We start from the raw sequence: 1,073,886 nt of genomic DNA, 5'->3' as shown, positions 1-1,073,886 counted from the left end.
TTGTAACCCTCATTGCAATCATGTTGTGTCACTCCGTGGCACAGATTGACAAAGATGTGGCCTTGCCATCTTTCTCCCAATGGATAACCATTTCCTGTCTTTAAAATATAGTGCATGGGACATCATCTCTTTGTCATAATAAGTTTGGAGAGATTTTCCCAAGTGGATGTTGAAAGTTCCTGGCTCTGCAAATGCAGGTTTGCTGAGAATCAGCACTGCAGGAAAGACAGCTTGGCAGGCTGGGAATGGCTGTGGTGTCATCACAGGAGATGACTCCCTACAGGCTCCTGGGAGAGGGGTGGTGTATGAGGAGAAAGGCAAGCAGCACAAAGGCAATTGGAAGTCTAAATGCAAACTGCTTTCAATGTTGTCTTGCATCCAGAAAAAAATTACACAGACACATACATGACTCCAGGGTAAACTTCAGTGTCTCTTGTCTCTTTGTGGGCAAGGAATCTCCTTGAGGACTCAGCATGCTCAGCACCACCAATTAGATTTATGAGCAGAAGACATGTCCTTGTTCTGTTCATGAGAGGACTACTGAAATGGATAGGACACGTGTGACATGCCCAAGATCACCCAGGACACATGTCTCAAGCAAGGGGCTAACCATCTTGCTGTTCGTGCTGGCTCAGGGAAGTGGAGGTCTGGAAACAACCTTTATCCAACCATTTCTGTGTCACCACATGGCAGGTTGGGATGTGCACATTGCACCTGCTCATGTGCTATGCTCTGAGCACGCTGAGGGGAGGCTGCATGGTTCACCTGCTGCCAGAGGACAGTGCACAGAAATGTTGAGCAGCTTGGCTCTGGAGCACTGCACAGCACCATCTGCCAGTGCTCTAGCTCCAGTACCCAGGATGACTCTGCCTTTGTTTGCGCAGCAGGTAGACCACTATTTTCTGAACTATGCATGGAATCTGACACAAATATGGAATGTTGGGCAAATATGGAATGTTGATTGCATATTGTTCAATCTGCCCATGGCAAAGGCAAACAGGCCATTCCTGGCTCTACAGTGATCTTCTCCTACTACATGCTGTCGCTATTTTCTGATTAGGAATGGCTTGTTGGGGTGCATGTCTGCTCTTTCAGGAGTTCAAATAGCTCTAATGGACCAGGTCTTATGTAGTCTCTCCTGTGAGAGAGACTACACTGGGATACTTGATCTATCCCAGTGAGAATGCCACTCTTGGTCTTGATGGAGGAGTGTGGCTTATGTGGCATGGGAACCTAAGCCGTGTGGGAAAGACCCCATCAGGAGCTCCTGAGGATGCAGACAGTAACTTTAGGACCTTTTTCTTTTCACCCATACCTGAAAGGTTATATGTTCTACCTCTTGCCTCAAATTGCTGACTAGAGGTGATGATTTTGGCCTCTGAACATCAGCTGTGCAGCAAGAGCAAGGCATGCAGAATACATTTCCGTATCAGATGACCATTATTAAGTACCCTATCAAATATTCCTTTGTTCCAGAATGAAGATTCCTGAGTGACGAATATAATTAGCATCATGTGATGTTCATTGTGAATTAAAAAGATTTTTGAATCCATTGTATATAATTTCTAGGGAGCCTACTTACATTACATTTTCGTGATTATTTTTAAATTGTGGCAAAGCACTGGAGTCTATTCTTCTCAGAAAGTGATGTATGACAAGCTGTGGGATGTTCTCCTGAGTGGATTCAGACTGTCTTCTTACATAGTCACTTTACCATTTTTGGTTGCAGACTCTCAAAGAAAATTTGAGGGTGATTCAGATTCCTAAACACATGTACCCAGCAACATTTTAGATGTTCCTAGGGTGTCCAAACTCTCCTCTCAAAATAGGTAGATCTGGTGGGCCCACAGTATTCACAGACTATTGACTGCAGGGTACAGCTTTGGTAGCTAGACATTTGATATATATTATTTTCTTTTCTTGCATATTGCCCTCTGACATTGGAGGACTTATGAGGAAAATAGCCCCCATGGCTCATCATTTCCATATTCTATGTCATGCCCATTTTTTTTGTCAGCAGTTAGGGAACCCAGCTCCTCCATCTGTGGCCATAATGGTCTAGGCTGCAAATCTCACTGGTCAGTCTGCTATGGACAGGCCTATTCCTTTGATTAAGAGAGTCCTTCTGAGGCAGCAGCAGCAGTAGCACAAAACATATGATATCTCCTCCTCAGACTTGGCCAGAAGCCTGTTCTGCTGCTTGCCTTAAGGATACACAGCTCCTTAGCACCTCTCTTGAGTCCTGAAAGGTAAAAAAAACCCACCCAGCAGCAGAAAAGGATATAAAATGACAAATTGTTCTAACATTGTGTGTGTCCCTGAAAGAATGTGTGACTATTGCATTTGCAGCCAATGGGGATTTCTTCATTAGAAGAAAGAAGACACTGGTCAGGATATACCACAGGGAAGGGCCTTGGGGTTTTTTTGTACCTCTAGTCAATGAATTCCAGAAATCTTTTCTTCCTTTTATAGCCTGTTACCACGCACTGGCACTGACCTGAGTTGTGCCAGATGCTGCTGGTTGTGCCATGCTGAAACTTGGAGGTGCTATCTGAGACCAGGGTCCTCTTTCTACTATTTTCACATGCTAGACACATAGTGAAAGAGCTTTTCAATGTCCATGAGGTCTAGTTTTCTTGAGCACAAAACCAGGGACCCAACCTCTTATCAAATCATGACATGAGCAATGGAGTTTCTTTGAACTGGTTTTCAAGGGTTTTCTCCTCCAGTTCAGGAGTAAGTCCTTCTACGGCCATGTTAGCTATTGGTAAGGGGTTGCCATGGCTGTGTTTGGCAAGGAACTGTGTGTTTTCAGAGCAGTGCAACAATGCACATTGAATATGCCTGTGATTACTCTTCTCCTAGAAATACCAATTGGCCAAGAACCTCGGCTGTGTAGTGCTGTGGATCTCAATGTGACTCCCACAGAGTTTGGCAGATGAAAGACCCAAGGGAGGAAACTGAGGCATAGCGAAGTGTTTCACCTCTTTTGATATTGTTTGTGGCCCCAGAGTAGGAGAAAGTGGTACAAGATCTTTTGTCCATAAGGAACATTATGTCTCAGCATGTGTGTTGTGTCAGTGGTTTTAGCGAGGTCTTTCAGATTAAGTTTGAAATTAAGATTTGCCCTATGCTATCCTGTCTCCTTCCAGGGTCATGTCATATAGTCTTTCAGCACCTCTTTAGGACTGTACAAATGTATTTCGGTTCCTGAGGGCCACAAATTCCTCAACAGCTCACCACAAAAATAACACCCAGTATTCACTGAAAAGCCACATCTGTTCTTCCTGCAGGCCTGAAATGCCCATAACCAAGGCCTACAGGGGATGCCTCTGAGAAAAGATATGAGACAGAGTTACTCCAGAGAATTTTATAATCTCAATATTGAACGTGATACCTGAACTGAAGGTAGGATTTGGGATTGCTTGCTTTAGGATAGGGATTGCTTTCTTCAAGTAGCTTTAAAATTTAAACTTTTTTCTATCCACAGTATAGTAAGTTGTCTAGGCTCAATTTGGTTATAGTGAGAGCCTGATGGCTGAAAGAGAACTACAGGATGTAAAATGGTAAATTGTTCTAATACTGTGTGTGTTAGGTACTGATCAACCCCATTGGAATACATTCTCCTGCAGCAAATGACCTTCCTGAGGGAAAAACATATTAAGAAATATTTCTGAACTTCTTAGCTTGCATTTAATTTAAGTAATAATGAAGAAAATTTAAAATAGATCAGGACTAGCAATATGTTTCGTAATTTTTGTAATAATGGCTTTGTCCTAACTGTACACTAGGGATGAATGGTGGGAGTTTATGTCCTATTGCAAAATTAACCAATTCATGCTGTTCTTTCCTGAATTTTCACAACAGTCTGGATACTTCTGTAGCACAATGATGATCTTCTGTCTGAAGATCTTTGTTTCTTCTTTCACATTTCACATTTCACTGCTTATGATACAGACTTATGGGAATGCCTGCACCCCTTTGCCTTTAACTTGCTGTCTTGTCAGTAGCTGCCAAGAAGGTTCCTCCTTTATCTTTTGTAGCTAATGATGTATGTATTGGGGCTGCAAACTATTTTTTAATTTCTCTGTATTACCACTGCTCTCACCTGGTATAACAGAAATGCTCTTGAGCTCCTTGTCGAGGGTATGGAAAATCAGTAACAGATTTTCCAGAGATGTATTTACTTTTAACACTCATGTTGGAACACCCAGACTGGAATATACAGGAGCTTCCATGCTTTTCCTGCAGACAGTTCCTTCCTTAATGGCCTGTTTGCTTTTGATACTGTCTAGTGATGCAGAGTTCATCCATAATAGTTGATGGATTTAGGTGCTCAGCTTAGAAATAAATGTGTCAAGGGTTCCCCTAAGAAACTGTGAAACCTCTCATCTCTCAGTATGAGATCTGTGTCTTGACACCCAATTTCACATAGAAGTGGCAGAACTCTCTGATTTGGATGAGGCCCTAAAATTGCTTTGTTTTCCAGTTCATCAGATCCTGTGTGTAATCTAAGAAAAACAACTGGAACTTTCTTCTCACTGAATTAGAGCTTGTGTTTGACTTTCCGGGGGTTGAGTTATATTCCTGAGGGACAAGAAGCAAGGGAAAAATTTAGAAGGCAACTGCCAAAAGTTGGTGGTAGGGGCTTGGTAGGTGGAGGGATAGCAGCAGAGTCATGTTTCTCCCAGAGCGTTGTTCCAGTTGACTCTCTCGGGGTTTGCAGGGCTGACCATGTGAATGGGAAGGGCTGCAGTGCTGGCTGCTTGCCATGGCATTTTGGGGCTTGGAGGGGCTTAAAGTGGTGAGTACTGGCCCTCTGTGGGGGAAGAGGGACAAAAACATGCAAGACATGATACTCAGACAGGTTTTCTGCTTAAGTCTCAGCAGACTTTACTGGGTGGTCTTTAGTCAACCAAAGTCTTACAAGGTTGATGTGTTTCCAGTCAGGATACACAGAAATGCTTTGCTGTAGTAAGTCTGCACTGGATCAGGACATTCTGCGTAAGGGCATGAAGCACTGTGAAAACACATGAAACACATGATGAGGTTTCTTTCACAGGGAAGGTATCTGATAACCAAGTGAGTTGTGCCCATAAGCCTATGTGGAAACAGATACAAACACTGGAGACAATCAAAATGCCCTGACCCAAGAAATTAATGAGAAGTCTCAGAAGGTGGTGAGGACATGCTGCAGGAACTACATTCAAGGAGTAGTTTTACAATGGAGTGTTTTCAGTCTGTGTGTCTTCATCAGCCTTGCCTCAAATACTTTTCTCCAAAGCCGCACCAGTTCGCAGGTTCACCACGGAGAGATGGTGTTTGCAGGATGTAGATAATCATCTGCGGTGGATGTTGAGTTACATTTAGCAATCACTTGGCAAGGCTGGCTACAGTGCAAGCACAGTTCATGCAATTCCAACTCTGTACTCTCTCCAGGGTATTGTGTCATGCAGGAAAGGCCTCTAACTTTTAAAAAGCTCATGACTGGACTCCCAAGGGACTAAGATAGCCCTTCTCTATCCTTGGGGAAGAGGTTGATTTTCCAGTGAATGTGGGTGTAGATAGAGAAAGGATGGTGTAAGGTCTTGGAACAAAACATCAGGCTGGAGTTTAAGCAAGTTCGAGGCTAGAGGGGAAAAGGCCTGATTCTCCTCTTGGGTTATTATGCAGTTATGTACTGAGATGGTTTACCCAAGTGCAAAGACCCTTAAGCACAAGTTTGGCTTTACTGTGTTGAAAGAGAAGGATGTTCTTAAGTGAGAGTGAGGCAGGAAAAAAGTGATCAGCACAAGAAAAGATTAAAAAGGGGTGTATTTCTGCCATACAGACCTCTATGAGAAAAGATTAAAAAAGGCTGTCACGTGAGGAAGAATTCAAAAACTGAATTTACAATGTATATATTTTTATTCTCAGCAGGATTTTTAAATTTAGCAAGAAACAAATCTTTTTTCATGTCCCCTGGTTTGACCACATATCTGGAGTGTTTTAAAAAATGAGACATCTTTCCAGCTTGTGCAGCCATTACATACAAAGATAGTGAATTGCTTTTGTGGTTGGTACACAGATGTTGTAAGGATTATTTGCCATAGAAAGTGGCAACCATCTCATGAATCTTTTGAGGGGTTAGAGTTACTGGAACTTCAGAATCTCTTTTTCATGGCACATTTCACAAGGGTTGGCGTATGCACCTCGGGACTTTGAATTTTGGATTGGATGTTACAGGAGTGCTGTAAACACCAGGGGCTGATGGATGGACCAGGCTATACCAGCCTCTGTACAGTCCAAAATTTTGACTCCAGAATAGGTGCTATGGGGAAGTCTGGCAGATACATCCCTCTACTTGACTAACACTAGTTAGCTGGCTGACACAAGGGAATATATGCCTCTAGACACGCTGGATTCATCAGCTTTTTACACACTTCATGTGATCCTGGAGGCCGTAATCTCTGAGGGAATTGTACTTATAAACTTCACTTGCAGTTCCAGGATGCAAGAGTCTCTTCCTCCAGACTGTTTCCTTTTTCCTGTTCCTGGGGCAACCTAGCCTGCAGAGGTTTTGGAAAATTAGCTTCCACAATGCATACTGTGGATGCATTGTGGATGCAGGTAGTGAGGAAATATATCATTGCTGTAAGTCTTGTTCTCTTGGCCTGCATCCAGCCATGATAAAAAAAAAACTGGGGAAGGGCATTTCTCACTGAGCATCAGCAAGAGCAGCAGAAAGAGTCACCAGGCACAGATACACACACTGACATATTTCAGCAGGCCCCCAGTAGGAAACTAATACCGTTCCCTGTTTGAGTCCATCCATGCTCCCAGCCCTGTGCTTCAACAGTACCAAAACTACCCACAGGCTGGGCTGGGAGGAGTGAGCCTGCTCCCTTGCAAACTCTATTGGGATAATCAGTAATTCCTCTTCAAGGAGATACCAGACTTTGTAAAGACACACATGTAAAGCTGTCATTGTAGAAGGAGGGCAATCTGGCCAGGAAAAAAGCCATATAGCAAAAGGTCTTGTTTCACTGTAAGGAAACCTTCTTTGCCACATATTGCAAAGTTACTAGTAGCTAATTAGAGCTGGCTTAAATGGTATTTAGTGTGTTATTCCAGAAGAAAATACTTTTTCACAGAGAGTAAATTCAACAATTACACAGATGCCAAATTATAAGTTATCATTTATATTTTTCATGTATCGGCATTTTCAGATTTGGTTTCCAGAATTTTGAAATTTATGCTGATATTATAAAATTGTGGAAATTACTTTTTGGGGATATATGTTTCAATTTTGATTAAAAAAATATTTAAAAGTGCTACCATTTCTTTTCCTTCAGAAAAATGACAATTGGAAAGGAAAAAAAAATTGACATTCCTGCCTAATACCAAACACAAATACTTCTTAAAACCACCAGTGATAAATAAAATGACAAAATAAAATAAAATAAAATAAAATCCAATTAAGTAAAAAAATTTCTCTATTCAAATTTCATTTCAAGGGTTGGGTGATCATTTCCATTTTTACTCTTTAAAAGCAATTTTAAAGGAAGATTATAAACCAGAAAATTTTTAAAAGGTCTGTTTTGTTTTAAAAGTGTCAAAACAAAAAGGTTGGATGGAATTACTTTTTAATCTTGAGCAATTTAGTTAATTCAACCCAAAAGTGCAAAATACTGTGATTGAGTCATAGCCAAACTTTTCAAAGCCAAGAACTATTTAGGCTGAAAATACTTTGCTGAGCTCTACTCCTGCCTCAAAAGAGAAGCCTGCAGCTGTTTCATTGGGAATTATCCATGGAGCACTGAGTCCTTCCTTTACCATGCCTAATCAGCCCCAAATTTGCCTTAATCCATTAGCTTTGTTTGCTCTGTTGTCTGTCTCTTCTTTATCTTGGGAAGGAATAAAGGTGACAGCCCAGAACCAAACAGTGGAGGACTGTCCTCTTCAATTGCTTACAAAGCAACTCACAGGGTAGTTTTTCTGTCTAATCAAAGTCCTGTAATGCCCCTAAAACACAAGGAAAGAATTTTTTAAGATCTCGCTTGTGAAAGGAAAACTTTATACAGGAACTGGTTTTACCATGTTCACTAATGGAAGGTCCTTTCAGGCTTTTTTTTTTCCTTTTTTTTTCCTTTTTTCTTTTTTTTTCTTTTCTCTCAAGACGGTTAAGGAAAAGAAATACAGGCATAAATACAACAATTTTAAAAAATCCAACCCTACTTGACTGAGATGACAAACCACAATACTCAGATATGAACTACTGAAGGAGTCAAAGAGTGGCTTTCCACTAATTTGTTCATCAACATAAATAAATGATAAAAGAGGGACATTAGCAAACAGGAGAAAATCAGTGGCAGCTTATGAATTGTTCACTAGTCCTAAAAGGGTTTGAATCTTTCAGGAATGAAGGCACATTTTATAGAAGCAGGTAGTTTATGTAAGACTCTCCTTCCAGTCCCGCAGTTGCTTATGACTCAGAGCTTGCATTACAGATGAGTAAATATTTAGCCTTCATGGCCACAAAGGAGGGTTTGATGCTGAGAATGTTAAACCTTAAAGACCGGAAGGCAAATAAAAAATACCCTAGCATTTGTCCTTTTGAAACAAAACAAAGAAAGCCTAGCAGTTTTCAAGCTAGATTCAGTAGTATTCATTCTTTCTGATATTTGTAGTTTCTGCAGCTTCTCCTCAGGCCTGTCAGTTCAACCCCGTACTTCAACCATAGGACTTCTAGAAAACCACAGGATATGCCTACAGTTGCATGTGCCTCTGCTTCTCCTCGGGGGGGATCACCACAAGGCGTGCATGGGCTGGGTCCATGCACAGCCAGCCTCTCCAGTGGGAAGGGGCAGTGTCATCCCATTCCCAGCCTCTCATCACGTTTTCTGCAGCAGCACTTAGTGTACATTTAGTGACATTTCCAAGAGCTGAACTCAGGATCATATCTAGGTCAAGACTGCTACGGAAGAGAGTCCTCATTTTGGCCTTCAAGCATCAAGCGGCCAAGCATCTCCAGACTGACTGGTAAATGCACATTTCCTTGGGAAAAGCCACCTCTGTTAGGAGCAGTGTGAGCATGTGGAAGAGATAAAAAGTGCCTTTTGCATAAAAATCTGTGTTACAGCTCCTGGATAGGAAAGTGCTTGTTTGGTCCTGGACTGGAGGCAAGTTAAGGCATCCAACAGGAGCTGAGCAGTAAGACTGAGCACCAAGAAGGCTGAGGCTGTTTGGCAGTATATGGGAAATTTTGTTCAAAAGAAAATTTTGTCAGGTTTGCATCAAAGTGGCCTCAGGAAAGCCTCAGGAAAGTGCTTGGAGGAATATATAAATCAGCAGTGGAGAGTGAATAATTTCTTTTCACTGGAGAGGAAAAGCCTAGCTCCTGCACACAGGCCTTGGTGCACCGTGGCTGTGTTGGCTGAGGCAGCACCCAGCCTCTGTTGGGTGTGCCCTGCCAAAGCTCAGCTTTGGTCTGGGATGACTGGTGAGTGGTTCCTGAGAGGGTCCACTTCCAACAGCAAAGCAGACACATTCCTGGGACCTTCCTACTGAGCCAAAGTGAGTTTTCACTGCTTTGTTGTGAAAACCCACCTCATTTGTCTGAGTCCCCTCACTGTATTCACTGGGCACTTCATGTGATTTTATTTACCCATGAGTTTTAGGTAAAAAAAATTCTTTTTGTTTGCCTTAGGTTGAAAAATGTATTTCGTGCTCCTGCATGCAATGGACTGGAAGCCTCAGTTCTTACACCAATATAAAATAATACCTAAGGATGCGAACAACTTTAAATCCTAAAACTGTAAAATCAGAGGAAGAAATAATAACAATAACGAAGGAACCAATAAATTAAAAGAGCTGCATTGCCAGAGTTCTCATGGAATCAGACAGATCGAAAATCAAGTTCACATGTCCCTTATTATTTAACAGGAATTCTTAAAATTCCCTCAGGATAAGTAATTTGAAACAACCCACAGAGCTATTTTGCTTGTTTCCTGGGGCAAATTTATGTCACAGTTTGGTAGTTACAATGTTATCAGCTGCCTTGGAAAAACAGCTCTGCTAATGTGACCATTACCTAATTCATGCCTGGAGTCTGATCCTTGGAGATTTCTAGGCCTTTTAGTGATCCCTTGAATGGCCTCTTTATAACTTTAAACACAGGGACATTTTGTCAGGTGGCTGCCATAGTAGGAAAACAGGAAGGTGTATAAGAATAACCATTTTTGTTTGATGTCCCACCATCTGCACAACTGCAGACTTGTGTATAAACACACATGACTACTTTTTCACCACTATACGTGAAAACAAAAATTACCCAAGACTCTCTGGGAGATGGGAGTGTGGAGGAGATTAAGGTAGTGGTGGAGTCTGATATCTGTGACTTCCAGAGGAGATGGAGGCAGAAAATACTTTTCCTTCTTATCCATTGTTTTTTTTTTCCTGGTTTTACATCCCTTAAGAAGGACATAAGTGGAGAGCCTGCCCTGCTGATGTCAGCCTGTGCTTTGGGTTTCTTTACGCATCTCATTTGTACACAGCCTTGGCGCAAGCCTTTTCAATCTTTGGTGCCTCAGCTTCTCACTCTCCTGTAAAATGCTTACACATGGCCTTATGGGCTGCAGAGGGTGGCTTACTCTCACCCAGATCCCCTCTGCTGCCTGCTAGGATCCCACGGGAGTGCTGAGGCACAGCTGCAGTGAGTCAGGAGGAAGGTGGTGTCAGAGACCATCAAATCAGCCAAGTTTCCATCTGCTCTGTGTCTGCTCTGGCTGGTGGAGAGGACCCTGAAGCGGACTGACTGTACTTCCTGCTTCCAAGGCTGCCCTTGGTATGCAGAGCTGGTGCCCCTGGACTCCAGCAGGAGCTGGAAACATGCCTTTTCTGTGGTATGTTATGTGGCAATATCTTCAATGACAGGCACGTGACTTACGCAGTAAATGTGACAAACTGAGCGCTTTGCAACTTTAAAAACTGAAAAAAGCTTTGCCAGGTTTGTGGCTGTAGATGACAATCATGGCATCATTTGGTGCCCTGAAGGCCAAGTTGATGTACTTCCCACTTCCCTCACGAACTGTCTCTAAAAAAAAGGTCCCTAGGAAAAATGTGGTTTTCCAGTCTGGAGAATCCTGTCTGTGGGATCTGAAGACTTCCATGACCAGGGACTCAGGTTTGCCATTTTGCAAGTTTCTCCCATAGTTTGCATTGTGTTTGGAGTTGATGGATGAATAGTGAGATCTTATTGCTGTGGCCCTTGTCCTTCCTCTCCCCTTCTCCTCTTCTTCATGTCTCCTTTTTGTTGCCATGTCTTAGTTTTGGCAGGAGGATCTCTGGGGCAGTGACCACAGCTACATGTGTTCCTGAAAATGTTAGCCTACTTGTCAAGATAGTGAAGTAATGCAATGAAAGAAGTAGGGGGAAATAAATACTATTTCTCGTTTGCTTACTTATGGCAAATAGAATAGATCAGACAGGGAAATTTTACTGTGTGTATGTAAACTCAGCCTGTTTTCTGGTCATAGTTTGAAGGCAAATTGCTAACTGAGCTCAGGCTTTGCTTGAAATCTTTTAAATCTCCATGAGAAGCAAAATTGATACTTATAAAGGCAAAGACACAAAATCACTGCAGGATTTCTCTGTAGCTCCTGGAGGCACTGCACGAGTGTGCTTTGACTGCAGGCAGGCTGAACTGTCCTTTGGGGAGCACCCCTCACTCCATGAGCACTGGGCTTGGATGTCCACAAGCAGGAGTGTTGGGCCAAGGGGGCGTTTTTACTTACCACTTGCAAAATTCCAGAGAAGCAATGCTAAGTCAGCTGAAACTTTAAATGAAAATTAAAACAAATCCCCTTTGGGATGAGATGGAAATGTCAGCCCAAGGATGAATCTGTTCTCAGTAAGTTGCAAGCTACTAAAGGAGATACAAGTTGGAATCCAGCCTTGGCTGCACCACACACCATCTGTCACCCTTGTAGAGTGAAATAAAGGAAGAGCAGAGAGCCTGCAATTATTCTCTCCCTCCTTAGATAGCCCAGAGGCCAGAGAAGTGGATTCTCTTCCCTGATACATTCCTTGCGACGGAAATGACAGATTCATTTTCCCACGGTGGTGTTGCTGTGCATTGCTCTCTAATCCTACTCACTGTCCCCTTGGCAAGCAGGAGCACAGACTGCCAGGCTGGGACCTGAGTGAGAAGGCTCTCTTCCCAGGGTTAGAGATATAGACGCAGCAAATTGCAGGAGAAGAACATGAGAGAAGAGGGGATGCTGAAGTCTCTCCACTAGGCACATTGCTGGCAAAATGCAGGAACTTGCCCTTACAGACGCCTGAGCACTGCTAGTACTGAGCACTTTTAGCCAGGCAAAATCTCTTCTCTCTCTCCTTCTCTCCCATGCCCTTGCACATTTTCGTAACCTCACAAAAGTTTCAGACCACGTCATCTTTAACCTACTGCAGGCGGGACTTGGGAGCCACGTGAGGAACAGTGAGGAGAGACCACAGCTGGTCAGAACACCAGCCCCATGGCCAATGAATGGGGTACTTAGACTACACTCCCCTACACACCACCCCAAACAGGGTGCTGGAATGTCTCTCCCTTGGCATTGCATTTTGAAAGATGTGTCTGGCAAGACAGCTAGCTGACTTTGGCAGGCACTGCAATTAGTATGATAATTAATTAAAGAGCAGTTGAGAAAATCACAGCACAAGGTTGCTCCACAACCAGATCCACAACTCACTACCAGAGCAAGGCATGCTTCCATATCTCTATTTTTTTTGTTAAGGAATTAGTAGCTTTCATAGTGCACTGGAGTGGGATGAAGAGGAATGAATCCTTGTGCTAATCAGTAAGAGGACCTTGTCTGTAAGATAAGACAACCTGGGAACAGAATAGCAAGTGATATCACAGCAATAGAATGGACAAATATGGCAAGACATAACAGCTAAAGACTGTTTTATACAAGCCTCCTCTTGTTTCCTATGACACCAAAGACTGGAAGAACCTCTCTGCAGAACAGAAAAGTTATCAGGAGGAACAGGTGTCCTGTCTACTCAGTCAGAGCTGCAGCTGCTGCATAGCTCCCTGTATTTCCATGCCCTCAGCTGGGCTCTTCCATGTACTGACAGGTGCTAGTGAAGGCACACATATTATGTTCCTAAGCAGACACCCAGGTTGTTCCTGCTGCCACCTTTCCCATCTGCCCATTTACGGAGATTCAGGATAACCACCACACATAGGCTTTGGTGCAGCTGTAGCTCTCACCTGCCTGCACTCCTGCCTGTCACTGGGCTGTCCCTCCCCTTCTGAAAGGTACCAGTGGTCCTCGCTCACTGCCAGTGTGGAAAAGCGGGCCAATACTGAGCCACAAAAAGGGCCTGCTGATGAGTGCAGGTGGGACAGGCTCAATAGTCACCCTCAGGCACCTGGGTGTCTCGATGTGTTGCTCCTTACTTGAAGCAAAGAGGCTCAGGATAAGAGGACTTGCTGCATGTAAAGTAACTGTAGCCCAGTTAGTGGCTATTGAAACAAGAAGGGAAGAGGAATTTTTTTATTCTCAAACTGGAGTTTCGTTGAAAATGGCTGATTTTCAGAAAAAATACATTTGAAAAAACACATTTCACTAATATCTTTGAACAAAATAGAAAGAGGAGAAAAGGATCATTTTTTGTTTGTTTCTTTGAACTTATTAGTACAGAAATAATCTGAAAGTTTATGCTGAGGTTTTGGCTTTATTTTCACTATTTTTCTTCTGGGTGGGGAAAGAAAAAATTCAAATATTTACTGAAAGAAAAAAAAAGAAAAGTCTTCTTACTTGTATTTCTTAGTCAGAAGGAGATCAGAAGGTTTTCTGCTTGTTTCTAAGCAGATACTTTTGTTGGAAGACTTCTCACCCTCAGTTATAAAATCTTTTATGTTAAAGCGGTACAAAAACATTCAAAGTGTCACATTGTGTCAGCCCCCTTCCCTTCTCCTTGTGCTTCAAGCTGTCTTTGGAGCATTGTTGTGGAAATGAAATTTTCTGGTTGTTCTCTCCTTGTTTGTTGCTGTGTGAGGCCAAGTGAGTTTGCTGGGGGTTTAGCACAGCTGCATTGCAATGCTGCCCACATTGTGTTGGAGACACTTCTGGGCTTGTTTCTGCTTTAACCTTCTACATGGTCTGTGGGTGCAAGTACCAATCTAATTATGCAACTTCTCTCTTCACTGTCCAGGCTTTCCCCAATCCTTATTAGAAGCAATGTATTTCAGCTCTCACTATCGTACCTTCTACCCACTTTGGAGTCCATGAACACTATAAATCAGGCTCTGTGTTACAGACAGAGCCTTGCTTTCCCATCTGGGATTATGTATTTCACAGAGGAAGAGGAACTCAAGTCCAGTTAATTGCACTGAAGCACCTTGAGTTGATGCCATGAAGCTTCTTTTCCATCTAATCACGATTATCTGCAAGGGAAAAAAGGTTATTAAATATTGGAAAATGTACTGTGTCCCATCTATTTCAGATTATTTTGCATCTGTGTTTACAACAGACATAGGCAATTTGTTCAAGATCCAAGAAACTAGAATTATCCTCTTCCCCATCTTTCATCTCTTGAAAAGGCTTTTCTACTTTTCTAGCATTTTAATTTTTTTTTTTTGTAATTTGTTGGACACTTTGCATAACCCTTTCTTAAATATGTAACTATGTCTTAAAGTGAGGCATGGCCATGAAGAAAAAATTATGCAAACAGGCCTTTTCAGTATAACAAATTAGATTTCATTCTGTGTAAATCTGTTGCCTGCCCTTGCTATTGATGGGTTTCACAAACTATATGGGGAGTTAACTGTAAGTTTGATTACAGTCCGTGGATTTACAGACAGAGCCAGCAATCTCAGCAATCTATCCAGGGCTGGTGTGTCAAGCATTGCCACTGCTCCTTTCTACCTGATCCTATAAGCAGTTAAAATGACACTACTTATTTTCCCAGAAAATTAATGTAGTATGTAATATTGTAAGCTTTTTTTTTCCTTTTCTTTTTTTTTTTTTTTTCCCTGCAGTAGACTTCATACACTGTTTTGCTCTGATGGGTAGGTAGCATCACCTGTGATTAGGATGACCTGACAGTCTCCCTAACATCAGCCTGCCTCAAAGTGTTTGTTCTTTTAGTTTGCCTTATGCTGCCATCAGGGAATGAAATTTTTAGGAAGGATGTCTGACCCAAGATAGAGTCAGGCTAATTTCTACAGAGGAAATTGTGCTATAGAGTTTCAACCAAATTAGATCAAGAGAAATGCATTGTTTAATCCACACTTGGGGAAAAGAAAGACATGAAAAAGTTCTTGCTATTGTTTCGACAAGAGGGTCTCAAACATTGTCAGAGGATATGCTCAGTACATAGCAAGCTGCAGCACAAACCACATTAGTCATATTTTTCCCTGCTCACATCACCACCATCCTCTGGGGAGGAAGGCTGGTGTCTCCTGCCTCTTCATCTCCAATCCGCTGTTTGGACTCCCAGCCTCTCTCCCTGCCTCACCACTGTGTTAGCCCCCTCCTCTTCCTGCCACTCAGTTGTCTCAAAAAGTCTCAGCATGAACAGTTTGTACCCTCGCTAAATTCTTCTGATGCCTTCTGGCTATAAATAGGGATTGCTGATGGAGGAAACTCTAGTGTCTTGGGGGAAAATGTACTCTCACTCATAGATCTTACTGGTCTTTTAGTGGAACCTAAAGTTGGAAAGGTGACCCAGTACTACTTCTACACTTCAGCAATCTCTTATTGAACAATCTCACTAATATAACCCAGATATGTTTTAGTCTCCTAAAGCGTCTGGTATGAGAAAGATCTGTTACCCTTAAAGTGAATCCCATTTGCTTCACATTGCAAAACCCAGGGAGTCCTCATTCCCGGTGTAATAAGCCTCTTTATGAAGCTGTGCCTTTGGCAACAAACTGCACAATGAAATGAAACCAGTATTGTTATTAAATTAATGTCCTTACATAACTGATCTTTCACCCAGTGGCTGCCAACACAGATCTCAGTGCAAACCACATTTCTGAGAGGAGCGCAGAGAGAGGTGAAGAGCTCAAGGAATCAATTTTTTATTTCTCAGGAGCACAGATGCAATCTCCAGTGAATTAATTTTTTTCTCCAAACTTGTATCCCCTCGAGTGCTGGCAAAACAAGGTCTTGACAAAGATTTTTCAAGGCAACAGCAGAAGGCCCCTTGCAAGCACTCTACAGAAAATGGAGTTAGCTCCCGGTTACTGGTGCAAAAGCAGGAATGGGAAGGAAGACCCCTCCAAAGGCATAGCAGAGCTAGGTCGCCACAGGCAGGAAGGGCCTCGGGGGTGAAATGGGGGCCGCATCCTGGCTGCGGGGACAGGGCTGGCCAGAGGGCTCTGGGAAGGCTGTGGGAGCCAGGCCCGAGGAGGGCTCGGAGCCAAGGTAGCACACCGTGCCGAGCCCGGGCCGTGCCGTTCCATCCCGCCTCCCATTCCGCCCTGCTCCATCCCGCGCCCTGTGGGGCCGGGGCCCGGGCCCGAGCCCAAGCCCGAACCCGCCCCGCCCCGCCCCGCGCCCCGCCCGGCCCGGCCCGGGCAGCGCCGGCCCGGCCCCGCCCCGTCCCTCGGCGCTCGCCCAATAGGCGCGCAGGGTCGTTTGCATGTTTGCATATTTATTTACATATTTGCATATTGCTCAGGACATAAGGGCGGGTGGGAGCGGCGTCGGTGGTGCTGGGCGCTCTCCGGGCTGCCCTGTCCTTCGCTGCGCTTCGGCGCCGTACTTCTGTTTTAGTTATCGTAAGTTTTCAGAGAAAAAACCCCTTACTTTTAAATTTTTAATTTTTTTTTTTTTTTTCTTTTCGCGCCGAAACTTTCGTGCCCGCGGCAGGAGGCGAGATGTGGAGGAAGGCGTTCCTGGCCGCCGTGTGCCTCTGCCTGCGCTGGGGGGCTGCTCTCGGCGGTGAGTCCGGGACACGGGGGCACCGAGCTGCCGGGCCTGCCTGTTGCTCCTGGGAAACGGGGCTTGGGGGAAGCGTGGCGGGAAAGGGGAATTTGCAATCAATCCTTCCTTTGTGAAGCTATCCCGGGGAGCTTGGGATGCTGCGGGACCCGGGTGTCGCGGAGTGGGCTTGGAAGGCGCTGGAGAGCGACACTGGGGAGGAACCTCCATCCTGTTAGGAGAAACCTGGAGCCTGTTCCCCAGCCGAAACTCAGGCACAACCTGCCGGGCTGGTGGCGCGACCTGTTGAGGTTTGGGATGTGTTTTTTTCCCAGAGACAAGGTGGCTTCCGAGAGTTCCTTGCCCCAGCAAGGGATTTGCACAGCAGTAGCACCACGGTAAGGTCCCTCGGCTTCCTCTTCTGTGGGACTCAACTATCCCAGCATCCCAGCTTCGTACAGGTCTTGATCCCAGGCAAGGCAAGGCTGAGTTTCATCGCTATTGTGGTAATGTGTTCGAGATGTAGTTAAGCCTGTAATGAGCAGGATCCACTAGGGGAAAAGTGAACAGAGTGATTTACTCCCGTTCACTTATGGCTGTGTTTGTACTCTGCTTGTTGTACCTGCACTTGTGCATAGACATCCTGTCCAAGCTATGGGAAGTGGAAGATGTGCAAATGTTGCTAGATTTTTACTAATGCTCTCTCAATTAATCACAATGTAACTGAAGCTGTTATGAACAAATTGACTAGCTTTAGGAGACCACTACTACTCAAACTTCAAAAAGCTTTAAAATATTGTTAGCAGTGCCCTGTCACAGGCTTACTTTCTTACACTGATCTCCCACACATAGTATCTGTCTTTAAAAGTTTCTGGCCTTAGAAGAAAGGGTGGCTGTAGCTCCTAGAGCTGCTTTGTGATCCTAAACTGGAATATATAAACTTCTGTTTTTTCTGCTGTGCGTCCCTTTGTTACTTCTTTGTGTACAGGGAAGCTGAAGGGAACTATTCAAGAGTAAGAGGATGGGGTGCTAGGGTACAGTGAAAGGAATGTATTCTAGCTTTGAATCCAATCTTGTGCCATCAGAGACAATCAAAACCAATTTTCGTCACAGTATCCAAGTTCTATACAGTAAAATAACTGTCTTCTCAGAGAAAGCTTTCATCCCTGCAGGAACTGATTTGACACAGACTTACCAATAATTTCATTATTTCTTCTTAGGAATAGGTTGTATGAAAGCAGGTTATGTGCTCATCCTAAAGCAATTCAAGCCTTTAGGTCCACACTTTTCCATGCACAACACAGTAAAAAGTTTTTTGAAATCACAGCAAACATGTGATCCAGCCCTCCAAGAATCCAGAGTATTTAAAAAACAACATAGAAAAAGACTTTCTAGGTGAAAAAAAATGCTGGTCCTGGAAAAGATAAAAGCATTGCTAGAAATACATTCAGATCCTTATTTTACCAATGTAAATCCAGAGTCAGCATATTTACCCTGTTGTGTGATGTGAGCTACTGGCTTTTTCTATGGTTTGTGTTTGGGATAGACATACCAGGGCAGCTGTGGCATGGCCTTTTGAGAAACAATGCATTTCTGAGAAGGCACAGAGGTGAGGCTCTCAGGCCTCACGTTGTGCTGGAGATTAGCATGATCACTAGCACTCCTAAAAGTTTGCTGAAATCTCCTCTGTGCAGAAGTACTTGCACGATTGGAGTTTCTCATGCATCCTTACCTCTGTATTACTGCAAAGTCTGACAGTGGTTGCATTTTTTCTTCAGCTAATTGCTATTCCAGAGGGACTGATGGGTGGCTAGATATCTGCTGGATTGAATTGCAAGTGTCCCAGCTGCAGCTGAGTAGATTTGTGAGGGAGTACCAGGCAGAGGGGTGGGCATCCCTGTGTACAGTGAGAGAACAGCAGTTTGCCAGCTGCAAAACTTGAGCTGGGAGATTCTTACTTAGCTTCTGAACTTGTGCTCAGTAGCTTTCCAAAGGTATTGCTCTTTCCATTGGCCCCACCTGCAAAGTGAAGCAGAACGTACTCTCAGGGCTCTGCCATTGAGGAATACATAAATAAACATGAAGTTGTAATATTTTTGCAGCAAGGTTAAACAATAACCTGACTCGTGAGGTAGGTTTCCTGGGATTGCAACACACAGTAGTATGCTTTCAGTTTATAGTGTAGATCAAATTAAACGATAACCATTTCTGTGATATAGGCCCTTTGCTAGAGCTGGCTGTGAGTTTGCTTCAGAACTCTTAGGAATTCAGTATGACTGATTGATGGGTATTCCTAATGATGATTGTTGGCTGAGGGAAGATTTAGCCCAGTTAACTACAGCTGGTGAATATTTGATATGTGCAGATATTTGCTGTTGTGCATGTGTGTGCATGCATGTCTCTGTGGGCTATAGGAGACACAGCCTAGCAGTATACTTTCTGAGGATCTTTGCACCTAGTTAATACTATTTCCATTTCTGAGTGCATAATGCTAGGAAATTGTTGTTTATCAAAGATTCCATTTTTAAAACCACAGCTTAGGTGCACTCATTCTGGCAAATGCATTGTTATCATATTTTGGCAACCTGCGTGATGTGGGCAGTTTTACTTTTGATTAATATTCCAGATGTTGTTACTTCCTCAAGACTCACATTCTCCACCCAGCTGACCAGTGGTAAACAGTTTCACAGTCAAGGCAAGTTGTCCTGGGCTTCCAGTGAAAGAAACTTGAGACTGAATTCTCTTGGTTGGTCTGTCAGGATGCCTAAAGTCAGTGGGATGCTTTCAAAATTGATAATTGATAGGAGTCCCTAACTGAAAGGAATTTCACAAGTTGCAAGTCCAAAGTGTCACAAACTTTGGACAGGAAAAACAAAACTACTGACTTCCAGTTTGTAAGCTTCCCTCCCCCCCCCCCCCCCCCCCCCACTTTCTTTGAGTTCTGTGAGGTTTTATACCCTGCTGCACAGGACAGCTTTTTATTTTTTTAAAAAAATGGAAATTCATATTGTGCAAGTAGAGGTCATATTGTGCAAGTAGAGGTAAGAAAAGCATCAGAAAACTTTGTATAGCATGACAAAATGGTGAAGTTTTGGCGATGCAGCCTGAAAAGCCAGCTTCCATTGGAATTGGTAATTTAATTCTGCTTCAGTTCCCTAAATAATCCCTTTGTAGGTCATGCTAAGTGTGAGCACATAGCATAGACAGAAAACTTTATTTTGCAACAGGTGCTTGTATTTTTAACTATGTGCCTGGAAGCTTTGGCAATACACAACACATGCATTTGTACCTTGCTGAACTATGTCTGGGAAAGTGTAGTTTTCAGTAAAAGTATGGATTTCTTTTTTGTCTGCATGTATTTACTTCCAGTCTGTTTTATTCAAAGGCCTTGTTTAGAAATGGGACTTGCATTCTTGTCATAAAAACCTACTTCAGTATCTCAATATCTGTATGTATATTTATTGATATCTAATTTCTGTATCTACATTATGAAAAATGCAATCTTAATTCAGATAAATTTCAGAAATGTGCTGAAAACTACCTATTTTGGGGTTTTCCATGGTTTAATTAACTTGAGTTAAAACATCTTATTAACTAAACTATGGTGAGTGTTTACATTGGCTGTCTTAGCACTTCTTTGTGTAAGACTGTAGGAATGAGGCCCAATGGTTCACTGCCTCAGGACATGATTCAAGGAGACTTCTCCCTTTAAATCTCTGAGGAAAAGGTCTGTGGCAAAAGTCTATGAATGACAAAGTTTGGTTCTGAATAATTTGTTTAATAGACCAAGAAATACAATGAGGTATGAAAGCAGAAGTGGGAAATGCTTGTTTTCTGAAGTGATCTGCTGAACTTCTCCGCTTCAGGTTTAAAGCGTGGTACATGTAGATGTTGATCTGTATGGTGAGTGTGTACAGACTGTGTGTTCCTGTATTCTGCAGGGGCTGGGATGTGAGGTGGTACTGCAGCATGTGTGCAGCACAACATTAGGTGTAGACAAGATATCTTCTGCTCAGAGCTGGGGTTTTCCATGGTTTAATTAACGTGAGTTAAAACATCTTATTAACTAAACTATGGTGAGTGTGTGCTCAGAGCTGTATAGAATTTGCAAAGCCAAACTCAGGCAAATTCTGAGGAAAGCTTCTTGATGAGCACACCATGAAGAAGTCTGTAATAAACTCCACTACACACACACTACCCTCATACAAAGGGTATCTTGCCTGCTGGGAACTGACCATATGTGGACATAAGATAACATGACACTTTTTGTGGGTATAAGATGATAACAGTAATTTCTTCTGACTTTCTAATCCTCATACAACATAGTTAAATGAGAAAAGTGGCTGCCTGCCATTTCACTAACTCATGGGCTGTTGCTTTGCAGCTGCTTCTTTCTTGGTGGTGACTATATCTCAGTGATTTTCTGTTCTCAAATCCCCATCAAAGATTGTTAGATTGAAACACGCAAATATGTGTGAAGCACTTAACACATCTTCAGTAGCAGGTGCCACTGTACTGCAATCTTTCTAAGCTTTGTGCACTTTTCCAAGTGTACCCTTAAGTATAGTACACTTTGAATTGTAAATTTCCTATTAGCTTGTTTTCAAAAGAGCTGTGGTCTGAACTTACATGCAAATTCTAGCATGTGCTTGTAATTGAAAACACACTACAAGACAGGATATCAATGTAATTTAGATTTTGGATGATTATCAGATAAGTTTAATCCAGAAGGGAAATGATATCTAGGTATGAAAGGAAGCACTATTAACTAGTGAGCAGGTGGACTATTCTTTTTCGCCTTCCTGTACTAGGAGGGAATATACATAATTGAAAGTCCTGGCATTGTATGCCTTACAATTGAAAGCTGTTCTTGTTCCTTTCAAGGTTTTAGTGATTCACAGCTGAGTGAAAAGTCATAGCTGATATTTAACCAACCAGCCTTTGGGACTTTTCTTTCTCTGGCTAAAAAGTAAACAATGCAGGTCTAAAGATTTTTTCCAAAAAAGTGTTTTATACTGTCAGTTCATGACAAAGTTTTGAATATGCAGAAATAGAGAAAAAGTGCAAACATTTAGTTAGTTTGGTAAATTTAGTTTTCATTTGTGGGTAAAATGTTATATTTAATGTTATTTATTCACAAGCATTATATGTGAATGCTTGTACTGGTAGAAGGACGGGTAAGGTCTATGAAAAACACCTTTCTTTAGGAGGAAGGAGGCAGGAAGGGGGCCCTCAGTGTAATTATCCTGGATTAGCTAGCCAGCGTAGCACCGTCAAGGTTGAAACCTAAAGCTGAGTACTGCCTCTGTTCAGTGAATGGTTCTTGCTTTCCTGCATGTGCTTTGACAGGTGAGAAATCCTGCTGAACTTGGGCAATTTTAAGCCATTGATTATGGCTGACAGGTTTCTCTGAGACTGCTACGTAAGCATTTGTCGCAAGGCTCTGTGCTGGTTTTAGACGTGATGAGGGAGGTTAGACCCTGATTTCTTGTGATCCTCCAAGCACAGCAAGAACTTCCCAGGCTTTTTAGAGCTCCTTGAGGTGAGTAAGTCAGTGCTCTGTTGTGTATGGTAGCTTGAGTGAGAAGATGAGAAAAACTGTTCTGGAAAAAAATGAATTGTTAGTTATTTATCACCTGAGCAATGCAGCACGACTTTAGGGAGGAAATGCAAATCTACCAATTATCATAGAAAACCTCTTCTGCAGTGGAAAAAGGGAGTGGAAATCTGTTTTGCATGCCTATCTTGTCCATTTGTGTTCTCTATGGTGGCATGATGCCATTCATTAATGTGTGTTTAGGAGTTTGTGGAAAGTTGGTGCTCTTGATGCCAGGAAAGACAATGCTGAGCAGGACAGAGCTGGCCGAAGTTCAGCTGCACTTGAAGAACAGGCAATCAATATTTGCCTTACTCAAGTTGCCAGACTGGGGCCTGGGTTTTGAAAAGTTAATTACAGGGTGTGCTGTACATAGAGGCATTTAGGAGTTGAATCAGACATAAAAAGAGTTGACATTTAAGTTTCTTCCCAAAGGAAATGGGAAGTCTAAAGTCACTTCTCTGTCTTGGCAGGAAAAGGAGTACATAAATTTTGAAGCTGGAAGTTGGTGGGAGTGGTCTTTGCAGACCACGACATACTTTGTTACCTCCAGTACAAGATCGGCGCCTCCTTCCCCACCCTCCTTCCCTCTGCTTCAGGCAGAGGAAGATATTTTTCGGCAGCTTATTTTTCTGTAGGTTATCAGATGACCTGAAAATGTACTCCAAAATAGACTGCTGGTTTGCTAGTTCAGTTTCTCTGATGGGTGTCTGATCTCCTCACCTGCTGCTTGTTGGTCAAAACTTAAACTAGTATTTTATAAAACAGTGGTGACTTGACAGCTTTTAATGCACTGCAACTACAGAGAGTTATAAAAGGCCTTGTTAGGCAGTGATTATTGGTGAGGTGATGTGGAAGATACACCACCAAAATATGTAATAGTGTGGTAGTAACTCTCTGCTCTCCTGGATGACTGTCTGTGACTGTTGTGTGCACTTTTCTGTACTCGTGTGATACTTAAGAGATTTCCCGCTTAATGTAATGGGCAAAATACTGGCTCTCAAGATGTATTCATACCTCTCTGACAGCTCAGCAGATTCTTACTGTTTTATCAGGACCTTGGAAGGGGAGCAATTTTCACCCTTTGATTTCCTCTTTACATGGCTGTTGTGTGTCCACTGAGCGCTGTAGGAAATGAAAAACACCCATCCCAGATATCTCTTGACTGTTCCACATATCTCTCCAACCTGTCCCTTCTGACTTTGTCCTAGTACTCCTAAAACACTGCTATGTTTTTTGTGCTCTTATAGAAGAAGGCAAAAACAATTTTGCGGGAATCGAGAGCAAGTTTTCCTTACGGACGCCTGCAGAGCCCGATGAGGATGTCTGCTACCTGGTTCCTGGGCAGGTGAACAGCCTGGCACAGTGCAACTTCAATCATACCAGTAAAACCTTTGTGGTGATCCATGGGTGGACGGTAAGGCAAAGTGGGAGGAATCTCCCTTTTATCCACACTTCTGATAAACTGAGCAGAAGAGTCTCACAGATATATTAATATATCTCTCTTATTTTAATTAAAATCACCAAAACCAAACAGGTGACAGGGATGTATGAAAGTTGGGTCCCAAAGCTGGTGGATGCTCTGTACAAGAGGGAGCCTGACTCAAACGTCATTGTGGTGGACTGGCTAGATCGAGCTCAGCAGCACTACCCGGTGTCGGCTGCATACACCAGGCTGGTGGGAAAGGATGTTGCTATGTTTATTGACTGGATGGAGGTAAGACATGGAGGCATGACTCATATTCTACGTAGTATCATAGGAGACAAAACAGCAATGATGCAGCTATGTTAATCATCTCGTGTTGGGTAGATGGGGTTAAACTCTTGCAGAGAGTAGTTTTGCTGGACTGGTAAAATTCCAGCTTTGGTCTACTGGCTGTCTCCTGCTCAGAGGCCTTTTGTACTGCATTCCTGAGACTTTAAGTTTTGGTCTGTGGGGTCCTGTGCGCCCAGAGTATTTCTGAGGACTCTGTGAGAGGTAGCTATGAAAGACAGGTTCCTATATATATTATACAGATGCCAGTCCTTGGGAATTGCAAATGTGCCCTGCCTTAGGAGATCCAGGAACTGGTGGGGAGAGGGTGGCTGAAAACCTTTATGAAATAAACAGCCCTGTGTTCTGTCCTTTATTTTGCATTCCTCTCAGTTTTGATTTTGGCCATAAATTAGTTAGATCAAGAAATTTACAATGGCACAAAATTATGATAACTGTTTAGTGTTTCTTCTGTTATTCATGGCTCAAACAAAAATTCCAGTGTTAACAAAACATTTTATTTTGTGTCTTCTTATGTTTTTTGTGTTTGGTTTTGAACTTTAAACAAATTGTTCTCTTCTGCAGGAGCAATTTAATTATCCTCTCAACAATCTCCACTTGCTGGGGTACAGTCTAGGTGCCCATGCTGCTGGGATTGCTGGGAATCTGACCAAAAAGAAGGTGAACAGAATTACTGGTAAGAAAACCTGTGACTGTAGAGTGGAGAGTTGCATTTCTTCCATACTGAAATATTATTTTTCAGTTCTACTGAAAAATCACCAGAATAATTGTTGCTTGCTGGCAGTACTTTCATGATGTATTCATTATTTAATGAAACAGCAGGGCCAATATTTCTGGGGTAGAATTGGAAAAATATTCAGAAAATAACAACAAGGGTGGTGAGTGAAAAACCTTTATTTGCTTTTTTACAAGAAATGAGTGAGTAGGCCCTGATAAAGAAGTAGTCTGGGGGGTTGTGGTGGGGACTGACCAAACCATGGCTTGGCAAAGGTCACAGTATCTCTTTCAGCATAAGAAATTCAGTGGATTGCCTTTATCCAGGCAGTCATTCCTTGCAGCTGGAAGCCCTTGAGACAGAACAGGAAGTAAATTCTGCTGCAGCAAGTTTAGTACCTGCAGAACTCTTTGCCATGGGGTGATGTAGATGAAAGAAGTTTATATGGGCTCAAAGGAAGACTGGACAGATAACCAGAAGAGATCCTGTGTGGATTATTACAAAGTTTATCATATCAGTCTCAAGAAATATTCTGGGCTGGAAATAATACTGTGAGAATTTGGGGAAGACATATATCTTCCCTGTTGCTATGTCTGCTTAAGGTGAATTTGGAGCCTGAGCAATCTGCTAGATAAGGCAGAGTGCATGGCCACTCTGGGGCTGGTTTACAACCCAGCACCTGAGAGCTGAGCCACTAGCACTGATCTCATTGACAAAGGAATTGCCTTCATCAGCAAATGAAGCTAAGAAAATTGCTCCTCTGTGGTGTCTTTGTTGCTGAGAGAGCTTGGGAGCACCATTCAGAAGGGAGCCTAGCTCCTGGCACTTTCACCTGAGCCCGGCTGTGATCCCAGATCCACAGACATGCTGGGAGGTGGGCTAGGCAGCAGTCACATCTGGAAAGGTCAAGTCCTGAAAGGTGGCAGATTAAAGTCAGGAGGCCAAAGTGCTAGTCCCTCTGCCCTTCCTTTCTCTAAGTTGCAGCTTTGCTGCTTTCACTGAGTCTGCCAAATCACTGACATGTCAGTAGACCTCTGTTATTCCTCCATGGTTGCTCTCGATGCTGAGGATGAACTGTTCCCGGGGAAAAGGACAGGGAACAATGTAATGTGGCCCCTGAAGCCCTCACAGCTGAGGGGAAGGCAGCTCAGACCAAGTGGAGCTAACAGTGGGTGAGCAGCACGAGTGCCTGTGCCCAGCTGAGGGCTGCAGAAAAGATGTGTCCCCTCAGCCAGCTCTCGGGGGGTTGTCTGAACAGGAGATAGTACTTGTTCACTGGCAGAATAGCTCTGGGTTTTTTTGATGTTAGTGTTGCTGCAGCTTGACAGTTTACCCTAGTAATCCCCTTCCCCTTAGGTATGTAGACAGTGAAGCCCTCATTTATGTTTCCCACTTGTTCCTCTGGCATGGAGTTGTCAGCAAGACTTTTCCATACTTCAGACACTTCAGATACAACTTCTACAGTTCTTGACAAGAATGAAAGACATTGAGAAAATACTTAAGAGCTTGTTTCTCCCATCCACTGGAAATGCTAAAGCTCTGAGAAAGTTAGCTGGGCTTCCTTCCATGTGTTTGCATACTTTTATTTTTTTAAACAGTGACAATTTTCAAGGTAGTGCATTTGATTCTCCTGTATACATTCATGATATTTAAGTGGTGATCCATCTGTAATGTCTGCAGGAAAACTCAGTATTCTAGACCAATGTGGCAGCTGAGTTTGGCATTTGTTATCAATGTCAGTATCTTTGGCAGATAATATCAGTTTTTCCTTGTGGTTTGCCCCATAAAGGGCTGGATCCTGCTGGTCCTACCTTTGAGTATGCTGATGAACTCACTCGCCTCTCCCCGGATGATGCTGAGTTTGTGGATGTCCTACACACCTACACCCGAGGCTCTCCAGACCGCAGCATTGGGATCCAGAAGCCTGTTGGACACATTGATATTTATCCCAATGGTGGAGGTTTCCAGCCAGGTTGCAATTTGGGAGAAGCACTGCGTCTGATTGCTGAGAAAGGGCTTGGAGGTGAGGTTGCTCTGAAACAAAGAGTATAACATCTGAGGGAGACCTGAATAGCCCTGCAAGGTGTCTTGCAAGGAAAGAGCTCTGAGAGGCACAGGAATATGTTCTTTCAAATGCTTTTAAAAGTCATCCTGTGAAGCTCAGTTCTGCCATAGTGGATCATGCCTGTTGACAGCATTGCTTAGGGATTAATATCATTATATGCACACGTATGTATACATATTACACATTTTCATTCTTTCAAGATGTGGATCAGCTGGTGAAATGCTCCCATGAACGATCCATCCACCTCTTCATCGACTCTCTCCTCAATGAAGAAAAGCCAAGCATGGCCTACCGCTGCAACACAAAGGAGGCCTTTGAGAAGGGCCTCTGCCTGAGCTGCCGCAAGAACCGCTGCAACAACTTGGGTTACAAGGTCAACAGAGTGAGAACCAAGAGAAACACTAAAATGTATCTGAAAACCCGTGCTCAGATGCCCTACAAAGGTAGGTACTCCTTGCTTACTGGTGAGCAAGACTGGTACTTGTGCTCAGCTGTGTGTCACGATGGGCATGTGCTGCCGATGAGAATATTGCTGCTTTGGTGCCTGTGATGAGCAGGGGTGAAGCTGGCCTGTCGTTTGCCATTGAATCTGAGTCTCAGAGAAGTGTTGTCCTACTCAAGGTGTATGGTAGAGTGAAAAAATAAAGGTATTTTGTAACAAGTTTCTAAGTAGCAAAAGTTAGACAACTCCTGCTGCCCAATCATTTGGAACTTTTTCAGTGTTTTTCATCTGAATGATTACTTCTTTCTGCTGGGGAAATAATCAGCAGAATTCAGTCTGCTGAGCATCTTAATTAAAGATATGCAAGCATTAGATTTATGCCTTTGGTAGTGCACTTGCTAGAGGAGCACCAGCCCTCATTAAAATATCACAGCACTTCTTGAATCTAATTGCTGCTGTGGGAGGTCCAAGAATGACAAAGCCAGAGAAAACTGGGAGGATAATACTTTCCTCACAGCTAGGAAAATAATGTTGGATTTTACTATTTTATTTTCCTTCTTAGCTTTGCTGTACCCCATGGTATTCTTATAGTGTGCATTTTGTGATGGACCAGCAATTGAAAGGCACATTCCTGCACTGTTAGAGCAACTGCAAGGCTGGTGTTCTGTTGGCATTTGGTGCTTAACCTGCAGTGTCAGTGGATTGTTTTATTTTTTTTTTGGTTTTTTTTTCTTTTTTTTTTTTTAGTTTGTTTTTTTTTTTTTCCTTTTACCAAGCCTCCTGTAAGAGAAGGGCACAGCTTACTTGTTTCAAGTCAAGTATAGCAAGTCTTAAATGTTCAACAGCAGGTTTGAAGGTGATACTGCATACTCTGGGAGTATTATAGTGGCAGCTTTGCTGCAAAGTTTAGCTGCAAGAGCTGCAAAGGTGTTCTTTAATGGTGATTGCCTTGCTTGCTAATATTTACATTCTTGCAAAAAAATAGTACCCTGGACACCTGCATGGAAATAAACTAATTTTAGTGAAGTTGGCAAATTCCAGCCTAGAATTTTCAGAGGTGAGGCAGGGTGGTTTTATCGCCAGCTGTCTCTTTGGAGATTGAGCTTTCCTAATGGCATTTTCTTTTGTATCCTTTCAGTCTTTCATTATCAGGTCAAGATTCATTTCTTTGCAAAGACTAACATGACGAAGACAAACCAGCCATTCCTGATCTCTCTCTATGGCACTCTAGACAAGAGTGAGAACATTGCTTTCACACTGTGAGTAGCTACAAAAACAACTGCAAAGTACTGTTGAGTTTGCCTAAATTTGTTAAAGTCTCAACTGAAAAACTTGTTCTGGCTTCAGCTGCACTAATCTTACAGGGTCCCAGAATCTGCTCTTGTCCTTGTTGAGTTGCATTTGCTTTGGAAATTAATGAACCATATCCTACAGGAGCTCTTCTTGATAAGACATCTGAAATATGGAAACATGAAGTCTGACCTGGGACACAGCTTAATAAGAGTGTTTCCAGTGCTTTCTTATTTTCTTCTCAGTGTCTTTATACCATATTAAATCTTCTTAAAAGTGGACTTATGTATCTGAAGGTCTCAGTGCAGAAGCTGAGGGAGACTTGGGATTTGCTTTCACAGCTCTACAAATAAGCAGAAATTTGTGTGTACGTCCCTAGACACAGGCTGTCAGGGAATGGAGCTGTTTTCTGCTCTGGGTTATGGGTGGTGGTGTCTGGGTTTTCTGAGAGCACAGGTGAGGACAACCCTTTCCTGGCAGACTGTTTCTGGATTTTACCAGCCTTGCTACAGAAGGATGTTTCCTTTTGCCTCTACAAAAGGTAGAGGTGTTTTTGCTTCCTTCTCTGGAGCACAAAAATTCCAGGTTCTATTGCTCTTTAATTTTCTTTGTCTGTCCAAGAATTTCAGGTGGTTTTTTTGTTTGTTTTTTTCTTATTCTTCTCCCCACAGGCCTGAAATCTCCACAAACAAGACCTTCTCCTTCCTGATTTACACAGAAGTGGATATTGGAGACCTGTTTATGGTGAAGCTGCAGTGGGAAAAAGACACCTTCTTCAGCTGGTCAGATTGGTGGACTCCCTTTACATTTGACATCCAGAGAATCAGAGTGAAGTCAGGGGAAACTCAGAAAAAGTAACTTGTTTTGATTTTTTATAAGCTATATTAATTCTAATTGACAGCGCTCCCTGATTTTTGGTATCTCACAGACTTGGACAAACATGTTAGGCAGTTGCAAATGGGTGCAGTATTAATGCTAATCAGGGCTCCAGTGGTATCAAACCACCATTTCTATCAGCCAGGTTCAGCCATTTACTTCCACTGGGATCTGCAGTTTGTAGTCTTCCTCCTATGTAATTAATTTGTATCCCACTATTGTATCTACTTAAGGTTAGTTATAATATGCAGGAGAGTATCTCCATGAACCACCATCAGTGATTGTGTTTGCAATTTCTGTCCTCCTTTTTCATGCTGGATTCTTGCATAGCTTTTGTCACAAAGAGCATGCTTAGATGGAGATTTTTAGAGATCCTTCCAAAAGTGTGTTTGCACAAGAATTTATTGCTTAGTTAAGTTGGATTTCCTTAGGGGTTGAATACCTGAATGGTGGTTGAAAACTGAAACATGTAACTGTTGCAGGACATTGCTAATGTGTGAATGTTGAAACGTCAAAGCCTGAACAGAAGTGCTTTGACATTATTCTTTTGAAATACTCATATTCACTAAACATGAGATCTGTTTGCAGAACATGGGCCCAGAACAGAGTATGTGTGTCCTATGTATAGTATAGTAAATAATAATAAGTTCCTCCTTTGAATAAGCAGGTCAGTCACTTGATCAAAGAACAGTTATCAGAGCTGAACAAATATAGGGGTGGGGAAAGTACTGATAAATAGAAAAGTGAGTGCTCATGTTTTCTGGAAATTGCAACCTACTTTGTTTGCACATGTGAGGGAGTATGGCTTTCTTCCAAGTTCATTCACCTGACAAAATCTCACGTCAAGACTGGTGTAAATAAAGATCCAAGAGACTTTGGGATAGAACTTCTGCTATCTTAGCCACAAGAAGATTTTTTTTTGCAAAGGATCAGTGAAAGTTATGGCTATGCTTTGATGCCCATGTATAATTCATTTACCAGTTCTTGCACAGCGTTTCTTTTGTTACAGAATTCTCTTTTAAAAATAACTTTCTCATGGGCCTGCAAAGTAGCAGTGCCCCACGTGACAAAGTATGAAGACTGTTTCCAAGCACCAGTCTTCTTTCTAAGATTAAAAAGGGATGTTTGGCTCAGTCTTGTGATTTTTCCAATATTTATTCCACAGAGTGGTGTTCTGTTCTCGAGATGGCACCTCACATCTCAGTAAGGGAGAAGAGGCAGCAATATTTGTGAAATGCTCGGAGCAGCCCGTCAACAGGAAGAGAGGAGGGTATGAGTAATCACTATTGGTTTTAGACTGCTTTATTACCCCTTGAGTGGTAATTAAACTTTTTCTTTAATTGACTTTTGCACTAGTCTTCTCAGGGCTTCAAAAGCATCACAGCTCGGACTAACCAGAGGTATGGCCACTTTGGCAGCTTAAAAGCTCTTGGCTTGCTCCTCTGGTAGCCATCCTTGTGTGGCTGTTGGCATGTCTGAGAAGCAAGCTCTAGTCACTGCCTCTCACAGTCCCTCGGCCAAGTTTGAGGGGCTGTTATGGAGGGTTACAGACAAGGCCCTAGCACACAGAGGAAAGCGTGTCTCTGTCTCAGCACTTGCCCTTAGCTGCAGAACATTCAAACTTCCATACTGGGTCAGCTCAGAGCCCTCCCTCCATACTGGCCAGCAGCAGATTTGGGGGCTGGTTCAGGAATGGAGCAGGCATATGATGGTGCTCTTCTTAGCACACTGCTTTCTGATGGCAGCCATCAGGTGGGTGAATTCCTGAGAGTTTCATCACTATGGATCAGAGATTCTGCCTTTGTTTAATAGCCCTTTGGTGTGCTTTAATATTTTTATCAATAATTTTCCTGACCCAGATTAGATGTGGAGACAGTCTTTGGACTTTACCCACTAAAGTTTGAGATAGAGAAGTGGTTATATTTATTTTAGTTCAATTACTGTGTGTGAATGGTCTCATGGGGACGCTTCTGGACTGAGATCTAGCTCTGCATAAAAATGCACATGTGCTGGTGTTAGGCTGGGGCAATGACCTGGACAGGCCTTGAGAGCTCTGTGTGTGTATCTGACATAAAATCAAGCAGAAGCCAGGAAAAGCCTAAGCACATTATTTATCTTTCTGTTAAGTAGGGAGTTTAAAACCTTAATTCTCAAAAATAAGACAAGAGGGAACAAGTATCTTCCTCATCACCTTTATATTTTATTTTTTTCTCCACAGTACCAAGAGAGCCTCGAAAGAAAATTCTGCTCATGAATCTGCTTAAGTGACAAGAACAAGGATTTTTCACACTGGGGAGGAGAAGAGTCTGTTCATCCCTGTGGACTGGATGTTCAGAACCAAATATATAGAAATATTTATCTGCTGCTGGATTTTTGCCTGCTATTCCTAGCTATTTTAGAGACTTCTTGTAAAAAAAGTCTCAGCATATGAAGTTACTAACCATAAAGATACATTATCCAAATAGTTAAAAACAAAAGAAACCTGCAAAACTACTTGCCAAAGTTTGAAGTGCTGAAAAGATATAGGTAATTTTGCTTAATCATGGTGCCTTGTGACAAGGTTTCTTGACATCAGATCCTATATAGCAATTTTTTTATATGAAAAGAAACAAAGCCCTGTACTTGGTTTTATTTTATCTTGCTGTTTTTATTTTGTTTGGTTTTGGTTTTTTATTTTTTTTTGAGTAGTGGGATTTTTTTTTGTTCTTTTCATGAGTCATCTAAATCTGGTTTTTTGTATCTTGGCAAATTGAATTTTCAGGCAGTTCAGTGGAGAGAGTTCATTGTTTTTCAAGTGTGTGTTTAGCAAATAAGTAGGTTTCCCATGTGAAAAAAATCACCTTTGCTGTGTGTAATACTAGAAGATGTCAGGGACTGACTTAATATGGGGATGAATTTTTTAGTTTGTGGTTATGAATGTATTTAATTGGGGGTAGATGCCAGTGCTGCTTAGCAATAGGTATGATCTGTTAAGCTGTATACTTCTATGCCACTTACCCTGGAATAAATAACAGCTCTAGAAGAAGGCAGCAATGCCAGTGTCTTATCCAGACATTTGATATTTTATCTATGCTTTCAGTTATTGCAAATGAAACTGTCCAGCCTTCAACACTGTGAAAATGGAACAGCAGAGGAATTGAGCTACCATAAAATGCAGGAAACAGATATTTCCCCCCACCCTCCACCCTCTCCCTGCTTGCTTGCGTCACGTATGCTGAAACTGTCACAGTTTCTCTGCTCTTTGGCACCAAGTGTCAGTCGTGCAGCTGTGTGGCTGCTGTATGCAGTTTTCAGTGCAAGTGAATCCCCTTGACAGCTGACAAGGATGCTCATACTTCCCTGTACTGGAATTGTGACTGCCAGTGATCCACCTCAGTTTGTTTCTTGGCTATGGTACAGTGCTAGGAGCTGCACAGTTTTTTGCCGTGAGATGGAATTCAGCAGGAAGCAGGAGCTGAGCCAATTAAAAGCAGCCTGGTTGTGTGCTCCACAAGAAGGAGCGCTCTGAAAAACTCTCAAATTAGCCGTGCTGCAAGTTTAAAAAAATAGGTATATTGGAAGCAGTCTGCTTCCCCATTTTTTAGTAATATGTAGTTTTTCTAGTGTGCTGAAAGGTGCAGTAGCCCTCTTTTAACTTTCTAAAGAGTAAACAGAATGCTGGGGAGGCACAAGGGCTTGAAGGTAGACATTTGGAGAAGTGTAATGTTAGCTGTTGATGCTGGGTGTTGTAGTCTTTTCCTGCATGTGCAAGACAGCATGGAGATGGTGATTTCTCCAATGTCATCCCATCTTAAAAGCAAAGAAAAATATGCATGTGTTTATGTGCACAATTTGTTTCTCATTTCCAACTGTAGCTGCTAGCATATTTGGGGATAAAAGTCTTAAACAGTGCAATATGTTGGAATATTAATAGCTCTGAATTTGCTCACATTTGATTTCACATTTGATTAAACTACAGCAGAGATGTGATGAGTCACTGAGGGTGGGGTTGAGTATTGAGCCACTGCATTTGAGACCTCTAAAAATAAATACAGTGATTTATTCCCTATAGATTCCACATTTTGTTGCAATTTTCTCTTAAAAGTCAAATTCTTCGGAAGCAAAGTATCTGGACAGCTCTTAATACAGGATCAAATACAAACACATTAAAAATTTGGATACAAACTAGTGAAGGTTCTTTTCATAAGGAAACATGATTTAGCTTTGAATGTTATTTATTAGCTGTAAATATGATATTTATGAGTGTAAAGGTAGTTTGTATATATTGCTAAAGTTGCTGACAGTCTCTACATTAATACAGTTGTGTAGTATTAATCCTGTATATAGCTTTCAGAGATTTTTATCAACAAGCCACTTACATTGCACTGTTTCCAATGTCGTTAATACATTTTTTTTTTTGAAATCTCCTCAGTTTTGTATAGAACACAAACCTATGGTTTTAATAAAATTCTCAAACTGAATCTGAAGTCACTACTTTCCTTTTGATGAAACCATCTGCTGTATACCTTTTATGTGAAGGCCAGAGCCTATCCTTGAATTCTGGGCTGAAAAAATGGAATGAGACACTAGAAAAAAAAGGAATGTGTGATTTCTGCACTGCTCTCCCCCACATAATTTTGGGAAATGCAAAAGTCATGTATTAAGACCCCAAGGAATCACTGTGTGGAATCATAAAAGAAGTAGCTTTTCACCTGCAGTTTGTGGTTTCGAATTTCAGGCCCTTTTAAGAACAGTTCAAGAACTGTCCTTACTTTCAAGGGCTTGTTTCCTTTTCTTTTTTTTTTTTTTTTTTTTTTCTTTTTTTTTTTCTTTTTTTTTTTCTGGTAGGTGTCAGAACTATGCTTCTGCTTCACATTTTACCAAAATGGAGATGTTCTGACCCTGTGGGTGCAGGAGGAAAGCACCAGACTTTTGCCACCACTATTGCTTAAGGAAGTAACTGAAAAATCACTTTCAACCATCTGTTATGAGTGCAGCTGAGCTCAAGAGTGGTTGTCACCAGAACAGTTTGCTCTGTCATATACAGCAAGGCTCCACCCAGGCAATGGAGAGGGATTGCTGGAATTAAGGAGAATTGTAGTGACATGCACCTGGGGGATCATATTAGGGGTAATTAGAGCAGTTCCCCGTTGACCTGGGGAACTCTGCTTCCAACAGTCTTCCTTGGTGAAAATGACTGCTCTTTGGCAAGAGCAGAGCTTCATTCCTTGAGAAAGCAGAGGGGAAGCTATGCTGTGGAAAATGGATGGTTGGAGAGCCTGAATGGAGGGAGGGATGAAAGAAGAATGGGAGAGGGAGGGGAGGGAGGGGAAGGGAATCCTTCCAGTGGAAGAAGGAAGAACTGGATCTGCAGACTGGAATGCTTTGAAACTGGGTGTTCTAGGGACACTGCTCATCCCCTTGTCAGTGTCTGGGTTAGGGAACTAGAAGGATTCCTACAGTTGCACAAGACAGGGCTTGGGGTCATGGTGTAAGTATTCTTTTAACATCACAGCAGCCTCAATACGCTAATTGTGTTCCTAGGTAAAGCAGAGAAATAGTTTGGGGTGGAGGGACAAGAATCCAGGTGTCTTCTGTGAGTATTTAGAGCCATCCCTGGGCCGCTTTACTCTTGCATGTTGCTCTGCAATGCCTAGCCACATCAGAAAAGGTGATGATCCCCGCTCACCCTGCCAACAGTCTCTGGAATGGGCTGCAGGGATAGCCTGGCCAGCAGTCAACCAGACAGAAAGAGACATTCTTGGCTGGAAGGAAAGAGTGAAGAAAAAGGATTTTAGCCAGTGTATCTGCAAGATGAGGAAATCATGACTCAGGTTTCTAATGCCTAGATTTTCATTTTCATATTTAACTCTGAGAAATTTTTGGAACCAGCAGTGACTTTGCTCTCCATAGGTGTCTCCATGCTTTCTCCATGTGTGCCTGCTTTTTTGTGTGTTAAGAACAAAATGTCAAAGCTTGCTGCTTGGGATGAGCAAGACATTGTGTATGCGTTGTTTCTAAAGGTCAAAAACAGATACTGAAAAAAAAGTTTATGTAAGAGGGAAGAATGGAACCAGCTGTAGTATTTTCCTTTTTATTTACAGCTGTCAGTGCAAACATAGCTGTATTAAAATCCTCAGGAAAGAGATTTCCATCTCCTCCTGCTGCATCTTTCCAGAGAAGTCATCTAGTCAAATGTCTTTTGTGGCAGGTCTGGAAAGTCACCAGTTTACACATAAGGGAATAAAAGGATTACCATTCTGCAGTGGCTAAAGGAGAACAAGGAAATGAGAAGAGGAAGGGAAGGGAACCATTTGGCAGAACATCCCATATAAAGCTTGTCTTAACAATGCTTTTATATCCGTGTGTGGTGCTATCTCTGCTCAGCAACACTCAGAATGCTTTCCTAAAACAGCTCAAGTTAACTCAGATAGAACAATGCATCCACATCAGAAATGCAGATGCTAAATGGGGACCACCTTGGATATAGCAGGTGTTAGTGTGGTGCAGTGCATTTTCAATGACATCATCTCCCAGCCATTCATGTCAGATAAACACCATGTTCTTAATTGTAGGCCCTTCCCGTGGGAAGTGACCCAATATCATCAGTCCCACTTTTTGCCAATGACACTGGAGAGGATTTGCTGCTGTGCATCACCCCACCATGTAGAACCATTCAGTGAGAAGTAAGAGGCCATGGGTCACTGTCCTCAAAAGAGCCAGAAGTGAGAGCATATCTCATACTGTTCCATCCTACCAAAGGATTTTTTTACCCCCAATTAGCTGTAAACCTGGAATGTTCTAAATAGTGAAGGAAGAACACTCAAAATATGGAAACTGGGAGCAGTAGGAACAGATTCCTATGCCAGAACAGGTTGAAAAGATGCTATGAATATTCACACTTTTTCAAAAGAAACTTTGAAAAAAAACAGACTTCTGAAGTTTTGCTTGCTAGGTCCTCAGGCTTTGGTCAGCCCTTGCTTTTTTCCTCTGACAGGCTTAATTCAGGAGCTTTTGAGGCTTGCTCCCTGGCCTGAGAAATTGCTGCTGTGCAAAACTATCTTTGGAGTCACTGCTAATCTTTCTGGATTAGAAACGTCTCCATGCATAACTGTGTATGTAAGGAGAGGATACGAGTCCTGTGCTTCTGGTGAAAGGGCCAACCCTGCCCTCAGTGAGAGACACAATCAAAACTCCACTGAGGCTGGGAAGAATCTTTTTGTTGACATTTTGGAAAATTTTGAATGTTTTCCTAACACCTAGCACAAGATCCTAGATTTAAAATGAAGGCACAGCTACAACTTTGGTTTTTTTTGATACTGTTACACAGTGTTTTCAGACTGAGTGCATATAAATGTCAGGTCATGATCCACTTAGGTACTAGGTTAAATATTGGCTCTGGATGTCTTCTCACAAATATTGCCAGCATCTCTTGGCAGTATTTGTATTTATGGGACACCAGAACAAACCACATGAGTGCAGAGATGTAATTAGCACCCCATAAAAATTAAAACAAATCAACTAACAGAAAAAACAACTTGAGAGAAAGACATGCACAACACACAGTACCTCGTTTATCACCTAGGAAGGTATGAGACCAACACAATCCTGAGCAAACTCCAGTGTTTCCCTTGCAGGCAAGCCTGGGCAGTGGGAACATCTCTGGAATGCTCTCACACAGCTCCAGCTCACTGCTCTGTGTGGTGCAGTAACCACATGGCTCAGGTGGTTTGGTCCTTCCAGATCCTTGCTGAGCCTTGCTCTGAAGCCAGGCATGGCTACACTGATTCTTAGATTCCTCACTGCTGCCAAGCTGCACAAAAAGAAACAGCGTAGCTGGAGTGGTTTGTTCCTGGATCTGAATCAATAGGCTGATCAGCTTGACAGCCTTGATCAGCCAGGAGGCTTGACAAAAATCTAAATGTTGGAGAATTTTATTACGTGTCAGCATCAGTTTCGAGTGAAATCAGACCAAAATCAAAACAAGCAGTGAAAAGCAAGAGCAGGAATGTCTAAGAAAAAGCAAGAAGGAAGGAGGGGTCTTTGATGTTGCAGCAGGTTGTACAGTGCTGCACTGTAATATGGTGAAAGCAGCCATACCCAGACTTGTACAGCAGAACTGTTAAGCATTCCTTTGATTTTAAATACACATTTTCTCGACATCAGGAAAATAGAAGTGTGTACCAGAGACTAGGCATACATTTAAGCGCTTTACACAGTGTTGGTATCCATTGAAAATACCAATCCTAAAGAAAAATGTGTATAGACCCATTATAGAAAGATCACCAAGATTAAAGAACAAAAAGCAAGATATAAATAAAGGTTAAAAAGAAGAAGCACATATTCAGAAAGAGGAATAAATTAGGAGGAAGAGGAAAAGCAAGGAAGAAGAACTCTGCTTTAGCAAATTATTCCACCCAGGACACCCACCCACATATTCTTCAATGTAATTGAGCTATTATTTATATGCTCATATGACTAATTTTCCCCTTTCTAATGTATTTATAACCCAGACACAAAATTAAGCCAAGTTTTTTGTTTATCTTGGAAAAAATTTTGCCCTTTGCTAGTGAAGTTTTCCAGTACAAGGGTAAAAAGTAGATCTTTATCTCTCTGATTTTATTTCCCAGGCCTTAGAAAGGAAATTCAGGTCAGACTCAATGCAGTAGAAAGACTCCTTCTAGTATCAGTCTTCTCTTAATGTCCTGAGCATAGAGCAGTGATGGAGTAAGCAAATGCCTACACAACGGCTGGTTCAAAATACAAAAAATGCTTTCATTCTTCCCCCCTTTTTTTATTTATAGAGCTAGGTTCATGTGCCTTTTTGGAGTTCTTTGTTTTTCTTTTAACATCAGCGAATTTAAGGACCCTGGGGAGAAATCAGGGAAATGCTGGGGAACATTCTTTTGACGGTAATTTTACTTGCATACTTTGTGTAAAACTAAAAAAAGTTGCATTTTCGTGGCCGGATATTTTTTCATGAAAGGCCAAAGCACTCAGTCATGTTCAAAATTGGGTATCATGTCCCTCTTTCACCCCCGAATTTGAAAGCAAAATTTTGAATTTGCATGGGAGGCATCAGGGGAGGGAAATAGGGCAGAACTTCTATATTAGGTTTATTTGGGGCTTCTTGTCAGTGTTATAGCAACCCTCTGTGAGACATTTTAGTTATTCAGGGGTGCCTCTTCTGACTGACTAGTCCCTGACCATCATTCTGTTTTTAGTAATTTTCTGACAGGATCCCTATGAAGGCACCCCTTTTGCTGTCAAGGTAATACTCCTATTGCCTTCAAGGATTCCTTGGGCATCTTAGGGGTAGGGATAAGTGCAGTTACATGGGAGCATTTTCTTCCAGGCAAAGTGTAACTAAGTTGGCAAAGAGCTCTGACAAGTATCTTTTACATAACCAGAGAGGAAAACTTGTATTTTCTTACCAAGCTTAGACCAGATGCTCGGACATCTTTGTGTAGGTATGACTAAGTCTCTATGACCTTCTCTGCAAACTTATCCTAGCTTGCCGCTGAATCCTGTTTTCCATTTCTCCTTTCATTTCTCTTTTGGCAAAGTTTGCAGAATTCAGCATCCTTCCTCCTCCCAACACCCCTGTACTCCCTGTCCCATGACTGCATAGTACTTGGGTAAATTTGTGCAACTGTGCAAGATTACCCTGCCTCCACCCAGATAGGAGACCAGCCTGCATCAGCTACTTCTCTAAGGATCCTACAACATTTTTTTTGCCTATTCTATTGGGTTTCATTTAACCCCACCATGTGGTCTAATAGCCCCCACAGATGGGGAGAAAAAGGTACTGTATCAAGATAACAAAACTCCTCCATAAGTTGATCAGCATAAATGGATCTAGCTGTGCAACTGTCTTCTCAGCTGCAGTGTGTGTCCATTTAAAGAAACAGTAGAAATCTCCTGTTTGGACTTTCCTCTGTGCCACGATAACATCTTGAGGATCTGGATCTGTATCCTGTAAAAATAATCATCTTTATTCCACATCCTGTTTTCTATAGTATTCATTGCTGATGTACACACAGTGCTGTTAAACACTAACACAATTCTCTCTACAAAGTTTTGCTGGGAGAATTCCATTTTCCGTGCTTGGCTGTGTTGCTGGGGGTATTCAATTTTACATGCTTGCCTACTGCTAGTCAGAAAAAATCCCAAAATATATATTTTACATAGATGTATTTGAATTCTGTACTTTATTTTTCTAGACATGGGACAAAGAACATTAAATTCTTGAAGAGAAACACTTTTCTCATTCAATTAAGTAGCATGCTCTATATTGGATGGCAGGAAGGACAGTCCACAGAATAAACATTGTACTGAACTTAAGTTTCCTACCTTTTCACCAGCCTAGACTTTCTTACATTACATAAATTAATGGTGAGTGGAAATAAACTTAACTGTTTGTTGAAGAAATGCTTGAAGATATGGAACGGGAATTTGATTAATAAATCCACAGAACTATATTAAAACCTGTTTAGCTGCAGGAGAAGAGGATTAACTGTGAGCTCCCTACAGGTGAAGCTCGGAGAGTGATGCATTTGAGCTGAGTACAACTCCAACAATACTTTTCCTGAACACTTTTTTTTATATGATGCAAGTCCTTTTGAGACTTTCTATGCATTTTAACTTTGAAAGAATCAATAAAAGCAGTGAGGGGCCATCACATGAAAGCAGAGAGAGTTGAGATCCCTTACTCCAATCTCTTGGTTAATATATGTCACCAAATCAAGGAATAGTTAGGGTTGGAAAGGACCTCTGGAGATTATTGAGTCCAAGCCCCCTGCCAAGGCACCACAGAAAGAAATCTAGCCCCATCCTCTGGGCACCCACCTTGAAGATATTTACATGTACTGCTGAGATCCCCTCTCTCTCTTCTCTAGACTTAACAGGCCCAGCTCTTCCAGTCTCTCCTCATAAGAGAGATGCTCCAGGCCCCAAATCATCTTGGCAGCTCTCCACAGGACCCTCTCCAGCAGCTCCTTGTCTTTCTTGCACTGAGGAGCCCAGAACTGGTCACAGCACTCCAGATGTGCCTCACTAGAGTGGAGAAGAGGGGCACAATCACCTCCCTTGACCTGCTGGCCACACTTTTCCTGATGTCCCCCAGGATCCCACTGGCCCTCCTGGCTGCAAGGGCACTGCTGGCCCATGGACAGCTTCTTGTCCACCAGGACCCCCAGCTCCTTCTGCACAGAGCTGCTCTCCAGCAGGTCACCCCCAGCCTGGGCTGGTGCCTGGGGCTGTTCCTCCCCAGCTGCAGGACTCTAAACCTGCCCCTGTTGAGCCCCATTAGGTTTCCCTCTGCCCAACTCTCCAGCTCCTGAAGGTCCCTCTGAGTGGCAGCAAAGCCTTCAGGTGTGCCAGCCACTCCCCCAGTTCTGTATCATCTGCAAACTGGCTTAGGGTTCATTCTATCCCTTCATTCCAGGTGTTGATAAACAAGCTGAGTAAGGATGAACTTAATTTCTTTTACATGCTTGGTGATGACCTCCAGAATGATCTGTTCCATCACCTTTCCAGGGAGAGAGGTGAGGCTGACTGACTGGTAGTTTCCCAGGTCCTTCTTCTTGCCCTTTTGAAGATGGGAGTAACATTGGCTTTCCTCCAGTTATTAGGCATCTTTCCCAGTCCATGATTATTCAAAGATAATGGAGACTGGCTTAGCAACATCTGCTAGTTCCCACAGCACACATGGATGCATCCCATCAGGTCTGTAGATTTATGGGTGTTTAATCTGCCTAGCTGATCTCTAACCCAACCCTCTACAAACAAGTCTTCCATTCTCCAACCTTTTACCTCTGAGGTCTGGGATTCCTGAGGGTTGTTCTCAGCAGTAAAGACTGAAACAAAAAAGGCATTCAATAATTTGGCCTTCTCTGTGTCTTCCAACACCTGGACACCATATGATCCAGCAGCAGCCACACATTTTCTCTATCCTTCCTTTTGCAGTTGATATACTTAAGAAACCCTTCCTGTTGTCCTTGATATCCCTTGCCTGACTCAATTCCAAGCAGGCCTTGGCCTTCCTTGTCACATCCCTGTGTACTCTAAAGATGTACCTACAGTCCTTCCACATGGCCTGTCCCTTTCTCCACATCCTATAAATTTCTTTCTTCCGTTTGAAATTTTCTGGGAGCTCCCTGCTGATCCATGCAGGTCTCCTGCCTCCTTTGCTTGATTTCTTGCTCATGGGGATTCATCATGAGCTTGGAGGAAGTGATGCTTGAACATTGCCCAGTTCTCTTGGCCCCATTCTCTTCTAGATCTGTAGCTGATGTGATCCCTCCAAATAGGTTCTTGAAGAGGCCAAAGTTAAGCTCTCCAGAAATTTAGTCCTGAGTGCTGCTTTGCTTCTTCCGTGCAGGATCCTGAATTCCACCATGTCACTGAAGCCAAGGCTGTACCCAACCTTCACATCTTCAGCCAGTCAAAAGCAAGTGATCTTGACATGTGGGAACACCTAAATCATGGATATAGCACTCAACACAGGGATTTCAGGTGCTGCTTTGGGGAAAACATTGTACAGCTCTCTGCTGCAAGGAAAGGTGACTGCAAACTGACAGTAGCTATCTCAGAAAACATTTAGTGGATGCAAAACGTACAAGGGAATATCTTGGATCCAGGACCAAGTGTAACCACATATTTCTGTTAAGGATTGACACAGTAAAATACATCACAAGGAAACTCCTGTGAACAATATTTCTGTTGTCTTTACCTAAGCATTTTCATTGATTTTGTAACTTCAATTCCATGCCATCTCGTCCTGTAGAAGAAAACGTGTCAATACTACTGTCACCAGGTAGAGAGGTGTGAAGTGTAGTAAAGCAGAGTAGCCAGGCATACAGCTCTTTAGTATATGGAGGCTGACTAAAGACATGGCTGTGTTCCTGCTACCTCTGCTGAATTAACCACAGAGTACAAATCTCAGAATAAATCTTCCATAAATAAATGAAAGTCCAGTGTAAAACTCTGAGCAGCTGAAGCAACAAGAGTTGACGGAGAGGATAAGATAACCCTGATGAATATTTGGGCTTCAGGCATGGTTGTGTGAAAAAGAATGATCCTTGCTCTTTAACAATGCTGAGAGAAATTCACAAATGAAGGGGAGCGTAAACAAGTGAATACTGTATCATTCACTTGCAGTATTTATCAGTACCTTTCACATTTGCTGAAAAACAGTGAGGGAAAGAGAGAGGAAGAGGGGCGGGGGGTGGTTAAGAAAGCTTTCCTAGTAAGTCACTACCCTGCAGACTGAATGCTGAAGATAAGCTAGTCACTGCTGTGCAGTACAGGGATAGCATGCATACTCACCCTCCCAACCTTGTGAAGCAGAGGCAGTGTCCTTCTTACTCAGTCACAGCACAGCTACATCAAAGTTCCTCAACTTCTTACCAAATCCCTTACCAGACATATTGTATTGGACTGCTACTAACCCCAGATCTTCCTCTTCCCCCCTCAGGAAGCATGAGGAAAACCCCATTTTCTTTAAAAGCATGAACAACATAACAGTAAACTCAGGAATCTGATCCTTTTCTCGTTTTCATTTTTCACGAATTTCAATTGACAGGCAGTGTTTCTAGGATCAGAGGGCTTTTATCTTTGACTGAAAAATGCCTCAGAATAAAACTGGGGGTGAAAATATCCTTTTACAGCATTACCAAGAATGCTCCCAGGGATATGCATGGACAGCCTTGGAGGTGGGCCAGTAGCCTGGCATTGTAACATCCCTATGGATGTGTAAGGTCCTGCTGACATGAGAAGAATGGCTTGCCAGTCTTTGCTGGACTTCTCATCACATCTCTGCTCAATTACTATACAGCGCATGCATGGTAATGTACACACGCATGTACATCCATTTCCTTCAAGCTGTACAGAGCTGCTAGTGGGTTGCTTCAGATATTTTGAGTAATTTCTGCTCTCTTGGTAAATGGCAGAATCAGGTGGACAGGTTTAGAAGTCTTTACTTCTCCTGGAGAGATCAATCCTTGATTACAGCTCCCTAGAAGACCTCCTTTGTACATTTCCCACAGGAAGAAAAGAGGCTCTGAGCCTGGGGTATTTCTACAGAGCTGTGGATAGGCTTCATGTCTCCCTCTGACCATATGTTGAAAATAGCCCTTACACATTATCAGCTCCTGGGAGACTTGTTTGTCTCTTTCAGAGGCCCCACGGCGAGAAGATAAGCTGGTGAGAGCTGGAAGGAGGGGAAATTCTCAAAGAACAGATCTAGAGCTGTCTGAGAGGTGTAAAAGTAGCTAAAGTGCCAGTTGCTCTTTTTAACAGTGGCAGTGGTACCTGCCAACCCTGGGGAAACCACAGCCTCTGCAGATATTCCCTTCCCCTTCTGGTGTGGATAGGCATGGAGCAGCAAGCATCAGCAGGCAGACTGGGCAACCTATGGCTTTGGAAGAGACAGCAACTTGAAAGCAATATAGGCTAGGCAAAAATGGTATGCAAATGGAATGTGTGGGTGGAGAGGAGTTACTCACTGTATCCCTGTCATGTTACCCACCTTCCCAAATATATCTTGTCCCCTGTGCCTAGCATACAAATAAATGCTTAGCTCTTTCCAGTGCCTTCCTGACGTCTCTCTCCTTTGTGATCTCAATCCAACCCACTTTCATCTTCAGGCTAGCTGTTTCTTTTCTGCAGAAGCTTTCCTAGGATGAGGCACATGGGGAAAAACAGAGAGGAGTAAAGAGTAAGATGTACAAATACCTGTCAAAGCACCTATGACAATCTCTTCCCACATGGAAATGAAACCTTTCTTTGCTTCCAGGGGAAAACAAGGCTTCAAGTCTCTGAGATCAGCAGCCTACAGTACTACCCCATCTAAAACCTCAACATATACATGTAATCCATAAGAATATACATATACATCTTTATGTATATTTGCATAATGACTTGTCTAAACTCCTTTTCCTGCTTAGTTTTTCCCTTGTTACAGCTGCTGCCTGACAGCCACTGTAAAGCAGCCCACCATGAGACTAACATGAGAAGGGAATTAAACAATGGAGAAAGGTTACTTTTGGACAAATTCCTGCTGCAGGGCCAGGATGGCTATTTGCATGTGACAGCTCCTTGTGCAGGAGGGAACACAAGGTTTGTTGATGAAGGAAGATGCTAGGCTGTTTTGAGCACTTCACTTCAGAAGTAACATATCTGAAAGGATTTTCTTGGCCATGGACACAGGCAGGCTGAGAGAAAAACTTTTGACAGACCTTAAAAACTACCTTTTTTTCTAAGATATCCCCAGTTAAGATGGGTTTGGACTGGTATATTATTTCCATTTTTTCCCCTCCACTTTGTTATCTAGCTTCTTGTGGGCTCATGCCCTCCTGAATCTTGCATGTCCAACAATCAATAATGAGTTTTATTCTCAATAGAGTACATTTAAGAAATGCAGAACAGAGATAGTGGGGTAGATTAAATAACTCACCTACACAGACCATGGATAATTCAGAAATTGTAAGCAGGTTTCTCAGTGCTCATAAACATTATTCATTAGCCTCTTTCTTGTCTGACTTAAAATGTAATTAAGAGGAGAAAAGAATTTTGCAGTCACCTCAGATCCAAGTGTGTCAAAACCAGGCATCACTGTATGAAGTTACAATGGTAAAAAACAGCTTATTTTTAAGAGCAAGTCCTAGGAAAGAGAAGAGAAGGGGACAGAGCAGGGAATACCCTTGTTTGACAGACCTGTCTTTCCCATTTTTCTCACTCTGGGTGACTCCATCATTTCCTAGGGTCATCAACCAGGGTCTGAAAGTCTGAACCCTGCAGTGTTGAGAAGAGCAGAATAGCACATCTACAGTGCCTGAGGTAATTTCTGAATGAAATTTAGGCTTAACACTTGAGCAGGTGCTTTGGTTATCTCACTGTTAGACAGTGGGTCTTCCTATTTCTTCCTGGTCCTTGCTCCACTGTTTCAGGTCAACAGCTCTGCAGTGAGACCTTGGATCTCAAGACTGTCACAGGACTGAAGTCCTAGGGGATAAAGAAAAGGTTCTCCAAGTTCCTTATGTGTGCCTTTTCACAATGTCATTCCCAGCCATGCTGCTGCTGTGTGAGGAGCTCCTGCCTGGAAAACGCTTCAGCACACTCTCAGGAAAAATGGACATATTTTTCTGATCCTACTCTCTACAATACACAATATCCATGCCATCTGGCCAACAAACGTAGCAAGTTCACCAAGGAGCAGTCTGGAATGTAGCCTGGTGTGCTGAGGATAGTTGTGGAACCTTTCCCTCCTCACAGCTACAGTCCAGATGGTGACAGCAATGTATCTGTGATATAACCAAAATCTGAAGACAAAATAAGGGATGTATTTCACAAAAAATATAGTTTAAAGGTGGAAAACCTTGACACAAGATTATGTGGCTCAGAAATGATCAGATACCACTTCTGAAGAAAAGTCTGTCTAGGCCTGTCATGCACAGCAGCACTGCCTGTAGTACTGGAAATAACTGAGCATCATATGACGGGAGGCTGGGAAATCATCTTCTAGAATCCTTGCTATATTTGCTTTCTTCTGCAGGTGCTTAATCTAATTACTGTCAGAGAAGGATTACCAGCTGGTAAAATTCTAGCCTGCTCTAGACATTTTCACATATTCTAGCCAATAGTCCTATTTACATATTATTCACCTTTCAAATTAGAGCAATTCTAGTACACATCAACAAGGTTTATTTAATGTCTTGGTCCTTAGGTTTACCCTAAGGAGTTGGTTAAAATCAATTGTAAGTGTGTAAATTTTCTCTGCTTATTGGGCTTAGAAGAGGGCAGTAGGTGAGCCCTTTGATACTTTTTTCTTTTCTTTGTTGAAAACCTGGGATTTGCAGGAGGGTAGATACACAACAACTTTGATTTTTCTGTTTTAACAAGTTAAATACTTTTTGCTCAAATAGAAATTAAAAATTTTCAATAGTGACAGTGAAGATTTCAGTTTAAAAAATTGAAGAGTTCTGGATAAACTGTGAAGTAAATTTTTTGTATCTAAGGGTATACATCAACTGTATGCAGGTACAAAGTATGTTAAATGATACCATCTATTGCTAAACTGTTTATACTAAAGGCCAAGGTACACAGTCCTTGAATGTTCATTTGTTAGCATGTTGAGCGAGTTAGATTTTAAGCTAAGGCTTTTTAATGAATCTTCACTGGTTTTCTCTCTCTACAGTCCTACAGTGCAATTAAGTGTACCAAGATTTCCTGTGAGAGCCACTCTGTCTTACAGTGTAGAACAGCCCAGGTATATTTCTGGGAAAACAAGGATTTCAAGGATCTCAGATTTCAAGACAGTGATGAGACTGACAGAGGCTAATTGGCAGTTTAGCCTTCACACTTAGTGGGTTTTGTCTTAATGGTTTCTCAGCTCATGAAAAATTTTCTCATTTGTTCCATGCTGAAGGAATATTGCTCCTGAGGTAATGGCACTGTATTTCTGGAAGACCAGTCATTACGTCCCAAAGGCTGTACACTTAGACTTCTCCTTAGTGCCAAGTAACAGATGCTATCATGGGAGAGATGCCCTCTTCCCCTCTAATTCCAGCAGGCAGAGCTGCTGGGCCCCGCAAAGGTGTAGGGATAATGTCCTGTACAGCAGCCTAGAAGCAGGCGGCGTGATAACCTGGGATTCGTAATCCAGCATCTTTCTATTTCCTTAGGTTTTGCAGATTATTCTGTTTTTCTGGTTTATTTTTCCCCTGTGCTAGAGAAGGAAGGTGCTCTGATGATGGATATGATGTTGTGTCAGAAGAACAAAAGTCCTGAGAACATGAATTTCTTCCAGTCTGCAATTGCATTCTGGGGTGGCCCAAACAGAAGAATGACAGGACTTTCCCCCCTCTGTTTCTCTCCTGACTAGGCAAGGACAACAGCCAGCCATGTTTACCATTAGAAGTCCTCATGAAAGGACCATGACTAGAGGTAGGCTGTAAACTTCAAGAAAGCACATCCATGCAAGCACAGGCAGGACTGGTTAATTGCACCAAACCAGAAGTGCCATGTATGACTGCTGTGTATGCTGCTGCAAAACATGTACTTCACTGTGTCACCTGCTTATGCAGGGCTTTCCAGAGAAATTGCAATTGCAAAAAGACAAGCCAGCTGCCCTCTGACATAGAAAAGCAAATGTATGCTAGTGCCGGTTTAGCAGCTTGTATAGACTCGACTGCTCTGCTCTCTCCCATTTCACTTCTGCGCTCAAGCCCTCACTGAACATGTCATACATTTGATGGAGCTTCTGGATTTCTCTCTCAAAATAAGCTGTTGAGAGCACAGTTTGTTCTAAATTGTGTATACTGCACTGCACTGTACTGCACATACCTGAGAGTCCTTCAGCTTTGTCTCAGCAGACTTGCATGCTCAAACGTCTCTTGCTCCCCCACAAGTGTACTTATCTGACAGTATGGCATTGTCATGATGATCTGCAAAAAGGGCCTTCTTGGCACAGACAAGGAATGGCTGTCCCAGAACAAATACAGTAGAAATAATGAAACAATTGCTTGAGAAGCCCTGAGGCTAAGGGCTCAATATATGTTGTGAATGAAACTATTCCACGCAGAAAGTACTGAATCTACACCAGCTAGGGACTAGTTTGGGGTTCATGTCTTATCCTTGTTTGTAAAGGCAGTATGAACAGAACCAGTTTAAAGCAGAAGAAAGGAAGTAGACAAAGCAACTTTTCCCCTGGACTGTCAATTTTCTGGTACACCTTTGTTCTGTTAATCCATTTTTGCTCCCTGAGAAGAGCATACTCCTCTGGCATCTATTTATCTGTCATGAATAATCTCAGAGCAATGAAGCAGAGTAGAAGAATGCTGGTTTCAGCACTAAAAGAGAACTGAGCACCCTCTGGTACATGCACAAGACCTTCAGGGGACCTATATAGAAGAGACAAATGAGACAGAAATTGGGAATCAGAAGGTAGAAAATTTGAGATGTTAGGCATGGTTTATATGCCACTTAGAATAACCCTTACTCTACCCACTCCTTGATCATTCACTTTTTTCAGCTGAAGGGTTCATGGAATCAGATTAGTTCCTGTTCCAGATTACTTTTGTTGTTACAATTGAATTTATAACATATCTAGACCCCTTGGCAGCATCGGCATGAATCACAGTCCTCACAGCTGCCTAACAACAGGGAACATGGGCAATTTTTCTCTGAGCTGTCATATTTTTCTTGCCTGGCTAACTTGTTTTGATGCCATTCCCTAATGAACCAATGCTGGTAAATTAGAAATTCCTACCTATAGCAAAACTTTTCTTACCTAAATATTTGAAAAGAACAAAATGCTGTGGTTTTATTGTTATTCTCCTTTCTGGGTCCAGCACAACTATCTATCTGGGGGGGGGCTGCTGCAAACTGCTCATAACTGAAGTTATGACCAGGCTTGTGCTTTATTTCTTAGAGAATTTTGGAAGCAGTTCACACCAGAGGGCTAAGTTAGTGGACTGGAGAATTCTGCAAAATGCAGACAATGTATGAAGTGCCAACAGACTTAGCTATTCACTTTTCTCTGTCTTGTTTCTTATAATATCCAGCTGTCGAGGATGCTGAGATGCTGAGTCAGAATGTAGTTCTCCTATATCCATGGCTGTCCCTTTTCCTAGAAGTAAGCTAGTCCATGTTGCACTGATGGGTTTGCATCTGCACTCTGTCATGACTTATTCCCTATAAAGACATCTGGGGAGTGTAGGAAGGCTGGCACTGCACCAAGGCAATGTGAACAGAAGTGGTGATTTATTACTTTTCCATATATGGGTAATCAGAGAAGCTGGCAGATTGACACTGGTCTTTGGGGAAGGCGCAGAATTGGAGCAGGTAGTGGGAGGAAGCCTGCCCTATTATCCAGTCACTCTTCTGAGATCCTGTGACAGGACTGCACTCATCCACTGTGAGCAGCTCAGCCCAAAACAGAGACCTCATGATATCCACAAGACTACTCTCCACACTCCTCTGAATGCAGAAGTCATTCCTCCCACAGAGAAATCCTCTTCTTTTTATTTGCCAGCCATGGATCTTGAAACCTACTCAGGTCAGAAAATGGGCCTCAGCCTTTGCAGCTAACAGGGCAGCTTCACAAATGGATGGTGTGGGTTAGAAGTGTTTGCAGAAGAGTTGCTGTACTCTGCACTTCCCTCCAGTCCTCTCCCCTCTCCCCCAGGCAATCTCTTACATTAAACCCTCAGGACAAAGTTTTCTGTTGTCTGAAGCCAGAATTCAAGTTTCTCCTATCAGCCTGAAGAGCTGATGTAGCATATGCAGTGTCAGGACTGGCAAAGATCCAAATCCAGCTCTCTGGGCCATCCTTAAGACTGTGTCCTGCATGTTTCTTGGAGATGGAAGTGCCAGGCCATGCTAAGAAAGGAGCTCTGGCAAAACTGAATATCATTGTACCTGAAGACAACCACTGCTGGTTTCTGCCAAGTTTCATTCTGGCAAAAGAGGTTGTGGTCTTCCCTCATCTTGGTCAGCCCACTGCATTTACAGAGAAATGCATGAAGAGATTTAAAGTAAGAGTTCCCTCTAGAGGAGTGAAGCAATAATGTACACATGTATGTTCTGCTAGAGTCCAGGCTCCATTTTCTTTACAGATACAGGCTGACAGTGGGATAAATCCAGTCATGAATTTCACATGCAATAAAAATGAAACAGTGTCAGCTACACAGAAAAAAGCCAGCAGGTCCTTCTGAGGATTATCAATGGCAACAGGCAACAAAACCCTAAAGCTTCAAGTTTAAAAAAGCCACAGTTTATGCAATTCTGCCACTAGAAAAGCAGAAAACACGATTATTGCAAAAACTGAGAATCTCAGAGAGTGATCCTGACCCCATTGTGCTTAGATACTGTGCATCCCTCCACTGCAGGGCTCAGCAGCTAAACATGAGAGAGAAAAGGAAATTAAGACAGAGAAAAGCCATTAAGCTGTGGTCAATGTCAAACAGAAGAGCAGTCACCTGAACAGAATTTATTTATATGAAGTAATTTTGTCCCCAGGTCTCGTTACTCACTATTTTTTCATTAATATTGATTTTGAGGAACTTAGTTTTGGGAAATATTTTGTTTCATATTCTCTGAATATTGCAGGATGCTTTCTTTCTTAAGAAGTATTCAGCATCATGGAAAGGCTGTACAATTTATATATGAGATGTAACTTCATTTGCTACTTTTTATCTGGGACTCTGATCACAGCAGGAGCACTGTGAGGACCAGCTGTGAAGAATTAAGGTTTCTTGTCTCAGCAATATCTGTCCAGTAATCTCAATGGGAAAAACCATGGAATTAAGTTGTCTGATTTCCAAATCAAACACATGTGAAAGGAGAAGTGATCAGTAAACTTGCACAGGGAAAGAAGACAACAAATGCCTAGCTGGGAAAAGAAGAAATATTCTTGGAAGGGTTTTGCATTACAGCAGACTGGTTTAGATAGAACCTTTTAGGCTGCGCTCTTCAAAAGAGATCAGAGGAGATAGGCATGCAGCTTCCACTTGGAGTTGTCTGAAACTTCCTGCTGCAATTAAAGCATGTTGTGCTTTAGCCTTCTCCATAGATGGGTTTAACCATAATGCCACTTCGTATTTGCCTGTATTTTTCATTCCAAGGGAATGGGATTCCTTCAAAAATGTACGTGAAGATTGTTGATGTCATTTTACACATGAGGATGGAGAGACAATACTAGATTTTGGGATATCTGTCAGACATGCATATACAAATACCTAGAGATATATTTAAATTACCTTCCCATATTATTAAATATGCAATTGTTTGTAGAGAAAAGTGGTCTGAGGAAGTTAAAGAGAGCTTATGAACAGAAGATGCAGGTCTGAACAGGTCTGCATCTTCTGTTCATAAATGACCTTTCCAAATATTTGTGAAAGAACATGCACATATCTTTTCAAGGCAACAGAAACAATAATACATACGAGAGCCACAACAGTCTATCTGCATGCTAGTTGCCTTGTTAAACACCAAGGTCCTAAAGGTCAGTGTAGGTTTAATGTCTGTCATTTGATTTGACTTTGAAAGTTGAGTTGAGATGAATAATCTGCAAGTTAAGATGTTAGAGCAGTGACAGATCCTGCCCCAACTAGACTGTTTTGTTTATGTGACAGCTTCATTAAACATTTCTTTGCAAGAAGGTGGAATATGAAGCAAATGAAAAAAAGAAGATTCAGAGGCAACCTAGGAATCAGCCCAATGTTTCAGGAGATTTAGCATCAGTTTCATAGACTGTCTCTGTGACCCTGGATAAATCACTTGAATAACCTTTGCCTTCAAAACTAGAGCCAAAAGATAAGGTTTTAAATATTCACCTTACTTGACTGTTCTGCGTGCCTCTCAGATTCAAAGTTGAGGCCATGTAAATCCAAAATGTAAAAAACCCAAAAAACCAAAAAAAAAACCAACAAAAAAAACCAACCAACCAAACAACCTGAAAAAACCACCCAAGAAAAAAAGTCCAGAAATTATAAATTTTATGGGAAGTGCATTGTAAATGATAACATTGAGCAGTGTCCTACACTTGGTGTAGTTCTATGCAGTAGCACAGTTTTATTTGTGGTGAGGTGCTGCTCCTGCATAAGATGTTTCAAATGTAGTGTCATGGATAGAATGGATAAAGTGCACAATGACATTACTACTCCATTACTGGAAAAACAGATTGTGTGTTTACTGCCTGTGTGAAACAGTAGCTAATGCTGCAAAGAACCCTTCAAATCAGGTAAAAGCAGTTACCTGTACCTCACCTTTCCCGTGGACAGGAAGGAGCGGAGCTTTCAGCAGGCAAGAGGAGCTGAGTGTGGTGGCTCTGGCTATGAGAGCTTGGTCCCAGCTGTCCCTGCAGGTCCTCCGTAGCCAGACGCCCCCCACAGCAGTCACCTTCCTCCCTCTTGGGTGGAGGTGGAACAGGAGGACATCTTCCAGGCTGTTGGCATTTTCTTGACCCATGGACCTCTCCTACATAGTGTTCAATGATGAATGTAGTGAGTCATGGAGTAAATATTCTGATAATGGTCTAACCACTCCAGCAGTGTCAGCTCTACAGGCTAGCTCCAAAACCTCAATTGTCTAATGATACACTTTGGGAAGTTACTTCCATCACAAACAACATTCTCTGCAACAACATGCAGATCTTTGCATGCTGGACTACAGCAATAAAGTGCTCCTATTTCTCTCCTTTTAAACTCACAAGTTTTTCAACTTTTTACTGCTTATGTCAAGTAGCAATTTACACGTTTTCCCTTTGTTTTAAACTTTTAAGTTGGAACTGCTTGATTATGTTATGTTTTTCTTTATGAACAGGGTTTTTATTACATCCTAGAAAATTCTAATTCAATATAAAATTGTTGGTGTTTAAAGATGTTGCTTTAGTGTCTTTAAGACTTGGAAATAAGGGACAATTTGTTACACCAGCTAAAGTTCAGGTTTTTGTTATCCATAGCTTCACTGTTTTGTTTCTTAAATGAGAGCTACCATTCAACTAAATGATTTCATGTGTCCTAAGTCTGTAAGCTTTTTTTGTTAGCTTTGCCGTTTTGCTTCTAGTAGTGGCATAGGCTACTGGCTAAGTTTCCAGCTAGCCTGTAGTCATTCTTAATATGTTTAGGGCATAGTGATATACCCTAATATTACCACACAGAAATCCAATGCGTTCTGCTTGCTTTGCATCTCCAAATTTTGAGTTCACATACCATCTTTCTGTCCTTCAGATTTTTCATTGCTTAACTTCCTCTTTCATGAATGCACAGATTCCACTTAAAATGGCATTTGCACTGTATCTAGGCAGTGTTACATCCCTAACAACTACCTAGCAACAAGCAGAAGGTCAAACCACAGGCCTCGGGTATTGGTCTAACCACTACACCAGCTCTGTTGCTCTGTAAGCCAAGATACTAGGCAAACGTAATGTAGAATCATAACCAGCTTTGTGAAGGATGGTAAAAGCCCCAAAATATTTTTCTTACAAATTTTTCTAATGCTGAATTCATCATATGCTGCTGTACACCCGAAGGAATTTACTCTGGTAATGAAAACATACTCTGTATTTACAACATCAATATATTACTAATAAACTTTCTATTACTGCAGCACTGTCTTGACAGTGTTAAGAAACATCTGTTTAACTATGCATTATTAAATAAGCAATATCTATGAGTCCAGAAAATAACTGTTGCTTGTTTAGTAAGGCAAAAATGCAGACTGTTTATAATTTATCTCTAATTCAAGGAATAGTTTAGTTTCGCTCATGCAACTGCTTAGTTGCATGAAAATAAATCCCCAAAGTTATTAATAAATTTGTATCTTTGATCTTTTAAATGCAGACTTTGCAAAGTCATCAATATTTTCTATAACAGAATCTCTCTTGTTTTTGTTCTGCATTTGTACCATAGCTAATGAAAACCCAAGTGTTCTCTAACTACAGCAGGAACTCTGATTGCACTTGTAGAACTCTACTTTATTAATTACACCCTCAGGTATAACCTTCTCTATGAAAATTAACAAAGACAAAGCAGGAAGTCTGCTCTTCACTGCAGATTGGCTTATATGTTAAAAACACCAGTTTGACTTTCTGTGCTAATTCAAGCACTTCCCTTCATTACTGGCAATTATTAGAGTTTTTATATATTTTTTTTAATATCAGAGCATGCCTTTGAGAGGAATTCAGAGGTCTTAAAAATCAAAACTCAATCATGCTTCTGGAGAAAAGGCAGAAATTGGAAAATAGTCACAATAATTTGAAGTAGCTTTTCAGAACACAATGGAGCCTACAGAGTTTAGCCTCATACCATGAGAAAGGTTAACTAGAACATTTTCTAGTGAAAAGATCTTTGCCACGATGTAAGACTATGTCTGACTCAGCAGAGTAGGCTGAGCACACCATACACATAGAAAACCAGAAACAGAAAAAAGGCAAATAACTGCAAGTCAACCCACAAACCAAAACAATTCTGAGCCCATATTAAGTGGCTCCAACTTTTACAAGAACTGTGAAGATCCTAATTTCTTTCCACAGACTGCCAAGAGACAATGTTAGATTGCTGAATGTTTTGTCCAAATTAGAAAAATATAATTTTTGTTCTTCAATTCTTCTCAAGGGTCTGTAAATCATCCAAGTGTGTCATATACATCTGATTCTTCCTTGCCCTCTTGTCTCCAGAGTAGAAAGGACAGTTAAAACAACACTAAAAAATCCAGTGTGGCTGGGGCTGAAAGCCTGGGTCAAGCCTGCCTTGCCTGACTTCCAACAGCGGGGAGGCTTGGCCACCATCGGGGTCTTCTTTCCATAGACACACCTGTCGCAGACATCTTTTACTGAAAAATCTTTTCTTGGGATTTTTCTCCCTTCTGAGAAGCTGGGGCCTCAGAAACAATATGTAACCAATGGTTATCTGCTGCTGTGGAATGCAATGGGTGGATTTTTGATTGGGCCATCTTGGATGTTTATAATTAACGGCCAATCAAGACAGAGCTATCTTGAACAGAGTCCGAGAGAGCTGCCTTTTGTTTTCATTCTTCTTATTCTATTCTTAGCTTAGTTAGCTTCTGAGGAAACCTGTCCTTCTATTTCTTTTTAGTATAGTTATAATGTAATATACATATATATCATAAAATAATAAATCAAGCCTTCTGAACATGGAGTCAACATTCTCGTCTCTTCCCTCATCCAAGAACCCCTGTGACCACTGTCACACACACCCTCATTCACAAAACACTTGCAACTCATAGATTTGGCCTTCTTTTTCCTGGTCATATGAACTTTCCAGAGATTTGTAACACTTTCCTACAGCCCTCTCTGACTTGCTGGCCATGCTCCAGCTACTTTACAAGTTGCAGCCTGACTTAAGGGATGGTGTCTCCCTTTGTGGCTATTACTTTGGTTCTCAGAGCTAGTGCACCCAGAGCAAAATGGTCCTTTTGCCTCACCATCTATCCCTGCCTGTGGCTGTCTCCACACTGATCACAAACAGAACTTCAAAACCAATGGAAGCCCATGGCCTGCAGAATATCCTCCCTACCCTGTTTGTGAGGCACAGGAATGGACAATTCCCTACCTGCTGCCATGTCTCTCCTTGCAAACAGCAGGATGCATCTCTGCTGTTGGGCAAGGGAGGAGAAAGCAGGGTGTGCTGCCCCTAGCCAGCTGTGCCTGCTCACCCCTCTCCAGCTGCAGGCAGACTTGTGCTCTGGCAGCACCTGGGCATAGTGGTTCAGAGCACTAGCCAAGCTCAGAGGAAAGGGTAAGGGAAGGGTGTCGCAGACATCTTTTAATGAAAAATCCTTTCCTTAGGATTTTTCCTCCTGAGAAGCTGAGAGGCCTCAGGAACAAAATGTAAACAATGATTATCTGCTGCTGTGGAATGTAACAGGTGGATCTGTGATTGGTCTCATGTGGTTGTTTGTAATTAATGGCCAGTCACAGCCCAGCTGGCTTGGACACAGAACCCAAGCCACAAACCTTTGTTATCATTCCTTTCTATTCTTAGCTAGCCTTCTGATGAAACCTTTTCTTCTATTCTTTTAGTATAGTTTTAATGTAATATATATCATAAAGTAATAAATCAAGCCTTCTGAAACATGGAGTCAGATCTTAGTCTCTTCCCTCTTCCCATTCATCATCCCTGTGAACACTGTCACAGAAGGGGAGAGTTGGATTAGAAATATTTACCCAGAGTCTCAGAGGGGTATATGTGCTGGCTTATGGAAAAGTGAGACAGGAAACATCCACTGCATATTTAGGGTTATTAGCTATCTGCCTTTAGCATGTCATCAATATATAGATATATTTGTTTGTGTGTGTGTGTGTGTGTGTGTGTGCTTTTTCAAGACCCCTTTCACACATTTTCACATCCCATTTGATCTCAAGACTGAAGAGAATCAGATCAACTACCAACCACATCTGAAATTCAGACCTGCTATTATGAAGTTGCTGGTTGTTATGGTTAAGAACCTTGCCTATGTTGTTGCTGTGTAGCTGTCTATGGGCAGACCAAAATAAAGCATCATGCTCTAGAAGATATTCAGTTTGAGTGTTAAGCACAAGGGATAGACAGACAAGCCAGAAGATGACACAAAAGAAGGGGACAACTTCATTAGTGTGGCAAGTATTGCTGTGTTATCCCTGCAGCTCGACTTGGGAAGAACTGCACCAAAAGGGAGATCTGAGCCGGTGTGGTAGTTATGTAGATGTTAATAATTGCAGATGGGATAAATGTCCTCATCTGACTAGTCTCAGTCTTAACAATCCTTAGAAATCCTCCTACAATGAAATTTTGAAGGGTACTGAGAAGCTGCCACAATTCCCAAGGTACTTCATGAGGTAAATAGTAGGGCATGAGCAGGCTTTGAGAGGTGTGCAAGAGCAAAGCTAGGCAGCTTATATTTAGCTTTACAAAGAGATGGGAGCCCACAGAGGAAGATGAAAAGAAGGGTAAACTATTTTCAGTGACAGTAATGTGCACGTTCTTTCAAGAATGCTAGCAAAGAGCTCTTTTTTCCACAAACCCCTGTTCTGTCCATGACTGGATTTCCCATAGCTTTTCTGACAAGGGCATTATAGCAGAATATCCTCAGCCTTTTACAAAATCACCAGAAAAGCAGCATAATGTGAAGGCAGCCATTATAAAAGGCATCTCTTTTACTTATGTTACCTGTCGCCCTAGTTGGAACATTTTCAGGTGAGAAAAACAGGCAAAAGCTTATAGAAGGAAAATTCTCTGATGTTGAACTGGCACTATGCCTCTGTCCATGGCTACATTTAAGTCATGCTGTGAGTCTGTATTTCAGCTTCCTCACCTCTCACCCTAGATCCTGAAGAGTAATTTTTTTCCAGGTAGATTGTTTCCTTAAGATGCTGAAGTGGACTAGATTTTGGCATTTCCTTGGTTCCTTACACTATAGACTGTACTTTCAGGGACCAAACCTTCCAACTTTGTCTCCTCTATTTGAAATGATGTTTATACTTCAGCTCTAAAATACACTTTTATTGCTGGAAATGCATTCAGTAAGGAATTTGGGGAATGCATTTTCATCTGGGAAATAGATTTATTTTTCCAGTTTGCGGCTATGCAATCTCAAATGGCAAGACTTGCAGAAATGTGACAAATTACTCTTCTTTTAACTATATAGATAGTAATGCTATCTCAGTTACCTACGGTAACTGGGTGCTCCAATTCTAACCTTCTTATCATACCACAAATTCTCCCAAAGTGAAAGAAATATTATATGTTTGCAGGCCAAATTTAGATAGTGTCTGACCCACTGTAGACACTGTTCAGATAAAAGGAAACACAATAAAAAAATGACTTCATTTATACCTTTTTGTCTCTTTTCTGGAGTACACACCAATCATCGCTACAGGAAGATGTGCTGTGCATTTAAGTCGCTGTTTTGTAAGTGCTTAAGAGAAGTCACACAGTGGAGCAGACTGAAAGCACCACAGTGCTGCCTGTCCTGCCACTGTTTCCTCTTACATTGCTTTAACAAGCCTGCCTGGCCAGTGCCATTTTCTCTTTATTCCAGCAAAAACCTCTTAACTGTATTTGTTGTTGGCTTGGCCAGAGCCTGCCTTGGAGATGAGGTCTCTAGCACAGTGCAGTGAAGCTCTATCTTGCTTTGATTTTAATGAAATTCATTATAATGCTAGCCAGAAGTCTTTTTCATTTTCTCTTAAGTGGCAACAACTCTCTGGAATTTGAAAAAAACCATATTTTCCTTGTGGTTAATTACATTTCATCAGACGGGGAGTCCTTTTATTTCAGCGAGGAAAACCATTAAAGTACAAAAGCAAGGAAGTTACACAAACCCATTTTTGATTCCCTATTATTTATGGAACACAATTAGATTTTAAAGGAACTCATTATTTGGTAACTGTGATGCTGTTATTAAATCCTCTCATCCACTTTTATGTTATATTCTCAGTTCTTTATGTACAGACTTGCTTGGATTTCAGCTACTTCACTGCTGAAAGAAGATCACTTAGTTTGAAAATAGGTGCTGTTTGGCCTTGTTAGGACATAGGAAAACTTCATCTGAACTAAATGAGCATTGATTGTCAGGTAATAGTCCATTGGTAATAAATAGGCATTATTTCCTGTCAGAAAAAAAATGATGCTATCAGAAGATAGTAGTGGAAGATAGTTTTCTATATTATCTAATTTATTATGGCTAGTCTGACGAGACTAGAGAGTAGTAATACGTTTCTCATCATCTTTGAAAATTCACACAGCAAATTTCCTGCTGGTAGTTCAAGGAATTATCTATATCCTCTGTACCTGGCAATTCCAGGAAAACCATGATGATTCAGTTCATTGGCTTTAGATTCTAAGGAAGATAGCAGACATAGTCCTCTTACTAAGAGATGACATCTATTTCCAAAGTACGTGAAAACTAACAGGGCAGGAAATAGTTAAAGAAAAAAAACACCAGCAACCCAGAACTGAAGTGCTTTGGGCCAGGCCAAACAAAAGATGGTAAGGAGAATAGAGATAAAAAAGTTTGCACCCACTGGACAAATAAGATTTATCCAAGCATCACAGCAAACATTTTTTTTTCTCTTTTTAGAGATAAAAAAGTTTGCATCCACTGGACAAATAAGATTTATCCAAGCATCACAGGAAACATTTTTTAATCTTTTTTTAGAGATAAAAAAGTTTGCATCCACTGGACAAATAAGATTTATCCAAGCATCACAGGAAACATTTGGTAAGTGCTACCCTAGTCTTGACCACCTAAATTTATTCTAAAATAAATTTCCACTATTCTGGTCTAATTATATTGTTAATTCTAATTAATTTTTTTTTCAGGCAAATTTAAATGCATCCTGCCTGTATCTGTGTGGATCTGGACTCTTTTCAGGATGAACAGTTGTATTTGGATAGTTTGTCCAGACCCAGTTTAATGAGGGGCATCAGAGAAAAAAAAGAAAAAATACACTAATTTGAGACACATGCCCAGAGAGTTTAGAAGTTAGCTTTAAAGTGAGGATGATATCAGCTGGATATCCAGTATTGTACAAGAGGCCAACATTAGATTGATTTCTGTAGCTAAATTCTTAGTTAATATCAGGAGTTTAAGCCACTTTCTGCAGAAGTGAGTTATGTTTACTCTAGAGGTCCTGCCATTTGCTGTGTACATCTGCCTAAAGTAGACATTTTCTGGTGTTTTGTATCAATGCAGAAGTCTTTGCTGCACCAAATCAGAGAGTATATTCCTGTGCAAGAAGAAATGTATGCTCATTTAATATGAATGCTGCTGTAAACAGGCCTTGTGAGTTCACTTAACAGTTCCTGTATCACTAGTGTATGTTCTAATGAAATAAAAAAATATAACATAAGCTTTTTCAGTTTACAGAGTTTGGAGCAGCTCAGGTGCCACAGATGTAGAAGGCTTCACACAGTAGAAATACTGGAGATGCTAACAAAGTTTAATTTAAGCACTTCTTCACTTTTCCTTCTGTCAGGTTAAGAATTTGAATTATTTGAAGTGTTGGTCTTGTACAAAGAAAATTTTGTTTGATTGGATAGATTTTCTGTTCTTCCAGGTAATAGGGCCTATTCTCAGTGTGTAAAAATCTAACTGGAAAATTAAGGTTATCATCCTTTAAAAGATCAAAAACTCATAGTGCACAGGGTTTCATGTTGACTTCATAGTATGCTTAGCCATGGTTAGAGCATGCCAGTTTCTCACAGTGAAATTGCACTCCAGATAGAGATCCTATATAGAGGTGGCTGTTTGCAGTTTCTTCTTCAAACAGACAGGGGATAACTTCTTCACATGGACTGAAGCCAGAAATTTTTAGCTGTGAACATCTTAGAGCCATCATCTAATACCATGATTTAAAGTGACAAGTACTAAGAATAATGATGACATTATTCTCTGCTTGTAAGGCCAATTACTGCCTCTAATTCATGATGTTCTAGTTACAGATGAGGCAGATTTTCCATTACAAGCTTCTTCTCTGTGTCTGTGTCGCGTGAAGCTGACATTTCTCACAGTAGCTGTCAGTCCAGTCATAAGAGGATTTTATGATTAATGAGATTCACTTTTTTCTGTTTCCAAGGTGCTTCAAATCCCACATAGTGCACTATATGAGAAAAGTGGGACACTTAAGGCTGATGCATTCAGCCTAGAACAGTGTCAGCTTTTCTATTGAAGCTTAGCTGTACCTAGGTGATTTTTTGTCACAATGACCGGACAGTTTGGTAAAGTAGAAAAACATCAATGTCTTCTCTGATCTGCAGCCATCCTCACACATTTTTTTCTAAAATAGGTCCTTGAAATGCAAATGGAAATGAGTGATCTTTGCCTTGCATTGAAGGGAAGGTTGTAGAAAAGCATGCTCTCCATATTTTTTGCTTCCTTCAGTTATTTGTAATATTATTTTTGAACAATGTTCGATTTTATTTAGTCAGATTTCCTTTTGATTTTTGTCAGTTTTTCCATCTGTAGTATTTGTCCTATTGTAGCTTTTAGAATCTCCAACTGGTATTAGGGCCCTGTGGTTATTTGTATGTGCATAACGCTGGGATTTTGATGCTGTGGAACAAAGCAGGATTGTTTAAGCAGAGAGATTACTGACAGGAATACAACTGAGGTCTATCCTGAGAGGAACAGAGAAAGTAAAAAAGGAAATTAATGTTTCTCACACTACAAGGATTAAGGAAACCCAAATTAGACCAAGGGGTAACACGCTCATAGCAAAGGAAAGGACATGGCTCTTCACATAATATGTAGGGGTGAGCTGTGGGCCTCCTTCCTCCAAAAACTTTGCAAGCTTAATTTTACCCAGATTCAGAAGGAAACAGGACAAATTCATGGAAAACAATTCATCCTGTTCCACCTGGAGGGTGGTTAATTCACAGAGAAATGCTTGTGGCTTATGATGTTTCCAGAGCAACAAAACTTAACAACTGTGATAATATTCTGGAGCAGTATAATTGCAGGTCTGTTCTGACCTTGCACAGATCCTGAAGTATGTGGCTTTGTACATGGGTGGGAATCAGGACAGGACATGGGTCTTTGGTATGATCCAGTTTGACTCTTCTTATGTGCTTTACATTCCAATCTTAGAATTGTTTTGTTCAAGAAAAAGAAATGAGCACTGGGGAAGAAATCCATATACAAGTGGTTGTTGATCTCAGCATAAGTCTGGTGGCATTGAAACAAAGTCAGCTTCTCATAGCAGAATTAAAGAAAACCTAAACAAATTTTGACAACTGAAGGTGCTGAAAATGTAATTATTTTCCCACATGTGTACAGAAGGACAGAAGGGCGGCTCAGGATAACACAATTGAACGGATCCAAAAATACTGGAAATGGGAAGGGCATCTTTGGACATGTCTGTTTCATCATGGGGGAAAACAATCTCTTGAAAATAACAGGAAGCTTCCCCTGAGTTGAGCCAGTTTTCAGACTGGTTCAAAAAGCCCTCTGGACTTAGTAAAGAAAAAGAAAAAGAGAGAAAGAAAATATATGTAATGATGTCTAAGGCTGTCACTGATTTGCAGATTTCTGTCATCAGCAGTTGGGATGGTCAAGCCTTCATACGAGGATGTTACTATCTGATGATCTCAAGCTCTCTTGTCTCAGGGTTTGGAAATATTTTAAGGTGGATGGAAACCTGGTATTTTCCACTTGCTATGAAGAATCCAGAGGCTGTGCATTAAACACCATAGTCACACTATGCAGTCCAAAAAACAACCCCCACAAAACCTGAAAAACCCATTGTGCTTGTATCCATGTGACAAAGCATAGACCTGTAAATTTTATACAAAATGTGTGCTAGCAATGAAAAGGGAAGAATGGTTCACAGATGCATTTACAGATAAACTCTATTTTCTCTATATTCCAGAAGATAGAGCTTTTTGCCACTTTTTAGTATTTTCTGACTGTATCAAACACTTCTTCTATCAAGAAGAAACAAAGGTAACAATATATTGGTAAGTAGGTTGGGAGCTGTTTGATTCTGATGGGTCAGGAACTGCAGAGGTCTGCTCTGAGATTCCTTGGCAGATAAAGCTTTCTGGAAAGGCTGAACTAGATGGGTACTTCAGCGAAGAGCAAAGCTGAGGTTTGGGGGGACTCGAAGAATGAGAATCTCAACAAGTACATGTGATCACTTTCTCCTGCACCTAAAAGATGGATGGGGCCCAAAGGGAAAAGTGTGAGAATTTATTTAAAAGACTTGCTAAATGTAGGAACTGTTTTATCTGTACTCACCTTTGGAGTCTCAGTCCATTAATCCATCTCTATCCAAAAAGCACTTAATGAACTTTTCACTGAAAGCCCACACAGGCCTCATTGCCAGCAACAACTGCTCACATGCACTGTTGAGTAAGGAAACTTGGAATCATAAACTCAAATTTTTGCTTAAGGATTTGGAGGAATGAGCTTGCAAAGTCATGTTAGCATCTTACAGGAAAAAACAGACTCTGCAATCACCCAAAGAAGAAAGGAAGATTTACAGTAAAATTTCTTTCCCTTAGGAAGCCACATCCCAGCTCCCTTTTTTGAGAGGTATTTCTGTCATTTTTTGACATTCAATCCTGACATTTTTTGACAGGCAGCAGCAGAGAATAATTGTATACCTCTATAAATGTATTTTCAGGAGGGGTAGAGATAAATTTTCTTAGTTATGCTAATTCATCGGGTAAGGTTTCACCCATAACAGCTTTTCTTTATTGCATGTTTACTTCCTTGCTGCGCTTCATTGTTTATCTTTAAAACCCTCAGAAATCTGGCATCCAGATTCTTAAGCCACAAACAAGGATCACAGTCACAGAGGCAACAAGGCTGGAACCTGTATTACTTAGTTTTGTGTTCTGTTGTAATATTGCCCAACTGCCAAGGACTCAGCTTTGATCTTGCTTTGTTTTGTTGTTATGCTTACTAAAGGGAAGAGAATGGAAAAGAAACGGGAAGTGGTTTTCTGAAGAACTTAGTTTTCATTTAGGAACCTCAGGGACATGGTCTGATTTTCAAGGTTATATATAGTAAGAGGATGTTTTCTTTTCTATGTGTTGCTTTCCCTAAAAAAAACCCAACAAAACCACAGTGGTTTTCTGTCACTTTAAAATTGTGTATGCCCACATTGGTGCTCAAAGGGAAACTCCCACCCTAGTATTCCAGTTCCCACTCTTTTGCTCACATAAACATTTATGCAATGAAATAGTCAGCCAGGCCTAAGAACATATCAGCTGAAATGCATCCTTAAAAAACATACTTAAAAACTGTCAGGCTTGAGCTATTGTAAACATGCGTGTGTCCTTCACCTAGCACAAGGAAAATCTGCTGAATTGCAGTGGGCTGCAGCAAGAGATGTGGCTGAGGATTTTCATGGTGATAAGAATTTTCATGGAACTGAGCTCATACACTCATACACTGCAGCAGCAGAGAGCACCAATGTCTTCATCCTGCATTTGCAGGGTGAGTCTTCTATCTGTGACAGTAGCGTGTCCCAGTGTTTCCAAGGGAGTAGTTGACCTGGCTAATGAGGTGCTGCCTCTCTTTACCTTGCCTCAGAGAGATGTGTGGTTGTCAAGACAGCCTGTTTCTTAACAGGGGGTGGGTCTAGCAGTTTGCTGTTGGGTTCTTATGTTGTAACCACAGCATTCAGATCTTCAGATTATTGCAGGAAATTGATGTAACTGCTTGAAAGATTTGCTGTCTTGCTCTTGTTATTCTTGGAGCAAACATTCATGCACAGATTGACATAAATTAGGCCAGACTCTGTTCTTGTTCATAGTTATTCCCATGGGACTTGACTGTTTCCTTGGCAATACACATGCTACACAGTTTAAGACACTTGTATCAGGGTCTTCTTTTGTATTTTCAGAGCCTTGCTGGCACCAAAGGACCAAGTTTCATTCTTGAGCCCTGTTTTCTGGCTCCTGTCAACCCTTGGCACACAGGGAGACAAGGAAGAGGGGAATAACAGGGAGATACTGCTGTCCATGTTAATGCATGCAGACTCAAAGAGCAGAAAAGACATGACTGACAATTCCAGTGAACTTAGAATTTGAAATGCTTTCTGTTCACTGGAAAATGAAATGGAGCTATTTTGTGTTCCCTGTAAAGTTTAAAACCTCTTTTCGTAACCACCAGGAAAATGTTTCCTTTAGCACTATTAATAGAGTGATGGATTTAAAAAAATGAACAGATGGGATTCTTTTTGGGTTTGTTATTCACCAAAAGGCACATTTCTGCCCTGCAAAAATAATAGGTGCAGTGTCCATCACTGTCCACAGGGAGGGGAACAAATCCTAGATCCTAGCAGGAACTGGGATTTTTGCAGAGAGAATGCAGATTATCCACGCTTAAACAGAGTGATAAGAATCTGTATTTTACTAAACAGACCAAATCTCCTGGCCAAGACTGAAGGGTACATTTACATTTTGTTTAGAGGCAATTTTAACCGTCTGAACCTGAAGGGAAAGAATGATGTTTCTTAAATATTTCTGCAATGGCAATACTATTTTACTGAGTCAGAGGTATACCTAACTGATAGTAGGATCATGAGCAGGAAATCATGAGAAAATAAGATTAAATTGAACTTTTAAAGTTATTAAGCAAACAAATTATTATGTCTGCTGTCCTGGTCCTGATGAATCTAGGTCCAAGCTGTTTCCTTCATTTGTAGAGCTCTTGAGGGCAAAAGTGTTCTCCTTCATTATGCCAATGAGCATTTCTTTCTTGCATCTCCTCTTACATTCAAGAGCTGTGTTGTTTAATCATTTCCTCTTACACTCTCCAAAAAAAGTACTCCTTTCCACCTGTTTCCACATAGACCTGATGCTAGCAATCTGCTCTTCATGACAGGTCAGTCTGTGCTTTGGTCAAACCATTTTAACACTGGATGGAAGCTGGCCCTGGCCCTGGCAGGGGCATGGAACTATATGATCTTTAAGGTCCCTTCCAATCCATATAATTTTGTGATTCTATGATCCCAGCTTCTACAAAGAGTATTTGAGGATGAAAATGTGGTCACTTAACCTGTTCCATACTTCTTGACATGAGGAGTGGTCCCTTGGCAGAGACATACCTCCAGAGTGCACGAGGGCTGTGCTCTTCCATCATGTCGGTTCCTCAAGGTGGATAAACAGTGCAGATGCACTAATTCACAGCCCTATAGCTCTCCAAACAGCAGGGCCATGTGAGCATGGGACCATGATGAAACTGGCATGGCTAGATATCTGCCCAGGGTGCTTTTGTACTGTATTCCATTCATGGGGCTTCAAGGGATTTGAGAAAAACCACAAAAGAAAGGTGGCCCTCTAATCATGTCACTTTGGAAGTAGCTACAGAGCCTTCACTCTTAATTTAATGTTAACGCCTTTCTTTAAGATGTTTGAATGCAGCCACAGTGCTCAGGATGCTGGTCAGCCTGAATTGAGTCTAGTTCAAAGTATCTTCTCCCATGAATGTTACAGGACCAACAATGGCAATGGGGAAATCCAATTTAAGCTGATCCACATAAACTAATTATACTGACCTGTCAAGCTCTTATGTCATTCTCAATATAGTACTGCAAAATTCCATGAGAAGGTCTATTTAGAGAATGATAAATACCAGCATATAGTTTTAAAAGGGCCTGTACTTTATCTAGTTAAAAACAGTCAAAATTTCAGGAGAATTCAAAGCAAAAATGAGAAAATGTTCTGATGTTGACAGCTACTGTAGCAAAATAATGTAGCTTTTTTTACATCTTGAGTGGGAAAAATGTCAGATGAAAACATTACCTGCAAAATCAGCCTGTTTTGTTGAGATGAAAAGGATTCCTAACATATGCTGTAGCTCCATGCTGGAGGTTTTGCTAGAAGATGTTTTGCTCAGCTTTCACATGGAAGTGTGACATACCTTTACTTAATGGATTTCCCTAATACATGCAGAGAGATACTTGTTCAGATTTGTTTGGATCGTGTTTGTTTTCCTGGGTTCCTTCTAAAGGAGTTTTGGTTCTGAGTGGGAGACACTTTTGAGTCATAATGACGTGGGTGTGACTGATAATGCAACTGATTAAACATTGAAGAGTGGGCAAAACCTAAATAATTTCTGGCTGGTCTGTAATGCAGAACTCAAATTTGACATGGTGCTCATGACACTGCAAACATCTGGAGGTAAGTAAACGTGTGATTCAGACAAAACCTGAGACTGGAATAGAGAAGTTACTTGCTGCAGAGATGAATAGTGCTGAAAGTAGTTAGAGGCAACAGTCTTTGAAAGCCCAGATGACAGGAAGAATAATATTGGGTTTTTTCCATGCAGATATCAACGCAGAGATTGAAGATGGCTTGTAGGAAGACATACTTAGCTGCAGGTAAGTAGAGTTCAATCAAACCATATTCTGTTACACAAAGATTTGTTTCTATCCATGGGTAAGGCACACTGGGGTGGTCCTTCCTATGTGCAGTAGCAAAACTGCAGGTAGGTGATATAAAAAAAATCTTCTTCTCAGAAAAAAGACTATAATTAAATTTGTCAGGCAAAGTTTTCTGTCATATTTTTTTAGTAAATTGTTACAGTGAAGTAAAATTGATCAGTTTCCAGGATAAAAATATTCCATGAGCTATCTGTTCTCTTAAGAATATTTGGAAATTAACTTGTTAAGATCCCCATTCAGCTACTTGCCCAGATTAAATAATAATAATAATAATAATAATAATAATAATAATAATAATAATAATAATAATAATAATAAGTGGAAGAAGTGGAATTCAGAAAGCAGCTAAGCTGTCCAGTAGATTTTCCTGGCCTAGATTTCCAAATAGTCCGGTGTTGCTATACCTTCTTTGTTTGGTAACTTAAGAAAGAGGAGTAAAAAGGAAAAATAAAGTGTCTTTTATTTTCCTTTGAAGGAAAAATACATTCAAAGAATTGCTTCTTCATGATGCTCAAGAGCTCACCTAAAATATATGCACTTCTAAAGTTAAATCACCAAATTTCAGTCCTGAAATGCTTATGCACAACTTAGGTTTACATCTGTGGTTTGTTCTATGGGCTCCAATGTTAGAGAGATGTAGGTGCTTGTATGATGTTTAACAGGACTGCAAGGAGACAGAGCTGTTTACAGTTTGGCTACTGCGCTTCTGTCTCTGGCAGGACTGTGAAATATTACAGCAGTCTGAATTTAAATACTTTGATTCATTGCTCTACTGTGTAGAGAAAATGTCTGTAACTCAGAAACTGAAATTATTCTTGGATAGGAGCTGTCTTTGGATTTTAACAGAAGTGTCAGAAAAAAGCTGCTATAATGTATAGGAGTAGAATTCCAAGTGAACCTTGAAAGAACAACTTGATTGTCTAAAAATATTAAGCTGTTTGAAATGATCATGTATTTTTTCTTTTCCTCTTATGAGGAATAGAAAAACCAGTGGGTTTTGCAAATGCCTGCTTTCACATTTCAGATTGTGTGAGTGCTGCAGACATATAGCACTCTGCCTAACACTGCCCCCCAGACATAGGTACCATGTGCAGGTTTTTTTACTCTGGGATGCAATTTGAGATTGTGGAAACCCTAGGTCAGCTGTAGTCTGGGGGCAGAAATCAACAACTCTTCATGCACTAATTCATTTTGAGCTCATGAGGTTTTGGTTGCTTTCATGTGAGCAGCCTGTGTATTCCTCTCAAAAGTGTACACATCCTTCTAGCGCAGTTTCTTACTTGCTAGCCAAGAAATTTCCACCTTCCAAATGGTGGCTTATCATGCTACAGACTGGAGTGCGAATTTGTAATCGGGGACAAGGCGTGGGTTAAGATCTCCCTTCCATGCAAATCCAAAGTGAAGCAACTTGGTAAACAATCGTTAGTAGCAATTAGTTATTGTTTTTAATTATAATTGTAAGAATTATAAATCATTAGTCATAACAATAACAACAACAACATGTTGATACATTAATTCCACTAAGATAGGTACTGTGGCACCATCTGAATATAATTTTCTCCAGGAAAGAGAAGTATTTCACAACAGTGAATGGCAGAAGGAGGACATAGCTTGTGACCTGAATATCTGTACAGATCAAGGCATGAGAAATTCTTTGGAGCAGAACAGAGCTGGACAGGAATAGAAATGTGCAATACAAAACCAGCTATCAAACAATTCCATATCCTTCTCCCGAGTTTTTTCTAATTTGGTTTCAACTCAGGAAAAAAGTCTCTGAATGAAAGCTTTGTCAAAACTACATTTGGTTTGCATGGACGGGGAGAAGTGAATTGTGGGGACATCTTGTCTTCAGCAAGGCTTTTGACACTGTTTCCCCAGCATGCTGATGGTAGCTCAGGAAGTGTGGGCTAGCTGAGAGGACAGCAGGGTGAATTGGGAACTGGCTGAATGACTGAGCTCAGAGAGCTGTGACCAGTGGCACAGGGAGTAGCTGGAGGCCTGTAGCTGGTGGGGCTCCTCAGGGGTCAGTTCTGGGTTCAGTCTTGTTCAACTTATTCATCAGTGACCTGGAGGCAGGGACAGAGTGTACCCTCAGCGAGTTCCCTGGCAGCACAGAGCCAGGAGGAGTGACCAATACCCCAGAGGGCTGGGCTGCCATTCAGTGAGACCTGGAGATGCTAGAGAGCTGGGCAGAGAAGAAACATCTGAAATTCAACAGAGGCAAGTGCAGGGTCCTGCACCAGGGGAGGAACAACCAGCACAGGCTGGGGGTGAGGTGACCTGCTGGGAAGCAGCTCTGCAGAGAAGCACCTGGGAGTCCTGGTGGACAACAAGCTGTCCATGAGCCAGCAGTGTGTCCTGGGGGCCAAGAAGCCAATGGGATCCTGGGATGTGTTAGGAAGAGCATTGCAGGTTGAGGGAGATGATACTGATCCTCTACTCAGCCCTAGTGAAGCACATCTGGAATGCTGTAAGGAAAACTGGTAAAATATAATGTAATCTCTAGACTATAAAGATTTGCAGTGCAATCAAAAATCACACATGAAATCTACATAAGATACAAGAAAAATTAGATAAATTAGACATGTTCATGGGTATGACTAGCATGAAGGGAATTAAGACTCTGTTGTGATAGGTATCTTGTTATCTTTTAAGCAGTGGACCTCTGGAGTCTGGACTGGGAAGAAGAGCTGGCTTTGCTTTTTCATCCTCAGCAGTGACCCAGTGATAGTACAAACCTGTTGGTTTTCCCTTATAGAAGTTTACTGCCACATGGAAGGTGGCCCAAATGTAGTATGCAGTCATTTATGCTCATTGAAATTTGTTTCTAAATGTTAGATATTATTTTGTTTCCCTTTCCACAGCTCAGGGATACTGCAGGAAAAGGGACAGGGATAGCAGTCCTGCCAACAGCAGGGAGTGAGTTGAATATACAACTGCTGATGCATCTTCAGGTGTGCAGAAGAAGAACAAGGAAGGGGAAATATTTCAGACCTTTATAAAGGGTACCAGAAAATCTCAGGGCAGCTTTTGAGATGCTTACAGTTGGACTGGGTCAACAGCTCCACCTCACCTAGTTGTGTTCAAAATATCCCAAGAAAAACAAGTCAGGAAAAACAAAAACTCTGCCTCAATCTATTTGTCTAGTCTTCCTTTCTGAATAGAAACAGGACACAATTCCTCTGACCAATTTAGCTGTTCTGCAACATGACATTCCAGGCTAGCAGGAGACTGTATTTCCTCTGGTGCTTTCACATCTTGTGGTAGTTCTCTTGGAATTGGGCTGAAATGAAATACATCCTCCCACATATCCACTCTGCTTTCCAGAATAAGAAGGAAATCTCTACAATTTGTCCAAGGATAAGAACTTGCATAGCAGATGTCTAAACTGTCATTGGTCTGTCCAAACTCCGTGTTGTAGAATTACTGACTGAATTTGCCAGCTATTTCAGTGTATCACCTTTTCATTTTTCCTACTGTCCTCAATTTCTCTTTTTTTTAGTGACACAGATGATTGCCATTTTAGTTGCCTGAATGGAACTATGGGTAAGAATGTTTAGCACTAACAGTTTAGAATAATACACTCATGCTTACCAAGCAGACTTAGCACAAGCAGGGTGCAGGTGAACAGTGAGCTGGACATGAGCCTCCTGTGTGCCCTTGCAACAAGGAGAACTAAGTGTGCTGAGGCTGCCCTTGAAAGAGAATAGCTAGCAGATTAAGGCATGCAACTTTTCCACAATCTTCTCATTCTAAGGAAGAAAACATTCATCTCCATCTTATGCTTGAGGTGTTTATCAATGTATCACAGGAAAATGTTATTCCCCTGTTAGACAGAGCTAATTGAAAAATTAGCATTTAATTGAAAGAATTAGCAGTTTCTTTCAATTAGAAAGAAACCTGCAGCCCTGAAATTGTATTTTGGCTGAGCCATGTGCTTCTCACTTTATGATTGAAATAAACATTCAGTCATAAACTGACATGCTACTTCAAAGTTCAAAAGGTGAAGAACATATATAAGTTGGCTGACCCAGTTCAACAGCATCTCAGCTGAGAAGATACGACTCTGCAGTTGTTAATGTCAATAGGTAACCAAAAGTGATTTAGTGTTAGGTTTGTAATCATATTCATTTTTCTTGTTTATTTAGACAGTTCAGCTGATTGAAGGCCTCTGCAAGCACAATAAGAACTGGTACAGATATAGCAAGCTCAAACTTACTGAGTTAAATGACTTCAACTTTTCATATGGACGCTGAGCCTAAGATCTTTATTTTTGGACTACATATGTCTTTTAAGGAAACATTAAGGTACCATTCTCTTCCTTTCTTCTAGAAAATTTAAGGTGACAATAAATTAAAAAAGCACCTACTGTCCTAATGCTGACTTGAGCTGACTATGCTTGTTTGTTCTCTTAGGAAGAAATGTTTCACCCTGAGGAAATTGTGAGTAGTATTTTTACTTTTTTAGAATTTTTATGTTAGAGGATAAACTCAGTGAAACAGATGAAGATCAGATGGAATTGCTGGTATTAATATTATTTTTAGCCCAAAATTTAATGTCTGACTGTGACTAGAGATGTTGGTTCAGCTAAAGGTGCGGGAAAACTCAAAGTTTCTCAATGACCAAATATAAAAAGAAATTTTTGTATCCTACTTAGAATGTCAGTTTATATGCCAAGGCAGAAGTGCTTTTATTATTTTCATAAATAGTTTTTGTCATCTCTCATTATTTATATGTGGGTTTTTTCTTATTTTTTTAATTTAGATGTAGAAATATTTCAGATTTTTAATGATATTTAATCTGTCTTTCTGGTCAGCCTGAGGAAGATGTTTCAGCAGCTAATTCCACAGGTTAATGAAGTGCAGTATGGGGAGACAGCTCTTTCCCATCACTTTTAGACCAGTTGCCTTTTATCTTCAAAACATTCCAGTTCCTTTCTGTTGAAAGAGGGTGAAGGAGAGGATATCATAACTTGTCTTCTTGCAGCCTGAAATCTACTGCTTACTGCTACCCTGTCCCTTCTCTTGTCACGTTTTGCTTGCAATTAGCCCTTTGACTCAGAGTACTTCTTTCTGTACTGACAGCATATGATACAGTGCATGAGAGGTTGGTTCACTGCTAAAATACGACTGCATTTCATGGCAGGTTTTCACTGTTGTATTATATTAAGGAACTAAAACCACTGAAATCTGTAATATTCATTTTGGTGTTCAATCCAGTGGTTTTCATCCCTTTCATTCTGTGCAAGAGCTTTCCCTTGTGTGGTTTGCTGGCTTGTTTTCGTCTTTCTGGTTGCTTCTAAGCCCAGATGCTCTCTTACACATATATTTCAAACTGACAGTGGCACAGATTCCAGAAGCATCCCTGCTTCTACCAAGTTTTCCGCTGCTATCCTGTACCTGGGAAAGTATTGTGCACCCAGAAGAAGAGTCAGGAGCGCTTCCCAAAATTTCACAGACAAATCCTTCTGAAGACAGCTGTGTTCCTAAGTGCTAAAGTCTACAGTGATGCAACTGTAGATGGCAATGGTGCAAGAAGCACTAGGACATGCTTAGTGAAGGGGTAAGCATGCCCTCTGCACACTTGATATCATTTAGCTTATTTTAACCCCCTTTTGTGCCACCAGAAGAGCACACAGTTCCTCTTCAACAGTTCAGGTAACATATAATTTGTTGAACTGCAACAGTACAGCTTTGTCCAAATTCCAGGCCCTCTACTTATCAACTATGTCTCTGTTTCCATTAACAAGCTTCAGAGATCCTTGCTGGACTTGTTATACCTGGATTTAAGGCATGTCATTCCTGCACAGCCAGGTGGGACCTCTCCTGGATCCTGAGGAAGGCATCCTACCAGCAGGCCAGCTACCAAACCCTGATGGCACTGCTGGGGAACGTGGTCCAGTCCTTCCTGCCAGCCTCCAGAAAAGTTGGCAGAACAAGAACAGAGTCACTGAAGCTGCCAGAGGAGCAGTCCTGGCTGTTCACTGTGTTTTTGCTTAACCTCCCCTTTTCAGGCATCTGTGTTCAAATGGTAATCATGCACCATCAGCTTCTTTTCCAGATGGGAAGCAATGGTGAATTTGGGTCCCCACAGAATGGAGCTCAAACAGACACTGTGCTCCTTCTGAGAGAGGTCAGTACTTTCTCATTTTAAGAAATGGTTGTCCAGTCTCCTGGAGAGAATAAGGAAAGTCCCTGTATTACCATATTTGCCTCATCCAAAGGCCTGATGGTAATGTATGTCCTATGGTTTGGTGAGATGCTTAGGAGGTGGGCTGATGGTGCTAAGCTCCTGCCAGAAAATTGCTGTAGTTAGATCTTTCTCCTATATAGTTCTTGAAGGTGGCAGTTTGTTTTCCCTATAGTGTAAAAATGATGTCTGACCAGTCCCATGCTTCACATAGCTTTTGTTTGCTTTAGAGGTATTGAATGGAACCCGAAGTTTGTCAGAGGAACTGTAATTGATTTAACATGCCCTGGAGAACATGATTTACCAAAATGCAGCCATCTCGCTGTGACTCAACACTTATACCAACATATTATGATCGAGGCTGGTGTTCTAGATTCAGAGGTTCACAGATATTTAAATACATAGCTCTCAATCAGATTAATGAGATCCTGTGTAAAACAGTGTAATCTTTATGTGTTTTATTATCAAATATTGACAGATCTTTATGGCAAAACCATATGGTGTGGTTATTTGATTTAGATCCAATTCCACTAAGGTACCTTGCCTGAAAAAGCAAGTGATTTCAAGAGAACTGGGAATTCATCTTGTTGCTGAGCTCCTGCCAGCTGCTGAGTTACTTAAGAATAAACTGTGCCACAAACCCTTTTATTCTAAACATAAATATCCTTAGGCCCTGTTGTTTATATTTTTGAATTCTTTCTTTTGGAAAGACAAATGCTCACATACACATACCGAGCCCCAAGGAGACAAACATAAGAACAGCACAGAGAAAAATAGTACCAATATCCAGTTAAGCATCTTTAAATGGCAGCTATCACATTTGCAAGTCACTTTTTAATGATACTGGACTAAAAGTTTGGGCACACCTTTTATATTAATTACAGAAATGCTGCTTGGATAAAAGCCTCTCTTACTGTCAGTAAATAGACCAGTTTCCTTAGATGTGTTAAAGTCAGTATCAAAAACTGTAAACAGAATTAGGTGCTGCCTTGAATGGAAAGAAATAATTTTCTTTTGGTCTTCATTGCATAATGAGGAAGTTTGTGTAAAACACCAGCAGGAGAAGCTGAGGTTCCTGAGACTAAGAATCAGAACTGTAAATTACTTTCTTCATAATGAAAAGTGATCTGCTGTCTTGGATAAGGCAAAAAGGAAGGTACATGCCCAGTGGAAGCAAGGTCAGGTGACATGGGAAGAATACAGAGATGCTGCTCATCATTGTAGAGCGAAAATTTGTGTGGCCAAAACTCATCTGGTGTTGAAGGTAGCCAGAACTGTGGAGGGACAATAAAAAGAGTTTTTTCAAATATATTAATAGCAAAAGGCAGTGTGAAAATAACATTGTCCCCTTGCAGAACGAGGGTGGTCATCTCACAAACAGGGACATGAACAAAGCAGAGATGTTTAATGTGGTTTTTGTGTCTGTCTTCAATATTCAGGAGGGTCTCAGCTGGGAGACCATTACTGTGAGAATGATCAACTCAGCTGACCCTGACATTGTGCAGGATCTGCTGCTTCAGGTGGATCCCTACCAATCTACAGGGCCTGAGGGGATCCATCCCAAAATCCTCAAAGATCTGGTTGATGTCACCACAAAACCTCTCCCGTTGATTTTTGAAAGATCTTGGCAGTCTGTGGAAAATCTTAGCTGACTGTAAGCTGATGAATGTTGTCACAATTTTCAAGAAGGGCAGGAAAGAGGACCCCAGAAAATACAGGCCTGCCAGTAGTTCAGTACCATCACTTCAGGGCCTGGTAAAATTACGGAGATTATTCTCGTAGATATTGAAGAACACCTGAAAGACAACACAGTCATTGGTCACAACCAGCACGGCTTCATGAGTGGAAAGTCCTTCTTATCAAACTTGATTTCCCTCTAGGAAGGGTGATCCACTCAGCTGATCAAGGGAAACCAGGAATTTGATGTGATCTTTTTGAATTTTAGTGGAGCTTTTGGTATTCTCTGGCACAGGACCCTTCTGAGAAAATGTCCAGCCCACAGCTGGATAAACACCTCATGTGGTGGGTGAGCAGCTGGCTCATGGGTCAGGCACAAAGGGCTGCAGTGAATGGGGTGACATCAGACTGGTGTCATCTGTCACTAGTGGGGTTCCACAGGGCTTCATCCTTAGCCCTGTGCTCTTCAACATCTTCATAAATGACCTGGACACAGGACTGGAGGGGATACTAAGCAAGTTTGCAGATGATACAGAACTGGGAGAAGCTGCTGACTCCCTTGAAGGCAAGGAGGCCCTGCAGAGAGACCTTGACAAATTATAGGGCTGGGCAATTGTCCTGGTTCAGAGCAAATTTGGGAGACAATCCCCAAAGGGGTTCCTGTAGGAAAAGAGATTCTGTCAGCCCCTCCCTGCAACTGGTCTGGGAGAAACTACCTCCTTGGAGAAAAGTGGAAAATAACTGTTTATTAAACAATAAAACCTAAACAATATTAAAGAATAAAACCCCTTGCTGCTCCAAAAGAGATGACAAACTGAGAAAACCTCCCTCCCCGGGTTGCAGCTGCACTCACTCAGTCTCTGATCAGTCCCTCAGGCGCTGGAAATGTTGCAGGCCAGGCCCAGCCCAGTGGGCCACAGGTGCAGCTGCCAGTGCTCCCCTGGGTGTTCAGTCCAGAGCAGGTTTCAAGAGGTCCAAAGAAAAGGGAAAAAACTACAGTCCAGGGAACTTCTCTGCCTCAGCTAGCTAAACTAACTAAAAGCAAAAGAGAGCTCTGTCCCACTGTCTGTTCAAACAGTCAGGAGCGGGAATGTGGAAGAGTGAGTGCAGTCTGAAAACAAACTGCTGCTTCTTTTGTCCCCCCCTTCACTCTCTGGAACACGTCTTAAAGGTGCAAAACTTATTATTCAGCATTAACAGAATGAGACGACTGGGGATAAAAGCATCATATAGTCAACCCAGGACAGCAATCACCACCTGTATGAAGTTCAACAAGGGAAAGTGCTGGATTCTGCATCTCAGATGGGACAACCCTGGGTGTATGGACTGCCTGCAAATGAGAAAATGGAGAGCAGTGCCATGGAAAGGGACCTGGGGTCCTGGTCAAGGGCAAGTTTGAACATGAGTGGGCAGTGCCCTGGCAGCCAGGAGGGCCAGCTGTGTCCTGGGGTGCATCAGGCACAGCATCAGCAGCCAAGCAAGGGAGGGAATTGTTCCACTCTGATCTGCACTGGGGCAGCCTCACCTCGAGTGCTGGGGGCAGTTTTATGACAAAGACATTAAGCTATTAGAGAGCATCCAAAGGAGGGCAACCAAGATGGAGTAGGGACTTAAGGAAAAGCAGTATGAGGAGTGGTTGAGGTCACTTGGCTATTCAGGCTGGAGAAGAGGAGACTGAGAGGAGATCTCATTGCAGTTACAACTTCCTCGTGAAGGGAAGAGGAGGAGCAGGCACTGATTTCTTCTCTGTGGTGACCAGTGACAGGACCTGAGGCAACGGCTTGAAGTTGTGTCAGGGCAAGTGTAGGCTGGATATTAGAACAAGGTTTAAAGGTTTTTCTCCCAGGGAGAGGTTGGGCACTGTAACAGGGTCCCCAGGGAAGTTGGTCTGGGGGATACCTGACAGACTTGAAGTTCTGTTCGTCTGACAGAGTTCAAGAAGCATTTGAACAATACTCCTGGGCACACAATGTGATTCTTGGGGATGGTGCTTTGCAGGGCAGGATTTGATGATCCTTGATGGCCCCTTCCAAGTCAACATATTCTATGATTCTGTGATTTAATTGCTGAACAGTTGCAATATTTTAAAAGAGGAGAATCCTTTACAAAAATAATTTTGTGTTTGTTTAGACTCATTCTATTTCCATCCTCCTGTTGTCTCCTCTCTCCTTACCACTGGAAATTGTAGCTCCAGCATGGAAACCTCAACAGATGGCAGAACTTCCCTTCTGAACTATGACATCTTCAACAAGGATTCACACACTTATCACTTGCTTCTCCTCCCATTTCCTGCTCCAGCAGAATGGAGATGAGAATTGGAAGTAAAAAGGTGAAGATCACAGGTTGAGTAACAGCAATTTACTGAAAACAGCAATGAGATAAGAAAGCAAAAAGTAACAGAAATAAAATAAATAAAAAGGTTCTTTTAAAATAAATTTTAAACGTATACAAAAGAGAGAGTGATTCACAGGCAAAAATGCTCACTGGGCATCCCAAGACAATGAAACTGTGGCAGATGTCTTCCCTCAACCTGACAAGTTTGTTTGACCAAAACCCACAGAGAAGTCCAAAAAGTCCCTTCCCTCTGCCACTGCAATGACCTGAGGTGGTATAGAGTAACCTCTGTCTCCTGGCCAAAAGCAGGACAATGGGGCAACAGGCTTTACCTACCGCTGGAAAGCATGGCTTTGTACTTCAGCCGAGCTCACCTAACAACGTGCTCCTGCTGGAAGAGGTGCTAATAATCAAGCTGCACCTCAGCTCCTTTATCTGTCAAACCAAGTGATCATCTGCCAGCTGAGCTAGGGAATGAAGCAAAAATATTAATTTCTTTTAAATCACAGACTTGATTTCCCACACATTGGCTAATGGAAGTGACTCCTATATCACACTGAGGTACAGACCTAACTGTGGTGTCCATTCAAAGCTGATGACATCAAGAGAGATTGACCAGCTGTAACAATCTGTACACCAGGAATAATCTGTACCATAAAAGCAGCAGGACTCCTTTCACTACCTGTCTTGTCAGGGAAATGTAAAGCACAGAAGTAAAATCACTGTTCTTAATGTTATATTGAAGTATTGCTGAAGATAATATCTTCCCTGCTGTGATTTGTCACCTCTTGCCTATCATGATGTATGATGTAGTCCTTAAAATGCAGAGCAAAGCCTCAGAAACAGGGGTGGTCAGAATCTTGATGACTCAGTTCAAACATTTCTCAACTTCTTTGACTGTTAGGAAAATGAGCAGAGTACAGCAGGACAACACTTTCCTCTCAACAAACTGTGTAATAATTTGAAATGTGACTCATTTGGAAGAAAGAATTTATGCATTAAAGTGTTATTTGAAATTTTATGGTTAAACTTGCATTTCCCTCGGAAGTTTTATTTCTGTCTTTTGATATTTTTTCATTGCGTCCATCCCCTAGTAGTCCCTCATGTTAGAACACCTCACTTGCTTCTGGCTGATTACTTGATGATCTTTTAAGAAATGCCTGTAAGTCAAGAAAATAGAATTATTCCTTGCCTGCCAAGCCTTTCTGTGGTCTGTGTATTTCAACAAGGTGATATTAACAACATATCATAGTGACATAAACCTTCATCCAATTCATTAAACCAACTTATGACATATAAGGGGATAAGAAGGAAAAAATGTCACCAGGATCAAACTTGATATTTAAACTTTTTAATAAGGCAAACCAGAATGACATTCTTAAGGCAGTTCCGTGTTGCCATCTTAACATCCACACCAGATCAATTAAATTGCAAGTTGCTATTGATAGCCATGGTATGTTCAGAGAGGTTGACAGTAATGCTGTTTTGAAGATGTCCCAGTCTTAGCAGATGGTATTTGTGTAAAGTGGGGCACTGGATTTACTTTTAATTTCCTTGCAGCATTTCCTATGGTGTGCTGGTTTTAACAACTAGCAGTGAAGTAAATTTCAAACAAGCCCCAGCCTTTTGCCCCACCCATTCTAATAATGGAGGAACAATAAGGAGAAAATATAAATTGGAATAACAATTTACTAAATTTGTGATAGCTGGTGCAGTATTAATGGCAAAGAGTATATAAATGAGAGAGGCACCCACAAAAAGTTATTCACCACTGGGAACAGAAAAAGAGGCTTCCCAAAAGCAGCGCTGCTCACGTGGTTCAGACAAAGGCAATACATTGAAAGAGCTCTCATGGCTTAAAATCCTTCCTGGACACCAAGTATGAAAAAACTCCTAAACAAACTACAATGAACTGGGACAAAACAATCCCCTTGGTAGCTAGATCACCCGTGTTGGGCTGCCTGCTGTTTCTCTGGACCAGTGTGCTTGGCTGTGCTCAGCAGTGCTCACCCAGCTTGACTCAGTGCTGGGGGCACACACTCTGCTGGGCTTGAAGGGGTGGAGGGAGGGCTGGGGGCAGAGAGGAGGCTGGGGCCACCAGCTGATCCCAACACTTTCTCTCTGGAGAGAGCCAGGTAAGAAGGTGAATTTCTGGCACTTGGTTCTTTCTGATGAAATTTTGTCCCCACCAATGATTAAGGTGGTATGAAATTAAAGAGCCTCTAAAGCCCCAACCCCTTTTCTCTGTAACTGGGACATACGGTTGCAGTTTTTGTATCAATATCAGCTCCAGCTTCCATTACTGGCAGCCTCTGTACTGTAGAGATACCATGGTATATTCTTCAAGGAATGCAAGGTTCTTGTACTATTCCCACTTGCTTCAAAGGCAGCTCAGCAGAGCCTGCCAGACCTCTTAAAATAGCCAACATGCAAGAATGGAACTCCTGATTACCAGTAAAAGCAAAATAAACAAAAGGATGCACTCTGGCTGACTCTAATGTCACATTTTTAAGAAAACATATCATGCTGTTGAAAAAGTCCCAGGATATTTTAAACTGGTTTTATTCAGAAGGAAAACATGACGAATAACATGCAAGGATATTCATGTAGACCATGATTCATGAATTGCCCAAATGAAAGCTGTGATAATATTCATCAAGGATGGTGAAAAGATAAGGGTATCTTTTTTACTTTATTATTATTTTATTTTTATTCCAAACTGTTTTACTTTACTTTTATTCCGGCTTCATTTGTACAAAACTAGCTTCATTAAGAAACCTTTCTGACAAAGCTTTTCTTAAACAAACCGTTCTTTTGTCAACTTCTATCAAGATAAATATTTTCTCCTTGTTCTTAAGGTAAACTTTCCTTTCCCAAACTTTCCCGAGACTCTTGCAATGTGACAAGCCTGCATAATCCACTATTATGAGAAGATCTCCAATATAATTTGCATGATGTTGAGCAGCATAAAATGACATTCCAGGCAGAAGTATTTGAAACATTCTGAAAAGTAGATTTTGTTTTTCAGCCAGAGGAGGCTTGCAATGAGCCAAAACCAGAAGAGAGCATTAACATTTAGGTGAATAGTGACAGTGATGGTAATGGAAAAGGGTAAGGTATGAAAGGAATGAACAATTATGATAATTTTGTTTGTTTCTCAAAAGATGAGATATTGTGGATGACAGAATACAAACATGCTTCTGCAAGTAGTTATTCCTCTATTTTCAAGTAACCTATTACTTGTCATGCATGCATGTTTATAAAAAAAAGTCTGAGTCTATTTTCTTATGTGTTTGCAATAGCACATGAATTAAAATAACACACAGATTAGAAAAATAAAACTTTCCTCTGCAGATGTAATAGGTAATGATACTCACTTGCTGCTGTAGCTGACAGTAGACATCACTGAAAACAGACCATAATGTAAAACAACATCTCTTGACAGACTTGTGTACATAATGTCTTTAGGTATTCAGAAAAAAAACCAAAAAAAAACCAAACAGTTCACTCTTCTACATCACAGACCTTAAGAAGGCAAACACTTTGATAGAAATCTATCCATGTTTTAAGGACTTAAGGACTATTATTTAGATGGTTGGAGCTCCTACTTGACCTCAAGCTTTCTCTGACAACTTGACCAGGACACTTACTGTCACATCAGTTTCCTTTGTAAAAGGAGATAATCCCTGTTTCACAATTTTATATTGCAGGCTTAGGGATGAGCAGATGGAGAGCAGCCCTGTGAGAAGGACTTGGGGGTGCTGGTGGCTGAGAGGCTGGACATGACCCAGCCATGGGCACTCCCAGCCCAGAGAGCCAAACGTGTCCTGGGCTGCATCCAAAGCAGCGTGGGCAGCAGGGGAGGGAGGGGATTCTGCCCCTCTGCTCTGCTCTGGTGGGAGCCCACCTGGAACCCTGCATCCAGCTCTGGGGTCCCAGCACAGGGAGGACATGGAACTGCTGGAAAGAGCCCAGAGGAGGCCATGAAGACAGCCAGAAGGCTGGAACATATTCTCTCCTACAAAGACAGGCTGAGAGGGTTGGGGTTGTTCAGCCTGTGAACAGAAGGGTCCAGGGACACTTTAAAGCAGCCTTCCAGTATGTGAAGTGGGCCAACAGGAAAATAGGAGAAGGACTTTTTACAAGGATGAGTGGCTTTAAACAGAAAGAGTGTAGGTTAAGACTAGATATTAGGACAAAAATCCTTTACTGTGGGGGAGGTGAGGTACTGTAACAGATTGCTTCAGGAATCTGTGGATGCCCCATCTCTGGCAGTGTTCAAGGCTAGGAATATTGAGAAACCTGGTGTAGTAGAAGATGCTCCTGCTTGTGACAGTGGAGTTGAAACTAGGTGATCTTTAAGATCTCTTCCAACTCAAATAATTTTATGGTTCTATGATTCTATGATATTTGGTTGGCAGATATTTGGTTGCTTCTTGCTGACACAAGAAGCAAACTCCATGTTGTCATATGAAGAGTCCCATATGAATGTAACTTCTAGGGAGGTTCACCATGTCATAGAACACCTTATCCTAGGATACAGCTGAATAATTTAACTTTTCAATGAAAGTCAAGCAGAGACTGTTGTCAAAATGAACAGTGGCAGTAATCTTTGTCAAGCATTGTTAAAAACCAACATTGGGTAGCTAGCACTCTGCTCTGCCACAGAGATTGAGCATTGCCTTTGCCAATCATTTAGCCATCCCAAAATGAACTGACACCACTAGTAGGTAAGCATCTAGATATGAAGCCCAGGCTTCATATCTAAACTTGTCTTTCAAACCTAAGCTCCAAATCTAAGCTTGACTCTTGCCCATCATCATGCTGGAGGGATTCACATGCTGGAGGGATTCACATGCTGTCTTTCACACAGACAGTACTGAGGCAGTGACCACTCTACATTGGTCATTTGAAAAGTGGCAGCAAGTTTCAAGGTATTTTGAAGAGTGTGTTGCAGGACTGGATTTGATTGTGAAAGTTACGAATGGAACAGACAAACCCTTGGTGCTGTGAGAGCACTGTGAAAATAGTATTAGCATCACCTCAGGCAGTGCAGGGCAGATTACTTTCCTTATCCATCATTTTTCATTCTGGGACAAAGTTGGCATCAAGACAGCAGCAGAAAGATAATATTTTTTACACAGTTCAATCACCATTGTGTCTTCTTCTTACAGTACGAATACACAATGCTGATCTATCCTACACCATTGCCATCCCAGCAGAAACCTCTTTGACCCTATCAGCCTAGGCTGCAAGATCAAAACCTACTGCTGCTGCCCGAGAAAATCCCAGCCCCAGTGCATTGAAGAACAGTTACTAGACCTACAGGGGTGGCAGCTGTCTCACCAAGAACTTTCACAAGTCTGGCAACAGCAGCAGCCAGCTGCCAGAAGTAAACAGCAGGCATTTTTCATTCATGCAGACCCATTGAAATGGGCCTTTTCTTTTTGCTTGTAGAAGTCTCCGGACATGTTATTTGCTACAGATATTTTGCCAGATCTATTCCTGCAATTTGGCTCACTGAAAAAGAACAGTGTTTATTTCTATTAGGAATGGTAGTGGCCAAATTCTTACCACAGCTGGATATGGTAGGGTGGTCTTGTTTGTTTCTGCTTCTCTACCCTTTATGGTTCCAATTCAGTCTGGAGAAAGTGTAAGGAATATTGGGAAGTAATGGAATACTTTTTCAGAGGTGATCATCACGCAAGCCAGGACAAAATATATCCTCTGAGATCTTCAACTGGTGTAGCTTGTGCTCATTTGACTTATAAATTTGGCTCTGCAAGAGAAAACTGGATAGATTTCAGGCTGTCTTATTTAATAGAAGCCCACTGACAACTTTGAGGGCTGTGCTGGTTTTGTTCTTTTCCAGTGTAAGGCCAGACCTATATTCTACAGATAAAGGTTGACCTGCAAAACTCCTTTCCCTGTGAAGTCTGAGATTTTTGTCTACAGAGGGTGATACTTCAGACAAAATGTCATAGCATAATTTTATCTATCTTTGTGGTATCAGTCTTGAAATAAACTCTGTTACCATATAGGTTTATTTCAGGAAATAAAATAATGCAAATGTTAAAAAAGACCTAGTGTGCTTGAAAGCTTATGTATTTTTCCAACTTTATCAGTTGCTCTAGTAACAGACATTATCATTCTTTTTACCCACAAACCATGCCTTGTTTTTTTCCTTACTTTCTTTGCTGTTGAAAATGTACAAAGAGCAGGAGATGGTTTATCTCCTGGGAGATTAAGTAGCTAAAGTACTTCCTTCATATAGATATATTTTTTTAGCTGGGCCAAATGCATTCCACTGATGAAGTATGCCATTTAACATTTCTTTCTTCTGCTGTCTCTTAGTTGATTCTATTTCTGCTCAGCACATCTTAGTCTTGTTCAGATATGTGCACTGACTGCTTTTATACTAATGTAGCTATTATTGCCACAATATTCAGGGCATTTGAGTTCCAAGGAGAGTACAGATTTATTGTATAGCTTTGATAGGTACTGTAATACAGTTATGTTTGTTCCAAATTTTTGGCTAGTCTTGACTGGGTTAAATTATCATATTCTCTGTCAGAACCAAGAGTCACCTAAAGAGACTTAATTTGTGGCAGAAACAGACAGAAAAAGTAAAAAAAATCCATCTGTATAAAAAATCTATTCGTAAAACCAAGCCATAAATTCTCTTCAAGGGCCTCAATGCTCTTTTCAGCTGCACCTACACAAATGGTGTAGGCAAGTACATCTTTGCTATGTGTGCCCTTGCTGATGGCAAGACACAAACCAGCTCTCTTCCAGGAACTGAATAGTCTCATTCAGCATATGTACAGCTCTGAGCTAATGCATTTAAATGGTTCTGGCCTGCAGCCAGCAGTAGGCACACAAGTGAAGCAGACATGACCGTCTGTACCTGTCTGTGCCTCCAAAAGTAGAGTCCTTATCATTGTTTCCAGCATTCATGGTATTGAACACTTGCTAAAACCATCAAAATATTCTCTTTGCTCTTGATGTACCCAGCTGCATGTCAATTAATCCAACAAAGGAAAGCAGAACAACGCCTGCAGCAAGCAGTTATTTATTTCCCATGTCTTACTCTCCATTTTTTTCCACCTATACTCAGCTGCATCAGCTTAATTCACTGATTATTATTTTTTGTTTTATCTAGATTTACCCTCAGCTGTTTCCTCTATCATATGCAGGATGCTAAAGGCTACATTTATTTCAATTTTGCTCACACTCAGACAACTATCCTTTCAGTGGACATTGCTGCAGGTAAAATTGAGCTTGAATTGTAATTGTATACAATACCATGGCTCAGACATTTATGTTACCTTCTTGTTCAGTAATGTCCACTGGGCTTCTCTGCCTAGCAAATTTGTTTTAAAATTTACTTCAAATTTCTGCCAGAATGCATTTTTCATTTAGTTTTTCTCCCAAATAATTTTTTTGTTCAGTGGTGTGACACTTGCCTTACATGGCACATGTCCTATTTTGTGTGTGAGGAAGTCCCTGCAAAACTTGGCATAGGGAGCTCTGAAGAAATGCAGTGAGTCATATTAGAAAGAACATCTGGTTCTAGGAGATCATAAGACAAGGCAGGCTTGACTTTTTGAGTCAGTGATCCTGTTATGGGTATGCACAGTCTTCTTTGATTCACAAGCAAGAGCTTCAAGACCTTTGCAATGCACCCTTTGTGTAGAGGTTGCTGTAAGCCTAACATATGTTATTTTAGGTCACAAACCTTCTCACTGTAAGACTTCTCTACCCTACATAAGCAGGATGCAGGGGACAAATGCAAATAAGAATTGAAGTCTTGTGGTCTGGTCATGGAAGAAGCAAGTGTGACAACTGAAAAATTTCTTATCTTTCTAAGTGGATACTTCAGTCTTGGAAACTGATCAGAAAGGATTCATAATCATTAACTTTAAAAACCATACTCAGATGGTAATTTTTTCCTTCAAGCCTAATATCCCTAGTTGAGGACCATTTCAAGAACCAAGTGTTCACTGACCACAGGAGATGTCAGACACTGATGGTGTATCTGATATGGCCACAGGATAAAAACTGACTGGTCTGTTCCAAGCAATGCTATGCATCCAGCAGGATGAAGCAGAGAGATTCTTGAGGAAGCTTGCACCACTTCCAGAGCAGAAGTAATTCAATTTCTGCCTAACAGCCTTGTACCTTTCATTTTTATAGCCCAATTCCTCTGAATCTCCAAAAAAAAGTGACTGTGTGTCCCAGCTTGTACTCTGATGTGATGGAGGTTTAAGAGTTATTTAGGTAGGATGTAAAGGTCTTCTAAGAACCACAAAGTGCCCTGCTTCTGTACCATACATGTATTTTCTCTGAATGATACATTGGCTAAGGAGACCTAGACCAAGACCAGGAACTTGGTATTATGTAAAGCAGAGGGGGATAAAGAGAGCAGGGATGGGGAGGGGACACCAAGAAATAACACAGGCCCCCAATTTGCCACCCCAGTCAAACATTTCTTGCCTGCAAGCAAGGTTAGAGAAGTACTCAGCCTGTCTGAAAGTGGCAGAACAAGGCTTTCCTGCATCTGTCCCTGTATAGTGTGGAAAAAGGTAGTGATAGATCTATGAATGCAACCCGTACTGGCAACTCTGTTCTTGGGAGCTCCTGGTTCTTTCATATGTCCAAAGCTGTTCCATAGGTCTAGCAAGCAGTGGTCATAGTAGGCTTCCTGATTACTCAAAAAGTTTGCACTTCTGCACCTTTTCATGAATGCCATTTGAATGCCATTCAAGCATTTCTAAACCAAGTGCATGGGATCAATTAAAAAATACGTAACAATTGTGTAGTATGAACTTCTCTCCTAAGTATTTCTCATCTGACACTTTTCAGAGCATTTGGTCAGTCTTACAGCAGTCTGTCAGGTTATCATACCTGCTCATCATAGGGGAGTTCTTTCATACTCAGTTTGACCTGATTTTGATGTACAAATCAAAACTCAAAGAGACTGGCTCAAGTGCTTGCAAGTAAGTGATAACAAGCAAGAAAGATTAAAAAAAAAAAAAAAGATAAAACAAGCAAGATAAAAAAAACCCTCCAGGTTTTAGGCTACAGCTGATCTCTTAATTACCTTTGGTCATATTCTGGAAAGGAGGAATATACTTCCAATTTATAATTGTCTTTCTCCACCCACTTCCAGAGACAGAAAAAGCCACGTTGGGATATTGCAGAGGGATTATGGAAGGTTTATCATGCTACCATTTTTCAGGAGCTCAGTCCTGTAATGTCATCAACATACACTGCTTTTGCAATTTCAGATTTATTAAAAGCACTTGCCTGGTTGGAGCTCTTCCATGATCAGGAATGTCCAACAAATTTGAGGAAAGAAATGAAGAGTCTGGGGTGTCCTTTGGATCTTTTATTGCACTGAAGTCTTCTCTCAGAGAGGAGCAAAATAGTAGCAAGGTTCAGTAAAGCAATTCCTTATAAAGAGAGCAGAAAGGATCAAATTTGACAGGAGAACAGCAAACAATAAAGGTTTTCAGAAGGAATATTGTGGCAGTCAAGGTACGCAGAGCTTAAAAAGTATTAAAGAAGAGTTGTAAAAATGAATGAATTATGCAGTTAGTGCTCCTTCAAGTGTGGTATGAAACCGACAGCCTATTACAGCAGCTCTAAAGACACAGACAGTACCACTTTGTACAAGTCAATGCACTAATTTGCTGCTTACTGTCTTCTACCAGATACTCTGTGTTCCACTTCAGCAATGCTCCTTGACTGTATTAATCATATCCATACTCTCCCTCTTGCCTTTTAGGCTCTGTGTCCTTGTCTGATGAAGATCCACACTGCCCCCCTCAAAGACTCATTGCCCAAGGAAACATGCAGTACCCGAGAGAAGGCAGTGACTCATCTAATCCCTGCTGGTGCTGGCCTGCTTTGGAAAAGCATTGTGTCCGTGTGGCATAACAGAGAGGAGATGCTACTGCAGAAATGCCCCAGACAGGCCAGCACTCCTGGTCCAGGTCACAGCCTAGGGTTTCAGCAGTCATCTCATTCTCCCCATTGTGCAAGACCAGCTCTGCGCATCACTTAGTTCACTGCCCCTGGGATCACACTATAATTTTGACTTATTAATTAGAACTATAGCCCCTTTTCAAACTTTACTGCATGTGGCACCTTGGAGGGTACTGAGGGTCTTAAACCCAGAAACAATATTATTTCTTTTATAAAACCAACAAAAAAATCCCCAAAAATATCAGAGCTGGCATCATGAAGATTCATTCCTGTGAGTCCACAGGAATGAATCATCCTGCTGTGTTCCTTGCCTAAATATGTAAGGTCAATCCAGCTGCTACCAGTGGGGCAGGAAGGAGATTTCTTCTAGAACAAAATGCTAGGGACTTCTATATTTTTTTTTTAGTGCCTTCCAGCACAGATCATCTGCTAGGACCATCTGGATGTCATGAGTTCAATGAATTTCCTCTGTTAAAGGTAAACTTGGCTGTTGTAGAGTGGCAGATGCTTTTTCTATTTGTGGCTGATATTGCTTGCATTTTTCTATTGACAATAATCTGTGATAAAAATTTTGTTTGGCTTCACCTCACCTTCTCCATTCTACCCTTTTCCAGAAAGATTTAAAAAAGAATAATTTGAAGAGCCTTTACTCTCCACCACTCCTTTGTATTATAAAGCACACTCAGCCCCAACGACAGAATAAAGAAATTATAATGGAGATTTTCCATTATTGGTGCCCTTCTTTCAGTGAGACTTCCTGTTTGTGGTACTCTATTGATTAACTTTCATGGCACCTGAACAGCTAACAACTCTGATTGCCCTACAGTATTCCCAAGGAATAGGGGAGGGCATGGCCAAGTGTCTGGAGGCTGTTTTTAATAAAAAGTTTGAATGCATCCTCTGGTATCTATGTTGCAGAGGATCCACAGAGATTTAGTGATGCTTGAAGAAGTCATTGGAGAAAAACTTGGGCCATATTTGAAACACCCACAACCAATGTCTCATTTACATACCACATTTACTTTTCTCCTGTGAGGAAGCTGGGATTTGACAGCCATCAAGAGCACAAGGGCTGGGCCATTCTGTGTTTGTTGGAGTTTAAGCAGTATGGATGGCACAGGCAACTGTTCTGAGCTCAGTTTTCTATGTGGTGTAGTGGGGCCCTGCAGACGGCTGCTCTGTCGGGGATGGGCATGGACTGAAAGAGCTGTGCTAGCAGGAACATAGCTGGGGCTGTTTGACAATGTTGGCTTTAGTGTAAGTATCTATAAGAAGCCAGTGCAGTTGGCTTTATACTGATGAAATAAACAAGTGTTCATGCACTAGTTTGCGCTTTTAGAAGCACTACAGCCTAAATGATCTTACTTAAGATTTTCCACACAGAAGTCTATGACAGGCCAAGCAGTTAAAGAGGGCCAATACCCTCACTGATGATGTTCAAAGATGTAACAAGTCTCTGCTGCAAGAAGTGAATGCAGATGGGAGAGTCCTTGGCACATCCTGTGCAAGTCTGAGACACAGTCTACTAATGCTTGAAGTTACTTCATGGGAACTATGATCTCAACCATGCACACTTAGTACTTTGACTGTAGGAGCAGGGATCACATTATTTACTTCATCATAAAGGCATTTGTAAATTATAAGTGCACAGGTTTTAATACAGACCACAAAACTGGTGCAAGGTGGTCTGTTAGATATTTTTGAACTTGTAGAACTTTGTCTCCTTTGACCACGTGTGATTCTTGTGCTTTGAGCAAAGGGGTTTGCAGATCCATGCGAGCAAATTGCCCTGAGCCCCCACCTCAAGCAATTAAGCAGGAAGGGAGACAAAGGAGGAGAGCAGGCCCTACATTTCCGTGCCTGTGAACAAAGACTGTGGAAGCAGGGGAAAAAATAAAAAAAGGACAAGAAAAGCCAAAGTGAGATTTAGAACACTTGAAACAAAACCTCACCATTGAAAAGGAAGAGTGGTGACAAAACATGATGGTTTTATTGCAGTCTGCTGACCTCTCCACATACACCCTTTCATCTTCCACTAGGCTTCAGGAGCATTCTGACCTAAGTTATATTAGGCATTTAGCTTCCAGCTTAGAAACATGATGGAAGAAGCATACCACAGGAAAGTAGTTTTGCTTCTGTGCTTTTTTTCATGCTTACTTCCAAGCACAGGTTTTAGTGTTCTGTAATAATGTGTTGTCATGAAAACAGCAGTCTGCCTTAGTCCCTCTGGTATGCTGCTGGTTGCTCTTTTAGCTGTGTAACAGCGTGTTTCATCTTAGGTTGCTTTGAAAGACTAAGGAGGTAAGCTGTTCCAGGATGCTGTATATTTAAATAGTAGGCTATTGCATACAATGCAGAAAGGTCATCTAAAATGATAGCATTTCTACTATGTGCGCAATATAGATACTGGTTTATCATTGGAAAAGTTGCAGAAGGACTCTCCTCTCCCTACAGCATCTGTGTTCTCACCTTCTATGCTGGGAGCAGAAATGCTGAGGAAATGACTCTTGGCCTAGCACAGTCCTATGCCAGGTTTTGGGGCTGTCACACACCCCCTCCATGTGAGTGTGGGGTACATGTAGGGTCTATTATGTACAATGCATGAGGAAGCCATGCAGCTGCCCTGCTATGACATTCATGGCAGGGCTTTGTCTGTGCCCAGGTGTCTGGTATACTGCAAAGGAAGTGTGTGTTTTTGAGTGCCTTAGGTGAAGGAAACTCCCCTTCTTCTTGCATTCCAGGCAGGCAGGCTGGGGTATTAATCTCTGGCAAGACAGGCAGCTGTGGATATGTGTGTAGAAGTAGCATGGTTAATTTGGGAGTTCAGAAATAAAATAATTCAGCAGCTGTTAGAGAATAAACTTTTTATGAAGGTTACTGGCTTATGAGCTGGAAAACCTCCAGTGCTCCTCCCCATGTAGTTGTAAGCCTGAGTATGTCTCCTCCATTCCAGAATGCAGCTGAATGGGCTAAAATTTGATCAGGAGCACATAATGAGCTTTTAAGGAGGAGTCTCTGGACATGTCTGTTGGATATCTTTGGCAATGCTAACGTGCCAGCATCTCTACTTAGCTTGCTCATGTCTTTCTGAAACATGGATACCACTGGAAAGTTTTGCTATCTACTATTTACTATTTGCTTGCTGTTTTTTATTGTCTCACCAATAATAAAACAAAGTTAAACATTTCCCAAATCTATTCTACAATCTAAATCTCATAACTGATTATACAGTGGTTGTCCCCCATAGTTCTATTTCCAAAAGCATTTTGCTTTTCTAACAAAACTTTCATCCCAGAGAGTTCATGATGAAAACTAAATGATGGACTTTTTTCATCTTGTTATGTTTAGTTTCCATCTTCCTTGGGTTTTCCTTAATTCAGAAAAGCTGACAAGAAAGATGGTGGATGTGATTTCTGTTCCAGGGAAGTAAAAGAAGAAGGACTTTTTGTTCTGACAGGAAAGGTATCACAAAAACTGTGTTCCATGGCACACCTGAAGGGCAGGGTGACAGCCATCCATTGAGAGCTGGTTTAGATTAGAGATTAGGAAGAAATTCTTTACTCTGAGGGTGGTGAGGCAGAGAAGCTGTGTTCAAGGCCAGGCTGAATGGAGCTCTGGACAACTTGGTCTAGTGGGAGGTGTCCCTGCCCATACCAGGGAGGTTGGAACCAGATGGTTCCTTCCAACCCATACCAAACCATTCTATGATTCCGTGATTTTATGATGATATGGCAGTTGCAATTATTACTTTATCAAATGTGAGTTGCTCTTTTTATTATATTTGTTTGTTTGTTTTTTTTTAATTAGCTGTGCCAGCTCCAAGAATCTGGCTTTGTAAGAAAAAGGGATGAGATAAAGGGATGTTCTTCTCTATTTGTTTGATAATATTAAGTCAGTTTTTAGGCGGTATTTTTGACACTCTTTCCACAGATGGGCTTTGAATCAGATGCACAGAGGTAAAAATGTTGTGCATATTGTCATATCTTTCGATATAACTGCTGGTTTAGTGTGATATAGGGGACAATAACCATTGCCAAGGGTTATTTTATGTTTTGTACATCAAATAAGAAAGCAAAGTGAAATAAGGAAAATACTTTTCCAAATTTTTCGCAACTTTCTGAGTTTTTATTGGATTTTTCATGGTCAAATAGGATCATATTTAATTCCCTCAGCATAGCTTCATTTACTTGGGTTGATAGGCAGTCATAAAAATGGACATAGGAATTAAGATACCTCTAAGAGGAACAGAGTAGTTCTCAGTGAAATCAGCTATGCTTTCAGGCTGCCTGCAGACAGAGTAATTCTTGACACTACTACCAGTGTCATACATACGCATATGTCAGAGCAAGAAATTGCATTTATATCATGAAGTTTAAACATGTCATAAACCAGAGGGCCTCTATGGGGTATTTGTCCTTAGCATGAGAAGAAACTGCTCTCATGTAGGCTGCCTTCGGGTCTAGAGACACTTCTTGCTTGATCTAAGGTTACCAGCTTGGAGTAATCAACAGACTTGCTGAAAAACAAAGCCAGAGACAAATACCAGAAAAAGGCTATCACAGTTTGCAAATTTTTTTCTGACCTGCAGTACAAATCCCAAAATAGGTTACTTTTAATAAATTCTCTGTGATGTGCAATTTGAGGGATATAATCCAGGTCTTTAGTGGCAAAAAGAAGTGCCTCTTTTTACCTGACCTACTAGATTTGAGGCAGTAAATGCATAAGCAGGTCTTGTCTAGGATGTCAGATTTCAAAACTAGCATATTTTTACCAATACTTCTTCCTGACAAATTTCCTGTTGTTCACCAAAAACTTCTATTGGAAATATGTCTTAGTCCTGAGGTGGAATTCCTGGCTCAGTGGCAAAGCAAGTGTCTGAGGTGTTCAACACTTAGTTTGGGAGGGTGGATTTCAGATCTCTGCTTATCCTAATGCAATCCAAGGATACAAACCACTGCATGACACCATACAAGACCAGGGCACTGGCCTTCTGTAGGGAAAGGACTCTGCTCTTTCCTTTTCCCCTAAAAAACTGTAAACATCATGATGTCATCCCAATGTAGACATGCACAAAATTGCATCTTTTGAAATTTAGAAGCAATTAGGTTGAAAAGCCCCCTATATTATGCTCTGGTTTTATCACTAGATGTGGACAAAGCCATATCCATGAAGCTTGGATGATGTCATTTACCAAAATATTTGAACTTAAAAAGGCAGATTTCCCAAACCTCTTTGGGACTGTGCTGCTCCCACTGCTGTGAATATTTGCGGGGCAGATTTCCCTTGTACTGAACAGGTCTGCTGTGTGGAAATGACTTTATTGTTCCCAGCCTGGGTGGAGTGAGTTTCTATTGTTCTCAAGTGTGAGGCAAGAAACTTCAGCTGCAGCCTGGCTGAAACAGGTCTGGTTCCATCCAGTGTGCTCTCAGCAAGCCAGTGTGTCTCTGGGCACTGCCTGGTAGCCTACCAAGATTTCTTCTGGGGCCTCAGAAGCGGCACCCCTAGAGGTTCTGGCTTTACAGGCTGTGGCTTTGACGTGTTTTTTCTTAGGAGCTGACTTATTTAGCACACATCTCTCTGTAGATGTGCAACCTGACGTTTTGCTCCTCAGCACCAGGCTTCCTGGCCCCAGCATTCCTGCACTTCCCCAAAGCCCTTGCCCACCTCAGTGAGCTCATAGCAGCCTGTGTGCTGTGTGGGGAATGCCTGATTCAAACTCTTCACGTGGGAACAAAAGCATCCTGAGAGAAGTCACTCCTCTTGTGTCAAATATGTTGCCTACCTAATTAATCTTCAGTCTAGCTGGTGCTAAAACAAAACTCCAGGCCAGGAAAAGGCTTCGGTATCTTTAATGAAGAAACAACTAGTCATTATAGGAGTACACCATGCTCTGAAAAGAGATCTGATGAGCAGAAGAGGCCTGAAGTATGGCCAGATCCAACTGCAATGCCTGTTGTGGGAACAATACAAAAGGTCACAGCCATGCACCAGCTGTTTTGGACAAATGCTATGCGCTAACAAACTCAATGAGAAAACTGCTACTGAGAAGCATGTGGAGAACTCAGTCACCCTTGCTGTCTTGAAAGGCCCAAGACAGAGGCAATCAAAACTGTAAACCAGAATCATGAAATTGATCTTGCAGAAGAGCAGGCAGCCCAAAGATTCAGGAGAACCTGGTGCTTCAGCAAGTGAGCAAGGCAGCGGTAGCCCAGTGCTGGAGCACCATCTGGTGATGAAAAACCAGAAAAGTTTTCTGCAGATCCCATATTGTCTGCTAAGAAAATACATTGCCTCTGTGACCAAGATGCTGCTCAGTGTCTGAACTGACCTCTCTAACGCAGAACATCCATGCTTCTCTGGCTGTCTATCAGGAAATGTGACAAAAAATCACAGAGGAAAGCAGCCCAGACTGTATTTGCTGCAAAACTAATACACGTTTTTAAATAGCAGTTGAAGAAAAAATAGCCAAAAGAGGTAAATTAACAGACATGTAAGTTATTCTGCCATTCTACATATCATTAGTACTGGCCAAGGAAGAAGAATGTGCACAAGAAAGTGAATCTGCCCAAATGGCATGTAGGTCCCATGACACCTACTGTTTTGGTAGGTTTTGACATGAATAATTTCCCTGTTGTGTAACATTTCCTTACACTTCTAACTGCATTGGCATTGCTAGGCTTGTAAAACACTGATAAGAGCTTTCTTTAAGGGAAAAACTTACCTGAAATCATAGGGTATGGAGCACTGCTCCAAGCCGGTCTTTTTTTTCCCACTACCCACTAGCCTTTGTTTTTCCACTATCATCAAAAGAAAAAAAAAAAAAAATCTCAAAAGGGAAGAGTATCATTCATGTGGATGGTAAACATATTCATTAATGCCTCTGTTCAAGAGGCTTCTGTTTGTTCTTTTACCTTCTATTTAGCTTGTGAATGTCACTTCCCAGAAGAGGCCTTTTGAACACAGCATTTCTGAATGCATGAGCTGGTCAGACAAAACTCCATGGAAGGTCAGTATCTGCCTGACTGCACATGGTTTGCACCAGTCACAGTCAGAGAAGGTGGTTAGAAGGAAGCTGGTAGCTAGAAATTATCTCTCTTCCCTTGACTAAGATCTAGGCCATGTGTCCCAGCTGCCACAGTGAGGCACAACTCACCTTTGCCCACAGCTGTCCCACTGTCCCAGCTTTCTCACTGAGAAAATTCCCCAGTGATCACCTCTCCCTTCTGTGTCTAACATCTCTTTAAGATAGGATATTATGTGGCTGCTGTCAGGAGCTAAATTTTTGAAGGCACAACTCCTTGACTCCTTTCTCCCAGACAAAAAAGCTATCCCGGCAAAGAAAGTACATGTAAGAGCTACTGGTCTGTGTCTGTGCCTAAATCTCCAAGCTCTATACATCCACAGCTGGGAAGCTGGCTGTGAATGGTCTGCTGGGGTGAAAAAGTAGCTGCTTAGAGAGCAGAACACATACAGCAACCCATAGCTCTCAATACATAGCCACATAATGGCATGCAGCATTGGAGAAAAGCAGCTGTGTGCTCTTTAGAGAGACTTTTGGTCCAGTGTCTAGTTGACTCTGTTGCATTGCAGAGCAGTTCTTACCTAATTCTTGATTCCAGTTTAGATTTCTCGGGCGAAAGAGCAAAACTGCACTCAGCCTAGTGGCAACCAAGGCTGTTCATCATGTGTGGATGTACTAGTGATCTGGCTGGCTTGTACCATAACTACCAACATGCACAATCCAAAACACTGGCAGCTTAAGTTTCTTTAACGTTTCTCCCTGCTGCCAATTCTGTTAATATTTCTTTAGTGCAAAACCTCTTTGTTTGGGTGAGTTTCTTATATCAGGGGTTGCAGTCAGAAAGGATTTCAGCAAAGCACTGATATCTCTTTCATTAACTAGTGTATATATTTGCTTTTTTTAAGTGATGCAGTGGTTCAGTTTCTTCTCCTTGACAGGAGGGTCAGAGCCACATTAGGTAGTCCCACTGAGGGGCAGGCAAACAGAGGCTGATGGGTCCAATCCTATATTTGAGGGATTTTTCTCATTACAAAGGTGTCATTTCTTGCCACAATTTCCTCTGGATTTGGCAGTAGAAGGTGGCAGAATGCAGGAAGGAGAGTACACCCCACACAGACAACCGGTGACATATAGGTCAGCAGGTGCTTGATTTCTAATTTTCTGTATCACGTTGCATGAACATAAGCTTCAGTGTAAGTGCAGCAGGAGGAACATGCTCCAAGTCTGCAAGAGCTGATAAGCAGAGCTGTCAGCACTGAAAGTACACCCCCACATGTCACATGCAACACAACACCACACTGGAGGCTTTAGGACTTTGATCAGCAGTTTGTTCCAGACATGGACATCCAAACTGCCTTGCCTTGGAAGTCCCACAGGAAGCTTTTCACATTTGTGTCCCGTTTGGACCCTGTTTAGTCCTTCTGCTGAAGGTGAAGGACTTGGTGACCTCCAGAGCCCAAGTGAAGAGATGAGAAGAGAAGCATTGACTGGTTAATTGCATAGAAAGGAGGAAGAGCCTTAAAATTAAGCATATTCTATATCAGTAGGAGGATACAGTGCTTTATACTGTGATGAGCCAGAGCTCTGTAAGCTGTTTCTCTGCAGAAAGGAACAGATTGGACCATGAGTCACTCTGAAAGTAGCATGATCCTTTTTTAACTCAGAGCAACAGGTTTTCCACACATGAGTTATGACATTACTGAAGGTATATGATACAGAAAATGCTTAATTTCCCTTCTGCTGTTCACCCATTTCCCTGAGAGCCAGGTAGCACAATAAAATAATACCTCAGATAAACACCACTTGGTTTCTGCTTAGGGACTAAATGATGCTTGTATTCCAAAGTACAGGAAAGGAAACAAACCCAAACTCCTTTCTTACATCAGCATTGATGATTGCCTGCTGTTATGGCTCCCTGTCCCCCAGTCATGCAATTTTGTGAGCTGGAAAAAAAGGGTTGAATATGCAGAAGAGAGATTCCAACAAATTCTTTGCTGGACACTGTAACTGTGCTGATAAATATCACACCAGATTGTTTTACATCAAAAAGCATTAATGCTGGGGAGGTTTTCATCATGCACCAGACAAAACTGAAGTTCTCATGCCCAGTCCTTTACTCGCAGATTTGACATGTAATTTTTTGATGCTATGAGGTAACTGATCGAATTAGTGCCAGCAGCTGCAAAGTAACTTATCTTACAGAAAGCCAAATCAGAAGCCTGAGCTGGATTCAAAGGCCATTTACCAAATGTATTTGGAAGTGCATGAAACACAGAACTCTAACCTGAGAAATCTATAAGATGCAGAGATTTGCCAGAATCCATAGGAAAGCAAGAATTAGGAATAACCACCTGGTAGTTTTAAGACCTGTTTCCCTCTGAATTGTTTTTTGTTCTGGTTCAAATGACAGTTAGATCTGAGGGGACTGGCTGCTAAGAGAAGGAGAAGTACTGACACTGCCAGTCCTCTGAAAGTGCTCTAGCCCTGGTCTGGGCTGGTGATCAGTTGGTGCACTGTATGGCTTCATTGCCAGAGAGATAAGAACCTTGGGCTGGAACAGAGCAAGAAGATAATTTAGCCAGTTGGGAAACCAGACACACCTTTTACTTTGCCCTCTTTTAGTTTCCCAGCTCTTCCCAGTCCTTTGACCCAGAATCAGCTAGGGATGCCACACAGAAAGATCCAAAATGCTTATCTGTTGTGAGAGAAGTACTGACTGTCTTTACAGTTCTGGTAGTGCTCATGTTTAAGAGCACAGCAGGGAAAGCTATTCATGCACTTTGAAAGTAAAATCTTTTGAGAGGAGCTGGAGAACCTAAATATATCCAATGTAAAAAAAAAAAAAAAAAAAAGGTATTCTGCTTCTGCTTTTATATCCACTATTTCTGGCCTCAGGGCTACAAAGAAGCTGGTCACTTCTCCTCTCCCTCTCTCAAAATCAAAAGAAATGGACATTGCAGTGGGCAGGGTTTGGAAATCTGGATCTCCTTTACCTTGCAGTGGAGGTAATTCCCATTAAAAGAAGCTCACACATATCCTAAAGAATGCATGCACTGTTTTCTAAATTGCCTTGTCCTGAAAATGCAATTCAATTATATATGGGTCAAATGGACACTTAAAATGTATCTGAAGTTTTGAAAGCCACAGTCAAATCCCCCCATGCCCGCAAGCCAAACATATATTTTATGCAATTTTTTGTCATTTTTGCCTTTCCAAAGACCAAGAAGAAGCAAGACGAGCTTTATGATAAGATGTCTGGATCTTAGAAATTCAGAATTAACACTTTGTTGTAAATATCTGTTTATCAAAAGAGGAAGGAATGATTCCTAACATTGTTCCAAATGTGTGGCATGATCATAATGTGTATGAAGAGGTGAATGAAAGACATCTTCTTGCAGACAGGGGACAGCAGCCTTGCTAATCACATCCCAGTCATCTCCCACATGATTTTGATGAACTACTGAGAACACATGAAATATTCTTTTCTGACAAATGCAGATCCAAAGCACAACTTACTGTAAGGCGCATGGCAGAGGCCACAGTATTTGTAGCAGCATGGTTCAGTACAATATGTGTCCTAGTGACAGAAGAACAATTTTCCTTCAGTCTCCCATCTTGGCCCATCTGTTCTTTGAAGGTTAAGATAGATCTTTGTGATCAACCAATCTGCCTTCCCAGGAAGGCAGGCTATATGTATTCCCCATTCTTCTTCCTTTCTTCCTGCGTTTCAGCCTGCCTGAATGGCAGTGGTGAAGATTTGTCATAAAGTTTAGTTGAACATGCCTATGATTAATTACTGTTTTGGATGAACATGCAAAATTTAATGTTTGATTTTCCTCAGCTTCACTTTCAATTATGGGACCTCCTCGTACCTCTGTCTACTAGATGCAAAAGCCATGTCCTGTTTGATTTCTTTCTACTGGTAGTTTTGTTCTTTCAAGTCTTTTGGAACATAACTAAAAGTACTGGGAATTGTCCTTTTCCCAGTGGAAGCTGATTTCCTCCTTACACTTACAGTTTTAGAGGTGTCAACTAGGTCTTTATCAATTTAGCAGCTAACATGACAGGGTAAATCTAGCTTTGATGGAGAACACCATCCACCACCATGTCAAGAAACACACCAGACATCTACAGTATGGATGCCTGCTAACTTCCATCTCCCAGGCTCCCTCCAATTTTTTAATGTGCTAAACCCACATTAATCCCAACTAAATTAAAATAAACCTCTTGAGGATCTAGCAAGATTACATTGTTTTAAGACTTATTTCTTCAGGTGGTAATTTTCTGGTGGAGGGAGTGGAAAGGAGAATGATGCAGAGCATACTCTCCCACAAAATGTGATAGGAAAGGGCTTGGCAAGGGGAAAGGGGTTATATTTAGAGCAATACTGAAGAATATTGGCAGCAGAATCCTTTTCTAGGATATGTTCATTCTCATAGTGAGCATATCAAAGGCATTGAGAAAATGAGCTGCCAGAACACAACCAGAAAAAGGTGGTAGCAAAGGAATCTAAAATCATCCTTGCTTTTACCTGGTTCTTCCAGTTTCTTTTCTTTGCTGTCAGCTCTGCTGCCTGGGAGAAAGCTGTTCAGCATTCTTCCTTAAGCTGTCCCTAAACTCAAAAACTCTCTATGAAAACAGAGTACAAAAGAGAGAACAACTGCTCATTGAACTGTGGTGGTTTGTCATAAGCATAGCAAACATACTGCACCCCTTGCATGACTTCATGGGGAAAACCAATGCCCAAAGGCATGAAGAATTTGGAGCAGTCACCTAACAAATATTCCAGGATTTGGTCTTTTGAGACTGGACTGAGGTAGGAATACTTGCTTTAAAAAAAAGCCATCTGAGACATAAGCCTGAGATACAGGCCAAGTAAGGCTTGAACACAAGGGCTTCAAGAGGCCACAGAAATGTAGGCAGATAAAATAAGTCAGCAGAGTGCAGAGTAACCTGGTCTTAGGACTGCCTGGCAGAGCAACATGAAGACTTGAGTAACTGAAATACTGAAGTACTGGAGGGAAGGAGGGAATCTGCAAGGATTTCCATGTCCCAGCCTAAAACTCATTTAACTTTACCTCCACAGGTTTGGGGCAACTTCTGAGCATTAGTGTTTATCTCACCAAAGATAAAGCAGGAACATGAGGGAAGTGTGCAACAGTCTTTATCCTGGAAGGAGAATGCCTCAGAGAAACGTCTGCATTTTGTATGTCGACTGCTATTTGGATCATCTTGGGGGATTACAGAAAATGGGGCTTTTGAATTATTTTATTACCAGAGAAGGATGGGTAAGGAGTGTCTTGGGAATAGAGTCATTAGGCAACAAATGAGGGGGGAAAGCCTGTTGGTTTTCATTAGCAATGTGAACAGCAGCATGCATTTCTTCCTTGTTGGAGATGCCTTTGATGTATACACAATTATTATCAAGTGACCAATAACTGACGGGAGTGTAATAGTTTATTTTGTTTGCCACATGTGCAGGGAGGAATTCCTGCTGTCTGAAATTCCATCTTCACAGTGCAATATTATCACACTTTATCTGTTTCTGTGTCTTTGAAGCTAAAAAGCAAACCTGATGTTGATGTTGATGTTGATAATAATAATAATAATAATTATCCTTTTTGCCTCCTTCTTGGCTATTACGGTGTATTTTTAGTTCTGTAAGACTTTTCAAATCTATTCATATCCAGAAAAAATATTTTTTGCTCTTCATTAAGTCTGATGTCAAGTGGTGTTACTGGGAGAAGTCATCAGCTGGGGTTGTAGAATTACTAAAACTAAACAACAAAATGCTTTTCCTCAGTAGTTGGACACCAGTGAAATTCAAACCAGTCTGCAGATAAACAGGGCTGTTTGATCAGCTCATTTGACTATCTATAGGGGCTGTTTGATATATTATTTGACTATATATAACTAACTAGTTATAGGATTACTGAGGTAGGAAGTTTGTTACCTAGTCAGCATTGCCTCATTTACTCATTTGGTTAAGCAAGTACTGTGGCAGGAAGATGGAGGCAAAGATTTTGTCTATCATCTTTGATTGTTGCCTAATTATTAACATAACGTGTTGGGACGAATTAGAAAGAGCTGCGGCCAGAATTATATTTAATCTTGCTTTGCTATTGTTTCTTTAGCAAGTAGTGTCAAATTTTTGCATTTCCTAAGATCATGAGATGGTGGGTTTGCAACCAGAAGAGCTACTATATATGTACATATAACTTGAAATGCCACAACTTCAAGTCCAACTAAAGCATAGTCTTTAAAAAAATAAGCATTATTAATGCAGTTTTCTAGATCACTAGAGTCAATAAGGTCAATAAGTCAATAAAGTCAATAAGTCATATATAGGTATGTAATATCCAAATATGTTATAATGTAGTGTACCTGCAGCTTTAATACAGTTTTTTCAGAAATGCATGATGCAAGAGATTATCATCTCTCTTCTGTTTCTGTCATAGCTGCTTGAAGTGCTGAGATGGACATCCCAGTGTGGAATGATGGATGAAACCTGCTGTTGAGATCTTGTCACAATATGCGAATATTTGGGTAAGACTGGCCAGAAATCAGAATCCTACTTGTTTATCTAGATTCAAGCAAATTGCTCATGTTTGAGAAGCCTCTTCTGTAGCCCTGAGAAGCCACAGTTGACAATTTATTCTCACCTGCTAAATCAGGCCCCAAACACTATTAGCACGTCCTAATAACTGCTGTGAAAATTATAAATACGCTGGCATTAGGAACTGGCAGCTCTGTTTAGCTCTGTCACAGGCAGATTGCATTTCCAATGCATCATTAGGAAGATAGGAAATTGGAGCTAATGGATCGACTTTCTGCAGTTTTCCTCTTCTCTGACATCCAGTGACCACTGGATGGCACTGAGGTTACTGTCCCGCTCACAACACATTCTAGGTGTCACACTTTGATTTTGGGCGTTTCAAAAAATTGTCTGGGGCACTGAATTTGGGTTATTTGTTTGCACATGCATGAGGCTGGTTGCCTCATCTCCTGTAGAGTCTTTACTGCCCCAGCTTTGGGACTGCTTTCAGCTAACAGTAAATGCTCACTGTAAATCTCCCCACAGGTGTGCATAGAGCCTCAAACTTGTTGTGAGTACATGCTGTCCTGACACACTGGTGGGTGAAGAAGATAAGGAGCCTTGATTGTAGTATTAATCCCTAAGCTAAGTCACTGGTACTGGCTACAGAGTAACATCAAATCTGCCAAAGTGTACAATTGTCTTCAGGTACTGGCAGCATCAGAAAAAGTTCATCCTGCTTATCTAGCCATCGTAATGCCCATGGCTTCTGAGGATTTCCGATGCTGAAAGCACACAAACTATAGCACAATGTTTTCACAAACCAAAACACCCAACATCTTAAGATGTTGGCTTATTTGTAGATATCTGACCTCAAACCTTCTTATCTGTCTCTGAAGGTGTTCTCTGGTGAGACATTCAAATTTCTTTCTAGTGGAAATGCAACTAATCACTTTTTATTATGCTGTCAGAAGGCATGAACCACAAGTACAAAATTAGCAGGTTTTATGTTTTATGTGTGCTCCATTCAGTGCAGTCACTGTGGTGGTACACCTGGAGCTGGGCATGGATGTGAATCCATCCATCCAACTGCAACAGAAAAAAATTGTTACTGGTTCCATCTCAAACAATGTAGTACTGACCCAGCAGGATTTTGGGTGCATTTGTCCTCCTGGCCCCTCTTTAGCTGCTATCTGTTGATGCCTTGAACAAGTTAATCCCCCTTCTCTTAAGCTCTAGGTTGTGTTTGATTTTATAATCTAAGCAGCTTTTCAGGGAGATGCAAATGCCTGTTTGATTTGCTTTTGCAGGGCGAGCCAGAGCTGGCCAGTAGCCCAAGTCCTTGCGGTGCACAGACACAAGCAAGGAGTGGGCTGGAGTGAAGCATAAGGGAGAATGGTGAGCGAAACCCCTCTTTCATACTTGTCATACTGGCAGGGTAGTGGTCTGGGTGCAACTGCATGGCACCGTGATACCAGGGTGCCTCTGACAGCAGCCAGCCAATGGAGCGGTCTGCAGGTGATGGCGCATTGTTTCTTCAGCTCTGCAGCTCTGATGAGGGAAAGATGAAGTTAGGGTATTCAGAGACTGAAAGGGCCAGGAGCTGGGAAACCACTGTGATTAAGGTAACTTGATGCCAAGGGCTTCATCCTTTTAAACTATTTTTCAGAATTCTGGATTATAAGGATTGTTTTTGCCTGCCTTGTTCCCTCAGACATTCAGCAGATTAAAGGCAAGTCATAATCACTTTGTGGAAGCCCAGTTTGCAATACACTGGCTTTCAGAAAGGAATTTCAGACTATATATACACAACTATTATTAGAAAAAATCTGAACACATAGGGCACCATTTTCGAGTGTCTGTTTAGATGTGTGTTTGTACATAGCAGATACAAATCTAGGCATGAAACTACATGAAAATTCTCAATGTCTCTTTCACTGCCAGTTAGTTGCATCCAAAACTAGACATTAAGGAATTAAAGAGATCCTAATCTGTACACTCTTAGTTCATGACTTCAGAGATGCTACATGCTTCTTATTAAAACTGGACATTGCTTTAATACAGACAGGAAATTTGAGAGAGGAAGCAGTTTTGGTTTTTTTTTTTTGAAAGATACTTGGTACTTGTGTGTGAAAACAAAATACTGAGACATTTAATAGGCACATGTGGCCATCATCAAACACTGATTTGGTTTAGAGAAATTGATGGCAGTGGAATATTGAATTTTGTAAAGTGTTTGTTCTTCTGAGAATACCATAACTTAATTTTAAATAGATATAAACTCTGCTAGTTGTTTTTGATTTTGCAAGGACCGTAGCATTCTGCAATCAGTCTGAATTCAAGCCTGCTGGGTATCCAACGCCTTTGAGAGCACTGTGTTCTGTGTGACATTCAAAGTACCTGAACAAAGTCAGTCCCAGTAGCTACTGAAGCTGTGTTTGATGTGATATAGCTGTGCAGCACACATCCACGGGGATGTGGATGCCCAGAGCAATCTTATCATTCTTATTCAATCTAGTATGTCTTTCAACTTGATTTCCTCTTCGTTTTTTGACTGCGTCCTTTCAGTGGACACTAACAAGCTAAACAGTTATATTTTGTCCAAAGGGCTTATATTTACATACTTTTGATTCCTGAGAAAATGTGGTGGCTCTTTGACAAAGGAAAGGAAAAATAAAGGAAAAGAGTAAAGGAGTAAAGGAAAAGAGTAAAGGAGTAAAGGAAAATAAAGATTGTATACTTAAGGATTTTTGGGCAGGAGGCGGAACAGTTCAGTTTTACTGAGCTGTTGATTCACATGGGTGTCTCTCTCTTTTTACAAAGTCAACTACATACAAAAAGTAAGACTTCTTATGAATGTTCCTTAGCTATGTTGTGGTCCTCTTCAATTCTTGATTTGAAAAATGTGTTCCACTGTCAGAAATCTGCTGTCTCTGTGGAAAAGAATCCTTCCAGTTTCTATCCCCCCAAATCTGAAGAACATTAAATTGACAATTTCTGGGGTATGCAAATGTATTTTAAGTTCTTTTATCTGTAGAAGTGAACTAAGCATGGTCTAAATTTCTGTAATAAACATGCCACTTCTAATCAACATGAGTGCAGGTGTGTGCATGTGTGGGTGCTGGTACATTAGCTGTTGTGACTTGCAGTAGATGCTGGTGAAGTTCTGTCTGTACAGCATCATGCAAACTGAAGCAACTGATGTCTGCATGGGAAAAGTCAGTGCTATCTTCTTAGCAGCTGAGCTGACATGCTCTCACATCTCCTGGGCTCTTCGTTGCATCCATATCTATTGTTGTTGCATGTGCGCTGAGACATATCATGCTCTGACCTTGCAAACTGGTATTTTTAAAAACAAACTTCTGAGGTGTAGATGGGAAAATGCTTAAAGCACTCATAAGCAAAATCCAGGATGGAGCTGAACTTTCCCAAATATTTCTGTACTGTGGCAGAAACTGCACCAAAAAGCCAATTCATCCAAATAAACTGAACTGGGAACGGGCAGACAAGCCTCCCTGATGCTGCCTAAGCAGCAGCCCTCTACACACAGCACCTGGAATACCAGAAAAGAAAGCTGCACTGCAGAGCTGCAATATAAGGGGCAGGAGTGTATGTGGGCAGTGCCATACTGCTCTGTTTAGGTGAGGTGTGTGATGTGGTCTCTGTGCACTGCCACACAGGCACGGAAGGTGTGGTACAGCAAAGAGAGCCCAAGCTCCTGAGGCATGTGCAAAAATGTTGCAGAACTTAAGTACCATGAATGGTAACCAAATTTAATCCCCATCCTGAAGAGAAAAGGTGATGAACAGAAGAGGAACTGAATGCATGTTAGCAACTAATACAAAGATGTCAAGGATATCCTCATAGGAGCAAGCAGGAATCACCATCACTAACATTACCCCCTTCAGTATGGTAAAAGAATTGTGACAGGTCAAGGCAGGTGATTCTTGCCCTCTACTCCACTCTTCTGACACTTCACCTGGGGTACTATGGGCTGCTCTGTGGGCCCCAGCACAAAAAGGATGCGGACTTTTTAGAGTAAATCCATAGTGGGCCACAAGGATGATCAGATGGATGGAGCACCATCCATTGGAAGGGCTTGGGATGATGTTGTAGCAGCCTTCCAGTACCAAAAGGGAGCCTACCAAGAAAGATGAAGAGAGAAGTTCTACAGGAGCATGAAGTGATAGGAAAGGGGGAATGCGTTGAAACAGAAAGAGAGTAGGTTTATATTGAAATTAGGAGAAATGCTTTACTGTCAGAGTGGTGAGGCACCAGAACAGAGAAGTTGTGGATGCCCCATCCCTGGCAGTGTTCCAGGCCAGGCTGGATGTGGCTTTGAGCAACCTGGTGTAGTGGAAGGTGTCCCCTGACCACAGCAGGGGAGTTTAGGATCCATCTTTCCTTTACACCTGTGGCTGCTGTGCTAAGCTGTGCCCATGTGATTCCCCAGGGAGTCTTGGGGCTTGCACAAGCTCCACTGCAGCTGCTGCCATGTGTCATGGCTCCTAGAACTGTTAGTGACACAGGCATTTTGTATCTCTTGAGTCCCTTCTGGGCACACCTGCCCAGGATGTAGCATTGTGTGTCCTGTATGGGTTTATTGTTTATTGTTTATTTTTTATAAGTTAAGAATTTGGTTTGACTCTCAGTTCCCCCCATGTTCTCCCTCATAATGCTTCATTCCTTCCACCAGTTACCTGTCCATCATTGTAACCAATCCCCTTTCATTTCTAGAAATTTCTATGTCAATCTTCCCTTACCTAACATATGATTTGTCCCCTGAGCCTTTTCCCTCCCCTGGGCCATTCCTATTGGTTCAGTTGTGTCCCTCGCTCCTCCCCTGGGCTTTGTTCATTGGTCCCTTATGTCTCCTCCCGTTACACCCTGCCCCTTTATCAGTGCCTCCCTAAGGGTTTTTCTTTGACACCGTTACTGGCCCCGCCTGGGTCAATAAAGCGCCTTGGCATCCACACGCATGTCCACTCCTTCCTTTGCCTCAGTGCTTCGCAGTCCTGCTCTGGCCTGCGTCACCATGCCGCAAATGGAGCCACTACCCAGGGGTCTCGTAGAGGACCTGGGAGCGGCGGGATTCATAGTCTCCACTGGTCACTCTGGGAGCGGCTAGCCAGCACCCGTCAGCTCCAGTGGCCGTGGGACAAGACTGCAGTTGGTGAGCCACCATGAGGCGGCTTCGCCCGAACCCGTCAACTTCGGCGCCGAACATGACGTGGCTTTGAAGACATTGCCGGCGCGACGTGGCTTTGAAGGCGTCGCGGCTCGGAAGGAGCCACCTGACAGTGCTGGACCTGTCCTGTGGGCATTGCCCTTTTGGAATTATCGGTTCCTGGCACCACCCACACCTCCGTGTAAGCAGGCCAATTTTTGTCCGGCAGTGCTCCTGGGGGAGCGAGGGCGCACTCCCATCTTGCAGTGTGCAGATAAAGGAACGCCTTCCTGGACTGGGGACTGCTCCTGCTGGTTTTTTTTCTTGAAGTCAGCGGTCTGGTGAGTTTTCCCCTGGTGGTGTTGGAATGGACCCGGCCAGGGGGGGCTCCCTTTAGGAAGTTGTTAATCCCAGGGGAGGGGACACACTGTGCACAGCGTGAGCAGTTGCCGCTGCGGCTTTTGGGACCTTTTTCAAAGTTTTAAGTTTTCTGTTTCCAGCAGCAAGTGGTGAAAGTGTTCTGAGTTGGCAGGATGGGTAATAGGCTGTCTTCTCAGCAGAAGGAGGTATATTTCCAAGTTGTGGGATTCCTGTGGGAGGGGGGTGAATGATTTTCTAAGGGTTTAGTCAAAAGCTTTGTCCAATGGATGTTTTCTAAGTTCCCGCAGTTGACCCCTAAAGAGGTCAAAGAACAGAGTTTCTGGAACTGTGGGTTGCGAATTGACTGAAAGTACCAAAAAAAGCGGGAAAAGCGATCCTACTGTCAGGGAAGGCTATATGCTGCTGTTTCTTTTAATTATCGAAGTTGTAAAAAATAATGCTGTGATTTGTGAACCGGAAAGTGGAAAATGTCCTGCAGCAAGCTTCCCAGTTCTCCCTCAACCCCCATCCCTGCCTTCTTTCCCTACTCCCACTTCCCCTTCACTGGGTGGAGGGGGGGAAGCAACCCGTCCAGAGCAGACACATGGCTGCTACTCTCTCCCTGGCTTCCCCCAGTCCCCTCGGTACCCTTGCCCTGACAGTGCTATCGACGAACTGTCCACACTGTCGAGGAACCTGCTCCTAACCCTCCTTCCAATCCCCTTTTCCCAGTTTCTGAGCCCGAAAAGGTCCAAGGTCGCTTTAGTGCCCAAAACACCTTCCTTGCGCGATCCCAAGACATGCCACGAGATGGTCGCCACCTCGTGGCAGCTGCTCCCATGCTACAAAATGGCTGCCAGCGCGTGGCTGGGTGTTCTTCTCCCTCTTTGTCATCACAAAATGGCCACTGCCACATGGCGACCATGCCTGCGCCACAAAATGGCTGCCATCTCGTGGTAGAAGCGTCTCCTTCCAACAAGCCCTTCCGTCCCACCCTGCCTCCTAACCCCAACTCTTTCCCTCCTCTTCCTCTGCGGCATTTGCATTGTCTCCTCCCACGTATGATTACATAACGCCTCCTCCATGTCACCTGACCCCTCCCCTTTTCCCACGACATTACCATCTGCTCTGCCCATGCTCCACACAGCCTCTGCCCAGAGTTCCACCCCTCACCCTCAGGGTGCCGCCCCCTCGGTTCCTGTTTCCCACGCCCTGCCTCCCAGTCCCCATGGTGATGCAGCAGCCTCGGGGGGGGCCCCTGAGTGCAGGGGGAGATAGAAGGGGAGGACAAGGGGACAAACATTCTAGTCACCACGGTCAAAAAAACTGAATGCGCAGCGCGCAGCCCTGCGCAATTATATAAATAGGGTAGTCTGCAGGGGTCAACTAATCATAATAATGTTTGCCAATTAACTACATCAGATTGTCGTGAACCTTACAGACTCAGACTAACTCACTCTATCATTTATTCCAATCAGGACTGGCTCGAGATTGGCGCGGAACCTGGACTTGTCCCACATATTCAACAGGCGGAGACCAACTGGCGCATTCCACCCGTCGACTGCAAGTATCTCATTGTCAGGGACACTAAGTACACCCCCTTGGGAGTTGAAGTCGTTCCAGCAGTCCTCACACTCAAGCCAGGGCACTTCACCCTCATGATGTGCTGTGTCCACCCCCCTCTCTCCCTGCTGGAAGACCAGATCATCGCAGAAGCTATCCCTATACCATGTTTTATGTGCGATGACCTGGACCTTTCTGTCTTTTACACTGAGGTGCTAGGAGAGGAAAAGCCCCTTGTGTGGTGTGGCCTTAAGAGCGGTGGCCAATCTATTCAACTTCAGGGGATGATGGACACGGGAGCAAATTCCTCCACACAAATGGCCATCACAATGGGAGCTGCAAAACATGAGTAGCTCAGTACTGGGAGTTGGGGGTTTCCAATCGGCACGCAGATCAAAGAGCATAGTGCAAATTACAGGGCCAAATGGGCAATTGGCATCTGTATGCCTATTCATTCTGAATTCCTAGTTTACCCTGTGGGGGAGAGATGCCATGTCACAATGGGGGGAGAAATTGGACTTGCCCGCTCCTCAGCATTTTTAGGTGCAGCCACTGGGGAGTGCCCTACCCTTAAACTGAATTGGCTTACAGATAAATCAGTCTGGGTAGAGCAGTAGTGGGTGAACAAACAAAAATTAAAGGCGCTCACTTAGATTGTGGAAGAGGAACTGGCCAAAGGCCACATAGTGGAAACCAACAGCCCCTGGAACTCTCCTGTTTTTCTTATCAGGAAGCGTGGAGGTGACAGGTGGCGCCTTCTCCACGATCTGAGAAGAATCAATAATGTCATTGAAGACATAGGTTCCCTCCAACCAGGGATGCCTTCCCCATCTGTGCTCCCACAAAATTGGAAATTGGCAGTTATTGACATCAAAGACTGTTTCTTTCATATTCCCTTTCACCCAGATGATGCACCACGGTCTGCTTTCTCTGTGCCCTCCATTAACAGAGGAGCTCCCATGAAGCGCTACCACTGCTGCGTTCTTCCTCAGGGAATGAAAAACAGCCCTACTATCTGCCAGTGGTATGTTGCTAGGGTTCTGTCCCCTGTGCGCGCAAGGGATAAAAAATGCATAATATATCATTACATGGATGATATCCTCATTTGCGCCCCTGATGACAACATGCTTGCATGCGCCTTAGAGGACACTATTACAGCCTTGTCGGTGGCGGGATTTGAGTTGCAAACAGAGAAAGTCCAATGCCTGCTGCCTTGGAAGTATCTGGGTTTTGAGATCACCCACTGTAGCATTACACCTCAAAAAATCCTAATTTACACTAACCCAAAAACCCTAAGAGACCTGCACCAGCTCTGTGGATCCCTAAACTGGATCAGGCCCTGGCTGGGGCTCACCACAAGAGATTTATCCCCTCTCTTCAACTTGTTAAAAGTGGGGGGGAGACCCTGGATTCCCCGAGGTCCCTTACTCTGGAGGCCAGGACAGCACTCGATAAGGTCCAATCCATCATTGCAAGTCGACACGCCCACCGGTGTTGTGAGGACCTGTCCTTCAGCTTCATAATTCTGGGTAGGCTACCGCATCTTTACAGGTTGATTTTCAATGGGATACGGACCAAAAGGACCCCCTCTTAATTAAAGAGTGGGTGTTCCTTGGTGACCAGCTGTCCAAGAGCATCACCAAGCCACAAGAGCTGATGGCTCAGATGATCATGAGGGCTAGAGCTCACCTGCGTGTGTTGGCGGGGTGCGATTTTGCATGCATTCACCTCCCTATCCAAACATCCATGAGGAGGATATCTTTGGACACTGTGGAAAATTTATACTGGTCAAATGAGAATTTGCAGTTTGCCCTAGACAGCTACACTGGCCAAATTTCAATTGACCATGCAGGCCACAAATTGTTTAATGTTGAATTTAATTCAATTCCAAAAGAGGTTCAAAGTCGCCGTCCACTCAAAGCCCTGACAGTTTTTACAGACGCATCTGGAGGATCCCACAAGTCAGTCATTACTTGGAAGGATCCTCAGACTCAGCAGTGGGAAGCTGATGTTCAGATTGTGGAGGGTTCTCCACAAGTTGCTGAGTTAGATGCAGTCGTCAGGGCCTATGAGAAGTTTCCACAGCCTTTTAATCTAATAACCAATTCGGCCTATGTAGCAGGCGGAGTGTCCCAAGCAGAACATGCAGCACTCAAAGAAGTTTCCAATCCTGCCATCTATCACTTGCTCTCGCATTTAATACCCCTGGTTTCCCACCTTCTTTGTAATGCATGTAAGATCACACAGCGACCTCCCTGGGTTTATTACTGAGGGAAACCGCAGGGCAGACACCCTAGCCACACCACTGCAGCTGGCTGGCCTACCTAGCATCTACCAGCAGGCCAAGCTAAGCCATCAGCAATTTCCTCAGAATGCCCCAGGCCTGGTCCGCCAATTTCACCTGCGGCAAGACCAAGCCAAGGCAATTGTGGCCACCTGCCCAAATTGCCAGAAGACGGCTCTACCATCACTGGGTTCCAGGGTGAACCCTAGAGGACTCCGCAGCTGCGAAGTCTGGCAAACTGATGTCACCCAGGTGTCCAAATTTGGGCGGTTCAAATATGTCCATGTATCTGTGGACACCTTCTCAGGGGCAGTCTTTTCCTCAGCCCACACTGGGGAAAAAAGCGGCAGATGCACAAAAACATCTGATTCATACCTTTGCAGTTTTGGGGATCCCATCTACCATCAAAACAGATAATGGCCCAGCTTATACCTCCAAGGCGTTTGGTGAGTTTTTGCAGGAATGGGGGGTAAAACATCGGATGGGAATACCACACTCCCCCACTGGCCAGGCTGTAATAAAACGCATGCACCAGACTTTAAAGCAAGTCCTTGCCCGCCAACAGGGAGATGTCCAAGCTCTGTCCCCATATCTCAGACTTTGTAAAGCACTCTTTACTATCAATTTTTTGAACTGTTCTTTTGACAGACCGGAGCCACCTGTCCTGAGACATTTCCATCAGCAACAACACTATGGGTTAAAAGAAAAGCCACCTGTCCTTATTAGGGACCCAGACTCTGGAGAAATCCAGGGTCCATTCCAGCTTATCACTTGGGGTCACAGATACACCTGCATGTCCATGCCCTCAGGTGTCAGATGGGTCCCTAAGAAACTAATCAAACCCTATACACCAACAGAGTCTGTTAGCGCACCTCAAGCAGTAACCCCCCACGGCCAGGAACACCCCAATGACCACACGTTTGCACAGAATAGAAAACGTCGCAGGAGGGGAAGAAACTCGTGATATTATCTCTTTTATTCGCTTGCCTCCCCCTCAAAGAAATTCCACTGTTACGTTTGTCTTAGTATTCATTATGTGTTCTGTTCTCATTTCATTTCAGGCACCCACAATGCTCCTTGCAATTGTGGAAGCTGTCCTGCATGAAGAGCATAATTTATTTTGCTGTCATTCGTTTCCTGCCATCCATGTGCTTCAGTGTCTTGTAGCAAGTCATCACTGCCTCCACCACAAAGCCTTCCTCAGCATGCAAGATCGCCTTTGCTGCCGGTATTGCAAAGAACAATAGATGGTAGGAGAGCCAAAAGGCAGAGAGCACCGGAGTATAAAGGACTGGACTTTACACCTTTTACAGCACCCTCTCTATGAACTGAATAGAACTGAATAGAACTGAACTCTGTCCCTTTTTACAGTGTCCCCCTCTCCTTTTTAAAACAAAATAGGGGGAGATGTAACATTGTGTGTCCTGTATGGGTTTATTGTAAAGTTGGTTATTTTTTATAAGTTAAGAATTTGGTTTGACCCTCAGTTCCCCCCCATGTTCTCCCTCATAATGCTTCGTTCCTTCCACCAGTTACCTGTCCATCATTGTAACCAACCCCCTTTCATTTCTAGAAATTTCTATGTCAATCTTCCCTTACCTAACATATGATTTGTCCCCTGAGCCTTTTCCCTCCCCTGGGCCATTCCTATTGGTTCAGTTGTGTCCCTCGCTCCTCCCCTGGGCTTCGTTCATTGGTCCCTCGTGTCTCCTTCCGTTACACCCTGCCCCTTTATCAGTGCCTCCCTAAGGGTTTTTCTTTGACACCGTTACTGGTCCCGCCTGGGTCGATAAAGTGTCTTGGCATCCACACATGTGTCCACTCCTTCCTTCCTTTGCCTCAGTGCTTTGCAGTCCTGCTCTGGCCTGCGTCACCATGCTGCAGACAGAGCCACTACCCAGGAGTTCTTGCAGAGGACCTGGGAGTGGCGGGATTTGTAGTCTCCACTGGTCACTCTGGGAGCGGCTAGCCAGCCCCGTCAGCTCCAGTGGCCACGGGACAAGACTGCACAGGACACAGTCAGGGGAGCCCCTTGAGAGGCACTTGCTTGTCCCCCCATGTCCGCTCTCCTGTGACAAGTGTTGCAATAAGAGCATAGAAATTTGGCAGAGGATAAACTCTGGCATTCCAGCTGGTCCTGGGAGACCAGAGGGGCTGGGTGCATCTGGGCTTCATTTCTCATTGTAAACAACCAGGCACTGTAAGTCTGGTCATGTTCCGTGGGATCCCAGGTGCAGAGATAGCAAGGGTTACACCAGAAACCCGGCCACATTAGCGGTGCCAGATTCACGAATAGCCTGGTTCATGAATTCAATGCTGGAAGTTTGGTCGAGCTCAAAAAGAACTTTCACAAACACAGATGTGTTCCTACTCTGGTCACTGATAGAGGCCTTTTCCTGGGAAAGTGAGGGAAAGCAAGCAGCCAGCCACACATGGCCTGGATTTGTCACCTCTGTGCTGTTTACAAGAACAGCCTATTAACTATTTTTGGCTTGTGAAGAGCAGATCCTGCATAGGGAAAATGGTAGCAGATTCTTTGGGGAAATTGTTAAGCTAATGGCTTTTGAGACTAAGTTCATGTTTAGAAAACACCATCAGTATCTCTTACTGACTAGTTACTATAGATGGATTGGGAGAATACTAAATATGCTTCTGTTAAGTCTCCCCTGATTCAACTATATAGTGTTTTGACAGGACTTCTGTTTCTAGATATCTCTGCAATAGAAAGAAATCAATAGTAGGTCATTTTTGGTTATTCTTCCCTCAGATAATGCTTTTCTTTTGCACTTTTGCTCATTTGATCAGGTCCAGAGATAATCACTGTCACACTTCCTCTTATCATTGACATTACTGTCAAGAGCTGGACTGAGTTCACATAACCATTTCTATAAACCATGATTTTCAAAGGAGGTGCTATATGGAGTACATCCAAGAGCCAACACTTATTCTTAAAACAAAAGGTATTTTTAAAGCCAAAACTGGCCTTGAAAGGCAGCCTAACCATTCACAGGACCAAGTTCAACTTCCTTCACCAAAAGATTTCTGTTTCTTCTTCTTTGTTAAGACAGCCTCAAGTAAAATTCTAAATTGCCTCTAAAACTGTTATTTGGCTGCATGTAGCTCTACAACCACAAGAGGGGGTACTTGAATAAAATTTTGATCAGTTTGGCAAATACCTCTCACCTGATACCTCCTTTTGTGCATGGTGGTTCTGTGTGTTGGAGAAGGGGAAGAACTAAAAGATTATGAAGGTGCATGGAAACTAAACAGCCCATCAAGTCCTGGAGTATATTGCTGAGTTCTTCTAATAGGTGGATCTTGCACTGTTTCAGTTGTGCTTTGCTTTAAATCGACTAATACAATACACACACAAAAAATTATCCATCAAAATAAAGAAAACACTGAGTTATATTTTTCCATGGTCTGGAATTTTTTTTTTTCTGCTTCAGTAGGCAATATGGCATTTTACAAGGAAGACTTTGTTCCATGCTTAACATCCATGTACAGGCATCTAAAGGATTTAACTAGACTAAAGTGCAAATATGGTGCAGAGAAACTGCACTACAGTTTGTTTTAAAAGAGATTTGTTTTCTATTGAATATTAATCCCAATATTTCCGGATGGGACGTGCCTGGGCTCGTCTGACTCTTGCTGCTGGACCAAAGGCAGCAGCTGTGGTGTTTCACCTCAGGGATACCTTTGGTTGGCTGGGTGCTGCAGCCGGGCACTCGGAACAAATCCAGGCATAGCAGGAACTCAGTTTACCTCTGGTGGAAAAGGTTCAGGCGATGGTGAAGAGAAAGGAGAGGATTCTATCATAGAGTTTTAATCCAGAGTTTTATTTCAGGATGGTAGACCTCTGAAACAGCTCCCAATAGAACCCCGGGCCACACGGTCTCGTCTCCTTTTAAGCCCCGGGGGGACAGGAGGAGGGGAAGGGACAGGTGAGGCACCAACCAGGTGTGAGGAGGGAAAGGCTCAAGGGATACAGACGCTTGGACAGGTCAGTGAGCCCGGACCTGAGGGGCATCTTTTGAACTTCTGCCAACCACACAACGCCTTGCTGGAATGTTAAGATTGATGGACAGCTCTTAGCAGGAGGGCAAAAGGGGAAAGGAAAGGTTGGCGCATCTGAGGGGTTGGGATAGGTGAAATAGGAAATGGCATCACACTGCAACAGTTTTCCATATCTGCCTGGAGTACAGAGAGTATCTACCTAAGAGGAGCAATAAGTGGAGGTAAGTATATTTTCATATGCATTATCAGTACTCTGCACTTCAGCTATGCTGATGTGTCCAAACTTTCTGAGTGACTAGGGCTTAGCTAAGCATTAGAAAAATAGATGTGTAGCTCTGCTAGACCATGTTTTGTGTTCTTTGCCCCTCTCTAAAGCCTCTCTGGTCTTTCATGATTGACAAAGTGCAGCACTTGGGAAGAACTGATTTTTAGCTCCGGGAACTTAGAGATTTTCAAGACTGAAACTATGAAAGAAGCAGGCACAAGTTTAAATGCAGGACTGAGACTTACTTTTACCAGTAGAGTCAATAGCAGATTTTTATGTGTATTTCCCCTCCTCCTTCCACTCTTGCTTTTGTTCAGTTTAAATCTAAACTCTGGATGTGGACACTGTGATGCTCAGGACTGGAAACAGGGCTGTGTTCACTGGAGCATCAGGCTCATACATGGAATTGCAGTAAAGATGTCTCAGCAGAGATCCACTACTGCCATGGCATGGTTCCTGCTCATAGATCCAAACCTTATCCAGATCTAGAGCAGATTCCTTTTGTCTGGGTGGGGACGATGAAGAGATGAATGCTGATTTCAGGACTCAGATTGTAACACTGAGGAGAGGAAAATATAATAGAAGAGATCTGATGCAACTAGCAAAACATCTTGCTTTTCCTTTTCCTATTGCCCAGAGAGTCACAGGTGTGACTCTCACTGTCTTTCAGGGGCCATAAAACAGTGAGGAACCGTAGTTTGAAAATAACTCTTGTAACAAGAGTTTTTAGGTATGGCAGGGTTCTAGAACAGAAAAGAAAAGAGAGGAAGTAGTGACAATCCACTATTAAATGTATCACATTACCCTATTCTTGCTAGTGACATATCCACAATAAATTGATTCTTTTGCTGCTGCCCATGATATGAACTCCATGTAGGAGAACAGACATATGGCTGGATTGTAACTTGTGTGTTACTTCCCTCCTCCCCTCTTGCTTTTATCTTCTCTTATGATACCATGGGTTTCATTTTAAAGCCTCACAGCACTGGCCTAACTGCACTCTATGACAGCTGCAATCAAATCTGGTTTGCCTGACTGCTTTCAGTTCTACCAATGAAATTCTGGCTGACTGCAGTAAGAACAGAATTGGAGCAGTTCAGGCTCCTCTAAAAATACCACTTCAAGAGATTGCTGTAGAAGAACACCATGATTCTCCATGTGAAAGAGTGAACATTTATTAAGGCCAACATCAATGAAATTGGAACCTGAGACAGGGAAGGAGATGCCTTTTTTTTGCTTATGTGGGTTATGGGGGAGAAAGCAGAACCTAATTTTCCTGTTCCCAGGCAGATTGGTTGAACCTAAGCCTTATTGTCTAAAGTTATGCCAAAAGCCATTCTGTTGATGTCTTTGATTTCTCATAAGACATTTCATCCTGCTTCAAAGCCCTTGACTATTTGAGAACTATTCAAGGTCAGCTTACTGCCCCACTTCATATTGCTGCTTTTCAGAGAAGGCATCCACAGAACTGTGGCTACTTAGTGTATCTGTGACAAAGCTAGGACAATTTTCTTTGATTCTCTTTCTTCCTTGAGAAAGAAAGGCTGCTTGGCTCCACTGACAGCAGTGAAATTTTAAATTCCTGAGACTCCAATTAAGAACTAGATCTGTTTCCAAAACACCAGGGGATAAAGGATTTGAATTTATTGTCATGAATATAAAGCTGATCTCCTTAATTGTGGCTACAGACAAGCCTTTCTGTCTTGCAGGGTAAGAGAGTACTCATCCTGTACTCCAACAAAATGGAGACTGCAACTAGTGCTTTTTCCCTTTGTGAGAAGTCTAGATTTCAGGAACTGGCAGTGGTGAGATAAACATACTATTAGGAGTGGTGAGCTAATAAAACAGTTGGCAAACTTCCTGTGTCAAATCTTCCTTGTGTCCAGCTCTCTGAGACATTTAGGACTTGATGTTCCCAAGTGTGTGCCATGTCTCTCTATATCAGACAGCCAAATATGCAAAATTGCTACTTGGTATTTTGATTGAATATTACTTGAGAAGTAGGCTTGGTAGTACTTTTTGTCAAAAAATATGTATTCACTACTGGGATCTGCCAAAAAAAGGAGATGATGCTGTGAGCTGTAGCAATTCAGAAATAGGCTCTGCCTCAGTTCTGCCTAAGTTTGCTCTGCCAAAGCCTTCAATGTCAGTTTGGCTCCTTGTCTGTTGATGGTGATTACAGTGGACTTCTGGTGAGCTCAGAATAATTAAGGTAAATTTTCAGTTGTTTGAGATCAACCATCCTATATTTCTCCTTCTTCTGAGCTGTGTGTGGGTAAAGACCTGGATCCAGTGTTCACCAAGAGACTGGAAAACAGCAATCTCTAAGGGTACCAGCAAAATGTCACTCTGTACTTGCAGCTGATGCACCACTAATTCCCAAAAGCAGATGCATAGCAATTGGGGGTGTCAAAGCCACTGAGATGCTTGCAGCTCTCAGCATAGAGTTGGGCTCAAAGAGGGCAGAACATGATTTTAACATTGGATTCCAAGGAAGGCTCTTATGTAAACCGAGTAATAGACCTCTGCAACTGCTCAGCATTGTGCATGGTGTCCAAGCCAATCAGGACCAGGTTCTGGCCATATGGAAATGTATTTTGATTGAGTTATAATCACTGACACAGGACTCTTTGAACCTGTTTAAAACCTAATCTTTAAAACCAGCTAGACATATTCAGGGATGAAAAGCTCATGGACTGTAAGGAAACAAGACACTTTCTGTGTTTGAGGAGGTCTGAAGCCATGAAACCAGAAGCTGAGATACAGTGGGAGAAAAGCTGTTGCCTACTCAATGTGACATTGGTCTTTCCCTTCATGCTGTTATCAAAAGTACCCCCTCTTATGCAGACCTTTCCTCTTGGTACTATAGCTGCCAGTTTTCACTGCTCTCGGTGCAGGTGCTTCTGAACAAGGGAACTAAAGTGCCAGGGTTTCATACACACTTGCCTTAGTTCATAAATGTTTGTACCAAAAGAGAGGACAATTTATTAGGTTTTCATCTTCGACTTGGGGGCAAACACTATATTATACAGGGAAGCTTAGTCTGAAATACATTTTTCTTCTGAGGAAATTGCAGCATCTCTGCAGTTCTGAGATTGTCACATTCCCAAATGCAAAGAACAGAGAGATTTCAAACCCAGAAACAAAACACTTCAGCAGTTTTCTCTATTTCGCACCCTCACCTCCCACCGTTTTATTGAATTCCTTCTTAAGCCAGAAGTGATGGCACTAAAGACAACAAGGAAGATCTTTGAGAGAAATGGAATGCATTATAGTGGATGGAGGAAAGCAGAATCCAGCATTTCTGTAAAGAAAATTGAGCAGACTAATTTTGCTCCTTACCACAGATTGTGTGTTGTTTCCTCGGAAGAAAATAGAAATGAATACTTAATGAAATACCCTCTCCTGCCATTTGGCTCCTCAAGGGGTGTCAGACTCAGATGTCTCATTATCTTTTTTCTTGAAGGCAGTCTACAACACAAAGGTTAAAAAAAAGTTGTTTTTTTCCCCCATTGCAGATATTTGAGCTGTTTGGAAAAACAAAACGAAACAAAAACAAAACAAAACAAACCCCCAAAAAAAGAAAATTTAGAAGGAAATGTAATAGTGTCAGTGCTCTGATGACTTGGTTCTACTGTCAAGGACAGAATAAAACAGTAACTGGCTGCAATAGATAAATGATTTGTTCAGACAAATGTCCTTCTGTAAACTGGCAGATGATTCCAAGTTGGGTGGCAATGCTGATCTGCTGGAGGACAGGAAGGCTCTGCAGAGGAATCTGGACTGATGGGCCAAGACCAACAGCAAGAGGTTCATCATGACTCAATGTCAGATCCTACACTCTGGTCACAACGACCCCATACAGTGCTACAGGCTGGGGAAAGAGTGGCTGAAAGCTGCCTGGGGAAAAAGGATCTGGGGGTGGCTGTTCAGATGGCAGTGGCTGAACATGAGCCAGCAGTGAGCCCAGGTGGTTAAGGCCAGTCGCATCCTGGCTTGTATCAGCAATAGAAAATAGAAAAAAAATCTTTTTGATAGAGAAGATTAGAAAAAAGAAAAAATAGAAAAAAAAAGATCTTTTTGAAATTCTCATCAGGAAGACTTGCTGCAACTGCCAGCCCTTACATTAAAAAGAAAACAAAAGCAACCCAAAAAACCAAACCAGAGCAAACCAACCAACAAAACAAGAAAACTCCAAAAGAATTATTTTTTGGGGGGAAAGGAAGGTAGGGAGAAGAGAGCAAAGAGATTGTGGACAGCTGCTATAACTATTTTCATGTGCAAGAGACTGGAAGGAATTGAAAGATAAGATGGTTTTATTCCAAAGTGCCTGTACAAAAATAAAATGTTAATTCCTTCATTACTAAAAATATTACCACCAGTAGACAGGGCTGAAACTGTCTATTTCCATGGAGACCACTGCAGTATTTTAGAGCTCTGGTTTTGTGGGCAGAGGAATATGCTGTTAAATTAACTAATACTTGAGAAGATAGATGTAAAATTCTCACTACATATTTTGGGAACTCACATTACCTTAAGGCAATGCAACAACAACAACATTATTATAACAACGAGCTACAACAGCATTATAATAACTTCCTCTGTCCTTCACTAAGTAGTTCTTTCTGGTGATGCCAGTGACACAAATATGCAGAAACAGTGTGAGTGTTCTGATGGTCTTTACCAGGGCCCTCCCCATTCTGCAATAAGGAGTCATCCCTCTGACACTGCTGTGAAAGGGAACAACCTGATGCTGTCAAACATGCGCAGCATGTTTGTTCTACTTCCCATGACAATAAGAGCAGAGAGCAGACTGTGTTAACCTCATACAGACAATAGTCAAAATAAAGCAGAAAGAAGGAAGAGGCAAGCCATTTTTCTGGTTTCTTTGTTCATTTCTAAGATATGAAATCACTATGGTGAGCAAGTGGTGCGTGTAATGCCACTGCCTGGTGGTTCTTACTGATTCATCTGCTTACAAATATATAATGCATCTAGCTCTTACAAATCCTTCCTTCCTTCCTTCCTTCCTTCCTTCCTTCCTTCCTTCCTTCCTTCCTTCCTTCCTTCCTTCCTTCCTTCCTTCCTTCCTTCCTTCCTTCCTTCCTTCCTTCCTTCCTTCCTTCCTTCCTTCCTTCCTTCCTTCCTTCCTTCCTTCCTTCCTTCCTTCCTTCCTTCCTTCCTTCCTTCCTTCCTTCCTTCCTTCCTTCCTTCCTTCCTTCCTTCCTTCCTTCCTTCCTTCCTTCCTTCCTTCCTTCCTTCCTTCCTTCCTTCCTTCCTTCCTCCCTCCCTCCCTCCCTCCCTCCCTCCCTCCCTCCCTCCCTCCCTCCCTCCCTCCCTCCCTCCCTCCCTTCTCCCACTTCCTTCCGCCACTTCCTTCTGCCACTTCCTCCCTTCTTTTCTGTCAGCTAACTTCCATGTGGAGCTCTTTCCTTAGGGTAGTGACTACAGAGATGGATATGATCTTGTGTAGAGCATAAAGATCCTGAAGGACTGAGAACAACTTTAAGCCCTGAGGACAACTTTAAGCCCACAGATCTACCTTTCTTACCAAGAGGGTGAAAAGCTTTGCCTAAGAACCAAGGTTAATAGAGTTCAGGAAGATGAGCCCTCCTTGAAGGAATTCAGTATCTTGCGTGACTGAACTCTATAAAGTTCATTACTCTTGCAAGCCTCAGGATGAGCTGTGATCCAGTTTGCTTAGCAAGGATGAGTTTAGTCTGTCAGTATCTGCCCTTCATTCCTATGTAAAAACTTGCACAAAAAACATTGGCCCAAATTTGCAACCTGAAAGAACTTGTGGGAAGGAGGCTTCTACTCCGCTGTGGCATCTGATATGAAGTTAGCTTTCAAATACCAAAAATAGTGTACTGAAGCACAGTGATGGAGTTTCTCACAGATGGATGGTGTAACTTTGATATGAGTGCACCAAGGACATACAGTCTGCTTGCATTTTCCTGTGCAACTTCATCTTGTGTTACTTTTTCCAGAATCTAAAAGCCTGACTGCTATTAACTCAGTTCCTTCACTGCTGAATATCTGGTAGATCTCCAGTGCAGCATTAATACTTTGTACCTATTTTCTTGCACTAATACCATGCTTAATCAAAATATTGGCAAGTTTTGTTCTTATCACAGTAGAACTGTGTAACTCCTGAGCCCAAGCCTGAGAACATTTTAGAAGGTATATCAAAAAGGCCATGTCTTTTCTTGTAGACTCTAGCTTTCTCGTCATCTCTACTCACACATTCTGTTGATATAATTAGGAAATTTACAATGTCTTGAGTAAAATCAATGCTAAAAAAGGGAACTACTGTAATTGTCATATTCTATCCTTTGTAATTCTATCATGCAGGCTTAGAGCTACCTACTTTTTCGGCTCCCTGAGCAGAAACTCACCAACTCTTGATCAGGAATAGCATAAAAATGTCAGTCCATTCCCCAAAACAACTTCTAAAAGCCAGGAAGCCAGTAACTGAGATGTGTTTTTCAGAAACCAGTAGATATCTTGGCTTGGAAAGGTAATTAAAGCAGCAATATTTTCAGTGAAGTTAGTAGAGTTCCCTGCATCTAACTACCAAATCCTTGTTCACTGGACCAGCTGAACCATAAAGTCACTTAGCTGTATCAGAGCAAAACCCTTGTGTACGTGGACTCTCTAAACCATTTTCTTACCAAATTAGGATAACTCAAAAAGTTGTTCAGAGTGATTGTTTTCACTTTCCGGAAAGTGCCTGTTTTAGTAATTTGGAAATAGATTTAAGAAGTAGTGCTGTTTCTGCACAGAACCCCACCACTCCACTCTGCCAGGTCTTGTGTCACACTTAAGCTGGCAATGTGTATTGTTTTGATAGACAGATGAAGGGAAGGTATCTTTTTCCTTACCGTCAGCTTTCCCTATGTCTCTGTCTGTTTACCATGCAGGTGTAGACAAGACGCTTCTCTGGAACTCCATTGCTCCTCCATTACTATTCATAGTCTCTTCTCCTTTCCCAGCCTACCTGCACCATGGAAATGTTCTTGAGACCTCTCAGAGCTGCCTCCTTCCTCCTGCAAGATCAGTGCAGCTGATTGTCTTGTTTCAAGAATAAAGTGAACTGTATGACACAAGGCAAGATTTCTTCATTCCCAAAGCCTTTACACTTATGACCAAAAGATATGACTGCCACTTACACAGTGCTTGTGGTGAAGCAGGCTTCAGGGCTGGGTCATTATCCATTTAATAGTAGAATGGTTTCCTGTGATCCTCATCACATCATCGGTGCAGATGGGTTGGCAAGAGGTAAGATGTCATGAGGGAGTTACCTAATGCTTTTTACAGACTTTTTATGTGCTTTTGTGTCTAAGGCACCAGAAATATTACTGCTATTAATGATGAATGAAGCAGACAAATTCTATCACTAATTTGTATATGGAAGTACTGAGCCACGTGTCCTATGATTGCCACCTACCTGTTTTGCAGTAATCACAGCAGTACTTGAACAGTGTTACAAGCAGAGGTGTCAGTGCCTTTGAGCATTCATTTCCTGCTGGCATGCAGAGGTCTATATAACAAGCATTTAAGTAAACCAGTGACATTAACTAGTGCAAAACAGCAGGTTTGAGCTGTATGCAATTTATAGTCCTGACCAGATCCTGTCTACAATCTGTGCTCTGCCCAAAGGTTTGTAGGAAGGCACCATTATAGGCACCTAATGCTAAGAAATCCTGTGGGCGTGTGGTGTGGGTGTGTGTGGGTGTGTGTGTATGAATTCATACAGCTTCTGGGTGAAGGTAGTTTACATCAGTAGAGTTTGAACTTGGTTTCCAGTGAAACTTGGCTGGCTATACCTCACTGGTTTACAGTATACTATTGACCCTGTTCCTCTGAGATGGCTACTTAATTCAGATCTCACTGAATAACCCCTCAAACAGCTTCTCAGTTCTGTGCTGTAAAGAAAAAAGCAGCAATCTTCTTGGCTGCTCTGTCTCAGGAGCTAATGAGACAGAGCAGGGATAAATTGCTCAGCGAAAAGTTAATAAGAAACACACACACACAAAAAAGAATATCTTCTACAGGCACTTATAGAAATTTAGGCTCTTCCATGTGAGGGAACTAGAGAAAACAGCCACTTTCCACAGTGTGTTTCTACAAAATCCAGTGATGAAATGAGCCTGATCCTGGCATAGCATCTCTATTTGAGAAGCCTTAAATCCTAGATGAAGAATGCTGAAATTTCTTTATATGCACCAGCCTTTGCTTTTGGTGTAACACAAGACGATGTCAGAGACTGCACTTTTAGGGTGATGGCCTGATTGCCACTACTTTTATATTCACAGCTCACCAGGAAACCACTGCATTGGTGCCTGAAGCACATACCTGGGCATGAGTGCCATATATGGAGGAGAACTCTTGATTCCTTTTGCAAGCTATTGCTAATTTCAAAACACCACTGTAACAATAGACGTAGTTCAATTTACTCAGTCAATACCTTAAAAAATATTGGCATTGGCTGGAGTTGTGTTCCTAGATATCTTCACTGAAGTAGAACTGCTTGGCTTCTTGGCTGGTACCCATGTGGATATGTCAGAGTATGATAGGTCCCCACACGAACATTGACAGTGTAGTCAGAGGAAAAGGACAACTTGCACAGCCCAGTTTTTCTAATTACAGCAGTGATTTAATTCTTGAGGATACCTGCAGATGGTAGAAAGGCACCTACAAAAGTCCTGCAATTGTGGGAAAAAATCAGACCTTAATGATGAAGAGTTTTGGAGGTCCTACAAATTAGAACTCACCAAGCAGGGCAACTGGGAGATGGCACATGCTGGAAAAACAAGTACAAAGTTGCAAGGAATAGTGTGAAAATCCCGGGAAAGAACTTTTGTGGGAAAACCCCGTGTATCAGTCAAGTAATTTTATCTTTGTTTAGGGTATGTTTGAGCAATTAAAAAGACTAAACCAAAATTGGCACAGCTAACCGATATTAAGAAAGAAAAAAAGCTGTATGAACTTATTAGTATGCTAAAAGGTGCATCCCCATGCTAATCAGGTACCAAGCTAGATTTCAAACTTGAATAACCGTATTTTTCTGCAGTCCAGGGAACTGATAAGAAATAAGAGCATAAGAAATAGGGTGGTGGTCTTTACTGGAATGACTGGAAAACTGAGACATTCCTTGTCTGGGATATTTCACTTGAAAACATACATGGACGTACAAAGAAATAGGCTCAGTCTCGTCTGAATACCAGGGCTGAGAATTGACTCAGCATCATCTATTGACTCTGTAAATTCCTGTTTCTCTGTCAGTTCTACTCATATGCATTTATGACCAGTTTTCTCTGCTCTGTATCAAGTATAGTCACTATGTATAGAGCTGGTCTCTACTAGTCCATGCACTCACAAGGCAACCTGAAGAGCTGCAAGGCAGACCACAAACAACTAGTTCAAGACAAGATGTGAAGAAAAGAACTCAAATAAAAGGATTTTTATTCTTTTATGAAAGACCTGCACAACCATACACTTTCCTTTTCTTGAGGAAAGAAAAGGGGAGGATTACAAAAGTTGCTATTTTCTATGCCTGCATTAACATTACTTGCCAGAAACAGCAAAGCCTTCCTGTACCTCAAGCTCAGTTTGGTACATGTGCACAGTTGGGCTTCCATTACACCTATGCATGGGAAGGCTGTAGTTTTCTCATGCCTGACTAAGGGCAAAGGCATAAGTGCTGTGCTATCTGTGTTGCGAAGGTGAGTTAAATTTCTGAAAAGGGTATGGAGGACAAGCTTGCTTACACATTGGTTTGAGGCAATTACAGGCCCTGAGCCTCACATCTCCTCTTTAAAAACTTTGGAATGTTAACATTTCTGCTACAAACTCAGGAGCAAGGAATACACTCAAAGGAATGCGAAACCTTATTGAGGCAGAATTGTGCAGTACTAGCCCACTAATGGGGACAGTATTTCATGCTGCAGTGGAAAAAGGACTTTCTAGCTTGCAAATGCAAACTAACAGCTCTACCAGGAGGAGAGGAGAAAAGAAAAAGGATCACAGACCCACAGACTCACAAAATCACAGAATAAGCTGACTTAGAAGGCCTCCTCAAGAATCGAGTCCAAGTCCTGCCTCTGCACAGGATCATCCCCAAGAGTCCCACCATATGCCTGAGAATATTGCTCAAATGCTGCTTGAACTCTGTCAGACTGGTGCTGTGAGCATTTCCCTGTGGAACCTGTTCCAGTAGCTAAGTGTCACCATTGAGTCAGGAACGGGAGTGAAGGCGAGACATAACTCTAACTCTCTTCAGCAGGCTGATTCAAGTTTATTAGAAACCCATTCTTTTTGTACATCATTCTGATACAGGTGGACCTGATTGGTCACTTAATTAACACCCCTTCACACAATTGGCCAGTTAAGAAGACACCCTTTGGTAAACATCTTACGAGAAAACAACTCTTCAGAACATCAGCTGCAAGATTGTTTTAATTCTTTCTCTCAGCCTTCTCAAAACTCCCCAGAACATTCCTGGGAAAGTTTATCTGGCTTTCTCTCTGACCAGACAGTTGCATCCACACCCAACCACCCTCTGGGGGTGATGCCTAGAGAGGCTACCTGGAGCAGAGGCTAGACAGTGTTAAAGGAATAAAGTAGGTATTTATTAAAAGGCGTTTAAATTATATACCTTGGGCAGTAGCGCAACCATGGCTGCATCCAAGATGGACCCAAGATGGAGCAAAGATGGATGACCGGTCCGGAGTTTTGACACTTTTATAAGTTTTGCTCCATTTGCATATTGGGGTTAATTGTCCTGTAACAGTTTCAGGTTATGAAGTCCCATTGTCCCAGGTTGCTCTCCTCAATTTGCTGTTGTTTATACTTTTTGGGCCTGAAGCTGCAAGTGTCCTTGGTTCTCAGGCTGGAAAAGGATTGTTTTGTCTAACTAAACTGTGAAGAGAACTTGCTAACACCTTATATGAACTTCAGAGTCACACACTAAGGCAGTACAGAATCTGAAAAATATGAAAGCTAAAACTATAAGCATAAGGGGAAGAACTTTTTTATAATGTCCAACCAAAACCTTCCTGGACACAACTTCCCATGGGTTCTGTCATAGAGAAGAAATCAGTGTCTGTCCCTCCTCTTCCCCTCAAAAGGAAGTTGTAGTCTGAAATGGGGTCTCCCCTCATTCACTCCAGGCTGAACAGAACAAGTGACCTCAGCTCTCTTCGTACAGCTTCCCCTTTGGGCCCTTCACCACCTTTGTTGCCCTCGTTTGGATACTCTCTAAAAGCTTAATGCCCTTTTTATATGGTATAACCCAAAACTGCCCCTAGGACTCAAGGTGAGGCCACCCCAGTGCAGAGCAGAGTGGGACAATTCCCTCCCTGTACCAGCTGGTGATGCTTTGTTTAATGCCAACAGCTTGGGGAATTCACAAGTCTGTCAGGGCTGGGGGAAAACCAGTCTTGTTCAGTTTTCTGAGTTAGTGTCCTCTACTTCACACACTTTATTTGCATTGCCACATTCTTGTTTGTAAGCTGTACTTGGTTCAGGTTTAAGTGTCTCAGTAACTGCTTTGTTGTCTTGGTTATGCACCTGTGAGGACCAGTCTGCCTGCCAGAGCTACTTACAGACACCTTTACTCCTGCTTTTCCTCAAAAATTGGTTGCTGTGTGAGCTGAAGGCCAAAGCCTGCCACTACACAGGTAACCACTTGGCATAATAGTGGTAGTCCAAACCTCACTTTTCTTGTTGGAGGGTCCAAAGCTGCTCACCCATGAAACACATCCATCTCTGCATGTTTTTCTGGCTTGGTCACTCAGGTCATGATGGCACTTGAGCATAATCCAGCTTGGTGGAGCTGGAGCATAATCCTGCTGTCTTCTGGGGCTGCATGTCCACAGATTTGCTGTGTGCCAGGTTAACCCATTGTCACTGGGTTATGTCTTGGATGCAGTGAGCAAAGCTGGGTCCCTGTCTGGTTAGCAGCTAATGAATGCTCTGTATCCTCCCTTTTCCTGATGGGTACCGATTCTTCAGAGCTGTTCCTTTTCTGCCAAGCCTGGATTGGCTGATTGGCTATATGGAGCAAAGGAAAACAAGCTGTCAGTCATGTTTTTCTTCACTACCCTGTTTCCTTCAGTGCCAGAGAGGAGATAAATTGACCCTCAATCCCCTAAGGCTGGTCTACAATACTTTACACTGTCTAATGGATTTTAACACCTCCAGGAATGCAGTCTTTAAACCAAATGTCTATACAACAACTAACTCAATTTTTCATTTAGTAGTGGGGATAGTGAAAAATGTCTGAACTGGAAAGGAAGGAAATGACCTCTGAGCAGAGTAGTTTGCATTTCTTCTTGCCCGGAGCATTACAAATGACACATCCCATGGATTTATTTGCCATGTTCCTGAGCAAAGTGTTAAAAGGTCAGAATTGCAAGCTACATGGAAAATGCACTAGCAACTCTTCACTCTGTTTTTCCTGAGAGTTATTCTGGCTCGCTGGGAGTAGTCCTTCTCTTATGAACACAAACTGGCTTGTAGGGTCTGGGCAAAATGAAGTATTCTAGTTTTGGGTAAGAACTTTTTAAGAATCACTGTGAAAGGAGCACTGAAAGATCACCAACAGGGAATCCTTGCTGCATGGACAGGGTCTCAGTCCTCTGTTCTAACTCTTGAGTTCATAAAATTTCACTGGTAATTTTTCTCTCTGAACTGTCCTTGAGCATTCACAGTTTCTCAGGAACTGGCTACCGCAGTAGTAGGATACAGTAGAAGAGATATTTTTTTTAAATTTTGGACACCCTAAGTAACGCAACTAGGGGAGTTGAAAGGAGAGCGTGGGGAAATGGAGAAGTTCCTGGATTAGACTGATCAATCTAATCTAAACAATCTAAGAGCTTTTTTAAAGGTTATTGTAGGAAGGAATGCTTATAAGTCATCAGATTCTCGGTTGAAAATACTTTCTAAAGACACATCAAAACTAACTGTGCTGCTACTGACAGTGCATGCACACTGTGTTTCCTTGTTTGTTAACTTCAAAAATCTGATGCCAGGGTATTTTGCCTACCGTATTTAAAAGCTGAATCCATACCTTTGATCTTTGTGTGAAAAAGAGGTTTCTGATCAAGCTCAGTCTTGTTGAAACAAGTTTCCCACTGCTTGATTTGGAGTGGACTCTGTTCCTTCCTATTGACAAGAAAAACCCAATATGTCCTGCTAACAGCAGGAAAACCTTGGTATTAACCATATAATGTTGGTCAGGTCTTTGCCTCCTGTTTAGATGAGCAATTCCCTAACCTTAATTACAAAATGAGAGACTGAAGACTTATTTGCTATGCTGGGGTTTGAACATCTAACTATGATTCAAAAATTAGAAAAATCTTACTCAAATGCCCTGGCCTTGGAAGAAACATTTCTCTCCTTGAGAGTCATTTAAGTGAACATAGTGATTAAAGGAAAATAGACATGGAGGGAAAGGTGTAACTTGTCCAAACCATCATAGCAAACTAATTGCAGATTTAGGAGCAAAACTTTGCTCTTGACTTGCAGCCCATGCATTATCTGTTGCAGTCTGCGCTTTCCTGAAAACCTGCTTGAGTAGAAAATACACTTTTTGTGACTGGAGGGAACCTTATGATTTTTTAAAGTAGGAAATAAGTGACTTGATGTTATTAATGAGAAAGATAATAAAGTCAATAGCTAATAACAGGAAAACCAGTCAAGGAAATAATAATAAAGGAAAACAGTCAAGTACTGGGTAAACATGAAGTTACTTGTATTGAGTTGGTATTTTTTTCCCAAATTGTCCTCTAAATGCTGCCTGGAGGCTGCTTTAAGGGGCAGAATGGAAGAATTAAGGATAAGTTACCTTTTAATTTTTTTCTCAATAGGTTTTCTTTGCATGTCAATTTTATGAAATGCAAGGTTTCCTGCTTTCCTTGAAACAGACTAGATATACTGATATTCTGTTACAGACTTTCAAGTAGCAATGATTTAAGAAATAAATAGTGGAAACCACAACTGCTCTGGGCATTTGTTTTTTAATTTAATGCTATCACTGTATTTTAAATGCTTAACTTCAGTTTCCTGAAACTCAATTTGACAATGCAAAGCCTGAATACCGAAGTATCCAGTATTACTGTATACTTAACCCCATAGCTGATAGTGAGTGTACTAGCAGAACTTCATTTCCTCCGTATGGAGCTACAAAACTGCTGTCATTATTAGCAGAAATGATTCCTTCAGCGTGTCATCCAGCTTGGGAATAGAAGATATTTTCAATGCTTTTTTTCTTTGAACTTTTGAAATTGTTCAGACTTCCAGATTACCAGTCTACTCACAGCTCTTCATACCCACATGTCCCAGTTTTGCTAGGAAGCTTTGAATTATTTACACAATAGGATTGTGTGCTCTGGGAGTAAAAAATTAGAAGCAGGCAAATCTGAAATCTAAATGAAAAGGCATCTGGTTGGATGGCATGGGGACTTACTCTTGTGATCCAGAGGCTAAGGGTAAACAAGAAAAAGAACAAGTGTTTAAGAGATGGTTAAGTTAAACTCCTCCTAGACACCCAGGCTGCAGTGTAACAGCAGTGAACACACGGTCCCCACGTGTGTGACCATGGGTATGCATGGGTGCATTTGAGTGTGTGTGCACATTCATTGAGAAGGGAAGGATCTTTCCCAGGTGGGGCTGCATGCTTGCCTTCACATGAGGAAGCTGCCCCTCACAAAGCACTGGCCAGAAGGAGCCTCTGACTGTGCCATTATCACAGGATCTGAACCAGAAATTCTCCTGAACCTCCATGTCATTCAGCCCTGTGGCACAGCACAGTCTTCAGGGAGTTGTCAGGGAGTGCTGCAGTTTAAAAGGAGGGAGGATGTCTGTCTCTTCTTCATCCAATATCATCCTTTCCATCCAAAGGGAAAGTAGCTTCTGGTTCTAATCCCACCAAAACTTAAGCAAGGACTTACAGGGCTTAGCTACAAGCAGCATTTCATTTACTGTCGACTGGAACTGAATAACACCCCCCCTGGCTGGTCAAAGAGTTTTGTGCTACTGGACAATGCTTCAGTCCTGTAAGTTTGAATAAGTCACTTGGAAAACATAATTTCAAGTATGCAGTGCCATCTTCAATGACTACAACAGGAGAGTATTCAGTGAATATCAGCTTGAACATTTGTTGCAGCTCATACAGTAATAGCTGTATAATTATTGTTATAGTAAAAACTATTTTGACATTCCATTGAAAAATATGGGAATATGTCAGCACTATAGCCACCTGTAAACTGGTCAAATAAAAACATTTATACTTCTATTTAAAACCATGTCTCCATAAGTTTATGTGATAGCTTTGGAATACTTGATGCAGACACATGTTGTGATAAAACTTTGATATATAGAATAACCTTGATTAAATAAAGTAGATACCAAGTAATTTATTGAAAGATGACTTTTCATGATTCTACAGCTTCTGCTACCAGAGGCACTTGCTGGAGTCTTGTTGGCAATACAGGGCTGTTTTGTGTCATACTTGAGCTCTGTTCGCTTCTTACAATTAAAGGCCTGTACAAAAGGCCTGTTGTTCATGCCAGAGTAGTATCCCAATGCTTACATTTTATATGGAAAACAGTTGTTATTAATTTCTCAAATTCAGTCAACCAAAACTATTCAAGGATTTTTCTGTCTAAAAGCTGACTCCTGAATGGATTAGTTGCACTTGAGTACTTAGAGATTCCCATGGGTGCAGGAGAGGCAAGGGTGAAAGTATAAAGATGGTGAAATATACTGGAAAACATACCGAAGAAAAGTTGTGTGCCCATATGAGCAGAATCCCCAGACTTTTGTGGAGAACCACAGTACTGGCAGACCAATAATTATTATTCTTTTTGGAGCTGTTTTCCGTTCTGTGAGGCTTCAATGTTAGACTTACAGCAGCAGTAATGTGGTACAATGCAGTCACAATGCAGAAAATAATACACCTGAATGAAATGCAGAAATATTCCTTCCTACATAATGAGGACCCTTGTTGGGGCACATTTAGCTTGTTCAATGAAAAGCAAGGGATTTTTCTTCTGAAAAGTGAGACATGCCAAACTTAACAGCAGAAGTTCATACATAAAACAGAAAAGCAGCTTACTTCTGAAAGTAGTTAGTAAGAGTTGTGCATTACACTGATCTAGCTGTAGGTTTCTGGAAGAGTTGCACGGAGTGAGAACTTCTCTTTTCCAGGAACTGCTTCCTTGCTGGTCCCTCTTGATATATGGTCTCCTTGAGCCAGGTCTTACAAGCTCTTGGAGATTTATATCACACCCAAGATAGCTCAGCTCCCTTAGAAGGTGTAAAATCATCAGGATGGCTTCTGTGGTAGTGTTGGAAACAGAAAAGTTTTCATAAAAGGCAAAATTACAAAACTCCTTACAGAGAAACCCAAGCCAGGTGCAAGAGGTTCTTGCTCCTGGTAGAACACCCCACAAAAGTGATTAGTTTCTTTGTTCTCTTCTTTTTCTAGTGAATTGCTCAGGTGGGACTTTTTGGCTCCTCTCCAATTAGCTATCCTTAAGTTTGAGGTGAAGTCGCCAAGGTCCTATGAGGTGTCTTTTTACCTAATTGTGGAGAGAAACTTCCAGGCTTTTTTCCTTTTTAAGGAGACAAAGGATAGTTTTGTCACTCTGTCAACAGGGGGCACATTCCTACATCAACTTACCAAGGATTTTAGAAAAGATAATGTGATAGTAGTCCTTATAAACAAGCAGAGCTGAGGCTCTCCTTTGTTCTATGGCACCAAGGGGGTAACATTTGTTAGGGGTCTGGCAGTGTGAGAAGACGGTAAATAGTTAGGGGGACTAATGCTGGAAATAGAGTTGACTGCAGGGATATGGCCTGTACAGGGAAATAGAGAACATCTCCTGCAAGTCTCTTAGCATAACACATAAAGCTGCCTAAACTGGCTGGTTGTGCAATTGCTAAAGAATTGACCCTATACAGTGAGAACTTTTAAAAAACCCACAATTTTAGCAATGTGTTGCACTAAATTTTAGGAGGCACCCCTTTTGCATTAGGAAAACTAATTGCTCTGACCAGAGGATTTCTTTGGTGTCATTTTTGGAATGTTTAAATTCAGCCCCTTCTGTGATGTGCTGACAAAGGAGGACTCCTGCCTCAGAAATCATTGGCAAAACAGCAGTGAGCCATTTATCATACTGCATAGCTAACATTAAACAAACCCACTTGTCTAAATTAATGAGGGCTGTTGTCTGTAAAAGCTTCAAAGCTGAGCAAGAGATGTCCTGCAAAGCTATAACACTGGTTTCCCCAAGGAGAGACAATGTTTTTATGTCAATGAAAATATTTTATGAGCCCTGTATTTAATTCACTAGTTTCTATTTCATCCAACAAACAGAATGACGCACTAAAAGATGAATAAGTAAAATCATCATGTTGGCTGCTTACACTCTGCCTTCTGACAGTTCCTAGTTAGATAATCCTTTAATTATTTGTGAAGAAAGGCCTCTCTTGAGTTCTCCATTGGACTGAAAAAAATTGCTTCATCTCATCATCCATGAGCAATCTGGCTAGGACTCCTGGCACACAGAAAGGTTTCTGCATTACTTTGGTTTATGCACATTTATCAATGAGCTAGCCAAGTTTCATCTGGTTTCATATAGTCAAAGATCAAGGACAAGATCTGAGGGCAGCAGAGGTGTGCTCCCCTGAACTCCTGGAAATGCTGCTTCCTTCAATTTTTCACACCTACTTAAGGTTCAGTAATCTGTATTGCATGTTGTTACACAAGTGCTGTAGTGTTTTTTACCAAGCTGATTCTTAGAGCATAGATGAAGAATCCATTCTGAAGAAAAACCTCTTTGGTTTTGGTCAAATTGTTCCAGTATTCCCCAAAATCAGCAGTGACATCTGAGTCCAGCTTTCAGATACATGAGGGCTGCTCAGCCCTCCTTAAATCAGTTCAGTGGGGGTGTTTAGGGTTTCTTTTTGTGAGCTAGCGCTGACATCATAATTTTTATATTCATTTCTCTCCAAATAGTTTGAAGGGGAGAAACCAAAGGAAGGTAAAATTATGGGATTAACTAATGTTTCTTATACTCCTCACTCAGTGTATGCTATTTAGGTGACTCTAAGCATAGTTGCTCTTTAACTCAAGTAGGCTTATTCTTCCAAGTTTGACTGAGAATGTAAATGTCTTCCCAGAACAGCTACATGCAGTGCAGTGACACTTTAATTACAAATTTCCCTGAAACCTTCTTGACTAAAGGGCAGAATTTGCAGTAAATTATGCACTGGGCAAGTAATTGGCTGGCTACTTTCTGCTTAGGTCTTAAATCATGACAGTTACATTCAGCCATGGAAAGGGAAAATATTAAGGCTATACCTAGCTTACGCCACTCAGAGCCTAGAGCTTGGCAGAGAAAAGTGTCATTCTGTTGCATTCCTTTCAGCAGAGTAGTTGTGTAGTGCAGGGTTTGGATTCCTTTCCATCAACACATCAGGAGGGCTGTTCATGGTATCTGGAAAACTCTTTTCTAAACAGAAGTGATACCTTAATGTATTAGCTATGTTTCAACAGACAAAACAGAAGGTGATATCAGTGGATCAGGAATAACTCTTCAAAATGCCTTTATGAGGGTGGCAAGCTACTGATGCACTATTAACAAAGAAACTTTCTTGCCAAGAACACGTAGGAGAGTGAATGCTGCCAGTTCTGCATTTCATTACTGCAAAGCTAAGGTTTAGCTCCACCAGGGCTTCCTGCAGCCTGTCAAGCTGTGCCTGTTGCCACCACTGGCCTTTGTCTGAAATCTGTATAGTCTGCACCTGCCTGACATATATTAAGTGTGTTTTCTGCTACCTAAGGGGAGGTGGAGGGTCAGGCTGATGCTATCAGAACATGAGCTATGTAAACAAAGAAAAGAAAGTGAACAAACCAAAGAGTATGAGCCAAAAAAGAATGCAGTAGCTCACCTGAAGCTTGTCTTGGCCTAGTAGTTTTTCTGAGCAGGAATGTACAGAACCATCAGGAAAGAAAGACCATGGGCCTAGTTTTGTATTCATTTCACCCATGTTAACACTGAAAATGGCTAACATGGAATTACTGAAAATTGTACTCAGTGTATGGCAAATATTCACAGGACCATCAGAGGACATCAGAGTGACCAGCATGGCTTACTGTATGCATGTATGCACTGAAAAATGCAAAGGAAATGTTGCTTAGGATGGGTCTCATATTTGACTTCAAGTATCACCTAATATAAGAAAGATAGCTATTCAGTTTCAGTCTGAGCCTGGATGGAGAGCTCCTCACCTTTTGAGTGCTCACCCCTTGGAGAGGTTTCCTTTACTAGCCAGCCCTCAGCTTACAGAAACCTTGTCTGTGTCATCTCTGTCATTATTTCTGTGCACCTTACAGTTGTGAATACCTTTCAAACTAGATTTAAACTTCTCATGATGAGGATCTGGATCTTGCATCCTTCACTGTTACAACACACTGAGCTGCATCCCCAAAGACTGCCTTGGGTCTGTTCCCTTTGTTACATGGGCAGGGTATGCTTTGCAAAATCTTAGGCACTGGAAAGTGACATTTTAGCTCACTGGTGCTAAGAAAGAACTTAATCTATGAGGTAGCCTTTACTCAACACATCCAGAGACAGATGCAGCTAGTCTGTTCTCTAGTGATTTTTCTAGAAAGGCTGAGGCACTTTTAAGCTCAAAAGTGAAATTTTGCCTAAGTGACAAGAAACCTAAACTAAAAGATAAGAAGCTTAAAGCTATTGTGAGAGAGAAAACTGACAGACTGGGTACAATTGTCCCTTCCTTAGGGCTGTCCAGGCAAACCTTTTCTTCCATTCATCTGTGCATAGCAGAGGTATGTTGGTCACTAAAAACTATTTGCCAATTCTGAATCTTCATGGTTGATTCCCACAATTGCACAGTTCAAGTGAAGGCTCAGATTTTGTGGTGCTAAAATCACACCTACATACGCTCCTGGATGTCCAATTCTCAAATGCAATGGAGAAAAGGATTTCAGACAAAAGCATATCACAAAGGAGAAGAATCCTATAGCCTTAAGCTTGATCACCATATCTGACACATTCCCAGTGCATCTAAGCCCATCAGATATGTGAAAATGAAGTGATTTAGAGCTATAAATCCAATGCAGTTTACCCAGATCACTGCCAGAGCTTGCTTATCTGTCCTAGTCTGAATTGCAACCTCCATCTGTTTTTCAGGGTCTATTGCTTTCTGGTTTTCTTCCTCCACATAACTGTGGCACATTCCAGATCAAAGGCAAACAAAAACTTGGATAAGCACTGGGTGCTCTAGGTCTGAGTCTAAAACACAGTGGTGAAAAAATGACCTGTTAAATCCATTTCTCAAAAGCTCTGAGAAGGAGGTGTTAAGCAGTTCCAAATCTGGTGTTTCAGGCTATTTCTGGTGATGAGGCAATGCCAGCTGGTGTACAGGCTAGGTCAGTTCTCCCAGAGATGAGGAAAAGTTTAAAAAATGATGACTGTGTGGGAGGTTGTAAAGAAACAAAAAGGCATCAAAATTGCTCTAGTAGAATAGAGACTTGCTCGTTTTGTTTTCAAGTAGCCCCTGCAAAGTGACTACTGCATCCAGAAATTAATCACCGAAAATTCTTGAGGACAGGAGTGTGAAAGGCTGCAATGGGAAAAATGCACTCAGGCGGAAAAGGGACAAAATTTCAGATGGGCTTAGGGACAAATTACCAGTACTCCACAACAAAACTCACCTGCCCTCACACTCTTAAAGGAAGACTGTGTTTTAAGAATTGGATTATGTCCAATGTTGTGTGGGTCTAAAATACCTACTTGATGTGATAAGCTTGGTGAGTTGCATGAGAAGAAATAAGCTGTTAACAGGTTTCAATTTATCCTTCCATGGAAATATTTGAATTCAGTGGAATAGCTCACTTGCTGCCATTCTGAAGTTGTCCAAGCTTCTGCTTGGAGTGCCAACTGTTCATTGCCTGGGGAAAAGGCCAAAGCCCATGGTTTGGGGTTCTGCACAGCCCCTACTTTCTGGGGCAGAATTGAGCTGGCAGAAGAACAAAGCCTGTTTGTAATCAGAAAGACTGTAGTGACCTTCAGACTGACTTGGGGCCATTCTTTCCATGGATTGAATTTCAGAGAGAAAATAGTTCTTTGAAAGCTGGAAATGTTGGATGACTTCAAGAATTCAGTAAGGCTAGACTGGAAACAACCTCTGATTTACCAAACATTGAATTTCAATTCTTTGCATTGCATACCCTGTTGGAAATTGATGAGCTACCACTTACATCAGGTACATGCTTGCTTAATCACTGAAAGTCTGAACTAAACATGCTTACAAATCAAATTAGCCTGTCTTAGCTTCTTGACTATAAGCAGGGAAGTTCAACACTTTTGGGCACTGCTTTGCAAGCAGTTTTAGCAGTGACATTGGGATTAAACCTGCTGCATTCATTAATAATGTTTGAGAGCCACATGCATTTGACATAAGTAGAATTTTAAATTCCAAGTCATCCAGAGCAATGTATCCTGTCCTCAAAGCACAGACTGGCACCATGGTGACTCTGAGTTGTCTCTAATTCCTGATAGTTCTTGGTCCTGTGGTGAAGAGACAATCTAATTACTTGTGGCAGGTATGTAGCCTCATCCAAATATGGTTAACTGATTTCCTAAGGCATCTGCTAGAGAGCCAATTTAAACAAGTAGTAATTAATAACACTATTTCAGTGTGACAATATTAGTGATAATTCTTAGGTTCAAAGAAGGAAAAGTAGTTTGCAATGTCTAAAGGGTCTACACAACATCTCTTGAAGTGGTAACAAGCAGCTAGGAAGAATATTGGAAGGTGTTTTATCAATTTGTCAGTCGGTGTGAGGCCTTTGACACATCAGAGAGCTCTGGTATGACAGCAGAGATCGTTCTGCTGCTGCTCTATCAGACAAGGCATCACAAACAGAAGCTTGTAAGAACTTTATACAGGTGAAAGTACACTATCATAGAAGAGCACAACTGTTCTGTGGGTGACATAAGATAAAGATACACGAGGCAAATGAATTTTCCAACATGTCCCATATGTAGAAACATGGAAGTTATGTGGTCAAAACTGTCTGCTCTCTTGCAGAAAGCCCAACCTACATGCATGAAGGGACCTCTCTATCATAAAATGAGCTCATCTGCAAGGAAAAATTTTGTTCCCAGCTCTGGCAATTCACTTAGTAGGCATGGGGCATAGGGGAATATGGTATCAGACTCAAAGCTGTGCATAAGAAAATGGTACATTTGGAAGGGAGCAGCATGGTGGCCATGTTCTCACTGAAAATTCCCCACACCAGAGACAGGAAATGTCTCAAGCCACTTTTTCATATGAACAGCAACCTCTAACCTTCCTTTCATCTTTCAGTTTGTACCAAGAGGTATGAAAACCATAGTTCATTCAGATCTACTGTGAACAGTATTTGTTTTAGTTCTTTTTTGCTGATTTTGTACTTCATGAAGAGCTAGGATAAAGAATTAGGAAGCATCTCCTACATGGTCTGTTAGCCTTTTGGGGCAGAGACCCTGTACACACCTGCATTAATCCTATGACCTGCTTTCTCTCCTGCAGACATCATACTTTCTCCTTGAAATGGTCACTTCACAATTACACTGGTGTAACACTTGATTTTCCTAGAACAAAGACACTGGAAGTAAGATAGTTGGAAAGAGCCCCATACGTCTTTCCTGCAGGACCATCAAGTGTGGGAACACCTTCTGGTTTTGATGGCCCTCATCTGTTGCTTTTTGAAGCAAACGTGTGAACATCGGTGATATACTGTGAGGTAGGTGGAGGCATTGATTAGTCCTTTGAAACACATAATTTCAGGGCCAGAGGTTCTGGGTTCATTCCCATGTGCATGTGGTACTTGGCTCACATTCCTTCAACAAACAAAAAATGTATTATCTCCAAACGCTGTTTAAAATTACATTAAGGTGCTGGTAGGACATGTTTTTTCCCTGTTTTACCTTACTCCAGAGAATTATTCTTCCCAGTTTCTCTCAACATGGCCTCCTCCACATCGAGGGTACATCTGCCACTGGTTCTTGTCATGGTGAAAGGGGTGCAGAGACCATTGGGCAGGTTGTCCAGCAAGCCAAACTCTATTCCCAGCTCAGGACATATAATACTATTGAGGGATGTTCATTCAATTGTGCCATTCAGTGTGGGGCAGAGTCAACAGATGCCAAGCTTGGGCCAGAGCTGGAGAGCAGGCATTAAGACCTGGCTTCCTGGTAGAAATCTTTCCCATGAAAGGTTACTACAAAGAGGTCCATTGTATAGCAGGTTCAGATGATTAAAACTCATGGCTATGCAGAGTCTCACAAGGACAGCTTTACGTTTCTGAGAATTGCAAGAGCCATCAAACAAGGGGTAGTGGTTTAAGAGTGGGAAAATATGCCTGGATCCTGTAAATCTACAAATGTGGGCTTTACTCGGGTTAAATATTTGGGATGATAAACCAGTGCTGACTATATATGTAGCACCACTTTCTTCCAAAGCTCTTGTGCCAACACAGCTCAGTAGCTGGTCTGGTCACACAGCTGTCAGAGGAGCTCCTGGTTTGAGTGAAGCCTATCTTCAATCATGTGGCTTGCAGTTACAATAATCTATTGTACTGGAGCAGAAATAAATTTAATGAAGTGGAACAGCAACCAGCTGAGCATAAGCCTCCCAGTAGAACTGAATATCATGCCTGAGTCTTAATATCATGACCTTTATAATAAGGCAAGGTGCATTAAATTAGCCTGGTGTCTCAGAATTATCTACCAGAGCCTGGTCATAATGTCCTGACCTCACCTTATTCTGCTCTGAAAATATAGTATCAAGCTGCAAGGTTTAACAGTGTGGTAGCTTCACATACCACCAGGACCTACTCAGGCAGGACTCTTGCCCTCTCTTGAGGTCCAAAATGTATACTCTATTCCTCTCATTTTTTAACTTCACACAGCTGAGGTCTCTCGGGCTGGGGCTTTTTTTCAGAATCCAGATGCATGTATTGGAAGGGATCTGAGTGAACCCTGGCAGGTAATGCTGAGCTTTAAGCTCTCTTTTCAGCCCAGGAAGAAAGCAGTTTTCAGGAACTATCCCCCCTTTTCAGATAATAATGTTTGGCTGTCTGCAGTGCTATATGAGTGCTTTGAGTTTATGTTGTTGTTGAGATCTTAAGATGTATCCATGCTTGCATTAATGATTATGAGTGAGCAGGAAGATAAGTGGAAAGGACTGACTGTGACATCCGGGGACAGTTTGCTAGTCTAAGCCAGAATGCAAATCAGAAACAAATAATTGCTGCAGTTGAAAGGGGACGTTTTGGGCATTGTTACAGTATCCTTGGACCTTTTCTCACTCTGTCTAACACAGAGCAAAGTCCTAGTGAACACTCTTACTGCGCGTTTCTTTTGTAGGAGTTTTTTCTAGAAGTGTGAGACTATGACCTTGTCTATTATCATTCAGAAAAGTATTGAGAACAATATGCCTGCTACTCTTGCACCTCATCTCCGTGCAGTAATAGGGTGTTTAGTTTTATAGTTCTGTGATTACTTCTATCAGACAAGGTGACTCTGGAATCTCCAGAAAAATAGTGTGTAGAAATTTATAATGGTGCATGGAGTTCCCTTCAGAGCTACAGCCTCACTGTGCTAAGCCATTCTGGTGCCAAGAAGCCTAGACACAGTAAAGCTGTAGACTCAAGGGGAAACTTCTAATGGTGGCTGAGATAGAAACAAAATTTTGGGTCTTCAGCATGCTGGCTTGCATCCAGTTTCACTCAATTTTACAACTTCACGGAGAAAAGTGCTGAATCTTTACTGCTTAAAAAGACCACACTGGCTTAAGGTTGTGCATGAGTTTAATATAGGCCTCATATGGGTGCCCAAAGGAAGGAAAAAACCCCACAAAAATAGCATTTTGTACTGTGTTAATAAAAGCAAAGCAAAAATGCTCAAGCTCTTCTTTTTAGTAGTATAGATGTGTATGAATTCTTTCAAGCAAAATAGTTGGAATTTTTCTTAGCAGCAGTTGAGGCATAGGCAAGGAGCTTCATGCTTGTACACTGAACTTTTTTTAGGTAACATGTCAGTTTGGGAGAAAAGAGGAAGACATTAGTACATAGCTTAAAAATTCAGCTAAAAGGTCACAGAGGATTGCTCTGTGCCCAAGATAGCTTAAAATCCATGTTTGTTCTTGGCAGCAAAACACCTTCCACACACAGAGGCAAAGAGCTGGAGTTTTGCTGCTCATTTTCCAGATTTCTTTGAAATAAACATGAGAAACATGACTGAAAAATCTCAAACTCTAATAAAAGTTCAGCATGAGCATATGAAAAGTCCTGCCAGATCAAAAGGGTCTTTAAACACTTGAAAGTGCAGAAGTCCCAGTTCACATGTGATGGTAAATGCTATATCTTATTGGATAAGAGGAAATGGACAGTGCTAGTGACATCTCATACCTTGATTTGAGCCCTTCCTAGGTCAGGTTTCTGTTGTAATATCAAAAGGTTTTAGCAATTGCAACTGAGTACAAAATTTGCAACAGGAAAATACAAAGCATAGTTGTTTTACTTCATCCTCATTGCAGTACTACTAACAAACCGAAAAGAGAGTTTTAATAATATTCTAGAGGCCAAATTACTAGTTTGAATATAAAGAGGGTTGTGAGTGGTCAGCATGGATTCACCAAGTCATCTTTACTGACCTGATAGCTTTCCACAACGAGTTGACTGTCTTGGTAGACAAGCAGCTGTTGTTTTCTACCTTGACTTCAGTAATGTTTTCATCACTGTCTCCCATAAGATCTTCACAGAGAAGCTCATAAATTATGATCTGGATGAGCCAACCTAATCTGAAAACTGACTGAATAGGGAGGGGCAGAGGTTAGTGATCAGTCACACAGGGTCTAGGTGGAGGCCAATAACCAATGCTTCGTCCCAGAAATCAAGTCTGGGACTGATCCTGTCCATTTTCATACAGTCTGCATGCTGGGGCAGAGTGTGCCATCAGCAAGTTTGTTGACAGTACGAAACTGGGAGGACAGCTGATACACCAGAGGGTTGTTTGGCCTTCTAGAGGGGCCCTGATAAGCTGAAGAAACAGGCTTCATGAGAAACCACATGAAGTTCAAAGCAGGGAGGGAAAAAGTTCTGCAACCTGGGAAGGAAGAACCCCAGGAACCAGCAGAAGCTGAGGTCCACCCAGACAGAATAAACCCTAGTGTAACAGGATTTGGAGGTTGTCACTGAAAACCAGAAAATAAACTCCCACAAATTTGTTAGGTTAGAAAGCCAACTACTTTATTAGCACTGCTGGATGCAAGATTCACTGCTGGAATCTTCCTCAAAGTATGCATGCTAAGGAAGCTATCAGACCAGGTTACATTCCTAAAACCAATACATATTCATCACATTTTTGAACACATGCATATATGCTAATTATTTCCACAGACTTAATTGAATATGGTTCCAGATCTTCTGATAAATCTTTTCTCCTTGTGACCATCTCAAATATGTCATCAAGTCATAATGTACTTCTCTGACCATTCTTTGCTCTGATATACAATCCTTGTTCTCAAAATTAAGATATCAGCTAGTAAATATTAATTGTAAGATATCAGCTAGTAAATATTAATCACTAATACAAGTAAATAAGGAAACATTAGCTGGAAAATTACTTACTAGTCACAGGAGTAGGGGACAAAACTAAGCATTAACCACAAATCTAGGCATCATACACTACAGTGCTAAAGTTAAAAGAATCTTCCAACATCTTCCCCACTGCTGTATGGACTTCTTCTTTCAGAAATATAACTCTTTTGGAAATGGTTCTGGTGTATTCCAAGTTGATGATGACCTAGCTGTGTTCCCTTGCAGCAAAGGAGGTAAATGAGATGGTTGTGAACTTTCCTTGCTTGGAGAAATATTGAAAAGACATCTGGACACAATCTTGGTTCTGGACACTTATTTAAGGCCTCAGAAGGGAGGTTGGACCAGGTAACCTCCAGAGATCTCCTTCAACCTCAACCATTCTATAATTCTTTATATACAGCTATGTTTTTTCTTATCATGTTAAGAAGTTTCTGGTAGCAGCTTATTGATGCTCTGATAACCTTTGGAGTAATGTGTCTTGCTTGCATTTTACTGACAGCGCATAATCCTCCAAATTAACTTATCCTGTAAAGGATATATACATATATTTTTGTTTTACAGCATAATCTTCAGACAAAATGTAAAACTGGGACATATTTCCCATCAGTTTTTGATTAGCAAAAGTACAGCTGATAAAATACTTCCTAATATCAACTACAGACATCTAAAAATAATTCCCTTTTTGCCTTGTTGAAATGCAATATGTTGCTTTATTCTTGTTAATCTTCAATTTCAGACAATTTAAGGGATGGTGACTCAAGCAACTTGTCCTCTTTGCTATTTTAAATCTAAGAATAGGTGTATTCATGCAACAATGAAACAATGACTCATGTCTGAAGCAAGGCATTTAGGGTGTAATTCTTAAATCCTCCTTTACCACTCAAGGAGAGGGTAGTGTGAAGGGACAGAATCACAATGCAAAGGAAAATTGGATCTTTATCAGTCAAAGCTGGAGGAGTAAAATGAAGTAATTTGGTTTTAGCAGTTCATGTGGTATGTGAATAAAGAGGCAATTTGCAAAGTCTAAATACAGTTCAAGGGAACTGAACACATTCTTCCACCACGTAAGTCAAAGCCGTGTTTTTGAAGGCCTGTTTGCAAAACGAGCCTCTGTGCATAAGGTGGAAGGTGCCTGTGTTTCTCACTCAGACTCAAGGCAGTCATTAGCATGAAGCAACTTCAGAAAATACCCCAAGCAGGCATCCTCCGTATTATGCAAACATAATGCACCTAGTGAGGGCTTGGCTCCAATGAAATTCATTCAGAGCAGAGAAGCTTGGAGGACAAGCACGCAGATCTGTAACAAGAGCAAAACATTTGCCTTATGTCTGTATTCAGCAAACAGCTGCAGATTCCCTGTGGCACATTAAAAAATGCTCTATTTATACATGCCAACAATACTAGCAAATTCCGGAGCTTGCTGGAGCATTCTTGCTATATGAAAACAAACTTGTTTTTTCAGCGACAGAAGGAAGATGTGAAAATGGGGGCTTTCATCATAATCATGGGGGTTATTGCAAAACTAAACTGTTCTTCTAAACGACTATTTCCACACAAACAACTCATTTGCAATTGTGAAGGCAAACGTCTTAGCGGAAATAGACCCCTCTGTTACTAAAAAAACTGCCTTCTTCCTTTACTGTAGATTTTTTTTTAAGAGAAGAGATATGGATAAATTCTTATATCTCTTCATGTCATTTTAAAAGAATTACCATTATATTAGCTTTTCCTCATATGTGCTTTTCAATTATAGCTTGTATTTTGTAGTAGCACCAAAGCTGGAATCAAGGGCCTGTTCTGCCGCCTTCATATCTTTTTTTTTTTAATACATTTAAAGTTTTCTGTTTGGAATGGATAACATTTTTGATCTCACATTCTCAGATATATTATACCAAATTTCCATACTCTTAACACTTCCAATGAATGGAAATTTTCTTCTTTACAGGGGCACCAAGAACAGATGCTGCATGTACATCAGGCCAACAGTCAGGGTCTGGAGATGCTCTGTGATCCCAGTGACACCTTTTCCTTGTTCTTTACTCTTCAATTGTCTAGTCCTCCTTTGTGAACAAATGCAATCCCTTATGTTTGTCATGAAATGTTTGGAAGGAATGACTACTTTGGCAACAATACCTCATTGCAAGCAGGGATATCCCTAATTTTTTTCTACTTAGGAAAGTGCTTAAAGAACTTGATACTTCCAGTGGCGGCTTTCTGACCTTGTGGGTACAGCCTGGGGCTGTGCTGCAGAGCTCAGAGCTCCTCTCTGTGAGCTGATATGGATTTCTTTTTTCCTAGAGGAAAACTCAGTTGTGCCTGGGAAAGACTAGAGCCCCTACTGCAGACAGGCAGAGGCACACAGCAGAAAGACAAGCATTTTGAGAGCACAGTTAATGATGAAATTACCAGGACATTTTGCATCTGTTTCTGCAGTGAAGAAGCCTTTCAGTCACGAACATAGAGGAATGACGGGAGTTCTTCAATAGTAGCCTGTGAACCTGGACAGTAGCCTTGAGTGAATTTGAGTATATGGGAGGAGCCTGGATTATTCCACTAGTTGAGCTAAGTGGTGGTAAAAACTGGGCACAAGGTGAAAAGACATTTGTAAGATTAGGCTTCATAAATCAAATTCTGTGTTTATTTGAAAGTTGTCTTGAAGCTCATTTTTTTAGCTAAAGCATTAGCAAAATACTATAGGGGAGAATATTATCTCTTCCACCTTCTAATAGTTCATTTGCACTTCAAAGCAATGATTCAGACTTAATTCAGCTTTAACTATCATGACCTAACTAACTTCTTTATGTTGCAGACCAGGTCTGAATATATGACATACTTTGCCATGTTGAGGGCTGGCTGTTCAGTCTCACAGCTTTTCCTAACTAGTTTTATCTGTCACAGCACTTCCCTTTTCCTTTCTATGCCTATACATCTTCCTGAAGGATTTTCCATGGAAGGGTCTCACAAGCACTTTAAAATTCAAATAGATTATATCTATCCAGTCCACTTAACATGTTTGTAATATGTGGCACAGTTTTCCTACATGGAAATGGCTAGCTTTTGTTTCAGACTATTTCATATCAATTATTATTATTTAATCCTGAGGGGTTTTGTAACACATTAGGCTTCAACGACCTGAAAACAGATAGCTTACCCTTTTTTTTTCTTGGAAAGGGAAAAAAATGACAGTTTTCTGAGAGCATGGAAACATTCCAGCAATGTTGTTTGGTAACTGATACATTTAATCAATTTCATGCCCCCTGAAAATTTACAGGAGCAGTAAAAACTAAAAGATCTTTAGAAATAGTTTTGTCTGAGATGGTCTCACAAAACTAGAATGTTTAAAAAATTAATATTAATTTACAATTAATTTTGAGTTTTGTTCCTGGCAATTGCTGTGTTGAGACCTACAGAAATGGGTGGATCATCAACATTGAAAGAAAAATATGATTTCTGATTAACTCATTAGCAAAATTAAAATACTTAATGCCTTTTTTTGCAAATAACATTACCTAGAAACACTTAATTAACCCTAGTTGTTGGAGATGATGGTTCTATGGCTCTGAAAACATAAAGCATATCCCTCAAATCTCTCTTATTTTTATGGAAGATAAATATGTACAGACAAACTATGGAACTCCTTGTCATTGGTCATCAGGTTGAACAAATATGTAAAAAAATTAGAAATGAATAGGCTGAAATAGTGGAGCTGCTAGAGCTACTAAGCAAAGAGAAATAGGTTTTAGTTTTAAGGTTAGTCTTAGCTTCTAAACCATTGATAGCTGGCACATGAGAGTGGATACTGATGGGAATATTCATCTATAGCAGTTTTTTATTTTATCCAAAGCATCTGCTACTGGACACTGGTAAGAAGACAGTAGATGGATCACTGTTTGTCCCATAAATAATGAATTATGTTACTCGGTATAACTGATAATTAATTATTTGCAAGAGACAACCTGCAAAAGGGAAAAATCTCCTTAACTGTTTTTAAACGTTTGAAGAATAGGCCCAAGCCCACAAAAATTCTTTAATGAACAATTCTTGATATGTGCTACTGTGCAGTTTCCTACGCTAACTCCTTGCAGAACTGAAAAGATTATTCTTTTTAACATTTTCTTTACAGGACACTGCATTACAAGCAAAGGTTTGCTAAGCATAAACAAATCTGGGACAAATCTTTTAATACTGCCAAGAGCAGATTTCTCAGTAAAAAAGACAAATTTTAAGAAAAAACTTTAAGGTCAGTTGAAAGAAATCTTGGAATTCAAATCCACAGAAGATTCTGTACTCAAATTTAGACTCCTTTTAAAGTAAACCTGAAAGCTAAAGTACACCAGATTTTGAAAAAAAATTATCAATGTTTCATTTTTATCAATTCTATCAAGAAGTATATTGCAAGTCAGAAAATCTATTCCAATCAAGGTGACCATTGATTAAAAACTCAACTCTATGCTCCATGAGGGATTCAAATCTTGACAAAAATGTGATGTTCCCACTAATTAATATGTGGTTTTCAGTTTCCACTTAATTTTTAATTTCAAATATTCCTAAAGAGGCTTTGTCTGAGAACTGAGACGCTCTATACATTTGAATATGCCAAGCAGGCTGTGTGGAAGACTGCTGTTTTGGGAGACAGGCTGAAAAATTGCAACTCCTGTCCCATAAGATAGTGTTTCAAAGTGGAGAACCTTACTGCACTGAAAAACTCATTTTCTGTTCAGCACCAGATGTCAGCAGAGCTTTAGGTAGCTGGCTCACAGTCTAGCTTTTTAGCATGTATGTGAAACGTCACATACTGTACCAGACCTACACTTACATGACAACCTCTTGGCGAATTACTAATGGGTGAGGAACTGCTGCTGTCTGTCCTTACCCAGATGTCTTCTTGTGTCCCCGGTGTGAGCAGCTCAATTCTTTGTGCTGCACACTTCCATCCTCCTGCTTTGTTTCCACAGTGATGGCTCGGGCACAGCTGTTAATTGCTCCCTCTGCAAGAGGCACTCTGCTGCTGGCAAACTCACCCAACAACTAATACTGCCTGCTTTTTTGGTTTGATGAGTTGATCCTGAGCAGCAGCTAAACTCCCTTCCAGTCACTTCTCACTCCAACCTCCCAGTGGGATGGGAGGAAAAAAGTGGAAACCAAATCAAACTAAAAAAGTAGTTATGGGTCAAAGTGAAGACAGGTTAGTAAGTAAAGAAAATTGTGGAAAAAAGCAAGTGATGTAAAAGCAATTCCACACCTGCCCAACAGCAGAGTGGTGTCCAGCCTACCTCCAAGAGAGATTACTTACAACAAAAATTACCTCCCCTGGTTTTCTTGCAGAGCATAATGCTATGTATTATGAAGTACCTCTCCAGTCAGTTCAGGTCAGTTGTCCCCATCCTAGACTATGCCCTGGGAGAAAACAGAGTGAGAAAGAGCTGATCAGCAAGTGCTATCCAGCAATAGCTAAAACATTGTGGAATTTGTTTTTAACTATTTTCAACACAAATGTGAAACAAAGAACCATTTGGACTGCTATGAAGAAAAGTAACTCCACCCCAGTACACAGAGGAGGTGAACTACCCCTTGCTGCTAGTTCAGAGCATGCAGCATGGGTAGTCTTAAATTGGCGAAGATCACTGCTTAGTGCAGCATAGCAGGTAGATCTGCAGTGAGGCAGAGCTCTAAGTCCAGTGTGGTGGACCTCTCAGTCTAGCAGGTGGAACAAATTGACCTGTGTTCACACAAAAACACAGCTTTTCAAGATTGCTGCCAAGGAAGTTTTACAGCCCTGCACAACTTTTCTTCCACTACGTACTATGAAAGAACAGTTCTTTAAGAGCATGGAGATAACATATTTCCCTATCCATTCATCTCACCTTTCCCTTGAAGTTGCCATTTTTAAATTGACCTTCCTCATTTAAAAAACAAACAAACAAACTAACTAACTAACTAAAAAAAGCATTATTCACCTGCTCATCCCAGGTCCTGTCCTTGGCTCTTTTCTCACTTCTTAGTAGCACGAGCTATCTTGTTGCAGGAGTATATGCAGTTCAGTGCAGGAGTATACGTGGTTCACTGTGGTTCAGTGCTGTTCCCCACTGTCCTCCACTGAAATCCCTAGAACAACCACAGGAAGACAGTGCTTCACCTCAGTTCCAGGATGAGGTGGGTTAGCCTGCCCAGGATGTCTCAAAGACCAAGAGAGAGTTCTACATACCAGGAAGTTCTCTGTGGCAGCTGCCCACTTTGTCCCTTCCAGGCTCAGTAAAGCAGTTAATGCATTTAACTCTGTACCTTTTTTACCTCAGTAGGACTGCATTTGGCCTTAAAGTACCATCAGATACCATGCTAGACTGGGATCTGCTAGAGAAGCACAACACTCCGACTTATTTCCTGTTCATGGGGACTATTGTCAAGTAGACACCAGTTTTGCTAGCACCTGGCCCTTTAGGTAGTTAGCCTACTAAAACAAAAGAAAGGATATATAAATTGATGTATAATTTCATGATATAGTACAAATGCTGTTAAGTTTTGATCAAATGCCACTTTTGTACTGGTAGGCTGATCACCCCACTTTACTGTTTTTTATCCTTAAACATGGATTCTTCTGTTTGAGAGGCACATTTTGTCTTCTGAATTGTAAAATAATAAGAATATGTAAAAATATGAAGTCTTTGCACTTTTTTATTATTGAAAGTGAAAAAAGTATTGTGCTGTTTCCCTTACAATTCTTTTTGTATAGGTCAAGCAATAGAGTTAGCTGAGACTAATTTTTCAGTTGAGCCTCTAAGGAGGCAGAAAGACAGAATGACAGACATGTGCTCTCTGAACTTAGGCAAATGATATCAAAATAGAACCTAACAGGCATGAACATTTCATACAACACAGATCTTTGACTAGAGTACAATATTTTTTTCAAGAATATAATGCAGTTTTCTCAAGCATTGTATGAGATTAAAGGCTCTGCATAGAATCACGTGAGCATTCAAACTCAGTTCCATTGAAGTCCTTAGGAGCCTGGTGCAAGTCTTTGCTGATGCATGCAAGAACCTTGCCCAGCTGTGAATTTGACTCCTGTTGTATAAAGCACTCTCAGTCCCATTATAAACCAATGTTGTTTTAGTTTCAAAGAATGTGACAGATTCACACTTACAAAAGAATGCTTCTGCATTTTCCCTTTATCAAGGGATTTCAGTGTAACTGAAAATAATTTCTTTTTTTGTTTTCCAGATATTTGCACTCTTATTTATATTTAGATGCTTTCTTCAGTGGAAAAAGAGTGATATTACAACATAAAGGCTGGCAGCATGGGTGCATTTCTCTGCTTCAAAGCAGTCAGAGGGAAAACACTTTATAGTTAAAACTGCATATTGGAAGGCAGTGAATCCAAATCTTGATGTATGGGAAACCACACAGATTTTCCTTGAACAAGAAAGCTTTAGGGGAAAAAAAAAACATACCACAGACAAACATTGAAGAATTAACTTGTACAAACTCATGTAAACACAAATCAATAGGACAGATTTTCTTCAAATGTAAACACTTAAGTATCATATTAAAGCAAAAAGATAGTGGGTTTGGTTCCTCTAAATGTGTTTATAGCCATCAAAAGGAACAAACATGACAGGTTGCCCTTTTCCAGCTGCTCCCAAATGCACGTAGCAGGTCAACTTTGCTTATTTTCTCCTCTTACTGTTGCCTAGTCATTAGAAATTTGCCTTTGATGAAACTAGTAGAAATTGCCTCTTTTTTTTTTTCTTGGAAGTTTCTTTTTTCTGCTTCTCCTCTTGCTGAAGAATCTCAATGAGAGGTACTTTTTGGTTGTTTTTTTTGTTTGTTTGTTTGGTGGATGTCTGGGAGTCTTTTGGGGTTTCTTTCAAGGAGATACCCATCTTTTCTAAGTTGAATTCAGTGCTAACAATATATAATATATGAGCAAATCCTGTGAATGTGTTAAAGGTGTGAAACTGCCTCTTTTCCTTCCTTTTTAGGAAAATAAACAAGGGGATAATCTGTTGCTGAACTGAGTTGCATGGGGAGTAGAGAACATTTAGTGTTGTCACAATTTGAGAACACTCTTGTGTTTATCGTTTGGTTTATGGATTTATTACTGAGGTTTCTGGATTTCTACCTCCAGCAAAATTAACAAGAAGATAATTTTTTTTTCTGTCATTGTAATATATGCCTCATCCTGAAGGACACTTTTGGAAGACTGTGGTCTACCATGGTATCATATTCACACTCAGACTTGAGCAGGAGTTTCCATTTTTGACTGTTCTACATCAGTCCCTTTGAAAAATGATAGGCAGGTCCAAAGTCCTGCAAAACTTCAAAATCAGAACAGATACTCTGGAAACTGCATTTCTACAATACAGTATTCTTACAGTGATATCAGGGTACAGGAAAGGGGGGGATAAGTTTAGATCCTCAAAAATGAGCCTTTGTTTCACGGCAGCTATCAAAACAGAATGTGTGTCTGTTGCAAAAGAATAAAATATTAGCATGTTGTCTCTTTCAGTAATGTAAAATATTACATCTGAAAAGGAATTTTTATTTAATTTTGCTATGGGAAAGGAAAACAGAACATACTAAGGAGAAATGGCTCTCAATGTTGCATTTTCTTCTGTAATCTGTTAGAGTAACCGCCTGTGCATCATGGACCAAGCAGATAAGGTATCTTTGTCAAGGCAAGCAAAAATCCTTGGATTGAAGCTCCAAAAATGGATAATTTTTGACCTGACACTTCTAGGATTTGTGTCCAGTGGATGATTTTTAGAGGGGATATGGAAACACAGATGGGTGAGACTGCCTGAATGCTCTGCAAGGGACCTCACTCGAGACACAGAGCTCCAGGCAGTCAAAACTCTCAAGTTTCAACACCTTACAAGGCATCCGGCATTAAGATGCTACCAGAGTGAAACCCGCAGTGAACCCTTAGTGAAACTATGCAATGGTCTTGGCTGAGCAGAGTGGCTTTCTCTACCAGATTAGGGACCACCTAAGGGTTTGAGATCGAGCCACCAGAGGGAGACAGAAGGCTGCACATATTTGAGCTGTGCCATCTGCTGTCTACTGATAATGCGTTCATAACCATCTGTGCTGCCATGTCAAAGCTCAGGCTAAGTCAAACTAATTGTTGTGACAAACAACAGTGCCATTAGGCCACCAGCACTTGCCAAAGATGAGTATTACCAGTTTAACCTTGCCTCTGGCAAAGCCAGTGCGTGTAATCCCAATGCATGTAATGCCTGGGACAAAAAACAACAAAAACCCCAAAACCAGCCCAACCCAAACCAAACAAATAAACTGAACCACCACCCAACAAAACAGCCTCAAAAAAAATCCTTGTTGTTGTTTTTGCAGATCTGTGCCTGTTGGAGAAGTTTACAAATGTGGCTCTGTGCTGTGCACTCTTAATTTGTTTTATACCTGTTACTGCTCTACTTATTTCAAACTGAGATCCAAGAAACAATTAAGTTTCTGCAAATACTTTGGCATGGGCCTTTGGAATAACTCTAATGAAGCTCAGCCTGCTGCGTATTTTTCTTAGAGCGTGTTGCAGGGAATTCATGTTTTGAAAAAATTCCATGGAACATTTCAAAGTCAATTCTACATTCAAAATAATCATTCAAAAGCAAGAATACAGATTATAACAAAAACACTTAGTGAACTGCTCATAAGAAGCTGATTCAGACAAACTCTTGGTTAGATTTTTTTTCTCTAGGGATGTTCTTTTTCATGTTATTCTTTGTATTTGTCTTTTCCTTTTAAATGTCCTTCCTAGACCATTCCTAGTCATAGTGTAAAATAAGAAGGCTAAATACAGTAATAAAGTAATAAATAATAAAGTAAAATAGGTTACAGGAATAGAGTAATAAATAAGTAATAAATATAGTAACAATAAAGTTATAAGCAATACAGTAAAGTAAATTCATCTGCTTAAAAAACTCAAGCTACAGTTGTCAGTAAAAGCTTTTAGATTTCTGCTCTGGACCAGAATGACAAAAAACCCCAAAACTATGACAAAGTTTATGTGAAAAAATGTTTCACTATTTTGACAGTTTTCATTTCAGCAATTCCAAATGTAAGTCTTTTCAGGCTGCATCAGCAACAAATTGTACTCCTGATGCTTTTTCCATTGTTGCTTCCCTTCTAATCCTGCTGTCTGACTATGGGAACTCCTTCCATAATACCTCAAATTGTGCCTGATTTTGAATTATCCTGTCTGTGTTAGAGACTAAGAAAGAAGAAGACACAAAATCTTGGAAGGGTAAGAAGTCTGGAGTTAGAACCTGTGATTGGCTGGTCAATCACCCTGTCATATGGGATACTAAGGGGAAAAGGAAACCTTTGAACAAGATAGGCAGAAACACAAAAATGACAGAGAAATGTAACTGTGACAAAGATGAGAAACAAACCTGGCAAATCTCAGTGATTGATGGGATAGCAATAAATTCAGAGGCACAGTGGGGCAACTGGTAAGGATGCAGACTCAGAGGATGCAAGATGCTGGAGAGGCTGGTGAGACTTGGCAGTTGCTGAAGATTCGTGGAAAGGAGAGGGTCAGACAGAAAGGGGTGTAGGAGGAACTAGGTGCCTGTAAGATGAGACTGGTCACCACGTTGGTGACTGGTCATGTTGACTGTTCTGGCACCTAATTACTACAATCTGTTCTATCTTCTTTTTACATTCTTATCTAACTGCATAGTCACGGTCTAGCTCATGTGCATGACTGCTGCAAGGACTAAGAGCCAGCTATTGGGTGAACTGATGTGATGAATTTGGTGCCAGCAACTGGATTTGGACCAAGGGTTTTGGTGCCCCAGACCTGTAGTGACAAGTACCAAAGTGAGTGAGGTGTCAGTGCCAGTCATTAGGGCAGAAAGGGGTCTTGGCCACCAGTCACTGGGGTTGAAACAGTACACATCCAAAAAGCCATCGGACCAATAATGGATCAATGTGAGGAAAGCTGGTAGAGCAGTTGTTAGAAAGGAGGAATGTTTCCTGATAGAAGAGAAGGTCTAAATATCTTGTGGGTTTTTTTGCCCCCTAAGGATGAACTTAGAGACAACACTGAATTGCTCATAAGCACTGTGGAGCAGGAAGAGAGGAGAACAGTGCTATTTCAAATGCAGAATGGTATGAGCCAGATTTTATTAGTGGTTTTTGTGCCAAGTATGTATTTAGGCTGGAAGTTAGAAGAATCCCTTACTGGTAGAGGAATAAGATTGTGGGATACCTTTTCAAAGGAAACATTTTGGCCCCAGTGCTTCAGTTAAAATAGATCTCAGAATGATTATTTTAAAATCATTATCTTATTATTTAAAAACCTTATCTTGACATGGCTACCCAAGTTCACAAGTTACTTGCTTTTATCAGTTCTGTGTTTCTGCAGAACAGTTGGCTGAGAATCTCCTATTAGCAAATATGCTGAAAAAGATAAAAGCAATTCTAAGACCCTCTGTGCAAGGCTGGTCTTCAGCCTTCCCCCAGACATTCTTTCTGGAGTATGGCCATCTTGGCTACTGTCATTCCATTGCAGGAGAAGAGTTCAAAAAGCAGAATTCATGTGTTTCTTGATTCATCACTGTAGCAGTAGGTCTTGGAGGGCTTGATATTGTGTGAATACTCAGATTTCTCTAGGGAAAACTGGATGCTTCTCCTGTTTTCTCTTGGCTATTATGCACACTTGGGTGCACACATACATGGGCTCACACACACACACATACACACAAAAATATGCTTTTACATAATACATACATAATACATTTTGTGTTCCCACCTAAAATAGTGAAAGCATGGCACATGTTTGCTGCACAGGGACACTGGACACTGTCTCCTATAGCCTCAGGAAGCCTCTATTTTTGTGCTGCTTTGAAGTTTTGCTGTAATTGATACCTGATGTGGCTGCTTCACTGTCATAAAAGCACCTGAAAAAAAACCCTGTAGTTTTGTGCCTCAGATATTTTGCATCCCAACACTGCCTGATGTTAACTACATATAGTTGAAATTAAATTTTTTTTTTTTTTGGTAGGTGTGAAGATGGTCTGATTGTCCTACGTTTTGTAAGTGTGATGAAGGTAGTGATGAGTACACAGTGGTTAATGAAAGAGACAAATAATTGAGATCTTAGGAACTTAAGTGCTCTCTAGGGCTGCTGATGGGAGAATGGAAAAATTTCAGCCTGAAGGATGATGAATAGGGTGATAGTTCAGTTCTTCCAAATATTGAACATCTCTAAGAATCAGCATATTTTCCTCTTTCACTGAAAGCAGCTGTCCATAAGGACTAGGCAGTTTTTTCTGAGTCAGGATACAGCATGGTGAGAATTCCCACTACTGCTGCTGCAGCATCCTAAGCTACTGTCACCAAGTGCAGGCTTACAGAGAGACACAAGACAGCACCTGCTCAACTTCTGCTCTTTCTGTTTTTCCCCTACATGAGTTGTCTATAGATCCTACTAAAGGGCAGAAGGAATGGAAGTCCTGCAATCTACCAGTGCTGACACAGCTTGTTCTGAGGGTGACTGGACAATCTTTGGTGATGGCTGGCATGCATTAAAAAGAGCTGCCAGTAAAATACAGATATTCCTCTGTGTAGCAGGCCTGATACTTAGAAATTGAAGTAAAATAGTAGCTTGATGGATGTTGTTGTCTGGAGTTTGTCTGATCTATGCTCTCAGCACACACTTACATGAGTTACACAGCATTTTGAAGTTTCAAAGTTGTTCTAAGCATAAATCTGTTTAATGATGCAGAAGCCTTGTCAGCTCTTCATAAAAGCCTTAAGATGCAAGAAGCTTTGTCAGGATCTGCCTCTTGTTATCTGCTCACCATTGCTGATCAAGCAAATAGCTTGCTGAATTGTACCACTAGAGCTGGCAGAAAAGCTGTGGCTTCCTTCTCAACAAGCAGTGCCACAGAAAGGGACATGGGGGATCCTGGTTGATGGCAAATCAGACATGAGTCAGCAGTGCCCTGGCAGTCAGGAGGGCCAGCTCTGTCCTGGGGTGCATCAGGCACAGCATCACAGCTGGGCAAGGGAGGGGATCGTCCTGTTCTGTTCTGTGCTGGGGAGGCCTCACCTCAAGTGCTGGGGACAGTTTTGGGTGCCACAATATAAGGAAGATATTCAACTCTTAGAGATCATCCAAAGGAGAGCAAAAAAGATGGTGAAGCACCTTGTGGTGAAGCTGTATGAGGAGCAGCTGAAGTCACTTGGTCTGTGAGGCCTTGAGGAGACTGAAGGGAGACCCCATTGCAGTTACAATTTCCTTTTGAGGGGAAGAAGAGGGGCAGGCACTGATCTCTTCTCTCCTGCACCCAGTGACAGGACCTGAGGGAATGGTCTAAAGTTGTGTCAGGGGAGGTTTATGTTGGATATTAGAAAAAGGTTCTATTCAAACAGGCTCCCCAGGTTGGTGGTCACAGCACCAAGCCTGACAGAGTTCAAGAAGCATTTAGACAATTCTCTCAGGCACATGGTGTAACTCTTGGGGATGATTCTGTGCATAGCCAGGAGTTGGACTTGATGATCCTCATGTGTCCCTTCCAACTCAAGCTTATTCTGTGATTTTATGAACCAGAGATGAAATATACATGTACATGAAGTACAGTACATATACATGTACTGAAGCCTTGGAAGTTGTACTGAGTATTTGCTTCAATTTTGCTGTCTGCATGATATTTTATGAAATCCCCACATCCCTATGTGGGGATTTCAAAAAGCCACAGGACGATCCACGTACATGATCCATGCTTCTTGCTACACAGATGTGATGGGGGGCATTGAATTCACTGCAAGTATCTTTGTAATCATGCTACAAATGTGAATTTTTTTCCCAGTCTTTCTGGTTGCTCTTGTTAACTATGCCTGCAAAATCAGATGTAGCTTTGGTTTTTGTTTTTGTTTTTGTTTTTGTTTTTTTTCCCTCCATAATAAAACCCTAAGTGAGGAAGATGCTTAGCACATGCTTAAGCACAGACTTCAGTGCTTTGTTGAAAATTTGTAGGTATAAGAACATGTTTAACTATAAATGCATACCAAAGAGCTTTCCTAAATGGAGACTTTTCCCCAGAATAGTAATTACTTAGATAGCAACTGTTAACACAAGCTTAGTGATGAATTGAATTGAATTAGTTAACCCACACTGGAATTAAGGAGAGAAATTATTTTTCATTTTATGTTTAAAATGCAGATATTTGTGAAAAGAAAGAAAACCAGCATTTTCTTATACAAAGGGGTCACTTCCTGCTGTTGTTAAATATTTTGAAGTGTAAACATTAGTTCTGTTATTAAAATGACAGGGTGAGACATAGGAATTCCCAGAAAAGTGGATATTAAATCAAGGAGTCTGATCACATAATAAAGGTGAATTTAGGTCATTGGCCAATGGTCAGTTAGGATAGCCTGCTTGCTAGGGAGAGATTAAATGATACAAAGGGAAGTTTTCAATGCATCTCTTTTCAGAAAGCCAAAAATTATCAGCAAGCTGTACTGTCTAGAAATATCTGAGTTCCAATCACAGATTTCAGTGCAAATCAGACCTCTTTGTTAGGCACTGCTCAAATTAGGGATGCATTGAAGTAATCAGTATTCTCTTCAAAAAATTTTTTTTAAATTGTTCTTTGTTTTTTCTCTTCATTTTCATTGCTAAGGACTTATTCAGGAGCCTGATACTGAAGTGCATGTACTGGGGAAGAGGCAGGAGATTTCTTCTTGCACTGTGAATTCAGATACCCATATACCTGATTGCAATGTGCCACTGGTCAAAGCTGTCCACCCACACTGTGGATTTTAGATTAGACTTCATATAGAGTAAAAACTGGCAAGTGAGCATGGGAAAGATATGCACTGTGTAATTGGCCTAAAACATGCTTGGAAAATTGGCAAGAGCTTGGGGTCCAAGTATTTTGAAAAGCAATACAAAGTTGCTGGTTCTTTGACTAGTACTCCATGGTACTGGTTACTAGTCACGTCCCTCTGAAATACTGACACTGTGGCCAAAAGTGTGCAATGCCTTTACTAATGACCTGTGTGATGGACAGAGTATGTTCTCAGCAAGTTTGCAGATGCTCCCAGACTGAGGGAAATGTCAGATGCACTGGAGAAGAGGGATGGTCTTTAGAGGGACCTTGACAAGACAGAGAAATAGGCTGATGAGAACCTCTTGGAGGTGAGGATCAGCAAATGTCAGGTTTAGTTTGAGTTCCCCAGTGCATCTCAAGATGGACACTGAACCTATGCAGCAAGTTTGGTGGAGGCCAGAGATGTAGAGGAGGCTGGAGGATGGCGCAGGGCAGGAGGGGCAGCAAGAAGTGGGTTTTTTTCAGCTTGGTAGTGAAAGGGAGTTTATCTGGCTGTCATCAGGTCCTTTGTGGTAGAGCACTGAAATAATAGACTCCTCTCAGGGATGTACCAAAGGCAAAAGACAGTCATTGCAATATAGAGCTCTCACAGAAGATTAAAAGATACCCATCTTTCCTGGGAGGGTTTTCAGTGCATAGGCAGGGACACCCTGTGAGGCTGAAGGTTCTCCACTTTTGGGCATCTTCCGGACTTCATAGCCCAAAGAAAACAGATGAAGTGTCAGGTTGGCTCAGCTGTGAAGAAGGAAGGAATCTATGAGCCGGTAGATTGGGGTTTAATTTAAAAGTGAGAAATTTGGATTCTTGGGTGAGCTCTTCCAAGATAGAATCTTGCTGCTTATGTTTTTACTGTTACTTGCCTTCTGTTACTTGCCCCCTTACCCTAGAAGCTCTGCAGAGACAGGAGCTCTTGCCCTGTGTGCGTGCTTTATGGTGAAGTAATTGGAAGTGTGAGACCCTTGCTCAAATCTGGGCCCCGATCAGGCACAACTCTGGCGTTTTGCTCCGTGAGGAACTTGCTGGGAAACGCACGATCTACCCCGGGTTATCGCAACACCAGGCACTTCGCTTTACGAAAGTACCATGCGACGTGCATGGCAGACAACAGACGCGACAGAAACCGGGGGTGTGGGGGAAAGGCGCAGAATGGCTAACGCAGGGACGAGCCCCCCGTTTCTGGGGGCCATGCCGGCGGCCCCGGACGGCGCGCCGAGCCCCGGCCGCGGGGGGCGGGCAGTGCGCAGGGGGCGGGCGGCGGGCGGGGCGGCGGGCAGCACCATGTGGCCGCGGCTCCCCGCCCTCCCGCTCTGGAGCTGCGCGGCGGCGGCGGCTTCCGCGGGGCGGCCGGGCCAGGCGAGCCGCCGCCGCTGCCCTCCGCATGGAGCCGCGGCCGCCCGGCGCCACCGCCGCCGCGCTGACAGGGGCGTCCGCGGCGCCGGGGGCGGCGGGCGGCGGCGGCGGCGGCGTCGGGGCGCCCTGCGGAGGATGTGGTGAGTGACGGAGGCGCCGCGGTGCGTATGAGTGTGAGGCAGAGCGTGTGTGTGTGTGTGTGTGTGTGTGTGTGTGTGTGTGTGTGTGTGTGTGTGTGTGTGTGTGTGTGTGTGTGTGTGTGTGAGGTGTGCGCGCTCCCGGCGGGCCCGGCCGCTCCCCGGCCCCGGGGCAGCGTGTCCCGGCAGCGGCACCGGTCCCCGCGGGGCGCTGTCCGCGGTGCTGAGCGCGGCCGGGCGGGCGCGGCCCCTCGCCGCCGCCGCCAGGCGCGGGGAGAGAGAGAGAGAGGCGAGGAGGGATTCCTGCCCTGGCTGCCTGCCTTGCGGGGTGCTGCCCATGCTGTCTCGGCGGACAGGCATGGTCGCTGCGCTGGGTATGGAAATACCTGCCCGGACCTTGCGTGGTGCTCCCGCAGGGTTTGTGATCCCGTCATGGCAGAAAGCAGCCGGCAGATGAGACCGATCGTCAGTAATCGGCAAGACCACAGGGTGACACAAACACAGCGCGGGATAGCAGTCCAGAGCTGCTGGTGGTGTTTTCAGTTCGCAGATCTGGACACTGTCTGCTCAACATCTGTTTGCAGCAGACAAGATAAAGTAGCTCCTTGGCACCCTCCAGTTTTGCAAATGGAAACATACACTCAGTTTTTGCTATGCATTAGCTTAAATTAATTTGAGGTCAGCCAAAACTTGGATGCATTGTTCTTATATTTTCTTAGTCTTGAGTCACATCATGACTGGCACTGATTGTTGGGGAGCAATATGTCCTTACTGCTAAGAGGAAATACATTTCTAAGAGTGCAAACTTCTCTCAATGTAAAAGAAGTAGTTACGATACACTTCTTTTCAAGCCTTTCCTTCTTGTAGTCAATATTCAGCCTCTCTTTCCTGCAGCAGCTAAAAATTCTTCTCCTTTGTTACCCTGCAGGATTTCTTGCAACAAATATTCTTCATTTGCATAAATAATAAATGTACTGTTGCATTTTTGGTATTGTGTTCATCTTTGATTCTTTAAAAACATAATTTCTCAGAGCTATTATAAGTGTGTGTGTAGGTGTGAGGAAGCCATGCTTTGTTATCCACAGATCTTAGCTCCTAGATATTCCTCGGGCTTAGTGGGAACCGAACTTTTCAAGCACTTTCCTGTAAATGTATAGCACTTGGAAGATTGTTGGTTTTTTTTTCTGAAGCTGAAAGGAGTTTGCCTATTTAAAAGGTAATCAGTACTGTTTACTACAGGTGTTACCAGCCAAAGGCTTGAGAGGAGTTAAATTGTGTGGTCATGAGGCTGTTGTATAATCAGGCAGGTTAGCCATTGGCAAGGACCATTCTTCAGCTGCACAGAAGATAGCCACGTGTATTTCTAAAGGTGAGGTCTGTCCACAGACTGAAAGCTGCCACAGGCATTCAGGCCTGTGTAAATGGGAGTCTGTGAAAATCTTGAGTCTGGGAGAGTCACGACCTGTAAAATCTGGACTGCCTTCAGCACCTACCCTTTGTCATTCAGTGGAATCTGTATTTCACTTGCTGATGTGTTCCAGCTTGTAAGTCCTATCTCACACTTGCTGACTTTGGCCTCTGCTTTTCTGATCTATGATACTAGATGAATTTCTATATTTGTTACTGAGATGAGAATAGTAATTTTGTTTGAATTTTCTTTGAAGAAAATGTTACTCTTCTTCCCACTGAGATGGTGATTGCTTGTCTTTAGACTGTGGGAAAGAAAAAAGGGAAATGTAAGAAAGTCATGATCTGCCTCACATTCATAACTTTTCCTTCCATTCTGCCTTGTATAAGCACTTCTGCTGGCTTTAAGAAGAATTCACCATGGGCATAAATTTTCTCCAGTGTTTTGAAGGCAGAGGCATAATTCCTGAAGGCTTAGGTTTGTAGGTGTTTTGCTGACATGATTAATCATGCAAATAATTCTAGGGGCTTCCATGCTGGACTGCTTGTCTGACTAGTGACAAGAAATATATGATATCTAAGTAGAAACCCATAGAAGCAGATTAACTGGGGCACAAAACCTCAGCAGAGGGATTCAGCTGGCTTTCCTCGTCTCCATGCAGAGGACAGAGTGAGGCACTCAGCCTAACACTACTTGTTGCTTATGTTGTACCCATGTGTCCTCCCATAAATTCTGCAAGGCTGTCAAATGCTTCCCATGCCACAGCTGCAGCAGGGGCAGGAGAGCACTGGCCCACAGCTGGCAGAAGTGGGCTGTGATGTAAAGGAATAGTGTATATTGTATATAGTGTATATACATGAGCTGTATACTTGTTCAGGTACACAAGTATACAGCTCATGCTTGCTGTGCAGCCCGGATGCTCACATTAAAAATACCCTGCCACCTCTTGCCATGAGTATCACTGTCTTCAAGTGCAGATATAATGGGCAAAAGTTAAGTATCCCATGAATTTGAAGCCAGCTTTCCAGTCATGGCAGAAAGAGACGGCTCTTTCCTTACACAATTGAAGATGTGACTGATTGGCAAGCCAGGGTCGGGGGTGTGTGTGTGTGTGTTGAAGTGTGTTGACCACAGGCAGGCACTTCAACTCTTTTGTCATTTCTAGAGACTGTCACAAAGCAATATAACAAGATTAGTAATATGTTATTTGTATTTATGCAGGCACAAATTTGTTCTGAAAAAATATATTTCTACCAGAAAATTTGTTTAAATGCACTGAGCAGGGTGTCTAAAATCCATTTGATCTAATGAGCAAATGAATTTTATAAGTATGTGAAATGCAGAAGATTTGAAAGTATTTTTCATACATATTCATCAAGTCAAACTGCTTAAGGTTTGCTTTTAAATGTAAGCAACTTAAAAATGCATTTGAAGACCTGAGTTAAAAATAGCTGACTTGCTGTTTGCCTGCACCAAAGAGCCTATTTTTGTCTTTATTCAGTAGATTGCACACAGGCATTTCTGGGGGATATTTCAGGCCTCCTTTGTAGCAATCCAGCCCCTGGGTTTGTGTGTTAAATCATTTTGTTTTGGTTAGCAGTCACATTTCTTCCTGGCATACAGATGTTTCTAATCATATAGATAGGGAAGGAATACAAACGTTTATTCTAACCTCTAAATATGTTTTCAGCTCACTCTTTTGAATAGTGTCTTGATTTCACTGTCATTTTCAAAACTGCACTGAAATTCAGGGGAATATCCATACTTGAAATATCCTTTTAATACTTGACTCTCCTTTGTACTTATGGTTGATAGATTTTACCAGCACTACTGAAAATAAACCCCATCTATAGTTCATTTTTAATGTTTTTATCTATAAACATCAGTTTGAGGGTATATGTATCTCTTAATAATAATGTATCTCTTAAAAATAAAAGATGTGACACTATCTGGAAATACTGTTTTTAGAATTCATGTGCATGTTTTGTTGAATTAATTCTCATATATATAGATATTTAAAACTGTATAAGTTCTGTGTTTAGGACATGATATAAGCAGAAATAGATTCTATGTATTTGTATGTATTCAGTATAAATATTTATATGAAAACCATCCATGTAAAACAGGTATATGGAGTATGGAGAGAGGACTGATATCTCCTCAAATTAGTATGTTATTTTGTAGTTAGCAAGAGAGTTCTGTTTTTGTAATCTGGAAACAATCAGCCTCAGTTCAGAATCTCTGAAATGATTTCTTTGTGTTTCTTGGAGAGTACTTCTTTTTGGGATAAGTACACTGCTGTAGGTCTGGACAATTGATCCTAATGAAGCAGCCCAGCTGAATGAACCTTTTGGGATTTCATCTGTATTGCTACTGTGACAGCTGCTTGAATTGTGGGGGTTTTCTCCTTTTTTCCCCTCTTGCTTGCAGGGATTTTAGCTGCCTTGCCACTAGCTCTGCCAAGTTAGAGGGTGGTGTTTCTACCTGGCTTCCGCAGGCTGAAATTGGCTGCCTTTCCAGTCTGCCTGTCAATCATCCTAACAGCCAAATTCTTGAGATGCTAGAGGGCTTCTTTAATGTGAGCACTTACCTTTCCTGCTTGTCTGGGCCCCAATCCTGCACCCTTGAAGCAGGATTTTCGATACTGCCTCTGGTACTTGTAAAGTCTCTGTTGTGACAGGGACCTTGCATTGCCAGGAGGGTGCAGCTTTCTCCCACATCCCACACACACTAATGTTTCTATTTGTGTGCTAAAAATAACAAGGCTGCAAGACCTTCCCTTCTTGGTGCACACACACACTTCTGAGGTCAGTGTTTGGGCCAGAATGACTTGTGTGAAGAAGGTGAGCAGAACTTGCCTCTGTTTCTCCTTTGTGCCAGTCAGGCTGCACGGGTGCTTCCATGAGCATTGCCAGCAGCAGCAGCAGCAATTGCAAGTATGGATAGTTTTTGTCCAAAATATTGGATGAAATATATCAGAATATCTCCTTTGCAAGATGCAATTCAAAATACATCTAAATATGAAATGGGATGATTTAAATCTTTGCAGGGAAATGAAAATCAAGAACCGTGGAATAAGTAATTATTTTCAGGCAACCTGATAACCATTTTCCTTTCTTATAATTTGCTAAGGATTTCACTTTTGTGGTTATTAGTAATGTGTTTTGATTGCATTCTTGTAGGAGGGAGGATTATTAATTTGATTGTGAACATTTCTTCTGTCCACAAATAGGACAAAAGATTGTGTAATGCTCTGGAATATCATAGGTTTATTGCTGGTCTCATGCCAAGATCATTTTCAGCAACGAGATACATATCTAAATAGAATGCATTATGGTCATTACCTTAATAAAATGTGAGTCATGCACACCAGCACTTTCATTCCTAAAATACTTCATTAAACTGGTATATCCGTTTGCCAATGGATAGAGCATGCTGTGGAAGACAAATCTGTTGCTGTGTGGACAAATAGTCTCCAGCATTTTCCCTGAAGCTCTGTGCTTAATTTAGCAATTTATGCATGAGCTCACTAATGAACATTTAAAGTGTGCTTGCATGATGTACATTATCATCAAGTTTTAACTAAAACTACAAATGTAAAGCTATTGTAAAGTCTATTCTGACTTAACAAAGTCCTAGATTTTAAATGAGACTGTTGGCTAAGTACATCAGTATGAAAGACAGAAAAACAGACTGCTTTATAGCTAACTCTGTATGTGAAGGTCCTGTAGCTATTGAGAAAAGGTAGCAGCTGAAAGCACAAATTGCTCCAAAACCAGCATTCAAGTTAAGGTTTCTGAGTAGCAATTTATGACTCAGAAAAACTTTCACGTTCTATCTTGAAAAATATATGCATGCTCTGGGAAAATAAAAGGGAAAGTTGAAACTATACAAGCTGTCAGACCATGTCATGTGTGCCCATGCAGGAGATCAGCAGGTGAGTCAGAAAGAATTTGGGAAGTATTGCATTTGGGGGATGCTGTGGTACTTCTGTATTTCAAATGGATTTTCTCACTTGCAGGGAAGAAGCAGTCACTTTGGGGACATGTAAGGAACATTCAAAAATGTCAACTTCTGACAATGACATAAATTCATGATGAAATAAATACCTGTAACATTCAGTGCAATTAGTGCATATATTTTTATAGATTTTGAAAATAGTTTTCCAATACTGATTTTTAAAAACATTTCAAAAAAGAAAAAGAACATTTAAAAAGCCCTGATCTCTTCACAGTACTGCATCTTCTCTTCATCCTGATACCAAGTCTATTACAGTAACAGTCAAACTTAATTTATATTCCACCTGCTTTCTGACAAGAACAGTTGTCAGTTTTTTAGCTGATATCTCTATGTACTTGTTTGTACTGTCTTTGTTTGAAAGAACATTTGGGAGCTGAGCAGAGGAAGGGAATCTGATTCATAACAGGTGAATAGGAACTCAATTAGGTTTTGGTACAGCTGTCCAAAACATTCAGTCTTTCTTGTGAGGGCAGTGTATATACATGGTGACTGCATTCTTCTTTCTTCTCAGCTTTCATGTTTGCTAGTTCACTGTGCATGCAAGGCTAGCAGAGAATGGTTGATTCTGCTGTACTTCTTCTATACTGAAATTTGTATAACCATGGAAAATATGTCAACCCAAGACAGGAAATATATTTTGATTTCTTCCATCAATGAACATCATCTACCATCAAGTACATTTTCACAGAATGAGCTGGCCACTAAAATTCTTTTTAAAATGCTTTTTAAAAATAGCATTTGTGTTTATAGTGATCTTTTAAAAAAATATTTTGAAGTACAGAGTTTTATGACCACCTGCTCTCAAGTATTCATGCTTAAGAATCCAGTACTGCATATTCTGTGAACAAACAACTGGTACAAAATAAAGCTTGTTGTTCCTGCAGAGTATCTTACTGGCATATGTTGCTTCCTTTGTCCTAGAGGTGGGTGGCTTCTTCCATTTTGTGTGTGATAGTGAAGCATCTGCAGATCCTGCTTGCTTTTTTGAGCCTCTTTCTGCATTACTATCAGCTTTTGACTGTTTTTGAGACTGGGGAGAGCAAGCTGAGTAGAGGAGGGTTGTGCTGTTACAGGCATTGTTTCACAATGTGCTGAAGAGTTTTATTTCTGCTGCTGGTGGCACAATAATAGTGGTGTCATATTATAGCTAGTTTTCAACACATGGTTTCCTACAGATGGTGGAGATTAACAGTGCAGTGCCTGTTGTTTGAGCTGCAGTGCTGAAAACAAAAGGTTTGCCACAGCTGCTTCAGCCGCAGTGAGGCAAGGGCCCCCGGGGACCTTTGGCAGGATGTGGTCTCTGTGCATCACTGGCCAAGAACAGAAGTTTATGAACACTGTTCATTTGTTTATTTATGACAGCTGGTTGTCAGTGGTCCCTTGCAGATCACACATGTTTAAACTTAATAAGAGAGATCTCCTGCCCTTTGCTTTGTTTTTTAACTAAATGTTTTGCTGAATCCTACACGCAGTAGGGAAGGTTTTAACTAATGTTTTCTATTAGATGCATTGATTGTGTGGTCAGAAACCTCAAGCACTACATGCAAGTGGATCCTAAACATTTTGGGTTAAATTGGTTCTCTGATACATTTTTGAAAGTATCCAAAAGTTCAATTTACATGAGTGTGTTTCTGTACTGAACTAGGCAGCAAAACTTGCGTTCACTGACTTTCACTGACACAAGAACTTTCACTGACACAGAACAGCCCCTGAAGCTATTGTTTTAGTTCAGCCTAAATTGCAGTGGAAAGTGGTTTGGGATATTTCAGTGAATATTCTGAAATAATATTTCTCCCTTGACATCTGGTAAATTGAATAGCTGGAAGTTTCAGTATGTATGTGTACTCACCTTTAGATCAGATGTTTTGGTCCACTTCATGCACATTTCAAAATGCATCCTTATAAAGTGTAGTAATGCTTCAAGAGTAATCTAGATAAGATGGAATATTAACAAAATTTTTACTAGAGATAAGAAACTTTTCCATTAACAGTTAACTGATGATTACAGTGGAAATGTCTGTAGTAGATATTCCAGCCTTTTTGGGATTAATTTTCTTATTTAGTTTGAATTAAAAACAAAATAAAACACAGTGGCGTTTACTTAGGGAGTGTTTTCTAGATTTTTCATAAGGTTGAAGTTGTAAACTCTTAGATGATTAATATTTTTTTCAAAACCACAGTTAGATAAGAAAAGTAATACAAGAAGTGATTGGATCTTTTGCTGAAGAACAGGAATCAAGCTGGGAAATAGGTATTTCAAAAGATCCTGGGAGTGAATATAAGTAGGTATAAATCTGAGCAAAAATATCAGCATTTGAGAACAAAGATACATCCTTAACACACAACATAGAGGAAAATAGTAGCTTTTCCAATTATCTTTTCCAAACATTTTTGCTGGAAGCTTCAAGACTGCTTAATGGGTATGGACATCTGGGCATTTGAGCCTTTTGTTAAGAAGTTGTAGGAGGAAGAGGGTGAGTGATTCATAGATGTCTTTGAAAATCTTTTTTTGCTAAAAGAATGAAAATCAGTAGTGGTCTTCAGGTCCACTGGATGGGCACCATAAAATTATTATGAATATCTTGACTTTCAGGTAATTTATTGCTACAACACATATGATTCACTTAGATTTCTGGCATGTAGCTGGTACTGGACCTGCGACATTCTGTCTTCTTCAGCAAGACCTGCTGTGTCAAGAGAAACTCGTAGGAGACACAAATTTCTCCCTACCCTTCAGTGACTGTATACCTTCAATAATACCAGAAACCACTTAAAGCTAAAAAGAGTATCCAAACACTTCTTTCTTCCCAATGCATAGAAACAGCATGCAGTGGTTTGATAGGTGCTGTGCTTGAGTATCTCTGTTCAGCTGGAGTGAGTTTTTTGTCCAATTGTGGTAAATAAGGGTTTTGTCTCTGGCTTGGAGCCACATTTTCAATCCTTTAATTTACTTGGGATTTTCTTTTGGCAGGACGGGATGTTCTTCTCTGTCTGTGAAAATGTCTTACTTTATTGACAAGGTATGAAGGTCAGGAGAAACACTTGGGTTTGTATTCAGAGACATCATCAGAAGATGAAGAGGAAGGGACCCAAGGAAATAGAAGTAGTCCATTTACAAATGCTAATCAAATTTAAACCTTCTTCAAGTTTTTAACTGTAACTGATTGTGCTTTTAATTTTCAATTCCCATCTCTTTTCATATATAATTTCTGTTCTAGGAGGCTAATTTTCTACTTGCTTCTGAAAATGTTATCCAGATATGGAACAATGTATAATCTCTTTACAGAAAGAATTTCAGTCAGAATTGATACTTTTGTCCTGACAGTGATTTCCTGTAGTGATTTTGATCATTAATGCTTCTGATTATGTCTACTGACTTTGAGATTTAAATTCTAATGCAAAGTTATATTTGTGGTCTAATGCTATCTTAACTGCACATTCTTTTCTAACTCTGGTTCTCAGGAGGCCTCTCAGGTGTTGTCATCTTTTACTTCCACTGGCAGAAGAAGTTTATTCTGTACCTCAGAGTTGCCAGTGTTTCCTAAATTGACATTATAAGATAGTTACTTGTAGCAGACATAAAAGAAAAAAGATAGTGGTAAAAACCCTGTATTTTTCTTTAAAACGTCCTCTGTTTGGAGATATTTGCTATTTCTGCATCTCTCAAGAAATTCAATATTTGCTTTAATAATACAGAATAAATATTGACTGCTGCATTGTGGTATTGATTTAATAAATCTCTTTGATATTAACATATCTAACTTTTAAGCATTACTTTATACATTAAGAAGGCTCTCCTGACCATGGTCCAGTTGTAACCACCTTTTTTCACTCTTATTTAAAGTTTACTCTCTTTACAGTTTCTCTCAACAAATTAATCTGCTGTGATGGCTTAAGTAGCAGCCATGGCTTTAACATGATGGTGCATCTCCACTACCTTACAGTTTATTTTTTTTCATGGCTTTAACTGAAAAGATCATGTTTCCATGTTTACAGGCATATTTCATTTTTTTCATGTTTTCTTTTTTTTTTTTTTCACTAGCAAAATGTTGAAGCTTAAACCAACTTTTTATATTTAATAGATATTGCAAAATGGCAATTTATTATACAGAATACTACAAAATGTTTAGTAAGCTGGCTAGCAGATAATGTTAACAATTTATGTAACCATGGAGAGAACTATGCAGATGATGGCATGGAAAATGCTTTAGCTTCCATGTAATATTTAGCACAGGCAAAACAAAGGCAAATTATAAAAAAAAATATTAAATACAATGAATTTACTGAAACACTGACATACAGGTGTAGAAGAAGGAGAAATAGATGTAAAGCTTTTATTTATGCAGAAGAAAAATAGGTATTGATGACTAGAATCTCTACTATGCAGGAGATATTTGATAACCTTATTTCTCCTTGCATATAGCAGAGGTTAGAGGTTATCTGTAACTCAAGACCAGTATTGCAAATTTTGTGTTAGCTTCTTTTTTTTAAGGTTGCAGTTTCAAGGTGATTTTAAATCTATTTTCCTGGCATATATTCTAGTTTCCTTTCATATATTTTGTGACAGTCTGTTGTTCTCTTACAAATCTGGTATTTTTCTCAAGGAGAGTAAAATAGCCTTGTTCTTTTTGCATTGAGAATAGTGTCTGCCTTAGTGTAATATATTGCATTTCTTTCCTCAAGCATAGGTCAGCTAGGCCTTTTGTTTTAGTAAGCTGAAGTCTTCATTTTCCCAGAAAGTCAACAGTCTGTCTTCATCCACCCAAGCAAAGACTTTTTCTGAAGTTTCTTTGGTGATAAACATGTGTTTGTGTGTTTATTTGTCATTGGAATTTCATTCACCATTACCTGTAAGAACATGTTGGTGGGTGAATTTGGGGTGGGGGAGCATTTACACAATACTGTCAGTCATTGTTATAATGAAATTTGAATCATGGGCCTTTGCATTGTCAGTGTCATCTTAAGCCACATTTGCACACAGGGCTACATTACTCTGAGAACTTCTAAAAGTCTCTTGCAGTTCATTTCAAATTCAAAGAAAAATGACCAAAGTGTATCCAGGCAATTTGCACAGAGAGATCACACTAGAAATTATGAGAGTCTGGCTTGGTTTAAAGGTGAACTGTATGAGTTTTAGTTTTGTACCCATGGAATCTTTATTCTCTACATGCTGTAATCAGAATCAAATATTTTAGAAATAATAATGAAATAGGGTTCTGGGCTTTGTAGGTTCAGACAGTAGCTGTTTATTGGTTTGATATTCTGAAATAGACATCTGGAAGAAACCATAAAAGTGTTGGAGACTGTTAAGGACTAGAAGAAATTATTAGTACAGCATGGCCTTGAAATACTTTTAAGGTGGATGATACTAAACAATGCACATTTTATATAGTCAGATTCAAATCACAGCTTTTCAAACAAGGAGTATACCTTATGACAGAAGACCAGGATTTGGAGTAATGTGAAAACAGCATTTGTGGAAAGAAGTCCCAGTTTATGAATACCTGCAAAGACTAGAGTCTTCTTAGGTGCAGGAACTAAAAGGACAGTCTTTTGAAAATCTTTTGGTTTTGGGGCTTCTTATCCATAAATATCAGAGTTTCATCTTGCACATGTCTATTTGTGTGTGTGAATTAGAGAGAATCAGACAATAGGAGAGATTTCAGAGAAGAGGTACAATGGAGCAACTGGAAACAAGAGTTGTGAGAGGTTCAGACTGCTGTTTCGACAATGGGCTAAAGATGATATAATAACTTTCTATTAGAAGAAGATATCAGTTGAAGTTTTAAAATTGGACTTTTTCACACTCTCAGGTTTTCCCACAAGAATTTTGCATGCAATCTGAGATCTCTAGGACACAGCCTAGGGGCTATGTGATCTGTTCAGATCTTCACCATTATCGGGAGAAAATTCATAGGGACAAAACTGTATTAGACTTCAATCTGGACAGCACTGTAAATGACAAACAAAAGGGCTTTTTTAAACATTTTAACAACAAAAGAAAGATCAGAGATAACACTGATCTGTTGCTTGATGATGCCAGTCTCCTCACAAATAGGGATATACAAACAGCAGAGATTTTTAATACCTTCTTTGCCTCTGTCTTCAATACTGATTATAGGCTCTGGGGTTCCCAGAGCCCTGTGCTGGAAGACTTTGACTGGGAGAATGACAGTCTTCCAACTGACCCTGAGTTTGTTCAAGACATGCTACTCCAGCTGGCTGTGAATAAATCTATGGGACCTGATGGGATTCATCCCAGGGTGCCAAAAGAGCTGACCAATGTGATTGTAGGACCTCTCTCCATTATTTTTCAAGTGACTTGGGAGTCTGGAGAGGTCCCAGTTGACTGGAAGCTGGCAAACCTCCCAGTTTCAAGAAGGGAAAGAAGGAAGACCCTTGTAATTACCAGCCTGTCAGTCTCAATTCATTCCCTGGTAAAATTATGGAGAAGGTTATTCTGGGATTAGTTGGAAAACCCTTAAGAAACAACACAATCATACGTCATAGCCAGCAGGAGTTTACACCAGGGAAGCAACTGGTTGACCTCAGAAAGCCAGTAGATCTGGGGCTTGTGGATTTTAGCAAAGCTTTTGATGCTAACTCCCACAATATCCTTCTGGACATAATGATTAATACACAGCTAGACAAGTCCATAATATGTTGAGTGAGCAATTTACTGATCGGACTGGCTCAGAGTTGCATGAAGTTAAATCAGGCTTGTGATCAGTCACCAGTGCTATTCCCCAGGAGTCAATTTTAGGAGCAGTGCTCTTTAATGTTTTTATATCAGAACAGAGAAATCAAATGTACATTTATTTGTTGATGATACTAAACTAAGAGCAGCTGTGTTGTCCATTGGGGGTAGAGAGGCTGTACACAGAGCTCTGGATAGACTAGAGGGCTGGGCAGTCACCAACCATATGAAATTTAATAAGAGCAAGTGTTGTATTCTCTACCTGGTATTAAGTAATCTTGGTTGTATGTACAGAATGGAGGATAAGAGGTTGCAAAGCAGCTCTGCAGAATGATCTCTGTGAGTCAGAAGTGCCCTGGCAGCCAGGAGGACCAGCCATGTCCAGAGGTACATCAGGCACAGCATCAAAGCAAGGGAGGGGATTGCCCGGCTCTGCTCTGCACTGGAGCAGCCTAACCTCGAGTACTGGGGGCAGTTCTGGGTGCCACAATATAAGAAGGGCACCAAACTACTGGAATGTGTCCAGAGGAGAGCGACTAAGATGGTGAAAGGTTTCAAGGGCAAAATATATGAGGAAAAGTTGAAATCATTTGCTTTCCTCAGCTTGAAGAAGAGAAGGCTGAGGAGTAACCCCATCGCAGCTACTTCATGGGGAGCAATGGAAGGCAATATTTCTGTTCTCTTCTTTCTGGTGACCAGTAGTAGGAAACAAGGAATGAAGCTGTGTCAGGCAGGTTCAGATTGAACATTTGGAAAAGTTTTTTCATTGGAAGGGTGATTGATTGATGGAATAGGCTCCCAAGGTAAAAGTGGTTGCAACACCAAGCCTGGCAGAATTCAAGGAGTGTCTGAATGATGATTTTAATAATATATTTTAGCTTTAGGTAGTCCTGCAAGAAGCAGGACTTTGATTTTGAAGATTCTTATGGACCCCTCTAAGCTTGAGATGTTCTGCAATTCATCCAGCTATGATCTCAAGTAAAAAGAGTGACATTATGAAATGCTCAAAGCATATGTTTCTTGAGAACACTTGATTTTGTTTCAGCATTTTGAATTTTTCAGGGTTTTTACTTTTTGTTCAGATGTCTTGCCATGACACTTGAGGTACATAAAGGATCTCTGTAGACCCTTCATGAATGTCTCTATAAAGACAGATTGTCCACTTCTGCCTTCTGTACAGCTGTAAAGATTATTGATATTTGTCTCCTGCCATTGGTCTGTTATTGCTGTCGTATTTTTTTGCCATTATTTCTGAAACCCAATGAATTATGGAGGACTTGGGGGGATGATATTGGTGAGGGTACCAGAGTAAAATTAAGAAAAGAGGAGTTGTTACTATGCTTTGAAGCTACAGCTTTTGCAAGAAAATTTCACCAGGTGCAAGCTGCCCCTTGAAGTTCCTTTGGTCTTTTCTCTTGAACTTTCAAGGTCTTTGGTGGTTTATGGACCTCTTGAAGTTATACATAGTCAAGGAGAGCGGTACTTTGGCTTAAGCCATAAGGAAAAACTAAAGAGAGACTTCTTTTTTTCTATCTGCATATCAGGAAGCTCAGCTAAACAATCTGGAGAACTTGAGCAAATAAGTTATGACAAAAACTGCCCGTCAAATACTTGAAATAGAATGTTAGTGTCTAGGAAAAGACCCACTGAGCAGCAGCATGGCCCAGCTCAGAGAGCCAGCTAACCTGGGGACTCGACATGTGCCATTGCATTTCTCTGCACTACAGGTTCCCCTGGTTCTCCAGGACAGGTCAGTTACTTAGAAGAGGAAAACAAAGAGTATTGCTTTCATTTTTATTTCTGAAATGCTTGGCTATAATGACAAGGAACATAAATAGTAACATAAATCTTCTTGTTAGGAAAAAATGTCTGAACTAGCCTCTGGCTGCACTACTTGTGAACTTGCTCTCAGCTTCAAGGGTGACTTCCAACTACATGCTGAAGAACGTATCATGATGCTGCCAGGATAGCCAGAATTGCAAGAAGAAATATCCATGTGTAATTGTGAGAATCGGGGAGCCTAGGAGTTAATGTGTTGTTGTGGTACTGAAATGGCGTCTCAATTTATAGGGTTGTTGGCTAGTTCTTCTCAGAAGAACTCTCTTCTCTCCCCTTCCCAGAGCAGCTCTCTTGGTTTGATACACCTCAGCCAGTTCCTCTTCACCTGTTGTGCTGGGGAGCACCTGGGGAATTGTGTGGCTTGTATTTGAGAATAAACTGAACTGCTAATACTGACAGTTCCTTTTGCTGAGTGACTTTTTTTTTTAGTGAAACTTGCTGTGGTATCCAAAGATGAGCACCTTTGGCAGTCTCAAATGGGTGATAGTTCCATATAACTTAGTGTAGAGAAAAGAGTCTTATTACTTTTGACAGAGGCTTTTAAATCAAAATGGCAGGTGAAAATACAGATGTAACGATCTGGCATGAAGAAAAAAACTAGGAACACTCCTGATACTTAGATGAGAAAACCTGGCCTATAGGAATCCCACATTTAAAAGAACAAAAAGGCCTGTATATATTTTTGGGAAGAAGTCTCATGCTTTAATTGTTTTGATGATTAGTTTTACTCAAGGGAATGAGTCAAAAGCATCCTACTGAATGAAAGAATAATGAAGGAAACAGAGATACAAAAAAGAAACTTCCTGCAAATTCCATCCCTTTGCTTTGGTTTAATAGTCAACACCATTGCTACAGTCTTTAGAATCAATAATAAATATAGAGAAGTCTTTTGAGGTTTTATTCTCCTGAAAATGTTGCTTTTTCTCTGATATTGTTTCAGCTCTCTAAATCTGAATTCTTTAATCTTGGCAGTCCAAGAAACATGTTGCACCTTATAGGCCTTAATAGCATTTAGTAACAGAAGTATGATTTTTAAATAACAGAGCTACTAGGTCAGGCCTGCCTCAACCATGCCATGCATGTCCTTTGACCTCCAATAACTCTAACAGAGATACACCCACACTGTCAGACTCTCACTTCCCTTGTTTTTGAATATCATCAGCATCTTCTGTAGCACTTTTTCCACTGCAAATGCCTATGGATGACTAACACATTGCTAGTTTATGTAATTTCCAGGCTGTAACTGTCTTAATATTGTCTATTAATATGACCTAATATTCCATCTTGTTTAATTCCTTGCATTTCCTCTAATTTGAAATTGGGTTACAATGCAGCAGAATACCATGAACAGCAATAACTAAATCTTAAAGCATTTGCTATATCCCTGCAGGCATTTTTGTTAATATTTTTTGTTTGGTTTGGAGCCACTTATGTTCAGGTTATAAGTCATAGCTTGGTGTTGAAGGTACTGCTCAGAGACACATCAGTTAACGAAAGACATCCTTTGGCAAGCAAATCTCTCTGTGTTTTCCACAAAAGCCTTTGGAGGATACAACCCATCACATGTTTTAAGACTGTCCTAAAAATGAGAAATGTCTTCATAGAGAAGACAAGTGATTACAGTTTTAGTCAAAAGTGCTTCTGATAGCGTGATACTGGTGATTGTTATAGGACCAAAGAAGATTTATTGTGAACTTGGGAGTAATAAACTGCTCTTTCAACATTGCAAACAGCAAGCTGTGAATAACACAAATCTGCAGAGTATGGAGTAATTTTCTATTGCATCAGAGTTTTAGTACTGTAAAATACTTGACAAAACTTGGGACAACTGTGTTGTATAGCTAAGATGTAGTACAGGGGAGGCATTTCACACGAACCTAAACAAACAGCTCAGCTTCACTAGTCTTAAACAGTAAGATTCTGGAACAAATAAATTTTTACTAATCCTTGCAGAAAAGAAGAGGAATGCATAGTGATGGCAAAACTTTAAATCACTACATCCACATCTGAGCATCTGCCCAAGCCCTGAGCACACATGAGAAGCAGGAAGATATCAGGAGGGCCCAGTTTAGCTCTCTTTTCAGGATTACCTACATGAACAGGTCAGGGCTTTTGCCACCGTGCTTGCTGACATGTTTCATGTTGTCCCTGACACAGGAATAATGGTCAGTAAGCCTACCATATTGACAGACCTCGTGCTGCATTTCATATTATAGACACTATTAATAAACTTCCTTGGGCAAATGCCATTTTTCTATTTCAGATGTTCAAAGATTTTGAGCTAGTTCTCAGGGAAAAAAAAACCAACAGTTTTCTGACTCAATATAAAAATATTTAATTTTTATTACTCTTCTACTTTTGACCTCTTATAGACTGTTCTAAAGACATTTTCATTACAAGAAAAGCTGGGCTTCCATAAACATAAGACCTGATTTATTAAAGCAGACTAAACTTTGTGGCACTTACAGTAAGACAGGGAGATGTCCAATCTGATTCCTTGTTTAAGAGACAACAAAAAGAGAATCAGAAGGGAAAGGTGAGGTTCCTGCTAAGTCTAGGGCATTATTTCTTCTGGAAAAGGCTGTAGGCGGTTAACAGCTGAAAGAAATAAACACTTGCAGAACGCAATCCTATTTTCACTCTAGATATTTGTTGTGGTTTGACACTGGCCAAATGCCAGGCGCCCACGAAAGCCACTGGCTCACCCTCCCCTGCCACGGCTGGGCAGAGGAGAGTAAAAACTTTAACCTCTTAGTTGAGGTAAGAACTGAGAAAAAGTACTCCAGTGGCAAAACAGGCTCAGCTTAGAGGTACAAAGTGAATTTATTATTAGCAAAATCAGAGGAAGATAATGAGAAGTAAAATAAGCTATTAAAAACACCTTTTCTTCCCCCAACCCCTCCCTCCTCTCCACTGACAGCAGGGAGAGAGGGCATGGGGGCTGCTCCTCCTGCAAGAGGAATCCTTCCCCTGTGAGACCATGGGGTCCCTTCCCACGGGAGACAGTTCTCCGTGAACTTCTCCAGCATGGCTCCAAATCTCTGAGCAGCAGTCCTCCCAAAACTGCTGCAACCTGAGTCCCTCCCACAGGCATGCAGTCCTCCCAGAACTGCTGTGGCGTGGGTCACTCTTCCACAGGGTGCAGTTCTCCAGGACAGGCTGCTCCAGCCGGGGTTCAGGGCCCCATCTCTCCACAGGGTCACAGCCTCCTCCAGGCACCCACCCCCTCTAGCCCTGGCCCCTCCCGCACTGGCTGTGGGTGGATCTGTGCATCCCCCCTGGATCCTCATGGGCTGCAGGGGCACAGCTGCTTCACCATGGGCTCCCCACGGCCTGCAGGGGAATCTCGGCTCCAGCGCCTGGAGCAGCTCCTGCCCCTCCTTCTCCACTGACCTTGGTGCCTCACATGTTGTCACCTCATCCTCTTTTCTGGTGAGGGAAAAACTCTGTGTGTCCCTTTGTTTTGATTTTTTTCCTCTTAAATATGTTATCAGAGAGGCATTACCAACATCTATGATTGGCCCAGTTCTGGCCGGCAGCATGTCCATCTTCAGGGCCATCAGCCATTGGTCCTGCTGGACATGGTGGAAGCTTCCAGCAGCTGCTCACAGAAACCACCTCTGTGGGTCCCCCACTACCAAAAACCAGGACGTGCCAAACCAAGGCAATATTCTAGTCAATCACTGTAGGCCTAAAGGATTTAAAGAAAATATTAAGCATGATGATTTAAGATAGTTTGGTAAGTTGGCTGAAGCTTTCCTTACGTAAACAATGCAATTGAAACAGGGCCCAGGGTGGAGTCTATCTATCCCTTTGTTGCTAAGCAGTGAACTTTCATGTGTTAATTGTCAAGAAGCTGGTTTAGCTTTTTGGTATTTTGTATTCAAAGTAAGCAGTTAAACTGGGGTTCTTATTAAACTGATTCAGCAGCGCCATTCTTCATCCCTCAGTGATCTGTAGTTATAAGAAACACTTTATTGTTTAGAATCATAATGACAATATTTATAGCAACAACATCTACCTTAATTCTTTTGATACTAACTGGATTATATCAACTATAATCTGTAAGACTAGGATGTGAGATTAATTTTTGGAAAGAGAAGGCTGAATAGCATGCTTAAATTTAATTTTATTTTTCAGCCTTACCATATATATTATCAATACTTTGTGTTTCTGGCTCATCCTCTAAAGTGTCTGTTGGAATGATTCCTGGTTTCTGCTTAATAAAAGCCAAGCTAAACTCCATTATGTTTGCTTGTCCTAAGGCACTTCAAAGTTTTGCTCCAGTTGTTTCAAAGTTGTCACAAATATGTTGCTCTGCCAGGTAAAATATATGGCCTATCAGAGCTCATTTTACAGGGCAGTGGTCTCTTCATCGTGGTTCAATTAAACACCTAAATACCTGCTCCGTGTTGGCAACTTGGATGCACAAATGTAGCACACATTTAAATGCTCTGTTGAATCAGACCACAGTGCTCTGCAGGATCAGGCTCTAATACACAAGTACGTTTTGCAGATCACATTAGTATCACACAGAGGGTACATATGCACAGGCAGCTGTGTGAAGATATCAGCCTTGGCTTTGGAAAGACATGAATAAAAATTGACAAGTTTGCCTACAATACCTGAACACCAGTTGTTTATTAGACAGCTGTGATCACTGCTGAACTGGAAGGGAAACAATGTCTCTGAAGCTGATGGCAAAATTTGCTTAACTCAGCATTTCACCTGAAGTGTCTTAAGCAGTCTATAATGGCTCTGCTTTTTACCCTCTCACTGCAAGCTCCATCTTCATCAAGGAATTAGTAAGCAGCTTTTGTGGAATGCCTTTGAAATTTCTCCTTGTGCAGCAAAAACTGTGGCTTTTTTTTTGAGCCAAATAAATAATTCACAGGGAGTAAGTCATTAAGTGAGTTCATCCTCTTATTTTTTGTTTATATTCCTTACACTTGCAGAAATGACTCTAGCTGCTAATTGAATGAAAGTGAGCCCATCTGAGTTTCAAGTATTGCAAGGTAACACTTTGACACTAAAGCTGACAATGTCTTGTGCAAGACAAACACAAAACACTTAGGCTGCTTTGCCTTCACCTAGTTTCTACTATTGCCCATAGCTGACAATTTTTTTTCATTAGCCTGGTTCACAAGCATAGCTTCTGTCCCAACAATGGCAATATATGTTAGCATTTCCAGTGTGAAAATTTGGGTCAGATGTGTCACATTTACACTGTAGTGAAGGCCTTACCTTCAAGCCCCTGAAAATCACTTTTAATTAATTTGCAATTAAACTCAAATATATCTATGCAAATTTATTTGTATTCTTTTTCCAGGAAATATTTACAAGACTTTGAAATTCACTGTCTGTAAGTATTAGCACAGGAAACCAATCATTCCAGTATTCAGGGAAAGCCACTCCAAAAAAAGGGAAGCAAGAAGTTTTAGAAGTAATTCCAGTTCATTTGGGTGAAAGACTCAAGACAAAAATGGACCTGTTTTATCTGCACCTTCTCAGTCTGTCAGTCTAGCTGGATGTTTCCTACACAGAGTTTGAGAGTTTGTGACCAAACTAGGAAACACACCAGAAAAATTCACAGGTTCCTCACCTGCTAGGGCTGTTTTTTCTGCACCTCCTGTAGTCTCAGCATTTGTCTGCCACAGAAGTCTTCAGTAGACAAGAGAAATTAAACTGACAGTAAACAAAGAGTAATTGCTGCCTGCTGCTTCTAAAGTGCAAAGTGGAAAAGGAGTTATCATACAAGCAGCCATGTGATAGCAAAGACTTGTTTCCCATGTTTAGTAGGACCCGAAGGGGAAAGGAGCCTTGCTTTACTCCAAATAATCACATAAGAGGTAGGTGACTCTGATTTGAAATATATTTTCCCTCCAAGACCTCTTTAGATAGTAACATAAGTGCTAGACACCTACCCACTGTTCCTGCCATAAGGTCAAATTTGGATTAATTAGCTTTTCTTCAGTTGATGAAGTGTCACTATCCAGATGTTTTCCTGGAAGCTACAAAGCTCAGTCCTGACTGATTGCTACTCTAACCTGTTTCCCATCTTTAAACATAGCCTGCTGCTTTCTCAAAGCTCTAGATAACTGAGTGGAGACGACACTGATGGAGTGGTCTTTGTGCTGAGCAGGAAGGCTGTCTTAGTGAAGTCTCAAGTAAAGGAAACAAAAGCCTTTGTTGCTATTTGGCAGTTTCTGCTAGAAAGAGCAGTGGAATTGAGTGATACATCAAAGGGTATTTAAAATAAGTGCACAGCTTGCCTCTGCACCTTCAGCTAAGGAAAGAGGTGACTGAATGAAGAGCTCAGTGGGGATGCCTAGGAAGAGTTTGGCTTTCCCCATTGCACCCTCATAGAGAACCAAGAAATGCCTCTAGTTGTTACCAGGGACACAAGTCGTACATACACCTAGATGGTGAGTCACAGGTAACTGGACTTTGGGACACAAGGAATTGGGATTGGTACTGGAGAGAGTTCTTCATGATAGCTCCAACCACTGTCTCCAAAGGTGGACTCCAAAGTGGAGAACCACTCTTCCCCAAAGAACAATTAGTCTCTCCTGCCCTTGGTTATGCACAAGGAAGTTTCTCCAAGGAGAGTGGGTCTCACCACTTTCAATTTTTATTTAGTCTTTGTGTCCACCACGGCCAAGTTCTTTAGAAAGGGGAAATAAGCAAAGTATCTTGTCTTCCAATAAGATGAGTGGTACAAAACTACCACATGTATAGGAAGCTCCTGCTGTTGCACAGCCTAGCATTGCAGCTTTAGCATTCACTGGCAAGAACACTTATTCCCTGCAGTCATCCCTCACTTGTTCTTTTCTTGACAGCAGATGGGAAGCAGGATAAGAAGACACCCTGAAAAAGAGTAATTACATCCTTATCTTTGCTTAATCTTGATTTTCCTGCACCTTCTTTCATAAGAGTTGATTAGTTGTGCTGTGTCAAGCAGATGCTTTAAAGAAATCTATTTATGAGGACATTCTGTTTGCAGCTGGAAGTGTTTTACAATGGCAAAAAAAAGGACTTTCTCCACTGAGATGTGCAGACAGACACAAGGTCACGTTAGTCAAACAGAAGACATTCTGTTAGTGAACAAGATCAATGTGCTAGCACAGCCAGGCCGTCAGAATCACAGCATGGCTGAGGTTGGAAGGGACATCTGAAGGTCATAGGATCCAATCCCCTGTTTCAAGCAAGACCACCTAGAGCTGATTGCCCAGGAACATGTCCAGACAGCTTTTTTGCACCTTAAAGGATTGAGACTCTACAACCTCGCTGGGCAACCTGTGCCAGTGCTCAGTCTCCCTCACAGTAAAATGTGTTTCATGAAGGTCAGGAGGAATCTCCTGTGCACCAGTTTGTATTTGAATGTCCAGATTAAGGTTGTTCCTTGGATTAATCCTGCTGGCCACAGCTAACCTGGAGCTAAGTGTGAGCACAAGTATTTTGATTTACCAGCATGAGCAAAATAATTTGATCTCTTCATTTTGGTGAAATAAAAGCTGAAAGAACTATCTGCCATGATAGGAGGAGGGAATGCCAGATAGGTTTGGCTGAGAAGCAGTGTCTTCTCCGTATGGTTCAGTCTAAAACATCTGCAGGCTGACCAAGATTGCTTTGATTTCTATAAACTACAGACTAGTGAGTGCTTCTGTTGGCAGAGAACTTGCATCTTAATGTGTATTTTCTTTGTCATCTCCCAGAGATGCATATTTAGTTTGCATGTAATTTTGGTGTGGTGATCTCAGAGTAATATGAAGAATATGTGTCATACTTTAGAAGGTAAGGGCTCTCAGGCTTTATGATTACAGTATGCAAACCTCCCTTCCAAATTAGGCAAAATCTAGGGAAATTATAGAAATGCATGAGAGAAATGCATCCAGTTTATTTGCAGAAATACCAGCAAATCTCCTTCCTAGCAGAACTGATACTGCCTGGTGCAAGACAATAGCAAAAAGAAGTCCTGCACAAGGCAAATTTGCAAAACCGTAAAGTACAGCATCAGCTTTGAACAGAATCCTGTGGCATGCTGCACTGCTTTTCAATATTCAGGGTTATGGTGTCAGGGGTGGCATACAACAGACAAGGCATACGTATGCATCCTGTACAGACTGGCACAGACCTGCTCTTTGTAGAGGTCACCAAAAGCAATTTCCTCATGACTTCTAATTTAAAGATACGGTCCCTGTGTTAGTGAATAATGAGAATGAAATTACCTGTCACTAGCTGAAACATTAGTGTGTCCATTCTGTCTCTGCTTCCCACCTGGCCACATTTTAACACAAAAAATGGTGAAATTTCTCATGCATACAATGGCCAGATGTGCTTGACCTGTGAGGGTATTTGAAACTGAACTGATTTTTATGATAGTGTGGAAATTAATATAAGGTTTACATGAGGACTCAAAACACCACTGAATTGGAACATTTTTATGACATACAGGCTGACTTTAATTTTTGTCAAATACTGATAGCAGAAGCACCAGATAATTTTTTTTTTTCAAATTGTGAGCCCAGGTCCATAATTCACATCTAGATTTTACACAATTTACAAACTGAAGAGGCTCAGATCTATATTTTGATTGAATGCTACCTCTAACTGTGGTAGTTCCCTTCAGAAGGCACCAGAAAAAAAATTAATAGTGATAAACAGGTCTCCTAGTGAATAGCAGCAAGAGGATGCCACTTTTTTTCAGATCTGTTTGGAAAAATAGCATACAGTCTAACACCATAAGTAAATAGCCTAAATTCTTCAATTTTAATCACCCAGAGACTTATTGTTTCATGGAAAAAAAAACCCCAAAACCCAACCTTGCTTTGCTAAGGAATGTCCTTTATACCACAACATATTAGAATAAGTTCAAAGTGCAGTGGGGGCAGCTGCTTGTTAGGAAATGAACTGCAAGCTGAGACATTTTTTACTCTATCCTGGGAATGCAAAGATGCCTGCGAGAGCATCTTTTAATATTCCTGCAAACACAACAATCTCTTCTCTATCTGTGAAGCACAATTCTGGAAAGGGATGACTTCCATGTGTCAGTAAAGACATCTATTTTCCCCTGTTATTCTGCTGTTGAAGAACATAGGGGAAATCAAGAAGGGTGCATGCTATAATGTCACAGTTGCCATGCAGGCTTCTCTTTTCATTACTGGTAGCAGCAGCTGTACTAGCAGTTATTACCTTTTCTGAAAGACAAGATTTGTTATAGCAGCAGCCTATTACACCAGAAAACCTGTCGTCCTAAATTGGTTTGCTTAGCTAGACAAAAGCAGAAATTGGTTAAAAGAAAAGGGAGTGAGAGAGATACGGCTTCTCATTTTTTGGTGCCACACGTTTTGTATAAAGAAACAGATAATGAGGCTGGCTGACATTTATGCCACTGGCAGCAAGTGCTTGGATGAGTGGGGCAGTTAGCACCCTGCAAGGACAAGCCCTGCTCTTATACATCATACCTGGGCACCGACCAAATCCATCTGAGTGCACACTGCTCCCTCACAAACACTGTATTATTTCCCAGTCATACCATTTGGCAGCTTTGCTGGGGTGTCTTCTGTGTGCACTGAGGCTAAAATGGGAGGAAGCAGCTCTCAGGGATTAGTAGGACTCAAGCTTGTGTAGCCTCAGAACTGTCCTCCCCATCACCTCCAGGGAGACAGTGATGCCCCTGACACCCTCATGCAGCTGTGTCTGACACACTGGCAAATCCTTGCAGAAATGTAAAGAAGGTGTTGTGCTGCTGTGGAGAAGGCTGACATTGAAGTGATAACTGATGTTTCATGCTCAGAGGCTGTTTCCTGTGTGAGGGGACTTGAACGCACATTGAGGAAAAGGAAAGACTTCAGAAGACTGTGGCAATGCAATGTCCTTTCTTGTGAGCTGTGCAGAATACTAGAATTTTTTCATTTCCACAGTCTCCATAGCTCCCAATCATAACTCTCTGATGTTACCACAAAGTAAGAAAAAGAAAGGATAGGTATAATTTCTTTTTCTCGTTCACTTCCTCTTTTCACTTCTAAAATTGAGCTGTTTTCTATAATCTCTTTCTTAGTGTGATGGCCTTTTGAAACACAAATAAAAAACAATGCAGGCTTTTTGTGTGTTTGCTTGCTCCAAATAATGCAAGTTCATACTGGGACTGCTGCTGTTTCACATCTTTGTCAACAACATGGACAGTGGGATCAAGGGCACCCTTAGCAAGTTTTCCTCCCACACCAAGCTGTGTGGTCTAGCCAGCAAATGTGCACTTGCAGTCTGCAAGGCCAGTTGTATCCTGGGCTGCATCCAGAGCAGCGTAGGCAGCAGGCCCAGGGAGGGGATTCTGCCCTTCTGCTCTGCTCTGGTGAGAGCCCACCTGGAACCCTGCATCCAACATGTGGATGCAGTCAACATAAGAAAGATGTGGACCTGTTGGAGTCAGTCCAGAAGCCACAAAGCAGATCAGGAGGATGGAGGACATCTCCAATGAGAGAAGACTGACAGAGTTGCAGCTGGTCTGGTGTAGCAATGGGGAACAAAGACACATGGACCTCCTTGGTGTCCTGAAGGAGACAATAATCTGAAGGAGATTATTGTCATGAGCTGAGCCTTTTTATACTCGAAACTTCACCAAAACTTAACCAAACAAGCACTCATTGGCTGCCTGCCTCTGAGGTGTCACTGTTCACATGTCCCTTTACCCAGTCAGCTCTCTGATCATGAGGCGTCCATGCATCTCCCCAGCCAAGCACTGCCTCATGCAGGAGGCGACTATCAGCCTGCTCTCCGGCCATCCAACCTGCAGCTGAACCCTTCCCAGAGTCCTTTTTTGTTAACAAAAGTGAACACAAGTGAACAGGATTTAACAGGATTTAAAGGTGAAAAAGGTCCTTGTTGTGTAAGGCTTTTCTTATTTCCCACAGTCTGCCTAGAGAAGGTCAAGGGAGACTTCATAGAAGCCTTTCAGTACGCAAAGAGGGCAACATGAGAGCTAGAGAGCAACTCTTTACAAGGTCATGTCCCGATAGATCAAGGGAGAACAGCCTTAGGCTGAGGGAAGGTAGATTTAAATTAGCTCTTAGGAGGAAATTCTTTACTATGAGGGTGATGATGCACTGGCACAGGTTGCCCAAAGAAGCTGTATATGCCCCATCCCTGGAAATGTTTACAGCCAGTTCAAAGGCCTTTGTGCCACCCGCTCTAGTGCAAAGTTTGCCAGCCCGTGGTAGAACAATTGGAACCAGATGACCTTCAGGGTCCCTTACAACTCAAACCATTCTATGAATCTATTATTTGGATGCCTCAGTTATGTATGTTTTCTGCGATGAAATGGTTCCTAAGCAGAATCTAGAAGTTCAAGTGTAGGTGACATAGAACATCCCACTGATGGCACTATTTTTATTCACAGTTTTCATCCATGTTCACCATACTGCCTCTGCATCTCCCAAACAAGATTTCTTTCTCATTGGGTTAGGTCTTTTAAGATACACAGTATCTGCTAGTACAGAATTTGTGGTCTAAGTAGTGAGGAAAAGTTGTTGGAAATGAGGGAAAACTCATTTAACTATCCATAAAGAGAATTAGGAGCACAAGATTCTATCTTGTCTTCTGAATTTTATGCAAGGTCCTTAATTTCTCTGTATACATTCAAAGAGTTACATATTAATTATCATATCCTCCCATGTTTTGAAGCTCAGAATGTCACTTACATAAATTCTGCCTGGGAGGTACATATTGCTTAATAGCTGAATTAATTTTTACTCTCCCTTTGAAGAATATTAATGCTTTATTTTCTCTACTTCTCAAAAGCAGCATTCCAACAAAATGTCTCAAAGAAGAAAGCAATGGGAGTACTTACCTTTGAAAACAACATCTTATCATCATTTATTGGAGCTGTCAAACTTTTCCACAAGGCTCATACTTCTTTCCATGACTGCTTTATTGATGCTGGTGTCACTCAGCATTTATAGGAAGACTAATTTCTCAGCATTCAGTAGCTGCCTGAAACTTTTCAACCTGATGTTACACCATTATATTCTTTGCATTGCTCAATATGAATCACAGCCTTTCCAGAACCTGTGAAAATATTTGAGTATCTATTTAAGGATTAAGGGAAAATAGTTCTATCAAAAGTAGAAAATGAAGAATGAAATCTGCTTTTCCCATAATGTTATAGAGACTGAAAAGTCTTCTGGTTTCCTTTTGAAATTGTCTAAAGTTTTTGCTATCTGTCTTGAAAGTATAGCCACTTCACTAGGATTAAGAGTACTTCACACATGTGAGTGGGCTGAATTAAAGCTAACAGGCATATTTTATTCTTTTGTTACTTTGTCTCTAAGTGCTTTACTTTGCAGGCTTAATGTTCTTTAAATGTAGGAGGATGATGGGTGAAGCTTAGTGGCATACTTGCATACATATGCAAAAAGAGCAATCTATGATCCTTAAATTAGGGTCCTGTTCCCTTGATCCAAAAGTGTTGTATATAATTCAGTTGATGTTTTTTCTTCAGTATTTATAAAAAAAGTAGTATTCAATTTCCAGCACTTCTGTATTTGCCTTGGTGAGACAGCAAAAGGAGGATGCTTTGACCCAAACCAGGCATGTTTAAAAAGAAAAATTAGTTGATGCTATGCTTTAGTGTGAAATAGTCACAAATCAAATCAAGCCTGGAGAAGTAATTTATACTTCAGGTAGAAAGTGCTGACCTGAATCCTGCAGCTGGCACGAATGTCCACAAAAGTGTAGCTGTTATGAGACCAAAATGAGAATAATTCTAGCACATTGTTGAAAGACCTCGTGTGTGTGCCTCAGACATGCTGGCAGTTGTGCACTTTGAGAAGAATGGGAAGAAACAGTGCTCCTTATGAGTTTTAATTGGGTAACCTCACACATGGCAGGAATGGCTTTGTGTTTTTATAAACTTATAACTTTGTGTTCCTTATAACTGACCTGCATGCTGCTAAGGTCATGGCTTCCAGAGTTACACAGCTGCTGGTTAGACAGCTGGAAAAAGAGCCTCATGAAATCAATATTAGGAGTAGTCTTCTTACAAATTAGAACCTAGTTAATGTTTCAGCTAGTGAAAAGAGGCCAGTTGCCTTGCATTCTGGAAATCAGCAGATTCTGGAAATCATGTTGTTTGTCACATTTAATGAGTTAGTGAAGGAAAGGGATAGCCTCTGTGCAAACTCAGCTGAGGACTTTCACCTCAGTGATTTGTGATCATTAATAATTCAAAGGGATCTGAGGAAATCTGGGTTGCCATAAAGACATGGCTGGCCTTAGAATGTATAATACATGTTGTGAGTTGCCTCATTCCCTAAATATATGGATGTGGCTGGCCTTGAACAGCCTTCTGGAGACAGTGGCATGGGCATCTGGTTAAAGATACTTTCTCATCATGCTGTTGAAACTTGAATGCAAACTTAAATGCCTCACAGTTTCAAGATGGACATGAGAGAAAATGTTACCTAATCATATACAGGATATAGGTCCACCCCTTTCTGAAGTGCCCTGACATTTACATCATGACACAAAAAATGAAGGTGATACATAGAGTTATTTATCCTCAAAGTAAGAGCAAAGATAATGAACCACAGAGCACCTAAAAGAGAAGGTACTTAAAGGTGTGATTATTTAATTCTGATCATGAAGCAGTACCTGACTTCAGTCACATATTGGCTGCAAGGTGACAACTAGTGTAATGGAAATGTAGATTTCTAAACTCCCTTATATAGCATCCTTGCTGCAGGCATCCTTTTATACTACTCAGTTAATATGACCCTTGTTCCTTCATCTGTAAACAGCACCAACAACATAGCTGTTTTAGCAAGGAGTTTAGTATTTTCATTTTGCAAAGTTATTATTATTTATGATCATGGAATCATAGAATGATTTGAGTTGAAAGGTCATTTCAAATGACCAAAGTCTAAAGGTCATTTAGTCCAAGCCCCCTACATTGATCAGGAACATCTTTAACTAGATCAGGATTCTCAGAGCCCAGACCAGCCTGACCTTCAACATTATAATGGAGCATCTATGACCTCTCTGGGTAACCACCTTGTCAACTAGAACAGAGCACTAAGTGCTACATCCAGTTGTTTCTTGAACACCTCCAGGGATGCTAACTTCACCACCTTCCTGGGAAGTCCATTCCAATGCTTGCCACGCCTTTCCATAAAGAAATTCTTCCTGATGTCCAGCCTGAACCTCCCCTGGTGCAGTTTGAGGCTGTGTCCTCTCATTCTGTCACAATTGTCTGTCAGAAGAGGTTGAACCCCACCTTGCTGCTAAACATTTCTCCAGCCTTGTTGCCCATCTCTGGACATGCTCCAGCCCCTCAATGTCCATCTTGTAGGGAGAGGGAACTCACTTGCAGAACTAGACACAGAACTTGAGGAATGGCCTTAACAATGCCAAGCACAGAGAGATGATCACTGCCTTTGTCCTGCTGGCCACACTGTTGCTGATAGAGGCTAGGATGCCATTGGCCTTCTTGGCCACCTAGGCACAGCCGGCTCACATTCAGCCACTGCTGATCACCACCCCCAGGTCCTTTTCTCCTGGGTAGCTTTCCAGTCACTCTTACTGTAAGAATTCCATCCTTATATTTAGTTGGAATCTATCTGCTCTTTGGATTAAAACAATTACCTCTTTTTCCTACCTCTGCAGGCCTTACAAAAACATCTGCTCCATCTTACCCACCTTGGGTACCACAAGACTACAATAATGTCTCCCTGTACCCTTCCCTTCTCCAATCTGAAAAACTCCAACTCTCTCAGTCTTTCTTTGTATGAGAGGTGCTTCTCCTTGCTGATCATTTGTGTGGCCCTCTTCTGGACCTGCTCCAGCAGCTCCATGACTTTCTAGTACTGAGGACCTGGCAGCTGGATACTGTACTCCTGCTGGTGTCTCACTAGAGCAGAGCAGCAGAAGCTACCCACGCTGCTTTGGATGCAGCCCAGGACACGTTTGGCTCTCTGGGCTGGGAGTGCCCATGGCTGGGTCATGTCCAGCCTCTCACCCCCCAGCACCCCCAAGTCCTTCTCCCCAGGGATGCTCTCCCTCTGTTCATCCCCAGCCTGTGCTGATACCAGGGGTTGGCATAGGCTAGGTGCAGCACCGTGCACCTGGCCTTGTTGAACATTATGAGGTTCTCATTGGCCCACCTCTGGAACGGTCCAGGTCCTCCCTCTGTTTACCATACATTCCCTCAGGCATGTCAAATGCAACACTCGGCTTTGGTGTTAGCAAATTTGCTGAAGCTGCAGTAGATAATGTCTATTTCTATAGTGACTGGCTAAGAAACATTAATTTTTATGTCAGCAGTTGTGGAACAGGATTCTTTCACTTCCTGTTCTTTGCCCAGCTCTTTTTGCTATATAGAGTGAGGGTGCCCTCTACTGAACCCTATCCATGGGATGATAGAAATTTAGAGAATGGGTCTGAATAACAGAGTGAGACTGCATGCTGGAACTGCTGTTGCATTCTGATTGTATACTGATCTCATCCCATAGCAGAGGTATGCCTTGCAGGTGGAAAAATAGTTTTCAGTCTGGCCAACAGAACCCAAACAGTCCTCTCTGAGCTATGTGTTAGAGCACACATTAGATGCATGACAGTTTCCTGCAGCCTCGCTGCAATAGCTTTGCAGCAGAGCAATATTTTTCCTGCCTACAAGCAGAATCTGGGTGATGATAAGGCCAAGCATATTATTCTTCATACCATCATTTATTCAGAAAAGGCTACACTGGTTCCAGCTGAAGGTCTGTTAAGAACAACAGAGATATGTTCAGGCTGCCCCGATCTATGCATGCTGTTATCAGCAGACAAAAGCATACAAAGGAATGCTCTGGCCTGCATATCCTAAATTTTATCTGGACTGCCTGGCCTGAGCAGTGGGATATCCATTTGAAGAACATTGATTTGGAACATATTGCAGAATGTCTCTTTTCTTTTGCATATCTTCCTAAGCATGTGTGGACTTGAAATTGGGTCAGGCAGTGTTACACAGATCATCCAGAGTGGAACATAACATCTACTTCTATTGAGGATGTACTATATCTGATATGCTTCATAGCTAGATCGTTTGTTCTGTTGTATAGTGGAGGGCTGAATCTTGCTAGCATTTATTGGGGGAGAGCACTGAAGGGCTACTGCTGAGCCACTACTGGGCTCTTCTGCCTGTCAGGAGAGTTTTGTTGTAATATACTATTTGACATTTGCAACTCACCTATCTCATTGCAAACTTACCTGAAAATAAGAAAAACTGCCAGACTTTTCTGGCTGGTGTTGTGCAAATGTTAGTGACTGGAGGTTCTCTTTGAGTATTTGCTCTCTTTAAAAAGCAAATTTAAAGACACATTTCCTTTCTCCATCTCTCAGCTGATTGGGTGATCTTCTCTTCAACTTTTACTTGTAACAGTTCCAAGATGCATCTTTCTCTTTTCATAAGATCTCATTCTCAAATAATTGTACATTGGTTTCCTTAGGACTTCAACAGACCTACTTGCCTATTGAAATTATTACTTTTACTGACTTTTAGGGTATGTCTACAATTTTAACCTAGTAGATAATAAACTAATAGAATTTTAAAATTACTTGGGATGAAATGGACCTTAAAGATCATCTAGTTCCAATGCACCTGCCATGGTAGGGACACCTTCCACTAGATCAGGCTGTTCAGAGCTTTGTCTAACAATTCCAGGGATGGAGCATCCACAACTTCTCCAGGAAACCTGTGCTTGTGTGTCACCACCATCACAGTAAAGACTTTCTTCCTCGTACCTAATCGAAATCTACCCTTCTTCAGCTTAAGGTCATTTTTCCTTGTCCTATCTCTGTTTGCCCTTTTGAAAAGTCCCTCTCCATCTCTCATGTAGCCCCCTTTGGTACTGAAAAGCTTTTGCAAGAAGCTCCCCAGAGCCTTGTCTTCTCCAGGCTAAACAGCTCCAACTCTCTTAGCCTGTCTTCATAGCAGAGGTGCTACAGCCATCAGCTTCATGTCTCTCTGAACTCATTCCAGCAGGTCAACATCTTTTCTGTGTTGATGACCCTAGAGCTGGAAGCAGCACTCCAGATGGGGTCTCACAAGAGCTGAGAAGATGGCAAGGATCACCTCCCTCAACTCCTGGTAATGCTCCCTTTGATGAAGCCTGGTACATGATTGTACCTCCAGCCTCCAGCCTCTCACCACAAGCACCCCTAAGTCCTTTTCTTCATGATCCATTCTCCACCCAGTTTGTACTGGGAGTTTGTACAAAATCCAATCCAGGTGTTGGTTTTATATTTGGCCTTATTGAACTTCAGGAGATTTACACAGGCCCACCTCTCCAGCCTGTCCAGCTGCCTCTGAATGGTAACCTTTCCCTCCAGTGTGTTGACAGCAGCACACAGCTTGGTGTCAATGGCAAACTTGCTGAGGGTGCCCTTGATCCCACTCTCTGTGGCACTGACAGAGATTTTAAACAGTGATGGTCCCAATACTGGGCCCTGAGGAACAGTTGCCAGTGGTCTCCACTTGAGCTGTTGACTGCATCTTTTGGCGTGAGACCATCTAGCCAATTTCTTATCCAACAACTTGGATAAGAAATTATCCAACAACTTATCCAGCAACTGTTCCATCTGAAAATCCATGTGTCTTCAGTTTAGAGACAAGGATGTTATGCAGGATATTGTGAAATCCTTTGCTTACGTTCAGGTAGATGGCATCTGTTGCTCTTCCCTCATCCACCACTGCAGTAATCTCACTTTGAAGGCTATAGCCATGATATTTTCTGAAAAATCCTTCCCTTAGGATTTTTCCTCCTGAGAAGCTGAGAGGCCTCAAGAACAAAATGTAAACAATGATTATTTGCTGCTGTGGAATGCAACAGGTGGATCTGTGATTGGTCTCATGCGGTTGTTTCTAATTAATGGCCAATCACAGTCAGCTGGCTGAGACTCTGTCTGAGCCACAAGCCCCTTTGTTATTCATTCTTTCTTTTGCTATTCTTAGCTAGCCTTCTGATGAAATCCTTTCTTCTATTCTTTTAGTATAGTTTTAATATAATATATATCATAAAATAATAAATCAAGGCTTCTGACACACAGAGTCAGATCCTCGTCTCTTCCCTCATCCTCAGACCCCTGTGAACACTGTCACAGAAGGCTATCAAATTTGTTAGACACAATTTGCCTTCAGTGAAGCCATGTTGGCTGTCACCAATCACCCCATTATTTAGATGATTTGCTGCTAAAAGGAGTAAAATGTTGAAATGTAGTACCTAAACTAAAAAGCAAAGAGCACAACCAGCCTTGTGGATGGATAACTTTTAAAAATGGAAATTAGAGCATTTATGGAATTATTATCTATGCTCTTGGTCACTGGTCCTTTTCTGACCATCACTTCACACTGACTATATCCATCACACTGATTTCTGCTTAATGCATTTACATATTTGCATGCATTAAGTAGCCATAAGTAAGCAGGAACTTTGACAAACTGTGCAGTCTGACCTCTTATTGCTGAATACTGGCTTATGGAGAAACCTGAAAAGAAATGTAAAATGAAGACAATGCCTCTGCCCTTCTTGTCTCTTGTAATCTTAAGCAGTAATCTTAAGCAAACTTGATACTTTGAGACCTTTCTTGAATCTGAGCATTTAAGTACCCTTGGATTTTATCCTCCTTTCACCTTTTAAAAAAGCTTTATACTCGTTGTTAGAAAAACTTCAAAAAGCCAGCTTAAATATATTCAAAACCAATTTGAGCCACTTCTTGTGCCAACAATCTGTTTTTTCCTAAATAATTTTATTCTTCCCCTGATGTTTAGCTCCTGTCAATTTAGATAGTGAACATACCCTCTCCAGTCTTTGCTTTGCCAAGCTAAACAACTCCAATCCTTCAGTCCTTTCAGCTCAGGCAGTCCTCACTCTGTTCTGTCACCGTATTTGTTTCCAATATAATTTCAGTCTACTTCAAGATTGTTGCCCAGAACCAAACACAAGAGTTCATCAGCATCCTTGTGCAGTGCTATTTTCTTGCTGTTACTCATAGACTTTCAATCTCAGTTGATTTACATAGAGGACAGCTAAGATATTTTTGTGTCTGGAGAATCATACAAAATTTAGCCCTGACAATACCAGCCTTCTGTGTTAACAAAGAGAATAGCAATAACTCCTCCAAATCATCTTATTATGCTATGGGACATTTCTGCAGATGAACAAGCACAGCAAGTGTTGGGATCAGTAACATGTTCTTACATTCATGCTGCACTGTGCTGCTCATATATGAATTTTATTGGCCCTCTCCTGTTTTGGGAGTCCAGACATAGCCAATGTCTCAAGTTATAGCTGTTGCGTGTAGTCTTTTGATCTGGAAATGGTCTAGAGTTGTGCTGCCTCTATGGCAGTTTGTGTCTTGCACATGACCTGTGGCTCAGGATCCTCCTGATAGCAGCACTGCAGCCTGCTGCCAAGCCATCTGGTTCAGTCTTCCTGGACCATCTCTCAATGGGACCCTTCTGGTGAGCTATACTACAGAAGGAACTCGGGATAAGGACAGTGCCTTGCACAGTAACTGTGCTTCCCCTTCCTGGCCTCAACTGCTGCTTCCATGAATGTGCGTGCCTTCCTGCTCTTCCTTGCTTTGCCCTCCTCCATGTCCCCACTGCAGGTGCATGGCAACACACTCACAGTGCTCCTTGAAAATGACTTATTAGGTGGCATAAAAGACATCTTAAAGGTCCCAAGATGTTTGTAAGCAACATCGACCACTCAATCAGAGTATGTGTCAGACATTTGCATTCTGACAACTGGATATCTCTCTCTGAGCATCAGTAGCAGGAATAGAAAGATGATAACAAAAGAAGTCTCCAGGGAGACCTTGTGTCAGTCTTCAAGTATGTAAAGGGGGTTTAGAAGAAAGATGGGGTCAGACTTGTTAGTAGGGACTGTAGCAATAGTGAAAAGGTTCATGGTTTTAAACTAAAAGACTGTAGATTCAGACTAGATAAAGGATGATATTTTTTATATTGAGGATAGTGAAACACCTGAACAGATTTCCCAGAGAGGTGATGCCCCATTACTGGAAACATTCAAGGTCAGATTAGAAAGCACTCTGGGAAACCTGATCTAGTATAAGATGTCCCTGCTTATTGCAGGGAAGGTTGAACTAGATGAACTTTAAAGGTCCTTTCCAAAACAGACTAATCTATGATGCTACAATTTTATGATTTTATGATCACAGAATAGAAAGTGCATTTCCTTCAAGTGAGTGTTGATAGGCCTCTACATTGTTCTGGTGGATTACTAAGTAGACTCTTTTTGGAAAGGGGGAAATGCTGTGTTACAGATAATTCAGTATCTAGTTCTAAAGCTAAAACCTGTATTTATTACCTTCAATTTCATGTATAGCCATCTGTCACCAATTTTTTAAAACTTGTTTTTCCACAATGAGACATTCCCACCCTGCAAATCTTTCTGCTATTTTGTTACACTGAATTGGAACAAGTGATAGGTTGGCTGTTTCTGTGTAATTTGGCCCGTGGGTGTTCAGTGTACATATATACAAGAGCAATTCAGTTAATGACTCATGCTTACTGCCCTTGTCTTTGAATATGTTGTTGCCTCAAGCAGATGGAGATCATCATGAATACTGTTTTGGAAAAAGATCCACCACCAGACCTGCAGTAGTGGGAAAGGTTTATTCAAGTACTGATGCCCCAAATCCCAGAGTTCTATTTGCCATGTCTTATTGGCACATAAGCTACTGCTATTGTTAAGCTTCTCTCAAGACAGATGGAGAGAAAACTACTCCAAAATATTTTCTCTAAAATACTGATTATCATACTACTTACCCTCTCCTATTTTTTGAAGGAAACAACATGCAGTTCCTAAGTTTCATGTGACAAATAAAATGCAAGCATGTTTTGAAAAGAGAAATGTTGTCCCAACTTAACTTTCCATTCTCTTACACCGTTTTGAGAATGAAGTAACATGCTGCAGACCATGGGAACAAATAAAAATCATGGTAGCTGGAGTACCAGCAGTATTTGAAGTAAAGATGTTTAGCACTTCTTCTCAAGGTACAATGCCCTTATCTCACAAACTAAAGCTACAGAGGGAATAGCTGCACAGAAGGAAAATAAAATATACCCATGGAAAATTGAAATATGCAATGTAACTTGGCAGGGCTTATTTGTTTTTCTTTTATTGGTGGGTAATCTCTCAATTACTAGAACATACTTTCTATCTCCAGCTGTGCCTAACCTTGTTTTGGCATGACCATAATTAACATTGTTAATTACACAGTTCTGAGTTGAAGTTAAGTACTTAGGTCACGTTCAGCCAGTGTCTTCACTTTCACCTCATAAACATTTTATTAGGGGAATGAAATTTCATTCACTATAAATACAACTTTTATCTCCATGCTTTCTCTTAATAAAATTAATTTGGTATTTGTATAATTTTCTCATTTGAAGCTGTATTTATAGTAAATTGGTCTTTCATGTCAGTTTCTGATTATTCTCTTGTTATCAGGTACTGCTGTTTTGTTGGCATGTGAATTAAAAGTCACAATCTTCAGTTTCTTCACTAGGGACATTGTTTAGCAGGAAAGATGTGGAGGAACAGAGTGGAGGAAAAGAGGATGTTTTGGTATGCATGCTGAAATCAGTTAAGTGTGAAGAATGGACTACTGCCTTAGTCCACTCATGAAAGGTGCAGGCAAGAATTAGCTTCTGAGGTAAGTTCCTGTAAAGCTGACATCTTGGTATCTAACACTCATTCAAGGCCAGATAGACTGACCTGATGATGAAATTAGGTCAACTGGTTTAATTTGTAATGCATCAGGGGTGGTCTGGGTGTTGTCCCATGCTCCAAGGGTGGTTTGTCACCTGGTTTCAAAGCGATTTCAAGCCCTGCTTTGGGCTGATGGAGAAGTGTGTCTTCCTGACGTCCTGACAACCCTTTGCAGGTTGTCACTTTTCCCATACCCTGTTTTCTCTGAGTCCTGGTCCACAGGCACCACGTCTTGGCAACATTTTTAACATTTATTACCAAGATGTTGCCTCAAAGCTCGTCACAATCTGGTGCAATTAAAGGGTTGGATCCTCCTGTCATTCAGCTCTGTGGGAAGTGTGATATTTCCCCATTTCGCACTAAGCTTAGTCACTCCTCAGACAGACAGGGAAAAGGGACATATGTTCAGCTCTGTGTACCTGAGATAGCAGCCAGGGCTCCTCAGAGTCAGAGGAACAGATGGGCTCAGCCTCTGATGCTCTGTTCTGTCCTCTGAGTGAGCTGAGTGTCTGCAGTATATGCTTTGGGATGGAGACCAGGACATGAGTTAGCCCTGAGTCCAGCCTACTGTGGCCATTATTGTGTTCTTGCTTGTGCATGGAGACAAAGAGCCTAAGCTCTTGAGACTTACAACATTAGATTAGTTCCTCCAAATCCAACCATTAATTTTTTATTTATTTCTCTGTCTCCGCTCAGAAGCCTGGCCAAAAATAAGGGTGCCAGTGTACTGCATTTTCTCTCTGTACTAATGTATCTGTGATATAAAGGAAAAGCAGTTTGTGGTGAATTGTTTCCAGGTTAGGTCTTCCAGCATTTTCCTTTGTATTTGCTAAGGGCTGCTGTAGTGGGTCTTCCTTGGAAATACTCCCGAGGTGTGGAATGTCTCCACTGGGTTCTGTGCACACAAGGCAGAGTTCTTGCTGCCTGAACTACCACATCCTTAGATTCTCTCTGTTGGCAGCATTGGTCCCTGTTGTTGGGACCAGGCTCCACATGAGTGCAGATCTTTAAACCTACCTCTTTCTTAATGTCTTGTCAAAACAGCTATAGTGAAATGTAGCTTTAATAAGTGATGTGGCAACCGTTGGGTTTTTAAGCCAGCTTTTAGCAGAGATTTGTGTCAGTTTCAAAGGGTGGGTACAGATACCATGCTTAATGACTGTGGTGTACAAATGGTAATATAAAGCTGTGGCTGAATGCAGAGAGCTCTCCCTAGAGAAATGAACCAAAAACTCTTGAAGCTGCCTGAGAATCCCAACATTTAGTGTAGCTGACACGCAGCTGCCTCTCAGGAGACAGAACTCAAAGCCTTGTTCAGAAACATTGACCAAGTGATTAGAGAACATATCTTTGGATGTGACTACCCTATGTACATGCAAAACATTTATGACTGCTGCTATACGTGTAAAGGTTGAAACGCATTTGTCGATGGTGCTGTAAGACTTTTAAGCTATAGGTAGTACTTCCATTCAGGATGGAGGGATTTTTGTGAAATTCTCACACCTGTCTTAGAGATTTGATTATAAGTGCCATGTCACAACTCACAAAATTACTCTGCTCTAAATCTCATCAGAGATTTGTAAAAGATGACTTCTAAAACAGTTGCTGTTATGTTGTTGTAACTCATTAGCCTGAGAAGTGCAGAGCATATGACCCTGCCAGGTTTGTCATGGACTTCAGGTATTAATGAGGGTCAGACTTCCAATATCTGCATTTATATTTTTTAACTTACTCTTTTTTCTTCTTTCCTCAAACTTTTGAAGTCAATGGGACTCTAGTTTTGAGTTTTTGAAATACCTAATAGAGGTATACACTACAAAAAATATTAAGCTGTGATTCAATGCTGTGGGCAGATATTATAACTTATCCAAAAATAAAAAAGTGAAAAAATTATGGGAATGCCCATTATTTTAGGATGGCCAGTGAGCATATTAGGAAGCAGTTCCTCAAGAGAGGAAAGGTGGAGGAGATTGACTCAGTTTAGTTCTAACAGAGTCTTCCTTATCCAAGATAGAAATGATTGATAGCAACAATTCCATCTTGTTCTCATGATCACACAGCCAGAAAGAAACGTTCCGGCTCTGTTGTTTCCATTGCACTGTGTGGACTCTTGGGGCTTTTCAGAAGTTGCCTGCAGAGGCAGACCTTGGGAAGTGTGGCAGAATTCGCTCAGAAAATGATGACTGCAGAAAGAACAAGCACATCTCCTTCATCTTGGGCCTGGTCCTCACAACTCATGATCTATTTGATGCATGGTTCTTGCCGTGGAGGAGTGGCTGGAGTTCTCCCAAGTACATTTCTGAGCTTAGGGAGAGGATGACTTAAAGTCAGAATATCTAAATCAGTGCTGGGTATTCATTGCTATATGATGTGGTTTATACCAGTGGGACTTCACATGCAAAAGCAGTTTGATGTGTCATTAGATGTTTCTGCTGCAAAAAATATTTGCAACTAAGGGACCAGATTTTCAAGTTCTTTTCCCCAGCAACTCTGCAAGGTCTTAGTTCAGAATAATTTTGGATCTTCAAACTTTCCCTTACAGATACCCATTATGTTTGGTTGCTTAAGGAGTAAAGGAGGATTTAATCAGAAATTTTTCCCTTTTTATGTTATCAAAAGTACCTCTATAAAAATGTGTGCTAACATATTCTGGTTTGTTAGCACACATCTTTTATAGAGGTACTTTTGAGAGGTTTGTTTTTGAAAATGTTTATGTTGTTGTGTGTGATACTAAGAAAGTCAACCTTTATCTTGTTTAATTATGAAAAACCCTGCTAGGATGCAAATATGCAGACTATGTGTATCTTGTTACCACATATGGTGGCCTATACCTGGGATTCCCAGTCATGGAAAACCAGTTATCTCAAAGCTGGCAGCTAAGTAGGCAGCTGGTCTTCAGAAAACACAGAGCTGGTGCAGCTCATGTGGTAATGGCCTCCAAACTCAAACAGAAGGGACCACTCCTGTGCACTGCTTGCAGACTGGAATGATCTAATATTCACAGTCTGTAAGCATCAGCTGAAAAATCTAGCTAGTGGATAAGCCCTCTGCAAGTTATAATCACTTGTCTGCCTCAAATTCAGTGGGAAAGAAAAAAAGAAAAAGACAGCAAATGTACCCACACCTTCTAAGGGAGTAGAGGTGTCTGAAAATTTGACTGAATCACTAGCATGGTAGGACCAGCCAACAGAGCTACCAAGAAAGTGAGTTGGCTCATGTGTTCATTTGGAGACTTTGCAGCCTGGGAGGGAGGCTTTGGTGCTGCCCTGGCCTGCGCAGCTGGGTGGCTTCAAAAAGCAATCAGGGACTGAGAGCAGCCCTCTGGGAACAGGGCTGTCCCTGGCACTGCCAAACCCAGTCTTTTTGCAAACTGGACTCTGGGTAAGGGTGCTTACCAAGGGAAGCCTTGTGCCACTGCCTCCTCTTGAAACTGCTCTTTTCCCACAGGGATGTAACTTGATTCTATTGCTATGTCTCAGCCACATTGGCTGAGTGTTTCCCTGCAGTAGTTGTCTGAGGTGAAGTGAATGTAATTCAGTGATTACTGCAGCTATTTAGGACACTTTCGAGAGTAGAGAAGGAAAGTTAAGAGGTAAAAATACTTCTTTTCAGGAGATTTATAATTGTGGGGGTTTTTTTCCTCTATTTTTCTACTGTATGAAGAAATGAAGAAGCAGAAGAGAGTCTAGCTCAGCCTGTGATAAAGAGGTATTTGTTTCCTCACCCAGCAATGTTGATTAAGCTGGAGACAGGGAAGTGTGTTTATTTCCACACTGCTGTTCCATATCAGTGCCACCTGCCAGAGGAATGGACTCTCATAGATTCCTGTTACACCATAAGACACAAATGTTATATTAGTACTGCACCCTTTTCTGTTGAAAAATCATCCCCACAGTGAATGTTTTTCATTGGCAGAGGAAATAGGCTGATACTCTCCCGTGTTGTGAGGCCAGGTAGGCTGAAGTAGAAATTGCCAGACTTAGTGTAAAGAGGATGCAGTTACTTGGACCAAAAGCTATGGAGCTGTAGCTATGTAGTGCAGGCTGTTGGGTGCTACTTGCTGGACAGTGATGTGTGGCCCTTGACTGGGCACTGTGAGCACCTTCTAAACTTCAAACTGTGTGTGGAATTGCTGCCATCCAAAGTCTTTTCTGATCTCTATTAGATTTGGAGTTTAATTTACTGCAGTTAAGGGATAGTAGGATTAGATCTTTCAAAACCCATTATACTTAAATCCTGAACATTGTTACCAAATTTTTTTCTCTTGTTCTCCCATCCACAAACAGTTGAGTTCGATGCTTTTTTCCTTCATTGCTTCACTCTTGAGCTGGTAAAGTCAAATTGCTATTTAGCCTATGTCTTTCCCCAGAGATAGATGTTTTTGAGGACCTGTCTTTTGAAAGCACTGACCTGACATAACTCTGTAGCTGTGTTGACAATTCTCAGTAAAAATCATACTAATCATGGAACTAGGTGATTTTTTTTCTTTATGAATGCATTTATTTGAAAGTGATTTTCACGTGGGACTGGAAAAATAAAATTTTATGAGCCAAACATTTTTTTAGAAGGAGCAAATCTTTTCAAAAAGGTTTTGCAAGTGACCTGTACTAAACCAAAAAGATTTAATTAGGGTTAACTATTCAGACAATAAACAATTTTCAGCAAAATTACATTTCTCTTGCATTGTCTTTAACTATTGCATTTCCTTTACCTTTCTCCACTACCTAGAAAGCTGAACAGAAACTAAAGGCCCTGTAGAAAAATACAAAGCATGGTAGAGAATAATCTCAAAACTGTCTCCACTGTAATGTTTAAACAGCAAAGGAAATATTGCTGCAAGCTACAGAACAAATACAGAATTTATGGAGAGGTTTTAAAAAGCAGGAAGCTGCTGGAGATTAAGTTTCTCTGTAACCAAGTTCCCGGTAAGACCCATTAAGAAACTTATTGAGAGAGCTGAATGTGGCTGGGAAATGACTGCTTTTTGTCTCCCTGGGTTGCCTCCAGGTCAGAGCACATTTCCTGAACTTGCAAGGTCTGTGCCCTGTATCCTGACCCACAGGACTGCCCAGTCTCCATTTCCTGTTCTGTTGTCTGACCAGATTCAAAAGGACCCATGAAGGAAACATAGCAGCACATGGGACTCCAGGGCATCCAGTTGCTATGGTCTGGTTTCTCTCTTTTGCTGTCATCCTAGAAAATGTTCAGACTGAAATGATAGCTCTTAAGCTCTTGGGGCTCTTTGGAAATACATGTGCTGGTTTTCTTGTTGCATTTTTTACTCTAACACCTTCAGATCACACAGAATTTCCAAGAGTTTACTTTTGTTCAAGCCAAAAGTAGAATTTGAGCTTCAAATTTCCTCCAAGCCAGAGATACCTGATTGCAGACAAATCTGCTTAACATCTTGTACATTGGAATGGAAAGTGAGACTATTTTCCTTGAAAACAGCTTTGCATATTATTCTGTGCTCCAAAGCTATTTTAGCCAGTGGAAAATGGTCAAACAAACATAGTAGCATTTCCTCTCCTTCACAGAATGGAATTAGCATGAAAAGTTAAGAGCACGGAAGAGTCTCTAAATTGAGCCCCATTTTGCTTCCTTTGTTCTACCTCTCTTTAGGTTGGAATTGTTCCAATATCTTGTGTCTTTAGTCTATCTTGTTTTGGTTTTTTTTAACCAAGAATATGATTGTATTTATCCTTAAGTGTACTTTCATGCAGTTGAATGCTCTGATTTTTCAGTCCATGCTACAAAGCTGTTGCAAGGAGCCAAGTTTCCATTCCATGGTGAAATAGTCTCCTGCAGCTTTTGCTAAACATTGCTCATATCCTGAACACATTTATTCCACCACATACTATTCTTAGTATCATTGTTCTGTGATAGCATCCCCTTACTTTAAGCCATTTTTCTCACTGGGGAAAACAGACCAGAGTGATCTGAATGCCTGTGATGGGTTTCCTCATAGATATAGATGTCCCCAGGTGCATCCTTTCTGCACAGGAAAATGTTGCAGGGAGCATACTGCTCCAGTCAATTCTGCAGCCACAAAGTGTGGGTGGATATAGCTGGTGACAGTAGGCAGGTCTTCTCTTCCTTGAGATGAAGGAATAGGTGCTTTTCCCAGGACTCAGTTCCTCTATCTGATAGCTGGCATTATGGGAAGGGATAACCACCATGCTGAGAGGTGAAATAGGGACGACTTTTTGTGTTTGCGTTGGCGCACTTCAACCAGATTGATAAATAGCCATCACACAGCACACCTGTATAAGACATGCTTGTATGTTTTATCTAATGCATTTTTTATCTTATTTTCACTCCTACACAGAAACTAGTATCCTCAGAGTCTTTGTGTATGTAGCATGACCTGGGAGAGGAAGGATGGAATGCATGGAAGGTGGTTGTCTCAGAGCAGTGGGTTATACATAAAGAAAATACCAGAACACAATTGCCCACCAGCTGGAAAGCAGTAGGTTAGCTGCTGAGAGAGGGCTGCAGACAGAAGTTCAGAGAGAGAATGTGGATGGAATCGCACTTGTCATCTCTAAAGACACTGCAGCCCTGTTAGCAAAAGCTGTAAGGAGGCCGACAATAGAAAAATGAATGAAGATTATGCTGCTGATGAAAAGCTAATGGACACAACTGTGCATCAGAGAATATGGATAATAAAAGAAACTGTTTTCTGTGTAATGTGGTAGAGAACTGATGGGACTCCAGCCCTACTACTTTTTCCGAACTTTGTCACATTTCAAAGCTTCAGACATGGTTCAAATTGCCAGAATGATGTGAAGTAGGTTTTAAGCCAGTGAGAGATCAAGGAAGGGGAAAAAGTTTAGAAATGTCAAGATTTTAATAGTATTTTAATGTCTGTAGGGTGTAGTATAGTTTCCTTTTCCAACTACTTCATGATAACCATAAGGACTAGAATTGTTTTATTTCCTAATGGAAGCATGGAATGTGTCAGGTTGGAAGGAAGTACAGTGGGTAATCTGGTCTAACCTCCCTGCTCAAGCCAGGTCATACTAGAGCACATGGCACAGGATTGTGTCTGGTTGTTTCTTAAATATGTCCAGTGAGGGAGACTCCACATCTCTGATCAACCTGTTCCAGTGCTCAGCCGCACAGAAAAGTTTTTCCTCAAATTCAAGTGAAGCTTACTGTGCATCAGTTTCTGCCTGCAATCCCTTGTCCTGTTGCTGGGCACCATTGAGAAGAGCCTGGCTCCATACTCTGACACCTTTCCTTTAGATACTGACAGACATTTCTGAGGTCCCCTCTTGGTTTTCTCTTCTTGAAGATGAACAGGCCCAGCTCCCTCAATGTTTCTTAATAGAAGAGATGCTTCAGTCCCCTCATCATCTTTGTTGCCCTCCACTGGACCTGCTGCAGGACTCCATGTCTCTCTTGTCCTGGGGAGCCCAGAACTGGACACAGCACTCCAGTGCCTCTGGAGGCTGAGCAGAGGGACAGGATTACCTCCCTTGACCTCCTGGCAATGCTCTCCTTAATGCACCCCAGGGTCCCATTGGCCTTCTTGGCCCCCAGGACACACTGCTGGCTCATGGACAGCTTGTTGCCCACCAGGACCCCCAGGTCCTTCTCCACAGAGCTGCTTCCCAGCAGGTCACCCCCAGCCTGTGCTGGTGCCTGGGGTTGTTCCTCCCCAGGTGCAGGACCCTGAACTTGCCTCTGTTGAATTTCAGATGTTTCTTCTCTTCCCATCCCTCCAGCTTGTCAAGGTCCTTCTGAAGGGCTGCACATCCCTCTGGGGTATTGACCTCTCTGAACTTTGTTTCATCAGTGAACTTGCTGAGGAGGCATCTACCCATTCATCCAAGTTATTGGTGAATAAGTTAAACAACACTGGGCCCAGTATGGGACCTGCTATTCATCAAGGTATCCACTCCTCTCACTTTCCACTTGTCCGATCCAAATGTCCTGAGTTTCCCTACAAGGATGTTGGGTGAGACAATGTCTAATGCCTTGCTTAAGTCAAGATGCATCCTTCTTCAGTGTGGAGAAAATAACCCTTGAATGTCAGCCATCTCTCTTGGACCTCTCTTCCTTGTATGGCCTCTTCCTGTGGAATACTTCCAAGAAGATCCCTAGAGAGGCTAACATTAGCTCTCCTGAAGTCCGTGATTGCTTGTCCTGCTTCCTCTTTGCCCAACACTGAACTATGCAGTCTCATTGTCACTACAGCTAAGGCCACCCCCAACCTTCACACTTCCAACAAAGCCTCCCCTGATTGTTGTTATGAAGTTGAGCAGCAAATCATTCCCTGAGGAGTACACCATTCCTTGTGGGATCCTCTGCTGCCTGTGTCAGAACATTGTCATCAATGCTTTTCAGGAACCTCCTGGACTGTTTGTGCTTTGTTGTGTTGCTGCTCCAGCAGATGTCAGGGGAGTTAAAGTCCCCCACAAGAACCTGTGACCTAGAGGATGCTTCAAGCTGCCTGTAGAAGTTCTCATCCACTTTTTCCTGATCAGGTGGCCTGTAGCAAACACCTACAGCAATGTCACTCTAGTCTGCCCTTTTATCCTGACCCTTAACCTCTTGATTCTCTCATCATCCACCCCAGATAGAGCTCAAAACATTCCAAGTGTTTCCTCACATAGAGGGAAGCTCCACCAATGCATCTTCTTGGTCTGTCTTTCCTAAGCAATGTGTGGCCCTTCATTACAGCATTGCAGTCATGTGAGGTATCCCACCATGTCTCCATAACTGCAGTAACATCAAAGCACACAGATATCAACTTCCTCCTGTTTTTTCCCCACACTGCATTCACTGGTGTGCAGGCACTTTATAGAAGTATTTGACTGTGTCAATGTCCCAGTGAGAGTACAAAGGGACCACCCATAGTCCTGTCCAGCAGTTACTATTTGGCTGCTTGTGCTTGCTTGAGATATTCCCTCTTAAGCCTCCTTTTGCTACTTGACTGGTTACTGTAGTTCTCACCTTCTGACACCTTATCCCTGTCAAGCCTGGCTATGTCCACATCCACCTTCAAATCTAGTTTAAAGCTCTCTCAGTGAGCCCTGGTAAATCCTGAACTCAGATTTCTCCTTTGAAAGAGGTGGACCCCATTTATTGTCAGCAGACTTGGTGTCACGTAAACTGACCTGTGATAAAATCCTCAGAATTCTGCTGGTAACACCAGCTTCAAAGTCAAGTGTTCATCTGTCTGTTTTCCTGTTTCTTGCCCCATCAAGTCCTGAAACTGGCCGGGTAGAAGAGAATACAGTTTCAGACCCATTGACCAGCTGTCCCCAAGGCCCTGAGGTCCCTTTTGATCATCTGCACCCTTATTGTTGGGACTTGGTCATTTGCCCACCAGTGGGCTGCACAAGGCTGGGAAATTTCTTGGTGATGTCCCTTATCCAGGTGCCAGAGAGGCAACACACCTTCCTATTGGATTGGATCCAGTTGGTATATCAGGCCCTCCATTCCTCTAAAGAGGGAGTCCCCAATGACTACCACCCTTCTTTTTCTTAACTGAGGAGGTTGTGATGTGGCAGATAAACCGCTCTGCCATAGGCAACCTCATCAACCTGGATGGACCTTCACCCACATTCTCATTTCTCTGGTCCTCATTTTCCTACTTCTCAGATTCCAGGGCCTCGTATCTATTGCATACGGGCACTTGAGGAGGTAAGGGAGGTCAGAAGGGGTTTCACCTGCCACTCCAAGCAGAAACCCATTTTCACTCCCCTCCACCCTGAAGGTCCCTTCCTTCTGGCTGGTGGTGAGCAGGTAGGGGGTCCATGGCTTCTTATGGAGTAGATATCAGGTCTGTTTGTCTGAGGCATGGCAGAGTGCAGCTCCACCAGTCAGTCTCTTCCTCAGAGTCCCTATCACTTCATGTGCCATCTCCACCACTAGGCTGAGCAGACCTTTGCACCTCACAGAGCTGCTCTCCCTGCTGCCCTCCGACAGCAGCACCAAGTTCTGGCACTCCCTGCAGCCTGAGATCTGGAACATGGCAAGCTTTTGTGGGTGCTCCACCTGGATCACCATATCCTTTGTGGTGCACACAGAGGAAGTAGCTATTTTCCAAGTGGACACCATACCTGAGCTCTCTGGGTGAGCATGATTACCACCAGCTGAGTTAAGTGCTTGAGCTGGCAATGCCATGGTGCCTGTCCTGCTCACACTGCCTGCACAAAGTGCCACACCATGTCCCAGCTGAATGCACCATGCCCTGTTTGTCCACTTCATTCATTTGGTGTAATCACAATGTGTGGTAGGACTGATGAATGATTACTGAATTTGAACAAAGTGGCACGCTGATTTAGGTCAATGGTCAAAGAGTTCTGACAATTTATTTCTTTCATAACCATTCTGAGCAAAGACATGAGCAAAAACTCTTTTGCACAACTTTCTAAAGGGTTTAGAAGAGATGAAAAAAGTTTTTTGCAATTTCTTCAATAAATTGCTCACATCCTTCCCACAAAATATGTCCTTGCAGTTGCATTCTTTGAAGAAGCATTACCTTAGCCTTTAAAGCTTTTGAGCCAATATCAGTAGGTCCTTACAAGTCAGGCTCCTTTTCATTTCCTATCTTGTGGACACACTCTTGGTCACACATGAAAACCTGTGGGCTCCTGTGGCTGCCCTGCCTGTCCAAACACAAATGTGTGTTACTTTTCTCATGACAACTAAGTAATTAGAATGTATTTTCATTTTACATATGGGTAGCATTTTAGGAGCTCCATGTGGATGTGAAAGCCCAAGTTACAGACTCAAAAACAGAGGTGGAAAATTCTGAGTCATGTTCTTTGTTAAAAGTATTTTGCATTCTTACATTTGAATTAAGATTCTTTTAAAATTCAGAAGGAATTTTTACCTGCTTGTCAATTTATTGGAGCCCTAATTTTTGTGTTACTAGAAAGCAAAAGCTTTGAACTTCCTTCAGTACAAAGAAAAAAACACTGTTAAAGCCTCAGTGGGGGAAAAAAAGTGAAAAAGACTACCTCATCACCACAGTATTTCTATAAATTTTGAATATTTCATGCACAGAAGTGAAAGTCACTTGATATCATGCTTTTGAAAAGAAAATTGCTCTGGAATATTTTCCAACCATCAACACTGACAACAGCATCTTCTCAGAGAATGGGCTTTTATCAGCTGTGAGGTGGTAAGAGAGCACAGCTGGCTTAAAATAAAGAAGACATAGTGTGAGCCCTTATGGCACTTCTACTGATGTAGCAATCATTTTTTAAAGTCCATTCCTTCTGTTTGCATCACAGAATCACAGAATCATAGAATCACAGAATCAAAGAATCAAAGCACTGTATTCCTTTACCTTTAAAGTAATAAATAAGCTTTGCATTTCTGCTGGCTAATTCTTATTCAGTGGTCAGTCATGCTTCCTTCCAGAAATTCTACAGAAATAGAAATTTCTGTAGAATTAGGATCTGGTTCTTACTGCTAGTCATGTAAGATTTTATGTAGGCCCAGTTACCTATTTGTGATGTAAGTATAAGTAAGAAAACACCTAAGAATGTGACATTAAGTGCAAGACACTGGCGCTCCCAGATAAATGCAAAGTACCAGTCTGAATATTTTTGCCCTGTCGCAATCAGAACTTGAGGGTTTGCTGCTTTTGGGAGAGGATTTATTCCAAGAAGGAAGTCTTAGTATGGCCTGTCAGCAGTACATTAAGATCACAGAATTAAGCAAGTTGAAAAAGACCTTTGAGACCATCCCGTCCATACTATGACCTAGCACCACTGTGTCAACCAGATCATGGCACTGAGTGCTGCATCCAGTCTTTTCTTAAACACCTCCAGGGACAGTGATTCCACCACCTCCCTGAGCAGCCCATTCCAATCTCCAGTCACTCTTCCTGTGAAGAAATTCTTAAAGTCCAGCCTAAACTTCTCCTGGCGCAGAAGTGGGAAGTGGGAAGGCTGTGGCCGCTTGTCCTGTCACTGATTATCTGGAAGAAGAGATTGACCTCACCCAGCTACGCCCTCTTCTCAGGCAGTTGAGGAGAGTGATAAAGGTCACCCCTGAGCCTCCTCTTCTCCAGGTTAAATACCCCCAGCTCCCTCAGACACTCCTCATAGGACTTGTGTTCTAAGCCCTTCACCAGCCTTGTCCTTCTCTGGACGTGCTCCAGCATCTCAACATCATTCCTGAATTGGGGGGCCCAGAACTGGACACAGAACTCTAGGTGTGTTCTCACCAGTGCCAAGTACATGGGGCTTGTCCAGCTTCCTCTGCAGAGGCCTCCTACCCTCCAGCAGATAATACACTCAACTTGGTGTCATCTGCAAATTTGCTAACGGTAGATTCATCCCTGGGGAGCTCCACTGGTGACTGCCCACCAACTGGATGTGACACAATTCACCTCCACTCTCTGGGCCCGGCCATCCAGCCAGTTCTGAACCCAGCAAAGAGTGCTCCTGTCCAAGCCATGGGCTGCCAGCTTTTTCCAGGAGCGGAGGTCCTGTGGAGAGATGGTGTCAAAGGCATTGCTGAAGGTCAGGTAGAGAACATCCACAGCCTTCCCCTCATCCACCAGGTGGGTCACCTGGTTATAAAAGGAGATCAGGTTGGTCAGGCAGGACCTGCCCCTCCTATTCCATGCTGGCTGATCCCCGGGCATCCTGTAGGTGCTGTGTGATGGCACTCAAGATGATCTGTGCCATAACTTTGCTGGGCACCAAGGTCAGGCTGACAGGTCTGTAGTTTCCTGGACCTTCCTGCCCTTCTTGTGGATGGGTGTCACATTGGCCAGCTTCCAGTCATCTGGGACCTCCCCAGTGAGCCAGGACTAATGGTAAATGATGGAGAGAGGCTTGGTGAGACCCTCTGTCAGTTCCCTCATCACCCTGGGATGGCCCATCTGGTCTCACAGGCTTGTGAGCATCTAAGTGGCTCAGCAGGTCACTAACTGCTTTCTCTTGGGTTACAGCGGGGGCTAGTCTTCTCCCTGTCCCCATCTACCAGCTCAGGAGTCTAGTTGTTCTGATTTCCTCTAGTATTTTCACTGTTCTGTGTCTGTCAGGCTTGGTAAAATTTGATGTGGAGTCCAGTACTCTAGGCTTGTTCCTGAAACCTGGTGACCACTTCAGCCCTGCCTCTTTTCCTAGTACTGGGAGCTTGGGCACTGTGCTGTGCATCCTTCCCATCCCCTACCCTCCTGCAGATGGGGAAGCAAAAATGCTTTCTCACTGCTACTTGCTGTAGAAGGAAGGCTGGTGGGAAAGGTCTGTTCTTCAGTTCAAATTGAGGAACAGCTGGTGCTCATGGTGACAGCCAGCTGCTGTGTAGAAAGGAATATATGAGCAAACTTTTATCCATGTGAAATCCTAGCAGAAATCACTCTAAATGTCCAGATTATCTTTTTTGATTGTGTTAATTTTCTGTTTTGTAAACAGCCACAGGGCATGTCACGGTTTTCTTACCCTATGCTGTGTGCAAGACAAAAGTAGGAAAAAGGAGGTTGACACAGGTAAGAAAGACACTGATTCAATACCACTAAGAGGTAGGAAATAATGGTATAAGTCCTGGAGTGAGCTGTTAGTCAGAGCTGAATTAGCACACAGAGGGCAAATGGGTTATTACTTCATAAATATTTCAAAGTGCTTGATAAAATACTTTTTTATTTAGCTCTACACTCATATGTAGTTTTGGAGAGAGGCTCTCCTTAAAACAATAGTGGTCAATAACAAACATCCTGAGTTTACTGATGCATTTTGTTGAGGAGGTTAAAAGGCTGGTATCTCTGAGCAAGATTGCTGTGACCCCAAACTACAGAAATGCTGAACTGAATGTGCGTAAATGATTATGTACAAGAAACTATCTTCATATCTCACTTTTTTATTCACTTTACACTCAGTAGCTAGCTCCATTTCAAGTGTGTTGTCTTTTGTTACATTTGTCTGGTTAAGTTTAGCTATAAAGTAAGTATTTCTTCTTTAAGATTCTTGAAAATCAAGTGAAAGTTCTCCTTTCTTTCATCTAATATTAAAAGTAACAGGGAAAATAAAGAAAAGTAGGAAAATAGGTAGCTTATTCGGGACATGAGTGTGTCACAGCATGCATTAGTCCAAAGTAACTAACTGATATTTTGGAACTATTTTCATAATTTTTCATGAAAAAAAAACTCTTCAGAAAAGCTGTTGCCTCCTCCCTTTACACTCTTTCTTTGTAGCAAATTTGAGTATGAACTTGATTGCAGATTGTGTAACAAATAAGATTGTGATGTATTCATGGTGTTGTCAAATCCCCAGAATTTTCCTGAAGTAGACAACGCAGAGATTCATGTCTGTTTTCCTTGCTTATTAAATGATAGAAGAAGAGCAGTTGTCTTATACTAGATTTTCTGATTTGCTGTGAATTACTAGGAAACTTGCCAGAGTTTACAGTTCAAGACACACATAAGAAAAATTTTCTTTAGAGAAGTCATCGTATCACTAGATGTGTATAATAAAACCATCCCTGATTAGGTGAGATTTTCTGGATAATTGTGTGCAAGAGGCTTGCCTAAATCATAGAAAAATTAAATTGTTTATATTGGAAAAGACCTTTTAAGATCACTGAATCCAACTGTAGGTCTGGTGCTGCCAAGTCCATTGCTAAGCCATGTCCCCAAGTGCCACATCCACACTTCTGAATACCTGCATGCCTGCTGACTTGGCCACTTCCCTGGGCAGTTTGTTCCAGCTTTACAGCCCTTTCTATGAGTCTGACTTGGCTTTAAAACCCACATATTTAATGTGTATAAATTGACCATCTAAAACCCCCCATATTTAATCTGTTGGTGATGATGCATTGTAAAGAAGGATTTTAAATGATCAGTTTTAGGAAAGACAAGGGAGTCATATCCAGGACTTTTTTTACCATTTGCATCTACTTTTCATTTCCATTTGTTTGTGGAATCTGTTGCTGAAAGATTTCATATCACTAGTGATAGCTGTTACAGTGAAAACAAAGTATTGGATGGTAGTTCTTGGATGAACCCACCCAGAGACAGAGAGAAGTGCTTCTTGACTGGTCAGTGTAGGACCAGCAACCTCCAAAAGGAGATGGCATTTAATACCAATTATGTGACTAGATAAATGGTTGTGATTTACCTCAAGAGTTGTCAGCTCATCCAAGCTGTGGATTTTGTTGATGAGAATATTTATCTTAATTTTCCTATACTAACTTTCCCCTTCATTGGGACCTCTAAATACAACCTAGATAGAGCAAAATGCCTAAGGGATGGTTTATTCAGTCGTTCAGACTCCTATTGCTAGTTCTCCTTGTATATGGAAAGTCCTCAGTTGTCCTTGAAACCTCAGCTGGCCTTTAGGCATCTCCTTCAGCAAAATCATGATGGATTTTAAGGTTATCCTTGGAGTTAAGGGGTGTGTTACTTGGGTAGATAAGAACAAGCCTTAGAAATGGTGCTGCCTGAGTCCTGGATGCTCAGTGCAAATTATTTTCCTGAATAATTAGTGAACACTTGGCCTGAATCCCCTTTGTGTGCTCCATAACACAACTCTCCTCAGCTGCTGGTACTCTGAAAATAAAGGTCACATTAGAAAGACTGTGGCACATATGTATAAACAAACAGAATAATTGTAAATTTGAAGCTTTTAGTTTTATTTAAGTGTTCTCCAGAAGCCCCATCCTAACCATGTTCTGTTCAGTGATTATACTTATCTACAGCACAACCTTTTGTTGACAGTTTTATTGCCTAAAATATCAAAAGAGAAATACAAAATTTCTTGGCAATGAGCAATTTAAAAATTCAAAAGATGTCTGATGTGGTGATGTGGTTTAGTGGCTTCGAGGCTACAGTGGTAGTGCTGGGTTGACAGTTGGACTGGATGATCCTGAAGGTCTCTTCCAATCTTACTGATTCTATGATTTTATTTATATATAGAATATCTTCTTTCCTTTGGTAAAGAACAAGATAAACTAACATCCTACTGTGTTAAATTTCTCACAGCCTTAAAACACTGTTCCTTGATCAAATTTATTTCTATTTCAATGAAGTAAGCAATAAAAAAGTTGTTTGTTTTTTTTTTTTTTTTCTGTCGATGATGTTTTAACACTGGGTCCAGTAATGAAAGAATTGGTTGGAATAAGAAATGTTGATATTACCAGCTAATTAGAATGTCAAGATTCTGGTGTGAGTTGGAATTTTTTTTGTTAGTCCAAATAAAGCTAAATACCATACAGTATTTAAGGAGACCATAATAGATGACATTTTTCATTCAGTCCTATTTACAAAATAAATAACATTTAAGTAAGGAAGGATGACAAATTGGTGTTTAAAAAGGGAATTTTAAACAAAATAATTCTTTAAGAGTTTTACTGATTCATGTTGCCTTCTGAGAATTGTTTTATAGATTTTTCCTACTGAAAAAGTATATAGTAGCTCTTACTGTGAATGCAGAATAAAGACTGTGGGCACAATAAAGAAAGAATGGGTTTGGTCATCACTGGGACAAAAGAATCCCAAGTCTGACCTGCAAAGGTGCTAAATGCTTCTTGTATTGCTTTGAGCAAAGCACTCAAGATCATATTTGTCAAGAACTTAAGCATATAAAAGAATTTTATTTGTTAACACTTGAGTTATTCCATTAAATGTAATTTCTCTTTCTAGAAAATATGTTTAGGGAAGACTAGTACAAATTTTGGCCAAAATATTTTTCATAGTTTAGGGGACAATTTCTCAAACAACAAAAAAAAAGAGATTGTGAAAGCTATGTTTCCAGTTGCTGCTAATGAAAAAATTTTCACTTTTTTCCCCTCTTGGTAGTTCCAGTCACAAGCTGCCGTCCATTGTTTTGTTTTCACTGTGGCAGCTGTCACTACTGACATGAAATCTTTCAGCAAAAAATTTCACAAGCAAATGGAAATGAAAATCAGAAGTAAGTGGTATAAAATCCAGGATTTCCATTGTCAAAATCGGCCAATATTTTTTATATTATTTGCTAAACTAAAGTATATATTTTTTTCTTCTTCCAACATAGATCTCTTATTTCTTTACATAAACTGTTTTTTAAATGAAATTATCACTAGGTCAAAAAAGGAGGATTCAACCAAAATGCTTTCACTAAAAAGCTTAGATGAAGACATAATTTTAAAGAATGAAAAATATAGGAAAAATTTCCCCTGAAATGTCTGAGTTTCAAAGAACTATTTAGATAAGAAGCTGACAACAAGCTCTGCTGCAATCTGTGCACAGAAGCTGCAGCTGCAGGAGAACCTGCTGGCAGTTTCTCAGTTCTCTGTGGGAAGTTCTCTGTGACATGATTTGGGCAGGGGAGTAATGTTAGCTCTAAATTTATCTCTGCATTTGATTAGGTTTAATTCCTGTTGTGGGAAAAGAACAAACTAAACATCTTCATAAAAAGCAAAATAGTGAAAAATGTTGTTTGCTTTTTTTTTATTTTCCACCTCACCTGTAAAATCTGCAAATTTATGGTTAATTTAATTTTACTTTACTTCTTTTTCTTCACATAGATATTGCACCTCTTTGCAAACCATCTTCCACTGAATGTCATGTTCTGTTTATATATTTGAGTCAACTCAGTTTGTGGTTCTAAAACCTCTTGATCATCTGTAACATTTACTGAAAGTGTACCATCTGCAGAAGATAAGTTTATTTAACTCCCAGGTTGGATGACAAATTGAAAATATTTTCAGAACTAGGTGGCATGGCTTATTAATTTGAAAGGAGCTTTTTTTTTTTTTGATGTTATTTCAGTTTCATTGTGATAGACTCAAATAAATCAGAATGGGTTAGACTATCTTGTGGTTTTGTAAATTTTATTATGGATTTATAGACAGCACTGCTTTTTAGTGGGAACAGCACTGTTTCTCAAAGTTATAATGATTCCTTTCCATGGCAGGAGGTTTGGAAACAAAAATGACTTTAAGGCTCCCTTCCAGTCCAAAGCATTACGTTATTCTGTGACTTTGCATCATGAGAAACAGCAAGGGAAAAATGTAAACAGTGTTGTTCTGAAGTTTGCTCAAACAAACTGTGCAGAAATAAACAGTTTTGATCTCCATGTAACTCAGGAAAGTATTTATTTCAAAGTTGGTGCCTCTTGTGTAGAATTGCATTTGGGTTTTCTGTCTCATGAAATTCAGGTGATATTCACACCACTGAAAAGTTGTAAGATTTAAGCAACAAATAGATGTAGTGGGGACCCTTCTTAGTCTTTTCCCTCTAGGAATTTGCTTTTCTTCCCCCACTTTGGAGACATGTGGACATTTATCCTAATGTTTCCATCCCAATGCTGGAGTCTTTTTCCATGACTCAAACAGAGGAAATTGTGCTAGGCGCTGTATGTCTCAGTTCTCCTCTTTGTCTAGATGTTTCTGAAGTTTTCTGTCTAAACCATCTTGTGCCAGTAACAGGGAGGATTGTGCCAGTTATCAATACAGAAAAGAGACTCCCTGTTCCAGTAAGACATTGTTTAAGATTTAAGAAACAAACAAGAGAAGGAAGAAAAAGAGTCTTAAAATCTGAAAAGTTACCTAAGCAAAACAGTTCCCCAAAATAGTAATTGAAACAAATGGAGACTTCACTCATAGAAGGTAGAAATAAAAATACACTTTGATCTGTCCTGAAATGTATCTTTCCCTTTGACATTGTCATCTGGGCAAAGATAAGGTTCAGGCATTTTGAAAGAGCCACCTGTATTTCCTATGTAAACAGATACTGTCCCATGCTTTAATAGTCCTTGATAACTTTCCTCTCTAGGGCTCCTGCCTTGTACTATCAATCTGTGCTTTGCTGTCTGTCACAAAAATATTTCACAGTCTTGGTCTGTTTTTCCCTAGATTATCCTAATGATAGCACCTCAAGTATTAACAGCTATAAAGTCAGGCTTCATATACACTGACTGTCTGTAAGGCATTGGGGAAAAAAACCTGTGAAATTGTAAATCTGAATAAAAGATATGGCAAAGAGGGATATATCTTTCTGTGTGTGCATGTGAGTGAACAAAGGCTTAAGGTGGGTGAAATCAAGAAGTCTTGATATAGGTTATAATCTGCTTTCTAGTGAGTTGTAGATTAAATTTGTTATAGCAATACAATATAATTTATTCCCTCTGTCTCTAACCCCAGGCAAAAGGAAAGGTATTTGTTTTCAGTAATAAAAAGCTGAAAAACTATTAAATATTCAATGGAGAAATGTTGATGTTTCCTGTTTGTGATCCTGGAACACAAACTTGCAACCTTCACATGCACAAGTAGTGTATGTTGATGCATCTCTAGTCAGCTAGTAATTGGTGGTTTGTAGACATAATCTCATCACAATAATTGTGGATGTTTGGACTGTAAATACACACCACCAGAAAAAGACACTAGAAAGCAATCAGAAAGGCTGTGGTAGTAAATGAACATCTGCTGTACTGCTAGACTGTAAAGCTCTTGAAAACACTGAGAACTGAGAATAGTAGGAAAGATAGGCTTGCATTCAGCCTCAGTCATCTGTTTGAAATCAGCTAAGAGGAGCTGACTAACCTCGAGGTAATAGCATTTATTACCAATGGACAAGCTGAAAGTGCATCTGAGAATCCATGAGATTAGTAATGATTCTTTGCAGTTAGTTTATTAATTTTTGCCTGTGTAGAGTTAGTTTGGAGACAGAGAGCTAATAAGAAGAGACTGAATACTTATAGTGTTGCATTCCATAGTCACCTTGCAAGGGAATTGGCTCAGAGTGTTATTGGACCTCCTAAAATTTCATATCTTCTGCAACTACATAAAATATGAAAAATATTAAGGGAATTCAAAGCAGCCATTCAGACTTTTAATTAATTGGTTGTGTTTGGTAACATAGTCTCTTTTCCATTGTTCCACCTTCAGTAGTGAAAGAGCAAGGCACGGAATAAAAAAAGTTAGGCAGAAAGATCTGTTCTTCCATATCTGAGGTAAGGGTTTGTGTAGACAGTGTAATGTCTTCTCCTCCTGAAGGCTAGGTGATATCTAAGGGCATCAGTAGGATAGGTGAGGAGAGCTGCAAGCACCTGAGACTCATTCCAGAAAATGCTGATAAATTCCATGAGCAAGATTTTCCAGCATGTCACAGAATGAGGCACTCTTTCAGAGGGCAGGGGAACATGGGCAATCTTGTGCCCAGTGAACAACTATCTCCTTGGCTTGAGTTCCTTCTTGTCCTGTTCTTTGAGGGACTAGCCGGGCATTCTCTTTTCCATGCTGTAGAAACAGCAGACAAAAGTTTATTTGAGCATCTCATAATTTAGAAGCCTGCAGTAGCTTTGTGCTCCCACTAACACGGGTCTGGTTTCTCTTGGTAGAGCTCAGATTGCTGCAATAAAGTGGGTTGTAGGATCCAGAGCTGATGGTTACTGGTGCTGACTCTGGAGTTATTTATGGAGAACTGTTGCTGGAACCTTTCAGTAACCTGCTGAAGTGGTCAGGAGTGGAACAAACTGCCAGCTGCAATGGTAAATAGGAGGATGTTGCTCATTTCTATGAAGGTGCTTTTCTTTAATTCAGTGGAGTGGAGAAAGAGAGTGGTCTTTGGTAATTTGATTCAGTGTAACTGTGTACACTAATAGTGTACCCTATTACCCTTTAGTGGGTGATGGGGGAGTGCTTTCACTGTAGATACAGAAAGTGAGTTAGGGTTTTGGGTGGTCGAGCCTTAGGGGAGCCCTTATTGCAGTCTACAGTTTCCTCTAGAGGAGAACAGGAGGGGCAGGCACTGGTTTCTTTTTTGTGGTGACCAGTGATAGGACCTGATGGAATGGCATGAAGTTGTGTCAGGGGAGATTTAGGTTAGATATCAGGAAAAGGTTCCTCACCTAAGGGATATTTGGGCAGGGAAACAGGCTCCCCAGAGAAGTGGTCATAGCATCAAGCCTGACAGAGTTCAAAGAGTTGGAACAACAGGCTCATGGTGTGATTCTTGGGGTGGTCCTGTACAGGGCCAGGAGTTGAACTCAATATTTATGGGTCCTTCCAACTCAGCATATTCTAGGATTCTGTGATTCATTTTTCTGAAACTATGGCATAACTATCACAAGGCTTTTGTATTCTTGCATGCTGGAGTGCTAAGCAAACAATAAGCCCCTGTGACAAATGACTCTTTGCTGTCAGGTGAGGACTAAAGAGTGAATCTTAAGTTTTCCTTAGTGAGTGATTCTTGTTTAGTCTCTTTGGAAGTTAGAATATCCCAGGTTTGCAAAGAAAAATATCTGAATTCAGGTTTACTGAAACCATTGATAATTGTGCGCTCATGGGGCAGAAAGAGAACAAGTAAGGTCTATAAAACAATCTTTTATTTTTTTAATGTGGTGGGTTGCACACTGTCAGCCCTGAGTGATGCTGATATACTAGTTTGAAAGCAAACTAGTGAGAGATTAAATCTGCAATTTAATTAGAAAACTAAAATAAAGACAATGATAGAGAAACACTGGTTTAACCTGGCAGAGTCAGAATACAACCTGACACCCCGTGGCTCAGGGTATTGGTAGCAGTCTGATTGAATGGTGGCTGCAGTCCTCCTGCAGTGACAGGTGTGATTCTGTTGGAGCAGGGATCCTGTAGAAGGGCATGATCTTCCTCTGAAGGTCCAGTGGATGGTGATGTAGCTCTTGTCCTGTGGGAATCCAGTAGGTAGGGTAGTTCTGGTATTCCGACCTCAGATTATATCCAGGTAGGAATGTTTGGTTCCCCTCCCTGGGTGGAGCATCTTGGAATGGGGTGATATGATTTTATTAGTCATGCAGTTACCTGATGGCCCATTAGCAGAAGATAGCCCTGGGAGGGAGTTATCAGAGATGAGTCATGGAGGAGATAAGGAACACTGCCCCACCTGTTTTGACAGCTTAGGAAGATGGTAATAGAATACATACTTTGGTTACTTCTTACATTGTAACCTAAGACAGCTGAATGAAGCAATGCTCAGAAGTTTGAGAAAGCCAGTAAATGTTCTCTTTTTTGCAAACTGTTGTTCTTCTGCAATTTGTTGCAGGCTGCTTTCAGTGAGGCTTAAGAAAAGGTGCCCAAAGCAGTAATCTCAGATAAAAACAGAAAAAAAAATTTAAAAAAAATAGGAAAAGTTTATTTAGAGGATGATTGCTGAATATAATTGACACTGAGTCAAAAAGGAAACCTCATTTAAAAACGTGACTCTACTGAAGGAAAATGCTAGAAGATAAATCTTCTCTTTTGGAGCCCTTGCTACCATGAGTGTGAGAAAAAGCTAGAACAGAAGCCTGGTCATGGAGAACCATTGTCGTATATACCCAGACATATCTAGGAGTAAAATGCAAGTAGTTTTGGTCCTTCCTGAGCAGGCTTATGATCCAACAGTTGGCCAACACAGATTCATTTTCTACTGATCAGATACAGCAATTTCACAACTGAGCTGAACAGCAACAAACTGTGTGTGTATGTGTGTGATAATGTATTTTGTGACTCTATTTACATTCCTAGTGTTACTACAATGACAGGACTGACAATTCAGTGCTGCCACTAGCATCAGAATGATTATGACAGAATTTCTGAGCCATTTTACATAGCAGGGAAGAAAAATGGTGGTGTAAAGATTCAATTTCCCACTGCCTGAATGACCCATCAGGCTGCAACCCATCTGCTTTCCTGAACTGCATGTGTTCCCAGAGGCTGCCAAGTACTGGAATGAGAAAAAGGTGATCCTCAGGGGAGAGAAGAGAGTTTCAGCAGGGCCTAGAGGAATGCTCCTGTTGTATAGGAGAAACAAAAAAATTCCAAAACAAAACAAAACACAAAAACCCCCTAACCAAATAAAAAAAAAACCCTCCCTAAAAACCTCCAAAAAACCAAACCAAACAAACAATCAAAAAAACCACCACCATCACCACCACCACCACCAACAAAAAAACCCCAAAACCAAAACAAAAAAAACCCCCAAAACCAAAGAAAAAAAAACCAAAACAAACAAAAAAAAAACCAACCAAAAAAAAAAAAAAAAAAGAAAAGAAGAAGGAAATATATATTTATGTAGAACTGCCATTGCTGGTTTCTGTAGAAAGATCTCTGAGAGTGCCAGATCCTAGCACTGAACAGCCAGAGGACTCTGCAGCAGAAGACACTGTGTTGGATAAATGTAACATTTAGGAACAGAATAGAAGTAGCTTCTGATCCTCCTCGGCCATATTTTTACCAATTCTGTGCAACTGAGCAACTTGAGAGCAAAAATAGTGAAGCAAATGGGAGCAGGATACCTGGGTAATAGTGTGGTGATTGTGAGATGGGTAGTCCAGGGCTGCCCATATCTGCAATGACCCATAAATTATATAAGTCTGTGTAACACAGACATAAAGGTCTGGATGGTGAGCAGTGTTCCACTATGGGAGCCTTAGTTTTCTGAGGGGTCTTTGCCTGCAGAGTTTGAAATAACTGCTGAACAGCAGCAAAACCTGTTTTAATTCATCTGGCACAAGCAGGCACTAGATGTGGTCACATTGCTCTTTAAGAATGAAGGGCAAAATGATGAAAATTTAGTTGACCTCCTGAATACCACAGCCTGGGTCATGTCACTGAGATTGCTGCAGTTTCCTATAAAGGCTCCCAAACTGCAGCAGTTCTTTTTCAGAGACATCTGTTCCTCCTCTACTTAATTGATTGCCATAGAATAAAATAGAGAAAATAGAGAATAGTCTGCTTCTCCTGTTGTACTTTTCCAGCAGTTAATTATTTTCCACATTTTTCTGTCTTCTGTGAGTCCTGGTTTGAACACCAGTTTGTGCAACTGTTCAAGTTCATGGCCTTTGGACCTCATTAGGTCCTTCACCTGACGAAAAGATAAATCCTTTGTTGTAGCACAGGGCTTCTTCTTCACACAAGTTGGCACTTACTTCTCAGCTTTGTGTTCAGAAATCATAAGTGATGATAAAAAAGGAAAGGATGATAAATCATCCTTCTTTCCTCTCTCTAAAAAGTGTGCTCTCTGTCTGATGAAACCTTTATGTGGCCCTTTGCAGCTTTGGGATCCTTTTTCAGGTTGCACAGCAGATCAAGGTTCTGTTGGTATTTCCCTGACCTGGTACTTGTAGAGGCTCTTGCTCTTTCCCTTTCAGGCCCAGCTCAGTACCCAGGCCTGTCAGATGTGAGCAGTGCTGCCCTGCACAACTTCACCCCATGGATAGAGTAGCCATGGACAGACACAGACTACCAAGGGCTGCTTCCACAGAGCCTGGGCCTCCTCCAGCACAGCTAACAACAGCCTCTCAGCTCTGCTTTGCCATGGATCTTCACAGCAAGCAGGCAATCTTGCAATCTTTGCACTCAGACCAGCATCTCCTTCCCCTTGACCTCCCAGGAATGTGAAATTCCTGGTCCTGCAACTCTTTAGAGCTGTCGGTAGGAGGGAAGAGGCCCCAAGAGCTGGGTGATGTACCTACAAAAAGAGCTCTGGCATTTCCTTTGCATTGACAGCTGGTGGATATTTGCTTGATGTGACTGAATCATCATGTACAGCACCAGTCTACAGACACAAAGGAATTTCTAAGCCAGACCATTCAGCAGCAGCATGTGGCTGTGCCATGAGACAGAGGGGAACCTCTCAACTTCAATACCTCTGAGGCTGGTTTGCAAAGCAGTGAACACACTGCCAGCAGTCATCAGGTGAAAACCACTCAAGCCACCTCAAACACTTGGCTAAACAAACCCACTGGAAGTTTAAAAGCTTTAGCAAGCTGTCTGAAGTGCTTGTCAGGTTTTAGAGCTCAGATGCCATAGGATTGCTGAGTACAGCCCTGAAAGATAAAGGTTCTCAGTTGTTCAGTTCACTGTCTCATGGGAAACAGTGAAGGTAAACTCCCAGGAGGTACCCAAGTCATGCTGCAGTGGCCTGGACCAAGCAACAAAAACTTAATGCAGCAACAATTAATAAACTATGATAAATACATTTGTAGTTTAATAGGAAAATAAAACAGAAGGGAGAAATATTCTCTGACAAGTGCTAAATAGCTTGCTGTCTTGAGTCACTGGGTTTTTATTATCACAAAAATTCTTGCATCATAATTGCAATACCTGGAATCAATAATATGAAATTGGGTTATAAAGAAACATTGCTGTGATGTTAAATACATTATTGGCATACTGAAATAATTTACAATCCAATAATCATACCTCTAACACTGGTTATTGCAAACTGTAATTTGAGAAAGTTAAATTGTGAATTGTAATTCAATATGGTGCTTGACAATTATTCTATTACGCATAAAGATAATAGGCATCACAATTGGCTTGTTTACCTGTGGCAGAAAGCTTTTTAATTTTGGATACTCATTTTAATTTTGGATATTCCAATTGGCTGTCTTTTATAAAACAGTTAGAAGATAACTCTGCTCTTGCTTACCCTTGAAAAGATAAGGGTGATTCCACCAAAGACATGGGCTCCTTTGTATTTTTGTGCCATAGATCACAATATTGTCTCTTGAATTTACCTCTTCATATTGTCTCTTGAACTTACCTCTCCTTCTATATGTTAAGAAGAATCTTTCATCTTAATGATAGATTATTTTGGCTGTATGGTGTGGAGCACTTGTGTAAAAAAATAGAAGTTTGTTCAGCTCCTGGGATGACCTCATCCCTTTAAAACTAAAGTAGAGTTATCAAAATGACTCAATTTTAATCAATTACATTTCTGCAGATTGCCTGATATTATAAGCTGGCAGAGATCTAGAAATTCAAAAATCAAAAGCAATACTTTTTAATGCCTCAGATGTTGAAATAAGCTAGTGATTGGTGTGTGAATTCCAGAATAACATATATCAGGTGTAGGATTATTGTGCTCTTTTTTCTATCTAATTTATCTTTTTGCTTTGTTTTGGAAGACGAGGAAATATGAGACTTGCCATTGCTAGAATTTTAGCTACCTTTATCTGATTAAATGGGTTTTTTTGTCATTTTTCGTGTATCCCAGCATATCTCTGACATAAGATTCTTAGGAAAGTGAAAGAAGGCAGAAGAAAAATTAGGATATATTATTTTTCTCTTGATAAATAAACCTCACACAAAAGAACCCCGCAAGAAAACTGTGATTCTATTCTTTTTAATTTGTTCTCTAAAGCATTGTGTAATCCAATTGTTTTCCACAGCAATCATCAGAAGTTCATTCTGTAACAATAAAGAGGGAACATTTTTTGTTTTGTATTCAAAACAACCTTCTGCTTAGAGCTTCTAAAATGAAGTTAATACTGCACATGTACAGTGTTCTTATTTTGATGATTCTTCAGATAAGGTGAATAAAAAATATAAGTTTTGTTTAATAAATATATTTTTTGTTACTACTATATAAAACCAGTCTCAGAATAGGGGGTCGGCTTTTACCTCTATTAAAGAATTTATGATTTTTTTTTCTCTTATTAAACAGGAAATTTCAGAAAAAATATTTTGAGTTTTTTTGCCAAAGGACAAAAAAAAATTGTATTGCCTTTACTGATTAAAGTGATTGAAGCTTAAATATAATTTCTGCAGATAAACGTGATGACCTTGAGAAGTGATGTGCTTCAATTTTTGAAATAGGTTGTTTAAGCCAGCCTAATGGCATAGAAGTTTTCTAACCATCTCAAAAAAATCCCAAAACCTAAAAAAAACACCACAATTTTTTTTCGTGCTGTCTGGAGGTGCTTTCCATGAGCATGGCATCCAGGCTTGGGGGACCAGGGAACAATGCAAGTCTGGTTAGGTATGCAACTGTTAATGTGCCCTTGCAACAGAGGGTGATATTCTGGCAGTGTGCTAGTCTCTTCTTTTAGGAATGCTTATTTATATTTACAAAAATTTTACAAAAGGTTAAAAGAAATGTTGGTGGGATGTTAGATCACTGAATCCATTTACAAGAAAGGGAATCTGGGTTGTCTCTGGTTGTCAAACTCCAGCTGACTGAAAGGTAATGAATGACCTTTTAAGCCAGCAATGGCAATTGCCTTAGAGACTGCCTAGTGAAACAGCAGAATGTTTTTACATGTGAGCTGGCCTTGCAGTCCCCCTGCCACTTTATCAGGAGATAGGCCTGATTTGCTTTTCTAACACCTGAGTGACTTACCTGGAGCCTATAACCTAGAAGATTCTCAAATTCTTTTGGTTATAGGAGCAGTCCATTGTCTATTAAGTCCTTATCCTTGATGCATTTAGGGGTAGGCCAGGGCTGTCCGCTCCTCCATGTGCACAGAGAAGACTTGGAATTATTATCCAAAACCATACAGAACCTTATAAGTAAACTAGGTTTTGTCTCTGGCACCAGAGACAACTGACACTCCTTTTCGAGTGTGTTTTCTCACCACCTCAACCTGTGTCCACTGAATATCCTCAGGGCTTTGTTAGATTGTAGCTTCCACTAGCTGTGGTTGTTCCTTCTTCCCTCCACAAATAGCAGCATTTTGAAATGATTTAGTTTTGGTACTTCAATAGGAAGAGTAATATAGTGAATAATGCACTAACCATTGAGGACATCTCTTAATTTGACAAATTAATGTGATACTTTTCTATTAAAATAATTGCATCCAAGAAATTTTCTTCTAAGAAGGCAAGTAATGTGCAAAGCATAAAGGCAGTGTAAAGAAATGGCAGCTATTTTATCTCTCTGCAATGATTTTGGGAGAGATTGCAACTTGATGCAAAGCAAAATGGCTCAGCCCAGTTTTACTATGAGTGAATACTGCACAACTCGTGTATAACAGCTCTCCTATATAAAATTTGCAAAACAAAAGCAACTTCTGGAATTGTGATATGGGAAGGACTAGGAATTTCAGAGCAGAACCTGACATTGTGTCCAAGACCAGAGGAAGTGAATATATTTTTTCATTTACGCTTGGATATGTTTAATTTAACTTCACAGCTAATTTACAGAACCAACAATAAAAAGACCTGATAGAAAATCCTATGGCACCTGTTAAACAAGGAAAAATGTGAACATGACTGGAGGGAGTAATAATCTACTGAGGGAATGTAGACCTCTGTGGAACACAAGGTTTTAATGAAACCACAGGCTATAACAAAATCCATTCAGTCCAGGTATTGCCACAAGAAAGCAATTTTTTTTTGTCACAGGCTTGTGACACCTGGCATTATGTAAAGAGTTTTGATAAAAGGGATTATGTTCAAACACAAAAGCTTATCCTTCAATAAACTGTGGCTGAATATCTGATGTTGTTGTCAAGACTGACCTCAAAAGGCCTTGTCTATCTCCTGAGTTGCCAGCTAATATTGCTTAAATTAGTGTCCTGGTTCAGGGCAAATTCAGGAGAAAACCCCCAGAGAGGCTCGTCTAGAAAAGCAGATTCAATCGGCCCCTCCCCCAAGCAGTCTGGGAGGAAATACCTCCTTGGAGAAAAGTGGAAAAAAACTGTTTATTAAACAATAAAACCTAAACAATATTAAGCAATAAAACCCCTTGCTGCTCCAAAAGAGATGACAAACTGAGAAAGTCTCTTCCCCGGGTTGCAGTTCAGCTCACTCAGTCTCTGATCAGTCCCTCAGGCGCTGGAAATGCTGCGGCCCAGGCCCGGCCCGGTGGGCCACAGGAGCAGCTGCCAGTGCTCCTCTGGGTGTTCAGTCCAGAGCAGGTTTGAACAGCTCCAAGAGGGAAAAAACCCCACAGTCCAGGGAACTTCTCTGCCTCAGCTAGCTAAACTAACTAAAACAAAGGAGAGCTCTGTCCCACTGTCTGTCCCTCTGCAGACAACAGTCAGGAGTAGGAATGTGGAGGAGTGAGTGCAGTGTCTGAAAACAAAAACTGCTGCTTCTTCTCTCCCCCCTGATCACTCACTGGAACATGTCTTAAAGGTGCAAAACTTATTGTTCAGCATAAACAGAACAAGACAATTGGGGATAAAAGCATCATATAGTCAACCCAGGAAAATTAGCGAGTGTACTTTTTATTGCTATGGTACAGGTGAGGAAGGACAGACAAAGAGGTTGAAGTTCAAGGAATCACAGACAAACTTTTAACATTGACTCAAAAAAATCCAACTGAGGTACTAGCTAGCTGGCCAGGAAAGGGAAAAGTTCCCAAAATGCACCTCAGCTTCTAGAAAAATGTCTGATAGCTCATAAAAGTTCTTCATCCTTCAGAAGGCTTGAAACATAAAGGGGCACCATTCTCAGGGGCACAGTCCCTGAGAAATAATAAATAGGAGGGGGGAAATCAAGCAGGCCTGTAAGAACAGAGATAGTGTGGGGTCATATCACAGAGTCATAGAACCATAGAATGTTGGGGTTGGAAGCGACCTTAAATGTGACCTAGTTCCAGCTCCCCTGCCACGGTCCAGGACACCTTCCTCTAGAGCAGGTTGCTCAGAGCCCCAGAAGACCTGGCCTTGAAAAGATGCAGGGATAGTCATCAACAACTTCATGGGGCAACCCATGCCACTGCCTTGCCACCCTCACAGTAAAGAATTTCTTCCTAATATCTAGTGTAAATCTGTCCTATGTCAGTTTTAAGCCACTATCTTGCCCTTATGAAAAGTCCTTCTCCAGCTCTCTTGTAGCCCCTGTAAGTACTAGCAGGCTTCTAGTACTAGCAGACCTACTAGCAGGAAGACTACTTAGGTCTTCCCTAAGCCTTCTTTTTAATAACTTCATTCTGTCTTCATAGGACAGGAGCTGGAGCCCTCCTATCACCTTTGTGACATTGTTCTCGACTCCCTCCAACAGGTCCATGTCACTCTTACGCTGGGTGCTCATCTTCAGGGCAGGACAGTGCCTGCATGCATGTTTATCTCACACTGACTTTGCACCTCAGACATTGCTGAGAATGGCAGAGCCCAGGCATGGGAATGGTCTTGCAGGGTAGTATTGTTACCAGACATAAAAGGCTTCCTGTAAAATAATAGACAGTTTTTACAGTTTGTTTGGTGCAGGAGCAGGCAATTCTTAAATGCTGAAAGAAATGTAGGCAAGGGAGAAGGCCAGCTTGTTTGAACTGAGATCTTCTCTTGGAAGTAAGGTGAACAAGATGCCCAGTGTAAGCAAGGTCAGGTGCCGTGGGAAGATGACGGTGATGCTACTCACCACTCTAGGGAGAAAATGTGCAGCCAAAGCTCAGCTGGAATTAAAGCTGGCCAGAATTGTGGGAGACAATAAGAAGAGGTTTCTCAAATATATTAATGGCAAAAGGCAGTGTAGAAATAACATCAGCCTCTTACAGGATGAGGATAGTCACGTCACAAACAGGGACATGGACAAGGCAGAGGTGTTTAATGCATTCATTGCTTCTGTCTTCAACATGGATCAGTGCCCTGACTGGAGGACCAAGGCTCTGAGAATGATCAGCTCCCAATTAACATTGAGGTTGTGCAGGATCTGATGCGTCAGCTGAATCCCTACAAATCTATAGGGCTTGACAAGATTCATGCAAGAATCCTCAAAGAGCTGGCTGATACTATTGCAAAGCCTCTCTTGATGATATTTGACTGGTCTTGGGAATCTGGAGAGGTCCCAGCTGACTAAAAGCTGTCTAATGTTTTCCCAACTTTCAAGAAGGACAAGAAGGATGACACCAAAAGCCACATGCCTATCAGTCTCACTTCAGTGCCTGATAAAGTTATGGGTAAGATTATCCTGGGAAGTATTGAAAATTACCTGGACAACACCATAGCCATTGTCACAGCTAGTTCATCCTCGTGACAGGAAAGTCCAGCTTTCCAACCTGATTTCCTGTTATGACTAGGTAACCCATTTAGTTGATCAAGGGAAGCCAGTTGATGTGATCTTTATTTATTTTATAAAGCTTTCGATATTGAGTCTCTCAGGACCCTTCTGCAGAAAATATCCAGCCCACAGCTGGATAAACACATCATGTGGTGGGTGAGCAGCTGGCTCACAGGTCAGGCACAAAGGACTGCAGTGAATGGGGTGACCTCAGACTGGTGTGACCTGTCACTAGTGGGGTTCCACAGGGCTCCATCCTTGGCCCACTTCTCTTGAACATCTTCATAAATGACCTGGATGCAGGACTGGAAGGAATAGTAAGCCAGTTTGCTGATGACACTAAACTGAGAGGAGCTGTTGACTCCCTTGAGGTCAGGGAGGCCCTTCAAGAGAGACCTTGATAAATTACAGGAAATCACCAACCATACAGGAAATCACCAAACCATACAGGAAATCACCAAACCTGAAGTTTAACAAGAATTCTGCACCTGGGATGGGGCAACCCTGGATGTGTGTATGGACTGAGGCAGGAGGCAGGAGAGGCGGGAGAGCAGCACTATGGAAGCAGACGTTGGGGTCCCAGTTGATGATAAGTTGAATGTGAGTCAGCGGTGCCCTGGCAGCCAGGAGGGCCAACTGTGTCCATGGAGCATCAGGCACAGCATTAGCAGCCAGGCAAGGGAGGGCATTGTGCTGCTTTGCTCTGCACTGGGATGGCCTCAGCTTAAGTGCTGGGGGCAGTTTTCGGTGCCACAATATTAAAAAAACATGAAGCTGTTAGAGGCTGTCAAAAGCAGGGCCACAAAGATGGTGAAGGGTCTGGAGGGGAAGCAGTATGAGGAGTGGCTGGGGTCATTTGGTCTGTTCAGACTTGAGGAGACTCAGGGGAGACCTCACTGAGGTCTTCAACATCCAACAGGGCGAAACAGAGGATTAGGTACCAATCCCTTCACTCTTGTGACTAGTGACAGGCCTCAAGGAAATGGCATGATGCTGAATCAGGGAGATTTGGGTTGGATATTAGGAAAAGGTTTTTCACCCAGGGGGTGTTTGGGCACTAGAACATATTTCCTGGGAAAGTGGTCACAGCAGCAAGCCTGCCAGGCATTTGGAAAACACTTTCAGGTGCATTGTGTGATTCTTGGGATGTCATGTTCAGCGCCAGGAGCTGGATGTGATGATCTTGATCAGTTCCTTCTAACTCAGGATATTCTATGATTTTATACCTTGGAGGTCTGAGTTCAGAAATACAGGTAAAGGTACTAAGTTGGAAAGGATTTTTCTGCTGTTGAGGGTGAAGGAAAACCTCACTGTACTTGCCAAAACAGAATATACTCCATCCTGCAAATGGCTGAGAAAGTGAACTGACCTATCTTTACCCAGATTATCAATTTCTTCCAGCTATGTAGGCTCCAGAATGGATGGATGGATGGATCTCTCAGCAGAACAAAAGTGAGTGTACATTTATTCACTTCCAACATAGATCACTCCTCCTGAGACAGCATTTGTGGAGATCTGTTCCAGAAAATGTCACTGATTAAAAGGGCTACAAAGGGCTATAACTAACTATTAACTATTAAAAGGGCTATAATTAACGGCTTATGAAAGCAAGTGAAATGGCATATAAGAAGAAATCAGTAAAAATAAGTAAATATTTTTCATCAACGTGCCATTCTTAGTATGGAATCTCTGTGCTGTGGAAGTCTATCAAATATAGTGTATTCCTCTTCCATTTCTTCTTGTGTAGTTTGGCTTCAATCTGATAATTCTTAATGCATATTTAAGAATGTTCTGCTGGGAAAATTTGCAAATCTGAAAGGACAATTACAGGCTTGGCTTTTATTTCTTGGGGGGTAATTTGTTATAGGTCTTATAAATTTCAGCTTGGCATGTGAGAATTTTTCACCAGTGGATAAAATGATAAGGGGAACTCAGAAAATATTCCTCCTCATTGAGCACATTGCAGTGATTTAATGGGATTAACTCATGTAGTACAAATAGCCCAACCGTGTCCAAATGCAAACACTTCTTCCTCTTCCTTGTTTCCTAGCAATGATGCAAACACTTCTTCCTCTTCCTTGTTTCTTAGCAATGATTGCTTTAATTATGACTCTTCATGATTCCTACTGTTTGACAATGGAGTTCTTTCCTTTGTTGATCCCTACTCAGATGTGTTTAAATTGCCAGAAGTTTTGAAGTTTATCCCAAAAGCAGCTATAACCCATTGTGAAGTCTGCTTTACTCCAGTCTGCTTGCAAAGATTTTTGCAATACTTAACTCTGGAATCTTTGCAGAACAAGATGCTTGCCTTTTTAAAAAAACCTGTAACATATAGCGCACCTGCCTTTTTTTCCTGTTTGTCTCTTTTGCCTTTTTAAAAAAAAAATAATTGGAAACTTCATAGGTTCAGAACTGTGAAGGATAGGGTATCCCCAGAACTATTAGCCCAATCTAATCAATTTGTTTATTAATTATACTTATATATCTTATGAGAATTATGATCTCCCCAGGGCTAAAGCATCTGCTTTATATACAGTATTGGCTTCTGGACCTCAGTGAAGTGCAGTAAGTGCCTAGTCTTCTTGTCTGTTTTAAAAAAAGAACATAACTGCTGTTTTCAGAGGAAGACTAGCTTTCAGCATAGACCTGGGGCTACCAGTATAAGAGGTTTTTTGCCTTTTTACTCTCATAGCCCAGCCAAAGCTGAATCAGTCTGTTCAATATTTAATAATTCAGGTAAAAAGCGTTTTGGGATTTATTTGTGAAGAATGTTAAATGGAGTATTTTCAGAATTGTCCCAAAGAGTAATCAAGGCCTTATACTGCCTCAATGCCTGCTTCTGTTCAAGGCCTGTTCTTTGATAACAGCAGGCTGGTCTAGCACCTGAGAAAGTAAATGTGCTTTATTTAGTTACGCTAGAGGATCAAAATTGCTGCACACAGCTTAGGTCATGGCAGAATGAAGTACTTGAGGGCACAAATCTTCCTTTCATGCTCTGCCAGGTTCAGTAATCCTTGGATTATTCATTTTTCCTTTTCATGGAATAACTCTGAAGATAACTAAATTTCAAGAAGTATTACTTAATGCTTTGGACTCTAGAGCGACCAACCACACCACCACACCCACTGCCCCTACTCTCCCCCACCCCCAATGGAAAAAACAGGAGAAAAAGCGAAAGAAAAGCAAGCAAACAAGCAAATAAAAATATTTCCAAAAGATTCAGAAGCTTAATGCCTTGAATTTTAGAGCAAAAAATAAAAAACAAACACTCCTACCCTCTGGAAGAAAAAAAAAGAAAGAATATAAAGGTACTCAAGTGTCTTTAAGAAAAAGGTACTTAAAACCCCAGTGTCAAATATCAGTGTGAAATAGATTTTTATAAATTTTTGTGGGAAAAGCCACCGACAAAACCAAAACCAAAACCAAAACCAAAACCAAAAACCTTCTATAAACAGTTCTCATGCAAGAGACACTATTTTTCCATCTGCAGCAGGGCATCATCACTTTGTTCCACTATGGATTCAAGGAAAAGTATCCCTTCTATTAACCATCACAAAGTAGTGATAGTTGGAGTTGAACACTTCAGCTGGAGCTGGAGTATTATGGCTTTCAGCAGCACCCTGTACTGTTTTTTGTCATAAAAATGAATAAAATCAGGAGAAACACACATTTCAGAGCAAGCCTAGAATTCTTCTGAGGACAGCCTGCTTCAAAGTCTTTTCCCTCTCCTATGTACTCTCTTCAGAGTCCATTTTAGAGCTGTTGTCAAGGGGAATTTAAGGGATGTGGCCATGCTTCCCTCAGAATCATGAATAAGTTGGGGGACCATGAATAAGTTGGTTATCAGTTTACTTATACATTCCTGTCTTCTTACCCCTCCATTTCAGACACATGCTTTGTGCTGCATCACATCTTTTTTAATACTTCACTAAAGGCAGCTACTTTAAATGATTTATTACAGCACAAGTACTTAAGCAAAAGATTAAACTTTTAATCTTCAGCATTTGGTTGAGAGTAGTTTGGCTGAAATGTCAACAAATTGCTTGAGTGTGTTTCCCAAGCTTTAGTTCTCCAGAAAATGGAGTCATAAAGCACTCTGAAGGCCAGAGATGGCCCACAAGGAGAGGTTGATATAATGGCGAAAAAAATCACATTTAAGCTTTTCTAATGTAAAATCTTTACACAGGTTAGTAATTGGCTATTTTTCTGTTGAACTAGTCCTAGCAGATCTTTGCATAACATTAGATTAACATGTTCTGTTTTTACAGTAGTTTATTTACCACTGCATCTCGAAGCTTTTTGCAAATGAGTCAGTTATGTGGTGCCAAGTGAACATCAGATGAGCTCAGAGCAAGAACATCATGTAAAACAGCCAGTTTTATTTCTTTTTTATAGTTGTCACTTATCTTACAGGAAAACCTTAAAGTTCTCTTTAAACAGAAGAAACAGATGTGGAGGTTTTCAGTTTCATATTCCATTTATTAAGATATCATATCTCTTATCTCTTTCCTTTCTCATCCAGCAACACAATTTAGGGTCACGTGCTGTGTAACTGACTAGATTTTTTTTCCTAAGTCAAAATGACAACAGGAAAACAGGCACTTAATAGTTCAGTATGTCTTTAATACATGACAAAGTCAGACTTCTGGTTTTGGTACATGCATAAGTGAAAAAGGAAAGTGTAATTGAATGAATCTTTAGTGTCAAGTGGTACACTTCAAATTGAGTCAGTGAAAAGACATGGAAATCTTTCTTCTAGTATCTCTGAATTCAATTCAAAGTACTGAGATTTTCAGAAGCATGGCACTGGCATTTTTCTTGGCACTTTCCCCTTTCCTGCATCATCCTTTACAGTGTTTTTTTCCCCTACTTCCTACCATGGAGTAACAATGGTGAGCTGCATGTTTGCATGCTGGGAGGACTGTCTGGGTTGGAGCAGTCACTTCCTCTTACTCACTGTTATCCCATACATTCCTCTAGCTTCTTCTTCCCTTTCCCTTCATGTTGAAAGCAATACCATTTCCCTCTCATGAGAGTGCCTGACAGTAATATTACTAACTGACTCTCTTTGGGGGTATAGGAATATGTAACCTATGAACTAGCCTAATGGACAGCAAAAAATAATTTGAAAGGAGCTTCTTTGTAGGACTTCTTGACAAACCTGGTGAAAGTTTGAGTTAAAAAACCACAAAAACCCAAAACCAAAACCTCTCCCCTCAGAAGACAGAAAAGAACAACGACAACAACAACAAAAGCACCAATACCAACCAACCAACCAAAATGCTCCCACTCACAAAAAGAAAACATTACTCTAAATCTTCTTATGAGAGGTCATGGGAAAAAGTACATCCAAGTTTAAAACTTAAATTTCTCTAGTACCATTAAACATTTCAGTCATAATTTTCCTAAAATGCCAAAGAATTTTGTTTTCTGCATGTGTAACAACAACAACAATAACAACAGTAATAATAATAATAATAATAATAATAATAATAATAATAATAATAATAATAATAATAATAATAATAATAATAATAGAAGGGCTTGCATATGAAAAGATATATCATCACTTAATAAAATGGCCCAATATTTTAAAAAGTAAAATAAAATAAAACATAAATTAAGTTGGAGCATCTCTTCTATGAGGAAAGGCTGAGGGAGCTGAGCTTTGTCAGAGAAGAGATGACTGAGAAGGGACCTCACCAGTGTCTAGGGAGAGTGTCAAGAGGATGGATCCAGGCTCTTCTTCGTGGTGCCAAGCAACAGGACAAGAGACAATGGGCAGAAACTTATGTACAGGAAACTCCACCTGAGCATGAGGAAGAACTTTACTGTATGGGTTAGCAAGCACTGGAACAGATTGTCCAGAGAGGTTGGGGAGTCTCCCTTACAGGAGGTATTCAAGAATCTTCTAGACATAATCCTGTGCCATGGGCTCTAAGACAACCTGACCCATTCTGTGAGTCAGTGATTCTGTGAAATACAGCATTCTTAGAGAGAGTGAACTGGTTGTTCTGAGAACTGCAGGGATTTACAGAGGTTACAAGTCTTTGGAAAACTAGTGGATATTTTAGGTGCCTAGCACTATGTTTGTAGCATGAAACATTTGGGTCCTCAATGTTATGTCCTCTTTCAACTTACTGGTTTATTTATAAAATAAACATAATGGATTAAAATAATAGGTAGAAAGAAACATGCAGTAAATAAATTGTTGATTTTGAAGAGATGTTTGAGCATCATTTTTAATGAAAGCATATTTTAATGATCAGTCTTTATTGCAAACAGCTGCATAGTATTTTAATTGACTCCTTGGGTATGATTTTCAGGAGGACCTGTCTGTGCTTTAGTTTTTTCACTTCAAAAATAGAGGCGTTATTAGAAGATCTTCTCAAACAGCCTTTTTTCTGTTGTTATGCTGTTAGGTTATCCAGAAATCAGCTAAATTTCTTGCCTCATACATCTGTGTTCAAAGCAGCTCTGGTGCCATACCAGAGCATCCTACTTCTGTTTCACTTACTTAAGTGGAGTTTGAAAGCTGAGACTGTCAAAGTTGGTTGGTGTACAGCTGTGATTTTGACACCAAACTACCCTGTGGTTCAGATATGATGGTAGGCTTTGGAGATGATTCCTGCCTTAACAGAACCATCCCGAGACACTAGCATCCATCCCATTTTTCAAAACTTTCAAAAATTAAGGTGATAAATATATCAGAACTGAATGCTGAAGTTTTGCAAGCTATTTTCTATGAGTCTCCCAAATATTTCTACTTTGGCAAACAAAACCTTTAGAATCTGATTCTTAGAAACCACCACTATTCCTTCAGAGACTTTGATGTCTTTCAATAGACTTCTCTTCATCAAGAGTTAGAATCATCTGAATTACTTTGCAAGTCCTAGGAGGGTAACTAGAAAGTAAATCTATGCTGTCTACTCAAGTGTATAATAATTAACTTTTTCTAAAGGAAATTTCTATAGTGATAGAATAGGGAAGTCATAGGACTGGGAGGGGAAAGAATAAGAAATCAATTCAGAATCAATTCTGTGTTTCGACCTCTCTGAAGGATTAATTTAGCCCTAAGATACACTCTGTTTCCTGCCTGTTTTCTGGTTCTTATGTAACTCTGTTCTTTTCCTCAGGAATTAATTTTCTTAATTTGAGGAACACTGAGTTAGTGCTTTGCTTTCCACAACAAGTTCAAGTTTATAATGCTAGCTTTTTTTTCTCCATTAATAGGACTCTAAAAGATACATTTTTATTGCTGTTGTTGTTATTAATTGCAAGAAGATCTTTACAAATACAGTCTTGAATTAGGGTAATAATTAAGAAGAAATGTATTTGTCATTTTGACAATACATGAAAGCTGAAGTACATACTCATCCGCATGACTGACTTGACTCATCAAAATCAAAACACACCCTTTCTGTATGGCTATCTTTAGCTCTCAACATGTGTTACTATAGAAATGGTATCCACACTCATCTGTTCTCCTTCAGCAATTTTAAATCCCTTTAATTCATGGATTATCATAAGCTTCCAAGGAAGGCTAACCTCCTTTATCTCTAAAGATTTGAAAATCCCATGGCAGCTAGACTGCCTTTTACTTACTGCTACAGTAACTGACACTGACTTTTGTAATCATCTCAAAATTTTTTGGATCAAACATAACAATAGATATAATTTATGAACATTATTAGCTCTTTCTTGAATGTTCAGCAGTGAGCTTCTTTTCTTTCTTGGAAAGATAGTGATAAACTATCTGGACACCTGCAGAATTTCATACCTATTTTCCCAAAAAGAATCAGCTTATACAGTCCCCTTAGGAACTGCAGATCAGCTTTCCCTGTGTAGCTTCTAAAGAGTAAGGCTGTAGCTTACGTCCCAGTTCTTCCAACTGTATTAAGCTAAAAAATAAATCTTTCCAGTATACATTTCTCATTGATAGTTATTTTAGGTTATCATAAGAGCCAGTTTAAAAAGTGGAGATGGGAGTAATATTAAACCAAGTGGAACTATTTTTCATTTGAGAAAAGATAAATGAAAAAAAATTTTGAATTTTTAGGCTGCTGATTGCCTAGCATCTTCAAATGAAATAGCACTGTAGTATTTGTTGAGTCTAAAGAAAATGGAATTTAATTTTCAGGCATTAAAATCTCATTAAGCTCAATTTATCATTGCTAGTATAGCTCCCTCATTTAAAGGTGGAAGAGACTATTATGGGAAGATTGCAACTCCTTGGAAAAAAAATCCTAAATCTGTGTGCTAATAAGTTAGACTGATAAAAAGGCCAAAAAGAATACAGCATCTCAGAGAAGAGAACAATACGCCCTCTGATTAGACTTGGATTTACAGCTACCCTGTGGAGTTTCCAATCAGAACACATTCAGGTTGTCCTTTATTTGTAGTGTCATGGTTTGGAGCCCAGACCTAATTATTTTATTTTCTCCTTCTGTTACTTCATCATTTATTTTCTCCCCAGGATGATATGCCTAATATTCTTAATAAATTTAGCAGAAGATGCGAGGGCAGATCTTTAGATGCTGTGGATTTATTACCACCATGTTCTTATTCCTCATCAAGGAGCAGGCTTACTCCTATCTGACCTTACACTTTTTGCATCCAAAGACTACTTGATGTGACCTGACTTAGCTTAATTGTGGTTGATGTGTTTTTCAAGATAGGCAGTTACTGTAACTTAACAGTGTAGTTTCTAGGAAATAGTATCTCTGGTGGAGACCATGCTTTGCCCAGAAGGGCATTTGGACTGAAGCAAATAAATGTTTTATGCTATTAGTTGCTTAGGAAGCTTGGTTCTTTGAGTTTCTGAAGAAAAAATAATTGCTCTATCTAATTTCCTACCAAAATGGAAATCCATTTCCATGTATTTTTGAGCTGAAAATAAGCATTTGGACATCATTATTAACATAATCAACCAAATTTTATCACCTTCTAAAATCAGGTTCTTCCAAAGCATACCACTTGCCCAGGGCAGGTCACTGCAGTGTTCAAGTTAGTGAACCTTTTCTATCCCAAGGCAGAATAGGTGAAATTAAAGGGCCTGACTAATTAATGCAGCAACTTTTACATAGGGCAATATGTGCTTTGACTCTCTGCTTTCTAGTTGTTTTTTTTTTTTTTTTTATGTTGGTCACTTTTATCCTTTCAAGCCCACTAGCACTGCATATTTGAGGATCAGGAGTATTTCAGAGTAAAGAGGACATCTCATAATATATGTTTGTCTGGTTCTTTTAGTTTTTTGTAATGTCATTTGAGGATGGTTTGAGTGTATTATCTGCCCGCTCTGAAGTTCACTCCATATCCGTTTTTGGAGGTCTCAGGCTCATGCCAAGTGGTGTAATCTAAGCTGTAGGGTAGGGAAAGAGCTGAAGTGTTTTCTGCACCCTACCTTCAGACTTGACTTTTCTATCTCTTGCGGACTGGATCTGGAAAAAAACTCAACTGCTGCAAATTAGATCATCATCACTTCTCTTGATGTGGTGTTTTTCTGAATCACAGATGCTTTTGAGAAAGAACTACTCAGACTTACTTTGCCTTAAATCTTGAAAGGTGATTTTATTCCTCCTTTTTTAATTTTCTTTTTAACCCAATTATAACAGAGAGAAAAAAGAAATACATTTAGGAAATTAAAAAAGAAAGACTTAGAGAATAGAAAGGACATTGAAATAGCAGAAAATGGTAAATATAATTATTTGCCATTGGTGGGAGCATCAACTGATCAAACGGTATATGAATGTGCAGTGTTGTCAGATGTAGTCCAGCAGTCCAATGTATTTTTTCCTCAGGTGCACTATTTATAAAAAGAGGGAGAGGGACGAACCTAAATTTGGCAGATGCTGCAAAGAAGTGAGAAGGTACAAAGAAAGAGAGATTCAGCATCAGGAGCCGCAGTTTTATCAGCTGATACAAGCTCCCCAATTAATTTGTCTGTGACCAAGACTTATATCTCAGCTGTAAATCACATTACAGCAGGAGCTACCATACCTCAGGGTTATGGTTGGTTTATTCCCTCAAAATCACACATTTTTTTGGGACACCAAATTAAAGAGTTATCATGGCTTTGAAAAAAAGGATTCATTAAAATTCACATACTACATTTGCATGCAAACGTAGCATTTTATTTTGAAAACCAGTTGCCAGTTGGCTGTGGGGTGTGTGAGCGTCACCTGGGTTTGAGCTGTGAGGAATAGCAAGATGTGGCACAGGACTGGCCTAAACTGTGGAGGCAGCAAGGTGGGAAGTGGTCATCTTTAATTTAGGTACAAGGCATTATATATTCAAAGGCATCCTGCAACACAAGTACTAGAGCTTCTGGCAAACCTTTGGAACTGGGGAAATAGACGAGAAATAAAAAACAAAGCAAGTTTAAGTAAATATTAATACTACTCACACTCCTTTGGAATCAATGGGTCAGCCACCATTTGAATAATGAGCATTACTTTTGTAGATGTTTTTAGAGATAAAAAAGTGGAACAGGAAATTGCATTCTCAGATGATGACTGAAACACCACAAGGGAGAGAGAGTACTCAGGATTTGACAGGAGTTATGAAACAGAATCAGTAATTTACCCTTAAAGAGGAGTCAAGATGTGTACTGATGTCCAGTTCTCCAGTATGGGATGTTCATGTTACAAGCCTATCACCAGGTACATTTCATCACTTTCTCTCTCCCACCTCATCTACTGCACAGGTAAATCTCTGAGCTGCTGTGCCCCAGGTTGAAATTCCCATGAGTCAAGCTGGTAAAGAGAGAAGGTTTTTTTCCAGAAAGTTTCTTCATCACAGTAAGATTCTAGAAGTCCTGAGGTCCCCTTTTTACTGAAGGGGTTTGAAGTAGTAATTACACTTTAATCATATGTGAAGTTAACGCAGGTCAAGGACAAGTCTCAGTGCTGTATTTTGATACACTAGCGATATTAAAACCTGGGCCTCTTCTTATTGAGCCATCCAAATGAACGTTAACAAAGTCAACAGTATACATTTGTACACAGTCATCCAAAATTTGAAGATTAAAATTTTATCTGATACGATTTTTGTTTAAACGAGAAAGAAAACTTGAAACTGCATTTGCCCATAGTTTGACTTTAATCTTTTATGGGCAGAAATGAAACTGAGGGTGTTGTAGGTGCTTTACTGTTGAGAAATTGTTTTCCTAATGTTTGCTATCTGTGAAGCTAGGTGCTAAGCCTGTTTGAAGCATTACTGAAGAAAATTATATTGAAATAACCTTATTTAAAAATTTTATCAAGATCATGATAGATGAAATTGATTTCCTCTCTGAATCAAGGAACAAGAATGACTGCTTCTTTCCCTTTTTATCTTTAAAAAGTCCAGCTCCTAGAGTCCATTACTACAATTCTCTGCTTTTATTTCCTTCTTTTTTTCAAAAATGAGCTGTCCATATGCTTTGAGAGAAAAGCTTGACAATACACATCTTAAGCTCAGCAATATGTATCTCTCTGTGCTTAGGAAAACAAAACAAACACAGCACACGCCAGTGACTTCAGACACTCTGATTACTGTTCACGTCAGACTGCCTCAACAACCCTGAGCCAAAGAAGCTGAAACTGTCCTGTACACAGACAAGAAGAGGGAAGTCTGACTGCAATACGCAACACTTGTGCACAGCAACTTCTCAGAGCTTGAACAGGGCTGAAAGGCACAGAAAGAACTTTAGTCATTTGTCATAGCTAAACAAGTATGCCTGAGTTATATTCTAACTTAGTGGGCTCATGGGGTCTCTTTTAAGCAAACCCCATGACTTGACACAAAACAGAATACCCCCATGCTCTACTTCCCTGTGGATTTAAAAGGATCTTGTTGCTATTTTTCACCTTTGTTTTCCACCTCTTTGTGCTGTTTCTGGCATTTTTTCACTGTTCATCTCTTTTTCATGCTTTTCTCTGCTTTTTCAAATCCTCTCAGTAAGATTCTTGCTTTCAGTTTTGTCTTCCCTTGCAGATCCTGCTATGTAGATGTCTTCTTCTCTAGCTCTCTTGTTTATACATCAGTTCTAAGGGCTTTAAAACAGGCTAAGGGGAGAAGCAAAGTTTACCTGTTGGCAGCAAGAAATGTCTTTACTAATGCACAGCATTTGGACAGCATATCTGGATTTTTCCTTTATCATTGGCAAAACAATTTAAAACAAATATATATGATACGCTTTTATATCTGAAGATTATTTCACTCAGTTGCTAAGGGCAGCAGGCAGGGATCTGCCCTCAGATATATTCTGACTGGTGATTGTTGGGGAGGATGAGGAATGTACAGCAGCAAGTGTATGCTGATGAGGTAGCCTTTTACATTTGCTACCAGTGGACACAAAATACAGGACTACACAGTTGCTGTGATTCAGAATGCATTTTCCATATTACATATTTACTTTGTTAATATGGTAAGGACTAAATTTTCACTCTGAGATTCTCAGATGAAATGATTGTTAGTCTCAGTGCAACTGTCACCACCAGATGGTAGCGTTAAAGACTTATTTGGTATGTAAATATTTCAGTCTTTCCAAGGTTTGGGGTTTTTTTTGGGAGGGTTTTTTTTTGTGTGTGTGTACATTTTTTGCAGAATGCTTTTGCTTTGTTTAGGTGTAAATCACAGAAGGAACCTAAGGAATTTTAAAAATTTAGGCTTTTGGGTTAAGAAACATTGGTAATTGGTATTGTAGAGGTACTCAACTGTATGAATTCTAATCCACAGCTGGGATGTACACCAGAGATAAATAAACCTTTTCATGAAACATCCATTCTCCATGTTTCATACTTGGTCTCCTGTGCAGTGGGCAGAACTATGAGACCTGCTAGTAGGGCAGCAATAGGAAGCTGGAGGGCTTTCCCTGTATGCTTTTTCTTTGTGTTGTTTTTACCTCATCTGCGCTCCTTGCAGAACACCTGGTGCAGTTGTGCTTCCTCCTCTGCAGTGTTAATGTGTCTTTACATCAGTTTCAACATCAGTTTCATCTTGTATTCCTGAAGTTAAAATCTTTGTTCCCGCATAGAGAAGGGGCCACCCTCTGCTAACAACGACTCCTCAGTTAAATGCTGATACATACTGTTGCTCTCCCACAACCTGAATTCCAGTTACATCTGTATACTGTCTTTAGATACTTTAGGCATAATTAGTCATACATTTGCAACCCAGGGATTTCTTTAATTCGCATAGTTTAGACTATAGGTCCTGAATCATAACAGTGTTATTTGGTATCCATTCCTCTAAAAGGGACAGAGAATTCTGGAGAAGTGAAGGAATTGTGGAAACCTGTTTTGAAATGCTCTAATCAATGCAATTATTTTTTTTCAAGTTAATTTTTTGTTCTGTTTTTTGTTCTGTACCTATTTTGACCTATTTCATTGGCTGTAACTGGCTTTGAGGAAAGCCATCACCAATAAATTAACGGCATTATTGATTTTAGCCATGTAAATGGACAACATACATCAAGGCATTTCAGCTTGCAGTCACTTTTATCCTCATGATATGGCAATACTAGCTGTGAAGGAAAAGCATGGAGGTGCTTTGATCCAGGGAGGAGAACATCATGAAGCCCTGTTGACTTGAAGGAGTTGCTATGGTAGTGCTGCAGTCCCAGCTGTCTGACTAGATGTCTAAAGGCTGTTTCTCAGTCCTGCACGCTCTCAAGTTTCAGAAGGACACATTCTAGCTCTGCTTTAAATAGGAAGGCTGTAAAGGGAAGGTGTCTTTCCTGTGGTAGCTGAGTTGTCACAAAGATACATGTTCCCTTTTAAGTCCTTAAGTCATTTATTTTCACATCAAAATCTCAACAAACCTTTTTATACCCAGACTGAAAAGACACTCTGGGTAGGCTGCTGGGTTGTAAGGGTACTGAACTATTAATAAAACAGATTGAGACAGAGACAATCCAGGTATTTCATGACTTTACATTTCAGAATTTCATGCAGGAGTAGTGCTCACAGGAAAACTAACAAGCCTCTTTCTTCCACTAAATACTTAGTTACTTTAAAGCTGGATTTTATTTCATACACATCCTGGATCTCTAACAGAGCTATAAAATAATGTCTAAGCTGAAACACAAAATAGAGGGAAGAAGACAGGGAGGAGATGATCATATGAGCCAGATTAAAGATCTCTGCTTTTTATATCTTGAAAAAGATCATTGGTGTTTTATACAGTGCATGGGGAGATACATTTTTCCCAGGTTTATATGTGTACTCTTACTGGAAGCACTTGTGAAGTAAGCTGGGTGAGTCTGATCTTGCAAAGTTATTTTTGCCAGGAAGCACAATATACTTAGGATACCCCCCATCTTTTTCACAATTCTGATAGTGCTTAGGATTTCTAAGAAAAGTTTAATTTAGGAAAAATTCCAATTTTTTTCTTTTCAGTAAGAATTAAATTCTGTAGACAACTATCAAAATCTCTTTTATGTTCCTCTTAGAAGGAGACCAAAAGAACAACAGAAAGTATACCCTACTGCAGTTGAGTCAGGTTATGCTTTTCTGCCTTGGGATAGATATTTACATTGATTTTGGGGTGAAAAATTTTCCATGATATTTTTAGAGTCATCCCACAGCAGTTTTGAACTCTGTGCATGACTAGATTCTTGATTTGCTGCAAGGGTTTGCAAATAGGAGTGGAATAAGACAAGGTGACCTACCCACTCCTGCATTTTGTGAGCTGACTATTGCTGCCTCAGCACCAGGACCATTTTTTCACTGGAATTGTGAATGGCTAGTCCTTAAATGAATGGATCAATAATTATCCCTTAAAATAAAAAAAAAAAAAAAGCACTTGATCTTCTGTCTCTTCCCTCTCTCAGATCTGGCCCTGGTATGCATTTCACACTCAGCCTGCCTGATGTCATCAACCACAGCTTCCATATCCTTCTGTTATGATGATGTTCATTCAGATGTGTTCCAATTAGTCATAGCAGGAATCATATGTTCTTGTTCATGTCCCTGGTGAGCTGTACACACACATAAGGAAATTTTCTGCCACTTGAAACTTGCTGACTTATAGCCAGCTGGCTTATTGCTGTAAAGTGTCCTTTCAGATTGCTCAAAATTAAGGTAAAATTATAGGACTTCACCTAAGATTTTTCCCACCCCTTGTATTTTGAGAAAGGCTTTTTTTTTTTTTTAACCCCCACATTTACATTCACAATTCAAGTTTAGTGATGTGTTCCTTATTGCCTTCAAGAGCAAGTGTTGTTTTGGATTTTAGTTTCTGACTCTAACATGAAAGATTTAGGCATTACCGATAAAAGGCAAGCTTTTAATTTTTACAATAGTTTCAATGAAAGCCACTGACTGCATAGGAGATCATGAAGATTTCCAAAAAAATATAGAAAGGAATACTAAGAAACCTGTTACACTTCTCTCTCTTTATCAAGGGTGAACGAAATCCACATTAGAGATAATAATAAAAAAATGCATTTCGTGCCTCTACCAAATGATATGTGCACATCAACACTGAAAGGTGTGACTCCAACTAGGTTATTTGCTGATAGTCTGGGGGAAAATGAGGATGCAATTTGGATGTGGTTTCCCAGGTCCTGAACAGGTTTTATAGGAGCTATAAAATTTTCTGATCTGGATCTAAATCATATCTTGCCCAGGATTTGTGATAGTATCTTGGTCTAGTTTTATATATTCTTACCCAGCCTGGAAAAAAAATTAATGAGAACAAATAGCTGGACAATGCAAAAGAGCTGGTGCAAACATTGTCCACAATTTCCTAGAAAGGAGGACAGGTCCTGAACAAGCTGCATTTGTCAAAAAAGCATTTACAGGTTCTACAGGAAATCCATTGCATTTCAACTATTAATGTGAATGTGATGCCCTGTGCTTGCATAACAGGGTGGTATAAAATTCTGACACGTGGTAAAATCTGCCTTCTGTCTTTATATGACATAAGACAGAGAGAGGAGGGATGAGATCCCCATCTCATGGGGGATGACATACGTTTCTATGACAATTTACACCAGCTAAAAATAAAGTCATGACTGCTTAAAAGTCAGGGTAGTAAAAGCAATATTCCCATTCCAAGATAAAAATAAGCAGTTTTTTTGAAGTTCAGAAATAGGTAAATCTGAGGAAGGTATTTTGACCTTGAGTTATGTATCTACATTCAAACCATTTAGTCTCTGCAGCAAACAGTAAACAATTAAAAGTTGAAGTTGTATAGAAAATATATAGAGGGTTAATGGGTTTCTATGGTGAATTGCCTGTTTCTGCATTTGCAAGTTTTTTGACCATGCAAAGAGTACATGCTATTTGGTCCTAGAAAGCAGCAATAAAATGATGCTGGTCACAAAAGTTAATCTTTGTGGCTATTGGAAGATGTGATATGACTTTCTCAAGCAGACAAAGATTTGTCAGTACAAATCATTATGTCATGTCCAAACAAGAAGTGTACAGGAATAGTTTTCCAAATCCAAATAGTTCTCCAAATGTCTCTGTCAGTATTTTTACAGTACCATCGTCTGCAGAGTGGGCTGGAGTTCTGGTTCCTAAATAATTATTCAGTTGAAAACACAAGTGAGGATGTGGTAGGTCACACATACACCTCCTCCTTGTCACAGTGTTTCTTGTGCATGGTTACCATATACTGCTGGAGAAGACAGAGTTGTTACTTTGCCTCTCTGATGTAGGTAAAACCAGCGGTATTTACATGGCCCACATTCTAGCTCAGACCCTGTGCCTAATTTACTGGTGGGTGGGCATAGGTTTTCAGTCCTTAGATGAATCACCATTTGAAAGAATCTGCCTGTCTCTGCTGAATTTCAGGAGAAAGTGCTGTACTGTGCCAAGCAGTGCTCCTCTAAACTGGGAACCCTAGCAGTGTTACTATTTATCACGAGACTCTGCAATTTACCACAGGCTTCAGCTTTCCAAAGATTTATTAAGGGCACATGGCACTTCATTTACAATACAAAGTTTACATCCCTAAGGCTGCTTCATTGACATTCAGTCCCTTTTTACCTGCATCATCTAGTTATATCAACAAAACCATGGCCATTTTGAACAGGCAGTCATTCCAGTGTGAAGGGTCACAGAAGGAAGGCCTCAAATACATGCAAATCCCAGACAATGATGTGTAGCCTGATGCAGGTGCTACTTTTACACCCTTCTGAATCAGATAACCAAAACAGATAAATCCTGTAAGTATGCCCAGGATGCTTTAGTGACAGTTTTTACCATTTTTGCATGTTAAGATTCGATATTAGGAAAAAATTCTTCATTGAAAGTGTGGTCAAGCATTGGAATAGGCTGCCCAGAGAAGTCATGGAATCACTGTTCCTGCATTAATAATTGTGTAAATGTGGTGCCTAACAGCATTGTTGAGTGGTAAACCTGTCAGTATTGGGTTAACAGTTGTATTCAATGTATTCAATGATCTAAATTATTCTGTGATTTTCAGACACTCGTGTAACAGTAACTGGAAGAAAGTAAACTTTTTACTTTTCTGTTGTTTGTAAGTAAGGTTATGCTAAATTTAACAGAGAAATACAGGTAAGAATTGAAAAGAAGATAACTTAAAAGGCCAACTCTTCTACTCATTGTCTGAACTGTGAGGCAAAATCTCTAGGAGAACAGATTATAAATAAAGTTAAAAATATATACTGTAACCAGAATAGTTCTTTTATTTTTATCCAGGTCAACAGTGAGATGTTTGATGTTAACTTCCTTTTCTTCTGTGTCTTTTAGATCAGGGTGCACAAAGCTCAGCTTGTGGTAACCTGCTGTACTAGTGCATCCATTCCTTCAAATTATTGTATAGGTGTAAAATTTGACAAGAAGGTGTAAAATTTGAGAGGAAGAAAAATTCTTCTTCTCAAAATACTGGGTATTTATCAGCAAACAATTTGAAAATAACTTCACACTACTTGCACCTCTGTTTAATTTACTTCATCCGGTGAATGAAATCTGGTTTTGTTCAATTTTGTATTTTATCTAAACATAAACAAACCACTCAGGAGAATGAAAGCCTCAGTAAGGTCCACAGGCACTTGCCATGGCTGACTGTCTTCCTGAGGCAGAGCTCTGGTTACACATATGGGTAAGCTTGCTCCAGAGGTCATGTGTAGTTTTGCAGAGACAGCACTGCAGATAGCTGCTGTCTAGTTAGATAAGTAACCAGATAACTCCAGTCAGCCTGAACTTTTCACACACCTTACTGCATGCAGCAAAGTCCATGATGTGTTTTTATGCAGTTCACAATCTTGTCTATAGGTTCCTCCTGTATACTCACTCCCCTGGCAGGTTTTATCATACCCCGAGGATGAAATGCAAAAGGCTGCTTAATGTTGTCAGTATGTGGATCATCTGGCTGCCAACCTGCAGGATGGATGTTCTAGCACAGTTTGGTACCTAATTCTTACACAGGAGTTTCAGTGAAGTAGCATCAAAGAAATATATTGCTATAGGTCTCAAAAAATCCAAAGGAGATTGGAGGAGAGGAAAATAAGAGAAATTAAATCATGAGTCTAGACATCTTTATTACAAATACACAACAAAACAGTGGATAGAAGCCTGTCACTATGATAAAATCAAATATGTTTACCATATGTTGGGCTGCTGGATGAGGACATACCAGCTCAGGCACAATACAACCTTCTGTCATTGCAATACATGTGATTTCCAACTCTGATGAATACCCTCTTATGTCCACTGCCACATCAAGAGAGTAGTGATATACTGTCACTATAAATATCTATATATACGTCTTTGTCAGCATGATGAAAAAAATTTAAATTAATCCAACTGGATCTGTTTTTTTTTTTCCCAACACAGAAGAGAGTGTCACTCACTTTTACAATGGCAATCAAATCCCCATTTCAAGGAATACTTGAAATTTTCATGTACATAGATAAGACATTTCATGGAAAAACCAAAATGTCAAGGAATTGAAATGTGTGGTTGTTTTCTTTGAGTGTTGTTTGTGGGTACAGCAGAGTTTGTAAAGAAATAAGGACAAATCTTGGCTTTATAAAAGAGAGAAGGAATCACTGAGTTAATTACAGCATTCTGAGGCTGTCACATGCTGATGCTTCATAGTTCTGTACTGGGGAGTTTGGTCACAAATGTCCTTGAATTCCTGAATTACAAAGATTTTCTCTTATATTGATATTCCTGATAGTGGGAGCTACATGTCAGCCTGAAAAACAGGCTAAGTATGAGCATACCTTTTGAAAGTCTGAATTCTCAGAAAGCCAACAACTGGGTGTTTGGTTATGTCTCAAAGAGGCATAAGGAGGTGTAACTCTTCTTCTCCTCTCTTCGTGATAAAAGGAAATCACATCCCCGGGCTAACATGCTGTGCTGCTACAGAGACACTGGTAGCATTAGAAATTGTCAAAAATGGAAAACCTTGAAACTCTGAGCCTCTGAACTGCATGCATGTCTTCATGGAAAGTATTTTCTTCTATTTCATACTAACTTTTAAAATAGAAGAAAGGAATAATTGTAAATTATTTCAAAGACAATTCTTAGAGTCTTCTAATTTCTTTGGGTTTTTTTTTTCCCCTTTACTTTATTGTGTTGTTTTGGTATAAGTAGCTGGTACCAGCTTAACAGGAACACATGTAATCCCACAAGATGGGGACTGGTGTTTAAGAAAATGTGCTCAGCATATGTAAAAATAAATGCAGTGTAGTCCCATTAAGACTAGAGCCTGTCAGCCTCAGTCTGAAACAAAACCTTGTGTATTATATCCTCAAAATTTAGGCACAGCATCAATTGTATGGGAATGTATGGGAGAGAACTGAGTCCCAAAGTCCTCACAGTCTAGATTTCTTTTTCACTTCAAACTTTTTAAACTTACCTTTAATTCTAGGCTGACTAAGATGTCCAAGCTCAGATAGGCTCTTTCTAGAGGGCCTACCATCTGTCTTGGTGTGTTTTTGTGCATTTTGAATGCTTTGCAATGATTGTGCTGTTGTGTTTGATGGTGGAGGCCATGCCTGGAGCTGCTGGTGCAAATGCAGAGTTCAAGAAACACCTTCACTACACAGAATGCAGCACTATATTTGCAAATCCAGCCTGTCTGGATGCCTGGAATAAACCTGCAGGCAGGGGCAACAACACAGTAACATTGAGAAAGTTGAGGTGAGTTTTGTTATATTTGCTGTTCAGGGCAAGCACAGAAGTGCAGTTTTCTATACTAGGGAAAGATAACAAAGCAAAGAGCAAAATGAGAAACTTTGCAATAGTGGGAGAAGAGTGACAGCGGTTGTTAAGAAGGGGATGAGTGGGGAGATGCAATAACCCTTTTGACTTAGGCACACAAGAGATTAGCAGCCTGGGAACACCAACTGTTGCCATCCCTGGAAAGTAAAAGGATGTATATTTTTGCATTGCCTTGCAGTATGCCAGGCACAGCACCAAGGTTAGTGATGACTAAATAAATGACTGGGTCTGTGGACAGGAAGGGAACTCACAGCTTCATTCCCACCATGCCTGCAGACTTTGTAGCCAGGCAGTTCCTCTGCTTCAGATCCTCTGGGACAAGCTCAAGAGCCCTGTCCTAAAAGGATGTTGTAAAGACAGAGTGTTGCAATGAAAGGATTCAGGTCAGTTATCTGATGAATGAATAGCCCCTAGATCCCACTGCTGTGCTTATGGGTTTATATCTGATAGTGACAGTACAGATGGATGTAATCCCCTCTGCTCAGTTCCCTGTACAGGGCTGGGAGCAGATGGTGAGGTTTCATGAGTTTTACCTCTGGTTCTGAACACCATTCTTAGAATTGATCTTGCCTTGCTAATTATTGTTCAAAAGGCAGACAGCACCCTGTCTGCATGGATCCAAAAAATGTCCAGTGCTGAGGAATACACTCTTTCCTAGGGGAAATCAATCCAATGGCCAATAGTTCTCATTGTGAAAAATTTTGCTCTGTGTCAAATAGGAATGTCCTCAGAAGTAAATTGCATCCATTACCTCTCACCTTTTCTGTGTGAATCTCGGCAAAAAAGGAGTCTCAATCTTTTTTGTAGCCACACTTTGGGCACTCAAACATAGTGATAAGGTCTGGCCTAAGCTTTCTTTTCCCCAGGCTGAACAAATCCAGATCTCAGCCTTTCCTCACATGGCAGTCTTCCCAGTTCTTTGCTCATCTTTTTGGTCCTTCTCTGAACTCTGTCCAGCCTGTCTGAATCTTTTTTTCGTGTCCAGCAGGGACCAACATGGAACACAATACCCCAGAGGTGGCATGACAAACACTGAGTAGAGGGGGATAGAGTGACTTCTTTAATCTCTGCAGGGGATGCCTTTTTGGTGGAACCCAAAATCCTCTGGTCTTTGAACAGCAAAGTGAACAGCAGTATATTGTTCACTCCTGTTGAGCTTGTTCTGCATCAAAACCCCAGGTCCCTTTTCTACAGAGCTGCTCCCCAGGTGGGTAAATCTCAGTTTGTGCTGCACTCCTGGATTATATTTTCCCCAGGGCAATGCCTTACATTTATCTCTGCTGAAAGTAAACCACAAGCTGTTTTCTACTTCTTCACATAGAGTTCTAAATGGACTTATCTCCATATCATTTGTTCAGTTTCTAGAACTGTGGTAATCTGCCTCCTGGTGTAGATCATAAAAAATCAACTTCTAAGCATGTCCTGTTCAGTAAGTGGTGTTAATTCATAAAGTCAGAAAGTAAATTCTGTAAATCAAGATCCATTTTCTTGATTTGCTTCTGACATGAACTGAGGATTGCTGCAGCTTCTTATTTTAATTGCAGCTTCTTATTTTAATTAACATACATTGGTTGTTGTCAGTTAATTATTTTCTTTTATAGTCAAATAGATTTAATAATGCATCTGACTAAAACAGGCAGCTTTTAACATAGGTTAGTCAGTACATCTGAAATAAGTATTTTAAACTGGGGGGGGAAAAAAGCCCAAAGGATTTGAAGATTATCTTCAGCTTTTTGGTGGGATCCTGCAGCAGTTCTCACATCTCTCATTTGACACGTAGTAACAACGATGAATCTCTTAATTTTAGAGTTGACAACAAAGGTCTCCATTTTCTTAGTTAGTTTTTTCATTTTTCTTCATTCACATCAAGAATAGCAGGAGAGTCTCTGATCTGGTCTGGACACTCTTCCTGACATTCTTTCAGATAGGCTGACAGTCTTGTTGTGACCAGGGCTGTGGACACAGCTGTTTGGGAAGGACAGCTTATGCAGACACTAGTCTGCTTTAGTCCCCTGCTCTTGGATAGGTTGCACAGGTGTAGATTGTCAGTATTAGCTGAGCGTCTATCTTTGATGGAAATAAACAGTTAACTCCAATGATAGTCACATACTGAACACCTTTTGGATGACCTAATTCCTGTACATATGACTCTTAGGTGGGTGAACTCTTCTGCCTTATCTCCCTGCACTGATGTGCACTAGATATGTACAAGACTTTTGTGAGGAGACCTTTTACAAAAAAGTAGGATCAGAGGTCTAATAGACAGCCCTTTCAACACACTGTTACTGTTTTTACTGTATCTGAAGATGAATAATGACATAATTAAGTATTTTAGCACTGAAAGACTGGACTGCAGTCATCGAAAACGTTTATGCTCTTATTACCATTTTTCTTAGATAATTCCACAATGGTTCTCTGTAATATTCTCTAGAGCTTCAGCTTGATCATATTTATGTTTTTGCATGTTTTTTTTTTAATTTCTAAGAAGGCTGCAGATTAACAAATCTGGTCTTACTCATCATTTCCAAATATATTTTCTGTCTTCTGCAAACCCTGTGATGACCTCCACAGTAATGCAAATACCTCCACCACAGTTACTTAAATCCTATTACCCCTATGGTGAAGTAAATATTTTCTCTGTTTAGTTGTCAGTTTTAAAATTGTTACAGGTCTCCCACTCTACTTCTGAAGACAGGACAAGTGTCTAACAGTAGAAACAAAGCAGTGTTAATTTATCATTAAGTACAACTTAGTGTACGTAAGTACTAGTAATGTACATAAGTATGTTACTAGTACTGTCCTTGATATTTATTAGTACTTGCCTTGAGTTGGAGATAGATTTGTGGGTGAAGATCTGCCCTTAAGCTGACATGGCTTATTGGTTAATACTGCAGGACCCCATGTGGGATATCTCCACTGTAGTCTCTGTTGTGTGCTCAGCATCTCTACTTATTCACCAGATCAGTGTAATCTAGCAGGCTCATTACCTTGTCATGACAGGGAAAATATTCAGAGCATTCACTTCTTTTTACCCTACCTTTGTTCCATGAAAGTGGGAAGTGGGAAATGTGTCAAGAAAAGAACAAGTTGACACCAAGTTTTTAAAATAAAACGAAGTAATAGAATTTTCTTGAGATTTTGACAAATCTGCCAGCCCTGCATAAAACTGTCAGTTTCTTACAGAGTCTTTGTCAGAAATGATAAAAGATGAATAAAATGAGAATAAATCGCAGAGCCCTAGCAGTCCAACCAGAGCTTATTCAGTAAGAAATTTAGATTTTTGCTTAAGCAATCAAGGTTTGGCTGTAAAAAGACCCTTCTCTCTTTTGTTAAAACTTGTGAATATTTAGTAATTGACTGAAGATAACTGAAACGAGTTATCTTCATTGACCATTGTCCCTGAAAAGCCGTGCTCTAACACCTTGACATACTGAATGCTGAGTACCACCGATATCTGTGAGAATAAAATACGTGGAAAACTCATCTTTAAAAATTGATCAATTCTTTTACCTTTACTGTTAAAAAGATTGGCATGATCTAAGGCATTTGACTTGAGATATATTCCTTATCATCAGCAACCTATTTGCGCCCACTTTAGAATAGTTGCGGAGAAATAGGTCTCCTTGTTATAGATAAGGTTAGACAGACTGATGGTCAGCAGTCCAAGTACAGGTCAGAGCAGTCTACTGATACTGTTTACAAAAGGAAACACTTGTCTTAATGTTGGCAGAAACTTGTGGCTTTGCAAAGATCCATTATTAGAAATAGCTTTGATTGCTCTTCTTGATACTTAGCAACATGAAAGCGACAGATAACTAGCAGTTGCAGCCACTGGATAGGTTTCTGACAAAGTGCTTTGTGATAAAAAGCAACAAGAATTTCCAACAGCTCAGACAGCATCAATTCAATGTTTGTCAATAGCCTCCTGCAGAGTAGAAACTAAGGTGAACCCAGGAGAAATTAAAGACCTTGACAGGTGATGTAGGTGCCACAGCAATTTCACTGGCAGCAAACCTCTTAATCCTCACCTGAATTTGGGAAGGGATTTCCTAAAGGCTCTGCCCTCCATATCTGCTCCAGCGCAAAGCAGCAAAGCAGCACTGCCTGACTTCTGTCCAACGGCACTGCTGATCAAACCAACAGACAGAATGGAAAATCCGCCCTGGTCAGTGGCCCCGAGCATTCATCACCAGAGACTCCAAAGGAGGACTTAGGCCTTTAAACTCTGAAGAGAAGCACCCACTGACTGCTGAGGCACAGCAGGCAGCACGATGGGTGCGTGAGGGGCCTGACTTCACCTCAGAGAAGGTGAGTTAAAAACACCTAGGGGTAGCAACCTAGCTCTTCTCATGGAAAGGCAAGCTGCCGAAACAACCAGCTGGAGAGCACAGCATGCCCAGCCAGCATCCCATGGGATGTAGTGTCTGGTTCCTCTTCAGGGACAGGGTTTGCTTCCTCTGGGGCAGTTCATTGCTTTCAACAACTTTCAACCAAGTGGCACCCCCAAACCTGAAGTAACCCTTACACATGGTAGCATTGCCCAAATCCAGGAAAAAATCCAGATGCATCTGACACGTGGAAGCACCCCCAAACCTGGCATCATGCACCTGATGCCCACAGCAACACCTCAAAACCCTAAAGTTCACCCAAAGTAACGGCAACTACCACACCCTGGCACACTCCCAAAACATGTTAGCAATATCCAAACCCACAAGTACACCCAAACCCGGGGACACATCTTAAATCTGCCAACAGCCCCCAGGTTCACAGAGCCACCCAGATCCACCCCAGAGCAGGGCACCGTTCCTCAAGCAGGCAGCACCCCCAACACCTGGCAGCACTGCATGGCCCAAGCAGGGCACAGCAATCCGAGCCCAGTGGGCTGTTGCCATGCCAAGGCGTCTGGGACAGCCACTCGGCCAGGCCCCCAGCTTGGCCAGGACAGGGAATGAAGGCCGAGCAGGAAGCCTGGGATGGCCCAGGTCTGGTGGCAGCCTCACCATTGGGCTGGCTGTGCTCTTGTCACTCCTGGGGACATGCCAGGGCACTGGGGCCCAGCCAGGCATCTGGACAAGGCGCAGACCACAGGTGCTGATGGAATTCAGGCATGTGAATATGCCCTGGGAGCAAAGGTCTGCTCCAGAGGGATGCGGACCAGCTATTCAGGGTAAGCAAGGCTTGAAACATGTGGCCATGGCTCTGGGCAGCCAGGCAAGGCCAGTCTGTAGGGAGGAAGGTCTGGGGAAGATGCTACCAACCCTGGCAAAGAAGGTGAGACCCCAGTCCATCCCCTAACTCTGATCCCATGAAAGGCAGAAGATAATGGTTGGCAAATAAGTATGGGATCTCCCAGCACAGATGAACAGATCACTTTTTTGTAACAGGTGAAGAGGGCCAGCCAGTCTTGGGACTGTCATACCGCTAGTCCTGCAGTGGCTTTCAGGCCAACTTTAGAGATTTTTTCCTCCACCATGGCTGCCAAAAGGTGTGAAATGTCCTGACTGGCCCAGTCTGGGAGTTGCTGTTACTCTTGGCTGCCACAGTGGTATGGGGAAGCCCTCTGACTTACTGGCAGTGCTGAAGCTGCAGGTTTCAGCACTCTATGCTGGTACAGTTGAGCAGTGATGTTTCTCAGGCTGGTAGTGTGAGTTTTGTGCCCACTGTCATTTCCTTGAGCACTTTTAGATCCAGTCTGCCCTGGGTGGCTAGAGAGACCATTGCTACCCTGATGCCACCTGGCTGGCAGTGCTGAGGCTCACTACATCCAGATTGTCACTGGGGTCCCTCACCCCAGCACAAGACACCCAGGTGCTCTGCCCCTTTCCAGTGTCCAAGGGTACAGCTGTCACACTTCCAGGGTTTTTCGCTGTTCCTCTAGGAGAAGTAGATTTGCTTTGGGCCAAGAGGACCAGAACAGAGACTGTCCCCTGCACTGGGAATTGGTGGGGCTGTGCCTTGAGCCCTGTGTCCAGTTCTGGGCCCTCAGGACAAGAAAGACATTGAGGTGCTGGAACATGTCCAGAGAAGGGCAACATAGCTGGGAAAAGGTCTGGAGCACAAGTCTGATGAAGATTGAGGGGTTAAAGTGGGTTAACACTTGGACTCAGGATCTTCAGGGTCTTTTCCAACCTCTCTGATCCTGTGATATCTGTAAGTTTTATCACAATTATTATGAATAGCAGCATTACTAGTTCTTGGTCATGTTTCTCTCACAAGAAGTCTTCCCTTCTTGCTTTTGGTAGGTGTATTTTGCTTGTTACCCATTTCTCCCCTGCTTTTAGTCCATCATCTAATAGTTTACTGTTGCAAATATTTTTTTAATGTTAGTATTTTATCAAAAAGTTGGAAGAAAGGATATATTTGAGATACTAAACCCTCTGTAATAGAGACAATTGAAAGATAGATCGGTTTATAAGCTGAAAAAAAAGGATAGCAGTGCCTTTTGGGGCATTTTAAGAAAGGCAACTGAATTCCTTTGGGTGTTATTGCAACTAAGTGCCTCACTGCACTAGAAGAGGACATGCATATGCAAATCTTGCTGAGGACTTTGAAGAGTGATCATGCCTTTTGGGTATGGTGGAAGTGTGTTGAACAGGGTGCCTAAACGAAGGTATCCAGTGTCTGGTGACTCCTCAGCTTTTCTCCGCAGTTTGTAGCACTCAGCAGACTTCCCTGAACACATGAATGGTTGCAGGGCAAGACTGATTCAATAGTCTATTTCAGGACCAGTTTTGAGCTTAACTGGGCAAGCTGGTCTTACACCCGAAGTCATACAAGCCTCTTCAAGGGTATTTCCTTAGATACATGTATCCTCTTCTCAGTGAGGGATTTTGTCTTCAATTTGATTTTCTGCTATTATGTCTTCTATGATTTGGGTCCTATTAATATTAATTCATATTAATATTTAAAGATTCCTGAAGATATTTCCTCTTATGTTCTAACCTGGGAAAAATTTGTACAACATAGACTGCATTTAGGATTCAGGATGAGAGGTAGAGTCATTGAACAAGGTCTTACTGAAGAATACAACACTGTGGGCAGTCTTCTGTCTATGGAATATCTGCTTGAATTGTATTTGCTTACCTCAAAGCAGTCTCCACCTTGCCTTGTACACTTACTAGAAGCCATAAGGCCTCTCACTAACTCCCTTAACTAGTTAGTACAAATTAGTTTTTTTCTATATTGTTTAAAAACTGTAAAATTCCTGACTAGTGTCGCCAGTGCCTTACGTGGAAAAACAGCCTGAGCGAACCCAGTAATTCAGAAAACTGAATCAGAGCTTGGTCCTATATCTCATGTGGCTTGAATAAATACATCCTAATACATCCAGTTAGTATCCAGGACTTATTCACAATTTTTACTGAATTGTGTGTACAGTTCCAGAAGTCAAGGGGAAGGAAAGGTGTGTCAGGAACCTTACAACTTCTAGTCAGAAAAGAAACTAATTTTTTAAGGATTCAAGCAGCCATTACAGTAACTTGAATTTAAGTTTTCCCACTTTTTGTGCAGAAAATTAGGAGGAATATAGGAAGATCTGTGAGGTTTTTTACTAAGATGTGTTTCAGTTTCTGGCTAGTATGTAGAATTTTAGCTCAAATATAGTTTCAAATGTGCGTGACCTACTAAAATACTAGACTTCTCCTCCATATGCTATCTTCTCTCTGTATTAGATATTCCTTTATAGGATCACTGTCTTATTTCAGGGAAAAGCAGGACTTCCTATACTCTGTGCCAGTGACACCCATCCCAGGAGCATGCAAGCTGCACTTTTGTTTTATTAATTAACACAATATTAGTAAAATACTCTGAAGATGGCAAACATCCTCACTGTGCTAATGCAATTACTGCTTTTTACACAAACTATGTTCCTAAAAAAAGTTATTTGGATATGAATGGTCAAAGAAGATAAGAGGCCAGGGTCACAACATATTCATGGCTTGGAAATCTCAAGTTACAAAGTTCATGGCTTGGAAATCTCAAGTTACAAAAGCATAATTGGTTTGCAGTTTAAAACAGGCCCAAGTGCACTATAAAAGCACGAGGACGTTCTGATGAAGTTAAGGAAATTGTGTGTATGCATATGCGTGAATAATGGCATACTGCACAATAATGCAAAGATAATTAAATGCTTTTGGGGAGATTGGGTTGCATTTTCATATTTTTGCAATGATTAATTTTTTATGGGCTCTCTCCATCAAGAGCATCTGTCCCACCTCTCTCTCTTGCCTTCTGTCACTTCCTTCCTATGCTTTTTTGTCTGTGCATTGCTCCATGACAAAATGCTGCTGGTCAAATACTGCAAAGTTATATCCTTACAACTTTACAGGCATCCCTGACAGGGCCTGCAATAAGGTGAGAATTCCTTGAATTTGAGTGATGACAGATTTTACAGACCAACTTAAAGAGTCTAGTCACATCCAGGAAGGTACTGCACAGTTAATATTTCAAATAGGTGACTGGTGTCTTTGAATCTAAGTTTAGAACAGTTATGAATGTGCAAATATATCTATGTTTCTTTGAGAAAGCAATAAATAGAATTGTACTTTACCATGAGTTTGCTGGCTGTAAGCCAAACCAAGGAAGTAGAGACAGGCAGTGAGGCATGTATATTCATAGCATCCTGCACTGACCTCAGCATTTACCCCAGCTTCGCATAATTTCTTCTTGATACAGCAAACTATTTTTTACATTGTTACAGTATATCACCCCTGAAGCTCAATCCTAAATCCAAATAGTTAATTATATGAAAAGGCCTATTAACTTGAGTAAGAGGACTACTCATGCACAGAAATCTGTGCAGTATTGGACCAGGTGCTAAAAAAGGAAAGCTGATCCTGTTGTTTTGAGAGGCCAAGACTATAAAAAGTCCCCATATAATTTTAAATTAATTCTCTCAGGGAAGCAAACTAGGAGTTTGAAATTCTATGTTAGTGATAAGTCTCTCACCTTTATAGTCCATCATTTATATTCATTGGCTGCAACAGACTGGAAGCTATCCAGAGAGTAGAACTCTGTTTTTTCATTGTGAAAAGATTACTGGTTTCAGTGAAATCCTCCATTGTTTCCCTTTTTCACCAGTATGATATTGCTTATTTACAAAGGTTGTAAGTTCTAATGAATATTATCTTTTGTTCTGTCTCAGCCTGTCAGCAAAGTTTACTAAACTTTGTGCCTTGTGACAAATCCATTTACCAGCTGGATGCAGCATATTTGCAGTGTGCTCTCTATGGAGATGCTGTCTCTGTGAATTACTGTGGTGCAGACCAAAAACATCTGGCATTCCCTTAGGAGGAAAGGTAAGCATAGATCCATTATTTCTGGCCAGTCCTAACAGGGCTCAGCATTTGGCTTCACCAGAAAAAGGAGTTAGGGAAGAACATGTCTTCACCACGTGTGAAGAGATACATGAACCTCAGGGCAAGGAGGCAACTGTCCCTTCACTCCTCTTCCACACTTCCCTTGCGTGAATACTACTGACTTCCTTGTGGCATGGCACCATTCCAAGGAATGAGGAAAAAAAAAAGCTGTGGAGGAAAAAGAAGTGGTGCACTCACCAGGACCTTCTTTGCATCTAGAAATTGCAAGGTGGCAATGCAAAGAGTAGACTCTTTTGAACATGTGCTATTGACCAGACACAGCACAGCCATAAGCTCATGCTCAAAATGTAATATAGGACTTGAACTGCTCCCCTTTGGCAGTCATATGGAATCACCATGGCAACCGCTCTACTGGGAACAGCATGGGTACATTGGAAAATACTGAAATATTGAAAATAATTTTGGGATGGAAATCTGATTTGGAAACCAGCTCTTGTATGAGATAATTGACTCTCTCTGATAAAATGCTAGAGAATGCTCACAGTCCAAAGAGGGGCAGTTCTTGAGACCAACAAGTTTGTGAAAATGCTGAGAGCTACATGAAGAATTTTAAAAAAACCTCTGGAGTATCAAAAAGACCCCAGTTGTCTGAAGCTGGTCAGTTGAACAGAATAATACTTTTGTCTCTACTCAGTGTGCACACACAAGGGCCCTCAAATTGAATATAAGGTCATAGGAAGAATAAACACATTTTCTTCTTGGGAGAAGATGAAGGAGGTCCCATTGCATGGTTATGCACTATTTGATGACCCTCACAATACTGCCACAGCAGCTGCCCAGTACAGAAAGTCACTATAAACACGAAAAGAAGTTCTCATAGTAAGAAATTGTAGGTCATGTAAAGTACATTTAAAAAAAAAGTACAACATTCATTTTGTTGAGATTTCCTTTGTAGTTAAAAAGTTTCCAAGTTTTTTTAACACTCCTGGGTTTCCATAATGGTTTACACATGTAACAGACCCAAAGAATTCAACCCAATATGTTTATTTCTAAGAAGCTATTACATTTTTAAGTGAATAACCTTGTTCAACCATTGCCTTTCTTCCTTATGATATTGTCTGATGGATGCTGGAAGCAGAGTAATTACAGTTCTTCCAGATTACTGTTCTATTTTAAAGAGAGTGGTTTGGTCCAGTGGGCTGGAACACAAGAGATGGATTCTCTACCAGGTAACCTTGGGTGGCTGGTTTCACACCTGTGCACACCAGCTCACTTTGTAGCTGAAAAAGCAGAAGGGGAATGTGGAGTGGATGGCACCACTACTTGACTAGTGTTCGAGTCACAAGCAAAAAACTGTGACACGAGGAAAAAGCTCTATGTAAGAAGCAAGACTGACCTACAGCTACTTCTGAAGCAGGCTTATTTTGGGACATTATTCAATTCTGCTATCTCTCTGTCATTTCATAGCTAAAAACATGTGTATTCCATCTGAACACACTCTGTTCTGTCTGTTCAAGCTGTTTTTCAAGGTTAATGGTTAAATGGCTAAAAATATAAATGAGGACATTCGCAGGGGTTGCTGGAACCACCATGCAAAATTTTACTTCCTTTGTAATGCTACCTGTTCTTCTCCGTCATCATAATCTTAAAGCACAACAGGTACATTCTCCTATGAATTACAGTTATTGGAGAAGAAAAGCATTTTACTGAACACTGACATTCTAACCTTTTGCAACAGCTCTTTGAAGACAGAAGCAGATAATCTGTATTGTATTGCAGTTGCAGATACAAAAGACATGAAGAAATAGTCAGTGAATCTGTATTAGTAGTGAATGTCTATTTCAGTTTAAATGTAAAATGTTAAAAGAATCTGTTCTTCAATATCTTTGTGAGGCTGAAATTGATGGAATCTATTTAATACTTGTAAATGAAGTAGAAATATTTGGATGCAAGTGTAAGGCTATTTTAGAGTTTTCAGAGGCAATCAGACTAGGAGAGTGCTGTGTTGTCTAAAGGAAGAACATTTAATTGCTCCCAGAGCTGATGTGAGTCATTGTTCTCTGTTAGAGCAACACCTCAGTCCTCAGCAGGGACTCTGAAAAGAGTTAGTTCCATAGTATTTTTGTCGAGTTGTCTGCCTGCTGTCCAGATTTCTACGAGGCATTATCTATCTCAAAGGACTTGAAGTCTTACTAGGCAAGACAGCAAAGTTCAGAAGTATACACAAGGAGGAATGAAATGAGTGGCCAATCCCACTTAACAGCTGGGACCAGTATTTTGTATCCTAGAGGTATGTCCTATCTGTCAAAACACTTCCCAGTCTGCTATACAAAATAATAATTCCAAGGAATCAGAAGAGGAATAAAATGTTGTGCTTTAGGATAAATATGGTGGTGTTAATGATACTTTAATGGCTTACTTGTGTTTTGGATTTTTTTTTTTCTCGAAATTGTTAAATTTTATATTCAAGCCTGGAGGTATAATGAGATTCTTTCAGATACTTATAAAAATGATTTTTTTTCTCTGCCAAGTGGTTTTCCACATGATACAACATGGAATTTCTATTAATAATCATAATAAACAATCAACAGTGTCAAATGCAGTTCTCCACATTTAGGGTGTTGTAGTCCATGTGTGTGTATTTCTCTCCTAAATGATGGCACAATGTAGAAGAATAAGGCAGTGTCCATTCAAAGACTGTTCATATTTTCTGATGCCTCAGTTTTCAAAAGTCACCAGAAAACAGTTAGAGCAACTGGATTCCTCTATGTCAAATGGCTTGAAATAGTTTAGTGTAGGTTGTAAGGAAAGTTCTGTTGCAGCTGTCATCATTGATTGTTTTTTCAATACTTTTGTTCCCCAACAGCACTAAAGGTGCTACGAGATATGAAATATTTCTATATAAAATGGGATCTGGGTGAAGTAGATTTGTGAACCATTATGAACTGATGGTTCAGGGTGGCAGTTCAGACTGGCAGTTAAGAGATGTAGCAATCCTGAATCCTTATGCTATGTTTTCATAATGCATGGTTACATGTCCTCTCTTCCTCTAAGTGATAGATAATTGTATAGAAATTAGAAAGACGTCTAAAATAAATCTCCCATAACTATCTACTTGATTTCAAATATTTCAAAATTACTCAGGACTATGAACAAGACTGAAGAATTTCCTACATTTTTGCCTGCAATTTTGGGAACTTTGGTCCAATTATAGGGCTTTACATTACTAATGACTATTCCTTAATTTGTTGTACAGGTATCCTTAGCTCAGGTCATCATAAATAAATATTTCCAAAGAAGGAAATAATTTCACTTTGATGTTTTGTTTACATCTCCTGCATTGGGGGTTTTTCTGGTCTCATAAATGAGTGCTCCTTTTCCTATGGTGAGATCATTCATCAAGCTTCTGTCCCACACTGAGTCTCAGATAATCTGGTTGGGTTAAATTTGCAATGATCAATCAAAAACGCTGCAATGCACTGACTTTCTCATGGCTTTGAGAAAGTGGCAGTACATATAGGTACTGCACCATATAGCAAGTATTCGCAAAACTGTCATTTTAAATAGTGGGTTTCTACCTTTCTTGAAGGCTAGTATGATAGAAAATACATATATTCTTTCTAAGCAACACTCTTCAGCTGACTTTGGTCTTCCCATCTTGCAGATTTAATGACAGAAAAGAAGGTTTTGAAGCCTGGTATATTGAATTAGTCATTTTCTCATTTTACCATGCTGTGAGAAGTACAAGCAGAGTAATTGACAGCTGTTCTCCTGAGGTGTTCTGTACTAAAAGATGATTGGTGTACATTCAATGTTTGGAGTCTTGGCATCATATGCAATTACAGAAGTGGTAATGGAAAGGTTGCAAGAACAGCAATGATGGAGCGCAATAATTTTGGTGCATAATTATGATAGGTTCAATAAGGTGAAGTGCTAAATCCTGCCCCTGGGTTGCAACAACCCCAGGCAGTGCTACAAGCTCGGTACAGAGTGGCTGGAAATCTGCCCAGTGGAAAAGGACCTGGGGGTGCTGGTCAGTAGCAACTGAACATGAGCCAGCTGTGTCCGGGTGGCCAAGGTGGCCAATGGCATCCTGGCCTGTATCAGCAATCGTGTGGCCAGCAGGGCCAGGGCAGTGACTGTCCCCCCATACTTGGCCCTGGTGAGTCCACACCTGGAGTTTTGTGTTCAGTTCTGGGCCTCTCACTACAAGAAGGACATTGAGGGGCTGGAGCGTGTCCAGAGAAGGGCAAGAGAGCAACGGAGCTGGGGAAAGGCCTAGAGAGTAAATACTGTGAGGGGCGTTTGAGGAAGCTGGGGTTGTTCAGCCTTGAGAAAAAGAGGCTCAGGGGCGACCTTATCACTCTCTACAACTGCCCTAAAGGAGGCTGTAGCCAGGTGGGGTCAGTCCCAGGAAACCAGTGACAGGATGACAGAACATGGCTTCAAACTGCGCCAGGGGGAATTTCTTCAGGAAAAGCAGAGTCAATTATTGGAACGGACTGCCCAGAGAGGTGGTGGAGTCACCATCTGTGGAGGGGTTCAAGAAACAACTGGACATAGCTAGCCGTGCCATGATCTAGTTGATGAGGTGGTGATCAGTGAAAGGCTGGAACTGTTAATTTTGGTAGTCTTTTTCAGTCTAAAGGATTCAGTGGTAATAAGTCTGTCTTTCTAATCTAGTTTAAATCTTTCTATTTTTGAAAAGTATATTTTATTAATCTGATAAAAAGACAGTGGTAAATATGAAATAACTATAGCAGTAAAAACCAACCTGTATTGTCTGAAGTATGAATGTAATTCTGGCACTTTGTCAGCTCTCTGGTGCTGTCTGAAAGACAGTCACAATTTAACTACTTAAGAGATCTACAGAAAATCAAAGAAAAGCAGAGCTGATGCTGATCCATGTCAACAGCAGAGCTTTGAAAATGAAAATGTTCACCACACATCAGACCTAACCATGAGAAGAAATGGGGCAGCAAGCATTGAAACACTCATGAGGTGTGGACAGAGATGCCAAACCTATCCTGAATTAGAAAACTCTGCCTAAAAAACACTATATGCTCTTAAAAATCTGAATATTTTATTGAACAGGGGAACAGGGCTGCTAAAAATCTGCAACAAAATCCTTCAAATGCACATATCATATATTCAGACTAAGTCATCATCAAATAATAAAACTGCGATTAAAACAGGAGACAGTGAAAAACAGCTAAAGGAACAAATAGTTGCAAAATAAGTGAGGGCAGCTGTCCTAGACTATGCCACTGTTCACAGGTGTTTGTGAAACCTACAAACAAACATGCTTATATTTTTACAATAATGTAGACTTGGGAAGTTTTTCAGTGATACCAGATTAGCAGAACATCACAGTGATTAATGCTTTAGATATAAAGCTAGATAAATTAAAGTTTTGCCTACCTGGCGCTTGCTCAGCATATGTATTATTCTGATACTTAGAATGTCTGTTCCAGGTCAGAAGTGTGGTCAACTGAAAAGGGCCCAGTCCTGAGTGAGCCAGATATCAGTAACACAGTCTGGAGCAAATACAAAGCATTAGAGAATTAATCTTGGATAGGTATTCCTCTTTCAATTCAAACCACTACATTATCCAAGATTTACCTCCTATGTATATAGTCCTTGAGAAAGTGGGGCTGACAAGTCATATTCATTAGGTCATTTGATCCATCACTTTAGTTTAGAGCTGGGATTAGATGAGAAGCTTTCCAGTGTGCACATGCTAACTAATGGTTTGGCTTACAGTAAGAGTACAAAAAAGCTATTTAGCACTAGATATTTATGTAAACATTTATTTTACAATATTCTATTTGGACTCCTCCAACGTGGATTAAGTTGAACAGCTCAAAGGCAATTTTTCTGTGAAATTTGGTGACCCACAAAAATAGTTAGGGAAGAATAATTGTGGCCCATTTGATTCACACCTGAGCTTATTTGACAGAGAGTTCTCTGTGTTGACAGGTCCTGAGAGCACAGAGCTTGTAAGCTTGTAAGTTGTAGAGTGGTGTGGTTGCAGCAGACAGGCAGCCAAACAGCCTTGAATGCTCAGTGGAAGCACAAAAGGTTATGCTGTAGAGCAACAGAGCTTTTGTTGGCTAAATAAACAATCATGCTGCTCCAGAGCAAAACAAATTAAGGAAGGGAAATATAAGGGGCAGGGTTGAAATAGCCATGTCAGCTGGAAAGCTGTTGCATAGAGCACTGACTGATGTGAAGGGCTGTAAACACATGGACTTCAAGATTTAAAGGTATTTAGGCATCACTTCACACAGCCCTGCAGTGTATAATCTGTTTACAAAAGTGACCACTTAATGTGCTCACATTTTTTTTAAAAAAATTTCTTACCCATTGTTAAGGAAACTTCCCATTCTCACCACTGATGAGACTCTGGCAGTTGCAGTCCCAGTGTCAGAGACTGTCACTGTTGGGACCTCAGCCCCTTTGCAAGCAGGGGCTGCACTGAGCTCTTGGCAGCCCCACTTGAGTCACCCCACTCTCAGTCAGAGGAGACTTCCCAGGGCAGAGTCTCAGATGTCTCGTTCCACAGAACAGTTTATTCACAGTGCAGTAACACAGAAACAGCCTGAGCTGGTGCCTCCGAGGAGGATCCTGAGCAGAGGAACCCCTGGGCTTTTACACCCTCTCAGTCCAAGCCGTGTGCAACTCTCAAGTCTCCCAAAGCTCACCCTTCCTCCCAGCCCTCGGCTCCTGCTGTGTGTCCCAGTGTCCCTTTCCCTGGCTGGTGCCACCGCTCTTTGTGCACTTTGCTGTGCAAGTGGGCTCTCAGCCAGAACTCAACCTGCATCTCAACCTGCATCCTCAACTGCAGCTTGCAGAGCCAGCTACCTGCACCAGGGGTATTCCTCAATACCCATGATGTAAACACAGGCACCAAGTCTTTTCTCTTGCTGCCACAGCTGTTGGTATAGTCATAAAGCTCGATGTGATGTGCCATGCATATTCTTGAGACTGGTCTTCTGGATTGTGTACATGTGTGGAGAGGGTGGCTTTGGCAAGCTATATGAGCTGTCTTTCACAGCACTGCTTCAGGACAGGGCTTTCTGCGGCATCTTTGCGACTCCCAAGTTTTTGCTGTGTTCGGTAACACATGGTGATCTGAGAATTCAGGTTAGCTATTACAGGCATCTTATGCTTGGTGTTCTGGTGCCACTCTTTGTCTTTACTTGTGGTTTAATGCCATTTCAATCACTCAGTCACAGGTTGCATCTTGGAAACGACAAGGCTTATTATGAAGACAGGTCCCAGTATGGCGCTGCTTTGGATGATTTCCCAGGGGACATTTTGTTTGCTGGCAGTGGTCCCCACCACTGTGCTTCAGCTGCTTGTTTCATAAGCCCAGGTCTGACGTGCCCTGGAAGTCAAGTACTGGACTGACCAGGAAACAATAATGTGGGAAGAGGGTGAAGGCCCTGCCCCTCACATCATCGGGGTGGACAGAGCTCATACATAGAGATTTGTGGTAATCAGACACTTATCTGTATCTGGAGTACTTCCTACTGTTAAAAAAGGGTAGATGAGCTATAAATTAATTTCTTTGTCAGTACTTTGACATTGTTTATTATAGCAGGGGGCAGAGGGCTTTGCTGAGTTCAGAAAGTAGTTCATGTTTATATGACAAATGGAAGATGGGCTGAGGAAAGTGACTTCAGAAAAAACCATGCTCTCAAATCCATGTTCTCACTCACCTGTTACTCAGGTAACACTGCTGTGCACAGGCACAGTGTAGTATGCACACCCTTGCTCAGGAGAGCAGCTGCCTTGCCCTCTCCATTTCCTCAGTTACTCCTCCACGATTCTAGGCAATGCTTCTTGTATATTTTATCAGTCTTGATGGCCTTGTACTGTAAATGTTTTATGTGGAAAGGCACTGCTCTGCCATGGAAGTGGGAAGAACAGGAAGGTGCTTAGCAGAGCTGTCATGCTTCAGAGTCTGGGTCCTTCCAGAATAGAAACCCACAGGCTGGGCTGGGAGGTGTTGCTGAAATCCTCTGCCTTTTTTAACTGCAGTACACCCTTCCTTAAGGGGACGGGAAGTGCAGGCACACCACACCAGCATCATCCACATGGGAAATTCCTGTGCTAGCACAGAGAGGTGTCTGCAAAGACTGTCCCTATTCCTGAGGCTGCACTGCCACATAGGATGCTGCAAGAAACAAGCATTCCGGGCTCAATCCTTGCTCTACACAGAAAATGTTCTCTGTGACAAGAGAACCTCCTCCTCTGGCAGGCGTTTCTCAGATTTTTCTGGCCTACTCTCCCATAGTTTAATATAATTTTCTAATGAAATCATTGTGATGAAATGAGGCAATTGTCCCACATGGGATTTGAATAAGCTAACACGTGCTTGCCATTAATTAGTTGGGTTTCAGTTCTTGATTTCAAAATATTAAAATAATTAAGTTTGGATGAAGGCTTAATCACAGAAAGTAGCTGAATCTTACAGTGCTGTCAGTGAGAGTCCCAGCGGGGAACATGTTCCTGGTTAGCTGCTTCTGAGGTTTGCTTCTGGTGACCTGCTCATAAGGTCTAATTGGTCTGCACTGAAAGCAGAGTGAAACCAATTAGAACTGCAGAAGTCTGGCACATAGCTGGGGCCAGCTTAGGGAGTTTTTTCTCATTATGGTTTGTTAGAGAATCTTTCCCTCTGGCCAGCTGTTGAAAAATGGTTTATTCTCTTTTGGCAGGAGCTGAAATTCAAGCCACATACTCATGCCCATGCTGCATAAATTTGAACATCTGAAGTCAAGAGTGTGATTAAAAGTAGTGCTGAACCCTTGTCTAAAGAAACATGGAAAGCTATGAAGATGATCCAAATCTGAGTAGGGCAAAAAGAGACTGTACCTCATGCTGAACTATGAGAGTGTCCAAGTCAGGAGTGCTGATGTGAGAATTTAGGTAGCACTTAAAACTTTTTCCTGCTCAAAACCATCCCTCACTCCGTTCCTGCAGGTAGATCTGTGCCTGGGAAAATTGTGCATTTTAAAACACTTCAAGAGGCTTTTCCTGTTTTGCACCAGCTCAGAGAGTGCATGTATGCAATGTAAACATGCCACATGGAACTGAACTGGTATTATTAAATACAGAATCTCTTTGCCCAGGACAGCAGAGTTATTAATCAGCCTGGATGAAAATTGTTTTCCCTGGCTTCCTCTGAGTTCCACCCTGACTAACAGCTTCATGACTTAGGAGATCAGTTGTCTCAGCTCCAGTTGCATTATATTTTTGTATGTCTAATTGCTTTCCATTTCTAAAAAATACTCCTAAATTTTTGGCTTAGCTGTAATAAAAACATAGCTTCACAAGTCAGGGTGTTCTGAGGAAAAAATTCTAACAAAAAGACATTTCTTCTTCTATTGTCTTTTAAATTTTTTTTTAATCTTGACTAAAATTTTCCTCCATTTTTGTCTACCCTTCTTAGAGGTACAAGAAAAATAAGGCTTTACTGGGGAGAGAAATGAAACCATGGATGACTAAATTGTAGAAAGATGAAAAAAAGGAGGGGAGTTTCTCCTTGCTGCTGCAGGGTTGTCAGTTCACTGTGAAGTAACAACTAACAATCCAGAAGAGAACCAAAGCAGGAAAGGACCAGAATACAATGTAAAACGATACTGAAATAAAAATAGTGTAAGTATAAATGCAAAACTTTGCCCTGAACCTTGCTGCACTTTGTGTCTGTTTAAAATGGAGGGGATCTGTAAACAGGCAACAAAAATAATCAGAGTTGGAGAGATGGCTGCAGGTAGAGGTGGCCGTATACCAGGTTCCAAGTCAGGCAAGAGTTGGAAATCAGTGACAGGATAATCCTCAATGGAACAAGGCGCCTCAAGATACTTCAGGATGTCTATTCAGTCTTCCTCACCTTGTAAACCCAGAAGGGGACTCTCAATCATACTGAAAGGAAATCTTTTTTACTCATTAGTTAATTAACCTTTGGTATAAGACAATGTTGCTCTCAGTGATGCAAAACCAAGGTTGGAAGCTTTCCTTACTATGAAGGATCCAATCAGTAGAATAGAATTCTCTTAAGTCATTCAGCACACTTTACATACAAAGACTTGATTAGAAGATGTATATTATGATTACTTCTTTACACTGTCAACATAATACTGGTGGTGCAACACTTTAAATTTCATTACCATATACACCTCCTCTAAGAAGGTTCTACAGCTTTTTATTTCTATGCAAAGGTAAATATAGGTAAAATCTATATATGCAAAGGTCAGTATAGGTAAAATCTTTGCTGAAAAAGCACAGTTTTCAAACTACATCAGAAATATGCAGTATAGCTCTTCTTCCAACCATTGGAAGCATAGTAGTGTTGTTTGCTTGATATTTAAGAGCAAGTGCTTAAGGAGATGGAGGTATGGTACTCCATCAGCTTTTTTGTGGCTACTATGCTTGCTTTATTTAGGGCTGCTGGAATTGTGTTGTGTTACTTCAAAATGGCCATCCATATGTTCTAATGCTGTGTATTTGTAGAAGTACAATCCTGTGCATAGATAAGGGCTTAAGCAGGTTTCAAAGTCAAATTATCTCAGTTTGCCAGCATTTGGATGGAACTTTTTTGGTTTTCCGGTATTTCCTATTGATTGTCTTAGGTCCAAACTAAGCTGAACTCTCATGATTTTACAGCCACATGTTTCTGGTTGGGAAAGACAAAAACAGGCTGTACCTACTGGCCTTTGGCCACAGCTTATAGCTTACCTTCCTTCTTGTACTTACAGGTGGTTAAATCTACTTTCAAAGAACCAGTCTGCCCAATTTCCTGAATAAATTCTATTCCAAATGAACATGCTGGAGTAATATTTTCTACAGAAATAGGACTGTTCTGAGTCTGTTTCTTATTGTTATTGGTGGTGGGACACAACCTAAATTCACGCCTTATATTTCAGAAAACTTCTTATGCACAGGAATGCTGGATTGTTGAGCTTATAATCAAATCCATGTTTCCCAGGTGCCTGGAAAGACAAATAAGTGATATCCTTGTATACTTATGCAACCCATTCTGCTTAGCTTTCGTTTCTTCATCCCCAGAACTGCACTATTTGGATCTTTCCCATTTTCCTGGTAGCATTGCTTTTTTCCTTTCTTTCTGAGAAGCTGGGCTGAAAATGACTTAGTTTACCTCTTTAATTCACAAAATAAGTTGACTGATATGATGAAACTGTTCCCATTGCTCTCTGAGGACTTAAAACCAAATCTTCACTTTCCTGGCATTGAGAACAGACAGCAAAAGACACTCAGACCTGAGATGCTGATAGGTATTGTAACCACCTGGCCCCTGAGCTAAACCTGTTGTCAGCCCCGGGTTGAGAGACCCAGATAGACTGCAGAGGTCTGGTGACAGGGGAGCTGAATAGGAGATACTGTGAAAAAGATTTCTGCTGTGACTTCAGCAGGGAGGAGGTCAAGCTTTCTTCACTTTGAAAGTGTGCAATGGGAGATGCTTTTCATACAGAGCTCTCCAGCATCCCTTAACTCTTCTGCTAAGAAAGCCTGCCTTTGCCAATCTTTAAGGATCATAAAGGGAATTTATTGTTACATTATGCTTGTTTGTCTCAGACCAAGCAGAAGAAACATTAAGGAAGGATTGCCCTGCTAGCTGCCAGTTATTAATTTTTTATGAGTGTTTTGAAGTCCAGATCATGTGTTTATATTTTTGAGCTGTATTATTTTTTCCAATTTTTTTGAGCTCTCCTCATGTTTTATCAGAAGGGTTTCCTCTTAAGCTAAGCCATTAATCAGTCACGAAAGAATTATCATGGCACAGCAGCTGTGCAGCTCATTGCAACATCTAAGGCAGGCACCAAAAGGTTTTTCCCAAAGACCAGCAAAGCTCTTTTTCCCGAAGAAAAAGATATTACACCTTCAAGTGTTCTGTTGCTCTGCTGGAGTTGACTCTTGTCACAGCTTGGATATTCACAGCTATCCACAGCTTGGACGGCTCATCCCAAGAGTGCTCTTCTCCCTATAACTTCAACGAAAGACATTTAAATGCATTATGATAATAGCAGTATCTGATCATCTGCTGCAGACAGTCAGAGCTGCAGGGTCTAGCAGAGAAAAAGGGTGGCTTCAAAGAGCTGTAACTGAGGCAAATCATAACTCTGGGAGGATAAATTCTATGCACAAAATCTGTGTATTATGAAAAGGCACTGCTCTCTCCTGTGCTGAGCAGCCTTCAGGAGAACAAGGATGTGGTTTGCTTTGTCACTTGAGCAACTTGAGCTGAAGCAGTGTGCTGATCTTCCAGCCACTGTCCAGCAGAGGACAGGGGCAAGCTGTGCAGTTTTACAATTAGTTTAGGCAGTCCATCAGTACCTGCCAGCAGGGACCATGTAGCCGGGAGAGAAAGCCCTGCACAACTGCGCTACAAAGCAACAAAGGCAAGGCCACATGTACAAGGAGGTGTCTGCCAGATGAAAATATTAGGGTTTGGCTGAGGCCTGGCCCAGAAGCAGTTTTGAAGCACTTAGGTCCTCTTCATGTTCTGATGAGAGAGCAGACTAGGCACTTTTTCATCTCTCTGGGACCAGATATGAAATCAAGACTCTTGCAGGAGGTGAAAATACCACCAGGATTTCACAAGGATATTTTTGGCATGCAATAGACAGTGGTGGATCGTGCAGATTTCCTATGCATGTCCCTCACAAGCAAGCTGTGGTATGGTGGGAGATAGGGGATGAACAGTGCTGGAGGCTGCCACATCCTGTTTGTGTTCTGTTTGTGAGAAATGTTGCCTACATTGCTAAGAAAGGTAGTCCAGTCTGCACCACTGCTGGGAGAAGGCAGTCAACAGCTCTTCTCATAAACCTTGGTGATGACAGCTGCTTTTCACCCAGTAAGCCTGTGCATGTAATCTGAACCAAAAACGGACTTGCACTTAGCACGCTTTTAACAGGAATCATATCTAGCTCATTACAGTTGCTGTGGCTAATAACCACTGACAGATGTCTAAATAAAACCAGGAAACAGCAACACAGCAGAGGAGTGGGTGGTGCCTGTGCTCCTCTCGGTGACCAAGTTCTGTGTGTCACTTCAGTGATGGGGACTGAGCCTGTGCTGTGATTATAGATAGCACACCTCTATTTCTGTTTTGAAGTATCTCCATATGGGAGTGAAGAGATACTGAAAGCTACCCTAGATTCTCCAGTCTGTTGCTGGCATTGCTCCCAGAATGCAGCCTGCTGAAACTTTGAATTTACCATTGCAGAAATGTTGGAGGAATGGCTTGTGAAAGAATGAACAATCTTTATTTCCCAATTTAAAAAAATACATGTAATGTTTCTTGCACCTAGAACTGAGTATAATGAAGAGACAAAACTGAAATAATGGAAGATATTTTTGACATGTTGATGTGCTTAGCCTTAGTCATCTGCCTTTAGTGTTTATGCACTAGGCTTCGAGAGGCAAGGAAATAACAGAAAATGTAGGAAATGGAAATGCAGAAGTAAAAAAAAATATCAGTTATGAGGATAATCTCCCATACTTTTTCTCAACTTTTTGCCGATGTCTGTAAATACTACTCATACTGAGATAAGCTAATTGGAAAAAGAGGACTGTGAGCTTGAAGATTCACAAAAACTGTTTTAAAATACATCCCTTGATTATAAAATTTTCATTTCTTCAGTTGCTTGGTGACATAAATCAGGCTTAGAGAAAAAAAAGACATGGAATTTATGCAACTTCCCACATTTCAAATTGTAGTTTGATTGCTGTGTTTATAATCTGTGTTAATAGTCTAAACCACTGATAAAGAGGACAAGCAACATAATATGGAATAATTCACAGTGTGCATATAAACACCTTGAAAATCTGTGTGGACAATTTCAAAGCACTTAATGAACAAAGGTTCTTGACTTTAGTCAGCTTTAATGAACTCTCTTTTATTAAAACACTGATTAGTCCTGCTCTAGTGGTAGGAGATAACTTGAAAAGGGCAGCTAGACCTTGAGGCATGAAAGGATCTGGAAAATCACATTGGAGCCTAGACCTAGGAGAAAACTCTAATTGGCTAGTTTGCATCCTATCCTATCAGATAAATTATGATCAGAGGTGCAGTAAGAGTGCTGTCTGCTTCGCACTACAAATGCTTTCAAGAGCCAATTGGAAAGTGCTGCCAGATGTGTGCACTGCAATTGTGCACACTTTTTGTTATTTACTGGTGGAATGGCTTTGAATAAATGGTAGGGAACCCTACTGCATAGTGATGCATGCAGCACATTTAAATTAGTTTTGTTAACTAACTCTCAGCCTTCTGTATAACTTGTACTTGCTGTAGAAGCTGGCAAAGAAACCATCATTTTTCCAACAAGTTAGTTTTGGACAGCTTTCATCAGTTTTTAATGACAATGTGTGTCTTGAAGGGCTTTGCATCATTCTGCTAGATTATAGAAATAGCTGGAGGCAGCAAAGGGAAAAATGTGGTTATTTTGAGATATGATCTCTGAGTATGGTTGGGGTTTTTTTATCAGCTAGGACAAAGAAAGATGATCAGGAGTATTCGAAATGTCAGTCCAGTGGCACATAGGTGAAGGCTCTTATCAAAATTTAAATGTTAATCAATGTCTCTGTGTTTTCTAGGGCTTGCAAAAGTTCAACTCTGAGAACCTAGGCAGAAAATGAAGCTTAGTCACCTTTTCCCTGTATGCAGAATTCCTTTCCTTCTTGCATTGCTGGCCACCTCACAACTAGGCAAGCTAAACCTAACAATGTTTGTGTCACATCTGTTCCAGCTACTGTTCCATTCAGTACTTGAATGTGAAAAAGAGCACCTGAAAGCCTTAAGTATCATTTTTTAGTGTGCCTAAGTGGCCGTGAAGTTAATGGCTACCTGTAACTTGTCATAGGTCATTAGGGTCCTTGAAGACTGAATTCTGTTCCACATAAAGCATAAGGAAGAGATGATCCAGCCACATGAGTTGTGGTGAGTAGCACATGGCCTGTAGTTGCTAAAAATTTTGGTTTCAATGATTAGCCTGACATTGAATACCAATAGTACTTCAAGGTCTCACAATTTTTGGAAGTTATATGCCTTGTCCAGCCCGAGGACTTTCTACCATTATGCCAAATCCTGTATGTGTATGTCCTCCAAGCATTTGCTGTCTGTGAGTCTCACAGAGGAACAGAAACTGAAATATGTGTGGAAAACCACAGTGGAAGCCATATAGATTATGGCTTTTTTTTCTTGTCTAATGGGGTCTGAAAAGTGCCCTAATGCTTCTGGATTTAAGGAAAAAATAACTGACAACAGAATTTTTCCTGTTAGAGCTAGATCTCAACCTTTTGGTTTGTTCCAGTACACCTGCAGCTGAAAGAGGTAACACTGCATGTGCTGAGAGAGCTGTGTCAATGCTCATCTCTGGGAGGGAAAGAAAATGTCCTTGTTGGATCTTTGACAATTTAGTTTCTTTCACAAAAATTGAGTTCCCACAAGTTAAATCAACGTGCTTGATTTCCCATTTCACTCCCCTTTATATTCCCCTTCTACTTTAGACATTACAAGGCTGTGTAAAGACTTGGATTTTCTCTCTTTGATAAATTGCTATTTACACAATCTTACATTCCTCTTGAATCAGGAGAAAAACAGCAATCCTAATTATCTGTCTGAGCCACCTATTCAAAAAAAAGTTTTAGCTTCAATGAGAAGTGATTAATACTTAATATATTTAAGTAACTTGGGAGCTCTCCAAATTACATTTGCAAAGGTCAGGGAGACGCTTGCCTTTTCTGTTATTTTTACAAATTTCTGAGAAGGTGCTACTTCTTCCATTCTTTTTCCTAACACAGAAAAAAGCTGATCCAACCATACTAAGACTGAAAAAAAACTTAACTGATAGGCATGGGCTGGATTCTGAGAAAATAAACCCATTGTCTATTGTATACAAGGGCATACTCAGAAAACATTTGGGTGGCAATTTACAAAATCAGATCCAAGAAGGTATCGAGACACCAGACACCTATATCCTACATCTCCTCCCACAGAAAACTTATGAACCTGGATTAGAAGCAAGATGAGCTGTAGAAATCAGCCCTGAGAATGGACTGCAAGTGCTTGCAGAATATGGTGGTAAAACAGGTTCTGAAGAACCAAAGTACTACTGGGGTTTTTGGTGATTGTGGTCTTGGTTTTTTTGTTTGTTTCTCCAGCTCCAGAGTTTGTGTATGATGTGAACAAGTTCTGTGGACTCTGTCTCTGATCTTCAGAAGTATTCAGGTTTTGGTCTATCATTGATAATATTTCTAGTCTAATCTGTATATGAGAACAAGGATCTAAAAACTTCAAGCTTTTCTATCAGAAAAAAAAAGGGAAGCTGAGGTAACAATTCTTCTCTCACAGACTGATGAGAAAATTATGAGGCACTTGGATCCTCTAGTAACAGAAAACATATGACTTCCTGAGGATGCCTAGAGGGGTATTTAGAGGTACCAGAACTCCCAAGACTCCTAGGACTAGGACTCCCAAAATTTCCTGCTTAGATTGATCACTTTTTATCAGTTCTGTTACCATTTCAAGCACCTGCCCATATGTTATCTTTTAAAAAACACTACAAAGAGTGACTGGACAGCAATGTAGGTTTTATATCTGCACAGGATATCCCCAACTATCTCTTTAGGGAGTAAATCTCATGTTTCTGACCTCACCTTACTTGACTCCTTTGCTTTAGAATTGCCCTGCTCCTTGTCTAATCATGAGCAAACTATTGGAGAAAGGTGAGATTGTCATAGTATTGGAATACTGTTTTACGAGGAGTGAAGATTCTGTTCATGTCTTCAGTGACTGAAGACAGTGTATGTCCTACAACTCTGCACTTCACTGGCATTTTCTCATGTTTTTTTGTCACTCCAAAATTGTAGGCTTATGTTTGCATCATCTGTATCCAACTGACCATACTGCACTGGCGAGTGATTCTCAAGCTTCTAGCATAAACTCCAGGAGCATGGAGTTTATGCTGTAATCCTAACTCATTTGTGGGGCTAACTAGTGGATAGTTTCAGTGTTATTCTCCGTTGTCAGATCAAATCCATAAAACTGGAAGACAGGCAGGATATTGCTCTTACTTTCTCTTTCAGAAGCCTCAGCTACTAGAAAATATTAATGACCTTGGTTTGCTCCACTGACCGAACTTAGGTTGCAGGCTTTCTGACTGTGAAGTGTGAAATATGTGCATTTAGGAGATCCTGCATTTCTCTGGTTGTTCCCTCTGGTCAAGGGAACATAGTTGTCAGCTGAATCCTGCAGAAGGTTTTTTTGAGAAATCCTTGCCAATTCAGCTACTCTAGCCATTAATAACTGGGTAGTTGTCATAAGGCAACAAGGAGTTGAATAGAAAAATCTTGAGCTCTTTTTCACGCTCTACAAGCAATCATCTGAGAAGGACAAAATGATGAAAGTTTATTTTCCTGGGTGAAGCTTTAAACATTCACTATCAAAAAGACAGTGAAAACTTTTTATCTTGGTGCATACTTTTTAGATTATCTTTAAGGCAAAGATCTTTTTGAATGTTGTCAATCAAAAGAGTGGGGTATATTAGTCTACAGACATTACTTATTAGATTACACAGAGTGCACCTGGATTTGATCATACAGATTACATTTGATCATACAGATTACTTGGGTCTATTAAAAAAAAGAAACCCAAAATATTTTGAAATCGATGTTTTTTCAAACTTTCTAAAAGGAGGGAAGTTTCATCTCAGGAATTCTTTCCTCAAAGTCAGTTGCTTTGTGTGTTAAATAATTTTATTTCATCCCATCCATTCTGTAGCAGCCTTTCTTGTATGATTTCTCTTTGTGGTGATAGTGATGTTGCCAGTACAATGTGCCCCCACCCCTTCATCCAGTCCTGGGAGCTTCCCCTCCCTCTTCCATGTAGAAATTTTGGCTGCTCCTCTGTGCTCCAGAAGTACCATAAGATATGGAGCTGCTGCTTTGGGATGTGATGTCCCAAAGCCATTGTTCTGCATACAGAGATTTATGTTTGACCTAGCTGATGCACGCTCCTTTGATGACCCAGAAAAGAAGCTCATAGTAGGCTTGGAAAGGAGGAAAGCCACAGTATTCATTCACAGAAATTGCAGACATTGAATTGACTGGAGCTTTCTCTGATACCATAAGTTATATGGAATTGTAATTTATCTTTTGACTTGAGTCTTCAGCAGCATTTCGTCTGCCATAAGTTTCAAATATGGAACGGGCCTTACATTCCTCTTCTAATTTTTTCCCCAGTCTTAGGTTTCTGCAGTTTTACGTGGACCTGCTGCAGCTGCTGTCCTGTACTTGGAAGTAATTTCCCACAGTTAATTTATAGGTGTCAAATACTTGCTGTTTAAGTCAGCGTATAACCCTTCTTTATTGGCAGTGACAAGTGAGTACACACAAATTATCCCATTAACCTCAATAAAGCATCCCTTCAATGACACTAATTTTAGCAGGGGCAGATGGAAAATTGTTTATTTTTGAATTTAAGGCAAAGTGCCTCAGATTTTCAGCTTGTTTTTATGTCTTTTTTCTGAGGGAATTTGGGAGGGTAAAATAGTTCTAAAGCATATTTATTTCAAAGAGCAGCCATACAGTGAATTGTGTCATTATATTACAGTCTGCTTCAGGAAATCTTTGGGACACAGTAGTAGTGTTTCTTCCATTACTTAACAGCTCCTTATAGAACCATTCAAAATTAGAACTTGTATTAAAAAATAATCCTTTCATGCAGGTTTTGGAGAAGTCTTTTAACTCAAAATATTCCACTGACGTTTTTAATCCAAATTGAGCCTTTATTCCAGTACACTTAAAGCAAAATGAAATGTTCTCCCCTTACATTCTACCTGTTCTCACTTCTTCCGCTGGAAATGAGCTATCCTTCCTTGCACAAAACCAATTTTCTGTCCTGAGTGCATCTGCGGTACTGGTAAAGCTGGTTGTTACATCGCCATCTAGTGATTTAAAATCATTGCAAAACTCACCCGAAGATGTTTCACTGACGGCCAAGTCACAGCGTTGAAGACCCTCACTTGGCTGCAGTGCAGTTGCCTGTCATTACACGTGGAATGTTCAACCAAAATGAGTGATTTCCTAGAATTAGAAAAATTAATATTTTCTCTGCTGTCAGGGTATTTTTATAAAAATTGGATGCAAGTGGAGGGAGGAAATATGTCAGAAAGCCTTGAGTACAGAGCTAAAAAAAGTTCCAATGTATCATTTTAAAGAAGTATTGATTTGGTGTACTGGAGCATAGTAGCACTAACTGGAAATGACCTCTGCATTTTCAAGTTAGAGGCCTCCTCCATTCTGTTTGATTTTTAACACAATCTCTATTATCTGTCTTTGTATTCTATTCTTGTGTTGAATGCTCATATTCAGCAACAGTTAAGATAGCATGGGAAACAAATGTACAGTATGCTTTAAAAAAAAAAAAAAATACAAAAAAGACTTGCCTGGCCAGAACACGTTTGCTTTTTTGTTTGCCAGTTACCAAGTGAGCAACAGGGATGGTCATGTACATATGGTCATCACATTTGTAAAGGTGGATGAAATACTGCAGAAGCCCAGATGTTGCTTTTGATTTAGATGTGGTAGAACAGGTTAATAGGGTGTTTTGAGGGCATTTCTTGGCTAAATGCTTCAAAACAAGCAACAGGTGTTAAGCATATCTTATTTCCTGCTTTTATTATTCACAGATGTGCTGAATGAGGAAGGACATAATTTCTAATCAGAGATACCCACAGCCCTTTTAGTTCTTGCAACAGGGTAATTTCTTACTCTTCATATCTCTTGGTGTTCTGTATCTCTTTATGTGTTGTAGGTGCCATTTTCACTTGGAGGTGCCAACATTGGTAGTTTTGTCGGCCTGTGGACAGCAGAGCGACTTTTGCTAAGATAATGACCAAAAAATTTATGTCTGAAAGAAGTAAGATGGATGTGCCAACCCGCCATTATTTCTCAGAAGTCTCCTTTGTAATGGTAGCTCTATTAGCTACAAATCTGTATAAGTACCAGTGGCTGAAATATCCTTCCTCATGAGTGTTAAGCTAGGGTGCACCTATTTAAAGTATCTTTTCTTTGGATGCAACAGAGGGCAAGATGGGCAATACTGCTTTCTGGCAGTATTACAGAGAGAGATTCCTCTACCACTGGCATTGGGTTCCCAGGAGCAAAAAGTAAGAGTTAAAATATGAGTTCCTCTGTTTTCAGGGTGAGTTCTTGGCACTGGCAGTAAATTAACTGCTCAACCCCCACCATCTCTCACTCCTAGTCTTGTACTTAGTGCATTTTCCTGTTTAGTCACTTCTGAAATGATCTTTTGGATACAGTTCGGGTTTAGCAGAGAGAAAGTTTCTTGCAGTGCTAAAAGATAAGATTTACATTGACTGCCTTTTAAATTTGATGTGTATTTTCATGGAGCCAGAACTGCTTCTGAAAGCTTTCTTTACACAAATATATTCCTCATCTTTGAGATAATCTTATATTATATATATTATATATAATATATTATATAATATATATATAATATCTTATATATATCTTATATATATATAAGACATATATTATATATATTATATATAAGATATTATATATCTTAGTTCACTAGATTTGCATCCTCTTTGTTTGCACAGGCATGTAATCTGATTTTCAAACTGAAATACTGGATTCTATATCTGCTTGTATAAGTGGTGGGGGAAAGACTGTTTGCAAAATAGAGACATGTGAAAGAATTTTTGGAAAGAAGCTGGTATAAATATCTTCTTTTTACAAGGTGGGAAAAGGGAGCTAATGGCACTAAAAAAATAATTTTTATGATGTTCCCTTGCAAGCCAGAAAGAAAGGCAGAAAATAAGTTATCAAATACTGAGGTGTTATTGCTAGAGAACATAAGAAAGGGATCATCACAAGCCATCTGGAAATTTAAATCTGGGGGTCCTTCTGTCCTGAGCAGTCTATCAGCTGTTTCCATGTCCTTTCAGTGAAGTATAAGGAAAGTCTCCACTCCCTTGAGCACTAAAATTACTCTGTAAGTCACACACATCCCTATATGCTGAGACAATTTGTCCCTAAGAGAACAGAAACTTTAAAATGCAAGAATTAATTTTCTTTTTATTTTATGTCTCTGCAAGGCTAATTACTGATAAGCTGACTGCACTGGTGACTTGTATTGCTGTGTGGGAGTCATCAATTTACCTCAAAACACACTGAGAAGAGAACAGAGACAGTTTTTTGTTCCTTGGGCTCTATAATGGATTTAGAACTATGCTACGTGACTTTATTACTTTGTCTTCAGGTATAAATATCACCATAAATTGGGTTATGCATATATAGATTTAGTTCATCCTCACATGAGAAATTACAAAGTTATCCTGACTTTAAATACTGTTAATGCTAGAAAGATATTGATAGAGTTTGATGGTCAGCATGATGGTCACAGACAGTAGAAGACAACACTAGTGACCTGCAGTCTTTCTAGAGATGATCTGATTTTTACTATGACAGTATAAGGACCTGCAGATCAACTCAACTGAATATTACTTTTCTGTCTGAAAAGAGCATTTCTTCCCTGTTCAGAGCCAGGACTGAGGACAACTCTTCATTTTTCTCTCCACTGAAGCTCATTAATCTTTTGTCTGTAGTTGCTCTCTTTCCTCAGCTGTGTATTTTGGATTCTTTCTTTCCTTTTGCCCTATGAAATCAATAGGTCTCTGTACTGGCTACTGTCCACGAATTATATAACAAGGACTCATGGATCTGTTCAAAATTTCTTCAAAAATAACAGATAGTTTCATAGAGGCATAGAATCAAAGAATCGTTTAGGTTGGGAAAGACCTTTGAGATCATTGAATCCAAGTATTAAACGAACACTGCTAATTTCACCACTAAACCATGTCCCTCAATGACATATCTGCATGTCTTTCAAATGCCTCCAGGTGGCTCCACCACCTCCCTGGGCAACCTGTTACAGTGATCAACTATTCTTTCAGTGAAGAAATCTCTCCTGGTATTCAAACTGTATCTCCCGTGGTGCACCTTGAGCCTATTTCTATTTGTCCTCTCAATAATTTTGTGGTAGAAGAGGCCAAACCCACCTGGCCACACTGTTCTTTCAGCCAGTTGTAGAGAGTGATAAAGACTTCCCTGAGCCTCCTTTTATCCAGACTAAATACCCCCCACTACCTCAGCCAATTCTCATAACACTTGAGTTCTAGACTTTTTCTAGATGCTTAATTGATCTTCTTTTGACACGATCCAGCAGGTCTTTGTGCTTCTGGCTGCACTATTAATGTCTAAAAATGCAGAAGACTTGAGCCTTTTCCTGGTTTTGAGGCATTCCTAAAGCCTGTGGAATGATTTCTGTAGTTCTCCAGCACTGAATAATATGTTTGCCCAGCCTTTTTTAGAAAAACAGATTGGTGTTTGGCAGCATTATTTTGCCCTCTCTTTTTCACAAATCTTTTCAAATCTTTTAGAGCTCTAAAGAGATGACTTGAGAACTGACCCTGCAATCAAATTTAGATGGAGTTGGCCTGTGTGGTTTTAAAAGCTGTTGCAAGGCAGGGATGGAACACATTTTATTTTCTTTGGAATCCCTGCTAAAAATAAAGAGTATGGTCCTGTGCTGTTGTACAAAAGCAAATTTGTAATTATTTTTCATTGTCCACATGAAAATGTTCTAGCAGATCTTTGTATGTCTAAGCCAACATCAGATTGACCCTTCCTACATTTTAAGATCCTGTTAGGGAAAGAAACATCTTATTTTCTGGTGCTGAAATTGGTATTCATATCAAACCTTTGAACTTATTCTCCTTATAAGGTATGTGGTATTAGCTAGAGTAAGACATCACTCTGTAAACAGCTTAAGCTCAAAGGAATGAAGAAATAAACAGAAATAAATGCCTTCTTCTCCCAAAAAGGTAAAGAAGCATCTTTACTGAGTGATTTTCTGATCATCAATAAAACCAAATTGTTGCATGATCTCTAATGAGACCTCATTCTACAGAAGTAGCAGTGCCCTTAAAGTATTGATGACCTTTGCTATGCTGTTAATTTCACCTGAGACTGTAAGCAAAATTTTAAAAAGGTCCATCCATGATGGATAGCTCTGTCCTGAGCAGTTCCACTCAGTAGTCTAGTAACCATTGGACATTTTGCCTTTGTGTACATTGGATCATGATGCATGAAGGTGATTCTAGGAACCTTGCAATGTAAGCACCCAATACATTAATTCTGAGAGGTGTGGATCCTTTCTGCTCCATTGACTATTCCATGAAATTAGCTGTTAAAAGTACACTTTCAGGGCAAGTCGCTTTGTATCAGAAGGGAATGTTCCCTTTGGCCATTTGTAAACCTTAACATTTGTTGGAGTGATCTTGAGAGTCACTAGGCATGATCAAATAAAATATGAATGTTATTTCCTGTGGCAGGGTGGCTTATTGGCATTGCTTTTGATTCATATTAAATGAGCATCATGTTTCTCACCCAACAATGCTGAAATTATTGTGATATCCCCAAAATTTTGGTTTATCTATTTACAACCATCTGCTATTGATATTTGGAGTTCTTTTTGCTTATGAAACATGGTAACAATGGCATGCAGTGAAGAACTGCTTGCTTCACCATCACATCACAAGAATTTGCAGTGCAAAAATTGTATGTACAGAAACTCATGAACTGAGGCTCCTGTCAGTCAGAATTCCACTGAATAAGATCATCTAAAAATGTTCATCATAAGGGATGATCTGGTTCAAATGGGCTTTTTTTAGGTATGACAATGTGAAGGGAAGCAGGAGTACTCCTGAGGTCAGGAAAGAAGACTGTCACAGAAACTGCTCTCTCCCTCCCTGCTCTTTTTTAATTCCCAATGCATTTTAATTTTCTCTCCAAATGCAAAAATCCATCAGCCTAAGTTGGTGGACTACAGACAGAAGGAAGGTTGAAAAGGGAAAATGGATGAGAAAAAATAGCATGCAACATCTTGGTGTCCCGGGAATTATAATACACAAAAATAGAGAATAAAGAACTGCTAGAGTAAAGGGATTTGTAATAAAATGTAGGTAACACCTTAATTAAAAAAAGAGCAAGGCGGAAAGACACAATTAGTAAACTGTAAACAATACAAATTTGAATTATGATATTATTCTTTAATTACCATTTCTTTAATCAAGGCATTTTGACGCCATTTCTTTAATCAAGGCATTTTTAGTTTAAGTCTAGCAGATGGTATATCTTGTAGTTCACAGTAAGAGACTGGCCATTATCTTGAGCAACCAGCTCTGAAGACATTTGGAGCTAATACAAATGACTAGAGTTTGATTTTCATGTGGGATTTTTTTGTGTCCAGCCAAGTTGCACCAGTACTATCAGAAAGATCAGTCTGGGTTCCTAAAAAGTTATCTCTGAGTAAAATGAGGTCAGAGCTATAGGGAGAGGTAAAACTCTCATTGGACCAAATGGTTGCCTGTCTGATGCCATCACAGTTGTGACACCGTCTCTGCAATGCTGTGGAAAGTTTGTCTCAGATATCAGATTATCTGTTTACAAAAGAGATCAAACATGAAATGTGATGGGGAGGTGGAGTCAGAAACCAAAGTGGTATCATCTGCTTTAGTCAGTGCACCTAATAGAACATAATATCACTTTCTGTAAATAATATTGTAACACTACATCAGCAGTGTTACAAAATGGAATTTAGGGTAGACATACCTAAATGCGTCTCAGTAGTAGCACTTCTCTGGAACTCCTCTGTTGTTCTTCTTCAAGATACATCTTAAAATTTTATTCAGTACAACTGACTGATAAGTGTAAGTCGTTCATGACAATGGAATCTCAAAATCAGAAAGTTTAGACATTTAGAATTTTCTTAGTTTATGTCACACTGAGGGACTTCCATTGTCTGGTAATTTAGATTTTGCATTGGCCAAGTAATAGCACTTTAACATACACATTGATTTGGTACTCTGTAAGTTTGCTCTCCTTCTGACTCTTCTGGGAGAGCTGCTTAACTGAGATCCGACTTCAAGTCACAGTGGTGCTTTTTAGTACTGTAGGTTTCTCTCAGTTCACAGGAAACTTTTGAATTCAGAGCTCCTTGAAGGGCCCAAGTATGGGACATCAGTGAGAGTAGTGAGTGGTCTGCCGCCTTGTCCCATATGAAGCCTGCTGTGGGATCACTATAGGGCTAAGCACACCCAGCTACCCACACTGTGCCACCCACTGCCCTCACTGGAGTGCCAGAGCTACAACCCACCCCTGCAGCAATACCAGCTGCCAGCACAGATTCACTTTTCAGAAGCACTATTTTCCAACATGGAAAATTTCTGGTGATTTGCATCCCTTGAGTGGATCTATGCTGAATATGTAAGGAACGAACATAAAGAGACCCTTTGAGCTGGAGTGAAAAACCCTCCCTCTTAAGCTTCTTTTCCCAGGGCAGATGGAGGAGGCCTAGGGTGATTCTGTACATCAATACACAATAGTGCGCTTTGGTCTTTTGCTTCTTGTTCCCCACAGTCAGCTCTCCCAGGATCTCGCAGCCTGCCCGCTTTCCACAGCAAGAAGAAGGTGAGGTGCGTCCGTAGGTGCCCGCGGGCTGTCCGGCTGGCCGCGGCCGGGAAATGTGTAGCCAGCAGATGGCATTAGCAGCCCGGCACGGCCTACCAGGCCGCGCTCCCCGGGCTGCCGGCCAGCCCCGCCGGCCCGGACACTGCGGGCAGCTCCCCGGCCTGCTCGCTGCACGGAGCAGGCGTCGGAGCCAAGCTTGCTTGTGCTGTGCTCAACCCGACCCCTGCTGGCACAGCTGGTACCGCTCCAGGCGTTTTGGAGGGGTCACGACATCCCAAAGTGTCAGCGTGCGAATTTTACAGTTTTAATTGGGGGCCGCTAAGCCGTGGGCTTGAAAAATAGAAGAAGAAGATTTGCCATCTGTCCACCCCAACATACATCTGATACAGTCTTTCATAGCAATTTTGAGGCATGTCTCTTCTCTGAATAAGGTCTGGTACCAGTAACTCATACTATTTCTGCTTGCTCAACTCCTGCCGTGGACAAAGTTACCTGGCTGCACAGTTTTGCCCACCAGATAAGTTTTGCTCCTTATTCCATAGTGGCCATCAGGGTTCTGATGTGCACCTTGTCAGAACTGGCATTAGCTGCAAAGTTAATGTGGGTTTGCTTATCTTTAGCTTTCTGTGTTTTACCATGTATTCAAAAAAAGAAAGCAGATGCATAAATACACAAAACCTTCTTCCCCACATATTTTAGTCTTTCTTTTTTTTTTTTTTCATTTTTTTGAAATTAATTCCTGTCTCCTGACTATGTGTGTGAGTGAGCTTCTATCTCTGTAATATCTTGAAGCTTCTATCACACTGGCTCTTCACTGCATTATATACTGTTCACATAAATTGTAAAACTGTCTCTGCACAAGTGGATTTGCATCATGTACTTAAGAAGGAGTATGTGGAAAGAATGGCATGGAGAAGCAGCAATGCAGCACCTTCTGGAGCGTATAGAGTTTCATGAACTCATGGGCTGACCATGCCACTTATTTTCAAGAGCATGAGTGTTTTTCCACCTAAAATGTCTGGGTGGTAAAACAAATGGGTTCCTAGGCAACCACTGATACCAGCAAGGGTAGGGATCTATGCTTTTACTTGTCTTCTACAGGAGGCTATCTCAGTGTTTCCTAGAAGGGTAGAGACAGGCCAGCCATGTCAGGTATTAATGCAGGCATCACTTATATATGACAGTTGTATTAGGCCAGAATACATGCTTAGTGACCATTAGAAGGAAAATACAGATAGATAATCTCACTGCATGCTGCTCCACAAAGAATTTTGGCTCACATTAGTAAAATTCTACTAGGAAAAAATTAGATCCATGATTTGTAAAGTGAGTCTTTGGGGAAAAGGGGATACTTTAATGTCATCTAGAAAAAGATCAAGCCAAATCCTTCATGTAGCAGATTATGCTTTGGCAAAATTTTGACTGTGTGCTAACTAAATCAATGAATTAGTGTTTTCTAAATGTAGGGAGGTTTTCTACACTAGAGAACTTTGCAATAGCAGTAAGTGCACTGATGCAGTTAGGTACAGATTTTAAATCCTTTAGTATTTGATTTCTGGATTGAGTCTTTTGGGTGTACTCCATGTTTTAAGCTGCATACTTACAAGGCCAAGAAACTTCTTAAAGTGAAACCCTAAATTCTTACTTGCTGTCAAGTAAGAATTTACTTATATCTACAAAATAAAATGGAGTTGTTACCATGAATCTGGTAAAATAAAAAACTCTTCAACCCAATATATTATTAAGAAGTAGGTATTGTTTCTTTGGCCAGATGCACAGGGGGATAGCTCCTCTGAAAGTCATGCATGAGGAGTGCAGGAAAGGTTTTGTTTACATACTATATTTTACCTTCATATTCTTTAATGGTCCCAGAATAAACATACATATGATAATCATTTCCCTAAAATCATTAACACATTTTCTCTCCCCTTTACACATGTGGCCTCTTCAGTCCTGAGAGTCTCTTCAGTGGAGCCTAGTGCTCAGGGACCCCAGTGTTACAGCTGATCTAATAATTTGGCAGGGCACTGGGGCTGGTGAACTTCCAGTTCTCCTTCTCACACAATGGGCATTGAGCAGTTTCATAGGCCAGTGGTCTTTGAGGATAAGCATTGTGTTAGCTCACCAGGTGTAGACAATTTATCATCTAGCAACAGAGTGACAGGAGGCCCATATTGTTACTGAACAGTAACTTCACCTGGAGTGTTGGTATTGCTTGCTGAAGTAAATAAGTACATCACATTCTCAACTCCAGAAATGGGTACTTCAGCCATGTGATTTCTCTGTCATTTGGCATTCTTTGCCCATGAGAGAATTTTTGGTCTCCTCTCACAGTTTTGAATATTGTCCTAAAAAACAGGCCTTGCTTGGCCCAAAAATAGGAGCTGAGGCAGGTATAAGGACTAACAGGACAGCCAGTGGCTGAGAAGTTTTATTCCAAGCAGCTGGCTGAATGACAGAGTTAAATTGGTTGCAAGCCAAAGCACAGTAGCCTTGAGACAAACTCAGGAAGGAGAAGACAGCCTGGAGTGCTATGAGTAATCTAGATGTGCACCTACACAACCCCCAGCAGCAGTTGCATTGTGCTCATCTGAGACAACTCTGTTTTTCTAAGCTGTATATTTCTGCAGATATTTTATAAGACAAGCCACACAGTCCCCAGTTGGGTTTTTCTTGGAATTATGATGTTGCCACTTCCTGAAATAGGATTTTTTTATCTGCGAGTTTTCTTTTGGTTGCAAAGTAAACAAGTTAAGCTAACACCCAGGATGAAATCAGCAACATTTGGGGCCACAAACTTCGTGGGTTTAGGTTTCAGCCAGAGTATATTATTATAACTTTTTACTGTAATTTTTTTCCCCTCCAAAACTATGTTGGGCTTCATGCCAGCCAATTTTCTCAATATTCTCTGCAGAGTTGTTGTTTTTTTTTTGTCTGCAAGAGATTTTCAGAGGTCTGAGAATCTAAGGCAACTTGTGGATTTCTTCTTGGTTGCTTCTAAACTTCTACTCTGCAACATTCAAATTCCCCTTCTCTGTAAGTCTTGCCGGACATCTTAGAGCCCCCCAAATCACCACATGCCTTGAAAGACACAGCAGAGTTTATCAATTTTCTCTCCAATTTCAGAGCTTTTGAGTTGCATCTCTCCTGTCTTTCACCCTTCCCACACAGCTAGGAAATCTAGAAACTTGTTCCTTCATGAAAATGGAGCTTCTTATCTACTCCTGTACCTACAGAACCCGTAGTGAACATGAGGAAATTCAATTTAATCCCAGGCATTGGTACTATGGCTTCCTTGCTGCTTTGAAAGTGATGAGTTTAAGTTTTCAGTGTTGTCAAAAGTCCCTTAACATGACTGTTGACTTAAATTTGTGGGAAAGACCTAATTGAAAAAGGCTTCTGCAAGGACTATGAATCCCTTATTCCTGTTGTTTCCCACTTTTTACACAGTTAAAGTGTTAGGTAGTGAAAATTATGGTAATATTGCACCATGGAAATAAATTTCACTCTTACTCCAATGACAATTCTCTTGTTTCTAAGATAAACTCTGGTTTTGCCACTTGCAGTTTCCAGGTTTGCTTTAGTTTCATGATATGTAATGATTTAATGTAATACCATTGTTTTGCAATAGGGAAATACCATTTCATATTATTTCTCCTAAACCATGTATACCTAAGATTCTTTAAGGTAGCATGTCTGTAGGGTCCTTGCACAACAGATCTGAGGTCACAAGAGCTTTTTGTGTGTGACCGAAACTCATGCCTTGTAGGGAGTCTGCAGAGCTTGATGTCAGGTTCATTCAACTGCTATTCAAGAAAAGCACAGAACAGGTGATAGTGCATGATATTACCTTGCTCATAAAAATGCTCTGAGATCAAGGGCAGACTCTCAAATGTCATATGACTCTATGAGTCATATGTCAATATGAGTCTGTTGCAAAGCTGGAGATATATGGGTATTATCTGTGTTATTACACTTTTGCAGATGGCCAAGAAATGAAAACAACTTGCCCAGAGCCATCCAGCAAATTAGGTCTTGGGGCTAATCAAAGAAAACAATATTTCCAGCTCTTAATTTAAAACATGTATGAAGTGATAAAAATTCTCTATATCTGGAAAAACATTAAACACTTAGGGAAATGCAACACTGAGAAATACAGCAACCAATATTGCCCAAGAGTGTCTTTTATCTCATTGCTGTTAATCTGCAGCATTTAATGACCAGCTTGACACTATCATAGAAGTTCATCTCTAACTTCTACAGGTTTTTGAAGAAACACTATCCTCAAAGCAGTAATATATTTGTGTTGTTTTTAGACAGTGGATCTGTAAAACACTAAGTGACAGGTATTTTCATTTGATGATAAACTTGTTAACTCTTTTGCTATGAATCTGACTCTGTATAAACTTCCTTCCTGTGTGAAATAACTTCTCTCTCCTTCTACTTAGGATTCTCAATGGTGAAAGCAGGCTTAAGTTAAGAAATATGTCTTTATTGTGCACAGAGTAAAGTAATTTTTATGATATGTTAGGCTGACAGAGCATATGTTAATTTGTGTTCAGTGTGGTGGTCCTTGATGTGTAATGATTGTCTTGTCTCCACTACAACTTTGATAGGTGTGAGTTAAAATCTGATGCATAATAGAGAGGCAGAATCATTTGACCAAAGCATGAATGCTTCCCTCAAGAAACTGCTGTGTAGCAGGGGGCACTTGGGGTGGAAGGTGGAGTGGCAAGCTGGCTTCCTGCTGGAAAAGGAATGTTAGGAGAAGGCATTTTGTGAGCACTTTGATACATTCAGCTTGTTCATTCATGCTGTATGTAGTGTTCCCTGGACAGAAAAAAACCACAGAAAAAACCTTACCTCCACAATCCCAGCCTAAGCAGCTTGACTCTTCAAGCAAGCAGCTCTTCCCTTGGAAGATTCTATTTGCTCTCAGAAAGATTTTTAAGTGGCCTTGCAGTTCTTTGTTGTTTGCCACATCACTCTTGCCCCAATCATCAAAACTCTACATTCCACTGCCTAACTTTTGAAGAACTAAGGGAAAGGGGCCTCTAAAACTTGTGTATTACAGCATCATCTACCAACTGCTGATCAAGCAATCCTGGGAAACAGTGGAAAATTTAGAAGACAGTCATATTCTGCATCTGTAAAGTAGCAAGAGAGTTGGGGGTATTCAGAACAGAATATGCCCTGGATGTAGTTGTAATACACTAAATGAATGGATTGGATATCCCTAGAACACAGGGCTAAAGGAGGGTGAGTGGATTTCAAATAAGGATGAAATTTCTTAAAATTTTAAATATTTTATACTGTAGTAATAGTGTAAACTTCAAACTTTCCTCCTAATTACTAAATATAAAATTCCAGAATAGGTAAATTGGAAAGAACTCTAAGAACTCTTTTATCAAAAACAAGTACTTGGGATTAACATGGGGTTTTTGCATAACTGAATTTCACACTGTTTTGCTGCTTAGGAGAAATATGGGTAATAATTTCCTCAGTCTTACATTATTCTTCCCACATACAAATTGCCATAAACAAAGTGAATATACTCAATAAATTACACCTGGTTCACTTGGCATTTTGCCTTTTAAGAGAAGCAAAATGTTTCTCTCTGAAAGATAGATTGCCTTGCACAATGAGCTATTGAAACTGTTTTCAGGTGGAGTTTTCTGACCCGGCAAGAACAAAGAGTCTGATATTTCTTACTTCAAAGCATGAGTTCTGGAAAACACTGCAAGGTGTAGGTGCCATGGGGTATAATACTACATGATACTGCATCAGGCATCCTGTGTTCAATTTCACAGCAGTAATTCCAGTGTTGTTTTCTTCCTATGTAAATTAATATCCATATATCAACAGTGTGGGTGTGAACAGAGTTTGATTACTCCATTGTTCCAGGTTGAAATATAGCTCTGAATATATATTTTTGTTATAAAATCTAGAAATGTAAACCAGCATCACCACACTTGTAGGTGTTGACACAAACTGGGAATTCTCTGCCTGAATAGGTCATGGACTAGGCAGAAGCTAGAACAAAACAGCTAACTGAGAACATGTTGCACACAAGAAGTATCAGATTGTACTGAACTCCAAAATAATAATAATAATAACAATAATAATAATAATAATAATAATAATAATAATAATAATAATAATAATAATAATAATAATATTGTTAATAATATAAATTATAATTAATAGTAATAATTTGTATTATTATTATTATTAAAAATCCCTCCATGTGACTTCAACTGAAGTCACATGGGGGGATTTTTTTCTGTCTTTTAGAGTGAAAATACCATTTTAAGCTAGTTAGTACAGATCACTTGAATTTAACCCAAAATAAAAAAAAATTGGCAGTGGAACTAGGAATTTACAATTCTGGAAGATAAGAAAAAAGAAAAAAAAATAATTGGAAACAATCTGAAAAACTTTCTAAAGTCTTTCCTTTTTTTTTTTAACTTGCTGTCAAACTCATGAAGTATGATTCTCTACATAATTTTTTTCACACAGTTTTTAGAAGTTCAGTTAATCGCTAGTTTATGATATTATTTGTGATAATAAAGCTCCAACAAAAATCTCAGGGGCATGTGGTAGTTTTTCCCCTCTAATTGCTTTTTGAATGTTCACTAAACTATTTCCTTTCTATCTGTGAAGAAAGTATCTGTGAATTATGATGACATCTCTTGGCAAGAGCTGTCTTCAGAATCATGTAGCTGTCAAAATATGTGATGAAGTCAAATGGCCTTAAGGGAGGAAAATGTCATTCATTTGTCATCATGACAAGTGATATACCTCTGTGAGATAGTCTGACATATTAAAGTTTATCCCAAGAATCAAGAAACTTTAATGATTGAACTCCCCCACTTCACAGCTTACCAGCTGTGTCCTTTTTGCTTCCTTTCTTCCTCGCTCTGCACTTCACCCTAGACAATTTTGCTGGTTCTTCAGTGTGAGGTTTCTACCTCAGACCATTCCAAACAGCCAAACATACTTCTATTTCCTTGTGGTAAGTCCATCCAGGGCTTTATAATCATCTGCACCTTCGAAAATATTTTCCTTTTTTTTGCCCAAAACTTCCGAAATGCAATCCCTGGCCTTGTTATTCCACCTGCAACTGATGGTAAGGTTTCTGTGTAATGGCCTTGACATATTTTTAAGTTACTGCTAAAGAACTCCAGGCTTATCTTTTTCCTTACCAGACAAGCCCATTTCCCTCACCTTCTTTCCTGGGTCCTGCTCTAGGCCCCTAATCACTTTGATGACATTAAATGCTTCAGGACTGAGATCTCTGATCCAGAATTTCAAAACTAGGCAGTTTTGAGAATCTTATCCTCAAACCTGCTACTGGTAGTTGTTTTGTCTTTGTTTTTAGTTTTGTTTGATGAGTTTGAGGAAGACAGAAAAGGAGGTGCTAAGTCTGGGATGCAGACATGGAAAATGAATATTTCTGCTATACAGAGAAAAAAGTTGATCGTATGAACAGAGGTGAAAAAGTGATGTGCTCCTTAGTGAAATGTCTGTTTGTTGTGCTAACAGTTAAGGTAGGTGGAAATATTAGTTTTGCTTGAAACTCCTTGCTGTCTGACAGTGTTTCCCAGTGGGACTGTATTTTGCTTCAGAGATGTTGCACGAATTTTACGGGATTGCTAACAGCATCTGTGGATGTAGGAATACTGCCTCTCTTTGCTGCCTGTAGTATTCCCTGCTGGTGTGCTTTGATCTGGGTCTCGCCTCTTTACACACTGAAGCTGTAGTTTGGAAAGGAAATAACATTAAAAAACTTTCCATTGTGATTTTTCTCTGTGTTCTCACAAATCGAGTAGATGATAGCAGTAAATAACAGCACCCTTGTCATGTCCAGAACATCACTGATATTCTTGCTTGTGTATTGAAGGAAGAACAGAAGTTCATCACCCCCATGCTCTGCTACTCTGAGCAACCAGTCTGTGCATGTCAGCCCACCAAGCAGTAGCATCCTCATGCTTCTGCTGAGATCAAGTGTCTAAGTTCAGACCCCAGAGATACTGTAGTATAAAATTAAAGTTATAAGAGCAAACAACCAGGAGAAATGGAAGGATGGATTTGTGGGCACACAGGTTGTTTGTAGTAAAGTTAACATATACAGACAGTGTTCTAAATACACTTTCTTCCCAATTAAGGTCCTTAAAATTTTGGGTTGTATTCAGTGCTTAACACAACTACACAGAGTCTAGCAGGATTACACCAGAAAAGTTTTCCAAGAGAAGGGGGTAATTGCTAAAAAATGTGTTCATTCAACTTTATAGTTTACTGCCTGCAAAACACCTTGAGTTCCTCCAGTGGTACCTGTATTGGAGCAATATATTGTCATTTACTACACTCTGGGGAAAACTGTAATTCAGAAGAAAGCTGAGCACTACCTGCCAAAGTATCACAGCTTACAGCACCTGATTTTTTGTTCCTATCTTCAACAGCACTTGCATGGTAACTTCTATGTTCAGTTTTTCTCTTATCCACCACTTTGGCAGCAGAGCAAGACATCTCAAGTAAAATTGAATGTGAATGATGCATCTAAGTACTGGGTCTTTCTTCCACAGTTACTTAATAGGTGTTAAGTACTGCAGTAGGGTGGGTTCAGCAACCTCTTCAAGACCATATGGGTCTTGATATGTTTCTGTACTTAAATGTGCCTGAGCCACCAGAATTTTTCACTAGAGGTAGGCATGAGTACAAGCAATTGCAACAAGGAAAGGGAGGTTGTAAATCTGCAGTTAACCACACAGAAAGATTAGTTGCCTTTTGCAGCTCTTTCTATTGCCATGTCCTCGATTTGGTATAACGTCTGCTTGAATTATCCTGATAATCAGAAATTTGCTTGGATGAGGGACTTTCTGTCTGCATACAATGAGCTGGACCAAGTGCAACCCTTGGAGATCTGGTAAAGTAGAAGCAGCTTGATCCATATGGATCTTTCTTATATGAAACCCTGAAACCATTATTCAAAAAAAGAATGTGCCAGTCCACCTGCAAAGCACCAGGTCAGTTGGTAGCAATCTCAGCCTTTGTGAGTGATGGCTACAAATTCTGGCTAGGTGTGGAGAGTGCTCATTCATGTGAGAAGGCTTGTGTTGCAATGAAAACACCACAAAGCTGTGCTTGTGGCCACCAAGGGCTGGAGGAGTTCAGAGGCAGAGTCTTGACCTGCTGTGCTTGTATGCTGTGGCAGGCAACAGTTTTGAAGGAAGGAAAAGTGATGGCTGTGGGAAGGGGAAAAGGTGGGAGATGGAGTCATCTCCAGCTGAGGTGTGAAATATGGCATGGGTGTGGAGCAGCTTCAGAAAAGCAGATGAATCCTCTGCCATGAAAACAGAATAGTCAAATTTCATGGGCTTCTCTGCCTGAGAATTTAATGCCCAAAGTAGAGAGGTGACAAACTTAGCTTTTTGATCTCCCTAACATGAAAGTGTGCAGAACAGGGGCAGCTTGTAGAAACAGGGTTGACAGGGCAAGTGTTTAGGACAAGGGTTTGACTTAGTCCTACAACTGAGAAACTTTTACCTTTATTATGGAGGACAAAAATCTGTAGGAGGAAGATATGGAAACTGACAGATGCAGGGGATTGATCTGAGAGGTGAAAGATAAAGGCAAGTGTAGTGAGGGAGTTAACATATTCAAGGCCTGTTATACACACTGCTGCCCTTGGAAGTGGGTGTTGGGACTAGATGCTCTTTAGGGTCCATTCCAACCCCTTAATCTTCTATGATTTTAAGATTTTAATAGTCTGGCAGACGCACTGAATCAGGCATCCCCCAAGGCAGGGATACCTTGAAGTGCAGAGCACATACAAGGGTGGGAGGAAGTTCTGTGAAGGGCTTGCTTCAGCCTGTTGAGTCCCACAGGATTCTATGGCAGCTGTAGGAAATTTACTACTTACATAGGCTATGGAAAAAATAATGAGTATTTGCAAAAGCTATGAGGTGGCCTGGGGCACTGCATTGTACCCAAAACTGTCTGCGCTCTACCCTCTCCTCCCCCTCAAAACAGGATTTATTACAAGATTGCTGTTGTCCTTTTATGCTGTAGGAATCTTACCTTTAACACGTTAGTAACATTGTGTACAAAGAGGCAAAGCACACTCAGAAAAAATAAGTATAGTGTGTTGTCTGTTGAAGTGTTACAGCTGTAAAGCTCAAAAGGATTTCACAGGTTTATGTCAAACATGTACATATTTAGAATTTTACTAGCTTTTATTACTTTACTAGCTAGAGTTTTCACATTCAGAAATAGGAAAAATCCAAAACCACCTATGTTCCTGCACAACCCTTCCGTAAGGAATATGTAAGACTTTCAGGTGTAGATGCTGAAAGCAGTCTTAGCTGCTGGGTATCCCCTTGATACTTTGAAAGGAATGATTCTTCAGTACTCAGCACTCTCCCTTACCACATCCATGGAAAAATAAGATGTCCCTATAAGATACCTCTGCTTGACCACCTCAAGCCATCCTGGTTTCACATGCAATCCATAGGCTCTGTGAAACATGCACACAATGGTTTCTCAGTGTTCCGCTGACTGATTAATCCTGTGAGCCTGGCAGGAGCTCCAGGGCTGACAGCTTGGAGAGTGCTGTGTGTGCTGCTGTGCATGGAGGCAGGCCATGAGCAACACCTCTGCTGCTCAGGTGGCCGTGGAGACCTGGGTCTGCTTGGGTCTGCACCTAGGGGCCACAGCCTTCCTAATAATTCGTCAGCAAGCGGCTCAGCCTGGGCTGCTAACCCTGCTGCTCAGCCAGCACTGAGAGGCAGTTTATTATAGTGAGTCCTCATCAGTCTGTGCTGGTCCACAACACAAATACTCCTCTGGATGCACTTAGAGCACTCTTTTGAGTAGCAGAAAAATATTCTGCAGAAGAAAATGGCCTGAAAATGTTCTTGGACTACTTAGAAGAACTGGCCTACAATTTTAATTACAGTACATGTAAAGTGCCCATTCTCCGGATTTGCTTTTTAACTGAAACAAGGGGGGTATGGAACAAAAAGGGAAGCCAGCAGATTGCCGTGCTTATGGGATGCCTTGTTTTGCCAAGTAGGACTGCCTCAGGCAGACTGCTTCCTGTTGCTGATAGGTGGCATTTCCCTTGCATTTCTGCACTGTTATGTTGTTCTTTGGCCAAGGTTATTAATCCACTTTTTTCCCTAGTGCACTCTTCTCTCCATCTTTCCCTTAGTCAGAGGAACTGGTACCTTATAGGTATGTCACTCCCTATCTTCGTTGTCTTCTTTTCCACAGCAAGCTTACAGTTTCATTAGCTTCCAGGTAATACTGAAGCTGTCAAAAGCAGTATAAAGTACCCCTACCCACATCCGCAGATGAATTCGGAGAGGATAGGGAAGGTGAGTCTTTTCTTGTCAGTTACTAGAGTAAAATCTCTCTTGTGTAAGGAATTTGGGACTCTATGCTGTTTTGGTCCTGTCCATCACAAATGGCAAACTTTAGCTACAGGGGATAGCTAAAGAACTTCTGAACTTGCTTTCAGAAGTTCTTATATGCTAAAGATTACCAAGAGTAAACTTCACCAGAGAGGAATGTTTTAAATCAACATTTAAGTTTGCTGTTCTTGAGTTTCTCACCTGAAAAGCCTGTCATCCCAAATAGCTTGTGTAATTGCCAGTTTATAATACTGACATGGACCAGAGCAAATTCAGTGATGGCACTGAGCACTCAGAGCTTTTCCATCATGGGAAGTTCTATCCATTTCATTTCCTCCAAAACCCCACAATAAATTCCTTCTATTAACTGATGTTTTGGACAATTGAAGGACAGTAAAAGAATTTATGTTGAACCACAGCCTAGATAAGTATGGACCTCATCTGAATTTTCAAATCATGGCTATTTGTCAAAGAAAAAGGTTTGAAATGCTTACATCTATGCTATACTTAGTAACAATGTGTGTGAAATAATTTTATTAGATAGACTGACATGCATACTTTCCAAAGCAGTTGGTAATTAGAAGTGAGTGATATTTCCAATGTGCTGGTTAATGATGGCTGTCATCCAAACATGGTACTTCTGGACATTGACAGATCCATTTGCTAGCCGCATGAATACTGGCTTTTGAGTTGTAAATGTATGTTCATGTGGCTTCCTCTTCCCCCTTGTCTCAAGAGTTACTTGTAATAATGAAACACTCAGATCCTCCTTGAAATAAATTGAACCCAGGGAATTTACTTCCTTGGGTGCAGTATTTGAGGTGCATAGTCTTGATAGCTGCAGGGCTTTGTTGGTATCTCTGATGCTGTCCCACTCCATCTGCTGTTCCGTGTCAGGTGTGGCCTGTCTCTGGGATTGTGCTTTTCTCTATTTCACTATTCCTTCCACAGAAAATGGCTCAGGACCACCCCTGAACCTCTGCTCTACACATGACAATGGACTTTTTACTTTTGCACATGGGCCAGTGTGTGTAATCAGAAACAGCCAGACATGAGGTGACATCCTTATATTGCAGCTGAGTGACTTGGGGAGAGAAGTACCAGAATTTGGCTGTGTCTAAGTATGAAGTTAGTGATGGTTATGACCTTTATGCAAACCAGCCAGTAAATTTTACAGGTCCCTTCATACCTTAGTTTCTAAACTGGTTATGTTCCCAGTTTGAAACCTGAAAGATTGGGAAAGTATTTAGGTACAGGAAATCTTACTTATCATGCACAATACACTGAAGTCCTTTCTGCAGTTCTTCCTTGCAGGAGGATCAAAGCCTATTTCTTAGGTAAAAACAATTTTCTCAAGTGTAAGAGGTGGGAAATTGCTGAAAAAGTGATTATCTAAATAATAACTGTGCAAAATGTGTTCACTGTAGTAAAAAAAAATCCCTCACTCCTCTCAAAGGACACAAAATTGCTGAGAAGAGCATGGTATACTAGGAAAATGTCAATGAGCAAAGTTAGCTGTGTGTTACAAATGAAGCAGCAATTAAGAGTACATATTCTAGACTTCATGGCCCTTCTTCCATGATTTTTACTATGTGTGTAGTCACCTTAAAATGATTAATTTACTTCCATCAGAGCCAAACTTGGCTGGTAAAGAAATTCAAGACAGAAAAAAAAAACATTGTGAAATGGGATAAAATCTTCAAAGGCAGCTTCAGCACACAGTGATTCTGAACTAGAAATACAGCAAAGTTTAAGATTTGCTTGTGGACTGCCTGCAGTTTCATCAGTTAGGATTAATGTACTTAAACTTACAGGTCTTCAGTGTCTGTGTGACACTGTTTTTATTGTTCAAAACATTTAAAATCCATGGCACAAACAACGTAGGATGCCTCTTCTTCTCTGTTTCAGTCCCTTGACTATTTTAGTGCATATTGTTCTAGAAGGAAAAGTGACATCATCACTATCAGTTTAATAAAAATGAACTGAGATTGGAAAATTCTACGTGCTTCCCTGCAGGTATAGACCTGATTTCACACATACTTGTTAGATATTAACTAACCACTTGAGTCCTGAGGATGGCACTGTCTTCAGAAAACTTTACAGTCCTTTGAGTTACAAATCTAAAAACTTTCTTTCACAGCTTGCCAAGAATAAGCCACTCCTGGAGTCTTTAGTATCTTTGTGTGCTTACTGTCCATCACCACCCAAGAATACTCTCATGGCCTTGTTTGGTCTCTCAGGCAATCCAGGGAGAAAACATTTTAGTAATCTGGAGAATCACTGTGCTTTGAATGCAGAATAAGCTTGGAGAGTGGACAGTTTGCCTTGTTTCTCTTTCTCTTTTACTAAGGTCAGATACATACAGAGCTCCCAAGCTGTTTCAGCAGGGTATGCAGCACCAGTATTGTGGTAAAATTCCAGATTATGGGAATACTGGAGTTCTGGGGTGTAACTCTTCATGTGGCCCCAGAGGAAGCTGATCCTGCAATTGTCAGGCCTCAGATGTAAGAGTTTTGGCCATCTATCTCTTTAGGCATGGAAGGAAGGATATGAATTTTCAAATTTCCCAGTGCAATTTTAGAGGACCCTCTGGGAGTGTCAAATAAAGGTGTCAGGTGGGAAGGACTCCAGTAAAGTTAGTCTCACGTGCAGCAGTGTGAATGATCATCCCACAGGAGGGCAGAACACATTCTCATGAGCACAGTGGATGGTGTATTTTTCAAGGCAGCGTGGGTTGGACAAGTTTTTAGAAGAGTCTCTGCATTCCCATGTATTGCTCTGAGAACAACGTTTACTGTGTTGCTCAGAACAACATAGAAATTACTTACTTCTGACCTCTCTGAGAAACTGTGCTTTAAAATGAACTGTGACAATCTTGTTAACTCTTCCAGGTGGCATTGTATATCTGCAATGCAGAGTGAAAATTAGATCTTTCTGATATTTTTTATTTTTCTTTTTGCAAGTGCGTAATTTATCCCAGGACAGGAGTTTTTGACCTTCTAGGTTACAAGAATGTGCTTGACATTATGGGACTCTTTGCTAACATCTGGTACAGATGTTGTTTTATTTGCAGAAGTATTGAATCAGTGAGGGTACAGTGCTATATTTGTGGTTAAGCCAGCACAAATAACTTATCCCATAGAAAATGTGCACATGAGTATCTGCCACTGGGGTGAAGATTAATTTCCCTATAAAGGATGTTTGGCTGAGTGAGAACCCAAAACAGGTTAGCCCCATGCCTGTGAAGCACCTTGGAGAGGACTGGGTAGAGTGGAAAGGAAAGGACAGTACTAAGGGGAGAAGCTCTGGAAGTGTGCTGGACCCTCTTCAGTCCTGTTGCAGCCAGTCAGCAGAAGCCTCCTGCCTTCCTGCCTTGGAGAAATAACCTTAGCAAGGATGGCAGGTTTGTCTGGAGAGGAGGGGTGATCTGGAGATGGAAGAGCCTGCTGCTGCCCCAGAGGGGGGCAGATGAAAGGGAACATGGACAAAAAGAATGAAGACTTTGAGGAGGGTTGGCCTCTGGCACTCCTGGGGCAGGTTTTCCTGTAAGTGAAGTGGAGTAGTAAAGACCAGGGAGGCAAAAACAGTGCAGCTGCCAAGTCCCAGCTGCACTGTTTTAGCACTGTTTTAGCACACTATCTCCCAGATGAAAGTACTCTCAGCATTTGCTTGGAGGTGTCTGCATGGCCTTCCATCATTGTTGCCTCTGAAGAAGGCTTTAGAATGCAGACATCTCTGTACCACTAAAATATATCCATACTCAGAGATCATTGTGTGCTGGGGGGGATCTAAGTTCCATGGCCTGAGAACAGAGAGTAGCTTGAGTGCATGGCAAAACAAGGTTATGCCTTGACCTCACAGCACGTTCCCTCATTTGAATGGATTACTCTTACAGTCAGTCTGTAGTAACTTAAAAGCCCCCAAAGCAAGAAAAGTTAGATAGTGACTGGAACAATTCCTGCAAACTGGTGTCAGTGTGTTTAATTCCCATCACCACTGTTCAGCCAGGAGCCTCAGTCCTGGTCCCACAGGAAAACAAGGAGCTGGCTTCTTACTTTGAAGGCTAATAATTACATGCTTCTGAAGTCAATGTTCTTTTACTTCATCTGGGTCACAATGCAACTATTTGAGTTTTGTCAGGTGGAAGCAGGTGTGTTTAGATGTGAGAGCCAATGAGAAAAATTAAAAGTGGCACACTGCCTTGTCTACAAGCTTTAGATTAACTCCAAGTCTTAACTCCATGTTTTCCAGGATTTGGGCTTGTGTTTTTCTTGGCTTGTTTTAAACTAGTTGCCCTATGCTCTAAATATTGCAATGGGATGTTTGTAGTGTAGGAGGTAGTTTTTTGTTTCTGGAAACTTCAGGAATAATCCCTGTGAGGCCCGCATTGTTCCAAATTCAGAAAAGTCAGCAAACCAGAATGTCATCTGCCCAGTCATTTTCAAATACTGAAAAATTCATATCATTTTATCACTGCATCATATCTTGCCCTCTGCATCCTTTCTGAGACCTATCAGATGGAATATATATTATTTATGCATTTATTTTTATAGTGCATATTTTTGTCATTACTTTTTTTCAGGTTAGCGCTAGTATATGTCACCTGAGCAACAAAAAGGAATAATCTTAATTTTGTCCTCTTGGAGGCCACCTCACTCTATCCAGGTGCCTTAGACTCATTTGATGTGAACTTCAGAAAGAAAAACATGGTCCTATGTAGAGGGTCTATGTGAGATCTGGGATATATTGTGCCAGACACTATACACAGTGAGAAAGCATTGCTTCTGCAAGGATTATGAGGAAGAAAGTGATGATTGCATGTGATGGGCAGAAATAGAGTGGAGGTCTTTCCTTTCGAAATGTCTGCTCTGGCTGCTTCCCTGCTCTTGGTGTCCCATGGAGTTCCAGTTGGTATCCAGCCGGACTGTTGAAAGCTACCCAGAGGCCTTACAACATTGAGGAGCAAGTGAAATCCCTGAGGTTACATATATTCCTGTTCCATACTCTTCAAGAGGAAGGGAGAAATATAATTTCATAATCAGCATGATAAATCAATAGAGAAAGTAGTTATGAAGAGGGAAAGAGAACTCACCTAATGGCTTAGTGGAAAGAGCATGCACAATGAACCAACAATGAAAAAATCAAGTGTTTTGAAATCTCAGAGAGCATATAGCTCATTAGGGCTTGTGCAGTTCATTGTGGCACAGCTCCTTAGTGCATACTAAGAAACAGAGGAAGGAAATCTGAGGTAGTGGGTTTTTCTTCATGGGTGTTTCAAGAGAATTTACATACTGAACGTGCTATCACCCAACAGCATGTACCTGCATTCAGAGCTGATGGAGGAAAATATTCCAACCTCACTCCTTCCTTGTTTGAGCACTGGTTCCTGTGAAAAGTGGGGCATACCATAAGATGTACCCCTTGTTTCCAAGTCAAGCAACCCCATTTCAGGTAAAGAGGTACACAGTCTTTGCTTATAAAGGGTGTTGCCGCTGAATGCATTTGCAACTACTTGTGCTTGTGAAAGAATTACATACAGTATATGAAAGAAATCCAGATAGTAGTTCAGTAACAGGTTTGACAGTATAGGGAAAATGTCTTCCTGTTCCAACGGCACCCCAGTGTGATTAAATTGCGTCCATTTTAATCATTCATACGGCAGGGATCCTGATCCACCCTTCAGCTTTGGGGGAAGAGATTTTCGAAGGACTCATCACCTCCACAGTTTCATTGAGAAAGAGGTGCTGACAGAATGAGAACTGTCTTACAATTCATGAAGAAACTATTTCTGCCTCCCTTTGCTAGCAATGCTTTTGCAGGCTTAAACGAGCAGCACTACCAACACACTTGCTCTTCAAAAATACACAAAAATGGGTGAAGTACCACCTTTTAAGTCATCTTCTATCTGCTCCAAACTCTCACATTTGCTTTTCAACGTTGCTTTCTCTATAGCTATGGGAATATTTACTAGTCTTCTTTATGTAAAATGCAATCATAGCTGCCACTACTGACACAAGCACAGGAGTTTCCCAAATTTATTCTTCAGTGTTTAATATTAGCACACATGTGAAAGAAAAACAAATTTAAAAATCACATTTCATTATGATGCTGATGACATAGAGTGATTTTTGGCATTATGGGTTTTTTTGTTGCATATTGTATATAAAAAGTTTTTTTTTCTTTTCTATTTTTAGTATAATGGGTACTGATACATCAAATAATAGACTGATGACTGTGCAGAGAAATCCAGAGCAAAGCTAATGTTTAGCAACAATAAGTATTACAGCAAGCATTTCTTTATAGGCAGAAGAAGCATTCAGCATTGCGCTGATACATATCTGAGGGCAATCAATACCTGGTCATGACAACAATGTAATAAGAGTGCTGTGGGGTGTCGTCTCAAAATTCATATTATGATGAATAAACACATGGCAGGTCTTGCCACAGCTGTTGTGGCACCCATTATCTCTGGAAAAGTCTTCTGAGGGTGTACCAGACATAAAGGAACAAGTGGAAGCATCAGACCCGTGAAGCATTCAGTAGCCCATGTGTTGGTCCTGCCTTTCCCAGATCAGCAAAACACTGAAGAACAATAATGACTATTCTTAAGGTCCTGCTTTGTTTCTGTAAGCATAGGAAGCACTTGATACAAGCTCATTCCTTTCAGGAGGGAATGCAAAGCCCTGCCCTGCTGTGCATGTGAACTCAATTTTGTTTCTGATGGTAGACTGCACGCCAGCGTGGTGCCAACACTGCCAGGCCAGGGAGACTGCAGCCAGGTGACACCTGGCACTTCTTACCAGCCCTGTTATCTAGCAAAAATGCAAGCAGATAATCCCCTGAAGCTACGACAGAATGCTCCTGTCAGACCAAGTTGTATATAGGATCAGGCACAACTGAACTTGGAAAAGCCAGGTGTAGAGATTCCTATGATGCTGTATTAAAGCTGTGCTAAAGTGGAGTAGCTTTTAAAAGGCAATGTTTCAATGACACAGAAATGGAGAAAGTGGGAAGGCAGGTGATGTGGTGGGTAGCCTGTGCTCCTTGTACCCGACCCTTGCTCCAGTACCTAGGGTAGGTAGCAGCATGGGAATCTGTTTTGGGGCAGCTTTGGCAAACCCTGCAGCAGCATCTACTGCAATTTCCTTATTCTTCTAAGACCTGAGGAAGGCAAGATGTTTTGTGTCGTTCTCAGTAATGCCATTTTTTCTTCCAGGTATCTTATAGCTATCAGTTCCCAAAGTATCATTAACATTTCCAGAGGTGTGAATAAATGGTGAAGAAGGGGCACTTTTTGCAGTGAATGGGACTGGAGTTGAAGAAAGCAGTAGCTGACAATCTGTTACAGATAACTAACTCCTAGAAACCTTTTTTTTTTTTCTGCTAAGTTTTCAAGATGTTGCCTTATTTTCTTGCTCCTTGTTATTCCTGTTTCAATCTCTGGAGCTTGAGGTGCAGCATTAGGAGTGCTGAGAGGAGTAATTCTTGCGTGTGAAAAAAAGAGTACATAAACATGAGTGAAACTTTTGTAGCATCTTCCTTAGCAAAACAATGAGGAGGGGCCAAAACTTGCTTGTTTGTCTGTGTTCCTGGAATCACCCAGATGCCAGTGGTAAAGATGGAAAAGTGTGTTGAAGTGTGTTGTGCTGAAGTCAAGGCTTTCTTAGCTAGAGACTCTCAGCTTGACATTTTCCCCTCCCTTTTCTTGCCTTTAATTGATTCCTTGTCTTTCAGCAGCTGAGTCATGGAGTATCTTGAGGCAAAATGCAGTGGTCATAGGGTCTGGTGTGAAGGAATTGAAGTTCTAGAATAGGCTCCAAATTCTAAAGACAGCTGTCTTCTCTTGAGTTGTTCTTCATTTGTATTTCAGTTTCTTCATGTGTGTTTTTCACCCAAAATATGCTGGAAAAGACAAAGGATAGGGGAAGTTATCTCTGGAGTTAACCTGGCCTCATATATTGTCTCTCCTTGTGAAGTGTGTAGCACCTGTACTGGTCAGAAAACAAAAGAGTTCCCAGGAGCAAATCATGCCATCTTTGTCAGATACCTCTTGCCTTCAGATGTCCTTTAATTACTTATGTGGCCTGGAGTAGACTTGTGGGCCTGGGGCAGTTAGGAATATGTCCAACACATGGTGAGAATGAGCACCATTCTGGTGTGTGTGTGTGTATGTACATATGGATATACGCATAAAACTTTAACCTGACCTCTTGGGAATTCTGTTAGGTTGGTAATGCCTTAGAAATGTCCCATCACCTCTTCTTGTAAGCCATTGCTGTCACTTGTATTTACATTTTAATAAGAATATTATAGAAGTGATGAAAGCAACTTTTGAGAATCCTTCTTATGAAGGACCTGTATCTGCATGTAAATACATGCATGTGTCTGACTTTATGCTGTTTTCTTCATATTAATTGTCCTAGAATCTTCCAAGATAGTGGCTTTGTAGTGTTTGTTTTTCTTGCATCTTTTTATTAAGAGGAGGGAATTAAATAGGCTGTAGGACATTCCTCCTGGGTGCCTCATATGTGGGTTTTGTCCATGTTTATGTGCCCAGATCTATATTTTGTTTGCACTGTGTAAAGGCCATTTGACCTTTCAATTCCACTGCATTTGTATCTATCTTACAGAAACTGAATGCACTACCTCCTTACCTCATTCATGGTGACTAACTTATTTAGTTCCATTTGCAACTGTGGACAGCCAAATACAGTGATTTCAAGCTTTTATAGTATTGGCAAAGTGCTGACTTAGAGAAACAAAGTGAAGCTAGTTTTAAAAGGCTCAGGGATGATTTAAGTATGCTGGTCACATGGAGAAAAAATTACAGATTGCATCTTTATCCTTTCAGCCTGTGGGGATTAGCCACAAGCTGAAGGTGGTAGAGGGGCAACAGATTAGGAAATAACCATGCTTAGTGATGTAAAATATGCTGTCTGCAAGGAGCAGCCTGCAAGCCCCAACTGCTGTTCAGGGACTTCCCAGTAGAGAATGATGGGAATGAAATCCATGCATGTTTCATCTTGAGAAAATTTCTTCCCTTCTGCTTCTTGGCAGCATCTTAAATGGGTTTCTATAATGAGTTCTTTAAAGTAATGCAGTTGTTAACTGTGCAGAAATTTCAGTGCAGTGACCCTAGTGAATTATCAGAGGTAGGTGTAATTATTTGTAAAGTAATTCAGGCCTGGATTATGAAATATTTGCTCATGTCATTCTCTTGAAAAGAGAGGGCGTGCAGCTAGAATGGTATTGACCTTTTCTAGGCAGCTCTTAGATGTGCCATGTAGGAGGAGGAAATGTGGAGGTGCTGATGTTGCCAACACGAACATGGAAGGAAGGGTAATGCCACTGAATCTGAGGATTTTGGGAGAGAGGGGGAGCACACCTACGCACTGCAGAGCAGAGTAGTGAGTAGCTGGCAGGAGGCAGAAGTCACATCCATTTTGTTTCTCTGCTTGTGGAAGTGAGTGACACTTTTGTGCAATAAAAGACAAGCAGCTGGTCTCTGATTGTTTTCTAGCTCACTAGATGTGTATGTAATGCAGGGGGGAAAGCCTGTGGGAAAAGTACTCCTAGTGACCAAAAGAGGGCAGAGGAGCTTAGCCAGAAAAACAGGCAGGGCAATGGGAACTGAGAAACCTGTTGAGCCCTCATGGCAGAAGGCTGGGCATTGGTCTTTCTTGGACGCCATGCCATAGGACAATTTGTGTTTCTTACATACCTTGGCTCTGCATCAAATGCTGCCTCTTCAAGCATAAAGGTAAAGGGAGAATGGATACTCATCACTCCACTCCACCAAACCTCATCAGTTTACTACATTTTGGCAGCAGCTTAGTCTCCTTTTTGTCACTTTTTGACATTGGAGATAGTGCAGAGAATGTGCTGTAAAATTGTGTGGTTTGGTGTAGGTGGTGGGAGAGCAGGAATTCTGCTGTTGCTTGGCCATGGTATGTGTCAAATATACACAGACAGGGTATTGAAAGTTTCAAAAGTCATTTATCTTTTTATCCAAAGGTCACTTCTAACTCATTTGAAAGACCTGTAATGGTGGGCCTGCCTTCCCATGTTGCCCCCAGGAAACCCTTGCATTGCCTGACCTTTCTGCTGCTTAAGTCCACAATTGCATGTCCCATCTGCTGCAGGTGCAGAGACAGAGAGCTCCATTCCTCTTCACAACAAGGCTTTGGAAACTGCAGTATCTTTTCATGTCTTTTTCCCTTCTAAAGAATGTAATTTCACTTGCAAATCAGTCTTATTGTTATTTCTGACCTCGTGTAATTTTTGTTATTTGTCTTTGGACTTTTTCTGGTTGGCCCACCAAACATGAGCTCCAAGATGCCTGCTGAAATCTACAAACAGTGAAAAGTAGTTGATGCTGAACTCAAAGAGTGCAATGTCACTAAACAATTGTCAAATCACTTTATATCAAATTGTTTTTAAAAGCCATAAAATCAGCTAATGTCTTTATGTGAAAACAAATTTTTATGTACTCTCTACCATTTGGAAGTCAATTTTAATATATTCCCCACATTTTATTTCCACACAATTAACAAATAGTTGATTCTTTATTCAGACTGCTTTTACTCTGGTAAACTCACCTTTGGTCCCAATACACAGTGAACAGCAAAGATAGTGCAAAATAGTGCTAGAAAAAGTTCTCAGATGGACAAGTCCTGGAGTGTATATCCATCCCATCCTTGGAAGGCTAGTTTCACTGCCAACTGTGTTCTGTAAAATCCCACCCTGTTTCCTGGTTTACCCGTCCTTTTGTTCAGGCCTGCTTAGAAGGTAGTGTGTTCTAACAAGGGGAGCAATAAGAGGAGCAATTCCATTTTGCAACCTTCCAGTATTTACAGTTTGTGACAAAAAATCACAGAACTGTTGGTCTGATTTGGTGACATGTTTTAAAAATATCAATACCATCTTTAAAGAAATAGAAAAGCCCCCAGGTTTTTGTCTGGGTCCTTTTGTGTTTACCTCTTGGTCTGTGCACTTTAAGGAGTTCCTGTTTGCAAGAGTGTCTCCACAGCAAAAGAAAGATATTTACTGTTAAATTAAAAAAAAAAAAAAAAAAAAAAAAAAAATTGTTGGCATCCCCATTGAGTTGTATGACTGCATATATTAAAAAAAAATAATCAAAACCCCCCAAAACCGTATGGATCCCAATAAAATCAGGTGAGTAGCCAATGCTGACCTCAGTGTTTTAAATTATTGCAGACATTTGAGTTTTCCATCAAGTTGGTAAGTTTAACAAAATCCTGTTTGCTTTCAAAAGTAGACCACCATCAACAGCAGTCAATGGCAGGACCAAATGCAATTTTTTTACATAAATGTATCTTGCATACAAATAGTGAGATTTGGAACCTTTTGAACTCCTTCTGCAAATTCAGATAGCTGATGTCAGCAATTACATTGCATTGCATATTCTCCTTGTTAAAAATAGTTAATGCTTGTCAGTTATCTGTGTTTTGCAGACCATAGCTGTGTAGCTCTTATAGTATAGACAAATATTTGCTGTTACTCATGCAGTTGTTGTAATACCAGTTATTTCCAGATGATAATTACCTTTAAGAACATAAATTCTTGTCAACATCAAAGGAAAAAAAATGCAATTTCCCATGCAGTACATATTCTAACAGTATTTTCAAAAGGTCAGATCCTGGCTATTTATAAATAATCCGAGACAGTAATTATTGGGCCAGCTTTAGGTAGTTTTGCAAGGCGTATTTAAGGTTGTTTTTTCCATGGCTAAAATGATATTGGCTGAAGATTAATCTTGCTTCTCACTGAGGAGCTCTGCCCAAGGATCACGGTTCTGCCAGCATTTGAGATATAATCAAAAAGTCATAAGTGTTGCAATTTTAGGTTGATTTCTTTGGCAGCCAGTGGTTTTCAGACTACCACAGGCAACTCAGTAGTTTTGGATCATCCCTAAATTGACTGTATTGTTTGCGTCTATTTTGAAGATCATTGAGCTCTCAGCTGGCTTCATCACACAGATGCCTCTGAACGTTTGGAAAAACCCACTCCAGAATAAGATGGCTTTTGTTAGAGTTGCCTGAATACACATCTATATTGGAGAGCTAATTTGGATTGCAACAGGTTGTGAATTAAAAACAGATTAGCTATTTTCAATTAACAGCTTAAATTGGCAGCATTGACTGCATGTATACAGTGTAATGCAAGGCAAACTGATTCTTTTGTTCTCACAGGATAATGCTCAATAGGCAATTTCCCAGTGTGTGCCTGCATGGAGCTTATTGATCCAGAAAATTTTTCTTTGGCTACTTACACAAATCTAACTCATGTCTCTTTGGCTTTTTTGTGCATTGTCTTTAGCTGTTAGAGAGCATGTGTATGTTTGTAGGCCCACTGAAGTGCACTGAAGTGCAGAGAGTGGAGCTGTATTTTCACTGGAAAGCAGGAAATACTGAGCTATATTTTTAATGGTCTGTTCATTGGGGTTTTTTTTGTCCAGACTGTGAGGACCTCTACCTTTGTCATTTAACTGTGGTTTATTCTGTTCTCCAGAGAACTCCCAAAGCAGGTAGCACACAAAGAACATCCAAACTCCTGAGACACATATTGTCTTGTTTCATACACAGAGGCTTCACCTGCTTTGGCCCGCTTTGTAGAGTCTCAGTTATATATGTGGATTGATGTCCACACTCACTGATGCACAGAGACTTCCAGCCTAGAATCTGTTAATGCTTAAATATTAAGTCTGCATATAAAATATGCAGATATGGTCTTCAAAGAGGACAGCAACTGCCCACACAGTAGAGAGCTCCTGACAGGGACTAGCTGGGGAAATTCAACTCACTGAAGTAAAAAGTCTTTTCTCCCAAGAGATTTAGAGGTGTCTCAAATGTTGTGCTTTTAAAATTTTTATTTTATGTGTATTTATTTCACACACACACACACACACACACACACAGAAAATTTCAATGTTGTTATTAGGATTGGGATTGTTGGTGTTTGTTTACACCAGCTTTAAGTAATGTTTATTAGAAGATCCAGTTTGGATTTGATGATCTCACCAGATTCTATGTATGTCTTTGCAGGAGGAACAGTAAGTTTCATATTAATAATTGCCATAGAAATACCATAGTACAGATGCTTTTTTCTTCAGATTACGGTACTCCCTGTTGCTCTTCTGATTTTATGATTTTAATAAACTGCAATTTGAGAAGATTGCCTTGCAGCAAGACAATTGTTTGGCTTGTCATCACTGTCACTTTTTGAATTGACCCAACACATCCAACTCATGTAAAAAAATGTAACAGCACTCCTACCTCAGGCAGTAAAGATATAAGTGGTATGTTGACTATAACTGGTGCTGCTCAGCCTTTCAGCTGCTAAACCCACCCAAGTATGTGGACAAGTGTAATGTAACTGAGGCTTATTTTGTCTGTGCTGCCTTTGCTCGTGTCCATTACCAGATTCCTGAGGCATCTCCTATGACTGTTAGTAGTGAATTACAGTATTATTGCTGAATTCATGGGGATGTTTTCTTCTGGATCTGCAGGGAATTGTGAGAATGTATCAGAGAAAAATTACACGTCAGTGGTACAGCCAATGTCCGCATGTGACTCATGTAAGCATGGAGCTCATTAATCTGCAAAATGCACTTGGTCTTGGTATACTTGATTTAGATCAGACATCAGAAAGAGGCCATCTCTGATTGTGAAGAAACCTTTATCAGACAAATTATCTCCTACAAAGCAGCATCCTATCTGAGCCTCTTGGATTGTTTACAGTCCCTAGAGTGGATATATGCCATTGCAATTCTAAACATGGACATGTACTTTGTAATAGTCTCAGATAAGTATCAAAGCTAGAAACCCAGACAGGGGCTTTGGGAGGTGGTTGCATTGAACAGAGTTGAAAAGCTTTAATTTTAGGGATGGAAAACAGGGACAGTCTGCTTGTATTTCACTTAATGCCATTTTCAAGGTGAAAATAATGTTTTGGGATCACTGCCAGCTTGATTAAGTGATTGGAGTGGCAGCAGGAGATAGTATATATGTCATTGCTCAAGACTTTTTGGAAAGAAAACTTGTTTTAACTGTAAGTGGAAAACACAACCCTGGGGTTCATCTTCACAGAATTGCGGAATATTCTGAGTTGGAAGGGACCCACAAGGATAACTGAGTCCAATTCCAATTCCTTGGACAGGACATTCCCGAGTACCACACCATGTGCCTGGGACCATTGTCCACTTGGTGCTGCGACCACTTCCCTGGGATCCTATTCCAGTGCCCAGCCACCCTCTGGGTGAAGAACCTTTTCCTAACAACCAAGTGTCCCCTGACACTTCAGGCCATTCTCCTGGGTCCTGCCACTTGTCCCCACAGAGAAGAGATCAGTGCCTGCCCCTCCTCTTCCCCTCACAAGGAAGTTGTAACTGCAATGAGGTCTCCCTTCAGTCTCCTCATCTGCAGGCTGACCAAACCAAGTGACCTCAGCCACTCCTTGAAATGCATCCCCTCAAGGCCCTTCACCATCCTTGTGGCCCTCATTTGGATGCTAATAGCCCTATGTCCTACTCATATTGTGGCACCCAAAACTGCACACAGGATTCTGCCCCAGTGCAGAGCAGAGCAGGACAATCCCTTCCCTTGCCTGGCTGGTGATGCTGTGCCTGATGCACCTCAGGACAGAGCTGGCCCTCCAGGCTATCAAGATTCATATTGTTCGTGAATGCCAATCCATTAAGTGAATTAATAGTTATGTGTGTAGGAGATTTTAGGCTGGTGCATTTTAATGCAAGTGAGATGAAAATAGCATGAGTTTGAGACTTGTCATTGTGACCCTGGACAGCTACAGAGGAAGGAGCATTCATATTTTTAGCTGAATCAAATTTACTTCAGACTTAATTGGACCATAGATGTGTATGTGTTTAGAAAATAGTGACTGTTGTTTAATTGGTTATAGGTCAGTTAGTTGCATATAATTTTGCATTAAATTACTTGGAAATGGGTTTTCATATGTAAAAAATAGACCTTTAAGAACTGTATCATGCTTATTAGTTAGCCATTATATAGGTATTTTATGCCACAGCAAAAAAACATAAAATATGACTAGACTCTTCTCTTTATGGAGAAAACTACAGTTAATCAGTAAAGCATAGGCTTTGAGGTCTCCTAACATTTCAGGTCATCCTTGTAGGATGCTACATTCCTTGTAGGCTGAGGCTGGAAGATGTTGTCAAAAAACAGAAACCCTGAGCATGACTTTGTGCTATTCTGCCTCCCCTGGAGGTACCCCAAATTTTAGGGAGATGAAGTAGAAGATGAACTCAAAAAAGTGCTGTGTTTTCAGAACCTTTACCTTTATAATGGTTCAGATTGGGAGCCTCACACAACTGTGAAACTGGAATAATGTTCCATAGGTGCAGTATAAGACACCCTCTTCCCAAGGGTCAGACACCATAAGAGTGATGTCTGACACCCCATGCTCAGATGCTTGTGGCTGGGGAGCTCTGAAAACACATTGAAATTAAAGAACAGAGGAAAAATCCTGAAAAAAAAAGAACAGCAGCACTTCTTAAATGCTGCCAAAATGCCTAAAAGCAGATCAGTGAGATACCATTAGGCTTGTTTGGCACAAATTAGGGAATGCATGAGAAAAGGACATGCTCCTATTGGAGTGGGCAACTAAAACATTTGCTTTCTTCTTTCTTTTGTTCAGTAATTATCCCTTTGCCATCAGTGGGACTACATTGAATTTTTGTCAAGAACAATATTCTGCAGTTAATGAGATGAAACAGAGTTTACACTTCTGACACAAAGTGAATGACGTCCTAGGAAATAAAGCACATCTCTTTACAATGAAATTCACATTGACAAAAGGAACTTTTAGATCAAAGAGGCACCCTATATTGAATCTAAACAACTTTTGTTTCAGTCCAAACAGCAAGGTGTTTTTCAGCACCACGTCACTGAGTGAGATAAAATAAGAACAGCTTTATGGTCCATGTTGGTATTTACATTTTTGTATGGTTGCTATCAGCAGATATGACAGTTAAGATTACAGTACTTCTGACTACCATTTCTTGCTTTCAAGTAATTATGAATTTGTGATGTATTTATTTTTACCCTCTTTTTTCTTTGCTTCAGAACCATCTATTTATTTGGAAAGAACTGTGCTCAGGATTGTTAGATGTCTTAGATCCATTGCAATTTTGCCCATTCATTCTCATGCCTTGGTAAAATATAAATCAAAACAGGTTCATTTTAAAAGCAACCAAGGAAATACTTTATGTAATTTTTATGATTATTCTGGTACTTTTTCCTGGCCATTGATAAATTGAAGATGATTATTTCATTAAATGTGACAAAAATAAACTAGTCCTTTTTCGTGAAAGGGCTGGGAGAGTTCATACAGATCTTCAGTAGGGAATGATACACTAGGTATTGTTTATTACTCAGAGAATTTCTTCTACTACAATAGGATGTCTTCAAAGTCAGCTGCAAAAAGTGAGAATTGATGTATAAATTATTTAGATTATTAAGTATCAAATTAAGAGTTGCCAATAGGCACAATATGTATAAATTTCCAAGTATTCCTGCCAAAGGTCCAATATTTTTCATTTACTTCACAGCATTTTGTTTGGAAAGAAACATTCTACAAAACCAATTTATTCAGTCAGTTAACTGAAAGTGGTTATTTTTGGTTACACAGTAGCATAGCACGTAACTTTTGTGAAGTCAAGGGCTAGGCTATGGCCCTTCAGACAAAAGTCTTTCAGTGGTAGAGATGCTGCCTTTCTTGCTCTTGCTCAGTGCTGAAATTGAGTCATTGGTCAATTTACTCTTGTGTCATTTGTTAAATTTGCTTTCATTCTCCTTATGCCTTTCTCGAAACAGATAGAAAATTCACCTCCTTCAAAATTTCTCCTTCCCACTGGATCAGGTGGCCTTAATATTAGAAAAGGTTGTCAAAGCCAGGTGTTCACCATGTATTCACTACTGTTCCAGGTCATTTTGTCCTTGCAGTTAGACCTTAACTCACAGAGTTACTTCATTGCAAGTCACTGTAGTTACACACTGGGTAACAGCATGTTGAGAAGAGAAGCACTTACAGTTGCTTTGTCATATACTGAGTTTTAATTTGTACCTTAATTCAAATGCTTCTTTCTGAGGCCTGCTTTTCTCACACTCTGGAGATCATCAAGTGTTTGGAGTTTCCAGTATAGACAGAACTAAAAAGTATAAAATTAACTAATTAAATTTGTAGTTGAAGGTTGCTTGGAGCCAGAGCCAAGCTCTTTTTCTTGCTATAGGAGAGCCTTATTATTGTAGTAATGATGCTGGTACTGATTCCTTCACAAGAGAGAGCTTGCCTCTGCCCTTGTGAAGCCTTCCAGGAACTGATGGATGTGACACCCAGAGAGGTACAGCCCAGTCCCATAGGCTTACCACCTGTGAATAAGAGCAGAGTCTGCATTCTGAATGAGGCATTCCTCCAGTCTTTGTAAAGGAGCCTAGAGGCAGAATTTTTGGAGAGATGTAAATAACTTTTCATGAATGTGTTCAATGCCATTTTCTGTGAGTTAGGAGTTACTTCTGAAGAGAAGTTCAAATACCTTGAACTGGGGTGTGCAGAAAGACTTCACCTGTGGTGCAGGGAACAAGATATTTGGATATGACATCTTCAGGTTGCAGCCATCTTCTAGATTTCAACCAATTGATTACTACTTAAACCTTCAGGCTGCATGTAAGATCTAGTGGGCCCACCTTGACTTTGCAGGTGTACAAATGGTGTTTGAGCAGATTTAAGCTCTGAAAATCTTACACTCTTCTCAGTGCTAGGGTCAGCGCAATTGCTATTTACCTTTTAAAATTTTGTTTAAAAAGCAACCAGAAAGATCCCGTGCCAGCCAAAGCCCATGTAAAATAAGGAAAACAACATGGGCTTCATCTTTTGATTTGTAATTATGCAAGGATAAAAAGCCATATGTGAGTGATGACTTGCCAAATGACAAAGGAATCCTGTTAGTATATTTCTGATAAAATATTTCTTATTTTTACAAATTTTTCCTATCATAGCCTTTCTCCAATATCTTCAAGAGGGGCTTTTCTCTTTATGTTTTCCAGGCATAGATCCATCAGAGTTTCCTCTTCCTTTAGAAAGCAGCACACATAGAAAATCTGTATTCACTGGATGAGTGAAAAGATGCTTGCTATCAAAATTAGCCAGCTCTGGAATATATTTAAGTGGAGATTCTAAAAGTTGTAAGTGAAATTAGGAGATCACATGCTCCAGATTTCAGTGTTTCATCATTAATCTTTAAGTTTCAGTTTAAATTCTTCACCTCAATGTCCTACTAACACCTTACATGGAAACATGAGATGCCCAGTAGTTAGACTTTGTTTGTGAGGTATTTCTTCAGCACTGTATTTTGGTGAGGACAGTGCTGACAATCTTCTCTAAAACATCTTGGGAGAGGCACTGATGAATGCACAGTATTTCATAAATAAAGTGACTGCTGCTTGACCACAAAATGTAAATATCCACACTGAAGTAACAGGTGCATGATGAGAAAAGTGGTCCCTGAAGATTTTTCAACCTATCCTCTAGTCCCCAAAAAGAATCAGCCTTATTCACATTATATACATTCTTCTTTTAGACTTTGTAGTCTTTGAGAATGTCCCACAAATTGTGTGCTTTGTAGCATAGAAGATGTGAATGTATGGAAAATACATTTTTTGTATGGAAAATACAGTTTTGGGTTTGGTCAGGGTTTCCCTTCTGCTTTTTTTTCTTCTGCCTGACTGCACTATTGTGGAGTTCCTTCCTTGATCCCCTCCCTCACACACACCCCAGAGGAAATTCTGTGACTCTGCTTTTTGCAGAACCATGGCATCTGCTGTCACAGGTAGGAAAGTGAAGCAAAACAGAGGCAGAGCAGCTGCTGACATAACTGAAGGCTCTGACATCAGTCCTAAATGGAAGGAGAAAGAAGAGAGCTAGAAGATATTTTTAGAAAGCAGGATGCCAGGGAAAATTACCTCATGCCTGAGGTCTCTGGTTTTTATCATTTTAAGCTCTAGAGTGAAAAAAAATTGAAATTACATCTTTCTATTTCTTTCCACTTCCTTATTTATCCCTTGCCATTTTTTCACCCTGTCTCAATAACTGGATTATGCAAGACCTTTAATCAGAACTTAGTTCCATAAACTTTTTATTGCCTACCTGTCTTCTGCAGATCAGTTGTGTGTAATTTCAGACCTCAAAGACTAATTAACAGAAATCAAAGCCAAGAAGAAGGATTAAGGGGATGTGTGTGTTTAAATGCACTTAAAGTCCATCTCTCCCTGCTACCATCAAAGCCCAAGGTACCTATTCTGAATTTCAGTTTGCTCTGTTCCCATATCCATGGTAGAGCAACTGTCTGGCACAATGCTTGGGTCTTGTAAGCATGTCCAAGTGGGTCTGACCTGCAGCTAGTTGCAGGTTTTTTGAATTTACACAGGCTTGGATCAACTAACAAAGTGCACCAGTATTGGCAGCACGATTCTCTGAGGTTTTCTTCCTGTAACTGCTCTGCTCTTATTTCTCCCATTGCAAAACCCAAGAAGCCTCCTCACAGCCCACTTGGATACTTTTTCTGGAAGAATCTATCAGATCTCCTTTGGTACTTCCACAGATGAAACTTTCTTTGCTGCTGACCCAGCTGTTTTTTTCTCACAGGTTTACATCTTTGGTGTTTGGTTGATATGGCTCTGTTAGGAAATGCCTGCCCATTCACAGAGTCTGTACCCGGCAGCCCACAGAGCAAGAGAGATGCAGTACTATTGTCACAGTGAAGTGAAGTGAATTGAATTAATGACAGATGAGCTGAGCTACAGTAAATGGCATAGAGTCCATAGGGGAGGCTGCAGTGCAAAAAACTCTGCAAGTGAAATTAATTTACACACATATATATATATATTAGCTGCCAGACAGCATAGTGTTTACCACCCAATACTTCTTCATTTTCTACTGAGTGTTCCTTCATTTAATAGCCAGTGTTAGTCAGGAGGTAAAAGAGTTCAGGAAAGGGTACATTCTCAGCTGAGATTTTCTGCAAACTGCAAAGATTACACTAAATTGGGAAAAGGCTATGCAAATTTTTAATATCCCTCTTTGGTAATCATGAATATTATAAGCATGTTCTTTACTCTGGTTTCCTAAGAAAATGAAGATTCAAAGGTTATGTGTAGGTGGGTACTTCAGTCAGTAAGTTTTGGTACCATGCCTTTGTCTCCCAAGTAAAACTTAAGACTGTTGATGAAGTTCAGGTAAAATTGGCAGCAGGATTCTGATCTCCAAATCTTTGAATTTCTCCAAGTCTTATTAAAATGGACAGCTGGGTCCTAGTATGGAAGGACTAAGATATTAATATCAGCCTTTATCAAAATTTGTGATTCAAGCAGGAGGAATTATGATGACTAACTCTAGAGAGTGCACATTTGGCACATGATATACTATAGTGTTCAAATCCATACAGAAGGAAGTCTGTAATTTCTGCACTTCAATGAAGTATGTTTTTCACTGCAGAAATTCTAAACATGGGACTTGCAGACACTTAATAGACTGCAAAAACCAAGAGGGTGGATTTTTCTTTTGGACTGGGTATTTGATAGCTGCTGCCTGCCTTACGCAGAATACTGTAGTTCCCATAACACCAGTGTTTAGTGAGAGCTATGCCCCAGCAAGAAGTGCTTTCTTATACAGTGTAAACTATCTGCAGAGTTGAGGTGAATTAGCATAGCTCCTTCTGTAGCCTGTAATGTACAATTTGATCCCATCATTTGTGAAGCAAGGAAATGAAACCCATCATTTATCATTACAGCTCAAAGCTATCTATTTGGTGCTTGAACAGCCTCTTGAAAAAAGCAAGTGATACATTTTTATTGCAGCTAAAATATTTATTGTTACCCAGGGATATCTTTCTAAAGGAATACTGGCTGTATGAGTGCTTTTCGGATGAGTGGAGGCAGTTTCTCCTGATGCCCAGCTGGCTGTATACCATCCCACATTGACTGCAACAGCTACCATGCAAAACAGCCTTGCAGCAAAACCATTGAACAAGTACTGCTGGTCAGAGAGCCAAGCCCTAGAGGTGCCACTCCCATCTCAGCTGGAAAGCTGTGGGTTTTGGCCCTACAGTGTGCCATGGCCCTTTCATCTGTGAGATCTGAAAGTCTTTGTGTATTAACTGGTACCTGTAGTTATTTTTATGACTTTGTTCTTGTTAGCATACAAAGTATCCTTCAGTTTTGAGTGGAATTGAGGTCTAAACTAAGGTCACTGTTCATGGAACTCAAAGAACTACTTTATTTTAAGGATGAAATACCTAAGTGGTCAGATACAGTGTCTGGTATTGTTTGCAAAGACATATGTGAAACAAGTTTGTAGAGAAAAATAAAAAAGGGAACTGAACGCATTGGTGAAGAGAATCAAAAAATAGATGACATCTTCTAAAGAGTATTGCTGTACCTGGCAGGATGTTTTCTGGAAGCTTCCTAATTTGCTTTCTAAAGATTAAGTTTCTATAGAAACCTGGAATGTTGAGATACAAATTCAATACAACTTTATCTTTTTAAACACTTAATGCTAAGCCAAAGTGGGTTACTGCACTGTTACAGAAGCAGTGAAAGCAAACAATCTTTCCAGTATAGGACAGCTCCAGGCTGGACTCACTGATGGTCAAGGCCGAGCCAGTCAGAGATGGTGATAATGCCTCAGTGATAACGTATTTTAGAAGGGAAAAAAGTTATTGTGCAAATATAATTATGCTCAGGGAAGTGCAAGTATGTGAGAGGAACATCTCTGTAGATACCAAGGCCAGTGCAGGAAGAAAGAGGGACAGGAGGTGCCTCAGGTGTCAGAGCTGGGATTCTCCTGCAGCCCCTGGTGCAGCCCATGGTGAAGCAGCTGTGCCCCTGCGGCCCATGGAGGAGCCCCAGGCTGGAGCAGGTGGATACCTGAGAGGAGGCTGTGACCTAGTGGGGCCTGGGCTGGAGCAGGGTGCTGGCAGGGACTTGCAGACCAACGGAGAGAAGGGCCCATGATGGAGCAGGTTTCTAGTAGGACTTGTGACACTTTTGAGGACCCACAGTGGACCTAGCTGTCCTTGAAGAACTGTACGTTGTGAAAAGAGACCCACAGCAGTTCAGAAGAACTGTCACCTTTGAGAAAGACTCATGCCGGAGAAGTTCCTGGAGAACAGGGATTGGTGAGAGGAGTCCCCGTTTCCTGTGTGAGGGACCCATGCTGGAGCAGGGGAATGATTCCTCTCCCTGTGTACTGGGAGAAACAAGGTGTGATGAACTGACTGATCATAATCCCCATTCCCTGTCTCCCTGCACTGCTGGAGAAGAAGGTAGAGTTGGGGAGGAGAAAAAGGTGGAGGGAAGGTGGTTTTAAAATTTGTTTTATTTGTCATTATCTTGCTCTGATTTTAGTTAGTTATATTTTCAGTTAATATCCCCAAGCTGAGTCTGTTTTGCCCATGATGGGAATCAAAAAATGATCTTGTCCTTGTCCTTGTCCTTATCCCAATTCACGAATTTTTCTCTCCCCCATCCAATTACAGAGGGAGGTGATAGAGCAGATTTTGTGGGGTACCTGGCATCCAGGCAGGGTCAACTCATGACTATGAATCATCATTTGTAACCCTAGGAGCCCACTTAAAGTCAGGGAATAAACTACCTGTGCTTGCCCATGCAAGGAAGAAGCAGAACAGTTTTCTTCTTTTGTCAGTCTTTGTGTCTGTTTTAAGTGTCAAGGTACAATGAGGTTTGTTCATAACACCAGAAAAATGCCCACAAGTGGGAGCATAACTTCAGCCTCAAATGTTCATCAAAACATTAAATGTTAATGAATGTTTGTCTGTGCAGATATTGGAAATTAATGTAGCTATCTGCATCACATATCCCATTCCTAAAGCCTTTTAATCTTTTTATATATAGGGCAAAGTTATTAAAACTGAAGCCAGGAATACAAATAGCACTGTTCAAAGTTTTCCATTTGGACTTGATTATCTGAATGCACTACCAAGAAATCAGGGTAGTAATTTTATTTTGAAGGGTACATGAGGCTTGGAGATGGCTCTAGATTCTGATTCTTTTTATTGGGGCAAGAAGAAAAGTTAAAAGATGATCTAGAGGTTACCAATACTAACATCATTTGGAGAAGTTACTGAAACTCTGTGAGCCAAAGGCTATTCAGACCATGTGTTTATATCCATGGCACTAGTTATCTGCTACTTGCAGTGAAGCCAGATTCTAACCAAGAAAAGGGCAAAGATGTCATGCCTTACTGTGGTCAGATGTTGTCAGTCCCAGGGTGTGTATTAGCTTACTGTTGGGATCAAGATATGTGTAGGCAGAGGCCTTTGTTTACTTCCCTCACCCACAGAAGACTTATGGGGAAAGGAAGTGAGCAGAGACAAAGGAGCCTGCTCAGTCTGGAACTGCTTTTCTCCTGAGAGGTTTCACTGCTTAGACAGTGAAGTGAAGCCTGTGTGAGATGAAGACAAAAAAGCAAGCTGAGGAGCTACAGCAGTGCCTTGCTTTCCATGCATGGGAGGATTTGAGCTCCAGGATCAGGAGGAATTATTTCAGAGCAGTCCATGACTGCATCACTGGAGCTCTGAGATACTTAATCCAATCAGCTAAATATTTCAAACTTTATTTTAAATTACTTCTTTCTTCCTAGCAAACAGTCACCAGATAAAATAGGCATGCTTGCAATTTAATTTACACACCCACCTGCCCTTTGAAACCAAGTGTCTTAAGTGCATCCATCCTACAGCTGGAAAGGAAAAAACCTTCTGATTATCCCATTCAATCCCTGCAGTGTTGCACCCTCCTCACTTCATTCAACAAATCCAGAACTACAGGAATTATTGCTGTCTTTATTCAGGCCAACTGATGGTGCACATGGAATAAGGTTGCTGAGAAGATACCCAGGTTTTGCTCTGACTCCAAGTGAAAATGAATTTGCTGCATACCCCATTCCCACTAATCATGGCAAAATGCCTCACTGCTTGGTATCACCCTTCTACAGCTGCATGATTGGCCTCTGTTCTGCCTCTGCTGCAGCTTGGTGAGGCCAAACTCAGCCTGTGCCTGTGAGAGGATGTTCACTCAGCTCTCTGCTCACTTTTGAACCTACACTTTCAATCAGCTAAACACATTCTGCTGTTGCCTGTTGGAGCTCTCCCAGGAAAAAGGCCTTTTCCATCCATGCATTTGGGAAATGCAGCAAATTGTCAGTATAAGGGACATAAGAAGAGGAAATCGTGGGCTGTGCTGTTCTCATCCCAAACATCAGTTGCCTTAAAGCTTTTGGTCTTTGAGATAACTGGTATACTGACACCTTCTTTCTTATCTCTCAGATAGTTCTGGAACTTAATTAATTGACATTTGTGTACTATGAACACTTCATCTGATAGGAGTTATTACATATCACAGCAAAATGTGAATAATCTTGGCATGCTCAAACTAGCTCAGCTTTGGTATAGGTGAAAAGAGAATGAATGACACTTACTACATCATAGGGAGTATCTCAGGTTATTTGAAATGCCATAATCCTTCTCTTATGGATTTCTGGGCTATTTTTATAATACTAATTCTGATTAAAAACTCTAAGTCTGACTGTCAGTTCTAATCCATGCTTCATTCTTGCATATCCAGCAATGTTAAACACTCTGACTAGTCTAAAGGCCTTTAAAAATAGTCCCATGTGTAGGGGCTTCTGAGGAACATCTACAAGCCTCACATATTTACCTGCTTCTGCAGTAGGAAGAGTTTATGGAGCTACACAAGCCATCAGGATGGGTGCTATATTTAGTGTATTGACTTTGATTATGTCCCAGTTTGATAACAGCTGATTTAGTTTTTAGCTGCCTGTTGTTCTGAAGTGAGTAATTGGAGTTCAACAGTGATGACACACTAACAAAAATTGGGTCTTTCAGCTTTCCTTTTTTTCTCATTTTAGTAGCGGCTCAGCTCCTCTTCATAAGCTAAGAAGCTGTATAAAAATGGGCTGGAAATGCATCCACCAAAATGAGTAGTGCTGCCTGCTACCTGTGCAGGTACTGCTTTGAGCTCTGACCAGATTTTAGCCAGGCAAAGAAAAGTTTCCCAAAACTCAGCAGCATGTAATCCATGATAACAATGGAGAAAAATGCACGTCACTGGAGTTATCTTGTGTTCCTGACACTTTTGCCTCACTTTATGTTGTACTTTAGGTTGTCCAGACTGCAGATAGAATTGAAATAGTATTGAAATAGTATTGAATCCTACATGTTGGTACTTAAAATGCCCAGCTGACCTTCCCAAGCTGCACAGCTGTTCTAAGATAGTTTTCAACCATAAGGCATGAAGAGTTTAGCACTAGTTTGTAATCAAAATGAGAAAAATCTTGCAAAAAGCACTTTTTATAAAAATATCTAACTTGATATTGGTTTTCAATACCCTGTCCATAAAAACAGGACCTTTTTCTCAGTTTTTTGAAACCTAATTTGACAATGTAGGAAACAATTGAGCTAGAATATGTTCCTTTGTTTTATCTGGTCTTTAAATAATTTAGAGACTGAAATTAGTTCAATTTTTGTTATTTGTACTGAATGATAATAACTTTATTCATTATATGAGCAAGTAAACACAGCAGGTAAATTGTTTGAGGCACATGAAAGTGGAAAAGGATTAGGAAAAAGTATGGGCAGAATGTAGTTGGTCTTGCAGATTTTGGTAACTGTATGTAGTGTTGAAATGGACAGATAGAAAAATAGTAATGTAAAAATGTAGTAATGTAGAAATCATCCTGTTCAAGTGTACATTTCCAATTAGTTTTATAACTTCAAATTCTTAATTTCTGCCTGATACATTACTATAACAAATGCAGCCACATAAACATCGTTCTTATGGGAAAGCTGGGATTCATTTGCAATATGGATGTGTGTAAGAACATCCAGAGAACATATTAGATTTTAGTTTTGTTGTTAAAGCTTAAAAAGTGATTTGAAAGCAAAGTTTTTCATTAAACATTTGAGAAATTTCACTGTAGGAAAGGTGTTTGCATGCTAAACACAGAAGAACACTGATTGTTTTCTCCAGTGGTTACAGGGGGAGAATGACCCACAGTGTTGTTTTGCTTGGACCATGTAAGTATAACCCAACCACTACTCTTCTTCACAAAGACTCTTGTCTGTTTTCAGAGTGGGGCACTTGGTAAGAAATTTGTCTTATGCTTCAGCCCACTGTATTCAACATTGCTGGAGGAAGGTTGCTTTGTAGTGGGGATGTACATGATTGCTCAAGGAGAAGGGACATGAACAGAAGTAACTGTAATTGCTTCTGTGCAGTGGAAGATGGGTATGGAGAGAAGTGGCAGGGGAATGATGAGGGCATAGCTGGTGGGGGTTTTTTGAGGACAGACAGTAGCTGTTTTGAATGCACAGATGGTGGTCGGAATGTAGGAAGCTATAGAAAAGCAAGACTTGAAGGATGTCTAAGCCACTTTTTCAAGTGGGCTATGAGTTCAGGTTTCTCTGTTTTCAAGCACGCTTTTAGAAAGATTTTAAAAGAGTGTGGGTGAGTCTTCAGAGTGCGTGGACTCAGCACTCTGTGCAAACTAGCTCTAAATAACCCAGGCTGTCTCCCACAACAAAAGTCAGTGCAGTCACTAGTTACTTTGAAAAACTGTACTCAACCGTCCTAGAATTATAATAATGTTTTGGTAAGAGCATTCAAGTTAATTATTTTTCTTACCTACAGTAGCCACTGTGTAACCGTTCTTTGCTGCTGTTTGATTAATATTCCCTAGGCTGACCCTTTTGTTGCTAAACAAAGCCACAGTGACTGTTTTTGCATGACTTTTTTTCATGACTCTAGAAATCCGTTTCATTTTTCTGTCACACAGCCATGAACCAAACAAGGCTATGTCAATAAATCGGGGTTAGTCTTTAGCTTCCTGCAAGCTTCTCCCTGCTTCTTGACTCCTATCTCTCCAGACAGCTGAGAGATTCTGTCTTCTTCTCTCACAGCCCCTGGTGATTGCACATCGCTCTTTGTGTCCATTCCTCAAGTAAGAACAAAGATAAGATGTGATTATCAGCAGGATATCTTGAAGCCTCAGTCTCTGCAGATGAATACTCATGCCAAAACAGGTGTCTGTCAATTAACTTCCATTTCATATACTTCTTTTTCTTCTTTGAAATTACTAAGTGTAATTGCCCTGATCCTAAACATCATCACATCCATAAGCCTTATGGAATCACACAGAAACTGCCATAACAGATGAAACCAGTGTTCACTAAGCCAAGTGTCCTGTACAACAAAATAAAGAATAGAACAAGGACTTAATGTTGCTTCATAATCATTACATGAATTTTTGTAAAGTAGTGGCTGTGGGACTCCTGAGCCAGAGATATGTGCTTAGAAACCTGTCAGCATTTTATTATTTGACTAAAAAATTATCTCTGCTCATTTCCCTTTGCTGCTTATCTTTTCTTAGACATCATATAGTTCCTCAGCTGCTTTATTTTCTTTAATCTGAAGGGGTGGCATTTTCTGGAATTCACACCTCTTTGTAAAGATGGATCAGAGACATGTCACAGGCATTAGAGTTTCTGCCTGTTTTGAGTTCATACTCCAGAGGAAAAAAACTCTTGCAGGGAATACTTTAGTTTTGGTTCACCTTGAAGTCTTTCACACATACAGCCTCACTACACATGAACTCCAAAGAAAAAGTATGTAAGGATTAGGCTGGCTAGTGTCACCAAATAACTCTTTTTGAGCTCTGGCTGACAAATACCAGGAACTATCTATCTCAGTGGTTCCTTAAGTGAAATAAGAACCTGATCCCATTCCACTTTTTTGACAATCCTTTTTTTTCTAATTTTCAAGATGAACACAACAATGTTCTGCCCACCTACAAAGAACAGAAACACACAAAATCCTCTCTGCTTTGGAGACTTCTCATAAGAAAAGCTGGAACAGCAGAGTTTCTGTGACTTGGTGCATTGGTTTCTGACTGCAGCTCCCTGCAGGATGTGATAGATGACATTATACTGGGGGTCTGCTACAGGCCACCCAACTGGGAAGACTTCCTGGATAAGTCACACTGTGGACAAATCGAAGCAGCTTTCTGTTCACAGGCCCTGGTCCCCATGGGGGCTTCAGCCATGTCAATATCTTTTTGAGGGACAACACAGAAGAGCATAAGCAGTCCAGGAAGTTCCTGGAATGCCTTGATGATACCCTTCTTCTCCAAGAGATACAAAGAAAGGTGCTATGCTGGATTTTGTTCTCACCAACAAGGAGTAGGGGAGGGGATGTAAAGCCCACGGGCAGCCTGGGCTGCAGTGACCATAAAATGTGGAGTTTCAGATCCTCAGGGTAGTGAGGAAGCCACATAGCAAGTTCACTACTCTGGATTTCAGAGGAGCACACTTTGGCCTCCTCAGGGATTTGCTTAGTTGAGTACCATGGGGTAACTCCCTGAAGGGATGAGAGGCTGTAGAAAGCTGGTTGATATTCGAGGATCACCTTCTCCAAGCTCAGGAATGATGCACCCCTGTAAGGAGGAAGTAAGGCAGGAGGAAGGAACAGCAGGAGACCTATGCAGATGAGTGAGGAGTTTCTGGACTAGCTCAGACACAAAAAGGAAGCACACAGAGGGTAGAAGCAAGGACAGTATCTTGGGAGGGATGCAGAGATATTGTCTGAGCAGCCAGGGATCAGGTTAGGAAAGCTAAAGACCTGATTAAATTAAAGCTGTTCAAGGATGTTGAGGGAAATAAGAAAAGCTTTCATACATACATCAGTGATTAAAGGAAGACTAGGAAAAAACATGGACCTCTCCAGAAGGAAACAAAAGGTGTGATTAACTGGATCATGGAAAAGGGTGAGATGCTAAGAACCTAAAGGTGCATAAGTCAACTGGTTCTAATGAGATGCATCCATGAATCCAAAGGGAACTGTGGGAGAATGTGGCTAAGCCACTATCATATTTGAGAAGTTGTGGCAATTTGGTGTAGTTCCTGCTGAATGAAAGTGGGAAATATAACACCCATCTTTTAAAAGAGAATAAAGGAAGACCTGTGGAACTACAGGCTGGTCATTCTTGGCTTTGTATCTTGCAAGATTATGGAGCAGATCCCCCTAGAAACTATGCTAAAACATATAGAAAATAAGAATGTGACTGATGACAGAAAAAGTGTCTTCACTAAAGACAAATGATGACTAAGAAATGTGGTGGCCTTCCATGGTGGGGTTACAGAAGCAGTGCATCAGAAAAGAGTGACTGATGCCATCTACCTTGATCTATTCAAAGCATTTGGCACTGTCCCACAAAGTATCCTTGTCTCTACACTGAAGAGGCATGAATGTGATAGATGGGCCACTTGGTGGTGGATAAGGAATTTGTAAGAAATCAGCAGATGGTGTTTGTTTCCAACAGGGCTTTGCTTCTGTTCTGGAGGGAACTCCTTGTCCTGGCTGTTCTCTCTTGGCCATGGTGTGAATTTGGGAGGCTGAAGGTGAAACACTGAATTCTGGCTTATTGTCAAAGAGCACTGAGGAAGCTTGCTTCTGCTGGATGTATATTTCCAGGATGCCCAGTAATCTGCTAGTTTTTTCAGGGGCCAGATTTATACTCATATAGCACTGTGTAAAGTACATTTCCATCTTCTAAAAACTGAAGTAGTAACTCCTGTTTCATTTCTTGAGCAGAAGGCTATTCACTGAAAGATATTTTAGGGACTGCAATTTCTCTATATATCCTTTATCTTGACTTTTATATCTGTGCCAACACAGCATCTTTTTTGCTGCTTTGATTTCCCTGTGATTCTATCTTGTATTTTGCACTGTTCACTCCAGCTATCTCTGGTTGAATTATACGGAGCACTTCATGTGAAACCAGGCAGAAAATGTAACAGATAACCAAATTTGCTGTTTTTTAGCTGGTGGAAAGTATCTCTCTTGAAGGCACCATAGCACCTGTCAGTGGCTATTCTCTCAAATGTGTGGCAGGTAAATACTGATATTTAGTATTTCTAAATACCTCTGTCACAACTCACAAAACTATGCAGGTTGGAAGGACCTGTGGAGGTTGAATCTGCCTCCCCACCCTCAATACTAGTCCAGCTAGTGCTCTACACAGTGACCAGCTGTTTTTTTAGATAGCTCCAAAAATGGAGTATCCATGACATCCCTAAGACTTTGTTATAGCGGCAATCTTCCTCTTTGGGGGAAAAAAAAATTCCTAAGTTCTCACATTAGTGTCCTGTGTTGCACCTTGTACCTGATGGCTCTCACTCTTTCTTTGTGCATCTCTGAGAAGAGTCTGTCTCCATCTTTTCCCTCCCATGTGGTTGATGAAGAGAGTAGTAGGTCCCTGATAACCTTCTCCTCTTAAACCTGCCTTAAAAATCATTACCTTGCATAAAGAAATATAAGTTGAATGGCTTTAGGAGTTTGGATTCTGAGCAGGAAGGGATCAAGTTTTCAGGCTTTAATGCACAATTTAAAAAGCTGTTGTTCTTTTTGTCTGAGCTTTTCATTGTTTCTCTAGATCAGTGGTTCTCTACTTTTCATTTATATAGCGAAGCTAAGCTGTAAATAAGTGTACTAAGAAATTATAAATGCAGTTTTAATTGAAAGTGTTTTTGTAGGCATATGAACATATTTCAGTATGTCAATATTTTGCTTCAGGACTTCTGAAATAATTCACAGTTTCCATAAAGAAAGGAAAAAGCAAAGTCAAAAGAGGAGTGTTGACAAAGGACTGGTAATAAGCATTTTTCAGTAGCACTGAAATGATATGGTATGGTATGTTCTTATACCTTTAAAAAAAAACCCACTTTTGGTTTCTTATTTCTTGCTTTGAAGATGCAAACCTTCAAGAGACTCACAGAAAGATATGGTGGCAAAATGTGTTATCCCAGTATTTGGGCAGTGAGGCTTCTACAAGCTTTTTATTTGAGACATTTCAGTTTCAACGGGCAAAAAATGTTTCAAGAAATAAAGACTTCATTAGAGAAGTAGTGAGTCATTGAAAAATGTTGAACAGTTAAAATACCTTTGTAAGGAAGCAAAGGCAAGAAAAGCGGAGGGTAAACAATCTGCGAAGGATGAGTGTTAAGTAATATGCAATTAGAGGAATCAAAGCTATTGTGCTAAAAAAAGTTATGAACAGCCCAAACAGTTGCTGGAGATCAAAAGGGCTTGGAATAGAGGTGGGCAAGTTCTGAGAAAAACTTTATAAACAATAAGACCTTAGAAGCGGTTTCTTAGAAAAATGTGGAACAAATGAAGCCTGGGTAGGTAGCATGCTGTTTTTTAATACATTTGAGAACGCTGTTTTGGAAAAGCAAGGAAAATAGCACTGAATAAAGAGTACTTCTGAATAAAATGTGATCTTCAAAAAAACAATAGGCCAGTGTTTCATCACCTCACTTCTCTCTTGTTGAGAGAATGTGGGCTCTTGTCACATGTAAAACAGCAAGCAAACAAGAGCTCATGACCAAATTCCTTTTTTTTTGGTTATTCTTTTAGCAAATCTGAAGAGTTGGATGCATTTGTAATATTGGTGATTTTTAGTTAAAAGTTTTTGCAGGCAGACATATAAATAAAAAGCAGCATACTAATAAGTATACAAAAGCTCCAAAGTGACTGAGATCTTCAGTCAAAGTAGCTCAAGAATAGTGAATTAAAACTTTATAACACATCAGAATTATTTGGTGAAGTTGCTCTATATCTTGCTTTAGCTGATTCTGCTGCAGGGTAGACATTATAAAAGTGAAATTCCTCCTCAGTCTTTTGATTTTTAAGACACAAATTACTTCAGTACTATTTCTCTGCATTTGTATAAACGGGTGTAAGTCTGTCAGCAACCACTTAGCATTAATTGCTCTTCAATTAGTATAATGAGTGTTTGTAATGCTTATGTATGCATTCTAAAGCTTTCTCAAATGAAGCTTAATGTTATATGTCCTTTCTGAAAAATCCCATAACTAATGTGAATGCTGTTACATAGAATCAAAGAATCTTTCGGGTTGGAAGGGAACACAAAAATCATTAAAATCCAACTCCCCTGCCATAAACAGGGACACCTTCCACTAGACCAGCTTGGTCAGGATCCCATCAAGCCTGGCCTTAAATACTTCCAGGAATGGGGGATGCACAACTTCTCTATGCAATCTTCCGGTGTCTCGCCTCTATTAAAGTACAGAAATACTTCCTAATATCTAATCTAAACCTACTCTCACCTTTGTCATCCATCTTCATTACTAAGTAGTAATGAAGTATATGACCCAGTCAGATTCTGTAAGAACTAATCGGGCAGGGAGATTAGAACTCAGTAAGGAAAGTGCTTATTTATAGCATGGCATTCAGATTCCCTTACTGTTGCCATAGTAGTCGGGCTGAAGAACAGATGCCAAGCTCCTTTCTTCCTCACTGATAAAATCTTCTACTGTTACATGGCAATTCCCATTGGTGCTCATGGTTTCACTGTACTGCAGCAGCAGCACAGAAACTTTATTTGTTAAAAACACCATGACCCTTTCCAATTCCTTGAGTTGCTCACAATATAGCACATAGATACCCAGTGGTCCTACATCAATGCCTCAGAGAAGACAGTAAGAACCAAAAAGTGGAGAAGTAGATTGAAAATGTAGTGAGCAATACTTCAAATGTCAAAATATGTGGACTCAAATGCTTTCAAATGGAGAGGTTTCTCAGTCCACCTCTGGTACCTCACTTACAGAGCTGCACATCTGGAATAAAGAACATCAGAGCTGTCTGATGCCTGTACCTTTGCACCTTCTGTGACAGGGACTATTCCCTCCTTAGCAAATTCACAAATGCAATCTGCAAAGGAGACACATGTCAGGTTAATTACACAGCCCTAGCTGACCTAAACGCGAGAAAGGATTTGAACTGCACTTTTCTGAGGGTAAAGTTATTCATAACAAGAAATCCTGCAAAGATACTTTTTTTTTTTTCCTACTGCATCCAATGTCTATTAATGAACAGGACAGCAGGTCTGGCATGCTCATGTTTGACATCCAGGTCTTATCATATGCATCTGTCCTTACAGAAATGCTCAAAGATAAACTCAGTCTTGACAGTCTGATCTGCAAGGGTCTGATCTGCAAAGATCTGATCTGACAGTGAAGTCACACACACTAGGTGCAATAACATCATCCATTCTGCAGCTTGCATGTCTTCCACCCTCTTTAATGACCCCTGTTAAAGGAATCTCCCGTGGGCTGACAAGCAGACAAAGCAAATGAAGGCAACCATTTCCCCCAGATTTTGGCTGGGATGTGTGTTTGTGTGCATGAAAAGGTGTGTGTGTTGGAGGGGGGAGGAATATACAGTAAGAGATTGTGTTAAAAAACATGAGATGGTGTCTGCATATCTGTTCAGTGAATTTATCTAAACATTCCCTTTTTCTCCCATCTTTTCCCCTCCCCTTCCTTCTTTCTCTTCTGCTGTTTGCTGTCAGGAAGGGCCACGTCTGAAGGGCCAATTCAGTACAGCCTGGCACCAACACAGACGGACATCAACACCAGTTCCAACTGTGAGTCAATTTGCAACTGGGGGACTCTGAAGCAGCATTGGTTTATGTGCTTGTAGAAGCTGCAAGAACTCTGCAGAGCACTTCCAGAACAGGGAGAGTGTAGGTTTGTTAGCCCTAGCTCCCTCTGATTAGAGTAGCATGCAAGTTGTTGATGTCTTACTGAAAAGCAGTAGATAAATGTAGCTTCTCCTGAAATACACATAAAGGATTTTGGTATCTGTGGGCCAGTGCCAGGGAATTCTACTAGCAGAACAGATTTTTTGAGCTGGATGCTATTCAGAGGAAACTGTGCACCAAGAAAGCTTAGGAAACCTTGTCTGACTAGAGAAGAGGCTGGAAGTCATGCCACAGACAAGGATCTTCATTGAATTGTTATTTTCACAGTTAGAGACAAGAGCTACCGGTCTCAGATTTGTGTAGGAGCACTTTTCTGTGTTCAGACAGGAGAAGAGAACTTGCTTTCAGTTTTGAGGTCCTTGAGGTAATTTGGCTGCTGTCAATTTGATTCGCTGTGGGAGCACCTACAAGGGGGAACACAAGACATTGCACAGTTCTCTCTCATTATGCATGTACAAAAAGTTATCGTGCACCTGTGATCCCAGTCCCCAGTGGCCCATGCTCCTGATATGTGTGTTGGGTGAAGATACTCCTAATGGAATTGAAGGAGGGGAAAAAATATTCGTTATACAGAGCAAGTGCAAAATGACCTTTGCTTTTCACTGTTCCTGGAAGGTACTACTCTCCCATATTTTCCTCTTGGTGATTTTCCTGGTCCCAGTAAGCTTTGGCCCAGCACCACAGAGAAGGTAGCTGAGGAAGGAGATAGTGATTTAAAGGAGAAGTGGCCAACTCTATCAGCTGCAAAATTTGAGAGAATGTGATGGCAAATGCAGAGGACAATAGAAGGCAAAAAAAGGAAGACGTCTCTAATACCCCTGCACTTCAAAGAGAGTAGGATAAGTTACATCCTCTTTCAGGGACTGAGAAAGTACTGGTTCAAGACTATTAGAACTATAAAATCTGTATCTACTCATTCATGGAAAGGTAGTATAAAGCAGTAACAACCTACTGTACAGTGAAGGGATTAGCACTGTTTTTTCTAGATGCACTGTCCTCAGCAGAGTTCTAACATTTTCCATGATTCTACTAAAAATTCTATCTTTGATATATATATGTAGATACAGATTTTATGAATATACTTGAATAGATTAGTAAAGATCTTGCGCACAATCTGTAAAAGTGACTAATAATGTTATCATAAATAATGCTGTATTCTGTATTTTTAGCTTATTCTGGTTTTATGCTTCACAGTGATCAATGGAAAATTCACAACACAGGCCAATGTGTCACTGACCTCTGACTCTTAAGCAAAGAATTTCTTCAAACCATACTTTTTCATCTCAAATGCTTGAGTCATACTGTGTTTGTCCTGCCTTATAGTTTTCTCACGATTTGTTTATGTCCCACAGTTCCTGCAGTCCGATGGCCCCTTCTGTAAGTTATTGTTTGGAAATGCTGATATCCTGGGCAGTGCATCAAACCAGATGGTTTGTCAGCTGTATAAAGCCTGTGAGCAGTTCTGTGTGTCAGTAAGCACATGGACATGGGCCTTGAGATCAACAGGAGACTCACTGTTAAATTGCAGCACACAGTTAAGGAATCTGTGCTAGAATTTATACCAGGTGGAAGTGATTTTAAAAAATTTTTAAATCTCCCAAAGATGGGAAGCTGTCTACGGACAGAATTCAGGCTGATGCTTCACTTGTCATAGAATACCTTTAGCAGTTAATGAGTGGACATGAACTAAAACTCTGGGATTACATTTCTACCAGGTTTTATGTTGAAAAAAAGAAAAAGAAAAAAAGGAAAAAAAAAGAGACAAGAGCCTCCGACAAGTATAGCCCCATAGTTTGGAGAGAATTAGTTTCAAAGCAGATCTTGGGTACTTAGAGTCTGAAAACTGTCCTACTCTTCCTTTTAGCTTACCTAGTAGTCCATCCTGTACTTGTCTAGAGCAGCACTCTATTTTTGGCTCTCTTTTTTTCTTATTCAGTTTGTTAGAGCACTTAATCAAACTTCAAGATGGACTGTGATTACATCTCAGGCTCTTCTTTGCACAATGATTGATTTTGTTAATGTTTGTTGTGGCTCCTCTCTAGTAAGAGCAGTTTGAGACTGCACTGTATGGGGGTAAAATTCAGACAAGGAAAGCAACAGCCTAGTAATACCAAGCAGGTGAGATATTGATCAAGGCTTTTAAAAATGCTTGGCCAATGAATTTTCTTTTCTTCACCTCCATTCATTGGTTTGTAGCCTGAGTCTCCTAGTCTCCACTGAATTTGCACAGTTTAGTGTTGAAATTATTGTAGTCAAGCAATTCATGAAGATTCATAAAAGCACCTAAAAATGTTTTTAGAACTTTATTGTTATTATTATTAAGGAAGTTCTCCTTTGAATGACAAGCCTTGTACAAACAAGAAAAGATGGTCTATCTAGGTAGACAGACTAAAGGACAAGAAAAAGGAAGGGGTTCAAGCCATGTAAACCCATAACAATTTCCCTCTAAGAGATTAGAACAAGGGGCTGAGCATTCTTGGAGATTCTCAAAACTTCAGTATAAAAGGCTCAGAGCATGCTGATTGAACCTGGAGTCCATGCTTTGAGTAGGGGTTGGACTACATGTCTTACAGAATAGCCTTCCAAACAGTGTCATTTTTTAATTCTACTGTCTGTGGTAAATGCAGTAACAAAGTCCTGTGTAATTAAACTCCATATAGCCTGATACTTGGTCTAGTACCTAAGCTGCAAAAAAGTCCTTCTTCTTTGGAATTAAGGTGTCTCCTCCAAAACCACCAGATGAATGTTGTCTCCTGGTAACATGCAGTTGACAGAAGAATGTGATGTGATTTTTTGGCATTAAATTTAAGTGAAATCTGCTCTATAAAAGAGCAGCTAAGAATTTAGGAAAAAAGAGCTAGAAATTGAGCTGACAATCTCAAACAGGTACAGAAATCTTCCTCCCCATAAGACTGACCCTGACTGAATTTTTTAAAGGGCAGAAAGACAAAACTGTTCTTTCACAGATGTCCTGGGGATCAGAGCTAGAGGCGTCTCACTCTGACAGCACTGTTCCTGCTGTGTGGCTAAATTGTATGGGTCAGGTCCTGAAGCTGTCAATCCAGTTAGGTCTACACCAGTGTTTAGAAAAGAAGTAGATATTCTCCTAAGGCTAAATGACAGTGACTTTGATGTGACTTTGTGATAAAGTCCTGGACTCATTCAGTAGGAAGAAAGTACTGTTGCATTAATGTAATGACTTGTGATATCACATCTAATACTTTTTTACTGTGTGTTTTCAAACCCTGGGCTCCCATTTGGTTTTGATGGGCAGCAGAATTTTTAGCTCCAAGAGGTTTTTGGAATATTTATTTTTCTGTAGTGACAGTAGTTTAAACAGAGAGGTCATTATAAATTCCTGCTGTGCACAATAAGCTCTTAAATATTACCTGAGGCAGGGTCTGTGGGAAAAGGTAATAGTAGATGTACTCTTATACCAACTGACATAGATGTGAAAAACAGAATTTTTCTGGGACACTAGCCATTATCCACATCTTCCTTCTGAAACAGGCTGCCATGCTGCATTATGGGTTTCTTGGCTTTTGTATTTTTCATCTTAAAATCTGTATTCAGAACCCACTGAGGCTGCTTGGGTGTCTGCTCTTTATTTTAGTGGGTTTGGGAATAAGTATTACATCAGCAAGATTATTGATTGTAATTCCATTTATAATATTTTCTGCCTTTTTTTTTATTATCTATATAGCCTTAGAAGCTTTTTCTTTAGCGCTTCATTGAAAACCAAACAGTTGCCTTTCTGAGACATGCCAAGGTGTTTCTGCAGTCTGCTAATGACTGCTTACTCTGCTGGCAGATTTCATAGGGAAAATTTGGAAAATTAATCTATATTGCCAACAGCACTGCTGCCATCTGATTGTGCTATTACAAGAGTTAAACTCTTATCCTTTCTGGGCTCTGACTTATACACCGTGATGCTTTGATTCTGTCCACCTCCTAATCATGTCTGTCACAATACAAATTAGATGGAAAGTCTTCAGAGGAGCATCCTGCCCATGATTTTAGCTTTAGCAAGAAATAATTGCCCATGCTTTCTATGGAAACATTTCATTTTATCACAGTTGTCAATTTCAAATTACTGGTTTTGTTCCAGTTAATGAGAGCTGCAACAGGAATGTCAGTCTGGCACATATCATGGGGGAAAGATCTACAAGCAGCAGAAAAACAGCAGCTCCTGTGAGAGAGGGTCAATGGTGCATGTGAAGCAGCTTTTAAGGATGGCTGGACACCAAGAGTTTGCAGTTACAGATTCCTAAAGCTCGTAGGGTTTTATGTACACCAACACCTTTGGTGTGAATTTGTGAGATGACAGGGGTGTGACCTCGCTGATCTCTTTCTGAGGTGATGATGCACAGCACTGCTGGATTCCACCCCTCAGGTTCCTTAGCTATAACACTAAAGCAACATGGGAAGAAGCCTGCCTGCTTTTTCAGGTGAGGGGCAGAGGTGATGGCAGAAATCAGATAAAAGCTCATGCTAGCACTTGGTAGGAGACTGGTAAGTCAGGACAGTCTCAGAAGTGTCAGTATCCCTGCAGGTGAGCCCCAGCAAGACATGACTATTGCTTGAGATGGGGGGACAGGGAAGAAGTACTCATAAGGTTCAGAAAGAGCAGAACCTGATGTTTAAACACTTCAAGGTGTTAAAACTGTGAAATGTTCAGGGTTTGGATTTTTTTGATGACTGCCTCTGGATGACAGATATAAAAGATAAAAACATCCAAGAATTTCTTTTTAATATATGCAATATAGTGTATTTCACAGATATTCTGGAACCTGTTTCATGGGGACATTCAGACAATAGGATCTAAATTAGTTTTTAAAATGCATTTATTACACAGAATTAATGTGAGGACACTTTCACTCAGAATTAAGCTAAACTAAAATAAAGGGTTAAATTCAAGAGCAGAGTATGTAAGACAATGAAGACAGAAGAAGAATTTTCCTTCATCCAAATTTTATGAAAATCTCATTGAGATAAATTGCTATAAAACATGCCCTCAGCCAGTAAAAATGAGATTTATCCAGTGATTTGATTGGGGTGTTCAGTAGGGTAGAGATTTGTCCGTAGCAGGTATTAGACATGCAGTGTGTGAATGCTCAGAATTGGATGGAATATAGGAGAAGGGCATAAACCACAGAGGTTTACTTTTAGATCAAGTTAAAACTTTGACTTTTCCTGATTTTTGCAGATATTGTATTAATTGAGTGAATGCTCTTGCATCTGACTCTTTGTTTTTTGATAGGACAAATACGAAGTGATAGAAATATAAAATAGAATGATCTAAACATGGAGGAATAGACATTTCTACCTCAAAATATAAAATTCAGAGACAGAGACAGAAATTAAAGATGTCAGTTTCACAACATGTGAAACTGGGGAATTCACTGCAAAAGAAAGAGCATGAAGCCAAGGATTTAGTTAAATTCAAAGAAGCATTAAGTAATTTACATGAATTACAAGAATAACTAGAGAAGTAATAATTATGAGGAAAATTCTGTGAAGGATATTAGATATTGTACTTTGACTATTATTCTAGTATCTACCAAGATGACACAACCTAGCAGACAGGCAACATGCAGTAGACAGAAAATTAACTGAGAAATGTTTGAGATTACTGTTTATGAGACATAGGATTTAGATGACAGCAGGTCATATCCAAGCTATCATTTGATCTAGCTTCTTTTTTTGAACTTCTCTATCCTCATTTTTATGAGTTAAGCATTTCAGGTGTCCAGCTGCTGATGAGTAAAGGATTCTGATCATACTGATTCTTGGTGAGTCAGGAAAACTGAATTTTTAATGCCAGTTTACAGGAGCATCATGTTGAGCTAACTGTGCTTGGAGCCTGAATATTGTCATAAATAACAGCTCAGAGAAAATAAGTGAATAGGTTTGACTCCCAGCCCAGCAAGAAGTCAGTGATCAAGATGTAGAGTTTGAACTGTTCAGTACTGCCATAATAGCAGTGTCCAAGTTTATTAGCAAATTGAAAAGCAACTTACAGTACCTGTGCATCTTGTGAAGAAGCAATTTGTGGAAACTGACATGTGGGTTTGCTTTAAGGATCTTTAGGAATGCAAATAAAACATACATATTCAGGTCTGCTGGGACACATTGTGCAACAGACTTTCTCCTTAGTGAAGAAATCAATGAACACAAGGGATCACAAAATGAGAAAACACTGCTCTCCTTCCTTCCATGATTTACAGGTGAAGAAATGTGAAGGGGTTTATATGAGAAGGAGGAAGGAATCACAGTGCAGGTCATTTCACACGTCAGATCTTTCACATGCCAGCTCAGACAGTCCATAATAATTCACATAGAAGCACAGAATCATAGAATCACAAATCATAGAGTGGCCTGATTGGAAGGGAATTGAAAGATCATCTAGGTTCAGCACTTACACTGGTAAGTGGCTCAGAGCTCTGTCCAACCTGGCCTTGAACACTTCCAGAGATGGAGTATGTATGTGGAACATGAAAGATGTTTAGATGGTGTTTAAGCTGTTGCCCCTAACATCTGGTATTATCCAATTATACTTGTCCAATGTCTTGAAATTCAGTCTTAGCTCAACATCTCTGTATGTTTGTCCTATAAATACACAATCATTTAAAGCCATTCAAAACCTAGGAGACCAGTACTCGCCCCAACATCCAGCCATGCTTCTCTGATGCCTCTCTTTTGTCATTCCTCCCATTCTTTCAACTACAAGAACTGGCTGAAAAACTAGTCAAAACTACAGAGATAGTTTTCAGGTAAGTCAATGGATCAGTGGTGAAAGAAATAGCCTGTTAGCATCTTTGCTCAGGAAAAGGCAGATATTTCAGCTCAACCCTTGCTAGACATTAAAGTCAGAACAAGGATTGTATTAGGAAGGCTTAAGTGGGGAAAGGCTTGTACACATAGAGAATTTAGCTGTGAAATGCAACACCACAAAACTCCATTGTTTATTGTTTAGTCCACAATACTGGTAGGATAGCAAGAAAAACTCAGTTCATTGCAGACATTACTGGGAGGCTGGTGAGGCACTGAAACAGGTTGTCCAGATCAACTGGGGATAACTCAGCCCTGAAGATGCTCAAGGCCATGTTCGAGGGGCTCTGAGAAACCTGTTCTAGTGTTCTGACCTATGGTTAGGGGGATTGGACTGAGATGATCTTTAAGTTCTCTTCCAACCTAAACCATTCTGTGATCTTAAGGGTCCCTGCCAACCCAAAACATTCTGATTCTGTTATTATTGGAACATGTCAACACATAGAAAAGACTCAAGCTCCATGCTTGGTGACATTTCATAGGACTGCCTTCCCAACAGGACGACTCTCATTGTCTTCCTATTGGTGTCTGTTGCCAAAAAAGTACAACTTGAGGCTATTTCTTGTACTGTTCCTTGTTACCTGGGAGAAGAGACTCTACCTCACTACAATCTCCTTTCAAGTAGCTGTAGAGAGAAATAAGATCTCCCCTGAGGCTCCTTTTCTCCTGGCTAACCACTCCTTACATGATTTGTGCTCCAGCCCCTACACCAGCTCCATTGTCCTTTTTGGACACACTGTGGAGATGAGAGGCAGACAAGGCAGGCCAAGCTACAGTAACAAGCTCCCATGCAATCCAGGATATAGCTTTACAGAAGGTTGAGACCTCAATGTAAAATGAGTTCAGTATATTTTGATACCCTGTCACCAGCATGAGTGACATGGAACTGTGTCTTGTTTAGAGTAAGTACAGCAGTCAAGTTTGCCAGGTTTCTATCGTGTCTTAAGACTGTTAGCATGAGCTAAGGAATGAAGCTCCAAAATTTCTTGTCCTCTTTCCAGTTAATGCACAATGGTTTCTGTTTTGCTTACAGAGAAATAAATCACTTGTTTTCTGCTAATGCCTTTTGTATTGGGTTTCATTTCCCTCTCTGATACTGAAGGTTACCAGCAGGCATCAGCTGGCATCTGTTCTTCAATTCGGACCACATAGCTGTATCCTCAGTTTCCAGTCTTTGGAAACCTGAACATACCATGATTAAAATAGACTGCAAACAGATGCTTGATGATAAAGAGGTTCCTCTTGCTTGTACTGTTTGCAATTTGTGCTGTGAGGATTTAGTCACAGCCTAATGGCTAATCATTGCAAGGGTTCAATGAATCTCCTGGCCTTAAAGTTTTGGCATAGCCATAATAGCCTGTGGGTTTAATTGGTGGAATTTTTGCACTCAAACCTCACCAAGCAACTCAGAACTGCCAGCCACCAAATCATAGAATCACAGAATGGGTCAGGTTCAAAGGAATGGCAGTGGATTATTTGATCCAGCTCCCTGCTCAAGCAGGGTCATTCTAGAGCCCATGGTACAGGATGGAATCCAGATGGTTCTTGAGCATCTCCAGTGAGGTAGACTCCAAAATCTCTCCTGGCAACCTGCTCAGCTATCTGCACAGTAAAGTTCTTACTCATCTTCAGGTGGACCTTCCTGTGCATCATTTTCCCGTTGTCCGTTGTCCTACTGCTTGGTGCTTCGGTAGATATTGTAGAGATGTAGATATTGATGAAGTCCCCTCTCAGTCATCCCTTCTTGAGGCTGAGCAGGTCCAGGTCCCTCTGCCTTTCCTCTTTAGAGAGATGCTCCAATCCTGTAATTATCCAGGAGCTACCTGTGTTTCTTGTACTGAGCAGCCCAGAGCTGGACACAGCACTCCAGATGTGCCTCACCAGGGCTGAGCAGAGGGACAGGATCACCTCCCACAATCTCTGATATGCTCTTCCTAATGCACCCCAGGATGCCACTGGCCCACTCATCCACATGGACACACTGCTGGCTCATGGACAGCTTGTTGTCCACCAGGACCCCCAGGTCCTTTTCAGCAGAGCTGCTTCCCAGCATCTCAGCCCACATCCTGTACTGGTACATTTTGGAATTATTCTTCCCCATGTGCACTTGTCATAGAACTGACATCAAAATACATGCTCTGTCACACCCTCCTGCTGCAAAATTGACCAATTGGGACATCCCTATTCTACAAGGCATGAAAACAACTGTTGGCTGTATGTACCCTGCATTGCTTATGCATTGAGAAATTTGTCCTTTGGCTTCTGGATGTGGAAAATCTTAGTGCAGAATTTAGAAAGGATTCCTCAGTTTTCTTTCTTTTGCACCAGTTGAACTTCAGTAAGCAAAGGTCAGTAAAGGTCTGTATAGCGAAACAAAAAGATCTTTACAAAGAGGTGACTTGAAATTTCTTCTGACAGCCAGCAAAAGCAGGTCACTGTATATGAAAGGAAAAGGCAGAGATGATCCAAGCTTTTTGGAAGCCTGTGTCCAAAGCAGACTTTGTTGATATTATCAACTGTGCACATGCCTCCAAGATGAGTTTGGTGACCCCGACTCAAAACAACCAAGGGAATAGTGTCTCTCCTCCTGCAGCCCCAGGGCCTCCCTTTATGTCAGACCTCACAGTGCAGTGGAGGGCACAATCCAAAATAGCACTGTTGTCTACTCACCCTTACACTGTTGTAGATCAGGACTGACCCCCTCTATAGCAGTTTGAGACTGGTGCAAAGTGTCCTCCCAAATTTCAAGATGCATGCACATGTCTGCAGGTGTCCAGCCAACAGCCTAGCTCAGCAATCAAGGCAGATCTGCAGCACAAACCACTCCCCATCTCCCTCCTGCTGTGGGTGCACTGGAGGCACCCACATATATGTGTTTGTTTTCCTGACTGCTCCATTAAACCTTTAAATCCTGTATCAAGAATAAAAGTGAGCTAAAGGCAAAGCTGAAGTTGGCCAGGCATGTGTTTATAACAAACACATCTGGGTTTTTTCAGTAATTCTGGATGAAGTTGGATTTTCAGCCCATGTTTATTAACACTCTTAGTTTATGTTTTTGTAAAGCCAGTGTTTCCATGAAAATGAACAGAAATGGCAACACGCTAGAGAATAAAATAAGGGGAAGAAAGCTAAGTGGGGTGGTTAACTGCTCTGGTACCTGGGACCTTCTTTTAGGGATTTGCATATTACTGAAAATGTACAAGAGGGGAAGCAGGGAAGCTGTGAGGAACTGATTTTAGCTCTTAGTGTCTTGAACTTTGTATGTTTGGGTCAGAAGTGAGCAATTTGAGGGCATGTAGGGCTGTGTTCCAACATGTGTTCATGGCAGCAGGCATTCTGTGCTTGGTGAGAGCATTTACAAACTGTTATGACATAGTCCATCTTTTTTTCTTCATAGGGTGAGCTTATTATAAATATCCCTGTGTCACATAAACCATCTTAGCAAGTAACTTTGGTGGCTCATAAATCATGCCAGGTGTGGTGTACCTTGTCTATGTTTCACAGCTGTAACGTAAAAGCATCCAACTCTTTTCTTGCACAAGGTAAAGATGTGAACTTTTTAACTTTTAACTTTGCAGAAGGGAAATTTGAGAGACCTTTAGTTCCTATAAGAATTTTAGTAAGTCAATATTATTTATTTAGTTGATTAACTTATTTGAACTTGGTTTTTACTACCATGACAGCATCTGCAGATGGCCTGCATGATCATGGTAGGTCCCTTTGCACTGAAACATTCAAGTCTAGTCTAGTCTAGCCTAGTTTAGTCTAGTCTATGAATGTTATAAAATGGGTGGCTATGCCTTTGAATGTAACAGTGTAGGCCCCTTTCTAGAAGTCTAAATTGAAATTAGAACTTGGTATTTCTGAAGTGTTTTGTAAAAATTGAGAACAAATTGAGAACAAATAATTACATAGGAGGAAAAAACCCTTTTTTTTCTGCCCAACATCTATTTTCTTTTCATTGTAAGGTTATTATTTCTCGTAACCTTCACAGGCCCTGTAAATTGGCATGTTCCATTTGATCAGAAAGGAGTTAGTGGATGAGTTTCATCACCAAAAAGACTCTCTAAAGGACAGGAGAACTTTCAGCATATGTCAATTTCTTTCAGAACAGTAAACCCAGTCCCAAAGTTGTATTTTCCATGATTGCCCTCAGAAATCTTTGCACAACTATATGCACAGAAAGTGGTTTAAATGCTTAAGTTTCCTTTTTATCCTACTGAAATTTCTGCTTGAGTTCCCAAGTGAATAAACCTCTCCAGCACAACCCTGGAAACTCAACTGCAATTGGATGGGAGTGGCCCATGCCAAGAAAGTACCATTGCTTCACACTGACTACCAAGGAGAACATTCCTTGATGCAGCAAATGCCATCCAGCAACAGGAGCCAGAGTTCATTACAGATTGGCCCATCAGGGAATTAGATTGATAATGATCAAGATTTCATAGACCCAACAAGGCTGAAAATGAAAACCATTGTCCATAGCAAACACAAAGAGAAGATATAATGGTGTCTGAGAGTGGCTGTAACACAGATGGGTCTGGAGAGGGTTGGGAGCAGTTAAGAGTGCACAATCAACTTTTGGAAGTAATGATGCTGGCATCAAAATATGCCATGCTCTCAGATCCTCTCACTTCTTCCACAACATTGATAGTCATGTCATGGAAAAGGACATACTTTTAAAGCATCATATATTTTGTGTAATTATTTTTTATTTTCTGCTACTCTGGTGTGATACTCTTATGGAGAATTTTGTTGAAATTTTTTTCTGGTTCCCACCCAGTGGTTACAAAGCAATGCTTCTTACAGAAAAACTCCACGTGGTTTCCTTGCTTTGCCATGGATAGGACATTTTCTCACAGTCTTACAACCCTTTACAACAAACTAGAGAAAACAGGCACTTGAGTTTTTTCAAGAGTAATTCTAAAATAATCACTACTCCTCCAGCGTTTTAGTTTTTTCTACTCAGGGGTCAGATTTATAAAGGTGATGAGGAATATTTTTATTCTCATATCCAGTTCCTCTCAGACTTGTTGACCCTGCACACAAGTTTGCAGTCACGTTACTGTGTTGCAACATATCTTTGAAATAAGAGCAAAACTCCAGTGCGGGTTTTTGCCATGGAATATTCCAAGCTATGAAGATTTGCTGTCCAGCTCCACAGCTGCAGAAGAGCACCTCTGAAAATTCTGGCCTGTGAGTCTCATGGTATTTAAAGGTCTGCTAGCAGTTACAGGAAATCCAAGAGACACAGCAGTTCATAGTACAAACATTTTTGTTGGGCCAAGTGGGTGTTTGCCTCTGGTCTGGCAGGATGCAACAGCCTCAGCGATGGCTTCATCCAGCAACTGCTGAATTGAACCAATAAGTCTGTCTAATTTGCTTTGTGAAAAATAAGTGGGAGAAGTTTTTCAGCTTCCAGTCTATTCCACTTTGGGAGGGAGTTTGCATTGTAACTATCCTAGACCTGCTCTGTACTACAAACTTGGACAATCTCCCCATTTTCTTTCTCAGAGCACCACAAGTTCCCATCATCTGCTTAGTCTGGGGAGTTTTTAGCATTTTATGCTGTGTCCAGATTTTCTGATTTCCATTTTGCTGTGTAAGTCCTTTGTTTTTGCCTAAGGCAACATACTTCAGGAATGAGAGAGTGGCACAGTAGTGACAGATAGCAAGAAACTGCATGTTGATACAGTCAAGCATCCAACAAAGTCTCCCAAGGCTTTGACTGCATATTAACATCATGCCCCTTTGTGACAGGAAACCCATCTAAGACCTGCATCTCAGGAACTGTACCCTAACTGCCTTCACTGGTTTTGGTATAGATGTCATAACATTTTGATGAAATTTCCACTCATTGAAAAAAAGGAGTTTGCTTCCCTGAAGAAGAAGCTTGTGTCTATTAATGTCTTATATTAGTAGTTTTAGGTAATTTTAACTATGCCCTTAATTTGTAATTTGTGATGGTAGTAAAGTTGTGCATTTGCAGTGAGAGCTGTAAACTGGTGGCACCATGGAAGAAAGAGGAAGAATCTTTGTGACAATGAGTCCTGGGGAGACACAGGAGTCCTTTAACCAGGGTCCCACTGACAGTTTTGTGAAAAACATGTATCAGCACCTTTATAGGATCCCATTTCTGATGGGGACAAGCATTACTGAAACAGGACAAGCCAGTGCAAGAGGAACTATTTAAAAATACACCTGGAATGATTGTTTGGTGGCAAAGAAGTTTGCATCTAGACTTGCAATTGAGGACTGGACAGGTCAAACCACAAGAAAAATAGCCAAAATGTGTAAACAACTAAAAATGAACTACTGCAACACTGTCTGGGATTCTTATCTTATGCAGGACATAATTTTGCATTAAATTAGGTGTTGAACACTGAGACGTGGGGAGGAAATGTGGATGGGCACTCTCCTCCTCCAAGGGGAGAGACTTTTTGTAACTCTGCACAGTGTATGTTCTGTGTAATTAACAACTGGGAAGATGTTTGACTGTGCTTCTGAAGGGCATGTCTTTATTTGCTCAAGCCTTCACCTCTGCCAGTCTCTGTGCACATCACATTCTGCATGGCTGAGTGGAGGGATCCCCCCGCAGAGAGGTTACAGAAACTTGACTGTGGAGATAGGCTTGGGAGTCTGACTTCAGGTGTCCAGGTTTGAACATTCTATTCAGATTTTGTCAGGAAACAAAGAAAGTTAATTGCTAAACTTTGGACAGTGAGACTGTGTCTCCCCTCCTCTCCCCTTCCCTCCTCTTCACCTCATTAAAATGTAGTTGCTTCTACAGCTTCCTGGTCTAACCAGCCTTGTTTGATTGCTTTCTCCACACACTTGTGCCAGTTATTTGCTGGGTAAAGGGGAATTCAGAGATGTTTGGGACCTTTTTTGTAGCATATTTTGCAGCCAGAGTCAACTTGCTACATGCTGTCCAAGATCTCTTGACCTTTGGATTTGTTAACCAGAGTTTAGATGGATCTATTTTACCATGGATTTATCCTATTATTAACTTTCATTATGAATTTGCACATTTTATGAGAAAGTGAGTGATTACCACTGTAATGGTGCTGTGTCATCATGGGCTGCTTTTACTCTGAAAACTTGCTTCAAATGGGGTAGGAGTGCTATATGATATCATAAGCCACAATCTATAAAATCTTTATTAGGTACATCACAATTTATCATTTTAATCTATCATCCATAATCAAAGACAGACCTTCAATAATGTGCATTTTTGTAGTTCTTTTCTCTCAGGCACCCTAACTGTTTTTACTGAAATTCTTGTGAGCAAATGCTGACAATTTACCTAGTACACTATGCAGGATACAAGGAGAATTAAAAGGCAAAGGATTCAAAAGGCTTCCTCTCAATTCAGAGGATGATTTTCTCTGGCTTAGAGAGCATTGCACTGCAATTATTTGACATTATGCATTCCAGCATGGTCATTAAAAAATAAGAAAGAATCTTTTAACAATTCTCTTACTAATTAAAGCAATTCCCACAGTATCCATGACTCTTCTCAGGTCTGTAAAAGTACCTACTACACAGAAATGTTCTTCTGGAACTTTTAACTGAGACTTCAAAAACCCCTCAATTACTCAGTAAGGAAAATAAGCATACATGCCCGCACCACTCAAAATAAACCCAACGTTAGAAGACACCAGTTTTGATAGAAACCTAGAAGTAAAGCCCTTCTCATATAGCTGCTGCTGAGGCCTACATCCTGGTGGTTTGTGGCCTCAGTCTTGCTATAAGGGCACGTTGTGACTTCATATTAAAAGGCCCTTGTTCTGTAGGTTAAAAAAGGTGTATAATTCACCTTAAGGGACAGAACCTGTGTAACAGGACTGGGGGTGAACTACTTTTCTGAACTTTGGTGATTGATTGTAAAAATATGCTTATAGATATGACTTTTTTTGCTCTGGACCTTGCACTAAATAGAGGGAGCAAATGTGGTTGTACTAATGGACTCAGCCCTTAAAAATTGTGTTTCAGTGTTGGATTCTAGAAAAAGTATCATTTTTCTGTCAAATCTTGTATTTATCAATGCAATTAGTTCTGACCTATACCGTGTTTCCATCTAAGTAAGAAGTAGTGTGTGCATTTTGACACTCCCTGTCTTTCTGTTAACAGGTGCTGCAGAATTATTGCAAAACTGACTGCTCAGAACAGTTCCCAAGAGCATGAACGGGTGATCACTGGTGGCTGTTGAGTGCTCCGTGGTCACTGCCTGGGAAATGTGGCTGCTGATCCCTCATGCGCTGCCAGTGCCCCACAAACTGCCCGTGTGAGGACAGGCTGCCCTTACCTGAGGCACTCTGACCAGATTGCTGGCACTTGCCCGGTCATGCTCAGATGCACCCCTCTGCTTGTGGTTGTTCACAAGCTCAGATTTTTCAGCTTTAGGGAAGTAAGTCACAAATTCCATGCTGTAGGCTGTGTGGTGCCAGAAGAAATTCCTGCCATAAGAGCAATGGGGAGCTTCAGAAGCTCCCTTCCTATGACTACTCAATTTTTTTTTGTATGGAGAAAGCATCTCTAAAATGAAGGACATCCTGATCAAAGAAAGGCTGAGGCGTGTCTGTAACTAAAATAAAGACTGTCACAAAGGGAGATCGAAGCTCCACTGCAGCTAACCATCAAATTGTTGAGGGAATAACTTGCAATGGTTATAATAATTTTAAGACACTTAAAGTGCCTTGTTGTAGAAATTGTCGCAGGACCAACAGAAATAGACATGGTACCTCATGGTCTCAGGTGAAAAAAATCGTCTGTGGCAATGAGTTGACTTTAATTAGCATGGGTGACCAATATGTGACTCACTAGAAGCTGTGATTCCTACTCTCCCCAGTGTCCTTGTTATCACAGGCCAGATGGTCCTGTTGGTGGTCCTCTGTGGCAGGGAGCACTCAAGCTGTCCAGAGCTGCAACTGAGAAAGAGAGACAACAGGAAACCCAGTACTCCCAGACGACTCTGAAGGGGTACCCAGAGCCCACTGTGGGTTTCTTTCTAAGAACAGGAACCATTTAGATATTTGGAGTATATGTTTTGTGTGTGTAGGATACCACACTGCAAATCCTTGCAATTTTGTGCATGTTTATACTTAAGCATTTGTGCTTCACTCTTTGAAAAAAAATCTCACAAAAATTCTACCGGAAAAAGCCAATTGCAGCACTCTTCCTGTACAAAGCAGAACCAGATTTCTAAAAGTAAAGGAAAGGTTTCCTGCCTTCTGAGATTCAATTACCCAGTCCTACCAATATTCTGACAGAAACGTTTTAAAGTTCATATGGATATCACACAGACACAGATTTTGCATTTGCAAGAGAGAGATAGAGTGTGTTTCTAAATTTGACCTAGTCAGTATTTTGCCAAGTAATGCTGAGGTTTGTGGTGAGACCCAGGATATGAATCCCATATTCCTAAACTGAGATTTATCTCACAAGCCTGTCTTTGCATTATACATCAAAAATCTATTCTGATTTTCATCACCTCCCTTCCTTGTCCACTTTATGAGGGCAACAGCATTCTTCAAAACGGATCTTTCTAGATCTAGTTGTGGCTCCCGTGCTTCTCTTAGAAACTTGTCTAGTTCAGGCATGCATAATTTATGCATCATTATATGGTAGAAAATGCTGCAGCCTGATGTAAATAGGGGTCTAGCTGCTGGCAGAATTCTTGAATTAAAAAGGAAAAAATAATTCAAAAATATTCACATTGTGACACCCTGTCTACTCATACATGTAGCATAGGCTTTGCTTTTTCTTTAGTATGGTACACCTTCCAAATCAGGAGGAATGTGAACAACTAACATTACAGCCCCTCACAAAAAAAAAAAAGCAAAACATCAAGTTCTGGTCATGTTTGAGGGGCCAATTGCAAGGGATTCAATTCAAATATCAATGAAAGCCATTATTTTCCACTCACAAAGAGCTCACCTGATTCTATTCAGCCTTCAAATGGAGAAGAAAAGAAGGCATTTGCTTTTGGACAGAGATGTGAATAGATATTCACTGGAGGCATCTTGTTAGACAGCTTTGTCCCACATGTGTAATTCCATAGCAGGCATAAGTAACCAAAGACCAGCTGTGTAACACAGACCCTGGGGTTGGCTTCTGCAGTAAATATTCAGTTGATGCAGAGCTCAAGGGAAAGTTGGCAGGGTAAGTGGGACTTTTGCAAACCAAGGCTGAGGAAATAATTCCCATAAAAGAGCACAATCTTCCTCCATAGTCTGGTCCCTTTTTTGGGCCTTAGTCACATGGAGGGAGACTCTATACTACACATACATGGGAAAGAGAAGCTAAAAAAATCGGTTTAATGGAAGATAAGAAGCACAGAAAGACAGGGAGTTATTCAGTTAGTAATTATCGTAGGCACTGCCTATAAATGCTGTAACTCTTAAAAAATGTCAGCATTCATGTGCAAATCAAACAGATCAGGTCTATGCGTGTGATAGTGCAGTCAGCAAAATCTTGGATTGTGTCATTGGGATAGAAGCGTTTGGGATTTTGCTGAGCCAGCTCCTTAGAGTTTTTACAGTTAATTCATTTATAGCTGTAATTTGGAATTTATAAAACTCATTGCTAATAATGTCATAGTTTCCCAATGTCAATCAAGATTGGCCTCTGATGCTATCTGATAGCATCAGATATTTTGAAAGTCAGGAGGAAAAATGTATCTGCCTTGCACCAAACCTGCAAGAATTAAGAACATTTGGACTATGAATATCTTTTGAGGAGATAGAAAACCATTTAGGAGGTTGTAGAACAGCTACAAGCAGGAGCTGAACCAGAGGTTATAATGCCTTTTTTGGGGAAATGTAAAAAAGTGATTACTAGATTTGGCAGACAAAGCACCTCCTTGCAATACACATACATGTCTACCACATGAAAAAATTGCAGACTGTTGGTATTAATGTCTCCAATATACTCTTCTATGTTACAGACACTAGTTAATAAAATCCAGCATGGACATGAAAGACAAGTGAAATATTTTGTATATATTGTTGGCACTTAGAAGTGCTGGCACTACTGAATGAAGTGTTTTCTAAATCTGGTCCTTCAGGTCAGTATTGCATTTTGTGATAATGGCATTTATTGAAACTCTGAAGGAGGCTCTTTCACTGACTGATAAAGGTTTGTTGCAGTTTGGTTTGGGTTTGGTTCTTTTGGGGGAGTTTGCTTTTGGTGGTTTTTTTTTGTGGCCCTGGATTTTAAACTTTAGGCATTCAAACATTTGAGTAAGTTTTTAAAAACTAACTTGAGATACATATGATCTGAAAAGAAAGTGATTAATTTGTATTCCTTCTGGTTAAAGTTTCCAGCAGTACTACCTCTCATGTGGTGGAAGTATTTTGCAGTTATAAATTCTGAAGTTTTAATGCTCAACTTACCTGGATGCACATGTATTAAGCCAGGCTGTTTTTGGTGAAAAACAAGCATAAAAAAAATCTTTTAAGCTACCTGTGTTTTGGGTGGACATGAGTGAGCCACCCATAGCATGTCATGGCTTATTTGCATGAGTGGCTTTTCGCATTAGTAAATACCAAGAATTAAGAAAATTTTGTGAAGTACAAGTCCTTTTCCATAGCCAAATGTCTGCAGATAGAGTCCCAACAATACCAGAAAGGACCATCATGATGAGTTAACACCCTTTTGACCCAAGGAGCCTTGGCTGTGAGGAGTAGGAGACCTGCTGTGATACATCTCAAAGCCTGGGAGCTGGGATTGAGTGGAGCTGCTACAGGTGCAGGTCTTGGTGGCAGCAGCAAATACTCAGCCAAGAGCTTGGAAGGCCAAAGTGGTTGAACATGGGTCAGTCATTACTCAGTGACAGGTGAGCACCATTCTGAAAGGGCTGGCATCAGGTTGTGCCATGGGATGTTCAGGTTGGACATCAGGAACAATTTCTTTGCAGAAAGGGTCAAATACTGGAACACAGGAAAGTGGTGGAGTCAACACACCTGGAAGTGTTCAAGAAATAACTGGACGTGGCACTTAGTGTTATGGTTTAGTTGGCAAGGTGGTGTTTGGTCAAAGGTTGGACTCTATGACCTTGGAGGTCTCTTCCAGCCTTAATGACTCTATATTTATATGATTCTCTATCACAAGCAAAGGATTGGGTTCACCCAGTGTGTTCTGTGTGCTGTTAGAGACTCACAACTTCCCCTGGGAGGAATCAACCTCCTGCTCAGGGGTGGTCACCACTGGATGTGGCTCAGGCTCCTGAAGAATGCAGTCACTGTTTTGAAGCATGCAATACCTGGATTTCAAATTCTGTGAGACATTTTTGTCATGCACCTGAGAAGGTATAGACCACTGCAAGAAAAAATAAAGTGAGAGGTGACAGGGAAAGCTGGTAGTGGTGGCACAACTTTGCTGTGTTCAATAACTAGATGGACAAGCATTCTTCAGAGAGCACATTCCCAGAGCCATGACACCACAGAGCAGACTGTCAGTGTCCCTTCATCATGTGTTTGCAAAGTTAGGTGTTAGGTGTTAGTATCCAGTGCTCCGAAGCAACTTTCTGCAGATTTTGAATTTATTAACCACCACTTGCCAGGCAGAGCTTGAGACAATCAGCACAAGGCGAAAAACTCCTCAGAATCATAGGTTTTCACAAAGCAATCACCCTGTTTGTAAACTTTTGGTTTGAATCCTCAAATGAATGTGTTCACTAAACACTTTCAAAGGACAAGCCAAGAAATTAAATTCCCAAACTGTCAAACAATGAAGTCATACACACTGAAGTGATATTTATTGTATTGCACATTATTTTTTTTTTTTACTATTAAATGTAATCATCTTATCACCTCTCCTGCTGCTAAAATCCTTCTTCTGCCACATGAGAGCCAAGTACTGTTTTTTGGTCTTAGATGGTCTGACTAGTTAGCATGTCCAGTAAAAATCCAAAGTACTGTTCTCAACTTTTGAAAAATGCTTTCTCTATTTTATACTTGGAAAAAAAAGGGTCACTGGCTAAAAATCATGTCTTCGGGTTTTTTTGTTTGTTTGTTTGTTTTTGTAGGGTTTTCTTTTTCCCAGCAATATTATTTGGTCTGGTAGAAGACTTAATCTTCTTCCACGAACGTCACTATAATGGCATCATAGACTTCATTACTGCTAGATATTCAGAAAAGGATCAATATGTTGAGGTCAGATCTATCACTTGCTGTTCAAAACGGCAGCTGGAGGGCATTACAGAAAAGAATGACTCTATACTTGCCTTTATAATTAATGTATTTTCTTAAATTAGCTGTACGAGAGAGAATACCAGGCTCTTTGGATCTTTGCATGAGGGCAGCTCATATTGTGAGCTTGTAAATCATCTACTGTCAAATATCTATCCCTTGGATAAGTTTTTTAATAAAGTTGCTCTTTAATTATATTTTGGCTAATTTTAGAAAAATAAAGGCAGTGCTATGTTTCACCCTTATAAACAGGAAATATGAAATCCATTGGATTTTAAGGTTAACAGCTCAAAACAGAGCACAAGCTCCTGTATAAACATGTATTTGCCACAGACTTTCTTTTAGAGCAAAAATAAATCACCAGTTAGAAAATAAATATGCAGACTCTTGAGTCTGGTCAGAGCAGGTGTCCAAATGAATGTTGCATTAGTACTGTTTAGCAACATAAGCCTTTTTTAAATTTGGCATTATGTGGACAACTTGTCTAATTGCAGGACATACACTGCCCAAGTATTTCAGTATCTTCTTGTTATTCTTGTTAACTCATTCTTAGCTTTCATAGTTTTACATTTGACTTCTGAAAGCAGTGTTTTCTATTCATATTCAGCTTTCTGCTGGACCACAGAGCAGGAATGATGCAGCATTTATATTATTTGACTAAAAAGAGAAAAGTCAGTTTTTGTGATGTGTGTTCTCTTCTTCATTCTTATTAATGCGTCAATGTTTTGGACCTACTTCTGCATTTTATGCATTTGATGTGCTCATTTGCAACAGCACAGAGCTTTTTTTTGTTTCCAGGAATATGTATTGTGAGGTTCTTTCTGTTAATCTAGCAGAAGGCCCACCAATTAGCTAATTGCTCTTTGTTTGTTTTTTGGGGGGTTTTTTGCATTTTTGGTTTGGTCTGGTTTTCTTTGTTTGGTTTGGTTTGATTTTTTTGTTGTTGTTGTTTTCTTGTTGGGGGTTTTGTTTGGTTTTTTGGGGTTTTTTTGTTTCCTAATGACTCCTTTCTCCAGGTGCCAGCTGGGACTGAGAGCAAGTTAAGAGACACGTCTGCACTCTGACAGCAAGTTTCAGAGGTCTTAACATTCAATCTGGTCTCAAAAGCTCTTTCCAGAAAGCAAGAGATCATTTTTAATCAATAATAATAATCAGATATTTTCATTACAAATTAAAATATACACAAGAAATTTTTGCTGGAATAACTGAAAGGATTTGTATATTGTGCCAAATTCTTATTTCAGTTGGCAGAGTGAAAACACAGTATTGTAAACAGAAGCACAATGTGACTGTAGGTGTATTATAAACTCTAACTTGTTATTTAACTTGTTATTTCACTCTAACTTGTCACACTTACAGTAAGTATTATTTTGGGAGTAATAAAATTACCAAAGCTATAACTGACATATTCACTGGAGGGGGTTTTTGGTGGGGTTTTTTTTTTGGTTGGTTGGGTTTTTCTAATTATTGTTGTTATTATGTTACATCCTCTTTTTTTTCCTGTTACAGAATTCTGCTGGTGTGATGCTTCAGAAAAGAAGTATTTTCACACTTGCAGGGTGACACTTGTGTGCAATTTCTTTGATTCACACATATTTTTATAGCATTTTGAGAAGCAGTATGAGTTTTCTTCAAAGTACAATAGATACTCTTTTACCTTTTGGGGAGTGCTGCTGGGAGAGTACAGTAAATTGACTCCTTTACCTAAGAAAGAATTGATTTTCCCCTACAGTAGTTAAATATTCCTTTTCCAACTATATGTGAAGAATATTTTGCAAATATTGTGATTCCTTACTAGCCTTTGGCCCATAGTCATGATATGTATCAATTATTTAAAAAAATATTATAGCTCCTAATCAGAGACCAAAAACCAAACAGAACTATTGAGGCACAATATGAGTATTGATAAATTTGTAAGCACACCTGAATTGTGGCATGTGCTTTGCTTGGTGCATAGAAGACCTCAGAACTTCCTGCAGTTTTCTCATCTTAAAATTACTGCACAGGAATGCACGCTCTAATCAAAATTCAATTCTTTGTAAGAAATTATTTTTCTTCCTTTTTAAAAATTTATTTTCAATCATTTCAAAGATTTTTTTTCCTAAATTATAGGTTCGTACTTAGTTTTTTTAAATTATTTTTTTTTAATTTAGGTATGTGGATATAGGTGACACAGATCCTGTAAGAAAAATGCCACAGACATTTAAATTTTGGTTTGGCATAGAAATATGCATGGCAAAGAGTGAAATATTAATTTTAATATTTTTAAATTGTTAGTTTTGTGCAACTCAAAAGTACTTTTATTTTCCATATAAATGCAAAATAAAACAAAAGTTTCTTCTTATGGGTATAAAACTAGAACCTGACCATCTTTGCCAATATATTCAAGAACCTTTGTAAAAAAGCACAAAATCTTGTAAGGTATTGAGTGAGTTTCAGCTAAAGATTGCCCTTAGGCTGGACAAGGTTTGGTTCAAATACATGTGCCTGGTGGAGGCTATTCAGTGGTAAGATCGAAGAAACATTTGAAACAGCAACACTGTCATTTCAGCAGGATATTTCACAGGGAAAATGACATTGTTGGCCCTAAATACTTTATGCTGCTGTAGGCATAAGATACTGGGGTCTTGTTGCTGCTTCAGGAAAGTTGTTTTAAAGCAATTGTTTTACAGAGGGAGATTTGACCATCATTAGCAATGAGGTGGAAAGAGATCCTGCAAGCCTGGTTCAAGGTCTCAGCTTGTTGAAGTTTGATTATCTTCCAGATAAAAGTATCTGGATAGCTCTTCATGGACAGGTTTTCCAAAAGAAATAAATCAATCAGTAGGAAATTGAGGAAAATAGCTCCCTCCCCAAATTTCCCACAAAGTGCCTGATTCCCTTGCCCTCCATAGAAAGAACCCACCTGCTAAAATCACTCACAAGTCTTTAGTGGCCTGAGGAAAATGAGTGGTGCTACTTCAATCATTACTTGTGTCAAAGAGAACTGCAGAAGTTATCTCTATGCATGGCTGCATTTGTAGAATGAATGAATTGTAGAATGCATTTGAAGACTGAATGCCACTGATTTGAGGAGACAACACTGAAAATTAGTGGTGAATTAGTATTTTTCATCTTTTCCACATATCAGTATGTTTATGTAAGTTTAATGGATAGTGTCTTTGAGTGGACGTGGAGCATCTCAGGAAACTGCTTCTAGTGCTACAGTGAAAAGCCTTTTCCACTCCACCTTTATACATCCAAGCCCAAGAGGACCATCTGTAGTTTAGTGGTGTTTCTATGCCAAGATGAAGTGGCTGAGAAAGTGACTATAAGCAGCAGATGCATTTTCTCTGACCCAGGTGACTACCTCATGGGCTGTAGCCTTTTCTCTGGATATAAGATCTCTGAACTTGTGTCTGTGACTTCTGTTTCTGCGATCAGGCTTCCAAAACACTTTGGAGTTGCAATAGAGAGTCCAGTGAATTTTGTGTGTCCTAGCCTCACATTTCACTTTGGGATTCTTTTTCTCTTTAGCAATAACTGATCCTGTATGTAAATCATTTGCAGAAAAGCCTGAGAAAACTCAGGATGCTTCTTACCATAGTCACTTCCTTGCTTTTCATCAGGCTTCAGTGAGAAGTACAGCAATTTCAGTGTATATTGACTGTTTCTCAAGATATTTGATCTGAGCCAGTTTTAGAGGAAAACACAGCAAGATGAGACACAAAATATACTGTGATTGCTTCTTCTTCTGCTCTCTCCCTACACAGATAGGTGTGTATATCTGTGTGTCTCTGTATGTGCATGTGGGAATGAAAACTTTATAGATACTTATTATTATTTATTATTAGAAGTGTTATTTATTAGAAATGCAGTGACTATAACAGCATTCACAAACTTGTTGTCAATTTAGGTGTGACACAGGATATAGCAATATGCTATCCAGAGAACATGCACAGTCCGCACTTTTGAAAGAAATAAAAAGGAGTGATTGATGATCATGAATTAGTCACAGAAAGTATTAATAGTAACATACACCATTCCTCTATGTTTTGCATCAAGAGACTCTTCTGTAAAAGCAGGCTTTCTTTTCAGTTTATGGATTTGAATATTTGAATGCACATCCATAGAAATATTTTCATCACTTAAGAGGTAAATATTTTAGTTGAGAGTTTTGGAAGATGCTTTCACATAATTATAGTGTAGATCTGAAAACTTTAGTATCTTCACCATCCAATAGATAATTTTTTGCAGCCAAAATCTTTATAACAAAGACAGGCTTTGTAGCAACAAATATCCATCTTAGGTTTTGCCAAGAAAATACATTTTCTTAGCTCAAAAATGTAAGAAGTCTTATTGAATTCAGTATTTTGCCATTCAGTGGTTAAAAGTAAGTGCAAGATCTTGGTTCTGCTGTGGCCCTCTTGCAACCTCCAAGTATGCCACAATGCTAGTTTTCCTGGGTTTGCTTCTGACTGTGTCCCTTCTGTGGATTGAACGGACATGGATAGGTAACTTCATCCTCATATTTCTCCTTCTTCTGCCTTTTTCTCTTAAAATATCATTGAATAAAACATCACCTAATAATCTCAGGTGACCAAAAAGTGAGGGGTTTGTATCAGTAGGCAATATTGAGGTAATTATCTTGAGAGACTAATCAGTTCCTCTGTCTTAGTTGGTTTTAAGCGCATGGTACCAAACCTATATCACACAATATATTTTTTCTGTTTAAATTATATACACTTTAGGTGGTATCTGCACCCGAGGTATATTTGGAAATAAGACCTTATAGATGTCTCTGAACAAGAATGTAATTTCCACTATATAGACTGACTTCCAGTGAGCTTCTCTGAGCAAGGAACACAGATAGATAGATACATCCTCTGAACACATAGACTGCTCAGGGTGCTGGCCTGGGCTCAGGGGGCTGACTGGGCTGTGCCATTCTTTACCACAATTCTTTTGGTAGAGGTGGCATGCAGCTGTGTTACGCCCACTCTGAAGGGACTCAGGGAGCACGGTCCCTCTCTGTGTTTCCAATACCTGTTTGTAAAAGTGGCTCACTGATCCCTTAGGACTAATAAAAAATCTGGAGAGGGTGGCAGGGCAGAAAACCAGATTCTTTCTCATACCCATTGCCAGCTCTCCTGCTGAGATGAGTGGTCCCTGTTGTCTGACAGCCAGGAAGCCCACGGGGTGAGTGGGGGCACTTTCCAGTCCTCTGTATAACCCTGTGCTCTCAGGGCGCTGGGAAGGACACTGGCTATTCAGCACTGGCTGTTCCTCCCACTCCCTGGACAGTTCTATGCACAACTGATTGTCTGAAAAATTAGTCTGGCCAAGTATTTATTTGTGCTCTCATGAAATGTAGGCATGCTGGGAATTTATGTCTCTTTACAAGAAAGGCGTAGCTCAATCTTCTCAGACACATCATTTTTGAAGGGTGCAAGCTGACCGCTTGGCTTTCAGTGTAGCTGCAGAAGGGAAGGAGTGCTTTTCCTCCCTGTTCCCTTGGCAACGCTCACTCTCGTATTCAGCATCAGTTCTGGAGGCTGGAGAACATAACTAAGGGGGGAGTTGGTCCTGGGGATTCTGAGCGTCTGTTGTTAGGGATGTCACACTTTGAATCTCTGCTGCAACACCTCTGTCCCCAGCCAAAGGAGCTTGTAAAACGAGAAGGGTCTTCTCCAACACCCTCCTTCTCCCTCCCCAGCCCCGTGCTGCCTCCTTCGCAGCCCTTCGCTGTCAGAGTGGGCGAGTGCCCTCCCATGCACAAACCATGGAAGTGAAGAGAAGGTGGCTCCCAGTGATATCATTGGCACTCTTCCATCCGGGGAACCCCTGGGCAGAAAAAAATCTTCTTGAGCACCAGACAAGCAGGAAATCTAGATCTATTAAAAAAATTAAAGAAAGAAGCAGAACGGCCACTGTCCACATTGCTATTTTTTTATCCATACCGCTGCATTCTGCAGATTTCCCTTGGGGGAGTGGTGGGGGGAGAAGGGGAGAAAAAACCACAAAGTTTATGTACATAAACACTTGCTGAGCAACAATGCCTACTCTTTACCTGATTGCTTTAATTTTTTCATTAGCAAATTCAGATATGTGGAATAAATTAAGAAAAACATGTAGGCATTTTTAGGCCCTCCATACCCCAGCTAAGCTGCCAAGGGACAAACCTCTGTCATACAAGTCATTTAATGCAGAGATTTACTTCAAAATTATATTATCTGTCCAACCAGAAGAACAAATAGAGGTACATTAACATATCTTTATTTGCCTTTCACATGCATACACACAATATACAAATACATAAAAATATATATACATGTATGTATGTATTTATAATGCTATGGTACCTACAGGCAGAGCCCCATGCCGCTATACAGGACAGATAAAAGATAAAATGTATAAAGGATGTTTTATCCTTTCAAGATCTTTTTTGGACATATGAGACACTGATTTTGTATTTATTAACTTTCTCCCTTAAGCAAAAGAATCCTAATGGCAATAAATGTTCCCAGAATGGCCTTTCATTATTCTGGATCCAGCACAAATGTATGGAAAAGTCCCATAGTATTGCTGACTACCAGCTGGCTCTGCTGAAACTCTACCTCAGTAACTGAATACAGAAGCATAAACAGGTTAGGTGTTGGCTTGTATGTTGGCTCTTTCCTCTCTTTCAAGGTAATTAGAGATTATTTTTTTCAGACTGATGCAAAAAGAATCAATTTGTCTCCCTCCCTCCCATATTAATTATTAGAAACAGAAGATCCAAACTGAAAGTGAAGAAAATTTGAATGCTGGACTACACTTCAGAATTTTAGTAGGGAGCAATGTTACTCTAATTTATAACTTTTTTAATTAATGCTTTAATTTTATTTTTCTTTTAAATAATATGAGAAATTTATTGTATTATTAAAGCGCTTCATTCCAGCTATTGCTTCAACTTTTGAAATTTTTTACCAAAGACCTCAAGTTATTGTTCCTATTCCATAAAAACAAAATATAGGATCTGTAGAGATACATCCAAATTTTTTTATTATCCAAATAAGAAAATATTTTTTCTTACTCAAACTAAAATCCAGAAATAGATTTTCTCTTATCAGATTAGTTTGGAGTTGTTTTCTTTTCTATTTTAACTCCTCAAAACCAGTATACTGATTTGCCAATGTATTTTATTTATTCTGTGTTATTTTTAGGGAGTTGATGTGAAAATTCAGAAAACCAAAATCTTTAGTTTTATTCTTTTGGAAAGGTCTAGCAATGCTATTCTTATCCTTTGTGTAAACAAGATACTAGATGATGAACTACTTGATAAGAAAGCATTTCTCTTGCAGCATCCAAAAGTATGTCCTAAACAAACTAGTCTTTTTTTCTTCCCTTTCCCCCTTTCTTTTTTTTTTTTTTTGGTTAAAATGATCATCACAGTGCTGATGTGTTATTGGTGGAGTTTAATTATTGCAAGAAGCATAGCCAAAAAGATCAAAACTGGCTATGCATTGCTCATGTTTTACATAATTCCTGTTTTCCAAAGAATGTCAAAGAATTTTTTTTCCTAAATTTTCTATTGGAAAATTCTATTTCAAAGAATTTTTTTTGTTTAGTTTTTCAGTTTTGTTATTTGCATATTAATTTTTTTTTTCAAGAAAATTTCACAGCTGAACTCACATTGGAGGTGTGAGCTAGAAGTGACCATTTAGGGTCAGAACTGAACTTCCCTACAGCTGTGATCACCAGACATGTTCTTTCTTTAAAAACGACAGCAAATTCCTTTTTTTCCAGAAGTAGAAATTTAGCTATGCATTTATATATCACATCTGATACTGATTTTAATATATTTTTATATATTACTCAGTAATGCTGTATTTTAACTTCAGATATTGAGTAGGTGGTATAAATTGTGGTATTGTACCATGGTTCCTCCAGCAGTAGCAAACCTACGTGTATGAGCCACATAAAAGAACTACTGGCAGTATAATTCTCACTGAAAATCTAGATTTGGATTCATCCACTGAACTGAATTCTGGTTGATTTGAAAGAACACATTCAATCCACCTTTGTAAGTCAATATGGGACAATTTGGCACAGGAAATACCCCTTCTTTGAATACTGTTCCCACTTAAAGGGGAAAAAAAAGTAGAACAATCTTCTGTCCCACAGGACATCTTCATTCAGTTTAACATGGTGTGGCAAGATCCAGACTGACTAAGGATAAGACATTGTTGCTCTTAATGTAATTTAACTTTGTTCATCTCTTCATTTGGGAGTATTTGCAATTAGCAGTGTTTGATGCAGAGTTCACTACATAAATTCGAACTTGTCACATACCCCAGTTTTTATTAAGTGGAAGAACTGTTTATTTGTTTATTTCAGTTCCCAGGATCATATATATACACATAATTTCTCTATCTCCTTTGGGACTGGGACTGCGAGGTGGAGGGTTTTTTTGGGAGCCATGTTCATTTTCCTAAGAGATATTCATTTTCCTAATGTTTCTCCTTTGGTGACACTGCTGTGTTCATTCAGACTGGACTTCAGTGATAGACCACTTTGGCTGAAGGTTTCTCAGGAGGGCTTGCATCAGACCTTGTCCTCAGCCAACAGAAAGCAGATCAGCCTGAGTAGTCAGCTGCTGCACCAGGCACAGGACTAGCACTTGTGCAGTCATGGAGAGGACATAGAAGTCATCATATGGCTTTGCAAACTCCTTACATCAAAAATTCAGAGTCCTGGAAGATCATCATCATAAAACTGACCATGTCTGTTCCTGGGACTGAGATATTGTCTCCTGCTTCAGGAGTTTGTTGTAGAAATTCATCACACAAAATTGAGAAAGATAGGTAAGATTGCCTTCTCAGAGAGAAGACTTTTCTTGGAAAGGCTGGGGAGTTTTTGGCTACCTACTGTGCATGGAAAAGAATGCAGTATTTCCTCATCATATCAAACCAGGTCCAATGATTGTTTTACCCAGACCTACAGTCACCACGACTGTTTAGCTATTGAAATGGTCATCTTCTAGGGAGTAGTAATGAGAATCTGAGGGTTTTTTGAACTATTTTTGTAAAATTACATGGTTGCTTTCATCCATAGTGCTCAAATATTCATTACATGGATCAGGACCCTGCCCTGCTGGTTTGCAGGGTGCCATTGATGGTGAGCTCACAGACTTTTTGCAGCTGAGCTTGTCCTTAGGCCTTGCTTTTCCATTCTCTGGAGAGTTCAGTGTTCTGTTTAGAAATGTGAATGCTCCCTCTAGCCATGCCATAGAATATCAGTGTCAAAATCTGAGGTGCAGCTGATAGTTTTTAGTAAAAAGGAGAAAAGCTGCTATCCCAGTTAGCTAGCAAGTTTATAAGTGATGTAAGGACTTTGAGTTTGAATCTGAGTGTTAAAAACCCCAAGTCAAATATGGTTTAAAGAAAACTTACAAGAGATAATAGTGAACAAGACCTAATCTTGAGAGTACTGGAAGTGTCCCAGCAGGATTCTGTTGGAAGGACCAGAAAAAACATTTGTGGAGATATCAACAGAAGTTACTGTAGAGGATGATGTTTCCTTTATTTCTATCTCCTTTTAGATATCGTACTTGTTCACTAACCTAGCATTCTCAGTCAAATATATCCATTCTTTACTGCCACCTTAATATTTGCTTAAAGCTCAGCATAACACGAGGCTGACTGGCTACAGGTGATTCATTCCTGACAATGGTAGTTCACAGCTTCAGCAGCTGCAACTGCACTTGCAACACTCAATGAGACCACAAGTACTCAAGATACAGCCGGTGCTTTTCAGCTGTAGTGCCAGATTTGGAAACAGAGGATGTATATTTGGAAAATGCATTTTACAGTCACAGGTCTAAACAAGGCGCTCCTGGGATGTAACAGGACTGGCTGAACATTGCCTGCAGCTCCAAAATCTCCTCCAATGGCTATCACAACTACAAAAATTTCTGTTACCTCCTTAGATCACCACAACAACAACACTCTCAATGCAATGTGAATAAGCTGTTTCTAATGAGTTATGTTACAATATATTGGAATTATTTCCATACATGGTATGGATTTAGGTTCACCTTGTGCTGCTTTATGCTCTGTGGCATGTGGGATATGCAAGACTTTCCTTAAATGCTGAACACACTGTCAGTGCCATTCATAAAAAATGCAAATATCTTTCAATACACAGGTCTTACACTACACAAATAGTCATGATATTGTAAGTAGTCTTCAAATTGTAAGACAGTAGTGTTTCTATATTTAGTTACATTACAGTAATCTTTACTTTTCTTTTGAGTGTAACATGCTTAGTTCCTATACATTTCATCATCCAAACACTGAAACTCATGTCTAGGTGGTTTCCCCTGTCATAAACATGGCAAAGTATGCTTTCACTGGCAGTACAAGGTTTGGTTTTCAGTGATTACACAACAACACATTGCACAGGAACCTTGCAGGCATAATTTAAATATTGAAATAAATAAAAATTTATCTCTCTGTGAAGCAAAAACTTACCTGATTTTACATATTAAGCATATGCTTAGCTTTAACACCAAAATAACAGGTCTTAGTGCCTAAAGCAGCTGTAAGATGGATTCATCTCTCTGATTCAAAGGCAGAGATTTGAAAACCCTTTGTCCAATCTTCTGTAGTACAATTTACTGTGAGACTTTTACAAGGACAGTTATTTTTCTGTTGCTTGCTGAGCAAATGTACATACAGTTTGCATTGTAATTTTCTGTGCACAGGAGTGAGGACTGAAATAACTTAGCAGAAAGTAGCTGAAATGTAAACTTATGCAGAACAGATTATTTTATAAAAAAAATAAACAACCATGATATCACTGACCTACCCTTTGGTAACATTAGGATATAGGGACAGTGAAATTCTTTTGTCACAGTTGTACAAACAGATATAATCTAATAGACTCCTATGGACATCTCATCCTACAAAAATTTCTCCCTCTGCACTCAAACCTAACACACTGCCCATCTGGTTCACCAGGAGTGCTCCAGCATTTGCCAAATTTAACAGTTTTTGAAACTGTGGTACTTGGGATAGCAGTGGAAGTGCTATTCTTTATAGCCTGCCTTCTGTAGCACATGGATTTGAAGCACATCAGTGCTGCAGAGGTGATGCAGGGAAAGATTTTCTGCTGGACCATGACTGTAGCATGAGCTAAATCATGTTTCTGTAAACTCCTCCATAGTAGAAGTTCAGGGATACAGGTGAAAAACATCCATCCTTCCCATGTGAAAGCCATTTTGCAAAGGGTCCACAAATTCTAAGTGTTGTGCCCTACTGCCACACAAGTAGCTACTTTGAAAAGACAGTTCAAGGAAGCTTTTTTTTTCAGTGTCTGAGTCAGTCATGTAGATGAAGATAGGGCCATCTCCTTCAAGATACTGGATATCTTTCATCTAATAGGTTAAAAGGATTAAGGTTCATTACACTTCAGGGTAATGCATTGTCTGAGACTGCTGAGATTGCTCTCCAAAGCCCTTAGTGCCATATTCAGAGGTACAACAAGCCTAAGGGTTGGCTCATTTCATTGACACATCCGGTACAGCCAACTGGTACAAACAAGACATGATTTTGACCTACTGCTCCATAAATCACTTGTTTCATCAGCTCAGTGGGCAGTTTCTCTATGCCCCCAGGCTGCAGAGGGTCAGGCAGGGTGGTGGAGTGACTCATCTCCTGACATATTCACTGTTTGCAGAATCAAAGGTATCATCATCTGGCAGCAAGCAGCCAAGGTGAGCACACAATGTGTCATATGGCAGAAGGAAGGGTTAGTGGTGAAGGACATTTTTCATAACCTCCTACAAATCATTTTGCAGTCATCAAATTTGCATTGGAAAAATGGTCTAACATATTTTGCTTTCTGGAGAGCAACTCCTCAGACTTAAGCTCTGATGGCCAGAAGTCTGTGACACATTGATGTTCACCTGGGCAAAGAGAGGGAAAAGAGCAGTCTGGATGTTCTCACCTCAGGTCTTTTTGGATTTTTTTCTCATTCTCTTGAGGCTATTCCTTCCTTAACTTTCATATCAATATCTACTTCGACTAGTGAACATATTCCTGTAACCACAATGTTTCTCATCTCCAGAGGAGACTCTGAGTGCAAGGTCTGTCTCTATGCCAGGGTCCTCTTCTCCATGACGTTACCTGGCAGTGATGCCTGTTGGTCAGAACTGTACTGCAAGAGAAGTCTTGTCATCAAGGGTTTAACAAATTGCTTTGTAGTGTAATAGCATCACTTTTGGATAGCAAACCGGGGCTGACTCACAAATTCATCACAGGAATGTGCTTCTGGGTCTGTACTACAGAAGAAGGGAAAAGGTGACTGTCAGCAAAGGTATCATAGACTGGTTGAGGCATCTCACACTTTCCATATCTTCCAGATATGGTAGAAGTGAAAAGATAGGTTTTAAAAGGGAAACCAACTCCTAAGCTACAAAAATAAGTTTCAGAATTAGAACCAACATATAGGCGTACTATGAGATGGCTCTGGCCAGATCACAAAAATATGTTAATCCTGTCCCTGAAGGGAATGAGGTATGCCTTTCATTTCAGCCAAAACAAGGTTGTGTCTGAATCATGATGTATGGATGTAAAGAGATGAATCAATAGGTAGATAAATAGATGATGTATTTATACACTTAGATTTTATTTAATGCAGTAAACTTGCCAAGTAAAACCAATCAACTAAATAGCACCAATATATCAGCTAAATATTATGGACTAGCTCTCTGTGTAGAGAAAATTGTTATGGCTCCACTGGCAATTGTCAGTTTGGTAGTATTATTAGCTATAAACTCCAATGTTTCAAATTTCCATCAGTAAAGAGCACTGGATCCTCCAGCCTGATGCATAGCAAATGCTATCACATTCCTCTTCACAATCTGAACTCCTGTTCTGATTCCGCTGAAGGGGTTTTTATTTGGTAATGATTTAAAGTGCAGAGAATCCACAACCTCCTTTGAGTTGTCTTTAGTATTAAAATAGAAATAACTACAATTTAGAAAATAAAACTTCATTCTGCCTTTTGTATAAAAGCACTGTCTGGGTTCAGACCTTATTACATGGCTTTTGTATCTTTTCCTTACTAACTTAAGAAATTTTGCATGCTTAGTCTGCTCTCAACATCTTTTCTACATTTCAGTTTTCTTTCAATTGGCTGACAGTTGTTTATGGCTAGACACTATACCAGTTCAGATTCTCCTTTGTAGTACTGTTCTAGACCTAGAGCTCTTTATTGATCTAACTTTTAGCCCCATATACAGTTGAGTCACACAACTGAAAGGGTGATGGATGGGAAATAGCAGGTACTTCAGATGGAAGAAAGGGAGCAATTCACAAGTTAAGAATGTAGGTGATTCCAAATCCTTGATGGCTAGAAACTGTTACGATGTTCTTCCTTCTAAGGAAATACTTAACATTAATTCAACTCTTACCGTTCTCTTTGCAAAATTAAAGAAACTTCTTTTCATCTTTCCTGAGAGGCAGATTTTCTGTATCTCAGACATTATTTTAGATCCTTTTTCTGTACCTTCCAGGATCCTTTTTTAAGATGTGACTGAAAACAAACACTGTTTTGCAACAGTGGCAGAAAGAAATTATCTTTGTCATCTTGGACTTTGCCATATTTCATAAATCATACCATACAAAGACTTGCTTAAGCCCACTATAAAAGACACCAAGCTCATCTCAGAAAATTGCTGACAGACCTAGTCTTTATTCCTCCAAGAGGGATATTCTTTTCCATTCTGTTTTGGGAAAAGTTTCATTTACCTCCTCTCACTTCCAGTCTTCCTAAAGCTTCTGTTAGGTACTAAGCCTGAAGTGGAAGGTTCGGTGTTTTATTTCCGTGCTTTTCCCCCATTTTGGCTCTGAACCATGAATAAGCTCATGAACTTTGGAATTAAAACATTTAGCAGCAGGCAAGCATGTCATAACAGTCAGGTCAAAGCCACTCACAGAACTTTGCTCAGACTTGCAGGAGTGAGGGAAACTGGGACCTCTTTGTCATGCTTTGAGTCTTTCTAAAAAGGTGTGTCTCTCCCCTTTGCCCAAACTTGAAAAGTGGAGGTTGCACTGCAGTGCATTCAGTGTACACATAGCGTGCTGTTTTCTTTTAAAGGGAATTTCAGAGCAGGAGTGGAGAAATGTGCCAGCAAAACATGGAAAAGTAAATACTTTTCAAATGCTGTTTACCAGTCACCAAGACTTAATTTAGTTCTACGCATCAGTTCTCTAAGTGCATCTGTTTCTTAGAAAATTGAGAGGCAGGTAAGGATACAATACCAAAGAAGCTGTTAAAATGTCAGTCTTTGCCAATCATTACCACATAGCTACACTGACAAAGATGAAGGTAATTGCAGTATTTGCATAGTGACAACAATGTGGTGAGCGATTTACGGGTATTTTCGCGTGCTGTGAGACTCACCCTGTTCTCTTCTAGGTTGGGTTTCCAGTACTGGGACAGTGCAGACTCTGGAAAGATGCATGCTGTGGTGTTAGGGAGACCCCAGTGGATTGTCTAGGGGTTCAGGGTCTCCTCCAATAAACATTTGGGAATACCAATGCAAACAGAAAGGTATTGCATAGTCTGTACAGTGGTTTTTAAATGTTTCCCCAATTCCAGCACAATACATGGCAGCAGTACATTTACTGGGTATTGCTTATGAAAAGAGATGAGGGCTTGGTCTCTTATCACGATAAGATGCTGTTTGCACTTCACATGAACTGGGTCTGCAACCATCACATTGTAGAGACTTTGTTCTCAAGATGCTGAAAGGACAGGTAAGAATAAGAGCAGCAAGACATGACTGCTCCAAAGAGTGCCTGGGAAAACAGATAAGATAGAAGTACAGAGAAAGGAAGGAAGGAAGGCTAGCAGAGAAGGGTGATCAAGAACTTTATGAGAAAGCCTACCCAGCCATCCTATATGTTTCTGAGGAAGTAATTTCCTTTTGAGATTGTATCTTCTTGTTCAATATCACATCAGAAACAATACATTTCCTGCCTGCCTAGGTTGTTACTCACCTTCTGCCCAGAAAAATTAGTTTATACTCTTTTTGATTCTGGTTTTCTCCAAACAACAGCTTTAACTCCCCTTCTGCTAACCCATTACACCTGTAATTTTTGTTAATATTCCTCTTAGGGAGAAGTTATTATGAAGCGAGTTTAAGTGGAGGCCATGTCTTGTCACTTACTGGATACAAAGTATTTGCACTCTTGTCAATCCCTTTTTTGCTTTGGAAAAACTGAAAATAAAATATTTGTCCTACTCTTAAGGAATTGTTTATGTTCTGTTCTCCTGAGTTCATGACAGTACCTATACTGATCCTGTAATGGTGTGAAAATGGCAAAGCAGATATTGCTGCCCTCCAAAGAGCATGACTGTGGAGTATAACTGGCTAAGGTCCTTGCAGTAATCACATACAGCAGAATACAACATAATACACTGCATCCAGTAGCAGTTGGTTTAGGCTACCTATCACTTAAAATAGTAACTTGGTGGCTCAATTGTGCAAGGAGCTGTGCAAACACATATTGGATTCACCAAAGATATGCATGCCAGGGAAGAGAGAGGAGCCCGTTGAAGCTGAGGTAAATCTCAGAGTTGTATCCACAGCCAGTGGAACAGACTCACACATCTCTGCATGTACCCCATTGCTGGGAGCAGACACTTTTTCTGAGGCTTGTGCAGAGAACTGGCTCGTCTACCTATAGCAACTTTGTCCATAATGATGATAATGGTGATAAAGCCAGGATAGCCTGATTGACTGAGCTGTTTCTAGAGCTACCAGCAGCATTACTTTTCCACTTCTTGAACTCTTGTGTTGGTCACCAGTTTAAACTGGTGTTTAAATCAAAGCACTCTGAAGTGTGCTTTCGCCAAATCAAAGGACTCTGAGAGAGTCCTCGAGCATTTCTAACCCATCTTGGATTATTGTTTGAGCAGCTGCATGTGATAAAATTACAGAATCTTATATACTGTAGGAGCTGCATGCTATCCTTTGGTGGCAGTAGATTCTGTCTTTGAATTGGTGCCTGCACGTCAATCTTATTAGTACCAAGTACAAACCCAAAGGCAAAAACTAGGTTCAGATGGTGTGATTCTGCTTTTGCAAATCAGCCCATACCGGTGATGTCTCAAAAGTTTAACAAGTATGCTTCCTTCCTCAGTTTGTTTTTCATTGTATTTAAGAAATACGGACATGTTGTCTTAACACAGCTGGTGGTCTCTCAGTTTTGAGAGTGGTTAGACGGCCTTGTAGAATAATTTTTTATGAGGAAAATGCTGTAGAAACCCCTTTGGGACTAGATTCAGCACCCCAAGTGCTCCTGGAGAGGCTAAGGAAAAATGTGCAGGCTGGGAGATAAAAAGTACTGAAAAACCTGGGAGGCATTCCAGCCCTGTTCTCCACTGGTTACCAGCTTAGTGAGACACCACATTTTAACCTTCTCACTAATGTCATAGATTGCTGTCTTCGCTAATCTGGTGGACAATCCCAAATTCAGTGTCTGCCCCAGAGGATCCCTGCAGACCCTCTCTCTCTATGTCACCCAGCAGCCTGTAACCCTGCTAGAGAGTTGCAGAGGTGATTTGGAGCTGGGCAAGCATCTAATCTGGGGTAAAACGCCTCTCACATTATTCTCTTAACCAGAAGAGAAAGCAAAGGACACAGATTGTTGCTAAAGCTGAAGAAGTCTTGAGTAAAATCAGAGATTTTACTCAGATTAAAATTGGAGTCAGGGAAAACAGACGTGTGAACAAAGACCAGAGGGTGTGTTGGTGTCAATGGGGATCTGTCTCTCAAAGCAGAATTGACTCACTGAGTCCACAGGATGAAAGGTGCACCTGAAGGGCATACAACAGATCCCAGCCCAAGGTTTTAGGGGCTGAAGGCATTTTCAATCCCAGTGAGTGATACCCAGGGAAAGGTGCATGCAGGAGAATGGATGCTCATTGAAGAGCTCTCTCCCACACTACCCCAACACAATCATGCACTTTCCTACATCACCCTGGTAGACCTTCTTAAAAAAAGATGTCATGAAGAAGCAGCTACAGGTAATGTTTAAAGAATCAGTTTCATCTGGAAATATGTTAGAATAAAGCTTCTTGACCTCTACCTCATTCTTTTTAAACTGGGATGTCTGTATTGCTTGGTAGTTTGCCCCATTTGAACACCATGGGTTTTTATTCAGCAAAATGACAGGTTGGATATCCCAGAAGAGAGGTAAATAAGCTTTTCCTGCAAAACGGAGATTTGTATCCTATAACACACTGCAAGGGAGCTAATGGATCACGGCAGAAGTCTAATTGAGCTGGGACTTCCAAAGAAGCACTCTAAGACAATTAGGGTTATATATTCAGGAACAAACTAGGAGCAGGAGGACTGTCATGGCTGTATGCAACATTAGGCATCACAAAAGGTGTTAGAAACCTGTGAAGGGAGACAGAAAAGAGCTACAGAAATCACCCCAAGTCAGTAAAATTCCCTTTACTGTGAGATTATTTGAGAAGCCTGGTCTATCTCATATGTTGAAGGGAATCAACTTGATGTCACTCTCTAGAGCAATACCTCTAGAAATTATCACAGGCCTTTGTTCTCTGTAGTGAACCAAAGCAGAAGGAAGAAGGCCATGGCTAGGATCCAGAGCTAGAGTAATTCAGACTAGGAAAAAAGTTAAGAGATTTATAAAAAGTGAATCACAATTCACTGAGCAATATGGCAGATCTTTCTGTGTTTGCAGACTTGGAGAAAGTCTGCAAATAATATCAGAAATATCACTCAGTTCAAATTTGCTAAAATTGAGTAGCTAACATGAGATCAAAGTAGATGATTTCTGTGATGTTCCGAGGTCCTTAGAAATCATCTTGTGCTCAGATACTATCATGAGCATTACATCTTTTAAACTGTTTTCTTACTAACCAATATCTTTATTACTTATTCATTTGTGTAGAAATGAATTTTATGGCTTGAGCACAAGTATTGAAAAGATACGATATCGCTCTGTTCTGCTCAGGTTTTGTAGTGAAAATCTGTCTTCTGGAAGAAATAACTAGTGAGGCAATGCAAGTTGCAAAGACATGACAAATAAAAGCAAGAAGCAGAAATTATTTCCAGACCATCAGATGCTTTTCTGAATGTATTTCTGCAGAAAAAATCAATCTAATTTCTGATAAAATGACTGAAGTAGTAGCGCTAGGAAATATAGAAGCTGTAAAGCAAAATGTTTCCTCTTTTTATTCCTAATGCAGTACTTGACTGTGTTAAATTATATATTATATATATTATGCAGTCCTTGACAGTGAACATACATACAAAATATTGCAATAGTCGTAATGTGAGGAAAAAATCACTATGCAGTGAGCTAGGTGGCAGGAGGCCAACAAGTTTCCTTTTTTGCATCTCACAGTAACATTGTACATCTGAAAGCAGATTTCTGCACTCCATCAGTGTACATGAGTCTGCACACTGGTACAGAAAAAGAACAGGTTTGTTCTGAGTGCTCTCTGCATTGCCAGAGATGGATCTTGACACCAAAATTTTCCTTCTCTCTTAAATAAGAGTCTGATTTTGTTGTGCTAAATATAAGAAAGCCCATTTGTTTGTTCTTCTTCCAAGGTTCAGTCAGAGCTTCTCCATTTTGGATGATGAGTGTTGGCTGTCTTTTTCAACCTAGTTAATTCTGTGGTTCCTTGTGTAAGCCTGAGTATCACAGGTTACAGAAAGGGGAAAAGGCAGAGAGGCCCTTCTGTAATTAGGTCCCAGTGGAGAATCTCAGGCCTCTCTCCACAGTCCAGCTCCTTGTCAGCAAGTCCTGGATTACTATTCCCAACATGGCATCAAAATGGGTCAGAGACTCGGAAATTGCTGTGGATCCTCTTCCAGCATATTTTTTTTTTTACTTTTCCTCCCTGCAATGTCTTTTTTCAGTATGCAGCTACATCAGCAGGGCAGAGAGAGAGGTCTGTGAGCAGCCTGCACTGAACACTTAAGTTCATTAACTATTCTCCAGAGCAGTAGCTAGCAGTACAGGACTCATTTCCAGCTAGCAGATGAAAAGCAGGAGGTCAGGAACAACTGAAGGTCAGTAACTCAGGCTGGAAGAGACAGCAAATGTTTTAAGTGCTTATTTCTGTAGCTGATTTTAGGGAATCACTCACATGCTGGGACTTGGAAGAGTACTGGCTGTGTTGATACACCATCAATGCCTTCTCCACTCAGCTCCACCACAGTCATAATTTTAGATCGTAATGAACCACCTTCCCCATGTACTGAATGGGGATTTCCTAACTACTTTTTGCAAAACACTTCAAAATTTCTGGAAAAGGGAAGCTGAGTCAGAGATTGCAGGGATAGTAAGGCAAAGCACCAGGACAAAGAGACCAGTAAAATGTGATATTACCACGAACCACTTCCTGTGGGATATTCATCCCAGCTGCTCCTTGTAGCAGACCTTCCAGCTTCTACGTTACAGTAAACCTACCCCAGGGAGGAGGCTGGTTATGTTAAAAGGTCCTTGTCTGAGATGCTGTGTAAAAGAGATCCACCTCTGCAAGAAAAGACCAACACATCTAAGCTGTGACATTTGCAAGTGTGTCAATTCTCCTGCAGGCGCACAACTCAATAAGAAACTCACCTTCTTCCCTGTTTTCAGCATGAGCTAATGAGTGTGTAGATTCCATACAGATGGCATGATACAAAGGAATTGCAAAATGACAGGGTACTTTTTTGTTTCTGGGCAGTTTGAGGATGTGCCATGCCTTTAGCATTTATCAGCAGAGAAGTAAGGGGAGCCCTGGCCCAGGTTTTATAACTCTTGTTGGCTTCTGTTACAGCACAACCACCACAAGACAGCAGAGAAAAACTTTGCATGGCTTGCTTGTGTGTCTTTGTCAGCTGGTCTCAATCAGGCATCTATTAGAAATTGCATTTTAGACCGAGTCTGTAATATGTACCTGTTCTCAACTACCTAGGAATGTTTTTCTCTTCTGCTTGATGAAAATTACTTCTGATAACAGAGCCATCACTGCTCCATATTATTGACCAGGAGAATGTGGTTATGAATAATCTCTCCTTCTCAGCAGCTTGGTGTGCAAGTACCAAGAAATTGCCAAAGGCAGTAGCCAGGTTCAATGGGGCTTTGATCAAATGGGTTTAGGGGAAGGTGCCCCAGCCCATGGCAGGGGAGTTTGGAATAGACGATCCTTAAGGTCCCTTCCAAGTCAACCTATGACTTTATATTGGTTGGAGAATTTGTATTCTCCTACCAAGCTGTCACACATTGCCAACAGAGAGGAAGTGACTCCTTCATCATCACAGCCTTTCTGCCCTACTTCCCCTTCTGTGCAAGGACTGGGCAGTGCCCTTGGTCACATCAGGAAGGCAAACACCGAAGCCAACCCTCCACAGTGGGACATTCATGTATTCAGCGTGCACACATTATAATGCAGAGTTTTGTGGTGAGAAATGAAACTCCTGCATTTTCCTGTTCCCCAGGATGTCCTCTCTGTGGCCTGGGGAACTGCTACCCTGTCTTCTTACCTTTTTTTAGCCTGACGAACTACTGGTTTTCCAGGCAAATTTTTCCCCTCAGTCACAAAGAAAGGGAGATCCCCAAGGCAAATGTACCAGTCTCTTTTCCAAATCAGGGTCCTCATGTGGGTTTCAGCAGTAAAAAGGGCTTTTAACATCCATGAACCCAGAGATCATGTACTACACAATGTTCAAGAGGAAGTTTGTTACTTAAATGAATTAATTTCACTTAATTAATTTGAATGCATTTCAATAACTCTTACTGAAATTGGCAAGAACTAGTTAATCAAATGGTGAGGGGGTTTTTGCATGTTTTTGCAGCTATAGGCATTTTAATACTCTGAAAAGAATGACTTCTAGAATTTGCTTGTGTTCCAGTGGATTGCCCATGTGCTGTGAAAAGGAGGAATTACGATATCATTACAATATTCTCAATTAAGCTGATCGTAAAATTTTGTGACATTCCTCAGGAGCTTGGAGGCCTGAGCCCATAAACTTAAAGAACCACAGATTTTTTTCTGTTTGCAGAAACTGAGCAAAGGATGCCTTTGCAACTGAGGAGCTGAAAAGACATGTCTCTATTTCTTAGTGTCTAACACAATATATGTTATCAACTCAGACTTACAGAAAATGTTAGCCATCCTAACCCAGGCAGTTTTAAAGTGTAGGGGAACCACAACATTGCTAGTAATGTAGATTCTTTTCTCAGCTATTTACTGAAAGAGAGAGTGTCATGGAAAGAAAAGTATGCTGGAGAAAAATACACAGCCATGCTCATTAAATGAATTGGAGAGAGCTGTTGGCTATAATTCAAAAGTAATAAATAATTGCAGGTTAACAGGGCCTTCAAATTTTGCTAATATGTTCATGTCACCAGTCCAGCAATATCCTAAATGCTGCAGTTCAATGCAATTACAACAACTAACACAATATTTTATGAGAATATTCCTGTCAAAATATGGCACACACTTTGACACTCTTGATATTTTGGAAGTACTTGACAAGGTTTCAATTTCATTATGCTTATTTTGCATGCTTTTGAGTGCTGCCACATTACTAAAAAGCCATTTTACGCACATCAGATCGCTCACCAGGAGGTCATTTCCTTCAGTAGTTCATACCTAAATGTTAATGATTGTTCTCTGTTTATAATATTACTAATGACTAAGCCCTGGTTGTTAGGCTGGGATATAATCAACTTCTATCCCACTTTTGAACAGAGAACTGAAACTGCCTTCTAGCTTGAAAATCCCCTTCATTTTCAATATTGCATTAGGGGGAAAAAATTTAATCTGCAGCTTCAAGCAAACTATGTTTATGACCAAAAGGAAAAAAATTACAACTGTGCTGGGGATTTGTCCAGACAAGTTAAAGCAGAGGCGTATAGACTTTTCCTAGTGTTCTTTTCCCCCACATCTGCTCCTGAACATGTTTGCTTTAACTTGACAATATTGTCACAGGGGGAGAAGCAGAAACAGTGCCAGAGAGGTGGGCTGGCAATGATGCTTCCGCACAACTGGAATGATTTCCCTGTGAATCACCCATGTCACGAATGAAAGTACCCATCCCCAGCGTGGAAGGTGGAGAGGCAAAAGGAAAGGCAAAGTATTCCTTGCTACTGCCTCTCACAATGGAAATGCTTATTGTTAATTTCTCAGTAACTGTAGGACAGGGGATTCACTTTCATCATAGGGGGTTTATGTGCTATTCCATTCACACTGTTCATTTTTCATGCCATGGGCACAGAGGTGAGCTACACATTGACAGCTTTGGAGACTTCCATGACTCCCACTGTGCTTATTAGATATTTCCCATGTGTCATTGACAGTTCCCTGCTCCCTGGTGCCCTGAGATCAAAGCAATGCTGAACCAAAGATTCTGTGTTTTGTCTGTGTTTTGGCTTGGTGTAAGTAACACATGGGAAGGGGAAAACAGGGTGAGGTTAAAGATCCACCAAGCATCATGTTCTGCTCCTGCACTTTTCCTGCTGTTCCAGGACCAGAGCCATTAGAGGTGTAACCAGGAAACAACCTTTCTGAGGGGTTTCCTTACTGAACAACTGAAAGACTAATGTGCATGTGGTGCCTAGAGAGGCTATCTGGAACAAAGGCTAGGCAGTGTTAAAGGAATAAAGTAGGTATTTATTAAAAAGGCCTCCAAAGGACACACCTTGGCCAGTACAAGAGCCTGGCCAGGGCTACACCCAAGACAGACCCAAAATGGAAGGTGTGTCAGCAGTTTTCATACTTCTATAAGTTTTGTTCCATTTACAAATTGGGGTTAATCGTCCAATTACAGCTTCAGGTCATGAAGTCCCATCCTGCCAGGTTGCTCTCCTCCATTTGCTGTTGTTTACACTTTTTGGGCCTGAAGCTGCAACAATGTCCTTGGTTCTCAGGCTGGAAAAGGATTGTTTTGTCTAACTAAACTGTGGAGAAAATAATACAAGACTTTGGTACTGGACTGTTCTTCAGCACTGTCAAATACTACCACTCTAGTTCAAGCCCTTTGTGCACACATTCCTGAAGGAGATAGAATTGAAAATCCAGAATGCCACACAAATATGTTTAAACTTTTCTTGAATTAAACATTCACTGAATTAAAAAATACTGCATTATGACATACATTTTTAATAGAAACTGTGTAGCACTGTAACAACACTATCTTTTTTCTATCCCAAAAATGGGCATTAAAAAAAAAGCTTAAAAAATTAAAAAAAAATAATTTAAGCAGCATCAAAAACCCAGAAAAGATTCCTGCTAACACTGGTCAACATGGAATTGTTTCCCAAGGTCTGGCTAGAGGGTTGGGTTGAACAAAGGAATGAAAGAAAAGAGGTAACATAGAAACTAGTATATAAATATCAGAACAAAACATCAGATGTTCTTGTGCATCACCTACAGTCTCTAGAGGGGTCTTAGTGTTTGAAAAATATTAAAAGCAAACAGAAAGCAAGATTTTTGCTGTCTTCCACAGAACAATTCTTGGAATGTTTCTTAGGTAAGAATAAAATCATTAAGAAAGAAACAAAAAAGTTCACAAATAGGACAATAGGCAGCTTTTGAACTTCTTTTTGCATATGTTTTCTGAAGGATTCCAATGTGGATAGGTAGTTGAATTAAAATATTTGACTTTAGTGTGTTGAGCTTAGACGTTCCTCTTAAATTGGCATTGAGAGACTACCAAGTCTTGCACAGTCCATTGGTCTCTAACTGCTGCTTATGTTGTTGCATGTGGGCACCTGTGATGGAGCCAGAAGTACTCTGAGGAGCATCAATGATTGCAGAGCCCTGAAAAGTCCCAGTAAGGGACTCCAGAGCTCATGCAGTGTTTTCATTGATCCTCACAGTCAAAGGGAAGGTGTTTGAAAGGGCCAGTCAGGCAGGTAAATCAACAAATGGTTACAGGCTGGTACCTCAGTCCAGGTTTCGGCTTCTTGGACCACATAACTCACCTTGCAGAACTGGGTGTACTGAGGGCTCATGGGCTCTGTCTGTCAGGGAAGGGGAAGAGCATCTTCAGCCATAGGCTTGCCAGGCTGGTGAAGAGGGCTTTGAATTCAAGGTGTCAGGAGACTGGAACCTCAGTCCCTCTTAGTCCTTCCAGTCTGATGGGAAGTCAGCAAGAGATGCCCAGAGCTTGGAGCGGGTCAGGAGCAGAATACACGAAAAGTTATGAAGGAATTCCTGACACTCCAGCCAGTAAGTCTGCTTCATCAGGGACTGAACTTATGCCACAGACATCACAGGGAATGATCAAGAGGAATTAGAGATGGGCTAAGAGGCACCACAGAGATATGGTGGGGTGGCTCCTATGACACAAGCATTGGAATGAGAGGTTACAGGCTCTTTTGAAAACAGGCAGGAGAGACGAGGAAAGAGTGTTGCTGTCTGTGCCAAGAACATGCTGAAGTGAATGGATTTCTGCCCTGGGATGGATGAGGAGCCAACTGAGAGGTCATGGATCTGGATTAAAGGCAGGGCAGGGACAGGTGACATTATAGCAGGGGCTCACCACAGGCTGCCTGACCAGGAACATTGAGCAGATGAGTCCCTCTCATCTAGACAGATGGGCAATTCAACTACCTCAGTTCTGTTGGATGGACAACACACAGTACAAGCAAACCAGGAAGTTCCTGGATTGTGTTGATGATAACTTTCTTCTGGAAGCATTAGAGAAGCCAGGAAATAGAGATGATATGCTGGATCTTCTCAACAGCAAGGAGGGTTTGGTGTGGAATGTGAAGGCCAGTGGGAGCTTTGGCTGGATCCTTACAGTGTCAGAAAGGGTGCACATCAAGCCAATACTCTAGATTTCAGGAAAGCAGATGTTGGCCTCCTCATGGATACACTTGATAGAGTATCATAGGAAAAAGCCCTGGAGGGAAAACACACCCAAGAAAGCTGGTTGTGATTAAAGCATCACCCTCTCCATGGGCAAGGAGCAAGATGATTGTATACTTCTGAGTAAGAAAGAAAGCAAAGGGGGTGGAAAGCTTTCATTAATGAGCAAGGAGCTTCTGGCAAGAGTCAATCAGAAGAAAAAAGTTTACAGATTCTGGAAAAAGCGATAGACCACTTGGTAAGAATATTGCAAATATATCAAAGCATGCAGGGCTGCATGCTAAGGTTCATTTGGAATTGAATCTGGCAAAGGATGTCAAAGACAACAAGGGGCAAGCAAAAAGAAGACTTGGGAAAATGGGGTCCCACTGCTGAATGAGGTGGGTGCTCTTGTGATGAAGGATAGAGTGAAGACAGTTCCTCAGTGCCCACTTTGCTTCTCTCTTTACTGCTAATGCCTATCCTTAGGAATCCCAGTCCCTGGAGGCAAGAGAGAAAGTCTGGAAGATGATTCTACACTTCTCTGTGGTAGAGGAGGATTGGTTTAGAAATCATTTAAGCAAATTCGAAACTCACTGAACCATGAAGTCTGATAGAATGTACCTGTGAATACTGAAGTTTGCAAGTGTTAATCCAATCCATCAATTTTGAAAGGTTATGGAGAATATGACAGATCCCCAAGGACTGGGGAAAATCCAATATCACTCCGATCTGTCAAAAAGGGCAAGAAGGAGGACCCAGGAAATGAGTCAGCCTTATCTCCATGCCTTCGAAAACTGATGGAACAGTTAATTCTGGATGTCATCTCTAAGAATGTGGATGAAAAGAAAGTTATCAAGAGTAACCAGATTCACCAAGCTGTAATCATGCTTGACCAATCTGGTAGCCTTCTGTGGTAGGATGACTGGCTGAGGAGAGAAGGGGAGAGCAGTGATTGTTAGCCTTGTCTTCAGCAAGGCTTTTTCCCCAACATGCTCATGGTAGCTCAGGAAGTGTGGGCTAGCTGAGAGGACAGCAGGGTGAATTGGGAACTGGCTGAATGACTGAGCTCAGAGAGCTGTGACCAGTGGCACAGGGAGTAGCTGGAGGCCTGTAGCTGGTGGGGCTCCTCAGGGGTCAGTTCTGGGTTCAGTCTTGTTCAACTTATTCATCAGTGACCTGGAGGCAGGGACAGAGTGTACCCTCAGCGAGCTCCCTGGCAGCACAGAGCCAGGAGGAGTGACCAATACCCCAGAGGGCTGGGCTGCCATTCAGTGAGACCTGGACATGCTAGAGAGCTGGGCAGAGAAGAAACATCTGAAATTCAACAGAGGCAAGTGCAGGGTCCTGCACCAGGGGAGGAGCAACCAGCACAGGCTGGGGGTGAGGTGACCTGCTGGGAAGCAGCTCTGTGGAGAAGCACCTGGGAGTCCTGGTGGACAACAAGCTGTCCATGAGCCAGCAGTGTGATCTGGGGGCCAAGAAAGCCAATGGGACCCTGGGGTGCATTAGGGAGAGCATTGCCAGGAGGTTGAGGAAGGTGATCCTGTCCCTCTGCTCAGCCCTAGTGAGGCACATCTGGAGTTCTGAGTCCAGTTCTGGGTTCCTCAGTTCAGAGAACTACTATAGAAGGTCCAGCAGGGGGCTGAAGAGAGGACCAGAGCATCTCACCTATGAAGAAAGGCTGAGGGAGCCAGGCCTGTCCAAACTTGAGAGGAGACAACTGGGAGGGGACCTTATCAATGCATACAAGATTCTGAAGGGAGGGTGTCAGAGGATGGACCCAGACTCTGTCTGGTGGTGCCCAGCAACAGGGCAAGGACCCTGGGCACAAACTGAAACACAGGAAGTTCTATACGAAGGTGAGGAAAAATGTCCTTATTTTGGGAGTGACAGAACAGACTCCTGAGGAAGGCTGTTGCATATCCTTCTCTGAAGATGTTCAAAACCCACCTGGATGTGATTCTGGGCAATCTGCTTTAGCAGGGAGTTGGACTAAAAGATCTTCAAGGGTCCCTTCCAATCCCAGTGATTTCATAGTTCTGTGATTATGTGAAATTTTGTAAGAGCGCTATATTCTGTAATAATTTTTAGTAGCTTGAAACAAAATTTTTTATCCACACACATTTTCTAACATGCTGTTTTTCAGGTTCAAATGCACATCTGATGGCATCAGGCACATGGTTTGATTTTGTACTTACTTTTAACAAGAGGATGAGCAAAACATTTGTTCTCAAATCAGCTTTGGCTTATATGCTTTGTGTAGGCAAACAGACAGGAGAAGAAGAAATTCTTAGTTGGATTTCCTAAATCCAAAAAGCTATAGATAAAAATTTGCCAATGAAATTTTGTTTTGCAAAGCTTTTGATATGAATTCTGATGCAATACACTGATATTGAAGCTTCTGGGTGAAAAAAATACTTTAATCCAGAAGCAGCAGAGGGAGCTATGCTGACACAATTAGCTGCATTCCTAGGCTTCTGCAACTGTGAAAGGAGACTTTTGGTTGTATGCTGCCTTTTCCTGGCATCTGTAGAGATTAATATGTTTGGATTACACTAAACTGTGATACCAGCCTCAGGGAACAGGTAATCTGAGAGTTAAGCAACACGATGAAAAAGTAAAACAGGACAAAACATTCAAATGCTCTTAGGTACTAAAATACCTAAAAGACCTTGCAGTTTGGTGGGATGCATGCTTTTCAGGAACTCTGACATTTTTGGAAATCACATTTTTATTTCAAGAATAAATAAACAACTGGGGAATTCCAGTCATTACTTTGGGAGCCCAGACTGGCCTTTAACCATCACCTACATCTTCCTACATCTTCATCATGACAATGGTACCAACGCACAAAGCCCTTTGCCATCTCCCCAACACATATATTCTATTGACTGCTCTGAGGTGTAAGCATGCATTGACAGCAAGACACATGCTTAAACACATGGTGGAAAAAAGAAAGAGCTTAATTGCTCATACTTAAGTATATGTCCAAGCCTTTTATAATTCTCCTTGAAAAGATTCACTTGTAAGCCTCTTAATGTGAAGTGGTAAATCCTTTGTGAGTGAAATATCTGGTAAAGCTTTTAAGTTTCACAAAGAGCCCCACGGACTTTTTACACATTGTATGACTTTAAATGTGCATGCCAATCTCTGTGTGTGGATTTGTATAGGTTTAAAAAAAATCTCATGAAGCTACATAACAACATACATATACCTCTTACTACCTTATTTCCCACCTCCCTCCTATTGCCCCTGCAATTTGAAGGCCAGCAACCACGGAGGGAAATATGTAAAAGCAAAAACAAACAGTGTCTCACAAGTCACCACAGAGTCTTTGGTTCTCAGTAATATAGAGTGAATTTGACCAAAGCAGAGAAAAAACTAAAGAAAACATAGCCCTGTGGAAATTATAAACTTTAATTATGTTATATATATATATATATACGTGGAAATTACTTGACTGAATTCAAGTACTTCTCACAGGGGTATAGAGGAAATGCCAGAAAAACTGACTATTGACTTTGTATAGAATTATAAAAACATTGGTTTGTTGTTTTGTTCAGTCAGACTATTTTAGTATCAAATTATTTGTTCTTTTTACTCAGTGCATGACAAAGTCAGGGAATGACACAGAGATAAAGGAGGGTTCCCAAGGTGCCTACCAAACAGATATTTTTTGAAGCATTTCCCTGACTTCTTTCAAAGTTCAGGGGCAAGATGGGGACCCATAGCACTGCAGGCAGGAAGAACAGGAGTTTGTACATGGGGACCCATGTAACCATAACTACAAGGGTGTTTTTATCCCACTGCTGAAGACTTGTCCAGAGCTGAAGGTCCTTTCTTCTCCATTATTGTTCTTCTCCACAATTGTTCATACAGGTATTGAAATGGAAGGATTGAAATGTTGCCTCATGATTGAGATGGAAACCGATCTGAAGCTGAGCAAAGGGCATATGGCTGCTCTTCCATTATTGTGACAGGCCTCACAGTAAGATGTTAAAGGGATCAGCTGCTTTATTTGTTTAGTAAATTCATGTTTGCCATCCTGGTTTCCCTCACCATCACTTTCTGTCTGTTAATTCATGCTTTTGTTAGCTAAATGTGAAACCTCCTGAATGCCACAATTCTAAAAGAAGACTTGGGTACTCCCTTACAAATGACTTTATTTGTTTGTTTATTTCCTGGGGTTTCTTGAGAAAAAGAAATGGTTTATAAAACAGATATACTGAACAGTGCAGTTCCTTTGAAATGCTCTTCAGTTGTACCAAGCTGTTACTACAGAAAAAGTCTGAAACACTGACACAACTCACTACAGAAGAGATTCAGTGGTCCTCAAAATCTTTACCATCCAGTCAATAAACAAGAGATAAAATCCATAGCAAATGTCAATGGTGTATTTCCATTACACAAAAAAAAAAAAAAAAAAAAAAGAGAGATAAAGAAGTAACGTTAAAATTGACATAACTAGGTAAACATTGTTGGATACTAAGGGGTGAAAAAGCTTATGGGGCTTTTGGTAAGTGGCTGAATTTCTTAATCATCCATGTATAGACAGACCTATAGACCTGGGCATGAAATGGATGTGAGGAGGAAGGGTTCTTTCCTCTAGTGAGAAAAAAATGTCAGCAGAATGCATTTTGAAGAACTCTTTCTTTTTCTTCTTTTTTTTCCCCCATACAAAAATACCAGCTATAGTTATGTAGCTCTATAATTTTCATCCTGGGGCAAGGCAAGAATTGCAACTTGAAGCCCCTCTACATTCTACAGATCCTGTCAAAAACTCTCAAATATTAAATGTTTCTGAGTAAAAAGAAAGCTGCAGTTTTCAAGTAGTAACTAAAACTAGCAGAAAGAGCTTTAGCAGAAGCAATGCATATCCTTGAGCTTGTAATGATGCTGCCATCATTGGAAATTCTAGTCTGTGAAATGGCAGAAGTCAAGCCAGGTGTTTGGTTTTTCTGGGAGGCATAACTCCTTTAAGGAAGCCTTTGCTAGAACTGACATTAGTCATGTTGGGCAAAGATTGCAAGTCCTCCTTCAGAGGGTGAGAAAACTAGTTGTACAAATATGAAAAAGATTCTGAGATCAAACATTAGTATACTTACCACAAAAAAAAAAAAAAAAAAAAAAAAAAAAAAAAAAAAAAAAAAGTGGATTCTTCACAGTTTACACACAGCTGGTCTGATGCAAATGGCAATCTAAAGATGAGTGTTTGCCCTAACAAACTTCAAGGATACTCTTTGCAATATTTATGTAATGGACATTGAAGAAGCCTCCTTTGACACTGCTTGGAAATTTGTTAGCACAAATTTGTTCTTATACCTAAATTCTTAATCACTATGAACCATTGACCTTTTTTGACCTTTTGTAACCTTTAAAACAATGTGTAGATGAAGAAAGAATCACTTATTTTGGTGAACCATTAGACAGTTATACCGAAATCCCAAGGAAGCAGAATGTGCAGTTATGTAGTTTGACTGAATTCTAATTTAAACACCATCTACCCTCCAAGGCTGCATTTTCAGGGGAAATTGGGATCATACCACACAACATCTGAAATTATAATCTTCTCCTTATCTACACTTCTCAGTTGGGAATAACTCGTTTTCATTAAATCACAGATTTGCCATTTCTTATTAGAAAAACAATGAACTACTCTACTGTGCCTTGCAAAAAGTGTTCTTCTCTGAGTTGGTTTTAAAAGGTTATAAAGTGTTGGAGCTGTTGATACCATAGATTTAGATGGCACAATGTCATCCCACATTTTGAGAGTTTAGCCATTCTCATTCCTTATGCTTCACACAAAAGGTCTCTACACTTCTATAGGTTACAGGTGTTCAACTACAAGAACAGCTTAAAGGCATCTTACCACAAACTGGGATTGAAGAATTCTCCAGTCAAGGAAACACATTATAATGCAGGCACACCTGTAAACCAGACAAAGGGTGCTGCTGCAGTTCAGGCTGCTGTGGCCAGGCTGGGTACCTTCATAGCACTGGGCAGCATTCAGGATATTTCTGTGATTTTCTGTCAGGGTGGCATGTTTTGAAGGAAGAACAGGAATGTTTCTAATAAAGAATTTTGTCAGGAGGGCTGGGAGAAGCACACCCTAGGTTCCTTCTGGTGCCACTGAACCGGGATTTCCATGCTGGCAAACTTTCAACTGAAACATCAGTGCAGTCTATATTATACTTATCCTGAGTCTGAGACAGTGGTGAAAGCATGAGAAAGTTTCAAAAGCAAATATAATATTGCCAGTGTTGCAAGCACTTGGGAGCATAGTGAGGACACATCATTGCGTGGTTTGTTTCTCTTCCCCATAAGTATTTGGTACGCAAGCAATTCCAATCTTATGAGCCTTTCTTTGGAAATCCTTCCTTTGCTTATAATTGAACATCACTACTGACACAGAGGATCAGATTAGAGGTCCATTAAGCCAAGTAGCTTTACTTCAGGTGACTATGTTTAATAAGGAAATAGTAACAACCCATATGCCAGCTCCAGAATTAAAGGCAAAGTAATATCCCAAAGCATGTGGAGCAAGGTCTCCACAACAGGGCTATACCTGCTGATCCTGGACAAATCCTCAGAAAATATAGTAATGGGTTAAACTACTCCCTTTAATGTTTTTGACGGCCTGCTCTTTTTTCTCCCCAAATCCATTTAAGGAAATCAGCAGGGTTTGGAGGAGTTTATCTCCCTTACATGTTTTGAGGTTTTCATTGGGGCATTTCCCTGACAGACACAACTTATTTCTAACATTCTTGTCTCATCTAGTGAGTTAATGAAAGTGGAGGCAGTGGCACTGCTGTTTCAGGTGTTAAGATTCCCCTCTTATCATGCCTCCATCAGCCACAAGAAGTCCCTCAGCTACTCCAGGAAGCAACATAAATGTACCAAGTAACACTGGGAACAAAGGAAGTGTTGATCAAGGCTAAATCATGGGTGCAGGAATTTGCATTTTCTCTCCTTGACAGATGAAAACGTGAGCTCAGAAAGTGACAATGCTTGCCTGGTTTAGAGGAAAGGTGTGAAGGTTGCACTTTTCCCTTCCCTTCCCTTCCCTTCCCTTCCCTTCCCTTCCCTTCCCTTCCCTTCCCTTCCCTTCCCTTCCCTTCCCTTCCCTTCCCTTCCCTTCCCTTCCCTTCCCTTCCCTTCCCTTCCCTTCCCTTCCCTTCCCTTCCCTTGAGAACATCAATTCTGAGAGCTAATAGTCTGATTTTTAAGTATGCTAAGCTCCTGGGAATTAACATTGACCCGGGCCTGGGTCTCACAGCAGTGTACCACACAAATCTCTCTGATACGCCACAGAGGTCAAACCTATCTCAAACAGCACACATTAAGCATATTTTTACTTATTTTCCTCTCAGCCCCCGCTGTGAGAAGAGGATAATAGCCTCTAGTGTCATCAGGGTGATAATTGCGTGTTTACAAAGCTTTCAGATAATAGAATAATGAAAGCCATAATAATTGAGGAAATAAATAGCAGTTCATTTTCATCCAATTTTAAATACTTTGTAACCACTGGAGAGTGAAAGAAAACAGAAAAAGGGAAATGTGTAAACATCAGAATGGAGGTAACTCCACACATTGGAACAACAGAGAAAACATTATATATTCTTACTGCATAAACCACATTACTTTTCTCCTAAGCATCACATAAATCTGAAATCAGGCTGTTGAAGCACAGATCAGGATCCATCTACAAAAAACATACAAGTGGGGGAATCAGTGTTTAATAAAGCAAGTTTAAACTTCTTCTTGTGTGATTCTCTATACAAAAATAATACTGAGCATAAGAGCTTAATATTGTTCCTTTTTACTTTTGAGATATAGATCTTGGTAATCTCATATTTGTGATTAATACAGCTGTAATTCTGTCACAAAGTTTTAATGGTAACAGAGACCCCAAGATGAAAAACTCCAGATGCCTTATCTCCAAGGTGCATGCAGTTAGGAGGACCTTGCAAGAACTGAAATTGGGAAGTAATCTGAGTGCTGATTTAATGGTAGTTTTATTGGTGTTGTCCTTCCTACAGATTTTATCTGCAGAATCCATCTGTGATCCATGAAGGATGTGTGTTGCACTGGGTGGGAATAAATATTCATGCCTACCTGTGAGCTCTTTTGAGCTCTGCTGGGGTGACAGAAGCCAACATGGGCCAGCCTGGATCCTGCCCTTTCTTCAGCACAGCCAGCAGCAACCTGCACAGGGAAGGTGGCAGTGAGTTAGGGCTGTGGCTGTACCACACCACCTGTGTGTCAGGAGACTGCCTTCCTGCTTTTAAGATGGGATGAGTTTGTTTATTGCATGTGTTTATCCTCAAGGCATGTACAAACAAAGAGATCTACCATCTTGGGCTAACATTCACATTTCCCTCCCACCTGTGACCTGAGTCATTGTCACTGCTAAAAGTACTGTAGTGTTTTACAGGCAGTGGAGGGATATTCCACCTGACCTGCAACATAGGGAGTTTGTAGGGTAACTGAATGTTCCCTATCCCCTGCCAGGCACTGGCCTGGACCACCCCAGTGTACTAGCACATGGTCTTCATTGTGACTAGCACAGTTTAGAGCCAGAAAAAGGAGACACTTTTCTACTTCATTGTGGCATGCCAGATGTTCCTCTGCAGAGCTGTCCCAAAGCTCCCTGGAACTGGCCACATCTGACTATCTGTTCCCCTGATGCTTTCACCTTAGCAAGAGCTTCCCAGGTCCTGTCCCATCAGGTGAATGCAGTCATTGAGGAAGAGATTTCAGGAGAACATGAACACAGACTGTTTCACTGAAGTTCCTGATTCTGACTGAGAAATTGCCATTTCTCACTGCTACACAGTTGTACAAACAGCTTTTCCCAACTTCTTTTAGGCCTTTGCCAGTTAAATAAATCTGAGTGAAATGAGAATAAAATTCTGCTCTTTTTGTAGTATCTTTTCAGGAGACCCTAGACCCCAAAATCTTCTCACAGACCTAGGCAAGTTCAGAATACTTTGGATGTGTATTAGAGAATCACATCCAAAATATCCTTATCATCAATAAGGATATTAAACAGGACAGGTCCCACTACTGACTCTGAGGCACAACACTGACAGGATGCAGCACCATTCATCACTGTCCTCTAGTCTCAATCATCCAGACACTTAACACAGAAAGGAGAGCTCCTGTCCAAGTCATGGGCTGCCAGCTTTTCCAGGAGAATGTTGTGGGAGGAAGTGTCAAAGGCTTTACTGAAATCCTTATAGACAACAACCACAACCTTTCCATCATCCACTGGATGGGTCACCTTGTCATGGAAGGAGATGAGGTTGGTAGGGAAGACTGCTGTTCCTGAGCCTGTGATGGCTGGGCTTGATCCCGTGGCTGTCCTGTACCTGCCATGTGATCACATGCAAGATGATCTGTTCCATAGCCTTCCCAGATACAAAGATCAGTCTGACAGGCCTGTAGCTCCCGGGATCCTCCTTCCAACCCCTGTAAATGGGCAACATACTGGACAACCTTCAGTCATCTGGGACCTTCTCAGTTAACCAGGACTGATGATAAATGATGGTGAGCTCTTCTGCCAGCTGCCTCAGTTCCCTTGGAGGAATCCATGCAGTCCCACAGGATTGTGAGGGCTAAGTGCCACAAGAGGTCACTCATGATTTCCCCCTGGATTGCATGGGGTCTGTCCTGCTCCCTGCCCCTGTGACCAGCTCAGAGGGCTGGTTGCCCTGGGGATAACTGGTCTTACTGCTAAAGACTTGGCAGGTGCTAGGCCTAAGGCTAAGGCATTAGGCCTTTTCCTTTTCCAATGTTCCACATGGTGTTTTCCATGGCACTCTTTTTGTTGTTAGTATATTTATAAAAATTATTTTTATTATATTTTACACCAGTTTTCAGCACATTGATTTCTAGTTGAACTTCTGCCTTTCTGATTTTTTCTCTGCATGACCTACAAACATCCTTGTACTCTCCCTGAGCTGCCTGCCTCTTCATTCAAAGGTCATAAACACTTTTTTCTCTGAGTTACTGCTAAAGCTCTCTGTTCAGCCAGCCTGGTCTTCTTCCCTGCCAGCTCATCTGTTGGCACATGGGGATGGCCAGCTTCTGCATTTTTAATATTTCCTTCCTAAAGTATGTCCAGCCTTCCTGGACCCCATTGTTCTTAAATGCTATTTCCCCAGGGGACTCTGTGAACCTGTTCAGTGCCCTGAACAGGCCAAGGTCCACCCTCTGAAGTCCACGGTCCAAATATTTTGCTGATTCTCTTCCTTACTTCTCCAAGAATCCAAAACTCTGTGATTGATTCCATGGTCAGTGTGCCCCAGATGGTCTCTGACCACCACATGTCCCACAGCCCTTCTCTGTTTGTGAGCAGCAGGTCTGGCCAGGCATGCCCTGGTAGGCTCCCCTGCCAGCTATGTGTGTTTACCTTCTACATACAGTTTTTTGGTTTATAAACCAAGTTTATATTTTATATCCTCTGTTAGGAGAACAAAACTATCCATTATTGTGACTAGTAGCTTTTGTGGTATTTCTGTCCTTGTCAGAAGAAAAAATTCTTCAGAGTTTTAGAAATGTATGTCTTTGGTTATTGTCTTAAATATGGCTTCCAACTGTATAGGCACTGTAAGGACATAGGAAGAATCACTCTTCCTGTTCCAAAGTGCTTAGATACATTAATTAATTAAAAGATACATTAAAGCTACACCAGGAGTATTTTACTTGCATCAGTGTATGAGGAATACTGCCTTTTTCCATTGCTAAATTTGGCACAGACTAGGATGGCTGTATTCTAGTTTTTCCAATCTAATTTTATTTTTAGTGGGGTGACCTGGAGCTTTCTGTCAGTAGGGACTGTCCTCCTTTATACCTCTGGCTGAAACTGTGGCAAAAGAGCACAGCTGATCCTGTTGAGCACTATGTACCTCCCTCCCAGCTGTCTCAAGGGCTACTTAGAGACCCAGCATTCCTAAGTACACCCTGGCAGAGCTGAGTGCATGGCTTGTTTTTCTTTATTGTTACAGTTTCATGCTTAAGGTCAAGAAAATGGGCAATGCTTTTTGACTGAGATTTCCCAGTCCTACTTTAGCAACAGAATGGGACGAATGGGGCTTCTGGGCTTTTTGATCTTTCCTTGTCCCTTTTCCAAGTCTGTGCTTAGCACAGCTTACATCTCTAAGATAAGGGATACCCTAGATTGCCATGACCTCACATTGTACCTATTAAGGACTGTTTCACTGTGTCCAAAGACTGTTTCATAAACAGCATCGTTGCCTACAAGATGTTCTGGCAGCCAGATGTGTAGGTTTATTCACTAGTATACAAAGAAGACATGACAGCCTTTTGGGATTTTATGAGCTGAGTCATTGGATAGTGACTAAGAATGGTTATTCATCGGTAGCTGACTACTAAACCGTCTTCCAGCCTTATGGGACAGCACCCATCAAAACTTTGCAGAAAGTTGACTTTAACCCCATATTTAGTTATCGGATTTTAGGTCATATTATGAATAACGTTGTGATTCAGATGTCTTAAGAGATGTTCAGAAATCTCTTACAATAAGGTTTCCTTCTCACAGTTATTAGTCATAACGTTTCTAGAAGCAGGTCCTCCCATGTAACTTGATGATTGAATGCAGGTGCTGGAAAGCAGCCTTCTCCATCCATTTCATAAGTAGTCAATGGAAAAAACCCACAAACAAACAAACAAACAAAAACCCAACCAAAAACCAAAAACAGCACCAAAAAACCCCAACAACAACAGAAACAACAACTCTGTGGATACTTCCTCTGACCAGGAGTAAGGGAAGTTACAGTAAGGACTACTGACTGCAACGAACATTAAGGATATTCATTTTTCAATGAATATCATAGCTTCAATTTTCAAAATTGGGTGATCTTACTTTTGCTGTCTCTGGAGTTTGTGTCACTGGTGGAAGAGCTGCCTCCATATCCCTGAGTGAAGACACTAGATACAAGTGTGAAAATCCTTCACCTTCTGCATACCTGGAGGTTTTCAAGGGAATTTGTCACAAAGGTGTTTGTGCTATGCAGAGCAGCAGGCACATGAGAATATGCAAAGGAAGCTCCCTCCCCTGCACTATTTGCTCTGCATGAACAAGCCCTACCTAAAACACTTCAGGAGACAGAGATCCTTCAGAACATAAAGAGGACTTTGCAAATGAGTACCACTGCTGTAGCCAAAAAGACATGTTTTTTCCAGCCATATACATCTGTTGTACCAGCAGCCAAAGCATATGCAGTTTGAGTATTGCAGGTTGTCAGTGGAAAAAAAGGAAGAAATTATTAAATTTACCAATAATTATATATTAAATTATCAATTATTTTCATTCCATGTAGAAAAAAAAAAATTAAACTTAATGCCATCCAAACTCCAATGAAGAAATCTTAAAAAAAAATAAATGTTTGAAATTGGAAACTCAAGCCTGTATCTAAACCAAGCCCCTTATCATTGTGCATTTTTAAAAACTCATCCTACTTGAAATCTGTAAACCTCCTGAAATTACTGTCACGTTCACATGAGAAATACCTAAAATGCCAAGTATTTGTGGGATAATTGCTGTTTACTTGACATTTGTTGCTGCCCTGAACTTCAGCAGTCATATGCTTGCACAGTTCAGCCATTAAGTTTAACATCGGCCACTTTGCAAAGTTAGATAATTCAGCTGTTTGCATTTGCCTACTAATTGCTTAGAGCAGCCATCCACACAAAGGATTAAGTGACTATTATTCTTGAGAATAATATGTCTTTTATTCTGTAAGAAGTCTAAAATATGTCATTTGGTACTTTCATGTATAGCATCTCTAAGAATAACTTAATGGAGCACAGGAAGTTAAAAAATCTGTTTGGGCCTGTATATCAAATTCCATCTTAATGTACTTTTAACTCTAGAAAAACATCTTGGAATGGAAATATTTGGCTCTTAACTTCCATCTACTAGTAGTGAAGCACTGTTTTACTTCTAGAATGAAACAGCTTATTTAAAAAAACCCAAAACAAATAAGCTGTCATGTCCAAAAGCATTTGAAAGTTTGCAGTAGGCATTAATGAAGACAGCAGACTCTTCCATGATAGGGGTGCTGAAAACAAAACAGCAATATATAATCAAATGAATACTTTATGAGTCATTATAAATCTGTCTTGAGATAGTGCCTAGAAACTAGAATTACATTCTTCCCCTAAACACTTTTAACTTAGTGGACTTTATTGCAGAATTTTTACAAGCATCCATGACTTTTAAAAGATTTCCTTCCCTTTGCAGTGATAACTCCTCCACAGAGTTCATCAGTAAGAAATCAAGGCATCTCAAGACAGTAGTTTTCAGACTGTTCTGTTCAGTTTGACTAATCTGCTATGTATACATCTCAAGGGTTCTTTCCGTGGTTAAATAAATACAGAGGCTTTCGCTGACTCTGGCACTTGCTGCTCTGCAAGTAGCAATAACACTAATTTAGAAAAGGAAAAATAGTTGCACTGGATTTAGCTCTAAATTATTAGATGGTAGCTCTTGCATAAAAAAAAATAAATTATTTTCTTTGTACCTCTGCCAAAGTGATGGTGTCTAAGGTTGGGGTTCTTTGGTGCATTTTAGTGACTTCTACATGGCCTCGTAAGCAATGGCTTGTGTCTGCACAGCAGCGTGTGAGTGATGCTGTGCTGCAACACCACTGCAGGTAGCAGCAGTTGCAGCTGAACACGTGCAGTGCCAGAGCTCTGTAGGTGACTTGAACTTGGAGTAATTCTCTGTCCAGCCAGGCAGGCCCATGAGCTAGTGATGGCTCAGAACTGGCTTCTGGACTATCACTCAGTTGCGACAACTTATGGTTCTCACGCTTTCAAAAAGACGTGGGCTTCTAAACTCACATCTCACAACCTTTAGTTAGTGTGTGCATCCCTGGGTTTATTTTCCTGAGAGGTTTGGAGCTCAGTCATGGCTGAAGTGTGCATTCATCATCATCTTTTACCCTGCTGCCTTGTGCCAACACCTTTGATACCAGGTGACACTGGCTAGTGCTGCTGGAGGAAGGATGGATTCAGACGCATGGCTTAGGCATACAGAAATTCCCAGAAGCACCTGTCCCTGCCCATACTAGTGGGAGCTGCAGTCTCCAGACCAGTTTTGCAATTTCAGCAGTTACTTTGCTTCCCACAGCGTTACTTGGTTTAGCACTTGTTGCTCACCTTCAGGTAAAACTCAGTGTTGCCCCAATGTCTGAGAAGACCCTCCATAAATGTCACAGGCTCACTGTTCTACCATATTCATGGACCTGGCTTTCTGGTAAGTTACTTCTGCCCATGCCTCAGCATTTCTTCATAGACCCTCATCACTTAGAATGTTAGCTATAAGGCACACACGCACTTGCTGCAATTATTGTGGTCTGGAGGATGCTGGGAAAAGCCTCACTTCAGAGAAGCTGTCACTCTTGTTTTGCCTTCCATAAAATCTACTGAGCTTCTGTTGTTCCAAAAGGTTTTTTGGACTGTTTTCTCTTGTGTAACTTTTGGTCACAGAAAGTGTTTTGTGATCTCATATGACTGTTTGTCTATATCCCTGTGTCGTCTCCAAAACTGGCCATGTTACCATGTTCTGGAAACAAAGCTGGCTCAGAGAAATACATGGCTTGTGATCAGTACTGGTAGTTTTGAAAACAAGTTTGAAGCCCTTTCAATCCAGGCACTGCCTATAATGCAGCACTTAGCTGTGCAAGAACCAGCTTCTTACTTCTGAGTGCTTCTTTCCTTGCAGAATTGAAAAGGGGAAGAGCTGCCCAAGCTTTTTTTTAAAGTTACATTCTTGCAAGAGCAGTATGTGATTACTGAAGGCTTTGAGCTTGTTATAGGCATGATCAGTCTACGCTGTAAATGGCTATAAACAAAGCAGGGGAAGGTAATGTAGCTAATTCTAAGCCAATGTTTATAAACAACTTGTCAAACTTTATCACTGTTGGTTAATGTCTATTAGTGATGTATTAATACTTTATAAACTATTTATAAATGGAATCTTAATATAGGAAGGAACTTATGCAACTTGGTTCTATGCTTGTTGTTAAGCATAGAATCTTCTTCAGCTCCAGCCTGCACAGGTATTTCTTCTAATGTTCAGAGAGGTAGTACTGCACAAACACTTAAGTTTCAGCCTTGATAAATGCAAAGCTGATATGCTGATAAGAAAAATCACACCATTCAGAAGGTTCTTACCCACTTACTACTAATTATATTCCCCCCGATACTCTGGTCTGATCCCTCTCCAAATGGCTGAATGGTTAAAGTTTGCAGTATTTGGTTGTTGGTCCCAAGTTTCATATTGGGTAAATATACAGAGGATAATTTTGCAGTGTAATTTTAAGTAACCAGATCACACTACATTTGATCTCCTAATCTGTGAAGAAAGTAAAATGCTACTGAAGAGGTAATGATTCACTGGCCTTAAGAAATGAGCAGACAACCCTCTCAAGATGCCACAAGAAAGTGTTAGGATCAGGTATTTCAGTGGAGCTCAGGCCAGGTAAATACACTTCCTTGACCTCTCCTTGCCACATGATCCCTGCAGTAATAAAATTTTTTAAAGAATTGTTGATGTCACTTCTTCCTGAAGATGAACACTGTTTAATGCACAGTTTACCCTATTGGATATATCATAGGAATATGGCATGTTATAAGACCATATCCAATTCAAAAAAAGAAAAATTTTGACAGATAAGAACAGCACTGTGATAAATATTTCAGGACAATAGGAAGCAATAAGTGTTTTTCCAAATGTAATCTAGACCAATTTTTCACATCTGTTCTTTATAAACAAATCTTCATTATCCATGACTGGATTACACACTTTGCAATTTAACTAAACCATGCTAAAATAAAATAAACTCAATATTTTTTTTCTTTCTCTACATTTATGAGTAATTTTATGATTCTTTTTTTTAAAATCCCATGTTGTGTTAGCCTAATTTACATGTAAACTGTTCCCTTGAGTCCTTCCCTCCACAACCCACATCCCCTGTTTGGACTATCCATCATTTTCCCTGAGTGTCTGACACTTGACAATGCATCCACCCTATCACAATAAACTGTGCTCCAAAAGAGCAACTTTAATGAGGCAGAGCAAAGACCAAATGTCTGTACAGTACAACATACTTGTGACCTAGCAATGGATGCTTCTTGTGGCATCCCACAGGCTCTAGACCACACCTCTCAGTCCCAACTCCCTTCCCTAGCCTTGCTCTTCACTCAGCATCCCATAATGGGATGGGAAAGCCAACATGAAAGTGAATGCATTCCCTGAGACATGTGTTTTTCATTTTTTTGGTTTTTTCCAGTTTGATGTGAGCTGTATTTTGTTGAGCTTGACAAACAAGGCAGCATTGCTGTGTACTAATGAGGCAGTGCAAGCTCTCGACATGTGTTCAGGGTTAGCTTGAAATTTAACAGATGAGGACCTGTATGACCCATTGAGTTGTTTCTGATTCCTGTAGTGTCACTAAAAGGAATGACCTGTGCTGTTTGTCTTCATCTGGGAAACACAGTCATTAATGTTAGACAAGACAAATTGGCTCTTCTAGACTGTAATGCAGTCTTGAAAAGTGATCTAAGCATGATGTTTTACTGAGCTGCACCTAGGTGAGGAACACAAATGGTTAGGAACAAGCAATTAGTTAACATTAGTGAAGCTCAAGGAGAAAAGCAAAACGCTGATATCTGCCAAAAGCATTTCGTAGTAAAGAGTCCAAACTTGTGTGTAATTTTTTTAATTAAAGGTCCGTACGAGGAACTTGCAAATTCACTGTCTGTGCTGGAAAAACAAGCACAAGAAAGTGGTATGATATGCACCACACAAAGCAAGAAAATCAAAGAAATGTTTTTAAACCATCTCAGTGATTTAGGACTTATTGTCAGGAAAAATGACAGGCTTACGAGACTAAAACATTTTGCCTGTCAGGGAGACACTCGTTCCTAAGCGCCTACAGACCCCTGCCTGCAAAGGCATCAAAATGGAATTAGGAGTAAGTGTTCAGAGCACAGGACATTGGGATGTTGGCAGGCCACAAGCCTTTACTCAAATACCTTCCACCTCCTCTACATTACCTCGCACTGCATGCATCAAAGGCAGACTTCAGCTTAGCTCTGCAAAAATCACTAGTTTGCCATAAGAGGCTGCAAAATGTAGCAGATGAGTAAATGAGTCCTCTTAGAGACTTCCTAAGGCCAAAACAGATGGTGCTTGTGATGTATGAAGAATAAACTATTGTGGCATTTCTGTGTTAACTCATAGTCTGTCCACTCCTTGGGATAAAGTATCATGTGTGAGAGTTTGTGGGCAGTTTTACCAACTACCATGTAAAGAAAGGGGAAAATGTGAAAAATTCTCTTTCTGCCTCTTTAATATCTCTTTTGGTTTTCTTCTCATTAACAAATTTTGCTCTTTGACAATTGAGACAGCTCTGTTTAACAATGCCCTGGTCTGGTTTCATGGGAGATATGCTGGAAAGAAACATCTGAAAACAACATGTCAGACAATTACACTCACTACTGAATCAATAAAAGCTCTCCTTCAAAAAAAAAAAATGATGGGAAATTACCCACCAGTCTACACTGCTTCTTTCATTTTTCCCACTGCTTTCAGCTTTAGAGATTGGCCAGCAGCACCTCTTCATCTGCTCATATTGTCCCATCATGAACTCTCTGGTGGACTCCAAAATAATGTGAGAATGAGACTTACAGATTAGCTCCTTAACAAGTTTTATTTTAAGCCTGGTGCTTCTATGAAAATGCAGAACTCCACCAAGATATTCAAGTCTTCTCTTTGCACCGTGCTCTCCTGCCAGCCCGAGTGGCAAACCGTGCAAAGCATCTTCACAGCAGATCTGTGACCAGGGTTAAGAGCACTTTCTTTTCAAACAGGCAGTCTTTGTACAATTGTAGAAGCTGACCTTTGTGCTCTCAGTGCAGTGAATGGGCTTGAAACTTGTAGGGCTGAAAAAGAGATCTTTTGACACCTTGCACATTAACACAGGCAAAGATGTTCACCCAGAGTAGCAGCTTGGCAGTCAGTGAGGAGATGAGGGAAATGATGCTGGCACTTCTTCACAGACAAACTGCAACAGCAGCTCTGTGTTGTGGCTATAGGGAGACCAGGTTTGCACTGAAACAGAGGAGAAATCTGTGTCACAGACCAAGTGCTACTTTGCACTCCCAGTTCAGCAACAGTTGAGCATTGGTAAATGATGCACTGCAGGATGCGTAGAGCACACACTTTAACAACCAACTCTGACAGTCCTGAAAAAGACAGACAAAAGGCTTCAATGCAAAGTAAAATGAGTGGGAAAATGAAATTAACAATATCCAGAACTCAGAGCACTTCTATCCTAAAGCCAGGACTCAAGGTCTGCACACCTGAAAATTTCTCCATTTCTCTACTAGATAAAAAAAAACTTTTTATTTTTCTCTTTATTTGTTAAATGACAAAAGGAACTAACAGAAAAAAACCTTTACCTAAGTCTCTAACTGTTTTGGATCTGGATACAAATGTATTTTGCAAGGGCTCTTTCTCTCATCCCAGGCTGATTTCTTCTAAACCAGCAAATTACTGAAACTTCAGCACAAACAGAAAGCTTCATCATTTTGATTCTTGCAACTTTCTGATTAAACTTACAACATATCCGTACATTTAAGGAATGTTGCTTGTATTTAAGTAGAGAAGTCACAATTTCCATACCAAACATGGACAGATTTTAGTCATAGTATTACTGAGAGAAACACATGTTCCTGTAGTTCCTGAGATCTGAGATGTCCCGTGCTGATGTTTCCTCCACATCTGTTGCAAAGATCAAAGCTGTAGTAGGTGAAGTTTCTGTCTTTTTTTAGGGGAGTGAGGTACCATAAAGACAGCAGGGAGGGGATAGGAGCTAAATAAGTCACATAACTGCCTCCTAGTTGATGGACAACGCAATGGAAAGTGGAGCTGTCTTTCCTCCGTGCCACCTACACCTTCCTGTGATAAGCAGTCAACACACAAATATCTGCCATTGGTTGCGCATCATAGGTATAAATCAGGAGTCCCACATGGTGGTACAAAGATAAGGACTTGATCCTTTGCTGGGTTGCAGGAACGGTCATTTATCTGCTCTGAGTCTGATGTCAGGACCTGAGGAACAGATCTTTGAAACACAATTCTTCAATTCATTTTAAGGTCTCCACCAAAAACCACCTCCCTTCTTTGGGAATTCAGTTGTAGTTTACATATAAACCACTAGGAATTTAATTTCAAAGTGAAAATTATCCAGCTTTCCTACACAGCACTGAGCTAATTCATTGGGTAATCTCTCACTCTGTCACACAGTGAAATAATAGGAGACTGGTTCCGTCCATCCTTCAGTTCAGCCTGTTGTGAAATTATCAGACTTATTTCTCTGAAGCAACGTGGAAGGAAATGTGCAATGAAATTATGCTGGTGCTCTTTGAGTGATCAATGTTACTAAGTAGAAGAAATGAGGCAATGTGGCCATTCAGTGCATCCTCTGTTTCAATTTGATAAATTTATCCAGAGGAGATTAGATTGTATTCTGCCTATATTTTTTTCCATTTTTTTTTCAAGTGAGGTACCATTTTCTTCCTAGGTTTTAACTTATATTCATGCTTATTCCTTCCCTTCCCTTCCTTTCCCTTTTCTCTCAACTCTTTTCTTCTTTTTTAGTCTAAGTAACTAAGAGAAATCAAGGCTAAAAAATATAGAAGTATGTCCAAGAAAGACTTGGCTGGAAGAAATCCAATGGAGGCAATTGAGAGAGGGCTAGAGCACTCCCCCTGCAAAAACAGGCTTTGGGATGTGTCTGGCTCAGCCAGGAGCAGGAGCAACTTTGGGCATGGGTTAGCACCCAGTGCCTGTGGGGTGGGGATCAGCAGCGCTTACAGGAGATGGAGAGACAGTGGTCATGATTTGAAACAGGAGAGTTTGCAACTGGATATACAGGATGGAGAAAAACACTGCAAGAATTACTAGACATCAGAGCAGGGTACAGAGTGGCTGTGAGGTCTCTCTTGGAGGTGGTTTTCAAGAACCGACTTGACAAAGCTCTGAGCAACCTGTTCTGAACTAATAGGTGGTTGCTCTGAACAGGAGGTTGGACTAGCCTCCCTCCTAACCTGAATCATTCTGTTATTCTAAGAATACGCATCAGAATCAAGTGAACTTTTTTTCTCAAATAAAGACAAAAATAGAATACACTATATAGGTTTCTGTAGCCTTGGCTACAAGCTATTCAAGCACATTTTATTTCTCATTACCATCTATGCTCAAACTCAATTACAGCAAACTCAAACGCAAAAATCACAGAAGAGCAAACAAATGCTCCTCATATAAACACGGCACGCAGTGCTTTAACCTCACGTATGGACTCCATTGAAAGGCTTTGAGGGTTGACCCCTGCCTTGGTCTAAGCCTCCAAAATATTAGTTTTAAATTTGAAGACTTTTGACAAAGCACTTATCCCAAAATCTTAGGACTGTCTGATCCTCTTCTCTTGAGGCAGCAAAATGCTTCTGGTTCAGTCTGAGTCTTTAGCTGATATTTTACTGTTGAAGCAGGCATGCAGCTTCTTTGCTGATCTCAGGTTATACAAAGTGATAGTCTATAAAAAGTGATAGTTCAGTACTACCTTGTTCGATGGGAGTGGCAGATGCAGTTCTAATACCTCAACGAGCAGCTGCCCCAGAGCACTGTGAAATGCCTGTGCTGGGCTTGATTAAGTTGGTATAGCATTAGAGCTGGTCATTCACTGCAAAATCCAACATCAAACCAAAGTTTTGCAAATCCAAAATTTGTGTGGCTTGCACTGCACCCATGTCTTTCACTGAAATATCGTTGGTTTCCCACTTTTTCTCTGAAAGTGGGAAGGTCACTATCTAGAATTAGTAAAGGCTCAAGTACAAGGAAACTTCGCAGAGCCTGTTGGAGTTGAGTACACTCTGCAAAAATGATAGTCATTTATCTTTGTTAACAGTGCTAAGAATGTTGCACAAACATAGGAAATTTCCATCCAGGGCAAAGGACAGCACTCCTCCCACCACCTTGTGTTTTTATTGTAGCTCTCGCAGGACACAAACTTACAAAATGACCCAGAGCTGCATCGCAACAAGGCAGCCAAAGCCGCCGATGCCTCTCCTAAGTCCAGCTCCCCTGTCCCAGTTACTGAGTGAAGGTCAGTGGAAAAATTAGCTCATACCTGTGATTTGGGAGAAGATATTTAAAATACAATCTGGTAAAAAACCTGAAAGCCACTACAAAAGTTTGAATAGTATTTTGTGGGTTTATGATTTCTCAGGCTAATTTCAAAACAGAAGGGGATGAGTCAAGGGAGGAGCTGTCTCAGTTTTTGATTTTTGAACTCTCACAAATAGCAGTATGCTTTCCAAGGATTTTGATCCCTATTCCACCATCAAAATAAAACACCTCCATTTTGAAACTGCTCCATCACGACCCTGTTCTTTGAAAACAGAAAAATGGTGTTTGCTACTTGTTTTGCTAGATACAGAGAATGAATCTGAATGCTTTGGTTTTAACCAAACAAATGGGAAATAGACATTTTGGGATATATAAAAAAATAAATTTTCATGTAGGTTCAGTTGGGATTTTTGTTATCATTTCTGTGCATCTCCCATTCCTTAGTGAAAATGAAAATGTTAAGAGAAAGACACTTTCAGCCTGTGAAGGCCAAATCTTTACTGGCAGAATTACTGATTTGGGAGGTTCTGGTGTCCTGGAAGCAATTGTGGTTGTTTGGTATGACTCTAAGGCCCCACGTCACTGTGGCAAACACAGTCAAATGATGGAGTTTGTTTTCCATTGCATCAAGAACTGATTTATCTCTGAGCTGTTTGTGTTTATTTTCCTGGAAATTTGCTAACATAGAACCCAGGAAACTGGTACATTCAAAGAATTTTTTTTCCAAAGTGCCTCCTCCACTTTAAAGTGGCATCCACATCATGTCTTAGCAGATTCCTGTGCTGTTGGATCTATCCTGTTTATGTTAACACTCTGCCCTGTTCCAATAGGGATTAATTGGTGCCCTATGCAGATAGTTTAAATTGTTTTAATGGTGACAGAAACAAGGCAGAATTAATTTTCTCACAATTCAGTGGATTTTGTCATAAAAGTAGAATTGACTCGTTGAAGCAGCTCTATTATGTGCACAGGCAAACATGAAAACAGCTCAGTTCACCCAGGGGTGAAAAAGAGGCCTTGGTGCAGCACCTGTAGGAGGAGATACCAACACAATGCTGCGTGTATCAGGACAAAGGCAATAACTGCACTTTCTGAATCCACTTTCTCCTACTTATGGGAAAGGCTACCACCCCCTGGGAACAGCATTGCTTTCATTCCTGGTCAGAGCTGAGATGGGCACGCAGTGTTCATCCCTTGTGCTGCATCTGGCCCCAGTGGGCCAAGAACATGACATTTCAAATAGATGCAGGTATTATAGCCTGAAGGTCAGGTTCACTAGACTTCCACAAGTCTTGTAGATATCTTCCTGACTGAACTGACATCCTAGGAAGACATCACAGATGACAGCTGCTGATTCTTGGTGTATAGAAAAGTGTCTTTCTTTGGACTGTGATTTCCAGTCCCACACACAGATCCGCCTTCCACCCATTGACTGTATGTTGCCTTCTTGTCCACTTTTTCTCAGATATCACGAGTCTCTCCAAGATATCTGGCATCTCTAGAAAGGGCAGGATTGTTTTACCCTTGCTGCCTGCCTGGTGGGAGAGAGGAAGTGGTGGGAGGTCTGTATGGGAGTCATACAGCAAGTCCATTGTCTCTGTTTCATTGTGCTTTAGGATTTCTGAAGGGCACCCAAAAGAGGGTTGATTGGCCTGCCTAATGCATATTCCTGTCAATTTAGGAAGCAAAATGTATTATTACATCCTTACATTGGAGGATTTTAAACCTGGAGGAGGACCTGCACTTATTCAATGCAAGCTTGAGAAAAAGTCCCACCAGATAACAATGTTTTGCCTTTACATCTTTCTGAGTAAAGGACTCATGAGGTGGAAAATTGGATTATGTCCTGGGTCTCCATTAGTTTGCTTTGGTACCTATAATCAAGTAATTAAAAATAAATTTATGAAGGAATACAGATGTCCCAACTACTGTATCCCATCTGAAAACAGAGTTAATCATGTATACCTTCCAATAGGTTTTTTGCCAGAATTTCAGAATACAGACTGAGGCGTGCTTTGGGTTTAAGCAGCTCCCAGAATTATTTAACCCAATTTTTGCCTGAGGCCTCACCTTTGTAGTAGTAGAAGTAAATTAGTCATTTATCTCAGTTTCAGAGTTTCTTGAAGGCAGTAAAGGTCTGTGTAGAAAATAAGGAGATGGTCCTGTTCCCAGCTGTTTGTTGGTACCTTATACCAGCTCCAGTGCCCATGCACATATGACCAGACAGATCAGAGAGCTGATCTGCCTTGAAAGTTAGCATTCAAAGTCTCTCAGAATAATTTTTCAGGGTCTGTTTTTTGCCACATTATTTTGCTTGTCCCTTGTTGTCAATACAAGGAAGGGACCAAAAACCAAAGCAGAAGGGCAATACAACCTCTTTAGAAACGTATTACAGGATATCAGTCTTAACTTTCACAAGGAGAATAACTTAAATTCTTCATGCCAAGGAACATAAATAATTCCTGCTGTAGAATTTGCTTTCTTTGGTTATTTCCATTTGCTTTCCTTGGTTATTTTATACACAAACCACTTAAGTGTGAATTGGTCATAGTTTGGTAGTTTTAGTTAGGCCCCACTTTTGAGCAACAGGAGTGTGTGCTTTTTGATGTAGTGGGTGCCATCCTTGGATTACCCAAAATTGTATCAGAGTCTGTCTCCTCAAACTCAAACTTTTTCAGTGTGTGCTTGGAAAAGAAAGTAGCATTGTCATACTCTTAAACACAGCATGGTAATCTGCCCCACAGTTCCAAAGTAGAAGCAAAGTGGAAGATTCTAATGGTTGACAAAGATTATCTTCTGTTTCCTGTTTCAGGGAAGAAAAATGAGCAAAAATAAAGGTCATGTGTGTTTATATTAACTATACAACAGTTCCACTATGTTTCGTAACAAACTTGGGTCATTATTTATCCACTTGTCCTTTATATCACAGCTTTGAACTCTGGGTTTGCTTATCATGATATTTCTAAAATCTGTAAACAGTCAGGGAGAAGTATTCTAGTTTTCTAAATAGAGCATTAGGTCATTTTATTATCAGAGAAATAGAACGCTGCCCATCTGTTGTTGTTTCACATGTGGAACAGCAGCAGCCTCCTCCTAACTGTTAATTATTTCAAGGAAGTCACTGCAGCAACTTTGCCATAAGGGCCCAGTTTCGTTTCTGTCCTTTGTGGTAGCTTTCCCCACAGCCATCCAGGAGGTGTGGGTAGTGCTGGGCTAAGGAAATGCCCATACATGCAAATCCCTGGCTAACAACACGCTCTTGGTACAATTTGCTTCAAATGCTTAAATTTTCCAGTTGGAGCAAAAATGGAGTTTAGTTTTTGCTTTCATTCATCTCTCAATTCAAAATCCTGTTTGCATCTTCCTTGAAACCTCTGGACAAGATGAAATTCTTTACTTCCTAACCCTGGGATATCATTCCCTGTTAGATCACTGTACTGCTTCCTGCAGCAAGATGTCTCTCTTGTTACTCTCATATACCATAAAATACAGGAGAGCCGTAATGAGAAATAACTAGATCCTAAAATCCTAAGTCCCTTTTTGGTTCACTGAAAACATATTCTTCCATGTCAGAAGGTGAAAAACATGTTGAGGTAAACAGGTTCAATCACAAAGTAAACAGAAATCCACTGTGGTTAGAAGCCGCTCTCAGCAGGCATTGTATTTCTGCACAGTGTATCTGCACAGTGCTTAGCAAAGTTTGATAGTTCTTGGAAGTTCTACAGTAGTGCAGAAACAGAAGATGTTATTTCATACAGATAAATACAACTAAGGAGTTATCAAGTGGTTTTGTCCCCTCTTGAGTTTAGGTAAAAGAGCAAATTGCATGTGAACTAACTGCAACCCCATATGAAGTGTCCTTCTCATATTCTATTCTTCCCAGTTCCCACCACATCCCCTTTGCAGTACCATCTTCTTCAGACACATCCTGTGCCCTGAGAATTCATCACTTCCACTGCATTACTGTGCATTGAACACCAAACTGTGTATCAGGATGTGGTGCTTCTCCTTCTGTCTAAGTGTCAAAAATATTTACATTGAAAATGTCTAGCAAATCTCAATTATCAGGTTACTCCTACTGAAAGTGTAAAATAAGACACAGCTTGGGGGTACCACTTGAGTCTCTGTGGGGTCTCTTTTCTTGTCAGGATGTCTCAGAGAACATTATACCCTGCAACACACTGGGGCTAGCCTGGGCCATGGAATTTTCTGGAGCAGCTGTGGTGTCTCTGTCCTGGGAAGATAATGCTGTTTTTTTTGTTTTAGTGTGAAGAGAGATTTCCCAGGGATTTTCCCTAGAAAAACTGTGACCTTCAAGGGAATTGTGATCTTTAAGAAGTCCCAAACCTCTTTTAGGTGTCCTCTTAGAAAACTTTCAGCAGAAAGTAGTAGGTATGGAAAAGAAAGGCTGAAAATTATTTGATGGGCCAGCAACATTCTCCAGATAATATTATAAGAAAGCATGCAATAGAATGCTTGTGTCACTGCTATACAGACTTTACAAAGGAGTGTAGACCCAAGTGGACCAGTCAGACTAGGGTAATATTTCTTTAAAGATCAGCTGGATGGGAATATGAATATTCCAGGTTTATATCAAAATATCTATTACCTATACATAGGTGAACCTACATCAGGACATAGCTTTGTATATTTTCATGCAGTTGGGATAATTTTCTTTGTTCCCTTATACAAATAAATCATGGGCATGATCAATATAACAAATAAGGTACATGAAAAAAGCACAAGAAAAAGTTTGTAAGATAGCACTCACTCAGACTCTACAGAGATCCTCTCAAGAAGAAATGAAGGGGACAGAAATGGGAAGACAGGTGACTTTGAAATTGCTCTATAGTTGAGAAGAGTCTCCAGGGAAACAGATGCACCATCTTCCCCTTGCTGCAAAAGGAGGAGCATGCTTATACCTTGAGGAAAAGTAAGAAGTACAATGACACTCAGCCCTGTACAAGTCCCTCAGACAGATTAGCCTGGGTTGGTGCCCTGCTCATACTGCCTGACGCTCATCTGCCGTGGGTAAAATCAGAGCTAGGTGCTGGGTCACTCCATATGCATCCTTCCATGGACATGCTTTCAGAACCCTATCCTAATCACTGAGAATTTTATGAGCAGGGACCTGACCAAAAACGAATTTTACTGGGAAAACTATTGTCTTCTTTGAGGCCTTACTGTAAGTAACTCTTTTATCCGAGTGAGTATAAATAGTTTTCAATGTGAAGACTGCCTGAGTTGTTTTAATGTCCTGGAGAAGAATCAGCCTGTATTTTTTTTTTTTTTGTAATTTATGTAATTCCCAATGACCCATAACTGTTTGCATAGGCTTGGACCACTTTTAATGCATTAAACAAACACAGCAATGTGCAAATTAAATGCAAGTTTAGATTAAATTGTTTTGTTTTCCTTTGTTTTGACATGTGTGCATGTGGTTCTGATTAGGGCTTCATATGGGAAAGGATACAGGTGAGATGACTTCTAAGTGTTTTAATACTGTAAAATATATTTCATTCTCAGTTATAATCTCCCATAAGCAATGGGAGTTCATATTTCATATAGCAGCAAGGACAACCACAAAATATGTGCTATATTCAGATATAGCTAGAGACCATTGCAAACACATTTAATGTCTCCTTCTTCTACATTACCTGTCCCAGATTAGTGTGTCTTTCCTCTGAACAGCTTGTTACATGTTACAAAATTTCTTTAGCCCCCTTAATCTTGACTCCCCCTAATTCATGTTGGGAGTATACATTGTGCTTGATTTCATACTGATTTTCCTACTGATCCCACAATACAATTTAATAATTAACATTAGCCCTGAGATCTTTGCTGGGTCTCTTAAATGTTGTGTTTTCTCTTACTTATGTAGCTAACAACTATTTTTGTCTGGATTACTAGATATATATGTCCTTTTCACAAAGGCCAGCTTGCCTCTAGAATGCTTATCCCCAAAAAAGTGGAGTCTGGGCAGAGGAACTGACTAATCCTACCATGATTTTCCACCAGGAGATGCCTGTGCTTAACCCTAGCCTCTTCTTAAATCACCATTACACTGCTCTGTATCAGCAGCAACACTACTTCCAAAGATAGGAGTACTGCTAAAGGCAAGGCAAAGTTTTTCCAGCAATCTTACATTTCTAATCTTCTAAGGAGACTTTATGAAACACATAGTAAGTATATAATAAAATCTTTATAAAGTAATAGAGCAGCAATAAAGTAAATTGGAGTAAGAATGAGCTAGGTTCTTGCAGGTAAGCAAAGAGACTATAAAATAGGAGGAAATAGAATGAAGGTCAATGAGGTTTTATTGTAGAAATCTACTCCAGAGCTCCAAATCCATTTTCACAAGGACAAAAATACATGTGTGACACGTGAGGAAATGAACTCTCCAGGATGTGCTTTGGGAGTGCTCTAGGACAGAGGCATTTTGGAAAGAGGTGATAATGGCCTTAAAAGAGCAGTGATGAGATTGTGGAACTCCTGTGTGTGGGTTCTGGAAAAAAAAGATACATTTGAAAAGCAAAGAAAACAAAAGCTCCTGGAAAATGTGAGCAGCTAAACTAATTGTAGACACTTGGAAAATGGAAAGATATTTCCTTTTTTTCTTTATTTTTAAATAGGAGCTTTTATAATCTGGCTTCTGTTCAAGGCATAACGAAATATGTCTTGATTTCTGTGTCTGTTGTGCTCACTCTTCAAAATCACAGCCTGCAACCTAAAATAAAGACAATCACTGGAAGGTAAACCCAAAATATTCCAAAATACTGCTTACCAGTATTAATAGGAATTATCAGTATTATTAGGAAGTGTCCTTTTTCAAGGATGGGTCCATATTGCTACTTCCATTTTTACCTATCCATCAAATAGAAGCTTAGGAAATACTCATGTATCTAACAGAAAAAGATATCAGCTAGTAAACTTAAGTTGCAACTTTGAATTGTCATAACTAAAATAATATAAATGATGGGGAAATTTCCAAAAGATGGCTCTAGAGTCCATTACTAATTCCAGTAGACCCATGGTAGACAATGCTTTATGCAGATGTGATTTATGTAATGCTTGGTGTAATTTTAACTGAGGTTATAGCATTTGTCTTATGTAAATAAACCAGATCTCTATTGGACTACATACCTGACCAGATTCCCTCTGAAATCAATATTTCTTTTTCCAGTTAACACTGATCACCTGGAAGTAGCAACTCTGTGAAAATGGTGCTATATGGTAGGCTTTCAGAGATGGTTCTTTATCTGACTCAACTGCAGCAATAATTCATTTGTTTCATGTTTTGTTTCAAGGAATTGAAGAAAAACCTAGAAGGCTCTTACTGAAGTTACTGTGAAATATCTCGATACTGTTGGTCACTAGGATCTACAGCAAGACCCAGTCTTTTTTTCTAAGGCTGCTGAAAAAGTAGACAGAGGGTTTTAATTAAAATTAGAAACTTGTATGCTTCTTCTCTGCAGTTGTGGTTATTTTTTTTCCAACTCTCATTGTTTCCCTATTATGTTTATTGCAAGACTACCCTGCTGTTGATAAGAGTGCCAGTTTTGTCTTAAATGGTGATGTGGTTGTCTGTTGCCCTTGTATTTGGTGAAAATTAATGATATCCTAATTATACTCCACCTGTATTTGCTACTTAGTGCTGGAAAGCGTGATTTGTTAAGTTATAGGCCTGAAATCCTCTTCGAGAGGAAAGCACAATCTTGGATAGACAGTTTTCTTTGGTGGGTATAGCATCTTTCTGTGATGTCTGTGACTCACATCCCATTATGTCCTTTTAAAGGCTTCTTGATGTGACCTGTTCTGATGCATAATGGATTTCAATTTAGTGCCAGAAGTGCACAGTACACAGCAACAGGAAGAAGGCTCTGGAAAGTAATACAGTGCAGTTTTTAAAAGCTGCTGTCCAGCATCTCACCTGTTTTACCTGTCCAGAAAGAGCTATCCCTCACAAAGTCTTTATCACCACTGTCTTTCCTATGCTTTAGCGGCTCTTGAGACACTTACTAAAAGCGCTGCAATGTACTGGAAAAGCCAGAAGAAGTCTACAACACTGAGTCTAGAATTGATTTCTTGAATCATATTTGAAAGCAGCAGTTTAGTCAGCAGAAGATCTCAGTGCACAGGCCATATCCTTGTCTTTCACTTCCTTCATTTAGGCCAACAATTAATCATGGCACAAGAGGTAAATGAGTGGGGGATTTCAATGTAAACTGTGCTGGTGGATTGGTAAACATTTCTGGTATTGTTGCAAATAACCAACACAAGTGTAAGGAATGGAAGTTTAGCTTTAGGCCCGTATGTTTACCATTACAATTTTAAACTGTTTATAAGAAGAAGAGTGCTTTAAATGTTCCTGAGGAGATGGGCAAAACCAGAGGACTGCTAAGGGTTTAACTGAGATAAAGTGTTTGCCTTAAAATTCAGAGAAACGTGGTCATTTTGCAGGCATGGTTTGTCATTTAAAAGATTGCTGTTGACATTTTGTTGTGACACCAGCCTAAAACATTTATGGTAACTCCAGAAATGGGGTGTACTAGAAGCTGGAAGACAACATCTGGATTCTTCCTTATCACTGTGTCCTTAAACAGCTAATTCAGAGGTTTCCATGTAAAATTAGAGTGCAATCCCACCAGCAATCCCTCCACCCTCTTCCCCCCACCCTCTCCACCCCCCTATTTTTATTGGAGATGCTAAGATGTGGATTTAAATGTCTTTCAGTACAGTCCTAGATCCAGGATGCATTGCAGTAGGGGAAAGTGTCAGTTGTCATGGTGAGCAGTAAAACATTGACTGGGGCTTTCCAGTAGCTAAGCCACTGGCTAAAAGTTAGGTAGAGCTGGATGCTGTTCTCCTGGAGGCTGGGAACTGGACATGCCACCTCCCTCATGTCTGCCAAGAGACCTGATCTGGCAGCTGCCTTCCATGTTGGAGACCTTGGAGTCTGTAGCTCAAATTCTTCCTCTGCATGACAAGGGTCAAAACAGCCCTTATCACCATCAAGACATTCTCTAAGAGACTAGGAACATTTTCTGGTTTGAGGTTATTTTCTATCCTGTTTAATGCTGCAGAGAAAACTAGGAATCTCTAACTGGATTATATGGTGCTGGTATGGGAATGGGACAGCAAAGACCTTGGTTCCAGTTGGTGTTCCAAGGTATTTTTAAACATCCTGTGAGGTTTGGCGCCCTGACTTAGGATTTGTAAACATGCGATGTTGGCAAGTAAGAAACCAAGCTTTGCTGCCAAAGCAGGTGGGGAAGGACATTAGAAAGACAAAGTCACTTACCTTGGTGAAAGGGATTTTCACAGCTCTGGTCAGCCTCCACTCAGCAGCAGTTCACAGTAGTCTGGTGTTACCTGAGGAGGAGCTTTCACCTTGGGACCATAGAGAGGAAAAGGACAAATACCTAGCTTGTGACTATGACAGCCTGAACTAAAAAAAATAACAAAAACAAACCCATTTTTTGTTACTTTGTAAAACTGAGTGCATTTCAGGCTCTTAGAGTGCATTTCAGGCTGACATCAGTGTTCATTAGCAAGAGGAACACAAGGACGGTTGTAAACAAGACAGCTGTCTTCACCTGAGAGCTCTCTCTCACTTATTAACATGCTGAAATGATTGCTTTTTTTTTGTTAGGATGATATCAAGAAGGCTGTCTGACCATGGTAAACTCTGCAGAGCACTGAACTGCCAACAAATTACATCTGCTTGAAAAATCTTTAATTTAAATAGAATAGACCAAATAAGAAGGAGAAGGCCAGCATCCCTATCCCATGTCATTGGTTTTGCTCTTTAACCTTGTCTTCTCCACAGCTGGATCCGATGCCTGTCTTTTTCTGCATGTGCCACTCAAAAAAGACCATGTAATTTTGTGTGACTTTCATGTGCAGGTGGGTGTAGCCTCTCTCATGCTGCCCTGAAATCAGCCCTTACCAGCTGGTGTTTTGCTGTCAGCAAAGGTCTTTCTGGATTGTACTACTGTAGAGTCTGCAGTCTTCACTGTGTTGGTCCTTCCTTTGTCTCTGTGCCTCAAACACATTTTAGAGAGCTATTTCCCAAGGTTTTGACCAGCACCCAACCCATTAAACCTCCTCAGTATCACAAGTCTTCTGTTACTGAAGTAGTACTTAGGAAAATATATTCCATGTCATGGAGCATCTCCCATGAAATGAGGAAAATGCTGATGAACTGGATAAGAAAGATGCCTTTACAAATACGAATTATTAAAGGTATACATGAGGTCTGCCAAGTTCCTGGAGGAATTCCTCTAATTTAGAAACCCTGTCAATGAGGGCCTTCTGGATTACCCAGAGCTTGCTGGGGACCATCTTAGATGGAAAATACAGTTTAGTCTCAATCATATGGACATTTTTCTAGTCTTTATAAATTTTTTTAGTGTAGGAGTAGCCTTTCAAGACCATGCTACCTGGGCCAGTCTTTAGACTGAGCAGTTAGATTTTACTTTTCAACTCTGTCTCCAGCCCAGACAAGGGGCTTTGGTAGTAATGGAGTGATTTCTAGCTGCTGTAAATGTGGGGGGTTATTTGATTTGCCAAGCTTACTTTAGCTGATGAGCTGATGAGGAAGAACTATCAGTGCCATTATAAACAATCAGTCATAAACATATAGCTAACTTCTACCTAGAAGACAGGCTGCTGACCTGGAAACACTGCTGAGATCATAGCCAGACCCAGAGCAATATGTTGGCAAGAAAAAGACTGTTAAATACATACTGAAAGGCTCAGTTAGCAGGATTAAAGTATGCCTCTTTATACAGCAAAAGACCAACTTAATTATCTCTGATATACAGGATAGTTGATTGTGTCTTGTGGCCTTTGATCCTTCCTGGAGGGAAAGATAGTTTATTGTTTGCTAATTCCAATTCTCTATTGAAATAACCTGGAATCATTAATCCTGCTCTTATTTCTCTTTCTTTCTCTCAAAGTTAAGAATAATCAAAAAAATCTATTTGTCCAGACATTTTTATATGAAGTTTTGCTGAAGAAAAACATTATCTAGTTTATATATTCATAATTTTAAACAGACGTGTACCAATTGATATATGAATTTACATCTACATACAAATACATCTGTGTATGTACATATAAAAGTAAAAAGGCTAATATATACATACAATTTATGAGTTTTTATACACACACACTCTTACATGTGTGTCCACACTACCACCCTGACACTCATAGTGACCATTCTCTGAAGGAAATCACACGAAGAATTTCCATACTGACAGTCATCTTGTGACAATGCTCCCTTTATCAGAGTACAGCAGTAGGTTAGTGGAAGGATGGACTGTTTTGTGAATGAGCTATTGCAGTGGTTTCAAGCTCCTCATGGGGATGATTTGCCTGTGAGATCTCTCCATTCTCTTGCCAATAAAACCTCTAAAAAAAGGTTATTGACAGTACCCATTGAAGCTGTAGCTGAGCCAGGGAAGGCCAGGGAAGAGTGGAGGATCTGAGTATGTTTTAGACTATGGACCACAGCAAGAAAGCAGAGGAACATCTGGAAGATTTCTAAAAAAAATGATATGGTAAAATATTATAGAATAGAGTCAGACATTGAGGCATAAGCCCATGGAGCATCTATTAGGTTAGTAAATTTGAGCTTATATAGAAAGCAGAGTGGGAGGAACCCAATGAAAATGAAGAGAGACGGATCCCTGCAGCTGGGGAGGAACAACCCCAGGCACCAGCACACGCTGGGGGTGACCTGCTGGGAAGCAGCTCTGTGGAAAAGGACCTCAGAGTCCTGGTGCACAACAAGCTGTCCATGAGCCAGCAGTGTGTCCTGGGGGCCAAGAAGGCCATTGGGACCCTGGGGTGCATTAGGGAGAGCATTGCCAGCAGGTCAAGGGAGGTGATCCTGTCCCTCTGCTCAGCCCTGGTGAGGCACATCTGGAGTTCTGAGTCCAGTTCTGGGCTCCTCAGGACAAGAGAGACATGGAGGTCCTAGACTGAGTCCACAGGAGGACTGTGAAGGTGATTGAGACTGGAATATCTCACCTATGAAGAAAGGCTGAGGGAGCTGGGCTTGTTCAGCCTTGAGAAGAGATGTCTGAGAGGGGACCTTATCAAAGCATACAAGTATCTGAAGGAAGGGCATTGAGACAATGGATCCAGGCTAATTTCAGGGGTCCTCAGCAACAGGGCAAGGGGCAGTGGGCATAAACTGAAGCACAAGAATTTCTATATGAAGATGAGGAAAATTTTATTTACTTTGAGAGTGACAGAACACTGGAACAGACTGCTCATAGAATTTGAGGAGTGTCCTCCTCTGCAGGTGTTCAAAGCCCATCTGGATACAACCCTGAGCAATCTGCTTTAGATGAACTGGTTCTAACAGTGGGATTAGACTAGACATCTACAGAGATCCCTTCCAACCCAACCATTCCGTGATTCTGTGATTCTGGTGAATTTCTGTAATGTAATCACTCTGCAATCTTGCCTCAATAATGAGGAATGACTCAGCACAGTTTTTCTCCAAGCATATATTGCGTGTGGGATTCCTCATAATATAGACTTCAGTTTCTTAGCCTTTAGCATGCTAAACTAAAGGACAAGCACTAAAACCTAGCAAACCCCACTTCAGAATAAGCTAAAGGACAAGCACTAAAACCTAGCAAACCCCACTTCAGAATAAGCTAAAGGACAAGCACTAAAACCTAGCAAACCCCACTTCAGAATACAAGTTCATACTTGAACACTTGGGTCTTGATTCAGGAAGATGTTTAACACTTCCTAAGTCTTCTTGATTTCTAAGAAACTAATGCAAGTTCTTGGAAGTTAGAACGTGTGTCTGCAAGTACTTTGCCGAATCCATTAATAAAGTTTATGTTTCCATCATAGCTCAGTCCCTGTTCAAGTTAATCATATTTATGAAGTTCATCAGAAATGAAAAATTACTCAATTGATCAAACAGCCATGCATAATCAAACATATTTGAAATATAAATTGCATTTGCAGAAAATAAGTGCCAGTGGCCATTCTGCTCAGAATTGCTAAAACTCATACAGTAATTCACTCATTGTGAATTATTCACTCATTTGTAATCAACAAGTAGTTTTCAGCACAAATCTTGGACTGTACTTCTAAAGAAAAAAGATATAAAGTGAAAATTTGAAGGGTTCTGGTAAATGGCTATTATTGAGGTACTGTTTTCTATGTCATCTGGATTTGAAGCTGAATGTTTTGAAGAGGTTTTATTAGATGCTAAAAACCAACAACCAAAGACTAAACTGACTCTAAACCAGGGCTCATTTAGGAAAAATGGGAGCTCTGTCAACCCTACATCAAAGCGCAGAACATATTCAAAAGACTGCTCAGGCAAAGATTTAGAGTGACAGAGAAATCGAGTTATAGAGAAATTTATTATGTGATTAAGACTGTAAAAATACTGGTTAATTTAAGCCCTATAAACATCCAAGTATTTGCTTACTAAAACTGGGTGGTAATGGATCCTTTCTATATCCTGTCTGGATCCACATATACAATCATTAGAAGATTCCATTGTTTGTGAGGAATGATGGCAATGGAATGATAAAGGGGTGTTAAAAAAGAGAGACAAATACATATTACCTGTAAGAACTAGAATAACCATCAAAATAACCCAAATTTCCATGGTAATGGTATAGAATGGTCTTATTGCAGGTGTGGGGCAGTCACATGTGGCCCTTCAGGAGTCATAAAGCGCAGCTTGATTGGATTCCACCTCTGGACATTCTCTGGAGATATTGCATCTCTGGGGATAAAGCTCCCTTAGTGGAGCCAAGCCTTAAGAAATCCATTTATATCAGTTGGTGACCTGTCTTGGTTGGGTAAATCTTGTCAAAGTTCATCCCTTCCTTTGCCTTTGTTCTGCACTCTTTCTCTGAAACATCTAAGCAACCTAAGGAGAATCAAAAGGAAACAAAAAACATCCCTGGGCAGTAAATGGTACAAATGGCAGACAAATCAAGCACATCTTTTGTAGCATAAAGATGAGCCTAAATGCTGTTTTTAGATACACAATACTGTAGAGTATAAAGACATGGAGCTGCTATCTATGCACTGTGAAGATGGGAACCAAACCTAGGCACAGGGCAAGATCTTGTGATGGTTATCTTCAAAGATTTAAGTTCATTTGAGTCAAGGTATACAGAAAGGTTTTTTTCAGTTTAAGAATGGAATTAAATCACGCTCTACACTACATAAGGCTTAGATCCTCAAAGATATTTGTCTTTGTAAATTTAGTGCCTGAATAGTGAATCCACACATTACACTTTGGATCAGAAATGTCTTCTGTTGTTTGTTCAGGCACTCTTTTGAGTCAGCTGTTCAGGTGGAGGTGTCAGCATCACCCCAGTGGAAGCTGCCACTTCAGTTCTGCTGGCAGAGACGTTTCCTGATATGCTGTAGGCAAAAACAGCCGGCATAGTGCAAACCTAAGCCATGTAGTTTACATGTGTAAACCAACCTGGATGATTTTCCTTGAGGCGGTATTAAGCGTCTTGGGCATGTTAATGTCATCATCTGGCTCAGCTCAGCGCAGTGCCAGAATCTGCGTGTAGCTGTAAGGCATGGCACCAGCACCATCATGCTGGCTGCAATGACTTGCCTGCACCTGGCCTTCAAGATCCACATTGGAAAAATGTGCAAGCAGAATTGACACCTTAAAAATGTTGAAGGAGAACCAAGAAAAAAGTAATCTATAATATGACAGCCAAGAAAGGATAAATAAAATTAAAACTCCATTGAAACAGGGAGACTTCTATTATTTCAACTTTTATTCTGACCATATGGGTCCTTTTATAAACATTCTGAAACCACCATTCTGGGGACTATGGTGTGCTTTTCTTCTCACAGGGCAGCTAGGTGTCCCAGGAGAGTTGCAGTAAGACCTTTTTTCATTCCTGACTCAGCAGGCTCCCTTCCTCAAAATACTAATAACAGTTCATAACATGAGGAGAAGTTTTGCTCAAGAGATTTGACAAACTGTGCCTACAAGACACATTCCAGCATGGCTGGAATTCACAGTGTAACAGGCAGAGCACAGAATCCTGTAGAAGGTATGTGAATGTATCTGCAGGAGGGCTAGTTAGAAGTAGTGTGTATCAGGACCCACTCTCAAAGAGCCTGCACAGAGCTGCACTTGCAGTTTTTGCCATCTCCTGGACCAAAATGGTGGTGATTCTGATCCTCACCCCCACCCATCTTCAACATTTGTATTTGATTTCTTGGTGATTTTTAAAGACTAGTTCATGCTAAATTTGAAAAAGAAGTGTGCTCTTTTTTTGGTGTAATTCTCAGAGGTCAGAACTGGGAAATTCAAAACTCTGAAAGAAAATAAATGCAGAGTTTTCACAGCCACCAGGCAAAACACCAATTTCAGTGGAAGCCAGGCAGTATTATCCATACTTTTATTTCGAGTAATTTAACACAGAAGCAAAATACAGCCAGAAAACAAAAGGAGTGGAAGATCCAGAAACAACTTGGCTACCAGCAGTCATCCACCCACTAAAATTTAGTAAACTGCAGCCTCAAACTAGCTTCTGTCTTTTCTGCCAATACATTTTTTCTAGGTATCCATATATAGCCACCTCCATGGCCTCAGGACTCAAAAAATGATGGAAAATCGTGTCTCTTCATTGTCAACAGGAACCAAATAGGACAAATGTTTTCTGCACACATGGTGTAAAATAAGTTGATGTTTCCCAGCAGCTAGCTCTTCATTGCCTGCCCTGTTAATCCAAGTCCCCATATATTCCAGCCTTGGTGGCAAAGGCAGCCAGTTTCCATGTGGGCTGAGCCATCTGCTTATTCCCTGACAGAGGGATGACCCACACACTGTTGAATCAGACACCTCTGCCATCCATCTCCTGCAGGTGCAGGATCTGCCCAACGCTCACGTGCTGAAACACTCCCAAGGCACCTGGCCTGCCAGCCAGCAGGCATCACATAGACTGAGGGGGGCTGCTGAGTCCTTGGGCTCAGAATCCACTCTTCCCGCCCTATGGGAAGTTAAAGCCTGATATATTGCTATCTATTCCGCTGCAGTACACAACCATCTTTAGGCAGTGTGACTCATCAGTGGTCTGCTGTGACTTCTGCCCAAATTGTATTTGGTGTCCTTTTATTTAAGAAAATAACTTCTCAACTTTGAAGACTGATTTGATTTCTTGAAAATACAATATTGATTTTTTTTTTATTTGCCCTTCTGCTAATATTTGCTGTTAAAATGGACCAGCAATGTTAAAGTTATAATTAGAGCAGGTACTGAGCTAGAAGACAGCAAAATACAACTGACCCCATAACACCTTAAAGCCTTTCTTGTAATCACAAATATACGTCATTATCATATCTGTAAAGAGCTTGTTGTCTTTTTTTTTGTTTTCTCTGGTTGCCCTTAGGGCTCTGGTGCCTTGAATAACATGGCATAAAAGAATCAGGCACAAAACCTGAAGGTGAATCATAAATAAGTCTGATTCTAAGTTACAGTTAGCACTCCCAGCCATGAGTTCTGACATCTTCATTTGCAGCAAATCAAACTTACTTCTCCCAGCTGTCTACACTGCTTCTCTGCCAGAAGATGTTACTCCCATGGTGGAGTGAGAGACATGCCTATGCCACATCCCAGTGAATACAGAGTTTATATTGGGAGGTGGAAGGCAGAGCATGGTTACTCTTAACCTACAGCAGATGAAACCACCAGAGCTTGTGATTTAAAGACATATATCCTAGCTGCACCTCATAGATAGAGTGAAATGGCCTTCATGGCTTCCTACAATTACAGGAGCAGTGCTACTGCACCTCAGTGCAAAGGAGATTCCTGGTCCATTTAGGAATAACCTCAGCTTTATAGATTTAAAAGAAATCCATCTATGCAGTGACTGAAACTGCTCCAGTTGTGTAGAGAATTCATATGCACCTTACATGAGATAGTTGGAAGCATCTGAAGGAAAACCAACAATTGCTTTGAGTATTTCAAAGCTACAAGACACAACTGAATTGGATATATTTTCTTTAAAAGTTACCAAATCTCTAGTGCATTTCTTCTCTTCACTTTTTGAGCAAAACCTTAAAGTCAATTCTCCATAGATTTGCTGTGTTTTCAAGGTGCATTAAGAAAGGTTGCATGGTTTTCCTCAGAGTTTGTTGTAGCTATCTACCAGCTTGATGTCAGAAGAAAGTGCATGTATTCCTCTTTCTACAAAAGAGATTGACTACTTCAAGTGGATAATCGATTGGAGAGATGACTTAGCAGTCAATTGTCCAGTCCAATATACAGTCTGATTGATGATTTTTCCTTTCTTTCCTGGTGAAGTGAAGCAGACAAGTGTCTCTTTTGTTGCTATGGGAGCTCCAAGGCCTAATGTAGCCTTTTATTTAGGTAATTTTACCTTTGAGGCAGGAAAAATGTGTCTTTGCTGTCAATGTGTGCAGGTGCAAACGAAAGACAGAGTTCGTAAGGTAATAAGCTGAAGCACAGATGACTTGAACCAAATCAAACTCTCATTTTGGCAGACAGGCAGAGCACCCACAGGCCTTGCTGTTGCTCAGAATCATAGAATCAACAGAATCCATCAAACTTCCATTGAAGTCAGAAAATCTTTGAGATCATCAAATCCTGTTGTCGACCTACCACTACCACTGTAACCCCTAAACCACATCACCAGATTTGAACACCTCCAGGAATGCTGACTCCAGCATCTTTCTAGGCTCTTAACATTGGAAAGGACCATCACCTCTCTTCTGCGATGCTTGGGAAATCAGTTACCATCTTTGCTAGGAAGGGGAAAAGTCTAGAAGCATCTTATTCATACAGTTTCCTGCACACCTCTCAGATGGTTTGGGGGATGCTGATCCCAAGTCTAATTGTCCATACAGACATCAGTTTGAAAACTGAGTCCTAGGGGCAACCAGAGATGGACCTTCAAAGTCCAGGTGGTCTTGAATTCAGCTGTGCCTGGAAAGAGTCAGTGGCTCAGTGCAGTGATAACATGGCATTTGGCACCTACAGAAGCACAAGACACACCTATGACAAGCTGCTGAATGGTGGAAAGGTCACCTTTTAATACAGTCACCTTTTAAATACAGTGCAATCACATTCTCCTTCATATCATAATCACTTTTAGAAAAAGTGGCCAAAATAAAACGTGGCCAAAGTCATCAGGTCCCTTGGACAACACTAAAAAGTGTATCCAGAAGCAAACCAGCTTTCTGTGTAGTTAACATTGACCTGGAGTAGAAGTTCATAATGAATATTACATTCCCTCAGTATGAAGAACAAGAAGGTTCTAATTTCTGTGTGTTCTCTTTGCATTGTTGCAGGAGTGTAAAGAGGGTGTAAATATAATGTGTAACCAATATAAAGCTACAGTATGCTGTCAGGGTGATGCAAAATGGTATCTTAGTAGAATAAAGGGTTGCCTTGAGAGTTCATTATTGTACTTACAGTCACAATACAGCCAAAGGATTAGAAATCATCCTGAGATGCAATTCTTTTTTTGGCTGAAGGTGATTCTGCATTCAGAAACAGGCTCCATGGAAATCCAGGTTGGACAGCCACAGTCCCACAACAGATCTTATTTGTCTTGTGCATTTCCAAGCAGGAAATCCTCACTGAATGGCTCAAACACATTCCTAGTTCCATGGTTTCTTAGTTCGCATTAATACAGCAAGAAACTTCCTTCATATAATGGCAAAAAGAAGGAGTGAGGTCTACCCACTGAGGTGCAGCTTTGCTGGGGAGATGAACACGAAAGAGAAATTATGTTCAAATCAAAAGTACCATTTTGGATACTGTTTCAAAATTCTGCCTGCTGGCTCTTTTCTCTACTTTCATTTTGATATGCCCCGTGGTGGTATCAAACCCACAAGATACTGACAGGTCTAGATTTTATGTTCAGTGCTCTTAAATTATTTGGCCTATTCAGGAGTCATGCCATTGTGGACATGGTTTTACCTTTCTCAGTGATTTATGGTGAGGACTACCTGTAAAAGACCTTTGAGATACAGAATAGGAAAACAAAAACACTGAAAAAACACTTGCAGAGTGTTTTCTTTATAACCACTTGTACATGTTTGGATGTTGGATTGCTCCAGCCTTATTCCCCATTATGGCTGATGGCAATTCCCCCTTTTGGAGAGATCAGTGGGGGATTTACCTCATATTCCTGGTAGGGCAGGCTACAGAGAAGAATTGAGAAATGGAAATCCTTTGAATCCTTGGGACATCACATCATAAATCTCTTCTGTGGCACACAGTTCTCCCTGCTGGGCAGTAGCCATTTGCCTGCTGATCCCTAGGGAACAAGGACACTGCTTTTTATCAAACAAAACAGAGTGTCAATTGAAGCCTCTTATGACAGGAAGCAGGATTTTAAATTTCTTTTATATTTTTTATGTACTCTTTTCCTCTTCCTGTTTTTAGAGAGTAGGAAGAAGTGATTGAAAGTGAAGCCTGGAAACAGCTGGCTTTTCTTTTGGGTCATAGAATTATCCAAACTGTTTGCAAACTCAGGTCTGTAAAGCTAACAAATGGAGAGTCACTAAGTCCACCGTATACTTTAGGTTTCATTTGACGCCCACATGCTGAAACTACCTCACTTGCATCTGCTGATATAGAGAGATCCTTGCTGGAGTAAAGTACCACCCTTGCAGTGCTTGTCTGAACATGCTGATTTTCACTTCTGAAAGAATTTTCTTCTGCTTTGGGCACAATGACATCTATGACCCCCTCTCCCCACTTGCTTGAGCGTGAGTGAAGTCACTTAGAAGTTCCCTTTACATGTTTCTGTAACAAAGGTGTTGCCTTTGTAAGAGACAGACTTAGGAGAGCAAGGCATGTGGAAGAGAAAGCAAACACTATGGCTATGTGTTTCCATAACCTCCAGCACTGCAGCTTTAAGTCAACATAATCTTTGCCTTAGGGGAAAATAAATCCAGGAGGAGCAAAAGTATGCTTCACTCTAAAAAGAATTGGTGGGGGGTGTATGTCACTGTCTTACTCCTTTGGCTGCTCTTTATACCTGTGCATGGTGGAGCACAGCGAATGTTAAAATTAAGTACATTTAAGAGTTATCATGAATGCTGGAAGCTTCCACTATAATGACAGATTGGTTAGGCTAGCTAAATGGTTTCAAACATCTTAACTTTTCCAATGGAATTTCTTCAACATGATTATTTTAGCCATGTTACACATCTGCAATATGACAGTTTCCAAAGCATCTCCAAACCTGTGCTGTAATGATCTAGGATTTACAGTGTGCGCAGGAGGACATTGCAGAAAGGTATCCCTCAGCTTCATTGACTTTAAGATGTTCCAATGATCCCAATGTTGCAGCTTGTGAGGGACAGAACTCGAGCAAAAACCTGCAACCTGGAAGACAAGGCATAGCAGATGGATTTCAACAGTCGCATGATCAGAGAAAAAAGGCAACACAAATAAAGTGAGCTTTAGAATGGCCTGGCCCCTATGCAGGGGGGCCTATCTGTATTTAATCTTTGTGACAGCTTTGGTAAGGGTTTTTGCAAATGGAAGCACCAACATGGAAAAGCTGCCCCTGGTGCACTTTAAGCAGTTAAGAACTTTCTCAATCTGTTCTTCTAAGGCTTAATTTGTTAAACTAACAGTGTCTATCCACCAGCAACTGCCATCTTAAAAGGAAATCCTCAGAGGGAGAAGGAAATGTGCCTTTCTGGATTGACTGGCTCTGACTTCCAACCACAGCCAGATGAGCCAGGATATCAGTATTAAAAGGACTCCTCAATGGTCTCTGAAGCAGCTCTTTCTGGTGGAACTAATGTTGGGGCAGGGTCTCAGAAAAGTTACCAGGTGTCTCATACTAACATAAAGCTACATAAACAAAATGGGTACTTCTCCATTTTGGGGTTTTTTTCCAGACTTCACCTCTAAGTTGGAGAAGACTTTTTTATGTACTCACTGCTTGTCATGCACTTGGCAGGATTTGGGGGGTTTGTGTGTATGTCTTTTAAAATATCCACTTAGCTCAAATGTATTATTTGTGGTTTTGCTCCATCAAAATGACCAAGGCCTAAACACACAAATTTCACTGTGAGACTGCCTTTTAGGTAGAGACCTAGGCAGTAACCTAGGTCTTCTGACATGCAGTTGTAGAAGGTGGCCCTGCTGAGATAATCTGTTTTCCCTTTCCTTTCTTTATGGAAATGGTAGATATATCTGCTTGAGCAGCATATACCACCTGAAAAGGTGATCTCCTTCTCTTACATGCAAAGACCTGCACCACCTTGCAGGTGGCACTGGAAGCTGAGAAGGGGTGTGAGGAACATAGGACACAGCTCCTTCCCCTCTCCATCTTCACTCCTAGTGAGAGATCTCTGCAGAAAGAACCAGCAGGCTTTGGTTCTACCCTGATTTCCCTCTGCCTCACCCTGCTCCCAGCCTGCTCAGGCACCAGCAATCCAGGAAGGACCAAGACATCCAGTTGTGATAAACAGAGAGAAGGTCCTACAAACCATTCAGTCAGCTAATGAGATGAATGGTGTTGAGGAGGACAAAGACACATGTGGCATTATACAGAATTGCCTGAAACCTCCCCAGGCAAAAAATATTTTAATACTGAATTGCAGTAAAAAAAAAAAAAAAAAAAAAAACAAACCAAAAAAAAGCCAGAAAAAACAACCCACAATTTTAACTTGTATTATTTTTACCTAACATAACTTTCAAAAGTCCAAGCAAAGCAGTAGAAAATAAGTTGTTACCTGTTATATATTGAAATTAGATATTTGGCTTTGTGTTCATTAAATATTTTGACTGCTTACTTATTTTAAATTTTTGGTGAAAATACTTAGCTGTGCTATCACTGAACACTTGGAATCTTCTAAATTATTTTTATTCCCAAAATTATTTACAGCAGTTGAATCCAGAAATGTCTGTTATCAGACACTCTCAGATTTTCCAGCATATTGAGAGGCACCATTGCAGACGGGCAGTTCAGTTCATCAATGGTCTAAGGAAAGACAGGAGTTCACGGGAAAGGTCTATAAGCTGTAGTCATGTACAACAGGCTGAATGATATTTACAAGATTGGTGTCACTGAAATAAGCAGAAAATCCACAGTTTTCTTGGGGAGCACTGACATAACAGCTGAGTGAAGATGCATTTGTTCTTGTTTCACCCAACAGTTTGACCCACTGCAGGTGAGAAGTATCAAATTCACAATTATTAGTATGCAGTCCCCACTCTTGCATTTTTGCTCAGTATCTGGTGGGGACAGGGCAGAGGACATACCTCTGTCATTGAAAATTCTCTGGACAGATTAAGCTCTGCACTTCTTATTACCCAAGTGAGAGCCTGACCACAGGAAAGGGAAAGCTTATTTCAATGTCATCATTCATCTGTGCAGATCCATCACATGCTAGCCATGGGTGGATGCCCACGTTGGGCTTTTTGTGCTGCAAAGGGAAATAAATAAGTGATGCTGCCTCTGAAAAGCCACCAAACAGAGGTGTCACTGTGACCAACATGGGCTTCTGATTTCCATGAGCTTTCAATTAATGATAAAGCTGTACTTGTTATTTTAACTCAGTTCTTCAAGTCCTATCTTAGCCATCTGTTGTATGAACAAATACAGCAATCATTCAGATCAAGGGAATATGTGACTGCTAGAGCTGCTTGCTCTTCCAACAGGTCTTATTCAGATAACAAAACTGGTCTGATTTAAAGGCATTGATGTGACCTTTATGAATAAGTAATTTGCACTTAGGAAGAGGAGGAAGACAAAGTGTTCCTCATTACATGAAGAGCCTAGACAACAGGAAAACAAGTCCCATGGTTTAGCAGGGCGATCCAAGAAAAAATTTTCAAATCGGTCTAGAAAGCAACTCCTTTAACTGACATGGTTTGTATGGAGAAGTCAAATCCTCTATCAGAGTAGCTCATATATATAAAAATACAGTGAACTTCTGTAGACCTATTTTTTCTCTAGCTCATCAGCTTTTTCCTACTGTTATCAATTGTTTCAATTAAGAGACAGTCACCCCTCCTTCAATCATTGACCCATTTCTACTCCTAAATTATCACAGTTACAACACAGTCCTACCAGTTTGTCTGTCCGGTATTTTCTGTAGTATTTTCTGAAATTATCTTCAGCCTCTTTTTGTGACATGAACTAGCATTAATATAATTATTTTATCAGCTTACACTTAAAAGTTGTATTGAAAGAACGGTAAGATTATAAAGTCAAAAACTACAAAGTATTTCTAGGACCATAACCTGTCTGTTCAACTTCTTAGACAGCACCTTCATGGTAGAGTCAGAAATCACTTTTTCTTCCCTTGTGACTCTTCCGTTCACTACAACTCTTGACTTTTAGGCTTCTTTGGTTGGATCCAGTATTCATCTTTAGAGAAACACATCTCAGGAATTCTGATCCTTTCCTTAAAAAGAATACCACATCTTAATATTAACACAAAAGTACTAGGATCTCTTCAGAAATCTGATCCTGATTGCTGGTGAGAGGAAATTAAACCTCACTTATAGGAGCCTTTGAGTATCAAAAATTGGCTTAGCTAGTGGATATTGCTTAAAGCATTAGGGAAGTTTTCCATGACTTGAAGTAAACAAAATATCAATTCTTCGATAAAGGGTTAAGCAGTAGTGAATTGAAGACCATTGAAGACCATAAGGAACACTGTCCAAAAGGCAATTGAATGGATTATGTTCTCTACACCATGCCCAAAAATTTAAAAAATGGATGTGGCACACCCTTGCTTTTAATTCCTATCCTGCTTCTTTCTTAAAACATTAATCTAAGTTTTAGTGCAGATTTTAGTCAGTCACATTTCAAGCAATGTGTTGCTTTCCTCAGGGCTCAAAGGCTTCTGAGGAAATGGAGACATTGTTTTATCCTAGGGCACAGAAGGGATGATTTCACTGGTTATAAATTCATTAACTCTTAAGATGTTAAACATACTTCTGCCATTAACTACCTGCAGAAGTAAGAATCCAAAATGGCACCTTGAGTACAGTTCTAGGTGCCATCATTCACTTACATCACTGGAATTTCACCTATGCCTGTCAATAATCACACAAAATGGGCAGGGCTTGACATGAATTAATATGCTCAGGTTTCGACAGGTAATTTGGAAGTGATTAGTTAGGTTTAAGCAGAGAGTTTTCAAAACACCACCAAAGATATATAAAAAGAGGAAGCTGGGTTTTTCACTGTTATGGCGGGGAGGCTGCATCAGTTTTGCCTTTGACCAACTGCTATTTCCCCTGCTCATGATGGGGATGTCTCAGCTAGCATTCAGGGATGGCTCTGCTGGGGCCATGGGAATGGGAAGCCTGTCCCTTTTTCTGCTTCCTGTCTGCCAAAACAAAGAGAGTGATGCCCCCACTATGAGTGGCTGATTCCTACTGGACTTCAAGTACAGAATGAAAGGCACAGGAAAGCCTGATCCTGGGCATGCACAGCTACCTGAGAGGCTATTCTCTTAATGTGAGTATTTATGTACCTTCAAAGTAAGTCTAAACAGTGATTTTCCACCCTAAACAAGTATCAGCTGGAAGGCACAAAAAAGTAAAGGAAAGGAAAGATCCCTCTCTGTAAACTAAAAATAAAGGCTTTAAAGTGGCGTCTAACTAGGCACTCTTAAAGACAAGTGATCATCAAATGTTTCATCTTTGTTCTGAAAATTACTATTTTTATGGTTTTCACACCTCTCTTCTGTTTCCCAAGCTCAAACAAATAAAAAACCCACTTTGCCAGTTCCCTGCCTGTTAAATCAAGGTGGATTCTACCATGAAGAGAGCCTGGGCCAGTGCTTGAGAGTTCCAGCACCCTTCGTGAGGCTGTTTCTTGTAAGGATTTTGCTGGGGCTGAGTTTAGCTTTGCTGAATTTTTTGGCTATGAGAGACAGTCAGGCATACTCTTTTGCACCATCAGGGAGAAAACCTAGATATGAAAAATGCAATTAACAGATCTGGACCAGAACCTAAGCAGGAGCATTAGCAGTTTTTTCCAAAGAGTCTGCAGTTTGAAATCCTTGGTCATCCCTCCTATGATTAAAAAAAAAAAAATTCAGAAAGAAGGTTTATAAAGAAGGGTGGTAGAAGGGAAGGAAGTGTGACTTATACTAGACTCAAGCTTTGGTATCTGCCAAGAGAGAAGATCAGCGCCCAGACACATGGCACCAGTTAAAGTAAGTCTATGCAAGAAGAGTCTGGATCATAAAAAAGTAGCCAAAATGTTTATTTTTCTCTTCCAAATGCACATCTGTCCAGGGAAAAATGTTGTTCTTCCTAGCTATGCCTCAGGTCAATATTTTCCAGGATTCATTTAGTCTGACACTTTCTGTTCAGGTTTCTTCAAGTGGTGTTACTGAGCACTCTAAAGGCTTCCTCAGCAGAGCTGGCAGGCAGTAGCAGGATCCTGTGCTGTTGAAAGGACATATTTCAAGAGGAACTGAAAAATTAGTGAGGTCTTTTGTAAATCCCCTCAGCTGGCCCAGGGCCCTGTGTAAAATTCATCTTCCATAATACCAAGGAAGACTTCAGTTCTAGACTCTAGATTCAGAAGCCTTCCTCACCCGGCACTTGGAATCCAACATTTTCTTGCCTGGTCCCTCCTTTTCAATTTCATCATCCAGCTGGTCCAAACAGGAGGATATTCATGGGGTGCACACATACTGCAAATGATGACGGTGATAGGAAAAGCTGCTCACAATGCAGGGAAGGTGTTCTTGGCTCTTCAAAACACAGTTTTGAAAACTGTGTGGCTTGGGAGTATTTTGAAAAGTGGTGTGATCCCAGGTAACTCCTGTGCCTGCTGAGATGTTGCTGCAGGGCACAAACTGGCCCCAGCACGTGTCCTGCAGTGTGCTGTACAGGAAGGGTGTGAGCTTGTTTGAGGTGAAAGAAGTTCCACAAGGAAATGCTGGCACTTCCAAGAAATCACTCGGGACATGAGTTGCCTGTGGAGTGAATGCCAGGATTTGGAGAACAACAACCCATCTGACCAAGCTAAAGAGAAGAGACTCTCTCCTCTTTGGCAGTGGGGGCTAAGTCACCCTGCTGAAATTTGAAATACCTTTGTATGATTTACATGCATCTGTGATGCTTGAACTGTGACCATATACTGCTGTCACTATCCACTAGGAAGATATGTGGCAGAACTGCAAAACAGAAACAATCTGGACATATAATACACTACAAAGATAAAGACAGTGAAGCTGAACATAATATCTTACAAGTTTCTTCACAAATCATTTCATAGAAGTCGTAATCCATACAATTCAAAAGAACAGTATTAGTGACATGTAGTCTCAGTCTGAGAGCTTTGTTGTTCAGGGAACAAGGGGCTAAAAACACCCTCTCTCCCTGGTTTCCAGTTCTCCAATAAAAATAGAGGTAGCTTTCCCACTCAGTGACTATTTTGCACATACAGCAGGTGATGTACACAGGGCATGTACCTCATGAACATAATTTTTTATGCTTTTTGAAGCAGTCCATTATATTAAAAAAGTGGAATGTTCTCACTGGTACTAATAGATCAGCTCAAAAACCAGCCATGTATTGCATTTTTTTTTACTTTCCTGCTTTTTTTCTTTGCAATGTTTTCTTTGTTTGTCTGGCCTATGTTTTTTTTTTTTCCTTGAAACATTACGTCAGTCCTGCATTACTCTGACTTTTCAGAAGCTTGTGGCTGTTCTAAGGCATCATGTTTAAATCATGCCTAAAGCAGACATACACAAATTTAAGCATGATCATGATTAAGCATTTGTGGCCTGCCTGGAGTACCTCTTTTCCTGATGACTAGTGCTATAGTAAGTAGTCCCACTAACATAAATGAGATTACTCAATCACTCTGTGTTGCAGTTAAGAAGTTGGACACAGGTGGAAGAACAAAATGTGTACGGAAATTCTTCGCTGCTGAGTGTGCACCATGAGCAGCCAGTGCATGTGTTCACAGGTCCTTCTGTGGAAACACATCCTGCCTGGCTTCACGCTTTGCTGGGAATGAGAAAAAATGTCTCCCACTACCTTGCAGTGCCTACCAGCCAATATCCTCATTTTTAAATGAAAGTTTGAAAAGGGAAGCAGGAGAAACAGCAGCATAAAGCTGGATAGAGAAACGGGGTGCCTGAGAAATCATGCTAAGACCCTGATTTGCTGGGTGGCAGTGATGTGTTACAGCTGGGAGCTTCCTTCTGGGAGGAATTTAGCTTGAAGACTCAAAGCCTGTTCATCATTAAAACCATGCTCATAGAGGGCAGGCTCCAGCTCCTCCTCTAAGCACAGCTGCTGCTGCCAGCCAGGACATTTGCTCTTTTCTGCTCCATCTAGAGAACATGGATTAAATGCTCCATCACAGTATTGTCTGTGTCCTCACTTTGTTTTGGGAAAAGAGGCAAAGCAAAACAGGTGCCTGGCGATGCTTTGTTTTGGATATGGATAGCAAGCAGAGTGACACTGATAAGGTCTAAAGTATGCACAAGCATTTTTTAGGCCCATAGAGAGCACCAAAGCCAGTTTAACACTGAGCTTGCTGGTAGGACTTTTGCTATTTCTATATAACAGACAAAATTGGCATGATACTGGACCTGTGACAATGGTGGCAATAATCTAGCCCATTAGTCTTGGTCATTCCAATACAGAGTAGGATGGATGTTTGGAGTTAGCAAATCTCAGGCAAGGGCCATTCCTCTTTAGAAGAGCATGTTTAGTGCTGAAGTAGGAAAGGGAAGCTGTGCAGCCATGCCAGCACCCCCCTGTCAGTCGGAAGACAGCTCTGTAGTGTGCTGTTTGGGACCCCGCAGCACAGCCACTCACACAGCTGTGCCTGCACCCCACTGCCCATCCAGCAGCACCCTCCAAAAGGAAAGGAGGGTCCTATCAGCTCAGCAAGAGGAAGAGGCAGCACCAGGCTCCCTTTCCAGCTCCTCCTCCTGTGCTGAGTGCCGGTGTGAGATGCCTGGCTAGACTCTCTGCCAGCGCGACTGAGACTGAGTGAACTCTGAGCACTCTTCCCCCAGCACAAGCACAGCCTTGTGCCCCAGCCAAGCCACTTCCCGGCCCATCTACCTGCCTCTACACCCACGGGAACCCTGCAGCTTCCCTGACCACCCACCCACGCTCAGGCAAGTGAGGGGGGTGGTGAGGGACAGACATTTGAGGTCTGAAAGGGAAGACTTTGAAATGGTGCAGCTCAGCACAGCCTCTTTGGTTCCAGTGACACTGCAATGACTTGCAACAGCTGAAAACCTGCCCTCTGCTTTTGCCAGAGTTAATGTGTTTTCTTAGCACAGGGATGGAGTGGTCTAATGTTAACTATTGTTAAGGAGGAAGTTGATGTCTGTTTTCGCATGAGTATAAATGCCAAGGCCTGAATACATGTATTTCAAAAGCTAAAAGAAATGACACACCAAAATTATGGCATTTCATTAGCATTTACATTATCTTTGGGCCCAGAGGGCTCAGTGGAAACAGAGTCTAAGAACTTTACCCAGGCTTTATAAGGACTTTTTAAATTGGGTCTTGGAAACCTCCAAGGATTAGAGAAGGCTTAGCCTCCCTGGGAATCCTCTTGCCCTGCCTGGTTATCCATGTGGGAAAGAAGCGTGTCTTTATATCCAGCCTGAACCTCTCTAGCTTAAGATTATGCCCATTATGCTTCAGTTTATGCCCATTGTCACTCCCCTTTCCACCAGCCACTGCCAGAATACTGTCATGTGCCCCAAATCCATCTCTTCTCCAGAGGAAACCAGCCCCTCCTCCAGTCCCACCCAGCCAGAGGCCTCCTGGAACCCCTGTTTTGTCACCTCTCTGGGGCCCAAGCAGAACTCAATGCTTGGATAAAGTCTGAGGGGCCCTGAGCTAAGGGGACCATCCATCTCTCCTATACAATCCATCTGCCTGTAGGACTTACAAACTGAAAAATAAGGAAAAAAGAGACAAGCTGAATCACAGCAAAAACAATGATATGGAGAACATGGCTTGCCTCAACTTTGTTGAGATCAGAAGACCATGTACCTCGGGATACCTCATGTATCCTGCCCCTGAGACTAGCCAACAGAACAGCATAAGGACACGGGAGGCACACAGAGAGGGATTTTGGGGAATGATTTCCCAGCTTCCAAGAACTTGACTCTCATGGATTATGAGTTTAGATGCACGAGCTCCTGAATCACTTTTTGTCCTTAAGTTTATCAGATTGGTTTTGAACTCCATGCAAATCTTAACCTTTTCCGGTGTGCTGTAATTAGGAGTTCCACAATGTATTTAACTAAATGATGTATAAAAACATACTCCTTTTCATACTTCAAACAGGGCTTGTGTTTGTGCCACTTTCTGTTTTATTGATGTTCCTTACTTCAATAATTCCCTAATAATTGTCTTTCTATAACAATTATATTGCGTGCAAGGGACTCCACCACATCCACCAGACTGCATGCCTTCAGCCATCTGTCTTGTTCTCTGTACTTTACCCAGAGCAGATGCAGGAGCAAGAACTGCACATGGTTTGAGGTTTTTTAATGTGGCTATAAACCATGCTTGGCAGAGAGATGTTTTCTGTTTTCTTCTCCTTTTCTTTCCCAAAAATTCTTATCATAGAGTTTGCTGTTTGGGTGGAGCACCAGCTGTGCTGTATATATGGGTATCTGTTTAAAACTCAAATGCATTGAAACCCATGTACCATGAAATCCATGCACTAGTGAAGGTCAGGAAGAGTTTTTCAACTGTAATCTTCCAATCCCTTTACCTCCACTCCAGTGTCCTGCCTTCTAAGTTCAGCTGACCTGGCTTCCAGGAATACTCCTTTGGGGTATATCAGTTCTGCTCTCATGTCCTTTCAGTTGTGCCTAACACATTCCAAATTTTGCGCCTCTTTGTCAACAATGAAGTGATAGGTCAATGAGGACTACGCCCCATTCTTTTCCTGTTGAGTGGAGAATTTTATGGCATCTTTGTATTCCTTTCTTTCTGCAACTCTACTGATTGCTTTAGGCTTCACATTTACCCCAAACACCCAAAACTCAGCTTCTGGAGTAACTTACCTCAGCACGTCCATTCCCAAGAAAGCTGAGAGGCATTGAAGAACTGTGGAGAGAGAGAGCACATGAAGAACAGAAAGAGAGAATGAAGTAGCCCCTCTGTGCACAGAGTCATCTATAACCTTCATTATGGTGGTGACCAACCTCCAAGGACACTGTTTCACAGACAGTAAAATGGCTCCAGCAGGAGCTGTGAGTCCACATATTGGCATTCCTCTTATGCTGGGAGTCACCCAGTAGCACGCAGGGCAGAATCTGGCCCTCTGGGTGCTACTGGGAGTTTTGTATTGGTGGGGTCAAATCAGAGCTGTCTTGAATCATTGTCCATGAGTAGGGAACAAAACCAGTTTTCACTGTTTTACCTGTCTCAGAGAGCAGCAACATTTCTGAAAGCTGACATATAGTTAGTCCAGCAAAGTATAAAGGCCCCACTCAGGTTATATTTTTCTTCCTATCAACAACTTTTTCTGTGGCTGGTGCAATGCTGCAATAATAGTCTGTGACTATTCTCTCTGTGAACAACAGATATGACCTTTTACCATTAAATTGATGTTTCCAGCCTTCTTCAAAAAGGTTCTGGCCTGTGGTGTGTTGTGGGTGAGGCCATGTGGTGAGGTAGCCTGTCCTCAGAGGCTGTCAAAAAGGCCAGAGCAGGTCTCATGTGTCCTGCACCCTATCTCAGAGTGGGACCACCTGATTTTACCAGCAACAGAGCCTGAAAAAAATAAAGACAACATCATGTGTCCTGAGTAAAGACATCAGATAAAACAGCTCTGTAGATTGATGAAACAACATTTTGAACATCTGGCATCTTTATGGTTCTGCCATAGTTTTCATGTGCTTTCTTGCAAAAAAATGGACCCATTGTATCATGTCTGAGTTTCCACATCAGTTCCATAGGAGTCATTAAAAGAATGCCCTAATAGCAGAGACTTAGTTCAGTTAAAGCCAGGGAATGGTGCTGCTGACAATATTCAAGAACAGTTAATATTTCACAGAATCATAGAATATTAAAAGGTTTGAATGGACCTTAAAGATCATCTAGTCCCAGCTCTTGGTGCCATGGGCAGGACAACTCTCACTAGACCAGATTGCTCAAGGCTCTATCCAGCTTGGCTCTGAACAGTGCCAGCGTTGGGGCACACACAGGCCCCTGGACAACCTGTTCCAGTGTCTCACTAACCCCACAGGAAACAATTTCTTCCCAGTATCTAACCTATATTTCTCTCCCCTTTCAATTTGTAGCCATTACTCCTTGTCCTTTCACTACAGTTGCTGATGAAGAGTCCCTCTCCAGCTTCCCTGTAGAGCCTTTCAGATACTGGAAGGCTGCTATGAGGTCCCCACACAGCCTTCTCTTTTCCAGGATGAACAGACCCAACTTCCTCAGTCTGTGTTTGTAGGGAAGGGGCTGTAGTCCTCTTATATATCCTCTTATCAACTTCCTGGTCAGTCAGTGGACTCACTCCAACAGTTCCATGTCCTATGCAGGGGTTTCAGAGCTGGCTGCAGGGTTCCAGGTAGGGTCTCACCAGAGCAGAGCAGAGGGGCAGAATCCCCTCCCTCCCCTGCTGCCCACACTGCTTTGGATGCAGCCCAGGACACATTTGGCTCTCTGGGCTGGGAGTGCCCATGGCTGGGTCATGTTGAATTTTCATCCACCATCATCCCCAAGTCCTTCTCATCAGGGCTACTCTCAATCACTTCTCCAGCCTAGGAGTCTCTGGGACTGTCCTGGCCCAGGTGCAGGATTTTGCCCCTTGCACCTCACCTTCACAGAACCACAGAATCACAGAATGGGCCAGGTTGAAAAGGACCCCAGTCTCGTGGTCCAACCTCCCTGCTAAAGCAGAGTCTCCCTGGAGCACAGGGCACAGGATCGCACCCAGATCCTAAAAATCTCCAGCAAGAGAGACTTCACCACCTCTCTGACTGGTTTGTTCCAATTCATGTTTACCCACACATTAAAGAGGTCCTTCCTCATGTTCAGGTGGAACTTCCTGTGCATCAGTCTCTGTCTGTTGCCCCTTGTCCTGTTGCTGGGCACCATTGAGAAGAGCCTGGCTCCATACACTGACAGCTTTCCTTCAGATTAGACATTTCTGAGATCCCTTCTCAGGGTCTTCTCAAGACTGAACAGGCCCAGCTCCCTCAGCCTTTCCTCACAAGTGAGGTACTCCTTTCAGCCCATCATCTCCATTGCTTTCCCTGGACTCACTACAGGATCTCCATGTGTCTCTTGTCCTGAGGAGCCCAGAACTGGACACAGCACTCCAGATGTGCCTCACCAGGGCTGAGCAGAGGGACAGGATCACCTCCCTCAACCTGCTGGGAATGCTCTCCCTAATGCACCCCAGGGTCCCAATGGCCTTCTTGGCCCCCAGGACACACTGCTGGCTCATGGACAGCTTGTTGTCCACCAGGACCCCCAGGTGCTTCTCCACAAGGCTGCTATTTCTTGGAGGTGAACATTGTCATTTCCTTACTGATTACCAGAAGGCGTCTATGGATGTTATAGTAAACAGTATCTAATTGACCATGTAAAACCACAGATGACTGAAGAAGCTGACTCACATCCCACCTTTTTGTTTAAACTTGCAGTAAATTCTTCACATTTTTGATTAGTAAGAACAAAGATAAACTGCTTTAAATGTAACCACAATCTGTAAACACTACATGCAATGTCTGAAGCATGGGTTGGATTTTCTTTTGGGTGAATGGGTGCAGCTTTGACTGAGGCTGAGAGGTTGGATCAGCAGTTTCCAAGCCATGAGCATTTCCTGCCTGAAAAAGAAAAAAACCCGAGGGTTTCTGCAGAATGAAGAAGAGCAAAACAGCTGTCTTAAGGCCAAAGGTGTGTCCTGATGTGCTGGAAGAAATGGACATGCAAGGGGGAATTTTGCTGGAAGAGTGTTTAGGTTTTTAAAGAACAGAGGAGAAGTGAGGAAAAAGAGGCTTTTTATTGTGGACTCCAGTCCAAAATGCAGATAATTAAAGGTTCTTAAATTATTCTCCTGAACACATGAATGAAAGACAATAAACACAAGGGAATGAGAACGCTCTTCCCCTCTTGAGCAAATTTTGCATTTGTACAGAGCTACACTGGAATCACAGCAGATTAAACACTATTCCCCAAGCATTTCAGACACCAAAAGCTGCTGAATGTTGATACTTCTATCTTTTTTCAGCCTGCTCACTGCATCCACCCCATCCAGATCCTCAGGCAACTTGGGCTGCAGAGTGTGGGGTCAGCCTGGATGCTAGGGCACTCTTCTGCTCCAAGGGAAGTCACAGCACAGTTTCTTTCTCTTCATCACATTACAGCCTGCCAAAGCCATTAGCTTATCTGAGAAACTACAGTAAGTTCAGAAAAGTGACTTTTCAAAACTAGGCCTGCCTTCTCCAGTTGTTCACAGGGAACAGCATTTGCATTTGCTGATCCTTAACTATTTTGATTTTATTACAGCAACTCTTGCTAGTTAATTATTTCCTCCAAACTAGCGCAGCTTATCCTCTCTCTCTCAGCACTTTACTCAGGATAGTTCTCTCATTACTTGCTCATTTTTGCCAGAACACTGGGATCTGTATCAATGTGACTTATTTTCTTGAGGTGTCCCTGACCATCAGACACTTCATCAGATTCTTTAATATCTTTTGCATCCTGTTGCTGTAGACAAGTTATGCACCTGCTGGACCATCTGCCATTGCAGACTGCAATTCAACCCACGCACTCAAGAGATTTCTTTATCCATTACTTTGCACTTTGTTAAATGGTAACTGTCTGTACAGTGAGGCTCTAGTAAGGTTTTTCAGAAGGTGTTTGAAAAACACAGGCTAAACCTGATTTTTTTCTGCCATTAACGCTAGAGGACTCCAGTTCTGCTTCCAGAGGTTGAAAGCAGTGCATGGGGAAGCCTGCAAGGCAGAGGGGCATGCTGAGTGCTGCTCATCCTGCAGCCAGGGAAAGGGAGCGCTGTGGCACTAGACAGCCTAGATTTTCAGGACTCTTGCAGAGAGTGGAGAAGTGCTTTTATTCCTTTCCTGACTAGTTTCTTTTTTATTCCCTGCCTTTGTCTCATGTTCTGGGTTTTGTTCATGTTTCTGGAATGGCATGAAAAAGCCATGCTGTAATCACCTGATATTCGCATGAATTTTTGGGTTGCTGTTTATTTTTTCTCTCCTTCCCTCTTGTCTCTCAAAAGTCAGCCTACTGAGAAGTTGTTTTGGAGGTTTCTTAGGCAATTCAGATACTTAGCTTTCCATCAAGCCCCCAAACAATTGAACTCACAATATTTTCTTTCCCAATTTCCTTGCAGTATGGGCTGAGAGTAGAATGCCTCCAGTTTGTTTTGTTGCTTACCATGATCCTGCAACACTGGGAACTGTACAGCTGAGTTTAGTGCTTGCAAATCAATTGTCTTTAATTTCTTTACCCTGTGTAAGAAGAGAACTTCTTCCCTGAGAGAAGAAAATTGCAGGTATTGTTTTGGTAATTCTTAATGTACTGCATTGGAATAGTGCATTCCCCAGGGGTAATTTTCTTGGATGATTTACTTGCTTAGTCTCTCAAGGTACTTTGGAGTTGGTCGTTTTGGTCAGTGTCCTTGGGCAACTGATCACTTGTGAAGAAACTTGATCAAAATATCTTTTAGTTTTCTTTGTTCAATATGTTGCTATCACTAGTGCTCTCCTACAACCACTCAGTGGGAACACATCAGTTATTGGAACAACCCAGAATATTTCAAAGCAATAGCTTTCACTGACAGATTCTTATCAAAGAATCAGGCTGTGGTCAATTGTATTCTCTTGGCTTTTGCTACACAGTCTTTTTCTCTGGAAATACCATACAACTAAAGCGGCAAACTGAATGAATGCTAATTAGAGGCTGACCACCATTTACCTGCAGAAAGAAACCTAACAGAAGACAGAATCTTTAATACCTCTTGACAGAGAATAGATGTCAGTATGAAGTGGAAACAGAGGCTGTTGTCTGCCCTCTGATTAGGTTCAGACCTTGGTTTTGGTTATAAATGTTACCTTTCCACCTCCAGATATAAATTATGAGAACTTGGTTACTAGTCCCACAGCTGAGGTGGTGACTCTAGATTACCAAATTCTCTGTGGCAGCTGTGGGGAATAGTTTAGGAGCAAACTACAGGATAAAATGAGTTTGCATATTGGCCCACATAGAGCTACACATAGCAATCAAATTAACAAATACCACTTTCATATGTTCCCCTATTACCAACATATTTGCAGTCTTTCTGTGGGTTAATCATGAACAGGCAAAGGTCTGAGCTTGTGGAATAGCACATTCATTGTCAATTGTAACTCATGAGTAAACTTGCAGGAGGAATTGCCATTAAAATACTTTCTTTCTCTGCTCAGTGAGGTGCTCCCACAACTTTCAGAGCTTTACTAGCAAGCTGTATAGAACCAGTACATTTAGGGTAATAGGATTCCTGTCTTGGCTCAGTTTTGAATGTTTTATGAGTCAATTAAAACCACTTGAAAGAATTTAGTGACAGAAGCACCACACATTTTATTCCCTGACAACTATGTTCTGCATTGTTTTCATAGGGGTAGTATTAATGAAGGTTTTTAAAAAACTTTGCCCCAAAAGGAAGTACCCAGATTTCAGTTATTTGTGGTTTTAAGCACTGAAACTTGGCAGTACAGCATGTAGGAATTTTTCAATGATCCAAAAGAATCCTATGTATTTAGGTCTTCAAGCACACTGAAGTATTGTGTTTACTGGGATCTGTGTGGCCCCATAGCTCCTTCTGAGTTGTATTTGTGTGTGTGTGTGTGTGTGTGTGTGTGTGTGTGTGTGTACAACCTGAGAATCTGGAAAGAGTTCTGTCTAAAGAATACTTCACAGAAGTTTTATCCACAGAGGAAATCACACCAGTCCGATTACATCAGAACACTAACACTGCTGAGGCTCTCCCACCTGACTCCATATTCAGACTTCCTTTGGAAAGGGAGGAATTAGTCAGGAAACAGAAAACTATTTGTTATCTATATATTTTAAACTAGGGATCAACTAGAAGTAGCCATGATGTATTAGGGACAAATTTTCAGGCATGAAAATCATTGCTTCCATGGACTTAAAAGGAGCCATACTAATTTTCAATCCCCAGACGTCGGATCTCTGGATTTTTCTTCAACTTTCACATTAGATTCACCACCTTCCTTACCACATCTTTTGCCAAATAAAGTTGTATTTAGCCTTTTGTCTGATATTTTATGCTGAATTCAAATTTCCCTCCACCATTATTCAACCCATATTACCTTCATTTGTGATTTTGCAAAGCCATTAAAAACAAACAAACAAACAAAAAACCCAAAGAAAACCAAAACCAAACAACAACGAACCAACAACAACAACAACAAAACAACAAAACCAAACAAAAAACAATGATGAAAGACCCAAACCACCAACTCTTTAATATGTAGCTTTAACTCCAGCTTGGCAAACTTTAATCAGGCGTACAGCTTTGTAATTTCTGGTGCCACAAAATTAGGAACGATGAGACGGTGACAGTGAGGGTCCAGTCACCACAAATGTGACAGGAGGCTAAGGCAACAGGACTTCACATCACATCTCTGCATTTGTGGAAGAACAAGAAAGTAATTAGTCTGGGAAGAAGTAAAAAGTTCCTATGAACTCTAAAGCAGCAGATCACAGATCACTAAAGTCACCATTTGCTTTCAAAAATACTATGAAGTCGCATAAAGACTTGAAACCTAAGACACTTATTTAATTGAATGCAAAGTTAAAGAATACCGAACTGGTCATATAAGGTCAAACTAAAATCCCATCCAGCTTAATATCCATTTTCTAATACTGGCCAGGAGCAGGCTCCTAAAGGAGATTACAAGAACTAGGCATGTAGAGAACAATTTTCTGGATTTGTGCCCCCAAGTCCTGTATTTCAGCCAGGTGCTACGTTCTTAGGATAACTAATGAGTCCCTAGATGTATTTGGGGTCCATTCCTCCCTCTGCCCACTCCTCTCCCCCTCATCTTCCCTGCCTGCTGTGGTTGGCAGGATTCAAAACAGACAAATACACAGTTTTGCACTGGCCTGTCTGCAGGTAAACCCCACCTCCACCCTACCCACCAGTGCACTGTGTTAAACACAATTTCAAAACATTATTTTTTGAGGCTTGAAATAACTGGATTTCCCTGGGCTTTAATTTACCACTTGACTAGTTTCCTATTTAACCTTTCACTTCAATCCTTATTTCACAGCATGAAATGATACCCCTGCACACCATATTTCTCTTTTTGAGGCAAGCCTACCAAAATTATCTTTTGCTTGGGTGTGATGGGAAATGAATGCAACTTTCTGAAACAACTCAGTGAAAACAACATATTGCTCATAGAAAATTCTCAGTAAAGGCTGCAGCTGAGAAACTTTGATAGGAGGAATGGCATATCAGACACACTTTACCCAAAGTTCTACTTATTTAGAAAGGAAAAGGCATGAAAACTTTCTGAAAGAACAATTTCTCCCAAACCCCATTTATAAAAGGTACCTAAGTGTGTGTCTGGCTTTAAGCAAAGGAGTTGTAAGAGAAATACTCTTGTGCCTGATATAATGCTTGCTAAACCATTGATTTTACCAGGGATGCTGCAATTAATCACAAGAATTTTTGAAGCCTGAGCTTCAAAGAGTCAAGATTTGCTAGCTATCAATATAAATTTCTTACATAGATAAGACACAGCAGGGAATCTTACCACAGTTTCAGTCTTTGATCAGACACATCTTCGTTTTCTTGCTGGATGAAAAACCCTAAAACTAAACTGCAGTGACTGTACATCCTCCCTAATACTCTATTTATTAATTTTTGCTTGGGATTTAAGTAAGAAGAGTTATGGGGAAAACAAAGCCCACACAGAGAGCCCTCTCCCCATAAGCAATATATTTTTGTTTACAGCTGGTCATCTAACTGACTTTCATGAGCAAAAATGTTGAAACTCCAGTTGAATCAGGGCAGTTCTATAGTAGCTGTGAGCATGTGTGTGTGAGTAGGTATGTACATAGGGGAAGTCTCATCCTTCATTTTGTATATTAATGACGGAATGGATCCAAACAATTTCTGCATTTAACTGCAGGACTTTTAGCTGATCTCTCAGTGAAATCCATACAAGAAATGTATATCTGCATGTGTGGTCTATAGTGCTAGATTTGTTGGTATGTTTAAACTAGAGAATATCCTTAGTCAGTCTAGTCGAAGTTGTCCAATCCTGTACTGGGACAAAGACAAAGAAAGAAAGCATGGCACTGCTCTGAGAGCTTATGTGAAAGAAAGGGTGGTTTCAATTCCAGTTCCTGCTCTCTGAAGTATTTTACCAGTCCAAAATTTCTGGCAAAGCTTTCTAAGAGCCTGACAGTCTCCTGAGAGATGAGAGATGTGCACTCGCATCTCTTCAGGCACATGAAGAAATTGAGCTCAGGTTTCTCCTCCCTGGGGAGAGGGCATTTGCCACCACTGAACTGTAAGCACATACAAGAGGAAAGCAGTCCTTTGTTATCCTTTACAAATTGTATCTTCTCTTTCTTTGGTGTTTTTGCTTCATTTTGGGGCTGTGAAGGCACCTCATTGCCACAAGGAGCTGAAAGCCTCCAAACCTTCTGTGAAAAATCCTGTTTTATTGTTAACATTTTGTTAGTTTCTTGCATAGCAGACATGGCAGTTGTGATTCCCACCCTCAGACACTGAACACTCCTCAGGTGATGAATGTGAAGCCTGTGTGGCTGACTCAAGATACTGTGTTGATGACCAGACTATGACGAGTTTGGAGCTCCAAAGCTGAGAGCTTTTTGCTTGGTCTAAATACTCTTTAAGTCCTGTTCCCCTTCTGTAAGGAAAGAAGCCAGCAGCTTTGCCACACTCCCACAGGGTTACTTTGAAGATGATATATCGTGGAGATTGCATACCACTGAGATAATCTCATAGAGATGCCTGTAAACACCTTGGATGATGGTGTGGGCAGAACACGCTCAAGAGTGCGTGTTGTATTGCACCGAGTGATTCCAAAAGGAACTTGTTTTCTTCACAGAGCCTGTGGAGAAAGGTAGCACAAAGTGGAGCCTTGGAGACCCCTCAGCCAACTGATTTCAACAGGGACACTGGGATAATAACACACCTCAGTAAACTGCACCCTGCCAGGAGCAGAAATTTTGCTCCTGCAATATGACAGGGATGCATGCTGGTGCCTGTGCTCTCTCAGCCAGCTTGCTGCAGGACAGGCCAGCTTGTGGTTGCAGCAGAGGGGGCTTGCAGGGAATCAGAGAAGCCAGAACTCCCCTGAACTCATGGTGTTAAGACAACATAAGGCATACCTGTGAGACATGATGGCCCAGAGACAGAACAGCATTAGCAGCCCCACTGGGCTGAGCACACTCCAAGACCGCTGACCATGAGAGAGCAGGCTGGGAAGGGGCTGGGACCAACATTCATTCTGAGATGTGTCACCACAGAGATTTGGGGGCTGACTGTGATGGGGTACAAATTCACCACAGATTTATGCACACTGTGCCAGTCTAATTTGGAAGACCTTTTGGTCCCTCACACGTGCACTGGGACAATGGGGATTATCATGCTTGGCCACTAAACTCTTGCACACAGAGAAGAAAATCAGTCTGGATCCAAAACAGCCACGCCTTTAATGTGAATTTGTTAAACCACATTAAAGCTCTGTTTCAGCATTTTTAATCAAAGGTGATTGGTCTTCTTTACCTTACCAAGTGAATTGATCTGAACGTAATTTCATATTTTTTAAAGTATTGAATTAGAATACCCACACACAAATTGAATGAAGCTTTAATATACATTTAAAAAATTAATTTGATTTGCTTCCATGAGAGCAAAATGTCTGGACTGAACATGAGTCAGTAGAGTCACATCAGTGAAGTGAGAGAGATGTCAATCTTCAGAGCAGTCCTCGCTGCCAGAGCTGGAATAGTTTGGATTCAAACAGGAAAAGCCAAATTATTCCTATTAATAGATTTTCACCTTCCATGCGTTTTTGCTTAGGTATTTTCAGAGGCCATATCCTGGGTTATAACTAATGATGTATTTCAGGAGTGTAGTGGTCTGTAGAGACATTCAGCCCACACCAAACAGCATCAATGTCTCACACATTAATGGGGCTACCACTGTGTATACACACTGTGTGTGTATATGTATATATTTATCATGGGAACTGAATGACGTAAAACGTTCTGAAATATTAGATGTTAAAGTACCCATTTCTTTTGCTGTGAAAGTCTCCTGAAGTTTCACAAATTGAGTCTGTAAAAATTGTTGGCAAATTGGAGGCTATCAGGTCTTGTTTTATAGTAAGATATACACAGATACATGTACAAACAACTCCAAAATGTGCCATTTCCTGAAAAAAGACATTAATGAGACGTCATCACCTGTCACAGTTGCTGCTGTTGCCAAAGATGTTGCCTTGACCTTTAAACCACTGTTAGGACACTTCTGTGTAATCAAGATTTGCATCTTCAAAATGTCAGTAGAACAAAAGGTACTGTTGTCCTGACTCAGCTGAGTTGATGTCAAAGACTTGGTGCTTAGCTGCTGACAAAATTTCAAGTCAAACTTAAGATAAGAATGTGTTTCATTCACAGTTATGTTTACAATACATCGTTCCCATTTCAGTCTGTTTATGATGACAGTTCTTACTGTTTTCTTGCTACCAGTGGAGGGCAACAGGCAGTTTTGAAGTTCATGCAAATAGTTTTCTACTCGTCTTCATGGGTTTTAAGGAGCACAATATGAAGAAAAAGAAAATGGCAGTCCTCAGTTGAGAGAAGAATAAGAACAGGATTAAACCATTAACTTAATTATCAATTCAGGAAATGATTTTGTTAAATGAGTACATTTTCTGTGCAGAAAAAAAATAGTCTTAAACCATTTTTTTCTCTCTTGGTAACGCATTGGAATTCCAAAGTATTTGTAATTAGGTCCCTTTTATGGTCAGTGTATTTGCAAAAATGAACTTAGAAACAAAAGAAAATCAGATTGTTAAAATTATATTCAACGTTTTTTACTCTGGAGCATGCTTTGTTTATTTTTGTTTACTCGTCTGTCTCTTCTAGCTTGCATTACAGTTTGCAAAGATGTATATGAGTGAAATATTAGACTTAGCAGCATTCTGCATTCACTTCACAAGCAAATAAGCAAGTTCACATAGTGCAGAGGTCCAGAAGAGCCAGACTACCAACAATGAGATGAGCCTGGGAATAGGCAGAGCTTAATTTTTGTACTGAAGAAGTTGACATGGAAATAGCAAAGAGATGTAAAACTCCATACACAGCCTCTACCTGTGTATTGGTGACAGGCAGCACTCCTTTTTACCTGCCCTATTATGAACTGATGTACATGAACATTTGACTGCTGTTCTGAAAGTAACTGTGCAATTTTTGTGAGATTGTGCAACACGTCTGAGCTATGCTTCCCATTCCACTGAAATTATGTAAATGGTCCCATCTCTCTAGTTCAAGAAGTCCAAAGTGTCCCTTGGCTGTAGGAAAAAGTAAAGTATTTCAAGATTTGGAATAACTAGAGTAGACTGGACTGAGCTGTACTAGCTCAGAAGATTGATGTACACTGGGCATTTTCTGACTGATCTCTAAGCCAGCTGTTTAGTATAGTTCTGCCACTGAGGGGGTAGAATGGCTGCATTAATGTGGTGTTAGATCAGCTGCTACCCACTCTGCTCAAGTATCTCACAGATGGCAACAGCAGAGAAAGAGAGGCAGACTCACCTGTGTAAGCAGTACCACCTTCTTTGGCATTGGTGTATACAGAAGTAAATCACACCCTTCTGCAGTGGATCTATGACACATTGTATAAAATGAATTGCAATCTTTCTTCTCGGAATAATAGGCTTATTTCTGGAACAGAAATTCTGGTATGTTTTTCTGAGAAATTTCCTACTTCTGAAAGACAAGGTGCAGGAATTCGTCTGGAATTTCATTTTTAGGCTGTCAGTTTGAATGCATTCTTGGGCTGCTGGGGTCCCTCCACAGCATCTCACCCTCAAAACCAGCATCTTTTGTGGGGATGCCTCCTGTGTCTTGCTCATGGTGCCTCAGTGCTGATAACTCCCTGGAATGACGATTTAATACTGATGAACACAGCCTGAAGATAATGCTTGAGTATTTAGATTTTTCAGAGTACAGAAAACCAGGTTATTTCGAGATCATTTAAAAGTACATTTCGTTAGCCAACAGTCTCTTACATTTCGCTGCAGGCTCCCTCCTTGCTAAGTAGTGACCCCTTAAGGAAAAACCGAGCTACTGCCGCTAGTGTTAGCTCCCCATCTTCAGCATCTTCAGCTGTTTTTCCGTGAGGCTTGCTTTTCCTCCCTGCCCTCCCTGGAGCTTATCGCCCCAACTTCATTTCAGCACACTTGAGAAAGGATATCATAACACTCTCTGTCAAGAAACCCAAAATGTGACACAAATGCATATGTAACTTTTCTTGTCAAGAATCGTATGCATGTCGTCTCCCCTTACTCCCCGACCCCTCTTGATTTGATTTTTCACTAAAGTTGTATCACCAGGCCACTTAGGAAGTATATTTTTTTTTTGTCTTGATGTTTTTCAGTCCATGTTGTTTGCTGCTCTTCTTTTACCAAACAGATAAGGACTTAGACCAACATTGAGGGTTTTTTTCTGTTTGTTTCAAAGTACGAATGCTGAAAAAATGCTGAAAAATGCTGGCTAGCCACTGCTTCTTCAAAACTTTCTCACTCCAGGAGAGTATGTTGAAAAAACTGAGTTCAAAAATTTCAGCCAGTATGAGGAACTCAGTATATATAGGGTTTCACTGTTTTGTCTTTTTAAGGCCTGATTTGGGAAGATCTTTTAATGTCTTCAGTCCAAGAATAGTGAAGAAGAATTTTAAAGCATCTTTTGTGCATGATGGTCATTGTTTGATGTCCAAAGCACATGCACAACTCTCCTCAAGAGGAGGAATCACCACAGACTGTGAAGTAGCAAACCTAGTTTTAGATTATGACTCAATCAGCTTTTCCAGATTGCATGACTTTTCCAGGAAAGACCCTCCATTGTGAGACTTCAAGTACTTTGTATTGATCTTTTCTATAACTTCTGAGAATTCTGTTTTTCACCCAATAATGTGTAAGTGCAAGTCCTACAGGTAACAGCTATCTCCACCATCAGGGACTATGGCTCAGGTTAGCTGAACAATTATATACAGATTCCTGAAGTTTTCCAGCTGATGATGGAGCTCAGTTTGGTGCCTTTAAACTGTTATCAGCTACTTCACAGTAGTCTTGGGTATGGCTGTATTGGGTGCAGTTTCGTCTGTGGACTGCAGCAAGGCTTTACCTGACCAGCTGTTGGCTGTGAGAACTGGTGGTTCCGGGACCAGCCCCATGGCAAGGTACCAAAGTAGAAACGGACGCACAATGAGAACAGTGAGACCTCCCCGGGACAGGACGTCCTTGCAAATCACCAGGTGCGGAAGCGCACGCTAGTTTTTCAGACCCTCCATCCCCTGAGCATCCCCGCCGTCGGGGCGGAGGCGGCACTGCCGGTAACCTCGCAGGTTAAGCGGGAGCTTCAGCTTAAGCAGGTGCCTAAGCGGCAGCATGTCAGTACCCTGATGAACACCGCACCCGCCTCACGCTCTCTGCGACCCCACGCCGGGGCCACCCTGACCGCCGGGGGAGACCCGGCCTCGGCCCCTCGGAGCGCCAGCAGCGCGCTCCGGGCAGCGCCGACCGGCGGGGCGGCTCCGGCGGCGACACCGCCCCGTCCTGCCTGCCCTGCCCGGCCCCTGCCCGCCCCGCCCCGCCGGGCCGCGTCCCTGCGCCCTCCCCGGGGCTGGGGCCGGGGCCGCCCCGCACCCTGGGGGCGTGCAGGGTCCTCCCGAGAACAAGCGAGAGGTGCCCGGGGTGGGCGTTAGCGAGGGGTGTGCCGAGGGGTGTGTTTTTGGGCTGGAGTGTATTAGTAGTAGTGAAGAAAGGAGAGCGGGCGGGGTGGGGGGGTGGGGGGGGGGGAAAGGGGGTGGAGAAGGAGGGAGGGGGGTGAAGGAAAAAAAAGGCCCGAAGAGGAGTTTCCGAAAACTTCCAAGGAACTCGCGGCTGCAAGTCGCAGCGGCAGGCAAGAGCGATGCTGGAGCCTCGGGCGCTCCGGGAGCCGACAGCGGCGGCGGTGGCGGCAGAGGGGGCGACCGCGGGGATGGCGGCGGCAGCGGGGAGCGCGGTGCCGGCCGGAGCCGGGATGGCCGAGAAGAAAAAAGCCGGCAACGGCAGGAAGGGCAGGAAAGGCAAGGGGCCCGGCAAGAAGTCCGCTCCGCCGGAGGAGGGCGAGGCGCCCGGGTCCACCGCAGGTAAGCCCGTCGGCAGGTGCGGGGGCTGCCTCGCGCGGACCTTCCGCGCCCTTTCCGCGGCCGCGGATCCGCAGGCAGCGGGCAGCTGAACAATTGTTCAGCTAACCCGAGCCTGCCCGGCTCGGCGGAACCTCCGCGCCCCGCCGCGGCTGCTCGCAGAGCTCCCGGCGCGGCGGAGGCGGCGGCGTTGCCGGGAGCCCCTCGGCCGTCCGACCACGGTTCGGTCTGCTGCCCTATTTCCCTCCCGCTGGCCCCGAACTCCTGAGAGGCTCTCGGTCAGCTGTTGCTTTCTTCATATTTTTGCCCCCCTCCCTCCATTTTTTGGAGGGCGTGAGGCTATCTCTCCTGTTACAAAACACGTTTTCTGTCCCTTCCTTTCCCCAGAAATCACTTAGCGTAGTTGAACAGATGGCCAACTTTCATATGGGGTATTTTGTCTAAACTTGCATCTATTTACTCAGGGATGATCAGAGAGGACATTTTGCTCACTTAGCAGCACGTGTTGTTCCTCCCGTGCCTTCTCAGTATTAAGCACAAGAATTCATGCCAGTGATACCCTTGTCCTCCTCAATAGGTGTCCAGAAGCAGGACCCAAAAGAGGGGGCTCAGCTGAGTGTGCTGCCCACCCGCCATAGTTACTTGTCTGTGTCCGCCAAAGCCCCAGTCAAGATCAAGACTCCTAGTGCAGAGTACAAGCACATATGAGTGCATGGTGCTTTTCATAGAGACCTTTTGTTATGCCACCTAGTTTATCAGAAAGCCTGGCAGTATCTATGGATACTTCTAGCTTTTTGCAACAGCAATGTATAGCTGCATTTGAATTCTTTGGGGTTTTGTAATGAATTGTTTTGAAAGAAGCATGGGAAAAGCAGTCAATTGCCTGTGGTTTGGTTTGGGGTTTTTTGTTTGGTTGTGTATTTTTTCCCCCTTTATGTTGTTTTCCTGTCCCAACAGACAAATTAACATAATGCCCAGTAGGGTAAAACTTTCTAAATATACCTATATTAATTTTGCTCAGTGTATCATGGCCAACATAGTGCTGCTCTTGACTTCAGTCGTCAGCCATCAGGGAGGATATGTGTGATTCAACAGCAGCAGATATCCCTTTGGGCTACTAATTTTTACAAACTAGCACTGCCCACTGCATCCTCTTCTCTAGGTTGTTTGGAGACAGCTCACCCAGCTTCTGCTCAGCAGTGGCTGTAAACAAGTTTCAGTTGCAGCACAGGAGGTTTCCCTTGTTATGCGAAGATAGAGACAAAAACTTCTTTTGACCTTCTTTTTCTCTTTCACCAGATTTTATAATGCTGTTACACTATGCAAGCATTGTAAGCATCTCCTGCTAAAACTAACCACCTCTGCCATTAAAACATTAAAACCTCTGGCAAACTTATCTGTGACAGCTGGGCTGTTTGAAGTGTTTGCAAGGCTTTTTGTTTGTTTTTGTGGCTGACAGAAAACAGGAAGACAGTGACAAGTTGGACAATTTGTGATAGGAAAGATCTGTCAAAGAGACACACGTTTTCTCACTGTGCGCCTCAGAGTTTTATAGCATCCCATCCCATTTGTGTAGGAGAGTTTTCTTTGTCCTGTTGTGCAGTTTTCCTTTTGCAGTGGAGCAGGGTGCTGAGGGAGGAATGAAAGGAGCTGTGAACCAGAGGGCATATTTTTTGAGTAATCCAACCAAGTCAGCTTCTAAACTAGGCAGAGGTTTTTGGGAAGATGGTCTTCTTTCTCTGTAGCGGGGAGCTAGAAGAGCAGAAAAATCCATGCAGGTAAATAGCACCTTAAGTTTAGGTATTTAAGTGTGGTTAATTCTCAGTCTGATTATGTCTGCCATGGTGAGTATTTTACCTGCAAATCTGAAGGGTAGCAAATGTAGATTGAGATTCATCAGGGCAGGTCTCAGATCATGCCAGCTCCTAAGGTTTTGCTGAAACTCCAGAAGGCTAAGTCTTTACTAAGCCAAAATATGTCAGTGTTTGAACCAGAAATGAACCACTTTTCTGGCAAGTGCTTACCTCAGGTCTCCAAAGCACCAGTATGTTTTTATAGGTATGAAGGAGTACCGCCTTCGTCCATACCTGACATTACTAGTCAAAAGTTTCCTGTGTGGACAAGAACTGAACATTCTTCTATCTTATGTAATAAAAATCCCGTTCCTTCCAAGATGAGTGTATGTGGCAGGATAGTTCACATGTGTAGCTAATCCATGTAGTCTGTCTAATGGGAAAATTAAATACAGCATAACGCATGATTGTAAATTTTACTCTGAATCAGATAATGTCACACTGGCAATGTCATACAGATTTTATCTAATCTGTCACTTAAGGGTATTACCTGTTTGGAGGGGCATTTAGAACTAGAACTGATACTTAGAAAAGAAAGAGCAGAAAGAGTGGTTAATGCAAAAAGTAACAAGAGAGCAATTTTGCATTTCAAGCCATGGGCTTTTATTCCCTCTGTTCAAGCATATAAGAGCTTGAATTAATTACTAGTCTACTCATATTGATTAACAGTACTGACTGGGCACTCTATGAAGGTCTTTTGACTTTGACAGGACTGCAGTTTTCCTTTTTGCTAATATAGGTTTGCAACCATACCTGTTGTCATTTGGTATGTTTAGGATGTGCAGAGAGGTTATGAAACAGTTTTTCTTTTAGTTACCTGCTTTCTTTAGTTGAATTATATCAGGAATTATCATCTTCTCTGTTGTGTTCTTGTCTACACAGAGTTTTCATCCACTCTTTCCTTACAAAGAGCAGTGGCTTGCAGGTAGTCCTCAGTTTTAAGATCTGGCACTAGCACAGAAATCTTTAGGAGGTGTTCAGTTTTTTGCTTAGTGCAGTTTTTTGCTTAGTGCAGTTTTTTCTGACCAAAGCTCCTTGCAACTTAGTTTGCTTCTGTCTGTCAAAGTATGTCATATGTGCTTGAATCCTGGGTCTGGAAATTTTGGTAATTTCTCAATGGATTGAGAATCAGCTTCGTTAATTGGGAAGAAAGGGTGTAAGAAAATCTTTCATATTCATATTCCAGAGCTGCTATTGGACAAGAAAGTTAGTTATTGGAAAAAAAAAAAAAAAAGAGATTAAGGAGTTATGGCCTTCTCTGCTCACCTGCACAGTGGTAACAGAGAAAAAAATCTTCATGTTTTCCATTGCTTAGGTGAAGTCTGGGCTGTGTTAAAAAGTTTGGGGAGGTCCATGTTGGTATGATCTCTTTGTCACTAAAATTATTTAGAACTTTTACTCCCCTTTGCTACAAGTGCTTTTGAATAGACTGTTAGTGTCTGGCTTGTGTCAAGACCAGAGTGACTATGTCTTCCTTTAGCAGGGCACTGTGGACCATGATAAATGCAAAGCATGGAAGACTGAAGAGGAGAGTGTTATAAATGGACAGCGGGTTACAGCTTTTCTCCAAGTTATGTCAGTGAATTGCCCTGCCAACTAAGTGTGCAGACAGGCTCCACAAATCTGCCAGCAGGGCTTCCTAGAGCATTGCCAGCACACTGAAAATGCATCCAGCCTGGGCAGAGAAAGCTTATGTAGGAATGCTGAGGTTGGGCATCCAAGGTCCCCAGACCTGACCCTCACACAGGCACTGCTCCTGATTTAAGGTGCTGTTAGAGCAGGAACACAGGGGCTGGAAATAGGCCCTTCTCCCTGTGTCAGCCCAACCTTCTGCTTACCCAGTGTTAGTGCTGGACTGCATAACGTGGGGCTTGTGCACTGAGAGAAAGGGGTCAGCCCTGGAAAAATCCCCCTGTGGAAACTGTGTTTGTGTCAGCAAGGTGGGGTTCCAGCACATCAGCCCAGCCCCTTTGTTCTTTCCAGACAGCTTGGGGAATGTAAGTTTTCAGGTGGTTCTGCTTAGCAGAGAAGACCAGGGTGAGGTTGCTGGGCTTGAAGGGATAAAGTGTGAGAAGATGTGAAGCTTTTCTGAGGAAAACACCTTGATGTGTGTGAAGACTTGATAGTGCTGCGAACTCTGTCCTAGGGTTTTGTCAGCCACTCTCTAGTGGTATGAAGAGCAAGGTCTGGTGCCAAAACAGAGAGAAGAAAGAGGGAAGACCATCAGATGGGTCTCAATTATCATTTCAGTGAAGTGACCTCAGCAGCATTGTTCTGAACATATCTGCACTAACAGAGCCCAAAGTAGAGAGACTGTGGCCATTGACATAGAGAATAAGTATCTCCTGGTGGGTTTAATTTAGAATTAGATAAAATGCGAGAGCTTGAAGACTGCTTGACAGAGTAAGCAGCGCAAAGTTCAGATGAGATGAGTGTGGCTGAGCAGAATGTTTGACCATATCCTGGAAGCAGGCTTGGTTGCCAGAGGAAGAAATGGTTTTTATCATATTAAAGACCAAGCTGCAGGTGAGAGCTTGGTTGGGAGGATTAGAGCTCAATCTGAGAGTTGCTAAATTTAAATTGATATTCAGTATTCATAAAGAGATATCAGAAGACTGGTCACTGTTTCATCATGAATTGAAGACTAGAGTCTGGGAGATGGAACGAAAGCTGTGATTTCTGACAAAACCAGTCAACTTCTAGAGATAAGCTATTGCTTAGAAGGAGTGACAACTTCTTTTGGTGTTTCCAATCCAAAATATTTATGTGCTGCTGGTATGCTCGTACATTTTTCTGTGAGGAAAGCCTCTCTACCTGTGTGCAATGCCTGCATTCTCCAAACATTCCACACAATCTTCAGAGCAATTTTGAGAGTGAATCCTTTAAAAAGTATGCGAGCGCATTCATGTTTTTTTGAATAAATGAGATTAGTCACCATTCAAACTTTTTTGAATTAACACTAGAAGTACTACTTGACTGCAGCCATGGGAATGCAAACAGAATGGTGAGAACATACCAGTACAGTTGTCCAGTAAATACTGCATGTGTATAGAAAGACATTCCCCTGTGAAATAAATCCAGAAACTGTTCTGAACTTTGTGCAAATATTGATGGCTGGGGAAGGCTGGACAAAAGTTTTACCTTTCATGTAGAAATGCCAAAGCCTGCTAAGATATGCATGGATTTAAAAACTTTAACCTCTGGCAAAGCTTGTGAGCTAACTCTTAAATCTAAGTTTGTCTATTTGTAATTGTGGGCTTCTCAGATTTCTGGAAAGGCAGTAACTGCAAAAGGAGGGGGAAAAAGGTTGAACGAGGCAGTTTGAAACAGCACTCATAAGTAAAAAAAGAAAAAAGATCCCATGCAGCTGATATTTCAGAATAATTCAGCACTCTCTATTTGGGGCAGCTCATTTTTCACCTTCTCTACTGAATCAGAGTCACTTAGTTTTCACAAAAAACTTTTTGGGTGCCTGGTTTGTGAATGCCTTGCCATAGAGGATTTTTGACAACACATTCGACTTTGGGCACCTAAGTGGCAATTTGTTATTCTTAAAGTAAGGCAAGTTAAATGCAGAGCTGTGGAAAACTTTCTTCCAAGCATCTCCCTTCCCCTACCTCCCCCTTTTCAATCTATCTACAAGCATCTGATAGCCCTTTGAGGCAGGTGGTTGTAACCAAAAGCAAAACAGTGGAGAACAATTGTGTCTCAGGGTGTCAGGATCTGGAAATGCTATGAATTCTTACCAAATCAGTGTTTTGCTAACATTCCAAAAGTAACAAGAGTGAATGTGCCTTTAACAGTACTGATAGTTTATCGTGTTCCGTTATGATACAAGAAAACAAACCAAGTGTCAGTATTTTGTATGAGTCATTCTGGTTGTGCAAAGAGCTGCTCGAGTGTGCTTGAGGTGGTTGAGTTAACCCTCAGTTGCTACCTCAAGTGCACGGACCCCTGGGTTCGGCGGGGGAGGGAGTCTTGTTGCAGGTCTGCAAAGTCCACAGTGGCAGGCTTGCATCGGGAGAGTTACGGTGCCGGAGCCGGGGTTGCGGCGGCAGCGGCGCCGCAGGGACAGCACGGCCGAGAGAAGAGACGGATTGCGGTGCGGAGGCGTCTATGGACGTGCTGCTTTAGAAATAAAGAAAACAATCGAACTGGCAGTGTAGCGGAGAAGAGCGGCCGGTGGCCTGCGGGGAAGGCAGGAGCACGCTGGAGGGGGCTGCCCGCGGGTCGGGCTGCGGTGCCCGCGGCGGCCGCGAGGGGGCGCGGCGGGAGCGCTCTGCTCTGCCCGCGGCGGCGGGGCCCGGCCAGCGCGAGCGCGGCCCTCGGGCCCTGAGGGAGCGCCGCCAGCACCGGGGGGTGGTGGTCAGAGAGGGGCTTCTTCAGGCTGCTGTGCTGTGCTGTGCCGTGTTATGTTGTGTTGAAGGTCAGTGGATGTGCAGAAAACAGGTAGAGAAGCTGTGAGGGAGGGAGACTGGGTCGTGAAAAACACTCTGCTCTGATTTCGTGCAATATGAGCATGAAGTCACCTAGCGTGAAGTCACAGGAATGCTCTTCTTTTTGTTCATTATCTCTGTTCTTCCTTTCCTACCACACTTCCTCTATCCCTCTTCTTCCCTTTCTTTGTCCTTTCTCTCTTTCCCTTCTTTCTTCCCTTCTCCTTTCCATCCATCCTGCTGTCCTTTTATGTATCCCTTTTTGCCCTTCTTCCATACTTTTCTTTCTCCCTTCTTTCTTTTCCCCATATTTCTTTATTCCCTATCATTTCTCCATCCTTTTCCTTCTTTTTTTTTTCCCTTCATCCTGTCCATCCCATCTGCTCTATTTCTGTTAATGAAGAAAAAAAAAACAATGAAAGGAAAGTAGACCAAGATATTTCATAAGGGACTGATAGAGGTCTTCAATGTAACCTCCTGTCTGGAGTAATTGCTAGTTTTTTATTTATGCACAGAATACTACTTGTTTCTGGTTGTGTCATTTTCTGTGGGAGCATTAGATTTGGGGAGAAATTGACCGTGTTATGTAGCTTGTTCACTGTGGGCCATTTGAATCCTAGCTCTGACAACCAAGTCCACAGGCTTCACAGGTCAGGGAGGAAGAGAGAGATGTTAATCCACTTGAGACAGTTCACTTGGGAGCCTTTACTCATTTGCTCAGTGCATCTCTTCCTCAGGTTTTATGAGCTGATTGTCCTTCCACCTCTGTAAGCAGAGGGAATCCAGATCGGGGAGTTTGGGCTTGGCATTCAGTCATGGACTCAGGCTGAGCCTTGCTTGATGCCTTTCTCCTGCATTAACAGCTTCCATTTCACCCTTGAGTCAACCCCATGCCATGTCCTATGGCTAATGGTTAATCCCTTTGAAGGCAGTTACCAAGGCATGAATGCATACTTAAGGTGACTAAACAGAGTCCCTTGTAACATCCAGTTGTGGAGGTGATAGATAGGGCTTGTTATGACTGCCATTACTGCCAGAAGAGTTAAATTCTAAATCCAATTTGCATGTTTTTGTGTGTGTGTATGTATGTGAGTGCATGTAGGTGTGGTGTTTTAGTGGGACTGTTGGCTTCTACAGTTAGAGTCTTCAGTTTTCCTTTGGGGAAGTCCATTGGACTTAGAAAAGAGAAAAAGGGGCCATAATTTGTCCCTGTTAATGCCATATTAATGCCATATTGCACCTGTATACAAAACAGCACTGAAAACTGCTCCAAGTTATTGTACTATATTTGGAATGGGTGGCCCTGTTATTCTGTGAATATATTTTTGCATGTCCTCTTGAATTGCACCAAATAAACTGATAATGTTTGTGTCAGCACAGTCATTGAAGTCTAGCTGAAATCTCTGTCCTCAAACCAGCCTGTGTGGAAGAAGCTCCCCTTGCCTGGGATCATACAGTCTTTGCATGTCCAAAGTCACAACAGATCAGTCTGATCACAGAAACCAGAGTCTCCTGGCTCTCAGTCTAACCTCTCCCTTCTAGCCACTGTGGTTTCTAACACGTGGCCATAAAATATGTGTACCACAAACCTGCCACCTGCCCTTTTTTTTTTTAATTGTCAAAAAGATTCCTTTCTCGATGTGAAAATAAATTTTCTGGAGGACGCTGTGCATAGTTGATATGTCTACTGCAGGAGACATAGGAAGAGGAGGGGTCTTTTTAGGTAGCAGGCACATTGCTGTCCCAGTGGAGCTGTGCAGCCCTATGGTAGGAGCTATTTCTACAGGGTGAATACGGGGATTTCACGGGGATTAAGGGCATCAGAGAAGATGTCAGCTGTGCCATTGTGCCAGACCTGCAGGTTCAGGGAGAGTCACTGGCAGGACTCTCCCTGAGTGAGGAACCCTCAGAGAAAAGGTTTTATTAGAAAAGTTTTCCAGCAGGCAGCTTCCAAGGACAGTATGTACCTTTGCAAGAATGAAAGAGAAATCTCCCATGCAGAGCTTCCCCATTCCAGTGGGAACAATCTGACCTGTAAAAACTGGTGTTCCAGGGCAGCCAGTGCCTCCTTCTGGTTTCTGTCCCTTATGCAACGATTCATGCCAGCTTTAGGGCAGTGTCCTGATCATCTCAAGAGAAGGTACATTAGGACAAGTTAGCTAAGCCTTTGAAAAACAAACCTGAAAACACAGTAGCTGCTATTTGACCCTGTTCTTGGAAAGAGTGGATTGGAAATGCAGAAGTAGAAACTGCCCCATAAAGAGTGTGTTCTCTGTCAAGCTCTGGAGGACTAATGCAGCTGCTAGTGCTTTAAAAAGTCAAGGCATTTGTGCAGTGAAAGAGCTTGCCTGGGCATGTGAAGGATTTCTGTCCCTCACAGCATCTGAGATGAAGATTGGCATAATTTTTGAAAGATGGGCTATAGTTCAACCAAAAGGTATGGGATGAATGCAGAAATTACTGTGTGAGACTTTTCTTCTGTTACAAGCTTCTAGTCCGGCAGACATTCTGAGCCAGACTTAGTGTTGTAGATTCCAGCAGTCCTAGCCCAGTCTTTTTTATCTTGGTACATTTTGATTTAAATGCACGTTTTACTTAAGCATGTTGCTCATGGCATGTGAGAAGGTACAGCAAGTGTACAAAAGGCTAAGTCTAAATGCGGCATGATAAGATGAACTGTGGAAAAAAAGAGATTTATTATCAACCAGACTGAAACTGATGTTAAGCACAGGTTTTCCTGGTGTTATGAAGTGCCAGCAAGGTCAGAAATTGGAAAACTATTTCAGAGCAATAACAACAAACTGAAGCAAGAGCGGGAAGGTTTTTGAAACAAGGTCAGAGAGAGGGATTTAAAATAAATAACTGTCCTGTTAACTCAGCTCCATTCCTAGGTTGTTTGGCATTGATATGCCTTGGGTTTTTTTCCCATCTGTGAGTGAAGATGTTTCTCATTCCACTCTGTCCTCACACTTAGAGTGAAGACCACCTCACCCGGGGGAGGAGCCTCTTTGTAGGGACCATCCTACCATCCTCCTTCATTAGAGCTGCAAGGTGTCTCTTGAGGCTCATGTCAGTTCCATAAATAACACAACCCGCTGGTCTCAGCAGTCAGTGTTCTTGCTTCCATCCCCAAATTTGCCACCTTCTCTTATCCCTTCTCCAGCTCACACCTGCTTCTTATAAGCTGATAGCAATGATACAGCCAGTTTCAGGCATGGAACAATCCAGTTTCTAGGCAGATTGCATGAGGGGAACCAATTCTTTGGCTGCAGTAAGAGTTGTACCTTCACCCTTTACAGCAAGATGAAGGCAGAGCTTGTTGTTGAGAGATTGTCACTTCAGTCCACAAGAAAAGACCAAGGGAAGGGATATAACTTCTAAGAGATGTTGAGAGAGAAGTAGCTTCATCTAGGCATTTTGTTTTGATGGTATGGAATTAATTGCATAGCTGCTGTCAGTGACATTGCTTCCTCTTGAGGGGAAGTGGGAAGACAGATTCCCAGGACACCAAAGGTGGCTGAGGATTGCTTAGTGCCAAGTTGGATTTTTAAACGCTTCTCATGGTTCACTCTAGGCTCTAAGGTAATTTTTCCTCAGGTTTACTTTGTATGCAAGTGCCATTAAAGTAGCTGCTTTGGTAGCTGCTGAAGTAAGCTGCTAGGTCTATATAGCTCTTTTTCTGTGTAAAAGAGCTATATAGATCTTTAGTTTGAGTTATTCGTGTCTGTTTCCCTTTTGATGTCAAGGTCAGACTTGTTCCAGTGGCAAGTTGTGCTGAGCGATTGCTGCCACAGTGAGCTTGCATGAAGGTACCTCCATGGCACTGACAGGAGGGAATCAGCATGAAAATGAGATGAAATGGCAGGAGGACATATAATGGGTAGGAGAGATGGTGTCCACTGCTCTGCCTGATGTTCCCTCTCAACTGCACGGGTGATTTTGCTACAGATGGTATCCTGTCATTGATTTGCTCATGGCTTTTTTACCCCTTAAGTCTGTGATGAAAGGGTTTTTTTCTTCTGGGCATTTGGATCAAAATCACCAGAAGCAAGTTTTATCCAATCTCTCTTACCCATTACAGGCAGTTTTGAGGTCACCATGTTTGTGTATCCCTCTGTTGTGTCCACACCTAAGCCCTGAAAGGAAAATTATCTTCCAGCTTACTTACAAACACAATTTTACCTTTAAGGAATGCATTGAAACTCCTTGAGCATCACTGGAAGTATTTGCACACTAAAGCTTAAGCACTTTCCTAAGGTAAATTAAACTAGCTGGGGCTGTGTGCCTAGGTCTAGGTTTTCCCTTCTCTTGGGATAACCATATATCTTAAACTCTAAGCAGGCCATCCTAGGTGTTCTTTGGTCACACTGCAAATTATTTAAACTGAGAATAATGAAAGAAGAACCATTTATGGAAGAAATTTATATAATGTGCTGTATCATGTCTGCTGGCCAAGAGGTAACAGGCAGAGAAAGATGATTAAATTGAACATTTAATGTTTGCTGTTGAGGTTTGCTGTTACATCTAATGTTTGCTGTTAACTCATCTGATGTGTGAAATCAGGTACCTGTACATTTGGGATTGTTTTGGCATCTTTTTCATCTTACTCTCTTTATTACAGCAAGGTGATAGCTTTTACTCATTCTATTCTAAACTACTTAGCTTTCATCAAGAGAAGGCCAACTCTTTTTTTTTTTCCCCCAGAGTCGTGTTAGAGCAATATTAGTGTAAACATATATGTGGAGTTGTGCATACACAAGCACTCCAGTCCATCACAAATGCAGGAAGAGAGGAGTTTATTTGAGGTTCAAGACCTCCTAGAGCTGTATTGCAACACAGAATTTATCCACTGGGGAAGTGTCAAGAAAAGACTTATTTTCTAAGACATTTTTAACTCATCATTCCATAAAAATTATGGAGCTCCTGAAAAGACCTCCTTGGGGAGTGGTCCTGTGAAATATGCTGACAGCCAGATGGCACAAATTTGGAAAACACTGCTGTCCTTAAAGAATAGAACTGAAAGCCTCTGTGAGAAGGCAGTGTATTTTCCTAAATAACCCTTTTAATTCTGTATTAATGTGATAGAGAGCAAAAAATGCATCTTCTTTTGATAATGCAGGGAAACAACTTTTCATGGAAAAGCAGAAAATCTCACCATGGATCATCAGGGAAGTGTAGAAATGTTGAAAGTAGTGAGTTCACTTTGATTTTTTTTTTTAAGCTGCAGTTAGTAAACAACTTCCTTAACAGATTAAAGAAATATACTGAGCAGTCTCAGAATTGCTTTGTTTCATGGCACATTTCATGATGTTTCTTGCTATCAGTTTCATGGCAAAGCTTAGTTCATTTCATATCAATGCCAAAGACTCCAGGCACAAATAAGAGCTATAAATCACTTTGGAGTTGAGGGATAAGGAACAACTTGAGATATTTAGAACTGAAATTAGTTTGTGAGGCTATTTCCATTCAGAAAACTATGGTGACTGCTGGCTCTACACCAGGGAGTAGATAAGATAAAAAGCACAAGACAGGATTACCCTCACAGGGTCTGCACATCTCCTCCTGACCATCAACAGGGCACATGTCTGTCCATTCTGCTCAAGGGTTGGCGTCACGGATGACAGTGGAAAGCCCCACAACACCAGACCCATGTCCTGCCTAGGAGCCTGTTGAGGTTTCTGTCCACCTCCAAGAGGAACACCAGAGGAACAAGAGGCAGCTTTTGAATCTACATCACACCAAAAAGGCTCCCAAGTATCTCACCTGCTTCCACTGCAGCTTGCTGACCTGTAGGGCTTTACTATGTCCAAGAGTATCACAGCCAGTGATTGCTGTTTTTTTTTTTTCCCCTGTCACCCATAATCAGCTGTAGCTGAAGGTGGGGTACTCAGCTAGTTTAGCTTTTTGTCTGATCAGAATGGTCATTTTTTTATATGTCAAAATATGCTTCAGGATGAAGTGATGTGGGCCTGCTTGACAAGGGAAATTATTGTGTATGGAGGGTTTTTCAAACAAGAGGGGAGGATATTCGCTTGACCAGGAATGACTCTACAGGGCATCTTCCCTAGGCAGTTCTCTGTTTATCATGTTCTCAGTGCTGTGCTGCTGCCCTGTGTCTGCTATATCTCTTTCCCCAGAACCACCATCCACATTTCTAACTCAGTTCTTGCCTGGAGCATACTGTATATAATGTTTCTAGGTAGGAATGTGGGGGTGGAAAGACCACATGAGGTCATAAAGTTTTTGTGGAGTTGCAATTTGATCCAAAAAGTGAATTACCAGGTGCTTCTTCAGCGAGGGATTGAGGAGTTGTATTTAAATACGTCATTTAGTAAGGCCTTTTATTCCAGAAGATAATCAATTCCATTTATTCTCTAAATGTGCATTTGTTTTACTATAGCATAATTCTAGGATGATGTTTAAATTGATCAGTAGATTGAACTTAACAAATTAAGAAATAAAAAAGTAATAAGACAATACTACATATAATTTTTTCCTAAGAAATAGGATTTTACCAGACTACTGAGTAATAAAACCTTAAAAAGGCAATACATTTCTTATGCTTATTTTCATAAATTTACCTCTGTGTTGCAGAGAATGGGGAGAGGAAATGCTTCAGTAACCAGCATGTGAACTCTCAGGAGTTCAGGATGGGTATAGCATCAGTCAGTAGGCTTTGCTCAAGATGGGGTGGCAGAGAACCTTTGTACCACTCTGCAAATGTATGTACTGTTGCTGAAATGGTTGTTACCTCTCAGGGAGGCTTCTTGTACCAGAAGGTTCCTGTGAAAGGGCGTTACTTTCCTGTGAGCTGTAAACAGGGGTGCAGCTGGTCATGGCTTGGCTGGGTCTGCTCTGCAGTAGAGAGCACTTCTGGAACTGAGGTTGTATTTTATTGCTGCTGTGTTTCTGAACAAAACCACTGAGTGCTGCCCCTCTACCCACTTGTTCAGGCACTCATCAGGGAGAATCAAATGCAGGCAAAAATGGCTTGGAAGGCAAGAGTCTGTGGTCAGTGGTCTGCTTATACAGGGGCACCTGGAAAACTCGTCCAAATGAGCTTTAAAGTGCATACATCAAGTCATATTGGATCATCACTTGTGGTTTTTTATTATTTTTAGCTATAAACCAGAGAGAATTAAGATGACATTTTTCTGAAGGTGTGTCCTCACCTAAGTGTAATGGAAGTACTTTAGATTCACACTTTGCATTAGTTAGCAAAAGTTTTGCAGTCTGTCCTTGCACCAGCAGCCCTAAAATGCCAGGAAAAGTTTCTAGCCCTAGCCAGGGGAAAGCAGATGCCCAGTCTGCAGTGTTGCTGTGGTATTACACATGGGATGTTACCCAGGGAGATGTCCGGTTGGGACTATATTCAAAGGAACAGATAAATTGTTGGAAAAGCAGAGACAAGACTGGGACTTGTGGGACTGGACATTGAGCAGTGGGGAAATGAGTGAATAGAGAGGTCCTCGGTGGAGACCTAAAAAAGGAGGGAGGAGCGTGAGGGCAGAGAACTTGGGGAGCACGATGTGTCTGATAAGGCTGGAGGAAAGCAGGGGAGAAGCACATGGTCATTTTTGGATCAGTGGGAGACTGGAAGTTGGGAAAGGGGGGAAACTGAGATGTGACTGACCCACAACAAGGGTGGAATGAGTGGAACGGAGAAGGAAGGTGGCCTTGTGGGAGAGGAAAAAAGGCTGTCGATACAGATGGTGTTGGGCAGCCCTACTTCCCCTGGGGTTAGCCAGCAAAGTGACTTCACTGACCACCCTCATCATCTTGTCCTCGCCTGCTTAGCCGCGCTGTTGCCATGCAGTGACCATGGCAACCCAAGTTTCTGACTGGCTGTCCTAGCTTGGTAGCTGTAATGATAGTGGTGGTGAGTATTGACAGAGAGGAGGGGCAGGCAAGCAGCTGTGGAGCACGGGAAGTTGCCTGAGTACAGTAATCGTCTTTGGCAGGTCAAGGGTGAACCGTGGCCTGCGGGAGTTGTACAATGCCCAAGGCTAGCAAAGTGGTGTTATAATAAACCCCAGATGTTTCCGCTATTTACAATGTATATGTTATGTTTAAACCTGAAAATGCATCCTAGGATCTGGTGGGTAGGGAAACAGTTATTAGCTGCTTGGAAATGACTTGCTGGTAATGTATCTGTTCCCCCTTGATATTAGCTGTTGCCTGTTTAAAATATAAATCTTCTAAGCAGAGACCCTCATGAGCAGCTTCTTTGCCAAACCAGTGGTTCCAGTCGGTGTCATGAGGAGCAGCACGGCTCTCCCTGACAGGTTCCTGTGGTGGGGGATCCTGGGCACGGCAGCCCCGAGAGCCACGCTCACAGCCGGCCTGCGTTGGTGTGGGAGAGGCACTGCTGTCAGGCAGGGGAGCCCAGCCAGCCACAGGTGTGCAGAGAGCACTGTTTAATTTCCCCAGACTAATTATTTTAGATCTGGGAGCCAGAACCCTTGAGTTATGTCATGGGCCAGAGCAGAACTTTGAATAAGCCTTTAAGAGAGGGATAGGATTTAGCTGATCAGGCTTTTATGCCGAAATTGCTTGTCTATAAGAGTAAATTAGTCAGCTAAACTGTTTGTTTGTGGCCAAATGGTTGCTTTGCACAGACCCTCCAGTTGATCAGTCCTACAGATGGTCCAGGCAAGGCACTCAAAATGCTAATATTTGAAATGAATGAGTTTAACTGTGGGAAGGCCAGGAGTGGAGGCTCCATTTTAGAGATGAATCATTCTGGGTGAATTATACCAAAGCCACACAAATTTGGAAGAGCCATTTTTGCTTCAATGTTTTATTGGATTTAACTAATCCAAGAAAAATGCATGCCTTCAGTAAATCCTTAGTAGTTCCTTACACACATCCCCTGCCTGCCCTTGCTTCTATATCCACCAGTCTGCACTGGCCACATTCATGCATCTTGTGGGCACTTGGGGTACAAAAGGACTTGTTTGGACCCCTCACCACAGGGTGTACTGAGACGAGTGGAAGAGAAGCTCTTTAAGATAGGTTGTGCAAAAACATTGCTAAAGATCAGTTTGCAAGGAAAATGGCCAGAAATTGAGTCCTCACCCAGATGCACCAGTGTTGTGCTATTTTGCCCAGGATACCTGGGATATGTAGGAGAGAGGAGTGGTCACATTACACAGCATTTGTCATGTCTGGATATGGGGTTTGGGTCTGCATAGAAATGAATCTTGGGGCCTGGGGAGAAAACAATGCTGATTTTGAGGTTTTGTTGCATTTTTCTCCCTTATTTTCTGTTCCTACTCCAAACAGCCCCATGCAGCTATTCCATCAAAAGTCTACTGTGACTTCTATTAAGGGCAATGCCTTTTCTTCCTGAGCTTTATTGTCCTCCCACATCTCATGTGCCTGCCTTAGAGTGATTTTCTTGAATGTTCGCCCTGATGGACAACTCCCTGCCTAGACATCCAGTTTTACAGTATTTCACATCACACCTCATAAGAAGGGGTGCAGTACAAGCTTTCTGCTAGGCAGAGTGCCTGCATGATGATGTGAAGGACCCTCTGTACCTTTCTCTGATTCACTTGGACTCAGTATTGTGGGTGAAAGACCATTCATGTCAGTGGTTTCTAACATGATACTACAGTTTAAAATGCAGTTAAGCCACGTCAGTCAATATGAATTCAATGCCTGGGGTGGCTGAGTGTAAAATGACCAGAGTTCTGTGAATTCACATCCCATCCTACTAACTAGCTTTCACACATGGAAAGTCAAATGTGTAGAAATGTTATTTGCCTGAGATCTTTTTTGATTATTAGACTTATCTGTTTTGGTGATTGCAGAAAAGTTTTTTCAGTGTTTTTCATCTAATTCAATGTGATGACCAAGTCACAGTGAAATTGCGGAACAAGAGTTAAAACAGAAAAAAAAAGAAGTATTTTTCTCTCTCAATCTGTGCCTAAAACTGAGGTGACTTTTTTTGGGATGTGATGACTCAAATGTAACTCATAAAGTCACTCCTAGTACTTACTTGTTTAGGGATCCTGTTGAGTCTGAATTCAAAACATTTTTTAATAAAATTTCTGCTTTTCTCCTCTCTCAGGGGTCTGGTAGATTCCCCTAATGCCAAGTCCTTGTCTTTTTCTGTATTTTGATCTTTATCTATCACTCTGCAGAATAATCAGTAAGATAACTAATGCATCAAAAATGTAAGAATTTATATATTGTTCTTGTAGACATAGAATATCCTCAGAACTTGGAAAACTTAGTTATCAAATTGAAATTAAGGGCTATGCCTAATTATGAATAAGGGTGTCATAAGAGTTAGAAGCCAGTGACAATTTTTCTCCTTTTTTTTTTTCCTTCTTTCTGGAGAAAGAATGATGTATAAAAAAAGAAAAAGATGGTTAAAACCTGTTGTTTAAATTCAGTGCTTCCTCTGATTAGTTAAAGAATGTTTTGACTGGGGAAACAAGCCATGAGGATAAACAGCTGTCAAACATCTCAGTACTGTCAAAACCAATGCCATCTCCTGAGCAGTGATAATATTAAGGAATGCAATTCAAAACTTTCTTTTTTTTTTAATCTACTGGGAAAGGCTAGGATGAAAATATTGTGAGAAAGAGGGTACCTGGCCCTGGAGCTATTTGCCTTTCTCAGTATGGAAACCTTGGCTTCCATGACTAGTCTGTGTTTGGTGCATGTTCAGTCAACCCTGGATGGGTCTGCAGAGGCTACAGATGGAGGTGCCTTGCACTGCCAGACGAGACAATCACTTTGTTGGTGATTTGCTGGATTTAGATCCTCTTCTATTCTCTCTCAACTTGTGTCAGAGTTGTTGCTGAGAATCCCTGAACACACAGTGTGTGCTCACATCCTCCATTGCAAATAGCTTGATTGTTGTATAGGCTTCATGAAAACACTTATTTGATGCTGCTTTTCCTCAGTCCTTGATCTGTTAGTTTACTACTGGAAATTCATGAAGCTCCTGGAAGAAGCAGTATGTAAAAAGATTAGACCTGGGAATAATGTCTTGCAAAGTCCAAAGCGTGCCTTAAATTCTTTCCAGAAACAGTGATTAAAATGGAAAAATATGGTAGACTCTCAGTGTAATTATACTGTTGGGGTTTTTTATCATGTTTTTCAGCCATTGGGTTTTATGACATCTTTCAGTAGCCAGATACATATTAGGAATCAGTTAATACTCTGAAAACAGAATGCTTATCATCTACAAAGTGTTTTGCTCTATTAATTGTTTCCATTTCCCCTAACAGTAATGGTGTCTGGCTTGGTTACTTCCTACACAGAATTCCCTTTGCAGCCAGAAGGGGGACTCAGGATATTAAATTTCAGCAGATGCGATGAACTTGTCCTTTATGTTCTTTTTTTTCTGAACATTGTTTTCTGATACTATTCTGATTCTTCCTTGACTTCTTCCATCAATCTTTTATGGCTGTCATTGTCATAGCTTTCATTATTATGTACTTAGCATTGTGGGACAAATTTTGCAGAAGGAAATACTGAAATGGGCATTTGGACATGTCTGGAATCAGGTTCCAGTCCATCAGGAAGTGGTTTGGTGTATCACTTCTTTGTTTATCACAGGAGTTTCGAGCCCATGTGTATATCTCCTCAGGGGTATATCTTTCCTTCAGTGTGTCAGTAGGATCCTGGACTGTAATTAATAAGGGTGTTTTATTGGCTGTTGTGATATCCAAGCATATGAGTGTGCGGGACCCAAGAGAGAGTCCTGGTCTGCTCTATGGATTTCAGACCATCGTCTAGCTCATGACAAAAGAGAATAAATGAGCATCTTTAAGCAGAGAAGTGCATGTTGTTTCATGTGCAGTGGAACAAGCTGTGAGAGAATAGCCAGAAGTTTAAAAAAAAATTACAAAACAAACCAAAAAGCCACCCAAAAATAACAACAACAAAACAACCTGTAGAAAAGACAAAGTGTGTTCATACGTTATTTTAGGTAAACAGCAGACTCAGTTTTGCACAGTAGCAAGGAGTGAATCCTACCTGCCATGAGGTTTCTTGTGAGACAGCTGCGTTATCTGTTGTCGTGTCACCTTGCTGGACTGAGTCTTACAGGAAACTTAATACACCTGCTAGTTCTCCTGCTGGGATTGCATAAGTTTCCCTCATAAACCCCTGTGTTTTGAAACCCTTTTAGGATCAAGGTTTTATCTCTGATTTTTATTGTGTAATATTAGTTTCATTCTCATGTCTTCTAGAAAATGTGGACAAAAGAGATGACTGACAACCCCCTAGAGTTCAGCACAGTTGGGGGGAAAGTTATGCATTCTAGCTGTTGTGTGCTATTTCCAGTGAAAATCTAGATTGTAATTTGACATCATACCATCTTTTTAGGATAATGTGGTTTTGTTTGGTTTATGAAAGACTGGTTTGTGGGGGATTTTTGTTTTGTTGTTGTGGGTTTGTTGGTTCGTTGCTCAGGGAATTGCATTTTTCTGCCTTTTTTTCCCCTCTTTTCTCTTTTTTCTCCTTTCTCTTTTTCCTGTCCTTTTTCCTTTTTCTCTTTATAATTTTTTCTTTTTTCCTTTGTATCTTTTTCATTTTTCCTTTTTCTCTTTTTCCTTTTTATTTTTTTCTCTTTTTTGCTTTTTTTAAATTAGTTAAAGAGAGGAAAGACTGGCACTGTGTAAGAATTGGTTTCAACACTATGCAGATAGTCCCTAAGAGAGATTTGAATCTGTTTTCATTCTTGATCTCATCTAGCTTAGGGAAGCATCCTTCCTGTGCCTGATAAGGAGCAGCCCCTTCTCTTAACAGATTTTGAAGTTATTTACTTCAGATAGCTTCAGAGAGGCACAGGGGCCACATGTGATGAGGCTGGAGAATTTATTTTATTTCTGGTTCTCCAAGAAGTATATAAGCAATCTGCCAGGCTGCTGCAGCATGACACCAACACCACAGGGTGAGAACCTTCTGGCTTTTCCTAACTTGGACTTTTTCCTGAGCAGTTGTCTCAGGGTACTCTTGTTTGAGATTTTCTATTCTGTTAATATAGTAAGGATTATGTAGATGGCTGCCTTCCTTGGAGCTTACCTGTCCAAACCTGTACAGAGCTGGCTTGAGGTCTGGCGTGAATCTGTGAAAGCAGCTTTGCTGCAAATTGGTTTGCAGTTATTCTGTGTGCTCTTCAGTAATTCCTCTGCAGTAAAAAAAGCACATTTTATGCTGCATGCTTTGTGTATGCAGTCCACATGATTTATGACTGAAGCTGGTGCCTTGGATAGGAAGTAAAAGCAAAGGAAAAGTTTCCTGTTGCACAAATTACAACAAACTGAAACTTCTAGTAGATAGGATACAGAACAGAGAAACCACAGAAGATGATATACAAAAATCTTCAGCTCAGTAGTAGAAAAATGATTATATTTTTATAATATAAGGCTATTTTCCCTGAGAATGAAATAAAATGGAAGCTAAGAAAGGTTTGGGACATTGCTCTGATTAGTCCTTTTGTGCAGAAGTTTATGATGACATTGATGTCTTTCTACCCTGGATGTTGAATGCATACAAGAGTGTTGGCACACAAAAGTCATTGTCATTAAAGTTAGATTTCTTAATGCTATTGAGGCAGAGAGAGCATTGCCTCTAGAAAGACCTGTTAGGACTAATTTAATCCAGAAGCTTATTGATTCAACTTAATTTATTAAGGAATTGATTTTATGTGAGTTTAATCATAGATCAGCTTTAAATCGGTTTAAATGTGTTCACAGTGAGACTTTGCATTGGTCTAAATATAATTGATTAATGTTTTAATTAGATCCCTGCAAATTTGGATATAGATAAGGTCTCTAAATTTTCTTTCAGTGAAACTGTAGCACATTCCTCCATCTTCTGGAGTGAAAGTCTAGCTGTAACGAATCAATGACAAAGCATTTTATTTTCACGGGGCCTGAATTTTACCTTAGTTCTGTGCTGGGCCTTCGGTTCTTATCATATAGTAAGTAAAGCCCTGGATACAGAAAATTGATTATATCAATTTTCTGGGTGTGATTTTATCCAAAACGGTAACACACAGAAACCACTAGTAAGTTTAAAAAAAGTAGTGGGGGAAGGAAGTTTTACTTGATTTACCATGTCTTTATTCTTTTTGCTAGCAGGCTGTTCAGAATTTATGTGGAATTTATTCTCCAGCTCCTTTTTAGCTAAAATTTACCATATAAATGCTGTTCTGCTGATGGAGACTCTAGATTGGGGAATAGCCTTGGCAAATGATACACATTGCTTACTGCCCTTGATATATTTGAGCTGGTCCACTAGGTTCACTGGTGGCTTCTACATAAGTAATATCATTGTTCTACAATAAAAGCTGTAATTCCTCCTTGACAGTAGCTACTGGTGGCCACTATCACAGGGGTTGGAGTGTTACATAATTAGCAACTGTTTGATGCATGTTTTAGTCTTTTTCAAGTACTCATCGATTTTGAGGCTGTTGAGAGATCTTGAGGAAAGGCTGAACTGGCAGCATGGGCTACATTGTTGTGGACAGATGCCCCAGGCTGGACTTGATGGCCTGGAGATCTGTGTCACAGTTTTTCTGTATTTGTGTGAAGGTTCCACTCCTGCTTGGATCACTTCCTACCATTCACACATATTTCCCAATATGCAATTCCAGCACCTACTGGTGCTGGAATATACTTTAAAAAGCCATATAGTTTTCCCAATATATTTTTTTGACTTTTACCTAGAGTCCAAAACCATTTCAGAGTGCATAATTTGTCTTGTCCCTCCTCCAGTGATTGCTGCACCACAGCATGTGTCTGCACGCTTTACTTATCACGTGGTTATGGATTTTTTGGAGGTTGGCCTTTAAAAGGATGTCTAATCTTGTATAATAATTTAGCCAATGGGGAGATTTCCAATTATGTATTTTTGCAAGCTGTTCCCAATTGCAAGTATTTAGCAGCATTTGTAAGAATTCTGTTCAAGTTCTCATTTGTCTGAAGATAGCATGTACATTTTCAAACAGTTGTGACACAAATGGTTCCTTTTCACTGCAGTTTCCATTTCTGATTTGCCATAGCTGCAGAGTATAAATTGCAGTTCAAGTATGTTGGAAGTAAATTATATTGAAGGGTACATGATGAAATCTCTCTGCCTACTGTGCAAGTCCATAATGTTAAATGCCATGTTTAAATTTTTGCTGAGCAGCTGGGTTTGAGTTCATGATTTTTTTTCTAATGCCCAGGTGTATCCAGTTCCCTGACTCCTGAAATGTGGCAAATGGCTTTCTGTCTCATTGGCTAAAGGGTTTGCACTCCTCCTGGTAACAAAAACAAGCAAACAAACAAAAAACCCACGAAAAAAACCAAAACAAAATTAAAAAAAAAAAAAAGGAAAAAAAAATTCCAACAGGTTATTCCAAGTGATGGCCACTTTGTCAGCTTCAGTGACCTGGACTAATTGTGCTGTGTCCCTGGGGAAAAGCACATCCTTTTGCTTTGGGTGTGTCACTTCTGGAATTGTCAGACCTCATGATTTTTCCTTTAGTGTGCGGGTACAAAAGCAGTCATATTTCAAATTGAGTAGAGGGCAGGGAACATTGAATTTTCAGTTGTTATATAGCTGGGGTGGGGCTGGCACGTCCTCTGCTCTGTGATCAACCCCAGAAGAAAATTATTAGAAAATCTTTGAGATTGCAGTAGAAGAACTACTGTTGCTTTCCAGTCTGTGCAGTCTTCTAGTACACAGATGTTTTTGTAGGCCTATATCTTTCTACAGCCTGTGCTGAATACCCACACAAATCCTAGAAAGGGAGTATTGCTAGGAGAGCTGACCACAAAGAATTTAAATGAGAGGAGGGGAAGGAAAGTGAACCATACCTACAGTGTTAAGTTTGACTTGTGCTTAAGCAAATCAATGTCTTGAAATTTTCAAAATTCTTCACACTGCTGTAAATATTTTACACAGCCAGTAATGCAACAGCAACTTCTACATTTTGATGTTCCAATTAATCTTGGTTTTCCCAAATTCATTTCTGTGATTTTATTTTCTTTCTGTTCATCTCAAGCAAGCCAGCAGACAGGTTTCAGCTTAGGTTTTCCACCTTCCCACTCCAAAATTTCAATATAGATGAGTGGTTCTTTGTGCAGAGGAACAAGGGTGGACAAATGAACCTCCTAAACTTCCAGTTGTGTCTTGGGATATCCAGACGTTTTCTCATCTAATTTGTGAAAAGTGTTGACCTCTGTGTGAACTTAGTGAGAGGGAGATTGTTTTGGTCTTTGGGGAGTCAGTTGTTTTGGGGAATTCCATTTTGTTTCTTCCTGTATGCTAATTATTCATTCCAGTGGTTATATCCCTAAACTCAGATTACTCATGTGTCCTTATTAGTGGTGGCAGTGACTAGCTCTGTGAACCCATACAGGAGAAGGTGATTAGTGGTGACCTGTTAAGGTAACCTTCATTCCACATTCTGGGTATTGCCTTCTGACCACCATTTCCATGGTATTTCACCTGTCTTGGCACTCCCTGCTCCCTGTGTTTTCTTATTTTTTAATAAGATATCCTTGTGGACAGCAGGTCCTTCTGGCTTTCTTGTTCAACATGGAAAACTATTTTAATACTGGGAAAGCTTAGGTGCATACAGTGGCCATAATATTGTCTGATGTTATTGAAATTCTGCTTGATGCAGGGTGTTTCTCCTATACATATATGATTGAGCTCTCACTGTTGGAGTAGGGACAATGTGCCATACTCAATGAGAAAGACCTCTGACCAGGGATGTAAAAATGTGCTGGCAGTGTTGCTGGATGTGTATTGTTACTACTTCTCTTAAGTCTTCCACAGCCTCAGGAGGAGGAGGAGGATTTTTAGACATGTGAAGGCCTGCCATGGGTAGATTTACACTGGGCAATTTATTGGCTGAGTCATGGTACAATTTGTCTGGGAAGTGGAACTATTGCAGAATCAGAAAATGCTACAAAGCCAAGAGAACAGTGTAAGCCAGAAGCAAAAATGGGCTTTGGTGACTAGGATCAGAAGAAAGCAATGACTCATGTCCTTTGCATGTGAGAATCCCAGCTTTGCTGGAACAATGTGAAGAGAAAGAGCATGGTGGACAAATGCTGAAAGGGTGGAGAAGCATCTGGGGCCTGAGATAAAAACACGAGTTACAAAATATAGTGCATAGGATTTGCAAAGCTTACAGGATTTGACACACAGAAATCTCTGTGTTTTCTGGTGATGTCAAAACAGGAGTAGAGCAGAGAATATGAAATGTGAGAGGGAGAGGAGGAGATGGCCACAGCAGTTTTGAGACCCTGAAGCCTGAGAGACTAAAGCTCTAAGGAAGCTATTTAAAAAAATAAATTCTACCAAAAGAGAAAAAAAAAAGGAAAAAAAAAAAAGGACTTGCTAAAGAACTGGATTTTCATCATTAGTGCATATAAATAGCTTCTGAATTTATACCATTTGTTTGGTTTTTTAATTCCCAACATTATCTTAGGGCATACCATTGTAGCTACACAAGTACCATAGCTGACTCCCAAAGTTTAAATTTTCCATGCTCCTCAGTCCAGTGGTCTGGTGAACCTTACAGCTCTGGCCATAAAGTGAACACTGAGACCCAGACAAATTAACAGTGTAGTTGCAGCCTTTGCTTTTAGGTGGTTCTATCAGCTGCACTGCCCTCTGTTTAATGAGTCACTGAATGACTTTTTTCAAGAAAAAGTAGATATTAGTGCTTAACATTCTTACGCTGGAGAGCAAACAAGAGAAGAGATATATGTATGGTATGGCAAACTGCCACATCATTCCTTCTTTCATCTCACTTCAAGGCACACAACCTGAGTCAAACTTTTTTTTAAATCTGCAATCCTGAAATTCAGCTCCTAAATCGAAAGTGGCTTCATGTGAAAAAAAATCAAAAAATACTGAGTACCTGCAAATCCCCTTGAAGTCCAAGGGACTTACCCTGCCCAGCATTTCTGTGTTTGGCTTACTTTAATTTTAGTGTTCAAGTAAAGATTCTGGAGTCCCCTTTTATGCACTTAGGTATGTAAAATATGGACCTGCAGATTCTTCCACGAGCTTTACAAGCTGTTTTCCCTGAATCACTTTTTGGATATCAACTATATTTGTTTTGCACTGTCCCACATTTTCAGTCTGTGTGATCAGGTTTTCGTATTGACAGTGTCTAACAGGATCATCAAAGCTTACCAGGGATGCAGCCAGTTGGAGTCAGCTGAAGCACTGAGAATCAGAGGAGAGAGTATTTAATGTGATCAGGCAGCGTGTTCCCGCAGACACGATCATCAGTAAATAAATTAGGTGTTGACCTTTAAATCATAATCTTTAGGTTAGACACTTGCTCACACCCAGCTTCCGTTGCAAAACCTACATTTTGCTTTGAACACAGTTCTCTGTCTCTGAGGAGGCCTAAGTTCAGAAACTGATATCTTGAGTGTCTACAGGAGAATGGAAAGCCTGTCATTATCATGTTACGCTGAATAAATGGATGCTCTCAGGCTTTCCTCCTGGACACGATACTTCTGGACATGCTGCTTTGTCACTACCATCCTTTTTCATTCTACTGGAGATGCTTTTTGCTTGTTGAGTGGAAGTAGGGGGGGAGGCGGGGGGGGGGGGGAGCGAGGCAGGAGAGGGACCTACTCTTTGTGCATAGTACTTCTTCCATGTGCCCGTTTTCAGTGTCCTGTTGAAAATCCTGCCTACCCAAGGCCATGTTATGAACTGGCCCATGATACTCTCATCAGCAGGGTATACTGGGCTTGTGACAGAGAGAATGCAGAGAAGATTAATGCAAGCTCCCAGAGCAGCTTCATGGCTAGGGGTAAATATCCATGAATACTAGTATGACACAGCATGCACTTGAAAGCATCTCATGCCAAATAACAAATATGTGTGGTAGAGATCTATGGATTTGTTGGTGCACCATTACTTTGACAGGACCAAGTGAGACTTCAGTACCATCATACCTAAACCTGGTTGTCAGATTAGCAGCTGTCTTTGTGACTGGCTTTTGGGAGTCGTTACTTTGATTTATAGAGGCATTTGCTGCTTCCATGCTGTTCCAGTGCTTAAAGAGCACAGCTATAGTGCTATTTCTCTCTATTACTCTTATTTCTTGGCTCCTGATCATGTTGCTAGCCATTCCTTTGGTACTCACCTTTATTTTGGCTTTTGCAATATCTGAAATTTCTGTAAAGATTTCATTTTAGCATCACTAGAAAGAATTATATTCTGTGGATGTTGGTTTTATGTGTAGTTCAAGATAAATATCAGGTTTGCATTTTTCTTTTTGATCTTGTCTGTGTAGACACAAGTATCAAATATCAAGACCCAGACCTGAAATGCATCTGACAGTATTTTCAAAATAATTCAGAATTTCCCATTAAGTAGCCAAATCATTTGTTTGGTTTCTCACTGAACACGAGTCCTTCAGCTGGTGTTCAGTTACTCTGGTATTTTGGAGAGCTGGGTGTTCTATCATTTCACACAGGGTTTTATCTTGTAGGTAATCTGTACCGAGACTCTTCCTGCAGAGATGTTGGCAGGAAATAGTCCCATTTTGAAAAGTGTTCGGAATTCAAATTGAGCTTCCATGTTGCCTGAGAGAGTAATAGGAGGATTAAAACCAAGAGAAGCAACACAAATTTTTGTGGGTTTTAATTGTTTATTTGTTTGTGGATTTTTGTTGCTGTGTGGCTTGGTGGTTTTGTTTATTTGTTTGGTTAGGGTTTGGGGGCCTTTGCAGGGAGGCTTTTTGTCTGAGTGGGAGCAGTGTACATTTTAAAGTGCAGCTTATATGTTTAGAAAACCTGGTCTGCTGATGGTAGGTCTGACCTTGATTATAATCTCATGTGCAAGGGGAGAAGGCTTTTGGAAATAATGTAATTTGTCCTGCATTACTTCCCTGCCTTGAGCATTATGCAGGAAAAAAAAAAAAAGAAAATTAAAAAATCAGAAAAGAAAAAAGGCAGTAAGTCTGAGGCCAAAGCAATGGATGTTATTGCTGTGGCTTCTATTAGCCCTCACCAAGCTGTTTGTCACAATTCTGTGCAGAAAACTCTGCACATGTGCCTACTGGCAAGCATGCCTAATACATTCCTGTGCTCAGGCCCCCAAAAGGCTTTGTGCCTTTCTAGGGAAAGAAAAGACAGGGAAATAAAAACAACCACTCATGGAATTTCAGCTGAGTGTAGTTGTGTGATAATATTTTGCAGGTTTCCTGTTTAATTTGTTCAATGTGTTGAGCTTCCATGCAGATTAACTATACAATCAAGCACTGAAACTGAGGAGATTGATGTTCTTTGCCAAACTCACAAGTCCAGGGAGAAGAAGTTATCTGCACTCATACATTATCAGTGAGTCTTTTGCAGAGAGAATATGGAAATTTGTGTTCCTTATCTGCAATGATATTATGCAGGCCAGCAGACATGAGTTTCTGAAAAAAATTGCTAACAAAATGACAGCTATTCAAGCCATGTTAATAAGGAAAGATCTAACACCTTGCTTGCTGTTGCCTGTTAAACCCTTCCAACTGTGTGTGGCTTTGCTGACACAACTGCTCTACTGCTTTGTGTTCTCTCGCTGTTATCACCCTTGCTGCTTTCTTAGAAAGTCTGTCAAAGCAGGGGAGGTTCATGGGTCACAGAGAAACATCCTGACTGGGTAGTGTGAGAAGCCTGGGTGCCTTTCTGTGTGCCTAATTGACTCTTAAATGTGAGGCCCTACCGCATTTTGGCAAAAGGAATACAGATAAAGTAGATGCCCAACCCGATCTTTAATTCAAGCAGTTCCTCTTTCTGGGTACTTCCACACTTAGTTTATGCAGATTCTCTTCAGGATTTGTCTGTTCTTGGTTGCTCCCTTGTCATTCTGTGATGAATGGCATGTGTAACACCTCTGCTGGTGCCATACCAGAGCTGCTCACAAAGGCACTGCCCAAATAGTGACCTGTAGGAAATGCTGTGAGGCTCCCTTCCATTTTCATTTTAACTGAGTCCTTGTGTCCCCGATGGCACTTCAACATGTAGGAAATGCAGAAAGTGTTTTTGTCGCCCTTCCTGCCTCATTCCTGCCTGCCATGGGCAGTCTCACACAGTGGGCAGAAACCTCGCCGGCGGCAGGAGCGGTCCTCCTGCGTGACAGGCATAGGAAGGAGAAGAGGAAGGGAGCCAAGCTGGCAGGAGATGCTGAGGGGACAAAGGGGGAAGGGGTGAAGAGGCAAGGGGAGGGTGGTATCAGGACGAGCCATGTCTAGTTGTAATTATAAGCATTTTTGTCTCTTCTAAAAGCATTTTTGCCCTGCAGACAAAGTTCTGTCTTGCCAGCACCATAGAATTGGCACAGACTGTGATGAAACTCAACTACCTCTTGCAACAGTTGAAGCTGTAGCTGATCTTGATCCAAGTGTACAATGCTGTAGTTTTATCAGCACAAGCTTTCTCATATGCCTGGCAGGTCTGATTAACTTTTGCAAAACTGTAACTGAAAGGAAACAAACATCGTGTAAATGAAAAGAATAAAAAAAGCCTCCAAGAAACAATCTCTTTTCTGTCATGTCTTTGAACAGCTTTTACTGTTTTCCCTGGAGAGCCTGCATGCTTGGACAGCGAGTTACTGTGAATTAGTGAGGGTCACTGCCATTGATTAAATCCTCTTTTATGTTTCCCGGTAACTCCTGAATTATGGCAAGAGTTGAGCATATTAATTTAACGCTTTTCTTTTTTTTCACTGACAGCTCTGATGGAGGAAAAAATCTGCAAGTCATTTTGAGCAGATAATACTGAATTAAAATAAAAATCAGGAACAAAATGGCATCTCTCTTTTATTCCGAGTTTCACATTGCTATGTTGAAAGAACAGGCAATAACTAGTTGAAGTCCTTAGCACAAAAATTTTCATCCTTGCAATTGTGGTGATGCTTTTAATTTATGCAAGATACAGTCTAGGACTATTACAAGTGAAAGATGGTAAAATAAGGAATAATGCCTTTGTATTTCAAACCTCTGCATCTCCTTTTCCTACATAGTGACAAAAGACTATAAATTTAACTCTTCAATGACAGAATGAAGCTATTAGCACAAGCCTCAGTAGTAAGGCTCTTACATAATGCTAATTATTTTTCTTGGAAATTTTAAACATTATTAACCTAAAATTTTATGTTCAGACAATATTTACATGTGTTCTTATATAAATGTATATATATATATACAAACACACACTTATAAAAGTGTATGTATTTATTTAAACATATTGGTTTCAGGATGGTGAGTATGGTGTGTAGGCACTTGTTTTTCTGAAATCAAAAGTTGTTTTCATAGCATTTTGAGAACACACTGAAATTTCCAAAATTATTCAGGACAGTGGGAGAAAATGGAAAGCAACATATGAGAAGATTTTCTTGTCATGAAATGCTGGGCCTTTACCTGATCCATCCCAGTGGAACACTGACAGATGTGCCTACCTTGTGTGTACCACATCCTTGGATGCCATTGCTAGAGAAGTCTCTCTCTCAGACATTTTGTTGATGTCTAGAACACTTCCTGCCAGAAACTTGTCCACACCAGCAGAGGTTCATGGAAAAAGTTGTCACCTTCCTGTTAATCAGGAGTTTTTTAATTATGGAAGGCTTGTCCATTTTCTGTCTTCTGCTGGTGTCACAGCAGGTATCAGCTCATTTGGTCAGTCACTGGAGACTACATTTTCCCAAACACCACCGTTTATGCTGCTCTGGGCTCAGTTTCCAGGAAATTAAAAGTTTCCCTGTGCTTTCCTGGGGTGAGAAAGGCTGCCCCTTACATGTGTGATAGGCCATGCTGCTGCCTTCAGCAGTCACCCACTTACTGGACATGTGCATATCAGTCCTTTATTTAGGCTTCTCATAATTATGGTTATGATGGTGCTACTTGTTTTTTGTCTTATTGGAATAATAATTAGGGGCAACTGATGTCAGTAAGTCTCCACAAATATACAAGGAGCAGATACCAAAACATAATCAAGAGTGTCCAGTTTTCTTAGGACATTTTCTTGCACAGGGCTCTGTCGGAGACCCTTTGGTGTCTCTTTAAGTCTGCATGTTATGGAGAATTATTTGACCAAAGTGGCCATTTGTGTCCTTGGACAATATTACAGCTATTCAAGGAACAAAATGACCTGCAGCTGGAGGCACTGCATGGCCATAGTGACTCCCTGGAGGTTCAGGCAGGGCACAGCTGAGCAAGGGGCTCATTAGGGGCTATCACCCACCAGCTGACCAGCTGCAGTACCCCATATTAGCCCTCCCCAGTTGTGTAGGAAAGGTGTTATGTTAAGCCTCAGGGGAAGCAAGGTCAGGTATAGGTAGGTGTTTTACCTATGCACTGGAGCACAGTAGTGGCTGACTTACACCTAATGCACGGGGGTCAGATGAAGGGTAGCATCTCACAGAAGGACTGCATCTTCTTGTGAAGCCTCTCCTCAAAGACCAGTAGCCACGTGGAATTTTAGAGGTCTATAACTTAGAAAGTCTGAAATGGTTGGAGGTTTACACATAGAAGAAACATTATTGCTACGACATGGTAGAAATTGAGATGCTTCAGCTGGAACCCTACAGTGTGTTGGCTGAGCCTTTTCAATGCAGTGTCCCCTTCTGGGTCCAAAATACCCTTAATTGATATTGATTCTGTTGATGGGCTTCCAGGCCTGTTGTCTTTTGCCTCAGGGAAAGGATATGGCCAAGCTGAGGTTTGAGGTAGGTGTATAATGTGGGTTGTAATGTTTGGCTGGAGCAAAAGCCTTTCCCTGACATGAGGGAGGCTGTAGAGCTTATATTTATGCTTTTAACTCCCTGTCAGATCAGTTGCACCTGGAGCCTTTGGGTATCCCTAATTCATAGCAATTCAAATTAGTAAACCAGCAAGGTACCCTCCCTTTGTCTTTCTGTGTTACCAGTCAGAGATGCCTGCCACAGTGTGCTGTCTTGTGCCTAGGTGCACACAATCAAATAATGCTGTTAGTGCTCCATGCTATATTCAGAGGCAGTTTGGTTCTCGCTGTGGCTTGCGAGTTGTAAGACTGTCATAGGACTGTCATATCTCCAAAGCATCAAAGTGGGCTGCCATTAAATGTGCCCTTATGCTTTAAGGACAATACAGATTCTTGTTTTTCAGGGGTTTTTGCTGAAGCATTGCTAGTCTGGTTGGGGTTTCACTGTCCATGGTTTGCCTAGCTCAACTTGAGTAAGCGTTTTCCCTTTTGAGGATGGCTTAATCACCACCACATTCTTTTATTTCTTTAGCGGTGCCCCTCAAATTGAAGGAAATGAAAAACCAAGAGGCTGCTGTGGGTCAGAAGCTAGTGCTAAGGTGTGAAACCACTTCAGAGTATCCTGCGCTCAGATTCAAATGGTTAAAGAATGGGAAGGAAATAACCAAAAAAAACAGACCGGATAATATCAAGATCCCAAAAAAACAAAAGTAAGTACAAAATAATATCTTTCAAGTGGGGCTGGGAGGGCTGGGAAGTGATGTTCACCAGAATGTAAGCATTGAGGTTGTTAAATGCAGTAACACAAAGCTGAAAGCTATGAGTTACAGAGGAAGAAAATCTAAGAAAGCAGAAACCAGTATTATTGTTCCTGAAAGTATGAATGAAGTGTGAGTGTGATATAAAATTAATTTTGTCTTCTCAATTTCAGTTTGTTTTTTGATAGCCAAAGGCTGTGATTTCAACCAGTAAACCTTGGAGACCGGCCATTTTTAAACTGCTAACAAGAATAGAGATACTTTTTGTTTATTGTTTAAAAATCAAACACTTAAATTCATCAAAGGGTCACAGATTTTGAAATATTTTAGAGATTTTCTTTTCCAGCAGTTTAATCCTTTAGAAGGGCTGAATGCTGTCCTCATTAGCTCTGAATGTCTTTGCAAGCATGCAGTAGTCCTTTACCAGAGGCATTCCTGCACTTGCAAAACAAGGCACTGCTGTAGCAGATGTCAGACAAATAGCAAAGCATGCAAATCCTATCCTCCTGTCTGGTGATAAGTTCTCCCCACATGCAACTGATGACCAGTGCTGGAAGATAGACTGGTGCCTTGTTTCTGCAGGGGAAAATCCACAATGCTTTTACTGCATTGAGACAGGAGAAGGCTTTTGCTGTTTTGTCTCTGCCTTGTTGTTTACATTAGAAAGTTGTAATTGTCACCAGCTATGAAAATATGTTTGAACACAGTCTTTTAACTCTCACTTCTGCTCTCAGTAGGCCAGGCAGCTCTCTGGTGCACCATGCCATGCCTTCCCTTCATTCAAGACACAGAAATTTTGGAATGCACTCTGCAAGAGGTTTTTCTTTCAAAGGTGTTCAGTGCCCCCATACTTTGTGTCAGGTCTCACCTCACTAGATGAAACAAGCCATAAACAAATAGATATTTGACTATTTAGAGTTATTCAGGTTAAAATTCAGAAGTCTACCCTCCTTGGCAGTTTCTTGTACCCCAGCCCAGGGCACAAGATGAAATATGAAGAGGGACAGAGCAGCACCACCACAGCCCCCATGCCACAGTTGCACAGATGTCAAGAAGGAACCTGTGATGTCTCCTTTCAGCATTTGCAAAATGGAGCTGTTCCAGGTGGCAGATAGCCTGGCAAATTGTCTGGACTCATTTGCAGAGCCATATGTCTCCGTCAGAGTTGTATTTTCAGTCTATTCTGTAAAGAAAATGTTCAGATCAGAGCCTAGCCCTCAACTTTCCCAGCAACATGGTGCTGCCTGTGAGGGGCAATCAGCATTTCCTCCACTTGCATTTGGCTGATACTGATTGACCAAACTCACTGGGGCTAGGATTTTACCTTGTGGGGCTGACCATCACCAGTTCAGCATTGAATCAAGGAAGTGCCTTTTGCCAGATCCCTTCTTTGTTGTTTTTTTGCCACAAAAATCTTTGAGGAGCTGTCAGAAGGGAAACTGATAGCCATTGATTTGATATTGATGCATGTGGAAGTGTGAGACTCTTTTTCAGCTTATGTGCCAAAAAGTGTTTAAACTTCCCCAAAAGATGCATAATGAAAAAGGTTAAAATTGTGCCTTTTTCTGGAAGATAGAAATACGAAGTCATCTTCACTCACCATAAATGGAGAGGGTGCAGGCTTTGACCTGTATTTCACATGTTTGTGCCTCCCCAGTCACAATGATACTGTGCACTGTTGGAATTTCTCTCTTGTGTTTTAGAAATGTCAGTGTGGAATGGAGAAGCACTTCCAGTTAGAGACGTGAAAGTCACTAGATGTAGAGTACAAAAAAGGAAACGACAAGGGATGTCTGCTGACATCTGAAGGATATTCTTTGCCTTCCTGCTTTGACATTTTAGTTTGGGGATAGGTCACTGCTTTGCCATTTCTTCTTTTGCTGTTCATGTGTGTATCTGGGGCTGAGTAGAAGTGAACACCTTAAGAGAAAGTAGATTTTATTTTGATAAAAGGTGGGACAGACACATGTTGTAAAGCTAAAAAAGAGGTGGGGGAAATGCAGTGTAAATGAACGCATAAAAGACATGCACATTTCAGAAAGCAAAACCACGTTCAAAAGATCCCATTGCAAATTAGAGCAGTATCAGAGATCAAGGATGTTTTTTCCCCGCTTATGTTCTGGGGTTTTTTTTCATGATAGCACGCTGATAAGTGTTTGTCATGTTCATATGCTTCTGTATTGTTACACAAGCATTTTAGTGTGAATTTTTTACTATTACCAAGTGTGAGGAACATCAGCTGCGAAGGTTGGAGTAGTTGATAAGCTGTCTGGGATTAATGTTTGTTTTAAAGTTCAAATGGCTACATAAAAAGTAGGCTATGTTTCTGAAGAACCGTTAGCATGCAGAATACCACAGTCTTACTGGCATCTTCAATCCAAACACTTGAAAATAACACTTTCTAACACATTTGCAAAAAGCTCACAAAGTTTATTTCTGTGTGTTATTATTCATTGGCCTCTGATTTCTATCAATTTGCTAAAAATCACCCTTCTTTTTGTGTGATGGCAGAATAAAACATGTTTATTGTTGAAATAAATTAAAGGTCTTTTGTTTGGCTATGTAGCCAGAGCTAAAGCTAAATAGCTTTATGTTTTTTAACAAACTGAAAAAAATATCTGGCAGTATGATGAAGTATCTATCTCAGAAATTGGAAATGAAGACCTTAGCTTTACACTTGAAGTAGTCAAGGAAAAGACAATACAGCAGCTTGGTGTTTTGGGCACAATAGCCAGTGTGAATAGTAGTGGATCAAAGGATTTGCCAAAGTGGAGCACATGCTGACTTTTTTTAGTGTTTTGAGAGTTTAGAAGACCCTGTGGCAATGCAGGCTTCCTCAAAGCCTAAAGCTTCCAGAGACTCCTTTGCATGTCAAATGACTTCACCTATCTAAGCTCCCTAGGATAGTTTCAGGGTGGCTGATTCAGAGGGTACAGAGCCCCAACATGTGATGGCCCCACCTGGACTACTGCATCCAGCTCTGGGACCCCCAACGCAAGACAGACATGGATCTGTTGGAGTAACCCCAGAGAAGAGCAGTTGATCACAGGGCTGGAGCACCTCTCCTGTGAAGACAGGCTGAGAGACTGGCAACTGTTCACCCTGGAGAAGAAGAGGCTTTGGGAAGACCTTACAGCACCTTTCACTGCCTAAAGGGGGCTGCAAGAAGGCTAGAGAAGGAATTTTTACAGTGATGTGGAGTGACATGACAAGGGGGAGTCTCTGTGAACTGAAGGAGGGTAGTTTTAGGTTAGATATTAGGAAGACATTTTTTTACTGCAATTGTGGGAAGGCACTGACACATTGCGCAGAAAGGTGGTGGATTTCTAATCCTTGGAAGCTTTCTGAGTAACCTGGTCCAGTGAAAGGTGTCCCTGTCCATGGAAAGTGGGTTGGGGCTATATGATCTTTAAGGACCCTTCTAACCCAAACTACTCTGACTTTATACTTCTGACAGTATGGCAGGTGAATCACACTAAATGGCTATATTTGTTCTCATTACACTGGAGAGTCGAGAGAAATTGAATGACTTTAAATTTTAATGTAATGCATTTAAAGCACTCACTTTTACCTCAGATTTGTCAGAGTAAGAGCATGCAGTCAGTGAGTTTCTACTGATGATTGATGAGGCCATGATTGGTTCATTTGTGTGTCCAGGCTCTAAGCCATTTCTTTGTGACAGTAGACATTCAAAAAAAAGCTGGCCTCAGACAAACATTTCACCTACTGGCTAACTCTCCCATGGCTGTCTGCTACTGTGATAGCATTTCGTTTTCCTTCTCTGATTTCAAATGCAGGTGAGACTTGTACATTATTTGTTTGGGCAATGTGCTGTACGAGTCAGGTGCTCTTCATTACATGTAGAGAGACTCCCTTATCAGGTTTGGGCTTTTTTTGTGGCAGAGACAAGGTGTTTGCCACTTCTAGATGATGGATTTGGGTGCAGCAGTGCACAAGGAAACTTTGTGTGTAAGTGCCCTGTACTGTGAGGTTTTGGTACCAAGCTTAGCCTGGATATTTGCCTGCAGACAGGCAATTCTGAATGACAGATGGAGACTGGAAGCAAAATGAATTCAAGCAACCAGATAAGGTCAGCTGGGACTGCATTCTGCAGATATGTTTCTATCCCCTTCATGTATGAATACAACCTCAGCAGTGTCACAGTGGCAATGAGCTCAAGATTCAGCAGAAGCAAATCTTACAGGGAGTGGCATTTTTTTTGGAGTAGCATAGTACAGTTTGAGGAAAGGACAAGCCTTTGAAAATAAAATCCCTTGTCAGGGGCTTTAAGTCAGTACTGTTGGAGTACTGCATTGCTAGGAAACTGCTTCATTTACAACCATTAATGAGTCATCTTCTGCTCTGACTGTTTTGCATTCTGTCTCAATACCTCTCAATGATATTTTTAAGGCTATAAATATTCATATTATTTCTCCTGCTCTCAGAGACAAAACTTCATACAGGGTTTTTTCCTAAAACCAAGTGTAAATTTGGCTTTTTGGAAATGGATTTTTAAGAAATATTGATGCTTCACCTATTTTAATATAAAAATAAAATCATAAAAGGAAGACACAATTCCTTGTATTTTCCCATTTGTATCAAGGAAAACAAAAACAATAAAAATAAATGTGCAGGGAAAAGAGTTTCTTCACAAAGCCAAGCAGGCCACAAAAGTGTTTTGCATCAATATTAATGTAGGGAGAGGACTGCAGCAAGTATACAATGGGTGTCCACATTAAACTGATATAGCTGCAGCTGTGCTTGCTTCCTTTTCACTGGGTTACGGCAAATTCTTAAAATCACTAAGCCTGTTTACATTGCCAGTTGAAGCTTCCTAAGGTTACATCTTGCTCTCCATCTAGACAAGTGTCTGCAAGTATGGCTGCAAGATAACCTGTTGCAATATAGGAAATACCACATGTCCACACAAGCTGTTAGGTGGTGTAGAACACCACACCACATTCTGGTCAGGCCCTCAACAGGCTGTTGTGAAGGTGAATGGCTGGCAGGAAAATTAAAAAGCAGGCCACTTTTACTCTTGTATAAGCATAGCTGTTAGTCAGGTGCAAAGTTTTCACACAAAGATACAGTAGCATTAAACTTTGGGACGTTTCTGTCAGTGCCTTTACCACTTTTTTCTCACGTATTTATGGTCGCCATGAGCTAGAGTCTGTTCTTGTATGCCATCTGAAGTGCAGCCCAGGTAATTAATTCCGCACTGGGAATTGGACTCCTAACATTTCCTGAGAAGGGAGCCCAAATACTCAGCTATTCATTACCATTTGAGAAAACCTGAGTAAATTGCTAATCCTAGCTTGGTGCCTCCTCCCTCTTCCAAGCCCAGTGGCCTCAAAGAAGCAGTCTTCTTTCAGGACACGGGGGGCAACTCTTGTGATGCAGGTTTCTGGCAGAGAGGGGTCCACCTAGCACCCTGCTTTCATCCCATGAGGGCTGACTCCTCAACAGTCGGAGTTTCACATAGAGGCAGGGAAGACTGACCGGCCAAAGGCAGGGGTCTGGACAGCAGATAGCAGATGGGATAATGTCCTGTGATGGAGGTAGGGGTGGCTCACAAAGATGTGGTGAAAAATGACATTGGACATTTTGGTTGCTTCAGAAGCCCACACTGCTACAACAGACCTGTTTGTGGTCTGAACCAAGCCCTGCTCAGTGATTTGCAGAAGGGATAACCAGTTGTGATTTCTGCATAGAGAGTTAGGAGACATGGCAATGTTGAAGCAAAGCATCTCCCCAAACATTGTTTATCTCAGCAGTCATGGTGGTTACTATGAGCTTTTAGAGTGAGCAAACACTACCTCCTGGGGATCAGCCCTTCAAGTAAGGATGGGCCTGCTTAGGGAAGGCAGTGTTCATGCACTCTGAGTGACTATTCTGTAGATCAGGTTTTATGATAGGCAAAAACTTCCCCAGAGCACTTCTTTTAAATAGTAACTGGGAACAACAGTAATGTGTCCATTTTCCCCAAGCTAGTCATTCTGTGCAGTCTAGATAATGGGATTATTGCCATCCTGTGAGTTGGGGACCCTATAAATGACACCAGAACATGTTCCTACAAAATTAATGGGTAGGCAGGAGTTCTGCATTTGAAAATCTAATCTTAAAACCTTGGAGACTGATTAAATTACATCTCTGAGCCAGGAACAAAATGTAGCTTCATGCAAATTGCACTCCGCTCCTGCCCTTTTTTTTTCTTTTTGTTAGCACTGGAGAATGATTTGGGGCTTCAGTGGCTGTTAAAAAGTGTGTTCTAATCTCATGATTATTTAGTCAGATGTTAGGAACTTCAGTACTTGTCCAGAACTCTACTACTGGTAATATGAACCTATAGGGAAGGGTAATCTATTTTAGTAATACACCCATCTTGGTGGCTTCTGGACAGCCAACAGTTTGTCTGAGAGAGGATGGTTGTTGGATGGTTTTTTCCAGATTTTCTTAAAAGCAAAGACTCTTCTCATACAGAAAAGCATAAGCAAGTATCTTCATTTGGGTTCATGAATATGCCTGTTTTCCAGCAGCCTGTAGGAGATTTTTTTAATTATCCTCCCTTCTTTCAGCCTGGATAGTATTTATCTGTCTGTAAGAATGGAAGACAAGACCCTCTGTTTCGGGGTGGGGAGAAAAGTGCTTTGGTTGATGCAGTGACTGTTGTGTATTCCAGTATAGGATGTTTATATGTTTTTTTTCTGATTTCACAGGAAATACTCTGAGCTTCACATTTACAGAGCCACGTTGGCCGACGCTGGGGAATACGTGTGCAGAGTGAGCAGCAAGCTAGGAAATGACAGTACTAAAGCGAGTGTTATCATCACAGACACCAATGGTAAGGCTTGACTCATTATTTTATTGTCACATTCAGAAAGACCATGTATTTAAGCTGCTAACAGGACAAAGGGCTTAGAAGGAGGACAAAGCTTGGCACATGAAGTGGAAGCACTGAAATCTTTTAGGTATACTAAGAAAAGTAGTTGAGCCTGACTTGTCTGTTATGTAGTTGAGATGTTCAATTTCCCTTATAGGCAAATGGGCTGTCTCCTACACATTTCAGGATAGATGAGCATTTTCTGTGTAACACCAGGTCTAAGACACAGTCTAGTCAAGATTAGAAAATAATAAAAGGAATATTATTCTAATTCCTGTTATGCACAGTGAAAGAAGTTGCATTTAACCTAAAACATATCACAGTCTGAACTGCTAAACCAGCACTTCTCACTTTAAGTAATATTTATATTGCTCTGATTGCCACCATTTTTACTTTCACATATGTTGATAGGTTTTTGTTTTGATTTCTAAAACAATAAACACAAAGGCATGAATGTATCTGAAGGAAAATTATTCAAAGGCTTGAGTGTGATTCAGATGCTTTAATTCAGGTATTGTAATTTAAGGTTGGTTGTGATTTAAGCTGAAATCATGTTTTTCCAGTGTGGCTTTTTATAATTCAGGTCCCATAATTCAAACGCCAGTGTCCAGCCAGTTGTGAAGTACGAAACAAACATATCCATATTAGCAAACAAAGCTGAAGTTCTCTACATATCATAGATGAGTTAAAGATGTTATAGCAATGTGAATTTACCAGGCATGCTTTTCTGTTCCACATTTCTGTGCTCTTAAGTGGGAGATAGGCATTTACATAAACAGAAAACCAAATGTAAACCTTTTCCAGTGGGATTTGTCTTTGTCTGTCTGTTGTTTTGTAATCACACAGCAATTGCTTGACTGTATTCACTTTGTGTATTTGCTATTCTATTTCATCAACTACAGAATCTCAAGTGCTAGAATTTCATTCTAGCTGTATGGTATTATAATCATAAGCAGATGTCAGGAGACTGATATAAAAGATCAAGTATTATTTACTGGAATGTTGCTAAGAGGAAAAATAGGTAGGTGTTTCTGTTTCCATGAATACAAATTTTGGTTGCTCATTAGCTGCTTACATGGAAAGCTCCTACAGTTTCCGTAACTCAACTGTAGGCACTGTGCCTAGGCAGTGTTACAGATAAATGCAAAAAAAAAAAAAAAAATACAAAAGGGAACCTCATTCCTTTGCTACGTGACATGGATTTTTGAACTTCTTTTTGGGCTACGCTGAATGACTGCAAAACACTCCTGCTGCAAGAGGGCAGGGGCTTGGTCTCAGTAGAAAGTATTTGTGGCAAGCCCTGTTACGTGCATCCATAACATATATGTTAAAATCTATCTAATTTTGTTATGAAGTGTAAGTTGTTTAAAACACAGCCATGCATGCCAACGCAGGGCCAACTAGAATCCAGTCCAAACCTGCCAGCTGGCTCTTGTCTGTAAAGATCTGAACTGGAAACTCAATGATATCTGGACTGGAACATCTCAGTGATATTTGATCATCTAGACTCAGGCATGGTAGCATTCATTGGTGGAATAAATCAATCATGCATATTTGGTTGCTATACATACATCTGAGCCCCCTCTGCTTACTGTTCCTCATAAATTACCAATAAAATTGTTCATAATTTTCCTGCTAATGGTGGAATTTTCCACCTGGATTTGAGAAACAGCATGGGCAACATCTGGTGACTTAAGAGCAATAGATCCTTATGGCCTCAAAGGGCAACATCTGCCTTGCAAACAGGGATAGACCCCCTGCATGGGTGACCTTCTCACCCCTCCTTCCCCCACATTCCCTGACCTCTTCCCCTTGCTAGCTTAATGACAGATTTGGGATCCAAACTCGGTAATGAGCCCTGAAGGGGAGTCATTACTTGGGTCCTGTATAGCTAGGAGGTCCTGCAATATTCATAAGAAAGAAAGAATTTAAAACTAAAAGAAAAAAAAAACAAAACAACAAACAAAAATCCAGCATATTTAACTCTTACTTGTTATTACCTGTTAGTGGGCCTTTGGGGGAGCTCTTGGGGTCCAGTGTAGTCCAGGAGTCCCTGTAGAAAACTAAACTGTAGGTATCTGAGAAGGCTGAGTCTCTCAAAATGAGCAGAGAGATTGCTTTCTTCTAACTCCAGCAGGTAGGGTAACAGTGAGATAAAGAAATATGCGCCAGAGGGCCTGACTTTCTTATGGTGATACTGGTCTGTCCTGCTGTGTGAACCATAACTTAAGTTATAACCTTTAATTTAGTGACCTCACCTGGTCATATTTGTTATGTATGCCTTGCTGTCTGCAAACTAGGTCTTCCTTTCCCTTTGTGCTGGGTACTTTAAGAGTGAGGGTAGGCAAGATAATGGGCTTTCTGGGAATGGGGTTATTTTTATTTCCACTGTAAGGTTAGTGTTTTTCAGTACCTAAAAAAATATCTGCATTTAAATTCCCTAGAATTTGTCAAACTAGGAGTATTTTAGTTGAAATTTTCTTTACTGGTGTATGCCATGAAAGAGAACCCCAGAGCCAGACCAAAGGCCTTGTCTCTAATATCACCTACCAGTGGACATTAGGAAAAAACATAGGAAGAACAAGGCAAATGTGTTGGTGTTTTCTCCCCAAGAATACAAAAAGCCATACATTTTCTACCACCAAGGATGCTGATTTCAATTCTCTGCTCCAAGCATAGAAAAATTAGTTATTTCTCAATAAACAGCTGTAAAATATTTTTTGTTGTTTTCAGTGAGCAAACACCTTTTTTTTTCCTGATCTCATTCCCCAGGTAAACTTTTCTGTCTAAAACAGTAATATTCAGTGCAATAGTAACTCCTTTCCTTCTTACTATTATAAGCATTGTTGTTATTTAAAAATGCCAAATTCGCTTTTGTGCAAGTTTTTGCTACACATAAACATGAACATACATCCCACACGAACAGTTTTAACCTCCACAAACTTCTAAATTTCCCCAGTTTTACTGAAAGTTATATTAATCTTTGTATATAGAGCCATGTGTATGGATTAAAAATGTAACAAATATAAAAATAGCTAGACAAACACAATTTTTACCAGTCTTAATAGCAAGTGATAGGAGCTATTCTCTTTTAAATTTATAATGAGTGTAACTTGCCCACAGGATATGAGCTGCCTTCTTATTTTCATTCACTCATACTCACATATGCTCACCTAAGATTGTAATTGAGGTCAGAAGAGAGGCATGAAGTTCTCCTGGTGGTGTATAAATAGTACACAAGTTTGCTAATGCAATAGTAACTGCTTTTTTTGTGCATCCTCATTTCTTACTTTACCCAGGCAAAATTCTGCGGTGAATTTTTCAGGGATTTTCTCATCAGCATAGGACCTTATTATGCTTGATGAATAACACTGACAGAATACTTCACAGCATACCCAAAGCTTTCAACTTATTCACAAAACCCTGTATTTAGGCAACTAGCTAAGTGATATCTTTTTGATAAAGAGTCAAGCATGCTCTATCTGCACGTGGTGTCAGTCTTTTCCATTAAAACCTGTTGGCCTGATTCTTTGGCTCTCTGAGGATGTTTTCTGTGCCCAGCATGTTTCAGGGTGCAAAAGGGTGGATTCATGCAGAGATATTTCAAAAGCCAGAAGTCTGCAGTGCTGGTTCTGCTGGGCTGTGTGCTGGGTTTTGGGTGAGCACTAATCCTTGCTGTCTGTTGGGAAGTGAGTTGATGTAGTTTGACTCATCATTGTGAGTGGCTGGGGCAATTCTGAGTGAATTGATGGGTGCTAGAAGAACAGATCACTCAGGTGATCTGTTAATGTATCTCAATTGTAGGCAGAGGTGAACCTTGGTAAATTCATTAGCTACACAGTGGCCTATGCAGGCTTTTGGTTTTGCATCCATAGGACTTGCAGTAGTAGTAACAGCTCCAAGTCATACAATAATCAACAAGAATCTGACACTCATAATTCATTCAATTTTAGTTTGCTCTTTCTCTTCTGAAGACAGACAGTAGCTTAGCTTCAAGAAGATGACTGAGAAATAAATAAGTAAAAACATAGTACTTATATCTAGTACCCATAGAGCATGTGAAAAACTGTGAAATACTTCAAGTGCTGAAGAAGTCCCTTCTTCTGTCCAAGACTTGATTAAAATAGATCAGGGTACCTCTTCTCTCTAGCATAATTGCAGGCAATCTGGGACATAGTTTGTTTTTGACTGGCTGGCATAATGAGTCAGATTCTCACCTGGAGCAAATCAGCATGCTTAGACCACGGATTTGGTCTTAGAAAGAAATGTGGCCATTACTCAATTTGGTATTGCAACTCCCCTAAGAGTAGTCTTGAACCTTTCCTTGCAATTTGACATACTTGGACTGAGGGCAATGTTCTTTTAATCTGATTCTGGTCATTAGTTTCTTGGAGGAAAAAGGGGAAAACTATGGTAGTTTTTAGAACCTAAAAGTTAGTTTAGCCACTGGATCACCCTGTGTCTTTTACCACATATGCCTGCATACCTCTGAGGCCCCTGACTACCGCCTTACCAGCCTTCTACACAACTACTCTCTGCTCTGGCATCTATAGACCAAGTGACAGAGATGGAGAATGTGCTCCCCTTTCCTCAAGGTGTATGTTAGTTTGTGTCATTGTTTGTATAATTCAGATGGTATCACCCTAACAACACAAACAATTCGAAAGACTTAAAACTTACATCACTGCCACAAAGTACACCTCAGGATGACAGAAAGCTTGTTTGCAGCTCTAATGACCTTTGGTGTCTGAATTCTTTTCAGTGCCCAGGTTGTTGTTCCTGTCAGGGTTCTCAGAGTGACCTGCAAGTGCTGAACTAAAACCTGTGAGCTCAACCAAAATTCCTTCAGCTTGCTCAAGCAGCCTTTTTTGCATTAGGCCTCTGACTAAGTGGGGGCAAAAAAGCTGTGAGAGCATGCAAAGAGCTGTTCACAACAGCAGCTGTAAGGCTCTTAAATATTTGGTTATCCTGGAGAAAAGGTTTTGGCTGAGGAGGAGAAGGACCTCCTGCCTGACAGCCATACAGCAGAGCTTGTTGCCCGTGCAACAAGTCCTCTCAGCAGCCCAATTAAAGTTCCCTATCTGGAAGGATGGATCAACATACCAAGTCCATGGGGTTACTGGGAGTCTTGTGTGAGCTGGAGTTCTTCCCTGTTATGTCAGGCTAAACAGCAGAAGATGCTGGCCTGAGTACTAAGGAAATAGGACTGAGAAGCTGCAGAGGCCTGCTATTTACAACATCCCCAAACAAGGATCTCTCATGGATCCTTCATATATAAATTATGAGTGTTGTATTTACAACATCCCCAAACAAGGATCTCTCATGGATCCTTCCTTATTTTTATATAAGTTAGCCCCTGCACAAGCATACAGTTTCAGGAAACAGCACTTCACCAAGACTTAGTATTCCTAAGTGCCAGGAGACAGAGCTGGTTGTAATGAGGTAGCCGCTCCTCCTGGGAACTTAAATACGATGATGAAGACAGGGCTGCAGGCTGCCATCTCCATACCCTAGCAGACTGCAGCAGTAAAAGTATTATGATTGAAAAATGGTCCCAGCTCTTTCACCTCAGGCAAGTACTGATGGCCTGCTATGAGAAGGCTCTTTTTTGTTTGCTTCTTGTGTTCAGACAGCTTGCCATGCGGATCTGTGCTAGCCTTCCCGGGCACTGTAAAACATCTTTCTTATGGTTGTGGTGTACTGTGTGCAGTAAGCAATACGCACAAGTGCTGTGTCTTCCAAATTTTAGCATCCACTGTTAGTGTTGCTAACATGAATGTTATTAGTGGGGCTTGGTAAAGTGTGACTTTGCCACATGTTTTCCAAATGTATTTCTCAGCACATTTCAGGTGTAGGAGGCTCTGGCTGTGTTTTTTTTTCCACTGGCAGCTTCCCGTCAGCGTTTGTACTAACACAGCTGGGCTGGGGAGGTGCCAGTAAGAAATGCTTCATCAAGCTCAGCACAGGCACTAAATGGAACATGGTTGCTTTAATGGTGAAAGAAAAGTTTGCTCCAGTAGTGCCAGATGCTGAGCTATGCAGCTGTCAGACCTGTTCCATCTCCTGATGTGACTAAGAAAGGTTAATTGCTCAGACGACCCAGCTGCACAATAGAGAAATTGCCGCTATACCCAAAAAATGGTCCTGAAAGCTGCCTGGCTACAGGCCACTGTGTTCCAAGACCTAATGCAAAGGTTTTGATCTTAAAAATTTTAATTATGATACACACTGCGTGCCATGCATCGCTGGCTGCCAAGGAAATGCTGCATGACATGTTCTCTCCCATTAGTGAGATGAAACTGGGATGTACTAACTAGGCAAATAGTACATTTGCCAAAGAAAGCTGTACCAAAATGGAAAAAAAAATACAAAAGAAGAGCAAGCAAGTAAGAAGTTAAAATGTAGAGCCAATATTAAAGTTTAACAAGAGGGAAGTTGAAGGGAAGGCATTTGGACTAGTTTTGTCTCTGGTCAAGTTTCTGTGAACTCTGGAGACAACGAGCAGAGAACTATTGGAATCCAGATTCACAAAACAGAATAAAAACATTCCGGAGTTTCTCTTTCCTAAATATCTTATATTTTTTAAATTCTGTGTGTTTGACCTACTTGGGGATTCTTGGTGTGCCTTGAGGTTTCAGGGCAAGACTTTTCTCTTGGCATTCAGGGCCTTTCTCCAGATGTAGAGCTGAAACTTGTGCAGCTGGATTGAACTGGACCACTTAATGTCTGAAATGGGTTTTCAGAACTTGGGAAAGTCCAAGACTGTTGATGAATACAGCTGAAGAGTGATTCGTTCACACCTAAAAAATTGCAGTTGTGGGTTGTGGGGACAGCAGAGCACTCGCAAATCAATACTGTCATTGGAAAAAGGTCTCTGTGCAAGTCTGTGAAACCTAAACAAAGGCTTTCTACATTCTGCGTTCTCCCATCTGCGCGTTTTTCATTAGCAAGGATCTGAATATGGCAACATCATCCCCCTTAGCCATCAGCTGGTTCAACCAGTGAGTGCAAGCAGTCCGTGCCAGTATGTAAGTAGCAACAGTGTATGGACATATGCAGAGGACCAGTATGGAAGCAAAACTTTTCCCATCTCTTCAGCAAAACAACTGTTTGATTTCTATCACAGAGCCCCCAGCAGTCCATGAGGGACGGGGTTTGCATGTGTGGCTCAGAAGATTTCCCTGAAGCAGCAAGTGACACTATTGGATGTACTTACCAGCAATTCAAGTGAAATGAACAGAGACACGTCTTTGCAAAATTTAACTGCCTAGAAGCATAAGGAGTGAATACTCACACTGACGTCTTCCAGAAACAGAGCCATCTGGATGATTTCTCCTGATGCCACTGATCAGTTATTTCCAGAGGAAAATGAGAGATTGAACAACTGGCTGCTTTCAGGAGCAGGCTTTTTTCTTCAGTTTTGCTAGTAGGCACCATCATTTTTTGGTTTTTTTCCTGAAAAGAAACTTCGGGAAGCTGATATCTGATTGAAGCCTCTGCCCACTGGAGCAAAATTTAAGCTTCCTTCTTTGAACACCTTTTTCTTCTTTACCTTGTGCATTCTGGAGCTGAATGCTGCTTGAGGATCATTTGACACCATATTATAACTTCTTGTTGCCTCTTGTGTTTTCCAGAGAGTACCAGCAAGATACCAGTATCAACAGAAGTGACAAAAACTTCTTCACGTAAGTTGAATTAACAGTCTTTCTGTCTCTTTCTTTTCATTTCCTCTTGAAATTGTTTCTACAGCTCTGAAACAGCTCCTTAACAGAGAACAATTCTTCTACATCAGCAGCTCTCTTTCTGCATATCACCTTGCACCTTGAGCTACTTCAGGGACCAAGAAATGAATGAAGAAGGATTAAGCATACTTTTCACTATCCTGGGGCTGTATTGAGGAAACAAACCTGGCCTACAGTTGTCAGGCCACAGCAGCCCAATTGAAGAGGTGTTTGTGGTGTTAGGAGCTATGTTTTAAAAAAGCTCTTACCTCCTTCTCCTATAAATCCTAGCAGCTGCTTGTGAGTTTGCTGAGTGTATAGGCATATTGATGTGCCCTTAGGAGAGTCTGTTGCCTAGACTTCTCTGTGTGCCTCTACATAGAATTCCTAGCAGCTCTGCAGGGTCTGTGAGTGTAGACAGGTAACTCACTGTCAGTAATTTAACCACTTTTGAAGCTGCCTTGGCATACTAGGAGCCTTCTCCAGGTGGTTTCCTTTCAGGCTGATGGAATTTGCTTTCAGCATCCTTCCTGCAGTTACAGATTGCATACTTACAGAGTAGCAATACTGCCGGAATTGACCCCAGTGAGAAGCTGCTTTCATTACTTATCTGTTAAGAGTTACTTTATATATGGCCACAATACAAGCACTTGTCCCTACTGATGGCTTTGGCTGAGACAATTGTAGATAAACGTGTGTAAGCCAGGCAACCCAAGGATTTACAAGATGCACATATCCTCCTTGGCAAAGAGGCTGGGGTCCTGCTAGCTTTTTTGGGAAAGCTATGTCTGGCAGGGACAGGTTTTAGTGTGAAATGACAGTGTTTGTAGGCTAGATCAAGGAAAACAGTGTGATTGCCAGATTTTGCATTTAGCATGCCTGCAGTCTTTTCTTTGATGCATCTGTGTGTGTGGCGACCTACTTCTGAAATCTTGGCATTGCTGCCTGACAGAAGAGACGTTGGCTGTGCCCATATTCTTTCATGTTCTCAGTGGGGCCTGTCACTGGTGCTTCACTGGAAATATATGAGACCACATAGCTAATAGCAAGTGTCCTGTAACCATTGGAACCATTTTTTGTTCAAAGAAGGTGACACGCTGGTCACTGACTCCGCTGGGCTTGCCTTGCCTTCTCCCTTGTGCAGCAAGAATGTAGTCCCTGTACTTTGCTGCCTCCTTTCCCATGAATTAAAGTTCTTGTTCTTGAGCGATCTCTTTCCCTGCTTATGTCCCTTCAAGTGCCTGCTGTTACAGTACTGTCCTTCTCTTTACTGCTATTGTGCCGCTGGAGAGGAGGAAGCTGGGATGTTCAAAAAGCTGGCTGCATTCCTGATGAATCTCTGCGTTGGCAGATTTCATGCCAAGCAGCACATCAAGGTATTGTCCCCAGAACAGCAAAAAGCAGTATTTTTAGTGGCTGCTTGTGGAGGTCTCCACATGGAGCTCTGAAGAGGTCTTTGATATGTGGCTGGAGCAGAGACCAAACCCAGACAGGTGCTGTTTTTCCTGCTGTTCTATCCCCACTCTGGGTCCAGACCATGTCTTTCTCTAACACTTCATGAGTTTCCTGGTGACCAATAGTGCCTGGGGTTTTGGGCACTGATTTTTTTCCAGGACTTTCAAATGAAAATAATTAATTATTGTGTTGTTTCTTTACTTTAAGATAGACTATTGTGAAATGCTAGTGTTCAAATCACCAGGATGTAGATCTCTTGAAGTATTGCTACAGTTACTTTTTGATGATAGGAGGAATTAAAGAGCAGTCTTAGTTTTTAAGAGTGGGTTTTTTCTGCCTGAAACCAGGCTTTGTTAGGCAACAGATTCATCTTTTCTGTATGACATGAAATGTTAAATGTTTCACTACAGAGCATGCAGTATGCCTGACCTGCTCCTTAGAATTCACAGACTGTCTGTTAGCCACCTCTACTCCACACCAGCACATCACATTGCCACCTTAGGCAAAGTATTCTCTCTTCAAATTATTCCTTTCAGCTGATAATACTTCTCAAGCCTTCTCTTGAATTCTTTATTCATGCATAACACTATATATGATTTGCTAGATAGTGAAAACCCATGAAGCCACCCAAACACATGGCTCTTAATTGCTGTGTGGTTCAGGTTCCTATAGTTCAGACCTAGATTCAGGCTACCTGCTTCTTCTCTAAACTTTTCTGATTGCTTCCTTTGTGTGACTTGTGTTGAGGTCCATTTCCTTCCATTATCCTACAAGATTATTTACCATTCTTTTTCTGTTCTTGTAACCACTTTGGGGCTGGTGCCATGTCCCATTTTGGTCTGGAATATGTTCTGTTTTCCCTTTCATCTACAGCTCTCTGCAGAGGTGGTGACACTCATGGACCTCCTATCTTTCAAGCCACAGAAGTCCTAAACTATAGTTGTGATTGACTGAAATTCCTTACTGTTTAATAGGAGTTATGTGAGAAGAAGATAAGAAACTAGTGCTTCCTGGATCAGTATGTGGAGCTTCAAGACCTACTGCTTTCCACTATCCTCTGATGCTGTCTGTCAGAAACAGCTGAAAATTTTACTCTGTCTTTGCCAGTTTTCTCACGGCCTTTCCTCCCAGGAGCATTTTTGCTATAATTGATTATTTACAGTGCGCCTAGGACATGCTGAACCAACTTTGAAGTTCTTTGCTTTCTCAAGCTATCTCATTTTTTTTTCTCTGCTCTGCTGGGTTTCTGACTACTGAGGAAAAAAACTAAAAATTAAAGAAATCTCTAATGGGGGAAGATGTTCAGGTTCCTCCAGTATAGTGCTGTAGCTGTGGCTGTATTCTTACAACTTTATTGTTACTTCTGTGTGTTGCAGAACCCATGCTTAGGATACAAGCTTCAACAGAAGGAACAAACACTTCCTCCTGTAAGTATATGCAAGTTGTTTAAATTATTGCTGGCAGGACCCTCTAAATTATTCCTAGTTCAGGAAAAAAAGTGCATTAAGAGATCAGGAATTACTGAGTGGGATTTCTGAGCCATCAGTGCAATTGTTATTTGTTATATATTATTAGAACTCTCAGAGACATTATTTTTCTATATTGAGGCTCAAACACCTTCCTTCAGAAAGGTCAAATGTAGGTTTGGGCAGGGCAAAAGAGGAGGAAACTACACCAGTGTTTCCTACTTGGAATTCCCTTCCCTGCCCTCCCCACACAATGTATTGCTTCAGACACTGTCTCTTCTGCCTCCACAGCCCCTGGCCATGGGGTAGCTGGAGCACCGTCAGGTCCAGCCATCCCCACCTGGGTGCATTTCCCATCATCTGTATGCCAGCTGTGCTTGTTAGAGTTCTCTCACTCTTTCTTCTGTGCCCACTACCCTTGGGAAGAAGATGAGGAGGGTGACAACATCATTTAGTGTGTCTTCCCTCAGCTGGGGCAGAGAGCCAGCAATGGTTCTTTCCTAGGAAAGAGAGATTATCTCTCTGCTTTTCTCAGGAGCACACTGGAAAGTGCAGAGGTACCAGTGGGGAAAGTGACTCTTTTCTTCCTCTGAAGTGATGCTTCCCAGGGATTATGGTTTATTGATCAGCCATAATCCTGTACAATTGAGAACCTTTAGGAAGAGCCTTCCAGTTCTTTACTAGAACCAAATCTACCATCTATCAGGCTGGTTTTGAGCAGTCTGGAAGGCCACCTCACCCAGTGGGATTGGGAGGTGGGGTATTAATCTTGCCCTAAACCAGTAAGTGTTACCAGCTGCTAATAGGATGGCAGGTGAGATAGACCAATGTTCTGGTCTACTCTGACAGCTCCAGGGCTGCTAAAAACTGTGCTTTACAGCAAACTATACATGAATGCGCTTAACTCACATTTAATAGCTACTGTAGCAGCACCAGGAGGAAAGGTCAAAGCCATATCTCTGTATTTTTCTAGATTTTCATCTCAGCTGATAATTTTTAAGTGTGTGTTGAAAGAATTAGAGAAATTTGATGGGTTATTTAAGAAGCTTTCTGCCAGCAAGAGAAGAGTTGGATTTTGGCCTCTATTTCCCCTTGATGACTAGCAGCAGAGTAGGCAGGACTAATTTCTGGAGCAGCTTAAAACAGTAGATCCTCGCCGTTCTGTTCTCAGGAGTATTAATGTATACTGGAGTTAGTACCATTCAAGTCACTAAAATAAGTAATGGAGGAGAGAGGGCAATATTGGATATTGATGCCTGTGCTGGGTAGGAAAAGCAGGAGGGAGCCAACGTTTATTGCTAACAGATGTGAATGTCTACTCACACTACAGAGTGATGAGGGAGTTGACCATGTACTTATATTAAAGTTCTTTAGGGATTTTCTTTTCTGAATTTCTGTGTGACATGTCCATTTCACACTTGTCCCTGTCAATCTTGTAGCAGCCACAGGGGATAAAATAAACTGTGTTCTTCCACTTCTCAGACAATAGCAGATGTTTATACAACATGCCAGCACTGTCACTGTTGGCCAGACACTGGGAAAGACCTGAAAACAGCAGAGTGATTCAGTAGGTTCTCTCCCCTAGGGCTTTCACAAGAGAACAGACATGTGGCATGCTTTGCTTCTTTTAGAGTTTCAGTGACAGATATTCAAAGAGGAAGAAGTTTAGAAAAAAATCCCACTTCTGTAAGACCCTCCAGAAGTAACATCCCAAACATGAAGATCCCTTTTATGTTCACATATTGCTACACTCCTCTAAATCAAGTCCACTTTGAGAGTGTGTACCTCCATTCTTAAGTAAAGGAGAAAGGCTTGACTCATTATTTTGCTGTCACATTCAGAAAGACCGTGTATTAAAGCTGCAGCAGGACTGTTTATGGGCAACATCAGTCTGGAGACCCATGCTCTGAGAGCTATACTGGATCAAAAGCTGAGCATTTATTAGGAAATGAGGAAATTACACAGAGTCTATGGGAATATGTGTCAAATAGAAGCATTTGCTTAGTTGCACCTTGCAGCATTACCCTCATACTTTTTTTGTGCTACTTACTAAGGGCTTCTCCCTGAAATGTCTGTGGAGACACTTCCCCGAGCAAAGAGCCTGGACATTCCATGCGGTCTGCATGTTTCAGATGTGATTGTCTTATACAGGGATTCTCAGTTCAGATTTGTCTGTTTGAGCAAGATGGTAAGCTAGCATCATCCTTCCATCACTTGGAGCATACTTTCTGCAGAGTGCTTCCTCCTGTCCTCTATCTAGCAGGTTGATGTGATGCCCAGCTGGAGGCAAGAGTATGAATAAAGAACAGGTAGGAGGCTGGTCCCACCTTGTCTGTGGCTTCTTTTTCAGAGGAATACAGAATGGTTTGTTTAGCTTTTTCCTGGAGAGAAAGACTCATTGCTGATCATCTGTCCCATAGATGAATTTAAACTTGTTTTCTTACAGACTTTCTTGTTGGCCTCTAAAACCTGCACAGAAATTTTAAAAAGAAACATTAATTGAGTAAGAATTCTGCCAGTTTGGATTGCTCATCCTTCCTCTCTGGAGTTATTAACTTACAAGCTCCAGGTCTGGTGCAGCAAGGCACTTTCCTAACACTTCATCTTCTTGTCATGCAGCAAGAGATTCCAATATGTATATTAAATTATGACCAGATACAGCACATAGAAAGGAAATTTGAAAAGATTTTTTGCCTGTCACCTTTTTTTTAGTACAATACTGATAAAAATGGTCAATGCTGAGCAATAAAACCTTCTGTGGCGTGTTGCTAGGGTCATTGGTTTACAGAATATTTTTAACAGGAACATCTTTGCATATACAAAGCAAACAGCCTGGCCAATAAATCATTTGTGTACTAAAATCTTAAAAAGCAAGTTAAGTTTTTGCTAAATTATGCTTTCCTTCATCTCCTAAAGTGAACCCAATTCTTCTCTCTGTACCTGACAGAGGTCCACTTTCAAAAACCATGAATTTTCTAAAACTCATACAAACGTTATCCAGGGCTTCTGGAAGACAGAGTGCTTGGGCCCCAAATGATACAGGTTTTAGGTCACTTTTTCTTCTGCCTTAGGAATACCCAAACCTCAAGAGACCTAATTTTTTTTGGTATTTCAAGCAATTTTTTAAAGGGTAATCTTGATTTGTATCAAGTCCTCAGACCATTTAAGTTGTCCTGCTGTCAGATTTTTGCAAGTTTGTTTAGATTTCTTTATTTTATTTTTTTAATGGTGCTCATGCACAGATACCTACCTACCAACAGGAGTGCACTTGCCTTTCATGTGTGGCAAAAACTTAGGGAATCAAGGAAACAGAGATGGAAAGTCTTTCCTGCTTACTGAGGTCCATGTGAATTGCAGTTCCTTTGAGATACAGAATGACTTGATGACTAGGTATCTTGCAGTATAGTAAAATATAGTATATCTGGTTTCTTCTGCATTAATTCCATTTACTGTATTTTGTTTGTTTTATTCTGAATTTGACAATTTATAATATTCCCTCTACAATGGAGAGACAAAGACGATAATATGATTGACAGTGCTGCCACGCAGTGTAAGGATCAGAAAAAATTGGGAGATAATGCCTAACCATTGAACACATGTTCAGCTTCTTTAAAACATGTTCAGCTTCTTCTCTAAAAACTTTTGCTGCTTTGTCATAAAATTTAAATACAGTGGTAGTACCTCAGAAACGTCTGAAATGCAGCTATTTTGGGGTGAAAAAACAGAATTTTTCTTATGAGATAGTAAGTAACTGTGTACAGTCAGTTGAGGCAGTATGGGAAGAGGAGAATACTGTAACCAATTTATACAGCTGAAGGAATTCAGATGTGTAAGGCAATTACTTAGGTTGCAGTTATGCTATCAGCAGGACTCCTAGCTCCTGCTCTTGTAAAAATTTAGTCTGACATCTTCAGCTATCAGAATTTAATTAATCTGTGCCATAGTTTAAAAGGCTACTTCTCCAGGAAAGCCGTGGTGGGACAGTGGGTCAAAGGAAGACACAATACCACCTTGTGCATTTTTCTGTGGGTTTATTTCTCTTAATAATGGTCTCTGGAGAGAATACTTTGCTTTGTTCTAAGGACACGGGGAGTGACTAAGGGAAGGGAACTAGATAACTAGTTCTTATTTAATGTAAAATGAGTTTAAACCTCCTAATAGGTGAAATCCTATTGAAACGGCAGTGGTGATGAAGTGTCAGTCCTTTGTTATAACCTACCACAGTGTGGAGTATGTTCCAGTTTCATTCTTCATAGTGGGCACCAGTGACAATGGACAATGCAGGGGTAACTTCAGTACTTTTATGATTTTGTCTGGCATGACAAACCCTGCTTCCCATAGTTATATTTCACAGATAAGGCAAACTCATGGAAACAGGTAAAATCTCCCAGAGACACAGCTTTCAATCTTTAGTATGACTCCCAGTCTAAAGATGGTGTGACAATAAATGCCTTCTCCCAAACCACTTAATCTCACAAGGTTTTCTGTAGTTGTATTCTTGGTCCCTCAGTCTTGCTCTGAAGGAGAGCTTGTGTTGTCACTCAGCTGGTGAATGCAATGGTTTATGTCTGTTTATTTCAAGATGTGCTTTCCAAAGGTCATGAACTACACCATAAAATGAGTTATCAAATATGTGGCAGTCTATTTTGTTGGAATACAAGTAACAGATTTCTGTTGTCTGTAGTATTTCTAAAGGGATTTCTCAAGCCCCCATCACATTGCCTTCAACGTGTTGAAGATCCTCTCTTTTCCAAGATCCTAACTCCAGAAACTCCTCCCATCTTTCAGCAAAGGGATTTTTAAAGACCATATGTGTCGTTCATGATGGAGTGGGGGAGGCCCTCACACCAAGGTAGCTGTCCAAAAGTCGCATTGTCAGTGGATGCCTTAGCAGGAGAGTGTGGGCTTCATCCCTACCTTTCCTCAGGAACCCCCGGTATGTCTGGACTTTCTTTACTAAGATCCTGAAAATCATATGGGAAGTTTTCTTCAACAGTCTATTAGTAAGGCCTGGTTTCTCTTGAGGTTCTTCTCACAAAGTCAAATCATGGCAGATTCTTTCCTAGGAGAGAATTACTTTGTGTCTTTCAGACTTCTTCATACTTTGCTGAAATGACACATGCTATTTGCCCATCTGAGAGCAAAATAAGCATCTTCCTGATCTGCCAGCAAAGCCTGTGCTGGAGGACATAAGCTTGTAGCACAGGGATGTGTCAGTGTTTTGATTGCAGTTGTTTGGTCACTGTGTCTTCCGAGGAAGTCCCAGGTACTGTCACTGTGACAAAAACAGGTACTCAAGGACTCATGTTTCTCCTGGCCTCCTCCTGTTCCTCTCATACTCTTTCTGGCAACTGTGAACATACTTTGTGGTACTGGATCAGCCTTCTCAAAATCATTCCTCTTCTGAGGCATCAGGGTAGTTCTCACTGAGTAAAGGTACACAACAGGTGGTCATGCCAGTAGGACAGGGATCTATGAATAAAATGGAATCTGTAACCTTGACAGAAACATGCATCTCTTTCATGTCGTTATCCATGCTGTAGTCAAGACTGTCAGTGTTCTGTTGGAAGGCATGAGGGAAACAAAGAGCTCAGAATAAGTATGAACAATGGATACTCTCAACCAACAAAAAATTATGAGCATGTGGATGCATACAAAATAGTATTTGTATTTTAATACAGTAAGGAGTTCCCAACTTACTCCTATAGTCCAGATATGCTGTTCATCTCCTTATCTTCTGTGTACTGCCCCCAAAGAGTTTACCCTGAGGCACTCTCTTGAGTTAACCTCAGGAGAGACAAGCAATGCAAATTGCTTTGTGCTATTCAGTAGACCCTTCTGTCCTCAGAAAGACATGACAGTCCACTTTCTTGTTTTTAGAGGTGGAGTTTCTCTTGTGTCAGTTTTAGAGGGAAAGGTCCAACAGAGATAAAAATTCCAAAGGGAATTTAAGTTAGCAAATTTGAGTTATACTATCAAACCTGAAAGCTTGCTGTGCTTCCTTTGACAGGGAGGCACATAGAGCAGGCTTTCTTAGATGGTGTGTTTTGGGCTTTCTAGTCCACATTCTTCCAGGAGGGATCTTAGGCTGTCTCAGCTGTAAACAGACACCCTGAGGCATAGCATGGTCCATGAAGGGTTGTTTCATGGACTGGCAGTGGAGGTCTGTCATGAAGTAGAAATACAAATTTAATGAAATACAAGGGAGTCAAGAGCCTGGATCTATTGCTTTGTTTTCATGATGAGCTTCAAATTCGGGCAGTTCTGGTCAACCACAGAGGCAGATGGTGATGTCTAGGGAGAGGGAACAAAGAAAAACACAGCGGTAGATAGAAGATGAACAGAAAAGTAAGCTGTTACTTTTCAGAATATACTTGTCAAGTATATGGCTCTGAATGTTTCCATTTACTTAAAAAAAAAACCCTGGATAAATCACTATTTACTTCTTAAAAAATGTAGGCTGCATCACAGAAATGGTATTTTAAAAGCTATAGGGAGAGTATTGAACACATAAATGTGAACTTTCCATAGATGCATGGCTTTGAAAAGCCATCACTGTGTCCCCTCATTAGCTTCTCCACAAACACAGTGACACTCCATGGCTGAGACTCAATTTAGACTACAGCAGTTTCTACAGGTAAATTAAAAGCAATAGTCTTCTTTCACATTCCTATCTAGCAGTGCTGTAATAGTGCAGTGGAAGCCAAGCTAAACCCTCGGGAAGAAATTATTATCCTATCCTTCATGTCCACGTCTCTTCTAAATTGCCTTTTGGTAACCTCTTCTAATTGGTTGCAAAATGGGAAAGTTGTATCTCCCGTGACTTTCATTATCAAAATGTTCCTGGAGGTTCTTAATGGTTTCTGCTGTTCTTGACATTCTCCCCCTGTACAGAAAGGAGAAGGAATCACTGTAGTCATTGTGGCTATTAAAGAGCAGCCTTTTACAGTGTGATCTTCCTTCTAGCTTTGCATCTTGCTAAATATTTAGCAGTAGCCAGCTAGTCAGTAACTTTGAGTTGAATCCACTGTAGCTGGCAAGTATCACAAAACACCCACTCTGTGTTTTTTTGAAAAGAAAGCTGTGCCCTAGAGCAATTATCCTTTTACTCTTGTCTGATGGATATCAGTATCTTCTTTCAGTGACTATGTATGTATATAAAGGCTCTTGCATTTCCTCATAAGATTTTCTTTTCCTGGCTGCCTGTGCTTCATTCTAGTCCTTTCAGCTTCATTATGGATATACAGAGCTCATAGGCCTTACAGGTAGTTTATATTGATCACAGTATGTATCCAGCTGTCTGAGATCCTTTGGTAAATAAAAAAATTCCAAGTTTATCCTTCTACACGGATCTGCTTTTTGCAAAAAAGGAAACTTTTTCTTAGCCTTCCAAAAGGCTAAGAAAGTTTCCAAACTTTATCAATTCTGTTAAAAGCTAAAATAGCATAGGGCATTTCTAATATATGGTGATCATAAAGGCTAAACCTAGGGTGCTATGTGGAGTGAGGCTGAGGAGTGAGATGTAGTGCTGGAGCAGTGTTTGCCCATTTCATCATTATCGTGCTCTCTTGTGTCATTTCGGACCATGCCAGCTACTGATTTTCAAGACACCTAAGCACAATAAGAAGGATTGAGTGCACTGAGACCTTTACCAGGAGGCAGTATGGGTACCACCCTGCCAGCCCAGCTCCCTTCACTCCGAGCACACACACCTTCTCCCATATCATCCCAACAGACATTGCAACCCCCAAAGACTCATAGGTGTCTTTAACTATGCCAGAGGGAATTAATCATAAAGTTATAGTAATGCCATAAAAACACCACTTGGATGGGCTGAGACTCACTCTTTCCACAATATAGACACTGAGAGCTGGAAGAAGACACGGGTAAACGATTTTTAATGAAGGGCAGAGCCACAGTGAAGTGGTATGTGATGTAGATGTAGCCTAGCCATGCTCGCCCTTAGACTGAGAGCGTGATCTGTCTTCTTTCCTGCTGAGCAGTGTTGGAACATCTAAGCAGTCAGGCTGCCTATCCCACCCCAGCCTTCCCAATGACCATGTATTTGTGGGGCAAAAAGCGCCTGGCATTACACCCCAGCCCTCCCAACTTTAGCAATCATGGTCACTGCTCTTGAGCAGAGATGTGAAATAACACCTACTGGACTGCAGTCCAAGCCAACAGAGGAGACAACTTCTCCCGAGCCTGAGCATTTGGCTCTTTTCTTTGTCCATTTGTTTTTGTTTCATTTATTCAGCACAGAAAAGCTCCTTGCTCAGAGCATTTAATGTTCAGAATTGATGTTGAATAGGGAAGGATTTGACTGGACACACCTCTGCAGTTTAAAGTTTTACCAATACCATGTGCCATTGAGATTATCCAGAAGTTTCCCATTTATACATGGGCTAGTAATAGCCCTTCAGAATTTAAAACAGTGATTATTTTTCTGAGGTGTATCAAGTGGAATCTGAACTCTATTACTGATATCTTTCTGTAATATTTACAATGATCCAAAATATGACTCTTAATAACACAGTCAAGTGTCTGACAGGTATTTAGATGAGCTTTCCAAAATGTCAGCACAATTGATGAGGAGTATTACTGGAATGGTTGGTTTCTAAAAGAAAAGGATAAGCCATACTCCGGGAAATAAATTAGGGTGTTTTTTTTAATAATATCTATTTTGCAGGCAGATAGCCAGCTGTGAAAGCCTTGCATTGTAGAAACCTACTCATTGGATCTACTGGTGCCAGTTGTGGCACAAACTGTCAGTGGCAGAAAGCTTTTTCTAGTCTTTTCAAATTAGAAGTAAGCTAACCACATGTGATGCTTTTATTTGTTTGAAATGTCTACATTTTTATATATAGTAACTGAGAATGTTCTTTCAGTTGTAGCTAAGAATCTATTGTAAGCTTTCAAACACTGACGTCCAGTGCCATGGGGCATTAGTTCAATAGTTTAGTTATTGTTCTGAGAGAACAGTAGCTTTAAATGTCTGGTGCTTTTGCCTGATTAGATCCCACTACCCTCCCCCCACCACCTTTTTCCATTCTAAGAAAGTCCAAAACTTGCACTGATTGTTTTGCATTCCTAAATATTTTATGTTATTTAAAACAATACAAATATGGAGTGATTCCACAGGGCACACGATAAAATAGGACTGGATCTTGCACTTTTTATACTGTTAGTATGACTTTTATTATTTCCCTGGAATGGCTCTTTCCTTCCATTTCCCACTGGGGAAATATTTGGCTTAGCAAGGTTATGCATAGTTCTTGAATATTTTAATAATCTACACAAAACCCATTAGCTGACACAGTGGCAACTAATACTTGACAGACAGTAAGATAACAATTGTCTCAGAGACTGTGAGAGGCCAGAAGAATCTTAAACACTAATCTTGCAGGAAGGATGAAGAGTTGCCTTGAGCAGTGATGCAGCTCATTCAAATGCATGTCGATCTGTCTTGAAGAACTGGTGCTTCAGATCCCTAGTGTAATGAGCTCTAAATCAGATGCTGTTCTTGGCTACTAGGCAAGCTGCATCTGCAGACTATATCCTTTAACTCGTTTAAATATTTCTCACTTTGGAGGGAGCAGGTTAAGACAGATCCAGGGAAGGAATGCTGTGAACATATTCAGATTCTGTATCTTTTTTGGTGGACTAGTAGTCATGCCAGCGTAGCTGTGATCACCGAGTGGCAGATCAATCCCAAGCATCATGGGAGGTAACACAAGTCTGAAATCCTCTCCCATGTGTAATCAGCCAGTACTTTTGGTCCGTGCACTGGTGAAATTTCTTCCTGGAGGCTGGCAAGAGGAAATTAGACATGGGTTAGGGACTGTTTACTTTAACCAATTGCATGTTTTTGCCAGATGGAGAGAATTCTCTGTGTCTTACCCACAATGTCTCTGTCCTGCATCAAATTTGTAAGTGACCTCTAATGTTGGCAGCAACGCCATGGCTGAATTACACATCCAAGGTCAAGAACTAAATGCCAGCACCCTACTAATTCTTCCAGCTAAATAGACACCTGGAGAGCTAATGTACTGCTGTACTTACTGCTTCAGTTATATGTAGAAAATAAGCAGTAAAACTCTAGATAATTGGATATGGATGGCATTTGCTCATTATATGTTCACTGGATAATATGCATACATCAGAGACCTAATATTCACCCCAGCAAGAAAGCTTAGTTATAGGCAGGCTGAGCAAATGGAGCTTTTCAATTTAAATATGCAAATGAATTTCATACACACATGGACACTATTAGCAGATGGTCAGTAAGGAAGGCTGTGTACAGAGGAGGGAGTCTTTCCTTTTAATTTTATAAGAATCTGTTCCTGTGGATGTTCTTTCGTCCTGAGGAATAGCTTTTATTATCTGTAAATATCTTGTAAAATATGAGATTGCCATTCACAATAACCTGAGAGCATCATGCATGAAGTAGTGGATGAAGAATTTTCTCTGGGTGGAGAAAAAGAAAGTCAGAAAGAGAGAGTCAAATATTTTTATTGTCACCAAATTTTCAGAACACAATGTGGCACAAGTAACTTTAGTAGAAACACATTAGCCAGAGCTGATGATTCACACGAGATTGTTGAAAATTTTGAGATTTCTTAAGGAAGAAAAGAATTATTTAAAAATACTTATAAGAAGAAGAAATGGCATCAGCCAACTCTGAAATGGGAAGCAACCAGAGAATTGGTTAACACATCTTTAACCTTCTGCTCTAGATTTCATCTGCTGTATGCTAGTATTGAAGTGGTGGTGGATCACAGGAAAAGATAGTATAAGCAGAAAGGAGAGGAAAGCATGGTAGTATGAGCTGGCATTTCTGCTTAACCTCTGTCTCAATCTCATCACTGACTTCTTAGACACTGCCATATAATTGGCATATCCCCTTTTATTATCTCAAGAAATTGTCAGTGTGACAAAGTACATTACAGCATTTGTGAGAAACACCGACTAATAACGGCCTTCTGAATTTTTAAAGAGCTTTGTATGCTTTTCTGATCTTTGAGGACTCCTCAGTCCTAGTGAGGATCATGTCTTGACCCTCGGTAGCTCTGCAGAAAATAGTTGTTTCAAATAAATTTGACCACAATCTCTGCACACAATGCCAACTTTCAAAACTGAAGTATCTTGAACAAAAGCCCCAGCTGTCAGCCAGTCAAACTGATCACATGTGAAGCAATCATGGTGCTCTACCTCTTCTACCTGGCCACGGAAAGAAAGGGTCGCTGACCTGTTCTGGAAGGCAGCATTTGATGCTGGGCAGAATTTCTGCCACAACCCCATGCTCACAGATGGTGGGGAAGCAGAACAGCCAGAAACATGCATCAGCAAACAATCTGACCAACCCCAGTGCCCACCAAACCCTGTGTTCTTGTCTCAGGCACAGGTAGCAACTGGTGCTCAAGGACAAGCCTCAAGGACTCAGGGAAAGGCGCAGCAAAAAGATGCTAAATGAGTTTTCTCCCACACTGTGACCAGGAGAGGGAACTCAACCTTTCTGACTCCCATTTCTCTCTAGTTAGGTTTATGAGGAGTCTTGTCTCTTCTGTAATCTTGAGTATATTACTTTCTGTAGCCTTGTTTGGCCTCTCCAATTTATATGTCAATACTTTACTGATTACTGTCCACTGTCTGTCTGTGAGCAAGGTCAAAAAGGGAGAGACAAGTGCAAAAACAGTCCTCGTGGAAAACTGTTGACTTGTTTCATTACCTAGAAAATGTCATCCTTAACCTCCTGTGCTTAACTATTGGCATATATGATACAGCATGAGATTTACTAGCCTGGGCGTAAGAAGCATTTGGTTTTGTTAGTGCAGGAGTAATATTCCTATTTTCCATGCAACTATCAAATCTTTTCTCAGAATTTCCCTAAGAACTCTACTTGAATGAGGCATAAGCAAATAAGTGCTTCTTGATGGCAGATATTTTTTTCTTTTCTATATCCATCTGGAAAAAAGAAATGTCTCTATTCCCCTACAGGAAAATCTGATTGCAAAGGACTGTAAAATCACCTGACAGGTGTAATTTGGCCTGCTCCTCACAGTCCACAAAAGTTCTTCTCTTAGCTCAAGAGATGGAAGGCTGTACTCTGCCTGTCTGAAAGCACTCCCTTCACTACCCTGGTGATGTAATATCATAAACTGGGAAGCCTTGGGGGGTTTCATTTTGCACTTTACTTTGTGAAGTGCTGAGAAATATCCCTATGTCAGTCTTTTCAAGGCTTCTAACTGATCTTAAAACTGGCCACAGCTTGACCTGATTATGGTTTAGTTGTCCCAGAGCAGATACACTTAATATGTATCACCCACAATTAATATGTGGGTGAATATACAAGGAAAACAATGTCTTCAGCAGGGCTTTAGCACAAGGCTTCTGTCACTGACACTCGCCTTTGCCCTGTCATTTCACCCACTGTGATTAGAAATTCATCAAATATGTCTGGAGAATTTGCATGCTTAGCCTGCTTTGGAAAGGGGGGATTGTCTAGCTGTGAAAGGAGATTATGCAGCAATTTCCTCCTCAGCACAGCAAGACAATGAATCTGACTCTTCATTATAGAGGAAGGACGAGTAAGAATGGTTGCATTTCCTGTGCGGCAAGAGCAACATGAGCCGTGCTCCAGATTCCTTTGGGAATTTCCATGATCATGTCAATTTCAGACACAATGCATAAAGTTACTATAAGAAACTGTAGATGTTTAAATAGGATTGTTTGTGGGGAAGGAGAAGGGGAAAGGGATTGATCCACTAAACAATGTGTTTGATCTCAGCTAGAAAGACAGCTCTACAAAAGAAGACAGGCTTAAAATTAGTTACTTGAGTTTTATAACTCATGCATGAATTACTGACAGCAGCAATGTACTTTTCAGATGGCCCTAGCTTTTATTAAATATTCTCACATTCTCTCACCACTTATGAAAATATTTCCCTCCACTTAGAAAAATATTTTGCTGTGTTTTCATTATGTGAAAGGCTGTAAAGAAGTCTTGCAGTTACTTGTATATTTGCTAAATAAATGGAGAGAGGTCCCACAAAGCATCTGCCTCTTTCTCCTGCATTTTCACACTCATGTTCAGGGTAAACACAACTGGTGCTGCTGGTCAAACAGTCTTTCTTTCCCAGTCTTTAACAGATATACAATCCTGCTTAGATTTTTTCTAACATGAGGAAAGTTGTACATCTGCAAATGCAAAAAATTATCACAGGAACAACAGTCACAGTGACATATTTTCCTTCTCAAAAATACTGTCTAGGAATTGGATGTTAACAAGACACTGGTCAGAAGAAGAATTTCCTGAGCAGCCTTAGGCAGATACCTTAGGACTAGAATGAATGTAGACTGGGAATCCCAGACCAGCGGTTGGCTCCTGAGGGACCAACCCATGAATTCTGAAATGCATGTGCAGAAATCCCAATGGATGCCCAGGAAGACTTTTGATGCCTCAAAACTAAAATTATTTCTTGTGAGTATTAGTCCAAACAATTGCCAAAGGATGTTCCATGATCATGTGCTGAGTGGGAAGCCAGGCAGACAGCCAGCATGCTGAAGATTACTACAACGGAGATGGGAAGTTGTCTCCACGTCTGTCTATCTCCTAGATCCTGCCTTTGAGGAGCTTCCTCGAAGTTGTAAGGAAGGGAAAAAAAAAATAAAAAAGAAAGAAAAGCAAAGCATTAAACTGTGATCATCTAAATGCACCTACTATTTTTCTTTAAGAGTGTTCACCATGTGTCTTCTCTGTTCATTAAGTCTTCAAAAAAGCTTCAGTGACATTCACATCTCTGATGTAAAAAATGTATCATAATTTCCTGCAAAGTTGGAGACTTCTTCAGCAAGAGGAATGTGGAATTTCTTCCTAAAACAGTCTACCGTGCCAGTGTTGAAAGTGTGATCTCAGGAGAAAAGGAAGACTCTCAAGGGAGAGAAAAGGGCAGCCATGATAGGTTATTTTAAAATACAACCAAAAGCTTCTATTAACACGTTGGGTGAAGTCTATGATCGCAAAAGGATCTGAGCAGGATTCTGGTTTATCAAGGAACCTCTAGGGTAAGGAATGAAGGAATGGAGGGGAGACACATACAGTTGCAGGTGTGAGAAAGCAAATGATAATGCCCAAGACCACATGGTTGTATCTGCCTATTTATTAAGTTAGGCACTTAAGGTTCATTTTAAGTACCTGAGTACAAAATCTTTTTTTCTTTTTTCTTTTTTTTTTCTTTTTTCTTTTTTTTTTTTTTTTTTTTTTTTGACTGGCTTCCTTTTTTTTTTCCTCCCTCATAAAGGAAATGCAGTGACTGCACATGCCTTATTAAAAGATTGCTTGTTTGGCAGGTGGCCATAGAAGAATAATTCCTCTTATTGCTCAGTAAATCAAGTTACTGTCATTTTAAACACTCTAGCTGAATTTCTGATGAGCACATGAAAGAGTTAATTCTAACACTGTCATGGTACCACAGCATTAAAATAAGAGAAAATTTTAGGAACATAAATTGTATCCTCTCTCGTAGCATAAATTTGGAGCCTAAACAAAATACTTATAAAATTATGCCATTCTGTAAAAGTCTTGCAAAATATACAAGTAGAACTGTGAACTAGTAAAGTGCAAATAAAATACAAGCAGGGAAGTAGTCTCTTGAATTTGTAGGTATTTCAAATGCATTTTTAAAATTTTAAATAAACTTCTTATAATGTGAAATATTTTTTCATTTCAGTTAACACAACCTTTCTTATGTACGATAATAATCAGGCTATCCTGGACTGGATGGGCCTGTTGATTTAATTTGAAGTGGTGGGCTCCTTCTCTTGAAGGTTTTTTTTGTTGCTTTTGCAATTGAAAGCCTTTCTTTCCTAATAGGATTAGCACAAATAATTACCAAAGGATTTTTCTGTCATCTGTGCACTGTTCCCCACAGTGGTATTAAAAAGCCTGTCTGCAGTACTGAAATAGTCAATGGCCGTGGGTAGCTGGAAAGGTCATAGTTAACTGTTGCCACTCAAACTAGAGAAAGTCATCTACAAAGACAAGACTGTGGAGTTTTTTACTCTAATCTCCATTATGCCCAACTGTTCCCATTGTGGGAAAAATAAACATTTGGCCTGAAGCCACTAGGGAGGTTCTGTCAGACAGCAGGGTTAAGTGCAGGACTACAACCCAAATGGTAGGTGTCATGACAATCCTTTGCAGCGCTTGTTCAGTAACACACAAGTGATCTGGGATAACAAAGCTGTAACACTGCATGTGTGCCAAATTTCATGCTAGCTAGCCCTTTGGTTCTGAATGCAGACCAGAGGCCTCCACTCTGACCTATTGGGCAGGGAGTCTACTTGAGTTTTTTGTCAGATCCCTTAAATCCGTGAGATACATCAGCAGCCTGTGGGAGAAGCTTCTGACTCTTCAGCTTTAGGACAGCTCCTTTTTATAATTTTTATATTTTTGGCACTTTATCAAGAGCAGTTACAAATTTTGTACAAAGAAAGGAACACCTTGAGGAGGGGAAAAACAAATTGTGACTCAGGTTGAAACTGCACAAAGGCATCCTGCTGGGGAAGCAGGTCTGAATTAGTGTCTGTGACTTTAATCCGTGTATCTAATCTGTAACTTTACTGCTTGTTCAAGTCACACAGCTTTATTGCTTGTTCAAGTCACACAGCAGAAACCAAGTATGTTTCTGCTGTTCTAAGCCTTCATTTCAGGAGTTCTGGCTCTGTATCCATGTTCTGTGCCCCATGATATGTTGTACAGAGCAACAGAAAATGAAATCTGAAAGGCATTTCTTTAGCATTAATGTACAGATACCAGTTTGAGAGGTGCATGTCTGTAATCATAGGTCACTATTTGGTGTGCCAGGAAATGAGCACTTCTGGCCTGACCTGTCCCATATTCCTTGAAATCACAGGACATATATGCATACTTTTTCCAGCTTGCTGTGAATACTGTTGTTTTGTTAGGAAAAGGGCATCGTAAAGGTCTTTATTTGAGGTGCTTCATCTCATGGGGTACTATCTGTACCTGTTTCCTCTCTGCCCAGCCTCTGTAGACTTCTAGCTTGTGTAATTGCTTTTGAACATAATCCCATCCATAGATCAAAGAAAATGCACAACCTTATTGTTGCAACTTAATTTTTCCTGGACTAACTCTTACAGTTGTCCTTTGTTGTCCATCTCAATGGTAGATTCAGATGCATCATGCCTTCCAACTTCTGTGCTTTTCCAAATAGCTGATATTATTTAGCCTCTTCAGTTGAAACTCTTGGAAACTGTCTCATTATCTAATGCATCGGCAAGCTGATGTTGCCAGTAGCTATAACTTACCTCTACACTGGTAAGCAGTAAACCTGAATTTTCTGTCTGCTGCAGCCGCATTAATAATGCATAATGTTTCCTGTAATTACATACATGCACAGAGATTACTTTTTTTTTTTTTTTTTTGTTAGAGGAGGAAAGAAGATGGAGGTGGGGGTGAAAGGTGGTGGAAACAGATACAAGTAATTATTAATGCTGATGAGACCCAGCTGCATAGGTTTTTAATTAGCCCTTGTCTAACCCTAATAGTCACTGTTGGGATAATACTAGCACTTCTTAAGCAGGCTAGTTTAGAAAGGGAAGTGTATTGTCTGCTCACACCTGCACTGTGTAGTGTTACTAGCACATACTCAGCAATGCAGGCCAAAACGATATAATTCTTTTCAGTTCACTTGAATTTTAGTCATATTGTATTCTTCAAGGCAGTCTCGAGGAGTGAACTCTATGCAGCTGCGCAGGGCTGCTTTCCTGATGAAACCATGAACTGATACCTGATGAAGGAAAGGAATGCAGTATACCAAATTTCACATATCTTTAAAGTGTTAGTAACAAGAGAATGTTACTAATATTCAGAGGATCATTTCAAATTCATCTGTGAAGCAGGAGCACAATCTCTCCTCTTCAGAGCAAAAGGAGTTTGAAATTCAAGACCCCCTGTCATTTCATTCTTTAACTAAGCTGAAGGCTTCTGGAATACGTAGAAATGTTTTGCCCATGAATGGGTGCCAGCCTGATCCATCCTTGGGAGCTTGATCTTTGTCCTGTGGAGCTAGTGCCTTTAGAATGGAATCTATTTTGGTCACATCCTCGTTTTCTCCTCTGGCATGTGCAAAGTTGTTAAAATGTTGTTCTTTTGTTGGAAACCTGAAGAAAGGACAAAGGATTTAGTGTGAAATTAGAAACACTGAGAGGTTTTTCTGGCCTTTGGCAGCTTTTAATTTAATTGGAGTTAAGCAACAGTTAAGCAATATGCAGACTTAAAGCAAGAACAAAGCATCTCTCAAATGAAATAATGTATTGGATCCTCACTATTTCCATAGCTGAGTAGGACGAAATCTTGTTCACACTGGCAAAATATTTGACCCCATCATTGCAGAAGCAAATTTCTGAAGGAAAGGGAAAGTTTTATAAGGTCTGACTTCAAAGCATGGCCCTGGTCAGAAAGGGATTTAGGGACTCTATTTAATTTAATTTATGTGCATATAGGCCAAAGACACAAAGTGCCTTTTTCTTTTTCTTGTAGCCCTGTAGACTTCACTTCTCCACTTTGCAGCCACTATTCTCCACAGGCATAACATACCTACAATGGTGTATATGAGGACAGCTCTATTTTATTTGACTTTCTCTCTGGATGCTAATATGGATAAGCTTGGCTGGGAACACAGAATACAGGATGACCTTAGCCCTGCCTCTCTGGACCAACTTTTCAAATAATCTTTCAGAGTAAATGCATTTATTCCTTAGACACCGTCAAGAAGAAGGAGAGGCTGTCCACTCCGTTCTGTTTTTGAAGTCTCACTGCTACTCTGTAGCCTCTGCAGTGAAACACAGGCACACATAATGCACCCCCAGTGGACATGACCTGCAGTGTGAATGCAGGAAATGCTGCAGGAATAATGAATCCTTCAAATGAAATTATAGTTACAAACTCATTCTGATACATATGTATACATGTATCAGCTCTGTCACTGCCTCTGATGCTCCATTTCTAGGTTGTTCGATGTCCTGCAGAAGGGGATGTTTCCAAAGCTGCATTACAGGACTTGTATCACCCAGTACAAGTATTGCCCATACTGCCCAGTGCTGTTGCATATCCATGTGTTAAGTATGAACAAGTTGTAATAAATCCGTTTTGCCCTGGTGTAGGGGTCTGCTCAGTGTCTGGAGCAGCACAGAGTCTGCTCTGTAGCTTTGAACCTGCATTAGGCAAATGAACATTTCTTTAAGGTTTCAGAGTTTCTTCTTTTCCAGTTTCCTCTCTTGCTCTTGAAAAGACTCTGCCTGATGCACAAATATTGAAGTCCCGTATGTGAGAAAAGTTAACTGCCTTAAATCAGTTGATTTCTGGAAGATGAGAGTTTTGCTCTTCTGCTAGACCACACAGAGCACCAAAAAAAGAGCCTAGGCGCAGAAGTGATAAAGATGTGACACGTTAGGCTTTGCATTTAAAACTTGGCTATGGAATAAAAGCATATTTGGTAAGACTACTCAAAACTCGTTACTAAACAAGAAATATCCTTCGTTATACTTATTTGAAAAAGTCTCAATTTGCTGGAAACTGACAGTTTCAGCCAATTTCAGCGGAGTCATTCATGCCTTCTATGGCCTTCTGAATGCACTAAGAAAGCATATTAAATATTAAATGGTACTAGGTACTAAGATTCTGAGGCATGGTGAGAGCTGTTGCTTTTGTTATTGCTGCACTGAATTTTTGCACTTAAAAATATCTTGTTGATTATCTGTTTCAAACAGTGGACATATCAATTCTGCTAACTTGTGCATAATCAGGCAACATATAAACATGACCAGAACTGAACCTTACAAGTGTAATTGATAAGGTGGATTCATTTCATTATTTAGACGTATTTGTAGAAAGTTGATAAGCAAACCAGCTCTTGACATGAAATCATAATATTTTGTGCAAGCAGAATTCTGAAATTTGGAGATTCCTGCAGTATAACTTTACTGTAAGATGTACTTTAAAAGTCCAAGCCACAAATATGTTCATGTCCTATCATTGATACATGTTTATTTAATGATACAGAAATTCCTCCATGCAGTAGGCTGGCTCCATGCCTTTGACTTCTTTTTGCTTTTCTAATAGCAAAACTATTGAATACACATATAGTAATGAGTTACTCTATTAAAAACTCCATGAGCAGTTAGAATTTTAAAAAGTGAAATAAAGTACGGTGCCTTAAGATTTAAACAGCAGCTGTTGAGAATATGTGCAGGTACAAAAATAATTCTATTTATTCAAACAAAACAACAACAACAAAAACAAAAGGTGCAGTAAGTACAGTCAAGATGTTTCAGAGTGATGTGTATCCTGTTGGGATCTTCTACATGCCTCTGCCTAAATTAAGCCCAGATTCAGGAAGCGCTTTGGGTCATGGTTTCACTCTGTGAAGTCTTTTTTGAGAAGACAAGATCAAGACTTCAGGCCTCTGGAGCATGGTCCTATTCTCTTTCTTCCAGCCTAGGAGGTGTATAGGTATTTACTGGACCAGCATGAGAATTAGGGCTGAACAATGTTAGTGCATTAGTGCAAGTGACAGAACAGAAGGAGCAAAAAGAAAGGAGAGGCAAGGAAAAGGATGATATTTCCACCCAAACTGTTCATCATGAAACCACTGCACTATGCTCCAAAAATGCCTTCTCAGTTCCTGATTAGGCTCTGATTCAAAAAGGCACTTAGATATATGATGTGGCCCATCTCTAATCAGGAAGGCATTTCACCACCTTGTTTAACTAGATGCACATTTAAGTATTTTATTAACTGTGTCAGTGAGGAGGGGGTAATGCCTTGATTCAGGGTTTTCAGGACCTTGAATCGAATTATCATTGTCCAGTGACTCTGCCAGCAGTTGGAGCACTGTAAATACAAAGGCTGACAGCACAAAATCCTGCATAGCTGAGCCTGTGCAAAATAGCAGTGTGTGCAATTGCAACTGTCCTATGAATACCATGAGGAATTTTTTCTGTCTGAATAAAGTGGTTCAAAAGCAGGAGGGCAGTACTGAGGTAGGTGGGAGTGAATGACCAAGCCTGGGCCCTGAGACTTCGCTGCTGCTCCAGCTCACTGCCACAGTGGGAAAATAAATAATCACAACGGCCCCAGCAGGTTTACTGGAGATGCCAGTGACAGAGTGAAGAAATCAGATCTGGGAAAAAAAGCAATTCCCAAACAAACAAATTTAAAAAACATCTGAATTGCACATGGACTTTCTCTGTCTTGTTCTGCCCTCAGGCAAAAGAGCCTAGCAGAGTGCATTACTTGTCTTTGCACCTCTTAAATGTTCCTTTACCACATGGTCGAGATAATTACCTTTAGCCTGAACAGTGGTGGGGCCCATCCCCCGTTTTGTGACTTAGCAGAGGCTGGGGAAGTGAGTCAGTGCCATTGATGAAAAACCCTCACATTCATGGTTTCATGTCCTATTTCTGTGTCTAGCTCTGCTTTAGAATAGGATGAAAGAAACTCAGTGTCTTACATTTCACTTGAAGATGAAAAGACTCAGAACACTTTTTTTGTTCCCCTGAAATAACAGCCCATTTTATGGCAGTTTTCAGTTTCAGTTGCTGGCTGTAGCTATTTAAAGTATAAACTTTTCTTAGAACAATCGTTGTTGTGTTGTTTTTTTTCAAATCACTGTCTCTGCAAGACGCAACTATTGGACTTACAGCATGTAAATGCTTGGTGTAAATGTGTTCATGTGATGCCAATACAGAAAATACTGCTACAGAGGCAACATGAGCTCTCCCAAACATTTTCAGAATCACTGCTGTTTGTTTGTGTACTGTACGTCAGACATTTCCAAGTAACATACTAGTGTGAGGACCTGTTTCTGACACACCAACATCCAATGTAGTTGGTTTGCCTTGAGGATACAAAGAGGGTTAGAATAGCTTCCTCATGTCCCATCTTTTATGTTGTCTGAGAGTAGGGGGTCTTCCCACAGCAATCCTTTATACCAACCAAATCAAGCAAATACTAATGATTCTGCTGACATTGACACATTTAGTCTCATGTCTATGCCTGAATATGTGCTTATTTTTATTGTTCATCTTCTTTTGCTTTTTCTTAGAGATCTCCTCACTCATATATGGCTACAAATGGGCAGAGGGTTTAAAACCAATAAAAGGGAAGAAGGTGATGGAAATGGGCAGAAGCATAAAAGCAGCACTATCATCTATGTTATATCTGCTTTACATCAGGTGAAAAATACGGTGTCTGCGTGCAAGTGACAGTTTGTCCCCTTTTAACATTTCGAGTTCAGTGACAGGACCAGTATAGAGGCAAAATGAAGTTTTCTCTTTGTGCCATTTGAGCTGAGAGATGAGGTTCCTAGTAAGGGCTTTTGGAAGGACTCAAAGAATGCTGGCATCAGTCCAAGGGAAATGGATTATGGAAGGGAGATTGGTGAAACACTGAAAGGATGAATAAATGAATTATTTTCTACCATGTGTGGTGGCCCCTCCTCCCACACCATGACTGCTGGCAGTGATGTCGCTCATTGGGCCTGATCACTTGCTTTGGGTCACTCCTCCATCTTTATATAGTGCACTTATTTAATTTGAAGAAAGTGCAATCAATAAAAAGCGATCCTTTTATCTTCCTCATCAATCTCTTCTTAATGAACATGCACTTTTTTTTTCTTCTTAGATTCTTAGTTACAATGCTTTTAATTTCTCAGTGTATGGTAGAAAAAGGGGTGCAATCAAACACGATGGAGCAGTTGGTGCTGCATGTTGCTGCTTGCTTCTTACTGAAGAATGGGCATGTTCTTAAAGGAAACCTGTCAGGCGGGGGGGGGTGCATATCACTTGTCCTATATTGATGTATGGTCCTCTGAGTATTCTTTCTTAAGCTGTTACACAGCAGAGCCATGAATAACCACTTGTGAAGAGGTATTTTAATTTCCTAATGTCCCAGCAGTTGCAAGATGGTAGATAATTCTTAGGAATCTTTTTGTGGACTATTGAGACTGTATTTGAAGGACATAGATATTTGAAATCCAATGGTTTCCACGAGAATGACTCATCAAGCTTACTTTCCAGAACTTTCAGCAGGTTTGGGTCTTATTATGGTATGACTGAAGGGTCAGCTGAGTTAAATGGTACTTGTGCTCTATTTGGAAGGTTGATGTTGGTCATAATCACACATCTATTCACATCCTTGTGGCTGGCCAGAGAAAATAGTCCTCTGCCGTTTGAAGTCCACCTCCTTTTAGCACCTATAAAACTGGTGTTTTGTGCTATTTCCTTGAGCCTTTTGGGAGTGAAACTTTGCAAAAAAAACCCACTTGATTCTTTGCAAAAACACTCCATGAAATAAAATTACAGTTTTCTAAGGCTCTTAGTTTCAACCTGTTATTTGGCAGGAGCCCAAATCTCAGTCATAGATCAGCTTCATTAGTGTAGAGTCAAACTGCATTTTCCTCTAAGCCAAAGAGACCCAAGCTATGTGGGAATCAGGAATAAAGCTTTGCACATGAAGCTAACTTTATTGAAACAGGCAAGTAATTTCCTTCCTTATCCTGCTGTATATACCACCAATGGGCTACCCCAGTAAAACTTCATTACCTTCAAGGTCATGCCCCCATTTGATTTTCCAGGCCTCCCTTCCAATTTCCAGGCCTCCCTTCCAATGAGCCAGTTGCTGACTTCCCAGCCTCTCATCTCCTTCAGCCTGGCAGAGTCTGTGTTTAAGCACAGCATGCAACTGCTAGTGTGTCACTACAGAAATGTAAAAAGCTCAAGCCTGCAGGATAAAGTATTTCTGCATTGCTTTGGGGGCAAGAGGAACAGGAAGGGCCCCTGAAGTCAGTGATCTGTTCCTTCAGTTTATAGTTTTATCTTCAGACCCGAAGTGAGAGATCATCATCAATGAGCTTTTACTACAGCCTCGAGAGCTGACTCAGAAAATAATGTGCTCCCGTACCACCCCGACGTGGTAGAGCGCACGGGGCTTTTTTGGTCCGAATGGTCCCGGGAGGAAGCAGCCCGTAAGGTATAGGATTGCAGCATGGCGGGCAGGCTGTGTTCTGGCCCTGGCTTTGGCCACCTGTGGAGCGGGGCCAGGGAAGCTGGCTGGGCGATGATTCAGCGCCTCCTTTCTCCCTTCTCGTCGGGGAATAGAGGGAGCCGCCAGGCACCCCGAAGGCGGAGACAGAGCGCCGGGTGCCGCCCCGCTCTCCGGGTGCCGCAGGCCCCGTAGCCCCTGCGGAGCTGGGGCGCTGGAGCAGCTCTGCAGGCTTCCCTGCGGAGGGGAGGAGGGGGAGGAGGTCTGGGCTCAGCCGGCTGCGTGATGCTGAGGCAGGCAGGCAGCGCGCCAGGGCTGGAGGTGCGGCGGGGGAAGGGACCCGCAGCGGAGGAGGGCACTGCAGCCTGGCCGGGAGCCAGGGACCGCGGGCACGCTGCGGCCGCGGAGCCGGCGGGGGTGTGCGGGTCTGCCTGCCTGCCTGCCTGCCGGGAGGTGCTGCTGCGGGCGGGCTGGGCCTGCCGGTGGAGGAGAAAAAGGCGGGGAGAGATGCTCTCCAGCCTCAGTTTAGCCAGCCGGGCTGGGGCAGGAGCCGTTTGGAAGAGCCCATTCCCGGTCCGTGCGAGCTGACGGCTCCTGGCGGCAGCAGGGTGTGGAAGGGGGCGATGCCCCCGCATGCAGAGGACCCCCTGAATGCGTCCCCCCTGCGGGTAGCCCGCCATCCCTCTGTCCAGCTGTGCAGTGTTTTGTGTGTTCGGTTTAACTTCGTGGCAACCCTTATACGGAAGATGCAAGGTCTCCACGTTCGTTTCTGTTCAGCCCCGCACCAGGAAGATGTGAGCAAAGCAGAAATATGATTTAAAGGAGGGCAGATAAGTGTAGATAGGATGGAGGGTCACAAAGATTACTGGAGATTGAACGCAGGCAGTTTGCCAGGGAGACCAGTGCAGGAAATATGTGGACAGGACTGGGGATTAAACACAGACTCGGAGAAGTGTCAGCAGGGAAAATTCTCTTACTGGAAATAGGAAGGTTGAAAAATTAGACATGGATAAAGAAGGAAAGGAATTTTAAAAAATTTCTGCCAAGCACTCAGATGCTGTAGTATCTCATCTGTGCAATGAATAGAATATTCCCAGCTGGTTGTCAACTTGCACTCCACTTTGAAGAGTGATGCTGTAGCTTCACAGTTGAGGAACAACTTGGGTGTGTGAAAGTGTGTCTGGTTTTCCCAGATTTATCAGTTGATCGAATGAAAGGTGCATCCTTTCTCTCGAAACGGTGCTTACTTGTAGCCACAGACCACTGCACCTGTCACGGCAGTGCTACTTTTTGTTACCCTTTCTACAGAGGTTGTGTTGTCAGTGCTGTTTGAAATAGGTTTTGAGATGCTCTAGAGAGACTGCACTGATGCAGGATATTACCAGCAAAAGGGAACATGTGCTTTGTAATAAGAGAAGCCATGTATGTAAATATGCAGTGCAAGCTGTTCGTTCTGTCTGAGGCTGCTGATCACATCATTAACCTAAGGACCAGACACTTCAGTGGTAATGTAGGCTAGATTGTAAGATGATTTATCTTTTTACATTCCTTCAGAGAGTGTTATCACTAGTTATCACTAGCTGTACTTTAAGGTAAATGCTCTAAGCACTTGATTGTAGTAGCATTGTGATTACTTCAGTGGGCTACAGCCGCCTCACAGGAAGCTTTGTGATCAGACATCCATCAATTAGTCCTTGACATGACGGTCGTAAAAACACTATGGGATTCATTCAGATTTTGATAAATCTTTTCCATGTGAATGTTACTAATGTTCCCATGGAAGGAGGGGTGAGATGGGAGTAGAGTTGGAGGCAGAAAGAGAACATGGATAGAATCAGATGCCTCTTTTGACACACCAAAAATAGATAACTACAAAGGAATTTACCTTTCATGTGCCTAAACAAGACACCAACAAAAATTAGTTCAGAGCAATTTTTAGCACTTGATTCTTTGTCTCCTTATGCATCCTGCAGCCATTCATACTATGGAGAAAGGGGGATTCTCACCAGCAAAACTTCAATGCAAATCTTTCATTAAGTTCAAGGACCTGGAAATTGTATTATAAGTGCCTTGCCTTTCATACACATCTTTATTGTTGCACAGGTGTATTTTTCTGTAAGAGACAAAAGAGACTGGGAATAGATCTGATTCTAGTCTTACTTTCATTATGTTAGCTGGACTGTTGATTTACCCCTGTATTATACTGCATTGGTGGCAATGGTAGTGCTACATATTAGTGACAGTGAGAAATGCCAGCCAAATTTAATGAAGTGTAAGCCTTTAATTAATAATAATGATAAATAATAAAAGAGTTTATTTTTTTAATTTTTTTTTAGTCTAAGGTGAGTGAGGATCTATTCTGGCAATATGTGAGCTCTTGAAAAATGCATTCAGGAACTGATTTTAGTGTGAAGTCTGGGGCTTTTTGTGTTTGGAAAAGGGTCTGGAAAGGAGGTTGGAAAATGGAATTTTAAAAAAGCAAACCTCTTTGCAATAGCTTGAATGAAATTTATCAGAGATGGGAATGGCTTGGGGTTTTTTATTTCCTCTGCTTGATCTAAGATACATTCCAGCCTTATTCCTAGGAAATAAAACTTACTCAGGAGCTTGGAAAGAAAAGCTGTCTCTAGGTGTTAGGCAGGGAGAAACTGCTTCTGGAAAGAGGTCTTCCCCCTGGGAGAGATCGAATATCAGCCTAAGCAAGCCCAGTCCAACCCAAAGAGCTCCAACCGACACCCAGTCCTTGCTGGAGGACTTTGCCATGGATGGCCGCTGCTGCCTCTGACCACGCTTTGCCTGGAGAGAGGGAGTGGGTGGGTGAGCAACTCCTGTCCGCTCCCTCCCTTTGATTTGATGGCCTTTATTCCTCCTAATTGGATAAAATAGGAAGTCACTGACAGTCCTGCGTTGCTGGGTGTACTGATTTCACTCAGAGCAGCCCTGCAGAGTGCGGGGGGTGGGGTAGGGGAGGAAGGAGCGAGTCTGTACATCAGGGAAACAGGCTGCGAGGGGGCTGGGGGAGCGGGGCGGGCGGGGGGGGGAACGGAGGAAAGTGAATGAGCGCTCAAGGGGGACAAAGAGGGAGGGGAGATAAAGGGAGTTACCACCGTCTTGGCATCGCTCTTGCTTTCAAACCTCTCTGTAATGATATTGTTTGCAGTGATGCTCAGACAGCGAGCACCTGCTGCTCTGTAATGATTCAGCCTCTTTCAGCCGCCGCTGTAACACGACAGGATGCTGCTGCTACTGTCACTTCTGCCGTTGCCGCTGTTGTTAGAGATTTTGCTTTTGCTCCTTCTACCGCATGACAATTGTTTTCCTCGTCTGAGCAGATACCAGCCTCAGATGCTCAAGGTGAGAGTCTTGCCTTTCGCTCTGGGCTACTGGTTTACTTAATCTGGTCAGTTTGTTCAGTGTTTGTGGTTTTCTTTATCTCATGAACCCTCCTTATCCCTATTTTGTTTTGTTGTGCTTGCTTTTGGGGGAATGTTTCTTCCCCCCTGCAGAAGAGCTGGAATTGCTTGAGAGGCATTTAAGGAATTATAAAAGTGTCTAGCAAACAGGAGCTCAGTAATTGCAAAGCTATTCTCAGTTCAGAGAAGCAGAGACAGTGACAGAGGGCTTGGGGGCACAGGGACTGGGGGGGATCTAATTTTTCCTGTGCATTACTCCTCTCTCAGTTTGGATGATGTTGCTGAGCTTCGACCTTTTATTGACTCCCACTCTGTGATTTTTGCGGAGCACTGTGACTATTACTACCATCTCTTTTTGTCTGTGTCTCACAGTAATGGACTGTGATAGAGTTAAGGCCTTTTGGAGGTGAGCTGTTTGAGAGCTGATGCTTAAACATGTCTGAAGTAGCTGCCGACACTTTCCCCAGCCCCTCAGCTCAGCTGAGCCCTGATGCGTCCCTCAACGGGCTCCCGGATGAGGAGAACATGCCGGGGACCCAAAGAGAGGACAGGAGGGTCCAGGGGATAGCAGGCCTTGCCGCAACCTGCTGTGTGTGCCTGGAGGCAGAGCGACTGAAGGGCTGCCTCAACTCTGAAAAGATCTGCATCGCCCCTATCTTGGCTTGCCTGCTTAGCCTTTGCCTCTGCATTGCTGGTCTCAAGTGGGTCTTTGTGGACAAGATTTTTGAGTATGACTCTCCTACCCACCTTGACCCTGGGAGGATAGGACAAGACCCAAAGAGTGCTGTGGATCCTACAGCTCTGTCTGCCTGGGTGCCTTCGGAGGTGTATGCCTCACCCTTCCTCGTACCTAGCCCCAAGAGCCAGGCTGAAGTGACAGTGCACAGTGACAGCTCACTTGTACCCTCCAAACCGTTCCTCCAGCCTTCTCTATATAACCGCATCCTAGATGTTGGGTTGTTGTCCTCTGCCGCACCTTCGCTGTCACCACCCGCCCTGGAGCCTACCACAGCATCTCAGGCACAAGCAACAGAAACCAATCTCCAAACTACTCCAAAACTTTGTAAGTAAAAGCTATGTGTTTCTTTGGGGTTTTTTTACCTTTCACATTAAAAAAAAAAAAAAAAAAGGCACTTAACTGTTCTGTGACTGTCTACAAGGAGGGCCTGTGATTGACTTGTGAAGCTTAAGCATGTTAAGAAAGGTATAGCATGGGTTGCCTTCTGAGAACAGCATCTAGAATCCTCAGAACTTAATTCTGAGGTGGGCAGGACTTCATCTGGGATGTCTGTAAAGGGCTAGTACCACCTTTTTCTCTCCATCCACTTGCAGGGAAGTACACGATTTGCTTCAAGGGTTTATCTGATAGCTATTCCACATAGTGTATTTTCCTTATAAATTGGCTTTGTCTCGTGTGCTGGATCTTCCATGTGTGTTCTTTGCCTTGCCTGCAGAGCATTTCTGATACATCCTTCCTGAAGTCTGTGGCTGCCAAATATCCCTATCATCCTCATGAAACTCTCAGAACAGTGAGAAAAAGCAACAGCAGATTTGAAGCAGTTAGAAACTGGGAACTATTAATTTAGCATCTAGCTTATGATTTTTCCCTTTCTCTTAAGAGCAAAGCATACACTTCTCTGTGTCTTCCCCTATCTCTAGGAGCTGCTTCTTGTTTAACTTGTTTCTCATATATTGCCTTACTCCCTTTTGTGGGGCATTTCAGGAAAGCATTCTTGCCGATGTGAGAAGAGTCAATTTCTAAATTAATCTTTGCTCATCATAAAAACAAACAAAAAAAGGTATCCATTTTATTTTCTTAGTAATCATAAAGCATCAAAATACTGCATTGCTGAAGTGTCATTTCTTTGACATTCATGATTTTAACCCACCAAATTCAAATCAAACCAAGGCAGCAATTCCTGAGCTGTGTAAAGCTGTGTAACTCTAGTAATAAAGAAGACAGCACACTCTTCTGCTGAGAGCACAGGGCTGGGGCTCCCTGTGGAAAGCTGCAGTGATCAGAGTGAAAAATTGCAGGACCCCATGTCATTTATTCTCCCTCATGCCTTCCCTGTAATGCCGCAGGCTGGCACATTGAAGATGGCACATTCTGGACCTCACCCTGGAGCTCTGAAGTCACCAGAAGTTCACTTCTAAGTTTAGCCCGACTGGGACTGAACTTAGTATAGATATGTGGTGTTTAGATTAAATCTAACATTTTAGGCCAACCCCCTTGCCAGTGAAAATGAGCATAATTACAGTGATTTCAGAGGAGGTGCTTTCAGCTGAGAGTCAATCTTGAACAGCAGTTCCAGAATGAGTGAAAGAAAGTTCTGAGTATTCCTGTAGAAACCCTGCTGCCTCTTGCTTAGATAATGGGTGGCAGCCATCCTTCAGATCAAAAGTAATTTGTCAGATGAAAACAGTCTAATAGAGAAATACTGCTGTACCATTAAATGACAGGGGGCTTTGTCTGTGGTATTACTTGAATTAACCACCTTTGCAATTAAATAGAACTATACTAAGTGAGCTTTCTTTTAAATGTTGCTGATGCATAAAATCTTTTTTGTAGTGCAAACATTCTGACATTAAATATATGACTTTTTAACACATTTTGCTTCATAAAGTGACCAGACACCACTATTCAGTCATAATTGCCTCAAGAATCCCTCTTGAATTTCTACGTATGTGGCAAACCTTTTTCAAAAACATGCGAACTTCATCTCTGAAGTAAAGGAAAGGGCAGAGGGGCTCAGAAAAGATTCTTTGGAGTTGTCACTGACAAACAGCCATTATCTGCATTCAGAGCTGCTTACATCTGGGAAATAAATTGTGGTCCAGAAGTTTGGTGATTAGGTTGAGAGGGGTTTTTTTGATTTTTATTTGGGGGTTTTGTGTGTGTAGGAGTTTTTGGGGTTTGAGGGTTTTTTTAAGGCATTGTAGAGTTCCATAGCTACAGACTGAAAGGAGAGGGACAACTGGTAGCAGATCAAGTTTGGTTTGCTCTAGGGGAGAATGTTGCATAGACAGAATTTATTCTAACTGTGGTACATAATTCTGACTGTGGCAAGCATCTCTGATTATCTGCAAAGAAAAATCAGAAAATCTAGCTGGAAAAATACACGGCAGAAGGTCTGCCTAAGATTTCCAAGAGGCATGAAAAGAACTTTTTTGGATGGCTCTTAAAGCACTGTCTTGGGGTTTTTGAAACAGCTGCATTTCAAACACATCATTGTGTTTTATGTAGAGCAAGATTTGTTGAAGAGGTTGACAGATTGCATCAGTGCTAACTTTTTTTTTAATGCCTTTGACAGCTATAAAATTTTCAGTGACATGGCTTGAAAAGTAGCATCTGCAAATTGGATTGTCCCTTCTTTTGCCTTTCAGTGTCCTTTTTTTCTTTTCAGGCAGAGTGAGGTAATATGTTCCCAGAAAGTCCTTTATATGCTGATTTTTTTTTTCCAGTGCAGAAATAAAAAAAAAAAAAGAAGCACATTTCATCTTCTGTGCTTGATGTACTGTTTCTGAACCTATCCTCCCCATGAGTTTCCAAATCTTTTTCTCTTCTCCTCTCTTTTCTGTCTTACTCAGCATATTCCCCTTAAAGCTGTATCCTTCAAGGTCATAGTCTGCAGAGGGCTAATTGATTCTTCTTTCTCCTGGAGCCTGGAAGAGAAAGCAGAAGAGAGACAATCCTGATAATTGTGTCTGGTGTATTAGATTCAAGACTGGTCTTGTTCCTTTGGTTATTCTTTGCCCTTTATCAACAGAAAAATATTTTTCCATTTATCTTACCTTTTGTATTTTAATATAATTTTTCCTTTGCTGAAAGAGAAAGGAAAGATGAATGTTTTAAAGCATTCTCATATTTAGGGAGATTGTCAATCTTAGCATAATTACACCAGAGAAGATATTATTACAAGCAGGATATAATAATACACCCTAACCTACAATCTCCCTCCCTCTGAGAAGACATGAAGATTGTAAAAATGCTAACTCAGTTCAGGAGCTGAATTTCACTTCTTCTAACACTATCACCTTCAAACACAATTCCAGCCTTTATCCAGGCTGGTTAGAGATTCAGTTCTGTAGTACTGAAAAAAATGTGTTTCTGTAACAATAGCTTTTATATATATCTGCAAACCAACCATTCCACTCTTTAAAGATCTTCCAACAGCCTCCTCTTTCCATTTAAGTCCGCACAAAACTCCCAGAAAGGCCTGTGCAGAGCTTGCCTTTCTGGGGTGACAGCTCTGCCAAAAACAGTGCAGCGCTCCTGTGCTTTGGTTCTGCCCCCGAGCAGAGGCACTGTAGGCCCTGGCAGGCCAAGCAGGCCTTGGCTTCGGGACCACAACTCTTATAGCTTGGTCAGGTGCCACAGGGCACACAAGAGACAGGGCAGGAGACAGACCACAGCATGAGTTTTCTGGAGTGGGTTTCCCTGAGAGCAGAGCTTGAGGACCATCAGAGAGCAGGGCCCAGAGGATGCACATGCCTGGTGGCACATCCATGCAGCCCCTGCACCCATTTCACTTCTGGCTTCCCTGGCCAGCTCAGGTACCATGCGCTGATGTGCCAGCTACACACATGCCGTGCTGGTGGCCAGCAGACAATCAACAGGTGTGTCTTCATCTCCTTACAGCACTGGACCTGCGCATGTCCCTTGGGAGGCAGGCAGTATTCCTTCCTTTCTCACTTATGCTGGGCCTCGCCTACAGAATGTGGCAAAGTGGAAAAAGAGTTCTAAATTACTGTCAAATACCTCTGACTACTCGAGGGACAGCTCTCTTCCAGTGTTTCTGATTTCTGCTTCCACTTCAGGTGTGCTGGGTCATTATTAGGAGGATATTGCTTTCTCATCCTAAGTGGAAAAAGGTTAAAAGATTGCTTCTGAAGCCTGGTAGTGGCTGTTTACCTGGGAAGTAGTCTCAGCTCGCCTTCTAATTTGACAAACAAGCTCCCTAATTATGGCAATGCTTTAAAGCATTCACCTTTCCGTTCTCTTTCAGCAAGGGAAAAATAATATTAACATACAAGAGGTAAGTCAAAGGAAAGGAATATTTCTGTATTGATAAAGGCATAGTGTAATAAAAGAAGCGAGACTAGTCTTAAGTTGAGGCACAATGGCTAAATTTCTTGTGTCCTTTTAGAGCTAGAGATGGGGAAAATTGAATAAAAATTGTACTGTACTTTGTATCATACCGTAAATATTCCTTACATTTTTTCCCTGCCTCTTTCACTTCCACTCATTCTTTCTCAGCTCTGCATTTGATGTCATTTCTCCTATTCACAGTAATTTGGGAAGGTCTGTACTTTAGCTTGATAGCAGGCTAGAGGGAGCCTCTCCCTCCACTTAGAAGTGCTGCAGCCCTCTAACTTCAATTTAAGGACAGAGGGTTTGTTCACAGAATCTTCATGCAATGTTTGTTCTTGTTCTTGAAAGACTAAATCTGACCACCCATGCTCTATATTTCAAATCCCCAACACAACACCATAGGATTGAGTCCATGCCTGGCGATCTCTGAACGTGTCAAGGTCTGGGATGTCTCAGAGAGCTGCAGAGGGCTGTACTCAGGGGAGGGGAGAGGACATGATACAGCACAGGCTCTACTTTAGCCTTTTCTGTGCTCACTGTTGCTCTGCAGGGCAGTGCCACAGGAGAGATTGTTTTTTCCCAAAACTTGAAGATGCAGGAACTTAGAGCACATGCTGGTCCATTTCTGACACAGTACTGGATTTGATTAGCTTCAGATACTTGACTTAAGTGCCTGCATTAGGAAGCTAGCTAGCCTTCAGCTATATATCCAGCATAAAGGGAGGGACTTCCCCTAGACAATTCCCAGAGTGACTCTTTAACAGGAGTCACTCTCTTTCCCCATGGGTCTACAGGGAGACTACCCTTGCAGTTCAGTTTCTAAGTTAAATATCTACTACACAATATGAGGAGTAATTTTGAAAGCCATGACTTTTCTTTATGTGTCTTGTGGATTAACAACATCTTGTCACAGGGAATTTACAGTTAATCATGGTTAAGATGCCAGACAAGTTTTGAGCCTAACTCAGGAGCGTAGTAAAGGGATGCTGATCTCAGTAGGCCCAGGAGACACAACCAGGCCTCCATTAACAAGCAGCAATAAAGCAAGTGCCACAGTACTGAGCCAGCCAGTCTGTATTGCTCTGCTGTTCTAAAGGTCATGATGGCTCCTAGAGGTATATACTTGTGACAGGAGCACTCATGGGGACTGATGGGGTGAGATGCATAAGATGGAGCAATTTTTAGGGAGTTCAGGTCCATTAAGCCTTGCAAAGCAATAATTGAGACTTCCCCTCCCCAGTCCAGTTAGCTCACGCTGTCTTTAAAATGTCCTTAGCAAGCACAGTTTGCTCAGACAAATTTATTGTTTTGTTTCTTTCAGTATCTCTACCACCCCCCTTTTTAGATTTCATTGATTGCATGGAAACAGTTCTTCTGTTTAACATGCAGCAAACTATATGGATTGGTCTTGTGTTTCTTTCTCATGGACAAGCACCCCAAATTCATGGCTTTTAAATTTTCCTCATGGGTGTGGTTTTCCTTTCATGAACCACTCATTGTGCACAGAACATGGTGGAGAAAAAGCAGCATTTCTTGGGGTGTTTTTTTCTTAATAACAGTCTGAATTTCTCAGTACAAAACAGTAGTCTGCATTTGTATTTGTTTTTTAAAGCTTCATTTTGCTTTGAAACTTCCCTGAGAGTAAGTAATGTATGTGTTCTGCATGGAGCCTTTTGCATGTTCTCCCTCCTCATTTATATACAGATGGATATGTGAGTATAGAGAATACAGTAAATATGCAAAGTATATGGCCATTATTTCTTTATTTAAAAATGACATCTGCAACTGTTCTGCATCAAAAGTTCTAAGGAAAACGGATTAATAATTGATGTAATTACAAAATTCAGGATTGGATTTTCACTGCAGAGGACTAAAATTACCCTCTTTCTATATCTGTTGTATTTTTTACACTGTTTGATTTCCTGTTAATGCACTGCAAATAAAGCACACAGCAGCCTACCTCAGATTTGCTGTGCCTAACTTCTGGTTACAGAGAAACCTTGGGGAACTTTCTCTGCATCAGATGAGAAAGCACAATTTGGCTTGCTGGAGGCTAAGTAGCAGGTTAATTGTGGTGCAGAGCTGGGATGATATAAATGAGCCTTTTCATCATTTGCAGTCTTGCTAATGGAAGTGCAATAGATTTGCTGCAGAAATCCAACTCAGAATCAATAGCAATGCAATGAGGCAGCTGGTTCAGGGGGAGCACATGTGATGCCAATCTGCTGCAGACAGTACCTGGGCAGAGATTGCGCTGTCTCTTTCAGGAAAGGGGAGACAGACCAAAAAAATGCCATAGCAGGTGATGAAAGAATTTTGAAAAGAAAAGGACTGTTTCACCTTGGATGGGCTGGAATTAGGAGAAAGGGCTTTTTCTGACTAAGGGAAGAGATTTGTTTTCTTTGAGGGATTCAGATCTGTTTGGACTCAAAGCTGGGTTATTGTTACACATTACTAAGTTCGGCGGCAACAAAAATCTTGGTGCTTCAGGTCATGTTCAAGTCACATAAAATCAAGGACTGAATCATGGTGTGTACTTTGGAGCTGGATAGATGGGTTTAGAGTATCTTCTGCCAAAGGCTTCTGCCTTCTTGTTCCCCAGGCAGACCACAAAGAGGAGCAGGCCCTGTCCTTTGTGGACGGTTTTATATTAGGCACACTGGCTATCTTTACCGTTTATACTGAAAGGCAGCCACTTTCCTGGAGAGTGAGCACTGTGAATCTCATCTTGATCCTTCACTTTAAAACATTTTGTGAAGTACCAGACACAGTGGGAGGTACACATGAAACTCAGGAGCTGGAGCATGACCACTGTTTGGCATTTAGGGAGCAGCAAGGGAGAAATGCATTATTTTGAGGTAATATGAACTCTGCTTATTTACACCCTGACCTGTCTCATCTTTCTCCCCCATTCACATTAAAGTCTTAGTCACTGAGACAAAAGAAAAAGTTTTAGCTGAGGGAGAATGTGCAGGAACAAATCCAGTGGGACATGGCTGGCCATCACTAAAGGCTTCCCTAAGGTAAACCAGAGGCAAGGTCTGTTCAGCTCTGGACAAGATCAGTAGTATTGCAGCATCCATCTGTTACATTTGGTCCTGTACTGTTTAGCTACAAAAGCCTTATTTCAATGTATATCTTCTCACAAGAGTAAATTCAGCTTTTTCACATATGCTTTCCCTACCCCCTCCCCCACTTTTTTATATCTCTGCTTCATCCTGGAACTTGCTGGCGGTGCATTCTCATAACTCACACAGCTTTTTATTTTGGCAATGAATATTGTCTCAGTTTTTGAGATGAAAGGAAATCAATACTGGGTTGGTAGTCACACGGCACTGGGGGAAGTATATGAAGCTGTGATCTTAAGCATGATTTGTGACATTGTTCAGTATTTGTATGGAATTCCTGAAAGATGAATTTTTACAATTTTTAACAGTCAATTAATTCATGTGATTAGACAGATCAAAGTAGAAAAAAAGAGTATCAAGCTCATTCAAAAGCTTCTCTCATATTAAAAAAAAAATGAAATATCTCTGAGCTCATAAAAGATTACTTAAATCGTCTAAGGAGGTAAGTGGAAGCAAGTGTAAAGCTACTGGAACAGCATCTTGAGAAGAGAAACTTGGGCTTTTCTCTATATTAAATTAATCTGGATAATTAATTTAGTATTTCAGCTAGAATTAAATGGCCTGAATTTTCACTGGTATAAAGGTTCTCAGATCTGTAGCCCTGTAAGACCTGTAAGAGCACTGGAATGCACATGACACAGTGTCATCCCTACTAAGGTGTCTTCCAGTTTTGGTGTGAAACCTGAGGGCAAGACATTGTCTGCCTTTTCCCTTTTTCTAGCATCTTTTTTAGATAAAACCACCTACTTTGACTTTGAAAATACTTGTTTGTATTCTGGCCACTCGTTCATTTACACCTTTTACTCCTTCTTGCCATGTGTTCCCCACTCATGAAGATCCATATACACTGTAATCAGCTCAACATTAGTAAGTCTTTTTGACAGGGTAGGTAGGCTGAACTCTATGATTCTTCCCATGAAGGAAGTTGTTTTCAGTCCATGAATTATTTCATCACTCTTCACATTTTCTTATTTTTCAGATAAATAGAGACATAATTTTGATGGTACTTAGACATGGACTATTGCAAAATCCCAGCAAAAGACAACAAAACCTGCTCATTGCCTTGATCACTGTTTAGAAGTACTCAAAATGTATAAAGTATCATCAGTGGCTTTTTAATATTTTAAGCAGTAAATCAGTAGTCCAGTCAGAGCAGAAGACCAATGACTCACACATGCAAGGACCCTCACCAACCTGCTTCTTTAATTCCCAGGGGTGCACACTGCTTCTCACTGGAATAATAATTCTAAGGGCCAGTCAAGGGAAGAAAAGACAAATATTGCCAAGCTGTAGCAATGCTCTGTGCATTTTAGGAGGAGTTTCAGCTCCCTCATTCCACATCTGATTCTGTCCTACTCCAAATGATGCCTTCAGCAAGTCTCTTTGGGTAAACAGAAGGCCAGCTCAATAATTTGAACTGTGAAGATTTCCCCTGTACACTTGACTTCTGCTCATGCTTTCAAAAATTTCTCCCTCTATGCCCCACTGATACTTCTCCCACTGTTGGCTCAAGGACCATTTCATCACTTTGCCCTTCATTCAGCTTATTATTCATTACTTTGCCCTTCAGTCAGTTTATTATCTCAAATTCTCCAACATTCAGTTCTTCCGTCCAAAAGTGGAAACTGTCCTAGTGCATGAATTAGTGGGATGGAGGATTTTGGTCCTTACTCCTGTCTTCCCAGCTTAAAGATACTTTGCCTATGGATTCTTTTTCCTTTCTGTCCTACAGTGGATATGCTGAATGGACTTATCCTGATAGGGTTTCATTATGCCTGAGCATCTTTTATAGTAACAAGACATGAGAATAATGGGGCATGATCATAGACCAAGAAAGTCACAACGGCTAATAATGTCAAGATATCTGGGATATCTTGGGATATTTTCAAAATAGGTTTTCTTGGGTTGTGGGTGGGTTCAGCAGGACAGTTAGCAGTGTGACAGTAAAAATTCCTTAGCAAGGGAAATAAAGTGTGTCAGGGTGAGAGGGAAAAGAATAGGGGAATGGAAGAATGATCATTTATTTACTAGCCTGAGTTGATCAGGGAACCATCCACTGAATATGTTGTTATGGTTTTAGGAATTAAGGAGTACAGGATCAAAAGCAAGACAAAAAGCTTCCTGCTCTGTTGGTGCAGGATCTTGGATAAGCTTGAGCTCATACTTAAAAGAGCAGAACGTAATTAAGTAGCCAGGAAAGGGCCAGGAAACTGCAAAGAATTGATTGTAGCTGTCAAGCATGGGAGACCAGGGAAGGTCTGATATTTTCTTGACTGGATAAAAGCAGGAAGAATCTGTTCTCCAATGCCACAGGTATTTACAGCCTGCATAGAACTTGCAGCAGATCCCAAAGCAGCTTTTCCCCCTGCTGAGGATCTGAGCTAGGAATGCAGTCATTCCCCTGTCCATCCTTCATTTCTAAGGGATCCTCTGTAGGGCAGATCATCCTGCCATCTGGCCATGCTGAGTGCACACTTCTTGTTGATGGAGAGATCCAAGGAGTTGCCCTGCTTTCTCCAGCCACCCCAATGGCTGGAGTTGCTCTGCTTCTGCTGCAGACACTGCAGAGTATCTCTCTGTTACTGAATTCCCTCCCATCACTTTGTTCAAAACCCCTCAGTGTGCCCCAGCCTTTGCCTCATGGAGGTTAGTCAACTTACCCTTATTTTTGGAGGTGTTGATTTAGTATAGTGTTAATAGATTTTGAATGTCATTACTGACAATATTTGCAAATTCCTCCAACTGCATAATTTTTAGGACATACAACTGTGAATGCATTCTCTTTGTGAGCAAAGAGAGGCTGTGTTTCTGGATGAAAAGGCCAATGAATGCTTCAAAATCAGACTTTTGCTTCAAAATCAGTTAACAGAAAGGCACCTTAAAATTCTCCTTTTGGCTTATAAAATGGCATCTGGCCAGTAAAGCCATCAAAATGGGATCTGAACGTGTGAATGTTTAAGAATGTGGCTAACAACCTTTCTGTTGTTTGCTATCTCCAAGCATTTGAATTTGCTGTGCTGTAGAGATTAATAGAGGCCTCTCATATAAGTAGCTTCTCAAGCAACCCTGTAATTTTCCTAATTGTTGGTAATAGATTGCTTAATGTGTGTAGTTTTTCCTTCCCCAAATTTGGAGGAAGGATTAAAATTACATGTTCTGTAAGTGTATTCAGATAACTATTACAAGCCCAGGAAGCAGATTTGCTAGCTGTGAATCAGAGAAAGTACCAGTTCACAAAAATCACTTAGCTGGGCAGAAGCTTGCAGGGGAGGGGGCTGAAGATGAACAAGGCAGAAAAATATTCTGATGTTTCCTGAACAGGACTGAGATCCAGATTGCATTGCATGTCAATATACCAGGATTCAAAGAAGAATCTAAATTTATTTGTCCTTAACATATCTAGCAGCTTCCCCAAGTTGCAGAATAATACGTGGCTATACTTTGCTTTTGCTTTTGCAGATTATCTGTAATGTCTTCTCAGGGGTGTTACTGATACTTTCAGCATGCTAATACACATTGATTTTTAACAAATGGGTACACCAGCATTACTATCTGATGTTAACTTACATTTAATTCGTATCTTGGTTTTCATACATTATTCTGTTTTACAAATGATGATGACATAATGGCATTTTTTGTCTGATAATTGATCAAAAATGATGACTTAGCAGAAACTCAGACACAGTTGAAAAAAGCACTATTGGCAAATGTTGGTCAAGTCATGTAAGTACTGCCCACTCAAAGGAGGTCTTAAAAATGTCACTCAATAGAGAAAAATCAAGCAACTTGATCAGGACTTCTGTGTCCTGATCACATAAGAGAAAATCTGGAGTGTTCAGATCTGGCAGGAAAATCTGCATCATGCAAGACTGAGCTGAAAATAGATTTTCTAAGATGGAAATTAACCACAGTTCTTTTAAGAATAAACATGTTAAACTGCAGGAATTTTTCCTTTGGAGGTTAACTAACCCCCATCAACCACAGCAATGTCACCAGTTGTACCATGGTAACTTGCTACCCTAAGGTGACTGTTTCATATCCCAATCTCATCAAGAGAAAAACTTTCGCAAATTCAGATCTCTCCCTCTGGTAACTTTGGGTTGTTGGAGATTTCTTCATGATTACTGCAATTATTTGAAACAACTTTTTACCTACACACTGACTCTAATTTTCACTGAAAACCAGTGGGCAATTCAGCTACACTGACCTTTGGTTTACCTTGTGCTTAATTCAGGATTGGAAATGCTGTCTACCTTTCCAGTTGTAGCTTGACCTCTCCTGGCTTAAATGTAAAAATAGAAGAAGTTGGGATGATAATTTAAAACCTTAGAACGATGCTTTGAAATCTAACACTTAATTTGCTCTGAATTCTGTTTATTTAAAAAGGATTATACTCCTTCCTCATGGAGGTCCCATAGGGTGAATATTCCTGAAGTATAAGAAGACTGTGTAGCAGAAGGGCTACAAATCTACTGATATTTCTTAAAGTATGAGAGTTTCTGGGGATGTTCACTTGTTAAGAGAGCTTTTAAAATTGTCAGATTGTGACGTGTAATCTCAATCTCAGTCTTTCCTGTGCTTCATTTTCTTTGCACTGTTAATGATCTGCCCTTCTCAAGCTGGTGCTGTTTGTAATTCTCAGCAGACTTGGGCCTAGAGTTCTGCTCCTTAAGGCAGCTCATGTTTTGAATTATGCATGTGTCCATTTCAGAGGGGCTGCATTTCATGGCTCCTTTTTGGGAGTGGTGATGTAAGGGAGTTTAAGTACTATAGTGACACTTTTCATTTTTCATGTCCTAGCTCAGTTAAGAGCAAGCCTTGAATTGTGTCATTTTTCTCTCATGTGACTGTTTAATCACCTGAGAGAGCACCAGCCAGTTTTGTGGTAAGATTGATTATATTCCCAACAAAGTGCTTCCTTCAGCTGAGCGCCAGGAAGTAGCCAGTTTAGCAGCTAATGGGCTTCAGTCTGATGTGAAAAGGGTGGCTGTGGTGGAAATGTCACTGCAGCTCACGCCAGCCCTTTCAGCTAGGCTGCATGCTAAACTGAAATGATTGGAGGCTGCTCAGGTTAAAGATAAGGGAGATACTCCTAATCTGGGCTACACAAAGCTGTGCTGTGTGGGCACATCACCTCCTCCTTTGAAAGTGTCAGGGCAGCGCGTGTGGGAATATCCAGACAAGCGAGTGGAGAATGGTGTTGCTGCAGGGGTAATGATGACTTCTTTTGCCCTGTTAATCTTTATAGGACTGATATAAAGATTAACAGGTATAAAGATTATAGCCATGAGCTCTGCAATATCAGTGCTGGCATTGGCAAAGGGTGCTCCAAGATCAGATGGGACCCCAGTTTGCATAGCATGAAATGGAGAGAACCAGAATGGTCTTCCATTTAACTCACTCAACACACGTTCTGAGAGCAGCTGACTTTCATATCCATTACAAGACTGGGAGAGAGCTAAGGAAATATACTCACCAGTCTCATTTTGCACAGCATGAGTCAATAATAACATTGTAGGTGACAGTTTACAAATGTTTTGCCTTGCTTGGATGAATTCGTAGTCTCTGAGTGCCAACAGCCCCTCTTACAGATGCCTCTGTGATTTACCCTGTACAACAGAGGAAAGTCTGGCAGCACCTCTGGCAGCACCAAGAATGAAGTCCCCCAGACCGAGAGGCAGCTGTGCTCCCTTTAAGCAGTAGCATCTACTAAGGAAAATCCAGGAAGAAAAATTCACAAGTAAGGGGTAGTAAGTATAGACTTATACTTACAGGCGTGTGCATAAAGACAGCGCAAAGTAAAAACCATTCTGGAATCCTTCTCTTAGCAAGATTTTTTTTCTTTTTTTCTTTTTCATTTCTACAAAGAAATATTTTCTAAAATACATAGGAAGACAATATGTCTTCACAGTTAAAATGCCTTTCTAGCATTTATTACTAAAAATGAATGAAATAAATGCAACGAAAATAAGATCCTGACATTTCAAGTCAGACTGTTTTTGTGTCATTGTCACTGAACGTAATAGACTGTTGGCTAATGGCTCCCTTTAGGGAAAAAAAAAAGCAGCAATGTTGCTCTTCTTTGACAACCAACAAAGCACTAGTTAAGCAAGGTCTGCTGATCACATTTCCCTAAGTTGAGAGCTTTGAGTGTTGTAGAATAGTTGTTCACCCTTTATCTGAACCTCAACTAGCTGCAGGGCCTGTTTGTTTGTGTTTGTTTCTGGTTTCTGGTTTTGTTTTGTTTATTTGTTTGTTTTTAATAGAGATAGATTGCTTCTTTCCAATCTTGGCTAGTTTCAATTTTTGTACATAAATACACAAAATCGGATCATCGTTTGATTGAGCACGGTCTGGTCCAGTGGCTGTTTTTGACCCTGTCCATTGTATAGTATGGGCTCAGCCCTCAGTTCCTCAGCCACTCATGAAGCTCCATTAAACTTAGCAGCTTTCATGTGCATACACAAAGCAAGGTTGCAGGCATGACCTTCACACCATGATCTCCTGTCACTGGCCAAGGGATTTCTCCCTGGGCAACAGTCACCATGAGAGTGCTTATGTCCCTTTTTCTCCTGCTTGGGTTGGAGGAGGAAGGAACCCACACTCTGCCAGATAGAGCAGCACTGCTGTGGGAACAAAAGGAGCTGTGAAGGGCCTGCTGTGCATCACCACCCCACTACAGTGGTGACAGATTGCCAGCCCTGTGGCTAGAAGGGCCAGCAGTCCTACAGCACTGACTGGGGAGGTTGCAGGTGTGTGATGGATACACAGCACAAGGATAGTTCCAGCTCAACAAGCAAAAAGGCTGATCCTCTGAGCAGGAGAAGAAGGGACATAAGCATTCTCTGAATACCCATGGGACACTTACAGGCCTAAGTGCAATTTCTTTGGCAGAAACCGCCTCCTTGCTTGTCAGCCCTGTCCAGAAAGATTTTTTAGCTTTGCCCTTCACTATTGTCATTAATATAATAAATTGAGGATAATTGCTTGGTTTGAAACAGCTCTGTCTTCTGCTGTGTAGGTGGAGAAATGATGCCAGGAACAATCCTTTCTTCTCCTGCCAGTTTGCTTTTCTCTGCAGCAGGAATATATACCAGTTCTGTATAGATGCTGCTGTTAGCAAAAAGCAACCTAAGCATTGCCTCAGCTAGAAATGCAAGATTGATTACATTAGATGCGCTTTATTCCCAGTGTCCTGCATGAAATCAGCTCCAAAACAGGTTTATACTGTTGCTTCTGAGTGGAAAATGCCAGTGTTAATATAGGGTTTGTTACAGATAGACAGCTTGGTACAGAGCACAAATGCATGGGATTGGGTCGCTGCCAGACTTGTAGAAGAGAGGTCAAATGAAGGTTTGCGTGGGATGATATCTCCTATACCAAACTTAGCATGTGACCATTTGTTGGGATAACCCAGGGAGCTGTATCCTCTTTATATCTGAGTTCAGCTCTGCTATGATGCTGTTTACTGAAGACTGAAACACTTTTTCAGCCATGATCCAAATTATTCTGCTGCTTCACAATTAGGATAGGACACCATGACAACACTTTAAATCCCACTTGACAATGAAACATATCTTCGGGAAAGCATCTGGCTTGTAACTGCAGGGAAATTACTGGAATCAGAGCAGAGCACATGATGCCTGCTGCAGGGACAAAAGCCTCTACATGATCCTTGTGCACTGCAATGGATGGATCGCAACTTTTTTGGTACAACACACAATAACTAAAAGGTAGCAGGCCTCTGCTCCAACATCAGTGATGGTGGAGAGGTTAAGGGATTTTTCATTGCTTCAGAGTTAGGAGATCAAGCTTGACTTTGTCTTTGCTTTGTGAAGCTCTTCCTCAGTGGTCCACGGAGCAGAGAAGAAACTGACACTATCAACCATATGAAGCCAGTGTACCCCCTACATGAGGCTGTGGTCCTTGACTTTCTGGGGACTGATGTGCAATTGAATGAACAAACCTTTTCCATCTGTCTTATCTCAAAGTGCCCTTGGAGTTCAGATTATGAGTGTTGCTGCATGAGCAGTGTGGGCTCCCACTTGGAAATTCTGTGGCTGGTGTGGGTCTACTCACAGTCAGAATGGAGATTTGTGCAGAGCTGGAGGGAATGCTTAGTTTGGAAGGGTGCCCCAAGAGGGGGTGAGTGATGCTGTTCCATGACCAAGGAGTGCTGCGCAGAGCCTTACATCATGCTCCCATATCCGCAGTCCCCATGTGCTACGTAGCATCTCATTTGTGGCAGCCCTCTGCTGTAAATTTACCTTCCAGAGGAGACATTTCTAGAGCAAGATTGTGCTTTCACACAGTAACCTGGAGATGCCTGAACAGTAAATGACCTTTTGCCCTTTAGGTGAGGACTGGTGCTAAGCTACCAGTACAGGGCTCTATACTTGGTTGATTGTTCTTCAGGACTGCAGGCTGTGAGGAGGTCCCAGTGCTTCTTCAGGGAATGATCACGCCAACATAGTTCAAATTTGAGAGTCAGAATCTGCTAGTTCTTTTAGATATTTTCCTGGCTTTTGCACCTTCTCAGGTCACAGCTTATATCCATCCTGCACTGCAAGTGCTTTTTGGTAAATATGAGAGGACTAGTCACTTGTAAGGTGGGGACACAACTTAGAACTTAATATTTCTGAGACTTCTCAGTATCTTCGTTACTGAGAAAGGTTGCATAGTTTGTGTAGTGCTGCAGTCCACAAGGCATGAGGTAAAATGCTGCACACCTCTTAGACACCAAACGGTAAGAGCTCTTTGGTTCACAAACTATCAGCAGCCAAAGTGATGCTCTGCCATGTGATACACCTGTTTCACATTCAGACTGGAGCAGAAAGCAAACACACTGAAGACTATTTTTTACTCTTCCACTGAGTTGGTGGATGTGGCAGAGGGCAGATCTGTCATGAGAGTTAATATCATTAGGAGAGAGTTAATATCATTAATTTTCTTATAGCTAGTCGTACAATAGAGTACATGTGTGAGTTAATGCCTGATTAATGAAGCTGTAATTTTAGGCCTGACTATTAAGCTTTTACCAAACACACTGGAACAATCAAGCACCTGTTTTCATTTACTTTGTTGGGGTGATCTCTGAGGCTTGTGTGGACTTCTACAGGTATTAAATCTAAGTATCTGGAAGATAATTGAGAAATATGGATTCAGTATGCTGTAGGTGGTGGCCTTATATGTTATAGCTGTGTCTTCTCACCCTTTCTTAGAGAATTGAAAACCCCAAACCAAAAACATCTGTAGTAAACAAGGTTGATTATCCTGTTGTGTTAAGGTGATACCTGTGATTAATTGTCTCCCAGCCACCTTCATCTACTTTCTATTTCCAAGGTAGTTTTGGGGTTTTTTTTTCTTTAAGAGGTCTCTTGCATCCTGAAGCATTTCAGTGGAATATTGTTTCCTGTTCACATGCCTTGTATGTCCTGGTTATCTGACACTTTTAGAGAATGACAGGGAAGCTAAAGGCTCTTTATCTATTGCCTTGGGACATGGCTAAGAACTCCTTTTGCTTAGAAATTCAAGGTCTTTACAGGGGAAATGGGAGAGTTGCAATGGCTTCTCACTGGGCTAAAATTACTGTATTGTTACAGAGATTAAATAGAATAATCCTGAAAACCCCTAGTATATTAGCACTGCCTGATTCCAGATAAGAGCTGCTGGAACAGTTTTTCCAGGGGGCCATCTATTATTTACTCTCTTTTTTTCTCTAAAAGAAAGACCATACACCCAGAGTATAACTAGTTTTACTTTTGCTTCAAAAGAAATGTCATGCTGTTTATTCTTTCATGGTGCAGTTAAGTCCTTTTGGAGAACTATGTAACAATCTGTTCCTGCCATGGTTGGGGAGGCCATAATTTATTCTGGCCAAAAAGGGCTTCTCAGGAGTATAAGGCATTAACCATGAGCAAGCTACCAGGTTCATAAATCTGCAGAAAATGATAGCGAGCTCTCTAGTAAATGAGGATTCTCGTACAGTCTCCCACTCCCCTTTCCAGGGTGTTGCTAATATTAAGGATGACAATTGTACCAGACCTTTTCTAGTAATGTTTTACTCACTTCCTCTCACGCAAATACACTTAGTTCTGTAATTGCTTTTCATAAAATGCATTTGTCTGCCTAATTGCTGCCATGTCATTCCTGCAGTACAGGGTCTTCCTGGTACTAATAGAGCTCTTGCAAGTTCAGGACCATGCAGCCATGGGGAGAGGTTCTGAAATCCAGTCAGGGCCTAGATTATCACAAAAGGGTGTGTTATTGTGCAGTAGTTGCCTGGGACAGGAATCATCCCTATATCAACCAGCCTACTGTGGTACAACAAATTATCTATGTGCTGGCATGGGGGCTGAACGTGACCTGAATGGGGGGCAGAACTAATCAGCTCTCTCCACAAGCACAAGAGTGGTGCTTTGAGAGTCACACTGTTCTGGGCAACATGGACAGCAAGGACCTGTTTTCTCAGGGCTGCATTTTGTTCACCTTTTGTCTTCATGGATGTGACAGACCCTGGCTTTGCTCTGGACAAAGGTCAGAGGACTTCAGAGCAGCAGTGCAGAATACTACAGGTTTGAGCCTCAGCAGAAGCAGAGTGTACCAACCCCAGTGCCTGGCCAAAAACAAAGCACTTTCCAAGGATGTTGGATGTCCCCTGTACTGCCCAGCTAAGGTCAAAGTTTGTGACTACTCCTTACGGGCATGTGAGAAGGAAGAGCACAATAGCTGAAACAGCAGGGCTTGGTCTGTAGTGCCTGCTGATTTGGGCTGTAACTCTATGCAAAAGCCCTACAAAAGCAAAGTCACAGCTACTGGCTCATTTTGTGTGGCAGCACTTAGTTAATGCTGTGTAATATAAGAACTGCTCTCTGCCAAGACCACTGTGTCCCTCCTTCCTTTGGCCTCCCTCCCCACTACCAGACACATCTCCAAGCTCAAAACCTGTCCCTCTTGCCCCAGATGAGAAATACATCAGGGCAGACTTTACATGAGTGGACAGAAGCAAAATCCCTCCCAGCAAAGGCTTTGTTCCGTTACATAAAAGCCACATGGACATGGTCAGGTTTATTGCTATTTCCTTCTTTGAGCGTGCAAGTTGACATATTGCTCCCACAGACTCATAACAACTCATGCATGGGAGTAGATCAAAGTAACCCCTCTGTACTCAGGTGTGAAATTCTGACCTGTGGGAGAAATTAATATATAATACCCACCCCAACCCCCCCACCTTCCTCCCAAGGAGAAGTGAAAGGCACTGGGGGAATTGCAGTGGGGCTGACATTCAAAGGTGTGGAAGATACATGCTCAGCTATTGCCGGGGGATGTGTCTTCTGTGGCAAATCGTTGGAACCCATTGGTAGCAGATGAAGTTATAGAAATTACCATATGCAAAAGGAATTGTGGACAACACATGAAATGTCCTTGCTCTCCTCTCTCTTTTTCCTCTTAAAAACTCTATGAGATGGAGACAGGCAAGGAAGAATGGATGTGTTTTACTTGAGGGTAAAGTTTGACCCTTTTAGTAAATCTCCTTAGGTGTCAACCACCTTATTTAGGTATATAAATCTCTCTGAAGATTTGCCCATGCATTAGAGAAAGGTTGCACTGCCAGTGGAAAAACAACTTCTGCACCTCTGGCCTTGGTCTATTTCATCACAATAAATATTTTGCTGTTGTCAAAAATGAAATCCAGCATTGCTTTCCACTGTCTTTCTGCCTGCAGAAGGAGGTGATATGGGGCTCTTGCTGCAGTAGCACATTTGCCCCATAGCATCTGTTCAGCCATTATTTACCTAGATTGTCAGTAAAAGCTCCTGCTTTTGTGATTTCAACCAATGTAGATGGTGTCAGCTGTTACTTGGATCGAGGCCCTGATTTGGTCAGCTGTTGTCAAAAATTACTGACAATTGACTAAAGATCTGCAAATGTTAATTATGATAATAGTTCTTTAGAGATACCTGTTTTGCAATAAAAAGCCCTTCAGAAACATGGATTGTCAGAACAATTGACTCAGAGGTTGTTTGTAACCAAGTGATATATTCCAGTGATGTAGCAATTAAAACATAAGTAATGGAGCATGGCTTGTGATAGCATTAAGATACAGACACGAAACTCTTGGTACTCAGAGCTTTCTTGACAAGTATCAGCCTGTTCAGTTCTGATACTACATGAGCATCTGTACTTCATTCCTCTGTAAGACTATTTTTTCATAATTTCTAATTGTGATGATTGCAAAAATAAGTTTGAAAATCTGCATAGCTAAAGATCAAAAATCCAGAGGCCAAACCTAGTGTATCATTTAGTGAGATTTTCATTTTCATACCAATTTCATGACTTGGGATTGGCAAGATGAACTATATAACCTTTTATTGAGAACACAGGTTTCAAATCTTGGCAACTTCAGGAATCTAGACTTCAACAGATTTTTTTTTCTTCAGGCCTGACTTCTGGTTTACTTTTTCTTGTTCTAAAAAGTATCCACTTTGGCTGAAAAAAAAATAAACAGGCCCATATATGTTATTGGTGGAAGATCTGCATGATGTTACAAATGTTTAAAATCCTCTAGAATGTTTCAGAAACACATTGGATAATCTTTTAAACTTCTTGGAATTACTCCATTAATAGATTTTCCCCACAGGAAATGACTATTATATTCCCAGTAATAAACATCCAGCATCCTCCAAATCACACTAAGCTGATGAATTGCAAATATTGCTTTCCACTCAACCCTATACAGAATTTCTTGTGTTCATATGCACATGTACATGCACACAAACACACCGTGATCCAAACACCAAATGTTTGCCAAACAGAGCATCAGGATCTTCTTCACTCCCTACTAATTCCTCCTCACTGTCTCAAGACTTGTATGTCCTGTGTTGCTCAGAAAATCATGTCCATGGAATATAACAACTCTTCGTGAGTATAAAAAGAAGTTCTGAGCCAAACAAATGGTTTTCTCAGCTGCCCCAAGCAGACTGGAAATATTTGCGTTCATTGTAAAAAAGCATTGTAAGCCTACTCTAAAAACTAAAGTCCTTTAGCTCTGTTGTCTAGTGCTAGTGCTCTTAATGTAAGAGTTTAAAGGTTGCAGAAAGAAATTTGCTGAAGGCTCATTTAATTAATATGCTTCTACCAGAAGAAGCATGGAGCAGGTTATCTGAAAAACCTTCCTTGAAAATTACAAGGGATTACAAGGCCTGTTGTGGTGCTAGCCTCTCCTATGCACTGAACTCCATTAGAGTTTGAGCTCTGAAAGGGAAAATGCAAACAGCATGTATTTGGTATCAAAACGGAACCTCCATATCCTGGTAAAGTCAGATTTTGGTCTGCAGCAGCAGTAGCATTAAGTTGTTACACAGCTTAGGGCCAGGTCTGCATCTTGAATGTGTATAGTATCTGTTGCCCCATTTCAGCATTTCTGACCTTGAAGTCTATTCACTCATTTCTATTCATGTGTTCATATGTTCTTGCTCATGTTTGGGGTGATTATTGCTGGACTCTTCTTGGTTTGTCCACATCTTCCTTCTTCAAAGAGTGGACTGCAGTCTTCCATGGGGGGCTTACTGATGCAGCATGCCATGGGACATGATTGTTTTGTGGCTTTGTTGTTTCCCACTATTTGTGATCCATAATGACTCAGATACCCTTTTGTTGAATCGTTCATCCCTACCTGTGTGTTTATGGCTGGTTCGTTCTGTTCCCAGCATCCTGCTTCTGTTTTTCAAAATCTTTTCTCATGAAGAGACTGCCTGCTGTGCACTCATACTATCAAGACCATAACCAAACTTCTCAACCTTTAGAGTTTTGCCAGTGTGTGACACAAGCAATAGCAATGTGTGACAAATGACAAAAATGTGGAACATTTGTGCCCCATTGCGTAGCATGCTGTAATTGACAAATGATAATCGTTTTTAGCCATAAAAACTGTTTACAGAGTGCCTTTTCAGAGACTATGAGTCACATAAAACAGTTTGGGTCACTCACTTGTTTACATGTGATTTGCAAAATGGGTTCTTTGGCCGAGTTATCAGATGGCTGTGGCCAAATTATCAGATAGCTAAGTCAGAGATCCTCAGCTGAGAGTCTTTGTTGGTACCTTCAAGGGTGAGATAGTGGCCAAACAAGAACTACCCCACTGATTTAGCTCTTATGTGTGATCTCTTATGTAGCTTTGCAGGTGTTCATGCTCCTCCCTACAGGAACTGGACCAGGTGTTACCAGTTGCAAATGCACTACCATTTTATATAGCCTCTCCCTTATGCCCTCAGAGCTTGAGCATTGAGACTTTTCTCTTATCCATTCAGTCCCTTGCCAGCAGTGCTCAGAAGGCACAATGTTTTGGAAAGATCAGGCCCCAGCTGTCAGAAAGATGAGTGAAATGACATTAGTGGCCATGTCTGAGAACATCCTCACTTGCTAACATTGCAATGGAAGCATATAGCAGAGCCATGAATAAAGCTCTAGTTCCCTTCCAGCAAAGCACAAAACCTTAATTGGGTTCCACCCCTTCCTCTATCCGTGTGGCTTCTTCAGTGATGGTTCTGGAGTTAACTGGTAGAAAGCAGCACAGTACCAGAAAAAATGCATGTATCCTGTGGCAGGGAGAGAGCCGGGAAGACATCCCTTATGCAGAGGGACAAGAGACCACTGGTATTGCTGGCCTGGGAGTTGTGCAATTATAAATGTGACAGTGGAGTCTGGGAGTCCCACAAAAAGGAGTCTTTCACCCTTCTCTTCCATGCCAGCACAAATCCAGTGAATGTGTCAGCAGGATAATAGAACCAGTCTTATAGCAGCTTTAACCCAGATCACATTTAAATGTGCAATCTCACACCCATTCTATAAATTTGCCACATTCCAGATTTACAATTGAAATGAGGGAGCCTTGGTGAACATTGCTTTTCATGGGATGCCACAAGAAAGCACTGGCTTTTTTATGTAGTTTTTAGAAAGCTGCTACCACTGTGCCCTCATTCCATAAATGTATGATTATGAGAATAAACTAACAGTGAGAATGGAAAAGGGAAGTGTAAAAAATTTTGGAAGAAGCTCAGATGTCTGTTTGGTTACCTGGAAAAACTCCCTAGCCATACTGGCTCTTGTAATCCTCACTTAAAAAAAACATCAAGAATCAGATATTATAATGGCAATAAGTCCTCAGTGGGGGAGAACAGATAACTTAGACTGACTCAGCAAAATTTGACATTTGCCTTCTCTCCCAAATGTATGATGAGACTTGTTATTTTTCATGGTTAAACATGCAGGGATTGTCCACAACAGTGTTTGATCTAGGCTTCACCAGGAGCAGTCAAGGCACAAACACATAGCTAGCTGAAAATCCATCCCCACTCCGCCTCCCCACACTAAAACATAAAGGAGGAGAAGCATATTTTAGTCCTTGAGAAACCAAATAAACTTGCACAAAGAAGCTGCAGCTGCTCCTACATAGTGTCTGCAGCAAAAAGTAAAAACTCTAATAAAAATCAGGTTCTGAAAAAGGTGCTTGCTTCTGTAGTTACCACTAGATCTGCACAGCAACAGCCACTACAGACTGCTATGCATTCATTAGTTATTCCGGTTATTTTAATGAATTGCTTAAAGATGTAGGGAAGCATAAAGTTCCAATACCATGGAATTTTATATAGATTTTTATATAAACTTCTAGATTTTTATATAAAATTCAGCACTTACTAGTAAATTAAAAAGCTTTTGCAGTTTGTTGGCAAAGATTTTTTTGCAAATATATTATGTAATAAATCTTCTCAGGACAATATTGTCATGAAAATTGTGTCATTCATGCAAATATTTGATAACTTTTCAGCCTGTTAATTTTCAGGATATAGCTACTTACTTCACAGTGGGGGGACAAGAAATAAAAGAAGACGTTCACATTAGTGTTCATTGTTGCAGTATCAGTAAGACAACTTATTATGTCAGGAGTAGGTCCTTCCTAATTCAGCTGCACTCACTGAATTTTTTTGCTCTTGCCTTCACAGTACGTGTTTGCTATACAAAAATATAGGTAACAGAGTCCTAGAAGATTATCTTATGAGTTTGAATGCTTTCTAGCACATGTATGCCTAAAAGTAATTCGCTCTCACCTGAGGGCTAGATATTACGTCAACAGACCAAAAAGGGGGAAAAAGGTACAAAACCTTGCAGTTTGTTTTGCAGCCCCATTTTGGGCGGCAGCATGTTTTCCCTTTGTTGTGCACTGAGGGGACTACCTCTTGCAGTCAGAGTCTATTAAGTGCTGGACCCATACTGACCACAGTGGATGGAAAAACTGAAGGGACCCTTTCCGTCAGCTCACGTTGCCCATGTGCATGTAGCTGGTGAAGCAGGTCTCATGGTGTGATCTCATCAGGAAGATCTTCATCACAGCTTTTTCTTTCTACAGGTAACAGTAATAATTTGAGATACCCAAATTCATAAGCAAGCCTTCACACAGGATTGCTTCCTTCTAAGTTCTCTTGCCATCGCAGTTTTAGCAAGGCCTGAGCTCTTGTGACACGAGTTCATGGTGACAGCTGCGAAGAGTCTGTCTCAGGTGCATTTCTGGACAGGCAAGTGGGGATCACACCAGCATCTCAAGAACAGGGCCCACACCTGCATTAGTTACTGTGTGTAACAGTGAGCACAGCACAGAGAGCTTGGACCTCAGCATAGCACAATCATGGCAGAAAGTGCATTGTGTCCTTTTTGCTGCCAGATGAGTTGTGAATGTGGCAGGGTTTGTCTTCCAGGTTCAATCTCACAGCAAGGACATTCTCTTCCCCTACACATACTGATGAGGCTCTGCCAGGTGAACAAGTTCTAACTGTGTGAAAGCAGTGGATGTAGATTGTGTGGTACTAGTTTTCTCTTTGCTGGAAAGAAGTAAAGAAAGTGTGAGCTTTGAAGGCACTTAGGCCCTTGAGGGAAAACCATTGCTTCATTCATTTCAACAGAAGCCAGATAAGCTGGACACTGTTTAACATCTTGGTCCTTGAGGACATCTCTGATCACCTGCTGTTAAAGTCCAGCTCAAGGCAAGATATCAGGCAGTTCCACTTACAGCAGTAATTGTCTAATTATTGTGGAAAGGCTGCCTTTCTCCCTATGTCCCATTGTGTTTCCTTCACCAGTACAGCCTGCTACTGTGACTCATCTGCCTAGGGCTTAATGAAGTTATTCTGCAGCATCAAAAGCAATTAAAGTACTTTTGTACAGCAGCTCCATACAGTTACCTTTAGCTTGTCCTCTGAGAAGTCCTGTACTGCATCTGCAAAGAACCCTCTGCAGTTTTGCAGGAACAGTTGTGCTCAATCTGCATGTGAGAAAAATAAGCCAGGATTGCTCTTGCCCTCAGTTCAGCACTGCTCAGGTCCTGAGCACCTGTGAATATAAGCCCTAAGATGCTAATGTGCTCTTGGGTTGCTCAGGACTCTGGCTGAGGTGTTTCAGTTGGGCACCATAACAAAACTCATTCTTTTCCAATGCACTGAGCACTAGAAACTCAACAGTGAACATAATCCAGTTGAGTACATGGAATGCAGATTCATTCCCACTTCAGGGGACAAGGGCCTTGATACCATGTCTCTTATGCCCTCACTAAGCACACCAGCCATCCCTTCTCAAAAGGCTGCTGTCTCAAGTCCACCTGAAAACTTTGTAGGAACTAGGACTTTTGGTTTGCAACAAGTCAGTGCTTCCTAAAAAAATTTCACTGCAGAGTACCCACCTCAACTCTCATGCGTGTTAATCCACACCCTCTGGGATTTTTCAGCTATGCAGATGACATTGACAGCCAGCTGCATATGCACATCTTACTCTCCCTAAGGCCTGTGCCTTGTTAGTATCTTGCTTTCCCTGATGCTGAAACTGATTCTCCTTCCACACACAGGGCCTTCAGGCCAAAACTGAAAGTTAGGTGGAGCAAGTTGTATGCATAGTCAGAGGAAGTGAGCAAGGGGTTAACAAAGTTGAGCAGCAAACACATTTCTGGAAATGCAGGGACTAACTTCCTAAGCCAGGATGGAAGGCACCCTGAGGAGAATGCAAAGATGCTCCAGAGATTTACAGGGAGAAAAATAAGGATAGCTGCGGATGCAGAAAAAGCAGTATGCAAAGCAGGAACAGGATTTGAGAGGAAGACATAACAAGTAGTGTAATTCTTAACAGCTCTTACTCTGAAAAAGGGAAGTGTGGCAGAAAGGAGAGAACAGCTTGCTTTGTAGCTGTGGCAGCATCAGAGATCTGACACCCTCTCCTCCTGCTCATACCTCCCCAGTACATCTGTCTGACCCCCACACTGGAAGGGATAAGATCCCTGTTATCTCATTCTCCATAGTTTGAGTCTTGTTTCTTTAGTTTTTAAGCTTCATTTGTGGCCATTTCATTCAAGCAAATCAAAATAGATATGTATTTTTCATCTTCTTTTGTGCCCTATCTCAATGCTTGTGGTTTTATGCGCATTATATATTATGTGTAATGTTTCCTGGCAGTGGATGGAAACAGGATGCACGAGCAAGGATGTGTGTGTGTGGTCTCAGGAGGTGATGTGAATGCATGGGCAGTACCCTGGCCCAAACCATGCAACGAAGAAGATAATTTTAGAAATAAGGGGCATGCTCTGCCTCTAGGATGCAGTCTGGCAGGAACTGGTGTTGGACTGTTCTGCAGTGTGTTTCTTTCCATTACAAGGATAGGACAACAGTATGAACAACTGAGTTGCAGTCATACAGAAGAAATCAGGTCCCGTTCCATTGCTGCAGCCCAGTGCTGAGCAAGGAGTTTCCTCCTCTAGTGAGTTTTTAAGCTGCTACTCTGGGGTATCAAGATAGTAGTATCACCATTAGAAAGAGTATCACCCAGGTCTGCAATGGGCACATCTGCCTTTGAAACTGGTATGTGTACCAGCTTATAAACCATTGTGCAGTGATTTGTTCCTCACTATATGTTCCAAGACTTCAGGCTGCTCTGCCAGGGGCCAGCCCTCATCCCAGCTGCCCAACAGGTCTGTCATGAAGACCCTCAGAAGGTTTGCTGAAAAGCACCTGTTTTAGGAAGGTGTTAGTACTCTTCATCACAACTGGAACAGACTTTGTTTCCTAGAAATCGAGGAGATGCAAACAGTAAAACTCATTAAATAAGCAAACAACAAGCCAAAATGCTACAGACAAACCCATATTTTCTTGTGCTTCACACCCTTGGACAGAGTCTGTGGCACTGTGGTTTGAAAAATAGTGATCTTTCACATTGTGATTCCAGCACAATGTGAAGGAAGAAATGTTGTTTGACTATTAAAAGACTCAAAAAGTCAAAAATAGCTTAGTCATGAGTGAATAGCCTCTGTAATGCCCCATGAGCTATCTCCATGTCCTCTTCCAAGAGTACAAACCTGCTGCTTCTACAGCTCTGCTTTTGGTTTTAGGGTGTTGGGGTTTGGGATGAAAACTGATCCATTGCAGAAATACCTACCCCAGACGTGAGGAATGCCACGTGGACATGGCCAAAGACAGCTGTGTGAAGCGGGAGGGGGTGGGTGGTGGGGGTGGCAGGTGGTGCCCTCTGGGTACACACAACTCCTATTGTGAGATCTGCAAAATGAGAGAAAATCTCTGCTCTCACACAGCAAGTAAATAGGCAGGCAGCACACTAGCCCCACAGCCAGCATGCTTTTAGTCAGTAGCATCTCCAGATTGTAATTTATAAGACATTTCTCAGTTAGCACATCAGTTTCTGCTAACTCACCATGCAGCAGAATGAGAAAGGCTGGACTCTCAGGAAGTGGTGGAGTGCAGCAGTCTCATTTGAATGCTGGGACCATTTTGGAGTAACCTTCCTCTGCCCATGGGCTACAGAGACTGTTTTAACACCCTCATTCTGCATTCTCCTTGAGCCTCTAGATACCTCTGATCACTTACTGAGTTCAGGGGAGTGCTAACATGCCCTCCCTGAAAGACTGCTGTCACTGGAGCTCTTGCCTGTTTCTTGCAAGACAAGAATAGGATGATTATTTGTAGTATTTTAGATGACAAAACATGTGAACCAACCTTGTAAAACTACTAGCCTGCCCACAAGTTTCCAGAGTACTAGTACAGAGACAAAAAGAGGTTATAAATTAACTTTGGAAGAGAGTGATTTAGTGTTGAGATACTCATTGAAATTCAGAGGTAAATGACTGGGGAGACTCAGAGCTGTTGAATATTTTCAGTTCTCCATCAGTATAACAGCTTTTGCCTGCTGGGATCTGCCTATTTCGAAGTCACAGGGACAGAGAAGCCTTGTATATTTTGGGGACAGAGCTGGAGTAGGTGAGGAAATTACTGCCCATGGATGTTTTTACTGCCAGTCTTTTGGACTCACAGTTGAGTTTGAAAGTACAGCACTAATTTGGGGTAACTCTATACAGATGAGGACAAGATGCCTTGGTTATAGTGGAGTTACTTTGGAAGTAGTCCAGATTCCATCCTAATATGAGGGGAAATAAGGGAATTCTTAAGTGAGGGGAATTCTTTTAGATACTAGTTTAAGAGAATTTGATATGAAAAATCAGTTCTTATTTAGAGGCTATGCATAAGACTGTTAAAATAACAGTTTGGTGTAGCTGAGCATTTCTGGGTAGTAACCATGTTAGAGTCCTATTTTGTGCTGTTGTTTGAAATGCTTTACCTGATTTTGTTTGTAGGTGCAACATTTTCCTTTTTTTTTCATTGCTTTGCCAATCTTATCATTACTTTCTGGTGCCTCAGACCATTTGAGGTACGTTTTTTGGACATGACATAGCATAAAACATAGCAGAATAAAAATGTATTGTGCCTCTATGTCAACACTCTGGGCCCTGTGTGCTGATGAGGCCCTTAGAAGAGCCCTTCACTGAGCAGATTGTGTGCTGCTTCTGTCATCCCCGACTCTAGCAATGCATGTGAGGGCTGTGTCACTCCTGTTAACCCCTCAGGCTCCATGATCTCACTTCACTGGGGATACCAGGAGGCACATGCACTTGCAAAGTCATTATGGTAACAAAATAGTGTCAGTGTTTCAGATTCTGATTGCTACGGATCACATGGCGCAATGCAGAGAAGGTCATGCTTCAACCCTGGGGAGGAAGGGAAGGGAAGGGAAGGGAAGGGAAGGGAAGGGAAGGGAAGGGAAGGGAAGGGAAGGGAAGGGAAGGGAAGGGAAGGGAAGGGAAGGGAAGGGAAGGGAAGGGAAGGGAAGGGAAGGGAAGGGAAGGGAAGGGAAGGGAAGGGAAGGGAAGGGAAGGGAAGGGAAGGGAAGGGAAGGGAAGGGGAAATCCTGTTATATGATCGTAGAACTGTCTGTTGATCTGTTTGCTGTGAAAAGTCATGGAGAAAGGAGGTAAAACCTTCTTGAATGATTGAATGAACCTTCTTGAATGTTGTCTGTGTGGAGATGGAATCTCATTACCTACATCACCAAACGTCTCCCAGATTCCATAAGAAGGGGGAAGTTTGGGGGAGGGAGGGTGAAGACTTGAAGAGAGGGGAAAAGAAAATGGAAGGCATGGGATAAAATTTGAACACTATACTGACAGATACCCTATGACTGCCCAGTGGCTAAAAATAGGCTGCTGACATTAGGGATATTCAGTCTGTCTCCAAACTAGATGTGTGCAGGCTTTACAAATGCCCATTTTCTTCCCATGAAGACACAGAAGCAGGCTGCACCCCTTCTGCTTCCATGAACACAGGCACAGAAGCTCCTGACTTTCATTTGTACTTATTTAGACTACAGATGAAGCAAATTCTGCATGCTTAGTCTAAACAAAGAGCCCAGGCTCCCAGTTTCACCTAGCCATTTCATGTTTCAGGAGGAGTGGAAATGGACTTGGAAACTAGGAAGAATGAGACCCCTGTGCAGGGCCAGCTTGAGGAGAAGCTGCTTGGGCAGCTCATCCCCTGAGATTTACAGGGCAGGTTTCCAGCTGGTGTTGCTCTGAGGAGCTCTTGTAGCCAGTGGAGCTGCAGGGATTTACAGTTGATGAAACTGAGACTCCCAAGTCTGCAAGCATCTGGTGCTGACTCACTGCTGCGTGCAGCAGGGTGTGGATATGGTGTGAGAAGGCACTGACATCTCATACTCTCTGCAGCAAAAGCAGCATTAAAAATGGGAGCATGGCAAGACCAGTTGCTGAAGGAAAGGCTCACTCTGCCAGCAGCTTGCTGATGAGGCTGGGAGGGGGATTGGGGGTAACTGGGTGGGTGAAACGATGCATGATGTGTTATACAGAAGCTGTGAGGCTGTGGATTTGTTTTAAATTTTGTTTTCAGTTCTTTGCTTATAAAGAGATTTCTCAATCTAAATCCCCCTCTTCTCACTGCCCACACCAGGAACAAGAAAAGAAAATACTTGTAAACAGCCACTTTAGTCACAGAGTATTGCTTCTGTCACATTACTGGCAATAGTGTGTAGCTCTGTACAAACTGCTGCCTGCCTGTGCTGCCAAACCCCTGCCTACAGGAGCCCTCCTCATTGTCAAATGTCTCAGCTTCCACATGTACTCGGTGAGAAGCAAGATTTATGGCAGTGATAAGTGGTCTCTGAAGTGCAGTTCTGCTGCTCTGTAACTGAAGCCAAGAGCCCGGCTGTTCCCAGGCCTCATGTGACTCTCAGCACAGCCAGCACTGCCTATTCCCTGTAGTGTTCCTGGCTGTACTTCTTCCCCATGCCCAGAAGCAATGCCCCCTTGAGACTTCTGCCCTCTTCTGTCTCCAGTCCTGTGTCTTAGATTCACATAGGCAAGCAGTTCACTTCTGAGGCATGTGCAAGCTTTCCTCTGCCCACCAAAGTCCTAGTTAAGGAAAAGGAAAACTCTTCTCTTATTGTGAGCAGACATCAGTTGTGAGCATCTACTTAAGATAATGTTACAAACAGGGTGTGCTGGGTATGGGCAGCTGCTTTTGTCAAAGTGGTCAGGCAAAGCTATCTCTCCTAGGCAGACCTTTCACCTGAGGCTTTCTGAACAACTTCCCAGGAAACATCACATTAATAGGGGAGTACAAGCACTGCAGGATGGGTAAGCGGCAGCCCAGGCTGGAGGGAAGGTCCACATGCTGGGTTTGTTTTTGTTCTTATTTGCTCACTTTGTCATTTGAGGAATTTCTCTGACACTTCCTTTATGAGCACTGCCTTGCTCCTCAGGTCCCAGCAGTCAAATACACAAAACCTTCTGCAGGGATCCCAGAGGGTCTGAGAACTTTTTCTGCATGGAACTGTTTAGGGAAAGCATCAGGAAATGAGGAGAGGTGAGGATACAAGAACTGGAGAATGTGGTTTCAGTTACTTTACAGCTGAAACATTCCGACTAAGGACATTTAGGTATTTTCCTAAGCACTGTACCTGTCTGTATTTCCAACCCAACACAAGCAGTGTAGAACACGGAGGGACTGTGTCAGAAAAGCTGGAGTGACCCAGCAGATTCCCATTGCCCCAGTCAGCCAGAAAGAAATGCCAGTGATGTACAATCACATTGCTGACCCTCGACAGGATCCAGCCCTGAAGACTCAACTAGATATTAAATGTCTTGTTGTGCTGCACTCACTGGGAAAGCCATTTGCATGCATGAGGCTCCTTACCCTGACTGCCCCAGGGTGGATTTCTAGGCTGTGAGATGTGCACAGAAGTCACCCAGGGCACTGTCTGAAGTCACCACGGTTGTAGTTCCTTCCATTCCAGCACACAAGAACAGGCCAGAAAGTGAAAACAGGAATGGTTTCCCAGGGTGTCTTGTTTCTACCAACTGCTGTGATCCTTGGCAGTAGTGAAGGGAAAGAAGAGAAACTGTGTGCAAAGAGCTCGAAGAATGAAGCAGAGCTGTTAGCATTATTGAACTGAGGTCTTTCATACCTACAGGCATTTTAGAAGCTATTTGTTAGCATCCATGTTGCAGGCAGTAGGCTGATGCTGACTCCGACCAAATGCCCATGGATAAATAGTATGATCGCGTTACCTGAGGATGGTGGGACACAAGGTGCATATGAGACAGGCTGGCAATTCACAAACCTCAGACTTAGTGTACCCAGTGTCCTGAGTGTTGGCAGCAGAATTGCTGGGTTTATGAGCAATGATGGGACACAACAGTAAAACTTTCAAAAATATTCTTGGTTTGGTTGCAGCACAAAGAAATCAGGACAGATGGCAAGTCGTCCAGAAGTGTTTGAAGTGTTTGAAGGCAAGAGATATGACAAGTTTAGCAAGCTTAGCCACTTACATGTTACTGTGTTTAAGGACAATACCTGTAGGTGATAACCCAGCATCCGCAACATTGGGACCACGGCTAAGTCCATGACATCTTAGCTCAGTCAGTTTCATTAAGGAGGCTCACTAATATATATACAGCACATGTACACATACATCAAGCCATATCCACCACAGATGTGGGGAGCCACATTGACCTTTGTTTAGTTAAGTCTCAGCACCAGCAGAAAGCGATGCTTGTGGAGTATAAGAATATTGGGATTAGATTAATTTGTGGAAACTGTAGAGGCTTCAAAATACATTGGTGGGCTCAAAAACTTGCCTAGCTTGTTCCAATTCAGTCCATCAGTCTACCAAAAGACACTGCTGCCTAATAGAGACCTTAACTCATTTAAAAGTTAAGATGTACAAGAGTTACAAAGATTACAAAGAGGGTTCTGCCCTAAGGCAGGACAAGGTAACTCCTTTACCTCTGTTACTGCAAAAAGTACAATTAAATCTTCAGTGGTGTGACAGGGATATCTCCTGCAGACATCAAAAGCATTGCATACACCCATTATATTTAGCGGAGCATGCTTAAAATGGAAGGAAAGGTGTGAAAAGCAAAGAAAGTTTCACATCCATCAATAAGTTACAAAAAACATCCTCCTCTGTTTTAAGATGGTAATGAAAGAATCAAAGCTTTCCTCTCAATGGAAGACATGGTTGCTGTCAACTGAGTACTATTCCAGAGATGTCCAAAGTAGCAAATAGCCTCAAACGACAAGCAATTAGCTTCAGATGAGAATGAAAGTGTGCCCAAGATCTTCACGTCCATCTCAGCCATGGCCACAATACACTGTAAAAAGCCAAACCAGAGAGTATGTCTACTGTTTTATGGCCCAATCTGAAAGTCCCTGTGGAGCAATGTGTATAGTACTCTGTGTTCTTGAGACAAATAATGCCAACAACAGGGCAAACCAGAAAGAACAGAGAGGGAATGTACAAAACCAGTAACAGTGAGGAGCCAGACACACTTTAGTTACTAATGCCCTTTGCAAGAAGCTGGATACTTCATGTTTAGTCAAAGGCAAATTGAAAGTAGGATGATGCAGAGAAAAGTGGATTCAACATTTTATCTTTTGCTGAACACCCACATGAAAACAGCATAGGCATCTATCTCCACTAGAAGGCACAGAGACAGTAATCCACACTGCTGAGTGTGATGGTAGTCTGTGTTCATGGCAACAATGTCAGAGCAGAAAAGCTTGTGACACAAAAACAGAGATGAAGAAGATCCTTCCCAGCACTCACTGATTGTTTATAGGGAGTCAGGAGGGAAAAGAATCCAAAATACCATAAAGCTTATTGAAGGAGTGACCCTGTCTACACCTGGCCCATATTTAGCAAAGCCCAAATGACAAAGAATCGTTAAAAATGGGAGGAAATGAGAAGAAAAGTAAGCCTTCCCAGTCAGGAAGGTGGCTAGTGGAGATCTGCCAGATGTCTGGGTTTGTCTGCCAGTGAAGAGCAGCCAGATGGATAGCACCTCCCCTTCTTCAGTGCAGAATATCTTCAAGGTGTCCTCTCCCACCTGAGGATGCAGGACAGTCTTAGCAACCCTGTAGGGGTTTTGCCAACAAACCCATATTGCAGTACAATGCCAAGCAGGAGGGCAAAGGATGCAACTCCAGTGCTGCTGTGCAGTTTCATTTCTATGGATTTGCCCACCCCCACCAGTCCTTCCTTGTCCTGCTTCTCCAGAGGCTTTCCCATAACCACAGTGAGTACGCTCTGTGAATTCTAGACGTGAAGACTGTGGGCCAGCTGAGTGCTGGAAAACCTGTCACCAAGACACCCTTAACTTCCACCAACACAAACAGTCACATGTCAAACCTCCAAACCTGAAGAGCACTGGAACAGAAGACAGGTCAGAGGGCAGACTATGAGGAATTTGCCAGAAGTGACTTGGGTGATAGTTACCTGAGACATTTCCCTGGATTTTCTGTAACAAGGTGGTATGCTGAGTGACCTGTTTGATGCAATTTTCCTTGAATTTTGGTCACTTAAAAATGGTTGTTATCCCTCTGTGTTGCAAAGGTTCTTTTCTTCACTGCATCCTCATCTGAGATGAGCATCATGTTTGCAGGCTATCTGTCAGTTGAGCATCTCCAAAGGAAACCTCTATTATTTTTTATTTCATTTAAAGTTTACTGCCTTCAAGTTGCAGTCAGCATCCCTAAGTCATAACACCCCCCTCTGAAACATGTGTGCTTTTTGTCCCTGATGTGTTAAAAAAAAAAAAAGTTTTGCAGCCAAAAAATACTTTTAAAAAATAGTTTTAAAATCTTGTACTCACTGAGAGACCTGCTATTATTAAAAACATCTGCACAGTGAGCCTTACAATAGACCAGAAAAACTGAACATTCTACTTCTAAAATGATGGTCGGTGCATTTTCCATCAACCCAGCTAGTTTTAAAAATGTTTCTCTATATGACAAAAATATTTTAATTCTTTAAATTGTTTAAAAGTCTTCCTTTCTCGAACAGGTACTGTGTCATTTTTTTTTTATGGAAAACTTTTTATAGGACAAAAAAAGGATGAGCATGTTCATTTTTTTTCTTTAATCACCTCATCCCAAGGAGATGTACATTGCATCTATCTGTATCTAAAGTGAGAAATAGTTAGATAAGTATGAACCTTGTGAAGCTGGACAGAGAACAACTTGGTTTTGTTGTTGGGTGTGATACAAAGCACCGTGCTTTTTGTAATTGTTTAGTACTGTTCTGCTCTATGCTGCCCACCTTTCAAACTCCTGAAGACAATATAATGTATTATTTGCTAGTAAGTGGTCAAATCTGATAGCCCCACTGCGGTGAGACTGCAGCAGATCCATGCCCTAGATCCAGGCAGTAGTGAAACTGGGCACCCATTCATAGCAGGCGTGCACACAGACACATATACATATACACATGACATGTAGACACAGGCACATCACTCCCCCATTAAAAGAGTTGGAAATGGAGTTTCATGAGAAGATTGGACAGACTGCTCTCATCATATGCAAGGCACAGCCACAGAACCACAGTGATCAGTGCCTGTTTATGCGTATTGTCCTCATATCTCCCTGTTTCCCCATGTACATTCCCTGTCAAGCCTCTCAGATCCTTCTCCTTCCCTGCTATTGCTTCCTTCACTAAACATCTTGAGCCTTGGACCTTCCCTCACATCCCGTGAGGAGTCCCAGACATCCAAAGGCAGCAATACCCCTCTGTTTGAAAGCTGCACCAGGAAGCCTTAGGAATTGGATCACAGTGGTAGATTTCATCCCTTGATGCGTGGCTGAAGGCTCCTGTGATGGCTCTGGGAGGGGCCAGGCAGGGAGGGCATGGTTTGAGGACCCCCTATCTCCCCTTGTGTCTGTGCACTTTCTCAACGGTGGGCAAATGAGCTTTTATCACTTAACCTGATTAGAATAAAAAATAAAGGTGAATTGTGATCAAAGTGAGTTGTCCCCCTCTCTTTCACTTCTGTCATTCTCCAAATTTAAGATTACTTTCATTATGGGTCTTTGTTAACTGTGTCACTTACCAGGAAAATAACCCAACCCTAAACAAAAAAGTCAGTGTTTCCCGCTGATTTTATTTGCCTTTAACTGTGCTACAGGCACAAATTATTTCTGCGTGTTGTGATTCCTAGGTTGCCTCCAGAGGCATTTTATGTGTGCTTAGTGCTGTCACTGTTTGGGGTGTGAAGAAGCACAGCCACAGCCACATTCCCATGAGGTGATGTTCCAGTTTCAGATCTCAGACAGATCATAGTCACACAGGCTAACCTGGTTTGTCCTTTTACATTGCTAAACCTCATACTACAGCAGTACCTTCAGCTCTGTCACAGATCTTGCCTGTTAAAAGGCAAGGGTTTCCAGCCCAAATTTTCCAAAGAAAGGCATATTTTGGTGCACCACCAGTAGAGCTGAGGGTCAGAGGAGGGAGCTGACCAGGACAACTCAAGTACACAGCAGTTTGGGGTCCTGTAAGAAACTGCTAAGTGAACATGGTGCAAAACTCAACAAGCCACTGCTGCAGAAATGTTCACCTCTTTAAAAATGCTCTGGAAAAGGCACGGGTGCTGGGGAGGATATAAGGGTGTCAAGAGAGGTTTGTTTGTAACCTGATTATGGGGCTGAGAGCATCTGGCTGCTTTCAGTCCCTCTGCTCTGCCTTTACTTTTTATCTGTCCAGAGACTGGGTGCCTAGGGAAAATTTACCAGTCTCCTGTCAGACCTGACTAGCATTCAAGTAAAACAAACTTTATTTAAATAAACACTTGTTTAGAGATTAAGTGCAAAACTGTTTTTTCCTGCCAAGGTCTAAGCTCAGAGCTTTTTACTTCCTCTGCAGCAATGAATGACATCATTGCCACTCTTACACTGTGTTAAGCATAAAGGAGGCCATCCAGTGCTGAGCAGAAACAGAAAGCAACTGCTTAGAAATCTTACATAGCAAAAATAAGTTACTTTCTTTTAAATATTGAAATTTCAGTAGCCAGTGCATTGTAGCTAGGTGTCTATGGAATTTGCCATGACAGGTCCATGCTGTCAGTTGTTTGCAACTTTTACACGCTATTCAAATGGAAATTTTCCTTTCCTCATGGTGTACGTAGAGCATTGTTTGAAAAATTTCACTGAAAAGAAGTTTTCTGTTTTTCTGAGAGACAGATTAGGGAAATTTTTGCAGCACAGGTTTGGTGGTGCAAAAGAATATCTTGTGAGTACCTACAGGATGAGCTCACAGTCACGTATGAAGCTGGCTCTTTAGATACGGAGTTATGTGGTGGCAGCAGGGACACTACTCCAAAGCACCCATATGCAGAATTATGTTTCAATATCAGTGCACTTGTCAGAAAGGTAGATCAACCTTGATAGCATTTGGAAGAGAGAGAGAAAGTATTTTGGCAGCAGGTTGTAGTCGGCATCTTGCATGTGCAAGTCTCTCCTTTTCAGGCCTTTGTGTGAGCATTAACTCACATCTGCCTGCCTCCATTTTCTGCTTTTCTGCCTATTAGTTTTGCAAGTTGTTTGAATTGTGTGGGATCTAGACAAGGTACCAAACTGCCAGCCCAGTGAGGGTTTCAGGCTTGGTCACTGGTGCTGGGGCTGAAGGTCTGACCCAGGCAGAGATTTACCAGTCCTCTGGATGCCTGTCAGCTCCCTGGTGGTTCATCAGCTTCATTCAGCCACTTCATACAGCCATTTCTTATTAGTGACACCCAGTTTGCACCCATGTGGGATACTGACTTGCTGCTGTTATGATCAAGGTGTGTCTAAAATATCTCTGTGTCTGTGGATTGCAAATACTATAAAGGGGAGGCAACAGGGAATTAGTGGGAGGACAGAGATGTCAACAGCAGATTGATTTGATTTAGTGTGGTCCTGATAGGAAATGATGGAGATTGTCCTCACTATGGTAACCTTGTTCTTCCCAAAAGAGAGGGGTGGAGAGAGGATAAGGGGACAATTTAGAGGGAAAGTATATACCTGCTAGTAGTAGGATCCCTGAGAAAACAGTAGAATCTCTTACTTCATTTTTGGCATGGCTGACAGATTCACCATTAAGGGAAAATAAAGGTGATCTGCCTCCCAGAGTGAATCAGCATTGTTGCAATGTTGAGAGGAGTTTGCTTGGTGTTACTCATCATCTGGAAGAATAAATATCTGGAATTGTGACTAAGGACCACATTGCCCTGAGGCATGGTTTTTGGGTTTTTTAACTGTTATTCATCTCCTTATGTATTTTTTTTTTCATTTTATGAATGATCTGCTTTACTTTTAGCTGAAAGACACATCCTAGCTCATTCACTTGGAGCAGTCTTAAACTGCAAATGGAGAGCAAATTAAAAATTAACAACTGCAAAGCACCCCAAAGAGTCAAGGATAAGAGCTGGCATCATCAGTGATCCTTCCAATTGCATTGAGAGGATGTAGCACAGGCCACATTTCTGTTTTCCCCTTTGATTTGCTATGAGTTACTGTGAGCAATGTTAAATAGCTTATGCTTCTATGCTTCTCTTATTCATTTCCATAATTTTTCGGTCATCTAAGATAATGCCCCAACAGACAGAAAAGAACGAACATTGGCTTAGAAACAGCGGCTATTTGTCAAACTAATTCTGGCCGCTCTAGGAGAAAAGTCTCTCCTATATGTCTAACTCCCTTACACTCTCTTCGTCTCCACTTCCCTCCTCTATTCATTGTCAGTTTTTGTTCTGAAGGGCTTGTCTCAAACTCAGCCATCATTTAAAATCCTGGGATAGTAATCATAAAGCAGTCTGGCCAGCATTTTAATGAGCATACAATATTTCTGGCATTGGATATGATTCTGTTGTTTAGCCTTTTGCATCCAAGAGCGAGTGTAGCTACATGCACCCCTGTGTGTGTGTGTGTGTGTGTGTGTGTGTGTGTGTGTGTGTGTGCGCACATGCGTGTGCATGGAGGCTTTTAGTCATTAGTTAGATAATTTTCTTTGTCACTCTACCTGCCATACAAGGTAGACTCCTATTGGGCTGTGCATAACAGCTTGGATTTACATTCCATCTGATCTGGGTTGTGTTTGATTTATATAGTTGCATTGTGGCCATTGCATGAAGTTGCATTCAAAATTACAAACAGTGTGGCATGCAAGAGTGCATGAAAAGCAAAATGCGCCATTTGTTACTGTATCTCTAACTGCTCTTAGGCAGCTCCTAGGGCTTTGTTAAGGGCTTGCCTATCTTGCGGTGTCCGTCACTGAGTACCCTATGTCTTCCTCTCATGTCAATCCCAGCAGCCTGGAGGCTCAGCATTAGATCTGGGAGCTGCGTAGTGCTGTCAGTGGGAAAGGGGTTTTACTGTTCCTCACAACCTCTGTTGTGAGACGAGAGATAGCACCCCTTACACTGCTGCCCTGGGAAACCCAACTCCATTGGTCAAACAGCCTCTAAACCTGCAAACGTACAGGTGCCTTGGCAGAGCAGCTCTGCAAACCCTGCACTGGTCAGGGAGCAGCAGTCCCATGTGGTCAGGAACTGGCTGTAGTGCTTGTGGGGCATCACCATAAGCCTGAAAATGATGGAGAAGGGAGTATCAGGGCATTGCAATGTGGGAAGTTACAAAGGCTGCCCAAGCTGAGGACCAGTGGAATCTCAGTGCAAGCAGGATTTAGCAGCAGCGGGGACAGGCCCTGGTGGAAGAAATGTCTTTGGGAACAAACAACTGGTTTTGGAGGACAGAGCTGTTGAAATCTTGAAATCACAGATTTCAAAAGATCTTTTGTAGACTCACACATGTTATGAATGCTCATCAGCTGAGAATGGATTTTCTACAGATAGGAATGGGGAATGAAGTGTCACAATGGCAGTCAATGGGTGAAAGTAGCATGTCCACCAAGGTGCTGAAATGTCCCTTTCCTGATATGAAAGAGAGTCTCTCATGACTCTGGACTTTGGCCCTGAACTACCCTTTGGAAATCCTCTGCAGAATAGCTAAATCTGTGGTTGTTCTTGATAGTTCTGGAGTTTTTCAACTTCCTGTATATAAGAAAGAAAGAGCTTAGAAAGATGACCTAAAGTGGTGGTCAGGTTTTGGTAATACTGCAGCCTTCATTCAGGAAGAGTGTAGATGGTGGCCTCATATTCCCACATTTCTTTTTTAAATTAATTGCATTTTCTTCTGAAGTGAAAACTGTTATCTCTAAGTACAGTTAAGAACTCATAATATAGAGATGGTGAATTTCTTTGTATCCTCTTCTGTCAGAGAAACCTCATCAAGTTGCAGTATCATAATTTATTGTAATACTTCTGCATTTTACCTTCTGATAAAAAAACTGTAGTGCTCTTCTCCCAAGAGCCCTAATTTTCTATGTTTTCCTCTCCTCACTTCCATTTCAATGTTACAGATCATGACAGCAAAGGCATTCAATGTACCCTACCGTGGTACAAAAGCAAGTGTACAAGCAGAGTCTCAGAAATGCCAGCTCTGTCAAAACTACATTTTAACTGATGCAACTGATGCACTCATGCAACTGATTCTTTTCCCCACCACCATGATTTCAAAATCTTTAAGCTGTAGACACTGTCAGTGTAAAAAGCAGGCTTTGCAGTGTCAGAACAAAGGAGGTGGTCTCCCTGTACCTAAGGTTGGATTAGCTTTCCTTGTTAAGCTTGGAATTAATCCCTCCTATTACAGTTCAATGAAATTGGTCCATCTGTGATGTACTTGTAATTCTTACTAGGTACTAACAGCTTTAGAAAGTCAAGGATAATTGAACGGGAGAGAGGAGGAAGGTTGTCATACATAAAAACTCAATATTACAATTTTTGCATATCCCTGGTGGCTACTGGATGGGATAGAGGGGGAGGATGATTTACAGAAACAACTCCAGCAAGAGACCTAGATTTATGTTTTTCTGTTGTTTTAATTGAAAGCCAATGCACTGGTCTGTGTAAAGAGTGAAGTGTAGTAGCCCTAGAGGAATGGATAATCCAAATAAACTCTTCCAAATATCTGGCTTGGGTTTTGTAGTAACATGAAAATAGATTTTCCCTAAGTCAGGAGAATGAAAAATTGTAACAATCTTGCTTCATATTAATAGGGGTTGATTTACAGTCTTTTAATTGTCTTAGAATTATTTCTTTTTTTGTATCCTGCATTGTGTCACTAGCAAAGTTTGACTGCTTCCAGCTTCAGACTTCTTAGTTAGTAGTCCAGGCAATGTTGGAATTAGAGGGATCCTTTTTTTTCCTTTGAAAGCACTTAAACACAACCTGGCATCAGCCCATGCCAAAGCACCACCTCTTCTAATAACATGGTAGCATTTAATTTTTTTAATTCAAAATGCCAGTCATCCTCTTTCTTTCTCTGCTCAATATGCATAAAAATGTTGGGCAACATGAAGATCCAAGAGGGTAGCTGTGGCATTTTGCTAGGGCCTGCCTTCAGACCCTCTAGGGACATTTGCTAAGCACTTGCTAAGTCTTCCTCGTTTGGAGTGAGGCCTCAGTTCTTTCCAAGTGACTTGGCTGCACCTACAGCACTGCTACATCTTGTTACTTCTTCCTGCCCAAATCAACTGGCAGTTGCTTTTCTCTCCAGATGGTTCCTGTGGTTCATCATCATCTTCTAAGTACAATACAGGCAAGATTACTCTGTACCCAGTTGTGTCACCAGGGTGCCCATGACACTCTGCATGCACTAGGGAAATTACAAGTACTTCCACGATTTTCCCAATGTAGGTCTTTCTGATGACAATAAAATTAATATGAAGAGCAGTCTTACTTGGTGCACTTCTCCTGTGTAAGATTTGGGATGTGTTTCAATGCAGCAATAGATGGAAACCTGTCCCTTTACTATGTACTTGTGAAAGCTAAAACTTTGAGTGTTCAGAGCTGAAACGAGTGAAGTCTGACTGTGAATGGGAGAGAGGTTCAGGAATTGTTTGTCTTGTACTTTTCCAAACACAGCTCCAGCCCTTTATTCTCCTTTGGGAGACGGTAGCTGAGAGTTACTCAAAGTCTAAAGCAATGTTCGGAAGAGACATTCCAGAGGAACAGGCAATGGTAGAAGCTCCCCCTCTCGTGCTAAGCTGTCATACCTGTTAAACATGACTCATCAGGGTGCTGCAGCAAGCAGGTTGCTACCTGCTTCATTTGTTCATCTGTATCTCCTTGCAATCATGTAATCTTGAATGTCCTCTCCAGATTTTGCTGCCATCATTCATGTTGTTATCACTTGGAGACTGGATGTTGCACAGTGCCCTCTCTTACTGCCACCTCCCATCCACTCCATGCCCATACCCCATTCAGGAAGCACCTGTGTAAGTGGAAAAGCGGGAGAGGCAGAATGTGTTCAGGAAGTTCAGTGCTGTCCTTTTAGTAGCACATCATCACACAGGTAGGCAGATCCCTAGCTATGGCTGGGTGCTGTACTTTGGGGTATGCATAGCTTCCTCCCAGGTATTGCAATGTCTGGACTGTATGGGTTCTTCGGGATGTTCTTTGCAGTCCTTGACTAGCTTATGAGAGCCACTGCAGTTTCTCTTCCAAATAAAAAAATAAGGTTGCAAGAAAGCATTATGGTTCTACAGGATCCCAAATGCAGACAGTTCTACAAGCTTTACAGGGAGATCTCTCTTTCTCACAACACACCATCTGAGAGTTGTGCAAATGTTCTTCCTTTTCTGCAGTTCACAGCGGCCCTTAACCCTGAGTAAGGACTTGTGCAAGACCCATCTTCTTCACTGCCTTTTGTTTTACTTGTGCTTGTGTTCTTTATCTTCATTTATCTTTGAACACCCAGTACTTCTGCTACTTCACCCAGTTTTGCAGTGAGGTCCTATACCTGTTCATGACTCCAGACATCTCAAGCAGTTACTTCGTTGTGACACCTATTAGGAGAAGGGCTGTGAAGCATTGGTTCTTTGATACAAGGCAATGCCTAAGTATGGAGAGCAGCTGCAAAGGAAAAATTCAGTGTCATTCCTGTTTCCATGCCATCCTTCACTGAGCTGTTTATGTTGTCATTTGATGAGCATCTTGTTCTTTGAGATACTGTGGTAACCTTGAGGCCACCACTGGACCTTGCCTGTACTTTGGCTTGGGTGATCTCCCGAAGCTCCCAAGAACACATTCATGAGATAGAATGCCTAGCCTAGCAATCACCCCCACTTTCTGTACAGCTGGCTTCCTCAAATTCCCTGACCAGTGGCTATCCATGAATAAAACTGCCATGCCACTCCTACTCTGCCTTTAAATAAGGGGTTACTGAAAATGAAGCAGTTTCACTTCCTCCAGTCCAGTAGATGACAATGATGGAGGGGCCTGGTATGCCCACAGTGGCACTGAAATTGATTCATTACATTGCATCAGCTGTAAGACCCAGATTTTGATTAGTTAAACAGCTTGGTTGGCTAGTGATTAATGTGCCTGGAGGACTGAAATATGTTTTTTCTAGAAGACAGAGAAGAGAATCTGTATAAAGTAGAGGCTGTGGTACACACATCTGATTGTCAGAACAGTGACCAAAACAGATTGCAATTCTGGGGATTTTTAAGGCAAAAGTTTAATGCTACAATGCTCATTGTACTGCATACTCCTCTGCATTGCATGAGGAGCACACTGATGCTGCTGCAGAGCCACCCATGCAGCCTTGGAGTAAGTGCAAACTTACATCTCCGACTCATGGATCTTTATCGTTTGGAGGCCAGTGGAGCCCATTCAGCCTGAGATAATGTGAGTGATGGCCGCTGGTAAACTTCCAGTTCTGCACCTCCAGGAGAGAACCTTCACAGTGACAGGAAGTGTGGGAAAGTAATGTATACTTCTCATATAGTAGGAGATATGAAGAACATGGAAGAGTAAGTCCTAAGTTACTTATGCAGACTTTTCTACTTGGTTTCTCAGAAAGCTCAGCTTTTAATTTAAGGAAGTTTTCCTTGATGGAAAATCTCCAAGGAAGTATGTTGCTGGCACTGCCATCTGTCTCTTTTCTGGGGAAGTATATCTAGTGAGTGAGGAGGAATGCTAGCTGGTGACTAATAACAAATTTTACCCTTGCAATTGCCAATTCTGGTCCTAAAGACTACCGGTCTGTAATAAAGCAGTGAAAATATTACATAAATAAATAAATAAATAAATACATAAATACATAAATAAATAAATATCTGAAATAAAATATCAAAAATTATAAGCTGTTACAAGAAATTTTAAACAATTTTTGATCTAGGGATATCTGTGACTCTAAAAGCTGTTTACAGAAGCTCTGCTTTTGGGGTGCTGACACATCATAGTGCAGACTGCTTGGGGTTGCCTAGGTGTGGGGTTGGCTGGGAGATGTGTTCCCTCAAACCCATCACCTGTGTTTTGGGCCATAGGCACAACTTGGACCAGTAGTACATATCTCTCCCTTTTGCTCCAGCTCTGGGGTGGATATTTGTCAGGAAAACAGGAAAAAGGGAAGGAGGGATAAAATGGTGAAATAATTTTTATTCGGACAAAAAATTGAAAGCTAGTAGAAGGAAGTACTTTCTCACATAATACACAATTAGCTTATGAAACTCACTGCCAAAGGATACAACTGAAGCCAAAGATCGCAGACCTGTTCAAAACAGGATTAGGCATAACATGAAAAGCAATATTAGCCAGACTCATAACAGTTAATACTTAAAAATAAAGAAGACATCTTGGAAGGAATATAAATCCTCGGGCATCAGGACAGAAGCCAAGTTCTAGCTAGCAGGATTTAGGGAGAAATTATCCCTCGGGCCTGCTTCTTCTGTAATAGAGTCTTAGCAGAGTACCTTGCATCTTCCTTTGAGGCAACTGATGCTGGCCACTGTCAGAGAGGAGACACTGGGTGAACTGGCCCACATCCAGACAGAGTCTGGCAAAAACAATTTCCTTTATTTAAATAAATTCAGAATTAAATAGAAATGAAGCAAAAGTTTTGGGAAAGCAGAATGAGTTTTCTCCCTTCAGAATCTGGGAGCAAAGAACAGAAATTAGCTTATCCCCATACTCAATAGCAGGAAACCTAATACCTAGCCTCATATGCTGATGTAATCTATTGAGTTCAGTGAGACCTAACCACATACATCTTTTTGTATGGACATCAGTATGAGTCCGAGAGGCCACATCATCCTCTTCCACTGTAACACTGGAGCCAATCAAAACCCTCTTTTATTTTTAATGCAGCTTTTTAATTTTTAAAGCAATCTCAGTGGGACCTTCTGTGCAGGAGAGGAGGTGTGCCAGTTCTGCTAACACAGCAAGAGGTTTGCCAAGACTAGGTTTCTCCTAGGACCTTCCAGAAAAATCTCACTGAGCTGCAGCCCCTATGAAGGAACAGCATATCAACACACTTGACATTAATTGTTCCTAGTGAAGAGTTAGGGAGGAGTTCCCATGTAGAGAAGAAAGCTATGCAGAGGGATCTGGACATGCTGGATTGATGGGCCAAGACCAGTGCTAAGACGCGCAATGAGTCGAAATGCCAGGTCCTGTCTTCATGTCACAACAACCCCAGGCAGTGCTGGGGGCAGAGTGGCTGGAAAGCTGCACAGTGGAAAAGGACCTGGGGGTGTTGGTCAACACCAGATAAACATGAGCCAGCTGTGCCCAGGCACCCAAGAAGGCCAATGGCATCCTGGCCTGTATCAACAATAGTGTGGCCAGCAGAACCAGGGCAGTGACTGTCCCCCTGTACTTGGCACTGGTGAGGCCACTCCTCAAGTTCTGTGTCTGGTTCTGGGCCACTCACTACAAGAAGGATACTGAGCTGCTGCAGTGTGTCCAGATAAGGGCATTGGAGCTGATGGTGAAGGTTCTGGAGCATGAGTCCTGTAAGGAGCAGCCGAGGGAGCTGGGGGTGTTTAGCCTGGAGAAAATGAGGCTCAGGGATGACCTTATCACTTTCTACAACTGCCCTACGGGAGGCTGTAGCCAGGTGGGGATTGGCCTCTTCACCCAGCTAACCAGAGACAGGATGAGAAGACATAGCCTCAGCCTGCAGTAGGAGAAGTTCAGGCTGGACATCAGGAGGAATTTCTTAATGAAAAGGGTTGTTTAATATTGGAGTGGACTGTCCGGGGATGAGATGGCTTCCGACCTTGGAGATGTTCAAGAAATGACTGGACATAGCACTCAGTGCTCTGCTCCAGTTGACAAGGTGATGGTAAGTCAAAGATTGGACTTCATGACATTAGAGGTTTTTTCCCAACATTATGATTCTGTGATTCTGTTTCAGATGGGACAGTATAACTGCAGCAATGCAATGGGGAGGGCAGGGAGAGAAGAAAAGAGGAGTTTGGAGAAGGTACTGAGGTAGGCAAAGAGGAGACTGGCCCAAAAAAAAAGGTGGACTTCAACCAACATTCAGATGCATCTTCTTCTTTTGAATAGGCATGTACAAAAAATGCACATCTGTTTTAAAGAACAGCTCCCACTCATCTGGATAAACCTGTTGGCAGAAAGTTTTCTCAAAGGAGCCAGCAAAAGCATCACTAATCAATTTTGAAAACTTCCCTAGGCAGCATTCAGTGTCACCTCTGACAGAAAACAGTCCCCACAGAAAGCCACAGTTGGAGAAAATCAGACTACTAGTAGAAGCAGGCAGCTTTTCAGTCTTTGGAAAAGTCTGTCCTCATTTTATCAGGTTATTCTTTATTGCTGCAAGATTTGGCACATTTTGATGCCAAAATTGAGTTCATTTTCTTCTTCCAAACTTCAAGGCAAACTTTTGTTAAATCTAGAGAGAGAATGATATCAATACTGGAAATTTTTCTATTCTAAAATCAATTTTGGAAATGGATGAAGGAGGAAATAGAGGGTTTCTTCTTCATTTAGCATCACACAGGCTCAACAACATGAGTCTGGTAACTGGAAAACTGTCACTTTAATAAGAAAGTTCATTAAAGTGTCTGCAATAATTTCCTGTCTAGTGGCCATTCTTGGACCAGATGTGCCAGCAGGAACATGACAAAGAAGCAAGAAATAAAAAGTGAGAGATATACCTATTTATAAATCAGACCAGCTGTAAGACTCAAAGAACCCCTGAGACCTGTGGAATGAGGAACATGAATTAAGAGCTCCCCATTTCCTCCTTCCCCTCTACCCTGAAAAATACACTGTAGAGTGTATTATGTCTTTCAGGAATAACTGGCTGACTTTTATCTTTGGTTTTCTTCTTTTTTTCTTCCTTGAAAACTTTGGATCAAAGTCATTGCTTATTTCCTTGCTGAAAGTTAAGCTTTGGCTACAAGTAGGTTAGTTAAAGTTTCGTTGTCTCTTGGGTGACTGTATCTGTGCAGATCTGTTAGAGCAGAGCTTGTGAAACAGTTATTTCTCCTGATTCATATTAAACAGATCTGGCAAATAATACATGATACAGGGAGAGAAGAGGAAGAAGAGAGCCTCTGGGGGGACAGTGTGAGAGGTAGGCCTCTGGATACAAGAAAACAGACTTTGGGAAACAGGTGTATTCCTAGCAGTTCTTTGTGATGCTTCCTCTCCCATTTGGTTAGATTGCTTGGAAGTGATAAAGGACATAGGTGTAATTAGCTCAACTATCCATTTCCCAAGCGAAAGCCAGAACCAGAGCACTCAGTAACACTCTTGGTTTTTACTCAGGATAACCAAGTGTTTTCTCTGTCTCTGCTACTGACCCTCTCTCTACCATATTGCCTCTTTTGTCTCTCTGCTGACTTTGTGTTGGAAGGACCGTAGGGATGAGTCTTCATTTGCATTACAGATGTTTCTGAAATGCAAAGTTTATTCTGCTATTTTAGTACAGCTGTAGTTTAGTAATTGTTGTTGTTGTTGTTGTTTTTAAAGCCATAAAAGGGGCCCTTCTGCACATATCACTGTGGTCAAAGACCCAAGCAATTGTTAGGTAACATAAAAATTAGAATAGCAAAGCTATAGAGAAAATGTCATCATGCCGTAATACAAAATGGTGACTCTAGTACTCTGGAGTGCTGCCTCCTGCTTCATTTCATATTTAAAATAGCAGAGTAGAAAGGGAATCAGCAAGAAGTTAGAGGAATAGCAGTAGGCTTGGAATAAGTCTAAGGGGGTTTCCTGTGTGAGGAGTTCTGTGCTGAAGTACTGGGGGGACAGCTTGGGGAGACTGGTGATTTTAAAACTGGCCCTTAGAGGATTGATAGGAGGTTCTGTTCTCTTTATCCAATAGTACAAAAGCAAGGATGTTCTCAGTCACATTGCTTGAGGGACTAAAAAGCTGATCAAAGTCAATCATATATTGCTTGTAGTTAAAATGTGAAGCTTGTCACCACAGAAAATCATAGTTTGAAACCAGAACAATGATTTGTTGGACTTGGTTTCTGAGCATGGAATTGTCTAAAAAGTACTGGAACTGCTTGGTGGAAACTGCCAGTTTCTTCTTGGAAACATTTGTTTCTTAAAGGTACAAGTAGCAGTATCTGACCAATTTCATGTCCTGCAGCAAAATAGGAATTCAGGACAAGGTGATGTGCAGGTGAAGAGTAAGATTGTGCTGGCTCAGTCCAGGAAACAATGCAGTTGAGATTGGTCAGCAGAAGGAAATGCTTTAGCTAAGGAATGAGCCATTGGCTAATCTATCAGGTTATCAGAAACCAAGCTTGCTGGGGTCCTTCAGGCCAGTCGACAGCATCACGAGATAAAAATGGCAGCTTTCCAAGGGCAGCCAGCCAGCTGCTTCTGGGCAGACAGGAATGCACCGCAGTGCTGCAGAGCTCTTTCACCTTCAGTCCCAAAGCACACAGGCAGAAGAATTTTCTGCCTCAAGTTGGTACTGTGTTTGTCATATCCCCATAGAGGAGAAGGTCTTCTGAAACTTGTAGGACAACCCACTGAACAAGAAGAGGGATGGTGCAGAGGTGAGTAACAACAGCAAATGTACCATCAGTTCTCCCTACAGACCTTTCTCCTGGGTCTGTCTTTTGCTGCCAGGTGATGGTTGAGCCTTACAGACTTGTCTTCATCGATTTTCAACCACCTTGCAACTGCATATCCAAGATGAAGGGGCAGGGACAGCACAGCTAGAGGTGAGCAGTGGGGCTCTGGCTAGTGCACAGGCTGAGCTAATAACCTGCTTCAGGCTGTGGGATCTCTGTCACAGCTGATGAACATCTCACGACTTCCAGAGAGCAGTCCCAGAGTTTGCTTTCAGTTACTCCACTCTGTAGAAAACACAATTCTCTTTATAAGATTATGTCCTGGCCCCAGGCTGATAAAAAATGAATGGATTTGCTCCCATGAACAGGTTCTGCATGGATCTGGGCTAGGAACAAATGTAGCTAGACTTTTGCTCCCCAGAAAGAGAGAAGGGAAAAAAAAAAAAAAAAAAAAAAGAGAGAGAGAAACACATAGCACATTAAAACTTGAAACTTGATTCTTTACAGGTGGATTTGGATTAAAAATGTTCACTGTTTCTCTGCACTAGCAGACCAAGACCATCTGTAGCCCTTATCAAACAGTCTAATTTGGATGTTGTAACAAGAGATTAGATTTCTTTCAATAGCATGCTTGTGTGTTTTAAATAATTTGTCAGATGAGCAGAGAAAACTTCCTGTATGCTTTGTTAACTCAGAGAATATATGGTCCCAAAAAGTAAAGCAGAGAGACTATGAAGAAAAAATTAAACATTATAAAGAAAGTTTTCTAACTAATCAGATCAAATTTTCTGAAGTAAACAGACTTAGGACACTGAAAAACAGTAAGACAGAAGCACAACCAATGTGTGATACAGGAGCTGATATATGTTTTCACTTACAAACCATAGCTGCAAAGCAAAATCAATTACTTTTTTCTACTTTTTATAATACTAATAGAGTAAATCTCACAAGAAAGCAGTAACATTTTAGTTCTGGTTGAAATAAGACAAACTCCTCCAAGTGCATTCCCAATTTACATTTGTAATTTTTCGTCTGCCTTCTCTACAGCCTTGAAATTCATTGGCCCTTTCAAGAATCTTTTTCCTTTAATAATACACATGTACTCTTGGTGGGAGAAAAAAAGCAAAACAGAACAGTGATTGCACAGACACTTAGATATGATGAAGGAGATAGTTTTTGTCTCCAACAGCCAGAGGAACTGGGAGACTCAAACCACCCTAGTACCAATGCGTAACAGCAACTGGTTCACAGGTGAAGGCAAGCAAAGCCTTTTCTTTCTTCATCTACCCTGAAGGTTTTTACTTTCCGGCATTTTTGCTGTTCAGAGGCTTAAAGAAACAAAACAATCAGGAAATAAGACCCTGCACAGGCTATTTTGCTTCAGTGTTTTGGGACTGATACCAGAGACCAGCTGTTTGCCCCATTTATGTTCTGGCAGTGATTGGGTTCCCTGTTAGTTGATGTAATCCTGCCCATGTTGAGGTCTTCCTCCAGCTTGGCAGCGGGAGAGTGATGTCCAGGTGTCCATGAGCTGATGCTTACCTGCAGCCAAACTGTGTTTGTTGTGATTTCAGGAACAAAAAGCCTACACAGTTTTGGAATGTGACGGTTTTTTCCTTTGTTTCTGCATGGTAGGGCTGTGGAGCATACAGAAACCTGAATCTCTGGGCACAGGGCTCTTTCCCAGCTGGTGTTAACCAGTTTGCTGTCTTTCAGATGTTTTGCACATCCCCTGTGGGGCAGACTGAAGCCCTTGAAATAAAAGGATTTATTCTCTTCATAGCCCTTTATAAGCAGTCTGAAAAGTTACTTTCTGGGTTTAGAGGTGAAAGGGCAGAAAAGCATGTGTTTACTCAATGTTAACTCTCAGCATGCTAATGAAGAAGCCAGTTGTTTTCAGTACTCCTTGTAGCTGGCGGAGACATTCCCAGAATATGATTTAGGGGGAGCACACCAGAGTGTCACTATTCTTTCCGGTTGTATGGACCTGTCTGCCTGAGCCTTCTGTTGCTGCTCTGCCTGTTCACCCATCTCTGAGGAACAAGTATCAGGTGCAGACACAGAGCTGTTGCGTGGCAGCACCCTTGCACAAAGATCTACCATGGTCCATAAAGAAACTGGCTGTCCTTTTCCTCTTTCTCCTGATGCAGAGCCTTAGCAAATCATTCAAAAGTACCCATGGCCAGAGAGGGTACCTGTCACACTTGTCTGCTTTTGAGGTCTTGGTCGGTCACACTGAGAGATATAGCAAGGCTGGAAGAATAGGTTAGCAAGAGGAAGAGGAAGAGAAAGAGAAAGAGGAGGAGGAAGAGGAGGAAGACTCCAGACCTATTTTGCAAGTCCCATGCCTTCCCAACAGCACCTTGGACCATCAATGGATGGAATAGGATTTTGGTCTGATTGGATTTCCCTTCCACCCCATCCTTGTACACATTTGTTCATCACTTTGAGGGCTCCTCCACAGAGGCTTATGAAAAAAAGAAGGCAGGTGGAGGAAAGATACAGTTTCATCTGCTTCTGCTGCTTCCCAAGAGAAATGAGGTTGTCTCTTCCCAGCCACTATTTCATCTGGTTTTAGCAGTATCTCATCTGTCGTGTATGGCAGAAAAATTTCCTTCTTCCCTTAAGACTCCAGTGCTGTCAAAGAGAGCACACAGCCTAGAGTTTTGTGCAGTAGAGGAGATCAAGCCCAGATTTTATCTATTCTGAAATAGCTGCATGCAGTTACAAGGAGGGTTTTTTGTGGGGTTGTTAATGTGTTGGAAGAAGAAATTCTGATAGTAATCCCAGCATAAGCATTTGTATCCTCACAGAAACCTTAGAAAAGGCTAGAGAGTCTGGATGTACTGTAACTATAAAATGTCCCTAGATTCTTTACCTCCATGTACTTTTAGTGTCACCACAGGGAGCTACATGGAAATAAGAAGAAAGAGAAGGAAAATAGAAGAGCTGTTAGCATGCTTCTCACTGCAATGCAGCCTCATTTTAAGAAAGGGCGATGAGGGCAGTTGCAGTTAGTCCAGCTGGGTACTCACATGCTCAGGTGCCCAAATTCATTGATCAGCTCAGATATCCAAAAGCAGTGCTTGACATCAAGGGCCTGCAAGCCTTTGGCAATGTGCCATCCATCCCATAAATCATTGTTCTTTCACTGAGAGCTGCCAACTACTACTGCCATGCAAGATTTCATGTTGTGCATGAATGTCTGAAAAAAAACATAGAAGATTAATTAAACAGAAGTAATAAACACTTGCCAGTGCCTTTGATTTCAGTGAAAGCTGTTCATACTCAACACCTATGAAAAAATATACTGTATGAGATCATTATTTAATTGAAGAAATATTTAAATAGAGACAGAGTCAAGGGCAAAGCTGAATTCTGGAATATGTTCAATAAAATCTAGCCAAACCTTTTTTTTTTTTTTTTTTAATGTGGTAATGTGCTGATTCTAAGGAATGAGGGAATTGATCCAGACTCATGAGCAGGGAACTGGGAATTGCATGTGATATGTGTTTCCATATGCTTAAATGTCCACCTGGAAGTGCAATCTTTCATTTAAGAAAAGTTTTGCAGACATTATATTTAGAAGGCAGGAAACCAAACATAGGAGTTTAAGCACTCCAAGGGACAAAAATAGCATCATAGTCATACATAAAGGATCTAAAGATCTGTAAGTCTTGGGATCCATAAGCACCCTTTCCCATATATGTTTTTTCCTTTTCAGGGTTTGCTGATCCTTCAAAACAAATATTTAGAACACTGAAGTCTGCTTTACAAATTGGTTTAAGCTTAGTGGCTGAACATGCTCTTTAGAAAGTATAAAATCATAATTGCGGATATACTGTAATGGTCAGAGATACATTTTCTACTTTTTTCCGTATGTTTTCACATAAGTATGTTGCCTTTAATTCTGTGAGCTAATAATCTCTTGTAGTTTTTAATTTACATTGGACTCTCTCACTCAACAGACCATTGCCTCTATGCATGCCACCAGCTGGAAAATTTCACTTGATTTGCTTGATCTGAATGAGATCCCACTTTTTGAGATCCCACTTCTTGTGAGGTCACTGTAAAATGATTGTGGGTGGCAGACATGATCTGCATTCATGCTTCTTTGCTGTAAGTGTAAATTTTGTTCAATATTTAAAAGAATTCTGGAGAAGACGATCTCACAAAATGACATTGTATCATAACTGGGGAGGGACTGAAGGAGCATTACTAAGCTGCACTGTGTAGGCTGCAATGTGTGAAAGCACAGGCTGAACCAGCACATGATTTGATCAGACAGTAAAATCAGCTCCATGGGTAGCTGGTGCAGAGCTGGAGCAGAGCACAAAACCTGGCACTGAGCTGGTTGTGTTTTAGCAGGAGGGGCAGGAAAGATTGGCATGTCTGGGAAATTTCTGTCCTTGATGAGCAGGGCTGGCATTACCACACAGTCAGAGGATGCTCCCACAGCTCTGCTGACTGTAGCTTGGCACTGAACACAGCAGGACCAGGTGACCTGAGCTTCTCCAGATCTACTCACTGAAGTTTGACTCTGGATGGGGCTTTTCAAGGCATTTGAAAGCCTCTGAGACTGAGATTCAATCCCTTTGCAAACCAGTGGGTATTCCTTGTGCACCTTTGGGAAGGTATGTGTGCATGTTGCATCAAGGTAGTGCTTTAAACAGGCTGTCTGTGCCAGGTTTTGCATAGGGTTGAAGCCCAAAATCTAATTAAGTTTATTATTTAACAGACTGAGAAAGGGGGGTTCTTTCTTCAGCTTGCTTACTTCATTGCTGGAATTAGCTGAAATAATTGCCTGTCTTCCTTTGAGGTCTATTGCTTGGTCATTTCCTCTCATAATGGGTCTGTCACTCTCTGCTCTCTACTGAAAATCCAGAAAGGCCTAGGTAAGTGCTCAGAAAAAAAAAATACACAGAAAAGCTGAATCTCCAAGTTTGAATCCAGAGCAATAAGCTCTAAAACACCTTTTTTTTCAGACTAAGTAGCTGAACTGAGGCTTTTCTTTGTGACTCTTTATTTAATACCATGGGCATGTTCTGTATCAAGATATAACCAGACCTGTCTCGAGAGAGTAGTCAGTCTAGGAGAGGAGCCAGGCACACCAGAACATGCAGGGGATGCAATTACTGATGGGTCTGGTTACTGTGTCGAGCCTTCTCCCACACATAAACTGTCTCCCAGCCTCTCTTCTAGACCTGATTACTCACTTCTCCTTCCTTCTAGACAGACACATACCTGCAGGTAGGGAAAGAGGACAGCCCTGTTCATGTTGGCTGCAGAGAAGTTGTCCCTTTGCCATCCCAGCACATCTCTGGCTGCTGCACATCTGGCTGGCATGGGCAGGAGCAGGCCAGCGTTTGTCAGGGTGTGCACAAATGACAGAGACACCCCACAGACACTTCTCCTGTCCTTGCCTCCTGTAGGGCCACTGCTCCAAGGGCATGCTGAGGGGAAGGGAGGAGAAAGAGAAGTGGCTTCAGCTGGTGAAGAGAAGGGCTGTAGGGATGGCTAGAGGGAAAATTGTGACAAGAAACAGAGACAGACAGAATGGACTGCTGGTTTGACATAGCCTAAAATAAACTATCGGGTAGAGGGTAAAAGGATCTGAAAACAGAAAGGGTAAGTGTTAAATGGTAATGAAATGGTACATGTGCTTCATAGGTCCACTGTTGCAACAGTGAGAGCCAGACTTGGACTTCAGTTCTGTGTGGAGTCAGAAGTACAATTTTAGGTAGCCATAATGCTTTTTGAGACTGGAAACAGTCTAGTTAGCAAATTTCAAGCAGTTACAGATAAAACCCTGAAATTTGCTTTTTCCTGGTTTATCTCAAAGTGATAGCTTCTTCCATTTCTTTTTCAATGGGATACACTCCTCCAGATCACACTGAATATGTGTGAAAGATGGGAGTTAATGAATGGCATCCTGTTCTCCCTCATTAGTAAAATGTGTCTGCTATTGACTTTGGGCCAAACACTGATCTCAGTTATAAGACAACAGACTCCTAATTCTACTAGGAGCTTATACTGTTGCCATTTAAACTCAGAATTTAGGAAGAGACTGTTGATTTTTTAGGTACCTCCAGTTTTGGACTCCCTAATTCAAGGTAGCTTCAAGATAGGATCAGTTCAGTTTTTCAAGTTGGTCTAACCAAAACCAGCAGTATGCCATAGCAAAATGCTTCTATCTTTTTTTTTAGGAGAACAGCTTTCTGACTATCTCGACTGCTGAACACTAAAACAAGGTTGGGGGTGGGGGGGGGAAGAGGAGGGAAAGCATTTTTGATAGAATTTCTTGAAAAATTGGTATTTCTTTTCAGACAGAGGTAATGATGTTCATGACACAAGCAGCATATACTGCACCTCTCTGATAGAGACAAAAGGTGCCTGACAATATACCTAAAAGATTTTTATAATTATTCAGTTCAAAGCTTTATATATCTTCCTTTTTTTGCCAATATTTCATGTAGTGTATTTCACCATAATTTAGAGCAAATTCATAAGCAAAATTGTTTCCTTGCAGCAAAAATTATGACTGTCAGTCTTCCTGTTCTTTTTCAAGAAAGTAGGGAAATAAATATTGATCCAACTCCTTTTCCAAATTGTTCATTTTCAAATCCTTTCTAAAATATTAAACATTCTCCTTGTGATCTCCTTCTTCATAACTGATGTCCATTGATTTTTTGAAGCTTTTCTTTTTGCTTTGATTACTAGTTAGGAAATAAAACTCAAGAACCAAAAAATTGTTCCTCGTGCTTTTGGAAGCACAAAATTGTTTAATATGTTCATTGGACTCCTTGAGCCTATTTCTAGTTTTGCAAAATATAAAAAGGGGTTTTTTTCATTTATTTTTTTCTAGCATCATCTCTTAATGGATATCTCTTTGATATCCGCATTTCTTCTGATCAGCATGAGTAATGAAGGGAAGATTCTATGCCACAGTAAATTTCTGCAAGACCACATAGAGCTAACAGACCAAAGTAAGGAGGAAAAAAAGTAGTTAAGCAAATGTATTTCATATCACTCTTAGTTTATTATCTGTGAATTCATTTTTCCATTAGTCAACTCCTTAATCAGAGCTATCATCCACTGATTTAGACTTATTTTTCCCACATGTGCGTGTTCTAATCTAGTCTTTGTTTTCATCCCTAGCTAAAAAGGAAAATTTTCATCTAGATGCTCAAATTTACTCATTTCCATGCCAGCACTGTCTCATACTATTTATTTTGAAGAGCTGCTTCTAGCATTAAGGCATTAAAGAAAACTTCTCCAAGGACCGCTCTTCATTGGTACATGTAAATAAAGGCAGAGAAATCATGCAAAAACATCAGAGAGAAAATGTCTCTATCTCCCTTCCCCCTCCCTTAGTGGCATCAGTTTCTTATTTCATTCAAGTCATAAGTGACTTTGGCAGATAAATTCTCCTGGACTGTTTGCCCTTTTGTCTCAAAGCAGACTCCTTGCACAGCAAAATGCAATTTCATCCCATTCAGTCAGTTTCATAAAGGCCATGGAAAATTAATGGCATCCAGAGGTCACATCTACAGCACTGTGAGAGTAAGAGATTGCACAAGCCATGTGACTTAGCTCACCACTGGCATATTACCAACCCAGGGCTTTCGTTACCTCCACGATGTGGCAGCTGCCACTAGCAAAATGTAGGCTTTGGTGGAACAAAGCGATGTTGAGTAAGTGGACGAAGACAGCAATGTCTGCCACAGCACTATCTGTGTCCTGCTGACCAAGATTAAATAAGATAGACAGCTGACACAGGCCTCTGATACAAGAGGAAAGTTGGAGAAGACATGAAGTCAGCTTTGCTTGGCTGTAAGAGAATCACCCTGAAGAAAGAAAAGTCATTCTGTTTTGCCTGAAATACTCAAATTTGACTTGTCTTCAGTGACCTTGAAGTCATTTTCCAGCAAGGAAATGCATCCTCTAAAACACAGGTTTAGGCTAGAAGTGATGTTCTCAACTTATGTTTACTGAGATCTTTGTGCCAGGAAGCTTGCTGAGTTTCTGCAGGTTGAAGATTGGTAAGGAAGGCTGCAGGAGAGGGCTGACAGCAGAAAGGGAAGAGGCACCACTCCCCAAAAGCGTCTCCCACAGTCTCAGGTGCAGCCTTGTGCCAACAGCAGCAGCTCTGGCAGCACAGAGATGTGATGTCTGGGCACAGCCACAGGACTGCCACACATGCCAGGCTGGCATCCTCGTCCTTTCCCCCGCACTCTTTCCAACCCTGGAGAAAATCAACCAGTTACTAGTTTTGCCCTGTTAAAAGGCTCAACCTTCTTTAAAAATTTGTAAGAATAACAAAAAATTGCCATTACTAAATCCTTTATCCTTTCACAGGCTGGTAATGTGCTCCTTGCAGTTCAACCTGCAACATTATGGGGTACAGCAGCCAAGGAACCTTTGAAAGCAATATTTACAGGCAGTTTGCAATGGATTGTAATGTTTTCCTGGCTATGGTAAAATGCTGAATTACTGCAACAGCACACAACATAGACAGAATCCCTTCAAAAATTATTTCCTTCTTCAAGCTACATTTTAGCTTTCACTCAGAAGGAAAAAGGGAAAGTCTAACTGTTTGGATTGCAATACAAGATAAGCTCAAAGGCTTATCAACAAAACAATAAAAATATCTAGTGAATTATTGAATTATTTATATATATATATATAAACAAAACTAAACTCAGGGTTTTTTAAGATTGGCCCAGGATTTTAAAAGAGCTCTGACTTTTGATCTTCTTGTTTTACCTCATATTAGAAGATACTATTCAAGAAAAAACCTGCATCCTCTCTATCCTCAGGAGAGCTCCACTGCTGTCTTTATCAAGCATTCACCTGTGATGTTGGCTCTGAACACTTGGTAGCTTCCCTTTTCACTGATTTGTGCAAAATTTCTGTCCTGTCCTCAAGACTTTCAGGAGCTTCTCTCTTTCTGTCCTTAGATTAATCTTTCTGTCCACGTAACTGTAATACGTGGAACACATTCTGCTTTTTGATGTGAATAACACTGAGTTTTGCTGGGCTCAGGTGTTCTATTCTCTTCCAGTCTTTGGGTTATCTTTTGGGCTTTGTTAAATTGCTGGCTGAAACCCATGGAATAATGCTGTTTGACAAGCAATGAGATGAGGGAAATCCCCAGGGTCTCTCTTGCAGGGTGGTGGACAGCAGTTTCCTGAGTCACCTGCAAGAGGCAGTGACACATTTGATACTCAAGGTCCCCATTAGCACAGATTTCTTTCTTAAATGTACACCTCGTGGCACTACAAAACAGATGGGTCAGTTGAGAAACCATAACAGTTCAGCTGTAGACTAAAAGAAGATTTAAAGACAAACCCACCTTAGCATTAACTAATGAAAATATACCAAATCGCTCAAAAAATTTTGAGCAGATGGAGTGCTTGGAAGGTCACTGGTAGGGTACCACATGCACTAACAGTTTTCTGTAAGGAACCTTAAAGATTAGGCCCAGTCTGCAGAAGAAAACTGAGCCTCCATCTTTCTTGTAGGCTCCCTTCAGGTACTGGAAGGCCACAGTTAGGTCACCCTGAAGCCTTCTCTTCTCCAGGCTGAGCAAACTCAGTTCTTTCAGCTTTTCCTTGTATACATGAGATGCTCCATACCAGCAAAGAATCCCTTTTAGAACTGAAGAGCAAGGACCAACGATAGGACTGCCTTAGCAACTTGCTTTATGCTGGAAAGGCAATTGCTAGGGGTACATAGTGCAGTTCTTTTGGCTGGGTGGCTGCATGCATTGTTGCCACATTTCCTCCCTTAGCTGGACAAAAATCTTTGCTTTCTGTAGAAAGTATGATGTTCATCTGGACTGCATGTTCTCCTTCACTCAGAGCTTGTCTTGTCCTGATCAGACTGCTGAAGCATTTTCTCATTCCTGCAAATCCATCCTTTCTGCATGTCAGTATCTGCATGAATACATGAGTATGAAAGTGGCTCTATTAGCAGAGCAACTGCCCAGAATCTGTTAGCATTCCATTATAAATCTGATTTTTGACAGATTTATAACCAGATTGTAGAAATCAGCTGCTGGAGAAAATGTGCCATTTATTCTCAACAAGAACACATTTTATTTTTCTGCAATGGTTGTTACTAGACTGTTTTTTAGAGGCTAGAAAAATAATGTTATGCTTGTTTTCATGTATTTCTTTTTAAGTGAAAAAAACTTCAATCTTTTCATAAACATTTGAAAACTGTCTGGTACAGTAACGTGTTTACTGTGTAGTCCTCTCTGATGTTTATTGAGAACAGGAACTGATTAAATGGCATTACTGTACCAGCACATTAAAATACATCTTAACTGAAGAAACAACAGCTAAATAAAATAAGATTAGCAGGTGAAAAATACATGTCAGAACAAACAGTATTGTTGATAGAATGAAGGTAGTCCTTTCTATTGCAACAAATATACTACTATATTCATTTTTTAAAAAGCCTGAATTGACAGCAGATGTAACGTACAGCATTCCAATTCTCTTGCAGGAACTTCTGAAGTTTTCTGCAAAACTTTGTCAGTGAGCCCAAGGTGAACTACTGCACACCTTTTAATGCAGGCAGTGGAAGAAGTGGCAGGAGTGAGGGCAGGGGAAAGAGAGCAGACTGTCAGGACTGGTCTGGGTGTAAGAATTTGCTCCTCTGCAGTCACAGCTGCCATCTGCAGCAGTTCACAGAGGTCCTGGGCAGGGTTCACTGAGGACACCAGGCTGCGTTCTGCTAATGTGACTGCTCCTGACACATCACGCAATCTTTTGAAGCCTGTGGGAGTCAGTCCCACCAGGACTACACTACACAGTTATGAAAAAAAAAAATTCTTTCAGGCTAGGCAACCTGAAATCTTTCCGCTTTGCCCTACTGGTCATGTTTTCTAGGCCATTCTTGTTTGTCTTTTTACTGTCACAAGTATGATTTCCCTGAGTGCCACTTCACACACACTCATTCTCAAGCAGCACTATAAACAGTGACAATTTCATACCTCCAGGCAGGAAATTAGGGAGGGAAATGAGAAAAGGTTCCCTTGCTACAGAAAGCTCTTTCTTTGATAGGAATTCTAAGGGCTTTGACAGTTTGCAATTAAAGGACCCTGCTTAAAGAATCCAAAGGATCTTGTTATGAGCAAGGTATAACCTAATATTGTCTCTCTCTACCACTGTTCTCTGGAGAGAGAAATTCCAAACAGGGAGGTGGTAACTCTGTATTCTTCAAAACAATAGGTCCCATTGCTGTGCTGGTGGATAACGCAGTCAAAATTTCCCTCTGCAGCCACCCTGAGAGAATTTTTCTCTCTGGTCTCAATGAGCAATTCCCAAGGAGGACAGAAGACTCAATCATCTCGCAGAACCTGCATAAGGGACCTAACAGCTCTGTCTGAGATTTTATCATACCTTTTTCCAAGGAAACTGACACATTTCAAGTTGAGGTATTATTTTTAACAGCAAAAGAATAAAGCCTGTCTTCTTGCCTACAGGTTATATTTCAAAACTTTATTTTGAATTGTACAGGAAATTTTAAATTTGAAGAAAGGTAAAAAATCAAAGGCCATGGAAATGTCTGGTGTAATACAAATATCCAGGTAAACTGGTAAATAAATTGAGTGCATTAGAAAGGAAACTGTCGTTAATGAGAATGCTTGTTCTTGTTCTTTGCTTATCTTCCTCTCTGTCTGTCTATTGAGAGTCCTTTCTTGTAATTCTTTCTTATCAAAGATATCAAGGAGATATTTGGCACTCTGTGAGCAACCCTTTGTGTTTTCTAGAGAAGTTACCTTTGCTGTATCTTCAACTCAGAACTGAAGGCACATTTCTGCACTAGTCTGTGTCAGAGCTTGTGACAAGGCTACAATTATATCTTAAAAGCTAATCTCTGCTGCTCTGCTCTTCCACACCGCCCAGGGTCCTCAGGCTGGTTGAACAGATTGAGCTTCCATTGCCTTCAGGTTTAGCACATCCCTTTCATGCCTCACATTTCCAGAGGCTTCCTCTCATGACCACCTCCCTGAAGCAGATTGCCACAAGGAAAGCAACCAATAGCCTTCTGTGCTTTGGGGATGGGGGCATGGGGAGGAAATGTGTCCTTAATGACTTTGAAGATGTGCTTCAAAGTCCATGAAAGCTTGTTTCATTGTGGAATTAGTAACCTATATATTTTTCACTGCAGAGTATGCTGTAGGAGACAAATTAATGGGTGCCTAAGAATCCTGGACTGGACATTTAAAATTTTTCAAGGAAATGTTGCAGACACAGCCTCCTCTTGCAAATTTATTTAACATGAGTTATTTCAGTGGGTAAATCTTGCTTTCAACAAGACTAAAGGAACTTCAGGCTTAAGTGCCTTAACACTTAAGGCACCATGCTGAAGTCCATTCTCCTTCAGAAAAACTTTATAAAGACACAGGGAGAAACATGGAAATGAATGTGTCAATAAATTTAGTGAGTGCTTGAGTGCAATCTCAAATTTGTGTGGGCTTATTGGCTCACTTTTAGTTATATTCTTGCTGTAGTGCTTTTCTGAAAGAGGATTCATGACAGGGATTATCATGAATTTATATGAAACGTAATTTGTAATAAAAAGCTTTCAGGCTTTCTTTCATAAGCTGCTAAATATTCTTTATTATCCCTGCTTCTCTGTGAGTTGATAGAGCTAAAGAGGTAAAGCAATTTTGCACTGATCTGCACAAGTATAATTGGTTACTTGGAATTAATAACAAAAATCCTTCAGAGGAAAGAGGAACAAGAATAGATTTTGACTGACTATGTTATAATGGAATGAAATTATTTCAGTACTCAATGTGATAAGGAAGTAGTTATGACAGTATCACCACATACCCATTAGGGCAAACTTGATGGTACCAAATGGAATCTGTAATCTGCCACAGTAACTTTCAGGAGGAGTAAGACAGCACGACTACCTGAGCTGAATCTAGCTGCAGCTAATCAGATCTAGATTTTCTACCATTATTTATTTGAGTCATTGAATATTGGTTACAGCACAAGTGAGCTAAATGATCAACACTCACAGAAAACATCATATGTGGACTGTAATAGAGAAAAAAAAATCCAGAGTTTGCATCCTGAGGCAGGGAAAGCAGTAGTAATACAGCTGTACTTGCTGTCTCATTTCCCAGGAAGCTTGCTGCCATGCAAATCTGCAGTTGAATTTGGGTAGCTGGCAGGGCCTTAAGATAATGTTCAGATTCCCTCAGGACATTTTCTTGAAGGACAGCCATCTGTCTTCATAATCTTCATAGTCTTTGTGTGCTTGTCCTTTCAGTTCTGTCAAGGTTGTTCTTCCCTGCTTTTTAAGTGAAAAGTCTTCTTGAGTTAAAACCTTTGGCTATGGTGGTTTGCTCATACAGAAAGGATGCTGTTTGGATTAGGGTGCCCCCCCACACTGCCTTTCAGAACCAGGACATTTAGGACTTGAGAAAAGAGCCTAAGTTCTCTGCTTTACTGTCTTGAGTCCAGACCTCCTGCCAGCAGTTTGATTTCCATATAGATCCAATCAGTCACCTCTCCAGGCACAATGCAGCTGCAGATGGTTGCAATAGCACCTTTCTTATTGCTTAGACAGGGCCATGACAACAACTGGAAAACTTGATCTGCCCAGTGATTTGGTGCAGTCAGTTCTCCTGCGGTTGGTATCTGTGCCTTGGCACTCAGCAGAGGATGGCTTCTCACCTGTCCAACAGCTGTTTTCTCTTCTGAGTGAAATGGCTCCATTGGGAGCAGGGCTAACAGGGGAGGAACTGGACAACCAAAGCAGCTCTTCCTTTGTCAAGCTCCACCTCCACTCTAAGTCTCCTTTTCAGTTTCAATAGTCTCCTCTGCATCTGCACTGGTGGTCAGCAGCCTGAAGAGACCTTTCAGAGCTCTGTAGAAGAGCTGTGAGATACACAGGAATAAGACACACGTGATGAAGCATCTCCTAGCAAATGTATTAATGGTTGTTTAGAATGGGCTCAGACCATTATTTAGCCCATTACTTCAAGACCAATAAGTTATGTACCTTACCTTGATGCGCAGTGAACATGGAAAAGAAGCCTTGTGGCCTCCAAAACAAGGTGAGCCAGGAATACTTCCCTAAAGTTTATTTGGCCACTTAGGTTTTTCTGCATGATGGGATCTTCTCCAGTGCAGCAAAGGACTCCTCACTGGATAACATTCTTTGTATCATGACATTTGGATTCAGCTCCTTGTCTGCTGTCTGCTTTAATCTAAGGTCTCTAAATTTTCAGACCCTCCCACCCATTCCTGGCTCTTGCAATGTTGTCTCCCAATAGTAAAAGCACTTCCTTGTCTGACTTGTCTGACCACTTCCTGTCAGTTTAGCATTCCTGAGCTTAGACCTGTTTTTCCTGCATTGGTCCAATCTACGTATATTTCCTCTGTGCCTCCTTTCTTTTCTTTACCTTCTGTCTCTTTCTACCACCCACACACTTTTTCCTCTAGGAATGCTCTGGTCTGTCACTGCCTTGTGTTTCACCATTCATGTTTCCCTTTGTCAGGTGGGGAAAGTTTTCTAAAGGCTCTTACAAACCTTTCACTTATCACACCACCCTCAAGTGCAAGCTGACATCTTTCATGGTAGTGAAAAAGTATGCCTTGTCTCAAAGCTCAGTTTCAATCAAGTCATTCCATTCACTAGTAGTCTTCCACAGCCTATGTTTTCCACCCTTCTTCTGAAAACTTTCTTTTGCAAGCAGTGATTGCATGTCCTCACTAACAACTTGTGAACTTCATGTGTCTGTGCCCATGCTTTCTACCATCTCAAAGTTAAATGAAGCAAACAGAAATTGTTCTTGATCAGCAGTGTTTAGCATGTGTCACCTCTTGACCCTCTGTGGTGAGCCAGATGCTGTGCAGGTCTCGCCGTCGCGCGCTTGCCAACTGGGTCAGTCTGTTGGCCTATCGGGGAGGAAGCGATCGGGTGGTGCAGCAAGCTGAAGCGTCTGTGCTTTGTTTTTCTTCTTTTTTTAATTATTTTTTTTTTACTTTGCTTTGCTAAGGTTGGATTTGTGAAAGGAAACCACCACTGAGTCTGTGTCATAGGGGGAAGAGAGACATGCTGCCTTGGTTCAGCAAGAGTTTATGTGCTCTCAATCTTTCCTGAAGTTTCTATCTTGCAGACCCGGCTATTTCCTGTTTCCTTCTTGCTGGCCCTGATCTTCATAGAGATAGTGCCAAAGTGAGAAAGTACTGTCTTAGGGCCAAAGAACAATTCCACTAACTTTCAAGCACTCAACTCCAGCTGCTGGCTGAACAAATCCTCCTCTCGTGTAGAGGTCCCAGGAATCTCTTACACTGCATGTTATTTGTGAAGAGAGAAGCTGGAAAAAATTTTAACTGGATTGAACAGCCAGTTTAGGGTATTAAATCACAAAAACAATGTGAAAAATTCTGAGCAGCCCCATGAAATAGACTGTAAATGTCTTATATAAAGACTTGGTTGTTTTGGAGGGTTTTTTCCTCTGGTGTTTATCTGTTGGTGTTGGTAGTGTTTTTTAAACCTTTGGTATGTTCACAGCTACATGAATGCAGTTTGAGGTCTGAAACAATTAAGTGTGAAGGACTTTATGAAATATATCTTTTTACACACCTGGTAAAATGGAAAGTCTTGTGATGTTGTCTCTTCAGAAAGGGCCTAACTTTTGATTGCTCTCAGGTTTTGGCTTCTCTTCTCCTTGAAAGTACACATATAGCTTCTGCTGCCCGCAGTTACGCTGGAACCAGCAGCTTTCCTCATTCAGTGCAGTACAGAAATGCCAAGCTTTTCTGTACTGTAAGTACCTTGCAAGTTGGATTCATCCGGGAAGTCAGAGTGAGTTGAAAAGGTTCAGTACTCAGCAGGAAGTGTAAGTGGTTTCATGGAGATACAGTGCTACAGCCAAGGTTGCACAGGGAATCAACTTACCCTACAGATCAGGGATGTGCATCGCTAAACTGCTTATCAGCAAGTCAAGAGGGAGCTGGACTGTGTTTTCAAAGAAATGAATGAACTTCCAAGTGTAGGGATATGAGTTAGTAAAACTGGCTTTCATCTGGGAGCAGACACTCTGTTGCCCCAAAGCACGTTTGTGTGTACCTCCTTCTGTCCCTCTGTCCGTCCTTCACTCCATGCAGGTCCCTTTCTCACCAACAGCATGAGCCACAGGTTCACAAAAGGGGACTGGAAAGATATCCATATGCAGTCCAATAAGGCGGCATATTTACCTCCAGTAAGTGGCCTTCCAGTGAGAATGGCAAACTTTCCTTTGTGCTGCAGATGCCACTTTGCCTCCGTTGAGTCATAAGCATCTCACTAGCTACCTTGCATGACTTTGAGTGTGTCCTCTGATTTTACACCACCTTTGCAGAAACTCAATTCAAAAAGGCATGGATACTATTCTGTTTAGGTTGCAAAGCTCTTCCCTCTTAGTCTCAATTGAGTAAGAGATCCCTTAGGACTCCTCTCAGTGGACCGTCTAGTCTGTGCATGGTCTGGGAGTCTTGGTGCTGTAGCCAGTAAACATCAGAGGGTTTCTTGGAAAGTAAGAGAGAGAAAGAGAATGCATTTTTCTTTCAGACCAGAAAAAAAGGGTCAGAGATTCCCCAGGTAAGAACAGAATTACATGAAGTTTTTTCTGTTTGACATGAAATGAACCTAAGGTAGTTTTACAACAGTAATTCACCTTTTATAGAACTGCTTTTGTAAAACGGAATAACTTCTATTTTTCTTCTTGTTAATGTCTTTAGGCAATTCCCATGAATGGGAGCCAATCTCATTGTTTTTCACTGCCGTGTGAATATTTGCTCTACAAGTAGTGACCTTGTTCACACTGCCTGCAGCTGCTTTTTTAAATATGGTGTTTCTGCCTTCAGAGAAAGGAGAGGGGAGTGTTTTCAGATATTCTCTCATGCATGATATTTTCAAGTTGTGATTTACCTGTACTGTGTGTAACTTAGTCCTTGCAGTAAGCTGTGTTAGAAAAAAAAAAGCTTTTCTCTCTTGTGCTTGTATAGCTGAAGAAAACATTTTAAAAAAGAAAGTAGGTACAAATTTTGACTAGGTGGAGAATTAACAGTGTACAGATACACATTCTACAGCTGTCTGCTTTACCTCATCACTGCTGGTCATTCCCACTTAACATTTTCCGAGATCATGTCTGCTAGAGATGTACTGAAAGGCCATATTCTGGGTCTAGTTATGGGCTATATGAAATGGCTCTGATGAACACCTGCTCCCAAACACAACATTTCTTCTGTTATGTGGTTTTAAGTGAAACCCAAACCCATAGTTAGTGTTTCTTGTATTTAATTGGCAATTAGGCTTACAGTGCATACACTGAATATGGGCCATATGCCATAAAAACTATGCATTCTTTGCAAAGAAAAATTAATATCATAACTAATTCCTGGTGGATCTTTTTCCTCCCCTCAACTCATTACAAAGCTCAGACAGACAGGGACTATGGTGCCAGCAGATCAGTAATGCAGAGAAACTTCTTGTGCAAGATTTATACAACAGTTTTGAACATGTGATGCCCAAAACATGGGTGAAGATACTCCTCACAAATACATGTGAAGCCCTTGTCTCATAAGATTCCTCTGAGAGCTGCAGATTATTCCCATCTCTGATAATCAGTTCAGAGCAATTGCTGCTGTCCAAATCTGACTTATATCAGTTGGAAAATCACTGGTAACTTTAAAACTCCATGGTGTTCTGGTTTTGATTGAACTTCTGCTTAAAGAAAAAGCAAGTAAGTGAGTTTATGGAGCAATTACAGATAGCTACAAGTCCACTTGTTACGGTATCTACCTTCAATGTTCAATTTAAAACATTACATTAGCCAGCAGGTTAGCAAAATGGTGGTGTTTCTTTTTTTTTTCAAAAATGTTGCAGACAATATTGCTGGTTTTCCCCTTTCAAATTAATGCACTAGCTTTCTGAGCTCAGGGACATCCTCAGGTATTTGACTCACAGCTTGAAGTGTGTCCTTTATTAAGGGGTGGACAGTTTATCAGCAGTGATAAGCTTAATATTGTGTGCATGTTGAGACTCACAAAGGCTTCAAAGTATGCATTAGCTATGCAGATGGAATTTGTTCACCCCCGTTGTTACATCCTAGAACATGGTATGACACAGCCTGTCATGTCAGGCATCTCCTTTCTGATAATTATCCATGCTTCTTTCAAACCGGCAGAGAAGGAAAGTCTCTTCTACAAGGCAAAGCGCCCCATCCTAAGGGAGGGGAGATCCTCAAGGATGGTGGTCAAGCCTCTGACATCAGATATAGAGGACCCTTCACTGCTGAGCGGATGGCAGTCTGTAGGCCAGCCTTTTGTCAACATTGGGTGCAAAGTCCTGTTTGAACTGGTGCTAGCTGAAAGGGTGTCAGACTACTCTTAAAACATGACCCCTTTTCCTGCCCCTAGACCAGACATTAATTTATCCTGGTCTGAGAGGATATAAATCATGCTTTGAGGGGCCAGGAAAAAGGAATGTGTTATTAAGAGGAATCTGTACTCCATGTTTGCATTTCATTAACACTAAGAGGCCCCAGTCAAGACCAGGATCTGTGGAGATGTGAAACAATGTGTGGATGCAAGTGAGAAGTAGAAGGGAGCTTCAGTTTTGGAGGCCAATGGAGGGTTTTTCCTGGCCTGTTAGAGGAGAGCACCCTATACAAGCAAGGCAGCATGGAAGAAAGAGAAAGAAGGCAAGGTAGTGCACTCGCCCAAGTACTGAGTGCTAAATATGTGTTTACTTGGAAGATAATGTGAAATGCATAAAAGTGAAATGTGACAGGGACTGTATCATACTATAGTTTGAAATGCATAAGTGGTATTTGTTCATAGTTGATCTGCTAAAACCATGTTTTCTTCAGATTCAGTGTGCACAGGAAATGGTAGAATGTCACACATCACCTATTATAAGCATACCCCTTGGGTGCCTTTGTGTTAGAAAAGGTTTCAAATATCAGACAACTTTTCTGTAGGTATTTGCAGCTTTCTAGTCAACTCCAGTGAAATCAGTCAATAGGCAGTAGCATTGTTTCACCTCAGGGCACAAACTGTCTCTCAGAAACAAAAATATTGAGTTTTTTTGATCACAGTAGCAAAATTCCTAACTTCTGTATGTCTGGAAATAAATATCATGCAAGAATCTCCACCACTTTTTACAGTTTGCAGGTAGTCACTTCAGTTAGTTTTAGCCATTTAAAATGTATGGGCATATTGTCAAGAGTTTAAGCTTCACCTGCAATCAATGTGGACAGACCATCACCACCAAAGAGGCTTATCCCTCTCCTTGGGGGGATAAGTTGAGTTGCTTTCTGTGAGCTTATGAAGAGCATATCCTTGACAGAAATTGCATTGGCAAATCCTAAGACTGTGATTGCTTATCCTTCCCTGGCAGCATCCCTAAAGGTTGCTAAATAAACAATGCTCCTGCCTTCTCTAGATATTCCCTAAATCCAGATGGGAGTAAGCTACAAAACACTGTGATCAGGGTGATGCTTTCATTTAATAGCAATTTAGACACCTAATGGTCTTTAGCAGCATTGGTGTCCCAAAACGTCATGCTCATCTCAAGCAGATGAGCCCAACTGCAGGAGATGCTAGGCTGGCCTCTGGATCAAAGATTTCTGTGGACACAATGGTAGCAATTGTATATGCACAGGAAGGAACAAAACCTCTCTTCCTCCTAGAGAGTCAGTCCAGAAAAGTCACAGCTGTCATTTATGAGCAAGAAAAGAGACAGCCAGAATTCAGCCATTCACCCTCTCCTCGGAGAGAAGGAAGTGGCTGGACTTGAATAAGCACAGGGCTTCAGGTTAAGCTTCACTGAAAAATACCTGCTTCAAGGCAATACCAGGAGGAAATATCATCCACGACCTTATCACTGGACACTGTATCAGCAATCGGTAATGACTGTCACACCCCAAAATCACTTGAATGCAATTAATGCAATAAAAATTACTGCACATAAATTACACATTTTCAAGGAAACACCTATGAGTGGTGCAAAAATTTTAGGCCACTTCATGGACAGGGCTAGGAAAACCCTCACTTCCTCCCAGGCTGAGTATGGGATTGTGTGTCTCTGAAGTATGTATTTAAACTCCACTCTCTCTGGCAATCAGCAAAATACAGGGTCAAGTGATTAGTGCTTATGGTAGCAGCAGATAGAGAGCTCAAAGGGCTTGCCATATCCTCCCTAGCATTACTTCTTCCCTCACATAGAAGTACACTTACCAGTCAGAAAGAAAAACAGCCTCTGATCTGTGTTTTCATTCTTATCTTTTGCAGCCACTTCCACATCTACAACTGGGACAAGTCATCTCACAAAATGTGACATAAAGCAGAAAGCCTTCTGTGTAAATGGGGGAGAGTGTTACATGGTTAAAGACCTCCCAAACCCCCCAAGATACCTGTGCAGGTAAGAAATTCTATCTGTTGCTTTTGTTGGAGCCATCAGGTCTCACAAATGTTTTTTTCTTTAGAGAAGCACCTGAAAAATGTCTTCTTCTGAATTTGCATTTCTTCATTTTTTAACCACGTGGATGTGGAAAGAATGCCAAGAATAACCTCTGTGTTCTACAGAGGCATATGAAACAAAGCAGAGGCTAACTGGGAAATATTTCTACATGGTGATGGCACAGCATCTTCTATTGGTGTTTATATGGCACAAAGTAACACAACTTGATCCTTATGTTAGAAAAAAATGAAACAGACACTGTAAACTAAATATGCTACATTTAGGGAAAAAAAAGGAGGGGGTGGAAAACTGCATTGAATATTACACTTTGTATAGAAGAAACTGTTCTTTTAATTCTCTGATGTATAACTGAACAGTTTCTGGTGAGACCAGATTCACAACTGTTGTTGCATTTAATTGCATAAAATCAATGAATGTCATGGTCATGGTGGAGGTTACTATTTTGTGTGCTGATCTTGATTCATGAAATCATATGAGTTTTGTCTAGTTGGGTGCTTGTGCACCTTTCTCAGGTCCTGGTTATGCCGTGTTTGTCTGCTGCAATAGTCCCTTGCATCAGAGAACATCCATGAAGAGCTGCAGCACTGGAATTTATCTCCTGTCTGTATGTCATGTAGCTTTTACCCCTGAAGATGAGCTAGTCATAGGGACTTCTTCACACTATTTTGAGAGGAAACTCAATCTTTAAACCTTGGTACCATGTTTGGTACCTAAGAGGGGTGAGTGAAAAGGGTGCACTTTTGTGAGGATAATACTGTTTTCAGACAAAGAGATAGTGGTTGGTGAAGACTGTCATCTGCTGAAACTGCAGAATTTTTCAGTCTCCTTGGACTAAGAATTCAAAAAATTAAAAAACACTAATTTTGAAGATAGCTTTGGTAGGTGAGTTAGGTGAAGGTCTGTGATGCTTTCCCTAGGCCAGGAAGAAATTGACTGTTTGTCTTTGTGGCGTTTTTTGGGTTTTTGGTATTCAGGTTTTTCTAAAGGAAAACAAACAAACAAAAGCCAACAAAACCCCACCAAACCTCACAATGTCACAATGTGCTGGCTTACCTGTAAGTTTCATCTTTTTTTTTTTTTTTTCTTTTTTTTTTCTTTTTTTTTTTTTGTAGAAAGATGTTACCTACACATCATGGGCTTTGTTTTGCTTTGAATTTTCATGGATTGCTGTACTGCTGAAAGCAATGAATGCTCCATTGAATTTTAGGATCATTTTTAACTAAAGCGAATATGGAAAAGTTATATGTGCTGTGGGTTGGATTCTTTTTTGAGAAAGAGAAAGAAAGATTTGTGTTAAATTTACATGGTCGTTGTAAGCCAGCAGTCAAGATGAGCAGTTTGCTATGACTCTCCAGAGCATGTACAAGAGCCTGTGGGTTTCAGCTTCCTATCCAAACAGTGCTCAGAAAACTCCAGTGAATGGCAGAGCTGAGCATTGAGCAGGCTTGCTAATCATAAATATTGTCTTGGTAGTTTCAGAGGTATCCCATCTTCACTGGTATGAAGACGTCTTCATTTTAATTCAGACATCTGTGTATGTTCTGTAATGATGTTATAGACTGGCTAATTTTTTAATAAAATATCTTGGGGACATTTGAATAAAGTGGGGGCTGTTTTTCCCTATTGTGGACAAGAAATAACTTTTAATTCTGGGGCTGTGTTTCAAGGAAAAGACGATTCCCAGATTTGGCAGATGTGCCTCTGCCTGGGTGGTCCAAGACCTATTTGGAAAAAGCATCAGAGCTGTTAATTTAGACAGGGTGAATCTCATTTACAAGAAGGCAGTGGAGAAGAATTCTTATCCTGAGAACAGTCAGGGCCACCACTATTTTGCAGGGCCACTTGCTATGCCCTCTAATACTTGCCAGAACAAAAATTTCATGTTGTGTAGTAAAACAAAGCAATTCCACTACATAAGAAGTAAAAGTGAGTCTTTGAAAGTGGATGAAAATGAAGGGACAAAATACAAATACAAGTACAAAATTAGTTTTCTTCTTACTTCTTTAAAAATAAAGATGTCCACTATTTATTCTAACATACCAGTTATCTAAAATAGGTATCTAACCACTACACATTGTCTTCATTGTTCTAAGAAAACAAATCTACTCCCAGAACATGCTTGTGGAAACAGAATGCTTGAAATATGGTACTTGCTCTTCATAGTTCTGCCTCAGTAGCAAGTTCACATTTTTCCATATGGTCCATCTGTTGAGAGCAAAAACAAAATTTCTAAAGCATGAGCCATATCATTCTAAATTGGTTTTATCCCTAACCAAAAAAACATGACTCAGATTCAAAACAACCATGGAATTTTCCAAGTAATCTCTGGTTTTTTAAATCCCTATTCTACTAAAAAAAATCCTAAATTCATCTTCAGTTAAAATCTGGCTACATATTAAAAAATAAAGTTTTATTAAATACATAGTGATGGTCTGGACAGGATCAGATGTTGCTCTTCTGGATACTAGTGTGAACTTCAAGAAAATTCCCTGCTTTCACGAGGTAACCATGTGAAATGCTCAAAAATGTGTGAAGACGTAGTAAAGCAATGTACAGCTACATCTGTGGTAGCATGTATTTTCCCCACACGTATTTTAATTAAGGTCCAAGACGGAGTAAAACACTCTCAAAATAGGACAGTTGAAATAGGAAGCTTTGACTATTTAAATAAACTAGTGTATAAAATTTTCAGAAGCTTTGTAAAAACATGAGTCACATTTTGAAAACATCATAGACTTAAGAAGCCTGGATGTTACTGGCTTCCTATGAGACTGGGATTCCTAAGTCATTTCTCTTCTGTTGGAAATGCATCCCCAGGTTCACTGAAGAAAAAAGATTTCAATAAATTCAAAATTCCTATCAATTCCTTCTTACTTGAAAAAATCTATGTAAATATAAGAGCTGTTACACTTTTGGAGTGTTCTGCTTCATACCATGAAGGTCTTGACAATCTGACCAATTGATTTCTGACTTGCAGACATCATCTTTTCTAGTGGTTTTGTTATTACTGAAGAAATTAAATTTACAATGGAATTTCATTGGATGAAGAAAATGCTACTGTCTTAACAGAAGTGTGCTGCTGCTTTTCTTAACAGCAAAGGAGTGGATTATTTACTATTTAATGATATAGCCATTTTCTACATCTGTCTCCATGAAAAGGCCTTTGTAGAATAGAAATGGGCAGAATTTTCTTCAAACCAGCAAGTTTGCAAGCAGAAGTTCCAGAAGTATTCATTCAAGAGACAGGATAGAAATACTAGTTCTTATTTAGGCCATGAAATGGATTATTAAGTACTGTACTTCCCATGGTAAAAAAAAATTCTCTACCACAATGCATTTGTTTGTAGGCAGTGAATGAAATGGAAATACAAACAATTCAGCCGTTTCCCTCCTGATGAAAAACAGTCTGATGATATGTGTTCAGTGTTCTGAGAAGCGTCCACTAAACATGTGCAAATGCTGCTCTTTGCAACTAGTGTGTGTAGAAGGAAAAAAGCAATTATTCTGTTATATGTGGTTTGTTATTTGGGCTTTACCCAGTTAATACAATAAATAAATGGTTCAAGTAGCCTTTTTTAAGGCAGAAACAAAATTACAAAGCTCTCACAGCACAAACATATACATTTTGCTCTAAGTTGTTTGACCTCAACTTTTGCTACTGTCCTAAAGGAAAATGGTACATGGATAATGATACAGAAAAAAAAAGCCATAACAAGAAATAATATCTGAAAACTTTGAGTAGGAAAAGGTGTTTGGGAAAGGATACCATAGCAAGCTGATTGTAAAAGTACAGTCTACGGAAACAACCTTTCAAACTGGAAACTGTGGAAACTGTGCTGCAGTGCACATCTGAGCAATGAAATACCTTTAGCATTCATACATCCTTGTAAGTGGACAGGCTCATCTCAGCTTTCCTCTCATCTGTCCCACCCTGGGCTCATTCTCGAGGCAGATGCTGCAGCCCATTTGCTGACAATGGTTTCAGAGCAGTATAAACACACTGGAGCTGTTTTCGGCACCATCTCAACAGGGCTGACCCTGCTTGGTCTGGAAGTGATTTCTGCATTGTCTATACCAGTGCTCAAGTTGTTTTCATCACCTCCACAGCTGCACCAACATCTGAAAACTAGTACAGACAAAGCAAGCAACCACCAGCAGCCAGTGGCAGGAGGAAAACATGAGGCTTTCAATCACATTCCTTGGGAATTTGTAGCATTTAGCCTGATGACAAAGATGTAAAGGACCCTGTGAACTGAAAGCCAAGCATGAGCAAATGCCAACTTTCCAGGGACAGCCATTTAACAAGATCAGTAGTGCAAAAATATTTTTATTGCTGATTCATTAACACAGATCAAAATTCTTTCTATCAAAAGCACTTTACCTTCTCTCAAATGTGCAAAGTCTTCTGTCATGCCTAGCAAAAACATCTTCTAAAGACAGAGTTACCCTTGTTGCATTTTTCTCAGCTGAATATGTCTGTGGAGACTGGGATCTCTCCACACTGGGTACTCGCCAAAAGAGGTGACTTTGGCTCTGAAGAACCCAAACTCTCTTCCTTAATAAACAAATATATCATTGCAGCAAATCAGGTTCAAAGAATCATCTTCAGATTCTCAAAATATACCTTTATTACACAAATATCATTCCTGCATGGTTTGTTTGAACAAGATGCTAGTGTTTATCCCTGACGCTGATGCTTTGCCAGAGAGATTTTCTGAAAATCTCACTTGTGCAAGGGCAGCATCCCTGGTTTTTAGGGCTAGAGGAAATTGTAGAAAAGCAGAATTTAAAATATTGGGACAGCTTTCAGCACACATGGAACTCAGATGGATAGAAGAAATGGACGGTTCTTCTGACCAACAAGTATTTGCAAATAATAAGGCTTTTTAGCACATGCCAAGTAACTTAGGAAGACATTTGAAAAAGAGGCCAGCACCATGTCATCAACAGGAGAAAAAGAGTGGGAGATTCTTGCATGATGGCAAAGTCACGGAAAGCATCACGAAGACAGGCAACACAACTGAAATGTTTTCACAGGAGCAGATATCAGGTAATTTCTGGTTAATGCTGAGTGAGAGTGGAGAGAAGAAAGAGAAAGAGGAAGGATTGAAATCTGTAGATCCTTAGTATGGTGGACAGTCATTCACACTTGTCTGAAGCACAGGAAGCCTGTCTATGGTGATATTTTGGGAGCCTGAGCCCTACCCCACCATGGAGAATGAAGGTGAAGGAAGAATTGGTAGGAAGCATCAGAAAAGAAGGGCAAATCATTGAAGAGAAATTCCTTCTCTATGATCAAGGAGAAAGCTGCCCTGAAGTTTTTTGCAGAAGAGCTTATAAGCTGGAAGGACAGATAACACCAGGGCTGCAAATCTTGGGAGCACTTCTGCCCTCTCATTTTACTTATTGTCTGGACTGACTTATTTTACCTTCTTGTGAGCCATGTTGAATATACTTCCCTTTGGGTCTGACTTTGTCTTCTCACCTTTTGGATTTTTGCAGCTTTTTGGTGATCACTGTACTAACTATTCCTCCTCAAAGCAAGTTACCAGAAGACACAACGTGCCACCACAGAAATAAGAAAATCATGGTATTTTCATAGATTTTATGTGACTAATGAAAGCAACAGTGTAAATTGTTGTTATGCACTGCATTGCAAGTTTTAAAAAAGAACTCAAACTGGGCCCTTCATGAGATGGAATAAGCAGTGAGCTGGTACACATTTTTGCTAGCCGTGATTCTTCTATCTTTTTCAAAACAGACAAGGGAAAATACTTTTTTTTTTTTCTCTGATGGATTTTTGCTGTAAATTTTGCAAAGTTTTATCTTCTGGAAAGGTTATACTTTCTTGCCTCTCTTCTGATCATTTGTCACTAACACCCAACCAGGAGGTCACTTAATGCACTCGCACTCCATAGACCAGCAGATGTAAGTCTGTTAGTGCAGTGGTTTTGGTGTACTATTGCTTATCACGTTTTTGCCCTTTAGGTGCCAACCTGGATTCACTGGAGCAAGATGTACTGAAACTCTGCCCATGAAAATCCAAAACCAAGAAAGTATGTTAAAATAATCTGAACTTTGCTTTCTTCCCCAACTACAGCAACAAAATCAATAGTACTTGGTGTTTTCACAGTTCAGCTGGAACCGGCCTCTTTACTCACTAATTTGTGACCTGATTTTCTGAAGTACAATCTGTACACCATGGCATTATTGACCTCCAAAATATTTCTTGTTTGTGTGATTTTTGATCTTTCCATTCATTCACAGATGCATTTGTTTTGCACACGCTGGCAGTTTTCCTATTTGGGAGACTGCTGCAAAGTGCAACCCTAAAAGACCAAACTCATGGAGATGACTGTGTACAGATCTTGTGTCCTTGCTGCCTTGTGGAAAGAGCATCCTAAAACCAATCTCGGTCTCTGGAATGGTGAATTTCTGTCTCAGATCTTGAAACACATTTTGATCTGGATTGGTTTGGTTTTGGCTGGTTTTGCAGGGGGTATTTCTTTACATTTCCACAGAGCAAATGACTTGCTCTCAACATCCTGAGCTATTTTAACACACTAAACCGAGATTCAGTTTCTGAAAGTGAACTCACCAAGTCATATCAGTTGACACTGAAGGAGCTTCTTTCTTAGCATATATTCACCTCTTCTCTTTTCTCTGTTTTTTTCTCTACCATTTTTTTTGTTTGTTTTTCCTCTCAGGTGCCCAAATGAATTTACTGGTGATCGCTGCCAAAACTACGTAATGGCCAGCTTCTACAGTACGTCCACTACTTTTCTGTCTGTGCCACAGTAGAAGCATGCTCAGTCGGTGCTGCTTTCTTGTCGCTGCATCTTTCCTCCAATTTTTTTTTTTAATCTGTAACTAGATTTGTTGCCTAAGGCCTAATATTGATTGTCTCTGCCTGTTGCATGAAAATTATAACAAAAAAGCAATTGCAAATTATAACAGAAAGCAATCCTGAGATTGTTTGGCATTGAGGGTAGGGGGAAATGCAAGGCTTAGGAATGCTGTGAAATTAATTCTGACTGTGTGATATGGCCTCCCTGCTGACATCAAGCAGAAAAAGTACAAAAATGAGATTTTGAAAGTCTCCCCTTTTATTTGCCACAAAAAGCTTAAGAGTCACGATACAGGCCAGCACTCCCTCAACCAAAGGATGGGTAGCTAGTCCTCTACTTATATATGACATTTGGAACTAGAGGTTAAAGGTAATTGAAGTGCTTACATTGTTTCTAGTGAGTACTTGCCAAATAGGATCAAAATTTTCTTCCTCCTCCTTCAAGCTTCAGTGGAGAGAGCACAGAAAAAAAAAAAAAGAAAAGATGAAGACGTTACTTAAAGAATGAGGTCTAACATGTTTTGGGTATATTGTGAGTAAGAGGTGCAAGAGATCAAAGATTATTCGGCCAAATGAAAGTGTCAGACACGCACATACACAGACTGCTTAAATCAGCACTGTAGTCACATCCCATAAGGTTTCCCATGGAGAAATGGGCTAATTATTATTGTTTGACAAGGATGTAGCAGAAGGTACACTATATATTTATTTTCTCTCATTGGCTATAGCAAAGTCAAAGGTAACGTACAAGAAAATTGCTTAGGTCTTACATTTAAATGCATGTGTACTAGTTACATTTGATTGTTCCTGGCATCAGAATATGTGATCTAAAAGCAGTATTATAGAAACTGGTTTTTTGTTGGATTACTTGCCAGCACAGAAAGACTATAAGCCAGCTTAGTTTAATTTCCATTGGTATATAGGACAAAAAGCTGTAAGTACGTGCTGGACATTTTGGAGCCTGAAGAGGTGCACAGGTTTTCTCTTATACTGATGGATGAAAAACATCTATACATAATTCATACTTTCTGTCATAGAAGCTACCCACATAAATCCCAAGAGTGCTGACTGGGGACCGGACCTTCCAGCACTCAAGTGTGCATTTTAAGCCCTGCTTTAGAAGCTTTATTAGTGTGAGTTATATTTAAATGCCTCTGGTAATGATGGCTCTAAAAATTTTAATGCTGTTATGGTATTTGTTTATCAAATGTTAGATTTAAGTGGCCTTTTCTGTGGATTGTGGTGGAAAGTGCAGTTCAGATTTTCTGATCTTAGAATAATAATTTAAAAGGAGGTGGTGTAAAAATATGAGATCCATTGTTTGCTGCTGAATTTTATCTGAAAACTAAAGAAGAATTGTATGTTGATTATAAATTCATTTTCCAACCTAGGAGAAAAAAAATGTTTAGGCAGGTTTTCCTTCCTTTCTTTTTCAGTTTCCTAACCCTGGTTGGGATTTTTAAAAACACCAGTTGAGATTTTCTGAAGTTGACGCCATGGAAAAGGCATAGATGTTCTTGCCTTGCTGCAAGAATTACACATAGTTATTAGTACTTAAGTTGGTCAGCACTTCCTCTCCTTGAAATGCAGAGTCAGAGAGCACACCCCTGCCTACCTTAGGCCACCCTGAGAGCCCCAGCCAATGGCTATGAGAGTCTGGCACTTCTGCCTGCCCTTCATCTGCACTGCAACATCTGATTTCTTATACTGCTTAAGATCTTGGAATGACACTTTTGGAAAGGGTCCACTGAGGGCACATTTATACTTAACTAAAAAAAAAAAATCAATGAAGAAGCATTTATATGACTTTTTATTATCATGCCCAAGGCAGACCAGACCATGTTACTTAACAGAGGACTTAGAGAGTTCTCTAAAGGCAAATGTTACATCTGGGACTTTAAGCCAAGCTCATATTTTGCACCCAATTTTGTGGATGATTAAGTTAGTTCTGTGGATGCAGCTTTTGCAAAGTACAGAGCAAACTGAGATGCTAAACAGCGTAAGTGGTAGTAGGAAACAAAAGTGTATGTGTGAACCATACAGCTATCTAATTTCACTTGCTTTTAGAAGGGTCTTTCTTCATTTGGAAAGAAAGAGTCAGTGGGGTTCCAAGCCATGTGTACCTTCCGATGAACTGTTACTGTCTTAATTTGGCTGTTAAAGTAAATTTTTCTTCTGAAATCTCCCCTGGAGTTGGTATTTGAGAGCCCTGAAGCTACTGGGCTGAGGACCTTTTGCCAGATGAGAACAAGGCACCACTGGGCATTTTGGAAATGCCCTGTCCCAACAGAGTGCAAGGCTAACTTGACTCATCTCACAAGCCTGGCTGGCAGACCCTGTAGTGTCCTTTCCTTGAGCATAGCAGTCACAGCTGCTATTAGTGCTGCCCTGGTCTTTTTCTGTGACTGCTTTGACTTTGAGACTCGTAATCCACCACTGGTCCGTAAGACAGCAGAAGGCAGTCCACAAATTGTCGCAAAAATACATAATTCCATGCATTTTCTGTATGAATATTCACACATTTTCCCCCTTGAAGTCAAGGAATCAAATGGAGGACAGCAAAAGTAATGAGTTAACATTAAAAGTTTTGGGTAATTTTCATGTAGTCAGGCAAGAGAACTCTTACAGCAGCAATGTGCAGAATGGTCCCTGGGATAAGAAACAGTGATAAAACCATGAATTAATAGAAGGTTGAGGGAACATCTCTAGAGTTTAATCACAGGTGAACCCCTTGTCCTCTCAAATGCCCCAGATGGACCAAGGACCTCACTCAAAGGGACTATGTACTTGCTTACTTCACTAGTTAACAGTTATATATGAATTGTGAATTTAGAACTGGCTGGGGGCAGGCTGTGGCCCTTCTTGGGCATCACCTGAACATGGTCCATGCCATCCTTCAGCATGAGGCACCAGTTTAAACAGTGTCCATTTCAGCCCTGCCATCCCTGATGAGCAAGAGGGACAGTACCAAGAGGGGTGGAAGGAATTTTCTTTTTAGATTATAGTGGCCCTTGCCTCATTGTCACAGTGAAGCTGGCCGAGGCATTCCAGGGGGCAAGAGAAAAGCTCTGATGTTCTAGAAGGATGATCAAAACTGCAGTTACTGTGTGATGGCCTGATTTTTCAGCCTTTTCATATAAACTACAGGTCTTGAAAAGTCTGCCTTTAGCTATTCTACTACTTCAGTATTTCTCATTTTCTACATATTTCTCTATTACCCTCATGCAGAAGTAGTCACATCTGCATGAGGGCAATAGACAATCTCACCTGAAATTTTCATTTTCTAAAGCCTTTCAGCACCCTAAGTTGTGCACTCTGTGTGCTGAGACTAAGACTCCTAAATGAACAAGCAGATTTGAAAAATTCCATTGTTCATCTTTTGCTCATAATTTAAAAAGACAGGTTTTCACTATAAACTGCTCAGTTAATGTTCACAAAGTGCTAAAATTGCTCTGATAGGATACTTCAATTATGAAAGGACAGATTTTCCATGCTCCTGAGATTTGAACCAATTGTCACTTTTACAGGAGCCATAGGACTTAAAACATTAAGTTCAAAACCAATTTTGCAACCTGAGTACTCTTGAAATGAACCAGATTTTGGATCCAAAGGGGAATCTAAATGTCACAAAGAGACTGTATCCCAGTCTCTTAAATAGAAATTGTTAACAGACAGGGGTTCTGCTCTTTGGTAGTTTAGGAGATTTGAGTTTGTTTTTAATTGAAATTACATGAAGAAGAACTTATATTTTTTAGCATTTTTCATTACCCACAGAAAGAAACATGACACTTTGGTGCTTTAGAGTTGGAATAGGTCTTCCTGGACCTCTCTGCTGTTGTAGTTGATCCAGATGGGTCCTTTCTTTGCCAGGTGCAAGTTCTCTACAAACACCTGAGGTAGTGCTCACCCCTCCCAGGGCAGCACCACGTCCCTTGGCTACCCACCCACCTGAATCCAGCAGCCCCCTCAACAGCAGCTGTGGCACACCACTCATAAAGAGAGCATGTAGTGCTGAAGGATTCTGTTCCACATTTCCCAGAACCATCCTCTTGTTCCCTAGACCCTGCATCTCAGCAGGCTACAATATATCCAACAAGTTGTAGTTTTAAATTACTTTGGTGAAAAAAAAATTGCATCCTAAGCATTTTTCTTACAAGACTGCCATATCCCCCCCCAGTCACAACCAGAATGAAAACAGAGTTGTTAAAAATAATTATTTGTATTTATTCTTAGAGCACCTAGAGACAAATATTCAATAGAAGCCACATTGCATGTAAAAAGCGTGAAAAAATATCAGGCTAAGTAGGAAAATATCAAAAATAATCACCTGTTTATAAAATGAGAAGTGTTGGGATGTTCTGCTTTTCAGATCTAAGGAATGTAACTAGGAATACTGTAGATAAGTCAGAGCTACATAACATCTAGGTTTGAATAAGCAATGCATGTTTCTTCAGCATGTTTTCTTGTTAGGCCTTCCAGACAGAATATATTCTGATTTTAAATACCAACTCCCTATTGAATTATATGAAATAGAAACTGCATGATATGAATGACTTCCCTAAAATTAAATTACCTTCAAACTAGGTGTCTTAGCTATAAGCAAGCATAATTACAGCAATATATGTGCATGGGCATGTCATTCATTTTACTGAAGATTTAATCAAGCTTTCTATGCAACTAATGTATATCATTAGCAGAGGTCAGGTAGGCATGTGATACTGGCCCTTTAGGAAGAGACCTGGATGGATTCCAATGTACTTAACCCTTAAAATGTTACTGATTGACAACAAAGAATTGACATTCCCCATGTGTGCAAACTACATTAAAAAATCCATTTGCTGTGAAAATTATCATTGGATGTAAATTTCACAGCATACAAGAACAAAAAAAGGCAAGAGCTACTATGGCTGTGGTGTTGACCCCATGGGGAGGGTCTCCTAGGGTACCTGCTGGGGGGAAACCTGTGTTCCTCTTGACCCACAGGTGCTGGGGCCTGGGTGTGCTGATTTAGGCAGTGATTTGTGTAAGGGATCAGGACTCCTGCACCCCAGGGTCCATACAGTTGGTCAACAAGTTGTTCTGCCAACACAGCACAGTCCAAAGACAGGGAAAGGGGGTTGGCTCCTCATTTTCCAGAAGATGGAGGCCTGCTGCAGTCCATTTGCAAAGCAGAAGACTCTCACTACTGAGTAATCAGTGCCAGCCCCTCTGGGTCACAGCCTTCAAGAGCAAGGGTACACATTGCGGGGACAGAAGCAGGGTCAGAAGAGAGAGCGATGCACAACCCATTTACAGGGGTATGCTGCCCTTCATAGAGCATCCCTTTGCTGTCATGTTCCCAAAACAATCAGCCGTTGTACATGGCATGCTCAGCCCACAGCCCTGTTCATCTCAGTAAGATCTTTAAGGGTTAATGGTTCCTGTTGCGTTCCCTAGACTGTGGCTGCTCAGATGCTCCATGTATACATATTTTTGTGTATAAGCCTTGCAGAAGGTCTGGTCACATAGCTAAGAAAGGTGCACTTGAGCACTGCCCACATAACCATGTGCCCTTTGTCCTGTTTCATGTGCAGACACAGAATAGCTGTAATTCTCATATGTAATTTATTTTTAAATACAGTGTATTGCTCTTTTCTGAAACTTTTTCCTTTTTCTTTCTTTTTTTGACAACTTTCTGCATTGGCAGAGCATCTTGGGATTGAATTTATGGGTATGGAACAATCATTCCTTTTAGCCTGCAGATTCTAGACCCTGAGAGATAAACCCCTTTTAATTTTTTTTTCTCCACTTCCCCCTTTCAATTCCTAACCAATTTCTTCATGCTTTAAAAGGGATCATACAGCTATAACAACAACCCTTGTCGAAGTGTTAGTGGAGATTAGTTCACTAAAATGGTCATCAAAATATGGATAGGATATTAATAGACTTAAGGAGTTTCTAGGAATTACTGGAGTGATCATAGCATTGTGTACATTCCTTTTTCTGCTGTATAGTTGTGACTAGTTTTGACCTCTGCTTTTGGTGAGTTTTTCTTGGGTTGCCAGGTTTTGGAAATACTCTAAGTGTTAAGCAAAATGTCTAACTAGTATATTAAAAGGCAGAAACTGTTATGGCCACTTAAAATCATGCAAATTTGCAGTGTTGAGCTCTGATTTTCAAGTCAAGTTTCATGTCTAAACCCACATCTTGGTGGTTACACATCATGTGTAAACCAATTGCCTATACATATCTGTAAATGATATGAATATATACGTTCCTTTCCAGGTCCGTAAACTCAAAGTGGACTGAAAGTTATTTAGGAATTTAAGTAGAAGTTTACAGCTAGACTCCAGATCCTCAAGTCAGCAAATAAAGTGAATATTTCTAAAAGTAAGCTCAACAAGAACATTGGCAATGGGTACTGTTTTCACACTTCAGCTTTAAATATAATAGAAATAGATCTTTACGTCTTATTCATGAATAGACTGTACTTATCTAACTAGCTATTTGTATTCAGAGGTACAAATAATGCATTACATGAATAGGCTAACTTGAAATTCAGGTCACTTTTAGTTTGGAATCTCCTATAATTATTGATAAATAAAAATATAAAAAAACAGATGGTGAGGCAGTTTTCATTCATGTTCTTATTAAAAATGCCCCCACAAAATGTCATTAGCTTAAGCTGTGAACTGTGGAAAACCCATTAAAAGGCCAAATTTTAAAAATCACTCACAACCCAGATTCTTTTTGTTTTTATTATTATCCTAAGTTAGCAGTAATTCCCACTCACATGTATTAGATTATAGTGGAAGAGTGGAAGACGTACAGCTACATTAACATATGAGGAGTTAAATTAAAATCCTTTTAAAAACTGACATGCATGTTATGCTTTATATATGGAATTACATTAGCAGAACAACCTCTTGGAATTAAATTCTTTTAAAAATCCCCAGAGATATGTAAGAAGAAAAACTTTAAAACAGAGCTAGTTCAAGACTTCATATATCATCAGTTATGTATAAATTAGAGTGATGTGAAATTAATTGCATAATATGAATATTTGAAAGGCTGCTTATGTAATACCTTGACTTAAGTATTATTATGATTTGATTTTCCTAGCATTCTGTAGGGTAAAAAAATTATTGAAATTCTTTTTAATACTTAACAGGGTAAAATCTTTCCTAAATTCTCACTGCACATAAAATTCTTTACAGACTTTCCTGCAAGGCTGCTATAAATTTTTTTCAAGGTAGTTTAATCAGCATACGTAATTTAGTGTCATTAACTGACTCCATAAATGTAAACACTGGTCAGAGGCAGAAGGCAGTTTTGGGGCAAGATGTAGTGTAACCCAAGTGCCCCACAGGAGTTCTTCACAAAACTCTTCTTGCCCTTAAACAGAGTCCAAGGCTTGTCTTTGAGGCACCAAGCCATCTGCAAAGTCTTGACCAGGCTATCCCAGTCATGTCCCAGCTGCCAGCATCCCCTGTCACCCTCACTGGCCCCGCAAAACATCTGGGCATCCCTCATTTGGCCTTGGCTGTCCCCTGCCAGCCCAGAGCACAGCCATGTTTACATGAGAGCTTGCTGGTTTGCTGGGCATGACATGCCCAAGTGCTTTCCTGGGCAGACCTTGCTCCTGGAGTTTGAGGGAGGTCATGGCAGCACCACCATTCATGCACACCATGTCAAGCTGCATTTTCCTTCGGGCCTTGTTTCAAAGGGCACAGGAGGGAACTAAGGCTATGAAAGCAGATCCAGGGATTTAGTTTCCCATGCCCATCAAGACCTACAGTCCCAGCAGTATTGCTGGTGCTGGGAGCATTGCTCAGGGCTGCACCCACAGCCCTGCTCCCTCTCATCGTCCCCCATCCCCTGCAGTGAGTGAGCACCCAGAAAGTCCCACACATATGAAACCAGCCTCAGCCCACAGGCAAACTCAGTCAGACCATCACCAGCCAGCTGCCCAGCTCATTTGCAACTGCCTCAGCCTGTGCCAAACTTCCCAGAGTCAGTGCAATTTTTCCGTCAGTACAAAAACTGAGCAGTGTCCACTGTTAATCTTCTACTTCCTCTGCCTTGTGGTCAAAAAAAAAAAAGAGCTTGATACGTCATTATTCATTTTGCTTTCCTAAGCTAACAGCTGACAGCATGACAATAAAATAATAATAATAATTCAAAGCATTTCAGATTAGCCCCTAAATTGCTTAGCACAATTCTCCTGTTTCCTGTGACATCCTTGTAATACACCATTTCCATGGCTAACTAATAAGCGCTTTCAGAAGGGGCAAAAAAGGGAAGGGGATCCAGTGCCACTAACTAGCCTAGGTGAGGAGTTATGCTGTATGAGAAATCCCTTCACACTCTGCTTCAACCTTTTTTTTTGTCCCCAAGCATTTCTTCTCTCTGTTTTTTTCCAGTTCCAAGCATGCTGTGCCAGGCCTGTAGTTGACTTCTGTACCCTTTTTTCCTGTCTTTCCTTATATTTCACCTTCCTCTTTTTCTTTGTCATAGTTTGGTTTGGTTGGAGTTTCAGCCATTTCTTCCTTCTCTTCTTTGACTTTCTGTTCTTGGAGTGATATTTATTTTTCTTTAATAAATTTTTGCAGCATCCTAGTTTTACCACACTCACTTCTTCTTTCCTCTTCCCCCATCTTTGTTAATAATTAGTACTATTAATTTTGTCTGACAGTGCTCATGACCTGTTTGCTGGTGTTTGATTTACAGTGGGTTTGGCTTGTAAGACAAACTTGTTCCACGCTGTGGTGCATTGTATCAGAGAAATTAAGATCTATTTTTGCTTTTTGGTTTGTTGCATGGAGTATTTGCCACTTAACCCCAGCAACTTTAAAATAAAACTAGACAAGCTCAGGAAACATGAAGAAGGGAAGTCTACTCCCTGTTCAGTAAGGAGTATTTTCCCCTTAACTGCTGTGTCATTTATGACAGCACATCATTTGGACACGTGAGAGATACCTGGCACGTGTGAGAGATCACTGTGCACCTCTGTACCAGCCAGATGTAAGTCCCTTCCACCAGGAATAATGCTGACATTTATCCCAAAGGTAGTGCAAAGCTGTGCAGTTCTAATTCATTCATTTATTTTTAATCACCTGCTTGTATTCTGACTGTGGTCAATATGGCAGATCACTATTGTTCTCTCTGCCTAAACTGCCTAATCAAAAATAAGACTTGAGTAAAGGTAGACATCCATTTTTGTCCTAACAGCAGGAACACAAATCCTCATCTGTATAGTGTCAACACAGAATGTGCCTGTGTTTCAGAACTCCTTACGTAAAATTTCCCCAGCAGAGCACTCAGCACTGCTCTCTGCCAAGCACGAGCAAGGCTGGAAAGCATCAGTAGCTCCAGCCCAAACATTAGCAGTGCTACTAACACCTTTATAAAAATGAAATATCTCCGATGAATGAGATTGGTAGCAAGTTGTCATTACTGAGCAAGCTGCCACCCTAGATAGAGAGTTCCTTTGTTGATCACAAACAAGTTGAAACTCTGCATTTCTCTCACACAAGGCACTGCTGGTTGTGGATATTGTTGTGTTTTAGGAGGAGCACTGGAGAAAGGGTCTGAATTTTATGACCAGAGCTCAAAAGCTGTCTTCATTTCCATTGGTGATATAATTACAAGCCAAGCTCATGTCTCAAATGTACAAGAGCATTTTAAAATTTCTCCTGTAAAGACAGCTGAGATATAAATTGATGTGGGACCAGAGGGACATTGCACGTGAAAACAATCCAAAAAAGATATAAGAAAATAAATTTCTCATAAGACCTGTAAAAATGGCTTTCATTCCAGCTGTCTTTGCAAAACTTCCAAAGCATTTGCAAATTCTTGTTATTACCTTACCACACTTCATTTTTATTTCCAGCAAATGCTGTGTTTGTCAACTAAGAAGTTGTTTCTTAGATATTATTCTTGTTGGCTTAAAAAAAAAAAAAAAAGTGACTTTTGACTGTAATTCTGTAATTGTTCTCATCCCCAGTATTGTGTTAATAGTTTGTGGTGTAGTCCTGTTCTTGCAGTCAATAATGAGTCTGCCTGAAGTGTGGTGGCTATGTCTCGGTGTGGCTGTGTGAATCTATGCAGTGGTTTGTAGCATGACAGCTGTTGACTGTGTGCTCCTTGCCTAGCCACCCTCCATGTTGTGACTTTCTCTGTTTTTGTCCCTTTCTAGAAGCTGAGGAACTGTACCAGAAACGGGTGCTGACCATAACTGGCATTTGCATTGCTCTTCTAGTAGTTGGCATCATGTGTGTGGTGGCCTACTGCAAAACCAAGTAAACTTTTCTCTTCTATTTTGTATCTGTGGTGGTTGGTCAGGGCCTTCTCAGTTGACTGTAGCTTCTCTGGGCAAAAGGTTGTATCTGGGTTTCTCTAGAGGTGAGCTTAAGAGACAAACATGTGACCAGGGTGCTCTGGTCCAAGCCAGATGAGTGTGAGTCTCCATGTCCATCAGCACTGCAAAATTAAGAGAGGTATCTGAAAGATTCTCAGTCTTCAAATGTACTTTGAAATTTTTTGTCTTTTTTTGTTTGCTTTCTTTTCTATCACCCATTTCAGCTGTTTCCCCTGTTGAAAAGCAACAAACTCCAACCCTGGAATCACGTTGCTTTCCAGCAGTGAATTTTATGTATAAGCCTAATTTGTTTGTACTTGAGACACAATTAATGATGGTAAAAGTTACTATACACCAAAGGCCAAAAAATGAACACAAAAGCGCTCTCAATGCAAAAGTAGGCATTTAAATGTGTTCTGCGAGTCTCTAAATTACAGGGGGTGACTCTCAAACATGCATGAGGCGGTCTGGACTATAAATTACACAGAACATCAGCAGAATTTCTGCTGCCAAAACTACTGGCTGCCTTTATAAATCTCCCCACCAAAACACAGAAAGACTTTATCATAAATATTCTACGTTTGTATAAACCTGATTTACTGTTTCAAGGCCTGATTGGCAGTTGGTTTTTGTTGTAAGCCCCACCAATAATGGATGTGTTGAAAGTGGGGGAGGAGAGAGATCATTTGTTCCTCTCAGCAAGAGTCCAGACACATACACACAGCTGCTCCTACCCATAACCTTGTGCCAGTGGTCAGTGGGGAGCAGCTGAAACAGTAATAAAAAATCGGATCAGTTACTGCTATTTAGAAATCACATCACCATGTATTTCAACAAACATTTAGTTGAGATCCTGAAGTAAGATTTTCTGTATAAAGAGCCCACAGAATCCGTCAGGGGTCTGGATGCTTTTTTTGTCCCAGACATCAGCAATCACTGTGAGCCAAAAGTTAACTGTTTTCAAAAACAGTTGATGAGTGTCCCATGCCAGGACATGGCCCTCCAAATGCAGCAGTGGTGCCAGACTGGTATCTGTGAGGTGATTTGCATATGCTCTTTTCCCTAAATAGGGGAAAACTCAGAAACGAGGATAAATCTTGGAATGGTGTTAGGAGAACGACCAATGTAATAATCTTAATAGATTAGATTTTGTTGGTCTCCTTGCAAGAAATACTGCTACTAAATTGCCAAGGCATTAGCTTCAGACACTGAATCTTAATTCAGAGGTACTTTATTTGCACATCATTCACATTGAATATAAAAGCTTCTTAAGTACACACTAGCTTACCCGTTATTCTCTCATCTCAGTTTTGTAGAGTGGTTTCTTTTTTTAGTTAGTGTCCTTTTACTACAGGACCACCAGCACAGATAAAAGCATGCAAATTCAAATACACTGGTCACTGAAGGTGGAATAATGCAGATTTCTAGGGACAGATTCCCAGATTACATGTGCCAGGATTTCAGTCCTGTAGATGACAAACTCAGACTCCTTCTAGAACTCGCTTTCTCTACCATGTTCAGGAATTCAGATTGTTCTCAGTCTCCAGAGCCTCATGAAGGGGAGCTTTAAATCAAGTTAAAACCTTGCTTGAATCCTGCTTCTCAGCCCAGGAGGTGTTTGGGTAGCTCAGATATCTCCTGGCACTGCTCAAATATCTCTGTACACCTTAACTGCTTACATGTCCTAAGATGATGCCTGGTTATCCTCAAAGCATAAAGTCCACATGAACCACAGAGTGTATCCTTCTGAGACAGGAGCATTTCCAAGAAAGATGTATCTGCATATGCCATTCATGTGATGTGATATAAATTAAGCATTTTCCACTATCCAGGCACATACACACAGAGAAAATATGTGGAATGCTGTATGTCAAATCATGTTTTCATTGTCTTTAGGCTTCATGACTATCAAGCTTCAACATATTTACTGCACTTCCTCACTCCTCCTTTTCTGTAAAGCTTAAAATAGTCCCCTTGAGTTCAAAACAGGATTGAAAATAGTTATCTCTTATGCTGTCCTACCCTGCCATCACTATCTGCATACAGCTTAGTATTTTAGTTTTTGCCACAGCCAAAGTCATATGCATTCCAGAGTGTGTTGAAGCCTGCATCCTCCCTTCACTGCCCTGGATTCTGTGAGAGTGTGGTGGAAGTTCTCCAATGTAATGAGAGAAAACTGTGTAATATTCATAAATTAAGTCTGAAATTGAATAGCCCTTTCTCTGGTTATTTATTTTGGTGTTTTAGTTAGTGTGTTCTGCATAGCCAGGTTTTACTGTGCTGTAAGTTTTGCTGCTGACAGCTTGTAATGGTTCTAAAAAGTTCTTCTGAGGAGAGCTGGAAGGATTACAGAATCACAGAAACATTTAGGTTGGAAAAAGCCTGTGAGATTGTGTCCAACCTTTGAATGGCCACCACCTTATCAGCTGGACCATGGCACTAAGTGACCAGTCATTTCTTGAACACCCCAGGGTGGGTGACTCCACAACCCCATTGAGCAGTCCGTTCCAATGCTTAATAACCCTTTACATGAAGAAATTCCTCCTGATGTCCAACCTGAACTTCTCCTGGCCCAGAAGGCCATTTCCTCTTGTCCTGTTGCTACTATCTTGGGAGAAGAGGCCACCCTCACCTGGATACAACCTCCTTTCAGGCAGTTGTAGAGAGTGAGAAGGTAACCCTCCTTTTCTTCAGGAAGGAGCCTCCTTTTCTTCGGGCTCAACAACCCCAGCTCCCTCAGGCACGCCTTGTAGGACTTACACGTTGTTAGCAAGTGGGGAAACAGCAGCTAAGGACAGGAGACAGTAGAAGCATCAAAGTCAGTCAGAGATCACGTCATTAGTACATGGATAGTTCTACTAAATGCATTAGCACCCATGGCATCCACCTGGTAATCATTAGGCTTCAGAGCAAATCTGGTGTTGCTGAAACAAAACCTTCCAGAGCTGCCAGGAGGTGTGTAGGCTCAGGCCTATGCCATTTACTCTCACTTTGGATTTCTGAGGCTTAGTCTGCACTCTTCTATAACACATTTATGTATTTGAAGTACGCTATTGAGGTAGGGGATGAATCCCTCCAAAAAAATGTGTAACTGCCACATCACAAAGACCACGTTCCAGTGTCTGCAAGCAAGCCCTGAGGCACAGACACCTCAGCTCTCTGTGGTGAACGGAGAGGTATAACTTGATGGGCTGTCAGAAGCTCTGCCTTGGCCCTTGTGAAGGTGTCAAAGTGTTGTCTGGGTTAAAATCTCTCCCCCCTCCCTTCTGAGTGCAGAAAAGTCCTCCTCCTAAGACAGAGCACTGCTTAGAAATGGCTTCCCTTTTCCTCTCACTTATTCCTGTCCCCCTTTGTCCTGCTGACTCCTGGAAGGGATCCCAAATATCTTTCCCCCTGTGCAAGTCCCCACAGCTCCAGCTGCAATTAGGCCTGTGGTTTTCAGAGTTACTCTGAGCTCTAGCAGCAGTGGAGAAAATTCTGGCAAAAAAAGTGATGTTACATTATTATCACCAACATCAATATGCTGAGAGGTGCAGCTGCTCTCCTTTTGTGTATTAAAATTGTTTCTGTGTTTCATGCACAGGAAGCAGAGGAAAAAGCTGCATGATCGCCTTCGTCAGAGCCTGCGCTCGGAAAGGAACAACGTGATGAACATGGCCAATGGGCCGCACCACCCCAACCCACCACCCGATAACGTCCAGCTCGTCAATGTAGGTTTCACTGTACCTGTTTCAGCCTAGGCTGCCAGTGCCACAGGAAAGCTCACCCCACAGCTTTTAAACATCTACCTGCTGCTGCAGGCTGCTGACTGATTTCTCTTGGCTTTCTCCACACAGAAAAAATTGCTATCGCAAACTGCTGCCATCTTCTCCATCAGAGAGTAGTATTTTTGGTGTATCTGATGGTAATGGGAGGTTGCTTTTCCACACATCTGTCTACTGGGACTCGTTCCCTTGTTAACTACATTTTTATAGCTTGTTTGTGATGCAGACCTTTGCTACTTTCATCATTTGTCTCCTCCTATTTTGAGTCTAGATGGGCTATGTACACAGAGGTGTACATTAATGTCCTCAAGTGTGTCAGTATGGTTTCTGCATGTATTTAAATGACAAAATTTGTGCTTTGGCACATGTAAGAGGTTGAAATCTGGGAAGGAGGGATTGGGAATTATGTCTACAAATGTGCTGTGAATTACAGTTTGTAAACCTGAGGTTTGTCTGGGTTTTTTCAGCAGTACGTTTCGAAAAATGTAATCTCCAGTGAGCATGTCATCGAGCGAGAAACAGAGACCTCGTTTTCTACAAGCCACTACACCTCAACAACACATCACTCTGTGACAGTCACCCAGACATCTAGCCACAGGTACTAGAGGAGAAGGCAAATAGCAGCTGTAATATCTGATCTGTTGCTGTTGTAAAACCAAAAAATGTGTAAAACAACAAAGCAGGGAAGATCTGTGCTCCCTTCATAGTGTTTTCATTTTAAGGCTAACAATATTTGATGTCATATCACCTAACTAATTGTCTTCCCAGGAATTGGCAATGACCTTTATTTTCTGAATGTCATTCCAATACTGTCACACTAAATTTTAGTATATGCAAATTGCTAAATCAGTGACAGTTCTAATGACTGGAAAGCCCTCCTTTCCTCTCCTATGATCCATACATGCAAAATCACCTTGATTCCTGTGGATTCTCTAAATTCTGCAGCTCCAGTTACCCAGCCAAAGGGTATGCTGCATATCTTGTGTGGCAACAGAGCCCCTCCTTTCCCTGTCTAAACTTCTGCTCATACACAGTTGCCGCCAAAGGCCACTCTCACACTCCCCCTTTCTCTTTCCCTGGTTGCTGCTCTCCAGCTGGAGCAATGGCCACACTGAAAGCATCCTCTCTGAAAGCCACTCGGTGCTCGTCAGCTCCTCCATGGAGAACAGCAGGCACGCCAGCCCAGCAGGGCCCCGGGGCCGTCTCAATGGCATCGGTGGGCCACGGGAAGGGAACAGCTTCCTCCGGCATGCCAGGGAGACCCCCGATTCCTACCGAGACTCTCCTCACAGTGAAAGGTAGGACACACCACCCCATCGCTTTCAGCTGGCAAGATCTGGTGTTTTCTCAGATGGTTTCAAAGCTTGGGAGCACAGGAGAAAATGCGGCAATCCAGCTGTTCATGTAGGGCATGCATCTCCTTATTCATAAAGGTGGAGAGCTGAGTAGCAATTTAAAGTTTACCAAAAGCATTTCTTCCCTTCTTGCCTCTGCTGAATTTAGTCCTATTAGCCAGCAGTTCGCACTTGGAAAAGCTCCATTGGAGTAATTAGTCAGAAATTTCCATTGGAAACTATAAACAGAACTTTGCCTACTTACCTATTTCTTAGAAGATGCAAATGAGAAGACTGAGAGATTTTGCAGTGAGAAAGTAATGTTTTGATCCACAGGAGAAGGGCACTAAGGACTCCTAAGCAGTATAGAATTTATGCCACCACTCACTTTCTGGAGTGTTCCAGCTCCTGAACTCCCCTTAACCCTTTATTAAATAAAAGCAAGTAACACAAAGTGCAAGCCAGAAGAACTCAGGCCAGGAGTTTTCCAACCAAGTAATTTTTTTTCTCTTAAAAGATTAGTTCATCAGCTCCTATGGTCTGCCTAGAAGTACATCAGTCACAAAAAACTTTAACTGAAAAAATCCTGCTCAGGTTTAGGCTAGCATTTTAGTTCAAGATGGCCCCAGAATAGCAACAGAAATATTGACAAGAAACAAGACATTTAAAAAGAGCTTTTATTTAAAGGCAGAATAAAAGGAAAACAAAAGGTTATGGACCAGTTCTCTGAGGACTTTGAAATCACAAGGGATTTGGCCTTGTGGAGTGTCCATGATGCCAAAAATGCAGCCAGGCAATCCCCAAGGAGACTGAGTTGTATAGGAGACAAATTGTGGTTTTCATAAAAATGAATGCGTACATACAGCAAACGCCATTTCTGTGGTACTCCCTCTGCCACACAAACAACTGCTAAGCAGCAGGAAGAGGGACCACTGAGGAAGGACCCTGAGTGTAGTACCACCACCAAGGATAATAAACTACCCTCTCATTAAAAATTTTGTGTTATTTACTATGGAATTTAATTTGAAGATACGTGGCTCACATGACATAAACAGCCATGGCTCCTATCCAGCAGAGCACTTTGACAAGATTATCTTTTAATTGTGCAAGTAGGCCCACTGAAATCAGCAAGATTACTCACATGGGTAGAGCTCAGCATGTGCTTAAGTGCTTTGCTGGATCAGGACCTGTAACAGTAAATACCATGTTGTCTCCTGCCTGGGAACCAGCAGGATGCACGGCCACACGCCTGCCAATGGTGAGTAGTACAGCTTAGTATATTTGGGCATCTGCATGTGAGAAGTGAAGACCATTCCTGCTGTCTGCCTGCATTGCATGGAACACCCAAAGCATCATTCTAATACAAACTGTTTAGATTTAACTGGGGGGGTGGCGTTGGGGGAGAGGAGAGGCCATATTCCTTTTTGTTTTTCTAAGAAGAAAGAAGGCATTTCCTCAATTATTTTATCTCTTGAAGGTTGTACTATAGGTCAATAGCAGCAACATTTCTGTGATAATTCCTCAGGCATTGACATCCTTGCCTGTGCCTGAAGCAAACACAAATTTGGAACATGGGAGATGATAGTTCCCTGGGCATTAATTGCAGGCCTCATCTTTTTTTAGCAAGCAAGAAATACATCACCCATTGTTCCTGAGATGGCTTGTGTATATAAGGGAGAAAGTGAGAGTTATTTGGAACTAAAAATTACTTAGAAACATAAAGGAATGTAGGAGCTGACAAATTACTTCCTGAAGCCATCACATGTTGCTGTACTGAGAATTGGTAGACCAAGGCTCTACTCCCTCAATTTTCAAATTAAATTGAACAGACATTACAAGGGGTTATTTTGCATTACCCATATATTTGCTGGATCCCATGCCCTGCCACCAGTGTACACAAGCAGAGGGCACAAGCAGTTTTGTCTTGGATGTCCTTAGCTGTCTTACAGGATAGAAGATCAAAAAACACTGTCTCTGCACAAAAGGCTGGACTATATGATGAAGCTGGCAGCATATAACAAGTTAATGTGTGCTGGATGGCCATGGGTACGCTCTGATCCCCTTTCACTGAGCCAGCATAGTTGGCCATGAAGCTGGATAAATCAATCACCTTTTAACCTTCCTTTCAGGATGGGCTAGAGCTGCACAAGTTCAGCTCCTGAGCCTCAGATTGCAGACAGCAGCTAGTTAGCACTCCTGTGTTAGGGTGTGGGGGAACAGACCAGAAATGTGTGAATGCACAACACTTCAGTGTGAGTAACTTGACACTGTTGGAAGTCTGCACAGTACATTGAACACATTTAACCAACTCAATAGGTTAACAGAACCAGTTTACTAAAATCCAGTGTGTCATAAAGACATATATCCAACAGTGTACCAACTGGGAAAGTAGAAAGGCTTCAGTTTTTCAGACAATGCCTATTAGAAATGTGAAAGGAATTAAAAGCTCACTCATGGAAACAGAAAAATTACTTAATTCATCCAGTGCACAGACCTATTCATTGCCCTTTGCTTAACCAACTTAATTCCTTTGCATAACTCCAGGTTTGGTTTTTTCCTTTCTCTTGCTCCTCAGTTCATGTAAATCAATGTGCAATCAATGCGCCTCTAGTGAAATCAATTTATGCTGCTGCACATCTGTCCAGAAACTGTCCCATTTTCTCCCTTTTCCTGTAACTCCATTTTTATCAAGTGTAATATGTGCAACTGAGTCATAGATTGGATAAGAAAGATGGATTCAGGTTTATTTTGGTAATTTCAGGCTCAGATAAATAAACCATTAATGGAAAACTAAATAACTACATCAAGCATAGACATATAGCTTTTCTCAATGGGCCTGTAATGGTGCTCAGAACAATTTTAACTTTAGACACAGATGAAATTCGGGCAGGTGAATTTAGGATAAGAATAAAAGCAAAGCCCAACCGATATGCAAAGTGTCATGCTGGGCACTGTGGTTTTGATCGAGTGGTTTTAGGCAGATCCTCACCTGGCATGAATCCACATGACCTCATAGCATGTCTACTGATTAAAACTAGTTGAGAGCTTCACATTTTTTGTTCTGTTTCTTTGGGACAAACCCTGTAATGGCACCTGAGCTTCATTTTCAGAAATCACTTGTGACCACTACCCTTCCCACAAGAACAGGGAGAAATTTTGCAGAGAAGTCATGGGCACTAGGCCAGACAATCCTGTCTTTCAGCATTTGTTCCCATATGAGGACAAATGATACTCTGTGCTTCTTTGCAGATAGATCTACCAGCCAGGGTAACTAGCACCCAGGAGTAGAGCAGCACAAATGCTTCTCTGACTACCCTTGGTGATTAAAATTAGCAGAATCTGGCTCTATAGTTTATTCAAACATTACTTTTCTTCCTAGCCTGAGACAGTTTGGTTGCCAGAAGAGGGTGAAGCCCCAAGAGGACTGTCCTTCAGTTCCCTTCCTTTCTTTCCCCCTGTCTGTTTGCATGTACCCCAGATTCTGGTCAAATCCTTCCGGAAGTACAGCAGCTGTTTTCCTTTTGAGAAAATACTTGAAAATGTGTTTTGTTTCTGGCAGCCTGTCTGTCTCTGAATCCCATTCTTGGATTCATTCCAGAAAGTTATTCTGGTAAAAAATTTACAGCATCTCCATGGCTGGGATCTGGGAGTTTTGCTGTGTTCCTCCTGCTTTCATATGTTTTTGCCCAGAGTCCCAGAAGTCAGCAGTTTATAGGATTAATATACAGGAAAGGTTTCTTAGTAGCCCTGTGTGAGGATGCTGGGGATCTTAAGGGAATCCCTGTCATTTCTCTCCCAGTCCACGTGAGCTGCTGTTTTTACAGGTCACCACTGCTCCTGTGCTCGCAACCTGTCCCCATCTCTTTTCTTCAGGTATGTCTCAGCTATGACCACACCAGCTCGCATGTCACCCGTTGATTTTCACACTCCAACTTCTCCCAAGTCCCGTCCGTCCACGACGTCACCCCCGGCTTCCAGCCTGACCATCTCCATCCCTTCTGTGGCAGTGAGTCCCTTCATAGAAGAAGAGCGACCTCTGCTCCTGGTGACTCCACTGCAGCTGCATGAGAAGTACGACCACCACCTTCAGCAATTCAACTCCTTTCACCACAATGCCACCCATGAGAGCAGCAGCCTGCCACCAAGTCCTCTGCGGATCGTGGAGGATGAGGAGTACGAGACCACGCAGGAGTACGAACCAGCACAGGAGCCTCCAAAGAAACTCACCAACAGCCGGAGGGTCAAAAGAACAAAGCCCAACGGCCACATTTCCAGCAGGGTGGAAGTGGACTCTGACACAAGCTCTGAGAGCAGCAGCTCTGAGACCGAAACGGAAGATGAAAGAATAGGTGAGGATACACCATTCCTGAGCATACCGAACCCCGGGGCAGCCGGTCTGGAGCCAGCCGCTGCCTTCCGGCTGGCTGAAACCAGGACTAACCCGGCAAATCGCTTCTCCACACCAGAAGAGTTACAAGCAAGGTTGTCCAGTGTGATAGCTAACCAAGACCCTATTGCTGTATAAAACATAAAACACATAGATTCACATGTAAAACTTTATTTTATATAATGAAGTATTCCACCTTTAAATTAAACAATTTATTTTATTTTAGCAATTCCGCTGATAGAAAACAGGAGGGGAAGAAAACTTTTATAAATTAAATATACGTATGTACAAATGTGTTATGTGCCATATGTAGCAATTTTTTACAGTATTTCAAAAATGGGGAAAGATATCAATGGTGCCTTTATGTTATGTTAAGTTGAGAGCAAGTTTTGTACAGTTACAATGATGGCTGTCCCATAGTATTTTGCAAAACCTTTTAGCCCTCAGTTGTCCTAGCTTTTTGTGCACTGCATTATAATGACTGGATGTATGATTTGCAAGAATTGCAGAAGTCCCTCTGGTCGCTTGCTGTAGAGTCTCGAAATCAGAAAGCCCTGTAATGGCACTCTCACCCTACTCCACCAGAAAAACACACATATACACACACACAGAGTCAGAAAGGAAAAAAAAAAAGATTAAAAAAAAAGATAAAAAAAGTAAAAAAAAAAAAAAAAAAGTTTCTTATATGAGAACTTTTATTTGCTTTCCGTATATGAGATGAGTTTTGTCTGCTCTCTGCCAGCAAAAGGTTTGCTTCTTTGAGCACTGGGATAATAGTAGATCCAACAGCATGCTACTATTAATTACAGCAGGATAACAAAAAACATACAAACAAAAAAAAGCCAACCTGCATTAAGTAATTTAACTTATAGAAAGAAAGTAATACTGTGATTTTAAACCAAATATATTATTAATCAGAGGTTAGCTTGTAATCACTAGGAGCTGCCATTTCATTATTTTCCAGATATTAATTGTTCTAGTTATCCCTTAGGAAATGGGTTTAAGTTAGCTGAGGCTTTGAACCCAATACTCTATTCAAACAAAAAAAGAAAAAAAAAGAAGAAAAAAGGAAAAAAAAAAAAAAAGAGAAAACATTTATATTAGTTTATGTTAATGGGGCAAATATAATAGATATCTGTAATCAAGCAAGGAAGAGATCTAGCTGGAAAACAAATGCCACTAATAAAAGTGCAATCAGTTTTCACCTCTATTTCTTAATGTTGATTTCTAATACATGACTTATTCTTTTGTTTCCACTCAATTTTCTTCCCCTTTTTTCCTTCCTCAGAAAGAACCCTGACAAGCTTCTAGCAATACCTTGTTAGAGTTGCTCTTGGAGTAAGGCTTACTCTTGGACAAAGAAAGGCCTTTCAGGGAAGAAGAACATGATTTGCTGAATGGTTAAAAAGTATAGGCACGTAGGAGGGACAAAGCAGATGTGTGGAGTTTATTTCCACTCACCTTTACTGACTCCATTACTTGGGCTGAGAGAGGCAAGGCTGATGCAGAGCCCATTTATGAAGGCAAGCACACCATGTGAGTTACAGCTCTAGTAACCCATGTGTGACTATTTAATATCAGTGTTTATATAGCCAGTGACAGTCTTCAAGTCATTGACTAGTAATGAACAAGGATGCTGTCAGTGCTGGAGTAGAAGCATCCATCCAGACAGAAGCAAATGGACTCTTTTGTGCTGAATTCCTATCAGTTTAGTCAGGGTCACTCTGCCTCTTCTATGCTTTTGATTTTTTGTTGTGTGTTCAGTTGGCACAGCATTGACTCAGGATTGATGTGGAAAACAAATGTTTTTCCTAGACTCTGGGGATTCTGAAAATGAGAACATGTGTTTTACAGGTATTACTGAGCTCTAAATAAGAGCCCTGTCAAGACAAAAATAATTTCAGCCAAACTACACTCATCCTTTGGGCCACATTCTGGTCCTAGTTAAATGAAGAGAAATACATCAAGGAAAATTTGTGAGATGCAAACCTAAGGTACAAAAGTTCCAACTCAGTAAATTGTTCAAGCATATGCTTATGCTAATCCCAGCAAAAGTTACCTTCAGCATGTGCTAGACTCTCATTGACAAATCCAGCACATGCAAAAAGTTAAGCATGTGCCTAAGAGTTTGCTGAACAAGGTGTCCTATTGATTTGAGGCTGAAAGCAAAGTATAGCAAAAGAAGATCTTTGCCAGGATGACAAAAATCAGTGAGTTCCTCACTGTATAAATAACCATATCACATTAGTAAGAACACAAGTGAGTCTACATGAACACCAGATTCAGCAGAAAAAGAACAAAAAAAAAAAAAAAAAACCTTAGTATAGGAAACAAAGTTGTTCAATAGAATATCAGGGGTAGAACCAAAAGGCTAGGAAACTAGCACAGCTTTGGGCTATGTGGTGGCTGGAATAGCACTGCTTATTTGAGAAATCTGTGGAAGATGGCAAATACATACTGTCTGGACTTAAGTCCCCTTTGCCATTTTTCCCTAGCTGGCATGTACTTGAACACACTTTGCCTTTGCAGACTGAAACAAAAGCTCTCTACAAATTCTATATGCCATATTCTCATTTTCATCCCTTTAGTCATGCCTATTTATCTGCAGTCCCATGCAGCAGAATATCCATCTCTCCAGTAACTCTGCAACTCAGTAGTACAGAGGGTCAGGTGGGCTTTCCTAATGAAGGCCACGAGTTTCCAAAAGATTTGCACTGTTGAGTTTCCTTGGGCACTTGAATATCTTCCCTTCAGGAAGGCCTCTGACACTGCAAAGACCTTGCAGGACAGATGAGACAGAAAAAGGATGGCAGAGAAACAAGAGATTTGCCCCAAAATCACCCATCTTAGTTGCAGAATAGAGATTATAAAACAGGTCTTTTGTAAACTCCTCCAGCATATATCAACCACAAGGCCAGCTCTCGTTTAAGTATCTATAATATCCCAGACAGATTAATGAGGATGGAAAGGGACCATGCCTTGATGTTGAGTAGATTATTTGACTACTAACACTGTTATTGTGGAGGGACAGTACAAAATGAAGGAGCAATTCCATACTTGGGAGCTGTACATGTGAGATTTGTTTGGTATAGGTCTAGGGGGAAATGTCACACCTCTTGTGTTGCAGTGCCTCAAAGTCAAATTGTTGTGCAGTTCCTGCTATTCCTACCCCTCGGAATATATAACTGTGTGTTACAGAGCAAGCATGAAATTAGGCTGGAGACTTCACATGGACCTAAGAACAAGAAAATACAATTGGGGATATGGCTGCCTAAGCCCTTAGATCTTTGTGAAGAACCCAGCCTTACAGCACAATTCATGCAGCAGTGAATTCGGGAATTGCCCTGGCTTGGCACGCACAGAAGCGGGAAGAGTTCACCGACCCTCACCTCTCAGCTTGCGTTTACCGCACTGGGAGCGTTCGGTCAGGTTCACACCCAGAAGTTAGTGAGTCTACCTGGCCACAGGTGCTGCTGGCAGGCTGCAGCCAGTTCCTGCTGGCCAAGGGGCTGGAGGCTGCAGCAGCATGGAGCAGAGCCAGCAAGTGCCTATGGAAAAGGCCGGCTCCCCTGTTGGGGATATTTGCTTCATTTCCCAGACCTTTGAGCTAGGCAGTCCCAACACCCTTGAGCCACCACTATGTGATGCTTGCCAGTTCTTTGGCTGAAAGTCATGGCAAGAAGAAACATACTTTAAAGAGGGGGGAAATATTCCAGTGGTGGCAGAGTTGTTAAGATTGTCCTGGTTTATTTCCATGTAATTTAAGTTGAGCCATGAGTTTTTCCTGTGTATGTGTTTATATGCAGGAATTCCTCCAACATGAAAGGTTTCTTTCAAGAGTGTATAGCTAGATAATGTTGTGCACAACCTGGTACAGCCTGCCTATTTAAGGGGTGTAGACCATTACAGCTCCATACAGGTTCTCATGGAACAGAGAAAAGCCTACTCCCTCCTTTTGGCCCAGTTATCCCCTTCCTCACTTGAGCCACCCCAACACACCCAGGTTTAAGAGATCAATCACTGCCTTTATCAGGGAAACAGGAAAGCTCCTTCTTTCCAGTACTCCAAAACAACAATGCTGCATCTCCCTGCTTCTCTCACACACACTGCAAGCAGTTTCCTGAGCATCCAGGATAGCAAACTGGTGTCTCCTCCTAGGACACACCTCTCAGCCTGTTGAGCACTTCTTGGCCCTGCAGTGTGGCTACTTACCATTACCTGGGTCTTACTTCTAGTAAGAAACATAAAAGCACCTATGAAATGCTGCAGAGAAGGGCAGACAAAGAACATGGCCAATTATCATCATTTGTAATTCTCTATTCTATTGTAAATATGTCTTGTACATATGTGGATGTTTTCATTATTTACTGTCTTTATGGATATTGTGTTAAATGAGACGCTCTTAGTTTATTGTGTAACACTGTAAATAACATAACATCCTTTATTATTTATGCATAGGCATCTAACACTCAGAGAAAGTTATCCTCATATTATTTTAAGATATATGTCAAAAAGATGTTGCATTTTTCCTTTTGCTTTGAAAAAATTGTAATATATCCTCTTTTTCCCCTCTTTTCCTTTAAAAAAAAATGAATGCTAATTTATTGTTCAGGAGAGAAAGGGGATGTAACTGAAAGGCAAACTGTTCAAAGAACATGCTGTGGAAGCCACAAGCTACTGATAAACTAAAGAATTTATTACCCCAAATACAGCAATAAGTAATGTTGATTTATTAAGGTTTTGTTATTCATTTTCAGTAAAAGAGGTGCTGGATTAAATTGTTTATGTGTGGTCCTGGCCCAGCTGCTCAGCAGACTGTGCCAGGTCCCTAGCTACCATCTTTCTGTATCCAAACACTGTTGTAAAGGTCTTGTTCTATTGTTGTGGACCCCTGTTCCTTGAGATTTCTGGCTCATCCATGTGGGGGTGTCTGGCAGACACTCTTGCTCCTACAAATATTTTTAGTTTCTTAAGTTAGAATTATTAGCTCTACCTTGACCATTACTACTTAAGATGGATGGGGTCTGGGGAGAGGGAGGAGTTGGGGGGCGGAAATGACACAGTCTTGGGACTGTGGGAGGCTGCTCTACAAAAATGTCACCTCACTGTTCAGCAACAGTCAATAAAGCAAAGCAGATACTGGGAACTCTTAGATGGCACCACCATGCCACTGTATAAAATCATGATTTGTGCCAGTTGTAAATATAATGAGTGGTCCTGGTCGTCTTGTCTCAGGATAGAAACAGTATTACAGGGAAGGATTTGAAGGGCAACTCAGGTAAATAAATATCTGGAGCTGGTGAGGTCTGGGGAGCACTGGGTAGGCTGAATATCATTATTCAGAAAGAAAGGACCGCAGAGAGAAGATATTAAAGGTCTGTTGAAACATACTTATCTTGTAGAAGGTAAGAGAGGACTGGACGTTTAATACCTCTTCCAATAAAAGAAATGGAGTTATCAATCAAAACTCCTGGGGACCGTATTACCAGAAAGATATAGCTCTTCGTGTAAGGGGTAGGAAACTTGGAGAATTACTTGGTGCAAGGGACTGTGGATTGTAAAAGTTTCCATGGGTTCATGGTGGGGGCCAGATCTTAGGCATTAATCCCATGAGGATTACTAAATCCATGAAAAACACATCAGATGCAGGAAATAACTGAAAACATGTGGAGATTGCATAAATTGGAAATATTGTGTATACTAGTGCTGCTCTTACCCTTCTCCAACTCTCTGCCACACTTAGAAAGAAGGAGGGCAGATACCTGATCTGTCTGTGCTTACGTGATAGAAGTATGTAAAGCCATTTGCTCTTAACGAGCATTAAACAAAAGAAGAAAATCTAGGCATGAGCAGAGGAGAGAGGAATGCACTAAAAACATCTTGGATGTGTTTCACATCCATTTGTTCCCAGGGCTAGCGCTCCCAGGCCTACCTGTGGGTGCAGAATGAGATGCCAAACTGAGAATGGATGGAGAAATGGGAGGATGGAGGGACAGAGGGATGGAGGGAGGGAGGGAGGGAGGGAGGGAGGGAGGGAGGGAGGGAGGGAGGGAGGGAGGGAGGGAGGGAGGGAGGGAGGGAGGGAGGGAGGGAGGGAGGGAGGGAGGGAGGGAGGGAGGGAGGGAAGGAGGGAGGGAGGGAAGGAGGGAAGGAGGGAAGGAGGGAAGGAGGGAAGGAGGGATGGAGGGAGGAAATGACTGGCAAGGGTTTTCTGTCACTCTCCCTCTTCCCTGGTTCTCAACACAGAGAGTAATGACCTCGTGGTCCAGTCTGATCTCAGTTTCCCTCAGACAGCTTCCCTGTCTTTCTTTTTCATGTGGAGGGATCCTGTGGCTGAATGCCTTAGCTGTATGTGGTCTTGTCACCTCACAGTCAGCCCCAAGCTAGCACATTATGGCACAGTGCTACAATGGAGGAAAGGATGCTCGTTCCATTGCAGGATGTTGAGATGGACTGCTTTGAGAGGACAGACCTGTCCTCAGGCATTCCCACTGTCCTTTCATGCATGGAAGTGGAGGTAGACAATTTCCGAAGCAATTAAGTACCATAAGAACCACTCAGAGTCAACAGGACCAAGGACCTCATGACACATTTGATACACATAATAGGGCTTTAGGGAGCACATCCTTGTGTGTCCCAAATGTCTGTCCTTGCAAAAGTTGTTTGTCAGTCCATGCTGTCTTTATCCTATTGGCTTTCTCTGCCAAGCTTCTGCCTCTGCACTTCCCCACAATGTCTGGAAGCAGATGGCGTCAGGGAGCACTACAGGAAAATCAGGCAAACCCTTCTCATTTCTGCAGCCCACAGCTGGGTATGCTCTTAGCATGCCAACTCCATCCAGTTATGAGCACATGATTTGAAGAATGCATTCCCCAAGTTAATCCTCTCTGTCTCAGTTACAACTGATGGAAAGAAAACTATTTCAAATGCCTTGAGAAGTTGCAGTTAGTCAGTGATGATTAACCTGTCCAAAGCAACATGGACTGTGCCTAGGTTATGAGCCTGATAACTCTTCTTTACTGACAACAAATCATTGACAATGGCACTTTCACGGCTGAATCTCATTCTACCTTCCAAAAAAAGAAAAAAATCGGAGCCTTAGGGATTTCTGATGTTACAACCTTTTGCTGGAGTTATTTCAGAGTAGCTCTCATGACAAAAGTTCTACTGATTGCAAAAATTATTTCACATGTCTCCAGACTAAAGCTGCCAGGAGAAATGTCATAAATCACTGATATCCTCCTGATGTCCCCATTTCCACACATGAAGACAAGGACTAAAGGACAGTTCAACATCTTCCAGCAAAGAAGAGGTGGAACAAGATCAGGCCAATGCACATCTGGAAAGGTTGCCATGTAACTGGGGTTGGGCACAATATGGTGACTCCAGAAGGTATTTAGAGTGCTGCACTTTCTAAGCATCGCAGAGACTGTCAAAACCTGAGACAAAGCCTTCAGCATGAATGGAATAATTCCCTGAAAGCTAGACCTTACTCTCTAAGGTTTTAACTCCAGAAGGTAGCCAAGCACCAACTTTAGTTGGAAATTGGACTTTTAATGTAAATGGCAGCTGCTAAGTTTCCACTTAGGTTTCCCCCCCTTGGGGATAGCAGGAGTTCCCTGCACTGGATGTAATAATGCCTTAGGAACTAGAGAGGAACCCTGGCAGCAGTGCATAGCAAACACCTGAAATAAGGCCAGCTCATTTGATGACAGCAGCAGAGGAGGTGTCAAGGGAGTCTTTGCAAGGTTGTATGCACATCAGTTGGTAGGGAGTACAGGGATTGTTAACAACTGATTAAGTCATTACTCTGGTAATGGCCAATTTGGAGCCATGCTTCAGAAGCCAGATATTGTGTGGGAGGTATTTTAACTTACCCTGCACATTACTGCATCAGTTGGGTTATGCATTCTCTATGTGTACAGACACACATACAGTCTCTCAATTTTCTGTAATGATTTCCTGATGTTCAGTGCATGCTCGGTGACAGGAAAGGAAAAAATGTCACAACAAGACCATTCAGCAGCTGCAAAACTGCCTGCATCCAAGAGAAAACACTTTTTCACCTCAGAGAGGAAAAAATTGAGGGTGGTATTTGTCCTGCACAGCTGTGAAAATACAGAAAGGGAATGCCTCTTTCTTCCCAATTGGACAGGCTGGGTCACTGATTGCAGAGGAGCTTTCACAGGGCCACAGCTGAGAAGGGACTGGTGAGGTAGAAGATTGAGGCGACTCCAGCTAGGGTAAAGGGTGGCCATGTGCCTCTCATTTCATTGAAATAACCCTAGAACAATGGATTCAATCCCAAACAAAAAAAAAGAGTCAGTAAAGATTCCCAAATACTGTGTCTTGGGTCTTCTATATGTGGCAAAGAGAGACAATTTCCAAAGAGCAATTATTGTCCCATATTCTGGTCCTCAGGATGTTCCCATTTTGTGCCCCCTTCCTCACCCTCAAGGGCCCAAAGCTGAGGGTGAGGTGAGTCAGATCCTTCACAGAAATGGACAGTAATGTATATGAGAAGACCTGTGCTCAATGTGTATGGGAAGACCTGTGGCTAGAGCAGCATTCCTAGAAAAAGCAAAAGGAACTACTAAACAGTGCTGTGAAAGCAGTAATCCAAAAATAAAGGCCAATTAGGAAATAAAGGTGACTTAGATGAATGCCACAGTATAAATCCAGGAACCTGAAATTCAGCATACTGTTTTAAAATCATCTCCTAATCAATGCTCCAGAAAACAAAATAATCCTAGTGATACATGAACCATTTTAATAATTAAAAATGCCCTGTAATTCAGTCAACTTAGTTAGCCATCTGCACACCATCTTATCATATACACCTAAAACATGCAGTATTTATCTGATGGCTAATGATTATGAAATAAAGCTGAAAGTAATAAAACTCCAAATAAGAACTGGCAGACTACAGCTATTGTGTGTCTGTTTTTATAATCAACCTCTCAGTTGTCATGGTAAATCACACATTCTGGGTCATATCAATGGAATAGCAGAAAGGAACTCTTATGTAGTAACCCTATTAGGTTGATTTCCAAGTGCCAGCTTCCTTCAAATAGAACATCCATGGCCAGTTACAAACTCTGCTTACTGAGGTAACAGAATGGAAGTTCACGTAACATAAAGTCCAGGTAAGAGGATTATTATCGCAGTGATTCTACACACAGCTCTTTATTTTGCTGTCCAATACAGTTCAGAGCTTATCTAATTATTTCTGTTTCTCTCAAAATTAGTTAAAATTGCCATTTTAGGGCTTAAGATGGAAACCATGGTATTTTTAGCAAACTTCACTTTCTATTTTACAACTGCATTTGACTGACAAGAGCTGTACTGGCTCAGCAGCAGAGCAGCTCTCAGCTTGGTCCCGAGGTGATTGCACTAGTCCTTCAGCTGCAGGGGAACAGCATGCTTTCCACTCCTTCTTTGTTATTTCACCAGGATCACATCATCAATGTCAGCACGGATGCTCTTAGAAAAGATTTTTGGTTCAGGATCTAAAAGAGCTGATTTTGTCTGTTTCCCACCTCATTTCCATATGTATGCACCACATCGTTTAGATTTTAAAACATTAAAAGAAATGGGGAGGGGTGGGGGAATAACAAAGCCGATGCCATGAGATTCTGTCTCATAGAAGAGAAGTAAAAGACAAACAGCTTTGCCAAAGTGTCCATATTTAGCTTCCTCACATACACTGAGCAAGATACTCCTCATCTCAAACTGCAGTGGTGGGAAATAGACCATACTGCCTGTGGAAACTGGTGATGCTGAATTTCAGAGCAGAGGCTCGAGCCCCCTTGCAGTCTGTCAACCAGAGGCCTGGATGCCCGGGAGTTCCGAAAGTATTTCAGAGCCTTGCTCTAAACAGACAGCTGAGTGCATTGAAGTGCGTCAGGCCCTTGGCATGTGTGGAGGTTCCAAAGGTCAGCCATCCTTGGCTGCAACTTGCTTTCAGGGGTGTTAAGTGCTCCCACACTGGCAGGGAAGACCCTCGGCTTGAAGTCACCTAGCCAGAGCTTTCACCCTGAAGCAAGCTGACACGCTCAGGATAGCAGCAGTGCTCCTTCCAGCCCAGGGGAGGAAACAAATGCACAGCTTGACTTTCTGTGTGTTGGCCTGAAACCAGACACTGTGTCAATACTCTGCTATGACAGCTATGGTAGCAAGAATTACTTCAGAACACAGGCATCCAGTGACTTAGAAGCTGAACAATCTCTTGCACCAAAGAGCAAATGTTTTCCCTGATTTCTTGGAGGGGTGGTGGGTGGGAGCTGAGACGCAGGGAGCTGAAATGCAATGGAAACCTGCAGCCTGCAGGCTGGGTTAGCATCCTTCAAAGCCTGGGGGCACAAAAAGCGCTCAGCAGCAGATGGTCTCACCCACTACCAACATGGAACCTCTCCCTTGTACATCTGAGCATGACATGAGTGTCCAGTGACTGCAGTTTTGTAACCAGCTGTCGCATTCACCTATAGATAAACACTGTACCTATGTAGCAAGAACTTGCAGGATATTATCCACTGCCCATGCAAGATATTTATTTTGCCTAAAGCACGTAACTGCACTTGTCCAACTGTTGACTCTCACAGAGGACTCCTTAGTAACTCCAAAGGTCCGATCTCTCTGTGAGAGTCCTCCAGATTTTCCAAGCTGGTATCCCTCTAAGTGGACAGGATATCCCCTTTGCTGCTGATGGCAAAATAGCAGTGACAGCAGAGAGCCAAGCATGCCCTGGCCACAAGGCTACTTGGCTAGACTTGTGCTCTACAGATGGCATTTCTAGGAATTGCTGAAATATCTCTATGGCTAAACATAGTGGTCCTAACTCTCAGTCTTGTACTGAGGCTAGTATAGCCATTTCACCATCTCTCTCACCAAGGTATTTCACTCAGTCCAAGTACAAAATTACCTATATTGTATATGCTGAATTCTGCCTCTCTGGAACAGCCTTTTCCACTATTGCATTAAACAAGCAAGATGCCTGAAGTCAGATTCTGGAGGAGGTGCTTGGGAAAGTGCAAAATCTCTGAAGTAGCTGGGGAAAAAGAATCCTACCTATGAGCCATTAATGCTTTTGTTCGTCCCTAAAGAAAAAAAAAGTTGTTCACTTTTAACATTTCATAGAAATTAAAAGAACTAGGTTAAATGCGTAGAGTCTTCACCCCTGCCCTTCCCAGGAGAAACTTCACTACTTTTCTTGGTCTTTGAAGAGTAATAATTTGCCCTGGAGCAGAAAACCTTCTACAAAGATTGTAGCCCTGATTTGCATGTGCTGATTAGCCTCAGTAGCACCACAGTTTTGTTGTGCAGATGAGCACTCTGAAGCCCCTCGAAAGGTAATGTATATTCCCTGCCTTCATTCACAAAGCTGCAGAGGTCTGGCAGCTTGTGAGTTACTGTTTTGCTAATAGTAGTCACTAATTCAAAGCCTGGTATAAAAATAGGATTGCTAATTGTACTAATAAGTGACAGTGATAATATCACAGTGCTATGTAGTACATAACCTTGTTATAGCTGAAGTTTGTTACCATGCTTTTGCGTTCTCTCTCAGCTAATCTGCAGGAAGTTTCAGCTGCAAATGGCCTGTTTGAAGGATGAAATACCAATCCCATGCAATGTCACAATACTTGAAATCACCCCAGAAAATAAATCTATCTGACCCTATTGCCATTACTAGAAAGAGAGAGGAAAATATTTCTGCTGGTGGGTGAAAGACAACAAAGCTGCTTGGAGGGCTCAGTAATACAGTCTAGTCGTGTTCCATGATGTCTGAAGATGACTTTCTAGGGTGCATGTGAAAGAGGCCATGACCAGCTTCAAAGACAAGGAGGCAATCATCTCTCTGCTACTCTCATTTTCTATTGACTGCCGAGTAATTCTGCTTGGAGTAATCCTCCATGTGGAGTAGGGCAAGAAGCTGACCAGCAGTCAGTATTTAGTACCTTTGGGGAAGAAAGGCAGGAACAGTTCTGAAGGCATAACTGAATTGGATCATCAGCATCTTGCTGATGAGAGAGAGCAAAAATTCAGCATAGCTCTAACACTTAGGGATGCCCCACAGCTATTAGGGACAGCACCACAGTTCTTTGGGCTGAATAGATGGGACTTGCAGCTCTGTTTTGAGCTCACATGTGGAGCTCATTTCCTTAACACCTATATGCAGCAGCCAGAGTGCAGTGGCCCAGGACAGGACAAGTGCTTTAATTATTTAATAGAAAGCCAATTCTAGAGGGGCTGTGCAAAGCACTCATCTCTTCTGTCTCCTACATTAACAGGAGCACATTTGCTGCACATCAAGGGCTAGTACTAAAAGGAGGAACAAAACACGTGGGACTATTGTATTATCCAGCTTCATTAGGTAGAAGATTGCTGTTGAAGAAGCAGCAGTTTTCTTGTCCATTGCAAACAGTTATGCACAGTGGCCAGCACCAGCATGACAGAAGTTACCCCTGTGTGATCAGGAGGATCACACAGGAAAATAAATGGAGGAAAATAAATGTGAAATGAAAAACAGTCAGTAAGGCAGTCTGCCACACTGCAGGGAGAGGTCTGCTTCCCTCCTGGCACTGATACCCCCACAGCAGATAAAAAATGACAATGGATTTCAGCAATTAGTAGCAGTAGGCTTCCAGAAACTGAAGACTTTTCTCATTTACTCTACAAATGGAGAAACAGAGACTTAACTCATTGGCTGGGGCATGTTTATATGGCTGTCCACTAATGACTCCCAGGCAGTGGGCCAGTCAGCAGGCCTGTGCCACATCTGAACGGTGCTCACTAGAGCATTCCTGCATCCTTGCCACTTCTGAGTAGAAACACACTCATCTTCCAAAACACCACCTGAGTGGTGACCTCAGACAACAAAAGCACACTAGAAAACAACAAACTGTTCTTTGCACTCAGAGGGGGACAAAGTTTTGCCTTTTGATCTTTTGCCCATTAATTTCTCTCTGATACCTCAACTTAACTCTTCCACTCCACTTCAGGGTGGCTGCAGCCAAAGCACTTTCTGAGAAAAATGATGTTCCTGTTTTGCCACACTTAATCCCAACCTAGGCAGCTTTTCACCTGCGGAAGACTACAAAAGCAGAGGGATTAGCAGCAGACCAATTTACATTTTCTTGCTGACCCATAGGACCCTGGGAGTTGGTAAACTGGGTTTTTCGAGGTATGCTGTGGCTGTCTTGCAAGGATAGACAGTAATTATCAGGTTGCACTTTGGCACTGCCAGTTTTGTTACTTTTGTGACGTGGCCTATAGGATGGGCCATGCCTCAGCCCAGAGGCTCAGCTAGGCTCTCACAGACCATCATCTCTCTGCAGTTATAGATGGAAAACAAATTGGTGTATATGGCCAGAGAAGTCCTCCTACGTTAGCCACAAGGAAAAGAGTGGTCCACATGCACAGGGACAGGCACTGTGAAAGCTGAATCAAGGACAGGCACTGTGAAAGCTGAAGACAGACCCAGGCAGACAGCTCTTCAGTGGCATGCCTTGCCCCTTGGCCATACCTGTTGTTTTCACCATTAACAACCTCTGTCCCCCACAATTTCTGAACCAGTACCTGGTCTCACTAGAAGGACCCCAGCAGCATTTATATCTGATACTAGTTGTTGTAGCTATAATTACTAAAATCTACATCTCTGTCAACAATTTGACCCACGCAAGGTCGCATGATGGGGGAGGCTGCTCTAAACCATTGATACTCTATTGCTTCCCTACCTTAATTTGCACAAAATGAAGCAGAAAGTCCCTTGCTCCCTAGCTGTTCCAACTTCTTCATTAAAAACATCTCTCAAAAACATATCTGCAATTCTAAGAATTTTTCACTTGAAACTGCACTTAGAAAAAGAGTCATAAAGGCCTTAATCATGTTGAAATGTATTGTCTGGTTTCTTTTTCAGTTGAGGGAGTTAAGTTACATTCTGGTTTCCATTCAATTGCAAGAGAAATAAAAGACCCTCCTGGAAGTGGGAAATAGCCTAAGCAAGGTAAAAGTCAAGAAGGTTAATTAATTTTATTTTTTTTTTAAACTGTGCATTGAAGTGCAGCCCCTTAGAAAGTCATTTTCTGGATGTGTAGACAGTGTTGCTGTAGGCAACAAGAGTAAGCCAGAAATTTGATCAGATTGCTGGTCTCGCTTTAATGCTGACCTATCCTATCCAGTGCTATTCATGCATTTAAAAACTCTGAGAGAGGGCAGGCAAAGTCAATTTCAGATTAAGTGTGCTGAAGGCTAAATGAATGCTGTAGGAAAGGGTTTCCAGAAGTTATAGACAAAATAAAAGGAAAACCAAGGTATTGTCTTAGTTGCAAATAAGTCCCTGTAGCGTATTTATTCTGTCTTATGCAGGGAGATATCCAGTCTTTGAACAGTGCCAGATGATTAATTTTGAAATTATTGGGATCTTTAGAAAGAAATCTGTTACATCTCCAGTATTTCACCTATTTACCAGCTATATTAAATATTTTCTTGGGTGTATTGCTCAAGTGGCACTGTCCTGACTGCAGAAATGCAGACAGCACACATATGGATTGTTCAAATGATTCAGTACTCAACCTAGTAATGCTGAGGCCAGCAGACAAAGGTCTGTTTACTGCAAAGTCTCATATAGAAAGGACATACTAAAAGGAAGCAGAGAGACTGGAAAGGTAGGTGTTAGTCTGTTTAGTCATGTCAGCTTTCTCAGGCCGTTTAATGGCAGACAATAAAAAATTGTTTCAAGGACACTGGCTCAGCTTTGGCCAAGGCATCTCCTCTATGAGCCTTCTGGAATGACTGAATTCAGTTATCTTCTTCAAATGCACAATTTCTTTCTCCATTGCCTGGGAGGAATGGATCTGCTTTCTCCAGCACGCACTGTGCTGCCTTGCATCTGCCCATTCCTGGTCTCTCACTGAGGGACTTCAGGATAAGGCACTCCAAGTGGATGGGAATATTCCCTTATAGCTTTGAACAGACCCAGTCTATTCAAAGCAGAGTATCTATAGCCAGCTACACAGCTCTTCCCTTCCAGGACTCAGACACCAGTTTATAGCTGAAAATGCTATGTCATCTGGCTCCCAGGCTGACATATTTTATGCAGAAATCCCAGCAGAGGGGTTCCTTTTCACCTCAGAGGTCTGAATTCAAGCTCACTCTCTGGATTAATCACCCTAATATCCTGAGCTGATATTGCCTGGAAGACAAATACAGCAGAGAAGCTTGGTGGCATCTCCCAAGTGAGGCTTTGGGATGGAAAGCATACAGTGAACAAGTTAAAAAGCAAGTGTACTAACCAGAGAGAAGACACAAGCCCAAATATATAAAGATCAAAAAATCTACTGTGCTCATGACAAAACAGAAGGGCAAAGAAACAGCAAAATTGCAAACATCTCATCCACCATGATGTTACACTCAGTGGAAGTGGAGTCTGACAGGGCCACAAACTCCAGACAATTTTACCCAGCCTTTGGGATCATCTGTGAATACCTTGAAGGGCTGGATTTGCACATGTATGCAAGGCATGAATCAAACATTGGCCATTTTCTACCGTCCAGAGTAGCAGACAGAGTACATGATCAGGTAGGTAAGGGAGTAGATTTTGACCTAGATTTTCAAAGGTAATTTTTGTCCATTCCTGTTTTTTAAAAAACCTTTATTTATTTCCTTGTTTCAGGATGACATCTCTCCCAAAACTGGGCACAATCTTTGATTTCGGGGCAGAAAAATATGGATCTGCTTGTGTGACTAGCATTTTTATGGAAGTCTATGTGTGTTAACAGAAGCACGGTGTATCTGTTTAAACTGTTTCAGCAGCTCAGAGAGTTATGGTGTCAGATTTTTTTCAGATTAGTCCTTTTAGCAGCTGATAACATATGGGTCTGAACTGAAAGGCTATGATGTAAGCCTTGCAAAAAGCCTGAAAGGCAAATTAAGCAATAACACGGTTGGTGCTCTGGCATCATAACAAACTGTTTTTCTTTCTAAGAGGTGCACAGTGGGGAGAGGTATTCCCTCCCCTTCACTCTTCTTGCATTCACCCTCAGGCACAAGATGACAGACTCTGTGCTAAGTACCTCAGGCTGCTCAGTACAGCTGAGGGTACCAGCTGTCCTGCTGGCAGACCCCAACAGCTTGACAGAAGGACAGCACCTGGAGGAGCTGGCAGCCTCATTTCCTCTCCCCCTGGGCTCCTCCAGTCCACCCCACAGCCGTGTAGGAAGGGCATCCCAAAGATGTGAGCCTAGGGAGAGGAGAAGAGAGAGAGAGGGAAAGGCAGGGAGGAGAAGACTAGGGAGTTGGATTAAGAAGGAATGAGAGACTGCTTTAACCCTAGACCAGTCACACTTTTCCTGGTCACCATTGCCTTGTGGATGGATAGAAGGCAGATACAGCACGTGGAAGAGGACAGGACAGCATGGGAACACAGGACAGCCCTTCTGCCCGTGCACCCTCTCTTTACAGCCAGAAGGCTGAGATGGGCTTTGCCTGCTGACTCCACTGTGCTTGTTTCTTGCTGCAATCCAAGAGGTTTGGGAAGGAGACAGAAAAATGACAGGGAGAATGAAACAGAGAACGACCCTGCTGGCCATTGTAGTCCGGGACAAAGAGCCACCAATCAGAGCTCAAGAGAGCAGGGTGGGGAAGGGGACCATTCCTGGGGACAGCTGGAGAATTTGCTCAGGCAATAAGCAGAGGCCTGCCCTGAGCCCTGCCAGGAGCATTAGCAATGCTGTCTCTCCTGGTCAAAACAGGGACAACTTCTCTTAAGACCCAAAACCTGGTACTGTCTGACCTATCATTACATGGTTCCTTTCTGAGAGGAGGTCTGCTCAAAGCGGGTCTGAGAGGGGGAACACAGGGCAACAACTCCCTGCCTGCCCTGGGGAGCTGGCAAGGGGTGCTCAGTGGCGATTTCAGGATTTCAGGATGCCCTGGTGATGCTTCAGCTGGCACCCACCACCTGATCAAAGAGGGCTGTGGTCACACACCAGTAACCATGAGGTCGCCTCACTGCCATGCTCCTGCTTAAGCAATTTGCTGGGAGAGGAATAAAAGATGCCCCCAGAATGTTCAAAGACCTGCCAGGATGCCAGGGAGAGGTGTGGTGTGGAAGAAACAGGAGAGATCTGTGCAGTCAAGAAAAGCTCCATTGTTGCATTGAATCCTGAGACTTCCTGAAGTCCATCTTCATGTTCCAGTGGCAGTGCCAGCATAACAACTCCAAAGCTAGCCCGATGCTTTTCTGGATCCTTGTAAATCTATGCTGGCCTCAGTAACAAAGTGCAGATACACATTGGAACATACAGGCATATCCTGTGCTGTAATGCTGTGGTGAGGGAAACTCCTGTTTTTGAAATCATTGTACTACCTAGCTGAACTGCATAAAGTTCAAATAACCTCTACTGGCTGTAGTCTAGCCAGGAAACCTCGACCTCTAGAGTGAGGTCATTAAAGCCAAACTTCTGGAAGCTCAGAGGTGTTTAGAGAGCCTGTTAATTACTGTACTAATCCTTTAGACAATGCTGGCTCCCGGCACTTCCGGAGCATTAGCACTTTAGTAGCACTTGAGCCCAGACCACTCCACTCCCCCCTGACAGGAGTACCTCCTGATGAAATCACTGCCAGCATCTTTTCCAAGTCCACAGGCGCATAAGTAAGGCAGTCAGGAGGCTCACAGGGTGTCAGAAGCTGGCCCTGAGCATTTCTTTACAGATGTGAGTCCTTTTTGTCTCATTATCTGGAGCTGATGTCATCTGTTTGCTGTGTTTGTCTGTTCTGTTATGAAGCCTCAGATGATTCCTACCCACTGTGGAACAAGCTGCCTATTTTTTCCAAAATCATGTCTCTTCTAACACCTTAACCCTGTAGGCTCAGCAAGCCAACAGGTCAGCAGAAGGACAGAGCACTCTGGATCCTGAGCATGGGTTTAATGACAGTGTGGAAATCAAATGCCGAATCCACGAAAAATGCCTATGACAAAGTATGAACAACCATGATCACAGTAACACTGGGAACAGAGTTCATCAAAACAGTGGCATTCATTCAATCAGACAGTGTCACTGCTGCCCAGCAGCTCTCACTCTTTCCAGCTGGACACTTACATTCTCAAACACAAGCCTTCCTTACAGGAGAGCAAGCGATGCTCCTACACAGCAGAGGTAGTAGCAGTGGTTTTTGGACCCCTTGTAGTCACTGATCTTTGTCTTGCTGATTTTCTAGCAGGTTTACAGGGCCATGGTTAAAAAGCAGTCACAAGTGGTTTGTGTTACTGCATCTACTGTAGCAACATACATCAACTACCACTCTATCATGGGCATGAGAATGCTGCTTAGAACTTCTGGCCATCAGACTTCTTGCCTGGTACTCCTTCAGCCCAGCACATACAATTTCATGAGGACATTTAGGCATGCCAATCTCACTGATTAGGCACTGAGGTTTCCAACACAACTGTTCACATAGTGGGCGCCCCAGGGGCCCTCGGGGATTCCCTACTGTCTCACAGACTATACCTGCTACTCTGCAGGCAGCTCAGAAGAGTCCAAGAGCAGAAATTGAATTCATGCCCATGTTTAACAATGAGTGCAGTGTCTCCTGGATAAGGCCTTACCCAAGGACTGGCATTTCCCTGGCTTTGAAATTCACAGAGCATAGAACATGCCGCACAGAGCATGGTGAGACAGAGACACAGTCCCTATTAGCAGGGCCTGTACCTATTGACAGGCATTAACTGTTATGGCAGATGTTACTCTGGGGGGAAAATAATATTTGAATTAGAAAAAAAGAAAGGAAAAGTAAGAAAAACCTCTCTGGCAGCTAGCTGGGAGAGAGGCAATGGAGAGTCAAGTGTCCTTTTCCTGTTTTTATCTCCAGGGCAGCAGATGATCCCCTGTAATACTTCACCACAACAGTCATAGAGTTTTTCATTAGTCATCTAGACTCCCTCCTGGTACTCCCTGCTTATGGGATGCTGCACACACTAAAGCACCGCTTGCTCAGGTGCAACTGTTGCACATTGCCTGGTTGCTCATCTTTGTGCTTACATAAAACAGGCTCCCAAGTATAAATCAAAGCAACCACAGGCAGGGAAAAATGGGGAAAGCAGGCATAAGTCTCAGATTTGTGGCAGTCGCTTTCTGCGGGAGCACTGCACAGCACAGAGTCAAGGCTGCACGACCATGAGAACAACAGCAAAACAACAAAAAGAGAACACTCCAGCAGAGGATCTGCAAAACACAATGATAACACCTTGGGGGTAAAAGTGCTGAGTTGCAATTAGAAGGCAGGCTGCACAGTTGCAAGTTTCAACTTGCAGCAAGTCTATCTGCAAAAGCCTTTGACCTTAAAAGAGTGAAGGCACTTACATACCCTGCAATCAGCAGCTTCAGCAGGGAAAATTGCAGAAGCCTTGCATTGGAGTAATCACTAAGGTAGTTCATGAAGTGCTATTTTTCACTTTGAGAAAGGAAGGCCAAAGTTGCTGCCTCATACCTGCTATAGAACCATCAATGCAAGGATCTGAGCTGCTCTCTTCCCCATCCCATATTGCTGCCATGTGTCTGTGTCTGCTCAGCACAGGACTGTGCTCTCTTGTGCAAAGACAGGAGCACTCTGTTTAGGAGCTGGACAAGTGTTTATGCTGGGGATCCAGAGAGAGGTTACCTTTTCTGGCTCTGCTCTAGTCCTCTGCAGCTTGCTTGTGCCAGGCTTAACCAGCTGTAAGCTTGTCCTCTTTCTTCTGGTGCTAAAGTCTCTCTATTCATCGCTTTGAAAAGTCTCTGCATCTGATCTGAAAGCAGAGAGTCAGAGGTGTGTTACTTAGCTCTTTCCGCAGACCTGAGCAATCACTCCACCATGTGGAGTGTCCTCAGCCACTCCACCAGAGCAGAGATGTCCTCAGCCAAATGATAGCACTTGAGCCATTGTTTAAGAGAAAACTGGGGCCTTCAGGAAAGTGTAGCAAATTAATGGATATTACAGACTAAAGCTTTGCTGCAATCCATGGTTTTCTGTCTCTCCTTATATGAAACAGTTTTAGCACTGGCAACTCAGTGAAGATAGTCTGTGAAAACACAGTTTGTTTGTGAAAGAAATTAGGGCAGTTTTCTGTCTTTGTGACCTCATGTACCTCAGTAAGGCAGACTGGTGAAGAAGGCTAAGCCTGGCCTAATCTTGGATTGAGAAGCATAAAATTGTCACACTCTGAAAGAAGTCTTTCTATTGCCTCTGTGTGTGAGCTTCAGTTAACTCTTTAGTCTCACTAGCAAAACTTAGCAGCCTGCTTGTGGCCTTAGAATTGGATCTAGACCATGTAAGTATCAGTCATGTAACCTGAACACCATTAGGCCTGGGATGATTATGGCGGTTGTGCTGCTGTAGTGTTTCAACAGTTATTAGACAGCTCTCATCCTTGTGTCCATTTGTGAGCAAAATATAATAGTGGCCAAACACTTAGGTGTGAATAAATCCAACAGTTCTTGTTACTTGGGCAATCAAGTCATGTGAACAAGCCATATTTTATAACCTAGCAGGTAAGATGCTAATTTTTAAAAGCTTATCAACCTTAAGCTAAGCACAACAAAAGCTTTTATTTCTGTTACAAATAGCAATTCTGTAAGAGGGTCTTTAGAGAGTCGCTCTACCAGGTTAGCAGTAAATTCGATACTTAAGTGTGTATATTCTTTTGTATCCTCAAAATAACAGGATACAAAAAGGAGAAGTGGGAAGAAAGAGACAAGCCCTTCACCTCTGGTCAATAATGTGCCATAGATGAGTTTCCAGCTTGAGAAGTACAGCAAGATGCAGTGTCTGAGGGAGGCAAGCAGTGCAGCACCTTCCTAACAAGAAGTCTCTCAGTCTTCATAATCATGTCAGACCTTTGGTTCCTGTGAAGAGAAATAAGATGTTCTGCCCCAACTTGCCCTGCTATCTCTTTCTACAGATGGGGAGAAGTCTCTTGCAACAGGGAAAACAAAATAGTTGCTACAAAATTATATGGTGCATAGCGGTGAAGAATCAGTCACAGTCACATTTTTGAGAAGATGTAATAGGGTGATGTTTTCTTTCCCCTTGTGCGTTGCTGCACAACACTGCCATGGACAAACAAGATTTTTCACTCTGAGGGGCAGAAGGAGATCTTGTTCAGGCTGTTATGTATGTCAGGAACAGCTTAATCACCAGTAGGGTTGATTTCTTGCCTGAGACCATTGCTTTATCTTTCAGGAATCATCAATGTTCCACTTAGGAAATATTTTTGACTCTAGTGATTTGTATGTGTGTGTTAGCTAGGCAGCAAAAGATGGCATGACTAAATAATCCAACAAGTGTTTTATCAGCTTGTGTTTGCTCCTGATTCAAAGACAATGCCCCCCAAACAGTCATTACCCAGGAATGCAGATCTTAGAGCTTTGGCATTAGATTTCACTTAATGGAATTTGCTGCACAGATAAAACACAAAAAACAGCTAGTCCTGACTCTGAGGACATTTCCTGTGATAACAAACAGTTGACATAGGAAAAAATATAATTTATCCACTGGTTTTTCTGAGGTCAGTGATTTAAAAAAACAAAGGGCGGGTTTTGAGGGATTTTTTTTTACATCCAGACAAGCACCCATTTCAAATTGATGAGGTATTTCATCCTGATTTTCAAGTCATATGAGCTCACTTGTTGCCAGATATGCTCTAGAGGGCTGGCACTAGAAACTGCAGAGGAATTGTGTTGCCATTTCAGCAGCCAGAAGAAACCATGCCTCATAGCTGGTGCCCTAAGAGCACTCTGGACAAGCAAGTGTGACAGATATCCAACTCTGCCCAGGACAGTGGAAATGAGTGTCACATGTACTTCAGATGTCTTAGGAACAAAACCAGCATCCACAGACATGTTGGTCCTGATGGCCTCCTGTGTCTGATGTGTGCCAGGGCAGTCACGGGGAGCCTTTCTCTGGTATGCCATCATGCTCTGCCAATCTGGAGACTGAATATGCTGGTGAAAACTCAGGGAAAACCAGAAAGGGCTTCCACCTTTCCAGAGTACACTATCTTTTACATGGGCAGCTGTCTCTGTAAGTTTTGCTATCATGTGTTCTTTACATCCTATGTCAGGGGCCACTGTCCCCTCCTTTGTGGATTCGGCTGGCTGCAATGAGTATGGAAGGGAACTGAGAAGGGTTGTAATGTGTTTTAAAACCCTAGCACGTTAAAAATTTGTGTGATGTGCAATTGCCTTTATTAGTTACTTCCTGGGCAGTCAAAGTTCCAGAAAAACTAACCTAAAAACTCCTCCATCAGGTGGAGACCATGTAATTGGATAGGTATACTGTCCAGCTGCCACTCTCTTAAAGGATACAATCCCTGCTTTTGCCTTCTTCATGGCCCACCTTCCTCTCATGGCCCTCTTGTCTGAATTCATGAAGGTTCACCTCAGTTACACCATGGAATTATTTATTTCTTTATGCCAAAGCAAAGGCCAGGTAAAACATAAACAATCTGGCACTGCTCCCTTTGTAGGCAGAGAAGCACACTGCACAGAACAATGTGTGCACTGGGAGTATGAAAAAGGAGCATTCTTCTCAGTTCCTGTGTTTTGCTTGTCTCCCTCAATGACAGTCCTGAAACTAAGGAGTGTGATGCATTTGCCATCTCTGGTAAAAAAGAAAACAACACCTCAGCCCTAGAGGGTATTACAAAGAAACACTGAGTGGCTTGACATTTGCTACAAGAAATGGCACAGTACATGTTCTTTTCAGGAGTAGGTTTCAGTCCCCAGGTGAGGCATTTTTAATAACAGTATACCTGGATAGGCACAGCCTTTCTCAGGGAAAAAAGAATAGAGCAACAACTCAGCCCCTTAGGCAGGCAGACTTCCCTTCCCTACCCATACTCTAAAAGCGTGGGTATTGCAAGAGTATCTGGTGTGGATACATTTGTAAAGTAAAAGACAATGTGCTACGGGGTTCCCTGGTTGTTAAAGCCTTGAAGTCATCTAAGGAAGCCAGCTGGTGGTGGAGAAAAACATTTCCTCTGGAAAGGAACTCGATTTTCAATAATTTTCCATGTGTTTCTAGAATACAAGTCTGCCCATCCAGTATCAGATTTCCTGAAGTACAAGGGAAGATGTGGCAAGGGAGTTATCAGCCATGAAGGATGACATCATGACTGGCATCCAACAGCATCCAGGAGCCTGTTCCCATCAGGAGCTAGGTGACTGTCCTCTCCAAAGCTTTGCATCCATAATGGGCTGACAGTGACAAATGTCACCAGGAGCAGAGCTCTTTCTATTCAGCTCACTTTCACCATAATCAAGTACTAAGAAGTAATGCATTTTTGCTGCTGGGAACTCTGCAGACTTCCAGCTAGTTCTGTAGTTTGGAGGGCAAACGAAGATGACAGCAGGCAGAAGAGGTTATTTGTAGAGTGAATTGGAAAATTGATTTGTTCCAACCATAAAGTGGTATGGCTGAGATTAAAAATAGAAACCCTTACTCAGAAATTTCTGCATTCACTCTCCATACTTATAGCATTTCTTGCAATGTGGACATGAGCCTTTGAGAGCACTGAAATTTACTTTTGCTTATCTCCCCCCTTTTCTTAATTATTTTCACTTGTCAAAATCCTCAAGTATCAGAAAATGGATCTTCTGATGAAGACGAACTGCATTCTCAAAAAACACCCCGATCTGATATTCATCAAGAATCGAGATATAAAAATATGCAGCTTGCTTGCCATCAGTCACTCTGTTCTATAATAGTCATTGAAGGTATTCACCAATATCTCAGAGAATTATATTTCCATGTTTTGTGGAGGCCAAAACTTGGGTAGGTAATCCTTTGTAAAAGGGACTGTAATTTAAGTTCAGCAGGTGGCCCTGGGCTGCCTCATTAGCTTATGTCACCTGCCCAGCTGGCAGCTGAAGGGACAAAATAGTGTATGGGGACAAAATGGGGAAGAGTAGCAGTGCTATCTAGTAGAGTGAAATCCTGTAGAATCTTCTTTGGAGAGTGAACTGGAGTTGTGAAAAAATTGCCTTCATTAGTTTTTCAGCTAGTTTGATAGATTTTCTGAGAGGAATTAAATACCCCAATCCTCTTCATTCACCTCTCCAGGATAAGAAAAGCAAGCAGACAAATTGCCTTTTTCCTCTAATTCATTACTGCTCTGAGCAAACAAATGCAGAAATCCAGCTGTTTCCATTGCCTCTGTGGTCCCAAGATGAAGGACACATCTGGAACTTTCTTGGTGGGCAATGGAGGTGTCACCTTTAATTAGGCATTTGGGACAAAAGACAAAAATATCTATTTCAGCCCAAAAAGGAATTATAAGGTCCTAGCAATATCACAAACTGTGCTTCATTATCCATTGAGAACTTGAGTGATAACATGCTAAGAACACAAATCTTGCAGGCATACAACCTTTTTTTTTTCCCCTGACTGCTAACAGAGTATGATGGAAGAGCAGTTAAGTCATCTAGGTCTCTATAAAATGATCAAATCAGGTGAGATTTGAGCCTTGCTCTGCGTTAAAGCTGAAATTGTATTCCCATTGATTTAGGTGTGAATGACAATTTTCTGCCTTGACTATCAACTCATCACTCTCTCGTGGAGCCAGTGGTGATCTAAAGCTCCACCACTTCTCAGGAGTTTCCTCAAGCCAGCCTGTGATCTGCACTGGCACAACTGTGAGTTGTTAGGAAAACAAAGATGTATCATGCTATGGTGCAACTTCCATCAAAATGTTTGCAGATTCATTTTAAAAGATCTTTCATTGAAACTGGGAACTCAAAAATATAAGGAGGCTGTTTTAATTGTTTTTTTTCCAGCTCGCATGAAATCCATCTGTCCTTTCATGGATGCAATTAAATTCTTTCTTGACTCTACAAACATAGTACCTAGCAAGTGCAATTATCAGAATGAAAGAAATACTTAGGTTTGTGAATAAGTTCTGACACTTTTCTTGTTTGGTTCTTTGACCTTTTCTGTATGCAGCCATTGTGCTAATTCAACTGAAATGGACCCTTTGTGCAAATTTGTCTGTAAAAACTTTGTCAGTGGTTTTACTAAATTCTGTGGTTTGCACCTCTAAACAAATCAATTGAAGTTAACCCAGGATAAGCCATTTTCTCTGGGGAAGCTTTTAAAAATATTTTTAGAGCCCTGACAGGTGAATTGCAGTGAGTCAGCTACAGCAATTTAAGGATTTTTAAGACATTCCTTGATCCTGTTCTTTGTTGCTGCTACAACAGAAGTAATCACACTGGTTCCCTTAGAAGTGCAGGGGAGATGGGTTGTAAGCAGCAGAGGCCAAGCTGCAGAAAACCCCTTCCCTCAGCAGCCCCTGCTGCTCATAGGCTGGGAGTTCCTCTGCTGAGCGGGACCCTGCACAGACACTCTCCAAAATACTGCTTTCAGGTTTGCTGCCTGAATTGCCTTTATGGCTTGGCACAACTGGGCCTTCAAAGATTGGTTTGTCAATTCAGCAGTCAAACATGCCACAGAGCTGGAAGAACCCCCACTGACCCAGAGTTTTGGCCTTATGTGAATTCATATTGGCTGGATATGGCTTATTTAGCAGTGCAGTGACATGAATCCACCTGAAACTGTCAGCAGGCTCTGTGCCATTTGGACAGGTAGCCCAAATTTGCTTTCAGGTTTTCTTCTAAGCATGTCAAAGGGCTTGCTGAAGATGCTAAAGTCCTGAAATGCTAAATCACTATCCAGGTTTGATTCAAAGTGCTGGCCATTTGTTTTATCAGACAGCCCATCTCAGGTCCACAAAAATTGCATGACCTTGGCCTGTACATAACACCAGTAAATATCACAGAATCACAGAATACGCTGAGTTGGAAGGGACACACAAGGATCACCAACTCCAACTCCTAATCTGGTGTCTGGCCAATCTATCAGTTACTGCAGGCAGAGTTTTGTGGGCCAAAAGTGAACAAGGCATATCTGGGCTCGCTCTTGGCTATAAGACTTGTTGTGCCAACATCTTAAGCACCCTCTGGAAGGAAGGGCCTGGGAAAATTCAGTCTCTTCTATCGGATATGAAGAGTCAAAGGCTGCCCTACTCCTTTCCTAGGTGTTCAGTGACATGGATCACTTGAGATCAGACTCAAGAAAGGGCCACTGCAGCACTATTTGTCTCCTTCAGCTAGGACGGAGAACTTCAGCTGGCACATTGGATGCCCTCCAAAACAACCACTGTAATAACTGGATATTGGATTTTCTTCCATCTCCTGGCTGGACATCTCAGTTGCATTTGTTACTCAAGGAATTAACTGGTAGACAATGGCCAGCAACCTGACATTTTTTGTTGTTGTTAGATTTTTAATGAGATGGTTGTCTACTGTGCATATCCCTCCTGAAACAAGACACCTATGTGAAATCCAGGCTACCAGAGAAGGTGACAACTTTCATATTTATCTAGTGTGTCTGTTCCTGTATTGTGGAGCATTTACTCCACTTAATTCAAACACAGTGGGTTTCTCATTCTTATTTTTCCTCTCCAAACGCCATTCTGAGGCTGGTGTGTGAACTGTCTCTCATTCAACTAATTTACTGTGTGTGGTCATACCCTAAATGATGAGTTTTCCATAAAGAAACTACAACCCTTTTAACCCATGGCATTTTATGCTATACTAATACTTCCTTGTGGAGGAATTGTAACTGATGAGGAATTGAACCTTGTCATTCTATTCTGGTGATACACCCAAATTATTATTTGTGCCAGACTTGCTTTTCTTGCTTCATGAATTTGTTTTGCTGTGTTTTTCTCAGTAATTTAGTAGCTTTTTCCTACAACTTTTCCATCTCATGAGTCTCTCTGGGAAGACAGACATTCAGACTTCCTGAATTTTGTTTACCTACTAAACAAAATACCTGAAAGTCATTTATGAGAGCAGAGCTTTCACAGTGGATTGAACTCTGACTTTGTGTGTTTTTTGTGTGTCCTTTTGTTTACAAGGGTCTTGGCCTATTCCAGATGTCTGCTGGCTGAGAAAGGCACAGCAAGAAAACTGCCTCAGTCCCATGCCTTGCCTTTTTTTCTCCTCTTCAAAACTTAACATACTTCTGCTTTACCTCTTTTTCTTTGGAGACCTTTGTCTGCCGGACTCTTCCCCACACTATGGCAAGGAAGGTCATGGACTGGATGGAATGCTGTCCATAAAGATAGGTGTGTAGGGAGACTGAGGATGTTGAGAGCTGTGGTCCCAAGAGAAGAGCTGCAATTCTGGCTTCCAAGGGAGGAAAGGTGATGTCCTGCATTTGCACAGGTCACAGCCCAGAAGAGCACAAAAACTAAAAGAAAAACACACATGCTGCATGGCTAGTCTTACATAGTCTGGTGAAAACAAGTAGAGTAAAGGAAAAATAGCTCTTATCTCTCCGGGTTTCCTCTGATACCTTCTTTTCTTCAGTATGTTTATGGATAGAGAGAAGGCATAGGGGAAACACTATTATTTCCAACTTAGTCCTTAGTCACTTTCTTTATGTAAATACTCAGAAAACACAAGGCCAAGACTCCACATGAGGATTTTTCTGGCCATTTTCATCCTGAGTCTTAGCAGTTATGATCATGCTCTAAGAATTTGTGCTATCAGTAAGTCTGGCCCCTCAGAGACTGGTCATGCAGCCAGTCCACACAACTGTGTCACCGCACACCTCAGAGCAAGCACAGCTGTAGCCCTGTATACCCTGTCAGATGCCAATCCAAGAAGCTTTTTAAGGCCTCCCAGCTTGGGCACTCCTTTTTAAACTGAATTAATGTCTTTTAGGGTATCAGTCTGTAACACAATCTGTATTTAGATGCAGATCCCTTATGGAGACCTGGCTTTGAGGCAGGACTTGCGCATTCCCCCTGTGCAACTCAAGTATGGCTTCTTAGTATTCAGTGAACATCTTCTCCAGTTTGCTGAGATTGTTTTGATTGTTAAACTTCTCCTGCTACTGTTTATGTATTGCCTCTTTCCATTTGGCAGACCGAATGAAATATAAGACATGGCTGTTTAAAGGCAGAACAAGGTGCTACTGAAGACATGATGGTCGTGTCCAGAGAAGAGCAAAAAAAGCGTCTAGAGCACGAGTCTTATGAGACTGAGGGACAGCTGAAGGAACTGGAGTTGTTTAGCCTGGAGAAAAGGAGGTTCAGGGAAAACCTTATCACTCTCTACAGGTACCAGAAGGGAGGTTACAGCAACATTGGGGTCAATCTCTTGTAATTCAAAAGCAGTAGGACAAGAGGAAATGGCCTCAAGCTGCACTAGTGGAGGTTTAGACTGGATAGTAGGAGAAATTTCTTCAGCAAAAGCATTCTCAAGCATTGGAATAGGCTGTGGAGTCATTAAAAGACCTGGAAGTGTGGCGCTTAGGGACATAGTTTAGTGATAGACTTGGAGGTGTTGAGTACATGGTTTCACTTGATGATATTAAACGCCTTTTCCAACCTCAAGGTACTATAATCACAGAGTTATTTAGGTTGGAAAAGACCACCAAAATCATTGAGTCCAACCTTTGACCAATCACCACCTTGTCAACCAGACCACAGCGCTGTCTGCCACATGCAGTCGCTTCTTGAACACTCCAGGGGTGGTGACCCTATCACCTCCCTGGCTAGTCCATTCCAATGCTTAATAACCCTTTCCATGAAGAAATTCCTCCTGATGTCCAGCCTTACCAGCAGTTCACTAGCAACTCTTTCCCGGATTGCAGGGGGTCTATCCTGCTCCCTATCCCTCTCTACTCTCAGCCACTACTCCGCAGCTGAGGGGACTGGTTGCCCTAGGGATGTCTTGTCTTATTGTTAAAGACCAAGGCAAAGAAGGCATTAGGTACCTCAGTCTTTTTCTTATCCTTAGCTACAATATTCCCCTCTTTGCATCCAAGAAGGGTGGAGATGTCCTTGACCCTCTTTTTGTTGCTGATCTATTAAAAAACCACTTTTTATTATCTTTTGCAGCAGTGGCCGGATTGAGTTCTAGTTGAGCTTTTGCCTTTCTAATTTTCTCTTTACATGACTTAACATTTTTTTACTCTTGCCTGCCCCTTCTTCATAAAGGTCATAAACCTTCTTTTTCCATGAGCTCTACAAAAGCTCCCTGTTCAGTCAGTCCAGTCTTCCTCCCCGATGGCTAATCTTTTGCCACATGGGAACAGCCTGTTTCTGTGCCTCCAAGATTTCCTTCTTGAAGTGTGTTCAGCACTCCTCTATTTATTAAGGACAGTAGTGGGGCTTTAGTTCTAAAATTGTATTATACTGAATTTATGTAAATGTGTGTGTATGTGTACAAACAATAGTACACTGAAATGATACTGTAATTCCATGGTCCACCTGATGAAAATTAGCATCAGTAATAAATTCAGGCCAGCTCCAGCCTAACACAGATAATCTTGCAAGTTTATCTGAGCATCAGGAACACCCTCCCGACAGTCTTTTCCATGTCCAGCAGTGACACCAGGCACACAAACAGCACTAGATCCAACTTGTGCTAGCATAAAACTATTTTGAACACATTGGTGGTTTTTGCATTATGGGCGTTTGTCCTAGAATTTCAAATTTTTTAAGCATTCCTTACTCTTCTGCAATTTCTTTCTTTTCTGAACTTTGCAATTTTTCTTATTGCTCACACCATCAGAAAGAAGGACCTTTCTATTTCACATTATGGATTTTTCACACACTCAGATCGAAATGCTGCTTCTACTTTCAAAAGCTGAATTGATTCATAAAATAGGTGTGGTGCTCTAATGACGGGAAAAGAGTGCAGAGGTAAAGAAATCTAGTTAAGGAAACATGAAACTGAGGAGTGCTAAAGCAGAAGGTCCAGAAGTAATAAGAGGAAGCCATGAATTTCAGGCACCCCTAAATAAAGAGTCTCTCAGTTAGGATACCTGGCGATCCAAGGGGCTTCATAGCATAGTCAAAACTGAGGTGGATGAAGTGGAGGATAGGTTGTGTGGAGAAGTTAGGGTGATGTGGATGAGGACTACCCTGCTGCAAAGAGAAAAGATCATTCAGTTGTACTGAATCATTCAAAAAGAAGAGAACTGGGGGATAAGAGGGTGGAAGAGGCCGGGGGGGCATATGGAGAGAGGGCTGTACAAAACATTATTTGTGGGCTGCATGGGCAAATTTTATTATTAAACATTTCCTAAATTTCAAAAATGAAGGCCTGTGATTTCATTATTGTAAATGACTTCCTTCTCTCTTGACAGTACCCATCCTTAATGTCACTCATGTTTAGCATCTTGGCCTCCTCAATACCCACAACAAGGAGAAATTGCTGTAGAGCAATGCAAGAATGCCCTTCTTTTCTGTGGCTGTGCAGCATCTGGCACAGTGAGAGGCCATTTCCAAATGCTGCCCCTCAGATGATAGTGAGTGTGAGATCTGGCAGTTCAGCACAATTTGTTCAAGGTCTTTATATATCAGTCCTGGTGCTTGTTCAGAAGCAAGGAAAAATTTATAAGAAAACTGCTGAAGAATGTGTCAGTCTCTGAAGTGAGAAATTAGTGTGTCCTACAAGAGTGCATGTTGGCTTTCAGGGAATATTTGTCTTCAGCAACTGGAGGCAGATTCCTTAAAACTTCTTTCACTGCCCTCATCTCTGTTCTCCATATAGAGCCAAATAACTCAAACTTCTGCAACAATAAAGTTCAGATTCAAAACAAGTTCTGACAGCTCAGAAATCCCAAACACATTTCCCTCTCATGGAATCCATTCCCAGTGCTGCAGCTCTGCTGCCCTGGGGTTTTGACATCACACCATGATGGTGAGCATGAGCTCTAGCATATTCACCCTCAGCCAGCTCTTCTCAGGAAGAAGCACCCTGCTTATATTTAATCACCCTGCATGCTGCAGCCTCTCCACACCCCAGTCATTCCCATGGTGCTCCTTTGGCTGCACAAAATTCTGTGATGAATGAATTGGAGTTGGTATTCAGGATATGGATATCTTAGGCCTTATGGATTAACATAGTAATATAGCCTGTTCTGTTGTCTTCCCATCTACTAACTTTTAGATTCGTTCCTTTTTGTATTTTTACTATTTACTGAACAAATGTTTCTGCAGACCAACCCACAGTAATATAATAATCTGGTTTTTAGGGAAAATGTATAATTCACAATTCACCACTTTGTATGCAGCATTGACACTGCTGTTGCCACATGGTAACTGCTTTGTATTAAATACCAGAGTTTAATCTAAAACTTTTTCTTACGTTATTTTGCTTCTTATGATTTTTTGACAGCCCTTCTCAGTACCACTTGTTTCACTACGCCAACTTTGTCTGCTTGCCAAAGTTGATTGCCTCATTAGGCAACTACCCCTTCTAATAATCATCTGTAAACAAGCTGTACAACATGCATTTCTGTCTGGATCTGTTTCATTTACAACCTGTATACTGTAAATTATGACTTTTTATTCGTTTACTTTTTCCTTTATTTTATCCTGTTCTTTAGCTAGGCAATACATTTTTGCTTGTAGCCTATCAGAGCTTCAGCTTCAGATTTCCAAAATCCTGTAGGGAATCACAGAATGTATGGATGCAACAAATACAGTCAAGCAGAGTCCTTAGATCCTAAGAAAACCTAGGTCTTTCTCACAAACAAATTCAGTGGTTCTCCAAAATAACCCTCACAGATAAGTGAAACATTACTTCCTTCCACAAAAACTGAGTATGCTCCTCTTATTTGTTATATCAATAAATTCTATCTTGTATTGCTCAGCATGTACATCAGAATTTCTAACCTGCACAGCCCACAACATCTGTCTCCACAGGTCTTTTAAAACATACCTTACCTGCTACCCACCATTCCTCCACTGGGGCTGCTGTAAATGGTAGCACTCACACCATAGTAACTGATGTGGGAATTTCATACTTGGGCTCCTTTTCAAGTTTTGGATGAATGGCATCATTCATGGAGACTTTTTCATTCTTTATTTTAAGAGGTTATTCTATAGGTTTATTTAGATAAAATCCTTGAGCATATCCCAAGAGATATGCCTGAAAATGAACTGTGAACCTCAGAGAGTTCATTCTGAATTAATGCAGGCATGAAGAATATATTTGGTTTTCTGCTGTGACCTGATCTTCTCACCTTGACCTCTGCAACCATCTACAGCTTTTACACAGCCTGTGAAGAGCATCCTTCTCCTGATGACTGGAGTAAAATGATATGCCCTTGGCATGTTGCTTCTCTAAGGCTTTTGTCCTGCCTGCTCATAACAGACTAACCAGAAGGATTCCTGTTGTCCTCATTTGGTCCCAACTGGAACTCTTATTTCCTTTTCCTGATAGCATCTTTACCCTGCTGTTCAATCCTATCAGCCTTTCTCTTTTGAGCTGAGTCTTGCATATTGCTAGCAGCAAAGTAGTCACCTGCTGTGACATTTCAGAACTCTATTAATTATCACTCTTCTACCAAGTTTCTGCTACAGTCTGTTTATTAGTAGTTTCATTTAAAACCATGTTTTCAGTTCCCACACATTTCTAGGATGACTAGTATTTGACAACCATATGTATGTATATTTCTACATGTGTATGTATGTACGTATCTATATGCTGTGATTTAATTTCCTATTGCCCATTGTCTGCTCAAATGAGAATTGATATCTTCTCACTTCCCCTTTCCTTTTCTTTTCCATGAGCTTTTACTGCACTCTTCTTTTTCTGAGGGTGCAGCTTCTCTCATTTCACCCTTATAGACACAACATTCCAAAGAATATCTTTGTTGTACTTCATTGCTTTTTCTGCTTTTTAATTTTCTGATTTGCTGTTTAACAGCTCAGCCCACTTCCATGCTGGATTAGCTGAAGACATTCCACTCCAAAAGTCAATTATTTGAGTGTTTATGATGAAACTGAACATTTCCCCCTCACACCTTCCATATATCATCTGCTCAGCTATTCATTAAGGCTTTGCTTTTCCACATCTCTGACTTGCCTTGAATACCCCAAAGGACTTCCAAAGATGATGCTGTCTGAAGCCATAAACTTTACATAAAGAATCTTCTTTCTTTCCCACCCCTTTTTCAACCACAACTGACTGTCTATCACTATCACCTCCTTTCCAGCAGTCCCTAAAAGGCCTGTCTAGACACAGGGAGCAATTTACTACCTTTGCATCATCTGCTAAGCAGGCTTCCATGCAGTCCTCTCCAATATCCTGAGCAGATACCTACACACATGCTATTTACATGCAGGCACTGTAACTGCCTGCAACTTACTCTCTGTCAGGATACCTATTATCCTTTGTGTAATATGTGCCCTCCTGTTTCTCTCCTTTTTTAGTTGGATTCATCCCTTTCACAGCTGCGGTGCACTGCTAAAGCTGCATTGGACTGCCCTGACATGTCCAAGAAATGTCAGGATAAACCCCTCTTTCCCACTGATTTGGTCTAGACCAGTCTCTGGGGTAAGTGGTCTGTGTGTGAGAGCTGGGGAGTGATCCACCTGCCTGGCAAGCAATGGCATGAGCTATGAACAGGTACATCCCTTATGCTCCTGTGCCTTGCAGGCATTCCTGGAGAGGAAAATTAAATTTCCTTGCTACTCTTACATTAATTTATTCCTTGGTTTAGACAGGTTACTTGGTTTCCATTTGTGCTTGATTTCTCTGACAGGGTCAGGACAGGCTCTCTGTTACACAGCTGCCTGGGTGTCGGGGCTTGTTTTGGTTACAAATACTACAAAAACCTACATAAACAAACTCTGTGTGCCTCAAATCTTAAAAGCAGATATTCTTCCAATCTTTTTTTCAGAATGAAAGCTTTTCCTGGATCCTCAGCATGCTTGAAATATTCCATTTCAATTGCCTTGTCTCCAAAAAGGACTTATCCACAGCACAACAAAGCTAATTCTGCCTGCATGAAGATCATAACTGGAGTTACATGCAGCTAAAGACAAATAATTTGTTGGTAAGAGGTGTATTGGCCTGCTATCTCATACATAGAATCCGTAAAGATTTTGTCAGTCAAGAAAAAATGGATGATCTCAAAAGCACTGGAGAATAACACATTTTCCTCCTAGCACCCTTTTAAAAACAAAGAGATTTGGGTATAGCCCTGGAACCCTCTGGCCGAATTCTGGACACCAGGGATAAAACGCTGCTCCCTAGTGGTAATCAACAACCCGTACCAGTAAGAAGGCAAGTCCCTCTGTAGAACAGGGGTTTGAAGAAGATGTAAAGCACAGCATCTCTGAAATACAGCAGTGGTTTTCATACCTCTCTTTTCCTGGACAGCAAAAAGCTGTGGTAGGAAATAGTAGGGGAAAAAACCCACAAAGAAATGCTGTGTTGTCAGCACCATGGTCAACATCAATTCCCCAGGCTGCCAGGACCAGAATGAATGCACTTTCCCAAATGAATAAGGTTTCCCTTGTGTTCTAAAGTAGCTCTTCCTTAAAATAAGCATGGTCGAGGAATCAATAAGTCCTGTTAAATGGATTAAAAATGGACCAAAAAATAGATCTCAAAAAGTAATTGTTCAAGTGGACCAGTGTGTGAATGCAGATGATATTAGTCGTATCCCTGAAGGATGGATTTCAGTCCAAGGGCTGTTCAATATTTTAATCAATAATCTGGAAGGAAACAGGAAAATCATTGCTGATAAAATTTGCAGAAGAAACAGGAATATATGGAATAATGAATGCCTAAGGAAGCATTCCTCAGGGAAATCCAGATTACTGAAATGTGTACTGCCCGTTACATAGTCCTTTGTGTTTGGCTAATAGTAAAAATCAGTAAGAAGCAACTTCTGGTGAGGGAAAGGACAGTTTTGGAAAGCAGTGCCTCTGGCAGGCTTACTTAATGTGCATTTTAGATGAGAGGCTACAGCTGTAAGGGTTAACACAGTTGCTCTGTACAGGGGCTGTGAACAAGGAGCAGAGACAGGGAGGTACAGACTGTTGGATTCAGCTGTGGTGGCACCAGCCCTACCCCACTGTGTTCAGCTTGGTGCCACTGGTACAAGGAGGAGGATGCTGGAGGATGGAGAGGAGAGGATGCTGGAGGAGGCAAAGACATGAAATGGGACAGCAGAGGACTCAGAATACAGATATATAAGTGGTGCAAGGTCTGAAACAGCTGCCTGAAAGTAACAGCTTCAAGCACTTTATTTAGAGGGAGGAGGATGGGATGTTGATCTCTTTAAAAGCAGTTGTTTTCATCCTGTGGTTACTGATGCACTGACAGGGGACAATCCAAGATAACAAAGTACAATTGGAAGTTCAAAATTTGCTGGCCTGAAATCAGCTTTTGTATGGGGAAAATGCTCAGATATATGTAAATTTAAAAGCTTGGAAAAGAGATGTTTGCAAATAATAAAACAATACGACAGTATTGGGTTTTTATTTGCCAACAGTACTAGAGGGAAAAATCCTTCTAAATCCAGGAACCGCAAAGACAAAAGAGGATGGAAATGATTGTCAGGTAGAGTAATGGCTGGAGTGGTGGATCATTGTTTCATTGAAAGCTACATATCCTCCTGCAGAGTGAGGTATGCTAACTTACCAGCTACACATGGCTTGCAGCAGATCAAATGAAGACGGAGGTGTAACAGGGCACAGCATCTCCCTGACTGAGAATTAAAATGCTTCTGGGGCCTGTGCTCTGTGGACTTGCAGAAAGGTCACATTGAGGAAATTTATTTCAGGTACTACCTTCACTTGACACTAGCAGCTACTACAGATGAGCTACTTTCCATGGGAAAATTTCATTTTTGGGAGGCAAACTCAGAAACAGGGTGCAAAGGCATTTCCGATTCCCTGAGAAGTTCTGATGTGTGAAAGAGCATGCATGAAAGGTTTTACAGCAATTAGTGAAGTGTAAGGTCTATTCCTAATATCAGTAAAAGTCTGAACGGAAGAATTCTTAGCACCCAAAGCTTCTCAACTCAATTTGGTTGCCTGACAAGTATCCTGATCTCAATGTACCAGATGGCACAGTCTCCTGGAGGGATGGAGCTGTGCGGATGTGATGAAGATAGCTGCAGGTTTCAATTTCAGTCCCAGACTAATTTTCTCTAGTCACTGATGCAAAATATTGATTTCGAGACAGATTTAAAAGTGCTGCTAATCCACAGGGGAACGACAGTATATATTTAAATCCCATGTGTTGCTTAGAGCAGTCAAAGGTCTTATATGTAATTAACAGTGTGTTTTGGAATACATTTAGTTTTCAGCTCTGTACAGAACAATCTTCAAGATGAGGGATAGAAAAAGAAATAAGATTGCAAGAGTATAGAAATGGAGCATTATGAGAAATGAAATAAACTGCCCCAGACATGTAGTCTCAGGTGCAAATGGTGGGTTCCTTCCTTGTTCACTCAGCTTAGTGGCTTCAGGTCCTTTGCATGAGGATGTCAGTTTAGAAGGGGAGAGCTCCAATGTTACAGGGCTTTGGCAGAGTCTTGACAGTTTCATAGTCTTCTCATTCCAACACCTTTTGTTAAAGTTCCCTGGCCACTAGAAGAGCTCAGTGTAGGACTCACTGAATCTCTCACTGAGACTTTCCCAAGCAGTATAACTACCAATTCCCATGATCTCTTTTTGATGCTGCTGTCTCCTGATTGCTGTTTTCTTCCTTCATGCTCTTGCAGGCATGTGGCCAAATATGTTACAGCAGCCAGCTCTGCTTTGGGTGGAGAAGCTCCAATGCCTGATGATATTTCAGAACCTTTCCCTCGATTTCTTGATTGCTTTTTGTTTATCTGTTGTAGTATCTTGGTGTTAAGTGGAAGAAGTGTGTTAACACAAATCAATACCAAGTGCTTTTGGAGCAAGAACCTCCTTGAAGTTGCATTGAGCCTTGAGTGCCTAAGTCTCCAGGGTGTGTTAGAAGCTACTTGCTAAGTATCTTATCAGAGCTGGTTGAAATGTTCTGACTGGACACCTGTCCATCCAGCAAATGCTCTTTTGGTTAGATTGAAACATTGAAACAGGAACATGTGAGTTTTTATGAGAATTATTGAGGTATTTTGTTTCTTCCAAGCTGGAGCTTTTGGTATGATGAAATTTGGTTCACTGGAATGGCATTATGATATGCATAATGGCAACACTGAGGTGAAAAATTGGAGCCTTTGCTGAGATGTTGCATTTTGATAAAATTATTTTTATTACACTTTAAAAACTAATTTTAAAAGGGGCTGTGTGGGGGACAGCTTTGCAGAGAATTGATAAAAGCAAGGCTTATCAAAAAGATAATTTACACTTTCAAGCTACCTGTCTAAAAAAGCTCCAGATGCTAAGCAACCTGCTCTTCAAATACAGCCTGTTATCCTCCCTTCCCACATCAGCTGTGCTCCCCACCTGCCCCACTGGGTGACCTCCCTTCCTTCCAGCAAGAAGGCTCTCCTTCAGACAGGCGTCCTTGGGTCCTGCTAAGGATCTGCTCCAGACCTGCTTTTCTCCAGGGGGAATTCAGAAAAAGGGTCTCAGGAAAATGGGTATGCCCTAGTGAGAAGAGAAGGTGCAACTCCTGAATAGCCACTTTTCTTCTGAAAATATTGAAAGGAACATTGAAGAGGTTGGATGGGGCACTGCAGAGGGTGCCAGGATGCAAATCTCACAGGGAATGTGTTCTGAGTGTGCATCTGCAGGATGAAACCCTTGAGATTCATTCTGCAAGGGAAAAAGCAAGCTGTGCACTCATGGGTATTTATCTGTGCACCCTGGGAGAAGAGGGCAGGTGGAGGAGTCAAAAAGAAGACAACCACAGGCTCATGGGGAATTCCCCTTGAACGGAGACTAATTAAATTTGTGCTGCCATGCAGAGAAGCAGATTTGTCAGTAAGACTTCCAAAAGGGGATTAGATGCCTTAAATGGCATTATATACAATCTGCATTTATAATTACACTGCTTAGGATAACATTTCTGTGAGGTACTTAGCCTTGTTGTTTGGGGAATATAATGATCTGCAGCAGGGCTTAGGACAGGAGTTCCCTTGTGCTGAAGAGTCTTGCAACAAAAGGAACATTACACATGTTTTATTGCTTACTCCAAAACATTTGGTTGCCAGCCACTGCTCTAGGCAGTCCCTGGACTAGACTGACTATCAGTTTGAATCTCTGGAGCATTTCTAATGCTCCTCCATTATATTACATTAGTGTGATAATGCAGGCAATTCTGCTCTGCAAAGCCAGAGCATTAGGAAGCACTGCAGTATTAATGCAGCTTTCTGTTACCCAATCTGTTGTTGGGAAGAAATACAATGAAATATAACTAATCTTTGATATTACACCTGACCTGCTTTCAAGGGAGATTTGTTGTCTTCTGGGAGCCCAGATCAGCAATGTACTGAGACAGTTTCAAGTGTAGTTAAACCCAAGGATTATTATCCACTAGTAGTGTGCCTTGTGGTTGCTGGTGAAATACATATTGAACAGCAGTCTGGGAAGCATTAAGAAGGACTGCAGAGGCCTGGGTACAATGGGGACCACTCCATGGATAAAGAAAACTGCCTGTATGGCCACACACACAGAGCTGTTGTTACCAGCTCATTGTCCACCTGGAGACCAGTGACCAGTGGTGTCCCTCTGGGGTCAGTTCTGGGGCCAATACTGCTGAGCACCTTTGTCTGTGACATGGACAGTGGGATCAAGGGCACCCTCAGCAAGTTTGGCACCAGCACCAAGCTCTGTGGAGCAGCTAACACACTTGGCAGGCAGCAATGCCATCCAGAAGGGCCTGGACAGGCTGGAGGGGTGTGTTTGTGCAAACCCCACGGAGTTCAACAAGGCAAAGTGCAGGGTCCTGTCCCTGGGTTGTGGCAATCCCAGACACAGCCACATGTTGAATGGAGATTGACAGCAGCCCTGAGGAGAAGGACTTGGGGGTGATGATTGAAGAAAACCTTAACACGACCCAGCCATGAGCCCAGGAAGGCAATGGGACCCTGGGCTGCATCCAGAGCAGCGTGGGCAGCAGGGTGTGGGAGGGGATTCTGCCCCTCTGCTCTGCTCTGCTGAGACCCCACTCAGAACCCTGCATCCAGCTCTGGGGTCCTCAGCATAAGAAGGACATGGTGGAACTGCTGGATCAAGTCCAGAGGAGGCTACAACATTGCTAAGAGGACTGGAGCACGTCCCTGTGAAGCCAAACTGAGAAAGTTTGGTCTGTTCATCCTGGGAAAGAGAAGGCTGTATGGAGACCTCATAGCAACCTCTGATATCTGAAGGGTCCTACAAGGATGTCAGAGAAGAACACTCTGTCATAAATTGTAGTGGTAGGACAAGGAGTAATAGGTACAAACTGAAAGAAGGGAAATTTAGGCTAGATGTTAGGAACAAATTCTTCACCATGAAGGTGGTGAGACACTGGACCAGGTTGCTGAGGGAGATTGTGGGTGCCCACTCCCACCCCCCCGCCCCCACCCCTCCCATCAGTGTTCAAGGTCAGCTGATAAAATGTTGAGAAGCCTGGCCTAAAAAAAGGTGTCCCTGTCCATGGCAGGGATGTTGGCACTAGATGATATTTCAGGTCCATTCCAATCCAGGCCATGATTATCAAAAAATAACAAACATGAGACACATAGATGACCCTTTGGGTAATATAAGGCTGTTTGGTATGAATTTATCACTGTTTCTACTGAGCAGTGTAGCTTTCTGATGTGACATTAGAGGCTTAAATAATTGCAAAGTAACAATGGTTTCTCTCTTTCAACTGTGGAAGAAAATAGCAATTTCAAATAGAAATTAAAGCCTTCAAACACTGTGAAGAGATAAACAGTCTTTATGGGCCACCTACTCTATAACTCATGACTGAAGGGAAAGGTAAATGGAAATGTTTAATCCCAGAAGAGTGACAGAAATAACATTTGGGATTAAACTACAAACTTTTCAGAAGCATGGAGTGAGTCACAGGGGAAATCCTAGAGAAGATCAAGGGGATAAACACAGTCTTTTATATTGTCTGAACTTCTGCACAGAGAAACACAAGATTTCATTGCCTGAACAAACAATGACACTTAGGTTTGTCTATCTGGGATAAGGAAGACAAATGCACAAATTCACAACATATGTGGATTGTATCTCTGGTGATTATATGATACTGTTCCTTCAAAGTTATGTATGCATTTGTAAGCAGAATCCTGTCAACAATCCCATTAATCCCAGTGCAATTACTTTTGATTAGAAAATTAAACACAGATGTAAGTCTTTTGGAACTCTTCTGCACTAATTCCTGAAGATGTAAATGGCCAGTATTAAGGAAATTGTTTTCTTCTTTTCTGTGTTCCTAATATTTTTTCTGTGGTCTGTGTTCCAATCACCCCAAAAAGTCAGGTGTGAACTGTCTGATGGCTAAAAAATCATGATACTGCTCTGAGAAATGGACAGGTCTTGTGCCATATGGGAGTTTTGAAGACCTTGGAGTGGAACACATCTGCACCATGGTTAAGGGCTCTTGATTTTTTACTCAGAGACATTAAAAAACCTCCAACTATCTCCAAACAGATGCTAGAGCAGCATATAGACTGCTGCTAAATAAGACCTTTTTCAGGGCCACTGGAGTGGCCCAAATATTCAGAGAGAGGTTTTGTTATGCTTGTTACTTTTGTAGAATCCTATCATCAATAAGCCTAATTAAGTGAGCTACATTTCAGGACAGGAGAATTTTCTCCCATCTGAGGAGTTTAAGAGAGCTTATATATATAAACAATATATATTCATAGATGTTTAAACCACCATGACTTATTTTTAGAAAATACTACTACTGACACTGACATGATACTTACCCTTTTAAGGAGTTTGTTACTTTTGGTTTCTTTCTTGGAGGGTCTGGACCTTTGGCTAGGATCTTTATTTGCTGTGTGAGAACTTCAGCAATTCAAGATGAGCCCTAAGGGCACCAGAGATAGCACAGAGGACTGAAATATTTGGAAACAGATATGCATATGTAATGAAAAGCCTATGTGTTCACTGAGTGTGTCTCACTGTTCACAAGTGGGATTACCATTGTTCTGGTCTCTGCTTAGGTCTCAGGGTGGTTTGCAAGCTAAATGATCAAGAAAACAAAAGGCCACAGAGTCAGCTGATGATAGAGGGTATCTGTGAAAGAAACAGTGAAGTGTTGGGATACTGTGTCAAATGGGCGGTGCTTTAGCTATGGGACATGAAGCCATGGGAACACGGGCTCCACAGCTACAGAGAATGAATGGTCCATGGCCCAGTTACTGCCAGCTGTAACAGCAGTAGTTCTTCTCCCAGTGCTGCCTTTTCATCTCTGACAGACCATATGCCCCATCCAGGAAAAGGCATGAAGAGATTGGAGTCCCTAGCATGTCTCATCCCCATTATTACTAAATTATTAGCTCTGGATGCTAAAGCAGCACACACACTCTCTCATCAGAGAAGTCACTTGATATCTTTCAGCCCCTGAAGCAGCAACATAGCAGATGGATCTTCCTGGTAAGATGGCCAATGATTTCTGAAATCATAGTCTGAAACCCTTGCAAGCAAACATGTATGTAAGTACACAACACTTCACATTTACAGGGTAGCATATCCAGAGCTTGATCCCTCTGGCTCTTGTGATGGCTTTGACCTACAAAAACTTCAGTCCACCATCAATAGGGGCATCCATTTTCTCCTGACCCTTACATGCTGGTGTCCAAGTAGGCTGTCTTGCTTTCATGCTGTCTTACTTTCCTCTTCTGCCACAATGACAGAGCTTCTTCTCCCAGCTGTTAAAACCTTTCCTCCAGCATGATCTTCTTGCCAGGCATTTCCCTTATGAGATGTGGCTGAGTCATCCAGGGGTCAACTGCTCTGACATATTACTGGAAATGTGACAAGGTAGGGGAGCTCACAGCAGCTCCTCCCACTGCTTTTCATGCTGGCTGAGCTCACCAGAGGCCGATTACTAGCTGCCTGCAGGACTAAACAGGAGGATTGTGCTGGCAATTTGGCACCCAGCACTGAACATATTGGTTTCCCAGTTGCAGGCTGTTTCCTGGAAACCAAATAATCTCTGTGGCCTGCACCATCCCCTATTATTCTTTATTAAGAATTTTGCTTAATGCTTCAAACTGGCCACAGACGCATCTCAATTAATTGGCCTCCTTGGTAGATTTGCTGCTCTGATGTAAACAATGAGGCTGCCTTGGGACAGCAGAGCTTAACGAGACCAGACTTGCTTTCCAAGAGGAAAGTGCAGAGAGGATGTATATGCTGAATGACAGAGGGAGCTGCACATAGTGCTGAAGTCTAGCAGGCATGAATGGAGTGTGCTCATCCAACCCACTGCTCACAAGCACAAAACCACAGAAGAGCCCCAAGCTCCAGAGAGGGTGAGGGAATGATTGAGGGAAAACATGAATGCCTTGGAAAAGGGCTGCTCCAGCACTTGTTGCTGAACAAAGGTACCAAGCCATGATTGCTGGGCATTGCAGAGGTTTCATCGAGCAGAAGCCCCTTTTGTTGCTCATGGAATGGCACTTGCAAGGTTTTCATTACATCCTCATGGCCCTTTGGAAGGCACAGCCCTGCTGAATGCTGAGATTGCTGTCTCAGGACTGTTGCTCCTTAGGTGCATGGGGCAGAGCCGGGGTTGGCACCCCTTTCCTTCAAACTCATTTCTCCACTTCTGGTCCAGTCCACTGAAACATCCTGAATTTGTCCTTGGGAGACAGACTTCCTTGAAAATCTCTGCTGTGTACTCATCCATTTCACCTCTTTTTCTGTACTTTTTTCCAAATCTTTCCACTAGAGCTAGTACAGAGTCTGGCACATTTCCTGGGAAGCACTAGTATACAGCAGTCAGTGATGTCTTAGCCATAGAACACTTTAGAAAACTCCAGCCTGACCAGGAGGGGCCAAATTCTTGTGCTAGAGAGTCCCTGGCAGCAGAGCTGTCTGTTGAGGGCTAGGTAGAGCATAGAAGGTCTTACCAGGGATGAGTAGCTATGATCAGATACGTCACAGGGAGTTTGTAGGTAGGGATGGAGACATGCACCCAAACCTGAAATCTTGTTTGGACTTTGAATGATCCTTCCTGCGGTGATCCCTGGACCAGTGCACTTGTTCTAGCACTGGGTGTGAATGCCTTTATGATACTCAGTTCTATTTCTGCACCCCACACAGGACTTTTCTGCAAATTGCTTGGTTTATTTTTACTGTTAACATTACCTGAGGAATCACAACCTTTTGGTACAGAACTTGTATTTCAACCGACACAAAATAGACTTTTTTGCATAAATGGAAGTATACTTAAACTGTTCTAGTTATTTGTCTTTTTCTAAACAAATATATACAGGAAATAAAAACATCACTTTGCTTAGAAAGAATTAACCAAGACTAACAATTTATCATTAGTTTTCATGTGAAATAAAATTTTATTCTTAACTACATTGAAAACAGACAAAGGACAAAAAGACAACAAATTAACAAATTCTAACCATCTTTGTTTCAAAAGACTTTTAAAACATGTCTGTTTCTTAGTTGAGTTTGAGATCACTATCAGCTGTTTAAATCAGAAAACACAACCATACCTTTCCTTAAGTGTGAAAATACTGGAAGAAAATTGTTAGATAGAAGAAATAATTGAAAAACTAGTGTGTCCTTTGTTTAGAAATCTGTTTGCTGTCTCATAAGCATTTTTTGTCTGACACAGAGAAAGAAACAAGGCGTGTCAAAACTCTGAAAATACCACTATAAAGACCAAACTACCACTTATAATTCATTACTTAGATGTTGTTTTCCTCTGAGAGATACAGCTATGTGTCCAAGTGAGCCTCATGAAGTGTCACCATGAAAAACAGTCACCTCCCTCTTGTCACTGTTCCCTGCTCATCCAACACTCACTACACCGCAGGCACCAGAGTTGTGTGACCTGCAAATTGTGCTGCAATCTCAGAGGTGATGTGACCTGCTGCAAACTGCTGCATTTCCAGCAGATTTGCATACAAATGCCTAGGAAACCACATGCTTTCAGTGGTGAAGCTGGCTGACCAGGGAAAACCATTTCTCCAGAGTGAAATGTGCCACAGGCATATAAAAGCTATAGGCTGATGCAGAGGTAATTGGATGAAGCCCTACAGCCTGTGTGCTTTACCGGATGTCGTCCTAAATGAGATAATGGTCCCTACTGACCTTTAAATCTATGAAATGCTGACTCTTGGACTGCTTGGTTATGGACTTCTCTGACAGAAATTCTCCTGTTTGATTTTTAGGCTGGATCACAACATAGGGTGCAGACATTTTCACACAAAAGTACCTGCAAAAGGGACATCCTTTAATTAGGTCACAGAACATCTTTGGTTTTCTCCAATACTTCTGCTTCTTTTTCAACATTAAAAACTGCTTTTGTTGGGGGGTGGGGAGAGGGGCGTTGGTTCTTCAGGAGTAACTTGCAGATCCTTTTTCAGTTTCTGAGTGTTGGATGTCCCCTGTGATTTTTTTTGTGAAGGGTTGACAGGAACAATTATTTTGCCAGAGGAGGAGGAGGGTGTCAGTGATGTGACAGCAAAGACACTTCTATATAAAATGCAAGGGCTTAGAGATGTGGCTGGCACACACCTGCTGATTCACAGCAAGTGTGCTGTGTTCACTGCTATCCCATGCATTTTCCCCACCTACTCTTTTTGTTGGCATTAAAGCCCTTCCCTGCCAGAGCTGTGCAGGCAGAACAGTGTTCACACCTGCTCACCTCCTTGCCAAAGTGAGAATGAGGCAATTACTGGCTAGGAAAATGCTGGAAAAGCTACAACCAGTGGTGTCCTGTATAACCTGGAACTGCCCTCACATAGGAAACATCAAAGGAGACAGAAAAAAAAGCACAGTTAAATTAGAAAAGTTGAGTCCACTAAAACATCCAAAAGCTGTTTTATCAGGGAAGTTGATTTTGGAAAAAAAAAAAAAAAAGCAGAAAATTAAATCAAACCCTTAGCCTCAGCCTCTTGCTCATTTAATCAAAATCAATAGTATTGTAACAAAAGTGTTCAACATATCAGCTTTTTGGCTCCAGAGTGATTCTGGCAGGACTAGTAAGTATTAAAGGGCAGAATCATGAAATTAAGAAAGGTAAACTGTTGAACTGAGACCATAAATTTATAGTATAGGAAATAATGTCCTGTCACTCCCTTGTGGGAGAAAAAACTAGTCATCAATTAATATATTACTTTCATCTCCAAATTTTATAGGAACTGTCAAGTAAGTTAATTAATGTGAGAGTATGTTCTATGAAGAGGGACAGTGCAATACGTGCCCATTGTATTAACCTGAATCCTCAAAAATATTCCTCCTCATAATAGATGCATAGAATCATAGAAGGACTGCAAAGTACTTAAAGATCATATAGCTCCAACCTCTTGTCATGGGCAGGGACACATTCCACTAGATCCAGTTTCTCAGGGCCCCATCCAAACTAGTCTTGAATATTTCCAGGATGGAGCATCCATAACCACTACAGAAAACCTGTTCCAGTGCCTGAGCACCCTCTGAGTAAAGAATTTCTTCCTAACATCTAATCTAAACTACTTTCTTCCACCTAAAAACCATTGTCCCTTGTCCTCTCTCTACATGCTCTCACAGTCTTCATTCTTCATTTCTATAAGCTCCCTTAAGGTCCTGGAAGGCTGCAATGAGGTCTCCTTGAAGCCTTCTCCAGGCTGAACTATCCCATCTCTCTCAGCCTGTCTCCATAAGAGAGGTACTCCACCTCTTCAGTCATCCTTGGGGCCTCCTCTGGACTCACTCCAACAGGTCCATATCTTTCCATTGTGAAGGACCTCAGACCTGGACAGAGCACTCCAGGTGGGTTCTCACAAAGGCAAAGTAGAGGCAGAAAATCACATCCCTCTAGCTGCTGGCCACTTTTCTTTTGCTGAAGTGAGGATACAGCTGGCTTTCTATGCATGGCTCATGTCCAGCCTTTCATCCACAAGAGTCCCCAGCACTTCTCAGCAGGGTTATTCTCAATGACTTCTCCCAGTTTTCACTCCTGTCTGGGATTGCTGATCTGGGTGCAGCACCTGGCACTTGGATTTGTTGAACTTCATGAAGTTCATCGGCCAAATTTTCCAATTTGTCCAGGCCCCTCTGGAACACATCCCATCCTTGTGTTGCGTCAACTGCACTGCTCAGCTTTGTGTCATCTCCAAACCTGCTGGGGATGCCCTCAATCCCACTGTCTGTGCCATGGATGAGGACACTGAAGAGCACCAGTCCCAGCAGAGAGCCCTGACAGACATCACTTGTCACGGCTTCCACCTGGACAGAGAGCACAACTCCTGGTGGCATCCATCCTGCCAATTCCTTATCCACTGAAGAGTCCATCTACTAAATCCATGTCTCTCCAGTCTGGACATCAGGATGTGATGTGGGACCATATCAGAAACCTTACAGAAGTCTAAGTAGATGACATCTTTCAGTCTTTCCCGTTGGCCACTGCCATCACTCCAGAGGTCACAAGATTGATCAGACACACTTTGCCTTAGTAAAGCTGTGCTGGCTGCCTTGAATTACCCCATCATCTCTTAATGTGCCATAGCATACTTTCTAGGAGGATGCACCCCTTCCTATGCATAGAGGTGAGGCTTGCCAGTCTGTAGTTCCCCTTTTTCCTTTTCCTTCCTTTTTCCCCTTTTTAAAACTAGGAGCAACAATTACCATTTTCCAGTCCTCGGGGATTACTACTTGACTGCCATGAGTTTTCAAATATGATGGAGAGTGGCTTGGCAGCAAAGTGAGCCAGATCCCCCAGAACCCTGTGATGTATCTCATCAGGTCCCATAGACTGGTGGCTATTTAGCTTCATTGAGTGATCCCAAACCTGCATTTTGCTTACAGTGAAACGGACTTCATTCCCCCACACCTACCCATAGGGTGAGGGTCTTGGAAGAAAGTGGAAAACCTGACTGCCCGTGAAGACTCAGGAAAAGAACTCAATGAGTACTTCTGCCTGCTCTGAATCAGTTGTTACCCGCACATCTATCTTGAGTATCAGAGAAGTACAGTCTCCTTGGCACTCACAGGTTTTCAGACAAGATTTCTTTTGGTCCCTCTCAGTCTGGGACTGAGAATGGTCTGAGTACAAATGGTGAATGTGGGGATAGAGATAGAATGTGGTGCTCTTGAATCTTTTCTGTTCACTCTGATTATTGCAAATTCATCACAAAGCTGGACCAACATAGAAGTCCTAGACACATGAGAGGGATTTCCTGAAATACTGACATACCTACCAGCCTAAAACATTTTTCTCTGGGGGAACTCAGGGTTTAAAGTCTCTCTTGTGAGGGTATGCAATGCTTGCATGTCACTGAGGTGTTCTCCACCTCCATCTGCTTTCTTCCAGTTATACTGGAAGAAAGGACAGAGATGAAACCACACCAAGGTGTCCTTTCTCCTAACTTGCATTGCCCAGATCAGTGCTAGGCCTTCACAGGAAAGGAAGAAAAATGGTAGGGTAGCTTTTCTGTACACTGATAATTGGCAGCAGAGTCAATTTCTTAGGCAGTGCAATAGATACGATGACTACTGTTCATCTTCTTTAATATTCTTTACCTCTACTACAGCACTTAAGCACATACCTCACAGGCCTTTCTATTTACTGTAGCTATGTAACAGACTGAGGGATTAAATTATTTTGCCTTAATCTCTTTTCTAGTTATGATGTTTGCTGAATGTAGCAGTTATTCCCTAGATTGTCTCCTTGAACTCAGCCTCATTATTTTATCATTTTGACAATGAACTGCATTTCCCATCTGCCGGCTCCAATTCTCAATATAATCCAAATCCCTTGGAATCTGGTTACGCTCTTCCTTGCTATTTGTTCATCCTCTGCATCATCTGCAAACTCTGAGCTCTCAGAGTTTTGAGCTCTCAGAGTCAGACTGTGCTCTCCATCTTTTAATTAGAGTAAATCTGGATCTTCTCCACTAAGGTCTGTGGAATTACTCCAGAGTGAGCAAACGGAAACTAGAGCTGGATATTGCTTAGGTTTTCAACACCCTCATCCAAGTAATTTTATATTTATATATAGACACATGTTATGAACAACAGATGTCCTAAAACTGACCTTGAGGACATTTTCATTCTGTTCCTATGCCATTTTTCTAGTTGACACCCATTTTTCCTCAGTCCTGAGTGTTTGTTTGAAGTTAATTCAACATCAATAAACATGTTCATACTGTTATGAAAGAAGTTTTGGCAAAGTGAATATACTTTCAGGTTGTGTTTACACTCTTTTTTCCCTTTAATTTCCTGCGTTTTTTTAATTCCTTTTTCTCAATAATTTTTTTCTTTACTACAGAGAAAAAGGGTTACTGTGCAGCAGACCACTAGACATGCCCGGGGAGAGTAGGTTTACTGTGCTCCCTGGAATACACAATAAAAAACTTGCAAACTGCCTGAATGCATGGAGTTTGACACTCCACAACAATATGAAGGACAAACCTAGTGGAACTGCTGACCTGTCACATAACTCTGCAATTTAGTCCTATGAAATCCCTTCCCTTCCTCACACCTCTGGAACACCAATGTGCAGCAGAAAGAAAAATATATTTTGTCTCTATGGTTCTTTCCCTTCTGTTCTATTTTTCCCATGATGGTGAATCTTACTGTTGGCAGTAATCACAATTTTCTGCCTAAAGCCCCAAGGACAGACCAGACCACATGAGAATAGTATGAATGCAGGTGGAATCTTTTATCAGGACATTTGTGCTAAATATTGCCACACACCTTGAAAGTGTTACATCTCAACCAGATGATTTTCTTGCTTACACCTGTTGCCAAACTACCCTATTCCTCACAGTTTTCTGTTTTGCATTTTAGCCCCTAACTTCTGTCACCGGAGCAGGAGAGACGTAGAATCAAGGCTTCCCTCCAGCTTACAGCACCTAGTATTCTTGACCTGTGGAAACAGGAGTAATGTGATCCTGTAAGTAGAGACTGTTTCATAATGTGCACACACGAGGGAGTTCAAGTGTTTTTGGCATTACCTAACTCCCAAGTACTCAGCTTTTACCTCTTATGTTCTCCTGGCAACATGTATATATTTTATGTGCAATATATATATATTTATATTTATATATATATATATATATGCAGTTTCCTAGGTTTTTAACACAAGAAGATACAAATAGTGCCACGTGCAAGTAAAACAAGCCCACCCACATGATCCATCAGGATTTGAAATATAAGAATCAGCAGACATTACTGGTGATTGGGTTAAAGGTCTAAGGTCACCAGCTAGCTGCTCTGCTACATGGTTTGGCTTTGCAGACAAGCCTTGGAGAAGAGAGGCACCACACTGAATCATAAATCAAACAGCTTGGGAGAAGAAGTGTGTGGTTTATGCATGCTTAAATATACAAGTTTAGGAGATCTGGCTTGAAAGTGAGCCTGAGAAATCACAAATGACATCTCTCCCTGCATCATGCTCTGCCTGGATCACCAGTGATCCTATTCCTCCTCTGTGGTAAAAGATGTGACTGGGGTCTTTTCTTCTGATTCTTCTCTCTCTACAAATAATATGGTAAGAGATAGAGGAAGAGCACATCTCACAGGGAAGTTAAATGATAAGCTGAGGACCAGAAAAAACAGCTTGTCTGAAGACAGAAGTTACTTAGAGACAAAAAAGATAAAGAAGTCATCTATTTCTGACAGAGCAACATAGAGAAAGATCAGAGTGGCATGAAAAGCTGGTAAGTAAAGAGCCACAGAGGAACATGAATATTTTCTCAACTTCATGGTGAATTTCCTACTGATCTGCAGACAAAAGTTACTGGAGATCTTCAAAGTAATTGTAGCTGGTTTAATGATAAAAGGTTCTTCAGAGTGAAACAGCAAAAGTATTTTCTTGAGGCTTTGCATGCTCTACCTGGCCTTCCGATGTCCAAAGATACTTTTTCAATAAGGGTTTATACTCTTATTGAAACCAGCCAATACTGTGGCTCTTACTTCTGCACCACACCTCAGGAGAGTAGAAACACACAGACCCCTTCTCCCTGCTTCAAGTGACAGAGACCAGTTGATTGCATTGCAAGATGGCTAGGATACCCTAGCCAACAGGCTTCACTGTGCTAGTACCAGTGGTGAGGAAAACAGCAACAAAAACATTGTCCCTCTTGCCCTCCTGGGTGAAGCAATTCTTCCAGCACTTGGGCATCTCATCCCTCACAAGGTCAAGCTCCCGTGATGTGCAGAGCTGCTCTACTATCAGCAAATGCAATGAAAGTCCAGTATTATCTTCTTTGGTCAATGGTAATCCACTAAATACAAATAATAAGTGACAGTTTGTGCATCTGGATTTCAAGCAATGGTTCTGCAACATCATCTGGCATCTGTGAAATCTATATACCATAAGCTGGAGAAGAAGGTGCAGAGGGCACAGTGATAATGGGACTCCAATGCATTTTATGTCACTGGAAGGGAAGGATGCACCATGTTTTGCCCCTGTCTGGCTTTATCTGTACTCCTTTTCCTCCTGTTTCCTTTCCATTTGTTACCATAGGATGAAGTATCTCCAGTGTGTAATGCTGAAATGGTAGGTGCAACTCAGAGACCTCACATGGTCTGTCTCCAGTACCCAGGCTCAAAACCAGATTGCTGTGATCTGCCTTGTGCAGCTCCTCCTTGCAGGGAGAGCATCCTTCCCACCTTCCCTGGGCTGAGCAACTCAGTTCTGCTGGGGCCCTTGTCAGTCCTGCACTCTGAGCCCTGGCATGTGCAGAGTACCAGTGCAAAAAACATTCAGAATTTGTTTTCTGAAGTGTCTGTGGCTGAAGAGGGATTTAGCAAGGTAGGGAGTTATCATGGTCCATTGAGGAGCTGCATGGAGCCACGCAAGGCAAAGCCAGAGGACAAAACCTATTCATGCACTTGGAATTGTCTCCCCTGTCAAAAAAGCCTCCTCTGAATTTCAGGAGAACTTACTAGGGTTTCTGATAGAACTGTCATCTCTGATTTCAGTAAGTTTTCTTACTGTTTTAATCCAAACATGAAAACATTTTTTTTAATAGCAGCTGTAAAGCACCATTAGCAGCAGAAATGTGAGGGCAGAGCTTTTGCTGTAGCAAAGTGCGTCATGGAGCACATGTGCCAAGGAGAGTGGGACTCCTCACAAAGTCAGGGAACAAGGAAACCAGACGTGTCATGTGAGTTTGAAGTCGAAGACAGGTGATAATTCAACACAGTGGAAAGCTGCAGCACGTGCACTCAAGTGCAGCATTGGCTGGATGCTGTGGAGAGCGCTTTTTAATTTGGAAATCTCTTCCTTTCAGTTCCAGCAGCTACCCCTCTGATAGAAGCTAGGAGATTTTTTTTGTCAGCATTAATCAATACATACCATAATTTCCCAGCCGTATTGCCTTTTCAGCTTCACATGTTACAAGTTCCATTGCTATGCAGTCATCTTAAAAGGACTTGCAACAGTAGCTATGGCAATATATCGAATATACATTTTCACTGAAATATATTGAAAATATATGAATATAGTGAAAAATTATTAGTAGCAGCTTAATTGAATTACTGACAGCCTTCCTCTTCATCTCAAATTTGCCAGCAGAGTAATCCAGCATTTCCACAAACTTCAAGAAGGATGCTATGCAAATTGTAATCCTGAACATAAATTTGCAGAGAGTATGCCTGTGCACCTTATGGACCTAAGATCTGGAAGAAGCCATGGTTTGATGAAAGCAGCTCAAAATCATGCCTTTCTCAGGTCTGTATGCAGATTCTCACAAGTATGTGCAATCTGATATCTAAAAGTATGAGAGATCCACTAATTTGGCTAAAGCCAGCATAAGGTAACTGTAGTACAGAAGAAAACTTAAGAAAAAAAGCAGAGTAATTTATGTCCATTTCAATTCCACATGGTATGGCTTCTCTCACTGTTGTTTGATTTAGAGTCTGTTGAGTTGCCCATTGAGAAAACTAACCTTTAACTCCTTCTATAATAGCTATTCTGGGCTCTTATGTTCCCAGTAGTAAAATTTATTTCCCACTCTCAGGCCAAAGAAAATTGTTCCAAAGAATGTAGCTGAGACATGCTGATGTCTGCATTCTCAATATGTGCACACATGCATATCTGTGCATGCATGCTCCTTGCTAAGGACACGCCTTTGGTAGCATGACACCGGTGCTAAAATCTTAGATTCATGCCACCATTAACCCCAACAACATTTCTCTGAATTTATTCCCCTCTAAAAGGAGCAGAGTCTCAGCCACTCCCTTGATTGATTAGGAATGTCGTTGATCCTGATGTCAGGCCTAGTCTGTGTTCACAGTCTCTGAGCTACATAAATTCATCCCACATAATTTTCAGATTGAGAGGTTTTTGTTAATTTAATTAAAGTTAATTTTCTCAAGTTTGCTGGAGAATGAGTGTTTGGGTTGGATTTTTTAATCTGTATGTGCACTTTTAAAAGATATTTAAAGTCAGACTGTTACTGGTAAAACTGATTTTCTTAAAACAGTCTATTATATCTACATATTCTACCATAAAAATTTGACTGTCAACATTTTAATTGAAATTTTTTTAAGAAACACTTACAAGTTCTGTTCTACTATATCTGTTAAAATTATGTCTTATTCTATTTTCTTTTTTTTTATTGCTTTCATGAATAAAGGAGATTATTTATATATATAGTTATGTATGTGTACAGTATTTCTGGGAAAATGTCTTGGCAAATTCATTGATCTAAAAAGGAGTTTCTTTTCCTCCTTAGGAACTTAATTCTCCAAAGCAAAACTGCATGCCTACATTGAGTTACCCAAGAATAGTTCCTGTTCTTTAGATCTTCACTGTCAAGCAAAAAGAAGTTTTACTTGAGTTCAGCATGAGCTTAAATAAAAGAAATACAGGAAATTACTTTAGAAAAGCAGTGCAGCACCCTCTAGTGTGGACACATTTACATTAGTAAATAACACAGCTTTATGAATACCTGATTAACTTGATGCTGACCTACTAGACAGCCCAATGTCTGATTCAGACTCAGTTACTAAACTTCTCATTGGCCTCAGGTATCTTAGTTCACTTTGTCTCTTTTTCTTCAACTGTAAAAAAAGCAGAGAAAAATTACCCTTTTAAAAACATGTTACACTGTCCTAATGACAAGATCTTCCTGTACAAAAGGTGAACTGGTATCGTAGTCATAACCACATGATGATGGCCAGATTGTCCTCTAGCTCCAGAAAATGTACTGTGCAGTGCCAGGGCTAGGCAAGCTCTCTTGTGTGGTGCTGCACATAATCTTTCAGGCAAAAACTTTGGTTTTTTCACAGTGTGATTTGCACCACCAAAGCCATGCTTTACATACTGGGATCATAGTCTCTACTGCCACATTTTCAAAACTCATCAATAGTGGACTGGTATTTCTACCCCTTGGAATGTCTGCTGCACATTCGCTCATGGAGACTGGGATACCACTCTCTCCCATTAATAAATCCCATTATCTTGCATCTTCTTTTGGGACTTAGTTAAGGACAGAACTTGCTTGGGGAAAATGAGTGAGAAAGGAGGACCAGAGATTTGGTCCCTGTATGATTACCTCTTCTAATGAGGTAAATAGATCTTCAAAATGTCTGGGCTCTTTACAGAGGCAACATTTAGCTATAAAAGAGACCATGTGAAGAGCTGATCTTTCACTTTGACTTTGTATTGCCCTTTGTCATCCTCCACCATTCCTGTTGGTGATTACTGAGCATAGCTACTGCTAAAAGCTGGAGATTATCATATGTGCCAGAGAGAGAATTTCCCAGCAGTTTTAGTACTGGAAGTGATAGGGAGGGGTGGGAAAGAAGATTAGTGTGCAGAACTCCTTCCTTAGAGTGATCTGCCTGGAGCTTGTCTGGGACCATGCTCATCCAGCATGTATATGTGATAGGCTCATACATGGGTATATATTCCTTTCAAGACATATTGCCATTCCAGTGCATAGAGAGATCCATAAATCCCAGGTGCAGTTAGATAGAATATCTCCCTGTTGACACTGTATTGACAGGACTGTGTTGCAGGACTGGACCTGCAATGTAAAAACCAAGAACTCCTTTGCTGGAACTTGCTGGGTACAAACCACCAAATCTTGCATGTGTCTGACTCATGCATGAAGCGACAAACTAATAAAGTAATTAGGGCCTGTCTAGGCTGGCCTAATAGAGAGCAGACAAGGAAATAAGCACCAACACACAGACAGTTCAGATGCACTGCTGCCATCTCGATAGCTGGTTTTCCCACTGCTCAAGCACATGCAAGAAGACCAGGCCAACCTCTTTCTAGTTAACCAAGTATTTTATTATTTTGGGAGGTGTTGTAAACCGTTCCTCCGGTCTCCCAGTCAAGTTCTTCTCTCCTTACAGCCAGCAGTTATGTCAGTCAAAAGGCCCCTCCCTTCTTCAGTTCTTTTTAGCCCCTGTGAGAAGAAAAAAAAAAAAAAAAAACTATCAAAAGTAGACCAGGGGAGACAGCAGCCTTTTTTTGTTTTCCCTCTGCAACAGGATCCAAGGCATAAAGTCAGGAGAGAGAAGTCTCTTCACCTGTGAAAGACAGGAACTGGGACACATGCAATCTCCAGGTTTTTCTTAACACTATTCCTGCTTTTGGGTCTGCAGTGATCATACTTCAGATCAGAAATCTGTGGTTTCAAAAAAAAAGATGGGAAAAGATATTTTCTGTGTCTTGTAATCAGCAGTCTTCAAAGCCAAAATTCAGATTTTCAGCAGGATTAAGTTAACACATGCTGATCTCCAGCAGGCAGAGAGGAGTGAAAAAATTGTGAAAAGTAGTAAGATTAGAGATGTGCTGTAAGGAGACAGAACATTCTAGGGATTCACAAACAATATATTATTGTTTTTTATACCAGTTACATATTTCTTCTTTTATTTAAAATAGTGTTCTTGGAGCATCAGATTATACTGGGTTCAAGTGTTTCACTGATGGGACCAGTGTTTTGGACATCTGGCAGGAGGACTTGCACAACTTTCTTATGCATAAAACCAGCAACATGAAAGTGACAACCAGAGATTAGAAATATTCTTGGATCTAGTTATCACAACTCTCCACTATATTTAAACTTCTTTTCTTCTGTTTCAAGCAGAATTGATAGATTCTGATCCTGTAAGAATTTAACATTCCAATTATCCCTTGCCTTGCTTTGGACCAGTTGAAGGTCAGGGTGTGCAGAAAAGTGGCCAAAATATCTTATGCATGGGGCATAGGAGGATACTTTTTTTTGAACAAAGTGCAAGCCTTCCCTAAATAAAATTTTAGGTGCTATTAGCTCTGTCTTCCAGTATAGTTGCTTTATCTGTTCAGTATAGTTGCACTTAACCTGTGCATCAGACCTCCTGACTGGCAGCATGTCATACATATTGCCCAGCTATCATAAAGCTGGATACTATTATTGTTCTGTCTATGTCCACCAGCTGGGACCAAGCCCTTTCTGAGCAACATAAGGCTAAGGCCACATATAATTTAGGATTTAGGCAGAGGATTTTATCTTCTTCAAGATAATTAACATATTTCATAAGGCTAGATGAAACAAACTACTTGAACATGAGCTTGTGATTATTTCAGCTTCAACAGAAAAGCTTGTCAAGTCCAAGTGATTTAGCTGGAATTTTAGGAGGCTCTTACTGACCTGAACTATGACTTTTTAAAGCCAAGGCCCTGCATTTCATAGGATGGAAAGCAGAATTTTTTTTCAAGTGTGATTGTGCAGACAATACAGCAGCAGTTAAATGGGGGGAAAAAAAGAACAGCAGCACTGGGGGAGAAAAAAGAAAAGCTGCAGGAAATCTGAAATCAAACCAACAAAATGCATACTGGATAGTTGGTAATTCACAGTGGTATTTTTCCTATATGGAGCAAAGTGAATTTTTTTCTGTGTTTGCTTTGTGATATGCCTAACACAGAGAGGAAAATACCAGGCAGAGATGTGTCTGTGCTTCTGTTGCCTTGTTGCACAGAACTGAGCCACAGACACGTCTAGGTGAATCAAGTCCAGCACATGCTGGACTTCTTTTGCCAATGCAAGGATAATAACCTGTTAGCTTGGTGTGCCTGTGCTTGGATGCTGCTTGGGAAAATTTTCTCCCAGTCTGTGTTCACCTGCTTCTCATAGAGCTGTGCCCACACCAGCCCACAGCTGGGTCCCTCTGTGGAGCCTGACAACATCAACCAAGACTGAGAACTGTACAGGAGCTTCCCAAAAGAGGATGGGGCACAGAAACACTGACACAATGTTGGACATCATTCCCTGAGGGGAAAGAATACATACTCTGCTGGATGGCAAGACAAGGAAATGTCAGAAATTTCATCATCTGTGCTAGCAGGATTTTCATGCATGTTTCTAGCTCTGAGACACACTTTGGGGAGGACAGCGGAGGCTGACCAGATGGCACTGAGGATATGAAACACACACAAGGCAGATGCTTTCAACAGCCCTGATCCTCGTTATGCTTTCTGAACAGATCTCAGAATGATTCTATGTACTGCTGTTACTCAGAGCAAGGGCTGGGACAGTAATGCACCAGCTGCACCTCTTTTCTGGGTATTCTCCACATTTGGGCTTTTCCACCATCATTTACATCTTGTATGAGCCAGATTCAGAGGGAGATTTCACAATCTTCTGATAGCGATGTGCTTACTGAACAGCACTGTGTTAGGAGTCTCAAAAAAAAAGTGCTGCTTCTGATTGCGAGAAACTGGGAAAGTTTCTCAGAAACATCTCTTTGGAATGCTGTTAAATCATTTCTGTACCAAATTTTATCAAATCACCTAGACTGACAGAACAATGTGCTTCATGGTGCTCCCTCAGTTAAATAGGATGTGACATTTTTAAGCTATCTTTCACTGCCCTCCGCAGTCAGATTAAACAGAACATGCAGAATGTTCAGTTGTTATTGGCATTACTGCTTTCAAAACACTTGCAGTTGCAAATCAGGATGAGACCTGATAAACACAACACATCCACGGTGGAACCTCAATGAAATTTCAGGAGCACACTTCATCCAATGCAGTACCTCTGCAATGCCCAATACACAGGAGCAATGTGTGAGACAAAGAAGATACCACTATTAAATCACATGTGCAAGCACCAACTCATGGTGAAACCACATATCTTGTGGGTTGTTTCCAGTGATACGGGTATATGAAGATATTACTGCAAAGTTTTTTCATTGTGATAAATTTGTGTTGGCAAATCCTGTGTTATGGATAGGTGAACTGGTCCAGGATTCTCTTGATTCTTTCACTTGTCTAAAATTTCTTCTTCTTAAACTGAAAGCAAAAAAGAAAGCCAGAACGGAATAGTATAAAATTATTAAAAGTGCTGCTCTGTGCTCACTCTAGATTTTTCTCACCTACAATTTCATCAATATAATGTTTTAGTACTCTGCAGGTAGCAATTAACTTTTAGGCAACAGGCTCATTTATCACATTAGGTTTCCCCAGTCCAGACACAGAAGAGTCCATTCTACTGCTCATTATTTCCTCAGTCAGTCAGGGCTGAGACTTTGAAAGGGTTAAAGAATTTGCTTATATTTCATTAACAGCAAGGAGAAAGTTCTGTTGCACCATACAAATGTACCGGCAGCAGAAAACAACACAATATTGAAAACAAGATTTTTATTACTGAATTTTTTTCTAGTTAGAGGTGCGTTTTGTCAGTTTCATCACCTTGTCTACTGGTTCCCTCTCCTTCTCTGACCCCAGAACCAGGTTATTTCATGGGGCCAGAGTCCCTGTGTCTCACTTGAAACACGTGTAGCCTTATGTCTAACCCAGCCAAGACATCATGCCTGTCAACCTGGTACAACACCTCCAGCCTGCAATTTATCCCAAAGAAAGCTGACTAAGATGAGTGGACTGTGTTGGAGATGCCTCTCTTTCTGCCTCTCCTTTCTCAGATGTGCAGGCCATTTGGAGGCAGCAGTCAGACTGTTTAATTTATATTTTCGTTGTTATTTTGAAGAGAGAGAGCTCCATGCCTCAGTGAGGTTCTTCCTGCAGCACCTGTCTGTGCAGTGCACTGCAACAATTCTATGAGATCCCTGCTGGAATCAGGGGCACACACATCAGAAAACGGATCTGAGCCTTTCCTAGAGAGACAAATGAAGTGATTGGACAAAAGAAAAGCACATAGAGGCAAAGTGGTTCCCTAAGATCATACAGCAGATGAGTGGCAGAGTGTGGAGAAAATCAAGGCACCTTTACTCCCAAATGAATAGCACACCCTACATCAAATCACACGCTACTCCACATTAAAATTTTTATATTTATCTGTCCTTTGGATCAGAAAGGTTGCTCTGTCTTTCTCCAGCTGGAATGTCAACCTAGCAAAGTAAAGTCAGATTTGACAAAATTAAATGGGGGGGAAATCAAAATTCTGTCTTCTGGGGTGAAAAGTTGTGTGGACCACAGTTTTGCCAGAGATGTGCCCGATTCAGAGAGGTTTCTGAAGACTGGTCAGTTAGCACAGATTATGTTTTTCTAAACATCACAATCTTTGACTGAGTTATAATAAAAAGAGAGAGAAAAAATTATTAAGACAATGTGCAAGAGAAGTGAGCGGATGTGTTTTCCATTAAATTACTTCAGTGGAGTCCTGGCCAAGTGAATGGTTTCTTCTTCAGTTAAAAATGAGAGAGAGAGTTTCTTTGGCCAGGTCATCCTTTTTGCTTGTTCTTGTGCTGGGTGTTTTCTGATGCACTTTCTCACTTTCTTTAGACTAATTCCTTGATTCCTCTCTGCTTCTCACCTTCAGAGATGTGAAGATTTTTAATTTTTTTTTTTTTTAGTGTCCCAGCAACACACTAAACTTGCTCCATGGTGTTTCCCAGTCTGATAAGCAGTGAAGACAAGCCAGAGAAAAACGGCTGTGCATTAAAATGCCAGCCTTTGTTCCACTGGAAAAAGACTGGCTGATACACTGTCAGACAGAGTCTTTATACTACTGATGTCAGCTGTGAAAATTCAGTGCCCACATGCAAAAGCACTTCCTTTCCATGGGACTATAAGAGTTCAAACTTCAGCATTTCTGCCCTGGTGTGTGACCATCTCCCTGAAAGAAGAGATGATTGCTAGGCAAAAAGCCAGACCTCCCTACACAGCAAGATATCCATGCATGTCTTCCTACACATTCTGGAGATGGGAACTTGGGATCCTGCACCCACGCAGCCCCTGCCTCCTGCACACTGAGGCATCTTTGTGCTCTGCCCTTGCCTTGGTTCAGCCCAGTCTGCAGAAAACTCCCTGCAGCTGGCAAAATAGTTGACAAACTGGCTGTTATCCCACTTCTCCATTGCTCAGACTGGGAGAGGGGAGAAAGAGCAAGGCTGTGTCTCATATTCTGAGTTATTACTCCAACATCTCTAGTTGCTATGGTGTCCCAGCGACACCTGTGCATGCAGTGACACTTGTGCAGGCAGTGGCAACTACATGGGGGCCATTAGTTCCTGGCTTACCTCAACTCAATTTTGGAGCAGAAATTGATGAAGAACAAAGCAGTCTAGATGAAGTGCTATACTAAAAGAGAAAGGTATAAAGTAGGCAATGATTGACATAAGGTGGGTACAATTTTGCTAACCCCCTAAGCAGAGGCGTTGCCAAGCACTCAAATTTGTGTCAAGCACTCTCCATCACCTTGCTGCTCTATTCTTCACAGCCACAAGCCATCCATCTATGTTTGGAGGGCAAAGTGCAGCCATTCACTGCAGCAGGGAAAAGCTGTCTGTGTGTGGGGAGCTGTCTGACTGCTGGGCACTGCTGGGGCTGGTGAGCTTGGCTGTTCTCAGCCTGGCCCTGGCAGCCTGACATGATACACTGGATGCCAAAGGAAATGCAAGCTAATACCCTGAACAGGAGCAAAATGCTGCCTCATCACAGACCTTTGATCTCAACCTGTGTTTTATTCACCTCAAAGCTATTTCTGGATTAGATGTGGGCATTGAAGCCTCACTTTTTAAATTAAATATTCTTCTTTGTCCCTTCTTTTTTTTTTTTAAGGAGAGAGACATTTAATTTCTCATATTAATTTCTCCAATAAAGCACACAGAATTTGTTGGATGATTAAAGGCTGTACTGCTCTTTGGCATACAGCACAGTTCTGTAATTCCAACCTATTCACATCCCTCAGCTCTCCTTTGAAAATGCCAAGATTTCCCTTCCTTGCCAAATGATGAAAGAGATCTGCCAGCTGAGAGGAGGTTTTAAAATAATTGCAAGTACAAAAACTGTAAGTAGAAAAAAACTTGTTGGGCAGAAAAACCACCTGTCACTAGTGCAGCACCATATACACCCCAGAAGAGCCCTTGCTGGTTTTGGGCCTGTTTTGACTGATTCACTGATGACTTCTAATGTTCAGCTGTGAAATGGTGAAATCAACATGCTGTTCCAGCTCTCAGAGTTGCACAAAACAGAGCTTTTTGCAACAGTATTTGGATAAGAGAGGGGTAATGGCATTCTGGATGGTGCATATCCATCCCGTAAGGCTCCACACTAGTGCTGCTCTCCTCAAGGGAGCTAACAGGTGGCATACTACAAACAGTGGTCATGTCAAAGCCAAAGACCAACATAGGTTTCCTACGGTTCACAAAGGTTTGTGTCTGAAGGAAGAAAAAGCATGTAATTTGTCTTACACTTAATGTCCATGGGCTCTGGATTAACTTTGAATACATATTATTAATCTTCATTTTTACTTTGCTCCCCAAACCTAGCAAGGTTTTCTGATGACCTTCCTGGCTTCAAGATTTCCTCTGTAAACACAGAAATTCAGCAAGATAGCATCAGATGCCAGGTATGAAGAGCTATCTCTTCAACAGCCCTCTCTGTGGCACGAATAAAAAAGGATACATGTGTCATAGATAATATATAAAGAGTTGCTGGGACCCCTCACTCACCCTGACACAGAACAAAAGGACTTTCCACTGAAAAGTGAACAGGAGAGTTTGGACCATGGAAAAAGCCCACAGACCAGAACTATATATGTCAGAGGAGAGAGACTACCAACCTAATCAGCCAGACCTTTCTCCAAGGATCACACTGTGTGTACCTGGATATCCGTCCTTGCCAGTGACATCCAGCCCAAATCCCTTCTCCTACTCCAGCTTTCAAAAGGAAGGCAGAAAATGAGGGAATCTCATCAGAGTTCCCTCGTCATGCAGATGGTGAGGAGAACAACTTTCCCCTCCGCAACACTAATAACAGGGTGGTCAGAGGAGAAAAAATAAGTCTTCCAAAATATTTAAAGCAGGGATCGCTACATCCCAATGTCCCCCAGAGACTTGACTGATTTGACTTTCATGGCAGGTGGCAGCAAGGACCTGACCTTACCCATTAGGAGAAACATGGTTTATCACTCACAGTTTGTCACTCAATCCTATGATCAGTTTATCAGCATTACAGTGGATCCAGATCATCAACCAGCTGGCTGAGGGCAGCCGAAATAAGTGCATCAACAGGGTCCAAAGCTGTCTTTTAATTTCAATAATGTAGCATCTATTTTAAAATAAGATTTTTTTATAATGTCCCTGGTTTCATACCCTGTTATTACTCTAGTGTACTTAAATAATATTTAACTTCAAGGGCAGTTTCAGTCATCTGCTCCACATATATTTACATACAAGTAAATATCAAACAATAATGCCATTGTCAACAAAAAAAAATAATGAGAGAATAAGAGAAATATATTTGCAAGCTTGGGATGACAGTCCAGAATGAATGTCAAGAATATACCGGCAGCCATAACAAAAAGATACTAAATGGTTTTTTCTTTATTTCCTCCCCCATCCCACCCTCCAAAAGGCTACATTAAAAAGGGCATTTTCTAGCAAAGTGTTTGGGTTTTTCCAGCACACTGGGATCAATACTTCCTCTCCAAATAGTTGGAAAATGAGTCACTGATCAAATGTCAGCCACAATTTATTCATTGTGCAATGTTCTGATCTCAATGCAAGGCCTGCACTGTGAATATTTCTAGACTTACGAAGAGCCAATTCTGGTATTTCTCCCTCTCTAAATTGCTTTTGTTCTTGAATGTCACCAGAGCATCTTAGTGGACACATGCAGTCAAAGCAGTTTTCTTAAGAAAGCCAATTGTTTACTAAATAATTCATCAGCTACACAAAAGCCAAAAAGGGGCAGAAAAGCCCCAGAATGAAACACCACTTTATGCAAATCAATGTTGCTCATACCCTTCAGTTTCTGGAGGCAAGTGGTGCTTTGCCTGGAGCTTGCAGAGCACAGTGTGTTCAGCAGCTCGCCCTGGCCATACAAGGCAGGCTGCAGGGACAGATTGGTGTTAGCAGCCAAGTGAGTGACCTACCTGGTGGTGGGCGAGCTGCAGACCTCCTTGCCACGGGATGGGATAAATTTTGCTAAATTTTGTTGTGCTTTCCACATCCCTGGTGGCTCTGCACCAGCATCCCTTCCCCTCTTAAAGGGGAACAGCTCTCAACCCACTATATCAACCCAATTTGTTGCTACCACAGCACAGTATTTTGAAGTTCTGAGGGCAAAGAATAATTTTCTCCCCTGGGGACAGTAAATGCAAATTTTCTGCAGGTGATAAGTGCTTTGGTTCCTTGTCCTCAGCCAACTCTTTTTTGTCAGGGTGGAAGAAGTGGAATGAGCTGAGGAAAAGAGTTTATGTCCTTCCAAGTGGAGAAGTGGAGACTGACTGGAAACCCTCATTGGCTGACAATTCTTCCATGTTCTTTCATAATCTGGACACATCTGTGAACATCTGGTAGTCTGCTTCTGGAAAACTAAGCCATTCCTTGAGCAATGGAAAGAACAAAGCACACATCCAGTGCGTCTCCTGTGTGGGTTCAGTTACGCTTTACAAAAGCCCTCTCCTCAGCAGGAGGGTGAGTCAAGGCTTCTCTAGCTCTCTCCTAGGACTGGGTAATGTCATTATCATGAGATCCTCCTCTTCAAACTGGATTGTACCTGGCCAAGATACTCACAACTTGTTAGAACTACTGGGACGCACACACATTGTTACTGCATAACATTCATTTTCTGAATAAATTGGTCTGAAAATATCTCTCTGCTCTTAAGCAAGCAGAATGTGCCTGTCTCCCTCTCTTCACCTTCATGTTCATATCTGGCTGTGCAATTTTTCATTTGGTTTGTTTAGTTTACTACTCTGGATTTAATTTAAATAATTAGTGTTGCTAAAATTAAACATGTGGTGGTCTTTGCTGTAATTTCATTAAAAAGAATGTGCAATTTTCTCTCACAAGGGATGAGGGTGTGGGAGTGGAGAGAGAGCAAGACCACTCCAAAGATTAACAGAAATAGAAGTAAACCTGGCTTTGATTTAGCCAGCATCAGCCAGATGTATTTATAGATTTTCAATTACATATATCATAGCCTGCAATACATTCCTAATACTACTTTAGAATTTAAATCACTGCCTTAGGTTTTTTTCCTTATCTGTTTCAAGTCTAGCACTTTGAAAGAAAGGAAAAAGAGGAGAGAGAGAGACTAGGTAATGGTGTGCCCAGAAGACGGAGATATCAGTTTTCTGAGCTATTGAATTGCAGAGGTAACAAAGGACTGCCATTCAGCACATTAAGGAATTAAATTTGGACTAGCAGTTTGGAATGGATTTCTCTGCAGCACTCAGCATTTTCCTATACCAGGATTCTTCTGGAACAGCTACCCCTGATGGTCCATTCTATGACAGCACTTTCTCCAGAGCAGATGAGATTAAATTAGTATACTTAGGCCAGCATGAGAAAGGCTCATGCACAGGGAGTGAATCACAAATCACTCTTTTTCTTTATGTTAATCCCATAACATTAACGAAATTAATGTCCCTTTGCAGACAAACATTTGTTCTTTGTTGGCCCAGGAACATTTGAGGAAATTAATTCAAAATAACTTTGAAAAGGGATTTGTTAAATTCCTCTAAAGCCCTATGACCTCAGTTTAGTTTAATTGGGCATTAATTTGTTTAACTCAATTCTTGCCCTAAGTCAATTAAACTCAACAGAATTGTGACCATTTCAGCTCTGAAAGAGAATATCCACACTGTGCTCTTAGCAGTTCAATTATGGCAGTGGAAATGCACACCTTTTGTTAAATTTGGACGATTTTTCTTCAGTGTCCTGTGCTGACAAGTCCTCTGTGATGCCCCAACAAGACCAAAGTCTGCTTGATTTGCAAAGGTTGTAAGGATTTGACCTCAGATCTTTGGCTCCTACCCTTGCTATGCACTGCTCCAGCCTTCCTCCCACTACTGTGCCTGATACCACGGTGCATTTGGGGATGGAGTCAGTAGTCCTTTTTATTTGTATAGACATTAAACTCCTCTGAGGTTACATAGGACTATACAGAAAAACTCAGTAGGGTTATTTTTGCCGTGGATACATCAGCTGGAGTCATCAGCAGATCCTTTTTGCTCGGGCAGGTCTTTTGCACTGTTGAACAGCTAATTGGGTGCTTGGCACAGGAAGGGTCTTGGTAGCCTCTCCATGCATCCTTGTTTGCTATAGTTGCATGGCTTATTTTACCAGCTGATTTTACCAACAAACCAGTTGCATGGCTGATTTTACTACTCTCCACATATGGCAGTCACAGAAGCAGAGCCTTGATTTAGGGAGCCTCTATGAGACCAGGTCATAACAACACAGTAAATGGGAGCCCAAGGGCCAGTAGTAGTTGTGAAAGAATGAAAATGAGCATCACAAAAGGAAAAGAAAGGTTTCCCTGCCACTGCTGTGAGATATTATAAAAGTCTCCCTCCCTTAGGAATGCTCAAGAGAAGCTACATTTTTTGCAAGGTACATTTCAGCCTCACAAAATGCCTAGAAAGCATGGACTCAAGATAAAGAAGTGTTACAGCTGTGCTATATTTTGCCTTTGCAACTTTTTTGGTGCCCATAAATGCACATACTCACCAGCTAAAGCCATATCATTGTATTGGGTTTGCGTGGCAAGGTTTTGCTAGTGGAGGAGCTACAGAAGCGACTTCTGTGAGAAGATGCTAAATGCTTCCTCTGTGCTCAACAGAGCCAGTGCCAGCTGGCTCTAGGATGGAGCCTCAACTGGCCAAGGCTGAGCCCATCAGCAACAGTGGTAGAGCCTCAGGGATAATGTATCTAAGAAGGAAGGGAGATGGGGGAGTGTAACAACTGGGCAAGGCAATTGCAGACAGAGGGAGTGAGAGGATGTGAGAGAACAGCCCTGAAGACATTAAGGCCTGTGAAGAAGGGGCAGAAAATGTTCCAGGCACCAGAGCAGATGTTTCTCTGCAGCCCAGAGTAAAGACCATGGTGAGGCAGCTGTACCCCTGCAGCACATGGGGTCTGCAGTGGAGCAGAGATCACCTGCAGTCCAGTGGAGGACCCCCGCTGGAGCAGATGGAGGAGGAAGCTGTGACCCCTCAGGGAGCCCAGAGTGGAGCAAGTTTGCTGGCAGGATTTGCAACCCCATGGGCAACCCACGCTGGAGTAATTAATTAAGATCTGCAGCCTGAGGTAAGGGCCTACATTGAAGAAATTCATGGAAGACTGTCTCCCATGGGAGACACTCCGTGCTGAAGCAGGCAAAGAGAGTGAGGAGTTCTTCCCCTGAGAAGGAAGGTGCAGCAGAAACAACCTGTGATGAACTGATCACAGCGCCATTCCCTGTCCCCCTGCACCACTGGGGAGGTGTGGAGGGTGTAGAGAATTTGTGAGTAAAGCTGAGCCTGGGAAAAAGGGAGGGGTCAGGGGAAGAAGTTCTATTTTTTTTGTTTTATTTCTCATTACCCTACCCTGATATGATTGGTAGTAAATTAACCTAATTTCTCTATGTCTGTTCTGCCCATGACAGTAATTGATGAATGATCTCTCCCTGTCCTTATTCTATCCCCTGAGCTTTCCATTATATTTCTTCTCCCCTATCCAGTTGAGGAGGGGGATAGAGCTACTGACAGAATAGCTTTGGTGGGTACCTGGCATCCAGCCATGATCAACCCACCACCACCCCACTGCAAACAGCAGTTCCACAAATGTGGAGACACACAAAGCACACAAGCTACACAGAACAACTGAGCCGTACAAGAAATCAGCAGTTAAAATAACTCCTTTTCTATCTGTTCCCAATACTGTTTTTCCTCCAGCACCTTGTGAAAGTTTGGCAGCTTTGCAGTAGCTAAAGGAAAACTAGAAGATAAAAGGCAACATAGGCATTCTGTTAAGAGCCTCTTATAAAATTCTCATTAATCATCCAGCAATTCTGCATTTAAAAGTCATCCAGCAAAATGTGTGCTGTTTTTGTGTCTCAAGATGAAAGGCAGAGAATAGTAATACTCTTTCTTCTTTCCAGAAAGGAAATGGGGGGAGGGTTGGCATAGAGGCATGCAAAAGAACAGTGGCTGGTGGAATATGTGACAGTGTCCTCCACGGAAGCTGAAAGAGGTAATTTTCCTGTTAGCTGTCAAAGAGACTAACCAGACCAGCAGGGTATTGGTAAGCACACATCTAAAGAGGGCAAGATCTTGCATTAACTGGTGACACTGTTTTGCTTGCATGGCAGTTTCAAGGCTCGCTTAATTAAAGGAAAACATATTCTAATGAATATACAGCAATGGTAACAACATCCTGACTGTACAATGCACTTTCTGCCCAGACAAGATACAGTTTTGCACAACCAGTTCCCACTTCAGGCTGTCCTGTAGGCATGTCCCTTACCCTCATTTTTGCAGCTATGCACAATTACCATTCTCCATCAGCTTGGTCTTACATGACTTTTGAACCTGATCAGCATGAACACAGCAACTGGAATTGGATGGAATTGGATTTCCAATAGATGGAAATCAATAGAGGATAGCACCAGGAGTCTGTGTATGAATCAGCCTGACAGACATTCAGGAATTTAAGGAGTATAAAGGATTAAAACTGGGGGCTGCTCTTGGGCACTTGAGAACAGGAAACCTGAATATCTACAGACCCTTGAAAGAGGTGAAATATCCTTACTCAGGTTAGCTGTGATCTGCTTTGGTCTTTGGAAAATTTTCCTCTGCCTGCATGTGACACTGCATAGTGTGAAGTGAGCTGGTAACATCAGAGGCAACATGCTGGGACAGGGCAGCCATTCATTATTCCATTACCTGTCACATGTAGTTGTCCTGCCAGTCTCACCTGTATTTTCAAGACCACTTCCCCACTCCTTCCTTGCCTCTGCTGCTTCTCCAGGACCTTGGCTCTTGTTTGCTTTCCTTCTCTACAATTTGATGTTCTCATGTAATTACATATGTTTTTCCTCCAACCATAAAAGATGTTGCCACTTCCAGCACTGAGAATGTCTGAGGAGCTGGAGGCAATAAATAGGAGAGTTCAAAGGTCCCCTTTTCTTCAACTGACAGATCAGAAATTTGAGCTGAAGTGAGTTTCTGCCAGCTTTACAAGCAAGGCAATCAGCCCAAGAACAATAATTGTTTTAGATGTGTATCTGCAAAGAACAACAATCCCAAATAAGGAATTACACCTCTGACAGAGTGTACAAGCCCAGTGCTCTATAGCAGCAAGTTCACTGAGATTCAAGTTGTATTAAGCCTCGTTTACCCAGTTTGACTTTATTCCAGCCTTTTGCTACTGCAGATAAATTTCTTCTTCTCAAACAGTGATGACTTTCCCAAGAGCAGACTTAAGATCTCATGGAAAGCCATAAGCACATTTTTAAAATCTTACCCTTACCAAGGTTATCCTGCCAACATATGCTCACACAGCTACCTTTGGTGAAAAGTGAACCTGATGGTCCTGTCTGAATCTTAGGGGTGTATTTTCAGCAATACACTTCCATGATTTCTCCAGCTCCTGGCAACAGGTAGTCAAGAGCACAGGACAAAAGCAATTGAAATCCTGAATGTAATTTGGTACTTGCAATATGTGGCCTTGAAAGAGTACACTCACACATGTCTGTGTGTCCCAGGGCATATCCAACATCTTGCAGCTGTTCTTCTGAGGGCTCTGCAGAGGGACCTGGACAGGCTGGATAGATGGGCCGAGTCCAACAATTTGAAGTTTAACAAGTCCAAGTGTTGAGTCCTGCACTTTGGTCTTAACACCCCCCCTGCAGCACCACAGGCTGGGGATGGTGTGGCTGGACAGTGCCCAGGCAGAGAGGGACCCGGGGGTGCTGATCCACAGCTGACTGAACATGAGCCAGCAGTGTGCCCTGGGGGCCAAGAAGGCCAAGGGCATCCTGGCCTGTGTCAGGAATAGTGTGGCCAGCAGGAGCAGGGAGGTGATTCTTCCCCTGTACTTGGCACTGGTGAGGGCACACCTTGAGTGCTGTGTCCAGTTCTGGGCCCCTCAATTTAGGGGGAATGTTGAGATGCTTGAACATGTCTATCAGAGGGCAACAAGACTGGTGAGTTGTCTGGGACACAAGCCCCATGAGGTAACTGGGGTTGTTTAGCCTGGAAAAAAGGAGGTTCAGGGAAGACCTTTCCTCTCTCCACAGCTGCCTGAAAGGTGTTTGTAGCCAGATGGGGGTCAGTCTCTTCTCCCTAGCAACAACTGACAGAATGAGAGGACACAGTCTTAAGCTGTGCCAGGAAAAGATTAGACATTAGGAAAAGATTAATCACCGAAAGAGTGATTGGGCACTGGAATCGTCTACCCAGAGAGGTGGTGAAACTACCATCCCTGGAGCTTTTTAAAGAAAGACTGGACTTGGCATTCAGTGCCATGGTTTAGTTGATGAGGAGGTGTCAGGTCATAGGTTGGACTTGATGATCTCAAAGGTCTTTTCTAATCTAGTTCATTCTGTGATTCTGTGATTCTTGACTCTGGGTATGTTCAAGCTTATACCAAAAAAGGTACTCCTTAGTTAATAGCACATCACACAAGGAGCTGTGTTCAAATCCTCTGTTTGCCTGGAGATACGTGAATGTGCAACCTGACCTGTCCAAGAAGTGTATTTTCACAACACAGGATCACGAGTGTTGGAAAGAACCTCCCTAATCATGTCCGACCTTTGACTGAACAGCATGATGTCAACTAAACTCTAGTTCTAAGCGCCACAGCCAGTTGTTTCTTGAACACTTCCAGGGATGGTGATTTCTCTACTTTGCTGGGTGTTGTAGTGTGTTTTCATACTTTGTAATACTTTGAAGTAGTTTTGTTTTGTATCCCCGTATTTTTCCCAAATGGTTTATCCCAGACTGTGCCCCCCTCCCTTTACCTGTGTTATCCCTCTCCTGGGATGAGATCACCCCCAAACCCCCACCCTGGCTCTCTGTCAATCACTCAGAATCCCATCCCTCCATCCAGAAGTTTTGGTCCAGGTCGTTGAGTGATGAGCCAGAGGCTGGGAGTCAGCCCCCCAAGCCTTGCCCCATGCGCTGTCCTGTATGTCTATACCCCAGCATCCATCCCTTAGGGTCACTCATTGGTTGGTAAAATGTTATCTACTTTTGGTTTCCACCTCCCTTTAAATGTGACCTTGGCACATCTCCCGGGGCTCTCGGCAGGAAGCCCCCTGAGGTGCAGGAGCTCCTTTGGGATCCTAATAAAACCTTGGATTGACCCCTGCTAAGAGTCAGCCCTTTCTCTTCTACCGATGTCTCTGGTGTCTCTTCTGCGGCGAAGGCGCCCAGCCCAGGTGCCCTCAGCACCCTCGGGGCACAGAGAGTGTCTCCCTGCCAGCCCAGGTGCCCTCAGTACCCTCGGGGCACACACAGAGAGTGTCTCCCCCCAGCCCAGGTGCCCTCAGTACCCTCGGGGCACACACAGAGAGTGTCTCCCTGCCAGCCCAGGTGCCCTCAGTACCCTCGGGGCACACACAGACAGTGTCTCCCTGCCAGCCCAGGTGCCCTCAGTACCCTCGGGGCACACACAGAGAGTGTCTCCCCCCAGCCCAGGTGCCCTCAGTACCCTCGGGGCACACACAGAGAGTGTCTCCCCCCAGCCCAGGTGCCCTCAGTACCCTCGGGGCACACACAGACAGTGTCTCCCCCCAGCCCAGGTGCCCTCAGCACCCTCGGGGCACACACAGACAGTGTCTCCCCCCAGCCCAGGTGCCCTCAGTACCCTCGGGGCACACACAGAGAGTGTCTCCCTGCCAGCCCAGGTGCCCTCAGTACCCTCGGGGCACACACAGACAGTGTCTCCCTGCCAGCCCAGGTGCCCTCAGTACCCTCGGGGCACACACAGAGAGTGTCTCCCCCCAGCCCAGGTGCCCTCAGTACCCTCGGGGCACACACAGAGAGTGTCTCCCCCCAGCCCAGGTGCCCTCAGTACCCTCGGGGCACACACAGACAGTGTCTCCCCCCAGCCCAGGTGCCCTCAGCACCCTCGGGGCACACACAGACAGTGTCTCCCCCCAGCCCAGGTGCCCTCAGCACCCTCGGGGCACACACAGACAGTGTCTCCCTGCCAGCCCAGGTGCCCTCAGCACCCTCGGGGCACACACAGACAGTGTCTCCCTGCTGTCAGCCCAGGTGCCCTCAGTACCCTCGGGGCACACACAGACAGTGTCTCCCTGCCAGCCCAGGTGCCCTCAGCACCCTCGGGGCACACACAGACAGTGTCTCCCTGCTGTGAGCCCAGGTGCCCTCAGCACCCTCGGGGCACACACAGACAGTGTCTCCCTGCCAGCCCAGGTGCCCTCAGCACCCTCGGGGCACACACAGACAGTGTCTCCCTGCTGTCAGCCTGTTGGGGCTGTCCCCCGGTGTCTGCTGACTCGGGACTGGCCCAGGGCTCCTGAGAGGCTCGCAGAGGGACAGAGAGACTGGGCAGCGCATTCCAATGCTTAGCCACCCTTTCAGTGATGAAATTCAGTGATGCTTCTGACATCCAACCTGCACCTCTCCTGGTGCAGTTTGAGGCCATTTCCTCTTGTCCCATCGCTGGGAGAAGAGACTGACCTCTACGTGGCTACAGCCTCTTTTCAGGTAGCTGCAGAGAATGATAATTCTCCCTTTTCTCCAGGCTAAACAATCCCAGCTCCTTCAGCTATTCCTCAAATTACTTACATCATGACTTAGCAACTTCTGGCTGTCGACCTTCATGCAGAAGGTTTAAATTGTGAGTGATACAGGAGGACAGTGTTCCAACCAGTGAGAAAGTGAGCATATATATATGTATGTATGTTCACCATGTCAAGTCTCCCTCCTTCTTACTATGCAATATCCTCATTTCCCCAGTCATCCCTTTCCTTCTGAAGGAAAGGGCTCACCTAATTGCAAGGTAAGCAAGAATGGTCTTGCAAGGGTAGCAAAAGAACAGCATTTCTGACTCCACACGAGCACTAAAACTTCCTTGAAGACCTCATGACATCTCTTACCAACTGATCTCAGCACTCAGTATGCAAGTGTGCTGGATATCATGGGTAGTAATCTCAATTACCTACCTGTCCTTATGCATCAGAGGCAGCTTGACTGTAAGACATCCAAAGGAGAGATAAGTTCCCCTCATTTTCCTCTCTCCTACCAGTGTGTTACATCTACTATAATGGCCATCTCTCTGCTATGTACAAATTGACAAATTTTCAAACTTCTGAAGTCAACAGCCCCAAGGAATTCTCCTGGCTTGCAGATTTCCCATTCTCAACACATGTGCTTCAAAAAGAGCTGCCTTGAACTCGTTTTGAACATTCACTCCACATATTTGCAATGGAAAGATACATTGCAGATATGCATAACATACATTATACATAATAGCTTTATCTGTACATAGATAGATGGATATGTGTATTAGCATTATATAGAATTATATAGATAAATATACATTTTTCAGTATCCCATTGCCCTTGCACTGAAAGCTGATGGTCATTTTCTGACAAGCCTCTGGTTATATTTTTTCTCATCTAAATTTTGTCTTCCTAGCTGAAATCTGCATCAATCTCCGAAGATTAATAAAACAAAGAGGCACTACTGGAGGCTGCTGGAGGACATTTTTCTTTTAAATTCTGATAAACTTAAGTGCTAGTCATTAATTTTTGTGTCCCAGAGGAGTGCCTGGAGCCGCCAGAATAATTTCATTCCAACAACTTGCATAAAATTTTGCAGTGCACTTTGAATCCAAGCCAGGTTGTCAGGATTGTTATTTATTGCAACTAGTAAAAATGATTCTCAGCTGCTGTAATCTGGAGACATTTGAATGACTTTGGTGGAGCAGTGCTCATTTGGCTTGGCAGCCCAGCGAATACCCTGCAATGAGAACTAACAACACTGACATATCAGCTACTGTCACAGCAGTTACCACTGGATTTTTAATTACTCAGGGGACAAAGGGCAAAAAGGAGAAGGCAGCCTTCTTACAAAGACATTGTGAGTTAACTGCCTGGCTCAAGGCTCCAATATTGTAAATCTCCACTTTCAAGCACTTTCATGCTTACATCCTCCCTTTTTTTTTTTCTAGTTTTTCATGCAGTCCATTGAGCAACCCATGGCCACCTGTACTGATTAAACCCGTCTTCCTTCACTATGGTGAGCTAAGGCCCTCCTTGGGTCTTGGCAAACAAGACTTAAAGAAAGCCAAGAGATAGTTACCCAAGAAAGAAGGTGCAGTCAATGAAGGGGAAAAGGGCATGGTAAGGTGGTGATGCTGAGAAGCCCCATCAGTCACCACTGTTAAGAATGGTCAGTGTTTTGAGGCTAGGAAGAAACCTGCAGGGGCAGGCTATCATGTCCTGCTATGTGAATGCTTCAGGCCACCTTAGACTGTCATCTGACAAGAGAATTCATGAAAATTCAATCTCTTCATGAAGAAGGTATCTGCTCCACTATAAAACTGCCAAAAGGAAGCAGAAACCTCTGAAAAATGTTGAAAATCTGTCCAGGCTCTTCCCAAGGCAATTAATTCTTCATCTCAGCCACTGTCTGCTTGTAGAAGCAGAACTTAATATTCGTGCTGTGCCTGGAGAAACACGAGCTAAGGGTTGACCTAAGCTACAACCTTCATCTCCTTGCTTCATGGAGCATTTGCTTTTAGGATTGATTGTCAGCTGGCTGGCTGATCCTGAGCCCTACCAGTCAACCTACATCTGAGCTGCATGAGCACAGGAGATCGAACTTGTCTTCTTCCTGTGTGTGCTTAACTCCTGGTCTAAGTGAAGAAAAGCTGACAGCTGTGTCTTTCTAGCTGATATGGACTCGGTGGCTGACTCCATTATTTTTCCGTAATGATCTCTCCTCACATTAAACCTTTCTAGCTGACATAGTTAGACAATGATGTCATTCTTCCCCTCAAATAAACAGAGTTCCAAGCTCTTAAAATCAAAGGCAATATCTCCTACTATTCCCCCTGTGCTAGATCCCAATGTCTTTGCAGACTGTGTATTTGTGCCCCCTGCTATTTTTGCTTGATTTTTAATATGTTGCATTTGATTTTATGTTCCCCTATTTATCCTGGCCACCTGATCAATGTGTTAAATAATCACACAGAATGTGTTCATTGGAAGAGACCCACAAGGATCACCAAGTTCAGGTCCTTGCCCTGCACAGCACTATCTTCAAGAATCACACCATGTGCCTGAATGTATTGTCCAAACACTTGATCTCTGTCAGGGTTGGTGTTGTGACCACTTCCCTGAGGAGCCTGTTCCAGTGCCCGACCACCCTCTGGGGGAAGAATCTTTTCCAAATACTTAATCTAAACCTTCCTGGACACAAGTTAAGGCCATTCCTTCAGGTCCTGTCACTGGTCACCACAGAGAAGAGATCAGTGTCTGCCCATCCTCTCCCACTCATGAGGAAGTTGATGACTGTAATGAGGTCTCCCCTCAGTCTCCTCTCCTCCAGGCGGAACAGATCAAGGGACCTCAGCTGTTCCTCATATGGTTTCCCCTCAGGACCCTTCTCTTACCCTGAAGACCCTACACCATCTTGGTTGCCCTCCTTTGGACACTCTTTAAGATGTTAATATCTTTCTTACACAGCCTGCAGAAAGTCAGACCTGTTAATATAACAAATTTTTTTGTGCTCTGTGGTTTCTGACACCAAGTTTCTTTCCAGTGGCTGTAAGTTATGGCATTCAATTTATTGGCCATTTATTGCTCTTGAGATCTCTGCAGCCATTATGGACAAAAGCTTAACTGGGGTAGTAGTTCAGTGTGGTTCCATTGTCTTCAGTTAAGCAACACAGATTTCTGTCTACTGAAATTCTGGTCCTGCATCTTTTTCTCTTTTTCTTTTGCCTTCTCATCAGAATCTCTGTAAGGATGAAGGAGGATGAGATTTCAAACCTGCTGAAGTGCATAGGGTGATGAGGTCTCAACACTAATGGTAGAAAGACAGCAAAATGTCTTATTTGTTTTGCAGATTTAAACTTTAATGTTTATCAAGTTAAATGGATTCATTCCCACAGTGCAGTGTTACAGAGTTACAGTGTTACAGAGATCCAAGACCATCTGAAGTCAAGATAGTTTTGAATTGATCAGGCAAGCTCATGACTATCATGATAAGCTCATCCCAGCTTGATGACTTCTGCAGGTCTTTATGCAGCACCTACAGAACTGCCTGGCTTCTCACTTACTCTCTCTTTAGTATGAGTCTGACATGCTGGGTGCTATAGACCTGACTCAGCAGCTGTCAAGTGTTTAAGTCTCTTTCCTTTTTTTTAAAGTTAAAAAAACAAAACAAAAAATTGATTGGAGCTCATGTTTCCACCTTTTATTTCACTCTTTGGTCAATACCGTTCTTACTGGAAGAGCACATTGCAGAGCCTGCATTTCTCTTCTGGTGTTATTTTTATATACCACTTTTGATCTCAGGTAATCTTTTCATCCTTGCTTCATTGATGTTTAGTAATATTTTAACTGCATGTACATCAGTGAATATGTCCCCACTCAGTGCTTAAGAACATGCTGTCCCTGTGGAAGGAGGGGAGAGTAGTGAGGGTGGAGAGAACACAGGTCATGGCAGCAATCAGGATTTGAGGTGAATCTCACACATGCATTGGAAGAATCATAGGCAGTTGAGGAGAAACACAAAAAACTAAAGCATAAAACCATCAGGCTCACAGAGCTTCAGACGGGTCGCAAGTAAATGAACTCCCAAAATCCTTCTAGCTGAGGTTTACCTCTGCTGGCTGAACAGGTGCTGACAGAGTGGACCCAGAGATTCCTGTACCAGCTTGTGCCTGTGATCACACATGAGATTACGTCCCATGTGCTTCCATGTTACTACGTGAGTTCAGAACTATCCAGCTTCTTTCTGTATCCTTAGGATTTAAGCAGGCAAATAATAGGAAGGGAAATAATATGACAGACCCAGAAAAATGTGAAAAATGGGCTCCGAAATACCTACTGTCACACTAATATATTTCTGGTAGAGAAAAACTATCCATTCTTCATCAGACTCAAGAGCACTCAGACTTCTGCCAGCGTCTCCTCTCTACGGGGCAATAGTGACGTTAACCCTAAAGGGAGAGAAATGTTCCTTTAAAGAGCCACAGTCAGGTTTACTACTCATATGAAGCAAAACAGATGACACTGCTGTTGGGCTCCAAAAGAAATGCACTGCTTCCTGGGGCATCTGCAAGCAGCACAACTGCCAGGTGGGTCAGCCTGCCAAACACAGGCATAAAATGTGCCACCTGTGGCTGGAAGTATGGATGCAATGTGGTTGGATGTGCACTGGGAGAGGGACAATGGACCTCTCTACTTCCACTCTAGCAGTCTTAGGAAGGGGCAGCAACTCATTCCTCCCTCATACCCAGTGCTGGCAGGGGGATGCAAAACGCCTTAGCGACATCAGGCAACCAGCCAGTCTGCAGAGGGGATATTCATCTTGTGAAGCTTGGCTCAGCTTTGAGCAGCAAGAAGAAACAGTGTCACCATTTCCCAGAAGTTTAGCTGACAACAGCGGTGATTGCAAACGCTAAGAAAGTGCTTCTTGTCACATTTTGCTAACAAAGCAGGGGTCAGGTCCTTTCTGCCTGTTGAGATATAAATATCTTAATTTAATCTTTGAAAAAGAAAAAGAAGAAAATCTAAAAGCCTGGGAGATATTTTATTATTTCTTTGTTATTTTTAGTATTAAAAGTATAGCTCAAGTAGTGCTGGCATCAGGATGCATAATCCACTTACCAGGGCAGAAAGGGCTCCGAAGCTGCACCACAAATGCATCATTTGATAACAGTAATGAAAAAGACACCAATCTATATCTGCAAATAGCATTAGAGCTGACTTGGTTTGAGGACCAAAGGAAGCTGATGCTGAATTTATGAGGCTGACATCTCAAACATTTTAGACCAGAGCTTTCTTTCCTCTGTTTTGTTTCATCCTCCCTTACTTTTTTATTTTTAATAACTTGACCCTCTTTTTGGGTCAGCTCTTAGCCCCATAATGAAAACAATTTAGTCAGGAAAGATCGCAGAGAGAAGTGGGCCTGCCTTGTCTCAGGGGTTGAGTGGCACCAGCCAGTGTGTGCTCATGCACCCTGCCCTGCAGGCCTTGCTCCAGTGCTGCATGGTGCACGTGCTTTGGGATGCCCACACCACATCAATCCATGTCTGCAGTGCCGTGCAGGGCTGGGAAAGCTACAGAGCCACATGGGAGACACCCCATCCAGCTAGGGACCAGACAGGATCTTGTCCAATATGGGTGTCTCTCTCCATCCCATCTGACACTGTCCATCACACAGCTCCTCGAAGGAGCCTCCTAAGGGAGGAGTGAACTGTTGGAGAAAATATATGGGATCAGGAGTGAGCAGACATGGTTAAGAGAGGAAAAAAAATACACTACTGCTGCTGCACAGTAGTTCTTTCAGCTAATACTATGTGTCCAGCTGTGGCAGCAGGAAAAGCTGCATCAGCAAAAGGCACAAGCCCATTCCCTTACACAAGTTTCTCCAGCTCTTTGTGACACAGTCTGCTCCCACAACTTCCTATGCCAACAAGTTCCAAGAATTCCCTTCCCCTCTGTATACTCCTCTGTGCAGAAGCAGTTTCTTTCTTTTCTGTTTTAAATCACCCCCTTGGATCCAGTATTGTAGGATTTGATGAGCTATAGTTCCACTTTAAGCTTGGGCTCCTATTTACTGATTTTGGATATGCCAGTCTGATAGCCTTCAGTTCAGTCCCAGACTAATAGCTCCCACCTTTTTAGTGTCCTTTGAAAGTTTTTTCATCTCCACAGACATTTTAATTGCTCTTTTCTTTCCATTCTCTGTATCCAGCATGCTTTCTTGGAGACAACACAAAAGACCTGCATTCTCTGCACAAAATACATTAAATTTTCTCATTCACATCATTTCCAGCATTTTGATGGACATGCTGAATAAACTGGTGCCAGCACTTTTTTTCTGGAGGATGATCCACAAAGACCCATCAGGCAAATGGGGCAGCACACAGCTTTATAAAACCATGCCTTTTTTTCTCAATGGGCAGTGCTTACCCATGTGCTCTGTAATTTTATTCTTGACTGTACACTTTTAGCATCCTCTAGGAGTGTAAGTCAGTTACTGTTTGGTAGTTCCAGCAGCCACCTGACAGCCTTGCTGTTTGCAATGACAGTGTATTCACCTCAAGCAGCAGATCAAGGGGTTCACACCAGAACTCCCACTCAGTTCTCCAGTGAATGCCATCTCGTCATAGGAACTTGTTAACATCTTATTAATCACGGAGCCAAACACTTTTCAGGCTTTTAGGCTCCTGGCATTGATGCAGACTGTCACTTGTAAAATTTGCCCTTGATCTGTCTCCTGGCACGTACCAAGGAGCTGGAAGTAAAGGTGACCCATTTTTCAGTGTGACTGTGCTCTCTGTTTCTCTACTGACACTTAGACACACCAAGAGTTAGTCAAATCCCCTTTGTAGGCCATGTCAGTCAAACAAAGTGCTTTCTCCCAGCTCAGAGATGATGTACTCATCTACAACTTTTCTCATTCCCTGTGCCAGCAGAAAACTTCCATTATGATGGGCAACAGCCAATCCTTTCTGCATGGGCTCTTCTTCTCCAGAAAGGTGTCCTGGATTTTTACTATCTACTTCTTATAACATCACCCACCAAAATTTGAAGGTCTGAATTTCTCTGCTGGCTCCTCAGCCTCACACAAGACAGGATTTCAGACAGTGCTGACAGAGAGGTCACAGCGCCCAGTCTCCAGTTTCAGCACTAAAGTAGTAAATTTCACCTTCCAAGGCAGAAGTAGCCTAAAGAAACTATGCTTCGCAGGCAAGGCCCACTGCAAGGCTGCAAAGGGGTCTGCCTTATGATCAGTGGGTGTTAGGGGTGGCCCAGGCACCCAGGAACCTCCTGGTTATTCTTGAGCTGACCCTGGCAATGGAGGTCTGGCCTCAAAGATAATCTTTCCATTCAGTGCTTTGCATGTCCAAGCAGATTTCTTCAAGCATGCTGTAAGACATGGTGTCTGACATCCTTGTGACAGCAGCTTGAAGGCACTTGGAGATTTTCACACTATGTGAGGGCTCCCATCAAAATGACTACTGGTCTCTTTAGCTCCATAGCTCTTAATATCATGGATCATTTTAACAGGATTTCTAAGAAACCTTAGGAGAACACTGTGATCTGAACGGGGTCAGACGGTGGAGCAGGGCCTAGCTCAGTGTGTCTGTTTTAAAGAACATAGGGTGCTGGCAGTACCCTCAAGGCTGTTGAAAAATATGGGGACTGAGCAGTTAGTTTTTAAAAAAACACACCTAAATATCAAGCCCGTCACTTGCACTTATTTCTGTGAGTTCTTCCTTATACTCTCACAACAAACTACAGGAGGAAATTGCATCTCCAGAAAGTTGGCTGAGCTGCACATGCTGCCCAGCATAGCTAAGGAACCCCAGGGGTTATGGAGGAAAAGTCATTCAGCAGGTTAGTGCTGTAGGGACAGCCAGGAGAGCTGGCAGAAGGAGGGGCAGCTGTGGATAAACAGCAAAAAAGACTACTCCCAGAAAAGCAAGGCAACTGCATCAATATTTCTGATCTGCTGATGAAACTGATCTGCTTTATCCTCTGACTTTGTAAAGTACTGGCACAGGAAAGGAGTACAGACCTCTCTGATTAATACAGTCTAAAGCTGGGTTGCTTTATTTCTGCTGATTTGGTTTTTTTCTAGTTTGTTGATGGAAAGCTTCCTTAATCCTTTTCTTCTACTAAATTTAAGCCAGGTTTTCATGCTGAGCAGCTGCTGACTATTATATGGAGGAGGCTGCCTGTGGTTCTACACGGTCTTGCACAAGGCACAAGCTGACCCAACACTGCCTGTGGAGTTACAGAGCTACAAGCTTGAAGTCATCAGAGAGGTAGAGGAGAGTGGAGCTCCTAAAAGGAGTAGCTAGACAAATGCAAATCAGCTAGAAAAAACAGCAGCATTTACTTGCAAGTCTTAAGGTGTTATTGTTGAGAAAGAATTAATCTGGTACTTTATTGGTTTTGCTAAAAATGTGTGTCCCTACACCCCGGAAAAGGAATAATTGGTCTCTACAGTACCTGCTTTGCAGAAGTTTACTCAGTTACTCTAAGGTGTCAAGAGCTACAGCTGGTGTCCATCACTCTCTTGGGAAGAGCTCAATAATGGTGTCCACTCATCTGTGCTTGTAAAAAGGAGGCAGGGACCCAGACAGAGCTCACTAAATAACACACAGCTGTCCCAGCATCAGGCTATAGGGAATGCCTAAGCTTTCCACTGGATTGTAGCAGAGATAGCAGTTGTGTCAGATGTGATCAGGTGGATAACCTGCTCAGCCTGGTAGCAGAGCTGCAGGATGAAGTAGAAAGGTTAAGGAGTATTAGAGCACCAGAAAGTTTGATAGACTGCTGGAACCAAGCTCTGGCCTCCATGAGACAGGAGCAGCCACCAGAAATAATGCAAGATCAAGGGAATCCTCTGTCTATCCTCCAGCAAGGAGGTAATAGTTGTAAAGAAAGGAGCAAATGGAGTGTAGTCCATGCTTGGGGTACAAGAAAAATCATTTTTTGCCTACCTCACTCCCACAGTGAGGTGAGTCTGCACAAAAATTATCAGCCTTTGTACATGGAGGACCAGCCAAAGGATGAGGAGGTGTAGTCTGGTGTCACCAGAGGCGTCACCACAATTAGAAATGTCTACTTCCTCATATTGCAACAACTTCCAAGAGGAATAAAACAAGAGTTATAGTTGTAGGTGATTCTTTTCCAAGGGGAACAGAGGACCCAATGTGCTGACTGGGCCCAACCCCTAGAGAGTACCTGATGACTCTCTAGGACCTGGGTTAAGAACATCAGCAGGAAACTTCCTAGCCTGGTGAGGCGCCCAGACTACTACTGCAGCAGGGCATCTCACCTCCCACAGGAGCTTATCTGTTGTTTGTTTACTGGTCAGATAACTCAAACAGGGCAAGCTGTCTTGTAGTGAGTTATTTTGGTGCCATGGGGTTAACAATTGTCATGGTTTGACACTGGCACAATGCCAGTGCTTCTATGAAAATACTTTTTCTCTGGTTTCTGCTGTGAGATGTGACTAGGAATAAGCAAAGCAGGCTCTTACTTAGGGAAAAAAGAAAACAAAACTTTATTAACTACACTACAACTACAAAGAAAAAGGAACACACATACACAGGGAAAATGAAAACTTCACAAATGCATTTCTTCTTCCCCCCACCAAATTTCCAGCTCAATATATTTGTTCTTCAAATCACCAACTCTCAGTCTTGCACTACCCTTCAAACAATCAATCCTCAGTTCATCAAGAGGAGAGGAGTTCTTCTTGTGCCATGGGCTTTCCCTGGAAACACAGCTGAAGCCTCGTGTGTTTCTGTGTCACTTGTGGCACCGCCCGGAGTACATCTGCCGTCGTGACTTCTTCCCTTTCATGTCCAGTGCTCTCACCACTGAACACGGACCAGAACTGCTTCTAGGGTTGTCTTTTAAGGATGCTCTGTCCCGATCCAGAAAAGGCACAGTCTCTCTTTTGGGACACCTGTCCCTACAATCTCTCTTTTGGGACACCTGTCCCCCCCATATTTTTTTCACCCCCTGGGGCCGAGGGGCATCAACACTGAACCCTCTTGGCTCTGAGGCCATTGCCTCCCCCTAGAATGCAGTCTCTGTATCACAAGGAACATGGGTCTGTCCATGGCTATACAAAAAGAGTCCAGCAAAAGCTACTCCATCATCTCTTCCCACTAGGATTCTTCTCTATTCTTCTACTATCTCTCGCTTGCCCAGACCTCTCTCACACTGGCCCATTTTCTTCTTCATCTTCTACTCTATCTTCTAGGAAAGGTCAATGTTCTGTAAAGTTCTCATTTTCCAAAAAGGGGTTAAAAGCTCCTACAAGTGGCCGGCTGAACCCCCCCTTCTTCTCCGTCCCAGCCGTGCTGCCGGCACAGGCCCATGTTTATCAAGCTTCAAGGTCACAGTCTCAGGCAGCGGCTCTTTCTCTCTCTCTCTCTCTCTGTCTCTCAGGGGGGGCACCCGATGGCTCCTGGTGTCTCTCTCTCTCTTTCTCTCTTCCACCCTTCCACCCCGGGGCTCAGGCCTACCTCTCTCGGCCACATGGCTTTCCCCTCCCCCTGCCCAGCCAGCAGCTGGGCCGGGGGAGAGACCCGAACTCTTTCCCGCCGGAAACCCAAGAGGGCCCTCCCAGGGGAGAGCTCTGCTTTTAACTCCGTGTTCTCAGAGGCGTGTCCATGTCTCAATGGCCAGGTTAAATGCCAATATTAAAGTCTGAATATCCATTGGCCAAAAACACAGCATCTTAAAAAACACATTTCCTGTCAAACCACCACATTCCACCCTTCGCCTCTGAGAACACACTTTCTAAAATTATTAACAAAATTACAAAACACTTCAACACTTCTACAAAACAAGAAAACTTTCATCTTCAGATTTTTACTATGCAGCTACCTTAACTCAATACATGCTTTGTTCTTATTCTTCTTTGGTCCCATCTCACAGCTTTACTCACAACTTTATCTTATCATTCCCCCCAAGGTTCGATTTCCCGGTCAGGGAACCAAAAATGTCATGGTTTGACACTGGCACAATGCCAGTGCCCCCATGAAAATACTTTCTCTCTGGTTTCTGCTGTGAGATGTGACTAGGAATAAGCAAAGCAGGCTCTTACTTAGGGAAAAAAGAAAACAAAACTTTATTAACTACACTACAACTACAAAGAAAAAGGAACACACATACACAGGGAAAATGAAAACTTCACAAATGCATTTCCTCCTCCCCCCACCAAATTTCCAGCTCAATATATTTGTTCTTCAAATCACCAACTCTCAGTCCTGCACTACCCTTCAAACAATCAATCCTCAGTTCATCAAGAGGAGAGGAGTTCTTCTTGTGCCATGGGCTTTCCCTGGAAACACAGCTGAAGCCTCGTGTGTTTCTGTGTCACTTGTGGCACCGCCCGGAGTACATCTGCCGTCGTGACTTCTTCCTTTCCATGTCCAGTGCTCTCACCACTGAACACGGACCAGAACTGCTTCTAGGGTTGTCTTTTAAGGATGCTCTGTCCCGATCCAGAAAAGGCACAGTCTCTCTTTTGGGACACCTGTCCCTACAATCTCTCTTTTGGGACACCTGTCCCCCCCATATTTTTTTCACCCCCTGGGGCCGAGGGGCATCAACACTGAACCCTCTTGGCTCTGAGGCCATTGCCTCCCCCTAGAATGCAGTCTCTGTATCACAAGGAACATGGGTCTGTCCATGGCTATACAAAAAGAGTCCAGCAAAAGCTACTCCATCATCTCTTCCCACTAGGATTCTTCTCTATTCTTCTACTATCTCTCGCTTGCCCAGACCTCTCTCACACTGGCCCATTTTCTTCTTCATCTTCTACTCTATCTTCTAAGAAAAGTCAATGTTCTGTAAAGTTCTCATTTTCCAAAAAGGGGTTAAAAGCTCCTACAAGTGGCCGGCTGAACCCCCCCTTCTTCTCCGTCCCAGCCGTGCTGCCGGCACAGGCCCATGTTTATCAAGCTTCAAAGTCACAGTCTCAAGCAGCGGCTCTTTCTCTCTCTCTCTCTCTCTCTGTCTCTCAGAGGAGGCACCCGATGGCTCCTGGTGTCTCTCTCTCTCTTTCTCTCTTCCACCCTTCCACCCCGAAGCTCAGGCCTACCTCTCTCGGCCACATGGCTTTCCCCTCCCCCTGCCCAGCCAGCAGCTGGGCCGGGGGAGAGACCCGAACTCTTTCCCGCCGGAAACCCAAGAAGGCCCTCCCAGGAGAGAGCTCTGCTTTTAACTCCGTGTTCTCAGAAGCGTGTCCATGTCTCAATAGCCAGGTTAAATGCCAATATTAAAGTCTGAATATCCATTAGCCAAAAACACAGCATCTTAAAAAACACATTTCCTGTCAAACCACCACAACAATGGTCTGGCATCTCCCAGCTGCCAGTAAACATCATACTGCTAAAGTGAGATCTGGAAAGATAAGCTGGATTTCCAACTAATAGACACCTCCCTTTATGATTATAAAAGTGACACCAAACTTTCACAAAGAAGAAATCTTCTACACATTTCCCTGGAAACGTGTGGAATTTCTCCCATGAGTAGGGATGCTTACTTCCCCATTACTCCCCAGGGGTTAAGTGAAAGGAATCTGTGTACATTATTGTCATTACAGTGTTAAAACTACATTTTACTCCTAATTAATACTATTTCTTTTTCTGGCTTTAATGTAGGTACCTTGATAGAGTGCACTGTTTTAGGTTATGCTGTAGTCTGCTAATAGTTCTTTTTCGTTTTGTATTTTCTAGTAGGTCTGATTAAGTCCTTTCATCTGTTATCTCTCATCTATTTAATAAATAATTCATTTTTTAAATAGACATGATTTGAAGTCGGCCGGCTATGCCAGTCTTAAAACTTGTGGGTCAGAGTAATTTCTTACATTTAAACTCCTGCCAAAATCTGAGACTAAGGCAAGGCTTGTCTGAAGCTTACACTTGTCCCATGACAACTACTCAATAGTATTTGGGGCTGATGAAGTGGCAACATAGAGTTTGAGGGAAGTCAAAAAGATCTTTGGGATCTTGGGACATTTAGAAATTTGAGACACATATTATAGTCTCCTCTATACTTACAACTGAAGGTAGCAGCACTGGCTGAGTCTGTTAATGCATGGCTATGTGGCTGGTGTCACTGCTAAAATTTTGGTGGTGTTGACAATCAAAGGCCCATGCAGCACTAGGCATGCTGTCATCAGACGGGACTCACCCCCCACACTTTCTCACTGAGGAGTCTTTGCTCAGGAACTAATAGGGCTGATTTGTCCCTGGTGAGCTGTGGGATGAGATGCAAAGGTTAGAGGGACAGGGTGCTAATGAGAGGGGCAAGAAATCCAGCAGGGATGGCAAGAGACTGGGATGGGAGGGAACAGCTGATTAAAGTAAAGAGAAAGAAGGCAATCTACAGAGAACAGCCACAAGAACAGGTAACCTTGGATAAGTGCAGAGATCACATTTGATTGTATAGGGATGAAGTGAGGAGGGCCAAGGCAAAGTTGGAACTGAACCTGGCAAGGGATGCAAGAAATAACAGGAAGGGCTTCTACAAGTATATTAACCAGAAAAGGAAGGTCAAAAAAGGTACACCCTCCCTGATGAACAATGCCAGAAAACTGATAATAAGGGATGAAGAGAAGGCCGAGGTACTCAGTAATTCATTTGCCTCAGTCTTCAATGGCAACCTCTCTTCCTACACTTCTTAAGTGGATGAACTGCAAGAGGCGTAACTGGGGAAGTCAAGGGCTTCCCACTGTATGTAAAGCTCAGGCTTGTGACTACCTGAGGAATCTGAAAGTACATAAGTCTGTGGGACTCAACGAGGTGCATCCCAGAGTCCTGAAGGAATTGGCTGATGTTGTGAAGCCACTCTCCATGGTTTTTGTAAGGTCCTGGCAGTCAGGGGAAGTCCCCAGTGACTGGAAAAGGGAAAACATTGTACCCATCTTTTAAAAGGGTACAAAGGAAAACCCTGGCAACCAGGGACCTCTCAGCCTCACCTCTGTGCCTAGGAATATCATGGACCAGATCCTCCTAGAAGCTGTGCTCTGGCACATGGAGAACAGGAGACGATTCAAGGCAGCCAGCACAGCTTCACCAAGGGCAAGTCCTTTCTGACCAACCCAGTGGCCTTGAATGATGGAGTGACCATGTTAGTGGACAAGGGAAGAGTTGAGATGTCATTTATCTGAAATGCTGTAAAGACTTGGACACCGTCCCCCACAACTCTAAAAAGCAGAGTGGTGGATTTGATGCATGGACTGTTCAGTGGAATGAAATTGGTTGGATGGTCACATCCAGAGGAAGGTTAGTCAATGGCTACCTGATGGACATTGATGAAAAGTGGCCTCTCAGGGGTAAATATGGGGACCAGTGCTATTCAGTATCTTCATTAATGACACAGAAGAAGGGATAAAGTGCAGTCTAAGCAAATTTGCAGATGACACCAAGCTGAGTGCTGTGGTTGACACACATAAAGGATGGGATGCCATACAGAGAGATCTGGACAAGATAGGAAAAGGGACCCATGGGAACCTCATGATTTTTAACAGGTGCAAGGTGCCACATCTGGTCTATTACACAGCAACCCCTGGTACAAACACAGGCTGGGGATGAGCAGATGGAGAACAGCTCTGTGAGAAGAACTTGGGGGGAGTTGTGGGTGAGAGGCGGGACATGACCCAGCCATGGGCACTTGAGGGCGGCGAGGGAAGACAAGCAATCAATCAATATGATTAGTAAAGCAAGCTTTGGTTTATTTTGAGTACACCGGTACTTTTATATTGTTTTCCAGTAATTATGCATACTTGTCGTTAGTTTATTGGTTTAATTGCTCATACATGTCGTGAGTTTGTTTGTTTAAAGCAAGAGATTATATTTACATATTCCTCCTACTTTTTGGTTATGCATACTTTATGGTTTCTATTCTTATCGCCGTGCTTGCCCTTTCGACCTTGTCAGCAGGCAGGATACAGCATCTTCCTATCACGGCGTGTGGCCTGCTTATGCTAAGTACGGCTCACTGATGCTAAGCTGCTAAATTAACATGTATGCTAAGTTAACATGGGGTTTGCTTGTACAACATTTCCACAGATCCATGGCCCTTTTCCTCCAGCCATTCTTCCACAGGCACTCCCAGCCCAGAGAGCCAAAAGTCTCCTGGGCTGCATCCAAAGCAGCGTGAGCAGCAGGGGAGGGAGGAGATTCTGCCCCTCTGCTCTGCTCTCCTCTGCTCTGCTCTGCTCTGCTCTGCTGAGAGCCCACCTGGAACCCTGCATCCAGCTCTGGGGTCCCAGCACACGGAGGACATGGAACTGCTGGAGTGAGTCCAGAGGAGACCACAAAAATGATTAGGTGGATGGAGCACCTCTGCTATGAGGAAAGGCTGAGAGACTTGGAAAAAAGAATGCTTAGGGGTAAACTAATTATGGCCTTCCAGTATCTGAAGGGAGCCTACAAGAAAGATGGAGAGAGACTTTTTACCAGGGCATATTGTGACAGGACAATGGGGAATGGCTTCAGATTGAGAGTACATTTAGATTAGAGATTGGGAAGAAATTCTTTAAGAGTAGTGACAGACTGAAACAGGTTGAACACGAAAGTTGTGGATGCCTCATCCTGGAAGTGTCTTAAGGACAGGTTGGATGGGGCTGTGAGCAACCTGGTCTAGTGAAAGGTGTTGTGCCCACTGCAGGGGGGTTGCAACTAGATAGTCTTTAAGGTTATTTCCAGTCCAAGACATTCTGTGATTCTCTGTATGATCCTTCTCTCTCTTTCTTTTTCTTTTTCTTTCTTTCTTTCTTTCTTTCTTTCTTTCTTTCTTTCTTTCTTTCTTTCTTTCTTTCTTTCTTTCTTTCTTTCTTTCTTTCTTTCTTTCTTTCTTTCTTTCTTTCTTTCTTTCTTTCTTTCTTCTTTCTTTCTTTTTCTTTCTTTCTTTCTTTCTTCTTTCTTTCTTCTTTCTTTCTTTCTTTCTTTCTTTCTTTCTTTCTTTCTTTCTTTCTTTCTTTCTTTCTTTCTTTCTTTCTTTCTTTCTTTCTTTCTATAAACTCATATTTCATAACCCAAATTTTTAAAATGGAAAAGTTACATCATTGGGCACCAGATAAACATTTTCTGACATTCTTTTAATACGACCACTAAAATTTAAAAGCAATTACTGCTGCTGCAGTGAACTACTGGTGAAAAGATTCCTATATGTTCTACACATGACCCCCAGCTGAAGTTGAGCTCCATGTTTTTGTTAAAGGAAGTGGAGAAATTGATTTTCTCAGCCTCAGCGGCTAAAAATAACTCATTGCTTTTCTCAAAATGCAGTGCGTGTGTTTTATCTGCCTGGGAGAAGGAAAGACTGTACCACAAGGGAGGTCAGGTTTCCTCTCCAAGTGGATGCTCTCAAAACCTTCACTTAAAAAGAAAAATAAACAAAAGAAAACCTGATGTTGTACTCCTACCTTGCAACTCCAGGAGCTGGGACATTGGCTCACATCTTGTGGCAGTACTGAGCTGGATTATGAACTCCTCATCCATCAGCCCAGTAACAGGTCATGGTAGGCAGTCAGTACCACTTCCCACTTCACATTAAGGTTTCAGATTTTCATTAAAGTTTGGGCCAGGATGTGCGATCTCTGCCAGAAAAGCACAGGGAGGCATATTACTTGTGGGCAGTACAATGAATGGCTAGGCTTCAGAGAGCCAAGGCCACTGTCCTTGCCATGCTGCTGTGGCTGCGTCTGCCATGGAAATCACCTGCCCTGCAGCAGTCCCCAAGTCCAGCACACACACAGTCAGAGCATTTTGATGACTTGGAGTATATTAGGTTTTCCTTTTTTGAGGATTGCTCACCTGAAGCATGTCCAGTGCTGTCAGGGGCGACAGCACAGAGGGCTCCTCATGGCCAAGCTGTCTCCACCTTACATGCCACCATCACCACCTCAGCTGCTTCCCTTTTGGCATGAGGACAGCAGCTAGTTATTGCTCAGGTGACACAAAGTCTCAAAGGAAAAACGCTCTCTCTCTCTGGGAGAGCTCAGTTGCGGGAAACGCCAGTCCTTCCTTCTCTTCACCAGAAGGTAGAAAATATAGTGACTTACCTTTTTTTCATTTATGTACATGAAAATATGAGTAATTTCTCTTTATACCAAATTAAGTGAGTCTAGTTTAAAAACTAGAGCTGATGTTTGAAGAGAAAAGGGAATCCTGAGCCAGTGGAAATCCTTAGCTGTGCCATGGAGAAAGTGGTGTTTTGAAAAGATAAATTGAGTTTGGGAGAGCAATCACTTCCAAAAGCACAGAGAGAATATTTTCCTCATTCAGGATCACTTATTTGTCTGGTCAGAGCTGTGAAATGGAAGGCAAAAGGAAGGGCAGAAAAGTTTAATTTTCCTCTTCTAATCTATTAATGTAAACAAGATGTAAAATGAGATTTATTACTGTTAAAATCTTGGAGGTCATTCTGACCAGGAGCTAAATTCAAATAACTAGCTAAGGATCATATTACTTTTGTTTAACAAATCACTTAGTTTCAAATCTTGGACATGTTTTGATAAACCTTCCCTTTCGCATTATTCACTCTATGAAAATACGAAAGCAAAAAGAAGAAATTAGATACCATTCTTCACACATACAATGCTAAAAGGCTGTTTGGAGGCTAACTAAATGCCAGTTCTCTTCCAGAAGTTTAATCAACCTCATAAGAACAACTAAATAGGAGAAACATATGGGTCTTCATCAGCCTCCAGAATCATAAAGAAAGTAAATATTTTTTATCTGAATAAACATGTTAAACCTTGCAAATGAGTGAAAAATAGCTGTGGGTCCTGAGTGTATCCCTAGCTCAGTCAAAAGATATGCTGGATTTTATCTCCAAATGAGAATCAGACTTTTTTAAGGAAAAAAATGAAACACATAGCAAAATGCAAGCAATAATTTAAACTCAAGCTTTCTGCTTTTTGATTTAAATCATGATTAAACATGATGCTTTAAATCTTCATGATAAATCAATTTCCCCTCTTAGCAGGACTCTCCTAAACTGACACATCTAAATTCTCCATCAGAAAGGAGAGCAGCTCAGCTATTAGTCAACACAGGTCCCCTTGATGAAGAGGGGCACAGTGGAAAGTTTAATCCTGTTTTCACATCCCCCTTTTCCCCATTTAATTCCCCTTTCTTCTATTTTTTCTGTTATTATCACAGATTTGTGGCTTCTTTGTCATAAGGGGTGCCACCTGCAGTTAAAATCATGGCAAGCAGGCTAGAGCATGTGGTAAAGATGTTTATCAAGCAAATGCAGATGAAGGTCATATTTACCCTGGTTTTCTTTTAGGGTCTGTGTCCATGTGAAACATCCTCCCCCTCAGCCTTGCTTTTCAGGTTTCTGTTTCATGGTACTCAGACCAAACAAGACCCAGAGTATTTGTCCAGAGAGACTTGTGACAGAATATTCCCTGTGCAGCCTCATTCCTTCCAGAATTACCCAGCAGGTCCCTGCTGCAGCAGGAGAAAACAACTGCCTCTCAGCTCATGCCATCACCATTTTACTTGAGCAAAATCATCACCCTTGTTTGAGCAAAAGCTGTCAGTTCCTTAGGAGCTGAGGAGAAAACAGCCACTTTCTCCAATAACCACTTCATCAGCCAAGCATATCTTGACCCTCTCTGCCTGATTTTGAGCACCATAACACCTGGGCACAGAGAGAGCTTGCAGCACAAAACAATCCTCTCATCTGGGAACCCAGACCCAGCTGCATGGCAGCAACAAAACCTGCCTCTCCATGGAAGTGGGAATGGCTGCAGAGGCACTCCCATGCCCACACAGCCTATGTCTCTAGGCATGTTGCCAAACCTACAGGAATTTATCTCAATGCAATATTGCCCTGTGCCTTGAGGGGCCATTGCAGGAAGCCCTTCCCCTCCCCAGCCCTGTTCATTTGAATATAGTGCTCTCTGGAAGATGTTCACAAACACTGTAAAGTGTGCTTCACTCATCTTAAGTAATTCTTTTGAATGATTTTATATATGCCTGTCAGAAACCAAATGAGGAGGGAAATAGCTTTTTTCTAAAAAAATAATAGTTTTTTCTAAAACACTTTCTCCTTTAGTAATCTCTAATGGTTCATTTGTTAGTTGTGTTTTATCATGCCGCTTCTGGCATTTTCTTTTATTTGCCAAGGGTCCATTATACTGAGGTTTTACTGCTTTTAGGTAACAACTAAGAAAGACCATATGAAGAATCCCTGGTACATAGCAGGTTTCTCCATCACACACATAGCAGCAGGCACACAGTGGCGAGGCAGAAGGGTGATTGCCAGTGAGAACTGTGTGGGTGACAATGGCAGACAAGCAATTCCCAGACTCAATGACTGAGTTGATTGTGGGAAGGCAAAACCAACACTTTTGTCACCAACCAGAATACCATGCAAAACCAGAACTCCCTGCAGATGTCAGGGAGGATGGGCCAGGACTTACTGACTTAATGGCATAAATGGTTGCAAAACAGCATCTACCCATTTTCTTAATTTGTGCAAATAAACTGTATTACTATATACAAATTTTTATTAATTTAGTATTCCTAAGTAAAACTACTGATGGGGTACTATTAAAATGGTCAATAAATTGCAGATAACTATTGCTCCAGAGTGAGCCCAGATGTTTGGAAATATAGCCTCTTACTATGGGATGTGTTACCATGTTGTATGGATTTAATGTTTTCATTTTCCTCCTTTTTGTGTTTCATGGCTGTCACTGATACTGTCATTTTGCAGCTAGCTTATCATGCTTGTATCCCAAAGAACCTGCAGTGGACTGAAAGGGAATATTTCCATTTGTTGCTATCTCTTGGAGCATAGTGCTTTTTAGGATGGTAAGGGAAGGTCCACATTCATAGGATTTTGCATGTCACAAGTGCTGTTGAACTCAGTCCTCTGTTGTGTTGGGCAACACAATGCAGGTGTACATCACAGACAGGACTTAACCTGTGACTGCCAATGCCATATACCCTCCATGTGCCTCAGAAAGCTTCCTGGCATAGCTTAAGGGTCATATGAGCTATTTATACAGTCACAGAGTACTGTCCTGGATCCAAGAGATACAGCAGTATCAGGTGATCACAAAAGCAGATCAAACTTCATTGTACAGAGCAGAAAGAGCACCAGCATCTCTCCACAAATATGTCCTGAAGGGAGAGCTGTCTTCTGAATCCAGTCTAAAGTCTGATGTTAGGTCTCACTGTGTTGTGCCAGAGGCATCCCCATCAATGGAAGGCTCATGCCATAAGAAGTCTTCTCATGACTATGGTCAGTTACAGGAGTGGTATTGTGGAATGGTAACATTCTTCACACCTGTCTTTTAAAAGAATATTTAAACAACACACAGTATGGTGTGAAATTGTAAATAAACCATGAAATGGTTCATGAGCTAGCAATTCATGCTTTCTTGAACCTAATACAATGGCAGTTTTTGCCTTTACTGTACAAAGAGGATTGTGAAGAAATAGTCCACAAATGCAGCATACTAGAAGCCACTTACTGGTGCTCACATTTGCCTGAGCATGCTTCTTCTAGAAATCTGAACAGTTAACTCACTTCTTGTCCTCACAAGTATTTGGACACATCATTCCCATGACTACATGTCACAGGAAAATAAACAGTGCTTTGAGTACCTCCTTCAAAGCATACTAGAGAACGCTTGTTTGTTATGCCAGCAATCATGAAGGATTCCCTGGGCTGTCAGGGCAGAAACTACAACTGACTATGCCAGATGATGTTTCTCATATGAAGGACCATGTATTTTAATTTTCCTGCCCAAGGTTTCAGCTGAGATACCACCTACATGAGGACTCTTTCCTGTCTCTTTACAGGTGAGTAAGATGCAGCGCTCTTACATTGCTTTAAGAGAGGTTCTCTCTGTTCGACAAGAGTGCGAGCCACCGAAGCGGCCCACAGAACCAAGAGGAAGAGCCGCGGGGCAGCGGCAGCAGCAGGACAGCAGCGGTGCCTGCAGAGGGACAGTGCCTGCCCTGCAGTGGCACCTGGTGGCCCCGCAGGACACCTGCACCCGCGGCGCAGGCATCCCGCGCCAGCAGCACCGGTGGGCGCGCCGCTCACCCGCGGGGATTTGCCGGGATATTTTTTGCTGCTCGGGTAGCCGGGGGAAGGCGGGGCGGGGGGCAGCAGGGGATGGGTGTTGTTAAATATTGATATTGATTCTGAGGATGCGGTTGGCTGAGGCATCATGGATATGAATTCAGGCTAATCGACACAGGATGTATTGACCGTGAAATGCATCCGCAGGGCTGAGTCAGTCGCGTCATCTCTCAAGGTTATCTTGCCCCATCTGTTACCGCATGCCTCGACAACTTTACAGTCAGTCCTGATGCTGTCTGGGACATTTTGGTACCCACAGCTGTCCCTGGTACATGTGGCAGACCAAAGGACAGAGCCCCCCATCTCTCCAAATTAGACAATCTCCACCCATCCACTTCAGATATCCTTCATGCACCACTATTGCCAACCAGCCCATGCCAGGGCAGATCTTAGGGCTCCCTCTGAGGACAGCAGGACATATCAAGGGATACATCTGCAGGTGAAATCTAATATTTGGTCCCCTTACAGAAGAAGACATTTTCTGAAAACGGGACTTTTAAAGTGGCAGAGTATTCAGGTAATTGCAGGTGTTGAATTAGTCTCTTTTGCAAAGACATCCCTAGCAAAGGATGCTCCAGCAGGATAACGATCTGAGTCTGCAAAGAGCCCAGAAAGAAATGCTGACAAGGATAATGTCCTCTGGCATCTTAGCCATACATTCAGTCATGGGCAGAGAAAACACCATCAGGAAGCTGAGCACTTCCACAGAGATGAGAAACATCTCTCTGATGGCTTTTGCCCAGAGTACAGGTAGGAGTACCATCAAATAGCTGCTTGTGAAAAGGTAGACCAGGCACAGTACAGCCTCTGGCTGCTCTCCACTGATGCTGGAGTCAACTTCAAAGGCAAAATACAGCCCAGAAGGCTGAAGATAAAAGGAGTCTCTCACACACCTTAGTCTGGCTTCAGAGAGCTGTATCTGATTCTCCACAAGTAAAAGCATTTCTATAGTCTTGCAGCTTTCTATAGCACCCAAATCACAGCTGCTGCTCCTGTAGTGCTCACTAGCATTTCCTGAGTTGGTTTCTGGCCCAGAAAACGAATCTTTTCCTCTAGATGTCAAGGTTGGAGACATGCCTTTTGGACAGGTGGGAAAGGGAATGCTGGAACTGCTGCAGCATGTGGTCACAGATACACAGTAACCCCACTTGATAAGACTGGGTGTCTCTGTAGTCACCACCATTCCCCCACAATGCCACCAAGCATTTGCATTATCTACAGTCTTCTGTGTCCTGGAGTTCTCACCAGCTCCCACACTGTGAGCTGGTGTTCCAAGCATTAAGCCTTTAGCATAGATTTACATTTATGCTATTCTGATGATGTACAGCAATTCCTGAGTAGGGTTACATTACATTACACCTAGTATAAGCCCCTTTGCAATGCCTCCATTGTATAAAGAGGATCCAGTGACTCATGCTTCCTTCATGGTTGGTTCTATGACACCAGGTTATTGGACAAATTTGCTCTTGGATGAAGCTTTAATTAGTTTTGATTAGCAATCCTAAACCAGATGATATAACACAGGTCACAACAGCAAAACTGAGTTTTGTATTTGTGAGAATAAAGTAACACTATGTCCAGAGGGGGAGATGATGTGTATACAATCTCCCATTCAGTGCGGGGATGGGGTAGCAGCAATTTCCACCACACCTGAGAGTTCTGAGAATTCTTCCTACAGCAGCAGGAAAAAGGATTCTTAAAAACCTTATTTGTTAGTAAATTGTGTAGACAGTCATCTTCCATCTCTGAGCAGGGTAAGCTTCAAAGATGAGGTTTTGTTCTCAAATGCTTGCATCTATTTGCTTTTTTCACACTCTAAAATTACATTTAGGTCATCTCTATAATGGCATTTCCTGTCCACCATAAGTAGTGGCCTGTTGGACACATTGGTCTTCTGCAGGAGGCTGAGGAGGGGCCAGGAGCAGGTTCTATCAATTAAAATGCTCCACAGCAAGGAGGCCGAGACTCACTTTTCTTGGGCCCCCAGCAGGGCTGCTCAACAAAACTAAGGTTTGAAGACACAGCCTCAAACTGCACCAGAAGAGGTTCAGGTTGGAGATTAGGAGGAATTTCTTCACAGGAAGGGTGAATAGAAATTGGAATGGGCTGCCCAAGGAGGTGGTGGAGTCATTGTCCCTGAAGGTGTTTAAGGAAAGACTGGACACGGCACATGGTGCCATGGTGTGGTTGACAAGGTGGTGTTCAGTCATAGGTTAGACTTTATGAACTCAGAGATCTTTCTCAACTTATTGGTTGGAACTTACTGGTTCTGTGATTGTGTAAAAGTGCAGTCCCTCTGTCACACTACCCTGTGAGTCACTCAAAACCAGCACTGACAGTAAAGATGTCCCTGTGGCTGTTGCCTACTGCCTGAATTCCTGGCCACGTTTTGACTGTGGGCTTTGATTTTAGTCATCAGACCAGACAGTCCAACTCTGACCTCTCAGACAGGAGAAAAAATTTTATTTAATTCTAAGATTAAGTGTTTTGGGGCAATGAAAGGTCTGAGAGTCTAAATCTAATTCCATTATCACTGGGATTTTGTCTGTACTGCTCTTACCCCCAGAATTAATCATCTTGGGTTTCTGCGGTCTTTGTACAAAACACATGGCATGGAAAGAAAGGATGTATTTTTGCTGACTCTGGGAAAATGGTAAATAACCAAATGTATATGTCAGGAACAGGGACTAATAGCTTCAAATGCAAACAACTGTTAGCAGCACATTTTAGTACATTAATAATTTACACTCCACAAAAAGTTTAATTTACGCAGTGTGAGTTTTGTGGTGTAGTTACTAAAGGCATACATGATTCTGGGGATAACAAATCTATAGCAAGCCTGTGACTGCCAGGACTCTTGGTTCCATCACAGTTTTTGCATACTGTTTGCACAGTGTCTTTCTCAACACACCTTACTGGACTCATACTGAGTCCAGGCTCATCCATATTAAAAAAAAAATCTTTTGAGGCCTACCCAGGCAAAATAAATACCCAGAATGCCTAAATATGCATTCAGCACAGCAAAATATTTAGAAAGGTTGCCAACAAAAGGGAAACACCATAAACACCATACAATTACCTTCCAAACCTCATGACTCTGAACCAGTAATAACTGATGCAATGTCTCTCCAGCTGCTGCATCTCAAGCTGCTGCAGATCCAGCCTTGCTCCAAGGACACCCACAGTCAGTATCCACTGGAAGCCTGAGGACATCTCACCATCCAGCAGACACACGCTAGTGGGCCAGAAGGAGATGGCTTCTCTACTGACAACATACAGCATTGAAAAGAATGACAAAGCTCCCAAGCCGTCCTGCAGCTTGCAACAAAAACCATCAAACAGGAAAGGCTTTCCTTAGGCTTCCCCAAACATGCTGACTGCAACATGCTTCAGTCCTCTCAGCCTACTGCCCCACTCACTTCTTCCAGGCCAGGTAGCCATGCAACCACAATTCTGCATACCCAGAAGACCCACATCCCAGAAAGGTTATTCTCTGTTGCAAACCATCAGAAAGCAATGTGCTTCCTCTTCCCAGACTCTTGCCCTGCACCTGAGCCGAAGGATGAAACTTCTGGCTAAGTCTCTTTTGATAGCACTTTTCCCAGACTTCCACTTCACTCCAGGTTTGGGATGGAGAGCAAATGAACTTGAAGGAAAATATAATAGGTTAACTTGGTGTGTGTTTAGTTTTGGTATGGAATTGGGAAGGCAAAATGAACTGGGTTCCATGGACTTGACAATGCCCAAACTTAATGTTTCAGAAGAAAAATCCTAGGTTTAAGAAGACCAGTAACACAAATGTTTTTCTTTCCACTTTGTCTTGCAACATTAAGCAATCTTCAGGTCAGTTCTTTTCCTGCAGCATATATGTGCATCCATTAAACAAGATTGATTTCAAGACATTTGATTGATCAGATACAAAATAATGTCTCTACACCCTATCTTCCAAGGCCAGAGAGTAAAGAGATCAGCAAAAGGCTGCAGGTTTTTAATAATTGATTAAATAACCCTGCATTTAGAAAACTAACTAAAAACAAAGTCTGCACATGAGGCTTCAATACTTGTGGTTTAAAAACACTTAAGGGGAATGTCAGGCAGCAGGACACAGCAGCATATGTTCCCATACCACCCCACCCTACCTAGCCTTCCATGCCTTGTGCTCTGCAGGAAGTGCACCTGAGAAGGGTAGTTCACAAGCTCTCTCTTTGCATTAATTACAGAGCCTGGCTTTAATCCTGGCCTGGTTTGTGAACAGTCCCCACAGAGTTGTGCAGCACAGCACTGTAGTGTCAGTCATATGAGACCTCCCCACTGTCACCTCATGCATACACAGCAGCGACACACTTTTCTACAGAGGCACAAAGCCACCCTCATTGTATTTCATGTCAGGCTGACGCCATGCTGCTGACAAAACAGAGCATCACGTGCTCTGCAAATGTGCACTACCAGCATCAAGATCTTTGCTTTTCTTTAATGTGTGCCACAAGCAAGCATTCGGCTTTGTTTCTCCGTAAATGCTGCATGAGGGAGGAAAGCTGGGGTTTGACCTCTGAAAAACACAATGCACAGTTGTGCGCCCACAGCATAGGATCAAGGTTTGTCTTGCACTGAAATGAACACAGTTAAAGTCCTCCTCATGTTTTTTAATTACTACTTCAGTCTTCAGCTTGCTGTTCATTTTCTAGGGCAAATACTCCATTGTGCCTTTAACGTATTCCAAGCACACCAATCTCATATGATCTGCTGTGTTTACACCCCCACTCCACTAGGCCCTTCCAAAGTGTTGGTTAGCGTCAATGTTAAGGAGATTTTTGAAAAGCTAAGAAATATGCAAATTTGAATCAATATGGGAAAAGCAGGTCAAGTGATCAGAGTTCAGAGGAGGAAAGAAATTTTAAACCTCAATTCTGTGCATACTTGGGATCAAAGCTATGTGGCAAGAGGGCCCCATCACTGGAGTGCTGCTGGAGAGCATGGAGGAGGCAGAGCACTTTAGGCAATGAGCAACCCAGCTGCACAGCACTCTGCCACGAGACAGGGCACTGTTAAGGGCTCATGGATAATGGCCAGGGGGTTGCCAAACACAAAGGGTAGCATGGGGGCATCTGCTGCAGACCCCCTCAACAAGAGGTGGAGCAACTCTTAGGAAATTGGAGGAAGCTTCACTATGGCAGGGCCAAGTGTTCCAAGTGACATTCCCCACTAGCTGTAGCTTCTGGTAAGGCCCTGTGCTGGGGTACAAAAAATCCACTGGGAGTGGAGCAAAAAGGGCAGTATCTGCATGGGGATGCACCACAGGCAAGAAGACACACAAGACAGGGGTGTGGTGGAGTATGAAATATAAATCCCAATATTTCCAGGTGTGTCGTGCCTGGCCCCGTCTGGCCCTCGCTGCTGGGCCAAAGGCAGCAGCTGTGGTGTTTCACCGCAGAGATACCTTTGGCCGGCTGGATGCTGCAGCTCGGCACTCAGAACATATCCAGGCATAGTAGAAACTCAGTTTACCTCTGGTGGAAAAGGTTCAGGCGATGGTGAAGAGAAACAGGAGAGGATTCTATCATAGAGTTTTAATCCAGAGTTTTAATCCAGGATGACAGACCTCTGAATCTTGTAACAGCTCCCAACAGAATCCCAACCGCATGGTCCCGTCTCCTTTTAAGCCCAGGAACAGGGGGAGGGGAAAGCAGAGGTTGGCACACCTGGGGGGTTGAGATAGGTGAAACGGGAAATGGCATCACACTGCAACAGTGGAGGGCAGGGTCAGTGACAGCCCAGCAATCGCCCAGCAGGTCTGTGGGAATGAAACAGACGAAGATTGAGACAGAAGGACTGGGAACAGGTACAGGCATGGCACAACACAGCCCAGACAGGGACTTGGGACCTCAAAAGGTATGACAGGGGAGGGCCCAGATGAGGTTTCTCCCAGCTCCTTCTCACACTCACCTTAGCTGTTTCCCTGCAGCCTGATTCCAATACCACTGCACTTCCCCAGACTTTCCCAGTCTCACCAGGGAGATGCTGCAGATTTCTGAGACACGTCCAACTTGAATGCAGACATCTTCTGAAGGGGTCTTGAAGTTTTGTACTTCAAATGCAAAGGTCACTGTGAGCTCAGAGGCCACAAATATTTATGACTCCAGGGGTAGCTGACAGGTGTGGGTTCAGTGGAATAAATGCAAACCCATAAGGAACTGTCCTTGTCATGTCAATATGCCACACCAGAGGAAATCAGGACATCTTGTTACCACCATATAAGAGGCTGGGAAGCATGCACTTCATACAGAATCAGATGTTCATACAGAATCAGCTCTCATTTTTAGAAGTACAGAGTTTTTCTCAACTATTCTGCTATTGTCTTTCTAGGGCAAAAAGAAACAAAAAAAAGAAAGAAACTGTACCATCTGTGTCTGTGAAACAAACTGCATCCCTCTGTTGGCTAGAATTACAAACCTGTACATGGCAGGAAAGCTAGCAAATCTGCTAAATAAAAAATTCTGCTTTTTCCTCCTCAGTGCAGTAGTGGGAGAGAAGAGATCAACCTAGAATTCATGATGGTCAGTCTTTCTTACACTTGATAATTTTGCACAAATTCTTGCCATAAATCTCCTAGAGTGATGTTCACAAACCCTCCATCCAGCACAAGAAAAAAGATTCTAGAAGGTAATTAAAAAATGAAGAGGCCAAATGGAGATTGCTCTGAACTAGCTTGTGGGACCCAAGAGTTTACCCTGTAAAAAGAATGCACTGTGAGAGGACTAACAATTAAACCGCAGTACACCTCTAGGCAACTGCTCTGGAGACTCATCTTTCTATTGTGTACAGCAGTGGGTGAACATGCTACCTCTTCTGAAACACAGACTGCTGACCACTTGAACTATCAGAATGTGGGTCGCAATCCTTCTTTCCCTCACACTCCACCAAATTAAAATGAAGGATAACAAAACACTAAAAATTGAGATAAATATGTCTTATATCTTTGGGTAATATCTATATTATCCAGACTGCTCAAGATGGTCAGAATCTGACAGATTCCACCACGAAAACACAGAAAGAAATCCAGTTGTGTAGTTCCTGAGGTCTTTAAACAACATGGCTTGAGAGTTTTGGCCAAGGAGACAGCAGAACATCACAAAACAAAACAAAACAAAGCAAAACAAAACAAAGCAACCAAAAAAACAGTAACAACAAAATGCAGTCTTTCATGTTTCTTTATCATCCTGGGAGGTGAAACAGACATTCATGGCAACAGATAGGCATTCAGCAGCTCCCTTTGCAAATGTTTTGGTGTTTATGTCCAGTTTTCAGCCCTGATCTAGGGAACCCTGTAAGTCACTTTAGTTAATGTCACTTTCTTGAAAAACTTAACTCGTGGAGTCTAGTCATCATTTGCACTGCAGACCACTGGGGAAAGTGTTTAAGATGTCCAACAGATGCTGTGTGTCACACTAGGAAAACACTAGTGGTGAAAAATTTCAGTGGGAATATTTTGCTTCATCAAAACTAAATACATTCTCATAGAAACAATACCTGATACTAATGATGAATACTCTATTGTTCATGGCCACAAAACTCATGTTTCCTTTAACAGATTTAAAAGTAATTAAAAATTCACCAGCTATTTGTTGAGGAAATTTCTAGTGAGGAAACTTTTCCAAGGTAAGTAAATTTCACAGCTCAATTTCTTGGTGTAAATGCTATTCACACCCTTCTCCATTGCCACTATTTGGCTACCCCTTCATAAAACAGAAGTGTGTTTGACAGAAATTTTAAAATAGCCTGGTGCAATGAACAATTCCATGGAAATTTCACACAGGTGAAAATCTGCCTTTCCAGCAATGTAAAGAATCCTGGATTAGTAATTCCATTTGCCTGCATCATCATATGTGAGCATGTGTACGAATGAGTGTCATTCATCTGAATGGCTTCACACAGTTACTGCCATTTTTCAGATCCTCTGAAAATTGACTGAAGAAACAGACTAAGTTGAAAGAACTTGGAAAGAAAATTGCAACAGTCTAAATACTAGGCAAAGGTGTGTCTTTTGGCAAGTGATGATTAAGATCACCAAATTTTATTCTTCATCAGATTTAGAAATTTGAGATTTTGTGTATTAAAACAGGAAGGCTGCCTTTTTCTCCTTGGACCTACTGAAGACTTCAGCACCAATGGACTCTGTATTATCCCTGCCCTTTTAATTGTATAATTTCCTGTTTATACACGATACAAATACTACCATCAGAATACAAATACATCATCAGAAAGGCAAGAAGATAAATCAGATCTAAGCCAACCCTATTTCTGGGGAGTAGAGATACTCATGTGCTCTGCTTATTTTTAGCAAAAGATGGTGGGTAAATCTGAGCCAGCACGTTTTCATTCAATCTGTCCCCGGACACTAACAGATGGTGCTTCCTCGTGCCAACCACTAATGTACATTATATTGGCACTCAGTGTCAGGACACAAAGCCTGCCAAGTCGCTGCTTAAATCTGCTGATGCCAGGAAATTTGATAATAAACAGCTAGCCAGGGACACAGTCCCAAGTTTTTAGTCCACCTCCAAAGCAGCACAGAAGCTGTACCTCTGCAATGGTGTCAGCTGCTCTGCACCTTGTGACTATCAATACAGCAAAAGAGGGAACTGGACTGGGGAAAAAGGGGTCTTGAGACTAAGCAGGTATGTATCTAAAGATGAAGGGAGAGCCATCTGCTTCGGGGTAATTAGCTGTGTGCTTAAATCTGGGCTTTGAGAATCCTGACAACCTTAATGCCCAAACAGTTGAACAAATGACAATTAATATAAATCATTCTAAATATAAATATATGCATATATATGTGCATATATTACCTGGCAGAATTATTTGACTGTTTAGCATTTCTCAGTGCCCCTTGAGCACTGAACATACTAAATTCAGTCTCACAGATCTACTTCCCATGGCTACTAATCCTAAATGATAAGGTCACCTGCAAAAGAAAATTCCACAGAACTCCTCTGAGGCGCTCACTCATTTTACAGGTCCATTGTGTTTATTCCTTGAATACAAGCATCCAAAATTCTTCAGCTGTAAAATTCTTGTTCCTTTCCACCAGGTGCCTCAGTGCCCAGGCTTCTTTCTTGGATTGCTCGAAACTTGGTATCCACATCTTTTGGAGAGAAATCCAGCCAGGGTTTGACGATGAGAACCAGAATGCCTCTGGTTTGGGGCAGCTCAGATGATTTACCTGAGCCTCCCACCTCTGGGGCAGCCATCCCTGGCAATGAAGACAAATAAAAGGGGTTATTCAGGGACCCAGGCAAACAGAGAAGAAAAGTGCTATGCCATTAGTAAACTGTCAAATCACGTCAGTTACACTCTTCTTCCTGCTGCAGGCTCTACCCATGTCCCTGTGGAAGGCTATCCCTAAGTGACTGGGACAAGATCAGTCATGCTGACGAGTCATGCATCTCAGTCTCAGATAAGGTTTGGCTGCAAGTGAGCAGCACCAGCCCACACAAAATTAAATTACAAGACAAGGAGTTACATTTTCATCATTATAGTCTGGTTTCATCTTAAATATGCACACACTTACTGAGATTCTTTTTCTAAGGGGAAAAAAAAAACAATCCATGAATCTGGCCAGTAGAGTAAACTGGTCTTCATCATTTTACTGACCAGAGAGCCTCAAAAGCACAGGGAAGGAATGAATATCTGTATCTATCTATTCTCTAGCTTTCCATGGCTGCATTCCTAACTCAAAGAGAGAACATATGTCCAGATTTGCACCGGACTTAAACAGAAAAGTCTGGTTAAGTGTAATGCTTGCCAGTTTGTAATTCTCATCATTTCAGCTCACCTTAATAACTTCAAAAGTTTTCTCCATCTCCCCTCTACTGGCTGACCATTTAATGTATTGCTCAGATGGTCATCAGCTAAAGTACAGCTTCTCACAAACACACAACCTGGCTTAAAAACTGTTTCAGTGTTTGGTCACCAAATGTGCTCACAGACAATGGCATGTGAATGTACCCACAAATATATAGAAATAGACAGTGATAGAGTGCTTAAGACAGATCAGAAGACATGGATCTCTAGTTCAGTTCCCTCTTCTAAACAGGTGTAATCATATAAAATTGCCTAGGGCAAAATTGAGTTTAGTCTTAAAACACCTCCAAGGATAGAGATCCCACAACCTTTCTGGGCAACCTCTTTCCAAATGTTCCAGATCATCTGAAGAAGGTCAACATGTTAGGCTGCTTTCTGCAACATGAAAAAAAATCTTCTCCCTGAACAGCTAAGCCTGTAGCTGAAAATGATCACCAGTTCAGTGGTCAATGTCATGCGCTCACACACTGCACTGCAGCACTGTGAGGAACACACATTCTCAACACCTGTTTACATGAGGATGTACAACCCAATGGCACTTGAATACCGTGGCTGTCAGCTAGCTGGAAATCTGGTAACCAAACTTCCTGGGACAAACCTGACCCTGATGCCATTTTAAAGCCTCTCTGGGACACAAACACAAATTCACACATACCTTTTCTTTCCGTCTGATGTTTTCCCACACTCTGTTACAAACCATGCACTCAAAGGTGTCAATGTAATTGTCCTGGGTGATATCCTGCACTCCCCACTTGCGTTCCTTCATTGTTCTAAGCAGTCTTGGGTTGGAAATGTCCCCTTTCAGTTTCCATTGTAGGTAGGACTCATATTCTTCATCATTTGTATCCAGTGTTTTGATATAGTGGGCCAGATCTCGAGGGTGTGAAAAACTGGATACCAGGATTGCACTCTTGTTACTAGGAAGCCAGTCTACAATGCTGGGAGACCCAAAGTACACTGGCACTACTCCCAACTTCAGTGGCCGCCAGAGTTTTTCAGTGATGTAATCTTCACAGATAGCATTTTCAAAAGCAAGAATGAACTTGTACTGTGCCAGTATTTTTAAAAAGTTTCCATCATCCATAGCAGCTGGATTTCTGAGATGCTGAGGAAGGTCTCTATTATGCAAACATTCTCCATAAGAGTCTACTTCAATGTGGCACATCAGCTCACGCACATAGCTGTCCCGGTCAGATGGGGGGTTGCAGTCAGACTGCACGTACACAAGCGGTGCAAGCCTTTTCCTCAAGCTGTTTTTCATCTGCAGGGGGATCATGAACCTCAATGACTTCAAGACTTCTACACTCTCAAGATACTGAGTGGTCAGCGGCAGGTGAGAGTTGCGGCTAAATGTTGCAGTGTGGTTGAATAAGGTGATGGTTGCTTCATGGAAGAGTTTGTAGTTGTTTTTCGGTGACTCTTCATGGAAAAGGGCCCAGTCATGATAGTCTTTACGAGGGAGAGGTAAACTGTCTATACTGAAGTCAGTACCTAGACAAAAGCAAACAGTGTTCATCCTGCTCTTATCTATCATGTGACACTAACCACAATGACAGAAGTCTAGTTTTAATTTAGTATCAGTGCTACAACCATCACATTTCTGACACTATAAGGCAGTTATTTCAAACAATGCAATTAATGCAAAGGCACAAGAGCATAATGACAGATAAAAATGAATTTCATAGCAGAAGAACCTAGAGAAGTGGAATCAGTAGTTAATATTAAAGTGGTCTCCTTTCATGTCATATTAGTTTAAAGGCCTCTCATTTCAAAGGATCACTAGGAATTCCATATTTTAATGCACTGAAATGAGACTAGTAAGATGTTTAATAATCCCCTGGTTCTCTAAACAGGGGAACAGATGGTATTTCCTCTGTGATGTGAAGAAAATGGTTACCACAGAACTCAATTTGGTTCTAGTAATAAAACAACTAAATGGATGCTAAAATCCTGGACAGGATTAAGGAGAAAAAAATAATTACTTCAAGTTTTTAAAAGACATCGTACTGTAGAGACTTAGGAACTCTTAACTTTTCAAAGAGGAAATTAAGAGGTGATGTATCACAACTGCCTACCAGATACATAAAGAAGTAGCTTCTGGCAGAAGATAGATCCTCAAAGTAATGCCAATAGTAGAAGAAGAATAATGTCTAAACTCAAAAAACAGTCAACTGCAGAAATTGGGAAAAGTGTGGTCGATACCTTAGGACAAACCTAGATGACTTTCTCAGAGGCTGGTCTGTACAAAACTAACTTGAAAGTACCAGTTCATTAATGCGCTGCTTGCTCTCCCTTCATTATTACTGCACTACACTCTCACATCCAGCCTTACTGCAGATTATATGCAAACTTGCCCCATTTCTGTCAAGATACTTCCTCACTGTCCTAGAACTGTATCTGTTTTCTACTTAAGAAAAGGCACTGAACATACAAAACTTTTAGCTAATATTGTCAAGCAAGACAGGTTCAAAAACTGAAACTAACACTGAAGAGCTGGTTCAGAAAATATCAGAAATTCTTATCTTCAGATAAACTACCATCTGTGGCAGCCTAACCTTTGTGTAGCAAACTCCATGGATGACTGCATCTAGGACAATTGGAAATATAAGGTCTTAAACAAGTTGTGTTCAAACCAACTAAGGGGAATGGCCAGTAAGGAGCAGATTCTCTGGAGGCAGAGTAATGCTTTCTCCATGCCAGCTTCCCTCTTTCGCCATAAGACAGAGATGCACAGTCACAAGAAGCAGGGTCAAACAGTGGCCATATCTCTACAGGGGGCTATGACCACAAACAACCACAGAGCACCTCAACTCTGACCAGGAACTCTCCATAAGAAGACTGCACATGCCTTGTACTGTTGCAGACACAAAAATTCCCATCCCTGGGAAGGGATCTAGGTGTTCCCATGCCAATTTAAAAGTATATAACCCAGTACACTCTTTGCTTTGCAGGCCCCTACCCTCAATGAATGAGGACTGCAACCATCACTCCTACCTCGGACATCAAAATTGCAATGATCAAGAATCATCACTGGATCCATCAGGGGTGGTCTTTTTCCTCTTCACTATCTACTTCCTTTCTTTTATCCCTTCCTCCTCTTTTTCTCTTTCTTTTCCTTACATATTTTCTTCACAAGATTTTTATACTTTTCTAGGAAAGAATCAGAAGAGCCATATACCTCCTTTCCCCTGCAATTAATTTGTTTTGAAATTAACCTGGCTGATCTATACACACCAGTCATCCAGAGTGGTTTCATTCTAATTCACCCAAGGAATCTATTAAAAGGAACCTCAGTTACCATCCTTCAGAGGTGGGTCCTAATACCATCTCACTCACACTTGTAACTTTTCACTCTCCATTTTACAGTGGTTTGAGGTCTACCCCTGACCTTAAACCACTGATGGCAAAAAGAAGGGGGTGCTAGCAAAAGTCTTACACAGAATACTGATCTAAAAATGAAGATATAAACAAGATTTTAAAAAATGCCCAGTGGTCCTTGCAGCTATACGAGCCTGTCAAAATGACTCCAAGGACGACCTTATAAAACTAATATGAGACTTCATTACTGCAGCAGAGACAGAAGTTAGCTGTCAGTAATATAAAAATCTCCTATAGAGCAAGATCCTTCAGGAACATCAGGTGGGGATGTTTAAGGCCACTAAACATTGACCTTCTGTCTTCTGCTCAGGTCCTAAGTCCTCAGCACTAAAAGGACAAAAGGGTATGCCACTCAAGGAAAAATGCTATTTGTTTCTTCTGTTTTTGATGTGTTATCTTGTTTTTGATGTGTTATTTTGTGACAGAAGAAGGTGACGAAAACTGAAAGCTAATCAAATTCTCATGGAGAAATTCATAAAGTCTGTCTGGCTTTGAAAACGCTTTGTTTTAGGCGATGCCACGAGAAGAAACAGTGCATACCTACAATAATCAAAGGCTGTGGATTGAAATCACAGCACTGCAGCTCGGTCTCTTACAAGGGTGCTCCCTCTTTCAGGTAGTATTGCAGGGAAAAGGGGATGGAAACACAGAAAAGAATGAGAGAAAGACAAAAAAGCAACACATAAAACTTACCAAACTAGGAGACAATTAAGTCAGGCAAAGAGAAATGTAAAGAAAAATGCACCATAAAATCACAGAATCTCGGAATCATTTATGTTGGAAAAGACCTCCAAGATTATCACGTCCAACCTTTGACAAATCACCACACTGTCAACTAGACCATGGCACTTAATTCCATGATGAGTTGTTTCTTGAACAACCCTAGGGATGGTGACTTTGCTATCACCCTGGGCAATCCATTTCAATGTTTAACAACCTTTCCCATGAAAAAATTTCTCCTGATGGCTAACCTGAACATCTCCTTGGTTCAGCTTGAGGCTGTGTCCTCTCATCCTGTCACTGGTTGCCTGGAAGAAGAGGCCAACCCTCACCTGGCTACAGCCTCTTGTCAGGGAGTCATCAAGAGTGATAAGGTTACCTCTGTGCCTCCTTTTCTCCAGGCTGAACAACCCCAGCTCCCTCAGCCATCCTCACTGAACTTCTTCTCCAGACCCTTCCCCAGCTTTGATGCCCTTCTGTGGGCATGCTCCAGCACCTCAATGTCTTTTTTGAAATAAGGGGCCCAAAACTGGACACAGTACAGATCAGAGTGCATCAGAACAACTGAATTTAATACAACACTTAATCGACCTCAGTCCAGCAAGAAGACAAAAAGGATTAAAGGGAAGAAAACATCAGCATGCCCCCTACCTCTTGACATGAAGGAAATAAGGAAGCACATGATGAAATAGAAAAAAGTACCACAAGACTAGAATTATGAGCAATTTCACTTCCTCACTATTAATTTGCAAATCTTAGATATGCAGAAGAGAAATATATATGCTGCTAGAAGTTATGCATTTTAGAAGACATCTTCCATTCAGAAATCATACTCCAAGGACTCAGTGCTCCAGTACAGAACAGCTGGACGTCCCTTCTCTCTTAGGAACAACACCCCTGAGGCCCTGACAGATCCAGCTCATGCTGATTCAGTCACATTGACAGCTCATGCTAAATACTACATTCTATGAATTATGTGACACTGAAAAGGTGGAGCTGGGAATCTCTCCCAAAAGCTGAAAAAAGTCTAGCAAGGAGATACCACATTTCATTTCAAAAAAAAGACAGTGACACTTGACAAAGTTATCACCTACACTGAGGGGCTCCCCAGGCCAGCAGGACAGTGAGTCAGAACAAGCTGCAGAAAAGTTGGTGTTCCTAACAAAGCAGTTGTGCTGGGAAACATCAATATCCTTTGCACAGTGCTTTTCTTAATCTTTGGATCATTCTTCTCTTGACTAACTTACTGATCAAGTACTAGGGAAATTATTGCATTTTTTTTGGAAGGTGAAACTATGTTCTGATCCAGCCTTAGCATGGAAATTCAGATATCAAATTTTCACTCAGCAGGCTCTTTAGAGGGAAAATCTGTAAAAGTAAAATATGCCTTTTTGCAGACTCACAGCTCACTGCATCATGGCAGGGGGGAGAGAGGGAGAGAAAGAGAGAATGAAAGAAAAACTCTCTGTTTTGGCATTGTGAGATCATTTAATGTGGTTTAAAAATAAGTAACAATTTTGCATATTTTGACACTTTTCTTTACAAAATTCATAGGCATCATCACTATAAAAAGAAAAAAAAAGCTACAGGGAGAGTCTTATGCCCAGTATAAATTGTCTTTTAAAAATGTGAGAGTAAACTATGTCCAGAAGCCTGCTAAAAATGAAGAGCAACAATCCTTCTAATACTGAAAAAGACAAATGAAACTACTACTAGAGACCAAAATCACCAGACTCTACAGCTTTCCTGTCACACAATCCAGCTTTCTTTGTCTTTAATTGGGTCAGCTTTTAATTCCTTTGCTGTTATTCCTTTGCTTTCATGATTAACCACCATATTATCTGATAAAGCTGACCTACTTGGAGATCTAAAAAGATCAGTGATGAGAAGTTTTTCTTTCACTGATAACAACAAAGCTTAGGGCCCTTCTTCCCTTTATTTCCAGTTTACCTGTATTCAGATTGAGAAAATGAGATTCAGTATCCTGATTTATTTTATTTCCAGACAAAATATCTGAACATACCAGTCAGAGAAAAGCATTTGAATTTATTTTTCCACCTAAAACTTGGGCTTTCTTTCAAAAAACAACTGTATGGGGGGAAAGAACAAAGTTGATGAAGTAAGATCTACTTTTAAATGATGCATCTTTCATGCTCTGTAGACTCACTTTACAATGTACGTAATGGGAAGTCCCTGGCAGAGCCAAAGCAGCTCAGAAGGTTGCACTAACTGCTGCTCCCTGTATGGAATCAATAGGTTTCTTTCATTACATTCCATTTAGAGTCTGCTAGTAATTTCTTGGCACATGAGGCAGGGGAGTTGCATTGTTACCAGAGAATGCATTATTTTTAGACAAAAGACTTGCACAAGTGCAACAAAGGCCTTGTAGAGCGTCTGCTAGGGGTGACAAGCCAGAAGACTGGAAAAAGTTGGCTTGATCTCAGACTCTCAGACTCAGACTCAGATCTCAGTCTTTAAATGCTTTGGCAATGACATGAAATTGTCTTTTCTTCCATGAACGGGGGTACATGTGATTGGAAAGCAGTGTGAGACAAGGCATCAGTCATACTGCCGATGTACATGGTCACTCTTCAGAGTAGTTTTACAGAGCACTTGTAATGGTATTCAGCACCAAACAAAGTTTAACCCAATGAGCTGCATAAATTTCCTGTTCTAAGTCATTGCCACCTAGAATATTTAAACCCTATGGGGAAAGAACTAAGCAGGAGTAAAAGTTACTTCTTTAAAAACAAATAGATTCTTACCATAGAACAGAAATGCTCTTGTCATCCGATTGTGCTGGTAGGTCTTGTTTATAGTAAAGAAGCAAACATCCTCTCCACACTGACTGAATCTCCCTGTCTCTCCAGTCAGGGGAGACCACCAGAGCAGGACAGGATAGTGATTTACATCAGACTCTGTCTTGAAGCTGCTGTGGAGTTCCTGCTTCTTAAACTGAAAAGCATGTCTCTCCCCAGGCTTTAATGGGCTGCTGTGTAAACTGGAGATTACTGACACCTTACTCTCTGAATTGCCCAGTTCGGTGATAACCTTCAGGGAAATAAACATACATATCACAACACATCACTGTCATTAGCCAGGACATCTACTTGCAATCCAGAATTAAGGTATCAAGCACTAAGTCAGTATGTTAAGTTTCTGTCAGTCAAACGGGATGCATTTCACCGACTGCAAACATGAGGTCATACGTCAGAACAGCAAAAGCTTTAATTTTAAATTGTAAGGAGAAGGCAGAAAATACATTTCTGTACTGAGACATGGCCACATAATGTGTGACTTAACAACACAACTTCTGCTTTCTCCCTGGAAAATGCATAGGATAGAAAACAGCCCTTCAGTAGCTAGGTTTCTTCTGAAAATTAGCTGCTAAAAAACCCATTACAGCCTTGTCCCCCAGCCTAAGGAGTTCAAACACGTGAAAAGAGGAGGCAATGCAGGATAGAGGCAAGACAACATGGCATGGTATGTTGCAAAATTGCTGAGAAACTCCTCCAGGAGCTAAGGATATATGCAAGAAAAGTATTCTCTGGGTTATGTCGTTTCCAGAGTCAGCTATCACCACAAGGCCAACGCTGCTAACAGAGTAACTCCTGGTGAAGCACTGACTGGTATGGAAAATGTCTGTCGCCTCTCTCATGTGACAGAATTGTGTCCTGCTTTGACAGCAATCTCATATATACCCCACCCCCTTGCCCCTGTACCTGGAGTGTCAGCACAAGGAAAAAGGCAGCTGCAAAGCAGAAGCAAGATGCCCAAAGTATCTTCCTCCTCATCCTAATCATGCTGCACTATCAGGCCTGCCAGAGCAGTTACATCTAGGCTTTAGGAAGGTCAGCTCATCCAAAGTCTTCACTCTTTGCTGCTGGGCTTTCCCACTTTATCCTTACTGCTCTTCATGGTGACTGCTGCTGAAAAAGAGCAGAGCATCAACACAGACAGCGCCTTCAAAGCTCAGTGGTTAGTTCCATGTCTACCCATAGCCTTCTGTAGGTGCCAGAGCCACATTTTCAGCCAGGTATCCAGAAAGCAGCCTGCACAAGACAGCACTCTTGCTTACAAAGCCCCAGGCACATACTCTCCCTGTAGACATCCTGGACATCCTCTCATCCTTGTAGTGAGTGTAAGGAATGCTAATGGCACTGGGTCAGTACAGTGTGAGGGCCACTGCTTTCATGAGTTTCAGATGTCAAGCTGAAACTTGTTCCAGTACAGAACAGCTGGACGTCTGTGCTGCTTTTCAGCAGACTCACAAACAGGAAATAAACGAAGGACTTTCCTTCTCTGGGCGATCTCTGAAAATGCTCCTGGAAAGGCACACAACTACCTGGCCTTGGACTTACTACATTTCAGTCTTCTGTGACTTCACAAACATAAAGAAAGCTCATGGAATATGCTCTGTGTCCAATGCATAGAGAAAGTAGCCACACAATACACACACAAACCCAGTTAAATTTTAAAAGTTCCCCTTTCTGAGTAATCTGCACCTGTGTTGGTCTGCCTCTCTTCAAATAACTTTCCCTTCCCCAGTGCTTTTTTTGGCTTTCAGAGAACCCTACTGTTTTCTTGCATGATGGATGTTTCTACACAAAAATCCCAACTCCTGGCAACAGGAGAAGTTGTAAAATTCCAGCCACGTCTTGAAAAATAAAAATAAAGGATGGTAGAAAGATAGGACTGTAGCACTTCACACAGAGATGTGAAGTTTGAAAATGGGGGTGTTCTGAAAATTCAGAGATATGACAATGAAATTTATGCTCGTTTTCCTGCCAGCTTTCCTCCATCGTAATCCCAATCACAAAGTTCTAAAGCCCTGACAAAGAGGGATGGGTCCCAAACCTACTTCCTGCTGTTGTATTATCAGGGTGGTGTTGACAGCTAGAGGATAAAAATTATTCTTTTTCTGCTCCCACTGACACATGAGTTCATCCCTTTCCCTCAAACATCAAAAAGGCCTCTTTAGCAAAAGCTGACATGAAACCCTGCTGTGCAATTCTGCTCTGCACAGGCCAGCTGCTTTTGAAGGTCTGTGTGGGTGTGAAAGTGCATGGCTGCCAGTTAAGTGCTTCTAAGATCAGGCAGGATTCTCCATAAAGCCTCTGCACCTTCTGTGCCTCCTGCAGTATAGCCAAAAAGTGGCACCAGGAGGGGAAGGGGATGAATTCTGCCCACTGCTGTGTTGGCACAACTGGAGCTGGACAGTATTTTTAACACCACATATCTTACCAGGCCAGTGTACGGCAAAAAGCAAGATTCTGATGATCCACTGACACCGCCCTAACCCCTGCCCTGGTAAAAGAGTAGCAGTAATTGTCACATTTTCAGGTTCTAGAGGGGAACATGGGTGTACTCCACCTATTAACCCAGGGTACCACTGAGCCACTTCATTTTTGCATCTGCGGTCCCCAACATGCAGTACTTCTGCCCAGCACTGCGGTGCGCGCTTGGACTGGGCCAGGCAAGGAAAGCTCTGTCCCGTCCCAGCGCCACTGGCAAGGACGACCTTGCAAAGCTTTCCCACCTCTGTCAGGCTGAGCGGCGGCCCTGAGGACTTGAGGGAAGAAGGATAAATAACCACCCCAGGCTGCCCTGCGGGAGCAGCAGCTCCCAGCAAATCCTTCCAAACTTCCTGCCAGCTCTGGCCCCCGCCTCTCCTTCCAGCTCTGTGTCGCCGCAATTCTATGGGCTCAGCATCCCAGCCGGGGTTTTTCCCGCTCCCCGAAATGCTGCCCCTTCCGTTCCCGAGGCTCTGCGCATCCCGCAGCCCCGGCCCTGCTCCCACCGTGGGTCGGACATCCTCCGGCCGGGGGCCCGCCGCCGTACTCACCCCGAGAAACTCGCTCCCGCCTCACCGCCACCGTCTCCCTCTGGCCGGGTCTGAGGGGGTTTGGGGTGTTTTGCTGCTTTTTTTTAACTTTCAGCTAGTGCACCCACTTGGAGCGCGGAGGGGCGGCGGGCGCGGGGCGGGGGCGGTGCGGATGCCGCCTCCCTCCGCCCAGCCGCGGGGGCGGGGAAGGGGTCGGCTCTGCCTCGGGCCCCCGGGGCCTGCACGGGGTACGCGGAGGACTAATCGCCATGAGAGCGCCATCACTTCCACCCCACCCGAGTGGGCTTCTGCAAACCCTCACTGCAAGATCTCACCCAGTTCCCAAAAATAAATCCGCCCCGACACTGATTCCTATAGCTGTTTGCATAATAGCGCGCTTTGCGGTTTTGTGGGGGTTTTTTTACAACAGTGCTGGCGCTATCCTGACGGAGACTTACATCGACTGCATGAGGCCAGCGGGCAGTCAGAAAGAGAAATGCGTCACGGCAGCTGGGAAGCCCCGAGGAGAGAGAGCCGGCCCGCGCTCGCCGAGGGGAGGGCGCATCCCTCGTCCCTCTGGAGCGGGGCTGCGGCAGGCGCCCCGCCGCTGAGACCCTGCCGTGCTTCCAGCCCTGACGGGGCATCCCTGCCGCGCCGTGTCTGGCGACCAGTGAACGGTCCTGTCTGACTGCTCGGGGCTTCCTGAAGCTGGGAAACACTTGGTGCACCTCTTACTCTTCACAGATGTTTACTCCAAAAGCCTGGTTCTGCAAGGTCAGCTCAGTACTTACCCACCAGTTACAGACTTAGAAACCACCCATTCTTGTATATTTCATTAACATATTGCAAACATACACATTTGTATTAACACAGAAATACCTGATACCTATACGCTTCTCCATAGATACTTATATTTTTACAGAAACACTTGAAAGTGAGGCATCTGCTGTTTCTAACCCAGACATAGCAGGCAGGGTTGATTGCAAGGGGCTGATTACCTGAGGGAGTGGAGGGAAGCAGAATTCCAGAGGAGGCAGAGGGGACACCTGCAACTCAACTGAAATGCATGACTGATAAAAGCTGTAGAAATTTTATGCACACAGCTCATCTCCTTACTCGGGGTGTGTAATGCTGGCAGCCTTCCTGAGAGGATCAGAAGGGCACCCAGCAGGCAACACAAATCCAGCCCTCTGCAGCAGTGTCCATGAGACCCTAGCCATGCTGGCTCTGCTCCCTTTCCACTGCAGCTATTCTTGCTGGTAGCCCCTTTGGAGCAACACCGATCTCTTACTGCACCAGAGAGCTCCGATTTCTCTCTGAGCTACCAGTCTCTTCCTAAGATGAAAACTGACAAGTGACACTACAATGCTGAGACATACAGATTTACTTATACGCCAGTCTTTGTTTAGGGATTAATCCCAGCTCTTGTCCTATTTGTTGCTTCCTCCCAACGGTTTTAGCTGTTGGAGTCATATTTTTAAGTAGAAGCTTTCAAGCTGGGTTTTAATATTATCTTTGAAGTTGAATATTATCTTGAAGCATTTACAGATATTTGACCTGAACATGAAGGATCTCAACTCACTTTTAGTCATGAGGGATACAGCAAGAATCTCCAAGTATTATTTTGCAAAGCAGATTCACGTGAAAGCAGAAGTCTGTGAGGACTGTGTGGCACAATAAGTGCGTAGTTCAGTAAATTAAATTGAGTAGTTGGAAATGGATCAGAGACCTGGTATGTTTTATGGAAGGACTTCCTGTGATCCCACTGCATTTTGATCTAGTCTGTAATTTTAAACTTAGTTATATTCCTGGCTTTCACATTTCCTCAGCTGGTGGATTCCTAACTGCTCTCACGTAAAATGCCTCAGCTTCCATCAACAGGCATGACTTTTCTTAGTTACTGTCCCTCAAACCTTTTGAAGCAGTCTACAGACACAATAACCCACATCTTCAGACTGAAAATACAGAACTGAGTCCTGAGGGATAGCTGTATGATCTGCCATCCGTCCCATGCCATACACAAGCTGTTCTTGGACCAGCTCAATCCAGTGGCTCGCATCAGAGAGACTCACTTTTGTTTCTTATCCTGTTATGCCACTCTGAGGAAATAAGCTCTTATTGCAGGATTTGGTTTGTCGGTAATCCATGTTAAATAGCTGGTAAAGATGATACCAGCATATGCAATGGCAGGGCCAAATCATCACATAGGAATTCTGGACGAAAATGACCAAAAAACCACAACTGTTGCTCAAATAGCAGAGCTAATAAACCAGATTTCTTAAAGATCTGAGTTTCATGGTGCCCTCTATCCATGGAGAGCTGTTGGTATCTAATAAATGTGCAATGCAACTTGTCTTTCCATGGGTTAGGAACAACAGCTTTTCTTTCTGCTCCGTCTCTTACAAAAGGATTTACTGCATTTGAGGTTTCTCTCATTCATATGTACACACTTCCTCTGATCTGTTTTTAATACACTTTGTTTCTTTCTACGCCTGTGTTTGTTCTTCCTCTCTTTTTTTATTATTCTGCACTTTAGAACATTTTTCTTTCTCTTAGGTCTTGCTGGGTATCCTCTCTATCTCTAGATATGCCCATTCCCTCTCTGTTGTATTCATAGCCCTGTTATTCAAAGTAGCCTTTAAGTAAATTTCTCTGGTTTTTATCCTCAACTACAATAGTAATTCCAATGGTAATATCCTTAATTAGTATAGTCTATATTACTGCAACACTCAGAAGCAGCAAACACACTATGCACTCCAAAGAGTCACTGTATGAACATCCTGGCAGGAACAAATGAAGTCCTCAAAATAAAACAGGGCAGAAGAAAAGGCAGGGAGACAAGGAAAACACAGAGTTCAAGTGACTTCCCAAAGGAGACAAAGGTGCTCATTGACACAAGAACCACCTGTGGGCCTGATTCTTCCTTGTCCTGGATCTTGTGTCTCAATTTGCAGCTGTGCATTTATACTCCCTCATTGTCACTGTGGCACCATTCTTCTTTTCATAAAATCACTGTAAAACACATGAAACACACAGCAGCTCAAAATTAAAGACTTTAACCATTTCCACCACATATGGAATGATTTTCCACCTCCCTGAGAATGCCATACAGATGCAGATGTATGCACAGCCCTTGCTACTGCACATGCTCCGCCTTTCTTTAATTCTCTCCATGCTAATGCATCTCAAAATGCCCCAGATTACAAACATCAGCTGCTCTCCCTAATGACTGTCCTCAGCTACTTTGGCCTGCTGACAACAGCACATCAGGGGATCACAGAATCATTTAGGCTGTAAAAGACCTCTGAGATCATCCATCCTGTCAGCTAGACCATGGCCCAGTCTACCCCGGCTGGTCCATATCAATGTCTAATCACCTTTTCTGGGAAGGAATTCCTCCTGATGTCCACCCTGAACCTCTCCTGGTGCAGTATGAGACTGTGTCCTGTCACTGCCTGTGAGCAGAGGCCGATTCCCATGCGGCTACAGTCTCTTTCAGGTACTTTGAAGAGTGACAAGGTCACCCCTGAGCCTCCTTTTCTCCCGGCTAAACACACCCAGCTCCTGCTGTGTCTGCTGCCTTCTCCAATTTCTCCCACTCGTTAAAGGCGGCTGTTTCAACACCTTCTCCAATTTCACTTTTTTGCAATGGCCAAACTCCTCTGCCTTGTCCTGTCAGATCATCTGAGGCTAAGATGGCGCCAGGCGTTGTTTTCCCTCCCCGGAGTGAACCCTCCGTTAGAAAGCCCCGCGAGCGCTTCCCTGGCGGAGGGAGGGAAAGCCGGCAGGCACCTTCCCGGGACGCGGCACACGCGCCCTCCGCGCCAGGGGCGGCGCTGTCGAGCCGCGCCGTCGCTCCGCCCCCGCCTTTGTGGTGCAGCCGGGTCCCGGAAGCGGCAGCGGAGCGATGGCGGCGGACGGGAGGGCGGCGGGAGCGGTGGAGCTGCAGCCGGAGGGGGACGTGGAGGGTGGCAGCAGTAGCGAGCCGGAGGGCGGCTTCGGGCAGCTGCTGGAGGAGGAGGAGGATGGGGAAGATGCGGGCTACGTGCTGTACAGGTACGGCTGCGGCGGCATGGGGCCGGGCCGGGCGGGCACGGCACGGCACGGCACGGCACGGCACGGCACGGCACGGCACGGGAGGCGCGGAGTGGCGGAGCTGGGGCTGGAGGAGTGGGGAGCTTCTGGGAGGGGCAGGGACACCTTTCACTAGATCGAGTTGCTCAAGGCTTTATCTAACATGGCTTTGAACTCTGCTAGAGCTGGTGCATACGCAGCTTCTCTGGGCAGCCTGGTCCAGTGTCTCACCACCTCTACAGTCAAAGAATTTCTTCCCAATGTCTAACCTAAATTTCCCCTCTCTTAGTTTGTACCCATTACTCCTTGTCCCATCATGACAGTTTCTGACGGAAAATCCCTCTCCAGCTTCCCTGTAGGTCCCGTTTAGATACTGGAAGGCTGCTCTGAGGACTTCACATGGCATTCTCTTCTCTAGGCTGCACAGCCCCAACTTTTTCCGTTTGTTTTTAAGGGTGGTCCAGTCCTCTTTTCAACATCGTGGCCCTGCTCTGCTCCCACACCTCCATGTCCTTCTTATGTTGGGGACACCTTTATGTATTTATATGCTGGTCTGTGTTACAGACAATAATGTAGCTAAAATAGTAGGGACTGTTCAGAGCAAGGATGTGTTACTGGACATGTGTTCGTGCATGTCATGGTTTGAGTAGCATTTTGTGCTTTTTAGAAACATTGAAAACACAAAAATATCTATTTACAGGGACAGGAAGGAATGGGCTGATATTGAACCTGTTCCACAAAATGATGGGCCGAATCCTGTTGTTCAGATCATCTACAGTGAAAAATGTAAGTCTTAAATATATTCTGCCCTTAACCATTGTTGAAACAAGACTTCATGTTTTGGATAACATTTTCTAGAGTGATACTGTGAAGAAATTAATTCATTGTGTTACGGTGCTTGTGTGTGGTGTTTTCACCAAGCATCTTTGAAGCTCAATCTTCACCTGAGATGTTAATAGCCAGGGTTCTCCTTTAGAATCCTGTGGCTAAGAGGTAATACAGCAGACAGTATGGTTCATGTCACAAGGCATTTCCAGCCCACAAATGGAAGCAAAACATGAAGTTCTTGCAGCTGGTGAAGTAGTGAGAGTAAGCAGCACAGATCTTTTATGATTGTTTTGGCTGTTATTCTGATGGTGTGCTTCTAACATACTTGTGCAGCTTTGTGGTGTGCTAATATCCTGCACAGGTCTCAGTGGAAAATGCTTTTGGATTGATAGGTATGATTCGTTTTACAGAGGTGTATTTAGAGCACAGAAAGTAGGAAGCAATTTAAAGGATTATTAACCTTACCCCCTGTTCAGGCCATTGGCTAAGATGCTATTCTCTATTTAGTCCGAGATGTCTATGATTACTTCCGGGCTGTTCTGCAGCGGGATGAGAGAAGTGAAAGAGCTTTCAAGTTAACAGCAGATGCCATTGAGTTAAATGCTGCAAACTACACAGTATGGTATGTAATAATCTTGGTATTATTATTTCTGTGGTCATTCAACTGCCTACCTTTTAAGTCTTTAATGTTTTGTTCATTGAATTAAGGCATGCCTAGTTGAATTTACACAGAGGAGTAGAGTACCTTTCCAGTGAGCTTCCAAAGAAAGCCCATGTTCAGTATTTCCCCTGCCTCATGTTAAATCAGTGGTTTTCATTCTTTTGGCTCTAAGGATATTATCAGTCAAGGTCAGGGCTACCCACAAAAAGGACGTTGCTGTTTAAAATTAGATTACTTACCTGTAATGTGTCCATGGCAAAATGCTGAAGATGCCCTCAGTTGACTTTGAGAAGAGGCATAAAAACATGATGGCAAATAATTTATGTATTTACTACTAATAATAAACTACTAATACTTTTTGCATTTTAAAAGATCTGTCAAGTTAGGTAATAAATAAACAGTGAATTTCTGATATTCAGAGTAGGGCATTTTACTCACAAGCTAACAAGTACCTCTTGTACATCTTCATTCCACTAATTTCCATAAAATCAGAAGGTTTGCATTGTTTCAAGCATTGTTTCATGGGTACAGATTAACTTGAACATGATTGTTACAATCTTAGATCATGTGCTGTTGCAACCAGTCATATCCTAGTTCTGTGCTGTTCCATAATTGAAAGCCCTTTAACAGAACTAGATATGTGGTTAAGGATTTTCCATTAGTTTTAGCTTTTTGCACTGTTTTTATCTCAATATTATTTACAAGAACTGTGAACAAAGGTGATTCCATGTTCTTCTCTGTGAATTTTAGGAAAGTCCTTTTGCAATGTTCAAATGCTTGACTTTTATACAGGCATTTCCGGAGAGTCCTCCTGCAGTCTTTGGGAAAGGATCTCCATGAGGAACTTAAGTACATTACAGCTATCATTGAAGATCAGCCAAAGAACTACCAAGTCTGGTAAAATCATGCTTTCTTTCCTGTTCTTAATGTTTTTGCAGATAATACTTGTTTTGTAAATTGTCCAGTCGTGATGGGAGAGTTAAATGGAGTTGCATCATGTCAAAGCTCCTTTCAGATATTTTTTCTAAGCATATAACACGCTAAGCAGGTGTTGTTTTCTTGTAAATTTCAATTTTTAGACTGCCAAAATAAGTCTGACAGGTAAAAAAAAAAGACTTGTGAAAAGGCAGCTGAGAACACACACATAAATTAGTATCTTTTCTTTTATTGTGTTTTGGAGTTTGCCTGCTTGTTGTTGGGTTTTTTCCAAAATTAATAGGAATAGGCGAAAGAGCAGTATTGTTATTGCTAGAGAAATTATGCAGTAGTAGAAAACTTTACTCTGCTGAAGACTTTGACCATAAGTGTGAAACTATGTTGTTTCAGGTGAATATTACTTGTCTAAAATTAGATGATTGGCCATGGTGTATGTGTGGTTAGAATTTTCTATAATATAAATATGTGTCATGCATTTCTCAGAGCCAAGTGAAATGTTCTGGTTAATTTGAAGTATTTAACTAGTGGGGTTTTTTTTCCTAAGTTGTGCACCTGCTATAAGCTGCTGTTATATAGAACACACACTCACCAAAAAAATTTAGACTTTGTTCTTCTCATCATTAGGCATCACAGACGGGTGCTGGTTGAGTGGCTGCAGGATCCATCCCGAGAGCTTGAGTTCATAGCTGACATTCTTAACCAAGATGCCAAAAATTACCATGCCTGGCAACACAGACAATGGGTTATTCAGGTATTGTATCCACAGAACTCTTGATTCTTTAGATAACTTGCATTTTAAACATGTGGCAGAGGTTAGCTATAAACTTTCCTTTTAGGAAATGAGTTCAAAGAATTGGGTTGTTGTCTACGTACTGTTGTGTGTGTGAATTTAATGATGAGCCAATACCACTGCGTACCACTGAGTAGTGTAGCATGTTCCTAGCTCACCTGCAGTATTTTTTTTTTTAACTTTCTGTTGATTTCTTCAAAAAAGGCTCTATCTGATGTTCAGGCAACTTAAGAACAAGAATGTATTTAAAAAAATAAAAAAACTTTTGATTGTGATACTTTCTCTTCCTTCCCTTTCTGTAGGAGTTCAAATTATGGGACAATGAACTAGACTATGTGGACCAGCTTTTGAGAGAAGATGTGAGAAACAACTCTGTTTGGAACCAAAGGCACTTCGTCATTTTCAACACCACTGGCTATGATGACCCAGCAGTCCTAGACAGAGAAGTCCGGTTAGTAATGCTCTTCAGGCTCATATTAAACAGTCTCCATTACATGAAAGCAAAGGAATACTTTCACAGTCCCCGTGGGCTTTGTTTTCTGATTTTTATTCACTTCTGGGACTAACATTCATGGTTAGCAGATCAAGTGTCAGACTGAAGTAAGCTCTGCTTATCCTGAGCAAGCTGCTATCATGAATCGGTTTTCCTGGCCTGCTGTTTATTGTGCAAACAAAACTTTGGGGTTTATGGTGAACTAGTTATTGTAGGACAAGCTACAGAAGATCTGTGACACTGCTGTGCTGTTCATTAGAAAGTTTGGAAAGAGGCACTCTTCAGCTCTGGTGCCTGGAGCACCCCCGCCCTCTTCCTTCTTCCCTGACCTTTGTGTCTGCAGCAAATAAAACTGTGCAACCACCTTTGTTTTTTCTCTTAAATATGTTACCACAGAGGCGTTACCATAATTTCTAATAGGCCCAGCCTTTCTAATGGCACATCCATCCTTGGAGCCACCAGGGACTGTCTCTGATAGACATGGAAGAAGCTTCTAGCAGCTTCTCACAGAAGCCACCCCTGTAGCCACCCTCCGCTACCAAAGAAACAGGCCATGCAAACCCAATACAGTGACATGGTTTGTAGGAAGAGGAGCTGCCTTTTATGAGGAATTTGATGCAGCTGGAAAAATAAACCTTTCAGGAGTATGTGGTTGGAACAAAGAGAACTGCCTCTGTGAGATGGCTAGTTTCCAGGAAAAAGAGTTTTGTGCTCACTGTTTCTAGGTTGCGTGTTTGTAACTGAAGACAAGCTGGGCTTCTAGACGTATTTTACTACCCATGGTAGTAAGAGAAGCCTCTTCATATGGTTTTCACATCTCAGACTGCTGATTAGGGTTGATGTTTATGAGAAGATATTTGTCAAAAGTGAAGAAACAATTAAGGTACTCTGATTTTTAATAGAGTTATTTTTCAGAAGAAAGACTGAATCTCTGAATCTTTTGGTGCATTATTCATAGAGGATCCCAGCCCTCACCATCTTCCATGGTTGTCTTTGCAACCTTCTAGAAGTTTTACTTCTCTTCCAGTTTAAAACCTTCCGGTAGATCGGTGAATCTGAACCATTTCCATGACTTAGACTTTGATATCTTCAACTTTTTATCTCCAGAGTTTAGATTGGACATCCTCTCCTGATCTTGTCAAGATAATTGGGTACCATCTTAAGAACCAGACTGGCTAAGATTAAGATTTCCCAGATGTCACTATAGAACTGCTGGTTTATACCACTATGGTTCATTTATAAACTCGTTCTTTGTCACAGTGACTGCAGAATGTTTTAAAACAGTTACAGTTGTGGGTATTTTTTAGTACTCTTGATATATCAGATACTCCTCTATCTGCAGCCTCTGAAAATCATCAGAATGCTTCGTTATGCTGGGAAAAGCTAGAAGATAAATCTGTTTTGTGTAGATGAAATGTGGCTTTGTGGCTGTATTGGAGGTGCCTTTTGTTGCTTTGCTTTTATAGCAGTTGCCTCACTGTTGCTTTCACAATGCTGCAGAAGGCTGTGTGAGCTGAAAGCTCAAGCTCTGCCTTTCTGTGGGTTTGCTTGAGTGCAGCCTGAGGAAAAAAGTTCTGCAAATAGTCATATTAACATAGCTTATAGTCATATTAACAGAGCTCAGTTACTCCGGCCATTGTCAGCCCCTTGCCATTTATGAGCATCAAGATATAAATTACTCCTTTAGTGTACCAGGAGAGTGTATTATGTTGTTTTCTCAGTGGTTTTGCTAATAATTTTGAGAACTGATTCATTATTGTACAAATTCCAGCAAATTGAATGCTTAAAACATAGTGTCTGCTTCTTTGAGACTCCTGATGATTATATTGTGAGCGATTTTTGATCTACCCAGGTGAGATGATCTACAAAAAGAGTGAAGTATAGGCTAGAGATATGCATTTAGAAGCATCTGAGCACATTCAGGTAATTTCTAACTGCATTGTCATCGGTTGTATTCATGACCCATTACCTTTTTCTTGCAGGTACACTCTTGAGATGATCACAGCAGTGCCACATAATGAGAGTGCTTGGAACTACTTAAAAGGGTGAGGTGTATTTCTCCATGAGACAAAGAATCTGTGGAAGGTGTCTGATGCCTACTTCTTAATTAAAAAGATTTTTTTTTCTTTTTGTTCTAGTGTAGTGTGCTTAAGCAGGCAGGCAAATACTGTCACAAAGGGTTCTTATATTCTAACTTAATTTCTCTGTAACTTTTCACTAAGCTTCTGGCCCTATAGTTCTTGCAGAAGGCCTACAAGTACTTCTCATGCTTTTAAAAACTTGACCTGTAATGTCACTGTGTTAAAAAGCATAGATAGGAAATGATTAACATGCTTTCAGTCTAATTCCTGTTCAGTTGAACAAAAACTATACCAGCTTACTACAACATGAGGCTATACTAGTTCTGCATGCTGCTTACTTTCTGACTTACTTATATCTGCAGCCTGATTTCAAACCTGATCTTCAAGTAACGGAATCATAACAAAAGTGCAGTTATTCACACCAGATTTCCCATAATTATGTGTCAAGCCTATTAACCTCTCTTCTAGGATTCTACAGGATCGTGGTCTTTCTAAATATCCAAATCTGCTGGAAGAACTGTTGAATTTACAGCCCAGTCACAGTTCACCCTATCTGATTGCCTTTCTTGTGGACATATATGAAGATATGCTAGAAAACCAGTGTGATAACAAGGAAGAAACACTGAACAAGGCATTGGAGGTACATTTTGAAAGCTTGGTTTTTCTTCCCAGGGATGCTCCCTATTCCTGTCTGGTTTTATAGCTTGACAAAATGAGATTGATTTTCATAAATAGAACAGGTTAGTTGTTAATCATGAGAAGTCTATGAAAAGTTTAACACAAAAGCCAGACAATTACAAGGATCTCATGAATGTAAATATAAATAATAACTAGCCAGTTATTAAATTACTCTTAAATTTTCTTCATGTGGTGGTGAAGGAAGGTCTCTGATACTACTGCAGAAGAAAGAAGATGTTTGAATAATAGAGGAGTTTTCAATGTTTACTTTATAGCATTAACTCACTCTCTTCTCTGTAGATTAATGAATTTTTCTCAGAATATCCATGTCCAAACAACCTCAGTTGAACTCCCTTGGCCCTTCTCAGCTTTTTCTAAGAAAGTAGACAGAATTAGCTTATGGACAGCAGGCACTGGAGTATCAGTAAGAAATGTCAGGCACCACTTCCTAGAGAGCATAAATTACTTCTGGCAATGTTGTGTATCTCCCAGAGTTTCATACTTGGCTGTTCTTTGTTGCAGTTTGTAGCATAGTTTTTACGAGAACATTTTCCGTTCACTGTGAGACTGACTGGAACTTAATGTTATTAGATCTGCAGTTCCGCCTGGAGTCTTTGTGTTCCAACATTGTTCTTTCTCAGCACTTTTCCATTGTTGTGTTCCAGGACCAATTGTAAACAAGTGCAATTGGCTCCTTTATACTATTTCACTGATTTTGACTCTCTGTTTAGACATCAAAGCTCTTAATTTCTTAACTCCATTTCACTGAGTAAGGCAATGTCATCTGCATAATAAAAAGGGAATTTAGTCTGAACATTTGTAGTGTTCAGACTGTGTAAAATTTACACAGCTTGTCCTGTAAGTAGTATTGATTTCTACTGTGCTGCTTATTCACATCAAAATTTTAAAAAAACCCCAAATATATAGAAGTATAAAAGAAGTATATAAGTAGAAGTATAAAAAACCCAAATACGAAGAGTATACCAGCTCTTAATGTTGCATGAGAGAGGGTTACTGACTTGGAGGGAGAACCTTTTTGGGACAGTCTGCTGAGGAAAAAAACAGAAATAAAAGATCTCCTGTTATTCTGTCAAGAGTATTGAAGATTCAAGACCAGGATGATCTTCCAGTGTTTGGAATTAGGTGGTTTACAGCCTGTTGGATGACTAAAAGACGTTCAAGGTTCTCAGGAAGTATCGTGTGCTCTACTACCAGGTGCATTAGGTTGGCATGGATGATGAGTGGTAGGCATGGGAATGAGTCAAAGGGAACTAGTACAACTGAAATGGGCCTGGAGGGATTTTTGTGCAGTGTCAGATTGGTTGGCTACCAACTGGGGTTGTCCTTATTTTGATGCCATTAAACAGTTACAAATCCCATGAATAAAACAAATGTTGCAGAGGAACATATTTCTAACACTATCTGTAATACAGGTTGTATGCATTTTATAATTAAGGATTGTAAGCTTTTCGGTTTAATACTCCAGTCTTTCGTTTTTCTTTCATAGTTGTGTGAAATTCTGGCTAAAGAAAAAGACACCATCCGAAAAGAGTACTGGAGATACATTGGAAGGTCCCTTAAGAGCAAGCACAGTTCAGGCACTGAACAGAGCAGTACACTGACGGATAAAGAGCAGTAACTGAAGATGCAAGAAAACAGTGTTAAGCTTTCAAGCTGTTCTAAAGCTGTACTAAGTAGGGTCATCAACAAGTCCATTTGTAAGTATTGCAAGGGGAGAGGAGTGCAGACTGCTGTATAGTCCTCAGTTGCTGCTGCTACTGTTGATGGCTCTAGCTGCAGTCAAGAAATGTATTAAGGCTTAATTATTAAAATGTACCAGGTAGAGGTTTTAGTTCCTAACTAAAAATACATAAATGTATATCTATTACATTGACAGTGCTCAGTTAATGGTTGGCCTTGATCTTAGAGGTTTTTTCCAACATAAGTTACTCTACAAGTCTGTGAAGCACTAAAACCATGTCTCATGTTGTGGCTTACCCACTTGTAGTTCCTAACACTGTCTCATGAGTTTGCTGCAGTAGTGACTGCAGGTAACTTAACTATAGGGGATATAGAGTAACCTGATTAGTGCAAGTAGGCACTGCAGGTGTCGCCATGTGTGGGAGCAGCTGTGTAACACTGTCAGCCTATGCTGTTTTATGCAACTAACACCAAGTGTAATTTTGTAATTAAAATAGATAACTTAAAGCATTTGTCTGATTTTTTAATGTGTTTCTTTTGGTCCTTGTAAGTGCATAGTTTGGTTTTTTCAGATGCTAATAGAGGTAAAATATCCCCTTGTATAAGTATTGGATTCTATTGCATTGAGATGTCTTTTGCACTGGAGTATTCTTACCCCAGAAACTTTCAGTACACCTGATATATTCAGTGGAGCCCTGAATTCTTCCCTGCACAGACAGAAAAAATGCTTTGAGGATCCTGGAGAAGGTGTATACCTACATCAGAAAAATGCATCTACCCTGTTTTCAGCAAATGGTTATTGTAAACTGTGTTCTTATGGAGTGTTTGTCTGATATGAAATATTTTATTGGAAACGATCATAGAGGGAACAAACAAGTGCTGGTGTTTATTCCTTAATATGCTGTCTTTCTGACACTAAACATTAAAAGGTGTTAACTGTGATTAAACAATAGTGGAATTTTTTTTTAACACTTGAAATTCTTTAATTCAATGCAGTCTTGACATTCAGAACAACTCACAGGGAGTGGAATTGATATACAAAGCTGTGTAATTTTGTAGTGGTTTTGCTGCTTTCTCAGCAGAAGAGAAAACATTTTTGTGTTTTCTCAAATGAACATTCAAAACAGACATGGACTTCAAACTTTTGGAGATTGGTTAACCTGGAGGGTTCTTTTTTTTTCATTCTTTTTTTTTTACATGTTTGGGGTTTTTTACTATATTTGAAACTCCAGTACAAGGCAAAAAGTGTGTTTCTACCCCTACGAGTTGTTCCTAATTGAAACTGTACTAAATATGGAGTACTGAATAGTCAGGGTGTTCAAGGACTTCAGGATAAAGTAATGTATTTGCCACTATGCGTCAAGAAAGCTCAGAAAGATGAACAGTGAAATACAATCCTTTAAATAAACATCATCAGTGAAGAGGGTACAGAATTTTTCCTGTATCTTTCACAAAATTCAGAGGACACTTGGAATAAAGCAGAGTATTCTTTATAGACACTAGCATAAATTTCAGCAATAAATCATCACAAGGTAAGATTGATGAAGAGTGTCCACAGGGACAGTGTATTTTGGGATGTGATCTCAGTCACTTGTGGGCTGAGGCAAGAGCTTAGATTTAGCCATATAGACTTCCTAGTGGTAAGAATAGGTAGGATTCCTCTGACAAAACCTTTTTAGGGATATGGTCAACCTATGGCCTTCTCATTCTTGAAAATGATGTCTATAAGTAATGAATAAGATTCTAGCAGAGTTGGTTGGGTTTTATACTGGTATCCTAGGTTGACTATATGATGCTTTTATCCCCAATTGTCTTGTTCTGTTTATGCTGATTAATAAGTTTTGCACCTTTAAGACATGTTCCAGTGAGTGATCAGGGGGGAGAGAAGAAGCAGCAGTTTTTGTTTTCAGACACTGCACTCACTCCTCCACATTCCTACTCCTGACTGTTGTCTGCAGAGGGACAGACAGTGGGACAGAGCTCTCCTTTGTTTTAGTTAGTTTAGCTAGCTGAGGCAGAGAAGTTCCCTAGACTGTGGGGTTTTTTCCCTCTTTCTTGGAGCTGTTTAAACCTGCTCTGGACTGAACACCCAGAGGAGCACTGGCAGCTGCTCCTGTGGCCCACTGGGCCAGGCCTGGGCCGCAGCACCTGAGGGACTGATCAGAGACTGAGTGAGCTGAACTGCAACCTGGGGAAGAGACTTTCTCAGTTTGTCATCTCTTTTGGAGCAGCAAGGGGTTTTATTGCTTAATATTGTTTAGGTTTTATTGTTTAATAAACAGTTTTTTTCCACTTTTCTCCAAGGAGGTATTTTCTCCCAAACCAGTTGGGGGAGGGGCCAATTGAATCTGCTTTTCTAGAGGAGCCCCTCTGGGGGTTCTCGCCTGAATTTGCTCTGAACCAGGACAACTGGTTATGCAAGCATAGTGGTACATGGAAAGATAATACCGCTTCTGAGCTCCATTTACCAATAAATAATCAAATACATATTTTTAATAGAAAAAATACCTTGTCTTATCTACATAAGACAAACGTAACCTAACAAATTGTGTAAATCCTAGAGAGAAAATTGTGTCGGACCCTAGAGTTCTGCTTAAACAACAGGAATCAAAAAAAGTCACTCTGTTGAAACAGAAGTGTTCCTTCTTTCAAATGTTTATATTTACTGTCACTTGGATTCCAAGGAAGCTTTCAAATTCTCTTGTAAAGGCACCTCAGTTTTCTGCTGGTCAACCATGTACAAAAATACTGAGCTGTCAGAGCTGGAAAAAGGATGGCTACCCAGCCAGGTTGCAAGTGAAGCCACTAAACCTTGAATTTTAATGCATCTGAGACAAAATGTTTCTGGTGGAAGAAGGATCTTGACAAAATGCACAGAAAAAGGGTCTTAGAGTAGGAAGTTAAGAGATGACTTTAATCTGTAGGCATTGGTACTGACTATCTTTGATCAGGGCAAACATCACAGTTATTTGTCCCAATGGGTTCATCTGTACAAGAAAATTTACTGTTGTTATTGTTGTAATGATGTAACTCTTGTGTACAATTTTATTATTGAAGAGCTGTGTCTAAATGGAAAACTACTGATAAAACTCTCCCTTGTAAATCAGTGTATCTGGAACATTCAGTGGAGTATGGAGCATTAGTAAAGTGTGAAATCATAATCTATGCTTGCTTTCATCAGAAGCCGATATTCTTGCCTTGGTGTAGCCCTGTCTTAATAACCATTATTGACTTCCATCCACCTTTTTGTCTTTGCAACTTCGGTGACAAAACAGTGTATGTCTTTCCTAATCTTTTCAGTACAAAACCACTGCTAGCATAATGTGCTTCTCTCAGATGCTGTCTGGTTGTGCTGAGGCAGACTAGGCGTGCGCCGCTCAGCTGGACCTTCTGTAGTGGCAATATTCTCCTGTAAAGAAGTAGGGAGGTTACATGAAACACTTTCATCGAAGTGCTAGCTGCCAATTCATGCAGTGCCATGGTGATGAGGGACTTACAGAGAGATGGGACACACAAAACTGAGGGTGCACACACTTTAGGTTTCTCTAAGTATGTACCATGATGAGCTACCAGAAGCTTCACCAAATTTAGCTAAAAACCCTACCTCAGGATGCCCTGATGCCTACATCATAATGTCTAATGAAACCGCTTGGGGATAGGACTGTGCTCCACGAGGTGCATGACCATCACTGTCTCTGAAGAAGCACTGACAACCTGCATAGGATTTCAGCCTTGGGGGATTAGAGTCGTGCTGTATGCTGTCGCCCCGCCGAGAAGGTGGACACCGGCCACTAGATGACACTGTGACACGCACCCCCAGGCCCATCGGCGCCGCTGATGCGCAGGAAAGCAGCGGCGTCACCACCTCCTCCGTGCAACATCACCACACCTGCTGATTAAACACGGATGAGCAGCTGCTTGGTAATTCAACACCTAGCGCCATATGAGCATCAAGCACAAGTATTCTGGGAGGGGCTAAATGGTCATCTTCATGTTGGTGTTAATTGGAGAGCAATCTCTCGTTAACAGAAATGATGTTTCCTCTGACACTGGACACCTTGTACAGATTTGGACTCTGTTTAGTGCTGGTGTTCTAAAAATAATGCCATTACTAAACCCCTCTGCTCAGAACTTGGGGTTTGTGGCGCATTTACATCTTTTGGAGACATGCTTCCAATCAGAGTGCTTCACTCATACACCTCCACAAGCTGGAAAGCTTTGGTTCCCTAGAGCTAGCTTGTTATCATAAATTTCTCTGGTCCCTCTGTAATGAAATGCTGGCTATTGCTGGTTGTTTCTGGGAATATAGATTGAAGGACAAGATGACCTACTCCTGCTTCTTGGAACTCAGGGGAGGACTTGGGCCAAACTGAGGAAGCCAAGCATGCTTTTGCAGATCTGAAAGCGATTTCCTTTCTTTCTGGTAAGCAGGACTGAAAACTTTGCTAAAGAAGGTCAAAGACAGACTTCTCTTTCTCATGCACTGGTTTGTCAAAATTGAGTCATATGGGTTGTCACCACAGTGCAGGGATTTTAAGCAAATGAAGAGATGCTTTGTGTCACTTCAGCCAAGCCACCTTGAGCACTCAGAGTGACTCAGGTGCAGCTGCTTGTTCTGTGTGTATGCACTGAGCTCCCAGGACATGCTACCATTACCTCCTCCCACAGCCATTATGCTAGCTCTGGTACCTCTGTCCACACCTGAAACAGTTGGGTGACAGGTATAATGCTGCCATTGCAGTGCCGGTCATGGGCAGTGATCTTATGGCACAGAATACATCTTGTGTGTTTGGGCTTCTCATTCTTTTGGGATTGGGTTGTTTTGGGTAGGTCTATTTCATTATTTGCTTCTTTGGTTTTCTGATGTGCCCTGACTACTGTTCAAGTCATCTCTCCAACAGATCCAAAACCAGCTAAGTGCTTGTGCTGCTACAAAGTAACTTTAGAAGGCGGAAAAGGGGAAAAAAAAGAACTGCTGTACTCCCTTTTCTGCCAAAGCCTGCTTACCAGGATAAGAAGGTGGCAGGTAGATAACCTTCTTTTCTTTCCAGGTGCTTGCACACATCTGCCTCTGTTCTAGCTTGCAGACACACAATTAATATGAGTTTTATTCCCAGTTTTACAGGACAGTGAGAGCACATTATCCTGTACACAATAGCATATGGTGCTCACTGGCTTTTCCGGTTGCCTCTTGCACTAACAGTTTCTCTGCTGCAAAATGAGTCCAAGTGTCTATTTGCAGGTACCTACAGAGCAGGTCTGGAGGGTTCCTGAGCAGTGTTCCAGCATTCTGATACCAGTTTAGTAGTACCACCAATCATCTTGCTAATTTGTTTGAGGTCTAACCTGCAAAGATCCTGCATTGAGCTGAAGACTACAATAAAAGGGAGTATTTACATGGGCAACTGAAAACCAGAAACACCTGGTTTTAGAAACAAATTTTCAAAATATCAATTTTCAAATTATTCCTTAACTGAAAATTTTAAAATTTGTAAAGTGAGAATAGAAAACTGCTTGGCTTCTGACATTCAGAGGAAAATATGTGAGGAGACAGGCAAGACTTAGTTAACTGCTGGAAGGCATGTCTGGATAAAACCCCAAAAGCTGGATGAGACCTGTTTGTCATTTAGTGGTGCCCCAGACATAGCTAAGTTGCATTTGGAACTCAAATTTTCTCCAGTTTCATTGCAGGAAGAAGGGGAAAATGAGGGATGACTGGAAAAGGGCAAGCCAAAATCACTAGTCATGCATCTCTAACAACAGCTAAGAATATTACAGCAAATCATTTCAGTAGAGGTGCCTGCTGCAGAACCAGACAGAGGCACCTGGCACACACAGCAATTTTGTGCATTTCAAGTAAAAGCAGTCTTTTCCCTCCAGGTTAACTGTATTGAGTTTCTCATTTCTTTTTTTAAGTGCTAATACACTGTCAGATACATGCTTGTCTGAGCCATGCAGGCTAAAATTTCTAGGGAGAGCAGAAGAAGAGAATGATGAGATATAACCTGTTTTACTGCAGGATTGCTACTTAGCAGCTATGGCCAAGACAAAACCCACATAAACCTGGTTTTTATATCCCACAATGCTGGCTTTCAGCTGTCACTTTATAGTACAGGCTTTTTCCAGCAGAAATTACATATGTTTGAAAACTCCTGGTGTACTGAGAGATGCCCCTTATTCCAACATGTGCTAGTAGTCTTTGACACTGTGGGAGTTTCAACTTGCTTTCTGTTCCTCAGCACTGTGCCTGCAAAGCAGACACAAGCAGTGCAGGCAAACGCCTCCCCAGGCATTGCCATGCTGCACTTAACCTGGATAGTCCTGGAGCTGATGAGATTTTGCAGTGAGTTCTAGAGTGCCCCTTTGCTCACAAGGGTCCTCATGGAAAAGGAGCCAGCCATGAAGGCCTCCTCAAGTCTGAGGCCAATTTTGGAGACTGGCATTGTATCACCTCACCATAGCATCTCACACACCACATGATTTCAGCAAGTGAATTGCAAAGTCTAGGCATAAGGTACCAATCTTGAATTGTACTGAAACAGAGGCATACAGATCCAAAGATTAACCACCAAGTTTTGCAAAGAGTAGCTTGTCTCCTGTATGTCAGTATCCAGTGCTTATAAAATAGGCACAGATCTCCACTCAAAAAGGTCAAAGAGAATCACTCAGTGATTTAAATTCCTTTTGAATAAGGGAATTCCTTATAAATAAGTGCAGGTGTTGATTAGAAAGAGAGAGGGGATAGGAAGAAAAGGGCCAAAAAAACCCCAGAGGGTAATGAAAACTTAGCTCATAGCCTAAACCAGTATTGCAGCATGGCCTCTGAGAAATAAGTGCAAAAAACACATCTGGGCAGCAGAGGAGTTTTTATGATGATGAGCAGATAATTTTTTAATTGCTTCCTCCTGTTCACAGAAAAAAGGCTTTGTAAGTACACAGGATACATCCCTGATATCTCCTCCTTTTGGGAACAGTGCTTGGGACACTGTGTTTCTCATTCATTCACACGAATTAAGTCAAAATGGCAACATTTGTGGTTATCAAGTAGAGGATTATTGTTTTGTTCAGCGCTAACCTCCAAAGGAACAGCAAAAGTAATTTCAAGAAAGGATAAATTCTTTTTTTCTTTGTCCTCTTCTAGAGCTGGAATCTGGAGAATTTTTAAAAGCTATTTCTATTTCCTAGTGTGCTGTGACTTTAGGTCCTGTAAGAACAGTGTGCCTACTGGAGCCATGCCATTACAAGGGTATGTGATCTGCAATCACACACCCTTGTAATGGAGTTATTTGCAGTTTGGAGTATTTCTGTAAAAGGACAGAATGATTTGATGAATTTTCAGTGTTTGTTTTGGCTCAAATTCTTCATAAAGGTTTGGTCAGAAAAGTCAAAGAGAAGGAGTTAGCTGGGGCACTTTAAACTTTATATCAACATCTGGTATCTTAACTAGCATCAAAAACTGACTACAGAGAAGATGAAAGCTCACAGTATTGAAGGACCAATCTGGGGTAACCTCTGAATGTAGAGAAGATAAACAAGGCAATTCCTCATTTTGCTGAAGTCCAGACACACTTGCTGAGGGAAGGAAAAGAGCAGCAGTATATTAGAATTCCATGCAGCGCCTGCACACATATGTCTGGCTGTGTACAAGTACCCACCAGCTTAACCTCTTAATACCACCTGCCCAACTAGCAAAAGGATTCTGGGATCATGCAAAATCTGTTACAGAGGGCTTGGGAGTGGCAGTGATTTCAGGGTATGTGTAGGTGAATATGGGGATACCACTCATGCCATGATGATTTTCTGCCTTTTCTTTTATATACCTTTAATGTATCCTCAGTGCTCTTAATATGCATACTTGTAATTCCTTAATTACATTATTCTATTAGGTATTCTATTAGGCCAGGACATCCTAAAGGCCTGCAACTGGAGTCCAGAAAGCCCTATGCTATATTGAGGAACCAAGCTCCTCTCTAAAATACATCCTGTAAACTAGGTTTAAGCCTATCCAGGAAGAAATTCTTCAGGAAGGGATGATATCACACTATTCATTCAAGCCTTTCATTAGGGCATCTTTACTGGAAATGCTAATTTGTGAAGTCTATAAAATTGTATACACAATCTATTGGGAGAGTACATTTCAGCATGCTACATCTTGGCGAAGTGTTGCACCATAAAAATCCTTATTAAATAACAAGATAAAAACCCCTTTATCCCTTAACTGCATCTGCCTCTCAATTTTAAGATAAAAAAAAAGAACGCATCACCAGAGCTCAGGAAAGAAGACAGATGTGACATTTACCCCTGGACTGTATGTGTGAAAAAATGAAACCGCTTTTGCAACTGCTGGTTGCCAGTAAATTATGGGCACAGCAGCATAGCATTTCCATTGCACATCCTAGTGGTGTCCAGAATTCAAAATAAGAACTTCTAATAAAAGTTTAAACTGATAATGAGCATTTTATAGTATATTTAGTTGTGCTTAGCAAAGTATAGCTCTAAGGCCAAGTAGTTTCCATGCGAGGGAAAAAAATCTGCTGAAAATTCAAGTCCACTCTTGTCCAGTGAGATGCTTGTATTCCATTGCAAAATCTCCAAATGGGACTCACTAAGCAAAGCTGTCTGATGTTCCTGATTCCTACCATTTCATTGTGCGGTTCCAGTGCTTTGGACACTTCAAGGTGGATCGTGAGACACCATAAGCAGGCCTGGGAACATGAAAAACTTCAGTTATTAAGAACTATTTATGTAGAAATACCATTTCCTACCTAGAATCCTAGAATCCAGCCATAGGAATCCCAAGATCCTTGTTTCTGTTTTCATGGCAAACCAGGCATCCCTGGCACAGAAAGTAAAACAGAAAGTAAGAATAAGTTAAGTTATTTAGGGCTTTCCTCATAAATTAGAAAGCAGCAAGACTGTATTTCTCTTAAAAGCTTTATTTACATATGCTGAACACAGCCAGGAAGCAACTCTGTATCATGTTGAACCACTACTGAGCAAAAGGAGGCAGAAAAACAGCAGAAAAGTGCAGTGGAAGGCCCTGACACGTACCAATGTACAAATTTGATATTTGAGTATGTATGCATCCCAGTTCCATATGCATCTAATGATGAGCAAGCAACTGATATATGTGAGTTTTTGAATTAAAAACCATTCTAGTGTTTTTAATTCCAAGTGTGAGCCTGAACCACCAAACCTGCAAGGAGCTCCTGTGGCATGCAGTGGGTTGCCCAGCTTTGGTACTGACATGTTCAAGCAAAGTAAAGCGTTCCTCAAATGGATGAAGCCTGTTAGCATAGCAGGCACTGGACATAATAGCACTGAAGCAAGTTAAAAACACTGTCTCAGTGGGCTTTCAGTAGTTTACAAAGCAGTGAATAGTTCTGAGGACATTAATGGCAATTAAGTGTCTCCTAATGTAACAGTTTTAACACTCAGGAGTTCTGCTCTAGGGTGTTACTGTTCAATTCAAAGTTCAGTGACCACTGTTCAGTGGTCAAACTTCTCCTGGTCTGTTGTAGACACCCTTTTTACAATGGCAGAGAAAGGAACTGCATGAGGCCACACAACCATTTCTTCCCCTATTTCAGAGGATTTTTATAACTTTCAGACACAAATTTTATCATAGTATTATTATATGCTGGGAAAATCCATCAATTTTTCTGTTTATCATTGTAGCTTATCCCATGGCCTAATTCGCTGTGAGAACTGGGTCTCTAGTCCCTTGTCTGGCTCTGACCTTGAATGACTTTGGGTAAGAAAATTTTTATTTCTCAGCTTGCTTTTATCCATTGGGAAGATACTAAAGTTGAATTGTTTTCCCTCATGGCTTTAAAGGAACTATCACCTATGAATTCTTCTGCTGTATGGGAGAGAAAGACCAAGAAACCCAATTATGGCAGGCTTCTTCCTTAGAGGCAGAGAGATTCATCTACACCAAAACTTCATAACCTAACTAAAATCTTTCTTTCTCATTCTGCCTGCAGAATAGCAGCATGTGGGTTTGAGAAACAGTACTGTTCAAAACCAGGATAGTATAGGTTATTATCACGATAATGCTAAGAAAATAATATTTTCTACTGGTGGCCATGACCTTGTAAAGGACATTCAAATTCTGTTATGTAGCTCTTTGCACAGACAGAGTTGCCACGTCCTAATCACTAGTCATCTTACATTTGCAGTATTTGCTATATTTGCAGAAGAGACAATCAGCAAAATTCTCACTGAAGGATATAATGCAGGTGCTGCATATAATGCTGCACGTGCAGGCATATTCTAGCATTATTCCAAGAGCACCAAGGTTTTTATCTATACTGTGTCTTTGGGTATAGATACAGGCCTTAAGGCAAGAAAACAGGAAATAATAACAGGATTACAGTTTTAATTTTGGACTTCAAGTCTACAAAGATGGAGAATACACCACGGAAGAGGCACCATGTGTACTCAAGGGATATCCATCTGAGAAACACTTAATAGAGGAAAGTTTATTGAACTGATTTTTAATTAAAATGCCAAGAATCAAGATGATTAGATCAAGGAATTCCAAGATTAAGCACAGAATCTTCCAGGTCTCACTGAAATACTGGCATGCAGTCTGTATTTTATCAGATGCATGGGGAGAAGTTCCTGTGGGAGGTCACTCTTGTGTAACAGGATAAAACCAAGCACAGTCAACAAATCATTGTAGTGCTCAGAGGGAGGAAAGTTATCTTCAGGAGGAGCCACAGTCTCTCACAGAAATGAAATATCTCTAGCCAACTTGCTCTTTTAGGGATGAAAGGGAGAAACTGGTGGTCTATAATTTGCATCTGGGTGAAACAGTTGCCATTTGCATTTAAAATTGTTGGTGACAAAAGAAAGTAGAAAAACACATCCTACTAACTGCTCTAGTCTGTGTACTGTTGCTGTGAAATGCTGGCAGGATAGGTACAGTTTTGTCACCAGAACTAGACTGGTGACAAACACTCCTGAGACATGCTTTCATAGTTTGGTAGTGAGTATTATGACAGCTGCAAGGTGCTCTTCAGGTTCTTGTCATCTGTGGTGTACTTCTTGCAACCTTTTTGCATGGTCATTGACTGTCTTCCTGTTTTCATAAGCAGTGAAGTCATTGGCTCCCATCAAAATGGTCCTCAAAATGATCCCCTACACCTTATAGAATTCACAGGTATCGCTTGCTGCCGCTGGAAATGCCCACAACCAACTGGAATTTTAGACTTTTAGATCCAAGCTATCTTTTCAGTAGGCACTGTTTATGAAATTGCATGTAGCTAAAGGAAAGCTGGAGGTGAACCAGTTGCTCAGAAACCAGGAACACCTTTGTACCAGGAACAAAGAGTGCACAAGCATGTACTGTGTCAGGCAGAGGCTGTATAATGCAACTGGCATGGGAGTGAGGTGGTGCCAGGAATGAGGTTGGCACTTCCTCCTTTCAACACCTTCTGGTTCACTCCTGCCTTTCTGAGCACCTTGATACTTAAGCTGCACTGGTGTGGACACTCATGGCCTTTGAAACAGACTTAGAAGACATTTCACCAACATAAATGTTTAAGAATTTTGCAGCTGAGGCAGACATATGGGAGCTGTGGTGTAAGACAGTGGAGAAGACAGAGGAGTTGGATTGGCAAAGGGAAAAGATGAAAGAATGCCATGAGCACAGTAGATGGAAAGCTTCGAGAAAACAAAAGCAGGTGGGAGAAGGTAAAAAAGATGGTGCTATTATCATGGATGGAATCTAGGGAAAGGCCAGGAAGTCACAGTAAGAAAGGCAAAAACAAAATGCATGAAATATGTGCCCTGTGTATCTGAACCAGGGAAGGAACGTGGCCCTGTTGCAAGTCTCTCACTCGTTTCAAGACTGGCCTGCTTCCATGAAGTGGTAGGAAGCCAGCAATGACAGGATGAAAAGTCCTTGTGGTGTGGACAGACCAAGACACTTGTCTGGAGTACAGGGCCTTGAGGAGAAGCCATATGAGAAGTGGCTGAGGTCCCTTGATCTGTTCAGCCTGGAGGAGACTGAGGGGACACCCCACTGCAGACTACAACTTCCTCGTGAGGGGAAGAGGAGGGGGCAGACACTGATCTCTTATCTATGATGAGCAGTGACAAGAGCCGAAGGCACAGCCATAAAGTTTTGTCAGGGGAGGTTTAGGCTGGACATTAAAAAGAGGTTCTTAACCCAGAGGGTGGTTGGGCACTGGAACGGGCTCTCCAGGGAAGTAATCACAAGACCAAGCCCGAAAGAGTTCAAGAAGCATTCAAAAACGCTCTCTGGCACATGGTCATTCAAGGGGGTGGTCCTATGCAGGGCCAGGAGTTTGATTTCGTGATCCTTTTGAGTCCCTTCTAGTTCAAGTGAAGCTATTCTGTGATTCTGTGAGTGGGACAACACATGGCACACTGTGGGCATCCTTTTTACAGAGCTGGAGTTTAACTGAAGGACACTTCTGGCAGTCCTCTGAAGGCCTGACAAAAGCAGAACTCGGAAAAAACAAACAAAAAAAAACCCCAAAAAGCAAAACAAAACAAAACAAAACACACACACACACACACACAAAAAAAAACCCCAAAAACCCACAAAACAAACCAAAACAAGCAAACAAATAAAAACAAAAACAAACAAACAAAACAAAAACAAAAAACCCACCAAAAACCAAAAAAAACAAACCACGAAGGAAAGACTCCAGCCCTGTGCCTGGAGTCGCAGCTCCGCAAATCTGGCAGAATGAGTAACGCGATCAGTGACAGAGCGCCGGCTCAGGGCACGCTGTTCTCTGCCGCTCTTTTTCCGCTCTTTTTACATACAAAAAACTGATTAATGCGTGTCCTTTGGGTCGGGCCGGTGCTGGGTTCCGCTACCTCGACCGCTTCCTTGCCCCGGGCGGAGCCCGCCCTGGCCCGGCAGCCCGCGCGGGAGGGCCGCCGCCCTGTTGGGGAGTTTCCTCTTCCTCCAGCAGCGCGGCCGGGGCGGGAGGAGGAAGGGGAAGGGGCAGGGGCCGGGGCCGGGAAGGCTCCAGCGCGGCCGCCGCCGTCGCTGGTGCGGCAGGGGCGGAGCGGCGCGGGAGGCGGCGCCAGCGGCCGGCGGGGCCCGGAGTCACCGTGTCACGGCGCCCGGGAAGCCGTTGCCGCCGGATCCGCCCCCCGCAGGGCGAGCGAGGAGGCAGGAGGAGGAGGAGAAGGAGGAGGAGGGAGGCCGGCTCCTCGCCGCCTCTTGTGTTTTCGCCCCCTTCCCGGCCCAGCCCCGGCCCCTCTCCTCTCGCACCGGGGCGGCGGCGGGGGGCGAGGCCGCAGCGGCGCCCGAGCTGCCCGCGGGAGCCCCGAGACAGGCCTGGGCCGCCGTCTCTGGACTAGGATGTCCCGACATGAAGGTGAGCGGCGCGGGGCGCCCAGGCCGCCCGCGGCGGCGGCGGTGGGGCCCGGCCCGGCGGCCTTGGGGGCCGATCATCATCATGGCGCCGCCGGGAGCGGGGCCCGGGGCCCGGCGGCGGAAGGAAGGAGAGGCCCGGGCGGGCGGGCCGCGCTCTGCAGTGTCATAGCGGGGGAGGCCGGTACGGCCCGTTCGCCGCGCGGCCTCCGCCGGGCGGGGCCGGGGCCGCAGGTACGGCCGGCGGGGGGGTCGAGCCACCCCGCTCCTCCGCCCGAAGGACGGGCGGAGCGAGGTGCGGCGTCCCCGGCGGGCCCGGCCGCTGTGGGTGGGCGGTGGCGCGGGGCGGCCCTGCCGACGTGTCGGCCGCGGCCGGTCCCGCCGGGCTCCGCGCTCCAGGGCCCCCCTGGGTGCCGGGGAAGCGGGGCCCGGGGCAGAAGTGTGCGGGCGGCTTGTCTGGCCCTGACGAGGGGTGGCTTGTGTTCTGGCGGCCCCGGATCTGCCCGTTTTCCCTCGGTTTTGCCTTGCGGCCGAGGAGGCCGGTGCTGGTGTAGTAGTGGCATGTTTTGAGGCCGCCGGAGAAACGTGTTCTCTGTGTGCTGCTTGCCTCTGGTCCCGTTGTGTTTACTGCCGTGCAGGAGTTCAGTGGGTAGTTAGTCAGAAGGAGCAGGGTGGAGGGAGAGATGGAAGCTAAGAAAGGAATTTCTGCAGGAAAAAGATGGGAGTATGAAACCAGGAGAGAAAGTTGCTCGGTTTTTCCGTGCTTGTTTACCAGTGGGTAAAGTGTTTGAACCAGTATTTTATAAAACCAAGGTTTGTTGTCTGAAAAGGTAACTTTCTGCCATGTTAGGAACATAATATAGTATTGTCTTAATTTTCTCTTATCTAATTTATTATTTCTACGTTTTATCTAATCTTAAAACATTTTGACAGAAACATAGGAGAATTTGATATTTGGGGCTCATACTGCTGGCTTCTAGTTGGTAGCTTGATTTTAGGCAGGGTTTTTGGTGTGTGTTGCAGTATTTTGCAGACTTCTTGTTTGTGCAAGTACATGTGCATCTCTATCAAAGAATTGCCTTAATCAACTAACTTTTTTTGGTTGTTTCCTTCTTAAAGTTAAAGCTTAGTAAGGCTGCTGCTTTTTCTCCCCTTCCTCCCCCTGCCTTCATGTTTTCCCAGGAGGGTGGAGATGGATTTTTTTGTGGTAAAAGATGCAGTTTTTAGCTGAAATGAAATGATTGATCACAAAGTTGCTATTGGTGGTGGTGTAGAAGGATTATGCAGTCTGCAAATATGTGCTGTTATGCATGTATCCATAATACTCTCTTTAATGTACAGTAGTGGAATACAGGCTTTTCTAACTTGAACAGGTTAAAATTATGCGGGTTTTATCATAGTCATAAGTGATATCATATGTTGTTCTTTAGTGATTTTCAGTGACAAGTGCATGAACTATTATAAGAAGCAGTGATATGTGTTAAAAAGACATCCCATCTCTTTCTTTTTGTTAAAATAGAATTTGAAAGTAGGTTTTCTTGTGTGTTTCTTATGGAGACTATAGCATGAATTTTCCTTTCAGTTGTAAAGTGTTTGTGGCAGGGAAAATTACATTTCCTGTCTTTGATATTTGTTGGTGTTTATAAAAGAGTGACTGTGTATGAAATTGGGCTTAATATTCTCTTTCCAAATCAGATTGTTTTAGACACACCTAGTTGGGGAAAAAAGAGATAATTGCCTAATTAATTACCTAATTGGTAAGCGAGTATGAGTTTTGGATCCTGGATGTGGACTTCTCAGGTGTGTGTGTGTGTGAACAAACAATGCATTCCTGAAACCATGAGGACACTGTGAGATTACAAATGACATCTACCACTGTATCCTTGTGATATTTTTTTTAAACTAGTCTGTCTCTTAATTTCTCAGTGATTCTCTTACTTTGCACTTAGATATGTTCTTTAAGGCAACTTTAGTTACAGGGATAGAATAACACGTATTACTATGGGAGGGATGGCTTTCCAGCTTTATGGAGAAGAGGTTTGGGGCCTTGATTTTGGTAGAACTCTGGAAATCCATAGAAATGATATACTCAAAAAGAAAGGTGATTCTTGCTTCAGAACTGTGCAAGGTTATTCACAGCTGACAGGTTTTGATCCAGTATGACTAGTCTGGAGATGTCTGTCTTGGAAGAGTATGGGAAAAAGCAAGTTTTAATCATGTTTATGTTAATTTTTTCCTCTGTACTTTTTTTAAAATGGTCTGTACACAAAGTTACAAACAAGATTTATTGATATTTCTTGACAGAATCAGGATACTGTACCAGTTTGATGGTGGAAACATATGTATTTGAGTGTGTAAATGCTGGAGAAGTTAGAATTCTAAAAGCTTGGGACTTGAAGTAGGCTGTAAAGCATCTGAGGGAGATTTACTTTCCATTGGGCTTTCTTGACTGCTCTTTGGCATAATAATCTTTACAAGACAATTATTTATGGTATTTTGGTTATTTGGCTTTGTTGTTGTTTTTTTTAAAGTGAGATTTTGTTATCCTTCACAAAAAGTTTCACCACAGCCTGCCTTTTCACTGTGCTCTGATTTCACATATGAGGTCCAGACTTCTGTTCCTCCCAAATCCAGGAAAATGCACGCCAACTAGAATTTGAATTGGTGTTGCTTCTTTTAATGTGTTTATTCAGTGTTCAAGAGACTTCTTGGTAATATTGTCAAGAGTTAAGTGCTTATCTCTTGGCATTGCTAGGCTCTTCTGATTTTTCAAAACCATTTTTGTTCTGTAATTTGGTGTTAAGAGGCTAGCATTTGGTTTTGTAGAATGCAACATGAGGTCATTCCCTGGTCTTGGTATTCATATTGTTCCCCTTTATAGGAGCAATATGCTGTGTTTCTCTGGGTTAACCCCTCTGCGGAGGAATAGGTGATGGTGTAATATTTGGCAGCCTACAAGGAACAGGTAGGTAATTTTTTTTTTTTTTTTTTTTTTACACTGTGGAAAATTTATGAAGAGGTATTTTGCTTATTGCAGGTTCTGTGGTTCTGTCTTTTTGTGAACATGTGGCAATGATTCTCTTATTTGGCAGTAGACACCACCCAGGACAGCAGAAAAATCGAGAATTGCGACTTCCAATAATATCATTACAGGACCACTTTTGCAACTTGTTTTGTGGAACTAGGTCGCAACAGCATTAACTGGCCTGGGTTCAAATTCCCTACAGCTAGCATCTCCAGAGGGCTCCCAGTTCCATATCACCTGCATCACTTAGTTCTCCATCTCTCATGCTCTTTGCCTCACTCCCAGACCCAATTCCATCCTGTTCTGCTTCTTCTCACTAAAGGAGGTAGTCTTTAAGCTTCAAGGAGCTATCAGCAATGCAGGTTCCGGGTTTTTTTGCAGGTTCCCATTTGTCAGTACTTCTTACAAAATCAGTAGGTAATCCTAGTCCCAAGTGAAGTAAATTGTGAATGGATGGTGGTAACACAGTAGGGAGGGAGAACAGTGACTGTAAGGACCACATGGCCTTTCCAAATTTTATTCTGTGGCTTTGAGATCCTTTTAGTGGAGGGAGCCAGTGTTTCTGTGCTCCTTTTCTTTGTGTGTATACATAAATATGTTGCTTAGAGATATCGAAATCAAGTGCTTATTTGTATTGGAAGAGTAAATAAGTAATTTTTTTTAAGGAAATGCATGTAACTTCATCTTTGAAATTCAAGAAATCATAGTTAGAGTTGAATATATACCAACCACTTGAAAACCATTAGTATAAGGGTAATGTTAGTTCCAGTCCTCTGGCTGTACAGTGAAAAGATTGGGAGTCTGGGTTGATGATGTTTTCTGTAAGGTCACAATATAAAACATAAAACTTAATCTGAAACAAACTTTTTGAAAACATTGATAGCAAGAGTAATTTCTGCCCTTTGTAGTGATGCAATAACTGTCATACTTGAGCTGCAGAAGGATTCTACAAACTCCAGTGCTCAACCAGTTGATACACAACTTAATACTTCATATGGTGTCAGTTAGAAAGGTGCCACACAAAATGCAGAATCAATATATTTTTGCATGTAAAACTTTTAATTCACTTAACAAGACTACATCTTTTTCGTACAAAGTACCCAAGATACAGTGTTGGTGAAGTGTGGTGTGTAGTAATGAAATGTGCCTCTGTGAGACTAGTTACAACTTGCTGCCTTCCAGTGCTTACTTTGCTTGCATCTCCTCCAAACAAGGAGTTTGCTGTATTTCACAATACAGAATAAGCATAAATTCTTTCATATGTTGCTGCCATTGTGATCTCTTTTGTAGAACATAAGTCCAGATTAAGTTGTACATATAACATAAAACAGTTAGTTTTTTTGAATTTGCGATAATATTTGAGTCTTGCAAAGCATTTTCTAACTGCATATGCAAAATGTTTCATACTCTTGTTAGTTTTACTCTATGGTATCATATTAATGCATCTAATTACAGATGCAGTGCAGCAGTAGTGCAGTATCTGAAAATGAGTTAGTGTGACAATTTGACTAGCAAGAGCCGTGTTTAGGCACAAAAATGTTAACATTAAATGTGAACAGCTGCAAATGTGATTTGAAATATTTGAACACAGTAATTTGCTTTTTTATTAAACTTATTTGATTTCAGTAGAAAAGTGAATCATCATTTAATGATAAAAAGAGCTGGTAACAGAATTCATATTTTAACTGGTAAGATACTTACTGGCTTTATGGAAGCTACGTTTTAAAAAAAAAGGGTTCTGTCTCTGGTTTAGGAAGCTGTGTGAACCAAGCTGCTGCTGTTCCTGCAGAGTCTGAACAAGGTCCTCCAAAAATGTTTGTAAAGGGAGCTTTTTCTCTCAGGTCTTTATAAAAAATAATTGCACCATCATGGGAAAAGGGAGAAAAAGATCAGATATAAATTACTGATGTTGAAAGGCTGTAGCCTATATCTTAAGCAGGAAAACTGGAACAGAACTGTGATACTTTTAGCAGTATTGGGTGGGGGTGAAGAGAGAAAACAAGTGGTAAAAAAGCTCTCTCTCATATGTTGATTTGAACATGAAGGGATTGGGGGAAATTTACAGAGCTGTGAAAATTGCTTGAGTGGTACTAGACAAATAAAATTCATACATGTTAAATAAAAAGAAGAAAGCTTTTCAAATACTTTTGCATGTTTACATTACTGATAACATTTGAGGGAGACTTGTTCGTGTTCATTGTTGTGTCTTTATTGTTAAGTTACTTCCGATATTGTTAAATACGAAACCAAATCAGTGACTAATACAAAAAGAGTTAATACATTCAAGAAGCTGCTGGACACAGCAGTATATTTGAAGAGTGTTGCTCAGGAATTGAGATGTACCAGAGACAGATTGCAGAGACAGCAATAATTCAACCTTGTTGGGTATCTTTATTTTGTGCACAGCTGCATATTATCTACTCCATACCACCCTGCATTCTTTACGGTGTGCAGGATGGTTCTCTGTGTTAGACCACTGCTCAGTCTTCGGGAGTGTGCAGCAGATAAGCAGATACAGATATTATAGAAAGAAAGGATGGCCAAGGTGTTGACAGTGGGGCTTTGTTGTGGAAAGCTGGATCAGCTGTCCTGTCCTCTGTTGCAGTTCATGTGAACTGCTAGGTGAGTTACTTTGTCAAGAATTCATGAGTAGCTGTTAGCTGTTTGTTCCTTATGAAGACCTGGTTTGGGATTTTGGGATCTGAGCATTCACACTTGCAGCTGTATTAACTGAGCAGTGAGCTTTGAAAGAATACTTAGTTGTAGAAAATCAAGAATTCTTAAAAATCCATCCTTTAGCATCTCAGATTGCATGACTGAGTTCAGCAGACTTAGAGTTCTATCCTCTACATGCTGTGTTTTCCCTCTGTTTCAAGAGAAGAGAGATCTTGCTTAGAAGTTGTTGTTGAAGTTAATTCATTGATGTTTGGGCTGCACTGAAATGCTGTAGATAAAATGCTTACAGAGAGAAGGCAGTGAGAAAATTCATAGTCAGTGCAAATTTCTTTGAACTCTGTGATAACTGAGGGCTCATGCTGGCCAAGGAGGACGAAACAAACAGGGGCTCTCTCCTGTTTGTTTACTGAACATTGTACACACTGGTGGACTGAGTAAGGTGGTATTTTTTAAGAAAGGAATATAATTGTGTTAGATGACATCTGATAGGTTCAGACCATAAATTGATACTTTGGATACATATACTCTAATGTGAGTAAGGTAGTGAACTTTCATGATTTTTGTTCCTGGAATCATTTGGGCTAAATCCTCCACAATCCTCCACATGCAATGTGTTCTTCCCCTTTACAGGATTTACAACAGATGAGTAGATTTGGTAGCTGTAGGTTCTGAAAGCGGAGACATAAAGGAGAAGGGTATACAAAACTTCAGCTATAGGCAGAAGTGTTGCTCACTCATACAGAAACAACATTATTAACATTATTAAGGTACTGTGAGCAGATCAGAAAACTCAAGCAGGGTGCTGTTAGTGACTCAGGAGGTAAGGCTTGTGTGAGGGGGAATTATTGCATGGACAGAAATTGAAAAGATGTTTGCCTCAGAAAGGCTGATAGAGAATCTGAAAGAAAGGTATCACTGCATAAAAAATAATCTGTGATCTCCCTTTTCAAATACAAGAAGAAATTCCATTAATTCAAGGGAAGGAATAAAATTGAATTGCTTTTTCATACACTGTGTGATGAGATTATGGAGAATATTTATTGATTGTTCTTGAAGCTACCTCACATCCAGATTTAACAGTTAAAGCTTTGAATTTTATCTTAAACTTTCTGCTGCAGGTATTTTATTTACTTCTAATTCAAATTTGGTTGTCAAGGATCTTAAATCTTAGCTGTCGTTCCTTTAAGCATCACTTGAGTGTCTGATTGAACTTGCTCCAATAGTTTTCTGTATATCTATACCTAATTGTTATCCACATTTTTTTCTCTTGTGTAGCATTTTAACACAGTAAAGTAAGCATTTGGAATTCAGTGTGAGGCATAGAGGCAAGCTCATTAGTTTCACTGTCTCAGAAAATATGTATAAACCCAATGTTTCAGTTCAGATCTACTTGAAAAGTTTTGTGTGGCTTATTGCCATTTACTAAGTTTAGAAGTGAGAACTGTGCCAAGTAAAAATTGTGAGGCAGCATCGCAGAAGCCTTAGAATTGTGTATCAGAGGTGTGTGCAGGTAATGGCTTTATTTCTACCACTTGAAGTTACTTGTTTTAGTTTAAATTTTTAAGTATGAATTTAAATTCATACTTAAGTTTAAATTTTAAGTATGAAGAATTAATTTTTAAGTATGACTGGAAGTCACTAGAGCCTCTGACATGTTACAAAGAAATTACTCTGCCCCACCTGCCAGGTTTGTTCTGAGAATGTAGTTTGAATAAGTTGATAGGGGGAGGATGAATGGATTCACTTGATGGAATTTTTATTTTCTTTGTTTTTTAATGTTTAAATATTTGTAACAAATTTTAGGTATAGTCTATGATTTGCTTTTTATGAGTGTTCCTTTCTATTGCTCATTTGTCACCCTGCAGTGAATTTCATGTTTGTGTTAGTTCTTTCTATTGTGATTGCTTTATTTGGAGCTTCTAGGAGACTGTCTCTAAAAGTCACCCCATTCTCAGTTGGAGACCTGGGTACAATTTTTGTTGCAATAAACTTGGAACCTGGACACAAGAGACTGTGATGTTTATCCCATGTCCACATGGGATATCAGGTGTAGATTTTATCTTGCCAACAGGCAGTAGGCAGTCAGCAAAGTTTCTTACAGGTAGAAATTAGTGGTCTTGTACTCTGTTGCAGTGAGTTTTATACATGTAAGTACATTCTTCCAAATTTTTTACTCATTGGGACATTTCACTAATATATATTGTTGGCAGCTATCGCTTCATATTATGCCCCCACATTACTTAAAATTTGTCTTTAATTTCTCATTTTTATCAAAATACTGTTGATCCTATTCTGCATATGATTTGTATCATCCCACTATCAAAACTGACAAATAACAGAGGAAGAAAAATATTAATTTAAAAAATGTTTTTTAAAAATATGCTGGAGAAGTAAGATGAAACAACAGAGTTCTAAAAAAATATATAACTGCATTTCTTTTTCTTACCTCAGGTCATATTGGTCTTTCCCCCTTCTGCCACTTCCTGGTGCCAGATTCTTTTTGGGAGGCAATGTTTCTTGTCTTGACTGACAAGAGGTGCTGTCTCTGGTAGGATAAATTATCTTTGCTTTCTTTCTTTTTGTCTTTGATCTCTTATCCTTTACCCTCTTATTTTGTTGTCACTGTTCTTTCTTCCCCTTGCTGTGCTCTCCCTCTCCTACTTTCGTCCTTTGAGTGCTCTGCGGTGGGATTTTCAACAACCCCTTGGGAAGCTGTAGACCCCTGTTGAGTGCAAGTGGAGTAGAAATTTAATGCCTGCCTCTGTAAGCCTCTTTGAAAAGCAAAGCTCTGGTGTTTCTTGGTGCACAACAGAAAAAAAGCTGTTGCTGGAAGGGTTTCAGGCAGCCAGATACAGAGATGGATTTGTGTTTTGGTTTTGTTGGTAGGCTGATGTGATGAGGTGCCTTTAGTAGTGAAAGCTTTACTAGGTTATGACTGATGTATTCTTTAATTATTTCTTGAGCAGAGTCATTGTTTATGAAACTCTTCAGTAACAGTTGATTCCTAGTGTAAATGCTATTTACTGTTAGCTCATCGATACTAAAGCAGCCAGTATTCTTGACTGACAGTGATTTCTAATGGCTCCTTCTATGAGACTGTATTTACTCTAAAAATTTGAAAGGATGAAGTGAAATATATGTATAAACAGTGTAGAAATCAGCATAAATTAATGTGACAGATAAAAATATCAATATTCATCTTAGGGTTGTAATTTTAAACAAATTTCCAGACCAGCTTTCAGACCAACAGAGTTGCTTTCTGGATGCTTGATGGTATGGGAGGAACTTCATGGCAGCTTCTAGAAATAAACACCTGGGTGTGTGCCTAGAACAACATTAGAATAACTTAGCAGATGAATAGCAGCGCCCTGGAGGTGCCTGGTTGGAGAGCAGTGCTGTGAGCTGTTAAACAGGCGATACTCTGGGTACTTGATAGGTATCTCAAGTATCCTAGCTCCGGCAGCAATAGATCATACATGATTTTCAAGGTCACAAATGCATTAGTATGTAGTCATGTAAGGACCTCCTGTGTGATCATCAATAACTTCTGTCATTATCTCCAAATAAATGATTCTGCTAAGAATTGACATTTAGTTTTACCAAAAAAATATTTTTGCATGTTTACCTCTGTGTGTGTATGTGTGTGTATTAGCTGTGCATGCTCAGAAATTGTTGTTCACCTGGAATGAATTTTAACTGCTGTGAGTTTTGATTATAAACCCTTGTCTGAAAGGGAGTTGGACTTTCTTTCATGATAGAATGAAATTAACCTTGAAGAAATCTGTGGTTTGGGCACAAAGGCTTCTCTGTGCTCAAGATACCATCACATCCCTTCTACTCAAGATAGCAAATGTTTGAATTATTGCATATTTGCATGTGCTTTTAATGTAGGCAGGAATGCTGAGATGGCGTGCTGTTTAGTGTACAGCTGTTATGTGTATTTCAGCATGCAAGCTGAGGTGTGGGTTATCTCTGCAAGTGGAAAATATCTGTGGTGAGAAGCAGTTTATGATCCACCAATGAAGTGAGAGCAGCAGTGCTGGAATGAAGGTCACATCTGGACTGATAATTGTGCCTCTGCAGCTTCCAAAGTTTCTTCTGTCTTTACTTCCTGAGAGTAAATAAGGCCACTAACTTCACCCTGTGAATTATTGCTAGTTTACTTTTCACACGTCTAAAGTAGACTCTTTGAAAATAGTTGTGGAAAAGGAGGTAAGTTTGGGAAAGCGATTGTAGGGATGCCCTCAAAGAAAGACATCTAAGCTTCACAAAACTGTAGAGAATTTAGAACTATCTATGTAATGACTAAGCTTTTTTCAGTCTAGATGTGCATAAGGTAGCTCAGTTGATTTTAATTCCATACCTGTTTCCTGCTATCATTTGTACTGTTCTGGTAAGATGAAGATGTCAGTAAAGTGTTGTTTCATCTCTGACTCTGCAGGATGAAAGTCACTTATTTCTGCTGTTAACCATGACCTGTTGATTATATTAATTAGGTATCTTGCAGGTTTAAGAAGATGGAGTAGAAACTGCAGAATGTCTTGACTCAGGAGTAGGTCAGACACATTTTCCAGCTCTCTTCTCCCTTGGTTATCTTCAGTTTTAGAAAATTCCAAAGATGTATAAAAGCCTATTTGCCATCCTGAATTCAGAAAGAATGGATACTGTGATCTGCAGGTGTCTTTTCCAAGCTTGTTTGCCATAAGGCCTGTGAAATGCCAGGCAGGATCTGACATCCTACAGTGTTCCTTATTCTGAAAGATGTTTGTGATGAGCAGAGAAAACAGCTTGAGATTTTGTTGTAAAAGAAAGGCTTTGTAAATGAAGATGCACAAGGAAAATCGATTAGAATAGAAACTTGTCTTTATAGTGTAGATAATTGAATAATTGACTGTTATTGGTCAAATTTGTCCTGGCAGAGATTGCTACTGATAATGTGCTGCTGCAGATTGCTGTCTGAAGTTTATTTAGAAGCAGAGAATCTGCAAGATACAAACTTTCAATTTTAACTCATGTCACATTAAAAAAAAAGTATAAATGGAGGATATTAATAAGTTTTGGGTTATCCCATAGTTTGTTAGAATATTATTCAGCCCTTAAGTATTGGAGCCAGTTACTGTGAGGTATCATTGTGCCTCAAAGCTCAGTTGATAATGTTAACGGGGAATTAAAGAAAAATTACCAGGAAGTGAAGGAATGGATTGTTGGGAATTGCATACCAGAATACATTTATTTAGCCAAGACTGAACAACTTCAAGAGGGTAGTTGAATGAGGTGCAGGACTCCAGGCTCAAACCTTCAGAAGTACTGTGATGTATCTCTTCAGGGGAAGTATTTCAAGTCATCTGCTGATGAACCCTCTTGTCATGCTTGCATTAAATGTTGTGTTGAGCTTCTTCCAAACCTATTATTCCTTCTCTCTAAATGTCCTTCTTCCAAAATTACCACTTTCCAAGAAAGCAGACACTTTCGTAGTTTGTGCAATAGGGCATGGCATTAAATGTCCCTAATCAGTAAGATGACATTGCCTGCATGTTCTTTCACAGTGCTGAGCGTTTGGAGATCTTGGCAGTGTACAGCAAATTTAAAAGTCCACATTGTAGTTTGTTCTAGTTAATTGAAAAACTTGAGAGAAGCTGCTGGACTCAGGAATATCTCAGAAATTAGAAACTGCAGAGGAAATCTGATAGCCTTCAGGACTGAGCAAGCCTTAGCGTTAAAGAAGATGAAACAAGTTGTGTGTAAATAATTGGGTCCTTTAGTTTTCCTCTTGCAATAATTGTAGGCATCCTGTAGTTGTGCAAAAGAAAAATAGACTCACTATTAACTATACCATAGGTTCTAAGTTACAACATTTGGGTCTGTTACTGTGCTGAAAAATGCCTGCAAATCAAAAAACCTTTACAAACCTCTTAGCTGTAAAATATATTTTATGTGTATGGCCTTTCAGGTGCGTTGGTATACCTCTTTCATCTTGAAAAAATATTTAGTTCTGACAGAGCCATAAGCTTTGTGAAGGTAAGAAGTGCTGAGTTGCTGCTGACTTTGCTCTGCTTAAACGTGTGTCAGTGAAGTAAGGTAGCTGCCAACTCTAGCACACGCAGAAGAACCTGGAAGGAAAGTAGCTAAAGTTTACTGTCTTGTGATAGCTGGTGTGTTGCAACAGTCAGTAGAGAGCTCAGAAAATAACAGCTGGTAAAAAACAGCTGTCTTGAAGCTGTACCAAAACTGTAGACATCCTGCTCAGCTGAAGGTGTCTCTTCATGCATGCATCCCAGTGACATCACCTGGAAGACTTTAAGGGAAATTGAAGAGATATCAGCCCTTCATACCCAACCTTAGTTTACAGTTATGTGTAGACTAGGAGACTTGCTATATTTGTGGTTGCATGTTGGACACATTGAACTTAAGAATCCAGCACAGTGTGCAGTCTTAAAAAACAGTGTACATGTTTAAAGAAGGTATTAATTGCAGAAGGTACAAGTTTGAGGATGAGTGATTTTGTTCATCAGCATTTGAGAACTTGAAGAAGCTCAACTGGTCAGTGGGTGAAAACCACGTTTCTGTGTGGAATTCAAGCAGTGTCCAGTGGGCAGTGGAGAACAGAGCTTAGTCTGTTAGTCTGAAAATGTAAAAGAAAACCTTCTGCTGCCAAGAGGCAGATCTTGAGATAAAACAGTTAAAATACCTCTCATATGTCCAACTTCCCGTGCTTCGTTATCTAGGTTTTCCTCACTAGTATTCTTTGTATTATAGGATTTTTTCCTAATAGATTGTTTAAATCTTTTCAATGGAGATCTGTCAGATTTGTTTGTTACACTTAATTTTTTTATCCTTAAAATACTGTTTCATGCATTTTGTAGCTGTAGCATGACAGCTGAGCCTGTAGTAAGCAGTGAGACGTAAAGGGTGTTTGACCATTCCTTTCCTTTTTTCTTAAATTGTGAAGTGAGGTATGTTTTATCTGTTTTGATAAAATGCTGTATTATTGACACCTGGTTTATTTTGTGGTTCAGCAAATAAAGTAAAACATCTGAGTCTTGTTTAAGAAGATGAGCTAATTACATTAAAAATGCTTAAGTACAGAAGGCTTTTGAGCTGTGGTCTACAAATTAGTGATGGATTTTAGTGTTTTAGTGACAGACCAGAAGCTCTTTAGAAAAATTATGTGACATATTGTTTTCAAATAAAGTTGTTAGTAAATTGTTCTTAAAAGTAAGCTGGATACATATAAGATGATCAGGACTATCAGGTAAGCATTCTAGAACATAATACTTTGATTGTGTTTGCTTCTTTATGCATGTACAGTTTAAGGTGACAAGAAAAATGAAACTATTTGTAATAAAGCTCAGCGAAACTTTTCCTCATGGGAAGAACAAGGGGAAAGGTAAGGCATTTGTTATGGCTGACAAATGATTGTGTTGCCAATACAGGGAACACATGAACAACATATAAGGAGCCCTGCTGAGAAGACTTGGGAGGATGCTGGTGGATGAGAGGCTGGACCTGATCTGAGAGCCCAGAAACCCAAACATGTCGTGGGCTGCATCCAAAGCAGTGTGGCCAGCAAGGGGAGGGAGGGGATTCTGCCCCTCTGCTTCCCTCTGGTGAGAGCCCACGTGGAACCCTACATCCCACTCTGGGGTCCCAGGGAGGACATGGAACTAACTGTTGGGGTGTGTGTTCAGAGGAGGCCACCAGGTTGATTAGATGGATGGAGCACCTCTTCGAAGAGGAAAGGCTGAGAGAACTGTTCAGCCTGGAAAAGAGAAAGCTTTAGGGGTACCCTAAATGTGGCCTTCCAGTAACTGAAGGGACCTACAACAAAGTTGGGGAGGGACTTTTTACAAGGGAGAATGGTTTCAAACTGAAAGAAGATGGGTTTAGATTAAAAAAACTCTTTTGAATATGATGAGGCACTAGAACAGGTCGCCCAGAGAAGCTGTGGATACCCAATCCCTGGAATTGTTTAAGGCCAGTTTAGATGGGGCTTGGAGCAACCTGGTTTAGGTGAAAGATGTCCCTGCCTGCAGCAGGGATGTTGGATCTAGGTGATCTTTAAGGCCCCTTCCTATCCACACCATTCTGCAGTTGTTTGAACAAGGAAGGAGGTCTGCTGTGAAAATTGGAAAGAAGAGGGAGGAATGGGTACAAACTCAAAGCCTGATGGAAGTAGACATGAATCATTTTTGCTTTAGGTTACTATATTTCCCACAGTGCACTTCTGGTATAGCCTTCCTATCATAATCAGTTGTCATTTCTGGAGACATGTCATCAACATGAGAAGCAGTTCTGTGTAACAGAGAGTGGGAAGAAAAGTTGCCAAGGCAGTCTGTTTATGTTCAGAGTAAGAAAAATGCTTTGAGAAAGGCCAGGATAGAATATTGAAACTACTTAAATGAATAAATTGTAGGATTTTAACCTCCTATTTCCCCTCTCTGTTGTGTTCAGAGAGACTTAATTATTTTTACAAGGCACTAGACCTCTTGTGGTGTTAAGGAAAGATAAATTCCTTTTATGGTAATGTGATGCCATTCAAAATGGTGATTTTGAAAGTAGACTGAAGTTCGAAAGTGTTTTTGTGCTCCTCTCTATGGCCTGAGTTGGTTGGGAGGAATCTAGGTGTGACTGCCTTGTATTAGGCATTACTGCTTTCTTTAATGATGAGAAGAACCACTTGTTTTTATTTCCCTCCCTCTTCCAACTGCTTTCTAGATGTGTTTTCATGACCTGAGAAGTGTGTATTTCCAGACCACTTGGTGCAAGTCTTTTAAGTCTGAGCTATTATGAGACATGTAATCAATCACAAAGCATTACTACTAAAGCTGGAGCACTTGCTGCATGCAGACTTCTTCTATCTTTCACTTCCAGCCCTTTGGTTTCCCAGCCAGTATTGCCTACTTTCTGCATTGTTACCTGTAATAAATCTTGCCTTTTCCCCATTCCAACGGGTGGGAAAAGGTTGCCATGTTTGCCTATTTGGGTGATGTTTAAAAGGATCAGGAGTGAGTTTAATAGTGCAAAAGGAAGTAAAGTTGAGTGTGTATTCCTTACACGAGAGCTATGTCTAAAGTGTACCTAAATAGTTAATTTTGGCTAAGCTTCTTTTAGCCTCTACCAGGTGTTGTAAATTTTTGGTTTTTTTCTTATCTGTCTGGAACAGTGACTCATAGAAAAGCATTCTTCAAGTAAGTTTACTTCTCTCTGTTCAACTGATCTGTATTACTTAATTGTCTCCCAAGACTGATGGGACATTTGTCTTATTCTCCTTGTGTGTTTTTCCCTTTTTATGCCACTCTTCCTAAATAACAGCAATCCAAATGCACCAAGGTTTATTTTTGGAGAACACTGTATCTTAATTTTTTTAGGGGACTACAGAGAAGTACCACTTCTTTTATTTAATTTCTTTTTAGGATTTTAGTTTTCTTCATGTCTCTTATACCTGTAAAACTCATTTGTGTGTGATAGACTTTCTCTCGCCCCAATTTTATTAGCTGGTGCTTGCCTGAGCAGTGTATTTCTGTTGTCTCACCCTGAAAAAAACTGAGGAACATGGTCCTGTCCTATTAAGTGAGAAACTTTGCCATTGATTTTACTAGATAGAGGATGTAGCTTAATGCTTTTACTGTTACTTTCTTGCCCTGGAGCTGTTGGTAGCTTTCTCAATGTAAGTATTTTTCTGCTAATAGAGTTCACATGCTGTTAGCCATCTTCCAGATTAACAGAGCTGTTAATGAAATCATGTCTGGTGCCAGTTCCTCTGCTGCCACACTAAAAATTTCCTGTGCTCTATTGCAATATGTTTATTTTTAATGTATTTACAGAATTTCAGCAGGTTTTTGTGTTGTGATGTTTTTGATGGCCAAGTTAAATTACATTGAGTGATAAGAGATATGTGAGATAGTATTAAATATTAAATTGGAAATCCAGATTGGCTTGACCGTAAATCCTGCATGATTCCTGCATAGAGTTGGGCATGTTTTGCAAGTGCTTGCTCATCACTTGTTCCTGATGCCCAAGATGACTGAAACTGTTGTGTGTCTAACTTCCACAACCTGGGATGTGAAAGCAGAAATGGAAAAACTTCTTTTTGCAGCAGGCTGGCTGATGTTCATGGAGCAAGGCTGAAACTTGCTGGGCCAGCTGTACTGTTACGTTCTTTATTTTTATGCCAGGGAAATGGTTGTCCCCGTCCTCAGCAATGCTGAGGCCATGCCTCGAGTACTGTGTTCATTTGTCTTCTCACTTTAAAAAGGACATTGAGGTGCTGCCATGTGTCCAGAGGAGGGCAATAAGGCTTCAAAAAGTCCAGAAAAATGGAATAGCTGAAGGAGCTGGGATTGTTTAGTCTTGAGGAGGCTCAAGGGGGACCTCATCACTCTCTACAACTACCTGAAAGGATGTTGTAGTGAGATGGGGGTCTGTCTCTTCCAGCATGTATGCAGTGAGAGGACAAGAGGAAATGGCCTGCTGCTGAGACAGGGAAGATTGAGATTAGATATCAGAAAAAAAAATTTTTACGATAGTCAAAAATTGGAAGTGTTTGCTTGGGGCGGGACAGGTAGGGGAGCCAGGTATCCAAAATGCATCTGGATCTGGTGCTGGGTGATATGGTTTAGTTGTTATGGGATTACAGTGGTATTGCTGGGCGGACAGTTGGATTTGGTGACTGTGAAGGTCTTTTCCAAACTTGGTGATTTGGTAATTCTAAGTATTAGGCACCATGCAAGTGAGCTTCATGAAGATTGTTGAAAACAGAGAGGTGAGCAGATTCAGGTGTCTGTTTCTACTCCAGACTCCAGAGGGGAAGAAGGAGTGCAGTGAAGAAAACAAAAGCCTTTTGTAGGCCCACCTCCCTTCCTTTCCTCCTCTCTTTCCTCCTCCCTTTTTTTTTCCCAAGTCAACAATATCCCTGCCTGCAACTTTAGTCCTACTAGTTCTTTTCAGTCTGGTTACTTCTTCCACTTTGCTGTAAGAAGATTCTGCATGTTCAGCCAAGAGAGAATTTTTGATTATTTCAGGAGTATCATGTATGAATTTTCAGTTCAGTACTTGTAGCTGCAATGGTGATGAAGTAGGTTCTATGTTGTAGGTGTCTTTAATGTTTATTTTCATAGTTTGCTTTAGTAAACACGAGGAGAAGTAAACAAAAATGAATGTTCTATTTGGTTGATTTTTCTGGTGAAATGCTCACTGAAACAGTAGGAGTTCTTAGAATTTGACCTCTCAAACTAGGCAGTGGTCTGCATTGAGAAATGAATCTATTAAAGTAGGACACAATTGGCATTTCTTTTTATTAAGTATCAAATGGCATATATTTTCCTTTGTTCAGTCTTGGAAACAAATGAATTGCTTAAGTAGAGTATCTTAAGGTTTGGACTTGCTGTGTGTCATGTAGACTACAGATGAGATAGTTAATGTCAAGCAAATTTATTTAAAACTGAACAAACCCAGAGAGATCCTTTAAAAAGACATCTTACACTAAAACATATCAGATGCATTTTAAAAGTAGTGTTATGTAAGATCTTCTGAATATATAAATAAAGTGCAGTATACAGGTTGCAAACTCTTGTACCACAAAAGAGGCAGCACAACTTTCTAATTTTCACTTGCATGCTTAAGTTGGGGCTTTTAAAAGGTAGAAACCTTAATGTTTGTCTGGTCCCTTGAAACTGAGTGGTACTCTTCCATGTAATGCTTTTTGTCTTTAGAAGGATGAACCCTTTCAGTACTTCATGTAGGTTAGGAAGAAATTCTTAAGTAGCTGGCACTTTCTTTCTGGAGAAGAAATCATTGATTGCCTGATTTTGCATTTGTGTTGTACATTAAAGAAATACAGTGATTCTCACTCTGAGCACTGATGAACAAAAAACAGTATACCTGAATTCAGAACGTTGGGTTTAGGATATTCAGCTGCTGACAGGAATGCTAAATGCTAATAACTACCCATGAAACTAGTGTCTTCTAGTGTATTGCTAAGAGAAAGGAATTTAATTCTCAGAACAGCAGAATGACTAAATATTCTTATCTGGAGCTAATTGTAGTTTTCATGGTTTGAATACTTCAGATGCTGGCTTTATATGTGTTTAAAATGTTTCCTAATGACTGGTATTTTCTTGGAAATTTCTAAAAATTTAACAATACATTCAAAATATTGATAAAGTCAAGGCCTCATGTTAAGGCTGGAACTTATTTCACTATCTCTGTATTACTCGTCTTTAACCATATGCTCTTTACAAGAAAAAAAGTGCTGAGTTTTCTACAATTTTCAAGTAATTTTTTGTCTGGGTCTGATTATTGGGCTTTAAATATCATTGTTATTATTTTGACTGCCCTTAGTTCTCAAGGACACTAAGTAGGGGAGAAAACCTTTGCTTTTTTTTACAAATGTGTGTCTATCCAAGGCAGTAATGGCTTGGGACATTACAGGCACTTTCACTGATGTTACCTTATAGCTTTGCTTGTAGTTGTAAATACAAATTGATCCTAGTGTGTATAGTATTTGAACCATATGTTATTCTCTCTGTTATGAATTCAGATTATGTGCTCTCTTTGGTGTATCTATTAAACCCAGGACCAATTACATTCATTTTAGTTAATTTCTAGCAAAACCAGTTCAGTGTCATAAGATCAAAGTATGTTTGGCTGTCAGGATTAAAATATGAAAGTTGTTGGGAAAGAACTTTTTTTTTCCTAGACTCACTCAACAAACCATTCAACATGTAAAATGCTGAAGTAATTGTCCTGGGTGAAAAGGAGATGTGGGCTTCATATAAATGTAGTAAGACTTCTGTAGTGAAAGGGTAGAACATACTTTATTGATGGGACTGTTAGGTATGTCCTGACTCACTTCACTCAGAGTAAAGCTAGAGAGACTGAGAGTTGATAATATTGCAAGGGAATACTTCTGAAGAAACTTTCAGAATCTGATGTTTGGTTCACCTTTAACTATCAGAGTTCCTTAGGTTTTTAGCACAATGCTGTCCTCTGCTGGAATAGTATTGCATTAAAAGAGCATTTTACGCTGATCAGAAAGGTTTTAATTAGATGCTATGTGTTATGCACTGTATGTTGGTACTTGTATAGCAGTAAAAAATAAAATTTGAGGATGCCTCAAATACCACGTACGATGTAATGTGATCTGTAACTAAAATTGCTATTTCTTACTCTTACCATTCCAAACTAGTATTTTCAATAAGGTGAATCAGAAGTTCTCATTGCACAGCAAGTCTTTTGGGTTAATAGGATTTCATTCTGTGAGTATTTTAGAAGGCAATAGTAACACTTCTTGCAAGTCAGAAGTGTATCTAAATACTTGTCACAGAGTATTCATGCTTTTCCTTAGGCTGGTTCTGTGCTTTTGTTCCCTGCTTTAAAGTGAACTTTTCCAGAATGTGGGGGGGTTTTTCACAAAACCCGTGATTAATGTGGATGCACCCTATCTGACGGTCTTGAATCTGTTACATACCTTCGAAATGTAAAACGCAGGGAAATGTTGGATAGACACATACTAAAAGACATGCTGCGCTAAATAAAATGTTATCTTTGGCGGTTGGAGGCAGAATGAACTTAAATTTTGGAATTTAAGTTGATATAAAGATGAAAGTTTTAAAGATTAAAATCAAAAGCTTTTGTTATAACAGAAAGAATAAGGTGGGAGGAAATTATTTGGTTATTTCAGTTTCTAGATCACATGTTGGATAGATAGTCAAGATTTTGGCAGCGAAGTAATAGGCTTGAAAAGGAACAGGAAGAACTGTCAGGTCTGACTTTGCTCAGACTGTTATATAAACGGAAAATAAGTAATACAATTTCTGGAAAAGAGATCCTGCTGGATTTGAGAGAAGGTCTGGGGCTTTAACCATGTATTTAACTCCGAAATTTCATAATTTCATAATTTTCCCTTTTGCAGTTTCCATTCTTTGCTACAGATAAGGATATAAGCATAATGTGGTACATCCCTTGCTGCCAGCCTGTTCCTCAGAGTAGAGGATGTGGTGATTGTTGTAAAATACCAACTTTGAGAGATGTAGAAAGAACGCTGTCTCTAGAACATTGCTGTTCTCTTGGTCTGACTTCACCAGCCATAGGGATGTGTTATGTTAATATGTTTTTCTCTTTGAAGCAGATGGTTCTAATAATTGATGATAAGTAACAAAGTTCATCATATTTGAAGACCTGGTAGATTTTCACTGCAAATGTTCTAAAGTTTTAAATACAAACATTGTTGTGGCATATGTTTATGGCTGAATTTCCCTGAAGTTAGTATCACATCATATATGGAGATTGCAGTTTGGAATAATGTGGAGAAGTGTGGTATTCACATTCTCTGAAGAGAGAGACATAATTCTCTCTCCCAGGATTTTTCCTGGGGAAGGCAGTGAGAAGCACAAAGAAGAGAAAACAATTATCTCTACTTGCTACTCCTGTTGTTTGGCCTGTGTGGAATGTGTTATGGAGATTGTTTACTAAGAGTGATTTGTTAATTGGACTCCAGTGATGGTTTTTTGGAGTGATTGGCCAGTTAGGTCAAAGCTGTGTTGTGACTGTCTGGCAAGGGTCACAGGTTTTTCTTTAGTATCTCTTTAGTATAGTTTTAATATAGTATTGGTGTAATATAGTATAGCTTAATAAAGGATTTGTTCAGCCTTCTGAAATCATGGAGTCAGAGTCAATAGAGAAGTATTGATATGAAGAAAATCTGTAAATGAGAGCTTCTTAAAAATGTCTGTCTTCAAGTAGGAATGATGTAAATGTTTGAGAGAACATATGACAGGAGTTTGTTGCTAAGAGGCTTACATCTGCATTAAATCAGTTATTCCAAGCTTAAATGAAAAGAGTGGGAAAAATGCTACCTTCTGGAGAAGCATGGGTTAGTTAGTACATCAGTTGGAAAGCTGTTAGTGTCTGACATAGACTCTAGGTTGAACTAGTCTGCTTTCAATGGGACATCTAACTTGCTGATCAACTGTTTTCTAGAAAGTTTAGTGGGCAACAAAGAGACTCACAGTGCTGCCAGTAGCTGCTAAGTGTTGTATGTACAGCGTTCATTGTTGGGGAGATCTGCACACTGCATAGGTAGAATTTGTGGGTCTCTGTGTGGGAGGAAAAAGGCAAAGAAACCAACTGAAGCAGTGAAATTCAGACTACAGATTTAGCAAGAAAGTGCTCTCAGAAACTAGCCTGCTGTCAGTGTGTAAATCATCAGATTGTTAAAAATCCTTCAGAGTTGATGGATGAAACTTCAGGGAAAAGAAAGTTAAGGGAGAAGGACCTTTTTTTTTCTTTTTTAAGCCAACCAAACCAAGTTTGAAGATGGTAACACGCCATCCTCAAAACATAGTTCAGCTATTAACAAAGATTCTGGAGATACTTTCTTCTAATATGCTAATCCATGTAGAGTGATGCTTGCAGAATATATAAGCAGTGAGGTGAATAAAAAATAGGTTCAGTATTCACGTAAGCACCGTGCTTAGACATTAGAAGCTATTAGTGCCTGAAGCTGTCCTCGTAGGTGGAGAAACTAAAGGCAAAAATGATAAAATAATTTTGCTCACTGCTCCTCTGAATGTAATGATGCAATTGTTTGAACAATTTGGAGAGATTCAAAAGAAATTGCGTATTAATGTGTTTCTGAATTACTTGTGGTAAAGCTTATATTAGATGCTACCAAGTGGAGTAGTAAAAAAAAAGGCAAAAAAAATTCTGTAACTCGCACCAGTCCTCTGACAACTAGGCTTAAAAAAAATAGGGATATGGCTAATGTGACTCTTCTGTTCTGGCATTTTGCTCTAAAATTGTCTCTGCTTTTGCCAGACTGTGAAGAAGAAATCTTAAGTGATGCCAAAAGAAGGTGTTGATCCAAATCCTGCCTTAGTTGTACACTGTAGTTTCTTTTGTGAAGGCCCTTAATTTGCTGCTGCAGTTGAAAGACATTTGTGTTAGCCTTTGCAGGTTACAAGATGATGCCATTTCTGCACTTAACCAGGCAATCCAGAGAGAACTGAAACCATACAGAGAAAAATGAAAACTTCTTGAAGCTATAAAACCTTTGTCAGATACACATGCACATGTGACAACTTTACATTGCAAAGAATGAGTCTAAAGGAAAAATAGAATGGAGAGAACTGATGCAGGCTAAATTAAAAGAGCATGGGAAAACATCCTGATTTCCACACCATATGAAATGTCTGGCTATTATGTTATTCAGAATTAAAATATTAGGAAGTGTTGAATTAAAGGCTGAAAAATTAGTACGTTTTTGGCAGTGGTTGATTGTTGTTTTTCTTTCCTCTCGGTCAGCCATTATACAGTTTGGCTTTTAAAAGGGCACAATTCCTGACTGAACATCAAAATACCAGTTGATACTATGAGGTAAAGGTGTCTGTAGGAAGATGCAGCCAAAGAGCTTTTAGAACTTAACCTGTTGTTCTTTCAGGTGCTTGAGTGTGCCTCAAGAATTCAAGATCCTAATTTTGGGAGAATGGTGTCTTTTAAAGATGCATTTAAAAATTTGAGTCTTGTATCAGCTGCACATGTCAGACATGGTTGGCTCTTAGTAGTTATTGAGAGGCAATAGCAACAAATCTTCCTCATAAAAAATAAGTGCATTTGTTGCTGTCTTAAAGCAATTTTATTTGTTTACAGGTGTCAGCTGTGATGCATGTTTAAAAGGAAATTTTCGAGGTCGCCGGTACAAGTGTTTAATTTGCTACGATTACGATCTGTGTGCAACTTGTTATGAAAGTGGTGCAACAACAACAAGGCATACAACTGACCATCCAATGCAGTGCATACTAACAAGAGTAGATTTTGGTAAGTGATCATTTTAAACTCCAGTAATTTGTTGCTGTATTGTGTCCACAAACATAATGCTGATTTTCATGTTTCTAATTATTAATCACTTCCCCTGTTAGTGCACTAAAAATAAGGGCTAAGATCTTGAGTTCTAATAGGCAGGCATGTTTTCTTTGATAGAAGAACTACTTTATTTTTTTTAACTGATGCATATATATTTCTGATTTTGTTATTTTGGTCTGATTACAGCAGATTATCAAACTAATAAACACACTTAATAACAGTGACTACCTGTTAAAAGTGCCACAATCCACAAGCAGAAAAAAAATCCTGGTGAGATTTTATAGGAAGGTAGTTCATTTGTAGTTTTTGTGAGACTGTAAATATAGGAAAGGTAGTGATGGGCTGTAATGAGTATGAGAGATTAGTGGTAAGGACTAGAATGTAGTCTTTCTGGAATTCCTTTGTAGATCTCCTAATCCAAGAGTTATTTCTAACTTTAAAGCCTTGTCAATATTTAAAATAAATAATAATTGTTCTTGTGTCTTTAAAAAATGACCGCTCACTTAAAAAATTTTAGAGGTTTATTAAACCTTAACAAAATACAACAAAGGACTGAATAAGGAAAAAGGACAGTGCTGGGAGCGTGGAACTAAACTGCCATGTGCTCACCCACAAAATGGCTGCTCCTGGACCCTCCCAAAGTCTGTCAGTCAACTCTTCTTTGCTGTCTATTGGTGCAGACTGCTTTCTGGCAGCTTGATTGGAGGTCAGGTGTTGTCATACCACACCCCCCCTACCAACACACTTTTCCCATTCTCAGCTGCCCCATGCAAGGGGCACACATACACGCCTTCTCTCCAGGTGTCCTGGACAGCCCAGGCTGTCCGGTGGCAGCAACACAGAGGGGGGACCATGGGGATGACAGTGGACATCTAAAAAACAAACCACCATAATGTAAACATACATCAATAAAACTTCTCTTAACATACACACAATATTCATCCCCTAATTGTGAGAGCCAATTACCATATTACCTATCTATAACAAACCCCCCTTTTCCTTTTCTATAAGTGATTTGGCTTGAGCAGTTAGCTCTCATTTTTGATTTTGATGACCTACTCATGCTTCTGTTGAGTCAAACTTGATTTTGGATGACTCATAATAGCATCTGTTGATGTGGATAAAGACAGTGGGAAAAAGAAAAAAACCCTCAGGTTTTCTCTTAGCAAGATGATTGGTGGAGTATGTGAGCTGAATTGGTTTGAGCAACAAAAGGGAGTAACAGAGATGTGGTACAGGTTTTACCCCCTTTACCATGCCTACAGGGTTGCTGCCCGCAGCAGGGCTATGTAACCTTCTCGATGGCGAACATAGGGGCTAGCTTGGTCTTGCCCTCTAGTTCTTGTCATACTCCACTTGTTAATTCTCAAGTGAACTACTTCAGCACTTCTCGCTGTTCCCCATATACTTCCCCTCAACAGACACTTGTAACTTCTATGCATTGAAATAGGACAATTACATCAGTGACCAATACAATTTAAATTTCTTGCTCAAGGTGTTACGTAAACAGTCCTCGAGCTGGCCTGTGGAAGCTTGACTCTACTTTTTGGACATCTTAGGGCTTTTCTGGTTACTTCTCACTCAGTGTGGGTATTATGGTTTTATTCTGTGGATTCTTTCACTGGCCTCTTAATTTTGTCATAGAGAGTGTTCTGAAGAGGAAGAGCAGCAGAGGTCAGGCAATCTTCTTGCCAGCCTGGCCAGAACTGCAATGCCAGCTTATGAACCATTGCAGGCAGGTGTCCCCTGGTCCTCATATCTGGCAGAGATACTACAGTTATCCTAGTTGAGCTTACATGGAAAAAGAAAGCCATCAGCATCAAAAAACCCCAAAAGTGCAAGTAGTTTTCATCCAATAAACAGGTGGCTTTATCCAGGCTCTGATTTCTTAAGGCAGCAATGCTTACAGCGCCCCCCCCAACCCCGATTTTTGGTTCTTAGGGTCTCTAGGATGCTCTAGGCTTTGTCTGTGCTGGCAAGACCTGGATGTCTGCCACTCTAGGCTGTGGGGATGTCCTAGTGGCATGGGCTTCTCCTGGGACAAGAGAAAATGTTGTGGTTTTGTGCTGGCAAGTAAAAGGCACAAGCAGCAGTTGCCACTGATCTAGTTACTGCTGTCACAGATTGGGGACACTGCTGCATTCACACCATGGGCTTCACGTAGGATGGAAGAGGGTGACTTTGTGAGAAAGGTGACAGAAGGACTGGCAACTACTAAAAAGGCGAAAGGGATTTCCTTTTTGGTCAAGGTAGAGCCGGTCTAGGGAGGAAGGAGATCTTCAGCTGTTACCCACCCAACAGCACAAGGGACAGTGACTAGCGGAAGGCAATGCCACATCAGGATTTGCCATCAGCATCCCCCAACTTTCCGGCTTTGGCAAAAGCTTTTTGGCTATAGCTGCTCGCTCTTCCTGTAATCAGGTGGGTCCTCATCTGTGCTAGGCTGTGTAGCCTGTGGGATCATGGAAAGGGCAGTTCTCTTAGAGAAAAGAGACAAAGGGACTGGCTGTGCCTAGGATGCCTCACCTTCTTTCTAGGGCAGACAGTCTGTCTTTGCTTTAACAGTTGTAGAAGGAAAATGTGGAGTCAAATTCTTTCTCTGAGAACAGAGTGTACACAGAGAGCTAGGGACCACTCCAACCAGCAGAGCTCAGTAGTGACACACATACAAACATGCACACATCTGTTTTTCCTAGGTGGGACATCAGCCAGATGTGCAGAACTGTGTATCTAGAGCCACGATTCTGGAGCCACGTCTCTGGGCGTGCACCCAGGGACATATGCAGAGCTAATACAAGCACCTGCTCAGCTGCACAGAGCCCTGCTACATGCTAGTAGCTCATGCCTGCGGGCCTAACCCATGCACTCCAGCACACGTGTACACAGTTGTCCACATCAGTGTGTGCAATGTCATATACATCAACACACACATATCGCACACAGGGCTGTGCTCACACATGCAGAGCCTGTGCACACTCACAAGCACAGATCTTTTCACAATTGTGCGGGCACATTTAACACATACGCACACAAAAGTGCACGCAACATATGCGCATGTCAGCATATCCATGTGCACAGTGCTGTGCACAGTAGCATACCTGTACACTGCAAAGCAGGATATGTACACTTATATCTGGGCACACCAGAAAAGACACATGCACGCAGCTGTGCACACATGCGTGCCTTAGCACTTGTATGTGTACACAGAGCCGTGCACACTGGCACACACAACATGTGCAGACACACACCCTGGCACACACATGCACAGACTCACACACATGCACAGCACTCCCCAGAGCCCTTCTGGAAGGAGAGTAGTAGGACATCTACTGCCTGCTACCACCCCCTCTCTAAGCAATATTTCACCCTCTGTGCCTTTGGGGTGGGAATAGATAATGCTGTCTTAAAGGAAAGGTTAAAGAGAGACTGTGCTGGATTCTTGCCTCTTGCCCCTTACCGTACAAGGGCAGGAGGGCACAAAACTTAGCACTTTTTGTCGTCTTGTCTTTCCCAAGAGCTTGACTAGCACAAAGAAGAGGATTAGAGGGATTTATTGAGGACCACTGCCAGTGCATAGCACACGTGGCATTCTTCACCTCTTACATCATGGGATGCTGCGGTAGGAACTAGCAACAGCTCTACCTTACTGCTCTAGAAGTCAAATTTTCTATGGAATATCTAGTTCTGGCCTGCCTTAATCTGCTCCTTTGCAGCAGCCAATTCCTACAGGAACTGGCAGAGTATATGGGGGTCTGTGTCTTGGTTGGCTTCTATTCTAGTCTGCAGTAGAAGGGCTCTGGTTAACCTCTCCACCTCTCATGTAGGTAGCACTGGCCATAGGAGGAGACCATGTACTCTAAAGGGACTAATTCTTTGTCCTAGCTCTTGCTGCCACAGTGAGGCTGTTCAGTGGTTCAAGAGATAAAGGGAAAGGGAAGTGTAGGTGACAGCAGCTCCTCTCACAGCAAAAGCCCAACTCCATAACAGCTAATGACAGGTCTTCTCAACAAAGCCCACCTCTCTAACAGTTAGAAAAAGAGAAAAAGAAGAGGAAAAAAAAGAAAAGAAAGAGAAAAAGAAGAGGAAAAAAACATTGCCTTCTTCAAGAAAAGAACAAAAGCAAACAACCAACCTGCCTGCAGTCTGGAGATACCTGTATAACTTGGCCTACCCCCTCAACTGGGTCGGCAGAGCTGGAAGTTTAGCAGAGCAGCGCGCAGCCATGCCTACTGCACTCTAAGCAACTGCTGCCCCCCCTCAACTGGATCAGCAGCACTGGAAGCTTATCATGCTGAGTGCCACTACCTTCCCCTGCCTTACGTACATTCACTCTCACCTGCAGTCTGGAGACACTCGTACCACTGGGCCGATCCCCAACTGCTAGCTGGACTGCGTGCAGCCACACTCAGTGCATCGGGTCTCCACTGCGCCCTCTCATTGAGTTGGCAGCACTGGAAGCTTATCATACCAAGCACTGCTGTGTGCTGTTGTCCCATGTGGCGCCCCCAGAGTCTCCGGTCTGGAAACTCCACGACTCCCTGTCCATGGTCCCCTCCACTTGCGGCTCTCACTACCAGCAGCCCTGCATGCCCGGAAACTTCAGATCTACGCACGTGGCCCCCACCACTCAGCAGTTCCTGGTTTGGAAACGCACGCAACTGGGTCAGCTCTGCCAGGCACTACTGTGCTCAGCATCTCTCAGTCGCCGTTGCCTCTCACTGCCACTTTCCACTTCTTCAGCTTTCCTCTACTTCTGGTCCCTGCTGTTTGGCAGTTGGAGACTCCAGCATCCCCACATGCCCTGAACTCCCCTGTCCACCAGCGCAGCCCCCACCAGTCGGCAGTTCCCAGTTTGGAAGCCCTGCGCAACTGGGTCAGCCCTGCTGGGCACTACTGCACTTGGCGTTTCCCAGTGACTGCTGCCAGTGGCAGCCTCTCACTGCCCATGGCTTTTTTCCTACCCTTCTTTCACTCATGTCCCACCTTTTGAAGCTCCCCTACTTCCCTCTTTGTGTCCTGCTCTCTATCTGCCCAACCATCCAATATTTTTAAGCTCCACCTGACCAGGAACAGATCCCATGCCCTACTTGCCTGGAGTCTGAGGTTCATGCACTTGGATTACAGGTGATCAGTCTGGCCAAAACAATTATGAGGATGGTGCTTTTTCTCCCAAGTCCCACTCATGCACTAGCCACTTCACTCACACCCCAAACACACTCTTGGTTCCTACAAGTGCAAATGCTCACAATCCTCCAGATCTTTTTGTCTGCAGTTTTGCAGGAGATGAAAAACTTTCCCCTCTTCCCGCTCTTCTTTTTCATTGTTCAGTCTTTTGCTGCTCCCAGGGTGTCAACCTACAATCACCAGTGACCTGAAGAGAAGTCGATGGAGCCGCTGAACTTGCGGCAGGGCATGCCTCCCTTCCGAAATCTCCTTTGGGCCATGGAGATGAGGTTTTTATCTTGGACGAGTCCCCATTTGTGAAAAACAGCCGCTCACTTTAGGAATTTCAAAGGTTTATTAAACCTTAACAAAATACAACAAAGGACTGAATAAGGAAAAAAGACAGCACTGGGAGTGTAGAACTAAACTGCCATGTGCTCACCCACAAAGTGGCTGCTCTGCCTTTTATACCCTTGGGCTTGCCTCAGGCAACCCTGGACCCTTCCAAAGTCTGTCAGTCAACTCTTCTTTGCTGTCTATTGGTGCAGACTGCTTTCTGGCAGCTCGATTGGAGGTCAGGTGTTGTCATACCACACCCCCCCTACCAACACACTTTTCCCATTCTCAGCTGCCCCATGCAAGGGGCACACATACACGCCTTCTCTCCAGGTGTCCTGGACAACCCAGGCTGTCCGGTGGCAACAACACAGAGGGGGGAGGGGGGGACCCATGGGGAGAACAGTGGACATCTAAACAATAACATAACCAATAACATAACCATAATAACATAACCACCATAATGTAACCATACATCAATATAACTTCTCTTAACATACACACAATATTCATCCCCTTATTGTGAGAGTCAATTATCATATTACCTATCTGTAATATGTCCTGTCCACTTAGTTGTTTCTGTTGCATTGTAGTTGAAATAGGTTGTAACTTGTGAGAAATTATTTTGTGACAGTCCACTGCTCCATGATGTTGCTGATGCTGGACATGTATTTTCTTTTGATGTCAAACACATGGGACTAGCATTTCAGTATTTTTTCCTAGTGCTTGCAGCTGTAATCTTCATTTTTTGAATCCTTTAAATATGATGGCTTCTCAAAAGTCCTAAATTCTTTACCTTTTTGATTAGAACAGAGGTAAAATTTATACTTTATTGGTCTAAAATTTTGCGAATAGCTACGTATAGAAACATGCAGTTCCTTAAAACAGCCTTTATATGAAGCTGTCTTCAGTTTTACTTTTCACTGTCAGGGCACCTCTTGCCCTGAGACTGCCTGGTCGTGACTCCAGATCACAGGAGTCGGTAGTTCAAAAGGAAATAATTTATTGCATTATCAAAAATACATGCCCCTGTTTTAACTTACATGTTTCTTGTCCGGCTTTTCTTTATTCCTTTGTGTACGGTATTAGCAATTGAGGTCACTGTTTCAAATGCACAGTTGAAACTTCTTAACCTGTTAGCAACAAGTATTTTTGAATATTAGACATGGGCTAAAAGGACAGCATTGCTGTAAATACTGAATACTAATCACGGGGGTAAGAAGACTGAAACATACATTAAATATCACAGATTTCAGTGTGCTGCAATGAGAGCTTGTTCTAAATTATACTTTTTTAAAAAAATGCCTATAATTGGAAACTGAGAATGACTAAGAATTATGTTTTGTTTCTTGCTACTTGAGTACTTCTCTTTCAGTTGTCTTTGATAAATGTACCTTTGGCTTAATTCCTTTTATGTGTGTGTGTTGTAGAGACACAGAGGGGTTATTTTTTACTATCTAAGTATGCATTAAGAAGGTTCACAGTGAAGTATTGAGGTGGGTAATAGGATTTGAAGGACAACTTCTATTTCGCTTGATGTTTATGCTGTTTATTCTCTAAATGAAAATAAGAGAACAAGGTCTATAAATTTCATATGGCTAGATATCTAAGTATTGCTCCCACAGAACTAGCATCAGGAAAGAAAATACTGCAGCTCAGCTCTACAGTAAAACTTCTGGTTTTATTAACTCTGCAGAATAATTAATATCACCAAATTGTGAGCCATGGCAAAGTTTGATGGCATAGAATTACTACTGACCTTACAAGCTTATAGAATAGAGAATGAATTGGAAAAATTGATAATGACATGTTCTTTAGAGTTGAGAAAGATCTGTGACATCGTTCATAAAATGTTTTGATTTTAGAGTTCTAGAATACTCTAGATTTAGAATAGAATACACCTTAAGGCGTGTACATTACAGTATTGTATAGATGCTTAAAGAAACTGGTGACTTTTCAAAGGGCCTTGTGTGGCCAAGGAGAGCATGTGACTTTGAGGAACGTGCAAAAAAATTAGGCGCTAAGAAATGTTAAATTTAATTAGAAAATCAATAATAAATGGTAGAAGTAATCTAAAAGTACCCGATTTGGGGTTGTTAGGATAGTTGTATTAGTGGATATTAAAAATCGCCAAGGTTAGATATTAATGTCTGAGAAGAAAATAATCTCAAGGGTAAAATTTGCAACTAAGTGGTTTATTCCCAGCCAGCAGCCAAGCCCCACACAGCCACTTGCTCATTCTCCACCAGCAGAATCAGGGAGAGAACTGGAAGGGTAAAAGCTGAAAAGTCTTGTCTTGAGACAGACAGTTTAATAGGGAAAGCGAAAATGGTGCATGCAAGCAAAGCAAAACAAGGAAGACGGGTAGTCAGAAATCTCTGGAGAGCAGGGTCTCATCATGCTTCGTGGTGACTTGGGAGGGCAAACAGCATCACTTCAAATATGCCCTCTTCCTCCTTCTTTCTCCCTTCATATACATTATATCCTGAACTTTGGTATCATTATGGTCCAGAATCTCCCTTTGGTCAGTTGGGGTGACCTCTCCTGACTATGTTTCCTCCCAGTCTCCCATGCATCCCAACTTCCTCATTATTGTAGCAGTGCAAAAAGCAGAAAAGGCCTTGGCTCTGTATAAGCCCTGCTCAGCAGTAACAAAAACATCTTGATATTGTCAGCCCTGTGTTCAACACAAATCCAAAAGATAGCCTCATACTTCACACTGTGAAGAAAAATTAACTGTATCCCAGCTGAAAAAGCCCAGAACTAATAAAGTCTCCAGTAGTTTCCAGGTGATGTGGGAAGTCAAATGAAAAAAGAGCGTTTGCAGTAATGACAGTATGAGTAGGGAATGTTCTTAAGTAAGGAAGATGTTACTAGAAACACAGACTGGAAGGCTGTTAGTGTAACTGGGTGTGTGAATTGTGGTTTACTTGGCTAGCGACAAACTTCAATACTGTCATCTGTAGACAGGTTTGTTTCAATATGAAAATATTTTAATAGCAATAAACTTGCAGTTTTTGCTTATGATATGGAGGAAAATGGACAGCTAGTGAAAAATTAGTATTTTATCAATGAAAAGGAAGCAAAATGGGGAATCCTTCTGATGCAAGCACTTCAAAGGAAGTCACTGTCATTTTTCTGATTTTAAAAGTGCGCGAGAAGATCAGTGAATCATTTGCCCAAAATCCATCTGCTATGATGATAAGGGCCCTGTACCATTAAATCCCACCACCACTCCAGCCAGCACTGTCTAGGTGTGGGTATCAGTGGAGTTCACTTAAGTAGTCTGCCTGAAGCTGCAACCAAATTGTTTGTGGTGGACAGCTGCCAGCACGGATGATCCTTTTAGCATAGAAAAAGTCACATGCTGTTTACCTCTGTGAAAGTTGCGATCAGTTCTTAGAGTTCCTAGGTACTGTAATAATGTTGCAGAATATACTGCAAGAAGATGGACTTTTTCAGGTATGCTGAAAGAGCTTTTGTTGTCAGCTTGACACATTTTGATTTTTTTTCCCTGAGATTCAGGCTATTTTGGAGCCAATATGAGAACACTGAAAACAAGTAAAGAACTCCAGTATTTTCTGGCTGTGTATGTTCACTCTTGCACCATCTGGTTGCCATAATTATCTTTCAGGAGTCAGTATATAACCTATATGTATTCATTTTTAAGCAAGATGGGGTCCAGAACAATGGCAGTGCTGTTGTTCCTCAGCCCCCACAAGAGATACTGGAAAAAATTATATGCTGAGTGATACGCTGCTGTAAGAGGGACAGAGCTTAAAATAAAGTATCAAGTCTAATATGTAATGAGAAGTGGTCTTTAAAGCACAAATCCAACTAGTTTATTTCAGAGGGGTCAAACTGTAGAGTCTTATTTCAGGAAGGTCAAACTGTAGAGTCAAGAGTAGAATTGTTATAGGCCTGTGTAAAGAACAGGCATGTGCTTACCAGGCAGACACTTGTACTTCTCTGGTCTTTGTAGATCAATTTGTCAGGACAATGGAGAAGTTCACAGCAAATGTCCTAGTTTCCTTTTTCTTAAAAAAGCATTTTAAATTGTTGGGATGCTTTAGGGTCTAAGCTTGTGGCTTGCCCATTACCACATCATTTTAAAGTGGCTACACTGACAAAGAAAGTAATACAAATTGGTTAGTAGGATTCTCTGCCAGAAATTGTATTGTGTTACTTTCATCAAAGTATACAGAACCTACCATGGTTCACAAGTGCCTTCACTTGTCAGCTAAGGTGCATGTGTGACAGAAGATCCTGCCACCTTTTGTGCCCAACAGACAGATCCTGCCACCTTTGTTCCCTAGGCAGAGGGAACTGATTAAATAATGGGTACCATAATAATATGTAGTGTGGGATTGACTGGATTCACCAGAATTCAGCTTGAGATTTTTGTGGGTTTTTTGATTTGGGGTTTTTTTTTTCACACACTGGAGCAAGATATGCGTGCTAAATGTGTGTCATGCTAAGTCTGAGCATTGTCATTTTTTTGGATCAAGACTCTGAAGCAGCTTTGAGGGTAATATGGCTGCTTGATAAATGATACAAGAACATACATACTTTGTTTTGTTAAATGGTGTGTTGCCACCATTTGGTTTCTTCAAACTTTGAAGAAGATTAAATAACTACACTATACTTGTATCATACCAACATTTTTATCTCTCTATATATATATCACATTGAAATTATATTACTTATATGAAGAAAAGTGAAACTACAATTCCATACTGCTCTGTACTCTAGTAAAGAATTATGTCTTAACAAAAAATACAAGCTGTTAGAAAATGTAATCCTGAATCAGATGTCTCTTTGAAAGATTGATTTTTATCTAAGAAATTCTGTGATATTTCTGTTTTGTCACTAACCTACTAATTTTAAGAATGCGCTAGTTAGATTTTAATATTAAGTATTCGTTTAACTTTTGTAGCTATAGATGGATAGAAAAGCACAACTGCTGATGTTTTTGGTTGTATTTTCACATTTAATTCAGGTTGTTTCTTGGAGTTTTTTCCCCACCAGGAAGAAGCTATAATGTCTAAACACTGCTGTGCTTGAAAACTGACTTCATAAACTACTATTGGGTCCTCATCAGACAGTGTTGTGATCCTTCTGCTCCTTTTTATTCCTCCCTTAATTGATAAGGAATATAGGTCACGAATCTTAGCCTAGAGGGATGCAACTGAATCTGGTTTTACTTCTTTACTAAATACTTTTACTTGTCTTCCTAGACATCTTGAACAGAGGGCTTTAGAGGTCTAGAGGAGTTTGAAGAATTATGGACTCCTGCTTTTGTCTTTGAAATGAACCAAAATTTCAGAATCTGAAAGATTTCTTTGTGTTCAAAAGAAACAATTCTTCAATCATGGGCACATTGCATTCTAAACTGATAGATTTGTAAATGAAGAATGGTAACACAGTTGTAGCTGCAGCCAGGGAAGCATGGTGTTTCTGTTTCTTCCCATATTGCCTCTAATTCTTAGTTAACTTCATTAGCAAAGGACCCCTTGGTAGTCGGGGACATGACTGTTCATAATTGTAGGATTTTTTATGTGCTTGTAGAAAGAACATGTGGAGAAATACCCATTCAGTGCTAAAATCAGACACAAAGATTCATGCGACCACTTGATAACCAACCTTATTTTTTTAACTTAGATTTTCATTTAAAGGAAATTTTATCTGGTGATCTGTATTTCACATTAGAAAAGAACTTTTGGTTGTAAGAGAGATTAAAGTTGAAAAGGAAATAAAAAGGGAGGTGTATACTTAAAAGGAAAAATATCTAGATTTGCCAGCTTTAACTTCTACATGCTTCTTAATATTTCTTTTTCCAGACAAAGTCATATTTGTTTGGCATTCTCATGTATGTTTGATGTATATTACAAGAGGATGTGGAAGGAGGTATGAGTGGGAGAACATGCCAGAGGTATGATCAGGAGACTGCAGAGAACTCAGATTTTTATTTCATTAGTGAATAAATGGGTTTTTTTGTATTCTTTGAAAACAAGGAACAAGACAGGATTTGACAGTCTTGTCAGACCTCCCCCCTCTGTGATAGAACTGTGGGTACTGCTAAGATTCTTGATAATCTGGATTGAGCTAACAGTGTATCCAAGGAAAAGATACCTCTATGTGCATGCTCATCTATTTACAACTCTCTTCAGATGGGTTGCGGCCCTGAGCCTTTTGCTCAGGTGTGAAGCTGGAGTTGGTGCTGTTGCCTTACTTGAAAATATATAGGTTCATTCTCGGTGTGTTTCATAGGTAGAGGTTTTTAAGCAATATGATATTTAAGAGGTTTTCTTGTTTGGTTGGTTTTTTAGGATTTGTTTTTAATAATGATGTGAATGAGAAGCTTATTCATGTTTCCTGCAAAATATAAAATACCTGTACAGGATGAGAGAGAATAATGTTGTCTTCTTGCATGGTTTAATAAAATTTCATCTGAAGTTTGGGGAACTTCTGTGTTAGCAGCTTAAAAGTGCCTGCTTTTCATCAGTGATGCACAAGTGCTCACATTCACTACACCTAAAAGTTAAAGCCAGTGTTTAACAGATACTCAGATTCCTTTCCCATTATCAAACTTCTACGTTATATAATTGAGACATTTCTGAAACTACTTACTGCAAAGCAGTGGTTCAACTATGGCATAAATACTGACATTTGGTGTCACCAAGACCTTCTAAATTTTGATCTGAATTTGAGGTTTTGTCAAGAGTTCAGCTTTTGAAATTTCATCATAAAAAATATCATACCATAGTTGACCCTCTATGTGGGATAAGAACAGTAATGGAAAAGTGAAAGTTTGCCAGTATCAACAGCATCATGATGGAAGTCTTTTTTTCTAGTAAATATTAGAAAACTAAGTTATGTGTGCTAATCAAAATTAAATGTAGTCTCTGTTTTTTTTATCAGTAACTACACCCCTCCTGGATATAGCCTGAATATTCAATTAATATTTTCATTGAATATTCATTAAAAAAACTAATTTAATTTAGCAGGGCTTACAGTGAAGTACATGTAAAAACTGAGGTTGATGTGAACAAAATTAATGGTGATATTCTTTAAAGTAACCTCAATTTAATTTCTTCCTGTTTCAGATTTGTACTATGGTGGAGAAGCTTTCTCTGTAGAGCAGCCACAGTCTTTCACTTGTCCTTATTGTGGGAAAATGGGTTATACGGAAACATCTCTTCAAGAACATGTTACTTCTGAGCATGCAGAAACATCAACAGAAGTGGTAAGAAGCCTCGGAACTTGCTTTAATGGTGGAAGTATATTTTAAATAGTCTCATTTCTGAAATATTGTCTTTCTGTTCTTTCTTGAAGCATGTATTCATTTAAATGCTTTGAAGAGAAAATACCTATATTTGAGAATTACATCAAAATTCTATGATTTACGGGTATCATGATATAATGAGCTTGCTTCCTTCTTTTAGAGTTTTTGTTTGTTGTTCTAATGCAAAGGCTGCCATGTTTAGGAGATTTTTATACTGTAAGACAGAATTTAGAAAGTTGTCACAATTACTCTGTCGAGCTGTGTGTCCCTTTTCATAATTAGTGTATAATTGTTTTGCTAGCTTACAGTTATGCTAGTCTTTTGTAACTGTAAGAGAGATGAAGACATGCAGATAGTTTGTTATGTTTTCTAATAGCTATTTTAATGGATCTCTTATTTTATGCAGCAGAATTCTATAATTATTTTAAACTACTCTTGTCAAAGGAGGTGGTTTTCCCCCATCCCTAACCATCAGTGGTTTAAAATGCACTTCTTCAAGTTTCAACAGAAATACTTTAATTGAAAATGTTAACTCTCACTGTCTTGATGGACCTTGGGAACAGGAGAAACTGAGTTAGCAGTTTAGCAGAATGACGTGGAGCGTGCTGTTCTGTGGTTAACTGTTTTACCCTAGACCCCTAGATAAAAAGTGATGCTTGAAGTGGATTACTCATCACTAATGCATTGTCTGAAATTAGTTATAAATAGGTTCTCTATTCTAATCTTCTAGTTTTCTTAATTTTCAAAGAATTCTGTGGAAGAAAATGAATGACTCTTCAAACCTAATAAGGAACTTGAGTGAAGAGGTGATGTGGAAGGGTGTTTGTTCACCTTTTTGGGGATTCAAAAGTGTTATGATCTTTCATAAAAACACAGGTAGTGTTTACTTCACAATCAGTCGCACTGTGATGTATTATTTAACTCAGTGACATGCTGAAATTTTTACAGTCTCTCTGAGTTTTTCTTAGACTCTGCAACTTTCAAACATAGCATCAACCGTTGGAAGTTCTGCATTTGGATGACTTTATTTTTTTGGTGGCTTGGTATTGCAGTTCTGATTTGCACCTCTGGATGTCAGTGATATGTTCCTAACACTAAGTGTTCACAGATCCCAGGTTTTTAAACTTGACATGCCCTTGTTTGCAGTTGTGATTTCTAGAACCCCACACATAAAGCCTAAATTTGTGATTCTTGACAGCTGCTACTCTGGTAAATCCTGAAAGAGTTATATGTGTAAAAAAAAAGATCCCACAAAACTTTTCTGTTTATATATCAATCTGCAATGCTGCTGTATCGTTGTTTCAAACAATGATAAAGGACAATATTTTAATCCTTTAATATGACTGTTACTGTTTGTGCTAAGTTTTGAATCTGGCATTTGTGATAAATGTACACATTTATCACAAATGCCAGATAAATGGTTTTATCACAAATGCCAGATAAATTTTAGGTGCCTGCACCTAAAATTGTTTGGGTACTGTACCCTTTTTGGGATATTGAAGAGCTACAAGACTAGTAAAGAGGAAAATATTATGGATTCTAAATATTTGTGGTTACAGGCTTTCAGACAATTACTTATGTTTAGATACTGAGCTTGTAGTCCTTTGAGTATCACCTTCTGAAGATGTGTTTTATTTTAGACATGTATTTTTAGGGATGTAAGGGAACTGTACAAGGACAGAATTATTTATATTTTAAAGGCTTTTTGCCCCCAAAAGTTTTTCAAAGAATAAGCAAAATATTTTTTCATCTGGTAAATTTTGCCATTTTTATGTTCAGAACGATGCAGATAAGTTTACTTTTCTGCTGATTTTTCTCAGATGTAGGCATTGACAAGTACTACAATGGTAGGTATCTGCAGACAGGAATCGCAGTCTGAATGAGGTTGAAAGAGACCTCTGGAGGTCATCTTAAGCAGGACTGTGGTACAGCTGGTTGCTCAGGACCATGTCCACACAGGACCAGTTCTTTAATAGTGACTCCACAGTTAAATCTCTGGGTAACTTGTGGTTGGTGATCCTCACAGTGAAAAATGTTTCAGTGGTTCCTGATGTTTATGAGGAAGTTCCTGCATTTGAATTTATGCCCACTGTCTCTCATCCTGCCATTGCATGGCTCCATCATCCTTTCAGGTTCCCTTCAGGTATTCATGGATATTCCTAAGATCTGTCCCCCATTACCCTACCCTTCTCCAGGCTGAACAGTTCCATCTTTCTCAGCCTTTCTCCCTTCCTCTTTGTAACCATTTACTGAGATTTTTTCTGTGTGTGCATGTGTGGAGCTGAAAACTGGTCACTGGTGCTGGGTTAAGGCAAAGGATCACAATCCTTGACCTGCTGGCAGCTCTCTGTTCAGTGTAGCCCAGAACACCACTGGCTTTCTTTGCCACAAGAGCACACTGCTGGCGCATGGTCCACCAGAACCCCAGGTCCTTTGCTGCAAAGCTGTGTTCTGTCTGACTGGTCTCCAATGCGTGCTGATTCCTGGGGCTGTTCCTTCCCAGGTGCAAGACATTGTACTTCCTCTTTATGAGGTACTTGTCCCATTTTTTTAAGGTCACTCTGTATGGCAGCACAGCTCCCTAGCGTATCAGCCACTTCTCCTAGTGTTGTGTAATCACCAGAATTCCCACTGATCACCATCCTCTGAGCCCATTCACTGAGACAGTTTTCACTCCACCTCACTCTCTGTTTATCCAGCCTGAGCATCAGCAACTTATTTTTGAGCATCCTGTGAGAGGCAGTGTCAGTGGTCTTACTTGAAGTCCAGGTGGGCAATTTCCCCTACGCTTCAGTCATCCACCATGCCAGACACTTCAGCACTGAAGTTTGTCAAGTTGGAGAAGCGTGTTTTCCCTTTTGTGAAGCCAGTGCTGACTGCTGTTGATGATTTTCTTGTCTTTAATAGTGCCTAAAAATAGTTAACAATAATTTCCTCACTTTCCCAGGGATCAGAGCAAGCTGACCAGCCTATAGTTCCCTAGGTCCTCCTCTTACTTGCCTGTCTTTAAGATAGGAGTGAAATTTGCTTTGCTCCAGTCCTCAGGCACCTCACCCAGTCACCATGATAGTTCAGAGACTAAGAGGCTCACAGTGGCATCTGCCAGCTTGATCAGAACCTCTTGATGCATCAAAGCCATCACAGCCTGTGGGTTTAAGTATTCCAGTTCACATAAGTATTCTGCAGAGTAATCCTCTTCCAGTAGGGGAATGTCTTTAGTACTTCAGACTTTACCCCTGCTCTCTGGGGCCTGGAGTTGCTAAAGACCAGTCTTGCCAGTAAAGACCATAGCAAAGGAGTTATTCAGTACTTCAACCTCTTCTGTGTCCTGTGTAACTAGGCCTCATGTCTTTTGAGCAATGGGCCCACATTTTCCCTAGTTATCTTTTTATTTCCTAAGCACTTCTAGAAGATCTTCTTGTTACCTTGGATGTTACTTGCCTGATTCAGTTCCATTTGGGCTTTAGCTTTTCTTACATTGCCCTGTGATGCTCAGGTAATGCTTAATGGTGGGTTGTGCTGTGGCTTACCCTGGTGCTGTGACTTCTGTATGTTTTCTTTTTGTGTTTGAATTTGTCTAGGAGTATCTTGATCATCCACGTAGGCTTCCTGGCATTTTTGCCTAACTTCATCTTCAGTGGGATGGAGAGCTCTTGAGTTTGGGAGGGAATGATCTTTCAATATTAACAGGCTTTCTTGGGCTCATTTACTCTCCTGGTTCATACACCATGGGACTCCTCCGAGCAGATATTTTAAGAGGCCAAAGTTTGCTTTGCTGAGGCCCAGGGTCACGAGCTTGTTTTTGATCTTCTCCCTGCCCTAAGGATCTCAAACTGCACCATGTTAAGGTTAGTGCAGCCAAGGCTTTCTTTGACCCTCACATCCCAACTGAGCCCCTCTTGTTGGTAATTATGAAGTCCCCTATAGCACCTCTCCTTGTGTCCTTGTGTGCTCCTTTGTCACTTGGAGGAGGGAGTTACCTTGAAAGCACTCCAGGAGCTTCTTGGATTGCAGTCGTGCTGTGATGTCCTTCCAACAGATACTGGAGTGGTTGAAGACCTCCACAAGGATCAGGTCCTGCAAGTGTGAGGCAGCTGCTCTGTGTCTCTAGAGGGCCTGATCTGTTTGTTCCTCATGGTGGCCTATAGTAGACATGCCCTATAACATCCCCTTTGCATGTTCTCTTCTTAATTCCAACACATAAGATCTCCATCAGGTAGGTCATCTTCCATCTAGAAAGTGCTTTTAATGTACTCCAGCTGCTCTCTCACTTAAAGGACAAAGTGAGACAGCAGCTGGGGTGCAGCTCTGTCTTCCCTGTTCAAAGAGCCAGCCTTCTTCTCTTCTATAGAACCAGTATTTCTTCACCCATATAATGTCTAGGGACAATGGTTTAGAGTTGTAAGGCAGAGGAATCTGGAAATCAGTATGATGATTGTTTTTGTTGGTGTTAGAAGTTTCAGGTTAGTTGGACTGGTCAAGATGAAATGCAGTGCTCAACTAGAAGTCTGCTAGCATTGTAAATAAAAACAGATTTAGTAGACTTCATAAAATGCCATCTCTTCAGTCTTCTTTCATAACAGAGATGCTAATTTTCTGCTATTACTTCGCACTGCAGCGGCTTTCTCACCATCGGGAAGGCATTACTAGGCTCCTTGTAGATGAATTGTAAGCACTCTGTTGTTGATACTTCAGTGGTTAAACTGGAGAGAGCTTTTTCTTGCAGTAATGAAATGGACAATCTGAGTCAGTCTCAATGTCCCTGTTCATCCTCTAAGATCCCAGTGATTCCTGTTGAAGTTACAGAAGTGTTGTCACCTAAAGTGGTTACTTTGTATGTAAATGGAGAAGTATAGCTAATACAAGCAGAGTTCTGGAAACTGGCACTGTTCTGTTGGGGGGATTGACTTAGGCCTTTAGAGTCATCATTCAGGGTTGCATGATGATTTCTTAATACAAATGCTCATAAATTCAAGAGAAAATTCTGACAACATTTGCCTTTTGTCTGCACCATTCGTTCATGCATGTTGTAATTAACAGTGACTTTTAGCTGTGTCATGCTTAATCAGTGATCTAGCAGTCTTTGTTGTGGCTCTGTCAGAGCTTATGCTTAACTAAATTGTTGTTCGTGCATAACAGTATTTAAGTAACTTTCCCTAGTCAGGAGTTCTTGAAAGTTTAGTTGATATTTAGAATTAGGATTCTTTGATTCCTTCTTACTCAATATTCATTATAACCAGTTCATTATAACCAATTCATTATAATCAGTTTCTTAACTGATGTTTTTCTGAGGTCTGAGTATATTCACAAATCTTTGTCATGTTAACAAAGAAATTTCTGGTGATTTCCTGCTTTCTGGAGTGGGTTGTTCTTCTTGTGTTGGGTTTCTGCTTCCTCAGAGTAGCTTAAATAAAAGAAGATTGCTTTGAAGGTCTTGCATTCTTTTGATATGAGAAGATTAAGCAGCTGTAATGAAGTTTAGGGAATTCATAACTATCTGTCCAATACACATCCATTTCTACATGGTAGCTTTGATATGTTGGCATAGCTGAGTATTTATTATATTATGCTATGCTAAGATATGCCCTGTAGTGCACTTGCTTGGCATCTGTAGTGGTGAAAAATCTGTGGAGAGAAATGCTGAACATTGAAAATAAAAGGGGAGGAGTTGTAGCAAAAAGCTTTTAAAATGTCTGGTTTTCTTTTCAGAACTGGCCACTAAAATGGAAGTGGAATTAGATGCAGCAGTTCCTATTGAAAGCTGAGATTTTATAGTAAATTTATTTCAAGACCTTGTTCTCACCTCCATGAGAGTACAATAGATGTGTGCTCTTTTATACAGGTGTTCTTAATGCTCATGGTCTTTTGAGACCTACACTCAACAGCTTAAGTATACACATGAAAAATGAAAGAAAAATGGAAGATGATGCTGTTTGTGGAGTCATTGAAAGAACAAGTCATAATTATGGAAATAGTAGTGGTGATGTTTGCCTGCTTATTTAACTGTATTTCAGTTCAAAAAACAAAACAAACAAAACCTGCCAACCAAAAGCTCTGAAGTGGGGGAAAAAAAACCCCAAAACCAAAGAGAAATCTCAGTACCTGCTCAGAAAATACTGTTGTGGAGAGGAGTATGGAGACCAGCCTTTCTTTGCCAAACCTACACTGCCTGAGTGGGATGGTCTCAGCTTGATACTTAGGAAATAAGGGGAGTTTCATTCTGATTCCTCTGCTGGGATGAGTGTCAGGCAGGCAAATAGCATTCCTCTGTGATTCAACTCTACTGTCTGTGGCAGAATTGGCATGCAAAAATACTAACTTTCAAGACATTGCAAATTGATTTTGAGAATCCTAACTCTGGTTTTCTGAAATTCATAATATTCTGAAATTCATAAAGTGAAAGATTACTAAATTAATGTCTACACTTCTGTAATTTTTCTGAGTTTATTGAATACATTGATATCCAGGTGTTTATGAATACCAAAATGTTATTTTAAAGCATAAGAGGTAATGTCTAATGATTGACTTGATAAAAATTCTGCTTCTTGTAATATTCATAAAGTTGGGTTTTTTCCTTGCTTTGTCATTTCAGATTTGTCCAATATGTGCAGCATTGCCTGGAGGGGATCCGAATCACGTAACAGATGACTTTGCAGCTCATCTTACACTGGAACACAGAGCTCCTAGAGATTTAATATCCTTTCCAATTTGAGGCAAAGAGGCTAGACTGTTTCACCTCATAGTCACAGTGACTTGGTTTGATTTTTATAGTCAAAGGGTCATATTCTGGATTGCCTGGAACTTAGGTTGCTAAAGACATGTATATCAAAAATAAAAAGATTTGTCTCCTAGTTTAAAAAAGACAGACTGTGCACAGACTTGTAGGTATACTTGTGAGTGTTTTTACTCTAACAGCACAAACATATAAAGGATTTTGACATACAGAGGTTTTTTCTACTTGCACTGTGTTTCATCCTACCTCATGATTACTCTTGGTGCTGTTTTACCTATCAAGATTCAGTGCTGTATATATTTAGGACATAAAGGTGATTCTAGCGCAGCTGCTTGTAGCAAAAGATTGTAAAGTTGTTTAACTACTTTCAACACAATGTTTTCATAATTTAGTTTTGTAGTGCTACTGACATTTTGTAATACAACTCAGAAAACCTTCAGATTTTCTGGGAAAAAGGATGTTGTCCTTCAGTTACCTTAGCAGCCAGTTACAGACATTTATCTCTGCTTGATGGCTGAAGAGCTGTAACTGTTGGAATTCTTTCATCAGTGTTATAGGAATATTTGTCTCCTTTTAAATTTTTTTACTCCCTCAGATTAACTGATAAAATATCTTTTGGTTTGGGCTTTTATTTAATGACATGCAAGCTATGTAACATCCCTACAGTAAGTAATCTCTGAACTATTCATTTGTGTCTCATTTAAACAAACAGAAAAAAAAGACTGCATTATAAATTTGATAACGGCTTTTTTGTTCAAGATTTTTAAAAAGGAACAAAGAATAATGTAAGCTCAGGCAGTTGGGGGAAAAAAAAATCCAAGCCCTATCAAACAGTGTTAATTACAGTAATAGAAGGACAACAGCATTTGAGGTGATGGCTCCACTTCAGTTATGATTGTATTTGATTGCGTTTGTTAGTATTAGCATGGTTTAAGGTCAGGACAGACTAAATGTGCAGGTTAGTTACTGTGCAATAATTGGATCAGTATCAAGGAGTTTGGGTGTAGATTGGCTCTGTGAAAGGTGAATGATGAAAAAGTGCTACAAAAGTGGGTACAAAGTCAGATGAAAGCAGTTACCTGTACTTGCCTTTCTGAGGGAGAGGAATAGAGCTCTCAGCACTGTGGAGGAGCAGGGTGCTGAACACGGTGGCTCTGGCTGTGGGAGCTTGATCCCAGGCATCCCTGTGGTCCTTAGTAGCCAGGAGACATGCCATCCTCCCTTTCCAGAGGAGGTAGGATAAGATTGATGAGGGGAAAATATTTTCCAGACCACTGGATCTTTCCTGGCCTTTGGACAGCCTTGGAATGTTGCTTGATGACTGATGTAGTTTGTGTCATTTTGAGTTCTGCTCATTGTACCAGCTATGCGGTTTTCATAGCACCTGCCTAATTAGGCTTTTTCTAACAAGAATTACATAACTACATAGCAGTGTGCCAGAGTTCTAACTGTGGGCTTCCAACACTGTCTTAACTGTAAGGCAGGAAGTTTAAATTTTCCTAGCTACAGAATGAAATTAATTTCCTACTGAAATGTACAAGATACTTAATTAGAATTCAGGCTATTGCTGCATTTTCTCCCCCCTAGTACCAAAAATGCCACCAGATGACTTTTACTTAGGGAATTTTTGAGCCAGAAAAGACAATCTTTTTTCAAATACAGAGTCAGGTTTTCAGTATCAGTCATCCCAAAATGGATCTGTTTTGGGAATACGTTGCCCATGATTAAAAATTGTACCTGTAGAATTTCCTGCTTGTACTCTATTGTGTTGGCATCCAGTGTTGTCAAATTTCCAAAACGTGGTAAGAAGTATCTTGAAGGGACTATTTGACATTGGACTCTACTTCATATCCAGCAGCAGGGAGATCTAAGGCAGGAAATAAGGAAGAGAAGATGCCCTTTTTCACTCAGGTTCTGCAAGTGTAGGAAATAAGAACCATGACTCTCTGATACACCATTATATTGCTGAATATGAAGTTGAAGCTGTACAGAACAATTCTTCGTGCTCTGTAACTGCCTTCATGTACAAAAAGGAGATAGAGAAGGCTCTTGACTTGTACTTCTTCTAGAGTAAAAATTTATTTTGCAATTTGAGGTAAGACTTTACTGTTGGATTTACTACAGTTCTGAGAGGTGGCCTTATCCACCAGCTATTAATTAGACATGTTTGGTTAATTTTGGTTTTTGTTCTTTTTCCCTGAAATTGTCCCAAAACACTGCATGTGTTTTTTACTACAAACCTTGTGCAGCTATTGCAAGGTGTGTCATTTATTCCTACAGTCTGTAGGCAACTCTTTAAAACTCAGTTTCTTTCTTCAGCAGGAAAATACCTGAAAATTCATTAAATACATCTTTTCAGCATTAATCATACAAATAGTTCTCACATGACTATTCAGTTTAAATGTTTTGTCACAAGATAATGTTTGCAAAGTCTTTTCTTACTCTAGCATAGCTGGTAAGACTCAAGTGCATGTTTAGCTGTTATTTGAAGAATGACATCTCAAAACACTTTAAAAGCTGTGGTTGGGAAAGTTACCCCAGAGTCCTGTGTCTGCTTGAAAAATCCCCAGATACTGTCCTGTTTTAACATGTTTAGTTATGAAAAGCTTGCAAAACTACATGGGGTCTTTAGTCCATCCAATTTAGCAACTCCAGCAGCACCCAAAATTGGCACACTCAGAGGTGCAAGATGCTCTGTACCTAGCAAAGTGTGTTCTGTGCTGGGGAGGTTTTTCTTTTACACCCTAGATGTTAAGTTTTACACTGTAGCATAACTAACAGTTTTGAAAGAAGGAAACATTCTGTAAAGTCTTCTTGTAATGGCCAGAAGCTCTCTCTTGCATGGGAAGTCAAGTCATTCCTTTCATGACCTCCCATGATAGGATGAGGTTCTGCTCCATAACTGTGATTTATGAAAAATACATTGGATGCTACCCTTACACAGAAATTGATACCATATGAGTGGTAACCTGGTAACCATACTGTGATAAAAAACGTAGGAGATGGAGATGTAAGCTAAATTATAATAACACTAAAATAAAATACTAAAGTCTATGCTATTTCATTTTACACCAGTGAGTAATACTAATGATTTTTAGGAAGAAGACTTATCTGGACTGTCTTGGAGGATGAATGTTAACAAATTTATGACAAAAATAACCTTTATTTAAGTTTGTTAATTACTTAAAAATTTATATGAGAACATATTTAAAAAGTGACAGAAAATGCAAGCATGTGATTGGGGGAAGTGGGGGGAAAAAGACAAAATGAAAAGCATCATTATGATACTGGAATTAGTGATATTTCTTTGGCTGTAAGAAGAAAGGTGAAACAAAGGGAAGTGATGAATGTGCTGAATACTCCAGAAACCTACAGTTTCCTAAAGACTGAAATTTCTTGGATAAATGCATCAAGTACAGAAGTCAAAAGGAATTGGGTAATTATTCTGATAGGAGTTGTAGTAAATGTTTTTATTGGTTTTGATACTTAATGTAAGAATTGGGAAGGGAGAACTGAAGTCCCTGTCTCAGCAGTAAGCTTGGCTGAACATGGATTTATGTGGGTTTTCATAGAAAAGTTTGATTAAAACAAAATTACCAGATCAGTAAGTCTGACCTGTAGCAGAGCTACAGTGTACCTTAGCTTTGCTTCTGAAGTTGAATCATTACTTTATGAATCAAGAACAGTATACCTGAGTATTTGACCCATCAAATGTCCTTTAGTGGTTGTTTAACACTCAATGCCAAACAGTTCTGTTTTCTTAACTTCTTGTCCACGATGAATCCAGTGGCGTTCGGCATGTACGTAGGATGTTCCACCCAGGCCGGGGTTTGGGAGGCCCCCGTGCTCGTAGATCAAACATGCACTTTACTACCAGTTCCCCTGGTGGGCTTTCGTCTTCTCAGAGTTCGTATTCTCCAAGCAATAGAGAAGCCATGGATCCTATAGCTGGTAAGAGCTGTAACCACAAGTTTTACTCCACTGTCCTCCTTCTGCAGGGGAAGGAGAATGCAAGGTGGCAGGCAGTAGTTGCCCTGCTCTGTGTTGCTGTGAAGCTGCACATACAGGCACAGCATCCCACAGAGCGGGTGAAGAGGGAAAGAGTGTTCTTACTGTCAGCATCAGAAAATAATTAGGCCGTGTCTTTAGGATTCCCAGAAATAACTTGTTTCTTCTATTTTTACCTCTGATGTGAAAATAACTTTTTTTTTTACAATGAAGAAAAAATAGAGAGGGTGAAGACAACTGAAAACAAGTACAGTTTCATCTATAGGGAAATGTAAACATTTTAATGCCATGGTCTTTGACCATACCAACATGTCAGGGAAACCTCAGAATGTCTGCCCCAAATCCACCTTTGCTTCAGATGCAAAGGAGACACAGTGCTCAAACTGGAGCTTGCTACTATTAGGCTGTGACTTCTTCAGGGGGAGGTAGCCAGCCACCTGGCTTAATGAGGCATTTCCTCTGGAAGGGGAGTGTGGATCCACTGCCTCCCTTAATCATGGTCCCCTCTGCCTGCCTTCTGCTGGCTCTGGTTCTCTGCTGGCCTGGTGTGCCCTGATGTAACTCATTAAATTAGCTGTGAAGAAGTAGCCCATCAAGAGAAAAAAATAAGTTAAGTGAGGTCACAGGTGAGTTTGTTCAAAGAGAGAGGATGTTCTTGAAGCTTCCAGTGCAAGACATTCTCTTTCTTTTACCAGGTCAGCCGCTTCAGTTCATTTAAAATTTGAGGTGACTGCTGAAGTTTGTTTTCAGCCTTGCTGGACCTTCCCACTTAGCAGCATTAAATGTAGGATAAAATGTCATTCTTCTGCATCTATTCTTTTTTGGTGGAATACGTGTTTCTGCATTTAGAGCACACTGAGCTGTGTGTCCATCTTGTTCCTGGACTGTTTTGAGTTCATACCTCTTTCCAAAATACTGCTTCCCTATTTTCCAAGCTTTAGATTACAGTGAGAATAAATATATCTTAATCTTGCCTGTGAGTTTTAACATGTCTGCCTTTTTACTGGAGTAATAAATAGGGAAGACCACAGTGATTTTTCTATTTAAATTTATAGCATCAGTTACTTTTCTTAAACATTTTTTTCCTCCCTGTGGCATTCTCTAGTAATAAAAATTTACTTTATTTTGGTGCTGCTATCAGTGTTGTTGAAAATTACTCCACCTCTCTAGTTTGTATTTTGCTTTGTTCCTTAAAAAACAGCTTGTTTTAGTATGATTACATTTTGTTAATGCAATGGAAGAAAAATTGTCACAACCTATATAGTAAGTTTGTAATGTAGAGCAGAGGGACAGGAGCAGGATTGTCCCATGTTTCCTCTACCATTGCATCAACTGCAGCAGGTATCTGAGATCAGAAGTACCTTCTGCACAGGGCATAGAAGAAATCCTGCTACAGTGTACCTTAGCTTTGTGCAGTAACTGTGCAGTAACTGGCTGCTAATATTTATTTTAAAAAAAACTTGGTGGATAAAATTTGCAAGGAGCATTCCATCCTTCTGAATTGGAAAACTTAATAACAGAGAGAGTTTTTAGTTTCTAGGCCTTCTGCATCCTTCTGCCAGAAATAAGAATTCATACAGAATGCTTTTGCTGTCAAGCAGTGATTGAATATATTTTCTTAACTAAATTTCCTTCATTGAATTTGCTGCAGCACAGCTTGCCTCTGAGATAATTGGGAAGATGAAGCTTGTGTTTTGAGCGAACACTTATTAAAAGGAAAAAAAAAAGTCACCATTCAAAGCCAAAATAAAAAAGTTTCTTAGTCACTGGCTATTTTGGCTTAAAGTTTCAGAGGGTGGCTGCAGAGAGCTGTCTTTTGCCAGGCTCTACCTGGCAAAAGATTGGCTCTACTGTTGTTGTCAAGACTGTAAACCTTGTCTTGTCATTTGGACTACATCTGCATAAATTAGTTTTACTCTTTTATGGGCATTAATCTTCACAGTCTTCTCTGAGCGTTGTTGGGTTTTGATGTCAGTTGAGAAGAATGGAATTTATGCACTGGAATTCGGGGTGCATTTATTCTGCTGTGTAATGCTCATTTAAGATCTTAAGTCATAGAAGCTTTCTCTTCTTTGGCAGAGCTTTTATCCCAGCTATCAGGTGTGAGGCGTTCTGCAGGAGGACAGCTCAACTCCTCCGGCCCTTCTGCTTCTCAGTTACAGCAGCTGCAGATGCAACTGCAGTTGGAACGACAACATGCACAGGCAGCGAGACAGCAACTGGAGACTGCACGCAATGCAACCAGACGCACCAACACGATCAATGTCAACACCACTATGACACAATCTACAACAACCACCAACACATCTAACACAGAAAACAGTCAGCAGACTATCCAGAATTCCCAGTTCCTTCTGACAAGGTAATTCGTTCTGTGTATTTACTTGTATTTACCTCTTATAATTTCTGTTTACGTTACTACTAGTAGAGATACAGAGCTCGATGAAGCTTATGTTTGGAGTCAGGCACATGCCTAGGATGGCATTAATTAACAGAATATTTACGTAGTTTAGAAATTATACTTAGACCCCAGGATTATTTAAAAGAGGATTCACTTCCTGTGTCATCCCAGTTCTTCTAGAGCACTGACCACTGACCTGAAATAAAAATACTTTCCACATCTCCCCTGCCACACCCTCTGCAAGCATACTTCTGTTTGTCTGGGATTGTGGAAGAGTGTGGTAATTTTAACAGCTCCTGTGCCTGAATTTGAATCAAGTGGATTTTTATGTAAGTTCACAATAATGCCATGTGACATCTTTGAATCAGAAGTTCACTTGAGAACCTTAATTTAAGCATCTGCAAATGTCACAGATTGTGACTTTCAGAGCTGGAGTGAGCAGTTTCCTTGCCTTCATCAGGGCATGCCATGTACCTTAGGAGAAGTGAAATTACGTTCAGTAATCCATGCATAGTAGGCTTTACACAGTGCAGTGATGTGTTTTGTAGCCACTGTGAACTTACAAGTTGATGTGGAGGCATATAATTGCATGTCCAGGAAATGGCACCAGCCCTCCCTAAAAGACTCCTTAAATAGCAGGAAACCTCACAAACAGTTTTTGATGTTCCTTTAACTTTGGGCTCCCCTGAGAATGCTGTCACAGCAGCAGAGAAGGGGTGGGTTCTTGAAGGCATGCCTGTTGTACTGAAGTGCTGGGCGTGTTGATGGGCAGGTCGGACTGTCCTGAAGGAGCAGTTTCTGAGCACATCTCAGCCTGTCCCTGGTGTCACCAGTGAAAGGGGCTTTCAGCAACTCTCTGTCTTCTCTTCCCTTGCTGCTGCCCAGGTTGAATGATCCGAAGATGTCAGAAGCAGAGCGTCAGTCAATGGAGAGCGAACGGGCAGACTGCAGCCTGTTTGTTCAGGAGCTTCTATTGTCCACCTTGATGCAGGAAGAAAGTTCCTCCTCAGATGAGGATGAGCGGGGGGAGATTGCAGATTTTGGTGCTATGGGCTGTGTAGATATTATGCCTCTAGATGTTGCTTTAGAAAACCTAAATTTAAAAGAGAGTAATAAAGGAAATGAGCCTCCTCCACCTCCTCTTTGATGACATCCCACTTTGCAGACAATGTCCTCTGTGCTGTATTTGCCAATGAAAGTGGACAACAACTATCTTGGGTTTGTTTTGGTGATTGTAATTTCAGGTCTGTCACTCTTGTTACATTGTGTACATTCAAAAGAAAGAGAGAAAAGATATATATGATAATCATTTCCACTTAACTAATTTTTACTTCTAGCAGGTAAATGTAGGTTGCAGTGCAGAGCCAAGGGCTCTGTGTCCTGTACCTTGACATGCAAAAGGCTCTCCTAATACTCCACATTCAAACTGAAGAGGAAAAAAAAAAGAAAAATCTCTAATGAAGCTGCTGTGTGTATTTATGAATATTAATGAATAAAAACTGCTTGGATGGTTTACCTTAACTACTGCATGACGTTTTTTGCAGCGTGCATGAGTTTTAGTGACCTTGTCATTTAAAAATTTAAATACAAGGAGTAAACTATAAAACACAAAGCTTTCCCATTATTCCAAGGTTATGTGATGAAAAAGGTTAGCTCTGAGTAGCAGTTTGTGGCCGCAAACTAGCTTTTTAATAATATGTGACAGAATGACATCTTCATGTGCTGTTCCTGCACAGGATGGAAACTCTGCAGTGGGATACATTGTCGTGACCGGGGTGTGGCGTTTTGCTGAATGCGACCCTTATGTTGCCCTCTCAGCTGTCACCTCAATGTGGAGTTAAACTTCATTTTATGCATCTGTAGGAGACACAACAGTAAGGCCACTGCTGGAAGCTACTGCAAGGGGCTTTTGTGTGCCCTAAAATCAAATGATGTTCACTTTCGTTTAAAGTTTTTCTTTGTTGTGGTTGTTAAAATTTTTTAATTGTTAAATATGTTTTATTCAGGTGTAGACAATTCATATATTCACTGTGTTTCTTAAAAAAAAAAGTTAGCCTGGATCCTATTGTCTTAGTTTAAAAGCCTTTCACAGCCTCAATCATATTTTGAGTTATTTATGTATTTGCTTCATAGTTTGCAGAGACCTGGCAGTATCAGGAGAGCTTGAGGATTTGGATTCCCAGACTGTCAGTATATTACAAGAAATTCTTAATGCTAACTTTAGCACCTTTTATTTATTGTTTCCTTTGGTTATTTTTGCTGGCATAAAAAAAGTTGGGGAAAAAAAAGCCTTTTAGTTGAATCATGCCACCTACATGCCTATACTGTTAATCCTACTGGTTTGGAAAAAAGTATGGTTTTCTTGTGCATAGAAATTTATAATAGTCCAAAAGCAGGGACAGAAGGGGTATGTTTGGTCTTGGTTTCCTTTCTTTCTTTTTTTTTTTCTGGGGGCGGGGGGGGTGGTTTGTTTGTTTGGGTTTTTTTTGCTGTTGATTGGGGATTTTTTTTTGGTTGGTTGGTTGGTTGGGTTTTTTTGGTGTGTTTTTTTGAATGAAAAGTTGGATTATAAAAACAAAAGTGCACACAGCTTCTGATGAAAATTTAAACTAGGCTTATATCATAATGATGTCTTTCCAGATCTCTCACTTCACCCCCTCTCTCTTTCTCTGTATCCTCTCATCTCAGCAGCATTGTAGAGTAAACGTAATGACTTAGACACCATGTGGTGTTCTCAGCAGAACTGTGACATGTATGCTAATCCAAAATAACAGCAGGAAAAAAAGCATCCCTATAGACTGAGTTTAAGTTCCTTCCTCTCTTTTTTTTTTAATCATCAAATCTTGATTGTTTTCATGTAGAGCAGCATTAGCTTTGGTTGGGTTTTTTAAATTTTTTTTTAGTCTCTGCAACAGAAAAATATACATGCAGCCTCTGGTTACCCTGAGAGTTACCCCCAGCAGGGGACTTTTTTTATTGATTGTTGAAGACTTTCAAAAATTTTTCAAGCTGTAGTTTTTCAAACACATCTTCTGCACATTACAGTAAGACACACGGTTCAATAAAGCATTTTCGAGACTGTTGTTCAGTTGATTTTCTTTGGTTTTAATGTATTTTCCTGACAGTTTTGTTCCAGAAATTTCTGCATCTGCCTTTAATTATAACTGTATTTTCCAACACAAAATCAGTTTGTGTACACGTCCTGGGTGCTTTATATGTGTATCAAAATCATACGCTTTGGCAGGTGATGAAGTACATAATCCTAAAGTCTTCACAGGTAGGTGAATTGAAGGCTGCATAGACCAAGATGCATCTAAAACAGGCTCTTCTTAGTGTGGTGGTGTTTTGTATTGGTTAAGGCTGGTCTCTTACATTGCCCGAATTCCAGATGCCACCACACTCGCTTGGAAGGGGATGCAAGCTGTGTTTGTTTAGAGACTGAATGCATGCTGGCTTGGATTTAAATGTGTCCCTGGATGTCATGTAACTTGTACAAATCATTGGTTTGGGAAGCTGTTTGACATTTTTATTTCTATTCTAAGTTTAAAAATGACATGAAATGGCTACTAGGAGGGTATTCCAGTAGTCTGTCAAGTCCTATTTGCAAGGAAGTGTTTTTCCCTCTCAGAGTAAGCTTTGCCAAGGTAGCATTTTTGGGGTATTTCCAAAACATTTATTTTCAGGGTGCTGTGGGCTGCAGTGACTGCAGCCTCCATCAGCTTTGGAGGGGAATCCCACAGGGGAATATTGCCTTTTCCATGGGAGAGGGGAAAAAAAAATAATCACAAAACAACAAAACAACAAAAAAAACCACCCCACACCACATCCCAGTATTCGATGTGGACAACCGCCTTCCAGGAACTGGAGCCTTAGTGCTCTGCCCTTGCACATTTCCTGGAGTGCAAGGACACCTGTATTGTGACGGGGTGGTCAAAGTCACGTAAAAAAGCACTTTCAAAGGTATCAACAAAAGCAATTTTATAACAAATTTTGAAAGCATGACTAAGTTCTCTGGCAAGAAGCAACTTGTTCTGTTACCACATAGATAAAGCACACAAAGGAGAACTGGACTAGAATCAATCTGGAGTGACACACAACTGAGACTTGGGATGCAAAAGGGTGAGGACAGAGAATGTAAGGATGCAGAAGGGGAAGGGAGACCCTCCACAGTCACAAATTTCACAACGGACCCCTTGCCAAACCTACCCTTGGAATTGCTCAGTCCTTTATGTCTAAAGGATTTGGCAGCACTTAATCATTGACTGATTTAACTGATTCTGTAAGATTTACCATAACCACAACAGTAAATTTTGAATCTAAGATGGCAGCATTGATGCTACACTTGCTATAAAGTGTTGAAGTCAGTTTTCACACCTGCACACAGACACAGTCATGTATACGTTCAAATACTCCTCTGTGTGTGTGTGCATATTGCAAAGCCCCTGTTTAAAGCTCCCCCAGAGTTCAGTGAAATGCACACCTGGGATGCCTTTGCATCTCTCAGTCAGCAAAGGCTTCAGCCTCGAGGAGGGGGTACCAGTCCAGGCCCCACTGTCAGTTTTTGACAAAGCTCCTTTGAGTCCCAAACCTGTGGGTTGATGAGCACCAAGAGGCACATCCTGCTCCGAGGGACATGCTGGCACAGCCCCTGGGGGCATGGGACTTCAAAGGACTGCCCGTGAGACCCCTGCTCATAGGGTTGTGAGATGTTCAGCTTTAGTCTTCCATCAGATTCCATCCTGGACTCAATCGAGGTCAGTAATTTTCCTCAAAAGTCCAGTAATGATTATTATTTCACTCCAGCTGTGATTCAGACAAAAACAAATTTCCAAGGCTATTAATTAGAAAACAAGTTTGTTGTGCAACGCATTCCAGGAACAGGGAGTGTTACTAATAGGCTGAAGGAGACCTTCATGGTGCATGTGCAGGGGAGGATGTGCCCCACCACAGGCGGGTTCCAGCTGCTGTGCCGTGTGTGCTGCTCCCTTTGTGCTCTGTGTGTGCTGCGCTGTCCTGCCAGGCGGCTATCCCCTGCTGGGGGTTGGTATCCTGGGATCACTGACGGTTCTCCCGAGCCCTTTCCTGCGCGGTCAGCGCGGAGAGTGCCAGGTTCCGTTCTGCTGAGCGCTGCCAGAGGGCCGTTGTTAGGGGTGGGGCACTCAGAAAGGCATACAGCCTTTCCAGTATTTGTATGTTAAAGTGGTAGGGAAAACGGAACAGTGGAGTTGAAGTCCCTGGAAAGTTTTCAGATATCAGTGTGGTCTGTCTGTAACTTCTGATCCGCATTAATAAGAGGTCTGCGTTGGTTTTTTGGAACCTTTTTAATGTTTTTGTTAAAGACAAAGAAAGGCTCTTGCACATGGTGGTGTGATAAACATGGAAAATGCATCCACCATCCACAATGTTTTACTTGTGGCTGCCTTAATTAATTCCCTGGCACTGGTGGTTGGGGGAGTTTCCATCCTCTGCCCTTCGCTCAGGTTGGGTTTCTATCTTGGCACAGAGTTGTGCTCCTGTTAAGCTTACAGTTAATAGTTTGGTGCAGAAACAAAACATCCAGATGTGTGCACAGCTGCAGCTTTGAGACACTTGTCTGCTGTGAGGGCTTAAAGGCCATTTCCTGCTACCAACAGGCAGAGAGGCTCCACTGCCTCCCAGGCTTCAGACCTAAACCAGGGAGCAGTGTGTGCATATGTACAGTGTACAGTGTGTGAAGGCTTTCCAGTTGCATCACTTAATCTTCTTTTCCCTGGCATAGCTGACCTTCACTCACTTCCAGTCAGCCTGCTTTGCTGCATGGGTACTTTGCTGTTTTGAGGCTGTTTAATTGTTTTAGCTCCTAAAGAAGATGAAAGAGTCTTGAGACAGGCAATGAGCACAAGGATTTATTTGCAATGTTTATTATATATCATGTGCACAGTATATAGGTGCTCAAAAGTTATTTGTAAACAAATACAGTAGAAAAGGGGAACTGTGCAGCTTCTGGAGTGTGCTTCCATCACACTTTTCAACTCAGCCCTGGCTGTCACCTCCTGCAACATCTAATGCAACACTAACACCCTTGTGGGTAAAAGTAGGGCCCTGCAGCTGTGGGGTGTGGAGAGCTAACATGGGCAAAGAACCTGCAGAGCTGCATCCTCCCTCCTGGGCCAGCACCTGAGGAGGGGCAGCGTGAAGTGTGGGGCCAGGGGCACAATTCCCCTCATACCATCTGGAGCATAAGTCACAGCCTTGAAGTTGTCAGGGAGCAGAGCAGAGAGCGGGACATGGAGGCCAGAATGAGGGATACCAATGCACACTGCAAGGGTGGGAGAGCTGGAAAAGGAAAAAGATGCATAGCAAAAGTTAGGAGTGAGGGAAACAAAAGGACAGGGAATGATGATCTGATGTTTCAGAGGCAGAAAATGCTAGTTATGCCAAAGATGAGGAGTGACAGGTGGGACTGAGGAGGGCAAAGGACCACAGTGAATCACAAGCAGCTGGAAGTGAGGCTCTGGCAGCTTTCCTGCTTCCACCATTCACTGCCTGTGGTGCAAGAGGAAGCTGGCCAGCACCTCTGGTACTCCTGTCCTTCCCAGACAGCAAACACTGCACCCCAGCCTGCCCTCAGCCTCACAAGCTCTCCAGTCACTAAGGCTGGCAGTGCTGCCACGAGGGCACCCTCCCCTTTCTGATCCTGTTCCTTTTACAGAGCAGCCCCTGAAAGGCTGTGCACATCATTCTTAACCCCAGCAGCACACACCATGCTCATGGGCTCAGTATTTCTCACGGGCTGTTGCCTTCTCTTTCACAAAGATCAGGATTTGGTCTGAGACTGACAGGTCTCCTTCCCCAGATGCCAGAGCTGTTCATCAGTGCAGGATGGCAGGACAGTTGTTCCTGTCCACAATAGCAGTGTGTCTCTTTTTGCCACCTGTGGTGGTATCTGTTGTGAATCTTTCATTGGCAAGGGAAAATTTTCTTACTTCGGTCACCGAGCCTTGACCCTTGGAGAAGCAAAGCAGCAGCAGCATGCACCTCAGGTGGGTGTGTCCCAGCAGCAGTGAGGAGGTTGTGTTTTCTGATGCACCCTCCTTTGCAGAGCCCCAGGAAACACAGTTCACAATCAAGTACCAAATAAATGAGAGACAAGCATTTACATTTTATATAAGCGTTTATTTACAACTTGTTTAACAACTGTACACTCTTCTATCACCTTGGAAGCATCAGTGTATTTGACTGGGAAAAAATATTAAACTTTTTGATTCCAATTATCATTAATGAGGTTTTTTTTGTCTATATACAGGTATGTATATTAATATTGCTACCATAACAATCTGGTAGTTACACAATTTGTAGATGAACTGAAATGGGAAATTAATGTTTTGACACTCTAAGAATTCATTCTTTTACAGAAAATATATCACTGGCAACTTCACAAACAGTTATTACTTTGATAATTGATCAACATTTAATTCAGGACTGTCAAACAAGCTGCTATTAAGAAGGTATGAGAGTTTTCTATGCAGCACAAATGAAGTTAGTATATCAGAGACATGCTGGAGATCAGCTCTGAGTTGAGAGCTCACAACCACTTCATGACAGAGATGCCAGGCTAATCTAGTTAAAGTAGCCAGCTCCTTGACTGGCTCCACCTGGCATCTCTCTGTTGCATTAGTAAACTCTAACAACTTTTGTCAAGCTAAACACACTTACATATAAATGTCATCAAGGCTCAAGAACAACTGATACTTAGTCTCTAATCTGCACAGACCACTTGGAGAAATGAGGTACTGCTCGGCATCACTTTGGGACAGCTGTGGAGGCAGGTGCACAAAAAAAGCAATCCCCTCCTGCCCAGCACAGTGCCCTGATTTCAGGGATCCTGCACCCAGCCTGGCTTGGGGCAGGGTGTGGTCCCAGCCGGAGCAGCACTAGCAAATGAAAAACATACCATGCCTTTAACACCCAACTAAAAGAAGTTTTACTAGTAACGCTTGCCCTGACACATAACAAGGGATCAATGGCTAGGACCTGGAAAGACACAAATCCTTCAGCTCTCTGCTGGACTCAGTCTGATGAAATGCTGCTGCCTCTGCTGCATGAGTACTTGACTCATTATCACTAAACCCCAGGTCCTGGCTGCAGGCCACGTAAGACTTCACTGTCCCTGGCCCTGGCGGACCAGGAAAGACATATATCCCCATCTGAAGCCTTTACGGACAGCTGTCAGCCAGAGCACCTGGTAGCCACAGCACCTGATACAGTATCCAGAAGGGAAAACACCACAGCTCTCACTGGGATCCTAGTTTTATCCTTCACTTTGCTGCTTGGCCTGCTTGTAGTCTGTTCCTACCTGCCCATCTCTTTGCCAGGCAGCACAGACCACCACGCTCTGGTGGGGCACACGTCTGTCCTTTCTCCACGTCATTCTGCACAAGGCCACGGACTCTGTGGGATCAGGATCCCTGAGGACTGGACACAAGCGGGTGTCTCTGTGCCCGAGGTGTGGCTCTGTCAAAGCCCACCTGACGGGCCAGGGACAAGGCAGGCACTGTGTGTGTGACCAGAAGAGACTGCAGAGACAAGCGGACACAACGCTTCTTCAGCATGGGCGTGCTCCCACCGCAAGCAGGGTTGGAGGTTCTCCTACTGCCCAAGTAAGTAAAACTATTCCTGGAGGCAGCACAGTTCATATCAAAATTTCTGCCAGGATTAAGATCCAGGTGAGCAAGAACGGGGTTTCTCTTTAACTGGATTTAAATCAAACCTCTTACGGGATGCAGCATTCAGACTTTTCAGTTTTTCCAGCAAATCCTATGGCTTGAAAGCCCCTTTCCCTGTTTGTTATGTACTAACTCCTATACAATAAACCTCTTAACTTACAACACTACAGCACTCCCTTGTCTTCTGAATCTTGCCAGTACTGGATGTCCAATACAAAACAAAGATACAGTAGTACAAATGTGCAGATATTTAGGAATATTAAATAAGCAGCTTTTTAAATTAATATAGGCAGTACAAAGCATTTTGAGTTACACTGTCTACATATGGCAAATCTTATATCTAAACTTCAAAATACAAAGAAACAGCCAAGCTAGTGCAATTGGAAATTAAATATCTAAGACTGTGACAAGAGAAAGAAAAAAAGAAAGGAAAAAAACAGTACAGGTGAAAGATAAACGATCCAAATTATAAACTGGCAAGGACAGTCTGCATAATACTGAAAGTGTAGATGACTTTCATACTTATCTCCATTCATGGTCTTTCCTCAGATTGTTTTAACAATTGTATACAGATTGGAAAAAAATGTTTCCGAAAGAAACCAACAACACAGCTTAAATGTAGAGAGAAAAATACAACAGCCACAAACTACTGTGTATATACATATTAAGGAAGCAGGCAGCGCCTGTGAACAAAATACCACCCGGTAGTTTGCCTGGCTCGGAGATTATCAGATGAAACTTGCCTGGTTTTCTAAGGAAGATGGGATCACCAAGCAGCAATTCATTAGTCATTTCTCCTGGTAAAACACCTCCTTCGCTTTACTTTATTTGTTTAAAGATTCAAAGTGGATCCTTTAAGGGTGCGGGTGCTTTGAAATTTTAACAGTAACCAAAAGGCCTTTTTTAGGAACTCATTAAGACTAGATTTTTATAGTTCGGTATATGAAAATGTTGCAGGAAGTCTGTGTGTTAATACTGTTAATCAGAATTAAATAAAGTGGACAGGCGGAAGTAAGATGGAGAGCTGACACTGCTCTGTCACTTTGCAGAACGCCTCCTGTTGAGTTGTGAATACAGGATTTCCTCTCTTCTAGCCTCATAGGAGACTTTTTGTGAAGAGAAAGAGTAAGTGGAAGTGGGAAATGGGAAAGCCACTCCCCAGGATGGTAAGCTTCTCTGCAAGTAGATCCCCCTTTGAAATCAGATGGCCATGAGTCTTAAGTGTAGAACTGGTTAAGTTTTGGTTATGCAGTCTGGACAGAAAAGCAAGTCATGCACTGAACAGTCCCTGTTATAATAATGCTGCAGGTCATGCAACCACATCACTGCAAATAAAAGAATAAAGAAGAAAGTTAAAAAGCAGATATTACTGGTAAAAAAAAAAAACAAAAACCAAAACAAAAAACCAAAACAGAGAACAAAACAGGTCTTTTTAAAAGCAATTTAGTAAAGCCACCTCTACTTAAGAGTTGTGTAAATTCACAGGGAAAATACCTTTGCCAAGCAACTGTTCAAATTAACAGGAAAGTTACAGGCCAATAATTGGAAAATCAACAAAATAGCCTTGGTCAATATCTAAGTTTAGCTGTAATTAAACTTCACACACTTCTGAGTAAAATTCTTCGGGGCACCATTCTGAACTAATAAAGCTATGGAAAGTAAGTTCACACAGCAGTGAGCAAGTCTCAGGCGTTCCTGCTGTCTGTGAGTGCAACTGTTAAAGCAAGATAAAGTGAAAGGTGCCCACCCAATTCTGCATGTGTTTACATGCTAAAAGACAATCAGAGTCACATCAACTGTCTTGAGCTCTGAGCACCACTGAAGGCATTTAAATTTCATCAGAGCTCATCCTGTGCATGAGGCTCAGTGCCCCACTGCACTGGTGAGTTCTATCCCTGGCCTGCAAATACAGGTTTGAATTGCCAGAAAACACACGTTCTTGATAAAGTATGCTGAGTCAGTCTCACTGAGCAGTCAAGAGAGCACACCACAATACTGAGGAAGGGAATCTAAGTTTGGAAGAGAATCGGAGAGGTTGGCACAGTACTCCATCCTCACTGATGTACTATTTTCCTGTGCACATTCCAGTGTAACTGGAATGGGATGCTTTACTGACACAGCTACTTCCCCAGGTAACAGAGATATCCTTACACAGCACTGGCACAGCACTTAAATGGGCATTTTTGTTTTCATATTGCAAAAGAGCAAACTGGCTTCACCAAACAGAAATTAGAGCCTGTTTCCCCACTTCCTTCTCCCCTGTATTGCACTAGTCAAAAATTATTCTAAGAATGCTTCTTGTGATGGGACAATCCAGATTAAAGAGATAAAAAAGAATATTTATGCTACAAGTCCTGTAGCTTGTGTATCCCTCTTTTTTCCCTTCTCATTCATCCACTCAGAATACTAACCATAATAGAAAAACAAATAGAAACACAGAGACACATATCAAATGGAATAAAAAAAATTTAACATATTCAACATATTCAAAGACCTTGAGGGTGTGTATTTTGAGCAATCATTGTCTTTTAAGTTTGCTTGGCACTGCTTGGTGCATAAAGTTACACAGTTCAAGATTAATATGAAGATCACTGCAGTTGTTCTACAAAAAATTAAAAGTTCAAGCTACATAAGCATGTACCTATTCTATTGTGTATAAATGAATATAATCTATCCCTTTAGTCTCTCCTCTGGCTATTATTTAGCTCAAACTTACTATTTAGTAGCACTTCAAGTGTCCTCTAAGTGCATTTTGCACATACACAGAAGTGACACTTCAGGCTTCTCTTTGAGTCAACAGTACTTTTGAGAGGTCTTGTAAACTCGGGACACTGTACTAACTTTCAAGAATGTAAAAATTCATCTGTCAGTGCCCTTTCCTGACTAGAAATTCTTACCATGTTCTAAAAATAGTTGTCTGCCAATTTCTCTATTTTAAAGCCACCTGTTGAGGTAGCAAGACATAGAAGAAAACAGAAATGCAAGATGTGAGGGTAAATTCACTGAGCATAACCTGTCACTACACCTGCAGCATCTTAGAGAGTGACACAGAGAATACAAAGCAGATTATAAATTTTAAAAATTGTGACCTTAATTTAATGCTTATAATTATTCTGAGACTTTACTGATACTGCCAAACAAAAGCTTCAAAATCACTCTCAAAACCACTGATGCCTCCAGGAAATAAGTTTACTCTCCAGCTTACTAACCTTTTGTGGCTGTGAACAATAACCTCTGCTTTACAATATTTTAAATTATATAGCTGATTTTACATTCAAATCCAAGTCAAAAGTCTGATGGTCTCATTACAACTATTTTATAACCCCATAAATACTACACCACTGGGGATTTTTTCTTAAAATTCCATCCACTTTCACAATCAGGTTAACAACATGAGCATGCTAGCAACTGGACTTTTATGTTAGCCCTTTTCTCTTCAAGTTATGTATAATCATTAGGAATTCAATTTCCATTTCCAGAATAAACTACTCTATATCTCTATACTGTATTCTTGTAATCTATACCAAGTGGAAATACTTGCTTTTGTAGTTTCAGATTTGTGCCATGCTACAGTAGTTAGCAGTTCTTCAGTGCTGACAAAGGTCTGCTTTTTTAACAATTAAAACAACCACTGTTCCTCTTTCTGAAATCACCTCATCTGATTGCGAAGGACCTCTCTAATGCAAAGCAATTAATAAAAGTCAGCACCGGAAAGGAAAGGCTGCCCAACTGACCTGTATCTCCCTCTACTAGCAGTATTTTTCACGTTTTATGGATCAGTCTCTGAGATCCATAGCAGCAAGACAGCCACAAGAACTTTTATCTGACAAATGGAATCTGTTTTCAGTCTGGAAATGACACCATATGCAAAGAAGACAGAAAGATATGCAATTTTCCAAACAACTTTACATGCACAGGAAACAGCAACAGAGCAAACTTCTGATTTGCCACCAAAGTCAACTAAAGCAGAAATATCCTTCAGGGTAGTCCTGCACGACCTTGGCAAGGCCCAAAGCTGAAGATGGAATCTGGATCACAGTGAAGCCAACAGCAATACCATCCTCCAGCAGATGAGGACTCCACTTACAGCAGTCAGCACAAGCTCCTACTGATCCACTGACTACCATCTGACACCAGGACAATTTGTCTGGGAAGCTGTGTTGGCTACACTGTCAGGTGCTGTCTCAGTGCCCCACTGGACAGTACGATTTGTCAAGTTTCCTAGAGCCCTCCAATCAACACTCAGTCACTGCCTAATTCAATGAGCTGACACATTTTAAAAATGAGCTTTATATCCCAGTATCTTTATGAATACAAAAAAAATCAAAGAAAAACAGGATGAAACTAGCTAAGTCCTCACTGTCTCCAAACAGTTCAATGGAGCTGGTAGCAGAGTAAATCTTTACAGGGTTTCACTGCACCAGATGCAAGAAGTCTGAGGTTGTGGTGACTGATAATGACAGCTTCTGCCTTATAGATGGGTAAAATCTCTAACAGTTACTCAATTAAGAATAAAATTGAATTAAAAAGATAAAAATCTTCTTTCTAGCTCAAAAAGCTCAGGTTCTTCATCATTCATTTTGAAATGAAAACCAAATGCAAGATGCTGAAAGAATGCTCTTCTCATTTTTGTACTGACTAGTTGCTTGCATCTGTTTCCTCCACTTTCAGACCAAAGAAATCACACCTTATTGTTAGTCATAGCCTGCAGGATCACTGACAAACTTCTGCTACTTTTCCGGACTTCCAGAGGGAAGGAGGACCACAGGAGTAAGGAAATCCAATCAGCCATGACAGGATATGTTCTTGATTCTTTAAGAGTGACAAACTGGAGGCATGGCTAGGATCCTACCCAGAATATGACATTTGCTCCAAAAACCGTCACCACCTGGAAGTATATCCTGATAGATCCTTTTAGCTATTTATTTATGCAATGCCAGGTGAGGGAAATGCCTGCTAAATTTGGTTAGGAGATACTTAAGTTTATCAGTACAATCTTACTGCAAAACACAGAGTCCACATTCTACCTAAAACACATGTGCAAAACCCCATAAGAAGTCAGTATTGCATAGCTGACTGAGTGCAAAAATACCTCCCTCATCGATCCTTGCAAAAAGTCAATATGTTGGGCAAGAAGAAAAAAAATCTCTATCTAGTAAGTAAAACTGAAATACTGTTCTGCTTCATAAGAAAAGAAAGTTATCCACATTCAGGGTAGTCTCCCTCCAGATCACTAAGAAGAAGAAAATCAAGTGGTGACATTAAAATATCTTACAACTACCAAATCACAGAAAATGTCAACACATCGGAAAATTAAACCCACTCAAAATCATTCAGGAAGCTGTTAACTGTATAGTCTCATATATTAGGGAACACAGGAAAAGCAAAATCTATTTGCACAAGTCAAAATACCAAGGACTTTAAAATTGCAAAAAAACTTTTAAATTTTCTTGACAGCTTACACATACAACTTACTATTTGAGATCATAATAAAGCAGTAATAGGAATATTCACTGTTAATTCTTTCATACACATATAAAAGTGCCAGTGCTCCTTACAGAACAGAGAGCCACAAAAAACTTGTGGCTGTAGAAGCATTACTGCTAACACGAGTGACACTTCAACAGGACAAGATTGCCATTTGATTATTTCAAAACAAAATAAAAGGCATCATGTAGCCATTATATATTTCCTTCATTTTATATATGCAAAGTTGTATGTTCCAGATGTGTGTTTACCTTTTTGGGGGGGGTTGGGTTTCTTTCTTTTTTTTTTTTTTACTTATGGAATTTTTCCCAGTAAGTTGCTAAGAAACTAACTACTGGGTACTTATGAATACTTATGGGATGGGTACTTAACAAAGACAAAAGAAAGTGGCTGAAGTCGGGAGAGGAGTGTAGCATCTGGCTGCACTTCTTTTTTCTTGGGGAGTTGCACTGTGGATGGAACATACAACCCTTAAATTAAATTACTTCAGTTTTCACAGCACTTAGAAAATACACGTTATGATCCAGGTGGTTATGTGTTGCTATCAAGAAAAGAGGGAACTTAAATATTTTTTTTCTCTTATGTCTGACTGGATATGCTAAAAACTCAACTCTCCACAGAAGTACATGAACTGGACTGCATATCTGAACCCATCATCCTTTTAGGTCAGGAACTAAGCTTCAGCTCTAAAAAGTGAAAATATTTATCCTAAAAAAAACCCCATTTATCTGCTATCTTTTATTGTCATTAATTAAAATCTGTAAGAAAGATTATTCTGGGCAGATCCTCAGCACAGTGCCCACAGAAATACTTTCATGAACTCCTCAGCTGTTTTACCGTCTGATCTGGAGAACCTTTTCTCTTTAAGCTCAGTTGTGGGGTCTTTTTTCTGTGGTGTCAGGACAGGATACAGCATTGGCTTAGTAATTACCACTACAATTTTGATGTAAATAGTCTTTCTCACCTCAGGGGAAGAAAGTATTCCTAAAAACTTCTAATGTACTGAAAGAATTCTGCTCCATAGGCTGGGGCTGGGGCTTTTGCTTATATTCTTTAATTACTCAAGGTAAGACAAATAGGGAACATACACTGGTAGCTCCCCTGTGTATGTATTTGACTCCCTGGAGTCACAGTCTGAGCTCCTTCTTTTTCTTAATACACACTGATTACAAAGATACATAACAAGCGAGCAAAATAATGAAGCTGAACCCTTTGAATAAAGAAGCTGTTCTTGTGAAAGAGAAGGTTTAATGATGTTCACCACCTGCATTCATCCACACACAAAGACTAAGAAGGGATGGATGCAGCAAATTAAAGAAGTAAAGCACTGAAGAAAAAAGGATTGAACTCCTCTTAACTACTAATAGAAGACATAACAAATGACTTACTAGAACCAGACAGCAACTGAGTATATTTCTTAAAGAGTGCAGTACATTTTTAGGCTTTTATATTCAGCACGAATTCTGGGAAATACCAGAATTTCTGCATGTTTGTAAATTCTCAAAGACAAAATGATTGTTCATTTGCCTAACAATTACTACGGGCAAAAAAAAAGCTCAGATGCAATATGAGTTTTGTGTTGATCTTTGATGCTATATAATGATGCTATCTATTTTTGAAGAGAACCACAGAAAACACTTCAGTGTCTTATCTTCGAGGGAAAAGGAAAGACAGAATCACAAAGAGGAGAAAAGCCAACAACCACCAAGAAGCAAAAGAAGCTATGAGAGACTGGAAAGTAAAAGCCTAAGACAAGGTTTCTAACTAGCATCCGTTCATCTCCTAACCCTCAGTGGCATTAACCTGCCATCAAAACTTTGGAGGCAAAACAGTAAAAAAAAATTAACATAATAATTATAAAAGCAATTACTTTTATTCTAGTGTGCTGATTGTGTTCAAGTTCTTTTAGATCTGCACCGAAATAATAGCAATAAGTAATTAGATTACCAGACAAAATTGAGAGAAAAAACTTCCCATTAAGGTTCCATCCCTTTCTTTCACTAACAGCCCTTGGCAGTTTTGTAACAGAAAAATTAGCTAGATGAAAATTAAAAAATTAAAATAGAGCTTTAGGTATTCTTAGGTTCTTGCTCTGGGTGATATAAAATGCTGTAACCTCAAGCAGGCACATCAAATTCTCCTAGAGGACTTGTCTTGCTCCTGTTCACATACAGCATGTAGTAAAGAGTTCTTCAAGTTATTAAAATCGATTGCACAACAAAATCAGTATCGCACATCAACTGTAATCATCTAGATGAGTACAGAAAGCATTTTGTATAAACAGCATTTTGTATCTCAGTAAGAGACAGCAGATTGAGCATATCACCTCACTGAACTACAGAAATTATCTGCAACTTCCTTTGCATTGTTATCTTCCTGCACACAAGAAACTTGCCAAGTCTCATCTCATTTTTGCAAGCCCATACCAGTTATATACTGCATAAGTACAGAAAAGTTTTAGAAAACCATTTTTTCCTAAATGCGAGGAATAAAATTTAAAACTATATGTAGAATTCAGCATCTGTTTTCTGGGTGGAGTGTGTGGGGGTGTATGTGGGGGCATAACTGGAACTGAAAATATCTTTCAGACACATACTAAATGCATTTCTTAGACCAGATTAAAACAGATGATGCACTTGAGGATAAACCAATAGTACCTAAAAATGTCATTCTTTTTATTACCTTTTAATCTAGGAGTGCTTGTTTTAATTATCCATTGCTCATTCTACCCAAGTTTGAATTAAAACAGACAATCAGATGATTGATAAATGCTAGTATCTTTTCTCTAAAGGGATTTATGCAAAAAGAAACGTCTCAACTTAGAAGGGCATTAAAATCAGGTGAAAGAATAAATTTATAAACGGACTGCCCGTGCATTAGAGTCCAAAGAGTCTCTAAATGAAAACCTAAGTCTCTAAATTTAAAACTGAATCACAACAAGATGTATAAATATGAAACTTCCAGCCAATGCTCATGTTCTCTGTGTCCATCAATTCTTTGACAAAAATGATAGGGAATGCACAGAATTGGTCAGGAAAAAAAGCACAACTTTGTAGGAGCAGAACCTAAATAGGAGGAGCCTCCATCCATTGATCAACATGAAGGTGTTACAACAATTAATCAGCTATGCACTAAAAAGGCAGTACAACAAATCACAGCCAGTTTCCAACAAAGTCAGCAATAAACTCACCTGAAGGCACTGGTACCATTAGTAAGGCAACTGATACAATTATACCCTGAATCAATATATTAAAAGCAAGTCTTTTAGTAGGGGATGACAACTGGAATACATTAACAATATTAACTGGGGCCTTGATCCATTACATATTGTTCATCCATAATCATAAAATTTTAAAACAAATGTCCTTTTTAAATGGATGATGGAGTAGCAGATTAGCACATCCTAAGTATTTCTCCACCTTTTTAGAATATGTATTTAAACATATGCTCGACAAAGAAGAGTGGAATAAACCATTTGAAAATATTCATCTCTACCAGCAAAAGAGGTAACACCAGTTGATAAAGAAAAACCTGGAAAAAATCATCCTGCTTCCCTAAACGCCAAGAATAACAGCAAACTTTGAACTTCGGACATGAAAAAAATCCCCAATCTTTCTTTTTTGCATTGGTGAATTTTTAGCATGAAATATATTTCACAATATTATAATCCAACTTTGCATTTCTGTAATGAGATTTCAGCATTTTTCTGAAGCAACAGAATAGGAGATGAAATAAAAAGCAAATTCCGTTTGAACAAAAACAGTCTTATAAAGCATAACAACCCTTATAGGCACAGAAGTACCAACTGTGATAAGAAATCTACATTGTCATATGGTCCACATAAGTTTTTTGTAAGAGACCAGGCTTCATACAAATAAGACTGTTATTATACAGCACTCCTCTAGATGTTTTCAAAATTTTGGCACATTCAGAAAATGCAGAGAGAAATGAACTCCAAAAATTATAAGCAAGGGGCATAACAGAGCAATGAGAAAGCATAATATAACCCTTTCCTGAATGGTAAATAATAGCAGTAACAAGGGAGAAAGAGAAAGGATGCTGGTTTATTTTCCTTGAATGTTGTCACTTGCAATAGAAGTGGCCTGGATCACAGGGCAGTTTTCTTTCTAAGGGCAAGGCTTCTCTACCTTGCTGTTGCTGGCTGGACATGACCAGGGTAAGATCTCCTTGTGCTCGTGGCTTGCCTTTGTCTAGCCAGGAAGGACTGTCCTGAGCCTGTACTAGCCAGTCTGTCTTCTGCTGCTTTTTTATGCAGAGTCATCCCCTATGGACAAAGAGAATTTCACAGTGAATACCAATACAAAACATCTTTATTAATTCACATTTTGTTCATTACTTGTCTTCACACTGACTAAACTAGTTTGAATTCCATACACAAAGCATCTTATTTTCAAGGACAAAGGTAAGATATTCTTCTTAATACTTTGGGTGGAACTCTTCTCCTTCCCTGCTGTCATTCTCCAGGTTTAGAGTAACCACCTAAGAACACAATATATGCTTCTCATGGCAATTGGACAATTTCAAATGGACTTTCCCCAGTTCCTGGCTCCTTTCAGGATGCTGACCTAGAAAAGTACTTTTCTTCTGAAAAAAGTTTAGGTATTTTAATCATCTGTGGAAACACCAACTCCTATGTCAGAAGCACATCTTGGGAGAGAGTATGTTCTCATCAGGCAAAAATGCAATGAGGAAATTGAGAAAGCTGTGGTGGGTTGTGCAGCTGTGCATAAAAGCAGAGGCTAATGAAAGAATAATACAGACAAAGCTATCAGTGACCATCTTAGCATTCATGACAGATCACTGAACTGTGAGTCTTACCTCAGGCTTGTCTTCTACTGGTCAGGAGAACTAATATTATAAAATTGGTCAAGGACAGTGGTCATTTGAAAGTACCTTCAATATGTAAACCATTCAAACATCTGCCTGAGTTTAGACTTGCTATTCATGAAGACAAGAAGGATGTAGAACAGCAAGAAGAAAACTCTTCCAAAGGAATACAGAGAGGAGGAATTTGAATTCTATGATTGAGCAGAATGAAACATTAAAATTATAGATGTCTAGAGCAGATGTCAAGTTACAGATGAAGAGCAGTTTCAATGCAACCAACCAGTCTGCCAAAGGGAAGTCTTGAACACATCTGATGTGGGTGACAACTCTCCTGGCACACAGGCCCAGCAAAAGCTGTATGGTTGCACAGACCCCATCTTCTATCCAAACTTTTCCTTGAATAATTTAAGTGAGGGTCTTGCTGATGTCCTCACTCTTTATATGGGGCTAAATTTGCACTCAAGTTAAAGGGGTCATTTCTCTGAGCACTCCAACTGAATTGCAAGTAAGATGAATTGCTTTGATTGTGCCCCTTCATTAGAAACAACTGGAAGACTGGAAAGTGGTCTTCAAATTATAGTCCTCAAAGTAAATTTGAGGACTATAATTTGTATAAGTGAAGGGCTGGGATTACAAAATAGTGATCTGAGCCATTTCTGATTTTCAAATTCTGAAAATTATGAACTTTTTTTGTTTTCCAGAAGGTTATTATAGGAACAGACTCTTACATAGAGATAACTTAAGATTACTAAAAATTGCTTCTGTGTATGTGTTGGAAATGCTTATCAAACAAAAATACTGTTATAAACATGCCAGAAACAAATAGTATTAATAGTTTCTTTTTTTTATATTTTCAATTAAAAGGTTTGTGAGATTCTTACCATGTTGTACCAGGCACTAACAATATATTTCTCCTCCATTTCTCTTTGACTTTTTGTTTTCTCATACTCTTTCTATAAAACAAAAAAATCCATATATTTAAAGCCAAAGTATAATAGACGTATTAGTCTCTAACTAAAAACAATGAGTTTTTGCCACAAAACCACAACAATTACTACCTCCAGCGAATGAAGCATTCTGTCCCGCTCCTGCAACTGATTTTTCAGTGCCTGAATCTCAGGAGCAGCACCCTGGTTCTGTTTAGGATCTAATGTGCGGATGACCTGTTAGAGAAAACCAGTTTGATTTTTATTAAATCCTGGAAAAGCAATCTTGTTAAGGAATTAAAACCTTTTAAGTCAGGTTAAAAAATTTTAAAAAAGTAACTTAAAATATGTCTACCTCTTTCATCAACTGTGACATATTAGAGCATCTAAACCTTCTTTTACAGGACTGGGAAACAAAACTACTGACAAGAAAAAGTGATAGGTAAAAGGTTTAGTATCCCAGACTCACATTTGCAGTTCCTAACTGCAGGCTACATTTCCTTGGGGCCATAGTGACGCAAACAACTTCTATAAGGTTTCTCTTTTCATAGCTATGATCTTCCTGCCTGTCAATTTCTCCTGCTTGACGAAGAACTGCTTCTGTCCTTATGGATATTTGCCATGCTTCACCTACCTGGGGTACCATGTGCTGTAACTTCTAGGTAGCTCTGTTAAGCCAAGCACTCTGTGGTACATGCATAATTGTTATGCTACTAAAAAGATGAAGGGACACATGCAGTTGTATGTGTCATCCAAGAGTGCTAGCAAACAGAGCTAAACCAAGAACAAACCCAGCAAATTGCCTGAATTATTAAGTCTTTAATAGAAAATGACTTGAAACTCTTTAGCAACCTCTGGCTATACAGAAACAGACTTCTCTTTTTTTGTCTTTCTACCTATTTCAGAGTTGTGTCCAGATGCTGAAATAAAAGAATGCTTTAAATTTAAATGAGATATTTTTACCGTATGGTAAACATATAAATCCTATGAGGAGTGGCTGAGGGAACTGGAGGTTCCCTCCAGTTAGCCTGGTTTAGCCTGGAGAACAGATAACTCTGGGAGCCCTTACACTCTCTACTTGAAAGGAGGTTGTAGCCAGGTGGGAGCTGTGGTCTCTTCTCCCAAGCAACCAGTGACAGAATGAGACAACATGGCCATAAGTATTGCCAGGGAAGGTTTAGGTTGAATTGTTAAACACAGGAATGGGTTGCCTAGGGAGGTAGTGAACACATCCTTGGAGGTGTTCATGGAATTGGATGTGGCACCTAATGCCATGGTCTAGTTAACACAGTTATGATCAGTCAAAAGCTGACTTGATGATCTTGGGAGATCTTTTCCAACCTAAATGATTCTGTTTCTATTCTATAAAAGCATGTTATTTTTCTAAGAAAATACTCATTAGACCTGGATATACCTTCCATAGTGGAAGACTATAGTCTTCCATAGTGGAAGACTATATTGATTCAACAAAAAAACCCCGTGCACCAAAACCCATCAATAACTACAAAAAGAAACAAAAAACCCCAGCCAATCCAAACACAAATAAAATGAAAGCTGATAAGAAGATTACAAAAAGTTAACCTAAGTAATTAATGCTACTGTCCTATAAAACACCGTTTAGTAAAACAGCATACAAATATACAAATCTTACTGAAAAGGGAAATGCTGTCTTTCAGTGGAATATACTCTAAGACAACAACAACCAATATAAAATGCAAGGGCAGGGGGGATTGAGGAGAAATTTTTTTTAGACTTTCTGAGACATTTCACAAGAAATCATTCAGGAAACTCCAAAGAAGTAAAGTAAGAAAGCATACAGTTTTGGCAAATTAGGAACCTACTTACAGATTCCAATGTAATGGAATGCATTTAAAGTCACTGATATACTTTTAAGATACTCAAAATAACAAAGTATAGTAAGAGAAGAAATCGGACTAGGAGTAAGACCACAGTATTGCCATTTCAACGCTAGTAGTATACCCCTATCCCCAAAACTTAAATATTAGTCATCCTTCTTGACAGAAGCATATTTTAAGCAATAAAGGCAAAAGAGAACGCTGAACATCATTAGAGAAATCTAACAACTACTGAAGGCAATTCAGTCAAAAAGATGACTTTACTGCAAAAAAGCATCAATAAAAGAGTCTCAAAAATGGGGTAATCTTTTGCAGAATTTATCCATATTAAATACTAAAACAATGACAATCAATGGAGCTTCCTTCTCTTTAACTTATTCGTGTGTATACAGATAACTCCTTCATTTTTATTCCCACACAGTGGACACATAATACAGTCTCTGTCAGACAGGTGTGGAACATATCAACTTACACTTTTGGCCTTTTCCAAATACTTTTTGTATCGTTCTTCCATTTGTTTCATTTCCTCCTCCTTTTTCCGTAGAGCTTCTTGCAATTCCTCAATTTTAAGTGCTTTATGTCAGGAGATGCACACATTGGAAAATAACATCAGTTTATTATGCATACTTTTATATTTTACAACAGACACTTAAGACACAGCTAAAACATATTTCAGTTAAGAAAAGCTGACAAAAAATCTGATGTGGCAGGTATCACAGATTTAATTACTGTATAGCTCAAACACATTAAAAATATGTACTCCTATAAAACCTCATAAAATGGAGTTTTTGGGATATAATTTTGCTTTCAAAAACTCTGACAAATAAAGAAAAATGGAATCATAAAGCAATCACATCACTGAACACATTTAGAAAATGGGTTTACTGATGACTTACAGCTACTATAATATCTTAGCATGTATTACAGGCAAATATGATTTTTTTTGTTTTATGGAAGCAGAATAATTCCTAAGAGGCACAACTCCTGCTTAAATCTACTAACTGTAACATGGATATACTAAATTAAATTTTCTCCTCACATTTTCTTAAGCAGCAGTTGAGACCAGTAGGACAATTTAATTGCACAGATTTTTTCTGTGTTGGTATAAGAATATGTCAAGCCACTATTACTTCTACATCTTCTATACAACTTCTCAGATCTCAGAAAACAACACGATATTTTTCTGTTTTTCGCTCCATCTCAGTATGAATAAAGTAATTTTACCACAAACCAGAAAAGCTGCCATTGGTTACAATCTTTTGCCTTATTCTAGAATAACTAGTCTTTTGAAAAACCCAGACTACCTCCCTCATTACTGTTCTGAAAAAACATAGTAATAATGTGCTAAAAACCAGCTAGATGCTGGATTCTGAATACCCTCTGAGCAATATGATACATATCTTACATTCTCTTTGACCAGTAATGGAAAATTTGCTCTAATTACAACACATTTTTGAAAACACATTGGAGGAATATACATTGGAAGTAAAAGTCAGTCAGTGACAACAGCAAGGATCTTCTAAAGATCCATTAGAGTCTTATGAGACATGACAATTCTGGACAGCTGAGGTTCAATGGCAGTGAGCTGGTATTTCTATGGCCAATGCCACTGGGGTTTGGGACTAGATGATCTTTAAGGTTAACTCTAACCTCTTTGAGGTTCATTCTAACCTCATTCTACAATTCTATGATTTCTTACTATAAATGTTTCTAAAATGTGATTCCCATGCATTTCAAGTGTTAAAAGCATCTTTTTGGTCACCCTAGTTTCCAGAGAAATTTAACATGTCACCTCCATTAAAAACATACATTTTGCTTACCTGACACCTCCTTTAGGCATTATAATTAAAGATGTTGCACCTGAAATAATTTACAAAGAAAAGAAATGGACTGCACAGGTAACTCACAACTGTTGTTGCATCTTGGTTCCAAATCTTCAATGATAGCTCGTTTCTTCTGTAGCTCGTTGTTAGCTTCATGGAGCTTCTCTCTGTTACAAACCACAGAAGCACATATTGTTTCCCCAGCAGTATTACTGTGCTTGAAATGAGCACTAAGCAGAACAGAAAATCCTCAGCGAGAGATTATTTCTATGGACATGACTGATTTTTTTTTTTCCTACAGAGCATGAGGACAAGTGACAATATCACTGTAGAAATACTTGTTAGTTAGGATGAAAAACATTGTTCTGTATGGATAGCTGCAACAGCAAACAATTTCTTTGTCAATAAATGTACTTAATATAGAACTTAGAGTTAATTGTACAATGAGGGCCTAAAATGAATACTCATAACTGATATTACACTGAGGCAAGAATGGCTAAACCCAAAAGCAACAGAAACTTCTTTTTGCAAGACAGTCAAAAAGCAAATATTCTTTTAGGGAAGTAAAAGATGTGCAAAAATAGCACAATAAAATGGCAGCACTTCCTAAAGTATTACTCCTATGCCATAATGTATAATAAATAGTAAACAAACTAATTTTGTTCACATTAACATGCTTCCCTCAGAAAAAAATTACTTTGTTCTCTTGAGCAAAGATTTGCACAATGTTAAGCAAAGTTTTCTACCCAACACAAAATGATGGTTCCCTCATTGCTCTTAATTTCGCAATGGTTTTCTATGGGAAAAATTAGAATCTGAACAGCAGATTCCCAAATATTCCCATGTTACCTAATCTCTCTTAGTTGCCTATTTTCCAGATCCATCACAAATGACTGTCTGCCTTCCTCACTATATAGAAAAACACATAATTTCAAACTGTAAACAAAATAGGGAAACAAAAATACTTACAGATGTTCTTCAAGTTTCTTTTTCAGAAGAACTGACTAAAATAGAAAGTTAAATGTTTTATTTTAATATACTGCGAAGCTTTAATGTATTTTTAAAATTACTTTAAAACATGCAATTTTGACATTCCAACCAAAATCCAACTTTTTTACTTCAGTTTTACTGAATCACAACTGTAAAGCATCTGTGGTACCTTTCTCTCCACAGCTGTGTGACTTTAGTAAAATTAGAACCCTTCAGAACTTTACAAGTATTTTCCCAGGAACTAGATCAATAAAAGTAAGATCCATAAATGACAGAATTCTAAGGCAGTTGTTATAATTTGTTCAGTACTTTGTATTGCAAAGTGCAGCAAAATTTGCAAGGAAAGCTGTTCTACCAATATTGCATTGCAACTTGCATGAAGTCATGTAGCAAATTAGTTGAAGTAAATTCCCATCCCCACAGAAACTAGAAGGAGTAGAGTATTTCTAACTGCAGTGTAGCAAAAATGTCACCTTTTTTGTGTTTCTTATCTTTATTGATTACAGACACATAAAAATCACCATACAACTTACAGTGTTCCACTTCCCGGTTAAATCACATTTAGATAAGCTCCTTGAATAAAAACTTTGGAAATAACTTTTAAATTTTAAACTCACTTCATACATAGTAAGTATTTTTCAAAAGGAAAAAAAAAACCAAACTCATTAAATGTCTATGAACTGAAAGTAGTGTTAAGTAAATAGAAAGCCATACTCACAATAGCCTTGAGCAGAAGCCCATGCCAAGAAACAGAGATGACATTAGTATAAAGCAAAACAGCAGCCAACAGAAGAAACTATTTAGAAAGTCATGAACAGAAAAAGTTAAAGCTATGCATTTTTCACGCATGTGCAATTTCTTCCTCTGTTCTCATGAGTAATTTTCATCTTGTAACATTTTCTAAAACATGTCACTAAACCCAAAAATATAAAAAGAATAAAGAAGCACATTTACAAATCATTGTGTTTAAATCAGAATTCCAAAGGAAAGCAACTTCTATTTAGGAAAGTAATTTTAAAACAAAAATCATATAACTAAGAAAACCAAGGAAAATAGCCAGTCTGTTGGGCTACAACTAGAATGAAGAGATGGCGGGTGTTTTTGTGGTGTGATGCTGAATTGTGTTATTGCCACACTGATTGAATACAAAGCAAATGTAGAATATTTAAATCTGCAACTGCCTTTTTAATTTGTGTTTATACACTATTAATCACATAGGAGGGTTAGGACATGACTGATGGTCCACAACACCATCAAAATACAAGATAAAATAATCAACAAAATTACTGCATTGTTTTTTCTCCAATGTTCTTTCTACAAATATTTAGTCACCTTGCTAACAGAAAAAATTACTATGTGCACTCAAAAAACTTTTTACTTTGGTTATACTTCAAAATATTGTCTTTGATCACATTCCTGGGGCACGTTTTTACATTATTACAAAAGAGATTTTCTTATTGCATGACAAGAAAGGTGGGGAGCCATAAAAACAAGTCAACACAGCTCTACTGATCTCAGTAGAAATTTGCAGCAGCTAAGGATCTGCAGGTTTCGACCATTGCCTTCTTTCTTTTTTGCAGTCCTCTGAACAGCTGCAGCAACACTACCTTTTATGTAATCAAAAATATTTGTATGCTTCTTTATCAGTCACAAATAATTACAACTGTCCCCATCACTTGTACCTGATCATTTAGGGGACTACCGGCTGACTGGGAAGGGGAAAAACCTGGAAGCAGTGCCCATTTCCCTAAGATAACAAAATCAAAATTGAACTCGGCTTTTTTTTTTGCATCCTTTTATTGCACTTGGGTTTATCTTGAAACAGACACAACTAGTACTCAACACTGATTCCACTGGTGTATTATTTACCTAGTATCTGCACTGTTGAGGGGGTAACCTCTCTCCCAGCTAGACAGATCATGTTTTCATACTCAAGAAACTAATTGTGATAAACAGCCTAAACAATTAAAAGAAGTAGAAATGAGTTTACCCACATTAACTGACCCAAGACACATGATTAAGAAAGAGACTAAAACACTCAATGTGCCATTCTAGGTACCCAAAGATCCTGTATATACTTGGCAGATAAAGTCAGATAGATCACTCTAAAAATGGGCAAAGACTACTTCTGGGATTTTTGCAGTATCAAAAGTAAGCTTTAAAGACTGATAAAAATCTAAAGGGTAATTGCTATAATTGTTGTTCTCTCCTAGGAAGACAAGTCTCCTAAACACTACAGAAAGAAAAGTCTTTTTGCTTGAAGTTCCCTTAATGCTTAAACAAACCAAAGGAACAAGTCTGTCCTATTTTTCAGGGCAAAATTTGGTTTAATTTTAGATGTTAAAGTTAGGGGCAGATGGTTAGGTTCTGGCCTGAGGTTAAGCTAACTTAGCAGGGTGTGGGTCATCATGTCAGAAGACTACTGGATGAGATCAGTAACACTATGAGGTGATGAAAGTCACAAAACAACACCATGATGGATGGTCAGATTTTCAAGAATGCTGAGAGTAATGACAGAATGGTTTGGGTTGGAATGGACTTTTAAGGGCCACACAGTCCAACCCCTTCAACAAGCAGGGATTCCTTCAACTAGATCAGGTTGCTCAATGCCCTGTCCAACCTCGCCTTGAATATTCCATGGATGTGGCATACACAGCTTCCCTGGGTAACTTGTTACAGTGTCTCACCAAATGAAAAAGTGACTGAACTTCATGGCTAACTGAAGAGGTAACAGAATTCTGGGGACCTTTTAGGGAGGTGGTTATCATAACAGCATGTAAGGCCAAGACTGCATATGTTACATTATAAAAAACATTAGGTGTGGGACGGATTTAACAAGTGGTTCAGAAGTAACTAAAGGCAGGGTGTGTATATAGGAAGCAATTAGGGCAGAGAACAGGAGAACGAGGATGATAAAAGACAGTGATAAGACATGCAAATTATGTAGTCAAAGCTGTTCAGATAACTGTTGAGTAGCCCCATATGACTACTGCATTCTGGGGGACAATAAATCAAACCTATTCTGAGCACACCAGACACATCTGAGTTGATTCTGCACTCTGAAAGATGGGCGTAAGGAGGCCTTTGCCTGGCTGGCAGGGTAACATAACACTCCAAATGAACTAATCATGCATCCCAACAGAATATGCCAGCGCCCATTACTGTGCAGGCTCAACGTTACACAGCTGCCTTCAGTACAAAGTCAAAGCTGTTTGCCCTTGTGGACCTTGGCACAGAGCATGTAACACTACAAGGACACTTGCCTAGGTTACGACACTACTTCTACCCCTTCTTGGGTATGCCTAAAAATAACTTCAGCTTTAAAATAAAACAAAACTTAAAAAAACCAAACCAAATCAACCAACCAACCAAACAAAAAAACCCAACAAAACTGAGCTCTCACCATATATTTCAGGACTGAATTAAAATGAATTTTCTGGATTGAGCACATTTCCAGTCTAAGTACATAAAAATATGAACCTCAGTGCAATTTTGCATAAAAATAGCAAAAAACAGAGGAAATGAGCTGAAAATTATGTACTGGTAAATTGTATGCTATGTGTCTCCTATTGCTTTTTCTTATTTTTCTGAAGAATCATTCTTTTTGTATGGCTATCCTACAGATTACTCAGGTAGTCTCAGCCCAAATTCGACCCACTTGAGCAGCTGGGTTTAACTTCTGAGGTTTGCTCTGCTTTACATGGGAGATTGCATGAGGAGACCACAATGGTTCTTGCATCTTCAATATTTCCCTGAGTCTACACTCACTTTTTTACTTCCTTAAGAGTAAAATAAATTCTACAGATTTAACTCAGCAAAACAGGCCATGGGATCAGTGCCTATAAACTACCACTGCTATGGTCAGAAGACATGAGTGCAGACACACCCTAAATTACTGACCCAACCGGAGCCTCAAAAGGGACACAATTGAAATTGCAGTAAATAAAGCTGAATACAATTTGACAGAGATCATTTACAAAACCCAGTATCTGAGAATAATTCTTTCATATTCTTGTTCACCCTGAAAAGATTTTGGCCAATGATCAAGACAACAAAGAACATCTCAGAATAGACCTATTTTAATTTGCATTCTAAAACACATTGTAAGTTACTCAGGAAAATAATCTTGATGAAAATCAACTAGGTTTGATTTTTAACATTCATATAGTTTATTCTGAAAATTTAAAGGGTAAACTAAATTTAATATACTCTTAAATTTAAATTTAATAAGCATCTAATAAAAAAAACTTTCACTATTTTATATAAATTAGTTAAAACAAACCCACAAAAACAGAAAACAGCACATTACAGTTTGTTGCCAGTTAGCAACGTGATACACTGAGATTGTGAGCATACACTATGCATGTACAGTCTAACAAATCACTGCTTTCAATTAAGTTCTAGAGCTTCTTTTTTGAAATACAGGAGATAAACAACTTTTTAGTGGAAGACTGAAAGTTGTTTTCCACGCTAACTCAGCTACAATGTGTATTCTTACATTTAAAATAAAGTTAATCCTGTATACAGAAACAGGAAAAACTGCATTGTGCTGAGGGCCTAATTATTTGACTTCTTTTTTAGTTTTGGACTGCCTGGCTTTTTTCATTCTGAGATTACATTTACATGAAGAATTACAGACCTTTCAGTGGCTGGAAAGGCCTTTCATTAAGAAAACTAAACCCAAAACAACTTCAGATACTTTATTCAGGGAGAATCAACATTTTCTCAATTCCCTGCAAAGCTCTCTATTCTAATTAAATAATTTAAATGCTGAGTTTTCTGTTGCAACAGACACAATTATTCAAATTAAACATGTATGACACCTTCTCTACATAGGATGTTTTTTTATTCTAGACAATTGTCTTACATCCTAGTTAGAGAAGCACAATTTATTGGTAAGACCATGCAAGTAAATACGCAAAACTACTAGAAATCTCAGTTTGTATAATTCTTTTACTTTTTTTTTTTTTACAAAAAGGTGAAAGTTTCAAATATGGTAACTAATCGAATGTAAGTTTGATGTACATTTCTACTTACATCTTCAGCTTTTGAACCTTGATCCTGTAAAGATTTTTGTAGTTCTTCAACCTGGGACTGTACTTCCAGAAGCCTCTGATTTACCAATCTAGGAAAGAGACATAATTTCTTTTTCAGAAAAAAAACCAAACTGCAAGAGGCAGTCTCAGATTTTTATAAATTTTTAGTGTCCAGTGTTTCCAGATCATCTACACAAAAAAGTGCAATACTATAAATTACTCACAAGAAAATTACAGCAGTAGTTAAGAGCTTACAGCAGTTCCAGAGATTAAAACATTCAGATGTTCATCCAGAACATTCTCATATTCCTCAAGGACAACATAAATGCGTGCAGAAATCAGTTCTATATACACGAAAGAAGACCTTTTAACAGTCAGTTTTATACTGTGAGAGAGTTACTAGCTTATGCTTCTACACGGTCACAGAACCCTATAAACCTGTAGGTTGGAAGATATGTCCACAGGTTGCCTAGATCCAACCTCCTCCTTAAAGCAGGTGCATTTACAGCAGATTGCTGGGAATCATATCCAGTACCAGGTTTGGGCACTTGTAAGGACAGAGGTCAAACAGTCTCTCTGGGCTTCTCTACTACAGCTTGGACCCATACTCTGTATTTTGTCTGTTGCCTCTTGTCCTCCCACTAATAATCTCTTGAGAATAGACCAAATCTGTCTTCTTTCTACCTTCCTATCAGGCAGATGCAGTTCACAGTACTCTCATCTATGTCACCTTTCCTTTGGCCTGGACAAACCCAGTTCTCAGTTTTATCCCACCTATCACACATTACAGTGTCTCTCACCTTACCAGTATTCTGCTGCACTTCTATACATCCACATCTCTCTGGTACTGTGGAATCCAAAACTACATGCTCTGTCCAGATGTGATAAGTACTGATCATCATTATAAGTACTGATGAGGTGAACAATCATTTTCACAGATTGACGGCCTGCACATCAGTGAGGACTGTCCAGATCACAGTCAACTGCAAGGTCCCCAGATAACACATCCTCCTTTGCCACTCACTAGGACCCCAGGGCTTTTGCAGCAGAGCTGCTCCACTGGCAGGGACAAGGGTCTCATCAGTTCATTTCTCTGGACTGTTGAGCTCCTCTGAATAACAGTTTTCCCTTTCAAAACGACATCCCAAAGTGGTATCATTCTCAAACTTGTAAGAGTACCCCTTTCATCAGTGAAGTTATCAATAAAAGTAATGAACAGTGCTGGTACTGATGACTGAGGAACTGGTTACCAGCTGCGTTTCATTTAACTGACAATACTACTTTAGGCTCAGCTGTCTGTTCATTGTCCAATCAATTTTTTTTTGCTCACCATTTAACTGTCCACTTATTTAGTTTATATCCAGGCATTCTGAACATAAGGATAACATGGGACATTTTATCAAAGGCTTTGCTAAAGCTAAGTATTGTCCTCTCACCCCTCTTCACATATGCAGTCATTTCACTGTCAAGGCAACTGGATTAGTTAGGCATGATTTGCTCTGAATAAATTCACGTTGACATTTGCTAATTACTTTCCTGTCCCTCATGCAGCTGAAAATAAATTCCAGATGGACTTGCTTTGCAAAATTTCCAGAAAGTGAGCTGTGGCTGACCAATCTCAATAGCTCCTCATGCTCTTTTTCTTGTCTTTCTTGAAGGTGAGTGCAGTATTTACCTTTTCTCAGGCTTCAGGCACCTCCCCCAGTTGAAGGGGAAGATTGGGGAAGATTAGATAAGTAACAGATTCAGATTCAAAGCTTAGATACAAAGCAGCTTCACATCACTATCAGCCTAATACTGTGGCATCCTCTGATGCACTCTGGTCTCACAGATGTCTCTATGCTGATTGGTCCAATCAGCAGGGTCAGCTAGAGAAGGCTGCCAAAGGAACATGTCCTGTTGAGTTTTAAATATCTGCAAGGATGGAGACAACCTCTCTGGGCAACATACTTCAGTGTTCAGCAGCCCTCACAGCAAACAAAAAAGGTATATTCTCCCATTCAGATGACATATAATGTGTTTTAAGCTCTGCTCATACCCTCTTGCCATGTTACTGAGTATTACTGACAAGAGTCTATCTCCACCTTCTTTAGACCTTCCCATCATACACTTTGATAAGATACATTGATAAGATGTAACCTAAGCTTTCTCTTTTCCAGGCTACAGAGTCTCTATCCCTCAGATTTTACTCAAACAAAAGACTCTACAGTCCTATGATAACATCCTTGGGGCCTCTCACAGGACTGATTCCATCAAATCCATGTCTTTCTTCTGCAGATGCCTGTATGAAGGTCAACGGAAGCAGAGGACAAAATTTCTTACCTGTTTTCTGTCTCCAGTTCATTCTTCCGTAAGTTTGCATCATCAAGAAGGCTCTGCAACAAGGCAATCTTCTCATTGTCAGAACCTTCTTGGTTCAATTTTAACATCTTGTTCTCATGCTGAAGGCGGATGAGTTTCTCCCTAAACACATACAACACAATTTTTTAAAAAAAAAGGAGTATCAATATCTACAACAAAGAAAACAGTTTACCATAGGAAGTAAAGTAACAACATAAATGTCTATTTAAAGCAGATGCTGCAACAACAATCATATCTTCAAACACCCAAATACAAACCCAACTTAAATTGTAATTGCAGAACACAGAACACAAAGAAATTACCTCAGTGCTCCCATCAGATCTCAGAGTACAGCTCAACAAATATATAGGGAGAACAGAGAAGGCAAAACTTAATACCAAGTGTGAAGAAAGACTAATCTCAGCTGTGACTAAACTACTGCATTATCCTGAGCAAGTAATTTCAACCCTTAGTCTTTTTACACAGAATCACAGAAACATTTGGGTTGAAAAGACTCTAAGGTCATCAAGATCCAACATAAACCCAGCACTGCCAAGTCCACGCCAGAATCATGTCCCTTAAGCACCATGTCTACAGACCTTTTAAATACCAGGGATGATGACTCAATCACTTCCCTGGGTTCAGTGTTTGATAACCTCACCTGGTGAAGAAATGATTCCTAATATCCAATCTAAACTTCCCTGGCACAGCATCAGGAAAAAAGACCAACCCCCACCTCATTACAACCTCCTTTCAGGTAGTTGTAGAGAATTATAAGCTCATCCCTGAGCCTCCTTTCTCCAGGATAAACAACCTCCTGCTCCTCATAGGACTTAAAGCTCTAGACCCTTCTCTAGCTCTATTGTCCTTCTCTGGACATGCTCCAGCCCCTCAATGTCCTTCTTGCAGTGAGAGGGTGCAAAACTGGACATGGGATTTGAGGGGTGCCCTCACCAATGCCAATTACAGGGGGACAATCCCTGCCCTGGTCCTGCTGGCCACTCTATTGCTGATACAGGCCAGGATGCCACTGGCCTTCTTGACCACCTGGGCACTCAATGGTTCATGTTCAGCTGCTGTTACCCAACACCACCAAATCCACACCAGAACAACAGGTGCCATCCACAGGGACCTGGACAAACTGAAGAAGTCGGGCATGAAAACCTCATGAGGTTCAACAAGGCCAAGTGTAATGTCCTGCACTTAGCCTATGGCAATCCCTGGTATCAGCACAGGCTGGGGTTGAGCAGATGCAGAGCAGCCCTGTGAGAAGGACTTGGGGGTGCTGGTGGCTGAGAGGCTGGACATGACCCAGCCATGGGCACTCCCAGCCCAGAGAGCCAAATGTGTCCTGGGCTGCATCCAAAGCAGTGTGGGCAGCAGGGGAGGGAGGGGATTCTGCCCCTCTGCTCTGCTCTGGTGAGAGCCCACCTGGAACCCTGCATCCAGCTCTGGGGTCCCAGCACAGGAAGTATGTCAGGTAATTCAAGTGAGTCCAGAGGAAGCTGCTAAGGTGATCAGAGAGATGGAGCACCTCTATTAAAACAGGCTGAGAGAGCTCAGGTTGCAGTTGTAGATCAGACTCCAGGGATACCTTAGAGCAGCTTTACAGTGCCTGAAAGGAGCCAACAACAGAGCTGGAGAGAGATTTTTTACAAGAGCGTGGAAAGACAAGACAAAGGAGAGTAGTGTTAAACTGGAAAAGGGTGGTTTAGATTAGATATGAAATAGAAATTCTTTACTTTGAGGGTTTGGAGGCAATGGCAAAGGGAGTTCTGGATACCCCATACCTGGCAGTATTCCAGGATAGGTTGGATGGAAAGCTGAGCAACCTGGTCTACTGGAAGGTGTCCTTGCCCATGGCACAGTAGGTGGAACAAGATGATCTTTAAGGTCCCGCCTAACCCAAGCTGTTCTATGACTCTACAATTACTTCCCACTGTGCATCTTTTCAGCCACTCTTCTCCAAGCCTGCAGCACTGTACACACTATTGTGATCCAAGGGCAGGACCTTGGCCATGCTAAACTTCATACAACTGTCCTCTGTCCACTGATACAACCTGTTCAGATTCCTCTGCAGTGCCTTTCGACCCTCCAGCAGATCAACACTGTCCTGAGTAACCCAAAATGTTATTGTATTCCATATCTATCTGTGACCAAAATTGTTACTCTCCTGCAGCTGGAAAACAGAATGGTGGGGCAGGGCTGGGGGGTTGCCCCGGGCTCTTTAAAAGTTGAAGCACTCAGGCAGAACCATTCTCTGCCCATTCTGGTGGACACTTAGTTCTTTCTTGCCCCAACTTGCTACAGTAGCAAGTCGAGATGCTCTCTTTCACAATCAAAAACTGTTTCAGAGTGAATTTTGCAACACCCATAGGCAGCCACTCCCTCAGTACCATGGATGCCACCCAGGCCCATGGACTTAAGGTGCCTTAGTGGCACAGCAGGTAGCATAGCTGTAAGGGCATAGCATAGCGGTTTCCTCCTGTATTGCGGCAGCTTTATTCAGTTTCTTGCATTTCTCTTCCAGATCAATGGTGTTAATATCAAAGACTGTGGCAATGAAGGCTTTAAGTAGATCAACTTTCTCCTTATCCTTTACTGGTATGGTTCTTCTTGCAATCAATAAGGGATTGAGATTCTCCTTATCCCTCATTTAATTAAGTGAATGTATTTATAGAAACATTTTTTAATTGTGTTATCGGCAGTAGCTAGAATAAGATCTAGTTGGGCTCTGGCTCATCTAATTTTCTCCCTGCATAACAGCACAACATCTCGGTATACCTCCTGAGTGGCTTTGCTCCTTCTTCCAAACACAATACAATCTTTTTTATTCCGAGTTCTGGCCAAAGCTCTCTGTGCAGCCAGGCCAGTCTTCCCGGGTCACCATTTGGCACATGGAGACAGCCTGCTGCTCCTGCACCTTAACCAGTTCCTTCCTGCCTCCCAGATTCCTTTGCCCTTCAGGACTGACTTCCAAGCAACTCTGTAAACCAAACCCTGCTTGGTAAATGGGTCACAGTCTGCCCTACAGAATTCCAAAGTGGAGGTTCTGCTGGCCTCTCTCCTTAATTCTCTGTGAATCAAAAACTCTATCATTCAGTGGTGCTGTGCCCAAGAAGGCCTCTGATTATCATATCATCTACAGTCCTTTCCTGTTCACAGTGAGTCCACATCTTCCCTAGTTGGCTTGCTCAGCAGCTGTATCATCTTCCACACAGAACCTTCTAGACTGATCCCCCTCTGCTGTGCTGCATTTGCAGTAGCCATCTGGTAAGCTGAAGTCCTCCATAAGAAGAAGGGCCAGCAATCTCAAGACCTCTCCCAGCTGCTTATAGCATAGTATCCTAGACAAGTGGTCTATAACACACCCACCAGAACATCTGCTTTGTGGCCTTCCCCTTAATTCTTACTCAAAAATACTCAAATCTTTCGGTACCATCATCAAGCTACAGGCAATCAGAACAGGGCAACAACAAGTACCTTTTTCAAATATCCAACATAAACCTTTCCTCGACACAAATTCAGACCATTCCCTCTTGGGTCCTGTCACTGGTCACAACAGAGAAGAGATGAGTGTTCGCCCTTCCTCTTCATCTCAAGAGAGGATAAAATCTCTGCTAAGTCTCCCCCTCTCCATGCTGAACAGATCAAGTAATCTCAGCTGCTCATCACAGAGCTTCCCCTCAAGGCCCTTCACCATGCTTTTGGCCCTCCTTAGGATGCTAAGAGCTTTATGTCTTTTTCATATTGTGGCACCCAAAACTGCACACAGGATTCTGCTCCAGTGTAGAGCAGAGCAGGACAATCCCCTCCCTTGCCTGGCTGGTGATGCTGTGCCTGATGCTCCCAAGGACAAAGTTGGGCCTCCTGGCTGCCAGGCCATTGCTGACTAATGTTCAACTTGCCCATGACCATTGCAGAGGTTAGTAAAACAAAGCATGCATTAGCTTACTTTATCTCAGGAGTAATGATTTCTGCTGCTAAACTGTCTGAAGGCTCTTGTCTTCCCAGAGGCATCAATCCTGAGTAAGGAAAAGCATACCACTGACTTTTTCACATGACAAGAAGTAGACATTGTTCTAGAAGCTTCACACTACTTCTAGACAATGTAAAATGACACAACGTCAGGCTACAGGAAGACTGACAGACAAACACCATTTCATTTGGTGAACCATTATGTCTGATTTCATCCATTCTGAAGAAATAATGTTACAGTTTATTTCCTGCTTATTATCTAAAAACTATAAAGGTACGCAAGGTTACACATACAAATTAACTATAACACATGAAACATCACGAGAAAATTTGTCTCTAAAGAAAACTATGCAACTACATAGAAATCAGATATACAATATAAAAATATCCCACTGGAGAGGAGACTAAAATTCTGATTGATGCAAATAACATTCAAAGTTTTTGCTTGCTTATGAAGCTATGAATAGTTGAAGTTTTTCACTGCTGATTTTAGAAGAGCTTAAATTTATTCTGTGCTAAACAAAAGCACATTCAATACTCTACAGAAAACTCATGTACACTTTAGAAAAGAGGCATTTAATCTCCTTATTTGTCCTTTACCTGTAGTGGTGAGTTGACCCTCCTGAGCTTGTACACATCTAAGTTCTTCAATAGTTTCTTTCAAAGAATCCCTTTCTGTTCTTAATCTCTGAATAATTGGAAAGAAAATGAATATCAGTCTTGGCAGTCCAAATCCATCTCTAACAGCCTTCAAAATTTTAAAAATCATTCAATGTAACTCTAGAAATTACTTTCAAATCAAGGTATCTCAGTCTATTCCATAATGGAATAAATGTAGGTATTATATATTCCACAGAACAGTGGTTTGGGGTTTTTTTGGAAGAAGGGTCGCTGATCTTATTGGACTAAAAATAGCAGGGGTATAAGCTTACAAAAACAAGGTATTAGTAACACAAAGTTCTGGTACTGGGTAGTAAACAGAATCCATAGGGCCACTCAGCTGTTTTCCTTCATTGGGGTTGATTCCAAGAGAAATGAAAGACAGTTGAGAGACCATAGATTTTTCCCTCACCATGAATCAAATATTCAGCCAGGAGTGAAATAACGAGCAGGTAAGTACAGAGTCAACATAACAAACTGCTTTTACTTCACTTTGTTTGTCTTTCACCACTGAAAGTGTGAGAAACATATTCATATCACATTCCTCCTGTGTGTCTGCTGTTCTTGTCATTCACCAGCACCTTGGCTATAAAAGAAAACTTGTTGCTTAAGATTTGGTCCAAAGAAAACTGAAGAACAGGACTGGATCACCTTGGGATCCAGACAGATGAGCTATTCAGTAGCATCAGGCAAATACTCTTTCAATTTGGGACAACTACCCTTTTGGCAAAAAAATGAGACTCTACAGATAACACCAAGTTTTTGTCCAGAAGATTGCCAAGAGTCAAAAAAGGAAAGAAATTTGCTACTATGTAATGATCCAAAATGTAGTTTGCTCCAAAATCAGACATGTGCAGTATTACTAAATGGTCCAAGATAGACCTTGCCTCTGTATAGATATGGAGTTGTGTTGGCTGACAGCATTTCATTTTACTAACAGTTGATTGCCAAATGCCAGAATATTTAAGTGACTAGAAAAAGCTTTAGGGCTTCACTGGTACAAGCAGCTCAATAATTATAGTACTTATAACACACCACAGAGGTAAAATTCCAAGCTACTTTGATGAAGATATCAAACACTATCATGCTTTGCCAGAACATAAGGAAAAGAACATAATCAATTTCAGTAACTATTTCCAAAATATAGCTGACAAGATACGACTACCTAGTTTGTGACCTGTGGTGGGTTACTTTATTGATACATATTGACAACAGACAACAGACAGAGCAAGTAATACAGTGAATCACTAAACTCACACGATGAGGGAATTATAGCTGTAATTTACTTCTCACAGGTGCATATCCATTCAAAAGAATGTACTTAAGAACAACACCCGGCTCAAAAAAAAAGCTGTTTGCCAGGGGGTAAATCAGAAAACTATATGACAATGGTCTGCAATTCAGATCCTTTGTGCAAGATGAAATGGTCCACTGAGCCATGGATAAGCCACAGAAACAACTTTACCATTGTTCAACATAAAAGAATTAAAAAAACCCCAATTTAAAAATAAAAAGCAGGAAAGAAAGCCAAAGCACAATACCAACACAGTTATTTATGAGCATTCCAGCCTGATTTGAAGGGCAGATGGAAGTGATGTGAAGGTCAAGTGTCCATCAGAGCTTGAAAATTTAATAAAAAATGGGAATCAATGGCCTATGAACCTAAAGTAACTGATAACTTTCAGTTCAAATTATATTTAAGTGCTGGGCTTGGAAATGTTGGAAATAACTGGACATGAAACCACAACTATTGAGGAAAAAGCCTGCAAAGTTTCTGATAGTTTGATCAATGGACTTATAATTAAAACATGCCTAAGAAATTGCTAGCTGAAATTGCTGACATTGATTTTAGTAGTTTGAACCCCCTGTATATACATTCATAAGAAACAAGCTGAAATTAACTGTTGAGAAATGACAGTGTGTAAGAGAAGTCTGAAGGATCAGTCTTGGGAAGAGAGTACAAAGCAATTAATCACAGAATCACTAGCAGCAAATGACACAAGAGGAAGGGGATAAATTCGTATCTACCCTGTGTGTTCCACATTGGCAGTACAAGACAGGTCAACAAGGAGCTGTCATAAAAGCTGAGATTGCCACAAAGGACATTTCCCTCTACACAACTACTAAGCCCCTTCCTATACTAGTGATGATTCCACTAAGAGAAGCATGCTGATGGTACCTCAAAGAATGCCTTAGGGAAAAAAAAGCAACAGGAATTTAGTTCTAGGACGATACTGCAGAAACCCTGTTGTAAATAGCTTTTCAGAATACATAATAATTACCCTGGGTATTTATTAACTTTCTCGTGGTAAATGGTCAGGAAACTTCAGATGCCAAATATGAAGGCTTTTCCTCTTTAAAAATGGATTGCATATGATTTTGTACAGTCACTTTATTCCATGCTGTACAACTCTTAGGTTTAAAAACTATCTTGTATACAAACATTAGAAAATTTTGGAGGAAAAAATACTTCCTAATTTAAAAAGACTGCTAACTATAATTACCATATCTCTGTGTTATAAATGATACAAAGTTGCTATTGTTACTAAAAAAAATAACACCTTGGCACTTACATCTTTTTCTTTTTGGAGGCTGTCTACTTTTTCTTTCAGTCGTTTGCATTCATAATCTAATTTATCAGCTTTCTTGGATTCTTCAGATAACCTGTTTTGTAGTTCAACTGCCTGTGAGAACAAGAATCAATAATGTGTCTGCAAATGTTAAAACAAAATACACAAGACAAAGTAGCCAATTACAATGCACCACAATTCATGTTGTCAAACAATTGAAATAGTTACTTATAGGATATACGAAAAACTTCTTTCATCAGTTGTTCTGTGTTTCAGCAAAATAAATAAAAAGCATTCAAATATTAGGTCTTAGTGCAAGCAAAAGAAGAAAAAAATGTGAAGTATTTTCACTACATCCAAAATAAGAATTTAAACTCAAGGTTTTCAGAAAAAAAACGATGTAGTTCTACAAATCAAGATTAGGAACAGCAGAAATTTTTTTCTGCATTCTGAAAAGCCTAGTAAAAAGAACAGACTCTGAAGAAAGCCAATTATCTACATCTTTTGTTAACTTTACTTCATAAGCCTAACTCAGAATTCAGCTACTAGTTTAAGCAGCCAGGTAACATTCCTAACATTCCCTAACCTGAGATGTCCTAATAATTTTTAATACACTAACATAAAGATTCAGCCACAGGCTCCAAACAGGTTTTTTTTATTTCAGTGAGAAACACTGCCACATGTATGCTTTCAACTACAGATCAGTAAAGAACTCTTAAAATTAAGTGACCAGAAATCCAAGGACAACAGAAGGTAAATCAGTGAAGTCTTGCCTTTTCAAAACTTTCAGCTTTTACTAACAAAGATTCATTCCCAGAACACTAGTAAAGCTCACAATGGAGAGAGCATGAGAGCACATAAGCTAAATAAAGACTGACCTGCAAATACAAAAGCTGAATGAAGACTCAGCTAAAGACCTACAGCTTCTTCTGAATCAGTTTATAAGAAGGTTTTTTCATGGCTTTTAGATTATAAAGCAAGTGATTAAAGCAGTAGCCATATCTACATCAAGATCCCCTAGTGGTTTTAATGGCTTTTTATTTTCAATGTGTACAACTATAGCAAAATAACTACAAGGCCTAAAATATGCATGGTCCCAAGACTTAGAGAAGGACTTTGCTGCTGTTTTTCCTAAATTAAAGGCTGCAAAATCAGCACAGGCCTGCATTTTCTGAGATTAAAGAAATGAACATGTTAGATATGAAAATATTTCATTTTTCAGATGTGACATTTATCACTGAGGCCATCAGAATATCTGCAGGTATAACAAAACAACTGCAGACCTTCACCAGTGACAGTGCCACCACTTGGAAAATATTAGTATTTTCACCTCAAATGGAAAGAAATACATTTATGTTTGTAACCAATCATGCTAAGGTAATGGTATGCATAAAAACACTGCAGGAAATAAATTTGTCTTTAAGTAAGACTTGTGAGTGTATAGAAAAACATACAGTTTCATGGTAATGCAGAAGATTAAAAAAAATGAACTGGCATCACATTCACTAAGCATTATCTGTGTATGGAATGAGTAAAGCAGGAATCTTGCAACAAAGAAAAGCAAGACATACTGTTAACTACGCATCAGAAAGCACATGCACAAAGGGGCTGAATTAAAATTACAAAAAAAAAAATCCTACAGTCTTTACATTTCAATTCTTTATTCCAAAATAAAGTTTCTTAGAAAAGGCTTGCTTGCTCTCAGAAGAGTGAAAACAAAACACTACCACTCAACCTCACCTCAGAGAGACTGCTCTATGCGGTGAAGATGCAATTTCCTAGCAGATTACTAGAGGAATTTGAATGACCCACTTTCATCTGCCTAGCACAATGATTCTAAGCCAAAGAAATAATTCTCTAATGGTGTCCTCATGAGTCAGGTTGGATCCTTCAAGCACCAGACAAGACATATTCCATTACAGGAACACACTAGTACTCAGCAGTGACATAACATCACAAGCCTTATATCCAGCTTACTTCTGATAGCACAGTTTAGGATTCCCAGAAAAATAATTTTGTGGCTTATGAATCACAGGCAGGTTTCAAAAGGAGCCCAGTCTTACAGACACTGAAGACAAACACATTTTGAGACACCATAGTTAGGTGAAGAAAAACACATATGCCACAGAACACCTGAGGCTTATTCCAGTCTCAGTTAGTTAGCGATTTTGCAGCAAACAACAGCTCCTCATACAGGAAACCCTACGTATAAAACACACCAAAGAAAAGGAGTACTTTAGCAGCACAACTGATGGGACTGGCCCTTCCAAAATCCTTTTGGTTGGTGAAATAAGAAGAATCAAATGCAGGTGTTGAGGCTACACAACAATATCACATGCTCAGCTGTTTAACGGAGTGAAATATTGGGTTGCCAGTAAACTTGATACTACTCATTGGTAGGAATGGAAGGCCATTCCTTTCTACATTGCATTTCTCTTTACCCCCTTGGACAATTTTTCTTCTCCAACTTTTTTTTTTTCTGGTAAAATCATTTGGGCTATATTTAAAATTAGCCCACATAGGCTGAAACCATTTGTTTTAAACACTGATATCACCAACTGCAGGGAAAAAGTCTATCAAGGCTTAGGGAGACACGTCACTCCTGGGCTTTCAGTATTGTTTAGTGTTTGTTTCTATACTTTATTCTATGGTAAACTGACATACAGGGACCCCTCTGCTGTAATTGTTCAATCAGGAAGAAATACAGAGCAGGCACTACTGCTTAAATAAACCATGCTCTGTCTAGCCCCGTAACAAGAATACCAGAACAACATTGTGTCCCTGAAGTAAAGAAGCAGAAAAAAGATGAAGCACATGTTGCACCTTTACACAAACAGCATCACATGGCACTTGAATAAGCAGGAGGATAAACAGGTGCCTTTCACTCCACAGAGTGTGCTGCTGACACATTTTGTATTCCACTAGGTGCATATAAACAACAAGGATGACATGTGTCCTTCTCTCTTCTTAAGTGGAAAAATTCATATGTATCAGAGAAACTAGAACCTTAAAAAAAGAAGTTATTTAACCACAGGAACAACTTACCTCAGCTGTGGTGTGTTCCTCACTGCTGGAAAATTTTAAGTGAAAAGTGGATACTTTTTCTGAAAGGACAGCCTCTAATTCAAGCCCCACTACTGAATACGAATTTGGAATCATTTTAGGAGAAAAAAGCTTTACATCTGTTAAGTTTTTAAATGCAAGAAATACTGCTTTTTGACAAAGTAACAAACTTGCAGTAATGATGAGCTGCAGGAAAGAAGGACAAAAGGTAGCAAGTACCTATAAAACATGGAAGTCTTTTAAACAGGAGTTGTTTTTTCCATAGCTTTTTTTTACTTTGAAGCATTAGCCATGTTATGAAGACAAAGTGCTGAACAATACAGAGTACTATAGCACTGATGTCCTCACCTGTCTCTTGTATGTTTCCAGCTGACTGCGAGCTGCGTTGGCCTTCCTTAGTTCTTCCTCCAGGCTCACGGTATTTTGCATGTACATTGTATTCTTCTCTTCTAAAAGCTTCACTTGCCGCCGCAAATCGCCCAGGTCCTCCAATTTCTTTTTGTATGACTCTACCTGGCTTTCTAACTTGGCTACTTTATCAGAAGAATGCCTGAAGGGACAGATTTGTATCAAATTTGAACTCCAAAAACTAACAAAACTAACAGAATTTAAAATGCTTCTTCACAGTTCTTTCTTAGTGCAGAAGACATTCATGGGAAGAACAATAAAGCAATCATATCCTCCTATTACTGATGTTTTCCTTTTTAATTGTCTGTTTTCTTCCTATAATTATTTGGCAACTCTAAAAGTTGCTGCTGAAGTTTCTCTTAGACCCTCTATCCCTCTTCCTAACACAACTTTCTTATCTGCTTCCAGCCTTAAAATAATAGCTAAAACAACCTCACTCCCACTCATTACCTTTTAATTCTAGATTATGTTCTGTCCTAAATTTTTCAAGGGTAAAGAAGAAAAGTTTCTGCCATTCAGTTTGTTTTAATGATAACCAGGACTAAAATCATAAAGATCTCTCTGCTAGACAAATTGTACTTGGTGACACAGAAGAACAGTAACAGTTTTGAAACTTGACTCCTTCTAAAAAAAAAAAATAAAAGAAAAAGAAACACCAGGCTTCAGCTTTTCAGAGTTTTACCAATCTACCTGCTGCACTTCCAAGATTACTAAATGGACCTCACCTCCCCCAAAGACCTCTGCTACTATTACTGTTCCCAGTTTCATTTTAGAATCAACCAGTTTACAGACCCAATTTCCTGTGAAACCCAGGGAACCTCCCACTGAATTAATGTGTCAGTTTATGGGACATTGAGGGAAGCCAGCTCTGTTTAATCCTCAGTGAGGTGCAGGGCCTCTCTCTTGGGACAAGAAATGGCTCTTTGAACCCATGCCACCCAGACAGTTTATGCAGCCTGATGGGTTCATTTCTTATATTAATGAGAGAAGGGATAAAGACAGATAGCTTTGGAAGAAGGCTGCCAGTGAATCAGGAATAACAGCATTAAATATGTCTTGCTGGAGAGAATGAGTAATCTCTCTGCTCTGAATAATCCATGGAAATAGATGCCAATACTGAAGGAATATGCTCCATAGTAAAAGTGGTTGTCCCACTCTACAAGCCCCTAGTATCATCAAATCATGACAACTTTCATTGCTAAAATGCAGTGGGAATGAGAGCTGCAACAGATGTTGTTCACACTAAGATTACATGGTAAACCAAAAGTACCACTCAAAGTCTAAACAATGCAAACCCAGGACAGGAAAGAGCCTAGTCTTCTGATGAGAAGGCATGATGAAGGTGAATACTGCATACTCAAAGAGACCACTGGGTGCCCTGTTATAACCATTAATTGGCATAGAATGATTAAGTTTAATAATAGTTATTGATTGACAATAGTTGTTGATGAATTATAGTTATTGATTGACAAAATAAGCAGCTATTTTACTCAAGCCAAATTTTGTGTCAGTCTGTGTACCTAAACTGGAGGATCCAAAGAATCTTGGCATTGAAAGTGTTTAATATTAAATTACTTAAACAAAAGATAATGCAGATTAAGTACACAAATTATACAGATTAAAAGGTAGTAGTTAAAAGAGTTAATGGAACAAAATTTACCTGAGTACATCTATCTCATCCTTCAAAGACTGAGCCTCCTCTGCCAGCGTAGTAAGCTCTTCTGTTTGTTGTCTCAATTCCACAATTTCCTTTTCTAGTTCCTCACAGCGTATTCGATAGTCATCTTTTGCAGCTTCTAATCTGTAAGAATGGAAAGAAACCCAGGAAATATTTTCTCATCCTGAGCCAGTTATCTTTCCTCATCATCCCATCTAAGAACACATGAAATGGCCTCCTGCTGCAATGAAGAAAAACAACACCACAACATGCTTATTCAAAATGTAAAAGCAGACTGACTTTATCAATGCTCCCAATTTAATACCAGTTTTCTATTTGAAAATTCACAAGGTAAAATATGTTCCCATAAAAACAAAACCTGAGGTTTCCTTCTATAATTATAGTTTAACAAAAGGGAAGCTTAAGGAAAAATTTCAATCTTTTTTCATCTTCGGACACCCAGAGTTTGAACATAACATCTTTATTCTATTCTGTTCAGCTGTCCAACTCACCTACCTCCAACAATACTGACCTGATTGTAAGATGTTACAAGTGCTGTAGACCTCTCACTGAAGTGGTTTTATTTATTTACTCATAAAGAACCTGTTCATGCCAGTACATCTGGAGAACCAGGCTATCTAGTTAGCAAGTAAAGAACTCTGACCAAAGTTGCTGAGCTGCTTGCATACACTATGCATAGCCAAAGCTCTATTAACCTGGCAGTGAACAAAGCGAGTAAGTAATAGAAACTTTTTCAATGTATTTTGAATGAACAGAAGACAACGCAACCTGAAACAGAAAGTCCTACTGTGATTTTGCTCTGAAATTAAAACAAAAACAACACAGGATAGGAGAAAAGGGCACAAGGAAAAAACAAAGTCAAGGAGTCCAAAAACCACCTACAAGAATGGAGACAAGAGAAAATCTTTGAGTCATCCAAAGCAGAAACAATGAAGATTTAGATCATGACAGACCATGACAGTCAAAGCACAAAGAGGCAAGACTAGGAGGAAAAGTGGTGTACTGCACAAGGCACCACTTAAGCTGTGCAGACGTCCTGCTTGATCAGGTAGAGCTGGAAGCAACACATACAAATTGCCATTAGAAGCCACATAATATGAAGACAGGGGAAGGAGGTAAAGGAGACCAAGAACGAGTCTCACATATGAAAACAGTTTAGGATGACCTTCAGAACCTGAAACTACAGTAACAGACAGTGCAAATATTGAAGACAGGGACAAAAACTGTTTGAACAGTAACTGATACCAGACTCAATCACTGCAGAGCATGGAGATGAATCAGAAGAGATAAAAGGGGACATCACCATTACTTTATTCCTTTACATCGTAGACATATAAGAAGAAAAAATCCAGGCACTAGTTGTTGTGAGAGAGAAACACAGAATGTTTTTCAAGGAACTGATAGGAGATGATATGTCAGAACAAGCTGGAAAGGAGGCTTAGCAAGAGGAATTGGAAAACAGAAAAAAAGAAGTCAAGTAACATGGCATATATTGTAAGAATTGGAAAAAGGCAATGAGAAGAAGACAGCAAAAGAAAAGCTGGCAGTGTAAAGAAAAAAATAGTATAATTTCACTCACAAAGGAGAAGGAAAGTATGGGAAAGAGAATGAAAAGGTTATGGTTAAGTGAACCAGCTTTCTTCAGCAGAACAGACCATGAAAGACCTGTGACCTGACACGGCCTGAAAGCAACAGTCAAGAGGATCAGTAAGGATGTTTAAAGAGGAACTGTATTTTAACATACTGGGTGAATGTAAATTAAGTGCAGAACTCATAGATGGATAATCTCTATCTTTCATCATCTCTGCAATTTGTTTTCAGAAATGACATATTTTCCTATGTTGATAATGCCATCAGCAGTACAGCCTTTAGCAAACTTTCATCTAGGAATTACTAGACCTTAAAAATACAATCAGAATAATTTGCAAAAAGGAAAGCATGTTACTCTTCATTCTCACTGACTTTGTAAAACATGGGTGAAATGACTGCATACAAACAATTCAAAGTAACTCACAGTAGAGCGACATATAAAGCACTTCAGTGATAAGAAACTGTGCTTTTTTAAATGCTAGATCTTGTAAAGAGAGAATTTATAATGTATACATCACTTTAAAAACTGTACTACTGTGGCTATACACGATCCATTATAGTAATTCACATTTGCAGCAGAACCAGAAATATTTAAATCACCTCTATTGCCAGCTACAAACAAACACCTTAACCAAGTGTAGCTTTTCTACCTAAATGTTTCCTCTTGGAGCTGTTCTAGTTGTGTCTGCAGCTGCAGGTGTCTACGACCTGCAGGACTGTTGGGATCTTCAATGGAATCAGACTGATTTAAACGTTCCATCAAAATCTGGTTCTCAGCAAGCAGGCTGCTCTTCTCCTCTTGGAGGGCTGCAACCTGTTGTAATAAAAGTATGGAGAGGAAAAATTAACCTACCCAGGTACAGAGAGAAGTATTTTTTCATGTTCATAATGAAATATCAACAGATGCCACAAACAGAAGCATGCAGGCTTCACTAATCACATTTCACAAGAATACGTTGTATAATTTAATAGGTATTCAATTGCTATGTGATGTAGCCAACATATTGCAACATTAGGGGCAGAGTTACAACCCAGGAAACATAATTATTATTTTATGTATTTCACTCAAGCATTTAAAGAAAAAGTCTATTCTGACAGCAGGCACTTCATTATAAGAAAATCTGCATCCTTTCCCTAGAAACAAATAAAACTAGCTCCTCACAGTAAAGGCCATCTGCAAGCAGGCCTGAACAGGAACACAGTCCTGAAGAGAGCTCCACTCTCCGCTAACACTGTGAAAACAGGCAGTAGTGGAAAGAACCCAAAGTGCTCCAAGACCCGAAACATGGGTTCATATATTAACCACAACAAACAAAGATCACCTTTATTAATTCCAACAGTTACTGAACTACAAAAAACCTGAATTAATATTTCAAAGAAGGGTTGCAATAGCAACACCTTTCAGGGCTCCCCCTTCACACTCCTCATGTCTTCCAGATGAGTATTGATTTACTTACACTAAGACTTAGTCTAAACCCATACACATTTAATGGTCTACAGCAACTTCTGACTGGGATTTAACTATTAGCTGGACCTGTTACAGCAGCAGAACTTGTATTAGTTCTCTATGGCAAAAGTTTTACCACACAGCTCAGACCCTTCCTAACTGAATGAAAAGAACTTTTGCTAGCATGAGTCATAATACTGACAACACAGCAACAAGATAAGAAAACAATGATATTCATTCTGCTCGCGCAAGTGAAAACAAAACAATTACTGTGACATTTTCATCCCCCTGCTATAAATTGTGTTTCAATTCGCTAGTACTTATTTTCAGCCACTGCAAAGTTCACAAAACTTTTCTCCACTTCAAAATTGATACAGACTCTATAGCAAACTTACCTGCATATCTAACTCATGACATCTCTGGGCAATTTCTTCTTTTGTTGCAAGTGCTTCATTTAATTCTTCTGTAGTTTTCTTCAGCTACCATAAACAAGAAATGTTTAAATTTTCATCACTCCCTGTGATCCATTTAAAAATATTCTGAACTACAGCCTGTAAAATTATTTTTACATTGAGGTAATACATTAAATTTTTAAAAACTGAGCAATTCTACTCATGTAAAGAAAAAAAAAAAGGAGCAGACATGAATAATGTTTAGTTTGTGTATCAGTAGAAAGAAAATATACCTAAAAGTAACGTTTCCTTTTACATTAGAATTATCACATCTACTCTACAAATTGAGTCAAAAACTCCAGGAGAAATTTGGTCTGAAGAACTCACCAAATCTCTACACCAAAAAAAACTGTCAATACCACTTTTCTTTACAGATGCAAAGAGTATGTAATTTCAATTTTCAATATACATTTGAAATACAGAAGGGACTGGAAGGTGGAATACAGGGAATGGACAATTAGGGTAAAATCCATCTAGTCTCTGGAAGCTACTTCTAGTGCACAATAGGAATAAAACTAGATTGTGACAAAGAAGCCTACCCTTTAAAAAAGGGCAATGAACCTTATAAGCAGTGGGAAATATTCTGATACTTCCCTTCAAAGGCTGAATGTTTAAAGATACGTGTCTCACTGGCCTGCAAATGAATGCAATTAAGATAACATAGAAAACATAGCTACAAGAAAACCGGTCTGATAAAACAGGTGCATGCATGTTATGTATTTAGGTACAGATATATATGTATTATTATATATGATGAAGTTTAAATGAGCTTTCTCAAACAGCATCATCATACCTTGCATTTGCAAGTTAATTTCTTATGGGCCTGTTTAAATACAAAGAACTAATTTAATCTGCAAGAATTTACATTTTTCTGCAAAGAAAGCATAATGGATGAATACAATGAGCACCACTGTACTATTCTTCTTCTCACTTAGAAAAAAATCTGAGGAAGGAGGGCAGTGTTAGCATGAGGATAAGCTTGTAAAAAAATTTTGCTTTGTAAATTTTTTAAATATATCTGACCAGGAATGATTGCATTTGAAAATTTCTATTTTGCAGCAGTTCCAGGATTCCCCTAGAAGCAGTTGTTTTACTCTCTTTTTTTTTTTTTAACTGACCTTGGAAATAGGAACTCAGATAAAAACATTTATTCAAATAGTACATCTTTTTTATCTTTCTTTCTTTCTTTCTCCATGCCTAAAGAGTTGTACCAATCTGCAGTTTTGTAGTATTATGTCATACAGCTAGACTGGTTTCTCAAATCAACTTTTTTATATCCTTTAAATACACAATAGAATCAAACTCAATTTACAAAGCTAAAGGACTTGAAATACTGAGATTTAATTTTTCGCTTCTTATTTTACTTTTCCATAACACCCTTTAATGATTAAAGAAAAAAGATGCAGTTATTATGGCCACTGACGTGCTATGATCAAAAGAAAAGAAATATCTAAGAGTAGATACCTGCCGATCAAGGTCAAGGTAAGCATCATTTCCAACAGAGACTGGAGACTCTTTACTCATCAACTGCAATTAGATTACACTGGATTAGAAAAAGCAAAGATTTACTTTTATATTAAAACCTATGTTTCAATGAAATACCAAGCTGATTTTTACTTTTGGAAGCTTTAATGTAAATTAATTTGAAAGTTTTTAACTTCATTTTTATATATGACATATTCAGAAACAAGAACAAGGAAAAAAACTTCATAATTTGTAATATGTAGAGTGCTACAAAAGAAAGAAACCTTACATTATCTCTTTTTCTTTTGACAATGCACATTCTTTGTCTATGATAAGCCTACAGAACATCCCACTAAAGATTTTACTGCAGTGGCATTGGAATGATAGTAGATATCAACACACCAAACAAGACCTGGCTTTAATTTTTCTCTGCTAGTGAGTGGCTTTTACATGTGTCCATTACCTGGATATTAACATCAATTAATTTATTTATTTCACTTAACTCCAGGACATATTTATTTCAACTACTACTGCAAAACAAAGGTGACAAAAATTCTGTCCTGGAGCTGCCTGTAATTTTCAACGTTAAAAAGTAATTCAGTAGAGTGCATTCCTGAATTCCAATTCCTTGTGTACTACTTCAGTGCAGGAATAGCTGATAGTGGTTTTGGCCTAGATTATTAAAGAAACCAAAGTAACAAAACAAAACAAAAAACAACCCCAGCCAAACCTTCAATGCAAACCCTCAAATTAGTCCTACAAAACTGACTGATGTACTGATCAAAATGAAGAAAAAAGCTGTTTTCTTATAGTAACCTAACAATCAGCTGCACCAGTTGGTAAAAGTGAAATCAAACCTAGCAAAAGTTGTAGCTCAGCAACCTCTTCCCACACAGATCAAGTAAACATAATAAAGTAATGTTCTTACTAAAAGTTGTAAGAAAAAAACAGGAACAGTCTTGCAAATGAGAAATACACTGTAGCTAATTCAAAAGGCATCATTACAGAATGGCACTGATGGTTTCTGCCCAAAAGCATAATGTTCTAAGAGCTCTCCAATGACGCGATTCATGAAAGTTACAATTAAAAGGCCCTATCCGTACCAAAATCAGGACAAGTTTTCTTCCCCGGAATCTCTTGTCTAGCCTGGTAACTCTCTCCAGAGACAGTACTTCCTTTATTCCTTCTAGAAATCAGTGCTTTTGCACTATTTTCCTTAGCAAGATTTTTTGGGATACACAGAGCCTTCACTTCTCAATCCTGTCTATTATGAAAAATCTGTTTGACATTTACATCATTCAAATCATACACTCACATTTCTCTCACTATCCCCATTTCCTTAACTAGGATTTAGCTGCATTATTTAGATTAATTTATCTCTCCTCAGCAGTCCTCCTCACACCTTGACAACATTTGCCAAATTTCTTCCATTTTCTTCTACATCTTTACAATGACAAACTACTCCATGAAGAAGCATTACATCAAGCCTGCACTCTGCAACAATAATTACAAAGTCCCTAGCCTCAGAGCTGTCCCCTGAAAAATGAAGTCTTGTCTTTTTCATTATCATATATAATGGCATTACAAACTTATCTTCAATTTAGGAGCCTATTTTCTAAGTTGATTATCATTTAAACAAAACCTCCCAATCCCTCCCTGCTTCTGTGATGTTCATGCACATTTTGAATACTGGATTTCACCAGCTTTTCCAGCTGACTAACAGGGATATCCCATATTAGCCAAATACTGAACTCCTCTCATTATTTTATATTCCATAATGCTGTTCACAAACATACTTTGGACTCGCACACATACAAATAAGTTCTGCCTGCAAAGTCAGCACTTTCCAACAGGCAGGTCTCATGCTGCATGCAGCCTGCAAGGGTGTACAACAACATGTCCCTAACAGCCACCACCCCTTTCTGGCCCTAACACAACTTCCTCTTTGAAAAACCAGCTCAACAGGCCTGTGCAAGACTTAGAGTAGACGGAATACAAGTGACCACACAACCCACTAGAGGCCACTGTGGTGTCACTGCTTTCTGGGACTTGCCATAAGGCAGGCCATGGCTAATAATATAATCCCTATTTTCTTCAACGAGTTTTCCCAAAACATCCTGTCCTTGAGAATCCTTAGCAAAAATGTCCAGAAAAGCAGTCATTATGTGGAGTAGGATTAGGTACTGGAGATATATATTCTGGGTGTACCATGAATGCACATTACAGGTGCGAATTTCACTCCATGAGGTACATAAAGAATGTGATGAGGAAAAGTGAATGAGGCACCAAGGGCAAAAGCCACAAATACATGTGCAGATGTATCTCACATGACTCAGTGCAATAGAAAGCACCTTGCAATTGGATGGTCTGTGGTATGTATAGTGGAAAAGCTAAAGACGAAATTTAAGGGATCATTTTTTGTCCAGTACCACAATCAGACAAAGAATGAGATCGTTAGATAACTCAAAAGGAACACAGGAATCCAACTTATCATCAGTTAACAATAAAACAACTGTATGAAGTGGAATGTAAAGGCAGAACTATCATGGCAAAGGAGTGCTTTCATCTTTTCCCTACACACCTCCCCACATACCGTAAATATGTAAATGGTTTATGCAAGAAAATGTCTTGACCATGCTCTGCTTCAAGATTCCTGTACACAACTTCTCCCCACTGAGAAGTAAAAGCTTTACCATAAATAGAACAGCTAATAGAGCACACAACTCCACTCACCTACCCAAACTCCTCTCTCTTTCAGATTTTTTGAAAATTTCAAGAAAACTTTTACTGAATGCAATGTTTTAAGATTTCATACAGATAGGCCAGCTTTCATACAGACAGGTATATCAACTTGAAACACATTACACCTTCCACCCACCTAACAAATGCAAGAGGCTCGCCTAATTTTCCCTATTCTTGACTTTGTTTCTGGTCAATCAGCATTCTCTGGTATTACTGAAATTTAGAGTTGCAAAATGCTCATTTAATCAGTTACCTGCTCAATAGAACATCAGCTTTTTCTGCATTATTTATTACTAATCTTACAATACTTTTAATAATTTTGAAAGCAAATTTCCATACTGTTTTCTTCTATATATTTCCTTCATTTAAAAGCTCAGTCAGAAAAAATTCACGAAAAGCTGATGTCATTTCAGAGCTTCACATGCAACCTGCAAGCATGATACTAGAGTACATGGTCTTGAGAGGTAATACTTTTGAGTTTAGAGGAGCAAACTTTATCTCACTTGTATTTCAAATCAGTCAAGAGAATAAAAACCAGGAGGAAGTGTCCTTCTTATTTTCCCTTCACATCTGTAAGTTTTATTCAGGACCAGACTACAAAAATAAAGGTTTACATCCACAATTTTGCAGCACTGGAACTGGCTTTCATTTCCAAATATATCATTTAGTGTAAATATAGTATAGTCACCTATTTTCACACATAACTTTAATGGAGGATGATGTGCAGATATTATAAAAAGGGAAGCATTAAAAATGTGCTTGCAAATTCAAGCTATTGCATTATGTCTCTACAGGAGAAAGAAAATCCTGCTTAAGAGCTTCCCAGAGTGAAATAAAGTAGCAACTAGCATTTGCAGTCTTGCTCTTTTTCTGGTTTATTTTGCATAGTGGTTAGTATGGATTTTAAATGGTGCAAATTACCTGCAACATGACAATTCTTACAGTTATTTGTGTAGTTTTATAAGAAGCAGCTGTCATTCCCTGTTAATCCTTTACATCTATATTTTTTCATGCTCAAAGCTTCGGTATAATATCTTATATAATACCTGTAAGTCTTCTAATCCTATATTATGAAAACCTTCACTTTTTAACTGCTTTCACTGTAAAATATGAACAAGCTGTGTTGTCATGGATACATGAAGATTAGGGAAAGGGTAGAACTATCACAAAACCTGCATGCATGAATAACATGAATTATGAAAGCTTTTTTTCCCCCCCACACATGATTTTGCAAACACAGTTGCTCTATTTAGTTGATGATTTTAAAATCCAAAACACTTTCTTTATCTGAAATGCTTTTTCTACAGTTAATAATACTGCATAAGCTCACTTAACTGTCCACAAAGCAATGTCAAAACCTAGCTTCTGTACTCACGTTCTTTTTCTTTCTTAGAACATCTTTATGTTAGTTTTTAAGAGTCATGGCTATGTTTGACACTGTATATCCTTTAAAGCAGCTGGACTTTCTTCTTCCTCCAGTTGATACCCAGTCTACCTCCAGTCTATCTGTTGATAGACCCAATAAAATACTTTTATATCATTTCCTAACTATTCAAAAAATAATTTTACTTCAGACAAGATAAATCTTTAAACAGCTAGGAAAAAATAGAGGAGGGAAAAACAGCACAAAACCAAAAAGTGGAAGTAACACCATTGGTGTTATCCTGAACAGTATGCACCTTTTCCTAATCCCCCCTTGCCAAGTTTTGACACTACTCTTGACACTATTCTGACTCTCAACTTGACCTGCTAAGTGATCAAATTTAGAGATGTTCTAAACAGCAAGGCAAACAATTTGTTTACTTATTACTACCTTCATCAATAATGAACTTGGCTACTCCAGGAAGAGACTTGGAAAAAATGACAGAAGGTGAAGGGAGAAAGGGAAATATATAATGGGCAAAATAATTTCTCTAAAAAATACTTTGGGCCTTTAAAAAATCTGAAAATAAAGAAATAAAAAACCCCTGTTATATTACACATAGGAATATATTCAGTCTTGTATTTTGTGCACAACTTGCATTTCGATATCTACATCTACAGATTAGCACCTCAGATTCTAAGCAGTGATAACACACAAGACCAAATTGACTACACTGAAAAACTAACAGAAAACTTGGTTTACTGTGCCTTGTGCAATACTTTGATGAGTAAAACGATTTATGATAACCCAAGAAGCATCAAAAAAATTTGTACGTGCTCAGCTGAAACAGAAAAATTAATTACATAATACATCAGTAAAGCCTAGAGAGATCTTCTGACATACCAAATTTTGAAGAGTACCCACAATGTCAAATGCTTTAAAATGTTTGGATTAGATGATATACCAACTTTTCAGCTATTCATATATAGCTAATTTCTTACATATTGCTTTTTCTAAGTCACTTGAATTCTAGGAGCTGCTATGAGTCTAAGAAATAGAAAAACCTCCTTACAAAATCCCATGAAGTCTCGCCCCTTTAAACTCTTCCTGTACCAATCTGTGCTGGCTATGATCTAACTCCTAGAATAACCTTCTCCATAATTTTGCCAGGCACTGAAGTGAGACAGACCTGTAACTTACAGCATTTTTCTTCTTTCTCTTCTTGAAAACTGGAATAATATTTGCTAGCTACCAGCTGACTGGGACCTCTCCAAACTCCAAGCCCATTGAAAAATAACAGAGAGAGGCCTTGCTCTCCAAGTACCTCAAAGTCTGAGACACTTTCTCACCTCTTCATTAAGCACTTGAAATTTGGTCCTGAAATGCCTTAGATTTCTAAGCTTGCAAAGTAGGATTAAAATCACTCAGAACTGTGTCAGTAGCTGCATACTAAAATTTTTGATTCACTGCATTTTAAAAATCTGTTCCAGAAGAACATACCCTTACCCTGTGATGACTTCCTACTTCTCCTCATCATGTCAGCAAAAGGGCACACACACTGAACAAGTTTACTCATTAAGCATTGAGAACTGTGGGCTGCTTCAATGGGCTATTTTATTAAATAATGGAGACTTCTATAAAAATTTAATAGATTTTCAACATAAAGAAGGAAGATAAAAGAAGTTTTTTCCATTTCAAGATGGTGCAGAAGACAGTGATGCTGCAATTTGGGTTTAATAAAAACACTAGAAAAACCCACCAGAATACTGTATATTACATTTACAAAACTTACAAAAAAGTAAAATACGCCAAACTCCAGCAAACTGGTGCTTGGCAGCACTGACTAGAAGATGATTTAGATAACAATTCTTTTGATGCTCATTTCCAAAGTCTTCTCGGTTGTGTTACAGCCAGCAGTCTGCACACAGACAACTGAATGTATGACTGCATGGATACAGCACTGGTGAAAGTGATGACTGGGGAGAGATTTCCTTGTAGGCTCACTGATATTTCTTTCTCTATTCAGACATTACAGAGATGACAAATTGCTCTAAAGCTCAATGTGGAATTGAGTTTCTCTTCTTCTGGTTCAGAAGAAATGGGATTACTAGTGGTTTCCTGCCTTCCCTAGCTAGTGGCCTGCAGTAAACATCTACAGACTGTTAGGCATTTCTATTATAAAGACTTCTTGTAAGTCACAGAGGGACTTCAGTGGCTAACACCGTGGTTTTAATTTACCACAGAAGAGCACATCTACAAAATGGACTGCAGTACACTCACTGACTTGTAAAAACATACCAGCCTATTATTATTCATATATGTTCATCTTACATATCATTACCAAAGTCATAACACTACAGCTGACAAAACAATACTAATAACCCAATTCTCTTTCTTTTCATCTGTCTAATAAATTAAAAAAAAAAAAAGTTTATGAAATTTTGACAAAATTCTACAGTAATTGGTTATCCACAGAAAATCAATCTAGTACACTTCAGGATTCACAGGGTGGGAAAAGAAAAGGAAAGGGAACCCAGTATCAAAAATATCTAGAAGTTTCAGTCTTCTAGATTTAAAGAAAAGTGGGACATTCAACCAGAATTCTTTGACATAAAGCAAGATTTTCCTAAGGAAAAATAAGAAATTTTTCACTGTTAAAAGGCAAAATCTATGCCCTTTATTTTCTTTACTTTCAACTAAGTTTTTCCTAAGTGGGAAAAAGCATACTACTGTAAAATAAGACTGAACTTTCACACACTGTGGGCATCCCAGCATACCTCCTGAATGGCTGTCATGACAACATGTTGAACTGATTCTTCCATCATCATTATGGTCTGGATGTACTCTGAAAATAAAAGCAGTCTGAAATGTCAATGTTGAAACTCAACTCATAGAAGGTAAGATCAGAAGCTGCATCCTTCCTACAAAATGACTAGATGCCATGGATGATACTGAAATGTATAAGCACCAGTCAAGTTCCACTCCAACAAATTCAACAAGATTTTATCACAAGCCTGTTCAGATACAAATCCAGGCTTATTTGAACTCTACAACAATAAAAAAAGTACATGATTACCTTTTTTCCTCCCCTGGCATCTCACACTTCTGAAATAACTACTTTTATCCTTTTCTCACTTTGTTCCCAAACTGTTCAGGCTCTTGAAGTACATGATCCATGCATAGGTTGTCCTTTTCTGTAAGTGTAACAGTAACAACTTGCCTTCCTACAGCATCCTCATTTTAAAGCATTTTCATGTTCATTTTTGGTGTCTGTTCTTATTTCTCTAGTACATCACAAATTAAGTCCCCTCCACTTTTTAAGTTCTCAGCTCTGTGTACATGTGAGCTACGCAAGAAGTACCTTGTAAGATGATACAGTAACCAGAAGAACAAATTCTGACATTTAGACTAGCTCAAGGAGTAAATGACTTGCCCAGTATAATACAGTTTCTAGTCAAACATCATCTCCTTTATTCTTTTAATGATGCGATTAAGAGAAAGACACTGGGGATAAAGTCACCTTCAACTGGGTAATTTGCTCACACTGAATTTGCTCAAAGTACAGATTGTTCTGGTATTTCAAATCTGCATTTTTAATGCCCAGACTGAAAGAGTTAAGGGGACACAAGATCAAGATATGCTTGCCACTTGAAAATGAAAAATAGTCACCAAAAGGAAGGTAATTTTATATAAAACAGAGATGACAGGAGGTTTAATAAACCAGAGTTATTTATGCACTTGTGGAAGAACACTACTCCTATTTTGATTAATAGGAGACAACCTCCTGGTTAAGAGAACAGAAGTAATTTCACAAGGAGAAACTAAAGTGATTTAGTCACCTACGACAACTGACAAAGGGAAACTAGCTGTAAAGGTAAGATGCACCAAGCGTGGGGAAGACAACAGGCCTAAAATCCTGGCAGCCATCAAACACAAAATGAGCTATAACTGTCCACAATTACAGTAAAAAAGCCTTATTTTCCAACACATGACTATGTTTCCTGTTTAAAGTATTTAGAATAAATGTTTGCATTTGCCATTACATTACCTTCATCTGGCTTGAATGAAGTGTAATTTAAGGTAACTTGGTAACAATCTACAGCCTACACCTAAGGCAAGTTTAGAACATGAGATGTAGCACACTTTAACAAACATCTCCATTGTTCATCACATCCTCTGTGGCACCCTCAAGAAAGATGAATAGGTCTCTACTGTATTTGTGCAAGTCTGAATTACAGTCAGTGCCACTTGGGTAGAGAGAGAGAAGTCTCCTTCAGGGACTGCTAAAGTGGGATTCAATTGTCTGGCAATTGGCCTGAAGTGACTTTTTGGATGACCTTATTGTGCTCCATCTTAAGCTGTTGCCCAAAAGGGCATGGTTGCCAGCATTACTTGTTCCTATTTGCAAACCCCATAGACACATCTTAGAAACTACAGAAAACCAGTTCACACCAGACATTTAATCAGACCAAGCACCAGTAATACTGATGGCTTTTGGCCATGTAATAAAATAATGCCTGGAATGCATCTCTGCAATCAATAGTTATGTTGAATAATGCAATAATCACATTTTTCCATTCTTGACTATCCTGATCTACCTCATAAATGGTTAAAAGGTGTACCCAAGAATTTTTTTTCTTTGTAGACTGATTTTTCAACTTAGCAAACCAAAACTGAAAATATGTATCTTGGAAGTAAATTCAATTCCAGTCTGAGTCTCCAAAAGCAGTGAAGCTTACACCAAAAAACAGTCACTATCTGTACAACAAAAAAAGTCATCATTATTATTTAAAAAAAGAAACTGTTTCTGACAGAAACCCAAGAAATATAATTTTTCTCCTTAATAGTTGCACAATAACCAAGAAAACATGTTTCCAAAATGTATTACCTTGCTTCTGTTCACAATTCACAGCACATCCCAAAATAAGTTGAAGCATTCTCCCAAGCTCCGCAGCATCAGCATGTTCTCCAATCAGGTTAACATCAGGAAGGGTGAAGTCATTTATCTGTTGCCCTAGAATCTGCACAAAGACAAGGTACATACATGGCTGTATCGCTGCACATATACAAATCAATTTATTTCATAGGAAGATGATTCATAATCAACAACAGCAATTCATTCTTACTTTACTGTAGTTTTGAATACACCTTCAAAACAAACCAAATTGCTTAACATAACATCTCACTATAAAATTATACTGTTTGATACAAACAACATTTGGGAAAACATAAACATGACTGTCTCAACTCACAAGCAACTACTAGATAAACACTTAGCAGGATTCTTTATTAAAGGATTAGATGTTGAAACATTAAATGTTTCACCTATACAATACATATATCTAACACTAACAGGAGACAAATACAAGATAGCAAAAAACTCAGATCACTAGACCTCACACTTCTAGTAAATTTAAGGATATCTGGCAAGTCGTACAGCTAAGAAAGCTGCTCCATGGAAGAGAATCTGAGGTAGTAGTACAATGATATGTAATTAAACAGCCCACATGCAGAAAGAAAGAAAAAATCCTGCAAAACAAAAGCCCGTGTGACTCGCTATTAGTGTTATCTGATTTATCATTAAAGATCATTATGGATTAATGATTGGCAGTAGAAGGAACTAGACTATTCTGCTAAATTGCTCTTTACTGAACAGAGGGTTGAAAATGTGAATATGAAATTTGGAATTAAACACATCACTGACACATTAATTGCAGATAAAAAGAAACTGTAACTTCTTAAAGAGGGTGCAATAAGGAAACAATGACTATATAGAGGGAATCAGTCATGTGTTTGCTGCATGCTCTTTTTTTGTGCAATACCCAAGAAAAACAGAAATCAGGTTAAGGCACTTATAAAAAACATAGCACACAAGAGGAATACAAAAAAATAAGCTATTGTAAAGTTTAGTAGTGTTGGGTTTTGTTGAAGTGTTGCGGTTTTTTTCTGATTATGTACAGTTTGTTTTGTGTTGTGGAACAGTAGAATTTTTAAGCAGTTTTCTCAAAGAATTAACACTACTAAAAATCTCCGCATGCTTTAAAGGACACAGATTCACTCTTGTTGGAAAAGACTTTCTTTAGGTCAAAAGAATTCTGTCAATACATCAATCACAATGGAAAATGTTACCACCATACACAGACTGCATTAACAGAAAATACAATGTGTTTTGATTCTGGTATGCATTTATATATTGATCTCTAGTTCCTGAATTTCTTTCAAATGCAATGCTGGGTTTAAGTTAACAACACTACAGTGACTTCACAGTCACTGACAACAGAACTCCTGTTGAGGAAAGCTGAAGGGAACAGGTAAATTGGCAAGCACTAGGAAGAAGCCAAGGATGTGAAGGTGTGAACAAAGTTTGAAATAAAAAAGAGAAAAAAAATAATTTAAAGAAAAAGAACCAAAAATATCCATCAAAAGCCCCGAAAGAAATATGAAAATGAAGGATAGACCCTATAATAACTATCTTGAGATGAAAAAGAGCATTTAACCCATTTTCAAAAGACAAAAGATTTATACATTTACAAAAAAAATTAAAAGTTGTAGTTCCAGAGCAGCAGAGGCTTGAAGCAAGATTAACTGAGCCAGAACAAAGCACGAAAGCTACAGTCAGTTACTCAGGCTTCTTGTCCTTCTATACTTTAAGTGACAATGACCGCAAATGTAGCAGTTTGACTGACTATTCTTCTGAATGCAATAAAAATTTCTGAATTTTTGAGGGTGAACAGTATTAGTATTATACACATTTTTCAAATGCTTTTAACTACATCAGGTAAAATGCATATACATATCTATATTTTTGTAGTGGGGGAGGGAATAATGTTGAGGAAAACATAAGCAGAATTCATTAGTAGAATCCAGATTACCCCTACTATCAGCTCCAGCATTGCCTCAGCAGGAAAAATATCAACCTAAACCAAAATCCAGTGAGATTTATAAACATGCACTACTTTACAGAAATTAATCAGCTTGAATCCGCTCAGAACTTGCCTAATAGTAAAGTTTTGACACCAGACACTTGATCATCATACATACTAATCAACCAAAAAGAAGCTTGCATCACTTTGTCTTAGTAATAATAATTTTCCATAACAAAAACCTGATCTGTTTCTTTTTAGTATTCCCAGTCATGACCAGCTTGCTTAATAATCACTTTTCAACATTTATTTAAACATGGATACCTAATCATTTACTGAAGACAACCTCCTAAGACTTAAATTTTTCTTTCTTGAAGTACTTAAATTTATTAACTTAAATTTATTTTCTTGAAGTACATCAAGTTATTAACAAATAACCTAATCTCTGTAGTATTTATGAGAAGACAGTATTTTGAAACAAGCAATGTCTAGAACATGCATATTATGGACTTTTTGCTGCCACCTGTACGGATCAATTTGTCTCAAACATCACTGAAAGCATATTTCAGCTGAAGATTCACCACTGAAAGAAAAAAATATTGTCTCCTCTGGAGTAATTAAGTGCTGAGTTTGCTCAAAATAAGAGAGAAGGACAAAGACTGAGTCCAGTACACCTGAATTAAAATATTTAATTAAAATCTTAATGTAAGGAGAGGCTAGAAATGCTCTTCCTTCACTCTCCTCAAGAGAAAAATAAGGAAAAGAGCAGACTTCAGCTGCAGAGAAGGAAGGAAAAAAACATCAGACTCAGGTACATTAAAGTACATCAGACACAAAGTCCATCATCAGAACATAGTCAGTAAAGCCATGTATTCTTCACATGAAAAAATTTGCATATCAGGCTTCACTGGTACTCCCGAGTATTCAATAAAGTAGGTGAGAAGGTTTAAAGAAGGCCAAGACTAGGGAACAGGCCATGAATCACTATATATGCCAAAAGGCTTGCAAGAAAACATCAGAACTTAACTTGCAGAAAACAATTTATCTTCCACAGGTTAACTAAAATACATAATTCAAAAGGCAAGCAGATGAAGATTAGTTCAAATGGTTCTTACCTCATGGTTGTAATCCAGTATTCCTTTTAAAATTTTCTTCAGGTTGCTTACCTATTTGACAAGAAAGAGGAAATACAATAAATACAGGGAGTATTTTTACAGAGAAATGATCATAAAGTGGGCAATCACGGAAGAATCACACAAAAGAAGGATATAATTACATCAATTTATGCACAGTTAAATTTAGAATCATGAAAGTTATGCAAGAGGCCCTTATTGACCAGACTTCCAGATGTGATTACAAATCTTTATGAATTCAAAGAATTTATTTAAATTTATGAAAAATATAACATTGTCTTGGATAGGCTTTATATCAGATCCTATGGCATGAATGTTTTTATATACTCATTTATCTTAGGATTATCTTTACATCCAGAAGATGTAAAGATAGAGAATAATGTTTCCCTCCTTTCTTCTCTTGAAGTATCCTAGTAATCTACTTTCTGCAGAGATAAACCTCTTCTTTCAAACCAAAACCAGCTACTGCTCAATATCATCCTTTATTCTCAACCCATAAGTTCAATTTGTTGTTCTTATCATTAATTATTCCTCTTAGCTCTTTTATTTTTGTTCTTGTCAGTCTCTGTCCCTCCTCCCAGTTTTTACAAATGACTGTCTGCCTTAAAGTATCTGGCAAAATTTACATTTCTCCAAGATGACTTCACTGCTATACAAAGGTAGCTTCTGTTCACTCGCATAACCAATGGCATCAGTTAAGTACCTCCTGCTCTACAGAATGGGTGTCACATTCCTCTAGTACTGTGTATTGCCCCCTTTCCAGCAAAAATCCATTTGCATCAAGTCTCTGGAAATAGTGTATTTAAAATTACAAAAATGCCCGTGGGTCTCACAGCTGAAATTCAGAGAAAAAATAAGGAATCTTTGCTGAAAGTAACTGCTAGAGACTATCAAAAATTACTGTTCAAGTATTTAGGAAATTTAGATAATAGAAGCAGTACACTGTTTCCTGGGACAGAGAAGAGGCTGAGGGAGCTGGGGTTGTTTAGCCTGGAGAAAAGGAGGCTCAGGGGTGACCTTATTACTCTATACAACTCCCTGAAGGGAGGCTGTAGCCAGGTGGGGGTCAGCCTCTTCTCCCAAGTAAAAAGAGATGGGACAAGAGGAAAAGGCTTCAAGTTTTGCCAGGAAGTGTTTTTTGCCAGGAAGAGTATCAGGAAACATCTCTTTATCAGAAAGGGTTATCAAGCATTGTAACAGACTACCCAGGACATGACTGAGTCACCATCCTTGTGGTGTGCAAAGAGCTGTGTAGATGTGGTACACTGGGACATTACTTATTGGTGGACTTGGCAGTTTATGGTTGGATTCTGTGATCTTAAGGATCTTTACCAACCTCAATGATTGTATGACTGAAGTTTAAACAGAATCTGCAAAGACTAAAACTGATATAAACAGGATTCACAAAGTTCTCTCACTGACAGCAGCAGTCACAGCAGCAAACTGTGGAACTGCAATGAAGGGAGAGCAAAACCTCTCAAGTTTTAATTGCCTTTGAAGCCCACCATAAATTTTATATTCTTGACTGCATTCCAGAAATATCCAGTTAGGAGACTCTGTCCACTGACAGAAATTATTTACCTTTCAAACGACCTGATGGCTGTTAAGAAACATGATACTGAAATTCAGGGACAAACACAACACTTCAATATGGTCTACAAACAAAATGAGGTGATGAAAGTAAATTCTAGAATCAAAAAAGAAACAGGATATACACACGAGAAGATTTTTTGCCAAGAAAACCAAAATGATAACAATCTGACTACCTGACTCCTATTAATCTACTCTCTTTTGGAAAGAAGTGCCAGAAGTTGATTCCTTATTAAGATACAGGAACATTCTGTCTGAATAATCACTGAATTTTAAGTTATACAAGAAACAAAAACTCATTTGGACCTGAAAAGTGACACATCAAATACCTTGACAACCTAGAACAAGAACTGGAGATGCTACATTATAGCATGTATATGAGAACATTTATTGTCACTCCCAAAATGGCGTAACAGGCAGTTTACACCTTCTACACCAAAGCACATACTTTTCCTGTACTATTACACACAACATGGTTCTGTAAGAGCTGCAACTATTTCCTAGGTGTCAGCAACCAAGACCACCACTCAAAGGCAATGCATAATCATAACTGAAGTCTGCAACAGATTTAAGAATTTAAAGAAATTAAGAAATTTTACTTTTATATCAAATAATCACAAAGAATACTGCATTGATTGGAATATTATTTTCAAACTTGATTAACTAAAATCTTCTGGTTTATAATTTACCTGAGTCTGCTGCAGAAAGAGCCACGGAAACGCAAGGGCCATGTTGCAGAATTTAAGTCCAGTTTACCGATGAGAACATTTGTGAGGAACCTTGAACTTGAACATAATCCCAAAAAATTGAGAAACCAAATGGAAACCTGTGAAATACTTCTTTCCCCCTCTCCTTGTAAGCATTTTTGAATTAAAATTCCTTAAACACAAAGAGCCACCTTCCTCTATGTAACTTTCATAGTGCTTGGAGTTGAGATACTGAAACAAAGTCAATATTGATCAAAATTCATCATGAAAAAAAGCTTATAGGGCAGAATCCTTGAAACAAGAGAACAGCACATAAACTGAAAGAAATCTTTGCCATCCTATTTCACCCCACTGTAAATCAACAGTACCAGGGTAGCTTGCTTTTAAGAATTAACTGTACCATCTTTGTATTTGGCTCACAATCAGACAATTGTGAGGTTAAAGCAGCTTCTTTATAGACTTCTTTTAAGACTAAGACTGACTTAACCATGATCTTCAGTATTACTCAGACAGCTCTCAATTTTTTTCTAACTTGCTTGCAGTCAATAAACTTAGATGGTTTTACTGCCCCTGGCAGAGAGAGGATCATCACAGGGAAACTACCACTAATACTTTGTACTTGGAAATTGAACTGAGTAGTTCCAGCAACATTTATGATGTCCAAGCATATGAAACGAAGACCTCAAGCAGCTAAATGAAAACCAACAATAGCCTAAGAAAGTGTTAAAAGAAAATCAATTAGATCAGAATTCTAAGTCACAGAAGTGACAGTTGTTCAGAATTACTTTTCACTTTCTTAAGCACATAGGAAAACCTAACTGTAGTTAACAATGACCATTAAATTACATAATGTCAGACCACAACAGGCAGAATTGCCAATACAGATTATGACTATAAAGTATTAAACCATTGTTCAGATGTCAGCCCATGACCACATGGGAAGCCTATTTGCTTGCATCAGCAACCTGAGTTCTTGCTTTTCCATAAAAATATACATGCTACCCTCCCAACACCTTTAACATTCATTCCCTGCAGCCATACTTCTGCTGGAAAAGATGTGAAGTTTACAGGGGTAAAAAAAGTGACAACTATGCTTTATTTCACCTAGAAATTTGTTGCTTTGTTTCACCTCAGAAATCTGTTGCATCTAATTCACAATAGATGGATCAATAAGTATTTCTAGACAAACCTCTATCCATTTTCCATCTCTTTACCATCTGAGAATATTGATGAAACCTCAATATTCTCAGTCTTTTGAACACCTAAATTTCACTAATACCCACACCAGAGCTGTGTAGGTGTTCCCTACGTTAAAATATCATTACCCTCCCTGCTAGCAGCCAGCTTGGCTTAGTATAGCACCACATGTGCTCAGTATGACACTGACCATTATGACACAGCATTAACTTGATAAACTGACTGGTATGAAAGCAGAGATCATGTGATCTGCCAACACCATAAGACTTAATGGTTGCTTGGTTTTTCTCCTGTTTTTCTTTTATTCTCACTTGTCATATAAAATCTTTAATTAATTACAACTTGCTTACTGTTTCCAATCTCAGGTTTATAAGAGCAGTCTGTCTAGATTTCTCTCTCTACTAACATAGTTGAGTAACAAAGGGAAAGGTCAGTGACGTGGGCAATAAAAAATGCCCTTAAGCTTGTGATTGTTGACAAAAAGAGAGCAACAATGGGTTATCTAACTTCCTGTTTTTTCCCCAACATTATGGTAGCCAGTCTCCACTTTTGCATTCCCCTTATATCACATGTATGACTGAAACCCTGTTTGTGCTGGAGGCTCTGTGTAAATTGGCTTTTCTTTTTTTAATTTCAAATCTTGAATAACCTCTGGAAACGATGCTAGCACACACTTTCAAGTGGTTTGGGAATTCCTAACCAATAAGCTTTGGATATCTCATTATGGTACATTTTTATCCATTTGCAGTTAACAGGTGGGGTGGGGGATAAGTAGGTGTGCAGGGGGCACGTGGGGCTGTGTGTGTGCACACACCAAGAAGGAGAGGGAGCACCTGCATTCACTGTTTGTACCCCTCTCACAGGCATATGGTTTTTGAGTTAAACTGCTTTTTGCAGCAATGTCTCTCATCATTGATGAGAGGTGTAACCCAGAGAAAGACTAGGTAGTGAAGGTTCACAAGACTAACACAGCTTGCTACTATAAACACTAATAAAACTGTACTTCAAATTGATGCTGTCTGAATGCCAAAATGAAAAGTTCAGAAGAAAATCAAACTGAACAATATGTTTCCTTTCCTTCCTAAGCTTTCCACACTGAATGAAAAAGGATAGGAAGGAAAGGGGGACTTTTATGCCATCCCTCAAAGAGCCAACAGTTTATTCTGTAATTGCCCAAAACTGATGTACATGAATAAATCAGTAATTTTTTTCTTGATTAGGGAATTTTATCCCTGAAAAATTTTGGCAATCAAATTATTTTCTAAGCTGCTTTTCATTTTCAGTATAGGTTTTATGTTCCAGATGTCATCTTCCTCAGCCATGAAATACTATGTTGTACACAATTTTAATCTGAACTACATAGAAGTGTTCACTGTACATGAGGAAATAGTTAATGGCTTTGCTTTTTTATTTTTGTAAACCAGCATAAAATTGCAAAGGCAGCAGTGAAAAATCTTTTTGTTGCCCAAGGGAAAACACAAACTACTGTGTATATTGATGTATGCTATGAGCATGAAATTTTAACTCTGAAGAAATAACATTTCTCTATTAAATACAGTAGACAAAGATATGGTTAACTCTAAGAACCATAATGCTTGCTGAATGGTTTCTATTTTGTAAGCTCCCCAAGTTTTAGCATTTGCCTTTTTCCCTCCCGTGCACTGCTCAATTTCTCAAGTCTGGCAACTTGCCCTGTAACCAAGAATTTAAAAACATCCCTGTGGTTTTGTTTAAATGGTATAGCAACAGCAAAAACATTGCAGTTATCAGAAAGCAAAACACTAAAAAAACCAAACTAACCAAACCCATGCATCTCCCTCCTGCCCCCTCCCAAAAAAAAATCTCAGCCTTATGTTCTTGTTTCTTCTCCAAAGAGGACAACACACAATTCAAAATTAACAATCACATCACTCATTACCTTCTCCCTTGTTCTCAGGTAACAAGTAACAGGACAAGAAGAAACTGTCTCAAGTGGCATCAGGTAAGTTTTAGGTAAATGTTAGGTAAAAGATTTTCACAGAAAGTGTTGTAGAGCATTGGAAAAGACTGCCTAGCAAAATAATAGTCATTGCCCATGGAAGTGTTAAAAAAATGTGCAGATATGACACTTGGTGACATAATGGGTTGCGGTGAACACAGTGGTGGTGCTAGATTGATAGCTGGACTCAATCTTAAAGGTGTTTCCCAAACTTAACAACTCTATGATTCTATCATTTTCTGAGTACTTCCATGAACAGTGGTTAGGCGGGCTGTACAAGACCTACACTAATCTCTACCAGCCCCCACTGCTTCACAAAACTTCCTACGCATTACATTTATATTGTCTTTCTGTATTTCCCCTACTAGACCAGCTCCTTTACGTGGTTCACGATACCAAGAGTTTGTACAAGTGGTGACTGTTACACCAGATGGTTCTGATAGCATCAGAGACAATGAGCGACCATGTTTAGCAACAAGAAAATAATGTAGTTCATTACCACAACACACGAGATAATTCAATTATCACTTCTCATGGCACTTCTTAAAGTACAAAGGGAAAGCTATACTCTAGAGTCATGCAACTATAATGCCCACATCTTAAATCCAGTAATGAATATATTTCTAAAAGAAGGTTCTAGTGAGGTAGGGGTCAGTCTCTTCTCCCAGTAAGGAAGGGACAGGACAAGAGGAAATGGCCCATGGGGAGTTAAAATTGGGTATTATGAAAAATTTCTTCACCAAAGGCATTGTCAAGCATTGGAAAAGGTTGCCCAGGGAAGTAGCTGAGTTACTATCCCTGAAGGCATTTAAAAGAAGAGTAAATGTGGAGCTTAGCACATGGTTTAGTGTGGACCTGGTAGAGTTAACTTGATCTTAAGTCTTTTCCAAGCTGAACAATTCTATTAATAGAAATGCACAGATTGAAGTGTTCCTACAAGCCAGACTTTAAATGAAGGACTGGATGATAGACATTTGGAAAACTAGACTACCAATAATGTTTACTCACATATAAAGAACAGTTGGCAAGGTATAAGATTACTTCCAGATTAAAAAACAAGAGTTAAAGTATCACACATGTGCCTTTTAGAATCTTCATGAAAAGGGAAGTGGTCTATAAAAATGTATACAAAAAGCTGAATTATATGTATTTCTTAAACAAAACAAAAAAATCAGTCTTTAGTTCTTCTTTACATGGACACTTGAAAAACAAGATGGAATGACATCAGCAACAAACTGAAATTTGACCTGATGCTTTGCCAACCTAAGTCACATAAGGAAGTTACTAGATTGCTCAGGTGTTTTTTTCTTTTTCACACCTGCTAAGCTTTTACATCTGCCAAATTAGTGCAAGACATAAAAATAAAATATTTATTCTTCAAACTCCATATGATAGTTATAGAAGCTGCTGCTCCACATTCAATCAGCTGAAATGCTACTATAACCAACAGTTCTCAGTTTGTTATCCTCCACATTTAACAGCCAAGATTTCAATATTCCTTTGGGGAAAACCCCAAAAAATATTTTTCAGAAAAGTAAGACCTTGTATCTAGCTGTTCACTTGCAATTCCATACAATTTTTTGAGAAGTTAATTTATATTAAGTGCTCTACATTCAGCAGATGCCAAAGGAGTCCTAAATGTTTTTTAGGGATGATGTCTCTTATTCAGCAGTCACTCAATATAGCCTCATCAATGTACCCTCACTTTTTGCTGGCAGCCTTAGTAGACAAAACACTCTAAAACATTCCAGACTTCACACAGCTGGTCAGACAGCAGAAACTATGCTGATACATGTTTCCTGGCCAAGTCAAGACATAAACAGCAGTGGTGTGCTCCATCTTTGTCTCAGGCAGCATTCTGTCTCTGAGTGTCCCTGCAATTCAGGAAGTGATGTAGAGAAGCCTGGAAGTACTAAAGCATTTCACAGTTTTAGTCCTTCCCCAGATGCTCAGAATGAGTTTTGGTGGCTGGAACAAAATGGTTTTACAGGAAACAAAAACTAACAGTAAATTCTTAACTATTTTTCTTCCCCCAAATCAGTCAGGCTGAAAATGGAAATTTAAAAAAGCACATTGATCATTCGCTGAAGAAAACCAGTCAAAAACTACACTAACATCTGCATGTGAGACTGTGTTCTTCAGATTCTAAAGCAAAATATTCCTCATTCATAGTTCTTGCAAATTCCGTTTCCTTCAGGTTTGCAGAGAAGTGCTAGAATGCCAAGTGATACAAACAACCCAGCAAACAGACTGTGATTAAAAGTCATGCTGAGTAGAAACACAGAAAAAACATGACTTCCTCTCTTAAAACTCAGTAGCTCTGCAGAGCTGACAAAGTAAAAGGAAGCAACATGTTGCCATCTTTCTTTAAATATATTGCTTTTTATGTTCCTATTTTTATGCAGTTGCTTCTCAAAAAAGCTGCTTTTTTAAAAGCCGCTTTCACACTGTACATTAAAAAAAAAATCTCTCATTCAATATTTGAAAAACAAGAGGTAATTAATGTATAACATTTACTTTAATATTTTCCTTTTAGTCATTAAAACCTGTTCACAAGTTCAAAACGTCTTTGCTAAAACTGTGCAGGACAATACAATATTAAAAAAAGTAAGTGTAATTAAAATGGTCTAAAATTCAAAATGCTATCTATAAAGCAAGATCCTAATCCAGAAATGTGAGAATATTTAGACACAATATTGTATTAAGTACTGAAATACAGACTCACGGACAAGCAAAGTAAGTCAAATACCTTTAGCCTCCAATTATCTCCCACTTCTGTTTTGATTCTGTTCAGCCAATTTTCATCAAAATAAGCTGGATCTCTGAAAAATAAAAAGTGCATTTATTAAAAACACATTATAGAAATTTTGAGTACACATTCATCATTAGGCTCCCATCTCAGGTTTGAGTTAATTTAAATGACTACCTCTTGCATCTGACACATGGCCTGAATATAGTAGTTCAGAATCCTGTTACCACTCACTTTTCCAAGAACTTTCACCCTGTTGACAGCACAGGTTCATCTGTGTGCCATAAGGAGCTTATGCTTTTGAGGAAGCATCTTTGTATTTTGAATGCATTTTCCCTCCATAAGTCCTGCCTCTTAATTTCTTGTCTGGTGTTGCAGCAATATTTACTTGCATTTCATAAAATTATTAAAAATTATTATTTTCCCACACATTATGGATCCCTACCATTGCACACTGCTTACAACTATTCAGCTGCTAAAATAAAAACCTGAAACTGAACAATACACATGCTGTCTTGATAGAGTGAGAAGAGCTACGAAGCGTCACTGAAGTTTTTACACCTAAGAACATACTTCACTATTTCATCTACCAAACACTATCAGTTTTTTAAATCCTCTTTTCACAGTAACCCTACACAAATCTTTTTGTGAACACCCTTCCTTAGAAGCTTTTCTATTCTCTGCACTTTTGACAAGGCAATTAAGAAAAAGAACAGAGAACTATTTCTATGCATAAGTTCTTCCTATTCATTTTTCTCAAAGCATCTTCCACAAGCTGCTTCTTCAAGACACCTCTTGACACTCTCTCTTCTGCTACCAAACTCAAAGATCATCTAAGAGGCTAACATTTTCTACTGCTCAATTCAAATTCTCCCTTTATCACAGAGAATTTTGAAAATGCTATTATCAGAATTAAGGAGAAATAATGTACTATATATAACCGGTTTTAAAGGAGTAGGAAAACATAAGGAAAGGTTTCTATTTTTCTATTTCATCCAACATATGAAGTCAGTACAGCCAGAATGAAAAAAACACCTTTCTATTGTTAGCAAAATGCTCTTAAGAGTTTGTGTTACAGTTTCAGGTGAAGTACTCTGTTTTCTGGACTGCTGCATTTGCCACTGATTACTATTAGATTTACTGCTGCACCTTCTACACATAGAAGCATTGTGGACTGAGACCTTTTTTTGAAGGGCAAGGCGCCATGAGATCTTTTGGCAAAATTTCAAGAGAACTCTGAATATGCCTGGAGAGTCAAATAACATCCATTTCATATATACTGTAAACCAGCAACTACATCAGAACTTTTATTAGACCACAAACTTTGCAGCCACACTTTGCATCTGATGCACAGTACATGCTGTGTTCCATCTTCTCCACAGTGTCTTCACAATGCATCAAGGTCTGCAAGCTGTACTGCAACCACAATACACAGCAATGGAGGAAGACCACAAATAGCAATGTTTCTCTACTGACACATTTTCATTGCTATTTTTTCACACTTTGTTACAGACTCTGGTGAAGATTACAGCATATTTCATTTCCTTGTCATGGCACCTGCAAACATATATCTGGAAGAACAGCTTTAATTACTAGTTAAGTTGATGACTCCAAATTACTTCCATTCAAAAACAGTACAGTTCTAGCACAGATGACAGAATCTTAAATTGCAAAATAGAAAAAGTAATGTCTTATCCAGACTATCACTGGTTTTGAAATATATGTTTTCAAATAGCTTTCAAATGGCCTCTCTGTCACAAGAAGACAGGTAAACTTAAGAATGATATTGATTCAAGTACATGTAATATCTCTGACACATGAAAAAAGTTTACATTCAGCTTTTACATGAAACAAATAGCTCTCCTTACAAAAAGCCTTAATTAAAAAGCCTTCATTTGCCTAATTTCCGCTCAATCACAACAAAATCATCTGGACACTAATGATTAGAATGACAGTTCAAATCCATTTTAGGTGTGGGGTTCAAAAAATACCCCAATGACTGCCAAATGGTCTTCTGAGAATTGCTGATACACAAATAAGCTAGCTTAACAAGAGACTCACAATTATAAAATATTTATGCAGCTGAGAGATAAAGCAGGTATGACCTGTGCTTCCTCATCAAAAAAAAAAACCCAACAGGGATTCCTTAAGGAATCTTATAATTTTAAGGGTTGCACTTGGCCACTAACATCTTTAGCTGCTTCAAGGCTGTGGTGTCATAAATATCAATCCTTGACATACCATTTTCATGGTTCTAGGAAACAACATGAGCAAGTATAAACAACATCCCATAAGCAAAATTATATTTGGACTGACTGGGTAGCTGATATTGCACATCCAGTTTTGAACAATAACAGCACCAGTAAGGGAATCAGCTGAGGAACGCTAACAAGACTTCAGTTAGGTCCATCTTACTTCACTCTGAAAGCCTGAAATTCAGCAGAAACTAAGCAGCTTTCCTCAGCTACTACTCTAATAAAAGGAACACAGGGACCAGCAATTGTCTTTTACAGTTCTGATGCAAGTCATAGGCTATCTAAACCCTGATATATGTCATCAGACATACTTAAGGAAGGTCCCTGAGAAATACATCTAAACTCAGTGTGGTAGTCCTCTTCCACAGATCCACTTGTTTTTTCATTTGTATGTATACAAACCTCATGGAAGCATCCAAGGGTCCAGCAGCTGATAAGCAATCCAGTTGAAATCAATATAATGTAACAATGGTCAAAGTAGCACCAACAGTTCTTTTTAGAGAAGCTTAATACAGGTTACACAATAATTAATAGCACACTGCAAAAACACTTTGACAGGAACACAATAAGCAGAAAAGCAAAAGATGGGGTATCAACACCAATCAAATCTAGAATGATCATCCTTTCCTCAACCTCATCACCATTATAATTTTCTTTCTCTTCAAAAGTCTCATTGAAGTTCATTGCTAGTAACAACTGCCATGCTCTCTCTATATAACAAACTGTTGGAAATCAAACCTGAAATAACTTTTCCACAGTAACTTCTAAACATACTTTTAAAAAGGGGCTTCCAGAATGTTAGATCATTCACAGCCCTTGCTGCAAAAAAGCCTCCTTTTGCTCTATTTCTGGGAACCATAATTCAATCAAATTCAGGTCATCTTAGGCCATTTCATTTGACAGCAACAGCATTCTTCTTACAGTGTCTGAAAAAGCACTACCTAAGCAAATACAAAAACGTGGGGCTGAGAAGTGAGCAGCTATACTATCAGAAAATTAACTGGAGCATCTTCATTGCCATGAGACCACTCATACATGAACTAAGTATTTTGAATTCACTAAGTTCCTGAGCCTAGACCCAAACTGGCCAACTTTCAGGATTATAAAGGTATTTGTGTATCAGTTGATTGCTGCCTACTATCTCAGTAGTACTGCAGATAACTGGGACTTTTTTTCAGAGCAGAAGATACTTATGCTGTTGCTAATGCTCTATCACTTCATGTGATGTTTTCAGCAGTGCTCATTTATACCATCTCCATCTTATTTTGTATGTAAATTTTCCTTTATTTAAGCAATCATCTCTCTCCATCACAGATGCCAAGAGACAGAAATACTCTTCTAAAGAAAACCAACCCACAGAGCATGTAGTATAACTCATGATTATTACTCATTATAACAGTGGTACAGTAAGCTGCATCAAAAAATGTGTTTACAAAAAATTTCCCTCCCCCAGTGATATACAAAAGCATGGCTTTTGTGTTTTGCATGTGTCAAAATGCATACATCGTGTTGCAATGTATAATAGAACAAATGAATAATTCATTGATAGAGGCGCGATGCACAGATGACAGAAGAAAATACATACAAATTCTTACATCTACCAAGGCCAGTATGACAGAGGAAGAAAGAATCAAAACAAGAGGGACACCTGGCACTAAAGTCTCCAGAGTGGGATGAAAGGAAAATTTTAAAACAGGAAATCCTGCTATTCTAGGGATATCAGTGGACAGTGAAAACATAAGTAAAATCATTGCAAGCTACACAAAAAAAAAAAAAAAAAAAGGATGTGATTCAGAAACAAGCTATGGCACTTGTACCAGCACAAGCAACACAACTTTAGGCCAACAGCCTACTCATAGAAAAATCAAACATTTTCTTTTGCTTCCACTCTTTACTCCTGCAGTACAAGATTCTTTAAAATAATCATCAACACTGAAAGTATACAGGCATTACTTCTCACTGTATTTCACATCAATGCTAGTCAGAGGGATTACCACATCTAAATAGAAACAATGAATCCTACAGAACAATACACAAAAGTTAAACTAAAACATAGGCTGAGTTTCTTCCTCCAAGATAATACAGTTAGCACTAGAGAATTACATTCAATGGTATTTTAAGCTGAAAGTCAAAGATAAAGTTTTAATGATATAAAGGAAGAAAATGTCCTTCAGGAATTTAACAACACTTGTTTTTTAACAGCTGAGACTGCAAGCAAATTTTTCATGCTTGGTTACATAGAACACAGTTCTGGTATTTGCTATCGCACACTACATCAATAGCAAAAACCTTCTGAAGGTGTCAGTAATTTCCTCTGTAACCTCTTCTTCTCACAGCTTATTCCAGCAGTTTTGTTAAAGCAAATTCTGCTGCATTCGTTGTGATGTCTGGCACTCAACTACAAATGGGCTGCTACTGTGAGTGTAAAAAATATTGAGGATGCTGTATGAAAAATTAAGAACCATAGAAGAAACTGTCAGCCCCCTCCACTTGGTACAAGGCACAGCTGGCTTTTATCAGCTGATGAGCAAGCAATGTTCTTCCTCTTCTCTTTCCTCTTTTCTTCCTTTTTCTGACTAAATCCTACAGTTCTGTTTTGTGCAAATTTTATGTATGTCTAAAACAACTAATTCCCTAAGCCAGGGATCTCTCAAAAACTGCTCCTCATCATGACCTACTATCTCCCACCCTCATAAGTACCAGTGGACTTTTCCTAAGAAGGCAGATGTAAGGAAAAAAAATAGAAATAATAGAATTCACTATTAAACCTTTCAGTTTTTTGGAAGAAATACTATCCTCACTCCCCTATCTGGAAATATATCCAGAACACTAGTCCACTCCAACACCTTTAAATTTTCATCAATGCTCTTCTTTACTGGATATATTAATTTGCTCTTTAATATTTTAAAACATTAATTAATTTACTATAGTAAAATCCTGATTCACACAAAGTTGCCAGAACTTTCCCCTCCCTACCTTTACCTAATCAGGTAAAGGCTCAAAGAACACACACTTAAAAAGAACCTTTAACAGGAAGCACATAGACTAAGAAACACCTGTTTTTCCTTTTTCCTTGGAAAATTACAAAAATAGTAGTTTATCCTTCTCAATAGAGTAAGAGTAATGGCATTTAAGTTGTGTCTGCAGTCAAAACAACGCATTTTTCCTTTGAAGATTAACTTTTGGAGAGATTCTCATGTCAAATACAACTATTCAGGTTTTCACTGCAGATGAGATGTTTGCAGTGACCTGATGCTTTCAGGCTTGCTCCTTGCTATTTAACATCGCTGCATGACTTTTCCAAGATACCTTAAGCATATAGCTGTCTTCCTGCAAAAATTGTATTCTATATTGCTATCTTTCTTGGGGCAGAGGGGGAACCCGTGTTGCTAATATAAAAAGGCAAAAAAGCCTGCTCTAGACTTGCTTCACATTGTTGAAAATGCCCTAACTCCCAGTGAAGTAGTCTTCCTGTTGTCTTTATTCAAAGGACAACAGGAAGATTTCACTGCTAGTATTGATAGTTTTCAAGAAAGAATATTTAAAACGGCTTTGTCAACATGCTCCTGATCAGCTTTCTAGTCAGCTACACAAATGCTGATCCCTATATTTGACCTATATTCCACTATCATGTCCAGAGAAAGAGAAAATATTTTGCTACTCTACAATCCCTGGTTTCTACTTCAAAAATCCATTACACTAATCTTCTGTTACACCTCTTATCTTATACTACTTACCTTCTGTTTATTATGTTTTTAAGAAAAAAACAAAAAAAGCAGTATTTTCTCTCAAAGATTGTTCATGTTATCGTTCCTGTTGTACAATCCAAGATCAGATTGCTGCTGCTCTTCAAAGTTTATCTCAAAAGGAATGCAGTCAAGATTTAGCAATACTGTTGCTAAATTTCAGGATGAGAATATGTCTGTTCGTTACATAAGTATGCAAAATGTTAAACCTGAAGCACAACTACCATAAAGTATGATAGTTGAATACTAATTTTGGCATGTTCAAATTATTATATAGGACATAAAGAAAGAATGATAAATTGTCTAGGGGATCTTTACATATTTTAAAATCATGCTACAGAAATGCAATATTTGTATTGTATATTTATTTTTAAACTTCAGTTCATCAGCTGAAAACAGTATCTCAGAACCACATGCTAAAAAGTCTTGCTTTGAAATATTTGACTACATTGAGATTTCCCTTTTCCCCTCTCTTGTTCTTCCTGTGAACTGGCAGTTCCTTCTCTCACTAGGAGGAAGGCTCCTGCTCCTGAGAATCTGCAACTAAAGAAGAGACTCAGTTCCCTCATAGCAGTTACAGCCCTTGGAGCTCTGTCAAACAAATCAGCTGTGTTCAGTAAACCTGAGCCACACAGCAGCACAAGAAGTGCTAAACACTCGAACAGGACGGAGGACCCTCATCTTCTGACTGATATCAAGAAAGGCTGTTGCTTGCTCAGGGTTTGAATTCCGGGCATTGTTGAAAGACTGCTGAAGCTTGTCCAGTCCTCACATTATTATTTCTTCAGCGCTTACACCTGGGCATGAGCTGTACAATCAGGGAAGGGAAACCTGCAAAGTAACAAACGTGATTATGCAGCTTTGGAAGGTATGGTCAAGGCTCAAGTGGTGTTCTCCCCTGTTGCAACAGTTAGTGAGGTGGAGGTTTGAGCAGCAGACAAACCCTGCAAGTCAACAACCAGCTGTGATACAGTGTTGGCAATAAAGTTTTAGTTTTGATAACTATTAAACCCTTTTGAGAATAAGGACTGCTTGGAAGAGATGGGATCCACCAGGCTATGGCGGACAGATGCATCTTCACGAATAGGCTGGCCAAGGTGGTAAGAACAGTTTTATACAAAAAAAAAAAAAGTGAACATTAAGTTACAAAGTAGTGAACTCTGTTGAAGAACTAGGGGTGAGGAATGATATGAACAAAAGACACCTCATAGTCAACAAAACAGGTATGGGTAAAGCGGGATCACCTCAAGCATATGCACATAAATATACAAAGGCCTAAAGAAGAACACTCTGAAAAAAGCTTCATTCTTGGGAATCAGAAAGACTGGATGTGATGTTGTTAACAGAGGTCCCAGGAAGAGGGAAGAGACGAGGATCTGACTCCATGTTTCAGAAGGCTTGATTAATTATTTTATGATACATATTATATTAAAACTATACTAAAAGAATAGAAGGAAGGATTTCATCAGAAGGCTAGCAAAGAAAGCAGAGAACGGAATGATAACAAAATCCCGTGTCCGACCAGAGAGTCTGATACAGCTGGACTGTGACTGGCCATTAATTAGAAACAACCACATAAGACCAATCAAAAATCCACCTGTTGCATTCCACAGCAGCAGATAATTATTGTTTTGTTTTGTTCCTGAGGCCTCTCAGCTTCTCAGGAGAAAAATCCTAGCAAAGGGATTTTTCAGAAAATATCACGGCTACAACTGGATGCATATGTGGAGTGCTTGTGCACTAATGCAGGCAGCATGGAGAACAAATAGGAAGAAACAGAGTTCTGTATGTAGTTGCAAGGTCACAGATGCACTGGGATCATGAAGTCATGGTAGGATAGCTCACATGCCAAGGCTGCTGACATGAACATATACAGGCTGCTTAGGAAGAACAAGCTAAGAAGGCAGTGACAGAAAGATGCCCTTTCTGCGACAGACCAAAGGGAATGCATGAGCCCTGCCTTAGGACGGATTTGAGCCAGCTGAGAGATTACTAGTCAGAATGACTAAGCAGATCAACATGAGTGACACTGCTACAGATTCCTGCTATAGACTGCCTGATCAGGATGACATCTTCATAGAAGAACTGATGAAGCATTACAGGGGTAACTGGAGAGCAAGATGGGCTGGAAAATGGCTGAAATGCTAGGCTCAAAGGTTCAGAAGCATGAAATCCAGCTGGATTCACTAGCAGCATATCCAAGGGGTCAAGAGTATTAAATGTCTTTAGCAGGGACCTAGATGATGAGACAGAGAGCAATTTTTCATATAATATAAAAATGGAAGGCATGTTTGACACACCTGATAGTTGCATTGCCATATAGGAGAAATTTGACAAGCCGGAAAAACAAGCTGAGAAAAGCTTGTTTTCTTACACATTTCAGAAAAGTTAAATGCAAACAAACCCTATTCACCAGTATATAGGGAGGGTAAGCTGGTTGGAAAACAGCTTTGCAGACAAGAAACCAGGCAGAAACCAAGTGGAACACACTCCAGCAATGTGTCCTTGCAGCAGAGAAAGCAAACAAAAACCTGGGCTGTGTTGGGAAGACTGCTGCTGGCAGGCCAAGGGAGGTACTGCTCAGATCTGTTAAAACCACGTCTGAGCTGCTGCATCCAGGCCTCCCCAGTAAGAGAGACACCTGGACATACACATAAGTTCAGCAAAGGGCAATTAAGATGATTAACAGACTGTAGTTTCTGTCAAATGAGGTGAGATTGAGTGAGCTGTGTTTGTTTAGCCTCAAGAAGAAAAGGCTCAGTAAGATCTTATCAATCCTGTGTATAAATAACCCGATGGCTTATTCTTCTTTATACCCTCACATAATCTCAATGGTGTCTGGTTAACAGACAAGGGGTAGTGGAAACAAACTGAAAAATACTTCCAACTGCAAAAAACTAAACTGACAGTTCCATTCAGTTCATCATTGAAGCTTTATTGCATTAAACTACTTCTAACACTACTGACTATAGTTTCAAACAACAATCAGGGCCAATTACCTTACCTTGCACTGATTTCAATTTAAAGTGTGAATCTATATGTCTAGTTTTAATTCAGGTTACTTTCCAGTAAGTTCACACTTTAATGAACTCTTCTCTAAAACAACTGTTGTTTTTTTTCATTTAAGATAGTTATCTGTAAACTACAGAGGAAAAAAATCATTAGTCATGTTCCACTTAAAAGTACCGACTAAGCCACATCCTTAGGGAATACCAGCTGAGGTAAAACTCATGTAAAAACACAAAAATGTACAGATAAAAAAACCCTCTGTACTTAATTCATTAAATAAACAATTACTTACATTTTTTGAAGAACCTGGGCCATCACAACCCCACTCGTTAAATCTTCCACGGTCTGGCATGGTGCCTCAACATTAAATGTTTGGATCTATGTGAGAAAGGAAAAAGTTATTCTTATTTCCTTCAATGTAGAGGAATTTTCAAAGGTTTGAAAAAAAAGACTACCAAATAGCAAAAATAATAACCTCCACATATTTAGCATACATGTTCAGTTTAAAAAGCTTTATATTTAATAGTCAAAGACACAAACATCTTGTTTTCTTATCCTTGTTTTCTCAATAAACTGCTACAAAAACCAGTATTACATTCTCCAAAAGGCAAACTTTCTACTGCATTTTCTACTTACTGAAAATCATCAGTGCATTCAAGTACTTCCATATAATCTTGTGTATATATTCAAGTACACGCTCTCAATCAACAAAATAAAGAAACTCAATTTTTAGAAGGAACAGTGATCCCACAGAACATTCATCAGCTCCCCACAATGAGAAGATGAAATGTAGATTGACATACATATTCCAAACTTGATTAATCCCTACTATCAGATGGAAGAGAAGAACACAATATTGCTAAACCGTGATTGGTCTATACGCTACTAGAATTCTGAATATTTCATGCTAATGTACTAACACAGTGACATGCACCACAGTCCGCACAAAGCTCTTTTCTTCCTTGCTCTCTTGATGAGAAGAATCAGTCCACTTCAGGGCAAGCTTTTTAACTGGTTTAAGTTACTTGATAATTTACTTTAAAATAACATTATTTTTAAATGATGTGGATGAGTTTGCAACAATTTTTATGGTATTATTTGGAGGGTATCTGTCTAGTGCTCTCTGCTACTATCCTCCTCCTACAGGAAACTTGGGCTTATTTGTAGAAAGCAAATTTTTTCATACACACAAGGGATAAAGCAGTCTACAAAAGCGCTTGCAGTTTCAGAGTACATAAATGTTAGATACATCAATCATTTTTTTCTGAACATAATGTGCAACCATTCATGCTTTAGCAGCATTTGGAAGAGTAATAGTTGTTAGTCATTTCTCAATAAATACCCTTTATATGTGTGTATTACAATAAAAGACAATTCATGTTTCAGTGGGAAATTTTGGAGGTCTTCCTCTGAGAAGGCTCTCAGAAAGTCAAGTGCACAACAGCCAGATTCTCCTTATACCTTTGGAATAGTATATCATTATACCTTTGGTATAAGGACTCTAGGCCATTGTAAGCTACAATTAGTAATGTAGACATTCTAGCAATGCCATTTAACATTAATTTGGAGTACAGGCACCTAGGTGAATTTTCCTTTTTTCCCTGTATTCTGGAGAAAAAAAACTAACACTCAAGTAGGAAAATAAAAGCCATTATATCCATGAAGAGTCAAAAATTGAGCTCTCAGAGCATGTTTCCTGGTCAACTCTGACCAGTCAGTAATAATGAATGATGTCCATGTTCCAAAAGCACATGAATAAATTACTGAGTGGCATATAAGACAGACAAGAGTGACTTCTGCACTTCTGATTCAGATTTTCTTACAGCATGGTCTGAACTACCTGAAAAAACCCCACAGCTGCCTCTCCAGAAATCAAGAAGCCATCATAGATTGTCAGGACACTAGATGAAAATCAGAGTGGGTGGGTGAGGAAAAAAACCCACGCATGAAAGCACAACCTAACAGGATACAACACTGAATTGCTATTTTGCCAGAAAACTGAATTTACCAGTAGTTTCTGATTTATGGCAACAATGTTGAAGAAATACAGAGACAACTCTGAGTCCCCAAGTCAGCAAAACATTTAACAATATATAATAGTTTACAGCTACAACAATAAGATCTGCAAAAACATTGTGGATACTTATGCTTGAAGAAGTTTAAGATGCTAAAAAGATAAAATTATCAAGCACAGACAATGAAAACCTTTATTCTAATTTTGTGTATTATACATTTAAATAATGAAAATTGAAATAATTTTGCTGCACAAGACCAAATCAAAAAATCCCTTAAGAACTACTACTGTTACAGTTTTCCAGAAGTAGGCAAGGTTAAATGTTCTTTTCAAATAAGCAACAGCAACATAATTAAGGTTTACAGAGTGCAAATTAACCAGAGTGTTTTAGATTTATTTTGTAACTTGATATACAAAACACTTCCTTGACTAAATAAAAGTGTATGTAAATGATACCACTACACTGAAAGATAAGCAAGTCAAAGAAAGATAAGCAAGTCTATTTCCAAAACACAGAGGAAAAGGATGCACATTCTCTGTTATTTTGTGTATAATTTTATCATCATACTTCTCTAACACTTTACATAGAAGAAAGGTCTAAAGTATCGTTAAGGTTCAGTTAACCTATCTGAACTCTTTCTTCCTCCCATAGACACACATGCAAAATTGCTTTGAGGAAAATAATGTTTCTCATAGTTAGACATCAAAGAAAAGAAAGAAACTAGTGGGTATTTTATCTGTGTACACATTTAAATTTAATTTACATTTAGTTTATATATTTTTATATTTATTTTTAGTGTAAAAAAATTATAAATTTTGTTTTCATATTTCAATTGTGCCAAATTTATACTGCAAAACATTTACACAAATCTTAAAAATAAAGAACTATATGCTTTTCATATCCTTCAGAGATATGAAAGTTACAAATTTCCTTCAAGAAACTTTACACAAAATAGCTTTTCAAATTTACATCAAACTCCTATACCATTGCCAGTTCTACAACATGCTAAACTTAAGTAAGGCATAGAAGGGAGAAAATTATAAGAATGTGGCAAATGATAAGAATGTGGCAAGACACAGAGTTCCAGCTATTGAGACAAGCAAATTTTTGTGCGTGTGCCTCAGTAAACAGTAAACAGCTATTCAGTAACAGCTGTTAAAACAGTGCTCTTCCTGTGCATTGAGATGTATCTCCTCCTGGAAGACTACTCTCCCTTCCTGCACCAACTGCTCCTCTGCTCCTACTTCTTCAGTGCTTGCAATGCAGTTCTCATCGTTAGTTCCACAGCACTGAAAAATAATTTCTATTTGCTGTTATGATTATTGGGGCTATTTCCCCATTTCTTGAACTGCTGTACAGAGCCTGTATGTCATGTCTGTGGGCACACATGAATCTCAAAGATCAAGGCCAAGTGCTGCATTTGAGCTGGGGCAACCTCCCCTACCAACACAGGCTGGGGGAAGAACAGATTGAGAGCAGCCCTGCCAAGAAGGAGTTGGGGGTGTTGGTGGGTGAGGCTGAACGTTAGTCAGAAATATGCATAGTCAGCAGGTTAAAGGTGATTTCTCCCCTCTACTACTCTCTCATGAGACCCTCTACTACTCTCTCCTGTCTACTCTCTCAAGAGACTAGATCTCTCATGACTCTTAGTACTACAGCGAGCTCTAGGGTCCTTCCTACAAGGAAGACACAGACAAGTTTGAGCAGGCGCTGAGCAGGACTTTCTTCCTATGATGAAAGGCTGGGAGAGTTGGGGTTGTTCAGCCTAGAGAAGAGAAGGCTTCAGTGAAACCTCACTGTGGCCTTTCAGTACTTTAAGGGAAGATGGGGGCATACTTTTAAATAGGCCCTGTAGCAACCAGAAAAGCAGTAACTGTTTTAAGTTGAAAAATCATAGATTCAGAGTAGATAAGGAAGAATTATTCTATGATGAGGGTGGTGAAACACTGGATCAGAGAAGTGGTAGATGCCCTATCCCCAGTAAGGCTGGGCTAGGTTCTGCACAACCTGATCTAGTTGAAGACATTCCCGCTCAAAGCCGGGGGAAGGGGCGGGGGAAGGTTGGACTACCTGACATTTAAAGGTCCCTTACAACACAAACTATACTATGATCCTACCACATAAGACTCTGAGGAAAAGAAAGGGGTAAAGTGAAAAACCTCAGCCACTTGACTTAATCACTAGGTCTAACAGGCCTTCATACCTTCCATCAACTATCCTGCAATGAGAGAAAAGGGTTCTTTAATTTTACTGAATATTAATCCAGATCTCTGATCAACATGGACACAGAGAGTCAAATTTTATAAAAACCTTAGAATAAGAATTAACGGGTTACTGTTACAATGCAAAGGAGGTTATCACTGGAGACTGAATAATTGCTTCAGGAAGACAATATCTTAGAAAATTTGAGTTAAGAATTCCTGGTTACATATATGACTAGTTAGGATTTGTTAGCTGCTAGGGATAGGATGCAAAAATGTATTTTATGAAAAATACTTTTGATATGAAGGTCAGTGAACTGGACAAACACTCAGTTGTCATAGACATTAGGTGAAAACCAGGATAAAAATGTAATGGGGAATCCAGCATCCCATGAAACTTGATGAGAAAAAGAAAAAGAGTAAAAAACCAAACAAAGCAAAACAATTCCACCTCAAAGACAAAAAAAATTCTCAATGACCTTTTCCTTCTCAACATTAAGGGATAATGAAAGACTTGCTCTTTGCACAGCGATTATATACACGGCTTGGTTTCTATTAATGATAGAGTTACATAACAAACCTCTCAAATATTCTTTTGGAACAATACCTGAAATTGTTATTAGTGGTTCTTAGCAGATAAAACTCTGTGTGACTGGTTACCTTAAGTGCAAACACAACAAACAGTAACACCCAGTTTCCAATTTATCCAAGCAAAGCACTCCCCAGTCACTGGTGGGGGACAAACTGAGCACAGATCCACAGATTCTGACCAACCTGCTTGTTTCTGTCAGGTTTTGCCACTCTCTTTCCCTCTCCTTACCATTACAACTATTATTAACAATTATTATTACTGTTGTTGTTGTTATTAGCATATTTAGTACTATGTTATATTAATTATTGGTACTATTCTATATTTATGTTATGTCTAGCCTATTATTATTGTTGTTGTTGTGTTGTTTCAATGATTAAATTTTTCTCATGTCAACCTGCAAGGTTTACCTTTTCTTTTCCATTCTTCTTCTTCCACAGGGGAATCAGTGGGGGAACGAGTGAGTTGCATGATCCTTAATTCCCAAAAAGGATTTAGCCATGGCACCACCAATTTAGAATTATTCATCCACTGTTTCACTATATCTGTGGAACTGACCATGCAAGCTTACAGGTGGCTGCTATGCAGAGTCAAGAACAATGCCATGCCAGCACAGAAGAAACAAATCACAGAGACAAGACAGGGAGAAGTGGCTGTGCAGGATGCAACGAGTGCATTGGCAGAGACTAATAAGGTGAGTTGGACACTTCTGTCCTTGCACATTAATCCTGTATTACCCACAAGATCTGCAAGAATCTCACTAAAACAACATTTACTCAGCTTCATTGCCTGGAGGAAACCAGAATAATTCTTCGCACAACAGGGAGATAATTTACTGATACACAGAGTTGTTTTTCCTCAGATGTAAAATTCTTGTATTGAGACAGTCCTTTCAAATTAGAAATGGATTCTCATCCTAAAAGCATATCTTGTCCTTTTGGATAACTTTAGGATTTCTTTGCCCATTTTTCTCCTCACAGTTCGTAACACTGCAATCTTCTGCCTGCATGGTCATGGCATAAGCTGTCTTTTCATGCTTTCCAAGGTAACAGCAGACTGCGTGAAACAAACAATGGGGAAACAGATTTTCTAACAAGCAGCAGCTTTATTCCAAGATCCGAATTTGTGAATGTTTCCACTGATTTTTAGGTTGTCAGACTTTCATTACTAAAATCTCAAAAGTTACTTGTGATCCAGCTGTAATGTTAGCTACTCAATTAGCCCAACAAAGAAATGACAAGATTTTTACATTACTGGTCAGGGTGGGGATTCTTCTAGGGAAGAATTTGAATATTATTTTTTTATTAATTTGCCTCTCATTTTATGTATATTGTCTTTAAACCCAAATATCTGAATAGGCCAAAGCCATGAAATATCTCAATCAAAGTATTTATTCAAAGTGATGTTTTTTCAGTTACTAAATATTTCCTTTGCCGAAACACAGTGCAGAAAGCAGAAGACACACCTTGACTAAAGCTTACTTACCAAAGGATTTAAGAGATAAGAGAGCCAGAGAGCCATGACAGCAAAAACCAGCTACTACCGCACTGTCTTGGCCTTGCCATCAAATTGCTGCTAACTGACGTGTTCAAGTATGACAAATTATTAAGATACATTGAACAGAGTCTCAAGTCTGAATGGTTTTTGGTTTAACCATTTCAGAAACATGAATGAAAACACAATCTCACCTACCCACTCCTGTGGTAAAAATTAATGTATTCCTGTTTTCAGGAATACATACTTTCAGCTGAAAGCCAGATGAGCCAACTGATGAAAAAGAATTCTAAACAGCATTTGTAATGAAGATAAAATGAAGATATATAATACATAAAAGAAGGCCTAAAACAGCAACATAAACCAACAGTTCTTTCCAAGCCTTCATCTATTAAATCACGTTTTATTTAAAAGTAGTATGTATCAGTCAATGCTTTATCTTTTCAAAATAAAAGCCACTAATAAAGTGCCAAATTGCCAAGCATTAAATCAATGGATCCACATTTATGGGATACATACATTCACACTGCACCAAGCACCAATGAATTTTAGAAAGCTTCAAAAGTGCCTTTTTAGACTAGAAGTATCTTCTTTCCTTTTTTGGAAAAAAAAACAAACCAATCCAATCCAAACACAAATGGTAGGCTTTCCAGGAACCAGTAGCTTCCTTTGCTAATCGAAGTACAAAATTTTCCATCTCTACTGCCCAGAAGAGACAAAATAACACACTTACAATGATGTCATATTAAACACAGAATAGAATATCTTCTACCTTCAGCACTCTGACTCACAGAAGCCCAGATAGTAATCCAGCTCACAGAACTGGGACACCTGAAGTCTCACCAAAGGATAATGAAACTTTTCTGTAAAAGTATGTGTTCAATAAAAATAGCAGAACAGCGCTCAATGAACGAAAGAGTGAAAATCTTTCTATTCTGAATTAAGATGGCCAAGCTAGTAAAGTCTGAACAACATCAGCCAAACGTGCCCAAACAAATCCATACTAAAATAAGTACCAGGCAGCAAGATATAGCATTTATGTAAGGGCACAGGGCCAAGAAAAGTCAATTTACTTCTTGGCTAGTGGCTAGCTAGAAAAACTGTAGAAATTTATACATATTTCTAACATTACATAAACAAACAAAAAACCAAACAAAAACCCACAAAAACTACAACACAACAAAACAAGAAAACAAACCAAAAAAAACACCAGAACAAATCAACCCAACAAAAAAAAGAAAAAAAAAATAAATAAACAAAACCAAAACAACAAATAAAAAATAGATTACAGCCTTCCCCTTGCAAAATACAGAAGAACAACTATTTAAAGCCCATAGTTCCAACCTTTGCACCTATAATTCAGATGAGAAACAGTCTCTATTGACAGGTGAAAGAAATACCTCTCTTCTCTGACAAGCACGGAAGATGAATCTGAGAACACTAAGTTCTACTGAAATACCATCTGCATAAACTTTCTGACCCATGGGGAAACACAGGCTTTCACAAGATCACATGAGTAAGAAAGATTTAGCAGCTAAAAGATAGGATTAAGAGAAAGCTGGCACTAAATTTTCAGCAGGTTAAGAAATTTCAGACTTAACAGATTCTAGGACTGGTAACAGATGTATCTGTAATCTGTAAAATTAGGATATCTTGCCTAGTTTAAGTCTTCTCCTTTTCTTTATTTATATTTCAACAAACAATTACCTGAACTTCATGGAATGTTGTGCAGAATACGATTTTTCAGAGGCTGACCAAATTCCATAAAAAAAGGCAGTAGCTACCATGTAACAGGCAGCCATCTTCTGACACTGACCATAAAATTAAATCATTACCCCTGCCAGAGGGATCAAGTCATGCTGGGCTTTTTTTCTAGCCACAAATGGGGCAGTAGAATTCATAAAGTAAAAATCAAACATGCAGACAAAAAGCACACAAAAATAAATCAAGAACCAAAAAACCCACACATAAATTCTGTTGCAGTTAATCACACACTTATTTCTACTTAGTCCTACACTGAAGTGAAACTATGGATACATTGCTGCCATAGCAAACAAGTTCAGTCAAAGATTTATCTTACGTAATCCTGAAATGTAGTAAGGTTGTAATTCATTTATTACTTTGCAACACTGCACTGAATAAATTACAGATGCTCATTTTCCTGACCTGTTGTCCCCAAAACATAAATCATGTGGTTAAATACACATTTCTTGTTTAATATTTTAACTTAGCTACCTTGAAAGACAGCTTACATGGGAAGTCCACAAGGGATACAAAGCAATACAACACTTACAGCATGACACACTTTTGCAAAGAAACTTGCAGCTTAATGGCATGAAAGAGCCCTAGGAAAAAAATCCCAGGGCTAAAGCACATTATCATCAGATTTACAATGCATCTTCTTGTGCAATACTTGTTCCAATACCTGTACCACTCCAAAAACACTTCCTGTGTGCTCCCTTTGAAAAGATCCCATCCCTTTGTGGCCCCAGCTAGTCCACTGAAACACAACTCCAGCTTTGTATCCATTCAGAAGCTTCTGCCTGACACAGGCAGGAGCAGAGCACTGGCTGGACTCCCCCACCCTTAACCTTAGAGAGCTTTTCCCTTCACTGAAACCCTTCTCCTTTCCATGCTCTTTGTTCTCTGCTCTGAATGAGCAGTACTAGGAACTCACACGAGGGAATGGTCTAAGTCACGTATGGCAAATGCAGACAGAAAAACAATACAAGCATACTCTGCAGTGCAGGAAACCACTACTAGTGGTTAAAGAAAGAGTTAATCCTTCTCCCTTTCCTGTATGGCAGGACCTGCCAGGCTGTTGGCAGGAAAAGCCACAAGGACACTACTACTCTCTTCCCCTCACTTTCAACCATGCATTCCTGATGTAGCCTTGTGCTAGTGTTGGTTGCCACGTGACAGATAACCTCGCTGTTGTTTGGAGGTTTTTTTCTAATTAATCACTAGGACTTGCAAATTAAATTGATTTTAAAACCCCCAGACTTAGGTTCTGAAGCTGGGGCACTTAATAAACCGAATTTAGGCAAAGACCTTTCTAAATGACCACGCAAAAGAGTCAGCCAAAACGAGAAAGCAGCGAGTGCAATTGTGTAGCAGGGGAGAGAGGAGAGACCCAAGGCTCAACTTGAATGTCTACACATTGTAGCAAAGATTTCTAATGGTCCAGGAAGAACAGAAGGACAGAATATGATCTCAACGTTTACAAGCCCCAAAATATCACAATTAAGACAGACAGTTGTGCAAAATTCACAGTTTGACTTAATCTCTTTGAAACATCTGTGTTTAAGTATTTCAGAGAAGACAGAAACAGATTTCTCTCCACACCTCCCACTTTGAGATTAACGAGCTAACAGAAAACTTGTTTCCTTTATACTCTCTAAGGTTCATAGTTCCCAGTAGCAAAGTCTGTTTCTTTTCCACACAACAACTCACAAGCCCTCACCAAAAGATGAGGGGGCAGAATTGGAAGCTGAAATTGAGCACATACTAAATCCTATGGAAATGTCTTTTTTCTTCAGAGAACTTACTGTAAATGTACACTGTACAGAACAGCTCTACAGGAAGGAGAAAATGGGAAAAAAAAGCAGAATGTAGGACAAGGCCCCAAAGAATGAAAATCTAACAGTGTCAAAATGCATGCATGATGAATGATGCCAGCACCTCCAGATTCTTTGTTTAGTCAGACTGACTTCAAAACTGGGGGGACGATGGCAGGGAACATATACAAACCATATCCTATTACCTTTATTTATTATATTCCTATGTCATCAGCCTTCTATCACTTGCTCTTCAATATAATCTTGAAGAGAAATTACTGTTTCTGCCTGACTTCTCAGCAATATGTTAAAAAATCCCTCTTATCTAATAATGGTGCTAGACACTCCAGCTCCTTCAAACATGGTGAATGTTACACTCAGAATATTACAGTCATAGACAACTATCCCTTTAAAAGCTGAAGCAATAGATTCTTTACTATCTTAGTGAGAGGTCATAAAATATAAAAAAAAGGTTGTTCAGCTTACTGGTCTTTCATATTAGTTGCAAGGGCTGTGATCTGCCATGTTCCTCAAGCCATATTCCACGACTGCAGACAAGCTCAAGTGGTTTTGCCCTCTGAACAACAACACATTGTATTCAAAAGAATAGTTTTCTTGATTCACTGTCATCATCAGCACAATCAACCTCTCCTAAAATATATTTTTTTTCAAGAGGTAAGACAGGCTGATGCAATTATATTATCAGAAGTAAATGAAACTCTACAACCTTGTGGTCAGTGGCCAAGGAGTGGAAGAGAAACAATTTAAACAGGCACAGCAAGTTGCCTACAATCTTGGCATCTACAAGAAACCAGAAGATTACTTAAAAGCGCAAAGGCACAAGGATCAAGAACAGCATAATAGTGTAATCTAAAAAGAATATAACTGGATGATGAGGAAAAACAGCCTTCCCGGTAGATTCCCCTAGTAATTCCTCTTTGAATAGAGTGCCTATCAAACATTTGCAAGCAGCCGTCCTGAGGAATCTGTTTCAGTAGTTGGTCACCTGTAGTTGGTCTCTACACTTCATACTACTACAGATAAATTCGTACAGTTGAGGATAGGCCATGACACAGAAGACAGAGATACACTGTACTGAGGAAATTTTTCAGCCAAAAAGGGGGAAAGGTCAGTATAAATAACCAAAGTGCTTAAAAGGTGGAGGATGCTGGAACAGGAGACTTGCAGTGTTCAGAAAGTTCTCACTTATCACAAAAGTTTCAACAGAAACTCTATTTGGCCTTGAGGGTTGGAAAAGAAAGCAGGCAAGATGCAGTTTGGTGGAGGCAGCACATATTAAAATAAGCAATATTTATCACAATGAAAGAAAGTTTATGACATCTCCACACCAGCTTACCACTTACAACCACTTAGCAGCAGCAGCCTCTTTGAGGAATCCTCCTGTTTACATACTAATGCTAAGCAATCTTTTCAGTATCATATCTTAGTTCTACGCTAGAAAAGAAAACTTCTCAGGTTACACAGCAAAAGCCTGTAGCTATCACAATGATTTCATACACATTAAAGTGTAATTGGCACAGCCACGTTTGGCAGCTCTCCACATTTTATGAAATGCCTCAGCTATGTATCGAAGTTGAGAGTGCTCCTGACACTACACACACACAAAAACAGCCCAAACCAAACACCAAAACCCAATGTGTTCATATATAAACCAGTCTTAACTTTTAAACAGAAAAAGAAGTTGTCAATCTCTGTTGGATACGTTGAAACAACTTTAGTATTATTGCAGTTTACCTCATAGCTGCATTTTTCTAAACTACCTTGGCTGAACTGCATCTTGGATAACAATCCCATAGTGCGTAGGATAATCTCAAAAGGGAGTTTTGTGGGAGATTTTTGGTAGAGCAACAATTCTACAATTACAGTAAGTTGCTAACACTGCCAAAGTGCAATTATCATTTTTGAGAGGCCAGTACTTGGCCTCCAGTCCTTCGTTCAGTTTTCCTCAAGTTGCCACTACCGTGGCTGTCTCAAAACAATATCATGGTCACCTGCTGAAGTGGTATAAAGTCAAAACTCATCCAGGTGTTTAAAATCCTGAACAAAAATTATTTAGGAAGCCATTTGATGGCGTTGTCAGAGAGGTGAAAAATAAACAAGAAGCTAGCTAGAGCCAAAGCCTAACAACAAAAATTGTATTGGCAGGATATTAAAAATTATTAATATTCTGGGTATTGGCAGAATATTAAAAAAAAACCAAAACATATTCAGAGGTAGGCAGCTTGCTCCAGCTTAAACACAGCAGAAGAGAAATCACAGGCATGTAGGATAAAAAGCCTAAGTGATATGCTCCTTAATTAAAATCATGAGTTGGTAGAGGGAGGAACACTTTGTTCTCACCCTATATCCAACTGAGCAAACATTCATTTTAGGCCAAACAGCTTCTCAGACTTGCAGAAATCCTTATCTATTCAAAACACAGACAAACCAGTTTAAGTACTTCTGTATGAATTAAGCAAGCAACCTGGGAGGCTAAACCAGTTCTAAAGAGCAGCCAGCTTCTCTGGCATAATGGGAAATTACTGGCCTTCCCAGATGTGCATACACTGTTATTAAGACAGCTCTACCCTCCTATCTAAATGAACGGTTTCTCAAGAATCATTAGGGGACTTGAGAGAAAGCCAAACAAAAAAAGCATCTTCTTTATACACAGTCAGTTTCACTGAGGAACAAAAAACTTCACCGCCTCTTCTGCAAGTTTCATGTATGCTGGAATAAAGTCAAGTCACCTTTCTTCATTTTTTTATTACTGAGTCTGTTTCAAAGCCACATTCCCACATAAATGACGAAACTGTAAAATAATCCATAACTTCATACATTCATCTCAGAATAAATACTCAGAACTTCATACATTCATCTCAGAATACTGATCCATTCAAATGCTGTTTAAGATGATTTATTTCTGCTAGCCAAAAGAGATGCAGGTAGTCTCCTCATTAGCTCAGTATTTGAGAAGTATAAAGGCACCTGTGTGGACCATTTCTACAGACAGGACCAGGCTGCACGGGGTACGTACAGCTTCAGGACTGCAGAATTGTAAAGACTGAGCTTCTCACTCAACTTTTCTTTGCCAGTATTAACATGTGTCAACTTCCTCATATTGGGACTTTTTATTCCCCACACCTGAAAGAGAAAGCATGGAAAGCCCAAAGCAAAATAAGTGGCCAACAATTGTCCATAACAAATATGGAAAACCTGGCAGGAATGTGAAGGAAAGTGAAACTCAGTGACTTATTGCAGAACCTAGGTGAAGCACTTCTCCAAAAACCTCTTCCCCAAAATTGTCACCTTCTATACTTTCCAGGCCATGTGCTCACCTCTAACAATAAACTATTTCCCTTGCTCATCCTTTCCGACTTTCATTGAGAAATCTAACCTGTTATTCCCCAGGAACTTACTCATCACCATCAGAGCTTCAGTCAGCTCTGGCTTCTCATAGAAAAATAATCTGAAAATTTCTGTTTCTAGTTAACAATCAGTTGTATTGCAGAGTTTCATATTCTAGGTATTTACTTGGCAATTTTGATTATAGAAGGGAAAAAATCCAAACCAGCCTCAAACCAAAATCCTGAGGTTTAAAACAACTGACCAATTACTCAGCTGCTACAGAAAGTTAAATTCCACATCTGTGTTATGGTCATTGCTCAGACTACAGGTAGCTGCAAAGCCAGGTTTAATGTCCACCATATTTTGGCTGCTCTTTGAGTGACAGCATAACCTAAAGACATTTATGGGAAAAACTACCAACATTAAAGTAGTATAGAGTAATTTTTATCATAAGATCATAGAACCATAGAAGGGTTTGGCCTGGAAAAGAACCTTGAAACTCATGTGGTTCCAATGCCCCTGCCATGAGCAGGGACACCTTCAGCTAGATCAGGTTACTCAGAGCCCCATCCAACCTGGCCTTGAACACCTCCAGGAATAAATATATCACCTCTTAGGCTGATACTGTAAAATCCTCGACCTCATCGATGAATTCTGTCTCTCGAGACTTAACCACTGCTTAAAAATCAGAGAAAAATAAACAGGCGGAAATGCAAGTTTCCGGTCAGAAAGGCGGCCTTGCTGGTCAGAGGGAGACGGGCAGGTATGAACAGCGGAGTACTGACACACAACGGCATAGGAGGGACCCGAGCCCCGGCCTGCAGCTCGCCAGCCCAGCCCGGGCGCACCTGGGGGCGCTCCCGCGCCGGCCCCCCGGGCCTTTGTTCCCCCGCTGCAGGGGCAGCGTTGAGGCGGAGCACGGCCCTGCCCAGCCACCCCCGATGCGCCAAGATAAGACATAAACAAAGCAAGGCCGGGCCGCCAGGGCTCCGCCGACCCGACGCGGCCCGGCCGGGGTGCGGGCCGCGGGGCCTCCATCACCGGAGCGGAGCCGCGGCGGGGCGGGAGGCGCCCGGCGCCGCGGCCCTGAGGCGCGACCCAACTCGGTGCGGGCGGGCAGCGCTCACTCACCCAGGTGAGCAGGCTCTCGCCGAGCTCGGCGCGCTCCAGGCTCTCCACGTTGAACATGGCGGGACTGCGGGGCCGCGGCCGGGTCGGTACCGCCGGTCCCGCCCCGCCCCGTCCCGGGCCGGGCGGTGGCGCCGACACGTCACCGCGCCCTGACGGACCGGCCGCGTGCGCCTGCGCCCGGCGGCCGCGGGGCGGGGCGGGGCGGGGGACGCGGCGCGACCCGGCGGCGTCGGGGGAACGGGGCGGGGCCGCGAGGCCAGCGGCGAGCGGTGGCTGAGGTACCGCGGGGGCACGGGCGGGGCCGCAGCGCACCGGGCTGGGCTGTCCATCCCTCACAGCCGGGCAGGGGGGACTGGGGAGGGTCAGGGAGACGCGAGTCCCTCCGTTGCATGCCCGCCGAGGCACCTCGTACGCCGCCGGGCCCTCGGGTAGGAGGCGTGTGCAGTGCTTCCCCCGGCTCCGTGTGTGTGTGTGTGTGTGTGTGTTTGTGTGTTTGTGTGTGTGTGTATTCTTGCCGCGGAGGAGCTGCTCAGGAGAGTGTCCGGCGGGGCTGGCAGCGTGGGTTTGTGAGGATGGTATACCACAGGTGTTATCCATGTTGGTGTGGAATGTGGCTTGGCTTCTGGGTGGAGCAGCCCCTACAAAGTTTTCCTCCTTTTGGAGTGGGAAATGACCCTGCAGTCACAAACATATCATAGTCTTAGTATCTCGTGTGGCTTGGTTTGTGTATGGAGCAGCCTTGACGACGTTCTCATCTGTTTTTGGACAAGACAACGACGTTAGCTTCCTTTCAACAGAGCTCTGCTGTAGTGAATTTAATGAACAGGCAACCTACCAGTATCTAAAGGGGGTCTGCAGGGAAGTCAGAGAGAGACTCTGTTAGGAACTGTAGTGACAAGGAGTAATGGGTTTAAACTTAAAGAAGGGAAATTTAGGCTAGGTAGCAGGAAGGAATTTTTTACTGTCAGGGGTGTTGAGATACTGGAACAAGTTGTCCAAGGAGGTTGTGGATGCCCCACCCCTGGCCCTGTTCAAAACCAGTTTGGATAAGACTTGAGCAACCTGGTCTAGTGAGACGTGTCCCTGTCTGTGGCATGGGGATGTTGGGACTGGATGTTCTTTCAGGTTCTTTCCAATCTCTTAACATTCTACAATTCTATGAGTTACTTGCTTAGAACTAGTAGCAAGTGGTGACTAGGAAGAAGGATAATTAGATATTGAAATGGGCTGCCTAGGGAGATGGTGGAGTCACCATCTCAATGGGTGTTCAAGAAAAGATTGGACATGACACTTGGTGTCATGGTGTGGTTAACAGGGAGGTGTTCAGTCTTAGATTGGACTTGATGATCTCAGTGGTTTTTCCAGCCTAGTTGGTTCTGTGTGATTCTTCAGGTGATTTAATTATTTTTTTATCTCAAAAACAAGGAGTCTGTCTGTGGCCAGGGTGCCCCTGCATCCTTGCTGTGCCCCAGCCAGTGGAGCTCTCCATCATGCTGCAAATGGGTCACCTGAGGAGTTCAAGCATCTCTTTTTCTCTCACACAGTAGTGTGTTGGATTTTGGACTATTTGAAGTTTGCAATGAGAGTGTGTGGCATCGTGATAAGTTCTGCAGTTCCCTATCAGTTAACAATGAGCCTGGCATGCAATGACATGGACGAGCAGGCACAAAGCTCTGATAACGGTGGAGGGTTGTATAAACAAGAAGGGTCACAGATGTGGAAACTGCCACTATTTTCCCTCTTTCCTCACACTTTTTCCATTTAATGAATTAGTAACATGGAGAAAAACTAAATGCTCCCTTTATGTGAGCTTCTTTTGAACTGTAGAGTATTGTAGGAGCTATGAAAATTTTCAAGTTTTTCCAGGAAAGTACTTTCTTATTGATCTCAAGCTGCACTATAAGTTATAAATAAAATTTGTCTTCATTTAAAGGTAACTTTCAGTTTCAGGATGAATTTAAAGTTTTAGAAAACTGCACAACTACCAACTTTCCATTCCAAGTTTTAATGTGTGCTTTAAGCAACATGTTTGGTACTTTTGACAGCTTTCACAGGTACATTGCATGGTTTAAGGTTGTCTATCATATCTTCCTCTGTGTCTCATTTCCCACTCTGCTTTGCCCATTGCCACGAGGTGTAGCTTGTATTTTGTTGACGCAAACAAATACTGTATTGCTTTTTTGCCTTGCTATCTGTTTTAGATATGAGGTTGTGTATGGAGGTAGCGCTTTCTACAACAAGGTATTACTGGGCACCTTTCCTAAGAGTGATCTGAAACCTCCTCATGCTTAGCTGAAGTACTACCATATTCCAGTAAACATTATTATAATGAAGTGAGAATATTGTCTTTTTCTTCCTACCTGACCAGGAAAGTGAGGTATCCAAGCTGAAGGCATACGCGGGCTCTTTCTCATGCTCCTATCTGCATATTAATTCAGTTCCACCCTCTGGTTTGTTTAGAACTCTGTACCTTTCAGTATGGTTTTGCCTTACAAAGTGGTGGAAAACTTTGTTAGGGATTGTTTTACACAAGCCATACATCACCCAGGCAGATATTCAGAATAGTAATGCTAAACAGGGCATTGCATGTCTTCTTGCTTCAAGTCATCCATGTGGTTTTCGACTCAGGATAAAAATTATTTGAGATACTTTGTTTTCCCAGTAGAATGGTATATTAATTTTGGATTATTTTCCCTCACAGCCTTGCACCTGTAGTTTGCAGCTGCATTACTTTTAATTTGCAAAACATGATTCCATCAGCAAAAGTAGAATATCTACTTTCTTTCTTCTTCTTTTGTTTTTTTTTTCTCTTTAGGAAAAAATGTGCCTCAGAGACTGCTGACCTCAGACCCTGCAGAAACCTGCTTTATCAGGCAAGTGCCTCAGTTGGTCAGTTCGTAATGTATACTCAACAAAATCATTGTTTGCCTACTGAAATTGCCCTCTCCTCTCTCTTAGCAAGACTGTTCAGACCTTTTCCATTCTCTTTTGCAAAGGGTATGCATACACTTGAATGTAGTCAGCACAGTCCTGAAAGCAAAGGTGGTTCATGGTAAGCATATAACTGAATATTATACAGCTGAGTTTGGCTGTATTTCTTGTACCAGCTGAACTTATTTGTAAACCCAAAGTTGATGCAAACTCAAAATAATGATGCATTAGCAGACTGCATGAAATTCTAATAGGATAATCTCAAGTCAGTTTTGACAACCTTGTCACAGAATATATATCTCATCAATTTATATGTTGCTATATTATAGATTTTTTAAAAAATTTCTGTTAGTAAATGTGCCCTTTGGATTTTCTCCCACTGTGCAGTGGGAGGGGATACTTACAGTGCAGGAGGATACTTAGTACTAGAGATTGTTGTTGGTGCTTTATTCAAGTAAGACTGTGCTCACAAAAATGAAACGCTAATAAATCCTCTTTCCTCAAGAAACACTTTTTCTAAGTATACCATCAATCATTTCCATTATTTCTGTTCTATAAAGTTATATTTGTCTACACTGCTTCTTCAAAACTTGACTTTAGTACACTAAGGAACCTGGATAAAAATCTATCACCTCAGGATTTGGCTGATACAGGATTTAGGCTAGTAAACTCAGAGAGTCTTCAACACTTCCACTGTTCATGATGTGTAGTTCATGCCTGCTGTTGTTAATTGCTTCTGCATGCAGTCTGGGCATATCTTTGGACTCTTAAAGATATGCCCAGATAACTGGATAAAGATATACACAAATAACTATAGGATTCAGTTCACTGAGTCAAGTCCATTCCCAAAGTCCCATTGTCAATGACAGAGAGGGACCATGACCTGGTACTACACTGGAGCAGGAAGTAATTAGATAGCTTCTGATGAGACAGGTCTCAATTTTTGCCCTACATTTAAGAGTTTGTCTTTATTTTGGGAATTTTTGCCTGCTTTTCTCTTAAATAAAATGTGCTAAATTTATCCCTATAGATATTTCAACATAAGCTAATATGTGTTCAGGGATTAGATTACAGAATAAGCACGCTCTATTTTAATATGCCTAAATTCTTAAAAGTTGGTTTATATTGTCTGAAACAGGCCAATCTTATTAGAAACTTTTTTATACAAATGAAACCAATTTTTTGTTTGTTTCTCTTACACAGAAGAAAATTTTGAGGGGTTAAAGCCTTTTTATTCTTAAGAAAGTGTGATTTGTGGTATTTGACTAGTTGGAGATGAATTAGCTTATCCTGGAAAACACACAACCTCTACAAATTAAGCAGCTTTTTCAAAGGGTGGGAGCTATGCTTTTGCTAATAAAAGGCAACTGGCAAAAGGAATTGCAGGTTCTGGCTTGCACCCTGGCCCACCATCACTTTATAATTAACTTATAGTTTTTTGAAGAACCAATGGTGGCTGTACTGCATCAAGAGAAAAACACTCAAAATAAAACTGAAATAAATGAAAATCCAAAACTCCATTTTTCTCATCCAGTTCACTCCCAGCCCATCCCATAAAGGACACATTGTTATCCAAATTACCTTTCAGATGTGGAGCAAATTGTACCATGCTCACAAAGTCAATACAGTAAGGTTAATAACTTGTGTCTCACATCAGTATTGCTTGTGTGTTACCTCATTTTTTACTTCTCAGACATCAAGAGAGCCTCTTATTTCTTTTTCACTGTGCTTGCACATTCCTTTGGTAGTGTGTCCTAAAAATCTCTGTGGTTTTAAGAGTATATTATCATATGGCACTTCCCTGATAAACTCAAAAAAGTTAAAATACTTCAGAAAACTATGGGAAAAGTTCTGACTTTGGATAGCTGACAGCTGTTTAACATATCATGGTAAAGACTGGATTGTTTTTATGAGTCATGGCATAGGGTATTGTTATAGCAGTGCTTTATGTTGAACATTGAAAGTCCTAATAATACTTTTCAGATCTGAAAAATTAAGAAATAATACATCCCCACTAGTATATATCTTTATTCCCTCACATTTCAATGTGTTCTGTATGAATTTCCAAGAATAAAAGCCATTGTACTTGCAGTATTGCTCATTATAGTTCTCTTTTTTTTTTGCTTAAATCTGCATGCATTGTTCATACATAACCACAGAGGGGAAAATGTAACTTTAAAAAGGTCTGTAGACTCTTAAAATGTAAAAAAAAAAAAATTAGTGTTACCTTCTGTCAGTGATCACTCTGAGAAAAACTTATAATAAACAAGGTGATTTTCTGTACAGATGATTAATTACTGACAGGTTTACAAATAAAACTTTATGATTTTACAAACAGTAAATTGCATTCCTTTCTATTGCAAAACCTTTTGTGGACAATTTACTCTGAGGCTGTTTATACTCTCTAGCCATCAAGAGCTCTCATGGAAATGAACCGGTTCCCAGTCTACTGGGGTGCAATGTCAAGCTGTAACTTAGCTAGCCCAAATGGATGGAGGAGTAACTCCTTGTCTTTGTCCCCCTTTTCTGTGTTGTTTTACTTGAAGCAAGTGCCAGTAGTCTGAAGAATAAATAAACCTGGAATTTAAGATTTGGGCTTTGGCGGTGTTGTTTTTGAAAAGGAACAACTTTTAGGAAAAAGGCCCAGCTTTTTTGTCAGTTTTTAAGTTTGCGATTGATATTTTTAAAATTCTGAAGTTGGTTGTACAAATCCAGTTTTGATGTGAGTATTATTAGATGTTGCTTGGTTTTCATCCTCTCATAGGCTGGAGTTATGCTTGCATTTAAGGAAGCCATCTTTATGAAATGGCTAAAAAGAGAAAAAGTCATAAGTATAACCAGAAATCATTTATCTGAATTTAATATATTTTCAATTACTGCTTTTTTTCCACTGAAGTAATCTTACACAGTTGGTACTTTTCTCATAGCTAGCGTAGACAGGAATTAATTTATTGTATTAAAGAATAGAAACAGAGCAATGAGAATAATTCAAACCTTCTTTGCAATTTTAGAAAGAAACAAGGTAACCTACAGCAAAGAAAGAAAGAAAACCTTTAAAATAATTTAATATCTGAAATGCCTGTGATGTAGAATCCAGATCTGAAAATAATTATATGAGGAAAAGGTTGATGAAATGCTGTCATTTTTTCATAACTGGAAAAATGTAATGCATCAATGGATGGAATTTAGTATGAGCCATACTAACTCACTCTTGAATTGCGTCAAATTATTAACAGTGACTATTTTAGGAGTGGTTAGATATAGGTAATAAAATCTGGTTCTGGAAGGTTTCTCTGACACACACTTGGTGTTTATCAAGGCTGGCTGTCTCCAAAGACTGAGTCTTCATTACATTATTTAAATGTCCTATAGCTTGCCTCTTAGTTGCACCAGCTGAAAGAGCAGCAATTGCTGAACACAAGCACTGTGAGGCGAGATTTCTTAGAAGCTATTTTTATTCAAACCACTGCAGATCACTCTTTGGCTGCTGTAGTTGCACTTGAAGAAACATGAACTGCAAGCCTCCAGTTCTGGGTATTTTGTTTGAAAACATTCAAGATAGCCTTGAAATCACAAAATTCCTTCCTCCTTTTTTCTATTAGTGTATTTTAACATTTTGTTTGTAGACATTGCTTTTTTAACATGCTATCTTAGAGATAGGATGAGGAGGAGATTGTTACTGTCTCTACTGAGGCATGAATTCAGAGAAAGTATGTATTGGTTCTTTTGAAGTGATACCCTCTGTTTTGTAGTACCTAGTCTACACAAGTCTTGTCAGCTCTCCTGTGCAATGATCTTATTGAGAGAAAATGTTGGAAGTAATAAGAAAAATATACAGAGCACTTGTTGGCTGTCCAGAAACAGCAAGTAAATTAAAATATGAACAACATGGGCATTAAGCATTGATAATTTGTCTGCTCTAGAATTTAGTGATAGAAGCAGCTGGGAATGAGGCTGAGGCAGATTCCACTCCCCCTCTATATAGTCTTTGCAGTATTGATACATAAGTAAAGACAAAGTGTCTCAGGGTGTTTATGCAGAGAGAAAAACTGTGCAATAATTTTTCTTGTACACTATGCTTATTTCAAAACGTTATTGGAAAAGTCATATATGTTTCAAAATGAAGGGCTGAAGTAGATATAAGTAACTGGCATTATGTGCAAGAAGGAAGAGAAAGTGAGGATCTGTGTATTTCATTTTCATGTTCTGATGCTAACTTTGGCACCTTAGTTTGGTATTTCAAGAAAGATGAGTGAGCAGAAATTAAGGCAAGCAGATGCAGTGAATGATATTGATGGTAGGCAGATAAGAATTTGGAGTGTTTTTGCAAGGAACATACAGACAGGGAAGAGCTGGAGTAGATGTCTTGAAGGCTGTTGAGGGAAACAGTTAAATTGTCTGTATGTCTCTGGCACAATAGGCATTTCTGAAAAAAAACCCAAACCCAAAACGATGGGTAGTACTTAATGGGATGTAGTTGTCATTGGCATGTTGGTGTATTCTAACAGAACTGATGTGGAGCAAGGGAGGAATTATACCAGTTCCTTGGCATTTATGTCTGATTTTGTTCTGAGTGGTCAACCCAGAAAAAAACAGTGGAACAGAGTAAAAAATTAGTCAACTGATAATGATACTTAAGGAGGAAAAACATAGAAATGGAAAATATTAGCATGCACAGTTGTGGAAAATGGCTGTCTCAGAATGATGCAGTGTAAGAAAGACAAGCTTCTTCAGGACAGGATATGCAAAGAACTTAAGTATATAGGCAGGTAATGTTGTGTTAGGGAGGCATCACAGCACACTTGCCAGTCCAGATCCTCAGCACCAGGGAACCACTGCTCAGAAAAATTTCACAACATCTTAACCTCATGGCTTTAGCTATAGGAATGTAATTGTGTAACTAGCTATGCAGAGAAATGCTCTAACTCCTTGTGTAGCCCCATGTTCCTATGTAAGACCTTTCCACAAAGATCTGGTCTTTCATTTGTTAGTATATATGAAACGTGTGTAAACACTGACCTACTTTAAACATGCCTTTCTATGACTCATTGGTGTTCCACCTTTGAAAGAAGTTACTCTTTCCAAATACTGTGACACAGTTGCTTGTTGAAAGCTGTAATTAGCAAAAAATTGACTATACTTACAGAAATAATAGTCTCAGTTCAGATTGGCACACTTAGGATAACTTAGTTTATTGTTTCACTTCATATATGCTTCATTATTCCATTTTAGCTTTCACAGGGAAAGCCCCAAAAATACAACAATTAATGAAATCTCCCCTTGTTCTCCACAAGTTTGCTCTGCTCTTACATACTTACTTATACCACTTACACTTCTTAACAATACTCTGAGAAGGTATCAACTTCTCTTGTATTCCTGCTACAGAAGGCCGCTGCCACAAATGTTAGGAAGCTTGAAAAAAGCTCTACTGCTTATACTAGAAAAAATGTGGAGGGTGAGAGTAGCTGTCTTAGGGAAAAATACACTTTTTTATTAGCAATAGACTGACATGCTGAAATTTTGTCAGGGTATTACAGGTATCCACTAAAATCCTGACGACTTGTACTCCACTTCAGTTTTGCAATTAATTCAGGGCCAGAGGGTGTTTGGTAATATTTTCTAGACAGCGAGGTTTAAATTAAAAATGACACATGAGCTGTGGAGTGTAGTGAAACACTGATGAAAGCTTGCAAGCTGGACTAGGAAACAGAAAAAGATACCAGTCTTGATGCCTTCAGAAACCAATACTGGGATTTTATGACAGCTTCATGGAAAATAGAAATGCATGGACAGAGCTTCAATATGACTTCTCATGTCATTTGACAGAGTTAGCTTCACTGTTCTGATTTTGTAATATTCGTAGCCATAGTTCATTTCACTTCCTGATTGCAACAGCAATGATTCAGCAGTGGGTTGGAAACTATTTTATTTCACGTCTCCAGCTGTAGGTTAGTGCTGTGGGTTAAAAATGTTAACCTTAGTCACTGATGGCTACAAATGTGAAACAAATATAAAACAAGTGAGTCTAACTAAGGATAATACTATTTTTCTTTCAAGTTTTCCCCGTGTTTCCAGCTAAAGGCTGGTAATGCACGGAAAACAGAAATGAAGTTTAAAATGTATTGGGTGATTCCTGTGTATCGCAATGAGCATTTAACACTGAAACCAAAATGTCCTTGTTTCTTCATTCATGTAAGTGGTGAAAGTTAAGTTTCTGTGTTGGCTTAGCCTACCAGGAATGATGTAGTGTGTAATAACTAAAATTCTTGATAATGCAGTCTTTTAAACTTTCTTTCAATAGACAGTCCTTAGAATATGGCCAGTTCAGTAATGACCTACTCCTATGCAATTTATCTTATAAAGATTTCAAGGTAAACTATCTGACTATTTTTTTTAATGTTTAAATCATAACACATAACACATTTAAGATTTGTTTGCTACCGCATAAGACCTCTACAGCAAACTCAGTGTTCGTTAAAAATGGATATATTCCTTCTTTTTGTACCACTCTTTTCTCCCAACAATGACTATTCTGTTTACATATTGTTTGTAACTGTGTTTAAAATGTCTGTGCACATAACAAGACATGACACATACATTTTAATATATGTATATATATCTATTTTTTTTGCATTTTAGAGCTGTGATGGCCAGTCACCAAGCAGAAGTTCAGAGTTTGAAGCTAGATAATGATTCAGTTATAGAAGGAGTAAGTGACCAGGTACTGGTGGCAGTTGTGCTCAGTTTCACTTTCATTGCTGCTCTGGTATATACGCTTTTAAGGTGAGAATGTGTTGAGAGGAATTATTCATTTTTTATAAAAATCCTAACTTTCTTCACAATTGCGTGCATTGGTACATAAAAACTGTGATTTTGTGACAGTAAGGAAGGGGTTGTTTGATTGCTTACTATGTTTAACTAATTGCTTGGTACACCTAAAATCAAAAGTGGAGTTTAACGCTTCCATATCTTCAGATAATCAAGCTTAGTAGTGTTCATCGTTCATTAAGACGGAAAATGGTTAAATTCACAGTCTGTATGGCAGCTGTGTTGTGTTTGGTTAAAAAGTACAGATTTGTCAACGACTCCAAGATTAAAATTGGATATATTCCTCCAATGTATGTTCTAGCTGAAGTCTCCTTCCAAGAAAGCAAACAAACAACAACCCAAATCCAAATAAATTGATTTTTTTTTTCAAATGAGTATGCTGTACAACAGTGGACTGCAATGTGCATTCTATACAGGAAAATGTTAAGTTCAGAATTCAGTAACTTTAATGATGAAGTCATCAAAGCTTATTTTTATTTCAGAGTTTTTCTTTGCATCCTAACAAACATCTTAGCCTATGTGTTTTGGGAAAATGACCTTCAGATTGGCTTATTTTATTTTATTTTATTTTATTTTATATTATTTTATTTTATCTTATTGATGTGTGTAAACCTCTGAACCGAGAACAGTTTTCAAAACCAAGAGAACTCAGTTTTAGTGACGCAGTGGCATCATGAAACTTGAAGAAGAAATGTCCACATGAGAAATATTGCTAAGGTAGGGTTACTTGAGAGCAAGCTACTAAATAAGCTATAGGTAGAAAAACTTGGTTGGACTGCAAGGCAGTGCTACTGTTAAGGATCAGGATATCACAAAAGAATCTAAGAAAGGCATTCACTTCACCTTGCCTTTTTTTTTTCCCAAAGCTGTTTCAGTTACTCAGATTGCTTTAATAATGCCTCTTTTTTATCTGCTCTGTTATGATTTCTCTGTCCTTCATACTGACATTTTTGGCATTTGTGACTTGAATTTTAAGTGTTTAGTTTAAAAGTTAACACTTTATTTTTGAACTCTAGAAAGGCAAGTAAGAAATATTTTAAAAAAAGTGAGTGGAACAAGGGTCAGCAGTTGACAAGAGTAGCAGGAGTTCAGTCAGAATTAAGTTCAGGGAGATGATGCATCAATTATGAAGAGTTACTTAGGGAGGCAGATAAGGCTAATTATCGACTGCCTCTGCAGAGTAATGAGGTAGGTAAAAAGTTTGACTGTGAATCCTGTTACATGCCTTGATGGTTTATTTTCTGGAGGGGCAAACAAACTGAAAACACAAAGCTTCCAGACTTTGGAGATCTGTATTGTATGATTTGTGGCCAGTGACAGGACTTGAGGAAACACGTGAAGCTGAATCAGAGGAGATTTAGGTTAAGATACCAGAAAAAAGTTTTTCACCCAGAAGTTTGAGCAGCTCCCCAGGGAAGTCACAGCACCAGCCTGATAGAGTTGAAGATGTGTTTGGGCAATACTCTTGTGCATATGTGTCTTGAGATGTCCATGTAGGACCAGGAGTTGAGCTAAGTGATCCTGAGGGGTCCCTTCCAACTCAGCATATTCTGTGCCTGTGATTCTATGACTGACAACTGAAAGTCTTACCAGTATCCTCTTAGCTGCCTGCTCTGCCTTCTGGTACCTTTTGAAATTGTCTGTATTCAGCAGCACTCTTCATCTATCTTCTTTGTATTGTTGCCCTCAACATCTGCATAGTACTTTTCATTTATTTAGCAGAGAGGAGGAAGTGAGAAAGAAAAAGAATATTTTCTTTTTCTTCTCTAGTTACCTTAGACAGTACAGTGGTCTTTGTGTTGCTTATATGGTGTTCATTACCCCAGTTTTTTTCTTTGCCTTTCATGCTTCTGTATCAACAGAACTGAAATACTTAAGTTGGGTAGGAACAGGTCATGGGTAAGTATACAGGAAGGAAGCTTACAAGGTGATGAGTAGCTGCAGGAGCAGAATCAAAATGGAAATGAGCAGCAAGGAGTATGTATTGCAGTAGATTTTAGGGGGCAGAAGCAGAATATGGAGAGAACTGTTAAGGGATATAATTGTTGTACTTGTTTCCAGGTGAAAGAAAATGAAGCATCACATCAAGGCTTCATTCATGCTTCTGGCGGAGAAACTTACAAGCCATAATTAACATTTTTAACAAGTTGCAGCTGTGTAGTTCAGGCACTATATGATACTTTTGTGAAGCCTGTATGCTTTTGAGTTATAAATTTTGATAAAATGAAGCCAGATTTTTTCCATCATCTTTTAAACTGGTGAGTAGGTTGTCACATTACAAATGAGATTGTGAAAATTCAGTGTATTCAGCAAATTAAAGGAAGCCTGATCCTTTAATTCCCTACAAGGGATTTGTCCTAGATGACTTAACTGTTCCATATTTATGGGTCTACATGTTTAGATTTTTTAATCTAATTTTTCTATCCATCATATGGTTTGATTATAGGATCAAGTACTATTTTCAGCAGAAGTGAGATCTTAGTCCTTGGAAATTAACAGTGTCCATCACTGCACAGTGATGCACCAGTCCCCTTAAGTACTATCCCTCTATTTCCTTGTGTGAGACTGCACACTGAATGAGTCTTCTTCCTTCCAATAATAGTTTGGTGGGGCCCTCTGTGGTACATAATACAATCTTTCCACATCATGGGACCTTTTCCCTCAAGTTTTGGCGTGCTAGCAGTCAGAAATAGCGAAATAAAAGGCCTTTGCATCTAACTTTATTTCTTTCTGGCTTGTGTTTGATAATGCCTCTAATGACATGGCACCATATTGGTTTTTATTTATTCAGTTATCTTCTCACACTAATTGCATGACAGAAGTTATAAATTTGATATGCCTTGAGCTCTGCCTGTCCCTTCCTGAACTTCGCATGGTTTTCAGCTACATCACTGTCTTATGCATAAGTGACTGTACATGCTGTACCCCTGCAGCTCTGCAAATGCTCTCATGATTTCGGCATAGTATGTTATACCAGGGTAAGGTCATATAAATGAACACTTGCAGTAGCAAATTTGCTACTGCTAATTTAGTTGTTTATGGAGAAATCAGAATAAACTGTCTTACAGTTCATGCCTTGTGCTTGTGTGTGAATCAAATTGGACTTCAATATATATCAGACATTCTGGAAAACTGAAGATGTGAAATACATTTATTTTGTAGCATCTAAACAGAAAAATACTTCTATACATATAACGTGTATAGCAGACAACATCCACAAAATCTGATTCATGGAGACCAAAGGTGCATAAGAAGGGTTTTAATACAGGCTTTCTATCATCCAACTTTCATATGTCACTCATATAAGTATTAAATAAATTTTCTTTTTACAGATGGTCATGTAAATATTAGCATGAAAAATATGGGACTTGTCTATTTTTCTTTGAAAAAAGAATGAGGCAGACAAAATTTTAAACATTTTAGCAATAACGCAATAAACATTTGAGCAATAATGCAATATTATGATTGCCCACATTAACTGAAGGAAAATATTGCAGAAGCTTCTAGAGCCATTGAGGAAATTATATAATATAACTGCAACCAGAAAATATCCTGAAAGTTCAGCCAGTCCAGCCCTCATCTCTGACAGATGATCAGCTTACCTCAATATCCCTGGAAGTATTGCAACCTGTTTTTTTGATTTAACTTTTAGTCAGGGATAGACCAAAGTAGCCTGAAGTAATCTTGTCTGATTTTATACATTATGTAGTTAGAAATGTGTTTCCACAAGCCTTAGATAACTGTGGGAAATAATTGCTCATATTTTTAGACTGAAAGACTTTTCCTGTCCCCTTTTCACTCCATGAACGGTTTTTTATATAAACTGACATTTCTTAAGTCTTTCTCTAATGTATAAAAATTGTGGGCAGTAGTTCCTATTATCTTCTGAACTGTCTCCAACTTCTCTATGTGTTTCTATGCATTTAGCCCAAAATGGTGAACAGAATCCAGCTGAGACCTCAAGAGTACTGAGCAGAATGTATCATCATTCAAATCCATATGAATTAATAAAGCATAAAAATTCATATGCTATTGACTCATATTTATTGTAACTCAACACCTCTGATTGCTGTCAGCACATTTTTAATTTCAAATCTGTCCCATTATGCTTTTGAATTTCAAATTTGAAATATATCCATCCTTCTTTCTTCATTGTGGCCCTACCCAATGATTCCTCTTGGTGTATCTAACCTGTAGTTTGCCTGCCTGTAGAATCTTTCTTTTTTTAAAAAAGAGTGATTTTAAAAGAGTGGTTTATTTTCATATCCAGTCTGCTGATAGTTACATAAATTCTATATTCGAAATGCAATTTTGTCTACTCTTTCTTATGCAAATGTCATGTAGCAGATAAAATTGAAGTAATTAGGAGGTTCCAACTCTGTGACTTGGGCAGTGAGTGAAAAACTAGTAATTTATTGAGTAATTTCTTGAGTAGACCAACAAATAAGAAACTAGCAATGGAGACAAAAACGTGTCTTTAGTCAAAAAGCTTTCAAGCAACTTCATTTTTTTTAGGTTCAAGGCTTAATTTTTTCTCAGATTAAAATTAGTTTTAACATGATTTAATGATTGGTTGTGGAGTCTCTGAAAAATCCTGCCGCTGTACAGCTTTAAGTGTCCAAAGTAACTTTAGGATCCAGAATAAATTCCTGTTTCCTTAATTATTTGTGTACTTCCTTTAAAATCCTTTATAGCAGGAAATAATTTTTTTTTGCCCTTTGTTCAGGTTTCATATTTGTTTCAGTGAGTTATTTTTCAATGTTGGATCACAGGGCTTTTTATTGCTTGTATTTCCTTTCACAGAAATGAACATCAGAACATACATCCAGAAAATCAAGAGCTAGTGCGAGCTCTTCGTCAGCAGCTTCAAACTGATCAGGTGCTGTACCAAGTGTTGGCATCATTCAGCTCTCTGATGTGGGGTACTGCAGGCTTCTCTGAGGTTATGGAAGATGATGATCTTGAAAGTTATGGGAGCTTACTTACTGTACAGAGGCATCCTTAAAGTCCATCAAGTAATGGGATAATGTGCCCTTTTTAATGGATGCATCAAGTAATTAAAACTAAATTTTGGCTGGTTGTTTTTTCAAATAAGTTTTTGCCACAAGGTGGAGTATGTTAGATTATGCTGTGTGCTTCCTGGAATGTTCCTGGGAACTTTAGGGTAAAGGAAAGGAAATCGGGAGTACAGTTTGCTGAGAGAGGACAGGGGTAGATGTTTAGACTGATAAGCAGTGTGTAGCAGAACAATGGCACAGCAACAGAAGCCAGGCACAGACAGACAGAGAGGAACTTTTTAGCAAAGCCTTTAGTCACAGGACAGAGAGTAGTGGTTTTAAACTGAAAGAAGCTAGGTTGAGATGGGATGCAAGGAAGAAATTCTTTTCTGTGAAGCACTGGGGACAGGCTGCCCAGAGAAGTTACGAATGTCCCATCCCTGGAAATGTTCCAGGCAGGATTGGATGGGGCTCTGAGCAGCCTGGTCTTAGTGGAAGGTATCCCTACCTATGGCTGGACAGTTGGAACTTAGTGATCTTTAAAGGCCCTTACAGCTCAGACCATTCAATGATTCTATGACTGCATCTAGTTAAACTGGTAGAGTCTATGCCATACTTTTGGAGAATATTGAAAAGTCTTTTATCATTATATTTCTTGAAATAACGACTGTGCATATTTATGTGGAAGACAAATACGGCAAAATGGGGAGAAAAACAGTTTCATGACAGTGACATACACAAGTTGATATCTGTGTGTGGGCTTGGAAACACTAAATGCTGCAACTGGTAAGCAACTCAGTTTGGTTACCTGGCTCTGGACAGAACCACTCAGGATAATGAAGTAACAATATAGATCCAAGTTTGTTATTCATGCTCTAGCATGTCTAACCTGACTCATTGTGAAGGACCAAGGAGGTTCTTTCTTTGTGGTCTTTAACTGGTTTGAAGCACACACTTACTTAACAGATGAAGGGAAAATAATGGTCCTGTCACAAGAATGTGCTTATTGAATCAAAACATTTAACTATGTTTAATTTTTACATTTAAATATATTTCTCATTTCACGTAGTTCTGTGTTTGACAGTTTGACTTGTAGTAAATGAACACCAATTTATTATTTTTTAGAACTCAGTTGACTTATATAACATAGTATCTCCAACACTTTGTGTTTTCCTGCTGTTCCAGCAGGATGCTTCTGCTGGTGATCGGCATCGCTTCTATACAGATATGTCGTGTCCAGTCTGTTTGCAACAGGCTACGTTTCCTATAGAAACAAACTGTGGACATCTCTTCTGTGGTAAGCAAGGAAAGCTCCTAGCACCAAAGTTAAAAACAGAACAGAAATACAAACTTTTGGCACTAGCTCAGGCATCCTAATTCAAAACTACGTTTGCTTTTAACTGTTTATCATTGCATCTGCAAAATAAATAATTTTTTATAAATAGTTGAGAAAATACATTTAGGAATAAACAGTTACTTTAAGAGTGTGCTGCATTGTTTTCTATGCTATCAGGAATGAAACTGTTTAATTTTAAAATGTCAAAGAGTATAATTTGTTTCCAGTTTAGTAAAAAAACTCAAGATGTTGAAGAACATTTGGGAATGTACCATTTTTTTAAAAACTGTTTTAGAAATAATAAAATACTCTTTATTTCACAAAATATTTTTTCTTGGAAGTTCTGCAGAATTATAAGTAAGTGCAAAATTGATTAAAGTGTTTGGTTTTGTGGTTTTTTGAGGCTATATTTATATACTGACACCCTATGTAGCATTTTGCTTCTTCTCCTTAATTTTCCCAGTAGAATTCTTCCATCTCTTTTTTTTTTTTTAGTATATAGCATATACCATGCCCAGTTGTTTAAATGAAAAACAAGCAAGTTTGAAAAACAGATAAAATACTTACATTTTTATATTTGTCTTCATCTGTTGAAACTGATGATGATAAAGCCAAGTTTTTAGGATAAATTTTACATCTCTTAACATTTTTGTGACTTCTACATTTTAAACTGGCAAGAATTTTTATTATTTGCTTCTTCACTTAACGAATAAAAATTTGTTGTGTTTCCTGGAAATAATGCCTTAAAATTATTGATTCAGTTGAACTTATTCAGGAGTTTTCTCATTAATAGCATTGAATTTGAAGACGTTAGTTCTTGGTATCTTCAGTGAATGCTGTACACAAAATTACATCAGAAACTGTAGATTTAACCTAACTGCTTATATACACTTTTTGTTGTTTCCTTTGCCGTGAAATGTATTATTTCAGGCGATGCATTTCTCATCTGAGGAGTTTAAATGTGTGTGTACCTTACCTCCACCAGGTTCCTGCATTATTGCCTACTGGAGGTACGGCTCATGGCTGGGTGCCATCCGCTGTCCGATCTGCAGACAGACGGTAATATTTTAAATCATCAACGACCTGTCAGTTTGGCTGTCTAGAATAGCCTGCCAAAAGGCACTTACATGTGAGCTGCAATAGTGAGGCTGGCAGATAAAGAAGTCTGAGAAACTGAAAAAGTACAGAGGGATATGTGAGACAGGAATGGTGGACATTCAGTTTTTCCGAACTTCTTGCTTTGACAAATGGCTCCAAAAATTCAGATTGTTCTGCAATAGTTGATAGCTCAGCTATTTTTCTGTAAAGACTATATGAAAACAGAAAATTGTGAGATTTAAACTATGATCCTTTCATGCTTTCTGTTGAAGATGTTATTAACTTCTTTTACCAGAATTTGCATCTGAAAGGCTTGGCTGCACACTACTGGTTCCTGAGAAATACACTCTCTCTTCCCTCTGTCCCTACCAAAAGACCTATCCATGTCAATTTCTTATTTTGGTCTTATTTTTAACTTGTATGTATTATTAATTTAATCTTTGTAGAAAAAGCACTAACTTACTTCCTACGCAACTTACTTACATTGTCAGTTTGAAATATGTTCCTGCAACTCATTAAGGCTTAGGATCTCTGAGTCTGATAGTGTATGTTTTAACAAAAGTACATCTTTATTTTAACAGTGCACAAACTACAGAGCTAGTAACTTGTGATGAATTATGTAATTCATGTCCTTGTCCCTCCATTGTATCCTATTTTGATTGTGTGTATCAGCAGGACAAATGACTGTAAGAAGACAGTTGAAGGAAGAAAAAATAGATATGACTGGAAGAAGAATGAGTAGGTTTAGAGTGTAGCCAGTGAAGAAAAAGACACAAATAATAGGTGGGGAAGGTGTGGAAAAGGGGAAAATAAGTGATTTTCTTTATTGTCTTTCCTTATATATATCTTTTCATTTATGTTTCTCTGAGTAACAGGTATATTAGGTGGCACAGTTTGCATGGTTATGTATTCATTCTAACCCTGATTTATAAATGGTGAAGGGAAAGATGTATATATGAACATGAGTCATACAACAGGTTTGTGGCAGGACCAGAAGTTGAATGTAGATCTTCTTATGCTCTCGTTTCTGAATGTGACTGCCACACAGATTTATATTTAGTTGCCAGTTACAGAGGAAGCTTCTGAAGACTATAATAATTTAAAGTACTATGCCTTCCCTGTTTCCCATGATAATCTGCATTTTTTACCTGTACATTGCTTCCAAATAGAAGTCTCAGCAACTCCTATGCAGAGAGATAACATACGTAAGGTCATACTCACATGTATCTTATTTCTCTATGTTTGCATGAAAGTTAACCCGAGAACAGAGCAAAGTTCTCAAAGTCCATACAAAATAGTTGAAGGTTAATATCTTTTTCTTAATTCATCTCGGTATGAAGATCCATATGCAAAACCATGAGTTTTGCTGCATGTTCGTTGTTATGCAAGGCAATCCTAAAAATAGGAAAAGAAAGGCCTCATTGATTGCTTTATTCTATTTTCAATTTAGAAAAGAAAATTAGATTAATTTGGTAAATTAGTTTTGTTCTCCAAATCATTTCCCACTTAGGAAACAAAAAGCATTTAGGTGTTTAGGAAGCCTCTCTTAAAAGGAAGGTTATTTTGTGCTTTTTTTAAAAATCTCTTTAAAAATTAATATTAAGTAAGGAGCTGTAAGGAATTAATTAGTTAAAATTTAATAGCAGTACCCATGCTAGTAATTTTCAGGTTATTCTCCTATTGACTATTCAACTAAACCAAATTTTTTTAGTTTATATAGTTAACTAAAGATGACTGTTTTACATTTGCATGTGTAGCATAATCTTCCTGCTGTGCCTAGGTAACACTATTCTTACCACTCTTTGGTGAAGATCAGCAGGGTGCAGCCCAAGTGTTTCAAGATGTTAATGATTACAATCGAAGATTTTCAGGACAGCCCAGATCGGTAAGTTTTGGGTAAATTTAGGTGGAAGTCAATGGTGTCCGGAGAGTTTGAGAGCAATTTTTATGTTTTTCCCCCCTTCTTTTTTTTTCTTTCCCTGGGATATGGATTTTCTCTTCCTGATGCTTAGGGCCTAGGCAACTTTTCTTTAGGAAATTCATATTGAAATGGTTAGGCCAAACCCAAAATTATTTATTTGTCATTTATGAAAATGTAGGCAAACTTACTTTTTTCTTGTAAGTGAGAATCTAATAAGTCTTGAGTTTTCTCAAGTGTTCATGTGTTAAGTTTGTTTTTAGATATGAGTCATTATTTTGAAAGGATCAATAATTAGTCAGTAAAAATACTTAATGAAATAAATGATGTGCAAGGAAGAATATTCACTTCATTGGTCTTTTTACACTGATTATAAAGGAGAATATGAAGTTCTGCTCTGTGCCTTTCTCCTCAGACAGCTGTACGTTGTCTTGATTTTTTTTTCCCCTAGTTTATATTACAGTCTTTTTTCTCCTTTCTGAGTGAAGAAGAAAAAGAATTTTTGTTCTGTAAATAGCTAAGAGGGGTGGTCAAAGTTCTACAAATGTTAGAAAGTCAGCCTTGTGAGCCCATCTCCTGTGTGCGTGTCCTGTTTTGCAAGGTGAAATGCACACACATGCATACTAGTAACCTCCCTCCTTGTCTTCATTTGTAATGGGATTTGGATATAGCAAAAAGACATTAAAAGAAAAATGTACAGTACAAAGAGACAAAAGAGGGAGGAGTATTTTTCTAAACCACAAAATGTATGGGTTTTGTCCAGAAGAGGTTGAAACTGCCTTTCAGGCTCCATTAGACCTCTCTGCGAGCTGTGTCTAGTCCCCAGTAACCTGTCTGAGGTCATGCCAGAAATCTGCACTAAAGCCCTAATTGGACTAGATAAATTGTCTTTGATTTATACACAGTGTTACCACATACAAAATTTCTTTCTCAAAACGTTTTTCGGCTATGGCACTAAGTCATTCTGTATGGAGTTTAACAGCTCTATGTAGAAACTGTGTACCATAGAAGGGAGCCAGTATAAAAAAAGTTTTAAAGTTCACCCCTCCCTGCTCGTCACAACAAAAACCTGAATATTTTCTTTTGAGCAGTCTCTTGCTAAGCTGGCAGATTCATAGTAGCAAAATGGAAAGGAGGCAGGAATGGATTCATTTAAAGATTCTTTAGTTTACTTTGAAGCTTCATCCATCCTTTGGAAACTTGTGTGAATCACTGGTTATACACCAGGAGAGGGGGTATTGTGTTTCTGAAAAACTGTAACCTATTCTACTTTACCCATTAGGTTTTTTCTCACAATCCTGGTTTGTCTTGCATTCTGATCAATATTTTACTCCAGTTAACCTGTTTGCTGTTTCGTACTTTCCCAGTCATTTGTTTTCCTCTATTAGTCATTGATTTTCCTTCATAATAGATGCCAGTATATTTTCTCTTGATGTATATTAAGTATATGTAGAATATTGTAGAATAACAAAGTTTATTGTAGAATAACATTGTTTATTGTAGAATAACAAAGTTTAACTGTTTCTTGAAAACATATATATTCTAATGCCTTTCTACCTGGAAAAACTAAAACTCATTAACTCTTCCCGGATTTTGTTTTAATTCCTATAAACTAACAGAATCAAAGATATAATGTAGTAGTAAAAACTTCAGTTTAGCATGGATGAGTTGCTAAAGCAAAATACTAACTTTTAAATTTTTTCTTTATAGATTATGGAAAGAATTATGGATCTCCCCACTTTATTGCGACATGCTTTCAGGGAGATGTTTTCTGTAGGGGGCCTCTTCTGGATGTTTCGCATCAGGATATTCCTCTGCTTGATTGGAGCCTTGCTGTACCTGGCCTCACCTCTGGATTTTCTTCCTGAAGCTCTGTTTGGAATTCTGGGGTTCTTGGATGATTTCTTTGTCATTTTTCTGCTGCTGATATATATCTCTATCATGTACAGAGAAGTGGTAACACAGCGTCTAAATAGATGAAATGGACAAAAGTGACCTAAAAGCCAAGTCAGTTGTGGAATGTTTTAAAAAGAAAACTATAATGTAAGTATGATATAGCAAGGTGCCTGTGTATGATTTCAGTTTTAACAATTTTAACAATTTCTTAGCTGGTTATGTTATACAAACATAAAGGGTTAGTATATGGTGATGCTTAACTGGAATCTTTAATTTGTGCATTACATATGCTTCATAAGGAAGAAGTTAGTTTTATAATGCTGTAATAAACCACCTTAATCTACTTCCACCTGATGAACAACTGTGTGTAATGAAAGCAGGAAACACTTTCTTTGGTGTGTTGTGGTTTGTAAAAGGAGTTCTAGCAAAGTACTTCAAACAATAAGCCCTTTGCATTATCTAGATGTATAAGAAAAATCAGAAATTCTTCACAGTACAGTTATCATGGTTAAATTGTTTGATGTCTCCCTGTTGTGGACTAGATTTTTTTGAAATAAAAATTGCTTTTTTTTGTCTCTGTGGAAGAAGAAACCCAAGGACCGCATTACAATTATCACCTTGCAGTTTGCTGTTGTCCACATGCTTCAGAAGAATAAGGATAATTCCTTGGTATTGCTTGAACTGCACTATGTACAGTTGCATGCAATTTGTACCATTTTATTTTTATATTTGGGAATATATACATAGTATCTGCTCTACACTGAGAAACCAGTATTATGCACATCACACTCATTAGTGCTCTATTTTTTAAGCAAGAGCATGGTTTTTCTTTTCAGACTTTTTCATTTGGCAAGTATATATCTTAGAATCAGAGGTTTTGTGCTGCTTGGGTCAATGCAATATGGCTGAAATGCAACTTTGCATTTCCATATATGCATTAAAATATTCTGCCAATTAGAGAGGACACTCAAATTCCAAATAGTGGTTGAAAAAAAGAAGTCAGAACTGGATGTTTACAGTACATGTACTTGTATGTGTACAGTGTAGATGTTTACCCAAATGTACATTCTGCAATATACATGTACTAAACAACATAGATATTGGGGTGATTTTCAGTTGGAGTTTTCTTGTTTGGTTGGTTGTTTGATTTGGACGTTGATAGAAGAGGTTCTGAATTACCTTGAAAAATAGTGATAAAGGACCATAAAAAAATATTGAAAGTGTTTTCAAAAATACCAGGGTATTAATTATCATTAAAGCTAATTTTTTTTTATGTTGCATTTGAGCGTAGGCTACCATAGCTGTTCAAGTAATTTGAAAATGCTTTCATTTTGAGCAATGATTGTGACTATAAAGATCCAGGATATGACAGATCATTGTACTTTTTAGCTAGAGGACTGATAATTGCAATTTAACTTCCTGAGTACTTGAAAGACAGTGAATTAATAGGTGATTCTTTGTGTGTTTACATATATAGCTGAGACTTAAAACAAAAGGGACCTTTTCACTGCTTCTGTGTTTTCCCCTTGCAGGTGTCTTTCTACAGCTTCTAGAACTTAAGCATGTGCAGGAAGATGATAGAGCTGAAACCTCAGGTGTCAGTCATTGAGGGTACAGATTGTCCTTCAGTGTCAGTGTTCTAAATGACATTAATTTAAAACTAAATTCACCAAATCTTCATTTGTAAATTTAGTTTTGGAAATCCAAGGACATTTTACAAATGAACTGGAAAGCTAAATTTTTCTTTGTTGCTGTTTGTTAGAGATGGGCAAGAAGAGAAAAGGGAAGGAAAGTAAGATTTGGAATAAAAGAGCAAGAAAGAAAATTACATTTTTGGAAGCAATGCTAGCTGACTTTTCTTGAGCATCTTGGTTGAGCTTTTCACCATGTGTTGGCATTGCTAATGTATGGTGATGTTTTAGTTTTAGTGGCTACCTCAGTTAAAGCTCTTTAAGGTGTTATTGAGTAAGGGTAAGAAATTCATAAGCTGTTAGGTGCATTTACAAAGCAAGACAGTAGTTTAGGATATTACATAAGACAGGATCTCACAGTTTTACTATAAGTGTTGTTTTTAGTTTTGGGGTTTTCTTTCTCAAGAAATCTAGCTGAAAACAAACCCCAAAAATTCTTTATTGATTGAGTAAATTTAACACCCTCTTTTCTCCTGGAGTTTAAGTTGTAGGTCTGCTTTGAGAAGAGTGTGAACTGCTCTTGTAATTAGAGTTTCTTCATGGAATTTGTTGATCTACTGCTTCATCCATACTTTTACCCTATGATTATAATTTTCCCATGACTCTCTAAATCCAGAGTGGATATAGATGCACATGAAGCTGCTTACTGATTGGTTGTCTTTGAATTTCCCAATTCCATGCACTACTGTGAAGTTCATGTGGAAATTTCCGATCCCATCTAAGGGGATCCTGTGTATCTGAAATCATACACAAACCACATCTGAAAGACTATATGAAGTTTCCCCATGTTCTTTTTCTTCAGTAAAAGAAGAAAAAGATAGCCAGAAAGGTTTCACTCAGAGGCTTCTGCTTACTTTTGAGTAACATTGTAGTCTTAAATTCAGCACATTAAATGCTTGATAGAATTATAACTGTTCTTTTCAGTGATATGCGTGCTTGCCTGTGGCTATTCTTTTTTGGTCCTGCAAGCCAATGATAAACAGTATTATGACTTGTTCAGTCCTTTTTGTGTAATGCAAAGATGCATCTGTCCTGCAATGTCTGGCCACTGCTCCTTTCCACAAATCTGAAATAGCTATAAGTTAGCTGTCTTGGGTGCTTAGCTTAAGCTTAACCTAAGAACTCCCAAGAAGCTGGAGATTAAAATATGACCATGTAGTATTCCTGAACTGTGTGCTGCCAAGTTGTTCGGGCAGCAGTGTGAAAGGTAAGGGTTAGGGCTGAACACTGGCTCCAGAATGTGAAGGAAGGAAACAGGTGATGCTGTGTGCAGAGTGACTGCAAACATTGCTGTGGTTTTGTCTCCTGAGGTGGGGGAGGCGTGTCACTAAGGGAGGGAAATTTTAAAAAGGAAAACTATAGCATGAAGATGTATGGGGATAAAACACAGTTCTTGAAAGACCACATGGGCACCAAAAGCTATGTGAAATATTTGATTGTTCTAGCAATATTAACAGAGAGGAAAACAAAAATTATACTTAATAGCTCTTACAAAATAACTTGTAGCATCTTGAGGCCTAATGATCATCGCTGTATAGAGCGATCCATTTCTGTGCTATTTGTGTGCCACACCATTGATGTCTGTGAGGATCAGGCACAGCAGTGTGGTTTGGGGATACAATTTTGCCGTAAGTTTCATAGAACTGTAGCAGTATGTTACACTAGATTTTTAAGACAAAAGAATTTAAAACTACTTATTGTTACTTTTAATGATAATAAATTACTGTTAAAGAGATTCTCTTGAATTATTTTATTTTATTGACTATCTGGATGCAATATTGTTTTATTTCCACTTTTTCCACTTCCATGCATAAAGTTGTAAGTGTGGCGTCCCACCCTGAGGGGAAGGGAGTACTCAAGATTTGTAGGTGCCCATGGTCAAAAAGAATGACAAAAGTCAGAGGATCCACGAAAACTTACGAAGTTCTATTAGTAAATTACATACTTGGCATGGAAATTGGTATAAGTTAGGACCTTATCTCCTCTATGAACACATGGCAGTGGGTTTTGCACAGAGGGGTAAGGTGAAAGGGGACAGAGAAAGAGAGAAATTAATTAAAGAGGGGGAAAGAGAAGAAAGGAGAGAGGGAAAGAGAGATGACCAGTTCTAGCTCCAGCATTGAATCCATCTGGGGTGTCCTGGGGATGTCCACACATGTGGGCTTGGTTGGAATACCTTTTATAAATAAATCTCCCCATCTTGGAGATAAGTTTGTCACTTTCTATGCAAATTACTAATCCTGTGCAGTCCATTCCTCTAGACTTTTCTGGAAATGGGTTGGGGATGGCTTTGGGGATCTTTGGTGGTCTCAATCCCCTCTTACAGCCCACTTCTCAGCCTCATCCCTGCATTTGTGTTGCGTTATGCTCATCTCCAGGAGCCAGAACTAGGACATTTGTCCCAGAAATGTGCTGCCCTACCTCCTTGTGGCCTCTTCTCCAGCCACATCCTGTTCTTTCTCAGTGTATTATTACCAATAATTCCTGGCTGTTATCACCAACAATCCATGGCTGGCTCCATCTGGCTATCAGTTTTTGAGACATACACATTAGCCCTCTTGTTTCCTAGGATTCTACAGGCAGTAACTTTTCTGCAGTTGTGATCTGTTTTTGTTGTAGTGTCTGTGGTCAGGATGTTTAGAGTTACCTCAGTGGTTTTCATCTTTATGATTGCCAAAATAAAGATTACAAAGTTTCTAAGAACTTAGTAGAAGTGTATTATACATCAGATGTCCTTCCCTAGGAGTCCAACCCATTCCATCAGATCCATGAGCACTAAGGTTTCAGGCTGATAAACCAGTACAGATGATCAGTTAGCCCTTCACATAACAATCCTCAAGCAAACAAAAGCATAAAGCCAGGTGTATGAGAATGTAAGCAAACAGAAAATAGTCTCTGTAAGTTTACAGGAAGGATGAAGATTGGGCTTGGAAGAACTGGATGTGCCTTCTCTGTGCTGCAGTCCTGAGCTTTTCTTAATTGATGTCATGAGATGCAAAAGCATTAAGGGGTTGGCTGGAAGGGATATTTAGGGGTAAGGTGGGAACTGTTGCAGTATGTAAGCAAGCGATTCATCAAAATTTGTTTTGTGATCTTCATTTTGGTCCTTACAGAGAACAGTAAGAAAGTAGGAGGGGAATGAACAAAACAGCCAAATCCTACAAGGAAAAGAGAAATTAAACTAGAGCAGCTTCAGGTCATGTTGGTCAGATGCTGAAGACCATAGACATAAACTGTCCTAAGCTAGCAAACTGATGAGGTATATTTTGGGTCAACCTGCATTAAACTCATTACCATGACCCTCCTTAGAGCCCACACATAATAGCAACCACATCAGACAGCACCAAGTCCTGGCAACTAGATGGTGAAGAAGGCTGGAAGATAAAAATGTGACCTTCTGCTCTGGAGAGTAAGGACACATCCCATTCAATGATGGGAAGCCTATGCCTGAAAAAGGTGGTTTACCAAGTAGTACTTGACTGCCCTGCATAAAGTGTGGATTATTTTCAGGTTTTGCTTTATCCCCATCTTGGTAAAAGAAGAAATGAGTTTCCAGAATGAAGGCATCAGGAAGACATGATCCATTCTGCTAAGAAATGTCTTAACAAATCATACCTGGGAAGTCCAGTGCCAAGTTGGGCCAAGTCTTTTGTTAACTTTGTAGCCTGCTTTGGTACACAATTCCAGTGTTTACAGAAAAATGTGTCATTGAATAACTGGTAAGATGCTAACTGATGTTAAATCAGGTTGAATGTTTGATGAATATGTGCTACACTTGTCCTGACACCTGATGCCTATGTGCTTGCAAAAGTTCATCTTAACACTTGAAAGTTCCTCAGCCAAGGCTGCCAAAGGACATGGATTTTTTAGGAGGTCTGTTGTATTGTTGCAGTTTTGGGTAGGTTTTGTGCTTCCAGCTGTCAGCCAAACAGAAAACTGCCTGTTAGTCACCCATACTGAAAGCTACATGGGCATTTGTTCCATGGAGACAGAGCATTAAGTCTTACTGTCCCTATTTCTTTGAGATGATGTGTCCTAGTAGATTGCCTTCTTCCCTGTTGTGTGTGCTGCATTTTTAAACTAGGGAAGAAGCTGCTGAATTTCAGTCTTATTCAACTTAGGGATTTATAGAGGATTAGAGCAGCCATAGGTCTCGAGGTCCCGCTCCTATATGGACAGCACATCATTAGACACTGGTAAGTAGAGGTGCTTTCTGTAATGTGAGAATTTTTTTCATTCAGGGCATGAGAAGCTTATCCAAATAATAAATAATTAATACTGCAAAAGCAGGGAAAAAGAGCAGGAGTTTAGAACTCAATTTCATCTTCTACAGCTTGGATTCAGCCTCTTAGTATGCCCCACTCTGTACCATGCTGCCTTATCTGTTTGTCACCTCGGCATCCACATAAAAGGATACAAGTAATCTGAGATCTTGCCATGGGATTTCTATCACAACCTTCATGTCTAATGCTAGGGCTGCTCTACTGAACAGGTGAAATCAAAGGGTGTGGCAGGTTGGGGAGTCCTCCTAAAGTAAATTTCTAACTGTGTAATATACTCTCATTGGTATGTATGGCCTCTCATGGTACTGTATGACCTCATATGAGGACATCTGAATATCTTGTCTCTCTTTGTTTATGCTAATGCTTGATGGAAGGCGCAAGAATTATGACAAGACTATAAAATAAATCCAGAAATAAAGGTTGAAGAAAGTGGTATTTTGACTACTGGATAGACTGATGAAGATATGGGTCTTTATTTATGTTAAAGCAGGATAGTATTTTCTGTGTTAGGTAGGACTGGAGAAACCCATATGGCTGGAGTTTGAATGATAGCAAATGAGACTTTGACTAGAACAAATTTGCCAAAGTGATTGGGGAGGGGATTTTGTGTTGTGGAACCTCTCCTGGGAGGCCTCTGAAGGCAGGCTGACACCTGTAGGGACTGTTTTTTGCACAGCTAGCCCTGCCTGGGGAAAGGGCAGGACAATGAAAAGGTGGCTGCTTTCAAGCCAGCTAGTCTGGGCCTTAATAGATGTGAGACCAAAGAAGCTTGATCTCACCATTTATTGCTCATGGTGTTTCTGACACACATTACCTGTATGCATCAGCTGGCAGACCTGACCAGCTTACCTTTTCCCAGGAATTTTACTTAATAGCAGTGTTTAACATCTATGGCATAACAATACGGCTACACCTTATTTCAGGACACCTTAAAGAATATTTACTATAATATTCCATTTTATTGGCAAAACTCCTTGTTTGTCTGATATTTTCCAAGTAGAGGACTGTTTCTCATGATTAACAGATGATTAATTGGTGGGAGAGAAGGAGAGGGGAAAGAAACATAATTGATAATATTGAGTCCATTGCTCACTGCTGGCAGGCAACTAATGGGGGACCATGGGTGTATCAGGTGTTAGTAATAGCTTGGCTAGAATATGTTTCATGGAAAGCTGTTCAGCTTCACACTAGCATATGCTGTGCTTCACAGTCAAAAATTGTTTTCTACCCCTTCCCCCTTTTGCCTTCATTCTGGAAACTCATTTCTTCTTTTACCAAGATGGGGATAAAGCAAAACCTGAAAATAATCCACACTTTATGCAGGGCAGTCAAGTACTACTTGGTAAACCACCTTTTTCAGGCATAGGCTTCCCATCATTGAATGGGATGTGTCCTTACTCTCCAGAGCAGAAGGTCACATTTTTATCTTCCAGCCTTCTTCACCATCTAGTTGCCAGGACTTGGTGCTGTCTGATGTGGTTGCTATTATGTGTGGGCTCTAAGGAGGGTCATGGTAATGAGTTTAATGCAGGTTGACCCAAAATATACCTCATCAGTTTGCTAGCTTAGGACAGTTTATGTCTATGGTCTTCAGCATCTGACCAACGTGACCTGAAGTTGCTCTAGTTTGATTTCTCTTTTCCTTGTAGGATTTGGCTGTTTTGTTCATTCCCCTCCTACTTTCTTACTGTTCTCTGTAAGGACCAAAATGAAGATCACAAAACAAATTTTGATGAATCGCTTGCTTACATACTGCTTACATACTGCAACAGTTCCCACCTTACCCTTAAATATCCCTTCCAGCCAACCCCTTAATGCTTTTGCATCTCACAGGCCATGGATCAGGAAGGAAGCTAGATGTGTCTGTTGTTAAAGGGCGAAACTCCTCATGCAGCAACCTGAAGACAGTTTACTACAGCTCTGTGGTTCTGCCTCCTGTCCACGCAAGCAGCTAGGCATTCTGGGTCTGGTGCCTTTTCCGAAAAAAGGTGCAGGATCTGAAGTCCAGCAGACTTTTTCCTTACACCAATAACTTCCCTGGTTTGGTAGCTGCAAGTGGAGAATGAAGCACCAGAAGAAACAAGGCATCACAGAGACCTCCTGTTTAAGCAGGCTGTGTTTGCGCCTGAGAGGCTGGAGAAGAGCCCGCAAACTAAGGAGCAGTTGCATTCAGTTTCAGTCACATCTGGAGAGACTGGTTTTCTCTATCGTTGAGGTTGTCAGGTACAAGTCTTTTCTTGATGAAAAACAAAGCATTGCTTTGAAAATAATCTCTGTGGTGTTAACCTTTATTTACATATAGGTATTTTGGGCCCCTGGGCTTCTTGTTCTCATGATTTCTTTCACAGCTCCCACAAGTAAAGATTGCCTCAATATGAAAAGAAGAAGAGAAAACTCAGTAATCATACTGCAACTGCAAGAACCCTAGGAAAGAAACCAACCGCGTAAGATACTTGATTAAAATCACAAGGACTGGCAACATGGTGCCAACAAAGCCGCTTCTCTGGAAATCCCATGAATTTCCCATTCTGAGCTGCTGGGCAAACCCTTCACTGAATTCAGATTTTCTCTTTTGATTCACTTTGCTTGGAAGAAACAGGTTATTGATAATAATTTTTTAGAGATGTTATATCAGCAGCAGAATTAGCCACGCTGCCCCAGCCCTGGCAGAACTTCCATCCTACCTCCTGTTCTCCTGTTCACTGTGGGCTGCTACCCTCAGGGACGGCCTCAGTGACTCACAGGGGCACTGCAGCTGCTGTGGTAGATCTGGGGCAAAGGGGTGTAGGGGATAGCTGAAACATCCTATAATCCCCAATTGTTGATATTTCATTGCCAGGAATGGAAGAAGAAAGCAGGGAGATCTTTACCCTTTGAAAGAGAGAGGGAGTCAGAGGACCACTAGCTAGCCAGGAAATCCCTAAACAAAAGCCCCCAGCAAGGTATGAGGGGTAGTGAGATCAGATCCTAACAGAGGCCCATGGTGATCTCATGAGGAGTGTGAGGCAGACAAAAAGCAAGGCCAGGACGAAGCTGCAGGCTGGGCATTGGCCCTCAGCATTGGTGAGCCAATGGAGGGGTGCTGCAGCAAAGCAAGGCATGCCCCACTGCTCCCTCAGCACTGCAGAGCAACTTCACTGTACACTGCAGAGGAAAGCCATTCCCCAGGGACAGGGCTGAGCTAGAGGTGGCAGCTGGCCCTCCACCCCTGTGAGTTGGTGGGGTTGTCCTCACACTGTGCTCCTTTATCTTGCAGCAGGGCTTTCCAACTTTTTTGGGCACCACCTGGCTTCTCAGGGTATCTGTTTCGTCTTTGAGCTGCTGTAGATACAGTGTCCAGAGCCCAGCAGGAATGAATTGGTTGCACAACGCTTTTCAGAGAAGCTTAACATGAGCTTGCTTCTGTCCTTCTGCTCTGTTTGCTTCAGCCAGTCACTACCCAGTGACACCTGTGTGTGTCAATCTTGATGAAGATGAGGGCAGGTAAGTAGAGACTGCATCGCCCAAGCTGTCCCTGACATCATGGGAAGATTCAGGAACAGACACGGGACAGGTGGGCTCCTCTGGAAAGTACACCTATACCCAGATACCTCACCTGACTCCTTGTAGGTATCTGCCATAGTTTCTTTTTCAATCTGCACTTTCTGTACATTTTTGTTGGGTACTTATGCTTTCCTGGAAGGGATGTGTCCTTTAATCTCCATTGGGGTACTACTTTAGAGCAAACCACTTCTCCATATAGCATGTGAAAAATCAAAACAAGAAGACCCTAAAGGGTTAAATTTTATCAAGTACCGAAATTTAGCGAAAATAAAATAGTCCGAATGGGAAAGGGGAATCAGCTTGGGGATTAGTCATTACTGAGTAGGATTTACAGAGGAGTAAAAGTAGTGTAAAAATGTAAACTAGGTTTGCATCCACCCACCATACCATGTTTGCTTGCTGAGAAACACCAAGCAAGAACCAGTAGGCACATCATCTGATACACTGCAGCAAAGGTGCATGGGTCAAAATAATCTGGCAAAAGAATGACATCTCAGCAGGTGTGCATGCCTGAGCTGGAAAGATCTACTTACAAACACATAGCCCGCTGGTCACCAAGGGGTACCACAGCCTTTGCCCAGAGCTCTGTCTGCAGATCTTGGTACTGCCCATGGGCCATTGCCTGAGAGATGTTTCCACCCAGAGCTGTACTCTGATTCTTCCTGTTGGAACCAGAAAGATCATGTACTTGCCTATGGACAGTACTGTGGCAATGATGAGGTTGTGGACAGATGTGCTCCCCTGTGGATGTCTCCTTTCCCTCTGATACAGCCCTTTACAGTAAAGAATGCAGATTAAACCTGCTGTGTCCCAGTTGCATTCTCCTGCCCTTCTCTGAAGGCCCACTCCCACTAAACCCCAGTCCCTTCCCAACAAAAGGCAGCAGTTTGAGCATTGCCAGGTGTTCAAGGTTTGACATTGTGCACAAGGATGATGATTCATTTGGCAATGTTAAGGATGTATTTCACTCCTCGTTGTTCAAGGACCTTTTACTTTCCAGGCAAATGTGGTCTGATAAAGAGATTTCAGTATCTTGACTGCTCATGGTCTATGCTGTATCTCTTCCCATAATCTTAACAAGTGCCTCTTCTTTTCTTATAACAGCATCAGCACTGCTAAACCAAACCAGCCTGGCACCCTGCTTACAGCCCCAGCTTTGAGAGTCACATGAGCATAGAAAAGTCCTGGTTTACATTAACCCTTCTTCACAACAAGTCTCATATTTCCTGAGAAAAATTCAGTATCAGAGACCCCATGCTTACAGCCTTATATGCCAAAAAAGGGAACGTGAAGAAACCAGCTGCTGAACTCATGTTTTGCTAGGTTTTATATTTTTGAAGCAAGGTTATGCTTTTGTAGGGCTGGAGTTCAATTAGCTTTTGAAGGTATATTTTGTCAGTCCTGGTGCTTCTCTTTCTCCCCTTCCCTTACTGCCCATGAGTCTGTTTCTTCTCCCTTTTGTGTTGCTTCCTTCCAAGCTGCCTTTTCCTCTCCCTTTGTAGGACTAGGGGAGTTTCTGCTTGCTTACTGCTATACTGTATTTACCTGCCTGTTTAGTGTGACACCTCTTCACAGAAGGTGATGGAAGGATAAGGGAGGTCCTTCCTTAAGACCTCAGTGCTGTTGCTGCAAAAGTAAAAAGGAATAGTAAAATAGGCTCTAGAAAATGTGTGAAGTTTTAGATACATATTCCCCCTAATTTAAAAAATATAATTATGCCAAGCCATCTGTTGCTAATGTAAAAAAAGATGTAAATAGATGATACATAGTGTACGAAGTGTCACATGAGCACTCCATCTGCTATGGGGAAAGTCACCACTCCCCAGCAACAACACTGGGTGCTGAAGTGCAATCCAGCATTTGGAGCAGCCTGAGGCTTTCCAAAGGCATAACCAGATCCAGAGGCTGACCCAAAAGAAAAACAACTCAAACAAGAGTGGATTGGTAGATCTCTATATATCAATCTTTGATCTCTGTTTTTCTGACAAGCAGCAATAGTGGCTAATTGAGGACAGGGTAAGTTATACCTTTACACTCTTATTTCAGATGCTTTGCAAGCTCAGGGATCCTGTTCTCCTTACTCATATTCCCAAGGTTTACCTGGCAGACAGGAGTCCAACAAGCTCTGTCTCTTTACTTAACAACATCAGAATGTGCCCACAATGTCAGAATAACTGGGCAATAAATTAGCAGATGAAATGCAGCTCTGATGAACACAAAGTAGTGGGCACGGGGCAAAAGCAATCCTTTCTGTGGTGCTGACTGATGAACTCCATGTCAGCTGTTGCCACACCCAAGAGCTGCTATGAATATTTTGGTGTGCTCAGCAGTGGTTAGAAAAGGAAATAAAAGGCTGAGAATTATGAGAGAGGTAATAAAGATAATTTAATCCTCTGGTGCATGTGACCAGAGAATTCTTACTCTTCTTCACTGTGAGTCCTCCACCTAGTTCTGGTCTCCCCATCTCAAGATGGGTCCAGTGGCAGGAGAGGGCAGACTCTGGGAAGCTGGAAGTAAAGCACAGTTCTCTGCCTGGACACAGCAAAGGTACTAGAATGCTTCACCTGCTAAACAGAGAAGGTACAGCAGAGATCTTAAACCAGGACTCTGATGGGAGATGTGACAGGAAAACCACTATTCACCTCTTCTGATACAACCAGGTGTGGGTGATACCAGAGGGAGTTAGCAGAGAACAGTTTCTAAATTCAGCAAAAGGATGAGCTGCTCCACAAGACACACAGTTACCCTCTGCTGACAGAACTGGTGGTCTTAAGAGTTTCTACAGGTCCCCAAATCTTCTAAACAAACCTGTGGCATTAGTTCCATAAGAACTGATGAACATGGAGGCCCCAGAACAACCTTTCCCTCCAAAAGTTCCCAAATGCTCATCAGCAGTAGATGAAGGAAGGTCTTTTATCATGCCATACTCTTTTCAGAAGTGTCTGCTGCTGTCAGCCAGGGAGCTGTGTCAAATGGCTCCACAGTCTCACTGTCCCTGAGCAAGCAGTTTTGCAGAACCTGGTACCATGTTTCCAGCTTACAACAGTTTTGGGACAAAAAGGGAGTGCAAAACAACCCAAATCAGTTGAGAAAATAATCATAATTCCCACAGTACCATCAGCTCTTCTTTCCCAGGTTTCTCTTGGATGGGTGTGAGGTAGATGTCTTTGAAGGGCAGGCTTTTCCCCTGGGGGCACAGCCCCTACATGAAGCCCAGAGATAGGGAGAAATGCAACAACACAGACAGCAGGGCAGGTTCTGGTGGCTGGCCCCTTCACTAGGGCTAACTACCTCTGCCCATAACAGTTACTGAAGGAAGGAAACGTTGTCCAGTCCAGGGATGGAAGATTAACCATTCCTCAGAGACATAATTGATTATTCCTCAGGGACATAACTCTTTCTTTTCAGGTGTTGGAGTGTATCATCCAGCATCTCTTCATTTCCAAAGAGGCCAGGAGGATTCACTTGAAGGGTAGAGCAGTACATGAGCAGTTTTTCACCTCTGAACATGAAGGTGATGTCTGACTCAATAAGGATTTTCATAGCAAAAAGTGGAAAAAACCTGAAAAGAAACCATCCAAAGTGCTCTGGGAGAGGGGCAGTGGGGTGAAAGGAGATGCCCTTGTCATCTCTGCCTTGCCAGGAGCCAGGACTTCTTGCTCCAGTGGTGTTGGGGAAGACACAGTTACATCAAAACTCCCACTTCTGGGGCCAAGGCAGCTGTCACCACTGGGATGAAGCCTTCCCTGTGCTACTAAATCTGTCTGAGAAAGCAGGATACACATGGAATTTGTGAACAGCAAAACCAGGTACAAAAAAAATGATGTCACCAACTTGGCACCAACCCAAACATCTGTCTGGTCCAGACAGAGCCTGAGTTTTGCGACTGCTCAGAATAAAGCATCACAAAAAATATTTTCTGCCTTTTAAAATCTGATTCCTTGAACATAAGGGGCTCTAATTCTGCCTTGGTGGTAAGGGCATGATCTATTCTTGCATCCTGCTCCTGCATCCTTATCAGGTAACAAAGATTCCTAATTGAGTGGATCATGAAAAACCTAATGCCACAGATCCAGCAGGAGGTAGATGCAGTTTGTTTGACCAATCAAACTGTGAGGTTTGGAAGTTCAAGATGGGATCAGGAGCCAGTGCCAGCTGTGTTCACCCCCCACCTCCATCTTCCCAGGCAAAGCTCAGCTCCTTCTGCAGGTGTGGAGCAAGAGAGACAGCACAGGAAAAGCCTTTAACCTTCCTGTCCCTGCCTGGAAAGCTGCTTCTCAGAGGTACAAGCCAGCAGATGAGAGGCAGGTGAGCTACCAGGGCTCAGAGGGCATTTAGGCACGTGCAGACGGGCTGTAACAGGCCCCCTCTTGTTTTTCACCTTTTACAGCTTCTTGAGAGGCCCAAATGGCCCTGATTTTGCATTTATGTCCTTTGCACTGCTGGGCAAACAAGCAGGGCCTTGTCTCCACCAGACTCCTCCACCCTTTGTTGGCTGCCTTTCAGTTATCTCCCTTAATGCATTGCAGGCAAATATTTGCTCTGTGGTCTCAGACACTACCTCACTCCTGCTCGCCCAGGTTCCCACTTCAGTGCCTTGAACATTGTGCTTACTCCACCTGCACCCTGGGGTGTCCAAGTTACAAGGACACAGCTTTGTGTGCACTGCTGCCCTTTGTGCCCTCCTTCCCCAGCACTGGCAAACATGCAGAGATGTCCAGGCTGCCAAACCCACCTGCAGTCTTTCCAAAGTGTGTCCTTGCTGGGGGGTGTGCCAGCGATGCCCAGCCCACCAGTAAGCACCAGGAGGTGAAGAGAGGGGGCAGATACCACGCCTGCTTTTCATGAACCTCTGTAAATGCTAAGCTCCTGTGTCTAAGTCTGCAGTGACTACAGTCTGCTGCAAGCCCAGATGTGTGGAGGCTTGAAGTTTCATCTTTTTCACCCAGCTGCAGGTGCCTTGCAAGCAGAGCAGTCACTTGGGAGGGCTACATTTAATTATGTGTGCAGTCTTTTTCCGTTAGGCTGTGTTCCCGTAAGAACATGCACACCACATAAAATTATTACCTGTGACCATGGGGAGGGCTGTGCATGAAGCAGCCTGGAAAGCCGCCTAGGTCTTCTTGTCTGTGCAAAATTGTCTAGTTAAGGTAGATGCAGGTTCACCCTTCTGGTGATTCTCTCAGGGGTGTGCCCAGTTTGGCTGGGTACCACATAGCTGGGCAAGCCCTGACTTTGACCTTAAGGAGCAAGAATAAAATGAAGTTCCCTGTTGTGTTCTGTTCTCTTTACTTTTTTGTTCACCTCTCCTAAGCTCACAGCCCAAAAAGCTCAAAAGTGCTGCCAGACCCTTTGTGTTACACAGCAGTGGGGCAAAGATTCCTAAAGTGCTCACTATGTGTCCTGATAGCAAAGATGGCCTGTTCTGCATCTGGAGAAGTTTAGGCAGGACTAACACCAGTGCTAATGTAGATCATGAGGACTGTTAGAGTGAAGCAGAAGCTTTGCAGAAGGCCCACATGGTTTTAATTTGGGAAGTACCAGGGAAGAGCCACGCACCAAAAGGTCAGGCTGCAGCTGCTGTACCAGCAGCAAGCCAGATGGACACGTTCTGCTGTGGGTGCCTGCTCCAGGGAGGTGCTGATCCAGTGCCATGGAGCAGTCAGAAACAGTACAAAATGGTACACATGATGCACTAGCCCAGCTGCCAGCACCACAGTGACCAGTTCTAACAGCCATGGATCTATCCAAGTAGAGATTTGCCTTCCTGGCAAGGCTGGTGTGTGCAGAGAGGAATCAAAGTATGTGGTTTTAATAAAGAAACACCAGCATAAAATTTGACAAGTTCTTCCATTCAAGCAATTTGTCTTTCTTTCTACCAAGAACATTAACTTCACACAAAGTCAACAGAGAAAAACAGAAAGTCTTTCCTGGTATTGGCTGTCAAAACTCAAGTAGGAATGCTAATTTTGAAAGTAGAAGGGAAAGGGATGAGGTCAGGAGGCAATTGCCCATTGATCCCAGCTGCATGGCACAAGGCAGACACTCCCCTGGGCCTCACTTTGCAAGTCTGTCATTTCCAGAAATGACAATGAGTCACATTTGCCCTGTGTCTCATTTAAAGAAACGGAAAGAATTAACTGGTAAGGCACTGGGAAAAGCTTGTTGTGAGTCATGCTGTCAGAGCCACAGCTGCACAGGCACAGGAAAGCCCACATGGCTGTTCCCAAACTGCCACCCATGGGCAAAAATGTCCCTTAAAATCTCCAGAATCTGCCATCAGCGAGACTCCAGCGCCTTAGAAAAGCAAGAGGTGATCCAAGAGGGATATTGATGGTTCAAGATGTTCGTGGCATAATGAGATGTCCAGTCATTTGTACAACTGGTTTTGGCTGGGTTTGCCTTTACCCACAGCGTGTGCTCTCAGGTGGCCTAGAATAGGCTTCAGAATAGTCATTAAGAGAGCATTTTGTCCAACACCCACAGCTGCATTGTAACAGAGACAATATAGTTGAGAAGGAAGAGCTGTTAATTTCCTGAGATCCACCAAGCTGACCAGCACGTGGAGTTAAATCTCCATTGCCCCTCAAAAGGTTACAGTGATGAGAGAAAGATACTGGAAAACGTTCCTTCCCAGTCAACTCTTACTTAATCTGAATGGCAAATGCTGGAGAGCCTTGGCCTGTGGCAAAACAGCGGAGGCAATCTGGCACCTCTGTTGTGCTTTCTTAACTGCCTTCAAGTTTTGGATTTTCTAAAGAGTGTTTTGGAGAATAGCAACAAGTCTCTCCATGCTGGTGTTTTTCCCCAAAGTATTTACATTAGTCTCAATTTTGTGTAATTTTCTGTCTGGGATTTTCCTTCATTTTCTCCCCTATTTAAGCCTACAGAACCCAAAAAGCAGGGAGATCCAAGATCTCCTTAGAACCAAGGGGCAAATCCACAAAGCCCACATAGTTTTAAGGCCACATTCTTGCTGTGGCTTTACCCTTGCCCTGCCCAGCCCAGGGAAGCAAGGCTGTGCTGAACCTGCAGGCTCATGACACTCACCTTAGGCAAAGGCTCCCTCCCTTCTACAGCTGCAGTTGTTGGTGAGTTTATTAGTTCACCATCTGAGATTTTCTGCTCTTGTACACTGACAGGTGAAACCGTGGAGGATAACATGGTATGCATTCCCTCTGTCCTCTCCTCAGGAGGGTGTATTCAGTTTGCTGCACAGCAAAGTGCCTACACGCACCTGGGCAGGGAAGGCGAAGAGAGAGGGAGGGGAGCTGGGAAGGCTGCCAGCTGCAGCCTGAGGGAGCAGATGGAGATGCACTGTTAGGGTTAGAGAAGTGCAGTGAGTGGGAGGCACCAAAGGAGAGCTCAGGCATAGAGAAAGGCTGGAAACAGGGTGCAAAGGAAGAAGAAGTTCTTTTTGCAACTCTCTATAAGCATCAAGAATCCCAGAGCATTGGGAAGTTGTATTTGGTTTACATGGCAAGGTTCTGGTAATGGGGGCACTACAGAGATGGCTTCTGTGAGGAGCTACCAGAAGCCTCTCCCACAAAGAGCCAATGCCAGATGGTTCCAGGATGGACCCTCTGCTGGCCAAGGCCAAGTCAGAGATGGTAGTAATGACTCTGTGATAATATCTTGAAACAGGAAAAAAGTTCTTGTGAAGCATTAACTATGGCCAGAGAAGAGAGGAGTGAGAATATGTGAGAAGAGCAACTGTGCAGACATTGAGAGAAGGTGAGGGAAGAGGTGCTCCAGGTGCCAGGACTGAGATTCCCCACACTGGAATAAGTGGATGCCTGAGAGGAGGCTGTGACCCCTTGGGAGGCCCCTGCTGGAGTAGGGTCCTGGCAGGGAGCTGCAGGCCCATGGAGAGAAGAGCCCATGCTGGAGCAGGTTTCTAGTAGGACTTGTGACCCTGTGGGGAACCCACAGTGGAGCAGGGGAAGGACTCCTCTCCCTGAGGAGAAAGCAGCATCAGAAATAATGTGTGACGAACTCACCATTAACCCCCACTCCTCATCTCCCTGCACCACTTGTGGGAGGAGATAGAGAGTTGGGAATAAAGTTTAGCTTGGGAACGTAGGAGGGGTAGGGAGAAGGTGTTTTTAGGATTTGTTTTACACATTATCTTGCTCTGATTTTGATTGCTAGTAAATTCAACCCAAGTGAAGTCTGTTTTGCCGGTGATGGTAAGCAGTGAGTGATCTCCTTCTGTTGTTACCTCAGTTCCTGAGCCTTTCCTTATGTTTTCTCTCCCCTGCCTATCTGTGGGGGGAAGTGATAGAGCGGCTTTGGAGGGCACCAGGCATCTGGACAGGGCCAACCTGCCAAGAGGTCCAGCTGTTCAATTAGGAATAGAGTAACACAGGGGCATGGCAATACCACTGTAGAGCACAGGCCATGGATAGCTGGAAACCTCCTCCTGGGGTAAGATTTGCTTAAGGCCTCTCAAACAGACGTAATAGTTACAGCCAAAAACTCATTTCATATTCCTTTCAGGTGGGCCCTGCAGCTCAGGACCCTGGATGACTGAGCTGTTTGATGTTCTGCTCCCTATGAAAACTGGATCCGTTCTATCAGGTCGAAAAGAAAAATCTTTTTTCTTGATTAAAGAAAACAAATACACACAAAAAAACCCCCAAGAAAATAAGCAAAGAATGAACATTTGAACCCAGACCTATCTTCCTCAGGTAGTGTGGTGTTCAGAGCTGCTGCTGTGCTAGAGGTTACATGATTCTGTGGCATCATGGTGGTGCTAGGTCAGAGCAGAGCAGGAGCCCTTTTAACTCAAAAGTATGGCTCAGAGAGTGGCTGATTCCACGTACCCCCACAGATTACTAAAAGCTACAAGGTGATGGTCAGAAATTATATGCTCTGGTTACCCCATTTGTCTTCTCCTGCATCTCCTGGTCTGGGTAACTGGATACCTGAAGAATGAGCTTTGAGACACCCCCCAGAACTCAACCATTACAATGCATTACACATGGCAGTCATATAATGGGGCATTACCTGTATCCACAGTACCTTGTGACTGGCCTTTGCAACTTGCAATCTCAGGAATCAGGTCTCCAGCCCTGCCCAACCTGCTGGCCACAGGCTGACATCCATCCAACCACCTCCTGGAACTGATGAATCCATCAGTTACAGTCATTAACTCTCTACCTGCCCTGCAACTGGGTCTTTCTGGGGCTGACATTTGAGAGTTGCAGCAAGAATGACGACAGCACGAATTTCAGATTTGGCAGAATGGCTCAGAAAACTCTGCCCAAGGCTTGTAATTTACACTTCATGACCTAATTTACAGTTGGTAGGGGGAAACCCAATGCAATTTGCATGTCATATCTTCCACTTAACTATGTCACACCAGAAAAAGGGAAAACTTAGAAATTACATTAATGCAGGCAGCCATAGATGAAACAGAAAGTAACCAGCTCACATCAGGACAAGTGAGAGAAGTTCACAGCTTTTTTGTGTCACCTACTATTTGACTTCAGGAAAGTGATGAAGCTATCAGATCTTTCTGAACGGCCTATGCCTTACCTCACTTACCCTGGCTGAAGGAAAAGAAACAATAGGCTGCAAGAGCACCAATGGGCCTTTGGCTCCCTTAGTCTGGAAGATGTGTGGGGCCCAGGAATAAATTTCAAGTTCCTCTTCTATGTTAGAACTGTGGTTTTGTGCAAGAGCCATATCTGTTTCACTCTTGCAAGGAACCCCAAGACAGAGAGGGAGAAGAAAGGGAAATTCTCAGAAGAAAAAGAAAACCTGAACACAATCCTGCAGGTTATTCAACCAGTGTAAAGCACCCACTTTTATTCCACACCCTCTGGATAATAAAGCACAATCAGTCTCAACTATCTCATTCATGAGCACTTCTGAAGGCACCATTCTGGGGCACTCAGAACTAGAGGAACTCAAAGCTTAAAGAGATCAAGTAGACTTGTATACCACATATTCAAAACACTTTTCCTATGCTCTTCAGTTCAAATTGACATAAAAAAATTAACAGTACCCTCAAACATCTATCAAATCATTAAAGGCAGGCACCATTTTGTTGTTCTACTTCCCCACTGCAATTAATTTGGAAAGCATGGAGATTATTGCAACAGTGCTACAGTGCTTTCTTTCCATGAAGAAATCTGTCTTTAGTGGAAATCTGCAAGGAATGGCCTAACTAGCCTGTGTGAAACACAGCCTGAAGCTGTGCACAACATGGAGATTAAAAAGCATTAAACAACTCCCAGAGCACTGAATGAGGCACAGTTCACATTTAGATGTCACAGTAATCCTACACCAAATTGATTATGTGGTCATAAACCTAAGTGCCAACACACAACAGCTCCAACGACAGTGTGCTTACAGCTTCCTTCCCCTCCCCTCCCCCAGCTTGGTCAGGCCTCTGAAATCCTAGCATTCGTATCTTAAACCAGAAAAAAACATTCCCTCTACTATCCCTTCAGTGCCAGACCTGGAACCCACGCACTCCAGAGACAAGACGCGGTCCAGCTGTGTGCCAGCATGCGAGCTGGCACAGCCGGAGCCACCGGCACTGCTGCGCTTCTCAGCTCCCACTTCGGTTTGGCATCCTCGGAGCATTCTTGGTGGGGCTTGGCACTCACTCCGCCCAGCGTCACTCGCTCCAAAGGATGTATCCGGAAGGCAGGGCTGCCTTCCTAGCCCGGGAAGCATGGAGCTTTCAGCTGGGACTTCAGAAGTGTTTTCAGCCTTTGCGGATGTTTACCGAGTAGCTCTCCTTCAGGAATATGTCAAGGTGTATCAATGTGCACAAGAACATTGATCATAGGAAAGAAAAAGAAACTCCTCATTTCAACAGATTTACTCCAGATTTACTCCAGATGTGGTTCAGAACAGTTACATTTGCAAAACGTTTTACTGTCACTTGTTCTGTTGAACCACACAAGTCAAGACATGGGTAACTGGAGACCCATCCCACAGTGCTGATGACTCCAGTCAGCTTTTCTTAGCAAGGGCTGAAATCTGATATCATCAGAGCTGGACTGTTTCTTCTCCTCTTTTGCTTTTATAAAAGCTTAATTTATGTGTTGCAACTGCACTCATATATATAGGGAATATATACACACACACACACATATATAGGGAAGTTATCCCAAAGAGCAACATTTTTACAAGAAGAAATTAATCTCTCCTTGCATTTCAGTATGACACAGTCAAAGGCAGCAGTGTATCAAGCAAAATTTAAAAGTACTTTTTAAAAAGCCCAAATCACTATGCTTTAACTTGACTTTTAAATTTCTCGCTGAAATAATAAAAAACACAGCCAAAAATATGAATATAAAGCAATTTTAATTTTCCTCTAGATATTTATATCAAAGAAATAATACTCATGTCCAAGTACTGTACATACAATATCTTCCTTATAAACTCTGTAGTTTAAAACACATGTACAAAATTGCACATTGCAGTTTGCAAAAAATCATAAATACATTTTTGCATGTAAACAATTCCAGCACAAGGATCAATGTTATACATTCCAAAATGTCTAAGTGTCTGCTCACAAACAAAACAAACAAAAACCCCACTGTGATCTCCATAAAGGTTCTAATGTTACAAATCAATCATTAACAGATTTCTAACTGATGTACTACACACAGGGATACATAAATGAGCACAAGGCAAGTCGCCTTTTAGTCATTAAGTACTTAAGACAGAGGCTTGGAATACAATCCTGCTGCCATTTAAACCCACGGTATCCATCCCACAGTATTTAGTGGTAGCAGCATTGAGTTAATTTTTCCAAGATTGCCAATTGCAGTATGCCTTACTTTCAATTCTCAAACAAGTTGGCTACCACTGAACAGTAGGAATTTTAAAATTATTGTAAACACAGTTATCATTGTTGTATATTCAGAAAGTTACAGTATTCTCCTAAACACATCACTAAATTAAGAAAATGTTTTACATTTAATCAAGTGCAAGATGCCCACTAGTATTGTCCACTTTATCTCAGAAATAAGTATTTTGAATATAATACAGTTAGTAAAAGTAATGTAAAAAATTACAATGGACATAATCCTCAGTTGTTAAGCCCTGTAGCTTGTTTACATTTTAAAAAATCACCGCATCAGAAAAAAGGTCTCAGAAGTGTCCTTTAAAATCTCTCCTGACCAAATCCAGCAAATGAGTCACTATTCAATTTTGTTTCACTATTATCTCCATCTGTGTGCAATGCCCTTGTCAGCATACCTGTTTGAAGACTTCGCAAAATCAATCAGGACCATTATATCCAGAGCTATTTGTTTTATTGTCTGTTTTAGGTTGCTTTTGTGTGGGTTTTTTTGTTTTTCATTTCTGTTTTTGTTTTGTTTTGTTTCATTGGGATTTTTTCTTTCATTGGGGTTTTTGAATCTATTCACATGCTGCAATTTTATAAAATTCTACCAAAAGCAGGGATTTTTAAAGGGTTTCTCAGAGGCTTCCTCTGTGCCAGCTAATTTAGTAAGGCAGAATAAGACGGTACACATAAACCCAACTTCTAAAAAAACACAAGAAAGGATGTAGACAGACACCCACCCACCAACTAGTTGCATGTAAGCTGCTGGAAGAGCAAAGCTCAGTTTGAACTGCTCTGCTTCCACCTTTGATTTTGAAGAGCTACCCTGAAGGAGAAAGTTTCAGTGCCATGCCTGAAGGCCTATGAAGAACCAGCTTGGACTGAAGAACTGTAGTAAGCAGCAGTTTGCTCACACCTCTTTTGAACAGAAAGAGAGCTTGGAAATGCTGGTGGTGACACAGCAGGGGGGGATTCTTGCCTTTTACAGGAAATCCCTTATTCTGCTAATCAGCATGTTGCATGAATCCCAGTAATACTACCAGCAGCCCAGCCCATGACATTGCAAGGTATTGTGATTATAGTAATGCAGATCATTAAGTGTTTTCTGCATCACAGAAGCTCAGCAAGAACCAGAAACCACCAAGGATTTTCAAAGCTGGGTCCTATTGCCCAAGACCTCTCCTTTATCTGACGGGAGTTAGTTCCTCTGTTGAACTGACAGAAAGAGATACTTCGTGAAGAATGATTAATTTAATCTTTCTCAGCCTGCACCTAACTGGAGCTACTCCTTTCTAAGGGGATCTCTTTTAAGTCATACAAGATCAGCCATCACAAATACCACACAGTGAGGGCACATGTGTGGTTCCCCAAACCTCAGAAAGATTTTTCAGTGTAGGCAGAAACTGCACGAAAAACAAGCCAACTTTAGATGAGACACTACAGGAAAGAGAAACTGCCCTGGAAGATTGTGCTACAACTTCACAGATGGAAAAACACAGAAAGCTGAAGAGCTACTTCACCAAAAGACTTATTCAGCAATACAGACCCAGCTGCCTTTCCTGGTAAGATGCTGCACTGGGAGTCTAAGAATTACCTTCAGATATCATAAACTAGAGGTAACCTTACAGATTGAATTTTAAGGCCATGCAGGCTCAAGGCCCTTCACAGCAAGATACTCCTGGTACTGCCACCTCTTTAATCTCTCTACCCTTCTCCCCCTTCTCTCTTTTTAACCTTAAGAAGCCAGTATTCCTGATTAGGAAGAGTGGGAGTGGCAAAAATCAGTGGCTAAATTTTGGTGTGCAAGACTATGCAGACTTGCCTATCATTTTCTATTTAAAAGTCAGGAATTGCACAATACTATATTGCAACACTTGCTCCCTTCCCTTTGTCCTGTACAAAGTAGCAAAGCACAACCAAAGCAAAATCACTGTTGGGAGTGTTTAGATTGATGGCTCACATGTCAGAACTTCACTAAGCGTCTCTGTAATTAACAGCACTTTGCAACAAAGCAAAACAATTCTCCAATATATACTTGCGTTGGACCTTTTGTTTCAGGGTTTGGGTTTGATTCTGTTGGTTTTGGTTTGGTTTGTTTTTTTTTTCTTGGGGGGGCATGTGGGAGAGTTAACAAATCCTGAATATTTAATCTGTTACACGTGGAGGAATGCTCAAGGGGCTCGCAAGAACTTGTTTTGCTGCACATTGAGCAACACCACATTGCAAAGCCTTGAAATTAGACCAAATGCTTGAAGACAGGGCGTAGCTGCCTTTTGGAGCTCGTCCTTCATGGGCTGCATTTTATTAGAGAGCAGACCTTTGCATCACCAGTCAGCATGCAGACCTGGGCTTTATTTGATGACATTTCAGTATGGTGGTTGCCATGGCTTTAAATAAATAAGGGTAAGTGTGAAATCACTAGTCATTAGGCCAAACAGGCAGGGGCACAGTTTCTAAAGAAGAGACATTTAGAAGACACTTATGCAGTAATAACAAAACAAAGTAAGTTTAAAAGCATTCTGAAGAGCAGTCCTAATTATCTGCTACTTAAACATAAAACACATACTATCATTAAATACTGTTTCAGAGATAAGTGTTATTTTTCCCTTGGATTCCATTTTTTTTTTCCCCCTTCCTGGTGCTGATAACTTCGACCGTCATCTCTAACTACTACAAGTGGGGAAAGGAATAAAGAAGTAAACTTCATTAGACACTACTGGCCTGCTGGGAAACTGGTATCATAACATGTGGACATACCAGTTTGTGTGGTGATTTCACTTATAGGATGCACACAAAGACTGTCAAAAATCACAATGATTTATAATACCATTTTAGTAACTGTCACAAAATGGTTTGGATTGATAAAAACACTTTGGCAGCATTTTAGGAATCCCTATTCTGAAGGTGTCATCTTGCAGACCATAAATAGGTGTCCTAGCTACTTACGGCCATAACTTAGGTGACATTAGATATAACAAGAACATTAAACTCCCTAATAGTACTTCCTCACTATTTCTGCCACCCTCCCATGAAGGAAGTTAAAAGACAGAATGGTAAAAGTGGGAAAAATCCAAGAATTCAAACTCTGTCTCTACTTGGGAAGAACAGCAAGTTATATATCAGTATCTTCTACTGCTCTCTTTCCATAGCTGTTACTAGGGAAAAAGAAGGAGACTATCCAAAATACATTCTCTGGAACAGCACACTAACTTTATTTGACACTACTCCATTGCTTGTGTCCTGCTTTACAAGAAAATCTGAAGATTTATGAAACAGAGGTGTGGGAAAGATTGTCAAGTTCAGTATGTTATCTTTCAAATTACTCAGCATGTACCAGAAGACTTCAGTTAGTCAGTTAGTTAGTTAGTTATTTTAAAACAGTTAGTTCTTAAAGGTCAATTTTCCACATGAGGCAGGAGGGACACATCCCTTGGGGCAGTGGGAAGCTCTCTGAAGAGGACAGGAAAATGGTATCAAACAACTCCTAAGAGTTCAAGCTATTGATCATGATTTTACACCTCTTCAGACCATTGTTTAAGAACGGGGATGCAGTCAGAAGCCTGACTCTTAACAGCTTCACCTTTCTTCATCTATGACAGAAGTAATACCGCAATTGGACAACCACTGATTGAAATTGAACAGTTGCAAGACATGCTTCAAGGTAGTTATTAGAAAGGTTTTCAAATTTATTCAAATAAATTTTGAGATAGTAAAACAGGACTCAATCTAAAAAAGTAATTGAACTTGCAAAACCAAAACAGAGACTGCGACCAATGATTTTTTTCTTCCCCTTTGTATGGGATGGGAGTCTGTTACTGATCTCCAGCAAGACAGCTCTCCAAGGCTGCATGGACCCTGTTTAGGTGACTTACAATTCCACCCACACTTGGTTCTTAACCAATAAGTAACAGTAGTAGTAAATTTTATCAGCAGTGTGCTAAATATCAGAATCTAGCAGTGTATTAGTGCACAGTGAACTGGTCATATCTATTATCTCCATGCCAGCAAAGCTTCAAACTCAACCATCACTTCAAAGCATTCCTACAGAAATGGTCATTCTTTAGACAGAACATTTAACCAGAACATTTACTCCTCAAACTATTGCAGACCCTGTTTGTTACTAGTACTAGAAATTGAAAGCAAAGCTCAATTTACAGCTAGCTATGCTATGGACAGAGACAAAAAAACAAACATCACGTAAGCCATTATTTAGGGTGACTACTTTAAAACATTATTTATGATAATCACCATTTAACCTTGTAGTAAACGACTACACATGAACTGCAGCATTTCAGATAACATTAAGGCTAAATGTGACTTCAAAGTAAGTTAAAGTAAGTTCTCTTTTTGTGTTAATTTAGCATTGCAAAGCTTGACAGTCCTACAAATTTGACTGGAAATCTAAAAAATCACCTTGTGATCCCACAGAGAAATGCAGCTTAGTCTTCTTCTGGAAGAATCTGAACACAACAAAAGCATATGAAAAACCCCACTGTGTACTGTTGCAGCTAAGGAAATCCCAGTTCCTTCCTTTGGCCATCCCCTTCTCTATGCATGCTGGTGTCTACATACAACACCTTGACATGCTTTTCCAGGTATCTGTGCTTCAGAAGAATTAGTTCATAAAGGCTGTATTTGCTGTTTCTTCAGTTAGTCCTCACTGACTTGAGAGGATACCGCACAAGCAGGACTCCAGCACAAGAACTCATGTCCCCTGCAGACACAAGATCAAGATTCAGAGTTTTTACATCAGTAACATACTTTTGTCAAGACTACTCAACCGAAAGTTGCATTCCAATACACAACACTGGTGTGAAGATACAGATCCTACATTGGTTTCCTTCCTCCCCACCACTGTTTCCCCAGTGGGACCCTTCAAAGACAACTAGAGCAAGGCATTCTTACTGACCCATTTGAAGCCAACTGTTTCAACATCCAAGCAGAGATCCAGTTTGTGACTATGGTGATGCAGAAAGTAAGCCTTCAGGTATGCAATAGCTTAGGAAAAAGTGCTCCCAGACTAAGGCAAACAGCAAGGATCAATGCCCGAAGCAAGGCAACAGGATGGTACCTTGGGAAGCTAGTCTCGTTATGATTTATGTGAATACATTTCTAGACTCTTAGCAACACACAACCAGCAGCAGTTCTCCACTGTGCACTCACTGTTGCAGCGTTTCTCAGAAACCTACATTTAGCTTGTCACACATGACCAGTTCATGGAGAAGTTGCTTCTGTCCCGCCTCCAAGCTACTGAGTCGTTACGAAGAGAGAAGTTTCACAGCACAAACAGCTGCAAGACACTTCATAGGATAAAAAGAGACAGATCTCTGAAACACTGGAGAGGAGTAATCATGAATTACTAAAACCTCTTGTCCCCCATAATTTACCATAAAGGCCTGAGTCTCCATATATTCAGATTTAATTCAACATCTTCATAGTAAAGTTGCACCATGTGCGGCAAGATTAACAAGGCTCTTACAAACTTCAGATTCTGCCCTTTGTAACAAGAACATTTATCATTCTTCATCAGATACACTAAACCCTGATGCAAGTGATTGTGGTGTGAGAAGGATGAATTAACATTTGCAGGATTACTATGCACTGTGAAAGCTTTCTGTCCAAGATTTTTTCTGCTGATACAGGTCTTGCCAAATACTGAAAGAGGTGAATCCCTGACAGACTTTACTGTCCACCTCTGCTGGAAGATGAGCAGTGACTACAGAGTCACTACAGCAGTCACTACTGATCAAAAGAAGTGACCAACAAGCATCAAAACAGGATAAGAACTCTTCAACACTCATTCTTACAGTAAAACTTCAAACAAAAAACTGGAAAAATGGAAGTGATTTTGTAAAAATCAAATATGTACACAGATATGTCATACTCCAATTTGTCTACTTGCTAAACATAGAAACTTGGAGAATCAAGTAAGAAAAGAGCAAAATTATCCAGTAGCAGTTACAGCTGCACATATGAATAAATGAAAATGTTACTCATTGCTTTTCCTTTTTTAACTTGCACTCCAGAAGCAGGACACATAAAATGCATCAAAGAATGACCTATGTTACAAGCAGATGGGTTTTTTCCTCTTGCATATTAATCTCAGATATAGAAAAATTTTCTCTAAGAAGCTGCTAGATTCAAACAGTTAAGACTCCAGTTATGGCAGCCAAGATGTTATTTTCAGCACAACTAGTAATTCAGACCTGGCATGCACCTGTACTTCAGACATTATCAAACAATACTATTCAGTATTTTGGGAACCATCAATTACTTATATAACTGATTAAAAATTAGTTGCCAAATCAATTTCCACTTTAACAGCTGCAGAATGCCTCAGGGCTTAACCTGGGGAGGTCAGTCCTTTGTCAAAGGTGAGACAGAGAGTCAATCAGATATTTAAAGGAATGAAGGATGCCTCATGACTCTTTCTTCTGTAAAGATACATATACAAACCAAGATGACAGAGAACTGTCATAGAGCCACCCTTGATCTCAAATAGAGCATGACAGTCAGTAGTGACTACTGACATACAGTCAAGAGTCCAGATATGTTGAGATATTTACCTTTTGGAAGACCATCAAAGTCTTATAACAGAAAACATGACCATCACCACCAAAATCGCTCCTCACCATCATAAGGACTTATGTCCAGACACCTATGATTCTCAAAGTATGCAAAATATTTGCTTTTGGAAAGGCTCTCTAAGCACACCAAATGGGCTCAACCTGGAATCACATTAAGTTTTAAGAACAACTCACCAGCTACTTGGACCTGTCTGGAGACCTTGTGATTCCAACAGACTTCACTACATTGGAGACCAAACCAATTAACTTTCATAGCAATGGCATCATTTGAGTCAGTGTTATCAGAGTGGCTTTCTTGCACTCACACCAAGCAGGGCCAGATCTGATGGGGGCTCCACTCTCTGCCCAAGGAAGGAGTGAACAAGTCTTCTCTTACTGAAAACATTCCCCCTCCTACTTCCCAAGACAGAAAAGATCTGATAACAAGTCAAATAAATCAAATCCATATATGAATCAAACCCTTTTGCTGTAGCACCTAAATAAGAAGGCACTTCACATCTAAACAAAGATACTGGTTCAAGCACATTCAAAAATTGCTGGGCAAAAAACAATATGCACAGGAGCAAGCACCCAGCAACCAAAACAGACAAAGGAAGAGACTATTTAGTCTCCAGAGCAGATTACACGTGGGGCGAAGAAACAAAGAGGGATGTTTGTCATGGGTTCACATCTGGACTGAAAACCAGATTGGAAGGACATGAGGGTAGCCTGCAAATCAAGTCAGGCAGCATGAGTCTTTGCAAGGACTAGAAAATAGCGTGCACAAGTATAATAAAGCATGGTAGTTTTGGTAGTTTTGAAGAACGAAGAAAAATGCTAAAAAGCACTGAGCTAACAGTGAACATAACTTTTATTTTGGGATTTAATTTTTTTTGTTTGCTTTTTTTGGGTTTTGTTTTTGAGGGGTTTTGGTAGTTTTCTTTCTTTTTTTTTCCCTTACAGTAACACACAGCCAACTTACTTGGAGTTACTGAAAAGGAGCTACATGAATGCAAATCATATAAACAGTCTGAAATTTTTTTACCCAGTATCTATCTTTTAATGTCTCACAGTGACCAAAGTTTTTGGCAGAAAATCAAAAAACCTAAAAGACACATATGTTTAACAACAAACTGAAGAAAAAAAGGCAGACAAAATAGAGAAGCCATATTTAAAAGTTTAGGAACACTGCAGGGCTAAAAGCCAGAGTATTGAGACGTTTTAGAAGACAGGAACAATCAAGTCTGACAGCTGCAGCAGGTAAGTACTCCTGAGTCTTTTTATATCTGTTTAAAGTGTTAGGTGCTTTGGGTTTCCACTCAAATATCTGCAAAAAATGCAGCAACCTCTAGCAGAACCAGTCCAAGCAGGAAAAAAAATCCAACCACCCCAACACAATTCTCAAATTTTGGTCATGTCACTGTTAGATCCTGTTTCTCAGCCTAAATGCCAGATAAAAAAGGCATTTATGAAGGTAACTGATCACTTTACAGAAAGCACGTTTCTTTTGGACAACTCCACTACCAGAACAGTAGCCTCTGGCAGAGAGCTGGAGCTGCCAGCCTCACTAGTAATCTCTCATCAGTCATCAGGGTATGAGAGATGGCCTGTCACCACTTCTACCACTGAACAGATGTCAGCTAGAACAGAAAGCAGGCTATCACAGAAGTTACCACATGAGGTCTTTGAGATGCTGGGTGTGAGATTGCTCTTGCAGAAAGTTCAAACTCAAGTGAGGTAATGTGGGGTGATTTTCAGCTTTAACATTACCTTACTGGAAAGGGGGAGCTCATTATAACCCTGCTAGATTATAGCCCACTAGAGCCTTGCCAGTGTCTGGGAAGGGGAACTGCAGTGATTTCCCATGTCTTATGGATCCCCCATGTTGCTTGGATATTGCTAATTTATTATGAGCAGAAATTACAAAGTAAGTAAAGAAATATTGCACAGCTGCATTTATTGTTTTCCTGTGTTCTACCACAAGATCTTTACCTAGCTCTATACTCACACTCATTTAGAAAGACAAGGACCAAAATAGAGGTGCTCACCCAAAAACTCTTACGATTTTTTCCAGGATTCCCTAAAAAATCCCCACCTCATTACATATGCAGTAAAGTATCTCACATCTACGAGGCAGCTTTACCTTTCTCACTAGGGAAAAGTCTTAAGTGAGGGGGAAAAGAAGTTTTTTATCAGTTTCTCCAGACTTGCAGCATCTTTGCAGATGGATGACTACCAAAGAAAAAAAAAACATTTTTCACCCAGTTATTATGTAACAGGCAGTGCTACAGATTGTATGCAGTATGGTTCAGAATGCCCCTAAGAAGTCTTTGAACCTGTGTTAAGATCAAAATATTTTTTTATCTGCTCATTAGTAATTCTAACAGCAGAATGTACTGTTACAGGCAATCATTTCAACCACCAAAAAAAGGCTCTGGTAACATGATCAAACAGTTATACAATGATTAATATGGCTTCTACCTAATTTGCATATGCATTAAGAAAAGAAATATCCTCGGAGCCATCTCAGCTACAGTAACAGCGTAACTACGCATTCTCATATAACTTCATGCATGTGCCAGGAACGACTGTACTAAAAGGAAAAGCTCATACACTTGATTGCTGCAGCTCAACTTTCTGAACAGATAGCACTCACATATCCCCAATAAAAGCATGAAAAACTGTGAGTCTATCCCATTCTTACTGGATTTCAGCTGTAGCCTTCAGAAGAGGTAAGAGATGTTTACCAGCTCCTGAGTGGCTTTAACAGGTCTGTACACATAGAGATGTCTATGCCCCCTTGGCTCCTCATATGATTACCCCTTTTCACCAGCTGGCACAGACACATATCCCCATGAAAGATTTGCCTCTGAGTTTAAGCAGAGTGTTTAGCACAGTTTCAACGAGGGAAGAGGGCCCCACACTGCAGCTGGATCTGCTCAGGAGAAGCCCTGCCTTCCCCCAGCGGCAGGGCCGGCCCGCAGCCTCCGCACAGAGGGGCTTCTGGCGAGGTGACCGTCACACTCCAACAGACCCTTCCCACCACACCATTGCCACAGGGCTCGGCAGCGCTGCGCTAGCGGCTATGCTCAAAAAACACAGGTGCAGCAGAAGCATGGAAGGCAGTGGCACCGAGCAAGGGACCTAAAGCTTTCAAAAACTTATTGAGGATTATGTCTAATCAGAAGAAATAGTTCCTTTGCTATACTCTTCTACTAGTAAATTCTCGACAAAGAAATAAATCACACCGAATCTTCCCAACCAGAAAAACACTTCACATTCTAGCATTGACTCTGTCTCTAGAGTATTGCAGAAAGTTTCTTTAGAGCAAAGTAGACCAAGAAGCAAGATACACAGATTTCTACTGAAAAATAAATCTAGTTCTCCATAATATTTCTGTGATTTATTCAAACAGAATACAATGGAATTATCACCTTTACAGCTAACCCACCCCAAATCTGAGCCCTTTTCTGTATAGCACTGAATTGTTACTACACTATGGAAAGAGCACGCACTACTGGAATGTACACAGTGAAGGAAAAAATAAGTAAAGCTCTTTTTGCCAAAGTAACCATTTTCTCTACTAACGTGTTATCTAGAAAAATAAGGTCTAGGCAACGTCCAAAAAGTGTTCAAGTTTCAATAAATAACTATCAATGCCCCAAGTTTGCACTGGCACAAGAAATATGGAGCATACAGGTTTAGAAAACTATTTTCCTATGACTGAGTCAGCAATACATTTCAATCTGCTTTAAGATTTGCAACAAAAATCAGTTCCCTCCAGGGTTCGATTTGAAAATCAAAGCCATGTAAGTGCAAGAGCACCCACACAGCTGTCTTAACTCTCAATGGCAAATTAAAGCTCTAGAGAAAGACGGTATTTTAAAAAAGGTTCTTTATCAATACCAAGAAAATATACATAGCCATATTATGTTTTAAATATATATATATACACGCACATATTTTCAAAAGGTACGATTCTGGCTATTTTTTTTTTAAGTTTGAAAAGCTTATCCATTGCTATACAGTTCAGTAAGGTGTATTAGGAAACACACGTTTTATATCCCCCATGAAAATAAAGTTGAATCTTTCTGTAAACAGTAATTTTCTTATTTTCGGAAATCTCTACAGACCTCAAGTACTTCACTGAAAAATTAACAACCACCTGCCCCAGAACCACCCACGGAGACCCTCGCTGCTGAATGCGACACGGACAGAACTCGGGAAACGCTTAGCAACACCCGGCTCCCGCAAAAAAACGCCTTTTCCAGGCGCAAATAAATAATAATAATAATAATAATAATAATTAATAATAAAAATAATAATAATAGCAGAAGGGCGGCAGCAGGCGCGCACCTTGGCCCCGCGGTGCCCCCGGGCGGGCTTGGGGCCGGGGCCGGCGGGGTGTCCCTCCTCAGCAGGCGCTTGTCTCCGGCGCGGCGGCGGCCGCCTCGGGGGGAGTCTCCCGCGGCTGGGCGGCGGCGTGAGGAGGAGGAGGATGCCCGGCGGCGTTGATGTGGCAGCCAGAGGAGAGGTGGCTGCGGACGCGACCCTGCAGCTGGGTGACCTGGGCGCGGAGGAGGTTGGCGGTGGCGGCCAGCTCGGCGTTCTGCCCCTTGAGCGCCTTCACCTTCTCCTCCAGCCGGGCGATGCGCTCCAGCTTCCGCCGGCGGCACTTGGAGGCGGCGATGCGGTTTCGCAGCCGCTTGCGCTCTGCCTTCAGCCGCTCCTGGCTCTCCGCGTCCAGCGGCGACAGCGACGGCGGCGTCGGCGCGCTGTTGCCACCCTCCCCGCCCGCCGACGGCGGCACCTCGGGCACCGTCTGCGGCTCCTCCAGGGACCGCGCCGGCGGCAGCCGGCCGCTCCCCAGACCCGCGGCCCCGAAGGCCAGGCCCGGCGGCGGTGGCGGGGCGGAGGGGTAGGCACTGCCCGAGGGGCTCAGCGGCCCCGCGGGGTTGAAGCCGCTCAAGTTGGTGTAGACGGCCGGAGGGTCGGCGGCGGCGGCGGCAGCGGCGGGGGCTCCCGGTGGCCCCGGGCGGGCGGTGCAGCAGGGTCCCGGCGCGGAGAGCGGCGGCGGCGCCGTCAGGAGCTGGTTCTGCTTGTGCAGGTCAGCCAGGGCCTTGACGAAGCCGTCGGCGAAACCCTCCTGTTCCTGCGTCACCGGCTGCCGGTAGAGGAACGGCCCCGCCGCCGCCGCCCCGCCGCTCCCCGCCCCGGGCGCCGTCGGCCCCGGGCTGCCCGCGCCCAGCCCCGCGCCCCCTTGGATCAGCAGCTGCTCCAGGTCGGCGGCCGGTGGCAGCTTCAGCAGCGGCAGCTCCGCAGCCGACCCCAGCGCGGCCTCCGGGCCGCCGCGGGCCGCCGCCGCCCCGCCGCTGCTCCCCGTCTCCGCGGAGCCCGCGGTGGGCGGCGGGGCGGCGGCGGCGGCGGGCGGCGGCAGCAAGCGCAGAGAAGCCGCGCTGCCGCGGGCGCCGGCAGGCGGGCGAAGGGCGAAGGGCCCCGGGAGCGGCGCGGGGGCGGCAGCCGGCAGGTCCCGCTTCTTCCCGGCGCCCAGCAGCAGCTTCTGCCCCGCCGCCGCATCGGCTCCAGGTCCGCCGGTGGTACCGAAACCCGGCAGCGGCACGAAGTCGGGCAACAGCTCCAGTCCTTCCTCGGGGTAGAACGGCGCCTCCATCTTCACGGCGGATCGCCCGCTACGCCCGCCGCTCATGCTGCCGCCCTCGCCGGCCGGCGGCGGCTCCGGCGCGGGGCGGGCCGGGCTGGGCGGCTGCTCCGCGGGGCCGGCCGCCCTCGGCTGGCAGCGGGGACTGAGCCGCCTCCCGGCGCCGCCGGACCCGCGCCACGCCCCGGGCCCGCTGCCCGCCCCGCCGTCGCCGCCTCCCGGCTGCCGCCGCCGCCGGTCCCCCCCGCCCGTTCCTTCCCCCGCCCGCCGGGCTTGCGCGGAACGGCTTCCCGGTGGGGTGTCCGTGGGGAACCCGCGCTGCTCCTCCCTCTCGGAAACTCGCCCCGCGAGTGCGATGTGCGAAAGAAGGCAGTGCTAGGGCCTTCGTCCGGGAACGGGGGGGGGTTTCTCGGGGCCATCACTCCGGCCCGGGTACCGGGAGTCCTCAGGAGGAAAGCGAGCAAGAGCATCGCGTGGCGGCTGCTGGGGCAGGTGCTGGTGCGTCAAATCTGTGATGGATGGGCACAGGGTAGTGCAGGTGTCGAGGACTAATGATTCTAAACAACGCGGTGCTGGGAAGTCTTACGGGAAGTGTTTGGCCATCAGGAAACACGCCAACTAATCGAACTTAAAGTCACTCAGAAGATGGACGTGAATTTGATGTGGCCTTTTTTTCCGGGGGGGGGGAGTTAAGAAAAAGGATTTGAAACATCCTAGACATATTTCCAACATTTTCAAAATTACTAAAATGTGAATTTTTCAGTTTGGGGATTGTATTTATTTGTTATCTTTAGTCAAGACAATTGCCTCTGCCCTTCTCCAAGTTTGTGAAATTCTTAGGGAACAAGGAAATTTCTTATACAGTCTTTTATAAATCCCTTTTGCTTCAGGATACCTATGTGATCCTGACAGAGCTACTGAAAGCTCTGCTTTAAGTCTTTAAAATCAGCTTCGTGACTGATGGTCTCAGTGACTCATCTACACATTCACCAGATGTCCTCATCTGTGATGGACCCCCTCAGTTAGGTGTCACCTTCTGCAATCTACTCATACTTTCATGCTTTCTCCCAGGCATTTCCTTCCTATATATCAAGACCACGTGCCTCTTCTCACAGTGTCTAGTGAAGTTGCTGAGTTCTGCTCTTAGCATCACAATCTAAATGGCCATGCTGTGCCCCCCTGTGCCTCGGTTCATTCCAAAACCAGCAGTGGAGGAGGAGATGGACAGTGGTATCAAGTCCAGGACTTTGACTCAGAATCCCTCTTGAGGTCCATAGGAGAACTGGAGTCTAGGTGCACTGACTAAGGCCTCGATGATCTTGACTCAAGTGCTTTGGGGCCCCCAACTCTCGCGTATGGGGCAAGAGCTTCTTTTCAACACAGCCCAGCACCTTCAGTCCCTGCCTGGCTGTGTCACAGGTGTCGCTTTCTTCCATTTCATCTCCTGGGTGAACCTTGGACCTGTGTTTCCAGTTCTGTTACTGGCACCATCTCCTGCTGCTCCTGCCTGAATTACCTGGGCGGACCTTGTACCTGGTTCATCACCTCACCTTGTGTGGGTGTGTCCATTAGTATCTGCCCGGCTCTTGTGCTGCAGGACTCTGTCCAGGCTGATGAGCCTGGGCTTTGGCTCTGGTCACCCCTAGCTCATCTTGCCATGGGACAGCCTAGCCTTTCTGGTCCATGAGGCTGTGGCAGAATTGCTGCCCAGAAAACTGGCAGCAGGAGGATGTGAGGGAGAAGAAAGTCATCAGGCAAAGGGCAGGGACAGAGGCATTCACATGGAGAGGAGAGGAGTAAGCATGTTTTTCTTGGTAGGAAGGTAGTGCTAGAAAGAGCTTATTTTGCTTTCCTTGTCTCTTGGCTGACCTAGTAGGAGAGGGAGCAGAGCTAACAGTGCTCAGCCAACACTGAGTACTGACAACAGCTCATGCGAGTCACTTTGTGGAAGTATTGCTGAAGCTGCTGTACAGGCTTTTCTGTCATATTCCTGGACAAGCAAATGGCAGTGACTGGTACCTTCCATCAGCTGGGCAAAGAGAGCTGTCTAGGAAGAGAAGCCACAGCCTCCAAGCTAAGGCAAATAAACCTTCTTTTCTTTCCTTCACAAAGCAAGTGTAGAGGGGGAAAGTAGGCTGAGGAGAAAATTATGATCTTTGTGGGATCAGAGAAAAAGCCATGGAGGCTCACTTGGGTCTGGGGTCATTGTCAGTGAATTTCTAGATATAATGTTACACTTGACTGGGGTGACCCTAAAGGTGGGTTACTTTGTCATTCCTATACAAAAACTGTCACTTATGTAGGACGGTTTTAGTTGTTGATCAAATGCAGAGTTCAAAAGTGAGCCCACAGAATGGGAACATGTCGAAACTGCTCGAAATAAACTTATTTGTAACAAAAAATCGATTTGTTGAGAGATTTATCTACTGTTTGCTGATGTACCTGCAAACTACGTTTAGGTGAGTGACACGGAGTTGTTTTACACGTCCTTAATGCAACTGTGTGTTATGGCAATGTGGTCTTCCCGTTGTTTTCTTTTGCCTTTCCCCCGCTCCTCATTTATTTTTAATTTTTTTATTTTTCTCCCCGAAAAATCCTGAACCTCCCGCGGGGCTCACAGCGCCAGCTTCTTCCTGTCCCTGTGACAGCCGCGTTGTGCACACTCGTCCGTCCGACCGCAGCCCTGCCTGCCGGCTGGGACAACCATCCCCGGCCAGAACTTCGGGCATGGCGCGGCCGGAGGAGGCCCTGACAGGCTCCCCTTGGTGAAGGAAGGACCGTGGCACAGCCCACGGTCCCGGGGTCGGAGGCGTTGCCCAGCTGTGGGTGCGGGCCGTGGGCGGTGCTGCCCAGCTGTGGGTGGGGGGTGTGGGCGGCTCTGCGGAGGTGTGGGTGCGGGGTGTGGGCAGCACTGTGGGTGCGGGGTGTGGGCGGCGCTGCCCAGCTGTGGGTGCCGGGTGTGGAGGGGAGCGGCGCTGCCCAGCTGTGGGTGCGGGGTGTGGCAGCACTGTGGGTGAGGTGTAGGCGGAGCACGGGCCCAGCTGTGGGTGCGGTGTGGGCGGAGCACGGGCCCGAAAAGGGGGCGGAGCAGGGGAAAGGAGGCGGCCGGATTGGCGAGCCTGCTGAACAAGGCCCCGCCCCCACCCTGCGCGCCGACGCGCCCAATGGGCGGAGCGCGGTGCGCGCCGCTACCGCGAGAGGTTCCGTTGAAGCTGGCGCCGCCATCTTGGAGTTGGGAGAGGCCGCGCGTCCCGTTTCCGTCCCTCTCCGGAGGGCCACGGGCGCGGGGGGGGGCTGCGGGAGGCGGGGGAAGCATGGGCGGCCGGCGGTGAGTTCGCAGCGTCCCGCCGGCTCGTCCGTCCCCACGAAGGCCACGCTGCGGCGGGCGTGGGGTTGGGCGGGATGGTGCAGTCCTGTTCCGCCTACCGCTGCCGGAACCGATACGACAAAGAGAAGCCCATCTCCTTCCACAAGTGAGCGCGCGCGGGCGCCGGGGCGGGGTCGCGCCGGGGGGCGGGGCCAACGCGGGACCGCGCGCGCGAGGATCGCGGGGAGCCGCGGGGGAGGGAGCGCGTGAGCGGGCGGGTGCGGACGGACAGACGGACAGACAGACAGACAGACAAACAAACAGACGGACGGGCGGGCGGGCGGGCGTGTCTGTTCGCCCGCCCCTCCCGGCGTCTCCCTGGGGAAAGCCGAGGGACGGGACCCTCTGAGCCGCCTGTTGCAGAGCGAGAGCCGGCTGAAACCTCATCCCCCCCCCCACCCCCCCCCGATGGAGGGCAGGAAGGTTTTAGCTCCGGTTATAAAGCTTTCCAGAAAAGCTGAAAGTGCCTCTTGCTTGCAGGTTCCCTCTTACAAGACCCGATCTTTGCAAGAAGTGGGAAGCTGCTGTTAAGAGGAAAAACTTCAAGCCGACGAAGTACAGCAGCATTTGCTCAGAACACTTTACCCCCGATTGCTTTAAGAGGGAATGCAATAACAAGCTCCTAAAAGAGAATGCTGTGCCCACAATTTTCTGTTACACTGAACCCGGTGAAAAGGTAAACCCAAAGCACCCATGGCTGCAGGTGCTAGAACGTGTCGTGCATGTCACTGGTTGCAGAGTGGCAGGGCAGCGAGCAGGGAGAGGATGCAGGCTGGGAAGGATGAAGGCCAGCAGGATGCTGAGCCTGTATCCCTGGGGTGACCAGGAGGACTGTGGTGACTGAAAATACCTGCAACAGCTGTGCTTCTTTTCTCTGAGGCTCTCTGAGGCTTTGGAGCACAAAGTGTTGTACAGGCAGGCATTGGCTTTCACCTGCTCATGTGTCCATTTAATTCAGCATCCATGTGTTGATTAAATGGAATGGCAACAAAGTAAGAAGGTATTACCCTGTGGTTAAACTGTTCCACAGCAATTCTTGCATATTCAGAGTCTGAGAGAGCCTTCATTAGTGTTTGCAAATGGCACTTACTCTCTTCCCATGGCTGATGGCTACTGCTAGCATTGAAAATACAGTGGATGTTAACTGTGAAACTTAACTGGCCTCTTTAAGAGAGCTCTGCGCTTTGGCTTTGCAAAGTTAAAATGAGCAGCAGAACCTTACCTGTACCTGCTATCTGTCTGTCCTGAGAGCACCTTTGTCTTTCCTTAACATTGTTTTCAAAAGCCATACTGGTCCCTGACTTCTGATGATAGAGTCTTCTGAGTGAGGTATTCCCTTCACTGTGCCACTAGAACAATTTACTGTGAGATGCAAGTTATTTATGAGTTCTTACTTCTTGATGTAATAACTTCAAGACAAGAATGAAAAACATTGATTTTAAACTCCTTTAAAGGATATAAAATATTTGATCTCTTACTGCTCTGCCATAGAGAAATGGCAAAGGAGACAGTGGTAGCTAGAGTAGGTCTGGGGAGCAAAAGACTTAAATGGGATGAAGTGCACAGAAGAAAACTCAGACTTTTTCTTGTTCAATTTTTCTCTTTATATACAATATTGGAGTGCTGCAGAAATAAAAAGGCTAAACATTTGAAAAATGAAAAGTGGCTAATAACACAGAAGAGAATATAAACAGAATGTAAACAAGGAGACAGACAAGTTACAGGGAAATATGGTTGTGTTTTTTGTTTGATTACACTTCCTTGCTTATCTGTGAAATACACATTTTCTTTGTTGTGTGTAAAATACTTGCAAATTTTTTTACAGTCTGAAAGCTGAATGGGTGTATAGGGTAGTCTGCAAAAGTACTGTTGGTGCAGCAGGATTAGTAGTGAGCCACGTTCCCAATTTCGCTGTCATACCTGGATCTACAAAAACACAGAAGAGTGAGTGCCTTTTAATTCTGAAGGATTCAGTTCTATTTTTATTTGTTCCATGGCACTTTTGAATAAACTGCCACATATCTTCAAGTAACAATGTAATGACAAAGAATAATTGTGGTTGTTTTGAAGTTGAATCCACGTGGATTTTGAAATACAGATTTTTATCTTTCACACTATGTAACTTTTTCTTATGTCTTAGAAGAAGTATTTGTTGACTAGAAGAAATAGTTAGAAGTCATTAATGATGTCACAGAGATACCAAAGATCTGTTCTCTGTGATATGTCGTGAGAATAATAATTTGTATATAGAGGCAGCATATGCTCTATAGCTTCAAATAGAAGTCTCTGTGAATTCAGCAGTCCAGCAGTGATCTGATTTTGCTGTTGTTTCTAGCAAGAATGAGTTTCTTTTTGCTAGCTCTATCTTTGCCTTGTAGGGTTTTTTTAGTAGAAAAATTTGATAGTGACAGCTGATAGGGTCAAGCTCTTTAGAATATTCATATGTGAATTAGGTATGCTAACAGCAGCAATTTTTTATAAATGAGAAATAAGACTGGTAGTTGGCTGATTTTGTACTTTCATGTGGTCAGTTATATTTGAATGCATATTAAACTTCCCTTTAATGCCAATCTTTTCTTCAATACCAATCACCAAACTGCCTTTTCAGTTACTGTCTGCCAAGCTGTAGTTTGTATAGGGGACAGGTAGACACCCACACATCTATCTTGCTTGTATGTTAAGTCAGGGAAGTTATGATACGACCTTCAGATCTGATGAGCTTGATATTTTGATGGTGAGGACTGTTGGCTGTTCTTAAAATCAATGGCTGTTCTTAAAACCAATGTTTTCCCAGTCCTTATGCTTTTCTTTGTACTAATAGTGTTGGCAATAGGTGGGTAGGTAGATTTTTTTTTCAGTGCCTCTTTTACTGAGAATGTTTTAAGCTTTCTTTTCAATAGGCAATATGCAAGCTCTTTGGTTTCAACAGTGCTTTTTCAATCAACATGTGCATAGAAGCATTTCTGAATTATACTGGGTTCTTTTGGGGAGGAAAAAAAATCTGATTCTCTGCTCTTGCCTATACTCAAATGAATCTGTGTTGTCCTGACCTGTACAAGTGGACCTATTAAGACCAATGTGATAAAACCTGCAGTTTTATCTGCAAAAAAACTCTGCAGTGGAGTTGAGCCAATTGATATTTTGCTGCTGCCAAAAGGGAGAACTGTGCTTCTCCCCTGTCCATTCCATCTGCCAGCTATGTAGTCCTGTTTCTTAACATGACCTGGCAGTGTGAGCTCACAGCCCAGAGAGCCAAGCGTGTCCTGGGCTGCATCCAAAGCAGCGTGGGCAGCAGGGGAGGGAGGGGATTCTGCCCCTCTGCTCTGCTCTGGGGGGAGCCCACCTGGAACCCTGCATCCAGCTCTGGGGTCCCAGCACAGGGAGGACATGGAACTGCTGGAATGAGTCCAGAGGAGGCCAGGAAGATGACCAGCGGGATGGAGCACCCGTCTTAGAGACACAGGCTGAAAAAGTTGGGGATGTTCAGCCTGGAGAAGAGAAAGTGGTGTGGAGACTTCACAGCAACTTTCCAGAATCTAAAGGAGGCAGGCCTACAAGAAGGCTGGAAAGGGACCTTTTTATAAGGGCAGGTAGTGACAGGCCAAGAGGGTATGGCCTTAAGCTGCAGGAGGGCATGTTTAGATTAGATATTAGGTAAAAATTCTCCACTGTGAGGGTGGTGAGGCACTGGAACAGGTTGCCCAGAGAAGCTGTGAATGCCCTGTCCCCAGAAGTGTTCAAGGGTTAGATGGGTAATGTGGTCTAGTGAAAGGTGTCCCTGCCCATGGCAGAGGGGTGTTGACACTGGACGATCTTTAGGGTCCCTTCCAACCTAAACCATTCTATAAATGTATGATTCTCACTTTTTCCACATATCAAGACAGGTGTATGTCGTACGTTTTGTTGCATTGCTTTGACATTTAATAATGGACAGAAAATTTATGCAGTGATAGTTGGAGATATAATAGCTTTCTGTCATTTTAGCAATTATATTTGAGCAAAAAGTAAATACCAAGGATGAGAAGGCTGCTTTGCTGTTGAAGAGCTCTTTATTTTGGTTCATGATGTCTCTTTTAACCAAACCCTTAAGCTGCAGCCCAAAACCTGTTAAGAATCCCTCCCAGTTGTTGAGAAGATTGGTCTTACTGTGTCTATCTCTCTGCTGTGTCAGCCTGCTCAGTAGTTAGCCCTCATTCTACCTCAGCAGAAGATTGTCTGCTTCTGATGTGTTTTTGATTAGATTAGCTGGTAGGTTCAATTATGTAGTGGTATGATGCAGCAGAAAGGAGGAGGGACAAAGGGGGATGGGATGGCAGCAATGAGTTGCTAGGTCATCTGAACTCCGTTTTACGGAACTGTAGTCTGTGTTCTTGCTTCTTAGGTAATTCATAAAACCTATTTAGACATAAGAGCTTGAGTTTCAAAGAGCCCTTAAAATGAAACTGGTTAAAAATATGTCCAGTTGAGAAGCCAGACAGAGCAGGCCCAGAAATGTTTGCCAGTTTTGAAAATTGTGTCTTTGAAATTTATTTTATTTGTTTAAATCCTGGTTGTTAGGTTATTCTGGGGCTGTAATAAGGGAGTTGTGTTGCAAACAATGTTTAGCATGAAAATGTACATTTTTTGTCGTGTTCTTTCTAGTCTGAAGAATTTGCAGAGCAGCCAGAAGATCCACTGCCACCTCCTCCACTGCCACCGCCGCCACCGCCTCCACCACCACCACCACCACCAGCAGCTCCAGTACTACCACAATCTCCATCAACTCCTTCTTTTCATTTGTCTCAAATAGATGCCAGATTTGTAGATCCCAGTATTGGATTATTGATGCCCCCTCTTCAGACCCCCAGCAATCTTGCTGTTTTTTGCGATCATAACTACACTGTCGAGGATACAGTCCATCAGCGGAAAAGAATTCAACAGCTGGAGGAACAGGTTGAAAAACTGCGGAAGAAGCTCAAGACAGCGCAACAGCGGTGCCGGCGTCAGGAAAGACAAATTGAGAAACTAAGAGAGATTGTTCAGTTTCAGAAAGAAAAAGACATATTGGCAGGAAAAGGCTATGTGATTCTGCCTAATGACTATTTTGAAGTTGTAGAAGTACCTGCCTAAGAGTCACGAACATAGTTTTCACTTTGGTAGGCCAAGAAATTTAGTTTAAAAACGAAATTCTTTCTAATTCTGTAAGACTTTCCAGAATTCTAAAACAGTAATTAAGCAGTCATACAAATAAGATAATATTTTTTCTTCATTGTCATTTCAGTTTGATATACTTTTAATATATTGAAGATGCAAGTATCTCAGAATTAGAATATGCAATGAATTTACAAAATATTAATTGCTTCCAGAAGGAAAAGATACAAGATTGAAGACACATAGAAATTTACTTTTTTTACAATGTCTGTCTCATGCTTACAGGGGCTGGGAACTGAATCTGGGTGAGAGTGAAGTTTAGGTGGTTGTACACCTAGTGCTTTGTCAAGACTTCTAATGTTGGCTTTGGTAATCCCCAGTAGGTAGTTTTCACTGATTTTAGAAAGAACAGAATTAGGTCAGCTAACATGTGCAAGCGCTGCAGAAAGATAGCTAAGATGCACATTTCAGTCTGGGAAAACTTCCAACTTCAGTTTGCTATGCATTTGAAGAACTGCAAAAAGTAATTCCTGGATCCCTTTGGGTGAGGTATGTAAATGAACCTCTTCTTTTGGAGTAACTGTTCACCACATGAGTGTTTTGAGGGCGATGAGAAGAATTCATTAGCATAGCTAACAAGACCTGTAGAAGCAGCTTTTGTTTTGAGGGCACTTAAAAATAATCCTGAAGTGCAGGGCTGAACTGAACATGTATGTTACTGTTGGCAGGATGATTAAGACTGTTTACAGTGACTGCTTGCAAAAGGACACTGGTAATATACAGTCCCAGTATGTTGTAGGGTCATCTTCCCATTAACACTGTAACTGGTAGAGTGTTGTCCTTGGTTTTGAAATTAACTCGCATGTCAACATGTGTAGCTTCAGGAAATTAAGTAAGTTTGTTCTTCATCCAGGGAGTCAGGCTTTTATGGCTTTGCAGTATACAGTGGTTTTATTTCCTTTTTTTCACTCCCCAAAGGGCATCCACCAAAGGGCAGATAGGGAACTAGACTTTGGAGTTGCTTGGTGCTAGACTGGTTTATAATATCTCAAATGCTGCTGCCTCTTCTTCAGCCTTATTAAGACTCTTTCTAGTAGATTTAGCATGACAAAGTAGTGCAGCAGTTTGCACTTTCTAAAAATTTATTTAGTCAACAAACTCATTGAAAACGAGAGAAAATGGCTAACCCTAATGCAGGCTTCACAGCTGAAATTCCTGGATGTACAAGACATGAGGAAATTTGCTTTTCTCAGTCTGTGTCAAACTTGTATGTGGTGTGGGTTCTAGCTCTGATGTTAAATAAGCCTTGTTCATGATGGCTTTAAAAACTTCCCTTAATATCCTGTTAGCATGACATTTTGAAATATTTCAAACCAGTCTTGATACTTCTGACCTCACTCATGCCATGTGTCTATTTTCCCTACCATTTCATACACTTAAAATGAACAAAAATGCCAGTGCTTCCTTTTGTGTACATTTATTATACCTAATTAAAAATTTGAAAAGCAAATTATGTGTTATATTTTTAATTACTCTCTCTTCTCTTTTCCCAGGATTTTGCCAAAATTGTCTTGACATTTTAAATTTTTATTTTCTACTAGTTTCCTTGTTTAGCGGTTGGGCTCCCAAGCCTTGCTGCTGTTACACTTAGTGTTTAAAATTGGTAAAATTCAAAAGTGACAAGGAAAAGACGTTTAAAAAACTGTTGCTATGCTGTTGGCATGAGTGCCAGATAGCAGATTGTGTCTGTTTTCTCTGCAGAAAACCCTCTCTTCTTACTCTGCAGGAATTTCAAGTGTGACTTCCTGAAGCACAGTGCATTACTGCAATACCACACCCCCTGCCACCCGGCTCTGCACCCCAGCACTTGGTTGTGTACTCTCACCACCACCCTTCTTATGTTCTCCAGTTCTCTGGAGGTGACTGAGGTGCTGGCTGCACCCTTCTGTGTGGCACTTTCAGCTCACTAAAGCAGGAGGTTTGGCTTGTAGTGGAGAAGCAGCAGAGGGCCAACAGTACCACACCTGATAAAAGTTAAAGACAGGGCCAAAAGCAGGGCATGAGGAGAAATAAATCCTCTGAGTGCAATGAGCATTATGTCAGCTTCTTCTGAAAATACATGGGTAGCTTCCTACTCTGAATGTTCAGACCATTTCCTTCCACCTGGGCCATGCTTCCCTGTTTCCCCCCCACCTTATGCTCTGGCTGCTGTGTTTGTTGGGCCCTTCCTTTGTGTGTTTTAACTTCATAACCCTTCAGGGAAGCAGCCAAACCAAACTATGTCTGCAAGTTAAATTTTAGGTACAGTGGTAGATGGCTGATACATGGTTGGTGTGCGGAGTCCTTGTGCCTTTAAGCTGTTTGCATTGGTGAAGTTGATTTAACAGCTGACTCATAAATGTTTCTTCTATTGAGGGGGTTGATTATTCCTTGTCTGGACAGTTTCAGAAGTAATATGCTGAAGAGGGGACTGCTGCTCAGTTGTCTTCCTTTCCTCTTAGCAGATGATATTACTAAGAAGAGATGCAGCCTATTGTGATAACAGGCTTGAATTGCTCCTGCAGCAGCTATTTTTTTTTCCTTGCAAAAAAAAGTCATGTTAACTCCTGATGTAGTCATGTCTGGGCTAAGTGTGGACTTTAGTAGACATATGAGGGCTCTCAGCACCACAGAGTCTGAAGTGGGGAGAAAAGACTGGTACAGAATCAACTGATTCTCTTTTAGCAGTTGACTTTTTATGCGCTGCACCCTGTCCCTCACTCTTTCACAATCTCTCTTCTGTAGTAGCAGAATAGAAAGAGAAGATGAAGGCTCTCTGCTACTGGTGAGGCTAGGAAAATAATTCTAGCTAATAAGCACAATATGTTCTACTAGCATGTGTTAAAATTTCCTCTCCTTTTGGGATCTGGTACATCCATGCAATCATCTGTTAAGGAGGTCTGCAACAGTTACTGTTTGCATTGGCCACAACTGGTACCTGCATTAGCGCCAATTTCGTAAACATCTCTGAAAAGATGTGATTGGGAGTTAAAAAGCAGAGGTTGTAATTGTAGAATGGCATGTGGTTGTTCAAGTGTACGTGAAGTAGCTGACATGTGTTTAAATGCACTTCACTGAAGTCTATTTTACAAACTGAATAATTCAAGTGAGTTAGAAAATAGCAAAATTGGCAAAAAATTTCCATCATTAAATTATAGAAATATTTATTTTGAAATGGGCAGATGCTTTAACAGATAGGAATTGGAGTCACTTCTAAGCAGAAGTTGAATTGCTGAGTAGCAATTGTATTGAAAGAAAACTGGTGGGAAGAGAAGTGAAGAATATGCGATAAAGAGGAGAGAGTTTGAAGAAGTCAGTTACATCTAAAGCCAAGAACATACTTATAAAATACAGCTACTACAGAGGCAGTGAAGGAGTACCCTACATTTTGACTCAATGCCACTTCACTTACTTCTCCCTGTTGCCCCAATTCCCCTTTTGCTGCAGCAGGGTATCTGATCTATGTGCAATGTTTGCTTTTTTTCTTCTGCACCTCTATAAAGTATTAGATTTCCCTGTCTAATCTAACTGGGACTTTTCAAGCACAAGAGGTTTTTTAATTAATAGCTAAATACTTGAATCACTTCTTGTCATGCTGAGGGAGTTCTTTGTCACCACTCTGTTTACTCTTGCGTTTCCAGTTACCATCTTGTCTATGTTGTCACTGGTGTGGTCTTAAAAACTATAGCAGCAAATTAATGAAAATAACATGTCCAAGAAATCTTCTGTCTTGCTGACATTTTGTTTTCCTTCAGCTCTGTTAGGATTTAAGGCCTTGGTGTCCTGTGTGAATCGTGAAGAATTTCTCTTGCAGCTGAAGAAAGTGCAAAGCAAATCCCACTCTGAATGTAGGAAGAAGGAAAGGAAGATAGTCGATTGGGTAAAACAAAACCTTAACAGTTTCTGAATGCTTTCCAAGGGACTCCTCCTGTTATTTGCTTTTCTGGATCCAGGTAGTTATTTCTAGTTGCTCTTTTGTTTTCTTGCTTTCTTTCTTTCATGAGGTCTGTTTTAGGTTTTAGTCTGTAGCTTTATCTGTTTCCTGACAGCTTACACCTTCATCAGGTGGCTTTGGCAGGGTGGAATGGGGTGAGCTATAGTCTAATTTTAACCATCAAAACACAATCTGCTGAAGCATGTTGATGACTGCAAGTTCAGGTATGTAACTCCTGCTGTTTTAAGCACAGCAGTTTATTTACCACATTCTGCCACAATAATGATTTGTTTATAAATGAGAAAGAGAAAAACAGGATATGTGACTTAAAAATATTACAGCAATTGCTCTTAGAGATTTCCCTTTGCACTTGTTCAATGCAAATTTTAGTTTATATAGAGATATTTGATAAAACTGCAGCATTTTATTGCACAAAATTGGCAGAAGACTTTACAGTGTTATATAGGCTGAAAGATGTTAAAAGTGGGCAAAAAAATGTGTTGCAAAGTTGCTGTTTAATCCACTATGACTCACTTGAAACAGTTGCCAAAGAAAGTAATCTTAAATATTCTTAAATTAAAGAAAGCATTTAAATCAGTTACTGAGAAGGAAAGGTTCAAGTACCTCTCTTGAGAATAGTTACATTACACTGTCATAATTAAATTATTAATTAAGTCTGTCCACAGTCTTGCCCCTATTAGTTCATTTAACATTGAGTATCAGGCTTTTTGTTATGCAAAATTAGCCATTGATAATCCTGTAGATGCTTCTTCCTATTGTAAAGGAGACAAACAGATTGTAGAGCCTGGACTCACACATTCGGGAACTTGTGAAAAGTGATTGTCCTCTCCTGTTAATTGGTTCCAGGTGTCTTTTAGTTTGGGATGAGTATGGAGAATGCTATCAGACCAGTCATTGGACTGTTTGTTTGTTTGGTTTGATTTTTGTTGTCGTTGTGGTGGTGGTTGTGGTGCTGGGGGTTGTGGTTTTTTCATTGTTGTGGTTTGTTTTGTTTGTTGGTTTGGTTTGGTTTGGTTTGGTTTGGTTTGATTTGATTTGATTTTTTTAAAATTCATGGATAACTTGAGGAAATCAGGCAGGCTTCCCACTTCCTTTCAGGTTTCATTAAAGATGCAGAATCTGAGGCTGTACTCATCATCTGTAGAAGAACCAATGCTCCAGTATTTGAGGCTGTGAAAGATGTGTGACTTTCTACTGGAAGCTCTTCAATTCAATGACCTGGGACAGGTAATCCAGAAAAAGGAGGAGGACTTGCCTCCAGTACTTCTGTCTTCTTTTGTGTTAGGCTCATTTAGTAGCTTGCAGCCATAGTCCAATACTCTCTAACCAAGTTCTTATGGATATATCCAGGACTTTGATGTAGCAGAATGTTACAGCAATTTACTGGCATTGAAGCACAATCACAATATAGCAGCTGCAATATCAGTGGAATCACAATTCAAATATACTGTTCAAATTCCCATTACTGGTCTCTAAATGCTTGGTGTCATGACACTGTGTCCTCACAGTTACTGGGAAGAAATATGCAGGTTACACTCAGCTCAGGCCAGTTACTGTTTTCCAAGCTGAATTTTTGAGTTATCTATTTTCTCTACTTTATATTGGGCTGAGTCACATAAACACTACCCTCCCACATTGGCCTGGTTAGCTCAGGAAAACATTACTCTCAACTAATTTCAGGGAAAGCTGTTTACTGGATCTTAGGACTGAATGATGCTGCTGTATTCCTAAAGCAAAATTTTCTATCCAGTCCCTCTTGTCTGAGATAATTTCATCTTACTTATGACAATTCATTGTTTTCCCTTACATTCTTCCTTCAGCACATCATTCCTCCATTGCAGGGGTTAGTCACCCATTCTCATACTTTTCCAGAATCTCACACATGTATTTTGCAGAAAAAGTTTTTTGGGTTGTTTTTTTTTTTTGTCTTCAGAAAGGAAGACGCTTTCAGAGGTGATACTTTTACTATATTAAGAGGAAGGCTTAAGAAATCCTAGACTTCCACCTGAACTTACAGGTTTGTGATAATAACCAAGCTGCTCACTGTGAAAGAAGGAAGCTTTGGATGCCTACTTTTACAGCTCAGTCTAAATTTCTTGCCCTTTTTTGGTGTGGTTTGTTTTTTTCTTCTTCTTTATTTTGTATTGATAGGATCAGACTCTTCATTCATCACTTCAGTGATGCTGATGCTGTCAGGTCCAGAACAATACTGCCTGCACATAAAGAAAATCTAAAGGAAGAGTTATTCCCAAGCTGGTTGTGCACCAGCAAGGTGGAGTCTTACAGCTCTCACAGGAGGTCGTGTGAGCTCAGGCCACAGAAAATGGCCTTACTGATAAATGTTTCATTCTAACTATTTTAAGTTTGATCATGCAGGCTTGTCTCTTAGGTGTCCTGAGCTGATACAATGTTATGATTTTGTGGTGGTAGTTTTAATCTGAGGAATTCTAGGAGTTGCTGTCAGGAGAATATTTGTGGTATTGTGTTGGGTGACTGAAAAAGAATTTATTTAACAATAACCTCAATTCCTGTTGTATTATATACTTTCAGTTCTTATCTTAATTTTTTTTTCTTTCTAAGTTCAGACAGGAAAATATTTTTACTAGTGTTCTTTTTTTTGCATGACAAGGGACTGAAATTGCTCAGAGTTTATGTGTTCAGCATGGTGAGGAACTGGGCAGGTTCTTTAGTATGGATAATACAACATGGAAATCTCTTAGTTGTGTATAATAGGAAGCATCTATTCCCCCAAGTGAATGCTCATGTGGCTGTTTCATCTTAAAGAAGACAGCATGTTTGGAAATGATCTTTGTCAAACATAGGTATCCATAAACCACAGTTATAGGATCAGTGGAGTTACCTTTCTTTGATACTGTCATCAGCTCACAGGAATTCCTCATGGTATATCTTCATATAACAAAAAAAACTGTAAATACATATGTAATAAATTTTACACTTAAATGTTCAAGCAAGCTTAACCTAATAGTACCACTATGGTGATAACCAACCTTCCATCAATATTGATATTTACCTCTTGACCTGTCTACTAAGGTTGCTAGAACTTGGATTTTTTGATTCATATAATAGCCACCAGGTTATTGACATGTATATGACTTCAGTGATAAGATCCAATGAAATTAAATAAATATCTGCAAATGGTGCTTTCTTGTGTTGTTCACAGTGCTGCCTGGATTCCTACACCAAATAAAAGCCTAGCATCCTTCAACACCTTTTACTCCTTCAGACAGAAGAAATCAGAAGTTTACACATACAGGAGATGGCATTGTCCTTGCTTGTTTTCCACAGTAGGATTGCCATAAAATCTTGCTGCCTGGTAAATCCATCTCAGTGATATAAGTATAGAAGTAAGACTATTCTCCCTGCTAGAAATCTTTTATAATATCGAACAGTATATAATTTTCTTTGACTGTCCCTTGTGTGCCTCGTCTTGCTCATCTACAGCACTGCTCTTCTCTCTTAACAAAAATTCTTTTTTTTTTCTACTATTACTATCAGAATTTAAACATTTGTGTTTTCCAACACATTTTCTGATCTTTTGTGCATGATGAGCACTGACTACTGTAACTGACTACTCAGTTACAGAGGTTGTCAGCAATTGAACAGGGAATTGAATTCAGAAGGTGAGGCAGTAACCTCTTCTTATGGACTGGTAACTTTTTGCTGATTCATACTATAAAATTACCACAGAGATGAAAATGGAAAAGGCTGTTGGAAACAGCATTGGAATGAAAAGCATGTCTCTGAAGACTGCTTTGGGTTAATGGATGAGTTTGGCCTGAGGAAAGAGGATGCTTGCTTAATATTTTAATGGATTTCACTCTGTGCTTTCAAGCTGAGTTTTGCTTTTATTCTGCTTGCCTCTTGATTCATATATATAAGAGATATAAAAGTGAGCTTAGCAATTCTCAAGGGTTGGGAGGGTTTTCTGAGCAATGTCCTCAACACTGATGTAGCTTTCCCCCTCCACCTCTCAAAAAAAATCAACTGTAGAAGACCTGCTAGTGCTGAAATGTTAAAAGCCTAACTGAACATTTTGGGCAAAGCTTTGCTGAAACCATAATTTCTTCTTTGAATTTCTGAAAATGGTGTTGTATCATTAGGAAGTCCACCATGGACTTTTCTCAGCTTTGTGCAGAAGAGAGTTTCTGTGGCAGCCTCATTGTCTCAGACAAGACTAAGCAGCATTGTTCTTTTGGAACAAAGTCATGAAGTCATATGTAGCTTCAGCTGCCAAGTGCTTGCTTACGATATCACAACAGGAGATGAGCTCACAGTAGTGTGGCAGTCTCTGCTGCTGCTGTCAGATCACAGTAAGGTAAAATCCAGCTACAATGATAAATGGTTATTTACCTGACTGAGTAAAGTGCCTGATAGCATTCCTATGCAAATAGTCATCCCCATTACCCATAAAGGAATTAAACTCTGAATTAAACGCTGCAGTCTTTTTATTTATCCTTCTGATTTCACTTATTATCATGTTGTTTGCACCTGGTGTTAATGCATCAAGCTCTCTGGGCTTACTGAAAGCCTCAAAAAATTACAAACCATATGAAACCAGGTCTATTAGCTGACTTGCATTGAAAGTGAATGTGAAGAGTTTCCCCCATGCAGAGATGCAAGGATGATAATGTGGAGAAGGAGAACAGCAGCCCAGTTTGGTTTGAGGCAGTAAAAAGGTGGTTTTGAGCCTTTGTGAAGTTTAGTGGAGATGGCATTTGTTCTGTAAGCTTTATGGGGACCATGCCAAGTTGTCTCCTGGCACTCTACCCCATCATCTTGCCAGGAACTGGCCCTACATTTACCAGCCTTCTGTTGGAGAACTGGACATCTTCCCAGCCCATTTCTCCTGCACCATGTGAGTAGTCTGCAGAGCATTTTGGCTGTTATCCCCTATGTTCCACTTCCTCCTAATACATACAAATTGTCAGACTCTGCTCCCAGTTCAGGGAGTTATTCCAACCCAGCATCAGTTTACTAACAGGTGAGGTTACCTAAATACCTTTAGGTTAATTCTTCTGACTAGACACAGGCAGGCCATTAAAAGTTAGAGGAAATAGGATATTCTGACGTGATAGAAAATGCAAAACTAGTTTTTGTATGTTTTATAGGTAATATCAATTTTTTCTTTTTTTTCATATAAATTTTTGCTTTCTAGTGAGGTGAAGATGTAAACATTTGGTTTTGATTCAGCTTCTCTGGCTTGTAAGAAGCAAAACAAATGACAGATATAAAAGATGTCATCCAGTAGAGACAGTGGTTTAAGTATCAAAACCTTCCAGTTTGCTGTTTCATAACTTTAATCTATTTGATGAACTTACACTGTTTTAAGATATATGAATGGGTTACACCACATAATTACAAAATTATACCAAATAATTACAAAACCATTATTAGCAAATAATTACAGGGCATTCTACTACCTAACATTACTTTCACATCACTTTTGTTATGATTATATATTGCCCAAAGGTTAATTTTTGCAAATTATATGAAAAGCATAGTCTGACTTAATTCAGAAACTGAATGAAGCATCTGGTGAAAGCATCTGGTATGCTATGCTATGTTTACACTCATGTTTAACATCAATTGTTTCCATAGTTTCAGGCTAGTTGATATTACTGAGAACTGTTCTATTGAGGCTATAGGCTATCATGCATGCATGCCAAATGCCTTTATTTCTTCTACACTCAGTACTCTCAGGCATGAAGTCTGATGGGGTTTTGTTTGTACATATTCATGATCATGACATAGCAAGCAAATACCTAGGGGTAGATAACATGGAATTTTAAGCATATAGGTACACATTCAAGAGGACAATAATGCTTCATATAATAAGTTATTATAGATAGAATATTCTGGAAGTTATGTGAAAGTTGTTTTCTAGGTCTACATTTAAGTGTACTATCTTTGTTTATGAATCAGTGAAAATAGAAGCCCAAAACATCACTGGTGTTCAAAATGATGGTCCTGCATATAGTGTCTTTGGTTCCTACCTGTAAACATTTCTATCTAATCTTAAGAAACCTCTAGAAGGAATAAGTATTTTTCTTTATGAAGTATTTGGCAATAATCCTAACAGTATAAGACTCAGCATGGCAAGTAGGCATCTCTGGATAGAAGGCTCACATCCCAGTTCAAACTTTCAGGCAGGAGTCTTCAGAACAGCAGAGAGCTGATTGAGCCCTGCTGTGACACCCTAGAGAAGGACAGGTAGGAGTTGGCAGGTAGTATTACATGAATAACCCCTTGCAAAATCTCTCACCACTGTTTTCCCATGGAGAAGGTGGTTTTGTGATACTTTGACAGAGGTGAGGTCTGGTCTGTTGACTGGTCTGCTGCCAGAGCAGTTTCTACTTTGTAGCCAGCAATGATCTGAAGCAAAATGTATGCACATCATAGGACCCTGAGTTTTGTGAGGCTGAATATGGCTGAGAAAATTAGTGCTGCTGCATTTTCTGTAAAAATAGAACAGCTTCTAACAGCACCACAACAGCATACAGTAATATAATGAAGAAAGACATAGAGAAGTATTGGCTTCCAAACATTTCTAATGAAACATGATAATTGCTTTCATCTTTTAGACAGTCCAGAATTATTACCTCTGTCAAGATACATTTCTAAAGCTAAAAAAATCCACCTTATATGGATTGCGTGGACTATGTGGGCCCACAGGACAACCATCTGAGTTGACTCAGCAAATGATCATAAAGAGCAAATGCCCTCAAATGTGGGCAGGAACAGAGCTTGTAGAGTTCATCTAATTTTTGACAAAGCATTTAATTTTGCTATATCTTCAAGGGAGCCCCTCATCCTCCTATGCCAGATGGAGCAGTTCCAAAAAGAAAATGTGTCAGCTACCACCATTCTGGCTGTTTACTGGAGCTGTCACATCCAAAGAGGAGTGTATGAAATGGACAAAGCTGTGCAAAGAGCGATGCAGCTTATTGAGGCCATGGGACGCAGCAAGAATTGCCCTTTAAATTTTATGATTGCCTTGGGGATAAAAAGCCTGTATTCGGTCAGAATGAGAAAGCAGAACCTCTTGTCATAGAGCACTGCATGTGTTGGGATAAAGGCTTCTAGACAGCAGGTGTAGTCATTGAAAATGAGAGGCTGAGAGGCTCATGCAGTTAGGCATGAATCAAGTTCCTCTGTCATTCCTGAAGCAGTTGTCGTTAAAGCAGATTTTTCTCTGGCATCTTGCAAAGTCTTGATCCTTGCTAGTTGTTTGCTTACCCCTGAAATATTCCAAGCCTTGACATCTGAACAGCAAGTCCATGATGCTGCAGATAAAATTTGAGCTACAAGGAGCATTTATGAAAGCAGAGATGAGCTTGATGAAATGGAAAGAAAAGTTGAGAAAATGGCAGAGCTGAGCCACACCTTTGTTTACAGTCATTAACTCAGAACAAATTTGAAAATTATCATATTCAAAGCTAGGTAGTGTCACCAAAATGAGGAAGTGACCACAGTGCCGCCAGACACTCCTAAATGAGACCTCATGGTAAAGTTAGAACTGAAAAAGGAAAACAACCATTCTAATGCCAAAGGCGACACACCACTTATTAGAAATATTAATGTGTGTGCAGTGATGAAGAGCCTCTGCACCTCCCTAAGACCCGTGTCCCACGCCGGGTGAAGCACTGGGAGGTTTTTGCAGAGCAATGTGCAGCAGGCAGTTGCATGCACTCTGCAATGTCAGAAGGCACAGGGACTCAGACTTGAGCTCCATGTCAAGTCTGCATTCACATAGATGTGGTAGAAACGGGAAGGAAGGCAGGGAGGGCTTTCCTCATGGTAGCAAGGTGCCAAGGAAACCAAGGACTGAAACGACTCTTTAACTGCAAACCCTTGTCCCTGTTCGTGCAGAGCCTAATCACCGCCGAAACAACTGCGTGGGTGCAACTTTTTCGAATTCAGTTGAGGCAGCTGCCTCAAGGGCTCCTCTCAGCCCTTTCTGAGCCTGCTGCGCTGGCTGGTGCGTTCTCCTTGGCCGACACAGAGACAAACGCATACATTTCCATCCATGAAATGTATTCACGTTACCCTGGTCTCCCCAACAGAGCTCTCGCAGCGTGTAATACTGCAGCAGCCGTGTGCATTCCCTCGGCCCGGCTGGAGTCCCGGGAGCAGCCGGGCCCTCCGGCGCTGCCTGCGCTGCCCGCGGCCTGCCACGGCGGGGAGCTGGGACTGCGGCCACGGCGCCGCGGGAAGGCTGGAGCGGGCCAGAGCACCTCCGCTCGGCCTGAGGGGGGAAAGCGAGGGGGGAAAAGGCGGAGGGCCAGGTGGAGGAGGAAAGTGGCGACTGTGCTGAGGAACTGCGGTAGAAAAGGGTGTGTGGAGGAGGAGGGACGGATTAGAGGGGAAAAGGGCAGCAGGGAGGGCTGCATTGGGGTTTGCTTGGTGGGGCCGGCAAGCAAGCCATGAGCAAGAAGGAGGGCGTTTGCAGGGATAGGAAGCTGGAGAAGAGTGGACAGTGTGTATGGACAGGTTGACCGTTGGCTCCAAACTGTTCCATCTGGCACGTGGAAATGTTTGGTGCTGCAAAAATAACTGGTGAGCTGCTAAAACCAGCTCTGTTCTTGCCCAGTGAAAGCACACATTTTGAGAAGCTGCTGGGTGAAGAGAGGTGTCTGCTGCTGGCCAGAACTGAGATTAGAAAGAACCTGAGAAGTGTAAGGGCAAAGATGAGATTCCAGGAATTCTGCCCTTTCCCACCCCATTTTTTCTCCAGAAACTCTCCCTCACCTCCTATGGGCAAGTGTTCATGACAAGACGGATTCAGTCCTCCCTTGGGAGCTTCCAGGACATCACAAGGTGGGCCTTCCTTGGCTTCTGGCATGTCACCTACATGGACCAGGAAACGAGATGTGTTTGGGAAGGAGAAGACACATCTACCTAAAAGGTGTCTCTTCTTCCATAGTGCTACCTTATCTCTCTTTTCTCCTGCCTGGAGCTGACAAACCTAGGGGTGCAGCAAACTCTGCTTTGGCTCTGGGTTTTTGAAACAAAGTCTCAGAGTTCTGGTTCAGAGCATCTCCCATCTATGTCCTTCCCCTTCACCATCCTTCTGACTTTAATCCAGGTTTCCCACCCTCTGATTGCCAGACAGCACTGTCACCTTTCCCTGGAATCTGTTTTGCATGCTTGACTGCATGGTGCCTTCAGGTAACATGGCTTAGGACTGTCCATCATAACCTTGAGTTTTTGGTTGCTGCTAGTATTAACCATGTGTGCTCAAACAGATGGATTTGTGCCTCTAGGTAGAATTCTCTTTTTCTTGGCATTTTTGCTGCCTAGAGAGTGATGCCCAGCTCTAGTGTTGCTTGTGTCTAGGCTGTGCATGGCTCTTTGCAGCCTGGAATTGCAGCCTCATATTAGTTACAAATCCCATGAAAACTGTGGAAAAGCAAAGACATTTTCTCAATAGAGAATAGCTACTCAGCTACTGCCACAAGCAGAGTTCTGCCCAAGAATTAATTTGCTATCTCAGAATAGATGCACCTTATGCTTCATGGCCCGTTTGGCAAAATGGGAGTATTCATGCCTACCTCCCTTTCCAAAATGTTGGAGTGCAGGGCTGCATGAAGACTTGTGAACAGAAAACAACAGGCAAACAGAATTTCTGTCTCTAATACTCTCCTCTGGCTGTCTGGTAACTCTGGAAGCCAATGACCAGGCAAACCTCGTCCTTACATCTTGTCACTGTCTAGGCAGTGGGTGGGGGCAACGGTAATGCAACCATACTTCATACTTCCCTCTAAGCAACTATCATGTAGTAGCAAAAAGCCTACTCCTGTAGGCAGATAATAAATTAACTCCATTGCCATAAGGCAGCATGTTAAAGCCCCGTGAGAAACAAGTGTCTCTCATATTGCCTACCAGAGCAATGCCTGAATGCAATCTCAGGCAGTAACTACAATCAGAGGTGTCAATAGGCAAAGGCTGGGGCTTGCAGTCATGAGGCTAAAGGATGGATGATCTGAGGGTGATGAGTCTTGTACCGGACCACAAACATGTTGGAAAGTATGGGATAATCTGCAGAGAGCATTTTAAAGTGGTAACCTTGTTGCAGAAAAATTTGTGTCGGGCAGAATGATTTTGTTTAGACTCAGCTTTGTGGCAGTCTGTGGTGCTGTCTGTCCCCACCACTCTAGCCAAATGACTGCTGTTCTCTTGAAGACAGCATTAAAAAAAAGGAGCTTTCCTGTGTAGCTCAAGAAGTTGTGTGCTTGTGCCTGGTGTCGATCTAATAGGGAAACTGAGAAGTTACAGCAGCTGGTGTTGAAAGTACACTTCATTGAAGATGGTTTTTTGGTTGCACTCTTGTTTTTGCATGGCTTTCTGCATCTGCGATGAGGAAAGGTGCGGAAGAACCCAGCTGCTCCTCTAGTCCTGCCAGGTGACCAGGGGCAAAACTGTGGAGCTAGGAAGGGCCCTTGCAGATTTCTTGTGTGTAGTAGAGTAGTGGAAAAAGCAAACTCAGTGAGTCGCTGCCAGTGGCCTGCCTGAGAGCTGGGGATGCGGTAGGCTGCAAGGCCACAGAAGCATGAATAAGTTGATACGACACTACAAGAATGTTACTTGCAGCTGCAATGTGACTTTGAACCACACTTATATGGCAAATTTTTCGTTACAGCAAGATGAATAATCTGGTAAGATTACAGCTGCCAGTTATCAATCCTCTGTGAGGATTTTAGATAAGGCAAATCTGAATCACAAAACCTGTGACTGTACCAAAATCTGGACCACTGCCAGAAGTGTACCCTGTGTTGCTGAAAAAAACCCCAGGCTTCCATATAAAAGACAGCAAGCAATTTAATAGCCAGTATGAAATAATCAAAGCAGGAGGAGTTTTGGGTTTGGGGACAAGCTAAAAGAGTTTTGAATGCCTCTTCCTTAAACTTGAAAAGTTCAGGAGAAAACCTCCTCTTTCGCGAGATATGCCAAACTGACTCTCATTTGAGAAGAAAACAAAGATCCTGATAATCCTTCAGCAGAGGAGTGTCAGGGGGATGGGAAAAGAGGAACCTGCATCCCTTTTGATTATCAGCAATTTCTGGTGATTACTTCCAATTTCTGGTGGTTTCTGAAAGGAGCCTTGTGTGAGATAACACTGGGAGGGGCACTGACAGAGGCCTGACTACAGAGGAACTGGCTAAATAATCCTCACTCCCATTGGTAAACACAAGACCCCGGGGCAGCATTCTGTGTTAAGCTGTGCCAGTGGACAGTACTGTGCAAGGACTTCTGTGCTACTGCCTGTGATCTTTTGTGTATGAGATATAAATTTAGAAATCAGCATTGTTTTCCCACTTACTTCTTACTGGATTTTTTTGCCCCCCAAATTCATTTTATAGCTCCAGAACAGCAAATGTAGCATGGAATAAGCTAAGTTAGGTCTGTAGGGAATCTGCCTCTATAACTGATACAGCTGGAACAAACAGATAATCTGGCATCTGATTTATCTTTGAGTCTGAACTGTGGCCTGTTTTTTTTCTTTTCCCCAGCTGTAATCAGCAGTAGCATAAAAGATATTTTTCCTCCTTAAAAGACTTTCCTCTCGCATACTCCTAGACCGCAGTGCTTGTATCCATGTAAATACTGCCACAAGGAGATCAGTCAGAGTTTAGGACCCAGAGCCCTTTTTAAGGCTTACGGGATGTGACAGCTGACTGAAAATCAATGAAGTGTGATTTACCAAGCATCATAATGAGGGCAAGATAAGGCTAGGAAGGTGCTGCCTTGCCTTGCCGACTCTACTGCCTGCTTCGATTTTTAACTAGATTGTTTAAGTCCCCTGCAAAGATGAGACCAGTTTGCTAATGGAAACAGAAGATCAGATTTAAAGGAAAAGCCACGGTGGTGCCCATGCTTTGCCTAGTGCTCATTGTGCTGTGTCTGAGCCGCTCAGGTAGGTGTGATTTCTTCTTTTCCTTCCAAGCTGAGCTGCAGTTGTTCAGGTTTTTTTTCTGTTGGCGGGTTAGCTGCTGCTTTCTGGGATACGATGAATGCTGGCTTCCCCTAAACACCGTGTGAGTAGCAGAAGAGGGTTGTATCAGTTGCTGCCTTTGTGTTGCAGCCATGGTCAGTTTGACAACTAGGTTTTAATAACTGGTGGTGGGGCAATTGCTGGCTAGAAATTAACAAAAAAACCTAAGCTTGACTTCTGGCTGCAAAAGGGAATTAAGGGAGAATTTCTGTCACCAAGAGAAAACCTGAAATGCTTCAGGCAAACTGATAAAAGGCTAAGTGTCTTGTCTGTACTTATTGGGGTGTTTTGCACGTTTGTTTAGCAGACTTTCTGCCCCAGAGCTCCTGTCCTCCACCCATGGGGAACTGCTACTTGGACAGATCACAGAGAGAGACAGGAAACTGGGGGAGGGGGGAGATGGTAGACAGTGCATGAATGCTTGAATGCATGTTAACCTGCCAGGGAGCTCCCCAGTTTTTGCCTCTCAGCCCATCATATGGTAGATTCAGAAATGTATCTGTCCTATGGCTGCTCCTCTTCTTTTTTTCAAAGGCAGTGCTACTTTGTTCAATATTTTCTCCATGGGTTTATCTAGCTTAACCATAAAGTGGGGCTTGGTCAAAGGAACTGTTAGGCTATTTTCCCACATGATATTTCTTATTTCTCATTAATAACTTCTGCTTTTAAACTGTCTTTGTGCAAGTACTGAGGCTTTCTTAAAAAGGCAGCAATCTTCTTCCTTCTGACTTTCTTCCTTTTGAGGCTCCTCAAGTATTTTTCTCTTTTTCATGGCTTCCTCAGCAGATGAGATTCAACATATCTAGCCCCAAACCCAGCTTTACCACTTGTCTTCTATACCCCCTTGGAGCATTAGGTACCTGAACTTTATGTGAGATGTGGGCTGTGAAATGGCACTCTTTTCTTTTGCGGGGGAGTCATACACACCCACAGACACAAAGGGTGTGTGGCTGCATATATGTGTGCAGGATGTCATACTCAGATGAAAACAGAGCAATGTATTCTGGCAGTAAGAGCTTGTTTTGATCGTGCATATTTTGGGGTTATGGATTTTTCTATTCACGGGCTTTTCTGTTAAATTTCTTGTTTTTAACAACCATACACCCCTATGAATCTCCTAAAGGGAAGGCGAAATGTCTAGGAGATAGAGGCTCTGCAAAGATTCTTAGAGTCAAGAGGCTGGACCTCTGAGGCTGTGGGTAGTGAGGAGAGAGAAATGTGTTCTTTCTCTTCCTTTGGTTGCAGATGCAATACACATCTGCCACGTTTGGGCAACCAATCTAGTTTCCTAGGACAGACCGCAGACTCTGTCCATTATTTGCTGTGGAGGAGCTAGGGTCAGCTCTGGCATGAGAATAAACCCTGGAACAAGAGAAGGGGCATTTCTGGAAATAGCAGACCTCAAGGGCTTGTGACAAAGTGACAAGACAGAGTGTGGCCCTATAGAGGACCGCTATAAACTGTGCTGACAGCTTCATGAGCTATGCCTGGCTCTGGGATGGAACAGGTAGAAATGAGTGTGAAAGGTCCCTCTGATCAGCCAGCCTCTGCCTGCCCAGGGCTTGGTAACCCCACCTCACCTGTATTGCAGATACAGAGGACAAGCACAGCTTGTGCTAGAACATCTGACAGTAAAGTTGTTATTTTGTGAGTGCAAGCACTAGGTTTCAGAATTTATAGCTCCTTCAAAGAGGAATGGTATCTTGCTGTGTCTGGAAGTGGGGATGACAGTGTTGCTTGGACCTTGTGCTATCCTGAGAGAATCCATAGAGCATTAAAGAATGATTTTGTCCCATGGAAAACTCTGTTGTGAGATCAGGTTTTTGCTTTGGGCAGTTCTTCAGCTGTGTTGCTTGCTGTGAGGTGTAGCCCTGTCTGCAGCTTCAGACGGACCCTGACCAAGGTGGAGGAGGCTGCACAGCCTGTCATGCTCAGGAGATGGGCAGCAGCTGCTGGGGAAGGGGACATGGGCAGAGATAGTGGTCTGTGGTCACATCCTTTCCTCCATGTAGAGGCAGAGCATGATCCTCTGCCTCCAGTTTTCTCTCTGGAAGGGCTGCTGTGTTTGAATGCCCTTTCTCTCCATGTGGTACAGGGTCCCTGCTGGGGGCTGCCTTAACTCTGATCATTGATGCTCATGGTATGTGAGCATATTGACTGTGCCCTCCAGGGCTCTCCCACTGTCAGATCCTGGCACTGCAGATCCATGGGCCTGCAGACCCTCCCAACCTAATGCTTGGCAATCCAGGCACAGATGTTCTGCTCATCCTGGGGCTGTCAAGGCACAAGCTCACAGTGTCCTGTGAGGTCCCTTTTGACTGCTAACACAGCAATATTGGCTGTGACCCCTGTTGTGTGGGGCCAGTCTTTTTTCCTCCATGGTAGCTTTGAAGAGAGATAAGATCCTTCTCACTCTTGTTTGCTGTGTTTGTGCACAAGGGAAGAGATGGAGATCATGTCAGAACCTCAACACCACAGGGAGTGGGCTGAAGTTTGGGAAAGGATGGATGGTCTGCCCTTCCCCCTTCATGGTAGTAAGTGGAAGGGGGAGAATGGTGTCAGTGATTGTGAGAGTCACAAGTCATGCAGGTACAGGCCATGATATCTCTGTGCTTGCCTGTCAGATCTAGCTCTGACTGCATCATCCAGCTCTTACTGCTGCCTGATGGACTCTTTTTGCTTTGGCAAAAAGTCCATAGAAAACATAAACCTGGTACAAAGTCATCACTGCTCTGATCATTTTTTTTAATGTGAATTGGGCTTGGGCTATCTTGCCTTTCCATTAACTTGCCCTGGTTCTGCTGAGAGTCTGTGCATCTGAATTCCTGCAGAATTTGCTGTACAAGACAATTTGCTGCCCAGAGGTGAATTTTCCTTACATCATTGCTCTGTCTCACTTTTTCAGGTCATGGCATTCTCTATGTCTGCTTTCTGGCAATGCCTCCACTCTGTGTTGCTCTCTTCCAGATGTGAATGCCTTCAGTTCAGTTGCTGAAAATGAGGATGCGCTCCTCAAGCACTTATTTGAAGGCTATCAGAAATGGGTCCGCCCTGTGGAAAACTCCAACGACACCATCAAAGTCCTTTTTGGGTTAAAGATATCACAGCTTGTGGATGTGGTAAGTGTTGTGTTAGTAAAACACCACTTTTATAGATAGTTATGCCTCCACCTGGGAGGACTGGTAATGTAATTAGCTTTTGCCTCCTGACACAAGAAATGCACAGTGATGGTTGGATGGTTGGGCAGCAAAACACTGAGCATGAAATGCTGCTGGTGATACAACCTTCTCCCCACCCTGTTCCCCTCCACCCACAGCATGGACTGTAAGACTCATTTGTTTTGAAGGAAATCTGAAGGTCCTTTTTCCCCTATTGTTCTTAGGGAATATGGCCTAATTTCCATAAGGTTTTGATCAAACAACCCATGCCAGACAGTCCTTGACATTTATGTTGCAATTTAATGACAAGACATCTACAGGAGAGGACTGAGGAAGAGTAAGACCTGGCTGTATGTTATTCATTCCAAGCAAGCTAGCATTGATGCCAAAGATAGTTCAAGTCTTAACCCAGCTGGTCACTAAGATAAAACTCTAGACGCAACATAGCTAATCCGGTGTTTCTTCCTTTGTGGAAATTTCCCTTCTCTTTCTGCTGCAGTGCATGGTGGAATTTGCACAATGCCCAGAGGTACCCACACAACAATGTGCTCCTTACATCCCCCAGCCCCTGGTAACGTCCCTTTGTGCTGTGGAAAGCACACTCTAATTTTGTGCTTTATTTACATATTTAGGGCAATGTTTCAGCTTGTATCTTCCCAAACTCCCTTCAGGCTGAGCAGTGTGGGGAGATGAGCCATGCTATGAGCCCACAAGCATGTGTAACCTGATACCACTTTCTTTCTGAGCCCTGGCTGCATCCTGGGTCTTTGGCATATGATTCCTTTGAGCTCCTGCGAAATGCCAGACCTCAGTTTTCAGAGGCTCCCAGTGGTAGCAGGGACAGCACCTAGCAAGTCAGTCACTTTCCCTTAGTGGTGAGTGAAGAGCCCAAGCCCATGGGGAAACAGGACCATAGGGATCTCCTCATCTTGGCACAGGGTTGGACTCAGCAGGCACAGGGTCTGTTTCTAATGGCTGCTTTGGTATTACAATCTTCTCTCCCTGTCTCACTCTAGGATGAGAAGAATCAGCTGATGACAACCAACGTGTGGCTGAAACAGGTAAATTAGACCACATCAGACCTCCCTTTTCCCCATGGAAACTGCTGAGCTGAGTAGCCATCTCAGTTTGCTGCCCACTGTGCCATCCATCCCATTTCATGATGCTAAGTGGCCAGCACCAAGATACCTAACCTGAAGTTTTTCTTCACTCTTCTCCCTTCAGCCTATGTATGGAGACAGAAAGGCAGGCAAGGTGGCCTTTAGGACATAGGGTACCCTCTTCTCCTGACCTGCACCCCAGCTGTGTGCTCAAGCCAGTATTTATATCAGGGAAGCTGGTATTGCAGTGGCTATCCCTGGGATGTTGTATGTGCCCTGAGGGACTATCCTGTCTCATACTTAGAGGTCACACAAGTACTGTCTCCCTGGTCTGAGCCAAGAGTGGTGCCTCGGATAGATTTCTTCATTCCTCAGCATATGTAAAGAGAAAGAAGAGGCCAGTATGTTACACACACACACACACACACACACACACACACACACACACACCCCACAGACCTTTTCCCATTAAAAGCTGTAGCAAATTAGTCAGATCTCTCTATCATAATTGCTTCTGGAACAGATGGTGATTTATACAAATGATGGTAAGGTGCAAGTTGAACTGTTTGGTCTCCTTTCTTCTTCACTCCTGAAGAACACTGTTTTTGGTTTAGATTACATTGCACCGGTTTATTGACCTTGTGACAATTATTTTAAGTCTCTCAGCCTTGTGAGTATCTGTAAAGATGTCAGCTGATCCTGGGCAGAGGACATAAAAAACAAACTGTACTTGAAATCATGCCATGAGGAAAAGTTCTTGGGGGTCACTGGGCTGGTGGATGAGAAATGTGACTCAATTTTTGTCTCAGTCTGGGTACTGTACTGCTGCAGTGAGTGTGAGATTCTGGCTGGAGCAAGACGTCTAAAACCAATATGGATATTGCGTGTAAAGATGATCTTTCCCTTGAAGAGGGAGAAGCTCAGCCTTTCCCTCACTGTGGGGAAGACAGGATTTTCCCCTTTTGCTGGAGAAATTTCTCTCTGGTCCAAATACAACTGCTGGGAACCTGCCCTGAATTATCTGCAGTATTACGATTTCCCCACCTTTAGCTGCAGTTGTAGAGCCCCTTTTGTGCACAAGGCCACATCTTTGCTCCCTTTGAATATCCACTTAGGCAGACAGCAGAACTCATCTGCCCTCATCTGTCCCCTCCCCTTTCCAACCCACTCTCCTGCAGGCTGTAGGACCCACCTTCACCTGCAGATCCAAGCCCTATGCACTGTAGACACACTGATTTCTCTGGAAGCCTTTGGAATCCTCAGATTTTAGCTAGGGCAGCTCAGGGAAACTCAGGACTGTGATTTCCCAGAGTTGGGCTCTTGGGAGTTGTTACCATTTCTAATACCACTTCTCCATTTAATGAGCTAAGAGCATCAAGGTAATGCACGGGGAGTGGAAAATGAGGCACTGGCTGTGGTTTTCACATATGTAAGTGCCCTCAGGAGCTCAGGCTGAGCACTAAATACCTGTTCCTGACCCAGGTATCCTGCTGTGGAAGTTGTGTGTTCATGTAGGCCCAGCTCCCTCAGTTTTTCCTTGTACGAGGGATGATCCAGTCCCCTCATCATCTTTGTTACCCCTGGCTGGACTTGATCCATGTTTTCTCTGTCCTGAGGAGCCCAGAATTGGACACAGAGCTCCAGATCTACCTCACCAGATCTTCTGAGTAGAACTCCAGATGTGCTGAGCAGAGGGACAGGATCACCTCCCTTGACCTCCTGGCAATGCTCTCCCTAATGCACCCCAGGGTCCCATTGGCCTTCTTGGCCCCCAGGGCACACTGCTGGCTCATGGACAGCTTGTTGTGCACCAGGACCCCTAGGTCCTTTTCCACAGGTCACCCCCAGCCTGGGCTGGTGCCTGGGGTTGTTCCTTCCCAGCTGCAGGACCTTGAACTTGCCTCTGTTAAATTTCAGATGTTCTTCTCTTCCCATCCCTCCAGCTTGTCAAGGTCCTTCTGAAGGGCTGCACATCCCTCTGGGGTATTGTCCACTCCTCTGAACTTTGTGTCATGCTGAGAAGGCATCTGTGCCTTCATCCAAAGTTAAACAACACTGGGCCCAGTATGGAACCTTGGGGGACACCACCAGTGACGGGCTCCCAACCTGACCCTGTGGCACTGATTACAAGCTCTTTGGGATCTGCCATTCTGCCAGGTCTCAACCCACCTCACTGTTCACTCATCTAGTCCAAACATCCTGAGTTTGCCTACAAGGATGTTCTGAGAGAGACAGTGTTGAAAGCCTTGTTGTAATCAAGGTAGACAATATCCAGAGCTCTCTCTTGACCATCCAGGGAGATGTTTAATCATAGAAAGCAATGAGGTTGGTCAAGCATGATTTACTTTTAGTGAATCCATGCTGATTGCTCCTGATCACCTTCATAATTTCTCAGCAGGAGTCTTAATTTTCTTGGATAAGCAAACCTAAAACACAAGCATTTTCTTTTCCTTTTTTTGTTAACCTCAAACATCCTGGTGCTCAAGATGGTGGGACTTGATACACAAGCAGGCTGATACACAAGGTTCAGAGGAGCCTTTAGTGGTTGCTGAGAAAGTGTCTGGATTCAGGCAAGCTATGACCCCCTGCTAGCAAGGGTCAAGAATCTGAGTCTCATGTTTTTTGTTCCACAAGCAGTGGGTTAAACTCTTCAATGACAGCACAGAAATGGAAATTTGGTGGAACTGGAGGAAGGAGAGAGCGATTGCAATGTCTGGAGCAGCTTGGAAAAAATGGAGAAGAGAGGAAAGAGCCTTATACATCTGATGCTATGGTTTGTGTCAGCATAGCCCACAGGGAGATTCCTGTTTTAAACTGCTCATCTTCCAAGTCTGCACTCAACCTATTTTCTGCTCTAGTAAGAAGAAACAACCATTTGCCTTGCAGACACGAAAGAGCACTTTAGCTGGGAGAGAAATCAATGCAGGGCAGGGAGAAAGTGAGGAGTATTGCAGATGGAGCAAATCGCCCAGGCCAAGAGGCTGCTCCAGTTAAACTCCAGAGGGATGATTCTACCCTGGCTCACAGGGTATTTGCTGCTCTTGTGTTAGGAGGCTACAAGATGACTGTGTTGGTTGCTGCTCGGCCCTGTCCATCCCCTTGCATGATGTATGTTTCCAGCCTAAGCCTTGTTGTACCTATTACAGGAAGTGTCCAGGACATAGGTGAGACTGACCACTTAACAGCCTAGGCTTCTGGAGACATCTGTTAGAAAACCATCTTCAGAGAAAAGATCATGCTAAAAGTGGTGTACTCTGTCCCCGATTCTGAGGCTATGAGCAGCAATGGCCCCTCCTCTCTTTCCACACCTGAACAATAACAAGTCTCTCTAGTATAGCTGTGAAAAGCATGTGGAGTCAAAGAAATAAGAAGGGAACCATATGGAGAATTAATAGAAAATATTGCTTTTTTGGTTCATCCTTAAGTCATGACGGAAATTACCCAGTGAAGGCTGAGACCTCTGCATCCCTGGAGATCTCTTAGTGCTGCAGCTTAATGGAAACTGGTTCATCTTCCACTTCTTGGTATTGACCACAGCCTACAGCTTTTGTATGACATTGCTGCTATTTCTGTGGGCAAATGAATATCCTCATCAATAATGAACAAGGATCAGAGAGCTGATTTTCCATTGCCTTTCTGTGGAAATCTCCAGGTTGTTGGAGCCACTTTGTTATGACCTCCCTATCTGAAAATCCAAAAAAAGAGACACAGTTATTCTAGAGTTCAACATGATGAAAATGGAGAGGATTCTCCCTGCTTTTGTAACCAGATACTTTACAATAACATCATATTATTTTTCCTGCAACAGTCTGCAGGTCTTTCTGATGAAAGACCAATTTTTTTTTTTTTTTTTTTTGCAAGGATGGTGTACAGATATTAGGTGTTGTATTCCATTTACTGAAAAAAGCCAGGTCTCCACTGAAAAGTGAATTAAGGCCACCTCTTTGTCATTTGAGTGCTAGTACCCATATCACCTAGGGTCCATGGGGTCTTCCATGGGGTCTGTGCCAGCCAAAACCAGCTTGGGCTGGTTCTCAGAGGGAAGGAAAGCTGCTGCACTAAAAGGAAGTGGCTCCTTCATTCTAGACTACTCTCAGGTGGGCTGTGCAGGGTGGTGAGTGAAGTGAGAGTCAAGTGCTCTCCAGGAGTGCTGGCTTTGAGGTTACTAGCTTAGGGATGGGTTCTTGGGTCTCACCTGTGTCTGGAGGAGCAGTGCCTGTGGGGATCACCACCTCCCAGCCATGCCTGTCTCGCACCCTCTCTGCAGCTGAGCAGCCTCATAGCAGGTTCTGCCTGCTGTGCTGTGTGTGCAGCTGTTGAGGCTCATGCAGGGGTGAGGAAAGAGGTCACTGCTTATGAGTGGGCAGAGGACTCTGCTGTTTTGTTATAGGAATGGATTGACCACAAGCTCTCCTGGAATCCAGATGAATATGGTGGGATCACTGCTATCCGGGTCCCCTCTGAGTCTCTGTGGCTTCCTGACATCGTTTTGTTTGAAAAGTAAGTAGTGTGGCTCCTTGCTCTGGGCTTGGGCCAGAGCTTGGGCAATGCATGTCAGCTACTGTGAGGCTTGTGTGTGCTGTCAGAAAGCTGCTTCTTTAGGCTGTGTGAATGTTGTGCACCTTGTGCTCCAGGTGAGGGATAGAAAACAGAGCTCAAATGGGGTACGACTGGGGCAAACATAGTCCTGAACTTGGTACTGTTTCTTCCTGTCCAACTCCCAGTGCTGATGGACGTTTTGAGGGATCCCTGATGACCAAAGCCATAGTGAAGTACAATGGAGTGGTGACCTGGACACCACCGGCCAGTTATAAGAGTTCCTGCACAATGGATGTGACCTTCTTCCCCTTCGACAGGCAGAACTGCTCCATGAAGTTTGGGTCGTGGACATATGATGGCAATATGGTGGACTTGATTTTAGTGGACGAAAATGTAGACAGGAAAGACTTCTTTGATAATGGGGAGTGGGAGATCTTAAACGCCAAAGGTATGAAAGGCAACAGGAAGGATGGGCTGTACTCTTACCCATTTGTCACTTACTCCTTTGTATTGAGACGCCTTCCGTTGTTTTACACTCTTTTCTTAATAATCCCTTGCCTGGGATTGTCTTTTCTAACTGTCCTGGTGTTTTACCTACCTTCAGATGAAGGTGAAAAGCTTTCATTGTCAACGTCAGTTCTAGTCTCCCTCACTGTTTTCCTTCTAGTGATTGAGGAAATAATCCCTTCTTCTTCCAAAGTCATCCCTCTGATCGGTGAGTATCTGCTCTTCATCATGATTTTTGTGACCCTCTCTATCATCGTGACTGTGTTTGTTATCAATGTCCACCACCGATCCTCAGCAACTTACCATCCCATGGCACCCTGGGTCAAAAGGCTCTTTCTCCAGAAGCTGCCTCGTCTGCTCTGCATGAGGGCCCATGTAGATCGCTACTCGTTTGCAGAGACTGAAGAAAAGGGAACCACCTCGAAATCAAAGTTTCTGGGGAAGCAGAAATACAAGCAAGCAAAAGACGGAGAAAAAATTGTTATTGCCTTTCTGGAAAAGGCAGCAGACTCCATTCGGTACATTTCCAGGCACGTTAAAAAGGAGCATTTCATCAGACAGGTAGGTGGACAGAGGGCAAGGAGGGAATCACACTTTCCTTGGCAGAAATGACTTCCAAGTGCTTTCCTTTTCTTCATGCTTTTCACTTTGCCTCTTCCTCCTGCTCTCCTCTGAGACATATTCTTCCTCAGACCTTGATAAATGCTTTTGAGACAACCCATAGCTTCAAGGAGAAGCATATTGTTTTGTGAGTCCCTGCTCTTTGCAGATGCAAGAGACTCTAGGAGCCTCTCCTGGAGGAATTCCTGGTTTGGGTTTATTTGAATAACCTTGTCCTGTGTAAGTTTGGGATAACACAAATCTGGAAGCCTCTAAACTCATATGCTCAAAAATGTAACTTTTATGCTTACAGGCAAGCTCTATGGCATTTGCCAGGTGTCAGTCCTGGCCTCCTAACATATACTGTGCATTGCATAGTTGCTCGTTTTTGAGTGAAGGTCTTCTAGATTTTCACTAACACCTGTTTAGATTAGTTCCCAACTACTATCCTTCACCTCTCAATGAGCCTCCTGGCATTTAAAATAGCAAATTACTGTGTTTGCAAACAATGAATCTCATGCAAGGGTAGGACAGTAGAGCAATGCAGCTGACAGCATTTGGAAAAACGTCTGTTAGCATCCTCCTAGCAAGAGCTAGGGCTTTTTAAACTGTGCTGAGAGGACTACAGCAGAAAGAAGAACAGTAAATCAAACATGTAGTATGTGAACACATACTGTCCATGACTAATACCTGTTTGAAGCTGAAATAATTTTAATAAAAAGGTTCCTTGAATCACCTTAATAAATAGCACTTTTCTGTATGCATAGTTGTGCCAGCACTCACCATTCAAAATTCCCTTCCTGAGTGTACCCAATCTGAGTCAACAAATCACTTAAGCAAACACAACTAAATCGAACTGCTTGTACTGGAATCAATGCCTGTGTCCAAGTGCTGTGCCAGAGCTTCATCCTGGCATTTACAGGGAGATGCAGATCTCCCTGTAAGAAGTCTAGTTCACTGGAAAGCCATCCTCAAGGTTAAGTCTGTAAATTTTCCTATATGCACTTAACTAAAAGCTTTTGTGCAGGCTGAGGAAGTCTCATCACCGTGTGTGTAGAACCATGGAATTGCTTTGGGGGTTTGAGTGATTTGCAGCTATGAATGCTGAAAATGTGATCTCTGTTAGGCTACCACATACTACAAACGTCTAATTTTAAAACCAGATTTGGGGAGCTGAAATGTATGTGGCAGTATCAACACGGTACAAGGCACTGTTCCCATTTATGTTTATCCTCCCTCTGTCCTTCCCAGGTTGTACAAGACTGGAAGTTTGTAGCTCAAGTCCTGGATCGGATCTTCCTGTGGTTATTTCTGGTGGTGTCAGTGACGGGTTCAGTTCTCATCTTTACCCCTGCATTACGGATGTGGTTGAACAACACTTTGTAGAAAACACTCCTGCAGTGACATACAATAAGTACGGTGCCAAGGGATGGTGGTGCGTTGGAGCTTGGTCTCTGCTGTACAAGAGGGGAAGCAGCAGCAAGAATGAGGGAAAGTGATGGTAACAGTGGGCATTTATTAGTAGTGCTTTCAATCTTAATAATAACTCTACCAGTTACAGATTTTGCTGAAATCAGAGAAGAGCTTGGTGGACAGCCAAGGCCTAAAGTGAACTGGGGTTGCACAACTGGGTTATTATTTTATTGTTAACTTGGTTGTATTACTATAAAAGCCAAGATTATTAGTTAAAATTGGAAATAGAAGGTGTTGCAGAATCATTGTATTTAAAAGGCAGATCTGCCAGTTCAAATGCTACATTGTAAAAGAAGTTACAGTAGGAACACAAATCTCTACTCAGTTTGTCTGTGTTTCCAATTAAAAAGCAGTGTGTCTACAGAATGCTAAGCAATTGTCAGAACCGGCAATTGCTTAGCATGTGCATCAGAAAAAGTATAAATTCTTCTTCGATGGGATGTTCAAAACCTTGACTGTCTAGCCTCACCTTGCTGTAGGATTAGCTTGATGGGGCAGAACCTACCACTGCCCACCTGCTACCAGCCTTTATGGCATGCACACTTTTCTCTCACCTCAGCCATCAGGAAGCTACAAGGTATTGCCCACTTTTCAGGATTATTTGCAATTTTGCTTGCTGCTCTGTAGTGTACCAGAAGGCTGACAAAGTAAGGAGTTTTCCCCATGCTCCACATTTAGAAACTATTATTCCTTCACCTGCTTGTTCACAAGTGGAAGATCACCTAAGCGAAGGTGGCTGTGCTATTCCATAAGGCGACAGTGATATTCCTGAAATGTTCAGCTGGAGGGAAGCTGCAAACATCTCTTTTGGCAGATGAAAATTTTGGTTGTTGCAGGAGTGGGGTTTCTCTTGAGAGCTATGGGGTGGGCTGGTCACCAGGAAGATACATTTTTAGATGTTGGCTTGTCCATGTTTCCTAGGCAATTTGGAATTTCACTCCTTTGATTAATTTATTGTGGGATCCTTTTGCATGATTAGAAACAGCTCTTAAAGTATTAATAAGTGAGATGTCACAGAAAACACCCAGGTGAAACTCCTGAACAGTTTTTGCTGGGGCAGTGTTTTCCAACATGGCGTGCTTTAGAAAATCCCATTCAGAACTTGCAAATATTTTCAGGGTTAGCAAGGGATTTAGAGATCCAATTTTGACAATCTACATATGTGTTAAAATTTTAGCTAGCCTTGAAACTGTCTCTCTAGAGATGGAAGTTAGAAACTGTTAAAAATACATAGAGGTGTTCTTGTGCTTGGATTGTGCATGGCATCAGACCTCCATGAGTTAATGTAATCCCATCATGTTCTGTCAATGCAGAAACTTATGTTCAATTGTGCAATTATTATTAATAAAGATGTATTTAGTAAATGATTCCTGGGGTGTCCATACATTGGTGTTTGCTGTTGATTTGTTGTCAACAAAGCCAGACTGTAGCCCATTTTAAAAGTTTTGTCCCAAGTGTATTCAAACAAAGGGGTTTTCAGGTTCTTGGAAAGTCCTTATTACTTTTTATCTCTCTCTGTGAGTTTGAGCAAGAAGCATTCAGATATGGTTATTATATTGCTGGAATAAACTCATTTAGTTTGAGAAATATAGAGAGATATCTTAGTATAAGATACTGCCATAAAACTTGACCATTAAAACTGTAAAACACATATACATTGACCATTCTATGAGTTGCTCCTCTCTTTTTGGATAAAGTGCATTTGTTCCCCTAGACAGTACTGTGAAATATCTGCAGGAAAAGAGCCAGGAAGCTCTTCTTTCCAGTGTTTCCAGACTTTTGAGGTCCAGTAGTGATAGGTATTCCCAATGAGCACTGTGTCCAGGAGGCTGCCTGTTAGCCATGACAGATGACAACCTCCTCTCCTGGGAATCTGCCTCAGGTGTCCATCTGACAGATGGTCCTGTCTCCACCATGCAACACTTTGGTTGCCCACCTGCAGGCAACACATGGCTCTGTCTCACACGTCTGTGTCTGATGCCAAGCTGCTTTTTCTGTTTTATGCTGGTGAAGATTAGCAGAGCTCATGTGTTGGAGATGTATGAAAATTTCACAGGTATGGCTTCTGGCCTTGAGTCTTCCTAGCATTGCATCTGGTACTGCTACATCTGTAGTGTCACTACTCATTCCCTTGTGCTGCCTGATCCTGAGCTTCTCTAAATCTCTTTGCTGCTGGCCCACAAAAGCATTCAACATGTTCCCCACAAAGGTCTGCCACTAAACACCCAACTAGGGAGACAATCCTCCAGTTGGCCCTTCCCTCTGCTCTACCTACTCTGCCTGTGGATGACAATATTGCAAATGACAAGTCTTAACAAAAAAACAGTAACCTTCTGCCTTAATACTGTCTCAACCTGTGCAGCCTCAGTTTCTGGGAACTGGTTTTCTGAGACATTGGCACTGCTTTTGGCACTCACACATATGACCCACTCACCAAAAGACAAACACAAAAAACTCTTCTGGACCTTTTAGTGGAGGCAAACTGGAAGAATGGTCTCCCCTTGGGAAGAGAATGTAAAGAGATGTTGAGCTGTTGTTTCTGTGCTTTTAAAATTAATTCATAGATGCCATCACTCCCAAGGAGAGGAGAATTCTTGCTGCTACACTCATCACTGAGGCATATTAATAAGGGATGTTGCTGATGTGACTTTGGAGCTGATGGGGTGAGAATAGACCTTTTCTGTGGCTGTGCACAATGTGTGATCCCAAGTCAACATCTGGGATGGCACCGGCTCTAGTTGTAACTTTTCTTGTTCTTTCATTTAGAAGGTCCCCCAACCTTCAACAAGAGTTGGGCAAGCAAAACTGTCATTTTTGTGTGGGCTCTTCCATGTCTGCTTGCAGGGGTACACCTACTGCAGCCTCCTTCATGCTGATATGCTTCTTGTATCCCCCATCTCCCCTCTCAAGTACTTTCACAAAGCTGGCAGCGCTATATTAGGCTCCCAGTATTGAATGTGTCAAACACAGCTGAGAATTGCAAAAGATGGCTCCAAAAGTTACTGAGTTGGAGAAAGTAAATAGTACACTAAAAAGAGACAGAAGATGACTTTGTAAATCAGGGATTTTGCTGAAGTCAGATTATTCACTGTGGGGTTGTAGCTATCATGCTTAAGATACCAATGCAATGCACCTTCAGCCACAATCTTTTCATGGTTTGGATGGTCATAGAGTAACAGTGAATGCTAGCAGTCAGATGTCTTTTCTGTAGAAATGAAGTTTTTAGGTTCAGAATTCAGCTCTCCTCTTCAAATTTCCTTTCTTTTCCCTCACCTTCTTTCTTATTAAAGAGCCAATAGTAGCATCTATAAACACATTGACAACAAGAAATCTAAAAAAAAAAACCCCAAACCACAAATTCTTCAAGGTGTATCTCAGGAGTGACATTTAATTGACAGGCTGACAAAATAAACCATGCTTTTTCATACACTTGTCTGTCGGTTGCTACATAATTGAACAACATTCAGGGAGATTACAGAAAATAATAGTTTCTTCTACTTGTTCTTCTACAATCATGACTGGGTGAATTAAGACAGTTATATTCTTGTCATTCTGCCTTTAACATATACACTAATTCATTCCTATTCTCTTTATTTGGAAACATCATAAAAGAGTAAAAGGCCAGCCAGTGACTTCAGAAACAGGGAGTCTTACTTTCCAAGGATTGGTGATGTTCAGGGTGGAGACTGATGCATGTCAGACACTGAAAGCACTGCATTGACACTGTACAGTTAAATTTAGAGGTTCTTGTAAGAGACAAAGGCTTTGTAATCTTGGAACCATTTGGTTTAATTGTAGTGGTGCCTTTTAAAGAAGAACCTTTCACCACAAAACTTACAGGAATATAAACAAATGAGGGACTCAAGAGTAAACCACCCACATTTTATAGAAACCACATTAGGAACACATCTACGAAGTGTTTCAAGAGGAAGCACACTAGGATTGAGACTTGGTTACAAATCAGCAACCTCAGCCCCAAAGGACATGGCCCTAAATTTCAGGTTTGCACACACAGCACAGACCCATGAGGAGTCAGGAAGCAGAACACTGCTGCACAGCTGTTTGAAACAGGGTGCTCAGCTTTGAAGAGGATTCATGGTATCCATCCTTCTCCTGCTGGGATATGCATAATTTAGGTTGGTCTTTGGTTTTAAAAACACAAAACCTCAGATCAATCCAGTGCTGTCAAACCAATTCTGTCTATGGCAAGTATCTAGTCAGGAACAAACCCTTCTCTGTTGGGTTTATGTCAGAACCTGAGCAAGCAAGAGTTTTCAGAGCAGAACCTGTGGACTAGGACCACTGTTAACCTGGTGAGATATGTGGCTTAGAAATCCTACTGAAGCTTATCAAGGTCTTGGTACTTACTATCAGGAAGTAAAGAGGACTTTGGTCCCCTTTTAGTCCCCTTAAATGGAAAAGTAAGTGGAAGATCAAACTAATTTAAAAAGATTTTAGAAGCATGAAGCTTTCAAATGTGTATGCCTCACACGGTAACCACATTCTAACTTTAAGTCCATTTGTCTTCAAATACGATTAAATGCTTAAGATCTGTCTGATTTCAAACATAAATGTAAACACATACTTTATTGTTCTGGGAGCTTCTGTGGCTGGGTGCTGACGAGGTGGTGAGCAGAGGCATGATGTTAGAAGAGAGAAATAGAAGGCAAATTTCTATGAACCGAAAATGAAATAAGAGCAAAAGTGGACAAAAATGGATTGAGTTATGTTTCTGCTATTAGTGGCTGGATAAAGAGCCCTACAGTCCCAAACACACACAGGATTATAAATACCCAGAGAAATACTCTGTCTATCACCATAGCTACATATTTCCAATCATCTTCCACCTGCAAGAGAATAAAAAAAGAGAAGGATAAAATGCATGTAATGTTACATACAATTGTGAGTTGACATTACGCAGTAGAAGTGCCCTCTGTGCTTTTGAATGTAAGGAAGAACACACATGCAAGTCAGGAATGTGCTTGTCATGCTTATAGTTGCTCAGTTTTCACTCTCTTCAGAGGGAGCTGATTTTCTAATGGTATTTTACCACTTTTGGCTGAGAACATACAACACTGTCTGCTAGTCCGCTGAATTGTTCTAAATATTCGAGTCTGAGGGCAGCTAATCCATGGCTGTGGTGCTGATATTAACAAACAGGACCTGATCACGTGGTGGGGGCAGAGTGGGATGGTTTAACAGCAGGCACAGCCGCCACAGCTGCACATCACTAAACCCTGTTGAAGGATTTATCCTGACAGCCTACACAAGATGCAGTTTGCTATTCTGGTCTGATTTGAAACACTGTCTCACCAATCAAGCCCCACTGATTTCTGGAAACTGGACACATGGACACATGGACTATGGCAAAGCAAGGGTTCCAGCAAACTGCAGAGACGTGTGCTAAGCAGGACAGAACGAATTTTGCATGGCTGAGAGACAGATCTTAGAACCACATTCAATGAAGTTCCTGTCCTTTAAACTGTACCTTTGAACTTGTACTGCACAAGAAACACTGCATCAGAAGAACATTCACACATATAAACTAGTGACTAGTTAAGATCTCTCTGCTGAGGGATCTTCCACTTGTTTTTCCAATTTTATTATATTTGCCTCCAAGAAAATACTGGCTTTAGGATTTTGATCATGTTGAGGGTAAGGAATACAGCAGCAGGTATTGGAGAGTATAAGTAAAATTTAAGTAGGGTAAGTTTGAAGTTGTAGACTCTGATAATGGCAATTCAGCCAAGGTGAGAAACAGATAAATAAGGTAAGACTTTTCAAGTTTGTATTTAGTTTAATCCTATCCAACCTCCCAGGGCTACTGAGAGGACAGCTATGATAGTCATTAGTGTTGGGTTGAGTGTTAGGGATGTTATGAAAAAGAAGTTGGCCATGATAGTAACATGACCACGAATAGAAACATGCTGGTAGTCAGGGAAGAACCTTGGAGGACTTCTGAAAATCAGACATGGAAGCTGCACTTCACATGAAAGAGCACTCAGGAAGAACTCCAACAGCTATAAATGTTTCTGCAATTTTTAAAGGGCTTTGATTTATTTAGGACTAACACCACCCATTTGTATATCTGGCTGAAGCAGAAGCAGCCTCCAGAATAATTTTTTCTCAGTGCTTGCCTGAGAACAAATCCTGATTTTTCCCTGAAAAGGAGACTTTTTGTAAATGAAAAATTATGCTTCCCATCTCTAATATGTTCTGAAAGGTAAGATACGAAGCTGCTCATGAACACACTGGACTAAGAATAAAATTTCATGAGGCAGGAGAGATTTGCAAAATGGAAATCAGCAAAACTAGCAAAAGAAGATTTCCCTTGAGCTGTATAATCAAGACAGTAAGTTATTTGGATGACTGCGTGGAAAACTTCTTTTTGGGAGACCATCAGAGAAAGTAGCTGAATCAGTACATGGATATGTTTTGTGCAGCTGGTGTGATAATGAAAGCAGGGTGTGAGTTAAGCAAAGCACTAAGGCCATAGGTACTGAGCAGGGCTCAGTTCAATCCCCATCCTCCTCTATGGTAAAAGATTCCTCCTGTCTTTTGCTTCAGACTGGCATGTGCTACATTCTCACTCTATGAATTCAGTCACTGGCTTAACTCTACTCCTTTATTCAGAAATTTATAGATTTTGCTTTCAGATGGAACTTCTTCTGCAGGGCATAAAGAAAGGGGGGAATAAAGGTCATCTTTAGGTTTTACTGAAGTTGTATGAATTTCAACAAAATATTCTGATAGAAATAATGCATACCAACATTTCCCTTATAAAGTTGTTGTGATTTTCCATATAAATACAGCAGTACTTAGCTTTAAGATGGATTTTACCATCATAGAGCATCTAAAAAAAATTCAAAACCAAAAGCAAAAATTCCATGACAGATCAAAGATATATATTGCATTAGTTTCTAAACACTTTTATAAATATCTTGAAGTGTCAGAGAACTTCTGCTCCTTATGAGTTCCTGGTGTCAGAAAATCCTTTTGCAGTTTCTTTTAGTTTGTGTTTACACAGGAGGATATGGCCCCAGAATCCCTTAAATTCCAATGTGCACCATTTTCTATGATAGCAATCCCAAATAAGAAAAAAATTCATGACCTCACACAAACAACCCATTAGATGGTCTTCTTCCCCAGCAACTTGTCCTACTGCTTCTGTACCTGAAGGATTTCCTTTTTAGACCGTGCCCAGCCTTTCTGGACTCCTTTGACCTTCAGGACTCACTCCAAAGGGACTCTAGAAATCAATTTCCTAAACAGGCCAAAGTCTAGCTGCTGGAGATCCAGTTCTGCTGGCACCCCTCACAACTAAACCCCAAACTGAAAACTCTATCATTCTGTGGTTGCTGTGCCCGTGGCCTCCAAGTGTCACATCTCCCACTAGGCCTTCTCTGTTCACAAACAATGAGTCCAGTGGGGCACCTTCCCTGGTTGGCTTGCTTCCTGTGTCAGGAAATTATCTTCCACACACTTCAGGAACCTCCTAGATTGATTCTTCTCTGCTGTGTATCCTTCCAGCAGCTTCCTGGCAAGCGGAAGTCCCTCAGGAAAACAAGGGCTGGTGATCATCACACTTCCTCTAGCCTCCTGTAGAATACATCATCTGCCTGTTCATCCTGCCTAGGTGGTCTGTAACAGACTCCTACCAGGACAAGTGCCCTGCTGACCTAGCCCCTGATCTTTACACACAGGCACTCCACCTTGTCATCACCATTGATTTCAATACAAACAAAACCAGCCCTAAAGGGATGGTTATCTCCCTTACCTCTTTGGTTTCATTTTGAGATCTCATGTTCTCTGCGATGAACTGGACGTTGCTGATGACATCCTTCACCTCTGGAGAGTACTCCATGTGCTCTGCCATCCATCTCAGAGACTGATGGCTCAGCTGTCTTTTGGTGGTACGGAGTTCAGTTGCCTGATCACAGTGACTGCACCGCTGCTCCTTGTGCAATTTGGTGTCTTTGTGTTTGCTGTGCTTTGACTTGCCCAACTTACTGTCTGATCCTTTCTTGGTTTTTCTGGAGGTGTTTTTTTTCTCCTGTTCTAGTGGCCTCTGCATCAACAGGACTTTGGGGAGCAGGCGAAGAAAGACAGTTTTTACCCATTTGGGCATTGTGTGTGTCATTGGGGTCCTGTAATGTATATTGAGGACAAACACTGTGATGACAATTGACAGAGTCACAAATATCATTGTGAAGAGTAAATATTCACCAACTAGGGGAATTACTAAAGAGGTGGATGGGATTGTTTCTGTGATCACCAGTAAAAATACAGTCAAAGAAAGAAGCACTGAGATGCAAAGATTAACCTTCTCACCACAGTCAGATGGCAGGTAAAAAACTAACACAGTCAGGAATGAGATGAAAAGACATGGAATGATCAGATTTATGGTGTAGAACATTGGCAATCTTCGAATATAAAAAGAATATGTTATGTCTGTGTAGATCTCTTCACAGCAGTTATATTTGATATCATGTTTGTAGCCAGAAGCATCAACTATTTCCCATTCACTATTTTCCCAAAAGTCATTCATATCTACTTTGGATCCAATGATCAGAAGATCAATTTTGGCTTTGTCATAGGTCCATGAGCCAAATTTGAGTGAACAGTTCTGATGATCAAATGGGAAGAAAGTAATATCCATAGGACAGGAGCTTTTAAAAATAGCTGGTGGGGTCCAGGTGATCATTCCATCATAGCGAAGGAGGGCTTTGGTCTTGCCTTCAACTTGAAAATCTCCCACAGCACTGGAAAGACAAATGAGGCAAAACCAAAAAAATTACCATGAAAATAAAATGTAATGGGTGTTTTTATAGGAGCTGCAAGGGGATATTTTTGAGATATTCAAATGAGTCAATAAAATGGGTAAAATGAATCATCATACTTATTATACAAGACAATATCTGGTTTCCAAATTTTATCTGCTGGTACCCGAACAAATTCGATGCCATCATATTGTCTGGGATCCCATCGCAGTTTGTAGTCATTCCAAATCTGAAAGAAGAATGGACAAGGATTATAAAACTTTAAATTATCAACAAATATCTGTTTCTCACATCTTCCTGTAAAATGACAGACTGTAATGAAATGTAGCATGTGGAAAAGGGGACAGTGGTCCAAAAGAGAGGAAGGCCATGACCTGGAGAAACACTAGACATGTGCGAATACTGCTCTCTTGATTGCTACTCTCTTCTCTGTGATGGGATGGGGTGCCAATTGCTATGAACAGCTGCCACGCTGAGATCTCTCCTCTGTTGTGTGACATCAGTAGAGAGCCTTGTCTGTGAAAGGTTACCTCCCCCTTGCCAAGAGAAAATAGGGACCTTGCTGCAGCACCCCACAGGTGAGAGGAGGACAGCACCAGAGGAGACCAGTACCCCCATGTTTGGTCCACCTGCTCACGAACAGGCAGCTGCTGCCAGACAACAGTATTGGTTCCACAGGAGTACTGACATACCAGGTCAGGGCAGTGAGGGATGCACAGCAGCTCTCCTGCATTGCTGCCTATTGCCCTATTATAGGGCCACGCTCCATGGTCTCTCACCTATTGTTTTACAGAAAACTCTGCATGGACCACAAACAGTGCCTGAAAACAATGGTGCAAGTTAGCTATATTTTCTCAGCAGTTTAGGTCCCCTAAGGATCCTTATCTGTTGTGGTGTGATGTCATAGCCTGTCTCACTTATCCCGGTTCCTTTCCCAGGTGAGAGGCCAATCACCTCTCCCTTCCCCTCCCCTGCCCCCTTCTGAGCGCTGTCCGTCAATCTAGCATTCCAGAAAGGGCGTTGTGTGATTGGCAAAGTTCAAAAGATGCCTCTCAGCCCTGGGGACTTTGGGCCATCCAGGTGTCATTTGTCCCCTGAGACTTCCCCCCCCTTACCTGGTTGGTGGCACACCTACCCCTTCCCTCTCCCTCTCCCCGGGGTTAAAAGACACGGCGACCACGCGGTTCTTGGTTCTGTTGGAGCTGTGGCTGCATTCAGAGGCCTGTGTGCCAGAAATAAAGCTCTGGATGGAAACCCTCCAGCAGAACCCGATTCCTTTCCTTCACCTCACCTGAAGCCTTTCCACCAAAGGTAAACCTGAGCTCCTGCATGCCTGGACTTGTCCCAAGCACGGAGCTGAAGCATCCAGCCAGCCAAAGGTGTCTCTGAGGTGAAACACCACAGCGCCGCCTCTGGTCCAGCAGCAAGGGCCAGACGAGCCCAGGCATGTTCCATCTGGCTATATTGGTATTTAATTCCAGTACTTATCTATGTTAAAATACTCAAAGCTATCAGGAACAATGGAGGCATGTTCCTTTTTCTAATAAATATTTTGATGGGGATGACCTAGAGTGGCATATTTAATCACTCTTTAAGGAGTACATCCAGCTCGATTTTCCAGAAGAAAACCAATCATCATGAAGTTGGAGAAGAATATATCTCACTGGAAAGAAAGAAGATGTAACTTCTAGGTAAAAAGAATGAAGAAATTACTTTTTCAATTGTGGAGCTTCTCATTAATTTTTTTAAATCCTTGTTACAAAACAAAAACTGTATTATCATATAGATGTGAGTTACAAGTAACACACATTTAATCATTTCGATGCAAAATGCATGAGAAATGCAACACAGTCACTTACGTGTCTTAGCCACAAATTTGTTTCCATAATCTGATTGACCTCATCCTATAAAGAAACACAGGCATAAACAGTTTTAGTATCCTGAGATGGCCAAAACTTTAGCCCATAAAACTGGAAAATAGAATTTCACATTAATTTCACTGATAGCAGATTTTTTCTAGCATCTTTCAAGAGGTTTACACATTGTACATTGTTGTGTGCAACCCTACTGAAAAATGAATAAAACTTTACCGAAAAATCATGCTCCATAAATATCAGGTATACAGAAAGCTGCACTGTTTTGCCAGACATTTGAGTATCTGGAGAGCACACAACCTAGAATTGCTCTGACCTGTACCAAAAGAATGAGATTCTTCTTGTGGCTATGTATTTTGTTGGATTCAGTGTTTAAAAAACTCTGATTACACAGTACAGAATTGGTTGAGATTCAAGGAAAATGACATTTGTATCACAGTGTTTTGAATTTCTATGCAAACCTCTAGAGCAGATACACTTGACCAGCACTAAATTAGGTAGCTTCCATACAGAAACCTTCTTTTACAGTCACTTATTGCAATTGCCAATCAGTCACAAATCAGAAAGGTGATGTTTTGTTTCTTCCACACTGGCTCTGTCCTGCCCAGTATGTTTGCCCCACAGCCATTTGCATTCCAAAACATGCAACATTCATCCCCACCTCCATGCTTTCTTCCACTTTCCACACTTTTCCCTTACATCATTTTGAAACACATAGATTGAAAAAAAGAAGATTTTTCCCCTCAGGACTACTGGGAAATGACAGTAGTCCCAAAGCAGAATTGGTCACATGCTACACACAACGTGGACACACTAGGTGTCTCTGGAGTGGGCTAGCCCTGTGAAGAGGGCTAGCCTGGGCTTGAACATTTAGTGCTTCTGCCCTGGGCTCTGGAGGCTGCTACCTGAAGCAGAGGGGTTTGATTCTATAGAAGTAAAGAAATGAATCTGTGTCATTCAAACCACTTCTTCAAGCAACTGGAACAACTCATCTGACTAAAAGAACAGCAAAGGTTTCAGCAGGTGCATGTAGAAACACATGAAATGAAAGCTAGGAGAGTTGTAGGTATGTGCAGCTTCAGCAATTTGCATGTGTTTACAACCATCCCCAAAGCTCAGCAGTATTGTGTAGTGAGTCTTACCACATTTGTAAGCTGGGTGATGGCCAGTTCAAAATACACTGTGACAGGATCAGACACATTTTCCACCGGCCTAATGAACTGGTTGTACTGGGAGAAGAGTTTGTGAAATAACCGTTCCTCTGATTCGCAGGCTGTGGTATCTGTATTGGAAAAGACAAAGAACAGCTAAGCCAGAGAGAAGAAAAAGAGGGAAGAAGGTGTTGGATAACATACTAGTCTGTGCTATATTTCTGGACCTTGTGCTTGTGACCATGTTTAAAGCTACCAGAGCATAGAGAAGAGAGGTTGCCAGTATGGTGTCAGTTGAAAGCATCCTCCTGCAGAATGTTGGCTACTCCTTGTTTCCTCAAATAGTAAGGTAATGGCTTTGCTGGTTTTGTCTCCTAAGCTGGATTTGGCCTATGAGCCTCCATGTGGCCCACCTTGGTATCATACCAAAGTAAGGTGGTGTGAAAGATAAGAAGTAGAAATGTGACAGATTTAATCTTTGTCAATCTCCCCAGTAAAACAGGGTGTTCATGAAAAGCATACCTACTTAGAAATTAAAAGCTTGAGGCTGCAACTACTGTATCAAAATCTCTATCAGGTGATTAGAGGACTACAATGATGCCTCCTAATCTTAAACATGACTGAATTTTATCCTCACAATTGATATTTCCAGTCTTTAGATAGCACAATTTTTCTTTGCAGAAAGTTCATTTATTAAGTTCTAAGAACAAGAAAAAAGTGGAAATATTAACATTTCTTATAGAATAGCATGCATCTATGTAATACAATCTTTGGGAACAAGCAGATCAGAGCTGTAACCCCTCATTAATGAAGAACAGACCAGATGGCTTAGAAGAAGCAAGGTATGTGACAGGCACTGAGCTGACTCACTGCAGAGTTAAGAATGCTCCTAACCTGTTACACATAGTCTAAACCTGAAACGGTTATTTTCACAGTGTAAAAGGCTATACACTTTGATTTCTAAAGGAAAATACAAAATTTTATTTGCTCTGGCAACAACAGCTCAGAAGAACAATTTTCTTGAAAAACTTTGCTATTACATTACTGCAATTCAGCACATAAATGAAAACATTTTATAAACTCAAGATTTAGAATTTCTGTCTCATGCTGTGCACAGCTGTGTTATCAAAGCTATATGATGATCCCAAAGATATTACTGATACAACTGAGGAAAAATTTGTTTTCAGACTCATTGTCATAAGTTTTTTGCATTAGTCCCAGATTGCACTAGAACACACCAGACAAGTAACCATGACAAGCCTTTATGATTGCAAATATTAAACATAGAAGGGGTTTGTACCAGGCAGCATGGTCTCTGGCACATAAATTTGCAATTTACATATCCTTCAAGGGCCTGTGGATGTGCAGATGTCCTGCAGGGAGACACTTGGTCTCAGTATGCTGCACTTTCATGATTAGACTGTCCTTCCCCTGTTCTTGAAAAAGAGATTTCACCTCTAAGGTGAAATCACAAAGCATCCTGAAATTGCAGGGGATTATCATACTGCAAGATGAAATGCTGCCTACTGGTCACTTACATGTATGGAAAGAAAATTCTAGTAAAAATTTAAAAACTTGATATTTTATTTCATCCTTTCTGCATCATTCAGAGAAGACACGTGAATATGTAATGAAGTTTGGATTCTTTTATATCATGTATTGTTTCATTCAAAAAAGAACTAAAATTTTTCTTTTCAGATTTCATCATCACCACCCATAGCGCTGTGATTAGAAGTACACTACTGTGGGAACATAAAGTAAATGCATCTAAAATCATGTTTCATTTGAAATTTTCCCACTGGCTTTGTAATAGATACATGCTTTAAAATAAAGTAATGAAACCAGACAAGTATTTAGGTTTTACCCTATGGTGCTGCTTTAAAACAGTTTCTAATGCCTTGCTAAGACAAGCAGTATATTTGATACGCATCTTGGTCATCTGCAGAAGCGAGAGTTTCAAAATAAATGTGTCCTAAATGCAAAAATCATGCTAAACTCCATGAGAGTTGTGAACAGAAATGACTGCAGCATATTTAAAACACAGATCACAAACAATAGTAAGCAATAGTTAAAGTTCTCACTTTTGAAAGTGTGAGTACTGACCATGCACATCCATAGCCTGCATTATTTAAGCACTTGCAAATTCAAGCATCAAATGAAACTACTAGGAACCCTAATCCATTTCTATTGTTTTCTAGAAATAGTTCTTCCATTAGTTATCAAACACAAATGAAGAGTTTTACATTGAAAAACTAGTATTGCTTTAGCTCTTTTCAAATACTGTTGAAGTGTTAAAGATTTCAGGTTAGAAATAGCTGGTGGGAGCTTTACATTGAATTAATTCAAGAAAACAGAAGCAGAGACAGTAACTAGAAAATATTCTAGAAACTGGTATCAAAGAGAGCCTACCTTTAATCAAGGATGTGAACATGAATGCCCACACGCAGAAAGCAGGGCAACACCAGCATAGCCACGTCTTAGGATGCATTGCTAGCAGCAGAACAGAGCTTCCTTTTGAGAACAGAGGTTTGGGGGAAGGAACAAGAGGCAAGAAGACATATAACCCTCCTGGTGGTAAGTAGGCAGTAGAAGGATGGATTTCTGTTTTGCATCTGCAGCAAACTCAGCAGCCTGCTGAGCAGAGCAAGCCTTGCAGAGTTGCTTTCACTACCACTAGGCAAGGAGGGCTTATGCCGCGCAGAGCGAAGGGAGTCAGGCAGCATCCTATCAGGTGACTTCACATTTCCAGTCACCCGCACCCCTGCCTCGGGGAACGTGCAAGAGTGCAGGAGAGAGAGGCAAGGCAAGACACAGGACAGCCATCATGGAGCAGGGGGAGCATTCACTCAGCCCCACGCCAAAGGGTTAATAATTCTCATCGTGCTGAAGCAGCTGCTTTATAGCTATTGCCCGATGATCACCTGAGTGAGTCCATCACAATACGCAGAGGTGAAACAGCTTCAGTTTCTTAGCTGAGGACTGATTCTTCAGGTGATAGAAATGGATGTTACATGGTTTTAACATGTCTACCAGAAGCCATACGAACCTTGAAATACACACAGCATCAAGTGATAGAATTGCTTGACAGTATTCTCAGTGAATAAATCCAAGGCAAGTAGACTTGTTATTGCCATCTGACAGGAGCAACTAAGCATGCTAAGTTCATTCCTGACAGTCCAGTCAGCTTACAACATCAATTCTTCTAACTTTTTTATTTCCTCATGTGTGCAGCCTCCTGTGCCAGTATGCTAGTGTGAAAACAGAGGAGCAGAATAAAGAAAAAAACCCACCGGGTGCTGTTACAGGCCAAGTTCTCTGCAACAGAGTGTTACTCTTAATCACAGAAGTTAAAAAAAACCTGATCTCACAATCCTTTAGAGGTTGATGCATGTTCTCTCCTCAGGTGTTCACTACACATGTCCTTGCAACAGGAATGCCTGAAAAGAATCTGTAGGAAAAGGATCTGAGAAACTGAGGGTCCTGTTTCTCAGGAAGGGTGAAAGGCACCACAGGTGCCATCCAGCCTCCCAGAAAGCAGCTCGGACAGGGAATCTCCTTTATGTGTGCTCAATCCAGCATGATCAAGTCCGAGTGACTGGATGAATGATTTGATCAAAACAGAAATGCTGCTGCATTTTCAGGCACTTACATTGTTGTATAAGTGTAGAGAGAAGAAAAAAAGAGCTAGAAAATGAAAAAAAGATGCCCTTCATACTAAAAAATACAGAGGCCAAGCTGCAGTACAGAATAATAAAGTGGTTTGTCATTTATACAAATTGTTGAAGTATGGATAGAAAGCAGGAAAGAGGACTGTCTGGAAGAAAAAGACTTAGGAATGAGTTGACTGAATAAAGAAGGTCCCTGAAGTGGACCCACGTGGATCCCTGAAGTGGCTGCCCATGACAAGGTTTGAGGGATGAAAAATAAAATCTTTAAAGATTACAGGCACCAGCCTTACTCCAGAGCTCATTAGAGAGAGGGAGACTTCTGCAGAGAGATGAGAAAGCAAAAAACCAAAACTATGAGTGTTTGGAAGTCTGTGAGTAATTTTGCCCTCTCAAAAGCAACAATGTAAGTGTAGATCACAAGGCATGGCTATGAGGCATCTCTAAGCTGAAGTTAGATATAAATTCTCCTTGCAAATAATTTTAAGATGAAAAAGTGGGTTTCAGCATGATGATTTGTCTTTTAAGTTTCCATTTTGCAAACATTTTCCTAGGAAAAAAGAAAAATCCACAAAAAATTTCTACTTTATGCCAAATTTTCCCAAGTTGCAATGTTTATTAGAATGGTGTTAATAGTCCAGGTTCATAAACTTGCAGTTACCTCACCTTACCAAATGAAGTTCATAGATTCTTCTTGAATTGATGTTCCTGTGGTGCACTGTGGCTAACAGAATTACACAGCCATGTGGCATCACAGGATGCCTGTGGCTGTCTGTAGTCATGGCATATGCACTCCTGTTAAAGTCCAGTGCTTCTAGAAGGATGACATATGGTAAGATAGATACAATTTGAAAACAAATTCACCCCAACTTTAAATGTTTTGACAGTTTCAAACTTTTTGCTCTTTCCAAAAATGTAACAGGCCAGGGAATCAGGTGGGAGAAGTTAACAGATCAGCACATGCATGTCTGCAGACCGAAAAGTCTTCAGAGGTGAGGGTAATGAGTGTGCTTCCCCTCCAGAGAGAAGGAGACCAGTGCAAGGCCAACTGGCAAAGATGATCCCTGCTGCCACACTTGAGGGAAAGAACTGCTTTGTTAGGGGGAGCAAGGGACTGGGGAAGCAGGCTGAATTTGGAGTCAGTATCAGTTATTCAGGGAGCAGATGCCAGGGGGGATTATGCTGCTGACACCCTGCTGGAGTGGGTGCTGTCTTTGGGAAAGGCTGAAGAGGAAGGCAAAGTTCAAACCGAGCCATGAGAAGAGACCGATGAGGCATCCAGATGGAGAATGCAGAGAGACCAGCTGATGCACTGCCTCAGCACAAGGATGGCAGCTGGAAGCAGAGCAAAATGTTGTGAATCATTGCTGCTTGGGAAGGTACCTAATTTAATCTAACATGAACTGGCCAAAAGAGGTGTCAAAATGACAAGCTGAAACAGAAAGCATATATTGACAAGCTTTCATTTTTCTTTTGCCCCCTAGGTGTGAAAGAAGAGGCTGATTTAGTCCTTCCACATGTACTTTTACCCCCAAGCATATATTCACTCAGAAAAAAAAAAAAATCTTTGGTTTCTTCAGTTATGATGGCTCAGGAAAAAGAGGACAAGCAGCTTGCAGAGATGCACAAAATCTGCACAAAAAGGTTTCTAGGACCTAGATGCACTACTTAACTGGAACTTGATGTTGTAAAAGCTGCATGGTACTGACAGTGAAAAAAAGAATGAGAGGACCCATTTGCAGGGTTGCCTATGCACCCAGCAGCTAAAGGCATGCTCCCTGGTGCTATTTGCAATCCTAATGACAGATCCATTTGGAGTCAGGCTCAGATTTGAATGGCTGATTTCCTCCTCTAGAGCCAAGCAGTCCTTTGTTGGAGAGCTGTATCTGAGTTGTTAGTACGGATTTGACAATGCAATGGATTAACCTGCAACAGGACAGTTACAAACAGCTCTGTGACAAAAGCATTTTCCATCATGAGATACTCATGTCCTGATCATCTGCTGAGAAGCCCCTGCATCCAGTGGAGAAGTTCACAGCCTGACAACTCTTTGCTAACTACCACCAGCCAAGTTTGTACTAGGGTACAAACAGTACAGCCTAGTTTGTACTAGGGGCACTTTTCACCCTTTGCTGCTCTGGAAGCGCTGTGGGGATCTGAGCCACTTCTCACTGGCTTCTTGCTCAGGTCTACCTATACATTTGTTTGTGATACCTCCCCTGAAACAGCTGAGTGGGATCTCAGCACCATTTAATGTTATGTCTACTCTGCTACTTACTGCTTTCACAAGCAGACAGCTATTAGGGACTCAACCAACTCATCTAGGGTTTGGTCCTCTTTGCATATTCACACACAGTGCTTCCTTGGGCACGGGACACCTACTGCTAGTAAAAAGGGATGCCAGCAGAAGGAAACTGTAATGGAATAATGAAAGAATCAGTCAAGTCCTGCCATCTGACTGACAGTTCTGTAATCAGCCTTGGATATCTTATGCATTAGCTAAATTAAGGTAAACAGGAAACTCACTAAAGCTCACAGAGGGGAGATTTCTGAGAAAGGGAGGTATTAAAATTGAGCAGGCAATTGAAGGACCATCTCTAAAGGCTGGAACATTAAGTTTCTTAGGTTCTGAGTGATGAAGGAATTGTTTAGCTTGAAAAGTTTATATGGTGTTTTTTCCATGTCTGTACTGCAAGGGCAATTCATCAGCATGTGAACGCTGATATTTTACCTGAAAATGCTCTGTTCTCATTTGTGGCATTTGGATACCATGAAGAGGTATTTCCAGATCTTTTAAGACAGTTGACTATAGAAATAAAGCAGACTTTTCAACCATTCAAGGCTTTGCAGACATTAGGTAGGGAGGTAGAGGCCACCTGTGACAATCCTCTGAGGAAAGTATTTGATCTCAGCAAGCACTGGGCTCAAAGTAGGACTCCTCATGAGACATTTTTCACAAGTACTTGGGCAAAAAGGGTCACAAAGATTTACACCTGCTGGAGGGAAAACCAGAATTCTATTCTTTTGTGTTGTCAGAGCTATCCTTCACTAATAAGTGTACATCTATTACTAAGGCAGAGAAAATCATTGCTCTCTCTGTTCTCCCATCTGACATCACTCAGCTGTTTTTCTTGGTTACTCCTGCTGTTTCTGAAATGCATTCTCCCAGCCCTATCCCTTCTACCCCACTTCAATAGACAATTGATTGTCTGATGGGCTCTTGGTCTGTGTGCCACCTCTCACCTCCCTCACACAGTATAATTTCCTACAGCTTCATAGAAGCAATACTGACAGCAGTTGTACCTGCCCTATATGTGACAACTCTAGTCTCATAGAGCTCCAAGATAACTATTAATCTGTGTAAGCCCTGCGTGCTGTTGGGATCCACTGTTTTGTTTCAACTTCTGGTATTACTACAATAAATTAGAATAATAAAGCATTTATCAGAAGAATATTAGGAATCCAACTTTCACTGCCTTGTTGGAAGTCATTTGACTGTCACAGAAGCCCTTCCAGGACACTAACCTCTGCTAAAGTGTTAGTACAGTCCATTCTGCAAGTGTTACACCCTGAGCAGTATGTTCACACCCCCTGCAGCAAGGCCTGGATCTCACCCATGTGTTAGTCCTGCCCTTTGGCTTCTCTCATGCTCTAGAACCTCATATGTCAACAGTGTTTGCTCTCTGATCCACCAGACACTGATCAGTGGCCTCCAGTGTGCAGGAGATGTGAAGCATGAGTGAAGATGGAGCTTAAATGTGTACTGTATGCAGAATAATGTGCTCATGCTTCAGGCATGATCTTTTATACTAAAGCCTTTTTTTTTTTTGGTTAGTCAAATTTTAAATAATGTGTGGGAAGAGGCCTTGAAGCTTGTGTTGATTAGGGCATTTCCACAAACTTAGGACAGGATTTCTTCAGTTCAGTAGCTTGCTTTGTGATAAAGTCCTTTCTTAATTTTTCTTTTGTATTGAAGAGATTGAACCACAGCACCTCTGAGTCTGCCCCTGCTGCCCCAGCTATGAACTAGGCAGTCAGTAAGTCAGGCAGTCAATATGCACTGAGTAGCCAAGCACATGAATGGAGATGCCAGTTCTCATGATCCTGTCCACTAAGGAGGTGCAGTAACCAGAGTACAGCACAAAGATCCAAGCTGAAGTGTCACTGATGGCAACATCCCCAAAGCACCTTCCACTCTACTAACAGCATCACATTTTTTTACTTTCACTGACCTTCAGCTTGGACCAACTCTTCTTGTAACTCGATGGAGATTATATATATATAGGCTGATAAAATCTGATCCAATTCAAGGAACTAAACATCAAACCAATCACCTCTGTTCAGCTTTTTAAGAATTTTCTACTAAAGCAACAGTTCATGGGAGTAGGTTTTGAACATGTAATATGTATGTTTCTACACTTCCCTTATGTAAATACCTTTCATTGCTGCAAGCATACTTTGACTCTTAGGGAGGGTGCATTGGATATTTCTGTACCCTCTTTTGAGCTCCTCACCAGGGATGCCATTTCTCCTCAATCCCAAAATGGAAATCACAAAATGTTTTGAAGCAACTCTAAAGAGCTATAACAGAGAGAGGCCAGCAGAAATCTCTAGCTTTATGCACACAGTTGTGATAGTTATTAGAAATAACATGCAGACCACACAAGTTTGAATAGGATCTTATGGAAGAAACCAAATTCTATACTGACGTATGCATTGCCTCCAGGGATGCTAGTATAGCCAACACTTTATTTCTGAGAAATTTAGCATATCTTTAGTAGGGAAAAAACCAAATCAAGCAGAAGTGTAAATGGGAATGCTCAAAGGGATGCTATGATGTAACTTACTGAAAATGTTGGATTCAGTGACTGTGGGTAGGGGTCTCCTTATGTCTTTTCCCTATAATAAGGATAATGGATATAGAAGCAGTATTGTTAGGGAAAATACAATAGCAATGAGTGTGATGAGTGGAAAGGGTAGGGGTCTTTAACAAAAGGGCCAGATTGAGCTAGCAACTGATGGGAATATGACTGCAATAAAGAGTTCCAGACTGAATGTCTGAAATCACCTAGCCTCAAAGGGATTAAGATCCAAATGCCCAATTTTAGCCCTCACAAATTCATGAAATAATAGACCACTGGAAAAAGCAAGTAACTCAAGCACCATGTGAACAGAGCACATCCAACAGTGCTCTTGTTGATCCAGCAATTCAAGGTTGTGGTCATATGCTGGCTGAATAACTACTCTGAGGCTGTGGTATAGTGGATTTCACCCACTGAGATTTGTGGGTGTGTTCCAAAGAAATAATAAAATTCATGGAGAACTTGGTGGTTGGGGAAAGAAGAAAAAAAGGAGAGGTGGGGTGGAAATAGACTTTAAATTAATCAGTGGAAAAAAATCCCCAACAATTGAAAAAGAAGAACAAAGTTGGCATTAGGGAAATGTGCTACTCAGTGAGCCGGAGGAGTGATGGAATCTTATTTTTTGTGTATGCATCTTTTCCCTCCAAACTTCCAGTATCTCAACAGCCATGACCACTCCTCTGGCTCACTTTTAGATCCCTGAGGGGTACAAAGCATCATGTGTAGAAGCTAGGTAGGAGCTACGTGTATGTATGGTGATTAGTGAACTACCATATAAGTGCTGACTAACCCTGAAACTTCTCCCGAATGAGATACATAGTCTGTCTGTTGTTTCTTCAGATGGGAAAAATCTCATTTGAGTTATTCCCTTAATGCAGTTTTTGATTCACAACAAATTTACAAAAACTTAATTTTCTTTAAAATTCATTAAAAATTTCTTTTTGGAAGGGTCAGTGAGTAGACAGAAAAATGTGTGATGAAAAAATATTGTTTGAGCAGGAAGCGGGAGTGAAATAAAGAACAGGTTTTTTCTTGCTTCAACCATTAGCAACATATACAGAGAACAAAACCATCAGGTGGGAAATAAATTAAGTACCTGTCCTATTTTTCCTCCAAAATCTGGAGTAGAAAGAACATCAGCTTGAAGATGAAGGATAAATCTTCTCATACAAGCTTTATCTCCTGGATTATTTGAGCCCAAACATATCCAAGTGCAGCAGAAATAACAGATGTTTGACTGCATGGTGCTGAACACTGCATCCATTTATATAATTAAATGTCAGATTCTACCTGGGATAAAAACCTCAGAAACACACCATGTCTAGACCAGGCAACTTGACATTCCTCTGGCACTAGTCTTCTGACAGAGAACAGAACTTAGGAAAAGCTAGGTAAGGGAAAAGGTTTTGTCAGGTTGGATAATGAAGCAAACCCCTTTACTTTGCTGATGCTGGAGGAATGGAGGAAAGCCTTAGCAAAGTTATGGTAATGTGAAAGTTGAGCTCAGAGCAAGCACCCCATCCAATTAAAAAAAAAAAGGTGCAATTTGAGAGAACTTGTAAATATATGAGGTAAATAATCCATGTCTGTAGAAACTCTGCCATTCACTTCTCAGATTTCCCCTGTAATGAAACTAATCAATATTCCTTTGAAAATATCTATGGTACCTTGGCCTGAAATTTGAAACATTTTCCCAGGTGATGAAAAAGTTGAAGGACACAGCTTCTACACATATCAAAAAGGGGTTGGCAAGCTTTGAAAGTTCTCAAGACTTCAGTCCTTACTCCTTATTTTGGAAATGATCTATTAATGTTTTTCTTAAAAATTCTTCATGTCCTACTCTCCAACATTTCCCAGGATACGACAACATTTTATGGACACTGCAAAGATGCTTGCACATGGCAAAAAGGGCTCAATATATTCAAGACATACTCAAAATTTTGTCTGGGAACTTGCCTTATTAAATGCAAATGAATGGAAAAAATCTGAACTGGAGCTGGAAGTTTAAGTATTCCTGGTTGTTTCAGAGTTTGTGAGATGCTTTTATTCTTAGTGTCCTGTAGATTTTGAAGAAACAGTCTTGTTTGGGATTATCTGTGCTTGGTTTTGTGAGCAATGTCCATCCCTTGTGGTAGGTGAGAATGTTACTCTTGCTAACTTAGCTTATTCCATTTTTGCTCCTAAAGACCATATCACCACTCTGGAACAACAAAAGTAGTAGTAAAAATTCTGAGAGAATCCAGTATTTCCCTCTCTGCCTGTTTTCCCAAACCATCACTAAAGGTTTCTGGAGTTCCTTAATGCCAGTGGGAAATGAGGAAATGAGGATGCAGTCATGTAATGCATAGGCAGTCGAATTTCAGTGGCAAAAAGGTTCCAGTGTCAAAAAGATTTACTTTGCAAGAGCTCTGCACAAACACACTGACAGGCAGACAATCTTCAGAGGTGTCAATTTCTAAACTGGAACAGGGGGCAAGGCAAGGAGGAAAAGGAGGTGCTCAGTGGTCACATGAACAACTGGAACAGCCAAAGCACTGAGCAATCAAGGGAGTCAGCAAAAACTGAATATGAAAATGTGGGCTTCAATGCACTAACCACTAAGACATACTTTCTGGAAAATGAGACATATTCATAATCATAATTTCATCTGAAAATAAGCCTTTTTTTCTCTTTTTCATCAGACTTCACTGGAAATTTGTCAGGAGGACCCCTTCTGGCAAAAATTATAGATACAAGTTCTTGAAAAATTTTAGAGGAAAATCAACAACAGAAACAGGCAGGAACTTAGTCAGACCTCAATAGTCCTGTTAAGATTCCATGCAGAACTGAAAAATAGTGTAAATGTTTTTCTATAGACTCCATGAAAACGAGTCAAAACACAAAGATTTAGAGCAGCACTGATGTCCTTAACATGCAATAAAGCACATTAAGTGTGTTTGGATTTCCCACCAGGTGAGACTTTTGTCAGTATTATTCACAGAGGACATTCTTCCACTCTAGAAGGAACTGGTGCAAGTGTCTGAAGACTTTTGATCTCTTTGAAAGAGAAACTTGTTATGTCAGTGCTAAAACTAAGTCTGCACTGTGCCATAGAACTTGCACTCAGATTGTGCTGACATGCTTAGTAGTGCTGTTTTAAATAGCCCAAAGCTATTAACCTACAGTTTATCAAAAAATCATGCAGATTCTCAGATGAAATTTTAATTTCCTTTTAGGCAAATTGCAAAAAATGAACTAAAGGAACATTTGGCCAAACCTAAACTTCCCTACCAGACCTCCTGGCAAGGGGAAGCATGCTATGACTGCAGTGACATACAACACTCTCAGAAGAGCAAGCAGCCAAGTGACATCTCTCATGAAATCTCATCATGATATATCTCCTCTGCAAAATATTTCAACTGCCAGTTGATTTATATGAGGGAGAGGGTGAGGACTCTTTTATCCTTAGAAAATGCTGCCATCCTTCTATAAACAGAACCACTCATGCAAAAATCCATTTTCTTAGCAAAGAATATTTTTAATCCTTTTAAAAACTAATTTCTGAACTCCTTAATTCTTTACTTAATTGATGGCTCTCAAATAAGGTGTGCTGAGAAAAAGAGTGCTGTGGGACTGACAGAATTTAAATCGGCAGCAGCATTAAGAACGAAGACACCACAGTGTAAGTGACCGAAGCTACAGAGATCCTGAGAGTTTTTTAACCTTTTTGATGCTGGCTTAAGTTTGCATCTGGAAGGAGAGCAGTTCAAGTCTGCCAAAGGAGACTAGCAGCCCATTCCAGTTAAATGGATAATGAATTAAGATCCAAATCTTCTGGTAATTCAGAAAGAAAAAAGGTAACACCTGTCCTCTGTTATGTGAAGAGCAATCCTGCCAAGAAAACAGTAATTTTGTAACTGAAGGCACAAATGGAAGCATTTAGGTGAACTAAAAACTAAGTGGCAAGATCCTGTTTCTGGTAAGTCAGTGGACTTGTCCCTCCCTCCTTATGGACAACTTTGTATTAGTCCAGGAGGCAGGAGGCCATCAGCGAAGTTGACTGACTCTTCTTTATATAGCAAAGCTTTATTTTTGTTAAATTAATGTCTGACAGCTACGGAGTCCTGTACACTTCATTTAATGCGTGGCTTTGTGAAACTCATGCATTCTGACGTTTCTAGGACAGGCTGAGCCATCAATACCTCTTGTGCCTCTGGGCAAAAACTCTAAGAGAAAGCCTGATGTCATTATGGTCAGAAACCATCTTTTCTTTTGTGCTCTGTTTGAAAAAGATTTTGGAAGGAGTATCAGCAACCTCATAATGGGCGTTGTGACTGAGAGAGGAAGGAAGTGGAAAAATTAATTTAAAACATCATCTGCTTTAGTTACAAAATTATTGCCACTGGCTACTATCCCGAAAGGCAGTGTCTAAAAGGGAAAGGCTTCAAGTTTTGTACACAGCCTTAGGATTAGACCAGGAGTGTTTGGTGATCTGTTGCCAATGCCACAGTCTTTTGGATGAAATTTTAGGTTTAGGCAGTGCTGAGATATTCCTGTCTTTGCTTCAGGCAGAAGTAGATAATCTGAATAATGGGGATTCATTCCATCTATCTCTAGCTATACAGAAATGAGGCTTTCTCTGCTATCAGTAGAAGATTTGCCACTGCAGAGACTTCAGAAAGAGACATCTCAGAGCCTGTTCTGCAGGGACTAGCTAACTCTTGCCTTCTGGGTGGTTTAGGTTGAGCTAGCTAGATCCCACCCTTTTACCTCCCATTGTTTCATCTGGCACAATAAGATAACAAAGTTTGCATCTCAGATCTCCTCTAGGCTCTGAGACTGGCACAGAATCCATCCACTGTATGCTTGTACCACTGAACATCCTCTAAAATTTGAAACAAAGACAGTAACAAGGAAGACATTCAGATGGATAATAATCAGGGTAGACTTACATGAATAATGAGAATAATTTCTTGTTTTCATGGACAAAATTGGGTGACAGAAGTGAGGAAAAAAAAGACAATTCCTTTGCAGGCTTCCAGAGGCTGTGCAGCAAGTCCTACGTCAATTTTATATGTCAGACACCTTAAGGCATTGTACAAGTAATATTGTACATCTATGGTATTTGAGGTCATGACTCATCTATACTAGTATCTAATGAAGTAAAAATTGGTGCAAAACATATGATGACAATCACCAATAGAGTTGGGCAGCTGAGTGCTATAACTAAGTATTGTGCTTTGTTTTTTGTCAGAGCATCCAGTATTAAAAGCATCTTAAATCATTCTGCATTACCTGCTTAAAGAGGGATGTAAATATGAAGATATAATTGAAGTCAGAGCATGTGTTGAGATGGAATGTACATAAAAGGGCAAATTTCAACTGTCATTCATTTATACTACAGAAGATGCAGCGGTTTTGAATCAAAGGTGAAGAAGGTAAATTAAAATTGACAGGATACCCCCTGGATTCAGGGCGCAAATCAGTTAAAATGTTCCAGGGCCACAAATGCAAACAATAGGGGGAAGACATGATGAAGAAGAAAAACTGACACACAGTGTCAACTGGGCAGCACAATGTGTTGGTGCCATGTCAAACATCAGCACCAAGACAAGCAAGAATGTGTCAGTGAATGTCTGACGTATTTTACGTTGTCAGTGAGCTGCAGCTTGACTAGGAAAAGCAAAAGGTGAAATTCCCTGAGCAGACCCATGAGAAGTGACCAGCAATGAAGCAATGACAGCTAACATCTGCTGGAACTAGAGTGTTGCTGGCTCAGCCAACAGGATCCCCTTGTTTAGAGATGGCTAGCAGCCTTGTAATTCCGAAAAGGTCAAAGTTTGCAAGAAAGCAAAAAATTAAATGAAACATATTTTTTGCAAAGAACACTTCATTTTTCTTGGTCACCTCTGTGGCCAGCAGAAATTTTTCAGGTAAAGTAATTTCTGTTTAAATTCTAATTTGTGGCGTTTTTTGAAGATAGATCTCTTGAAAAGAAAATGGTTAGTTTTAGGAAGGGTAAACTATTAAAATTCAAAGTCAGTCTCATAAACACCTCTAGATTTTACTGCCTTGCTATCCTGTACCCACAGAATACTTTCTTACTTCTTACATAAGTAGCTATCAAAGATATTTGTCAGTTCCATTTTGTTTCTCTTGCTACTATAGTTTGTTTCATCCTTCCACCTTCAACCAAAAAAGTCCAACAACTGTAAAGAAATTTTTATCAGTATGGTTGAAGTTTGCAAAATACAAGCCAAAGAAGAGCATCTGGTTTGGAAAATTCAAGGTTTAGTCAGATGGAAATCTGGGAACAGCAAAATATGCCCCATGAAGAAAAATTAAACTACTATGCAGAAAAAGGATAACTTTGGATGTCATGACTCTAAGGAGACCCATTTGAAGACAGTAACCACTGATTGACAATAAACTGACAGTTGACTCTCTTGGTAAGAGGAGTATCTATCTGTGTATTTGTGTCTGTGCATGCATATACATTTTTACTAATCATGTCAATAGATAGGGAAGGATGAGTGCAAGGACTACTTGAAATGGATGCACTGTGTTTATCTCATCCCTCCAGTAGTGATGTTCTGCCCAGATTAGGCTGCACATCAGAATGTAATGGTACAGATGCACATATCCATAAAATCCCAAATGAGTGTGCAATGCTCATATCTGCGGAGCTGCTAAATGTGCTTTGGGCTCTAGAGGAAAGCAGTTATGCTCCAGTTCAATGAGTTTACTAGTCCATTTTCAGAAGGAGGTAAAACTGGGAATTCTAACTTGTGCAGAAGTATTCACATGTTCTGTGCAGGAAGCAGCTGCAAACCCCCGAAGCTGAATGACCTTGTGGTCTCTTTTAATATGTTGTGCAATCTTCAAAACCAGCCCATTTTAACATGCATTATTTTAAGTGTTCTTTTCCCTGAAAAAGAATACTCAGTTAACTTGAGCACACCCACTCCTCTACTGTGCAAATGAGAAAACCTTACATCAGAAGATTTCCCATTCATTTCTACCCACAATTGTAACTGACACCTGCTCTTTGAATGGAAACCCGTGGGCAAGCACGGCAACAATCTTTCAAGCCATGCAACAAGTCCACCTTACTTTAGCTTGGGTACCACTGTGCCCACATAATTTCAGGATTACTTGTTTTCTCACTGTGCATCAGGCTAAGCATGGCCATAAGTCTGAGGTGCAAACCCTGGTGTTTTCACATGACAGTGCTGTGTGTTCTAGCAGACTCCTGCCATTACAAAAATCCTGTAGAGAGCACTGTATAAAATGGTGAAGCAGCTGGCAAGAGGCTGTTGCCCTGAGACTGGTCATTGCTCCTGTGGAAGAATGGGCTTCATGGAGAAGATGTATGAACGCTGTCCATGAATATTCTGCACTATCATTTGGAATCACACTGAAATGGGAATGTTATCACAACCTGTCACCATTTATTAATGGCTCGTGTACACCTGTGACCACAGGTAAATCTATCAAGACACAAGGTCTTGATAGGTAGTGCAGGGGAGGATATATGTCAAAGACTTATATGTAAGTACCTAAAGGAGATGCGCAGCCATATCACAGACAGCTTGAAATTGCCCAACTCTGGAGGGCTTAGGGCATAGGTTTTTTCTGGTCCTGCAAGGCAATGCACCTGCAGAGCTGCCCAGCAGCTGAAATTGTTGACATATCTTCCTTCCTCCTTCTGGTGCCTTATCAGATGATGCCCAAACATTGGGAGAGCACAGAAAGGCTTTTACCAGCCTTTCACAGTGCACTGCCAAGGCCATGCTAACACAGCAGAGGTATCTGTAACCCCCCCTACAGCTTCAGAGAACTGACAGTTAGTGTGACTTCTTGATGGAGAAAACTGTGTAAACCCATGAAACAAAAATATTGCAAGTCCTGCACTACTGAGAAGATGTCTCTGAAGCACAGCTCTCTTCTAATGTATTAGCATTAAACCTTGCAAAACAACTAAAACAACATGATAAATTATTAGGCAAAGTATTCCAGTGGCTTTTCTGAACTTTATTCCTTCAGTTTCTAAGTATCACTTAGTGGCCTGTTACTCTGCTCTGTTCTGCAGTTCATGACTAAAATAGAAAGGCTGCAAAGCTACAGGGAAGATACTGATGGACAGCTCTGCAAATTGTTCCAGCTGAACCATAAAACTGTCAAACAAATGATACATGTTAGTTGTGATGGCCCTGTGCCTCCCAGAAATAAAGTGAATCCTTAATGGAAGACTTTAGTAAGGAATTAAACATTAATTAGGACTTATATGAGATAGACATAAAAGGGATTAGAGACAAACCACAGGTTTGCTGTAGCAACAGTAGAATGAAAGAGCATTTCTTTTTGAAATTTGGTTAACTGGTTAAAAGCAATAAAGCTGAGAAAGCAGAGGAAAACATCTTTATTCCTTGTTTTGAAAGTGGTAGTGTCTCAGTGTCTTTAGTTTTCTTTACTTGCTTCACAAGCACAGTGCTGTGAGATTACTTATGTTCTCAGTTATTGACATGGTTAATAACTGGAAAAGCTTCTAATGGGTTGACTCATAAGCTCATGTGATAGCCACAGGAAGTCTAACACAGAAATTACGGCTACACTTGGTGTCGAGGCAGCAAATAGCTTTGTAAAGGAGATATATTTTTAACTGAGTACATCTGGGTTGACTTGTTTAGACAAAAGTGCCAGTGTAAGCTTTCCAGAGGACTCACAGAGTGGCTATTCTGATTTTTCTAGAGGACTCTGATTTGTTATTATTTTTGCCTCTGCCTCTCCACAGCCCACACAAAACATCATTTACAATCCATGTCCTGTGGAATAAACAAGTGAGGATGTGTATATCCTTGCCTTTCCATTTTGGGGGCAGACTTCCAAATGTGTATTTATTAACTGTTGACTGGCATCTAACATGAACCTGAAGTTCCATCCATAAGTCATCTTTTGTACTAGCACAACCAGCATCATAGATTTCCAAAGCTTGCTTTCAGACTGAATACACAGGATTTTAATTCTAATTCACAAAAAAAAAAAAAAAGTCTCTTGGCTTCCGTTTACAGAGCATTAAGGCAAACGGTAAGTTAACTGATCAATTAAAACCAGATATATAAATAATAAATATTCCCATCTGGATCAGCTGCAAAATAAAAGCTGCATGACTTGTAGCATTTGGGAGTATGTGGAAACTGTAACCACAAATGCCCAGCTACCACTTGTTTAGTACTGTGAAGTGTAATCCAGTGCTGAGAAAGGTCTACTTGTTAATGTTCTTTGCATAGTAGCACACAGCACTGCTGCTGCTGAACTACAGAATTTGAAACTTTCCCTTCTCGTCTTCAGCTATCCCAAAACATGCAGAAGAAAGGTGCTGACAGTGGATAAAATATCCACCACCCCTTCTCATCTAGACCCAATGGATAAGGTATCAAAGAGTTGCAGTGTGATCTTCTCCTACAACTATACCCTATATCTTTGAGAAGCCACAGTGGTCAGGAGAGTTGCCTGAGGACAGAAAATCTCACCCAGTCTTCAAAAAGAGCAAGAATAAGGACCCAGGGAACTACTAGCCAGTCAGCCTTACCTCAGTCTCTGGAAAGGTGATGGAACACCTCATTCTGAAATAAGGCCATCCACATGGATGACAAGAAGGTGGTCAGGAGCAGTCAGCCTGGATTCACTAAAGGGAAACCATGCTTGACCAACCTGACTGCCTTCAACAATGAAACAAAGACCTGGATAAACAAGGGAAGAACAGTAGATATTGTCTACCCTGCTTTCTTTTCAAATGAGCTTGGCAGAACAAGCTGTGGAAATCAACTCCCCATGCTCTGTCCCCCCTGTCTGTGTACTGATGCCAGTTCTAGGAGCAAAGACAGTATCAAAGACTGTTGGGGTTTGAGGGATAAATGTGTTTTTTCCTCCACACTCAGCCTCCCTTCCTCAAAGCAAGTGGTGGAACATGCTCTGGCCACAGGTAAATATATGTAAATCCTCATTCCACCAAGGGGCCCCAAAGGAGTTGTAAAAGAAATGTCGGGTGCCACACAAATACGTGGTAATTTTTACCCTGAGGAGCTGATGCAGCCAAAAAGGGAACTGAGGAGAAAAGGTGGCTTGTTAGAAGGATGCCAGGCAGTTTTTCATCCTCAGCTAACCAACTGCTTCTCTTCTACCTGACTCCAGTCATAACAGATGTGACTGCCATTAACATCAATGTCATTCTCTCTGGTAGCTCTACAACACTCTTCCTACATTCTAAAATAAATTTTGGTATGGGCAAAAGGGAATACAGGTGAAGCTCAGAATGTATTGTTAGTCTAATTAGGGTCTCCACAGTCTAACTAAAATACAGAAGGTCACTAGCTTTGGTTCAGTTACGGTAAAATCAACACTCTGAAAATAAGAGTGAGACTGATACATATTAAATTCCTACTATCTATCCCTTGTCTCTGTCTTTAAGTTTAGCCTGCCATTGTCCTTCCGAGTCCTAAGGCTCAGGGAGGACACAAGCTCTCCCCAGGCAGGAAGTGGGTATCACACTGAGTCCTTGGCATGCCAATTTCTTCATCAAATGTAGGCTCTTGGTCACTGTAGTGTGCTTGCCTGAGCCCCATTTGGGGCTATTTTGGATCATTTGTTAATAAAATCTGTTTTGCTTTCAGTAGTTCCCATCTAAACTTTGACACTCAGCCACAGTGTTCCTCTTTCCTCAGAGACAGTGGAGCAAATCCATAATTTTATAACTGGCAGCAAAATATTTCAGATTTATTTCTGCACCAAGTTAAGTGCAGATGGAATACATACTAGCCTCAGGCCCAACACCCCAATCCTCCTGAAGTGGAGGAACTGGTACTTAACCCAGTAGAGGAAGAGCATCTTTACAGTAGTCCCTTCTATCTATGAGAACTAAATAACCTCATTGTTTGCAACACAACTTTCTCCTTTCAGCCCAGGAACCCCATTTCAGAGGGGCTTCAACTTACTCAAGCTATCTTGCATGAGTGTTGATCTCAGCACTGCCTACATCTGGCCACAGATCTTTGATCTACACTCTGATTCATAGTCTGACTTCCCAGTTTGGTCCCAGAGTTGTCCTGTCATGATACTTGCCTGGTACAATTTAATGACCTGGACTCTGGGCTGACCACATTTGTCACTCAGCACCCACCTTGCTCCTCAGTTCAGAGGAGCACTGCTAAGTGAACAGGGCTGGTGATGAGGTGCCGGTTTCCTCAGGGATAAGCTGGTCCTTGCTGAGGCCTGTCACATTTTACCCTGGATGCTATTCACAGAGCTAAGCTGAAAAAATGTAGGAAGCAGTCACACAACTCTCAAACAGCTGCTACCACAGCTAAAACAATCTCCGGCCAAGACAAGCCCTGAGACAACACACTGTCAGGCTGATGTGAAGCCCTCAGGCTAAGAGTCATAATGACAGAATTAGATGTACCAGGTTACATCTGATGACAAAAATAGTTGTACAGTAGTGAACTGCAGCAAAACAATCCCCTTGAGTCATATTCAATCATGGTGGAATGGATGGTGACATCTGGATGATAAGGTCCATGTCCTTGGAAAAATGAGAGAGCATTTAAGAAATAACTCTAGGCTATATGCACTGAATTAAATATACTGAGGTATCACAAAGACAGGAAGATGTCAAATCCTGGCCTTGAATGTAGTCAGGTTTGGGATATTACAGATATGCAGATGGATGGTGTCTAGAATTTCAAGCATTCACATAATACTTGTTAAATTTGTTGTAATCAGCAGAGATGATATCAAGACTTCCTACCCACCTTTTAGGTAAACTACGTAACGATGAGAAAAGCACTTGTAAAGGGCTGAGAAGTATTTTCATCACTCTGAGTATGTTTGCATCAACCCAGACTGTTGTTTACCAGCAGTTGGTCCCCTAAGGGCACAGAACACCTCCACCTTAGCTCCGAAGTCCAGAAACTCCACTGGAAAAGCCACGAAACACTTCTGAAACTTGTCAGAATTGTATCTAGACCAAAAGTGGGAGATGGAAAAAAAAATTATAGCATCCCACCAGGAAATAAGCAGAAACTAAAAATCTGAAGCCCTTGGGAGAAAACACCCTACAGCAGAGTAATGCATGCTGTTCTCTCCTATACAAATCACCAACCCTCAAAATCCCGTACAACTCTAGCATGATATGTTCCAGGCACCTACCAGCTTCCAGGCTCCTTCAGGAGTGCATCCACATTCCTGCATCATGCACAACTTCTGTCTGGGGCTGATCACTGCAAGAAAAGCAAGTCAAGCACAGGCAATCACCACCAGGGAGCAGGTATTACAACTGTCTGCAACCTGCACAGCCTGTGGCAGAAACTCAGTGCTACAGGTACTGCATGTCTGGGGGCAGCATAGAACCGTCCCACTGAGGGAAAAGGCAACAGATAGCTGCAGGCCACATCCAGTTCAACTACGCATCCCAAAAGCTGGAGATAAATTGAGGAAGAAGGAAAGCTGGGGCTCACAAAGCCCACCAGGTCATGGGTAAAAGCCGCAACATCGTCAGAGCTAAGCTTTGTAAACAAGCCGCCCATAAGAAAAGCAGAACTAAGATCCATCCTGTGCTGCTGATAAGACTCCCGATGTGAGATATGGATGTCTGATACCTTTAGTCTGTTGCAGAGATATTATGAGTGCAGTGGCAGTTTGGCGATTGACATGGGCATATAGAACTGCCAGACTCCTGCAAGAAACAGCACCAATTCAGAGTTAGATTTTACAAGGCTGACCATGTTATGGAAGCCATGAAGATACATGAGTTGGAGCACAATTTCATGCTATGCCTTCTCCAGCCTGCCAGCAGGCAGTTCAGTCAGGGCCGGTCTCATTCCCTCCTCCCTCTGTCCCTGTGCTTCTTCTGTTGTGTACTACCAGGCTACACAGTGTCATGTCTCTGCAAAAGAAAACAAACTGAATCAAAAAAGGAGATGCTTCCCAGGCAGTCAGCTAGATGAATTATCCTCCTTTTATCTTCCTTGATGTTGGACCTGACACATGGGAAACAGCAGCAACAGGCAAACAGCAGCAGGGAAGAACAGGACAGAAGTCCTGGTTAGACTGGATTAGATATAACATGAAACTTGAGACTATTCAGCCAAGTCTATCTGTCCAAACACCAGCTGCCACCATGTGGGAATGTGAAGTCATCCAAGAAGCAAAGGCTGTCATAAACCTTGGAAGGCCTCACCAAGAATTAGTGAATTACAACAGTAGTTAGTTATTACAAAAAAATCCAGATAACTCCAGATGATTTTCTAGGCTTCAAGTTCCTTATGCTACAGCAAAAGTCTTTTTCCTGCCTTGTGGCATGAAATGGCTGTGTGACAAAGCCATCCTGACATTTCCAGGGACACTCTTTGAAGCCAAGTTTATAATTCAATTAAGTACTAAATTAGCTGGAGGCATCTGAACAGAAAAGCACACACATTCACAGCTCACACAGACACACACAAACCCCCTCAACACATACAACCAAATTTCCTGTGCATTGTGCAGGTACCTCTTCACAAAGAAAGAAAATGCAGCAGGAAGTTACCAGCTCCTTCATGTGTCTGAAGGAGCCCAGAATGTCTATGTTCTCAGAACATCTGCAGGGATGCTGCCGGGAGAGCTGTTGGGGCTAAATGCCTTAAGCACTCTTTCTCAGAAGAATGATTCAGTTTAGGAGTAAGAGGTTTTACGTCTCTCATCTCCCCAGTCTGAGACACTGGAGGATTTTAAGCTGGCCAGATAGCTGGGAAGGGTCAGTCTCAGCATACTGGAAAGGGGCAGTGAACAGTGCTGCTCTCCATTCCTCATGCCTTTGTGCCTCCTCAGGAATGCCTCAGTACAGGAAGAGCTCTCACTCAGTCTTTGCAGGGAGATGGGAGAAGGCTGTGATAAAATCCCCAGTGTACTTTGGATGGGAGTGACAGCTGTGGGAAATCTCACTGGTAAAATGCTACATAGACAACTGCTGCTGGGTACTTCCCAGCCCTTGGAGGAGCAGAAAGTCAAAGCAAAAAAAGGGACCTTTTTCACTTGGTCACCTTGACCAAGGTTTTTATCATGGCTCTGCCTGATCATCTCTAGAACCATGCTTATAGAAACCTAAGCATATGGTTTAGCTATGAATCGGATTTTTAAACCTGGCAAACTGTGTGTTGGAGGTAATCTGAGGTAATCTTGGCATTTGTGCTGCCCCTGGAAGAGGACTGGGAGGATGGCAGAGCAGGCAAAGGAGTTTCACAGTGTAGCCTGGCATCTGACCTGCAAATGCTGCCAGAACATGTTGATTCAGTCGACTATTGTGATTGGGAAAACACAAGCCATATGCTCCCAGCTGCTCTCCCTGCAGCAGCCCTCAGATGTTTTAGGAACAGAGGTGTATTGGGCTCCTTCACAGGGTGCAGATAATTCTGATGGATTTTCTTTCCCTGGCAGGAGGCACCAGAGCAGCTGTGGTGAGCAGAAAAGATTTCCTGTGGGCAACTGCAGTTCTTCAAAAGTACCTTAGCTGCTTTGTTGGACATGGAAGAGAAACCTGTGGTTGATGGAGCCTTTAGCAGGGGTTTTACTTCGCTTCTGTCACCCAAATTCAGGCCTGGTGTGGCCAGTGTGCTACATGTAGCACTTGCCCATGCCTTGGGATAAGTTGTAGAAAACAAGGCAGATATTCTCTTTAGCCCCTACCCCAATCTCTGAGAAGGACCTTCCTGGAAATGCTCTGGAGGTCATGTTCTTGTCAGACTCCCAGGGAACAGACTTTCCTGGAGCTCTGAGAGAGACTTCTCTAAAAGGTCAATACAGCACCATTTTACATGCATGGCTTTGTGGTGTCTCAGGACTTTATACAACATGCCTGAGGACAGCCAAAGTTTCCTGGCCAAAAAGAGCATAGCATTGGTTTGACACCTTGTCTTCCAGATTAGACTTTGAAATCAGCCAAACTGAATGCAACAGTTCTGTTTTAGAAGTCTCTGAGGAAAAGTCAACTTGGTCTTCAAGGGTCAAGCCTTACTTATGTCAAAAGGAATGGTCTGTGGTAGAACCTATGGGCTTCAGGGGATTTCTCCCTTGAAAACGACTTTTTTCAAAATTTTTTCTCAAAGTCTTTGATTGGGGATGGAGCTGTTGGTTCCTCTACATGTCCATCACAGCTAGGTGCTCAAACTACTGGCATCTTGTGCTGGCCCCACAATGAACCTTCCCCACTTACAGAGAGAGGTGCAGGGTTGGTGTTAATAAGCAAAAAATCACAGTATGGTGTTTGGTTGTCAGGTGTTAATCTCCTCCAATCTATCCCTCTGAAGGGAAGGCTAACAAAAGAGCCAGCTTGGGTGGGTGCAAGGCCCTCCTCTCATGGATCACCCTTTCCGGCAGGCAAAGTGTCACCAGCCCTCACTGAAGCCCAGACAGCAGCACTCACCCAAAGGCAAGCTGCTGTCCCAGCTCAGGGTGCAGCTAGCAGCATAGAACTGGATTCCTTGCCTGGAAGGCTTGGTAGAATTCCTGAAGGCACAATAGGTAAACGAGAATGATCCTGAAGACAACAGTCACACCTCATGGAAAACTCCTCAGGTATAGATGGTAGCAAACAAGCATTTAGAGAATCAAGCTGCGGGCTGTGTGTGGCCAATCACACTTAAAGCTCTTCATAGAATCATGGAATCATAGAATGTTAAGGATTGGAAGGGACCTTCAGGATCATCTAGTCCAAACATCCCCCTGCCATGGGCAGGGACACATCCCACTAGACTGGGTTGCTCAAGAGCTTGTCCAGCCTGGCTTTGAACATTGCCAGGGGGCATCCACAACCCCCCTGGGCAACCTGTTCCAGCATCTCACCACCTCCACAGTAAAGAATTTCTTCCCAATAACTAAGCTACACTTCTCGTCTTCCAATTTGTGTCTGTTATGGTCTACGACTGAACAGCCACGACTTTCGTATCCTGTCTGTGGACGGGAAGTTCTTCAGTCTCCTTGAAAACTTCACGGCCCTTTTCTGGACTTGCTCCAACAACTCCACGTCCTTCCTGTAATGGATCCCAGAGCCGGATGCAGGGCTCCAGGTGGAGTCTCACCAGAGGGGAGCAAAGGGGCAGAATCCCCCCTCTCGCTCTGCTGCCCACGCTGCTTTGGATGCAGCCCAGATGCTTTCTGGGCTGAGAGCGCACGCTGCTCTTCGACATACCGAGATCAATAAATTGGTTTACACGTAGCCAGCGGACATAGCTCCCACCCTGCCCCTACGCTTTTCCGGGGAAGGAGGGCGGTTCCGCCCCCGTCACCGCGGCCTTCCCGGGCTTGGCACAGGGAGCGCGGGCGTGGCGGTGCGCACCGCCCCCGTGTGGGGCGCGGGTGAGCCGCAGCCGCCCCGCGGCACCGCCGGCGGGAGAGCCCCGAGAACCGGCGGCGCCGCGACTGCGGCCACAGCGCTGCGCCGCGGGAGCGGCGCGGCGGCCAGGAGCCCCCCGGCCGCGGGGCTCCGAGGGCGGGGGGCCGCGGGGCCCCTGGGCGTGCCCTGGCGCGTCGGCGGCGGGCGGCGGTGGGGCCCCGCTCCTCGGCCCCGCGGCCCTCGCGGCGCCATGGGGCCGCTGCTGTGGCTGCTGCTGGTGCCACTGGGCGCGGGCTCAGCGGCGTACGAGGTGTACGTGGATGCCCGGCGAGCCGAGCGGCCCCTGCAGCACTTTTGGAGGAGCACTGGCTTCTGGTAAGCGCGCGCCGCCCAGCTCCGGGCCCCGGGCCGTGGGCAGAGGCTCCTCGGCCCTCGCCTCGGCCGCATCCCGCCCTCTCGGTCCCCAGGGCGTGCGGACGCTGCCTTCCAGGAGGAAAAGAGGCTCTCCCGGGCTTGCTGCTGTGGGATCAGAGGGCCCTTGCTGCCCCTTATCGCTTAGCCTGGTGCTGGACCAGGTCCACAGTGTAGGGGGGGATGTGGGATGTGGCAGCTAATGTGAACTGGCCAAAAAATAGGCCTTGTCTCCCCTTCTCTGACTTGCTTCCTTACCCCCTCGAGCATGTAAAGTCCCTCTTCTTCCCCAGCACAGTACATGTGTGGATACTCAGAACTCATTTCCCTTTACTCTTCAGTGTTTCCATTGCCAAGGGCCCCTAAAGGGCCCCAGGAAAAACTTCGGAAAGTTCTAGTACTGCCAAACAAAAGACTGATAGTTCTAGGAGTTTGTTCTTCTTGACAGACGTTTTCCAGATGCACCACCAGATGAATCCAGTGGGTCAAGTTGACCCAAGTTAGGGGGAAGGTGGTGACCATGCAGAAATTCCTGTATTCTGGTCGTGCTTTAATTCTCGGAAAAAGCCTGGTCTTGCTCAACTAACTAGGATTGGAACAGCCTTTAAGTTTAGTGAGACTACCAAAAGCTTCTAGCAGGCATGAAAGCAAGAGATAGTATATTCCACTGCCATGCTTATATCTTACTCTAAAGTGATTATGATCTACTTCATTTAGGCATACAGTGGGTTAAATAACGCTTATGTGGAAAAGAGTTGCAATAGGGATGGAATGAGTATGTGCTTTGGAAAAGGACTTTGTGCACTTCTTTTGTATAAAGCATAAAGGTCCCCTATGAAAAAACTTAAAAGATTTTTCTTTAGGTTTCCAAGGGAGGGGGAACAGAACAGGACCTAAAATACATTCTGATGAAGAGAAACGTTTGGGCTTTCAAGATTTTTTCTTCTTTCATTGTTTCTTTTCTTTTTTTTTTTTTTTTTTTTTTTTTTTTTTGTTTTTGTTTTTTGTTTTTTGTTTTAAATTTTTCTTGCAGGAAACATTAATGAAAATCTGCCTTAAAAATAGTATGTTTAGCCCATTTAAACTGCAGCCTATGAAACACTCATGGTTTTAATTATGTGAAAAACTTTGGAAAGCTGCAAACATGAAAGACATGTGAAGGAAAGACAGAGTAGCAGTAGCAGAGGCAGAGGCTACCCATGGGTCAGCAGTTACTCTTTTATAATATCTGGCCAATGCTAGTATTTCTGAAAATCCCTTGAAAGCTCATGCAGTGGCACAAGTGAGTTGCAGCTGCTAAAGCTTCTTTTCTGGGCAAGTGCCCAGCTGTGCATCAACAGCTGAGAAAACCTGGGAGCAAGGCTCGAAGTTCTTTTAGATGGGCACTTTGCACTCAGAACAGGAAAGGACAGATGCTGAAAGCACCACTAACAGAACCCACCATTCTGTCAGCTTTCTTTTGTATCTCATCACAGTTTCTGCAAAATTTCTCTCTAACAGGGTGTGAATTTCAGAATGAAATTGGCACAGGGAGCGCGGACTAAGCAAAAATGGACTAAGCAAACATGGACTAAGCAAAAATAATTGTCTTTGCCACTATTGATTGGAAGCCAGTTTGAATTTCGGAGTAGTAGTAAAGCACTCCATCAGAATCTGATAGTTAATGTTGTCCTTATTTACTGGAACAATTAAAAAGGTCCAAATGGCTGATACATTTTTAGTAAGAATGGAACTGGTAATTTCTCAGTATCACTTGTGTGACTTCAAACTATCTTATGGAGATGGTTTTTAAGTGCCTTGTATGCTGGTGAAACTGCAGAGGGGGGCTCATGTATACTGGCTGATTTGTAATAAGCATTATAAATGGATGTGGTTTGTGTAAAGACTTGAACTTTCAGGTAAGTTTGCAGGAGATGGGGTAATAGATCAGCAGTATCTCTGTTGTTGTTGTTGTGTCAAGTTCTTGTCCAGGTGGGGTCAGGCGTTTCTTCCTTTGTACACAGACAGTTAGGCAGTAGGAGATTCATTCAGCAGTGCCTTTGGTGGCGGGATGATTATATGGATGGGTACAGAGTGGGCAGGGATGACTGAAATGACTCTTCCCAGCAGAGTTACAGTCAGCACAAGTCTGGTCAATATTATAGGAGACAGACTACAACAGGCAAGGTGTAGACTACAACAGTTTTTGACTTAAACAGTTTGTATATAGTGTGTAGTTAGAGCACAGGTCATCTCTTGCTGCAGTGTGAAGACACATGGATGTATTTTACCAAGCCAAAGGCACAATGTTGTTTTATCCTTCTTGTCATAAAAATGCTTTATCATTCAGAATGTGCACAATATGAGGAGGCTTAATGAAAGTCCCTAAGGATGCCCAGACCCAGTGAACCATACAGCATTCTGAGTTGCTGACTTGTGAAGGGTGGGGTTGAGATCTCCATCTTGCAGTGTTTATCTGTGGAGATTGGAATAACAGAAATTTGCCACAGTGTAATGTTAATTTCAGTGGAATAAGTAGATATCAAAGTCAAGTTGATATGATTGTTGCTGTATAGCCCTGAGCCTGTTAAACTGCTTGCAGAATCAAACATAGAAGCCTCAAACTGCACACTCCTGTGCTTTCTAATGCTTAAGGGTTAGCTGAACATGGCTGAAGAATATGAAGGCTCTGAGCATCTAATTCTGCTTCAAAAAAGTGTAGTAGGATCCATAGCAGAGAAAGAATGTATGTCATTGGATGAGCTTTATCAAGAAGGTCGAGCCCATATTTTTCTTGTGTTAGGCGTCAGCATGTCTGACTTCCACTGTAAAGCCTTAAAGACAGTGAGCTCCTTTATGATTAGTTCCTCAGAGACAAGGCACCTGTCACTGTATGGTTTCCTCTGGCCATGTTGCCTGAGATTGCTGTCTGTGCAGCCGTGACTGCTGGCAGTTTTCCTTTCAGCATGGCACTGAGATGCACCCAGCTTGTATTCTTTGCCAAACAATGTGTATAGCCAGTTGGCCCCAAATAACCTGCAACTCCATTTTGCTTTCAGCTCATGTTAGGCAGTGCTCCTCATGCCATGTAGGAACATGAAGGTGGTGTAGGGATGTAGCATAGGAATCTTTGCATGCCCAGTGGAGCTGCTATTTAATATTTCAATGTGTTTCTTTTCTGTCCATCTTTTTCTGAAGCCCTCCTTTACCTCACAGCCGTGCTGACCTGTTTGACCTGAGCAACGACCAAGAGCTGAACCTTGCCTACATTTCTTCTGTTCCACATGGTGGCATTGAACAAGTTCGGATTCACTGGTTACTGGAATTAGTTGCTCTTAGGTAAGCATACACCTCAAGTCAAAGTCTAGGAAAATGTGACACATTAAAGGGTCCAACAGGCACTCACTTTGATGTTTATCTTAGCCGAACTGCAAGCTGGGCATATCTTTGCTTCTGTGGAAGTCAGCTAAGTTCCAACAGATGGGAATAATTCTGGAATTTTAAGAGATGAAGAAAGACACAGTTTGTAGAAACTTGAGAATCTGAGGGATTAGAAAGATGGCTTACTTTTTAGTCCTTTAATGTAGGAAGTGTGATACAGTAAAAAATCCAACAAAGGTTGATACAAGCCTAACTTACTGAGAGGTCCAAATGAAAGCTGCGGCTAACCCTTCTGCCTATGTTAGAAGTTACTTTTTGCCTCCTGAAGCCACGTGTGCACTGCATTAATTGACAGGTAGTGAGAATTAAAACAGGCTGGATTTGGGTAATACCAGTTAAATATCCTGTCCAAAAGGTTTTATATACAAAATTGCATTTTTAGTTTTAGGCAAGTATATGTCAGACTTTGGGAGAACACTTGGAATTCATTTCAAGTCCCTTTTAACTCAGCTTGAGCAAATTCATATCAGGATGCCTAGTGGGAGCAGCCAAATAGCCAGATGCCTAGAGCAGGAGCAATTGGTCTATGAAGAAAGACAAACCATAAAAACCCCATGAAAAATTGTAATAGCTCTTAAAAGTTGTGCCTGGCCCAGACTCTTGCTGAGCTGAGCACATTTACAGTCCACATTATTGTTGCATCTACTGTCCCAGACACAGAAGAATTGGAATTTACTGCTTTGGGGAAGCAACAGGGATGGAGAGCTCAGACACTGAAAATGGCATGTGAGCAGAGGAGTAGGGAGTTTCAAAGTGTGCATTAGGAGCAGAATTTTTCTTTCTCGATATTAGGGTGTGCTTGTGTATGTCAGCTTTTTATGAAGGTGGTCATAAGTCCTGCACACAGGTAAGCATTGCATCAGTACCCCAGGGTGGCCTCTGTTTGTTAATTCATTGGTGAGCATAGCAGGTAACAGGGCTCCTCACTCTCTTCTTTCCCTCTTGAAGTTTCCACTAACACCTTTTCCTGTGGGTGTCTCCCTCTCTCACTGGACTGTGGAATATGTACTTTTGGAGTGAACCAGTGTCAAGGACAACCATCCCTGCTCACCACTTAAGGAGTCCCTGTCTTAGAGATTTCTCCTGGGAGGTGGATTGGGTCTTTCGGGTTTCTGTAACCAATTCACATAAGAAAAATCAATGAGTACCTTTGGAAAGAAGTAGCCACATCTACACTTGGAGCCCAGAATCCCTTCTGGCAGCCTCTCTTAGCTGTGTTATTGTGTTGAATTGGGTGTTCCACATGACTGAGGGAGAGGAATGCATCTGTCATGGATTCTGCTCAGCCTTTGTGGGGACTGAACCACTGAGCATTTAAAAAAAAGTAGGATACAATCCTTGACACAATTGAAATTTTAGGACTGTGGAAACATAGCAATCAATCAAGAAGTCCCCAAAAAAGCTTTAGTGTCTCAAAGGTAGGATTCTACCCTACCAGCCTCAATCTTTAGCCCACCTTTAACATGTAGAATCTAGAAACTGCTACTGTTTAGAACCAAGCTAAAACTTCTCATTTTACAGAAAAATGTTGGTTTGTCAAGGACAAGAAGACATGTAAGTTGTGGGAGGACACCCAGTGGACTAAATGTCAGTACTTTTGGAGGGTGAAGGGGCATAGAGCCTGCAGACAAACATTGGGACTCAAAAAACCAACAGAAGCAGAAATGCAATTCTGAGCAGAGAAGTTGAGTGCTGATGCTTAATTTTGTGCATGTGTAAATCTTTTCCTGAACCAGTGATTTCCAGAAGGATGGAAAGAGGCTTTGAGTGCAACCATCTGAGTGCAGAATTGTGTTGTGTCATGGGGTTGATGAGTAGAGAACACTCCTTGGAATGTAGAGATGGGCACTTGACTGAAGAAGAGCCCTTAGGAAAAACAGAGGACCTCTGTGGAATCTAGCAGATAGAGGCTTTGCTTTTCTTCACAGCTGCCACCATCTGTAAAAAAGGTGCCATAAATGTTTCTGCCAAGAAATAGATGTGCTTAAATAAAAGACTGCCACCTTCCCCTTCTCACTTCTGTAATGGTCTTTCTCATTATGTTTTTTACTCCCCCAATACCAAGTGCATCCCTTTATTTTAATTTTTTCTAGTACAGCAAGCCCTCCCTCTTCATATTTGTCTTTGTTTGGAGTCAGCCCATTATTTTGCCCCTTGTGAAAGGATACCACAAGGCCAAATGTTTTCAGATAACTCCTAGTTTTATTTTCCAGCCAGTAGCACACATTTGTCTCTTGGTCTTGGTCTTGTGACACAGGAATATTCATGACTGTGGGGAAATCCAGGATGTCTTTCATGGACTGGACAGTTCCCAGGTTGTTGGTTACCAGTGCCAGTAAATAGAGCTATTTTGACACATTCTGGCCATGCTTCACTAGTCAACAAGACAGGACACTTTGAGCTGAAGACTCCGGCTCTTTGCCCAGTTCCAAGAGACACACACACGGTCTACAATAAGAATCCTTTCCCATTTTTATGTAGCAGTACTACAATCTGTTGAGTACATGATACATAGTAAATCACAAGGCATCACAGTGAACAAAAATACAGTCAACCTACATGAAGCATATAACATTTCTTAAAAGGCATATAACAGTTTTTATTTCAATATTAGTATTAACCTAGTTGGAATAACCAGCCTATCCCCAGCTCCTCTTCAAGACATGATAGCTAATTTCTGGTAAATGAGAAGAGAATCAGTAGTTTTTGTTAATTTTCAATTTTCATATCTTTAATCTTAGTATAACTCAGTATAGCAAACATAGATGTACCAGAAAAAGGCTTGCTTTTTTTAGTTACCTTTTACATACTCCTTAGAAATAATTCACAGTCTGCCAGAATCCCTACAACATAGCACTGAAGCTGTTTCCATGCTTTGTTTGTCCAACACAGTTGATTGTGAGCCAGCTCTGCCAGTAAAACCAAAACAGGAAATTGTTCTTACAGTTTCTTCTGACCAATAGTTTATTTCTTCATATATAAATTCTAAAGTTTACCTTTCCTCTTATGTGTAGTGAAGTTTCTTTACTTAGGTATCCTTTGGTACCAACTTAAATGTGGTGAAAAAGAGACTTCCCACTCTTACTTTCTTATCCTCTTCATTATTCTCCAGAGACTCTTGCAAGGATACACCTTCCACTGGAATTTTTTTTTTCTTTTAAAATAAGGTTAATCTAGAGTTAAGGGTATATTTGCATTTTTTTTGTGTTCTATGTTGGTAGCTGGATCCATAAAGCTAGAAAAAGTGTAGGTTGGTAGGATGTTTTATTTGACTTCCAATGACAGCTTGTTTTGGTACAGTGTCCTAAGAGTGTCTATATTGATACTGTCTGGTAGTAATTCTTATCAACCCATTTGCCTTGTTAGGCCCAAAGAGGACTTTAAAAGAGGTATTCCCTGATCAAAGAATGGTTACAAACAAGAGCAGGTACTAAGCAGTTTTTGTCCTTGGGCCCTGCTCACTTCCTTTTAGAGCAGAAAGAAGCTCATCATACCAAGTCAGCTATTTAAATAATAATGTGGATTGTTTTATGACAGGAGAATATTGCTAATGGTCAGTCTTTTAATCTCGTGTCAGATGTTTCTGTCAGGTGTTGCAGCTTTGGCAGTACTAACAGTGTGCAGCTGATAGGCTTCCTACGCAATGAGTGCATGAAAACGCCAGCATTGAATAACCTGATACTGTGCTAGTCATAGTCCCTGTGAAGATATTTTTGGTCTTTTGGAAGTGCACTGCTTTTCCTCTAAGAAAATACTTGTTTCTGAGAGCCAGACAGGCTCTGGAGCACCTAGAGAACCTCAGTTTGACTGTTCTTTCATTCAGTGACCTAAACAATTGAAATAAGTCATATGATATATTGACTTGACTTTTTTTTTAAATGGGATGGCAAAGAAATGGCTTCTGTATATATGGAACCTATTTCTAGAGTCTGTTAGTTTTGAGAGGCACAGCTGTGATAGAATTTCCTTCCATGCTTGGTGGTGTGTGAACCTGACATGAAAAAGGAGAGAGGGTGAGCACAGCTGTCTTACCTTTTGTGCAGATAATTATAAACTTGAGTATGAAACAGAATATTCTGCCCATGCCATGGGCCAGAACACTGCATACTATCTTACAATCAAAATCCAAATCTATTCTTATTTGTGAAGAGAGAGCATACATATACAACAATACAACTATGACTAAAGCATAATGAACAGCAGTTAATGCAAATTATTATAGAAAGTAACCAGCATCAGAAAACATGATCTAGTAGACCTCAAATCAAAGATTAATATGATAGGAAAAAAAACACCAAGCAAACAAAACCCCCACAATATCTGTTGTATGTACAAACAGTGGTGTAAGTTTTTCAACATAGAGGGATCCACAAGTTACAAAGCATTGCTCCGTTTACTTGACCCATGTATGTTACTTGTAATACTTCATTAGCATTGCATCAGAGAAGACCAGCCAGGCAGTTCTGACTGATCCATCAATCCCCTTCAAGAAAACTAGCAGATTTACCTTCCCACCCTACCCTTATTTTCTCCTGTTTTTCTTTGAACCCAGGCAGGCATTTGTAGGAAGATAGGGATGTGCTGCATCACAGCTCTGAGGTTTTATGTTTGATGGTCCTTTTGTATCCCTGAATTATAGTTGCATCTGCCCACCAGAGGCAGCTTATTTTACAGGATGGTACAACTTGCTGGGTAGCTGCCTTAACTGGCATTAATTTTTCTTAATGCTGTTTATCCTTTTACTAGTTACAAATTTGCGCATCAGAGTCATTTCTTCCAGCATGATTAGGGGTATCACAGCCTTCAGTAACTAATTATGACAGATTTAATCCAATAGAACGGAAGACTCCTGTAACTCCAAAGCCAGCAGTTTTTGAAAATGGTCATTTTGAGAGGAACCCGTGATGGATCATAGTTTCTTCTTCTGTGGCAGATTATGCTATTAAGTGTGTGTGATGAAGGAGGAGAGATATTCTACATTCCACAATATTTTATACATTTTATTTTTATGCAAACAGTGGGGGCTTGTCTAGGAGTGCACCTGGAATGACTGGAAGGAGTAGGGCCTTGCAAGCCACAGTTTAAACAATGATGTATCCAGAGTGCTGTATTGATCGCTTTTTGATGGAAGTGGCTTAGCCTTCTTGACACAAACCAGTCATTTCATCATTGGGAGAACAGCACTGGGCAGGCCTTCCACCACAACAGTCCCCTGACATCCATGTTGGGTCACAAAGGATCATGATATGATGCAAGTCAATCTCAAACAGCCATTGCCTGGATTTTAAAGTGAAGGTGGTGGTCTAACCTTTCCATGCTTGTCCTGGACTGTGTCCCCTGTGGCTGCCCTTTGTAGCATACGACATAAAGTGGAACTCTTTGGGGGGAGTGGCTTTATGCAGCCAACTGTGTGTCTGATTGTTGCAAACTACCCCTCCCTATCTGTCACTTTGTGGCGAATCATCAAGGAAGAGACGGGGTTAAACTGCGCAGTCTGCTGGAAGCTTTTGGTCTTTTGCAAACAGCACAGCATTATGTATACTGTAGAACAGCATTTCCTGCATACATCCAAAATCCTTTCCAAAGTAACCCCCTCTTTTTAGAGAGTCTATCACTGAGGGATTGCAGCAAGCCAGGAGAACAGAAATGTTTAAATTCTTGTAGTCTTTCAGGATTTCCTTCAAAGTATTAACTCCAGTGGTGTCCAAAAATGAGATGGAAGAACAATCGACAACAAGGGCTTGGAAATCAATTTGCTTAGGAACTAGTTGCAGAGTGGTTTCTCCAATGCCCAGTCCATTAGCAGTTTTGTGATTTCCCTTTTTCAGATGCTGCTTTTCCTTCTTCTCATATTTCTTCCTCCGAGCAGCTTCTAGGTTAGGATCTAAATTGGTCAATCTGTACAGAGACTTTAGGAAGTAGTTTCTATTTGCATAGTAAAGTGGGGCCTCAAAGCGAAATATTTTGACCTTTGGAACAGTAGAGAGATTTTCATATTCTAAGTCATCCTCATAAAAGCTTGTGTCTTGAATCTGACCAAGCAGGGCTGTCCGTGGCCTCTGGGTCCGAACAATGATGCATAACATGGAGAAAACAATGCCAACCAACAGCCCTATTTCGGTGCTGACCAAGGCAGAGGCAGACATGGTAACTACCCAAACAAGTGTGTCCACCTTATTCACACAGTACCGTGCTGGCACATCTCGGAATTTCCTCAGGGCTCCCCGAAGGCTCACAATGATGATACAAGCCAGGACACACTTCTGCAAGGAGTAGAAGAGGGGTGCCAGGAAGAGCAGCACCAGCAAAACCACCATTGCACTAATTACTCCAGAGATTTGAGTTTGGCAGCCTGTAGATGTTTTGACGAGTGTTTTTGCCAAAGCTGCACTGGTTGCAAAAGAGTGGAAGAAGGAAGGAATGATGTTGCAGAACCCCACAGCAAACATTTCTTGATTGGCTCGGATGGTGTAAGCATATTTCTTTGCAAACATTTCAGAAAGGGATACAGTGAAGACAAAGCTGACTATGGCAAGAGGCAAAGCATCTAGAGCAACTCTGAGCATTAAGTTGAACTCTGGTACCTTTGGAGGGATAAATCCTGTTGGAATAGCTCCAGAAACACTGGATGCATACACTTCATTTAACTTACCGTAGTGTGACACCAGTGTTGCCACAACAATAACTACCAGCTCCGTGGGAAGAGGAAATTTCAGTTTATGCTTATACCGATCTCCAATTTCCTTAGCAGTGACCAGCACCACAATACAAATTGCACTTGTGATGACATCACAAAGGTTGGCCTGAGAAATGTTCCGGAAAATGTTAATCCAGGTAATAACCAGCATCCCATGCCCTTGGCTGCGTGGAATTTTTATTCCAATAAGATACTTCACTTGAGCTGTTAAAATGGTTAAGGAAGCACCAGTTGCAAAGCCATCTAGTACGGACTCAGATAGGTACATAGATACAAAACCTAGACGGAAGATCCCCATTAGAACCTGAGAAAACAGAAGAAGGAAAAAAAAAACAACCCATGAGCTGTAACCATTGCTGCAAATAATTAGGTACAGATGAGGGAGAGCTAGCTGGAGGCCAATAGTATTTGGCTATTTCATTCTTGAAACAGGAATTACCCTTTTTTGTTTCTAGTCTGCTTTTAAAATGTGATTCCTTTTACTGTTGTGGAATGCTGCAAACCCAAGAGGTGAATGAGGAGTTTTAGACAGGGTGGTCAATCAAATATTTGTCTGAAATTACTTCACTGAAGTGGCTTGCCTGATTTTTATTCCCCATGCAAAAGAACAGTGGGTCCAAAATACTTCTGTTATACCAAAGTCAATTTTCCTTTTTTCTGTCTTAAAGCAAATAAAGTTAACATGTATGGCCTTTTCCTTGTAAAAAAAACTTGACTGACAACAAATCAGATCCCTACTTTAGCTTTTGCATTAAACAGCTTTTAATTTTAGCCCTGTGGACGGAAGGGAAAATGGAGCGCAGATGGCCCTTGTTGCATGCCTAAAATCACAGGTGTCAGAACAGCTCACAGACTCCACGATTCTGTCCTTAACTAGTTGATTCTTCTTAGATGGTTTTGGAAAGTACAACTTCACAAGGGCATTTTTTTGTTCATATATGTGACCTGAAATTTCTTACTACAACTGAGAGATAGCTAGTTCTTTCTGCAATCATATATATACACGGATACATACATACACACACACAGTTAATTGTGAAGTATGTTCATGATGCTTCCTTCTGTGCTCTCTTGATATCCTTGTTGACAAGTGTCAAGGAGTCCAGCACAGCCATTGTCTGAAAAGTGGGTTAGTCAGTATATTTCTCCTCTTGTCCTTTCTTTGAATAATCTTTTGGACACCAGTTTGGTGGAACACAGCACCCCCTACCAAAAAACTGAGCTGCTCATTCTGAACCTGTAGAAGTAGTTGAGTAGGTATACACTTCTATTAAAAATTTCTAGGGAAAAAGTGATTTCTTCATTTTTAAGTACACAGCTATCTGGGAATTTCCTATATCTGTACTGGGCCTCACTGCCCCATGAAAGCAACGAGGCCAAGAAGCAGAAGAGTATCAAAACAATGTTGATGGTCTTCCAGAAGACTCTTGTTTTACCTGTGTTTACTAGCCACTAAGAAAACTGCCTCCCTCATGCTGTCTCTGAGTTGCCTACCATTAGGCTTCCTGGAGAAAACAGCCCAAGGTACATTTGAATGAACTGATGATGTATCTCATTGAAAGACAGTCAAGCCAAAGCTTAGGTCATGAAAAAAACTTTAGGAAGTTCATACCTTGCCTCTGGGTGTCAGCAAGCACTTACCTGATACACTCCAGCCATGAATGTCAAGGCTGTAGCAATGCCAATAGCGTAGCACTCTTTCCCACACTCGGCATTTATCCCCGCAATGGTAAGGTTGAAGGCAGTTGTGTTGGACAGATTGTCATTCTGCAGAGAGCCGTCACCTGAGGCTGGTGGGGCATCATCATTCAAGTCAAACCCAGCCAGGAGAAGTTCTCGGTCCACAACTTGTCCCACCATTAAGCTTATCAAGCTGAAAATGCCAACTGAGACGTGACGGGATGTGCCCATTAAGAAATAGATGATGTTGGCAAAGAAAGATGTGTAAAGGCTATAAATGGGCTTCAGACCTGCCAGCAGTGAGTATGCAATTGCTTGAGGCACCAGAATTATCCCAATCACTAACCCAGACATAATATCCCCCCAGATGTACTCTTTGCATCGGTACTTGGGAAGCCATCGCAAAACAGGAAAGAAGTCCATAAGAAAGTTCTTCAGCTTCTGTGGTGTGCAGGAGCAGGTCTTTCTCAGCTTAGCTACCATGATTTCTTTCCTATTAATCTTGACATGAGTCTTTCTTTCCATGAGAAAGCAGGATGAGGTGTTGTTTTCCATTCTGGTAGCCTCAAGTGGTGTTTCCATTTTCCCAGTGCTCACTTCATTTAATGTGTTCCTGCAAAGTGAAGAAAACCTCTGTCAGGTTGCAATTTGTGAAGGTTTTTTTAACACAGTCACTTAAGACTAAAAGTTTGTTCCCAATTTTGCTTTTAAGGAGGCATCATCCCAACAAAAACACTCTCACAAGGCTCCAGTGACACATAAGGCTAAGAAATAAATCTGCCCTTTCTTGCACACATTAAGGAGTACTTTGAGTTGAATCCAGTTTGTTCTAATAAAGAAAAATGGGGTTAAATTAGCCATTTTTTGTTATGACAGAGATTTCCATCATCTGTTCTAAATGTTCTATCATAAAGGTCTTTGTAACCAGAAGTAGGACTTGATGGTGTGAAATAAACGTGTGCTAGTGAGGTGGGTCATAGTGTTTCTGTACAGTGAGTACATCTTGTAATCATTGATTAGTAACTCTCGTGGGGTATGATCTGTGACTGCAGTTGTCAATGCAGAAGAGAAAAACATTCCTGATAGGACCTGTAAAACAAAGTTTTCTGGAGAGCAGAGCAGCAGTTTAGTCTAACAGAAAAGATATGTACATAAACAATTGAGTCTGTCGACTCTTTGTAGCTGCTACATAACATTAACTTGTTGAATTGTAGATTGTTTCAATGTGCAGCTTCTGGTAATAAATGCTTCCTCACAAATACCACCACATTGGTAACATACAGACCAAGCACCATGACGTTACCACATTGGAAGAGTGCTACATGTTATTATTTTCAGGTTTAAACCCATAGTTACCCAACTTTGGTAACTATTCCAGTAATGAGATACAACAAATAATTATGTGTACAGCAGAACAAACACAGCAGTGTTTCCTATGGTTCTGATTGTTTTCTAGTATGTGATGGCTGGGATAATTTGTATTCCCCTGATGGGGGACTTTTGATGTCTCTTGCCTCAATGGACACAACTGTTTTCACCAAACTTGACTTCTGCATTTTTACTCAATAGTCAAATTAAATTGAAATTAGCTTAGTGAATTGATAAGTAATTTTGGGGTAGGTGGGAACATGACTAAGAGGCAAAACATGCAAATGTCCTAACTTACATAGATAGAAAAATTAAATAGGAGCACACAGATGGAAAATGTTAAACAGGCTATGCCAAGTGGCAAATCTTTTCTGGTTAGCAGTAGAGAGAAAGAAGAGACTTCCATGTGAGAATGCCCATATAAGAGTAGTGGGAAATAAGGAGTGCCTCGTACTGATCTAGATGAAGATACTATGTCCCAAATACAACAGTATGCAGAACTTTTAGGAAAGCAGACCTTCTCTAGGCTCAGCCTCTCCCAGTGTCATTAACAGCCAGGATTTATGCATCAGAGCTATTTGGTGCCAGGAGTGACCTTACCATAGTGTCAAAGCTTGTCTTCACTTACAAGTTAAAGTTGTTTCTTTCTTTTTTTAGTGTTTAGAGACAGACTCTGTACCATCAGTTTCATAAAACTTGAAGTAAACTTACTGGCGCAGTATTCTGTTGCTAAATTTTAGTGGTTTAAACAATTAATACATAGTTTAGATGCTACTGACAGTAGCATCTCAGTAAATTTAATGGGGTTTGTTGTGTTTAACAAGAACATTATGATTTGTTGATGTTAGGTAATAGCCTGTTAAAGTGTAGAATTCTGAATTTAGAAAAAGCTTTAATGAGTCCAGCTGGAAACATAATAGAAAAGCAAAAGAACAGATTAGCAATAGCCTGTAAGCCTTTGTCTGGAGCAGTCCAAACTGAGAGTGGCTTATCTTTTGTCTATCCTGCTTAGAAATAGTTTTCAAGATTTTAATAATTATGTTTTGCCACCAGATTGAAAATAATAAGAAGATGATTATATATCTGTAACTAGAGCAGAAATTTTAAACAAGTTCCCAGGTATTATGATACAGCATAGAGATAAATGATACAGCATGATTTCTAAGGCTATGCAAAGTTTAACCACAATTCAAAGCAGGATCTTCAGGTGTTATAGGTAATTTATAACTTGGTAAAAGGCAGAGTAGTGATTCTTGCTAGAATGTGTGGACTGATTGTCCAAGTTGAAAAGAAACTGCATAGCAGTCTAAACATATGTTTAAAAATTAGTAGAGTTTTATCCATCCCAATTACAAAAATCCATTTTAGCTCCCATTGTATACATTTCTTTGTAAGTTTATTTCCATCATAAGGAAACACTAATTACAACTTAATATAATTATTTATAAAGATCCATGTCCATTCTTTATCAATGCTAAGTTTACTTTAAACCCTAATGTACTGCACAGTTACGCTAGCCAAGATCTGCTTGGACAGGAAAATAGGTTGAATCTAGTCTTTGTTAGAATGCAAAGGTGACAGAAAAGATAAATGAAGTTGCAACACCAGGTGAAGTACTTAAGAGCATATGAATAAAGTTTACCAAATAGAGAATGCTAGCAAGTGTAATAAAGATGCTAATTTTTAAAAGGCAAAATCCCAATACTTCCTGTCTTACCTAAATTAGTTTGGAGAATGACACGCTTGTGCATCAGGACAGCAAGTCCTTATTTAAATGCCACTCACTTCTTACAGTCTAGTGAATTCAGCCAGCCAGGAAATAAGTATTGTGCCCTTGCTTGACATACTTAAAAGCTAGTGGGCAGTTCAATATCCAATGAGTGCTTTTTATAGGCTACATAAAAAAGATTGCATCAGCTTCTGTACACTAGGCTCATATATTTAATTGCATAGTTGCTGTCTGCCTTTCTCTAATCTCATACAATTTACCTGGAAGTAATTTGATATTTACAAAAAACCCCATTACAATTCAGAGGTGTGTATTGTTTGAGCAGCTCCCTGAGGGATAATAGTGATTTTTATTACATAAGATGATTTGAGCACAATTTCTTTGGAAATCTTTTAAGAGATCTTGTGTTTGAATGATAGTTTACTAATAGATATATTAACTATACTGCTGTACTGCATAATCAGAATAATAGCTTTTTGTAAAAAACAACCAAGCCTTCCTCACCTGCAAAAAAAAAAAAAAAGGTAGTACAGTAAACTATGTATCTTCTGTTTTCAAGCTGACGTAAGTAATTTTCTCCAATTTTTTTTTTCTGAAAATAAAGACTTCCTTCCTGTAAGTAACTCTTTATTCTGTTATATATGCTTTCAGATTCCATGTCAAATGAACGTGGTAGCTGTTAAGCAGTCAGCTCTCAACCTAGATTGGTATCCAGAAACTGTTAATGTTTAAAGTTTCCTTGTTGCTTTTAGAATGCAGTAAAGCCACACCAAATAAGGGCAGGGGCACCGTTATCAGCAACCCATTTTTCAGCTGTGTAATCCAATAATTGTCAGGCTATGATGCCTGTAACTCATTGCTTCACCAGAAGGAAGTGTGATTCCACCACAGATGGGTGCTATACCCTGTACATTTATGCAGCCTAGCAGAGCTTGCAGCTTCCAATGTTCTGGCCATCTCCAAAGACAGAATGGAGAAGAGGAGATTTGTCTGCTGTTGTGCACACGAGCAGACTCCAGCCTTCTGATTCTGGCACTGAGATCCAACACCATTCTTCCAAAGTGGTAATACTTGAGCAGTGTGCAGGAGCCCTAGGGGGGCAGAAGGTGGATTCCTTTACTGGTTCACCAAATGACCCATTTTCAGCTTAGGCCACACTAAGAAATGGTGATTTTTGTGTATTTCTAATTAAAATCTCCCTTTCTTCCTCCAGAGCTCTGCAGAACATAATGTTTGCATTTTATGCAAGTCATCATTTGCTGGAAGAGCTATTCTTAACAGGGCTGGCTGCGCAGATGAAGCAGCACGCAGCATAAAACATGTTAGTTCCTTGCACTTGACTTCACTTTCAGTGGAACAGGTGGAACAACTGTTTAAACAAGTGAAAGTTGACTGGTGTGCACATTCATGTATATGTGTAACATTCGTATAATTACAACAGAAAGTAGTCTTGGTTATTTTTAATTGTACTTTATGTTTGGAATCTTCACAGTGAAGTTTTTTCAAGTTTCCCTTGACCATATGAGCAAAAAGCAATTGAACAGAGACTTCTCTGAACCACTCATTCTTTCAGGTTAAATGCATTGACTCGATTTATTTTGTGAAAAATAAAAACAAGAGAAAGAACCATTTAAGCCAAACTAACTGCTAACTTTCCAACTGGCCTTAGTCCCACCTTTCTTCCTGTCTTTTCATCATGCCTGTGACCTGACAAAATCTCTCTGCAGGGGAAGAAACAATCATCACAGTATGTTCATGTGGGATTTCTATTTGCAGCTTCTTTGGCAGGCAGTTTCTCCTGATACATGTATAACCATTCTAAATGGGTAAGTTGTTCTTTGTGAAACAGCACAACCCCTAAAAACTTGATTCTTTTGCATCCTTTTGCCTCCCCATCCTGGATTGTCCACCAAAAAGTCTAAAGCTGTATCTCTATAAAGCCTAGGAAGGAGTAGCGATGGTGAGCCTGTCTCCCTGTGCTGAGATACTTTAAACACTTTATTTGGAACAGAAGTCAGATGGTATCACAGCTTTATATTATAATTGCTCACTTGCTGAAATAATGATTTCAAGTGTAAGTTAGGATAGAGCCATTTAAAGAGTTTAAGCCAAGTGATGTTTGCTATTTTCTCCATGTTTGAACTATGAAAAATCCACTAAAAACTAATGTCGTTAGGGTGGTATTTTGTATTTATTTGTTGCATAACTCACTGAAAAACATGAGAGACATCAGTCTAGTTAAACATTTGATTGGAAACACGGGTGTTAAGTTGTTAATGTTCATCTTTCATATCAGAAACCTTTTCTGTCTCATAGAAACCTTTCTTGGCTCTAATGGCTATGATTACGTTACTGTTCTGGTTTTGAGCAATGGCACGAGTTTGAAAAAGCTCCTTGGTTAGGCTCATTTATGGTGCATAGATTTAATGTACAGGGGTGTGTTATTCTTGCAAACTGGATTTTTTTTCAGAGGACGGCACCTAGAAACTATGCCCCAGTGCACTTTGACACTTTATGGTGGCATAAAAACCTAAGCCAGCAATTGGTGCTTTGGACATACTTAAACAGATGTGAGGAATACATTTAGTTTGTGAGAACTGACTAGTCTGAAATAAAGTCCCCTGAGCTGCATATAATAGAAGACAATACTGGTTTAGCACCTATTGCTTTGATTTATTAATGTTTTGTTCTGCAGGGTTGCTTAGATATGTCAACATAACCTTAAAGTTTTAGAAGTCATCAGGTACTAAAACAGAACAAGTGAGAGGAATGTTTCTCTCTGTCTTACATTAGCTATTGTACTTTCATCTTTAGAACTAAGCTGTACTTGGAAGCAGACTTAAGCAGACTTAAGGCGCCAGCAATGGAAACCATTTATTTATACTCTGACCCAGCAAGCTGTCAGACTACAGGCACAGAACATGGCAATGCCTTGTAGGAAAATCATATGAAACTTGTTAGGTTTAGTTAGTTTTTCCACTATATAGGGGTAAAATATTATTGCTTCAAAGCATTTTTGTCTTGAGTTTCAATGTTAGCTAATTTAAACATGAAAGAGGAAATAGCATTCCAGCTTAGTGGTCTCTACAAGTCAGGAAAGTCAGATCATGTCTTCTACAAATTAAACTGCTATACTAAGGGAAGATTTATTCTGAGAGTCTTTCAGATTTGTGTATTTCTAATTAAAATCTCCAATTCACAATTTCTCTTTTCAACTGTAAATTGATTTAGGACTTTCCAGGCAAGTTAGGCTCTTTGTTAAGTGTCTGCATTGACCAGCAGCTGTGATTCAAGTCTTGTTTTCCCAAGAATTCTCAGTTCTATATCCCAGTGAGTAAGGTGACAGCCACTGACAGGTAACAATCCCAGAGCTTATGAGAAGGCTTCAGTGGAACTTGTGCAGTTGGCCAGCACCTGTTGTTATGGCTGGCCCATCAAGATCATCTCTGGGAATAATCATTCATGCAGATACATGGTCAAGTAGTTTCACTTGTTCTGCAGAGACAGTTTTTGTGCAAGGATTCCAGAAATTGCTGATCTAACTCTTGAGGGCAAGACAGCATTTTTCTTCTGGAATGACCACTAAAAAGGCATTTCCTGTGGATTCAAAAAACGTTCCTAAAAATCAGATTTCTTACTTTTGGGAAAGTAGTTGTTTCAAAGTGAAAGTCTGTTATTTAAAATAAAAGAAATCTTTCAAGATAGCTTTTCAAGACCGTGGTCATCATTCATGAAGTTAAATACTAAGCTCTGTGTTCTGCCCTGTGGTTTTGCTGGATATTGTTTAGCCATACTGAGCTGTCACAGAGAAAACCAAATTGGTAGTCCATTCTCGTGGTTTTTCCTGTTGTTTTTGGTGGCATCTTGTGTTTACTACAGGCAATAAGGACATTGTTTTGGAAACACTTTTTGTACTGAAGCACTAAGAAAATGCTCTCAGTTTCAATATCAATTTAGTACTTTGAGAAACAAAGATAAGCCTAGTATATGCCATTTTCTTAAATAGAAATAAAAACTAACCAAATGGTTGAACTCTTGGATGAGGGTTGCAGGAAAGACAATTGCTGTGCCATTTACAGTGGACTATATGTTTTACAAACTTTTGTCCAATGTCTACCATATAAGCAATATTTATGAACAGCAACATAATAATAAACAAAAAAAAATCCACCAGCACAAGCAAAGTAAGTGAAAAGAGGCAGTTTTTCACCTTTGAAAACAGGCAAAGAACAAATTAACCTGAATTCAGAGGCACTGGAAGGGAGACAAATCTCTTACCTGGATAACTTTTTGACGGGAATGTACCAGCTCTGTTTTTGCACGTTGGAATGAATGGAAGTCTTCAGCCAGACATCGCTCTATTTGCATAAAGGATAATTATTAGCTAAATATTCCTCAGGGTAGGAATGGGTATTTATGGAATCTTGAGCTTGGTGTTTGGTAGTGTGTTGTCACTTGTATCACTTTGTAAAGCTGGATATATATGTATCACTAGCTGAGGATTTGAGTTTAAATAATGCATAAGATTATTAATTAACTAGCACTGATCCAAAAATTGTGCTGAGTTCAAGCTAGCACATCTCTGACCTTTGAAGCTGCTTCCCTTCTGAGATTTAATCTGGTTTATGCATCCTCATGTAGCATTAGCTTTTGATTTTACATGTTCAAGCTGTATGAATAGAACTTCTGTCTTGATTGAGATTTGTGTCCTTTGCAGGCTGGAGTAAGTCCTGTTCTGCTCAATGCATAGGATGGGAGAACTAGAGGTCAGAGTTCTTTTTCTACATGTCAGCACATTCAGATCACAATACTTTTTGCTTCTGTGTACACCAAAGACTTCATAATGTAGGAAGATCAGAAGGACAAAGATAGACTTCTGTTGAAAGTCTACTTCATTCTTGTGAGGTATATAAATGACCAAGTTCCCTCTCAGTTATCTTAAATCTTTGTATAAGTGCAGACCTATCCAAGTGATAAATAAACATCCATCTCCCCCCCTTGACAAAGGTGATAGGTAATGTTTAATGGTTACTAAGCAGTGCAGATTAACAGGTTGGGCACAAGGCCATGACCTGTAGGGACTGTATTCAGCTGGCCTACAAGCTAAGGGAAGAGCAGATGTGTCTATTTCTCAGCCAAGGAAGAACATGAGCTGGCATGCAGTAAGTATCTGAGATGGGAGTTGAAAGGTCACAAAAAGACTGCGTTGTTGGCACACAATCATGACTAGAGAGGGCTGGGTTTCAACATTGTCTTTTATCCCTGTGCAAAAAGTTGCTTGCTGCTCTTTAGAAGTAAGAAGGAAACATAAAAATTATGTAAATGAAAAGTCAAAACTTTGGCAAGGGAGGAGAAATAGAACTTCTGTGATGTTAAACTGGTCATGGATTCTTAAAACTACTGGGTACTACCAGGAGCTTAGACTTGGTGGTAGTAGTTGTGGTGTTCTAAATCCAAAATTTTAAGAAGATAATTTCACTCTTACCAAAATCCTGTTGCTTGCTTCTTTGTTATGGAAGGTCTTGTCAACCACTCCTATCACTTTCCCCTTTGCTAAAGTACCTCCTAGAAAAAAGGGGATGCAGTAGTACACTTTTTCTGCATAACAAATTTTGCACACTGGTTACAAAGATAGTGTGTTTCTTTGGTTTTGTGCTCTACAGTATAGAAGATTTCACTGCTTCTATTAATTCAATTCTAGCCTTGAGGTATTTCTTCATTAAAAATAAAATGACTTAAACTAAAGTCTCTCATATTCATCCATCCTTTCATCCATTTTATTATCTAATTCTTAGAACCTAGAGTTATCTTGTCTAGTGACCTCCAAAAACGCGTGTGCCATCTGCTTCAGTACCTAAGTAAACTTTTTCTCCTTTTCAACTCCTGTCCAATATTTGGAAACTCTGTTACTTCTGGTATTTGCAATCTTGGAATTTGCAGAATAATTGGGGTTTGCCCATTTCACAATTTTTTTGACAGAGACCTGTCTGCATTTCTCTCCAACAGCACTTTTCCCAATATCAGGCTCCTAAGAGAAAGGAGGATATTATTCTATCATTATCACTTGACCCCTTCCATATAAAGTTGGCTATAACTTTGTTTTGCCTCAAGCTAGCCTAAAAATAGCGCTTTTTGAAATCTAAAAGAACGAAACTTCAAATAATTATTCTGAACATTTTTTTTGGTACAGCACAGTGCCAGTGAGGCTAAATGTCTCTGGACAGAACAGTTTCACTTGGGAAAAAACTGACAAAATGAAGCAATCTCTCATTCTGTTCTGTAGAAATTTTGAAAATTATGTAGTTTTGACAGAACTGTGTTTTATGATGAACAATTTTAGTTTCCATACAAAAATACTGACAGCAGAATGTTTGTTAATGGATTATGGAGATGAGAGTTCATACTTCATTACATGAAGTCATTAATCAAGGCTTCAGTCCAGCAATAATTCTGAGTGGGCTGCTCCTGGCATCCTGGTTGAATTCTACTGACACTAACACTCAGTTCTAAAAGTGCTGTCTTTTCTTGTGAGCTGCTGAGTAGTGAAACAGTGGTAACTGGCAAAAACAGCCAAAAGATGTACTACAGTGAAACATCTATCTCTAAGAATAGAGACTACAGTAGAAAAGAATGATGATCATTGACCATTAATTTTGAGTCTACAGGTGATTTTTGTTTGTATGACTTACTGTTTATCTCTATGAACAGAAGCACAGTTTCAATTGGATTAAAAACAGTAAAGGGTTAAAAGCAGAATTGAACAAAAGTATTTATGAAATAAATGGTGGAAAAACAAAATATATTTGACATTTTGGACACATTTACTTGAGGATTTTCAGATGATCTCAGAAAAATTCATGGCATTGCTATGTACAATTCATATCTAGTAACCTAACTGTTAAAAAAATTAATGCTAAATGAGTCACATACGGACAGTTAATCTCAGAATCATAGTTAAAAGTGTTTGTTTACTGGGTCACGGTCAATAATATAAAATCTTCAAAAGTACATAGTCCATATGTAATAGCCACGTTTTCCTTTTGTGCAAGTGTTGGAAGTTCAGAAATTCAGTGAATTAAAAAAACTATTAAGCCTAATGCCTGCATTGTTTAAAATGCCCTCAAGCCTCAATTACTCTGTAATTTACCTTTATGTCATAGCAAGCAGGTGATGTGCCTAAAACCCAACATTTGGTTGCATTGTAATAGGAAAGATGGGCACACTGAAAGTAAGCAGCCACTCCCTTCCAATCCACTATGCGCTGCACTCCACATTCCTTCTCTAGCTGTGACAAGTGCCTGGTGCAGCTGAAAATGGTGTATATATGTGGAGAGTCATGTTATTGATTTTTTTTTTAATGAAAAAATCTGTAGTTCCTGTTGTACAGTTTCCAGGAGAAACTGAGATCTGCAAGATTGAATGCAGATTTGTATATTCAAAATTGAGGAAGGCTGTCATTCAGCATGCAAGCCCCTTTCTATTTCCCACTACAAACACACAGCAAATGGATTAGCACTTACCAAAGGCACAAAGTAGCTGCAGTAGTTCCACAACCGTTCTTGTATCAGCACCCAGTAGCACAGTACCTCAGGATCACAGCTTTCTGTAAGAATAGATTAGAAATCGTATCATGATATAGTGCAGGCATTTCCAATCGGGTATTGCTCTCATAATGCTTGCAGTGAGATAATATAAATAAACACTAGCACCTGAAAAATCTTTGTCCTGTAGAGTGTAATCACAGATAAAAGATAAACTTTAAATCGTTACATTACAGAAGCTGGTAACCTCTGACTTCTTACTCATCTCTGCTATTCTGCTGTAATACAGCTGGTTACACTGTGTGGAGTCATGATAAAGCTTTTTGCAGTCTTTTTAACTAGGGTTTTCAGGGGTTTTATATACTAATTTCAATTAGATGAAAAAATACTTTTAATGTGTTAAATAAGATTACGAAGTATGTGGAACTTTCCTTACACTTACTGCTTAGTTGTCAATGGTGTCTAATCAAGATTTGTCCTTTGAAAAAGCATTTTTATTGAAATAAATCATGAAGGGGGTCTAGCTGATAAATCTTATCTGTATATAGGAAGAATTTACATACATCAGCTGACATTGAGTGTAAAATGTCTGGGCTTTCCTGCCTTCTAAGAAAAGCTCCTGTTGTTTCATCCCCAGACAGCCAGAACTGTAGCACTAGAGCCTGTCTATTGATGAAGATGAATATTACTACTGATATTTATATATCACAGAGGCAGATTTAATGTAGCAAGGATTGTCTGGACTTCTGAAGCTTGTTCACCCATTCCTTGAAATTGTATGTAATCTTAACTGGATATTGAAAACCAGTTTCTGGGTGCAAAGATAGATGATTTCTTACTTCATTGTGAAGTAAATTTTCACATTTCATAAACAAAGAATGTAATGCATCTTTATATTGAAAGGGGAGATATTTTTTGTATTAGTGGAAGTTTTTCAGGATGGGGGAGGAATGGAGGAAAAAGGGTAATACATTAACATGAAGATCATAGAATGTAAGACCTATCCATACTGTATTTAATAATACACCACTAGTATAAATTGTAATGCCAAACCCAGGTTCAAAATAGAGTTGTCAAATCTCAGTTTGTAGAGACTTAGAGACTTTTAAGTTTGTATCTCATAAAAAAATATCTATAGATGCAACTGGCTAGTTTTACCTCCTTAATTGTAAGAGGTTTAATATGTTTTATATTCAAGAGTGAAGAACAGACACTGGCATGCCATTTAAAAAGCTGCACTCTCCAGATTGTCTTACAGTGGTCATTTGTCAGTTCTGAAGTACACAGAAACCACTCATCACAAAAATTCTTCAGGATTAAGAACAAGACATGGAAGGCATATTCATTGTGCCTTTTCACTGTCAGAAGTTATTAAACACTAGTAAGTTAAAAAATAAACTTGGTATCAATTTGCAAACAAGTTACATATTCAAGTTAGATATAAAGTGGCCCATGGGAAATCAAGGATTGATAGAGAAAGACACACCTGAAACTACATCTGATAAGCAAAATAGATCCAGCAGCTGCAGGACTTCATCAGACACCATGTGCTGTCTGTATTTTAGATTGTAAAAGAAGTACATCAGCTGAGAAATCTAGCTGCAAATCTTCACACCTTCAGTTTTTATTTACCTCCATGTTTTTCTTTTCTTAGACTGTTTGTTTGTCCATTTATGTGCTCCTTAATACACATCTTGACAAGTGGAAAAAAGTTTTCAGAATGGAAAAAGTTAAAATATTGGGTAAAAGTAGTACATTGTGCATTAATGCAAAATTTCAGGTCCAATTACAGTATGTACGTGACCAAGCAAAGTGCTTGCAAGAGCACACTAAGTAAAGCACTACTGAATTTGGTTCTTGTTGCATATTTGGCAGCAGGGAGGGCAATAATTCCCTCTCAGTGTTATGATTTGCATAACAGTAAATAAGCTATTTTCCATTATATAGTTGAAGTCACATACTTTTGGACTGTATTTTCTTGTACAACTAGCAGGCAAAATAATAGATGGAGCATAAACAGCAAATAAAGATGTGATCATGAAGAGATGATAATAGCAGAGCTGTGAAAGGAAAACAGGAAGTCAATTATGTGTCATGGAGGCTTATTTCAGAAGGTGCAGTATTGTGTGTACTTGAATTAGAATGCTGGATGCATACAGAGAACTGTTCTATCACTGCTTGAAGAAAAGTTCAGTGACAACTTTCCCAGGCAGTGCCAAAAGGAGTTATTTGCTTAAAGTAAGCTAGTTTCAGCATTTGATCATGTTTTCTCCTCCTCATGCATCTTCAGGTTTCAGTATTGATTTAGTCTCCCTGTCACCTCATTTCAAAACTTTTGCTTACAGATGACTTTATTTGGAGTTTGATCATCAAGGGCAGCATCAAACCACTGAACATTTTGCTGATTAATCAGTTTCATACATCATACTCAATCAGAAAGGTATCCTCTAGAAGACAGCTCACATACAGTGACTGAACCTTTCAGTCACTTGCAAACCCTTTAAATTTGTAGTGAAGAATCAGCTGAAAAGCATTTTCTGCTATTTCACTTTATTATTTAATAGCTCCCTTTGCAAATAAATGTGAACATAGCAAACCTGAACAAGGGATCACAAGGTCTCATGACACTGAATTGTCCATGCCTAGGTGATCTGATTGGCTATGTTCACATGTCTAGAGAGGTCAGATACTAAAACAGCATATACCTTTGCCTAAATTGCTTCTATGGCCTGTTTCCCCTTTTACATCTGGAATTTGTTTTAAAGGGGAAGAGGGGTGTGGGGGGGAGAAGAGACACAACAGTCTTAACAATATTTTCCGAGGCTAACTCACCTCGGCACAGGAAGCTCCTGGTGCTTTGTCTGCCTCTCTCTTCCCCCCATACACAGCACGCTGACTGCTGAAAGAAGGACTGAGACTATGCTCACAAAAGCAGGCTGAGTAAGAAATGGAAAATCATAGGCTGTGATTAGCATCAGCTTGAAAACATCCATTGTTTGCTTGCAATTCTGTGCCTGTGAATTTCAGCCAGATCACAGCAAGGATTTTTTGAGTTGCTTTGCAAGGTGAAGCTCAAACACTGCTGATTTCAAAGAGCAGAGATGCTTATTAAGATGCTGTATAAATGAAAGTCAATTCTATTTTTATGTTTTTAAAAAAATAGAAAGATTCAGCTGAATGCACAGCCTCATGTCTGGCTTGTAGAAGAGGCAGTGATTTCCAGTAAATAACAGCTGATGAATTCTCCATTTTTGAAGCGGTTTATTCCTAAGCTACAAGGATTCATACCCATCCTTCTTTTTGCGCATGTACCACGCTGGTTGGTTGTGTGGATGGATTAACTGTGACAAGCTGTGACATCAGCAAAGGCTGGATGCTGCCTGGCTCTGTGATTTTGTAATGCATCCTCCCGTTCCTGCTGGGCTGACTCATTCCCGTTAGAGGGTGACTGAATTGTGCGAAGTGTGGGCCAGCACCGACTGAAGTGTTGGGCATTGTGCTTCTGTGCAGAGGCTGTGCCTTAATTGTAAAGCAGGCAGATTTTCCAACTCTGCTTACACAAATCATAGTGCTGAGAAGCAAATGGAGAAAAATATTAATGCTAATCAATAGGCACAGAAGTGATAAAATATATGGGTTATATTTAGCGTGGGTGTGATAGTCTTTGGACTTTAAAGAAGCCTCTGATTTAGGTTTTTAGTCAGCAAGGTGTGTGAAAAGAACAGGCTGTGTTTTGCTTGGGGACCACCAGGGAGGAAGAGTCAGTGTTCATCAGCCTGAATACTATCAAGTTATCATGATTATTTTGGATTATGGCTATTTTGTGAACAGGAGCCAATTTACTTTACCTGTAATGATCATAGGACGCGAGAGCAAGTTGAGCAAGAGCAGGGTAGAACCAGTTCTAGTGTGAATGAGTACTATATTGTTAGCTTCCACTCAATTCAGGAGGGGGAAGTGTTGTTTTTAATAACCCAGGAGTGTACTGATTTCTTAGTTATTAACGATCTTGTACTTAAACCTGAAATACGACACTAGTAGGGTTTTTTGTTGACACTGACTAGACCTCAGGAAAACTGCTGTGAATTCAGCCTCTGGAAAGGTGAATGTTAATGAGGGCTATTCAGCCCTTTGTATAGTCAGAGGTAACATTTCAGTAGTGCTCACAATCCCTTAGGATCTGCTTTTAAGGTCCAGAGGTTTCTTAAGTATTCAACAGAACAAGAAGCTTATGTAGACAATTGGTGGATTTGGAGCAAACAAAGTCCCTGTAGAAACCTGACCTTTAAACTGGCTTCATTTCATTCCTCATAGCTGCAAAAGTAATTAGAAAAACTAAGGAGGCAGGATCCTTTTGTGTTGTAAGAGGCACTTCGGAGGGCTACAATTTCCCCTCCAAAAAAAAATAAACTTGCTGACATTTTCTGTCCAGAGCTTTTGACCTTCATCTTGTAGATGCTCTCCTCTTCAGCTTACATGCTTCCTTGTCCATTTAACAGCCTGTTCTGGCTAAAAGCAAGACAGGTACTTCTGAAGATCATTCCTTCTGGAATACCTTGTAGCAGCAAGAATTTGAAATGGCATAGATTACTGTTGTTTGTTCCCCCAACAGTTACTGTTGTGGAAACCCTTAGAAGTTTATTGTTTGCTTGCAGTGAACAGCTTGATTTTGGACAACTAATGTCCTTTCCAGGGTAGATGGACTCCTGTGTGTGTTCTGGAGTTTTACGATCCCTAGAATGGCATCATGGATTCTAGAAAAGTGGATAGCAATTTCTTGGGACACTATCTACAGACTCTCCTTATAGTAGTCACTTAATTCAAGAGTTGTTTTCACTTCATTTAGTCCTGAGAGGAGGAATTTAATTATCATGCATATTTACACTCATCAGGAACAACGGTGATGGTGTTACCATTGGTCCACATCCTGGACCTGGACACTGCGGATAAGAGTGTATGATTGCAGGAACCCCCTTACAAGGGTGGGCAAAGATGGTCTGGCACAGCTAAGGATCTTTATCAGATGAATATGTGGTATGTAATATGATCATTATCTCAGCAGAGGTACTAGATACTGTCATAGCAGGGCGGTTTCTTAGACTGCACTGTTGTTTTTCTAAGATTGTAACACAGAAAGCCTTCAATGGAGAAAGGGGTTTTTAAGGAGATTCCTTCATGGAGTCCACTTTCCAGGTGTGAGGTTGGCCAATAGACTGCTGAAAAATTTTACAGGTGTGAGTTGCATCTTTCCTCTGCTAACACCTTGTGCCAGTTTTCTGTCCCTGCTTCTTGACTACATTTGCAACTAGGTGAGCAGTCTTTACAAGTAGAGGCCCCCAATGAGGATGTCAGCAGGCTATGCTGCTGTGGGAGTGGTGTTAGCCAGCCACTATGTCCAATCTGCCCAAAGACAGGCTGTTCTCAGATACTTATGAAAGTAAGCCAGATTATGTCAGCTTTTGGTGTGTGTGGTAGCTGTGTTTGCCAGAAACACAAAAGGGAGACCACACTTAGCTAAATGAGAATGTCAGGGTGAGGATGAGTGCTATTCTAGTATATTGGTATTTCCCAGCCATCCTTAATCCTAGGCTCTCTTCAACAGACTATCTCTGTTGATGGTTACCCTACATGGTACATTTTTATTCCTAAACAGGCTGTGACCTACTGACAGGAGTCAGCCACAAGGCTTCCTATCCCAGGAGATTTAATTCAGTACATTACAATAAACTCTGATAAAGTTAGCTTGACGAGTTATCAGAGATTTAGTACTTGACTGAAGATCACCTGGAATGGAAACACTCCCTGCCTGTGGTTTTTGTTCTCTCTTTTCTGTAGATAAGATATTTGGTCCAATGTCTGTGTGTGCACATATTTTCCAGGGCATGCAACTATACTCCTGGACAGGATCAATGCAGGTCAGAAGAGAAGCAACAGATGCTGGACACGGGAGGGAAGCAATAGCTGTAGGCTAAGGAGTAGTATCTGAAGCTGTGCTAGCTGTAGCAGATCTGGCTGTAATGCAAGGTGTTGACAGCTAGAGCTATCTTACCTCTGCCTTCCCAAGAGATTAAGTTTGTGAATGACAGTAGGCTGAAAGTCACATGGATAAGAAGCGCAATGTGAGTATCTTAAAACACTTTTGCAAGCTATCCAGTGCTACCTATGCATCTGAAAAGAATTTCCCTCCATACTTGAAAAAACTTTTCTTCAGTAATAAGATGTAGTGGAAAGATGTTAAGATAGGCCTGTAGCCTTTGATTCAGCAAAGAATTCCCCATGAAGCAGACCTTTCCAAGGAAGGGAGCAACCAGATTTTGTGACAGCCAGCAGACAATGCTCTGTACTCATCACTGCTCTTCATATTTACAGTGTGAATGTTGCTCCTAAGAGACAGCACGTGGGTCTGGAATGGAGACCATGATTCAGAATGGAAAGGTTCCTCACCAGCAGGCAACAGTCTCTGGAATATGGCAGCCTCAGGCCTGGTGCTTCTATGGGCATTGGTGCCAGGATGCCAGTAAATTTGCTTTAGTGTAGTTTTTTATAATGACTGAAGATGAAGAAGGTCTATCTGGCAAGCTTCCTGGAAAAATCCCTGCTGAGGAACAGTTGAAAGCCAGGCACAGACAGGATAGTGATTGCTGCTTGACATTGAAAATACCTGACAGCAAACAATGAACAATCATAGTCTTGCAAGCACTCAGAAGAGATTATGAGTACATAACCTTCTGATTGCTTGTAAATGAAGGCAGTTGTGTCTAGAAACCATGACAGAAGGATTGGAAGAGCAGGCAAGAAATGTGAGCTTGCAGCCAAGAGCCCAATCATAGGTACATGATGTTCCACCAACAGTTTAGATGTAGAAAGATGCTTTAAACAGCTTTGGCCATGGATTTATCCTCCGCCACTGATTAATTCTTGACCACGAATTTACCTTGTCATGTGCCTGTAACAGGTTTGATCTGTTCTTCAGTGTCCTAAAATTGTCTTCAGAGCACTCCTGGCAAGGGCCTGGCAGCTGGGCCAATCTTGTCCATGCAGAACATTTGTAAATAGTACCAGTTTCTGTGCCTCAAGTGCAACAGTCAGCATGGCTTCCAATCACTACATGCAGGCAACCCTGCAACCCAGATTCTAGTGGTACTGTATGTGCTGTAAAAAAATGCATCGATCTCACATCAGGAGTGTAGTACAGGTAAGGGTAAGGTCAAAATCTGAGCAAGTGTCAATCCTGTCAGTCAAGTAATCATTTTATTAATGGGAGCATATTGTCTGGTTCACTTGGTAGGAAGAAGAGATCCTTATAAAGTGGCAGATCAGCCAAAGAACATAAGAGGTTCTTCTACATCTACATGCATAACAAAAGATCTTGTGTACCATCACTCAGTCATGTTTGGCAATGGCATTCTATTTTAAATGGTGCAATTGGAAAAATGTAAATGTCCTGGGATCTTAAGTGTACAGGCATCAAATAGAAGGTTTTATTTATGGTTATTTTTTATACGCTTATTTATGGTTATATTTTCAAATAATACTGTGTAGACCTTAGACTGAAGCCAAGAAGACCCTGTTTTCTTTGCTTTTATCTGTATGGCATTATTAACCTTTTACAAGACAGTGTAGTTAATAATTCTTATGCATACTGACTGTAAGTGTGCATGTAAGCAAATTATTCAATAGAACACAGGGTACATCTGGAAATAGTTAATGGATCTGAGGGAGCAGAGCTAGTTTTAGCAAAAAAAAAAAGTCTTTGAACTTTGGAAGAGGACTTTTTTTTTAAAACCGCTGTCTAAGCAAAACAAACCCAGGTTCCAAATGGCCGTTCTTTAGTTCAACAGTGACTTTTAAAATACTTTAAAGAATGCTAAAGCAAATAAATTTCTTTCTACTACTTGCTTCTTTTACAGCTGTGCCATTTGACTTGGGCAGGAACCCTAAGCCCATCAGTGACTGCATACATGACAATTTTTGTCATGGGGGTGGGACATACTTTAAAAAGAAAAACTCTGCTTCAGATCTTTGGTAAAAGAGTGTGACCAAGCTGGGGCTAAGATTGTGTGCCATGTTACATAACACATGGAGCTGGCTTAGTGGATATGGTCTATGTTACACTTACTTTGCCTGCCTTTCTTCCTCTTCTAGATCCTGGTCAGAGATTTGTCTTCGTATTGCACAGTTCACTAGGCAATTCTGTCAGCCCTTCTTAATTCTCTGAGAATTTGGAACTGCATTTACATATGCACTAACACCTTTCCTTGACAAGAAAGCACAGAGAAAGAGCCTCCATCAAAGAGGCTCAGGAGAAGTACAGAAAGCATGAAGTACAGAAAGAAGAAAGTTGTCACTCTGAGCACAGAGCCCAGCACTGATTTAAGAGCTCTGCTGATGGCCCTCTTCTCATGTCTAATCCTGTTTGCTTGTCATGCTATGCTAGCACTGATCAGTTGCAAGAAGTGTGATTGTCTCTCCCCCTTCCATCATACTGGCAGCATTGCATCTATAGTTCACTTGTATAGCTTTCCACCCAAGCAAAGGCAAAGTGCCTAGGAAAGAGCAGGCAACACTTCAGGAGAGGTGGTCAGGCTGCACTGTACCAGAGAAATTAGTTGTAGTGCCTTGGCATGGTTGGAGAAATCAGCTTTGAGAGGGGTTGCCAAGGCTTCACTCAGTGCCGCTGTGTGACCAGGGCTGGACTTATGTCAAGGGTGCTTAAAAAGCCTTTTGCTCAGGTCATACTGAGGCCAGAATTTGGCCACCAGGCCAAGGCTGTTTCTTAGGCCAAACAGCAGTAAGTCACACTAACAGAATGTTCTCAACAGAAGTTCATTGTTAATTCTTATTTGGCACTTCATACTGGCAAAAATTCTCCATCCCTTTCAGATTTCAGTTAAATCAGGCCATAAGTTCAGAAGTTGTGGAAAATTGACCTGCATAGTACCTTATATTTGTTTCTACTGGATGCCAGGCAAGAAAAGCCTTTCAGGAATTTAAAGCAAATCTTCTAGTTTATCACATATAAATTGCAAATGCCATTTTTCATCCCCTGGATAAAAGAATTCCGGTGTTCCCATCCATGTGCGTGTCCACATTTTGGTACCTGTGTTCCTGCAAGATTCCTTGACACAAAGGAATGCATCATAGGGTGCTGAGTCTTTGAATGCATTTATTCAAAGCTGGATGAAAGATTTGCAGCCCAAGATCCTGGGAGTACAGGAGAAATATTAAAAAAATGCTTACAATGAAGTAAAAATTACAGACATCTTGTGCATAAATTCAGCATTCTTTGAAAGATGCAAAGTTATTTTTCATCTGGACCTAAATCCATAAGGAGTGCTACTAAGTAATCTATATTCTATACTGCAGATTCGGAGTACCTTAAGACAAACTGCATATGAGGGAGCGTGAAAAGAGCTGGCCTAGCAGTGGGTAATCCAATGGAAACTGAAAAAACAGCTTAAGCAAAAAAAACCATATCTATGTAAAATTTGCTTCAGCAGAGAGTTAAAAATCTAATATTCTGTGAAAAAACATAATTCAGCAAGCAGACCCATATATTACATTGTTTCTATTGCTGCTGAAATAGGTAAAGGGCATGGATTAGTCAAGAGACATGCTTATGGTGAACACCTGTGATCACTTTAGAGGAAGGAAGTTTGTGTACAATTACAAGAACCCCAGTCTTACGCAGATTTTGAGAAGAAAGCCATCAGACTCATTATCTACTTACCTAAGTCCTATCTTTGCTATAATATTTACACTTGTGGTTTTTTTATTGCCTTTTTTCTTCAGAGTGGTGAATGGCAAACTTAACTACGATTTTACTGCCTTGGATAACCTTATGGATCGGCTGTGGGAAAATAAGCTCATTCCAGGTAAGGGCAGCTCCCTGCCTGCACAGCTTGGTATATCTGTTCATCCATATTATACAATCATTAGAATATTCTTAGAAAGCTTTTCCAAAGCTGGTTTTGATAAAAGATTTCATTATTTACCTATTTGCCTTTACATCATGTCCCAGTGTGAGCAAAATGATATTATAGCAATTAAGACAACACAATTGGTTTTAGGTTGCCTTTGAAGGCAGTTTCAGATGGTTGTACTTGTAAATGAGATCTCTTGAAGAGAATATTGTACCCATTGACATATACCTAAAAGGGCCAGAGAAGCAGATACTCCAGGTATAACTTCCCATAAATTTATGCAAACATCCACTGTTTTAAGTTTCCTCTGAGCCCTGCATTTATGTTGACAACTAATAGCTTGACTACTATAGTCACTGACAAGTAACAAGTAAACAACCTCAAATCTGAAATATTTCTGGTGGGAATATGTGGAAACAGAAGAGAAACCATTTAATGATGCTTCTTCATTAACAAGTTTGTTTCAGATGATGTGATAACCCTTCATTAATAAAAATGAGATAGCATTCACAAAAAAAGGAGACCTATTTCTTATATCTCTTTTAGGATTTGAATTGATGGGAAATCCATCAGGATATTTTTTAGATTTTGAAGATAAAGAACATGTGGTACAGTGGAGAAACTTAATTACTGTTCTGGCAAGGAGATACATAGGTAAGTTAAAGAAAGAAAAGCATTGTTATTTGTTCTGTTGTAGTCCTTTCTAGCTACTTCAGAAAGTTCTGTGTGTTGTGATCAATTTCAAGACCCAGGATTTCAACACAAAACCAGAAAACAAACATGCCAGAACAGACCATGGAGACCATAGAATAATAGTCTCTCTTTTTACTGATCCATGGCCAACATCCAGAACGAATAGAGTGTTCTGGGTCGCACATTTGGCCTGCCTTGAAGGACTGACCTTTAACCTTGTTATATTGTTGTGGTTGTAAAATACCAGCTTTCACTGGAGCATGATAACCTGAACACTGCTCGTATGCCAGCTTCAAATATTTCTAACACAGCAGAAGGCTCAACCTGAATTAAGGGTAGGTGAGTGCCCTAATCACAAAGCTGTAAGTCATTTCCCTCTCATTGCATCTTTTTCAAATATTGCTGCATTTCATCAAAAATGAGAGATCATTTTGAAACTCACAAATTACATTTACCTCATTATTAAAAATAATGAGGGAAATTATCTACTGATAGTTCTGGGTGCTGAGCCTCACCTGCAGCCTGAACTAATAGTATTGTCTTTGTAAGTCACTTATTGATAGTATTGTCTGGATATGCAGCTCACTGATAAATGAGGCCTCTCCTACAGATAGGTATGGATTGGAGCATGTTGCTAAATGGAATTTTGAGACCTGGAATGAACCAGACCACCACGACTTTGACAATGTGTCTATGACAGTAAAAGGTGAGCATGTTTTGGAGCATTTTGGAGTGTGGTGAAGTGAGACAGGTGTATGGGGTGAGCAGAGGGGTGACAGTGAGATGTAATGTATACTGACAAAGAAGTAAGGTAGACAGCAGTGATAAGGAATGTGACAGGTACGTCAAATCTGTTTTGCTAAGGTCATGTTACTGGCTACACTTTATTCCCTACTTGGGTATCAGGGGTTGTGACACAGAAAAAACAAAACAGGAGTTACACTAAGAAGAAGCAGTTCATTAATTGTATATAAAGTACAGTTAGTAGCAGTAAGAGGGAGAAGGGTGGAATAAGAGGAAAACTCCTCACTGAGGCTGCGTGCTTTGGGAACATGCTTATACAAGACCTTTAGAAGAACCTTGCGGAGGCAGGTGAAGTTTTGATGTCTTCCTGTGTTGTCAATGCATAGGAAATGTAGTCCCAATTTGTGAAGCCTTGCAAATAAATAAAATAACAGGGTTATAACATCTCCTTGTAGTTTTAGATCCAGTTTCTGTTTTGAGTTATCATCTTTGATATATTCATCTGCTTGGACTTCAGGGTTTCTCAACTATTATGATGCTTGTTCAGAAGGATTAAGAGCAGCCAGTCCTATCCTAAAATTTGGAGGGCCTGGGGATTCCTTCCATCCCTTACCCAAGTCACCCATGTGCTGGAGTCTTCTGTGTCATTGCTACAATGGGACCAACTTCTTCACAGGGGAGACTGGTGTAAGGCTGGATTACATCTCTCTCCATAAAAAGGTTAGTCCAAGATTTCAGTTTAAAGCCATTTTTTTTCAATCAGTTCAATCAAAGTTATGTTTTATTCTGATTTACAAAGTTGATGACGATGATGAGTGTCCAGCCTATAGCAGGAAGCACGGCTACCTATTCTTGCAAAATTTTGAAGATGTTCAGTTACAAGACTTTAACTCAAAGCAAATTTGTCTTTGCCTAATTCCCAAAGGGAAACAATTCCTCTACTTCTTTTACATTTTATATTCTAGGAGGAGCTCATGCAACTAGCACGTGCTGTAGTAGATGAAGGAAAAATACTAATTTTGTTGGTCCACAGCAGCTTGGTGACCAAGGAATATGTTTTCAGAATATGTTTTATGTTTATAACTTTAGGTTAAGTCTGTATGTTTACCACCTTTTTCTCATTACCGCTAAGCAGATATGAAATATTGTTGCAGGGAGGTGGGAATTCTCTCTACATCTTGCAACAAGAAGTAGAAGCAGTTCAACAAATTCAGAAGCTGTTTCCAGGTTTTTCTTCTGTTGCAATATATAACGATGAAGCGGATCCGATGGTTGGATGGTCCATTCCACAGCTCTGGCGAGCTGATGTGACCTATGCAGCAATGGTTGTAAAGGTAACAGTTCATTGGTAGTTTTGGCACAGTAGTGTCCCCAGTAGTGTACCTGATGTGTTTTTGCAGTTGAAAAAGTAGACTTAACAGTTAATTTTTAAGCAGCTTCTCAGACTAATAGATCCTAAAAAAGGAGATGTCCCTACTGGTACAGTGGGGGTTATAGTCTAGTTTTAGTAGCTTGATTTAATTTGTAAAATTAATTTAATTTTAGTTTTCTTCATCTTTCTTTAAAAAAAAAGTCCAACCCAGAACCAAACTGAGAACTTGACAGAGAAGTGCTAGAGAACTGAGAATGTATACAGTCCCCCAGTTAGATCCATCTGATAAGATTACTCCCACACATGATCTCTCCATGTAATACTACTGATCTGGTGTCAGTACTGCTAGCTGTCACCTCATATATGTGAGAATTATTTCCCAGATCCTTCAGAATTTTATCTCATCAAGAGACATCAGGTATAATAAAGAAGTGCTTGAGCTCTCAGCATAGTCCATTCTTTGGTTTGGGATACTGGCTGTACACAGGATCTTATTAATTACTGCTAGTAATTACTGATGTTGGCCAGAAAAGCAGAAGAAGAGAGTGGTCAACACTCCCAGCTCTGCAGTAATTGCACCTTGGCCCCAGAGCAAGCTCAGCCCTTCCCCTGCAAAGCAATAATTTCCATTGCAGGCCTAGTGCTTTGTGAGCCACTACCTTAAACAGCACATAGAGTCCAAGTGCTCCTGTGCAAAGGAATAATTCCCAAATGCGAGAGTATGTATGTCACCCAGAAAAATGATGCATCTTATCAGCTGCTCCTGAGGAGACAAAGGCTCCCAGTTCCCTGAGAGTGCATATACAAGCTGTCTTTGCTAAGGCAACAAGTCATTGACTGCATCGCAGACAGTTTGCAGGACAAAGTAGCAGTGTTTAGAATGATGTGGTGGTAAATTAACACTTGGTTGTGTAGAATCTGAAGCACTGTGTTTCTTCAGAGACACAATTGTGAGACTGTTCAGTTGTCAGCCTTCTGAAGTTCTGCTTAATTCTTATATTCAGGCGCAATGTAGTAAGCTGAGAACTTGGGAACTTGGATGTTTTTTGGGAGAGCAGCACAGCAACCAGTGAAACACCAGGAGAATTAATTCCAAGTTAGCACCAAGTGGGAAAAATGACTAATTGAGAAACAGAATCCAGGACCAGCTCACAGACACTGATGTAGTGGGTACAAAGTAACTCCGGATTTGGAGAACCATTTAGATTTAATTCAGATGGTAAATCCTGATTACTAATTAAGTATTCAAGACAGAGGGGCATCATTTGTAGTGCAATAGACAAGGAGATGTGTTCATTATCTGTGAAGAGTTCTCGTATTAATTATTTCAGAGACTTACTACTTGCAAAACTATGCAGGTGCTTCAGATATTACAGTACCTACCTACCTTTAGTACCTAAAGTGCAGGTTTTCCAAGACTTATGATAAACAGTTATTTTCTTCAGTCTTTTCTAAAAGGCAGAGGGACAGTTCTTTACAGAATTCTGTAAAGATTTTTAAAAAAATACAAGGACTACTGCATGTTTGTTAGTTTTTCTCCAAGGTGAAGGTTCATTTTCTCTATGACTTTGCAGGTAATCATCCAGCACCAAAACCTGCTCATTTCCAAAGCCAACAACACCATCAACTACTCGTTGCTGAGTAATGACAATGCCTTCTTGAGCTACTACCCCCATTACTTCACCCAGCGGACTCTGACAGCACGTTTTCAGATGAACAACACAAAGCCACCTTATGTCCAGATGGTGCGGAAACCAGTGCTGACTGCCATGGGCTTGCTGGCACTGCTAGGTATAGTAAAGAGCATGTCAATAACCCCTCCTACCTAGAAGTTTCCAGCCTAAGAAAGATAGTTCCAGCCGTCTTGCTATTCATAAAAGCAAGAGTTCCCCTCACTGTTTACTAGCTGTGTTAAGAAAATGAAACTTCATTTCCTCAGACAGATTGATAGCTCAGAAAATATTCCCGAGAGTCTGTTACCTGTTTGATTTACCTTACTGCTTTGTTTATGCCCTCTGCGTGCCAACCACTCATTTTTTGTTGACTGGTACTTCCCTCTTGTGATGCAAGGGGTACATACCATCAGGCTGCAACTGTCTTTAAGAAATCCCAGTAGCTGGAAGATTCATGCAGCATATTACAGGGAGAACTTCATTCACTGTCACCTGTTTGCATGTTGCTAGCTGAACTGCTAAGCATAAGAACTGCTGTAATATGTATTTTACAACAATCTACTATTGTGAAATAAATCTGATTGAAGGCTGTAACTGGTAAAATAAGGCAGAATATAGCTCACTTATGCTCAGTCTATTTGCATGCTTTGACCCTGCAGCTTCTGACACAGGACTGACTAACAGTGATGCTAACAGTTGTCACATTTTTTAAAGGAGAAAAGCAGATTTTTGCTGAAGTGAAGATCAATGGAGATGAAAGCACTCAAAATAGCACAGTTGGTGTGCTGGCATCTGTGCACACCCCAAGTGAGACACAGCCCTCAGATAGCTGGCAAGCTACAGTACTGATGTATTCAAGTGAGGATAACAAGACTTCATCCAACATCAGCACTGTCACAGTGAATGCCACCCACTTCCCCAAACATAGAGGTAAACAAATATCATGTAGACAGCTCATGTTGAGTGACCTTTAAGACAGAATACCAGCTGGAAAACTTCTACTGAACTGCCTTTCATTGGAAGAGTGAATTTAATTTTCTAGCTTCCTCTGTCATCTTTTGTGCACTCCTAGATTTTCTGAGATATAATGGTGTCCTCCTTTGAAAGGTTCATTCCTAATGCCTACACTTTGACCCTGCCTTTAATGGCAACTGCCAAGTGCTACCTTTCTGGAAAACTACTGGTCTCAGTGTACTTGGCTGGATATTGCCAAGCAACAATTCCCTTTATGAGATGACTCCAAGACAGCCAACACAAACACACAATTGCACACCTGATTGAGTTACCCAACAAATGCATGTGAAAAGAGAATTTTGGTTCTGGTTGTGGAAGTAATAGTTTGCAAGGTAAACTTGGCAAATGTAAATTGTACAGCCTCATGAGAGTCTTAGCCATGGGACTTTCCAGTGAAAGTTAGGCACTTTGGAGCCTAAAATCACTTTTGAAAAGGTAGACTTACACAGCTGCTAAATTTATTCTTGTTAATCTTTAAATCCAAGTAAAGAGTTTACTTCTTTTGTTTGTTCTCATCTCCTACAGAGATGGTGTACGTGACATATTACATGGATAACAACGAAACCAATCCATATCTGAAGTGGAAGAACCTAGGAAGCCCTGACTTTCCTTCTCCAGAAGAGTTCCAGAAAATAAGGGATGCTGAGGTATGATTATGTGTTTGCTTGAAGTGTTGTACAGGTAAAGTGCTTGTGAAAAAGACAACAAATCAGGCCTCTAACAAAAATTTCCTTAGCCCACAGTCATTCACTTTTTATATACACACAAAAATTCACTTGCAGTCCTGCAGAAAAGTGTAGGTCACGCACAGCTTATGCCTTGGTGTTTGTGTTATACAACCTCTTCACTCTGGGCCTACCCATAAAATAAGAAGGCACAGTTGCTCCTGGGGAAGTTCTGCCTTCTCTCTGAATATTCAGTGGGCTTTGAGGCTCTTTCTGTTCCATCTTCCCAGGTAAGTCACATGGCCCTGTGTATATTACAGAATGGCCAAATTGCTGCATTAGAAAGTTGAAATGAACCCCATTAATAATAGGAAACAAACACCTCCCTGAGGTGAAAACTACCCAGTGCAAGTTCAGAAAACTGAGGGGCTCACATGGAGATTGACAGTTTTCCCTCACGCTCACTAGTGCTGAATGCACCATAGAGGTAATTAAGGAGTCAGTCTTCTCTGAGAAGTCCTCTCCTCCCTATGGATGAAAGCCATGCAGAAATTACTGTATGTGAGCATATGAGAGCAGCCTGTCACTTCAGCTCCCCCTCCCATAGTTTCCCCAATGCATTCAGACTCCTGGGTTAAAAACAGAGGTCATCTTCATCCCCTTCAGGGCCCTCAGACAGTACTCACTTTCTGACTTCAGTATAGAGTACTGTGTCTTCTCTTCCCAGTCACAACTGACTATTGCTAAGGCCTGTGGGACATCGTAGGAGACATCAGATCTTCCTTAAACAGGGCAGCAGCAAGATTTTAGATGCTCTTAGCTATCTGGTACATCCCCAGAGACCAGCCATGTAGCTGTTGTAGCTAGCAGTAGCTTGTTCTGCACACTGGGAAGAGATGGGGCCATGGTTTGTAAAGACCTCTAGCCTGAAAGGCATCCATGGGAGATTACAGAAGTGACAGATTGTGCCTAAGGGCATTTGTGATCAACCCAACTTGTGAGCTGGACAAACCCTCTGTTTCCTGAAGAGCTGGAAAACAGGTGAGTATAAAGTCTCCGAGTGTGGAGAACTTTGATGCCTGTGAGCATTAGCAGTACCAACTCTATTGGAAATTTAGAGTCCTAAAGTAAATACACAGGCACTTTACACTGGTTTAACAATTGGTCTTTAGGTGCTGTAATGAAAGATTTTTCACAACACTACTCTTTGGCTCCACAGGACCCACTGGTAACAGGTCCATTCCCATTTCCTGAAGCTGGCATCCTGACACTGAAGCAAGACTTTCCCGTTCCCTCAGTCTTTCTTATCCACATCTGTGCAAGACCCAGATCAGCTCCTGATCAAGTATGTGTTGTATTCTACCATTAGACACATCAAAACTGAAACTGCTTCTTGCCTTAAATCTTAGAAGAAGACCATCGAGTTAATTTATTGTTAAAAGTGTAAGAATTAGTAAATAAACAATTCTTCTCTCTTTTGATGAGAAGGCTCTCAAAGATGTAATTCAAGATAAAGTACTACATAGCAAGTGATAGGAGCCATCACTAAGATGAATGAAAATTCCCATGGTGAGAAATTAGTAAAACAGTACTGAAAAGTGCAGTATCTCTTTAAAAAGCACATGGTATGCTACAGGGATTGACAAGTTAATTGACAGCTAAAGCTAAAATGGAATCATGGCCTCCATATTAGATGTCTGTATCTGCTCATTCAGTCTCACCCATGTGCACAGTGGTACCCTGAGCCTCTGATGGTCCTCTGAAGGGTTGACGAGTGGGAGACATGGACTGCAAAAAGCTACAGAGCCAAGAATTTTGTTTTTACACCTGATGTCAATGGAAAAAAATCAAAGCAAATAATTAATATGGAAGGATGAACACAGAAACTTGACCTGGCTGATTGGTTTGTACAGTTTTTTTACATGGGCTTGTGTCTTTGGACAGGTGACTGGTGTTCGTTTGATCCCTCTCACAAAGGGGCAGGTCATTGTGCTGTGGGATGACGACTGTGTTAAGTCAAAGTAAGTAGCTTTTAAATAAAATTGATACAAATGAGTTACCAACATACTACTCCCTAAGTTTCCACAAGCTCTACAGAGTAAAACAAGGTCGAATATTAATGAATTGTTGCTCCTTGATAGATGATACAGTGCATTTGTCTGAAAAAATGAACTGTAGGACCTGTGTGCACAAACTGTGAAAAGCAGCCCTGCCTAATTTGCTGATCAAAGGAATCTGCCTGTTGGTCACCAGCATTCAGTGGCATTTCTGAGGGGATTCTATTCAGCATAGCAGACAGGAAGATTCATGGTAAAAGTTACATTATCAGCAGATGCCTAAGTGGGATCTTAGACATATCTGCAAGGGATGTGAACTGGAAGAGAAAACCTCAGGTTGCTTTCTTCAGCAAGCTCGACTCAGCTGGAAACCCTCTGTAGTGAACTCTGAAAGGGGATCCAGTGTACAAATAGATTACCTCAGGAAGGTAAAAGGACTTAGGTCCTTTTCAAGCCAGTCTCCCTAGATTCTTAATAACCCTGGTGTCTGAGGGAAAGATGCGTGACATTTTGTGATGCTGCAAATACCCAAAGCAGCAAGTCAGTCTAGGTGTTTTTCTGAGGCTGTTGGAGCCCTGGTTCTTCCTAATAGTGCCAATTCACTCCATCCTACATTTGGTAGGAATGAATCAAGTGAACATTTCTTATTTTTGTCCTTCTTGTTGAAACAGCCCTGATTTTTCATAGTATTTGATAGTTCATGCATTGTCAGTTGTAATTACAAATCTCTCTGGTTCTCTTTTCTAGGTGTATAAAGACATTTGAAGTTGAATTCTCATCAGATGGAAAAGTGTACCAGCGGATTAATGCCAAAGACACAATATTCACTCTCTGGGTCTACAGTCCAGGTATGGCAAGAATACTCACGTTAGGTAATCTGTCATGTGATATTGCCACTCATGAGTTTGTGAACCATTGTTTAGTAACCACTGAAGGTAGGTAACTTGCAAGTAACACACAGTCTCTCACAAATAAGAGCTCATCCCCTCCTTTAGGATTGTATTCTCAGTAAGAGACTTATTTTCAAGGACAAACAGAGATCAACAAGTAGTCGTGAGGACATTATTAGTAGTATGCCATGGGTAATTCCTTGTCACAAGTCAGTCACTGAGCTGCAGGCCTGGCAAGGTTCCTGAGAAGTTAAGTAGCAATTTGTAGCTGGTGTAAAAATACGCAAAAATGATAACCAAAAACCCCACAAAAAACTATGACCAGACCTTGCAATTGAAGTTTACTCAGATGAAACATCCAAGTGAAGGAAGATACTGATGTTTTATTTGGGTATTTTTTTTATTTATCTGCAGGTGGAGGGTGGTGGTTGTTGGTTTTTTGTTTCTTTGTTTTGTTTTTTCCCTTTTTAAGCAAATGCTGTCTAGTCTGCAACATGACCATCCAACAAATATTGATGATAAGCACTGATGAGAGCTGAGTGAAACACAGACAAACCTTGCCTTATAGTGATACTATTAAAAGGCAGTTGAGAGATGTTTTTACCAGAAACAAGGGCTTATCTTACCCTGAGAAAGCCTTAACATCAGCAGTGATCGCATAATAAAAGTTCAGAGCTATTTATGCAATGTTAGGCAAGCAAAGGCTTTAAATCTTGGCTTGACAAATCTCTGAAATTATTATTCATTATTATACCATAATATTATATACCAGTTTTAATAGTTTGTTTCAAAACCAACAGCGACAAAAAAGACTACTTGAAAAAATATCATGTCTCAGCAGTCCTTATTGCTAGGAACTTCCTCCTTACCCATTATTCCTGGCATTCTTTTTTTCCTAGAATAAAAACACTAAAACACATATAAAAATCAATTAATTAGATAAAATACCCCCAAATTTATATTGCTTGTGTGTTCAAAGATTCTGCTAGGGAAAGCTGTGTTCTTTGAACTGGATCAAGGATAAAAAGCAGCAAAACCACAGAAGATCAGTTCACATACCTTTAAAGTAAGTGGTGCTGCTTCCTGAGTAGAGCAGAGGGTTTTCAGTCAGCCTGTGTGCTTCTTGTTCTTCTTTTTTAAAACTGTCCCCACATAACCTGTTCCAAAGGCAAAATTCAGGCAGAAAAGTAAGTTGGAAAAAAAGGAAATTAGTAATTTTTTCTTGCAGATGTTCTTCCAAACAGCCTTCTTCCAAAGGAGCTGCTGGGATAGCAGTCCTGTAGCTCTACTTGCTAATCCTAGTAAGTAGAGAGGACCTCCTTGGTGAAACAAGATAAAAAAGTCAATACTTGGCCACAAGGAATTTGTTATCATTTTTAATCAGAAAGGCACAGACACACTTACTTAGGGTGCAGAACTGATTTCCCCAGCCTGTTCCATGAACCTAGATTTTACAGGAGTAGTGCCTGCTTCACATCCTCCCAGTCCCACAGGTGCCAGCGTTTCACAGTGACCATTTCTAACCTTTTTATTTGCAGGAAGCTCAGTCTCCGGCTTTTACAGAGTGCGTGCCATTGATTACTGGGGAAAGGCAGGCCTGCCCTCTCTTCCCGTGGGATACATTGAAGCTTTCAAGTGACGCTGAAGAGTGGTGCCTGTCTTGGTGTCAGAGTGGTGTATGTTCCTTGCAAATGACAACTCCCCAGAAAAATAAACTCCTCCCAGGCTGAGGAGGGCATATGGAAATGACCTGATGAAGTTAGGAACGCAAGTTAGAAGCAACTGCCCCTGTTAACTCTTCATAGCACAAAAGACAGCATTATCAAACAACCACAACTGCAACTGGTAAGAGGCTACCATAGGACAGGGATTCAGCCTGGTAACTAGGAATTATGGGAATACATATTTATTATTCCCCTTTTTTCACTGAGCTAACAGCCAGGGCAAGCTAAGATTTATAGAGGTCACAAACTGTAGCAGGAACAGAACCATGGCTTCACTGTGTGGGTGAGGATGGTAGCAAAGACACAGGGAGGACCTGTCTGAGAGTGAACTGGCTGCCTGAGCTGCCAGTCAGTCTTGACTTAACAGTTTGGTGGAAAAGTGCACAGCGACAAGACAAATTCAGAGCATGAAGTAAAGGATCTCTTAGTTCCTTTGGCTGGTTAGTCACAGTGGGTTATTTCAGAATGCTTGCCACGTCTTCAGGTGTATGAGGTTTTTCACTCTCTCACAGAGGTGTTTCCACCCAGCTCTCTCTGTATTTGTGACCATTACATGGGTGCCAGAGCTGTTTCCTGTAGGCAGAAGCAGGGGTATCAGCTCATTCTCAGAGGGGAGAAGGCACATAAAGCCCTAGCTTCCTGCCTTTTCTCTTTTGTGCTTTTGCCCAAGTCACCTGTTTGCCACTTTGGCCACCAGCTGCTGCTCGTTTGTGGTTGAGGCTCTAACCCTGAAAGTCCCTCTTTCTCTCCATTGCTGTCACCTAGCCTCGTGTCCTTCAGCCCTTACAGCTGACACGTCCCCTCACAGACTGTAAGTGGTCACTCAGCTCTGCATAGCCAGGAGAAAGCTGAAACACTAGTTAGAGCCTTTGTATCTTCGTATGACCGGACAGCACACTCATGAATGTAGCAGGGCTACTACTTAGGACACTTAGGAAATTAACAAAGAACAGTTTGAGCTCCTGTGCTTTGCAAAGCATGTGCACAAGCGTGTGATAGCCCAAGATCATGGGCTACAGATCACCACTGGCTGTGCTTGCAGGTGCCGAACACTTTATGTAAACAGCAACGTTCCCTGAAATTGCAGGGGTGCTGCTTTATTCTTCTCTTTTCACAACTGGCACAGTTTGAGCTGTGCCTTTAACAGGCTTGCAGAGAGAAGGATAATGCCAGTGAAAACAGCTGGAGTGTTTTCCATAGGAGGAGTGACTTTGTCACACAAACAAATCCCCTACTGCTCTCTTTGCTGACATCAGCCACCTCACCAACATAACAACAAAAACTACATATTTGATGAAACATTCAGGTCTCAGAAAAAAAGAAGTGCCCAAGTTTGCGCAGTAGGAGAGAGCTGAACTACCTCAAATACCCTCAACTCTTACAGCACAGAAAAGAAACATATGCAAAAAGTCAGTGCATGTGAAATGTGGCCTTATATCTCCTTACTTGCTGATTACTTGTTCAAGTGCTTTTACTGAAAATTAGCCTTAAAAGACTTATTCTGTCACAGAATTCAGATGAAATATTTCTTGCCTCATTTGAGTTTTAATAAGGGGCACTTATTGCATCCTAGTCCTCCAATTCCTTGTCCATACAGGCAGAACAGGAAATGGCCATGGGTCCTACTGAATTGGGTCCTCTAAATTTAAGAAAAGTTATTGAGACATTCTACTTGCATGGAGATAGTAAAAATACATTTTAAACTTGTGATAATTTCCCCTGAGTGAAGAACCATTGTACACAGTTAAGTAAAATCTAGCAGATAACACATGTTGTTTTGCTAGCATGAGGTGGAGCAACAAATAAAATTATTTAGAGAAATACTAAGTATAGGGTCTTGAGAGATTTTAGTGTGTCTGGAGCAGGGGAAGATGTAGGAGCTTGAGTGGACAGTTTAGTGTGTTAAGATGTCCTACCTGAGTAGCCCTTCTGCTTTAAAATTTTCCCACCCTAGCAATCAGAATATAGCAGTCTTTATCAAACCAAGGACTATGTACTAGTTACAGGTGTATAAAAAAAAAAAAAAAAAAAAAAAAAGTAAAAAAGAAAAAAAAAAAGAAACATAGCTGTAGTGAATAGTATTGATTTTGTTATGCAGGGATGAAAATATACAGATGTGCAAACCATGAAAAATAGAAGATTTCTTCTGAAAATCTTCTTTGCTGCTATGATATAAACTCATTCCTTTAAGAAATGAGCATGTGTTAAAAATTACAGAGAGAAGAGAAGTTGGTATTTCCAGGTATGAGTTTATTTCTAACAAATTATAAAAGTTTTTGAAATGGCGTTTTCTTTTTTCATCATTTAATGTCTACAGAAAAACGCTATTTAGTACTTGAAACTAAAGATTTCTGTAACCATCTGTTGCTGACTCTGATAGTGTTTCCAAAATTGCATGTTTAACTAATCTCCTCTGTTACATGTAGTGGTCAGCCCCCCATTACCGTTTGCGTTTTCAGAAGTGCCAAGTATCCATAGCACCAGGTGTGAATAGCAGGTGCTTAGTAGTTCTCTAGTATCATAACCAAAGCAAGGCTGCAGAGTGCTCATGTATGTCTTTTGCTGTTCATTAATCCAAATAAGAATATGTAACTGCAACATGGAATTACTTGCCTGCGCTTGAAACAAAAGCTTGTGAGGCTATATAACCATTTTGCAACTGAAAGAACCTTTCAGCTGAGTATTTTACATTGTCTAATTGTGTATATGCTACATTTGTTACCATCTTTTGTGAGAGCAAATAAAACTGGTTATTAATCTTTCACATGAACCATGTAAAAACAAGATCTGATCATTGTGTTGTAGAAACTGCTTACAACTCTACTTACAACCTAATCTTGTAAAGTAAAGACTATTCTCAAGGACTCTCATATTTTAACTCCAGCCAGCAGCCAAGTACCATGCAGCTGCTCACTGTGGCTACCAGTGCAAGGGGTAAAATAGCTCGACTTGTGGAAATTCCAACATTACATATAACTGAAACATAAAAAATGTTGAGGCTGGAGTAGAAACTTAAGTGCATAGATTGTCTCAGTTACCACAGCCCAGGGAAAACTGGTCAAACTCAAGGTGGTATCATAGTGTCTGATCTCAGGACTCGCAGTGTCCTTGCTGGAGGAGGTTCACTGGTATGTGAAGGACAATATCCTTGCAGAGTCCCTCCTGCTGTTGAGGAGTCATGGTCTTTCTGCCAGCACTAAAGGACCTTCTGAGGACAAAACAACAGTCCTTTTAATGTATAAACAATTTTTTTATTTTGTCTTGTTAGTGGAAAGTTTGTGCAGGACAGAGATTATGACTTGGGACCTATACACACACTTAAAACCCAGGAATAATAGACTGCTTTTCATCAACCAACTCAAACAGCAGACAGATGTCTGCCTCTAGATATACCTGAGGTGTTTCATGTTGAACTCAACAGAATTTCAAGAGTAGTGTCTTATCAGCATACACTCATTACTGCCTGCCCTATCCTACCTTGTCTTTCACATTTCCTGCAGTCATTAGAGACAAATGGATATGATGTAACTTCCATCTGTTCATTAACTTACCACATCATACATTGAGGACTTGCTTGTGGTCCTGATGGAGACATACTCCCCCAAGTAAAATTATTGGGGCACGTGAACTCAACCATAGTGTATTCAACCAGAATCACCTCTATACTTCTGTGATCCTGCTGGTTTTGCCTTGTGTGGCTAAAGAGGAATTTTACTACTTATCTTGTCTGGACAGACTACACCAAGCAGATGCACTGGGTCCTGCATATTGATTGTATCTTCTTGCTAAACTCTCATCTGCTCTGGTCATACAATTAATATAACCATAGACATTAAAAATCCCACTTCTCTAAGACTGGTAGTATTGGTCTGACAGTTTTGGCCAAAGGCCATGCTTCTTCAGCTAAGGCTTGGTGCTGTCTAATCAGTTGTTATACAAGTCCTAAGGTCACAGATTCCACCCCAATACTTCCTGCTGGGAGAAAGGTGGAAGTGGAGAACATTCAATCAATGCACTGACCTTGCACTTAGTCCAGCAGAAAAGGCTGATATTTTTTCAACACTGTGTAGTTCTCTGTCTGTGTGGGGTTTTGTTAGCATTGCCTGCTAGTGCTCCTCTGTTTCTGTCATTAGCTTTAGGTGGTAGCTCCCAATCTTGTTCTCTGTCAGGGTAACTTTCCCTAGACCTGAGGGGCAAGGACATGTTTGTCAAGCGGGTTGAGAGCCTTACGAGTATTGCCAGGAAATCCTGGGAAATACAAGTTTGAGAGACTTCACTGCATCCCTGGGATAATGTCTCTGGTCCTGGAGACTGTCTTTGGTTTCTATACTCTTTCTGGTTACTGTGGGTAAGATTGTGCAAGCATCTTGCAGCTGTTTAACAGTGTAGTGCTCTGAAGATCTTCAGTCAATATCAGCCTTGTTCCACACACCTTTTTGAAGCCTCAGGAGTAGAGGCTGTTCAGCTTGGTCTTACGTCTGTGCTTGGTAATTATAACTTGTAAAAATTTGTTTAGTTGATAAACTGCAGGGTTCAGCAGGATACTGGGGTGTTCTAGACTGGATTTTTATTATTAAGAAACACAAGGTGAATGTGATTTTACTAAAAGCAGTGGGAAATGCCTGTCAATAATGCTGACTCAGGTTACTCTTTTTCTACATGGAGATTTCCAGGTACTTTTCTTTGGCTTTCTCCATCTGTGAAATTCTTTGCCATAAACCCAGCCCATTCTATATCTTTCAGTTCTATACCTTTCAGATGCTGAAAACTGGATAATGAAGGCAGAGAGGAGCAAATTGCTGTTAATGCCATTAGAAATGCAAGCACCTGCTCATTTAAATTATTGTCCACTGTCATTGAAAGTAGCATCTGTTTTATTGCATTTGTGGTTCTGCCCTTGGGAACTTTGCTGCAGGTAGCTCTGCCTCAGATGTGCTCTTAAGTCCTGTTTTTGGCCGGAGCCATCTCAGTGATGTGCCTGCATACTGCCCTGTGCCTTGCTGCCCTTGCTGGCTGGACTTTCTAGGTGAATCCCAGAGTTAACCCAGTCACCATGCTGCTGTCTGACAATCAGCCCTGTCAGGAGATGTGCCCCTCTCACCATCCTTGCCTTGCCTGCCCTGTTCAGAGCTGGGGAGTGACCCTGCCCCATGTATGCTGGGAGCACCCTTGGCTGCTGTCTCACTGCTCCTCGGTGAGCATCCTCAGTGCTTCTGCTCCCCAACAGACAGGACAACAGGCAATAAAAACCAGTTTCAGAGGTGCCTTTTTTTCCAAAACATTTATTGACAAATGCCACATTAGGTATTCTCTTGAAAATTCAAATATCACTATTATATTGCACACTGCTTAAAGATCCCCCAATATTTTCATGTGTTTTTCAGGAAAAACACACTATTCCATACTATGATTTTTTAAAATTATTAGTTGAGTGGCAACTTCAAGACCAAGAGGTCTGGTTTCTGTGCTTAAGGATAGGATCAGAAGCGTACTTTTAGCAGGCCCCTGGAAAGAAAGAAAAGTAAACTTTAGTCTGTGTAAGTAAATTTGCAAAGGGCTTTAATAGCCATGAAGTCTCCACTGAAGCTGTAACTACAACCCTCCTGGGGTACTTCTGAATCACAGTATAAGACTAGGATGCAGGGTGCAAAAGTTTGCATTTCTCTCTGTCTATTGGCACAGACACAGGCAGCCTTTCCTAGCTAGCCATGGGCTTTTGGCTTTCCTGAGGACCAATCCATGACCCTGCAAGCCAGCTGCCTTCCCTCTGCTACAGGGAGCAGTACAGAGCGCTGTGGGGCAGGGATGCCCGTGCCATGGCCTTGGGTGATGCCAGTATGTGCTCTGTAGTGGAGGACTGGCTGACACAACAATGTGCTGTTCAGGAGGTTTTAGCTGCCATTCCTTGTGCCACAGTGCAGAGCACGTGTGCTGTGTGGCTTAGTAAAGGGTCAACTTCCGGCCAGGTAGGTGAGGTTGTAAAGAGTGTGAGTGCTCAACTGCCAGTAAAGAAGAATTTCTACCTTCTGCAGAGCCCTAAAAATGTGTCCGCCTATTTCATGGGCAGCATTTGAACTAGAAGATAATTCCTGTACCTCCAGAAAAATGTTCCCAAAATGGGCTTTAAACGTGTCTGTTTACATGTATGTGGAGCAATTGCTGACTCCCACTGCCAGCTGATGCAGTCAGAAATGCTGCTCAGAGCCCCTCATCCCTGCTACTCAGACCACACAGGACACAAGTCATGATGGAACTGAGGGTGAGAATGGTCCTTCCTGGAGGCACCTTTTCGTCTTTTCCTGGAGGACACTGCATGGACCCACGGTAAGATGCTATTATGCAAGTGCCAAGGCCAAGCATTTCCAGGTGCAGAAACCCTGGCTTGTTGCATCCATCCCTGTACTGTCTACTACAGTAACAAGGCTGATCTTCATCTGGTAGTGTACCAGGTTCAATACACAGGATTCTGGTAAGTAGCAATCTTAAGGCTGCAGAACCAGCCTGTAGCAGGCTCTTGTTCTTTTATGGATTTCCCTTTGTAGCTCTTTTCCTACTAGATCTAACATGAGGAAAAGGTTGCTAAAAAAGAACAACTGTGTTTGATGTAGTTCTGTCACATGAACAGCAAATGCAATCACCTACTGTGCAACTCAGTGAGTTTGCTAATTAGGCTGAAGTACCTGACTGGAGCACAGGCTGAAACTGGCCAGACATGCAGATTTCCTCCTGCTTTTGGCGCACAATGCGCTGGATGGCTGGGGGGAGGCCACGGGGATTGCGCGAGAAGATCAGGGAGTAGCCATCGTCACAGGAGCCGTCCTCCTTCAGGCTGCGGCAGGCGTAGGTGATGGCATAGTTATCATAGTCAGTGTCAATCACCCAGTAGTTGTCCCCTGAAACAACAACACACAGGTTTGTCACAGTGGGCACAACAGAGCAGAGGTGGATCCTTCAGCAGGGAGGTGGCAAACTCATGTTAGGGATAGCTTTCCAAAGGATCTATAATCACATCACACATCCAGCTTATCTCCACACCATGAGGGGAAGAACTGGGACAAGCACAGGGCATCTTGAGACCATGATTTCCCCCACAATGCTCAGTGCATTTTCAGCTTTTGTTTCTTAGGCTAGAGGTACTAGGAGGACTAGGATTTTCTAGGTTTTCAGTGAAAAAATACCTCTTTATGTTGCTTGCTCAAGCATGGTAGAAGGAAGGACATACAATATAGATTACATTTCCTATACAGGAAGCCTCAATAAAACATTCCTCCTGTTTTCTAGCCTTGATCTACTTAGTTCTTTTTGGTGTGGCTTATCTGCCAGTACTAAGGGAATGTACTTCTTTCTTAGAAGTCCTCCCCAACTTCCACAGCTGCAGTTCCTCAGCTGTGGGAGGCTTGGGCATGACGGATGGGCTTTGAAGGGCACGTAGGATGGGCTTTGAAGGTTCAGCATGAGCAGTTTCTGAAAGGTACACTAGAGTTAACAGCTCCATTTCTTTGAGTCCAGCAGTGTCTATCTGAAGAGAAATGTGTCTTGTTGTTGGGGTGCAGCTGTGGGTCTACATGTCTCCTCTTTTTAGCTATGAGGAGTACAGGGGCGACTGACCTCAGCACTTCCATAATGCCCACAGTGGGCCCCCAGAAGAATGGCTTCCCTAGGTTGAACACCACAATTGGCTGTACAGAACCCATTGTGTGTGGCCCAAAGGCTGTAAGCCTCCCTGTTAACATATATAGTGTATGAGAAGGATGTGTGGGGAGTCTCTGATGCTGCCCGTTCTGTGGAGATAAAATAAAATGCACTGCTTGGATAAAGCATGCTCTCCCCAAAAGGATGTTTCAGGGGGAACTTGGAGCAATCCCAGCTGAACTGTTTTTCCTGCTTATATGTAGATATGCACATCTGGACAGCTGTAATTGACAAAATCCTCAGCAATTGAAAAGTGTCAAGGGGTTGGAGAATTTAACTCACCACCACTGGAGAGGTAGCTGGCCAGTCCCTGGTAGGTCATATACATTTTTGCTGGAGTGGTTGGGTCAGGTACCGTGTATTGAGCAGCCATGTCAGCACAGATCACCCAGAAACTGCAATGAGATCCATAACATTCAAGGTAAAACCTGGCAGCATGAGAACTTCAAATGGGTGTCATTCTCTCAGGGCTTGGGCACAACTGCCTCAGGCATGGGGCATGGCCTTTCTTAATGCAAAGTTACTAATTAATGTCATTAAGTAATGCAAATCTGTGACACTCCCCAAACACACATCCATCACAGCCAGTGATTGCTGCTGCCCTCTGGTCCCCAACTGCTGTAAGGCTATGCTGTGGCTGGGGCAGTACCCTCCTTCAGTTCAGTAAGGTTTTTGCCACCCATTTCTGTACAAGCAGACAGACACCAAGCACAATAATGAACGTTGTTTCTTGACTTCCTCCTAGCAGTCTGCAGGGTGAGCTCACTGCATTTGGGATCTTTTGGGCTCAGTAGCTGTGCCCCAGGAAGAGGCAGGGACTTGGCTCTCCCCTGTCTATCCCTTCCTGGCAGTATGGGCACAGGAATGTCTGTTACAAGCACAGTAATAGTTACAGCTCCTCTGCCAAGCTGGTGAAAAATGAAAAGCTGTCACAGAGCCTTTTAGAACCCTGTGGATGTCCATTTGTTACAATGCCCTTCTCTGTTTGGTATCTGTTTGCTTTGAATGCCATCCACATTTCAACACTCTTTGTCAAGTATTATCTGGATTAGTGAAACAGTGGAAGGGTCTTCATTCCCTTCCTTGCTCAGGCTGGGCTTCCCCTTATCCTACCTTTACAGAAATTACCTTTACAGCAACCTTGAGATCCCATTTGTTTTCTGAAGAGTCCTTTCAGGCATCTTCCCCCTTGCACAGTATGGCATGCCTGCAAAACCTAATTTGCCCATTCCCAAAATATCTTGGAGTGCTGCACTGTTAAGATGTTCAAGGTTCATAGCCACCTGCTGGTGCTAGCATATTGGAAGCCACAGATTTTCTCTTTTGCACTCAGAAAGCTATTTAATCTCTTTACATGCTGTAAATCCTTGTAGTAATCATGACCAACAGGCAAAACTCTAGCTTCCTGCCATCTGTCCATTCAGGCATTGGAATTACATCTAAGAGTTAACCGCAAGTTTTTCTCAGAAATCTTGCATCTTGACAACCTTCATTAGCTCCTTTACTTGATTGCAATTAATTTATCTAACCATTCCATCAATCAAGATTTGACTTAATAATTAACTTTATGCAGTAGTTTTGTGACAGACCCAAACCTGAGCCAGGCTGTGAAGAATCTCAAAGGTGTCTAACCTCTAGCTTCTAATCTGATACTTTGGCTAAACTTCCCTTTTTGACGATGAAAACCCAGCCATGTTGTGTGTTGAGGGTTGATCATCATCCATGTCCCCCTCATACAGTGCCTCGCACCAGCAGCTAGAGTTGAAAGTCAAGAGAGCTCACCCAAAAAGCTTCACTCGGCCTTTGGAGGATGCCGTCATTGTGCCGTCTTCCTCCACAGTGTATTCAGCAGAGATGTTGTCCTGAAGGAAAAGGCCTTCTGGATCCTTCTTGGCCAGGGCATACCATTTCCCTGCATACTGTCATGAAAGTGCATTAATAACTGCAATAGCTACCATGGCAAGATTAGCACAAATACAATTTTGTGAATCAAAGTGCCTTTCTAACTCCCCACTGCCTGATAAATGCCAGTCTGAGTCTGGGAGGGAATGTACCACACAGATGCTGCAGTGCTGCCTGATGAACCTTTGCCTCTGTGCCAGAAGAAGTGGGTCTGGCAGCTCTGCACTGCTCTGTGTGTGTAGTCCTTGTGAAATGAGACATTACTGTCACAGTGACCCCACACCAAAAGCATCTCCCATCCAAACACATCTTCTGAGAGTCAGACTGGTTCTTCCCTGCTCCTGTTCAAGCCCCTTCTCTTCCATGGAATACCATACCAAGTTCAACAATATCAAATTGCAGGTACAGGGGCTGGAGCAAGCTGGCAAGAGACAATCTTTGTGGCTGCCACAGGCCACAGTTGATCTCTGATGGGGAAAAGGGCCTACCCAGCAAATCAGAAAATGATGACTATATGCTCAAAACACGGGGAGGGTGTTTTGGGGAGAGTAATAGCAAAGAGAAGTGGACTGAGATTAAGAGAAAGAATATGTCCGTGCAAAATATGGGTCCCTGAAAATGTACCAGAAGTATCTAGTAAAATAAAAACAAGATCTTAACAGGTGACTGACAGAGAGGAAGACCCTTAAAAGTTAACATTATCAGTAGAAATGCTGAGAAGAGCAGGAGCTGGCTGTGTTAAAATTGATTCTGCAGTGAAGCTAATGACATCTGCTAGGCAAGTTATGTGCTTAAGCCTGCAAGGCTGTGATTCCCAATACAGGAGCCCAAGCAAAAACTTTGACTTTTTAAACTGGGATATTCCCAAAGCTTTCCCTGGATATGATTTGTTACCAAAGCAAAGCCAATCTTGTATAGACAAAGCACTTGCCACATCCCAGATGCCCCTATAGCTGTGGTGTTTGCTGACCATTAGTTAACATAGGTACTGACACACGTCTGGACCTTTCCAACAGCAGATTAGCCCTCATTTTCTCCTCAGAAGCACAAATGATATGTTTAAACAGGAGTCAGTGTTCAGCATAGGCAAGAGTTCTATTTGCTGTAACTCCCAAGAATGACTAGAGGTGGGTGCAAGTAGCCTAGGGCTTGTGCTTGAGCTTCCTCTCTGATGTAGATCTAAATTGTTCCTTTCACGGAACTGCCTGAAGCTCAAAGTTGTGCCAAGCTAACAGAATATGAGCTCTAGTAACATCCCTGGCTTTCAAGGCCAGTTTTACTATAATGTTCAGCAGGTTAGACAGTACTGAGAAAACTACAGGAACAGCATCAGCAACACGGAATATGAAAGAAGTTAGCTTTTTGGTGAAGAACCCCTTTAGATGAACAAAACTCATAATCCGGAAAAGCAGTTTGTATGTAAAGCTTCTTCACATGTACTATTGAAGTAACCATAATTACCCTTTTTGGATCAAAATTGTCTTTCACAGAGAAAGACTCCACTGCACAGGTCTGAGCTAGGCTATATTCAACAGTGTAGAAGACCGAGGCCAGGAAAACATACTGTGCGTATTTCATTCTGCAAGACAAAAGCAAACACGGGGGTTTATTTCATGCAGTAGATGGAGGTAGATAGTGCTACAGATGCATTTCCATCATTTAAGACTAGTTTTCTCCATACTACTATCCATTGATACTGACAACCAGCTCTTCCATTGATACTGAGTCATTGTGGTTTCAGCCAAAACTGAACATCAATGGTAATTACTTTGGAGGAGTATTTTGCTTGCCAGAAGTGGTAATGCAATTAATTGTATTTTTGTATTATAAATCAAGCCAGACTATGGATAAGGTCAGTAAGATTTGGTAAAAAATTGAAATGTTTTGAATTTTGTTTTCGCAGCAAGAAAAATGTTCTGATGAGCTCTGGTAAAGCACTGTACATAGTAAAGATGTTGTTTCTAATTATTTCACAGTGAGTGTCCACTTTGCTTTCAAGCCAGCAAAGCCATGTTCTTTATCTCCAGTTCTGCTCACCAAAACAGGCCTTTCCTTGGTGCCTACTCTAATGGCATAACACACCTTGGTATTGGCTGCCCTCTGACCATTCCTTCAACAAACATGATGAATAATATTAATTTTCTAGAGGCTTGATGTGTCATTGCACCACAACCACTAGGTGCTCATGGCTGTTTTTCTCCTGGGGTATCCCACCTCATCCATATGCCAGCATATTTTTTTCTCAGACTTCAGGAAGAGAGAACCTTCATTACACATTCTTGCAGAGTATTTGACACTGAACACCTGTCCTGATGCCAAGATAAAACAGTTATCTAACACTTGTCAGCACCATTCAAGCTGAGCTACCAACCCAGAGCCCAAACACCCATTCAGCTACACTAGGCTGTTCCTAGCTGCTGCCATGCTAGCTGCATTTCCCTGCTGCAAGATATGCCGGTCTCATCCACCTCTGCTGAAGAGAGACCTACCTGCTGAGTGGAGATGTTGGAGATCCTTGAGACTACTCTGCTTCAGTCTTTGGACTGCAGGTAGCAGGAGGGTTTTGTGTCAATTGCCCTCCAGCTCCCTTTAAATAAGGAATCTACAAAGTCACTAATTGGTTAATTTTGCTCGTGTGCCTGAATAAAACACTTAATCTTGGATAATCCATTATGTAAAAACCAACTGTAATCCTCACATTGGTGGGTCTGACTGCTATACTAATACAAACACAGCTTTTACATAATGGAAAAAGCTGCCCAGAAAGCTAATAAATCTGATGATTTGATTGTGCCACTGCTTTGTCTTGTTGAAGTCTTTCTGCCTCTAACACATGTTAGGAGAATAAGAACAGAGCATTAATTAGAGAAACACTTGGGCTATACACATGCATCTGCACAGGCACGTGTTTTGACAACTTGCATGGAGCAGGTACATAATTAGCTTTTCTCATACCTGTATCATCAAATTAAGGTGATCCTTTCAAGAGTAGGAAGACATTATGCATTACCTACATGGGGGAGGGGACAAAAAAGTGCAAAAGTGCAGTTTAGCCTTCATGTTCATATCAGAATCTTGAGAGTCCTCAGTTCTCCTGTGCAGTGAAACATTTTTATGTAAATTCTTCCTAGCTAATTTTGTCAACATTTCCAGTTACAGAAATACTACAGCTCTCTCCTTCCCAAAATGTTCCTTCTAGTAGCCTCTCATGGGAATACAATACATCAGAAAAAGACAAGATGGCAGAGATCACTAGAAGAGTACTTTTGACAGCATACCATGCCTACCATTCTCAAGTGCCCACATAATTTCTTTAACTGCAAAGGTTGCTCCTGAACTCTTTCTCCCAGGCTCACCTGGAAGATCTAAGACTTCAGACATTAAAGTAGGAGTTGATGGTACTAGCAGCTATTCCTCACACTGGGCACGAAGTGCTGAGGAGCCTTGGACATAACCACCAGGGACAACCCCATAATTCCTATGGAGTCAGCCCAGGAAGTCCTGAAGCTTTTGATTCTGATCCAACAGTCTGGACTTCTAGAGTGAGGCCAAAGCCTTCTGGATGTTTTGGGTTTGCTCCAGTAACCACTTACTGCCTCTTGCCCAGATCTCCTTGAACAGAAGTGCACAACTTTGCCCTGTAGCTTATGTGAACTCTGTTGCTTTCCAGGCAGCTTGTCTAGGGCTGCCCATTGCCTGGAAAAAGCTGTCCTTGCTTGCTGCCAGGGGCAACTTTGATTTGGCCTCTGTGCAGCTTCCATTTACACTTCAGAGGGAGGCAGTGGTACTTTGCAAGCAGAGCAGTGACTGAACCCATCCTGTTCGTGCCATCTACGTGTCCTCAGAGGCAGCCTGGGCAAGCCCACGCAGCAATGAGCTCATGGCAACTGGGACTGCTTGGCCACTTAAAGAGTCGCATAAAAAGTAACTTCTTAAACTACACTTCAGGTCTAGATGCCCGTTAGGTTTTAAAGGGACTGACACTGAATATAAAATACACTCCTTCACCCTGACACAGGGATTTGACAGAGAACAAACTGCAGTGTTTTCTGTAAATTAGGAGGCTTCCAAACACTTATCACTTCATCTGTTTCCAACAAAAGAGATTAGTTTATGTCCATGTGAGACATAGGTGACACTTGAAGCCATGCTTAGATGAACCACTTAATCCCCTGGAGATTAGACACATGCTAATAATAGCTAATCACAGCACAAGATTTTGGTTGGTGAGCATAACATCTGTCACTACATTACTTGCTGTTTAGAGCAAGAAGAAAACAAAATCAAATTTACCTTCGTTTTTGCAGTATTATGGCCAGTTGTACTGGGCATAGGGAAAAAAAAAGGAGGAATCAAAGCATTGAAACATATTCCTGGGTTTGTTGAATTTGATGTAACATGAAGCAGATTTTATAAAACAAAGATGTGTTTGGCTGTCAAAGAAGATACCCAAGAGCCTGTTCCAGACTTGCTCACCAACACGGCTGGTTTTTAGTAGAAGAGATGGCCTGACTGTTCAATGTACTGAACTCAGCACAAGGGTAACTTTTAATGGTAGTTTTAATGACATGCAGCAAAACAGGTATGCAAATGAGATGATTAATCTTATCTTTTTCCCTATCCTGTGAAGTACATCACCAGCAGTTTCAGATTTCCTGCACCTAGCAGATCCTCCTTTTGCCTTATTATTGGAATAAGCATTGGGTAAACTGCTCTGGGAATTGCTGCAATTGCACTGCAATCTCAGATTTAGTAATTTGTGCTGCTAGCTCAGCAGCCGATGTCACAGGATGAGAGCTCTGAATTTGCTTCTGCATCGGGCGCTAAGTTCCCTGCTGTCCAGCAGGTGATCAAATTGTGGGCTTGTTTGCCAAGGCACTGGAGAACAGCAGGTGCATTCTGAGTTGCCCCTGACAGCTTCTGCAGTGGTTATTGCACCACGATCTGTGGACACTTCATCCTCCCATTTTCCATCTAATTCGTGCTGCCGATGCCGGGCTTCTATTCGGGGGTGTCACACGGCAGTGCCTGCATTGCTGAGAACACACATCCCAGTCCCAGGTTTGCCAAGGGCTGAGAGGGCAGTGATAGTCTGCTCCACTCCGTCGCTGGGGCAGGACACAGGAGAAATAAGGCTTCCCCACAGTGGGACACCACATTAAGGCTGTGGACACAGGGGTTTTCAGCTTCTGTGACTTCCGCTCAGAAATGTGGACCTTTTCTAAGGAAGTGAGTGGTGCAATAAAGGTGAAGAGGAAATTGTTTGAAGTTTGTTCTTCTATGGTTCAAGGGTAAGATTCGTGGGTGTGTTATATAATTAGGTTAAAAAGGCATCATAAATCACTGCCTTAGGACTTTCAAGTCAATATTCAAATACCTCACTGTTTTAAATGACAGGAATTGATGTACATGTTTCCCTTCTGGAAAATGATAGTGTAATTCTTGCTGGATGTATTGACTGACAATCGGCAGAGCAGGGCCTCACATGCTCCTGTGCACACAACACATCTCAGAAAAAGGCACACACTTTTCACCCTGGTTTTAAGTGAAACAGAGGGGCTGCTCAAAACAAGAGAAGTCAAGAAGCCTCAGCTTCTCTGTCATTATGGGCAGTCAGCCTCTAGGGAATGGTTTTTTCAGAGCCTTGACAAGAGCCTGCCAGAAAAATTAAGTTCCAGCCTCTCTTCCAAACCCTTCCATATCTTGCTGCCTTGGTAGAACAGGGTGAATGCAGAGCTGGCTAAAATCTCTCCTTCAGCGGGATTTGACCACACAGTGATCTGCTGGCCAAAGAAGCAATTTAAGGTTTTGTGCCATCTGCTGGTTTCTGCACAACTGTGCAGATGGTGTTTGCAGCTTGATCAGTGAGCTGCTGGATTTCCTCCCGAGCCGTGGCAGTTTCCCAAATGGCCTGCTGCTAATCTCTACCAAAAGACAGCTCAGGCCTAAGGCAACCTCATGAAAAACAGTCTATTTGGGGCCCTCAGATAAAAATATGAACTTTTTGTTTGTAATTTTCTAGTACTTACTATGAGGCATACTGTTGACATATCTCTATACCTATCTAATATTTACTACTGCTGACCTGATCCATTTCCAGACATTGGCAGGTTTATTCACTTTAATTGCAGCATTTGTTTAAAGATACAACGTTTGCCTTTTTCATTCCCAGCTGCCAGGTCCTGGAGGGCAAAGACCCACTTTTTCAGCCCAAGAAGACTGGAGAGCTTGCCATTTCATCGTGGACAAGGAGGGAGGTGTGGTCATCACAGGGAGGCATCTGCAAAGAGGAAAGGAGCTCAGTTCTCTAGAGATAAGGTCGTTACACTTGAAAAGATCTCTGATATACCTCTATGGCCTGATCCTATTCTTCTCTTGGGGGAAGGCAAGGGGAAGGCAGGAGGAAGGAGACTGTTTCCTTCAGGCAGAACTAGCCCCTCCCACATTTCAAAACGAGCTAACAGACCCGAGTTAATTAAATTCCTGCTGTTATTCCCAGGATGCCTTCCAAAAAGAAGGAGGAACAGAGGTCATGTGAATATCCCTGAAGGTATAAACCATGCATGTAGTATTCTCTTTCCTTTTCAGTTCCTGCAACAGAAACAGTTTAACACAAAAAAAATGCAGGAATAAATCTGTAGGCTCTAAGTGGTTGCAAAGCATGATATAACAAGACACCATGTGTCCACATGTTTCAGACAGTAAATTCTGCCTCCAGATTATTGCATCAGATTACTCCAGTGAGATATATACAGCTCCTCTCCTAGCACGCATCTCAAGGTGCATTACAGAAGTGATACCCCTGGCACAGGGCTTGAGTAGTTATGGGTAAGCCAGGATGTCCATGCCAGCCCTGATGATGGATTTAAAAGCTAAAACCAGAAGCACAAATTACAAAAGCCAAGGAAATCTGTATGGGCACGCAGTCAAAAGCCATTGGCCGGGCGCCTGGCCTTAGTGGGTGTTAGAGGACACAGTTTCCTTGCGCAACAGAAGGTGCAAGGAGGGAAGGTTTAGGTCAGAGCACCTTTGGGCACTCCAGAGGGAGGGTAGCTGTGAACACAAGGCTGATTAGTGAGGCACAGAGCAAAGAGAATAAGCAAAGGCTTTCACATACAACTGCACTTCAGATTTCTATATCTGCTTCTTCTGCAGGAGAAATGGATGGAAATATGGAGCAAGGGGAAAGAGAGGAGTTCTCTAAACTGTAAAAAATGATAGAATGACTTTTTTAATGGAGGATTTGCTTGCTTTATGTTTTCAGCAGCTGATCTTTAAAGCTGAAAGACCTCAGAGAGCCTAAGCCTTCCATGGACATGTTTTCACCATGGCACACTTCTCATTTCTCATTTCACCATGGCACATTTCTACACACAAAAATTATTTACTTTACAGACAAGCCCAGAAGTTCCAGTCAAATCTCAGAGTCCCACGGTGTTACCACCTCTGTAAATTTACAACTGGAGTACTCAGCCTGAAGAACAAGCTTACATCTGCTTCAGACAGTGTGGTGGTGTTCACAGGGGTTCCAGGAAGAGGGAAGAGATGAGAATGTTGACTCCATGTTTCAGAAGGCTTGATTTATTATTTAATGATATATTAAAACTATACTAAAAGAATAGAAGGAAGGATTTCATCAGAAGGGTAGCTAAGAATAGAAAAGGAACAAAGGCTTTTGACTGACTGAGACAGTCTGGACAGCTGGGCTGTGATTGGCCATTAATTAGAAATAACCACATGAGACCAAGCAAAGATCCACCTGTTGCATTCCACAGCAGCAGATAATCATTGTTTACATTTTGTTTCTGAGGCCTCTCAGCTTCTCAGGAGAAAAAATCCTAAGGAAAGGATTTTTCATAGAACATATCTGTGACAAGACAGAGCAACAAACTGGAAACACTGAAAATTTCAGAGCTGCCTCAAAGAGAGAGGCCCATTAAAAATACCACCACAGCAGCCGCCTCTGCCCTAGGAACTGGACACTAAGCATCCCTCTGCCCACAAGAAGAGAAGGAAGAGGGGGCAGGCCACAGTGTGGCCCAATATCACCAAAACCTCTGCAGGACTCCCTGCAATCCTGTGCCTGGCAGCCTAGCATGGGGAGCCATGGCTGCTCCTGTGAGGACCAGTGAAACTCCTGTAGGACCATTCCTGCTGCTGGTCACTGGAATGTGAGCACCTGCTTCCTCTCTGCTGCAGCCTTGCGTCTCCCAGTGCTGAAAACCTCTTTATACTGTTCTGATGGTGCATGGATATTACACAGACACTTCCAGCTTCTTCTTGTGATTTTTTGGTTTGAATTCTTCTCACCCATGGTGTCTATGCTTGTTCCCACCTTTCTGGTTTCACAGCTTTTTATAGACTCAGTAGCTCTTTTTAATTCCTCATTACTTGCTCTTCCATTACTCTTGAAGTTAATTTTCTGCACTTCCTTCCTTTTCTCCTGACCATCCTGCTGTCTGTCTTTTCCCCCCCATAGTGGCCCTGATTCCCACAAATAATTTCTCTCTTCTCTCATGCTTCTTCTTGTTCTGCAAACTTCTGCAAATCTTTCCTTAGAGTGTCTTCTCTTTTTTTCATTGCTTCCTCATGAGACTGCATAAGCAAACTTACTTCTGGGTACATCTGAGCACATATTTTGTGTCATTAGTGTTCCTTCTGAGAGTTTTCATATGTCCTACACCACTGTTCTTTCCTTAATTCCATGCCCAGATCATTTTGGGAAGAAACTTAAGAAGGAAGTATTTTGTGCACATGGCTTAGTTTGAGAAGGGTTTAAAGATGATTTTAGTCCTTCATCTTCATAGTACATTTGATGAATGAAGTAATCTTCTTATTCAAGGTCCAGCGATTTGTGCTAAGAGCTTTGGATACAATCTGTCAATTGAAACACAATAAACTCATGTACACTTAGGGCAGAAATTGCCGCTGCTACGGTATTGTTATATTTTTTAACAGAGCCACCTCTCCATCAAATTAAGAATGAGATAATCTGTGCATATTTACAACATATAGAAGGAGGAGGAAGTCATGAAGGCACATCCAGGCTGTGGTGACTTACAGGCTGAGTAACATTTCCAGTCTTCTAGCAGAGATACATTTCCTCATAAATATCTCTCAGAATAGTAACAATCAGACTTGACAAACACCAAACTGACCCGTGTGCTCTCATGTCCCTTCTACAAGAACCTCCAGATGGAAATCCCTAATTCCTGCAATCCACCAATATAATACAAAAAAATTGTATGCTACTTCTAAGATTATTCTCCAAAGGAATTAATAAATTGAGGCTGATGTTCCTTTGTCATGACAAGGTGGAGTCAACATTATTGCAAACATTTCATGCTCTGGCTACAACTCAGCTATCCACTGTCCTGCAAGCAAGGAAATA

General features: G+C 41.2%; 15 protein-coding genes and 4 long non-coding RNA genes across 66 annotated transcripts; 10 read left to right on the top strand and 9 right to left on the bottom strand.

Annotated features, from left to right (window-relative positions):
* The first annotated feature begins 16,656 nt into the window (after positions 1-16,656).
* LPL (lipoprotein lipase) lies at positions 16,657-34,134 on the top strand. The gene is made up of 10 exons (XM_054652274.2): positions 16,657-16,937; positions 23,763-23,929; positions 24,050-24,229; positions 24,851-24,962; positions 26,791-27,024; positions 27,267-27,509; positions 28,647-28,767; positions 29,470-29,652; positions 30,840-30,944; positions 31,893-34,134. The coding sequence occupies exons 1-10, from the start codon at positions 16,874-16,876 to the stop codon at positions 31,936-31,938; spliced, it is 1,455 nt and encodes a 484-aa protein (XP_054508249.1). The 5' UTR covers positions 16,657-16,873; the 3' UTR covers positions 31,939-34,134.
* Positions 34,135-66,458: 32,324 nt separating this feature from the next.
* Positions 66,459-111,497, top strand: LOC143692047 (uncharacterized). 9 transcript variants are annotated; one of them, XR_013179918.1, is made up of 8 exons: positions 66,459-66,789; positions 66,938-66,989; positions 71,201-71,359; positions 71,468-73,184; positions 100,722-100,809; positions 102,109-102,196; positions 105,802-106,306; positions 107,804-111,497. It is a non-coding gene; the product is annotated as an uncharacterized LOC143692047 (long non-coding RNA). The 9 variants fall into 9 exon arrangements; XR_013179922.1 differs by lacking the exons at positions 100,722-100,809; positions 102,109-102,196; positions 105,802-106,306; positions 107,804-111,497 and having other exon boundaries at positions 66,467-66,789; positions 71,468-72,614; positions 73,113-78,281; XR_013179921.1 differs by lacking the exons at positions 100,722-100,809; positions 102,109-102,196; positions 105,802-106,306; positions 107,804-111,497 and having other exon boundaries at positions 66,467-66,789; positions 71,468-72,614; positions 72,802-78,281.
* Positions 111,498-140,867: 29,370 nt separating this feature from the next.
* LOC143692175 (uncharacterized) lies at positions 140,868-147,234 on the bottom strand. The gene is made up of 3 exons (XR_013180031.1): positions 147,098-147,234; positions 146,446-146,537; positions 140,868-142,437 (listed from the first exon to the last, which is right to left on the bottom strand). It is a non-coding gene; the product is annotated as an uncharacterized LOC143692175 (long non-coding RNA).
* A 10,086-nt stretch (positions 147,235-157,320) lies between these two features.
* On the top strand, positions 157,321-610,114 carry NRG1 (neuregulin 1). Of its 13 annotated transcripts, XM_077172301.1 has the most exons (14): positions 157,321-157,485; positions 323,870-323,944; positions 465,140-465,317; positions 472,082-472,206; positions 479,880-479,930; positions 482,798-482,848; positions 578,518-578,647; positions 585,415-585,473; positions 591,241-591,264; positions 595,732-595,834; positions 599,477-599,603; positions 600,125-600,255; positions 600,752-600,955; positions 604,865-610,114. In XM_077172301.1, the coding sequence occupies exons 1-14, from the start codon at positions 157,374-157,376 to the stop codon at positions 605,514-605,516; spliced, it is 2,022 nt and encodes a 673-aa protein (XP_077028416.1). In that variant the 5' UTR covers positions 157,321-157,373; the 3' UTR covers positions 605,517-610,114. The 13 variants fall into 13 exon arrangements, with proteins under 13 accessions (XP_077028416.1, XP_077028420.1, XP_077028421.1 ...); XM_077172305.1 differs by lacking the exon at positions 323,870-323,944; XM_077172297.1 differs by lacking the exons at positions 157,321-157,485; positions 323,870-323,944 and adding an exon at positions 434,309-434,601.
* On the top strand, positions 509,187-509,588 carry LOC129132908 (uncharacterized). Its single transcript, XM_054652417.2, has one exon. It carries the CDS (start codon positions 509,187-509,189, stop codon positions 509,346-509,348), a length of 162 nt encoding a protein of 53 aa, XP_054508392.1. The 3' UTR covers positions 509,349-509,588.
* A 92,767-nt stretch (positions 610,115-702,881) lies between the features above and the next one.
* Positions 702,882-717,400, bottom strand: POFUT3 (protein O-fucosyltransferase 3). 3 transcript variants are annotated; one of them, XR_013179838.1, is made up of 6 exons: positions 717,126-717,400; positions 715,003-715,206; positions 714,046-714,331; positions 707,838-708,673; positions 703,265-706,571; positions 702,882-703,112 (listed from the first exon to the last, which is right to left on the bottom strand). XR_013179838.1 is itself a non-coding variant. In XM_077171406.1 (5 exons), the coding sequence occupies exons 2-5, from the start codon at positions 715,081-715,083 to the stop codon at positions 706,347-706,349; spliced, it is 1,428 nt and encodes a 475-aa protein (XP_077027521.1). In that variant the 5' UTR covers positions 715,084-715,209; positions 717,126-717,400; the 3' UTR covers positions 702,882-706,346. The 3 variants fall into 3 exon arrangements, 2 of the variants coding, with proteins under 2 accessions (XP_077027521.1, XP_054508289.1); XM_077171406.1 differs by having other exon boundaries at positions 702,882-706,571; positions 715,003-715,209; XM_054652314.2 differs by having other exon boundaries at positions 702,882-706,571.
* Positions 717,401-720,996: 3,596 nt separating this feature from the next.
* FNTA (farnesyltransferase, CAAX box, subunit alpha) lies at positions 720,997-730,315 on the top strand. Its single transcript, XM_054652865.2, has 9 exons — positions 720,997-721,160; positions 721,879-721,964; positions 722,514-722,628; positions 723,460-723,564; positions 724,228-724,354; positions 724,696-724,844; positions 726,869-726,931; positions 727,436-727,607; positions 729,153-730,315. Exons 1-9 carry the CDS (start codon positions 721,012-721,014, stop codon positions 729,282-729,284), a joined length of 1,098 nt encoding a protein of 365 aa, XP_054508840.1. The 5' UTR covers positions 720,997-721,011; the 3' UTR covers positions 729,285-730,315.
* Positions 730,316-730,405: 90 nt separating this feature from the next.
* Positions 730,406-733,390, bottom strand: LOC129133231 (uncharacterized). Its single transcript, XR_008535928.2, has 2 exons — positions 732,951-733,390; positions 730,406-732,755 (listed from the first exon to the last, which is right to left on the bottom strand). It is a non-coding gene; the product is annotated as an uncharacterized LOC129133231 (long non-coding RNA).
* Positions 733,391-737,783: 4,393 nt separating this feature from the next.
* On the bottom strand, positions 737,784-742,178 carry LOC129133230 (uncharacterized). Its single transcript, XR_008535927.2, has 2 exons — positions 741,993-742,178; positions 737,784-738,051 (listed from the first exon to the last, which is right to left on the bottom strand). It is a non-coding gene; the product is annotated as an uncharacterized LOC129133230 (long non-coding RNA).
* Positions 742,145-792,717, top strand: LOC129133228 (E3 ubiquitin-protein ligase KCMF1). The gene is made up of 7 exons (XM_054652864.2): positions 742,145-742,713; positions 765,058-765,225; positions 777,876-778,015; positions 784,647-784,748; positions 788,564-788,738; positions 790,875-791,157; positions 792,082-792,717. Exons 1-7 carry the CDS (start codon positions 742,164-742,166, stop codon positions 792,341-792,343), a joined length of 1,680 nt encoding a protein of 559 aa, XP_054508839.2. The 5' UTR covers positions 742,145-742,163; the 3' UTR covers positions 792,344-792,717.
* A 5,613-nt stretch (positions 792,718-798,330) lies between these two features.
* HOOK3 (hook microtubule tethering protein 3) lies at positions 798,331-884,394 on the bottom strand. Of its 5 annotated transcripts, XM_054652582.2 has the most exons (24): positions 884,185-884,368; positions 870,142-870,227; positions 860,840-860,912; positions 852,601-852,651; positions 849,511-849,643; positions 847,400-847,467; positions 840,518-840,580; positions 838,997-839,080; positions 837,805-837,968; positions 835,547-835,687; positions 833,827-834,028; positions 830,419-830,529; positions 827,786-827,873; positions 827,163-827,232; positions 823,190-823,330; positions 820,869-820,956; positions 816,550-816,627; positions 815,811-815,845; positions 814,926-815,008; positions 813,491-813,591; positions 811,295-811,399; positions 811,118-811,189; positions 809,537-809,673; positions 798,331-801,226 (listed from the first exon to the last, which is right to left on the bottom strand). In XM_054652582.2, exons 1-24 carry the CDS (start codon positions 884,239-884,241, stop codon positions 801,211-801,213), a joined length of 2,247 nt encoding a protein of 748 aa, XP_054508557.1. In that variant the 5' UTR covers positions 884,242-884,368; the 3' UTR covers positions 798,331-801,210. The 5 variants fall into 5 exon arrangements, with proteins under 5 accessions (XP_054508557.1, XP_077028356.1, XP_054508560.1 ...); XM_077172241.1 differs by lacking the exon at positions 830,419-830,529 and having other exon boundaries at positions 884,185-884,394; XM_054652585.2 differs by lacking the exon at positions 816,550-816,627.
* On the top strand, positions 883,965-908,614 carry RNF170 (ring finger protein 170). 12 transcript variants are annotated; one of them, XM_077172243.1, is made up of 8 exons: positions 883,982-884,188; positions 887,000-887,057; positions 893,755-893,898; positions 898,747-898,822; positions 900,126-900,237; positions 901,262-901,335; positions 903,155-903,259; positions 905,003-908,614. In XM_077172243.1, the coding sequence occupies exons 3-8, from the start codon at positions 893,762-893,764 to the stop codon at positions 905,270-905,272; spliced, it is 774 nt and encodes a 257-aa protein (XP_077028358.1). In that variant the 5' UTR covers positions 883,982-884,188; positions 887,000-887,057; positions 893,755-893,761; the 3' UTR covers positions 905,273-908,614. The 12 variants fall into 12 exon arrangements, with proteins under 12 accessions (XP_077028360.1, XP_077028358.1, XP_077028359.1 ...); XM_077172244.1 differs by having other exon boundaries at positions 883,985-884,188; positions 900,129-900,237; XM_077172248.1 differs by lacking the exon at positions 883,982-884,188 and adding an exon at positions 884,383-884,462.
* Positions 908,615-926,011: 17,397 nt separating this feature from the next.
* On the bottom strand, positions 926,012-939,004 carry LOC129133155 (transcription factor Jun-like). Its single transcript, XM_077171869.1, has 2 exons — positions 937,440-939,004; positions 926,012-931,231 (listed from the first exon to the last, which is right to left on the bottom strand). The coding sequence occupies exon 1, from the start codon at positions 938,788-938,790 to the stop codon at positions 937,498-937,500; it is 1,293 nt and encodes a 430-aa protein (XP_077027984.1). The 5' UTR covers positions 938,791-939,004; the 3' UTR covers positions 926,012-931,231; positions 937,440-937,497.
* A 2,968-nt stretch (positions 939,005-941,972) lies between these two features.
* Positions 941,973-948,749, top strand: THAP1 (THAP domain containing 1). Its single transcript, XM_054651649.2, has 3 exons — positions 941,973-942,215; positions 942,590-942,785; positions 946,751-948,749. The coding sequence occupies exons 1-3, from the start codon at positions 942,145-942,147 to the stop codon at positions 947,216-947,218; spliced, it is 735 nt and encodes a 244-aa protein (XP_054507624.1). The 5' UTR covers positions 941,973-942,144; the 3' UTR covers positions 947,219-948,749.
* Positions 947,650-975,990, top strand: CHRNB3 (cholinergic receptor nicotinic beta 3 subunit). 6 transcript variants are annotated; one of them, XM_077171124.1, is made up of 11 exons: positions 947,650-947,788; positions 951,034-952,460; positions 954,415-954,567; positions 963,041-963,168; positions 966,214-966,365; positions 967,421-967,465; positions 971,895-972,004; positions 972,229-972,491; positions 972,711-972,758; positions 972,846-973,111; positions 974,402-975,990. In XM_077171124.1, exons 4-11 carry the CDS (start codon positions 963,126-963,128, stop codon positions 974,534-974,536), a joined length of 1,062 nt encoding a protein of 353 aa, XP_077027239.1. In that variant the 5' UTR covers positions 947,650-947,788; positions 951,034-952,460; positions 954,415-954,567; positions 963,041-963,125; the 3' UTR covers positions 974,537-975,990. The 6 variants fall into 6 exon arrangements, with proteins under 6 accessions (XP_077027239.1, XP_077027234.1, XP_077027235.1 ...); XM_077171119.1 differs by having other exon boundaries at positions 951,034-951,231; positions 952,332-952,460; positions 972,229-973,111; XM_077171120.1 differs by having other exon boundaries at positions 951,034-951,231; positions 952,313-952,460; positions 972,229-973,111.
* A 2,007-nt stretch (positions 975,991-977,997) lies between these two features.
* CHRNA6 (cholinergic receptor nicotinic alpha 6 subunit) lies at positions 977,998-1,007,215 on the bottom strand. Its single transcript, XM_077171271.1, has 6 exons — positions 1,007,142-1,007,215; positions 986,420-986,559; positions 985,263-985,307; positions 983,523-983,632; positions 982,401-983,385; positions 977,998-979,470 (listed from the first exon to the last, which is right to left on the bottom strand). Exons 3-6 carry the CDS (start codon positions 985,287-985,289, stop codon positions 979,348-979,350), a joined length of 1,245 nt encoding a protein of 414 aa, XP_077027386.1. The 5' UTR covers positions 985,290-985,307; positions 986,420-986,559; positions 1,007,142-1,007,215; the 3' UTR covers positions 977,998-979,347.
* Positions 1,007,216-1,011,293: 4,078 nt separating this feature from the next.
* IDUA (alpha-L-iduronidase) lies at positions 1,011,294-1,057,671 on the top strand. 2 transcript variants are annotated; one of them, XM_077171806.1, is made up of 14 exons: positions 1,011,294-1,011,675; positions 1,014,907-1,015,029; positions 1,043,939-1,044,021; positions 1,044,616-1,044,723; positions 1,045,373-1,045,468; positions 1,046,024-1,046,226; positions 1,046,661-1,046,840; positions 1,048,453-1,048,669; positions 1,049,266-1,049,481; positions 1,050,091-1,050,212; positions 1,051,450-1,051,575; positions 1,052,175-1,052,251; positions 1,053,035-1,053,135; positions 1,054,716-1,057,671. In XM_077171806.1, the coding sequence occupies exons 1-14, from the start codon at positions 1,011,551-1,011,553 to the stop codon at positions 1,054,814-1,054,816; spliced, it is 1,878 nt and encodes a 625-aa protein (XP_077027921.1). In that variant the 5' UTR covers positions 1,011,294-1,011,550; the 3' UTR covers positions 1,054,817-1,057,671. The 2 variants fall into 2 exon arrangements, with proteins under 2 accessions (XP_077027921.1, XP_054508161.2); XM_054652186.2 differs by having other exon boundaries at positions 1,014,889-1,015,029.
* SLC26A1 (solute carrier family 26 member 1) lies at positions 1,017,314-1,054,705 on the bottom strand. Of its 4 annotated transcripts, none has more exons than XM_077171804.1 (8): positions 1,054,582-1,054,705; positions 1,054,237-1,054,334; positions 1,045,830-1,045,917; positions 1,034,126-1,034,208; positions 1,032,091-1,032,170; positions 1,030,884-1,030,963; positions 1,023,470-1,024,121; positions 1,017,314-1,022,132 (listed from the first exon to the last, which is right to left on the bottom strand). In XM_077171804.1, the coding sequence occupies exons 7-8, from the start codon at positions 1,024,088-1,024,090 to the stop codon at positions 1,020,612-1,020,614; spliced, it is 2,142 nt and encodes a 713-aa protein (XP_077027919.1). In that variant the 5' UTR covers positions 1,024,091-1,024,121; positions 1,030,884-1,030,963; positions 1,032,091-1,032,170; positions 1,034,126-1,034,208; positions 1,045,830-1,045,917; positions 1,054,237-1,054,334; positions 1,054,582-1,054,705; the 3' UTR covers positions 1,017,314-1,020,611. The 4 variants fall into 4 exon arrangements, with proteins under 4 accessions (XP_077027919.1, XP_077027917.1, XP_077027920.1 ...); XM_077171802.1 differs by lacking the exon at positions 1,045,830-1,045,917 and adding an exon at positions 1,036,979-1,037,082; XM_077171805.1 differs by lacking the exons at positions 1,032,091-1,032,170; positions 1,045,830-1,045,917 and having other exon boundaries at positions 1,054,582-1,054,601.
* Positions 1,057,672-1,060,150: 2,479 nt separating the features above from the next.
* Positions 1,060,151-1,066,093, bottom strand: LOC129133156 (purpurin). 2 transcript variants are annotated; one of them, XM_077171807.1, is made up of 4 exons: positions 1,064,376-1,064,844; positions 1,062,876-1,062,988; positions 1,061,582-1,061,794; positions 1,060,151-1,060,406 (listed from the first exon to the last, which is right to left on the bottom strand). In XM_077171807.1, the coding sequence occupies exons 1-4, from the start codon at positions 1,064,411-1,064,413 to the stop codon at positions 1,060,396-1,060,398; spliced, it is 375 nt and encodes a 124-aa protein (XP_077027922.1). In that variant the 5' UTR covers positions 1,064,414-1,064,844; the 3' UTR covers positions 1,060,151-1,060,395. The 2 variants fall into 2 exon arrangements, with proteins under 2 accessions (XP_077027922.1, XP_054508757.2); XM_054652782.2 differs by lacking the exon at positions 1,060,151-1,060,406 and adding an exon at positions 1,065,957-1,066,093 and having other exon boundaries at positions 1,061,403-1,061,794; positions 1,064,376-1,064,512.
* Between the last annotated feature and the right edge of the window lie 7,793 nt (positions 1,066,094-1,073,886).

This window comes from Agelaius phoeniceus, chromosome Z (genome assembly GCF_051311805.1).
Source record: "Agelaius phoeniceus isolate bAgePho1 chromosome Z, bAgePho1.hap1, whole genome shotgun sequence".
Classification (NCBI taxonomy): Eukaryota; Metazoa; Chordata; class Aves; order Passeriformes; family Icteridae; genus Agelaius; species Agelaius phoeniceus.
Note: the sequence above shows the minus strand (reverse complement) of the source record. Positions and strands in the feature narration are given on the sequence as shown.

Excerpts from the sequence above, each read along its gene's own strand:
- HOOK3 (XM_054652582.2), bottom strand. The coding sequence starts at position 884,241 with ATGTTCAACGTGGAGAGCCTGGAGCGCGCCGAGCTCGGCGAGAGCCTG. Across the intron at positions 860,913-870,141 it reads GCCCAGGTTCTTCAAAAAAT|AGATCCAGCTTATTTTGATG; the intron begins GTAAGTAATTGT and ends TTTATTTTTCAG. Across the intron at positions 847,468-849,510 it reads GAATTGTGAACAGAAGCAAG|AGTACATCCAGACCATAATG; the intron begins GTAATACATTTT and ends TTTTATTTTCAG.
- LOC129132908 (XM_054652417.2), top strand. The coding sequence starts at position 509,187 with ATGCTGCTGCTACTGTCACTTCTGCCGTTGCCGCTGTTGTTAGAGATT.
- LOC129133156 (XM_054652782.2), bottom strand. The coding sequence starts at position 1,066,073 with ATGAAATACGCACAGTATGTTTTCCTGGCCTCGGTCTTCTACACTGTT. Across the intron at positions 1,064,513-1,065,956 it reads ACAATTTTGATCCAAAAAGG|TATGCAGGGAAATGGTATGC; the intron begins GTAATTATGGTT and ends CTTTCATGACAG. Across the intron at positions 1,062,989-1,064,375 it reads GGCCGAGTGAAGCTTTTTGG|TTTCTGGGTGATCTGTGCTG; the intron begins GTGAGCTCTCTT and ends ATCTCATTGCAG.
- RNF170 (XM_077172243.1), top strand. The coding sequence starts at position 893,762 with ATGGCCAGTCACCAAGCAGAAGTTCAGAGTTTGAAGCTAGATAATGAT. Across the intron at positions 900,238-901,261 it reads CTGTGGACATCTCTTCTGTG|GTTCCTGCATTATTGCCTAC; the intron begins GTAAGCAAGGAA and ends TACCTCCACCAG. Across the intron at positions 903,260-905,002 it reads TTTCAGGACAGCCCAGATCG|ATTATGGAAAGAATTATGGA; the intron begins GTAAGTTTTGGG and ends TTTTCTTTATAG.
- IDUA (XM_054652186.2), top strand. The coding sequence starts at position 1,011,551 with ATGGGGCCGCTGCTGTGGCTGCTGCTGGTGCCACTGGGCGCGGGCTCA. Across the intron at positions 1,015,030-1,043,938 it reads CTGGAATTAGTTGCTCTTAG|AGTGGTGAATGGCAAACTTA; the intron begins GTAAGCATACAC and ends TTTTTTCTTCAG. Across the intron at positions 1,048,670-1,049,265 it reads GGGCTTGCTGGCACTGCTAG|GAGAAAAGCAGATTTTTGCT; the intron begins GTATAGTAAAGA and ends CATTTTTTAAAG.
- LOC129133228 (XM_054652864.2), top strand. The coding sequence starts at position 742,164 with ATGCGTGTCCTTTGGGTCGGGCCGGTGCTGGGTTCCGCTACCTCGACC. Across the intron at positions 742,714-765,057 it reads TAGGATGTCCCGACATGAAG|GTGTCAGCTGTGATGCATGT; the intron begins GTGAGCGGCGCG and ends ATTTGTTTACAG. Across the intron at positions 791,158-792,081 it reads TCCCAGTTCCTTCTGACAAG|GTTGAATGATCCGAAGATGT; the intron begins GTAATTCGTTCT and ends GCTGCTGCCCAG.
- CHRNB3 (XM_077171119.1), top strand. The coding sequence starts at position 963,126 with ATGCTTTGCCTAGTGCTCATTGTGCTGTGTCTGAGCCGCTCAG. Across the intron at positions 963,169-966,213 it reads GCTGTGTCTGAGCCGCTCAG|ATGTGAATGCCTTCAGTTCA; the intron begins GTAGGTGTGATT and ends GCTCTCTTCCAG. Across the intron at positions 966,366-967,420 it reads TATCACAGCTTGTGGATGTG|GATGAGAAGAATCAGCTGAT; the intron begins GTAAGTGTTGTG and ends GTCTCACTCTAG.
- POFUT3 (XM_077171406.1), bottom strand. The coding sequence starts at position 715,083 with ATGATTAGGATGAGGAGGAAGATACTTTGGGCATCTTGCTTCTGCTTT. Across the intron at positions 708,674-714,045 it reads AAGAGCATTTCTGTTCTATG|GTACTGACTTCAGTATAGAC; the intron begins GTAAGAATCTAT and ends GCTTTTGTCTAG. Across the intron at positions 706,572-707,837 it reads ACATCAGACGGAAAGAAAAG|GGATGGCTGCCCCAGAGGTG; the intron begins GTATGTGTGAAT and ends CTTCATTGCCAG.
- SLC26A1 (XM_054652185.2), bottom strand. The coding sequence starts at position 1,035,693 with ATGGTGTCTGATGAAGTCCTGCAGCTGCTGGATCTATTTTGCTTATCA. Across the intron at positions 1,024,122-1,030,883 it reads CCCGTCAAAAAGTTATCCAG|GAACACATTAAATGAAGTGA; the intron begins GTAAGAGATTTG and ends TTCACTTTGCAG. Across the intron at positions 1,022,133-1,023,469 it reads TCATGGCTGGAGTGTATCAG|GTTCTAATGGGGATCTTCCG; the intron begins GTAAGTGCTTGC and ends CTGTTTTCTCAG.
- CHRNA6 (XM_077171271.1), bottom strand. The coding sequence starts at position 985,289 with ATGGAAACAAATTTGTGGCTAAGACAC. Across the intron at positions 983,633-985,262 it reads CAAATTTGTGGCTAAGACAC|ATTTGGAATGACTACAAACT; the intron begins GTAAGTGACTGT and ends TTCTTCTTTCAG. Across the intron at positions 983,386-983,522 it reads GATATTGTCTTGTATAATAA|TGCTGTGGGAGATTTTCAAG; the intron begins GTATGATGATTC and ends TTGTCTTTCCAG.
- LOC129133155 (XM_077171869.1), bottom strand. The coding sequence starts at position 938,790 with ATGAGCGGCGGGCGTAGCGGGCGATCCGCCGTGAAGATGGAGGCGCCG.
- NRG1 (XM_054652413.2), top strand. The coding sequence starts at position 509,801 with ATGTCTGAAGTAGCTGCCGACACTTTCCCCAGCCCCTCAGCTCAGCTG. Across the intron at positions 600,256-600,751 it reads ACCCAGACATCTAGCCACAG|CTGGAGCAATGGCCACACTG; the intron begins GTACTAGAGGAG and ends GCTGCTCTCCAG. Across the intron at positions 600,956-604,864 it reads GACTCTCCTCACAGTGAAAG|GTATGTCTCAGCTATGACCA; the intron begins GTAGGACACACC and ends TCTTTTCTTCAG.
- LPL (XM_054652274.2), top strand. The coding sequence starts at position 16,874 with ATGTGGAGGAAGGCGTTCCTGGCCGCCGTGTGCCTCTGCCTGCGCTGG. Across the intron at positions 24,230-24,850 it reads TGTTTATTGACTGGATGGAG|GAGCAATTTAATTATCCTCT; the intron begins GTAAGACATGGA and ends TCTCTTCTGCAG. Across the intron at positions 27,510-28,646 it reads TGCTCAGATGCCCTACAAAG|TCTTTCATTATCAGGTCAAG; the intron begins GTAGGTACTCCT and ends GTATCCTTTCAG.
- THAP1 (XM_054651649.2), top strand. The coding sequence starts at position 942,145 with ATGGTGCAGTCCTGTTCCGCCTACCGCTGCCGGAACCGATACGACAAA. Across the intron at positions 942,216-942,589 it reads AAGCCCATCTCCTTCCACAA|GTTCCCTCTTACAAGACCCG; the intron begins GTGAGCGCGCGC and ends TCTTGCTTGCAG. Across the intron at positions 942,786-946,750 it reads ACACTGAACCCGGTGAAAAG|TCTGAAGAATTTGCAGAGCA; the intron begins GTAAACCCAAAG and ends TGTTCTTTCTAG.
- FNTA (XM_054652865.2), top strand. The coding sequence starts at position 721,012 with ATGGCGGCGGACGGGAGGGCGGCGGGAGCGGTGGAGCTGCAGCCGGAG. Across the intron at positions 723,565-724,227 it reads CCAAAGAACTACCAAGTCTG|GCATCACAGACGGGTGCTGG; the intron begins GTAAAATCATGC and ends TCTCATCATTAG. Across the intron at positions 724,355-724,695 it reads ACAGACAATGGGTTATTCAG|GAGTTCAAATTATGGGACAA; the intron begins GTATTGTATCCA and ends CCCTTTCTGTAG.